At 37.1% G+C, this 893,593-nt stretch overlaps 2 protein-coding genes, 1 long non-coding RNA gene and 3 pseudogenes across 3 annotated transcripts; 3 read left to right on the top strand and 3 right to left on the bottom strand.

The window, feature by feature from the left end:
* Positions 1-305,623: 305,623 nt before the first annotated feature.
* Positions 305,624-305,827, bottom strand: LOC110207372 (DNA-directed RNA polymerases I, II, and III subunit RPABC5 pseudogene; annotated as a pseudogene).
* A 15,576-nt stretch (positions 305,828-321,403) lies between these two features.
* Positions 321,404-412,877, top strand: LOC110208724 (uncharacterized). The gene is made up of 2 exons (XR_002324613.2): positions 321,404-321,531; positions 412,316-412,877. It is a non-coding gene; the product is annotated as an uncharacterized LOC110208724 (long non-coding RNA).
* LOC144455413 (succinate dehydrogenase [ubiquinone] cytochrome b small subunit, mitochondrial pseudogene) lies at positions 337,584-338,125 on the top strand (annotated as a pseudogene).
* A 7,493-nt stretch (positions 412,878-420,370) lies between the features above and the next one.
* RALGAPA2 (Ral GTPase activating protein catalytic subunit alpha 2) lies at positions 420,371-837,631 on the top strand. Its single transcript, XM_020989297.2, has 40 exons — positions 420,371-420,658; positions 455,035-455,145; positions 457,607-457,659; positions 470,614-470,671; positions 476,298-476,341; positions 483,281-483,458; positions 489,791-489,905; positions 499,541-499,544; positions 500,840-500,978; positions 502,355-502,554; positions 504,167-504,391; positions 511,279-511,452; positions 512,391-512,528; positions 522,565-522,713; positions 527,051-527,162; positions 534,472-534,709; positions 536,032-536,196; positions 553,851-553,988; positions 555,418-555,515; positions 556,752-556,842; positions 558,894-559,070; positions 569,227-569,420; positions 570,009-570,107; positions 570,380-570,535; positions 602,086-602,214; positions 627,446-627,574; positions 628,419-628,477; positions 631,429-631,537; positions 636,278-636,388; positions 638,696-638,764; positions 638,883-639,017; positions 640,799-640,982; positions 648,666-649,434; positions 653,715-653,786; positions 659,232-659,355; positions 664,572-664,727; positions 672,636-672,794; positions 698,853-698,980; positions 795,821-795,942; positions 833,518-837,631. Exons 1-40 carry the CDS (start codon positions 420,553-420,555, stop codon positions 833,670-833,672), a joined length of 5,772 nt encoding a protein of 1,923 aa, XP_020844956.1. The 5' UTR covers positions 420,371-420,552; the 3' UTR covers positions 833,673-837,631.
* On the bottom strand, positions 704,825-705,632 carry LOC110210145 (cleavage and polyadenylation specificity factor subunit 4-like; annotated as a pseudogene).
* A 42,277-nt stretch (positions 837,632-879,908) lies between the features above and the next one.
* INSM1 (INSM transcriptional repressor 1) lies at positions 879,909-883,511 on the bottom strand. The gene has a single exon (XM_020986836.2). It carries the CDS (start codon positions 883,171-883,173, stop codon positions 881,332-881,334), a length of 1,842 nt encoding a protein of 613 aa, XP_020842495.1. The 5' UTR covers positions 883,174-883,511; the 3' UTR covers positions 879,909-881,331.
* Between the last annotated feature and the right edge of the window lie 10,082 nt (positions 883,512-893,593).

The raw sequence follows: 893,593 nt of genomic DNA on the forward strand, positions 1-893,593 counted from the left end.
CTTCTGAGACACTGTTCATAATTAAGAAACAAAAGCAACTGGTTTTCATCCTGCAGGGGTAACTGTATTAATATGAGGGAAAACAAGTAGGCCACCTGAGAACTCTGTGTGACAGAGAAGTTTAGCACCAGGAGTGGGTGTGGGGTGGGGTATGGCACAGAGGATGAAGCACAAGTCTGGAAGGCCTGAGTTCAAATGTAGCCTCAGACACTTACTAATTGTGTGACCCTGGGTAAGTCTATTGGTGTCTATCTGCCTCAGTGTCCTCAACTATAAAATGAAGATAACAACAACAAGGTTGTCATGAGGATCAAATGAAATTATATTTGTGAAGTGCTTAGTGCAGTGCCTGGTGGGAGTTATATCAATATTTGGTCCCTTCCTTTCCCTGCATGCCTTTCCTTGTGTGCCTGTGTTTACGTTGCCCTCTGCTAGACCTGTCCTTGGAGAGATTCTTTGGCATTGGCCTTTCCTAGAAGCAGCTGAAGATCTGAAGGCACATTAGCCACCTGTGCTGGGCAGCAAAGACTCTGTGGCATAAAGACAAGAGGCAGCTGCATCCTTGAAAATTTCTTCTAAGCCCTGTTCTTTCAGGAGGTGTCTGTGCCAGAAGTCAAGGGACTCTTGAAGTTAGAGGTCACAGGACTCTTTACAAAGAGAACATGGGAGGGGTAAGTATGTCTTCAAGCAGTCACACTCAGATTTCAGCTCTCAAGCTGCTTCTGTCTTGTTCACATGTAATTGGTGCTTCTTTAAGACCTCATACTCTAAGACTCTTCTTTCACAGGGCAGAATGGAGTTATGTGACTCTTTTGGCTAGTGGTGGTTACAAATGTGGTTTCCAGGGCCATGTTCTTGTACATAGCCTGGGCCCTGGAGAATTATTGCCTTCTCCCTGCTTCTATCTCCTACTCTGGATCCTGTGCCCTTTTGAATATATCAATGATTACAAAGTATTATGGATGTGTGGAGAGCTATAGGCATTTGAACCAATCTTCCCCACCACCCCATGTAAACAAGCATTCAAGATCTTAGCACATTTACCAAGATACTCAAGAAGGCCAAGTGAAAAGATAATATAGACCTGGAAGTGAGGGTTGGTTGACAGAGAGTGGAATGCACATTTTCATATTAGTATAATGAGTTTTAAATGAGTGTAATGAGTTTTAAATGAGTGTAAAGAGTTTTAAATGAGTTCAGATCTTCAGGCCCACATAAATTATAATCCAGAGCATTGGAGAAACTTAGAGAAATGATTTCAGAGTCACTATTGGTAACTGAGAAATCATGGCAATCAGGCTTTATGAGGTAAAATATCTGAATTTTTAAAAAGGTGTTCGTGGAAACTACCATAGCTTTCCAGTTCTAGTATAGTTGGGGAAATAAGGCACTGTGGGGTGCAAATGAAGCTGTGTATAGAATGTAACATGCAGGATATATTACTGGGATGCTTTTGGGATATGAGGGTGAAATCATATGGAGGTTGATTGCATTGGCATTTCTGCTAGGTAGAAAGAAATGTCTTCAGACATTTAGAAAAAATGTCCTTTCTAAGAGCTAAGGAAGTCTACAGTTGATTATTAATGGGAAGCCCACTGTTTGGGACTCAGGAGCTATAGTGTTAGGTAACCCATAGGGTTACCCCTAGAACCTAAGGCAGCTGGGAACCTAGTTCATTAGTGTAAGCTGGGGGAGTATCCAGGAGTGGGAGTGCTAGAGCCCCCTCTGAAAGTAATTTTTGTTTTTATTTTGTATATATCTTATATTTACTTATCCGTGAAAGTTATATTCCCCCAATAGGATGTAAGATCTTTGTGTGTAAGAGTGCAGGCATTGTGTTGCTTTTATCTTTGAATACCTATTACCTAGGTAGTGCCTAGTACATAATAGATGCTAAAACAATGTTTGTTGATTGATATACAGAAGTCTTATGCTTATACACCAGGAAAGCCTTAGAATGGGGTGGCGAACCATAAATTTGTTCTGTGAAGTTTGGATTCAGTCAAAGTGCCACACTTGAGGATCTAGAGAGCCACATGTGGCCTTGAGGCCACAGGCTCCCTACCCCTGCCTTAGAACATATTGGACATGGCAAGCATCAAATAACATCACAAAAAAATACAGAAAACAACTGGTTACTGTGTGGCAGTGATTCCTGAATCAGCTGCTTTTGTATGGTCAGCCTGTACAAGTCTAACCTTACAAGCCTAATCAACTTGTTAGAGCAAAAAACAAATTAATGCAAAGCTAAAAGAAAGAATAAAAATGAGAAAAAGATATGGAGTCCAATTATAACAACTCCAACCTGAAATATTTAAACAAGTTATTTATGCCAAAAGATGGGAAATAGTTGGAGGAAAGGACATCAATTCCCATTATAGTAGTTTCATACAGAAGTCTAACCGATATAAATTAATTGCCATAGAAAAAGATTTTGAAAACCCCCCCAAAACAACTCAACAAATATTTGACTTACTGAGCAGAACAATATAGCAAGTAAGGACAATACTGGTTTAGAATATATACTTACTTATAAGAAATTTTTTGTTTTGAATTGTTTTAAAATGCATTTTTACTATCTTTTATTTTTGTACCACCTACATTTCCCATTGTATACTATCTTCTACTCCCTTCCAGAAAACCATTCCCTTGTAACAAAGAATAAATGAGGAGAAAAAGAAGTACAGCAAAATCAACCAAACCTTCAAAAAAAGGTCTGCCCTTGTATGGAATATTCCATATTCATAGTCTCCCACCTCTGCAAGAAGGGAGGGAGGTACCTTCTCATATATCATCTTTGAGGCCAAGTATGATTGTTATAATTTTATAGCATTGAATCTTTTTTTTTTTGTTATTTCTTTCCATTTACATGGTGTAGTCATTGGGCATATTGTTTTCCTGGCTTTGCTTATTTTACTTTGCATCTGTTCAAATATCTTCCTATGAGTTTTCCATTAATTATAGCATCTTTTTGGCTTGTCCTTCATCATTTGTTTTGACTGTAGTAACATCAATGCCATATACGTGTTAAGAATTGGTGCAGCATTCTTTTCAAAAAGATTTCTGACTTTGCCTTTATAAGCTTCAAGTTTGAGAAAGACAAGTGCCTTCTTCATTTGTTCATTGCAAGGAATGAATTGATTTCCAAATACCTGCCCTTCTTGACAGGCCACTCCTCTTAGTAGATTATCTTTTCCCTAGAGTTAATGTCATCATTTCTTATAACACAGTAATATTTAATTACATTAATTTTATAAAATCTTACAAGGGAGGATGTTGGAAAGATTATTAGCAGTATGAAATCATAAAATGATGAACTAAGGAGGGAAAATAAATTTAAAGAAAGCCTGGCAAGAGAGTCAACTAAGCAAAGTTCTTTCCTGGAATTTGAGGATTAAAATGGAAATAGGACAATAAATGGATAAAAAAAGTGGAGAAGATGTGTCAGTATTTCTCTAGCAACACTTCTCCATCAGTGACAGTGAAGCCACTACATTTGTATTCTAATGTAACAGTCCTGGTTGTGTTTATAGAAGAAGTGAAAATGGCACTGCAGAAAGCAAAGATAGGAAAAGCAACTACTAGACTATACCAAGCATAACCTAAGGAGATATGTGCTGGAGGCAATACAATTTTGAGGCCTTTTGAATAGATAGAGTCTCAAGCTATCTGAAGGAGGGAAAGATACCAAAGATGGGGAAAATCTTGGACCTCATCATAACAAAAAATAAAGTTCCCAGAAAGAGCATCAGAAATTGTAAACAATATGCTTATTTTTCCACCTATAAAAATTTTGTAGGAAAATAATCTATATACACTTTGAGGTCATCCTTGTGAAAGAATTGTGAGAATTATGTGAACCAAACTGACTCCAACTTGAAAAACTTACTCCATTTTTTATAAATTCTACCTGCTTGCTAGTTGTGGAAATTGAGTGACATCCTGTTTCATTTCTGGGAAAGTCCACCTCTTGCCCTCTCCTCCCAATTCTTGAAACTTGCTTATCTTCCTTACAATTTAGAAAATCTTTAATATTTCCTCTAATTAGAAATCAGATTACCTAATCTTGTATCTTATTAATTATTTGCTTTCAATTCATAAAAATCTGTCTCCCCTTCTATTTGGAGTCCAGTGCCTTTCTGAGGGGACCTGGTACCAATTTGTTATGCAATTGGCATACATTGTTTAATAAATTGATATGCTCAGAAGCTTGAACATTTGTTTCCTCAGTTATTTCAGATTTCACCCATTACAGTTTTTGGTGAAGCCATCTAGGTAAAGACAGGGCTCAACTAACTACCAGATGGGCTTTCAGAAAAACTCCCTACAGCAGCAAGGGACTTCTTCCCAGAAGACTTACCCCAAAGGTTAGACTCTGCTTGCCTCTCCATATCAAATTCTTCCTAGATAAGGTCCCATATTATTGGGGAAAGTAAACCCCCATGCTGTTGGAAAGTAAGTAGCCCCAGGAAGTCCCTTTAAGGCAATAAATTAAGGCAAGCCTCTTCACCATAGGACAAATCCCCTTAGGGAAATAAGTTAGGATAGGCCTCCACATTATTGGAAAAATTTCCTTAGGGAAATTATGGGATGTGGTAGCAAGCATATTGATGGGAACCCCACCCAGGAAAAGTTGTTTTTGGCTTGGGACCAGGGGAAGAGCACGCTATAGCAAATTGTGAGAAATCTAGTTTAAAACTACAAGAGATTCAGCTGATAACTTATTTTGGTTTCAATTCAATACTCTCAATTATTGTGCATTAAAGAAATTAAGACCAGTCTAAATATATAAAAATCCAAATGGGTCCCAAATTTGACCTGAAGAAGGGATTTTCAATTACTGCCAATTTTACTGACTTTCTATCTGTCTGTTTTATTTTATGTATAATATCTTTGTTTTGTATTTTGTTTAGTATTGTTTATAGATTCTGCTGCCATGGAAGACTTCTAAAGGGAAAATACAATCAGCCAGGAAGAAGGCTGAAAAGTTGCAGCCAAAGCATTTTGAATGCTAGGGAAGATTAATGAAGTTTAATAGTTTCACACTTGAAGCAATTTTCCCAGCTTTCTGTAACCTGATGCTAAACATTCTCTCCCAGTAAACAGGACTAAGTTCTACTTTTGGCTTTCAGCAAGAGATTAGGTTAAAAAGGAAAATAAAAACTTGTAAGAGACTTTCTTTCTATCATTTCAGCCCTGGTGAAGTTGGAGTTACAGAGCTAAAGTCAGACAATCAAAGAAAGGAAAATCCCCCCTCCCCAGTTTGTAGAATATTGTGGTATTATAAATGAATTAGAGTTTGAATTTGTAGCTGAAATGTAATATCTTTATTGTAAATTTCAAAATTATGGCAACTGCTAAAAAAAATCTTAGTAGATTTTGGAAGTTTGCTGACTAAACTTAAGCATCTCTTTCCCCTTTCTGGAGGGAAGGCTTTTGATTTGGGAAAGAGATCTGAGAAGGGCTGATTCCATTTAGATCAGCAGATTTGAGGCAAGTGCTGAATAAGGAACTCACCCTCTTCTCTTTGTCCTGATACAGCGCCTAGTAGAAGCTTAACAAATGCTGAAATATTTTAATGAATTTTGGGGTACCACTTCATAGAATTTGTATTAAGGGAAAATAAGAGTAAGATTCTGTGAGAGATAAAGAGGAGAAACTTAAGCCAAAACCCTACCCAAGCAGCTTGGCTCCCTTTGGCTCTCTTTCAAACTTTACCTGCTTAAGCAGCTCTGGCTCTTGTTCAAGTTGTACTGGGAAATGATGAGCTGTGTGAGTGCTTTTGTTGTCACATAAAGGGCCATGTTGCCAGAGAATGAAAAAAAAGATGGATTTACAGTTTGCAGGGCCAGTTATTAACCCTTTCTTGACCACAAAAAAAGAGAAAAGCTAGTTAAAATCAGGAAGTGACTCAAAAATAAGTAAAATTTAATTAAGATATGGAAAGGGAGATTTATAACAAAGGGGGCCCCATGAAGAAAGACCACCAAACCCCACCTCCAGCTATGTGAGATCTCCTGCCCTACTCCCACTGTCATCTGGGCTCAGACATTGTTGTAGACAATGGGGATAGATATTCATAATGATGGGAGTGGGGAGGTGACCAGGAACTAGGAATGTCTTTTGGGATGGCTGAAGTAGAACTTTCAAAGCCTTATATACAGAGTTAATTGTTTAGGTAAATTAGAAGCAAGGTCACTAAAGATATTAGAAATAAACCATGCACTTATAAGCTCTTGAAAACCAAAAAAAAGTATTAGTATTGTAATTAATTGGGATTGTTTTAAAATTTTGTGCTATTATAAAGGAGAACTACAATGAGTGAAGATTAGTTCTTTAGATAACCTGGGATTCAATTGGGAAATATAGTACTCTGCCCCTGAAAGACTAGGTTAAGATGAGATGCATTTGGCTGAAATGACATCACTTAATTGGTAATAAGTTTTGTTTCATGTTTTAAATACAATACAATACAATATTTCGTGTTACTATTGCATTTTTTTATCATATTATGAAATTTGAGACATCATTGTCAGAAAAGCTGAGACAAATAACTTCTCTTTTAATCTGGATGCTGTTAAATGACAAATTGAGCTTTAAAACGAATGTGATAAAACTTTGCTTTATATTTTAAAACTGCTAAATATTTATTAGAGGTATATTTTTTAAAAAATTAATAATGATGATGATGATAATGATAATGTTTAGAGAAAAAGTTGCACAGACCCTTTAAGATATCTTTATCTGTGAGGTCCTTTGAGACTTTATATTCAGTCAGGCTCATCAGCTTATCATCTTATCAACTCTGCTGACTGCATGTTGTAAAATTCTAAAGTACCGAAGTTTGAGAACCTAGAACTGAGAACATAGGATTCCCTCTCTCACACCTTGTTGGGTAGGGGGGAGGGATTTACAGGTTTATTATAGTAAAGAGTGATTTTTCATATAAAAGTATTTGGCTATCACTTATTAAAATTATGAAACTGTATCTGAATAGTCTCTAGTAAAGTTATATTTTTTTATCCAACTTGATAATGGTGGACTTTGGATTCAAGTATTTAAGACAGTGCTTTGAATCTAAGGTCTATTTTTACCAAATGAGTTTTGAGTCAACTATCATGTATTCACTATATGTATAACTCAAAGAACTCCAGAATGTGATTATTTTTAATTGATAAGTGAAGGATAAATTAAATGTAACTATTAGGGAAACATGAGAAGATTAATAATATTCAAGCTCTAAGCTGTGATTAGTGAAATTTTTTTTTTGAGGTAAATGCTCAATGGGATTATAATTTGATAGCATTTTGAGTTTTGATTACAGGGATGGTTGTCTGAATTGTCATGAAGTCAATAGTAAAAGATCAAGGAGATAATGGCATGTACTATAGTGTGAGAACTGCTACAGGTGGCTATCTGCCCTGGGAAAAGTTGAGGGGATGACCTTGGCATGGCCTAAGGTAGAATCCTCTTAACTTAATTTCCTCATGGTGCAATTTCATTTTGAACAAGAAATTGCCCACCTGGTTAATCCTGAGCCTAGCTTTTGATAATCTATGAATAATGTGTAGCTTTGTTACATAATTGACTACTAAATATGAATTGTGCCTGGAATCAAACAGTGCTAAGGGAGTCTTTTCTCTGTTATAGTACATGGTAGGTCAGTTGGTAGCCTTAAGGGAACAGTCTTGACATTCTTATGACTATGTCCCTTCTTTTTCCTTTCATAGTAAATTTCTATGAACAGCTATGAATTGCAAATGTTTTTATTGTTGTGGTACTGAATCTATTAATTACATAAATTAATATTACAACATTTGAGTTCAAATTATAATATAGGAATGATATCTTCCTAAGGAAGAATTAGAATTAGACAAAGTAAAAAGGCAAAGATGTAATGTAAATGTTTTCTAATTAAAAGGAATAGTAAATTTTGATAAAGTAACAGGATCAGACTGTTTTTGCCAAGAATTAGTATATATACATATGCAAATGATTGCCTTCCAAACATTTCTAATGGGAAATTCAGGCTTTGAGTATGTTAAGTTCTCAAAATTGGATTAAAGATTTTACATAAAAATTGCATTGATAAAAAATTGCATTGTTGATTGTAAAGAAAGTGAAATCATTTTCCTATTTTGAAGTATCTGTTTTAAGAGACAGAAGGGCTCATTTCTAAGTCAGATTCATGAATCTTTTTTTAAAGATTCTTCTTTCAATCTATTGATAGCATTGTCCACATCAGGTACAGGGTTTAAGGAAAGAAACAACATGTGGTATGTAAAAATGAAATTCTCTGAAGTTTCAGGTAAATTATAGGCTCCTAATTTGATGTTCTTCTTATAGTCCTGTTGTTACTAGGATCAAAACCATAAGGCTTGACTGATTTTCATGACATGAACTAGTAAATGGAAAACCAAATTTTAAAAATTGTACTAAATTGTATTGTCTTGTTATTGGCAGATTTTTAGCAGAATTACCTAGGAATTTCTGCAAGTGACTTGGAACTGGAGAAACAGAGCCTCCTTCAGAGCTATCCTTGGAACAAGGCCAACAGAATTCCAACACTACTTTTCAGGAACCACAAGACTATATGAGACATCTGGGACTCAAGATAAATGTGCTGGTTAAATGTACATTGGTAATGGATTGCTAGGATTTGAGGAGATTTGATGTTATTTAATAGTGATGATCATCATTGTATTGCTTTGGACTTTTATTTATGATGTTTATGTTTGCTGAATTTTCTTGATTACCTTGGTGACATGTAAATCTCTCCTTTCAAAATTAGTCCATTGTGATAGGCATCTCAAACTCAACATGTACAAAACTGAACTTGTTACCATATCCATTCTCTTAATTACTCTATTTTTGTTATCAGCACCATTCTTCTAGTTACTCAGGTTCACAATCCAGGAATCATCCTTGACTCTTCACTCTGCAATACCCTCCATATCCAATCAGCTGCTAAGTCTTGTCAATTTAACCTCCATAACATCTCTCATAACCACCTGCTTCTCTCTACTCATACCATACCATTTTAGTTCAGGCCCTTATCATTTCTGACCTGGAATATGACAATAGCCTCCTAACTGATACGCTTGTATCCAGATGCTCCCCTCTCCAACCCATCCTCCACATCAGCGGCCAAACTAATATACTTAAAGCAGAGGTCTCAACACTCTTTTATGAAGCTTCTAGGGTAAAATAGAAACTCATTTGTCTGGCATTTAAAATCCTTCAAAATCCAATCACTTTGGATATCTGACTCTGATCCAATTTTCCATCCATATTGCTATTTGTGGTATATACTCCACATACTCTGAGTTCTAGTCAAAGTGGTCTACTTGCTGTTCCCTTACATGGGATACTTCATTTCCCATCTCTGTCTCTTGCCTTTGCGCTAGCTGTCTTCCATGTCCAGAACATTCTTTGTTCCTGCCCCCTTCTTCCTGCACAGCTCTGCCTCTTGGAATCCCTAGCCCCTTCAAGTCTCATCTCAAGTACCACATTCTATAAGTTATATTTTCTGTTTAGTCTCTCCCTCAAGAGTTAATTATATTTATTTTGTATATAGCTTATTTACTTATCTGTGTACATGTTGCACTTCTTCTCCCCAAATATAAGTTCCTTGAGGGCAGGAACTGTTTTAATTTTATTTTTGCATCTCTAATACCAAGTCTGGTGTCTAGAACATAGTAGGTACATGATGAGTGGTTTTTGAATTTAATTGAGTTACTTTTTATTTTAAAACATCTTTTAAAAATTATGAACTTAAACATCAAAAAATGAATATTTCCATACACAGAGAAATATAAAAAGAAGATTATGTAAAATCATGAATTCCTATTATGTACAACTTTTATTTTTTTTAGAAAGGAGGTGAGAAAATGATGCGCAGATTTATTCCAAGGGTCCAATAATGCTCTAGAATCTAGATAATAAACAAATTTGGTTAATTAACTTGGTCTCTAGCCTAGTGGCCTCCATGCCACATTTAGCATTTTCCCCTAGTAGACTTGTTCAGTAGCTATTTCTCTTTTAGCACTTCGCCTTCCCCCTTTCCATTTTTCCCTGTCCTCTAACTGGTGATACACAAGACAAAAAAGAATGATGGTTCTTACCTCGCAGAAGGGTAGGTGAATACTTTCCCCCCCATAGATCTTTTCTTTTATTGATCAATTGAATAGCTTCTTTTTTTAATGTACAACTTTTTAAAGTATAAAGTTAGCACTAGTATGAGCACTTTCTTGCTTGTCTTTGTCTCCCTTCCAACTTCTTTCTTTCTTCTATGTATTTTTAAATGTTTCATTGACAGCCTTTTCTTTCTTTCTTCTTAGTATCATTATCATTATACATCTACTCCTATCATTTCTCTCCACATATACCTTGAAGAAAAGCCCTCCATTGTAACAAATAAGTATAACTAAATTTGTATATTGTCCATGTCTGAAGATGAAGGGTCTTCTTTTCATTACCTCTTTGCCAAGAAGTGAGAAGTATGCCTCATTATCATTTTTCTAGGGCTAGTGATTGGTCATTGCATAACTGAATTGCATTCTGATACAGATTAACTCTTCTTTCTATTATTCTATACTACCTCTAGAGTAGGAACTCTTAATTCAGGGTCCATAGAAGGCTAAAAGGACTATGAATAGATTTGGGGGGTCCATTGTTTTTCTAATATTCTTATAACCATATTTCAAAGTAATGGTTTCCTTTGTAATACTACATATTTTATTATATGCATTTGTAGCAAGTACTGCTTTGGCTCACTATTCTACTACATCTCCCCTTCAGGATTCTAGGTGGTACTTTTGAGCACCACCTTCTTAAGCCTTTCCTGGTTGTATTTCTTTCACTGAAATGAGTGATTAGCAACCCAGTTTTCAAATGATCAATTAAAATCAATTAGCTTTTACAAAGGAATATTTACTTTGAATATATAGCCAGAACAAAAGTGCAAAGCCTTGCACACACACACACACACACACACACACACACACACCTCAGAGGAACATCCCTTCCTATATCCCTTTGGGAGAGTGGGTTCACTCAATGCAGTTTCTATATAGCACTGGTTCCACCAAATTCACAACCAAAAACACCATGCTTGCTCCATAAATCCTCTTCATCTCTACTACCCCCAAAGTATTGAGGCTGTAAAGCCTAGCATGGACTGGACTTCCAGGTGATCAGTTGCTTTGCTCACCTAACATTTTAAAACTCATGAAGTCATAGTATCCGATCCCATCACCTAAGATGAAAGAATAAATGCTGAGACAGAAGACTGAGGTCCATTTTTCATGGGCCATATGTCAACCTTGTCTTTTCACAGCATTGTTTCTCACTGGATACTGCCAGCAAAACAAAACAAAAAAACAAAAACAAAACCTCAAAACCAAGAGAGGAGATGCAACTTAAAGACAGCTGAAGATATCCTCAGTTTCAGTTGTGCAATTGCAGCCAATTAAAGAGGCTGCTATTTGCCAAAAAGTTCAGAATAATGATCAGAAATCAATCAGAAACAGTTACAGAATGTCAATGTCCGCTCCTAAATCTCTCCAGCACATTTTCGTTACACATCATCCTGACTGTCTTGGAAACAGGTTCCCCAGCCTCTTCTATAGGGGGAACAGTATCATGGATATTCTGTGCATGTATCAGTCCGTCCAAAACTTAAAATATTATTCTAAGAAGGAGTCCATAGGCTTCGCCAGACTGCCCCTGTTAACACAAAAACAAAAAGGTTAAAAACCATGCCCTAAAGGAAAGCATCATTAATGTAAAAAAACTTGATTTGTCCTAGGGACCTATACTGTTATCACTTCCAATCTATGGGCTAAAAAAGTCACTTCTCTTGGATTTAATTTCTTCCTTTGTAAAATGAAGCATATGGCTCTATGAAGAATATGGCTACCAGAATCAGAAAGTGCTGAATTGGAAGGAACTTTGAGAGTAATATAATATAGCTCATGTCTGATCCAGAATTGTCCCTACAATACCCTCAACAAGTGGTCATTCAACCTTCATTTAAAGACATCTAGTGAGGGTGAAGACATTTCATCACAGCCTCAGTAATGGACAATTTCCATTCCCCCTGAAAATAAGAATTTATTCCTAGCTCCCCCTAAACTCTGATAGGTGAGACTTTTACTTTATCTAGTCAAGACCATGGCAGTTTCCATTATTCTTTCAATAAACACTTACTAAGTGCCTGCAATGTGCCAGGCATTGTGTGCTAAGTTCTGGGGATATAAGTAAGAAAAAGAAAGATAGTCTCTGCCCTTAAGGCACTTATAATGTACTGAAGAGGACATATGAATGGAAGCTGGAAGTGGGAGGGATACTAAGGGGTACTCAGGATCACTGTTGGGGTCATCTTGTTCCATGAAGTTGAAACCAAGAAGAACTGCAGTTGCAAAGTGAGGGCTCCTTGCCATGCTCCTTGGCAGATACCTTTGCCCCACCTCACCTCTCTCCCCCAGTTCCTCTTTATGTGTTGTCTTCCACCATTTGAATGTAATCTCTTTGAGTGTAGAAATTGTCTTATCTGTTTTTATATGTATCTCTAGTCCTTAGCAGGTCATTATTAGCATTTATAGATATATAGATAGATATCATTTATTAAGATCTTAAATGTTTGCTTTCTCTCTCGCCATAATTTATTACCTATCATCTATCTGTCATCTTTTTTCTTCTTTCTCTCTTTCATCTTTCTCATTTAAAGACATCTAGTGAGGGGAACACACCATTTTCTAAAATAACCTACTTCACTTTTGAATAACTACATATTAAAAGATTCCCCCACTAAATATATCTCCCTGAAAATTCCACTTAATTCTTCTAGTTCTGTCCCTTTGGACAAAGCAGAAGCAGTTGAATACCTCTTTTAATTAGTCCTTGAAACAGTTAAAGAAAGTTATCATTTTCCCCATAAGTCTTCTCTTTTCCAGACTAAAAATCTAATGTTCCTTCAACCAGTCCTCATATGTCATGGACTTGAGGCCTATCACCATCCTGATGGCCCTTCTCTGGGTACTCTCTGGTCTCTTCTAGCCCTAAAATTCTGTGATTCAACTCCTTTCTTAGTGACTGCATGCTCCGTCTTTCCTACCCAGAAAGTCTGCATGTTTACAAACCAGAGGTGAAACACTGCCGGCCTAAAACCCTTGTTTCTCAGATCATTTTGGTTAGTGGAACTAATCTAGACTATTTGAGCAGTGAGTTCATTCTGTCCACTTCACAAGTGTTTGCTCTCTCCAAGTTTCTTTACAAGGTGTATAGACAGTAACTACTGCCTGTGTGTGTGTGTGTGTGTGTGTGTGTGTGTGTGTGTGTATAGCTTTAGGGTAAATAGCACAATAGCACACTGTGCCTTAGTACACTTGCTTCATGATACAAAATTTACCAAAATAATTCTTGGAAACTTTGTGTTACAGAATTGTCTAGATGAGTGGAGAATGGAAAAGAATGATCCAAACTGATAAACAGTATTTGTGACACTTCAGAACTTTAAAAGAAGTTCATTACAGCCAGAAGAGACCTTAGAATTTTTCCAGTCTTACTTCCCTATATTACAGATAAGCAAACCAAAGCCCAGAGAGATGAAGTAATTTGTCCAAATCACATAGTTAGTAAGTGGGAGAGTCAGGACTTCAATATGCGCAGTTCGGAGTCATCATTCTTTCTTTCAAATTGCTCATTATAAAAGATCTGAAGAGATGATCCATCTGCTGCAACAACAGAATGGAGAATATATGCAAAAATCCACAGTACTTTATGCTATAGTCTACATTTCCCTGGTTGCAAGCTTAATTAATATTGGCTTTTATTTTCTAAGATATAGAAAAGGTTTTGTGAGTTTCAATGGACTTTGCTTTGTTAGTGTAGAAATGTTACCATGACTCAGAAACGTAGTGAACTCTCATGACAAAAAACTCTCTAAATTTATGAAGGCAATTTATAGTCTTAGAGAATTTGGGCCAAAGGCATGAATTGAAATTAGGCCTTATTTATTCCAAGGCCAGTACTCTTTTCATTTTGCTATGTTGCCTCTTATATTGGTGCTATTATTAAATTATTTCTTGGTTATAGCCATACTGGTCAGCTCATGGGTATGAAAGAATATAACACAGTGGAAAGAGGGTTAGATTTGGCATCAGCAGAGGATCAGGTGCAAATCCAAGATCTAACATTATATATTTATGTGTATGCCTCTGGACAAGTCACTTAAGCTCTCTGAATCTCGTTTTCCTCACTTATGAAATGGAGATAACAATACTGGCAGCACAATAATATTTTTTGTTCAGTCATTTCCCATTGATGGGTACTCTCTTAGGTTCCAGTTGTTTGCCACCACACACAAAAAGAGTTGCTATAAATATTTTTGGACCATCTAGAACCTTTTCCTCTTTGCAGTCCAGGCTTAGTAATAGAATTGCTGGGTCAAAGGGTATGCATTGTTTAGTAACTTTTTAACTACATGTTCAAATTGTTTTCTGGAATGGCTGTACCAATTCACAGCTCCCCCCTACAATGCATCAATGTCTGGCCCTAGATATTTCACAAGGTTTTGGTGAGGATCAAATGTGATGATGAATTTATAAATGTTTTTATAAACTGTACAGAACTATATTAAAGTAAGCTATTATCATCTACCTCATGGTGTAGTTATGAGGAACATGTTAAATAACTGTAAATAATAATGATAAATAAATGTGTTATTATTTGATACTGATTTTCTTTGGTGTGAAAGTTCTATTTAACTTAATACAATCTATTTAAATTGCACAATGGGAAATACTATATAGTCAGGTGTGGATGGGAGTCCTACTGTGTGAAGGCTGTAATTAATGAAACAAATACATTTTTTGCTTCCACTAGCTCCTTTCTTTTCTGTAAGTCTTTCTGTGAGTTCAAAAGGCAGTCTAGGGGCAGCTAGGTGGCACAGTGGATAGAGCAATGGCCCTGAAGTCAGGAGGACCTGAGTTTAAATCTGGCCTCAGACGAAACCCTGACAGTTATTAGCTGTGTGACTCTGGGTGAGTCACTTAACCCCAATTGCCTAAACAAAAAAATAAAAGGCAGTCTAGGGTATGAATAGGCATTGAGATACTGCTAAAATTAAAGGAACTCTTTAATCAGTGTGTTGCCTGTATCTCAGTCTGAAGGGGGGAAATCCTCCCTTTTTTTGGGTTAGCTTCTTCTCTATCAGTTTTACAGCCTTGGACACAAATCATGTTAACGGCCTGTCCTTGAGTAGAAGTTTAAAATAGCATAGAAAAACAGACAACATTAAACTCAAGGTATAGCAAGTTGCCATAAGATGTATACTTTAAGGGGATTATATTGTCCCTTTACCCAAGGGGGAAAGTGATTTTTTGCAGCCAACAGGGTGGAGGAGGTAGCTTGTCCCCGATTAGTGCTCTAGACAGGAAGCAGGAGGAAGATGGGTACTATGGACTTGACTTGTTAGGTTTACCAGCCATGATCTGTCCTTGAATTCATCTCCAGTCTTAGACTGTCTCACTGTTTCTCCTCTCATATAGTCTGATCTTCTGCTCTGCTCCCAATTTACATTGCCAGGGGCTTATGCTCCATCTCCTTTTCCTACTAGCTTCTTGGAAGGAGCTAGGGCCTGGGCACAACCTTTCCTCCTTCTCTTTCTTCTTAGCTATGTGGCTTCTCTCCCTGAAGTTCCTTTATGACCATTGGAGACCAGAAGCTTTTCTTCTGAGGCTTTTTGTGAGACCTGTACATATTCTAACTAGTGGTCCTCTCTGACCTTAGGAATAATGTCCCCAGAAGAGGTGCTACAAATATAAACCATAATCTTGGGTAAGCCTGATCCCATTATTCAATACCATAATACACATCATGTAATTCTATCAGTTTTGCAAGGAGAGAAGAACCTTCAACTGCTCATGCCCGGTTATCCATAGAACTGCTTGATGGTGGGCTTTGTTATGTCCTTTTGGAAAGTGAAGGAGCAGAAGACTAAATATTAGCAGTATCCAGGAACACAAATCCAGAAGGAATTGGGTTGGAGTTATATTATATGTCTTTTAGAGCTATTACGCTTTCTGGTGCATATGCCATGAAGAGGAGGATACCGACACAAGAAAAGTGTATTACAGAACTTGACACAGCCTGTAAAAATTCTATACTTTACCTCCTGCTGCCAATGTATAACACTAAATACAACCAATAATTTTGAATGGACTTTGCTTTTTTAAGTGTAAAAATACTACTAGGGTTCAAAAACACTTTCACTAGGGGAAAAAAATCAAAGTTTCTTGTCTTCTTGAAATACTTAAATGGGCCATGTATAAAACAAGCTTTATCTCTGGATTATTTTCTTGCCCCAAAGCCCATTTTACAACATGATTGTCAGGATTCCAATCATGTTTTCTAATTTTCAAGGGTTCATAGCTCTGCTTTAAAATGTGATCACAGATGAAATGTGACATCTAATGTTCCAACAAAGTAAAGCTTAGGCTTTTCATTCATATAAAGTTGAATTTCAAAAAACTTCCTTTTGGTTGCCAAGGAAGCAAAAAAAAAAATCACAGAACTCTCAAGGCTTGATATGACTTATATAAGAAATCATGAAATGAAATAAGTGATTTTGATGGATGCAGGTCAAATGGAGGGAAACATCATAGTTATTGAGCATAAAAATTACTATCAAGCATATATTCATTTTCCTTAAAAAAAGTTTCTAAGCAAGATCATATGCATAAATAGAGTTGGTGGGCTAAATGGTGTGATATGAAGGGCAATAAAAAGTGTGATTTGAAGACTCCCACTCCCAAATGCCTCCTCTACTCAGTGATACAGTGCCAGAAATCCCCATTATCAAAAAGCTATTCTAAAAAGCATTATCTTTTTCTAGAAATTTTTGAACACATACCCTCTTGGGAAGGGTGGCCTATGAAGAGAGGCAGCCCTTGACAGCAGAAAGAAAGCTTTGCTTTAGTCAGAAAATGGGTTTGAGCCATAGTTCAGTCACAAATGAACTATGGGACCTTGAGCAAGACACATCACCTTTCTGGGACTCCCTATCTGCCAAATAAAAGGGTCCTTGTTAGTGCTAAATCAGTGATCCAGGGACTCCCTGAACCAGAGGCTCCTCATTTATAGGGTAATATAATAATACCTGCCTGACTTACCACATAATTGGGTATTACTTATTTTGTCTTCATATGTCATGAGTTCCCCCTTTTGCATGGTAACTTGGCATCCTATTCTCTCTTTTGAACAAATTAGTTAATGGGTTTGTCTATTTTATTGGACTTTAAACAACCTCAACTCTTAGTTTTAGGTATCATCCTAGTTTTAGCTTTGTTTTCAGTTTTGTAGATCACTTTCTTGATTTTCAGAATTATTATTCTTGCATTTATTTTTGAGTCATTTATTTATTTTCTAGGTTTTATAAAAGTTTAATTTTTGTTAATGTAAATTTTCAGACATACCTTTTCTCCTAAGGACTGTTTTGGTGTAATCAAATAAGCTCTAACATATTGTCTCCATTATAATTTTCTTTGATAAAATTATGGTTTGTTGTTTATCCTTTGCATCATTTAGTATTTTTAAAAATTATTTCTATTTATCTAAATCATTTATTTTAATTTCACTTGTTAATTATAGTTTTTATTGCATTATGGTCTGTAAACACCTTTTTATTTTTCTGCATTTGTTTATGAGTTTCTTGTGCATTACCACATGGTCAGCTTTTGTAAAAATACCATGTAAAACAACAACATAAGTAAACTTAAAGTTCCTATCCAATAGTTGTCAAATATTTTGTTGAGATAATTAATTTGTTTAATTTTATATCACATTTGTTTAGGTCTGAAAGAGACACATAAAATTCCTCAAAGAGCATTATTTTTCTGTTTAATTTTCTTTGTTGTTTGGCTAGCTTTTTCTTTAATTACTTAGATACTAAGCCATTTGGTCCATATACGTTTAATATTGATATTTTAGAATTATTTTTGGCATACTTAAGCAAAATAAGGTATTTTTTTAAAACCTGGAAGCTTTGGAATTTGGCAGTCACATTTCTGGATGTGTTGAATTTGAGGTTTCTTTTAGGTGATATCCTCTTCATTCTATTTTCAATTTGCTCTCTGATTGCATTACTTTTGAGTGGATCTCGCTTCTTTGGTAACGTTTTCTGTCTTCTTTTCTAAGTTTCAAGCATTCCCAGAAGACCTCTCATTTTATTTCCTTAATCATTTTCACAATTTCTTTGAATAAACTTTGTCTCTGCTCTCAGAATCCTTGTGGCCAACTCCTTCTCTTTTCAGTTGTTCTAATCATTCTTTGTAGTTATTGCCAAGTTATTGTTTTTTTCTGGAGTTTTGTCCTGGTGCTCTCTTATCAATAGTATTTCTCAACTTTTTAAGGGTTTTTTATGATTTCCATTTCCTCACATTCTACACAAGAAATGGTTGATAATCTCCCCGCTCCCAACACACACACGCGCACACACACACACACACACACACACACACACACACACACATTCTTGTTTCTTCTTGAGACACCTGGTGGCATAGTAAATATAATGCTGGGCTTGGAGTCAGGAAAGCCTGAGTTCAAATCTGGTGTTAGACCCTTATTTGCTAAGTGACCCTAAGCAAGTCATTTAGACTCTGTTTACTTCAGTTTCCTCAACTGTAAAACGTGAATAGTATCTAGCCTCACAGGGTTGTTGTAAGAATCAAATGACATAATATTTGTTAAAATAAAAAGTGCTTATCACAGTTCTAGCACATATAAGATACTATATAAATACTTATTCCCTCCCTCTCTTTCTAAACTTTTCTTGGCTCTTCAATTGCTGAAGTTACTATTACAATAATTCCTTACCATAGAGTCTCAGGTAGAAGGGGAGGGCTGCTACTAGCCATATAGAGTTCTCCATCCTCAGACTGGAGCAAGATATTAGGCAATCCTAATATTTTTCACTTTTTTTGATTTAAGTAATTACAGATATGTTTTCACCTAAGGAATGCTTTAGTGGAATCAAATAATCTTGAAGTAACTATTTATTTTTTCTATAATTTATTCATAATATCATTCATTATTTACGATTTTATTATTTAGTTTTCATTTGTCTAAATTCTTTCTTTTAATTTTGTTATTGGTTATCATTTTTGTTGCATTATGACCATGGAACTTATTGACTCTTCCTTCTCTGTGAAGTTTCAGATTGTACAGACACAGACACTTATGTAATTATGGCCACTTAGTAGTATATTCCTAAATGGGCTGAAGATGGAATAGGTGTTGAGCTGAGTGAGCATGGCCACTGAGAGCATACAATACTGATAGAGTGGGTGAAGAAGTGGCAAACTGGGCAACTGTGGCTGCCAAGGGGCATAGGCCCAGATGGAGTTAATACTAAGCTAGTAGATTTAGTGTTTTGTCCTTTCCTATTAGGACCAGCTCAGAGAAAGGCCAGTAATGAGCCAAGAAATAGTAGTTATTATCTTCTGACAGTGATCCAGGCCACTACTATTTTGTCTTTGTAATTTTGTTAGGATTATTTTTTAAAAGCTTTCCTTGTATACTATTTTTTAAAATTTTGTTTCATTTGGTATCATTTTTGTAAGGCACTTTTAGAGGGAGTTGAGTTTAGCTATAACCTTTCATATTACCATCTTTACTAGAAACTTCTTCATGCTGTTATGCCATTTTTCTTTTACATCATTTTTCCCAGTGATATTAAATAGCTATGAATTATGGAATATCATCATCTCTAAAGAATCAAAATTTCAGGTGATCCCAGATAAAATAAGTCTTTGCCCATGCATGGTTGGGGTAAGTAGACTTCACCAACAGTGACTTTTGTGCAGGAAGTGATATAAAAGACATCTGGGATGTTGTCTGGGCTGGACATATAGCAGAGACAAAGGACAGCAGACAGACAAACTAAGCACTCTTCTAGGATCCATGGAATGTTAACTGTTGAGGAACACATTAGGCAAATCCTTTGTGGACCTTTTCTGTGTCTGAATTGGACTAGCTGATTGCAGTGCTTACCTTCAACTGTAAAATGTTGTGATTCCATGATTTATGGGAAGGCATGGACAACAATTTTTAGAATAAGAAAGTGTTGATATGTTCATGGTACCAGCTTGTCATGGCTCACATCATTGAGGTCACAGCTTTATTGGAGGATGGAGGTATGCTCACCCATGCATTCTCTTTGTTGAGGACCTTAAACATTTTTCTAAATACATTTATTTTCAAAATAATTAGGTCCTTCTTTAAGCTTCCTGGATATTGAGATTTTAAAGCTAATTCTCATTCGGGAATTTAAGTAGGAATGCCTAAAAGAAAGAGGCAGCATGGCATGGATTCATGGGTAGCATGCAGGACTTGGAGCCAGTATGAATTCTGTTCTCAAGGCTATCTGGGTGACCATGGAAGCTATTTAATGTCTTTGAGCCTTACTTTCTTCATTTGTAGAATGGGATAATAGTAATGCTTACAGGATTATTTTGAAGCTTAAACGAGATACTCTATATGCTGTGATTTTTCTTAGTCCTAAAAGTACTCGTGTCATTGATTATTAAAACAGACAAAATTATTCTGAGAGGCACTTAATTTTACTTCTGTTGGTTGCCTCAAAGATGTAGGAACACAGTAATAGTTTTATTTGCTTTTTCTCTTGATTTTTTTTCTTCTAATAAACCTGAAAAGCTGGGCATATCAGCCTCAGTGTCACGTTTCTATTTTTCTTTCTGCCAAATTGAACCAGTCTAGCTGAATGCCACTCTATTTACAGGTTTTACTGATGGCCAGATATTAAAAGGTTTTTTTTTTTGTCAAAATGACCTCTTAGCCTATTGTCAAGAAAATATTTACAATATATCATTTATTAGTATAATTTGAACATAGTTTTCTCCGGCTAGAGAGTTGTCTAACCCAAAGAGTTTACTGTAGAGGTCAGGTCCACCGATGACATGCTCCAGGAAAGTTGAGTGGTTGAAAGGAATGCTTAGATCCCACCCAGTGCTTATTTTGGGTGAACTCAGGTCTTATTTTGGGTCCAGTTCCCCAAATTAGATTGACTTATTTGCTGATAAATGCCTCAAACTGCTTTTCTCTTGGAGACTACCTACTGCTTATGTGAGGTAAATCAGGTAAATGTCCCTATGCCCTTGTCAGAACTTTATATGATATAATCTCAGAGATGTTCTCTCCTCTACCAAATAACAATAAAGTTATTTCTAAAACCATTTCAGATTTGGGGGGTTTGTTCTCATGAGTAACACTATGGACTAGCTTGAGAGATATATCCTCTTTCTTAGGGTTTCAGCCAAAGCTATATCCCAGTAAGAACCATTCATATGTGAAGCCAAGACACAGAATCACTGAGGTATCTATTTACTGACACTTCCAGCTGTAACACCTAATTGTTTACAATGTGTATGGAGGCCCCCAAAGGCAGCTTTTTTCTTCAACTGCCTGAGATTTGCAATGTCTGCAATAGTGCAGCAAAATATCAACTCTTAAATAGGCTGACTACTAAAGGGGAATAAAAAAATCTTTGTTTATGTTCTGTCAAGATGAGAGGATTTGGGATATATTCTGGGTACCAAACATGTTAAAACCTGCATTCAGCTAAAAGCTTTCTATTGTCTCAGCATGCCCCCAACTGGCAGACAGGGCTTAGGATTTTGGGGAATAAGAATTCTGCAGATTTCAAATCTCTTTTTAATGCCTTTGGACATGGCATCAAAAAGAAGTAAAATAACAGTCCTCCCCTGCACAGCATCAATGATAATAATCCCCTGGACACCAACCTTGAGATACTCCTCATACAAAAATTTTGACTGTGTAATCTTTGGCTGTTGTATTAGAAAGAGACTTGCCATGCAGACAATGAGCCATTTCTTTTGGAGAATGGACAATCCACTTGGGCACAATTTACTGGCTTCATGTTGTGGTGCTTTAATTTAGTTTGAGCCAGTATTTTCTCATATTCCCTTTTTTCTCCTTTCCCTTCCAGTGCTATAAAGCATATGAATGCATGTGTCTTAGGAGTGGTATTAGTTATGATTGAAGTCAAATTTGCTGCCCAACCCCATGATCTCTCTAACCATCACAACATGACAGAACACAGAAGAAAAACACCAGCTGCCATCTTAGTTAGGCTGCATTGTGCATCAGTCCTAGAAACTTCTACTAGAAGAGCTTAAACTAGTCATATACTGCCTTATCATTCTGGTCAGGGTCTGAATTAGGCAGGCCAGGTCTCATTTGGTCAGAGTATGAATCCTACTTGAAGCACAAATATTAAATGAATATGTCATTCCCTTGATTCATTAATTTGGTTGCTTAGTTTATTCTGAAGTGTGCTTAGGTGGTTTTAGTCAGTGTCTTCTCTGTTCCTGACAAATACGTACACCAAGAAAGAAGGTCTGCCTTGATTTTATTTTCTGATGAAGACTTGAGTACGTGTGTGCGTGTGTGTGTGTGTGTGTGTGTGAGAGAGAGAGAGAGAGAGAGAGAGAGAGAGAGAGAGAGAGAGAGAGAGACAGAGAGAGAGAGACAGAGAGAGACAGAGAGAGAGAGAGACAGAGAGAGAAAGGGAGGGGCAGACAGGGATAGGAGGGGTTATCTAATGCCAAACTAACTCTGGCACCTTCTAAATATAGAGTCTACCTTCAAGGATATCTGGCCTTTGCGAAGCCATAACTAGTGCAGTGAAATGGGGTTTTGCCACAGGGCACCAAAATTTAGAGAGCACTGACAGTATTCATACTCTTTTAGCAGCTAGACACAACTGTAGCAGTAGCAAGCCGTAGCACCTAGTTAGCAAGAATAATAAATTAAAATAGAAAGTTATCATATAGTTTGTGTTCCCTACTAACAGTTCATTTTTAGTCTGGTGGTTATTCCATAGATGAGTTTTTCCCTAACCCAACCCTAACCTGCTTTTTTCTCTGCCAACTCTATCCTCCTTGGTGGTGACCCTAGTCTCAGGGTTTCTTTTCCCTACTTCCTAGGGGTGGAAAATGTACCTTAACACCCCAAGTAATTTCTTAAAAGTCCAGAACCACAACTAGAAATTTTGGTACCCAGAGCAAACAACATAAAACATCCTTGTTGTAGGGAGCAAGAAATACATTCTCAAATGAAACCTTTAAAGACAAATTCAGAATATTTTGGAGGAGAAGAATACAATAGAATGTAAATCTCTGGCAGGAGAAATTTGACAGCTGAGAAATTTTTGTCACTGTTAAACATTCAAAATTACGGTATTTTATTTAAACCATCAAATCCCAGCTATCTAAACTATTAAATATCATTTTAATAATATACTATTAATTGATTTATGTACACTCACATATACATATATAATCAGAACAAGTACTTTTCTCCATAAGTGCATTTATATGTTGGAATACATATTTTTTTGTTCCTGGGAGACTTAGCAAAATTTGTTACACATGTGATAATGTACATACATAATTGATCTTCATATCTGAAGATGATTGTTGACTACTGTCTTGCTTATGATGTTCATGACTGATGAAAATCTTTTGTAAAAATAAATTTTTTATGTCTTTTTTTTACATTTCCAAAATTTTCCTCAGTATCTTTCCCCTACCCCTTCCCAGAGACAAAAAAAAAAGAAAAGAAAGGGAAGAGAAAAAAATCAGTCATGCTGATCAACACATTGAAAAAGTCTGGAAAGATACGTGATATATCACATTCACAGACCACCCACCTCTGAAAAGGACTGAGGTGGGGGTATCTCCTCATATCTCTTCTTTTCAATCATGGCTGTAATTTTTTTTTTTAGGCAATTGAGGGTTAACGACTTGCCCAGGGTCACACAGCTAATAAGTGTCAAATGTTTGGTCTGAGGCCAGATTTGAACTCAGGTCCTCCTGACTTCAGGGCCAGTACTCTATCCACTGCACCACCTAGCTGCCCCCCCAGCTGTAATTTTCAACATTTACTTTTGACTTTTTTTGGTTGCTCTTTCTGTTTACATTGTTTTAGTCATTATGCATATTGTTGATTTGGCTCTACTCACTTCATGCTGGTTCAGTTCATATAGAACTTTCCATGCTGCTCTGAATTGATCATATTTGTCATTTGCCATAGCACAGTAACATTCCATTTTATTCATAAATACTACAGTTTGTTTAGCCATTCTCCAATCAATGGGTATTTATTTTATTTCTAATTCTTTGCTATCACAAAAAGTGATACTATAAATATTTTGGTGAATATGGGGACTGTCTTCTTATCAATGGCCTCCTTGGGGTATAATGCCTAGTAATGGAATCTTTGGGTCAAAGGGTATGAATATTTAAGCCACTTTATTTACATAATTCCAAATTTCTTTCCAAAATGGTTATGTCAATTCATAATTCCACCAACAATGCACAAGTGTGCTTACCTTCCCACAACCCTTCCAACATGGATTATTGCCATCTTTTGTCATCTTTGCCAATTTACAAAGTGTGAAATAAAATGTCAGAGCTGTTTTGATTTGTGTTTCTCTTATTATTAATGATTTGGAACATTCTTTCATGTAGTTAATAGTTTACAATTCTTCTTGTTCAGATCATTTGACCACTTATCTATTAGAGAATTATTTTTGGTCATATATCTGAATATTAATTGTTTATTTATATATACATGCATACATATGCATATCTGTATACACATGTATATGTATACACATATATACATATGTACATATGTGTATATATACATGTGTGTCTTCGATATCAACCCTTAGAAAAATTTTATACAAATATTTTTCCCATTCCACTGCTTCCCTTTGTTAATTTTCTGTGTGCAATATTTTCTGCTTAGTGGAATCAAACTTACCTATTTTATCTTTCATAACTGCTTCTAGCCCTTGTTTGGTTAAGAATGTATGTCCTACCCCTACCCACTTAACCGGGCACATGCTATGGTTCTTTTCTGATTTTTTTATGGTATGATTTTTAACAGTAAGGTCACATATCCATTTAGAATGCATTTTTGAATATGATATAGGCCCAGTTTTTACCAGACTGTTTTCTAGTTTTCCTAGAAGTTATTATCAATTAGGTAATTCTTTCCTAAGAAATTTAAATTTTCCAGGTCATCAAAACTGCGTTGTTGAATTCAGTTGTTTTGGATTTTTCTTTATCTAGTCCAGCACTTCTTAAGCTGTAGGTTGCAACCCCATATGTGGTCATGAAAAATTTGGCAACAGTAAAAGGTTTCTGAATGCACGACCAAAAATTAATTCAAAATCAAACACGTAATGAATCTGAGGTCCTTCTGGCAGCACTTGCCCATGTTGCATCACACAACCTCACTGAAGCCTTGGTTCTAAATACAAAGCATATGCACCTTGCACTGCACATGCCCTCGGGCCACCCAATGCCAACGAATGATGCCAAAACAAGAAAAGGGGTCACAAGTAGAAAAAGTTTAAGAAGCCCTGAATTATTCTAGTCTGTTCTATAAATTTACCTCTTTTTTTTCCCAAACCAATATCAGGTGGTTCTGATGACTGCTACTTTATAATAGAGTTTGATGTTATCTTCTTTTGTCCCTTTTTCATTATTTCCCTTGATATTCTAGATTATTTCTTTTTCCAAATGAATTTTGTAATTATTTTATCAAGTTCTGTAGAGTATCTTTCATAATTTAATTAATATGGCAGGAAGTTATAATTTAATTTTGCTAATATTGTCATTTTATTACAGCCATGAGCACTAAATATTCCTCCATTCATTTATGTTGCTTTTTATTTCATTAAGGAATACTTTGTAATTGAATCTATACAAATATTTTATACACTTTGGTAGGTTTTATGCATTTTGTAATTATTTGGTATGGAATTTCCTTATTATTGTCTTCTTGATTTTGTTATTATTATAAAGAAATGCTGTGAATTTTTAGGGTTTATTTTAAACTACAACTTTACTGAAGACTATTACTGTCTCTAATAGTATTTTTGCCAATTCCCTAGGATTTTCTAAGTGAATCACAATGCCATTAGCAAATGGAGACAGTTCTATTTCCTTTTTACCTATCTTTATGCATTTAATTTCTTTCTCTTATTTTACTGCTACTGGTAACATTTCCTGAACTATATCAAACAATAGTGTGAGAGTATGTATATTTGTTCTATTGCTATATTTGTTGAGAAAACTTCTAGTAAATCCCTATTGTGTGTGTAAAAATATATATATATATGTGTATATATATTATATATATATGTACATATTGGTTTCAGATAGATACTTTTTATGATGTTAAAAAACAGACACTATGCCTGCACTTTGTTGGTGTTTTTTTTTTTTTTTGCATCAATGTGTATGGTACTTTGGGAAGGGATTATTTTGTACCTGTTCAATAATCGTATAGTTTTAGATGTTTTTTGTTAATATTATTATGTTGAATGTTTTCCTGATGTTGAACCATCCTCCTCACATCTTTGAAATAAGTGCAACTTGGTGCTAATGAATTTCTTAGAAAATCATTATAGTTTATTTGATAGGATTTTATTTAAAATTTTTGAATCAATGATCATTAATTATATCGGTGTATAATTTTCCTTCTGTATGTTATACTTCCCTGATTTAGGTATTTGGATTTTGTCTCATCTGATGACAGTGTTGATGGCAGGTATGTAGTATAGGAGAATAGATTGTTTTTGTTAAAATATATCTATATCTATATCTATCTATATCTATCTCTCTATCTATCTATCTATCTATCTATATATCTATGTGTGTGTGTGTATATCTGAGTCCTCTATCAGGAGGTGGGTAGCATTTTTTTCATCATTAGTCTTCTAGAATTGTAGTTGGTTTTTACACTGATCCAAGTCACTAATTCTTTCAGAGTTGTTTGTCTTTTTGATATTGTTGTCATCTTATAAATTGTTCTGGTTCTGTTCACTTCATTCTGAATCAATTCATGCAAGTCTTCCCATATTTTTTTTTCTGAAACCATCCTCTTCATCATTTCTTACAGCTCAACAGCACCCTGTCATATTCATACACCACAATATTTTCCCCAGTTGAGGGGTACCTCTTCTGATTCCAATTATTTGACACCTAAAAGAGAGCTATAAATATTTTATATAGTCTTAGAATTTGTTTTGCTTAGTACTAATCTCTTCCTTAATACATTCCTCTTAGTTCTAATCCATCTTTCTGCCTTCTCTACTTTCCTTTCTATTTTCCTGTTAAGCGAAATGTATTTCTGTACCCAACTGTGTGTGTTTGTGTATTCTTACTTCCTTTGGCCAGTTCAGATAAAAGTGAGGTTCAGTTGTCAGCCATCTCCCCACCCCTTCCTTGTTTGTACAGACATCTACTTGTGCACTCTAAGTGAGATAATTTCTTCTAATATTCTTTTCTCTTCTTCTTCTTCCCTCAGTGTATTCCTCTTCTCTCTTTCTATTCTCTCTCTCTCTCTCTCTCTCTCTCTCTCTCTCTCTCTCTCTCTCTCTCTCTCTCTCTCTCTCCTTTTTGGTGAGGCAATCTGGGTTAAGTGACTTGCCCAGGGTCACACAGCTAGTAAGTGTCAAGTGTTTGGTCTGAGGCTGGATTTGAACTCAGGTCCTCCTGACTTCAAGGCCAAAGCTTTATCCACTGAGCTATCTAGCTGCCCCTATTCTTCTCTTAAGATCATCAAGATATAACAGAAAAACACAGAATAATTGTCAGGGGTTGGACTCATTTTTACAAACGAGGGACCTGAAACCCAGGGAGATTAAGCAACTTGCTCAGGGTCACACAGTTAATAAATATTTAAGGGTGGGATTTGAACCCAAGTCTTCCTGACTTGGAAGTCCAGTGCCCCATCCATCACACCGTACTTACTTATCAGAGCTTACATTCCACTAGCTTAGCCTCAAAAATCTCAGGGCTATCTCCACATCACAGTGAGACATTAGAATAGTACTTTAGCAAAACACACATAAATTTCATGTACATATCTACAGATATACCTATTAGTATTTTACTTCTTTGTCTGTCACAGTATCATTTTGTATAAAATCCTTTCAGCTCTATATGTACATTGAACATTTCGGATTAGCAGTGCACAGCATTTTTATCTACACTCTAGAAGAATAACTTGTCTAAAACAAAACTTCTTGTTACTAACAACATTAGCTGACTCTGTTAAATGGTCCATAAACTCTGACATTTCTGCCCATATATTCTCTTCAAGAGCACAGTCTTTGGCCTGTGACCCTTTCTGTCCCAGTAGCTTGTGCTTTCCAGTGGACTGGAATGTCAGCTGAGGACGCTTTCAATTGTGCTTCTGGGTTTCTGACCATCATTAAAACAATCTCTAGTATTGACAGATCTTCTCTGTAATTCTAGGTGAGCACAGAGAGCTTAAGAGTATATCCTAGATTTGACCAAGAAGAGCTTTGGTTCTTCTAGATTCCAGCTCCTGTGCTGCTTGTTTTCATCTTGACCATAAGCCTGGGAGCTCTTCAGCAGTAATCCCATGCTTAATGCAGGTTAGGGAAATTTTTAGGAAAATGTTACTACTTTATACAAAGACAAAACTTGCATTACTAAGAATTAGGAACATTATAGGTGATTGTCAAGGTTTTAGCACTCTGCTCTATGCCCCAGAAATTCTTTACTTCCCACTGCTGAACAATAATTGATCTTAGGATGCTTCCAGCAGCCTTCTCAGCTAGAATGATCAGTAGACAAAATATTAAGCGCTTGATGGACGTGGAAAAATTTGTCAAAAGTTGTACCTCTTGAGTGGCCCTCAAAAAAAAGATGAAAATAGAAGCTGAAATAGTCTAAATATACCCCCAAGGAGGTTAGAAAATAGGCTGCATCATACTATCAGTGATTTCAGTGGGGCAGAGGATAGGAGTTAGGAAGCCCAGAGTTAGGAAGACCTGAGTTTAAAACCAGACTCAGACACTCACTAGCTACGTGACCCTACAAGTTGCTTAATCTTTGTCTCTTTCACTTTCCTCAACTGTGAAATGGAGATAATAATACTAGCACCTACTTCCTAGCATTGTTATGAGGATAAAATGAAACAGTATTTGTAAAGTTCTTTGAAAACTTTAAAGTATTATATAAATGTTACCAGTAGTAGTAGTAGTAGTAGTAGTAGTAGTAGTAGTAGTAGTAGTAACATGGGGCAGTATAAAATATATCATCAAAGAAACAGATAAATTTTCAGAAAAGGAGGTAAACTAATTATTATAGTAAGAGATAGTAACTGTAAAATGTCTGTGTACTTCATTAATACTCACCAATATCTGTAGATGAAAGGATGGTCTTTGTAACATTGGCAGGACAACCTGTAAGAATTTATGGAAGAACATTGACAACAGTTTCACAGGGCAAAGGGGAATAGAAGGGTTGTGAGTGGAGGAAGTATGCACATTACTTAGACTCCAGATCCATTAAAGTAGTAAAAGAGGAGTGGACAGCTGTCAAAGAATCACAAAGAAGTGTAAAAAATACACTTAGTATTTGAACTATACTATCCATATTTTAATTTTCTTTGGGGAAACACCCTAAAAGAGTCTTAGTCAGCCTCAGTAACGTCAGGCGAAAGCAGTGGCCTCCTAGGGATGAGGGTTCTGTGCCAGGTAGAGAGGAAGAAAAAGAGCTGCCCATGTGGGTTAATAAAGTTGGGGGTGTTTTTATCAGAAGGACAAGGGGAAAGGGTTAGACTGAGAGATGCAATGAAATTCAAAGGAAAGAATCTTTGACTTCGAGTATAATGATAGGCAAAACACAGAACCTTAGAGATGGTAGATACTTTAGAGACCACACAGTTCATCTTTAGCCTAAACAAGAATCCTCTCTCCAAAATATTACAAGTGATCATCCAGCTTTCAATGTCCCATTCCCACAGCAGCAATTTCAAATGATCTCTTCTCTCCTCAGACCTCTTACACCATCCTCTCCCCTGAATCTCATAGGGATCTCAATTTGTATTTTATTGAGAAAATAAAAGCCATTCACTGTAAGTTCCCTCTTCTCCCTTTCTCTACAGCTCACTACCCTTGATATCATCCTCCTGCTCTCTCTTCCTTTATTCCAGTCTCTGATGAAATGTAAGACTTTCTCCTTACAAAGGCCAATACCTCTACAAATGCCCTTGATTCCATCCCCTCTCATATGTTTTCAGCAGATCAAACCCTCTATCATCACCCCACCCTGTCCCTCTCTCTCTGTCTGTTTCTGTCTCTGTTTCTCTCCCTCCCTTTCCTATAAGCATGCACAAACACAACACACACACATACACACACACACAGACTCGTGTCTCTCTCCTCCTGAAAAAAATTCCTCACTTGACTTCAGTATCCCCTCAAGATATTATCCAGTATCTCTTTACCCTTTTCATCCAAACTCCTAGAAAAAGTTATCTATGGTTGTTGATTCCACGTCTGCTCTTTCTCCTTAATCCTCTGCAGTTTGGATATGGACTTCATCAGTCAACTCAAACTATTCTCTCCAAGGTTACCATTGGTCTCTTAATTGAAAAATGTAACAACCTTTTCTTAATCCTAGGATCATAAGATCATAGATTTAGAGCTGAAAGGGACCTTAAAGGCCGTTAAGTTTAATCCTCTCATTTTACAAGATGAGGAAACTCTTGGCAAATATTGGAGTGGTTTACCATTTCCTTTCCCAATGGATTAAAGGAAACAGAGGTTAAGTGATTTGCCCAGGATCACACAGCTAATGTCTGAGGTCAGATTTGAATTCAGGCCTTCCAGGCCCAGTGCTCTATCCACTAAGCCACCCAGCTGCCTCTATTCTCCTTAAACCCTTCCTTTTTCAAACTTCCATATTTCTGAAGAGGGCAACTTCCAGTCACCTAGGTTTGTAACCTCAGTGTTTTCCTTAAAGACTCCTTATTTCCACTCGTACCACATATCCACTCAGCTACCAACTCTTCTCATTTCTATATCCACACCACCTCTCAGTTTGTCGCCTAACTGATACTCACAGAGTTACTACTCTCATCAGCTCTTAAGTGGATTATACCAATAGCCTCCTAATTGGTCTCCACTTTTCCAGCCTCACCTCCCTCCTCACTCCAACCCACCTTCTGCGAAGCTGCCAAAATGATTTCCCTGAAACTCAGCTCTGCCCATGTCTCTTCCTGGCTCAATAAATAGGATCCAGTATATCCTATTATTTCAAAGATTAAATATAAACTCTGGCATAAAACTCTTTACAACCTGGCCCTAATCCTCCTTTCTTACCTTATCATCCATTACTTACTCCCTGCCACACACATTATACTCCTTGAAAAGTGCCTGACACATAGCTGGCATTTAGTAAATGGTTGCTGATTGATTAGTTAAGGGGAAATCCATGACCCTTCTAGGTAGTACATTCTACCTTTGGATAGCTGTAATAGTTAAGAAACTTTTCCTTATGTTAAGCTAAATTTGCCTCTCCTACTTCATCTCTATGGATCCGACTCATCATTGTTAAAATAAAGAAATTGGCTAAAACAATCTCTAGGGCCTCTTCTAGTTCTGACACTCATGTAGTCCCTCAGGATCACCATTACAAATATTAATATCATTATAAAATATTGCTTGAAAAACTCGAAGTATTTGGATAAATAGGAGCTTATTCTATATTAGCTGTAAACATTTCTTCACAATGATTTCAGGGAGGTGGTGGAGAGTGGTGGTGCTAGGGTAGTGGTGGTATCCCCACATGCTTTTATTTGTGGGGGTAATCCTGTACAAAGAGTGAGGAAACCTGAGTAATAGTCACCACCATCCCCCTGTCTGCCTCTGAAACTCCAGGTGCTCCAAGCTCTAGATGTCAAAATTCCTAGTTAGAGCCCTATAAACCACTTAAGTTCTTTCCTTCCTTTGTACATAAACAGTAGTAATAATACCTATCCTGGCTACCTCAGAGGAATGTAGGGAGGGCCAGTTGAGTAAATGAGTGGGAAAGTACTTTAAAAAACATAGAGTGTATAGAAAGGTTAAGCAAAACTTTAGTGCAGATCTACTTGAATGGACAATGGATAACTCCATGAAACACACACTCACACACACACACACACACACATATACACGAATGAAGATTTTTGTTACTACTAGACAGGGTACTACTGTTATAGTATGAACATTTCCAGTTTAACTAGATTTTAGGAGGGCATACACCAGATGGGTGCTTGTGAACAATAGTACTACAGAAAGAATCCCCCAACCCCTCAGTGTTACCCCAGAACCCTGAGCAGTAAGGAGCAGTTGCTTCATTCTGGGGACCTCACCTGCCAATGGGAGTGCAGGCTCAGAGAGTAAGTCCAGAGCACATACGTGGCACACATTGTAGTGAATTCCTTTTGGCAGAGGCATCCAGGGACAGTAGGCTACACCGCTGGCACAGTTTCAGCAATTAGGGTACCAGAGGGGAGACAGATACAGCTGTAATATGTTCAGGTAATAAAAATTTTACCAGGCCTGGGTGCTGGACTGGCCCAGCAGTCTTTTGAAATTATACAAACTGATTTTGTTCAATAACATAAAATTAGACAGTGAAGCTAATTTCATGCTATTTTCCAACCCCTCTGACAACTTTCTTCTGTCACTGAGAGGGTAAAAATTTCCATGATTAGAATTCTAAGTACCTAGTAAAGGTATTTGTGTCAAATATAAGATGCTTACATGAATAAATCTTGATTTTTCAAAATTTTTCATAGTTGAAGTTCCCTTCATCAATCTTTTAGATCTGAAAAATCAAACTGTTAGTAAGGGTGTTTCTGAAATGCCATTCAACTCTGATATGAATACCATTGCATTCAAAACCTCTGCAAAATCAGACTGGGTATATTCAGAAAAGAGGGAAAGACAAAGAAGCAGAGAGGTGTTGTAAGTACAGACTTCTATGAGGAACTATTAAAAATTTATTTCACTGACATTTTCTTGGGTAAAATATTACATTCGTGCCACCCATTTAATAGTAATAGCTATCTTTATATAGCACTTTGAGATTTGCAAAGCACTTTACAAATATTATTTCATTTGATCCTCACAACAACCCTAGGAGGTAGGTGCTATTATTATCTTCATTTTACAATGAGGAAACTGAAGCAGATAGAGGTTAAATGACATGCCCAAGCTCACATAGCTAGTAAGTGTCTGGGGCCACATTTTAATTCAGGCCTTTTGACTCTAAGTCTAGAATTCTACCTACTGCACTACCAGCTGCTTATTTACTTTGGATATATGCATGTGTTGGCTTTGGTATGCAATGCTGATAGCAAACTTTCTATACCTTCTTATCCTGTGCTATTCTTGTTCCTACCCCAAATCCTCCCTAGAGGATTTGTTGTTCATCCTTTGTTTTCAAAGAGGACCAAGGGCATCACAGGTGGTGTCTTTACTTGTGAATGAATTGGATTTAAGTGAGACAGAGTTGCACAAAGTCATCAGCCTCACTCTCTCTTCCAGAGTCATTGAAGTCCAGTGGCAAGACAAAAGTCAAGATGACTGGTAACGGCCCAGGATGCAGTGGGTGACCTGCTTCAGCCACTTTTATGGCCACTGGAACAAATTGTTCTCATCTGTCCATTCTGCTGGGGGAAGTTTTCACATGCTTGAGGGTAGATGTTCCCCTAACTCACTGATGGATTTGAGGTCTGTTGGTTACCCTGAACCTCGGTTAGCCCATCTGCCAAGACAGTTTTATGGGGGTGTGGCCACTGTGCCAGCTACAGCTTCTTGGAGACACCAAAGATGGATGAGCAGTCCTGAAAAGGGCTTGGCAAGCCCTGAAACCAGAGATGCTAGTCCTCCATGAACCCCCATACACCCCAAACCTAAAGGATTTACACAATGTACTGAAAACCTTCCTCTGGTTCATTTAATATCTCCGAGGTACCAATGTACTTCTAAGAAGTATCACTTGGCTATGCAGCTTTTAGTTCTCATTTCTGTAACATAGCGAAAGTAATGTCTTATGATGTTTCTCATGGGCAAGTTATCATTGGTAACATATTGCAGATTGTTAATGCTCACAATATATCTTTATATTGCCTTTTGGACTATTTGTAATTATGATTCTTCTGAGATCATGGCCCTAACATCCCTGGGAGAATATCTATCATAAAGAAATGGTTTTTTGTGGCAGTATGCTGTTTGGTATCCTTGAAAGCACTGGACAGCTTCTTGAATACAATCTAGCACAATTTCTTAATATAATACAATTCTAGGGCAACCTATTTTGACTAACATGACAGGCTATTTGTCCCAGTTGCAGATCATAGTGTAGACTACACATATTTTTCATTCACTTAGTTTTTCTAGTACATATGGTTAAACCAATCTCTTTTACACTGCTGTGGATTTCACACTATTGATACAACTAGTACACTGATTTGAGACAACTAGAACTGATAATAATAACAAAATTAGCATTTGCATAGGGCTTTAAGGCTTGCTTGATATTATCTTATTTCATTCTCATAATAATCCTCAGAAATAGTTATTATCATCTGTACTTTACCAATGAGGAAACTGAGGCAAACAGAGTTTAAGTGATTTGCCCGACTTAGTCTGAGGCTAGATTGGAACTCAGATCATTCTGACTTCAGGTCTAGAATTCTTCTCACTATACCACCTAGCTGACATCCACAAGGAATCATTCTTTTATTTGGGATGTTCAGTATATCTTCCATGACACTGACAAACATCTTAGGTGAGCATATAGCATCCTATTCTGTACTTCACCTGTTGTCAAGACTTAGGAAGATCTAGTACTTCTGGGGAGGCTGGTTTGCAGAGGGAAGAGTCTTGAGGTAGAAAATCCAATTAGGAGGCTATTGTAATAGTCTAGGTCACAGGTGATAAAGGCCATTTCTAAGGTGGCCATATGAGTGAAGGCAAGATGATGGTCAGAAGAAGCAATACAAGGACATTCTCAAGGTCTCTCTTAAGAACTTCTAAATTGATTGTGTTGCATGGGAGACACCGGCACAGGACCACTCAGCATGGCATGCCCACATCAGAGAAGGTGCTGTGCTCCATGAGCAAAGCAGAATTGAAATAGCTTAAGAGAAACTCAAGATATGCAAACTTAAAGAATCCACCCCAATGCTTCCCATGGACTGTTTGTGCCTGACCTGTGGTAGAACATTCCTTGTTTGGTCTGAGCTCATTTTGGTCTGATCAGCCACTGTTGGACACACTAAAACTTGACTCTAGCATAGTGATGTCATTTTGGTCCTCTTTGAAAACAAAGGACGACAATGAGTGAAGGGAAATGGACAGTGATTTTGATTTCCACTAATATGAGACTTACTTGGATCTTACTTCCCCAACTTGCTTTGGCCCATTTGGAAAAGAGAGGTAGGAAAGGAGCATCTCAGTCTTTGAGGGATCTCTATTGCACATGAATATTTGTTCCATGGGCCCAGTCCAAGATGGTCTTTCCCTTTTTCAGTCTAGTGGAAAAATTTTTTTTTAAAAAAAATCCAGCATTAGAGGAGCGGGGTTTTAGTTCTGACTCAAGTTACTTGGTTTGTATATGTTTGTGTGTGTCTATGTGTGTTTTCCAACTTACAAAATGGGGATAATAATAACCATTCTGCCTGTCTTACAGGGTTATTATGTGAATCAAATGAGTGAATAAATGTGAAAGTATTTTGTAAACCATAGAACACCACATACGTGTAAGGCATTATATGTATAATCCATAGCCCAAAGTTTTCCCCACCTTCCTCATAAGATTCTGGATCCTGGATACAGATCAGGTCTGATTTGTGGGGCTGAATCCAAAAGGTGATTTTTTTCTCTTTAGCTCATTGATCTTAGCTGAAGTACTCCAGGAAAATCTCTAAAATGATTCCCAGTATAGCATGTGTCTGTATTTCCCCAATTCTGAGCAACCAGGTCCTATGCTCTCAGATGACAATTCAGAGTATGATTGGCATTGGGCCTTTATTTCACCACATGGAAAAAGCGCAAAATGCAAAAGACTCACAGTAGCATAGGAACAGATATAGTCATGCAAAGAACATTCACATAGCCCATTAGCTACCCCACCAATAAAGTGAACTTCTTGTCTTTGGGACAACATACTGATATTACCATGAAATCCTTTTCTCCCACAGGGTCATAAACAGTTCCCTCCAGGTTCAGAGTGCTATGCTGTGGTTTATACTTCCCTTGGAAGATAAATAAACTTTGGGGGCTGTTGAACAAGTAATGTCCCTTCTATTGGATTTCTATAGTCTTAAGTAATTCACTTACTTTGCCCTTCAGAGAGGGTGCTGTGCAGGAACTATGTGGATTATCTTTCTCCAAGAAGCATGCTGCATTTGGAAATCTTTTTATCTAGTCAAGTCATATCAAATCAACAAGCATTCACTAAATACACTATGTGCCAAGCACTGTGCTAAGTGCTGTGGCTATAAAGAAAGGCAGAAAATAGCACCTGCTCTTGAGGGGTTCACACTCTAATAAGGGAGATGTTATATAAAAACTATATATAAACAAGATATAAACAATAAATTGATGAAAATTGCAAAGGGAAGTTCCTAAGATTAAGGAGGACAGCGAAAAGCTTCTTGTAGAAGCTGGGACCTTAGCTGAGACTTAAAGAAAGTCAGAGAATCTGGGACACAGATGAAACAAAGAGGCAGAAAAGAAAAGCCCAGTGCTCAAACTTTTAAACTTGGAATTACCCATGAGGCAAATCTAAAGCCTCCTTAGGTCAAGGGAGCATACACATGTCTGCATCTGCCACGTGCTTCTGCCACAAGTTGCCAATAACTGCTTCTAGAGTAGGAAGAAATTCCCTTGCCTCCTTACTGTATTGTGGAAGATAGCGAAAGGAGAAAAGGTAGAGAGGAAGTTCTCAAAAGAAGGCAAATCAGTTTTCTTTTATAGACCATGGGGAAAATGGCCTGAATCTCATTTGCCCCATCATCAGGAGGCAGCCCCATCTTCTGAAACCGAGTCTACAGTACCACATATGTGCATATGTTTACTCTTCATGGGAAGAATCCTTAGCTGTTTCTAAAGGACCTACGCCCAGGAATCTCATCAAGTTGATATTGGATGACTCATAAAATTGGTGGATGACTCCTTTGATCACTCCTTACATATTAATATCATAATAATTTGTATTCATATTATACATAATTTTAATGTTATAGTAGACAGGCAGCATGGCACACAAAATAGAATATTGGACTTGGATTTAGGAAGAGCATCGTGTGAATTCCACTTCAGCTGCATGATCATGGGCAAGCCCATTAATACCTCTCAGTCTCAGTTTTCTCATCTGTAAAATGGGGATAATATCTATAGCACTTAACTCACAAAGTTGTCACAAAGATCAAGTGAAAAAATGTATTTAAAGAACTTTGCAAATCATTAAGTGCCATATAAATGTCAGTTATTACTATTATCATTATTGCGAGCCACTAAGAAAAAAAAAGTAACCATAGGAGAAATATGAGCATGTAAACTACTAACTTGAGTAGATAGAAATATCTAAACTATTGAGAACAGCAGAATATTTAAATACAAAAATTTAGCAATAAAAATAGGAGCTGTCAGCCAGAGCCAGTGGCCTAAAGCAGCTAGGTGACACACTGGGCTGGGAGTCAGGATAACTCGATGTCAAATCCAACCTCAAATACTTAGCAGTCGTGTGATCCTGGACAAGTCATTTAAACTGTCTGCCTCAGTTTCCTTAACTATAAAATAGGGATAATAGTAGTACCCTCCTTCCAGCCTTTTTTGTGAGGATCAAATGAGATAGTATTTGTAAAAACATTTAGCATAGTACCTGGTACTAGTAGGTATTTAATAAATGTTTGCTCCTTTTGCCTTCCTTCCCTAGTGTCCAAAAGGGCTCCTACTTTGTCTCTCAGTCAGCTAATTCTTCAGTGTGTATGTGTGGGTATGTATGTGTCTGTGTGTTTGCCTATGCATGCATACATGTGCAGTATGCATGTGTATAGACTCTTAGATGAGAATGAGGCTTCTATATTTAGTGGTGATTATCACCAACATGGAAATGAAGGAATTAGTGACACAATAAAAACTCAAATTGCTTGGCAACAGTATTTAGGCCCCATTAGGTAGATTTGTAACTGCTTCCAGAGGAATAAACTCCTGTGTCATTAGATAACAAGGAAAGAAATAGGTTATTTCCTTTTTGAAAGGTATGAAAGCTTCCAATTGCCTGATGTATTTGCTTAGTAGATTATTTTCTGTCATCTCAGTTAATTGAATTTCATCCCTTGCTCTTCGAATGCTTTCCTCTCACATAAGGTTAGAAAGTTCAGAAGAGTCATATTTTAAACCATGTCCATTTAAAGCAGAAATCAGCTATATCTATATGAAGTGTGCTCTGGGAGGGAATTGAGAAACCCAAATCTCTAGCATAACTGCTTCTTCTCCCCTGCCATTATATCAGGGTAGTTTGGCATTCAAGGAATGTTTCGTAAGTCATCTTTGCAACCTGGCACCCAATCTAGACATTTTAATGAGGAATTCAGTTATTTATGGTGCTATCCATTTCCCTTTTGGAAATCCTATGAAAGCTTGCCCTGGTGTAAAGTTGTATTTCCAAATCAAATATGAAACCTAGAATTTAGCTGTGGTTTCAATAAGAATTTGATTTATTATGTATTTGGCGGTAACAAGCTTTTGGTCTCAGTGAAATATCACTTGACTAGATATTTGTCCCTACCCTACTCGTTCTTTTAAGTATTTCCAGATTCATATGTATGTATGTATATGTGTGTACATATGCACATATGTATAAATAATCTTCATACACACATAATGTTAGAAAAACAATCTAATCACCTCTTCCGCAAAAGTTTAAATATGTGTCAAAGTAACTATTAAAAGAGTTGGGTGGGTACTTAAAATTTCCTAACATTTGGGCACTGAAACACCAACGCCTTAATGTTCTTCACCACATGACCCCCACTAGCTCTTTCTAGGCCACTTATAAATCTTTTTACCCCTCAAATTCATTGAAATTGTCTCATCTATCACCTTTTGTTGGGCAACTAGGTGGCACAGTGAGTACAGCACTGGGCCTGGAATCAGGAAGACCTGTGTTCAAGTTGGGCCTCAGACACTAGCTATGTTACCCTGAGCAATTCATTTAACCCTATTTTCCTCAGTTTCCTTATTTGTAAAATGAGATGGAAAAGGAAATGGCAAACCACTCCAGTATCTCTGCCAAGAAAATCCCAAATGGGGTCACCAAGGGTCAGACATGACTGAAACAACTGAACAAGAACTACTACCTTTGGTTATGCTTCCTAATGCATTGACAATCTCTACAACTATGACCTGGCAGCTAGAAACTACCTGTGAGTTGTAGTTTGTTTGAAGAAGATAAACAAAAAAAGATGTCATTACTGCTGAGAGTCATAGACTTAGACTTTGGTTTTATGGTACAAATACTTTGTCATAGCATACCAGATACAGAATCTGGTTTTAGAAAAAAAATGATACCTGAACCAACTCCTTTCCACCTCATTTCTCCAAGGGAGACCAAATTTATCTTCTATTCAACATTAAATACCTACTATCTTCACAGACTTTGCTAAGTATTGGGAAAGAAGGTTCAGATAAGGTGTGGCTTCTGCCCTCTTGGATCTCATAGTCCAGTACAGATAACACCACAACAGATAATATGCAGTTATACATAATACTACATTTCTCATTTAGCTGCACTGCTTTGGGACTTCTCTGAGTTTAACAGTGTGTCGCAATGAGCTCATTATTGTAAAAAGCCCCATTGTCCTGAAAGATCCCATCAGCCTTGTTACTCATCACTACTTTCTGCTCCTCTGATTGGAGGGTAGGACCATGAATTTCAAACCTCCATTTAAAAGATGGAGGTCAGTTCAGTCACTTCCTCATTCCTCACTTGGCTGTACCACTTTGTGACTTCTCTGACTTTTCCATCATGTCTCCTCATTGGAAATTATTCCCTCCCCTTCTAGGGATTTTAAGAGTCAGAAACAAGAAGGAAGTACATTCCAAGTATATATAGGCATATATGGGTAATAACTATAGACCTAGGAGGTGGAAGGTTATGGAAAGAGAACATAAAGTAGGTTAGGCTGGCAAGACAGTAAATTGTATGAAGGAAAACAATATACAATAAGTCTGGAAAGGTAGGCTGGAGTCACAATGCCATTTTGAGGGGTTTGTCTTTGATCATGAAAAGACAGCAGAAAACCACTGGAGGTTTTTAGGCAGGGGAGTAACATAGACCTGTGCCTTAGGAATATCACTGTGGCAGCTGTGTGGAGAATGTATTGGAATGGGAAGAGGCTTGAGCCATGAAGACTAATGAGAAACTATTGCAGTAGTGCAGATCAGAGGTGATGGATTTAAGTGGAAGCCATGTGAAGAGATGTGAGTAATGTAACAGACAAGACTTGGTAAGTGATTTGATACATCTGTTGGGGAGAGTGAAGAGTCATGGATGAGTCTGAGGTCATAAATCTGGATACCTGGAAAGATGGTGACCAAAAAACGGAAGTAAGGAAGAGGGTGAGTTGTTTGGGGAGAAAGATAATTAATTTATTTTTGGACTTTAGCTTATATACCTATAGGATATCCAGCTGGAGACGTTCAATAGGCAGTTGGTGTTAGAAGACTGGAGATCAAGGGAGAGACGAGGAAATGTGATATACATATACATATGTACATATACATATATGGCAAACTCAAATGAAAGTACTTTTTTAAGAATGGGGAAGACATAGGTGTATTTGTAGAGATAGCAAGGAAGAAGCTGATGGATCACAAGAGCATGAAGGTGAAAAAGAGGAGAGAGAGAATTTTAATGAGGTAAGCTTGAAGAATAAGTTCAAGGATGCAAGTAGAAAGGTTAACTTTGGCAAGGAAAAAAGCCACCTCATTTTCTGCTACTGGAGCTAAGGAGAAGGGAATGAATGAAGATGTAAATAAGGAAGCTTGTGAGAGATGACCTTAAATTTCTCAATAAAGTAGTCATCTGCTGGGAGGGAGGAGAGTGGAGGGATATTAGGAGCTCGAGGAAAAAGATGTGGAATAAGCAGTGTGGGGAGAATTAATAACTGAAAGGATTTCCATGTAGCTATGAGGTCCCAGTTGAGTATATATATAACAAGAATTTGTAGTGGATCTAGTCTGTATAGTACTACTATTCCTTTGAGTAGGATTCAGCAGATCAAAAGTAGGAAAAGAGAAGGCAAATTGAGGGAATGACCCAGTATTCCTTGAATAGTTCCCACATTCAGTGTAATGTTCACCACTTAACTGAAATAATCAGAGCCTAAGGGTACAAAGGGAATGATTACTTTAATAAAAACACAATCTATGACCCTCAGGTAAAAGGGTCCCAGACCCTATGGAGTCCACATGGACTCCATGGAGGTAAAAGCAATATGGGGAAAGGTGGGGCACAAATTTCAGAACCTTCTCATTGAAACCATAGAACAGAACTTAACCTTGCCCAAAAGGGACTATGGCTAGATTTTGGATCAATACACTTGGGGTCAAAGTTAATTCAGACTGTCCCAGTGCTCTCAGAGTCCAGTCCTAGCTGACAATACCCAAGGCTTAAGATTTACAGGGAATAAAAAGCAGATGGGAAAGGGCAAGATATTTGAGGGTGAAGGGCAGTGTCTTGTGGAACTGGTTAGTTAGAATGCCAAGACTGTGAAGGGAAAAAATTTAAGCCGAAAAAGGATAATAGATAGGGAGAAAAAGGAGGAATACAAGAACCAAAGGATATTGTAAGAATGAAAATAGGTTTAGAAGACTGAAGCAGTGGGGAAGAGAGAAGGCATTCCAATCCTCTGGTCCTTTGCGCAGACTATCCCTCATACTTGGAACACTCTCTTTTTCCTGATTTCTTAGTTGTCACTGTTCTCTCTCCTCTGTACATATACATATATCTCCATAATACATATGCATTGTTGTTGTTTAGCTGTTTTTCAGTTGTGTCTGACTCTTCATGACCCCATTTGGGGTTTTCTTGGCAGAGATACTGGAGTAGTTTGCCATTTCCTTCTCCAGCTTATTTTACAGATGAGACAACTGAGGCAAATAGGGTTAAATGGCTTGCCCAGTGACTTACACAGCTAATAAGTGACTGAGGTCAAACTTGAACTCAGGAAGATGAGTCTTCTTGAATCTCTCCACTGTACCACCTACTTGCCCTACATATATGCATATGTTTAAATGTCATACCTTTTCATCATTAGACTGTAAACTCCTTCAGGTCAGGAACTGTTTTTCATGTTTCTTTGTGTACTGCCACCTAGCACAATGCCTTAGATATAGATGATCTTAGTAAATTCTTGTTGGGTTGGATTGGATTGGAAAGACAGGAGATAAAAAAGAAACATTTTAGAGTTCAAGATCATGGAAATGGGAGAAATTTGGATGATGGTGTATCTGAGGTGTGACTACTCCTTGAGTCACTGATAAATTTAGGTGGAGGTAAAAAGGACTGAGGAGGTTGATGAACTGGAAGACCAGTATATTTTTCATTGGCATCTGTATAAATATCAATATCCTCAATGATGTGGGCATGGGGCTGAGGTGAAAAGGAAGCTGAGAGTGACTTGAAAGTTAGTAGATGATGGGAGGATTGAAACTAAAGGACAATAAATTACTGAGTGATGGCAGAAATAGTATCTAGGTACCCAGTAGTAACTGAAGGGACCAAGTAGTATGCCAACTTATCCTCTTCCGGTGTGGCTGGGAAGCATGAGAGAAGGAGATTCTTAGCATTAGAGGAGGTGTGTTGTCTTTGAGAGAAAGCCAAGTTTTTTAATTTTCAGGATATAGAAAAAGTGTGAGAGTCAGGATGAAGGGAAATTTGTTAAGAGTAAAAGGGATAGTGGAAGAGGAGGACAGAGAAGGACAGGGACTGGAGCAAAGACAGGTTGAACTGAATAGGAATGAAAGTATGAGAAGGGGTACAGGGAAGTGAATTTCTACTCCTGAGATGGTGCCTCTGAATCACAAGGATTAGAGAGCCAAGTCGTAAAAATTTGCAAGAGACAGGACAGTGAAAGGATCAAGTCTGGAGAAGCTGGTAGACTAAATAAGTCAGTGGCCAACATCTATAATGCATACCATTCAAGACCTTCTATAAACTGCTTCCAATCTACTTTTCTAGCATAACTGAGCAATAGGAGGAATTTTCCTGTTCCTATTTCCTATGTGGAAATAGCTTATTTCTACAATAAGCTATCGTGATTACATTAATAACTTTTTATCTGATAAAAACTCTAAAAAACAAGAAAAAAAGAGACCATGTGAATCTGAGGGCTTTTACATTGTCCTTAGAGTAATTGTTGAAATAGAGTTCAGACAATGAGTTCTTCAGCCCCAATATAAGAAAGGAAAAGGGCAAGGTGGAGACAGATGAGACCTGGGTGATAAGGCCTAGGTGAGATTTAGCTCCAATTCTCCCAGAAAAAAAAAGAAAGAGGAAACAGAAAAGATCCAGTACTTTCCAGTCAGCTACCAGTGTTACAGGTGACCCTTCATTTGCTATTAAAGCAGTGTCTGCTACATAGTAAGCATGTGATCAGTATTTTATCAGATAAAATCTATCTACCTACCTACCTATCTATCTTATCTATCTATGTATGATCTGCTTTCTTTTGTACTTTTATTTAACTTATCAACTATTTGTGTGTGGTCTTTCTGACTAGATTGTAAGCTCCTGGAAGCAATGTTTAGCTTCTTTGTACCCCCTATAGCACATACTCAGGAACTTATACTTAGTAGCTGCTCTTATGTAAGTGGTTAACTAGACAAGACTGCTGCTCTTGTTTTAGTTGCTTTCTTGTTTTACATAATAGTTAGAAAATCAAAGAATTTCAGAGCTGAAACAGATCTCAGAGATCATCTAGTCTACAGTTTTTCCTACCATATTCTGAAGAATCCTCAGGTTCCATGGATGCCTGTCATGGTTTTGGGTGAGGCTGGTATTTTACAAGTAGATTTAAGTGCTAGAGACAGAGAAGTTTTATGAAATTAATTTTTATCTAGGTTAGATTTATACGAGGATATTATTTCCTTTGTTCCTTCTCCAAATTTAATCCTCATATTAATACTGTAACTGTGCAGTGATTCCTAAGAGCTATCAAGGTTAACATTGGAAATCAAATAGTATGAATGTGTTCACCTATCAGTGTAAACTTTATTATATTTGTTTTATTTTATTGAGACCTGGATAATGAATAACACAAAGAAGGAATACATTTATTACAAGCCTCATAATACCTGGCCCTAACTTTACTAACAAAACATTCATTTGATTATTAATTATCATTTTTAGACTCTCCTTATTCGTGTTGTCTATAAACCACTATAAATTTTGCATTGGTCACCATTTGTCATGTCCCTGTCACCTAAATTTCACCTTGATCAAGGTTTCAGAAATTTTTACTCGTAAATGAAAGGGATCCATGACCTCTAAAAATGGAAAACTGCTGACCTAGTTTGGTTATCTTACTTTATATAGGTTAAAAACTGAGGCTCTGATAAGTATAATTTGCCACACAAGATCCATATACTACATGTCCCATGCTTTGGCTCCCCCTGTCACCACTGTCTCATGGCAAGGAAGTCATTACCTTAAGACAAAAAATGCAGCGCTAGAAAAATGAAGTGTAGTTCGATAATATGATATGCCAATATCCTTTGTAAACATACACCTCTAAGTAGAAGTGTGCTGGTAAATATTTAATAATCAACTCTCCAGAAAAAAATGTAAAGGACGAACTTTCAAGCTTAATCTGCATTATTAACATTTTCTCCATTACTTTCTTAAGTCTTGGAGATTGACAAAACTAGAATCAAGCTCTGATTTATAACATTTACTGATTTCTGAGTTATAAATATTCATATTGAAATTTTAACAATTGGCTCTGCTGAGTCAGCCTGAGTTAGCTCCTGCACCCTTTTTTGTCTATGTTTCTCTTTAATTTTCTCTTTGATCTGGATGTTTTGGTGTCTGGAGCTGGGAGGAAACAAAATGGTTAAGTATGATAAGAGATGTAGGACTGGAAGGAAACTTAAAGGTCCAGTGCAGTGGTCCCCATTTTACAGATGAGAAAACTGAGGCCTAGAATAGTGAAATGACTTTAAGGTCACAGGTAGGGAGCGGCAATTCTGGAATTCAAACTAAGGGCCACTGGTTTCATTTTATTGTGCTCCTAGCAGCCTCTATTCTCTCTTTCTCAGCTACTCAGCATCAAAACCTGCTCTCAGTAAGCACCCTGAGTCATTTACCACCTAGTGTGAATTTAATCTATCGTGCTCCATCTTTGAGGAACATCTGCACATCAGTCTTTTCTTCTTGTGGAATGAAAGGCCCTGTTCTCTGTTAAAGCATAGTTAGTTCTTCCGTAACATATAGATTCTCAAAAAGCACCATGCTATGCAAAATCATGGGGAAAACCCCCCCACAAACACTCAGGTTTAGAAGCACAACACTTAAAAACTTCATCAGTGACACATGAAAAAAATAGAAACCTAATAAAAAGTAACACAGTTTTAATATATGTTAAATGATCAAGCAATGCATGCCATTTCTTTGATCTCAAGCTGCTGCTAGGCCTGCACCAGGAGGCATGACCAAGTTAGACAGGCTACTGCTGGGTCCTTGAGGTAAAGGCCGTGGTGGAAGAGGTTATGGGGGTAAAAGTGAGTTGTATGGGGCTAGCCCTCCTCCACCACAGCACCACAAGATAGACAATAAATATGGTACTTTACCTTGAAAAAGACTCAAAATTTGCTTATAGAAGTGGATGCTGGAAGAGTTGTAGCTTGTGAGTTATTGTGAAATGGTTCTCTTTTCTGCCTTCTCCCTGTTTCTCCAAAATGTCATGGAAGCAAACTTTTGATTATGTTCAAAATGTTCCCTAATATATTCACTGTCTTGGAACAAATTCACAATTTCTGAAACATGGGTTATAATAGAACCGGCTAATTTCAAGCAGCAATGAACAGGTAGGGAGGCATGTTTGGGGTGCAGGGAGGTGGGGGAGCCTTCTAGGTATACCTGAAATTCCATATCCTAGGCCACCATTTAGTCTGCCTATAGATAAGGCCAGTCCTGGCTTTGGATACCCAGTCTAAGTCAATACCAACTAAGTCAAAACACCCACAGGGCACAAGGCATATTTACTGACTTGTCATCACAAAACCGAAGGCGAAATAACAGTGTCAGCCAGTCAATGAAGAAGAGGCTGGGACGAGTGACAGATTAGCTCCCCTTATCTCCCTGAATCAGCTCACACTGCAGGCTGAATTGAAGGTCAATATCTTCTGATTCTCCTGTGGTAAGCAGGTGTCTGGAGAGTATGGATTTTCTGCTATGTAAGCTCCACTATCCTTCATTGTTGGCCTACATAGGGCCAATTTCAAAACCGTCAAAACATATTATAGAAAACCTGCTCAGAACAAAACCCTACATACAGCCTTTCTAGGATTTTTGGTTGACATCTCTCAGTTGTTCACTCCCCCCTCCCTTTCTCCCTCAGTTCTCCCTTCATCTCCTGATGACAGTAGTCCCTAGCTATTTGGGTAGCAACATAACCAAGATACATAACTAAGATACTGTTCCCCAGGATCCATTAAAAAATATCAACTTCTCTGCTCCTTTGCTTCAATTATTCTGAAAAATGTTTAGTGGGAGGTGATTCCCACCCTACCTCCCTTGCTTTTCAGTTCATCATTATTCTTTTCATAGTCAAATTAGGTATAATAGATACAGGAATTTACATGCCCAAAAGTCCCCATTCTGAAAAAGCATTCACTTCTGGGCATTTTCTGAATCAACAAGCACAAATTTCACTTTAGAGATCTAAAAAGTAAGCTTTCCTGTAAAAGGGAGAACCTCTTGTAGTTTTACATTATATAATAATATTGATTATAAGAATCAGATTTGGGATAGTTCAGGAAAAAGAGGAAAGTGCTATGTAAATGTTAGCTATGATTATTAATTTTTTATTGTTTTTGCAAACAGGGATGAGCTTATGGGTAGGTGGAAAAGATATGTAACTACTCAATATATTTTGAGGAGGGCCAAGTAGGACTTCCATGGTAAAATCCTTCCTCCAGAGCGTGATATAAAAATTTCTACCAATAGAGTCTTCCCTTTGAATCTTGAAAGACTTTTCATTCACAGAACTGAACAGATGGTTAAGAAGATGCTGTCTGAGAATGAGACTTGCATTTTGGGGTACAGATTAAAATATAGGGATGACTGATTCCTAGCTGCCTAGGGGTATGGCGCATCCTAACAAAAGCTGGCAAGAACATATTTTCCTGGTATCTTGATTATAAAAACAAAATGGTTTTAAATTGGCTTTTAAAGTACTCCGTGACCTGGCCCTTTCTACTTTCCCTGTCTTCTTATACCTTATTCCCCTCCATGTATTCTGTAATGCATTGACATGGGCCTCCTTGCTATTCTTCACACAAGACACTCCATCTCCTGAATCCAGATATTTTCACTGGTATTCCCCTGTGCCCAGAACTCTTTCCCTCCTCTTCATCTCTATCTCCTGGCTTGCCTGGTTCCCCTCAAATCATATTAAGTATCATCTACTTACTTGGGTATGAGTTGAAACTATTGCTACCCTCATCATTCAGAATAAAATCTCCTTGAGGGTAGGGAGTATCTAAATTTAAAAAATTTTTGTATCCCCAGCACCTAGCACCATGGCCAGCATTCAGTAGGCACTCAAAAAGGAAAGAGGATGGAATTCGCAAAACTGTAGGCCATTGAGTTTAGTTTTGATTCCTAGAAAAATTCTAGAATGTATTATTAAAGAGATGGTCACTGTAAATCTAAAAAAAAAAGGAAACAGAAATGACATAACTGGTACTACTTCTTAAAGAAGAGGTCGTGTCAACCTAATGATATTTCCCTTTCTGATTGGGTATAGTATATAAGGTAATGCTACAGATATAGTTTGCCTAGATTTTTAGCAAAATATTCATTAAAATTTCTTATGCTATACTATTTTTCTTTCTTTTCTTTCTTGTCTTTTTGCACAAAATGACTAATATGGAAATGTTCTACATTACTGCACACATATAACCTATATCAGATAGCTTACCATCTCAGAGAGAGGGGAGGGAAGGAAACAAGGGATAGAATTTGGAACTTGAAACCTTAAGAAAAAACAACAAATATTTAAAATGGTTCTTACATGTAATTAGGGAGAAAACAAAATATTATTTAAAAAAAATTCTCATGCTATTATTGTGGAAAAGATCAAGAAATGTTCTTTGGAAGGATAACTAATGCATTAGATGACAGGATTCAAAAAGATCTTAACAGATTAGAATATTGAGATGAATTTGGTGGATGAATAGATTAACAGGGATAAATATAATTTCTTACATTTTAGTTTTTTTTAAAAAAAATTAACTTTCAAAAATATAAAATGAAGAAGATGTCACTAGATAGAAATTTGCCTGCAAAAGAGCTGGGAGTTTCAGTGGCCTACAAATTCAGTATGAGTCAACAGTGTGATATAGCACCGAGAAAGCTAATACTGCATTGAGGGGAATAATATGCCAGTCATAAGAAGTCATCATCCTGCTGCATACTTTACCCTGGTCAGATTACTTCTTGGGTATTGTGTTCAGTTTTGGGCATCCCATTTTATGAAGTGCATCAATAATTGGGAAACTGTGTAAAGGAAGGTAACCAGGACGGTAAAGGGCCTTGACCTCATACCATGTAAGGAGAAGATTTCTGGTGGGTAAAGATGGATAGCCTCCTTAAAGTACTTGAAGGGCTGTCAAGAGGAAGAGGGATTAGACCAGTATCCAGAAGTAGGAGCAAAGGGTAGAAGTTACAAGGAAGCAAATTTAGGCTTTTTGCTAAGAAAATTTTCCTAAAAATCAAGCTATGCCCAAATGGAAGGGGGCATTTTTGGAGACCCCGATTAGAGTTCTTCCACAAAAAGGATGGACCATGACTTGTTGGGTCTGTTGTCAAGTAACTTTGTGTTCATCATTATTTGAACTAGATGGTCATAGAGGTCTCTTACAATCACAAAATCAAATTCAGTTCAAAGCATTGTGTAGGTGCTAGGAAAGGTACCGTTTGGATACTGTAGGCAGGATGTCCCTGCCTTTATAGAACTTATACTCTATGAGACATGAATGTAGATAATTGTAATACACAATATTACATGATTATATATAGTCTGAGGAGATTGTTAATTATGGGGGGGTGGCAATCTCTTCTTGGAAGAGATGGACTTTACAAGATGGACGGGAATTCAACAGGTGAAGAAGGGGATGAAGAACATCCAGAAATAGGAAACAGGTAGTAAAATTGTTAGAAGAGGGAAGAGGGCCTTCAATAATTCTTTATTATAATGCAAATAGCTCAGGGAGGGGTAACATTTTACGCCATTACCTGTTAATATCTGAAAAGGAATTCTGATTTCTAGCTAAGAGCAAGATCCTTTTGGAAAGGCAGTAGATGTTAGATGTGTGATTGGAAATGGAACAGGTTATTTAAAAATGGAAGAAGAAACTAGGGGACACAAGAAAGCCTAAGAGATAAAAGTCTACTTTTGAGTTTTGGCTATGGTGAGCTCTGGGGATGAATTCAGGAAAACTTTGTTCATTTACAGAGTAGTTATACATATCGCATTTACAACTTGTTATATAATATAATGAACAGTCTCAAAAGTGTAACTGCTAGTATCACATCTGCTTGGGGGAATGAATTCTTTTTTTTCTCTTTTCTAAAGTGGTACACAATAGGTAATCTTAGTATGTACAGTTGAAACAGGAATCCCTGACTAAAATATTATTTTTTCAAATTCTCATTACATTCCTCAATTATACAAAGTATGAAATAAAGGAAAGAGTATTTTCAAAAGGATTTAATGGAATGAAAGAGGACATTGTGCTCTTCACTAGCAGGACTCAGATGAATTTTTCTCCTCCCTGTCTTAATAGGGAAATCCTATTTGTCTAGTGCTGTTATTTCTTTCTTTTACAAGCAAAAACCTGAACAGATGTTTTTAATTTCTTGGTAATCTGCAACATATGTCACTGTTCTCATTATTGGTCTTCTACTTGCTCTTAAAAATTCCCTTTCCTACCCCTTTCAATCATTAAAAAATAATAATAACTCAAGAACGTTTCTAACCAGCATCAAGAATTTTATGACTTCCATCTGTTGGCTATTGGTGAGAAGCTGATAAGAGAAGTCAAATTTTAAAAGAAGGATAATACAAGCCTAAATGATTCCGGTGAGGAAGAAAAGGGAAAAAAACTGCCTAATGATACTGATGTGGCTGCACAAGGAGCTCACTGAGAACCTCAGAATTTAGACATCCATATACAAATGATGTCCACTTCAGTCATTTTCCAAGATAAGTGAGATGATAGTAAGTGAGCATGTAACAGCCTTTTCCTTTCTAAGCAGTCACCAATCATCTTTTAAATACTAGGCTCTAGAATTTTGTCATGAATCAAAGTGAAGTTGACCAGTTAATAGTTTCTTCTCCTTTTTGAACACCAGAACCATATTTAATCATCTAGTCCTTTAACATTCTCCTGTGTTCTAAGGTTTTCAAAGACTTGGCTCAGAAATCACCTACACAAATTTTTCAAATATGCTGTCACTGGTGACTTGATTCACAGAAGGCTGTGGGGTGGATAAGGGCAGGAAAGCCCACAGTGAAAGAAAAGGATACCAACCCTAACTGTGTTGGGAGGCAAAAAGGGTTGATTCAGGTTCCTGATAAAACCTCCTTGTCCAAGTGGCTTTAACCATGAGGATTATAGTCTCCTGCCCTGCTGTTCCTTTTAATCACTCCTCCCACTGCCTGACACAAACAATACACTCATACTCACACTTACTTTTACTCTCTCTGTCTCTCTCTCTCTTTGTCTCTGTCACACACACACACACACACACACACACACACACACACTTTGAATGCTATCTTTTGAGAGCATATGAGCAATAAGGAAAGTGAATAGGCTTGTTTAAAGAAATAACAAGGAATTGGATGTAGGCCCAGAGAGCCAGAAAGAGGTAGACTATGAGGAGGCAAGAATTTCACCACTATCACTTTCAGCAAACAGGTAGAGCCACTGCCACCTTGGCTTCTGGTGGTCCGCCATTGCCCAGCTCCTCTTTTCCCATTTGTTTCAGCGTTCTTTCTCCTAAAAGTTTATGGTCATGGCAGCTCTGGCAGCCCAAGGCAGCCACTTTCCTGTTTGTGGCTCAGCCCATAGTTACCTAGTAGTTGAGGGCATTTGGTATGGAGGCTGACTCCACACAGTTGAAGTTGATTGTCACACCTTGTCCTGGTTGGATCCCTCTTTTTTGTTGCAGGGGCAGCATGACTATATACCTCTTCTCTCTCTCTCTCTCTCTCTCTCTCTCTCTCTCAAGATTTCAGCTCCCCTTCTCTTCAGGAAGAAGGAAGAAAGGACTGATTGTCTTTCTCAGGAACAGTCACAGCCCACAGTGGTTCTTCAACATTGTTAATGTCTGTCCTGTCCAAAAACATCCGTATCAGTTATACTCTAACTCCTTGGGTAAAAAGGGAAATATAGTAATCAAGAGAGAAAACAGAATCAACAAAGGAAATAGATTAGTCAGGCATGACTGGTTCTTGGTAGAACCACATTAGCATTCAATGATCATGGTTTCCATTTCTAAATATTCACAAACAACCCCCTTTAACAATATGCTTAATAAATACTTGTTGAGTTACAGATTAACTTTCAAGAATTTTTGCCAGGAATCAAAGTCACTTTCACTGACTTAGAGTTTGCAGATTCCAGTCATTTTGCGTTCTGAAAACCAGGATGGCATTTGTCTTTCTCTGGTCTAAAGAATGTCATTAATTGATTGATGTCAACTTGGAGAACTTCTTTAGTAGAGTACCATAGGACTTTATCCCTGACCCTATCCTATTATTTTAATCCATCATTTTTATCAATACTGATGAAGTCACTGATAAATGATATCATTTAGTTTTATGAGCATAGATGGCATTCTTATGAAACTTGCTAACTCTGCCAATAGAGAATTTGTGGATTCTAGATTTTACAAAGCATTCTTCCAACTTCCTCTTCTGCTCTACTTTCTCTTTTCCAAACATGTACAGTTCTGAAGCAAGAGGACCCAGCTTCCTTAGCCAATATTTGCTGCTCTTTGAAAAAATTCAGCTCCCACTGCAGAGAAACCCCCTACATCAAGTGTGATCCAGGAGCACAGTGTTTAGCCCTCTTTTTATTGCCAATACTTCAGGGAGGAGACACCCAACAACTAGAGGTTGAAACACATGGGCATCTCCTGTTGGAGATGAGAGAAGCCCAAGCTTTCTTGGGAAGGACAGGAGGTACAGAATTAAAATCTAATTATATGTTGATAAACTAGAACAAAAGGCCAGATCTAATAGAAAATAATAATAATAACAGGAATAATAACAACAATGATGAGAATACCTTACATTTATATAGGGCTTTATGGTTTGTAAAGGGATTTATATCTGCCATTTTATTCAATGATGAAATTTAATAGCAGTAAATATAAAGTCCTATAGTTGGATTAAAAAAACAACTACAAACGGAGGGGTAGGAGAGATACTGTTGGACAATTCACATGAAAAAGATCTGGGATTTTTAATGTGCTGCAGGCTCAATATGAGTCAATATTACTGTAGAATGGGGCAGCTGAAAAAGCAAACACAATCTTAGGCTGTATTACCCTTCCAACTGGATCTAAAAGAATGGCAGTGATAATTCTGCTGTACTCTACCACATCTTTAATGCTGTGTTCAGTTTTTGGTATCACAACACGGGGAAATTGGAATTTGTCCAGGTGTGAGTGACCAGGCTCTGAGAGGACTCAAAGCCATGCCTTACAATGATTGGATGAAGAAAATAGGAATATTTAGGCTGGAGAAGAGAGAGCGATTTTCAAGTATTTCTAGCATGTGGAAAGAGGGATTAGTGTTGTTTTTCTTGGTAGCAAAGTAGCAGTGGATAGTAGCTGTAGAAATGCAGATTTCTGTTCAACAAAAGGAAACATTTCTCAACCAACTCTACCTTTTCCACAAGTATCATGGGCTACCTAAGGAGGTATTCAGTTCTCCCACTCATTGGAGGTATCTAAGAGGAATGGGATAAGCTGATCACCTATAGGTTATCAGGTGACTGCCTGACTACTCTAATCCTCCAGGACAATTATAAAAAGGGAGGGGTAAAGGGATGAGTTGAAGTCACATAGTAGGCACTTAAAATGTTTGTTGAATTGAATTGGAGGAAGATAGGGATGGCCATTATTCTCTCTAGGATTTCAGACCAATGAGCTGAAAATTATCTCTGAAAAATAAGGGTTGATTTTTGGCTTCCCTGTTAGAAGAGGCTCAAGTGTTCTTCCTGAAAAGCAAAGTAATGATGGGGCTGCTAGCAATATTTTTTAAGGGGAAAGATGACTATGCTATTTGGATAAGCCAAGAAACTGAACCACAATTATCCTTCCACATCAAGACTTTCCTCATTGAGCCTTTGATATTGTGGGTTGGCATAAGAAATTAAATGGGAGTTCTGGGGGAGTTTTGTGGAAGCCACAGATAACACATGAAGGCCAGCAGATACCACAGAGCCATCACCAACTACTCAATGCAAATTTTACAGCAAGGTATTGTAAAATACCCATAAAAGAAAAAGAAAAATTTGTGATTTTTCTCATGTGAAGAAAACTTTATACAGATTTTCCAGATTGTGGGGATACTGTGCCCCTACCCCACCCCACTCATTGTGATGTGGAAGGGACAACTGTATTTGTAAGACTGAACATATGTGCCTAGCATCTAGTGTTGTAATCAAATAAAACTTTACAATAAAGTTACATGATACATATAATCATTGTTTTGTGAGTATGTGCCTATACATGGTTGTACTCATATACAGTCAAATCAATTATTTTGGAGTTGGCTGACATTAAGGGGAAAGGAAACTTTGTGAAGCAAGAAGCTACTTTGACATTCTTCAGAAGATTCCTGCATTGCTAAGTAGGAGGATGTAGGCTTCTCTTGTCTTCAGCAGGAGGTTCCTACATGCTTTAGCCTCTGGTTGACAAGGGGGCTCACCCTGAAGAATCGGCAATGAAAAGTGTTAAACACTATGTTTCTGGGTCACACTTGACTTAGGAAGTATCTCTATCATGGGAGTTGCTTTTTGATAAGCACAGGGAGAAACTAAAACCTAGGAGACCAAATAAGAGATGATGGTCTAGAGGACTGAAGGAAAGAAGACCTGGATAAAGTCAGCAGTAATGTGAATGGAGAAAAGGGGTGGGATGAGAAATGTTGTGAAGAGAGTAATTGTTGAGGAGAGTGAATTGACAAGAATTGGCAATTGATTAGTTATGGGTAGTCAGGGAGAGGGAAGGATCAAGAATGACTCCTATGTAATGAACCTCAGAGACTGGAGTAATGATGGTGTCCTTAACAGAAGGAGGGAAGTTTAGAAGAAGGGCTAGTTCAGGGGGTGGGGATGGTGAGTTCTGTTTTGGGCATTTTTAGTTTAGGATGCCTACAGGACCTTAAGGTAGACATATCCAACAGTAACTTGGTAACATATAATGAGAATTCAGGAGACAGATGAGAGATAGATATATAGATTTCAGAATCACCTGAATAGGAATGATAATTGAATCCATAGAAATTGAGGAGCTCACCTAAAGGGTACAGAGGAAAGAAAAGATGGCCCAAGATAGAGTAGTAGCTAAGATGGGAAACTAGGGCTTTATCCTAGTATGCTGATGTTTGCTAGGCACTGACAACATTTCTATTCCTTCAGTGGGTAGAAACAACTGAACTTAGAAACTAGTTAACAAGGAGATTAGTTAAAATAAAAAGCTATAGATCACATGGATTATCCAGACATAGATCATGTTAACCTTCCTTAATGATGGCTTCTCAAACAGAAGCTTTGCAGTTTAAGGTCTTTGAATCCTGAAAGTCAAAGTCTCTCTCCTAAGAGATTTTGTCTCAAGTCTATTTTGTGGCTCTTTTCCTGGGCATTAGAATTGCTAGGCATGTCTCTGACTTAGGAGGGTGTATTAGGGGTCAATAGCAGTTAGGGGATAGCTGGAAGGTGGAAAACAGGAATGGGAAGTAATTGTGGAGCAAGACTACTGAAAGAGAAGTCAGAATTCAGTAGGGATAGCAGCTGAAAGGACGGGATGGCTTTGGGAAGCCAGAAGGCATTAGTAACGGTGATGGGAAGAGCAGACTAGGAGGTTGGAGAGGGGAACGAAAATTGAGGTGAAAAGGGCATAGAAGAAAGGAAGATCAGAAATGTCTAGGATGGTGGTAACAAACAGAAAGTATGAATTAGTGGGAACAATGATAGTCAGTGTCTCCTCTCTGGTTTGCCTATTCTGTCTTCTCCACATACCATCCAAGATCTGCAAAGTAATCAGCAAAGCCAACCCTCTGGTAGGTCAAAGCAAAGAGATTCCTTCAGGACTGCCAGCCTTGCACGGCCTTCCATTAGAGAGGCTGGGGATGGCATGATTTAAGAAAAAATAGTACTAGCCTGAGAGTCAAAGGTCCTAGGTTCTGATTGTAGCTCTTTTTCTTTTCCTGCTGGAGGTGACTATAGGCAAGTTAATTAAGTTCTGTGGGCCTCAGTTAATCCTACCACCATAAAATGAATGGGGTTGGACTAACTGTCCTCTAAAGTATTTTTCAGCTTTCAGTTTTAGAGCTGAATCTTTAATAAGCTATTATAGCAGGGTATCCAGCTCCATCCAGAATCTACCCTACTTGGCAAGCTGAAAGGATCTGAGTTAGAATCCTGCCTCTGGAACAGTGCCTGACACATAGTGAGTGATTCACAAATACTTGTTGATAGACACCAACTAGCTGTGTGAACTTGGGAAACTCAAGTCAACAAGTCAACAAATATTATTCAGTGTCTACTATGTGCCTGTCACTGTGCTAAAACTGAGAATTATAAGGAAAAAGAAAGACAGTCCACTGGGGCAGGTAGGTGGCAGAGTGGATAGAACGCGGGCCCTGGAGTCAGGAGGACCTGAGTTCAAATCCGACCTCAGGCACATAACACTTAATAGCTGTCACTTAACCCCAATTGCCTCGCCTGAAAGAAAGAAAGAAAGAAAGAAAGAAAGAAAGAAAGAAAGAAAGAAAGAAAGAAAGAAAGAAAGAAAGAAAGGCAGTCATTGTCCTCAAGGAGTTGGCTTTCTAATGGAGGAAGACAATAAAGAAAAGGGTGCCCAAAAATTGAGATAGGCAGAAGTCAGGAGAGATGTGAAAAGATGGTTGACCTAAGTACTTCCTCAAAAATGTAGGCTTCAGGAAGAACTCACCTCTTCTGGGCAAATCACCCAACATCTCTGGGCCTCCTTTTTCTCATTCCTGAAAGGATGGGCTAGATGATGGATAAGGTCCCTTGCAGGTGCTGAAAATACCCAGATGTGCTCCACTCCATAGAACCAGCAGGCTGCAGCTCAGACCCGCGGGACAACTTGTAAGTTCTTCTGCCCCAGATAGGTTAGACTAGAGACAGACTGGCTATAGTTGGTTGCTGAGGGTCACGTGACAAACAGGCATGTGTGCTGAGTGGCAACCCCACATTTTTCTCGGGCTGCCCTAAATCCTTGGGCAGATCAAGCGGCCCACAAGCTATGTATTGTGCAGGCCTGCTGTAGCTCCTCTATCCCAGCCAGCATTTCCACAATTCTGTCTTTAAGAAGTTTTTGCCAAAACCAATGCAACCAGTATTAAAAAGAAAGCAGAAGACTGAAGGAAATTTTTTTTAAGCAAGTATTTCTGATCAAGGAGTTATTTCTTAAATATATAGAGAACTGAGTCAAATTTGTAAGAATACACGTCATTCCCTGGTTGATAAATGGTCAAAGGATATGAATAGGCAATTTTCAGATGAAGAAATCAAAGCTATCTATAGTCATGCAAAAATGCTCTAAATCACTATTGACTACAGAAATGCAAATTAAAACAACTCTGAGGTACCACCTCATACCATCAGATTGGCTAGTATGACAGAAAAGGAAAATGATAAATTCTGTAGGGGATGTGGGAAACTTGGGACATCAATGCACTGCTGGTAGAATTGTGAACTGATCCAACCATTCTGGAGGGCAATTTAGAACTATGCCCAAAGGACTATATATCAGAGGGCATACCTTTTGATACAGCAATACCACTAGTAGTTCTGTATTCCAAAGAGGTCATAAAAAAAGGAGAAAAGACCTACTGTACAAAAATATTTATAGCAGCTCTTTTTTTGTGGTGGCAAAGAATTGACAAATTGAAGGATGCCCATCAATTGGGGAATGGCTGAACATGTTGTGGTACATGATTGTGATGGAATACTATTGTTCTATAAGAAATGATGAGCAAGTGGATTTCAGAAAAATCTGGAAAGACTTGCATGAACTGATGCAGAGTAAAGTGAGGAGAACCAGGAGAACAGTGTACACAGTTATAGCAATATATTATATGATGAATAACTGTGAATGACTTAGTTCAGCAATACAATGATCCATGATAATCCCAAAGGACTCAGGATGAAAAATGCTATCTGCCTCCAGAGAAAGAAATGGCACCGTCTGACTATAGATCAAAGAAACCTATTTTTCTTCCTTTCTTTCTTCCTTCCTTCCTTCTTTTCTTTCTTTTTTGAGTTTTCTTCCATAAAATTACTAATATGGAAGTGTTTTACATGATTGCACATATATAACCTGTATCAAATTGCTTACTGTTTTAGGCAAGGGGGAGAGGGAAGGAAGGATAGAACTCAGAACTCAAAATTAAAAAAAAAAAACAAATGTTAAAAAATGTCTTTATATATAATTAGGGGAAAAGAAAATATTGTTTAAAAAAGAAGCTTTTGCTGTATCACCTGGCATATTTCACATACAGAAATATATTGGTGAGGATGGGGAGTGTAGGAGGGCTCAGACAGTGTTATTTGCCAAGGACTCCTGCAGTCCTCCTGGGGATGCCTTTAGGGATCAGCAACGGCAGCAGCCCAGAGAAGTTCTAACTCCCCTTTTCACCTCTAGTGCCTTCTTCCCTTAGAGATTACCTCCCATTTACCCAGTATATATCTTGTATGCATAAGTATACTGTAGTTTTTCCTTGTTTGTTTCCCCCTTTAGAGTGTGAGCTTCTTGAGGGCAGGACCTTGTTTTTGCTTTTCTTTGTATCCTCAGTATCTAGCACTCTGCCTGACTTGTAGTAAGTACTTAGAAAATGCTTGTTTGGTTGATCAATTAATAGAGACACAAATTCTCTCAGACTTAATTGACTTGTTTTGTCCATCAAGTGGCAGGGTAGCCCATGAGTTCAATCAGGAAGTGATGTCTGTCAATCAAAAAAATAAAACTCCCCCACAGATACAGTCTCAGCTACATCCAAGAGAGATAATTGAAGCATTCTGTTTGACGCCGTTAAAGGCATGTTTTCCCTTTTTCTGCTCAGCCACAGGGCTGAAAACTCAGAACCAGAATCAAATGGCCTTGGGGAATTATGGAAACATAAAGTAGGTCTGCATCTTGAGTAAATTAGGCACGCAAGTGTTTTGACTTCTCTCCCTGTCCTCCCAGCAGGCTCAACAGGTTATCACTAAGACACAATTGTCTGGTAGGTTGCTGTTTAGTAATCTTCCTGGGATCCGAGCGTTAAACAATGGGGACCACCTGGGAGAGGTACAAGTTGTGCCTTCAAGACAGACCCAAAAGGCTTTAGTTGGTGGGACTGCTGCGCACCATATGCCACCATTAATCCTACATTTGAATCCCAGGGCAGAGAATAGGACATGGCCAGACTCCCGGCAAAGGCTTAACTCTCCCCAGATAATTCTGAGAACCAGCTTCTGCCAGAGAACCTGCTGGAGAGAGAGATCAGTCCCCGAGAAATGATTTGGGCGGGGGTGGGGGAAGATGGTAATGGAACAGAATCATGCAACCATACTTAAATTGCATTGGGAGTTCAATGCGATAATTTTAATATTGGCTTTGCTCTCCCACTGTTTATAAAGAAAAGAGGTACGAAAATAAAGAATTCTTTAAAAAAACACATAACTTCTGACTGCACTTTGGAGGATTTGAGGTAGTTCATTAGTCTGTCTTGATCCCACATTACATCTTTCCCACTCCCAATCAGGCCTTTTTTTTCACAAGTGAAATTCAAACCCAACTTACAGTAATGAATCTCCCTTCCAAATGCTCACAGTTCAGCTCTGGGCAGCTGGCACTCTTAACATGCTCCAAAAATCTTTCTCTGCAAATTAAAAAGATAATCAGGACCTGGAGAGGAGAACCTAATTGAGTAAGAGTTTTTTCAGACCCAGTAATTTTAATTATGAAATGTAGAGACCAACACCAGCCTTCATGTCTGCGGGCTCTCTCCCTCCACTGAATGAAAGTTCTACAATGGCTAGTTTTGGATCTCTTTCTCAAGCAGAAGACTTTTTTGCATGTTCCAGGAAAATCCTCCTTAATTGATTTGATAGTTAAAAACAAACTGGCCAAAAGGTAGAGCTAATTCATTCTTTGGGCACTGGCTTCACTAAAGTACTCAGAATGTTCTTGCTTAAAGTACTTGCCCAGAATTTGTTCAGTCCCCAAAACAAAATGAGCTCTATTTATGAGAGGTGTGGAAGTGTGACTAGGTTTAGGATCATTGGGACTTTGCCCTAGGGCACTGAAATTTAGAGGGCAACAAAATGTATAGTCCTTCCACAGTGTAGAAACACGGAGCTTAGCATGTAATTAGCAAGAATATTTAATTAAAATAGGAAGCCACCCCCTTTTCCCAAACAAGTGTCTTAGCCCAGGTAATCTAAACTCCATGGCAGAGAAACTTCACTATATTCTGGAGTCCCTGTGCCTCTCTCTTACCAAATGAATTTTTCTTAAATCTTGACTTGAGGATGCTTTTCTTGCTGTTTTCCCCTATTTGTTGAATTTTGTGAAGGTTGCCCTAGGCATGAAAAGTGTTAGTGATGGCTCCAGAGAAAGGGACTGGAGGTTGATGCTACTGGACGAGTCCCTGGCTACATTTCTTCAATTTTTCCTTTTTCACTTTGACACTGAGTAATACAGCAATTGCCTGACTGTGCCCTTGAAATGCAACAGCACATATGTACCGGAGTTTTGCTGGGTTTTGGGGGGTTTTTTCGTTTGAGATGGGGGGAGGGAAGAGGTATCTGTTTTTACTTTTGTTTTGTTGTTTTCATCACTGGCTTTCACTAAGATCTCACCATTCCTTCCTTAATCGTATCAAATAGTCTCCCAGGACAATTATAAGAAAGGTAGATTCTCATCGGTCATAGCTGAATGTGATATTTGCTTTCCAGAACAGTCTGGCCATTAACAAAAATTGATTGCCTGGCCACCCAAGACTACCAAAATAATCAGAGGGTGACTTTGGGGCTGTTTGATTTTAAACACTTTGGAAAAGCCAGCAGCATTTTCTGCTTTGGTGAATAACAATTCTCCACCCTGGTATATTAGAATAAATCAGCTCAGTTGGTACGGCATTGTTATAAAGTTCCCAACTATTATAAAATAGTTTCTATCAGAGCAGTTTTCTCCTTAGCCAGTCAAGTGGAATGATCCCTGAAAGCAATCTTGTGTGGAAGAAATGCTCTCAGTTTTTTCACTTCAAGTTCCTTGCATCATCATAAATTTGTGATAAAAAGGCTGATGAGTTGGGGAGTGTTGTTTTCAAATGATAAAGAAAAAGCAACAAAGAGAATGAAACCATAAACCCCGAAGTAGATGAACAATAAGGAAGGACCTTTTATGCCCCAGACGAAAACAAAGTTCACCAATTTTTTTTGAAGGAGTTATGAGCAGGTAACTTTAAAAAATATGGAATAGTATTTCTTCTTTACCCAGACCTTAAAGTTTGTGCCTCCTTAAAAGAAATTCAGAACACTGACAGGCTTTTGTACTTGACTGGAAATACTGGTTAGAAGAAATATCTAGGCAGAGTACTTCATGTCCCTGGCAGCTTGGTAATAGGATAGAGAGAGCACAGGGCCTGGAGTCAGGAAGACCTGAGTTTAAAATCCGGCCTCAGATCCTTACTAGCTATTTGACCCACAGCAAGTTACTTGTCTGCCTCATTTCCCTCATCTGTAAAATGGAGATAATAATAGCATTTACTTCTCAGGATTGTTGTGAAGATCAAATAAAGTTGTATTAAAGCACTTTGCAAATCTTAAAGGTCCATAAAAGTTTTAACTATTATTATTAAAGTGCCCTGAAAATTCAGTAAATCAAGTGGAAGCAACTTCAGAAGATGGCTTAACTGATGGAGAGCCCAGGCTTACCTACTAATAGGGGCAAATACATCTAAGGCTGCTGTAGTCTACTTTGGAGGGACTGATCTTGGGTGTCACTTTAAGCAAATTTATATGCTGCTTTAAATGAATGAATAAATGAAGGTCTTTTCTCCCCATTCTCTCACTTCTAGCACTACTAAATAGAAAGCAGGAATCAGGAAGGTCTAGGTTCCAATCAGGTTTCTGGAGCCTACTAGCTGTGTAATCTTGCCAAATCACTTTATTCTCTCTGAGCCTCAGTTTCCTCACCTGTAAAATAGGGATAGTAATACCTGCAAGTACCTACCTTAAAGGGTACTTGTAAAGAAGGAGCTTTGTAAACCTTAAGGGTGATATAAATAGGAGTTGTTCTCCATTCATTTATTTATTATAGATTTAGAGCAGGAGGGGACGTTAGAGGTTGTGTTTTCCTGTCACTTCATGGTTGAGGAAATGGGGCCAGAGAGTCTAAGGGACTTGTCCAAACTCACACAGTTATCTTTAGAGACAGGTTTCAAAATCGAGGCTTTTGACCCCAAATCCAGCTTTCTTTCCATTACAGCAGGATGCCTGACACAGCAATAGTACATAATGGATAAATACTTGTTGCACACCTATTCTCACTCTCTTTGAAAACACACAGTTCTTCCACACTCAAAGAAGAAATATTCTGTTGATGGGCAAAAGAAAACAAATAGAACTCTTAACAGAGCTTGTAGGAAATTCTGCTTGCCAGCAAACAGCCCTTTACTGGAAACATATCTTAATGACCTCAGTCACCTATAACTACCTACCAGGCAGGAGTCATGACATTCACTTTTTCTTCTAGCTCCTTCAGCAGGTACCATTGGCCCTCCTCACACACAACTCTCAGCAGCTCCCAGGAGATGGAGGGGGTCACTGTCACTCCCCTTTGTTATCTCTTTTGCAGTTCTTGAAGCTCCCAGCAGATGGTATTGGTGCTGTGCTCCTCTCTGGCCTCAGGCAACACTGGCCCTTTATCAGGAAAACATACATACAAGCACACACACACACACACACACACACACACACACACACACGCAACATATACATGCACCTCTATGGGCCCTCTATCTACACTGTTAAAAATACTTCAGAATTTCCCTGTGTTAGCAAAAGACTCCTGGTACAGTAGCATGAGCTCTGGTTTGGAATTAGGGCCCTGGATCAGAATGCAGGGTCAGTTCAATTCAACAAGCATTGACTTGCCAGGTGCAAGGTACTAAGCTACAGAAGGAAGATATTAAGATGAAAAAAAAAACAGTCCCTGCCCTCTAAAGCTTATGTTCTTCTGGGTTAAGTTGCAGGGTGTGGTTTGTAACCTATACACAGATAAGTAAATACGAACTATATAATAAGTAAATATTTAGTAATTTTGGTTGAAGGGATAAAGCACTAACAAGGGGGGAATCAAAGGGGCAGCGAGGTGGTACAGTAGACAGAGCTCCAGCCTTGGAGTCAGGAGGACCTGAGTTCAAATTTGGCCTCAGCCCAGACACTTGACACTAGCTGTGTGACCCTGTGCAAGTCACTTAACCCCAATTGCCTAAGCAAGAGGGGGGGGAAATCAGGAAAGCCTTGTCTAAGAGGTAGCACCTGAACTACCCCTTGAAGGGAATTAGGCATTCCAACTAACACGGGTGAGGCTAGCCTGTGGATAGATTTGGATGTTGGACGTGGAATGCTGAGTTTGGAGAGAAGGAAGAAGGTCATTTTGGCTGGCATATGGCATGTGTGAGGAGTAGCAATGAGAAATCAGCCAGGAAAGGTAGCTTGGAGCCTGGTTGTGAAGGACTTTAAATGCCAAGTAGAAAAGTTGCGTTTCATCTTAGAGGTAAGAAGGAGTTATTGGAGTGTGTTAAACAAGGGTATGACATATGTCAGGCCTGTGCATTAAGATTATCAGTTTGGTAGCTATGGGGAAGATGGGTTGGAAAGAGGAGATCTGAAGCTGGAAGACCCATTAGGAGGCTATTGCAATCTACATGAGAAGTGGCAGAACTTTGGAACTTTGGAATCAGTTGTGAGACATAGGAGACACTGGCACAGGACCACATGACATGCCTGAATCAAAGAAGGCACTGTGCCCTATGAGTAAAGCAGAATTGCAGTAGCTCAAAAGAAATTTGAGATGTGCAAATTTAGAGACATCTCCACCACAAACGGTCATATGGACTATTTGTGCCCAACCTGTGGTAAAGCTTTCTGAGCTCTTTTTGGTCTGATTAGCCATAGTCTGACACACTGTATCTGGACTTGACATAGTGATGTCATTTTGGTCCTCTTCCAGCATGAAGGACAGCCAATGTGAGAGGTGATGACTGGAATTAGGATGTTGACCATGTGAGTGGAGGGAGGGGGACATAAAAAGTGATATAGAAAAGATAGAATGGACAAGATTTGGCAACAGATGATATGAAGCATGTGAGGTGGAGGGAAGAGGTAAGAATGACTACAAGATTGTAGAGTTGGGTGACTGGAAGCATGATGGTACCTTTAACAGAAACAGGGAAATTAGGGATAGGAGTAAGTTTAGGGGGAAAGATAATGAATTTTGGACATGTTCAGCTTGAGATGCCTGTAGGAGATCCAGATGGAGATGTCCAGGAGGCATTTGGTAATGCAAGACTGAACCTGTATCTCTGTCACCTATTAAATATATCACCCTAGGCAAATCACAACCTCACTATGCTTCCCTTTCCTCATCTATACCATGAAGGGATTGGACTTTAAATGACTTTTAAGGTCTTTTACAGCTCTAACTTTATGATCTTGTGAAATAGGTTTTTCTGAAATATATATATGTATACATATACATATATACATACATATATACACATATGAATGATATTTAGCTCAAGCAGTGGTAGACAAGGGAACTTCTAAGTGAACTGTGGTTCCTACCAATCTCTGGTCTCACAGAAGTTTATCTAAGGGTTAGGAAAACATCCTGCCTTGCTCATCTCCAAGGAGATCTCTGTCACCAACACCAGGTTGTAGCAGCAACCATCCAACTGCACAATGTAGCCTGGGCAATAGGTACCATTGAGTTTTTCCAGTATAGATTGCTAAACTATTCCCTTATGAGTGGTCATGTATATTGTTGAGGAGGATCTGCAGTATTCTGGTGCTTGATTAGGGCAATGCTACCTGCAAAAAGGAAGATGGGGAAGACTCCATCTTCTCTGCATAGGATACACTTAACAATAGTGGTGAACACTTTTGTCGAGCATACATCTATTTTGTGCCTCGCTTGATATGGACAATCAAAGAATTATTGAACAAGTTTATCTCTGGTCGAAACCAGTAAGGAATCTTGTGGAAGTTAGTCTATGCACAGAGGATAACCTGTTAGAGGAGAAACTTCAGGGCTAAATTTTGCTCTGTTTACTCAAATACTATTTGACAATGTAAAAATAACAGTCACTAGGACCTGATATTATTTCAGCTCAGTTGTGTGACTTTGATTATATAATTGGCTATAGAAAAAATGTTTACAAGAGCTTGCTAATTTTTTCCTTCACGTATATTCATCAAGGATAACTTTGTTATGTGTGCTGCTCAGTCTTATATGGATTTGTATAACTATGAGAAAGTAAATACAGACTATCACTAAGCCTTTCCTCCTATGGCTCAGAAGCTACTGACATCTTCTAGACCCATTAGCATGTTGGGTAGATTCCCAGTGATGAGTGGACAAGGGCTGTATAAGAAGAGTAGGTTTAAATTAGCTATATTCCATATCATTGAAGGGAGTACCCATATGGGTGGAATCTAGCCATCAAAATCGTGGTATTATTCATTATATATTATTCCCCATGTCTTAAGTTCTCTCATGAATTGATATGGGTAAAAAAAAAATTCATCAGCTGAAGGCCCACCCTCTTTGAGCTTAGCTAAAGTGGTCCTCAGACCATTAGGTTATCATTAAAACTTTATTTGAACCCTTTTCGTCTTGGTAGGACATGCCAGAGATTTGTATCTACCCAAGATATTAAACTAGAAATCCTGTCCCAGTGAAAGACTAGAGATCAGCCTGTTATGCCTTGTTTTTAATGATCATTCTGGATCTTAATGTTTCACCTCCTTCCCTTTCCAAGTTTTCATAAACTATCCCTTTATGGTATGTTTTCGTATTTTACCTAGACTCAAAGTGAAAATCAAGATGGTATATGACCTTGGGGAAATCAATTAAGTTATATGAGTCTATTTCCTCATTTGTGAACAATTGTACTAGATTCTATCAATTGCCCTGACTACTTCATAGCATTGTCTTGGGGATCAGATGAGATAGTTTGTGGGAATTATTCAGTGTCTCAACAGACCTGTTATTTCTCCTTCTAAAGTTACAGGTAGCAACCTAGCCATGCCTTGTTATTCTTTATAACTCTTATCTCTATCCTCCCATAAATCCTCCACTATGGATCCACCCAAGATCTAGTCAGCATTCTTTTAGGTCAGTCAGTCAGTCAATGGACGCATTTATTAAGCACTTATCATATGCCAGGTACTACATGGTCCCTGCCCTCAAGGGGCTAACATTCTAATGAGGGAGACAACCTCTTGCTTTGGCTGAGTCTTGAAAGAAGCTTGGGAAGCCAGGTAGTAGAGGTTCAGAGGGAGAGAATTCCAGGCATGGGAGACACAAAGTCAGGGGATGGAGTGTTATGAAGAAGGAGTGGCATGGAAGCCAGCGTACCTGGATTGTGGAGTACTCAGAGAGAAGGAAGATATAAGAAGACTGGAAAGGTAGGAAGAAATCTAGCTGTGAAATGCTTTAAATGCCAAAAAGAACATCTTAAAATTGATCTTGGAGGTCACTTAACATTGTATGGGTATCAGTGGACTTTTTTGATTATCCCTCTGATATTTCTTATTCTTCCTAAATACAAATCTAAGAATTATTTACATTGTCTTAAATGGTTTCTTAAGCTTTGTCTTATCTCAATTTTCATATGTTTATGCCACATCTCCCTAACTAGACTTTCATCTCCTTAAAGGTACCATATCTTATTTGTCTGTGTAGCTGTCATTGAGCTTGACCTGCAGTAGGTAAGAGGACTGGGAAGTAGGCCCTATGAGGCTCAGCTGAAGGAATCAGAGATGGCTCTCCTGGATAAGATAGTGGGATGATGTTAACTGACTTCAAGTGTTTAAAGGGCTTTTATGTAGAAGAGAAATTGGGCTTGTTTTTCTGGGGTCCCAAGGGCAGGCCTAAGAGCAGAGGGCAGAACTTATAAAGAGACAGGTTTAGGCTTTGGTGTGAAGGGGAAAACTTCATGATAATGAGTGCCCTCCCAAAGTAGCATGGCCTGACAGAAGATAGGGGCTACCCTTTATTGAAAGTCTTCAGAAAAAGACTGGAAGACCACTCACTGGGGAATGTTGGGTTACATATGAACTGGGCGAGGTAATAATAATCATAATATATAGCATTTGTATAGCACACTAAGGTTTGTAAAGCATTTTATATATGTTATTTCATCTCATCCTCTCAATAACGCTGTGAGGCAGGTGCTATATCTCCTGTTTGCAAGTGGGGAAATTGAGGCTGAGAGATATCATGGGATTTGCCCAGAGTCAGGCAGTTAGTGTGTGAGGGAGGATTTGAACTCAGATTTCCTTTCTCCAAGTCCAATAGTTTGTCCACTGTGTCACCTCACTGCCCTGAGTCAATGAATCAGAATTAGAATCTCGGAAATGGGAGGGACCTCAGGGGTCATTCAGTTCAACCTGTAACTGACCACTACTTACCAGTCACTGATGACCTCTGAGATTCCTTTTATCTCTGATATTATTCAATTCTATAATAAATACATGGTTTGCTGATATGCTTGGCAAAGAGGAAGGAGAAAGCAGCAATAGAAGGTGAGTCATAACATTGTCCTTCGTTCTTGAAGAGAACCAAAATGACATCCCTATGCTGGAGTCAAGTTTGAGTGTGTTCAACTGTGGCTGATCTGACCAATATGAGCTCAGAATATTTGACCACAGGTCAGGCACAAATAGTCCATGCGAACATTTTATCACAGGTATGAATCAAGAGTGTGAAGGGAGAAGAATAAGCAAATACAAAAGAGAGCCTAAATGACTTATTCTGGGTCCAAGTCAATGATACAGCTGCCTCAGAGAGATTCTGGACCAGGCCTAGCAAGATGTAAATCCTTTGAATGTACTTTGCAAACCTCAAAGTGCCACATACAGCCAGTTATCATTTAAAAAAAAAACCTAATCTATCACTTAAATATGTGTTTATATAGCTTTGTACATGTATGTATCTTTATATAATAAGTGTTATATATGCACATAGGCTTCTTAAAGCTACCTAGAAATATTTGTACCCCAAAGCCAATAAACATATGTCATCCACTCATTAAATCTTGCATCATTAGTCAAATTTCCTCAATATGAACAGGCCCCAGCAATCAGAGAGAACAGGAATATTATGGTTGGTTGGAATAAAGAAAAAGTTTAAAATAATAGTCTGTTATAAAATAATTTTTGACCCACATGGAAAATCTGTTTTAATTCACTTTGACTTTGGTGCCCATCTGTGACTGTGGACTCCACTGCCACTTCAACACTCAGAATGAACATTTTGATGACCCACTCCAAGAATATCATCCTCTGCCTTCAATGCCAGCCTTTTCTATGCTGCCGATAAGAAGGGGGCAGGGGTGAAGGTTTGAGGACAAGTGGGACAAAGCGAGTCCTTGGGGCTGATGTGACATTTGCTTTCTGAATGATAACTTGTGCCGGTATACAATTCTCCCTGGCTGCCTCACCCTCTGACAGTGCTGGCGCCCACCCAGCTTTGAACAGAGGTTCATTCATAAAAGTGCTTCTGTCTAGTGGTTAGAGTGGGTGGTAGGGTAGGGTGAGAGGGTGTAATGACAGTGTGCCAGGACTTCTTGGTCGCAGCTGCACCAATGACTTATCATGTGACCTGTAGCAAGCCGTTTAACCTCTTGGTGCTCCAGTTGGCCTGCCAATTAAACCAGCCCAGCAGATAGTGAAAGCACTTACCAGATGATGTTCTATTAGAAATGCTTCTCTATTAGAAATGACCCTTTTCAGTATTTTGGAGACAAAGAACAAAAGCATGTGCTTAATGGAGTTTTTAATGGCTCAAAATTCAGAGTTGCTTTGAAAATAGGGGTAGGTCTCATACCCCTGTACATACAGCATTGGCAAAGCACTTTAGAGTTGTTTGGCTAACAGGTGCTGTATAGACTGAAAGTAGGGGATTTTGATCAGTATAAAATTGCTTGGAGGCCCCTTAATAAAAGGTGCTTGAGTTTGCAAGGGTGAAATTTTGTTAGTAATAATGTCATTATCTCTACCATCTCTTCACCACTACTACCCTGCCCCCAACACATACATCTGAGACATTAAATAACTCACATCTCTAGTAAAAAGTATCTTCTAGAGCACTGCATCCTCAAGTCAGGTGCTATCACAAATGGCACCCATGTACCCATGTGGAGAGAGTGTGAAGTTGGAATGCTGAGCTACTAAGAATGGTGAAAAAACACAGTGCTAACAGAAGGCAAGGAATAAAAGAAGAGCAGAGAAGGCAAAAAAAATCTGGACTTTAAAAACTTCTTATTTGCAGCTATCTAAGCTAGCATTTCAAGATGCATAGTGCTTTTTCTTGGAAACCAGTAAGTCCAGTTATATTTTGTCCATCTGCTTTACCAAAATTGGGCTCTGTTTGCTCATTTTTTTCACCTGTCACTGCTCTGTACAAAAAACAGATATGGGTCTTTGCCCTAAGAAAATAATAAAGATGCTTTTGCTATTAGATTAACATGTATGTGTAGCCAAGCATTAAGATATTTCAAGACAACAAAGAGAGGCAGTAGAGAGTTGGTCTTGGAGTTAGAGAGACCTGTAATCAAGTCCCATCTCTGACACATAAGAACTGTATGATCAATCCTAGGCAAGAGACGCAACTTCTCATTTCCCCTCCCCCTGGTCTCCAACTCTCTAAGTTGATCTGTATTAGTATAGGAAGTTTTTTTTACCAGAGGGTCCCTATGCCAGTGAAATCAAAAGGCACAATAATAACAGCAAAAACAAAGAAAGGGAAACTTTAGGGGGGGGAAATGACAAACTGGTTGACTCCCTTAAAAAATGCACACACAATATATTTTGGATTGTATACACTATCTATCTCTTTCTTATTACACCCATGCTTGAGCACACACACAGAGGGAAATAATTAAGTGAGGTAAAGTATCATTTGTCATAGACATTACTTATAGTGTACATGTTATGATACAGTGTGTGAATATGTATTTATAGTTCTAATTCTGCAATGTAAAGTTAGCAATATAGTTGCCAATTTCTGAAATAAACTATTTTGATGATATGTTTAAATTCATTTTAATTGAGTCACTTTTGTATAGTCAGATATATAGTCATTTTGAATGAATGACTATATATGGTTGTGTATATGTTTACATGGTTATATTTATTTTCAAAGTCACAAATAAAGGCCTGTCACATTACTTTAGCATCATACCCTGATGTTTACATAGTAGATAATTTCTTGTAAATTACCTAATTTTCAAAGCTCCAGAAAAAGGTAAAAAGAAAAAAATTACACTTCCTTCTGTAAACAATTATCCATCCCTGAATTTTACAAAATTGCTATATCTACATGTGAACATGTTTACTGTTTGTAATTTTAAAAATCTCTAAATAGTCTGTAAGGGATTTTAAGGCCTAAATAGTGGTGAATACACATACACACACACATTCATACACGCATACGTGTGTGTTAATAAGCATCTTTTTAAAATATGTGTGTTCTGTTCCCAGTGGACAATTCTGTTTCTGTGGATACATAAATGTTTATACATTTTAAAAAAGCATAATTCTTAGCTAATAGACCAGAATACCTCCTTCAGAACCCTTCTGGTCTTTTGTGCAAGTGCATGGTGAGAATGAATACACTGCTTATTAAGAAAGCATAATAAAATTCCGCATGAGAAGTAGTTTTTGCCCATGCTCCACAGCTTCCCTTAAAGTTCATTCTTGTGGCTTCCCCATATTGCCCATGTCACAGGATCAGCCAGTTGAAGGATTTGCTCATTGTGCTAACATTTGGATCAGTACCCAATACCACTGGCAATTGCATCTGAAGTATTAGCAAAATTAGAATTTAGCAAGACCATTTCCCCTCCACTCACTGCCAAAGAATCCCATACATTTATTTCAGCAAGTCTTCTGATCAGTCCTGAAAGGTGATCTGCTTTCTCTTTCTTCTATTTGATATGTTGTGAACCCATGAACAACTCATATTTTTTATGCTTTGCTTTCTGCTTGCTGCAACTCTATTTACTACTTGTTCTGCCTGTGAAGTCATCATTCTCAGCAAAACACAAGGCAAGGCATTACATTACCATTTAGCCAAGGTCCCCCAGCATTTCTGGGCATTGCCTCACTCATTTTGATACAACCTATATTTTCCTGTGATTGGTGCTAAGCAATTTTTGATAAAAAAAAATAATTGATGCACAGCCACATTTAGCAATATTCAGCAGAATGGCGACACAAAGGAGAAAAAATGCTTCCCTAGCCTCAAATGCATATCCTGAGTAATAACTGTCTTGTTTGCTTTTGTGCCTGGCTAAGCATGAATGCTTTTTTTTTTAAGCTCCCTCTTGAGGTGGAGCAAAGTTTCAGCATCTTCATCAGACCAGGTTCAGGAGTCAGTTATTATTGTTATGCTTTTGACTATTCAATCTAGACCTGAATTTGGAAATTTTATAAGTGTTGTGTTAAAATGAGAGTTACAAAGTTAATGGAGTCAACATTTCTTTCTGATTTTCCTTCATCCATCCCCACATTTCTTCTTAAAGAAGAACAAAAAGATCTACATATTCTGGGCAGTCTCTAAAAATATACAAGCTACAGATTACTTGCAAATAGGAAGTCATAGACCCAAATCATTTCTGGATTTTCTGACTCAGCAGTTGAGTCAAGAAGACAGACAGGGCAAGATTATAGGTATGTGTTATATACTACACATACCTATTTTCAGAGACATGATTATGAGCCCTTTGACTTAGGGCAAAAACAATTGAGTGGGGGATAGAAGGGTGTCAGTAGTACAAAGGACAGTCTGACAGAGAGGGGGAGGGTGGTGACAATGCAGAGAACATTCTGCTCATGGGTATAGTCACAAAGCAGTTCAGAAGACATTACAACCACAGGTTGTCATGAGGTGTTGTGAACCAGTAGCAGTTCATGAGTAAGGCAGAGGGATGGTGGTTGCCATGTGGAGAAAATCTACCTTCCAGCCCTTCTCCTCTCCCCCCTGCCCCACTCCCCAGGAGAAAGTGCATTCCCTACCCCACAGACATCAGCACTCTGGGGCAAAGCTCTGTTCATCACAGGCTAGTTAAGGCTTTGCTGCTTGTCAGTCAATCTGAGCAACATACACCCTTGTGCTTTGCTTTGGCTTTCTGAAATCCAGTTTTTCTGATCATGGACAAAATACTGAATACGTGGAAATTTTTCTCGGGGAAGAAGGGAAAACTGGGGCCAGAACGGAGCCAAGAGAACACACATGAAATATCCCCTTAAAGCACTTAACCAAAGTGAGATAGTGACTCTAGAACTACAGTTAGTGATGGACAGATCCTTATTTGTAAGTATTTAATGTTTCTTAGGAAGCACTTCTAAAAGAAATTGGTGTGTAATGACAGCACTCACTGGAAAACAGGCCGATTATAAAATGCACTAACTTATCTGGTATTCATTTGAAAAGTAAATGGATGCGAGTCAAGGTGAGAGTTCACTACCAATTCAAATATTTTCCTTTAACAGGCTCTAGCACTCCTGCTTTAATTCAAGCAGAAACACAAGTATGAATAATCAAACTGGATGATGCTCATCAAAAACCTTTGTGCCTTGCACCATTTCAAATGGTCATTGAAGCTTAATGGCAAAAAATTTACATTATTCCTTTAATTTGTATTCTGTTCCTTCCTTCTGAGTGATGTGATTGTGATTTTCTGTTGCCTGCTGTATTATTTTGATGCAAATGCTACATTATGTGTGCCTGAGTCCAATTTCCTGGCTTTTGCCAGTAAAGAAGCAGCTACTAAAATAGTTCAAAATCAGGGTTATTTAAAGAGTTCCTAACTACTGGTTCTAATTAGTAAAACAATACAGTTGGGGTGAGAGCCCCAAGGGTTGCTATCTGGAGATACCTTGAACACTGCAGTTTAATAATTGCTTGTACACTGAAAGGCAAAAGATCAGCAAAAAGTCAACATTTGTCACCCAACTTGCCTCCTTTTCACCCCCCAGTGATGGATATTAGAATTTATCCAAATTGCACCTACAGAAGAATTAAAAAATTTGTAATTCAAGGAAAACTCCTTTTGCTGAAACATAACCACCCAGGGATGAATGCTTTATTGAGATACATGGGGTTGCACGCCAAAGTCGGCAAATATAAGGCCCCAAGGGTGTTCGTTGCATGTAATGTATGCACAAGCTAATTTATTATACTGTGACTAATTTCCATTTCTTGTGCTTAGAGTTGCCTTGCTAATTACAGGGATGTTTTCTTAACTTTAGTAATTATGTTCTGTGCTTTATACAGGCAACAGAGCAAATGAGTGAGGGCAGATTGCACGCTACTTGGAGACAGATGCATCCAAGTGAGATGAAATCTATGTCAGCCCTATCAGGGCCGACACCCCTAACCAGAAGCCTCACAATCTTTGATCAACTCCAACAGGCTGCATTGGAAGCATTTGGAGAAATATTTGATAGAACTCCACATAATTAGATTGACTGGCTTAATTAGAAAAAGTTTGCGGGCAAAGGGAAGCTGTCGCGTCTGTGGTTCTCTCTGATGGTCTGCAGCCTCATCCCAGGAGGCCTTTAGCACAAAGCCCTCCCTGCTGAGCTAACACACACTGGTGTGTTTTCACATCCAAATCAGGCCGCTGAGGGTCTATAAATCCAAGGGATGGTACCAAAGAATGACCTTCCCTTCCCCTCCAGCCTCGCTCCCAAACAGCAGCAACAGAGCTTGCCAAAATAACAGAAATAACACTTTCTTCTCCTTTCCTTTGCTGAAATAACAAGGCAGATGAAGAAACATTTTCAGATGTTAAGATAGCTTGCAGAAAGATTGTGCTTAAGTCAGTTGTAGGAGGACTTCATTAGACCATGATATTCCTAGAGTCACTGAAACATCACCATCATCCCCAGCCACATAGCACCTAATCCAATGTACCAGAAACAATTTTGTAAGAAATAGAAACTTTAATTGTTCAATACAACAGCCCTGGAATTTCAGGAAAAAACAACAAGAACTTAAAAGCACTATGGTGGTGACCAGATTGCCAAGTTACCCATAACCCATCAAGAAGGAGCAGTGAAGATAGGGACTGGTAGAGAGAGCTCTTGGTATGCTAGCATACTTTCAACAGAAGTGCAGGAGAATTTGCCCATCAGTAGGAAGCAGATCAGTTCTTTGCGGATGAAAAGTAGGATGATCATGTCAAGGATCAGAAGCCAAAGGAGCTCTGAGTAAAGAAAGAAATCAATAGCAAACTGCCCATAACACACTCGTATTTTTACTTACTCTGTTCAAATTTCCAATGACATCCTTCCTTCCTATTACATGACAAAGCAGCAATTTCAAAATGAATGGGGTGTGTGTGTGTGTGTGTGTGTGTGTGTGTGTGTGTGTGTGTATGTGAAATCACATGTCTCTACCTCACTTCTCAAATTTTGTAGATCAATTTTATTTATTAAGGACGTGGAAAATACCAAAAGATATCAAGAATCTGTTACCTCTTTGCCAAAATTAAAACAATTTCCCTGCATTATTGTGTAGGACAATTATATAAAAAAATAATTCAAAGTACAAAAATTGATCAGTCCTCTAAACATGCCATTATATGCAAACATTTGATGACTTGTTCAAGCCACTCATATTATTACTTTTAAACTAAGTAAATTAGACAACTAGAATTAATATAGATCATTGTAGGGCTGATGCTGCAGAATTTTTAATATTCCATTGAAAAATATCCACATGCCTCATTCTTATATTAAACAAAAAAATATTCCAATGCATCAAAATATATACACCTAACACAATTTGTGCTGAAGCCATATTTAAAATAATCGAATCATTGAAATATTAACACATGCAAATAAATGTGATTTCCCCCCCCTAAACGGCAATACCTAGAAGACTGCCAGGAGTGAGTCCTTATTTTAATTTTGGCCTCCACATTTAGGATTCAAGTGGCATTTGGTCATAACTCTGCTTTCATTTAACTTTTACCCAAGACAAAAGGAGTGTGAGATGGTAGTGGAAATACTGATAACTCATCAAGCCCCCCAATATAACTTGTATAGTAAAAAGGCTAATTAACAGTGTGGCTTCATAATCACACATGAAAGGAGAGGTACAGGAAAGCCTCTAAGGCTGGCTACAATTAGCTCATGCGGTGCCCCGAATCTCAATCACCAATTAAATCACGAAGAATGTCGTACTGCTGTGAGGGTCTGCCTTGAAGAACAACCATTACTGAGAAGTCTTTTCTTCATCCATGCAAGTAATGTTTGTGTCCCTGCATACCCAACCCATAAGAAAGAAAAGGCACCCAGCAAATGCAATTCTTTGGACACATTCTTTTCTAAACGTTATCATTCCTACTTAATGCAAAGTGGTTTACACAGCTATTATGAGAGGAAGTCAGCTGTCCTTGGTCTCTCAACTGTTGTGCCTTAGAAAGCTTCAATGCCAGACACAATCTGCAGTTGCTAATAATTTGATGACAAACTGCAGAAGGGGCTATTTCAGAGCTAAGAGAAAGAAAAATCATTGACATTTATATTGTGCTTGGGGATTGCAAAGTATTTTATGTATATTAGCTCAGTTGAACCTTACCACAAACCTGTGAGGTAAGACAGGTATCATTATCTCCATTTTACAAATGAGGAAACTAAGGCTGAGATGAAGTGACTTTCCCAGGGTCACAGCTTGGCAATGCCAGGGGCACAATTATTCAAACCCAGTTATGTCCTAACTCCACTTCCTATAGTCTCTTTCTATTAGACCAACCTGCATCTTGGCTCAGCCACTATTTCTCCTTCCAGACATTTCCCTATGTGTGGTAAAGGAGGAAAAAACAGTTCTGGATCTGGAAAAACTTATTTATGCCTTGTGCAGGGGAGAAAAACAAATTAGGGCTGGGGAGGAGGGAGATTGGCCCTCACTAATCCTTTGTTTTCTTCCTAAAGGATTAATTTTTTTTTTATTATTAAATCAACAGCACAGGGTCCTAATTGTACATTTTCCCAAATACAACTTGTAAATGATTCTTTGTTGCAGAAGACATATGAATTGGACCCTTTGAATGTCTGACACTCGCCCTGTGCCTGTTGTAGAAAGCAGTTGTTGGTGCTGCTTAATAAATGTGCAGAAACAGTGCCTCATTCTGCACAGGAATGCAGCTATTTCTGTTGCCCAGCTCCCATCGTCCTTGAAAACGGTTTTATGCGAAGAGGGAGGCAACTTTTAGCAAGCACACCAAAGCCTATTTGCCCTTGTGACACATCCTAGCACGAAGGAGCTTGCTCAGATGTTTCCTACCACAAAATGCGATTTGCAAGTAGGAGATCAAATCAGTCCTGATAACATGAGGCATCTAGTTGAAGGAAGGGATCAAAGTTAGAAATCCAGCCTCTCTCACTGATGCATAATTTATATGCACAGTAGGTAGGAGCCAGTCACAACATTAAGGTCTTTCTGAAGAGGGAAGAAATTACTGCTTTCCCCAATAAACATTTACTTTGGGTGAAGTAGCTTAGGGGAAACATTTCCGTGGGAGATTTCTGCTTTTCTCTGAACAAGGCTGACGAGCTCTAAGAGTCAGCCTCACGTGTGAAAGAGTGGAATGTGCAGGTGAGTATTTAAAGACCTACTTGTTCATTCTCTACAGAAGTAGTGAAAGGGCTCAAGCTTCATGTTCCAGTTAAAGGACTAAAATAAGAACTCCATGTTTTAAAAACCACAAAAACACCTTCTCCCCAACCTTTTCTCCATTGGCCCAATTGCCTTCCTTGTTATATGTGACATTCTGATGCACTAGGGGGCTTGATAAAGTTTAGCCCAAAAACTCATGAGATTTCACAGTTATATAATTTACCAGATCTACCTAAAACAAACTACAGCCATATTTAGAAAGATAGGTAGAAATACTCAGAACTGTAACTAGTATGAGGGTGAAAAGGGCTATGTCCCAAGGTATTGACATTGATTGTAAAGGGGTACTTCCTCTCCCAGGACCTCCATCTTGGAGCTTCATCTCAACCTCCAGTGGCACATGTCACAACTACTCCCAGCCCTCTGTCTTGGAACCTACAGTCATATCATGTGGTACCCTTTTCCTGAATCTCACCTTCCCACCCAACCCCTCCAGGGACAAGGGCAGGAATCCCATTTTATCAATGAAGAGCCTCCCAGTGTGAATATATTTGTGATAGAGTTATCTTCCGAATTACTACGTTCCCCTCACCCAATCCTTTCTGCTGCATTTGCCACAGTTAAGCATAGTTATGATTCTGGTTTTACTTGGGTCAAATGGAGCTAATGAAATTATACTATGAATAGGAATTTCACTGGCACTTTTCATAATGTAAGGGTAGGAGGTAACTTCTGAGAGCAGTCAAATTTATGTCTCCAAAAGGAGCAAAAGAAAATAATAAATGTTGGCATAACTGGAAAGACTTTAAAAAAAAAAGACATATCTAATGGTATGTCTTTCCCCTAGTCAGTCTTAATTTTTATATGTTGAAATCATTCATGCATTTAAATTATTAGACAGATAATCACTTCCTTGAAATAATTTCAGCACTCATCTATAATAAAATAGATTTCTTTCAAAGACCCCCTAGTTAAATGTGCTCAGTGCTATTTTCTGTATCATGCAGGTCAATTTAATTCTGCTCTATACTCTCTACACAGCTAAACAATTGCTTTTCAGAAACTGGAGAGCACAGTGAATGCTGCCTGTAATATCCAGCTAGAGGTGGCCTTGAACACTTGCGTTAAGAAAAGCTTGACATCTGAAATCCCACTCTTATTCATCTCTTATCAAAGAGTTCATCAAGATTTCTGGAAATTAATGTCATATTAATCATTACTAATAACTCAATAATGAGAGACATTAAACATGTAAGAAAGAGACATTTTGAGAATGTCTACAGTGCCGTCCATCTACAGCATAAATACACCTCTGTGTAATTGTCCACATCTCGCCATCTGTAGTGTTTGCGACCTCTGGCCTGGCAAAGATCCTCATCTTCAAGATTGATAGAGTACTTCCTAGATGATACCCTCTCCGTTCTTGATATTTGAAGCCTATTTTAAACATTTATTTGGGCCAAATAGGGCTTTAGCAATGACCTTTATTTTACCAGGGCTTCTTGCATATATCAGGGGTGGGGAACCTGTGGCCTGACACCACATGTGGCTTTCTAGGTCCTTAGGTGCAGCCTTTTGACTGAGTCCAAGTTTTACAGAACAAATCCTTTATTGAGGGTATGTGTTCCTGTGAAGTTTGGGTTCAGTCCAAGGGCCGCACTTTTTCTTCTTTAGGCTCAAGCCTCATGCACATATTGTACTTTCCCTACAGCCTCACCTAGGGAGAGGGGCAGGGACAAGGACAGGAGCAGAAAAAACTAGGCGCCAGCTAAAGCTCCTTCAGGGTCAAGACTTTATTATCAATCACCAGGTTACCAGTAGGCAGAGATCCAAGTTGGGAGGCAAGTTTAAGGTCTGGGAATAGAGTCTGGCAGCCTGGGGAAGATTAGGACCCATAGAGGGCAAATCCAGCAGGTAAGTCTAGGGGTCTGGCAAACTTCTAAGGAACCTGAAAATAGGGATAAATTTGTCCACAAATTTGTCCACAAATGCTTTCTAGGATTGCTTGATGGTTATGCTTTATAGCCCAAGAACCTGATCTTCTGCCTATACTTCAGCTGTTGTTGTATCCCTTCCCTTCCCTCTCAACTTCATCCTCACTTTCACCCCCACTGGTTCTTGCATTAGAAACAGCTGAATTGGCTCAACAGTGGACATCTGTCTCCTGATCCTTCCTTTAAGTGAGGTTCACAGTCCCTAAGGAAGCTATACCATTTCTTAGTGGAAGAATGCTATAGTGGAAACAATAGGGTAATAGCCTGATACACCAGAAAGAACCCTGAATTTGGAGTAAGGAGATACGAATTCAGATCCTGGTGTTGCCACTTATTCTCCTTGGTCAAGTCACTAATGGCTCTAGCCTCAGTTTTCTCATCTGTAAAATGAAAGTCTTAGAAGATAATCTCAAATTCTTTCCTGCTCTAAATATATGATCCTATGATTTGGACTCTAGAGTCGATCCTGCCACTTTGCATCCTTGGACCAATCACTTCCCTGGAGCTCAGTTTTTTAATCCTTAAAATGAAAGGATTAGATTATTTGGTCTCCAAAATAACTTTTATTTATTTTTTAATATACTTTATTTTTTTCAATTAGATGTAATTTTTAACTTTTTTAAAAAAAATTTTGAGTTCTAAATTCTCTCCCTACCTACCCCCTGAGATGGCAAGCAATTTGATACAGGTTACACATGTGCAATCATGCAAAACATATTTCTATATTAGTCATGTTGTGAAAGAAAACACAGATCAAAAAAATACAACTATGAAAAAAATAAAGAATATGAAAAATATTACGCTTTGATTTGCATTAATACGCTATCAGTTCTTTCTCTGAAGGTGGATAACATTTCTTTTTATGTGAGTTCTTTGGAATTGTCTTGAATCATTTTTTGTATTGCTGAGAAGAGCTAAATCATTCACAGTTGATCATCGTACAATATTGCTGTTACTGGGTACAATATTCTCCTGGTTCTTCTTACTTCATTCTGCATTAGTTCATATAAGTCTAACCCAAATTTTTCTGAAACCACCCTGCTTGTCATTTCTTATAGCACAATAGTATTCCATCACAAACCTATGCCACAACTTGTTCAACTATTCTCCAGTTGATGGGAGCCTCCTCAATTTCTAGTTCTTTGCCACCACAAAAACTGCTATAAATATTTTTGTGCAAATAGGTTCTTTTTGATATCTAGAGCCAAGATGGCAGAGTGAAAGCAGTGACTTGCTTGAGCTCTCCCCAAAATCCTTCCAATTACTCGTAAAAAATGGCTCTAAACAAATTCTGAAGCCGCAGAACCCACAAAAAGGCAGAGTGAAACAAATTTCCAGCCCAAGACAACCTGGATGGTTGATCAGAAAGATATATTGCTCAGGGCTGGGAGCCCAGCACAGGCCCAAGCAAACCTGGAACAGGCCTCAGAGGACTAAATCTTGGGCAGCTGTGGAGGTTTCCAGTCTCCTCAATCCACGAATGCCAAAGACAACTTAGAAGGTCAGTGGGAAAAGTCTGTTTCTGCAGTGCTGAGACAGGAAGGTGGGGTCTCAGATCTATTCCCCAAGAGTGTGGCCCTGGGGGGGGGTAGCTGCTCCCCAGGTTCCAGCCCAAAGACTGAGGGGGAGTCCAGTGGCTGATCAGAGAGGGATCACAGGGATCTCTTTGCTGGTGCTGGGGCAGGAATCTCTTGCTTTGCCCGTGTTTGGATCTGGGTCACAGTTCTGGGTGGTGGTTGCTGGGGTGAGGAGGAACGCTGGCGTGGTGGAGCTTGGAGTGGCTGTGGAGAGGAACCCTTCCTCACAGTTACAGGACAGAAAGGAATACTTGTGGTCACAGGCCAGGAAAGGAGTAAACACCTCACCCCTTATCATACCACCTTGGAAGAACTGAAAATTTACAGGTCCCTACAAGTATCTCTGAAAACAGCTACAAACCCCTGAAGCTTGGGACAGTACATTCTCCACATTGGAAGCAGACTCTTACCTTAACAAAGAGTTTTAAAACTCAAGTAATTGGCTGGGATCATGAGCAAGCAGCACAAAAAGAGTCAGACATTATCTTACTTTGGTGAAAAGAAGATCAAAATATACAACCAGAAGAAGACAACAAAGTCAAAGCTCCTACATCCAAAGCCTCCAAGAAAAATATGAATCAGTCCCAGGCCTTGGAAGAGCTCAAAAGGGATTTTGAGAAGCAAGTAAGAGAAGTAGAGGAAAAACTGGGAAGAGAAATGAGAGTGATGCAAGAAAATCATGAAAAACAAGTCAACAGCTTGCTAAAGGAGACCCAAAAAAATACTGAAGAAAATAACACCTTAAAAAATAGCCTAACCCAAATGGCAAAAGAGGTCCAAAAAGCCAATGAGGAGAAGAATGCCCTAAAAAGCAAAATTGGCCAAATGGAAAAGGAAGTCCAAAAGATTACTGAAGAAAATACTTCCTTAAAAATTAGAATAGAGCAATTGGAAGATAGTGACTTTATGAGAAATCAGACACAGTAAAACAAATCCAAAAGAATGAAAAATTAGAAAACAATGTGAAATATCTCATTGGAAAAACAACTGACCTGGAAAATAGATCCAGGAGAGAGAATTTAAAAATTATTGGACTATCTGAAAGCCATGATCAAAAAAAGAGCCTAGACATCATCTTTCAAGAAATTATCAAGGAAAACTGCCCTGATATATTAGAACCAGAGGGCAAAATAGAAATTGAAAGAATCCACAGATCTCCTCCTGAAAGAGATCCCCAAAGGAAAACTCCTAGGAATATTGTAGCCAAATTCCAGAGTTCCCAGGTCAAGGAGAAAATATTACAAGCTGCCAGAAGGAAACAGTTCAAGTACTGTGGAAACACAATCAGGATAACACAAGATTTAGCAGCTTCTACATTAAAGGACCGCAGGGCATGGAATATAATATTCCGGAGGGCAAAGGAGATAGGATTACAACCAAGAATCACCTACCCAGCAAAACTGAGTATAATCCTTCAGGGGAAAAAATGGTCATTCAGTGAAATAGAGGACTTTCAAGCATTTTGATGAAAAGACCAGAGCTGAATAGAAAATTTGACTTTCAAATACAGGACTCAGTGGAACATGAAGAGGTAAACAGGAAAGAGAAATCATAAGAGACTTATTAAGATTGAACTGTTTACATTCCTGCATGGAAAGATGATATTTATAACTCATGAGACCTTTGTCAGTATTAGGGTAGTTGGAGGAAAAAAATTATATGTATGTATATGTAGATAGATAGATAGAGGGCACAGGGTGAGTTGAAGATTAAGGGGTCATATCTGGAGAATAAAATTAAGGGATGAGAGAGGATGATACTCAGAGAAGAAAGGGAGAGGTAGAATGGGGTAAATTATCTCACAAAAAACAAAACAGAAAAGAAAAGTCTCTTACAGTGGAGGGGAAACAGGGGAAGGTGAGAGGGAATGAGTGAATCTTATTCTCATAGGATTTGGCTTAAGGAGGGAATAACATACACATTCAATTGGGTATGGAAATCTGTCTTACCCTACAGGAAAATAGGGGGAGAAGGGGAGAAGAGAGCAGGGGGATGATAGAGAGGAGGGCAGATTGGGAAAGGGTAATCAGAAGTAAATACTTCTGAGGAGGGACAGGGTCAAAAGAAAGAATAGAATAAATGGGAGGGTAGAATAGGATTAAGGGAAATAGAGTTAGTTTTTCACAACATGTCTACTATGGACGTGTTTTGCATAACTGCACGTGTACAACCTATATTGAGTTGCTTGCCTTTTCAATGAGGGTGGGTGGGGAGGGAGGAAGAGAGAAAATTTGAAACCTAAAGTTTTAAAAACATGTGTTTAAAAAAAATGTTTTCACATGCTACTGGGAAATAAGAAATACAGGAAATGGGGTACAGAAGTCTATCCTGCCCTACAGGAAAATAGAAGGGGAAGGGGATAAAAGAAGGGGAGAGAGATAGAAGAGAGGACAGACTAGGGGAAAGGATATTCAGAATGCATGCCATCTTGGGGTGGGGGGCAGGGGTGAGACGAGGGTGAAATAAATAAATTTATACTAAAAAAAAACCAAATAGGTTCTTATCCTTTTTTAAAAGATCTCTTTAGGATACAGACCTAGTAGTGGCATTGCTGGGGCAAAGGTTATGCACAGATCAAAATTACTTTCAGAGGATTTAGGATTCAATGATCCTCCTTCCTATCCTTTTTGTAAATGTCATAGTTGGCATTTATACATCACTTTAAGGTCTGCAAAGCACTTCACACACAGTATTTCATTTGATCCTTACAACAACCCTCTATGATAGATGCTACTGTTATCTTCTTTTATACAGATTATAAAAACTGAGGGTGGAAAAAATCAAGTGGCTTGCCCAGGGTCACACAGCTGGTAAATTCCTAAGTGGGGATGTAAATGCAGGTCTTCCTGACATTAAGTTCAGCATTCTATCCAGCGATATCAAGCTCAAAGCAGGCAAAACTCCCATGTGGGACACAAAATAGATTAAAATGTAATTGGGGATTGTTTAACAAAATAAATAAAAATACAATACAACATAGATAATATTAATTTGTGAGTTTCTAAGTCAGTATGTGGCTTGCAGGGATCCATTTCTATTTAAGTTTACTACCACCTTGATGCCTGATATAATCAAGATTGAAGTAACAGAGTGAGTTTTCTCACTATAATTCTGTCCCAGGTCCTTAGTCTATGGCTTGTATTCTATTATAATCACCCTCAAAATGTCCCTTTTCTACCATCAGAGGAACTGGCACATTGTAACAAGTCAAACTAAAATATGGTAAACTGGGAACAGATACAATAGTATTCTAGTTCTTTACCAGCAAGCATAAGTTCTATAGGGCAGCTAGACAACACAATGGATAGAGTCCTGAGTCTAGAGTCAGAAAGACTCATCTCTCTGAGTTAAAATCTGGCCTCAGACACTTGCTAGCTATGTGACCCTGGGCAAGTCACTTAACACTGTTTGATTCAATTTCCTCATCCATAAAATGGGATGAAAATTGCAAACTGCTCTAGCATCTTTGCCAGGAAAACCCCAAATGGGTTCATAAAAAGTAGGGAACAAGTGAAATGCCTCAACAACAACAACAACAACAACAAATAATAATAATAATAATTTATTATTATTATTATATCTATACCTCCCCTATCTCCATTCATCTGCTCATCCTTCTACCTTGATAAAAAAAAAACCTTCCTTTCACAGTTATAGATTGTGGCTTAGGAGACTGGCATAGTTCCATAGCACAGAGAGAGACAGAGAGAGAGAGAGAGAGAGAATAGATATATGCATAATAGATTGACAGACACATAGAAAGAAAAAGAAAGATACACAGAAAGATAGCTAGATAAAAAGACATATGAACATAGATGAGAGAGAGAGAGAGACAGAGAGAGAAAGAGAAAGAGGAAGGAAGGGATATAGACAGAAAGATATATAAGATAGATATATAGATAGATGATAGAAGATTAAGTGCTTATTCTGTCCTAGTTACTATGCTAAGCACAGGAGATACATATATATAAGCAAGCAAGGCGACCATTACCCTTCCAGAGCTTACAATCTAATGAAAGAAGATAACATGTAAAGGGAAACTATAGAAGGAAGGTAGTGGGAGAGGTGGGTACCTGGGTGGAGACAAGGCAGGTGTGGGAGAATGAGTTGACCCAGGAGTGAAGTAAGCATAGTCTGGGCCTCTCATGAAATGGTAGTTCCGGCAAGGGACTAACTAATCAGAAGAGCAAGCCTCAGGGCAGAAGTTTCTCCAGCGTGGGAAAGTAGCTATTGTTACTATCCCTGTGATTCACCCTAAAACCCTGGGATTTCATTCCATAAGATTCAGAATCTAGTGAGTTTATTCTTTGCACTGGGGCTGGCAAGATTATGAACACTGGGTATGAAGGTACCTCTTCTTTTCTCTTGTGGTGTATAGCAGCCACCTGGGATGTACCAGGCTTTGTCAGAGGCTGCAAGCATGGACTCCATAGCGTCTTTCTGAGGCTTTTCCTCTTATCATCAGAGGTGGAGTTGAGATGAGCTCAACATTAGACTATGACCTCCTTGAGGGCAGGGACTGTTTTTGTTTTGTTTACCTTTCAGTGTATCCTCAGCCTTTAGCGCAGCCACTGAGGTCCTTTGACTCCAAATCCAATATTCTTTCTGCTGCACCATCATGAGACTGGGAAAATGGCATGGCCATCAGCACAAAGGGAGAAATGAGAGAACACTGCCTCTCCCGTGGTGTGCTTAAGAACATCATAGTCCTAGGTCTTACAACCTAGAAATACATTATTTCTGTGACCTAGGAAATCGGCTAGGTGGCGCCATAGTGCACAGAGCACCAGTGCTGGAGTCATTAGGCAATTAAATGTTTATTGACTGACTGACTAATTGATTAGGGCAGCCAGCTTATGACTGTTGCCTAGAGTATGAAATAGAGAGCAGTCATCCATATTACTGAATAATAATCATAGCTGACATTCTTTGGAGGCTTTGAGGTTTAAAAAGTTCTTTGCTTTCTTTAGCTCCATTTGAATCTTAAAATAACTCTAGGGTAATTGTGAGGAAGTACTATCATCCCTGGGCTCCCTAGGTGGTGCAGTGGATAGAGTACTGGGCTTGGAGTCAGGAAGACTCATCTTCTAAGTTCAAATCTGGCTGCAGACACTTAACAGCTGGGTGACTCTGGACAAGTCACTTAACCTTGTTTACCTTAGTTTCCCCATCTGAAAAATGAAGTGGAGAAGGAAATGGTCAACCATTCTAGTATATTTGCCAAGGAAACCCTAAATGGGGTCACAAAGAGTTGGACATGACCGAAAAATGACAGAACAATTACCATCTCCATTTTATAAATGAAACAGGTCCAAGAGGTTAAGTGACTTGCTTATAGTTACCTAGCTAAGTACAAAGACAAAACTTGAACCCAGGTCTTCATGACTCCCAGTCTAGTACCATATTTATGATATAAAGGCATGGGTTGCTTGATTGCTGCTACAGATATTTAATATGGACATAGTAGGATCAAATTCATTAGGAATAGTATAAAATCTTGTATTAGGGCATAAAAAGATCAATTTTGTAAGCAATATATGGGGAAGGCATGGTTAGACAGCAGTTGTTTAGGAAAAGATCTGGGAGTCTTAAAGGACTGCAAACTCACTATGAGTCAGCAGTGCAAAGTCTCAGCCAAAAAAGGTTAATGTGATAGGCTGCTCTAACAGGGCGTAGCTTCCAGGAATGGAGAGGTGATAGCCCCATTGTATTACAGTCTCATTAGACTTCATCTGCGGTATTGTTTCAGGTTGGGGTCCACAGTGTAAGAAGGATATTGTTAAGTTGGAGAGCATCCAGAGAAGGGCAACTAAGACGCTAAAGGGCCTCAAATTCATGTTATAATAATAATAGCCAGCACTTATATAGTTCTTTAAGGTTTGCAGAGTCTTTACAAACATTAGCTCATTTATCCTCATAACAGTCATTAGTATCACTGTTTTACAGATGAGGATGCTGAGGCAGACAAAGTTTAAGTGACTTGCTCAGGGTTACATGGCTTTCTAACTTCAGGTGAAACACTCTATCCCTGTGCCACCTAGCAACAATAGGTAGCTTTTACATAGTACCTTAAGGTTTGTGAAGTGTTTTACATGTTATCTCATTTGATTCTCCCAACAGCCCTGTGAGGTAGGTGCTATCATTAATCTCATTTTACAGATGAGAAAACTGAGGCACAGAGTGGTTAATTGACTTGTCCAGGGTTACATTTTTAGTAAGTGTTTAAGTCAGGATTGACTCCAAGTCCAGCACTCTATCTATATATAGGGCTACCTTTAACTGAAGTAATAGGCATGTTTAACTTGGAAATAAGAAGACTCAGGAGTGACATGATAGCTGTCTTCAAGTATTTGAGGGATTATCATAGGAAAGAGGGGTCAGACTTGTTCTGTTTGGCCCCAAAAGACAGAACCAAGAGTAATGAGTATAAAGAGACAAATGGGTGTAAAGAACTTAATGTCAGGGAAAACTTCCCAACAGAGCTGTCCAAAAATGGCATGGGTTACTTTGAGAGGTGGTGAATTCCCCCTTAGTGGTACTCAAAGAAAGGTTGGATGACCTCTTGCCAGATAAGTTATAGTAGGTATTACTTTCACACATGAGTTGGATGGAATGAGCATTGGGATCCTTTCCAATCCTCAAATTCTTAATTCTATCAGTTCTGCCCACAGGCACAAATTCCTCTTGGCATTTCTTCTGTGACATAGAAACTCAAAACCATTTTTTTTCCCGAAGTGAGAACTACTCCCTAAGCTCTTCCCTTAGAGACATTTCCTATTTAGTCTCTCATTAGGAGTGCCATCCCAGACCTACAAATCACTAGGACACCTAGTCACCTCGGGATGCATAAATATTAATGGGAGCTTTGCACAGGCACTGGGGGTTACATGCCACTTACTAGAAACCAGAAAAGAAAGCAACAAGCCAATTGGAAGCATCATTAGTAGACCACATGGCATAAGCTAAGTCTTCAAAATATAAATGCTGTGATGGGTAACTAGTTAAGTGAAAATTTTATAGGAATAACAACTCCCACTGAGAGAGTTCTCTCTCACCTGGGGCTAGGTTCAACCTTCCCCCTCATTCTTATTGTTCCCCATATACACCATCTAAAAAAATAGCAGAGGGTCTGAAATTCTTATAGGGCCTAGCCTAATGTTCCTCCACACAATTCCTTTTATATAACCACCTGGTTGGTACAACTGATATAGCAGGTGACTTAACACGGCTATACAGGAATGAGTTCCAGCCAGAGGTCAGGAAATTAGATTTCACCTAGTAGATTTTAAATAGAGAGAGCAGTGAAATAGGTAGCACTCTTGGGTAGGGGCTTTGGTCTATTTTCTCACTTCCAGCTACTCATATACACTGTAGTATTATAGGATTTAGAGTCAGAAGGGACCTTAGAGGTCATCCAGACCAACCTCCTCATTTTACAGATGAGAAACTGAAGCTGAAAGAGGTTTGCCAGTGATTTGCTACCTGAGTTTAGGTTGTCTTATTCCTAATGTGATGCTTTTTCCATGTTCCTTTAAATAGGCGCTCTTCTCTGCGCTAGTGCTAAGGCCAAAAGTGAGTTCTGAATAGTACCTTAGAGATCATCTAAATTATCCCTTTCACTTCATAAATGGGACAACTGAGGCCCAGAGACATCAGTAACTTGCCCCAAATTTCACAGGCAGATTCTAACTGAGGTCCTTTGACTCCAAATCCAATATTCATTCTTCTGCACCATCATGAGACTGGGAAAATGACACGGCCATCAGCACAAAGGGAGAAGTGAGAGAACACTGCCTCTCCCATGGTATGCTTAAGAATGTCACAGCCCTAGGTCTTACAACCTAGAAATACATTATTTCTGTGCCCTAAGAAATCAACTAGGTGGCGCCATAGTGCACGGAGCACCAGCCCTGGAGTCAAGAACACACATGTCTCTGAGTTCAAATCCAGCCTCAGACATTTACTAGCTGTGTGATCCTGGGCAAGTTACTTAACCCTGTTTGCCTCAGTTTCCTCATCTATAAAATGAGCTGGAGGAGGAAATAGCAAACTTCTCCAGGATCATTGCCAAGGAAACCCCAAATGGGGTCACAAAGAGTTGGACACGACTGAAAAAAAAATGACTGAATAACAACAAAAAGGAAATTAGCTAGAGTTCCATGATAGAAACAGGCTTGGGATGGCTAGATTGCTGACCTGTCAAAAAAAAACCCATCAGAATTAGTAAAAAGTTAGTAGAGGAAACAATAATGAGGGAAAAGATGTCATACAATTGAAACAATTTAATCCTGAGCTATTAACAGAAACAGTTGTTAAGGAAAAATAGGAAATGGGCAACAGGAATGATATCAACATCATTTATATTATTTTTATACAGAAGTTCAACAAATGTAAATCAATTAACAGAATAAGAAGACCAAAAGGACCTAGCATTTTACCTTAATCAGCAGACACCTGACTTGTCAAACACAGAAAAATGGCAGCCAGAGGCAACACTGGTTTATAATAAAAACTTCTTTGTAAAATTTTGTAAAGAAGAATGATAGATTATTACGAACATTACCATCTTTTAAAGCATGAAAAAGTAGTAGAACATAAAACCAGTTTAAAGAAATCTTGGCAAATGATGTAAGCAAAGTCATCCTAAGGTTATTTAAGAATGAAGATGGAAGGAAAGAGAACATAAAGAAAAAAATTTAAAAAACATATCTGCAAACTCTTTGCAGATGATATGATGCTATACTTAGAGAATCAACTAAAATCTACTTGAAATTACTAACAACTTAACAAAGTTTTCAAGATACAAAATAAACCCACATAAATCATCAGCATTTCTATATATTACCAATGAAGTCCAGCAGCAATAAGTAGAAAGAGAAATTCCATTTTAAATATCTGAAGACAATATAAAATACTTGGAAATTTACATGCCAAGACAAATTCAGGAACTATATGAACACAACTACAAAACACTTTTCACACAAATAAAATCAGATCTAAACAACTGGAAAAATGTTAATTGTTCATGAGTAGGCTGAGCCAATATAATAAAAATGACAATTCTACCTCAATCAGTCTATTTATTCAGTGCCATACCAATCAAACTATCAAAAAATATGTTATAGAGCTAGAAAAATTAATAATGAAATTCATCTGGAAGAATATAAGGTCAAGTATAAAAGGGAATCAATGGGGGGAAAAAGGTAAAGGAAGGAAATCTAGCTGTACCAGATATCAAATTGTATTATAAAGAAGTAATTATCAAAACGATCTTGTACTGGCTAAGAAATAGAGTGGTGGATCAGTGGAATAAATTAGGTATAAATTGCATTATTGTAAATGATCATAGTAATCTAGTATATGACAAACTCAAAAATCCAAGTTTTTGGAACAAAAAACTCATTATTTAACAAAAACTGCTGGGAAAATGGAAAATAGAATGGCAGAAACTAGGTATAGACCAACATCTCACACAGTATACCAAGATTAGGTCAAAATGGGTATATGATTTACACATGAAAGGTGATAGCATAAGCAAATTAGGAGAGCACAGAATAGTTTATCCATCAGATCTATGGATAAGGGGAGAATTTAGGACCAAAGAAAATATAGAGAGCATTTAGAATGTAAAATAGATCATTTTGATTAATAAAATTATACAGTTTTTGCACTAACAAAACCAATGCAACCAAAATTATTAAATGGTCAAAGGATATGAACAAGTAGTTGTCAGACAAAGAAATCAAAGCTTTCAATAGTCACATAAAAAATGTTCTAAATCACTATTGGTCAGAAAAATGCAAACTAAAACAACTCTGATGTACCACCTCACACCTATCAGATTAACTAATATGACAAGAAGAGAAAATGATATGTGTTGGAAGGGACATAGAAAAATCGGGACACTAATGCACTGTTGGTGGAGTTGTGAACTGATCCAACCATTCTTGAAGAACTATGCCCAAAGAGCTATAAAACTGTACATACCCTTTGATCCAGCAATATCACTGCTAGGTCTATATTCCAAAGACATCAGAAAAGAAAAAGGACCAATTTGTACAAAAATATCTATAGGAGCTCTTTTTACAGTGGCTAAGAATTAATTGGAAATTGGAGGGATGCCCATCAATTGGGGAATGGCTAAACAAGCTGTGGTATATGATTGTAATGGAAAATTATTGTGCTATAAGAATTGACAAACAGGATAGTTTAAGAAAAACCTGGAAAGATTTACATGAACAGACGCAAAGTGAAGTGAGAAGAATGTTATACACAGTTACAGCAATATTGTATGATGAAAAACTGTGAACAAATTAGCTATTCTCAGCAATATAATGATTCAAGACAATCCCAAAGGACTAATGATGAAGCATACTATCTGCCTCCAGAGAAGGAACTGAGATATGTGTGTATGTGTGTGTGTGTGTGTGTGTTTATGTATGTATGTATATGATGTGCAAAGGTGATCAGAGTCAATTGTTTTCCTCTTCAATAATAGTGGAGCCACCACATTTGGACTCTAATACTACAGTCTAGGCTGTGCTTATAGTGCTTATAGTGGAGGTGAAAAAGATATTTAAGACAAAAGCAGTCACATTAGATCAAGTTTAGACCAACAGACTAGACCTGGAGAATTTGCCTGCTGGAGGCAATACATTTGTAAAAGTGTTGAAGGTTCATAATGTGTCTAAAGGAGGAGAAGCTACTGGGAAAAATCTCAGACACTATTTTTAAAACACCTGTAAAGTGCTTTAAGGTTTACAAAGTGCTTTATGTGTATTATATCATTTGACCCTCACAACAACCTTGTGAGATATTATTATCCCCATTTTTCAGATGGAGAAATTGAGGCTGAGATTCAATGACTTGATTATGGTCACAGAGGGTATAAGTATATGAAGTAGGAATTGGACTCACATCTTCCAGAGTCCAAGTCTGATACAAAAAAAAAGGCAACTGAGAGAGGATATCAATAACTACCAAACTATACACCTATACTTTCCCATCAACCCCAAAATTTATAGGAGCACTCTTTCGCAGCTCATATTAAAGAATGGGTCATGTCTTAGCATTTCACAATTCACTGACAAATTTAGAGAATTTGAGATCCTGATATATTTATAATTTGTTGATGATGCAAAAGTATTAGATTCAAGGGAGCTAAATGTCACTTCAAAAGCTCCTTTCCAACAATTTATCTCCCATCTATATATTAAAATAATTCAGAATTCCTTGGAAGATATCTAAACATAAATGACTTTGTATAAGGATCTTCTGATCATATGCATTATTCAATGCATAAAACAGGGAGATGCAAGTTTGCTGAGGGCATTTGCCATTGTAATGGAGGTGATCTAGTGAAAAAAAAGATATTCCTCCTAAATATTGGGGCCCTCCAGATGTTCCTGGTCACAGATAACACTGCGCTAGTTGCATCTAGCATGAAGAAACTGCAGAGCCTCCTAGGAGAAATCTGTAGCTACTCAAAAGAGTTTGGATTGACATAGGAAAAACTAAGTGGCTAAAGAATGCCTAGTAACCAGACATGCATTCAGATGAATAACATGTAGAACTTGTCCATCAGCCTGTATATATGGGATAGGCAGTACGGATGGTCAAGTTAGGCCCAGAATTGAGCAGGCTGGACTGTATTTGGGAAATGGTGAATTACTTTTAAGGATTCTGGTAAAATGACTGAACAACAAAAATCCCCATCACTTAGTACAGTGACTGGTACATTTCTTATTGTTGTTCATTCTTTTCAGCTGTGTGACCCCATTTTGGGGGTTTTCTTGGCAAAGATGCTGGAGTGGTTTACCATTTCCTTCTCCAGTTCATTTTTACGGATGAGGAAAATGAAGTAAATGGAGTCGAGTGACTTGCCTAGGGTCACACAGCTAGTAAGTGTCTGAACTTAAGAAGACAAGTCTTTTTGACTTCAGGCCCGGCACTCTATCTCCTGTGCCACCTAGCCACCTTGATGGGGATATAAATACAAGCAACCCTCCTCCCCAGCCCTTGAGAAGCTTACAATCTAATGGGAGAAGATCACACATAAAAGGAAGCTGAAAAGGGAGTGGAAAGACAGACAGGGACATGGTGGAGAAGGAAGTCCAGTCAGGAATGGGGTACAGAGAGTATGAAGAAATGAGTATGGTTGGCCTGAGACCATTTCTTAAAATGGAGATTCCAGGAGGACATGACTAGTAATAGGAAGGAGCTGCAAGAACAGAGGGATTTCCCAGGAGGAGAAGACTGCTGGAGCATCGTGGTCAAGGCAGCCTCCAGGATGAGAATGCTGCTATAGAATGGTGGAGAAAGAACTCCAGAGTCAGGAGTGAGGCCCTAAGGAATGAAGGGCAAATGATATAGAACAGTAATACATAGAATACAACATTATCTAAGAATTGAAATTAAATATCACATAGATGGCATTAGAGAGTGATAAGTGGACATGACTGCACTACCCTTCAAAGAAGAACTGGGAAATGTATGATAGGAAAGGAAGATGAGCTAATTATATATGGATGGCAGGAAGATAGAACACTCCTTTTGTATTTTTGAGATGTCCAGAGAAAGCCAGGAAGGCTCGTGGCACATTGAGTGCCCCTCTTCAGTGGCAAATTTTAATCAGTCAACATTTATTAAGCACCTACTATGTGCCAACTACTGTGTTAGGTGCTGGGAATAAAAGCATAAAGGGGGAAACAATCCCTACTTATAAGAAGCTTGCATTCTAATGAGGGAAACAACAAATATATACACACATACATATACATATATATATATATATATACACACACACACACATACATACACACATATATGTATGTACATATATATAATGCAGGATAAATATAAGTGAATAAATACAAATATATTGGAAGTATTTTAATAAAAGCTAGTTTAGGAGGGAGAGCACCAATACAAGGTAGATTAGCTGGGAAGATCAAGAAAAGCTTCATGCAAAAGATGTTACTTGAGCTGTATCTTGAGAGAAGGATTCTATAAGGCAGATTTGAGAAGGGAATATATTCCAGGCATGTGGGATGGCCAGTGCAAAGGCACCAGGAGTGGAAGATAGTGTTCTGTATGAAGAAAGGAGAGAAGGCCAGTTTGTCTAAACCACAGAATGCAGGAGGGACAGTAATGTCTAATAAGACTAAAGAGATAGATGGGGGCTCCCTGTGAATAATGAGGTTACATGGAGTTTTTAAAGCTAAATAGGTTATATTTTGTTCCTAGAGGCAAGAGGAAGTCAACGAAGTTGATCAAGGGAGTTATATTATAAGATCTGTACTTAGGGAATATTTCCTGGGCAGCAGTGTACACAGGAAAGACTAGAGTGGCGAGAGGCACAAGGCAGGGATACCAATTAGGAGGCTGTTGCAATAATCCAGGCAAGAGGTGATGAGGGCCTAGATAGACTATAACGGCAGCTATGTATGTGCCAGGAAGAGATGGGATGAAAAGTGTTGTGGAGATAGAAATTGCAAGAGTTGGCAACCAATTAGATATATGGAGTGAGGGAGAAGGATAAGTGCAGGATAGTGCTGAGTATATGGACCTTGGAGACTGGAAAAATTGCTTCCTTCATTTGACAAAATAGGCAAGTGGGAGCAGCAAGTATAGATGGCTTTTTCAAGGAATTTGGCTAAGAAAGGGAGAAAGATATAGGACGACAGCTTATGGGAAGAATAGGGCATGGTGAAGTTCTTTTTATAAATTACGGGTGGAAGGACACAGGATGAACAAATATAGATGGTTTATGATTTGCATCAGTGACAGAACAAGCAAATTGATGGACTTAAAGATCTATATTCACACAGATGTATATGTATATACTTGCAAGTGTGTATATGTGTATATTTGTGTATATGTATATATACATATATGTATATATGTAGATACTTGTATGTCTATATGTATGTATAGTTGTGTATATATACATATGTGTGCATGTATATTATTATTATTATTATTTTAAGAATCTGTAATTTCATTGGTGGTTCAGTGGATAGAGTATAGAAGGCTTATTTTCATGAATTCAAATCTGGCCTTGGGCACTTACTGGCTATGTGACCCTGGGCAAGTCACTCACCCTGTTTGTCTCAGTTTCCTCTATAAAGTGAATTGGAGAAGAAAATGGTGAACTATTATAGTATCTTCGCCAAGAGAACCCCAAATGGGATCATGAAGAGTCAGGCATAACTGAAACAACTGAACAACAACGACAACAATACAATTTCATTGGTGTGGGCATTCTCCCTAACATGTAGTAGATAATTTTCAAGAGTAATTATAGCCAACCTCATGATGAACCTGTCTGAACTTAACTAGGCTGGTCCTGTGACAACAGACGTGAGTCCATCATTGGGCCCATACTCCATATACTCTGTGTGTATGCACGTATGTGTGCATGTATATATAATATGTATGTATACGTATGTATATGTGCATTATGGATATGTATGTGAGTACATATATGCACATATACATGTACACATCACATAAGTAAACAGACCATACTAATCTGTAATTGGATTAGTTTAATTAATGATTAATTAATAATAATTGACATTCTATATTAATTAACATAATGATAAATAATTAATCTATAATTAGAACTATAACAAAGAATTTTCACCTAGGAGAAATATCACAAACTCTGGGCACAACCAGTAGATGAAAGGTACCTTCAGATGAATGTAGACAGGTACAGAATTTCCCGAAGAGGGAAGACAGGTCCTGTAACAATGATGAGAAGCTTATGCTAGGGATATCACCATGGAAAATAGAAACAAAACACTGATGCATGAAGAGGAGACTGACCCCAGAATAGCAGCATGAAGCCCCTGCTGGAGAGGTCATAGGAAGGGAAAGCACATCAGGGATAGTGAGGAGCTCGTGCCAACACCTACAATGAATTAAACTATTATAATTTAAAGTAGATCATACAGAAGTTGAGGTGTTATTGAACCTACATTAAGCTCACACCCAAGTCATATTTCTTCTCTTAGCAGTTTTTGGTGTGGATCCTGTCTTGTTTCCCTTCAATGTATATTACCTATGTAGTAATTACTTTCTAATTAATTCCTTCCCTTGTCGTACAAAGATGCTTTTCAGATATTATCATGTTTTCCTTCCCTGCTACCATGAAGGGCCTAAACTGATATTCCATGAAACTTACATGCTGACATTCTACCTAGAAATTAATACCACGTGGACATTAAGATCCTGCCCTTGGCAATATGAATAAATCTTTTCAGTGGATCAAATGCTTGTAGGCAGTCCTATTTTTGCCCATACCTTAGAAAATCTGACCTGAACAAATTAACTGTCATTACAATATAATTAGTATTGATAGAAATTGCTGTTTTTCTATGCATACATAATAAGGTCTGATAAATGACATGAAGTGGCAGAGAGCTCTGACCTGAAGAAAATCAGATGGAAGAAGCTATGTTTTCCCAGGAATAATTCTGTGTGGTCTACATAGACAATTCCCCATTGTTTGCATGAATTCTCACTGAAGGTAAGCAAATGAGAGTTTCTCGCTTAAGTATGAGTGTCCAACTTTTTTATATACTTTCCCTTATTTGAGTCCTCATAATAACTTTGTGAAATAGGAGTTACCAGCACTATCAGCTCCATTTTGTAGATAAGGAAACCCAGTCTAAGAGAGGCAATGTGGCATAATGGAAACAGTGTTGGATTTGGAATCAGAGTATTTTCTGCCATGTGCTATTTGTGTGACCCTGCACAGGTCACTTTCCCTGTAGACCTCAATTTCTTCCTCTCTAAAACAAGAAGATTGTAGTAAATCATAGGGTCATAGATTTAAAGCAGAAGGGGCCTGAGAGGCCATTGGCTCCAATGTCATCATTTTAGAGATTTAAAGAGACTACAAGAGGTTAAGTGACTTGCTTAGGGTCACACAGATGATATCTAAGGCCCCTTTCACTTTCAAATCTGATCCTATGGTCACAAAGATAGTGTGTCAGAAGAGAGGTTACCAACCAATGTTTGCCTTCACTTTTAAGGCTTTTTTTCCAATGAGCATCCCATATACAGTGTTGATTCTAAAAACTGGGCATATTCATAAGTCTGAATGTATAAAAATTCATTCCATCCTCACCTCCCTCCCCCACTCAAAATCTGAGTTTTTTGTTTCCCTTGATAGAGCTCTTAGTCGTTGAAATACCTAAAAAGGTCAGAGAATTCAGCATCCCATGCTAAAGATGAATTACTTAGGGTCATTAACTTTGAAGAATATATGCAAAACCCTGCTCTGCAGTAGGCAGCCATTAGCTCACTTAAAGCCTTACTTCACAGCACTCCTGCTCTACTTGCTCCCAAGTATAGAGGAGAGAGGCAAAATCATTGCCTCCAAAAACATACAGGTTTGTTCTTCTTTTCCTGACGGTTAAAGAATTTATTTTTAAAAGCCATCTTTCCTTCTCCCCAGCCCATCCCCTTCCACTTGAGCACTGTTTGCCATGTATAACATCTTTCTCAAAGGGAAAAAAATAACAGATAACTAGGGAAAGGGAATGTGGAGACCCTGTTGTCAATGCTCCACTATAAGACCATCTTAGATGAGGTCCCCATAATGAAGACTAGCATTTAAAGGACAGTTTTGTAGTTCCTTCCTGAATGCATTTCTAATTCACAAGGTAGGCTACATATCTCAGCAATAAAACCTTTGAATTTTCTAACCCACAGTCCTCAACCCTTAATGTCAGCAAAGGCTGTTTTTAAATGTTTTCTTTTTTATTTGCAAACATTTCCAAGTTATTCTTCTATCAGCCTTCCTTTCTATCATTGTCATCTGCCACTGAATTTTCATAGTTTTAAAAAGGTAGACACCTTTTTGCAAAAATGGGGGATTATGAGTGTGCAACATGTTATATAATGTTAGACTTGGTTAATATGTTGATCAGTTTTTCTCAACCATTCTCTTTCACCTGCCTCTACATCCTTTGTTTTAAGGGATAGCTCTCTGAGAAAAGGAGCAGGAGAGATTTATTGGGAAATTAAGGCAATTTAAAAATGAAAGAGATCCAAACAAATTTAAATTTCTCATTGAATCTCCTCACTACAGCTGAACACAGTTGAACAGCACTTTTTCACTTTTATACTTTTGTTTTGTTTTCATCATTTAAATTTCCCAAGTAAAGTCAAGTCAACAAACATTTATTGAGCAATTACATTGTGCCAGGCATTGCACTAAGAGCTAGGCATACAAATACAAGCACAAAGAAAGGCAATGTCTTCCCTCAAGGAACTTACATTCCAATAAAGGCCTGGTGACTAAGTCTGGAGAGTGAAACACAGGCTGGTCTGGACCCTTCCTCAAAATGTGGTTCCGGAAGGAACTTAATGGGACAACGGTGCTTCAGAAGGCAGCTGAATCGCAGTAGCAAAATCCTTTCCCTCTCTCACCCAAGAAAACTATAATTCTTTTATAACAAAGAATAAAAAAGAAAGAAAAAAGCAGTTCAGCGAAACTAACCGACATATCAACCAATTCTGATAATATGTTGTGTTCTATACCCATAGTCTCCTATCTCTTAAAGTAAGAAAAAGAAATGCATTCTCACATATGTTCTTTAGAGTGAGAATTAGTCATAATAATTACATACAGTTCAGGTTTCATTTTTAAAATTTTTTTATATTTACGTTGTTGTTGTCATTGTGTATATTCTTTTCCTAATTCTGTTTATTTCACTTTGCATCTGTACTCCATGTTCCAAAGCCCATTGGTATGGGACTCTCTTCTTATTGGTAGAGATGAAGGCCCTGCCTTGCATGAGGGGCAGGGTGGAGTTGATGAGTGGCAAGAGAGTGTCAACCTTCATCAGCCTCTTTCAGGAACTCCAAGAGTCTTCTTCAAGTATAGCATTGAATCAGCCTCCAGCTTTGAGAGAGGAGACAGAAAATGCCAAACCCACCTCAGGATGCTGAAGGAAAAGATTCTGAAAAGACAAGAGAGGAGCTGGCAGTCTTCATCATGCCCCTATTCCCAGCTTTCTCCTCTAAAGACTTTGGAGTGTTTCCCCTTGGACATCCAGGACCCTCCCTTTTGATTGAGCCGAGTTATCCTGCTCCCAGTGGGAGAGCTCCTTCACCCTATATTGTCTGTTGTTTATTCTCCTATGTACACCTTCTCTGATTTCCATTTTGCTATGATTTGGATAAATAGATTTCTTTGATATTTGCTATGTGCGTTCATTGTGAAATTGTGAAACTGGTATTTGGTGAGAAAGGGGGTTCCCCTTTCCCCCAGAAATTATAAAGTGATCAAAAGTTAGCTCATTTATATTTCACATATGTGTGTGTATATATATGTATGTATGTATGTATGTATGTATGTATATATGTATATATGGAATACGTATGTATGTATGTACATCCTGATAAAATAATCTCAATCATTTTCTCTAGACTAATAATATTTAGTAGAATAGATACATATACTTCTAACTTGGTACTCACTATCTCTGAGTGGCCTCTGGCCCCAACTTCCTGCTTCACCTCCTGGCAGGAATGAAAGTCTTCCTTGGAGAAAGGTGGTAGGGAGAAGAGCCTGGAGATGTCTGTTCTGCCTCCCTTCAAGTCACCCAAGGACACCAAGGCCCCACAACACACATGACTTTATGCACATGGGGCTTGCTCTCCACTTTGGTATGTATCAATCCACATAAATTTTTCCATTATCCTTTGCATTCTTCACATTAATCATTTCTTACAGTGTAGTAATATTATATTATAAATATTTAATTGCATTATGTATATATAAATATTTTATTTAACATTTTATTACATTAATGTGCCAAAATTTGTTCAGCAATTTCTCAATTGATGGGAATCTCCCTTGTTTTCTAAGTCCTTGCTCCTGCAAAGGTGCTTCTACAAATATTTAGGTGCATATGGTACCTTGTGGGATTTCTGGGTTAAAGGGTATGGACAATTGAGTCAGTTTCTTAGCATAATTACGAATATCAACAACCCTTTCTGTCTTAAATCTAAACATCATCTATTCATTCTTTTGAAATGAAAAGAGACAGTTTTTTTTAACTACTCCTGGGAATCTATTTAAGGTTTTATGTAATTCAATTGCTAGTACCCATCTTGTTCCAGACATGGTTAAAATATTGAACTTCATGTATATATGTACATACATATATACACATGTATGTATACGTACATATGTATATATGCATATACATATATCTATGTTATATATGTATTATATACACATACACACATATACCCAGAAAAGTTGATGAAAAGTGGGACTTTCATCTCCTGATGCTCTGTGTCCTGCCTAATCCAAATCTTCAGCCTTCAGAGGGAAGAGGAGCAATGAAATGGGGCCTTCCATCTGACCATCTGACCACATACCTTCCATCTCATGCCATGGGAAGAGGATTGGAACCTTCTACTCAATGATAAACATTTTCACACCTCTTCATACCTACATATCCCACTGATTGTGAGCCCCTGTAAGTCATCATTCAAAACCCATTTCCCATTCCTTACTTCCCTATTCTTTATTCCCATCCACTTCAGCCCTCTCACCCCAAGGTCCCAAATAAGTATTACCCACCTTTTTCACTGTGCCCTCTGTACTTTCTGTTCAATAGGCAACACACTTCCCTTCACCCTAAATCTTTTTCTCTCCCATTCTTTCCATCTTCTATCAATTATTGAAACCTGACTCCCTCATGATGACACAGGCTTCCTGGATACCCTTTACAGTACTGGCTCCATCCTCAGCAACCCCTCACTTCATCCTTCTATTCATGTTAACTATTGCTCTATGTCTTCTACTCTTTGTGGCCTAGCTCTTTGAAAAGGCCATTTACAATAGGCACCTTTACTTTCTTTCTTCTGAGTTCTTAACTCACTATAATATGGCTTCCAACCTCATCATTCCACCAAAACTGCTCCCTCCATTTACAGATGATCTCTTAATTGCCAAATCCAGTGGCCTTTTCTCAGTCCTCATTCTTCTCAACCTCTCTGTAGCCTTTTACTCTGTTGATCACTCTCTCCTCCTTCATGCTCTCTTCTCTTCAGGTTTTTGGAACACCGCTCTTTCCTTGTTCTCTTGCATACCAGACTGTTCCTTTTCAGTCTCCTTTACTGGATCCTCATCTAGGTCATACCCTCTGACTGTGGGTTTCCCACAGGGCTCTGATCCGGTCACTCTTCTCTTCTCCCTCTAACCTACTGGTGATCTCATCAATTCCCATGGATTTAATTCTCATCTCTCCTGATGATTTTCAAATCTACCTCTCCTGTTCAAACTTCCAATCTCACAATTCCAACTGCTTTTCAGATGTCTTCAACTGTATGTCCACTAAACATCTTAAACTCAAGTCTTTCCTCTCTCCAATTCACCCTCCATTCAGCCACTAAAGGGATTTTTCCTAAAGTGCAGGTCTAATCATGTCACCCCCTTACTCTGCAAAGTCTAATGGCTTCTTGTGGCCTTCAGGGTCAAATTCAAAATCATTTGTTTGATGTTCAAAACATTCCATGACCTAGTTCTGCTTCCTAATGTTGCAGTCTTCTTACATCTTATTTCCCACCCCATACTTCTCAATCCAATGGCACTGGCCTGCTAGCTGATGCATGGAGAAGACTCTCCATCTCTCCTTTCTAGACATTTTCGCTGGCTATTCTCCATTCCTAGAATGCTCTCCCATCTCATCTCTGCCTCTTTGTTTCCCTTGGATTACCACAAGTACCAACTATAATCCCATCTTCTTTAGGAAGCCTTTGCTTACTACTCTTAATTCTAGTGCCTTCCCTCTGTTAATTGTTTCCTATTTTTCTTGTATATAGCTTGTTTGTATGTATTTGTTTACATGTTGTCTTTCCTATTATGATGTGAACTCCTTGTGGGCAGGGACTATCTTTTGTCTCTTTTTGTATCCCTGATGCTTAGCCCAGCTACTGGTGTTTGTTAGGAACTTACTAAATGTTTATTGGCTGTGTCTCCTTTTTATTCATTTTTCCTCATAAGCTTCTGTCATATATCTTGATGTACCACCTATGCCACACATTTATCCCAAGTTTATTTTTATAAATTTTGTTAGGATCACAGATTTAGAGCTGAAACAGATCAACACAAATATCCTAGAGGCCATGGAGTCCACCCCCTTCATGTTACAGATGAGGAAACTGAGTTTCCAAGAGTCTTAGAGGTGAAATGACCAGATCAATGGCACATGGCCAGTAAGTAGCAACTGGATTCAAAACCAGTTGCTCAGACTCCATAAGCAGTGTTATTTCCACAGCACCACACTGTCTACAAAAAAAAAATGGGGTCTTTTTTCTCTTAGGTCTCTACTTGACTTAGGCTGTGTTTACACACACCAATTGTTTTGATTGATTTAATCTGTCAAATACATAGCTTTCCCTACCATTGTCCAATCAAGTGGGTTGTCACTTTTTATTGTTTTCCAAATTGTCAAGGTCTTTTTCAATGTTGTTAACCAGTCAAGACAATCAAAATACAATTGAATAAGCTTGTACTTATGGGCACAACTGTTTGCTTTCAGGTCTGATAGAATGTAAGCTCTTTGAGGCTGAAACAAGAACTGTTTCATTTTGCCTTTGTATCCTCAAGCCCTAGCACAGTGCTTGGCACACAGGAGGTAATTAAGCTAAATCATAGCTTAATAAATACTTGATTGAGCAATTGATTGACTGCATTCTTAGAATTTCAATGGAAGGTTGGCTTTCTATTGCAGGTAATATTCACAGAACAAGATCAAGCACAATAAAATCATGAAATATGTCCAATACTGGGGCATTTCTTTCTGGAGTCTGCGTACAGAGACACTAGATAAATTTAGTCTAAATCACAGAGGCCAATACCAATGCTACTTGGGTGGTCTTAGAGCTAATCTGTCATCTATACCCATTTGGCTCATGACACATGCTGATTCAGTAATACAAAGAAATAAATATACACACACACATTCTCTTGTCCACTCCAAGGAGATGTGCTTTAAGAAAAAAACACCACCACTTAGCCATTAAAATTCAGAAATTTGCTACAAATCATTGTCCTCATTGATTTATTGCTCAGCCAGTTAGGCAGGGAATAGGGCACTATTCTCATAAGAGAACAAGGACACCTACAAGCTGAGCTTGTTCAACTGATTATATTGATGCTGTATGATAGAGATATTTAAAAATATCTCTATAATCATATGTTATTTTGGGCATTTGATTTTAGTAAATAGGAGACATCTTACTCGCACTTGGGACACATCATCAAGCACAATAATTATATATTTATATGGGAAAAACCCTGATTTACTGTCAAAATAATTTTCTTTTCAAACCTCATAGTATATTTACCTCTACTTGGGTTTTACTCCAATGCTTCATAGTGGCATGGGGGTGACTTTGGGTTCTTGAAGGTTATGCCAATAGAGGCAGCTCCTACCATGCTAGAAAAGTTCAAAGTAGGGGTTTGTATATGTACCCATTGTCTAAGTTCAGAATGCCGCATCATCAGATTGGCTGTAGTGATAATTTTAAGACCATAGCATATCCAAAGACTACTAAATAACACTAATAACTGACATTTATATAACACTTTAAGGTTTTCCCAGGTCTTCAGTGTACTTTTTTTCCAGTTGGCAAATTGTATTTTTTAAGGACTTGTTTTCTACAGTTAATTTTTGTCCTTCCTTTTCCAAGCTATTGACTCTATCTTGCATACCTCTCATTTCTTTGCCCATTTTTTCTTCTACCTCTCTCATTTGACTTTTAAAATCCTTCTTGAGCTCTTCTAAGAAGGCTTTTTGGGCTTTAGACCAGCTCATATTTCCTTTTGAGGTTCCAGATGTGGGTTTGTTGACAATGTTGTCCTCCAGAATTTCTGTCTTGATCTTCACTATTCCCGTAATAAGAATCTATCGTACGTTTCTTTTTTCTCATGGTATTTGCTTATTTCCTGGCCTTTACAGAGATTGAGCTTTCCTGCTGGGGAGCAGAGGACACCGACCCAAGCTTCTTGTGTTGGGAGGTTAGGGCCTACTCACTGGCTTTGTGTGGGGGGGCCTCTGATGTTGGCATTTGGAGGCTGTAGGGTTCTAGCAGCTTACCTGGTGTTGGGCTGGAATCAGCAACACTGGAGCTCTAGGGGTAGCAGTGGGAACTCTGGCTCATGGAGATTTCCTGCTCACTCAGGCCTTTCCTTCCTTTCACTTTCTTCAGCTCCTTTCAGATGGATGTTGCAGGATGTTTATCCTGCTGGGGCTGCTTGGAGTGCTACTTCCCTTAGTTTTGCTGAGGCACTGGGAGACCTGGTTGCTGTAGAATGTCAAGGCACCTGGTGCTTTTCCAAGCTGGTTTCCACTGGTTCCCCTGCCCTCACTGAGGCACTTGGGGTCTAGGTGTTAGTATTTGCCTGTTCTACCACCTGGGTTTCAGGATCTCCTCCTGGTATGCTGAGATGGGGCTTTCTACTAGCTTGCTGGGATGCCTCCAATTCTGTACTGCTCCCCTTCCCCTAGGGCAAGAGGGGCCTTTACAGTTAATCCCTCCGGCTACCTGGGCTACTGGACTGCTGCACTCTGTCTTTCTTCTGCTTCAGCTCTTCTAGGATTTTTCCTGGGGTGATATTTTCTGGGCTCTCAGAGGTTGATAAGGGAGGGTAAGAGTGACTTGCTTCTTACTCCGCCATCTTGGCTCCCGGAAGCACCCAGGTCTTAATAAATTTAGTAAACTCCATTGCCTCACTGCCAAAGCTCCCCCAAGACACTCCATCTCCTGACTCTGGTTAGACTATTTCCCATGCATGGATTTCTTTCCCTCCTCACCTCTGCCTGGTTTCCTTCAAGTCCCCACTAAATTCTCACTTTCCACAGGAATCCTCTGCTGATCTCTCTTCATTCTCCTGCTTTTCCTCCACTGATTGCTCGTTTTGTTTATCATGTATATAGCTTGATTGTACATCGTTATTTACATTTTTTCTCACCTATTCAATTTCTCACCTATTGAGAGCAGGGACTGTCTTTTGACTTTCTTTGTATCTTCAGAACTTAGCACAATGCTAACACATAGGAGGGGCTTAATAAATGTTTATTGACTGAATGAACTGCCTCTCAGAATTCCTAGTTTCCTTCAAAGTATATTTCCTACAGCTTACTCAACTGTAAAAAGAGGGTGTTGGACCAATGGCCTCTAAGGTCCCTGCAGTATCTAGATCCATGATGCCACGATGTTTTCCTGCTCTCCTCTGTAGTTAGTGCTCTCCACCCAATGGTGTGCTGGAGCCAGCTTGAATTGACTTGAGAGCTTGATTTGTTGCCTTGATTGTCTCAATTCAAAAAAGTGTTAATAATGCAGATTAAATGTAGAAGTGTGTGTGCATGCATTTTTCCTCCTTAGAACTCAGTTAAGCCTTTACCAGCACATCCTGTCTGTACCACTTGAAATTGCTTAATGTAACTTTGTGTCCCCTTATTTGTGGTATAATCCCCTCCTTGCAGTTCCCCCCACTTTAATAAGCTGCTTAAAGGTAGAAACTATTCTATTTCCCTAGTACTAAGCATAATGTCCCACTGAATAGTAGGTGTTTAATAAATGTTTCTTGAATTTACATATGAAGCCCCATAACAACCCTGTGAAGGTCGACACTAAAGATGTATTATTGTCATTTTACATATGAGGAAACCGAGAGGTGAAGTGCTTTGCCCATGGTCTCACAGCTAGTGAGCATCAGAGGCAGCATTTGAACCCAGGACTTCCTGACTTTAAATCTAGCACTCTTTCCACTATAGTACACTGCCCTAAAACATTGAGTAGTTTTGATTTGTATTGATAGTAAAAGTACCCTGAAATTCAAATGACAGATCTTTAAAGTATATAACTATATAATTTAAGTAGAGTTCTTTTCTCAGACACTTAGGAAGCCAAATATAGTCATAGTGAATGATTATGAGGCATTTCTTATCTTGAAAATTGTTCTATTCTCTATTTTTATATTAACATTGCTCTTGAAGCACCACCCCTCAGAATGTCAAAAGCACCCGAAGGTTTTAGGAACTAATGTTAAAGCACACAAATAGTTTACCATATACTTTAACCCTAACAAAAACAATTGAATGGTGTCTGTGCCTAGCTATGTGAGGTATCTAAGACAGACAGCAAGAAGGAACTAAGAACACACGGAAAAAGAGGATAGAGAGTGAGTAGAACATGTACATCTCTTTGTGAGTCAGTCAACACATTAAATATATAGAGCTAAGACCCATTGTTCATAATTTACCTGTTAAATATGGATGATTTTTTTCTCCACTTTTTTCTATTTGAAATATGTTTGTAATAACTTGAGGTGATGCCTTGCTGGAAGGATTAAAGGCTGTGGGTCATGTCAAATATGCTGCTTTTCCTTGGGAAAGTGATTACTGTAGATGGAAACACCCTCCCTGGTCTTTATTGGTGAAATGGGGCACCCACCTATGAGTGCTTCCAAAAGGGGTCATTTTTTATTCAAGTGACTGAAATTCTTGTAAAGGGTCTGAAAATCTACCTTGTAAACATGGTAGGAAAACTTTTTGAAAATGCTCCCCAGGCATGCTCCAATCCCAAATGCTTAGTTTCATGTGCCAGATTCTTCCACTGGAAGACTGACACACAACACTTCAGGAGAAGAGCATGCTATCAGGACATGGTTCAGCATCTTGTTCATTTTCACAGACACAAAGAGTAGAGCTGGCTAGAGAAGGAGCCTGCGTTTGTGAAGGCTGACAGAGAGCCGCACCTGTTTTCTCCCATCTTTAAGAACAGTCCTATTTAGGAAAATGCTCTGAATTCTCTGCATTAAACATCCCAATTAGGCATTAACCCAGAAAAACAATGCCAAGAGCATTTGTCGTTGGGAGGAGGCACCCTATAACCCAGATGTAGAATGGCCTGTCCTTTTCTTGATTGTGTGGTAGAAGCAGGGTAGACAGAGAGATAGTGTATCACTGTTTTTTATCCATGCAGCTGCATCATCCTCAAAACCAAAGTGGTTAGGCTGAAGGTGACCCACATTTGGTTTGTTTTTCTTAGAACCTATATATGTACCCCACACATCTGCAATGGTCTTAATTAAATGATAACAGTTATGCTGCTATTATTTAACATACTCCCCAACTTTATTTGGCCTTCTTTATCAGGGAATCTTTTAGTCCCAAACTGGACGTAGGGCCAATCAGCCAATGTGTACTGCTTCCCAAATGTCAACACCTATCCTCTCTCAGACCCTTACCTCTGTTTGCCCTACCACATCACCATTGCCATGTCCGTGGCCCTGGCCACCATCAAGCCCTCATAATCCAATAACCCTCCATGTCTGCGTATTCAGTAACTTAGCATATTCACCAAACGCCACCTGCCTCCCGCACAGCTCAAGCCCGCCGTCCCGAGTGAACGTTGACCTGGTTTGCCTGTCAAGACAGAGCAAAAAGAAACCTCCACATAATCATCCCCAAACATTAAAATGGCTCCATTGTCATTATAGCTGAGAGATTGAATTCGCCTCATCAAAGCGGAGTATGACAGGTGACTCAATAGGATGGTGCCAGGCGTAGAGGCAAGAAGATTAGCAGGGCACTGATATCATTATTTCCGCCTATCACAGATTCGGCAGGGAGGCAATTGTAATTTCTGGGCTTATTAGTCTACATTCGGAGGGAAAAACCTAGTGATAAACCTCACTCTGACAGCTAGGCATTTGTACGGCAAGTGCTGTCACAGTGACACTTGGAAAATGCCAATGTGGCCCGACGTCCTCATAATCCGCGCTAATAGAGGTTAGAGCCCGCTACAAAGGCACTCTTATCAATGATCAAGCCACTAATAACATTTGCATTTTTAAGTTAAATATAATAAGTAAAGAGTAAGTCTCTCCTCTGCCGTCTGTACAATTAATTTTACACTAGGATAAAAGAAGGAGAAGGGGGAAAAACCGGCCCCAAGTTTCAAACAGCTTCTATCTCTTCTATCACATGCAAGAATCCTCCAAGAGGGAGTGATGAGTGAGCAGTGTTAAGAACAATGTTGCTAGGGATGTCTGCTGACTGGGAAGCAGTGAATAGGAGAACATCACTAAACTAGTGAAATTAGATTGGGGGTGGGGAGCGGGGAGGGTAATTCGCTAACAGACAATGGCTTACAAGGGCTTCAAACCAACAAATGCAGCGGAAAATACCTTGGTACATTTAACATATTCTTCTGTCTTAACATTTCCGATTTTGTGAGCCGGAAGTATTTTGAATCACATCACAAAGCTCCAAAGAGCTGGGAAGAGGAAAAACTAAATAACTCTTGGGCTACAGGGATTGAGCATTACATCTTGCAAGTGAAACTCCCCAGTGAAGCATCCCTAACGCATCTAGTTCACACTAGATGACTGTAATTAATACATCACTGGGTTAACATTCTAAGGGCATTACCAGAGCACAGCCATGCTGTTTGGAAGAGAGGTGCGGAAGGGAATGGAAGAGGGAAGTTGGGGAGAAAGGAAAATGAATAGATTCTTCGCATAAATAACTAGAACTGTATTTGGAAGTTGATCCTTGGAAAGAAAGATCAGCTCACTTGGAAAGAACTGAAATTCCGCCTCCCTCCCCCTTTCTAAAGCTTTAGTTTCCAGTGAATCTTTTGTTCCTATCTACTGTTCCCATCTTGAGCCATTATTCTTAAATCACACACACAAACACACACTGGAGGAATTTCTTAAGAAAAAAATTACAGGTGGTAAACCGTTACTTTTTCACATTTAAATAAGAGACCAATTAAGAAGACTATGTAATTCAATTCTTGAGTGAGTGCCACTGAATTCAATTTGTTTCAGGTCAATGAATATAATGTGAAGTTATTAACAAAAAGGTCAGAGACTGCATTGAAAATGTACACACATGACAAACCAGGAGTAATTAGTACACATTTCACATGTTCTCTTCCTCAGGCATATGGTGTAGAAAACCTTAACAGGATTAGATGTTCTACTCTCCCCCTTTAAAAATAAAACAACCTGAAATTAGCTTGTACCCTCTTTCTTGGTGTTTTCCCATCTTCCAAAGTTTAAATACACCAGTTCACAGAGCCAAACCCAGAAGTTAGCTCTGCTGAAGACAGAGCTTCATTTGGCTGGGCCTTTGGAATTGAGCATGCTCTTTTATGCTTCAAAACAGAAGCCAAGGGATGATTTCCATCTGAATATTGACAAGAGACTGAGGCTGTCCTGGAAACTAACTAATGTGTTTGGTCTGCGAACATTTGCAGTCGAGAAATCTTGAGTCTCAAGTTTATAGAAAGAAATAAATGGTGTAGAACAGTTGATTAATACTCTTTTCACTTTCATTTCCCCTAGGAAGAAAGGAAGGGGATGGAGACGGGGACTTTGAGATTCTTAAAGCTTTGGGCATTTGTTCCTTCTCTGGGTGCCTTGCACAGAGTAGGTGCTGAATAAATGTTTGATGAGCTGAACTGGGAAGACAAAAATGTCAAGAAGTGATAGAATTACCCTGTGACAGATGTTTTCCATCTGGGCACCACTAACATAGGCTCTTTCCAAGGGGGCAGCAAGAAGGGCTAGGCATCTATTTTCTGTAGTACTCTTACCAGGATTTCATGTCCAGTGCAATCTAATTTTGAGGTTTTGGAGGAAATGTTATATAAAATAATAATCTCCACGTCTTGAAGTTAAGCTACATTCCTTCCCAAGCATTAACCACTAAGTAGTTTTATATCAGTAGAAAACCTATCTATGGTTAAGTCCTCACTAGGAGAAAATATATGGGGAATGACCTCCAGAATAAGCAAATATTTATTTTATGCAAAAGCAAAAAAGCCATTTCTTTTCCTGATAATGCCCTGATATTGCTGAGAGAGAGAGAGAGAGAGAAGAGAGAGAGAGAGAAGAGAGAGAGAGAGAGAGAGAGAGAGAGAGAGAGAGACTCAAAGTAGGGAGGCAGGGAAATAAAAGATATGGGAGGGCTAATTATAGAGAAGAAACTTTTTCTCAGCCCCAGCCCTTTGTTGCTGACCCTTTGTCTCATCACTCTCTATGTTGGGTGATCTGAGGGGAACTGAAAGGTTCTCCTGTTCAAAAATAGCTTCCTTATTGGACTGCTATGTTGCCTCAAATTCCCACCACTGAAACAACCCCTTTGGATTAAGGCCTTGTCTCTTTTTTTCACATTTATTTATTTTATTTTTAATTCATGGACTAAAACAAGTATTTCCATAAAATAGTATAATAAAAATATGATTGCACATGAAACTACAAATCTATTATGTACAACTTACTATTTTTTTAAAGCATATAATAAAGTTATCGTGTAAATTTCTTTTTTCTTTTTTTTCTTTCCCTCCCTCTTACCCTAGGATGGCTACCATTGGACACAAATATATATATGCAAAATTATTCTACACAAACTTCTATTTATCAGTTATTTTTCTGTATTCAGATAGCATCTTTCTTCGTACATCCTTTATAGCTAATTTGGATATTTATAATAGTCAAAGTGACTTATTCACTCAGTGTTGTTTTTAAGACAATATTGCTGTTATTGTATGTTACTGTTTGTGCAAGTCTTTCCAAGTTTTTCTAAGATCACTGAGCTCATCATTTCTTACAGCACATCAGTATTCCATTACAATCATATACCACAACTTGTTCAGCCATTCTTCAATTGATGGGCATCCCTGCAATTTCCAGTTCTTTGCCACAACAAAGAGAGCTGCTATAAATATTGTTGTACAAATAAATTCTTTCCCTTTTCCCCTAATTGTCTTTGGAAATAATGAGTCTTGTCTCTTAAAAAAAAATTTTTATTGATACCTGTTGCTAGCAACATTGGGAAGGGGGAACCCTCCCCCACTTCCCCAGATTCCCTTATAATGAATAAAAACAATTAAGCAAAAACACATCATACAGAGACTGAATCTGATTATGCATACAATATTATGCCCCAGTAGCCTACATCTTTCTGCCATGAAGAGGAAGGTATATATCCTGATCTGCTCTTTAGGACTCTCAATCATTCTCCAATTACTCAGAATTCATTTTTGTTAAGGCTTCAATTAGTGGTTCAAGTTAAAATGTATTCCTTCAAAAGATGTAATGCTTGAACCTCCTGTTACTTATTCTCACCATCAGCCAATCTAGCTTAACATCTTAGCTGAAAAAATGCAGGATAAGTAAGTTTGGACATGTTAGAGGAAGGCTTAAAAGAGCCCAGGAGACAATTCTACCTCAATTAATTTATTTATTCAGAGCCATACCATTCAAACAATCAAAAGTACTTTTAGAACTGGAAAAAATAAAAACAATATTCATCTGGAAGAACAAAGGGTCAAGAATATCAAGAGAATCAATGAAAAAAAATGTGAAGGAAGGTGGCATAGTCATACCAAATCTCAAACTGTAATCATCAAAACAATCTGCCACTGGCTAAGAAATAGAGTGGTGGGACAGTGGAATAGATTAAGTTCACTATACACAGTAGTAAATGACAATAGTAATCTAGCATTTCATAAAGGCAAAGATCCAAGCTTTTGGGACAAGAACTCATTTTTTGACAAAAACTGCTAGGAAAACTGGAGAGCAGTTTGGAAGAAATTGGGTATAGATCAATATCTCACACCATATACCAAGGTGAGGTCAAAATGGATATGTGATTTAGACATAAAGGGTGATACCATAAGCAAATTAGGGGAGCATGGAATAGCTTATCCATCAGATCATGGTTAAGGGAAGAATTTAAGACCAAACAAGAAATAGAGAGCATTACAGGATATAAAATGGATAACTTTGACTGCACGAACAAAAAGATTTTGCAAAAATAAAACCAATGTAGCCAAGATTAGAAAGAAAGTAGAAAGCTGGGGAAAAAATCTTATAGTGTCTCTGATAAAGTCCTCGTTTTTCATATATATACATATATATATATATATATATATATATATATATATATATATATATAGAGAGAGAGAGAGAGAGAGAGAGAGAGAGAAGAGAGAGAGAGAGAGAGAGAGAGAACTGAATCAAATTTATAAGAATATAAGTCATTCCCCAATTGATATATGGTCAAAATATATGAACAAATAATTTTCAGATGAAGTAATCAAAGCTATCTATAGTCATATGAAAATATGTTCTAAATCACTATTGATCAGAGAAGTGCAAATTAAAACACCTCAGAGGTACCACACCACACCTATCAAATTCGTTAATATGACAGAAAAGGAAAATGACAAAAGTTGGAGGGGATGTAGGAGAACTGGGACACTAATGTATTGTTCATAAAGTTGTAAATTGATTCAGCCATTCTGGAGAGCAATTTGGAACTATGCTGAAAAAGGCTATAAAATCCTTTGACCCAGCAATACCACTACAAGGTCTTATCCCAAAGAGATAAAAAACAAAAAGGCAAAATGACCTATATGTACAAAAATAGAAGCTCTTTTTGTGGTGGCAAAGAATTAGAAACTGGGAGATGTCCATCAATTGGGGAATTCCTGAACAAATTGTGGTATATGATTGTGACGGGATACTGACAAGCAGGGGTGGGGGGGGTGGAGCCAAAATGGCAGAGTAAAAGCAGTGACTTGCTTGAGCTCTCCCCCAAAACTCCCAAAATACTTGTAAAAATGACTCTAAACAAATTCTAGAGCAGCAGAACATACAAAAAGACAGAGTGAAACAAATTTCCAGCCCAAGACAACCTGGATGGTTGAGTGGAAAGGTCTGCTGCATTGAGCTGGGAGAGGAGCATAGTTCAGCATGAGTATGAAGGCGAAGACCAGGCCTCAGCAAACCTGGAGCAGGCCTCAGGGGACTGAATCACAGGCAGATGTGGCAGTTTCCAGACTTCTCAACCCACAAACACCAAAGACAACTTAGAAGGTCAATAGGAAAGGTCTGTTGGACCTGGGTGAGAGAGGAGCAAGGTCCCAGCCCTAGTCCCAGCACATCCCTGGAGTGGTGGCTGCTTCCAGAACTCAACTGACCTTGAAAATAGATCCAGGAGAAATAATTTAAACTTTTAATTTTAAAATTTAATAATTATCCTACTACCTGAAAGCCATGATCAAAAAAAGACGCCATCTTTCAAGAAATTATCAAGGAAAACTGCCCTGATATTCTAGAACCAGAGGATGAAATAGGAATGGAAAGAATTCATTGACCACCTCCTGAAAGAGATCCCCAAATGAAAATTCCTAGGAATATTGTAGCCAAAATCCAGAATTCCCAGATCAAGGAGAAAAGATTGCAAGCAGCCAGAAAGAAACAATTCAAGTATTACGGAAACACAATCAAAATAACACAAGATTTAGCAGCTTCAACACTAAGGGATTGGAGGGCTTGGAATATAATATTCTGGAGGGCAAGGGAGGTAGGATTACAACCAAGAATCACCTACCCAGAAAAACTGAGTATAATCCTTCAGGGGAAAAAATGGACATTCAGTGAAATAGAGGACTTTCAAGCATTTTTGATGAAAAGACCAGAGCTGAATAGAAAATTTGACTTTCAAATACAAGACTCAAGAGAAGCATGAAAAGGCCCTTCTTGCACATGGTCAATATAAACATTTGTTGAATTGAACTGAGTGAAGGGAGAGGCAAACAGTGAAGAAAAAGAAGGAAAACCAATGGCAGCTGTGAAGACAGGGGAAACCAGGTCATCATGTTTAGATGTAGCTACCAGAACAGTCTTGGCATCTAAAAGAAAGATGGGAGGTGGCAGGGACTACTCTTTGGGATTGCTGATGCCTTGCTGTTTAATTCCCAAATTTCACCATTTTTACCTTTGTAACATCTCTCACATCTGATGCCTTCTCCTTACTCACACAGCTATCACCTTAGTTTGGGCCCTATCACCTCTCACTTACACTATTAAAATAGCTTTCAAATTGGTCTTCTGACTTTCAAGTCTCTTCCCTTTACAATATATACTCTGCCAGCTGCCAAAGTGATTTTTCTTTATTTGTTTATCTGACAACATCATTCTCCTAATCATGAATTCCAGTGGCTCTTTATTGCCTCTGGGATGGAACTCTTCTGGCTTTCAAAGGCCTCCATTATCTGTCCCTAAACTCTCTTTTTAGTTTCAGTATATGCCACTCTCCTTCTTATATTCTTGTTCTTCATACATGACATAGCAACTCCCACCTCCATGATTTTGCACTCACTTACACTCACTCGTCCTCCATGCTTGGAACGCACTCCTCTCCACCTCCACCTCATAGAATTCCTTACAGTTTTCCTTAAAAATTTACAAATTCCTTACAGATTTAGTTATTTTTTCCACATCATGGGAGTTAGGGGCATGGTGCTCTCATGATAAGGAAAATCCACATAAAATATTTTGGTCCTTCACACCAGAGAAGAAGTGTGAATTCTTTCTTTTTCTTTTGTGGAGTGTTTACAGTAACATTATAAAATTTGGGTTGATGTGATGCAATACTATACATGTATTTTATGCATTTCTGAGTCTCTAAACTTTTTCTGTGTCAAAACAAAGAAAAAAAAAGAAATGACAAGTAGGATGGCGTCAGAAAAACCTGGGAAGACTTACATGAACTGATTCAAAGTGAAGTGAGAAGAACCAGGAGTAACAGCAATATTGTACGATGAGCAACTGTGAAAGACTTAGCTTTTTTTCAGCAATACAATGATACAAGACAATTCCAAAGTACTGATGATAAAAACTGCTATCCACCTCCAGAGAAAGAACTGATGGAGTCTGAATGCAAATTGAAGCATTTTTTTTAACTATATTTTTCTTGTGTTTTTTGAGAGGCTCTGTGTTTTACAATATGTTTAACATGAAAATATGTTTTATATGGCTGTACATTTATAATTATATCAAATTACTTGCCTTCTCAGTGAGGGAGGAAGGGAGGGAGGGAGGGAGGGGGAGAGAGAGAGAGAGAGAGAGAGAGAGAGAGAGAGAGAGAGAGAGAGAGAGAGAGAGAGAGAGAGAGAATTTGGAACTCAGCATTTTAAAAAATCAATGTTAAAAATTGTTTTCACGTAATTGGGGAAAAAAAAACTTTGAAAGACAAAACAGTAAAGCCTTGCCCTGTCTGGCTGACCCAGGTGGACCATGACAGTGGGGTTGAGGGGCAGCCAGGGAGAGCAAGAACATCTCGGCTATTCAATAGATTCCTATGCCATATATTCTGATGGCAAATGATTTAAGATGAAGTGTGGCATAATGTATATGGTATGCTGGACTTGGAGTCAGGGAAATCTAGGTTTGAATTATGACATTTACACATACTACCTATGCTGCAAAGGGCTATCTACCTCATAGGGTTGTCATGAAAAAGGATTTTGCAAACTTTAATATGTTATATAAAGATATGAAAAGGGATTCACAAACTTTAAAATGCTATATAAAGACCAATTATTGTTATTATTAATGATTACCACTACCACTACTACTGCTGCTGCTACCACCACTACTACCATTACTACTACCTACTACAAATACTACTACAACTACAATAACAACAACAATTACTACTATTACAATTAGAGGGGGTTTTTTTAGGGGTAGGGATTTATTCTGAACCACCTATGTTCTCCCTAATAATCCTTTTTGATCATGTGTCTATGAAATGAAAGACTGAATAGTCTAGAAAAGGCCTTGGACTTAATTTAGAGGCAGGAAATCTGGGTTCAAATCCTATTTGTGACACATAATATTTGTGTCCATGGACGCATGACTTTCTCTGAGTCTCAGTTTTCTTATTGCATCTGTAAAATGGGAATAATAAATCTTCTATGACCTGGCAGGCTTACTGAACCTTTAAGTGCCACAGGAATGTGAATTATTATCCATACTAGAATATAAACTTCCTGATGGCAAGGACAGAGCCATTTTTAGAAATCTTTGCATTCTCAGTACCATGCTTTGTACATAAAAATATTAAATAAGCAGAAGCTGAGTGGTGTAGTGGATAGAGTGTTGAATCTGGAGTCAGGAAGACCTGAGTTTAAATCCAGTCTCACACGCTAGCTGTATGACTCCAAGCCTTAGTTTCCTCAGTTATAAAATGGGAATTATATTGGCACCTATCTCACAAGGTTGTGAGAATCAGATGAGATGATATATGCAAAAGCACTTAGCACAATGTCTGGCACATAGTAGAAGCTTAATAAACGCTTGTTTTCTTCCTCTCCATCCCTTCTTTAATAAGTGTTGACTGGATAGGATGGCTGTGAGCACAATAAAGTTCATTGGGACGTTTAAGGTTCAGCCCATGCCCTCAACTTCATCTCTCTGATGCCCTAGCTGGCCACAGATGAGTCATAATTACTGAAGGTGAGAAGGGAAAAAGAAATGACCCTCTCTTGCTACCTCTTAGAGCCAAAGTTTGGGGTGCTGAAGGCTCGGTATAGAATAACAGTGACCAGACTGATTTTCCTAATGGGAGGACAACTTGGTTACCCTTGTAGACCAGAATCCATTTAGTTCCACCCATCAAAATGCTAGGGGTGTTTAAAGTCCAGAAACTTTCTTCTAATTACTTTTATTCAGTTTCAGTCAATAAACAGTAAGTACCAGGTAGTTACCTTCAGGACTTTTTTTTTTAATTAGACACATTAGGGTCAGGGTCTAACTTTCCATGAACAACCCTCACTTTATATTTTCAAGAAAATATATATATATAACAACCTTTATATCTTTTCTATCAATAGAGTTATTTAAACATGCATGACCCTAATCTGCACCCCCCTCCCACTGGGTGACCCTTGAGCTAAGTGAAATGAGTATTAAGATTTTCTTCCTTGCCTTTCCTGTTTCAGCCTGAAGTGCTGTAACAAAAAACACACTGACCTGGGAGTCAGGAGTCTTAGGTTTCAATTCTAGCTCTACCCCTCACTTTCTATTTATTATTAAAGTCATTTAGCCTCCTCAGTTTACTCACCTGCGAAATGGAAATGATACCCTGCCCTCCCCCTTGTAGAATTGTTTTAAAACTCAAATGTAAAACATTACCACCAAAATTACAGATGCTTTTTACAATACATACAAGTGCATCTGGACATGCTTGTGTTTCCTCACATATAGATGGAAGCTGAAAGCACTGGGATAAAGAAGTCAAAAAGTAAATTGATGAAACCAGTTCTTATTCTCTTTCCCCTTCACAACTAACAACAAACGAGAAATAGTCACTTTCAGAAACTGGCCATGGATAAAGAAAAAAAAAAGATAAGACATGAACAATGAATTTGTCAAATGACCTTCCTTAATAGACCCTGCTAGGTGGACTGGAGTCAGAAATAACTGAATTCAAATCCTGCCTCAAGCATTTACTATGTGACTTAACTGTGTGAAGTTGTTTAACCTCTCTGAGCCTCACTTTCCTCATCCATTATATAGGGCTTATAAAAAATTAATAAAAGTGAATATATAATATATGTAATAAAAAACCCTAAAGCCCTTTGCAAACCTTATATTGCAATAGGAATGCTGGCTATTAAAATTAACATATCTACCTGGATCTGAGCTGGAGAGGACCTCAGATGACATCTAGTCCCAGTCCCGTAGTTTTATAGGTGAGGAAGCTGAGGTCCGGGGAGATCGTTTACCAAGGTTATATAGGCAAAGGCCTTGTTAATTATCCTTCTCTCTCCTCTCATTCCAATAGGTAAAGTTGATAATGCTAAATTTACAACTCCTTTCAGGAGAATTTGTTGCCTTTTGTGGTGCACAGCTGATCAAAATTAGTGCTCCCCATTGGCCCTGTGCAGAGGCAAGTGTAGGGTCTGGACCCGTCATGACTGCACCCAACAGCGTGAATTAAATGAGGCATTCTCCCATTTGGAGAGGGAGAATATTTGTCACAGCTGGAAATGTTCTCGCCTCACAGGGGCCAGAAGCATTCCTCTGATCAGCTGAATTCACTTGCCTAGCAAGGTATGTGTCATCTAATAAAAGTGCAAGAGGTCATTGTCAAAACTAGTATCAAGCCTCCGTTCGAGGGGACTAGGACAAGGTGAGGTCTGGGGACAGGCTGCTGGAGATGGGCAAGAGGAAAGCAACAGAGCACCCAGCTGCGTGGAGCGTCCTCTTCAGCAGCAGCATTCGTGATTTCCACGGGCACAGGAGGGTTGGCATGCCCCACCCTGCCCTGGAGCATTCTCAGAATTCCCCTCAGCAGGAGCACTCACTGTTCTCCATGGCAACAACTGTCTCCAAGCTGTGGTGGGCACATAAGGTGATCTCCTCCAGCAGCTCCTGTTTCATTGTTTCTGTGAAACATCAGACACTGTGAGTGTGGCTGATTGAGAAATGGTGTCACACACATTGGTTTGCACTTGGCAAACGGCACTTTTCCCTGAGGGGCTGCCGCTTGTTCTTTCAAATTGCCTTCACTGTGAATAGAGCTTTTCTAATGTCCAGGTACCAAAACAAGAAATCAGCTTCGTTAAAGCCCTCTGTGACACACTTAGAAACAGCCTGGCATAGCAGATACAATGCTGGGCTCAGGGTAAGAAAGACCAGGGTTCAATTCTGACTTCGGTCACTTATTTGTTAAGTGACCTTGGGCAAGTCACTTAGCCTCTATATTTCTCAGGAAACTCTAGGACTTACTTGCTAAGTTAAAGATGGATGGCTGTATCCAATGACAGAGGGTGTTCCCTAACTGACAATATCTTCCCACATATATATGATCTTCCTATCATTTACATTAAGGCTCCATCCCTCTATTTTTATTTATTTCAACTTTAAATAAATGGTGATTAGAAAGCAAGCAGCTACTTTAGAATACAGAAGTCAACACCAAAAAAGGAAGTCAATAGACTAGATCTCTAATTTACTGGATATATTAAACTTGTGTCTCCCAGCCTTTAATAACCATTCCCCAGGGGGGCAAGGAGAGATGTGTTTTAGATGAAATATCTCTGAGATTAGGGTCCCAGGCTAAGCTTTCCTAACTTCAAGGTTAAAGGTCAACCTTACATTTGCCGTCTTGTTACAGAGGTGCGTATCCTTCCCCCAAACCTCTCAATAACCCAATAAATTAATTCCTTATCTCAAACAAGTATTTATTGAGTATTCATTACACACTCAATGCCGTGTTGGGTGCTTTAGGGAAGACAGAAGAAATATAACATGAGATCTTACTCTTGAACTTGCAGTCAAAGATAAACAGTCTAAGCCTTTACTGTATTCTACCATCCCTTCAAGTTGTTGTCATATTTTTTTTCTCTCTCACAGACCAACTCCTAGGAAAAAAAAAATAGTATATACTATTTGCTCCCACTTTGTAATTTCCCAGTCACTTCTCAACCCTTTTCAATCTGACTTCAGTCCCTTCCATTTAATGTAAGTTGTTTTGCCCAAGGTCATCAATAATCTCTGGACCTATGTCTTTTGTTTTTAAAATTTTTGTTGAAAATAGTCATTGATCTTTTTGCTACATCTAATGGTCATTTGTCATCGTCAACCATCATTTTTCTGAATCCTCTCTCTTCCCTGGGTTTTTGTGTTACTGTTCTCTTTTGGTTCCCATATTACCTGAATGACCTATCCTCAATTTCCTTTGATGGACAATTAACTGAGTCCTACCCTCTATGAATGGAGGTACCCCAGTGCTCTGTGTTTAACGTTCTTTTTTTCCCACTCCTGTTCTTGGTGATGTCATCAGCACCTGTGGATTCAATTATCATCTCTACACAGATGATTCCCAAATTTATATATCTTACCCTCACTTCTCTCCTTGGTTTAATCTTTCATACCAATCTGCTGGTTAGACATTTATACCCGAAGGCCCCTTAGGCATCTCAAATTCAGCATGTCCAAAATAGAACTCATTATCTTTTCCCCTACACCTACCATCCTCTTAATTTCATTGTTTCTATTGATGACATCACCATTCTTCCAGTCACTCAGATTTGTGGTTTAAGGGTTGTCTTCAACTTTTCACCCTCATTCTTTACTCCTCTTGAATTAGTTGCCAAGTTTTGTCAATTCTACCTCATCTCTAAATCTCTCACCTATCCCTTTTCTCTTCAAGCCATCATCACCTCTCACCTACACTGTCATAATAGCCTTCTAATTGGTCTCTCAGTCTCCAGTGTCCCCCATTTCTTATCTAGCCTTCTCATAGCTGACAAACCAATATTCTTTTTCTTTTTTAAAGCAATTGGGGTTAAGTAACTTGCTTAGAGTCACACAGCTAGTAAGCATCTGAGGTCTGAGGTCCTCCTGACTCCAGGGCAGGTGCTCTATCCACTGTACCATCTAGCTGCTCAAATCAATATTCTTAAAGAATAAATCCGAACACGTCTCTATTGCTCAAGATGCATACAAACTTCTCAATTTGGCAGCTAAAGTTAGAATACATCTGGCTTGCCTTTTTTAGACTAATTATATTATTTTCATTCAAATATCTTATACCCAAGTGAAACTGGCCTCCTTGCTTTATCTACAACATTCTAAATTTTGCCTCTGTGTCTTTGGGCAGGCTGCATTCAATGCCTGGAATACTCTTACACCTTATCCTGCCTTTTGGTACCCCTAACTCTCTTCAAAATTTAGTTCAAGTGCCACCTCCATGAGAGATCTATCCCAATCCCCTCAGTTGTTAATAGGTCCTCTCAGAAATCACCTTGCATTCATTTTGTATGTATCCTGAATTTATTTAGCTGTGTACATGATGGACGGATCAGTAGAAAAGCTCCTCGAGGTCATGTGCTGTTTCATTTTATTTTTATGTCCACTGCACCTGATACAGTACTTAATACATAGTAGACACCAAGTAAATGTATATTGATTAATGAAATAATAATAAAATACTTTAGAATTTGTGATTATGACAGAGTAAGACTCTGGCTGAAGTCCTGATTCTGCTATTTACTGAGTGACCTTGGATAAGTCACTTGTCCTCTGGGCCTCAGCTTCCTCTTCTGTAAAGTAAATGTAGGGCTTGGACAAGGTGATGATCTCTGAGGGGGCTTCTAGATCAAAGTCTATGATCTTCTTAATCTGTAAACTATGATTCTTCTACCAATATAGATAACAATAGAGTAGCTGTGGCTAAAACAAAAAAATTAGCATTCTGTGACCAAACTGAAAATAAGCCTCCCCCAAATTAGCTAGACTAGTTCTTGAACCCACAGTTTAAAAAGCGCCGAAGGGCTCATGAGTGGAAAAAGTTTAAGAAGCCCTAGCCTGTCGTACTGGAAAATCTTTCCAGCTGGAATGACCTATCAGGGCTTGTGTTTGCTAACATGGTCTTTAACAACTCAAGAGTCATCACTCAACAGGATGGAACATCAGAGTAGGGCTTCAGCAGAAGAATAATTGGCAACTTTACTTCGATATTTAGGGGATCTGAAACTTCTATGTGAACTCCCTCCACCACTGCACATCACAGGACCAGGTAATCCATCTATAAGCATTTTGAATTCTTACTATGTACCAGGCCCTTGGCTAAGTGCTGAGGACACAGTGAAAAATGTTAAAAAGTCTCTGCCCTCAAGGAGCTAACATTCAAGTTCATAAATAGGAAAATATAAGCTATATATAGAGTCAATACAAGATAGCCTTAGGAGGGAAGGCACTAGCAGTCAGGGGAACCAGAAAAGGCCTCTTCTGGAAGGTGGTGTCTGAACTAAGTCTTGATGGAAGCCAGGGAAACTAAGTGTAAGAAATAGATCAAAAGCTCGTGAATGGGAAGATAGAATGTGTTTGAGTAATGACAAACAGGCAGGCTTGGCTGACTCACACTGTATGTGGAGGAGAAGACTGGAAAGATAGAAAGGGACCACAATGTAAAGAGCTTTAAATGACAAAAGAAAGATCCTAGAGGTCATAGGGAGCCATGGAGTTTGTAAGTGTGTAAAGTGGTTGGATAGGAAGTGATAGAGTCAGACCTGCTCTTTAGAAAACCCACTTAGGGGACAGCTAGGTGGCACAGTGGATAGAACACTGACCCTTGAGTCAGAAGGACCTGAGTTCAAGTCTGGTCTCAGACCAGACACTTGACACTAGCTGTGTGACCCTGGGCAAGTCACTTAACTCCAATTGCCTCACCAAAAAAAAAAAAGTTAAACACTGAAAGGTTTAATTGTTTTTACATGTAACTGGGAAATAAGATAAACAGGCAATGGGGTTTAGAAATCTATCCTGCCCTACAAGAAAATAGAAGGGGAAAGGGAATAAAGAAGGGACGGGTGGTAGAAAGGGGGGCAGATTAAGAGAAGGGGTATTTAGAATGCATGCTGTCTTAAGGTGGGGGAGGAGCAAGATGGGGAGAAATTTTGGAACTCAAAATCTTGTGGGAATGAATGTTGAAAACTAAAAATAAAGAGAGAAAAGAGTGAAAAAAAGAAAAAGAAAACTCAGGCAGCTCTGTAGAGGATATTTTCTGTAACTTCCTTAAGAGCAGAGACTTCATTATACTATTTTATGGAAATGTTTGCTTTATTCCATAAATTAAAGAGAAAATAAATATATTTCTTAAAAAGAGCAGAGACTGTTTTTTGCCTTTTTAAATAAAATCTCCAGTGCATGGCAAAGTACTTGATACCCAATAGGCACATAATAAATGCCTGTTAAATTGATTTGTTGATTAGAGGCAAGGAAACCTAGTAGAAGGCTATGGCAATAGTACAGACAAGAGGTGGTAAGGGCATGGAATAGGGGGGCTGACATAGGAGCAGAGAAAAAAGGGTGGGGAAAGAGGCAATAAATCTTGGTATCTGATTGGATGCATGGGATGAGGACAGTGAGGAATTGAGGATGACACCAATATTGTGACCCCAGGTGACTATAAGAATGGTGGTGCAGTTGACAGTAATAAGGATGTTCAGAAGAAAAGCTTCATGAGTAGCTAAGACCTCCAAATTCATCACTTGATGGCCAAACTTTCTGAGCTGAGCTAGACCAAGTCCTGAGGGAATAGACCCACATTACCAGGCCCATTCTTCCCATTTGGTAGAGCCTGCCAGAACTTGTACTCTGTTATATAGCCTTCCAGGACCTAATATTATCCCTCCATCCCCAGCCCATGATCAGATGGCACAGGAGAGCTTCAAGGTAGGCCCAGACAAACCATGTATTGTATTACAGGATAACAGTGGGCTGGAGCCATGATACCTTTATGAGGGAAAACTCCCTCAACTAATTCAGCACTTACTCTTCAACTTGTAGCCTTAGAAAGTTCTCTAGGACCCTGAAAAATCAAGTGACAAGCCAAGAGTACCACAGGAAATATGTCAGAGTTAGGATTTTAACCTAGGTCTTTCTCACTCTGAAACCAGCTCTATTCATTATACTTCATTGCCTCTTAACAGTATATGACTTGAAACTAAATGCTGAGAAATTATAGTGACCAAACTTGGCCCCAAAGAAAAGTTATGTGAAGATACTCCTGCCTCTCCCACTTCTTTATAGAAGTGAGGGATCATGAGTGTGGAATATAGCATATAATATCAGAACTTTTACAATATAGAACTTCTATTTTGAAAGTTACAAAGATTAGCTCTCAGAGCGGGTCTGAGTGAGAGAAGAATAGAGTAGTGAATATAGGTTCTATGAAACAAAATTTATTTTTAAAACAGTATATAATTGAGTATTATATTGTGTGGTTGAGACTATAATACAATGGTTCAGATTTGTGAATTAATTGATTCAGAGAAAGAAGTCATCAAGGAAGCTTCCATGTCAGAAATGGAATTTGAGCCAGGCCTTGAACTACCTGGGAAGTGAGGAGAAGATAGGAAAGGAGAGGAGGGGAGAGAAGAAAATTCCGAAGGATAAAACCAAGAGTGAAGGCAGAGGGATGAGCAAGAATATAATAAGTTCATGAAACAATCAGGAAACTAGAATGATTTGAGTGTAGTCGAGGAGGAGTGGGTAATAAGGTTGTAGTTTGAAGCCAGGTGATAGAATACCAAACTAAGGAGTTTAGACTTGATGGGATTGGAAATTGGAAGCTACTAAAATTTTAAGTGCAATGACAAGAGGAAATAAATGTTTGAGAAAAACTGAATGAGAGTTTTCACATTGGAAAAAACCCAAAGGGAGATGTTATTCCCCTGCACTAGGTACTCAGCACCTCAGTAAAGTATGGTAATAAGTTACAATAGAGTTTTGCTGACTAATTATTAGGTTTCTGCTCAATTGTTTTTTTCAATTTTTCTAGTTAGAGGAAATCAAAACTCATCCAACACAGAAGGGGGGAAATGGCAGGGTTTAGGAGCATATGCTAAGGTCCCTAACAGATTTTTCTACATCTGCTATGTGAAGAAGTCTTCCTATTCTTTCCTTGCTATACTTGGAGAAATATTTTTTCAGCTCTTTCCAATGCTTTTTAAATCAACAAACATTTATTGAGCATTTACTATGTGCCAGGTGTTGGGGACACAAGGAAAGGCCAAAAGATAGTCTCAAGAAGCTTATATTCTAACGGGAGAGCCAGCATGTAAACAACTACATATATATTATGTATTCAAATATACACAGAGTAGATGGAAGGCACCCCAAGAGGGGAGGGCACTGAGAAAGCCCTCTTCATTTAGATGAGATTTGAGCTGAGTCCTGAAGTCCAGAAAACTAAGAGACAGAGACCAGGAGACAGAGTTTTCCATTAAAACCAGCAGGTTTTTGGCTGGTCCTTCATACTCTCTTTTCTCCCATACAGCCATAATTGATTGTTTTCTCTCTCTGACACCCAAAACAATATTTTACTTGGACTTTTCCAGATGTTTCATAAAGCCAACATAATTTGAAATAAGGAAAAATCTCATGTGTTAAAAATGTTTGCTTTTTCCTACTTCGATCTATGTCCCCAGTGCTACCCCCTATATATGTCACTGATCTCTTTAGGAAGTCCTCATATTCCTCACATCTTGCTAGTCACCATTTTATTTAGTCTATTTTGTTCAGTTGAGATTGTGCCATAGGACCCCCTTCTAGGTTTGGATGGGTGTAAGGACCCAGTGAGATTGGTTTGGTGAATCCTTCTCTCTCTGTGGAAAGCCCACATGACCTGAACCTGACCAAATTTAATCCCTTATTCTACTTCTCCCTCATCCCCAGCTTTTCTTTTCACTTAGCAAATTCCACATTTTGTCATCTTTGACACCGATAAAATCAAGTTTTTGTTCTCATTTTTAATTAACCCAGTTTAGACAATGAAACACAGAAAATTTCAATGGTGATTTTTCAAGTATAGAATGGCTTAAAACAGGTCATATACTAAAAACAAATTCTTACCCTTTCTGGTTCAATTGCAGATTAAAAAAAATAGTATCACAAGTTTTTTCAAACTAGAGTTCATCAGATCCTAATTCAACATTAATAAAGACTAACATTTTTATAATACTTCATAACTTATTTTAAAAATATTTTTAATTTTATTTTTCAATTTTTTCATTATTTTGATAATATTTTATTTTTTCCCAAATACATGTCAAGGCAATTTTTAGCATCTATATTTCACAAGATTTCGAGTTGCGAATTTTTCTCCTTCCCTCCCCTTTGCTCTTCCTAAAATGGTAGGCAATTTGATGTAGGTTATGTATGTGCTATCATGAAAACGTACTTCTAAATTAGTCACAGTTGTGAAAGAAGAAACAGATCAAAAGGAAAAAGACCAGGAAAAAGAATAAAGTAAGTGAAAAAGTTTGCTTCAATCTGTATTCAGAATCCATCAGTTCTTTATCTGGATGTGGATAGCATTTTCCTTCATGAGTTCTTTGTACTTGTCTTGGATCATTGTGTTGCTGAGAAGAGCTGAGTCATTCGTAGTTGATCATCACACAATTTTGCTGATGCTATGTACAATGTTTTCCTGGTTCTGTTAATTTCACTTTGCATCAGTTCGTACAAGTCTTTCCAGGTTTTTCTGAAATCTGCCTGTTCATCATTTCTTATTGCACAATACTATTCCATTGCATTCGTATATCACAGCTTGTTCAGCCATTCCTCAATTGATGGGCATCCTTTCAGTTTCCAATATTTTGCCATAAAAGGGACTGCTATAAATATTTTTTTGCCTGTAGGTCCTTTTCCCTTTCTTAAAATCTCTTTGGGATGCAGACCTAGCAGTGATATTGCTGGATCAAAGTTTGGTTGCCCCTTGGACATAGTTCCAAATTGCTCTCCAGAATGGTTGGAGCAGTTCACAACTTCATCAATAATGCATTGTGTCCCAATTTTCCCATATTCTCTTCAACATTTATAATTTTCCCTTTTTTTGGGTCATATTAGCCAATCCGTTAGGTGTGAGGCAGTACCTCAGAGTTGTTTGTATTCGCATTTCCCTAATCAAAAGTGATTTCTTCAGAAAATCTTCCTCAGATGCCTATACGTAGCTTTGATTTCATCTGAAAACTGCCTGTTCACATCCCTCGACCATTTATCAACTGGGCAATGCCTTGTATTTTTACAAATTTGACTCAGTTCTATATATATTTGAAAAGTGAGACCTTTATCAGAGACACTTGCTATAAAGATTGTTTCCCAGCTTTCTGCTTTCTTTCTAATCTTGGTTGTATCCATTTTGTTTGTGCAAAAGCTTTTTAATTTAATATAATCAAAGTTATCCATTTTAAATTCATAATGCTCTCTATCTCTTGTTTGGTCATGAACCTGTAACTCACTTAACTTCTTTAAGATTGGGATGTTATTCAAAACTGCTCGGTACTGGCTAAGAAATAGAGTGGTGGATCAGTGGAATAGGTTAAATATGCAAGACACAGTAGTCAGTGACTATAGTAATCTGTTATTTGATAAACCCAAAGACTCCAGCTTCTGGGATAAGAACCCACTCTGGAAAAAAAAACTGCTGGGAAAACTGGAAAAAAGTATGTCAGAAACTAGGCATAGACCAAAATCTCACACCATGTATCAAAATAAAGTCAAAATGGGTTCATGGTTTAGATATAAAGGCTAACACTATAAGCAAACTGGGAGAGCAAGGAATAGTTTACCTATCAGATCTATGGAGAACATTACGAAAAGCAAAATGGATAATTTTGATTACATTAAATTGAAAGGTTTTTGCACAAACAAAACCAATGCAACTAAAATTAGAAGGAAGGTAGAAAATTGGGAAAGAATTTTTACAACCAGTCTCTCTGATAAAGGCCCCATTTCTAAAATATATAGAGAATTAAGACAAATTTATAAGAATACAAGCCATTCCCCAATTGATAAATGGTCAAAGGATATGGACAGTTCTCAGATGAAGAAATTAAAGCCATCTATAGTCATATGAAAAAATGCTCTAAATCACTATTGATTATAGAAATGCAAATCAAAACAACTCTGAGGTACCAATGACACCTATCAGATTGGCCAACATGACAAAACAGGAAAATGATAAATGTTGGAGAAGATGTGGGAAAATTGAAACACTAATACATTGTTGGTGGAGTTGTGAAATGATCCAACCATTTTGGAGAACAATTTAGAACTATGCCCAAAAGGCTACAAAAATGTGCATACCCTTTGATCCAGCAATAGCACTTCTAGGGCTATATCCCAAAGAGATCAAACAAATGGGAAAAGGACCCACATGCAAAAATAACAGCTCTTTTTGTGGTGGCAAAGAATTGGAAATTGAGAGGATGCCCATCAATTGGGGAATGGCTGAGCAAGTTGTGGTATATGAATGTAATGGAATACTGTTGTGCTATAAGAAATGATGAACAGGCCTACTTCAGAAAAACCTGGAAAGACTTGTATGGTCTGATGCTGAGTGAAGTGAGAAGAACCAAGAGGACTTTGTACACAATAGCAGCTACGTTATGCAATGACTAATATTGTTAAACTGAACCCTTCTCAACATTACGAGGATCTAAGATATCTCCAGAGGCCTCGGGATGGAAAATGCTATCCACATCCAAAGAAAGAACTATGGAAGTCGAATCACTATCACTTATTTTTACCTTCTGTTGAGTTTTGTTTCATCTTTCTGATGGTTCCTCCTATTGGTTTTAATTTTTACTTACAACTTCACTAATGTGAAAATATGTTTAATGGGTATGTAAATGTAAAGCCTATATCAGATTGTGCGCCATCTTGGGGAGGGTGGGGGGGGAAGAAGGGGGAGAAAATTTTCAACTCAAAAGCATATGGAAGTGATTGTTGATACATCAAAATAAATTAATAAAATTTAAAAAAAAAAAGAAATAAATATGCTGTCCAGGTCCTCCTTTTGATTATGGCTTTCTGATAGTCCAGTGATTCTGACATTTCTCCTGGATCTTTTTTCTAGGTCATTTGTTTTTCCAATGAGGTGTTTTACATTTTCTTCTTTTTTTTTTCATTCTTTTGAATTTATTTGATCGATTCTTGATGTCTCATAGAGTCATTAGCTTCCACTTACCCAATTCTAACTTTTAAGGAGTTGTTTTTCCAGGTTAGCTTTTGTATTTCCTTCTCCATCTGGCCAGTTACACTTTTTGGAGAGTTGTTTTCTTCAGTGGAGTTTCGTATATCCTTTTCCATTTGGCCAATTCTACTTTTTAAGCATTTGTTTCCTTTTTCTAAGCTGTTGACTCTTTTTTTAATGATTCTTTTGCATCACTCTCATTTCTTTTCCCAAATTTTCTTCTACTTCTCATATGATTTTTAAGCTCTTTTTTGCACTCTTCCATGAGTTCATTCTGGGCTTGAGACCACTTCCCTTTTTTTTTTTATTTTTCCCACAGATGTTTTGACATTGTTGTCTTCTTCTGAGTTTGTGTCTTGGACTTCCCTGTCATCATAATAACTTCCTATGCTCAGATTCTCTTTTGTTGTTTTTTGCTCATCTTTTTTTTACCTTTTTCCTTTCTTTTAAATTTGAGCTCTGCTCCCAGGGTAGAAGGGGCACTGTCTCAGGCTTCTTGTGCCAGTGGCTGTAGGCCCTGGATGTTTTACATGGTGTTGTGCCGATGTTGCCCTGAGGTCCATGTGGGACTTTTGTGTCTGGTGCTGCATTGAGGGGGTGGGGTGGGAAGCGTCTGGCATTGCTGGATCCCATAAGGGTCTGGCAGCTTACCTGGTGCTGACCTGGGGACCTAGTGTTGGTGTCTGGCATGGGCTGAGACTGGTTGGGTGTTTCTATGTTTCCTCAAGGCTATACTGAAGCACATGGTGGTCTAGTCTCTGGAGGCTGTCTGTTTGCCTGGGGGTTGAGGTCTGGAAGCTAGCGGCCATCTGTTTGCTTAGGTACCCCATAGGGTTGGCATCTACCTGTTTGTCCTGGGGTACTCTGAAGCATATGGTAGTCCTTAGAGCTGGAGTCTGATGGTTCCCCTGGTTATGCTGAGGCATGTGAGGGTTCCTGGTGTTGGCATTTGCCTGCTCCACTGCACTGGAGCTCAGGATCTCCCTCTGGTTTGCTGAGGTGGGGCTAGCTGGGACACTTCCTCTCCTGGACTGTGCTCCCCTTTTATTGGAGTGAGACAAACCTTTCTTGTCAATCTTCCAAATTTCTTGGGCTAAAAGATTGCTTCATCCTGTCTTTTTGCTGGTTCTACTGTTCCAGGATTTGTTTTGGGACACTGTTTTATGGTTGTTTGCATTCTTCTGTGTTTATAAAAATGCTCTTTTTAGTTTCAAAATTAAAATTTAAAAAGATATGAAGTAAGGGCAGACGAAGAAGATAAAAGCATGGTGTGGCACTGTAAAATTATGTTGGAAGTGCTAAAATTAAAAATGAGCTGAGACTGGTAAGAACACCTAAGGATGACAAAATGGGTTTTTGAAGTTTTGTTTTTCTTTACTTATATTGGAAAAAAGAGGAGAATCAGAGAAGGTATTAAATTGCTCTTGAGATGGATATTGACACCAGATGATGATCATTGACACCAGAAGGAAAGTAAAGCTACTAAGTTCTCACTGTACTTTTATTTTCTTTGCCAAGGAAGCAGCGCTTTGGACTAAAAATGGCTAATAGAAGTCAATATAAATGAGGAGATCATAAGAGAGCACCTGGCTGCCCCTGATAAATTCAGGTCACCTGGCCCAAAGGAACTATATCCTCAGGTATTAAAAGAACTGGCAGATATGACTGCTGAGCCACTTTCAGTAATATTTAGAATATTTCAGGGAATATGAGAGGTATTGCAGTGGGGAAGTGTAAATGCTATTCCAATCTTCAAAAACTGAGAAAAGAATAAACTTTATGAATTATTTGACTTGGATTCCTGGCAAATTCTAGAATATGTTATTAAAAAGATGCATCTAGAAAAAGAGACAGTGATCAAAAAGAGTTATTATGACTCATCAAGACCATGACATGACAGAATAAACTTATTTCACTTTTTGACAAGGCTGCTATGCTAATATAGCACCAAAATTCCTTAGGTCTCGTTTACCTAGATTTTAGCAAAGTGTTTGATAAAGGAACTGATGTCAGTCTTGTGGAAAAGATTAAGAAATGTGGACTATACCATTGTACAGTTAGATGGTTTCAGAAGTGGTTGGATGGTTGGAATCAAAGAGTAATCATTAACAACTCCATGTCAAATTAGAAAGAGGTCTGCATTGATTTATCCTGGGGATCTATGCTAGGTCCCATTCTGTGTAATATTTTTTATCAATAACTTAAATGCATAAATGATATGCTTATTAAATTTGTAGCATTGACCTGTGCTTGGTCCTAGGTAATATTTTGAATAAAAGCATAGAGAATGTGCTTATAAAATTTGCAGACGATACAAAGTGGGGAGGGATAGATAACAAACTAGATAACAAATTCAGCATCCAAAAAGATCTTAACAAGCTAGAACATTTGAAGTGAATCCAAAAAGGTGAAATTTAATAAGATAACTGCAAAAACTTTTTCAGGTTAAAAAAAAAATCAACCTCCCAAGTACAAAATAAGTCAAGTATCGTTAGATAATAGTTTTTTTTTCTTTTCTGAACAGGATCTGGGGATTTTGTGGACCATAAGCTCAAATTGAGACAATTTTAATTAATAAATTCAGCAAGTATTTATTAACTGCCAGTTATAAGCCAGGCATTGTGCTACTCATTCATAATATAAAGGCAAAAAAAAAAAAAAGAGAACCAATCCTTTCCTTCAAGTAACTTAAATTCCTTTGGGGGAAACAATACAAAACAACCAAACAAATACCAAATTTATACAAGGTAAAGATAAAATAATTTATGGCAAAGGCACCAGCAACTGAGGGGATTAGAATAGCCCTTTCATAGGTGCTGGTGCTTGAACTGGTCCTTGAAGGAAGCCATGGATTCTGAGAGTCAGAGTGAGAAGGGAGTGCATTCCAGGCATGGAAGCTAGCTAGTCTAAAGACACAGAGACGGTAAATAGAAGTATAACAGTATGGTTGGAATGTAGAGTGTGTGAAAGAGAATAATGTCAATAAGTCAGGAAAGGCAGGCTGGAGCCAGACTGTGAAAGGATTTAATGTCAAAGAGAATTTTTTTTAAATTTTTTTTCTAGAATCAATTGGTAGCTGCTGGAACTTTTTGAGCAGCAAAGTGACATGTTCAGACCTTTGTTTTAGGAATATCAATTTGGTATCTGTTCAGAGGATGGATTGGAAAGGAGATAAGCTAGATACAAAGGTTCCAGGTAAGAGGCTACTGTAATATTCCAGGTTAAAGGTGAAAAGTGTTTGAACTAGGGGTGGTTGTGGTGTGAGTAGAGTGAAGGGGATAGAGGTGAGAGATGTTACAGAGATAGAATTGACAAGACTTGGCAGCTGATTAAATATTGGAAGATGAAGGACAGCAAAGAGTTGAATATGAGCCAGAGGTTGTAAATTGACTGAAAGGATTTTATTGTTCAGTCATTTCAGTTGTGTCTGACTCTTCATGACCCCATTTGGGGTTTTACTTGGCAAACATGCTGGATTGGTTTGTCATTTTCTTCTCCAGTTCATTTTTCAGATGAGGAAACTGAGGCAAACAGGGTTAAGTGACTTGCTCAGGGTCCTATAGTAAGTGTCTGAGGTGAGATTTGAACTCAAGAAGATGAGTCTTCCTGACTCTAGGCCAGGCACCTAGTTGCCACAACTAGAAAGATAGTGGTGCTCTCAATAGAGGTAGGGAAGTTAGGAAGAGTGAAGGGTTTCTTTGAAAAGATAATGTGCTTGGTTTTGAACATACTGACTTTGAGACACTTACAGGACACCCACTTGGAAATGCCTAATAAGCAATAGGGGAACTCAGGCGAGAGAGATCATATATGGCTATGGGTATCATCTGCATAGAGATGATAATTGAATTCATGGGAGCTAATGAGATCACCAAGAAAGAGAGTGGGGAGATAGAAGAGGAGAGGGCCCACAGGCTACAACAACACATAGGGGGCAGAATTTGAATGATGGGCTAGCAAAGGAGAGGAGAGGGTTGGCCTTGGTAAGGGAATAGACTGTATTTTAATCAGAGACTAGACCAAATAAGGAGAGGATAAGGATTTATTAATCCTTATTGATAAAATCCCTTATTAAAGGATTTTGAGATATAGGAGACAAGAGAGAGCTTATGAAAATTACGTCTTCTCAATAAAGTATGAGGCTAGGTCCTCTTCTGAGAGAGAGAGAGAGAGAGAGAGAGAGAGAGAGAGAGAGAGAGAGGAGCTTAAGGAGAAAGAGGTTTGGAATAGCCTCCATGGGAAATGCAATAGAGAGCCAATTAGAGAAAAATAAAATTCTTGCTTTGGTACATCAAAGGTCCAGTTGAAATTACATAACATAAACTTATAGTAAACCTAGGCAGCACTGCTGTGTAACTTCCTCCAGCATTATTTAGTAGTGTGTAAGAGCAGAGAAGGAAGAAGGTGGGTGTGATACAGGTTTTAGGTTTGACAAATTATAATTAGGAGTATAAATGGATTGAAAAGGAAAAGGAATTTGAGTGTAGAGGGCAGTACATGGTTAAACTGATTACTGGTGACTAGTACATAGCTGAACTGGTTGTTATAGACAGTGAGGGAGGAAAGTGAAGTCAGAGTCGGGTGATGACTTGGGAGATCAAGTGAATTTGTTGGTGGCTATATTTAAGAAAGATTGCTTGATTCTAGAGTATATTTCTTTGCATTTGTAGAGGAGTTCTATAATAAACACTTTTCTCCATCAACTTTGAACTGAATCACAGTCTGTGTGAATCACATGTTCTTCATGTAAAGATGAACTTCCTGGGCCTTCTCAGAAGTGATATGTGGCACAGTGGATAGAGCACTGGACTTGAAGCCAGGAAGACCTAAGTTCAAATTCAACCTCAGACACTTATTAGCTGTGTGAACCTGGGCAAGTCACTTAACTCTGTTTGCCTCAATTTCCTCATCTGTAAAATGAGCTGGAGAAGTAAATGGCAAACCACTCCAGGATCTTTGCCGATAAAAGCCCGAAAAAGCCAGACAGGACTGAAACAACTAAACAACAATGTCATTGAGACACAGCCTTTGGGAATAAGACAGTGACTGGCTCCTCATAGTCTGCCACGGTCTGACTACTTTTGGAATATTGTGCTCAGTTCTGGGTATCATGGTTTAAGAAGGACATAGATAATCTAGACACTAGTCAAAGAATGGCGGTATGGATGGTAAAGGACCTTGAACTGGTACCATAAATGGATCAGTTGAAGGAAATAGGGTAGTTTAGTCTAGAAAGAGAAGGATTGAGGGAAACATCAGAGCCATCTTCAAGTTTTTGAAGGATTGCTAAGTGAAAGAGGGATCAGAATCATTCTACTTGGCCCTAAAAAGCAGAACTAGGAGCAAGGAGTGGAAGGAGAAAAAGCAAATCTCGTCTCAATGACAGGACTGGTTTATTCTCCCTTGTGTGTGAACATGGTACCCTACTAGCACAAAAAAAAAATTATGTAAAAACATGTATGCAGAGAGATAGAGAGAAGATAGAGAGAGAGAGAGAGAGAGAGAGAGAGAGAGAGAGAGAGGAGGTATTTCTACAATTTTTATAGATTACTGAGGGTAGAGGTTCCTTGTAGATCAGTCACCAATCATCAGCCCACTCCAGTCACAAGGACCAATCCAGCTTAATCTCACTAGTTCAGATTTCGGCAGGAAAAGACACAAAGTAGATTAGTAAGACCCAGAAATACAATGCTTCGAAAGACTATAGTCACTTATTTTACAGATGTTCAGGGATCACCAGGAAATTTGCTTTATTCTAGAGTATATTTCTTTGCATTTGTAGAGGAGTCCTATAATAAACACTTTTCTCCATCAACTTTGAACTGAATCACAGTCTGGGTGAATCCCATGTTCTTCATGTAAGGATGAACTTCCTGGGCCTTCTCAGAAGTAATCATTTTTCTTCCCTAGGTGGTTAGCTGGAATTTTCTGTGTTGTTTGCTGGCAAAATTCAGTCTGATGAATTCATAAGATAATGCTTTGTACTCAGACTAGAAAGCATATGCTTAGTTGGTAATGACCCCTGCTGACTAGATCTTTTATAGGGTTTGTTGTTTCTTCTTACTTCTTTATGCTTTGATTTAGCAAACCAGTCCAACAAGAACCTGTCCAGCAAGATCTCGCAGGACTCAGGCATGATTCCAGGAGTTAGCTTTGTTGTATTGGCCTATTCCTCTGTCTCTTACCTGGAAGAACAGAACCAAATGCTCAGGGAAGATTTTCATTATTTTTTTTTTCCGTGAGACCCAACCTCGGGTTCTAAACCAGACTCGAGGACTAACAAAGTCTCTGACAGTTGCATCCGTGCATTACAAACTTTTTAGCTTCTTCCGCATACATTAGGGCTGTGCGGTTTGTTAGTGGGTTCACTGCCATAAGAATTATTAGGGAACATTTATCCTCCTCTAAAACCTACTTATTGAAGCTATACAACTGTACTCCAGCCTGTTTGACTGTAGTAGAAGATAGTCCATAGCAGGAACAATAGTAAAGAATCTGGGAGGTCCCAAGGTAGATTATAAAAGATTCAGAAATGAGTGCTAATTCTTTCGAGTTAAGGCATTTGTTCTTTTCCTGGCTTTATAATGTACCCTGATCATGGGGAACCCTGAATCCACAGGTACTAAGCACACCCATTCATTCTTTCCTCTCTTCGTCATCTTGTCAGGCCCCATTGCTTAAACTGGTGGTGTCAAACTCAGGTAGAAACAAAGGCCACTGAACTATGCACCTATGGCCAAATATTTTATCATATTTTTATTTTGTTAAGTATTTCTCAATTCTATTTTAATCTGGTTCATGTAGCACTCAGGAGAATTGTGGGCTGTATGTGGCATGTGGCTCACGGGCCGCAGACACATGTTTGACACCTTTGGCTTAAACTAACATCCTTGTGCAGATGACACATTCAGCTTTTATCTTTCTCCTGAGCTCCAGTCCCCCAACTCCACCTGCCTACCAGACATTTCCAATTCAATGTCCCATAGGTATCTCAAATTCAAAATGCCTAAAAGAAAATTAATTCATTCTTTTCCCAACAGCTGCCCTCCTCGGATTTTACTTCACCATCATCATTTCCCACTTCCCTGCCTCCAAAAGCTCATCACCAAGAAACTCACAATCACAGAGATTGTATCAGCTTTGGTGCACGTACCTCATCAGTGACCTCAGTAGCCTCTGCCCCTCTGATTGGAAGGCTAGAGAGTGAAGCAAAACACTCCTTCCAAAGTTTTCATATAAAGAGGAGTCCAATACATCAGACAGCTATTTGTTTCCCACCAGTTATATTCCTTGGATTTGATTCCAACATTATGGTGCCTCCCCTGCCTACCTTCTCCCCCAACTCCTACTTTTCAGCTTCCTCTTGTGTGCTGTTTTCCATTAGACTGTAAACTCCTTGAGGGCAGATACGGTCTTTTTTTTTTTCTTATTGGTATCCCTAGTACCTAGCACAGTTCCAGGCACATAGTAGGTACATAATTCATGTTAATGGCATTATTATATTGTGTTTCCCCTAAACCTACCCCTTCTTCTAATCTGCCTATTTTTTGTCCAGGGAAGCACAATTCTTCCAATCACTTAGGTTTGCAAATGTAGGGAAGAAAGTAGACAGGTTTTCACAGAAATTGTTCTATAGAGGACCACTTCTATATCATCACAAAATTGAGTATAAAATGTAGAGACTACAAAATAGCTTTGAGTTTATTGTTTCTTGATGATTTTTTTAAAACATGACTCAGAAAAACAAAACACAGGCAGAAAAATCCTGTCCCCCTCCCTGCCAAGAGGACTTCCATGTACATAAGATCATAAAAATTCCTTAATGGATATGATCACAGAAATAATTTTATTCATCCATATCAAGAGTACTATAAAATGGGAAGACATATATTTGCTAAGGATGTTTGCCATTCTCATAGAGGATATACACTCCAGAGTCTAAGTTGAAGACTGATTTCATATAGATGATGGCAAAGATTTCCAGGATCATCCTGTTGCATGCAACACAATGCTGATTGCATTCCATGAAAAGACCATATTCCCATAATTCTCCAGAATCATGTATATAATATGCTTTTTAAAAGTATAATCTTGCAGACTTCTGAGAGCCAAGATGATAGAATAAGACAGGAAATTGCCCAAACTCTCCCAAATTCACCCCCAAACAACTGTAAAATAATGCCTCAAAATGAGTTCTGAAATGGCAGAACCAACAAAAAAACATGGGGTGAAACATTTTTCCAGCCCACGATAACTTAGAAGATTGGCAGGAAAGGTCTGTCTCACTTGGGTAAAAGGTGAATGCAGTCCAGGGCAGGCAGTGTCCAAGCAAGCCAGTGGGAGGCCCTGAGCCCCAGCACAGGTTAGTGACTGAGGCCCCAGCCTGGTGCAGCAGTAGGTGAGCAGCCAGACTCCCTCCCCCTCCCTATAGCCCCAGCACCAGGCAAGCAGCCAGGCCCCCACACTCATAGCCCTGGTGCTGCACCAGAAATGTGCAGCACCTGCACAGCAACATGCAAGCAGCCAAGGCCTATAGCACCTGGCATAAGAAGCTTGGAATAATGCCTCCTCCACCCCAGAAGCAGAGCTCAATTTTAAAAACAACAGGATAAGAAAAGATAAGCAAAAAGCAAAACAAAACTGGTTATTAAAAAGTTATTTTATAGTGAAGAACAAAACACAAACTCAGAAGAGGGCAACAATGTCGAAATGTCTGCATGCAAAGCCTCAAAGAAAAATTTGAATTGGCCTCAGGTCCAAAAAGAACTCCTAGAAGGGCTCAAAAAGGATTTTAAAAATCAAATATAAGAGGCAGAAGAAAAACTGGGAAAAGAAATGAGAGTGATAAAAGAGAATCATGAATAAAGAGTCAACAGCTTGGTAAAGGCAGCATAAAAATTGGAAAAAGATGTACAAAAATTTACTGAAGAAAACAACTCCTTAAAAAGTAAAATTGATAAAGTGGAAGAGGAGGGTAAGAAAAGCTTACTGAAGAAAGTAACTCCTAAAAATTAGAATTGGACAAGTGGAAGCTAATGACTCTACAAGACATCAAGAATCAATCAAACAAAATCAAAAGGATGGAAAAAATGGAAGAAATGTGAAATATCTCATTGGAAAAACAACAGACCTAGGAAACAGATTGAGGAGAGATAATTTAAGAATTATTGGACTAACTAAAAACCATGATAAAAAAAAAGGACCTGGACATCATACTTGAAGAAATTATCAAGGGAAACTGCCATGAATCTTAGAACTAAAGGGTAAGGTAGACATTGAAAAAATATTCCAACCATTTCCTGAAAGAGATAACAAAATGAAAACTCCCAGGAATAGTCTAGCCAAATTCCAGAACACCCAGGTCAAGAAATACACATTGCAAGCAGTCAGAAAGTGACAATTCAAATATCATGGAGCTAAAGTCAGAATTTCACAGGGTTTAGCAGCTTCTACATTAAAGGACTGGAGAGCATGGAATCTGATATTCTAGGAGGCAAAGGAGCTAGGATTATAACCAAGAATCACCTACCCAATGAAACTGAGCATTCAGTTTCTGGGGGGCAATTGGTCCTTCAATGAAATAGAGGACTTTCAAGCATTCCTGATGAAAAGACAAGAGCTGAACCAAAAAAAAAATCTGATTTTCAAATATAAGATTCAAGAGAAGTATAAAAAGTCAAAAAAGAAAGAGAAAACATGAAGAATTCAATAAGGCTATGCAAGGACTGTTTACTTCCTTACATAGGAAGATGATATGGATAACTCTGAAGAACTGTATCACTATTAGGGTAGTTAGAAGTATACCTAGACAGAGGGTGTGAACGTTAGGTGTCTTTGAGGGATGACATCCAAAAAACAAACAAACAAACAAATTAAGGGGTAAGAATAAAGATTGCACTGGGAGCAAAAGGAAGGGAGAAGTAGAATGAGATAAATTATCTCATATGAAGAGGTGCAAAAGACCTATTACAGTAGAGGAGAATAGGGAGGGGGACAGTGAGCCCCTCTTGACCTTTACTCTCATCAGAGTTGGCTCAAAGAGGAAATGGCATACACAATCAGTTGGATATATAAATCTATCTTACCTAATAGGGAAGCGGGAGATGAAGGGGTTAAGAAAATGGGGAGGGAGAGGGAGTCTGACAGGAGGGGGGGAAGATTGGGGGAGGCAGTGGTCAGAAGCAAAATACTGGTGAGGAGGGACAGGCTGAAAGGAGAGAGAGAAGGATAAACAAGAGGAACAATAGGACTGAGGGAAATATACAGTACTCATAATTGTGAATGTTAATGGGTGAACTCACCCATAAAATGGAAGTGGATAGCAGAGTAAATTAAAAACCAGAATCCTACAATATGTTGCTTGCAAGACACATACTTGAAGCAGAGAGACACAGAGTAAAATCTATTCTGCTTCAGCTAAAGTAAAAAATTGCACACAGGGTTAGCAATTATGATCTCAAACAAAGCAAAAGCAAAAATAGATTTAATTGCAATAAATAAGGAAGGAAACTACATCTTACTAAAAGTACATAGATAGTGAAATAATATCATTACCAAACATACATACACCAAGTGGTATAGCATCCATATTCTTAAAGGAGAAGTTAAATGAGTTGAAGGAGGAAATAGACAGTAAAACTATACTAGTAGGGGGCCTCAACTTTCTCAGACTAGATAAAACTAATCACAAATTAAACAAGAAAGAAGTTAAGTAGATGAATATAATTTTGGTAAAGTTAGATATGATAGATCTCTGGAGAAAATTGAATGAGGATAGAAAATGATATACCTTTTTCTCAGTGGTACGTGGCACCTACACAAAAATTGACCATGGATTAGGACATAAAAACATCATAATCAAGTGAAAAATGTTAAATGCATCCTCTTCATATCATAATGTAACAAAATTACATTCAATTAAGCACAGTGGAAATAGATTAAAATTAATTGGAAACCAAATAATCTGATCCCAAAGAACAAATCATAGAAAAAATCAATAATTTCATTAAAGAAAATGACAACAATGAGACAACATACCAAAATTTATGGGATACAGCCAAAGCAATACTTAAAGGAAATTTATATATTTAAACTCTTACATCAATAAAATAGAGAGAAAGCAGATCAATGTAAAATGTAGTGATAATCTTTTATTTTTTCATTATCCAAATTTCTCTCTTCCTCCCAAAGAACCATCCCATATAATAACCATTTTAGAAGTAAAAGAGGAAGAAGAGAAAACAGCTCATTATATTTTATTATTTCTTCCCCGCCTTTGGATAAGAAACAATATATTGAGCCATGGGAGTGGCAGATGAACCCTAAAGATATGGAACTGTGGCTGAGTCAGAGTTCATGGTACCCTAATGGTTATTGGTATGAATTCTACCATAGCATGTTTTTGGTATGACATGCCTGGTCATTTTGTCTGGTACTATCATCATATTTGAAGTATAAGGGAGAGCCCTTAGGAAGGAGAAGAAGACCACTGAGGGATTCTCTAGTCCAACCCTTTTATTTAGGGGATGAAATCAAAGTTAAGAGAGGTTATGTGTTTGCCCAAGGTTATACAAGTAATAAATATTGGGATTTGAACTGTGGTCTTTTGGCTCCAAATCCAATTTTCATTCACAATGGCAAATCCTTAGACCAAATGAAGAGTTCTCCAGAAACTGTGGTCTCTCAAAGTACAAACATAGAAGATTCACTAGGACAATGCTTCTAATATGGAGCTGCCAGTCACTTGGTCTAATGCAGAATGCAGTAGCCAACAAGAGTGACAATCGAAAAGTTTCCTAGGACATGTCAAAGGTTTTCTTTCTCCTTTGTTATACTCAAAGGAGTATTTATTGTTTTAACCAGAATAGATTGGACACACATAATCCCTGATTGATTCAGGCTTCTTAGAGAATTATTTCTAAGTGGTTACAAGTGAAGAGAGCCCCCTGGAAACAGGATTGGTGTGGCAGGGACTCAAGTAATTTGGGGCATGGCAGCATAGGATTACCAGGATTAATATTCTGGATATGATAGTTCAGACAGTACAACCTCTGCCTCATTTGGAGCTCAGGTGAATATATCTTACCTGAACCTGAATCATAGGAATGATGCTTCAACCCCTCAAAATATTCTACTATAACAGCTAGATGCTTATAAGAAGGGAATCCAGAGAAAGGGGCACTAACCTCTTTGGCATGATCATAGCAGCATAGGAAATCTTATTAGTAAGGTGAGAAGATCCAATGGGAAGTGATTGCTAGCTCTGGGAATTAGTTCCCTTTAGGAACATTCAGGGAAACCAAATTACAATCCTTATCCCAAAGAGGGAAGAGAAATAGGAATATTCTTAGAAAGGGGCATATTGTTTTGCACCAGAAAAGCCATACAGAAATACAAGGACCAGGCGAAATACATTGCAAAATGTGTGCCATCATTTCAGCAGAATGTGAATGTGGCATTAACTGGGGCATTTAAAGGCATGGAAAAGACATCATTAATGGTGGCTGTTTATTTATTCAACTGGCCACTTGGATTTGATTGCATTTGGATAAGTTTGGTTGCTACAGAGTGAAATAAGGTATTGTCTAAATTTCCCAGAAATTTTCTCTGATCTGAGTGTGTCTCCATGTTTCTTCCTTTGCCTCCTATGCACTAAATCATAGGAAGGTTCCCTCCCCCAGGCACCAGGTATTTGGTACCTTCTATGACAGTAAAGGGTCAATTTCATAATAAGGGCCAAGTCTGTGATAAGGGAGCAATTATTTAGAGTGGTGAGAGATATAGCCCAGGTTATATTTCTGGTGTAGTGATTGTTCTGAGGCTCCATCCCATTAGCCTAAGGCCGTGTTTGGGAAGCCCAGATGTAATAATATACAATGTTCTCTGTATTAGGATTCTCTGCCACTCAGCTACTTTGGGTTCTTAGCCGTAAAATTTATCTCAGCTCATATTTTTCACAGAGTTCCTCGAATTAGAGAGGGCTCTGACCCCCGAAGATTAGGTTTATTTTTATAATTAAAAGGTATCAAGGCAGCTCAGTGGATAGAATGCCAGGCCTAGAGTCAGAAAGACCTGAGTTTAAATTTGGTTTCAAACACTTCCTAGCTGTGTGATTTTGAGCAAGTCACTCACCCTTTCTTTGCCTCAGTTTCCTCAGTTGCAAAATGGGGATAATAATGACATCTACCTCTTAGGTTTGTAAAAATCAAATGAGATAATATTTGTAGGGTGCTTAGCAGAATGCTTGGACACAATTGACACTTAAAAATGCTTTTTCCCTTTTACAATTAATAAAGGGTAAAGATGTCCATAAACCAGTAGAACTTTAATAGCTTTTAGAAAAGGGACTTGCTGAGAAGATATAGCAAGAACAGTTGTTACAAAATTAACCCTCCGAACAAAGGGCACTCTTTCGTATGTACAAGTTTTCTGGGGAGAATGGGCTCAAACCATAAGTACAATGTTAGAGAGCCATATGTGCAGCAGACTCCTGTTTTGAGAAGTCTTTTTCTCCCTTTGTGGACTTCTTTTGAACTTTCCCTTATGTGTAGCTCTTTGGGAGGCTCTGAGTAAGGTTTATGTTACCATCCTGGGGTAACTGTTTTCCCCCCATTCATCTCCAGGGGCTTCCTCTCTCCTCAGTCCAGTGGACTCTGCAGCAGCCTCAAGTGGCCTGTAGAATTTCTAATGGTTCTAACCTCAGGATCTCCCAAACCCATACGTCTGTTGCTTAGACAGTTGCATCTGAGGATGCTTAATGGTCAGGAAAGAAATAACACAAAAGAAAACAGAAGCAGCATGTGCTCACAGACATGTGCCAGCCAAGTAGGAGAGAAGGCATAGATGCCCTTTTCTTTGTCTTGAAACTCACAGCTCTTCTGTCTTGCTGACCAACAGGAAGAAAAAAACTCACTTCTGGCTTAGCGCTCCCTAACCCATTAGTTTCTCTGCTCTAAAGCCAGTTAGAATACTTTTGCCTTTATATATTACCATGTCCTCAATCACTCATGGTCAGAAATTGTCAATCAACCAGACAATAAACCATTTATTAAGCACCTACTATATTTCAGAACACGGAGACAACTAGGTAGCTCAGTGGATAAAGTGTTGGGCCTGGAGTTAGAAAGACCCGAGTTCAAATCTGGCCTCAAATATTTACTAGCTGTGTGACTCTGGGTAAGTCACTTAACCTCTGTTTGACTTAATCCACTAAAGAAGGAAAGGGCAAACTACTCCAGTAGCTTTGACAAGAAAACCCCATGTACAGTGCTGGCATGCTATGGTCCACAGGGTCACAAAGAGTTGGACATGACTGAACCACAACAATGTGCTAGATGTTATCCTAAGTGCTAAGGGTACAAAAAGAGACAAAAGACAGTCCCTGGCCTCAAAGAGCTTATAATCTAATGGAAGTCCCATGTGTTGGATAAATATCTATGTATGCTGTATATGACCCAGAAGGAGGGCTAAATCAGAGAATGCCTTAAGGACTAGGTGCTAAATGGCCAGTCCCTCCAATATAAACTTATACTACTTGTCAAAAGCATGCTTCTCATGACTGGAGCAAGTTCATCCACCTCAGGGAACTGAGACAATTCACCTGAGCAGGTTATCTGTTGAGTATATTACAACATTCTCTCAGCAAACTTAAGGAGCCTAATGCACTTCAGTAGTATACCACATCATCCTAGCTGGAAGATTCTGCTTTACTGTAAGAGAGGGCCCAGCAGCACTGGTGACTGGAGCTCCTCCTAGCCCCACAAGGGCAGGTTTTGCTTCTTATCATCTGTATTTAGCCCTGGTAGTAGGGAATCACTGAAGGTTTTTGAGTATGGGAGTGACAAGAAAAGCACATTAAGATTACTTAGGCAACAACAGGAAGGATGGATTGGAGAGACTGGAGACAAGAAAACCAGGTGGGAGGTTATTAAAATAGTCTGGGCAAAAAAAAAAAAACAAAAACAGATGAGCCACACCTGAAACAGGATAGTTGTAGTAGGAATTTAGAGGAGGACAGATAGGAAAGAAATTGCAGTGATAGCCCTGACTACACTTGGTGACTGGATGTGGTGGGGGCGAAGAAAAAAGAAATAGTCGATCTGACTTAATGTTATGTGCCCATGCATGGACATTTAAGGGAGAGGGGCAGGGAATGATGGGTTTAGCTCTTTGCATCTGAGGTGGTAGGGTTAGAACTAGAATCTAAGTTTTCTGAACCATACCCAATTTTTTTGGTACTTTTCCATTCTAGTTGCTACAATACACATTTAAAACTCTTGATCTCTCAGGTCCCTTATTCTTTAAGAGTGTGTGTGAGTGTGTGTGTGTGTGTGTGAGAGAGAGAGAGAGAGAGAGAGAGGGAGAGAGAGAGAGAGAGAGAGAGAGAGAGAGAGAGAGAGAGAGAGAGAGAGAGACAGAGACAGAGACAGAGACAGAGAGTAAGACACAGAGCCAGAGACAGGAAGTTACAAAGATAGAGACAGAGACACACACAGAGAGAGAGAGAAGAGAGAGACAGAGAGAGAGAGAGAGAGAGAGAGAGAGAGAGAAGAAGAGAGAGAGAGAGAGGTGGAGAGAAACAGTAGACAAAGAAAAAAGGGGGAAGAAAAGAAACATGGAGTGACAGAGACAGAAAGAGACAGAGAGATAGAGAGTGAGGGTGAGGAATAGAGAGATTCTCCTCCACTATTCTTCTGTCACTTTTTGGTTTGGCTAAGAAGAAATGGACCTTTGGCTGATATCAGCAGAGAGAGAGAGCCCTCTCCTTTCATTCAACTAGCCCTATATTTCCCAGGGCTCAATCTTTTAATGAGGGACTAGAGAACAAGTAGCATTGTGTGCTGCACCATGTAGGTGCCTAGGAACTGGAAAACCTGCTGCATATGCTTGGGTTGCAGCCGCATGTCACCTCCCATAGCTGGGGGCCCCAGTATTTCCACCATGCATTCTCAGCTGTGCTGAAATGACCCCTTTTATTCTGTAACATTCTCTTAAATGTGGTATCCTGAAAACAGTTAAAAGAAAGCCATTTCTATTGTATGCAGGCCTGAAATGGGAAAATTTCCGTGATAAAGCCAAATGAATTTTCACATAAGCTTTGGAGTTTATTCATGATGCAAGGGTGCTTCTTATCTGGCTGGAGGAAAATAGGCCCAGTTCCTCTTTAAATAACATGAAATTTATGGGAGCAGGATTACAGCTATCCCAGGCTGCCAAAAACATTATGTTTATGGAACAAAAATCCCCTAGACACTCTTTCAAATCCATATACTATTTTTCTAAACTTTTAATGTTTATATTGGACTCATTATTTTAGCAGATATTTACAGAAAACCTTATGCATCCATTTTTCTCTCCAGTACAGCAGTTTTATATCACAAGAGACCACTATACTTAAAAGATTTTGACACAATTCCTTACCGGATAACCTTTAAGAAAAATACATGGAAATGACTTGAGAAGCACAAAATGGTCATGCTTCATTAACCACATGCCTTCTAGGTGGGAAAGGGGAGAGGCCATAAAGTCCACTGTGGAGGTAGGTAAACTAAGGTAAAATAAATCTGAGTGACTTATCAGGGACATGCAGTCAAGCCACACCATGGTAAAACCGTCTTGGCAGATGGGCTAAACAGGATTGAAAGCAACCGACAGGCCTCAAACCCCTCAGGGAGTTAGGGGGTATCTGTCCTAAGCATGTGAAGACTCCCCCAATGTGTAGATGAGAACAATTTGTGAAGACAACTGAAGCTTGGTCAGGCATCAAACATGCCAATGTCATCCAGTGTGTCCTGGGCCATCACCAAGTCCTTCTGACTTTTGACTTGCCACTGAAGAGACAGTAAGGCTGATGACTTTGTGCAACTCTGCCTCACTTAAATCCAGTTGGTGCAGAAATCGAGACATGTGATGTCATTGGTCTTGTGAAATGAAGGATGGACAAAGGGGGAGGGGAGTACACACAGCAATAAAAAGCACACGTCTTCTAGGCTTCAGTTGCCGTTCTCCCCTTGCTCCCTCCCTCCCTCCCTTCCTTCTTTCCTTCTCTCCTTCCTCCTTTCCCTCCCTTCTTCCTTCTTCCCTTCTCTCTTTCCTTCCTTCTTTCCTTCCAGCTGCATTTAAAATGCAGGTCAAAATGGAGAAAATTCTTGTACTATCTACCTCACAAGGCCATTGTGAGAAAAACATGTTTTAAACTGGTAGGGGCTATGGAAACACTAGCTGTTATTAAGATGTAGCACAGCACCTGGCACATAATTTTTGTTGTTGTTATTTGTCCATCATTTTGGAAGAGGACCAATGACACATAGTAGGTGTTTAATAAGTATATTTTAACTACTTAATAGTTATTTTCCCAATTACCTGTAAAGACAGTTTTCAACATTTATTTTTGTAAGATTTTGAGTTCCAAATTTTTCTCCCTCACTCCCTTCCATCCCCCACAAGAAGACAGCATGAAATCTGATATAGTCCACATATGTACAATCATGATAAACATATTTCCACATTAATTATGTTGTGAAAGAAGAATCATAAAAAAGGGGAAAACCACAAGAAAGAAAAAAAGTTAAAATAGTACGCTTCGATCTGCATGCAGATTCCATAACTCTTTCTCTGAATGTGGATAGCATTTTCTATCACAAGTCAATAAGTTTATTATTGAATTGAAATGTATTGTGTCTTAATTATATTTTATGCTAAGTATATATATATGTGTGTGTGTGTGTGTGTGTGTGTGTGTACACACACACACACACACACACACACACACACAATAATTCCATAGTATGTGAGCTCCCACAGTCACTAATCTCTTTTGGATTAATTTTGAAAGTCTTATACTGGAAAAAAAAAAGGAGGTTCTCTTTCATTGGAGAATGGCTAAACAAATTGTAATATGTAAATATAATTAAAATGATGAATCCAGAGAAGTATAGGAAATTTTACAAAAACAAATGTGCAGTGAAGTAAGCAGAATCAGCAGCTACAGTGGAAAGGGTGAGAGAATCAGAGACGTTTTGCTCATGTCCCCATAACATTTCAGGTTAAGCCATAGCCAAAACTAGCCACATAACTAACCAAATAACTAACTACTAACCAAGTTACAAACAAATAACAGCCTGGCCCACTTTCTGGGAGATGCAGGAACAATATAAATCCAAGTGTTGCATTATTTAAGGGCGTAGCTATCTTATTTCCTTCTTTTTGTTGAGGCAACATAAGTAACATAGCGGATAGGATGCTGAACATGTAGTCAGGATGACCTGGATTTAAATATCGTCGTTGGCATTTATTAACTTTGTGGCCATAAATAAGTCAGTTAACCTCTCTGAGCCTCAGTTTCCTCAACTGTAAAATGGGGGAGAGGGGTAGTGATGCCTGTGATATCTATCTGGAAGAGTTGTTGTGAGGATCCAATAAAATGTTATAGGTAAAGCACTGTATTGATGTCAGTTATTATTCTACCTCCCAAATACCTGTTGCATGTGTGCAATGCCTGTCTAGAAAACTGAAACTGATTATATGTCATCTGTTCACAAAGGTTTAATTCCCAATTGAGCCTGACTTTTGGCTGCATGACTTTTTTTGGTGTTGGGCTCTATACGAGGATTTCCCATACAAAAAAGTGACTAATAGCTACAGCTGGTCCAGTTTCCATTTCTTTGGCGTTTTTGCTCCCAACCTACCCAGCTTTTACTCTTACCCACGTGACCTACAGCCCATGCCCTCGACCTTCCCAGGTTCTGGAGCTAATCTGTTTACTGTAAAAAACACTCAACCAATTTCTAAGGCTACCTATATTCTCTTCTCTATTAAAGCCAAAGTATTGGAGGAGGTAGGGATTGCTTTTCTTAGTTCAGGAATGACAAGATTGGAGATTTTAGGGATGTCATTCTATTTTTTTATATTGTAGTTTTTCAAAAGGTCCATGAAATCAATCAACAAATTTTTATTAAGTATCTACTGTACGCTAAGCACTATGCTATGTGATGGGGCTAAAGCATGAAGAGTAAAACAATCCATACTACCAATGAGCTTACAATCTAACAGGGAGGCAAGTACATACATACATATATATATATATATATATATATATATATATATATATATATATATATATATATATATATATGTATTATATATGTATATATATGATATATATATATATATATATATACATACATATATATGATATATATGTATGTATATATACACACACACACACACACACACACAGAGGTATATATACATATACACCTATATACATATGTATGTGTAGAGGTATATATACATATATACCTATACACACATGTATGTAATTGCATATATATACTTATATATCATAAATATAAAGATAATAAATACATGCACAAAGTAATTAAATATAAGTTACTATGGAAAGGAAGGCACTAATAGTTGGGGTGGGGGTAAGAAAAATTTCATGCAGAAGGTGCCTGAGCTGAATTTTTCAGAAAGAGAAGGTCTATGAAGTAGAGGTAAGGAAGGAGTGTATTCTAGATGTGAGGGAGATTAGCACAAGGGCACAATGAGAATGGAGGAAGCATTTTGGGGGGAAAGGCCAGTTTGTCAGGAACACAGAGTAAGAATGTAGGGGTGATGTTCAATGAAACAGAGAAAGGTAGGTTGGTTTTGACCAGATTATACAGAGCTTTAAAAGCTAGACAGAGGAGTTTATATTTGTTCCTAGAGGCAATAGGAAGTCACTGAAGTTGGTTGAGTAGATGGGTCACATGGTCAGATGTATGGTTAATTACTTTGGCAGAAGCTTGGAGATTAGACTGGAGTGGTGAGAGACGTGAGTCAGGGTATCCAATTAGGAGCTTATTGCAATAATATAAGCAAGAGGTGATGTGGGATGTTTACAGTACCTGATTATAAAATTTGGGTTAAGTATTTGGTCACAGGTTCTGTGGCATCTGCTGACCTTTTCATGTTGTCTGTGGCTTCTGCAAAACTCCCCAAAAATTCCCATTTAATTTCTTTTGCTGACCTGCAATATATCAAAACCACAACGGAGCCTAATCTAAGATAATGGCTTTGTGAATGGAGAGGAGGGATTAGATGAGAAAGATGTTGTGAAGACAAAAATGGCAAGACGTGTCAACTGAGTGTATGTGTAAGGTGAGAGAGAGTGAGGAGTAGAGGACCATGACAAGATTATGAACCTCAGACGCTAGAAGAAAAAGGGAAGAGAAACTAAGAGAAAATGAAATGACTCCACAAGACAGAAATGAGTTTACTAAGTACAGTTTGTTGATTCAAATATAAGTGGAAATTGGAAGAAGATGAATAAGGTAGCTGCTTCCTCTTGGGCCCTGGCCAAGTCCCTAACCTGTCTGTGACTGGGTAGATTTGATAGCACTGACTAAAACTTTCCCATTTTGATAGAGTGAAGGAATACTGTACCCAGGAGCTGAGGAGTGTAAAGTGATGCCAGATGCAGAAGTAGCATCAAAACTGGAATCAACAAAGTTCAAGAGAAGTGGTTTCAAATTCAAAAAGAAAACCCAACTACTTGACCATATGTAAGGATCCCTGAGGCTGCATATTGACTTAAAAAACTACATATTAACATTAACTGTATTTTATTCTATTTTTATTTATTTTGTTAAATATTTCCCAACTACATTTTCATCTGGTTCAAGCATCACACAAGAGTGTTGCAGCTTGCAATGCAGGCCAGAGGGCATGTTTGATACCTCTGTTTGAGAAGACTAGCAGGAGTCAGGGCCATCCAGGGGTTACATGCAGGTTGCAGGGGCTCAAGATAGAGGGAGACAGCAGGGGATTGAGTTGGTCCAAGATTGTTCTTAAGAGTCACGTTCAACAGTCTGGAAACACACATGTTTTTAATGGCCACAGACACTTTTCATCTGCAAAATACTGCCAAAGGTTATCCTCATGGGTTGGATTAGTGGAGGGGAGAGGGAGAATACTGTATCCTCTGTCACTGTGTGGGTAAGCTATCACTCAAGATCATACTAGCCAGTGACTAACTAAAACCCTTAATGTAAGGGTTCTACCAAACAACTACACTGGTGGGAAGGTGGAAAGAATTTTTTATTTTTTCTTCTAAAACATTTTTTATTATTACTCTCCTCTCTACCCCAATTAAACAAATTTTTAAAAGAAAAGAAAACCTTACAACAAACACAGTCTACTCAGCTATCCCTTCCATATTGCAACTTTCCTCACTGTGATTTTGATATATTGCAGGTCAGCATAAGAAATTAAATGGGAATTTTGGGGGAGTTTGCAGAAGCCACAGACAATATGAAATGGCCAGCAGATGACACAGAACCTATGACCAAATACTTAACCCAAATTTTATAATCAGGTACTATAAACACCCCACAAAGGAAAAAGAGAAAATTCAGACTTCTCTGATACGAAAGGAGGGCCAAAAGGTTTTATGTGGATTTTCCAGATCACAGGGGCACTGCACCACTACCCGCAATGTGGAAGGGATAACTATACCCATGTTCATGGCCATGGCCAAAAACGTATGTCTCATTACAGATTTTAAGTCCATCACTTCCCTGCAAAGAGGTGGGTGATATGATTCATCTCCAAACCTTTGGACCGAAGGAAAGTTAATCATTGAATTCCACTCGAGTTCTAAAATCTTTCAAAGTTATTTTTCTCTACAGTGTTGTCAGTCCTCTTCACACTTTACTCTGCATAATATCACAAAGATCTTCCCAGTTTCCTCAGAAACTGTCCATTTCATCATTTTTATGGCACAATAATATCCCATTATAATTATATACCATAATTTGTTTAGTAATTACCCAATAGGTATGAGCCCCCTTAATTTCTAGGGGTTTTTTTTGCCGCTATAACAAAGGATGCTATAAATATTTTTGTACATATGGATCCTTTTCTTCTTACTTTGATCTTTTTGGTATAGGCCTCATAGCTATAGTTGGGTCAAAGGGCATGCACAATTCAATTACTTTTGGAGGATAGTTCCAAATTGATTTTCCCCAAACGCCTGGACCAATTCACAGCCTCACCTACAATGAATTAGTGTTCTTGATTTCCCACAGCTCCTCCAGTATTTTTCATTTTACTCTTTCATCATCTTTACCAATTTGGGTATGAAGTAGAACCTCAGAGTTGCTTTGATTTTCGTGTCTCTAATTATTAGTGATTTGAAGCATTTTTTTTCGTGTTTGTTTATTGACAGCTTGGGTTTCTTTTTTTAAAAACTGACTTCAAATCCTTTATTCTTATAAATCTATATCAGTTCTTTATATATCTGGATATAAGACCTTCAGAAGAGAAATTTGCTGCAAAGATTTTTCCCTGGTTTCCCACAGCAGCCACTAAAAAGAGTCTTCCCCTGACCTTCAGGTCATTCTGCACTGAACTTGTAGCTATTTTCTTCATCCCTTTTCTATAGGTCTGTATGGCCACAACTTCCTGGAATGTTCTACACTCATTGCAGTCCAATTCTTTGTTGTGTTTGGTCTGAATTATAATTATAGTAAGGTTCTTCTCCTATTGTTCTCTACCTCTCCACAGCAGTTTTGATATTTTTCCCTAGTGCTTATGTGTAGCATGTCAACTCCTCCCAACCACTAGAAACTCAACCCTCATCTTTTCCTGTTTCACTGCTTACTAAATTCCTATTTGCTGTCTAAGAAACACCTCTCTTAAGGACTATAGCTAGCACTTAAGTTTCACAAAACTTGTACCCACCTGGTACAAAAAATATGAAATTTATTCTTGAAACAAATTTTAAAGGCATCCAGGTAGGAAAATGGTGAGGAGGGGCAGAGAACATGCAACATAGGTCCCCATTTGTAGAGACCCTGTAACACAGAAAAGGTTGTTGGGTAAGGGAGTAAGCTGGAGTACTCTGTTGTTTCTACCTGCTGAGGGAGAACAAGAACTATCAGTGACTTTTACACTTCTATACCATGAAATTAAACTCTTGTTGCCTTGACTTAATTATTATTCTGCCTTGGATTTTTCAGTCCTTTTACCGAGCAGAGCAGAGGTGATTGATTGTCCTTGAATGCAACAAATGCCCAACCTTGCCCCAGTTCGAGTTTTCAATCCTCTTCCCGAGATCTTTAAGGCATTCCCAAACTCTGCCCCAAGTCTCTTACTTACATTTTTATAAGGAAAAGAACTGGTCACATATGCAATGAAATAGCATTCCTACCAGTAATACCTGAATGATGAAATTCCTTTTACTAATACAGTTTGGCACCTTCATTGCAAGTTATAGTCTTACAGGATTGTCCAGATTTCACTTCATCAAACTCCCCATTTCTTAAGTGAGGAAATGAAGACTCATAAGTTAAATGACTTGTCCAGGGCTCTACAGCCAGTATATCAGAGATGAGACTGGAACCCATGTCTTCTTGGCTTCAAGGCTGGTTCTCTATTCATTATACCGTGTATATGATACTTGAAATGTTAAAATTATATGACACAAAAATAAAAACAATGAAAGCAAAAAGGTTAATTCTTTCATAGGTTCATGGTGAGGCAATGGGGAAGAATGGAAAGAGCCTTGGCCTTGAAGTTTGAATCCTGGCTCTAATCTTTATTAGCTGTGTAGCCATGAGCAAAACATTTAACCTCTCTGGATCTTCCTTACCTCATCTGTAAAATAAGGGAGGTGGATTATGTGAGCTCTGAAGTCCTTCCCATATTTAAACCCCTTTAGTATACCATGACTTACTAGTCCTCAAGAAGAGGACCCTGGTCAAGGAATTGAAAGCTTCCAGATAACCAGCATTCTCAACTACACTTCATCCCCTTATCACTGGAGTTTATGCCTAGATATGTATTCCTGTGGGGTCAAGTTCCTCCTCCTTAGTTAAATTTCTGTTAAGAGTAAGATTTTAATGCATGCACAAATGCATTTTCCACTGTGAATAAAGGCTTTAGAAACAACGACAAAAAACTCTTCTCTAGGTTAACAAAAACTTGAGGCAAGGACTGTCATTTTATCCTTACTCCTCAGTCAAATGAACACCATCAGGGGTTTCTTGGTCCCCTCCAGTGTGCCTAGTGCTCTGCTCAGCTTCTGCTACTGTTCTGCAATGGAACTTAGCAGTAGAGACTCCATGGACAGTCTGTTACTTCTGACTGGTGATGATGACCCTCAAATATTAAAATATGTTTCCCTAAGAAGCCATTGGAAGAAGGAAAAAAACCTTCTGTGGCATAATGACGACATATGGTATAATCAAAGGAGGAGAGGCCAGCAGAACGGGTATAAATTCTGCAAAGAAAATTATCTGAGAAAAAGTGGTCTGTAACTCAGAGAGGTTTTTTTTAAAAATTTTATTTTTAAAAAATGCTCAGTCGTTCTAAAAACTCCGGTGTTCACGGGGAAGGCTGATTTAATTTACTAAAAGATGAGATCATGAATTCATCACCCATAGGTTTGTTAACATTCCCATGTAGGTATAGTGATACCATAGGCTTCCTAAAATGCTATCTGATCTAGCCAGGGAAAGAAAACATTAACTTTCAATGATAGGTTGGAGTTACAGTTGAACTCCAGAGAATTACTGTTGTGTTTCTATGGCCCAATACAAGGCAGATGGCTCTAACAGATTAGGATCCAATTGCTATCTTCTCAGCCTGAATTGGGAGCTACAACTCATCTCGAGGCACTAGTCAAGAGGTCGTCTTTGAGCTGGACATGGGGAAAGGGGCTCTGTTAACAGTAATCTCCCCCAGTTCAGATAAGTTGCTTATGCGTGACACCTCAGAAATGATGGAAGCTTCTGTGGATGATTCTTTCTATCACCTGACTCAAGTATCACCAAGAACTGAGGTAGAAAGGGATCCAGAAATGAGAGGCTGTGGAGGGAGAGGAAGGAGTGCTAAACAGGATGGGTACAATCTTAAAAGCAGATGTGCAAACAAGATTCTTCTGGTCTACTTCTCTACACATGTGTGACTCGGTCACAAATTACTCTTAAAGATATATGGATTTCAATTTAAAACCATTTTTCCCCTAGTCCTTCTACCATGTCAATCATGTGTTCTAGTTGTCTGCAAATCCAGGCTTTCTCCCCTTTTAAAAAGCTTCTATTATGCGGCAACTGTTATTACCCTTCTTAAACATCATTACATGTGAGTAGCTGCTACTATAACTCTACAATGGAGAGAATCAAGAGCTAAGAGATAAAGCCCATGCTGTAAACTTTGCACACTCCACAAGTCCTCTTCGCAGACAATTAAGGCCAGAAGATAAATATTGACACATTAGACTATTTTCTCAATTTGTTTTTGTTGATTGTCTGGGCAATCTGATGGGACAAAATTCCACTTTTCTGATAACTCTCCTTCTTGGCTAATAGAAACAAATAAAGTAAAGGCTTCTGTCCACAATGGGTGAGGAAGGTCCATTGTTGGAAGGCACTAATCGGATTAAATTGGCTCCTAGCTCTACTGCAGGGCAGCCTAACTCATTCCCAAATTTTTTACATCTCAAGGGGATGTGTTATTGTTGCCTTTTCACTATTTAAATCAGATAGACGGAAAGTACTAAGTAAAGGCTTGAGATTACAGCCTGTCTCAATGTGAACAAAGCCCCAGGATGAGCACAAATACCTAAATAGAACATTGCAATTAAATACAGAAAAGCAGGGTTTTAGCCAACGGCTGCTGAATTTCTCTCCCCTCTCTGGATTTTTTTATTTCATTTTATTTTTGAAACCTGACAAAAGATGAGCAAAAGTGCAAACATGATCTGAGCATCTTCAAGAAACCTGAAGTCTTGAAAAAGTCATCCTTATCAAATGTTCAGCGTGGCAGGGATCCTTCTGATTTCTCCAATTCATCTAAAAAACATTACAGTATAATATGTGTTAATAAAAGACACAAAAGTTAAAGCCTCACAATTTTATGTGTCTGGCTGGTTTATATTAGCATTTAAATCTGCATCCATTATATTAGTCCCTTAAAATAAACACCAACATTTATGCAAGTGACAATTTGAGTTAGCCTCCATAGATGGCCTTCAACAGTCTTAAATAATGTCACTCAACTCTGCATTTGGACTGAAGCCTGTGAGTCATGAGGTACATTTTTGCCCACAGTCTGATAATTTTCAAAGCTATTGGCAACCTGGGAATTTTCCTTCCTTATCACTAGGGCTCAGCTAACTTCACTAGCACTAATCAGAGCTGGAATCATTCATTCAAGGATTGCGTGATCATGTTTTTCTTTAGCAGTGACAGCTGCCTGAGCCACATTAGCAATGCAGATGAGTCAGCCTAATAGGTTAATGCAGAACACGCGAAAATTAGGTTTAATCCCCAGTGAAATAATCTAACATTTTCACATTTCTGGATGTTGGGATAGAGACATTGCTGGTGACTCAATTAGGTGTAATGTAGATCAAAGCAAATTTACCTTCTGGCTGAGCCTTCCCAATAGTTTAGATAGAAGAATAGAGAAAGGCTTCTTTACTAATTGGGGAATAGCTGTGGGGAAGGGGGCCTCAGAAGCATGGAGAATGCAAGAACTCTTCAGGCTCAGAGCAAACAGTTGCGGTATTTTGTAGCTGTCGCTTAAGCATCCCTCCAAATATTTCGGCAACTCCTTCCAAATACAAACACCTCATGGATGTCCCTGTACAACTTACGTGACCTCTGGGGATGATGCCTATTAATGGAAACTTCATTTTGATTTTTAATCCATCTCTGTCTCCCAGTCCTGAAGTATCACAGTGAATGAGGCTGCATTGTAAAGGAAATAGAAACAGAAAGAGTGTGTGTCTATCTCATGTTTTCATTCTGGGGGAATAACCTATCAAACACCCATCTCTTTCAGGCATAAAGGAAAGGAAACAAAAAATTACATGCCCCCAGTTGCCAAATGATTTTTTGCCTTGACATCTTAATTCTTAATCCTTGTGTGTGGCCAAATCAGTCCACTATAGGCAACCAATCAAGCAATTATTTCTAAATTATATTTGCCCAACTCACATTGATTGGCTATTCTTTTCTTATTGGGTAAGCTCATTAATTCCGAGCAGCTTGCTTATTATGCCTTCCACATCATTTTCTCTCCGAGCCTATCTCCTCACACCAGCCTGCTGATGTTTCAAGATGCCATAGAGAAAAAAAGCTTCCAGTGATCTATTGCATTGTCTCTTCTAGCAATTACAATTCACATTGCTGATTAACTTTGATGTGAAAACTAATGAGATAAGGCAAGTTATCAAGGCGGGCCTGATCGTCATCTCATTTAGACAGCATTTGCCATCAGTGAATGACAAAAACTAATGAAGACATATCTGACAGCAGGCTGAGCTGGGACAGAATTTGGTTTCTCATCAGCAAGTGCTAGGCTTCGAACTCATCAGTCTATCTGAAACATGTGGAAATTAGCTTAATAATGAAAACACTTCATCTAAATGGACAAATGTTTACATTAAAATAACTACATGATAAATAGATGGTCGAGATTTTATGCCTGCTTGAGTCTAAATAACAAACTAAAAAATGGATTCTAGGCTTCCCTAAATCATTCTGGGAAAAATTCAATTTATGCCATTATACTATTACAAAATGTTCCCCTATTTACGGTATAACAAATGTTGGGGTTGGGAGGGTGGGAATAGAGAGCAACAGTGGGGAGAGACACTGGAAGGACTGCAATGATTTATTTTGTTAAGATGGTAGTAGACAGATAAACAGAAGTACAATGTTAGTAAAGTTAATGAAAATTGTTCGTAAGGCAATAAGCTGCCAAAGGAAAAAACCCTGAGAATGACAATATTTCCAGCTATAAATTTTTTAAGTACCCTCCATTTCCCAAATTATGACATGGGGCATCTCTTTTCTTTCTTTTCATCCATAAACATATTTTCACTAATAATGTTATAGACCAACGGGATGATATATGTTTCCGAAAAACCAAGGCCACTCACAAATGCAGAATATTCCTTCAGATATGAACAGGGAGGAGAAAGGGGGGGTGGTGGTTCTTTTTGGCAAATTTAAGCAGAAGTGATTGCTAAAATTTTATTTTTTCACTTGATATTATGTTTTCAGAATCTGTAGAGCTTGAAGAAATAAAAATACAGGTTTACCAATGCCACCTGCAACCTTTAGATCTTGTTATCATTATGTATGCAGCAATCATAGTAGAAAACTTAGAAATATCTGCATGATTGAATGGAATTCCAGGATGCTTTGTAGCTAAAACATTACTTCTATATTTACTGTGTAGATGGGAAAGGGGGGAAACCCCTTTATGCTAAGTTAAACAACCTGTCACCATGTATCCTTTTTTCCCCCTCTTCCACAAATCCTTTCAAAATACAACAATAAAATGCATAACATTTTAAAGCTATTTTTTAGAATGGAACTCTCTCACCCACAACATAATCATGATAACATATATTGACAGAATCCATGTTTTAAAAAAAGTGATTTTTTCTAACACTTCTTATAGCACATTATATATTTCAAATATTATGTGATAAGCCAAAATGAGGAAACCGGAAATCAGGCTACAGTGCATTTGCTTTATCTGAAAATCTCTCATTTTCAGAGACTGTAGTTTTATTTTTACTATAATGGGCTTCAAAATGCTTTAAGGAAATTGATTATAGCTATCATTTCAAGGTGATTGTTGTCCTTAGAGTAATCTTATTTCTGGACTTGAGGAAAAGAAAGGCTTTCTAATACTTTAATAATGTTACACTTTCTGTAACTGAGATCCATCCCCACCTCCCCCCGCACACACACATTCTGCCCCCTTCCCCCCAAAAAAAAAAAATCAGCAGAAAACCTACATTTATTGAGAGGGCAGACCAAACAAATCTATTGCATCTGGTGGAAGTGAATCACAAGTCCTGTTTTAAGGCTGAGGAATCAAATTAGTACTCCAGTGCGGGATTAAGTTTAAAAGCTCTTCTCAGAACTGAAGATAAATCCTATATATTGGAAGGCACCATAAAAGTACGAGCTCAAGAGCTAAAGGCACAAGTGGGAAGTTGACCCCAAAGATGGTTCGATGGTATGCTAAGTTTATAAAATTCTTCAAACCACTGAAGGAGGCGGCAAGATCCGTCTCCACTAAACATAGAAGCAATTGTGTTAGAAATCGCCTTTCCAATTTGTACTTAAGTAGCTGAATTAGAACCATCTAAACAAGGTCTGCTGGCTTCCTCTTCCCCCCACCCCAATCCCACCCCTCCAAAAAAATCATTCATTCTATTTTATCCTATTTACAAATCATTCTTGTCACCTGCATTTTTATTAACAGGACTCAAGCTGCTAAATGCAACAAATGTCCTGTGTTCATATATGTGTGTGCATATATATGTATATATGCATATACAAACATATGTATGTATTATTTGTTTTTATATTTACATGGAAACCATGTGAATGTCAGATTTCAGGAACACGTGTGGCTAATATTTTCTTGGCCATGGTGTTAATCTCCCTCCTCTCCCAAAACATTCTATGTATTGTTACTACGCTATTCCTAACCCAGACAGTGGTGATTTTTCCCCTATCCCTTTAATTCATTTTAATAAATAATTATAGGCAGCTAAAGAATTTCCTCATACCAAAGAGTTGCCTCTTTCACGTTTCTCGGAGGTTTTTGCTCAAGGAGATACCATAATAATCAGAGAGACCTAGAATCCTTACTTTACAATGTTATTATGAGCTCCTATTTAAAATGAAAAATGTACATTACTCCTAAAAGCACTGCAAGGTTACAGTCTCATCCCTAGGAATGCTGAACAACGGAAGACTCTGTCTGAGAATGCTGGAAAGGGAACAGAAGGGGAAAAAGAAAGAAAAGAGGATCAAAATTGTAAAATAAATACATTCTTGTTGGGAAAGGAAAATACTCATCTCCTTTGTGTTTTTGCAAACAGGGAACACTTCTCTGCTTCTGAGTTGTGTCTGCAATTTTTTTCCCCCTTCTGATTGATCTGTTAGTCTAGCAGTTTTTTTTTCTTTAAAAAATAATCCCATACTTCAGACTTTCATGCTGCCTCAGATAGTGTTATTCCCAATGTACTAACTACAATGAGCACAAAGGGGCTTTCTCCTCCTCCCCCCAGCTACATCCCAACGTCCGAGATCTTCTTCAAGCCAGTGTGTTTGCTATTGTTGTTCCTCGACCAGTATGTTTATGAATCAGAAGGAACCCCTCAACACTAGAGCTAGGATTCTTAGTTCTGAACCCAAATTTGAGTTTCCTAGCTTTCCAGGCATTACTCTAGCCCTAATAATCCCCACTGCAAACACTCCTGTATATAAAAACACCATCTCCATTTTGCTGATGAAGTTCATTACTGTTATCATATTTCTAATATCTTAAGGAATGAGGCAATACATCTTACCTTGCTTTACTCACCAAGACATTTAGCTGAGGCTAAAACATGAAACTGTCTTCCTAGCTCAGCTGTAAGGTAGGCATATGAGATTTGCCTTTCAAAGGCCTGAAAATGAATTCTTTTATTGAGTGCTAGTTTGAGATGAGCTGTTAAACTGCTCCTATGATATTTATCCTAAAATTTGTCAACAGAGTTCCCTTCACATAAATTAGGAGATAATGAAAAAAAGTCCTGCTTTGAATTTATATATATGTTTCCGTCCTGAATAATGTTTCATTTAAAACAGTTATAGTGCACCTTTTGATTTGGAGTTTAAAGTAAATAATATTTGTACATCTAAAACATACTCAAGACAAATGAAAGGCCTCTAGATGCTTTTGTATGAGATGCTGAAGAGCTCTACAAACTTAAAAGCACAACCTCAATTAAGCCCATCTTCATTGGGAAAAAAAAATTAGCAACTGAAAGCCGAATATATTAGATAATGCACACTTGCCGAAGAGCATTCTCTTAGCAAAAAAAAAAAAATTCTTGATAACCAACCTAAAGCTGGCCTGAGAGTTGCTCAATGCTAATTTTGTTTGAAACTGTTCAACTAACTATGGATAGATATCCATATTCAACAAAGACATAATTAATGGCAACCTTTTCTTCTGCTTGGACGACATCATAACAAGCTGAAAAGTACAAAAAGATTTTTAGAGTAACTAATTTAAGGACAAAGAGCTGACCTCTAGCATTTCATTAAATAAAACGAATGAATGAAAGAAGACTGACAGTGTTCATCCTTGTTCAATTCAAGCAGCCAATTTCAAAATGCAAATCATAATCTGCAGATGTTGGAGGCTGATATTTCTTTAAATATCATTTGTTCAATTTGGGAACATCAGACATTTGAATTTTAAACAAAAATCAAAACCAATTTTGGGATTCATTTTTAGCCAGAGAATGAATTTCTTTGTAGTACAAGGAAGGTCTATAGGTTAGCCGTATTTTCAAGTGTTTAAAACCATTCGTGCAAATCATTAATTTCATATATTATTTCCAAAATCTTTTAATGGAGAAGTTCCAATAAGATGCATTCCATTCCTCATTTTTGCACCAAGTAAGAGCTAGTACATCTAGAGCCTCTGATTGTGAATGATAAAAGCAGCTGCCTACTTCAGACATCTCTGATTCATAGCTGTATTAAAAATTCTAAACTCGTGTAAGTTTAGTTAATATCTGAAACAAAATCTTCAGGTTTGCTGTCATTGGAAATGCAAAGTGTCCTGTAGTGAGATAAACATTGGATTTGGAGTCAAGAGATGTGAATTCAAATCCTGCCATCCAATTTACTAGCTGTGTGACTTGAGGCAAGGTACTTAGATTCAGGGCCTCAATTTTCCTCAGCTGTAAAGTTAAGGGATGTCATTGTCATATTGTTGTTCATCCATTTTTCAGTCGTGCCCAACTATTCCTGACCCCTTTGGAGTGTTTTCTTGGCAAAGATACCGGACTGATTTGCCATTTCCCTTCTCCAGCTTATTTTACAGATGAGGAAACTGAGGCAAACAGGGTTAAATGACTTACTCAGGGTTGCTAGTCTGATGCCAAATTTGAACTCAGTTTTTTCTGACTCCAGGCCTGGTGCTATATTCACTGCCCCACCTAGGTGCACAAAGTTAAGGGATTCAAATCAATAAATATGTATTAAGCGCTCTCTAAATACAAAGCATTATGGTAGGTCCTGGGAAATAAGGGGAAGGATAAAAATGAAAACTGATCCTCCCCTTTATGGTCCCTTCCGGCTCTCAGTTCTCAATCTTCTACTATAGGGTAAGGGAAGGAAGTTCTATGCATAAACATCTACATTTATCCTCCTAAAATTGAGAGTATTTAAAACAAACAAGTGCCAGATGATGTAGAGGCCAGAAAAATTCAATTTCAAAGGGACAATTCTTATAGTAAATAATTTTCATAAATTGTCAATAAGCATTCATCAAGTACTTACTATGTCCCAGCTGTTGTTTGAGCATTTCAGTCGTGTCTTGACTCTTCGTATCCCATTTGGGGTTTTCTTGGCAAAGATACTAGAGTGCTTTGCCATTTCCTTCTCCAGCTCATTTTACAGATGAAGAAATTGAGGCAAACAGAGTTAAGTGACTTGCCCAGGATCATACAGCTAGTAAGTGTCAGAGGCTGGATTTGAACTCAGGAAGATGAGTCTCTAACTCCAGACTCAGCACTCTATTTACTGTACCACTTAGCTACCCACTACGTCCTAGATAACTGTGCTAAATTCTGGGAATGCAAATACAAGCAAGCTACACAGTCCCTCCTTAAGAAGTTTACCTTCTAATGAGGGAAGATAACACATAGAAATGGGAACTGAAAAGCAATTCTCTGCAGGTAGAGGGATGCATAGTTTTCCCAGAAAACTTCAATTTGCCTTACCTAGTATTACACATGCATTACCTTGTTTCTCTAAACTAGGCTAAAGGAAATATGATCAGTTCCATTTTACAGGCTGAAAGATTGATGCTGACAGAGACTAAGCAACTTCCTCAATCGGTGTGGGTGGTCAGCAAGATGGCGGGAGAGTCAAGCCTGAAACCTGGATCTCCTGGCTCCTGATCCTCTAGTCTACTCAGCCAGCCAGCCAATTAGCACTTATTAAGCAGCTACGATGTGCCAGGCACTGTGCAAACTGCAGAGGATGTAAAGAAAGATAAGACAGACCACATTCTCAAGGAAAAAAAAATTTGTGCAAAAAAAGATAAATATGTATGTGATAAATAGGGGATAATCAACAGAGAAAAGGCACTAGCATTATTATGCCCCATAGACTATACTACCTGGCTTCCCATGCTCACAAAGAGAGTTTTGTCATAAAATATCAGCCCCTCCCCCATCCCATGCAGATAGGCTGAGGTAGAGTGGTGAACAACACTGAAAGAATGATAATGGTAATAGCTAATATCTATACAGCACTTTTAGGTTTCACAATTAATTCTCACAATAGCCCTGGGAGGAAGGTGCTATTATTATCCCCATTTTACAGTGTGGGAAACTGAGGCAGAATAGTTAAATAACTTGCCAAAGATCATATAGTTACTAAATGGTTGAGTCAGAATTTTAACTCAGGTCTTCGTAATTCCAATTTCAACATTAACCATTGCACCATCCAGAAGCCACAATAATCAATATTCAAAAATTTAGTTGACCTTTGAGGTCTCTTTCAGCTCTCAATTTATGATCTTAATTCACTCACCTGGTATTTCAGGAAGACATCAATATAATAACATGAAAATGATTTAGAAAAGGCAAGAGATGAATGATAACAAAATTACCCCCCAGAAGGTGAGCAGGCCAGTTAAAGGGGAGCTGCTTATACAAGGCCCAAATAGGAGTTGTCTTATAATGGTAATAGCTGTCATTTACATAGCTTTTTAGGTTTACAAAATATTTTCCCCATAATAGATAAAGAAAATAAGACTGAGCAAACTTTAATGACTTACCCAAGGTCTAATAGCTAATAAGTGTCACAGCTGGTATTCTAACTGAGGTCCAAAGCTAGTATTTTTTCCATTAAACCTTTTAAAAAAATTATTGATATCATTTTATTATCAACATAGTTTGCCCCTACATTCTTCTCACCCTTCCTCCCAAAGAGCCATCCCATAAAATAAATGATATTTTTAAGACAAAAATAAAAAGAAGAAGAAAATGTCAACACAATTGATCCATACATTGAAAAAGGCTGAAAACATGTGCATTGTGTAACACATGAACCTCCTACCTCAGCTAAGGGTGAGTGGGGAGCATCCTTTTATCTCCCTCCTTCAAGCCATAATTGTTCCTTATAATTTTTAAGCATTTACTTTTGATTTTGCATGTGTGTGTGGTCGTTCTTCCCATTTACATTGTAGTTATTACTATGTTTATTATTTTCTTTTCTCTGTTTACTTCCCTCTGTATCAGTTCATATAGAGCTTTCTATGCTTCCCCATGTTCATCACATTCATTATTTCTTTTTTTATTTTTAAATTTAATTTGGTATTTTATTTTCCCCAATTTCATGTAAAAACAATTTTCAACATTCGGTTTTAAAATTGAGTTCCAAATTCTCTCTCTCTCCTCCCCTCCCCAATCCCTCAAGATAACCAATATGACTTTCCCCTTCCAGGAGCCAAGATGGCGGAGTAAAAAAGTAGTTGCCTCACCCTCCCTTATCAACTTCTGAAAACCCAGAAAATATCACCCCAGAAATAAAAAAAACCCTGGAACAGCTGAACTAAGACAGGGAACAGCAGTGCAGCAGCCCAGCCAACAGGTCCCCCAGTGCCTCAGCAAAAATAAGGGAAGCAGCACTACAAAGAGCGCCAGGCAGATAAGCACCCTGCAGCATTCATCTGAAAGGAGCTGAAGAGAGCAACCTAGAGTCTTCCTAAAGCTCCAGCCTTGCTGATTCCAACCCAACACCAGGTAAGCTGTCAGAACCCTACAGCCTCCAACTGTCAATCAGGAGGAGATCCTGAAGCCCAGGTGGTAGAGCAGCAAACACCAACACCTGGACCTCCTGGTGCCTCAGTGAGGGCAGGGGGAACTGGTGGAAACCGGCTCATAAAACCACCAGGTGCCTCGGCACTCTACAGCAAAGGTATCTCCCAGTGCATTAGCATAAACAAGAGAGGCAGTGTTGCAAGGGGCCCCAGGCAAATAAACAATTTGCAGCACCCATCTAAAAGGAGCTGAAAAAGACTAAAGGAAAGGAAAAGCAGGCAACCTAGAATTGCCTGAAAGTTCCAGCCTTGCTGATTCCAACCCAACACAAGGTAAGCTCCCAGAACCCTGGAGCCTCCAATTGCCAACATAAGAGGCCCAGCACACAAAGCCAATGACCAAGACCTAAGCTCCCAACACAAGAAGCTTGGGTCAGTGCCCTCTGTTCCCCAGCAGGAGAGCTCAATCTCTTTAAAGGCCAGGGAATAAAGAAACCATGAGTAAGAAACATACCATAGATTCATATTATGAGAAGAGTGAAGATCAAGACAGAAATTCTGAAGAGGACAACATTGTCAACCCCACATCTGCAACAACAAAAGGGAATATGAACTGGTCTGAAGCCCAAAAAGCCTTCTTAGAAGAGCTCAAGAAGGATTTTAAAAGTCTAATGAGAGAGGTAAAAGAGTCCTTAAAAAATACAATTGGCCAATTGGAAAAAAAGTACACTGAAGAAAACAAGTCCCTTAAAAATACAATTGGCCAATTGGAGAAGGAAGTACAAAATCTAACAGAAGAAAACAATCTGTTAAAAACTAGAATTGGACAAATGGAAACTAAAGACTCTGAGAGAGCAAGAGTCAGTTAAACAGAAACAAAAAAATGAAAAAATATATGAAAACATGAAATACCTCATGGGTAAAACAACCGATCTGGAAAGTCAATCCAGGAGAGACAATTTAAAAATCATTGTACTACCTGAAAATCATGATGAAAAAAAAGAGCCTCGACAGTATCTTTCAGGAAATCATAAAGGAAAACTGCCTGGAAGTCTAGAACCAGAAGGTAAAATAACCATAGAAAGAATACACCGCTCACCAACTGAAAGAGATCCCAAATTGACAACGCCAACAAATATAATAGAAAAATTCTGAAATTACCAGATGAAAGGGAAGTGCTGCAAGCAGCCAGAAAGAAACAATTTAAATATCATAGAACCACAGTCAGAATTATACAGGACCTTGCAGCTTCTACATTAAAAGACCACAGGGCATGGAACATAACATTCCATAAGGCAAAGGATCTTGGATTGCAGCCAAGGATCAACTACCCTGCAAAAATAAGCATGATTTTTCAAGGGAGGAGATGGATATTCAATGAAATAGGGGACTTCCAAATCTTCCTCATAAAAAGACCAGAGCTCAACAAAAAATTTGATCTTTAAGTACAAGATTCAAGAAAGACATAAATATAGGTAAATGGGACAGAAAGATACAAAATGTTGTTAATAAGGGCAGACTGTTTACATCCCTACAAGGGAAGATGACACTTGCAACTCTTGAGAACTGTATTGTTATTACACCATGTTAAAGGAGTATACATAAAGGGGTTGCATATTAGTTGACTTTGATGTAATGATAAAAAAAAATCAAATCAAATGGTTAAATGGATCCAAGTAAGTGGATTAGTCTGATTTTACAAAATGTATTGAGAAAGGAGGAGGCAGATAAGGGTAAATTACATTACAGGAAAAGACAGAAAATCCTATTGCAGCAGAGGGAAAGAAGGAAGGGGGGTGAGCATTGTTTGAACCTTGCTGTCATCAGATTTGGCTCAAGAAGGTAAAAACATAATCAGTTAGGTATAGAAATCTAACTTGCCCTATAGGCAGTAGGAGGGAAAAGGGGAAAGAAAAGGGAGGGGGGATAGAAGGGAGGGAAGAAGCAGTAAGGTTAAAGGGGAAGAAAAGGGAAAGGAAGGAGAGACTGAAGGAGGCAGTGGTCAAAAGCAAAACACTAGTGAGGAGGGGAAAGGAGAAAGGAGAAAGAAAAGCATAAACGGGGAAAAAAGGATGAAGAAAAAGACACAGTAATCATAACTGTGAATGTGAATGGGATGAACTTTTTTTTCCTCTTCTGTTGACTTTTGTTTCCACTGTCTGATGGTTCCTCCTATTGGTTTTAATTTTTACTTACAACTTCACTAATGTGAAATATGTTTAATAGGAATGTAAATGTGTAGCCTATATCAGATTGCGTGCCATCTTGGGGAGGGTGGTGGGCAGGAAGGGGGAGAAAAATTTTCAACTCAAAAGCATATGGAAGTGATTGTTGATAAATCAAAATAAATTAATAAAAAGACAAGCAATTTGATATAGGTTGTACATGTGTAGTCATATGAAACATATTTCCATATTAGTCGTTGTAAAAAAAAACATAGACCAAAGTAAACTCCCCAAAAAATAAAGTTTCAAAAGCATGTTTCAATCTGCATTCAGACTCCATCAGTTCTTTCTCTGGGGATGGGCAGCATTTTTCATCATAAGTCCTTCAGAGTTGCCTTAGATCATTGTATTCCTAAGAATAGTTAAATCATGAACAGTTGATTATCTTATAATGTTGCTGTTACTGTGTACAATGTTCTCCTGGTTGCATCAGTTTATAAGTCTTTCCAGGTTTTTCTAAGAGCATCTAGCTCATCATTTCTTATAGCACAATAATATTTCATCACAATCATATGCCACAAATTGTTCAGTAATTCTCCAGTTGATGGGCATCCCCTCAAACATTCATTATTTCTTCAGGCACAGCAATACTCCATTTCACCATTCTTATGAAGTTGGGTGAGCAGAGCCCAACTTTAACATTAACTTCAGAGTAAAGAATATGCTAGAAAAATGAGCAAACAACAAAAACTAACTTCACCATAAAAAGCTACTACAGTGGCAGAGAAGACCAAGATATAAACTTAGAAGAAGATAACAATGTGAAATAGTTACAAGTAAAGCCTCAGAGAAAAATGCAAATTGGACCCAAGGTCATCAAGAATTCCTAGAAGAGTTCAAGAAAGAAATAAAAGTGGTATATGAAAAATAGGGAAAAGAAATAAAAGTGAGGCAAGAAAATTAGGAAAAAGAGATTTAACAATTTAGTTTTTAAAAAGCACACAAAAAGAAAAACTGGAAAAAATACCAGAGAATTGGCCTAGTGGTAAAAGAGGAACAAAAATTCACTGAAGAAAATAACTCCTTAAAAAGCAGAATTGGGGGGCAGCTAGGTGGCACAGTGGATAGAGCACCAGCCATGGATTTAGGAGGACCTGAGTTCAAATCAGGCCTCAGACACATAACACTTACTACCTATGTGACCCTGGGCAAGTCACTTAACCCCATTGCCTAACCAAAAAAAAAGCAGAATTGGCTAAATGGAAACCATGGTACAAAAGCTCAGTGGAAATAACAATTCCTTAAAAATTAAAATTGGGCAAGTGGAAGTTAATGGCTCCATGGGACTTCAAGAATAATATAACAAAGCACAAAGGATGTGAAATATCTTCGTGGAAAAATACCCGACCTGGAAGATAGATTAAGGAGAGATAATTTAAGAATCATTAGACTACCTGAAAGCCATGATAAAAAAAAAAGAGCCTACATATCATATTTCAAGAAATTACCAAAAAAAAACCCCCAAAAAACTGCCCCAATATCTTAGATCCGGAGGGTAAAATAGGAATTGAAAGAATCCACCAATCACCTCCTGAAAGTAATGCCCAAGAAAACTCTGGGGAATATTATAGCCAAATTCCAGAGCTTTCAAGTCAAAGAGAAAATACTGTAGGTAGCCACAAAGAAACCATTCAAATATCAGGAAGCCACTGTCAGGATCACACAAGATTTAGCAGCATCTACATTACAGTAGCAGAGGGCTTGGATTATTATATTCCAGAAGCAAAGGAGCTAGGATTACAACCAAGAATAACCTACCCAGAAAAACTGAGTATAATCCTTCAAGGGGAAAGTGGATATGTAATGAAATAAAAGACTTCTAAGCATTCCTGATGAAAAGCAAAGATGAATAAAAAAATGTGATATTCAAACAGAAGATTCAAGAGAAGAATAAAAAGGCAAACATGAAAGAGCAATCTTAAGGGACTCAATAAAGTTAAACTGTTTGTATTCCTGTATAGACTATACCTCCTAAGAAGTTTATCATTATTAGGGAAGTTAGAAGGAGTCTACATAGATAGATGCTATGAGTATGAGTCAATTATGTTGGAATGGTCTCAAAAAAATGTTAGAGGTGAGAAAAGGGGATGCACTGGAAGAAGGGGGAAGGGAGAAATAGAAAGGGAAAATTTTTCTTACATAAAAATGGTGCACTAGGAAGAACTTTTATAGTGGAGGAGGAAATGTAAGGGGTAAGGTAGTAGGCAATGCTTCAACTTCACTCTCATCAGAATTGGTTCAAAGAGGGAAGAATATAAATACAAACTCAGTTGGGTATAGAAATCTATCTTACCCAATAGGAAAATAAGAGAAGAGAATAAGGAACATAAGGTCAGAGAGAGATGATAAAAGAGAGGGCAGAGTAAGGGAGGCGGTAGTCAGAAACAAAATAGACTTTTGAGGAGGGACAGGATAAAAAGAGATAGAGAGAAGGATAAACATAAGAAAATGGATGGAAGGAAATACATAGTAATCATAATTGTGAATGTGAATAGAATGAGCTAACTCACAAAATGGAAGCAGTTAGCAGAATGTATTAGAACCCAGAATCCAATGATATATTATGTACAAGACACACACCAGAAAAGACACACATTGAGTTAAAATAAAAGGCTGGAAAAGAATCTATTATGCTTCAGCTGAAGTAAAAATGGTAGGGATAGCAATCATGATCTCAGACAAAATAAAAGTAAAAATGGCCTAATTAAAAGGGAAACTACATTTTGCTAAAAGGTACCATAGACAATGAAGTAATATGAAAATGTTTACGGAAGTTTCTCTAATAAAGGCTCATTTTTCAAATATATACCGAGTATAGAACAGAGTCAAATTTATAAAAATAAGTCATCCCCCAATTGATGAATGGTCAAAGAATATAAACAGACAGTTTTCAGAAGAAGAAATCAAAGCTATCTATGGTCATGTGAAAAAAAAATACTCCAAATCACTATTGATTAGAGAAGGCAAATTAAAACAACACTGAGATACTACTTCATACCTGTCAGAAATGACAAATGCTGGTAAGGATGAGGAAAAATAGATACATTAATGAACAGTTGGACAGCTAAGTGGTGCAATAAATAGAATTCTGGGCCTGGGGTCAGGAAGATTCATCTTCCTGAGTTCAAATTTGGCCTCAGACATTTATTAAGTGTCTGATCCTGGGTAATTCACTTAACCCTTTTTGCCTCAGTTTCCTTGCTTGTAAAATGAGCTAGAGAAGGAAATAACAAACCATTCCAGTATCTTTGCAAAAAAAAAAATCAAATGGAGTCACAAAGAGTTGGACACAAGTGAAAAATGACTGAAATGAATTGTTGGTGGAGTAGTAAACTGGTCCAACCATTATGGAGAATAATCTTGGGACTATGCCCAAAGGGCTATAAAACTGTGCATACTCCTTGATTCAATAATACTGCTACTAGGTCTGCACCCCAAAAAGATCAAAGAAAAAGGAAAAGAACCTATATGTATAAAAATATTTTAGTAGCTCTTTTTGCAGTGGCAAAGAATTGGAAATTGAAGAGATGCTCATCAATTGGGGAATGGATAAACAAGTTGTGACATATTACTGCTGCACGTATAAGAAGTGGGTTCAGAAAAATATGGCAAGACCTATACGAACTGATGTAAAATGAAGTTAGAAGAACCAGGAAATCATTTCATAGTAACAGTAATACTGTAATGATGAACTGTGAAAGACTGGACTACTCTGATCCATACAAAGATCTGAAACAATTCCTGATTTTAAAATGTGCTATCCACCTCCAGAGAAAAGAATGGTAAACTCTGAGTGCAAATTGAAGGACAACTTTCTTGCCTTCTTTATTTTTTGCACTATGGCTAATATGGAAATATGGTTTACATGATTTTACACGTATAATTGACATATTGTTTGCCTTCTTAGTGAGTGAGGGAGGAGTGGGAAGGAGGGAGAAAACCTGGAACTCAAAATTTAAAAAGAAAAGAACATTAAAAAGTAAGTATTTTTTTAAAATTAGGAAAAAGAGAACCCTTGGGGAGAAGTGAAAGTCTCATCTACCTAGCCTTCAGATGATGTGGACCAGGGTAGTCTGAATTATAGAGGAAGAACATCACATCCTTGTAATAAACAATGTGTGGGGAGTTGGGAGAGGGAGGGACTGTACTGACCATGTTGTCATTTCTCTTCTAAAGAATCTTTAGCGTTTCCCTAGTGCTTCTAGGACAGGGTTTCTTAATTTTCTCTATCATGGACCTCTTTGGCAGCCTAATGAAACCTATGTACCCCTTCTCAGAATGATCCTTCTAAATAAATAAAATAAAATACATAGCACAACAAAGGGAAATTTTTTTAAATTTTTAAAAAGTATCAATAAACTTTTTTTTCCCCAATGCTAATTGAAATTGAAGCCAAGGCAACTGTGTGGCTAGCCCTGTATCTCCATTGTTACCTCTGGATGACTTTGGCCTTTTGGAAACAGTTCTGAATAGGAATTTGAAAAGCTCTAGAAATTTAAACCAGGAAGATTCATAAAGAAATTGAGCTTCAAAATCAAACCTTTTGTATCTATAAAGGTTCTTGATTTAAAAAAAAAAAGCTGAGGCCAGTCTCAAAAATCCTTTGACCATCAGAATAGAAATATTAACTAAATTTAATGTGCCAACAGCCAAAATTATACAGGCATACCTCATTTTATAGCTTTTCTTTTATTGTGCCAGCAGATATTGCAGGGGTTTTTTTTTTTAAGAAATTGAAGGTTTGTGACAACCCTGCATCAAGCAAATCTGTTGGCAGAATTTTTCTAACAGCACATGCTCACACCATGTGTCTGTGTCACATTTTGATAATTCTTGTGATATTTTGAACTTTTTCATTATTATTATATTGTGGTGATCTGTGATCCATGATCTTTGACGTTACTATTGTAATTGTTTTGAGGCACCAAGAACCATGTTTATATAAGATGACTAACTTAATCAATAAATGATGTGTGTGTTCTGACTGCTCCACCAACCAGCCATTCCCTTTCTCTCTTTCCTCAGGCTCCCCTATTCCCCAAGATACAACGATATTGAAATTAGCCCAATTAATAATCTTACAATGGTTTCTAAGTGTTCGAGTGAAAGGAAGAGTCAACTGATGAGGCAAACTTTATTGTTGTCTTATTTTAAGAAATTGTCACAGCCACCCCAACCTTCAGCAACCACACCCTGATCAGTCAGCAGCCACCAATATTGAAGCATGACCAGACACCAGCAAAAGGATTACAACTTGCTGAAGACTCAGGTGGAGAGTTAGCATTTTTTTTAGCAATAAAGCATTTAAATTAAGATACGTACATTTTAAAGACATAATACTACTGTAGACTTAATAGACTTCAGGATAGTATAAACAAAACTTTTATATGCACTGAGAAACCAAAAAATTCATGTGAATTGCTTTATTATGCTGATCACTTTATTGTGGTAGTCTAGAAGGGAACCCACAATAACTGCAAGGTACAACTGTATAAAAGTGAAAAAGTCTATCATGGTGTAAGGTGAAGTTGTCACAGATAACTGTTAAGAAATAAGCCCAGCATATCCCAAAGAGATCATACAAATGGGAAAAGGACCCACATGTACAAAAATATTCATAGCAGCTCTTTTTGTGGTGACAAAGAATTGGAAAATGAGAGGATGCCCATCAGTTGGGGAATGGCTGAGTAAGTTGTGGCATATGAATGTAATGGAATACTATTGTGCTATAAGAAATAATGAACAGGCTGACTTCAGAAAAACCTGGAAATACTTCTGTGGTCTGATGCTGACTGAAATGAGGAGAACCAAGAGAACATTGTACACAATAACAGCCACACTGTGCAGTGACTAATATTGATAAACTTAACCCTTCCCACCAATACAAGAATCTAAGACATCTCCAGAGGCCTTGTGATGGAAAATTCTATCCATATCCAAAGAAAGAACTATGAAAGTTCAATTGCTATTTTTTTTCTCTTCTGTTGAGTTTTGTTTTCTCTTTCTGATGGTTCCTCCTATTGGTTTTAATTTTTACTTACAACACCACTAATGTGAAAATATGTTTAATAGGAATGTATCAGATTGTGCACTGTCTTGGGGAGGGTGGTGGGGAGGAAGGGGGAGAAAAATTTTAAACTCAAAAGCATATGGCAGTGACTATTGATAAATCAAAATAAATTAATAAAATTAAAAAAAAAAGAAATAAGCCCAGAAAAGAAGGAAAAAAGACAAAGTATGAAACAACAGCAACAACAAAAAAGTTAAAACTCCATTTAGTTTGATGGGTTTTGGAGTATTTCCCTTTTAAAACTGGGGCTTTATTAGCTTCATAGTGCAAGTAAAATACATCTCTGTCATTGAGGCATGGCTACAAAGTCAAAAAGTCTATAATCATTTCTTCTAACCTCTTCCCCAGGTCAGTGATAATCTCTTTATAGTACCACATCGACAGCATCTTCCTTTCTTCCTTCCTTCTTCCTTCCTTCCTTCCTTCCTTCCTTCCTTCCTTCCTTCCTTCCTCACAGCTACCAAAATAATCTTTCTGGAGTATTCTTCTGCTCTAGAATCTTCTGTGACTCCCTATTGCCTCTAGGTTACAATGAAAACTCCTCAGTTTGGTGTTTAAAGCCCTTTTTAGCCTAGTTCTAACCTACCTTTCTGGACCTATTTCATATCATTCCCCTTCACACATTCTGTAGCTCAACCTAACTGGCCCATTTGCTATTCCCCAAACTCAGCATTATATCCCCTAATTCCATTACTTTTCAGGTATAGGTTCCCCTATACTCAAAATACTCCACCTCACTTATGCCTCTTAGACTCATTATATTCTTTTCAGCTCATGTGGAAAGCCACCTGGATGGAGAAGCCTTTCTTGATTTCTCTAATTGTTAAATGCTGTCTTTCTCCTCAAATTACCTTGTATTTGCTTATCTGTCTATATGTTGTATCTCCCAGTAGAATGTAAGTTTCTGGAAGGAAGGAACTTTGTTCATTTTTTGTTATCATATCCCAAGAGCCTACTATATACCACATAATCAGGACTTTAATGCTTAATAAATTAAATTGAATTGAGTATAGTTATAACTCCATCTTATGAATTCTCTATAGTACCAGCCATGGGAAAATTCAAAAACAGTCAAAGTTTTTCCTCCATATTTCACACCTACCTGTTCTACACCCTTGTCTATCGACCTTCCTGCAGTATTCTAACAGTGCCCCTCTTTCCCCTCGAGAAGGAAAACAATATGTTAAACTAATTCATACTAAGATGTCAGCAACTCAGTGTGTTAGATACCAAAAGTGATTTGCATTTTAATATGGCTTCAGAAAAGGGATAAAGTTTAACCCAAAGCAATGAATCTTTAATTGTGGAATTTCAGGTATCACTGACAGGCCAATTGAGGGAAGAGAGTTTGGAGAATTGACAGAACTTGTCATCATCGCTTACATCACATACTACACAGGCAACTACCTACTCTGGCTAGCCCATAGCATAGCTACATAAGGCCTGCCCTCCTCATCCTCAGTTAGGTTGCAACAATCCGTGGGTATAGCCAATATAATGTATCTGCAGTTTGTTATCCAATCAAATAACTAAGAAATATTTCTAAAAGAACTATTTGCTGTTTTCCCACTCAATTGCAGTATCCCTGAGGCTAGAGACAATGTCTTATACCTCTCCATATGTTCCATAGGACCCTAACTGCATAGGGCTCATTAAGTGTATTTTGAATGATTGATAAATGGTATTCACTCTGATTAGCAAAAGGCCAATGAAGTCATGCAGTAAAGGACCAATTTAAACATACATACATTCATCTATTTCTAGGTACACTAAGAGAAAAGTCTCATGTGTCCATTTCTTTCTCTCCACTAATATAACTATTACCTTAGTTCTTATCCCTATCACTTTTCACCTGTACTATTGCAATAGCATCCTAAGTGGTCTCCTGGCCTCTACTCTACCTTCTTCAATTTTCCATAAACTTGACAAAATAATTTTCCTAAAGCACATCTGATAATGTTACTTCCCCACTCAAAAATTGTTAACAACTGTCTATTGACCCTAGGGCAAAACTTAGCATTTTATCTCTTGGTTCTGGATCTTTGCAAAGACTGTCCCCCAAACCTGGGATACATTCCTTCTTCATCTCTGCCTCATAGAATGCTTAACAATCTTCATAGATCAGTTCAGGTGTCACCACCTGCATGAAACCTTTCCTGGATATCCCCATTGTCAAAACATTCCCCCTCCAGATTTTTTTTATGCTCAATTAACTAACAAGTATTTTTTAAGTGCCTGCCATCTACTAGGTACTGTTCTAGGAGATGAGGATACAAACACCAGTGTCAATGCTGATCCCTTCTGGTTTATTTTGTACATGCTTTGCATTTACTTATCTGTGTATGTGTGTATGTATGTGGAAGCTCCTTCAGGGACAGGGATGATTTCATTTCTGTCTTTGTATTTCCAGTCCGCATACAGTAATGACTTATACTAGGTACGTGTTTAATGAATGCTTATTATATCGAGGTTTATTACTTTGTTTCCTTTCTGAGAGCTGGGCCAGAAACTTTTCTTTAAAATTTTCAAATTTAGGTTTCATTTTAGCAAAATAAATTCAATTTCACTTAGCATACTAAGTATGTTCACTTGGTGAAAAGAGTGCCAGCCTTAGATTCAGAAGAGACTTGAGCTGGAAACCATGGACAAGTAAGTCACTTAAATCTCTCTGAGCATCAGTTGTCTCACCTTTAAAATGAACATGATAAAGATAACATCAGCCTCACAGGGTCATTGTGAAAATCAAATGGGATAGTGTTAGTAAAATCCCTTGCAAAGTTTAAAAGCATTATGTAAATGGGGTAGGTGGCTCAGTGGATAGAGCACTGGGCCAGGAGGCAGGAAGACCTGAGTTCAAATCTGGCCTCAGACACTTACTAGCTATGCGACTCTGGGCAAGTCACTTAACCCTGTTTGCCTCAGTTTTCTCATCTGTAAAATGAACAGGAGAAGGAAATGGCAAACCACTCCAGTATCTTTTCCAAGAAATTCCCAAATTGGGCGTGAAGAGTAGGATACAACTAAAATGACTGAATAACAACAACATTATTATTATATTATTATTATTATTATTATTATTATTATTATTATTATTATTATTATTATGTCTAGCTCTACATGTTATGTAACTGTTTAAGTGGTTTCGATCCACAGTAAAGCCTAGCTTAACCAAGAATAAGGCCCAAGGTCTTTCCATATTTGCCAGTTACTCTGCAGCCATCATTCATAAACAACCCCTGCAGATGTCTCAGGAAAAAATAAATGACTTCCAGATGTTAAGAAAATAACTGAATGCATTCATGCAAAAGTGAAGGGGACACTGTTTTTCCTATATTGGACTATATCTTAAGGTATCAATGAACAACAATTTCATTCTTAATATGATTCAGGAAACCTAACATGGAGTGTTATGCCAAGCAAATCATTTCTCATTTTCCATTCTAGGAAATACAAATCTAGTTTCTTGTTAAGGACTAAGACTTACTTTGTCCAAAAAGAAAAATCCAGCTGCTTCACTAGCATTTGGGTTTGGTTCATCTTTATGGCAATTTAAAATGGAAACACATATATACACACAGAGAAAGGTTTGTGGGGAGAGATTTATAGAAACTTCATAAATTGATAGTCCTTCCTTATACCTACTCTTTTTAGACATCACAGGTCTGACACCCATATCGAAAACATTTCCAAAGTGAACCCACAGATGCACCTCATCTGCCTGTATCACAAGTAGGAATACAATTTTCAATGTTCAAAACAGGAATGATTTTTTTCCCTAAGGAACCACCAGTTACAATAATTTTCCATTTGGTTAATTTGAAAAATGAAGTGAAAATTATGAAAAGCAGATAACAGCTAACCCAGAGCCAGGTGCATATCAGCCAACCCGTACGCCTTTCTTTCTAATTCCTATCGTCCATACACTCTCTGGACAGGACATTTCATGTACATAACTCAGCATGTAACTCTGAAGGAGCTGTCGATTACTGGATTGGATTCTCCATTTCTATCCCTGTCATTCAAACACAATACCCATCAGTGTATTTAAAGAAATGCTTTTATTCTGATTTATGGGAATTGAAATGTTAACAGATTAAGTCCAGGGATAATATTTTGTTCGATCTTTTTGAAAATGTGTGGAATCTGCCACTCACTTTTACACCTCCCTAGCAAGGGGTCATAATTTGACTTTTGTGATTCATACTTCCCCTATATAAAAATAAATTAAGTAATTTAACTTAGCATACTTTTGGGGCTGGGGAATTACGCAACTCTCTATAGCAATTTGGTACCAGGTAGAAAGAAAGAGACCTTTCCTTTTGGAAGAAAGTTAAAGCACAGGTCTGAAAACTAAAGCAGAGTCCCAGACTAACTGGGTCTGCTTACTTACATTTGGGCACAAAAACAATACAGCTGTTTTGGATGGTGAAGGCCAAGATACGGGTGGTAAAATAGAAAGCACTCTCTTGGAATAAACATCAGCCAAATAATTTGGAAATATTGGATGCAGTGGTGGGTGGTTGTGGGGTGTTTACTCAACCCTACTCGATAGAGTGGAGAGGAAATTAATGTGTCCTTATGTTGGAAATAATCAAAAGATAAAGTGGTGAAACTCCCATGTGATCTATGTCCGGTTATTAATATTTTAATACTTATACAACTGAATGTTCTTTAAAAATCAATAGAGCTCTTTAAAGAAAACAACCTCAAACTATGTAGTACAAATTAATTCAGATCACATCTTGCAATCCATTTAGAGCCAAGCCCAAAGTCCACCCCTTCCGTCAGCTGTTGACTTTCTAAGTGTCCCAGACAGCTGCATGTCTGTCTATAGCTCCCTGAAATGACTTGTATTGCTCAGATTTCTTAAGACTGCTGACTTCTAATAGTGCTCCCTGACAAAGCCTCCACTTTGAGGAGGATGTGTGTGCTAGGCTTCCAGCCAGCATACAGCAGGAGTTCAGGGGGCTGGGACCAACCAGTGCAGCCGCCCTGACTGCCTCTTTAAAACCATGTCAGGCTCATGTGACAACTGCTCTTCTGTGCTTGTTTGAACTGTCCCTCCCAATTAGTGGTAATAAGTGACTCTGTAAAGATGAACAAACACAGAGCCTTCATTAGCCCTTCCCAGCTCTTCCCTCTTCCTCCTCCTCCAGCCTCCCCCAGCGTCTTTCTCTGTACTAATGCTCCCCTAGGCTTACATCCCCCACCCCTTGCCAATCAGCCCCAGCAAATCCCTAGAGCACAACTCAGCTAATATTTAGGGAAAACTAAACACATCTTGATCCGAATGAACAAGTGCCAGCAATAGGCAAATTAATGACAGTCCATTGGAAGGACTTGCTTGAAATTATTTTATTCTGTCCATTTGCTGAAAAACTGATTACTCTTGAGGTGGGGGCAGAATCCACCAATCAATAAGCTGAAACAAAAAGGAAGAAAAGCATGCTCTGGGCCCATTTATTTAATCCATTTCCATTTGTCTCCACTGCCACCATTCCTTTCCCCCCCCCTTTTTTTAGAAATGACACATAATTTACAGGTTAGAAACTACTTGCTTTTTTTTTTTTCCAGATAAAGGACTAATGACAAGTTCTGGGAAACCTGTGTTACCATCCATCTCCTAGATGAATTGTTGAGTGTCATCGAATAACCAAGCCGAGTCTCAGCCTAGAAAAAGATACTCATGTGATGCTGAAGAACATCCTGTCTGGTGGTTTTGCAGCCCTTGTCTACCAGGAGATATGAAAATGATGCCTTTGACACAAAGTTGCAACCAAACACAAGGATTCAAATGTCTCCTTTCTTTTTTTTTCCGGCTAGGCAAATGGGGTTAAGTGATTTGCCCCAGGTCACACAGCAAGTGAGTGTTTTGTGTCTGAGGCTGGATTTGAACTCAGGTCCTCCTGACTCTAGGGCCAGTGCTCTATCCACTGTGCCATCTAGCTGCCCCTCAAATGCCTCTTTTCAAGCCATACTTAGAAAAAAAATAAAAATAAAAATTAGTGACTTGTACAATTAGACTAGGAGACATAAGGTTCATTCCCTGCCTTTACCATCAGAAAATCACTGAAGCTGTCTGAGCTTCAGTATTCTTATCTCTAAAATGGGAGTAATAGTTCAATTCAAATTGATTCAACACGTACCCTTGGAATATAATAACAAAATGTTCCAGAAACAGCAAGGAGGCCAGTGCCACTAGATTGCAGATTATAAAAGGAGGGTAAAAAATGTAATAAGATTGAAAAGGTAGGAAGGCTCTACATTGTGAAGGGCTTTAGAAGACAAACAGAATTTTATATTTGACCCTGAACATAATAGGGAGACTGGAGATTCTTGAGGTGGGGCTGGGGGTGGGTAAGCATATAAATCCTAGGTAATTACTTAAGAGAGATTGGCCTAGGGCTACAGATTTAGCAAGTGTGAGAGGGGGGATTTGAACAGATCTTCCTAACTCCAAATCTAGCACTATCTATTGCCCTATTACCTCTATAGACATAGTTACTTTGATGTGGGAGACGGAAGGAGTGACTACACATGCTAATAAAGATTCTATTTGTGACCTAAATAGAAATATAATGAGCCCACACCAGGCTGCATGTTCTAACACTAACAGTAAGGTGTCTAAACATAGAGGCCTATATTACACCCATAGCTGTAGTTATTACTCCTCTGCTCTTCTCTACATAGAGACCCTTCATTCATTTTCATGCCTTCAACTATCACCTCCCTGCTGATAATTCCCAAATGTGTATCTCCACTATGATTGTATATTATGGCATCAATTAAAAAATGTTCAGGTATGCATGTTCAATATGTATTTGTTTACTTTTGTTTAAATTACAACATGCTGATATATAATTACTAATTATTATATATTAATTATATAATTAGTATATATGATACTAATAATTATGCACATTATAAAAAGTACAGAAAATAGAAACTTTAAAATAATGAGATAAAGGTGGAATAATATTTGATCCCAGAATGAGTAGGGAGCCAGTAGAGTTTATTGAATAGCAGAGTAACATGATTAGAATTAGGCTTTGGGGAAATCACTTTGGCAACTGAGTGGAGGATGGTATTCAACTAGGAAATGACTCAAGAAAGGGAGACCAATTAGGGGTCTACTGCAACACTTTAAGCGAAAGGTGAGGAGGTAGCCACGTGAGTGAAGAGATCTGGATGCTACATTAGAGGGAGGTTGTGAAAATAGAAATGAAAAGATTTGGCAACTGATTGTTTACGTAGAGTATGAGACTGGGGAATTGAGGATGATTACTGAGGTTTCAGTGTGTGACTAGAAGGATGGTGGTGCACTCCACACAAAAGGGATAGTTTGGAAGAAGGGTAGATTTGTGAGGAAAGATAATATAGTGAGATCATAACCCATCCATGTTTGTTCATCTGTTACAACTCATTCTACCCTATTCTCAACAAAAAAGGGAGATGGGCTCTTACTAATGAAGTAGCTAAGTGGCCTGGTTGAGACAGTGCTGAATTTAAGTCAGGAAGACCTGAGCTAGAATCCCATCTCAGGTATTCTCTGTGACTCTGGGCAAATCACCTAACACCTCTGGGTTTCATTTTCCTTGTCTGCAAAATGAGAGGGTAGGATTAAATGGCTTCTACTAAGTCTATAATCTTGTAATCATTGTCTCAGAGCGCAGAGCCTGCCCTCTGGGCTGAATAGAGCTATGAGGTAACTCACCTGAAAGACTGGAGGCATGCCGATTTCCCAAATGGTGGTACCTGCATAACTGCTGCTGTCACTAGCCAGAGAGCAGTTAGGTTATAATAAGACTACTCACACTACGCTCAGAAGGGAGAAAGAACTTTGCACAGTTGAGGGAGGGCCAGAATGGGAAAGTGTTGGGGACAAGGGTAGGTGTGATGGTGAAGAGAAGCCCCAGGACTAAGTTGTATTTTACCCATATTCCTGCCTTCCAAACTGGTCAAGCCATAACACTTTTGGTAGTCAGGACAAGTATCCCATGGGGTCACACAGCCTCTTGGAAACCACTGATCTATAGGATCAACCCCATTTGGTTGCCCTACTATCATATCAAACTAAGTGTGTCTAAAATAGAACTCATCAATTTCCATCTTTGTGACTCTCTTTCCCAAATATCCTATTTCTATCTACCACCATTCTTTCAGTCTCCCAATCTAAAAACCTCAGTCTTCATTAACTCTTCCATCTCCAATATCTTTTATACCAAATCTGTCCTCAGGGTTGTCATTTCTTCCTTGCTATTCCCACTGATACCACCTTAGTGTAGGCTTCATGCCCACATTACTTTAATGGACTCCTAGCTGGATTCTCTGCTTTCACACTGTCTCTGCTTTAGACTATCCTGCCTACTATTATTAGTTTAATCTTCCCAAAACATAGCTTTCACACTGTCAATTTCCTGCTAAAAACAAAAACTCTGCCATGGCTATTATTCCCCACTTGATGAAGCCTAAACTCTCCTTCCTGGCTTTCAAGACTGGTGATAAGATGATCTCATGAGACTTGTACATTGTCCACTATTCCAACTCATACCTTCCACTCCAGTCAGGATGTTCTCAGGGTCCTTTGCACACATACCCCATCAGCTATTTTTCACTTTCTTACCTTTGCTAATATTATTCTCTATCTGAAATATTTTTCCTCTTTTCCTCTGTGTATTTAAACTCTCCTTCCCTTTTATGGTCCAATTCAAGACGTCCATGAAGCTCTCATCATGGTCCCAGTGCTCTCTTTGAATTACTCTTGTGTTTGTAGTCACATTTAAAATTAACATTTAATTTACACTAATTATATTGGCTTTGTTGTCATAGCCCATGTTTTTATAATTCTTTTGTATCCCCCAAAGGGCCAACATGGCACTAAACATGTTGTGGGTGATCAATTACTACTTACTGATTGCTTAAATTTTCCCAGGGGACATTGATTGGCAACAAAAAAGGTCCATAGTACATGCATCTTCCAGATATCTCTAAACCCTTAATTAACCTCCTCACCCAGACTCCACACATTTCCTCCTTATTCCTTGTTCTATTGTTTTCTGCCTCTGGCAGACAGATATGAAACCCATACTATCAGAATAAAAATAGGGGTATAGGATCTTTGCTTGGAGTGATCAGGATAGTGATAATGGACCACAGATAGCATGTGTAAATGCTCTTAGGTTCCTAGAACAGGAAGATACCTTAGTGAAATTTGGTCCCATCCCTTATTTTATAGATGAGGCAATTAAGGTCCATAGAGCCCAATCAATTTGCCAAAAGTCACATAGATAGTAAGTAAATGGTAAAGATGAGATTCACACCTAGGTCCTCTGACTCTAAATCCAAAGATCTTACCACTGGGACCATATTTTATGTGTTTCTATTTTCTTTGCTAAGATGAAAAATCCTTGAAGGGGATAGTTTGAGGGAAATGTGAGAAAACTTCTATGAACTGATGCAGAATCAAATGGGCAGAATCAGGAGAACAATTTAGATAGTAACAATAACATTGTAAAGACAAATAACTCAATGACTAACCACGATTCCAGAGGACTCATGATGAAACAAGCTACCCAGATCCTGATAGGGAGGTGATGGAAACAGCGTGCAGACTGAGATATATATTTCTCAGACATGTCCAGTAGGGTGATTTGTTTTGCTTATTTATGCATATTTGTTATAAGTATTCTGTTTTTCTTTATTTTTCAATGGGAGTTAAGAGAGGGAAAAGGTAGATGTTCATTCATTGAAAAAAATAAAATAAAAAGCAATTTAAAATATGTGAATGATTTTTGGCCAAAACAAAAATGGAGTTATGTTATGGAGTTAAAATATAATAGGGAGCGAGCTAGATAGCACTCAGTAACTTGATGAGTTTGAAAGATAGGATCACAGATTTAAAGTTAGAAGGACCATTAGTGACCAACTAATCGAACCTCTACATTTTACAGATGAGGAAGTGAGGTCCATAAAGGTTAAGTGACTATTCCAAGACCATTAGTAAATGACAGAACCAGGATTTTAACCCAGATCCTCTGAATCCAAATCCAGTACTATTTTCACTGTACTGTCTTGTCCTCCAAAATGCCAGGTCCAGATGCACTGCTTCCTAAAATAGAGATGGTAGATGGTGATAAGCCTTTCTATGTATTCCTTGAAATATTATAGAAAACAGGAGGGATACCAGGGGACCCAAGAGGTCAAATATTGTCCTGATTTTCAAAAAAGTAAAGCTAATGAAACTGCAAACTGTAGACCAGTGAGCTTGATTTCAATTCCTAGCAAAGTTCTAGAACATGTTATTTTATATATGGTTCATCTAGAAAAGAAACTAGTGTTTACAAAGACTACATGGCTTCACCAAGAAGAGGCCATCCAAGACTAACATCAATCCTTTTTTGACAAGGTTACTAGACTGGTTGAACAGGGAAATGTTGATGCAGAATTATGGAATAACAGAAACTGATGGCTAAGAATTGGAAATCAAACAGATGTCCATCAATTGGGGAATGGTTGAACAAGTTGTGATATATGATTGTGACAGAATTTTATTGTGCTATAAGAAGTAACGAGCAGGATGATTTCAGAAAAATCTGGAAAGACTTACATGAACTGATGCAAAGTGAAGTGAGCAGAACCAGGAGAGCATTGTACACAGTAACAGCAATATCGTATGATGAAGAACTGTGAATGTCTTAGCTATTCTCAGCAATACAATGATCCAAGATAATCCCAAAGAACTCATGATGAAACACGTTATTTCCTCCAGTGATCCTCATATATCACAGACTCAAGTTCTTTGACCATCTTGGTTACTCTCCTCTGGACACTCTTTAGTTTATCAATAATGTTACTAAACCTTGAAGCCCAGAGCTGAGTCCAGTACTCTAGATGAGGTCTTATGAGAGTAGAGTACATAGTAGGATCATCTCCTCTTAATATAGACCAAAACTGAATTGACCTTTTTGGCTGCTATGTCACACTGCTGGCTCATAATGAGCTTGCAGTCCACTAAACCCCCAGGTCTTTTGGAGAACAATACCTTCCCCATCTTATACATTTGAGGTAGAATTTTTTGTACCTGAGTGCAAGACTTTTACATTGAACCCTATTGAATTTAATTTTATTAGCTTCAGTTCAATGTTCTAGCCCAGAGATGTCAAACATTCAGCCCGCAAGCTGTGACCCTAAACGCTCCCAAGTGTGGCCAGAATCAGACTAAAATGTAACTAGAGAACATTTAACAAAATAAATAAAAATACAATAAAACCTTTTTTTTCATGGAAGGCAACACGGTAGAATGAAAAAACTACTGAATTTGGAGTTAGGTGTACCTGGATTCAAATCCGGGCTCCTCCAATTATTATCTGTGGTTACTATCAAAGTCCCTATAAGTAACTTTGGTAAGTCATTTTACTTTAATGGACCTCAATTCCTTCATCTGTGAAATAACTAAATGACCTTTAAGGTCTCTTTGAGCTATAAATGGATATGCTAATTATTTTGTGTATGTGTCATATTTTCCTAACTAGATTTTAAGCTCTATGAGACCAGCAATTGTATCATATTTATACTTTTTATCTTATCTGCCATGTGGTATACAGTTGGAACTTAATATATGTATGAATTGAATTCAAAGACAGTCAGGTTACCTAAAAGTAACCCCTAAAAAAACTTGTGGCCAAGATGGTTGACCTTAAGGTTTTGATAACAATAGCTGAGAAGACATTGAAGTAAGCTAGATCTTAGCATGGTTCCCAGTAGTAGGTAAAACCTACCACCATAAATCAACAATATGTCCTATATATGGGAATTAACATTGCAGCAAGTAGAGATAAAGATGGAAAACACTTCCATATAACTTAAAGCCTTCTGGAGGAACAGTTGAGACTGAATAAAAAGCCTCCACCCCAACCACCAGGGTATTACGCTATGGTAATTTCACTTTGGTAAGTTAAATAAGTAGCATTTTACATCATAGCGTTGTAAGGTTTGTGAAGTACTTTACAAATATTCTCATTGGAGCTTCACAATAACCCTATTATTATGCCCATTTTATAAAGTAGGAAACCCAGGCATGCAGAAGTTAATGACTTGCCCAGGGTCACACTGCTAGTAAGTGATGCTGGATTTGAACTCCAGTCTTCCTGACTTGAGGTCCAGTGTTCCATCCACTTCATCACCTAGCTGCCTATAATTTAACAAAACTTTCCATTACAGGTTTCATATATTAAGTCCTCACTTCCACACCCATATATTTAATCCTTTGCCAATCTTGCAGCTCCTATTTCTACAACATATCTCACATACATCCCTTTCTCTCCAATTATATAGCCATCCCCTTGATTTGACTATCTGTCGTTCCTACTTCTATCATTCTACATTGGCAACTGCCCAGTTTGATCAGGCACAACCTTCCTTAGCCTACTCTTCAAAGGACAAACAGAGGACAGCACACTCACCTATTCCCACGACTAGAGAGAACAGACAACTGTATGTGACAGCAAAGTCAGTCATTTATGTAGGGGGAAAGGGACAGGGTATAAATCCAGCTGTAGTCAAGGGAATATGCCCACAATAGGGAATTGGCCAGATGCTCTGCCCCTCCCCACTCAAGCCCCAACTCACGAAAGGCTCTGAAATAGCCTAGCCTTGGTGATCTTGACAAGACAAAACATGGAGGTAATAGTTACTTGCGGGGCCAGACATTGCAGATGTTTGACAAAATTTTATCAGATCAGAAGGGAAGATGAAGATGATGACCATGGACAGAATACAAGAAAAGCAAAAGAAAAAGCTAAGGGGTGAGTTAGATTCCCCCGAAAGAAAAACCAGTAGGGATATTCATAAAGAAATGACAAATGAGCAGAGAGACCAGAGTCACATGATGAAAAATTATTATCCTATAATAAAAAATAATCTAAAAACTCAAAATGAAAAATAAAACAAGATGACATTCTCCAAGTGGTTCAGAAATAATGAACTAACATTCAGAAACTCTGGAATCATTCAACAGAGCAATTAAAAATTTAAAAGAGGAACTAAGGGTAGAAATTTGGAAGAAAGCAGAGTTCTCAAGGAAAAAATCAATAAGACAAATGATAGTGTGGGCAATTTAGAACACACCAGAGAATATCTCCATAGCATATTAGAGGCTTTTAAAAAAGACAGCTGGAGATGAGCTGCTTCACAAAAAACTTTACCTAGTGTTTGAGCCTCATCACAACCTGAGCAATAAGAATCAGTTAATATTTGCATAGTGTTTACTTTGTGCTAGGCACTATGCTAAGTGCTTTACTATTATTGTCTCATCTGATCCTCACAACAAATCTGAAAGGTAGGTGCTATTATTAGCCTCAGTTTATAAATCAAGAAACTGAGAGAAACAGAGGCTGAATGACTTGCCCAGGGTCACACATTAATAAGTGTCTGAGAGCTGGATTTGAACTCAGATCTTCCTAACTCAAGGTCTGGTCCTCTATCCACTGTACCACCTAGCTACAGATAGGTATTATAGGTGTGTAATTATTCCTATTTTACAGATGATTAAATGGAAGTTGAGAGTGGTTAAATGATTTGCCTGTGGTCATATAACCAGCAGATATCAGAAGAGAGTTTGAATCTAGGTCTGCCTGACTCCAGCTCCTATTGGGCTATGTACTCCTGCCTTTTGCTAAAGGATTGGTGAAATTTCTCTGATGAGGATGGGCTAGGGTGGAGAGATTGTATTCTTTTACTCCCAGAAGGAAGTTTTCATGCCTCCTGCATTGCCTATGTCTGAATCCTCATTTCCACATTCTTCACAGCTTTCCTCAATTTTTCATGACCTTCTCAATTAGCACTTCTGAAAATAATGGGCAATCAGCAGCAGCCTGTGAGGGAGGGGAGTGATACCTACAGCTGAAATATCAACAGCTAAGGTATACTAGAAGGCACACTGATGCTAATCAGCCAGAAAGCTGCGACACCTAAATGACCTGAAGTCCTTCAGCATGTGGACAAGAACCACACGGGATCTCTCTCCAAGGTAAGGATTCAGAGTCAGTTAGAACGACAAGCTTTGATTGTATAGCTAGGCCATTGGTATAGTAGAAAAAGCACTGACTTTGGAATCAGACAACCTGGGTTGAAATCTCACCCTTTACACTTTCTAAATCCTTGCCCTCCAGGAGTTTATATTTTAAGTGGGAGTGGGGGTGGGGGAGGGGAGGGGAAGACTACGTGGATAAGTATATAGATTACGTACACAATAATTATACAAAGTAGTTTTGGGAGGCAAGGTACTAGCCCCTGGGAGATCAGGAAAGGATTCATGTACATGTATCACCTGGGTTGAATTCTAGGGGGTAAGAGGGATTCCCAGAGGCAGGGGCAAGGAGGGAGACATTTCAGGGATAAGAGGCAACCAGTACAGAGGCAGAGAGATGGGAGATATAGAGTCAATGTCTTATGTGAGGAATAGGCCAGTGTGGCTAGATCACAGAGCTCATGGAGGGCAAGAGTAATGTGTTAGTTAAGAAAACTGGAAAGGCAGAAAGGGTCCTACTTGTAAAGAACTTTAAATACCAGATAGAGATCAGAGGGGTGGCAGGGAACTAGGGGAACTTATTGAGTAGTAACATACTCAGACCTGAGCTTTAGAAATCCCTTTGGTAATTGTGCAGAGGAATGATTCAAATAGAGAAACACTTGAGCATAGAGAGACCCGATAGGGGTCAACTGGCATAATCTAGGTAAGAGGTAATGATGATCTGAACCAGGGGAATGGCTATATAATTGGAGCAAAAGGGAAGTATGTGAGATATGTTGTAGAAATAAGAACTGCAAGATTGGCAAAGGATTAACTATATGGCTGTGGAAGTGAGGACTTAATACATGAAATATGTAATGGAAAGTTCTGTTAAATTATAGGCAGTTAGATGATGAAGTGGAAGAACACTGGACTTGAGTCAGGAAGATCTGGGTTCAAATCCAGCATCACTTACTAGCAGTGTGACCCCTGGACAAGTCATTAACTTCTACATGCCTCAGTTTCCTCCTCTATAAAATAATAATAGCACCTAGCTCCCAGGGTTGCGGTGAGGCTCCAATGAGAATATTTGTAAAGTACTTCACAAACCTTACAATGCTATACAAATGCTAGCAATTTAACTTACTAAAGTGAAATTACCATTGCATAATGGAATCTTAGCTTCTTGGTTTATGGGAGACCTTGAATTTATGAAAAGAAACAACAGTTCCAGCTATCATTAAAAGTTCTATTTATTAGTCTGACAGCATGGCAACCAACCAACTTGCTTTGGGAAGGGTCACCCAACTAAACTCATTACCTTGAAAGCCTAACATAAACAGAATGTTATTTTTGGAGTTAGGCAGACCTATATTTAGATCTTGTCACAAATTCTTACTATCTATGTGATCCTGTGCAATTTATTTAATTATCTCTGAGCCTCAGTTTCCTTATTGGTAAAATGTGAGGATCAAATGATATGCATATGTAAAGAAAGCTATTTCCTGGATTATGTACTTATGACATTTCTCTAGTCAGGGGAAAGATAATGACTTGACACTTGGATTTAGCATTTATTCTTGAACCTTTCTCATTCCCACTCATTTACATAAGAGAAGAAAATAGTTTGTAGGTTGAGAAACTGAGGGTATTAACTCAGAGGGCCATTGACAGTTGCTGGAAGGGTGGATTCAAAATCAATTCTGACTGGGAAGAATTGGAAATTAAACATTTACATGGACTTTTAGGTCCTAAGTCACAGTGGAGACTCTAGCAGATAAAAGCCTTGGTGACTAGGAAATAGAGAAGGAAAAAACAAGATTTGAACCTGAGGACACTGATTAGCTGGGGTGATTCTCACTTTGTACTCCAAAGAGTTTGGTGTCTGGGACAAGGAATCTCCTTGATGAAAAGAAATACCTATTCTAGTCAGACAAGTCTCTGAAAAAGGCAGATCCCCATGGGAGAAGAGCCATTGAGAACTTTTCTTTTGTCCAACTATTTTGTGTGTTAGGGCTTTTACCTTGTCTAAAAGTATCATATCCTTAGGCTTAAAGGTCTTTTACAGCAGAGATAGAATCCAGTCCTCACAGGCAGAACATACACCACCTGGGCTAAGGACTTCAGCCAAAATTTGCAAGCAGAGAGAAGCTCCATAACCTCTTTCTAGTAGAGCTGTGACTGGCAGTAACCAGTAGTGATAAGAACAAAAGAGCATCAAGCAATGACCGCATAAGACTCTCAGCACCTCTCAGCAAAGACAATCTGTCATGTTCATGTGGCTGGTGGAGACTCTGAGATCACTGGGGAACAAGTACAATGGGAATCGCCAGTGACGTTATCAGAAGACATTCAGTATCAGGTATGAGCCCTTTGGCCTTGGGCATTCCCTTGGTGAGTGCAGTATTCCTAACGAAAGTGTGTGCAACTGAGGGAGAATGAGCCTTTGGTTTACAAAAGAAATGCTTTATTGCTCCTCATATTACTATGCTCCTTCATTAAATGCCTTTGTTTTGAATCATGCCCTCTGTCTGTCTAGAAACAGTAGGGGTTCATAAGTGATGGTTTTGAGTCGATGAAGGTCCTTGAATTAGTGGTAGTCTTGTCTGGATGACCCCACTGTACTGTTTAGGGTGTGGATGCTCCCAGGTACTAAATATATAAAGTGGGTTGCAAACCATTAAATATTATATAAATGAGTTTAATTACCTTTCTCTTGCCAGAGGCAGTACCTAGATTGCCCCAGCTCCACTATTCTCCTGCAGAAGAGCTCCCTTCTCAAAGTTTTACTAATTCCCATGAGAATGACTTGACCTGACACCCCTACCTCATATCTACTTTCCTCAGTACCCTATGATCAGAAACAAACAGCAAGGCACAGTAACTAGCTGCTTAGCACTGCAGGACTAATTTAAATCAGGGGTCACCTCCCCAGGGCAGAGGACAAGAAAGCAGTTGTGCCAAAATATTTTAATAAGACCTATCCATGTGGGACTAATTAAATCTATCCATGATGAGGAGGAAGAAGCATGGCAGGGGATTTACCCACGTATTAGGGTCTGGAATAAGGAGCTTCTATTGTTTTTGTCTATGCTACAGTGTCCTTCTGCATAAGATTAAGAGAGGTTGGTGTGAGCTTGATTGGTGAGCTAATTCCCACCTGCATCTTTATTATGGACCAAAGTATACAAATCCCCACACAAGGTAATGAAGCAAATGAGTTTTACTACTCAATAAAATATTTGAAACAACAACAAACAATATCCCATGAGTTTGTTGCACACCATCACCTCAACTAATAACATGCAGACTTTTAAAAACATGACATTCTATTATGGAGTTTTATTTCCTATCCCAATGGGCACAAAGCAGGCATTTCAATTCTGAATTCAAATACTGTACAGGAATATACAGTAACTATGGTTCTCCAAGGGTTTGAGTAAATGACAGACAACCAAGGCCCAAATCTGATTTATTAGCTAATAGAGGTCTCAAACAATTTTACATAGACACTGATAAGGCCATCTGGGAATCCCTTTCAACATTAAGTGATTTAGAGGCCCCGACAGAAATTTCATTGTCTGCTACAATCCATAAAGACATTTTCCCCAATATCAAGTCACATTAAAATGGCTAAAATGGTTGTTTATTATTTCCAGTGGATATATTTTTCTTTAAACTCCAAAGCCCACCAGGCATACAGATAGATGAATTCCTGGTGAGATCCACCAATACCAGAGATGAAAATGTTGAATGTTAGCCAAAGGGTAAAGAAGAATATAGAATTCGATCCTATGTCTACATTGCTTACTTGCAAACAAGTTGGGGAGAGGGAGGAAGGCTGCCAGTGATTGATCAAAATTTCTGCCTCAGTCTCAGCCAAAATACAGAGTGAAGAACTTCAATTTCCTCATTTGTGAGGTGATTAATTTAATTAAGTAATTAAATTTAATAAATGTAATGATTAATCTAATTAAACATTATTGTTCAGTTGTTTCAGTCACGTCTGACTTTTCATGACCCCATTTGGTATTTTCTTGGCAAAGATACCAAAATGTTTCTTCATTTCCTTCTCTGTATCATTTTACAGATGAGGAAACTGAGACAACCAGAGTTAAGTGACTTACTCAGGGTCACATAGCTACTAAGTGTCTAAGGCCACATTTGAACTCAGGTCTTCCTGATTCTAGGTCCTTAGGTCTATTAAATTAAATTAATTAATTTAATAGTTAAAATAAACTGAGTAATACTTTTTCTTATATCCATTTTCTAATTACAGTTACCACTGAGATTTTTCACCCAAGAGGCCAGTGATATTGCAGATCTATTTTCAATTTAGTTCCACAATAACAAACAACTAATTAAGATTTACAAATTTATAAAAAAGACTTATTTATGTTGGAAAGCCCAATTCAAGTGGCCCCTTTCTTCCTCCCCAGGTAAAAATTCTCTCTCCTCTTTGAATTTCACATAGCAGCTTGCCTGGACTCCTCCTTGGCACCAGCTTCATTCTCCTTTGTATCATTGTTATTTGCATTCTTGTTTTTGATAAGATTCTAAACTCCATGAAACTGTGACCTCTATTCTTTCTATCAGTCATCCTGGTACCTAGCACCAGGTCCTGAATGCAGTAGACAGAAACAATCCTTTCCCTCAAAGAGCATTGTACTGGAGGAGTTTATATTCTGCCTTATAAAGCCGAGTAAGTAGGTTGATGCCAGATCGTAGAGGGCTTGGAATGCCAGGATTGGAAGTTTAAACTTTGTTCAATAGGCAATGGGAAGTGCTGAAATTTCTTGAGTAAAGGAGTGACATGATGGAAGATATATGCGTTAGAACTCTGAATTGGTGAGGGGAAAGAGTGGTGAGGGGGGAAGTGTCTTAGCATCTTAGTATTACTTTAAGATCTCTAGAGTTCCTTCTAGTTGTGAAGTTTTATAATCTCTGAAAATACCTCAACCTTGCTTTCTACTCAGAAAGCCAAGAATGGTAACAAAAGATACTAGACCCTAATCTTTGGCCACAACAACTCACAAGGACACTCTGTGAAGGCTTAGAGAAGTTTGCATCAGGACAACTCACACTGACCAACACACGGATGTCTAAAACAAGAAATAAATAAGCTGGGGCTTCCCAAGGGTACTGAACACTCTGCTTTCCAATGCAACTTCCTCAGTTTTAAGTCTATCAGCCCATGTGCTCAGGACCCAGATGTAGGGCACAAACAAGGAGGGAAAGACTGAGGAGGAGTGTTGAGAACATATTTTATTTCTTAATTGACATTGACATTTCATTCTGCCAAACAAAAGCTATTAGTCCTTTTCAACCCTTTTACTGCGTAATTAATTTGAAGGCAGTCAGTTGCAACGCATATGGTGAGGACACATTTCAATTCAACCACGAAAGAGTTAACTGAATATTGATGTTTATTTTAAAATCTCAAAGGGTCTCTTTTCACTTTCACCCTCACACCTAACATATTTCATCATCTTGCAAGATAGGGGCTCCTCATTTCAATTAGCAGAAATCTTGCTATTAGCCAACTAATTAATACTTTTCTCTCACATCTATTTTCTAATTACAGTCACCACTGAGATTTTTCACCCAAGTGGCCAGTGATGTTGCAGATTTATTTTAAATTTAGTTCCACAGTAACAAACAACTAATTAATGTTTATAAATACAATAAGATCCCCCCTGACTAGTTGTTGGTATTGCATACACTAACAACCAGTTTATTAAAACATTAATTGCCACTGGATTTGTTTTGGGACTCATGCATAATCCATTTAGTACATATCGGTACTAACTCATTTTGAAGGGATTATGAATGAAATCCTCCACAAATTCTTCAGTTTAATTCCAGTGGTTGTCAGGGACAGATGGGGGTGGGGAAGGTTGTGTTTTCTTTAAATGTCATTGTGTCTCTTCTGAGTTTTTTAAATGGATACTGATCCTTCACTCATTCAGCTTCTATTAGTCTCTATTACCTGCATGGCACTGCACATGCAAGGCACTGTGGTAGGTGGGCATACATGCTGTGTCAATACATTATTTAGATGAAAAATGAAAAAGTCAATTCATCAGTCAGAGATTTGTGAGGCTTTCATAAGTTTTGCCACTGGGTATTTGGGATCACAGAGATACAGCCTTAAACTCCTTATTTTGTCTGTGTGGGATCTGAATCTGATGCCACAGTTGAGCGTCACCAGTATCTCACAAGATGGTACAGATACAGCACAGTGACATTTTTAGGCTCAGTGCTCTTCTGAGGGAAAACTATTAATTACATTCCCACTTTAAAAAAAAACACCTTATCTAAAAAAAAAACTGTTTCTAGCCCAATGCATGTAATAAGGGTATCAGGAATATTAATGGTACAATGTACAAAGATTTGGACATTGTAGACATTTAAAAAAGAAAAGAAAGGAAGCTCTCTGGAGCTCAGACTTTATATCATATGTTTATACAATTTTAATTTCAAAATCCATTTTAATAAGGCAGATAATATAGGGGAGTTGGTGTAGTTGTTTGTGAGTTGAGCTCCAAAATAAATAAAGAATTTGCCATAGGACCAAGTAAAGATAACTGGCCCTGATACACACTAAATCTATGACAGTGATCTTAACAACACAAGGCACCAACAGTGTGAGTTTACCAAAGAACTCTACTGGTACATCACTATACCTCTATTCATTATACCACAAAACCTACTATAAAGCAAGTCTATCTTAGAGACCACAGGGGGTTATCATAAGGTGCTTTAACCTATACGGCAGTTGACGGCATGGGCCCAGAGGGTAATGTTGGAGTGAGGCTGCAAAGTAGTGAAATCTCACTGTTTCATAGGTGCTGTGTACTCCATGGAAAGGGGGCAGCTAGGTGGTGCGGTGGATAGAGCACCAGGCCTGGAGTTAGGAAGATCTGAGTTCAAATGTGGCCTCAGACACTTACTAGCTGTGTGATGCTGGGTTTGCCCATTTGCCTTAGTTCCTCATCTGTAAAAAATGGGGACACAGAGAAGAAAATGGAAAACCACTGCAATATCTTTGCCAGGAAAACCCCTCATAAGAGTTGGACATAACTGAACATTTATAACAATACTTAATGAGATTCTTGCTGGCATAATGGATAGTTGGAAACTTCATATTTAAGCCAAGTTCCATTTAGTTTTTTTAAAAAATGTGTTATATTTGTATAGCACTTAATTTTAAAGCCCTTTTACAAACATTAATACCTCCTCCTCCTCCACCTCCTTCTTTTCTTCCTCTTCTTCTTTTTCTTCTTCTTCACCAAGACAATGCTTATTCATACATAAAAGGATATAAGATGGTATATGCTTCTGAGGTCCTAATCTTGGTCTGATTCTGGGAAATAAGCCACATGTGTAACTGCAAACCATGCAATTGGATTTATACAGACTATAAAATGGATGAATATACTAAGGTATAGAAAAGGAAATTAAACCTTTTACAAACAAACTAATCTAGGGTAATTGGTCCCCAAGTCTCTTTGACTATACCAATAATAAGTAGGTCATACAATGATAAATACAGTGGTTGATGGAATTCCTTGGTATCAGGGGCTTTCTTCAGAATCTCTTCTCTCTCTGGGGGGTGTCAGAAAAAAAAATAAACATACACATACATATATACATATAGATACATACACATATATACATACAAGTATATGTATACATATATGTATGCACACATATGTACACACACATATATACATATATACATGCATATATTACTGTTTTGCTTAATATCATCATTTTAGAATCCTTTCTGAGTTCTCTCTATATTTCTTTGCGATCTTCTCTACTCTTCAGTTCTCAGTGGCTCTTCAGCTCCCTATGATTTAAAAAAAAATACATATCGTTGGTGGTCATCATTAGATAAGTAAGCTAATTCCCTAAATTCTTCAGAAATCAGCCTTCTCTACCTTCTGAGTTGTCTTTATTTGTTCAGAGAATTTTTCTATCTACTTTTTGTCAATAGCTTTTTTCTTTTGCATAATCTTCATTGAATTCTTCATTATCCAACCACTTTCTTTGATTCTACTCAGATGCTAGCTTTAAAAGTAACCCCAGACTCCAGACCCCAGAACTTGTTAGAGGCCTCAATATATTTTATTAATTGGCTTGTTGCTTTTCTACCACTCCTTTCCCAACTGGTGCTTCTGTATACACATATCTCACCAAACTCAGCTCCCATACACTTCTTTTATCATCATTACAATTCTATATTTTTGTTGCTCTTGCCTGTTCCCTGTGAATTGTGAGTCATAAATGAGGTCCTCTCCTTTCTCTCCATTATCGTCAACATGAATTTTCCATTAGTATCAAATCCCCCTCCTCCCCAGCAGGCGGAGTTCTTGAATAAGCAGCAGCAGGCAGAGGATAGCCAGTGGGTCTCCATTAGGGCCATTCTCATTCCTAACTGTGGCTGTTCAACTTCTTAGGTTGTCCCTGAAGCTCTTTGAGCAGGGAAGTGAGTGATGCAGTCAGACCTAAGCTTTAGGACTATCACTTTGGAAGCTCTGTGGAGAATGACTCATTTCCCAGAAGAAAGGGAAAGAAAGAGCAATTAATAGTCCAAGCAAAATGTGATGAGTGCCTAAACAGGTCACATCAGTGGAAACAGAGACAGATGTGGCAGATGTAGTGGAAGGAGAAGTGAGCAGAATTGCAAGGGAGAAGGGAGAATCAAGGATAGTTCCTAGGTTTCTTGTCTGAATGATTTAAATGATAGTGGTTTCCATGACAGAGATAGGGAAGATAGGTGGGTTTAGTTTCATATAGACAAGCTGAGTCTGGGCCATGCAGGTGGAGATGGCCAATAGTCAGTTGGGCATGAAGAAATGAGACAAAAACTTTTAAGTGCCTGCTATGTGCTAGCTATACCAAATCCTCCAAAAAATTCAGTGATAAAATAAAAATATTATTTTTTGTATTTAAAGGGGGTTGGATCTTAGAATCAACCAATCAGCATCAAGTGGTATCTGTTGTTATTACTATCGTGTTAGGTTCTGTTTTTATAAGAAAAAAAGACATTATGCCTTCAAGTTTAAATCAACCCTTCTCCAAGAAACAGAAAGCATCTGAAGAGTAGGGTATATGTGATGCAGTAAAACAATATATGTGACTACAACAATGTAAATAGAAAGAAAGGCAAAACCAAGCTGAATGTTACATTATAATGACCAAGCTTGGCCTCAAGAGGAGATAAGAAAATATACCCCTTTCCTTTCACTGAAGAAGGGGTGGGGGAAATTACAGGGGTGATATGTTCTGTATACTATCAGGCACATCAGTGCAATGATTGATTTTATAAAACATTTTTTTCAAGTTTTAATAAATCTTTATTACAAGGAAAGGCTGGCTGGACAGGACTGGGAAGGGACACATTCAGAAATCAATTAGATCTAAAAGCAAAAGGCACCAATAGAAGTTTGGGGTTTTTTTTAAAGATAGGTATATTTGCCTGAGCATATAAAAATGTCTTTCTTCCCAAATAAGCACTGATACAGTGGCTTCCTTGCTGAAAAAATCTTGATCTCTCTCCCTCTTGCTTCTCCTCTGCTCTCTTTTCTCTTGTCTTCCACTCTACTTTCTCTTCATCTTCCTCTCTCTTCTCCCAACATAGGCCCATGTAGGAAGGAAAAAAATAAATCCATAGTCCAGAATTCCACTAGTTTGAATATCATTTTATCCCTTTTCTGATCATATGTTTAAAAAACAATGTCTTAAAGTAATGAATTGTGAAATCTGAAAACTAAAGATTTTAGTTATCTGAAATTGTCATCTGGTAGAAAAGCTTTTCTGCATATAAATTACCAGAGGTAGGGAGGGGGGGAGTTACCACATTCTCACTGGAAGCATATGGTTTGCAGTCCTTCTTGTGACCCTAAGTTTTGTCATTGGTCACAACTAGAATCTATAGAGAGAAAAACAAATGATAGCACATCCAGATTACAGTAATTTTTAGAATTTTGAGATGCCTTTTATCTAGGTATAATATGTGTGCTGCCTTTTTTTTTTTTTTACTATACCTCAGAACTGTGTAGGGAAAGCATCACAATTCTTACAGGACAGGCATCTCGCAGACACCTCTTGTTAATTACTTAAAATCATTTTCTGCTAGAAGAATTTCTTGGCTTCTTAGTGATTTCTCACTTGAGCTGTATCAAAAGGGCTTCTTATGTTGTAAATAATACAGTTTTAGTTAGAGTTTGTCTTCATGGTTTTTCACTTTAAAGAATTCTGCCTGGTACTGTGGAGCTATTTCTTTTCCTACTATTGATACTTCAGTGTTCTAGCCAATGCAATCCCAACACATGCCTCTCTTATGAGTGGTAAAACTGAGTTACACAGAGGTTAAAAAATTGCATAAACTTTTGTATACCTGTCGATTCCTATGGGGACAAAATTTTCTCTTGAGCCCTTTATAAAATCAAGCAATGTCAAAACTTGAAGGGACTCAGGTCCTCCAGTTTAATCCAAGCAAGAATCCTATCTACAACATTCTTGACAAGTGGTAAGGAGTCTTCACTCTAGGACTTAAACTGATGGAAAATTCACTACCCACTGGTGGTTAATGGTCAGAGGAGCAGCCAAAATATATGCCACAAAATCCGCCCATGGAACCTAGCCACTTTACTCATATTAGAACCTCATTAAATGACTATTTACCCTTATTTTAGACACAATTCTATCAACCTTAGTTATCTTCTCAGCACAGAGCAAATTAAAAGACTACCAGAAGCAGGCATATTAACAGTAGTGAGAATGCAGAGATAACTAAGTGTCTGCAAGGGATAGAGAGAAGGTCAAGTAAAACAAAGAAACAAAAAAGCAGACACAGAAACTCAAACATCTCTTTAGGACTGTATTGTAAAGAAAAGGTCCTATACTCGTTATTCCCTAAAGGTATCATTTAGGGATTTTGCTATAATCTAATCTAATCATTATGTCATTATGGGAATAGCCTTCACCAATAGCAGACCCCAACCCCTCTATGTCTTATAGATTTGCCCAGTACTCAGAGATATTGAGATACTGACCCATAGGCACAGAGCTGACAAGTGTCAGAGGAGAGATTTTGAACTCAAGTATTCCTAATTCCAAGACCCAAGACTTCCAGAACTCCATCTACCATGTCACACAGTCTCTCTCAGTTCAATTACAGTTTACAAAATTATCCCAAGTCATCAAGAAAAGGCAAATGTTAGGCTCTTCATAATGATGACTATGATGATAGTAATAATAACTGATTTTTACCTAGCACTTTAAAGTTTTCAAAGTGCTTTTAATTCATTATCTCCCTGGAGTTTCACCACAACCCTGTGAAATAGGTTAACTAAATTATTATCCCCATTTTACAGATTAAAAACATCTGAAGCTTTGCAAAGCAGAAGGAAGAGTATTTTCTCATATACCTTCTTTGGGGCCAAGTTGGGCAATCATAATTTCACAGCATTTAACTTAGGTTGATATTTTTTAAATTTACATTGTTTCAGCCATTGTTTCCCGTTTCTTTTGAATGAAGTGTATGCATGTGTAGTCATATTCCTGTCATGGGACTCAGTCCATCAAGTCCCATGATCCCTTTGGGTCTAGAGCTGGGTTTTCATCAGCATGTGGAACTCCCACAGCAGACATTCCCTCTCCCTATTCATATTAACAACTCATCTGCAACTAAGAGTCTTAGAGAATTCTTGGTACCTTAAGAAATTAAGTGACTTGTCCAGTCACTTACTAACTGTAAGTGTAATACTAACTGTATATTACTAACTGTAAGGCTGACCTTCTATCCTCTTAACCAAACTGTATTTTTCTTCCTTTCTTCCTTCCTTCCTTTCTTCCTTTCTTTCTTTCTTTCTTTCTTTCTTTCTTTCTTTCTTTCTTTCTTTCTTTCTTTCTTTCTTTCTTTCTTTCTTTCTTTCTTTCTTTCTTTCTTTCTTCCTTCCTTCCTTCCTTCCTTCCTTCCTTCCTTCCTTCCTTCCTTCCCTTCCTTCCTTCCTTCCTTCCTTCCTTCCTTCTTTCTTTCTTTCTTTCTTTCTTTCTTTCTTTCTTTCTTTCTTTCTTTCTTAGAGGCAATCAGGGTTAAGTGACTTGCCCAGGGTCACATAGCTAGCAAGTGTCTAAGGCCAGATTTGAACTCAGATTCTTCTTACTCCAGGACCACTGCTCTATCCACTGTACCATGTAGCTGCCCCTACACACACTATCTTTGTTAGTGATACTTAGGAAGTAAAATTTGCCTCCAGTCATTAAATGGAAGACCTGTTGTTCATCTTGCATGTTGTCTATTATTTGTGCAATTACTTTAGAAATTCAAGACCATAAAACAGTAAAAGGAGTACTGGCTCTGGAATTGGAAGGCTTGAGGTCAAATTCTGGTTCTGTCGCTTCCCATGTGACTTGCACATGATCATATAGCCAGTATATGTCAGTGGTAAAACTTGAACACAAGTCTTACTGACTACCCTAAGGCCAGTTCTCTATCCACTAATTATGTCAATTCTCACTCCAAAGAATGTGTTTGGTGTATGTGTACATGTATGTTTATATATAATACATGCTTACTAGACGTGTATTTGTATATGTGTATAGGCATGTATGTACATACACTGTTGTACCTATATACCTACTTATACGGGGTGACCCAAAAGTCCTAGTGCAGTTTTAAACCTTAGTAGCTTTTAATACTATAAATATATATGTATCTATCACATTACATGTATGTGTATATGACTCTATGTGTCTCCCTCACTCATGCACAAACACACTTATACATGTACACACACACATACACACACAAACACAGAGGATAGCAGGAAATGCTACTTAGAAATTTCTATCAAATGCAATTTCCAAAAATCAGGTTTTAATAAAAATGATCTTAGTTGATTGTATTTTAAGTTCCACTTGGTATGCACACAGTAGGTCAATAAATTTTAAGGCAAACAGATGCTCTAATTTTAAAAACCATTAAGCTCTGTGTGTGATCCACAAGGGGGAGGGGTTGTCTAGGGTGCACATAAGGCACTCCTTGAGAGATGAAACATTTCCTCTTGTGCATCTGGGTCACTCTCTAACATTCCCTCTCATAAAGGATATTTTATGAACCTGATAAATAAGAATTTATATAAATATACATGCCATACACAAACCCACACAATGCAGATGGAGGGAATAAATAATAGGTAACGGGGAATTAAATGCATTGAAGGATTTAGCCAGCCTTATAATAAACCACAAGAGAAAAGCTTGAGTGGTTGTGATGCCACCTGAACAGTGAAATGTATTTACATCCTTTAATAAATGATACTTAAGGTCGGGAGCAGAGAATTGGAAGTTTGTGGAGGGATTGAAAACCTACCATCTGGTACAGAAGCCTGGATTCTGAGGCAAATGGTTCTCTGCTTCCTCATTCTCAAAGGCTGGTCCCTGGGCCAGGTCCTTAGATATAAATTTGAGTGTTTCAAGATGTACTGTGGTAGGTAGTAGCTGTGGGAAGCCCAGCCAGGATGGTCCTGTGACTTTTCTGCACTATGGAAGTCCTTTAAGAAAAGGCCTGTTCTAAGATTGTCCCAAAGACTCAGGTATTATATAAGGGGATCTGGGAACGAGAATAATAATACCTTAAGTTCATATAACATGCCAAAAAATGGCAGGGATGGTTTCATTTTGGTCTTTGTATCTTCCCGCTCCAAGCACATAGTAGGCAGTTGATAAATATTTGCGTATTGATGTTAAAAAAACACATTTTCATATACATTACTGCCTTTGAACTTCACATGAAGAAAGCATGACATGGATTCACATTCTCATTTTACAAAGTAGTCAAGGAACACAGAGCCAAGATGGGGGAAGATCAGGAGCAACTGACCCCATCACAGCTCCACCAGAAAGATCTAGACAAACAAATCCATCAAATTATGCTCTGGTTATGCAATAAAATACAAAAATCACAGAGTCATTTTTCTTGCCCATTTGAACACAGAGAGACAGACAAAGAAGTCTATGGATATTGGGGGTGGTTTATGCAGGCATGTGCCATGAGGAACATTTGAGCATAGCAACTAAAAGAAGACCAAGGCTGTGAATCAGGGAAAGAAGAGGTTCCCAAATCCATCCAAAGAGGTTCACCCTTGTGCAGGATTAAGGAACAGGTGCCAACTGGCAGCTCTGTCACTCACTACACAGTTCTGGATCACAGATCCAGGGCACATTGAAAAGGGGATTCAGGCTTTGGGTGATTGTAAAATTAATAAAATTACCTAAACTAATTAATTTATTAACTAATTTATTAACTAAACTAATAAAATAGTATTTATAAAAATACAAAATGCAGATGAACAGAACAAGAAATAGAGGACTTAACTAACCCTATTGGAGAAAAATAAATTGAACAAATCATAAATAAACTCCCCTCCCCTCAAAAAATCCTCCAAGACCAGATGGATTTCTAGCAAGCATGAAAACAATAATTAATTCTAATATTATAAACTGTTTGGAAAAAATAGGATAAGAAGAGGTCTTACCAAACTCCTTCTATGATTAAAAATTTGGTTTCGACACCTAAACCCAGGGAGGGTCAAAACAGAGAAAGAAACTACAGACTAACATCCCTAATAAATATCAATTTTAAAATTTTAAGTAAAATTTTTAGTAAACTACAACAACATGTTACAAAGAGTATATGCTATGATCATGTGGGATCTGCACCAGGAATATTAGGCTGGTTCAATATCAGGAAAACTATAAACATAATTGACCATATTAATATCAAAAACAAAAATCACAATTATATCTATAGATGATGCAGGAAAGCTTTTGCTATTGTACAATACCTCTTCTTATTTTAAAAAAAACTAAAAAGAAGTTGATTTTTCCTTAATATGACAAGTAATAACTATCTATAACAAAGAGTCATTATCTGTAATGGTGATAAACTAGAGTTCTTTCTAGTAAGATTAGGGTTAAAGCAAGCATGTCCATTATTACCATTACTATTTAGTATAGTGCTAGAAATGCTAGCTATAGCAATAAGATAAAAAGAAGAAACTGAGGCAATGAGGTAAAGAGGAATTTTTGCTTTTTTACAGATGATATGATGGGTTTACCTAGAGAACCCTAGAGTCAATTTTTTAAAAAATTGCAACACCTAACTTCAGCAAAGTTGCAAGATGTGAAATAAACCTACAAACATAATCAACACTTCTATATAATACCAAAAAAAATCCATCAGAAAGGGGCAGCTAGGTAGCACAGTGGATAGAGCTCCAGCCTTGGAGTCAGGAGAACCTGAGTTCAAATCTGGCCTCAGACACTTGACGCTTACTAGTTGTGTGGCCCTGGGCAAGTCACTTAACCCTGATCGCCTCACCAAAAAGAAAAAAAAAGAAAAAAAAAGAAAAAACCATCAGAAAATGATATGGAAAGAAATTCCAATTTAAAATAATTGAAGAAAGTATGAAATACTTGGAAGTCTACATGTCAAGACACAGAAGAACTCTATTGCTAATGGGTAGACTGAGGTATTGTAATAAAAATTACAATACTACTTAAATTAATTTACTTATTTGGTGCCATATAAACTACTAAATGATTACATTCTAGAGCTACAAAAATAGTAATGAAATTCATCTGGAAAATAAATTTTTACTAAGACAAGCTCCAAATGAGTATATGATTTAGATATAAAGGGTGACATCATAAAACAAATTAGAGGAACAAAGAAGAAATTGTCTGTCAGGTTTATGAATCAAGAAAGTAAACAAGAGAGAGAGGATCACAGAAGTTAAAATGGGCACTTTAATAATTAAAATTAGAAAATTTTTGCACAAATAAAACCAATGCAGTTAAAATTGGTGGGTAAATGGGAAAAAATATTTGAAGCAAGTTTCTCTGATAAAGATGTAAAGGATATTTCTAAGATACAGAAGAAACTGATTCAAGTTTCTGAGCATAAAAGCATTACCTAATTGATAAATGGCCAAAGGATAGGAACAGGCAATTTTCAGAAAAAGACATCCAAACAATTTATAACCGTATGAAAAATACTCTAAATCACTAATTGAGAAATACAAAATAAAACAACTCTCTCAGGTTTTATCTTGCACCCAAAGTAAAGATAACAAAAAATGAAAACAACAAATGCTAAAGGAGTTATGGAAAAACAGGTAACATTAATGCTCTGTTGGTGGAGCTGCAAACGGGTCCAGCCAATTTGAAAAGCAATTTAAAATAATGCCCAAAAAGCTATTAAACAATGCTTAAGATGCTCTCCAGGCCTATACCTTAGAGAGAACAAAGAAAGAGGAAAAGGAGCCATAATCACAAAAAATATTTATAGCAGCTCTTTTTTCATGGGAAACAATTGGAAATTGAGAGTGGTGTTCATCATTTGAAGATAGCTGAACAAGTTATGGCATATAAAGTTGATGTAATACTATTGCACTGTTAAGGGAGATGTTTTAAGAGAAATTTGGGAGGACTTATATGAACTGATAGAGAGTGAAATGAGCAGAACCAGGAGAATAATTTATACAATAACAATAATGTAAAGACAAATAATTTTGTCTCTATGATAAGACAAATTGTATTATATTTACTCTGGAATCCTGATCAACGAAATGATCAATGTTGAATCTTGAGGATTCATGATAAAATATGCTACCTATCCACCTCTGGAAAGAGAGGTGATAAATTCAGAGTTTAGTTTTTACATGAACAATGTGAGAATTTTTGTTTTGCTTAACTATACACATTTGTGCCGCGAGTGCCTGCGTCCGCAGCCATGGTCTGATGCCGGCAGAGTGTGAAGACAGAAAGAATCACGGGCCAGGTGGAAGATGTGAAGAACAAACTTCGTTTATTGATCTGAGGGCTCAGGCTTATATAGTACTGGATTAAGCAATAGTAACATTATTATCCATGAAAAGCACAAACCTAATTAAGTGATTTCCTTACTTCTTTGTACCTTGTCTGTTACTTTCTTTCCTGTGTCCTGTCCTGTACCCTTTCCATTTCCTCTCTTCCTGCATCCTGTTCTCAAGAGATGGAACAGGGGGGTGGTGAGCCAACATCCTGAGTTTCACAGCTGCCAGGCTTAGTACGAACTATAGGTAAGATCCAGGCTGGCCTAAGCCCTCCAACTCCCCAGAGCTGGCCCTCTACACATTTGTATCAAGAGTTTTTTTGTTTTTCCAAATCGTGAGGTAGGAGAATGTGGAAGGTAGATAATATGGACATTTATTGACTGAAGAAGTAGAATTTAATTAAAAATGCAAATGAGTCGACTTAAAATCTTGAGATATGACTTTTCCCATGGTTATAAAGGAAGCTAATGACTGAGCCAGAACTTAATAAGTCAAACCACCTTGCCTCTCAATACAATGCATTTTCCAGCACAAAAGAATGGCTCCAGCCCACAATGTCCCATCTTGGATCTTTACCTGATCCTCAAGCCAGCCTCAAAACCCACTTGTCCTCTTGGAAGACCTCTGGCCAAGCAGAATAGCCCTTCAGGTCTGCTCTGAATCCAATAGGCTGATCTCCCCTTCCTTAATCCTGACCTGAATCCTAAGATTTGTCCTAGAACCAACTTGTTTGGTTTCTGGAATCTTTTACAGAAAAGTCATGCATTTCATTATTTATTCATTTGTTTAACAAATACTGTTATTATTTATTACACTTGTGTAAGCAAAAATATATGAAGTTTGGGATAGATCACAAGCATGGCATACAGGTATGATATTATATTGATGGTGGTAACTCAATTATCCAGACATATATTGGAACTCTCTGTCTCTGTCTCTCTGTCTTTCTCTTCTAATTATAGTAGCTTGTCACTTCTTGACTTGCTTCTTCAAAAGGTGAAGGAACTAATGGGGGATTCTATTTAGAATCTGATTCTCACTAACAGGGAAGAACAACCTGGTAGAAATGATAGGACCTCGGGGTGTGGGTGAGGGGCAGGGGAAGGGGAGAGTAACCACAACTACACCCAAATTTGTGATAGAAAAGAGGGAGTATGGGCATAGTCTGACATGCACACTAGATTTTTTGAAAGCAGAGTTCAAAGTGTTCAAAGGAAAGAGGTAGGATACTATGGACTAAAATGTTTCAGCAGAAGTCACCCCATGGGGAGGGGAGATGCTCAAAAATGAAACTTAAGATGCAAAGACAAGTAATGCTTTTGTTGAGGAAAAAATAGGTTTTGTCTGAAAAGACAGATGTGAATGCCCCAGGAACTCACCAACCATGTTTGATTTTTTAAGAGAAATATACAGAAGATGGAAATAAGGCCAAATAATACAGGAAACATAAGAAAGTAGAATAGGTTTATAAAAATAATGTTGTTGTTCAGTCATGTCTGACTTTTCGTGACCCCCTTGGGGTTTTCTTGGCAAATGCTTAAGTGGTTTGCCATTTCCTTCTCCAGCTCATTTTGATAGATGAAGAACTGAGGCAAACAAGGGAAGTGACTTGCCCAAGGTCACACAGCTAAGTGTCTGAGGCTTAATTTGAACTCAGGAAAATGAGTATTCCTGACTCTAGGGTCAGCACTCTCCATTGCTTAAAATGAGCTGAGGTTGATGAGGGATGCTAAGGACAATAAAATGGAGTGGTTTTGTTTTGTTTTGTTTTGTTTTAGCTACATTGGTAGAAATAGGAGGATTAAAGAAGGAATAGAATGTTTGATTGGGTTATATGGGGCAATGATAACTGAAAACAAAGAGAAGACAAAGATGGTCAACTATTGTTTTGTTTCCATTCCCTCTGCAAAGGAGGATTACCTTTACCATGAAAATGATAGAAAAAAAAGAAAAAGACTACCAGTGAGTTAATGCGCAGGATAGAAAAGCACCAAGCTTTTTGAGATGAATTCAAATCACCTAGATCATATGAACTGTATCTCCAAGTCCTGAAAGAAAGAATTGGCAAATGTTCTTCACTGGTCATTAGCTTCTCTGCTTGGTTTAAAGGAAACCAGTAAACTCATCATGCCCCACCTACACCCCCAGGAAATCATGAAGATTGCTTCTGTTCTGGTACTCACATCTCATCCATCCTCAGTTGCTTCTGCCCCTCTGATTGGAGGGCTGGAGGGTAGAAAAAAAGTCTACTACCATACACTCCCTTTGTAGAGGGTTCAATATCCCAGTCATCTCTTCATTTGCCACCAGGTGTTCTGTCTGGTTTCAGCTCCACCATCATACCTCTGTTGCACCTCCCCCCCCCACTTCCTTTCCCTGTTCATCTTCCTTTTGTGAATTGTCTTCCCTCATTAGATTATAAATTTCTTGAGGGAAGGGACTGTTTTTTTTTTCTTATTTGTATGCCCAGGACCTAGTACATTATGTGCCTACATATAGTAGGCACTTAATAAATGTTTATCATATCATAGATGTGTTTCCTAAACCATTCTCAGTGATATTTGAGAGATCATACATGGAATGTGGAAGTGTCACTAGATTGAAAAAGGAAAAATAAGTTCTGTTTTTTTGGAAAAAAGAAGAGAACTGAATCTTCACACTCTGATGATCCAATGATAATGGATTGATAATAAAACAAAATGATAATCCAATCAAATGGATTCATTACTTACTGGATGCCCTGTCTCAAAAACTAGCTGTTGATGGTTCAGTGTCAGTGTAGCAGGAGGTTCATGGAGTACCCCAGGGATTTATGCTGTTAAACATTTTTACCAATGACTGGGATAAAGATATAGTTAGTGTGCTCACTAACAAAGCTGGGGAGATAGTTAGCACACTGGATGACAAAGTCAAAATCTAAAAGGGTCTTGACAAGCTAGCACATTGAGCTGAATCTAATAATGAAATTCAAAAGTAATAAATGTAAAATGTTCTGCACTTGGGTACAAAAAAAATCACCTGAATAAGTAAAAGGTTGAGTAGGCATGGTTAGATAGTACTTGCTCTGGAAGAGAGCTAGAGATTTTGTGGATTACAAGCTCGATGTGAGTCAACAATTCGATGTGACAGCCACAGAAGCTAATGAAATCTCAGACTATTAAACAGGGCATAGGTTCCAGGATAAAGAGAGAATAGGCCTAATGTATTCTGCTCCTCCTCAGAGCCCATCTGGAGTATTGTATTTACTTCTGGGCACCATGGTTTAAGAGATCATTGATAAACTAGAGAATTAGAAAGAGGGAAAACTGGAATGATGAAAGGTTTTGGCATATATGGATTGATTGAAGAACCTGGTCATATTTAGTTTGGAGAAAAGGAGCCTCAGGGGGACACGATAGCTATCTTCAAGTATGGGAAGCGATGTTATGTAAAAGAATGATTAGGCTTGCTCTGTTTGGTCCCAGAGGGTAGAATCAGGAGCAATAGGCGGAAAATGCAGAAGGACAAATTTAGGCTTGATGCTCCTACCTAACAATTAGAGCTATCCAAGAGTAGAATGGTCTGCTTTCAGAAGTGGTGGGTTCCTCCTCCTTGGAAATCTTCAAACAGAGGTTAGATGACCATTTGTCAAGGTATATAATAGTGAGAATTCTGTTCATATGTTAGTTTGGACCTGATGGCAACCGAGGCCGTTTCTAACTCTCAGTCCTCTGATTCAGTGATTCCCTGTCCTACTTGTTCACAATTAGGAGTGAGCTCACCTGTAGGATAAAGGGATAGAGGTCAAAGGAAAGGAACATAGTCCTTGGGAAATCAAACTTAGCTTCTCAGATAGGTGACTCCTGTTGAGAGTATGGCAGACATTGGAGGTGTGATTTGCCTAGTAAATACAAGGTATAGAGAAGCTAGTAGAGAAGATATGGAAGCTCACTATATACCACTTGAGCTAAGAGAGGAGGGCCTATTTTTTTAGCTCTGTCCCCAGAGCAAAAGAGCTCTGAGAGGAAGAAGCAACAATGATGATGAGGCTATTCACTCTAGTCAGGAGAACTGAGTCCTGCCAGGCAATTTCATTGCCCAGGTACAGCCCAAGATAGAAGACTGGTGGATAGCGCCTCATACTAAGTAGCTACAAGATCTGGTAACCTGCCAGCCTTTAAAATATCTCCAGAGAATAGTCATGACTTTGCAAAAATAACACACCACAAACACATACCAGTGCTTGTAAGGGGAAGTTAGGCTTCCTGGTCATCAGGAGAACAAGAATGATGGGAAGTCCGGGATGCAAGATCTAGGAAAGTTCTCTCTACAAGCTGCAGATGAACGTTGGGTACCAGCTGATAGCTCATTGGGAAGAATTCAATTCAAACTCCAGATGCAGAGGAAATTACATATTCCCATCCTCCCAAAGCTTAGGAAAGCCTAACAAGAATGCCCAAAGAGGACTTCTTCCCAGAATGTGGGGAGGAGGATTGAATCCAGAGACCCCACTTTTTCTGACAAATAAGAACAAAACAGCAACTTACATTTCTATGGAGCTTTAAGGTTTACAAAGTCCTTCTGTCACCACAACCCTGTGAGGTAGCTAGCACAGTATTATTATCACTATTTTGTAGATGAGGCAATTTCATCAAAGGCTCACTTACCCCAGGCAAATGACTTCTCTCTCTCAGGCCAGACAACCAGAGCCTACCTGGACCTAATATTCTCTAGCACCATAAGTTAATAACAATAGAAGCTAGCATCTCTATAGCACTTTAAGGTTTGCAATGCACTTTACTAATATCATCTCATTTTATCCTCACAACAACTCTAGGAGGTAGGTACCATTATTGTCCCTATTTTGCAGATGAGGAAACTGAGGCAGATAGCGGTTAAGTAATTTGTCCAGAGATACACAACTAGTAAGTGTCTGAGGCTGGGTTTGAACTCAGGTCTTTCTGACTCCAAGTCCAACTCTCTATACTCTGTAACACCTGGGCACTGGAAAAGTTCTAAACATTTAAGTAACACCAAGGCTGTATGCTTTCCAAGACCCAAGGAACAAAGAAAAGTGTTTGCTCTATTTCTGTAAGTTTGGAAGCTACAGTGATATTGCCTTGATAATCCTATTGAAGGATATAATTTTCCTTCTAGAACTCTCTGGTGAACAGATGAAGTTCACATCACACCCTCACCCTTATATTCAGTCTGGAGCTCAAATTTCTAATTTGGATGTTACATATTAGCTTTAATTGAATCTGAGCTGTATACTAAATTTGGCATAATCAGTGCTTTGTGATACTTCACCCCAGGTACAGAAAAGACTCTAAGATCCTGTCTGAACCTCACAAACACAGGTTACATGTCTGGCTTTCCATGTATTTTCATGCAATACCATCAAGGTTGTCAGCCTCTCCTCTCCTCCTCTCTCCTTTCCTCTTCTCTCATCCTCTCCTTTCCTTTCTTCTCATCTTCTCCTTTCCTCTTCTCCCCTCTTCTCCTCTCTTTTCCTCCCCTCCCCTCTTCTCCTCTCTTTTCCTCCCCTCCCCTCTTCTTTCCTTTCCTCTTTTCTCCCTCCCCTCTCTTCCTCTTCTCTCTTCTCCTCCCCTCCCTTCTCCCTCTTTTCCTCTCCTCTTCAGCTATAACTATCACCTGTGCTGTTGTCCTTTAAGATTCATGCCTACCTGCTTCAACTCTAGAAATTAAGACATTCAATTCACTCCTCTTCGTCAATATTCCCAGATAAGACTGCCACAGATTGGACAACAGACTTCCAGCAAAATCCCCATAAGCAATAATGGGCATTTATATAGTATTTTAAGGTTTGTAAGGTGCATTTACATACATTATCTCATTCAAACTTCACAGCAGTCCTATGAAGTAGATACTTATAGATACTATTATCCCCATTTTATGGGTAGGGAAAGTGAGGGTCAAAGAGGGTAACTTGCACAAATCATGTAACTAGTAAATGTTAAAGGGAGGATTTAAACGTAAAATTCTTTTGACTCTAAATCTTCTTCTTTTTCACAATACTGTGAGCAACTTTGCTGTTCAGATCATTGTTAACAACAACTTCCAATGCCACCATGTTGAAGCAGTTGCTTACTGTGTGTCTCCTTACCCACAATACTTTTTTTTTTTTTTGGCTAGGCAATGGGGTTAAGTGACTTGCCTAGGATCACACAGCTAGTACGTATTATGTGTCTGAGGCCAGATTTGAACTCAGGTCCTCCTGAATCCAGGGCTGGTGCTCTATCCACTGTACCACCTAGCTGCCCCACTCACAATATTTTCATTACAATACCAACCCCTCTGAAGCTCAATAGAATGAATGCACTTATAAAAATTTTATGACTAAAAGAAATGATCTTAGTGTCATGAGTATTATTAGTGATGACTTGGTAGGAGAACTGTTATATTAACAGAGCATGTTAATATGGGTGTATGATGTCTTCCAAGAGGATTGGTACCTAAGCCCTTTTCAGAACTGTTCATCCACCTTTGGTATTCACCTGATTCACCCAACTCTCACCTGTGGCTTCAAGAAGCTATGAGGTTAAGATAACCAACAGGCCTCAGACCTACCAGTAAGTTAGGGGGGTGTCTACCCCCATCAGGTGAAGATATCCTCCTGTGGAAGGCTGATAAGAACAATTTATTCTAATGGCCATGAAGGCTGCTGAAGCAAGCACTGTGGAGTGCTTAGAGTTCAATCAGACATCAAAGACACTGTGGTCATCTACTGCATCCCAGGTCGTCACCAGTCATCTTGACTTTTGTCTTGCCACTGGAATTCAATGACTCTAGAAGAGAGAGGCTGATGATTTCATGCAATTCTGCCTCACTTAAATCCAATTCACTCACAAGTCAAGGCATCATGCCATAATGTAATTGTTCCTCTTCGAAAAGGAGGGACAAACAACATTAACAGCAGGTATAAATTATCCTAAATCATTTGAAACCAATAACTTTCAATTTAGGTTGAATGCAGTATTGCAATTATTCTGGATTGGAAAAAAAAGCCAAAACCAAAACCACCACTCTCTGAGTTCATATGTTGAAACTTTTTAGTAACCTTTTTGCTCTATACCTATGGCAATATGTCTGTCTTAAAGTAAATAAATCTACAAGGATTATAGTTCATTCATAATCACTAGGTAGATGCAATTTATTTCATTGTTGGTTCTTTACAAGAGAAAGAATAGTGTTTAACAGACAACTAGATACAATCTCCAAAGGCCTGCTTTTTGGTAAGGAGACCCCATGAACAATAGGATACTACCCATTCCTATAAAGGAAAACCATCAATGAATTCATTGACTAGCAAATCAATATTACCAATAATCTTCAGTCCTCAATTTCACAATGATCTCTGTGAAAACAGACTTTTATATAACAAAGGGTACCAGCAGCTCGATGCTTAAATTGTCCTTTCTCCTCTGTTCACCTCCTACTTTTTCTTTTTTAAAAGATAGGGTGCATTGATCGTATGCCAGAAATTCAAGCTTTAAAGCCCCAATAGGGGGCCCTAGAGATACAGAATGAAAGAGATGATATCTTGTAGACCGGGAATTTTTAGGAAGCAACTGGGCTGACAAGTACATTTGATCCCAGAACTCTTTTCTCCCCCTTCCCCTTTTCATCAGTAGTCTAACCTCAAAAAACTGGAGCTTAGACTTCTAAGCTCCAGTCTTGCATGCAGCTGATAGTGCTACACGCTGACTGTCTTAAGGAATTAATCCTACTTACAAGTTACAAATGCAATAATTATAAGGTTGGCAAATCAACTAATCAGGCATGTGAAACAGTCCATATCTCAGCAAACGAAGGAGTATTCATATGGGTGGTTAAAAAACTCAGAGACAACTAGTTCTCAGCTGAAGCTCTCTGTGTCACAAGTGTATCAGACATTGATGCACTGTGATACAAGGCCCAGGAGTTCTAAAAGAAAGCAGAAAAACACAGTAATGATGCTCAGCCATGATGGCTAGGGAAAGATGTTCATAACCAGGCAATTAGATCAGATTAGACATAGCAGGTCAGGGAAAAGCAAAATAGACTCATCTGTGTTCAGATGCTCTGACTTCATTATTCAGAGGCAGTTTTGAATATTTATCACCATTCCTGTAAACAGAGTAAGCCTGCTAATAATGGTGCAAGTCCGCAATCACTACTCCAAGTAAATAAATTAGAAATGTCATTACTATAATCAGATTAACTACTGTCCTCCCACTTCATATTGTGCCTCAGATAATTATTAAGGTTCTTCTTCCTAACCTTGCCTAATTCATTGTCTAGAAATGCACAGGGAGCTAGACGGTGTTGACTTGTTTTTTAAATAGAAAACTCTAGTGTTAAGGGAGAAATAGCTGGGTGTAATGGATAGAATGCTGGACTTGGGAGTCATGAATACCTGGGTTCAAATTCTGCCTCTAACACTTTCTGGCTCTGTGACCAAGTCACTTAACCTTTACAATGTGCTAGCTATTAAATTATAAAGAGTTTGAACTGAGCTGTTATAAAGTCTCGGATCCTTCATTTACCAACACATGGTAGTGGGAGGACAGAAGGGATTTACAAACTTAACTGGTATGGTAAGATCAACTGCATTCAAGTTTTGTGATTTATATCAGAAGGATGCTCTTCTTTATACCCTGGATTTTTTGTTCATTTCAAGGACTCATACCATTTATGAGATCAATTGCAACAGCAGGTTAAATGCCATTAGTGCAAAACTACAAACACAGATTAGCCATTATATGGTCCTTTCAACACTTTCACTTGAATATCTGAAGTACAGTCCATAATTGTATTATTCACTAAGCTGATTCTTTTGCTATAATGCCTACAAATGCTCTTCTAATAGCCAACTATCCTCTCTGGTGAAACAAATATTCACTGCCATTTTGACAAGACAGCAGGCATCTTTTGTGGACCTAATACTGAATTTATTTCCTATTATAGTAATATTCATGATTGAATACCATTAATGTAGGCTTGTCCTGGTTCTTAACATTCCATTCTTTAAGACTCATGGGACATAGAGTGAGTAGGTATTGTGATTACTTGTAACATTTTTCGACCTTAAGAAAGTAGTCCTTCATAAACTCCCAGAAATTTAGAACTGGAAGGGCTTCAAAGGTCTTCTAATCAAACCCTCTCATTCTGTAAGTGCATTTTGAAAATTGATACAATGGCCCTTTTTTGCCTTTTTTATTACTAACTACTGTCCTGTCATTTAATCTTCCCTCAATTTAAAATAACAATAAAAAACCTTTGAAACAAATAACTGTCGCAAGTAAAATAAATCCATGCAGTGTATATGTCTAAAAATGTATGAGTCCACCACCTTTCTGTCAGGAGGTGGGTAGCATGCTTCCTCATAGCTACTCTGGAGTCAGAGTTGGCCATTGAATTAAGTGTAGTTCTTTAGTCTTTCAAATGCACAAAAGAGAAAGGAAGGAATGGCAGGGGCCCAAAGCCATCAGAGGGATGAGGGTGCTTGGAGAAGTAAATAAAGCAGGTTGTCATGTATACAGGACCCTTCAAGACCACTTGTTAGGGGTGCTCTAAGAAGGGTGTATTATTCAAGTAAGGGTTGGAGTAAATAACCTCTGAGGTCTCTTCTAACGCTAAGATTCTGTAAATTATCTACTTGTGTCTGCAGCAGTGTCATTTCTTCCCAATGCCCTTCTTCTCAACTTTAACCATAGCACTTCTTTGCAACTGCTTTAGATTTCTGGTCTCCTTATGCACATTCTGCTCCTTTACTCTGATTGGGAGAGGTGTACAAGGTAGAGAGAACCAAGGTCATTTTTTTTTTACAGGTTGGAATTTTATTTCTTTTGGTCAAAGGACACTTTGAATTGTCCAGTAAAGCTATTAGAGACCTTTCAACTTTTTCAACTAGAGCACTAGGGTGAGATTCAGAGCATTGAGATATATAACATTGCGTAAGTAATTTGATGAATAGAATCATTAGGCCAATTCATCACCTACAACAATTTAACTATGTTTAAAATAATTTTAAGTCTGATTTTAAGCAATGAAGATAATTTGATTTTTCTCAATAGTTTGTCTGTATTCATTAAAATAGTGAGATTCTAGAGCTAGAAGATAAATTAAAAATCATTTAATCCAACCTATCTCATTTTTGTTGGATGGCTGCAAGATGTGGAACAGTCTTTGAAAAATTGAAAATGAATATCAGACAGAAGGCAAGGGAGAGAGACGTGGTGGGCACAAGAAGTCTGCAACATATAAGAAATGATGAATTTCAAAGTAAAAGATGTGATTGGGGAAATGAGTACTAGAAACTGAGGTTGGGTTGGTCATGTGGCAAGACAAGAGATGACCAAGCACCCTGAGTGCTCCATTTGCGATGTCAGGAGAAATGAAGGAAGGCCTCCAGTCCATTGGGTGGACCTTCTGTTGCAAACTTATGGAAGGACATGGTCAGGAGTCACAACAAATAGACAGGCATCAAAAGGTTACAATCTGTATTATTGTATAGGACATACAAGTTGATAAGGTCATAGATCTATGTAAGTCTCCTAGACTTACTGAACTCTGGGCAAATCATTTAACCTCTCAGAGATTCAGTTTCTTCAACTTCCTTTTGAGGTCATAATATCCTGGGCATTAAAGGATTGTTATGAAGCTCAAATGAGACAATGTATGTAAGGTGTTTTGCAAATCTCCCAGCACTTTATAAATTTGAATTATTATTTTACAGAGGAGAAAACTAAGGCTGAGAATGGCTAATTCCCCAAGGCTCCATAATTAATTTAAGGAAGATTACAACCCTTTTTCCATTACTGGGAAGTACAGTGCTTTTGGGGGATACATAACAAAGTTTATCCTATACCAATTTTACAGTGTCTTTCTTCTTCATAAAGTCTGCCAAATATGTAAGCACCAAGATGTAACCAATCAACATAGCCGATCTTAATTTGTTTTATTCTGAACTTACCTCCCAAAATAAGGATTTCCATGCATAAAATAGAACTGGAAAAGATAATTATGTACAAAACATCAAGTCTCTACTACATACAGCTTACTTTTCTTAAAGTATATAAGAAATTCAACCTGTTAAAAGCTATCCTACTTCTTATCCTATCCTTACTTCTCAGGTGCCATCTATTCTTTTCTATATATTTCCTTTTAAATGCTTTAGTAACACTCTTTTCCTTATTTTCTTTTTCTTTTTTTGACAGGGAGGGTACTGTATCACTAACCATCCTTTACTCCCCAAATCTTACACACATACACACACACACATTGAAAAAAGAAAAAAAAGTTCTTGTAAAGAGAAATCTTATTCAAGTACATTGTACTGTTGGTGGACGTGTGAATGGGTCCAAATTGGAATTATGCATAAAAGTTACTAAACAGAATGTATGCTTTTTGACCCAGCTATACCACTGGTAGGCCAATGCTCAAAAGAGATCAAGGAAAGCAGAAAAGGTCCTTTATATACAAAAACATTTGCAGTAGCTCTTTTTTTGTGGTGGCCCCCTCTCAAAAAAAAAAAAAGGAAATTAAAAGTATATCCAACAATGGCTGTATGAGTCATGGTATGCTAACATGATAGAATACCGTGGTGCTATCAGAAATGAGATTGATGACTTAAAAAAGAACTAAAGAGACATATTCAAACTGATGCAGAGTAAGGTAAACAGGACCAGAACAATTTAATACTTTAACATCAATATTATAAAATTGAACAATTTGAAGATTTTATAAACTGTCCAAGAATGTAACGATCAGGACCAGAAGAATAATGTATACAAAAACAATAAAATAAAACAAATAACTTTGAAAGTTGTATGAACTATGATCGATACAATGATCATTCATGATTCCAGATGACCAATGATGAAACATGCTCCCCTTGACAGAGAAACAATGGACTTAGGGTATAGAATGAGATGTGTGTGCAGCTATTGAAGAAATTTGTTTTAACTACATGTTATATGAAATTTTTTTCTTTTCCTTTTTTCCAAAACAGGAGGCAAGAGGGAGAGAAAATAGATTTCTGTTGATTAAAAAAGTAGAAGGTATTGAGGGGGTGCTACTGAAGTGACATGTTGCATACACTTTCAGCTAAGATCATAGTATTATAAGCTTTACTTAACTATTTTACTTTCTTACAAGAGACCTGTCACAGAGTTGGGATAATCTGTAAATTCTGTAATGAAAAAACAAAACAATAAAACTGAAACAATAAAACAAAACAAATTCAAACACGCAGATGTCTAAAATGTCTCATTTTGCACCTCAATGCAATCGCCTCTCTCTGGCAGGAGATGAGTAGCATCATCACCATCAGTCCTCTGGAGTTATGACTGGTATTTGTATCCATAGCACCTAGCACAGCATAGTAAGCCCCTAACAAACACTTGTTGATTGATTTGTTCACATTGATCTGAGATATTAAGTCTTTCAAGACTGTTTTTCTTTACCATACTAGTATTATGTAATTTCTTTCCTGGTCTGCTCACTTCATTGTGAAACAATTCATATAAATCTTCTCAGGTTTCTCTGAAACCATCCCATTCAACATTGTTTGTAGGACAATGGTATTATATTGCCTAGATATCCTCATTTATTCAACCATTACCTAATAGGTACTTCCTTAGTTGTCAGTTCTTTGCCCCCAAAAAAGAGCTGCTACAAATATTTTCAGAATTATAGGTCTTTTTTCCTCTTTCTTTGATCTGTTTGCAACATAGGCCTAATAGTGGTATTGGAAGGTCACAGTTTAATAACTTTTTGGACATAGTTCCAAAATGCTTCCCAGAAGGGAAGGACCAATGCACTGCTTGACCAACACTGCATTAGTGTGTATCTTCCTGTAGCCCTCCCAACAACTGTCATTTTTCTTTTTTATAATCCTTGACAATCTGTGAGGTTAAACCACAGAGTTGATTTAATTTTAATTTTCCAGTTATCGATGATTTGGAACATCAATATTCATTAGAGATAGTGATCTACAATTTTCCTTCTCTGTTTTGTCTCTCCCTGGTTTAGGTATCAAGACTGTGTCATAGAAGGAATTTGGTATGATCCCTATCTTACATGTATTTTTGTAAGCAGTTTATTTAATGTTGGAATAGTTTTTTGAATGTTTGATAGAATTTAAATATAAATCTATCTGCTCCTGATTTTTTTTTCCTTTTGGGAGTTCATTTAGGGCTTGTTCAATTTCTTTTTCTGAGAATAGTTATTTAAATTCTTTATTTCCTGTTCTGTTCATCTGAGTATTTTATATTTTTGTAACTATTCCATAGTTTGCTTTTATAATGGGACAAACAACACATAATGGACAATGTTTTCAGAAGCAATGCCAAAAATCTAAAAGAAAATTTACTCTGAGAAATTCTTGTGTTTCTCATAGAGAAGCCAGTTCCCTTCTCTTTTTCTTTCACAGCCAAGTCAATCAACTTGCTGATTCTTTTCTTTTAGAAGGAGAAAGCAGCAGTGTTCTCAGTTTCTTTTGGACATACTCTTGATATAACAGAACACAAATGGATTTCTTTCTTTCCTTTCACCTATCCTAACAAGATCCTTTAGTCAAGTGGATTCTTGTCACCGCCAGCAGAAGCTTTTCAGAGAAATCTGTCCACTGGCAAGACATTCTAATATTCCTATGATTTATAATAAATAGCCTTTTCTTATCCTAAGCAGAAGATTCACTCATGTCTGGAAGCTTCAAGTCTCCCATCTTCCCTTGGGTGGCTTGTCAACATCTAGTAGACTATAAAGCCAGGTCCTGTCAATCATACTCACTGACCTTGGTAATCAAAGTCAATCATTTAACCTGAATCAGAGTTCTAACAAATCAATATGAGTAATGCTCTGCTTTGAGACTGAATTGTTATTCTACCTGATGTAAATAATGTCAGAGCCATACACAGACAATGTGTTTGAACATGAAAGAGATAAACAAAAAGTTAATAATAATTCATATCCTAGATAGCATACCTGGCATGGAATCAGGAAGACTTGAGTTCAAATCCACCCTCAGATACTTCCTAGCTATGTGATCCTGAACTAGTCACTTAACCTTTGTTTGCCTCAGTTTGTTCATCTGTAAAATTAGGATAATGATAGCACTTACCTCCCAGGGTTATTGTGAGGATGAAATGAGATAATAATTGTAAAACACTTGGCACAGTGCCTGGCATATACTAAGCATCATATAAGTGTTACTTATTGTTGTTGCTTATATATAGTGCTTTCAGGGTTGCAAAGAGCTTTCCTTACAACATCACTTTGAGGTATGTAGTAAACACTGTATCATTCCCATTTTACAGATGAGGCAATTGAAGTTCTGAATTATTAAATAATTTGTCCATGGTCACATTCAATTCAATCCAACAAGGAAGTATTTAATGCCTACTATAAGCCTTGTGCTACATACACTTGCTATCCTTAGCTGTACTAAAATTTTCATTCATCTCAGCCTTTTAGTGGTGGGAAAGAACTGGAAACAAATTAGTTGCACTTCAGTAGTAGGAAAGAACTGGAAATAAATTAGTTGCCTATTGATTGGGGAATGGCTAAACAAACTTACGTATGAAACTGGATATTATAACTCCGCAAGTATAAAGAATACTGACACTGGAGTCAGGGCTTTGGGTTCAAATCTTAGCCCTGATATTTAGTATATGTGTGATCTTGGGCTAAATCACCTAACTTTGCTAGGCTTTAGTTCTTTCTCTGTTAAACGAGGGGTTTTGCTAGTTGACCTCTAAGGCTTCATCTAGCTCTAAATCTATGATATTGTTGTCCTATGCTGGATATAGAAAATTAAGAGAAAGTGGGGAAACATGTGAAGTGATGGAGAATGAAGAAGAACCAGAAAAACAATATAAATTACTATAATAATGTTTTTTGTTGTTGCCTCCAGAGGGGTGTGTAGAGAGAAATGCTTCCTGGCTGTCAGGTTACTCCTCATTGCCCTCCCCCACCCTCCACTTACTCCTGGAACTGAACAGCTCCTCCAAGACCACACTTTAATCTGCCCACTAGAGCCAGTTTAGAAGCAGGATTTTTTTCCACTTCTACTCTTCTCTGCCCCTCCCTTCATTTAGGAAGAGACTGGCCCAGCTTCCCTAGTTCTACCACCACCCAACTGACTAGAGATCACAAAGATAAAGCTAGCTTTTTGCCAGAGGCAGTGTCCCAGATCCACTGAAATCCTTTCCTCTCTTGATGGAAGGAGCTTAAAAATAAGGGGCTTGAGCCCCTTGGTTAGAGAAGTTGCCTCTAACCACTGGCCAGAGATGAAAATCTCTGCTGGATATTAGGAAGGAATGCCATCCTGTGGAGGCAGCCACCATAAAGCTACCCTATTGCTACTCTCTGCCCAGGGCCAAACACGCACACACACACACACACACACACACACACACACACACACACACACACACACATGCACGCACACACTTCATGTGTCTGGAATAATCACAAATGTCTTATGTGAAGAGAAACAAATCAAAATAACCAAAATAATAAAACACAAGAAACACATTGGAAGAAGGAGGTTTAGAGAGACAGAAACCTTGTTGATTTTTGTCAGCTCCTCAGAGAGAGACATTTCAGTTCATCCACCTTCCCCACAGAGGTATTTCTTCACAATTATAAGCTCAAACCACAAAAGAGACCAAGGACAGTCTCTATCCTTCTGATTACCACTGCTCCCTTTCCTTTTGCTCCTCAGTTGTAAGTGACAAAAAGAAACCAGTTACTTCTACTACCTCTTCCAGTGTTATTTCCTCCTTCAAGCCTCCATCCACATTATATAATATTGTTCTGCTCTTTTAAACCATTCAGTAGTTCCATGAAGACCATGACCTGCCTTCCCCAGGGTCTATGTAGTTAGTCTTTGTTGACTTGTTCTGCCTGCAGAGGTCTGTCTCCAAAGAGTACTACAAATGTAAATGGAAAGAATGATTTTTTAAAAACTAAATACATAATTAGAATAATGGAGCTTGGACTAAAGAAGAGATAAGAAAATGTACCTCCCTCCTTTCATTGCAGAGGTGAGGGGCTATAGGTTTGGGGTATTGCAAATGCTTTCAGATGTGATCTGCAAGAGTGGCTTTTCTAAACTTTTTTTCTTTCATATATGTTCCAAGAGAAAATTTGCTGGGAATAGGAAAGAGAAAGATGTATCTAGAAATAAATGTGATGTAAAAACCAAATAAATCAAAAGAAGTTTTAAGAAAACTAGCTAGAAATAAATAAAAAGAGAGAGGTAGTTGATGAATGGTCCTTGTTTTCCACTTGTCCCCATACACTGCTAAAACATTTAGAAGAATGCCCTTGACATTTTGGGTGGTCCGCTCCTTAGGAGACAGTTTACAGGACCTCGTAAATAAGAGTCATTCAGTGCGTAAAGGCATGGACTGCTTTCACTCTATTGGAAGGAGTACTGGTATTGATTAGATCACAGATTCTCAGAAATATTGAAGTCAGATCACATACAGTTTTCATGTACCTGGGATATAATGTTCCATGATTACATCATAGATGTCACTGAGAGAATAGTAGTGTTTAAAATATAGCGTCTCGGCAGAAAAGTGAGGTGTGTATTCTGTAGGCATATATCTTTTATTATGATGTCTCAGGCTGTAACTTCACAGTACAGAGCAAAGTATGCTCAAACTATGCTCAGGTTTGAGGCAACCTGGTTAGGAACCCTATGTTGAACAAATTACCAGTTTCATTGCCCAGTTTCCATTCTCTTCAGTGAAATATGACCCAAATAAAGTCTATAACTACACACAGATTGGCTACAACCTGATGCTACTAAAACTGTTTTTAAACATTGAGTTTGTTTACTAAAGAACTTGACCATAGTTAAAAATTTATTTTAGAAACTGGTCCACTCAAAAATCTAAGCGGTTGTCTTTAAGCAAGGTCAAGGAAGCTCTCAAAGCAGCCAGACCTAAAGAAAATCATCTCTAGAGAGAGAGGAGGCTTTTAAATCAGGCACCCACAAGTTGGACACTGAAGAAGCTGCTGAAGAGTCAGTGAATGATACTCAGAGTAGGCATGTTCCACCTTGTTGAATCCCTCATATCTTGCTAAGTGATACAGGTTCTGAATGGAACAGAACTCTGCCATAAATGCTCAGTAAGTGCTCAAGTTCAGAGCTTAGAATCATAGGAATTAAAGGTGGAAGAGATTTTATTTCTTTGCTGACTATTTTATTTATTTGTTTTTAGTTTTCAGCATTCACTTCTATATTATTTTGAGTATTAAATTTTCTCCCCTTCCTTCCCCTCCCCCTTCCCCAAGACAGTGTGCAATCTGATACAGGCTATACATGTACAATCATATTAAACATATTTCCACATTAGTCATGTTGTAAAGAAGAATTAGAACCAAAGGGGAAAACCAGGAGAAAGAAGAAACAAAAGAGAAGAAAGACAGAGACACACAGAGAGAGAGAGAGAGAGAGAGAAGAGAGAGAGAGAGAGAGAGAGAGAGAGAGAGAAGAATAGAATGCTTTGATCTGCATTCAGACTCCATAGTTCTTTCTCTGGATGTGGATAGCATTTGGTGGAAGGGATTTTAGACACCATCTTATGTAACCATTTCATTTGACAGATGAGGCAATTGAGGCCCAGAAAACTTAAATGATTTTCCTAAGGTCACAGAGGTAACAGAAGGCAAGCCAAGAGCCACTAACTCCAAATCCAAAATTTGTTCTTCTACTCTGTGCAGATAATAAAGAGCCCTTTCAGAATTCTTACTGAACTTATGTCTCAGTGCAAAATACATTTAAAACTCAGGATGTATTCAATTTAAAAAAAAAAAAACATTTATTAAGCCTCTACTACATGCAAGACAATGTGTGTGGTGCTGGACACGCAGAGATAAAAAACAAACAATGAGGGAACTGTCCTTGCTCTCGAGGTGCTACCATTCTACTTGCAGCAAAACATCTAAATAGATAAATAAATATAAAATAATTTGAAGAAGAAGCACTAACAACTAACACACATAGACATATAGACACTAATATAATTATACACATAAAAATAAACAGATTCAGAAAATGTTTATTATTGTAAACGTGCACATATAAACATGTGTAAATATGTATTGATTATGTACAAAATCCAGTGTTATGAAGTCAACATGAAATAATCTCTACCCTCAGGAGTTTACATTGTCCCAGTAAATACGTAAACAAATAATTATTTGATAGCTCTTTATGTTTCAACAACAACTTGATTGTAAGCCCCAATTCTGCCATTTACCTTTAGGTAAGATTTTTAACCTATTTTGTGGCCTCGGAATTCTAATTTGTGCAATAAGAGTATTGCACTAAATGAGGCCTGAAATCCCTTTGACCTTGCAAAAATTAATGGGAGCTTGTGATATGGCCACCAGAAATGAACCTAAGAATATTCAGCTTGTAAAATGCATTTTTAAAATGTCAGTATTTCGACTAAACACTTCAAAATATACTTTAGGAAACCTTGAAGTAAAACTGTATCAGTTACAATTTTGCCTAAAGTCATGTCTGCCAGAGACAAGCTTTCGTGAAAGAGTGTGGAATTTGAAATCACACTTCAAGAACAAAATAACTTAAAAGTTATTTTTAAGTTGCCTTAAAAGACGACTTTTTAAAAATGAGGTTGAACTGTTTCCTACCAACACTGGTCCCATTTAAAATATAATGCTCACTTTGCCTAGAGTTGGCAGGATGAATTGTGTATTTGCTTTAAACCTTTGACAAAGAGAAATTAATTTGGGAAAGAATTTGCACTGCCTCCCCTTTTCACTTTCCTTTAGTTCGTGGAGTTCCCAGCAAATGGCTGATAATAATGATTGAATCTAGATAAAGATTGGGTCTAAGGAGGGCATCCTGATGCTAGGAAGGAGCCACCAGGAGAAGCAGAAGACAACAAATTGTGGGGTTCTGAAGAAGCAGTGCTATTTGAGCTCCTTTGCTGCAAAAAAATAATGTTGTCTACACTCCCAATGTTAGATGGGGGAGGAGCCAGGAAAGCAGGGGAGGTGAAACCCCTGAAGTTCTTTTCTCAGAGGCCTGCCATTCCCTGAAAGGGACACTTTAAGGATGGCTGTCAAGAAAAATCCTAAGCAGCCAGTAAATCACAAAATAAAGCTGTCATTCAACCTGACCAGATAAAATGGGGGCCGAAAAAGTACAGCATCAATGAACTGTCATTGTATATTAGCCTGATAACATTCTTCAAGCTTCCTTCCCCACCACAACCTGCTCTAAATGTTGCTCTCTCTGCCCTCCTCCCAAAGAAATCTCACCTCATCTCCTTGACCACAAGCTGGCACTGAGGCTCCGGAGCAGTCTTCTTGTTCATTTTACTCTGATTAGCAAAGGTGACAAGCACTCCTTCTTCAATAAGAGTTTTTAGGGAGCTTTTGGATTTTTTTTTTCTAAGACCATTCCTTCCCCCACACCCCCACCCCCGCTGGCCCAATCCCTTTCCTTTTTCAAGTTTCACTTGTAATTGTTGAAGGAAATCATGCATATATTTTATAACTACCTGAGGAAATAAAGCTTTCTCTTCAACTTGGACTTGGAATTTCTTACTACTGCGGCAGCCATTTGATTACATGCTCGAAATAAGTTTGACAAGAAGAACTGGAGGGAAGTAGAGGGGCAAGAGAAGAAAGATTTTTATTCCGATTAGTGTATGGCTGCAAATCAGTGGTGGCAGAACAGGGCACCATAGACTAACATCCCTGCATCAGAAACCAGGCTTTCTGCAGGGCTGAAAATAAATTTGACCTATACAATGGTCTATTTATCTAGTTTTGTTTTGTTTTGTTTTCCTCTTTAGGCCTTAATAAAATCATTAGCTTTCATCCAAATCAAACGATTCTCCATCCCTCATGATGATGTCCCATAACACCAAATTCCTGTCATTTAGAATTGAATGCACTGGCTTGAGCACGTAAGACTTTGAATAGGCTCAGATCAATATCTGGTTTTCTTCGTGCAATGGATATTGGAAAAATCAAACTTTTATGATTTTTTTAATGTTAAGCAAGATCTCTAGAATCAAGGTGACCTCCCCACATGTAACACGGGCATAATTTTTTTTAAAAAGGGGAAAATTGCATAGAATGTCCTACTTTTAATCATTTGCTGGCTCATCTTTCAACTAAGAAAATATTTTACTATTATTATTATTGCTTTTCTTATTGTTATCTTACTACATGCACTACCTGTCAGTGGATGGTTTCCTCAAATGCTCCTTGAAGGCACATTCTTCCAGGGGCCCCTCCAGCCCACTTCCACCTTGCACTTAGAGAGTTTCACTTAAATGGCACAAATGGAAAGTCAGTTACTCCTGAACAGAAAGTTCATCAGAATTTGGGAACAAAAAGCTTTCATATTTGTCCTTTCACATCATGGATTACTACTATTGAGAGTGTTTTCTATTATCAGGTTGTCACTTTCACTGCTGCTTAATCTCTCTCTTTCTGCTGCTCAATGGCTTCTTCTTACTTTCTTTCCCACTGCAAAAGTAGGTCTTCCCCCCTCCTTTCCCTTTCTTAAAAAAAACAAAACTTACAAAGTTAAAAGGGCCAGCTCAGTCTGACCACCTGGACATCCCAATGGCGCTTTCTCTCCCAGGGTAGGCCTGGCTCCCTGCCAGTGGCCAGCTGTGACATTGTATGCATCCATCTTAGTTAATTCCATGCACTTGGGATTGTCCTGGTTCTGTTTACAACCACCTCCTGCCCCTCCTGTGTCCAATTCCAATTGTCCTCAACTTTCCTTGTTTAATACTGTTTTGCAAATTATTAAGCACTGGAAGTCCATTAATCACAGTTCACGTCCTGTGTAAGCCCACACAAGGAAGGCAAAGAAGGGTGAAGGGAAGGCACGCTCATATCCCTGAATGGGCTTGGACGGTGGTCCATTCAGATCCCTAACGAGATCATTACTGCTAACTAAATACAAACCTGACCTCGTGACCCTCTGGGAAATTATGTGGGCCCAGTGCAAGACATTAATATGTATCCCAACCCCCCACTCCCTTGATAGGCAGAAAACTAAACCTGCGATCAAAAGGCCTCTAATCACGTCTCTGATTGTAGTAAACGAAGCCTGACATGCAGTTCTCTGGGGCCTCAATGGCTCCATCAGTGCCACCTCCCATGGGCTGCACCCTTTACCCAGGCTCCCCTACAGTCGGGGAATTGCAAAGCCCCCCTCTTTTCAGCTTACTTGACACACTGTGTCTACTTTCTGGGACCACCTGGTAGGCTAATTTTAACACGACACCAGTTCAGCACTCCCACTTAGTCCTTAATTCTCCCACACAGTCTACAGACAAACTAGAATTCCGCTTAATCCACCAGGCCCTCTGAAACATCGGCCCAAGACTAAAGGTCGGGGCTCGTTTTGATTCATAAGCTTGTGACACCTGGGAATGGCTGCCTTGGCCCCCTCAAAGAATCGCCCCCTCAAAGAATTTTGGGCACCAGTTGAGTGAGGGCCTTTTCATGTTTTACTGCTGGCTCACAGGAATCATGGGAACTGTACCTCAACCCAAAATAGTAGATATCCTTTTCTGGAAAAGCAGTGATGACTACTTGGACTTGACTCACCCACCCACTTAGGCTTGGATAAAGTATGGGTGCATGAATGTGCAATGAGCCAGCACCAGGTAGGAAAAATGGGACTCATTGTCAAGTCATACTTTTTTTCTTATCTCTTTTTTTTTTCCCTTTCCAAAGTGGACAGCAAAAAGGAAAAAAAATGCAATGACAAGCTAAAAGCTAAACTCATTTATTTTCTCGTTTGCATAACTGTCTCTAAAAAATGTCTGTAACTAGGGGCAGCTAGATGGTGCAGTGGATAGAACACTGGCCCTGAATTCAAGAGACCTGAGTTCAAATCCGACCTCAAACCAAATACTTGACACTTACTAGCTGTGTGATCCTGGGCAAGTCACTTAACCCCAATTGCCTAAAACAACAACAACAACAAAAGTCTGTAACTATTAAATCAATTCCTTCTCTTTCTTGTGTGTGTGTAATAAATATCATACCACACCCATGAAAATTACTGCCACTTACCAGCTGCTACAGGAATTTAGATTTTCAGGAAAAAGCTTAATTCTTTGGGAATCATGTATTTGAATCACATCACTGCTATCAAGTATTTGAATCACATCACTGCTATCAATCAAGAAGGCAGAACTTTTAATGCTGCATTTAAATCCTTGTCTAGTTTTAACAGTAGTAACCCAAGGAAACCCTACAAGGTATAAAAAAATGGAAGTGAGAAATAGAGAGAAAAACATAAAAATGCAGATTCTGCGGGGGTTCAATCCCTCATATGGCTTTCCATACATACCATTTTCAATTTCTGTCCACTTACCAAAATCTTTTCTCCCACTGGAAACATTGCAAACATCATAGATCAGGTTATGCTTAGGGACAGATGTATTATAAAAATGTCTTTGAGTATGTACATGCCTGTGTAGATTGGCTGGATTCCATTCACTGACCCCACCTCTACTGCCACCTGGACCATCATTACAAGGAAGGCCAACCCAGGTTTATAAGTCCAATGAGCACTGCTTAAATTCATGCAGGTCACTTCACTAAGCAGGGCAAAGAAATCATCAGATCCAATCTGTTCATCTCGAATTGAAAACAATACTGAGACTCAGGAAGGGACAGGAAATAGTGAAACGACAATCCAGGAAGTCAGAGAGCCTCCCCCACAAAACACTAGTGTCTTTATCAACATCTCCCACTTAAAAAAAATGGTTTGGAGTCTCCTTTTAATCCCTTTGTACTTCACCATTCTCCACTTTATTGGCCTTGGATGCCTCCAAAACACACCGAAAACTAAATCTAACTTCTTTTCAGATGATGACTTAGCTTTGACAATGGCCAAATTAACAGTATTTAGCCTTAGTCTCCTTGGTAACAGATCCAACTAGCCTGCCATTCCCTGGTGACTGAAAGGAAGTCTCTTGAGTATTCCACACAGTACTTATCTATCTGTTTGGCCTCACCTCCCTCTCACCTTTACTTTAAGCACAGAATGCAGCACCATCCACTACAACTAAGGATGAGGCTGAGAGTCTGATTAAAATTATCCCTGTTTGCACTGACCTCTTTTCTCTGCAGGTGAGAGTGTCCCCATTCACAAGCTAAATGAAGCAAAAATGATGGAGTGTTTGTTTTCCCTGACTTTTCCTCAGCCTGCCAGTAAATTTACAGGCGCGAATATGAAGTGTTAATTTAATGTTCCCTCTGAGCATCTCATTGTCAACAAAGGCTTCAAACTAGAAGAGAGGAAAAGGTTAGCTCATGCAGAAAATGACCCTTATGGTTTGATTGTCTTCTGGACCAGACTAGCAGCCAGCAAAAAGAGCTGAGGGCTTTGACTTCCTGCTTAATGTATTTGGTGGCGGTTAATGGAACCTCTCTACCTTATCGCAAAGAAAGAGTCACCTATAATGCTCACTTAGTTATCTTCACAGCAATCTACACAAACCCCAAAGAGAAATGGGCCTCTGTTTTCACTCTGATGACTAATTTGACAGAATGAAAACTTAAACCCTTCATTATCCCAAACTTAAACAAAAGGGTCTCGCTCTCCATTGAGCATTCACGACGGCATGAACCATGAAATTACTTTCTTCACCTGGTACTATACAACTTCCAAGGTCTTCATTGTCAAGACACACAGGAAAACTCTCTTAGCTAATTGAAGTCATATCGATGAAAAAAAAACAGAAGTGAAAGAATTGAGGTTTTCATAAACAAAAGAGTGTGTGGAGATGGAGGTAAGTAATGGGGGTGGGGGTGGTAGGACAGCATCAAACCTTCCTGCAAAGAGGGCATTTTAAAAACTCATCTACTGTCCCTTACCTTATGATTTCAAAGGAAACAGCTGGCTCAGAATAGAGAGGGAAAAAGGTAAAAAAAAAAAGTTTTACATTAAACTCTCTCCGAGGTTGTGGGGTTTTGTTTTGAGGTTTTATTGTTGTTTTCTCTCATGTCAGAATTTCCATAAAGTAGAAATACAATGTCATTTTGCTGTTATATGTGTGTGTTTTAATGAAACCGTTCAGGTGGCTTCCTTACACTGTCAGTTCTATTTGATAGATAAAAAAGGTGAAAATCAATCAACAAATATTTATTAAGCATCTACCACGTGCTAGGCCCTGAGAATAAAACCCAAAAATAAACAAAAGTCAACCTAATATTATTACTTCTAGCTTTTTTTGAATCTTCCCTACTTGTCTTTCAAAAATAATGTTATAGGTTTTTAACACAAAGTGGTAAGCTAACTTTTTTAAAAGTATTTTTAATAATAATAAGTGGGGGGAGGGGGAGATGATTCAAGGAGGGGAAGGGAACAAACATACATTAAACATCTGCTTTGTGCCAGGAACTATGCTAAGTGTTTTACAATGCTGTCATTTGATTCTCACAAGAATCCTGCAAGATAGGTGCTATGGTTATCCCCATTTTACAGTTGAGGAAACTGAGACAGCCAGAGGTTAAATGGCTTGCCCAGCCAGGGTCTTACAGCTAGTGTCTTAGAGATGAACTCAGGCCTTCCTGACTCTAAGCCCAGCACTCTAAGCACTGAACCACTTAGCGGGTACTTCTACAGCACTTTACATATATTAACTCATTTGAACATCACAACAACCTTGTGAGGTAAATACTCCAGGTATTCTTATCACCATTTGATAGATTACAGAAATCAAAGTTCAGTTGTTTGCTCATAATCACAGTTATTAAGTATCTAAAATGGAATTTGAACCCAGGTCTTCTTAGTATTTTATCCATTTTGCTGTACTATCCCAAAGACAAAGAAAAATCTAACCAACTAAAGATCTGCTTGTGGCCTTTAACTCTTTATTTATTATCTTACGACTGAGTTCACTTGAGACTGCTCTAACACCAAACATCCATGAACAACACGTCTTCAAGAGCTCTGGAGGAGGCTTTCAAAAATTCACTCTACCAAGTTTTGTCCGCTAAGCTACAGTGCTCTTTTCACACAAAAGTACCTATCACCCAGGCTAAAGTGATCTTGTAGGGAAATAAACCACTATTAGCCACAATAGGTTTGAAAGAACAGGAAGAATGTGAAGAGATGAGAATGATAACAACCACAGACATCTGCATAGGGTTTTGAAGTTTGCAAAGCTTTTTTGAAGCATTATCTCATTTGAACTTTGTGGCAACTCTCTGAGGTAGGTATTAAAGATGTTATTATCTTCATTTTCCAGATGAGGAAATGGAATGTACAGAAGTGACTTGCCCAGGGTCACAGCCAATTAAGTGTAGGAGGCAATATTTGAAGCCAGATCTTCCAGTTCCTTTCATATTACAAATGAAGAAATTCAGTCTCAGAGTTGATCTTGGCAAGCTAGAATAATGTTGTTGTTTAGTCATTTTCAGTCATGTTTGACTCTTTGTGACCTCTTTTCAGGTTTTCCTGGCAGAGATAGTGGAGTGATTTGCCATTTTCTTTTCCAACTCATTTTACAGATGAGGAAACTGAGGCAAACAGGGTTAAGTGACTTGCTCAGGGTCACACAGCTAGTTAAGTGTATAAGGTGAAATTTGAACTCTGTTCTTCCTGACTCCAGCCCCAGCATTCTAACCACTATTCCACTTAACTGCCCATGGTAGAATAATAAGCAATATGAAATAAAAGTCCATGAAATAATGATGGAATTCAAAGGGGGAAACTATTACATTGAAGCTATTATTAAACCTTAAGCTTGGGTCTAAAAGCATCTGTTTCACAACTACAAATCAGGGAAGGTATAATCAGACTGTAGCTCCTATGAAAAAGATCTGATAATTTTAGTGCGCAAGGAAGTGAGAATATGGAGTTAATAGTGCCACGTATTCTGCATTGGTCAGAACTCATTTGGAGTATCGTAATCTGCCCTGGGCATCACGTTTTAGGAGAGTCCAAGAGTGTCCAGAAGACAATCAAGACAGTGAGGGAACTGTAGTGCACAACCTGCAAGGATTAACTGAATGAACTGGGGGTGTTTAGTCTAGAGAAAAAAAGACTCAGATCAAGGAAGGAGGAAAAAAGGAGACTTGATAGTTGTATTGAAACATTTGAAGGGGGAAGCAGCTATGTGGCACAGTAGATAGAGCACTAAAAGTCAGGAGTTCAAATTTGACCTCATACACTTACTAATTGTGTGATCTTGGTCACTTAATCCAGTTGGAAAGAAAGAAAAAGAAAGAGAGAGAGAGAGAGAGAGAGAGAGAGAGAGAGAGAGAGAGAGAGAGAGAGAGAGAGACAGAGAGAGAGAGAGAGAGAGGAGGAGGAGGAGGAGGAGGAGGAAGGAAGGAAGGAAGGAAGGAAGGAAGGAAGGAAGGAAGGAAGGAAGGAAGGAAGGAAGGAAGGAAGGAAGGAAGGAAGGAAGGAAAAAAGAAATATTTGAAGGGTCCTCATATAGAAGAGGAATTACCCTTGACTGGTTTGGCCACAGGGGACAGAAAAATATAGAGAAACAAAGATTAACTTAATGTTAAAAAAAAAACCTCCCTAACAATTAGTCAGGAAGACTCATGTTATGAGTTCAAATCTAGCCTCAGGCACTTACCTGGGCAGGTCACTTAATCCTGTTTGCCTCAGCTTCCTCATCTGTAAAATAAGCTGGAGAAGGAGAAGGTAAATCACTCCAGTATCTTTGCCAAGAAACCCCAAATGGCATCATGAAGAGTCAGATATGACTGAACAACAGCAGTAAGTATAAATGGCTTGCCTCAGGGAGACAACAAGTTGTCCCTCACCAGGCATCTTCAAGTGGAACCTATATGATCACCTCTCACCGATGTTGTAGAAGGGCTCAGATAATAGCATAACTATACGGCCTCTAGGATTTCTTCCAGTTTTTAGATTCTGTGAAGTGACTTACCCAAGATCACACAGCCAGTTAAGGGGCAAAGGCTGAATGGGAACTAAGGTTTCCTGATTCCTTATCCAAGGCTTCCCCTTCTCTCCCCCCCTCCCCCATACTATATGGGGCAGGGTAAGGAGTAAAACCCCATTTACTACTCTCCTTTTCTGGGTTCCTACCAATTCAAAACTAAAAACAAAGAATGTCTCACTGTTTTTAAACCACTTGGTGTACACAAATCCTCAGTGCTTAGCCCCCAATACAAAAGAGCATTGGATCTGGAAAACTATACTTGGACTTTGGATCATAACATCTACAGCTGGAAAAGACCTTAGAAAATGAATTTCTTCCCCTGAGTTTATAGATGAGGATCAGAGAATTGAAGAAATTATTTTTTGGTTTTGTTTTTGTTTTTTGTGGTTTGTTTGTTTTTGGTGACCCTAATGCTTAATAAGCACAGAATAAATGCTTGTTGACGGATTGATTTATGCAGCACTTTATAACTTATAAAGTCCTTTGTGTAGATTCTCATTTGTATGAGGTATTAAGACTAGGAAAGAGACGTGAGTGCTTGGGCTCAAGGCTAGAAAGAACCTGGACTGAATCCAAAAGAAGGTAAGGTGTGGATGATTAAGAATTTTCATTAAAAAGCACTTAAAGTATGAATCTGCATTTTTTCCCATCCATGGAAACTGCCCACCATTAGATCAATGATTTTGGGATAACAGAGCCACATAAAACCTTGGAGATCTTCTCACTTAAGTCCTTCATTTTACATATAAGGAAACTGAGGCTCAGAGAGGTTGTGACTTGGCCAAGATGATACGTCTTCTAAGTGACAGAGCAGAACTCAAATCTAAGTCTCACATTAATTACTCTCCTTCACACACTCCATGCTTTAGCTGAACAGGAGAATTCTCTGTCCCCCAGACTCATCCTGTGCCCTTATCACCTGAGTGATCACTTGCCATTTTTGCTCAGAGGGCTCCCAATGCCTTAAATGTTCTCCCCCCCCCTTTTTTTACCTAATTACCTATCCTAACCCAAATGTCACTCTGCCATGAAAGGTTTCTCCTTTGCTCCCACTGCAGGCTCACAATAATTGCCTTCCCTCTCAGATCTCAACACATTTTATTTTGTAGTTCTGTAATGAATGTATTGGGCAGCTAAGTGTCAGGATGCATAGAGTGCTGGGTCTGGAATTAGGAAGACATCTTCCTCAGTTCAAATCTGGCCTCAGACACTTTTTAGCTGTGTGGCACTGAGTAAGTCACTTAACCCTTATTTGCCTCAGTTTCTCATCTGTAAAATAAGCTGGAGAAGGAAATGGCAAACCCCTCCAGTATCTTTGTCAAGAAAACCCCAAATGGGATCATGAAGAGTCAGACAGGACTGAAATGACTGAACAACAACAACAAAATGAATGTATTACATAATATTATTGGTGTCCTACCCATTAGACACAGTAAGCATTTAGTATTTATTGTATTATTTCCTGACTCCATGTGCAATATTCTTTTTACTTTGCCCTTCTCACACTTTAAATTCTTAGAAAAGTCAATTAAATGTTAGGGTTGGAGATGAAGTTCTTTTGTTGTGTTTTAGGAAGGCAAAGCTATTGGGGGGGGAGGTTTGTATCTATCTTTTCATTTTAAAAAGCTCTTGGTTGTTGTCCTTCCTTCCCAAAGAGGACCAAAATGACATTACTATGTTGGGGTCAAGGTACAGTGTGTCCAGCTGTGGATGATCAGACCAATAAACACTTAATAAATGCTAGGAAGCCTTGTCTAGGGTCCCTGTGCCAACTGAACTGCAGATGATGCTAATTTCCAAGTATCACCTTATTTAATAAGTATGAAGATTGGTAAGATACCGGCTCCTGATTTGCTCATTTTTCTACCTGTAAAAGAGCAGCTGGCCCTTTATTTACCCCTGCTATCCACACAATTCTGAATTGTACTCATCAAGATCAGTATTTTCTAAGTTAAGAGTACTTGGAAAAAAAGGAATCAGGGTAGAGTGATGATGATGATGATAATGAATATAGTTAGCATTTATAGAGTGCCTACTCTGTGCTAGGCACTATAGCAAGCTCTTTCCAAATATTCTGTCATTTGATCCTTATGACAACGGTGGAAGGTAGGTACTATTATTATTTTGATGTGCGGTTGAGGAAACTGAGACAAACAGAGGTGAAGTGGCTTGCCCAGGGTCATGCAGCTAGTGAGTATCTGAGGCCAGATTTGAAGTCAGGTATTCCTGACTCTAGGCCCAATAATCTATTCACTGCACCACCACATACAAAGTACTGAGGATATGTAACTTCTTAGACTTTTAGAACTAATTTCACAAGTCAATGGCAAGGAAGCCATGGTTAGACTAGTCTCAAAAAGTTTTAAGGAGTTTAGCAAGCTCAACCTGAGTCACAATATGACACACTGTGGCCAAGAAAGTTCTAACATAATCCTGGACTGCATTAAGAGAAGCACAGCTTCCAGGAACCAAGAGGTAATATTCCCATCATCCTCTGCCCTGGTCGGATCATATTTGGATCATTTGTTCTGACCATGACACTTCGTTGTTGTTCATGTTCAATTGCTTGGTTGTATCCAAACCCTTTGTGACTTCATGGATCATAGCACACCAGGCCCTTCTATCCTCCACTATCTCCCAAAATCTGTCCAACCTCAGGTTCATTGCTTTCATGACACTCTCTATTCATCTGATCCTCTGCCATCCCCTTCTCCTTTTTCCTTCAATCTTTCCCAACATCAGCGGTTTTTCCAATGAGTCCTGTCTTCTTATTATGTGGCCAAAGTACTTAAACTTCAGCTTCAGTATTTGACCTTCCAATGGATGGTCTAAATTAATTTCTTTAAATATTGAGGGATTTGCTGTCCAAGGGACTCTCCAAAGTCTTCTCCAGCACTACAATTCAAAAGCATTGATTCTCTAGTGCTCCCCTTTCTTTATAGTCCAACTCTCACAGGCATATATTGCTACTGGAAAAATCATAGCTTTGACTATGCAGACTCTTGTTGGAAAGGTGATGTCTCTGCTTTTTAGTATGCTGCCCAGATTTGCCATAGCTTTCTTTCCAAGGAGCAAATGTCTTTCAATTTCATGGTTGCAGTCACCATCTGTAGTCCTCTTTGAGCCCAAGAATATAAAATCTGACACTGCTACCATTTCTTCTCGCTCTACTTGCCAGGAAGTGATGGGACCAGTTGCCAAGAGCTTAGGTTTTTTATGTTAAGCCTCAAGATGACTTTTTTTTGGGGGGGGCAGTTGGGGTTAAGTGACTTGCCCAGGGTCACACAGCTAGTAAGTGTCAAGTGTTTGGTCTGAGGCCGGATTTGAACTCAGGTCCTCCTGACTTCAGGACCAGTGCTCTATCCACTGCTCCACCTAGCTGCCCTTCAAGATGGCTTTTACACTCTCCTTTTTCACTTTCATCATTCTTAATTCTTCTTCACCTTCTGCCATAAGATCAGTATTGTGTACATAACTGAGATTGTTGATATTTCTCCTGGCAACCTTAATTCCAATTTTTGATCCATCCAGCTTGGCATTTCCCATGATGTACTCTGCATATAGGTTAAATAAATAAGGTGACAATATACAGCTTTGTTATATTCCTTTTCCAATCTTTTTTTTTTGGGGGGGTGAGGCAATCGGGGTTAAATGACTTGCCCAGGGTCACACAGTTAGTAAGTTTCAAGTGTCTGAGGCCAGATTTGAACTCAGGTCCTCCTGACTCCAAGGCCGGAGCTCTCTCTACTACACCACCTAGCTGCTCCTCTTCCTTTTCCAATATTAAAGCAATCAGTTGTTCTATGTTCAGTTCTAACTCTCATTTCTTGACTCACATACATGTTCCTCAGAAGACAAGTAGGATCTGTTACTCCCATCTTTTTGAAGACTTGCCATATTTTGTTGTGATCCACACAGTCAAATGCTTTAGTGTAGTCCAAGTAGCAGAAATAGAAGGTTTTTTCTGGAATTCTCTTGCTTTCTCTGTAATCCAGCAAATGTTAGCAGTTTGGTCTATTTCCTCTGCCTCTTCAAAAACCAGCCTTCTCTTCTAGTAATTCTTGGTTCACATATTGCTGAAGCCTAGCTTGCAGAATCTTAAGCATAACCTTGCCAGGGTATGAAATGAGTATAGTTGTTCAGTAATTTGAACATTGATATTCCTCTCTTTAGGATTGGGACATAAACTTAGCTTTTCCAATCCATCAGCCACTGTTTTTCTAAATTGGCTAGCATATTGAGTGCAATACTTTAACAGCATCATCGTTTAGGATTTTAAATAGCTCAGCTGGAATTCTGTCACCTCCACTAGCTTTATTGTTAACAGTGATTCCTAAGGCCCACTTGATTTCATTCTACAGGATGTCTGGCTCTAGATAAGTAACCATACCATCGTGGTTATTGGTGATGCTAAGATTTTTCTTGTATAGTTCTTCTGTATATTCTTGCCACCACTTCTTAATCTCTTCTATTTCAGTTAAGTCTCTGCCATTTTTGTCTTTTATCATGCGCATTTTTGCATGAAACGTTCCTTTGATAGCTCCAATTTTCTTGAGATCTCGTCTTTCTCATTGTAATGTTTTCTTCTATTTCTTTGCTCATTTAAGAAAACCTTATCTTTCCTTGCTCTTCTCTGGAATTCTGCATTCACTTGGGTATATCTTTCCCTTTCTCCTCTAACTTTCACTTTCCTTCTTTCCCCAGATATTTGTAAAGCTTTATCAGACAGCCATTTTGCTTTCTTGCTCTGCTTTTTCTTTGGAATGCTTTTTGTTGTTGCCTCCTGAACAATACTGCAAACCTCTCTCCATAGCTCTTCAGGTGCTCTACCAGATTTAATCCCTTAAATCTATTCATCACCTCCTTTTCATATTCATAAGGGATATTATTTAGGTCATACCTGTACGGCCCGATGGTTTTCTCTCCTTTCTTCAGTGTAAGTCTGAATTTTGCAATAAGAAGCTCGTGATCTGAGCCATCCTCAGCTCCAGGTCTTGTTTTAACTGACTGTTTATAGCTTCTCCACCTTTGGCTGCAAAGCATATAATCAATATGATTTCTATATTGACTATCTGGTGGTGTCCATGTGTAGAGTCATTTTTTGGGTTGTTGAAAAAAGAGTTTTTGCTATGACCAGCAAGTTGTCTTGATGAAATTAATATCTGCCCTTGCTTCATTTTTCACTCCAAGGCCAAACTTGCCTGTTTTTCCAGTTATCTTTTGATTTCCTGCTTTAGCGTTCCAATCCCCTATGATGAATGTGATATCTTTTTTTGGTGTTATTTCTAGAAGATGTTGTAGGTTTTCATAGAATTGATCAACTTTGGCCTCTTCAGCATCAGTAATTGAAGCAAAGACTTGTAGTATTGTGATGTTGAATGGTTTCCTTTGAATTGGAACAAATATCATTCTGTCGTTTTTGAGATTCTACTGTAATACTGCTTTTTCTTCCCCCCCCCCCTTATTGACTATGAGGGCTACTCCTTTCTTCTAAGGGATTGTTCCCCACAGTAATATACATAGTCATCATCTGAATTAAATTCACTCAGGAAGGACATTAATAAGCTTAAGCATCTAAAAGAGGGCAGCTAGACTGATGAAGGGCCTTGAGTTCATGCCATACATGAATGTGTTGAAAGAACTGAGAATGTTAAGCCTAAAGAAGAGAAGGCTTGGGCAGGAGGGGACATGATAGTTGATAGTATTTGTAAGGTTGTCAAACAGAAAAGGGGTCAGTCTTGTTATGCCTGCTCTTGGAGATCAGAAATAGCAATGGATAGAATTTGCAAAGGGGAAAATTTAGGTTTGATGTAAAAAAAGATTTCCTAACAGAGCCATCCAAAAGTGAAATGGACAACCTTGTGAGATAATGAAGTCACCTCATTGGATGTCTTTATATAAGGGCTGGATGACCACATGTTGAGTGCAATATAGTAAGCATTCTTTGGGGAGTATGGTTTGCACTAGATGGCCTTTGAGGAACCTTCTAGTTACATTCTCAAAGGACTGGCATATTTTCCCAAAGAGAACATACTATTGAGTGGAAGAACTTTATTTTTCAGATAGAATCACTCTATGGAAATTTAACATTCAAACAGTGTAAGCTAAGCCACACTTAAAAAATAATATGCTACAGATGACTAACATTAAACACAAAAACACTATTCCATCTTTGACATTCATTTGCCAGTCACATTGTCAGTTAAAAGTAGTCATTTTGAAAGCAGTAATTCATTCTCTCTGCTCCTTCCTTAACACAATTTTCAGACTGCAATTTACATGATAGGAAAATTACCACCTCGGTGCACTATATTATGTGATATAAATGTTATTGCAATTAAGCCTGCTAGGAAATACACACCCACACATGGAAAAGCCCAAATAGTCCATGTTTCCTTCTTAGTAAACATTCTCTAAAAGACCAGGGATAGTAGTAGTACAATAAAGTTGCCAACAACAAGAACTAAAAACCACCACAACTTAGTAGAGTTTTGGGTCTGCTATGGATGATGATTTTAGTCTTACTCCAATATGGGATGAACAAGATGAATGGGGAGCCTCCTCTCTCATTATTCCATGATCTCCCAGGAAATGATCACATATAGGTCAAAGGGTCCTCCAATTCAAAGAGGTAAAAAGCAAGGTTAGTTTATTTGCATTGTTTCTAATACCTCTTCTTTATTAATAAATGGTCCTATAAACATCAGGAAGAATTTTACTTTTCGTGGCTCATTAGAATAAAAGTTTCTTGAGGGTGGAAACTATGACATTTTTTGTTTTCTCTTTGTAGCCCTAGCTCAGTGCCTTGAGATACAATTACAAAACAGAATAATTTCTGTCCTGGAGCTTATATTTTACCAGGAGGTACCCACATACATAAATATACATACGTATGTGTGTACCCTTGGTTGGGGAGGGGGAGACAACACTAGATATATCTATTCAGGACTCCCTGCAAGGCACACACACATATGACACACACCCTGTGCTGCACACATGTGTGTATACACATACATACATATATACACATAATATGTACATATGTGTATGGTTATGTATCTATATGTGTATATACCTGTATATATGTATATACACATGGCATAACTATGCTATACACATGTATGTATTTATATAAGTGTATATACCTGTGCAACATACCATGTGCTGCACAATGTATATATTTATATATACATATGTATATGTGTATACATATGTTGTATGTGTGTATATGGAGAGAAAGAGAGAGAGAGAGAATGAGAGAGAGAGAGAGAGAGAGAGAGAGAGAGAGAGAGAGAGAGAGAAGCAGCTATGTGGCACAGTGAATAGTGCTAAGTCTGGGATCAGGAAGATCAAAGTTCAAATCCTGCCTCAGGGACTTACTAGCATGTGACCCAGGCCGAGTCACTTAACCCTGTTTACCTCAGTTTCCTCATCTGTAAAATGAGCTGGAGAAGGAAATGGCAAACTATTACAATATATTTGCCAACAAAACCCCAATAGGGGTCACAAACAGTTGGATATGACTGAAAATGACTAAACAACAATATGTGTATACCTATGAGAGACATCCCATGCTACACATGTGTAACTGTATATATACCTGACCATGCTACACAGTAGATACATTTATGTAAACATATGTGCATGCAGATGTAAATAACATATCTCATGCATGTTGTGTATATGTATGCACACATGAAACACACATACATAAGCAAATACAAAACTATTTGAAGTGGAAGGGAGCACCAGTAATTGGGGAAGGCTTAAAGAAGCCTTCATCAAGAAAGTAATAACTGACCAGAGTCCTGAAGGAAGATAAGTATTAAGGAGAGATAATGATGAAGAAGGAATGCATTCTAGGCACTGAAGGCGTGAGCATAGTGAAAGCAAGATTGATTGTAGACTAATTGAATATGGTCATATGGTCTAAATCCAAATTTGTATGCAAAAAAAAAAAGTTTGCATCCAAAATTTTTTATCCAGCCAGCTTCTCATCTACGACCTGAATTTTCCATCTTTTTTACCCACTTGGGCCAGAGCTCTCTTTAGAATGCCTAAAGAGAGGAGTCAACATGGAGAGCTAACTGAGATTCTGGCAAAGCTATGTAATTCTTATATCCTTATTGGAAGATCATGATAGGAAAGGCCATGTAGCCTAGTGGATAGAGAGCTATCCTTGAAGCCAACAAGACCTGGCTTCAAGACCTGCCCCCGACACATGCTGGCTCTGTCACTTAACTTCTCATCACTCTAGGCAACTCCCTAAGAAAGAATTGACCTGCACTGGCAGAGCTGAAAGTGTACTATCAGAATACCTGCACATAAATTAAAATAAAATTATTATGCTTAAATTGCCGCATATCCACTAAAGCCTTCCTATGACTTATTGTAGCATGGATGACCCTGGGTTCTTAAAGATTATGCCAGTGAAATGGTACCTCCGTCTGATCCCACCAATTTGGAAAGGCTTTAGGCACAGTCTAGTAAGGTACTGTGTCTGTTGTCCTAATAACCAGTCTAGCTGAGAAGTTTGTTACCAATCAATTAATCAATTAACATTAATTAAGCATTCCCTATATTCCAGGCACTGGGCTAAGCAATGGGGATATAAAAAGATGCAAAGACAATACCTATCCTCAAGGAGCTTACAATCTAATGGGGAATATAACATGCAAACAAATATATTCAAAGGAAACTATATAAATATTAGAGAGATGTTGCAAAGGTGAGATTGATAGGCCTTGGCATCAGCTTGGATATGGGAGTGGGGGCAGTGAGATAGTGAGAAATCTAAGATGACTCCTAGGTTGTGAGCCTGGGGGACTGGGAGGTTGGTGTTGCCCTCAACAGTAATAGGAAAAGGAGTAGTGGGAAGGTTTAAGAGGAAAGATAATGAGTTCCATTTTGGATATATTGAATTTAAGATGTCTACTGGACATCTAGATTGAGATGTCTGAAAAGCAGTTAGAGACATGAGACTGGAGGTCAGAGAGATTGGGCTGTTACAGATTATTATTTATCTTTATTAATATTGTTTGAATCTAACTTTATGTGTTTAGAGACTGCACCCAGAATGTTGTCCTGACCTCAGTAATTCTCTAGGAACATTGGAAAGGGCTACAAGGAATTTTGGGTAACATCAGGTCCTGAATCCACCCAAAGCATTCTTGTTTTTGGATCTCCACACCCAGGACTTGTTTTGGGTCCGAGCTTACATTTTGGGTGCCCTTCATGTGATTCATGTGTGACTCATGGGCGATTGACATCTTTGTCAAAATCCTGTATAATATAAACTTCTAGAACCTAGAGGAGGGAGCCAGCCTTTCTTTCCAGTGCTCTCCTACCAAATAACCTAATAAATTTCTTTTAAAAAAAACCATTTCAGATTGTAGGGTTTGTTCTCACAAACAACAGGATAGGTAGATTTGAGAATCATCAGGACAGAGAAGACAATTAAATCCATGGGAGCTAATGAGGTCACCAAGTGACATAATATAGATAGAGAAGAGAAAAGGGCCCAGGACAGAAACCTGAAAGATAACTATAGTTTAAAGGTGTAATCTGGAAAAGGATCATGCAAAGGAGATAGAGGAGTGGTCAGATAGGTAGGAGGAGAACCAGGAGAGAGTGGTGCCCCAAAAACCTACAGAGAAGAGAGTATCAAGAAGGAGAGAGTGATCAACAGTGTCAAAATCTGCAGAGAGATCAAGCAGAATGAGGATTGAGAAAATGACAGATTTGGCAACTAAAAGATCATTAGCAACTTTGGAGAGAGAAGTATTGAATTGGGAGTGAAGGATGCAAAAATTCACAAAGACTATTGAGAAGCTACAATATGCATTAGTGGAGAGAGTACCTACAGTAATAAATCATGGATCTTCTAAAGTACTGAAGAAAAAGCATATTATAATAAATATTGAAAATTTCTCCCATCTACTTATAGATATGCATTAACATTTAATATATTTGCAGAGATGTGTTTAATTCAGTTAACTATTCATCACAGTTGCACATAGATACTTCAGAATATGTCATATATTGGGACTGTGAGATTACCCTAACACAATTTTTAAAATTATGGGTCCTTATTATGGTCAAATCACTGACCAAGTTTGGAAGTTTAAAATCCTACACTGCATTCTAAACATAGTACATGCAAATGAATGTGGTACTTCAATCAACCTGTGATCATATTCCCCCTTTTGATGTAAATCACAAGCCACCTCACACTCCACAGAAACCCAACATTCTGAAAGCCTTCCCCTAAGTCTGGTTATGTTTTGTAGATACCAGTGAAGCATTCAACCTGTCCATCTATTACCCTTTTCTCTTGCTATGTGACTGACCCACCTCCTTTTCCAATGATAAATTTTTTTTCTCTATTATCTCTTGGCAACATTTTTAGGCCTGGGTCATCCGTGGGTATACTCTGAAGCCTACTTGTGCCCACCATGATGCATCTTTCCACTGACCTTTGCATCACCCACAACTTTGATTTCTTAGGGATTCTAATTTTCCAAGATTTGCAAGAATTCAGCATCACCTGAACATTTATATTCATAAGATAGGAAAAGAACCTACCAAAAAAAAAAACAAACCCAACCCTTAAGATTATGTTTATAGATAATGTATTTTTCAGTGTCAAAAACGTTTTGAAATGTCTTTTCTGGACCAAGGGCATTGCATATATATTCAGGTGCTAAATAATGCAATAAAGAATTTCTGATTCTAGGTCATAGGTCAAACTGTCATATAATTTAACTAACATACATGAGGAAATATAATTGAAATTGGAATGGGTTTAGGTCCCAGTCTCTGCTACTTGATAGCTATGTGACCTTATGCAAATCACTTAATCTTTCAACACCGTAGTTCTTGCATTTGTAAAATGAAGGGGCTGGAGCAGAGCTCTAGAAAAAAAGTAAAGAGTGAAGCCTTTTCCTCAGTCTTTCTCCTCTCCACTCTCCCTCACTTCCTTAAAGAAAGGTTTCAGACCCAATACCAAACTACTCAAAAGCTTCCCTCTAAGAGGACTCATTTAGGACCATCCTAACTAAATCCAAAATTTTTCTGCAAGTAATGAAAAATTAAGAAGGGCAGCAGGATAAAGTGAGTAATAGTCCATTCTTGGCATCAGGAAGGCTTGGGCATCAAGTCTAGCCTCTAAATATACAAAGCTGTATGACCATGTGCAAGTCACTTAGCTTTTCAGTGCCCCAAGTTAAGTCCAAGAATTTCTAACCAGCCAGTGAAGTTACAGGTCTACACCAAAACTAAAAGACGATTTTTTTTTCTCAAGAGCTGCATAATATTCATTTGAATAAAATAATTGCTCATTGAAAAGACCCTTTTATGGAATTTGAAAACTGGTAAAACCTGAGTAAAACAACTTGTTCCTAAGGGTCCTTTGCTTTACTTCCTTTTCAAAATGCACAGAGATTATGCTTTTGAAACCCACCCTAATAAATACTTGCAAATCCAGTGCATTGCTAAGAGATCTGATGAAAGATATCCTGCACACCAAATTTTTTTTTCAATTGCTTTAAGCAATTCGGAATTGTGCAGGATTTATGGAGACAAAGTGAGTTCCTTGTCTTTTCCTCATCTGGCTGGACTTGAGTGTTTTTGAAATTCCAACCCACTCACCTGGGGCCTTAGGCTCTGACTTTTCAAGAAACCCACACTATAGCTCTGGGACTGCTCAGCTCCAAACACCCATTTTATTTTGTTTCATTTTCTTCTTTCCCCTCCAACTTACAGCATAAGCAGCAATTACCCACAGCCCTTAATGTCCTTCAGGGACTGCAGCTGTTTAGAAGAAAAGCATACCTAAATACCTTTGAGAGAAAAGACTGAGTGTTTTTATCATTAGTGGCATCAACCCTTTTTTTATTTTTATAAATATGTGGCATTCAACAGCACAATCTACTTTCCTGGTTATATGCTTGCATCCTTCAAAAGGCACTTTCCCTCCAAACATGTGACCATTCAGCAGTGAAAAATCATCCAGTTTACATAACAGATGTTAGTGCTGGCTTTGACATATTACTCCAGAGCCATACGTCTATAATGGCTTTTTCAAATGTGTTGCCATGTTCTGTTGATTAGTTGTGGGTGATCTGAAATGTCAAACTATTAGCCCTTGCCAAGCCTTGCCAAGGTTACTATCTTGTGAAAAATATCTTTTTAATAATATAACTGTTTATAAGTGGAAAGGGGGATGCTCAAAATACAAAGCAACAATAATTACAGATTACTGGACCACCAGTGGTGGTTCTGTTTTCTCACTCTCCTTTGTAATGCATGACCCTGGTTACTCCTTTTTAATGAGCAAGATCGGCAAAGCCCTGCCTTGCTTGTAGGAGCTAAACAAATAAGGATCTCAGGAATGGAAATGGAAACCAGAGAGGTGAGGGAGGCCAAGAAAAGGAATTTTTTTTTCTTCTACCGCCTGGTGTGAAATTCTCTGGTCACCTCTAAAAATATGCTATCAATTAAACAAGATTCAGGGAAGCACTTAGAGATTTTTTGATGGAGAATCAAACTGGAAAGCAGTTAAAGTTGGGAAGCTTCATTAAAACCCTTGCATCTCTCCTTTAAAATCTTCCACCTTTATATAATTCTACATATCCTCTGGTTAACCATGAAAGCATGGCATAGTGGGCATCTATAAAATATTGGTAATAGCCATTGTATCTAACTTACATTGTTGTTATTGGACTCAAATGAGATCATACATGTTGAGTACCTTCTTCTAGATACCTTCTCTTCTCTGGAGTCTGCTCTTTTTGCTCTTTTACCTATCCTAACCATTCCTGCTCAGTATCCTTTACTGGTTCATCATCCATGTTATACCTATTAAGTGTATAACAGGCTCTATTCTGGACCTTCTATTTTGTTCTTTATATTCTCTCACTTGGTCACCTCATTAGTTCCTTTGGATTTAATTGTCACCTCCATGCAGATGACATACATACATATATATGTGTGTGTGTGTGTGTGTGTGTGTATACACACACACACACACACACACACACATATACACACTTATGCATGCATACATTCAGCCCTAGCCTCTCCCCAGAGCTACAGTCCCATATTACCAGTTGCCTATTGGACATTTCAAACTGGCTATCCCAAAGGTATCTCAAACTCACCATGTTCAAAATAGAATTCATTATTTTCCCCACCAAACCTATACCTCTGCTGAACTTTCCTATTACCATCAAAGACACCATTATCCTTCTAGGCATCTGAGTTGGTATACTCAGTGTCATTCTCAGCTTTTCACTCTCACTCCTTCCACAATCCAACCAGTTGCCAAATCCCTTCATTTCTACTGCTACATTTCTTTTTTAAATTTTATTTCTTTTTTTAAATTTTTCAACATTCACTTCCATAAGATTTTGAGTTCCAATTTTCTCCCCATCCATCCCCTCTCTCACCCCAAGATGGTGTGTAATTTGATATAGGCTCTACATATACATTCATATTTTCTCTCTCTCTTTTTTTTTGGCTAGGCAGTGGGGTTAAGTGACTTGCCCAGGGTCACACAGCTAGTAAGTGTTATGTGTCTGAGGTCGAATTTGAACTCAGGTCCTCCTGAATCCAGGGCCGGTGCTCTATCCACTGCACCACCTAGCTGCCCCTCATATACATTCATATTGAGCCTATTTTCACTTTAGTCATGTTGTAAAAAAGAATTGGAACCCATGGCAAAAACCACAGGAAAGAAGAAACAAACAAAAAAAAGAGAGAAAAAAGAAGAGAGAGAGCTTTGATCTTCATTCAGACTCAATAATTCTTTTTCTGGATGTGGACAGTATTTTCCATCATAAGTCCTTGGAGTTGTCTTGGATCCTTGCATTGCTAAAAAGAGATGTCTATCAAAGTTAGTCATTGCACATTGTGGCTGTTACTGTGCTACATTTCTTATACGCATCCCATTATTTACAAACTTGCACAGCCACCACCCCACTTCAGTCTCTCATCACCTATCACCAAGACTATTGCAATCATCTCACAATTGATCTTCTTGCTTTAAGTCTCTCCCTATGCCAATCTATCCTTCAGACAGCCACCAAGGTGATTTCACTCAAGTGCAAGTATGATCGTGACACATTCTTACTCAGTAAACTCCAATAGTTCCCAATTGCCTCTTCTTGTTGTTGTTTCATTGTTTCAGTCATGGCTGACTCTTGGTGACCTCATAGAGTTTTCTTGACAAACCTGGTGTGATTTGTCATTTCCTGCTCCAGTTCATTTTATAGATGAGCAAACTGAGGCAAACAGGGTTAAGCGACTTGCCCAGAATCACACAGCTAGTAAGTGTCTGAGGATGGATTTGAACTCAGGTCTCCTTGACTCCAGGCCTGGCGCTCTATCCGCTGCACAACTGCCTCTAGGATCAAATATAAACTTCTTTATTTGGTATTGGAATCTCTTCACAACTTGGTTCCTTCCTACCTCTTCAGCTTTCTTACACGTGACTCCCCTCCATTAACTCTTTGATCCAGCCATTCTCCCCTATTTGCTGACCGTTATACATAACATTGAATTTTATATCTCCATCCCTTTGCACTAGCTGTCCACCATTCCTGTATTTCACTCCCTCCTCACTTACTACTTCTTAGAATTTCCTTAGTTGAAATTTCCTACTTTCTTTCAAAATTCAGCTAAAGTACCACTTTCTACACAAAGCTATTGCTGTAGCTTTGAAAACCAAATGAAAATTGTGGAAATAATAGTTTTCACTTTCAGGTTGCAGAGACTTTTCAGAGAGATGGATTGGAGATACTAAAGGGACTGTTGACTATCATGGCTGGAGAGAAGGGAAAAAAATAGCGAGAGAAGAGGTAGAAATCTTTCTCAATGGACTGTCTTAACCTTTATCTCGTGAAGAAGATGAAAGGAATTTTTAGGAAGAGACTTATACACTAAATGTGAGGGATTATGTCCTCAGAAGTGAAGTCATCTGCCATCATAGTTAGGCTTTGAGGTGACCCATCAATCAGTCAATAAACATTTATTAAGCATGTCCATGTGCCAAGAATGATGCTAAGCACTGAAGATACAAATACAAGCAAAAAGAACACAATCCCTGCCCTCAAGTAGCTTACATTTTGATAGGGGAAGACAACACATAAAAGGGAGACAAAAAGCTGGGGATGGAGGAGAGGAGTCACCCACATGGCATGGTAGTGAAGTCTGGACCACCAGAAGCAAAGTCAGGAGAGCAATGAAGGATGGCTGACCTGGGCCCCTCCCCCAAATGGAAATTGTCATTCTCCCAGTTAAAATATTATGAAGAACTTTCTTTATTTTTATTTTCTTATTGATTTCCTCATTAATAAGTTTTATGTTCAGTAGCTTTGATATTTATTAATCTTATGATATTAAGGGATTTAATATAGACAGATATGAGTAACTGTTGTTAAAAGGTGTTTCTTCAGTTTACAAAGTAAATAATATTCAATGAATTGGTTAGTGCTCTGAGCTGAGTTGATTAATTAAGAGATGGATGCTGAAATTTTATTAATAAAGAAATATACAAGCAATTCCTGAATTACCCTAAGCTCAGACAACAAAATTAACAAATTTAAGTAGCAAGCTGAAAGGTAAAGTGAGGCTGGTTGATCTCATGTTACACAAAGAGTATGTCCTCCACACCTATTACACACGAAGCTTTGACCTTCTACCTTGTTATGTGTGTGTGTGCATGTGTGTGTGTGTATGTGTGTGTGTGCGTGCATGTGTGTGCATGTGAGTGTATATATACTCCCCCGTGAGAATGTTAGCTCCTTGACAGGCAGGGAAAGTTTTGTCTTTATATCCCCTGCACAATGCATTCCATATAATGTTGGATTGCTCAAAGTGTGTTTTTCTACCACTCCTGAACTCACATCCCAGCCAAGCTACCTGCTCATGTAAAACTAGTTCTGTAAAGAAGACTTGTTGACCAAATGTACTAAGGACCACCTTTCAACTATATATCTTACTCAGTATTTCAAGTTTGTGGATTTTTTTCAGCATGATAATACTTGAAAAAATTGAATTATTGTGGTATTGTTTGGTGCCAGATACATACTTAGTTCAATTCAAACTTCATTCTACCATCTTGAAACCAAACAATTCCATTTAACATGTTTATCAATTACTTGAATAAAGACATATATGACACTCTTGTCAGAATTTTAGGTGATAAAAAGAGAACACTAGCTAAAACACTTGACGACAAAGTTAAGATCTAAAAAGTTCTAGATAGGATAGAATGTTGAGCTGGATCTAATGAGATAAAATGTAACAGGAATAGATGTGAAGTCCTATACCTGAGTTTGAGAACTCATCTTCAAAGTGCAGGTTAGTGTGGGCATATTAAGGCAGCAGTTCATTTGAAAAAGATCTTGGTATTTTAGTGGTCAGCAAGTTCAACATGAGTCAGTAGCGAGAGGTGGCAGCCAAAAAAACCTGAATGTGATTTATGTGTGATTTGATGTATTAAGAGAGGTGTAACTTCCAGGATAAGGAAGTGATAGAGTATTATGATAATTTCCAAATACCACAGTTTCAGAAGGACACTGATAAGCTGGAGGACATCCAGAAGAGGACAATCAAGATGTTGAAGAGCCTTGACTCCATGACATGGTAGAATGGCTGGTAGAAAAGGTGATATTTAGCCTATAGAAGAGAAAACTGGTAGGGGTGCAGAGTGGTGGGACAGGTTACTTGAAGGCAGGTGTGCTGGAGCCAGCCTGAACCAGCTTTCAAGAGCTAATTATTAAAATTTTCAGTATGATCATCTACTTGGAAATCAGAAAATGCTTCAGATCAGAGCTTGTTTTATTGTTTTGTTGATTGTCCACAGAGATTCCCCCTGGAGGGGGGCACGGTAGAATGATGGGGGAGAGGGCAGTAGTAGCCTCAGGTGCAATTGGGGCATTGAATAAAAATAAGGGGGTAGCAGAAGCATAAGGAAAGAAGAGAAAAGAAGATTTTGAAAAACCAGTCATGCATGTTTCATCTGTTGGATAACAAAATTAAAGTCGTAGTGATTACATTTTTTTCCAAATAAACACAGAAAATGCAAGTTATAACCCATCAGTGGTCAAGTCCACCAATAGGTGGTTAACAAGCAAGTGTAGGCAGGCAAGCATGTCATGCATTGTTGGGAAGTCCAGCAGGCATGGGCAGGAATATGTGCATGTAATGACTTGTTTATAATACAATACTAGACACTTACATGACACAATATTGAGTCATCAAAATTTCAATGCAGAAAAACCCCACAAATGTACAATAAATTATTAAATTTAAGATGTGATCATTTTTTTAAAAAATATTTTTTTGAAATGTTGCAAATTTAAAAAAAAGGTTAAAGGGCTAAAGAAAATAGATTCCCACAGAGGCACTGAATACTTTTTTTAAAGGTGACGATAGGCCAAATAAATTTGGGAACCTCTGGTCTAGACTTAAGAAAGTGGTGGAGAAAATATTGATAATGCATACTAAACTTAAAAGTGTGTCATGCATATATTTTTTTTTTAGAGAGTAGTTGTTAAACATTTTTCAGCTCATCGCTGCTTGAAAAGCTGCCATGTTTGGTCACATGGGGCAGCAGGAGGAGCAAAGGGTAGAAGTACATATGGAATCTAGAGGAAAGCGGGTTCTAGCTTAAAGAGTACATGCAGAAAAGAACATTAACGCACAGATCCTGAAGTCTCTTTACTAGAATTCTCAAGGTATTCCCCTTGGTTATGGTGTCATTTTCTGCTGGGAGACTTGTGAATCTACATCCAGTCTATACTTAGATACCCATGCAAATATTGCCACCAGCTACTCCAGGGATTTGTCTAGGGCTCCAATGGGGAAAAGACCTCTAGATCTCCAAAGCTCACAAGATTCTCCTCTGGCTGAGAGGTTCTCCCCCCACTACCACCAAACAATCCTTCTCAAAGGCGGCTCTCTTTTCTACACCTCTCTCCACCTCAATATGCCTGCTTGACTCCAAATCTCTCTCTGCCTCAAATTGGCTTGATATTTTATAGTTGACCTCTAGGCCATGACCAAATTTTCTCATTCATTCTGAACACTCTACTATGCAACATCACTTCTAGGTCATCCAGTGGCTAATTAGATACCATCTAAATTGATCAAGGCCTTTTCTCGTTTAGTTGGCATGTCTTTGATTGATTTATTCAATTGACTCCCCACCCTTACACTTCAATATTTCATTGCTACAAGGAGCTATATAGTTTCATCAATTTGCTCTCTCCAGAAATTCAGATCACAACTCCCTCTATAAGAGTTTGAGGTTTTAATAAACCACAAGCTCACTGTGAGACAACAGTGATAACAACAGTTATCATACGGCAATCAAAAAGCTAATGTTCTTTTAGACTTCCCTAAAGAAGACATCATGCCTAAGACTAGGGAAGTAATAGTCCCATAGTCCTCCTGATCAGACCACAGCAAGAACCAGAGGAGAACCTCAAATCATGTCAAATAAGGATTGATTAAAGGAACTGGGGATAATTAGCCCAGAAAAGAGAATCAGAGAGGGCAGGATAACTGTCTTTGAGTATCTGAAGAGGAGTCACACGAAAGAGGGCTCTTACTTCATCTACTTGGCCATATAGGGCAGAATGAAGAGCAATGTGTGAAAGTGTCAAAAACGCAGCTTTAGTCTCAATATAAGGAAATATTTTCTAACAACTAGAACTCTTCAAAAATAGATTAGACTGCCTTGAAATATAGTAGGTTCTCTATTATTTGAAGTCTTAAAGCCAAAAACTATCAACCACTTATTAGGTATTTTGTAGGGAGGTTTCATATTCTGGTAGGGTGGTACTAGTTGTCTTCTGAGGAACTCTCCGACTCTTGGATTCTATGGTTATTTAGTTAATGGTCTTCAGGGATTTCTGTGGCTAAAACATGGGTCATCCTGAAGTCAACCTAGGAATAAGTCTCTCCAAACTTAGTTAAGCTTGTTCTTGACAAACAGATATAAATACATAAAGGAGCTGTAGTCCTAGCCCCTATGGTTTTGTAGGACCTCTAAGATCTTGTTCTTGAGTTCTGTTGGCTGAGCCTTCAAGAATCTAAGGTCATCTCCAGACTATGGTGAGGCACTGTGTAGCAGTTTAATGGACTATATAGCAATAGGTCATTTTTTTTCCTTAGAAAAGTGTCCCAATTGTCACACACCTAGCTAGGCTTTGCTGCTTCACCACAATACTGGGAACAGACAATTAAGCAGTTGGAAACACTTTTAGAAATGGCGCCTTCTCTATTTCATGGGGGTAGTCAGTCTGCAAACCAGGTAAAAATTTCCATTCCTGCTGATGAAACTGATAATTTATGTAATACTGGGAAGCCATTAACTTAAGACTTAGTCCCCTCATTTGTAAAATGGGCATAACAATATCTACCTCACAGGATTCTTGTGAGGATTCTACAAGATAAAATATGTAAAGTGCTTTGAAGACCTTAAAGTGCTGTTTGTGAATGTCAGTTCATTTGGGAGCTAAGCAGTGTAGTGGATAGAGAACTGGACCTGGAATTAGGAAAAACCCAAGTTCATATCTGGCCTCAGTCGCTAGTTGGGTGACATTAGGTAAGTCACTTAACCTCTGTCTGCCTCAGTTTCGTTATCCATAAAGTGGGGATAATAGCACCTATCTTCTAGGGTTGTTGTGAAGATCAAATAAGGTAAGATGTGTTAAAACTGCTTATCATAGTGCCTGGCACACAGTAGTTACTATATAAATGTTGTCATTATTATCTAACTAATATAAAAACATTTAAAGCATTCTCTTCTTTTTATGTTGTTTATTTTTATTTTTTCTCAATTACACATAAATTAACATTTTAACATTCTTTTTTTAAGTTTGACTTCCAAATTTTTCCCCATCTTTCCCAATCCCTCCCTCTTCTTGAGAAGGAAAACAATTTGATATAGATCAAATATTATTGCAGTCGTACAAAACATTTCCACATTAGCTATGTTGCAAAAGAAAACATATATAAAAAATAAGAATAATAAAGTTTTAAGAGTAAAAAGCATTCGTTTCTAAAATGAGGTAGAAGAAATGGGACAGTTATCAGTTAGGTAAGTTTCTCAGAAATATCCAGGAAGTCAGTATCAGAAGTCAAACTGACTTCTCAGAAATTTTCTACTAGAAAATCTATCAACTAAATAGCCAGGATGGACATGTCAAGGCATGGGCTCCAGCTCTTGAACTTCTGATGACGTCCTCTCCTGACTTTCAAATGGTCAGCTAAGTGGTACAGTAGCTAGCGTGCCAATTCTGGCGTCAGGAAGACTCATCTTCCTGAGTTCAAATCTAACCTTACACCCTAACTGTGTGACCCTGGACAACTCACTTAGTCCTGTTTGCTTCAATTTCCTCATCTATAAAATGAGCAGTAGAAGGAAATGGCTAACATTCCTGTATCTTTGCCAAATGGGGTCATGGAGAGTTAGACATGACTAAAAACAACTGAACAACAACAAATATCCAGGAAAGGAAAGAACTGTATATTTTTGTCAAACATACTTTATTCAATCATTTTATTTTGATAATAATTATTTCATTAATATCAAATATTTTGACAACAGTAACAAGAATAGCTCACTGTACATTTAAATACTGTTTTATACGTCCATGCATTATTTAAGATTTAAAACTGGAGGGACTCTCAGAAATCATCTATTCTGAACCCCTCATTTAAGGAAAATGAAACCCAGACTAGGGATATGACTTGTCCAAGGTCACGTGAGTATTAATAATAGCTGCAAAGACAGAGCAAGAATAGAAGTTTGGACATTTTCCCCAACATGTGAGGGTATACTCTTGCCCTAACCTTCCTTGGTTCCTGATGAGTGGGCTCAAACTTGAGCTTCTCCATACAATTGGTCCCACCACGTTCATTTCTAAATGTAGCATAGCTGATGAATGAGTGAATCCACATCTCTGCTGTTGCTGGCCTGGGTCAAATAGGTCATTCAGGACTTGGCCTCTCACCATCAAGCTTCCAGAAAAGCATGGCATGGACTCCAGCTCCTGAACTTCTGGTGATTCCCTCTCTTGACCTTTCAAAGCTCACAAAGTCATAGCTATCTCCAATACTCTTTCCCTTTAAAGCAGAAAAAAGCTGACACAAAAAGACAGCAGGCCATATACTCTTGACTTCATGTTGGCTCCGGGCAAGAGTAGACCTGAGACCCTTCCCCCATCCAGAAGCCCATAGGCCTCATAGGCAAGTTTCTTCCTCTTCCCCCTTACATTCAGATGAGGAAATTGAGGTACGGAAAGACTAATCAAAATCACAAGGCTAATTATTTAAAGAGCCAGCCCTGGAACCCAGGTTTTCTGATTACCAGGCCTGTGTGCTTTCCATCATTCTATGCTATCTACTCATATGTAAAAGACAAATATGATTAGATATATTTTGTTTGTTATACAGAGAGTTTTAGGCACCAAGTAGATGCCAATTTCCTCATCAGAAAAAAAAAAGATGTTATGCTTACGTTTGAGATTTCTTGTGAAAAATGTTAATGTGAAAAACATATTTTTTATAGCACATGCCAACTCCCCAGCAGGGAATAATCACTTTCTGGCACAGAAGACTTGCAGTTGGTGAAAAAGAAATAATAAGGAAAACTGTTAATGATCAAAAATAATCTACCCAGGTTCAACAACTAAGTTGGGAAGAGATAAGTCTGCACAGATACCAAACACTATACAAAAAAGTGATTATTCAGCTATTCATGGGAACAAAGCTATTGATTCAAATAACAAAGACCACTATATAAATTGCTGTGTTTTTCTCTGGGTTTTTTTTTAGTCTGGGAAAATTGATTTTCTTAAACTCTCCCTTGAAACTCAAGTAGCATTTGATTTGAACCTAATGCCACATTTTAAAAAGTTCCTCTAAATTAAAAATCAATGTTTTCTGTGATTTTTAGCATCTTGTGATTGATATATAAGTACAGAGAACTTATGTCGTTAATCATTGTGAGTATGTTTTTATTATTGTTCCTAACATTTTAAAATTTAGAAAATTAGAGCCAGACATAGGAAATTTAAATGAAGAAAAATAATCCATAACTTACACAATGGAATATGTTGTAAATTCTCACAAAATACCATCTTCCTTCTTCATTCTTCTCTCCTTTAGAACAGAAAATTTTGAATAACTAACATGGAGCATACCACAGATGGCAAAATAAATGTTTTGTTTCATACAAGGAACATAAACCATTTAACATGTTGATCTACCTATTAATCATCATTATCATCATGATCTTCCTCATCGATTAGCATTTAGTAAGTAGCCACACTTCACAACTTTTAAGAACATTTACTATGTGCCCAAGACTGTTCTATGCACTGGAGTAAGGGAAATAGAAAAAAAAATACATACATATATATATATATCTATATATCTATATATAGATAGATATATAGATATATATATATGTATATCTATATATATCTATATATATATAGATATAGATATAGATATAGATATAGATATAGATATAGATATAGATATATATGTATATCTATATCTATATATATATATATATGTATATCAAAGTGAACTTACCATATTGTAAACTACCTAATGATAAAGATCATATGTTGTTAATATTTGTATCCCTTTCCTTAGCATCTAAACTCATAGCATCCAACAACAAATATTTTTTAGGCATCTTCTATGTGCCAGGCACAATGCTAGGTGCTAGGAATACACATACAGCAATGAAACAATCCTTACTCACAAGGAATTTACATTCTAATGTGGAACACAACAAGGACATACATAATTAGATATAGCACAAAAACTAAAGAGATAAAAGACAAAGAAATACAAAGTAGCTAAATCCAAGGTAATCGAATGTTTAGAGCTGGAAAGGATCATCCAGAAAATCCTTTCCTTTTAAAAATGAGGAAACTGAGGCACAGAGATGTGATACAATCACGTAATAAATCATTATCAACCTAGGGACTAGAATCTTAATCTCCAGGCTCTCATTTCAGTGTTTCTTCCATTACAGAGTTGTCATTCAATAAATAATAAATGAATGACATGGTCTCAGGCCTCAAGAAGCTAATCTAGTTGTGGAAATACGACTTACATACATAAAACAATTAAAGGAAAAACAACCAAAGCAACCATCATATCAAAACATTTCGAAGGAAGAACAGCAATAATTCACTGACAAGTTACTCTTGACTCAAACAAAGATTAACAAACAAACCCTTTACCCATTAAGAAGTGAATTTCTCTGCTGTTTAATCGGCTTGTCAAGTTTAAAAGATAACTCCTAAAGCCTCTGGACAGATTTCCCCACATGAGCTTTAACAGATATACATGGAGTATTTCACTATTTAGGACTCTCCCTTTTACAAATAGTCGTGAATTCTGAACATTAACCCTCTCCACAGTTTGGTAAGGAGATGACATTATTACCAATTTTATATGGTTAAAAAAAATGAGACACAGAAAGCCCAAAGTTTAGCAGCAATTTAAGTGAGATTATGGAGGTGAAAGAGTTTTGAATGGGATAAAAGTTTATTATTATTGTGATGGCATACTCAGAATGACTTTTACTGAGTAGAACTAAGGACTCCTAACTGTCAGTGCAGTTCACTAACAATAGGAGCCAGAGGACAACTGGGAAAATGGGAAGAAATCAGAGACTAGAGCCTAGAAGGGGGAAGTAAATATTAGGCTGTAGAGGTGAAAATAGTGGAATCTTAAGCATAGATAAAAGATTAACTAACACTAATTATGTTTTCTATATAAGAAATTCTCAATAAATAGTTGTTGGTTGACTGGACATGAGGTAAAAATGTGAAAGAAAAGTATTTACTAAAAAAAAAAAGATTAGTATCATTTAGATGCCAAAGGAATCATCTTTGGCCAAATAAGACTCTTGGTTTTCTAAAACAATTTTTCCATGTGACAGTATGTATGAATGTAGTAGTTTCCCATTCTAATTCTTGCCAAATAATTCACATTACAGCTCTCTTGCCTCTCAAGACAATCCCTATGGGGTCACTTTGCAATTCAATTTTTCCTTTCTAAAATTTGAACAAGACAAAAATAGGCAATGTGAAGGACTGTTTGACTGTCCAGCCAACTGTGCTAAGTACGAGCATATGAAATCTCTCTTTTCATTATACTTGAGGTTAGAGTAGTACTCTTTTCAGAAGGCCTTTCCTATTCACAAGCTGTATAGCTCCATTCAAGTTCCAACATCACCACCTTCAGGAAATATTGGAAAACTCACTGGATTACCAGGCCCTTCTTTGATTCAAGTTCCCATGGCCTTCCCTGGGGACAGCTTTTACCCTTGCTTCCCACCCCCTCTATAAAGTACTCTCATTCTTTAGGGTGATCTCAAAGCATGCCTTTTGTTCCACTTACCAGAAGACAGTAAGAAAGTTAATATTTGTAGAGCAGTCATCTTCCAAGGGCCAATATGGTACATACACATTGAGCCAGGTATTTAGCAAATGCTACTCTAATGGTGAAAGTCACATTTCAAAAACCAAAACAGAACCAAAAAATACAGTGATTCCACTATTATCAAAGGATACTGGCTAGAGAAACAAGGAGATAAGAAGTTGAAGAGTCCAGAAAATGAACTTGGGTCTAGTATTTGAGGCAGGCAGTCTCTCATAGTGTGATGGACAGTGTTATCCTCTCTCTGACCCTTAATAGCTCTATGACCATAGGCAGATCACTTAACCTCTCTTAGGCTCTGGCAATGTCTAAGATTAAGTTATAAATGAGCTGTGACTCACCCAAACAATCTCAAAATAGTTGCAATTTGGCATTCTTGTGCTTGCTAGGCTTTTATCATTACATTTCTCTTCATCCCTTATATAGGCCTTATTAAGCTGTATATTTCAACCTTCAACCAATTAGATTTCTATCTTAACATAATATTTAAAGGAATGATTAATAAATGCTTAGGTCATTCTTGACTGGACTAGATTGGCATTTGCTCCATGACATTCTTTTATAGCAAGGATTCTTTACCTGGAGTCCGCGAACTTGTTTTTAAAAATATTTTGATAACTATGTTTCATTGTAATTGGTTTCATTTGTAATCCTATGTATTTTATTTTATACATTTAAGAACATCATTCTCAGAAGAGACCTATAGGCTTCTGTAGGCCTATAGGCAGACTAACTGCCAAACAAGTCCATGACATAAAAGGATTAAAAATCCCTGCTTTAAGAGATATGTCAAGATAATAGCAGACATTTACATAGAGTATTATATATATTATCTCATTTGATCGTCAAAACAACCATATGAGGTAATTTCTACAGGTATCATAAGCCTCATTTTTCAGACAAAAAAAAAACTAAGGAGGAAGAAATTAAGTGACTTGCCCATGATCATAAAGATGGTTAAACGTCAGAGGTGGGCACATAAATTGAGGTCTCTTCTGTCTCCAGGTGCATTTACACCATGATGCTTCTCCATTTACATGTTAGGTGAAAGAAGGACATGTTAGGTAAAAGAAGGTGAAGAAAGAGAAACTGTCAACTGCTTTTATAGCAGGAGTCTTTTTTCCATGCATAATCCAAGGGCATGCGGGAGCCAACTTGCACCAGCTCCAGAGAGCTGTTTGTTAAATTTTTAGTTTGAGCATTTATGCCTCAGAAATCAGTAGATGTTACAAATTAAGGTTTGATCTATTGTTTTGTTGATTATCTAAACTTAAGAAAGTAATGGAGAAAATGTTAATGATGCATATAAAACTTTTTTTCAGAGAGCCGGTTGTTAAACATTTAATAGCATACCTCTGCAGAGATCAGAAAGCCTATTAAAAGACTATTGTAATAATGCAAGTAGATGGTAATGAAGATTTGTACTAGGTAGAGGGATGTCAGTAGGGTTAGAAAGTCAAGAATTGATGCAAGAGATACGAGGGAAATAAAAGTGACAGGACATAGGAGATAATACTAAAGTTTTAAACGTAAGAGATTGAATGAATAGTGCTGTCACTGTGACTGACAGAGTCAAGTTGCATGAAGGAACAGAATTAGGGAAAAAATAAATTAAATTTTGAACAAGCTGAGTTTAAGGTGTTGGTGGGATATGTGGAGTTAGCTGCTGTATAGGCAGCCAGAAATATGGATTTGGAGCTTGGAAGAGAAAGCAAGGTCAGGGTCATCTGTCTAAATAATATCATGATAGTGGATATTATTTCCTACAGTAGGAGAGTAAAGGGAAGACTTTTATTTCTTAGGCTTTAGGAGACTTAAGTGTGTTACTAGGCAAATGATAAAGAGCCAAAGGGCATTCTCCAATGGATAAGTGGTCAAAGGATACAAACAAATAGTTCTCAAAAGAATTGCAAACTATTAAGAAACATATGAAAGAATGTTTCAAAGCACTAATAATGAGAGAAATGAAAATCAAACCAACTTTGAGGTATTACCTCATATTAAGAAAATTGGCAAACATGAAAAATATGAATAATCATTGTTGGAGGGGATATGGAAAGATAGGCACATTAATACATTGTTGGTAGAGCTATGAATTAGTCCAACCATTATGGAAAGCATAATTTGGAATTATGCTTAAAAATTTTTTTCTAAAATAGCTAAGCCTTTTGACCTAGAGGTCCCACTGTTAGGCACGTAACTCAAAGATAGAAAGGTCCCATGTATATCAAAATATTTAGTATAGCACCTTTTGTCATAGCAAAGAAAAAAGAAGAAAGGATTCCATTAAATGGAGAATAACTAAGAAAATTGTGATACATAAACTCAATGGAATGTTATTTTGTCATAAAAAAAGATGAATATGAAGTCTATAGAGAACAATGAGAAGTCATAAGAACTCATGCACAGTGAAGAAAGCAGAACCAGGAAAACAATAGACACCATGACTACAGAAATGTAAATAGAAAGAAGGAAAAAAAATGAACCAGCACCCAGTTGATGCTTTGATTAGTTTTGTAGAATAGCTTTTTTCCTCTTCATTTTTTATTTTTTGTTAAAAGGGATGATTTGTTGGGTAAGGAACATGGGAGAGATATGTTTAGAGGTCATTCTATAAAATGAGCTGGAGAAGGAAATGCAAACCACTTCAGCAACTTTGCCAAGAAAATTCCAAATGGGATTATGAAGACTCAGACACAGCTGAAATGACCTAACAAAAATAACAAGATCCTAGATGAAGTAGAAGAGAATTGGATCAAGAACAGAGGCAGAGAGATTAGCCTTAACATGGAGTAAGGTTAGCCTTAACGTGGAATAAAAGATACTTTTTCCTCTGTAATCCAAGGAAAAAAGGAATAGATGATGCTGCTGAGAAATTCTGAGGGGTGGTAGAAAAAAAATTGAAAAAGTTCACATCAGACAGTTTCAATCTTTTCAAGGGGCTAGCTCATCTATATAAGAGTTGCTGGAGTCTTGAGAGGTGAGGTAGTTTTGGAATATTGGCTGTGGAGAGTGAACTATGGAGTTGACAAGAATAAAGCAGAAGGCTCCTGGAGCAGCGCTGAAGTTTCAAATCCGAAATTCACAATGGTCCATGACACAACATTTCAGGGATGCTGTAAGCATGAACATGTATCAATTGGTCAGTCAACAAGCATTCATTTAGCACCTACTATATGCCAAGTACAAGGTTAGGTTCTGGGACTATAAACGCAATAAATGAAACAATCTCTACTAACAAGGAGTTTAAATTCTAAAAGGGATGAAAATGCTTTGAACTTTCATGTAAACAACCTTATATGAGAAGATCAATACATAGATGCATGAAGGCATTGCATAGGGAACCCTTAGTGCGGAAACTCATTCTACTCATGAAGGAATAGCAATCTGTCTGTGACTTAGTAGCTGAATTCTAGGGAGTTGCCTGAGGTATAGAGGGGTTTAAAGGGCTTTCTCAGGGTCCTGCAGCTGGCAAGTGTCAAAGGTGGAAGCTGTGCCTAGTTCTTCTTGACTCCAAATTGAGAACTCATCCAGACTGCCTCTGGAAAGATTAATGCCATGTTCTGAACCCATCACCAATTGTTAGCACTCCAGAAATAGCTGGAGACCATATTTCACCTTCCCTTTCCTGGGATCATATACCAAGAGTTAGAAGGGGTTGTAGAAGTTGTCTCATTTTACAGATAAGGAAACTGGGGCTTCAGGAGGTTAAGAGATTTGCCAAAAGTCAAACAGCAAATGGTAGAGGCAGGATTTGAATCCAAGTCCTCTGCTTCCAAATCTTTGGCTCTTTCCATTGCACTACACTGCTTTCACACTTTCTCTCCCTCCCTCTTTCCACTCCTCTCCAGGTCAACGTCAAGGGATGAAGTAATAAGGGAGAGACAGTTGTTAGTTACACAGACCTTCCTACTCCCTTTATTTCTCCCACTCAAAGAACTGTCTCCAGCTGGTAGAGAATCTTATTCTCCAGATATGTCTCTTGTATATCTTCCATAAGGAGAAAATTCAAGCCCCACCCTGAAAAAAAAAAAGTGAAAAAGTAGAATATCTATAAAAGAGGCAATGATGCCAGCTGCATCCATGCTCAATTCACTCTGAAAGTGTTTCCCTCACAGAACAGAAGAACATTTTGGTGATGTTAGGAGACTGAGCAGTTTTCACCAAAGACTTTCTCTTTGTTCCTCTAGTAGAGTTTTCTTCTTGGCTTTTGGGACAAGGAGATGGAGCCCAGGCAGACTTCCCCTTCCTGTGATGTGACCTTTACCCCTTCTAAAGAAGTTAGCACACCAGAGAAAGAAATATGAACAGACACTAGTCCAACACACGAGTTGTTTACAGAATGATTGAAAACTAACATGTTCATAGGGATTCAGGGTGCTTTTATTTTCAGCATCTAAATGTTTCCATTCTTGCCATATTATGCTTATGCTCTAGTTATTAGGAGCGTCTGCTCAGACAAGCCTGCTATCATTTATCTCACTTACAGTAGCATTGAGCAAGCTATTAGTACTGTTAGAATCACCCTGACTCAATGAAGATGGTTTAATAGTTTTAAAGGAAATTCACCCAAATTATAGTGTGGGGAAAGAGTGCCCACCAGTTCATAAACAGAAAAACTACTTAAGTATGGAGCTTCATTCCCCTTTTATTCATTTTTTATGGGGCAGGTTCAATCTTTTGCATCCATTTCTATGCCAAAATACCAATAGAAATTAAATGTTGGTGAGAAAGGGGATGCTAATATGTTTATTCTAATCATTTTACTGAAGCTGAAGTGTTTTTCTTCCTTACTTCCTTCAGTAACTTTTCAGGGTTTAGAATGCATTGCTAAATGGGAGATTCTAATAGCAACAAGGTAAAATATACTATTTCCTTTTATTTTATTATTTCTTTAAATTATATACTAGCTTACCTTGGTGTGAGCTGACACAAATATTTACTGCAATTGCCAGAAAAAATTCATTTTGGGGAGGGAAAACCGCGCTGGAAGCCTTTGTTGAATTTTGATTTTGATTTTTCATCAAAAAGTACTATGCTACTAAAACTGAATGTAGCTATAAAGAAAGCTCTTATTGGGGGCTGGTTGTGGGCTTGGGGGTGGGGTAGAATATACAGAATGTGTTCAATTCATGTACACATGAATACCACAGCCTCTGCCAGTACTTTTATGTTGTCCTGGCAAGAGGAAGGATTTGTTCTAAGAGGCGCATTTGACTTCTATAATTTGTTTTTCACCAAGGACTGTTCAGTATTCTTTTTCTCCCCCTGCTGGCTTTTCAGCAGTATTTTATGGCAATAGTCATTGAGAATCCAATTCAGCAAATATTTATCCAACACCTGCTGTGGACAGGGCATAGTCCTAGGTGACAGGGATACAAAGATTTTTTAAAATCGCATCATCTATGTCTTCAAGGATCTTATGTTCTAAGTTCATACCTAATAGGAAACATGGCTCTCTGTTTCCAACAGTAAGTAGATAAAAAGAAATAACAATTTAAGCTTTACCTTTGGGAATTCCATTCATTGTCTCAGTATAGCATGTCAATACTTTAACGCTTCCATGGATCTCTGATCTCATCAAATTTGGAACTCTCCCTAATGGTGCAGAGTGCCATCTAGCCATGTCTTCTTATCCTATGGGACTCTGGTCTATAACTTTCCATAAAACCTCCAGTAGGCAGAGGGTCTTCTTCTAGATCTCTTGACATTGATTAGATACTAGTGGTGCACATGAGGTATTTATCCATTATCCCTGTGGATAACAAGAGTTCATCAGATTAGTTTCATAATAACAGAGTTCATTAAATTATGGTTTCAGCATATTGAGTTGCACCCTAGAGTCTTGAAAGCAGCTTCCAAAGGAGATGAGCTTACAGTCAAGAAGTAGCTTAAACACATGGAATTTCTGGCTCAGCATCTTCCAAATGAAAAGAATGAGCATGTTTTCAGAGAGCTAAGCAAAGTCTTCTATGTTGCCAATTGAATGGGCCAACAACTGAAAAATAAGTTAGCAATGTCATGCTATTACAGTTGTGATCCTGAAGAGCTCATTTTTTTCTTCCTGATATTCCACGGTCTTCATTTTCATATCATATTACATGATGTCATACACATATCATTATCAAAGTAGTCCATGTTGCCAATTACAGTAGTGGTTACTGAAATGCCTGCCAGTGAAGGTAGTCATACCCATAGAAGAGGTCACTTCTATCAGGCGTTCTGTAGTGGGCCTGGCTTTCTAATCTGCACCCCAGTCCATCAGGGACTAATTAGTTATTAAAACTTAAAGGAAAGAATTTCCCATTTTTAGATTACATGTTTCACTAACAATAAGAATTCTGAATAAGCCTAACACAAATTCTCAAAAACAAAGAATCTATTCTCTTGTTATTTCTTGTCCTCAATTAAGAACATGAATACTCGACCTAGTGGTTATTTTGACATTCTCTTAGAATTTTTTGTAACCCCAAAGAAAGCACAGACTTTAAACAAAACACTCACAGCCTGGGGATGTCTGAGTATTTTTCATTCCCATTTTCTTTTGATAGGGCCATCATCCTACCAGAGGTACCTCAAAACTTTAAAGTCATCTTCCATTCTTCCCTCTTCCCAATGAATTCATTATTCAATCACTTGCTAGGTCCTATTGATTCTACCTCAACTTCTGTTCTCACATAAGTCTCTTTCTCTCTGTGCACACAACCACCACTTAGCCCAGGCCCTGGCCACTACTCACCTATCCGGTACAACTTTCACATAGCTGTCAAACCAATCTTTCTGCAGCACTAATTTTTCCTGCTCAAAAACTTCCAATTCTCCCTAATGACTAGATCAGGAGTCATTAATGTTTTTGTATCATGGACTCCTTTGTCTGGTGAAACCCATGGACCCCTTCTAAGAATATAATTTTTAAATAATTGAAGGAAACATTAAATTTCACTTAGGATTTAATAAAAATGAAGATGTAACTTTTTCCCATCCAAGCTCATAGACCTCTAAAATGTATGTATGGACCCCAAGGATAAGGACCCCTGGACTAGAGAATAAAGTACAAGCAACTCAGCCTGGTATGTGGGCCTTGACTAGTCTGGATCCCTTTTATCTTTCCAGCCTTTATTTCACATTAGTCCCCTTTTTACACTTTATAGTATGTTCCAACTAAAGCAGAAGGATAGCTGTTTCATCTTCTACCTTTGTGCATTTTCTTTGGTCATCTCTTAGGCCTGGAATATATTCTCTGCCCACTTCCACCTCTCAGAATCTTTCTCTTCCTTCTAGACCCAGTTCAGGTATCACCTCCTCCATGAAACCTTCCTTCGTCCCCCTAGCTGAAAGTGTTCTTTCCTTACTCACATAGTCCTTGAATGGCTTATCAGGACTTACTCCTTTTCCCTCATCACACTCTGCCTTGTATTAGATTTATATTGAATTCATGTCATATCATCCCCAATAACATGCAAATTTATTGAAGGTAACAATTATATTGGGTTTTTTATCTCTGTATATCCCTAGTGTAGCCCCTTGTATGTAGTAGTAATTTAATAAATGTATGTTGAATTGAATTTAACACAAAAGTAAAAATGGACACACTTCAGAATAATAAGACACAGTAAAAACCTTAGGTCAAAAGTGACTATGTTAATGGACACAAAAGCATCTTACTAGAAAATAAAATGGTATGCTACTGAGGTGGTTAGCAGGAGTTTCTCTTTTTTTATTTTTATTTTTGCCCAAGATTCTGTGAGAAAACTAACAAAGGCCAAGTAGGAAGTTCAAGTAGTTTTCCAACCTTAAGGAGGGAAAAACTGGCAGCCTGCCATCATCCAGAAGCATTTCCAAAAACAAGCAGTCACAGAAGTCTTACCCATTGGCCCTTGTGCTGTTGATGGGGTGGATGAGAATAGCAGCACTCTCAATTAAAGAGGTTGAGCGGGGGGAAACCAAGTGGTAATTTCCTGTACTCCAAGACAGGCAGCTTTGGTGATTTTAGAAAAGTAGGTAAATAGAAAGTTCTATATGAAAAATATCAGTGAGGTCTGAATAAGTATCTCTCTCACTCATACCTTAAGAACAAATTCCTATGCTTTCTTATTATATGGAGCAAATGTTAAGATGGTTGTTAAAAGTCTGCAATTCTTTTGAAAATGTTTATATTCATTGACCATGTATCCATCAGGAAATCACTTTTGGTCCTAAGTATTTGTGTTTTTTCCCATGTAGTTGGGATATCAGACCCTTACAAGAAATATATGATGCAAAAGTCTTTTTTCCTACTTGACAGCTTCCCTCCTTATCTTAGTTGCATTGATTTTGTTCATGCAAAGTGTTTTCATCAGTTCATGTTCTTGTGCTTCCAATTATTTTCTTCAAAATAGGTAGCCTTAATACATCATGGATTTATTGCAAATACTTGACTTTCAGAATTCATTGGCCTAAAGGGATTGCAAGAGAATGAAACAGATAAATCTAAGCAGAAGATGTCCTTGTAATAGAAGCCTTTATTTCATGAAATATAAAATGTATGATTCAGCATATCACAACTCTATCACCAAAGTCTATTTATACAGTGAACAGTATTCTCTTTTACTGAGAGTTCCTATTTCTACTCCTTCTAATAATAATACCAAAGACCAGCTGTCATTTCCTGTAATGGGTCAGCATTTGGCAGAATTTAACAGGACAGTTCTTTAAAATAAGATGCCTAAATTCCCAAGTATTTTCTCACCATAAAGGCTACTATTGCACAATAATATTACATATTTTTTTAGTAACACCTCTAAGAAGGGACCTCACTGTCCCTGAAATGCTAAGGACTCAGGAGGTGAGAGGAGAAAGGAGAAGAAGAGAGGGAGACAGGAAGGGAGAGAAGAAAAGAGGGGAAGGGAGAGAGAAAAAGGAGGGAAAGAGGAGAAAAGAGGGGTAGGGGTGGAGGAATTTTCAGATATCCTTATCTTCTATGACAGTAAAGGCTTAATGCTACAAGCAAAGGAAAAACCTAAAAGATCCTGTGGTATCCAACCAGTGTACGGACTAAGAGATCTTGGACATAATTTAATCTATCATCTTAAGTCCAAAAAGTTTATTCTTGCTCACTTTTTACAATTCCTCACTTCCTTCATAACCCAATTGAGTTTCTACCATCTGCCCAAGGCCTTTCCAGATCAGCCCAGTCATTAGTAGTCTCCCTTTCAGTTATGTTATATACTTAGCATGCACTTGATATTTACTCATTTGAGTAGCTCTTATGTCAACTCAACAGAAGGTAAGCTCCTTGAAGGCAACAGGGACTATTTCACTACTAACTTTGTACTACTCTGTACCCAGCACCTGGAAGTCATTCAGTAAATACTTATATAATCAAACTGGTCAAACAATGAGATGTTTTAGCTGGCCAACACCAACCTCAGAAAGAACACAAATAGCATAAACAAATAGCAGATAAATGGATTCTAACATAGTGGTGGCCAGATGGCTAGTTGCTTAATATAGACCAGCTTTGAAAATTGGGTGGTGATACTTGCACTGAGACCAGATTCTGTAAGACTTATCTTATCTTATCTTTATAAGAGCTGAAGTAAAAAAATATATACTGAGATTAGTGAGGAAGAAGATCTGGAAACTTTGTCTTAGCCATATTCCATTACTTCACAGATGTTTGAGGAAGGAATAGGGAAGTGGGGAAAGGGGAATGTGCTATTATTCACAAATAGCCAGTTATCTCTCCCCCAAACCCACTTCACACAGAGATTTCACAGTTTACCCGCTGGCATGGCCTAGACACCATTTTGCTTCTGTGTAGGGAAATATAAAATGTATTCTCCCTTTAAGCTATTTACTATGACCAACATGATACTCAACCCTCCAGATGTTTGTATAACAAAGAGCTAAAGAGTAAAAAACAAAAGGAGAATAGTTCTTCATCAGAGACACTAAGAGCTCTATTCATTAGAAAAGATCCGCTGACTTCCACATCCAGCCCAACTATTCATTCTAAAATCACCCGGACTGTCGGAGACTGTTTTTTTTCCCCTGGTGGATAGGCCCAGGCAGTAGAGAACTGAACAGAATATGAGTGAGTGTATTCATTACCCTCTGCTGGCATCAACCCTTGCATGGCCACAGAAAGGAAAAAGAAGGGTTTAAAATTGCTACATGTTCTGAACTACACTTGAACACCAGGCCTTTTGACTGCCTTGAGTTACTCAGTCAACTCCCAAGCTACCCCCAAGCTACGCTAACCATGGCATGGCATGGCAGATTTTAGAGAAGACAGACCCATACAAAGCATAAGGGAGGTGGTCACTGCTCTCTTTAACTGCTACTGGCTCATTTCCTTATCAATTCTTATTCTGAGTCCTGAGACATAATTGGTATCAACAGCCTAGCATAGAAGAAAGCTAGAGGCAGCATGGAAAATTAGATAGAGGGCCAGCCCTAGAGTCAGAAAGAACAGGTTTCAAGTTCTGGCCCTGGCACATACTAGCTATGTGGTCACAAGCAAGTCATTGAACTTTCCAGTGTCTCAGGTAACTATTTAAGATGCACTGTGGTACAGTGGGAAGACCGCTGGCTCTAGAATCAGAGGACCTGAAGTGATTAAATCCCACCTCTGATATTTACTATTTGTGTTACTTAACCTCCATATTCTTTTATTTTCTCCTTCATAAAATGAAAAATATAAATGGATAAACTTAGAGGGTCTTTCAAATCCCTTCTAGACCTATTATCCTATGACTGTATGTTACATATTGCTTATAGTTCTGCGTCACTGGAGGAAAGTTTCTGTATGATATCATATAATATAGTATAATAGGATAGGATAGGATAAGATATAATAGGATATATAATACTATAATAGGATAGGATATGAATAATAGGATATGATATAATGTAACATTATAACATAACAAAACAATGTAATGTAATACCAAAAATTACTTTTATATGATGCAATGAAATTAATATGATATAATCAATGTAATGTAATAATGTAAGTGTTATAATTAATGTGCCCCCAGGTCACTCTTGAAGACCATAAATTACTTACGACTTAGAGGTCTTCATCTGTAGAGGATATTTCCATAGAAGGAATTCCCTAAGCTAATGAAATTATAGATCCAGAATGACAACAACAAAATAATTGAGACAAGAGCACTGGATTTGGATTTAGAGGACCAGGGTTTGGACCCTGGCTCTACTTCCTACTGAGGCAAGTCCCATCACTGCTCTCTCTGGGCATGAGTTATCTCATATGTAAAATGAGGACATTGGACCAGTTGGGTTTTAAGGCCTCTTCCAGCTCCAAGTCCTCTGACCCTGCATTTTCAGGAGTCTGGGAAATCTTACTCCTAACATGCCTAAAGGTCAAAAAACTCAGGTGGGAAGTTACAACAAGGCAAGAGCAAATAAAAATCCTCTTCTGGTTTTCCACTCTCTTCACTAAAGCTCTCTGTATATGGTACAGAAACTTATTTTGTTGAAGCACACCTATCAGATTGCCCATCTCTGACAACTATCTAGGTGGAAATTAAACACTGTCAGGCATCTTCTAAGAAGATGAAAGTGTGACTCCAATTCCATCTCCTGATAAAAACAAAGCCTGATGTCCAAAGTTGTGAGTACTGTTATTGAGTGTATAATAGTGGTGCCTCATTCATTTCTTCATAAAAAGATGGCTTTGAAATATCTTGAACCTGAAAGACATTATTTCAAATCTAATAGTGTTTGGAGACCACCAATATAGGCAGGGCAAGTACTTGGATAAATAGCATGCAAAGTTATCTGTAGTTAAACAAGAACCCACATTTGTAGAGAGCTTTAAAGTTTATAAGGAGCTTTCCTCATAAGAATTGCATCAGTGTTATTCTATAAACAAACCAACTACCAGCTCCTTCCTCCAGAAGTCAAATATAATTCAATTCAATTTAAATCAAATTAATTCATTTATCAACTGCTCACTACGTGTAGAGCATTGGGAATACAAAAACAAACACAAGATAGTACCTGTCCTAATGGAGTCTATATTCCATACATCATAGGCTCAAACTACAATCAAGGTAAAATGAGGAATATATATTTTCATCATAAAAGTAGTGATCAGCTGCTCTTAGAGTACCTCCCAGATAATATGCCCCAGAAGAATATGCCTTGAAAGCACAGGGGGAAAAGACCTTGATAATGTGTTTAAGCCTAGGTCGGAGTCCTGCCTTTTCCACACACTTGCTGTGTGACCTCAGTCAAACAACTTTACTTCTCTAGGCTGCCATTTCTTCATCTGTAAAACTGGGGAGGAGTGTATTACTTACAGCTACAAAGTCCATGAGTAGTTTTCCATGAGTAGTTTTTTAACTCAGAGGGGTAATGTGTACAAAACAATAATGTCATTCTATATATACCAAAGGGCAACTAGGTGGCAAAGTGGATAGAGTGATGGGCTTAGAATCAGGAAGACTCATCTTTCTGAGTTCAAATCTGGCCTCAGACACTTACTAGTTGTGTGATCCTGGGCAAGTCACTTTACCCTGTTTGCCTCAGTTTTCTCATCTGTAAAATGAGCTGGAAAATGAAATGGCAAACCACTCTAGGATCTCTGCCAAAAAAAACCCAAAAAACAAATGGGGTCACAAAAAGTTGGACGTGATGGAAACGACAACAACCATATACACTGACCCATCAACAATAGAGTTGCTGCCACAACTTTAGGAGAAGTAATCCTTCTAGATATCCCCTGTTGGCTGGAACTACTTAAACCACGCAGAAGAAGAAGATCCGGCAATCATTAAGGAACTAGTTTAGAGAGAATCTGTAGAGTGGAGGGACAGCTTTGAAGTCTTAGTATTTAGGTTGAAATCATGCCATAGTCATTTATTATGTACGTGATTCTTAAGCAAGTCAACTTTAACACCTTGGACTTCAGTTTCCTCATCAGAAATGAAAGAATTGAACGAGAGAGCCACCAATGTCCTTCCCAGCACTAGATCTATGACGTGTATTTGAATCTCAGCTCTCTCATTTACTCCGTGTGACATTAAACAAATTACTTCATCTCTGCAGTCCTCAGCTTCTTCATCTTTAAAATGGGAGCAAGGAGGATTAGATGACCCTTTAGGTCCCTTCCAGTCTTAAATTTCTGATCTGATCATCTTGCCTGGCTTCCTCTTTTACTATGACTCACTGTCTATAATGAGGCTCAGGTTTAGAAATATATCTGACTGGAAAAAAGAGAAGGTAGCCTACATTGTACATTAGGGCTGGCTTAAACAAAAAAAAAGAAGGTAAAAAAAATTGTGACTTTCTATACAGAAGTTACTACCCAGAACCTATTTATGCAACTACCTAACTTTGACTTTATGACAGCGTCTCTCATAACAGAGGGGGAAGGCCATGGGCTCTTCTACAACCACAAGGTCACATTTCTTTCTCCTTTCTCAGATTTCTTAGAGCAGCAGGGGGTAGCTAGGTGGTGCACTAGATAGGGTACAGGCCTGGAATCAGGAAGACTTGGGTTCAAATCCGGCTTCAGACATTTATTTACTAGCTGTGTTACCCTGGGCAAGTCACTTAATCCTCTTAGCCTCAGTTTCCTCCTCTATAAAATGAACTGAAGAAGGAAATAGCAAACCATTCTAGTATCTTTGCCAAGAAAACTCCAAATGGAGTCATGAAGAATCAAAATATAACAGCAGAATGAACATGATTAATTTTTGTTATTGTCCTTTTTTTCTTTTTTAAAAAATAATTCAGTCTCTGGTTTGTTTTTTTTTTTAATAATTCAGTTGGGGTTGCACGTCTATGGGGATAGGCAAATGCCTCTTCTATGATTTAAAGGAATTTCTCAGGAAAAATTAATTAGTTCTGGGCTCCTACCCTCCATTCCCCCTGCTGCCATTCCAAGTAAGACCCCCTCTTAGTTGCTTTAAGGGCAGGTATATGCTGAAGCCCTAATCTGAAATTGTGGGCCTTTGAGATTATCCTTTAACACATGAACAAAGCCACTTTTACTTCACGACCACTTACAAGTTTACATCTGTAGCAACTTCTGACAATATTAAGAAAAAGGTAGCTCTTAGAACCTCACCTATAATTACCTAGCAAGTGAATGAGAATAAGTTGGAAATGTCATTTGACTTGGGGGTTAAAGCTTTCTGAAGTGATGACCCCTGGTGGATATAATAAGGATAAACTCAAAGCTAAGGAGGATGGTAATGTTGGATTGAATTGAAAGGAAAATAATGATCAAGTGTCAAAACTAGAACAAATAGAGGGAATGGGCATTGTAAGAGATGGGGAGAGACAGGACCTGATAGGGAGCAGAACTGTATGCAGTATAAATATTTCACTGTTAGTGGTTTTCCCCCATGTTCTTTTTCTGGGAACATATAAGAGCATCACATTAAGATACTCGGAAGTTCTAACGGCTTCTACATTACACCTCATTTCCCAGATGAAACTGGCCCCACAACCAAGTTACAGACAAGTAAATATATTTATTTTTGTAGCTACTTATGTCACTTTTAAGAGAGGATCCTCTGTGCCACTTTGGAGCCATATGCACATATGCATGCAAAAATCACAGAACTTCCTGCTTAAAAGGGACTGCAGAGGCCATGTGGCCCAACCCAAGGTGTGAACAAGGATCCCTCCCACCACCTAACAAGTGGGCACCCAGTCTCTACTTGAAGACCTCAGGTAAAGGAGAACCTGCCATCTCCCAAGGCAGCTCATTCCACTGGGCAGCTCTAATCATCAGGAATGTTTTCCTGGGAGGAAGTCTAAATTTGCCCCTTCATGGTTTCTGAGCATTGCTCCTAATTCAACCTCCTGGGGCCAAGCAAAACAAGTCTAATCCCTCTTTCATATAACAGCTCTTCAAATATTTGAAGACAGCTATCCTGTCCTCTTTGAAATTGTCGTTGCTCCAAAACCAGCATTTATTAAGGACCTACAATGTGCTAGATACTAGAAACATCTCTTTTGTTGTTATTATCTCTAGGTGTTTTTGGTAGGTTGATTAAATTTAATGTTTATTGTGTATGTTATTGTACATTTGGGCCTATGACTCTCTGTCAGGTCATTATGTCTCCCCTCCAATCATATACCCCAACTTCCAAATAGTCCTGGCTTATTTTATTTTATTCAATAAAAGGTAAATTTTACACAGTTGCTTTCAAGAATAAATGGCATTTGGTGATTTATGTTGCTCTAGTCAGTGAGAGATCCTCAGGTTACTTTTTTTGGACTGAGAGTCTGAAGGCATCCTTCAACAGATCCTCATATGCCATGAACCTTTAGGTCCTCTACCATTCTGGTTAGCCTGCTCTGGACACCCTGCATTTTATCAATGTCCCTGAATTCAAGAGCATACTCCAAATAAGGTCTGACCAGAGTAGAGTAGAACAGGATCATCATCTCCCTATTCACATTAGGGGCCACATTTCATCCTTAGACTTTCTGATGAGATTGGGCCCACAACCAAGTTACACAAAGTAAACATACTTATTTTCATAGTAATTTATGTCACTTTCAAGATGGGGTACCTTCTGCCACTCTGGAATTATATGCACATATTCATACAAAGAGTTATTCAGACAAGGGAGGATTTAGACTGAGCAATATTCTCCTGTGGGAGGTACTATGGGGTAGAAAGAGGAGCATGGGGCCTGGGAGAGCTCCATGCTTTCTGCCCTAGGGTGCATCTATTTTCCTTACTCAAACTTCCCCAGCTAGTCTTATGTCAGGCCACAGACAGATGACAAAAGCAAGAGCAGAATTTGTATTTTATTGCTATTACAACAATGACAAAAAAGGGAAACTTTATTTGCTGTAATGATCACAGAAACTGAGGCAGACACTTGTTGAAATCCAGATTGTCCTTAGAAATTAGCCGGTTCCCTTGAAAATATTAATGATAAGACAAGGAAAGAAAGGGATATTGGTTAATAGAAGAGCAATTGAGAGGCATAGAAAAGCCATAGATCTAATGGTCAGTAAGAGTTCCTGTCCTAGAGTGCCCCCTGCTGACCATCCCAGTAGAGTCATGTGAATTAAAGAGGAAAAGGAAATTATCAGCAACATAGACTTGTTGAATGTTTTTTAAAGTGCTGAAATATGTTCTTAAAAATTATGTATAATCTTACATATTATATTTAATTATATGTTATATTTCAAAATTTCAGAACTATCATGGCATCAATCTATGGTAATGACTAAGGATATAAATGGGGATGCCTGCTGCATTCAAACACTTTCAAACATGATGCAGTAAGACTTTTTCTTGGTAAGTTTGAAAAGTGAAGATTGTTTGGTTTTAGGCCAACAGATCCTTTTGCAAATTATATTATCTTAAAGGGGAAAATTAAATATGAAATTTCAAATTATTAATGATGAAGTGGGTTGTCCTTGAAATATTTGGTTGCCCTTGTTTATACACAACACAAAGTGTGTGGACTTCCTTCGCTTTGATGGCACACATTAACTGAGGTCTTTACAAATCTATATATGCAGCCCCAGACTTTCTCCTGAGCTATAGTCACACTTCACCCATTGCTCCTTGGATACCTCTGACCAGACATCCTATAGGCATTTCAAACTCCACATATCCAAAAGAGCTCATTCTGCCCCATTTCCTTCCCTCTCACACTCTCCCCTCTTCCAAACATCCTTATTACTGCTGAGTACACCACCAGCCTCCTGGTCACCCAGGCTCCTAACTCAGTGTCATCCTTTAATCCTCACTCACACTCACCCCATGCATCCAAATCTTGTTATTTCGACCTTCACAACATCTCTCATATTCATATTTCCTTCTCTTCACTCATGTAACCACAAATCTAGTTCATGTCCTCATCACCTCCCTCCCCTGGGCTGTTACAATGGCATTCTTACTGGTCTCCCTGCCTCAAGCCTCTTCCCATGCCAATGCACCATCCACTGGACTGCTGAGGAGTTTTTGTAAAACATAGGGATGACCATATCACTGCTTTATTCAGTAAGCTTCAACTTCTCCCTCTTATCTCTAGGATCAAATATGAATTCTTCCCTTTGCAACTTAAACTTCTTCATAGGCTGGGCCTGTTCCCTACCTTTCCAGTCTTTTTATGCCTTTCTTCCCGGTACATACTCTATGACCTAGCTACAGTGGTTTACATGATTGGCCTTCATATATGATATTCTTATGTTCTCTCTCTGTACCTCTGCAGTAACTGCACCCCAGAATGCTCTGCTCTCTCAGTATCCTTAACTTACTCAAGACTCATCTCAAATCTTACTTTCTAAAGAATGCTTTTTCCAATCCCTCAGCTGCCTTCCCCTCTCTTCCGTCTGCTATGTTTTTATCTAATATGCATCTAGTTAGTTATATGTCATCTCCTACATATAAATGTGAGCTCCCTAAGGTTGGGGACTATTTTTATCCTTTTTTGGAGAGGGGTGTTAGCATAATGTCTATCACATAGTATGAACTTAATAAATTCTTGTTATCCGACTAGCGTCTAACTCAAATAGAAAAGGGGGCCACTAATCTATACATAAGAATCTCCGTAGGTCCCATATTGACAGTTTTTAAAAGTAATGTTATCTATGTTTTATTATGTTTTTATTTATTTTGTTTACTATTTCCCAGCTACATTTTAATCTAGTTTGGCTATATTTGGAAGATAGTGGTAGATCAAGTGTTTAACACCCTTGGACTACATCATATGCATCTTCACTCTGCAGAACGGACTCAGTTATATTCCATCTGCTTTTATACTTATTTTTTATGAGGATTTCTAGCATTCTAGGACATAATCACTTCCTTCCACTTAAAACTGACTTTGTGAAATTTGCTCATTAGTTTGCCTTAAAGCCTCAGTGAAAGAGACTAGGCCTAAGTGTATACTGGATTAAAAAAAATAATGCTCAATTTAATCAATGTAACTAAAAGAACTAAAGAGAAAAACCAAAAATGGAAGGAGGAGGAGGAGGTAGAAGGGGAGAGGAAGAAGAGGAGGAGGGGGAGGAGAGAAAGAGGAGGAAGAAGAGAAGAAGGAGGAGGAGAAGAAGGAAGAAGAGGGGGAGGGGAGGGAGAGAGGGAAGAGAAAGAAATAAAGAGGAAGAAAAGGAAGAGAAAGAAAGAAAAAAGAAAGAAAGAAAGAAAGAAAGAAAGAAAGAAAGAAAGAAAGAAAGAAAGAAAGAAAGAAAGAAAGAAAGAGAAAGGAAGGAAGGAAATAAGAAAAGAAGGAAGAAAGAATGATGAGGCTCATTTGTCTCCATTAAAAAATGAAGCAATTAATTTTTGCCTAAAACAAGTTGTAAGTCAACAAACTCCAGATTCCTCACACCTCATCCTTGAAGCCTCCCCCTGATAGTTTCAGCTCCCATTGGACTGAGTATGGATGAATTATGCCTGGATGTTGCCTTAACTTTATTTTACAGTGATGTCTTATTAGGGCTGTGACTAGGGAAAAGATACTAGCTTATTAAGGGCAAGGAATTAACACATTAGTGTGTCATATTTGCATATAAATGTAATTATGCTAATTTGAGTTTAGCTATATCAATTAGCTCAGACCGGTCTAAGCAGCAGCACTGTACAACAGAGAGTGTTGGATTTGTAGTCAGAAGATATGAATTCAAATCCTACCTCTGATACTACCTATGTGACCCTAAACTAGACATTTAGCCTTCCAAGGCCTCAGTTTCCTTATCTCTAAGATGAGGGTTTGGAGCTAACTATCTTCTTAGGTCTCTTCCCTCTCCCCTTCTAGATCTATGATTCTATGAATGACCAGAATTGAAGGCCTGGGAATCCTTAAGGTTAAAATAGGACTCCTTAACAAGGAATCAAAAAGGAGGTACCCTACAAAAGGGGTATGACAACCTATAACATTTCCCCTATTCTATCCTATAAGCAGTGCTATGCTATTTTCCCACATAAAAGTCAGAGCCCTAATATGGAATCCATTATTGGTCTGCCATCCCATTAGCCTGAAGGTATCACCAAAGGCCTACCTCACACCCAAAGAGTTGCCTACAGGAGAAATGGCCCAGCGTGAAGTTAGAACTCCATCAATGGACTGTGACATTCGTATGTTCCCATAGCCCAGAATCCTCTAAGACTCTAAGTTCACATGGACCTGGTCCTGTCCTAGGGCCTGACCCTAAAAGGGTCATTCATCATCTTTTTTGGCTCTTTGCTTGCACCCTTGAGGGTTACATTCAAGAAAAATCTCCTGAAAAATAAAAAAATAAAAGCTTTTATATGGCTTATGTCTAGGTTTCCCCAAAAGTGGGTAATAGGATCCCCAACTCCCACATTAGGCAGTTAATTTATAATATGGGCATTGAATATGGAGCCACCTTTATTTCACCCACCACAGGAAATTCATAAGACATAAAAGACTCAACAGGGGCCATGAACAAATAAATACAGAACCACGAAACTCCCAAATAGCCCATTAGTTCCTGAGTCTTCTTTCCCCTCCAAAGTAAAAACATTTTTAAAGGTACTGCACAAGCACCCCCTTCATTCACCTTTCACCTGTATTGTCCAAACAAGTAACAGTAATATCATGGATAACTGGAAAAAAAAAAGATTTCCTGGCCCCTTTAACATGCCTTTAGTCTTTTAGCTATAGGACAATCTCCCTTCTCCAAACTGTATACTACTGAGGAAATTTTCTCCCTCCAGAAAATCAGTGCCCAACTCTCAAACTTGGGAGCTTTTTATCTCTTGGGAACCTTTAGATTTCTTGGAAAGTTAATTCTTGGGAATCTTAATTTCTGGTCTGTTCTTAAAACAAAAGGAAATAGAAAGGCATGCAATGGGAATTTGAGGTGCCATGAACTCCCTTCTCAGGCTTGCCTGCATAAGCATAGGCAGCTTGCCATGTGCTTCCCCTACAAGTTGCCGTATGTATTTTTCTCATTCCTAAGGTATGGAGAGAGAGAAATCTATCCCACACCTCAAATTCAGAAATTCAAGGGGAGAAAAAGCTGTTTTACAATTTACTTTTGTTGATCACAGAGGGAATGGCTCGCCCAACAATCCTCAATCAACCAGTCCTCAGGAGACAGATCAATATCTAAAGCCCAATCAGTAAAATGTTAGTGAGCAAGTCTACCTCCATGGGAGGTGCCTTTCGGATGCCTGCACCAAAATCTACACCTTACAGATCTTAGATTTAGAGTTGTGAGGTACTTTGTAGGGGCAGCTAGTTGCAGTAGATAGAGTGGATATAGTACTATGCCTGGACTCAAAAAGATCTGAGTTCAAATACAATCTGGGACATTTACCAGTTATGAGACCCTGGGCAAGTCATTTAACTTCTGTTTGCTTCAGTTTCTTCAACTGTAAAAATGAGGTAATAGCCCCTGCCTCACAGGGTTATTATAAGGATAAAATGAGACAATATATGCTTGCCATGGTGTGCAACACTTAGTAGATGTTATATAAATACTAGCTATCATTATTATTATTATTATCTAGTCCAGTAATATCAAACTCAAACAGAAATGGATCCCTGATGGATCATATTGCCTTAGAAAACTACAAGGTAGTATTGTCTATGTTGTATTGTTTTTTTTATTTCTTTTGGTAAACATTTCCCACTTACATTTTAATGTGGTCTGGCCTCAGTCAGGAATTTTGTGGTCCCTTGGGGTTGGCAAGCTGTGAGTTTGACACTGATAATCCAAGGCGATTCTCCTTATTTTACAGAGATCTAGGAAAAGGGAAGTAACTTGCCCCAGGTCACATAGGTAGTAAGCAGCAAAGCAAGAATTAGAAGCCAAAGTCCTTTGACTCCAAATCAAGTAACCCTGGCCATCCTCATATTGACAAATTCCCCTTCTTCAGCCTTCATTATGAAAATTAATAATAGTTTATGACCTCGTGTAGGCAGACATGTTACTCTGTAAAGTTATGATGAAGTCGTTTTCAAGGGCTTTCTGCCCGACCAGGACCTGACGTCAAAAGTACGTCTCTGGGATCCTGGTGTTGTTGTTATTATTCAGTCATAAAGTTGGGTCTAACTCTTTGTGACCCCATGGACCTCCTATCTTCCACTATCTCTTGAAGTCTATCTGAGTTCATATTCATTGTTTCCATGACACTGTCTATCCATCTCATCTTCTGCCATCCTATTCTCCTTTTACCTTCAATCTTTCCCATCAGGGTCTTTTCCAATAAATTCCATCCTTCTCATTATGTGGCCAAAGTATTTAAGCTTCAGCTTCAGTATTTGACCTCTCAGTGAATAGCCTGAATTAATTTCTTTAAGTATTGACTGATTTGCTCTCCTTGCTGGTCAAGGGACTCTCAAAAGCCTTCTCCAGCATCACAAGTTGAAAGCCTCTACCCTATGGCTCTCAGCTTTCCCTATAGTACAACTTTCACAGCCATATATTGCTACAGGAAATAACATAGCTTTGACTATATATGGACGTTGGGCAGCAAAGTGATGTCTCTTTGCCAAGAAAACCCCATGGACAGTACTAAAATCCAGATGTAGATTCATGAAACTTCAAAAAGGGCAGAAATTAAAGATGAAAACTGCTAACTGGAGGAAGAAAGAGGAAAAAAACCAACAGAGGTCTCAAGATTAGCTGAGTTTAGCCTAGTAGCTGTTTGACTTAAGTTTGGGAACTCTCAGTGCACCATATTATGCATTTTTTTTTAAAAAGAACCAAAGGAAAAGGGGAGAGGGTATGTACAGAGAATGATGGGAACAAAAGGAAGGGCCAGGTAATCTCTACATTCCAAACTGTAGTTTCATAGTATTTTTCCTGGTGAGGCATTTAATGATTCATTCTTATGTAAAACATTTTGTTTGAACTCTTACATGGACGTGTCTGACTTAGAGATTCTTAATATTCTTCCCATTATTGCTGCTTTTCTGCCTTTCTTTATGCTAGAAGTGTTTCAAATAAGATCTCTCTGATACCTTCCTCTCAAAGAAGCTAGTCATGATTCATTTACTTGTAAGTAAGTTTAAGCCAGAAACACAGCATCAAAATTGATCAATATTTTTAACATGATCCCATTTTCATGTAAACACTACTGGAAACCAACAATTGTGAATGAATTCAAACACATGATACCATAAGTTGTTATTATCATTATTAATAGACATTTGTATAATGATGTAAGATTTACAAAACACTTTGCCATCATGTCATTTGATCTTCACAATGACCTTGTGAAAAAGGAATATCACCCTCATTTTACAAGTGAGGAAACTAAGGCTCAACAAAGTAAAATGAGTTGCACAGTAAAACACAGCCAGTAAGTATCAAGAGTCAGGATTTGAACCCATGTCTTTACTGACTCCAAGTCCAGCCTACTTGGACAGTGTAGTATGGTGTTGCCATAAAGTTTTAGCAAATCTTTGGTCTAACACATAGAGAAAATAGCAAAGTAAGAAAGGTAATGTAGGGTAATGAAAAGGACCCTGAATTTAGAATAAGAAGACCTAAGTTTGAATCCAAGCATTCCTATGTCACCTTGGACAAGTCACTTCCTTTCTTTGAATCTCAATTCTGTCATCTGTAAAATATGGAATATTCCTCAAGGGCCCTTCCAACTTGAAACATAATTATCTCAGTTTTATTGAGGGAATCAGAGAAAAATATAGATCTTCGAGATGGAAGGAAACTGAGGCAAACTGTCCTTTTCCCCTAACCCTTTTGCAAATAAGTTAAAATTATGCCTAGATGATGCTGAGACCCAGGAGAGTCAAGTAATTTGCCCAAGGTCATAAGTTAGTAAATGGTGAAATGAAAAATCCAAGCCACCTGCCTTCCAATGGAATAACACTCCTTCCGCTAAACAGACTACTGAGAAAAAAAGAAAGTTATTTTTACCATTATCCTCATCTAGCCCCCTAACCAGAAAACCTTGTGCATGGGGAAACATTCAAATTCAAAGGCTCTTCATGGTCACTTAAGTGAGTCCTGTGTAGATGGGACCTATGGACTATCACTGAAGTGAGATGTTTTTATTTGCTGGTAAATGCTGCCACCTTATGGCCCCTTCATCGAGCATCAGCTAAGCAATGGCCAATTGCTTCTTTCTGTGAATTCTTTTAGCGCATTTTATTCTGAGAACCATTCATTAGGAATAGATAAGTTCATTTGAAGTAGAGAATTGTCAGGCGAGGACCAAACAAATCAGTGCATAATTTTCTTGCAGGAAAGGCAGAAGCACAGATATCAAACCACAGCTTATCCCGTGTTTATTGTTAATGGTCAGAAAAAAAAGTTAAAAATAACTAGCTAACTATGAGCAGCCTATGTCTCATTTAGATAATTAGTAGCTACACTTGTCAGCAGTTTGATTGCCTGGTAATTACAGTTTAAGTTAAACAGGTAAATCTGAAGGGTAATTATTTGTTTGCAGATGGGGCTAACACAGCCCTGTATGTAACATCATCATGTCATTCATCTGTGGCTCCATGGTAATTATTGGGCTGTTACAAAGTATTTATATATGCAAATAAATATTTAAAATAAAAATGCCACAAGATGACAGACAAAAGGTGGAGGAGTAACACTAGATTATGATTAAAATGATAGAGTCTCAGTTATTATGAGAGTTGGGAAACTGTCAGTATATCATATTGCAGTGGGTAGAGAAAAGCACCTGGAGTGAAGGTTGTCGTTCAGTCATTCCAATCGTGTCTGACTCTTGGTGACCCCATTTGAGGTTTTATTGGCAAAGATACTGGACTGATTTTCCATTTCCTTCTTTGGCTCACTTTATAGATAAAGAACTGAGGCAAACAGGGTTAAGTGACTTGCCCAGGGTCATGCAGCTAGTAAGAGAAATCTTCCTGACTCCAGGCCAGTGCTCTATCCACTTTACCACCTAGCTGCCCTTGGCACAAAGGACTTGAATTCATATCTTAGGCAAATTATATCAATTTCTTCATCCACAAAATGAGGGGGTTGGATTACATGGCCTCTAAGGTGCCTTTGAGCTCTGCATCTAAATTCCTATGTCTTATAAGATACAAATCATAGACAAATCACAGAACCTCAGATTTAGAAGAGACAAAAGCAGCCATCTACTCCAACCCATACCTGAAGAAAAAAAATCAATGACATAACCCAGCAAAGTAGCCAGTCATTCTGTACTTGAAGACCTCCAATGAAGGGGGGAACCACTACCTCACAAGATGGCCTACTCCACTTTTGACAGCTCCAATTGTTAGAAGTGTTTTTCCCCTTTTAAAGCTTAAATTTGCCTCTGCTGTTTCTATCTAAGCCCCTCACAACCTGCCCCCCACCTTTCCACTTTCCTTGTACTTTATGCCACACAGACCACTTGTCAATCTAGTCAATAATGAAATTTTATCTCCCAACTGAGCATTTTGACTGAATATCCTCTATGCCTAGAATTCTCTCCCTCTTAAGCTACCTCCTGAGTTCCCTCTCTTCCTTCAGTTTCCAGCTAAAATCTCGCCTTCTACAGGAAGTCCTTTCCTGATCTCCCTTAATGCCTTCCCTCTGATGATTATTTTCAATTTATCCTACATATAGCTTGTTTGTACATTGTTATTTGCATGTTGTCTCCAGTATTAGATTATAATCTCCTTGAGGGCAGGGCTATCTTTTGCCTTTCTTTCCAGTCAGCTTCTTTTCCCTTAGTGCCTAACACACTACTTGACACATAGTAGGCACTTCATAAATATTTATTGACTCACTGACTGCCTGATTGCTCTAGAGTCAAACAGAAAAAAAAAATTAATCCCTCTTCAACACATAAGAACTCTTCAAATACTTAGAGATAGCTGCCATGCCACCCTTGAGTCTTCTCCTCCCCAAGCTAAATATCACCAATTCCTTCAACTGATTTTCATACTATATGATCTCAAAGCCTTCCCTACCTTTGTATCATCTGCAGATCTGATAAGCACGACATCTATGTCATTGACAATCATGTAATAGCACAGGTCCAATCCCAGGTCCCTGTGGCACTGTAGTGGGGACCTTCTAAGCAGAATTTCAAGGAGTCATGCCACTCAGAAACTACGCATGTAATTCAGTAGCTATATGAATATTGAAAGAATTAAGCCATTGAAAGGCAAATCATTCTTATTCTCTCTTTTTAGCTAAACTTTTTATCTCTCCCACCTGCACACACACACACACACACACACACACACACAGGCATGAAAGAAACACAATCCAATTGTTTATACCTGCAATGGACCATCTACTAAAAGCTACTCAATATATATTGAAATTACATATTCTCTCAAAAGGTTACATATGCCGAGTTAAAAGGAAGTTGGTTGTCTAAATGCCTTCAAAGTATTAGTCACCAATCTCTCTTCATTGACTCATCAGAGAAAATAGAAAAAAAGTGCTTTCCTAACAATGACCCTTTGAGATACTTGTTATACATGTAATTATCAGCCTTTGGAGATGAGGAAACTGTATTTCAGAAAAGTTAAGTGACTTACCCTTTGGCCATAAGCTAAGTGTCGGAGCCAGAATTTGAACCCCCATCTCCTGACCCCAAGTCTAGTACAAATCTGCCCACTACACTTCCTAAAAGATACCATTAACGAATAACTACAAGGAAAAGAGTGCAAAAGATGGCGATATTGATTAAAACAGCCTGTTTTCCCTCGTACTTTCCCAAATAAGTGGAAATCTCTCCTTGGCTGGTTAGCCCCTGTTTCTTTAAACTAAAGAGAGAATCATAAAGTCTTCTTCATAGCACTATGCTCATTCATAGGCTTTATAGCTGGAAGAGTCCTTAGTGATCTTCTAACCTAGCCTCCAGGGCAGTTAGGTGGCACAGTGCCAGGCCTGATCTTTCTGAGTTCAAATCCAGCCTCAGACACTTACTAGCTGTGTGACCCTGGGCAAGTCACTTAATCCTGTTTGCCTCAGTGCCTCATCTGTAAAATGCACTGGAGAAGGAAACAGCAAACCATTCCAGTATCTTTGCCAAGAAAACCCCAAATGGGGTCGTGAAGAGTTGAACACGACTGAGTAACAACAACCACCACCCAGCCCTTGCATTTTTCAAATGAGAAAAGCAAGTCGCAGAGAGATTAATAGCCTGAACTTACACAGGTAATAAGCAGCAGAGCCAGAATACAAATTCAAGTCCCCCTAATTCCAAATATAGTCCTCCTTTTACTGTACCATAATGATTCAGACCCAGATTTTCTGACTCCAGATATATATTTTCTTCCGCTGCATACGGTTCACTTGAGCATTGCAGCATACTAGAAAGAATACCGGTTCCAGAGACCTGGTTGTCCAATTACCTATGTGTTTGGGGGCTAGTGTTCTTGTCTGGGCCTTAGTTTTCTCATCTGTCAAATGGGGATAATAAGATCATAAGGGTCATAAGGCCTTCAAAAATCCCTTGTGAAGGGATTTATGCAACCAACTTCCTTTTGTCTAAGGATTTGTGTAACTTTTTGAGGGAGTATGAGAGTATATACTCTAGGCACATAGTGCATGATATTGGCTAGCTTGTGGCTGACAATCCATTTCAGGTGTAAACAATATGGTCCTAAGGGTCATAGGGACTTCACAAAATCCTTGTGAATCTTAAATGTGATGGTAATGATGATGATGATGATAAGGATATAAATGAAGTAAGAGATACAAAACTGTAACAGTGGACTGATTGGTCACTGAGCTCAGTCTTCATGAGCAAGTAAAGTACTGCTGATACAAGTCCACATATGGAAGAGGTTGTGCAGCTGACTTCTTTGAGGGTGGTGATGATACATTGTGAAAGTGCTTTGGAGAAAGTTGGGTCTTTAACTCGTTCTGATCTGCTAACCACACGGGGAATTGCAGCCTCATTGATTGGTGGCATTTGCAGAGCAGGTACTGGGAATCTATTCAAAAGGCACTGGTTGACCTTATCTTTACTCTTGGTTTGGTACTTCTTATCATGTGACTCCTTTCTGGCAGATGATGTCTGGTGAGATATAATGCTATAAAGAGTGAGGCCTCAGGCTGTCTCCCTCTGGAGGCTATGACCTTTGAAAAGTCAGGAGAGTGATCCACCACATGTCCAGGAATCACATAGTTGAGTGCATCTCAGGTTTTGAAGCCAACTCAGTGGAGGTGCACTGACTATGAAGAATCAGCCTTCACTATCCAGGCCAATAGCAGGTGAGATAGAGAATCATCTATCAGTTATGTCCACCTTTGGATGGAACTTTGACTGGACCAGTACTATGTAGAAACTGCATTAAGTTGGAGCCCACACTCCCCAAAGGCTAAATTGATATGGGGGGTTGAGGTGGGATGTGCCCCAAAGTGTTGAAGAGAAATGTTTGTACTTCTGTTCTTGCTAAATCTTTGAAGTAAATATCCCTTTGTGAAGCACAATTGATGTTGATTGGTTAAATGGACCTGAGGTGCTAATCACTAGCACCTAACAGTGGGAAAAGCACACCTGAAATGAGAGCTCAAAACTGCATAAAGTTGAAGTCTACTCTTCTCAGAGACCAAAATAGTATAGGGTGGAGCAGTGCCTCAAAAGCATTGAAGTGGGGGCAGCTAGGTAGCACAGTGGATAGAGCATTGGCCCTGGAGTCAGGAGGACCTGAGTTCAAATCCACTCTCAGACACGTAACACTCACTAGCTGTGTGACTCTAGGCAAGTCACTTAACCCCAATTGCCACACATACACACACACACACACACACACACACACACACACACACACACGAATTAACTTTACTTAAGGGCATCTAGGTGGCTCAGTGGATAGAATGCTGGCCCTGGATTCAGGAGGAATCCTGAATTTGAACTGGATTCAGTTCAAATCCGGCCTTTGACACATAACACTTACTAGCTGTGTGACCCTGGGCAAGTCACTTAACCCCATTGCAAGCAAAAAAAAAAAAAAAAAAGAAGAAAGAATTGAAGTGAAATGTAAATATCCCTTTGTAAAAGACAATTTTGTTAATTAGTTAAATGGAACTAAGGTGCCAGTCATTGGCACTTATTAGAGAAGACACATTCTAATTCTTCAGGAGACTACTTCTGGAACCTCAAGATGGGAGGTGTAACTAGCCTGGCTCTGGGGGAGTACACAGAATCTGTGCTGCAGATTTCTGCTAACTATAAGAAAGATCTTCCAGGTCAGCAGCACTATGCACATGTTCATGAGAACTGAATCCAGTGGGCAGTCCTCTTTTACACTAACATAAAGCCCTACAGAACTCTGAGATAATATTATCCTCACTAACATCCTCCTCTGACACCACAACTTATCAAGGCCTAGAGATGACTCTGGGTTCTCAAGAACAATGACAACGGAGCAGACGCTCTGGCAGAGCCTACCAATGAAGAAAGGGGGGAACAAGGGGAAAGAGCATTTATTAAGTGCCTACTGTGTGCCAGGCCCTATGCTAAGCACTTTTCACAAATATCACCTCGTTTGATCCTCATAACAACCCCGTGAGGTTATTGTTATTGTTATCCACATTTTAGAGTTGAGGAAATGGAAGCAGCCAGAAATTAAGTGACTTGCCCAGGATCACGTTGCTAGTAAGAGTGTGAGGTCACATTTGAATTCAGATCTTCCTTACCCCAGAGCCAGCACTTTATCCTCTTCACCACTAACTGCCTCTAAAAAATATTTTGCATGAAGGGCAAGCAATGGACTGTTTATCTGTTGTAGCTTTGTTTTGAGAAGCTCATTACCCTGCTAGCCACAGAACAACAGAATCTGAAAGTTGGAAGAGATTTCAGCATTCAACTAAGCCAACCTACACACTAAAAGAATCCCCACTATGACATATTTTACAAGTGGTCATCCAACCTCTTGGGTAATAATTTTTTTCAGAGAAAGCAACTCTCAAAGACTGTCTGCCAAGTCACAGATGTGGTGAAATCTGCACGAGTTGGTGGAGTATCCATGCTCATCAAATACCAGGTTGTTAAAATACAAATACTGCAGCGTTATGGAAACTTATATTGATCCTAAATGGAGTGGATAGGAATTCTTATGACTTTTTTTAAGTGTGATTCCAGATCAGGACCAGTCACAAATTCAATTTAATAATTCACTATATGCAAAGCATTATGTAAGGCAACAGGGATCTAACAACTCAAAATAAAACTGCCCCATCCTCAAGAAGCTTCTGAAGTAGGTGCTGTGGAGTGCTTAGAGTTTGGTTAGATGTCGAAGATGCCAAGGTCATCCACTGCATCCCAAGCCATCGCCAGTTGTCCTGACTTTTGTCACTGGACTTTGATAATTCTGGAAAAGAGAGCGAGGCTGATGACTTTGTCATCATATTGTGATGTCATTGGTACTCTTTGAAAACAAAGGACAAATAACAACACATTTTATTGAAGAGAGACAAAATGTACACGTGTAAGTAAACTCAAAACATAGGCAAAGGTAAACAAAGCAGTTTCAATATGACAATTGCATTACAATGGAAGTATTAGGAAAAGCCTTGTGTAGGGGGTGGCACCTGAGATTTGCCTTGAAGGAGCTAAAGTCCTTATGATCAGTATTGCCAAAAAATTGAATGCATTGTCTCAGGAGACAATAAGTTGCAGTCACTGGAAGTCAAAAGACTGAATGGCGGCTTGTTGGTATGTAATGATTCATTCATTGGATAGGAGGCTGGTTAAATGACTCCTAGCATTCCTTCTGTTTCTAGGATATCACACAAGAATATAAGAAGTATCAACAAATCTGGACTTATTTCCTTTGCATTTACTAAAGCCAAAGAACTATTTACTTGTACTGGGGACAACTAAACAACTTCTCAGGCAGCAGAATTGGCTCCAAAGGTGTGGCTTCAATGGAGAGACTCTGCTTATGGCAGCCTCAGTATCCAGAACAGCAGGTAAGAAATTAAGACTTACAGGCTTTGATGTTATAAACATGAACCCCTACTATGGTTACATGGGAAAGATATGAGATAGGAGGTGCTGGGAAGGTGGAGGAATTCCTGGACTAATCCTCCCGAATACAAAGAAAGATCTAAGAACCGTAGAATTTCAGAAAAGCCCTTGGTGGGGGAGAAAATCATAAAACCATGTTCATTGGGTCCACCACAAATTTATGTTACAGAATCTCAATTGGGATCCCTTTACAACTCCCTAATCCTGACCTTTTTCTACTTTTTTTTTGGTCTTCTTACATTTTACTCCCTTCTACAAATTCTACAATCCAGCCATAGAGTGGTTTACTTGCTATTCCTTGAGCACAATATCATCAAATCATCTCCCATCTCCATTCTTTGCACAGGATGTCATCTAAGCCCAGAATGCTCTCCCTCCTCACCACTATCTTCTAGCTTATCTGGCTTCCTGCAGGACAGAGCTCAAATCCCATCTTCTGCAAGAGGTCCTACCCCACCTCCACTTTCCCCCCAACTTATTGCTTTAGTTTTTTTCCCTCAGATTACCTTCCATTTTTTACTGTACATATCTTGTCTGTTCATAGTTATTTGAATGTTATCTTTCACATTAGATGAGCCCCCTGATGGTGGGGGACTATTTTTGCCTTGCTTTGTATCTCTAGAACTTAGTAAAGTAGCTGGCAAATAGCAAATTCTTAATAAATACTGACTGACGAGAATGTAGTTTAAGGAGGGGTGTGCTGGCACCAGCATGCATTTACACCTTGGAAATGGGCAAACCCCACATATCAGGGCTTGATTTATTGTTTTGTTAATTGTTTACCAGGGGTGAGAAATCTGTGACTTCCAGGCCACATGTGGCCTTCTAGGTCCTCAAGTGCAGCCCTTTATATGTTGTATGTCTGAGGCCGGATTTGAACTCAGGTCCTCCTAAATCCAGGGCTGGTGCTCTATCCACTACGCCACCTAGCTGCCTAGAAGAGTCTTCTCTTCTCCCTACAACATGAACTAGAGACCTTTTACTATCCTCATTGCCCTCCTCTGGATGCTTAACAATGTACTTCCTAAAAGGTGGTGCCAAGAACTGAGCCCAGCACTCTAGATGAGATCTGACCAAGGCAGAGTACGAGGACACTATCATACCTTTAAACTTGAACTCTGTGCCTGTCTTAATGAAATCTAAGATAACATTAGTTTTCTTGGCTACCATATCATGCTGTTCACCCATACTGAATTTGCAAACCCTCTAAAGTCCCCAGATTTTTTTTAATGAGCTACTCATTCATCATGCCTTCCCATCTTATACTTGCAAAAATTGATTTTTTGAACTCTTATAAAAATTTACATTTAGCCCTCCTAAATTTCAGTTTATTTGTTTCAGTTGAATGGTGTAGCCTATCGATAGTTTTTGTTCTCCAGGCTCTGTCTCTCAGTGTCTTAGCAGTCCTTTCCTTCTTTGTTTCATCTGCAGATCTAAGACCTACCCCATCTAAGACTTTATCCAAGCTATTAAAAAAAAAGTCAAATAGAGGAGAGGGTCAAGCACAGATTCCATGAATACTAGAGGATACTTCCTTCCACTTAACATCAAGCCTGCCTTTAGGTCCAGCTATCTTTTCTACTAGAATAGCATTAGAGAGTTCTTGGGAAATGATGAGGATAGTTTAGGATGAGTCCTGAACTATTTACACTTCAAGACTGAAGGCCTAGGAATCTACAAGTTTAAAGATAAGAATCAATATCAGCAAGGAATCAAAGAATAAAGTGTCCCACAATGTGTAAATACATTCCATCATATTTCTCATAGCCTATTAAATTTAAGCAATATAGCCTCCTAGAGAGAAAAAGGAAGAGTTCCAAGATAACACCAAGTTCCTGGCCCCAACCAAGCAGAGGAATTTCAGGAATTCCCAACAGCTAGAGCCAAGTAATAGTAAGGGACAGAACCATGATGTAGAGGAGCAAATGCTAAAATTGCCCATAATTAGGAATGTGAGTCATGTGGACTGTGAAAGTCTAGGGTGAAAGTGATCAATTTTTGAGTGATTCCAAGTGATCTTTTGGGGGAGCTTTGACCATAGGAGTGTTGCAGGTTTGGAAGAGTACATAGATACCTAGGGGAGGAATGGTTCATTGGAGGGGGGCGTTATTTGAGTCTTGAAAATCCAAATGTTTTTTCTCTTTTCAGAGAGGTTCTCATTGCTAGGGTAGAACTATAGGTCCAAAGATCTGTAACGTATCCTAGGGAAGGTAGAGCTTCCACAAGGAGGGGATAAGAGTTATTTTGACTATTCATGGATTTACATGCAAATCTTTTATGTTTTGAATTTGTGTTAAGTTAAATAAAGACTACGTTGTGGTCAGAGAATTTTAGCCTGAGTGCTTGCAGGTGAGCTGACAACCTTTTTATCTTTCACATCCATTGCGGAAAACTTGACACAGCTGTATTTTGATGTTACCAGAGCAAGTTGGGGTGAGGACAAAATGAGCCAAATTCTGATGTGCCCATGGGAAACCCTAGATGAAGGCCCAAGCAAAAAGACTGATTTGAAAGCTAACTCCAAGATAAAACCTAGTCCATATAAACCTGGAGCATTGGTTCAGGGCCAAGATTATAACCATTCTAAGTCAAAGATTCCTAAGCCTATGGAATCTTTCTACCCCAGAATCAGCTTTTAATACTATAGAATATTCTCCCACCCTTCATGATATATGATAGTGTGGAGGCCTGGAAAATTATGAAACCTTAAATCTACCTTTTCCACCAGAGTCCTTGTAAGTTTTTTTAATTATGTTGCCAACCTGCTTTTGCTAATGTTGGTTTACTATTTGTAGATCTGCAGCAGATAAGGTTGTCAAAAGAAAAGTGAGAATTCTAAAAGAAAAAAAATAAAATTCAACACATTGGCAATAAGCCTGAGCACAAAACAGTTTCCAAAAAGTAAAAGAAACATTTTTAAAACAAAAAGAAAATGTGAAAGCTACTACTTTACCCGCTGAGTATAATGCCTGACATGTAGTAAGTGCTTAATAAATGATTTTTGACTGACTAAGCATAGTAGAGATTAAATCAATGGAGAAATAATCCATGACATAGATTATTTTAAAAAATTAAATAACTATTAAGGAAACCACAGCTTCAGCTGATCCATTCTGTTTCATTACCACAAATTATACCACTAAGCCTACCTCTAGTCCTGGGAAGATCCACCTCACCAATAAAAGACTGCCATTTCTCACAGGGGGAACCAGGTGAGAGAGTGTGCATGATTCAGAGAAAATCCATGCTAACTATTGGGTGAGGTCAAGCAGCAAAGGGAGAAGAAATGGAGGGCTACTTAAAGCAAATGTTGCTGGATCAGTACAAGCATCCCTTACTTTGTACTACAGATCTGTTTCTGAAATTAATAACAATAATTTATATTTCTATAACTAATATTTATACTAATATTTATTTAGCCCTAATATTTATATAGCTCTCTAAGGTTTGCAAAGCACTGCCCATGTTATTTTATCAGCACAACAATCCTGGGAAGTAAGTGCTATTGTTATCCACTTTTTACAGATGAGGAAACTGAGGTCCAAAGAGGTTAATCGATTCACCTGGGAAACAGCCAGTAAGGATCTGAGGTCAGATTTAAACTCAAGTCTTCCTGACTCTAAGTTCGGCACTCCATCCACTGCACTGTCTTACTGCCTCAAAGTTCCATGTGAAGAGAATTTGGTACATCTAATATTTAACAGACACTGGCAAAGTTTGTTATTTAAAGGAATCTCATAGCAAATCCTTTTACAAAGTCAATAATCACTCCCAATTTATCTGTGTAAATCCAGATTTTCACAGACATGGTTTGTTTAAAGTAACATACATCTATAATACCATCTTAAAAACAAACATATTAGTTTCTAAGAACCACTGGCACTGAAGAGAGAGGTGTGTGGTTCATAGGCACTGGAAAGAGAAGAGTACACTGGGATTTTAAAGAGGAGAAAAATGGTTTTAGGTGCATCATCATCATTATTATTCTATGACAGGAATTGGCAACCAAGGAACCCAGTTGAGGCAGTTTTCAGTAGTACTGATTTGGCTGCCAGCCAGCAGAATCCTTAGCCATATTAAGAAATTGTCAAGGCTTCTACTTGGCACTGTCCCACCACCTTACAATCAACCATCAATCAATTAACAAATCTTCAGTGAGACCCTACTACTAGTGAATTGTTATGATAGAGCTCTCTTACCTTCACACGCCCCAACCCCTACCTGGAAAACAAGGGCTCTAATGCTGCCCTGTGATGGTCCATATTTCCCCACTGCAGCTTTGGAGACAAGCTTGTGAAGTTCTCAATATTTCCAAATTACCCAGATACTCCACACATCAATACTTCCAACCCCTCAGTGAAGGATAAGGGGAGTACATCTAGGTATTAGGAGGAAAGTAATCTGATTTTGTGAATTCCATTATTTATACTAAGGTGTAAATTACTGTTAGGCTTAACTCTAAGAAGGACAGCTTGCATTTTAAAGAGGAGCTTGTTGACTCAAAGAAAACTCTAATTAGTGGAATGAATTCCATTCAAGTTGCTCGCTGTGATCAGTAAATTTGTAGCAGTAATCCCCAAAACAACCACAGAGACAGACAACTGGTATGTAAGATTATGCATCTACTGGCAATGGGAAGAAGAAGAAAAAAAGACTAAAACAGAGAGAAAGGTAAAATGACTGCTCTTGAGTGGAAAGCATAATCACAGGAAAGTTCTGTCTAGCAAAGAAAACATTTAACAAAACATCTCATGTAATTCTTGTAGGAAAAAAAAATGAAGAGATAACAGGCTTATGTGATAAGATAATTAGATGAATTTAGAACCAATTGAAGGGCCAGATTCCCAAAAGTAGTCATCAGTGATTTGACATCAACTTGACAAGAGATACCTAGTGGAATGGCCCAGAGATCTGTGCTAGGCCCTATGCTATTTCACATGTTTGTCAATGACTTGGATAATGACTTAGCATGCTTGTAAAATCTGCAAATAACATAGAACCCAGAGGAATAGTCCCATGTCTATTGAACATCTTCAACTAATTGTCCCATGGCATCTCAAAATCAACATATCCAAAATGGAACTCATTATCTTTTCCCCAAAACTCGTTTCCCTTCCAAACATCCCTACCACTATCCAAGGTACCACCATCTTTCCAGACACCCAGATTCTCAACTTTGGGAACATCCTAAAATATTCATTCTCACTCACCAATCAGTTGCCAAATCTTGTCATCAGTATACCCACAGCATCTCACATAAACATCTTCACTCCCATTTCTCAGCCTAATTCAGACCCACTTCATTGTCCACTTGGACTATTGTTAATGCCTCCTGCTTGGTCTACCTGCCTGAAGTCTCTCCCCACACTCCAGGCCATTCTCTGCACAGCTACCAAACAGATTTTCCTAAAACACAGATCTAGACATACCGCTTCCCTACTCATTAAACTGTGGTAACTTCCAATGACCTCTAGGATTAAATTTATTCTCTTCTGTTTAGCATTTAAAGTTCTTCAAAACCTTACTCTTTCCTACTTGTACATATTACTCCCTTCCATGTACTCTAAAATCCAGCCATATTTATTGTTCCTTGCGCATGACACATAACACTCCAGCTACCATTTCCATTCTCTTTACTGGTTATCTTCCCTCATACCTGGTATAATCTCTCTTCTCACCTTCACTGCTTGGAATTCCTGATTTCCTTTGAGACTCAGGTGCCAGCTTCTCTAGGATGTCTTTCTTGGTCCTCCCGGCTTCTAGTGTCTCTCCCTCTAAGTTTACTTTATATCTATATTTTATATGCATCTTGCATTTTCTGAAATTATCTCCCTCATTTGAATATAAATTTCTTAAGAGCAGGGATTGTTTTGCTTTCTTTCTTCTTTGTATGCTCAATGTTTAGCACATTGCACACTAATCATTCATTAGATACTTAATAATGCTTGTTGATTTAGCTCTGCTTGTTTATCTAGATATTCACTAACCATTACTTTAATAATACACTCTATAATTTTGCAAGGAATGAAAGTCAAGTTTGTTGATCTATATTTTACAGTTTCCACTTTCTTCCATTTTTGAAAAGCAGAACATTTTCCCCTTGCCAGTCCTTCATTACCTTTCCCATTCTCCAGTCTATTAAAGATCACTCAGCAGTTCAGCAATATCTGATAGTTTTTTCAGTGCCTGAAGATGTATTTCTTGTGGGCTGGGTGACTTAATCTCATCAACTAGGTGATCTTTCACCATGTTTTTCTATTGGATATCAGTTTCTTATGAGCCTTATTTTTTTTCCTGTCCTTTCCAGTGCAGGCAGAGAAACAAAAGCATCATTAAGAATTGAGAAGTAATATTTTCTTTCTGCCCTCCGCTATTATTGACCCCATCCACTCTAAGCATTGGTCCTATCCTTCCTTGATCTTTCTCTTTTTTCTCAATAAAACTTTGTGTCTTCTTTTTGTTGTCCTTTCCTTTCTTCATCTATCTCAACTCATTCTGAATTTTAGCGTTCCTGACTCTATCCTTTTGGTATTATTCTAGGCTTTTTTTAATTCATTCTTTGTTAAGTGTAAAAGTCATTTCATAATTTAAGCTGGCTAGTTCATTCCTTATGACTCCAAGAAGCTGTTGCATGCAGAGCAGCCACACCCCAGTAAAACTGTCTCAGCAGACTGGCTAAACCAGGTTGAGGGCAACCAGCAGGGTTCAAACCCAGCAGTGAGACAGAGGGATGTCTACCCCAAGAATGTGAAGACTTTCCCTGATATAATAGGCTAATGAGAACAATTTGTTTCAGTGGCCATGAAGGCAGCTGAAGAAGGAACTATGGAGTGCTTAAGCTTGGTTGGACATTGAAGATGCCAAGGTCATCCAGGACATCACCAGTCATCCTGACTTTTGTCTTGCTACTGAACTTCAATGACGCTGAAAGAGAGAGTGAAGCTGATGACTTTGTGCAACTTTGCCTCCCTTAAATCCAATTCACCTGGGAGTCCAAACATTGCCCCATGATGTCAATGGTTCTCCTTGAAAACAAAGACCAAACAAGAGCATTCCCCATGCATCCACCTAATTCCCTTCAGATAACTCCTCTTTTTCTTCCTCATCTGAATCATGGGGCACATGAGAGATTTAAGTGACTTGGCCAGGATTTCAAAGCTAGTATGTGTTAGAGGGGGCACTTGAACCTAGGTCACCTTGACTCCCACTCCCTATCAGCCATGCCATATCACCTCTGGATGCAAAATGAATAACAGAATATGTGCTTCAAGAGACCTACAGTATAATGGACAACCCCAATCATAAGTGCTATTTCCCAATGCATCTTCCTAACATTTGGAAAGACAGCCAGATAATTCCGTTAAGCCTTTTGTTTGTAAGGGTTTGGAGAACTGTGTATATTTACATGTTCTGTTACCAAAGCAGGCCTCCTGATTCTTTGGCTGGGTTTATTCATTTTTAATAACCTACTTAGCACTTCCCACTTCAAGAGATAGGTTTCCTTTACTGCTCATTTACTACCTTCTCAGAGTTACAGGGGTGGGAGAGAAGAAACATCCAGGTGGACTGATAAGTTGTTTTTCTGTAATCAGTAACCAGTTTATCACCTTCAAGCAGATAGCCAAACTGCCGGACAGGCTGCACACCTGCTTCCCCTTCCTTCTCATGTATCAGTGTTGGCTCGGCGCCAAGGAGATCCTTCATCGGCCAACAATAGTCTTTGACACCTCTCCAGAGACCAAGCCGAAGGTGCAGTCTGTCTTCCCTCATCCTGAATAGTCCATTTTCTTAAATCAACATTTTTTTCTGCCTGCCAGCTCCTACAAAGGTGGAGGTGCCTCCTTCTGACCCTGCTGATAAAAGCATCCCACAGGAAACCCTTGGTGAGTTAGCTCTCATCTAAAACTTGTCCTCAGATGCTCCATTGTTGTTGTTTGTCCTTCATTCTTGAAGAGGACCATGATGTCAGGAAGATGATGCCATAACCTGCAAACAAAATGGATTTTGTTTGCCTCACTTTCTCCTCTGGAGCCATCTGGATCCAGTAGCAAGATATAGATCAGAAGGACTAGAGATGGTCCCCACTCAGATGCTTTAGTCACCTAGGATAAATAAACCTTTGCTAAGAAACATCCAGCAGGGGGTACCAGAAAAAAAGCTCTCCAAGTGTCATATGGCATTTGGTTCAATGACATACAGTGTATTAGCAAATTATTAACTCACCCTCTTATAGTGGTCAAAGGATATGGGGCTGATGGCCACCTTAGAGATCATCTACTCTAGGGGCTCAAAACCTTTTTTTTTTTTGTATCATGGCCCCCATAGCATGAGACTCCTTCTCAGAATAATGTTTTTAAATAACTGAGGGGAATACTAACTTTCAGTTAGAGGTTAGTAGAAATAAAGATGTAATTTCTTTTGTCATCCAAGTTCACAGAGCCCCTGAAATTCATCCCATAGACCTAAGATCAAGAACCCTTGATCTTATTCAAGTCCCTTATTTTTAAGATACAAAGCTCCACAAAAGGTAATAGAACTAGGTCTTTACTAATGCAAATAATGAGCCTCCCAAAGTTGTCACATGTATTCAAATTTGCACTATTCAAAATTATAACTATGTAAACTATAATCGTTGGTTCCAGCTCAGTAGAAATACGCAGTGGGAATTCAAGGAGATTCATAATTTGTGCTAATCAGGATCTAGCTGTACTGTAGAAAACAAACGGTCTCCCAGGTTTTGCTTGAAGACCTCTGGAGAGGCAGCCTATTCTACTTTTAGGGGAGCTAGGTGGCACAGTAAATACAGTGCCAGGCCTGAAGTCAAGAAGACTCATCTTCCTAAGTTCAAATCTGGCCTCAGACAATTACTAGCTGTATGACTCGGGCAAGTTACTTTACCCTGTTTGCCTCAGTACCTCATCTGTAAAATGAGAAGGAAATGGCAAACTACTTCAATATTTTTACAAAGAAAACCCCAGAAGGGGTCATTAAGAGTCAGAAATGACTGAAAGGAATGAACAACAAATTCTACTTTTGGGTGGTTCCAATTGTCAGGAAGTTTTTCCTTACCTACATCTGCCTATTTTAAACTCACATCCACTGCAACTTGTTCTGACCTCTAGGACCAAACAAAAGAAGTCTAATCCTTCTTCCATAGCCTTTCAAATACTAAAAGATATCCATTATCATCCTACTCTCCCCCTCATTAAATTTTCTTCTTTCTGGGATAAAATCCCCACATCTGACAAACAGCCCTCCCCTAGCATAATCTGGAGGCCCTTCATCATTCTAGTCACAACCTTCTGAATGCTCACCAATTTTTCAATATACTTCACATACTTTTTTTCGGGGCTGCTCATCCACTTTTGGTATCTACTTGGCACTCACCTCTTACCTGCAACTCCAAGGATCTGTAGCATGCACTGTGACCACATCCCAGTAAACTATCTCAGCAGATGGCTAAACCTGGTTAAGGGTAACCAACAGGCCTCAACCCCTTCATTGAGTTAGTGGGGTGTCTACAACAAGCATGTGAAGACTTCCCTTGGCAAAATCAGCACATGAGAATAATTTGTTCCAAAGGCTACGAAGGTGGTTGAAGCAGGTGCTGTGGAGTGCTTAGAGCTTGGTCAGAAATTGGAGGTCATCCACTGCATCCTGGGTCACCACCAGTTGTCTTAACTTTTGTCCTGCTGCTGAACTTCAATGAACTGGAAGAGAGAATTAGACTGATGACTTTTTGCAACTCTATCTCACTTCAATTCACTGCAAGTCAAGACATCACCCCAGTGGTCCTCTTCCAAAACAAAGGACAAACAACATACTTCACATAGCATCCTAAATGAGGGAAGTGATAGTCCTATTATGCCCTGCCCTGTATACCACATCTAGAGGATGGATTCAATTCTGGTTACGTTCTGGATTTGATGTATATAGTTTTTATGCTTTTAATTAATTATTTAATTGGAGTTTATTTCAAAGCTCAAAAACCTAAATTTAAGATTTTTTTTTGTTGTGAGGTAATACTTTATCCCTCTTGTGGGATAGAAACCTATTCTTTCCAGGAACTTGGTTCAATGTGAATTTATTATATAATAGTTTTAGTAAATTTCTTAGAGTATTTTGATTTTACAAAAAAAAAAATTAAGGGTCTATTTTCGCCCACATGCACTCCTTGGTTTAATTTTAATCCATTCATACTCATCATCACTTATGAAGAAGGGGAAGTTAAGCTTATAAGTTACTAAGACCTTTTAAAAATCAGAAACAAGTAGTTCCTTCATGGTAGTTAACATTATGAAGACTAAGGTATATTTTAAATGGGAAATTATAGATGTAAGTATATTAAAATATTTAATTCAATTTAAATAACAATCTATTAATTTAATTCATGGCCTGGGACTAGTCACTTAATTTCTCTGACCTTCAGCTTCCCCACCTGTAAAATGGAGATAATGATACTTTTTTATGAGAGTGTGATGAGGTATAATTAAACCTTGCAATGCTTTTAAAATTCTTGGATGGAAGTTAACATGTTGGCACAGAGAATTAACCATAGCCAAATATTCATTGAATACCTCCCATGTGCAAATCACATAACTCTGTAAATGTTAATGTACAACACAAATGTGAGATATTGTGGTGATGGTTGTTTCATACCGTGAACTTTGGAAGACACAAAGAGGTAGAAGTCACTGTGCTTGTCTCTGGTTGAAGATAACAAGCAGTGTGACAGTGGGAAGGGCATGGGATTTGAAGTTAGAAGACCTGGGTCTGAATCCCAGATCTTCTGCTTTACCTGCCTATGGGATCTTGGGCAAAATGCCTTCCCTGGGCCTAAATTTTCCAACCTCAAAATGACACAGTTTGACATGATTTTTAAGGCCCCTTCTGTTTCTAAATCTGTGATCAGATGATTATCTATTCTAACTATTAAATATAATATTCCTAAGGAACAAATCTAACCATTTCACTCCAAGGCTCAAAAGCCTTCAGTGACTCCCTGTTTCCTCTTGAATAAAATACAATCTCCTTAGCCTGGCATTCCATGCCAGCTCACCTTTCCAGACTTATTTCACACTCTCCCCTTTCTCATGCCTTGATTCTCCACACTAAACCACCATGTCTCAGATGTCACCTGCCTCCATTCTCGCAGGTCCCTTCTCCCATTGGTGATTTCTTCCCAACCTCCATTTTAAGGAAAGGCCCTGGACCTACTATCCCTCATTCTCTGGACTTAGCCACCATGCCCCTGACCTCCTCCCATTTTTCCGCTTTCTTTTTACAGTTTATCTTCCCTTACATTAGACTGTAAGGTCCTTGAAGGCAGGAACTGTCTTTCTTTTTTGGTATTTGTACCCCCCGCACTTAGCATAGTGCCTGGCATGCAGTAAGGGCTTAATAAATGCTTATTAGCTGACTGACTATATATTCCAACTAATCTAGTCTATTAGCTACTCTCCAAAGTTAACATTACATAATGCATCATTCTCATAAGCTATCTGCCATACATAGAAGACACATTCTACTAACCTCTGCCTTTGAGAAGTCTTATGTTTCTTCTTAGCTTGGTTGCCATGAAGCTTTCTCTGAACCAACCAATTATAATATTCTCACCTACCTCAAATTATTTTTTGTTTCATTATCAGTGTATGTGCTATATCTCCTCCTAAACTATAACATAAGCTACTTGAGGGCAGACTATTTCATTTTTGTCTTTGTGTAACTAGTACCTAGCACAGTGCCTTGGCCTAAAAAGGAGTTTAAGAAATGTTTGTTGAATTGAATTGAATTGACTGAGAGAATGGAAAGAATAAAATATGTATTTTTTATGAAGTAATATAAAGGACCATACTGAAGTTGTAAATTATTAAAGAGTTCTTTTTTAAATAGATTATACTTTAACAAAATCCCTTTAGAAGCTTGAATGTTATCTTCCCTCTCCAAAGGATAACTTTAGTTTTGTGCTAGAAATGTTTGGCAACAAAATGTTGAACATTTTAAGTTCTTAGTGAATAGAACATTGCAGGCAGCTACCCACCTAGGATGAATAGATTTTTTTGTAGGCAAGTAGTAAAAAATGCTGACTTCCCTTATTCTGACACCTATCTATCCCCTGAGGGAGAACGGAAGGATATAATGAAGAGAGGCTAATATATTTCTGTATTTATTTGCTGAACCATTCTGGTCTACCATGATAAAGGCACAAGGCCATGACTATTCTGGTACCCAGGGCAAATTCACTTAGGGATAGGCTTGTGATGATCATCATGATCATGATGATAAGCATTTATATGTGTCCTCACAATAATCATGTGGGTTAAGTACTTGTATTACCCCCATTTTACAGATGAGAAATTAGGATAAGAGAGGTTAAATGATTTGCCCAGAGTTACACAGTTTGTGTCTGAGGCAGGATTCAAATTTAAGTCTTCCTAATTCTATGTGTAGATGACAGTCCACTCTGGTTAGGCACAACGGTGCTGAGAGAGGTGCTAGAAAGGAGGAAGGCCTTGAGATCAAAGTAAGATGTTCAAAGTGGCATCTCTGTTTGGTCCACAATGGGTCCTTAATGAATGCTTATTCTCTATCCCCCCTACCCTTCAAGATGAAGACAATATGCCAGAGTAATGTCATAAGGAGGAAAGTCCCCTCTGGATATTAGCACCCCAGCACAAAGTTTTAACCATCTTAGCCTAGTTATAGCTCTGCCCAATTATCTGGAACAGGTAACTCAAAACTTTCTGGTGTTTGTGGAAAAGAAAGGACTCCTTAGAGACTCCCTGACTTCATATACTAATTGACCTCTTAAGACCATAGAATATTATGTTTGAGCCTTTGGGACTTGAGAAATCATTGTAGTCCAATCTCTTCATTTTATAAGTAAGGAATCAGGCTGAGAGAGAGAGAGAGATTAAGTGACTTGTCCTAGGTTAGATAGCCAGAGTCAGGACTGAGACCCAGATCTCCTGGCTTCTCATCTAACGCTCTTATACTTCATCACACTCTCTTCTGATTCCTAGTGTATCCTTGGAAATTTTAAAGAACTTTCCTTTTTAAACTATCTGATTAAAACTTATCTGAACATTCTTGTTTACATGTTCTTTTGTGAGAACAAACAGAGAAAATTCCTCTTCTCATGCAAAATGCAATAAATGAGTCGGCAGCTGCCAAAGCACACAAAGGTAGGAGTTGTCTAAGCTACTCTACACCATTGTAAATGAGCAGCACATTTTAAGAGGAAAATTATAGGCTCGAATGTACAAAAGCAAGTGTGATCAGCCTTTCCTGTAACTCCCTGGCTAGTTTTCAACACCACTAGACTTAGCTAGGCATTCTGTTACCACCCAAGCTCTTCATGCAATTTGACTCACTGTACTCCCATGAGTCCCAAATCATGAAAGCATCAACCCCCACTTTCTGGAAGGAAAACCTGATTCTGAGAAGCAAGATGGGTTTTCTCAAGCATCATAAAAAGAAATCCACATCATTATCTGGGAATACTATGCAGAAGTACCCTAAATTCAGATTTGGCCTCATACACTTGACACTAGCTACATGACCTTGGGCAAGTCACTCAACTCCAATTACCTTGTCCACCCCTCCAAAAAAAAAATTCAACAAATCAACTGAAACGGAACTGGACTCTCACATTTGGGGTGATTAAATTTCTTTTGAGAACAAATTTGATTTACAGATTGGAATGAGGGGAACCAATTGATAATTCTCCCTTTTTAATTTTCCATAAGAGATTCATCAATCATTTCCACCTTTCCTTTTTAAAATGAAAACTCCACTTACTGAAATAATTCAAATGTGACATTATTTTAGTTGCTCAAATAGTATGCTTAGAACAGGTTGTATTCAATTTTTATTATGTGAAAGATTAGTGATTTCTTCAAGGTGGGAAACTTCTAGGGTGGAAAATCACACCAACATTGAAAACTCAGAAAGTCAGCTGTCCATAAATTAGTTCATAAATCCTAGGGAGTTGCTTGAAGCACCAGAAGTTAAGTGACTTGCTCAGGGTCACTACCTAATAAGTAGTAGAGGCAGGATTTGAACCCATATCTTTTTCCCTCAAAAGTTAGCACTGTAATAATGATAGTGATAGTATGTGGTGCTCTAAAGTTTATAAAGCATTTTCTACATGTTACCTCATTTGATGCTCACAACCACCCTGTGATCTAGATGCCATTACAATCCTCATTTTACAGTGTCTACAGCAGAATTTGAACTCAGGTGTTCCTGACTCCAAGTCTACCACAGTAACAACTATGCCATCTAACTGCCTGCTATACCACCTAGCTGCCTCTAACCACTTTATTAATTGTTTGTTATTTATTATTCATCTCATTCTTTGCATCTTTTTTAATGAAATTCAGGTAAAAATAGTACTGGGACAAGTCACTCACCTATTATTATTCTTTAACATTTAATATTCCATGGACTATTACACATGTAGATAAAGTAACTGCTTTTAGTAATTGAATAAAAACAGTGGGACATAAACTCATGTTTTGCAGGCTTACTAAAAGTACCTTTGGTACAATTTCAGTAGCACGCAAGATGATGAGGATGACATCTACCTCCTCCTCTTCCCATATCTTCTGATTTTTTCTGCAACTTCTCTGTCTTTTTAAAAATTTTTTCCCTTGTAGCTTAGAGATTATAGTATTTGGTATGACAGCATCTATAAAAAATGTTCTTCCACCTTAATGGATCAATGTCACAATCAAGGAGATTATGCACAATGGTTCTGTCTGTGACAATGGTCCAGTTCCATTTCAGTTGATTTGTTGAATTTTTTTTTTTGGAGGGGTGGACAAGGTAATTGGAGTTGAGTGACTTGCCCAAGGTCACGTAGCTAGTGTCAAGTGTACGAGGCCAAATCTGAACTCAGGTCTTTCTGATTGCAGGGCTGGTGTTCTATCTACTGCACCACCTAGCTGCCTTATTTGGTTGAATTTTCAAAGATATGTTGAGGTTTGTATTATAGATTTGTTGTCCATTAGTTCACAAAAGATAGCAAGCTTCTAACGTATCGTTCTAATCACAACTTTATGTCTGTCTCAGTGTTTGGTAGACACTAAATTGTTACAATCTCCAGCGTGTTTTACACAATTTGTACTGTTTCCTTGCCTAATCTGCACTGATGAGCAAATCTATTCTTAAAAATAACCCTTCCAGGGGCAGCTAGATGGCACAGTGGATAGAGCACTGGCCCTGGATTCAGGAGGACCTGAGTTCAAATCCGGCCTCAGACACATAACACATACTAGCTGTGTGACCCTGGGCAAGTCACTTAACCCCATTGCCTAGCCAAAAAAAAAAAAAGAAAAGAAAAATAACCCTTCTGTGATTTCTTATGTAGATGACCTAATCCTGAATTGCCATCATAAACCCCTGTATTTCTGTAAATAAATTCTATGACTCAGTCATTTGTTCAGTGTTTGTTGGTTGACTTACTATTGGTTGAGATCGTGTGGAAGTTACCCATGGAGGCCTTTTGATCCCACTCCTGTAGCTTAGTGATTTCGTAAGATTCTACCCAAAAGTAAAAACATTCTTGCTTGCATTCAACAAATCCAACAATATGTACCTATTGTCAGCCTTTATCATTGCTTAGTGACGTGATATCTGCTTATTCTGATAGCATTTATATAAGTTTATATAGGAGTGTGTGTGTGTGTGTGTGTGTGTGTGTGTGTGTGTGTGTGTGTAACCTAAAGCACCTAGAGATGTGCTGTGAGAACATTTGCCAAATTTCTTCTTTTTTGATGAGAAAGTGTTCATCTTTCTATTTCTGCCTTAGGATGATGGGACTTGTGTTTAATTAATGTTGAATGGGTATTTGTTTGCATACTTTCCATCTCTGTTCACAGTTCTTAAAGTATATATTAAAATTGCCATTACATCAATGTTTATTACTTTTAATATATTCTTCCCCAGGCTTTGATTTCAGGCTGCCAGTGTCTCCTGACATACACACCCACAGCTATCTCATTGACACCTTTCTGCTCAATGTATCTTGCCTAGAAGGGATCAGGACATTTTAAGAAATTATCTTCTTCCATTATTTAAATTCAATCTCCAAATTCAAGCTCAAACCCTTCATTCTCCATCTTTTCTTAGTGTAATGGCTAGCTAATAATCAGCTAACCTTTATATAGCACTTACTATGTTCCAGGCACTGTGCTAAGCAATTTACATATATTATCTCATTTGATCCCCATAACGATCCCCATTATGCTCATTTTACAATTGAGGAAACTGAGGTTGCCATGAGAGTGTTTGGCAGCTATCTTAAGGAAGATTCCTTAATAACTGTCCCATTTTTCTAATGTTTTTTGGTTTTTTCCTTTTGTTTTATATTTTTTTTTACCATGGCTACAACTACCACATATACAGTTGTATTCAGGTCTTGCAGTGTTTTTATATTGGGTTTGCTGTGGAGTTTTTTTTGGTCAAAAAGCATGGGAGAATACATCCTTGCATGGTGGTTCTAACAAAATTTACCATTTTGGTAAAGTTGATCTGCTAGTCTAGTCAAGAAGTCAATAAGAATTTTTTAAGTTTCTGCTATGCATCAGGTATGAGGCTAAGTGCTGGGGATACAAAGAGAGGCAAAAACCTGTCATTGCCTTCAAGGAGCTCACATGAGGGAGGCAACATGAAAATAAGATATGTACAAATAAGATATGTAAAGCACAAATCAGAAATAATATCAGGAAGGAAGGCACTAACACCAAGGAGGATCCGGAAAGGCTTTTTTGTAGAAGGTGGGATCTTAGTTTATGCCATTAAACTCAAAAGGTGATTTTGAAATCTGTCTAAGCTTGCCTGTCTCTCCTTCAAATATTGCAGACGTTGGTACAGTTTCCTTATGAGGTGTAATTTCTGGAGTTTGCTCTAAGGGAAGATTTTCAATATCAGGTCATGCAACTTTTGCCTCTTTATATTTTAGTAGCTCCTTGATTTTAGTACTTATTTCTTCTAATCTGGATTTGAGATGAAGTTTTTTTTTTTTAGGATTGTATGGGTCTGGTCTGCTATACATAGTTGAGTGACTTGGAACTTTGAGTACCATTAACAAAAAAACAGTATGAAACCCTTGCCTATAATTGGTATAATCTATTTCCAGCTTTGTTATCATACTGGCACATAATGAAAATATTCATACTTTCAGTCCATTCCATGAGCTCTCATGGTTGGCTCACTTTAGTGTACTGAAGCATTTCTTGCAGCGGGAGCAGGGGGAAGGGGAGTGCATATCTCTGATTTCTTTAAATGTATCTTGCCTTCTCGTAGCAGCAGAGCATGAAAGTATGACACTTGGTCCCTGTCCTCCTTGTCAAGCATACTCACAACAGCCTGGAACTCTATGTGCCTCATCTGTTCTTTGGCTTTTAGGAATAACTGAGTCACAATGACTGGGGTGTCAACTCGATCAGTGGTACCACCAGATCCCAATTCCTCAGGCTTCACAGCTACTGTAAGGCTCTCAGGGTACATAAAGTCCCCACTCTACATAACCCCAAGTGGCAATCCCCTCCTTTGCTACTGATACCTTGCCTCATGACGTCAACAATGGGCTGAGCTTTGGGATAGGAGAAGGTTAGTAGCAGCAGTATTATTAATATCCATTATTGTTTATCATAATTGCTAATATTCATATATTTATTATCTCATTTGATCCTTACACCAGCCCTATGAAGTAGGTGCTAATGGTATTATTATTATTATCCCTGTTTTATAGAAAGGATGTATTGATACAAAGACTACTATGTGCCAGGCACTGTGCTAAATGCTTTTGACAAATATTATTGCATTTGATCTTCATGACAACCATATGTACTGTGATGTATGTACTATTATTATCCTCATTTTATAGTTGTGGAAACTGAGGCAGAGGCTAAGTGACTTGCCCAAGATCACAGCTAATGTCTTAGGCCATATTTAAACTCATGTCTTCCTGACTCCAGGCCCAGGGCTCTATCCACTGTACCACCAGCTGCCTCTGAAGCAAAAATATAATGAGGACTCAGAAATGTTATATGAATTGATTAGAGTCACAGAGCTAGAAAGTACCAAAGGTGGGATTTGAACCCATGTCTTCTTGACCTGTCTCTGCACTACTTTATCATACTTCTTTATCACATAAGGAAAATGAATTTGAAATTCTGAGGAAGTACACTAAATCAGTGAATTCAGGGGAGAAGCACTGGTGATGAAAGTTACAGATAGACTCCTTATGTTCCAAGGTAACCAATAAGAATATGACATTTGTAAAAGGTGCCATCGGTTCAAATTAATCTCTTGAACTCTCTATGAAAAAAAAAATTCCAAGTACTGCTTAAATGGGCAATTACCCCCAACGAGATCAGAAATGAAGAAAGTTCCCCCAAAAAGCTACTGCTATGATAGCAAAAAACGGGAAATAAAATAAATCCTCATGAACTAGGGAATGGCATCTCAAATTGTTTTGTACGAGCCTAGTGGAATAATTATTGTGTTGAAATAAATGATAAATATGAGACATCCAGAGAAACATGGAAAGACTTGTATGAACTGAGACAAATAAAAGAAAGCAGAAACAAGACACAATGACTACAATAATGTAAATGGAAATAATACAACACTTTAAAGACATATCGCTTCTACAGCCAAGTACTAGCTCCCAAGGATAATAATAGCATGCATTTATATAGGGTTTTAAGGTTTACAAAATGCTTTACAAATATTATCTCTTTTTATCCTTAGAAACACCTGAAGGTAGGTGCTATTAGTAACCTCATTTTACAAATGAGAAACCTGAGGTAGACAGCAGGTAAGTGACTTGCCCGAAATCACACAGGATTTCTTGACTGCAGGTCAAGTGTTCTACCCTGGAATCTGCCTACCTGCCTACTGTGCCACCTACCTGCTAAAACATTGCTCCCTCATTTCAGTAGAGAGGAAGGGAGACTATGGGTGCCAAATACTACACATTCTGAATTACATAGAGTGCTGTGTTGGTTGGTTTTGTTTATATATTTTTCTTTGTAACAAGGGATAGCTTTATGGAGGGAGCAGCAGATAAAATGGGAGAAACCTGGTATAAAAAACAAAAGGCATCAGTAATACTTTTAAAAAAAAAAAGGAAAAAATTAAGGATGGGGGACCCTCTCTATTTGTTAAGATAAATCTTCTAGAATATCATAATGCAGCTAGAACACAGGAAAAAATCCCCTATTAATCAAAGACCTTGTTTTATCTTTATCTCTCCCCAGAACTTTGCATAGTGGTTAGTACCTGATTTTCGATTGATGATCCAAGCACAAATAGCAACAAGAAAGATTAAGATCTATAGACTCGATGCCTCCATCACTGTTTTCTTACAGTCTTGGCCTCTTGGGTTGATGCTAGACATTGCAAATATTTGAAACCATATGTTTTATATTTATATTTCAAGGATTTTCTGTAGGTAATAACTGAACATACAAATAGTATGATCTTGTGAGAAGTAACATCAAATAAAAGTCTAGAGACCAGCACTGTTACAGGAGATCAGATAAATTGGCCAACTCCCCAGGCTTGGGAAAATTACTCAGGTGCCACAACAGAAAGGATCCAAAGAGTTATTCTGTCCTTGCTAGCTGTGGTTCTGTGGGAGACCTCAAATTTGACACTTGCCCGTTTTATCACATTGGTCAGATTTATTTACTTTAAGCTCCATAAACAGAGATTTTTTTTTAAAAAACCCAGCTCATTCAGGCAAGTGCACTATCTCCCAATCCCAGTCTGTAGCCAACAAACAGAAAACTGAGAAATCAGCTCTAAATGCCTATTTGATCTCTTCTAAAATGAAAGTTTGGTACATCATTCATTTCGAATTCCAGAGTCTAGGTGACTTCTGGCTGAGAAGGGGGAAAAAAAGCATCTCATAAGCCAAGCAATCCTGTGTGGCAGTGGGGTGTTAATTATTGCATGGAAACAAACCTTTCAGGAGTTGCTTGATATTTCTATCCCTCACTCGATGTGTTGCATGAAGCCAACCAGGTCCATGGAGATGGCCCTCATTTATTCCATTCCTCAGCCAAGAATTTACTCTCCAAAGGACAGTAAATTATCTTTCTGTGGTGGCAACTCTTCCTGGCATTAAAACCCTATCTATGAAGGCTGCATTAATGCATAGGTAAGATCCAGGGTTTAACTACTGCAGAATTTCAAAATGGCTCTGAGCAGCCTCATCAATGGGCACCCTGTCTGTTTAGCTGACTGGCTCTGGGATGTGTTTTTTAAATCTTCATGTCTGGTCACGTCCCTTTGGTCTAGATTGTAAGCTGCAAAAATTCAGGGTCTATACGTAAAAGTAGAAAGTTTGAGTTGGTTGTCTAAAAAATTATACCTATACTCTCACCTTGTGGGAAATCTTCTTAGTACAATGTGAGGTTGAGGGAGGGAAACACTGCTTTTATGTAGCATTTGTTAAATGCCAAAGGGCCATGCTTATGAAGTTCTCTCTCTCTCTCTCATTCTCTCTCCTTTCCTCCATCCCTCTGTCTCTCTCTGTCTCTGTCTTGTCTCTGCCTCTCTGTCTGTCTGTCTGTCTCTTTCTTTTACACACACACATACATACACACACACACAAAAGAGGGTTAAAAAAAAAAAGCAAAACAACAGCTCCACAAATGAACAGTAATGTAGTGTCCGTGTTTTCCTTTCCTAGAAGGAACAAATCACACAGATTATAGATCAAGAAAGTAATAGAGGTCATCTATGAATCTTTAATGCAAATATTTTTGGTCTGCCTATTGCATAAGGGTCTCCTTCTCTGGGTTTCTTCTTGCCATTTTTTTTTCCTTCCAGAAAAGACTCTTCCCTATTTTATGGATGAGACCTTCCCAGGATTACCTTGTGCTCTGAGGATGAGGTCAAGGGGCAAATCCACAAAAGTACAGAGATTATAAATGACCTGCCTGAGAACCAGTCCCTGGCTGCCCCCTCGGGAATTATCTGAGCTGAAGCAGAAAAGTCCCTTTCTGCTCTTTAAACTCCAAACTGTCACCCCCAAAATGGGCCTGCCAGTTTTCAAGAGTTTAACAATGGTAAGAGCTGAAGTCTGCCATGTGATTAAGTGGTAAATTTTTGAGCTTACAACCCTGCTTGTATTAGTCAAAGTGTCTGAAGTTAAAAAGAAAACAAAACAACTCTTTGACTACACAAAGGTATCCTCCTCTGTATGCGGCCAGCAGCCAGAGAACATTGCTGATGCCAGCGCTAGCTTCAGTACCACTTACCCAGCTGCAGAAGTGGAGGAAGCCATCAACCTCCTTGTTTGAAGTGAGGAAGGAGGGTGGTCTGCCCAGCAGCGAATAGAAGAGAAGCTAATGGAACTCCTTGCCAACTCTTCCCTGAATACTTGGCTTTGTAGGAAATGTTCTTTTCCCCACCAGCTGTAAGATACCTGGATGCCAACTGATAGTTCCAAGCAATTGGAACAAGATCTTAAGCCACTTGATCTTAAGCTTGACAACAGGGACTCTCAGAAATCCAGAGAGAACTGGGCCCCTTCCAACTTTGGATTCCCCTAGCTCTGAAAATAATAACTCAAAGGAAAATTCATACACAATAAAAAGGACACTAAGAACCTGAACTATAAGTTGGATTTTTAAAAATTATTTTTAATTTTGGGTTTTTTTTTCTTCTTCTATGTGTAGGTACTAATAATTACTAAGAGAGAAATCTGCCTTTGTTTGCAGTGTCCCAATCACCATTAAGATTCTTAAGACCATTCAAATGCTCTAATCTCATACCTGAGTGGTGATAACTCTTTACCTATTAAATCTACCCCCTTTCAGTTAGGCCTACATCAAATAGTCCTCCTAGATCCTGCCACTTCATACCTCCCCCAGCCATTGACCATGATTGCTCAAGCAAGACCTGAAGAAACTAGTAGGAGTGTATGAAATAGGAGTAGGGGATTTGAATTCTACTAACAATTTTTTTTGGGTTAAAAGAATCTTTTGAAATTTTTCTTCGGAGTTTGGGAGGTAAAATGAGACAATTTTTTCTTTTGGTTAATGTATATGTATTTATTTTCCACCCCCACCCCAATTAACAGTATTAATAGAATGTAACCTCATTTTGAGTAGAGATTGTTCCATTTTTTTTGTATTTATATCCCCAGTGCCTAGCATAGTGCCTGTCACATCTTAAATACTTGCTAACAGGTTGATTAAAGGAGTATAATCACATTGAATCAATAAATCTATCAAAAATGCAAACTAATCTTTAATCAATTTGAGAGGAATGAAGTGCTTTGATCATTGGATAATGAGACAATGCTACACAGGAAATTTCTCATGATTGGTGGAAACAATTAGACACACCTCTGGGTCTATGTATGAATCAGCAAGCTATTCTGATATCAATTGGTCCAATGACAATCCAATCTAATGGTAGAGTTCTAGCCAAGCCCCTAACAGGAAATTGCTTGGAAGGAGGAAGGAGTCTTTCTCTTAATCTCTCTGTCTGTTTCTGTCTCTGTCTCTGTCTCTTTATCTCTCTATCTCTGTCTCTGTCTCTGTCTCCCTGTCTCTCCCCCAACCCAGTCAACCATGCAAGTTCAAGAGATCCTAAGGTTTCATTAAAGATCACACCAATGACCAGTCAGTGCCAAAGCTCACCAGAGCTGGAGTCAGGAGATAACCAAGCAGCAACTTTGAGATGGACATGCCAAGGAATTGATCCTTAATACATCCATTTTTTCCCCCAATAGAAGGTTTATTGCCATTTCTGGAGGCCCTGTGGCAGATAGCTGAGTTTGACCTTCAGAAGTAGGGGCTCTTCCTCAGGCTCCTCCATGTACTGTATAGCTGAGTGAGGCCTTCAGGGATGGGAGCTCATTTCTGCAGGGCCTCATAGTTCAGAAGCTTCTCTATCAGGTCCATGTGGGCCAACAGCATCTGACAGCAGCAGTAGTGCTACAGGCCCAGTGTGTCCGGGGCATCTCCCTCAGTATACTTCACCTACAGCAGCCCCACCACAAGCTCCTCCTTGTTGCCCACAATCTTGTCACATATGAAGCAGCACACCAGTTTAATCATGGAGAAGGCAAAGAGGCGGTGGTGTTGATATAAATACCATGGCACGTGGGGAGCCAGCCCAGCAGAGCAACTTTTCCACCACTGATAACATGACCTTCAATGAATTTCATGAAGACTTCATAAAGGGAAAAGAGAACTTCTAGTAACCAGGAGTTGTGAGGTTGCTCTTTAGCCACACGTGTGCCTCATCATCTTAAGTTTGAGTCCTTAAACTTGGTGACATTGTGTATGCAAGGAGAAAAGTGCTCCATGTTTGGGGAGAGTATTTTGTACCAACTATTCTTGTTATGATTTCTTAGCAAATAACCTTCCCTAAAAGCTAATTGAGGCCACTGACTGATAATGAATGGAAAAAACATCAATGTGCACCCATGTTAGAAGCCACAACTCCACAGGGTTACTTCCAGAACCCAAAGGGGAGAAGTAGTCAGCATTCCCTCTAGGAACCCCAACCTATGTTGATGGAATGGTGGAACATATGACTTGAACCCCAGGCTTCTTGGGCAAACCACTGGATTTCCCTGGGCCTCAATTTCCTCATCTGTAAAATAAGGGGTTTGGAGTAAGTGGTCTCTGAGGACCCTTCCAGCTCTAGATCAATGACCCTATCATCCAAGAGGACTTTAAATTTATGTTATAGGCTCAGATTCCTGAAATCTAGCCACTGCTCAGATTCTGAAATCTAGCCACTGCATAGATTCTTAAAATCTAGCCACTGGTCAGATTCTTAAAATCTAGACACTGGTCAGATTCTTATAATCTATCCAATAGCTCACTAATGTTCAGACTCCTCCTTAAGAGTCTGCCCAATATGAAGGATGTCCTAATAAACCTTGTCTTTGGTTGAAAAAAAAATTTACATTATAGAGCAGATTTACAAAATCGAATCAAAAGTAAAAGAAATTCTCAAGCATAGAAAGGCTTAAAAACCTCAAATTTCCAGTGACTTCTATTACTTCCTTTAAGATTAGTGTTGGAAATTTCACTTTCATTAAGAGAACAGAAGTGATCATAGACTATTTTTAAAGGAAGGCAATCTAGGGGCAGCCAGGTGACTCAGTGGATAGAGCGATGACCCTCAAGTCAGGAGGACCTGAGTTTAAATCCAGCTTTAGGCACTTATTAGCTGTGTGACCCTGGGCAAGTTACCTAACTCTGATTGCCTCCAAATAAATAAATAATTTAAAAAAGGAATCAAGCACCATTCCAAAATAAAAGTCAAACAAACAAAAAAAACCCCATTTATTAAGTGCCAACTATGTGCCAGACATTGTGCTAAATGCACAAAGTCAGAAATGGAGAAAAGGGAATATCCCTTGGCAAGTGGAGATCATTCATTCTAGTCTAGTTCCTAGAGAGGATGGCATTCACTTCCTGACAAAGGATCATTCTCCGCTCCTAATAATTCAGGAGACTGATCACTGAAGAGTTTCTTCAGCATCACCCAGTACTTATGCCTGGGCCCCAGGCGACCATCCAAAGTCTGTGCTGCATCTCACGTGTGTCTGGCATGTTTTTCCTCTTTCCTGCTTTGGTGTCTTCCAACCTGTTTCCTATAAATCTAGCAACTCCCTTTGTTTTTTAATGTCTCATTAGAAAGCACATGAAATGGCCTTAAGCAACTCCTTTATGGTCAAAGTCTGGGGCAATTCAACCCCTAGTCATAGGGGTGTGTGCAGGATGTGCTAACTATTCCCAGGCACACCCACTTCTAATGCAGCAAGGTTGCTCAGGATCCAGAGCATTCTGGAAACATAGGTTTCTTTCTCAGTCTCTTGGGTCCCCTGGATGCAGTTACTTCCGTTTCTTTCCTCTGTTTACAACTTTCTCCTACTTTAGGAAGCTATGGTGTAGGAGGAAAAAGGAGACACTTGTAGTGACTTAGTCACCGTCTAGTCTGAGGTTCCTCTAGAACCCCTTTCCAAACTATCTTTGCAGAACACCTATTACTGGTGATGCTACCTACTGCTTAATGCAATCTAATTCTCACCCAGGTCAGGCAGACTCTTTGCCCTCCTCCTTCTCACCACTAGAGGCCCCCACTACTGCCCTGGGACTACAACCAGCTATACCAGGTCAAGAAAAAAAATCCTTTAAGCATTTTCCCCCTTTTGATGTTTTCCATGGCTCAGCCCATTAATATACATGGCCCTGAGGCTCTGGTTGGTATATGCGGCATATATGTATGTGTATGTATGTGTGTTTGTAGAGTGCTCTGAATTTTACGCACAAGTCTGCCAGAAATGATTTTTATTCATTTAACATTATTCTAAATCTAAGAATTGCTTGCTTAGAGAGAGAAATGTTCAAAATCATATAGTCACCTTATGCTCTTAGACATCTTTCCACTCTAAGACAAACTGAAGTAACATGTATAAGAATTTTGAATTTTAAAAAAAAAGTCACATGTTGCCTTTTAGCCGTGGGTTTTTTTTTTAAAGTAACATGTCTTGTTAAAATCCAGTTTCAGAGTCAACAAACAATAGCCTCGTGATCTTCTGCTAAAATTACTAGAGCCACTGAATTCCTTTCTTGATCACTCCCCTCAAAGATTGAAAAGGCTTCCTTTCTGTGATCAATATCTTAATCCTTTCTGCTAGGATTGAAAGGGCTTCCTTCGTATGATCAATAACTTAATCCGTTCTGAATGGAGAAGAGGGCATTGCCTTTAGTTGGGTTATATAGCCCAATCACTTCAGGGGGTGGGAAAGGCAATGTTCTTAACTAGACAAGAGGTTTTACTCCTACATTTGGTTTATACCCAGAGATTTCAGCCTTTGTTCTTGACCTTTTACTGCCCTAGTAAAGGGAAAATTATGGAATTTTAGACTGAAGAAAATATAATTTCTTAATATTTTCAGTTAAATTAAAATGGTGGTTTTTAATATGCTTCCACATAGGCAGGGAAGGCAAAGAAGTTAAAAGTTAAATTTTTTTAAGGATATGCCTCTGGCTCTCAGTCCTTAAGCTTCTCCACCAGTCTTTCATAGGCAAAGCATGGAGCTAAAGGAGGAAAATGGTAGAATTAGAAAGATACTTTTTAGTCAAGAAAATTGGATTGAAAACATTGTTATGCATCTTAAGATATGAGGATGGATTTGATTAAAAGGAACCTTTTCAAAATTGGCATTTTTGAAGCAAAATTTAGTTAGCTTTAAAATGTTTAAGTTTCTTTAGTTTGATGAATAAAAATATTATTTATGATTAAGTATTTAATAAACACCCACCTTTTAAAAAATAAAATAAAATTCCCTGAGTGCCGCCCTAATGAAATGTATTTCACACCCCTTTGCATCCAATCCCAGTATTTCCACTGTTTTTTTTCAGGGCCTAGAAATCACAGGAAAATGAAAGGAAAAATGCTAAGTGCCTGAGGCTTTGTAAGAGCATCTGTAAACAGATGAAGCACTCACTGAAACATAGCATAGTGGCTTCTTTTAATTTAATGACCTACATCTATCCCCTTCAGTAATATGTTAAGATCCATAAGGGCAGGAATTATCTTTGTCTTTGTGCTTCCCAACACCTGCATGGTATTTTGCACACAGTAGATACTTAATAAATATCTGTTGGATATCCTCTAAAGTTCTCAGGAGTTCACATATTATTCCATATTCTTTTGAGGTTGCTAACCATTTCAAGGAGGGCTTATGTGTGGTTTTTTTTTCCCCCAACTTTCATTGGACTTTGACTTCTAGTACATTAAATGAAACACAGCCCCAGGCCTACTCAAATTCTTCCCATGCTCCAAAGTCTGGTTCAAATCTCTATTTAATCACAAACTTTTCTGAATCCCTTTACCTCAATACTTCAAGTATCCAGGATTTCATCAATGTGGATTCTACCTCCACCAATGCATATTGCAATGCCTCTATATCTTAATAAGGAGTCTTCAAGAATTGCTGTAACTAGAAGGAAAAAAAAAATCACCCTTTGCCCAGCCCCTCTAAACTTAGCTAGGTTAATCCTTGGACAACAGACAAAGAATTCATCTTCACCTGCCTTTTTCTTTTGGAGAGGAGTACCAATCAATCCCTGAGTCAGTAAACATTTATTTAACACCTTCTAAGTGCCAGACATTGTGCTAAACTACAGAGATACAAAGAAAGGTGAAAAAGATAGTGTCTGTCCTCAAGGAACATTCCAATGGGAGAGACCACATACAAACCACTGTGTACTGATAAGCTACATACAGGACAAATTGAAGACAGTCAACAGAGGAAAGGCACTATCATTAAAGGGGATTAGAGAGGCTTCCTGTAGAACTGGGATTTTAAATGAAACTACCAGCTTTGCACTCTGCTGACACAGTTTCCAAGGATCTGGTGTCACTTCCACACTATGATAAGGCATTAGAGTAGGATTCTAAACAAGACTAAACTCCTATATCTTACAACCTACCTATGGCACATTTAAAACTTACTATATAATGTCTTATGTTATTTATTGATTATTTCCAATCCATCATTGTTGTATCACTAATTAGATTGCAGCAGCTAGGTTGCACAGTGTATGGAGTGCCGGACCTGGAGTCTGGAAGACTCATCTTCCTGAGTTCAAATCTGGCCTCAGACACTTACTAGCTGTGTGACCCTGGGCATGTCACTTAATCTTGTTTGCCTCAGTTTCTCATCTGTATAATGAGCTGAAGAAGGAAATGGCAAATCATTCCAGTATCTTTGCCAAGAAAACCCCAATGAGGTCAAGAAGAAAACTCTGAACAACAACAATTAGACTGCGAATGACTTGATGGTAGGAAACATGTCTTATATATAGGGGAAAGCTCCTATACCTCCTAAGTCATATTTATGGGAAAATGTATTAATATCATATGAAGATTTATCCCCGAAAGATAATTTTCCCTCAGATTCAGACAGTTCTCTCCTTTTTGATATTGTTTTCTCTGACTATATGGGGTCAAAACCTCTTTTAAATGCTAATCTCATTTTTAACTCTTCCTACCTTGTCATTATCTCCAGCCATAGAGAATGGCTATCCACCTCCTCTTAGCATGAGAGATTACCTACAGACAACAGCAAGCAATTTAAGAAGAGCCAATCAAAAGACTCGGATTGAGCTGCATCAAAGAACAAGAAAGAGTTAAACTTGTGGCATGTGGGCACAGCAAACTACAAATATTTGAAATAGCAACTTCTGAAATTTTGGAGGGATTCCTCAGCTCACTTCTTCTCTATTCCTCATAGCATCTAACATTATCCCAAGTAGACAAGTAATAAATACTGATTACTTGGCTTCTTTTTCTATACTTGGTGGCCTCATCAGCTCCCATGATTTTAATTATCATCTCTATGTAGATGAGTCTCAGAGTTATATATTTAGCCCTAATCTCTTTCTTGAACAGTAATCCTCAAGTGTTATTGTCCAGTTGTTTTTCAGACTTTTCATAACCTGGGTTTTCTTGGCAAAGATACTGGAGTGGTTTGCCATTTCCTTCTTCCGCTCATTATTCAGATGAGGAAACTGAGGCAGAGTTAAGTGACTGGCCTAGGGTCACACAACAAGCAAGTGTGAGGCCAGACTTGGACTCAGGAAGATGAGTCTTCCTGACTCCAGGTCCAGCACTCTATCCACTGTGCCACCTAGCTGCCCCTAATCCTCAATTAGCAACTGCCTATTTGGCATTTTGGGATGGATGTCAAGCTCAACATTTCCAAAACAGAGGACATTATCTTCTCCCCACAACCCATCCCTCTTCCAAACTTCAATGTTTCTGTCAAGAACACTACTATCCTTCTGGTCACACAGGCTCATAACTTCAGAGACATCTTAAACTCCTCATTCTCCCTCACCATTTCTTTTTTGATTTTTATTTTTAGGCAATTGGGGCTAAGTGACGTGCCCAGGGTCACATAGCTAGTAAGTGTCAAGTGTTTGGTCTGAGGCCGGATTTGAACTCAGGTCCTCCTGACTTCAGGGCCAGTGCTCTATCCACTGCACCACCTACCTGTCCCTCCCTCACCATTTCTAATCAGTTGCCAAGTCTTGTCAACTCTACGTTCAGAACATCTTTCTAATCTGCCTCTTTTCTTCTCATAGCTACTACCTTAGTTCAGGGCCCTATCACCTGGATTATTATAATAACTTCATAATTGTTTTCCTTGCCTCTAGTCTCTCCCCACTATAATCCATCATCCGTACTGTTACCAAAGTGATACTTCTAAAGTACAACTCTGACTATGTCTCTCTCTTACTCGACAAACTCCAATAGCTCCTAGCCAAATACAAATTCCTCTATTTGGCATTTTAAGTCCTTCACAACCTAGTCCCACCCTACCTTTCCAGCCTCATTGCCCCTTACACACTCTTATTTATATCCAAACCAGCTTCTTTACTGTTCATCACATATGACACTACATTTCCCATTTTTATTTCTTTTCATTGGCTGTTCCTAATGCCTGGAATGTACTCTCTCCTCAGTTGCAGCTAATAGAATCACTAGTTAACTTCAAAACTCAGCTCAGGTATTATCTTCTACCTAAGTCTCTCCTGATTCCCCCAGCTTCCAGTACCAACCCCCAAACCCCAATTACCTTGTATTTATTTTGTCCAAACATATGTGTGTATGTTGTCTCCCTTCATTCCCTACCCTCCAGAGTATAAACTTCATGAGGGCACTGACATTCATTTTTACCTTTATATCCACACCACCTGGAAGGTAAAAGAGGCCATTTTTTGCCTTTTTTCTTACCCAGCCTTAGTCACGGAATGGGCATTGCCTTAGTCAGACTGAGACCTGGGAAAGACTTAACTTAACTAGATTTCCCACTGCATCCAGGGCCATCTCCAGTCATCCTGATCTATATCTTGCCACTAGACCCAGATGACTCTGGAGGAGAAAGTGAGGCTGGTGACTTTGCACATCCCTCCCTCACTTAAAATCCAATTCATTTTTGTTATGGCATCATCCCCCTGATGTCATGATCCTCTTCAAGAAAGGACAAACAACAATAACAACACCTAGAACACAGTAGTAGTAGGTGATTAAAAATATTTCTTGATTAGTTCAATGTAATCATGTAAATTAAAGATAACACCAAAAAGTAGTTAAGATTGATTTCAATGGCTAGACTTGACCCTTGAGAAAAGAAGATAACTACTTCCTTCTCAGTAGAGAGGGACTATGGGTGAGGAATATTGCATATGCTATCAAACACATTCTCAACATCAATTGATTTCAGGGGTTTTTTCTCTCTGTTACAAAGGAAGGTTCAAGAAGGTTACATTGTGAAGTAATAGATATAAAAACAAAAGCCAGCAATGACGCTTTAAAATATTTAGTACATATGCATGGTATATGCATTTGTGAATAAATGAATAAATGGAATATAGGACCTATGAGAAGAGGCGAAAGAAGCTGAGATGATTTAGTCTAAAAGAGGTTTAATTCAAGGCTTTACTTAGCCTGCAAAAGAAGACAGCTATGGTAAAAAGAGAGAGACAGAGACGGAGTCAGAGACAGAATAGAGAGACAGAGAGAGAGGGAGAATGCTGGACTTGAAGTCAGACATGGATACAATTCGAAATGCATGACCTCATACAAGTCATTTACCCTCATTACCCTCAGCAACTGATACGCAGTTTCTTCATCTTTAAAATAAAATGGAGATAACATGATGCCTGTCCTGTCTATCTCACAGGGTTATTGTGGGAATCAAGTCAGATTATGTGTGTGTATACATGTGTATATATGTATGTAGATATATATATATATATGTACACACATATGAAAATGCTTTATTAACTGTAAAATGTTATACAATTTAAGTCATTATAGAATAAATATAGTCCGATGTACAGGAAAGGGTGGAACTGAAAGTAGTATCCTATCCTGTGATTCTATGACATTTATTTGAGTGAATTGGAAGGCAGAAACATTTAGAAATCCATAGAAAAATCAAGCCAAGTTTTCAGAAAATTTAGCTTTGATGGCATACCAAAAAAAAAAAAAACCCAACCCCAACCTAACAAGGAATTAAAATCTAAAGGAAAAAATACTCATGGTTCCCACATCATTTTCAAAATATAGCCAGCTACTTACTGCAACCTTGGATTAATATGGGACAGTAATTTGTCCAGAGGAACAGAGCAGTTTGAGCTCTTCCCACTGAGAAACTCTCTTGCATCCAACCACTCAAATTTCAGCAGAGACTTTAAATCACAGAACTACAAGGGTTGTTGGGGTTTTTTTTTTTAACATAACATGCTGCTGGTAATCCCAATCATTCTACACAGCAAAGCATTTTGTGACAAATCAGTAAGCAAATATCTGTCCCAGCATTAAAAAGGAGACCCTGTTGGGGGCCGGGTTTGGGAAAGATGAAGGAGTGACAGCTTGAGACAATGACCCCAGTTCTGCTTAATCCAGTGAAAAGCTATGACAGGTGCAGCCCACCTCCCTTGTTTCCTAGTCTCCAGCTACCATTTGAAGAGCTCAGACTGAGAAGTGAAAGGAACCAAGTCCTATGGTCATTTAAGCATTGTGCTTTTGTGTGGTTATGACGCATTCATTTTGTTGCTAATTGCATTTTTAAAATTAAATTCCTTCTTACAGATTATCCACAAAAGTTTTGTACAATATGAATTATCCTGTGGGTATTCTATAGTTGATGATGATAAAGATGATGTCATCTGATAGCAGAACTCTTGACTAGAAGAATTTCCAGATCCCCATTCCCATGGCTCTGAGATTGACTCTCCCATTCCTTCTTCCTTACATTAGTTTAGAAACTTTTATTTCTTCCACAACTCAGCTCAAACATTATCTCCTACGTGGAACCTTTCCTGATTCCCTTAGCTGATAGAATCTTCCTTCTTTAAAAAAAAAAAAAAAGATCGTTATAAAGTTATTTTGTATATGCTTGTGTATAAACATGTTATCTCCCCCAAAGAATAGGAACTCCTTGATGGTAAGGACTGTTTCATTTCGATATTTCCCTCTCTGGTGCCTAACACAGTGTAGACATCAGTATATGCTTGTGGGTTACTTAATTGATTGACCTAAGGTCCAAAAAATATGGTTCACAGAGCATACCAGAATGAAAAACAAGATCAATTTGGAATATGGCCGCAACTCTTGATTAGGTTGGGGGTGAAGGGTGGCAAAGAGGACCCCAAGATGTGTATGCAAGAAAGGCAGAGAAATGAGAAGCATTTGCCATCTGGATTCTCCCTTGCCTTCTTAGCAATCTTTAAATAATTCCCCACATGCCAAAATATTATTGAGCAATACATATTTTTGCAATACGTATTTTCACAATAGATCTCCTCCCAAAGCCCTGTCATATCAGAGTTTGTTATCATGATCCCTCCCCATGAGCTGAGAAAAAGAAAAGATTAAGTGACTTGCCCAAGGTCACACATCAAGTCACTGCGAGAGTTGGGATTTGGCCTCCCAGTTCCCAACTCCCAGGCCTGTGCTCAGGCCAGGAGGTCAGGCCACTTTCCAAACTATTCACCACTTTTTCTTGTTGGTCTTGCTTTCTGGTTTCCCTGTGGGTCTAGGATTGAGACGGTCTCTCTGAAGTCTGACTGTGTAAGGACCCTCTTGGAAACAAGTCCTATTTTTCAAAGAAATTGTATTCCTGGTGCTATTGTATTCCTAGGTCACAGATAAACAGTTCTTTAGTCCTCCTGAGGGCCTTTGATCAGCGGCTCTTTTATGCTAAACCTTTACCCTAGCCTGCTTCACCCCTCTGCTGCTGGTATGCTCCCAGACTTTGTAAGTGTAATCTGTGGATCAGTCAGCTATACATATGCTTTGCTGGAGTCATAAAATGCCTTCATTATTCAAGACCACCCAGCTAATATTTTATTTTCAATATGAATACTCTGGTCACACAATAGCTCTGTTGTGCTGTGCACTTAGTCTCTTGCAAAGCACAACCGTAATCTAGCCCTTCATAAAGGGTCCACATGGCTCAGTTTATCCTTTCTGCTTTTGTGAGCGCTTTCAAAATACTTTGGGAAACCAATGTAGTTTACAGCAGTGTATTACACTACATTGTCTCCCAAAGCCTTTCTGGGCCATTCACTGAAGGATTCTAAAACTGTACATGGCCTCACCCTCCTTAGAATCTCTACATGCATGCGTGCATGCACACACACACACACACACACACACACACACACACACACACACACACATCAGAGCAATGCTAATACAGTTCTGGTGCCAAGACTAACTAGAACTCCATTGGATAGATTTCTCAAGTTCCTTGACATCGTTCTGTCTCTCTCCTTTGGCCTACTTTTTCTCCTTTGAAGAAAAGGCAGTTGACAAGGTTCTATGCACTTAAGACAATGAGCAATGCGGAGCTCAAAAGAAAGTCTGAATTGTTGCCCAATGAATAAACATATGGAACTTTGGCAATATGAATGAAATTGCGTGCACCCTGCCTGGACTCTTACTAATCAAATCAGACTTCCTAGTCATAGCAATAGATCTGGCTGTGCATACAGAGACAAGCACACACATGTGCACACACACAACTATATAATCATTAATTTTTCCTCTGATGGAGACGCTTCTTTTCTATCCCCATACTTTTGTTGAAAACCTTAATTTTAGTTGCTAGGAGGCAATTTTTTTTTATGACAGAAACCAAATAACCTTCACAGAGTATCTAAAGGAAAAGAAGTTCATATTCTTCCATGATTCAAAGACCAGTGCAATGACAAAAATTATTTCCTGGACATTTTTAGTTATTTCCTGTACAAGACATTGCTCACAAAAGTCGATTCCCCAGCTGCCCTGTTAGAAATAGTTCTTGCAGAAAACAATGAGCAAGGTCCAAAATCAGGAAGAAGCCTCCTCTAGGAATGCACATCAGGCATTTTCTCGGCAGAGGAGTAAAAATGGGGATGGGGGTAGGGACTGAGCATAAAAAGCATGACTGTTCTCCAGGATGTCCTTATGAAGCTTTGCCAGGAAAAACCCAAAAGGGGTCACAAAGAGTCAGACATGGCTGAAAAAGCTCAGCAAAAAAAGGCCACTCATGTCAGCTACTTCCACATCTCCCTGATGTCATGACTCCATTTATCATCACCATCATTGTGACATTTATATAGCATGTTTTGGTCACATCTCATTTGATTTTCAAAACAGCCTCATAGCTTAAGTACTATAATAGCAATAATAATAACTGTCATAACTTCTAAGTCTATTACATAATAATAACTAATGATTATATTAATAATTGTTATCAAATAGACTCAGATATCATCATCATCATCATCATCATTATTATACAAACTGAGAGAAATTATGGGGCTTGTTTGTGGTGGGATTTGAACCAAGTTCTACCTGACTTCTGGTCTAGCATTCTATCTATCTGCTAGGCCAGGCTGCCTCTGCATCTCTCTTAGATCCTCCACCCTCATGTTTGACTATTTTCTAAAATTAAATATCTCTCTCTGTCTGTCTATTTCTGTCTCTGTCTGTCTGTCTCTCTCTTTCTCCTCTCTCTCTCTCAGTGAAAGTAATACAACTTTCAAAACAGAAGCAGTTTGTAGAAACAGGGACATCTATTCTGTGAAAGGGCTCCCCTTCCAAGGATAAGTCTTCTTTAAATATTATTTTTTCCCCAGAGGCCCAAAGTATTCCAGAGTAGCAAGAATGAAAAAGGTTAGCATGTACCTTATAGAAAGCATTAGAGGTCAGAAAATTTCAAAGATCTTGTGAGATATGGTGAACCATTTCTTAAGCACTGATGAGCTTTAAAATTCTGTAAGAAGCTTAAGTGAGAGAAGATGGCAGACCTATTTGACATTACTTTAGTGGATATTGAGGGGAAAGCTGAGGAGTAATTGAGATCTGCAATAGTGTATGGAAAGAGTCTGGAAAGGGAAAATATGGTGACCAAGTGATTTAGAGTTTTGTTTATTTAAACCACTTAAGTTTAAACACAAACATCAATGAAATAAAATGCACATAAATACAATATTGACTAACTTAGGCAGACTCGTGTAGTCCAGAGTTGTTGTCCTTCATACTATGAGGACCAAAATGACATCACATTAAGAACATGTCTTCTAACTCCAAATCTGGCAGTTTTTCTGCTTTGCCCAGGCTGCCTCTCTGCAGCAGTAGACAAGAGCTCAAGGGGAGGGGGGGAAATGGAAACAGAAATAGAGAAGAAAGGAGAGAAACAGCTGTTGTTTTAACCTTCCCCTCTTTTCACAAGAGGCTCCTGACCTCTTTGAGCTGAAATAATGAAAATACAGAGTTTAATAAGCATAGTTCAAGTACTTCCTAAACATTTAGGCCAAAACTGCCTCCCAACATCCAGTTAAAGAAAGACATCACTCATCCCCATCCAAATTTGGCTTTCCCCCCTGTGCCAAAGAACTGGGATCCAGAAATCCACAGACCCTCTTTGTTCCCCTGTCCCTTCAAACCTAATGAGAGGCACTTTTTAAACCAGTGCTTGCTTGGACCTCACTGGTACAGTTCGGCTCTTTACTAATAACTTTTTTTTTCTAAAGAATGTTTCGAATGCAGGGAAGTCCTGTAAGCATTTAACCATCCAGAATCAGAGAGAAATGAAGGAGGGATGAAATTATGATGCCTACCCCAACCCCTCTGCATCTATTTCTTATTTCTTAGAGCACCCTGGAAGCCAGCTTCAGTTTTAAAAAGACCAAAATCATATAGCATTCAATGAATGGCCCTACAGCCTAACTTTTGTTTAAAGAAAGCCTTTCTCCACCAACCAAAGAAGTGAGTGTTATGCTTAGATTAAATCCAAAAACCATGTGGCATGGTGGATAAATGGGCAGAGTTAGAATCAGGAATACCAGGGTTCAAGGCCTATCCCTGACACATACAGGCATACCTTGGAGATTTTGTGAGTTCAGTCCCAGACCACACAATTTTTTTTTTGTTTCCCAGTGCATATAAAATTTATGTTTATACTCTACTATAGTCTATTAAGTGTGCAACAGTATTATGTATAAAAAAATATACATACCTTCATTAAAAATATTTTATTGCTAAAAATGCTAACCATCATCTGAGCCTTCAGTGAGTAGTAATCTTTTTGCTGGTGGAGGGTCTTGCCTCGATGCTGCTGGCTGCTGACTGATCAAGGTGGTAGTTGCTGAGGGTTGGGATGTCTATGACAATTTCTTAAAATAAGACAATAATGAAATTTACCCATCAATTGACTCTTCCTTGCACTTGAACACTTAGAAGCTTCAGGGTTGTTAATTGGCCCGATTTCAGTATTGCTGTGCCTCAGGGAATAGGGAGGCAGTAGCAGAGGGAGAGAGATGGGGAAAGGCTCAGCAGTAGAGCAGTCAGAACACACACAACATGTATCAGTTAGGTTCACTGTCTTATATGGGTATGGTTCGTGGTGCTCCAAAACAATTATAATAGTAATAGCCCAAAGATCACTGATCACAAATCACCACGACAGACATAATAATAATGAAAAAGTTTGAAATATCAAGTTTCCAAAATTACCAATTGAATTACCAATTATCAGAGACTTGATGTGAGCACATGCTGTTGGAAAAATGGTGCTGATAGATTTGCTTGACACAAAGTTGACAGAAACCTTCAATCTGAGAAAGACTCAATATCTGCAAAGTACAATAAATCGAAGTGCAATAGACCAAGGTATGACTACTGGTTGGGTAACTAGGCATTAACTTTTCAGTGTACCATGGTGTAAATTATAAAGGAATTGATGATTTGCACTGATAAAAGAAATCTTCACACCAATGAAATAACAGATATAGAATTTTAAAAAATCATCATAATAATAATCCATGGTATTGGGAGTCAAGCACTAAATTTAGAGTCAAGGAGAGATTGATTTAAATTTTGCCAGGGACATTTACTAGATGGACAAGGTCTTTAACTTCTATGTACCTCAGGCAACTCCCAAGGCTTTATCTTTTCCCCCAACTCAACTAGGACTTTGCAACTCTGCTGTGTATTTCTCATATTCTGGAGACATTTTAGTGTGCCAGGCATGTAGGACATCTGGAGACGTTTTGCCTCCATCTTCAACTGGATTTCCTATATATTTTAGGGATCCATAGAGAAATTTTGGATTCCCTCTGTGCTTCAATGACCCAGAAGAATTTTCCAGGATTAAAACTACTTTATACCCATGAATCCAGAGTGGAAGGGTACTTTTAGCAGGACAAGAAAAAGGGCAAAGATCCCAGCCTTCCTGGGACCAAGGCTAGTTTGTTATGGTACTTGGTACTCAAATGAGCAGAGGCTCTTCAGTGGGAGAGAGGAAAGGTTAAGTCCCTCACTTGCCACCTTCTTCTCCCCTCAGTGCCAGAGGGCCAGTGTTATTATACAAGCACCAAGACGTTTGGTTTCTCACCTGAAGTGGGGGCTGTTGACTTCCAGTTAATCCCAGGACCTTAATCCTTCTGGGGAAACCCCACTAATTCTAGGATCTCTGTAGGGACCAAGCTTTCTTTTGAAGATGAAAGGGCTGATTTTCTTTTCTTTTTCTCTTTTGTCTATTATCTTTGTGTTGGAGAAGGCCTTTGCAAACACCAAGGCAAGCAGTCATCTATGAAAACTTTGTAAAATGGTATGTATTTGTTTAGTGCCTAGAAGGGTATGCTGGAGTCTGCTCAACCCTTGCCCTCCCCTAACAAGAGCTGTTTATTAAACACATGTCTCAGAAATCAGCAAATGCTACAAATCAGTTTGATTTATTGTTTTGCCGATTGTCTAGACCTTAAAAAGTAATGGAGAAAATGTTAATAATGCAGGTTAAACTTAAAAGTGTGTGGTGGGTACTTTCCTACCACACCACACCACCCATCCCAGGGTGCCAGTTGTTAAACATTTGCCAGAACACTCCTGGTTAAGTTATACTTGGAAGTGTTGAAGAATATTAAATTTTAGGGGCAGCTAGATGGCACAGCGGATAGAGCACTGGCCCTGAAGTCAGGAGGACCTGAGTTCAAATCGAGCCTCAGACCAAACATTTGCCGCTTACTAGCAGTGTGACCCTGGGCAAGTCACTTAACCCCAACTGCCAAAAAAAAAAGAGTGTTAAATTTTAGACCATTTGTGAGCTATGCCACATGGGATTTTCTAAGATGCTTTAGTGCAATGTACTGGGAAAGATATTGGAAATGAAAACGATAAAATTTGGGGCTTTGCATTTTGCCCAAAGTGCTCCTGCTCATTTGCTAGAGAGAGCAAATGTTCAGCTGGGGAAAGAGTGTAAAGGAGTTTTGTCTCCCACTTCATATTAATAAAATCACAAAGTGTACAATAAATGTTAAGGAATTTGCCTATAATCCCATGACAATATAGTTTATATATGATTAAGTTTCAAAGTGTAAACAAGATGCATTTACATCTTTAGGATTCCTTTAGGAAGGACTGATCTTTTTAAACGGGTCAAGGAAAGTGTGGTTATCTAACCAAACAGGCTAACTATGCCTCGGGGGCTTTAAATAGAGGAATGTCTGCATTTGACCAGCCTAGCAGTGAGAGTTTCCGTCTTGGGAGTACTTTGAGGAAGTAGACAGCTTTTTTTCCCCTCAGGGCATCATGGGGGGGGGGGGGGGGGGAGTGAGCCCCAAAGGCTTCTTACACTCTTTCCCTGTGCCCCATGGACCACATTACAAGAGAAACTGGACCAAGAGAAGACCATGCATCCTTTTTGGGAGTGGAGAGACACAAAGGAGGAGGAAAGGTAACACTGCTGGATCCAGAAAGATAACTACTGAGGAGGGTGGTGAAGATGGGAAAGGGAAGATAGGTATCTCCTATGCTCAACTGAGCAGTCAGTGCGGTCGCCTCTAAAGAAGTTGCATGACAATTCTACAAAGGGAGAAAGGCTTTCTACTGCCAGGAGTTGAGTTTTGTGTTGCCATATGTGTATCCAAATTCATGACTCTCTACCATTGTATTCTATTTAAGCCCATTCTTCCCATGGATGCTGCTTGTGTTTGTGAGAGAATATGGCCTAGACTTTTGAGAGGAATGTTTTCTGCCAACTGTTGTTACTATACTATCTTTGTAAATGCTTTTGATAAATCTAAGTCTGCTGAGTGATTATTGATGGAAAGCATACCAAAGGAGGGCTCAGGTGCTAGTGTTAAAAATATACCATCACAGGATTACCTTTAAAACTCAAAGGGAGCAGTCTGCCCTCTGGGAAGCGTACAAGTGCAAATTGGGGAAGGGGAGTGGCCCAGCATCAGACACGTGTTAGCTGCATGACCCTAGGCAAGTCACTTAACCTCTCTTTGTCTCAGTTTCCACAACTGTAAAATGGGAATCAGAATAGCACCTACCTCCCAGGGTTGTGAGAATCGAATGAGATTATATTTGTAAAGTGCCTAGCACAAAGTAGGCATTATATAAATGCTTACTCCCTTCCCTTCCCCTGCTAAATTAAATTTGTTACAGCTTCCAGGAGAAACCAACTAACTGCAGGTGTGAAGTAACTGCATGTGTGAAGTAACTGCATGTGTGAAGTAACATCTAAAGAAAGCAATTCAAATGAAATGAGAGATCATTTGCTTCATTGAACATAATAAAATATATTTCCCCAGGGCCTCGTTAATTAACTTTGTCTAAACCGTAGCTGCAATAATGATCAATAATACAGTTAACTCCACCTATATCACAGAATAAGTGTTTCTCTGTAGGCTGAGTGAATTTTAATGGTTACTTATAAAAAATGATTTAACCTAAAAAAGCTTTAGTAGAATTCAGTTACAATAGTATATCCTTTTTTTCTAGGATCACAGATACAGAGTGAGAAGCTAATTTAAGTATGTCTAGCCCAAGGGTTTCCAACCTGGGGTCTGTGAACTTGCATAGGAAGATAATACATCTTTATTTTTACTAACTTCTAACTGGGATTTAGTATTTCCTTCAATTATGACTGTAGGTAATAAACTAGAGTAGTATTAGCAGTGCCTATGACTCTAATTAATAGAAATTGCAGATATTTTCATATTACATTACATTTGAAAATCAATTCAACATAACAGTCCTGTTTCCTTGTCTAAAGACCATCCCAGTTTAATGTTCTTATTCAAGATAAGCAGCAACAATCTTCCAATGATATGTCTTTAAAAATAAATTTAATTCTAATTTGCTTATATTTTAAATGTGTTGTCTTGTTATTTATGTATTAATAAGGAAGTACATTATATACACAAAAATTCCAAAATATTTTCCTAACTTCATTTCAATAAATATAGTATCAAATATTTTTAAAATAAAATTTAACTCTAACTTGCTTGTATCTTGAATGTATTATCTTGTTGGGGCAACTAGATGGCATAGAGGATAGACTATCTGGGCCTGGAATCAGGAAGACTCATCTTCCTGAGTTCAAATCTGGCCTCAGATACTCACTAGCTGTCTGTAGCTTGCCCAACCCTGGGCAAGCCACTTAATTCTGTTTACCTCAGTTTCCTCAACTGTAAAATGATCTGGAGAAGGAAATGGCAAACTACTCCAGTATCTTTGCCAAGAAAACTCCTAATGGGGTCATGAAGAGTCAGACACAACTGAAATGACTGAACAAATTGTCTTGTTCTTTAATATGTTAATAAAGAAGCACATATATTACTATATCACAATTAAAAAAAATATTTTGGTAACCGTATTTCAGTGTAATTTGCATCCTTTGTAATTTTATTTTATGCATTTTAAAATATTATTCTGATAGGGGGTCCATAGATTTCATCAAATTGCCAAAGGGGTCTATGACTTGTTCAGTTGTGTCCAACTCTTTGTGACCCCATTTGGGCTTTTCTTGCAAAGAATCTGAAGTAGTTTGCCATTTCCTTCTCCAGCTGTTAAGACCAGATTTGAACTCAGGAAAATGAGTCTTCCAGACACCAGACCTAGTGCTCTATCCACTGCACCCCCTAGCGGCCCCTGGAGTCTATGACACAAGAAATGTGAAGATATTTTCTGGCTTGCCTTGAACTCCTGGTCTAGACCAATACACTCATTTTACAGATGAGGAAGCAATGGCTTAGAGAGATGATCTCCCCTTCCTCTACTCTATTCACTCTGTGATCTACCCAGACTTGTCTTCTTGCTGTTTCTCACACATGGCACTCCATCTTTTGTTTCTGTGTCTTTGCTCTGACCATCCCCCATGTCTGGAATGCTCTCTCTTCCCTCACCTCCTATCTCATAGAATCCTTTAGTTCTCTAAAGATTCGAATCAGGTGCCACCTTCTACACGAAGCTTTTCCTGATTTTCCCAGCAGTTAATGCCCTTCCTCCATTGGACAGCAAGCAGAGTGCTAGAGTCAGAACTTGGAGTCAGAAAGATGGGAGATCAAATCCTTCCTCAGCTACTTTGTGATCCTGAGCAAGTCATTTAACCACTCTCAGCCTCATTTTTGATAACTATAAAATAAGGGAGTTAGACTTGCTTGTCCTTTCAGCTTTTAATCTATAATTTATAAGAATATTGTTGGTTTTTTGGTTTATTGCCATTTTTTAATCAAGTCCCATAGATTCAATTATCATCTCCACTCAGATGATCCTCAGATCTATTTTTCCAGCCCTAACCCCTCTCCTTATCTTTAGTCTCACATCTCTAATTGCCTATTGGACATCTCAAACTATATGTCTCATAGACATCTTAAACGAAACATTTTCAAAACCAAATTAATTATCTTTCTCCCCAAACCCTTCCCTCTTCCTAACTTCCCTGTTACTGTCAAGGGTACCACCAAGTTCTTAACCATCTAAGCTCACAACCTTTGGGTCATCCTCAATTCCTTACTCTCACCACCCTCTCAGTTGCCAAGTCTTGTTGTTTCTGTCATATATACCCACTCCTTTCCTATGATATTACCATCATCCTGGTGAGAGCCCTCATCATTTCATTCCTGGACTATTATAATAATTTGATGGTTGATTTCCCTACCTCAAGTCTTTCCCCACTCAAGTATATCCTCTACTCAACTGTCAAATTGATCTTCCTAAAGCACAGGTCTAACCCTATGAATTAAATAAATGCAATTCAACTTAATAAACTCAGGTAAATCTCTATTATCTTCAGGACCAAATGTAGAATCCTCTGTTGGGCTTTTAAAACCCTTCACAACCAGACCTCTTCCCAGGATTCTTTCACTTTACTGCTATCCACATATACCCACCTCCTTACTTTTCCTCACACATGACATTCCATCTCCTGACTGAGCATTTTCATTGCATGTCCTTATACCTAGAACTATCTCCCTCTTTATCCCCACCTTCTTGACTTCCCCAGCTTCCTTCAAGTCTCAATTAAAGTCCCAAGAAACTTTTCCCAGTCATTCTTAATACTAGCACCTTCTTTCTGAGCTCATCTCCATTTAATCTGGTATACATCTTGCTTATACATTGTCCATTGTCTCCATCATTAGATGTGAGCTCTTTGATATCAGGGGCTGATTTCTGACTTTCTCTGTATTCTCAGTGCTTAACACAGTGCCTGGGACTTAGTAGGTATTTAATAAACATCTGTTGACTTGACTTTTCAGTCTATAATTGTGTCTTCACAGCTCAAATTTGAATAGAGTTTCAGTATTTCTCCAGTCATTTTGATCAATGTAACTACCCAAGCTAGGCAATTCTGTCCAAATATTCCTTTCTCTTTGGATCCTAGCTGGGGTGACTAGATTAATGAGGACATTGCCAAAGTTGATCTTCACTTTGTGCTTTGTAGGCACAGAATATTTGACTTAATTGATTTACTTGTAATTCAGTCATTTGAAGTTGATCTGGCTAACCCTAAAGGCTTTCTCCCTCAGAGTCAGAAACAACTTCAGAGGCCAGCTAGCATAACCTAAACAAGAATCCAGGTATAAGACTCAAGCGGTCATCATTCAGCCTCTTCTTAAAAGTTCTTCAAAGAGGAGAAACTCTTTACTTCCTGAAAAAGTTCATTCCATTTTTGTGTGGCTTGTATTGTTAACAAATGTTTCCCTACATGGAGCCTAACTTTTTTTCTTCTGGACATCATCATCTTCCCATTGCTTCTGTGGGGCCAGGCAGAACAATCCAATCCCTCTCCCTCAGAACAGCTTTTCACATACTTAGTGACAACCATCCCCCCACCATCTTCTCTTCTTCAAGCTAAATAGTTTCAATTTCTTTAACCAGTTCTCTTATGGCATAGACTAGAGAGAGACCCCTCACAGTCTAGGTCACCATCCTCAAATCACATCTTTACACTCAGCAGAACTTTCTACATTTATAAACTGGCTGCATAAAAAATCCTCACAATAAAAAATTGATTTAGTATGTTTTGAGTATACATGGGAAATGATACAAGGAAGCATAAAACATCATTCGAGACCTCCTAGAGCTCATCCTTTGGTTGGGGAGATGACATATTCAATTCAGTTCAATTTATCAAATATTTATTAAGCACCCATGATATTTAAGACTCTAGGCTGAGTGCTGGAGATATAAAGGTGAAATGATAGTTTCTGCCTTCAGAGAGTTCATAATGCACCAAATAACTATAGTACATTGAATTCTGGTTGAATGGCACCCAAAAAATTCTTTTTAGACAGTACTAAATCTGTAATAGCAAACAAGAGGTCTCACATATGAAATGTGGTGTGTTTAGGGGCCCTTAGAATGGTAGGGAGGCATAACTCCAGACCAGCTCTCAGATGCCAGGCAGCAAAGACTTTTCTGGCTTTATTTATTAGTAACATAGTTTGCAGAGTACCAAGAAACAAGCCCTCAGTCTAACCATATCTCAGGAATGGAGAGGGCTTCTTCTTTGATTTAAAGAAATTGTCTTTCTAAAGCAGAATCATATGATATTTGTCCATTAAATAAGTATTTAGTATGCACCTACCATGTTCCAGATGCTGTGCTAGGTAGTTGGGTGATACAATGACAAAGAAACACTCCTTGCCCTTCAAGACTTTGCACATTGGGGGTGGAGGAATATATATAGGTAAATAAAAATAAAATGTGTACAAAGTCATTTGGATGGGGGTGGGAAACAAGTGACAATAAGGTGGTTCAGAGTAGATGGAATTTGGTTTAAGCCTTGAGGGAAGCTAGGGATACCGAGAGACTACAAGTACTTAACAGTACTTCTGCTAAGAGACATTCTTAATTGAAAATAAAATAAATTTTTAAAAAATCCTAAACTGGACAGGCAGCTGTCACAACTTAATTACTCTGCTTAGAGATGAAAACCAACAGGATCATCCCAACCACTGAGTGACTTCTTATCATCCAAAGGCCCAGTTAGCACAATAGCAAAGAAACTTTTAGGAAGGAATTAAGAATTCAGTGGTATATATTAACTTGTTATTGTGAGATCTGGTTCTACCATCCGACACATACAGATGGGTATGTATACAGACATATATATACATTTTATACATATACATTATATATATGCTATATACCTACATATAAAATAGATACAATCATATGTACAAATACGTACATATGTTATTATTTACTTTGCCATAAAGTATCCTTTAAAAGTTCATATATACTACAGTGTAGTAGCAGTGTTGTATACATACATGTATATATATACACATATACTATGCTGTGTGTATATGCATATAATTCACACACGTAAGCATATGCACTTACATGCATATCTGTATATATGTATTGTGTGCATATATGTGTATGTGTCTGTGTGTACCCAGTAGATCCTCATTATTTGCAGATTCCAGATTTGCAAATTCACCTACTCACTAAAATTTATTTGTAACCCCAAAATCAACAAGCCACTTCATACAAAGAGCAGTGAAAAATTTGAGTCTCCTACCAGACAAGTTCCCTTCCCAGCTGAGGTCAAACAAAGCAACTCTCTGCCTTCTTGTTATAGATCTCATACTGTAAATAAATGTCCTTTTTTTTGCCATTTATGAAGCGCCACATTTTCTTTTACATTTTTGTACTTTTTCTTGGTAATTCCACCGTTTAAAATGGCCCCCAAGTATAGTGCTTAAATTGACCCTTTTGAGACTTCTACTTTCGCTTCTAGTTTTGCCTTCTGGGCCAAAGGGAGGAAATAAGTCTAACCTCTCTTCCAAAGGAGAGCCCATCAAATATTTAAAGAGAGCTATCATGTACCACCTAAAACTTCTCTTCTTTAGGCTGATGACCTCCTTCAGTAAAACCTCATGTGGTTTGATTTTGAAAGTGTTCCCTATCCTGGCTGTCTTACTCTAGACTTTCTAGGTTTTCTTTGTCCTTGATGGCATCTTCTAGTTGTTCTTTTGAATGTAACCACACTCAAAAGAAATGATTCTACATTACAAGTACCTCAGTGGGTGTTAGTTTAAAATTTCATTTTATTCTAGGTCAAGAGGGGCCCAGGCAAATCAAATGAATAAATCTACTTTGTGCAAGCCCAGGTTGCTAAGGCTGCACAGGACATAAAGAAGAATGAATCCATTTCTTTCAAGTTTGCCGCCTAGTGGGGGTGCCAAGGTGTAATCACAGAATCAGAGAAGGTCAAGAACGGATGAGATCTTAGAATTTATCTACTCCAACTTCCTCCATCTCTAGATGGGGAAAATGAGGCTCACAGAGGTTAGGGAACTTTCACACAGCTCAAAAGAAATAGGACCAAAAAAACCAGATCTTCTGTCTCCTAAAGCCAGTGCTCTTTACGATCTCTAAAAACTGAACAAATAAAAGATTGAAATAACAGTTCAATACAACAACAGATATGATAAAAACAAGGCAGTGCAAGATTAATTGTCTAATGATTTAACTGAATAGTAGACATTTATGCTAAAAAGAACTTGGGGAAAGATGAAAGCACCAGGTTCTAGGGGAGGAGACACTGAAAGGAGGGGAAAAGTGAATGATAAAACAATAACACGTTTTTATAATTTTGAGTAAACAAAAGTTATCTGATTTAGTGGACCAAATACAACCCTGTGTAGCAGGTTATACAAGTATTATTCTTCTTCTTTAAGATAAAGCAATATAGCTTTAGAGAAGTTACTTGCTTAATTAAGGTCATGTAATTTGGCAGTGATAGAGCTAAGACTTTAACCTCACTTTTTCAGACTCGAATAACTCCAACCCTCTTTCCATTGCTGTGCTGAAAACACAATTTCCCTCCTCCCTATTTTTGCTGAGCTTGGGCTCTGCTTAGACTTGTTTTCAATTAGAGATAGTAAGGGCAGCTAAGGGGAGCAGTAGATGAAGCACCAGGACTGAAGTCTGGAAGACTCACCTTCTTGAATTAAAATCCAGCTTTAGACACTTAGCTGTGTGACCCTGGGCAAGTCATTTAACCCTGTTTGCCTCTATAAAATGAGCTGGAGAAGAAAAGGCAAACCGCTCCAGTATCTTTGCCAAGAAAACCCCAAATAGAGTCACAGAGAGTTGGAAATGACTAAATGATGACTTACTGTTACCTTTGTAAGCCCCTCCCGGATTATTGCCTTGTCATAATAGAGGGGCTCGTGTAGCTCAATGAAACTATGAGCTATGCCATGCAGGGTTACCCAAAATGAACTGGTCATGGTAAAGAGTTCTGACAGAGGTGATCCACTTGAGAAGGAAAAATGGCAAATCACTCAAGAATCTTTATTAAGAAAACCCATGGACAGTATTAAAATGCTGAAAGATATAACACTGGAATGGCGTGCATTGTCCATGGGGTCACAGAGTCAGAATGACCAAACAATCCAAATCTTTGTAAAATACTACTCACAAGCCCAGCATTTAAATTTAGCTCACTGAGTAGAAACAGTTGAGAAACAGTATCCCCTGCCTAGAGTAATAAACAATTATCTAAGCCCAGTGAGAAATTTTGGGGCTTGTAAGAATGAACAGAGATGGGAGGTGGAATGCCAATTTCAAAGGCTAGCAATAGTCCGATCTGGCTAGAATCTAGGGTGCAGGAATAGAGGTTAGAGAAAGATTGTGGAGGGTCTTAATTGCTGGACAAAGGAATTGATATTTGATCCTAGAGGCAATACAGAACCACTGAAGGTACTGGAGCAAAGGAATCCCTTTGAAGATTATTTTTCTACTTATATGAAGGATAGGTTCAAGAAGGGAGAAAATAGAGAAAGGAAGCTGTACAGGAGATTTTAAAGTAGTTAAGTGAGAATTGTTAAGGTCTTGAAATAGATGCATATCTGATTTAGGCACAGAATTTTGGAAATGCAAGGGATGACTTGGTAACGTTCAATTATAGGATTATACAACAGTATCATAAATCTGGAATGAGAAGGGACCTCAGCACCCTCTCATCCAACCTCCTCCTATAAAATAAAAATAAAGTTATTAACATTTGGCCTTCATTCTGTCAGCATCAGAAATATCAGCATTTAAAAGAGAATCAAATCATTGCTCTGGAAGGAACTTTAGAAATAACCCCTTCACTTTGTTGATAAAGGAACTGAGGCTCAAAAAAGTTGTATAATTTGCCCAAGATTACATAGCTATTAAAATCATCAGTCCAGGCCTCCTACTATCTGATTAAGTGATCTCGCCTTGTGCGGCCCATGGAAGTTTCAGAACACCCATTCTGGTTTTGAAAATGATTTATGAATGTCGTATAGCAGTTTGTTCCTGTCTTGTGATCTTTGATTGTACTGGCTAAGGTGCTTAGAAAGGTTTTTCTATCGCTTGACGGTATTGTAGTTTATATCTTTTTCTTTCTTTTCATACTTGCCTCCATGTGGGTCGTTTGACCAATAAGGCTTTTTGGTTGTGAAAATCTGGCTGAATGAAAGTTATATTTAAAGCAGTAGTTGGTGCTGAGGAAAACCAAGCTATTTGCTAATCAACAAAACAAAAAACAGGAACCCCACTACCAGAGGACTCTGCTTGCCAAGTATTTCTGCCTGACAGTTTTCTGATTGGGTGGATGATAGGGCACTTTCCATATGCCCTGATGAAGTTACAATGCACCAGACTTATAAGGGCTGTCTCTTTCAAATGTCTAGAGTATCTAGAGACTTAAGTACTAATTCTAGATCTATCATTAGCTCTTGTGACTTAGCAAGTTATTTCATTTCTTTAGTCTTCTCTTTCTTCACCTTTAAGTCAAATCAATTGGGTTATGATCTCTCATCTCTTAGAAGCAATCTAAATTGCTAAGATTCTATGATTTGACTCATTATAGCACAAGAAAGACTTCTGGTAACAACAGATCTCTCAAATTATGGTTTTTTCCACTCTCTTACTAAAGTACTTTTTAGCTCTTTCTCCCTATCTTATCCAGACTAAGAGTTCATTTCTTCAGTCCTCATATCTATAGCTACCCATTTGTTTTTTTCTTAAACAATGAATCAGTCATGATTTAGGAGAGCTATGGAGTTGCTCCAAGTTGTTTCCAGGCCTTCTTCCTGTTTCAGTCCAGGAAATGAGGCTTTTCTTAAAGAAGACTCCAAAAAATCCAGGTTCAGAATCATGGATTTAGGGGCAGAGAAACTGAGTTGGGATTAATTTAAAGGTCAGAGACAACTCAAGTACCCACTTGGCTTAGTATATAAAACAGAGTTTAATTTCTCAACCTTACTTTGGCTTAGTAAGCACATGCTTACAAAATTGAGTTCCTTTGCGGGGAAACAAGGATGCCAATTCTTTAGAGTAAGGGTAAGCAAACAATGAAGAGTCTAGGGGTTGAATGATGGAAATTGAAGGGCCTATGTTAGAATATAGTGTTTTCCTACTGGTAAACACTAGTCAAACAGAAAAGAACCAGGCCTGTAATCCTGAGAATTTATGAAAATGGACTCTTTTGTCTTTTCTCTCTTTCTGTCCTTATTCCCTTTGTTTTGAGCTTTCCTAAAATTCTAATATTTCCCAAAGACTTAATCACGAGAAATATCAATCTCTAAAGTTGTAGTAGTTCTGGTATCCTACTATCACTTACAAAGAAAGACAATATTCAAGTATTTAAGGGAAGGGAGGACACAATTGGAATTCATCCTGAGAATATCTTGGAAAAAGTTTGTCCAAAGTATTGTATGTCTTTAGTAGACCTTCATTTGGGTTGACTTTATACAACAGAGGGAGGATAAAAGGCAGATGCAATATAATATGCAATGGGGATACACAAGAGAAATAAACTAAAGACGCAAATATAGGTAAAGAAGAGGTAAAACTGTCTCTACTTGCTGATGATGTGATGGTATACTTGGAAAATTCTACAGAATCAGCAAAGATACTAATTGAAGCAATAGCTTCAGCATAGTTGCAGGCTATAAAATAAACTTTCAAGTATTAGCAGCATTTCTACATAATAATTTGTTGCTGTTCAGTTGTTTTTCAGTTGCATCTGACTCTTTGTGATCTCATTTGCAGTTTTCTTGGCAGAGATACTGGAGTGGTTTACCATTTCCTTCTGCAGCTCATTTGACAATTGAGGAAAGGGAGGCAAATAGGGTTAAGTGACTTGCCCAGAGTCACACAGTAATTGTCTGAGGCTAGATTTGAAATCAGGGAGATGAGTTTTCCTCACTCCAGGCCCAATACTCTATTCACTGCACCACCTAGCTGTCCCAAAATATAATAAATTTTCAATTGTTTCCAACTCTTTGTGACCCCATTTGGGGTTTTCGTGGCAGAGATGCTGGAATGATTTGCCATTTCCTTCTCCAGCTTATTTCACAGATGAGCAAACTGAGGCAAAGAACATTAAGTGACTTGCCCAGGGTCACAGAGCTAATAAATGTCTAAGGCCAGATTTCAACTCAAGAAGATGAGTCTTCCTTACTCCAGACCTGGCTTTCTATCCACTTCCCTACCGAGCTGCCCTATTATTATTTAATAATAAAAAAACCCCAAATTAATGCTAACCAAAAGTTGAATGGACTGACAACTGGACATAGTAGGTTTCACCTCTCTGGACATCTTCAAGCAAAGGTTGGATAACCACTTGTCAATATGCTGTAAAAAGATTCCATTTTCAGGATGTGCTAAATGGCTACTGAGTTCACTTCTCATTCTGAGATTCTGAGACTCTGCCTCTCTCACCTTAAACCCATAATGAAGGTTAGCAAACAATTGTATAAATGAAGGAATAAGACCTCAAATCAGCTTTAAGATGTCCAAGATTAGTTGATAGCTAGTTGAGAGCAAGTTCAAAGGAATAAAAAGTTTCTTGGGTTATGGCAAGGAGGAAGAAACAAAAGACCACATTCACCTACTTCATAAGCTTACTTGGAGCATCCCTGATCATAAGAACAATAACCTGTCTTGTCATTTTTCAGATGTTGACATATTGTATCCTACAACCTGACAAGGTTGGGAATGGAGGTATTATGATGGCCATTTTACAGATAAAGAACTGACACATTAGTCAATGATATCACTATTCCCATCTTTCCCAACATTTGAAATCTTAACGTCACTTCAGTTTTTCCTCCTTCCTCCCTATCCACAAACATTTAGGTGTCCAGTCTTGGCATGTGCTGCCTCTGTCCTCTCTTTTTCATCCATTGCCCTAATCCCAGCCCTCAATTCCTCTTCCCTGAACTATTTCAGCAGTTTCCTAACTGGTCTACATTCATCCTGTCTCTTTCTGCTCTGATCCATCCTGCACACAACAGCCAGATTAGTCTTCTTAAAGGACAGCCCTGGTGATGTTACTCCTTTGCTTAGAAACAAAGAAACAAACAAAAATACTTTCAATGGCTCACTTCTTTCACTTAATATCTGTGTGACTTTTCCCAATGCCTCTTAATTCTGTACCTTCCCTCTGTTAATTATTTCCTATTTATCCTGTATATAGCTTATTTGTACATAGTTGTTTGTATGTTGTCTCTCCCATCAGATTGGAAGAGCCTTGAGGGCAGGGACTGTCTTTTGCTTTTCTTTGTATCCCCAGCACTAAGCATAGTGCCTGGCACATAATTAGATATTAATATTAAAATGCTTATTGACTGCTGACTTTTGACAAGTCATTTAACCTCTCTTAGGCCTGAGTTACCTCAACTGTAAAATTATGAAGTTGAGCAAGATCATCTTTAAGGTCACTCTCATCTCTAAATCTACGATCCCCATTACCTATAGTATTATTGAATGTCGACCAGATTCATTTGCATATCATCTTTTTACTTTCCCTACTAAGGAGATCCCTTGTATCTTAGGATTTGGAACTGAGACAGAACTATTCTGACCCCTTCATTTTAGAGACAAATGAGCTGAGACCCAGAGAATTAATGGCTTACATGAAAATAATGGGCCCCAACGGTCACATAGGGAGGAAATAGCCAATCTTAGATTTGTGCTTCTGACTTTCAGTCCAATGCTGGCCAAAAAGTCTTTCCTCTAGAAACTAACTATAATAAAGTATGGTTGGATTTGCATGCAAAAACTGAACTGAATTAAGCCACATGATTTTTTCCTCAAAGAAAAATATAGCAAATGTTTCCCTTTATTTGCAACTTGTTAAGAATTTTTAAGTGCTCAAAATACGATCTAGACCTGCTGCATGTATGCAGCTGGTAGATACCCTTTTGTCAATGATAGTCAATCCTACTTCAGAAAATCCATTTATGTAAGATTTTTATTCAGAATCTATTCCATTATCCACCACCATAATTAACTAAAAATATCTCTGATTAACTGACACCTAGCTTTTAATAAACCATATTTCAGACACATGAAAACATTTTAAAATTCAATCAAGGTCTGTTGAAATGATACTATGATTATGTTTTATAGTTTAATTAGCCTTTGAAAAGAGAGAAGCAATTATCCTAAGCCAGTTTTTTTGTTCTTTTTAAAAAGAAACACAAATTTCTACTTTTTTTATATGACTATTTTCTCACATTCCCTTCTTAGTGAAGGTCATTAATGCCTTCTTACAAATCTGAGCTGACTGGTTCCTTTTGTGGACAAATTTTCTATGATTTGCAACCTAACTGCATGTTTCACAGAATCCTAGGACTTAGAGCTGAAAGGGATCTTAGAGAGAGGGTTTAGCTCAACTTCCTCTTTTGCATATGAGGAAACCTATTTTAAAAGAAGTGAAGACTTACTCAAGGTCACATAGATAGAAAGTAATAAAGTGGGCAGCTAGATGGTGCAGTGGATACAGCACTAGCCCTGTAGGAGGACCTGAGTTCAAATCTAATCTCAGACACTATGTGACCCTGTGCAAATCACTTAACCCTGATTGCCTCAAAAAAGAAAGGAAAGAAAGAAGGGAAAGAAGGAAGGAAGGAAGGAAGGAAGGAAGGAAGGAAGGAAGGAAGGAAGGAAGGAAGGAAGGAAGGAAGGAAGGAAGGAAGGAAGGAAGGAAGGAAGAAAAGACAGTAATAGAGAAAGGAAGATCCAAGATGTTGTAATGATAAAAAGTACAAGGAGCTCCTCTCCACAAAACCCCTCCAAACAGACCTAAAAAATTCACCAAATTGAATCTTGACTGGGAAATCCAGAAAAAGTTACAGTTCAGCTCAGCCTAGGAGACAGACAGGGAGGTCTTTGACAACTGAGGGAAGAGGCAGTCATAGACCCACATCAGGGCACTCCCAAATTCTTCTTTTGGTGGCTTTTTCACCCACTGGGTCACAGATCCAAAATGGCCTGAGAAAAGGACCTGCACATGGCATTAATAGGTAGGGAAGCCCTGGATGCTGTACCAAGAAAGGAGGAAATTTAGAAGCAAGCAACAACAGCAACGTGGCTTAGATCCCAGCAAATTGTCATTTCTAGTATATAGCCCAGCCTGCAGAGGAATAACCAGGACAGGAATTCCAGGCCAAAGGGGAACCTACAATTTTGCCACTCTGAGTTAAATGAGCTTTCTAACTGGCTGATAGGATCAGAGTCCAACAGCAGTCTATTCTTGCACTGACCCAAACCCAGGTCAGGAACTTGGCAGAGCTCAGACCATGGGAACAGCAGTCAGACTTTGCTCTTGGATCAGACCACTTTGGGAGCAATGAAAGCTTGCAAGTCCCCAGCCTGTTCCTGAAATGCTGGATTAACACAATACTCAAGATCTTAAGAAAACAGCAATAGATTCAGCCTAGACTTTCCCTCTGTAAGTGCCACAGAGCCCAGCCTAAATATTAAATCTGAAGTTAGGAAGAAGGCTGGAAGAATGAGGAAAAACAAACAAAAGAATCCCATCATAAAGCACTATTATGGTGACAGAGTAGCTCAAGACATACACAGAAGTAAAGAATGATTCCAAATCATATACAAGGAATGCCTCAGAATAAAATACAGCTTAAGCACAAAGTCAACTAGGATTCCTAAAGGAGATGAAGCAAGAGTTAAATTCTAAAAGTGTTTATAAAGGAAATAAGAGTGCTTGAGGAAAAAAATAGAAAAGAATAACAGCTATGGTAAAAAAAAAAGAATTCAAAAGTGAACTAACAGCTTGACACAAGAGGTACAAAACCCTGCCCAAGCAAAAAAAACTCCCTGAAAATTATAATGAAGCTAATAGAAGCCAATGACTCCATGAGGCAACAAGAAATATTAAAACAAAGTCAAAAGATTGGAAAATATAGAAAAAAATAGTAAGGATCTCACAGCAAAAGCCATGGAACCTAAAAAACATAGCAAAGAAGAAAAATTTAAGAATCATCGGACTGTCTGAATTCTATGACCAAAAAAAAGAGCCTAAACACCCTATTTGAAGAAATCTTAAAATTGCCCAGATCTCTTGGAACTAGAGGGCAAAGTAGAAATAGGAAGAATCCCTTAATAGCTGTGTGACCTTGGGCAAGTCACTTAATCCTGATCGCCTCACCAAAAAAAGAGAAAGAAATAGGAAGAGTCCACTGGTCACCTCTTGAAAGAAGCTCAAAAATGAAAGCTCCCAGAAACATCATAACCAAAATCCAGAGTTTCCAGGTCAAAGAAAAAGTACTGCAAAAAGTCCCAAAGAAAGAATTAAAATACTGAGGTGTCACAGTCAGGTTCATACATGACTATACAGGAGCAGAGAATTTGAAACTCCTTGCCTCCATGACAATAATGTTTTCTTTACTAGTAGAGGACACTATACACATTTCCATGGCTCTTGTCACTTGACCTAAAACTCTAAAATAAATAAATGGTATTAATTGTACAGGTAGACTTCCACCTATTGAGTTTCTTAAATAATTAATTATTCCAAGTGAAACTAAAACCTTAAATGAGAATTATTGTGATCTCCTTACTTCACAAAAGATAAATATAAAAAGAGAATAGAATGTAACAAAGTGTTTCTGAATGGAAATAAAGGTGCCAATGGACATTATTCCTAAAGGAGCACAGCAAAAGCAACCTTTTCTCTCCCACAAAGGCCCTTACATGCACTTACTGCTTCAGCCACCTCAATATTAAAATTCCCTAAGTCATCCAAGAAAAATGTACTCAAAAAAGTATGTAATTTGAGAGTGAGAAGAGATCTTAGAGCTCATCGACTTCTATCCCCTAGTTTTGCAGATAAGGTAATGAAGGGACAAAGAGGTCAAGATACTTGTCCAAGGTCACACATCTAGTTTGTCCAAGGTAATGTTGCTAGAACCAATTCTAGAAACCAAGTCTTCCTTCTGAAAATCAGGCCTATGATCTCCTAAGTGGAGTGCCATGACTTGACCCCAAGGGGTATGTGATCAGAGTTTGGGGAAATGGGTAATAAATTACCCTTTCTGTAATAGTCGATTATGAGGCTTACTTCCAACACAGACATATCTACTCTTATCACTTAAACGCTTTCCATTCTACCCTTTCTGAGCCAGGGATTGGGCCCCCAGGACAGTTGTCACCTAATATCTATCAGGTCCCTATAGCAGCAACTGTAAATATGCCATGGGCCGGGGGGGGGGGGGAAATCTGCTTGGGAGTGCTTCAGGCAGACATAGCTGCTGGCTAGGGCACCTAAACCTTCTAAGCTGCACCCAGGGGAGTTGAGCTCTGCTCCTGGGGACCTACATGGTCAGACCTGCCTTTGTCTCAGCATCTCTGCCAGACCAGCCTGCCTTGCCCCACCCCACCACCCTCTTGGAGGAAGGCACATCCACCTACCTGCCAGGCACAGCTCTAACTCTAAGGCTGCATCTCTGCACTGGGCTAGGGAGATAGCCATCAGTGTCTTGCTGCCTATCTGTACCCAAGCTCTGTGGTGGACTGCTCACTGGCTTCAGTCCTTACCCTCCATAGTCACTGGGGTCTTGGAAAGGTTATTACTGACTATGTTCATAAAGACAAGTTGGTGAAAGGAGCCAAGGCAAGTCTCTTGATGCTCTCAGCCATGACCTTTGCAGGACTCTGCTATTTCAACTATCATGATGTGGGCATCTGCAAAGGTGTTGCCATGCTGTGGAGCCTCTGACATTCCTGGAAAAAGAAATGACTGTACACTCATTGCCTCTGCTCTATCACATTATTAACCAATGAAAATGAGAGGAAAGTAACAATGAACTCCACTGATGAGACCTCACCTGTTCTCCAGTCAACAATTGGTCTCTATGAGGAATGTAATCCAAGAAGGATTAGATTAAGGAAATTGAGATTAGTTTGTATTCCAAGTTCTGAGAGTCACTAAGCTGTCTCAGGATCTCACTAGGTTTATATCTTGCTTTACTCTTGTAAGCTGCCACATTTCAATTTACTGATCTCTTAAGAATTCAGTTATTCATCATCCTGTTGTGACTAGATTTGTTCAAGCAGCCTTGTCCCTCTTAAAATGTTTCTTGTTCTTGGGAATACTGGGCAAAATAAGACATTTTGTTAATTCATATAATAAAAAATTTTCAAGAAAATAATCTGCCTGGATGTTAGGAAATTGCCTAGCTGGAGAATCTGACCTATTGTAATCTTTCTGATATAAATTCCATAAAACAGCAGAGAAGCTCTAAATTTATGATTCTTCATCCCATTTGAGAGTATTCAACAAATTCCAGTGGCCCCCATCACCTCCAGGATCAAATATAAAATCCTCTGTGGGTATTTGAAGCCCTTTATAACCTGGCCACCTCCTACCTTTCCAATCTTTTTACAGCTTACTCTTCCGCGTCCTCTGTGATTGAGGCCTCCTGGCTGTCCCTCACCCAGAACATCCCAACTCCAGACTCCATGAATTTTCACTGTCATCTATGGCTGGAACTATTTCCCTACTTATCTCTACTTCTTGACTTCCCTGGCTTTCTTCAAGTCCCAGCTAAAATCCCACCATCTACAGGAAACCTTTCCGGATCCCCTTTCCAATTCATCCTGTCATCATTCTTGTCTATATCTTGTTTGCTTCAGGTTGTCTCTCCCATTAGACCATGAGCCACAGAACCATGAACATTAGAACCATGAGAGCAGGGGAATGTTAGCAGCCTGCCTACTTAGTCATCTTTGCAATGTCACATTTTTTTCCCTTTCTTTGTATCCCCAAGTCCTTAGCACAGTGACTAGCACATAGCAAGCAGTTAATAAATGCTTATTGACTGACTCACATACCTGAAGGACCTTTCTTATTGCCCCTTGGCTAAAAAAAAATTTAAAAAGAGTTAATTATTCTAACAGGGTGTGACTGATTAAATCTCCTTAGAAAAAGGGAGCAGGGAAGGCCCTGGCAAGCATTAAGAATCAGCTGTGTCCTCTTCTGGGACACCCTCCATCCCTGGTGATATGAATATATTTCCATCTCCTCATTCAAATGAGCCTTAGGATATATGAGAAAAAAAATAATTTTAAGTTGCAATAATGAACCTACTTGTAATAGTTCCAGTCTCAATTTAACTTGTTCACTGTTGAGTCTATCTCTGTCCAGAAAGAAGGTGTGCCAAATTTCCTGAGCCTGCCCAGACTTAGCTGCCAGTGAGGTGAGTCTCCTTTTGGGAACAGATAATTGCATTCCACCTCATCTGAATCAGTTCATAATGTGCAATTCCCACAAAGACATCTTAACAACTTGGGAGGCAGTTTCAAGAAAATAACCACTAGTAGCAATATAAAGTCTGTGATGTCCTGGATTAACAGTCATTAGTTAAAAAGTTAGCTTGGAGCTAGCTAACTAGTATTAGTTAAGAGTTAGCTTGAAACTCCGAAAAAGAAGGAAGAGTGTTTACTATGATCGTACATGTATAGCCTATATCAGATTGCATACTGTCTTGAGGAGGAAAAAAAAATTTAGAACTCAAAATTTTATAAAAGCAAATGTTGAAGACTAAAAATAAATATTTTTTTAAAGAAGGAAGAGGAAGAGGTGAAAGAGAGATAGTAAGTAAAGGAGGAGGAGCAAGGAAGAAGTAAGAGCAAAAAGAATGGAAAGAAGGAAAAGAGAAAAACTGAGAGAAAGGAGAGGGAGAAAGAGAACACAAGCTAAAAACTAAAAACTGAGTTTTGCTTAGTTTCTCAAATATTTAGGCACAAATATTTCTGAGATGGATACATTGACCATTTTTCACATTCTACATAACAGCTAGATACTGTCATTTTGAGAGAAAACACACATTCAACCTTTATTAAAGTATAATTTGATTCTACCATTTTTATAAACCATAAACCATTGCATCCTAGTGGCTTATTTCACTGGGGAATGTTAGGAACCTGCTTGCTCTGCCATCCTTTGCAATGTCAAAGTCAATTAGCACCTCATTATGGGCATGCATTCCCTTTTGTTTTTACCAGAATAACAGGTTTCAGAAAAGGGGTGATTTTCAAGTGGTTAACTACTCAGTTGAGGTAGCAATTTTCTATTTTTAACCAAGTTGGACATTTTCAGTTTGAAAGTGACAAGTCCATTAAAAATAAAGTGCCCCAAATGCCCCTCAAATCTGGAATAGATCTTGGAATGCACAAGAGGATGTTGCCTCCAACCTTCAGGGAGATTGAAGAGCAGGCTATAGAATCATCAGGAAGAAGGCCCACTAAAAGAGATATTACTAAGGACTTATGACTTAGAGAAGGAGCACTTCAGACTTCCTATCTCTTCTTTGGGTCATCTCTTCTCCATTGGAAGGAGAAGTGTCCAGATGAAGTCCTTCCTCTTTACATAAGTACCTCTAAGGGACTTGCTTTTCTGTTGCTCAAAGCTGCAAGTATCTGAGAAGGGGTGATCTAATGCCATCTTATTTGCAAGAATGTTTGTGTTTCAATATCTTCAAGGCTATTGTTAAGAATTATAGCTTCAAGTTGTTGAGGTGTAGATGCTAGGGGTGCTGAGATCCCAAAATCATGACACACAGGTCCTGCCCAAATGAATTTGATTCAAGACTTTTTTCAGCCCAGGCACAGCCAAGATGGTGGAGTGAAAGCAGTGACTTGCTTGAGCTCTCCCCCAAACCCCTCCAAATACCCATAAAAAAAGGCTCTAAACAAATTCTGAAGCAGCAGAACCCACAAAAAGATAGAATAAACCAAATTTCCAGCACAAGATAGCCTGGATGGTTGATCAGAAAGGTATATTGTGCTAGGCAGTTAGAGGAGCGCAGTTCAGCATGGGCGCGCAGGCCACAGCCAACCTGGAGCAGGCTTCAGAGGAACGAATCACAGGCAGCTGTGGTGGTTTCCACACTCCTGTCCATGAATGCCAAAGACAACTTAGAAGGTCAGTGGGAAAAATCTGGTTTTTTGGTGAGAGAAGAGCTAGGTCAGAGCCAGTTCCAGAGTGCAGAGCCCAGAGCGCGGGCACTGGGGCGGTGGCTGTGTCTTGAGCTTCCAGCAACTGACTGAGGGGGAATCAAGTGGCTGATCGGAGGGGGACTTCAGGAATCTCTTTGCCAGTGCTGAGGCAGGAATCTCTTGCTTTGCCTTGTGCTTGGATCTGGGTCACAATTCTGGGTGGCGGTCCTGGGGTGAGGAGGAAAGAGTAAACACCTCGACCCTTATCATACCACCTTGGAAGAACTGAAAATTTACAGGTCCCTAGACGTATCTCTGAAAACAGCTATACAAACCCCTGAAGCTTGGGACAGTACATTCTCCACACTGGAAGCAGGCTTTTACCTTAACAAAGAGTTTAAAACTCAAATAGTTGGCTGGGATCATGAGCAAACCTCACAAAAAGAGTCAGACTATATTATCTTACTTTGGTGACAAAGAAGATCAAAACATACAACCAAAAGAAGACAACAAAGTCAAAGCTCCCACATCCAAAGCCTCCAAGAAAAATAGGAATCCATTCCAGGCCTTGGAAGAGCTCAAAAGGGATTTTGAGAAGCAAGTAAGGGAAGAAGAGGAAAAACTGGGAAGAGAAATGAGAGTGATGCAAGAAAAGCATGAAAAACAAGTCAACAGCTTGCTAAAGGAGACCCAAAAAAATACTGAAGAAAATAACACCTTAAAAAATAGTCTAACCCAAATGGCAAAAGAGGTCCAAAAAGCCAATGAGGAGAAGAATGCCCTAAAAAGCAAAACTGACCAAATGGAAAAGGAGGTCCAAAAGCTTACTGAAGAAAATACTTCCTTAAAAATTAGAATAGAGCAATTGGAAGATAGTGACTTTATGAGAAATCAAGACACTGTAAAACAAATCCAAAAGAATGAAAAATTAGAAAACAATGTGAAATATCTCATTGGAAAAACAACTGACCTGGAAAATAGATCCAGGAGAGAGAATTTAAAAATTATTGGACTATCTGAAAGCCATGATCAAAAAAAGCCTAGACATCATCTTTCAAGAAATTATCAAGGAAAACTGCCCTGATATTTTAGAACCAGAGGGCAAAATAGAAATTGAAAGAATCCGATCTCCTGAAAGAGATCCCCAAAGGAAAACTCCTAGGAATATTGTAGCCAAATTCCAGAGTTCCCAGGTCAAGGAGAAAATATTGCAAGCAGCCAGAAAGAAACAATTCAAGTATGGTGGAAACACAATCAGGATAACACAAGATTTAGCAGCTTCTACATTAAGGGACTGCAGGGCATGGAATATAATATTCTGGAGGGCAAAGGAGATAGGATTACAACCAAGAATCACCTACCCAGCAAAACTGAGTATAATCCTTCAGGGGAAAAAATGATCATTCAGTGAAATACAGGACTTTCAAGCATTCTTGATGAAAAACCAGAGCTGAATAGAAAATTTGACTTTCAAATACAAGACTCAAGTGGAACATGAAGAGGTAAACAGGAAAGAGAAATCATAAGAGACTTATTAAGACTGAACTGTTTACATTCCTGCATGGAAAGATGATATTTATAACTCATGAGACCTTTGTCAGTATTAGGGTGGTGGGAGGGGAAAAATTATATGTATGGATAGATGGATAGATAGATAGGTAGATAGATAGACAGATAGATAGATAGATAGATAGATAGATAGATAGATAGATAGATAGATAGATAGATAGGTAGGTAGACAGAGGGCGCAGGGTGAGTTGAAGATGAAGGGGTGATATCTGGAGAATAAAATTAAGGGTGAGAGAGGATTATACTAGGAGAAGGAGAAAGGGAGAGGTAGAATGGGGTACATTATCTCACACAAAACAGACAAGAAAAGGTTCTTACAGTGGAGGGGAAACAGGGGAAGGTGAGAGGAAATGAAGGAATCTTATTCTCATAGGATTTGGCTTAAGGAGGGAATAACATACACACTCAATTGGGTATGGAAATCTGTCACCCTACAGGAAAATAGGGGAGGAAGGGGACAAGAGAGCAGGGGGATGATAGAGAGAAGGGCAGATTGGGAAAGGGGTAATCAGAAGGAAGTACTTCTGAGAAGGTACAGGGTCAAAAGAAAGAATAGAATAAATGGGGGGACAGGATAGGATTAAGGGAATAGAATTAGTTTTCCATGACTACTATGGAAGTGTTTTGCATAACTGCACATGTATGGCCTGTATTGACTTGCTTGCCTTTTCAATGAGGGTAGGTGGGGTGGGAGGAAGGGAGAAAATTTGGAACCCAAAGTTTTAAAAACACGTGTTTAAAAAAAATGTTTCCACTTGCAACTGGGAAATAAGAAATACAGAAAATGAGGTACAGAAATCTATCCTGCCGTACAGGAAAATAGAAGGGGAAGGGGATAAGAGAAGGAGGGGGAGAGATAGAAGGGAGGGCAGACTAGGGGAAGGGGTATTCAAAATGCATGCCATCTCGGGGTGGGGGAGGGGAAAGATGGGGTGAAAATTTGGAATTCAAAATCTTGTGGAAGTAAATGTTGAAAACTAAAAATAAATAAATTTGTATTTTAAAAATAAGACTTCTTTCAGCTCAAGATAAGGTTTATTAAAGATGAGCCATATAGGCCAGACTCTTAAGGAATCTGAACATTTGTGACTCTTGTGACTCTTGTGAGCATAAGGAAGTCTCAGCCCATAAATGGTGGCCAGGATAGATCTTATATACAGCCAAGTACTTTGGGGTGACTGGAGGAGGAGCTGGGAGGAGGGTCTTGAAGCTCAGGTGACTGGGGGAGGAGTTTAGGAGAATTCTGATGGGGAGTGTTGGGGAGGTTAAATGAGATCAAGGATGGGAACCCAGGGCTATTAGGCCAGTAATAGACATTAGAGGGCTAGGCTTAATTAAGGTAACAAAGAACTAGGAGATAGGGCCTAGGTGATTAGGAAGAGCCAATTGATAGGAATAATAATAAGAAAACTTCAGGGGACTGTTAGACTTCCTTGACCAGATAAAAGTTCAAAGAAAGTTCAAGGATTTTGGGATCCATAGACAAAGAGGACCCAAATTCCTTTTGGGGTGAGGGGCAAAGGTCTAGGTGTGGCCCGTACCACATCAAAGTTAAAATAAAAGGCATTTTTAAAGCTAATGTTTGCAAAGAGCTTTACAAATATTTTCTCATTTTGTCCTCACAACAAGGCTAGGAGGCAGGAGGTAGAGATGGTGGCCCTATGGGAATTGTCAAGAAAGAAGTGAATAGAGGGGTTTTTCTGACCCTCCACTTCTTTGGAATATGTTGTTATTAACTTTAAAAAAAATAGGGAATTATGAGTGCTACAATTATATATGTCACATATACAATTATATATTATTTTATTATTACATATAGAACATAGTTATAGACAGTACCAATGTCTGGGAGTTTTACTCTCTACCTACTCTCTACTCTATCATCCTGATTGGATGGACTAAGTAAGGGCAATTGATATTCATCAAATTGGACCCCCTGAGATGTACAATTTGAGCTACATGCAAAAAGATGATAAATGAAAAATGGGCTGCCAGACCCAGTATATCCTGCACAAATACCAGACAAAGCCATTTGATTTATAGTTTATTTTTTTTCTTTCTTAACTTTCATGAATTTAGTTGTTATGAAATCTCCTGGGCCAAGGGATGAGGACTTATCTCAATGCCATCCTCATCAACTCCTGTGTATTAAGATTCTGATTTTGGTATGAGTCAGCCTCCAGCACTTACACTATGATCTATTATTTATCAATTTGGAGAAATGTCCATTTAAAGAGACAGAGATTTCTGGGGCTCATAACAGACTTGCAGGGAGTCTATATGGGAAATTGCATGATAATGGCCATGCTTCATTGATGGACCTGTCTCTTTCATTGTCTCAATGAAAGGTTTGCAGGAGCTATCCAACTATAATATAGAGTGTTTTATCTCCCCGTTCTCTACCCTAATGGTGCTACTTACTGATCTACTAAGCCACAACTGCCATATCCTTATCCATACCTGCTAATTTTAGTTAGACAAGAAAGAAATATTCAACTTACAGAGGGGCAGAGTCACATCCAAAACCTAACTGATTTATGGGATTACAGACAGAGGAAACGCTGTGGGAGCCAATGCATTGCCTATATTCCCTGAAAATAGTAGAAGGCTTCCATTTGTTATCCAACCAGGCTATGGCCTTAATGTCAGGACATCTAGAAGGAGGGATGGTTTATCTTAGGAAGAAGTCTTCTCCTATCTGATCTTTTCTTTGGCTGCTCAAACTACCCATGGCTCTTCTGCAGTAGCTGTGTAGGAAGAGATTAAGGATTCCTCTCCTATTCTCACTGGTACTTATAGCTCTCTCCTATAGAGTTTGTAGTTCTAGAAATGAAACTCAAACAACTGACCAGCTCCTATATATACACAAAGTGTCTTTCAGACATTAAGACAATGGACATGATGTCACCTTTTCAGAACCTGATTACCCTCTTTCCTTTGGAGCTTCTTCCTCTGCATTCACAGGGAGACTCACCCCAAAACAGAGGATTTGTATCACAACTATATTTCTTTGGCATTACTCAACTAAAATTGCTTTCTTCCAGAATATGTCTATCCTGACATTAATAGAAGGAAGAGAGAATAGAGAAGACATGAATACTGACCCTATATTCAATAATGATGATCTATGCTTTGCCATAGCCTAGTTGGCCTTTTAGAACTGTTTAGAACACAATAAGATATACTTCTCTCAAAACCCACTATCTAGCTCTCCAAAATCTCCATCTCAGTTGGTCCTTGGAAGGTAACCTTCATGGCAGGCCCCATGAAGCACTGAGGTCACATGATGCAAATCCAGCAAATGAACAACACAAAAAAGCTTTCAATGACTATCATGATTTACAAGGATATCAATTTGCTATTTATTAAATATCAAAATCCATAAACATCTTTTCAACTCTGCTCTGATACCTATTATAGCAGGGTATTATGGCATGCTGAGATCATCTAAGGTAGAGATACAAGCTGTGGGAGAAGACATTCTGTGCCATGTGGTTGGTGGAGCTGGGATTTGGTGGGGCAGGGGTGAGTAGCCTCTTTCTTGGCTGCATAGGTAGGATCGGCTTTGTCTTTAAAACTGTAAGACTGAGAAAGTCTCCCTCTCTTTCCTTAAGGGTCCAGAAAGGATAAAGATCCAAGTTTAGCCACAGAACAGTGTGGATACTTATATATACCTATACATGCACATATAAACATGCACACAGACACAGTACACATGAACACATGTAAACATGCATGCAAATTACATACATATTCAGTACAGTATACACAGTACCCTTACACATATGCTTTATAGGAATGAAGATAATTGGATGCATCTGGGAAACTCTGAGAAGCCTGGGAATTTGAGTCCAAGGAGGTCACTGGACTTGGAACTTGGAACTAGGCTTTATAGGAATGAAGATAATTGGTGAACCTAATCACTTCCCCAGATTATGAGATGGTATATTTTTTTAGGGAATTTGGGAGGAATGGATGTTTGTATATTCATTCTGCTTTTTTTTTTTTGGTGAGGCAGTTGGGATTAAGTGACTTGCCCAATGTCACACAGCTAATAAGTGTCAAGTGTCTGATGCTAGACTTGAATTCAGGTCCTCTTGACTCCAGGGTTGGTGCTCTATCCATTGTGCCACCTACCTACCTCTTGTATATTTATTCTTGCTATTCTTTTGAAATACAAATATTCTTTTCTAAAAGCTAAGCAGATTGTTAAATGGTTAAACAGAACTAGGATGTAGGGGACTCCTACAATTGGGGGAACATAATTAGTGGGGGCTGGAGCCAATGGCAGTGAGCCTATATACCCCTAAATTCCTATAAGGTTACTAGAGAACAGTGGGGGAGAGGGTGAAAGTAACATCCCTGGCCTTCAGGCAGTGACAACAAGGAGAGTCACTGCTGCAGTACCATCTGAGGCTGGTTAACACTAGGGTGACTCAAACTGGTAAGTTTACTAGTTGGGCTCTCACTAGGTATGTCTACCTTCTCCTAGAGCAGCTCTGCCAATACCAGAAATAGCAATGATAAAAGTTAACTCTGTTGATAGCAAAGCTAATGAAAAATTATGTGCTTGAAGGTTCTAGCTATCTGATAACTTCTCTATCACAAAAGAAATGCTAGTTTCAGTCACTGTATAATGAATGTTCAATGCCTTGAGTCCTAAAGTTGTAGCTGTTCTGTTGTTCCCCTTTGTTTTTGAAGACCAATGACATCACAAGGTGATGTCTTGACTTGCACATGAATTGGATTTAAGTGAGGCAGGGCTGTGCAAAGTCATCACCCTCACTCTCCAAAGTCATAGAAATCCAGTGGCAAAACAAAAGTCAGGACAACCAGCGATGTCCCAGGATGCAGTGGATGACCTTGGCGTCTTCCATGTCTATCAAAGCTCTAATCGTTCCACAGAGCCTGCTTCAGCCACCTTCGTGGCCTTTGGAACAAGAATGTCAAGGTTCTGGAGCAGGGAGTCTGCTGTTAAATCTGCTCTTCAGCAGGCTGCCTTTCTCTGCATTTGAGGCTTGAGTTCTGGTAATTCTATCCCCTGTAAAATATGTGCAATGGAACAATATAACCATTTCCTACCAGTGATTACTAGCTCTCAGCAAAGTAAACCAATGTGATTCCTCTTTTATTTTTCTTTCTCTCTAAAATACTAGTCAAACAGGAACTGTGAAGGTCATATCACCCTTCCTGTCACATGATTTGAATATACTTCTGCTATCCACCACAGACACTTATTTCCCTGCAAATTTGATGCATAAACAATCCCTTTTTAGAAAAGCATATCACTCATCTGCTTAGGGACCAACTAGCCTAGGGGAAATTTGAGCTTCAAGCTTTAGCCAAAAATGGGAACAAGAATAAGACGTAATCTGTAGATAATAGTGAATTATTGTGCAGAACCTGGGTCTCAGGATTCCTGAGTACTTATACTTATTTCCATATGGGAGATATCGTCAACTACTAAATGAGTCTTTGGGGTTTTTTTGTCTTTTTCAGGGAATATGTTTACACAACTTGGCACCTTAATTATTCCTTCTGCTTAGTGGGGATAATCATAGTTGTGCCTTTCAGAACTAGAATCCTAATTTGTGGATAGTAGAAGAGTTTTTGATTTATGAAAGGAATCACCATGGCATCCCCAAAGTGTTTAAAAGTTCATGTATTTATAAAAATTCTATTGATTCACAACTTTTTATGATGTCTGTGTTACAACAGCCTCAAGCACCTCTCTTATGGAAGGGTTGCAATCTGCCTAAAAGCTAGCAAAAAAAAAAAAAGATACCTTATTTGTTGTTGATTTTTCTAGGAACACATCCCATGATGTCAGAGGATCCAGGGGCTGAAGTGACACATTCACTTTATAGATGAGGAAACTGAGGCTGAGAGATATGAAGGAACTTGCCTAGGGTCACACAGGAGAAAGAACCAGGAAATATAATAAGGTGTTTGCATAGCTAGTACTAGTTCTTTGTTTTCTATTGGGGGAGTGGGGGCATTCATCATCATCATAATGATGATGAGGAATTAAAAATAAAAGAGCCAAGGATTTCTAGTGCTAAGATTAATTTATTTCTCACAACAGTGAAATGATAGAGAATGTTTAATAAATTTATCCCCAAATTAAAGAGATGAAAAGGAAATTTTCAGCCCTACTCTCTCATCTAAGTACCTTGATCTCTCCCCCTTTTTAAAAAACTGTTTGTCCTGTTGGAAATTTCAATGTGGGAAGGCAATAGCATTTTAGAAAAGGGAAATATAATGAGGCTCCATCACTAATTGGCTCTCTAATTAAAAAAATGCTGAAATGTCTTTGGTAGCATACCATTACTGAACTTTTAACTCACTGCACCATAGCAAAGGATTTGCCCATATACACACATGTTAACTATTGTGTTGCCCTGGTTTCTTCCATTTGTAGTTGTAAAAACAGAAACTCAAGTAAGCCAATTTATGCGTGTGATTACAATAATCACTTGGCCTGAGTACAGAAGTCTAATAATCCCTCTCCTATTATTGGCTCCATTGAATATTCTCTCCTCTTCTTCAACCACGGTGTAGGACATGGTCAGCATATAAACGATCACAGTTTGGATTCAACCTTTTCAGCAGCTGTGTTTCAAAAGGCTAGCAGCCTCACTGACTAGTCTCTCAATTTGACCTCTCTGGCCATGGTGGGTCTTACTCTTGGGCTGGTGTGAAATCAACCCGAATGATGACACTTCAGTGTGAACCTAAAGATGCTTTTCTTCAGAATTTCATGGCAAAATGTTGAACTGGCTTAGTGAATAAGATAATTCAAACGGACATTTAGATTAGATACAACATTGCTTAATTTTTAAAAGTTTATCACACATTTTCTCTAAAAATATGTTTTTTGATTCATATCCCTCTTCACTTCTCTGCTTTGCACATTTAAAAACTACATAGAGATCCATAATGTAATAGACATGACCTATAGGATTCTCTTTGTTTGGTTTATGCTCATGGTTTATAAATAAGGGTGATTTATTGTCATTACATCTGAGATGATACATGTGGACCATTTTGCAAAATTTAAGGCATTGATAAGAGCTATAATAGTCATGATCATGGTAAGGAGGAAGAGAAGGAGGTCACTGCCATGGAGAGGTAAACAGCTTCTGTAATTTTAAGGAAACAATTTGCCATATAGCAGGCCTGCACAACTTCTAGCCTGCTTAAGGATTTCAGGTAGCCGATGAAAAACACAGAGGAAAACATGTTCTACGTTTTTTGTGGGCCACCTGAAATCCTTTGGCATTGTGCAGGTTGTGCAGGCCTGCCTTATAGCAACACTCTTATTTTCAATGTAACAGGGTGTTGGTCAATAAGGATTCAATCCTACGAGCATGTGAGTTTGGTGAGCCTATTTCTGTGAAATGGTGGAGGTCTGTTGTTTACTTCAAAACATGCACAAGTATTTGATGGTCCATCACAAACCAACCAAAGCTAAGTTTTTGGGTTTTTTTCCCCTCTGGTGAGGCAACTGGGGTTAAGTGACTTGCCTAGGGTCTCTCAGCTAGTGTCAAGTGTCTGAGGTCAAATTTGAACTCAGGTTTTCCTGGCTCCAGGGCTGGTGCTGTATCCACTGTGCCACCTAGCTGCCCCAGCTAAGTTTTCTTTTACTTTCCTGCCCAGCAGTATTCAAATTGGAAATGGCAAAGACTACTGCAAGCTTCCAGGTGGAGAAGAATAACTAACTCCAGTAGCCTGCTTCCCCCCCCCAACCCCCAACTCACCATTTGACAAGAAACTATGAGCGCATGGCCTTGCCATTACTTCTGTCTTTGTTGTGTATATATTTCCTGCTATAGGTAAAGGAGTATTTGAGATACAGCAGACTAGGTCGTGACCTTGTGAATTTCAAAATATTGGAAGAGGAAGACAGCAGAAGTCCATTGGTGGGAGTCCGTAAGAGTCGGAGGGAAGTCAAGTCCAGTGAGGAGTAAAGACTAGAGGGAGGCACTTGACCCAACTTACTATGACACTTTTGGTGCTGTATTTTGACAAGTGAAAAGCCTATTCTCACTACACACGTGCTTTTTTTTTTCCTTTTGATTTCTGACTTACTGGAGAACGACTCTTGTTCCCATATGTTTGTATCATATATCTTCAGTATCAGACCTCTATCAGAGAAATTTCCTACAAAGATGTTCGCCCCGCTTAACTCTTCCTTTCTAATTCTAGCTATGCTGATGTTGCTCTTGCAAGCCTTCCTGCTGTGTAATCAAAATCATCTGTGGCCTGTCAATATTTTATTTAATCAAGAGCTTTTCTCATACATAATTATGAAATGTATTCCCTTTTCCTCCTTCTCTAATTTATATATAATGCAACTTTTTATATTTAGGTCATATTTAGCTCACTTGGAGCTTTTTAAGGAATATGATGGGAGATGTTGGCCTAAATCTAATTTCTGCCAAATTGCATTTCAGGTTTCCCAATAGTTTTTATTGAATCAAATGAGTCCTTATCTGCGTAGCTGGTATCCTTGGTTTTATTGAAAATATGCTACTATATTCAATTGATTCTAAGTCTTGTTCACCTAATAATCTACTCCATTAATCAACTTTTCTGTTTTTTTAACCACTATCAAATAGTTCTGATGACTACTGCTTTATAGAATAGTCCGAAATCTGGTACTGTTAAGGCCCCTTTGTTTCCCCTTTTTTCCACTAATTCCCCTGTAGTTCTTCACCTTTTATACTTCCAGGAAAATTTTTTGAACTATTTTGTCTAGTTCTACAAAATAACCCTTGGTAGTTTGGCATGACACTAATTCTATCAATTAATTTAGAAGTATATTTATCTATATAATGTAGGCACAGACCAACCATAAAAAAATTAATCTCTCTTCAATTTTTTTTTTCTGTAAGGAATGTTGTTGTTTGTTCTTAAAGAGGAACATGATATCAGGAAGGTGATGCCATGAATTGCAAATAAATTGGATTTAAGTGAGGGAGGACTGTGCAAAACACCAGCCTCACTTTCTCTTCTGGAGCCATCTGGGTCCAGTGGCAAGATATAGATCAGGATGACTAAAGATGGCCCCCTCTGCAAAGAATATTTCATAGTTGTATCCACATAGGTCCTGAATGTATCTTAGTAGCTGAACTAGCAGATAGTTTATATATTCTACATTTGTTTTCAATAAAATTTATATTTTTTTTACATTTTTCTATTGGGTTTTGTTAGTAATGTACAGAAAGATTTATGATTTTGTGGATTTATTTTATATCCTTCAACTTTATTGAAATTATTAATTTTTTTCAATTACTCTGAACAGATTTTAGGGTTCTCTAAGCAAGCTATGATATCATCTGTAAACCTTATACTTCATCATGTTCCCTTCTACCCACTAACTTGTACTATGCTACATATATGTTAGATACTTATTCACATCTAGCTGTGTTGAAATTTTATATTTAAGATTCCTTTGTTTTGAAGTTTCAATCAACTCAAGTTGATATGCTTATTATGGGCCTACTATGTGCAAGGTTCTTTTCTAGATGCAACAGACAGAAAGATGAAAAATGACCTCATGAATGACTGGAAGTGGGGTACCGCAGGTTGAGGTTAGAGAATAACTTGTAGTGAAGCTTACCGGAACAATAGGCAATGTTCCTGGAGCATATTATGGTATCTTTGGGAATAAAACAGTTCCCGGTCCAGTGTAATTCAATGCCAGGAAGTGCTGTCCGGGAGACATAGCAGTGATGGAGAAATACGTCAAAAGACCTCACTTGAACTCCTACGCACACCATAGGTTTAGAATGTCTCTAAACTTTTGTTTCTCTTTTCTGTGAGGGTAGGAATACTTAGTGATCATAAAGTTAAAAGGTATCTCAAGAGATCAATGAAATATTCCCATCCCTATGAGCAGGAGAGGCCTTATACCTTGCAGTGATGAGTGTCTTGTAGAAGGGAGGAATCTTCAAGATCACTTTTCAAGGAAATCATAGAATGAATCCATACTTCAAGTAAGGTTTGAATTAAATGATTCCTAAGAACTCTTTCAAATCTAATTCTGTCCTCTAGTCTACTTTTAAGTACTGGAATGAGAAGAACAGCTGCCCAAGGCATCAGTCTAATATGGTATACAAATTAAATTGGTATATCTGAGCCCAGAGAAGTTGTCAATTCCATATTATGTAACTATTATTGAGGCATGAACTATTTTCACTTCTGCTTTCTGGATCAAAAAATAACTGTAGCCTGATTCAGCGGATGATGGCTATAGAAGATCATCTAAAATTGCTGAATATTGCTACATATGACACAACCTGATACTGAGAAGGTACCATCTTTTTTTCTTGGATAAGTAGAGATGTTAATATGGTTTAACACAAGGTAATTTCACTTAGTATTTTAAAATCCTATTTTCATAGGTTGCTTCAATATTTTTTAAGCAAGAGGCCAGCCTTAATTGGTAGAACTTTTAAGTTCTCCGAGACAAAAAGCCATAGGTAAGGAACGAGTGAAAAAAAAAAATGTGAACTGCATTTCACATGTGAGGCTGCTCTTTCAGAAGTTTTCATAGAACTGTTTGAAGGCCCCACCATAACAAGCAGTGGCCTTAAAACCATTTGTGATGTCGTGTATCTGAAATTCTCCAAAGAAGACAAATTCCTCTTCAAGGCTTTGATCCAATGTAATTTTTCTCTTCAATAACAATCTTCTATCATTCCATATTTCCCTGTTCCATACTCCTCCCAAACTATTCTTCGTCTTCACATTAACCTGTAATCTCTAAATCCCTTATCATTTTGCCAATCCATCATCTCCACTCTGTTTATACTTCCTTTACTTTCAAATCGTGACCACTTAACATTGCCCTTTACTCTCAAATCTCTTGCTCTCTTGAACTATCACTTCTTTGGCCTTGCCAAACCCCAAACTTGGATCACTCTCAACATCTACTTCTTATGCTCCTACTCACTTTCTGACTGGGTCTACTACAAATTTATATGTTATCTGATTTCCTTCAGTCAGAGGGAATGTTTTTATCAGTACTATTCTTACTACACCATCTTGCTAATGGGGTTCAACTGGCTCTGATTGATAGTGGCGAGCACATTGGCAGGGGCTCAGGAGCTGTAGTATTAGAAACCCCAGCACCTCAGAGTTACCTTTATAACCCTAAGAAAAATAGTAGTTAGCCACCTTGGAAGGGACACCAATCTGTGAATTTGATTGGGAGAGTACTTCAGAGGGGCGTCACACAAGACAAATTGTATCTCCTCATATCATTGTTTTCATTCATGTCACTAATTCCAGATGTGGAAACTCCCCACAATAATGAAAATCTGTAACCTTCTTGGAATGTAGTCTTTAGTTGCTATTTGGCCATACAACCAATATGTGTCAGAAGCAGATTTTCAATTCTGTTCTTCATGACTTCAAGGCTATATCTATATCCACTATGCCATACTACCACTCTATATGAATGTATCTGAATGGCGGGGGGGGGAGGTTGATGCAATCCCTTGGTAAATTTTAGAATAGCTTAAAACCACACGGACAGTAATGTGACATTATTCTCTCATATGACTGGCATATGGGATTCATCCTGGAATGGTATGCTTAATGCCCTACACTTGGAGTACTTTCAAATCCTCCTCTGAAACATATTAACTGTATGATCCCTGGAAAGTTGCTTAAACCCTGTGTGCCTCAAGCAGCTCCCTAAGATTTACCTACTAAGTTACAAAAAGTTTGCCATCTGTTTCAATGGAGAAGCATCAGTTGATCAAACCCCAGGTCTCTCTAGAATGTATGTATGATTAATATATTATTTAGGTTATGCTGGGTATTCTTTGGTAGCACAAATTCTAATTATTCCATTGCCTGTAATGTCCAGACATAATTGCAAATAATTATGTTCTCATGCTTTCCGTTTTATATCCCTCAGATATTATCTTGTGATTCAGTGGAGTAGTTTAATTAACATTTTTCTTTTAAATATGTTTTCAAAGCTTAATACATTTTGAGTGGAATGCCAGCTATGACACTAAAAATATTCTTTTTGTTGAACTGCTTGTTAGATACAGGAAATGATGACAAACTTTTGAAGTCTGTAATTATTGCAATACATCTTGCAGCAAACAATTTATTGCATGTTTCTCTAAAATACCAGTGACTGTTGGACACCATTTAATAAGAACACAAGTATTAGAGATGACTGGGCATACACTGGAGAGTTTTTGTTTATTTTCACTTGTATGCACAATGACTGCTTCCAGTTTTTTTAAACTTCCTCTCCAGAGACTGGAAGCTAGATAGATCTCAAACAAGCCACAAAAATAAGGAAGTAACTGATAATATCACATCACACCAGGCTAGAGCTCAGCAGCTTGTTCTGTCCATTGAGATCATAAAAATTCCTGCTTGTGATCAGGTTTGGATGACTTCCAGAAAGCAGGTCAGGCAAATTTCCGTAGGGTTCTGCTTAAAGTAGTTTCCAGTGGTACTACTGTTCCTTTCCTATTCCTGAAAAATTGCAGAAACCACAGGCTAAGTGAAAAACTGCCTTCTAAAGTGGCATGACCCTGCTTATGATGTGAAGCTTTTCCATGAGTAGATAAAGCTGACATTGTTTTATCACAGAAGCTGCAAGAATCTGATGCAATTAAACATGCATTTATTAAATGCCTGCTATTTGCAAGCGATGGTGCCAGGCACTGGGGGTATAAAGACAAAAATGAAACAGTCCCTGCCCTTAAGGGGCTCACATTCTCCTGAGGGTATACAACATGCATGTAAATTCAAAATACATACAAAGTAATACCAAAGAAGAGAAAGCAGGAAGGTCTCCTATACTAGGTAGACCCTGAGCTGTTATTTGAAGGAAGACAGGAATCTTCAAAGAAGAGCTGACAGTGTGAGTTCCAGGGGGGAGGGGGGGGCACTTATGCCTATGCACGAAGGTACATATTACAGATGTGGTCAGTTTGACCAGAATGCAGAAAGAAGGAAAAAGAGTAATATAAAGTCAATAGTTTTAAATTAAATTCTCTACCAACTCTAAATCCTATGATCCTATAATCCTCACTTCACTTGAGAATCTAGGATTCATCTCCTATTCCAATTTGTGTATTCTAGCAATGGTAGATTCCTAAGATTTGGGGGATTTTGTTCTGTAGGGACTCCAGAAAGTAGGATTTAGGGAGAAGGACTTTCCTTTTATTTTGATCTGAAAAAAAAATGGAATGCAAATAGTGTCATACCACACTGGTAAACAATTTTTTAATATTATAATACTTTCAAAATGGAAAACTAGTTTTCTATTCTATTATTTTGCTTACAAGTTGTTTTTAATGTTTTAATTTGCATCTGATTGAAATGGAAAAGGAAATCACTAATATTGCTCTATTTTTAGAAAATAAGGACTTATAAAATTGTAAAATGAAAACTGCTTTCAGAAAATACAAAAATTGAATTAAACTATAACAAATATAAAATCAAAGGAAAGGAAATGTTGAAAATCATTAAGTGATATTTAAAATTTTTTAAAATAATGAATGTGTCCCCAAACATCAGAATAAGTTTTGGCCTATTAATATAACAAAAGAAGGAGTTGGAAGAAACAGAAAGTAAATAAAATATGATATATATAAAATAATATGAAATATAGTATTTCATTAGATTATTATGGACTACATATACAAAAAGTCTTTTTCACCAGTTGGTGCTTGTTACATATGAAAAATCTATAAAATTATGGTTTAGATAGATACTTATAGTTGGATTTTTTTTATCTTGAAGGATTTTTCATTTTGTCAAAATGGATAATTCTATTGCCATATATAACAAGCTTCTTAGTGCTGCATGATTCTTGCTCATGTTTTCCCATAAATATTCCTTAGAAGAGCTATCTATCATGCTAGAGGCCTTCTTTCTGCTTTTAATATATCTTGGTGGTACCAATGCACCACACAAGCTGTTTCATCCTTGTTGCATGATTTGTCTAGCTCCTTTTCCAGCTGTACATATTCTTTCTATATTCTTTTACCCATAATTCCACTCAACAAACATTAAGTATTCACTATATGCAAGACATTATGAAATGCTAAGTGTTAGGTGTTCAAAGATAAACATGAGGGCAGCTAGGTGGCACAGTGGATAGAACATCGGCCCTGGAGTCAGGAGGACCTGAGTTCAAATACGACCTCAAACACTTGACACTTACTAGCTGTGTGACCGTGGGCAAGTCACTTAACCCTATTGCCCAGCAAAAAAAAAAAGAAAGAAAAAAAAGATAAACATGAGACAATTTGCTGCCCTCAAAGAGCTTCTATTCTACTCAGTCCATGTAGCAGGTACATAGATGAATAAATACAGGCAATTCTAGGAGGGAAAGATGAATAAATGAAGGGAATCACTTAGCAACAAGCACTGATTAAATATCTACTACTTTCTTGCCAGGCACAGAGCTAAGTGTTGGGAATACAAATAAAAATAAACAATCCCTGCTCTCAAGGAACTTAGGTTCTGAAGGGGAAAACTAGTATACATACACACATATATGCATTCATATACACACAAATGTGTGTGTATATACGCTGTATTGTGTATATTCTTATATATACTCTACTGTAGTTAGCTACTCTTTTTGAATTTATTCTATATATGTGTGTATGTATGCATGTATATATGTAAGACAGTCTAGTCATATACAGACATGTACAGAAATATACATAAATACAGGGAGAGGATACAAATAGAGTGGTTAAATACAATACAGGGTAGTTTGGGAGGAAGAGCAGAAGCAGGTTGAGGAATCAGGAAAGCTTCAATGTAGAAGTTGTTCCTTGGGTTGTAGTTTGAAGGAAGAGAGGGATTTTATCAGGCAGAGATAAGAAGAGAATGCATTCTGGGCATTCTAGAGGACCTGAGATCGAATCTCACCTCTGATGCTCATTACCTGTGTAAGCTTGGATGAATCATTTAATCTCCATGGGTCTTCATTTCCTAATGTGTACAATGAGGGGCCTGGATTAGGTGAGCTCTGAAATCACTTCTGACTCTAGATCTATGATTTTATAACTGCATATTGGACAGTTATTGCAAAGGTATAGAAATGGGAGGTGGGGTGTCACGATCGAGGAACAAGATGGAAAGACTTTTAGAAGGTGACACCTTAACTGAGCTTTGAAAGTAGCTAGAAATTACTGGAGTCAGGAATGCCTTCCAGGTATAGAGGTAGAGCTATAATAAAGGCAGGAGGACAATTGAGGCTTAGTTTACTGAGGATAATGTCATTTAAAGAGGGTGCCAAAAGATAAATTGGAGCCATACTGTAGAAAGCTTTAAAAATCAGGCTGAAGAGTTTATATTTTACCCCAGAGACAATAGAAAGCCATTGGAGACTTTTGAGCAAAGGAATAACATGGCTATGTATTTCTTAAGACAGTCATCATTACATGCCGCAGCTTACTTACACCCACTGTGTCTTCCTATTGCCCTTTGGTTATTTGTAACTGGCACACGTGGTGTATGTGTTATTTACATTTCTACATAAATTTTAAACACAAAAAATCTTTTAAAATACTACAAATATTTACTCCTTGCTTTTTGAATTCCTTTGATAGCCAAGTGCTACAGTAGTTCATGGGTAAGAATAAAATTTACAAGAATTAAGCTACAACCATTTCAAACCAGCCTAGTCATTCATGTGGAGATGTTCGCAAGCTAAAAAGGTAAACTGTGTTCCAAGAAAGGTGGCAGAAACAATCAGTGTCATTCCAGTATTTGTTAACGAAAGGCCATGAGGTGAATATGTTAATTTCAAGTCAATAAACAGATTTCAAGACACAGGAGTTACTTGCCAATGGCTTCAGTTCTACTCTTGACATTTATCTACATTTACCCATGATGGTAGCATGAACTATTAATATATGATGTATAGACCCATCTGCAAATCCCCTGTGTGCCCACTGGATAATGCAGTTCAACTCTCTAAGCCATTTTCTCCAAGTAATATAACTTATGATGTAACATATTGCTCACAAACTCACAAGAGTTCTTCATTGTTGTCCTCTCCTGTCTCATCAAGTGAAGCTCTGAGCAGCAGCTTTAAAATCACCCTTCACTGCTTCAGATCTTATAAGGCTAAATCATTGCCTTGATGTTCTTGTACCTATTCCCCATAACTTCTTCCATACTCCCTCCTTCCATTATACTCATTTTGCATTGGCCTAATTTCTGCTTTATGACATGTAATTTCATTTTGACCTTTCATATGATACTTTAAAAATGGCTTATAATAAAGTTTTTCATAAATTGAAATCAGACAAGCTCTTCGTAACATGTCCCTTTCCTAGCTTTCCAGACTTCTTATTCCTTATTCCCTTCCATATACTCTATGATACAGCTACATTGACCTACTTAGAATTCCATGAACATGACATCCTACCTCCTATCTCCATGTCTTTGTACTGGGCTGTCTGTAATGCTTTGCCCCCTCACCCCTCTTTGTTTCCCTGGTTTGTTTTATGATTCAGTTCAGATCCACCTTCTCCAGAAGGCCTTTCCCTGTCCCCTTTCCCCTACCCCACCTCCTCAGCTGCTAATACCTTCCCTTTTCCCATTACCTTCATATATTGTGTGTATCTTGTATGTCCCTAGAGGTTTACGTATCTCCCATATTGGAATGTCCACTCCTTGAGAGTACAGTCTGTTTCTTTTTTCTTTCTTTGTATCCCTAGTGCTAAGTGCAGCATTTCTTAAGCACATAGTAAGTAATTAATAAATGCTTGTTGACTGACTAATGAAATTAAATCTAAGGGAGGAAAAGTAGCATAGTAGATGAAGGGCAAGTCTCAGAGTCAGGAAGACCTAAGCTGTGTAACCTTGGGCAAATTAACCTCTCAGGGCCCCCAAGCAATACTCAGACTAGAAGTTCCTAAGAGGTGCTTATCTGAATTGGTAGAGGGAATTCTTTACCTGGAGTTCCTTGTACAGTTAAAATTACAGTTCAAAAAAAAAAAGCCCTCAAGTTAGAGTTCTGAATTTCATATGGCTGTTGTGAGTACTACCAGTAAAAGGACTGATCTTTTTAAAGTGGCAAAGTACTCAGTAAGTCTAAGCATTTAGTTTCTTTTGTAATTGGGTGCTATTAATGACAAGTATATTGACAATTAAAATATTCTTCAAATCTTCATCAATAATATACTGTGAATATTACAAAAAAGCAAGATGAATCCCTTACTCAATTCTCTGGAGAAGGTAAAAACTGCACAATGAAAATTCTTACAACCTTTATCAGAGATTTTAGCTGAATATCTAAATACATGATGTCATTGTGTCTTTTCACTGAGCCCTGAAATCATCTCTTCAATCCAGACTTCTTAATAACATTCCTACAACTGGTTCCTCCAACCCCCAACCCCCACCTAGAAAAACACCCTCTAGATCAGACCTCCAGAAACTATACCTCCCTTCTTGGCTGGCCTCAGACTGTGTTTCATAGCCATCCACTCTGGACATCTTGCCACCTGCCTTACTGCCTACTACCATCCCTTCTCCCCAACTAGAATAATGCTTTTTGAACCAGAACTCCAGAAGCCATACCTCCCTCCCTTATTGGCCTTAAGCCATGCTTCACATCCATCTGTCCTGTCACCACATATGTGCCCCTCCTGTGCCCACATGCAAGCTAGGCTAGTTTTTCCTTAAAAGGTATTGAGACCATCATTGAGGCTTGATTGGCTTCGGGGACTAAAGACTCAGGTTGGCTGTGGAAATCACTTTCTGGCCACTTAAATACAAAAGAGCCACAAAGAGCTCCAGGTACACTCAGATACTTGGCTGGTTTCTACCAAAAAGATTCTCAAACAAGAGAGTTTCACCTAGATGAATCAACTCCAGGGGCCCTCAATGCAAATTCTTAGTGAACATCATTCTTCAGCTAAGGCCAAGTAAGTATTCAACAGTTGTTGAAAGATCTACTAATGATTCATTTTGTTCCAATATCAAACCTAAACTAGCTAGGGACTGGCCTGAATCAAGCCCGACCCAGAGCAATCTTCATAGTCCTGAAGGATTGGAACATAATTAGCTATTTAAAGTGGTAGATGGGAAGTACAAAGGAAGGATAATTGGATAGGCCTTCATGCTTCTACTAGTGGGGTGGGGAAGCTGTGGCCTCGAGGCCATATATGACCCTCTAGGTCTTTAAGTGCATCCCTTTGGCTGAATCCAAACTCCACAAAACAAATCCTTTTAGTAAGGGGGTGTTTTCCTCTACATTTTTCATTCCTGAAATCCTTTGGCAGCACACGCCAAAGGCTGTGTAGGCCTGCTCTAGAGATTGTGGTTGCTTAAAGAAAGCTTCCCCCCAAACTCTGGGAGATTAGAGAGTAAACTGCCTATGGCCATTCAGCAAGGAGAGACCTATGTGAATGTCCTGTGTCCTTAAAAATTATACCTTGAATGTACTTTCAGTAAGGTGCCTTTTAAGCCCATCATCTTTGTTATCCCTATACCTTACAGTCAGTTAATTTAAGCTTCCTCCAAATTCTACTAGGGATCTCCTCAGAAGTCAGTATACCTTTAAAGTAGCCTTGTGGGGTTGAATTTGAGGGAATTGTAAGAGATTTCCCTATGCCCAAATTCAAAAGGGTTGTGCTCTTCCCTTGCTGTGACTAGAAGTCTTTGTTTTACTAATGGTCACTAACACCTAAAGCTGGCCCCTCCCAGATTTAAGGAAGTCATATTTGTATATGAATGGCATGGTGAAAGAACTATTTGGTTCTGAATAGCTTTTGGAAATGACTGTGCAGCTAAACAAGAAATCATCAGTCATAATTGTAAATGGACATAGCCAGGTATTGGAGAGTGGGGGGTGCCATGAAAAACTCCAAGAGTATACAAACCAAGGCAGATCCCTGGAATTTTTGTATTTTCTAACAACAGTGATAAAGGAACTGTTTTTAATTTTCTTTGTTAATTCTTTAATAAGGCATCTGAAAGGCCAACTAGAATTGTGCCATACGGACTTTGTTGTGATTCTTTGATGCGAGCTATTGGTGATGCACTTGGACAATGCTTAATTCTCCCCAAGAGCCTGAAGACATTGCTGGAATTGGGGATATGGATAAATATGACAACCATACTCCCAGTTAACTTGCTGACAATGCATCAGTTTAAAGTTTCCATTCTCATCCTCAAAATGTGAGTTTTTAAACTATAATTCTGTCTTTCTCTAGAACTTCCAATGATAGGCCTCTCCAGAACTCATGCCCAAGTTGTGTGGGACAGAGACCACTTACTCAAAATAAAAACAAAGACTTAGATACCCTGAAAGTAGAAAGGAGTTTATTACTTTCTCTTGAGAAAGGGTACCGCTCCTAGTCACCATTGCTGGCTAGGACAGTATGAGTTTGTTACAGAAATCAAGGCTTATTTATACCCTAACACGGGCTCCTCCTCCCTAGCCCCCTTCCCCTTATCCCATTGGCTGAGCTTCAAGGGGCACAATCTATTCATGGACACAAGTTTGCCCAGAGACAAGAAAAGGTGGGAAGTTTTGAAAGGGTAAGCAGTTCAGGTTGGGGGTAGGGCTATTCTTTTTGCTACAAGTGAGGTAGGATTTTGAAAGCAACAATCAAAAACTATTAACAAGGACTATTGACCCTTTGGTCATCTCTCACAATTGCCCCTCTCATTTCTTACAACGTGAAGCTTCCTCACACCCACTAAATCTTAATAATCATCAGGGTAGTCTCAGACTGGCACCCAACCCTGACTCTTCAGAAACTTCAGCTTGATTTCTCCTTTCCCTTCTATCTTAACCAAGTGGGTACAGGGAGTCTTACATACAGGGGAGACACACTGGGAGTAGGATAATAACAATTTTCCTCAAATTTTACAATCTAAGAGTTTTAGAAATACAATACAATTTAGAAACAGTAATAACTTTCGTAACACAAACAATAAACTTCAGATAACATCAATTGCATTTCCATATTATCACATATAGAAATTATCACTCTTTTGATACCTTTAACACTTGGCACTCTTGGTACCTTTAACACTTACATATTCCGCATTTTAACATATGTACCCTTCTCTAATTATACTTCAGAAATTAAATCTTTTAAATATGATAAATTCAAACACTGATTTCACTCTTACTTAGGCCATGAGATGACTACAAATTCAGATCAAAGCAGCAAGATCTCACATACTTCTTTTACTGACCACTTGCTCTAATCAGAGAAATCTACTATAAAAGGAAAAGGCAGGGACATGTGACATGCCAAATATGACAAGATAGAACATCCTTAGCTCTGTTTGAATTCAGATAAGAGTCACAGTTCTCCAATCATGTAGTATCAATTCCATATCATAGCCAGACTCAGGAATAGTCAGGTGGGAAACATTCCTTCTCAAAGGAATACAACAGGGAAACTGAGCCAGGAGGATCCCCTCCTAGATTGAAGCTAAGGTTGTCCTCTCGGCTTTTTCCCAGTTGCAGATCTCCACCTGTTAATAGTACAGAATCACATTCCCTCTGAGTGCTTGTGGCATTTCTCTCAGATACTGATTTGATGCAGACAACTATACCCAAATTCAAACTCAAAACAAAATTAGTTATAGTCCCAAGAGCCTTTTACCTCAAACAGCAAGTTTCACTAATCACAGCTTAAAGCCAGATACAGTGAATTTCACTCTCATGGAGTTGCAATAAGCAATAAAGATTTACCAGGACTCACATACATAAGAGATTTCACTTGAAATCTTTCCTTCTCAAATTTAAACTTGTAAGAGCCAATCATTAGAAACTTGCAACTTCTCAGCAAGCCAAGTTAATTGTTTAGGAACTGCAAGTTCTTTCCTCAGGGCAGATGAACTCTGCTTTGTCTGTTCCTTCTTACTTTCCTCTACCCTGGCCACATACACTTTTTTGGGCTGTTTCCAGCAACTCATCTAGAGACCAGTTCTGCCAATTCTCCAACTTTTGCAACGTTTTATTAGCATCTGGCCAGGAGTTAGCTACAAAAACATACTCTCAATAAACTTTGTGCAGTGAAATCATCAAGTTCTAACCCCAAAAACTTCCTCTTGTTCTCCTTCCGCCTGTCTAAAAAGGCAGAGGGAGTTTCCTCTTTTTTCCTGTTTGATCCCCATCACCTTATTCGTGTTCTGACTTTTAGGGACAGCTTTTCTAATTCCCTGTGTTGTCATCTCTCTAATTCCCTCATGTTCTTTCTATGGGCCAGGCTGTTATGGTCCCAATTTGCGTCTACAAGGGTGAACTTCTCTTCTCCCCTTGGATCCCCCTGTGCTATCAGGTGGCCAACATCCCAGACCTTCATCGCCACCCTCTGATTCTGGTCTTGTTCTTTCCCTGTGAAGAAGATATCTAATATCACTACCATTTCTCCCCCAAGTATACAAATTTGGACCCCAAAATTGGTTAAACTGTTCTTCGACCCCAGAGGGGTCTTCTATAAGCTTCTTCATATCCTTTCGGAAATTCCTGATCTCTGAACTATTGAGGGGAGCATTCACATACCCGATTTCTCCTTGAACTAAAGGAAACTCTCTTAATGGGAACTCCCTGGTGGTGCTAGAAGTAGGTAGTGGAAAGCTCTCTTGTTGTTTGAGTAACTGCTTTAGTTCTTGGCAAAGAGGGGCATGCGGCGCCTAGGCTTCCCTCAGATCAATCAGCTCCTCTGAGGGAGGAGCTAATCTTGGTATCCTTGCCTGCCGATCCCCATATCCCAAGAAGGACTGTTTTGAATGGGCAGTTACTCCTTTTCACACAGTAAACAATTAACGATTCTAGGTTTTAACATTAAAACAGTAACTCCTAACAATCAAACTGTTTCAGCCATAGCCTCTTCTTTAATTGCAGGTAAAGGTGGAAATACCTGGTTTTCTAAATGGAAGTTATATATAAAAAAATTATAAGACAGGGTTAGCAGGGCTGACTGGTTTTACACAATTTTCCCACTGTCCTTTAGTTTCTTTAAGTTCACACTTTAATAACATCCGAATCATGAAAAACTGCTGGACGTAACAATACAAAAGTTTACTAATTTGAAACAATATTTGCTATTTAAAACTTCAAACAAACATATTACTAATCAGGTGACTTCAATTCTGTTGGCTGTATTTCCAAATTTCTTTACATAGAAAATCAGGCTCATGTCTTCACCATTTGCTTTGTATACTGGTCACATCTAATTAAGGAACTAATAATAATAGTTGTTAACATTTTTAGTGCCTGCCCTCTGCTAGGCATTGTGTTAGGCACCTTCCAATCATCCAATAACAAATTTCAGATCCAAATTTTTCCCAATTTACCTTAGTGCCAAACAGTGTAATAAATTCTGACTTAAGCATTAAATTAAGAACATCACATTTCATTTAAAATATTTACCAATTTGAATGAGTTGGGGCTTGTGGGGAAACATCATGGCCTTGGCAGCCGCCGAACCCAGCCACCCCCAACAAGCTGCCCCCCCCTTAGTACAGCCCCTGGCTGCCCATAAATTACTTTTTTTTTTCTGGTACACAAAAAACTTTTTTCTTTTTTATGAGGCAGCTTATTACTCTCAGATCCTCTGTTCACACTGTTCATGCAAATAGCTTATGCTTTTCTTTCTACCCATATTCCTCTCATTCCTAGATGCTTAAACTTTCTTGCCTTCCTTCTGATGGACTTTGATCAAGGTCCCTTTAAAACTGCACATATCTTATTTCTTTCTAATTCTGACCTGACACTTCAGAGAATCCTTCTCAAATTGCCTTTTACCAATCATATAACCTAAATAATAAAATATTTTTTTTCTCTCTCTCTCCCATCCACTCACTCCTCCAAAGCTGCTGTAATCAGGGAGGGTGAGGGGGAGAGAAAGAAAGTGGCATTCCAGAGTCCAGCTGCAGCCTTGGGATGCTATTCTTGTTACCTGGCTGCAAAAGTCATCAAATTACACAGGACGCTCACTCACACCACATAGCCAAACACAAAACAGATACATGGTAATGACAGGGAGAATCCAAAAGCTCAGAGAGACTTGTCAGAAATCCACTGCACAAATCAGACATATAACAAATTGCTGTAGAATCTTCACATCATCAAATCATATTTAATCATTTTCTTTTTATCTTTCCCTTTATACTTTGGCAAAGTCCAATTAGCTATTGTCCAGAACATCTGGAAAGGAACTTTGCCAACATTAACCTTAGAGTTGGCTACCTTATGGACTTGAACCGCTTAGGTGCACAACCTTAGAATTCGTTTTCCCCACGCCTTACAGACTCGAACCACTTAGGCAGCCTGGAAAACTTGGGACTGCTCTTACAGACTCAAACTGCTTAGAACTTCCCTTTCCACCTGACCCTGTTCCTTATGGACTCAAACTGCTTAGGCTAACAGAGTTGGGTCTGGTCACCCAAGGACTGGTCTTGGCCTTGATTACCTTACAGACTCGAACCGCTTAGGTGCACAAAGGACTCCTGGGTCTTGCTTACCTGGGTCTGTGCGCACAAACTTATGTGACCAATTCAAATTCTCCAGCGGGTGGTGGTTGTTGTGCCCTTTCCAAGGTTTCTGCTTTCAGGTGTCTGTCTTTCTTTGGGTCCATTCCTTAAAAGTGAAAGGAAACTCCCAAACCATTCTGAGGACCGCTGGCAAGTGGCCGGTGGGCACCTGTCCTAGGACTGGCTGGGAGGCCCTTCCCCAAATAAGGAATACCAGATGATTCCCCAACTGTGTGGGACAGAGACCATTTACTCAAAGTAAAAACAAAGACTTAGATACCTTGAAAGTAGAAAGGAGTTCATTGCTTTCTCATGAGAAAGGGTACCGCTCCTAGTCACCATTGCCAGCCAGGAGAGTACGAGTTCATTACAGAAATCCAGGCTTATTTATACCCTAACACGAGCTCCTCCTCCCTAACTCCCTTCCCCTTATCCCATTGGCTGGGCTTCAGGGGGCACATGGACATACATTTGCCCAGAGATAAGAAAAGGCAGGAAGTTTTGCAAAGGCAAGCAGTTCAGGTTGGGGATAGAGCTATTCTTTTTACTACATGCTTAACTGACCAGGGTAGGGTTTGAAAGGAACAATCAAGAACTATTAACAAGGACTATTGACCCTTTGAGGAGGCTTCACTTCTGAGAGATCATCTCTCACAAAGTCATACTCCCTTATCCTGGCAGAAATGGCCATGAGAGCCTAGGAAAGTCTCTGGATGTGTTTGCTTTTTGCTTTGCCTTGTGTCTTTCCCTGATCATAAGTGTACAATCCAGAGATAGATATTCCTGGCCTTTGCGGCAACCTTCTGAGTTTGAGATGTTAGGAGCTCCTTGGGTCCCTCATTGTGGTTACAGGTTACAGGACCAATTTCCTGCATTGGAAAGGATGACTGCTGAAAGGAAGGAAGAGGACCTTAATCCCTGGCATGCTCAGCCAGAATCATTTGGAGATGCCTGATCCATCCCATATGGCAGTTATAAACTTTATCAGTGGTGATGGACCAGCCAGGAACAATGGTATACTCTCACCTGTAGCGCCCAGTCCCAGAATAGGAGGACGGAGTTAGACAGCATTCCTGCTGAGTAAAAGAGGGCAGTGTTAACTAAGAATTACAGCAACCCTCTACATGAAGGGGAAGATAGGTATGGAAACTCCAGCAGTGGCTACAGGTGCAGCCCAAGCTCCTTGGCTGGACACACTGAGCACACATAAAAGTCTCAGTAGCTTTGGTCAGGGGACCGAGAACAGTGATGCATAAGTTTACAGCAGCAGATACTGGAGTAGACATCAGTGGTCGTGTCAACCCCATGGTAAAAGAGTGAGTTTTGTTGGCCAGAGTGGGGATAAAAGGCAGGCCCACTATTGCCTATTCCTTACTATAATCTAGAGGGGTGTAGGGTATGTTCAGGGAAGACTAGCACCTCTAGTATGAGGGCAGCCAAGCCATTTTCAAGGCTACTTTCCACCTTTGGTGTCCACCAGTTCCACCTAACTCTCACCTGTGGCTCCAAGAAGCTATAGCATGTTCAGGGGCCACACCCAGGTAAACTGTTTTGGTAGATGGGATAAACCAGGTTGAGGGTAACCGAGGAGTCTCAAACCCATTGGTAAGTTAGAAAGATGTCTACCCCAAGCACATGAAGACTTCCCCTGGCAGAATGGGTGGATGAGAACAATTTTTTCCAATGGCCTTGAAGGCAGCTGAAGCAGGGACTGTGGAGGACTTAAAGCTTGGTGCCAAAGTCATCCATTGCATCGCAGGCCATCACCAGTCATCTTGACTCCGCCATGCCACTGGACTGTGAAGACTCTGGAAGAGGGAGTGAGGCTGATAACTTTGTGCCACTCTGTCTCATTTAAATCCAATTTATGCATGAATAAAAAGACATAACCCATACCATTTTACCATTTTTACTTATCTCAAAGTCCTGTGATAACAAGCAAATGATGAAGCAGAAGGTCCCATACGCTGGGACCTGCACACAGGTGGCCCAGGCCATAGGTCATCTTACTGGAAGCAGCAGCAGGATTCAGGTATCTGAGCAGCCTTTTAAGGAACACAGTGTTCACCTCCTGGTGTGAGGAAGGGGCTAGAAAAGGTACCCAAAAAATTGTCTGCTTACCCAACTCTGGTCTGATTACCTTGGCAAGCAGGGATCCCACCTTGTGGTCAAAACACAAAAAAATGTACAAAAACTTCTGCAAAAATGATTCCACTCATCATTGGTACATGGACAGACAACACAAAATCCAGTAGACCTGAAAGACAAAGAGCTCTTTTGGTGAGAGAACTCAGTAGGCATCACATCTAAATGACAGCCCTGAGTGAAACAGGGCTGGTAAATGAAGGCCAACTCACTGAAGTTGAAGCAGGATACACATTTTTCTGGAGTGGCCACAATGAAGAGGAGTGCTGTGAAGCTGGAGTAGGTTTTGTAATCAAAACTAATTTAGTCAACAAGCTTGTATGCCTACCAAAAGGAGCAAACAATAGGCTCATGACAATGTGATTGATGCTTGCAGGAAAACTTCATGTGACCATCATAAGTGCCTATGCTCCCACCATGACAAACCCCGAAGAGGTTAAAAAAAATTATGAAGACCATCTCTAAGAAGGCAGCATTTAATTCCATCAAAAGTAACGTACAAGCAAAGCTTAGAGAGATGCAGGATTCTTGTCTCAATAAGAGGCAGATGAAATTCAGTTTTATGCTGATAGTAACAACCCAAAGTGCTTTTATGATGCCCTGAAGGCTATTTGTGGGGCAAAGACATATTGTGCTTCTCAATTACTCAGTGATGATGGAGCCACATTGATTAGTGATAAGGACATGATCCTGGAGAGATGGGCTGAACACTTTCATAGTGTTCTCAACAGGCTATCATCAGTCAATGCTGAAGCCACTGACTATATACTTCAGGTTGAAGTCAATCTGTCTCTAGCTAAACTTCCAGCTGAAGAAGAGGTTTTGAATGCCATTAGACTCCTCTCCTGTGGCATAGCACCTGGTGCTGATTCTATTCCAGCTGAGATTTAGAAAGTGTTGAGGGGGTGAAAAGCTGAGTGAAATTCTCCAGAGTATGTGGCAAGAGAAGGTTATCCTTCAGGAGTTCAAGAATGCCTCTATTGTCCATCTCTATAAAAGTAAAGGAAAGAGACCATCCTGTGACAATTACAGGGTGATCTCTCTCTTGGTCATGGCTGGCAATTTCATAACTACATGCTTATCTGGGTTCTGGATAATGGATGATGCTCTTGTACTTTCCCAGTCACCAATGGAATGAAATAAGGCTAAGTGCTTGCTCCCATGCTTTTCAGCATTATGTTTTCAGCCATGTTGTTAAAGGCCTTCAATGAGGACAAATACAGCATCAAGGTCAGCTACTCACACCAATAGCAAATTCTTCAACTTGAAAAGGCTACAAGCCAAGACCAAAGTGGAAGGACTGTTAGTGCATGATTTTTTTTTTTTTGCAGGTAATTGTGCACTCAATGCAGCCTCTGAAGCTGAGATGCAAGAAAGTATGGATCGATTTTCTGCCACTTGTGCTAGTTTTGGCCTAACAACACCAAGAAAACACTGGTGCTCCATCAGTCAGCACCACACCATCCATACATGAAACCATCAATTATAGCAAATGGAGAAGTTTTGAATACTGTGGATAAGTTCACTTAATTTGGCAGTATACTTTCCAGAGATGTGCATATTGAAAATGAGGTTGACACATGCATTGCCATAGCTAGCTCAGTGTTTGGGAGGCTCCAAAGGAAAGTGTGGGAGAGAAGAGGTATTAGGCTAATTTCCAAACTAAAGGTCTACAGAATTATTGTGCTGACCTCTTCGTTATATGCCTATGAAACCTGGACAGTATACCAGTGCCATGTCAGGAAATTGAATCACTTCCATTTGAATTGTCTTAGGAAGATTCTGAAGATTACTTGGCAGGACAAGATACCAGACACTGGGGTCCTTCCTTGAACTAACCTGCCACGCATTCAAACTCTACTGCAGAACGCACAACTCCAATGGGTTGGCCACATTGTTTGAATGCCAAATGTGTGCTTGCCAAAAAGAATATTTTATGGAGAACTCACATAGAGCAAGTGCTCACATGGTGGTCAGAAAAAGCAATTCAATGATAGTCTCAAGGTCTCCCTTACAAACTTTGGAATTGATTGTGTAACATGGGGAAAATTGGCACAGTACCATGGCGTGTCTTCATCAGAGAAGGGGCTGTGCTCTATGAGGAAAGCAGAATTGAAGAAGCTCAAAAGAAAAAGATGTGCAAATTTAGAGAATCCACCCCAAATCTTCACATGGACTATTTTGTCCATCCTGTGGCAGAGCATTCCAGGCTTATCTGATCAGCCACAGTTGGACACAATGATGGGTTGGGATCTGGGCCCCAGAAAGAAAAAACCCTGGACTTTTCCACATGGCCAAAGCTCTGGCGTTCACCTGAGGCTATAATCCCATCACTGACCTTTCATTGTGGCCACATCCAGTCTCCCAATTCTGTTAACCTAGCCTGGCTTTCCTTTGTCTTACCCCTCTGTGTATGGCCCCCAACCATTTCCCACCCTTAATCCTAACTAGGCTCCATTCTCCCTCACCCATGAGGTCCAGGTCCCAGGAGTTCTGTTCACCCCAGCTTACTGGCCATTCCTAGGTCCCTCCCACAGCCTTTCTGCATATAAGGTCCACCTTGTCTCCATTAAGATGCTGGGATTCTTATAATCTAGCCACTGTTTAGATTCTTATAATCTAGCTACTGCTTACCCATGTTTAGACTCCTTAAGAGTCTGCCCAATATGACAATGTTCTAATAAACTTGTCTTTGGCTGAGACAAGGCTTGGGTGGAATTCTTTTGGGCAGGACCTGTGTATTGTGATATTGGGGGTCCCAGGACCCCTGAACCCCTAAATCGCATCAACACTATAACTTGACTCAACATAGTCATACCATTTTGGTCCTCTTTGAGAAAGAAGACAACAACTAATCAACTAACTACAATGTAGAACTGATTGGATCTTCCATATTGCTGACTGCACAACAACCAGTGATCTCCATACAATTCCAACCCACAGAAGGCTTGGAGGACCAAAGGGTGACATTGTTGGGAGGTAGTTTGCTTTCTGGCCATCAAGAGGACATAAAATATCTTCTCGCCCTTCATAGAAAAAGGGGAGGGGGCAGAGCTCCCCAGAGGATTCTCATGGGGTAAAGATTTTGTATTTCCTCCCACGGAACTCAAACGACTTGGCTGGTGAGCCAAGAAACACCAACAGGGTGGTGGTACAATGAATATACAGGAAGTGTAATCTGTTCTGCAGCCATAATGGTCCCTGTACTGCTCCTATTTAGCATCACCTTTTTAATCTTGAGAGACCCAGTGTGAAATGTAAAGATTTGGCATCCCCCACCCTATGGTCATTTAGATTCAAGAACTGTTTTGTTTTGGTTTTTTCCAGGACTCTCCCAGATTCAGTCAGTCTGGGGAGCTGTTACGTTGTTTTGTTTTTTCTCTATTTCTGTTTTTCTTTCTCTCTTCTATCAGGCTGCCTATACCAAGCTTATTGAATATTAAAGTTAGTGAAGTAGTGGAAGATCCTCTAGAATATCTTAAAGATATTCCCTTACTGCTGAAGGGAAGGTAAGAGCAATACTCTATCCCCTGTCCCCATGCAAGTTAAGCTAGTTCCTTCTTTTCCTTTTTTTTTTTTGGCCTTCTCATTTTACTTTATTTTTTTCCAAATCTTTTAAAAATTAATTTATTTTGAATTATCAACAATCACTTCCATAAGCTTTTGAGTTTTAAATTTTTCTCTTCCTCCCTCCCCAAGACAGTGAATGCAATCTGATATAGGCTATACATATACATTCCTATTAAACATATTTTCACATCAGTCCTGTTGTAAGGAAAATTAGAACCAATAGGAGGAACCATAAGAAAGAGGAAAAACAAAACAAAACAGAAGAAAAAATAGCAAATAGTATGCTTTGATATGCATTCAAACTCCATAGTTCTTTCTTTGGATGTGGATAGCATTTTCTATCACAAGGCCTTTGGAGATGTCTTAGATCTTTGTATTGCTGGGAAGGGTTAAGTTTATCAATATTAGTCATCGTTCAATGTGACTGTTATTGTGTACAATGTTCTCTTGATTCTGCTCACTTCACTCAGCATCAGCCATACAAGTCTTTCCAGGTTTTTCTGAAGTCTTCCTGCTCATCATTTTTTATAGCATAATAGTATTCCATTATATTCATATATCACAACTTGTTCAGCCATTCCCAAATTGATGGACATCCCCTCACTTTCCAATTCTTTGCCACCACAAAAAGAGCTAATATGAATATTCTTGTGCATGTGGGTCCTTTTCCTATTTGTATGATCTCTTTGGGATACAGCCCTAGAAATGCTATTGCTGGGTCAAAGGGTATGCACATTTTTATAGCCCTTTGGGCATAGTTCCACATTGCTCTCCAAAATGGTTAGATCATTTCACAACTCCACCAACAATGCATTAGTGTTCCAATTTTCCTACATCTTCTCCAACATTTATCATTTTCCTGTTTTATCATGTTAGCCAATCTGATAGGTGTGATGTGGTACTTCAGAGTTGTTTTGATTTGCATTTCTCTAATCAGTAGTGATTTAGAGCATTTTTTCATATGACTATAGATAACTTTAATTTCTTCATCTGAAAACTGTCTGCTCATATCCTTTGACCATTTATCAATTGGGGAATGACTTGTATTTTTATAAATTTGACTTAATTCTCTATATATTTTAGAAATGAGGCCCTTATCAGAGAGAGTGGTTGTAAAAATTCTTTCCCAATTTTCTACTTTCCTTCTAATCTTGGTTGTATTGGCTTTGTTTGTGTAAAAACTTTTCAATTTAATGTAATCAAAGTTATCCATTTTGCATTTCATAATGTTCTCTATCTCCTGTTTGGTCATGAATTCTCCTGTTCTCCATAAATCTGATAGGTGAACTATTCCTTGCTCTCCCATTTTGCTTACAGTATCAAGCTAGTTCTTCCTTAACAGAACTTCCTATTACCATCCTTAAGACTTGGTTGGCTCAAGAGCTCAGGCTATTAACATGATTTCCTACTCACATGAGTATAACATTGTCACAAGGGACTCCAGGTGTGCTCTGAAGTTTGGCTGGTGGAAAACAAAAGGAAACTCAGACAAGAGAACTTCATTCAGCTGAATTGAAGGGTTCCCAGTGCCTATTTTTGTTGATTATCTTCCTGCTATCACTGGGTAAATCTCCTTCTGTTAATTCTTCAATGACCTATTCTCCTCTCATTTTGTTCCGGTATTTAACCTAAACTAGCCGGGAGACTGGCCTAAATCAGTCCACATCACATTCCTCCTCCCACTCCTTTTTAACAGTGGGTTCAGATAGCTATATAATTAAGTAGACAACGCAGCCATAAAGTTCCACCTGCCTCAAAGTAATAAAGTCTTTTTTTAATAACTCAAGGAATTATATAGAAATAGTCAATCAGATTATCTCCCTTTGAAAATTATTTTTCTGAATACCAAGTTCTTGGTAATTTCAGCCTTCTACACAGGAGTCAATAGGTTCTATGTGGCAGGCTAATACCTAAGGTACGTGCTGAGAGATGACAGACCACATAAATGGTACCTGATTTCCAGACTTTTCCAGTTCTCTCAGGTTAGACTTTATCCAACATCAGGCTAGATCAAGTCTTCTCTATCATGGCCCCCTTTGAAAGTCTGCAAAGCCTATAAGGACCCTTTCTCAGGATAATGTTTTTAAATGATTGAAGGAAATGCTGAATTTCAGTAATAGGTCAGTAAAAATTGGAGATGTATTTTTCTCCCATCCAAGCTTACAGACATACTGAAATCTATCCATGTCCATGAACCCCAGGTTAAGAAACCCTGGGCTAAACCATTAGACTAACTCAGGTGTAGTCTGTTCCTACATGGCCCCAGCTACCCAGAGCTTGTAATAAGATAAGAATCAGACCAGGAGGGAAATTTCTGAAAACATAAACACATCTTTCATGCTTATTAATTTGTTACAAACTTGGGACATGCTATTTCTTTTTTTTTTTAACTGTTAACTGATCAGATTATGTCAGGAAGCTAGTAACTTACCCAACAGCCACAAAGAAGAAGTTCTTTCCTAATCTTTATGGAATTTTAAGACATAGAAGGAACATTAGAGTTCATTCAATCATAGAATCTTAAATGAAAGGGACCACAGATTTCACTTAGTCTATACCATTCGCCTCTCCTCAGTTCAAAGATTAGCAAATTAAACCACAACTACAATTAGAATATCCTCCACAAAGTCCTATTCTGATTTTTCATTGTGGCATAGAGGTGATCCTGGGTTTTCCAAGGCTATGGCAATGGAACACAGACACTGGCAGGTTCTGATGGGTGTGCAACAGACTTTCTAAGTCTAGTCTAAGTCTATTCTGAGACTTTCTATATCTACTTTGTAAGTATCAGCCTTGTCAAGCAAAGAGTGGCTCATCCTCCAGCCTGACCACTGGGTGATGAATCATTCAGCCATAACACCCTATAATCAATAACTACTATTGCTATACCTGTAAGTAAAGAAAACCCAGGAAGAGTCCATTTTTTGTTGTAAGTTTCATTTTAAGTCCAACTTGAAACAATTATCTTGTACATTTTTCCCCAATTAAACGCTATTATTGCCATGTGCTTTGCCTTGTAGGCACTGAGGGAGACAGAATGTATACATAAAATTATATAGGTTGTAGTCTAGGAGAGGATAAGACGGTCATAGGTAGCTCTGATAGACAATGATACATTACAGAGGTATAATACAGAGTGATGGGTGAGGTCTGATGGGGAGAAACATAGTATGTTCTTCCTAGAAAACTTGTTGCTTTGCTGGCCATGAATTCTAGAGAAAGCAATAAAATTGTACTTGCTAGATTGGTAAATGGGGAGTCCGGAACTGGTAAACTCTCCTTCTGTGACTGATGTATATTTTCATGCAGATTTACTGCAATTCATGGAAAGCATCATAAAAGAGAACATGTCTCTTAAATTAGTTTTAAAATATGTAATAAACCTGGAGCTAAAAGTTTAAATTAAAATCCTACAATAACAAAAAAAATAGGGGGCCATTTATTTCCCATGACTCTTGACCCTATCAGATAGATTTAGCTAATTATGTTTTTAGTTCCCAAGACAAATCTCAGCTCTGAAATGGCAGCCTTCTTAGGATGTAGTCTCATAAGAGAAATTCAACATGACTTACGTATTATATCCTAAACAGCTCTTACAATTTCATTTCCTAGTGTTGACAGCCTTGTAATTCTGGTTATACTTCTTCTGTGATGTTTGCCATGTTTATTTCGTGAGAAGCATTGTTTGGGTGGGGAAGCAAGGGGGTGGACAATAGACTGTTGGTTGTACCTGGAGTATCTGGAAAGGGTTGAAACTGTCCTCTTTTTGTTTTCCTCTGAAGAGGAAAAACAAATCATATTTGTCAGATATGCCAATAAATACAGCCTGAAAGAAATTAAACTATGTATAAAAGAAACTGGGTTGTGAGAAACTGAGAATATTTTCCCATTCATCATTTTGGCCTTTTTAGAGTCAATGCACTCTGATCAGACTCAGGTTCCAGACCCTTTAGGTCAAAACCCTTCCTGAGATTGCCCCAGATTCTTTTACCTTCTGGCAGGGTCCAGATCTTGTGAATCCCATCCTAGTGCTCTTTCTATGACAATGTAAAATCTGAGCTTTTAAAGAAAATTTATGGACATGGTCCTCTGTGTTTCCCAGCACAGCCTCTCGTATACCCCATCTCACCCCAGTGCTAAACTTAAATTCTAATATTAGTATCTCTTTCCTTGACTTGGCACTGGAGCAGAATTCCTGCATGCTATGAACATTATTTTTCAGTCCTGTTATGGAAGGAGATGAGTAGGAGGTAGACTTTCTTAAAAAAAATTTTTTTTGTGACATTTTACATTACCTTCACTTCCAGATATACCTCTTCTTGCCTCACCTACGCAGTAAGCCAGGCCTTGTAACAGAAAACAGAAAAAAAAGAAGGGAAAAAAGAAAGTAGTCCAAGAAAACTAATCACAAATCAACTGAGTCTGAGAGTATATGCAATGTTCCACACCCATAGCCCCCCTCCCCCACCTCTCTAATTAAGGATGGAAAATTTCTTTTTTTTTTCTGAAGATGTCTTCAGAATTTTTATAGGTCCAAGGCTAATTTTCCTAACTTCATTGAGTGCTGAGGTAGCAGTAGAAGAACCCAGGAAACCTGCTGACATACCAGCATACCCTAACTAACCTCATTAACTGGTTCAGGAAATAGGTCAATTCATTGCAGAGGGAACAATGTTACAAAAGGAAAAATTCTGCTGAATGGCAAACATATCAGGGTTTTGCAACTTTACAGAGGGGATTGGTTACAATCTATTAACAAGAATATTGTGAAATGATGTTAATCAGAGCAACATTATTGGATCATGGGATTTCCTCCTAGAGGTGAAATGAATGAATGATAAGGCATGTGTTATGTGCAAAGCACTGGCTGTACAAACAGAAGAGTCACATAGTCCTTGCCTGCTCTCAAGGAGCTCTCGTTCTAATGGGGGAGACGACAGGTATGGAAGGTTTCAGCAGCAAGTCAGATGAAAAGATCCCATGGTCCTTACAGTACAGAGGCAAGGCTTCTACTTCAATATCAATATTTATTGTCACTTTAACCAGGACTCTTGGGTTCAGGGTCCTGAGCTGTCACTATCAGGATCTGAAGACTGATTAGTGGTCAAGGTGGTGGTGGGCTGGTGGTGGCGATGGTGGTGGCTTGACTTGTGTGGCCGCTTCATCCAGACAGGCTTGCCTGCCCTATGGGATCTTAAAGATCATCCAGCCCATCCTTTTACTTTATAAAGACATTGTACTAAACTTGGAATCAGGAGACCTTGGTTCAAATCCCACTTCAGACCCTTGTGTAGATGTGTGATCAAACATAGTAAATAACACTTTACCTCCTATAGCTTCCATTTCCAAATCTCTAAAATGAAAACGATAATAAAACTTGTGCTTCCTAACCTCTACATAATAAGACCATAGTTAAGATCTAGCTGAAAGTCCCTCAGAGGTCATCTAGTCCGACCCCTTCACGGAACAGATGAGGAAGGGCCCCGTTCAAGGGCACAGTTTTCTTAATCCCTTTTACTTCTGTTAATTGATCAGTCATGTCTGACTCTTTGTAACCCCATTTTTTGGGTTTTCTTGGCAAAGATAATGGAGTAGTTTGCCATTTCCTTCTCCAACTCATTTTACAGATGTGGAAACTGAGGCAAGCAGGGTTAAGTAACTTGCCTAGGGTCCCACAGCTATTAAGTGTCTGAGGTCACCTTTGAACTCAGGAAGATGAGCCTGCTTGCTTCTAAGCCCAGAGTTCTATCCAATGCACTACCTAGCTGCCCATTCTCTGGGAATCATTTCCTATTTATCCTGTACATAGTTTGCTCTTTATATATGTGTTTGCATGTTGTCTCCCCCATTAGAGTGTAAGCTCCTTGATGCAGGGACTGTCTTTTACCTCTTTATGTATCCTGAGAGCTTAGCACAGTACTTGACACATAGTAGGCCCTTAATAAATGTTTATTGATTGATTAGTGATTGATTGACATATGTGCTAAGTATCAGGTTGGGGGGAGGGGAGGGGAAATACTATGTAGCCTAAAAGTTATTGTTATGCTGTGTTGGGGTATAACTACCAATGTAAGTTTTCCACCTGCTAGAGGACCAGCAGCAATGCCTTAATCACTCCTTGAGGGCAGGGACTGCTCCTACTAAATCCTGAAAAAGCTTTACATTTCTCCAATGATTATAGCACTTGGCATAGGTAGGAGTTTCATAAATGTTAGTTGTATTGTGTTGTATTTTTGCCAGGCTACAGTAGGGAGTGGAGGTAATCCAAACTAAACATTCAGGCCTGGATTTGAAAGAGAGGCAAATATTTGTGTTAGGTTTCTCTTTGGCCAAACCGGTTCGTCCATGTCTAATTATAATTCATATATTCAGGAGTATGATGATTTTTCCTGTTGTTGAACCTGTTTTCTCTATCCTAAAAGTTGGCAGAGAAAATTGATAACTTGTACTTGTTTCTCCTTTTATCTTCCTCATTCCCCATTTATGCATCTTTTAAAAAAATGTTCCCATAATTTAATATGAATGCACATTTCTTTTTTTAAATATGGTTTTAATGAAAGTAGTTTTCAAAAGGATTTAAACATTTTTTAAGGTTACGAGATTACAAGTTAAAAGGAATGTTGGAGGTCTTTTAGTTCAACTTCCTCATTTTATAGATAAATAAAGGATAGAGTGCCAGGATTTAAGTCAAGAAGACTCCTCTTCAGGAGGTCAAATCTGGTGTCAGACATTTACTAGCTGTGTGACCCTGGGTAAGTCACTTAGTCATATTTGCCTCAGTTTCACCATCTGTAAAATGAGCTGGAGGAGGAAATGGCAAATGACTCCAGTATCTTTGTCAAGAAAACCCCAAATGGGATCACAAACAGTTGGATACAACTGAAATAACTGAACAACAATAACAAAGGATTAGAGAAGGCCTAGTGAAGTCAAGAGATTTTCTCAAGGTCACAATGAAAATAAGTAACACACCCAAAATTTAAGCTAAGTTTCTCTTATTCACAATTGAGAGCTCTTTCTGGGTTATCAGGGGATGCCACATTATCACCATGCCAGACTTCTTGTGAAAAAGATCAACTTCTATTTTCTACAAATATCTGTAGTAAATCAATCACTGAGAACAGGAAATGAACAGCCAAAATACCTCTTTTATTTTTTTTAAACTTGCACTCAGATTACAAGAAATAGAGTTGCTGACAGATGATTAGTACTGTCTCTTTAAACTTTTAGATCTCTACATTAAGGCTCTACCCTTTTCTTTCAGGCCTATGAACTTCACAGACAAAATTTTTTATAAAGTTTATGTGTTATGTGAGCATGTATGATTCTTTTGCCTTCCAAGGTGGTATTGTTTTGTATGTGTTTGCGTGTAAATATAAACATATGTTTGTATATGTATATATAGTATATTATTGGGGATGTGTCGAAATTCTCTACACAACTCTCTAGGAAGGTAAGTTGTAGACACATTGCATATTTGCATTCACAGAGGGAGTTTCCACACTGGGATTTCTCTTGACTAATAAAATCACAGGTCCAAAAGAGAATGGAAATCCACTGAATGTCAAAGTTAGAAGAAACTTCAGACCTGATCATTCTCTCTACATTCCATGTCATTTTTATTCTGATGTTCTGCAGGTATTCATTTTTTGGTGGGGAAGAGGGTCTGGAGCAGTGAATTTATCAGGGTAGGTAACTCTCAATGAGGAAATTCTATCAATGAAGCTATTTAACTTGTTTGCAACTGACTGTCTTTGAGAATTGCCTAAGGCAGTGAGCCATTCATTAATAATGATAATGATGAATAATAATAATAGCTAACATTTTTATAGCACTTACTATGTGCCAGTCACTGTGTTAAGCTCTTTACAATTATTATCTCATTTGATCCTCACAACAACCTTGGGGGAGGTAGGTGCTGTTATTATTAAACTCATTTTACAGATGAGGAAAGTGAGACAAAGGTTAAGTGACTTGCCCAAGATCACACAGCTACCAAGGGTGTGAGGCTGGATTTAAACTCTGGCCTTCCTGACTACAAGCCCAGTGCTCTAACCATGGTACTATCTAGCTGCCTATTAAGTGATTTGTCTATGATTACACAGTTGGTATGTGTTGGGAGGCATGACTTAAATCCACATATTCCTGAATCCAAGGTTGACCCCTTTGTCTACTATCTCCTGCCTGCTACCTCAGTCAAGATTTACATAAAAATAAATGAATAATGATTGCTCTATCAGAGCCAGAAATGAAAGGCAATTGCTTTATGCACACACACACACACACACACACACACACACACAGCAGCCTGCGACTGAAATAAGAATAACAGACCTTCCTAGAGGGATTTAGGGTTTGCATCATGTTTTATAGACATTTTCTCCTTTGAACTCTTCAGCAACCCTATGAAGCAGCTATCACAAGCTTTATTTTCCCCATTTCATTGATGGGAAAAATAAAGCTGCATGGCTAGTAAAATTATATTTGAATCCAGGTCTTCTTTATTCCAAGTCTGGCACTCAACAAGTTAAAAAGTATTTTAATGTCTTGTCTTTGCTTAAGCATATGGTGGATATTGTGTGAGATAACAGTGCCCAGCATCAAGGAGCTTACAAACTGAGTCAAGGACATGAAACTGAGGCATTATAACAATTATAACATTATGACAATAACAGTAACAATAGTGATAATAATAACAATAAATATCTGATATTCATTAGTATATGCCAGGCATTGTGCTAAGTGCTTTACAAATATTATCACATTTGATCCTCACAATGCCCTGCAAGACAGGTACAATTATTATCTCTATCTCAGTTGAGAAAACTGAAGAAAACAGAGGTTAGTTAGGTGATTTACCAAGGTCACACAGTAAATGTCTGAGGCTGGATTTGAACTCAGGTCTTCCTGACTCTAGATCCTATATAAATAACACGATGTTTCCCTGGTTCCCTACATCTTTCTAACCCTGGCAGGTAGGTATGGCTTCGGTGCTATTCAAAAACACTGGGATTAACCCTCGATGTAGGTAGGAGAATACAAGGTGTCCTCCTTTAGCAATTTTCTGATCTCATCCTTGCTGCTTGGTCTGAGGTTGTATCTCAGTTCATCAGAACTTATTTCTGCTTGTGACACAGTGTTTCAGGAAGTTTCCCAGGCCTTTAGTAATGAGATTCTCTACCCATGTGACCAACTGCCTTCCCTAACTAGGCCCTAGATTCTATTTTCTTATTGCAAGGTGCTAGGGCCATAAGCATACTTGCCTGCCTCTGTCTATTTGAATTTTTGCCTTATGATTTATATCTCTATTCATGCCTGCCTGCTTGTTTTTATTGTATCCATCTATTTCATTCATTAGACATTCATATTCTTTCTTCCTAACTACCTAGTGAACATCTTATCTTCTGATGACCAAATGCAGGTATTGCTATTATCCACCAAACCAGACCCCAGTATTCTGGCCTTGCCTGGCACACAGTAGGTGCTTAATACTTTTTGTATTCAATTGATTACCCTTCACATGCCCACTGTCCTGCTCCTCTGTGCACTAAATCTCCAAACCCTAAATTTTGCTATAACTTCTATATACTTGTCTACTAGAGCAGGTAGGTGGCACAGTACATAGAATGCTAGGCCTGGAGTCAGGAAGACTCATCTTCATGAGTTTAAATCTGGTCTCAGACATTTCTTAGCTGTGTGACCCTGGACAAGTCACTTAACCCTGTTTGCCTCAGTTTCCTCGTATAAAACAAACTGAAGAAGGAAATAGCAAACAAGTATCTTTGCCAAGAAAACCCCAAAATGAGGTCATGAAGAGTTGGACATGACTTAAAAATTGCTGAACAGCAACAACCCTTGAACTTATTTCAAGGGCTTGATTCAATTTCCTGGACTGGTGGCGCCATATGGCATCTGATGGGCATGTGCTCATCTTCCCTCCTCTGTTTCTCACAACTTCTCAATATCATCAGCCATTCTTTCCTCTTTTCCTTCTATCTCAGAGAAAGAGGTGTCCCCATTCCTTGCCAAAGCTAATCCCATGTTCTTGGTTCCAATCCCAGCCTTGTTCCAGGAATCACTCCCTCTCTCCCATGTAGCTTCAATATTTTTCTTTACACTATGCTCTTTTCCATCTGCCTACAAATATGTTCATTCCCTGAGTCCAAAACACAAAAACAAAAACAAACCACCCCAAACCCTCCCATTCTTTTTATCTCATTGAACTACTATTCATTTCTTTCCTCTCTTCTATGACCAAATTTCTTGAAAAAGTAACTTTTGCCTGATGCTTCTGCTTGCTTACCACCCATTCACTCCTTGCAGTCTGGTGAGAAAATTGCGGAAATTGTGTGAATCAAAAGGATTCCATCTTGTGACTCAATTTCAAATATCACACTGGTTTCCATTACATCACTCTCCCTGGAAAAGGAGAAGCAGCAGAGAATTCTGGGAATATACTGAACTTGGAGTCAAAAGACCTGTGTTTGAAGCCCATCTTTGATTCTAGGGACATATGGCCTTAAGGACAAGACATGAAACTACTCAGGACCTATTTTTTTCATCCCTTAAATGGAGATAATTATACCTGGCACTAGCACTAAATCACATATCTATTATGAAGGTAGAGCTCCTCACAACAATCCTGCAAAGTAAATACTCTATTTATCTCCATTTTACAGATAAGTAAGCTGAGGCAGATAGCAGTTAAGTGACTTGCACAGGGTGTAGCTAGTATGTCTAAGGCCAGATCTGAGTTCAGATCTTCTTGACCCCAAGTCCAGCATTCTATCCACTGTGCCATCGAGCATGACCTATGAAGGTCATTCCCTAAAGCATAAGATGGCATTTTCACCTTGCTTTCATTTTAACCATATGGAAACTTTGGGGAGCCAATTTCCAGCCATGAGGGACTGGTGGATGGGGTATTATGTGTTTATGAAGTCCTCTCATTGTCTGCTGAGTCAGAACTGAGTGTGCATTCCAAAGGAGCAAAGCACTCATCTCAGTCCTTTGTAATTTCAAGGAGGCAAAACTGCTTCAAGCTGCCTCCAAGAGCTACCAGGTGCGGGGTGGGCAGCTGGCCATTTTCCCCACCTGTCCATCATATTTCTGTGAATATCTGCTTCTTTCTCTTATGTTTATTCTTTCTGATCTATATGAGAATTCTGAATTGAGATTTCCCAAGTAACCTGGTGAGTTCAAGATATTCGAAGGTCCCAATAGCAATGTTCACCTGGGTAGCAGTGACTGATGAGAAACTAATTGCCTAAAAACAGATGTGTAAAGACAGTTACTCATAGGTAACAAAAGCTTCAGGGAGTGAAAGTCATCCCTCAAGGCAGAAAGAAATGCCAGCCAGCTATGAATTCAACAGAAGCATTGACCCCTAGGGCCCAGTTCAACTAGGAACTTCAGTAAAGAACTTCATCAAGACTCTACAAAGAGACTCCTGTGCCTGGAGTCAGAAGGTAGCCCTTGTCCATAAGCATTCTCCATGTTTTCACTATTATTGTCCTTTAACTTTGAGTACTGTCTTCTTAGGGACCATGTACGCACAGGGTTTTGTGCATTCTCATTTTGCGGAAATGTTTTGTACCAATTGTTCATACCACATCTTTTCATTAAACTCCTTTTCTAAAAAGACACTAAAAAATGGCATCTATTAATTGCATGTTGATTGGGAGCATCCTGATGGGGCTCATTAGCAGCAATACTAGCAATCCAACCCTTGAGTGTTAACTTTAGAACCAGAGTAGTAGTAGAAACTATCTTTTGGGTATCTGGCTCACCAATGCAAGTAGGAGCTGGGGAAGTAAAGCCCAGAGGGAGTGCTTAATAAACATCAGTCATTACTATTATGTCTTGCTAGCCTCTCAAACTCAGCATAGTACAAACTGAATTTACTATTTTTCCCTAAGAACTTGCTCCTCCTCCTTCTGATGTCACTGTCTATCCACCCTGCCTCCCATTTCCATAAACTTGGCATATTTGATTTTTCACTCACCTACCCCCAAAATCAAATTGATTTTCAAGTCCTACTTATTTTACCTCTGCAACATCTCCCTCATCCTCCTCTTTCTTTCTGTTCCTGATGCTGTCACCCCAGTATAGGCCTTATCACCATGAATATTGCAGCAGCGTCTTAAAAGGCCACTTGCCCCCACTCTCTCCTTCCTCCCAATCATTACGTCACACAGCTACCAGAATCATCTTCTTGATACATAGGTGTGATCATGTCACTTGGTTCAAAATCCCTCAGTGGCTTCTAAATGATCTCCCTGTTTCTAGTCTCTCTCTCTTCTTCCAAACATTTTTCATACAGCTGCCTAAGCAATCTTCTGAAAACATAGATCCCCTTAATCCCCTTGGCCATGAAGCTTCAGGAGTTCCCTATGGCTTTTAGAATAAAATTTAAACTTCTCACCTTGGCATTTTAAGTCTTTGGTGGTTCTGTTCCAGCTTTGACATTGTTTCCCTTCATCTACTCTATGATCTACCAAACTGGATTACTTTCTGTTCCTTACAGTCGGCTTTCCACCTTTGCAAAGGTTATTCAGCACATCTAGAATATGCTCGCTCCCTCTATACTCCAACCGCTTAGAATCCTTAGCTTTCTTCATAGCTTAACTCAGATTCCACCTTTTAACGGAAACCTTTGATCCCCCTGGTTGCTAATACCCTCTTCCTTCTCAAATTATCTTCTACGTATTTATCTTTGTAAAGCTTATATCCCTCCTTCCTCAGTGGACTGTAAGCTCTTTGAGGAAAAGGTTTGTTTTTGTTTTGTTTTTATGTCCCTAGCATCTAACCTTATGGATTTTTTGGGGGGGGTCTAGACTTGTGATTTCCTTGGTGCATGGAACCCCAAAGTGAGGAAACTAATGAAGATCTGCAATTCATAGCCCCAGTCAATTGCTTAGGGCCATGAGAGATTAAGTAACTTGTCTCGGATTAAGCACCTATTAGGGCAACAGCAATATACATTGATTAAATGCCTACCATATGTCTGGTACAAAACAGTTCCTACCCTCAAGGAACTTGTATGGATATAATGTGTCAGGGGTGGAACTTAAACCCCGGTTTACTCATTTCAAGTCTAACAAGCTATCCTCCTACTCTAGCTGCCTCTGGAAGCAATAGGGAATAACAAAAAAATACACACCAAACAAAACAAAAAAAACCCACCTTATTTAGTAATTTCTTACAAATAAACTGGATATAAAATATTATTTGCAGCCAATAAATGTATCTCTGTAGTTTTCATAATCAGTTGGCTCTGCCATCTGGTAACAAGGTATTAGTTACTCTGGCACACCAAGACAGGACTGGGTTGTAACCCTTTCCCTTTGGGTCTCCTTAGCACAGGGGCATGAGTATACTCAAAGGCATTTGTTGCCTTCTCTCACATTGCTTTTTGAGGAAGTTTTCTCTTATATTTCCTTTGAGTGGCTCTTTCCCCAATTTGTTCAGGCAAAAATTGGCATCAGCAATTTGAGTGGGGACCACTCTGGCTTTTCTTTAACAAGGGTGAGTTGAAATCTGCCAATCAGAATAGGGCAGGGCTAGATGTTAGGAAATTACTTATGAGTGAAAGGGGATTTTTAAATAGTCAAAATTTAAATTAAAGGACAAACACTGATAAGACTGTTTATGTTTATGATGAGATGTCATACGCTACAGGCAGGTAGGTGGTACAGTGGACAGAGGGCCAGGCCTGGAGTCAGAAAAAGTCATTTTCATGAGTTCAAATCCAGCCTCAGACACTTACTAGCTATGTGACCCTGGGCAAGTCACTTAGCCCTGTTTGCCTCAGTTCCTCATCTGTAAAAATGAGCTGGAGAAGGCAATGATAAACCACTCCAGTATCTTTGCCAAGAAAATTCCAAATGGGGTCACAAAGAGTCAGACATGACTGAAAAATGATGAAACAACAAAAATCATGCCCTACAGAAACTGTGAAAACTTTTTTAAATTCATTGTTTTAAATTAATTTGAAATTATTTTTAGTTTTCAACATTCACCTCCATAAGCTTTTGAGTTCCCAATTTTCTCCCCTTTACTCTCCTCTCCCTTCCCCAAGATGGCATGCAATCTGATATAGGCTATACATATACATTCCTATTAAACATATTTTCACATTAGTCATGCTGTAAAGAAGAGTTAGAACCAATAGGAGGAACCACAGAAAGAAGAAACAAAACAAAAAAGAAGAATAAAAAAGAGCAAATAGTATGCTTCGATCTTCATCCAGACTCCACAGTTCCCTCTCTGGATGTGGATAGCACTTTCCACCATGATTCCTTGGAGATGTCTTAGATCCTTGCATTGCCGAGAAGAGCTAAGTCTATCAAAGTCAGTCATCCCATAATGTGGCTGTTACTGTGTACAATGTTCTCCTGGTTCTTCTCGCTTCACTCAGCACCAGTCTGTACAAATCTTTCCAGATTTTTCTGAAGTCTGCCTGCTCATCATTTCTTATAGTACAATAGTTTTCCATTACATTCATATACCACAACTTGTTCAGCCTTTCACCAATTGATGAGCATCTCCTCAATTTCCAATTCTTTGCCACCACAGAAAGAACTGCTCTAAATATTTTTTTTTACATGTGGATCCTTTTCCCATTTGTATGATCTCTTTGGGATACAGCCCTAGAAGTGCTACTGCTAGGTCAAAGGGTATGCACATTTTTATAGCCCTTTGGGCATACTGAAAACTCTTTAAGGAACTTATATGATACTTTCATTTGTGCAAAGTTTAATTATTCATTACCCATTCTAGGTCCTAGAAGGCTGTCAGCAAAGTTCCAACCACATTCTGAGATCAGCAAAGTAAATAATTTGAATCCTCTAGCTAGAACAAATGCAACATGTGTTGTAGCTCTGAAATCCCTGAAAATACCTGAAATATGACTTTGAGCTACTTCCTTGCTGGCAGCACAGTTAACATGTGAGTGAAAGTAGCACATCTGTAGCCAACAGTGGTGCCTCCGAGGTAAAGTTGTAACTGAAAACCTCCTTGTTTATACTGGGATTTTGTAACCAGTTCACTATTTCCAACTGACTGTCCTAGAGTGAAATAAAGGTAGAGATAGCTCAGCTGTAATCATTTTTTTCCCTTTCATTTAAAAATAGTTTCCGTAATCTAACCTTTGTACAAAGATCCATTTCAAGTTGGCAAACAAGTAGGGTGACCCTGCTTTTTAAGTTTTTAAGATGCTTGGTTGCAATGCTCTTGAACTTCTCCACTTACCTCTGGCAATTTTTACTTTTGTAATGCTAGAAATAATTTGAAGAAGAAGCCAGGAAATAAAAGCTAAAGACAACAACAAAACACACCCAATTACAGGGATTGAACCCAGACCTGTCTTTTCTTTGGTATAGGGAAGAGACTTCCTCTACCTGCTCAAGTTGTCAACTTTTCTGCAATTTACAATCTATAAGACTAGCGTCACTTAGAGCACTTCCAAGTTAAATAGTTTGCCCAGGGTCACACAGCCAGTATTTATCAGAGGAGGGACTAGAACCCCAGTCTTTCTGACTCAGAGGCCAGCTAAAATGCATTTATTTCCTGGAGTAGTACTCTATTTTTTTCTAAGCTGTATATGAATTAAGCTTTTTTCATTGGTATAATATCTTTATTGGGGTACATGACTAAATCCAGGTGACAAAATTTTCTCTAAGGAAACAGTATACATAGAAATAACTGTGTATAATTCAAATACTTAGATATATCTTCTTCCTACTTAAACCTATTGGTCCAATGATCCATTTGAGTTGGGTTAGATCATGCTTTTAGCATCTGTTTGGGCTTGCTTATGTTAAACTCTAATGCTGGCAAGACAATCAGCACCTAACAAATAAACTAAATCTACCACTTACCTGTGTAACTTTGGAAAAGTCACTTAACCTCTATGGGCTTTAGTTTATTTTACTGTAAAACAAGGCAGCTGGATTAGATGACCACCCCTAGGGTTCCTTCCAATTCTCTGAACATTTCCATCTCCTCCTAATCCCCTTTCTCTGAAATTCTATCATGATAATTACTTCACTTTTTAGCTTGGGGCAATATGATGACCTTCAAGTCTATGTGGTTCATTTCTGCACTTTATGGGATTTATATCATGAAGAAAAGTAAATTAGGAATAACCTTTGTATTCAGTCATAATAGCTTGAAGCTAGGAAAATTCCTAACATTCATACAGAGGTCTGTCTCTGCCTTTGTTTACCTCTACCTAATCCCTGGCCTTTTTATATTTGAGACCTGTTTTGGGAATTTCTTGAAGTCCTTGAAGAGGTAACTTCAGTCAGTCTTCAGCTCTAAGAAGCCTGTTGGGGCTCAGTGTCTGGCCTTGAACTTTTCCTTTTCTGTTGAAGCTCAACCTTCTTTTCACTTTCTCCTATTAGATTTTCCTTTTATTTTTTCCTTTCACCTGATCCCGCCCCCTCCCCATGCATCCATTTCCTGCCCTTTTCTTTCTCCTTCTCAGCTCTCGCCTCCAAGATTGTGGTAATAATACTTGTTGATCAATTGTGTTTCCCTTTAAGAACTCCCATGAATAACTCAGGTCTGTCTTCAGTTCAAAGACTTAGAGAGACCCCAATTTTGTCTTGGCATTAATGAGGGAAGAGCTGTCATTTTTAACTACAAATCCCAGGTTGACAGTCAATTTTCAAACCCCTGTTGCATGTATACAACATGTATATCCTAAACTTTATGTTCTTGTGGCCTTCACAGAGCCTCTTATCTTATATATCTCCTCCTCTCCATAATTCACTAGTACTGAAGAGAATAAGAGAAAGCTATACAGATATAGTTATACATGTATTTCTTTTCCTGGGGAAGAAGGGAGGAAGAAACGTCCCTTAAATGGGTATTTAACTTTGTGGTTGCATCAGCTTAGTGTAGAATGTTTATACAAGCAAATATTTATATAGTAATCTTAAAGGGGGTTACTTGAATAAGGGTGCTTATCTTTGCTTACAGGTGAGCTATTTGAGTCTTCCATGACTTGGAGACAAACTCATAGTTGACTTTTGGGCCCTAATTGGTTAGAGACTAATACAAATACTGGGAAATACAAAGAAGAAAAATAACCCTTGAGTCTCTTACATTCTACTAAGGGAAAGAAGACATGCATACAAAGAAACACAATACAAGGGGAATGTGATAGGGGAAGAGGCAAGATCCAGACATAGGGTTCTAGGGGAATTTAAGTAAGGAGACAAATGTTTAATATGAGAGGAGAGTAGGGGAGTTGGGGTCAAGAGAAGAGTTGGCAGGTATAGGATGATAGGATGGAGAAACTAGACTGTTTACTAATTTCTCCTAAAAGTTAGTCTTCACGATAGAGCTTTATTTTGTTTGAAGTGAATTCTCAGAATATCAGGTACATCCACATTCACATCAAGTGTAAGAATGGTATTTCAATGCTAAATATTATTTTTATATCAGTTATTTTGAATTAACTGGTTCTCTGGTTCCCATTAGTGTGGATAACAGATTGTTAAAGTGTGCTTCTCTGAGAAAATGTGATCTATAAAACTTCACACATATACAACAAATAATAAGATAAATTAGGAGGTGATTATTCTCCAGTTCACAAAAGGATTCAAAATAAGATCACTCAAGTAGATTTACCTCTGGAATTTGATCATCCTACCATTCTAGAGTTTAAGTGCATTTAAAATATGGTTTTATTTATAAAAATTTGATTCAAACACAACTTTTTGGACCATCTATTGCAAATGAAAAGTCTCTAGTATGCTCCCTTATTTCTATTTATTCTATTCATATAGATGTTGCTCTCAAAGCTTTTCTACCTGGCAAGCAAGGAACTTCAGTTGTGCTGAAGTTATTTTGCTGCGGGGAGTTCCCACAACAAGCAAATCTCAAATTTTTGTCTTTCAAAGTGGTATTCGAATATCCCTAGTTCTTAAATACACTAATGAATCTATGATCTCATAAATGCAGATGACAAAATGATATAGTTCATGATCCAGCCAAGCCTATTCATACTGTGTTACTCTAGTTCATGTCTGCTCACAAATTTGGTACATGACATTTCCTCCAAAGTGCTTAGGGGCTTTCTTTGAGTTATTCTAATGTCCTGAGGATGGCAATGAGGAATGTAGAATGTTGTACCTTGTTCTTTCTACTATATGTGACTAGATCATCTTTTTTTTTAATCAGACATTTTTCTAATGACATCTTTTTTCATTTACATTTGCATTCATTTACACCATTTCTTCAATTGCAACGTGACTGGTCTACTCACATCCACCATGCATCTCTCCATTCTTTTATCAGTGACCCACTTTTTCAAATTTTCAGAAACCAAGATTTATAAGCCATACAACATTACCAGGAAAAAAAACAAACTGGAATTAGGAAGATGAGTCTTTGTGTCAGGGAAAAACTTGAAGTCATTAAAAGAACTTTGTAATTTTAGAAAAGCAATCCATCCCAGAACTGAATGGGAGAAAAAGAATGGACTGGAGTATCTAAGTCTTTGTCCATAGTAAGTGCTTAATAGATATTTATTGAATTGAATATTATCATCTTTCCATAATGCTTGATCTAGCTAGTAAGAGTAGAACTTTGATGGTGGTAGTGATGAAGATGGGATCTAGATCCCAAAAAGGAAAAACCCTGGACTTTCCCACATGGCCACATCTCTGGCATTCCCTTGAGGCTATAATACCATCAACTGGTCTTTCATTGTGGCTACACCCAATCTCTTTTACCCTTAACCTACCCTGGCCCTCTGTTGTCTTAGCTCCCTATGGCTCCTGGCCATTTCCCACCCTTAATCCTAGCTAGGCTCCATTCTCCCTTGGCCAAGAGTTCCAGGTCCCAGAAGTTCTGTTCACCACAGCTTACTGGCCACTCCTAGGTCCCTCCCACAGTCTTTCTGTCTATAAGGTCCACCTTGTCTCCATTAAGATGCTGGGATTCTTATAATCTAACCAATAGCTTACTAATGTTCAGACTCTTAAGAGTCTGCCCAATATGATGGATAAACAAATCTTGTCTTTCACTGAAAGAAGGCTGGGTTGAACTCCTTTGGACAGGAACCGCGTGCTGTGATTTTGGGGTCCCAGGACCCCTGAGCCCCTAAACCGCATTAGTATCAAACTGTGAAATCAGCTGTGGTAGAACATAATCCTACCATTGGTGTGAATTATAGCAGATACCATTATCTCATTTACCACCTAGATGGACTCTCTGATGGAGCTTTGCTGTAAATATTAAAACTGCATAGAAACTACCCAACACTGAAGTCTAAAACCATCTGAACTAATTTAAATTAGTGTGAAGTAGACTGGAATTATCCTACTGAAGTTTAATCATGATCTCTCCTGTTGCCTGTGTCTTCTTTGTGTTTGCTGAATTTCTCTAGTGAGTTATTTTGTAATATTTGACTTTGTGGACTTGTCCACACATGAAGAATCTACCATAAACATACTGGCTGATGAAGCTAGCCCATTGATTAGTTTACTCCTATAATTGTTCTGTCTCTTTAAGAAGATGCCATTCCACTTTTACTCTGTTAGAAATTCTTTTAAGTTGTGATAGTAGTTTTCTCATAGATAACTAAGACAAAAGACACCAGAATTTTCTTTTATACTTTGCCTATAACCTATTTACTTCACAATACATATCTTTTGTTCTTTTTACCTCGATTGCTTTAGATTTGGACATCGAATGACCTAAAAGTGTTTTAGGAAAGGTGAAGGGTATAAGCATTTATATAGCACCTATTATGTCCCAGACATTCGGCTAAGTGTTTTCTTTTTTAATAAAAAAAACAAATATTATCTCAATTTGACCCTCACAACAACCCAATGAGGTAGGTGCTATTATTATCCTCATTTTATAGCAGACAGAGGTTAAGTGACTTGCTCAGGGTCACATAGCTAGGAAGTGTCTGAGGCCAGATTTTAATTCAGACCTTCCTGACTCCAGGCCCATAGCTTTATCTACAATGTCACCAGCTGTCACATATTTCTAAAATGCACCCTCTAGGTTTCTGTAAAATCATCACAAGGATGATGCTAAAAATGGTATGACGTTATATTTCCTCAGTGTCTCTTGGCACAAACAGAGACTTTCAGAATACTTAGTATATTTTTCTCAGGGGTGAATTAAAAATATTAGATTTTCCAACTTTCTTCTCAATCTACTCCCTATAGGTTAGCAATCTTTTATGATATTCATTTCCCAAGCAACATGACTCAAGAGAGTAATTTTATCAGTGTAATTACTTAATACTCCAGAGTTTAGGTGTGATCTCGCTAGAATGATGACATATTTATGTGAAGGAAGAAGTGTCAGGCAAGATGACCTAATGTTTGTTATTCATTTCTGGCAGGATATAGATGTTTCAGGAAATATGTATATACATACATACTCACACATACATATACAAGGAAGTACTGAGGACACACTGATAACAGAATTCATTTCTCTATGTATTTTAATAGCTAAAAGGCTGTTTATGAAATCTTTTGGTACATGGTGATTGGCTGCATCTGTTTGAGACCTTCATGGTGGGGTTGAAAGAGATTTTCAGACTTTTTTGTTTTACCCTACAACAGACAGTTACTGCTTTCTTAACATTTTATCACCCTAGATAAAGCAAGGGAATTTTTTAGATTTCATTAAATCAAACAAGAACCCACCCTTCCTCTCCATATATTATAAACATGAAAACCCCAAATTTGATTTCTTGTGACAGTGATGCAGTTTAGGGGCTCAGGGGTGCTGGGACCCCAATATCACAACACATGGGTCCTGTCTGAAAGCATTTGACCCAAGCCTTCTTTCAGTCAAAGACAAGGTTTATTAGAACATTGTCATATTGGGCAGACTCTTAAGGAGTCTGAACATGGGTAAGCAGTGGCTAAATTTTAGGAATCTGAGCCATGGCTAGAATCCCAGCATCTTAATGGAGACAAGGTGGACCTTATATACAGAAAGACTGTGGGAGGGACCTAGGAGTGGCCAGTAAACTGGGGTGAATAGAACTCCTGGAATCTGGACCTCATGGCCAAGGCAGAATGGAGCCTAGCTAGGATTAAGGGTGGGAAATGGCCAGAGGCCATACATGGGGAGATAAGACAAAGGAAGGCCAGGCTAGATTTACAGAACTGAGAGATTGGGTGTAGCCACAATGAAAGGCCAGTTGATGGGATTATAGCCTCAGGTGAACTCGAGAGCTTTGGCCATGTGGGAAACTCCAGGGTTTTTCCTTTCTGGGTCCTAGATCCCAACCCCATGGGGAGGGGACTACAAGTTATAGTGAAAAATTGAAGAATGTTTAAGGACTATAGGGCTAACTACTATAATAAGATCAACAGAAAGAGTTTAGTAAACAAATCATCAACCTCTATGGAGAGAGACAATATTCCTATATTTGCTCTCCAGGATGCACTCCTAACTCTCTGGACTTTCTCTACCATGCCATAAAAATTTCTCCACCCTGGAAGCTCACTCCATCTCTGGACTTTACTCACCAAAAGTACCCTCCATCCCTCTGATTGGCTAGTTCCATCCAGAACCTCCAGTTTAAGTGGGACACCCAAGCCAGTCATCTCTTTATTCCTATCTAGGCTGACTTCCAGACTCTTCAGACTTTATCACAGCCAGATACCTTTCTCTCTCTCACTCTTGTTCAGCTCCCAAGTAAGTGTTATCCTCTCCCATTAAATTGTAAGGTCCTTGAGGGTAGGGATTATCTTTCTACTTTCTTTTTGTATTTGTATCACTTAGCACAGTGCCTGGCACTTAGCAAGTGCTTAATTAATGCTTGTTGACTTGACTTACTATATAGAATTCATTCTAGAGGATAAAGCTATGTCTCTCAGGTTCCTATGATTTCACTTACTACTATTAACTTGGCCTAGTGCACTTCTACATAGTTGCTTTTAGTAGAGGGCAAAATAAGCCTTGATGATGATGGCTGAAATGCCACCATAAGAACTTGTGACACCCAGGAACCCAAGACACATGAGATATAAACACAAGGTATGATAGGGTATGGCAGTTTTCCCAGAGTAGAGAAAATAAAATTTTTGTTTATTTAAAATATTTATCTATGCCTAGAAGGAATCGAGGGGGCTTACAGATTAAGCAAAGCATGAGATCAAAAGCTCTCCAACAGGTAAGTGATGGAAGGATATGAACAAACAGATCTCAAAAAGAACTGCAAAGTATTCATAACCACGTAAAAGAAAGCTCCAAACAAGCAATAATAAGAGAAATGCAAATCAAAACAACCCTGACATTTTACCTCACACCCTGCAAATTGGCAAACATGACAAAAAATGGCAATAGTCAATGTTGGATGGATTGTGGAATGATAGGCACACTAATACATTATTGGTGAAGCTGCGAATTGGTACAACCATTTTGGAAAGTAATTTTGAATTATGCAAATAAGGTGACAAAAATGTCCATATTCTTTGACTCTGTTCCTGAGCTTATACTCCCAAGGAAGCCATCAAGAAAAAGAAAGTACCTATATATACAAAAATATTTATTGCAGAACTTTTTGTGATAGTAAAGAATTAGGGGGGAAATGTAGATGCTCATTATTCAGGGGAATGGCCAAACAAATTATGGTACCTGAATTGATGGAATGTTAGTGTGCTATAAGAAGTAATGAATATGGGGCAGCTAGGTGGCACAGTGGATACAGCTCCAGCCTTGGAGTCAGGAGGACCTGAGTTCAAATCCATCCTCAGACACTTGACACTTAATAGCTGTGTGACCCTGGGCAAGTCACTTAACCCCAGTTGCCTCACCAAAAAAAAAAAAAGGAAAAAAAAGAAATAATTGATGAGGGTGGGATCTGGACCCCAAAAAAGAAAAACCCTGAACTTTCCCATATGGCCAAATCTCTGGTGTTCACTTGAGGCTGTAATCGTATCAACTGGCCTTTTGTGGTTATGCTCAATTTCTCAATTCTCTGTTACCCTTAACCTAGCCTAGCCCTCCATTGTCTTACCTCCCCAAGGCCCTCTCCCCCCCCCCACCCGGCCACTTCCCATCCTTAATCCTAGGCTCCATTCTCCCTTGTCCATATCCAGGTCCCTGCAGACTACTTGGCCACTCCTAGATCTATCCCATAGTTTTTCTGTATGTAAAGTCCATCTTGTCTCTATTAAGGTGCTCATATTCTTATAATCTAGCCACTGCTCAGATCCTTAAAATCTAACCACTGCTCAGATTCTTATAATCTAGCCAATAGCCCACTAATGTTCAGACTCCTTAAGAGTCTGCCCAATATGAAGGATGTTCTAATAAACTTTGTCTTTGGCTGAAAGAAGGCTCGGGTTGAATTCTTTCGGATAGGACATGCATGTTGTCCCAGAACGCCTAAACACCTAAACCTCAACATAATGAATATGATGAATATAGAGAAACATAGAAAGATCTACAGGAACTCATGCAGGGTGAAGTTAGCAGAATCAAGAAAAAAATAAGCTCAACCTACAATAATGTAAATGAAAAAAGAACAAATACACATACACACATACCAAATAAAAAGTGAATGCAACAAAAAGATAAAAATCAAGTATGACTCAAATGAAAATATATGATGGGATACCTTTGTGCACATCCCTTTGTGCACATTTTTGGACTTTTTCAATATATTGATCAATTATGCTGGTTTTTCCCCTACACTTTATTTTTTTGTCTTTGAAAGATGCTATTTGTTATATGGGATAGCTTTCTGGGAGAGGAAAATGAAGAGATATTGGGGACAACTACGATAATGTAAAAAATAGAAGATATCAGTAACAATTCATTTTTTTAAAAAAAGATCATGGGATTTAGATTGTGTTCTAAGGGCTCTTAGAGCTCATCTAGTCTAACTCTTCTATCTTACAAATGAGGAAAAAGACCCAGAGTGGGGAAATGACTTGCCTAAAGTCATACAGATATTGAGGGATAAAACAGAACAGAGATAATGAAGGAAGCAGGAGAAATGAGATCATCATGATTAGAGTGGAAAGAGATTCTAGAGATCAAGTCCAACCCCAACCCCACTCCATTTTAGAGATAAAAAATCAGAGGCCCACAGAGATTGTGACTTTCTCATATTCTCCCAGGTAGTAAGTGGCAGAGCTGAGATGCCAAACCAGATTCTCTGACTCTAAATCCAGCATTTTTTCTATATCACACACTTTCTGTAATAGAAATTTTCAAACTTTAGTTGGACAGATGACAGAAATAAGGCAATGAATTTGTCTCTATACTCTTTGATGGCTACAACAAAATGGGAAATGCTATGTGTTTCATATTTTTCATTTTTTGTCGACAGAAACTAGTATACATTGGTCTACGTAGACTTTTTTTTTTACAGCAAAATCAAGCTAGAATTTATCCTGTGGGTACTTAGGTAAAGGATATTAAATAATATGGTAGACATCTTCAGCCATAGTTTTTTTAATAAAAAATATCAGAAATGGTTATCAAAAGGAACCTAGAAGAACTAAACCGAACTGTCAGTAGGATGAGTGTGTGTGTGTGTGTGTGTGTGTGTGTGCATGCACTTGCATGTGTGGGAAAGGAGCCATCTACCTAGCTGTCATCTGCCTTAATAGCTGCTCAGTTGATTTTAGTTCATATGGGAAGCAGCTGTAGAGATAGTTTGGAAGGGGAGCTAACCTCCCATTTTCTGTCCTAAACTGGAAAGTGTGGTGATTGATTGTTGGATTGTAGAATACGGCAATTGTAAATAATAACCCTTATTTATCACTTTGAATTGAGTAACTATTGACTTGCTCTTTTTCAATAGAGAATTGTTAATCATAGGCTCTTAGATTAAGAGTTGGAAAGGCCTTTAAAGAAAGCATTTCCTCCAACCCCTCATCTTGTAGATTAAAGGATTGAGGCCTAGTGGCCAAGGTAGTAACCATGAGTAAAAACTCAAACCCAAGTCCTCTGATGCACTCTTTTCGTTATACCTCCATGTCTCTCAAATCAGTTCAAAAAAAACTGTTAAAGAACCCTACTCTGAACTCAGGATCATGTAGCTTATGATGTTGCCTATTACTCTTTAAAAAAAATTCCTGAGGCATGGAGGAGCGTTTTCTGTTTTCTTACTCTAGATTGTTTGGTTTTTAGATTTGATTCAATATTTTTCAAGTACAGTTTGACACAAAGACCAAAATGAAAATGAAACAGTATATGTCCTCAAGAAGCTTACAGTCTACTGGTATGGGGCCTGGGGGGTTTGAAGGGGGGGAGAGAGAGGAGATATAACATGTACACTGAAAAGTAAATACAAAGTAACTTCAAGAGAGTGAGAGCACTAACCGGAAGAGATGGGGAAGGGTTAGGTCAGGAAAAGCCTTCTGCTAGGGGTAGCACCTGAGCTGTGCTTTGGAGGAACTAGAGTTCTACCAGGCAGGGGTAAGGAGGCAATACATTCCCAACATGGGAAAACCACCTATGAAAAGGAGGTGGGATATGAATGTCATGTAAGAGGAACTGCAAGTAGCTCCTTTGACTAGAACAGCTGCACAAACCACAGCACTTTAGCATCATGAATATACACATACATTTAGTGTCCTATAATGTTGATTATTTGAGACTTCTCTTTAGAATTTCAGCATTGAACTGGGATTCAAGAAAACTTGGATCCCTTCCTGACTTGCTATTACTTTGATTTGTGACCTTCACTTCATTTTCTCTACTTATAAAATTAATGTCCTAGTGCTTGTCTGTTTCACAGAAATGTTATAAGGTTTTATTAATATTTTCGAAATGCTTTGAGATATCCCAGACAAAAGGGAACTATAAAAAACAACGTATTCATTATTCAGAATATCACCTCTAAATAGCAAGCAATGGCATAACAGACCTGATTAGATAATCAGTGACTGAAAAAGCTGAATCATCTGCATAGTTTCTGCCTAATGGAAATTTACATGGTTATTGTGCTCATTTTCTATATTTGAACTATACCTTCACAGAAGGAACTTTTGGCTAGGGAGTGAGGGAAAGCCTACATGGTCTAATTTTCAATCCTAGGTGAAATCACATCAATTTGATGAAAATAATTTTCTGTTCAGAATAAATTGATTAGAGGTTGGAAATGAGTATTAGCAGTTTTATTTCATTTTTGTAAAGAAAGACTAAGAAGAGATCAGAAAAAATCAAGAAAGTCAGTCATGTGGCTATTTTTCTAATTAAATAAAATCTAAGCTAGCCAGAACATGAGTCACCTCCTTCCTACCCAGCCATTTTTATTGACCTAAACCAACAAAAGATGAGAAACTGGAATGACCTACTTCACTTTTTTCATCAAGCAATTCATATTCAGTTTGCAGTAAGTGAAGAAAATTATCCTGGAATTTCATCAGATTAAGAGACTTTGCTTAGGCAAGTCACCATTTAGAAAATAGAACTATTCAGGGTTTCACCAAAAGACCAATGAATATAACGGAAAAAAACTATTAGCTATAAATAATAATTGTAATAATAGCTAACATTTTTGTACCCCTTTAAGGCTTACAAAGTGCTTTGCATAGATTATATCTTTTTGTCTTAGGGACCTTTGATGAGGAAATGGAGATTTGAGATTTACCCAGGGTCATAGAGCTAGTATCTGAGGTAGTAGGACTCAGGTATTCCTGACTCTGGTACTCTATGCACTGTAAAAACACCGTTTCGTGCTATACCCCATTTTCATCAGTGGATTTTGTATTAACTTTATAGTAAGCCTACCAAACATTTCTGTACTAAATACCTTTCAAAGAAAAGCATTATTAGAATGTAATTAGAATGTTTGACATAAGACCTTTTCAAAATTCCAAGCAACATACTGAAGTTAGTGAAGGGTTAGGCTTGGGATTCTTTGGTCAGAATAGCTTCATGTATTTCTACAACACTGATCCCACAGTAGTCTTAGATAGCCAAGAGAGAATATATTCTCCCTGATTTTGTATTTTGTGTTCATCTAGCACCCAGACCACAGGCCCTAGAATGACAGGTGATATAGATAGATGGATATATAGCTTCCATCATTTTCTAAGGACATTTCTGTCAGACAACTAGCAGCCCTTTGGTCTTGTCTTGATAGAATCTCATCCAGTTAATTTACTTTCGTCCAACTCATGATATTGGTCCCTACTTTCCTCAGTTCAATGTTAGCAATGAAATAATGTAACATGGCAGGTAGAGCTTATTCTATTAACCCCTTCATTTTCCTTTTGGACAGTGCCCCTATCCTGTCCTTTATTATTTTAGCAAAGTTTAACATGAAGTGTATGGGTGTCTGCTAGTGTCTTGGAATTAAGTGCCAACTTGGACACGATGCTATGTACATGGCAAGTTAAACAGTGATTCTTTCCCTCTAGGATTTTAATAAAGAAAGGAATTACTATCAATATTCCAAAGGAATAATGGGTACAAAGATGGACATCAATGCTATAATAGAATTTAAATTGTGTATTCTCCTGATGTCAGGATACTGACAAATCCTTGGGGAGTTGGGTTTCTAAAAATCTGAAGTATCATTAAGGATATGGAAGCAGAGATCAACAGTTGTAGCCATTGGTCCCTGGAGTAAAATTAGAGGCCCTCATACCTCTCAGAGAGTTCATTAGACACCCTTCCTATGCTGTTACCACTCACATGGCTAATTTCTTTGGCCAAAGCTCTAAAACAGAGTCCTTTTTGCATCTCCTTCCCTCCTATAGTTCTCAAGAGTGGCTGGTGCAAGCTAGCCGTCTTGTGCAAACAAAAACTTCTTTTGTTGTAATGTATCATCCATGGCATCTCTTCTTATTTCAATACTTTATAGATCTGTAGCCTTGTTTATGTGAGTACTTTCTCTATTAGTAAAGATTGAAATCCTTCTATACTAGTAAACGGTCTTTGTGAATTACTGTGGACCCCCAAATCATCACCTCATGGTCATCCTGGTGAGAAGCATCTCTCACTTAGCGGAGCTGGTCCCCAGACAACATACATATAGTTTGTCTCTGGGTCCATACTCTAGCTTGGTAGGGCTCACAAGAGTTTGTGTTCTATTGCCACAGATTTGAAAACCCAGGGTTACCTCCATTTCAAGATGAGTCATCAGCATAGGAACTTAGTGGAGTATGAGGAAATTCTGAGGTTACAAACAAAGATAGATATGTAGATTGATGAAGGTAGAATTTTTGAGCTCAAAAGGATCTTAAAACTCTTCTAGCTATAGAATACAATTGTATATATTTTGGGAGATAAATCATACAAATCTGTTGATTCTACCTGCCTCTAAAGAGCTACGCATATTTTGCCTATTTTTTTGTCTCTTTACCTCCTTGGCTTCCAAAGAAATCTAATTTCTTTATGGTTTTAACTAGTTTCTATCCCTAATTCAAGCTAAGGCTTTTCTGAATTTTACAGATATCAAAGATAGCATTAGATCTAAACTGGACTTTTGTTTCTTTTTTTGTTTGTTTTGTTTTTGGCTAGGCATTGGGGCTAAGTGACTTGACCAGGGTCAGACAGCTCGTAAGTGTTATGTGTCTGAGGCCGGATTTGAACTCAGGTCCTCCTGAGCCTAGGGCTGGTGCTCTTTCCACTGCGTCACCTAGTTGCCTCTGGACTTTTGTTTCTAATCCCAATTTAAACAGAGTCTCAGGCCTATTCTGAATATTTGAGTCTCAGACCTATTCTGTTTCTCAGTTTCTACTGGATTAATTAAATTCTTTCTTTTACTAGCCATCCTATGGTTCTTTAGTTTTGCTTCTCATAGGATCATAGATTTGTCATCTATTCTAACACTGTCATTATAGTGATGAAGAAGCTGATGCCTAGACAGGTTAAATGATTTGTCCAACGTCATGCAAATAGGAGGAAATGGAAGAGCTATGATTCAAGCCTAGGTCCTCTGACTCCAAATATCATGATTTTTCTACTGAGTTAGGAACTATAAACCTTTTTCTTCTAACATTGCTAGGGATATTGTGGTATAGTGGAAAAAACAATGGATGAAGAAGCATGAGACCTGGATTCTAATCTTGACTCTCTCAATAACTAATTGTGTGACTTTGCGTATGCCATTTAAACTTGAGCATGTTATTTATCTAGGTATACCCACTAGTCATGGGTATCCCTACCCAAAGGATCTGTCCTTAGCTCCCTTCTGTTCTTCCTACATATTATTTCTCTTGGTGATTTCATCAGTTCCTGTCCATTCAATTATCTCTATGTATTGTAGATGATTCTCAGATCTATTCATTCAGGTCTCTCCTGACCTTTAGTCTTACATCTCCAACTGACTCTTGGGATTTCAATCTTAAACTAAACAAGTCTAAGACTGAACTTGTTATCTTTCCCCCCAAGCCCTCCCCTTTTCCTAACTTCTTTATTACTATTGGAGAAGCCACCATTCTTTCAGTTACCCAGGCTCACAACCTCCATGTTACCTTTGACTCCTCACTCAAGCTCACCTCCCCCATCCACCCTATTGCCAAAACCCATGAATTCTACCCACACAATATCTCCCATATACATACCCTTCATTCCACACGACCACTCTATTCTTTTAGCTTTATAAATGGGCACTTAAATTATATACTTGACTAAAACTATGATTTAAATTTATGGATTTTCTGTTTCTTATAATTTTTTCAAGTTTGGTAGTATAATTACTAGAATTTTTGACAGGTTCCATAATAATATTTGAAAGTCTACATTATGATGGCTCAATGTCATTATAAACTAAATTTTGAAAGTAAATATTTGATTAGTATGCTTGATCATTATGAGTGATCAGGACACTGATATAGTAAAAAGAGTCTTGAATTTGGAGTCAGGAAACCTGGGTTAAAATCCTGGCTCTGTGACTACTTGTATAACTTGGAAAAGTCAACTTACTTCCCTTTGCACCAGCTTCCTCATCTGTAAAATGATGTTCCTGAGTTAGGCTCAATGATCTCTTAGATTCCTTCTGTTCCTAACTCTATGATCCCATAAAAATGAATTTCATATACAATATCAAGAGTCAAGGATGTTACTGAGTGAGTGAAAACATTTAGTATTTCCTAGAGTTTTAAGATGCTGAGGTCATCCACTACATCTTGAGTCATCACCGGTCATCTTGACTCTGTCCTGCCACCAGACTGTGATGACTCTGGAAGAGAGAGTGAGGCTGATAACTTCGTGCCACTCTGTCTCACTTAAATCCAATTTATGCATGAATAAAAAGGCATCACCCATACCATTTTACCATTTTTACTTATCTCAAAGTCCTGTGATGACAAACAAGTGACAAAGTAACAAGTGTGGATACACTGGGAAATGTAGTCATAACTCTACATGCAGGTGGCCCAGGCCATAGGGCTGTGTTCTCACTGGAAGCAGCAGTGAGATTCAGCAGTCTCCTGGGTGTCTGAGCAGCCTTTTGAGGACCACATTTCTTACCTCCTAGTGTGAGGAAGGAACTAGAAAAGGTGTCCTAAAAATTGTCTGCTTATCCAACCCTGGCCTGATTATCTTGGCAGGCAGGGATCCCACCCTGTGGTTGAAACACAAAAAAATGTACAAAAACTTCTGCAAAAATGATTCCACTCACCATTGATACATGGAATGTGTGCACTATAGACAACACAAAATCCAGTAGACCTGAAAGACGAACAGCTCTTGTTGTGAGAGAATTCAGAAGGCATCACATCCAAATAACAGCCCTGAGTGAAATAAGGCTGGCAGATGAAGGCCAGCTCACTGAAGTTGGAGCAGGATACACATTTTTCTGGAGTGGCCACAATGAAGAGGAGTTCTGTGAAGCTGAAGTAGGTTTTGCGATCAAAACTAATCTAGTCAACAAGCTTGTATGCCTACCAAAAGGAGCAAACAATAGGCTCATGACGATGCAATTGACACTTGCAGGAAAATGCCATACCACACAGGCACATCAGTGTCTATGCTTCCATCATGACAAACTCTGATGGGGTCAAAGAAAAATCTCATGAAGACCCGGAGGCCCTTATCATCAATGCGCCAAAAGAGGACAAGCTTATAATTTTGGGTGACTTTGATGCTAGAGTAGGCTCAGACTACCAGACATGGCAGGGAGTCCTTAGGAGGAGTAGAGCTGGAAACAGCAACAGTAATGGTCACTTACTACTGAAGATTTGTGCATTTCATGACCTTCACATCACTAACACTTTTTCATTTACCTAAACAAAATAAAACTTTGCAGAGGCACCCTTATAGCAAACATTGGCATTTGATAGATCAGGTGATTGTAAGGAGAAGAGGCAGACAGGATGTGAGAGTGATGAAGGCGATGTGTGGTGCAGAGTGCTGGATTGTTCACAGACTTATCCTCTCCAAGCTAAATATTCACATTCAATAAAAGTGGCGACCCCAAGGCAAAATGACTACTAGAAGACTTAATGTCAACAGATTAGAGCACTTCTCTGAGCAGGAACAGTTTGCTGCTAACTTGGAGGGAAAGTTGAGCCAAGACACAGTTGGTGACAGTGGAGCAGGAAAGGAGTGGGCAGCTTTCAGAGATTTGGTGTACAGTTCTGCATTTGCTCATCTGAGTCAGAACATTTACGAACATCAAGACTGGTTTGATGAAAATGATGGGGAAATTCAGAAGCTACTAAATGAAAAATGAGAACTCCACAGGGTTTACCTTCAGGATAGTTTATCCATCTCTAAGAAGGCAGCATTTAATTCCATCAAAAGCAAAGTACAATCAAGCTTAGAGAGATGCAGGATTCTTGCCTCAATAAGAAGGCAGATGAAATTCAGTTTTATGCTGATAGTAACAACCCAAAGTGCTTTTATGATGCTCTGAAGGCTATTTGTGGGGCAAAGACATATTGTGCTTCTCAATTACTCAGTGATGATGGAGCCACATTGATTAGTGATAAGGACATGATCCTGGAGAGATGGGCTGAACACTTTCATAGTGTTCTCAACAGAATATCATCAATCAATGCTGAAGCCTTTTACTGTTTGCCTAAAGTTGAAGTCAATCTCTCTAGATAAGTGTCCAACTAAAGAACAGGTTTTGAATACTATTAGGCTCCTCTCCTGTGGCAGAGCACCTGGTGCTGATTCTATTCCAACTGAGATTTACAAAGTAGGGGGTCCATTGCTCATATAAAAGCTGACTGACATGTTCCTGGTTATATGGCAAGATGAGGTTATCCCCCAGGAGATCAAGGAAGCTTCTATCATTCCTCTCTAAAAAGGTAAAAGAAATAGATTATCCTGTGATAATCATAGAGGGGGTCTCTCTCTTAGTCACTGCTGGCGAGATTCCTGCCAGAGTCCTCCTTAATAGGCTGATCCTTCACCTGGAAGATGGTCATCTACCTGACAGCCAGTGTGGTTTTAGAAAGGGCCAAGGAATGGTTTATGTGGTGTTTGCTGCCTGACAACTCCAGAAGAAATGCCAAGAGCAAAACAGAGGTCTGTATACAACATTTGCAAATCTGACCAAGGTCTTTGATACTGTCAGTCATGAAGGCTAATGGAAAATTATGTCAAAATTTGGTTGCCTGGAGAAGTTCATCAGTATTGTATGTCAATTTCATGATGGCAGCTTGCCCAGGTTCTGGATAATGGATGATGCTCTCACACTTTCCCAGTCACCAATGGAGTGAAATAAGGCTGCGTGCTTGCTCGCATGTTGCCAAATGCCTTCAATGACAATGAACGTGGCATCAAGGTCAGCTACTGTACTGATGGTAAATTCTTCAACTTGAAAAGGCTATAAGCCAAGACCAAAGTGGAGGGAGTGTTGGTACATGATTTTCCGTCTGCAGATGATTATGCACTCAATGAAGCCTCTGAAGCTGAGATGCAACAAAGTATAGATCGACTTTCTGCGGTTTGTGCTAATTTTGGCCTAACAATTAACACCCAGAAAACACAGGTGGAACCATCAGTTACAGCAAATGGAGAAGTTTTGAATGCTGTGGGTAAGTTCACTTACCTTGGCAGTATACTATCCCCAGGGTTGTAGGCATTGATAATGAGGTTGACACATGCATTGCCATAGCTAGCTCAGTGTTTGGGAGGCTCCAAAGAAAGTGTGGGAGAGAAGAGGTATTAGACTGATTACCAAACTAAAGGTCAACAGAACAGTTGTGCTGACCTCATTGTTGTATACCTGTGAAACCTGAACAGTATACCAGAGCCATGCCAGGAAATTAAATCACTTCCATTTGAATTATCTTAGGAAGATTCTAAAGATCACCTAGTAGGATAAGATACTAAACACTGAGGTCCTTTCTTGAACTAAACTGCCAAGCATTCAAACTCTACTTCAGAGAGCTCAACTCCAATGGGCTGGCCATATTGTTCAAATGCCAAACACATGCTTGCTGAAAAGACTATTTTATGGAGAACCCACACAGAGCAAGTATTCATACCCTGGTAGGAAAAAGTGATAGAAGGACACTTTCAAAGTCTCTCTTAAGAACTTTGGCATTGTGTGACATGGGAGACATTGGCACACAGGACCACCCAGCATGGTTTATCAGAGAAGGTGCTATGCTTTATGAGAAAAGCAGAACTGACGTTGTTCAAAAGAAATGAGAGATGTGCAAAATTTAGAGAGTCCACCCCAAATGTTCATATGGACTATTTGTGCCTGACCTGTGGTAAGCATTCTGAGCACATATTGGTCTGATTAGCCACAGTTGGAGACACTGTACTTGACTCTAATAGTGATGCCATTTTGATCCTCTTTGAGAACAAGACAACCATATACTTCTCCAAGAACCAGACCTTAGGTGCATAACACAATTAATGAAGAAAGGAGAGAGAATTATTTTATGTTTCTTTAAGTTATCCTGAAACTAAGGTCATATTCTTTCAGATTTTAAAAATATTTAATTTGTGAAATAATTTTCCCAACTCAAAACAATGATGACAAAAAAAGTTTTAAAATCATATCATACTAGACAGATCCACTTTTTGGGATATCAAACAATGGTGAACAGCAAAATCTGGCACTACTTCCATTGATTTTTACCACTTTTGGGATGACAGGTTCAGAAAAAAACATGCTTATGAAAGGATATTATTTGCCAGCTTTTAATCAAATTCAAATTAAAGACTATAGTTACTCTTTGTATATTACTTTCTTGATCAGTTTGTGTTAATACTTCAAATGATTATTATTTCCAAAAAAAATTATTTTTAAGTCTTTGAGTTTCATGAAACTCTGTAGAGTTTAGCATTCATTGATAAAGCTTTTCATTATTTTAATGTTTTAATGCAGAGGTATCAAACACGCCACCTTCAACAATCCCTAGTGCAGCCAAACCAGATTAAAATGTAATTGAGAAATATTTAACAGAATAAATGAAAACACAATAAAACACAGAAAATACTACATTTTAAAACTAAGTCAATATGTGGTCCCTATGGACTGTTATGCACTTTAGTTTGTTTCCATTATTCTAAATGTTTTAAACATAATCTTTGACAGAAATATAAGGATTGAATTTGATGCCACTGTTTTTAACAGATCTCATTGATATAGGTTACTACCTCTGATGGGACAGGTTCTAACCCAACCAACCTTTACACAGAATACATCTTTCTTGTCCATATCTTCCCTCACATACTACATATGGGTCCTAAATGAGCATCTTCTAAATCTTTTGACATTATGTGGGCACCAGTGCAGCATGCAAACTGTCCACTGTTTAACCCCCATTCTCTCCATATGAGAAGCCCACCTCCTTTTCTGGCAATGCATTTCCTTGGTGATAATTTTTCCACTGCTTCTTGTACACACTTTGTCACTGGTGATATGCTTTATTCTACTCACACCCACCATACATCTCTTCATTGTCCTTTGGATGGCTTACGATTTTGATTCTTCAGAGGCTTTGATATTCCATGATTTATAGCTAAGTAGCATCACTGAAACAGGAATACTACTCCCCCAAAAATTGTAATCATGAAGATATCAAAGCGCACTGACTGATATACATACTTTCCCATTTTTATAAAATATTAATAAAAATAACCTACACACATATTGTGGGCATCCTTGATATGAGAAATGAACAGGAAGACTTTTACAAACATCACTGACCACATTTTAACAGTGACAGAAGTGAAAAAAAAAAGTCGCAGAAAATCCAAGATGCTAGTGTGCTTCTTACTGTAAAAAGGTATTTAATTTGGAGAGCAAAAAATTAAACTCCTGTAACAAGATGTTTCCTATGTATTTATTAAAATCACATAGGAGTCCTTAAAAAGATACAACACAGATAACTTATCCATTGACAATATATGGTAAGTGAAATATAAAAAGATAAATTTCAAGCTAAAAATGAGTTTGAAAGAATTATTTTTCTACTATTCCATATGTTTGTTTTTTCACCAAATCTAACCATTAATTCTAAATAACAAAAAAAATAGCTAACATTTATATAGACTTTAAATTTTGCGAAGTACTTTACATATGCTATCTCCTTGCGCCTCACAACAATCCTCTGGGTAGATGAGGAAGTTTCCTCATTTACTTATATGAGGAAATAGAGGCTAAGAGAAGTTAAATGACTTTCCCAGAAGCACACAACCAGTAAGTGTTTGATATAGGATTTGAATTCAGGTCTTCGTGAATCCAAATATAGCTTTCTATCCCACTAAACTGACAAAGTATTGAACCTAACAGTGACATTTCCTGTATAGAGGCAGATATAAGACAGCTGGTAATGAAACAATCTTACATGTCTCCAGCTTCACCTAACCATTATTTTTGTATGCCAATTTCTATTCTAGTTTTATTTATTCTTTAGCTTGTTCCATTATTTTAAATGTTTTAAGTATAATCTTTGAAAGAAATATATCCTTACTTACAGAGCACAGTATTGTATCTATTTTTGATCCTTAGTTTTATATTTTCATGAATGAATGAAGAAGTGTTTATTAAGCACATCCTATATACCAAGTGTTGTGCTAACTCCATCAGGAAACCCATTATCCCTGTGAAATTGCATCAACTTTGATACTCACATATCATCAGTATCCTCAGTACTGTAAGAGCTCCTCCCAAAGCCTCCATTTCATTTTGGCCCCCAGGCCATTCGTCTCTTCATTTCTCACAAGCTTGTGCTCCTTGGACTACCTTTTTCATCCCTTTCCTTCCTCTTTTCCTTTCAGGTTCCTTTTGTATGTTTTTAACCCTCATTACACTTTAAGCTTTTTGAGGGCAGGGACTGCCTTTCTTTTTCATATTTGTATTCTCAGCACTTAGAACAGTGCCTGGCATATAGTAGGTGCTTAATAAATGTTTATTGACTATTGACTAACCATTGGTGATATAAATACAAAAGTGAAACAGTCCCCATTCTCAAGAAGCTTACATCCCAATAGGGGAACACATCACATATGTGAGAACGGTGGCCAGGGAAAAGAGTATCTTGGGAGTCACTGGGTTAGTAAAACAATAGTTAATTGACGTAGCCTTTCTAGGAACAATGGTAGTATGGTAGTATTGGTTTGATGACTGAGTCTGGAGCAAGAGGTAGTAATTGAAGATGGGGAATAGGGGAATGGGTGGCCAGATGGCTGGTATAGATAGCTGGAAGGGATGAGAAGCCTGGCCTGGTCTAGAGGTCTGGGGCTGGCCAGATAGAGTAAGCTATTTGTACTGGCTCATTCACTAATCAAGATGGCTTGGATCCACATTGGAAGTTCTAAACTTGAGTAGATTAATTCCCCTAGGCACTGGAGGCATTTTTTTCCCCCTAGAGTCAGGGCCAGAGAGGGTGATCGAGGTGGGGAGACACCCAGCAGCAGCAGGGCAGATGACAAGGTAGCCAGGTGTACATCTGGAGGGGATATGAAATATGGCCTTGTCTGGTGGTCTGGGACTGGCTAGATATAGGGGACAAGTTGAGTTTGCACTGGCTCTTTCACCATGAGACAGTAATGTCTCATATGTTTAAATAATGAGACACGAATAGAATGTTGTTGATAAAGGAAAATGAAAACATATTTAAAACAGAGAATATCATGATTGAAGAGTACAGCTGTATAAACATCTGGTTGAATACATTTAGAGAAACACTTGAAATTTCTTTTCCTTTAGGCATTATTTTTAGCTATGATGACCATATTTTCTGTACCAAAAATATGAGCACATGTTATGACAAAGAATATTCTTTTTGTCAAATTCCTTAAAAGTACACTTTCTTTTCTTGAAATCAGAACTACCTATGAAAATTTAGGCACTGCTAGAACATTGCATTCAGATTACTATCAGGGCATTCTTTTGACATGCCTGGCAACAAAATGTTTTGCCAGTCAGTATATAGAATCAGTATATTTGTTGTGGCTAATTGAATCTTCAAAAATAATTCACTCAGTGGAGTAGAGCTGGGAGAAATAGATACACTCTTATACTGTTAATAAAGCTTTGGATTATTTCAATCTTTTTATAAATTAATCTGTCAGCATATAATAAGAATTACAAAAGCGATCATACCTTTTGGTCCTGTGATTCCCTTCTTTAACTACTTCTGACAGATATTTTTAAAAGGGAAAAAATATCTAGTTGTACAAGAGTTGTGTAGTGGCTTTACTTGTAACCTCCTTGTCTTGCCCCAACCCCCCCCCAAAAAAAAAACCAAAGCTGAAAGCAGACAATATGTCTAACATGAGGAGAATAATTTATATTATATATAAAATATCTTATTTACGTAAGTTTAAATATAAATTTATTTATATATTTATTTATATTTTATTATATCATCATATATTATTTTATATGTTGTATTTATATTATATACCAGACATCATATATTAAAACATAATTATACATTCTTATATAGTATATTATTAAATGTATTATATTTATATATTACATATAAATTTAAGTATAAATTATATTTTATAATTTTCACCCTGGAAAAACAAAGTGGATAAAAACACATATTGTTGAGACATAGGGAAGGTTCATGAATTTCTCCATTGGTATATATGTCTTAGGTAGGCACTAGAGAGAAGCCATGGGCCCAAACTTGAAAAGAAGGAGGTACAGCTGAATGGCGTTTTGGAAAGTGCAGCACTTTTAGTGATTCCAAGCCATTCACTAGCACAAAAGCCCAAGTTTTTAACATTCATATTTTACCAATAATTTTTTGTGACTTTCAAACCATGGGACACCATAACTGCAGAAGAATCAAAATTGCTGGTGACTTAAGAGTCAATAAAAGGATGCATGATGGACTTATGGAGGCAGTAGTGTACTATCAACGGCAAAATGCACAAGCAGTCATATTAAAGACATCAAGCGCATGTTTGACAACAAGAGGAGGTGGGTCAGTTATGTGTAGAAAGTGAGAGATTTCAGGTGGATAGTCCAACTGGTACATGGATACACCAGAGGAGTGGGGGAGGGGGGAGGGAACACTAATTTATTCAGCACCTACTATGTGCAAGGTACTATGCTAAGTGTTTTACATATATTATGTCATTTGATCCCCACAACAACCTTGTGAGGTAGGCATTATTATTATTATTATTATTATTATTATTATTCCTGTTTTACACTTGGGGAAATAGAAAGTTGAGTAAATGCTCTTTGGAGAATTTATGGGAAAATATGGGCAAGAATCACATAGGATGAGAAGGTATAGAAAGATTGCAATCTGTCTTGATGGAGGAAGTAGCCACAGTGATGAGATCATACATCTATTAAAATGTTGAGGTAACAATTTAATGGGACAGCTAGGTGGCACAGTGGGTAGAGTGGTGGGCCTGGAGTTAGGAAGAGTCATCTTCCTGAGTTCAAATCTGGCATCAGACATTTACTAGCTGTGTAACCCTGGGCAAGTCACATAACCCTATTTACCTCAGTTTCTTCATCTGTAAAATAAGCTGGCGAAGGAAATGGCAAACCACTCCAGTATCTTTGCCAAGAAAACCCCAAATGGAGTCATGAAGAGTCAGACATAACTGAAAATGACTGAACAACAACAAAAATCAATTTAATAGAGTCAGAGAATCTCCAATCCAAACCTGAACAAGAATTTCCCTTTACTATGCACTTATCAAATACATTCGGCCTTTTTTTGAAGACCTTTAGTGAGGAAAAATCCACTCCCTCTCAAGCTTGTCCCTTTCATGGTTGTACAGCTTAAATTACTAAGAAGTTGTTCCTTGCATCAAGTTGCAATCTTGTAATTTGCAAGATTGCAAGTTGCAATCCTAAGGCCAAAATAAAAAATATAAGGCCAATATAAAAAATCATTTTAATGCAAAATGACAAATATGAAGAATATAAAATATGGAAAGAATCAGGATACACATACACATACACAAAGATAGGACTATATAAAAATAACAACAATAAAATCTGGTAAGTATGCAGAGGAAAAAGATCAGAAGGGGCACTGAAGCAAATGTGATGTTATTTTATCAATTTTTATATATGTACATTTTCTTTTTAGTAAAATGAAAAGCATTTGAAGTATATATTTTATATGATTCTTTTGTTGTTTATTTGGTATTTTGGTGGCTTTTTGCTTATTAATTAATAGGCATTTAATAAGTGCTGACTGTGAGCTGGGCATTGGGATCACAAAAATTATTTTTTATATAAACATTCATTTTTTTAAAAAATGTATTTTATTCTAAGCTTGAGAAATAAAACAAGAATTTCCATAACATCGAATAGGAAATGAATTTAATATTCTATATACTTAGTACATCATTGGTACTCATTGAGAAGTTTTTTTCTATTACTAGACATTCCAACTTTACTAAACATTCAGAGAAAAAAGTATGAGCTTTCAGACTATAGAAAAAACAATCACCTTTGATAATTTGAGATATTTTTAATCCTAAGAAAAAATTAGTCTTGTATGTTATTTTCTAATATGTGGAAATTTATATATTCGCGAAGTGTTTTTAAAAGGAGAGAAATATACCAAATAAATTTCATGTGGTTGGTCACAATGCTGTTAAAAGAAACTGAAAAGAGTTTATAAATGTGATGCTATTTTAAGTAAGTTTTATATTACTTGGAGAGGGATCAAAATCACATTACTGTTAAAATACATTTTTAATTAGTACATATTTAACCAAATCAGATTAAACATTTTTATTCTTTTGGGGTTTTTAATTTATAAAGAAAAAATACCACAAATGAGTATATCATAGGTTTTCTCAAATGTTCTTTTTTAAAACAGAGGCTTCTGGGTTAGTCGTTTTTGAAAGGATTCATGCCATTTCAGAACCACAACTTCTTGAACAAATATTCCGGATTGGATTTAGTGTCATCTGGACCTTCAAAACAGCGAATGGTGAAGCAAAATTATAGAAGCTGTCCAACATCTTCTGAGTGAATGTAATGAATGAATAAAGTGATGATACAGCAGCATCGCTGACAGGAGTCTGGTGGGCCAGATTATCCAGTAATTCCACTGAAATTCCAATCTGTGCAGCAGATAGAGTCTGGGTAATACTCATAGCTCCAAAAGGGTGCTGGCGGCCTTTCTCAGCCTCCTTGCCACCAAGCAGCCAAACATGGCTGGTGGCATCTCTTCCTCAGAGTGGGAATGAAAAGAAGTCCAGGAACAAGTGAAGACAGTGACAAAGAAAAGATTACAGGGGAAGTAGAACCCACCATACTTGCAGGAAGTTTCCAGAAGATGAAGCCACTTGTTTTGCCAGTAAGCTACCTAGTGATTGAGCCATTCATCCTGTAACCTCTCTGTATCATCTATCTTAATAAACACCCTACTCAGAAGAGACACAAGATACTCATTTGAAAAATAAATACAGTGGCTAAAAATCAAATTTCCAAATATCAAAGTTAACACCAAAAATCCATGAAACTTGGATTAGCATGTTGGCTCTAGATATTTTGTTAATCTTAAAAAACAAAACCCCTGACATTTTCAGCTGAGTGGGAAGATTGGAAAAATAGAAGTAGAAGAATTCTTTAGTTATCTCAATACCTGTTGATATCATCCATTCTACTTCTGAACACAGCACTTGTTGGAATGTCTTCTTTATACTAATTTGAAATTTCCTTCTCTGCAATTTCCCCTGTCCCTACAAGTCACTTAATTTCTTTCTGCCTCAGTTTCTATAAAATGGGCATAATAAGAATACTCATCTCCAGAACTGTTGTAAGGATAAAATGAGATGTTTTTCAAGTACTTTGTAAACCTTAAACTACTATACAAAGGCTAGCTGTTACCATTATTATTAGCTACTATGGAAGAAGTATGAGATGATGATGAAATAATATTTGATTTTACAGTCAGCAGGGAGCCACTGGAGTTTACTGAAGAGGGAAACTGAGTGATAAAGCCTGAGCTTAAGGAAAATCACTGTTAGCTTGTGGAGGATGGATTGGAGAGGGGAAAGATAAGGCAGGAAGACCAATTAGCACATAACTTCAATAGTTCAGGAAAAGGGTGATGATGATCTGCACCGAAGTGGTGATTCTGTGAGTAAAGATAAGGGGATGGATGTGAGAGAGGTTATGGAGGTAGAAATGACAAGATTTAGCAACTGATTGGATATGTGGTGTGAAGGAAAGTGAGGAGTTGTTGGCAAAGCCACGGTTGTAAACCTTGAGCACTGGAAGGGTGGTGGCACCCTTGACAGTTTATAAAAATGGTAGGCTTGGTGGGAGAGGGTGAAGATAAGCTAAAGGAATCATAATCCAATGACTAGGCTCTTCACCTACACTGAAGGAAACCAGCCCAGCCTACATAAGACAGATGCTGCTCCTGCAATATCCCATTCTTAATGTCAAAGCCCCAAAATTTTTCCAGGGGATCTTCCACCACTAAATTAGTCTCAAAACAATTCTGACCTTTGGAAGAAGCCTAGCATAAACAACACTGGAGAAGGAGCTTTATACAAACAACAAAAATATAAAACAATCTTGCACAAGTATAATTCATAGGGTGGAGGTAATGCCAGGCGCAATTCAAAATAGATCTCCTAGCATAAAAATAACTCCGATGACCAGGAGCATTAAGAGGAACATTGGGTCCAACACCACCACTGAGTCCCATTGTAGGTCTATTATGTAACAAGGTAGCTAAGGGTCATGTCTCTTGCATACAACCTGTCCTGGGATCTGAATTAATATTGGGACTCATCTGCTCTACCACCAACTCAGTGTTTGCAGCCAAACCTCCTCCTTGGCTCCTGGGGTTCCCCATCATGAGGGTGATACTACATTTTGGCCCCTTTAGAGGCCCCTACTGAGGGGTTATCTCCTCTTTATCCTTGGGGATTAGATGAAGACTCCCCCTTGTTTTCTTCCCGGGACTATTGCCATAAGTCAGCTAAAGGATCCCCCCCCCTTTTTTTTCAGGTGAATTCCCAGTTGCCATGATTATGAAAAGTTAGTTTCAACTTCCCCATATTGTCAATGAGCAAAGTATCTCCCAATAATTCCAGATCTTGGAATTATCTGAACTATCTTATGAAAAAGGAAGCCTGCCAATTAAAGACTTAGACTGTTTCCAAGGGTGTAGAGAACTTTCTGAAGCAGCAGAAACCTCAACACCCAGGTGATTCAGCACAGAAAATGAAATAAGGAAAGACTAGAGAGGACTTAATGGGAATATGTTTCAAATTATATCCTTATCAGGGGAATCTTCCTGAAGGACAGTGCAAGAAACTGCTGGACTCCTTCTTCTGGATATGAAAGACAAAGTCTCACAGCTTTCAAACCTCAATTATTGGCATGTTGTCTTTAAGTCAAAGTTGTCTTAAAAGTCCATTTCAGAATTAAATGATACATGCTCACTGAAGATCATATGGAAGATGGGAAGCCAAAAAATGTGACGTCAAAGGGCTCAATATCAGGATTTCTTCAGAGAAAAATGGGTGCCCTGATCAGAGGCAATGATACAGAGGAATCCATAAGGCATAAGCATATATTCTACAAGAACTTTGATGGTGTCTGCTGTGGTGGTAGACTTAACTAGTACCCACCACTTGCCACTCATATGAACTAATATTACGGTCTCTAGGGTCTCTGCTAGTGTGTTTTCATCTGGCCCATCCAGCATCACATCATCAATATGGTGCTAGATATTGATATTGTAAGAAAGCGGGGCCCCTTTCAGATCTTTGCCCAACAAACTATGGCTATGTGAAGAATTTAAATAACTCTGAGGAAGAATAGGGAAGGTATACTGAATTCCTTTCCAGGGAGAAGTAAACAGCTGACTAGTCTCATCTACAAGGGGAGGAAAAAATCACTGGCAAATTTACTAACTCCACGACATTCACCCAGGACCTGGGCTACCTGGTCTACCACATTGACAAGGTCAAGATCATCCAGAGCAATTGGTAGACAACTGCATTCAGCACATGATAATCTACTGTAAGTTGCCAGATATCTTTTGCCTTCTTCTTTGGATGCCCAACTAAATACACCTTATAAGGAACATAAGGAGGTAGGTTTCTATTTACTTTCTTTGCATCTCCTACCATTCTCACATGGTTTTCAGTCTCTTTATTTATTTGGTAAAGGTCGATGGAAGGTCAGCAAGGAAAAATAGGAAATAGTAGGGGAGAAATACCTAGAAAATGGAAGATCTACAGAGAAAAGGAATGGAGAAGACACAACAAAGTAATTACTTCACAGAATTTCGGAGTTGGAAAGGACTTTCATGGATATTTAGTCCATACAATATAATAAAAAGAATCCTCACTCCAATATTCCTGACAAGTAGTCATCCATCTTTTTTCTCGAAGACCTCCAATGAGGGGGAACTCAGTGTCCCTGGAGACAGCCCAACTCTACTTTTGTAAAGTTCTTGGACTGCCAAGTTTTTCATGACATCAAACCTAAATTTGTCTCTTTGCAACTTTCACCTTTTGTTTCTAGTTCTGCCTTTTAGGGCCAGAGAGAATTTTTCTTCCATATGACAGTCCTTCAAATACTTGATAGAAAACAGTCATGTCTCCCCTGAGTTTTCTGTGCTCCAAGTTAAACAACCTCAGTTTAATGCACCCTTGTTTTATTTTCATGTCAAAGAGGAAGAGTACTAGTCACTTAGAATTATAGGAAGACATCTTACAGGTGATCTAGTCCAGCCCCTTTCATTTTATAAATGAGATAACAGAGACCCAGATTGATGAATGAATGCATGATTGAAGGAATGAAAAAAAAAGCATATATTAAGCTCTGTGCTAGGTGCTGGAGACAAATACAAAAGTGGAGATAGTTCTTATCTTTAAGAAGCTTATATTCTCATAGGAGGAAACAACATGTATAAGAGAGTGGTGGCCAAGGAGGGATGTTTTGATTTGAAAAATTGTAGGAAGGATGAGTGGAGCCACAAAGATTATGGTTCTAGAACTGGAAATGGGGGTGTGGTATGTCTGTAAAAGATAAGGAGGGTCTGTACAAGGCATCCGGCAAAATCTTCAGGCAATAAAGTGAAGTATGTCTAGAGCTGACATAGATGTACTGTGCCACATGAGGAAGTCACCAAAAAGGACAGCAGAATCCAAAATGATTTGCCCACAGTCAAAAAGGTAGCATCAGAGTAGAATTCTTAGTGAGAGAAAATTGTAGAGACCAAAATGGCTCACTTATGATGCTGTGTAGGCCACTAACTTCATGGGCCTTTTTCTTCATTTGTAAAATGAGGAGAGCAGAGAGACCACAGGTATCTTCTAATTTCACCCCTTAATTGCTATGGATGAGGAAACTGAAGCCTAGAGGTTGACTGACTTGTCCAGGGTCACAGAGGTCATAAGTAGGAGAGTTGTGATTGGAGCCCAGGTTTTCTGATGTTCAGCTTTGATTGTTGTTTTTTTTTTTGGGAGGGTTATTTATCTCTTGTTTATGTTTTGCCTCCATGTCTACATGATAAAATTATAACACAATAATATAAATAATAAATAATAATATAAATAATATAAATAAACGTCACAGGAACCTTGGGTATGAGGACAGCCCCCTAGATCACTGGCCCTTCTTCCTGCCCAGCCCCACATCATTTGGGGAAGTAACTCCTGTAGAAAATGGATCCTCACCAACTGTCAAACACATGCCACACATAAAGCAGGCAAGCCAGCTGAGCTGAAGCAGCAGGGCACCCCAAGGAAGAGACAGGAGGCAGTATGTGTTAGGCAAATCAAACTACCACTGCTACCACCTTGACCACCATCTCCCCTCAGACCTTGGATGGAGACTTCCCAAGACTCTGAATCAAAAGCCTTAGGGACAGCAATGCTTCTGGCAATATCCAAAGCTATTATCTTGGGAAACAACCCCTGTGGAGAAGCAACCTGCTAGCTACTCCTGCAGGTCCTACAGCCACACTCAAAAAAAAGGAAAGTTCTTGCCACCAAAGTCCTTGGCATTGTCAAATGGTTTAACATCAGGAATGGATATGAATTTATCAGTGGAAATGGCTTTAGGGTCATGACCATGGGACCTTTTCATTGGATTTATAGCTGACACTCTCCATATAGGTTGTCTCTCCCATAAGAATATTAGCTCCTTGACAGCAGGGACTGTCTTAGTGATTAGCACATGCTAACTACTTAACAAATGCTTTATTTATTCATTCATAAATTAGCAGAAGATAGGATCTGTTTCTAATACCTTTGAATTCATAAATAGTTGTGGATGATGGTACAGGGCTTTCCCACAAATGGTAAATTTGGATTATGCAGGGGATAGTGCCCTAGGCCTAGAACCAGGAAGATATGAGTTCAAATCCAGCCTCAGATACCTACTAGCTGTGTGACCCTGGGCAAGCCACTTAACCACTATTTGCTTCAGTTTCCTGATCTGCAAAATGGGGATAATAATAGCACCTACCTTCCAGGGTTGTCATGAAAATCAAATGAAACAATAATTGCAAAGCACTTAGCACAGTGCCTGGCACATATAAGTATTATATAAATGTTAGCTATTTTTATAATTATCCAGTTAGTGACTTCTTTCCTCTTCTGATTCTTCAAACCCAGGGATCTTCAATTCTTTTCCTAATTAGGAGCAGTTTTTTATTTCATTCAGTTCTTATCATCATTGTTGCTGGAACTAGGGTGAGGATGAGGGTGGGGTGCTGACAGTGTAGATCACTGACTAAGTAGGGCAGTGAAGGAGTGCAAATTAGTGGCTGGGAATGTTGAAAGTACAAGTCAATGTTGCGGAATAAAGCAGAGTAGTGGCTGTGATAGAAACTAGATAAAGCTCAAAGATTAAAAAAAAGCCTTCTGGGGCCCCTCATTTTAGCTACTTTTGTGCTTTTTTGTATCTCTAAAAGTAAAGTACAACTATACATGCAGTGCTTTAAGGTTGACAAAGCGCTTTCCTCACAACCCTGTGAGGTAGGTAGCATAAGTCTTATTTTCTTCATTTTACAGACGAGGAAACTGAAGAGAGAGGTTATGTGCCTTGTTCATGGTCCTGTGCTTCATATCTAAGCTCTCATTTAAACTCCAATTTCTTCCCTCCAAATTCAGTGTACTTTCCAGTATAGCAAACTAACTCTCAACCTCAGGCTTTTCTATTTTTTAAAATACGTCTTGGCAGCATTGTACTTGCATTCAAGAGAAGACTTGAAGTAAAGAACTAAAAAGAAATTTTCACGTTATCTCTTGTTTTCAGGTATTGATTCTGTTTCCTCAGATCAGATAAAAATGAACACTTGTTATAACAATGTATGACCCCCCCCACCTGAAATGCCTAGGATTGCCAACAACTTTTGTTTCTAATATACTGCTCCAATATATTATTGGAGGAGATAGAAATTTCTTCTGGGGTTGATGAATCAGGAAATCCAATTCTAGTGAAATTTTTTTGTGTTTGAAAAAGACCCCATACTGCATCTCAAAATTCTACCCTCAGGGAAGGAGCTGATGACCTTAAAAAACTTAGTGCAGTGTGAGTCAGATCTCACAGGTTCTATTTCTGGTTCTGCCACTGGAATATTACATGACCTTGCATAAAAAAAGAAAAAAAGTGTGCATTTTCTCCAAATAATAATCTTCATTAATCCTCAGAACAATCCTGGAAGCTTGATGGTAGGTAACTTTAACTCATTTTAAAAGCTAAGAGGAATAGGTGATAGAGTCATAGACCTAGTAAGGAAACTGAGTGAAGTGACTTGCTAAGTTCCCACAGATAGTAAGTAAGCATCAGAGACAGGATTTGAACCCTCTGACTTAGCGCACGTGATCTTTCCACTGTTATCAAGCTTCCTTCCATTGCTCCATTGCCCAACGACTCAGGGGGCGTCCGAGGTTAAAATGAGAATCTAATAATCCAAATTTACAGCCTAGTGCAATACCTACACGGGCTGTCACACCCAGTCAGCTGACTGAGACAGTATCCTTCTGAGCTGGAGGACCCAAGAATGCTGATTTCAATTTGAAAATGCCAAAAATTCTTCTGCATTGAGTAAATATGAGGAGCACAATTTTCTATTAAAATAAAGGATTAAAATTGCCGGTGGCCCAAACATCTACTCCCCAAACGGAGACTCGAATTACTCCTATAAAGACAACTTGTAGGCTTCTAGCACTGAGATGACGTGATTGTGTCCTACTAACCCAGCAAACTGTGCGTGCCTGGAGGGTAAAGTCACTACAAGTCCCATAGTGCAACGGGGCGAGGAGGCGGAACAAAGGTCTCCCTCATACCCGCTTAGGATAGCTGGCCTTGGTTTGGAAGACAATCCCTGGGCTCGGTTCAATGAAGGACTACATTTCCCAGCAGGGCGTGTGGCAAGTGCTAAGATGATAGGCAAGGGAGGGGCGATGGAAACATCTCACGCAGACCTCTTCTTCCGTACCCTGCCAAGTGTCACTTGGCACTTTGCACGCCGGGATTTGTAGTTCCGGAGCTGTTCGGGGGGTAGTTAGTCTTTGTCGCGCGCTTCTCAGCCTTCTTCTTCTTCTTTTTTTTTTTTTGGTTGAGGGTAGGAGGGGGAAGAAGGAAAGAGGCGCCTCGTTTGTAAGACTCCTGCGCTTGCGCGTTGGGACCTTGGTGGGGCGGGGGCGGGGCGGAGTCACGGCCAAGGAGAGCCTGGACTGGCTGAGCGCGTGAGTTTGTGGATGGGGGGGGGCCTGCTGGTCGCCTTCTCACGTGGTGTAGGGCTGGTCAGTTCCGTGTTGACACCTCCTTCCTTCCCTCCTCCCCCTTTTCCCCATGCCGGGCCCCTCCCCTCCTTCCTGGAGCCCCAGAGGAGGGAGCCGCGGGCAGGCGGCGGCCGTGGTGGTTTTGGGGGCAGTGGATGAGTGGTCGTGGCGGGTGGGGGTGGGGGAAGCGCTCGCGTGGGTAAGAGTGTGTGTGAGTGAGTGAGTGTGTGTGTGTGTGTGTGTGTGTGTGCCCACCTCGGCGCGGCAGTGACCGTATGCAGTAACCCGGCGCAGCGGAGGCGGCTACCTTTCCCCCGAGGCTCGGTGCTCGGGCTCCCGCAGCGGGATGTTCTCCCGGAGGAGCCACGGGGATGTCAAGAAATCGACCCAGAAAGTGCTGGACCCGAAGAAGGACGTGCTGACTCGCCTGAAGCACCTCCGAGCGCTGCTAGGTGAGGGGAGGGGGGTCGTCCCGGCGCGTTGCTAGGTGACCGGGGGCGGGGGAGACCCCGGGGGCGGGGGCGCACGCGGCTGGACTGGGGAAGGGACTTCGGGGCTCAACCTGCCCCGCGCGGCGCGGAACTTTCCCAGAGGGCCACCTTGCTCACCCTTTGGCGGGGTAGAAAACTGTCCGGAGTTTCCGGGTGCTGAAAGGAGCGTCTTGGAAGAGGCTCCCAGGTGGTGGTGGGGCCCCATAAAGAGGAGTACGGGGTACACTCCTCCCCCCAGATCCCCTCCACAGTTCTCTGGGAGAGACAAAGTGAATTGGGGCTTGGAGGGCGAAGAACTGAGCAGCGTTGTTTTATTTATGACTGTCATTGGCTTAGCACAGTGCCTAGCGCTTAATAAATATTTATTGAATGTAATTGAATTGGACTGGCTACATCGCCGTTTAAAAACAAAGGTTCCTGCAGTGGGTCTGGGCTATTGGATCTCATAGGTAACCCCCAGGGCTAAGGACAGCCTTTGCCCTCTGACCCAGAAGCAAGGGCACCAATTGGTCACAACACACACTCCAACTTTTCAGTCGTAGCTGGCTGTGAAAAGGTTGAGTTTGTATTTTGTCATCTGCTCCGGAGTTGAGAGAGGATTCACCCTTCACACCTTTAGAAATAAAATGATGATGATTTTATTCCTTCCTCAACTTTTAAGGGCTGGTGGTGGGTCGTGCGTAGTCTTCTGATGGGTGGCACCGTAGTTGATAATGATGCCAACCCATCTGGGTGTGAAGTGCTGGCAATACTTCCTGTCACTTTGAATAGTGCATGTATTCTTGCTGATGAGTTGGGTTTTGGCTTCTGGCACAGATGCTTTGTTTTGGTTTCCATTTTCTTATCTTTCTTGACTGTTTCATTTAAAATGAAAACTTTTTTTTTATCGTTATAGATTGCTTTATCCCTAATTGTATGGCAACCAAAACCAAATTAAGGTGTATTTTTTTTAAGAAAAAGTTTGACAAAGTCTTAATGTGACCATTAACATCCAGACTTAAGCATTTGACTCATAGACTAAATAATAATGGTGCAGTAAGATTTTTGTTTTGTTTTAATAAATGAAGATTTTTGTAAATCTAATTAGCGTAAGAATTGCTGGTCATTTTCACTTAAATTCCTTCTCACATTTAGACTCTCTGACAGGAAAAAAGCAGATTATACTGCATAAAATTATCCTGACTCCTATTCCATGAAGATTACACAATCTTGGTTTAAAATGAAAGAGATAAAAATGCTTGTTGACTGACTTGTTTATTGTTAGTGACTTTAATAAGCTAGTTTATAATTTTGATGACACTGAGCACTGATTTACTTTGTGCATTAAACTTTCCTACTTCTCTCTTCGGGGTGCCTTGTGTAGTATTCTAGATTAATAGTAAATGATCAATACTACCAGCTAGTGATATTTTTGTTAAAGTGCAAATTGAAATGAAAGCATTTGCTAGGTGAATGTTTTGTCTTAACTTTTGTTCTGTTTGAGCCCACAGAATTGACTATATTTTGTAAAGTCTGGTCCGATTTAACCTAGTTCACTTTAGTTTTTCAGGCAAAAGTGTATTCCTACCACTTTCAAAAAGATATTTTTTAATCTACTCTGTGTTAATTGTTTCAATGTAAGGGTTATTTCTCATTTTAAGACACCTCATCATATACTTTGATCTATGAGGCTTTCATGCTGCCAAAATCATCTTTACTTTTGTGAAATTCAGAAGGTAGTATCAATTTTCTCATTAATTGTATGCATGTATTTTTGTATGATGTGACAGTCATGATTAAGTACATTTGTTTGAGAGAGAGAGAGAGAGAGAGAGAGAGAGAGAGAGAGAGAGAGAGAGAGAGAGAGAGAGAGAGAAATTTAATTATTTATTTACAGCCATATCACATACCTTGCTTTGGTACTACTTTTAGAAGCTGAACATTTAATAAAAATCCTTAAATTGAAAGATGTAAATTAAGCCATGGTTCTAGGAGCTGTTTAGGGAAGAATAGTAATTGCTATTTTAAAATTGCATTTGTATAGTACTTTTTATATACTATCTCCTTAATATTTTCCTCTATATACAAAAATGATGCTATCAGTACTTTGTTAGTAAGATAGGAAATAAGCTTTGTGGTCCTTTTTGGTAACTGGTGATCTATCCTTTGTGAACAATAGTCAAGATGAATGGCTAAGATTAGTAATACAATCTGTGGCATGAAGTTGAGTATTTCTCTGTGCTCTGATAACTAGCTCTATTATACTGTAAATAAATGAGCTTACATACACACATTTATTTACATACATATGTGTATATATATAATATACACATATATATATATATACATATATATATATGTAGTAGGTTGGACAGATACTTTTGTAGATGGGAAAACTGAGGTACATCGGCCACACTAATTAATGAACAAATTAAGAGCTTTAGGTGTATTGCCTTTCCAGGTCAGATGTCCAGACTGTGCTGTTTAAATTTTGTCATGGGGATATCAACCACCTATATAAAACCTTATAGATATCAAATGAAAACTCTGATATCTCATTATAGCTGGGTTCCCAAAGGCTGTGCTGGTAGGGCATAAATTGTGGAAGGTCCTACCGAGTGGAAAAGTTAGGATGAAGGAAGAAGGGAAAGCATTTCAGAAAAAGATAATAGCCTTAATGTAGTTACGGAAGTGATGATGAACACGGTGTAATCACGTGTGAGTGAGGAAACTAATTTGATGAGAGTAAAAGGTACAAATTGAATATAAATGGGAAATAAGACTGATTATATAAAGTAGTACCTGTAGAGGCTGACGTGGTAGGAAATAGGTTCTGTAGCAGAGGAGTGACCTTATTAATTAACATGCATTTATTAGACACCTACCACGTGTCAGGTGCAGTGGATACAAAGACTTCAATGAAATAGTTTTTGGCCTTGAGGAGTTTACAATCTTACCAGAGAGACAGCAAAATAGATACAATATAGGGATAAGAGAGAGACTAAAAAGATTTAATCTAGCAATAGCTTTTAGGAAGGATTGGAAGGATGAAGGGAATTAAATCAGAGAGGTCAATGGCATTAATTTGGCTCACAGTCTGGTTTAGGTGGTAGCAATCAGAATAGAGATGAAAAGGTGAATGAGTCACTTTTGAAGGAAAAAAATGGGTGACTTGGTGTTTGCTATGTGGGACAAGAAAGATGATAGAGTTGAATATATCTTTCAAGTTTTAGACCTTGCTGATGAGATGTTGTTATTGATAGAGAAGTTAGGTTGGGGAAGATGATGAATCTAGTTATAGAAAGATCAATAAAATTCTCGGGGTGAAGTCAAGATAGTGGAGTGAAGCCAGCATTTTGCAGAGTTTTCCCAACACATCCTCTGCACAACTTAAAATAATGCACTAAATGGAATTCTGAGTGGGAAAGCCAAGAGAAAGTCACAGTGAGTCATTTTTCCAGTCCGTTGTAGCTTAGGAAGACAGAGAGGTCTGCAGACATTAGGGTGGAGGCTGGCCAGTAGTGCCATGCAGTAGAAGTGGCATTAGTGGTGGTAGCAGCACCAGCTGTGCGGGGAGTAGCTCAGTGCCCACAAGCAGTAAGGGGACTGAACACTGGGTCAGAAAGATCTTAGGGGACATCTGTAGTAGCACTGGGAGAAGGAACAGATGCCATCTGGCAACTCTGTTGCCCGTTACCCAAATCCTGGTCATAGGTTAAGGGCAGAAAGGAGTGGAGCGGTTGCAAAGGTGCAGGGGCCAGAGCTCCCAGATCACTCCACTTTGGAAGCACTAAAAACTTAAAGGCCTCCAGACTGAGCTGTGAAAGCAGCAGAAGGACATAAAAGGTAGAATGACAAAATGACAAAATCCAAAGTCAAGAAGTAGACTGGGAAAATGAGCAAACAAGACAAAAATAGAATGTAGACTAGATGAGCTAGAAGGAACTTTAGAGTCTGCCTAGGTCATTTCTCTGATTTTATAGAGGAGCAATCTCAAGTACACAGAGGTGAAGTGACTTGTCTGTCCTAAGATACCACCTATTGTAGTTTGTGACAGATCTGGAGCTAGAGCTCATGCTCTTTCCACCATATCATATTATCTAAATTCCACAGACAGGGCAGAGAAGCCAGTGTGCGTAATGCAGCAGAGCACCCCGAGGAGGTAGTGTGTGCCAGCAAGTCAAAGCACACTACCCTCTTGACCACTGTCCCCCCTCAGACCTCCTCAGAAGCAGTCTAGAGCCCTGAGCCCAAGAGCCTTGTGTATAGTAGTGTCTTTCAAACTAGCATGCCTGCTTCCAACTCAGTTTCTGAAGCCAATCATTGAGGGAGAAATTATGGTGTAAAGGGGGCCCACCTTCATCATCACCACAGCAACTTCTGACCAGCTACTGCCAACCAACTGCAGATAAGCACAAGAACCCCTCCCCTACATTGGTCCTGCTTCTAGCTCAGCCCTCACCCTCATCATCTGGGGAGGCACTTCCTGTGAGAAGTGAGCCATTCTCATATAGGGCAGACAGTCCAGCTGAGCTTCAACACCCTTATGGAGAGATGGTAGGCAGCATGTGCCCTGCAAGTCAAACCAACACTTTGACTACAGTGTCCCTCCAGTCTGATGGAGACAGCCAGGACCGTGAATTGAAAAGCTTTGGGAATAGTAATGCTTCCCGCACAGTGTCCTCAGCCATCATCCTGGAAAACAACCCGTGTGCAGCCTGGGACCTATTCCTGCACATGCTACAGCCATGAAGACCCAGAAAGTAAAAGTTCTGATCAGCAGTCTTTGACACTATCAGATGGTTCAATATCAGAAACTGAGAAGATTGTATCAGTGGAAGTGACATTAAAGAGAAGGAATTCTCTCCCCTGCTTTGTTTGCCCTCCAATGACTGTCAGACTTTTCTATTGGACTACTTGCAGTTGAAATCTTCCATATGTGTTGTCTCCCCAACTGGGATGTGAGCTCCTCGAGAGCTGGGACTATCTTACTTTTCTATTTCTATCCTCAGTGCTTTGTACATAGTAAGCATTTAATAAATGCTTCATTCACATGGAAATGTTTTCACTTGTCAGTTGATGATTTGGACTGGAGCTCAGGTGGGAGAATAAAATGCCCAGTAAACAAGATGTTTTTCCTTTTCCCTTCCAAAATTTCAAATGACTGTTATAGTCCTAAAAAATATTTCAGAATATTCATTTGCTGAAAAAAGTAAAAGTTGAATTATGGATAAAATCTCAGAATTTATGTTGGTACCCCAAATTTTCCTAATAGATTTGCTACTTGTGCAAATTGTTTTGTTGTTCTAGCTTGCTTTTCAGCATTTTTCTGAAGAGGCTTTGGAATATCAAGCTTAATCTGACAATACTAGAGGAAAGGTTCTTCTAAGTTTGTGTATTGCTGGCTCACTCCAGTTGACTTGGCAAGCAGAGCAGATGGCATGATGTCCACATGAACTTTAATGTCACATGGTAGTTCCGTAAACCAAAACAAAACTGATAGGTATAATTCAAGCCTGTCAGCCTTACTTATTGTCCTTTTCAAATGACCTTGTTTCAGGCAAAATTATGTTACCATCATGTTTTCTTTTTTAACTTTTTTGAAAAATTAAAATTACTTATAGCCAGATGAGTATAAACTAAATTTTCTTTGCTTGTATATAGTACAAATATAATTGGCAATCTACTGCTAGGATGGAAACACCTAACTTAATGTGGGAAGAGTACAAGTTATGTGAAAGATTAGACTTGTTTATTTTGCTGTAAGTATTTAAAGAAAATCGTCTTCAAGTCCTCTAGTGGAAATAAAATAGTTTGGACATAAATTTAAATATTATAACATTTGTAGGGCAACTGGCTGCAATAGGAGCTGAAGAAATTAATTTTAGAAATAGAAATGACCTTGAACTTGAAAATTTTTTTTTAAAAGAGGGTTAAAAGTTTTTAGTACTACATAGTTCAGAATATTTGCATTCCTGAAACATATCATCTTTCCTTGGAGCTTTTCCTTCTTTCTAGGTGTATTGGAAAAGCACTGATATGAAATCAAATATCTTCATATGAACCAGACACATTTTGTTCCTTCTCCTGTACTAATTTTGTCTAGGGGAGTGTTGTGTACTTGAAGGGTTTTTATTTTTTTCCACCTTTTGACATTGTAATAATAATGATAAATGTTATATTTGTATAGATGCTCACATTTCACAGAATTTGAGAATTTCAGAGCTGAAAGGGGACTTCAGAGGCTACATAGTTCAACTCATGCCTGAACAAAAATCATTTCTATGGCCTACCCAACAAGTTGGCTTTCCTCCATGGCTTGAAGACCTCCACTGAGGGTGAACCCATTACATAGCCTATTCTGTGTGGGATAGCTCCAAGTTTTGGGAAGTTCTTTCTTACCTCATTCCTAAATTTACCTCTTTGCAACTTCTACCCATTTCTCCTAATTCTATGCTCTGCTGCCCAGCAGAACAAATCTATTCTTTTTTTCCATGTGATAGTCCTTCAGTTATTTGAAAACAGAACCTCCCTGCCTCATCCTCCTTTTCTTCCATTTCCCTGTAAGTGGGTAAAAAAAAAGGTATTTTCTTTTTCAGGCTAAACATGTCTAGTTCTTTTAACTGATTCTTATACAACATGATTTTGAGGCCTTTCCTCATTATGGTTGCTATACTTTTTGGACTTTATCTGGGTGATGAATGTCCTTCCTAAAATGTATTTTCTAGAACTGGATATAATATTTCAGCTCTGGCCTGACCAGAGTAGAGTGGTGCCATCCCTTCCCCATTTCTGAGCCTATGCTTCTCAGTGCTAAGGTCGTAATTAGCTTTCTTGCCTGCCATATCATACTCGGTCACTCCATATGAAGGTTGTAGCCCTCTAAAAAACCTGTATTTTTTTTTAGATGAATAGACATCTAGCTATCCTTCCCACATTTTGTATGAAGTTAATATTTTGAGCCCATGTCCTATTCAATAATAATTAAGTTCCAACTAAGCAAAGCATTGTGGGAGTACAAATATAGTTATGATGGTCCTTTCCTTCAAGGAGATTTTATATTATTAGATTTAGCCCAGTGTTGTAGCTTGTTCAGGTCTTTTTCATCCTTATTCATTCAGTATGTTAGCAATCCCTTACAACTTCAGGTCACCTGAAAATTTGATATGCATGCCATCTATGCTTTGATTCAAGTCATTGATAAAAATGTTTAATAGCAGAGATCCTTTGGGCATTCCACTACAGATCTCCTTCCAAGATGATATCAAAATATTAACAGCTACTCTTTGCATCTGTTCATTCAACTAATTCTGAATACATCTAACTATTATTGTTTAGCCTACAATTTTCTTATTTTCCAGAAAAATTGCCTAAGAGATTTCTTCAAATACTTGGTTAAAATCTAGGGAAACTATAGCATTCTTGTGATGAACAACTCTTGGTAGAATAACTTTCTAACTGGGTTCCCTGCCTCAAATCTCATCCCATTCTAGTCCAACCTCTACTCAGCTGCTAACATAATTTTTTTCTAAAGTATAGGTATGACCAGGTCAGTCTCCTGTTCAGTAAGCTATAGTGGCTCTCTACTACCTCTAAGATCAATTATAAAATCCTCTGGTATTTAAAGCTGTTCATGACCCAGCCTTTTCTTAGCTTCCAGTCTTCTTATACTTTATTTCCCTTCAAGCATTCTCTGATCCAGCTATGTTGTCCTAATTTGTTGTTGCTGTTCAGTCATTTAGTTGTGTCCAACTCTTCAGGACCCCATGGAATGTACCATGTCTATACTGGCCATGAGATGTTCTTGGCAAACATACTGGAGTGGTTTGCCATTTCCTTCTTCAGTTTTATGCAGGCAGGGGTTAAGTGACTTGCCTAAGATCACACACCTCATAAGTATCTGGGGTCATATTTGAACTCTGGTTTTTCTGACTTCAAGGCCAGAGCTCTGTGAAACTGGTCCACCTACCTGCCTCTTCCTGGCATAATTGCATTTCCTCAGACATGACACTCCATTTCCCAGCTCCATTCCTTTTCACTGGTGTCCTCAATACTTGAAATGCTCTTCCCTTTTATTTTATCCTTTTAGTTTCTTTGGCTTCCTTTAAAACTCAGCTCAAATCTCACCTTCTTCAGGGGGCCTTTCCCAATCCCTCTAGCTATTAGTGCCTTCTCCTATCATAATGCTTTCTATTTACTCTTTACGTATATGCAGTTATTTATATGTTGTCTTCCTCATTAGAATGTGACCTCTTTGAGCACAGGGACAGTGTTTTTGCTTTTTCTTTGTATCTTTTATATTTAGCACAGTATGTGTGGAATATATAGTAAGTGCTTGATAAATGCTTGTTGACTGTCTTACAAAGAAAAGAATAAGGTTAGTCTGGCACAACCTGTTCTTGTTCAAGATATGTCTCTGTGATTGTTACTTCCTTTTAAAGATATTCCCTAAGCATTCTTTTAATAATGCCCTCTATAATTTTGCCAGAAATTAAAGGGAAGCTCACTAGTTCATAGTTTGCAGACTTCTCTATCTTGTGACATAGTTGCCCTTCTCTGTTCCTTTGATACTTTTCCCTTTATTCCATGGTCTTTCGGAGATCATGTAGCTCTTTATCACATTAGCTCATCATTCACATTTTCCAGTTCTTCATTATAGTTAAATTCAGCTAATGTTTAAGTTTTTACTCTGTGCCAAGATCTGTGCTTAGGTGTTGGGGATGCTCTCAGATGTTGTTTATCTGAGCCTAGTGACTTGAACTCATCTAGGATAGCTAGGTGCTTTTTTACTGTCTCATTTATATTGGGCATCAACTCCTCTTTTAAGTGTGCTTTCACACACATACTTTCCAAGTATTTCCTTCATACATATTGGTACATCATTACTCTAGGCCTTCTATAAAATGAATGATCAGATATGATCATTCTCTTGGAATCTTCAATCTAAAAAAATGTTATATTTAATTTTTAAAATAAAAAATTTTTAATCAGTAAAAATTCTCCCCAGCCCCCTTGGAGAAAGTTGTCTTTTACATTTTGGTGGGGCCAGAGGAGAAGGGACAACATATTTTATATTTACTAGCAAACCTGAATATTTTAGAAAAATGGAGAATCTAGAAAACCTAACACAGGAGGACCTGTTCAGTCTCAAAAGCCCAGCTAACATGCTACTTTTCTCTGAAGCCTTCCATGTTCTTTCTAGTTGGAAGCTTCTTCTCCTGAATTTCCATTGTAATTTATATTTTTTTAAAAATCTTTTTATCTTTAAAATTTTTTTCATTTTAAACTTAAATACAAAACGAGAAAAAAAAACATTGCCATGTACACAGCAGAACATAAGAGAGGATTCAATATAAAACAATAAATTTCCACTCTAAGAAAACCTACTAACAAATACTATATATTTTTTTCAAAGCTACTATGCTTTCCTTTGCTTCCTTGTAGGTTTTCTTTTCTTCTTTACTGTGTACTTTTTACTTTATTTTTTTCTCCTCCCTCCTTGCTTCTCACCCTAAAGAAGGCTACATTTATACATCTATCTATCTATCTATCTATCTATCTATCTATCTATCTATATCTATCTATCTATCTATGTAACTATCTATCTATCTATCTATATACATAGATTTCTATAAATATAACACACATATACTCATACACATATATGTAAGACCATACTATGCATATTTTCACTTGTTATCTCTTTCTCTGAAGGTGAATAGCATCTTCCTGCATAGGTCCAAGTCTTTCCATGTTTTTCTGAATCCACTAGCTCCTCATTTCCTCTACCACAGCAGTATTCCAACCCAATCATGTCCTATGTGAGAGACTGTCAAAGTTTCCCCCCAATTTTCTGCATTCCTTCTATTCTTGGCTACATTGGTTTTATTTATACCAGAAACTTTTAATTTAAAATAATAGAAATTATCCATTTTTATACTTCAACAATGCTCTTACCTTATAATACTTTAAGGTCTGATACTGCTAAATCTGCTTCCTTTACATCTTTTTTCCACTGGTTTCTTTGAAAATCCTGACCCTTTGTTATTCCAAATGAACTTTATTATTTTTTCTAACTCAGTAAGATAATCTTTTACTAATTTAATTGGGATGGTATTGAATAAATAAATTAGGTTAAACTGTCATTTAAAAAAATTGTATTGGCTTTACCTACCCATGAACAATGAATATTGCTTCAGTTATTTAGATCTGACTTTATTTGTATAAAAAGTGTTTTATGTTTATGTTTGTATAGTTTTTGTGTCTGTTTTGGCAGGTATACTTTCAGGTATTTTATACTGTCTAGTTATTTTAAATGGTCTAAAAAGATATTGAATAATATTGCTGACACATAGTGTAGTTTCCCTATTTTTCTCTTTTGATTAAGTCTAATTTAGTTTTAACTTTGTCAGAGATCATGATTACTGACCCTCTTTTTTTATGTAATAAATTCTACTTCTGCCCTTTATTTTATCTTTGTGTGTATCTCTCATTTTTATAGTGTTTCCTGAAAGCAACATATTATTGAATTCAAATTTCTAATCTTCTGTCTCTGTTTTATGGGTAAATTTATCCCATTCACATTCTAAGCTACAATTACTTATTTTGTATTTTCTTCCTTCCTTCCTATTTTTTTCTCACTTTCTTTCTTACCCTATTTACCCTATCCTCATCACTCTTCTGCTTTACTTCTACTCACTACCTTGCCATCTTATTCCTTAACCTACCCACCCCTGCAAAAGTCCCTCCATTATTCTCTTCTCCCCCATCTCCTTCCCCTTTTATTTCTTTCTGAATTTAGAAGACTTTCATACCCTGCTATATATGTGTATATATATATATATACTTCCCTCTTTAACTCATTCCTGATGAGAGTAAGGTTCTAGCACTACTTGTCCTCCCCCCTACTAGCTTCTTCTGTATCAGTTTTTCCTCCTATGCCTCATTTGTATGAGATAATTACTCCTTTTCTTCTCTCCCTGCACAGTTTTATTTTTTTTTTAGAATCACCTCGTCATACACAGCTCAGCCCAAGCCTTTCTTTCAAATTACCCAAATAATGACCACAGTCATGAGGGTACTGATAACATTTTCATATATAAGAAGTAAACAATCTGACCTTATTGAGTCCTTTATAATTTGTCTTCAGTGTTTACCTTATATTTTTCCTAGATCTTACGTGTCGAATTTCCCTTAAGTTATGCTTGTTTTTGTCACAAATACCTGCAAGTCTTTCAGTTCATTAATGTCCATTTTTTTTCCCATTCAGGATTATATTTAACTTTGCTGGGTAAATTACCCTTGGTTGTAACCCCAGCTCTTTTGCTCTATGAAATATAGTATTCCAAGACCTATAGTCCTTTAACATAGTGCCTGCTAGGTCCTTATTGTAGCTCCATGATATTTAAATTGCTTTTTTCTTGTTGCTTGCAATATTTTCTCCTTAACCTGGGAGCTTTGAAAATTGGCTATGATATTCCTTTAAGTTTTCTTCCTAGGATCTCTTTCAGATGGTGATCAGTAGATTTTTTTTTATTTCTGTTTTGTCTTCTTGCTCTAGATCTTCAAGGTGATTTTTCCTTTATAATTTCACATAATATTGTATCAAGATTCTTTTTTTAATGATAGTATTCAAATAGTTTGACTATTCTTAATATTATTTCTCCTTGATCTGTTCTCTAGATCAGTTGTTTTTCTGATGAGATGTTTAATATTCTCTTCTTTTTTTTATTCTTTTGATTTTGTTTTATTATTTCTTGGTGTCTTAGAATATCATTAGCTTCCCCTTGCCCAATTTAAGTTTTTAAGGAATTATTTTCTTCCTTAAGTTTTTGTCTCTCTATTTCAAGTTGGTTGGCTTTCTTTTCATAATTTTCTTGATTTTCTTGGATTGCTCTTATTTTTTTCCCTAATTTTTCCTCCATCTCTCTTATTTGATTTTTTTTTTAGGCAATTGGGATTAATTGCCCAGGGTCACACAGCTAGTGTCAAGTGTTTGGTCTGCGGCTGGATTTGAATTCAGGTCCTCCTGACTTCAGGGGCGGTGCTCTATCCACTGCATCACCTAACTGTACCACCTAACTCCCCCCCCCCCATTTGATTTTTAAAGCCTTTAAATTCTTCAAGAACTCTTTTTGTGACGTTTCTCATTGAAAAAGGAGTGGCTTTTTAAGCTCCATTATCTTCCTCTGAATATGAACTTAGATCATCTCTATCCCTTTAGTAGGTATCTGATTGGGTTCTTTCTCCTTTGCTTACTTGTTTTTATTTTTATTTTGTTTTTAGCACCTATTAGTATGATGAAGTTCTAGTTCTGAGGTATAGGGCATGATGCCTCAAGCCTCAGGTCCTTCTTACTGTTATTTTCTGAGATCTTTCTAGGGGCCCGACCTTGGACTTTCCTTTCCACTCCTAAGCCACAGCAAGGACCCCAGTCATGCTGTCATGTAATTGATCTTGCTCCCTGAAGTCCTTCAGGTGGCTGTCTTCTCTGCCCTGGAAGTGAAACCAGGGACTCTGCTCTCCTGCAAGTGCCCACAGCCAGCAGCATCTCCATTCCTTTGCTACTGCCCTCATAAGGTGTGCGCTAGCTCCTTCTTCTCACAGCCATAGGCCAGGACAAGTTTGGTTAGCACCGCTGGGCTTGGTGTCCCTCCACAGTGGAAGGTCTTTCAGTCTTATCCTCTCAGCACTCATTCCCCTGCACTGTCTGTGAGATGAATTTCTAAGGCTGTGACTACCTTCCTACCCCACTGCCCCCAGGGCTTGTTGTTTGTTGATTCTGCAGAGTTGCACTTGACTTTGGCCTAACCCCTGCCCCTGGAGACTGGGTCTTTCCTGGGGTCTTTTTAAGTTGTCTTTGGAGGACTACTGCTTTATCCTGACTTTTGTTTATTTCAGCTGCTGTACATTTCCTCTGAGGCTATGTTTTGTTGTTTTTTTTTTTTTGGGGGGGGGGAGGAAAATTTGGAGAGCCAAAAGTTTTCTGACCTGTTCTGCCATTTTCCCAGAACCCTCTTTCATAGTACTTTAAAAAAAATTATCTTCAAAACACTAACTGGGGGCAGGTAGGTGACACAGTGGATAGAGCACCGCCCCTGAAGTCAGGAGGACCTGAATTCAAATCCAGCCTCAGACCAAACACTTGACACTAGCTGTGTGACTCTGGCAATTAACCCCAATTGCCTCACCAAAAAAAAACAAAAAACAACCCTCCCCCCAAAAAAACTCCCACTAACTGCAGAGTTATTTGTGTGGATATCTTAGTAACTTTATTATACTGTAAGAGCCTTGTTGTTAGCAATTGTATTTATTCATCTTTGCTTCTCTGTTAGCATCTAGTACAGTGCCTAGCATGTAGCACATACTCAAAGGAGGAAAAAAAAACCTTTTTGTAGGGCTTTTTCTATGTATAGACAAAGCATGGGGTTACCTTTATCATATCATTTGAAGGGGTTATTGAAAGACTCAGTTCTCTTAAGTATCTCCTTTTAGTCTACACTTCACATGATTAGAGTCACTAATGGGTTTCATTTCTCACCTGGCTGCACCACTGTTGGGACTTCTCTGACCTTCTACCATGCCCCAGGAAACTCTTTATTGGGAAAACCTCATCTTGTTTCAAGATATCATCAGCCTTGGTACTACACGTTATCATCACCTGCTTGTTCACTTGTTGTGTCCAACTCTTTGTGTGACCTGTATGGGGTTTTCTTGGTGAAGATACTGGAGTGGTTTGCCATTTCCTTCTCCAGTGGAGTAAGGCAAACACAGGTAAAGTGACTTGTTTAGGGTTATATAACTAGTGAGTGTCTGAGGCCAGATTTGAACTCAGGTCTTCACACACAGTGCTCTATCCATTGAGTTGTCTAGCTGCCTGGCTTACTTGTGCTAGTTTTTTCCTTTTAAGAAAATGTATTGATTAATATTAATCAATTATGAGATTGATATTTTGGACTCTGAGGCAGTGAGGTAGAGAATATTTAAGTTTTAGTTGTAGGGGGGAGTACACAATAGTATGGTATCAAAACGCCTTAGGTATGTGGGAAAGGTGAGGTGTGTTGAGGGTGGTGTGAGTGCCAGGTAGGGGAGTATAGGTCTGGGGTGACCAGGCAACTGTGGGAGAAGAGGGCAATAGGGAATGGAATTTCCTATGATTGGCCCTGTCTTCTTTCTTCCTGGGCTTTTGTGTGATTTGAATTGAGCAGATGAGAGGAGTGTAGTATAGTAGAAAAGTCGTTACAGTTAGTTTATTTTTTCATATATATTTATTTCCCCCACCTTTTATTAACAAAATCCAGCACCTAGCATAGTATCTCACATGTGCTCTGTAAATGCTGAGTAGAGATAATAATACCTAGACCAGGACTGGGGAACCTGCAGCCTGGAGGCCAAACTTCACAGAACAAATCCCATTAATAAAAAGAATTGTTCTGTAAAACTTGGACTCTATCAAAGGCCACACCGGAGGACCTAGAAGGCCACATGTCTCCTCGAGGCCACAGGTTCCCCGCCCTTGACCTAAACTTATATGATACTGAAGAGGGGAAGGACTTTAAGTCCTGCAGCCAGTAATGTATGTAAGAGAACTGAGGCTTAGACAGATTGTAGGAACCAGTGCTTGAATTCAAGTTTTCTCATTCCCTATTTTGTGCTCATTGCATTATATTATGCTGTAGTATTTCACTAGGAGACCTTCCTAGACAGCTGTGATCTATTAGAAAGAACACACCATCTAGTTACAGCATGATTTGAATCTTAGCTCTTCTATTTTCTGTGTGACCTTGGTCAAGTCACTTAACCTCCCTGTGCCTCAGTTTCTTATATGTAAAATGGTAATAACACCAGCACAATCTCCCCTGTTTCCTACATATATGGGTTAGTGCCTGGGACAGCTGCCTGAGACTGAATTTGCAGAGAAGATGCTGACCTTCCTTGGTAGAACTCATCAGGGAGTTCTCTACACCAGTGAAACCATATATGTAGTTAGTTGCTACCCATATCCCTGTCTAAGGGTGTTGTGAGCAAAGCGTGGTGTTTTGTAAATATCCAGTTGTTATTATATACCTCAGGGTAAAAATGAGAGACCAAGGACTATTCCCCCTGAAAACTGCTTTTCCACCAAAGTTAAGTATCCTTACGTTTCCTTAAAGTCAATTTCATTTTACTCAAAATCTCAAAGGATTATATAGTTTCCAAATCTGTAAGGAAGACAATGTTAGTATGGTTTAGGTTCTCATCTAAAATGGTTATAATTTTTTTTAATGGTCCAGTGATTACATGAGGATAAACCTTCATTGATATGAAAAATTTTGCTGCCTAGATTTACTAATTCTTCAAGTGTTCTGGCAGCATTTTTTGTTTTTGTTGTCTGGACTTGTGACTCTCTACACAGATGAATACCAGCATTTCCTCCATAGCTTAGTATTGCAGTGGTGTTAGGGAGAGGTTCAGAGATTTGTTTCATGATTGCACAGTTATTAAGTTGTCAGAGGCAGGACTTAAATCCAGTTTTCCTGACTCCCCAGACCTGTTCCCTGTCCACTGAAACTTTCTGTTTCTTAGTGTAAACCTAGGATAATAGAAAGAAAGATGGATTCACATTCAGAAGGCCTAAGTTTAATTACTTTCTTTCACAGTAGCTGTGTGATCTGAGGCAAGTCACTTTAACTCATGAACCTTGTTTTCTTTATTTGTGAAATGGGGATCATGATACTGGCATGATCTCACAGGGATTTTGTGGAAGAAAATCCTCTGTAAGTAAACCTTAAAGTGCTACATAAATATAAGTTATTATAGTTTAAGTCTTAGCCTTATTAATTTCATTTTGTAGACAGACACAGTTGCACGTACATTTTTACTTTCCTATGTTCCATTTATTTATAAATTGTGAGCCTTGGACAACTTTATAGTTGTTTAAGCAGAATTACTAGTGATGCTGAAGTCGTTTTGAAGTCATGATGTGTTTAAGACATCAAACAAAATAAAGTGTCCAGAGTGCAAAAATTTTTTAAAATGTTCTTAGATTTTTGGATGGATTTATAATTTTATCAGTGTGGATACTTTTTATAGTGGATTTAAATTCAACTCAATTCAACAAACATTTATTAAGCACCTATTATAGTTAAAGCACTGTGCTAAGTACTGGTAATACAGAGAGGAAAACAGCAGCTTTCCCTTTATAGAGCTTGTAGTTTCAATTGGGGATTTGGAAAAAGATTACGCAAATAAGTATGATGATACAAAGTAGAATGTGAAAAGAGCAAAGAAGAGGGCCAAAGTATTTTAAATTTCTGGAGGATGAGATTAACTTCAGTGGGTACATTAGAGAAGACTTTATGGAGAAGGTACTACCTGTGTACGTCTTATAAGGAAGTAATGGATTTCAGTTAGTGGAGATGGGGGACTACTGTGGTAGCACAGTTCATGCCAGACGTGAGGAGACAGTAGGAGCAAAAGCACTGAGGTGGAAGGAGGCCAGTAGCTGAAGCAATTTTTATCATAAGATGTAATATGGATATTTATTTGGATTAGATATTTCTTATTGTGAATTTAAGCTTCTAAACCACTGTGTCTTATACAACTTTTATTAGTAAAGAAACCTACCATTAGAAGGACAAGTATTTTATTTTTACCATAGTGTTGTGTCAGATGCTCATCTCATAATGTATGTATTTGATATTGTGGAGAAACTACTCTTATATCTCCAGTTAAAACCAGTTACATTCCATTTAATCCTTTAAAAAGTTAACTATTTAAAATGAATGATTCCTTTAATAACTAAAAGCAGATTGTGCCAGAGGCTACACTGTAAAACTGCTAGAATTTTGTAGACGTTAGTAAAGAAACTGGCAGTAAATTTTAAGTTCCCTTTTGGGGAAAGGGATTGAGTGGTTTAGAAGCTTATTGCTAGGGGATATTTCTCTTTCATGATTGGAAAAAGACAAATCAAGACTGAAATTACTTGCGTTCATGCATCGTATGGCCATAATCTGTGATTTTTTTTTCCTTTCTGATTTTGTATCTAGAAAGCCAGTTTTTGCACAAAGAGAACAGAACCTGGATAGTTACAAATTTTGGAATACTAAGAAAGCAGCTTTTTGCCTTGCCTACAGTGAGCTGCCAGCTTAAAGGTTTTTCAAATGTTGAAAATGAACTTCTTATAAAGATTTTTGTAGCAGAACTGCATAGGGCCATGAGAGCTAAGGGCTATGTGTATCCCTAGTGGGCTTTTGAGTAAGTAAAAATTCAGGGTGAAACAAATGTATTTTTACTTTGACCAGGGATGGTAAATTTTCCTTCTTCCTACATTAAGGAATGTTATTTGTTAAATTCCCAGATGTGTACTCTCTCTGGGGTGATTGCCTGATATAAATACTTATTCCATTACTTAAGCAATACTATTTTCAAGTGAAAATTAAATTTAGAAATAATGGATGATGTTAAAGAATATTCAGAAACACCTCAAACACATCAATTCTGCTTAGGATGGATAGTTCCTAGTTTACTAGCCTATCTTATCCAGCCAAAAGTCTTGTGTTTGATTCTCTAGGCCCCAGCGCTGGCCTTATGCTGGTTCAGACTGACTTTTCCTATGCAGTTTAATTTTAAAGAATTGGACAGAGGGGCAGCTAGGTGGCGCAGTGGGTAGAGCACCGGCCCTGAAGTCAGGAGGACCTGAGTTCAAATTGGTACCGCAGACCAAACACTTGACACTTACTAGCTGTGTGACCCTGGACAAATCACTTAATCCCGATTGCCTAAAAAACAAAAAACAAAAAAACGAAAAAAAAGAATTGGATAGATATGTTTCTCTACAAACTTCCTAAGGTAAGGAAGTCACAGTCTAGCTTCCTTCACTCTTATCTCTGACTGCCAAACTGAGTGGTAGTGAACAATAGGGTGCTAATTATTGTAATCTTCTGCCCTTCTTTGCATTTTACTAAGAAAAGTCCATACCATAGAATGGTTTCTGTGGTAATGTAAGCTCCATTCTACTGCTTTGTGTGTGCACAAATATACAGAGGGGATGATCTCATGGATTAGCTATGGTACACAATGAATGCACATCGACACTAAAGAGATATGTTGAACGCTGTGCCACACTATCATTCCACCATGTGTCTCTCCAGAAGGAGGAGGTTTTGGCAAGCAGGTTAGGGAATGTTGAGGGGGTGGTGGTACAGGGAGGGCCTGGCTGTTAATTTAGATCCTGGACAAGGTTGCTTGTAAGAAGCTTATGACCCCTTAGCTACTTTACTTCAGGTGACCCTGATGCATGATGAATTATTGACTATGTCAGAAGTGTTCTTGTAATCCTGATATTTTTGGAGCTACTCCTGCTCATTATCGTCACCTCTTATCAGGAGAAGAAATCTATGATTATATTGGCAGTATTGTAATCTATGCTGTAATTTCTGCTGCTACTCTGGTTCATTGTCACCATCTTGCATTAGGATACCCACCATGAACTGCAAAGATTTGGTATCACCCACCACATGGACCAGACTGTAAGAATAGATTCTTCTGAAGTAGAGAGGAAAGCCTGGAAATTTCTGACTTCTTTTTTTGTCTTATTTTTATTTATTCATTTTGCATGTTTTTTCTAAGTACTGCCTCTACCAGGAGGACTATCCAGGAAGAGACCTGACACTTGGTTCTCCAAAGGTGGAAGGGTTTTGTTCTCCTTTACATGGTTTTTTTTCTTCTTTTTTCTTCTTTTCTCCTTATATCAGGAGGACTGTCCAGTATACAATAGAGGTCCTCCTCTAGCATGGTGGTGAAAAACTCAAATAGAAACAGATCCCTGTGGGCTGCATATTGACTTAGAAAACCCCAAATTAATATTATCTGTGTTGTATATTTATTTTGTTAAACATTTCCCTGAGCAGTGAGTTTGATACCTCTGCTCTAGAGTATCCTTAGGATCTTGCACCCATAACATGAGCAGGCTTCACCTAAAAAAAAAAAGATGAAGTTTGTCCCCGATTGGCCATGGCTTCACTGACATAGCTTCATGCTCATCTAGGATCTTAAAAAGGCCCAGTTATGTGGAGTCTGTACTTCTCCCACAGTCAAGCCTTTATTAAGTGCTGTCAACAGGCAATCACAAACATCACAAGATTTATGTGAAAAGCAGATTTATTACAAAAGAAATGAACATGCATGTTTAACCCCAAAAGTTCATAGTCCTTATGGAAGTTTGCCTATTTATGACAGTATGACAAAAGGAGAAAACAGGAAGAGGTATGGCATGGGAGGGTGAAGGTGCAGTCAAGATGGGAAAAAGGACAAAACTCCTCCATAAGGGAAGGAACAAGATGATGGCAAAAACCTCACTTTTTTTTTAAACTAGGCAATGGGATTAAGTGACTTGCCCAGGGTCACACAGCTAGTAAGTGTTACGTGTCTGGGACTGGATTTGAACTCAGGGCCTCCTGACTCCAGGGCTGGTGCTCTATTCACTGCACCACCTAGCTGCCCCCAAAACCTCATTCTTTCCCTTGGGAACCACTAGACTATGAAGATAGGAGGGTCTGCTTATCAGCAAAGGACCCCAGCTGCACAAACATTTTCCCAGCCTGGCACAGGCTGTCTGGCACCTGTCTTGCCTCCTAAGGATACACAGGGAATCCAGCTTATGTTGTAAACAACAAACTGTATCAGCTAGGGGGTGGGGTGGATAAAGGGGGGTTCGTCCTTGACACATTCAGGGCGTCCTGCATGTTCTAGTTCCAGTGTTTCTGAAAAATATGGCAACTCAAAAAGACAAGTTTGGGGGACTCATTGACAGTGCTTACTATGTGAAGCACTGTGCTTAGTACTGGGGAATACAAAGAGAGGTAAAAGACAATCCCTGCCCTCGAGGAACTCACAGTCTTAGAAGCAAACAGATGTATATGTATAGACATGCTCTATACCAGAAATAATTTACCGAAGGAAGGCACCAGAACTAAGAGGGGTTGGGAAAGGCTTCCTGTAGAAGGTGGGATTTTTGTTGAGGTTGAGGGAAGCCAGAGAAGCCAGAAGGCAGAGAAGGAGACTTGGTGGGTATGCTATATGTACCCTGATGAGAGATGCTAAGTACCGCTATATCCTTGCTTTGTTAGGGCAAGTAAGCATCCTTTTCCTAAGTATCAAATTACTTGTGAATAATTTGGTCCCCAAAAGAACTTGAATTAAGAGTTTAATTTGCATTTCTCAAGTTATTAGTGATTTGAAAATTTTTTTCAAATGGCTGTTGATAGCCTGATTTTTTTCCCTTGAGAATTGCTTGTTCATATCCTTTGACCATTTATTAGTTGTGAAGAATGGCTTTTATTGTTATAAATTTAAATCACTTCCTTATGTACTCAATCCTCAACTTTGCATCTTCAGACATGCTTGTGATCTTATTAGTAACTTCATTTTCACTTTCCTGTTTGCAAACATGCTGTGCCCAGTAGAGAAAAAAATAAGAGGTGATTTATGGGACTGGTATTTTACTGTGCTGGTGTCTTACTAGGCATTTCATTGGTCTAACTCACTCTACTATTCTAGAGTAAAGAGTTCCCTGTGCATTTGTTGCACATTTTCACTGTTTGCCTTTAAAACTCAAGTTTTGTGATGCAATTATGCCCCAGAAATGTAGTGCAAGTCCTTTGAGCTCTAAGCCCAAGCATGCAAAGTCAGTGATGCAGCTTAGTGAGAAAATAAGGTGTTAGATAAACTTTGTGATCTAATGTGCCAAGATGCTGTTGTGATTAGTTATGAAGTACAACAGTTGCATTCTGCCATCTGATAGTGAAAAGTAAGATTCAGGTTAAAAAACACATGAAATCTTCAGTACCAAAAATACTTTTATGAAAAGTGAATATTGTCTGAAATAATTTTTAAAAATTGGGATATTAGCACAGAAGGTCATAGAATTCTAGGGAATTAGTAGCAAGAAAAATGTTTTGCATGTTAGCAATTCTATTTTGTGTACTTCATTTTATGAGTTATTTCATAGTTCTTGTGTTAGGAAAAGTACATATTATCAGAATTAATGTTTTGTTATAAAGAATTGTATGCATAAAGTGTATTTTCAGCAGTCTCTGGTGAAAATTTACACTTTTTGGTGGTTGCAGGAACCTAACCCCCATTTCCCATAGGATTAATGTATCAGCATTCATCCTTTTGGCTTTTGTGTTGTTTTCTAGAAATGTTACACTTGTGAAAGTTGAGGATTAACTGTATATTTTGGAAATAAGATCATTATCAGAGAAACTTGGTCTGTAAAGATTTTTTTCCCCAGTTACCTGTTTCTCTTCTAATTTTAGCTTCATTCATTGTATGTATGCAAAACCTTTGATTTATATGTAATTAAAATTTTCCATTTTATCTTCTTGATCCTTTGTATTTCTTGTTTGTTCATGAACTCTACCCCATTCATAGATCTGAAAGGAAATTTCTTATTTTTTCCTCTAATTTGTTTATGATGTGACCTTTTGTACCTAAGTCATGTATCCATTTAGAACTAAGTATCTTGGTATATGGTGTGAAGTCTTAGACTAAACCTAATTTCTGCAGACTGCTTCCTAATTTTCCTAGCAGTTTTTGTTGAATAGAGAGCTCATTTATCTTTCCTTCCAAACTCAGCCCTCCTAACCTCCTTACTTCTGTCAAGGACATCATTATTCTTTTTTTTTTTTTAACTTAATGTTTATTGATTGGTAAGTCACAGAAAAATTATCAATAGATAAGGTAACTGACCACTAGTCAAAGAGTTATGTTTGTAAGAAAAAAAATATGGTTTCTTAGGAAACTTCACATAAGTGAAGTTGTTACTGAGTGACCTGCAAAAAATGATGTATTACTTTTAAAGAAGTTAAATATACATGATTCAATGTTCCAGAGAACTTCACTTTGACCAGCACAACTGAGCCCAAATAGTAGACTGCCAGCTTTTCTTTGACCAACAACATCGGTCTAAACAACCTGGGTGAAGTCAGGTTCTCAGTCAGGTTTCCCCAACTCAGATAATTATAAAGCTTCTGAGAAAGAATACAATTTTATTTTTAGATGATGTATTTGTGAGGGTGACACCACTATTCTTACAGTTAAGCAGCTTTGCCATATAGGAGTCATCTTCAGCTCTTCACTGTTTCCTCACCTTCCATTTCCTGCTGGGCCCAGTGTGTCCCCTGGTGAAAGGCTGTCTCAGAGGGGCTAAGCTAGGCATCTTTCATCTGCCCTAAGGCAACCACTTCCATCTATGTTCACCTCCTATAGCCAACCAGGTGGCAAGTCTTACTGGGGAGGTAAGATAAACATCTTTCATTTTTATCTACTCATGCTACAACTAGCCTAGTTGAGGCCTCATAACCTCTCATCTTAATTCTTACACTAGCCTCCCAATTGGTCTCCCTGCTTCCAGCTTCTCCCTTCTCCAGTATACTGTCCACACAACTGCCACAGTGATATTCCTAAAGCCCAGGTCTGATCTCCCTTGCTCAAGAAGCTTCAGTTTTTCTCTCTCTTGCTTTTAGAAGATGCAAAGTGTTTCTTTGACATTTAGAGACCTTTATAATCTGGTTCCATATCTTTTGATGCTGATTATATACTACTCTCTCACATTCTCTACAATCTTGCCAGACTGGCCTACTCATACAAGATGTTCTATCCCCAGCCTCCATGCCACTACACAGGTTTCCCTCTTGCTTGGAATATTCTCCTTTGCCTCTATATCTTGGAACCCTTAAATCCCTTTGAAGTTCAGTTTAAGTGCCACTTCCTACCAAAGGATTTTCTTTTTCCCCTATTTGTTAGTCTCTCTCACCAATTACTTTGTATTTACTTTGTATGTGTACACACATGCCATTATTTATAGATGACCTTGGTTTCTCAAAGACTGTGTCAGGAGAGCATAAGCTTTTGGCATGATGGAAATGCCTCAAATATTGTTTGAATGACAGACTGTAAATCCTCCAATATCTGGTTCCCATTTACCCTTTTTGTTAGTTTTCATATTATTTCCCTCCATGCATTATACTCCAGCCTCTAATTATTCTACAGATTTGACATCTACCTCCCATATCCAGGCTTTTGTATAAGCTGTCCCCTGTGGCTGCAATGCACTACTTCCTTATCTCCATATATCTCTGTCTTCCTTCACTTCTCAGTTCAGGTCCCACTCCCAGGGCATTTTTGGTTCCTCCCCTTTCCCACTCTAGTTATTAGTGTTCTCTTTTTTCTCACATTATATTTGGAAACTAAATCCATTAATTTAGAATTGTAAAGGACCTCAGAGGTAATATAACACGGTCCCTTTGTTTTATTTATTTTATCTTTTAAAAATTCAATTTTATTTTATTTTCAGTTTCAGATTTTTTCCTTCCCCTGCCATTGAGAAGACAAGAAATACATAACCCATTACAAATATAAACTCATGAAAAAAATTTCTATATTAGCTATGTTCTGAAAAAAAAAAAAGAAAGGAAAAGAAAAAAGTATGCTTCAGTTTGCACTCTTATTCATCAGTTTTCTATCTGGAAGTAGATAGCGTTTTTTTTTTTTTACTGCATTGGGTCCTTGTGTTAATCAATCTTTACAATATTGTTTTTACAGTATTGTGGTAAGTGTATAATGTTGTCCTGGTTCCGCTCACTTCACTTTGCATCGGTTTATATGTCTTCCCAGGTTTTTCTGAAACCCTCCCCTTCATCATTTCTTACAGCATGCCATCATGTTCATATACCATAACTTGTTCAGCTATTCCCTAATTGATGAGCATCCCCTCAATTTCCAATTTATTGCCACCACAAAAAAAGCTGTTAAAAATATTTTTGTACATATAGGACTTTTTTCTCTTTAATCTCCTTGGAGTACAGATCTAGTAAAAATATTGCTGGGTTGAAGGGTATGTATAGTTTAGTATTTTTTTCCAGAATGGTTGGACTAGTTCACAGCTCTACCAACAATGTATTAGGTATCTATTTTCCCAGATTCCCTCTGGCATTTATCATTTTCCCTTTTTTTTTGTCATCTTAACCAACCTGATAGGTGTGAGATGGTACCTCAGAGTTATTTTAATTTTATTTCCCTAATTATTATTGGTTTAGAGCATTTTTTAATATAACTATTGATAGCTTTGATTTCTTCCTCTGAAAACTACTGGTTCTTATCATTTGACCATTTATCATTTGGAGGATGGCTATTATTATAAATTTGGCTCAGTTTCTTATATCTTTTAGAAATGAGACCTTTAGCAGAGAAACTTGCTGCAAAGACTTCCACCCCCACCCCCCCATCCTCTCACCCTCTCCTCAGTTTGCTGCTTTTCTTCTAATTTTTGCTGCATTGATTTGGTTAAACCCTTTATTTTAAAGATGAGGAAACTAGAAGGTACCCAGAAGGTGACTTGTTCAAGGTCGTATTGATATTCAGTGTAAGAATTGGGATTTTAATCTTATAAGTACTTATCTCTGTACATGTGTGCGTTTCCTTAGAGGACTTACCTTAAGAATAAGGGGTTCATCTATATGTTGGGCTCTTACTCTTAGGCTTAGTGGAGTACTACAAAGTTTGTCTGTCTGTCTGTGTCTTACACACACACACGCCCCTTTTTCCTTAGTTTTCTGACTAAACTCTGTTGCAGCATGTTGCTGACCAAACCAGCACAAGCTTTTGCCTTGTAATTTTCTGAGGCATTGACAGGAGGGGGAAGCAGAGTTGAGCTCTGTTATAAGTTTTTGGGTTGGATAGATCCACCTGTTTGGTAGTCCATTGGGAGGAGAGGATCACAGGGGAACATTCATCACAGCTGAATGAGGGTGTTAAGGATTAGCTTTTTATGCCTTTAGTTCATAAAGTTTTTATCTAGTTTCTTGGTGTCTTAGACTGTGGAAACAACTGAAATTGCTTCATCTTTTATGCATAATTCCTATTTTGTTGGACCTGCAGTGTCTCTTTCAAACCTTTGAATCCCTTTTCAAACTTCCCTTGCAGCAATTAGGTGGCGCAGTGGATGGAGGGCTAGGACTAGTCAGGAAGATGGTAATTCAAGTCCAGCCTCAGACATTTACTGGCTGTGTGACCCTGGGCAAGTCACTTAGTTGGCACCAGGAGAGGTTTGAGAGGTCATGATGATCAAAAAACTGTCAAGTTCTCCATCTGTTGGCTATTTAACCTGGAAACTATAACAAACATTTGTGAAACATTTACTATGCACCAGACTGTGCTAGGTACTGCGGATAAGGATCTTGGAGAATGACAGGTGCTGCAAGACTAGAGAAGGAGATATATCCTAATTATAAAAAAAGTGAAGAGGGTGAACTCTTCAAACTATTAACTTATTTTCTTGACAAAATTCTAGAATGTATTATTGAGGGGATAGTGGATAAGAATTTAGAAGGGAAACAGTGATAACTAAAAGCCATTGTACTTTCACCTGGCATTTAATAAATATTTGTTAAATTAAATTGAATTACTTCATTAACAAGTCATGCCTTATTAGCAGCCTTTTTTGTTGTTTACAGGATAAACTTGAAGATCAAGGAAAAAATGCTTTTGACAAAGCTTCTCAGGTTTTGCTTGTGGATTGGCTGGAGAAATGGATTTTGAAGGTGGATTTTGAACTGGTTGAAAACCACATGAAAAGAGTAATCATTAATGAGTTATTGTCAACTTAAAGGGACATCTCTAGTTAAGTGCTTTCACCTTTTGTTGCTCAGAATTTTTCATCAGTGACTTGGTTGAAGGCAAATTGGCTCTCACGTTTGTGGGGAGAGATGCCGAAGTTGTTGGATGTTAGAGTCAGCTTCTTGTGTCGAACATTTATCTGTTCATTTTAGTGACTGCTACTGATTAAGGCATTGATTAAGGTGTTGATGATGCAAAGACAGACACAAAACAGGCCTTTCCCTCAAGGAGATTCCATTTTATTTGGAGTACCAGTGGGAATATAATCACAGATAAGTAAATATAAGATCATTTAAGGAGAAACAGCAGTAACAGCTGGGAGAATGAGCAAAAGATTTCCTGTAGCAGATAGCATATTCAAGCTTAAGCCTTGCAGGAAGCTAAGGTTTCTATGGGTGGAGGTGAAAAAGGGCTGCCTTTCCTGGCATGGAAGAGTAGGGGACAGTCAGCTTGTCTAAAGGCATAATATATACAACTGAAGGAATGTCAAATTTGGGGAATATTATTCTTATGAAGAAGACAGAAAGCACAATCATATGGATTCAGAGTTAGTTGGACTCAGAGTTGTAGTTAATGATTCTATGTCAGTGTGACGAGGTCTCTAGAGGAGCACCCCAGGGATCTGTGTTTGGGACTTGGGTAAAGGCATAAAGGACATGTTCTTTAGATTTGCAATTGATATAAAACTGGGAAGGTATAGTTATCACACTGAATAACAAAATTAGGATTGGAAGGCCTTAGTTTGAATTTTGCCTCTGACACTTTCCATCTATGTGACCTTAGGCAAATAGAAAAACCCTCAAAAACTTTTGATCACACTTTTCCCTCCATTCCATAACCTCTCACCCATTTTGAACCACTTACAGACTGGCTTCTGTATCTGTCTTCTCTCACAAAACTGAAATTATTCTCCTTACAGTTATCAGTAATCTTGTAATTGTTAAATCAGATACTTTAAAAAATCTTCCTAAATGACTTCTGTGCAGCTTTTGACACTGTCAGCTTCCTCACTCCTTTCTGTGGTTTATCTCTTATCTGGCTTCTGTGACAATGTTCTCTCTTGGTCCTCATCTTAACCTCTCTGAATTTCTCAGTCACCTTTCCTCAACCATTACCCAGCTGTCATCCCCTAACCATGAGTGTCCCAGAAGACTGCCTTGAGGCTTCCTCCTTCTCTACACTGTCTCTTTGGTGATTTCATCAGTATCCCAGGGCTTATTTATCACCAGCTCTAAATCTGTGATTCTGTGATTCCTAAAACTATGTGACTCCCAGTTTCTTCTGAACTCCAATTCAATAACATTAATTCCATTCACCATTATATGTCCATGTGGATGAATGAAAAAGAATTTATTAAGTGCTTACCATGTACGAAGCATTGTTCTAAATTCTTGGGGTATAAATGGAAAAGTAAGATTGTCCCTGCTGTTGAGAAGCTCACATTTGAGAAGAGGAGTAACTTCCATTTGACCATGTTACTGTGAGCTGGCAAGGACTTCTGAGTCAATGCATCTTCCCCTGGTTGTGTGACTTCTAGCTCGAAGAGAAGAGGAGTAACTTTCCATCTGACCACACCTTTTGCCCTCATTATACCTGTTGGATAATCTGCCTCTTGCAATGAGGAGAGCCTCCTTATTTGAAGAAGACTGACCTTCCCAATGACCTTACCTCTCTTATTCTACCTGCCTATTGAGGGAAAAGGAAAATGGGTGGGGAGCAGGATTTCCATGTCCTCCTGCAAAGGCTCAACTTCTATCTCCTGCCTAATCTCCAGCCTTTAGAAGAAGCAGAATGTAAGAAACGGCATTCTATTGTACCATCTGTTTCATGCTACAATTGTCTTCTGCCTGATCTCCTAAAGAAGAGTGGCATCTTTTACTCAATTATTAGCATACTAACATCTGTCATAACCTACAAAATCCTAGTGACTCTGAACCCCTATAGGTCATCATCCTAACCCCATTTTCCCCATCCTCCACAACCCAATTCCTTGTTTCCATCTCTCTGAACCCTTCCACCCAAAAGTCCCAACCAAATGTAACCCACCCCCTTCACTGTGCCTTCCAGAATGCCTGTTTCGTAGGCAACAAATTACGCTTCATCTTAAATATTTTCTTCTCCCGTTTATTCTGTCTTCTAGTAGTCACCAAGACCTAGCTCCCCGCAGATGACACAGCTTCCCTTGCTACCCTTTTCAGTATTGGCTGCTATTTCACTCAATACCCTTGGTCAAGGTGGAGGAGATTGAACATCCCTGGCTCCCCATTGTCACTTCCAGGTTCTCCGTCTAGCTACATCACTCTCTTCCTTTGAAGGCCACACAATCCACATTTTCCACTCAATCAGAATCCTGGTATCCACTATCTCCAGATCTCCAGGACACTCCCCTTCCTTCCTCAATGAGTTCAGTGCCTAGCTCACAATCTTTCTCTCCTCCCCAACTCCTACACTCATACTAGGGGATTTCAACATACACACTAACTCTCCCTCACATACCTTTCAGGGGTGAGGAACAAATCTGTTCTGTGAAGTTTGGATTCAGTCAAATGGCCACACTTGAGGACCTAGAGGGCCACATGAGGCCCTCAAGGAAACCTCAAAGTTTCCTACCCCTGCACCTATTTAGTTCCTTAACCTACTCACTTCCCATGACCTATCTATCTTCTACTTCACTTCAGCCACGCACAAAGATGGTCATATCCTTGATCTTGCCATTATCCCTAGATTCATTATCTCCATGTTCAAGAATTCTGAAATTCCCTTAGCTGATCATAATCTATAGGCTTTCCAACTCTCCTTCTGCCTTCCCATACTTAACCCTATTCTTCATACACACAATGATCTCCAACCCTTTGATCCCTCAGTTCTGTCCTGGGCTATATCACTCCTGCACTAGTCACTTTCTATTCTTTTCCTCATCTTGATCCCTTGGAAAACCAGTTTATTTCTATACTGTCATCTTGTTATGAGTCCCTGGCCCCCTTATATCACCAACTACAACCTGGCCTTAGATCAATCCTACTATTCACCACCTTCACCACTCCCATACGTGTGCTGATGAACAGAGTTGGAGAAAATCATGTAACTCTTCTGACTAAAAATTTATGTTACACAACCTTAAATGGGTCCTTACTCTATTAGGCAACTCTGCACTTATCAAATTACTATCCCGTAGTGTCATTTTCAAACCTTTTAATCCCTCTTCAAACCTCCCTTGCAGCAACTAGATGGCACAGTGAATAGAGAGCTAGAACTAGAGTCAGGAAGATGGTAATTCAAATCCAGCCTCAGACATTTACTGGCTGTGTGACCCTGGGCAAGTCACTTAGGCTTGTTTGCTTCAGTTTCCTCATCTGTAAAATGAGCTGGAGAAGGAAATGACAAACCACTACAGTATCTTTGCCAAGAAAATCCAAATGGGGTCATGAAGAGTTGAACGGGACTTGAAACTACTGAACAACAAACTTACCATGGCTCCCTCTCTCTCCCTCTCCTCCATCACCTTGCCTCAAATGTTACAGAAAACTTTGAGGTCATTCACCAGGAGTTCCTTCTTCTCTCTTCCTCATGTCATATCAATCAGATTCCTTCTGCCACTATATGCTCCTTCATGCCTGTCTCACATGAAGAGGCAGCCCTACTCCTTATCAAGGCAAACCCCTTTACCTGCACAAGCTATCTCATTCCAGCTTCTATTTCCTCCTCTCTCACTTTTCTTTTTAACTCCTACAATTTGGTTTCCTATCTCATCATTCCACCAAAACTTCTCTATGTGAAGTTACAAATGATCTCCTAATTGCCAAAACCAACGGCTTTTTTTCAATCCTCATTTTTCTTTTTCTTTTTTTAAAAAATTAATTAATTTATTTCTTTACACATAACTGAAAGTGATGTTACAGTACATCTTCTTATGAGTCCCTGGCCCCCTTATATCACCAACTACAACCTGGCCTTAGATCAATCCTACTATTCACCACCTTCACCACTCCCATACATGTACTGATGAACAAAGTTGGAGAAAATCGTGTGTTACAAAATAAGTTATCTAGAAGGCAGCAAAAGTATACATTGCTAATGTATATAAAAACTATGCATTTATAGAATACATTTTTATACGAGTATTGGCTCTGTAGTGTTTTCAAGTTATGTTCTCAGAAAGAGAAACAAAATGCCTAAGATTAAAAGAAAAAATATATAAACCACATGGATTTGACTCCATTAAAAACACAATTGGCAGAGTACTAACTCTGGGTCACCACTTGCCCCCCAACTTCTGGAGGGAATCCTCATTTTTCTTGACTTGTCTATAGCCTTTAGCACTATTTATCATCTTGTTCATAATACGCTCTTCTCTCCACGTTTTAGGCATACCACTCTCTCCTAGCCATGAATGAGACTTCTCATTCTCAGTTTCCTTTGCTGGATGCTCATCCAGGTCACATCTACTAACCATAGGTGTCCCACAGGGCACTCTCTTTCTCTTTTTCATCTATACTGCTTAAACTTGGTAATCTCATCAGCTCTCATAGATTTAGTTGTCCTGAAAGCTTGAAGAAGTCTATATGAGAATCAAAGTATAGTGTGTCTGGCTGTGGCTGATCAGACCAATATGAGCTCAGGAAGCTGTGCCACAGGTAGTCCGTATGAACATTTGGAGTGGAGATATCTGAAAATTTGCACATCTCAGGTTTCTTTTGATCTACTTCAGTTCTGCTTTGCATATAGAGCACAGTGCCTTTCTTGATTCAGTCACATTATGCTGGGAGGTCCTGCACCTCTGTTTTCCATGTCTCACAATCAATTCCAAAGTTCTTCAGAGAGACTTTGAGAGTGTCCTTGTATTACTTCTTCTGACCTCTTTATGAGAACTTGCCTTTAATTATCATTTCTATGTTGTTGATTCTCAAATTTGCTATACTGCCTTAACCTCTATGGTTATCTCCAGTCTCCCACCTCCAAAACTGCCTTTCAGACATCTCATACTGGGTGTCTAGTAGATATCTTCAACTCAACATGTCCAAAAATGAACTCATGACTTTTCCCACTAAATCCTCACCCCTTCCAAATTTCCCTGTTACTGTGAAGAGTACCAACAGCTTCCTAGTCCCTCAGGCTCACACAACCAAGATGTCATCCTTAACTCCTTACTGTGTCTTACCCTCATCTCCAAACTATTGCCATGACCTGTGAATTTAATCTTTGCAATATCTCTTGAATACACCCCCTTTTCTCCTTTGATACTGACACCACCTTGGTGCAGGCCCTAAGCATGAACTACTGTAATAGCCTGCTGAATAGTCTGCTTCCACAATTCTCTCCCTACTCCATTCTATTTTCCATTCCACAAACAAAGTTGATGATCCTAAAGTACCGGTCCAACCATGTGAACCCTCTCCTCTTCCCCTCCCTCAATGAACTCCAGTGATTATTGCCTTCAGCATCAATTACAAAATACTGTTTGGGGTTCAAAGTCCCTCATAACCTATCTTCCCCCTTCTAATGTTCCAGTCTTCTTATCCTTTACTCCCTGCCATGCACTCTTTGATCCAGTGACTCTGGCATCCTTTCTGTTCCACAAAGAAGACTTTCAGTCTCTCGGGTTTCTAGCATTTTCTTTGGCTATACTCCCGGCCTAGAATGTTCTCTCTCCTTATATCTGCCTCCTGGCTCTCCTGATTTCCTTTAAGTCACAATTAAAATCCTACCTTCTACAGGAAGCCTCAAACCCTCTTAATTCTAGTGCTTCCCCTCTGATAATGATTTCCTATTTGTCCTGTGTGTAGCTTGTTTGTACATATATTTGTTTGCTTGTTGTCTCCCCTATGTAATTGTAAGATCCTTGAAGGCATGGGCTGTCTTTTGACTCTTTTGTATCCCTAGCACTTAGCACAGTGCCTGGCACATAGTAGGTGCTTAATTTGAATAATTTTGATTCAAAACAATTATTAGAAAACTGCAGTCAACATTGATTAATTGAAGAATCAGTTATCTAGCATTCTGCTGTTCAACTCCCTGCCTTTTAGCTCAGCATCTCTAACAAAATTGGCCATGGCAAAAAATAAAACAAAAACAAAAACAAAACAAAACAAAATAACACAAACCAGGTGAAATCTTGTTATTTCTTGTAGTTCTAGTAAAAAGTTTGTTATTTGTTTTTGCCATCCCATCCTCATCCCCCCACTTAATGTGGTGGCTAATTAAGAATTAGAGAATGACAAATATAATTCAGATTTGGTTGTGTTTTTTTTTTTTGGCAATTGGGGTTAAGTGACTTGCCCAGGGTCACACAGCTAGTACGTGACAAGTGTTTGGTCTGAGGCCGGATTTGAACTGAGGTCCTCCTGACTTCAGGGCCGATACTCTATCCACTGCGCCACCTAGCTGCCCCTAGATTTGAATCTTTAGAAACAAGATACCATATTTCCACATTCATTTTATCTTATTATAAGTGTGCCACAGTGTCATGTGTTTTACTTTATACACATTCTTAGGCAAAGTATGATATTGAGATTAAAGAACCTCTCAGAAATATACTGAGCTAATATCATTAAGATGGACAGCCTATGTTTGTTAAGGAAAAAATATCAACGTAAAAATTCCTGCAATGACTGTCGTTATCTTCCTCTCAATATCCAGCATGTGCCAGGTAAGCCAAACACTGACACCACCTTGACCACCATATTTCCTTAAATTCTCATGGAGATAGCCCAGATCCTGATCTCAAGAGCCTTGGGAATAGAAGTGTCTACCTAGCCAGGAGACTTGCTTTTGGTCCAGCCCTTGGAAGTCAGTCACTGAGGGGAAATAGCATTGTAGACCTTCCTCATCACCCACAGCAACAACTTTTGACCAACTACTGCCAACCAGCTGCAGATAATCACAAGAGCCCTGGGAATGGTAGCACCTTCTTTCTAGACTATGGCTTCTGCTTCTAGCTTAGACCATACAGCTATCATTGAGGCAGGTGGTCCTATAGGAAAGGGTACATCTCCACCAATGCCAACCAAATGCCACTCAAAGGGCAGTCAAACCAGCCTATCTGAAGCTTCAGGGAACCCTAAGGGAGAGATAGGAAGCAGTATGCTCCAGGCAATTCAAACCACTGCCACTACTTTAACCACACTGTTCCAGTGTATCTCCTGAGACTGAGGGAGACAGCTCAGAACCCTGAATGCAAGGCCCTTGTAATAGCAGCACACCCAGTTGTCATCTTGAGAAGTAATCTCTGTGGAGATGACACCTAGAAACTGCTCCTGCTATAGTCACTTCTAATCCAGAAAAGAAAGTTGTTACCAAAATCTTTGGCAGTGTTAAATGGCATGACATCAGAAACTGATATGATTTTATTAGTGGAAATGACATTAAAGAAGAATCGCCATTGGCTTAACCATTGCCCTCTAATTGAGACCAACCATGGGACTTTTCCATAGAACTTGCATCTGAAATCTTCTGATTGAATTGTCTCCCTCATTGGAATGGTACCTCTTGTAGGGACTGTCTTACTTTTCTGTTTCCATCCCTAGCATGTAGCACAGTGCTTTGGACATAGTGCTTAATAAACACTTGATTGATTCACTTATATAAAATATTTTTAAAGATTCATCTACCATGGCATTCTCCTGGATTTCTTCATGTCCCCAGGAATCTCCTCATCCTGCAAGATCACAGCAACCGTGGAGTTCTCATCTCCTCTGTACTCCTTGCCGCTGGGGCCTTTCCCTTCCTCTGATTGGAGAGGGTGGAGGGTAGTTTAGAACTCTCCTTCCTTATCCTCCCTTTAGGGAGGCCAGCCAGGTCTGATAATTCTTTTCCCACTGGCTGCATTGCTCTAGATTTTATCAGTCATATCCCTCTCCCAGCTTCCTTCCTCACTCACCTCTTTTCCCCTTAGCTTCTTCTTCTTCTTTTTTTTTTTTAAATGCATCGTCTTCCCTCTTTACATTGTGAGCTCCTTAAAGGCAAGAGCTTGTCTTTTGTCTTTCTTTGTATCTCCTGTACTTAAAATATCTGGCTTGTAGTAGAGCTTAATAAATGTTTATTGACTGATTGAAACCAGTTAAGATGAGAAAACTGAGGCTCAGAAGGTTTAGAATTTGTCTAAAGTTACATAGGAAATAAGGAATCACTGTAATCTGAACACGGATCCTCACATTTCATATACCCTATTTCTATGAATCCAAATTTGTTTCTGATTGATTTATTGATAATTGATATTTGAGTATGTTATATATTTAATATAATAATCCTGTCTTTAAGCTTATTTAGAGTTTGGAGTTATATTAGTTGATATATGACAAGCCTAATGGGATGGTGATATTAGTGGCATATATTTACATAGTCTTCAATGTACTTTCACATTACATTTCTCATTCAATGACGTGACCTTATTAATTAGGTAAATTAGGTAATATATTACATGTTAGTAGTTCAGGAAGTTGTGAATTAGTGAGATTGTGAGGTAATGGGGCATAACTATAATTTGAAATCAATTCCAGTACTCTTCCCATTGTACCATTGATGCCTTTGTTTAAAAATGAAGAAAATAAAAAACAAATCTGTTCTTTTATCTTCTTTACTCCATAAAAGTGGTTAACAGTATTTTGTGGCTTTTTGTACACATTTCATAAAAATAAGTTTATGATTTCTCATAAGGGCATAAGCATGTGATTATAAATGAAAACATTTTTCTTTTTTTTTAGATATTGTAGATATGAGTGAACTGAAATTTTTTTTTGAGACCAACTACTCTCAAATATATTTCATCTTCTATGAAAATTTCATGACACTGGAAAATAGCTTAAAATTAAAAGGTAAGTTTTTTTTTCCATCAAATTATGTCATGGCATTAAAATGTATTCACATTTATGATGGGAATTTTTCTCACATGTTAAAAAACAACAAAAAGTCCTTAGTTTAGTCACTATTTCAATCTTATGGCCTCCTAAGCATTTTTGGAGGAGCTTTTTGGATGGACCATTTTGATTGAAAAAAGAATTACAGCTGTGATATTTACATTCTATCTCTTTTCATTTCATTTTATAAGGTGGTGCTAATGAACAGTGAAACAGCTAAAAAGTGTCTAGCAAGAGAAAATGGGAGGAATGTGTTGTAAAGTCTGCACTAAATCTTTATTGTTGTTCACTCATGTTAACTCTTGAGACCCCATTTGGGGTTTTCTTGGTACATGCTGGAGTGGTTTGCCATTTCCTTCTCCAGCTCTTTATAGATGAGGAAACTGAGGCAAACACCGTTAAGTGACTTGCCCAAGGTCACACAGCTAATAAATGTCTGAGTTCAGATTTGAACTCAGGAAGAAGAGGACTCTTCATGACTCTGGGCCTGGCACTCTATGCATAGAGCCATCTAGCTGCCCCAATCTACGTGAAATCATTGGTCCTGAATAGAACTAGAAAGGATCCTACTGATCATTTTAGGGTAAACACCTTTATTTTAAGGATAGGGAAACTGAAGTTAGATATAAAACATATTTCCTCCAAGGTATATAGAGCTAGAACTGTTATCCACGCCTCTAATCCTATTCTAGGGCTTAGTTTTAAGATAAACAAATGGGCTACATGTGAGTTTAGTTATTCAACAAAGAGTGGATGCTGTTCCTAATAGAGTTCTTTTCTTTCATTTATAGATGACTCTTTTGTTACTAGTAACCTCCACCAAATTCTCACTGTCAGGTTCCATTTTTAGGTGAAAGTAATTCTGGGTTCTGAAGAACCCAGGATTTGCCATTGGAGTGCTAAGTAATGTGGTGTTGCTAATCTTGAATGGCTTTAAGCACAGGGCCATTGATGATATAAAAATATCATCAGATATAAAAGCTGTCATTTGAGTATAAGCCTCACTGCTTAAAGAGTGTTTATTATTATTAGGTGATGAATTTTTATTTTTGCTCATATCAGTGCATGAAAACCCTATACTATTTTGTGGAAGGAGATTGTAATCGTCATTAGGGTAGTGTATACTCACACTGAGAAATCCTTGAAACATTAAATTAAGTAGCACAAGTTCTTATGTGATCCATTCCATATATATTCTACTATCGTAAAGACATATTTTGATTCCCGCTAATTTCCAGAGGTACCCTCAGTGATTTCTGTCTTTAATTTTTGTTGGGTACCTGATTTGTGTTCATCTGGTTTGTTGTTTTGTTGTTGTTTGTCCTTTGTTCTTGAAGGGCACCATGACATTAGGAAAGTGATATGAATTGGATTTAAGTGAAGTTTATGGTTGTTACAAATAGGTTATACTGTTTTGGAACATTTTTTTAATAATGTAAGATTTCTTAGTTATAACATATCGTGGTCTATGTACTAATCATTTATTTTTTCTGGTTTTATAGACTGCAAAAATTTTGAGATTTAATTTAGAAATAGTGTTTTATGTAAAAATTGATACAGACATTTTAAATTTTAAAATTACCTAGTTTGCATCTCCCTTCTCAGTCTTTATCTGATTCCCTAGGAATGTGGAGAAGTAAAGTACAATGTGATTTTGGCCCAAAATAACAAAAATTAAGCTCTGGATCTGGATTCTTAACCTGTTTTCCTTCTGGCAGCTAAGTGGCACAGTGGATAGACTGCCAGGCTTGGACTCATTCATCTTCCTGAGTTCAAATTCAGCCTCAAACACTTACTTATTAGCTGTGTGACCCTGGGCAAGTCACTTAGCCCTGTTTGCCTCAGTTTCCTCATCTGTAAAAGGGGCTAGTGAGGGAAATGGCAAACCATTCCAGAAGTCATGAAGAAAATGACTGAACAACAAAAAATTCTTTTGGCATTTTGGTGAAACTTTCCAGACACCTTCTCAGAACAATGTTTTTAAATGCATAAAATAAAATATGTAGAGTTACAAAAGAAATTATCTTGAAGTATAGTTATCAAAATATATAAAAGAACCAGTTCATAGATCCCAAGATCCCTCCTCTTGATATATGAAGCTATTCTTAAAATGGTGGCCTTTTTTTCTCTTTGTAAAACATATAGTTGTTCAGCAGTCAGGATATGGAGTAGGACAAATAAAACCACTTTGTCATTTTGAACTTTGTCATTTTAGTAAAGTCAGTGTTGGAACGAGAAAAATGTAAAAAGAAGAATCATGTTATACTTTGGGGTGGGAAGGGAACTTTTCTCATATTTTAGAAATCAGTTTAATTAACTGAAGAATAAATGCCTTAAGACTTTCTTTTAAAACAGCTGTCTAGAAGATTTCTAGCACTGGCATAGTAACATTGATGTTTTGTTTTTTTCTGTATTCCAGGAAATAATAAGTCGCAACGGGAGGAGCTGGACTCCATCCTCTTTCTTTTTGAAGTAAGTGGTTTTTTTTCTTTGTATTCTCAGCATTTGAATACTTACAGGAAACTAGAATTCTTTATTTTCCAGTCATTTAGTTCCAACTAAAGACAGTCATAAATAATTACATAGCAATATATTATTTGTATGTCAGAACAAAAAAGAAACTTAGTCCTATAAGTGTGTGTAGTGACAATTGTTTGAAAATTTTCTAATTGTCTTCCTATTACATTTGGCATTTCTTTGTTTTAATACAACACTACTCAGATTTCAATGGAAATATGTATGCAAAATAAAATTAAAAGCCCTTAATTTTGAAACTTAATTAAAATGAAGTTTTTCCTCAAGTTTTTAATATTAAAAGCCTTTAATCAGTAAGACTCCTCTAGTACTATAAGATGTGTTAAATCTTTGCATATTAATACTTAAGTGAGAATTAATTAGGGCAGATGTTCAATTTACACAGGCATTAAATCTGTTTTTTTTCCTCACCAAACAAATGTGTCTTTAATGTATTTGACTTTAGTTTCTTCAAAGTCATAATGTTCACTCTTGATGTATAGTTACATTTTACCAGATTCTGTCAGTAGTAGAACTTGAAAGACTTGTTGGCTACTTTTATACCACATATACCCTAATTATTGGTATTTTGACAATAGTGCTTACTTTAAGGAATTGAGTTTATGTGAGGTACTAGTAAAAAGTTATTCTTTGTAATTAGGCATATATTGTAGCCTAAAAAATATTTCCAGTTGTTGCTTTTGGAATTAATGTGGAGGCATTTATATCAATATAAGAATATACCTTGCCACTAAAAGCAGCTTAATGGAATAGAGTTTTTAAAAAATGGGAAAAGAGAGCTGCTACTCAGTGAAGTTGAGGAGCTTTGGGGTTTTATTTGCACCCCTGTTGTTCTCCCTATGAAACTGTCTTCATACTGCTCCCTAGTTAAGACATAAAATAACAAAAAGTCAGAGTTGGGAGGGACCTCAGATGTTATCTCAGAGCATTTGTTCTTAAACTGGGGTCCATAGACACCTGAGGGAGTCTGTGAATAGATTTCAGGGTATTCATGGGCTTGGATGGGAAAACATTTATACCTTTATTTTCTCTAACCTTTAACTGAAATTTAGCATTTGCTCTGATTATTTAAAAGTATTATTCTGAGAAAGAGTCCATAGTTTCACCAGACTGCCAAAGGGATCTATAACCACAGAAGGTTAAGGGCCCTGCCTGGAGGTTATCCACTCTGAGGAGATTGACAAAGTGACTTGACCTGGATCACATAGTGTCGCAGTATGAATTGAATGAACCTCCCCTAACTCTAAGTTTAATTGTTTATTTGTTCGTTTGTTTTTTCACTACATCACAGCTAATTCTAAGTTAATGGGAATAGGTTAGCAGAGTCTGAATTTTTACAAATCATATCAGTGTCAGTATTCTTAGTGTAAATGAAACAAGAAGCCAAAAAGGTAGTTGTGACTCCTAAATGGAAAGGACTCGGTTCTCTTTGGAGAAACAAATAAAGCTTATAGGGTTGCTTTTTACCATGCATTAAAAGGTAACTAACAAGGAATATAATTAAGTGGGATATTTGGTTATTTTATACTGTAGTGCCCATGTTAACCATTTGCAAAAAAAACCATGAACATTATAACATAGACATAGAGCTGGAAGTGGTCTAAGATCTAGTCTCACCCATTCCTTTTCTGGCTAAGTGTCTGTGAGGCCAAGAGAGGTGAATGAAGTTTCTTGCCCAGGGTCTCACAGGTAAGTACATAGCAGAGGTGAGATTCAAACTGGCTCCAATTCCAAAACTCTTCACACTATACCATACTGCCTTTCTAGAAGAAGAGGACAATTTTAAGGCTTATGACTTTGAAGATGGTGGTACCCTCAACAGAAATAGGGAAATTGGGAAGTGAGAGATTAAAGGGAAATATAAGTTTGGCTGTTGAAGATGCTAACGGAACATCCAAATGGGGTGGCCCAAAAGATATGTATTCAAGAATGAAGTTCTCAAGATAGATTAAGTCTGGATGTTTATATGCAGCCCATTAAATATCTTTGAGGGAAGTCTGTGTTTAGGGATAATAGGATTTAGAGCTGGAAGGAATTTTTCAAGTCATGTAGTATTCCCTACTCCCTTATTTTACTGATAAGTTGCCATTGATTTCTTAATTGCCAAATCCAATGATCTTTTCTCAATCTTCATTCTCCGTGACCTCTCTGCTGCCTGTGGCACTGTTGATCATTTTCTCCTCCTTGATGCTGTCTTCTCTCAAGGTTTTTAAATTGCTCCTCTCCTTATTTATTTATTTGGTTTGCTTCTTTTACAAGAAGTCTTTCCCAGTCCCTCTTAATTCTAGTGCTTTCCCTTTCTTAATTATAGCTTATTTGCACATATTTGTTTGTTTGCTTTCTTCTCCATTAGTCCTCTCTTCTTGAGGGCAGGGACTATCTTTTGCCTTTTTGCATCCCCAATACTTAGCACAGTGTCTGGCACATAGTAAGTACTTAATATGTGTTTATTGACTGACTTTCACTTTATTTTAGAATATAACATGAACGACATAGTTCATAAATATCCAGGTAGGGTAATGGTGATTACAAATGATGATTGAATGCTTGATGAAGCATTTCTTTATCAAGAACAGTTCATGCCAGTCCAACTTAATTTTTTTTGACAGTGACTAAATTAGTACTTGAAGGAAAATTTGTGAATATAGTTTACCTAAATTTAAGCAAAATTTTTGATAAAAATATTCCATACATTTCTGATAGAATGTTGTGGATTAGATGATAATACAATTAGATGGATTCAGAACTGGTTGGATGGTTGGACTCAGAGAATAGTTAATAGTTCATTTTCATTGTGGCAGGAAGTCTTCTGTGGAGTATCTTTTGGATCTCCTTTGTACCGTACTATTTAATGTTTTTATCACTGACTTGGATAAAGGTGTAGATATATGCTTATCAAGTGATGTAAAATTAGGAGGGATAGAGAACACTGGATGACAGTCAGGATTCACAAAAGATCTTGAAAGGCTAGAGCATTGGACTGAATCTAATAAGATGGAATACTATGGGTATAAATGTAAAGACTTGCACTTGGGTACAAAAAAATCAACTTTACAAGTTCAAAATATAGGAAAGATGTGGTTAGACCAAAATTGTGAAAAGCTGGATGATCATTCCAGTCTTGAATTCATACATTGGAAGTACCCTTTGCTCCTGTAGCCTGTCCCCCAATCATCTGCCTGATCATATGGTTCTTCTTAGAAACTCTTTTTAAAAAGGGTACCCAGGCTAATTAGTCTTCATTCCTTTCTAGACTGCACTACAGACTTTCTCTTCCCTGCCTCCAAAACCTCTTCATTCTGGAAGCTTACATGTGGAAATATGCTTTGTCCCTGTGGCATCTCCCTATGTTTGGATGGCTCCTTCTAGAACCTCCATTTAAGGAGGGTGCCCAGGCCTACTTTTTCCCTTCCGTGTCTTATTCCCCTCCATGATTATTAATTGATATTCCTTTTCATGGTGCTACTCTTGGATTTATCTGTTGTATCTGCACAGTGGGTATTTTCTTCTCCTTCTTTTCCTCCTCCTCCTTTTTCCTTTTATGTGTTCTTTCCTCCATTAGAATGTAAGCTTCTTGAGAACAAGGACTGTCTCTTGTATTTGTTTTTCTAGGGCTTAGCACAGTGCCTGGCACATTGTAAGCACTTAATAAATGCTTGTTGACTGGCCGGATTTAGCAGACCATAAGCTCAATATTGAGTCATTATAATGTGGCAGCCAAAAAAGCTAATAGAACTTTGGACTGCAGATGGAGAGACGTATCTTTTGAGAAGGTCTCACTATATTCCACTTATCAGATATCATCTTGTTTCAGTTCTGGGTGTCATAGTTCTCTAGTAGAGACAGACATTCATAAGTTGGAGAGTTTCCAAAGGAGGAAAATCAGGATGGTGCAGGTCCTTGACTCCATAGCATATGAGGATAAGTTCAATCATTTGGGCATGTTTACCTTTGAGAAGAGGAAAAATTAGGGGAATTATGATTGCTGTCTTCAGGCATTTGAAGGATTGCATGTGGAGGAGAGAGTCAGCTTTTTCAATTTGGCCTTAGAAGGCAGAACTAGGAGCAATGAGAAGAAGCTGCAAAGATGCCGATTTAGATTTGATATCACAAAAAGCAAGATGGTTTCTGTGTTTCAGGAGCTTACTAATTCTAGTAGGAGGAGACCATGGGACCTATGAGAGAATTGGCTTTGCATGTTCCACATCTTAATATTCCATATTTTAGGGATATAAAGAGAATTTGTTTGAGGTCCGAAGACATCCATAAAGAATGTGTGTGTGTGTGTGTGTGCGTGTGTGTGTGTGTGTGTGTGTGTGTGTATACAGTGAGAGAGAGCTGACAGAAAAGAAGCATCTGCAGAATTTAAAGTAGAATTCTTTTTCCTGAAAGATAAAATGTAGTTTTCATTAAGTATGTGAAAGGATTTTCTGCAGAAATTAGTGACCAGCTATTCTTATTCTTTGCTGATGATAAAATTATAAGAAAAAGGCTTAAACTTGACCCTAAAATTCTATGGTTTATACTTAGGTAAGTTTTTAAAAAAAAAATCTTCCTAATAGCCCTGTAAGGTATGTAGTAAAGTTTTTTGGGTTTTTTTGTTTGTTTTTTTAGCCCATTTTACAGATGAGGAAACCAAGTGAGTTGCTCATTATCACATAACTAACAGATGGCAGAATTGTAAATTGAAACCATCTCCTACCAAATCCAGTGTCCCACAATGCTTCTTATTTTTAAATATATTAAGATGGCTTCTTTTTATTTGCATTTCATAGTTTACTTTGGTAGATTTCCAAGTCTGTTTAATATTTGAGTACTTATTTAGTCATATTGTACCTTAAAAGTTGATAAGTATTTCAGAGAGCTGTATTCCTAGAGTTTTTTGTCAAATTTAGCTTTCAAAGTGTTTTCACATGGTTCTCTAATGAGCAAGAAAACTGTCTTCTCTCCAGTATTTTAATCAAATACATCGTTTTCTTAAAAAAGTGTAGGTTGCATTATTCAGTTGTCAGTTATTTTCAAGGAATGGATACTGAAATATTCCTAGAAACCAGGGATTTATTTTTTGTTAGTGAACTCACCAGTGTGGAGTCATGGCACATTCCCTAATTCTTGTATTTTTCTATTGGCCTTCCTGTCTAGAAATTTAGATTTTTGTTTCTTTTTTCTTGTAAGGTGAAAAACACAGTTAAGAATTATAATTTACCATGTTGGAACAGGGATATTGTTATAAGAAAAAAATACTTACAAAAATGTCATCTCCCTAAAGCTTACTAAAAAAATATTGATTTTAGCCCTAGACCTGTTGGATTTTAAAAACCTATATATATATTGACAAGCAGATTTCACTGAAAATGTTGTACCTACATCAAAATTCCTGGTTGTTTTCTCATATTTCCTTTTTTACTTTTAGGTGCATAATCAGAATGTAAATAATTTTCATCATCATTTTTTTTTTTTAGCGAAGCAGTGGGGATTAAGTGAATTGCCCAGAGTCACACAGCTAGTGAGTGTTATGTGTCTGAGGCTGGATTTGAACTCAGGTCCCACTGACTCCAGGGCAAGTGCTCTACCCATTGCGCCATCTACCTGCCCCCCAGAATGGAAATAATAAGAGAAAGTTACCCTTTTGGTTTGTTTTAGGCATAGTAGACAGTAAGAGTCCTAAAGAAATCTGTTGATGTTGATTCTTTTGGAAACCAGTTTATACTTAGTGAGGGCCTTTTAATAGTCATTCAGCTCCCATTGTCTAACCTCTAAGTATTTGATTCCCTTCAAGGTCAAGTTTATAAAACCTGAAAAATTCTAATCAGACAATATATCTTTTAAAGTAGTAGTGCATATTTGTTTCACAGAGCCCTTGTACAATGCAATCTAGTTTGTTTGTTTGTTTTTGGCGAGGCAATGGGGTGAAGTGACTTGCCCAGGTCACACAGCTAGTAAGTGTCAAGTGTCTGAGGCCAGATTTGAACCCAGGTCTTCCTGAATCCAAAGCCAGTACCCTATCCACTGTGCCATCTAGCTGCCCACAATCTAGTTTTAAGACAATTTATCTCCATTCCCCATCTTCTGGAGCATAAAACGTTATATGCTCTTATACAAAATTTTTAAAAATGTAGATGATATATTTATCTTCTCAACTTTTCCCCCTCCGCCATTACTAATTGATGTTAAAATCAAATATTCATCTGCCTTGGCTATATTGCGTTTCAATTGTAATAATTTGATGTGTGTGTGTGTGTGTGTGTGTGTGTGTGTGTGTGTGTGTATTTTTTCATGTGCCTAAAATGAAGATAAGTTGACTTAAGGCAAACTAAAAGTGATTCCCTTTGGAAAGTAGCATCCTGCACAAACTACACTTTGAACTTCACATTGTTCCTAGCCATGTAGTGAGCTTGGAGGAAAAAGAACTATGGATGATCAGTTAAAAGAACCGACAGATGTGTTGATCAGTATAGTAATACCTAATTTCTGTTTCAAATGCGCTATAATGGATTACCATACATATGTAGCCACGCTCCAAGCATTAAATTGTTCTTTGTGTTTTTCAAAGAAGTAATGTTTATTCACAGTGTGGTTTTCCCAAAATATTTTTTGTTTTATTCTCATTTGTAACTACAAATAAGATCTTGTGGTATTTATAGTAGTATAACCAAGAATCTAGGTTGCAGTAGAAGAAAATGCCATATTGTATTTCACTTAATAAAGACAGGGTATGTTTTTTGGCTTTCTGAGGGGCAGGTTTAGCACACAAACATAGACTGAGGCTTAATTCCACACTAATGCTTTGTACCACCAATACATCAAAACCATGGGCTCATGAACCTTGTATTTAGGTATAAGCAGAAGCATTAGTATGGATAATATTTGTCTTAGCTTTATTTTATGTTTTCCTCCCCTTGGAAATAGTCTTGGTGAGCTGCCTATATATGTGAATTTAGTCCCAATTTCTGTCTGTCTGATTTAATTACTTTTTATTAATCTGAAAACTTTTATAACCATAGATAGAGATGATAGTGACTATGAGGATAAAGAGAATAGATAGCCTAGTTAAAACACTTTTACTTTATTTTTTTTGGCATATATTTTACCACAATGAAAAAAACAATTTTTCCTCATATATTAAGTCTTTCAGACATGTAGATTGATCTATCCTTTGGGAGACTCTGGTGTCAACATACTGTAGTGCTGAACTGGCCAGGCTCCAGGCCAAACTAAATATCTATGGGACCATGGTTGTGTTCAGTGTTTCAGTTATAACAAGACCTAGACATACTCTTTAAAGCAATATCATCCATGTCACCTATGAGAAAAACCTTACAATAAATGACAAGATATGGTCATTTTCAACACTTTAAAACATAACCAATCTGCCGACATTCATTCATTCGTTCATTCATTCACTCACTCATTCATTGACTTGACCAAGATCATTCTTGGTCTTGTGACTACCTATTGAAGATTTCCACTAATAACTGAACTCAAAACTTAGCTTGTTATCTTTCACTTCAAATCTGTTCTTCTTTCTGCCTTCATCATTTCTGATAACAGCATTCATGTAGTCTCCCATTTTTGATATATTGTATATGTATATATTACATATATGAGAGGTGTTAACCTTTGACTCTTTCTCCCCTTCAAGTCTTATCTAGCTATTTCCCAAATTCTTGTCTCCTTTATCTCCTACGTATTCCATTTGCTGCTATCCTCATTTCTACCTCTCTGGACTATTGCAGTAGTTTCTCTCCAAACAGACCTTCCTGTAGGCATTTTCTCCCCACTACCAACCCACCATTTATGTGTATACTAGTTGCATATGCATAGATATGGGTATTTCGTTCCTGCTAAAAATACTTTTAGTGGCTCAAGCTCTGAGCAAAGTTCATATATTTTTTCTGATTGAGAACTATCCTTCCTTTCTTTAATTATCTAATATTACCTGTCTCCACATGGCTTGTGTTTCATTAAAGCTTGACTGTGTCTCCTGAACCATCTCTTTGCTCTTCAACCTGTGTAGTTCCATGCTCTTCCCTGTACATTGAATGTCTCTTCTTTCTACCTTGTAAGGGCCAACTCAGATGTGGTGGATGTCTTCTGTTGGGTAATGATCTTCCTTCTAGGATCTTATGTAGCATTTTGTTATAAATTATTCTAATTTATATAAGTGTGTACTTTAACTTTTTTGGTATCTTATCATTACTAGTTTAAAAGCTCCCAGAGTGGAGATATTGTCACTCTTCCCTGCCTTCTAGGCTGATGTCTGACAATAGGTTTACAAATACAAAAACAAAAAAAATGAAAAACAGTTCCTGCCCTTGAGTAGATAACTTGGGGGCAGAAACAGAAATCAACCAGTACACAGATAAGTAAGTGGTAATTTGAAGTGGAAGAGAACATTGTTGTTGTTGTTTATCCTTCATTCTAGAAGAAGACTATGACATCAGGAAGATGATGCCATGATATGCAAGTGAATTGGATTTAAGTGAGTCAGGACTGTGCAAAGTCACCACCCTCACTTTCTCCTCTGGAGCCATCTGGGTCCAGTAGCAAGATATAGATCAGGATGACTGGAGATAGCCTTGGATGCAGTGGGAGACCTTGGCTTTTTTAAGCTAAGGTCTTTAACAGGTCTCAGTTTGCCTGAGGCAGTGCCCATTCAGTGATTAAGGCTAGCTAGGTAAGAAATGAGACTCTTTTACTAGCCAAAAAAAAAAAAAAGAATCAATCTGGGAGGGGAAAGACCCTTAGGGTTTCTGACCAAAAACAGAAACAGTTTTTTTATTCACTCTGAGCAATCAGGTCCCAAACAGTGACCATGTGGGGCTTGGGCTGGGACCCATTGTTGTCCAGTCTGTGGGAGCCTGAGTGATTTGGGTTTAAGGCTTGGTCCTTAAGAAAAGCCCCAAGATATCTTTCATGGTTTCAGTGTTCAAAATCTACATTCCTTTGGGCAGAACACTCGCAGGTAAGGGTATGATACCCTATGTGGACAGAGGGAAGGGAAGGAGGGAAGAAGGGAAGGAAAGGAGGAAGGAGAGAAAGAAGGAAAGAAGGCAGGAAGCTGTATTGCCCAACTGGCCATTTTCAGTTGGGTCCTCATGGGGACAGCTCCTACTACTTGGAAAACAACTTTAACAACTGGTGGGTAGGGAAGACTTTGCATAAGACGGGGTACCATAGTGGCTTGGGGGTGCAGGTGGGGAAGAAATTTACATGATAATTTTGTTGTATATTTGAAAGGAATAGCTAGTTGTGCATAGTAGATTTGCAGTTTCACTTACAATCATCTTTTTTTTTTATTGTACTATGCTATGGAAATGCTTGTTTTATTCCATAAATTAAAAAGAAAAAAAAAACAAAGAAGCTGTAGATTCTAACACTTGGGCCAGAAGGAAGTGTGGGGGCAGCCTGTGCAAAGACATGAAGGTAGGAAATGAAATGTTGTATGGGGAAGAGCTCTTAGGTCAGTTTAGAGTGCATGAAGGGGCGTAATATGAAATATATCCAAAAAGGTAGGTAGAGATCAGATTATTGAAGGCTTTAAATACCAAGCTAAAGTTTTTGTATTTAATTTGGTTAGCCAAATGGGGAGCCACTGAAGATTTTTGGTCAGGGGAGGGAAACATTTGGTATTGTATTTTAGGAATATTAATTTTTTGTTGTTGTTCATTTGTTTCAGTCATGTCTGACTCTATGTAATTCCATTTAGAGTTTTCTTGGCAAAGATACTGGAGTGGTTTGCCATTTCCTTCCCCAATATTAACTTTGCAGCTATGTAAATGGATTAGCAAAGGGAGAGAGTAGACAGTAGGCACGAGGAGGCCACTTAGGAAGCTATTGCAGTAGTCTAGATGGAGATGATTAGAGTTTAAAGTAGGGTGGTGATCACTGAGTATATAAGGGGATGAATGTATGAGAGGAAGAATGATAGGGCCTAGGGCATCAGTAGGGCAGATAAATATCTATGGGTCTGGTCAGAGGAAAACCAGGACAGCTAGTAAGGCTTTGAAAACATTAGGAAAATAAAGAATGGGTAGATGGTAAGTCTTGATTTGATGGTCCTCTGTCTTGCTGGAAAGATTAGAATTGACTCCCAGCTATTCAAGTGGTTTGAAGAACCATGTTACTCTTTCCACCCATCTTCCCCATGAGATCTAGGAAACTCTGGGTTAGGAGAGGAAGATAAAGTAAAGGAAAATGGCATCTTCTGGTGAACCGGTTGCCCCAATGGGATTTGGGCAGATTAGGGGAGGCAGGGAAGTTGAAGGTATACTTTCTAGCGTATAGGTTTCAGACTCTGTTCTTTTCCCTTATTTTGAAAATTGGGATAATTGCCCTCTCCAGTTATGTGGTACTTCACCCATTCTCCATTCGTTCTCCAATATTACTGACAATGGTGTAGCAATTTGCTCCTTCTTTCTACCTTAGGACCTTCTTTCTTCCTTAGCCCTACTTTATAGCTATGTAATTTAAATTAATCAAGTATAACTAGGTGCCCTTTAGGAAATTCAATTTGACAACTGAATGGAGGTTGGACTGGAGTGGGTGGAGATTTGAGTGAGGGAGACCATCCAGAGAACTTTTGTAATTGTTGATACTGGAGGTGATGAAGGCCTGCACCAGAATGATGACAGTGTCAGAGGAGAAAAGAACACTTATATGAGAATTATTATGAAGGTAAAATTGATACAATTTTGCAACAGATTGATTAGTGTGTGTGTGTGTGTGTGTGTGTGTGTGTGTGTGTATAGGACAGTAAGGAGTCCCACATGATACCTAGATTTCTGGTTTGGGTGATTGGGAGTATAATAGTGTCCTCCAAAGTAATGGGAAAGACAGGAAGAAGGAGGGCTAGGTGAGGAAGATAATGCATTGAAACTTGAACATGCATTTAAGATGTCTATGGGACATCTGGTGTGAGATATCCAGGAAGCAACTAGAGGTTAGGAGGTCTAGAGATTAGAAAGAGAGGTTAAAGCTGGATAAGTGGATCTTAAAATCATGAGCTTAGAGATGATAATTGAATACTTGAGAGTAGATGAGATTGCCAAGTGACAGTAATAAATCTTTAATAAAAGGATTTGTTCTGTGAAGTTTGTATCTGTCAAAGGGCTGCACTTGAGGACCTAGAGGGCCACATGTGGCCTCAAGGCTGTAGGTTCCCTACTCTGAGCAGGATAGGAAAAGAAGGTCCAAGAGCTTTAGGAGACAGTCGCCTTACTAATAATTTCATCCTTTGTAAGGTAGAAGAGTTAACAAGAGGCAATTCTATTTTAGATCTGATTCTCACTAACAAGGAGAAAAATGTTTAATATAGAGTTGTTTGGGGGTGAGGTTAGATCTATGAATTTACCTGTTTAGGAAATTCATTGCTTGAAACATTCACTCCACTGATCTAGACAGGCAACTAATTGATAAAATATTGTCTTGAAGAATATCCAGGATACTACTAGGCTCCATAGCCAACATGTGTCAGAGCTAGTACTTGAACTCTCCTCTTTCTGACTGCAAGAATAGCATCTATTCAACTTACTGTGTTTCCTCCCAATATAAACAAAGTATGATTTGGATGAATATTAAGCATAGGTTTAGAGCAGTCAGGTGGGAGGAGAAGGCAGAGGGAAGAGGATATCAAGGTGATCAATAGAGTCTAGGCTAAAGAGTGTTCAGGAAGGATGAGGATTGAGAAAAGACCATTAGATTTCGCAGTTAAAAGATCATTGGCAACTTTCAAGAAAGCAGTTTCAGTTGAATTACATGAAATCAGAATACAGAAGACAGTTAGGAGAAATGAAGTAGAGACAGTGATTGTAGATGGCTTTGAATGCTAAGCAGAGCATTTTATATTTGATCCTGGAGGCAATAGAACACCATTGGAGTTTATTGAGTAGGGTATGTGTGTGTGGAGGGGAAGGTGACATGTTCAGATCTGGGCTTTAGAAAAGTCGCTTTAGTTGCTGAATGGAGGATGGATTGGAGTGGGGAGAGACTTGAGGCAGGCAGACCTACCAGAAGGCTATTGCAGTAGTCCAGGCTTGAGGTGATGAGGTGCCTGTACTAGAATGGCGGCAGTGTCAAAAGAGAGAAGGGGATGTATTTGAGAGTTGCTGCAAAGGTGAAATCAACAGGCCTTGGCAACAGATTGGCTAGGGGAATGAGAGATAATGACTCCCAGGTTACAAGTCTGAGGAATTAGGAGGATGGTGTTGCCCTCTACAGAAATAGGGAAGATATGAGGAGGGTTGAGGGGGAGAAATGAGTTCTGTTTTGGATGTATTGAGTTTAAGATGTCTGCTGGATTAGACTAGTTCAAGATAGATGAAAGGCAGTTGAAGATGCAAGACTGGAGGTCAGCAGATAGATTAGGAGCAGGATAAGTAGATTTGAGAGTCATCAGCGTAGAATGACAGTAATTAAATTCATGAGAACTGAGGAGATCACCAAGGGATTTCTTTGCTTAGAGGATGTTGTGATCTTGGAGGAAGATTCAGCTAAGGAGACAGAAAGGGAGTGGTTGGGGAAATCACAGTGAGGATGAAGAACAAGGTTTGGGTTGCAAGGCAGGGGGAGAATAGAATGACAACCCATTCTGATCAGATAAGGGAATTTCAGAATTCATGAAAGAGAAGTGCAACACTTCAGAGTAATGATGGTAAGATCAAGGATATGACCATTCAAGTGTGCATCTGAGGTGAGGATGATCTATGATCTTTGATGAGGGATCAAATTTACTTTTAAATAGGAGAAAAAACTTCCTTGATTGGAAATAATATTTTCATTCATATCATTTTGCAACTTTATAGTTAACCTATAGTTGGTTTGTATAATTGCTTTTGTTACCTAGTTTCTTATGATATCTTATAAAATAACTAATATTTTTGGTTTATGCAGAAGATCTTGCAGCTACTACCTGAAAGGATTTTCTTTCGATGGCATTATCACAGTATAGGTAAGATTATAGTTTTAAAAATTTCTAATGCTACATATTTCTTCCTACTGCTAAATTTTCAAATTAGTTTGATCAAGAGAACTTACTCATACTGAGGAATAGTCTTAAAAGTAGCTTGCTTATCCTGCAGGTAGAAGTTCAAGACAAGTGGTTTTTGGATTCCAGAGACTTTTAGAAATGGTTACCCCTTTTCCTAAAATACTTTCTTTGGACAAGTTGTAAATCTGTAATTCTTGTAAAAAATATTACTCCTTCCTTCACCCACCTACACACACTCAGCTCACCGCAGCTCCCAGCGTTAAATACTTTGAGATATAGTGGCAATGAATGAACTTGATAGTAATAATTATAATAATAATAATAGCTAAGATTTGGATAGCACTTACCATGTGGTACACACTATGCTAAGCACTTTACAGCGACTCTCTCTTTTGATCCTCACAACATAGAACCCTGGGAAGTAGGTGCTATTATTATCTCCATTTTACAGATGAAGAAATTGAGACAAATACAGGCCTTATTTCACTTGATAAGAAGAAAGTTACCACTGCCTCTCATTTAAGCCACTTTTACGAGCTTATAGTAACTTAGCTTCTAAACTGTTGAATTTATAATTTTAATAATATGAGACATAACTATTAGTAAAGATTATAGGAAAAAACAAAGTAATATGTGAAGAAGGGAGGTATGTCAATATTAGAACTTTGGGCTACAAGTAGTAAAATGTCATTTTGTTAATAAAGTGGACTATTGCATGGGCATATTTAATAAATGCTTCTTACCTTTCTAAAAGTCTTTTCCTTTGCTGCAATGTCTGGGGTTTTTCAGTTGTAGGACTGAAGTTATTTGTTTAGTTAATGATCTAAGTGCTTTGACACAGTGATGATACACTCCAGATAACTCTCGTATACTTATTTTTAAACTATGCAAGGAAGCGATAGATTTTTATATAGATAAATGTAGCATTTAATGGCCTATTACATAATATAAAACATGCTGGGCTTTAAAAAAGTTTAAAAAATTTTTACAATAGTAATAGTATCTGTCATGTTGCATCCTCTAAATAAAGTGAATATATCTGGGTATATATATGCTCCAGTAAGTTAGTATATACTTGCCATACGTTACTGTATGGTATTTAGTTATACCAAAATTGAGAAATGAATTTTAACATTAAGTACACAAAAGACATAACTGGCTCCCATGCCTGAAACACATTCTTCTCCTTAGTCTCATTTCTTGAAATTATTCTCTTCATTCAAATTCCAGTGCAAAATATAGTCCAAAGGAGGCATCATAGAGACTTGTGACATTCCTTGTAGGCTTTGGGTCCATAAACCAGGGATAGATTAGAATGAGAGATAAATATATTTTCACATTCACTAAATATAATCTTCAATTTTGTTTGTGTAATTTATGTAAAAAATACTCATTTTCTTCAGATAGCACTTTAAAATTTCCAAAGATAAGTAGACCCTCTTAGCATGAATAAATTTAAAATTATTTCAAAATTTAATTTAGTGTGATGCTTTCTGAAACTGCTTCCTGAAGTAAGCGGATCATTTTAGTTTAAAAAAATTTACATGCTAGTAAACTTAAATATTGGTGATTGTTCATACAAGTAATAGCATATAAGTTATGTCATTCAAGCAAATTGGTACCTCCATCTTTCATTGGTGTGAACTAATGGACTTTGGTTTTGGAGTAACACGTTGTGCTATTTTATAGGAAAAAAGTTCTTTCTCATTGAAATTCTTTTTAAATAACATTCCACCTACCCCTAGTCATATATGGACTATTTAAGAATAAAAGCATCTGTTTAATAGTAATCTATTGTTAAATATCCTGAATTTGACCGACATATAAGGAATAGTTAGAGGATATGGTTCACACTTATTTTCTCAGGTTTAGTGAACACATTGCTGATAGTGATCCTTTTTTCTTGGTTTACTAGTCAAATGGCTAGAGATAATTTACTTTAAATCTTGTTCTTTATATTACTTCCTAGCCACTTTTATGTTCTTCGTGTTCTTTTTATTGATTTCACAAAATCTTTACCAAAGTAGTCATGGGAGCTAAGACACCACATTGACCAAGCAGAATTCATATGATTTGAACATGTCTTCTTACTTCCTTTTCCTATTAACAACTTGAATCTGAATGACCTCTGGCCTTGATGGATGAAATTTTTCACTACATTCTACCTCTTTATATTTTAATCGTCTGATGCTAGCTATCTAGCAGATAGATTATACTGCCATGCAAGTCTGTTTTAGTCTGTATTTTACTATGGTAAATATTTATAAAGGTATCCTTTGTTAATGTTTGGTTTGGAACTCTGTAATTTGAATTTACATCATGAATGTATATGATTTAACCTTTCTTCCATCCTCCCATTCCCAACTCAAATACATAAGACACCTAGAAATGAAACAAAGGAATAGTAACTCTTGTTAATGGAATACCACTAAATGAAACAGGGTCTGATCATAGATTACAAAAGTGTTTATTGTCTGAGAAGAGCTTGCTAGGGAGTGAAGAGCTTGCAAGGAAACAGAGACAGAGGAGAGAGAGAGAGAGAGAGAGAGAGAGAGAGAGAGAGAGAGAGAGAGAGAGAGAGAGAGAGAGAGAGAGAGAGAGAGAGAGAGAGAGAGAGAATATTCAGTTGCTCAAAGGGCATGTGAAATAGGGTGAGATAGTAATAGTTTCTAGAGGCTTTCAGTTGGGGAGTGGGGCTTAAGGAAGAAGACAGCTATAGACACAGTAAGCCAGGGAGCAGGATATTTAGAAACTCCCAAGCATGGTCTTGAGTCTGTAGTTGATGCTCAAGGTTGCCTTTGAGCTGGTCAAGGCTGATTTCTCTGGTTTCTGGCAGCTATAGTCATCTCCAAATTCTACTAGAGCTCACTAGCAAAGGATTACTGGTATGTCAAGCAGCCTTGGGCTTCAGAAGTCCTTCTAACTGGCCAGTTGTTGGGTTACTCCAGTGTCCTGCTCTCCTGTAAAGAAGGGAGGTTCCCAATATGTCTAACAGGTTAGTGTAGGTATTGCAGAGCTCATATTCACACTCTTAATTGCATAAGGAACTGGCTTTTATAAAATTGAACATTGGTCTTTTGATACCATTAACCCATTTTGAGGACCAATCACGTTTGGTTATTGACATGTACCCTAAGGAAAGTAATAATCTGCAAGATCGGTTGCCATTATCCTTGGAATTTATATATATCTACTTAATTTCATTCTACATAGACTTTTTTGGGGAAGATTTTTATAGCAGTTATATAGTACAATACTTTTATTAAATGGAATTGAAACACTGAACCACAATCTAATAGACATTTAATTAAAGAGCGTCATGTTGAATGTGTTGTATATGTCCCAAAGTCTCCTTAAAAACAGCTTTTCATACATATACACAAATATGCATACACACAGAGAGGAATATATAAATGCACATACCCTTTGGGAGCTTTTTCTCTTGAGTTTTCCTGGAGCATAAAGGCCATTCAAAATCAAATGGTTTTGGGAACTAGGTAATGCAGTGATAGAGCACTGGTCTCTAGTCTGGACTCAAGTTCAAATCCTGCCTCATAGTTGTGTGATCCTGGGCAAGTTACTTAATCTCTGTTTGCCTTAGTTCCCTCAACTGTAAAATGGGGGTAATAATAGCACTTATATCCCAGAGTTGTTGAGAAAATTGAATAAGACACTATTTGTAAAGCACTTCATGTAGTTCCAGGAACATAGTAGGAACAATATAAATGCTAGTTATTAGTTTTGCCACTAAGTAGCTATTACATTGTTAAAACAAGGAACAGTACAAGTAACAGTAAGAAAAAACTGAAATAGTGATTACAAGTAAGTTATATTCAATGAACTAAGTAGTGGAATTTCAAATGGTGAAATTGGAAACTATCTGTAGTTATGTTTTAGAGGAAAAGGCAAGGGGAAAATATATTGCACAAAATATTCTGATATTAATCCAAGAACTTGGTGAACTACTCTATGTTGGGTGAATAAATGATAGTGTTGGTAGTAGAAATAATGGGTGAAAATGAAACTTCAAGATCCGGGGAAAAAATTTGTTAATTTTACAGTTAGCCAAGACAGAAATAAAAAGAGATAACTGGAATTCTTTAAAAACTCTTTCCTATAAACTCAAAGAATACCAATTAACACTATAAAATTTGACTGCTGTTTTAAAATGTGCATTAAAAAATTGATCTTGTCCTTTCTTTATTTTAAGGGTAAAAGACCTGAGGCCCAGAGGCCATTGTGACTTGCCCATAGACATACAGTGTAGTATAGACAAGAGGGAAACTCAAGTCCTCTGAATGCTAATCCGGTGCTCTTTCCACCATAACAACTTACCTTCTATTTGTATTACATTGTTTTTCACTAAAATATGTTGAAAATAAAGCTTTTTTTTCCAGACTTGAGGGATTTTATAAAAAAGATAGTTAATGAAAAGTACATAGAATTGGCTTAGCCAATTAGATTTAATTGACTGTATATTGGACATCTACTTTATGACATTTTGCTCTATACTAAGATTATAAGATATGGTTAGTTAACTTGATGTACTTATCAAGTCAATGAGACATGTCTTGTACCCAAGGAAAGTAATAAATGATATAAGGCCGTATATAATTGTCTTAAAAGCCTCAAAGCAGTGTGAGTGAAAGAGCATTAAAGTGCTTATTCTATGTCAGGCACTGTGTTAAAAGCTAGGGACACAGTTATAAAAATGCAGCAAGACCCCCATACCTATAATGTATTCCCTCTTCTTTTTTTTTTAGCCTTACAGAGTCCCTACTGCCTTTAAGATTCATCTCAGTCTCCATCTTATATGATCCTCCCAAGCTGCCTTCTCTCCCAAAATGCCTGTGTATTTATTTCTCTATATCCTTAAATATGTGTGGCTCCCCTTGAGAACAGACAGAGATCCATTTTTCGTTTTTGTATCATCAGTGTGTTTGGTTGATTATGGCCAGGAGGATCTTTTCCCACTGTTAGTGGAATATAGCACAAAGGGCTCCTTCATTTTGTTGGTGCAGTTGCCTATAAGTTTCAGTGTTGGTCACCAAGATGCTATGTTATACAATTTACTAATGTAGCTCTGCCTACAATTGTGGGTGCTGTTGCTAGCAAAGTAGCTCACAAGTTTTAATATCTTTAAATTGTTTCTAAGTGAACATTAGTTGACTTTGCAAATTAATTCATGTTTTTACCATTGGAGATTTATTTATCATTCATTTTTTGCATGATAAGAGATAGGTACTACATAAAATACAACGTGGTTAAATAGATTCCTATAATATCAAATGCTTTTGGACCTCAGGAAAGGCTTTTGACAAGTTACATAATTAAAATGGAATTATCTTAAAAGGTCTCTCTGTCTGTAACGTATATTCATCTCTGAAGGTCACTTCCATTTTTTAATATTAACTTTTATCTTTGGTTGAGTGTGAATCAAACTATTTTTTTCTTTCAGTGCTTATTAGGTCTAGCATTCTTTTTAAAAGACTATTACTTTTTCATTTAAAATACTTAAATTATTGCTACAAGATATTGACTTTATATGTGAATTCCTGTATTATAAATGCATCTTTTTTCATTTTAGGATCGACTCTAAAGAAGCTTTTGCACACTGGAAATTCTGTTAAGGTACTTATCTCAGCTGAAAGCAGAATCTCAAACTTATAATGTCATCAGTGCTCTGGAGTGACAATTTTAAAAAATTTCACCTAAAATATGATTTTATTTTTATTTTAATTAATTTTAATTTATAGAATAAAACAAGCATTTCCATAACAGTACAGTAAAAAAGATGATTACACATGCAACTGCAAATCTACTATGCACAACTTGTTATTCCTTTCAAATATACATTTATAATGTTCATAATATTACAAGTTTGTAATAGTAATAATATTTGCTCATAGTCATTCTTAAAACAATATTGCTGTTACTGTATACAGTGTTCTATTGGCTGTGCTTATTTCTCTCTTAATTATTTCATGCAAATCTTTCCATGTTTTTCTAAAATCATTGAGCTCATCGTTTCTTATAGTACAGTATTCCATCACAATCATACCACAAACTTGTACAGCCGTTCCCCAATTGATGAGCATCCCTGTAATTTCCAGTTCTTTGCCACTACAAAGAGAGCTGCTATAAACATTTTAGAACATATAGATTCTTTTCCTTTTTCCGAAATCATCTTTGGAAATAGATCAAGTTGTGGTATTGCTGAGTTAAAGGTAGTTTACTAACTCTTTGGGCATAATTCCAGATTTCTCTCCACAGTGGTTGGATCGGTTCACAATTCCACCTACAATGAATTAGTGTCCTAATTTTTCCACATCCCCTCCAATATTTATCACTTTCCTCTTCTATCATTTTAGCCAACCTGATAGGTGTAAGATGATATCTCAAGGTTGTTTTAATTTGCATTTCTCTAATCAATAAGGATTTAGAACATTTTTTCTTATGACTATAAATTGTTTCGATTTCTTCATTAAAAACTGCCTGTTCATATCCTTTGACCATTAATCAATTGGGAAATGACTTGTATTCTTATAGATTTCACAAAGTTCTTTATATGTTTTAGATAGACTTTTACTTGATAAACTGTCTATAAAAATTTCCCCCAATTTTCTGAATTCCTTTTGATCTTGGTTACTTTTGTTTTATTTTGCACAAAACCTTTTTAAATTTAATGTAATTGAAATTATCCATTTTACCCATAACTTTGCTCTCTCTATCTCTTGTTTATTCATAAATTGTTCGCCTACCCGTAAGTCTGATAAGTAATATGTTCCATGTTCTTCTAATTTTCTTTTAATGTCTCTCTTTATATCTAGGTTGTATATCCATTTTGACCTTATCTTGGTAAATGGGAAGATATTGGTCTGTGCCCATTTTCTGCCATATTGTTTCCCAGTTTTCCCAACAATTTTTTTAACCAAATAGTGAGTTCTTAATCCCAAAATCTTAAGTCTTTACATTTGTCAAATACAAAGTTATTATGTTTATTAATTGCTATAAATTGTATGTCTACTCCATTCCATTGATCAACCTTTTATTAGCTGGTACCAGATAGTTTTGATAATTACTGCTTTATAATATAGATTAAGATCTGATACTGCTAAACCTCCTTCCTTTACATTTTTTCATTATTTCTTTTGATATTATTGACTTTGTTTTTCCAAATGAATTTTATCATACTTTTCTAAGTCAGTTAAAAATATTTTTTTGCTAATTTAATAGGATAACACTGAATATATAAATTAGTTTGAGTAAAATTGTCATTTTTATTATATTGGCTCTGCCTACTCATGAACAATTAATATTTCTCTAGTTATTTAAATCAGATTTTATTTATATGAGAAGTAATAATTTTGTTTATATAGTTCCTGGGTTTGTTTTGGCAGGTATACTCCCAGGTGTTTTATACTGTCTAGTTATTTTAAATGGGATATTTTATATTGTCTCTTCTTGCAGAGTTTTGTTTGTGGCGTATAGGAATACAGTTTTGTTTGCGGCTGATGATTTATATGGATTTACTTTATATCCTACTACTTTGCTAAAATCATTAATTGTTTCAACTAACCTTTTAAAATATGACTTTAATTTGGTATATTGCTAATCAGTAAAATTTGTCAAAAATAATATTAATATTTTTATTTCATAAACAAATTTTTATGATGATCTATGTTTTAGTTTTATTGAGTGTAGTAGAAATAGTATTGGATTTTGGCAGCTGAGAGACCTGGGTTTTAGTTCATATTTTGTTCCTGTGTGGCAACTCTCTTAAACTCTTAGAAACTCAGTTTTCTTGTCTCAAATGAGGATTTAGATGAAGTGAAGTCTGTGATTCCCTTTTACACTAACATTCTTGGATTCTGAGGTTTTATAATGCAGTAATTCTCTTGTTAAAGACCTTTATCCATAAACTAATAAAGAAGAGTGGTATTATGGACAAACTAAACAGAAGCTTTGGAACACTTGGTTACTTTGAAGCAGATTTACCTTCTGGATGATGCTTTTCTTAGGCTTATATTAAAATGAATTTGTTTTCTCTAAGAGGATATATCAATCTATGATGTCCAGGATACAGTCTAGAAACATATTTAGTGATATTCACTTACTTTTGGACTAGCATTTTACCGCATTTTACTGAGGGTAATTCACATATAGCTAATCATTTTAAAAAGTTGCAGCAGCTTAAACCTTGACATGTTAATTTTTCTAAATTCATTATGGATGGTATAAAGAGAAAGCTTTCTTAAAATCTTATACAGTTAGTACATGTTATGTTTAATATTTCTTAAATATTGAAGATAACCTCACTTTAAAAAATTAAAACTTCTATTTTGTCAAGTAATTCAGGATATGAATTTATCTTATCTTGACTTAAATCTGGGCTGTTTATTTTTTCCCTCTGAAGTACTCTTTCCTTTTTTAAAATTTTTTTTATTAATTTATTTTGATTTATCAACAATCGCTTCATAAGCTTTTGAGTTTTAAATTTTCTCCCCCTCCCCAAAATGGCACGTGGTCTAATATAGGCTATACATATACATTCCTATTAAACATATTTTCACATTAGTCATGTTGTAAGGAAGAATTAGAACCAATAGGAGGAACTACCAGATAGAGGAAGCAAAAGAAAACAGAAGAAAAAAAATAGCAAATAGTATGCTTCGATCTGCATTCAAACTCCATAGTTCTTTTTTTGGATGTGGATAGCATTTTCTATCATGATACCTTTGGAGATGTCTTAGATCCTTGCATTGCTGAGAAGGGCAAAGTCTATCAACATTAGTCATCAGACAACGTGGTTGTTGCTGTGTACAACGTTCTCTTGGTTCTGCTCACTTCACTCAGCATCAGTCCATACAAGTCTTTCCAGGTTTTTCTGAAGTCTGCCTGCTCATCATTTCTTAGAGCACAATAATTTCCCATTACATTCATATACCACAACTTGTTTAGCCGTTCCCCAATTGATGGGCATCCCCTCAATTTCCAATTATTGGCCACCATAAAAAGAGCTGCTACAAATATTTTTGTACATGTGGGTGCATTTGTATGATGTCTTTGGGATACAGCCCTAGAAGTGCTATTGCTAGGTCAAAGGGTATGCACATTTTCATAGCCCTTTGGGCATACTTCCAAATTGTTCTCCAAAGGGTTGGATCATTTCACAACTCCACTAACAATGCATTAGTGTTCCAATTTTCCTATGTCTCCTCCAACATTTATCATTTTCCTGTTTTATCATGTTGGCTAATCTGATGAGTATGATGTGGTACCTCAGAGTCATTTTGATTTGCATTTCCCTAATCAGTAGTGATTCAGAGCATTTTTTCATATGACTATAGATAACTTTAATTTTTTCATCCGAAAACTGCCTGTTCATATCCTTTGACCATTTATCAATTGGGGAATAACTTATATTCTTATAAATTTGGAAGTACTCTTTTCTTTCCAGGACTCTTTTTACTACTGATTTCTTTTCCATCCTGTGATCCTCCTTTCTAGTATCTCTGTTATGTTGTTGTTGTAGTTGGTTTGTTTGTATTAGTGAAAGGATATCTTTCAGATAAAGAGTCTCAAAATCCTGTTCAGATTTTTCTGGCTGGCTCCAGGTTTGGGCACTATTGTACTGACAAAAAGTAGGTGAGCTTCATAATCCTGATATAAATGACAGAAGGAGATCTAACATCAGTGGAAAGCAAAAGTAGGAAAAGTGTGCAAGAACACATCTGTGGAATTTAATGGCTTTGTATCTTTTAAACTATGGGTTTTCAGGAAATATAGTGATTAGGGTAAGTTAAAGGTAGTTGTCAGTCTGACTTTTTATCCTTAACGTATTTGTTTTTTAAATATAAACAGAAGGAAGTTAATGCTAGTGCCTTCCCTCTGAGATAATCTTCAGTTTATCCTGTGTATATCTTGTTTGTACATAGCTTTTTATATGTCTTCCCCATAAGATTGTCGGTGTCTTGAGGGCAGGGCCTGTTTTTAGCTTTCTTTATATCCCCAGTTTTTAGTACAGTACCTGGTACTTGATAGGTGCTTAATAAATGATTATTGACTTATGTAACTTGATTCAAATGAATATGTGATCTCAGTGATTTGGGAATTCCCTTCAACCATGTGGATTGTTACCCATACATACATATATATCCTGTGGGACTCTTGTTTATTGTTTCTTCTCAAAACTTCACCACACAGAGTCCACACAACACATTGCAGTCCTTCTCTGCATTCCTCTGACTTCCTGAGGGTAACATTTATACACTTTGGTTATCCAGATTTCAACCTTTGTTCTTGCTGTGTGATCACCTCATCTTCTCTTCCTATCATATAATTTCTTGATAATGTCTTTTATTCCTGTCCTTCAGAGTTCCACTTTGGTTGTATGTTGCATCTTATTCACGTCTTTTATTTACCTCTTCATTGTCTTCTGTGTAGTGCTTATGTTTAATTCTTTGGAGGCAGCTACATAATGTGTCTCACAGCAATATAGCAATATCAGTAAAATATTAGTATTGAAAAAATGAACCTTTGTTTTCATGGGAAAATTGGGGTCAGTAAAAGAGATATGAGTTTTTCCAAAAGCAATCTAGACTGATCTTCTCTTGTTCAATTCTGTACTCAACTTATTCATTGTCCATTTGTACCGTCCTTTCAAGATATACATAGTTTTGAAAATAAGGTGCTTACTAAAATGCATGCTGAATTTTGAGCTGTAGGAATTTTTCATCCACTTGATCTTTCCTATGTGAATGGACTGGCCAAACTCCTTTGAGTGGTTACAGTTCTCTTCCTGTGCCAGGTGCCTACGCATAATCAGCTTTCATTCTGATGGGCTAGACAAACAATAATTTAGATGCATATACATCCATATATATATGGAAATATATATTTATGTAGCAAAAATCTAATGTTAATGAACATATAGTAGACCTATAATACAATGTAGTTACATACAAGGTAGTTGGGGGAATCCAGAAAAGCTTTATGTAGATGATAGTGCTTAAGCTGCATGTTAGAGGAAGAGAGAAACTATGGTAGTAGTAAGGAGGTAGAGGTAAGGAGGGAGTGCATACAGATATAAAGGCACAGAGATAGGAGGTGGAGTGTTGTCTGTGAAACAGAGAGAGAAAGCTAATTTGACCAGATTGCTGAGTATGGGAGGAGGAATGAATTCCATTGTGTTGGAAAGACAGGGGCCAGAATCTGAAGGGCTTTAAAAGACAAGCAGAGGAGTTTAGATTTGATCCTAGAAGCAATAGGAAGTAACTAGAACTGGCTGAGTAGGATAATTAATTACACAGTCAAAATCTTTTTTTAAGGAAAATCCTTTTGGCAGAGGTATAGAGGATGTACTGCAGTGGGGAGAGGCTAGGGGCAGAGGAAGGCTGTTGTAATTGTCTAGGTGAGAGGTGGTGAAAGCCTGTGCTAAGATGGTAACTTTGTAAGTGGAAAAAAGTGGTCAGATGTGAGAGATGTTGTAAAGACAGAAATAGCAAGTTTTGGCAACTGATTGGATAAGTGGAGGAAAGAGAGTAAGGAGTCAAACAGTGTCATGAAATCTAGAGAAGAAAGAGCATCTAGGAGAAGGGGATTGTTAACAATATGGTTTTTGTTTGTTTGTTTTGTTTTTTGGCTAGGCAATGGGGGTTAAATGACTTGTTCAGGGTCACACAGCTAGTAAGTACTATGTGTCTGAGGCCAGATTTGAACTCAGGTCCTCCAGAATCCAGGGCCGGTGCTCTATCCACTGTGCCACCTAGCTGCCCCAATGGTTAGCAATGTTAAAAGCAGCAGTTAAGTTGATCAGTAGTAGAAAAAACACTGGACTTGAATCATTTGTACTTACCTCTCTGCTACCCATAATTGTGTGACTTTGGACAAACCATTATAGTTTCCTTATCTGTAAAATGAAAATATTTCTACTAACTTATAAGAATATTGTGAGGACAAAATAGTGGATGTATTATAACTGTACAGTACCATATAAGTAGAAACTATGTTATATCTGCCTACTTAACTATGGTTTTTATTATAACTTCTACTTAGATTTGTGTGCATTAGAAAGTAGAAATGTAGAAAGATCTTATAAATCCCAGGGATTTTATACCATCAACTATCCATAATCCATAAACTATGGATTTTAGAAATCCATCCTCAGAATACATTGGCAAGCAAGAAGGAATTAAATAAAGAGAGCAGAATAGGGAAATTAGAGAGTTTTCCAGCTCTGATGGGTTAGGTTTTTATTGTAGGTTCCTTTTTTTTTTTTGAAATATGAATTCTCTAAGTATCATGTACATCTGTAGTTTTAAGTCTAATACATACTTTTAGATTAAACAAGATATAATTTTGATGGGGGTGAGGTAGAGAGAGACGGCTTATTTTTACCATTAGGAAATGATCAAGGAATTGGCCAGCATGCTTTATTTCTAAGTAGTACTTGTTTGTTACCAATAGTATTAGTTTTTATATAGTTTCCATTTAGTTTATTTTTCATTGCAAAGCTATGATGATTTTACATTAAGAATAATTTCTGAAAATATTTTTGTTGTTTGTTAGATAAGATGTGAAGGAATCCGGCTGTATCTTCTATGGCTTCAAGCACTTCAGACAAATTGTGCAGAAGAGCAGGTGCTAATTTTTGCCTGCCTTGTACCTGGATTTCCAGCAGTTATGTCATCAAGAGGTCCCTGTACACTTGACACACTTATAAATCCTACTCCTTTTTCATCTGATAGTAAGTAACATTACAGAATGTTGAAATTATCCGTTACATTTGTGGACTTATTTAACTTGTGAGTATAAATCATAAGCAAGTCTCTCTTGTGAAAGATAGATTCTGCAACAAAATCTGCAAGGATTAAAGATACCAAAACCCTTGGTACCATCAACATTACAAATGTTCGTGGTATTATAAATAGAAATGACACTAAATAAGATGCATTGCCATCTGCCTGGTTACTGTACCCTAAAGACCACTTGGCCTTACATTAGACTTGCTGCTGAAACCTATGAGTTGTCATCCCTATTAGAATTTGAGCTCCTTGAGAGAAGGAACTGTCCTACTTTTCTATTTATATTCCCAGCCTTTAGCGTAATACTTTGCACATAGAAAGCATTTAATAAATGCCTTTTCATTCGTTCATTTAGAGTGAACAATACCTTTCTTTTTTTTTTAATATAGAGATAATACTTTTATATTGAGGCAATTAAGTAACTCCATCTTACGACTCAGTTCTGGAGCTAGCATATTTTCCTTTCCATTCAGTTATGGGTTTAGTCCAATTTCTGCCTTGTGAGAAAACTTTTTTGTATTGCATATTGTGGGAATCATGAGAAAACTTTATTGCATTATTTGAACCTAGCCCTGCATGGCTAGGAAGCTGGGCTGCCTCTACTTACTGCTTAGAGATGCTTAACTAAGAGCCTACATTATGCTGACCAGAAACCCAGTCAGATCCGAAGGTTAATGCAAAGAGTTTTCTCACAGTTATATATCTTAAGCAACCTATATGTCTTATATGAAAACTGGCTCCATACTAGTCAATCAGTTACTATTTCCATGTTCCTTTGATTGAAGACAGACACTTGGGAGAAGTGGGACAGCTATTTTTCTGATTTCAGAGAACTGCACCTGTTTGCTCTCCTCCTCCCAACTTGGAAAGTCCCTAATATTTCCTCCAGTTAGAAATCAAGTGACCTAATTTTACATCCTGGTTAATTTTTTTTTTTAATTAGCTGGTTTTATTTGATTGTTTTTAATGAATAAAAATTTGATTCCCTTTGTATTCAAGGTCCAGTGCTAAAGCCAAGGAAGGACTGAGACTGATTTATTGGGCAACTAAATTTGCTCAGAAGGTCAAACCTTTGTTTTCTCAGTCATTTCATCTTTCACCAGCCACAGTATAGGTTAATATATGTCATATATGTTATATATAAGTTAATGTTTTTAGTGTAGTGCTTTACACATAGAAAGCATTTAGTAAATGCTTTTTCATTCATTCGTTGTCAGAGTGAACAATATCTTTTTTTTTTTGAACATAGAGAATAGTCCCCAGGATGAAATGATAAATATGTTAAGGAGAAATACCTTTTATATTTTGGACAGTTTAACTACAATTTTTTTTTGTAGATGCTAAACAGCATTGAATTTCTTGACTTAAACTATTCTGTATTGTTGCTCCCACTACTGTCTGTCAAACTGAACATTGTAATTCAGTTCAATTCATCACAGCTTAATTAGATGACTTCTATGTGTAAGGTATTATGCTTAGGCACTGAGGACACAAAGATAAAATACCACACCATCCCTACCTTCAAAGAATCCTTGCAGTCTAATGGCGATGGTGAATTAGTGAGGTCTTTCAATGTCTATAATATGAGCATAATGTGAAAAAGTACAGAAGAATGAACCAAACAAAATGCTTTTAGAAATTTGAGGAGACAGATAGCATTTTCTACTAGGGGATGGGAAGAGACTTCATAGAAGTGTTGCCTGAGATGAAATTTCATTAGGTGGAAATGGGAGTGGAGTCCATTTTAAGGACATAAAATGATATGAATTGAAGCAGATGAAGGTAGGATAAGGCCATGATATATCATACAGTTAGACTAGTATAATGAAGAGGAGCAGTGGAAGGTTGAAATTACTCTTGGAGGACCTTCAACATTAGGATAAAATAGATTTATATTTCCTTTAGGTAAACAATAGGAAGCCATTAAAGATTTTTGAGCAGGGGACTAGTGTGATCAAAGCAGTATATTAGGAAGATTACTTGGGCAGTGGTATCAAGGATGGATAAGAGAGGATAGAAGCCATAGAAAAGCAGAACAGTTGAAACTTTTGAAGTACTCCAGGCAAAAAAAAGTGACTTAGATGGTTTGAATGGGAATGGGAAAGATGGGCAGGGAGAGAGACAGAGGAGTAGTAAGACAAATCTTGGCTACTAATTGGGTATGGAGGCATGAAGAATAGGGAATGGTCAAACATTCAGTTCATAGTACTAGTCTGAAGGTTTCAAATCTGTGTGGCTGTGTTAGTAGAGAATTTAGGGAATGCCACAGATTTTGGGAAGAAAAAATGATAAGTTTGGTTTTGTATATGTTGAGCTTGAAGTATAGTAGGATATCTAGGTAGAAAGAAATATAGATGGCAATTGGAAATAATGAGACTGGAGTTTAGAGATGTTAAGGCTGGGAATGTAGATAACAATAGTCTTTGGTGTAGAGGTGAGGATCAAAACTGTGATTGGCTTATCAGTCAGTCAGTAAACATTTATAAGTGCCTGTTACATGCCAGGCACTATGCTAAGTACTGCAGATACAAAAGAGACTTGCTCTCAAGGAGCTCACAATCTAATCAAGGAGACAACAAGGAAGCAAATATGTACAGACAAGCTATGGAAAGACAGTAGAATTTAGAGTCATTGGAAAAGGTTTCCTGTAGAAGGTAGAATTTAAGTTGGGACTTGAAGGAAGCCAGAAGCCTAGAGACAGAAAAGAGAAAAGAGAGCATTCCAACCATGGAAGACAGACAGAAAAAATACCTGGGGCTGAGACATGGAGTGTATTGTTTATGGAATCGCAAGGAAGCCATTGTCATTGGATTGAAAGAGTACATGGTGAGGAATAAGTTGTAATGAAATTGGAAATGTGGGGCAGGTGCTAGGTTATGAAGGGCCTTGAACCCCAAACAGACAATTTTGTGTTTGATCCTGTAGTTAATAGGAAGCCATTGGAGTTTAAGTATGGGGTGACATGAGTAGCTCTGCATTTTAAGAAAATCACCTTAGTTGCTGAATGGAGGACAGATGAGTGGGGGAGAGACTTGAGGCAGGCAAAGCCACCAGCAGGCTATTACAAAAGTCTTTGTGTGAGGTCTGCACTAGAGTGTTGGTAGTTTCAGAGGAGAGAAGAAGGGGTGTATTCTAGAGATATTGCAGAGGTGAAATTGACAGCCCTTGGCAACAGCTTGGAAGACTAGGAGGATGGTAGTACCCTTGAGAGAAATAGTGAAGTTGGGAAGGGGAGAGGGTTAAGGGAGAAAGATCATAAGTTCCATCTTGGACAGGTTGTGTTTATGATGAGAATCATCCATGGGAGCTGATGAGATCACAAAGTGAAGTACTATAGAAGAAGAGGAGAAGAGAGGGCCCAGGACAGAGGCCTGTGGACATCTACCATTAGTAGGTAGGAAGAGTGCCAGGATATTATAAGGGGGCCAGGAACTCTAGAGAAGCAGACAGGGTAGAGTTAAACTAGTTCACCAATTGATCAAGATTAGGGAAAAGAGGAGAGATTGATAGTGAAAAGGTGATGGCCTGGAACAGAATTGAGGGATCAAGAGATTAGAGGTCATGATGTGAACAAAAAGTAAAATCTGATAAGGGAAGGAAGAAGGAGGGGACTTTTGGAGGGGTATATGGATTGAGATTGGGGAGTGGGGGGAGGAGATGGGGAACTTTTGGAGGGGTGGGTGAAGTGGTGGGGTGGGAGGGTACGAGGAGAAGACAAGGTGACGGGGATAGGGTGAAAAGAGAGGCTGAGAAAGAAAATAGTAAAAATTAACATGGCAGGAAATTGTAATTATAACTTTAAATGCGAATGGGATGGATGTTTATAGCGGGTCTCCTTGTAGTTGCAAAGAACTGGAAATTACAGGGATCCCAATCAATTGGGGGATGGTTGAACAAGTTGTGGTGTATAGTTGTGATGTAATACTACTGTGTTATAAGAAATTATGAGTTCAGTGATCTTAGAAAGGCATGGAGAGACTTCTGTGAAATAATGAAGAGTGAAGTGAGCAGAACCAAGAGAACATAGTATACAGTAACAGCAATAGTGTTTTAAGAGTGACTTTGAATGACTAAGTCATTTTTTTGGTGTTTTTTTGTGTGTGTTTGTTTTTAGGCAATTGGGGTTAAGTGACTTGCCCAGGGTCACACAGCTAATACGTGTCAAGTGTTTGGTCTGAGGCTGGATTTGAACTCAGATCCTCTTGACTTCAAGGCTGATACTCTATCCACTGCGCCACCTAGCTGCCCCCAGTCATTTTGACTATTATAAATACACAAATTAAAAATAAAGGGCATATGAAGAAAGATACTATATGCATCCAGAGAAAGAAAGGATAAATAGAAGTATGTATAGAATAATTTATAAATATATGTGTATATACACACATACATACCCATATGTGTCTAATGGTAGTCATCTCTAGGTGGGGGGGAAGTGAAAAAAAGGGAAAAAAAAGAAATTTATGTGATAACTTTGTTGTATATTTGGAAGGAATAGCAAGCTGTACGTGACAGATTTGTAGTTTCAAGTGTAATCATCTTTTTTATTGTACTGTGTTATGGAAATGCTTGTTTTGTTCCATTAATTGAAAATAAAATAAAATTTTTTAGAAAAGAGAGGAACCAATAGATTATGGTTAGCTAAAGGGATTTCAGAATTCTTGAATACATAGGTGGTAAATTTGTGGATTGCAGGAAGATCAAGGGTATGACCATCTTTGTGTGTGGTTGAGGTGGGGTAGAGGAGCGGGTCATGGGAAGAGAATAAGTTGGGGAACTGATGGTTAAGGTGTTTGAGGGTGAGTCAGTATTTATGATGAAGTCCCTCTGTATGAGGGTATGAATTGAAAAGGAGAGAAATACTGTGAGCCAGGTGTTGAACTTATTGAGGAAGGAGAGAGAATGTCCTGGAGGTCTTTAGTCAACAACTATCAGGATTTTGATTGGAAGATGTGGATTGTGTTGACATCAAAGGAGGACAATGATGGAGGTAGGAGGAAAACCTGGAAGTGGCAATGGGGAGCAAGGAGCATTAAACTCCTTTGCCCCAACCACTGAGACAAAGGAAATAAGTGAAAGCACAGCCAGTACTGGAAAGGGTGGCCAAGGAGGCTGTGTCATCAGGAGAAACTTGTGATATCTTGTAACTACCAAGTTGCCCTGTATGAGATGAGGTTCTTAGAGGCCTGTTTCTGGTAGCATGTGAGACTGATATTGGTGGTGTTTCGGAAGAGTACTGAGACTTGCTTAGGGAAAGCTGCAGAGATCTAAAGTTAGTATTTTCCAGACAGGCATGAGACTTGGAATGATAGTGAATTTATGGTGCTAGGGAGAACCTTTGGTATTCAGGGCCTAGCTTGCTGAAGAAACCAATCTTCATAGTAGGCCCTAGGTTCTTAAAAGAAGCAGATTGTTTATAAGCCATTTTTTGGTTTAGAGGGACTTTTTGCTGCAATGCTGGGCCTTTACCTGGTGTCAAGCTTCATTAAGCTAAGTTCTATTATTTGGAGACCTCTCCATCCACTTCAACTTTGTAATTCTCCACTGTGGCCGACTTGCCCTTTTATCAGGTCTAGATATCATGGTAGGCTATTAGGCATTAATTAAAATGGAGTATTCATAGAATATCTATAAGAGATTGTTAAAAGAACAAATAATTCATGCTACTGGTACATTTACTTAAGGACAGAACATTGACTTCATATCAAATTCATCTTCCCATGCAGTCTTTATTGCCTTCTTCAGCATTCCTTCTCAGTCATTAGGGCCTTCAGTTTAGAACCATCTAAAGAGGTCTAGGGGGTGGGCAATTAGCCCCTGAAAATTTAAATAAAAAAGAAATAGATGGTGTTTCTTTTTTTTCAAGGTGAAAGAAATGTCCTTACGAAATGTGGTTGCCTGAGTAAAATTGGAAATATTAAGAATGGGGTGCAGCTACATGGCGCAGTGGATAGAGCACTGGCCCTGAAGTCAGGAGGACCTGAGTTCAAATCCAGAAAACACTTGTCACTTACTAGCTGTGTGACCCTGGGAAAGTCACTTAACCCAAATTGCCTAAAAAAAAAAAAGGAAAAAAAGAGAAATATTAAGAATGGTTGAATAGAAGTGATGATGCAGAGGTTTTCTGTACTGGGAAGGCATTTAAATCGTCCCATATACCATAGGATTAGCAGTTTATTTTTTTAAATTATTATTGATAACTCTGAATTCCTTGCTTTCTGTTACCTTATTGAAATTTAGCTTTAATAAAATTTAATTATGATTCACATTTTAGCAAAGATACATCCTGAAGAAATAACTCCACTCTTGCCAGCTGTATCAAGTGAAAAAATTGGTGAGGACCAAACCTGCTTTTTTCTTCAAGTATTATTGAGATATATGGTTATCAGGTAAGAACAAAATACTATGCAATTGACTACTTGTATATTTTAGCTGTAGAAAAGAAAGAGAATTTTATTTTTTCTTATACTGAGATCTTAATTGTTATTCACATGATTCAGTTAATCATTATTCACATAAGACTTATGAAGCAGTCTTAAGATTAACCTCATATAATCACATCAACAAAAGTATGGTAAAAACAGTATAATTTTTTCAAAATGAAAAATTTGGCTTAAATTTTATCCAACATATTCAAATCAAAGATCTCTAGTGGCTAAACAATATATAACTAAGTTGGAATTTAAAGGTGTAGATTTTAGAAAATGATTAACTCTGTGGGTTTCCAAATATTTATCGAATTCCTGCTATGTTAGCAATTTTATTTATCTTCTTTAGAATAATATTTCCTCCTATATAGTTCACCTTAGAATTTACAAATAAAACTATCAGAAATAACATAACAGATATTTGCTGTCATTTTATGGCTTCAGATGTATGAAGTAGTACTCAAGAAACTACTGATTTTTCCTTTTTGGTGCTTGCAGTTATACTATACACAGTTGTTGGATGAATGGTGGTCTTAGTTGTGACCTCATGAAGCTAAGGTTTCTTTCCTTTAGATGTGATTAAACAAGAGGATAAAATGACTTTCTACTGAATACTTATGAAAACTAAAAATGGAATTAAAAAATTAAGGTAGACTGGGGCCCATGTTCTTCAAGAAAGGTAACAGTTTATTAGCAGAGCCTGACCCTAGTAATAAAGTGGGTCTAATGTCTACCTTAGCCAAAAGATCCTGAGATGGTGATGCAACTTCTTTTTCTAAGCATAGAACAAAGAACAAAACAGGTAGGTGAGGATATAATACAATTGATTATAGGGTTGGCAGCATCATGGGTGTGAGGAATTATGATTGGTTACATTAAGTAACATGGGCTTACATACCTGAGGGACCAGGACCACCTCTCTCTCTGTCTTAGAGTAATGCTTTATTGATTTATGGGACCCAACTGCATCCTGAGGGTTGATATGGACCAGACTCACTGGCTCCTGGGAATGAGATAAGACCCCCTTTTAGTTGACAAGTATGGGCTAAGATGGAAATAAAAATTATGACGAATAAAAAGTTTCCTTGACACAAAGTGATTTTCAGGTGGTGCTGAGATAACAATTCCCCTAGCATTAAAGTGTTTTATGAAAGTATTGAACCTCTAAACTTAGCTCAGAATTTTTCTTTGATTAAAAATGATTGATAGGGAGACTAAACTTTTGGCATCTAACTTGAGAGAGGAAGACTAAACTTGTGAACTAATGAAATTCTTCACTCAGAGACAAAGAAAAGGTTTATAAAATACAGAATGAGGTCACAGAACAGAATCAATTACAGAGTGGAATCATATATAAAATATAAGATCAGTGTTTGATTTTCACAATACAATCACTATTTAAGTAGGGCATGCAATTTCCGTGAGATTTTTAATTTAATATTTTATTTTGAACTTAAGAAACATTCTCCAAAATATGTAAAAGCATATACATATACAAAGTAGAACATAAAAAGAGAATTGAATATGAAAGCATGACTATATTCCATACTACCTGTTTTCAAAAAGTATGTAATAAATTCAACTCATTGCGTTCAAAACTACCTTGTCGTTGCATCCTTCTTGACTTTCTTCTGTTTTCATAAATTCATTTAAAGAAAATGTTGGTGATCCCTTCTTCCACCTTCCCTTTTCCCCTTACTTGTCTTGATCACTTTTGCTATTCCCTTCTCTCTTCCACCCAATGAAAAATGGGGGGGGGAGAGAACAAACTGTAGCAATTAAAAACAATTACAGTAAACTAAGACACAAATTTCTGAGCATGATCAGTTTCTTAGTAAAGCCTGAATTTAGGAGAAAATAGGATCTCAGCTTCCCCAGCAAAGCTAAAACCCAGTTATGGAGTTAATAGCACTTTTTATAGTTTTGGGGAGTACAGAAAATAGGAAGGAAGAATCATAAATGGAATAAAATCTAATTGGATGGAAATTGGGAATGAAGGCTAGGAACAACCCCTTCCTTCCCTCCTGTGACTAAGAAATGTTCATTGTTTGAGTCTAGCTACATCTGTGAGAACAGAGATAGCAAACCAGGCTTCTTTGTATTACAAACCAGACACCCTTGAAGGATAGCTTAGTGGTGTAAAAATACTAGACCAGTCTCCCTGCTGTCCACCTGCATCCTTTAAGGGTAACAGATTTCGTTGACACAAAGATAGAACAGAGGTTAACAGGAGAATTGGATTTCTAAACTCAACTCATTACAGACTGGCTACATTTCTGAATTAAGTTCAGAGACAAAAAAATCATGACTTAGGCAAGTTACAGGAAAAAAATCAGTATTTTGTAAATGATATCAATTAAAAAAAGACAGAATCAATCTGATTATTTCAAAATCAAAGCCCCATCTTGTTACATAAGCACAGTCAAGCAAAACAATTTCACATAGTGGCCATGTTCAAATATGTATATGTCTTTCTGTGCCTTGAGTTTTATGCCTCTCTGTCAGGAGTTAGGTAATATGGTCATCTGAACCATGGTCAGAGTTTTTAAGTGTCTCAAACTTGTTTTTCTTTACAATGTTGTTATCATTGTATAGGCTGTTTTCCTGTTCTGTTCGCTTCACTCTGCATTGATTCTTGCTTTGCAGCTTTTTCTGAAGTCATCTTTAGTCTTTTCTTACAGCTCAGTAATATTCCATTACATTTATATCATTCCTCAGTTTTTTTTCTTGTTTTTTTCCCTTTTAATTTCTCCTTCAAGATTGGACATTTGAGTTTGTTTTGTTTGTGACTTTTCCCTTCCTGATAGTATCTTCCACTTAACTCCACTTCACCCTATCTCTGTCTGACCCTGTTGAGTTTGATATTTTTATACTATAGTTGGCGCATATGTGTGCATACATACTTACACATGTCCAACCTTTCTTTGTTCAGTTTCGATATGTGAGGTCCTTTTTTTTTTTTTTGCTAGGCAATGGGGTTAAGCGACTTGCCCAGGGTCACACAGCTAGTGTTATGTGTCTGAGGCCGGATTTGAACCCAGGTCTTCCTAACTCCAAGGTTGGTACTCTATCCACTGCACCACCTAGCTGCCCCTAGTGAGGTCCTTCTAATGATCATTCCCCTTATCTCTTCCTCTCTGTTTAATGATCATTCCCCTCATCTCTTCCTCTCTGTTTTTAAACTTTCACACACATATCCCACTTATGAAAATAGTAAGTTCTATCTTCCTTCTCCTTTCTACTCTTGTGTTTTCCTTTTACCCAATTTTTTTTCTTTCTCCTCTTCAGACTTAGATCAGAATCAAAAGAAAATAAAAATCAAAAGAAATTTCTTATTTAACTCTCTTCATACCCATTGAAGACATTAAATTTCCTACAGGGCACCTGTTTCTTCTCCTCCTATTAGAATGCTAGCTCTTCATCATTTTACAATCCCTTCCAATTTTCCAAGTGAATTTACCTTTCTAAGCTTCTCTTGACTCTTGTTGCATTTCAGAACACCTACTCAGTTCGTATCTTTTTATCACAAAAGCTTAGAAATCCTCTATTTCATTAAATGTCTGTTTTTTCCCCCAGGAGGATCATACTCATTTTCATTGTAAATAATTCTTGGTTCTAAGTGTATTAACCTTTGCTTTTAGGAATATCATATTCCAAAATCTCCTCTCATTTTTAGTAGAAGCTTCCAAATCTTTTGTGATCCCAACTTTGGTTCCTTGGTAATGTTTGTTTTATTTTTTAATTTAGAAGTTCTGAATTTTGGTTATGACATTATTGAGACCTTTTCTATTTTCATCTTGTCCTCTGGTTCTAGTAGATATGGGCAATTTTCACTTCATTTCTTGATATACAGACTTTCAAAAATCATAATTTTTGAAGAGTTGGCTAATTTAAGAACCATCATTTAAGGATTATCTCACCTTGATCTGATTTCCGGTGAGTTATTTTTTATATCGGATACCTTATATTTTCTTCTATTTTTTTTTAGTCTTTTGATTTTAATTTTAAAAAATTGTTTCATAGAGTTGATTTCTATTTGGAAATAGAAATGGAAATTATTTTCAGGAAGTCTACTACTTAGAAAAGGTTCCTCACTTCCTATTCTAAGTTGTTTATTTTTCTTCCAATTCTTTTCTCCAGAACTTTTATTTCATTTTTTAAAATCACTTGCTATATTTTTTCTAGGTTTTTGTGTGCTCTTTGTGGAAAATAATTTTTTTTTCCCTTTGAGTCTCTCCTTGCAGTTGTTAGGGAGTTACTCTTTCCTTTTAGATTAAATATTTTGTATTTCTGGAGCTACAATACTTTATTGCTAGCAGTGTCTTATATTTACTTATCTCTCCTATTTTTGCATGGGAGCTTTCCTGCCAGGGCCAGGCTTTGTTTCCTTCAATGCTTTTGTGTGGTACTCCACTGACCTCCTTTCTCTTGGTTACCTCTATTCTGAACCTTAGAGGTTCAGAACTTCAGGGCCCTGTGTGAGGTCTCAGACAGAGGGGTGTGAACCTCAGAGCCCCTCTGTAACTGGCCTTGTTCCTTCTCTCTCTTTCCAGTTTCCCACTGTGGCTTTCTCACCATCTTGGAGCTTTCTTGCAGGACCTCTCTGCATTCATTGCCTCCCAGGCTCTAGGTGTTTCTAGTCTGTCTCCAGCAAGGGTTTGTGGTGTTTGCCTATTGGCACTAGCTTTTATGGCTGTCTCCTTCCCATGGCCTCTGGGCTTCTGGCTGACTTTTTGTTTAGTTTTTGGTCACTTATTGACAGTTTTCCTTCTCACCTCCTGATCATTGTTACGTATGGTACTGTTGTTTTTAGGTTTTTGCTGGAGTAGGTGTGTGGAACTGGGTTGCTTGTTAGCTCTCTTCACTAGAAGATGACTAGTTACTCTAAGAGTTAGAGATGATATAATAAAGCAAAGTTATTTGAAAGCTAGTAGAATTAAAGGAATATAAAGAAGATTTTGAGGTAGCTTTCAAGGACATTAGAGGTTGAACAACTAGTTCTTAATTATATTTAATATAAGTTAAAACAATGGCTTTACTTTTTCTGGATATAGATGTTATAATCGGAACAGAATGTGATTTTACAGAATTTCAGAGACAAGAGCAGATAGGTGGTCTCTGTGTCTTTACTTGTCTTTTATAAATTGTCTACAAGACATGTTTATTCTGTCATTTTTAGCCCAAAGGCCATTCTCTTTGGTAGATAAAACAATCAAAATGAGTTGAGTAGCTATTCTTGTTCTGTTATCAGCTATAATCATCTCATCTATCCTGAGAAGTGTCCCAATGCCTTCTTTGATCATCTTTCCCTGTTACATAAAAGTTTCCTTTGTGTTATACTTAGCTTTCCTGTTAATTTCAACTCATTCTAAGTTTTTGCTCTCATATCACTATTCATACTGGATCATGGCACACTTTTTTAGTCATTTTTTATTACCCATCTTTGCTTTCATATTCTGTATGTTTTTTCAAATTTTAAGTTGGCTAGAAAGTACCATTGTGCTTACGCTTTTGTCTCTTTATGCATCTTACTTTTCACTGGAATTTTTTCTGCATTCTCAGAATTTCATTCTTGTGTACTTTACATCTCTACTAGGAGAATTTCTTAGCTAGGATTTTATGTCATGCGTTCTTACCTACTGTTTTCTGAACCTCTTGAAATAGACTCTTCTCAGATCTTGAAAGCATGCCGGACTATGCCCAGATTTCCTGTCTTCTACTGCAACCTGTTATAGATTCTTAAATGTAATGGTCACTTCTTACCAAGGGTCTTATCATTTCCACCCCTCATTTCTTCACAAGGGTCTTATCATTTCCACCCAAGCAAGCAAGTTTATATTGATAAGAATCAGATCTAGAATTGTATTTTGTTTCATTTTGTTTTTGCAAGGCAATTAGGGTTAAGCGACTTGCCCAGGGTTATACAAATGGTGAATAGCATGTGTTTGAGGCTAGATTTGAACTCAGGTTCTCCTGACTTCAGGGCCAGTGCTCTATCCACTGCGCCACCTAGCTGCCCCTAAGAATTGTATTTTCTATTGTTAACTTTTCTGCCATCTGAAGGATGATGTGATGACTAAAGCAAATCAATAAGTTATTATCTACCCTTCTTTTGGCTGAGTGAGTGTTTTAGCTTATGTCTGGATAATTGAAGTCCTATTACCATTAAAGCATGACTTCCTGAATATATCTATTTTGTCTTTCTGTCCAAATGGTAACAATATTGTTTCTGTTTTTGCTCTTGTTCATCGTCATCCAAATACTCTCTACCATGTTTGCCTTCTACTCTTTCTTAAATTTCCTCACATGAATATATCTTTTAGATATTTGGCTTGTTTTATTAATATACTATTCTACTTTCCTAATCTTAATGTTTATCAGTTATAGCATTTTTTTTCTCAGAAAGTAGAATGGAAAGAAGAAAATTAAAAAAAATTTTTAGCCAGGTAATTAAATAAGAAAGAAAGGGAAAGAAAGAGGCTATTAAAAGGTTCTGTACAGCTAGAAAGAGAATTGAAATAGGACTAACTGAAATGAGATTGGTGAAAGTGGATTGTCAGAAGATGGTGAAGGAGAGGAAGTTTGGTGTTAATAGAATACAGGACATTTATAAATCAGATGTTGATAACTTGAGCAACATTACTTTTTCCAGTAATAATTAACTGAAGTTAATCACTCTTTACTTAACCCATATTTTGTCCCCAACCTTAACTAGAATGTTAGTTTCTGATGATGAGTTAAGGGATGAGTCAGAAAGACGTTGAGTTAGAAACTAAATCATTCTTTGGTTAGAAACTAATATCTTTATATTAGAACCTTCCAAATGTATATATGGTTTAGTGTGAGGCCACTTTAAATACTTGATGTCAGTAGACATTACAAGATTTAGTTTTCTTTTTCTTCAGAGCTTCTTGACAAAAAACAAAAGAGCAATTATGTTTATTCATATCTTAGATTTCAAAATGTGAGGATGATGGGTAATCATCTTCCTCAGTCAGGAAAAAAATATTTCTTCTGTGCTTGCCTGACTCCATATTCTTCCTTTTCAATATTAGCTTTATGTCTTTGAAAGTTGGTTACTTGTACTTCTTAAAACCATGTGTTGAGCTGTCATTTATTAGTCATCACAAACTTTGGAATGCTTTAGTTCCTATGTATCTACTTTCTTAAATTCTTTTTTACTTAATGGGGATTTGATTGGGTCACTTCCTTTATATTTGGGCATATGCTGAGGGGGCCAGTGTCCTTCTTCATAGAGCCAAAGCACACGTACCCAGCACCACAAGAAGTGCTCTTGTCCAAACCATCGTTAAACTTATGAAATCCAAGTTTATATGCACATAGTTTTTAGAAAACACCTTTAAGTAGAACACAATTAGATTCTAAAATAAAAATACAAAACCTTAGGTTGTTAAGGTTGTAACTATTAATTTCTTTCTTTTCATGTCATTAATAAAGTCTTATGTTCTCTTACACACTTGTAATTCTTGAATTTAAAAAAACCCAATGGAATAATAACCAATATTTATGTATCACTTAAAAATTTTTTTTTTTTGGTGAAGCAATTGGGGTTAACTGACTTGGCGTAGGGTCACACAGCTAGTAAGTGTCAAGTGTCTGAGGCCGGATTTGAACTCAGGTCCTCTTGACTTCAAGGCTGGACCTCTATCCACCTAGCTGCCCCAGCACTTTAAATTTTGCAAAGGACTTTATATCCATTTTTATTTGAGCCTCACAACCATGTGAGGCATTATCACTGTAATATAGATATGAAGGAGCTGAAGCTCAGAGAGTTTTAATTGACTTACACATGGTTACGTAGCTAGTAATCCTAAAAGAAAGGGTTTGAACCTAGTTTTTTTTTTTACTGTAAGTACAGAATTCAATCTGCTCTGTCAGCTGTCTCTGAGCCACGCCTACTGACATTTCAATAAGCTTTCATGGGTTGTAAATTTAACCTACAATATATGCCTTCTCCTTTTCATCATAGGATTGTATAATAAGAGTGAGAAGGGATTTTAGAGGCATCCAGTCCAGCCCTAGTATTTCATAGATAAGGAAATTGAAGCACAGAAAGATTGAGTGACTAGGGTCACACAGCAAGTAAATCCCTGAGATTTGGTTTGAACCTACGTCTTCCCAAATCCACATCAAGCCCTCTGTTCACAATCCTGTGCTGTTCCTCTCCATGTGGGGTTTGGTGTTTTATTTTTGTTTTTGTTTTTGAAGGAGTAGGGGGAACAATTCAGTCCAGTGTTGGATAAAGATTGAATTATCATCTTGGAATAACTTCTTTAGCTTTTCATAAAAACTAAAACAACAGAAATAACCCTTTTCTTCCCACAAAACCCAGTAACAGTTAAGAACCTATACTTGCAAAATAGAAAGACTACTTGATGTTGCTAAGAATTGTAGTTTGAAAATAAATATTCTACTAAATTTGTCCAGTACTTAGATAACTTATTATAAGCAAGGCATTATGCTAGGCCAAGAGAAAGAGAAGGTTCTAAAGTGAAACCATCTTTGCTGTCTAGGAGTTTCTGTTCTATCAGCTGTGGTTCAGAAAACCACTTGATGGGGGCCTCGATAGGTTTTAAACCTTAGCCTAAGGCAGGAATTTTTAATCTGGGACTTGTGATCTTGTTTGTTTCAAATATTGTGACAACTATATTTCAATATAATTAGTTTCTTTTGTAATCTTACATTTTATATTCATTTAAAAATAATATTCTGAGATGAGTGTGTAGGTTTCCCTCTGCTGCCAGAGTGATTGGTTCATGACAAAAAAAAAGTTAACCCCTAATTAAAGTAAAACATTTTAAAGCATTCTTTAACACGAACATTTTTATTTGTGTTATTGGGAAGTATTTTACTTTATTGAGTGCTCTGTTCCATAATTTATATTTTCATTATAGCATTGATGCCTAAAAAGTTATTTCTGTGGTTTATTTGGTTTTTTTGCCTTATTGGATTGTGCTGGATTGTATTTTTTCACGGCTCCACTAAACTTTAAAATACTGGTGAGGCAGAGTACTTGAGCATATGTTTTGGTCTATCACAAAGTCACGTACATCATAAACCTATTGGCAGAATATCCTTGCTATTTAAGATTTATAATTATTAGAAATAGAGCTGTGTTCAGAAGAATAATCACTTACTATTCTCATCAATAGCTTGTGACCTTTGCCACACTTTAAAAAGATCAAGAACTCCTTTTAAAAGGCTGGTTGGCTTAGTACATTCAGGGCTGGACTTGGAGTCAAGATCTGGGTTCAGATACTGCCTCTGACACTTATTAGCACTGTGAAGCTTCAGTTTCCTCTTCTGCAAAATGGAGAAAAAAATATCTGTACTGTAGTACCTAATTCACAGGGTTATTGTAAAATATCATATGTAAATATTTTATAAATCTTAAAGGTCTATGGAAACATCAGACTATTCAAGTATGTAGGTAAAAATTTGCTTATGTCATGTTTTATGCTTCAAAATTTTTGTCACAGTGATTTACTTGAAACTATTTTTGAAAAGAAGTTGTACAAGTTCACCTCTTATAGTCTTGTTCTTATTTAAACTCTTTAAATTTTTATTTTACTTAGTGGCGTAAAGTAGGAATAAAGGGACTGTAGAATGAAGAATTTATTCAGTCAGGCCTCAATTCTAGTTCCCTTTCTTCCAAAAGCTAGTTCTGTGGCCCTTGGGCAAGTTAACTTTTCCAGATTTCTGTTTACTTATTTGTAAAATGAGGGGGTTGATCTAGTTTCTCCCTAACATGGGTCCTATCCTACTCACTTCCTAAAAAAATATGTTGGCTCTTGAAAATCTGTTGCAAATCTTTTCAGTCTGATCCTTTATCTTTTGCTGATGATTATCAAGTATTGTTTGGGTATGTTTTGTTTTCGAGGCGTTGTGCTTGGTTCTGTAGGGTTAAATGTTAACGCCACTAATAAAATGAAAATTGTAATACATAACCTCAATGGGGACTAAAGTGAAGGAGAGAGGTTCTCTCAACCTGTGGAATTTCCATAGTTAGAAAACTTGTTTAGAAAATTTTAAACTATTTAGAAAAAAATTGAGGAAACTCATTTAGAAATGAGTTTCTAAAGCTTTTGCTCATTGTAATGAGTATGTGTTTCATGGCAAAATTGACATAAATATTGAAAGGAGTTAATTCCAATAAATAGCAATAACATTTATTAGAAGTACCTACATTTGAAGAATAGAACAGTCCCTGTTCTCAAATTGCTTACATTTAACTGGGGAGATTAGACATATATATCATTAAGTAAATACAGTGTTTATAAAATATTGCTAATTCCTGGAAGAAATTACACCTGAGCTATGTTTTGAAGGAAGCTGAAACTTTTATGAGACCAAAGTGAGGAGGATGCGCATTAGAGAAAGGTATGACCATTATAATAAGGTCGTGTAAGTAGGAGGCAAAATACAGTGAATGGGGAATGGACCAGACCATAATTACTATATGCTATTTGCTTATAAATATCTTAGTTTTGATACAAGTATTTGTATTTAATTTATTTTTTCCCACTAAAGATTTTAAAGATTAAAAAAAAAGATGATTATAGACATATAGGGAAAAATACGTTAGGATATTTAAGTAACATGAAATTATAATATTTTTATATGGTTATGTTGCTATTTGTGATTTCCTTATATTAGAAAATGGCAGCTTTTAAGAAAAGTTCTAAAATACTTGTTTTTAAAGAGTTCTCTTGGGCTTTGTTAAAATATGATTCCATCAATTGAATTGGTTTTAGTTCTCAACTTGTCCCTTTAATATGATGGTATTTATAATTTTTGAAAATCTTTTAGTTCAATATATATTGATTTGAAAAAAGTATATTATGTATGTTATTTTTTAAATATAATATTCAAAGGCTGCAAGCTTGGAATGGAAGAATAAGGAGAACCAAGACACTGGGTTTAAATTTCTCTTTACTTTGTTTCGAAAGTATTATCTTCCTCATTTGTTTCCATCATTTACAAAATTAACCAACCTCTACAAGCCTGTCCTGGGTAAGTAATTTTGAATACTTTCCTTCAATATCATCATTAAAATCTTTTTAACTAAAAAATATAACTATTCAAATATTAGAAGGTTAAATAACCTACCTTTAAGAATTTTCTAAGAAATTGCAATTTTTATTCTTCTAAGATTTAAATTATATCATACTCTCAAAAGGGAGCTCAAGTAATCCAAAAATAATTTATATTTGGTTTGGAATACACTACTTTGGGCTATAATTTTACTTCCTTTAGAGAATATTAAAACTAGTTTTCATTTCCTGAGCATCCCATAGCAGATGATAGAATATTGTGATTTAGGGAAATCAACCAAGGATTAAAATTTATGGTTAAAAAGTGGATGAGTTGCCTGTAATAAAATCCAGGACTGCCTGTCTTGTTAAAGAGAGCATGAATGTACTATAATCCTGCCTACACTAAAAGCAGTAGGTTTGGCAGGTGGGAGGAGGAGGAGGAGGAGGAGGAGAGAGAGAGAGAGAGAGAGAGAGAGAGAGAGAGAGAGAGAGAGAGAGAGAGAGAGAGAGAGAGTGTCTATGTGTATGAGAGAGAGAGGGAGAGATTGGAGACAGGTAGCTGAGAGTTTACTTACCTATTATTGCATTTTTATACTGTCAGGTTTTTTTTTTTGTAAAGATGTATTTGCTAAAAGCTTTGCTTTTTATGAAATGACAGATTCTGTATCCATGTATGATTATAATCATATTCAGAAAAATTATGATGGTAGGTAGATAACTGCATATGTGAGGAATTATCTCAAAGCTATTTCCATATTCAGATCTACTATAGAGGAGAAAAGGGTTGAAAAATATATATTTGGCTGATATTCTAGAAGGTTTGTTAGATTAAATATAAAACAAAACCTTTCAAAACTATCATCCAGTGATTAGATGAAATGCCTTCCATTTTAATAGATTCTGCTGCCAGGAAAAAGTTAGCAAGCTAAAAATGAATAAATTTGGTTAATGTATTTTGTTAAGTATTTACATTTTAAATCTTAAAAAAGGCTTAAAGAAGGACACTGTAACTAAACTTACTGTGTATTGGCCTCAGATGCCATGTTAACTATACCATTTTATATTGGTAGAACAAATATAGTCTTTAGATGTAAAATAATATAGGCTAAAAACAAATAGATAATTCAGATTCAAAATTATTTCTTAATCAGAATCTAATATGGAGACAATGACAGTGCTACCAAAAAGTACTACTTTAAAAAATGGGATTTGAAGGTGTCGGAATAAAAATATCTCTACACCAGATCAGTATAACAACTTTCTAATTTAGATAGATGTATCAGATGCAAATATTTATTTTATCCTGTAGTTGTGATTTACTTAACTAGATGGTGTACTCTTTTACATTACCAGACATCCCCCATTCAAGACCAAAACCAGTGTATGTTACCGCAACTCGAAACAATGAAAACATTTACAGCACAAAAATTCCATATATGGCAGCTCGCGTTGCTTTTATTAAGTGGATTGTAACATTCTTTCTGGAAAAGAAATACCTAACTACAACTCAGAACACTAAAAATGGAGGAGAAGTATTGCCTAAAATCATCCAGGTATTTTACTAATCATTTGTCCTCACTTCTTTTTTTTTTACCCAAGTAACATAAATGGCCAAAAGAAATGGATTGAATTTTTTTGGGAGGTGGGCTGACCAGTGTGAGAACCAGAAACAATTATTACAAAGTTGTGCTGTTATGCACGACTGACTGTGTATTTTAAAAGATCAGTCCCTCTCTTAAGGAAATTTTACATTTTCAAATGTTATCTGTTTCTTCCTTGGTTCCAGAATGTTTGCTAGGCTACAAAATTGTCCCAACTAAAGACTGCTGGTATTTTCTGTCTCCTGACATTCCTCTGCCAGTATTCAGAAAATAATACAACTTTTGAAATGTATTTTATTAGAAACATATTCTTGAAATATATGCTTGAGTGAGATGTAAGGAACAGATATCAAATCAAAAAATAGTTTATGTACAAAAATTCTATCTTGGATTGTTTTTCACATTTGTTCTGGGTAGTTCATCTTAACTCACATGATACTAAGGAGGTACATAATAATCATTTGTAGTGTTGTACTTCACCTTCCCAGTGTGAGCCAAGGAATTTCCATGTTGTCAAAACAGAGTGGAAATAGCCAGTTGGTATGGTCATTTCCACTATCTATTATTTAAATTTACTTTGCCATAAACTGTCTTTTTAACCAGAGGATCTTACTTCCTTGGCAAGCAGCTGTGGGTTCCAAGGATACATACTTCCTTTTTTGGTCCTTTATTTACAACACATTAGTTTCCTCTTTCCCTTCATACGGACTAAAAGAGGCCTAGAAATTTGCTCAGGGCAGAAGCATTTGATTTCCTTGCTAAGTAGAGAGATGGTAACAAAGGGCAACACTGGTTAAGAAAATAAACTCTTTCGTAAACTCTTACAAAAAAGGATGTTGTAAGATTATAGACAGTATCATTTTAGAAAACAGTGAGAAGCAGTGGAGGTAAAAATAAGTATACAGAAAACTTGGCAAAGCGACCTAACTAAGCCATCTCATCCCAGAATATAAAGATGAAAACAGGACGACAATGAGCCCATGAACAAAGATGTGTCAATTTATACATATTGAAAACTTTTCCTTATCTTTAACAATGGAACTACCGAATTTGGACTCCAAATTAATAGCACCCCACCCCCACCCTGAAAGATCTTTTTGATTTTATTGTCTCCCATTCCTATGGATCAAATGATTTATTATTGGGTTATGGACAAAACATAAGGTTTTCAAGTCATTGTTTTCTTGGAGGCTGTTCACTCTCTAATTTTTATAATAACTCCAGTTGATTAAACATCTTTTCAACCTGCGTTTTTGTATTTATAATTTTATAGCCATAGATTAAACTCCTTAATTAGCTAATGATTTCCCTGAGAGATAACTATAATTGGAGTAGGGGAAGGGATAGCTTATAATTAGATGTTTGATAAGTAAGTACAAGCTATAGAGACTGCTTGGCTTGAAAGTGATTTTGGAATTACAATTTTGGTGATTTCCCTGGAACCCCAAACTGAAAGGTGATAGTAATCTAAATTCCTTTAAAAAACAAATATCTTAGTTTTAAAAAAAAATGTATTTTTATGTTTTGTAAGCTTTTCCAGCAATTTACAACTATTCTTTTCTAGAATGTTGGTGGAATGGTACAAGAGAAAACTTCTGAGTTGGAAGTTAGTGGGCCATCTGAACAGGACAAAAATCATTCTAATAGCAGTACTTTGTCTGATCGAAGACTCAGTAATTCCAGTCTTTGTAGCATTGAAGAAGAGCATCGGACTGTATATGAAATGGTTCAGCGAATTCTCTTATCTACACGAGGTTATGTCAACTTTATCAATGAAGTATTTCGTCAGGTTAGTAGAATACATATATATATTCTCTGTGTTTAGAAGGGTTCTTAATAATTTCATTTCTGCATTAAGTGATGATTCTAAAAACACTAAGGTGATGAAATAGTGATCTTTCTAATTTCTTGCTATATAGTTTTTATTGCTTGATATTTTATTTTTGAAATGCCTTGTTATTAAAACTGTTACACTCACTGTGTGTGTACAAATATGTGTGTGTGTGTGTGTGTGTGTGTGTGTGTGTGTGGTGACGGTCTTCCAGATTTTTGTGCCTTGACTAAATGCCATAATATTGAGGTAATGATATCTTCTTTTTTGTCCCTTAACTTCCTTTAATATTTTAAAAGATCCACTGTTTTATTGGTATGAAGACTCCTTATACTGATACAGATTATGTCATAACTAAAATGTCTAAGTGTCATAGTAGAAGAGACACATTATGTTTTAATGAAAGAGTGCTGGCCTTGGAATCAGAAAACTTGGGTTTTGGTTCTGCCTCTAACACTAAGAAGATTTGTAATCACAGGGAAAGCACTTAATCTTGAGCGTAAGTTCTCTCATCTGTTAAATGGAGGAAATAATATTTACACAGTGTTCCTCAAAGGTTTGCTCTGGGAAAACCAGTTAATAGATTGTAAAGTCATATATAAATATGAACTACTACTGCCATGTTACCATCATCATTATCATTATTAAAAGGCTTTCATGAATTGTTCTGGCCAAAGAATTCATCAAGTGGTTGCTAACTTTTGGTGATGAGCCTGAATGAAATTAGCAGGGTTTGCCTTTGGGTCACACACTTGTTCGTGTGCATGCGAACACACACACACACACACATGCCCTATATTCGATGTCTATCCACAGACGTTATCAGCCCTGCCAGAGCTTGCACTTGTCTTGCCTTGCCACATGTAACACCAGAGAGTAGCCCTTGCAGAGTTTGCCCCAAGTTTTCCTTAGCACATACTTATTAAGCGTGACATCTAAAGGATGTCTGCTAGATATTGACAGTGCAAAGATAGATATGACATAGACTTCTTCCCAAGGGGCTTAAAGTTCTAATGGGGGGAAATAAATGTCTACAAATAATTATAATGTAAATAAGAAGGTGATGCATGCACAGGAGAGGCCCAGGCAATGTGCATGGAGAAATTTGGTAAGGAATCATTGAAGGTTTTGGAGTAGAGGAGTCATGTGGTTAGTGATACATAAAGATTTTTTGGACAGTGTAATGAAAGATGTACTGGAGAAGGGAATAGATTAAAGAAAGAAAGTCAATTTTGGAGTAGTATAGGTAAGAAAAGATGTGGCCTTGTACCAGGGTGACTTCATAGGGAACTAAAGGGATGGGAAGGATGCCAGATAGACTATGGAGGTAAAAGCCAGCAAGACCTTGGAAAGGATTGACCTCTCAGTCTAGGCCTCATCCTTGACTCCTCACTATTTGTCACTTTTCATATTCAATCTGTTGTCAAATCCTGCCAATTTCACCTTTGCAGCATCTCTTAAATATATTCCTAGGCTCCCTAACTCTAGGAAGATGCAAAATGTTCTTTGGTATTCAAAACCTTTCATAACCTGACCTCCTTCTACCTTTCTTGTCCTCTTGCACCTTGCTCCCTGCCACATACTCTTCAATCCGGTGACAGAGGCCTCTGTACCATAAACAAGACGCTTCCTCTGTTGGCTCTGGGTATTTTCTCTGGCTGTCTGCCATGTCTGGAATGCTTTCCCTTCTCATCTTCATCTACTGACCTTCTTGACTTCCTTCAAGTCCCAACTAAAATTCCATCTTCTATAGGGAGCTTTCCCTGGCCCCTCTTAACTCCAGCTCCACAGAGGCAAGGACTGTATTTTGTCTATGAATACATTTTTATTGACTAGCACTTAACACATTTAAAAAATATATATATTTTATTTTTCTCTCAATTACATGTTAAAACAATTTTTAAACATTTTTTAAAAAAGTTTTGAGTTCCAAATTCAATGCCTCCTTTCCTCCCTCCTCTTCCTGCTCCCTGAGATGGGAGCATGTGCAGTCATTTAAAACATTTCCATATTAGTCATTGTGTACAAGAAGACTCAAAAGAAAAAGAATGAAAGAAAGTGAAAAATAGCATGCTTCATGGTGGATAGTGTGCTTCATCATTAGTCCTTTTGGATTTTCTTGTATCATTGTATTGCTGAGAATAGCTAAGTCATTCGCAGTTCTTCATCGAACAGTATTGCTGTCATTGTGTATAACGTTCTGGTTCCGTTCACTTTGCATCAATTCATGTAAGTCTTTCCAGGTTTTTCACAATACATTTTAATTGACTGACTAATTAAAGGTCTAGCTACCTAGACAGATTCAAATAGTATTCTCACAGCAAGGAATGCTTGTTTCCTCACTGTTGAGATATAATCAGTTTCATTTTTTTTATGTGTGTTACTCTATCTCCCACACATTCAGTGCTTTCCGACAGTCTTAGAAAAAAATGTTCATGAAGAAAGACTTCAGGTTTTTAAGTAGTCTGTGTGCCTCTGTTGTTTTTCATTTCTTCATCTTTCATCATTTAATTTCCTCATCTGTCCCTGCAGTCTTTACTGTATTCTTCTGTGACCACCTTCTCATTTATGTCACCAAGTATTAAGATGTATGTTGATTTATATCAAAAAATCTAGTTAATGTGTCTCAGAATTTTCCTACTTCTTCAACCTCCAACATAGCGATTGGCAGATAAGCTGCTGTTATATTTGCTGTGGTCAGTTTACTAAGGTACAGCATGGGTACCTCTAGGTGAGATGAAATTGTATTTCTTCTTGCCTTTGAGCACACCGTACAACCAACTTTGTCTTTTGTTTGCTTTTTTTGAATAGAACTTATGAGGCCATGCTTCCATCTAGCCATTTTTGTTGTTGTTGTTGTTGTTGTTTTGTTTTAATTTATAGTAAGAATGTGAATTTGGACATGGTCATTTCCACTAGTAGTGTGTTGAACAAAGCTTGCACGTTAACAATACCAAACAGGTAAATGTTTGTGAATGTCTAAGAACAGTGCAATTCTTAGTCTTCTTTGTCTCTTTTTGTGACACTTTGCTGCCATCAGCATGGAAATGGAAGAGCCTACTCAGGACTAAGGGCTGTTTTGTATTTTAATCTTTTTTATGGGTCAGTGTGGCCAAAAAACCTCATCATCTAGTGTTGAAACTTCTATTAATGCAGCCCTGTAGGTAGATAGATAGGTTCTCATATAGACCATACAGTCTGTCATGAAACCTATACTCAATCTTTCCAGCTTTGTTATAATCATTGGCAGAGCCTCTCAAAGTTCAGAATTATCTCTATGCTATGATGAGTTATTGGGGTAGAGGGATTGTGGAGGACCATGTTCCACAGATTGTTATAATTATTGATTTTAAACAATCCCAAGGGTATATATTTTTCAATACTCTCAAACATGTATAACTCACGTGGATCAGAGAACTTGACCTGTTTTGACTAATTAGATTTCTCTATGTCTTTACTTATTTTGGGTTTCTTTCAGGAAGTTTTAATCTACAGTTTAAGTTTGAAGATCATTTACCTTGCTAAAGGAAAAGAAACAAAGTAGGAGTTTAGTAGACCCTTTCACCTCTGATGACCTCCATTTACATTCTCCTCCTTGTTTCCCTCTCTGATTCCAAGCATAACTTAAGACAACAACAGCAACAACAAAACATCATGTACTTTGTTGTTCTCCTAATTTTTTTTTGCCACAGGGTGCTTCGAGCTTTCATATTATTTCACTCTTCATTTAAGGGATTTTTGTTTTTAAATACTTATTTTGAACTGGATAGTATAATAAATGATTATTTTTAGCCAAATCCCAAGATCATTTGTTTGACTTCAGTCTTGCTGGTACCCAACACTTAATCTATATTAATTTTTTGTTCTCGCCACAATTCAAGTGGGCTTTAAATATTTGTAAATAGAAGATAAATGGAAACCAGATTGGGAATTTCTAAAAATTTCCTAATATAAAAAGAGAATAACTGTTCTGATCCATTAAAAAGAAGTTGTTCCAAAAAACCACTTTCATAGTATAGTTTCCAATGATTGATGAATTTGTATACTGGAGTCTTGCTAGATCCCATCCAAATATATTTAATTACCAGAAGTGCCAGAAGATTTTCATCAGAGAGAATATATATCCTTACCATAAACCTTGAGTATCATATAAATATGGCTGCTATAGTTTTTTTCATTAGTTATCTTGTTTAAATAGCCAATGTATTTCTTTAAAGGGCAGATGGGTGGTGCAGTGGATAGAGTGCTGGGCTTAGAGTAAGAAAAGTTCATCTTTGTGAGTTCAAATCTGACCTCAGATACTTATTATCTGTTTGATCCTGGGCAAGTCATTTAAACCTGTTTGCCTCAGTTTCCTCATCTGTCAGATGACCTGGAGAAGGAAATGGTCAAACCACTCCAGTATCTTTGTCAAGAAATCCCCAAATGGGGTCACAAAGAGTCAGACACGACTGAAACAACTGAACAGATTTCTTTAATGTTCAGTTTTATTTGCTTTGAGGATTTGGCCAATGATATAGCAAGAGCTCTGAAGTAGATTCTTATAATTTGTATTTTCTCTTTCAAGTGGAAAGTGAATCTCAACTTTACTCAAATGGATCTGTGATCTCATCAGTTTGGATGCTCCCTCCATCCATATCAGTGCGGTCCATCTGTCCTGCTCATTCTGTGTGACTCTTGTTCCATAATTTTAGTCAAATATTGTGCAGAATTTCCTTGGTTTCTGCTAACATTGTAAGGACACCAGTAAAGCATTGTTGCTGTCCACCTGTCAGCCTTCCCCCTTACCACATGACCAGTCCATCTTCTCTCAGTGTTATAATTTTTCTGGTGATGTATTTTACTTCTTTTCTTCTTTGAAGTTCCTCATTGGTTACATAATGCAACCTGCTTCTATCTACCATATGCCCTTTTATTGCCCTCTATGTGATATTCATTTTCAGTTCTTTGGAGACTGTTATATTCTGTATCAGGATTATGAAATCATACGATCATAAATTTAGAGCTATAAAGCCATTTATTCCAACCTTCTCTTTTTAGAGTTGTCTTGCTTCCATATAATAGCACTCTTCACTCAGTGAGCAAACATTTATTAAGCGTGACCTATGTGACAGGAACCGTGCTAAGTTCTGGGAATACAAAGAAGGGCAAAAGACAGTCTCTGCTCTCAAGGGGCTCCCAGTCTAATGGGGGACACAAGATGCAAACAGCGATGTGCAGACAAGATATATACAGGATAAATTGGAGATAATCGAAAGAAGGAAAGCACTAGCACTAATAGTGATTGGAAGAGGCTTCTTGTAGAAGGTAGGATTTTATTTGGGATTTGAAAGAAGCCAGGTAGTATATCAGGAGACAAAGATGAAGAATGAAATTATTTCACATATGGGGGACATGCCTGGAGTTGAAAGTTGTTGGGTCCATATAAGGAATGGCAAGGAAGCCAGTGTCACTGGTTAGCAGAGTGTGTGGGTGAGAGTAAAGTATAAGAAAAGTAGAAAACTAGGAGGAAGAGAGGTTAGAAAGGATTTTAAATGCCAGAGGATTTAATATTTGATTTTGGAGGTAATAGGGAGCCATTGGAGATTATTGGATAGAAGGGTGACATGATCAGACCTTTGCTATAGAAAGATCAAATTAACAGCTGATGGGACTAGAATGGGAAGAGACTTGAAACACGGAGGATAACCAGCAGGCTATTGCAATAATCCAAGGTGAAGTGATGAGGGCCTGGACTAGATTGGTGACAGTTTCAGATACAAAGAAAGGAAAAAGACAGTCACTGTCCTTGGGGAACTCACAATCTAATGAGGGAGACAATACATAAAAAGAAGCTAAAAAGGAGTGGGGAGGAGGAGCTCTCCTCTTTACTTTCTACGCTCTCCAGTTAGAGGCACGGAAGAGCCCCAATGGCAGGAGATTCTGAAGAGGTGTGAGTTTCAGGTTGATGTAACTTTGTAGGATAATGACATTCCCTAGAGCATTGATGAAGTCCTCCAGAGTGCAGCCTGTTGGGAAATAATGAGATGGCTGTTCTGGGCATGCTTTTTCAATGGAAGATTTGAAAGAAGCTCACCACTATCTACATTCTGCCATTTCCTAAAAGAGAGAGAGGGGGCTTCTTTTTACTCCATTTTTTATGTACTGTGTTTTACTGAAAATTCAGTTCATTCAAATTTTATTAAATACTCTGTGCAAGGCACTGTGCAAAGCTCTGGGCATTGAAAAACAACAGAAAAGGAAGGTTATCTACCTTCAAGCAGCTTATATTGCACTGGCAGGATATGACATGTATATAAGTAGGTGAATACAGTGTAATATGAAGTATTTTCAAGATTATGTGACTCTTAATAAATGGTTATAAAACTCAATGTGTGTGTGTGTGTGTGTATCTGTGTATCTGTGTAGGGGCAATTGGTAGTGAAATGGATAAAGTGCCAGGCCCAGAAAGACTCCTCTTCCTGAATTCAAATCTGGCCTCAGGCACTTATTAGCTGTGTGACCCCGGGCAAGTCACTTAACCGTGTTTGCCTCAATTTCCTCATCTCTCAAATGAGCTGGGGAAAGAAATGGCAAACCATTCCACTGTCTTTGCCAAGAAAACTCCAAATGGGGTCACAAAGAGTTGGACACAACTGAACAAGAACAACAGGTCTACCTAAGCACACATATGCTTACATGCACGCACACGTGCACACGCGCGCACACACACACACACACACACACACACACACACCCCCAGAGAAAATGTGAAATTAGTGTTGAACTACATGGTTTTGATTGTCAGTGACTTGTGCATATTTATGGACATATGTTTAAAATATAATTTTCTTTTATAATTTCAGGCATTTTTGTTGCCTTCCTGTGACATATCCGTAACAAGAAAAGTGGTCAAAGTATATAGAAAATGGATACTACAGGACAAACCTTTGTTCATGGAGGAACCTGATAAAAAAGATATTGCTCAAGATGATGATGCAAATTTGGGATTGTCAGTGACAGAGACAGATAATAAACAGGTGCTATTTTATTTGCTACATTAGCTAGAAATACATTTTTGATAGAAAATAAATAGACACGTTTCTTTCAGTGTCTTATCTCCTTTAAACTGCATTGCTTTTGGCACCTGTGAATGGTTGGACTGTGAGCTATTTCATAAAGGGGCTTGAGCTTTCACAGAAGAAACTCTAAGGCAAGGATTTCTTTTTAATTAACAAATTATGACTAACTACCTTTTCTGATTAACTATCTTTGAAGCTGGTTGTTTAATAAAATATTTTCTTACATTATGCTTTACATGTGAACATTACATTTTTGTCCTTTATATTTATGTAAAAAGAATTTGGGGTCATAGCCTTTAGCCTTCAAAGAAAAGGTTTTGCTAGAATGGTCTCATTAAGGTATCCAGATCAGTTGTTAAGCATCTGAGAAGATTTGCAAGATAATGACAAAATAATAATTTCTAGTATCAGATCCTGAAAATCTTTCTAAAATACACATAAGCATTGTCATCATGCAGTTAATATAGTTGAAATTATATGCCCCATGTCTTTGATTTTTTTTTATTATACCAGCCAGAAGTCATGAAGAGGGTACATTTATATACAGCAGGATATTGAAAAACAACAGAAATTGCTAGGTTTTATTTAGATTCCTAACAAAATTGTTTAAAAAAATAGCTTGAGGTAATTTCTGAAAGAACATATTTTCACAGTGAGTAATTTATTAAAAGCTTTGACATATTTCTGAACTAAAGATGTATATAGCTGCACCAATAACAATCTCTATTAACAATCTTGATTTTTGAATAACTGACCACATGACTGATAAATAGATATGAATAAAAATAAGTACATGTTTGTCATTTTAACTTTTGAATAATATTTCCTACAGCTAGAGATAAATACTTGAATTCATAAATCTTCCTTCTGTATTAACTAGTTATTGTTTTTAAAAGGCCACAACTGAACATTCTGGTCACAAACGATCTTCAAGCTGGGGACGAACTTACTCCTTTACCAGTGCTGTTAGCAGAGGCTGTGTGTTGGAAGATGATAATAAGAATATTAAAGCTGGTGTGCAAGCTACACTACAGGTATGTGGCCAAAGCGAAGAATAGCCAAGAAATCTTATTTACTTAAGTATTTTACTCTTGTGATATAATTTCATTTTAATTATTTACTGTTATTAAAGGTAATATTTTTCAACGTATATAAAATTTGAAATAATCTACAACCAGAATCTATCAAATTATCATTCTGACTCTTACTTCAACCAACTACAGAGCTTCTATTTTTATTTTTCCTAGTGTGTAGTTTTACAGAAGGAATCGTTGTTGTTCAGTCATTGACTCCTTTTTAGGAGTTTTCTTGGCAAAGATAGTGGAGTGGTTTGCCATTTCCTTCTCCAGCTCATTTTATAGATGAAGAAACTAAGGCAAACAGGGTTAAGTGACTTGCTCATTGTCATACAGCTAATAAGTGTCAGAGATCAGATTTGAATTCATGAAGATGAATTTTCCTGACTTTAAGCCCAACACTCTATCCACTGTACCATGTAGCACCTCTTATAGGGGGAAGCTTATAAAAATGTAAATTCATTTTTTTTGGTAGGGGAAATTTTGTAGTAATGGAACTATTATGTAACTGATTTGTCTGAGAAGTCTTCTTGGAGCATGTCCTTCAGTACTGCACTACACTGTGATCTTAGGCAAATCACCTAAGCTCTTTGAGAATCAGCTTCCTCATCTGTAAAGTAGGGATGATAATATTAGTTTTGTCCACCTCATAGGGTTGTTATGAAGAAAGTGTTTTATTACTTTACACTCAGTGCATATGGGAGCCACCAATGATAAGCATTTAACCCAAGGGTTACCCAGTTACACCTGAGGGCTGAGTTCGCATGTTTATGCCTATGAGCTAAGAATCGTTTTTACACTTTTTAAATAACGTTTTTTAAATAACGTTATTTAAAAGCAGGCAGCTGGCAGATTTCTGCTGTGGGCAGTAGTTTGCCAACTCTTGATTTAATCTGTCTATGTCCTAATTTGCACCTCAGACTGCATATAGTAGTTGCTGTTACAGTACCTTTAGATCACAAAGTTCAGGGTTGGAATGCATCAGCTAGTGCACCCCCCTCCTTTTAGGGATAAGGACACTGAGAGCCAGTGCCACTGGAGTCCTGGCTGTTCCTCACCCAGTACATTCCATAGCCTGACACTGGGCATTTGCACTGGCTGTTCCTCATTCCTGAATTTTTTCCCCTCTTCATCTCTGCCTGCTGGCTTCTCTGGCTTCCTTCAAGTACTAGCTAAAATCTCACCCACTACTGCAGGAAGCTTTTCCTGATCCTCCTTAATTCAGTGCCTTCATGCTATTGATTTTCTGCAGTTTATCCTTTATATAGCTTGTTTGTTCATGGTTGTTTACTGTTGTGTCCTCCATTAGATTGTGAGCTTCTTGAGAGAAGGGACTGTCTTTTGTCTTTCTTTGTAGCCTCATCATGTAACACAGCAGCTAATACTTAATAGACACTTAATAAATGTTTACTGGGGCAGCTAGGTGGCACAGTGGATAGAGCAGTGGCCCGGGAGTCAGGAGGACCTGAGTTCAAATCCAGCCTCAGATACATAACATTCATCACCTGTGTGACCCAGGGAAAGTCACTTGCCTAGCCAAAAAAAAAAGTTTACTAATTGACTGAAGTGACTTGCCCAAAATCACATAGATTTTAGGGAGTAGATTTAAGGTTAGAACCCAATTCTCCTTACTCCAAATTCAGTGTTCTTTTGAGTGTCCCATTATGCTTGTCTTATAAGTTAATTATTTCTGTCTTAAAAGTTGTTTAGGCTATATTTATATACGAGACAGTAGCTCTCTTAAAGATGTAAAAATTATCTGAATAGTTATTAAATATCTTTTTTTAAAAAAGAACTGATACCTAGAAATTGAATAGTATCTTGACCTCAACCAAATAAGAATATTTTTGTAGATATATTAAATTCTGTGTATCCCAGTGAGACAGCATACATAAAGTCTGGGGGTAGAATTTATGATGATTAGTTGAATCTATAGGTAATGTTTTTCTGCTCAAAAGCATTCTTACCGTTCTTCAGGTACTAGGATTCATTATAAGATTGTATTCTCAGATTAATAAGCAATTTTGTATTCTAGAATAAAGTCCCCAGCCTGACATTTAAAGCACCCTATTATCTTACTCTTGCCTGCCTTTTGCTTCATAATACTTCCCTTTAAGCACTCCCCATTACACTCCTCATTGCAGTTACATCAGACTATTAGTCATTTCTCAAGCATATATCTCTTTTTTATTTGTATTCTCGGTGCTTAGCATACATCTTTGTGTGTAGGAAACACAGTATCACTCATTCTTTCCTAACTAGAAAAGGTAACATATTAGCCTTTTGACTTCAACTCTTGAAGGTGAGGTAAGTGCTCTCTTCTTGTTCTCTTACTTGTAGACTAATTTCCTCTTAGTCATTTCTATTCTGCACTTTGCATACCAAAGAGCATTCCTTTTCTTTTTTTTTAATTTTAAAATTAATTATTTATTTTTAGTTTTCAAAAATCACTTCCATAACCTTTTGAGTTTTAAATTTTCTTCCCCTCCCTCCCCACCTCTTTCCCCAAGACAGCATACAATCTAATGTAAGCTCTACATATACATTCCTACTAAACATATTTTCATTTTAGTCATGTTGTGAAGAAGAATTAGAACCAATAGGAGGAACCACAAGAAAGAAGAAATAAAACAGAAGAAAAAAAAAGAGCAAATAGTATGCTTTGATCTGCATTCAAACTCCATAGTTCTTTCTTTGGATGTGGATAGCATTTTCCACCATAAAATTTTTAGAGATGTCTTAGATCCTTGCATTGCTGAGAAGAGCTAAGTTTATCAAAGTTAGTCATCACACAATGTGGCTGTTACTGTGTACAACATTCTCCTGGTTCTGCTCAATTCACTCAGCATCAGTCCATACAAATCTTTCCAGGTTTTTCTGAAGTCAGCTTGTTCATCATTTCTTATAGCACAATAGTATTCCATTACATTCATATACCACAACTTGTTTAGCCATTCCCCAGTTGATGGGCATCCCCTCAATTTCCAATTATTGGCCACCATAAAAAGAGCTGCTACAAATATTTTTGTACATGTGGGTGCATTTGTATGATGTCTTTGGGATACAGCCCTAGAAGTGCTATTGCTAGATCAAAGGGTATGCACATTTTCATAGCCCTTTGGGCATAGTTCCAAATTGCTCTCCAAAATGGTTGGATCATTTCACAACTCCACTAACAATGCATTAGTGTTCCAATTTTCCCACGTCTTCAACATTTATCATTTTCCTGTTTTATCATGTTAGCCAATCTGATAGGTGTGATGTGGTACCTCAGAGTTGTTTTGATTTGCATTTCTCTAATCAATAGTGATTTAGAGCATTTTTTCATGTGACTAGATAGCTTTAATTTCTTCTTCTGAAAACTGCCTGTTCATATCCTTTGACCATTTATCAATTGAGGAATGACTTGTATTCTTATAAATTTGACTTAATTCTCTATGTATTTTAGAAATGAGGCCCTTATCAGAGAGGCTGGTTGTAAAAATTCTTTCCCAGTTTTCTGCTTCCCTCATAATCATGGTTGCATTGGCTTTGGTAAAAACTTTTCAATTTAATGTAGTCAAAATTATCCATTTTGCATTTCATAATGTTCTCTATCTTGTTTGGCCATAAATTCTTCTGTTCTCCATAAATCTGACAGGTAAACTAGTTTGCATATAGTATCAGCCTTTATATCTAAATCGTGTACCCATTTGGACTTTATTTTGGTATATGGTATAAGATTTTGGTCTATGCCTAGTTTCTGCCATACTGTTTTCCAGTTTTCCCAGAAGTTTTTGTCATATAGTGAGTTGTTCTCCCAGAAAATGGAGTCTTCGGGTTTATCAAACAGTAGATTAGTATACTACTGTGTGTTGCATACCTAACTTATTCCACTGATCCACCACTGTGTTTCTTAGCCAGTATCAAGTAGTTTTGATGATTGCTGCTTTATAATACGATTTAAGATCTGGAACAGCTAGGCCATCTTCCCTAGCATTTCTTTTCATTAGTTCCCTTGATATTCTGGACCTTTTGTTCTTCCAAATAAATCTGTTATTATTTTTTCTAGCTCTATAAAATAATTTTTTGGTAGTTTGATTAATGTGGCACTGAATAAGTAAATTAACTTAGATAGAATTGTCATTTTTATTATATTAGTTCAGCCTATCCATGAGCAATTGATGTTTTCTAATTATTTAGACCTGACTTTAATTGTGTGAAAAGTGTTTTATAATTGTGTTGTATAGTTCCTGGATTTGTTTTGGCAGGTAGACTCCAAAATATTTTATAATGTCTACAGTAACCTTAAATAGAATTTCTCCCAAAGAGCATTCTTGGTAGAAAGAAATGCAAGGAAAATAATAGTTGAAGAGCATCTTTGCTTTCTCTTTTTCATCTGTTGTCATCTTTCGAAGGAACAGCCCTATCATTTATTTGACTATCCTATTTTTTCCCAAATAGCTAAAAATAACAGTAAAACTTTATTTTCCTTGAGTCTACTGTCCAGCCTAAACCATTTTTTTTAGCTGTTTTACCATGGGTAAGTCACATAAATCTCTCTGACTCTCAGTTTCCTTATCTGTGAAATAGGGTTACCATTGATACTTTTTAGATCTGTGATCATCATAAGCTTTACCAGTCCTGATGCTGTTTTTATAGGATCATGCCATACTTTCACATTTACCATCTGCTATTTCTGCCTTAATTCCTTCTTTTGTACGTGTTCTTTAAAAAAAAAAATCTGAGTTCCCTAGGCATCCACATTAGTCTCTCTAGACAGCTTCTTTTTTCCACCCCGCCCTGAATTTCATTCTCAAGAATCCCTCTCTCCCCAATGACTTCTGTAGAATTTTAGGCGATGACAGCCACCTTAAATTTCTCAACCCTGTGGAATGTTATCCTTAAATCTTGAATGCATGCCAGTTTATTCTGGCTATTCTGTTACAAATTAAAAAATGGAGTGGTCACTTCCTTTCAGAGTTTCCATAATCATTTCTACCTTAGCAACCAATTTCTCCTTGAATCAAGAATCATATCTAGAATAGAATTGTTCTCTCTTTTTTCCCCCACTGTATCCTGGGCCATCACCAGTCATCCTGACTTTTAAAAAAATTTATCTTTAGTTTTCAATATTCACTTCTACAAGATTGAGTTCCAAATTTTCACCCCAACTTGCCCCTCTCCTCACCCCAAAATGCCATGCATTCTGAATATCCCTTCCCCTAGTCTTCTTTCCCTTTTATCTCTCCCTTTCTTCTCTTATCCCCCTACTTCTGTTTTCCTGTAGGGCAGGATAGATTTCTGTACACAATTTCCTGTATTTCTTATTTCCCAGTTGCATGTGAAAACATTTTATTTAAACATGTGTTTTTAAAACTTTGAGTTCCAAATTTTCTCCCTTCCTCCCTCTCCACCCACTCTCATTGAAAAGGCAAGTACCTCAATATAGGTTATACATGTGCAGTTATGCGAAACACTTCCATAGTAGTCATGTTGTGAAAAACTAACTCTATTTCCCTTAATCCTATCCCACCCTCCTCATTTATGCTATTCTTTCTTTTGACCCTGTCCCTCCTCAGAAGTGTTTGCTTCTGATTACCCCATTTCCCAATCTGCCCTCTTCCCTATCATTCCCCTGTTCTCTTGTGCCCTTCTCCCCCTATTTTCCTGTAGGGTAAGAGAGATTTCCATACCCAATTGAGTGTGTATGTTATTCCCTCCTTAAGCCAAATCCTATGAGAATAAGATTCACTCATTCCCTCTCACCTTCCCCTGTTTCCCCTCCACTGTAAGAGCCTTTTCTTTTCTGTTTTTTTTTGTGAGATGATTTACTGCATTCTACCTCTTCCTTTCTCCTTCTCCCAGTGTAATCCTCTCTCACCCCTTAATTTTATTCTCCAGATATGACCCCTTCATCTTCAACTCATCCTGTGCCCTCTATCTATCTATCTATCTATCTATCTATCTATCTATCTATCTATCTATCTATCTATATCTATATCCATACATACAGTTTTTTCCCTCCAACTACCCTAACACTGACAAAGGTCTTGTGAGTTATAAATGTCATTTTTCCATGCAGGAATATAAACAGTTCAACTTTAATAAGTCTCTTATGATTTCTCTTTCCTGTTTACCTCTTCATGTTCCATTTGAGTCTTGTATTTGAAAGTCAAATTTTCTATTCAGCTCTGGTCTTTTTATCAAGAATGCTTGAAAGTCCTTTTTTTCATTGAATAACCATTTTTCCCCCTGAAGGATTGTACTCAGTTTTGCTGGGTAGGTGATTCTTGGTTGTAATCCTATCTCCTTTGCCCTCCAGAATATTATATTCCATGCCCTCCTGTCCCTTAATGTAGAAGCTGCTAAATCTTTTGTTATCCTGATTGTGTTTCCACAATACTTGAATTGTTTTTTTATGGCTGCTTGTAGTATTTTCTCCTTGACCTGGAAACTCTGGTATTTGGGTACAATATTCCTGGGAGTTTTCCTTTGGGGATCTCTTTCAGGAGGAGGTCTGTGGATTCTTTCAATTTCTATTTTGCCCTGTGGTTCTAAAATATCAGGGCAGTTTTCCTTGATAATTTCTTGAAAGATGATCTCTAGACTCTTTTTTTGATCATGGCTTTCAGATAGTCCAATAATTTATTTTTTTATTTTATTTTTTTTTTAAGGCAAGGTTTATTAGAACATCCATCATATTGGGCAGACTCTTACGGAGTCTGAACATGAGTAAGCAGTTGCTAGGTTATAAGAATATCTGAGCCATGGCTAGATTATAAGAATCTAAGCCCCAATAATGTTTAAATTGTCTCTCCTGGATCTATTTTGCAGGTCAGTTGTTTTTCCAGTGAGATATTTCACATTGTTTTCTAATTTTTCATTCTTTTGGATTTGTTTTACAGTGTCTTGATTTCTCATAAAGTCACTAGCTTCCAATTGCTGTATTCTAATTTTTAAGGAAGTATTTCCTTCAGTAAGTGTTTGGACTTCCTTTTCTGTTTGACCAGTTTTACTTTTTAAGGCATTCTTCTCCTCATTGGCTTTTTGGACCTCTTTTGCCATTTGGGTTAGGCTATTTTTTAAGGTGTTATTTTCTTCAGTATTTTTTTGGGTCTCCTTTAGCAAACTGTTGACTTGTTGTTCATGATTTTCTTGCATCACTCTCATTTCTCTTTCCAGTTTTTCCTCTGCTTCTCTTACTTGCTTTTCAAAATCCTGTTTGAGCTCTTCCATGGCCTGGGACTGATTCATATTTTTTTTGGAGGCTTTGGATGTGGGAGCTTTGACTTTGTTGTCTTCTTTTGGTTGTATGTTTTGATCTTCTTTGTTACCAAAAAAAGATTCTGTGGTCTGACACTTCTTGCGAGGTTTGCTCATGATCCCAGCCAATTACTTGAGTTATAAACTCCTTGTTTGTGTAGGGTTCTGCTTCCAGTGTGGAGAATGTACTGTCCCAAGCTTTGGGGGTTTGTACAGCTGTTTTTAGAGATAATTCTTGGGAAGTGTAAATTTTCAGTTTTTCCAAGGTGGTATGATAAAGGGCGAGGTGTTGACTCCTTTCCTGGCCTGTGCTTTGGTCTGTAAGTGACCAGAAGCTCTCTTTTCTGTCTCGGAACTGTGAGGAGGATTTGCTCTTCACAGCCGCAACAAGCTCCACCACACCAGGGCTCCTCCTTGCCCCACGACTGCCACCCAGAACTGTGACCCAGATCCAAGCATGGGCAAAGCAAGAGATTCCTGCCTCAGCACTGGCAAAGAGATCCCTGAAATCCCCCTCTGATCAGCCACTTGATTCCCCCTCAGTCTGTGGGCCAGAAGCTCAGGAGGGAGCCATTGCCCCTTGGCAGTGCTCAGCTCTCTGTGCTCTGTGCTTGGGAACTGGTTCTGAGACCTAGCTCCTCTCTCACCACAGAAACAGACTTTTCCCACTGACCTTCTAAGTTGTCTTTGGTGTTCTTGGGTTGAGAAGTCTGGAAGCTGCCACAGTTGCCCCTGATTCAGTCCTCTGAGGCCTGCTCCAGGTTCCCTGCGGCCTGCATGCTCACGCTGAGCTGCGCCTCTCTCCCAGCCGGGTGTGATATCCAGGTTGTCTTGGGCTGGAAATTTGTTTCACTCTGTCTTTTTGTGGGTTCTGCTGCTTTAGAATTTGTTTAGAGCCATTTTTTATAGGTATTTGGAGGGGTACTTGTTATCTGCCTTCATTAGGAAAAAGTGGTCAAAACTCAGCATTGAAGTATCTCATTTAACAAACATTAAATGTCTGTTATGTGTGCAATGTATTGTACTAGGCTCTAGGCAAGGAAAGTGGGACATGGTTCCTATCCTCAATATATTAATTGTCATTCTGATATGTTTTATAAAGTGAAAGACCATGAGTAGATCATTGTGAATATCTGTTTTTCTCTCTATGTTGACTTGTGAAGCTTTAGGAACACTTTTCCTTGCTGTGCTGAAAAGTTGTAGATTGAAATTGAGGATGCTAAGTACATTAATCTATTCATCTTAGGCAGTCACTTAATGCAATCTTTATTTCAGTCTTAAAATTTGCTAAACTCCTAAATGTATTGTAGGTTGGCTAAAAAGATATTCTGATTTTTTTCAATGATAAATGATTGTATTTGATTAACATGAAGCCATTCATAATTTCTATTTTGGGACAGCATGTGGGAGATTTAGCTTTAATGGAGGTTTCTTTCTTTCTAGGAAATTATCGAATCATTTTAGTTTAAGTATCATTTTTTTGGGGAAAATTCAAAATTATAAATTAAGCACAATTTTTATGTGCTCATTTTGAATTTAAATATAATCAATCTTTTTTCTCTAGTCAGCATGGTTGATTATAGGCCAAGGTTGGTTATAGACTCAATCTCCATATGAACCAGTTAGCTATATAAAGTCAAATGGTGATAAAACATATATTCTTAAATGTTTAGCTGTGTTGCACTTTTTTTTAATCCCTAAAATAAGTTTCCTTTCATCAAAAAGGGTTCTGGGCAAAAGAATGTGGCTAAATTAGCACAAAGCCATCATTACTGCTGAAATACCAAGAGCACCAGTTTTTAAAGTGATGCATTTACTTAGTTAACCCAGGTAGCTCACTTATTCCCAGTGACAAATTTATACTCTTAAAATCTTTTTAAGACTAAAATATGCATTTACTAGTTGTTTACTGGTCTTTTGTCCTATAGTTCTCTCTCCTTCATCCTTCAGAGCATAGCTGCAGTTTTTTTTCCCCTTCACCTTAGAGGGTTTGAGAGGGAATCAGATAAATATTTCAAAAGCCACTCCATGATGCTTTTTATTTGGATTGTTAGTGTGCCACAGTTTAATTTTATTTTAGAGGAATTAATTTATGGCATTATTAATATCTATGTGATTTTAAAAGTTAAACTAAATCTTCAGGAATATATTTTAATACTCTTTATTTCTCCTGCTGCTGTAAAGACTAACATTATTCTAATAGCATGGATTGATGGACTGAAATAGATATGTTTGTCCTTAAAATAAGTTTCCCTTATTTAAGAAATTAAATTTCTTTCTGTTTCAAATGCTATACATTGTTCTTAACAATGTTGTTTTTGTGTTGTTACCTGTCTCCTGATAGAAGTGGTGGAATCAGGTGCAAAAAAAGACAATACACTTTTGTACATGGTCACTATGTGGATTTGTTTTGCTTGACTATTTACGTGAAATAAGGGTGTTTTTCCCCCCAACTTTTGATTTGAGGGAGCTTGGAAGGAGAGAGAGAAATTGTGATGCCAAAACAAATTAGTAGTTGAAACAATTTTTTTTTTAATGTACAAAAGGAATTCAGAAGAAACAATGGACTAACAGGGCAGTTTTGAAAGTAACATGTTCAGTTACTGTACTTAAAAAAAAAACCCAAGACATACGAAATGGATTTCATATACAGTTCTTCTTTGTATTCCACTTTGTATATAGAAATTATCTTTTCTGGTGCGTAATTTCAGAATAAAAATAAAATTAAAAGAAATGTATTGCTTTTCAGGTATTTTTGACAAATTCTGCTAATGTCTTTTTATTGGAGCCATGTGCTGAAGTTCCCATGCTTTTGAAAGAGCAAGTTGATGCCTGTAAAGCTGTTTTGAGTATTTTTAGGCACATGATAATGGAACTTGCAATGAACAAAAAGACATGGTAAGTTTACTTTTCAAAGAAATTGATGTGGTGTGTTTTAATTTTTAACAGTGTAATTAAAATATTAAAGTACTGCTTTACTGCTTGTTATAAAATCTTCAGTGAGTCCCAGTTGTTATTGAATAAGGGATTTCTGTGAATTATGAAGAATTTAAACACAAGAGACTGTGCCTTGGTAGTTCATTGTTTTTGAATATTGATATTAGAAATATTCTTGGGGGCAGCTAGGTGGTGCAGTGGATTGAGCACCGGCCCTGACATCAGGAGGACCTGAGTTCAAATGTGGCCTCAGACCAAACACTTGACACTTAATAGCTGTGTGACCCTGGGCAAGTCACTTAACCTCAATTGCCTTAAAAAAAAATTTTCGAATTGAGAGTGACTAGATCACTTTATTGTGGTGTGTATGTACATACATTTTATATATATAATTTCCACATTAAAACATGTTAAGTGGTTTTGTGAGAAGTTAACCCAGTAGTTTATTATATACTTTAATATAATGTGTAAACTGAAATCAGTTCAATAGCTGTTTAAGATATTATGGAATATTATATTTTTCTACTTACCTGTTTGTTGATAATTTTTTAAAATGTTAGCAAGGAGACTTAATAAGGAGTTTTAAATCCATTCTGGAAAAAAACATTTTCATATAAAAAACAAAAAGACAGAATAATTTAATACATTTTATTAAAATCAAAGTGATGTTATTATATTGACCCAACTGACTCTTTCTGTTTTTTATTTTCTTTGAAGTAGTGATATTTATAATCACAGTCTGGGGTCTCAAGGAGCTCACATTTTAATTGGAAAGACAATAGGGTTCAGCTGTAGGGCTTTTGGAAAGGCCTAGTGGTTGTAGTGCAGTAACAGGGTAAATGGCAAGACCCAGGGGCCCTTGAGGTACAGCATCAGGTCAAATGGTAAGGGCTTATGCTCTGCCATTGTATCAAAATGGTTGTAGTTGATAATTCTCTATTCATCAAAGTGGAGTGAGTGACCATGTATGCCCTGCTGACGGGGGGGGGGGGGTGGGGGGGGGACCTGGGCTTATGACAATAGAGCCATTAAGTGTTTCAAAATGTATGTCCAAGATATCTTAAACTCATCGTGTCCAAAGGGGAACTCATTATCTTCCTCCCAACTCGCCTGTCTTACATTTTCCTGTTTTTGTGAAAGGTATCACCATTCTTTTAGTCTCCCGATTTGCCAGCTTCTGCATTAATCTTAATTCCTTCCTTGCACTCACCCCATATATATAAAATCAAGCTCTAAATTTGTTTTTACCAATAGAGCATGTTTCCCATCCAACCTCTTTTTACAGCAGTTATCATAGGGTTGCTAGACTGATTATTCAGGAGAATCTTGTAGATTACTTAAATTTTGACTAATCATTTGGTAAAATTTCTTATGCTATTCTTGTGAGAAAGATGATGAGATAGAGTAAATATGGTAATATTGTTGAGTAAATTTCTGGAACCGATTGAACAGCTGGACCTAAAAAGTAATCATTAATTAATTGATGTCAGCTTGGAAGGAGATCTCTATTTGTAAACTCCAGGGATCTGTCTTTGTTCCTGTGCTTTTGAACAGTTTTATCAGTGACTTAAATAAAGATATAGATGCAAACTTATTTAATAAACATATGCTACTTTGAGGTGTAGCCAACACTGGATAACAATATTCAAGAATATTGACAGGTTAGAATGTTGAGCCACATTGACTTAGATGAAAGTAAGTAGATATAAATAAATTGCCTTACCTTTGTGTTTGGAAAGTCAGCTTCCCAAGCATTCATTATGTAGAAATACATGGCATGGCAGCAATTTGTCTGAATAGGATCTGGGGTTTTAGTAGCCTGCAACCTGAAAATGTAATGCTAATATTGTTTTATGGCAGCCAAGAAAGGCAAACTTAGGTTTTCATAAGAGAACCATAGTTCTCAGAAACTGGAAGGTGGTTGTCCTGCTGCTCTGCTCTACCATAGTCATAACTCATCTGGAGTATTGTGTTTAGTTATGGGCACTGCAGTTTAGGAAACAAAAACATTGATAAGCCAGAAATCATTCAAAGAAGGGTGACCAGGATGTTGAAGAACATTGAATTCATGCCAAATGAAATAGCTTCAAGAGATTGGGGATGGTTAGCCTGGAGAAGAGAAGGTAAGGATGAAATCGAATTATCAGATATTTGAAGAGCTATCATGTGGATGAGGATTAGATTTATTCTCCTTGACTGTAGAAGGCAGAACTAGAAGTAATAGGTGGAAGAAGTAAAGAGGTAAATTTAGGCTAAGGGGAAAAAATTTTCCCAACAGTTGGAGTAAGTCCAAAGAGGAATGAGCTGCCTTGGGCTCTATGACCATATTTCAGGTATGTTGTAGGAGAGGAATCTTGCTCAGGTATAGATTAGATTAGATTAGATGTTATTTGAGATTCTTCTGACTCTTGGATTCCATTATTCTGAGTCTGTAATTTTGTAATTTCTCAACTAAGCTTTACAGTTAAGAGGAGACTTGAAGAGGAAGAGAGCTACAAATATGATTACAAAATAAGACCTCTAAGGAAAGGTTAAAGAAAATTAAGTTTTTGACACATATTGAAGAAAAAAAGCCAAGGAATTTAGTAGTGGATTTTCCTTAAAGAACCACAATTAGCTGTCTGTCTCCACTGAGATGAGAATTTTTAAAAATGGCAAAAATGAATGATTTAACTGGCTTCTGAAAAATTCCCAGATGAAAAAGATTGTTAAATGTGACTACTACTTTGTACTTATGTAGCGATTTATGTTTTTAAAAGCAATTTTGTATGAAAGTGTGAATCTTCACGAAGGTTGTTTTTTTTACAAGTGTGTTAAATTGTTATTGGAATAGTTATCAGTTTTATCTGATTTGAGAGTGGTCTAGATCAGCACTTCTTAAACCGTGGGTCATGACCCACAGTTCAAGAAGCACTGAAGGGCCCTGGTCTAGATCACATAGTGTCTTGAATATGGGTACTTGGCAAATACATTAGATAACCTCTGAGACTAATCCAGTTGTAAGAATCGGTATTTGAGATTTGACAGTAACCTTAATATCTGTACACTAAAGAACTGACTGACATTTTCCCCACCATGTAAAGCCATGCTACATTTGATAATAGAAATTAAAATGTTTTGAGGTGTTTAAAAAAGTGCTAAAATCAAGGTGTTACATTTGCTTTCCCAAAATAGAAATTATTGATAGCTTCATGTTAATCAAATACAGACTCATAGTCTGTGATTCCTGCAGGACTCACTGTGTCCAAAATTACTTTGTATATGGTAATGATAGTGCAGAATTAGGAGAATTATTTTTAAATGTTTGTTTTTTATTCCAAGATTGTATATTTTGGTAAAATTGTTATTTTCTTGATAAGACAATTAAGATTCTTTGATTGATACATGGTTTTTGGTCCATGTAATCTTTGACTCATTTCTTGCGCTTACTCCAAATATCCAATCTGATGCCAAATTTTACCAATTTTCCCTTCACAACAGCTCTTGTTTATGTCCTAGTTTTTCCCACTCATGCAGCCATGACCGTGGTGCAGCCTCTTGTTACCTCACCCCTGGACTATTTTAATAGCCTTCGGATTACTCTTTCTACCTTGTCTCTCCTTATTCAAATCTCTCCTCCACTTAGCTACCAAAATAATCTTCCTCAACCGCCAATCTGACCATGGCCCTCAACTCCAGTGGCTCTCTATTACCTATAAGATCAAAATAAATTTAAAGTTCTTTATTTAGCATTCAGAATCCTTTACAACCTTGCTCATGTCTGTTGTTCCTGCCCTCTTACACTCAATTTCCCTTATACTCTTCAATCCAGCAACATAGAGTGCTGTTTGCTATACACAAGACGCTAGCTTTTGACTCTGTCCCTTTTCATTGGCTATTTCCCATACCTGGAATACTTTCCCTCCTCACTTCTGCCTGACTTCCTTCCAGACTAGGCTTCTATCCTTCCTTCTGCAAGAAGACTTTCCTGGTTTCCCTCCTTTCCCACTAGTGCCTTCCCTCTGAGATTGCCTTCCATCTCCTCTGTATAAATCTTGTATGTATGTAGTTGTTTGTATGTTGTCTCCCATATTAGAATGTAAGCTCCTTGAGGGCAGGGGCCATTTTTTTTTTGCCTTTCTTTGTATCCTCGATACCTGGCACAGTACCTTGCATGTAGTAAGTGCTTAATATGTACTTACTGAATGATTGACTCACAGCAGTGTTTCTAATTTGAGAGTTTAATAAAATTGAAATGATTTACCATTGTGATGAATAATGTGTGGAATTTACATGCAACTTTTATTTTGGGGGTCCAGGGAGCAGATGTTGCAAATACTACTCAGGATAACAGAAGCTGTCATGCAGAAGCCAAAGGATAACCAAATAAAGGACTTGTTTGCCCAGAGCTTGGCAGGGTTACTGTTTAGGGTAAGTCTTTAAAAAGAAACAAATAAAACAAACCAAAGAACAAAAACCCACAAATCTGAAGAGCTAGCCAGGTTTCATATATAATACTTTAGTTTTGACCATTAATAAATTTTTTAAATGATGAAAATAAATTTATGGTTTACTTAATTAACTTTATGTAATTTATGGGATTTTCTGTTTTCATTTGGAGAGGCAGAATGGTGAGGTAGATGGAGGGCTAGCCTTGGAGTCAGGAAGACCTGAATTCAAATGTTATTTTACCTCAGATATAAACAAACTTTGTAGTTGGGGCAAGTCTTATACCTCTCAACACCTTAGATAATTCTCTGAGTTCTACATTGGTAAAGGGAATTTCCCCATTGGGTGTTCCCTACACTAATGAAATCACAGGTGTAGTCTTTCCTCCCCTACCGATACTCCCTCACCTCTATTTTTTTGTTTTGAAGTTAAAGACTTATTTCCATCATCCATGATTTTATTGTGTTGGGGTTCTTTAAGGTTTTTCTGCTTTTCTATCCACCACCCTTTGGATAAAGATGGTATATTCTGGAGGAATCTCTCCTATCATCTCTTATACCTGAGATACTTCTGGTGGGTTGCTATGTAGATTTGGACAAATGGGGAGATGAGGAAGAGCTTTTGATGTGATAAAGATATGGTTTCCAGACTTAAGGACTGCTTTAGCAGCATCCCATAAATTTTGCTATGTTGTTTGATTATTATCATTTTCTTTCACATAATTATTAATTGTATCTCTAATTTGTTCTTCAAGCAATTCAGTAGTTACGATTTCATTGTTAAGTCTCCATTTGGGTCTGTGTATGTCTGTTGTTCTCTGAACTGGTTACTATTTTTGTTACCTTATTGTCTGTAAAAACATGTGTTTACTACTTCTGCCTTTTTGCATTTATTTGCAGTATATCTGTGACTTGATATATGGCCATTTTTTCTAAATGTTCCATGTGTTGCTGAGAAATATATGTATTAATTAGTGGTCCTGTGTAGAAGACAACATAAGTTTTCGAGCTCTAATCTAGCAATTTCTCCTTTATCTTTCCATTGGATTTGTCAAAACTGAGAGAGGGGACATTAAAAACTCCTATCTCTATTGTATTACCGTCCACATCTTGTAATTCTGTTGATTTTTTTACTTATTATAGGCACTTTGATATTTGGAGCATATAAATTTAATGTAATTTTCTGGTTTCTCTCACTTTCTCTTTCTCTCTCTCTCTTTTTTTTTGGTAAGGCAATTGGGGTTAAGTGACTTGCCCATGGTCACACAGCTAGTAAGTGTCAAGTGTCTGAGGCTGGATTTAAACTCAGGTCTTCCTGACTCTGGGGCCAGTGCTCTATCTACTGCTCTATGTAGCCACCTTGGTTTTTCTCTTTTTATGTTGTGAATATTTGTTACAGTTCCTGCTTTTTTGGAATCACTTGATGTAAATTTTGCTCCAGCCCTTTATTTTTGTTATGTGTATGTCTTTGTTTTTAGGTGTGTTTGTCATAAGCAACAGATTTTATGGAATTTTGCTTTCTTACTCTGTTACTTTTTTTAAAAATTGGATTGTTTAATCCATTTACATTTAAAGTCAGAAGATTTAGGTTGTTACTATGCTCCATTTGTCCTTACTATTAGATCTTTTTCTGAATTAGTATTTTTCCCCTTCTATAAAAGAGATTAAAGTACTATATCTCTTCAGCTATTTTAGCTTAATCTTCTTTAAAGCAACCCTATTCCCTCCATCTTCAAGCCAACCCCCACCCCTTTGTCACCCCTTCCCCTAGTTCTATAGTTTTGCTTAATTTATTAATTGCTTTTTCTTCCTTTCATCTAGTTATCTAATTCTCCTCTTTTTTTCTTCCTAAAGTAAAATCTCTCTTCCTCTCTCCTTCAACTTGTTTTAAGATTTTTTTTTCATTTTCTGCTCTTTTTTCTAAAAAGAATTTCTTTCCCTTGTCCTCTTCATTATTTATCTTCCCCTTTTTGTCTTTTTTTACATTTATATTCTTTGATTGATGGCCTTTATATTTATTTATTCCTTTTTTAGTCTTTGTATTGATGGAATAAATTTTCTAAGGAATATATTTTGGGTTCCTACTTCTAAATTGTTTCTTTGTATTGCCTTGTAGATCTTACCCCTTGTTCCTTTTTTTTTTATTGCATCTCATTCTTAGAAATATCAGTTTCCCCAGATGATAAAGAAGATAGAAGAATTTCACTTGGTAGGAATTTTACTTTGTCCTGATTGTGAAGTTCCTTACTACCCTTTGCCCTTACTACATTCATTTTCCCCATTATGCCTTATGATCTTTTCCTGGGTCCTTACCTTCCCACTTCTCTGATGTCCCCATGGAGTGCTGATTCCCTTTCTCCTGAGGAAGGATAAGTGGTCTCTCTAAGCACAAAATCCCTGCAGTTAATGCCCATTGTAAGGTCCTCCGGTCTCAATATCTCTTCCTCCTTAAGAGTCTCTTGAAGATGAGGTAAGTCATGCAAATGTTATCATCTCTATTTTACAGAAAAAGAACTTAGGTTTAGAGAAATTAAGTGAGTTGGTTAAGGATATGCAGTAGGTAAGTATTAGAACTCAGGTGTCCTTGAATCTAGCACAGTCCTGTGCCCTTTCTACTATATCATAGTGAAAGCTAGTTTTCTCAGAGGTGTTATAATAAAGTAAAAAAAATACTCTCATTCCCAATCTCTTCCACTTTTACTTTGTATAGTACTTAAAGTTGTTGTTATTTCCCATTTCTACCCAATCCAATTCAGTAATCCAGACCAGCTCCACTTAGCACATTTTCAATAATTTGTAAATATCCTTTTACAATTTTGTTTCCCTATGATTTTGGTCATACTCTAAATGCTGTCTTTTAGCTTTGGGTTCTCTCTAAAACAAGAATTTTTAATCTGGGGTCTGCAAACTTAAAAAAAACCTTTTGACAATTATCTTTCAGTTTAATTTCATTGTAATCGTAAGCTTTTTGTTCTATGCATTTAAAAACACTGTTCTGAGAAGGGGATCATAGATTACACTAGACTCCCAAGGTAGTCCATGACACAAAAAAAATAAATATTTTCTGCCTTACAGACATTTTTATTCTTTTGTTTTATAGATTAAAGAGACTTTATATCATTCAGCAAATATCTTTGTTGACATATACTTTTAAAATTTGATATCTTTTATTTTTACATTACCTTTATTTCCCAATATATCTTCTCCATTTCCCCTCCAAGAGAGCCATCCCTTATAATGAAGAATAAAAACATTGTAGTTCTTCAAAACTAATCAACATATCAATTAAGTCCTACATTATGTGCAGGTTTCCCTACCTTCAGATCCCTACTTCAGTCAAGAAGGAAGAGAGGTAATTCATGTTCTTTTTTGATGAGAGGCAATGTTATACTTATTTGATAAAGTTTTGAACTCAAAGTCAAATATTACCTCTGTATGTATTAGCTGTATGACCAAGAGCAAGCCATTTAATATCTGTGAGCCTTGGGAGATTCTCTAAGATGACATGATGGAGAAATCACTGAACAAGTATATTTACTTGTTATTACCATACCTAATATGTTGGAAAAGTCAATTTAATTATAAGCATGGAGTCTTTTCCTTGAATACATAGAGTTAAGGAAGAGTTTTATATCAGTGATTTTAATTTCTGGTTTTTGGTAATTAGGTGGCTAAAGCATAATGTAGTTCAAAGGGGATTTGGCTCAGTCAGAGAAACAGGGTTCAAAGCCCACATCCCTACCCCTTTCCCCCAGCCCCAAAACACACACACACACACACACACACACACACACACACACACACACACACACACACTCACACACACACTTGCAAGTTGTATTAACTTGAGCGAGACAAGTCACCTAACCTTTCTGGCCTTTAGTTTCCTCATCCCTAAATATATAGATTGGACTAGATTAGCTCTTTCCTCTTTGTAGGTTTATCATTCCATAATTTATAAGCGTGCCTAAATTAAGAACTCATTGACAATAGTTTGATATTTATTTCATTTCATTTCATTTCATTTCATTTCATTCATTCATTTACTTATTTATTTATTTTGGTGAGGCAATTGGGGTTAAGTGACTTGCCCAGAGTCACAGCTAGTGAGTGTTATGTGTCTGAGGCCAGATTTGAACTCAGGTCTTCCTGACTTCAGGGCCAATGCTCTATCCATTGCACCAACTCGCTGCTCTGTAATTTTTTTTTTAATTAAGAGAAAAGAAATCTCTTCCCTTATCATCTATTTTAATATAGATTTACTGAGCCATACATTTTCATGAATGATAGTGTCATGTGTATTTAGAAACATTTTCTCCATTACTTTCTAAGACTAGCCAATCAAGAAAATAACAAATTAAACCCAATTTGTAGCATTTGCCAATTTCTGAGGTGTTAAAGCTTGCACTGAAAATTTAACAATTGGATTCTCCAGAGCCAGCATGAACTGGCTCCGGCATTCTGTATATAAGTAGAAAATAGTTTAAGGGCAAAAATATTCTTTTAAAAAGTCTCATTTCTTATGTGAATTTTTTTAAATTGGTTAAAATGTTTTTGAATAAGAATTTTATAACTAAATGGGACCTTGAAAATCATCTAGCTCACCTCTCTTTTTTTTTTAGATGAGGAAAGTGAGGTTTACCTCAGAGGTTGAGACTTGGTCAGGGTTATAAAGCTGTTTAGTATCATGGTATGGACTAGGACCAGGATGATCTGATCCTTCCATTAAATTGAACTGCTTTTTGAAAGAAAATTTTTAAAAAAATTCTTATATCTGGTTGTCCTTTTTTTCTGTTATTTAAGATTTTATTGATTGTTTATGAATTGTAATGCAGACTCAATTCCTATAGATATATATTTTTTGTATGTAGCAATATAAGTTAATTATAGGATTTCCATAGCACAGAAAGAAGTTATTTGCCAAGAGCTATAATGATTAGAAAATATTTAAGTAGCATGAGCCATAATGTTCGCATTTGCCCTTTTACACTAAAGCTATTATGATTTTATTCTTGAAGGAGAAATTTTAGAAAAAGCTGTAACTTTTAAGGAATATTAAAGCCAAATAAAATTAATTTTAAACATGATTTAATGCTTTATGTAAATACTATTTCTCTAGTCCTGTCTTTCTGATGATTTGTCTTGTAAATCATGCCTTTATACATTTTTGATGTTTAATAAATGTTTGAATTTGTGGAATTGAATGCTATTAATTTCCTCTTGGTCTTAGCCATATCTTTGGTCATTATTTTCTTTTGAAAACTTTTAATTATAAATGTAAATTTAGATCTAGTTATTTTAATTTTTCATTGCTTTCAATATTTAGGTTCATAGTTAATGTGAAATCTGAATGTAAATGCCTTATATTTTTGATGTTTTTAAATTGCTTTTGTAATTTTATGAATTTCAATGAAATATTTACATTGAACTTGAACGATGTAGGTCTATGCCCTTTTCCTTTTTTCTTGATGATTATTCTGATGTTTTTGTTTACTGGATTACCTGATGGTAGTAGAATGCTCTCTGGCATCTTTTTCAGTCATATGAATTCTTTATCACTTCTTATACAAAGATAAATCTTTAAATCTTTGGATATATGCAAGCTCATTTTAATCATACTCCTGGTTTGTCAATAGATGTACTTTGAGGAATAAAAATTAGAACTGCTAAACTTTTATAGTAAGCTGAATATTGGCCTATTTGTAAATCTGTAGGATTTAGTTCAATAAAAAGTCCCTTTTTAGATTGAAATTAGACTTCCTTACTTTCAGAATTTTACTGTGTTAGTATAAAGATGCAATTATGAGTTTGTACTTATAAACTTTGAGTGTCTTTCAAATACTGCTTTTATACAATAATTTTTAGTTAGTATATTTTCTTCTAATATGTATTAAATAAACTAACTGGGATAGGAAATCTAGTTTTATCTGGGTGGGACTCTTCATTATTTTCTGATTAGGTGCAGTTAAAGTTCTTGGATAGAGTCTTATAAACCTTAAGTCACAGGATTACAGATTTTAGAGCTGGAAAGAACATAATAGAACTTAGGCACAGAGAGGTTAAATGATTTACCCAGTGTCTTCTAAACCAGGATTTGAACCCAAATCTTTCTGACTCCAAGTCCAGTGCCCTTTCCTCTTCTATATAATTTGTCTGTTAACAACAAATAAACATATTTTAGAAAAGGGATCAGAGATGTGGAGGCAGAAAGGGACCTTAGGGGTCATCTAACTCAACTCTCTTATTTTATGTATGAGGGAACTGAGCTCCTTAGAGGTTAATTTACATTGCCAGGTCACACACTGATAAGTCAGTCAATAAATATTTATTAAGCACCTACCATGTACCAGACACTTTGCTGCTATGTGTTGGGGATGCAAAGAAGATAAAAACATTCTCTGCTCTCAAGCAGCTCACAGTCTAAAGAGGAGGGGAAAAACATGTCAACAGCTACATACAGGAATAAAAATTCAAAATAATCAACAATGTCAGGGCTAGGATTCAAACCCACATTCTCTGATTTCATGTCAAAATAATTCATTTTTCTCTGCACCATGATACCTCCTTCCATACAGTTCTCTGAAAATGGGATATTAAAATATATCTATATCTATATCTATATCTATATCTATATCTATATCTATATCTATATCTATATCTATATCTATATCTATATCTATATCTATAGATATATATTCTGTTCAGTGGATTAAATAAAATATGCTAATTTAATATGCATTGAAAGTACTGAATCATATAGAATGCTCTGGGTTAATTAGAGACACTTTTCCAAAGAGTTGGCTTTTAGGTCAGATTCTAAAAATACAGAGATTTTGTTCTGGCAGAGGAGACAGCTGGATAATTTTAGGCATGGAGAATTTCAGTAACAAAATCCAACAAATGCTTATTAAGCTATTTGTGTTAATATTTGATAGAATGGTTAGTGTTACTGGTGATTCTAATTCTTTTTGGTTATGCTTTCTTGTCTTACAAAGTAGCAAGATTGCTTCTTTCTCTTGGAACACTAAGTTTTACTTTCTCTTATCTTTCTATCCTTCCCCAATAGCAAGAAGTAGCAACAAATGTGGTTGCTTTAGTATCTTTGCTTCACAACCATGATTATTTTTATGGTAGCTCAAATCTTTGTTGAACTTATTCTAATAAATAATAAGAAAGAACTCTCTAGTGGTTAACTTACTTTTCACATTGAAATCTATTTTAATTATAATTAGAAATACATTTTGTTATTAAAATTTTAATTCTTTGAAATGTAGGATTTTTTTTTCTTTTAGACACTTATTGTGGCGTGGATCAGAGCAAATCTGTGCGTTTATATTTCTCGAGAACTTTGGGATGATTTTCTTAGTGTGCTGTCTTCACTTACTGACTGGGAGGAACTCATAAACGAATGGGCCAATATCATGGATTCATTAACAGCAGTGTTGGCCAGAACAGTTTATGGAGTTGAAATGACAAACCTACCATTGGATAAATTGAGTGAGCAAAAAGAAAAGAAGCAAAGAGGCAAAGGTAAGTTTTTATCATTGTATGCTAACATTGGATCTTGAATACTGTAGTTTCTAACATAAGTATCATGTCAACAAGTGCCTACCTAGTAATATTGGAATTTAGTAAATTATCAGCAGAAGATATTAAAAAAAAACAAACCCTGAATCACTCTGTTGTGTCCCAGATTACTCTGCTTTTGGGACTCTTATTTGGGTTGGATCTGGGTAAATAAGGAGAGGTCCTCATAGGCTTCTAAAACTGAGTTTAAAGGGAAGAGTTTGGAAGAAAGATATGTGAATGCTAGTATTACCATTTTTTTTTCAACCCTTCAGATTAGTAGAGGCTATATGATTCAGAGCAGAAAAAGGTTAATGGTACTGGGTGGCAGCACTTACTATAAGTAATTTAATATCCCCTTTCTCATAGCATTGCAATAAACATTTAAGGGCTATAATTTTAAAATTTAAAAATTTTCTGTTGTGCATCAATTTAACCTTCCTCAGAAATAGTATTTGCAAAATAGGTCTTAACATTTAATGATTTAACGTTGCTTGCTTAGAAATGGATTTTGAATATGTTATTGTGAGAGAAAATGCTATAAAACCACCTTCAGTAGTGGAGATATTTATATTTTATTCATTAAAATTTTTTATTTCATCACATAAGGCATAGTCATCCAGTTTGGGTGATATAAAGGTTTCTCCCCTCTATCCTCCAGTTTATTTGTGGGCTTTTCACATTTCAATGATTATCTCCTAAGTAGTGTGATAACAGATGCTATAATGGGAATGAAAACTTAGAGTGGTTACTCAATTTACTACTTGGTATTAATGTTAAAAGTTTACTTTTAGACTAGGATGGTGAAGCAATTGGATAAAAATAATTTTTGCAAGTGTGTATTTCAGCTATCCTTCCTTTATTCTATTTAATGAAGATTTCATTTTATTTGTTAGGTTACAAAATATAAAGATGAATTTCTTGTGGGTTAAATGATCAAATGGATGGAGTACTGTTCTAGGCATTTGGAGGCTGGATTACTATTTCTTGCTGCTACTATTATTTTTAGCATTGCTTTTGTTACTTTTTTGCATTCAAGAAAGTTTGTTAAAATGGTATCACTCATATTTGCAAAAAATACTCTAGAAGATATTAATTTTAGTTTAATACTGTATGGCTTCATTAGCATTAATGAGGAGCTTTGAGCTTGTCTAAGGGAGTCAAAGGATTTTTTAAAAAAGTTAATAGATAATTTTCTAAAAAAACCTTAAAATATACATCTGTAACTACAGTACTGTAAGTAATTTTTTAAAATAAGGAAAATATTTAATTTGTTTTTGCCTTAGGTTGTATTTCAGATTCACAGAAAGCCACTGCAGTGGGGAGGTCATTTTCTTTGAGTTGGAGAAGCCATCCTGATGTTACAGAACCAATGAGATTTAGGAGTGCTACCACATCTGGAGCTCCAGGAGTTGAAAAAGCAAGGAATATAGTCCGTCAAAAAGCAACTGGTAAAAATTCCTCAAATGTTATGTTGTTTTATGAACTATCTAGTATGTTTAAATATTGAGTGAAAGATTGATGCAAAGTAGTTGTCTAATTTGGCCAGATATTTTAAATAATGAGTATATTATAATCTTGGCTATTGGCATATAATCTTGGATCAGCTATTATGTAAATTATTAAAAGTAGCTACTTTTATGAAAATACTAATATATTTCAATGAAGCAAATTATTTTTTAGAAGTTATTTGTCTTTAATTGGTAAAGAGGCTTGTATTTTCTTGTTTCCAATACTCTTGAGCTTTCTGGGCATCTAAATATAATTTCATAAATAATAATAGACTTTCTTATGTTTAGGGACATTTGTATGTAATCATGTTTATACAATAAAACCTTTACTATGACAGTCCTTAATTAACTGGAATATTTTGTTACATTTTCCTTTAATGAAAAAGAATCCACAAAAAAATAAACTTACTTTGGGGACCTAATGAAAACAAACAAAAAAACCAAAACAAATTCCAGTAACTTCCAGAGTCAGGTCTTTGACTTCCAATTCAGCCCACACATATATGCTTTATATATCAGATTTGTGACTCTCAGTTTCTATAACTTGCCCAGTTATCAAAGAACAGTTTAATTATACTGTGTATTCTGCAATTCTTAATAAAACATCAGCTTTGAAACTGAGCCATTTTAGAGAGATTTCCAAGAAGTGTTAACCAGTTACTTTAACACTTCATTCTCAAAGCAATGTGATAAATTAGTTTCTTTGGATACCAATTTTTGAAATTAATGCCACATTTTAAAACTAAAAAATTTTAGGAAATTGAGCAATAAAATATTCTTGTGAAACTCAATTATAAAATATACTAAAAATTTGTTTGGATTTTTAAAAGCTGCTACTGTATTAGACAACTCATCAGAACGCATCTTTGTCCTGTTCTCACCTCCCACCTTCTCAGAAGGCTGATAATTGCCTTAAGGAACATCACAATAGTCTAATTAGCCTTACAAGAAAGAGAAGGGTATCTTCTCTCCATAGAAGAGCTATCAAATTGTCCTGGACCCTTCACTGTCCATACCTCTTAGCTTCACTTTGGAAAATATGTTTCTCATTCACTGGGGAAGATAGGGCATGGAAAAGCTGTAAGTAAAGGTACACAAATATGTTTCTCTTTACTGCCCTATAAAATTCCTATTCTCAACTGTCCATGGTCTCTAGTACAAAGTATAGAATGGCGTTACTACTTAGCTATGATATAACAATGAGAAAGATTAGATTTTTTAAGAAGTGAATACTTAATATAATGATAGCATATTTTTAGTAATATGGAATGTTCTATAATGAGTTATGCTACTAAATTAATGTTAATAGGTATTCTCAGAATTATTGAGATTCAAGGCACAACTTAAGAATTTTAAAATTAAAATATTTGCAAAGTATTTTAGTATTTGTAAAATATGCTAGTTTAAAAAGTCCATTATTTGTAGTGGTTAATATTTAAATTAGCAATTGATTTATAACTGGATTTACCCTCTATGTATTTTTCCTGTTTAAAATATTTATTTCATACGCTTGAAAAATAACAAAAATAATTGTAATGAAACTAATGTTCACACTAGTATATTTTATTACTACCTCGCCATTAATAGGGAAAAGCCTAGAAAGCTAATCTATTCAACAAGGATTAGTCATTTTTATTAAGTTTTCATTAAAAATATAAATTCATTTTGTCCTAGGTAAGATAACATTTTGTATTTAGTGTTTGATTTGTAGAAGGGTAACATTTTTCTGTAAATACAATAGCATGCAATGGAGTTAATGCTGCATTTAGTAGTAATATTTAATCCATTTGGAAGTGCCATTTTTCTTTTTCTTTAAAATAATCTCTTAAATTTCTTGTCTTTTGACTTGCATGATGTTTTACAGTTTGGTAGAAGAACTGCCAAAGAGGGAGGGGAGCAGCTACATGAGTTCAAAAAAGAAAAAGACAATGAAGTAATTCAAACACTTGACAGTTTAAGAGAACTGCTGAGGCTAGTTTTTAGGAATCATAATATTTTATCTGAGGCAATGAGTGATTACAGAATTTTAAATATGCAAACTGATAATAGTCGTTTGGAAGTAAAAGGGAACTTCAATGAATTGTCAGTAAAATAGCCTGAACCATTTTGTGGTGAAGGAAATACTCAAACTGAAGAAATCAAATACCCTTTAAGTATTGAAGATTTATAAGAAGGAAAGTGGACAAATATAAACAAGGTTGTTGTATTTTGCCTTTTTAACACTTTAAAGGTTTCTTTTACAGGACAGATTGAAAATCAGTTTTAAATTCATATGGAGATAATTTAACATTAAAACAGAATATGTACAGGGACATACTTTATGCCTTAACTTAAACATTTGAGTAGGAAAAATATAAAAGAGGCCCATAGACTTCACCACACTGCCAAAGGTTAAGCCTAGGTTTAAGATATTCTTTACCTGTATGTTTGTCACTGTCTATTCATAGTTTCCTTTTAGAATCGAAATAAGAATAGAGAGCCAGACCTTTGATTTCCCTAAGAGGGAACTTTCAGATGAGGAAACTTCCTTTTTTTAATACAAGTTGACATTTTCTCTGTAACTAATATACTCAGAGAGTGGCCCAGAGTGTTGATTAGCCAGTATATGTCAGAGGCAGCACTTGAACTCAGATGTTCCTGGCTCCAAGGCAAGCTATTTATTCAATACACCATACTGCATTTCAAGTTTTCTTTAGCAGTATGCAAATAAATATTAAGATTGTATAAATAAGTAATTATTTAAATTGCATCTATGTGAAGAAAATGAAACTGAAATGGGTGACTTATTTGCAGGACCAAATTAACCCAAAAACCAGAAAAACAAACAAAAAACTCCACCCTATACTGTTGTTGCATTAACTGTTGATTTGTAAAATTTTAGATGCCATATACTGAAAGCATACCTTTTAGTTGAAATGGTGGTGGTTTTTCATATGAAGAGTTTTCTGTCTCCTGAGAAATACTGATATGTATATTTTGGATAATAGGGAATTTCATGGTCTTGATACCTGGAAATCATGTGATTTCCATGCAGCATGTATAGAGTTAGTATATAAGATCAGTTAAACCAAGTATTTCACTATTATTCACATATATTAGGGGAAAAAAATCTCATTTTTGGTTGCTGCATATTAGTATAGTTTGGGAACATTTAAACTTTTAAGTGAAAATCTGTTTATGTATATAGTCATCTTTCATTTGCTTACTTTGTGGATTATCTGTAACCCATTTTAAATCTCAGTCTGGATTTCCTTTGCCACTCAGGATACCTCCCTCCAACATCAGTATATCTGTACTTATTATGTAATGCAAATTCATTTTAATATCAGCTTATGCAAAATGTAATTACAAAGGTAAATCTGCTGCTGTAAAAACAAAATTAAAAAGCCCCAAATAAAAAACCTGAATGATCTTTCATTCAACATAAGTGATTTTGGCATCTGTGCCACTTTTTCCTTCGTTACAAGAGGTGGTTGTGACTGGATTTAGAAATTTAAACAGACAAACTTTAGGTGTTTAGTATCTTTGCACTTGACTATTCCATTTTAATACATATTTAATACATTTAATACATATTTAAAGAACACGGAAAGTTTTTTTAAATGATATTAATATTCTTCTGACATAATTATTACTTTATTATCTTTCCTGGAAGCTAAGCGAAGCCAGTCTATCAGCAACTGTGCCCACCTTTCTGAGGCTTTGCCAGCCACTAAAAGTGTACCTCTTCTGCTTCATACTGTGAGCTCTCTCTTACCTGGTATCTCTTACACTTCTTGCTCTCACAGGGTGTCAGGTACTGTACTTAAACCTCATTCATATCAACTTGCCATGTAATCTTCCCTTTCTAGTTTTTTATCACTTGTTTATATTTGAGCAGTCTGTCTTAGTATGTTGTGCCCATAAATAAACATTCTATGCTGTTTTTATAGTGTTTTTGCAGAATTTTCTGTATAATCAATTTTCATTAGTTGTTAGATGCTTATTTTTCTTAGAGGTTTAATAGAAAAGGATATTACCTAGTTCTTTACAAAGTGATAGCTTATACTTTAGCAATTTTTGTACTTTTGAGTTTTAATTCATCACAACAGTATTCATTGTCAAAAAGGGGAAAAAATTGCCACAATTCTTAATTGGAAGACTACAATAGAGTCTTGCATATAACTTTATTTTGTTTTAGGTAATGCAGTTTCATTAAAGGACAGAGAAGTTTTATTATTGCAGAGAACAAATTTTGAGTGAACAAATTGGAATGGTTATACTTGGCATTATAAAATAAAATGGGGATTGATGGTGGGGTAATATATATATCCATAAAGGTTTTCTTTTGAAGTTGACTTTAAATCCTATTTAGCAAAAAGCCACTTATCAATATATACATTATTGCTGATGGTTAAAATTTATTAAAATGAACCATTGATTTAGTTACTAATTTGCAAAAAACCCCAAAAAACAAAAAAAACACCCCTTCTGAGTTTCATGCATTTAAAATCATATTTAACCATGTGAGGCTTAGACACACACACGTATATGTCTATATGTCATACCTGATTTGATTCTTCTCTTATTTTAATCATCTCAGCTAATTAATTTGATCTGTATTAATGGGTGTATTTTTTAATGTAACACTAAGAAAATGTTCCTGAAGCCCATTTGAAAGAGGGGAATAATTTCTACATATTTGTATTTCATTTGCTTCAGTGTTTTGAATGTTTTTATTTATTAGGTATTGACTTTAACAGTTTTGCCTATGATCTCTAGCACAGGTTGTCATGTAGTATGGTTTAGGAGGCCCAAATAAACCAGTTTGATTCCATTTTTAGGTGTACTTATGTTGTTACTGTCTACCTTAAAAAATTACAGTAAACTAGCTTGCCAAGGATTTATGAATAAATCCTTTCTAGGGTGATTTTGAACTAAAATGCAGTTGTCCTGGAAAATAATGAAGTTTAAAACTAGCTAAAGTATTAGGTGATAAAATCATTTGTCAGTTATAATAGTTGTTGCTTATTGACTCTTTGTGTTTTATTCATTGGGAAATCCTCCCACTATTTTAAGAAAAAAAGTTTAATTTAAAAATGTTTTGGCCCTATAAGTTTAAAGGTGCACAAAAGACAATATAATGTTAGTAGAGCTTTAAAATTGTTTAAAGATTTATTTAATTTTATTTAATTATTTGAAATATAGTTTATTTGCATGATAGATATTTGAATTAAAAGCCTAATTCAGGGACAACTAGGTGGTGCAATGGATAAAGCACCAGCCCTGGAGTCAGGAGGACCTGAGTTCAAATGTGGCCTCAGACACATAACACTCCTAGCTGTGTGACTCTGGGCAAGTCACTTAACCCCAACTGCCTCAAAAAAAAAAGGTAATCCACTGTAATCATCATTTTGGAAACATTTTCTTCTTGAGAATATCCCCCAAGATTCCCAAATATACCTAATTTCATAGTATTTCTAGAATCACATAATCTTAGAATTGAAAGAGACCTCAGAGTCCATTTAGTTAAACCTTGGCTGAAAAAGCATACCTTCACCAGCTTTCATAACAAATGATTATCCAGTCTGTGCTTATGGAGTGAGGGGAAGAAACTCATTTCTTCCAGCAGTAACTCATTTCATTTATAACAACTCTAATTATTAGTAAAGTTTTTAAAAAAATTATTATCGAGCTTAAATTTGCTTCTTTGCAACTTTCCTTAATTATGTTCTGTCTTATGGGGCTAAGTATACTTTTAAGACAGCTGTCATGTCCTTTTGGTTTATCTTTAGGCTAAACATCTTCAGTTCTTTAAACCTGTCCTTATATGACAAGAACTTGAGGCCTTCCTTTTAATGCTCTCTATTTCCTAAAATAGTGGTATCCAAATCCGAGACCAGTCCACAAATGTTCTGATAAGGACAGAGTACAGTGTACTGTATAGAGTACTGTGCAATAGAAAAAAAAGCCCCTCCTTATTCTGGAATACTGTCTCTCTCTTTCTCTTTTTTTTTGTTTTGTTTTTGTTTTGTTTTTGGTTGGGCAGTGGGGATTAAGTGACTTGAGCAGGGTCACACAGCTAGTAAGTGTTATATGTCTGAATCCAGATTTGAACTCAGGTCCTTCTGAATCCAGGGCCGGTGCTGCATTCACTGCTCCACCTAGCTGCCCCCCTGTGTCTCTCTTAATATAACTTAAGAGTATATTAGCTTTTTTTGGCTTCTGTATCATAATACTTTCACATTGATTTTCAATAAATTTGCAATCTACTAGAAACTCCAGATCTTTCTCAGGTAAACTGCTATCTAGCCATACTTCTTCTATTTTGCATTTGAGAAGTTTATGTTTTTGAGCCTAAATGTGAGGCTTTACATTTATTCCTATTAAATTCATCTTAATCTATTTGCACCAACATTCTAGCCTGTCAAAATCATTTTGAATCTTGATTCTGTTGTCCAGTAAAGTAATATCCCTCCTAACTTTCATTAATTTTTACAGATTCAGAAGCATTCCATCTATGCTTTTGCTTGAGTTATTCCTAAAGTGTCTTGTATTAAGAAATGGTCACAGAGCCAAACTCAGATCTATATCCCAGTGGAAATGTTTTTTCCAGCTGACAGCTGTTCACAAGTATCGTTTGGGTTGGTCATCCAATCGCTTCTGAATATGCCTCATTGCACCTCATCGTACTATTATCTGAACCTTATCTTTACATCTTCTCTACAAGGATGACGTGACAGACTTTTTTAAGTGTTTTGCTAACATTTAGTTAGACTGCTTCAATACATTTATCTTTTCAGTCTACTACAAGAAAAGAAAGGTTAGTCTTTCATGACTTGTCACTTTTCTATATATTCACTAACCATCTAGAATATTGGCAGGAATCAAAGTCATGCTCAATGGTCTATAGTTTGTAGACTTCATTCTCTTATACTTTTTGAAAATCAAGATGACATTAGCCTTCTCCAGTGCGATAGTACCTTTCCTGATCTTCATGGTCTTTCAGAGATTACTGATAGTGGCTCAGCAATCACATTTTGTACTTCTTTTAGCACTCAAGGATGCGTTTCTTTGGGTCTTTGTGACTTAATCTCAAGGGCAGTTCTGTGCTCTCATTATTTCTTTATTTAGTTATCATTTCCCTCTTAGCTATTTTTGTCCTTTCCCGTATAAATATCATTTTCCTTGGCAGAGAAAAAGAAGCAAAATAATAGTCTAGCAACTCTGCATTTTCTTCCACCCTTGACTTTCAGTTCAAATGACAACCTGTCTGTACCTTCTTGTCCTCTGCGACTTGTCCATGCTGTCCCTTAAATCCTCTATCCAGTGTACTAGGCCTTTCTGTCAATCTCTTGCCACTGTAGCACTCAAGCTTTCTATCCATGATCTTTGGCTGTGTGACTATTACAGGTCATACACATCCCTGACAACATCCTTTATAGTGCTTCCACGCATTTCTTAATTTGTAATGTGTTGTATCTTACTCATGCCCAGTAAATGCCCTTCTAGTGCCATTTAAGTGCCACTCACTCACTAGCTGACTTGATTATCTTCTGCTTAGCATTAAGTGATCTAGTGACCTTTGCTCACCTCTTCTTCCTCTGACTTCTTACTAAGTGATCTGTTTTCTGATTTCATTGGTGAGGCAGCAGCATCACCTTTGAGGATAAGCAGCTGTTTCTTCAAAGGACTGTGCTTGCTCCTCTTTGCTAGAGCTTCTTATTTGTTTCTTTTATCCAAGTTTTTCTTGCTCCAGCTTCCCTTACCTCTTTTTGTGACGTTCTTCCACTGTCTTACCTTTTGATACCAGCCAGGGTCCCCTTTGGCTCTTTAGGTCCTTTTTTCTCCCTTATTTTTGCTTTAAGGTTCTTTTTTTTGTTTGTTTCTTTGTTTGTTTTTAAAGTAAAACAACATTCTCTAAGAGGCCTTCCTCAAGTCAGTTGGAAAGGTCTCTAACTGTATAGTGATTTTAAAGATAATTTATTTCCTATTTTAGCTTAATAATTATGTTAATAGCAATATGCCATTCATCATGCTTTTTGTTTTAAAGTGTCATCTAATTCACTTTTAATGAAAATAGTGTGCTTTTTTGAGGTTAAGTGACTTGGATTGGACTTAAAACTTAGAAACCTGTCCTCCACTTTTGTGCCATGGGATAAATGGATTCATATTTCAATTAAATCAATTAAATGGTAGGCATGACTTGTGGGTCTGTGTTGTCCTTCTAGTCTATACCACATGTATAGCATCACTACCATACTTTTGGTTATTATTTTTTTCAGAAGATACTCTTTACCATGGTGGCAATTGGGAATCTTTTCTTATCTTGTGTTAATCTTTTTTATTTGTCTACTCACTTCATCTTCCATATAACTATTCAGTAATGTAGTACAATAAAAAGAGTACTGAATTTGGGTCAAAAACCTTGTTTTGTGTCTCAGTTTTGCTACTTAATACCAGACTCTCTGGGCTTTAGTTTTCTTATCTATAACATAAGGGATTTGAACAAGATGAACTCAGAATGACCTCTAGCTCTATATCTTTGCTCTGTATGTACATTTAAAAAAAATAAAATGCTTAATAAAACTTCTTTACCTTTTGAAACTGCTGCCGTACCGTTTTTATAACTACTTTGTCCTGTTGCACATTTTATTTTATTTTTGCAATTGTCCCCTTTGTAGGTGTACTTGGTGTGTTCATTATCTGAGGTTGCCACAACACTTTTTTCAGTCCAGAAACCATTTATTAAGTGCAACTAAGTAAGTGCAAGGCGTTGTGTTAGGCAATAGGGATATAAAACCCAGAGCTTCCATTCTATTTAGGAGGTACAAATAATCATTAATATATGTGATAATTTGAGGCAGGGAGAACTAAAAAGTAAAAACAAAAACCAGTGGTGAAGATGGAGAGTTGTTTTAGAGTGGCTTTTTTGGTTTATTTTGTTTTCTTATAATTTCTTTTTCTTTTATAATGGTAGTAGTATTTCTTGCTACTTCTAATTCTAATTCCCCTTTTATATTCATAGAATCCATTGAATAGTTTTTAGAAATTATAGATAATATAATTACTATTTATTTATGAATATTAAAATAATGTTAATTAAATGACATCTGATCTGCCTTCTTGACCCAAAAGACATATGCTATAACTATATACTTAAATTTATACTGTACCATTTTGATACTCTTTCTAAATCACGTTCTGAATTTGTGAGGGAATATTCAATTGTACTTCCTATGAGTGGCAGCACTAGTTACATTTATGAAGTTCTTGAGTTCTTTAGCTTTGTATGGGAAAATACAGGATTAAAAGTTAGTCTAGGCCTATTTTTTTTTTGTTAGCTATAGACAATGGCATACACTATCCTTAAAAGAACAGGAGACTGCATTATTAGTTTTACTTCACATTTCAGTGTTGCCAGTATTTTACTAAAGATAAACAAAGACTCTGAATTTGGAATTGAAAAAGTAATAATCATTATCTTTCTATAGAATTCTTAGGCATAAGGAGGCATTAACTAAACAGATTCTAGTAATCTGTTGAATTTGAAAACTATTTGTTATTTTTAATCATATAGTTTGATTTTTTTTCAGATGTGTAAGTCTCACATTTGATAGAGAATCTATCTTATAGGAATCACTATCTGCTCTAGATCTGAGTCTGCATAAATTCTAATTCAATTCAATTTAATTATATTAAATTATCCCTTAGTGGAAAAAAAGGAGTAAATGAGGGTTAGAAAACTATCTCTTCCTATTCCAAATTTAGTACTGGAAAGTTGTAGTTCAAAAATGTTATTGAGTGTTTCGAAATATTTAAGAGTGTCATTCTTTAGTTCCTCTCCAATTTAGATTTAGTAGACTTTCATGTTGGAAATATATAAATGAATGACTTTATAAATCTTAAATAGTAGTCTCATATACTAGCGACTTTAAAATAATACATAAGGGTATTCTGTGTAGAAGAATATAGCATATTATGTAGAATGATACTTATGGCATTAGGAAGACCTGGATTCAAATCCTGTTGCAGACATTTATTAGTCATGTGACCCATTTTGGCAAGTCACTGAACTTCTCAGCCTCAGTTTCTTCATCTACAAGATGGGGATAATAATAGCACCTACCTTATGGCATTGCTGTGTGGATCAGATAAGAATGCTTTGAAAGCACTCTGTGATGTTATTGTAATTATGTTATTCATAGAGCCCTTTAATGTTTGCTTCTTCCATTCTTACTATGCTTTTTTCAGCTTTGTGCCCTTTAAAATATATCTACATTTTTAAACAAAGGAATTATTGTTCCATTTTGAATATAATATATAATTTTTTTTGTTTCCTTAATTGTGTAGTGGAAAGAACTGGACCTAGAGTGAGGGAACTTGGGTTTGATTGCATAAAAATGAGCAAAGCATTTTGACATTTGGAGCCTCAGGTTTGCTTTCTGTCAAATTTAGATGAGAACGCTTGTAGTAGCACAGCATTGTGAAGAAAGCACTTTGACATTCTTAAAGTACTGTGTAATCAGCTAAGCAACAGGCATCTAATTAGGTGCCTACTATTGGCCAAGCACTGTGCTGGGTGTCAGGATCCAGAGACAAAGTAGATGCAGCTCTGGCCCCCAGGGATGAATATGTTTTTTCTTCTTTCTTGGTAGGAAGAGAGGAGAAAGGTTATGTAACATTTACCCAGATAAGTAAGTGCAAGATAATTTTAGAAGAAAGCACTAGCCTAAGAAAAGTGTCACATTGAGTGGTAGCCTTTGAGTCAAATTATAATCAGAGCCATAGTATGGCCTCAGTTATAAAAATTCCTTACCAATAGTCAATCACTAAATACTTACTAAATGCCAGGCAGTGTGCTAAAGGGTAGGAATAAAAAGATAGAAATGAGAGAAGAAGATAGTCCCTGCCTTGTAGGAGCTGATATTTAATGGTAGGAGAAAGTATATGCACATATATGGTTATAAAAAAATATATTCATTTGGGAGGAGCAACTTGAGTGATCAGGAAAGTACTCACATAGAAGGTATTATTTGAGCTGAGTATTAAAGGAAACCAAGGTTTCTGTGAGGCAGAAGTGAAGAGTTAGTGCCTGCTAGGCATGAAGGATAACAAATACAAAGGCACTGCTGTGGGAGATGGCATGTTGGGTGTGCTAAACAGCAAGCGACCCAAGATGGGTGGGTTTCTATCTATTTAAAAGATAGAAAGGAGCCAGGTTCTAAGGATATTTAAGTGCCAAATAGAGGAGTTTATGCTTGATCCTAAAGTTAATAAGGAGCCATTGGAGTTTATTGAGGAGGGGTGATGTGACATTATCAGACTTGTTCTTTAGGAAATTCACTTTGATGGCTGTTTGGAGGATAGACTGAGGTAAGCACAGTTCCTGGCACATAGTAGGTATTTAATAAACACTTATTGACTAATTGACCAAACAGAAGATTATAGTAGTAGTCTATTCATAGATGACAAGGGCCTGAACTAGGGTGATAACTGGGAGTTGAAGAGCTATGTTAGAAGTTTAGAGATAAAGATAAGATTTGGCAACTTATTAGATATGTGAGTTGAGGATAAACAAGGAGTTGAAGTTGTGACTGGGTGATTAGAAAGAGGATGAAAAAGGGGAGGTTTTAGGGGAAAGTTCATGAGTTGTGTTCTGAACATGTTCAGTTTAAGATGCCAATAAACACTTTGTAGTTCAGAACTAGAGCTCAGGTGAGAGATTGGGGCTAGACATATAGAACTGGGAATCATATCTATAGAGGTGATAATTGAACTCATGTGAGCTAATGACCTTGGGCAGGTAGGTGATGCAGTGGAAAGAGTATCAGCCTAGAGTCAGGAAGACCCATCTTTCCGAGTTCAAATCCGGCCTCAGACACTTACTAGCAGTGTGACTCTAGGTGAGTCACTTAACTCTGTTTGTCTCAGTTTCCTTATCTGTAAAATGAGCTGGAGGAAGAAATGACAAACCACTCCATTATCTTTGCCAAGAAAACCTCAAATGGAGTCATGAAGAATCAGACATGAGTGAAAAATGACAAGAGCTAATGAGGTTACCAGATGATAAAGTGTAGAGAAAAAGCCAAGAGTGCCCAGGACAGAACTTTGGGGTACATTCATCATTAGTAAGAGTGATGTGAATGATGAACCAGCAAAGGAAACTGAGAGGGTGTGGCCATATAGGCAAGCAAAGGAGCAGTAGAGAGTTGTGTCAGAAAAAACTCAGAGAACAGAAGAGGTAGTTGACTGGGTCAGGTGCTGCTGAATGATCAAAAAAAGATACGAATTGGAAAGAAGCTCTTGGATTGGGCAGTAAAAGATCATTAATAATTTGGAGAAAGTAGTTTCAATTGAATGATGAGGTTAGAGGTCAGATTGCAAAGGGTTCCGAAAAGAGAAAACAAAAGTGTGAGTATAAAGCTAAGTTGTTTAAGTTAACAAATTTAAAGCCACTAGAGGGAGCCCAAGAGCTGTTAAGGAACAAAAATTATAAAGAAAATACATTGGCATGAGAAAGCAATTTCATGAATAAGTGCAAATGATTTGACATACATATATACAAATATTTACATCTAGAAGTTGGAGGGCTATTGACTTATGATGATTTTTAGGATAAATAGTTTTGAAAGGTATCTCCTTCCCTTAATATCATTTGGCTTCATGCCAGTGAGCTACAGTTGTACAAGGGTGACAAAAAAGTATCTTCTCTCTCTACTCCCCTCCACTTCTATTTCCCCATCAGAAGAGCTGTAAAATCCTACTGCTTAAGTGGCCATTTGTGACTGTACACTTGTACTCCATTTGAAGAAGACTCTCCCGACGCTTTCACTAAAGCAAAGTCTTAAAAGCAATATCAAACTAGAGTATTTGAAAAGGTTATCTAGTGAGGAGATCAATGTGTTGATAATGTAATGGGACCAAAAGGAACCCTATAATTTCAAAGTGATGGGCTTGTGTTGGTTAGTATCATAACACTTGGTTGGTTTCTTTTCCTTTAGAGATGCTGCTCTATGGTTTTTGTTCTAGATTTTTATTTACTTGTTCTTATCTAGTGGCTACCACTTTCTCCTTTAAGGAACTGAAACTTGCTGTTCTGTTACCCAAGGGAAAATTAAAAGGTATTTCTATTTATTTAGCAATAAAGGGTGCAAGGTAGCTCTTGGACTCCCTCTACTGGCTTTGAATTAGAATTAAAATTTTTTTATTGATGTTTTCTATTTCTCATATCACAATGGTATCCCAAGTCTTCCATCCACAAACTCTCTCCAACAACAATCTCATATGATAAACAGTATTTTTTAGAAACGAAAAAATATCAGCGCAACTTATTGATGCATTGAGAAAGTCCAAAAACATGTACAGTTTCTAAAACCTGTAGACTCCATGAAGTGGTAGGTTGGTTGGGTGTGTCTTCTCATACTTCATTTGAAATCTTACTTGATCTTTATAATTTTGTTACATTTGCTTTTAATTTTTTGGTGCATGATTGTTCTTTCCATTTAAATTCTTGTGGCTACTATGTATGTAGTTTTCTTGCCTCTAATTTCACTTTACATCAATTCATATAGCTCTTTCTATACTTCTCTGTATTCATCACACACATCATGTCATATAGCATAATAGTATTCCATTATATTCATATACCACACTTTTTTTAGCCATTCCCCAATTGATGGGCATATACTTTGTTTCTAATTCTTAGCTAGCACAAGAAAAGTGCTGCTATAAATGTTTTAGAGTAGATGAGGACCTTTTTCTTATTAATAACTTCCTTGAGACATAAGTCCAGTAATGGAGTCTTTGGTAGGGGGTATGAACATTAATTCCAAATTGTTTTCCAAAATGGTTGTACCACCAACAATGTATTAGTATGTCTGTCTCTCCCCACTCCCTCAAAATGAGAAATTAGTAGAGACCCCCTTTGCCAAGCAAAGTACTTTGTCTCTGACCTCTTCTTTAATTAGAAAGGAAAATAGCCAAAATAAACCATCTGTCTACATCCTGGATTCTGTTTGGCAATACTAGAGAATATAAAGGTAGGGTTGTACAATATCTAGTTTGTTCCTTGGATTTTGTGAGGTTGAAAAATATATCCTTTAGTGAGTATCTGCTTTACTTGATTTTCATTCCTCCATGGGAGAACTATCTTTAGCATCACTGTATTATGAAATTGAAATAAGAAGGCTCATGTAAAAAAGAAAGACAACTAGAAATGACTTTCTGTGGCCCTCATTTCTGTCACCCAACTGTTCATTCTCTACATATCAAATTTAGCCTCTTGTTTCTGTTCCTTACTCTGGTTCTCTATTTTAAATTTGAGATTATCAGAGTCAATACTACTTAGTCTGTAATGAAATATTTTTAGGAACTGAAAAAGTGTGGAAATGTTTACTCTTTTAGGATGTTCTTTCTATCACTGAACTTGTTTAGTGTAAGTGAGCAGTTTGATCATAGTTAAGGGATGGGGGAAGGGACACGCATTTATTAAGTGCCTACTGTGTGCAAAGGCATTGTGCTAAGTGCCTTACAAATTCATTTGATCTTCACCTTGTGAGGTAGGTTCTATTATTATCTCCATATTATAGTTGAAGATACTGAAGCAGATAGAGGTTAAGTGACTTGCCCAGGGTCACACAGGTAGTAAGTGTTGAAAGCTAGATTTGAACTCAGATCTTCCTGACCGCAGACCTAACACTCTATTGACTGTACTACCAGCTACCAAGAAATAGTACAGTGTGGCTAGTCATCAGTTATTTATCTTTATTGCCAATAATCAGGTAAATAATTAAGCAAAATGTCCTGCTAAATCAAATCCTGATACATGGACTATATTTTCCCCACGTTTTTCTTCTGGGGTTCATAAAATCATGATTAAGTGAACAGTTAACCTATAACCAAGGCTAAACAGAAAAATATTGCTGAATACTCATTGTGAAAATTCTAAAGTGTATTAATTCCTTTTCCTTAATTAGTAGAGAATCCTCTACTAAACCAAAATGAGATTGGGAGAAATTTCTTCAGACTACAAGACAAATTCTAGAAGTTTAGAGAGGGGTGTGTGTGTGTGTGTGTGTGTGTGTGTGTGTGTGTGTGTATGTATATACATACTTCATTGATTTCATCTCTGTGTTCTCTATTAACAAGGATGGCAAAACTTTTACAACTTATTAGGTGATGTTTGAGTTGTTGTGCCTACAAATTTCATCATCCTGTGGCTTACACAGTGACGAGGCTCTAGGAGCTTAACTAACTGTTTTGTGGACAACAGACACATAAATCTGTTACATTTCTTACTTACTATAGCAAATGCCTGAACTTAAATTCCATTGGCCTGGCCTTTGAGAATCCACCATACCATGAGGAAGCTCTAGTGAAATCTTTAGTGATGGAATGGCTTCCTGTTAAAGGAATCCTTAAATCTCTGGTATTATTTTTCTCACAGATGCTTTTTGTTACTAGAAGCAAAGTGAAACAAAAGCTAAATTTAAATTTTTGAATGGCTAGTTTCTTAAACTCATCTATTTATTCTTTGTATCCAGGAGAGGTACCATGGTATAGACCTGGGTTTAAATCCTGCCTTTGACACGTACTGGTTGTATGACCCTAGGCAAGTCTTTTATCTTCTCTCTGCTCTAGGTAACTCTCTAAGATTATAAGTTGCAAAGGGTTCTGACTTGCCTTGGTGGAGGGAGCTGCCTCACCTGGGAGTTTCTTATGCCAGTGAAATCACAGGTCTAGTGTCTATCTCCTTATTAGTTTGAGGTTAATCAAGATGTTGTTTCATTTACTTATTTTTCACTCACCATATATTTATTAAGGACTTGAAGATGCTAAGCTGTTGACATTCATTACCATTACCATTATTGTAAAATAAGCCCACAAGCATAAGAATGGAGTTAGACTGACTGAATGGCTATTAAGTGTCCAGCTGTGGACTTTGTATTTCATTCTAGGGAGAATAGGAATTCTTGAGCAAAGAAGTGACACAATTTTTGCTTTTGGAAGATGATTTTGGTAGGAAATAGATTGGAGAAGGGAGAGACTTGAAGTAGGGAAATGATTGGGGACTACTAAAGTAGGACAGACAAGAAGTAATGAGGTTCTGAATTAGGGTAATGGTTGTCTGAGTGGAAAGAGATGTTGTTGAGGTAGATTAAGTAGAATTGGTCAAACAGATAGGAAGGGAACTTAGGAAGAACAGTTCATTAAAGTCAAAGGTGGAGAAATTCAGGAAGAGGCAGTTGGGTGCCTAATCAGCAAGCACTTCCTCAGTGCCAGAACCTGCTAACCACTGCACATACAAATAATGAGGTTAAATAGTACCTGCTAGTTGGTAAGTTACGTTCTGACAGAGGAGACCACATGAACGTGTCTGTCTATGTATGTATGTATCTATCTTATCTATCTGTCTGTCTGTCTATCTAATCTGTCTATTATTGGAACAAGGGAGAGACCAAATAATCAACAGATGAGAAATGAGAAAAGTCTTTTAGATAATGCTTAGTAAATGCTAGTTGACTTCCTGACTTCAGATTTAGTTATTAACAAATCATTGGGTAACCTTGTGAGAAAAGTTTCGGTCTAATGGTGAGGTTGGAAGATAGATTCTTCCTACTTGCCCTTCTTTTTTAATGTAATATATTTTTCAATATTTTGATGCCTTTTGTCATTATATCACACATTATTAAAAATTCCCTTCTCCCTCCCCAACTGAACTAAAAAGCACAAACACTAGTCTAGTGATTGTATTTGATAATGTATAGGCTTGCTCTCTGCCTCTCAGCTATGAGGAGGAAGACATGTCCTCCAGGATCATTAAGAATATTACAGTAACTTAGAGTTTGGGCATCTTTTTAGTGACTTTTTCACATAAGCATTTCTTCAGAACAAGTTATTTTAAAATATGAACCAAAATCTTCCCTCTGTGAGTCAGGATGGGCTTTTGTTAACTGCAATATGCATCGTTGAAGAGAATATCATTGATGTGGTCATCTGTTTGTTGAAACATTGGAGAACAGAAACACTACCAAGTACATAATTAAAAAAAACCCACCCAAGTGTCTAATATTGAGACATAATAATGAAGACATGTAGTAATGCATAGTTAACTCATGTCCATGAGAAACTCATCTTACTTACACTTTAGCACTTACTTTGGCAATTGGTTTTATTTTTCAAATAAACGAGGGTACAATTGAAGTTTAACTCTCTTATTTCCTTTTTCTTTAATCTTGGTAAATTTATGTTCCTATTTCTTTCATCAAATTTAATCATCAAATAATAACCCAGGCTTTAGTATGTGCACATTTTTCCCCTCCTTGCTTATTTCCATTTTTTCCTTTCTTCTTCTCAATGATTTTAATGATTACCATCTGTAATGTTTATTCTGCTCTATTAGTTTTTTTATTGTGAAAATTGAGTTAAAGTATTTTCATAGTATTAAACATTAATCTTAGGAAATCTAAGTACTTTATTATTTTAAGATTCATCATCATGTCTATTTTGAAACTATTAAACTTTATAGTAATTCAGAATGGAATAAAATATATTATTTCAAGTTTTATAATTTAATTTAAAAATATTGCATATTTTCTGTTAATGATTTTCAGAAGTTGAAGAATGTCAACAATCAGAAAATGTAACAGGAGGTGAATCTGGCTGCCTGTTGGTCGACCAGGAGCAACAGATACCCCGTAGCAGTAGTACTTCTGATATAACTGACCAATTACATTCTGATTCTTGTCAAGGTAAATTATATGTTTTTATTGTTTTTATAAGGCTGTGAATCCTCACAGCAAAAAAATGTTTGACTAAACCTGTGATTTCATTGTTATGGGGAGCTCTCAGATGAGAAAACTCCCTCTGCCAAAGTAGGTCAGTAATGTATAATCTTAGGGAGTATTCTAAAGCACTTGAGAGGTTATGTGACTTGCCCATAGTCACTCAGCCAGGATATGTCTGAGGCTGGATTTTAATTTAGGTCTTCCTAACTCCAAGGCAAGCTCTCTATCTCTGCCACATTGTCTGTCACTTTGGACGTATTTCTTAAAACTTTTCTCTTAAGTTATTTTTACTTTTTTTTTTTTGATTAGGCAATGGGGTTAAGTGAATTGCTCAGGGTCACACAGCCAGTAAGTGTTATGTGTCTGAGGCCAGATTTGAACTCAGGTCCTCCTGAATCCAGGGCCAGTATTCTATCCACTGCACCACCTAGCTGCCTCTTATTTTTACATTTTTGAAATCAATTAGTTTTTAAGTACAACAGCATTTAGAGACTGACTATCCTATGTTTAGCCTACGGGGAATGATAATCTCATATATACACGTTACTGGCTTGTTTACCTTATCTCATCTCCAGTTCTAAGGCAATTAAGGGGTATATTCCAGTATTTCCTCATTAAGTATTACTATTACAACCTTTCAGTCATTTAGCTTTGAGTCCCCACTTTATTTTACTAAACATTATTTATTAAAGAACACTTTTCCCATAAACTTTTTTTCCTCTCTCTCCCTCTACTTTTCCCTCCCCCCCTTCCCCCCCCCCCCGTTTCTCTGGTTGTCCCTCCCCCTCCATCTTCTCTTTCCTTCTGTCACAGTGAGGGATGAACAATGTGATCTAAAGAAGCCTAAGCTAGTCCAGGAGAGGTGAGGTCTAGTATTAGTTCTACCCCCCAGATTTGTTTGACTTTGGAGAACTTCTTTGGGCATGTTTTCTGACATGTAAAATGATGAGGTTGACTTAATGATTCCTAAGGTCCCTTTGTAACTCTAAAATATTATAACTGTACTAGAAGGATTCTCTCACTAAGAGGAGGAAATGAAAGAAATGATATAGAATAGCCTTTGGAAAGACCTGACCATTAGATGTTTCCATGGTGTTTTTTCTCATTTTCTGTTGTAACATAAAGCCCTATTTTTTTTTTGTCTAGGCAATGGGGTATTAAGTGACTTGCCCAGGGTCACACAGCTAGTAAGTGTTATATGTCTGAGACCAGATTTGAACTCAGGTCCTCCTGAATCTAAGGCCAGTGCTCTATCCACTGTGCCACCTAGCTTCCCCCAATAAAGCCCTATTTTTGAGCCTCATGTGCCCACTAATTAGAATTCAGCAATTGTTTGTTTTAAAAAGTATAATAAATGAGGAATATGTAATCCACTTCATTTTTCATTCTACAGGTAAAAAAACAGAGAACTCACAGAATCTAAGTTCATCAGACCCCAGACAAATTCAGGAAAATAAAGGACATTTAAAGAAAGAAAATGAAGGACCAACAGTAAGATACTTTAATTATTTTATCAGATTGGCATTCCTTTGTGAATTGTAACTAAACATTATTTAATTAAAATAAATAATAGCGGTGTTATAAATGTCAATGTTTCCCCTCTCCCAAACTCATACACTCTGGTAGGAAATCATCCCAAGGAATTTTGAGATCATTTCTATCTTCTAATGTTTTAGGAGAAGAAAAAAAAAACATGTAATTTTATATGTATATTAGGATTTGAGAATTAAGCTAGTTCAGAATTTAAAAAAACAATAATTAATTGTCTGAAAACTAGCTATTATTATCCTAATAAGTTATATAAATATATTTCATCATTCCTTATTGCTTACAGGCATAAATCATCATCACTTGACTTGAGTGATTAAATAAATGATTATTTTTTCCCTTATGTTCTCCTAATTTTGGCAATGGGCAACACTTTTTTTTTATCTTAGTAATGTGCCTTTTAAAGACATTTTTTTCCACTGTTTTAATTACTAAGACATGTTATGAACCTCCAAAAAAAGTAAATAACTTTATTTCCTTTTTTGTAATTTAATCGATCCAAATGGATCAGATTCTCCTCTAAATTAGGAATTTCTATGTTATTTTAATCCATTAGCTCTATAATGCACTAAACTTTTAATTGTTAGTCTTTCCACGTTGGGGGAAGAAAAATCCTTTCCTTTGACCTTGTTCTACTGTTACCTCCTTTATTTTCCACTTTTCATGTGAACTGGTTTCCAGTCTTGATTCTGCTACAAACTAGCTGTACATGAGTCACCAAAACTTTCTTAGCTTCAGTTTTCTAATTTGTAAAATGAAGATATTTGATTAGGTAACTTTGGACTCTAAATCTGGAAGCCAAAAATATCTTGGCTTACACTCAGGGAGAGGCAAACACCAGTAAGAAACTATATGTTTCTGCATATATACTTAAGTGAATTAATAGAACCTTAAAATTAATTATGCATAATTTTGTATTCCTTATTAGTAGGTTGGTTTAATTGAATGCCTGTTGACATAATGAAGTCCATAAATTGAATTATAAATTTTGAGTAATTGATAATTTTTTATGGAAATGTATACACATTTAACATAATATTAAGGCATTCTTTTTTGCTTTTCTGATTGTCTGTTTTTTGTTTGGCTGTTAGAAATGTATACCAGAAAATTATGCAGTTTCTTTAAAATGAAAAATAGCTTGTAATAAACAAATGCAACATGATTTCTCTTTTTCTGAAGGTTTTAGTGCGAAGAAGCAGCAGCCCAGCTGAAATAGATTTAAAAGACGATTTGCAGCAAATAGAAGGAAAATGTAGAGAAAGACAAAAGAGTGAGTTCCAGGAACTTGAATTGTTATTTTGATCATCTGCAAAAACTACATACATACATACATGTGATTTTTTCCCATTTCTCATTACAATAACACCTCACTATTTTACTTTAATGTGGTGTTTCGTTTAACCAAAATTTCTAGCCAACTATGGATTTGCACAGTAACATGTTTCACTAGGCAAGGATTTAGTGGAACAAATTGTTTTGTCTGATGACTATAGCCAAATGAAGGGGAAAATGAAATCCTTTCCACAGCATTTAGTTTCTTCAGTTCCCAGATAAATTCCACAAACTTTACATAGGCAGAAACTTTTATTAATCTCTTTAATTCAAATAAGTATTTAAAAAGCAGTGTTCAATTGGAAATGTGAAAAAAGGTAGCCTTCTAAAAAAAAGTAGTAGGAACAATTGGAAAACCTATAGTAACAGCCTCCTTGTTCTTTGTTTGGAAACTCTGAACCTTAGCTATTCAGAATAGCCTCTGTGCAGTAAGAAAAATATCTGTCACAAAGCTCACCAGATAGAGATTACATAGGATATTGCATAGATACATTTTCAGATCCTCACAGAGAGGCTAGCATGTGAAATTAGATCTTTTAATAATTTTGACCATCTGATTTTCCATGACAAATTTTAATTCTTTCTTTGTTGAAGTTAGTGCGATAAGGGGGTGGACTGGTAGAGGGAAACAGTGAGAAGTGATGACTAACAGCAATCAATGAGACAATTACAAAAGGGAGACAGTAGGACTTTTAAAGTAGAGTAATGTGATAACATTTAACATTGAAGCTGACAGCCCTATATACTTCAGTAGCCTCTTGAAGATATCACTGTTTTACAACATACATAGTACAATAATCTTTATTCATAGTGATGACCCTGGATCATCAATTAAAGGTTAAATTTTTCTCAGCATACTATTTGATAAGTCAGGGAAGTGTTTCAGAAATATTTCCATTAAATTAATCACTACAAAAAAATAGGTGTCAAGTGCACAAGAGTCCAATTATTTGGAAAATTCACTTGTGAAACTTTATTGCACTATTAATTCCATTTTAATGAAACACTACTGTACAGGTCAGAACAGGGATGAAAAGCCTTCAACTAAGAGCAGATCTGGCTCAATGAGCAAGTACCAAAGAAGAATAAACCATTATAATGTATGCTTTCAGTTGAGCAAAATGCCTCAGTATGACTTTAAAAGTACTTAGGAGATTCCTAAAAGATCATGAAATGGAAATTACTACTCTGTGAAATTCTATGGCCATATCTCTGTATGTTTCTATCTTTCCTCTATTTCTGATGTTTCTCCCATTTCTGTAAATTTCCACTAATAACTATAGTATAGAGTGAAAGCATTTATTTGTTGTATTTATTAAATTTATTTTTGTTTTCCCTAACCTTGGTTTTTAAAAAATATTTTCTCTTTTTTTAGTCAAAGTTTTACCTTTTCAATGTTGCTCATGATTAACATTAACCTTGTTATTTTTCTATGAATTCATTTTGCTTTTGTTCACAAAATTTGGCCATCAATTAAAAAGATTATTTATTAATCAGATTTAAAAGTAATATGAACATACAGTTGCCTTTGGTTGTCTTAGCTAAACCAACTTCCCACAAGGGCAAAAAGCATAAGTTTTTAGAAAATAATATGTGCATTGATTATTTAAAAAACTAACACTTGATTGTATTTGCCTGAATAGTCTGTAGATTATGTATTCTTCTAGCTTAATTTATGACTCTTGATGATTGTGATTGACATTTAAGTCTTTTTAAAGAGATTTCTGAAACTTTTTGTCTTTCGTCTGAAGCCTTCAGACACTAAGCAGCCTTTGAATGTAGACCTTTGGGTTTTGCTATACTCTATAGAGTCTTATCAATATCTGACTAAGGGTTCTTTGGGTACACCACTATGCATCTTATTGGTGCGTTCTAGTTGGATGCTCACTGATTTAGCTTATCACTTTAATTGATGTGAAAATAACATTTTATTTTTATAATTTACAGTTATTCATTATCTATATCTTTCAACTCCCCTGGTTGTGTTAGGTGAAAGTGTTAGCAGTGACACATCTCTTGGCTATAATAATGAGGTAGAGATAACAATGAATCCATGGCATCCATTTGAAGAAGACCCAGAACTGAATACACCAACTGATGTTGCTGTTGATTCAGATGCTAGGCATTGGTTACAGCTGAGCCCCACAGATGCTGCAAATTTAACAGGTAATTATTATTTTACCATAAACACAACCACTTTAATACACATACATGAAGGAAACAGACTTTCATAAGTGGCAGTCTTTCCCCCCAGCTTTTAAGTGGTTAATAATAATCTAAATTTCTAAAATTAAGTACTTTGAAACCAATTTAGCACTTTATATGAATAAACAGAGTTTAAAGGACTAACAAACTCACCTGAAACAATAAATCTCTCCCTTAAAATCTGTGATGGTTTCAGGTATTAGTTTTATCTCCTGCACCATATGCCATTTGAGAGAAAGGACTATTTCTTTTTTGTTTGTTTGTTTTGTAGAGAAAAGACTGTTTCTGATGCTTCATTTGTAAGTTATTCTGTTGTTACCACTTAAGAACTGTTGATTGTTGATGTAGTAAGCATTCAGTAAATATTTCTTGAAATCAACAAGTTGATTCAGTTGTATTATTCTCAGTAGCAGGCAAAATTAAGTGAAACTTAATTTCTCTGTTGCCCATATGTAAAGTCAGTCAAAAAATTAAGGATCTAGTATATGCCAGACATTGTGCTAGGAAATGAGAGTACAAAGACAAAACAAAACATCACCTATCCCTGTTTGTTTAATAAGAAATTAAAGTTTGGGAAGTATGTCATAAGTTGGAAAGTCATAAAAAATGCTAAATAAAATAATTGAACCTAATGACTAGAAAAGACCTTAGTGATGAGCTTAATAAACTGAAATACAGAGACATGTAGGGGCAGACAGCCATCTAGATGTCAGAATCAAGATCTAAAAGGATCTTGACAGGTTAGAATGCTGGGCTTGATCTAACAAAATAAAATTCTATAGAGATAAATGTAGAGTCTCACATTAAGTACAAAAGATCAACTGCGCCCAATGTAATATGGAAGAGTATAGACATACAGTAGTTGTTAGGAGAAGAATCTTTGCTTTCCAGGGGCCTGCCGGCACCATGTAAGTCAGCAGTAGGAGATAGCAACCAAAAAGCTGATGCAGTCTTGGCCTGCTGGCTTTCAGGAATGACCTCTGTCCTTGTCTGACCTCCTGGAGCATTGTGTTCAGTGCTGGGCTTCATGGTTTAAGAAGGATAATGATGAGCTAAAAAGTATTCAGAGGAGGGCAGCTAGGATGGCAAAAGGTCCTGAGGTCATGACATAGGAGGTTTGGTTGACAAAACTAGTTATGTTAAACCTGACAAAAAGAAGTCCTGGAGGAGACACAGTACCCATCTTCAAGTATTTGAAAGGATTCCCTATGGCCAAGAGATTAGACTTGTTCTCTTTGAACTCTGAGAACAGAACCAGGAACAGGATGTGGTGGCAAAGAGGCGGGTGCCTGCTTGATGCCTGGAGAGGGGCCATGGCCATTTTTAAAGTATATAGTAATGAGAATTCTGTTGTGAAAAGGTTGGGTTAGGTGGCTGTGAAGCTCCCTTTCAGTTCTCTCATTCTATGGTCTCCTCAGTGTTGATCTCCTTACCCCGTTCTAGGGGTGCAGATCAAAACCCATCTGTGCCTTCTCAAATCATGAGACTGTTATCTACATCCTCCTGGGTATCCCAGGGAGTCCACCTCACAGCTTTCAGGGGCCTTTTTCTTTTTTTCATTTTTTAAGCTTTTATTTAGTATTTTATTTTTCCCCAATTACATGTAAAAACAATTTTTAACATTCATTTTTAAAACTTTGAGTTCCAAATTTTCTCCCTTACTCCCTCCTTATCCCCACCCCCCATTGATAAGGCAAGCAATTCTATATAGATTATACATGTGTAGTCATGCAAAACATATTCTTAATAGTCATGTTGTAAAAGAAAACATAGACAAGAAAAAAAACCCTCAAGAAAAATAAGGAAAGTAAAAAAAGTATGCTTCAATCTGTATTCAGACACCATCAGTTCTTTCTCTGGGATAGCATTTTTCATCAAAAGTCCTTCAGCGTTGTCTTAGATCATTGTATTATTGAGAATAGCTAAGTCATTCACACCTGATCATCTTACAATATTGCTGTTATTTTATACATAGTACATTTCACTTTGCAACAGCCAATGCAAGTTTTTCCAGGTTTTTCTGAGAGCATCCTGCTCATCGTTTCTTATAGTTACAATAGTATTCCATCATAATCATATGCTACAACTTGTTCAGCCATTTTTCAACTGATGGGCATTCAGGAGCCCTTTTCTTAATCTCCTTACACTAAGGGACTTTGGCATAAATGTTTGTTCCTTCAAACATTTTAACCTTCTGATTCCTCAATCTCTTCAAATTCTATGACAACCTGATTCTGCTAGGTGGCACAGCGTAGACCATCTTCTTCAAGGCAGGAAGGTCTGAGTATAAATGTAGCCTCAGATGCTTACTCACAACATGACCTAGGGGAAGTCACTTAACTTTTGTCTGTTTCAGCTGTAAAATGGAGATAATAAAAATACCTATCTCCTAGGGTCATTGTGAGGATAAAATGAGATAATATTTATAAAGCACCTTATAAACCTTAAAGTTGTTTTATACATGTTAGCTTTTATTATAGGAAGCTAAGTGGTGCAGTGGTTAGACTGTTGGGCCTAGAGACTGGAAGACCCAAGTTCAAATCCAATCTCAGATACTTACTAGCTGTGTGACTCTGGGCAAATCACTTAAACTCTGTCTGCCTCAATTTCTTTATCTGCAAAATGGTGATAATAATAGCATCTGCTTCCTAGGATTGCTGTGAGAATCAAATGCAATAATTATTTGTAAAATGCTTAGCACAGTGCCTAGCATATAGCAGGTAATTAATAAATACTTGTTACCTTTCCTTTCACTTCCCTACCTCTCCACTTCAGCCACACAAAAATAATTATATTCTTTCTTTTCCAATCACCTGTAAGCGTGATCTCATACCTATCTCCTTAACTCTGACTTGTTTCTGTCTGGTCATACGTCTTCTAAACTTCTTCCTTGTCCTCATCTTAACCTCTAGTTTCTCTAGCATTGAGTATTTCTTTCAGTTCGTTGTCCTTGGTCTAGCTTTACTTTGCCAGTTCAGCTCCACTGTCCACACTGTCATATATTGTCCTCTTCTCCTGTCACCATTCATGCCTTAAACTCACAAGCTGGATTACTCCCACTGTCTACCTCCTCAACCGCTACTCATGAGCTGCTGAAAAGTTGGAGGAAGTCATACAATCTAGGTGTCTGGGTCCACTATATTTATATAAAATATAAATTAATGTTATCTAACTTCAGTTGGGTCATAGCTTCAGTAAGGCAGTAATTTTACTTCTCCCTAATTTAATGTCTCATTCCTCACAAGGGCTATTCTAAACATTGTATTTTCTCACATCTCTCTTCTCATCCACTCAGCTGTTGACCTAATTTCATATTTTAGTGAGGAAATAAAGGCCATTCAGTGTGAGCTCCCCTTTTCTCCTCTCCTCTCCATCGATAAACCTTTTAATATCACCCTTGCATTCCTTCAGTCCAATCTGACAAAGAGGTGGCACTTCTTGCCAAAGGCAGCTCTTCTACATGTGTCCTTGATTTTGTCCCTTCTCATCTTTTCTTGTAGGTAGCTTCCTCAATCTTCTCCCTGTCTCTTTAATTTTTTAGTCTCTCCCCATCTGCTGGTTTCTTTTCTGCTTCCTACAAACATTGTTATCTCCTTGTCCTTCTTCAAAACCTTGACTAGACATTATCTTTGCCTTAAGCTATCATTCTGTATCTTTATTCCATTTCTCTGATGCCTAGAAAAAGCTATCTCATTGCTCCCATTTCTTCTCCTCTCATTCATTTCTCATTTCTCTTTGCAACCTGGCTTCCACCCTCCCCACTCAACGAAAACGACTTTCTCCAAAGTTGCCAAATATAATGGACTTTTCTTAGTTCATGTTCTTATTGTCCACAATGAAGAATTTCACACTGTTTTTCACACTGTTGACTTGCCTCTCTTCCTGGATCCTCTCTCCTCATTGGGTTTTTGTAACTTTACTTTCTCTTGGTTCTCCTCCTACCTACTCTTCAGCTTCTGTACTTGATAATCATTCATGCCATGCCCCCAAACAGGGTTTTCATTTAGCCTGTGTTCTTGGCCCTTTTCTCTTTACTCTCTACGTTTTCTCACTTGGTGACCATTTCAGCTCCATAGGCTTATATATATCCTTTCTGTCCAAATGCCTTCCAGATCTATGTAGCTCCCCATACCAATAAAATCATAGATGTGATCTTTTGCCCTCTCACTCCCCCTGTTCTCTAATTAAATCATCACACCAGACTTGGCTTAGTCTCTCAGATTCTTTCTAGATCTTGGCTGTTATCCAGCATATTAGTTATCTGTCCCAGCTTTGTCTTCTGCAAATTTATTAAGCATTCCATCAGTGTCTTTATTGAAATCATTTCTAACATATTAAACTGCACAGGAGTAAGCACTGGATCCATGGGGGCCTTTGCAGGTGATTTCCTTACAAATTGACTTTGAACTATTAATGACATTTAAGCCTAGCCCCTCAACAGTCTTGAATTTAGTCATTTAGTTCTCGTTTCTCTATTTTTTTATTTTTATTTTTTTTGTATTTTTAGGCAATTGGGGTTAAGTGACTTGCCCAGAGTCACACAGCTAGTAAGTGTCACGTGTTTGGTCTGAAGCTGGATTTGAACTTAGCTCCTCCTGACTTCAGGGCCAGTGCTCTATCCACTGCACTACCTAGCTGCACCTCTCTATTATTAATATGAGAAGAATAGCATGAAGTACTTCACCACATACTTTGCTAATATTTAGGGAAACTTAATATTTAGTATTTTCTTTTTCGTCAGTCTAGTAACCCTCTAAAAATAGGAAATAAGGTTAGTCTGGCATGACCTCTTCTTGAGGAAGGCACTCTAACTTGTGTGTGATTGCTACTTTCTTTTCTAGATGTTTACTCACATTATCTTTAACAATCTATTTTCTAATTTTGCCAAGAACAGAAGTCAAGTTTACTAACTTAAAATCTGCAAACTTTGTTCTCCCCCCACCCAAAAAAAAATAAGAGCAACATAGGCATCTTTGACTTTCTTTTTGATATTAAGTCAGATTTGCAAAATTGTATTTGTGTGTTCCTTACCAGTGTTTGTTAGGCATATTCCATTCCATCAGAGCCTGTCATTCCTGTATTTTAAGCCACAGTCCAGAAATCTAAATCCCATTCTCAAATAACATCCTCTTAGTCAACTGTTCACTTTCCAAATCTTCCTTTCTCTTCTGAATCCCATGCCTTTAGTAGGTTATGATACTGAGGCTTCCAGCTTCCAAACTTCACGTGCCCCAAAGCCTTCAATTTCTTGCCCAAGATTTCATAATTTTTAATAATGTTTTTTCTAAGTTTCTTTTGGTTTCATTTTTGCCCATGTAAAATCACAAGAAGGCATTATTGTTGTAGAGTTTGATGAGCCTTGGGAAGTTCTCTGTTATATCTTGGATATATACACAGAAGAAAGCAGAATTCTTTGTTGTTGTCATTAGGTTAACAAATGGTTATGCCAGTACCCTTCTGCAGAGACTCACCAAACAGCACTTTTCATCTCTTCTCCTTGTTGAATAATGCCTCTCTGGCAGCACTTTTAAATCCATATTGTCATCTCTGGGAGGATATGAAGCTGCTACAGAAGCTGTAATTTTTGCATTTTAAAATACAATAAAACTTTCATTTAAAAATGTAAAGACCATTCTTATCTCATGGACCCCCAGCCCATGTGTAGTTTGTTGTTCCTTGAATAAAAATGAGACCTCTTTTTATAACTTTAGCATTAGTGAACACTTAATACTTTTTCATTTATTCATTCCTTCATTTTATGCTCCATAATAAATTGGAGAGAGAGAGAGAGAAAGACCATTATTCCTGTATTCCTGGCATAGTTGATAAAGCATTGGACTTAGGAATCAGTGAGACCTAGTTTAAATCCGCTTACCCTTAGTGTGTGATTCTGGGCAAGTCACTTTCAGTCTCACTTTCTTTATCTGTAAGGTAAAGCTAGCAATAGCACCTGCCTCATAGAGCCATCTCAAAGATCAAGTGAGATAATATATGAATCACTTTGCAAATCTTAGTTATGTAAAGTTTAGCTGTTATTTTGTTGTTACTACCTTTACATTCTCTTCTAGGAGGGAGAAGTATATATCACATTTGTGTAGCTCTGACAGAAATACAGATATTGCACACAACATTGATGACTGCCCAATTTACCTTGCTTGCCACACTTAATAAAAATTCAATTCAGTAAATATTTATTAAGCAGCTATTGTGTGCCAGGCACTGTGCTAAGCACTAGAGGTACAAAATATGCAAAAGACAGTCCTTGTCCTCAAAGAATATAGTCTAATGGGGGAGACAAATGCAAACAAATATATACAAAACAAGCTGTTTCCAGCATAAATAAGAAGTAATTAACAAAGAGAAAGCACTGTAATTAAGAGAGGTAAGGCTTCTTATAGAAGGTGGGATTTTAGCTGAGATTTAAAAGGAAGCTAGCAAGGTCAGTAGTTAGAGTGAAGGAGGGAGAGTACCCCAGGCTTGAGGGGTAGCCAGAGGAAATGCCTGGAGCCAAGAAATGGAGGATGCTGTTCGTGAAACAGCCAGAAGGTCAGTATTACTGGCTCTAAGAGTATGTGTTGGGGAGTAAGATGTAAGAGGAGTGAGAGGGGCTTAGGTTATGAAGGGTTGTGAATGCGAAACAGGGCATTTTGTATTTACTGCTGGAGGTGATAGGGAGTCACTGTAGTGGAGTCACATGATCAGACCTGCATGTTAGGAAATCACTTTGGTGGTTGAATAGAGAATTGATTGGAGTGGGGAGAGACTGGAGGCAGGCAGACCCACCAGCAAGGTATTGTAACAATCCAGATATGAGGTGATGGAGGCCTATATTAGAGTTGTGGCAGTGTCAGAGTAGACAAGGGAATATATTTGAGAATTATTGTGAAGGTGAAATTAGTAGGTCTTGGCAACAGCTTGGATATGAGGGGGTGAGAGATAATGAGGAATCCAGGATGACCTCTAGATAGCGAGCCTGAGGAACTAGGAGGATGGCATTGCCCCTTATAGTAATAGGAAAGGTAGGAGGTGGAGAAGATTTAGGGGGTAAGATTAATGAGTTCTATTTTGTACCTATTGACTTTAAGATATCTACTTGACATTGAGGTATCTAAAAGGCAGTTGGAGATGTGAGATTAGAGGTCAGGAGACAGATTAGGCAGGAACGCTAGATTCAAGTATCATTGCATAAAGATGGTAATTAAATCCATGAGAGTTAATGAGATCACCAAGTGAAGTAGTATAGAGGGAGAAGAGAAGAGAGGCCAGGAAAGAACCCTGAGAGACACATAGAGTTAGAGGGCATTATCTGGAGCAGGACCTAGCAAAGGAGACAGAGAAGAGGTCAGATAGGTAGAAAGAAAACCAGGAAAGAATGGTGTCCCAAAAACCTAGAAGGAAGAGAGGATCAAGGAGGAGAAAGTGATTAATAGTGTCAGAAGCCACAGAGAGGCTAAGGAGAATGAGGATAGAGAAAAGGCCATTGGATTTGGCAATTAGGAGTTCATTAATCGTTTTGGAGAGAACAATTTCAGTGGTATGATAAGGTCAGAAGCCAAATTGTAAAGGGTTGAGAAGAGAGTGAGAGGAGAAAAAGTAGAGGCACCTGTTGTAGATAGCCCTTTTGAGAAGTTTGTCTCCAAAGGGCAGAAAAGAAATAGGATGATAGTGGGGATGGAAGGATCAAGTGAGGGTTTTTTCAGGATGGGGAGACAAAGGCATGTTTGTAGGAAGTAGGCAATGAGGCAAAGAGAAATTGAAAATTAATGAAAAAGTGGAAATGACAGAGAGGGGGCAATCTATTGGATGAGATTGAATCAAATGGGATCACTTGAACAAGCAGAGGTAAAAAGTGGTAAGGAATGAGGCTACTTTAGGCCACTTCATCAAGTGAAATAGGGATGAGGAAAAAAAAGAAAGTGGTAGAAAGTATCTTAGTGATAGGAGATAAGCAAGAGGGGAGAAAAGAGAGTTCATGCTAATGCCCTCAGTTTTTTTTTTTATAAAATATCAGGCAAAGTTCTCTGCTGAGAGAGTGGGAAAAGGGGAGCCATGGAAGGTTTGAGGAAGGTTGAAAAAATTTTTAAGAGCCCTTGTGGAGAGTGGGGTAGTGACTTGATAAGAGATGTATAGTAGAATTGCCTAGCATCAATGAGAGCCCAGTTGAAGTTGTACAGCAAATTTGTAGCAGACCCAGTTGTGTGATTTTCTCTACCTTTGTTCAGGAGTGCATGTGTAGGTGCAAAAATGATGGTGGGAGTGATCCAAATCTGAAGCTTGTCTGAGCATAATCACCAATAGATTAGAGGGCTAGGGATTCAAGAGAGGAGTACAGTGTACACTTGAATAGGTTCGTCAAGGAGTCAAGTTTAGGAAGAAGAGGGGAGAGTGTCTAGTGCAGGGGAGATGGCCTGGGAGAGAATTGAGGGATCAAGGCATTGGAAGTCATGGTGGAGAGGAAGTGTAGAATAAGGTAAAGGAAAGCAGAGGGAGAGGTGGAATGCCGATAGATTTGGCTGGATAGGAGGATTTCAGAATTCTTGAATATGGAGGTGTACATTTGTGGATGCTGGCAAGATCAAGACCATTTTTGTGTATAGAAGAGATGAGGTGGAGGAATAGCACATGGGAGGAGAGTGGGTTGAGGAACTGAGTGGAAATTAAACCAGTTCTTGTCTTTCTCACCAGTAGTTCCTTTGGAGAGCCCAATTCTAAAATTGTCATTCTCTTCAACAAACTGTTAAATATATCCAACTTCTTTTACCTTCCTTTAGTCACCTCTTATCTTGTGTTAGTAAATAACTTTTCTTTCTTGTTTCCTCATCTTCCTCTACTTCTCATCCTCTTCACTGAGTCCTTTCCTTCACCTTTTTCAGTACCATGACTTTATCAATAATAGATCATGATAGACAAGCATTATTTTTTTTCTGACAAGATTACTAAACCAGTTGTTGGAGAGGGAGGGAAGCTATGAACATAGTTTATTTAGATTTTAGGAAAGCCTTTAATCAAGGATCTAATTTGCTTCTTGTGGAGAAGATGGAGAAATATGGACTAGACAGTAATAAAATTCAGAGCTTGTTAGATGGCCAGATTTAAGGCATAATGGTTACTGGTTCAGTTTCAAAGAAGTAGGAATTTTCTAGGAGAGTACCCCAAGAATCTGTGATCGGCCCTGTGCTATTTAATATTTTTTATCAATGACTTGGATAAAGTTGGCATACTTTTCTTGGATCAGATCTCATCTGATCTGTATTATGTTGATCATTGTGTTCAGTTCTGAGCACCACAGGTAAAGGATACTGATAAGCTAGACAGGGAAGGGCCTTCAGACCTTGTCAAGTGAAAATCAGTTGAAGAAACTAGAGATTCTTAGTGTGGAGAAGAAAATACTAGGGTGGACATAATAACTGTTTCAAGAATTTGAAGGATTGTCGTGGTGGCTGGAGATTAGACTTGTACCTCAACTATTTCAGGAAACTGACTTTCCTCAGCTATAAAATGGGAATAATAATAGCACCTACCTTGTAAGGTTGTTGTGAGGAACAAATGAAATCATATTTGTAACATTGCTTGTTAACACAGTGCCAGGCATGTAGAAGGTGTTATAGAAAATCTACCTCTTCTTCCCCCTTGTTCCATTTGGCACCAGAGGACAGAAGCAAGAGCAGCCGGTAGAAGGTCAAAGAAGCAAATTGAGACTGCCACAAAATAATTCTTACCCCACCCATAGGGCTGCCTTGAGGAGCAGTGGGTTCCTCATCCTTGAAAGATTTTCAGCAGCTTGGACGACCACTTGTGAGGCATATTATTGCCTGCATTAGCTGGCTACCGAGCTGCCTGTCAACTCTCAAATTCTGCAGTTTGACAACTTAATCCTTAACCTTATATAACTTGAGTGATCACTGACACTTTAACTTCTCCTCATTTATCTTACTTTCTAGCATTTCTACATTCTTAGGCATTCCATATTTTTAAGAGAAGCTAAATACCTTTTATTCAGTGTCTGTGAAATTCAGAATGTAAAGGTAGCTATTCCTGGAGAAGGATAATAAAAATGGAATATAAATTATATGATTAAAATTGTGTGTGTGGTGGTTTTTTTTTTTAAATTCTACAGATAGCAGTGAATGCCTCACTGATGACTGCAGTATAATTGCTGGTGGAAATCTCATAGGTTGGCATCCAGATTCTGCTGCTGTGCTATGGAGAAGAATCTTGGGAATCCTTGGAGATGTTAATAACATCCAGTCACCCAAAATCCATGCCAAAGTTTTTAGCTATCTCTATGAACTCTGGTATAAGCTAGCAAAGGTACTGTTTTTGATTTTACTTTTTCTCTAATATAGTGCAACTTATTTACTATTAAAATGTTGCAGTTTGCTAGATTCAGGATATAGCTTGGAAGTTTGAGTATATTTTATGCTTATTGTGAAAACCAAATAAAAATTAAATATGAATTTCAGTCTTAAAACATGAGAGTTTTTCTTATATAATGTTTTTATTTTTATTTTGTTTTCTTAAGAAATGACCTGATAGAACTTAGATAGGAACATGTTGAAATTCATAAATAATTTGTGTGACTTTTATAATAGCTATAATATAACTACCAAATAAGCATTCATTCATTCTGTTGTAACTATCTAAAAATAGTGAATTAAAATTGGGTTGAAAATGATTTCATTTCTTTATGTCAGGGCCAATCCATTTATATAAAGATAAAGATGTAATTCTCAGATGTTAATATTTGGGATATAGGTAGAAAAAATATTTATAGAATGTATTTTCTTGTTTATCCTTATAAAAATCAGGTAAGACTTTTGAGCAAACATTTTTCTATCTTGTAATATACTTTTATGGCACTATATAATAAGCCCTCTAACGACTATTCTTTCTGTTTAGATACGGGATAACCTAGCAATAAGTTTGGATAACCAGACTTCTCCGTCTCCTCCTGTCTTGATCCCACCACTGCGAATATTTGCATCATGGCTATTTAAGGTAAATTAATTTTTTTGCCTTAAATTTTAAAAATTATTTATGATTTTTGTTTTTTACATCACCTATGTCCCAATGTAACCCTTCTCTCCTGTCTTCCCTATAACAGAGGAAAAAGTGATAGAAAAAAATTCCAGCAAACTATATGTTATTAAGATTAGTATAAAGAAATTATTATAAGGTATTAAGATTCACTATGTATAGAATTTTATTGCAGTATTGAAGTTCTGAACAGCTTGAATTGGGCAATAGTAAAAATTACTTGTTTTTTTCAGGCTGTTACATTGCCAAATGAATATAAAGAAGGTAAACTACAAGCATACAGGCTAATCTGTGCTATGATGACCAGACGCCAAGATGTTTTGCCAAACTCTGATTTCCTGGTGCATTTTTATCTTGTTATGCACATTGGCTTAACTAGTGAAGATCAGGTATGTTCTTTATTCTCTAATTTATTCGTAATTGTCATTTCAGATGCATATCAATTTTAAGAAACATGATAGTTTGGATGAAAATAATTTAAGAATTGGAAATGCAGAAGGATTTGAATGATTATTTTTAAAAGACAAAACATGGGTTTCAAAGGGTGCTTCTGTTACATTTGTTTACTGAATATTTCTGTGTTTTTTTGGGGGAGTGACTTGTTTCTTTTGTTTATTCTTTATATTTAAAAAATGGCAATGATAAACTAGTTTTTAGTTCACATTATTTGAAAAATAATATAGTAAAATATGGCCTTTTTAATATCAGAATTGGACTAATCCTTAAAAGTAGGCCTGTACATCTTATTTAAATCCTGTCAAGATAGTGTATGGAATTTGTAGTGGTAGGAGTATTTCTCTTCTTGATTTAGAATAGGCTTTTGAGACAGTTTTTAGAGAAAGAGAAGGTTGTGTCTGTAATCTAGGATATTTGACAATATTTCATGTTTCAATGACTGTTAGTCCATTGAAATGGCTATCATAATTCTAATAAAGTTGATAAGTTACTTTAGAAGGATATGCTATCTTTGGAAAGTATCCACATTTGTAAAACTAAGGCACTCAGTTTTTTCTTATGGAAAACTATTTGTGATTTCCCCAAATTCTTATAATTATTGATTTTGGAGGGTGGGCAAGGGAAAGGGTGGAAACTGGCTATATTCCCCTTCTCTGGAAGACTCCTCACAAGGTGAGAGCAAGAGAACGTGACACTAGCAACTGTCCAAAGTCCCTTCTCTACTGAGTTTCCAGCGGTCATGGAAGATGTGGTAGTGGCAATTTGCATATCCCAAAATTGCATAGCTAAAACATAATGAAGAGGGCAGGTAAGTGGTGCAGTGGAAAGAACACTGACCCTGAAGTCAGGAGGACCCGAGTTTGAATCTGGCCTCAGAGCAAACACATAACACTTACTAGCAGTGTGACCCTGGGCAAGTCACTTAACCCCAATTGCCTAAAAAAAAAAACCCCAAAAAACAAACCAAAAAACCAAACATAATGAAGGCTTATAGAGAAACAAGTGGTGCAAGGAAAACCTGTTAGCGACCACTTAGCAACCACTACGATTCTTTATATCCTCAGCACTTAGCACAGTGTCTATCCTGTAGCAGTTAATTAATATGTATCTGTTGATTGATTGTCTTAATTAAATAGATTGGAGGGAATACCATTTGAGGTGCCCTCTCATGATTTTTGTATTTAGTTAAAATTTTTCTTTAGCATTCTTTTAGATAAATGAATCTACATTTGTAAATAAACTGGAAGTACTTTACCAGGATTTGCTTATTAATACAGTATGCCCAGAGATTTCAGTATCTCTATATTTGTTGAAAGTAGTTTTTCTACATGGAGTATAGGTACAAAGTTGATAACTCCATAGGATCCTGAATTTGGAACTCTTAGTGTCTATTGAACTGATTATCGATTTAGAGGTGGAAAGGGACCTTAAAGGTCATCTGGTCTAACCCCTAGGTTTGAGAATTTTGATATTTAAAAAAGGCCATATTTTACTATAGAATTTTCCAAACAATGTGAACTAAAAACTAGTTTATCATTGCCATTTTTAAAATGTAAAGAACATATAATATATTTAAATATAAAGAAATTAGAAGTCACTCCAAAAAAAATGCAGAAATATTTCAGTAAACAAATGTAACAGAAGCACCCCTGCAAACCCTAACCTTGTTCTTCTTCCTCACTGTGATCTCCAGTCCCTTCAAACCTCAGTTCTTTCTTAGACCATTACTCTTGTGCTGGTTACATTCTTCTTCCTTTCCCATTTTGACCCTTTGGTGAACGAATTTAAAAAATTGAAGATTAATGACAGATCAAGGATAACAGAGGTGTCAATCTTCTGGAGAACCGAAGATGGAATAGAATCATTTGCACATGTAGAGAATTTAGAATACCAAGATGAGCCACCTCATCCTGTGAGACAAGGTTCATAAAGGAGGAAACAGTGGGGAAAGTGTCTGCATGATGTAAGATGAAGAGTATAGAGGGAACTGTTAGCAAATGGCCTCCATTTTTTCAGCAAGAGCAGGAGCTAGATCTTCAGCTGTGAAAGGGTGGGGACAGAGAAGCCATGGAATGGTCCAGGAAAAATGAAAAGGTTTTCAAAAGCTGCTGCATTGAATGGCATACTGAATTGATTAGGGAGGTGTAAAAGGATTGTCCTTCCTTGTGAGATCTCTGTTGAGCTTATGTAACAAAACAAAACCTCCAGTTTTCTTAAGCAGCACATAGGTGGTAAAGTGTATAGAGTACAGAGTTAAGAAGACTCATTTTCCTAAGTTCAAATCTGGTCTCATACACTTACCAGCTGTGCTGTGTGACCCTGGGCAAATCACTTAACCCTGTATGCCTCACTTTCCTCCTCTGTAAAATGAACTGGAGAAGGAAATGGCAAACCACCTCAGTGTTTTGCCAAGAAATCTCCCAAAGGGGTCACAATGACTCAACACTACTGAAATGACTGAACAGCAGCAGCAACAACAACAATAGAAATAGGAGCAAAAGGAGTGGATTGTGGGAGTGATCCAGGGCTGCACGTGCGGTGAGGGCAAGGGACTCGAGAACAGAAGATGGTACTTACACAAGACTCTCCATCTCCGCAAGGCATTTGCATTGCCTCTGTACCAAACTGAGAATTCTCTCCCTCCCCATTTTCATTTGCTGACTTGCCTTATTTCCTTCAGGTGCTAGCTAAAAACCATCTTCTGCCAGAAGCCTTTCTCAATCCATTTAATGGTAGTGTCTTTCCTCTAAGATTTTCTTGCATTTTTTGTTTGTCTTTTTTGTACATAATTGTTTCCATGTCTTCTTACCCTTTAGACTGTGATCTCCCTGAGTGCATGTTCAGTTTTTTGACTATATCTTTAGCACTTTACGGCCCTGGAGCCAGGAGGACCTGAGTTCAAATGCGGCCTCAGACACATAACACTTACTAGCTGTGTGACCCTGGGCAAGTCACTTAACCCCATTGCCTAGCAAAAACAAACAAACAAAAATTTAAATTTTAATAAGTGCTTATTAATTTGTTTCAGCTCCACCAAAAGAGTAGTAGGGAGTTTGTCTTTCTAAGACAAACCCTTCTAACATTTATAATTACTCTCCTTGTCAGCTTTTTATACCTTTGATAGTATTATCTTTTATTTTGTTTCCTGTGTGAAAATCATTGGCAATATGCTGCAGCCTTTTTATGTCTACCAAATGCCTCTCCATGGCTTTTTAGGTGACTTGCAGTTTTTATTCTTCAAATATTGGAGTATCCCATGATTTTCAGCCCTGTAATAATACCAGAAAAATATTGCTATTTAAAAGATGGGTTTTTCTTCAGGGATAATCTTGAGGTCAGTTAAAGCACTTGTGATTAAAGGGAAGGGGGGAGACTGCATCTCCCAATTTTGCCTAGGCTGGAAATACAGAGGTCACTGGCTACCTTGATCCCAACACTGATTGACACAGAAACTTTAACCTACTCTGTATAATCTCAGCTGGTTACCATATTGACTTAGTGGGGTCTACTGTAATCCTCCTGCAGCTCAGAACTCTGAAGCTTAAACAGTTCCATAAGCTTCAGCCTCCTAGCAGTAGGGACTATAGAGGTGCACCACCAAGCCCAGCCTATATTAGGTAATTCCTCATTCATTTCTGAGTCCAACATGTCTGCTTTTCCAAGCTAAATGAACTGATGGACAAATTTAGATGGCTTTAATTCCTTCCATGGCTTCTCTGTCCCCACTCTCTCACAGCTAATGATCTAGCTTCTTATCTTGCTGAAAAAATTGAGGCCATTTGCTAAGAGTTCCCTCTATACTCTTTTTCATCTGACATCATGCAGACACTTTCCCCACCATCTCCTCCTTCATGAACCTAGTCTCATAGGAAGAAGTGACTCACCTTGCTAATTCTAAATTCTCTACATGTACAAATGATCCTATTCCATTTTTTTAAAAAAAGGAGATAAAATGAACCCTATTTGCTAATATGGAATCTCTGATCCAGCAACATCAACCTTCTTACTGTTTTTCCCACAGGGGAGTCCATCTCCTGATTTTGTGCCTTTTCACTGGCAATTAATTGAAAAGGGGACAGAGAGGAGAAGACATCTGAATGATATCAGTTAAGAAGGAAGAGAAGACTGAGCTCTTGGTGAATGGCTTCTAGTTTTTTTTAGTATGAGGCAAGGTCCTCACATGAGAAATAGGAGATATGAGTGCCACAGGAGTCTTGAAGAGTGATGTCAAGGTTTGGAATAGGCAGTCTTGAGTAGGATAATGAATTGATTAATGTAGTACTGTTGGAGATACCCCCCTACTGGGTAAACTCCACTGACTTCCTCTTGCCTCCAAGAGCAACTACAGAATGCTCTCTTTGGCATTCGGAGCCTTTCATAACCTAGTCCTCTCCTACCTTTCCATTCTTCTTGTACCTTACTCCTCAAAACGTTCTCTTTGATCCAGTGACAGTGGTCTCCTGTCCGCAGATAAGACACTTCCCCTCTCAGCTCTGAGTATTTTCTCTGGCTGTCCCCCATGCCTGGAATGTAGAGTATAGTGATGAGTTGAACAGGTTTACTTAGGGACTAAGATATAAAAGAGAGGGGAATGTAGCTAATTCAAGGTTGCTAGTTTGTGAAAGAACTGAGAAGTAGAGGGATTGGAGGTCATAGTGAGAATGAAGAACAATGTTAAAGATAGTTACTATAAATCTAAATTCACTGATTAATGTAAAGTTATTCTTCAGATCTATTCAAATGAGACAACTGTTTTCTTTTTATGATTTTAATAAAACATGCTTTCAAATGTATACGTCATTTTTCAAAAAAACTTATGACCTTTTAGATTCTATTCTCTATTATTTGAAAACATAGAAATAGTATTTAATAATAATTGTAGTAACATTTATATAGCATTTAAGGTTTGGAAAGTACTTTATAAATATCTCATTTTCTCTGAGAGGTATGTGCTATTATTATCTCCATTTTACAGATAAGGAAACTGAGGTACATAGAGATTAATGATTTGTTCAGAATCACATATCTAGTTAAGTATCTGAGGCTGGATTTGAATTTGGGTCTTCCTGACTCCAGTTGCTTTATCCACTGTGCCACCTAATATGCCATCACTTCATTCTGCAGAAAGAAAAGAGGTTTAGATTTTATAATAATTAATTTTCCTAGTTATATAAGAGATGTGTAATCTTTTACCTTTCATTGTCATATATATATATTTAAATGGCAAGTCAATGCTACCCGTAATTCATTCTTTCATGCTTGTTTCTAGACAAAATAAGAGAATTATAAATTTCAATAGGCCTATTGTTTGAAGCTTTAGAATGTGGAAACCTTTTTTTTTGTGTTTAATATAATTGACTTTTTTTCCCTTCAATGTTAGTAAATCTCATTATATACTTTGTTAAGTTCTGATTAACAACCACATAATTACTGTAAGGATCCTAAATATAATTCTTCTGGAAAGGGTATAGAGGATAAATTTTAGTCTTTTGCCAGAAGAGTAGAATTTTTACTAATAAAAAGACCTAATTCTCATTAAAGCAGGACATTTTGTGTCATTTAGTTTAACTTTTGTTCTGAATCTCTTAATAGGTCATGGTAGCTTTTTAAAAAATGAAATGTATTTCTGAATATACATAAGATATGTTTATACTGTATGTATAGTATGCTATGTATGTATGTGTATATATATGTATATATATGTTTACACACACACACACACATATATACACACACGTGTGTGTATACATACACATATAAATTAAGAGGAAATAGAAAAATTGATTTGGAACTAAGAAGGACCTTAGCAGTCATTAATTCTAGCATTCTCATTTTACAGAGGACACAGGTTTGGAGAATTTTAAGTTACTTTCCCGTTTGCACAGGAATTTAAACCGAGTTCTCTGACTAAAATTCAGTGTTATTTCCCATTATTCTACACTGCCTCCCATTAACCATTCACTTTTATTTTTTTGGGACAAATGTCATTCTTGCCAAAATAGATAGTTAATTCCTATTTTTCCTGTAGTAAAAGTTAGTTGCATTTAATGTCTTTTAAATGCATCCCTTTTCTCCTTGATGTCAGGATGTACAACTTAAAGTGTATTGGCTTCGGAGTCAGAAGACCTGGGCTGCAATTATGCCTTTGATGCTTACTCTCTCTTTGACTTTGACGTTCTGGGCCTCATTTTCCTTATCCATAAAAGTGAGGGTGTTGGAATAGATGGCCTCCCTAAAGACTGGTTCTAAATGAGTGACAACCTAGGAAAGAGTTGTCTAAAAGTTTACATTTTTATGGACTCTGATGCCAGAAATATCAGTTGAAATGGGAAGAAAATTAGAATTTGTCTATGTAAGGAGATTTTTGTTACTAAAAATTCCTGTAGTTTTAAGTGGGCTGAGTAACTCAAAATAAAACATTTAAAACGTAATGTTTTTCATTTTTCCGTTACAAGTTAAAATTACTTTAGTCCTAAGTTGAATTTCTGATTTCTGCCTCTGGGTGGCACACTTGACTGCCTATTTTTAGCCATTTTCACTAACATTTTCATTATTTAAAAATCATAGCTGAAGAATTACTGAAAGACCCAGAATACCTCAAGTGTGATCATCTATTGTGTCTTTACAAAGTGTCATTTATGATAAAAACAGGAAACCTGGGAGAGTTGACAAGCTGTCCAGCAAAGGGCAATTGAAGTAATAGTAATAGATCATGAGTTGAATATGAAAGCTCAAAAATATAAATTTGATGGCCTTAAAAAAATGAAATAGTGCTTTAAAAAACAACTAATGACAGTAATGTAATTTTTTTAGTTTCACAAAATATTCGTTAAAAAATAGCAGTTATATAAATTACCCTGTCTAGCATGACTTTTTCAAGTGGCTGAATAGTTTTTCAGTGATGTGCTTCAAGAAATAACTGTTGTATAGATGCAATAAATAGGTTGGCTAAAATAAATAAACAATTCATATCTAATGTACAGAAGTTCTGAAGACCAACATCTTTGCAAAGAGCAATGGGTAGGTCACACTATCTGTAGTGTAATAGTAGGGAACAATTTTTTTTAGTTTTGTTCTTGGAAATCTTCAGTGGTTCTTTATTGCCTCTAGGATCAAATATTCACTTCTCTGTTGGACATTTAAAACCCTTCATAATCAGTATCCAGCCTACTTTTCTAGATTTATTTCCTATTACTCCCCTTGACTCAATCTAAGATTCAGCCAAAGGGGTCTTCCTGTCAATGTGCATTTGTACCACCTGTCCCCTATCCTTGGAATATCCTCACCTTTGCCCTTTATAGTCTCAAGTTTCCACAAAATTTAACTGAAGCACCACTTTTTCTTGAGACCTTTTTTCCTGATCTCTCTAGCTGCTAGTTCCTCCACCCTGAAAAATTCTTATATTTACTTTGTATATGTTTTATATTTATGTAAATATGTATAGAATACATACAGATTTGTAAAGTCAAATGTAATCTCCCAAAGTGTAGGAGCTGTTTCATATTTGTATCCTGGGCACCAAGGACAGAGCCTGGCACTTTTAAAAGAATATTGATTTGTTTATTTTGAATAATTTTGGGGGGGGGAGCTACTTATTAGTATACAGAATTTCCTTTTAACTAACAAGATTGCCTTATCAGGTAACACTACTTTGAAGTCTATTGTATTTATGGTTTCACAAGGTTACTGAAAATATATATTATATATATTTATATATATTTATTTATATATGTGTGTGTGTGTGTGTGTGTATAATTTTTGAAGAGGAAAGGGAAAAATAAAAAGCCTTTCATTCACTCTTGTCATTCTTGGGAACTAGAGAGAGAGGGGAAAGGAGGTAACAAACATTTATTAAGTGTCTACAATGTGCCAGGCACTGTGCGGAGTACTTTACATATATATTTCATTTGATCCATACAACAACTATTTGAGATAGGTTCTATTATTATTCCCATTTTATATTTACATTTGACTTATCCAGTGCCATACAGCTAATAAGTTTCTGATGTCAAATTTGAACTTAAGTCTTCTATCAAGTAATCAAGGAAGAAGGGGAAGTGAAAGAATTGATGAAAGAGCTTATTGAACTGGGGATTCTGAATTTCTAGAGATTTTTACTGAGATGATCCCTTTGTGTTCAACAACAGTCTTACGTACATTGTTGTGGTGGTTGACATATGGTTCAACAAGTGTCTAAGTTCTTTTTAGCTCAGATTTTAAGTTCTTAGTTTTACTCCTTTCCTTTTACTTTCCTTTTATCCTGGTCCTGATACTATGGGAAGCATTCTTTGTCCTCTCACAACCTCCAAGCTTCTTCTCTTGGTTGTTTTCCTACCTCCGAAGAGTTTTCTAATTTTTGAACCCCTCTGTGCTTCCCTCAAAGAGAGTTTCTCCACTAATGCTCTGCCAGATCTTCCACCTCTCATCGCACAAAAGTATCTTAACATGAAAGGAGCCATGATTCGAATTTATTAAGAACAGTTCCTGTTAATTTCATCTTTATTTAAAACATATGTAAAGATCAATATGTGTGAAATGGAAAAGGACATGTTTCTAACACCATATCAAAGACTGGAACGTTTTCTTTGCTTAAAATAAGTAAACTATTCCTTAACAATGGCTTACAGATTTTGTCTTAATATAATTTTTCTCTTAAGTCATCAAAGCAAAATTCTCTTTTAAGTGCAAAGCCTACATTACTGAAAAGTCACAATTGGTATTTTGCATGTAGAACTTTGAGACAATTTGAGCTTATCATTCATTTCCATTACAGGAAGAGCTAATCTTCTTTGGACATTAATAGTGTATCATCTCATCTTCTAGTAGTGGCTTTTTGTTTGTTTTTTAAGTGAGATAGGACTTAACTACAGTGATTTGGATTAGTCTTCTGACAATCATAAAGTCCTATTACATACCCATAATATAAAACCTTAACTATGCACATATAGTACATTTCATTTTCATGATTTCTTAACATTAATTTACCTTTTCTTCTCTTGTTTCTGAATACAAACAAATGTGTAGCTGCATCAGTTCAATTTTACATAGTGAAATAAATACATTTGATGCTTATATGAAAGGCAGCCTGACATGGTAGATAGAATACTGGAATTGGAGACAGGAAGACCTGGATTCAGGTCTAATGTCTTATTCTTACTAGCTGTGTGTATATGGATAAGAAAATCTGTTTCTCAGTGCCTCTGCCTGTTAATACTAAGTTTACAGAAAATTTACTTATCAAGAGAGTTGCCAAACCAGGCACAGATAGTTATAGATCTAAAGCCCAAAGGGACTATAGAGGTCATTCTAGTAGAATCCCCTTATTTTATAGATGAGGAAACTGAAGCCCAGAGATAGAAGGTGAGTTGGCCAAGAGTAAATGGCAAGTAGGATATGAACTCTAGTCCTTTGACTCAAAAGTCAATGTTTTCCACTGTACCATGTTTGGTCATAGATATACCTTTTTTCCTCCTCCACCTAAAAAGCTGAATGTCATATTTAAGTTTTATTTAACTTTTCTTATATGATTTTTTAGTTCTAATTAAATATAGCTAATTTCATATAAAATTTTATTGTCTAACCCTCTTCTTTTCTAGACATGGTAGTTTCTCTAGTTTTGATTAAAGCATAAACATTTATTTTTAAAATCATAATTGACATTAAATTTTATTTCATGTTGATTCAGAAGAAAATTTCCATATGTAGTGAAGTTTAATATTCTGTCCCTGAAGTCATAATTCTTATCAGAAATTTCTGTGATCTCTCATGAGGTATATGATGGAATAATGAAATAATAAACAGTCGTCTGTAAAAAGATCCCAAGGGTACACTCAATGAGAATAAGACTCAGCAGTGAACTTGGAAAGCAAGGTCTAGGGGAAATGCTTGTAAATTGGCCATACCTGAATCTTTTAATAACATCAGACAGCCTGTATCATGTAGTGATATGTAATAATTGCGTCACCTTTTTTCCCCAAGAAAAATAAATCATTTTCAATGCTAGGAATTCAGTAATGCTAATAACACATGAGGAGGGAGAAATGTATTTTTCTGCCATCTGTTAAGGGACAAAAATAAGGAAACACTTTTCCTGAAATAAAAGATTAAGATAGAAGTTCAGTGATTTTTCTTATATCTTTTATAAGGAAATGCATCTTCAATGTCTACATTAGCTTTTTTAAAAAATCTAACTCTCTGTGATAATTTTGATTGCATTAGTCATGTCACCAAGTTCTATTTTATCATAAACATAGCCAAACCACAAACAAACAAATAAACGAAAAAACATTCTCATGAAACTTGAAGGCTAGCCAGCTCATGTCTCTTCTTTGTTAAGATTAAATAATAACCTAGATATGTTTCATTGGAACATTTAGGGTGGATAAATTCCTGAAAAAGTTCATTTTTAAAATTGAGGCAGTGTATAACTGAGCAACCTAATTAGGTTAAGTAAACCTAGGAATATTCCTAAACTTTTAAAGGCTAGGGAAACAAATGTTTCTAAAGTTGTCCTCATTTTATAAATTCGTAAGATTAATTGGATACCATTTTCAATATTTGCCTTTTTTTGTGAGGCAGTTTATTAAAGTCAGTTCAGGTTAAATGTAACATATGATTTACTGATCTTTATAATGAACTGGCATTTATTAAGGGACCTAGTGTGTACAAATTGTTAAGGTTAGCACTTTAGAGAATCCGAGGCAATGAAGTTACTGTGTCCTAGAAGTGTATAATCTATTTGAGGAAATTTGCCATGCCCACTTGAAAAAGTAACCTTATATGGTGTTTTAATATTATAGGAAGTTCCACATCAACAATATGGATAGTAAGTTTTATGGAAATTCAGAGGAGAAAGTAGGTGTTTCTGGCTGCATTGATTAGGAAAGGATTTGAAAAGGTAAGTTTTGAATTGCGGCTTCACTTGGAAGTTGGAGTTTACTTGCCAAGATCTATGTAGGAATTCTATGAATACAAGTCACGTGAAGTCAACAAGCATTTATTAAGCACCTACTATGTGCCAGGTACATAGATGAGGCAGGTAGATGGCTCAGTGTATAGAGTACTGGACCTGGAGTCAGGAAGACCAGAGTTTACATCTGGCTTCATACATTTACTAGCCATGTGACCCTGGACAAGTCCTTTTCCACCTCATACACCACAAGCAAACAACTATATCTAAAGAGTGTGTGTATGTGGAGGGGGGCGGGATAGTCTCAGAGGAAAAGAACTAAAAGAAAGAAGGATTGTGAAAGACTTTTTGCAGAAAAGGGCCCAGCAAGCCCTCACACCAGAGGTGCTAATCCTTCCTTTCCACCTCATATACCACAAGCAAACAATTATGTATAAAGAGTGTGTGTATTGGAGGGGGGGATAATCTCAGAGGAAAAGAACTAAGAAAAAGACTTTTTGTAGAAAGTGGGATCTTATCTGAGACTTAGAGGAAGTCAGGAAAGTTCAGAGATGGAAATGAGGAGGAAATGTTCCAGGCATGGAAGGCAGCCAGAGAAAACACCTCAAGTTGGGAGATGGAGTGTTATATGCAAGGGACAGCAAGGAAACCAGTGTTGCTGATCTCCGAGTATGTGGGAAGAAGTAAGATGAAAGATTTGAATGTAGGAAGAATCCAGGTAATAGAGTACTTTAAGACTACAAAGACCAGAATTTAAGAATACTGTTGTGAACTAAGCAAATTTTAATAGCCCAGGAGAGGATTTTATATTGCATCCTGTAGTTAACAGGGAGTCAGTGGAATTGGTTGAATAGGAGAGAGTTATTGTTAAGCCTGTGCTAGAAAAAAATAATAGCAGAATTCATCTCAAGGAACAAAATCTCAAGAGAATTAATGAGGAAAAAATGTGGGAAGGAAGGGGGCCTTAGAAGTACCAGATCTCAAAAACTATACTACAAAGCAGTAATCATCAAAACAATTTGGTACTGGATAAGAAATAGAGAGGTCAATTGGCATAACAGATTAGATGTACCATATATAGAAGCAAATGAACACAGGAGCCTAGAGTTTGATAAACCCAAAGATCCCAGCTATTAGGATAAGAACTCGCTATTTGAAAAAAAAAAAACTTCTGGGAAAACTGAAAAAGTCTGGCAAAAATTAGTTACAAACCATTGTCTCACACCGTATTCCAGTATGAGCCAGAAATAGGTTCATAACTGAGACATAAACACATCTTAAACTAGAGGAACAAGTAAGGAAGGAGGGGAAAGGAAATAAGTATTTGCATATACTAAGAAGCTTCTTCTTAGTACTAAGAAGCACTTTACAAATATCTCATTTAAAGATTTAATTTAAGGAAAATTATCTTTCAGGTCTATGGATATAAAAAAAGTTCATGCCTGAACAAAAGACAGAGATAATCACCAAAGTTAAAATGCATTTGTTATATAATATTTGATTACATAAAATTGAAAAGTTTTTGTGCAAACAAAACTAATATAGCTAAAATTAGGATAGAAGCAAGTAAATTGGGGAAAAATCTTTGTAGCACCTCTTTCTGATAAAGATGTCTTTTCTAAGATAAACAGGATACTGATTCAAATTTATAAGAATAAGAGTCACTGTCAAAGGATACAAACAGGCATTTTTCAGATTAAGAAATCCAAGCTATCAATAAACATGGCAAAAATGCTCTGAAGCACTAAATATTTAGAAAAATGCAAATTAAAATAACTCTGATGTCACATTTTATGCAGATAAGATTGTCAAAGTTAACCAAAAAAAACAAAAAAGGAAAATGACAGATGCTGGTGGAGCCCTGAACTCAGTCATTTTGGGCTGCAATATGGAACTATGTCCAAAAAGTTATCCAGGTGTTCATAGTATTTTATGGTAAGATACCATTACCAGGTCTGTACCGCACAGAGAGGAAAAAAAGAGGAAAAGTTTTTGCTAATTTTTTTTTTGTTTTTTTCCTCCTTATAGTTTTCCTCGGTATCATTCCCTAGCCCCTCCCAGACAGCCAGGCTATATAACTAATAATATTTTTTAATGACAGAAAGGGAAAAAAACAAGCACAACCAATTAATACATTGGAAAAGTCCAAGAATATATGTAGTAACTTGGGTCCTCCTTTCATATCTCTTTTTTCAAGCCATGTTTGATCTTTATAATTTTGCTTCATTCACTTTTGCTTTTTCTTTGGGGGTGATAGGGTGTGTTTTCCATTTATATTGTTAGTCAGTGTATATATTGTTTTGATTACTCTTCCTCAGTTCATGTATTTTATATCTTTCCATATTGTCACATACATTATTTCTTATAGCATAGTAATATTCCATTGTATTCACGTGCTGCAATTTACTTAACCATTCCCCAGTTAATAAGCATCTACTTTGTTGCCAGTTTTTTTGCCTTCAGAAAAAAGTTCTGCTGTAAATATCTTGTTGTTTTGGGGGACTTTCTTCTTATCAATGGCTTCCTTTGGGTATAAGCTCAGTAATGGAGTGTCTGGGTCAAAGGATATGGACATGTTAGTCACTTTATTTACATGATTCAGAAGTGCTTTTCAAAATAGTAGCAATTCACAACTATGCCAACAATGCATTATTATATCTATTGTCCCACAACACCTCTAGCATTGACTAATTGACACTTTTTGTCAACTTTGATTATTTGCAGGGTGTGATTTGAAACCTCAGGGTTGTCTCGATATATATTTCTCTAATCATTAGTGATTTAGAACCTTTTTTCATGTGGTTGTTAAATACTTTGCAGTTCTTTTCAGATCTGTTCATTTGTATCCTTTGACTACTTCCCTGTTGTGGAATTGATATTAGGCATATATGTATATACACATGTATTTGTATCTGTTTGTATATGTTGGGTTACAAACCCTTATCAAAGAAGTTTAATAGAATTTTTTTTCTATTTGGCCATTTCCCTTCTTATCTTAGTTGTATTAATTTTGTCTGTGCAGAAGCTTTTCAATTTCATGTTATCAAAGTTATCTGTCTTATCTTTTGTAATTGCCTCAGTCTCTTGTTTGGTTAAAAATACATCTACCTATGAGAAGGGGCGGGGGAGATCTGCTTCTCTTCTAATTTTTAAAAAATGGTCTGATCTTTAATATTAAGTTTGTGTATCTGTTTAGACTTTATTGTGGCATGTGGTATAAGGTGTTTATTAAAGGCTACTTTCTGCCAGATTACTTTTCTGCTTTCCCAGTAATTTTTATCACATAAGGAATTTTTTCCCAGATATTTGCTTTCCACTTTATCAAATATTGGCCTATTAAGTTCCATCGTTTCTGATTTCTCCCTTGTCTTGTTTATTCCTCCATTTCTTTTGTGTTCTCAATTTTGTTGGCATATAGTCGTGCATAATGTGTTCTGATTATCACTGTTATTTCTTCTGATTTTGTTGTGATGTCAGTTGCTATTTTATTGATTTGATTTTCTGCTGTCTTATATATTGCTTTTCATTGTTTATATTTTCTTTCTTTCTTTCTTTCTTTCTTTCTTTCTTTCTTTCTTTCTTTCTTTCTTTCTTTCTTTCTTTCTTTCTTTCTTTCTTTCTTTCTTTCTTTCTTTCTTTCTTTCTTTCTTTCTTTCTTTTTCTAAAGAGCAGTCAAGTATAAAGAACACAGGATAAGTTTGTAAAAATATCTCAGCTCTGTCTGGCCTTCAGTGATATATCACCTTTGGCAAGTTACATTTCTCAGGCTCAGTTTTCTTGCTTACAAAATGAGAGGTTTGGATTAAATGAGGTTTGAGGTCTTTTTCAGCTCTAAAATTCTCCAAATATGTAATTCTAAAACCACTTGAGTTAAACTGTGTACATGGTCTAAATTCTTAATTTATTTTTTTAAAAGCATCTTACTTGTTTTAGCATTTTATAATTTACAGATAATTTGCTGTGTGTGTGTAACATATATCAAATGAATATATGTATATATATATATATATATATATATATATATGATTATATAAGAGTGTGTGTGTGTATGTGTGTATACACAATTATTGATCCCTATGAGTTATGGTAAGAAGAGGTACCTCCATTTTATAAATGATGATACTGAGGCTTATTGAAATTAACTTGTTCAAGAATTGCAGAACTGGGACACCAACTCTGAGACCAGTGCTTCTTTCAGATGTACAAGATCTTCTCTTATTGTAATTTAAAGAATATTTTATTATGTATTATAATTTAAACTAAATAATTGTTTTTAATATATAGTGTGGTTTTTGTTATGATGTGAGTTTGAGGAGTGATTGAAGTGAAGTTATTGTTCTGAATTGTGTTTACCATTTTTGGCAGCCTCATGATATGCCACTGCAGTTTGGGAATAAAGAAGTACTTAAGAGTACTATGTATCAATTGAATTTCTTTGAAACTTTGACTTCATCCTAAGGGATGAGGGGATGGTTTAATTTTTTAATAAAAACCACTGTGTAGTAAGTCATACAATGACAATCAAGAATGGAAGAACAATTGAGCTAACTAACCTCTAAAAATGAAAATGTTACTGTAAAAAATCACGTGTCATAATTGCACTCCATTTTGCAATTTAAACTTCATCTTGTAGTTAAATGTGTGGTGTATACAAGAATGGATTCCATTATGAACAGCAATAATTAAGTTTAATTCCAAAAACTTAAAAGTAAATTTATCGATTTCAAGCTCTTTTCAATAAAATGTTTTTATAGTTGTCTCAGTGCTATGGGCTACCAATGGCCTTTGCAGTTAGTTGGTGTAACAAGCATGAGGGATTGGAGAAAGAGAAAGAATAAATGGAATTATACATTTCCTTCTTTTTAAATACAGATACAACAACCTCTTACTCAAAAAAGGAGATTTTAAAATATCTTTTAAAAATTGTTATTCTTTATAAATTTTTTATAAAGGAGAAATTATATCCCAGATCCTTGCCATTGTACTGTTGTGGTCATGCTAAATTTTTTCAGGGATAAATTGCTTTGCTTCATTTGACCTCTGACAATTTTTTTAAAATGTAAGAACTCCGTAGTAGAGTCTCTTAACATCGCTTTCAATCTTCATTTTTTTGGGACAATTCTATAAGGTCTTAATTTGTTAAAGTTTCATCACGAGTAATAGCTCTTCCATATTATCTTCATCAACCTCATGAAAAATAGGCTGCTCTGGGAACTGTATGGTGTGGTGAATTTAACAAAGACTAGCTCATGATTGAGGAAGTAATTACATGTTAAGCCCCCCCCACCCCTTTTTTCTAACACTATATGCAGTTTATAGCCCTTCGTTCCATTACTTTTTTGTATTTTTCAGTGCTTTTCTGATACTGTGCATGTGCCAAAATTCCCATAATGAATATGCTAGCTTAACTATCTGTCTTCTTGATGAGCTGGGGGAAAAAAAGAGAACAAAAACAAACAACCAAAAAAAATGATATGTTCTGTTGGGGAGAGAACAATGAATTGATTTTTGTTGTCTATTGCCAAGAACCTCTCCCTATTTGCTAATTCCTTCCCTCTTGCCTTCAAACATCCAAATCTTCCCTATCCTTTAAAAATCTTTAGTAAGCTCTACCATTTCTTCAGTGCAGTCTACATCTCTTCTATTTTTTTCAACCAAATTAATTTTTTATGTCCAAAAATGCATCTTTTTCTGTATACTAGTCAGTTACGTCTCTGTCATGAGGTACACTGCTGTAGGTCGTTAGACCATAATAGCAGTAAATTTAAACTTACTCCTTCTGTGGATGCTATGTGTATTTGTGGGAAGGAATGAACCATGTTCTTCAGAGAACGTTTTGTATTAATTGTCTTTACCGTGTTATCTGAGCAAATACCTTTGGTACAAACTAATTGAGACTATTGGATGACTGTCAGTGAGGACTAATGCATTTGGCCCTCAGGACATACAATAGGAGAAGCATAGTCTCTGAGAGTTATTTTTAAAACCCTCCTCTCCCCCTCCTTCTTCCTCCTCTTCTTTTTTCCTTGCCACATGTGGTTCCTCTTCATTTTGGGCACCATATCCTTATGTGTGGATGCTATGTCTATAGGAATATATTTTTGGATGCTTATATTTTGTAAGATATTTTGAGGGTTTGGGTACTAGCTTTAAAAAAATATGTATCTTTATTTAGTTAGCTTTATTTATTTATTTATTCCCCCTAAAGCTGGGACAACTTACTTTTTGTCCTGTGCAGTTTTCATTTATGATTTCTTGAAACATAGCTCTGATGAAACAGGCTTTAAAAAAGCCCATTGTGTTTCAAATGGAGCTACTTGACTGTTCCTTTAAACCCAAATCACTCTGGCTTTCATTGACTGGCCAATAATATCCCCCCAGTGCAAGTTTCTGTAGCATTATTTAGGCTTCATTGTTGATGCTGGAGGCAATAGTGAGCCACTGGAGTTTATAATGGGACACTATCATGGCCTGACCTGAACTTGAAGATCAGTTTGACAGCTGAGTGGAGAATTAATAATGGGAGTGGGAAGAAACAAAGCAGGGAAATCAACCAGCAGACTTACAAAGCCTTATATGTTGTTCATCTTTTCAAAGAGGACCAGTGACATCTTGAGGTGATGGCTTAACTGGATTTAAGTGAGGCAGAGTTGCACAAAGTTGTCAGCCTCACCTTCTCTTTCAGAGTCATCAGAGTCCAGTGGCGAGACAAAAGTCAAGACAATTGGCTGTGACCCTGGATGCAGTGGGTGATCTTGGCCTTTCTAAATTAAGGTCCTTCTCTGGACTCAGTTTGTCTGAGGTAATGCCCATTCAGTGACTAAGGGCTGGGTGAGAATTGAGGCAAAAGATGGCCTGATTTACCATCACAAAAATATCAATTTGGGAAAGGAAGACCCTCAAAAGTTTCTGGCCAGAACAGAAAACAATTACTATTTGCACTCATTCTAAGCCATCAAAGCCTAAATAATGATCCACAGAAACTTGGACTAGGGATATTATTGGCCATTCAATGAAAGCCAGAGTGATTTGGGTGCCTCAGCATAATGAAGGACTTGAGCTCTCTGCTAAAGCATAAGCTGTATTTGAGTGAAACTCTTAAAAGACTTTGAATTATGTAGGTCTGATGTCAGACTCTCTGTTGTCTGTGTATCAGGTTAGCTTAGTATAGAGAAGCTAACTCTCCAAAAAGTTACCTACAAGGTAAAGAATTATTTTGGCTGTGGGGACATCCAATATGGGTAAAAATGCATATCCAATCCATTTTGCCATGTGATTCACTTCTGGCTTTGCATTAATGTGACAGAGTGACAGAAATGGAAGCAGATCATGCAAAGGATAAACCAATTCTTTGTAAAATTTTAAATCAATATATTTCATTTTTATATTACCTTTATTTCTCAATATACCTTTCTCTCTACCATCCTTTATAGTGAAAAAATACAAGAAAGAGACAAAAAAAAAGCAATTCAACAAAACTAGCCAACACATCAGCTAAAGCCATCATTATATTCAGTATTCTACAGCCATTCTTATACATGTCATTCCATAAATATTCTACTCATGATATATCTGGAATGCTAGAGTTTTTTAAATATCTTATAGAAATTGGTACAATATCCGGTATGTACATCTCTGCAAAAAGGAAAGGAGATGCAATTTCATGTCTTGGTTATCAAAATTCCATAGCATTCGTTTTCAGGGGGTTTTTTTTTGGTCATTGTTTTTGTTCTTTCCATTTACACTGTTTTTGTATATATAGTTTCTTGCTTTTGCTTTTTCAATTGCTTCAGTTCACATAAGTATTTGCAAGCTTGTCATATTCTTCATATTCATTATTTCTTATGAACAACTCAATATTCCATTATACTTTTGTTTCTTATATGACCTCGATATTTCATTATACTTATGTAACACATTTTCTGTAGTCATTCTCCAGTTGTTGGTTGTTTATTTGTTTACATTTAATTGCTACAACAAAAAATATTCCATCTGGGATCTTTCTATATTCAAATTTCTTGGGGATATATTCTTCACTTACAGTTTTTTGAATCAGAGTATGTACATTTTATTCATTTGTTTAACATAATTCTAAATTGCTTTGCAGCATGGATGAACTGTCAGTAATGCCAAACTCAAATAGAAATGGATCCCTGTAGCATATTGGTTTAGAAAACCACAAATAGGGGCTACTAGGTGGTGCAGTGGATAGAGCACTGGCTCTGAAGTCAGGAGGACCTGAGTTCATATCTGGCCTGAGACCAAACACTTGACACTTACTAGCTGTGTGACCCTATTTTTAAATTTTGTTAAGCATTTCCTAATTACAATTTAGTCTGATTCAGGCCTGAGTTTTTGCAGCAGCAAAGAGAGTTTGACACCTCTGGATTAAGTCATAGCTTCACCATCAGTGAACTTGTGTGTCAGTCTTTCCATAACAGCTCCAACTTTGACTATTCTCATTTTTTCATGTTTGCTAATTTGTTGGGTGAGAAGTAAAACATCTGAAGTTGTTTTGATTCTCACTTCTTTTTATTAGTAATATGTAGCAGTCTTTCATGTGGTAGTTTGTAATTTTTCTGTTATCAATTCTTTATATTTCTTGACCATTTATTAGTTGGTATGGTGGGAGAGAGATTTATTTTGTGCGGAGTGGACTGATTTCCACAATAAATGGTTGAATAAACTTCTCTTTGTTAAATGTTTTATGACCAACAAGTATCTCATTGAGTTCTAATCCTAAGCCTGAACCCTTGCATTGGTCTGAGTAAGGCCTGGCCTAGAACCTGGCATTAGTTTTCAGCTATGGATTAGAATATCATATTGGTTATCTGGGAAATAAAGGCAATGTGATAGAAATACATGTCAGATGCTCAGATTCGCAAGCTACTTAGAGAAATGATAAGATGGCCAGATACAGGAGCTTGTCAACTTATAGCTGTACTACTTCTAGAGATGCATATGGGGCATACTCTCATCAAATAAGGGGGACTGCACTGACCCTGTGGGATCAACCTGAATGGGTGCTTAGTGAGGTTGACAGTGTTCATGGACCTTAAAAAAGTTTGTTTCCCCATCCTAGGGTAGAGCAAGATGAATTCTTTGCGTTGAACAGCTATAGATAGGTGTACATGCACTTTCAATTTTTAATCTTCACGTTTTGTAGACAGTGGGGAAATTTATAGTCATAGTAACAGCAAAGGTGAAAGGGACATTGCTGATGGGAAGGGAAAATGGACTAGAGGGGGAAAATGGACTCTCCAACCCAAAGATTTTGATGCAAAATATGTTTTATCATACCGAGGTTAGGGTTCCAAGGGAAAAGAATGAGAGAGGTGAGAATAAGAATGGGGAATCCACTTACATTTTTTAGATTCCTCTGTCATTTATGAATAACTTGGTATGTTTATTTAACTAATAGTTCCCCTTTATTAAAGATACACACTTCTCTTTGCTCTCAGATCCTTGTTCCTTTTTTTCTAACCTTTTTCTTTCTGTTTATCTATAATATTTTGTGATTTAGTCGTTACAATATTGTGAGAATTCTTAGATTTTGCTAACAATTGGTTTATCTTGATTTGATCAGTGTGACTTGTTTTAAATACCTATCTTTTGGGGTTGACCATTGTCCAAAGACTTCCTTGAAATATATATATATATATATATATATATATTATATATATATATATATATTATATATACATATATATATTATATATGTCCTTCTATAAACTTTTCAAAGTTGAAATATTGTTCAGATATGTTTCTTTCCTTAAAGCAATGTATTGTATTTTTCTGAGCAGATAATTTTGAGTTCCTAGTTCATGCTTCTTAATTTCTTATAACAGAGTCTTTGCTCTTGTGACAGAGTTATATCCATTGGCTTTGCCCTTCCCATACTGGTGTTTCTAGATTTTTTTTTTATGATTTATTGATTCTTCAGGTAATTAACATGGTCAGGCACCAGAGTATGTGGGATGGATAAGTAAATAGAAAGGGCCAGATTGTTTTTATCAAGGCCCCAAAATACTTAATGGGAAGTGCTAACCAAATGGGATAACTTGCTTGAGGTTGGAGGATGTGGTGAAAGCATTCAGACCATCCTAGCTTGTCCAGGAGTGAGAATTGAAGGAGCCTGTTGAGAAATATTAACAGCTGCTTCAGGAAGCCCTTTTTTGTGAGAAGATTTAAATTCTGAAATCTAATTATTTGGGGAGTTTCTAATTGAGCTTTTTTTGCTTTATGGAATATGCCATTCTATTCTCTTTGGCAATTTCCTGTGAACACAGAATTATCCTGATTATTCAGCTTACCTTTCCTTCATATGTAAAGGTTTTTCTCTTAGTAGCTTGTTATTGAAATTATTAAATTGAACCACTATATGCTTTCAAATTTGAAGCTTGTGCTTTTTTCTCATAGCAATCAGCAGATTTCCTTGACTAGACAGAAATCAATTTTAAATACTTGGTCTATGCTAGGCACTGTGTTAAGCACTAGGGATATAAATAAAGGGAAAAAAATCATCCCTGCCTCTAAGGAGCTCGTGGTCTAATGGGAAAGACAATATTAAAATACTCTATGCACATATTGTATGTATGTGATCTGCCTCCATGTTAAAAAGAACCTCAGGTTTATCCTATTAATATCCCTGGGGAGGATAACTTATTCAATAGGGGTATCACAGGGTAAGCTTTCATAGACTTGCCCCATTGTGGAACTTGTGAGGCTGTAGGAAAACTTTAAACAACAGTCTGTTGAGTCAGTTGAATTCAGTGGTTGTTGAGCATGTGGTACAGTGGTACAAAATGGAGCTCCTTCTGGCCACGTTCCATTGATTTGGGAATCTCACAGAAGATTCTTCCAAAGCCAGTTGAATCTGTTAGACAGCCGGAATTTGGATTGTACTTTGTCCATGTTTAGGTGATTAAAATGGGGATAATTTGCATACCTAGTCCTTTATGGTAAGTTCCAAGGGAGAGGATAAAATTTCTGCAAGTGTTTGGTAGCCTGGATGGAATCTATGTGAGAGGTGGCCTACTTTACTGCATTATCCCTTAAGCTTTCCATCCTGTCATCCATCCATACCTACATATATATATATATATATATATATATATATATATATATATATATTATATATATATATAATATATATAATATATATGCAATAATTTTTAAATCATTAAAACTGTCATAATTAACATATCTTTTCACTTTATGAAAATAAAAACTATGTTAAGAATAATTTATTGATATATGTAATATTTTCTAGTGGGATACTTTGGTATGATTTCTTTTGTGGATTTGGAAGAATGGGCTATTTTACTTAATGCATGGTTGTACTATAGGTCATACCTGAATTACCAATTATCCAAAAAAAAATGGAATACAGTTTAGTTTAGCAATCTTTTAAAAATTATCAAGCATTTATTCCCTTTTCCTCCCACTTCCACATTCCACTGGGGGAAAAAAAGAAAGAAAAACAAAACACCTATAACAAATATGCGTAGTCAAGATAAACAAATTCCCACATCACCCATGTTCAGTCTCCTTTATGAGAGAAAGGAGAGAAAATCTTGAGAAATAGGAAAAAGAAGTACTAGATGACTGGCTGTTGTATTATAATCATAATCTTGTTGTATTTTACAAACATTAAATGAATTAATATGTGTAATTATAGTTGGTGTTTAAGTTCAGATTTGGTAATGTTAAAAAAAAATTAAAAGATAATGTCCTTGAGTGTCTATTTTTTGTGGCCACTGTATTGAAAAATTTTTGTTTACAAAGTTAATCCATTTTAAACTGCCATAAGCTGGGATGTTTTCCATTTTTGACACTACAGTGCAATATTTTGAATCAAAATGGTCTATAATGGCCCCCCCCTTTTTAAACTTTTCCATAACAACGTGAGCACCAAATTATAGCTGTGCAATTATGTAAACAATGGAAATGCTTCCAGAATGAGTCTTTCCTTTTAAATTTTCATTTTATGTAACTGTTGAAAGGTTTGGTGCTATAATAAACAAAATTATTTTACACATTTATCGTTCTAAAGGTCAATTATGAAAGAACTAAAGAAACAACACTATACAAAACGAATAAACCAATTTCTGTTGCTGTCACCATATGTTTCTCTTATTGCTTATTTTTTCCCCCAGTTACTGTGTACATAGCGTTCAATTAAAGGGATTCATTTACCAAGCTGAATAGTTTGTGTTTATGGAGCTGTGCTTTGAAGGAAAGGAAACAACATGCCTCTGTTTGAATTACCTGATTTTTTTCAAGATCACTGATAAGGGACAGATGTTCTCACTTGGTTACTTTCTCATAAACCTGAATCTTTTGATAAGCTGCAAAGCCATTGAATGACTATATTGTGATCTAGCTTTAGCATTTAGTATAGGCAGAACACAGATTTTTAATCAAAAAAAGAAGAAAAGTTCTAGAACTTTGTGAGCTGCTACAGCATCTTGTGTGACAAATTATTTAAGACAAGTATAAGAAGGTTTCTCTGTGCTTTGTATTAACTTGCTTTCAAAATTATATTAAATTTAATAGGTACTCTAACGTCAGTTTTACCATGGCTTTAGTTGAAGCTGAAGCCTATGTAGAGTCTATAGAACCTTATATTTGGACAAAAATGACTGTAAGTCTCATGCAGTAATGGTAATTATGATTTATAGATTGTAATAATAATACTCAGACTACCTAATTGAGTTTTTACGGTGAAAGTACTCTTTAAACCTTAAAGTGCTATGTAAACGTGAATTATTGATACTTCAAAGGACTTAACAGTTACAAAGCTGCTCAGGTCCCTACCTGAACCAGAATCTCCTTAAAATGCAAATCAAATCTAAGATTCTTTATAGACCTCCACAAAAGGAGAACCTGCTGCTTTTTGAGGGAGTCCATTCTACTTTGTGATGAGTTCATTTGTTAGGAAGGTTTTCTTTTATATCAAGATCATTTTTGCTTCTTGCAACTTCCACTTATTGTTGCTAGCTCTTCCATTTGGGAGAACAAGTCTAATCTCTCACAGACAGGCAGTGCTTCAGATACATGAAGTATCTATCATGTCAGCAATTCCACAGACATCTATAAAATACCTGCTATGTTCCAGACATTGTGCCAGGGATAGAAAGACAAAATGGAAAACAGTACACTCTTTCAAGAAACTTAAACTATGAGGAGGCGAAAGTCAGGGAGGGGATACAGCATTTACACAGATAAATCCATGATACTTTGAAGAAGTAGACGTCTGAAAACAAGGGTATCTGAAATGACTTTCTTCTCATAAGAGGTGGCACCTGAGTTAAGCCTTGAAAAAAACAAAGAATTTAAGAGGTAGATGCAAACTGCGAGTGCATTCTAGGCATGACAAATAGCTTGTGTAAAGGCACACTGGTATGGAGTGTGTGTGAACTGTTCAAGTTTGAGAAATAGCAAGGAGGCTGATTTGGCTCTAAGTGCCTAAAAGGGACAAATGAAAGACAATTATTTTTTTTTCTGGAAAAGTATGGATGAGCAAGATCATGAAGTGCTTTAAATGACAAGATGAGGAGTTTATATTTTATCCTTGAAGCAGTAGGTATACACTGAAGTTGCTTGAGTAGTCCAGTAACATGATCAGACTTAAGTTTTAGAAAGATTATTTTGGCAGATGTGTGGAGAATAGAGTGGTGAGCAGAGAAACCTTGCATTCAGCAGTCAAAATCAAGAAGCTGCTGCAATAGTACAAGAAAAAGGTGTTAAGTACCTGAATTGGGGTTATGGTCATGGGAGTTGAGAAGTGTCATGTAAGACATATAATGGAGGTAGAGGTGATAGGATCTGGTAATTGATTGGATATGGGGTGAAATGTGACAAAAAGTAATAGCCAAGGAAGGATAATGATAAAGTTGTAAACCTAAATCAGGGGTTCTTAACCTGAGGTCTTTTGTTTTTTAAAAAGTACTTTGTTAGCTGTATTCCAGAATAATTGTTTCCCATGTATTTTATTTTATGCATTTAGAAACAAATATGGAAATATATAGTAAAGCATTATAGTATGTTTTATGTATTTATGTGTGTGTGTGTATGGGGAGGGAGATAGAGGAGAGACAGACAGACAGACAGAAACAGAGAGAGACACAGAGAGACAGAGAAAGAGATGTTGCTGCACTCAAGGAACTCGAATATATGAACTTCCCTATTACTAATATCTTCCCTCAAGTAACTTACCTTCTCCTTGTCCCCCACAACAACCAGTGATATAGAGTGTATATATATATATATAATATATATATATGTATATATATATATATATATGTTTTTAGATTTTTTCCTTTATGTAACATAAGAGAAAACAAAGACCAAGAGAGATGAAGTAACTTGCCCAAGATCAGACAGCTTCTGGCTTAGCTGGGGAGCCAAGGGCTCCAATCCAGGTCCTGCCAATTTCTTTCAGTTAACTCGTACATAAATTTCCTTACTTTCTTCTCTAGGTATTTTTGTTCCTCCTCAGGTCCTTCTTGTCCTTTGGATAAGTTGTTGTCCTTCAACTTTTCTCCAGTTCTACTCAATGTCTTTTCTACAAATTCAGTCTCTCATAATTCCAAAGTCCTCCAAACCCTGTTCACAGTTTCTTTGTCTTATTCAACTTCAAACCCTTCTCCTTCAGAGGCTGGAAGTAGAATCAGACACATTCTTTCACTGGCTTGTTCATTCATTTATTCAGCAGGCATTTACTTTTAGCAAATATTCATTTATAAAGCAAGTATCAAGTGCTTATGCTTACTGTGATCCAGCCATGGAGTTTTGCAGGTAAAAATGAAAATAATCACTCCCCTCAAGAAACTCACTTTCTACTTGTTCCTTACATCCATTAGTGAGGTAGGGAATGTAGGTATTTTTAGATTATTATTTTTATTTTTTACATAAGAGGAAACAGACCAAGAAAAATTAAGTAACTTGTCCAACATCAGACAACTTCTAACTTAGTTGGGAAGCCAAGGGCGCAAATCTGGGTCTGGATTGTATTGAATAGGTCAATGACATGGCCAGACTTGTGGAATATCACTTTCGCAGTTGTATTGATTTATAGAGGATAGAAATTAATTGGGGAGACTAATTAGGAGGCTATTACAATGGTCCAGGTGAGAGGCCTGACCTAGAATGTGACTAGAAAGGAGACAGATGTGAGAGATCTTGTGGAAGTAGAATTGATAAGCATTGGCACATGAAAGTGTACATGTGTGTGCGCACGCGTGCATGTGTGTGTGTTGAAAAAACTGATTTTTCAAGTCTGTTGCCCTTCTCCTATACTGTCCTCAGTGTAAACACCTTCATCAAAAAGACTTTGGAAATAATAAAAGGTTATTCTTCTTTTCCTTTTGTTTTAGAAACGATATGTATTTCTGTTATATATGACAATGCTTTACTGCACTGTCATTATATCTGCTCCGTTTCTTATGTTTTCCAAATTCCAGAAGACCTTTTAGTACTAGTGCTTATGGAAAACATGGACAAGCCCGTTATGCCTGAAATTTGAAATCTTACTGAAATAATTCAAGAGGTATACTTATATTGTCTCCTTTGAAAATGTTTGACACATAAAATAATCACAACTTTTTTTTTTACAAGTCAAAAGTATCTATAAAGTTTTTATGTCCAAGCCTAAACTTCACATGGTATATATATGTATATGTGTGTGTATGTATGTATGTATATGCATATCTATCTATAGTTACAACTTATTGTACACGATATTGTGTAAGTAGATTTAATATTAAAATAGCTTCAAGTCTATTATACAGAACAAATATTCCACTACTTTGAAAAATATAGTTATAAACAAAGCACCATATTCTTTGTTCCAGAAAATATGACAGTATACAGATGGTCTTTAGGGCATGTTGTGTACTAAAAGGAGTTTATACTATAAATTAGCACGAAGCCAACTTAGATTTTTTAGTCTTTCAGCAGAAAGATTAAACTTTAGGGACAGCAAAGGTCTATGCACCTAATTTGCATTTTGTGCAACCCTGGTATTTATCCCTTGCTGCTATTACCACATAAATGTAAATCCTTTGAGTTAGAATTGAGTGTGGCTAATCAAACAAGCAGGTGTATTATAACTAGACTGAATAAGCCTAACCTTTTTTTTCTTCATTTTCACACCAAACCTTTTCTAGGGCTTTCTATATTCTATGGTTACCAGATCAGGTCCTAGTTATTTCCCGATTTCCCTGTCATCTTGTGGGTGGTAGAGGTTAGGTAGGCTAGCCATCTGCTACTCTACCCTCCCCATTGGTTCTCCTTCCTTTAAGAAGCAGGTTTAGTTAAACAGATTGGCGAAGGTCCAGAGGGGGCAGTCTGTGTGACTTTATCCTAGTCAAATTGGTCTGTAGTTCTTTAGAGTGAATAGCAACTTTGTTATTCTCTTTTGCTTCTTCACAATTTACATATCTTTTCTACTGTGCATGGGCATCTGACACTATAAGAGAGGGCAGGAGGCATCTCCTACCCCACACCCCCCACATCTTTATTTTACAAAGAAATAAAAAGTTTGGTTTTTTTGTAAAACAGTAGTTTTTAGTTCTCACAAAGGTGGCATAGGGTAGCATTCTCAAAATAAATCTAAATGTTCAGTTGTTGAAAACTAGTTTTGAACTACTTGTTAAAGATTTTTTAAAAATCATATAGGGTATGGGATTTAGAATCTAACATTAACAGGTGGAATTAACACAAGCACCACAAAGTTAACATTATGGTTGTTTGCCTTATTAATCTTCAAATATGCTACATTCTGCTACCTTTTTAGCCAGGTTTGCACAAATCCTTTCATTGCAGCATATGTCAACAGAAATGTTCTCCCATCTGCTGCTGTATGGCTTGATGTCTGATATTCAGAGACAAGGGCACAGCACAATGCGTACCTCTGTTAGTAGTTACAGGTGTGTTGTGAGGAGCCTAGTGCATTAATCAGACCCTTAATTATGAAAAAGGTGGATCTTTTGTTCTGACCTTGGAGCACGAATTTACCACACACTTTATAAAACTACAGCATCCATCTGCTCCATCTCTTAGAATGTTTGTCTTGACTGATATTGACTTTAAAATGTATCAAAGGAAGTGATTAAAACAGGTTTAAACATTAACTTGAAAGCAGCAGTATAGCTCATTTTGGTTGAGAAGAATAAAGAATTTACCTACCAAGATTAGTAAAAATATTTTTGTATGTCAAAATCACTCTTTAAGGTGTTTTAGTTAAGAATGGAGATATACATTGACTTCTTAGAATTTAGTTAATTATTGTGGCTGGGTAATAGATTTGAGTTTTAGACGTCAATGTTCTGCAAATTGTTACAAGGCAGTTCTGAAGTAGCCTTATAAGAAGGATGAGAGAACATCTTAAAGTTTTTTTTTCTAATTAGTGTCCAGAAGCTGAATGGGAGCTCCTATGGTTTGATTAATGTGTATAATCATAAAATGCCAGATAATGATTCTCAAGTTTGCCTTATTTTTAATCCCTTTTCTTGATCTAATATTTTTAATCCTTTTCCTGACTTTAATGAAGGTTTCACTGAAGCCAGATAGATTAAATGACTTAACTGAGGCCATGCAGCTAATAAGGGGCAGAGACAGAATTTGAACCTGAATTTGGCCTCAGACAGTAGCTGTGTGACCCTGGGCAAGTCACTTAATCCTGTTAACTCAGTTTCCTCATGTGTAAAATGAGCTGGAGAGGAAATGGCAAACCACTCCAATATCTTTGCCAAGAAAACCCCAAATGGAATAACAGAGTAGGACATAACTGAAGGACTAAACAACAATGACAACTATGATTCCAAATCCATTGCTTTTTCCATTGCATTATGCTGTGGTTACACTTTTTTTTGTGTGTGTGTGTGTGTGTGGTTACTCTTTTTAGTGACTTGTGTTATACTAGAAGTCAAAGGATACTCTTTGTACATTAGGGAAAGGTCTGTTAGTTGTGTATCATAAATTTTGATTACATGTATGCGTACAGGTATCACTAATAGTAGTTATATCTTCAGATATGAAGAATTAAAATCTTAATATGCTATAGTGTAATCAATGAACTCTACTCTCAAACATTTTAAAATGTTGATTATCTATACCACTTAGTTAAATTGAAGAGGAAGAATTCTTTAACTGTAAAAGATTTTTCAGTCATTGAATAGCTGAAGAAAAAAAGTATCTTCTTTACATTCTTTAATCACCATTTTAGAAGTTGAAGAGCACTAGAGTTGGGAAACAATATGTTTCTGTAACCAAAACAAAGTTGGAACATTATATCCCTTGTATTTTTTACTTTCCACTGGAATCTTTGAAATGTCTGATTAGAACTGGAAAGGACCTTAGAAGCCCACTATCTATCCCACTCCACCTATTCCCCACCTCTAAGAAAGACACACTTTTTACAGGTGAGGAAACTGAAGTTTAGAGTAAGTGCAACAAACATTAACTAAGCACCTACTATGTTCCAGACACTATTTTAGGGCTTTAGAAAGTGAAAAGCAAAAATGGAATAGACCCTGTCTAGGGTCTAGAGGATACATTTTATCAGTAGAAGTAACGTACACATATCTAAGTACATACAGGGTAAATATGACATAAACATTAAATATCAGCAGCTGAAAGGCCTCATGTAGGAAGGAAGTGGTGTTTGATCTGAGCATTGAAAGAGAGCAGGGATTCTAAGAGGAAAAGTTAAAGAAAACATGGATTCTAGGCCTGGGGGCATAGCCAGTGCAAAGGAACAGTGACAGAGATGGAATGTTCTGTTTGAGGAAGAGCAAAAAGGCAGCTATGGCTGGATTGTAGCTTGCATGGAGGGGAATATTGTATAACAGGGCTGGAAAGGGAGGGTGGAACGAGGGTATGAAGAGCATTACATGCCAAACAAAGGAGTTCATATGTGATCCTTGAGCTAATAGTGAATCACTGGATTGTTTTGAATAGGGCAAAGACATGGCTAAACTTGTGGAATATCACTTTGGCAGTTGTATTGGATTATAGAGGAGAGAAATGAATTAGGGAGACTAATTAGGAGGCTGTTTCAGTAGTCTAGGTGAGAGGTGATGAGGGCCTGAACCAGAGTGTGACTAGAGAGAAGGAGATAGATGTGAGAGATCTTGTGGAAGTAGAGTTAACAAGCATGAAAGTCTATGTGGAATGAGGAAAAGCAGTCAAGGATGACTCTGAAGGTGCAAACCTGGATGACTGGAAGGATGCTGATACCTTTGACAAAAGTGGGGAAGTTTGGAAGGAGAGTAAGTTTGAAGGGAAGATAATTCTATTTATGGCATTTTGAGTTTGAGGTGCTTACCTAAAATCCACTTTGAAATGTCCAGTAGATAGTTGATCATATGGGACTAGAGATGTGTTGGGAGAAGTGTTAGAAATGTGAATCTAGAAGATATCTTTGTAGAAATAAGTGGGATACATTGAGGTCATCAAGAGAGTACAGAGAGAGAAAGAAGGCAAAAGGGCACTGGACTGAAGCCTGGGGAACTCGTTCACCTAAGGAGTGGGATATAGATGGTGGTCCATCAAAGGAAACTGAAAAGGAGTAGTCAGACAGATGGAAGTGGAACCAAGAGAGAACAGTGTCTCATAAGAACTAAGGGAGAATATAGTATCCAGGAGAAATGGATGGTTAACAGTGTCAACTGCAGAGAGATTAAGAAGGATGAGGATTATGAAAAGACAATTGGATTTAGCAATGGGAGAGAGCAGTTTCAGTTGAGTAGTGAGGTTGGAAGCCAGATTGCAAAGAGCTGAAAAGTGAATTTGAATCAAGGAAGTTGAAGCACTCAGTATAATAGCATTTTCTTAGAATTTGGCTGTGAAAGAAAGGGGAGATATAGAAGGATATCTGTAGGGGGATGGTAAAATCAAGTGAGGGTTTTTCAAGGATTTGGCAGACTGGTATTGTGTGTTGTCAACTTTTCACATAATACCTACATGACATGGAAAACAGAATCTCCCTGAATTTAAATATGTGCATTTATGAAGACCAGTATTAGTGAGCTTGAGCAAGTCCCTCTTTAGTCTGTTTTCTCATCTCTAAAACAAGCAGGATAATGTTTTTACTAGCCTACCTCTAAGGATGTTGTGAGGACTAAATGACTAAAAATACTTTGGAATCATAAAGTGCTATTAATGTAAATTATTGCTATTATTAGGACTAGCTGAATTACTTGGACAAATCACTTTGATTCTTGGTGCCTCATTTTTTTCCATTTTCAAGATAGATATCGTAATACCTGACTCTAGGAATTAAGTGGGCTAGGTGATCTTCAAAGTCCCTTCTAGCTGTAAAATCTATGATTTATTTATCTCATAAAGATGTCTATAATATATTTATCTCATAGAGAGGTCATGAGCACATATGAGGTAATAATTCTTTCCTCAAGTATATATACTCAGCTCTTAAAGGAAGGCCCTGTGGAAATACAAAGTATAAAGTGCTGTTGCAAATTTTAGAATCTCATTGCTCTTCTGTTTGGAAGTTTTTTTCCTTGTAAAATTGAACATGTAATCTCATGTTTTTTTCTTCTCCCTCAGGATATCTTAAATACTGTTATAAGGCATTGTCCTTCCCGTTTTTTCTTCTTGGGTTTACCTGGCTTTACAATGCTGATAGGAGACTTCATCACTGCTGCATCCAGAGTTCTCAGTACAGACATGTTGGCGGTGAGTATGACAATGCTCAACATCCACGTTCCCAAGAGAGTGTACAATCGCTAACAAGGTTCAGATTTCTCTACTCTTAACAGGTGTTGACTCATTAGTGCAATGTGAAACTAGGCTCTCAGGGTAGATACCATGGCAGCTGATGTGTGAAATTGTAGGATAAGGTGACATACTAGTATTGCAAAGGTGTTTCATCAAAAGGCCAAAGTGTGAGAAATCATATCCTCGCTAGTATTTCAGCACATTTACACACTAAAAAGCAAGTCTTGGGTTTCACAATCTCATTAGCTTTTTATAATAAATGAAAATGGACCTAGATGTTTGTAATAAGCACAGATTTCTAAAGATGCCATTAAGAATTTTTTTTAAAATAGAGTTAAGAGACATATAAAACATTTTGTTTACTTTAAAATGGGAAAATAATGGTTTTTAAAAGGAAGGGTTTTTTTTTAAAATTCATCATTCAGTAGCAATTTGTTAAAGGACACAATATCATCAAAGCACTGAATGAAGGGAATTACAAAGATAATTAAGAGGTGGTCCCTGCCCTCCTTCATATAGATTTTTTCAACTTCTATATAGTGTCTTAGTGTACTAAATCATTATTACTAAAATTATTTCAATACTTTGTTAATGCTGATGATTATAAGCTAAACTATTGTTATTAAATAAAAATTATATATTAAAGCAGGTAGTCATAAATTTTCACTGTAACATATAGTTTATAAGTAACATTTGCTTTTGATCTTTACATTTAGCCAGAATATTATGAGGTAACTAGGAAAAATCAGTCACTCAAACAAGCATTTATTAAGTACTTTCTATGTGCCAGGTACTGTGCTATGTGATAAGGATACAGATAATGAATGGATGCTCATAAAGAGCATAAGATAACCATTTATGCCTATAGTCTCATAATAGAATGATATTTTATGTTTAAACTTATGTCTTGCTCTTTACTCTTTTCATGTTACCTATTCATACCCATCTAAAATGTATTTCTTTCTGTATGCTTTTCCGTATGAATGGTGAGCTTGATTATTAATTGAGGGCTTCTGTTACTATTAACAGGAGAAAGCTAAGCATTTACCTTGTTACACAAAACTAGACCTCTGAATCATTTACAAAAATGTTTATTGAAACATTAATACCTAACAGCTTGAATTTACTTTCACACTTAGTTACTTAAAAAAAAAAAGATTAAAAAAAGGATAAGCATGAGGTGGGGAATGATTTAATTATGAGGTCACAGCTGCAGAATAAGAGAGAAGGATGCCAGCTGCTAAATTGGTATTCCTAAAATACAAATCTAGCCCTGTCATCTCCCTAATCAAAAATCTTCAATGGCACCCAATTGCCTCTAGGATAAAGTACAATATCCTCAGTGTAGCATTCATTTAAAGCTCTTGATAACCTGGCTTCCACCTTTTCTTCTGTACTTATTTAATTTTATTTCCCTTCATGCTGTCTTTGTTTAGGGCAAATTAGTCTGATAGTTCTTCTACATGAAATTGTATCTCTTGCCTCCATGTTCTATGCATGGAATGTTTCACCATTTCTTCCCCAGTTAATCAGTCAGACAACAAGAATTAGTATGTACTTACTGTGAGGTAGCTATTTACTGGGGATTTAAGTACAAAAAAATTAAAAACAATCCCTACTTACAAGGAGTTTACATTCTAATCTCTAACTATTCTTCAGAGTACAACTCATGTGATACTAACGTAAGTCTTTTCCTGATCCCTCCAGTTACTAACACTTTCTTTCTCTGGAAATGACTTTATGTTATTTTGTATTTATTTTTGTTGTGGTTCAGTTGTTTTAATACCATTGAAGTCTTCATCATCCCTTTTTGGAGTTTTCTTGGCAAAGACACTGAAGCAGTTTGCCATTTCCTTCTCCAGCTTGTTTTGCAGGTGAGGAAACTGAGGCAAACAGGGTTAAGTGACTTGCCCAGGATCACACGGCTAAGTAAGTGTCTGAGGCAGGATTTGAACTCTGCTAGCTGTTGGTTTTGCTTATTATTTTCTAGGGCAGTGAATAGTATTGTGTAATTTGTCAGCATGGGTACTCCCCCTACTAATGCAGATTCTATCTCAGAACAACTTAGTAGAAATTTTCCAAGGGCTGCTGTAACCAAAATATTATACTACTCTGTGGTCAATCTGAAGATTGGCCTTTCCAAACTAAGCTAGGCTGCTCACTGGGCACAGACATATGTTCTGTCACGAGGCCTGTACTTGAAGCCTTTCCTACTTGAGTTATGGCATTGGGATTACTTCATTGGCATGGCCTTTGAGAACACAGGGTAGCTTCATACCAGTATGAGGCACTGGGAAAAATTTTTTTTCACTCTTCCTCACCCTTCTATATCCAATCAATTGCAAAGTTTCATCATTTCTACCTCCAGAATATCTCTTATGTCCATGTCCTTACAGTACAGGACCTGATTGCCTTTTGCACTAGCTCCACAATTGGTCTTCCTTGCCTTCCTTACTTTCCTCCCTCTTTAGAGAAGGCATTAAAGTTCAAAACAAATTCCATTTTCTCTATGAAACCTTTACTGATCCCATGGGGTGTGTGTGTGTGTGTGTGTGTGTGTGTGTGTGTTTTTAATTGCAAACTACTAATTTGCTTTTTTTTTTAAACAGGCATACCGAGATATAAATTTCCCACTTTTCTTTCCCATCTAGCACTTATCTCTTGAAGATATTTTGCTGTCAATGTAAAAATTGTGTTTAAAATTTCGGGCTTTCTGATTTTATTTGTAAAATTTTCTGCCAAACAATAATTATTTTTTGTTAAAATTCAAGGTGCATGTTAGTAACAAATAAATTCCTTACTGTACTGACTTCATTCTCTCCTTACAGCTGTCAAATCTAGTGGGTTTTTTTTAGTATGCTATTTATTTATAACTTCTTATTTATGTTTTTGTTTGATTTGTTATGTTGTTAGTAAGGCAATGATACAGTCCCCTTTACAGTTTTCCATTACAGTTTTCCTTTGTAATCCTTTTTTGCAATTCAGTTACTTTTTACTTTGAAAATATAGTAATACTGTTGGAGCATACATAATTAATATTATTTTTAATTGACAAAGGTACTTTTAAGCATAATATAGTCATAATATTTATATCTATTAATCTATTATAATGTGAATTCGGTTTGGTCCAGCATCATGATTAGATTCTCAATTCCCTAGATTCTTCCTAATGCTTTAACATAGTAAATTTTAATCCATCTTCTTATTTTGAATATGCATATATAATTCAGTCTTAGGTGTATTTCCTTTAGTCAATATATTATTGTTTTGCGCTTTCTAATCCATTCCGTAGCCCTTTTTTTTTAAAAGGGGAATTCAATCAGGTTCAAGTTAATATATATTTCCTGTCCTAAATAGGAGTGCCATACTCTGGAATTAATCACTTTTCCCTTTCCACCCCCAATTTATTAGAAATTATTAAGCATGTATAAGGCACTGCACTAGGCACAAAGAAACACGAGAAAAATAAAGCAGGCTCTGCCCTCAAGGGGTTATATTCTACTGGGAGTATTTCTTTCAAATTGAGACTATTAAGTTTTAAACTCTTTGTTAAGGTACGAATCTGCTTCCAATGTGGAGAATGTACTGTCCCAAGCTTTGGGGGTTTGTACAGCTGTTTTCAGAGATACTTGTAGGGACCTGTAAATTTTCAATTCTTCCAAGGTGGTATGATAAGGGGCGAGGTGTTTACTCCTTTCCTGGCCTGTGATTACAAGTACTCCTTTCTGTCCTGTAACTGTGAGGAGGGGTTCCTCTCCACAGCCACTACAAGCTCTACCACGCCAGCGTTCCTCCTCACCCCAGCACCACTGCCCAGAACTGTGACCCAGATCCAAACACAGGCAAAGCAAGAGATTCCTGCCTCAGCACTTGCAAAGAGATCCCTGCAATCCCTCTCTGATCAGCCACTGGATTCCCCCTCAGTCTGTGGGCCGGAAGCTCGGGAAGCCGCTGCCCCCCACCCAGGGCCACGCTCTTGGGGAATGGAGCTGAAACCCCACCTTCCTTTCTCAGGCACCGATAGAAACAGACTTTTCCCACTGACCTTCTAAGTTGTCTTTGGCATTCGTGCATTGAGGAGTCCGGAAACCTCCACAGCTGCCCGAGATTGAGTCCTCTGAGGCCTGCTCGCCCATGCTGCGCTGCGCTCCCAGCCCGGCGGGGTATACCTTTCTGATCAACCATCCAGGTTGTCTTGAGCTGGAAATTTGTTTCACTCTGTCTTTTTGTGGGTTCTGCTGCTTCAGAATTTGTTTAGAGCCATTTTTTATGAGTATTTGGAGGGGTTTGGAGGAGAGCTCAAGCAAGTCACTGCTTTCACTCCACCATCTTGGCTCCGCCCCCCAAATTGAGACTATTAATAATAAAAAAAATTCAACTCTATTCTACTAATGTTTGAAAAATCTTCTTTGAATCATTCTCTTGGTGGTATTTTTTTTCATTTACTTCTCTAACATGAGTGTAGTAAACATATCTTAACATCAAAATTTCAACGTTATAAAGAAAGGCAGAGAAGAGGATTGTATACTGGGCTAAACTTTAGTTGCATACATTTTTCTGCTAACAGCTTTTTTTATTGCATTATAAGTTTAAGGTGATAGACCAAGTATTGCCTGCTTTCCTGTGTTCCTTTTTCATTTATTTATATTCTGATGATTCATGCTTTTTTCTCTTTTTTAGTATATTGTTTCTGTCCTCTTTACCCTCACTCCAGCACTTCTCTTTTAATAAATAAGCATAGTCATTCAAAACCAATCTGTCTTCATGCCATCCCTCTGCATAAGATATCTCCCTCCCTTTTCCTCATATTCTCACTCTCCCACTTCCCACCCTACTTTCCCCAGCCCCACTTTCTAACTTTACCTCTGAAGATAGCAATCAAATCACCATTACCATTCTTCTAAAGGACACGTCAATTATTTTTCCTATTAATGATCATCTTTCAGTCTTTCTTACCCAAAATACAGCCCCCTGGTCATTACTCCCCTAGTGTATTGTTTTTCTTTAGTAGAATGTAAGTTCTTTGAAGGCAGGGAATATCTTCTTTGCTTGCCTTAACATCTTCTATGTTCTTAGTTAATACCTGTACATAGTAAGTATTTAATAAGTGCTTTTTTGTTCACTCATTCTGGACTCGTAATTAGTCATTGTGTAATACTAGCTAGATCTTACTTCTTTCATGATTGTTTTTCTTAACCTTTTTGTATTCATTATATAAATAGTTCTGATTCTTCATTCTGCATCAGTACATATAAATCTCAGGTTTCTCTGTATGTCTTCTTGTTCATTATATCTTATAATGCAATAGTTCTTTATTATATTATATACCATATTTTTTTCAGCAATTCTCAATTGATGAGTACCCACACAGTTTCCAGTTTTTTGTGTTTCTGTGTTTGGGGTTTTTTTGTCTATACTATAAAGTGGTCCTTTGTTGCATGTGGGTCATTTCTTTCTTTGATTTCTTGGAGTATCAAAGTAGAATAGAAAGGTATGCAGAGCTTAGTTACTTTGTGAGTATTATTCCAAATTGCCTTCTGGAATTGTTGAACTATTATACAGCTCTACCAACATTGCATTAATGTGCAGTTTCTGCAACAACTGCCCTTTTTCCATCTCTACCAGTCTGATGTATCAGGTAGAATTTGAGAATAGTCTTAAATTTCATGTATCTTATTAATGATTTGGAACATTTTTGTATGATTGTTGACATCTTGCTTTCCTTTCTTCTTTTGAGAAGTGCTTATTCATATCCTTTCATTCTTTCTTGTTCTTATATATTTGTATCAATTCCCTAAGCATCTTGGATATCAGATCTTTAACACAGAAATTTTCTGCCAAGATTTTTTCCCATTTAAATTCCCTTTTAATTCTAACTACATTGATTTTTTTAATGTAAAAACTTTTCAAGTTTATGTAATTAAAATTGCACATTTTATATCCTGTGCTCTTCTCAATGGTTTGTTTTAGTCAAGAATTGCTCCTCTATCCATACAAAAGGTATATCCTCACTGCTCTTCAAATTTATTTATGATATGATCTTTTATATCTAGATTACATATCAGTTTGGAATTTTTTGTGGCATTTTGTATAAGATCTTGATCTATACCTGTTCAATGCATGTTGATCTGTGTCTATTTTATTGAATATTGAATCCATATTGTGTTTGACTGCTTTTATGTCATTTTTACTTAATCTATTCCACTGATCAACTTTTATATTTTTATGTTTTATTTATATGTATGTATTTATATTTCAACCAATACCAAATTGTTTTGATTTATACAACTTTGTAGTATAATTAAAGTTCTTATACTGTTAAAGTTCGTATACTGTTAGACCGATTCCTGCCTGATTTTTTTCATTATTTTCCTTAATATTATTGACCTATTGTTCCTTCACATATATTTTGTTATTATTTTTTTCTACATCTATAAAATAAGTAGTTTGGTAATAGTAATTTGGTTTGGCAGTGAATTTGTAAATTAATTTAGGTGGCATTGTCATTTTTATTATATTGTCTGGTCCAATCATGAAAAGTTAATGTCCAATTATTTAACTCTTTTCTTTCTCAAAAGATTGTTCTGTAGTTTTATTCATATAATTCTCTTCTGTGGCTTGGTAGCTGGACCCCTAGTTATTTTGAGTGGAATTTCTTTTTTTTCTCTTCCTATTAGGTTTTGTTCAGAATATCAGAAAGAGGGATGATTTGTTTTTTAGTTTATTTTATAGCATGGAACTTTCCTGAACTTATTGTTTCATTTAATTTTTTTAGTTGACATGCTATGATTCTCTAAACAAACTATCAGATCCTTATCTATATCAAATGTGCTACCACTTTTCCATCCTCCCAGGTTCTAACCTCAGTGTATACTTGACTCCTCATCTTTGTCACCCACATATCAAATTATTTGCCAAATCTTGTCTTTGTTACATCCATACCACTTCTCACATCTATCATCTTCTCTTGGTTCACACACAACCACTAACATAAATCAGACCCCTATCACTTCTTACATGAATTATTGCAACAGCCTCTCTATGGGTCTCCCCATGTTAAAGATGTTGCCATTTCACATAGCTGCCAAAATGATTTTCCTAAAATACAATTCTGACTGTGTTACTTCTGTACTCAATAAACTTCAGTGGCTCCCTTTTGCCTTTAGAATTAAATTAAACTCCACTGGCTTTTAATGATTTTCACATGTTCTCAACCGGTTGTATTTTTGTTTTTGTTTTTCTTTTGTCCTTCATTTTCAAAGAGGACCAATGACATTATAGGTGAGGTCTTGACTTATGCATGAATTGGTTTTAAGTGAAGCAGCATTATGAAAAGTCATCAGCCTCACTCTCTTTTTCCAGAGTCATCAGAGTCCAGTGGCAGGACAAAAGTCAGATGGTGATGACCTGAGATGCGGTGGATGACCTTGTGTCTTTGATATCTGACCAAGCTCTAATCATTCCACAGCTCCTGCTGTAGCTGCCTTCATGACCTTTGGAACAGATTGTTCTCATCAGCCTCTTTCCTGGGGAGAAGTCTTCATATGCTGAGGGTAGACATCCCCCTCAACTCCCTGATGGGTTTTAGGTTTACCCTTTTGGTTACCCTCAACCTGGTTTAACCTGTCTGCTGAGATGGTTTTACCAGGATGTGGTCGCTGTGCCTACTACATACAGCTTGTTGGAGCCTCAGTTAGGTGAAGGTGGAAGCAATGGTGGATGAGCAGCCCTGAAAAGCGCTTGGCAACCCTCACACCAGAGATGCTAGTACTCCTTAAACACCCCATACACCACACTCCACCTATATTGCTAGCTTCATTATACATTACTTCCTTTAACATACTTTACAATCCAACTAAACATAGTCTTTTTTATTCCTCACATGCCTCTATTTGCCTTTCACATAGTGGTTGCTTAATAATGTTTATTGAGTGGTCAGTTGGTAGATTCCTGCTCATTAGAAGTCTTTAAGCAAAGACTGAATGATCATTATTCAGGAATGTTGTAGCAAGAATTAAAAAAAAAATCTGTGTTAGGCTGGACTAGATGGACATTGTGCACCCTTAGTGGAGCTATAAATTGTTAGACAATCCTTAAAGCTGATTTAAATTTTTTTTTTTGTGAAGAGATGACAGATCAATGATTGTAGATGACAGCGATGAATTAGACAGAATGGGTGCTGGGATGAATTATATTGGCAGAATCTGTAGAACAAATAAGCCCTAAATTTTTTAAATATTTTATTTATTAGTTTATCAAATAAAAACTACTTTAAAAAAGAAATCTCTTTCTCTTATTACCCCCTCTTCTAGCTCTGACTAGAGAAATTATAAAATAAAAAGACAAGGAAACCCCAAATCCCTTAATATTTGTTTACATAGACTAGCAAAACGAATACTCACTTTAGCCATATCCAAAAATGCATGTCTCTTTTTGTATTTTCAATTCACCATCTGTGTCAGAAGAAATAAGTGGTGTGTTTCATCATTAGTTTTTTGGACTCAAGATCTATCATTACAATGACCAGAGTTGTAATAATGTCTTTCAAAGTTGTTTTCTCTCTATGTTGTTCTTATGACTATATTAAAAATTCTCACCTTGCTTTTCATGAGTTCATGAAGGTCTTCACAGTTTCCTTTAAGTTTTTTAATTTCATAATTATTTTTTGTTAAAATGGCCTCTAATTAATTAATTAATTAATTAATTTTTAGTTTTCAACATTCATTTACACAAGATTTTGAGTTCCAGATTTTCTCCCCATCTCCCCCCTCTCCCCATCCCAAGACAGTGTACATTCTGAATGCTCCTTCCCCTAATCTGTCCTCCCTTCTATCACCTTCCCTTCTATTTTCCTATAGGGCAAGATAGATTTCTATACTCAATATTGCCTGTATATCTTATTTCCCAGTTGTTTGTAAAAACAATTTTTAACATTTGTTTTTAAAGTTTTGGGTTCCAAATTCTTACTCTTCCTCTCTCCCCACCCACCCTCATTGAGAAGGCAAGCAACTCAGTACAGGTTATACATGTGTAGTTTTGCAAAACACTTCCATAGTAGTCACGCTGTGGAAAACTAACTATATTTCCTTTCATCCTATCCCGCCCCCTGTTTATTCTATTCTCTCTTTTGACCCTGTCCCTCCTCAGAAGTATTTGCTTCTGATTACTCCCTCCCCCAGTCTGCCCTCCCCTTTATCATTCCCCCCACTCTCTTATCCTCTTCCCCTCTGTTTTCCTGTAGGGTAAGATAGCTTTCCATACCCAATTGAGTGTGTATGTTATTCCCTCCTTAAGCCAAATCCTATGAGAATAAGAGTCACTCATTCCCTCTCACCTTCCTCTACTTCCCCTCCACTGTAAAACCTTTTTTCTTGTCTGTTTTATGTGAGATAATTTACCCCATTCTACTTTTCCCGTTCTCCTTCTCCCAGTATAATCCTCTCTCACCCTTTAATTTTATTTTTTAGATCTCATCCCTTCATCTTAAACTCACCCTGTGCCCTCTATCTATCTGTCTATCTATATATACATATTTTTTCCTCCTATTATCCTAATATTGACAAAGGTCTCATGAGCAACAAATATCATCTTTCCATGTAGGAATGTAAACAATTCAACTTTAATATAAGTCCCTTAAGATTTCTCTTTCCTGTTTACCTTTCCATGCTTCTCTTGAGTCTTGTATTTCGAAGTCAAATTTTCTATTCAGCTCTGCTCTTTTCATCAAGAATCCTTGAAAGTCCTCTAGTTCATTGAATTTCCATTTTTTTTCCCTGAATAATTATACTCAGTTTTGCTGGGTAGGGGATTCTTGGTTGTAATCCAATCTCCTTTGCCCTCCGGAATATCATATTCCAAGCCCTCTAATCCCTTAATGTAGAAACTGCTAAATCTTGTGTTATTTTGATTGTGTTCCCACAATACTTGAATTGTTTCTTTCTGGCTGTTTGCAATATTTTCTCCTTGACCTAGGAACTCTGGAATTTGGCTACATATTCCTAGGGGTTTTCCTTTGGGGGGATCTCTTTCAAGAGGTGATCAGTGTATTCTTTCCATTTCTGTTTTACCCTTTGGTTCTAGAATATCAGGGCAGGGTTTTTTTTTTTTTGGTTGTTTTTTGATAATTTCTTGAAAGATGATGTCTAGGCTCTTTTTTTATATATCATAGCTTTCAGGTAGTCCAATAATTTAAAAATTATCTCTCCTGGGTCTATTTTCCAGGTTAGTTGTTTCTCCAATGAGATATTGCACATTGCATTCTATGTTTTCATTCTCTTGATTTTGTTTTGTAATGTCTTGATTTCATATAAAGTCATTAGCTTCCATTTGCTCCATTCTAATTTTTAAGGAAGTATTTTCTTCAGTAATCTTTTGGACTTCCTTTTCCATTTGGCCAATTCTGCTTTTTAAGGCATTCTTCTCTTCACTGGATTTTTGGACCTCTTTTGCCATTTTGGTTAGTCTGTTTTTTAAGATGTTCTTTTCTTCAGTATTTTTTTGGGTCTCCTTTAGCAAGCTGTTGATTTGTTTTTCATGATTTTCTTGTATCACTCTTATTTCTCTTTCCAGTTTCTCCTCTACTTCTCTTACTTGCTTCTGAAAATCCTATTCGAGCTCTTCCGTGGCCTGGGAGTGATTCATATTTTTCTTGGAGGCTTTGGATGTAGGAGCTTTGACTTTGTTGTCTTCTTGTGGTTATATGTTTTGATTTTATTTGTTACCAAAGAAAGATTCTATGGTCTGGCTTTTTGTTTTTGCGCAATTTGCTCATGATCCCAGGCAATTACTTGACTTATAATCTCTTTGTTAAGGTAGAGGTCTGCTTCCAGTGTGGAGAATGTACTGTCCCAAGCTTTGGGGCTTTTGTGCAGCTTGTTTCAGAGATACGTCTAGGGATGTGTAAATTTTCAGTACTTCCAAGGTGATATGATCAAGGGCCAGATGTTTACTCCTTTCCTGGCCAGCTCTCTGATCTATGAGTGACCACAAACACTCATTTCTGCCTTGGAACTGTGAGGAGGATTCTCTCTGTACTGCCACTACAAGCTCCACCATGCCAGTGCTCCTCCTCACCCTAGGACCTCCATCCAAAACTAAGCATGGGCAAAGCAAGAGAATCCTGCACCAGCACCAGCACCAGCAAAGAAATCCCTGCAATCCCCCTCTGATCAACCACTTGATTCCCCCTCTGTCTGTGACCCAAGAGCTTCTGAAGCATCTGCCGGCAGGACTGGGGCTGGGATGGAGCTTCTTTCTCGCAGAGGTCATAGACTTTTTCTACTGACCTTCTAAGTTGTCTTTGGCATTTGTGGGTTGAGAAGCCTGGACACCATCATAGCTATGTGTGATTCAATCCCCTGAGGCCTGCTCCAGGTTTTCTGAGGCCTGGTCGCTGCCTGGGCTGCCATGCTGAACACCATTCCTCTCCCAGACCATCACAATAGATCTTTCCAATCAACTGTCTAGGTTGTCTTGGGCTAAAAACTTGTTTCCTTGTGTCTTTTTGTAGGTTCTGCTGCTCTAGAATTTGTTTAGAGCCATTTTTTGTAGGTATTTTGAGGGGTTTGGGGTCAAGCTCAAGCTAGTCAGTGCTTTTCTCTGCCATCTTGGCTCCACTCCTCTAATTTCATAATTTCTTTTTTTTTTTTTACTCTTTTTAAAAAAATTTTTATTTATTTATTTTGATTTACCAACAATCACTTCCATATTCTTCTGAGCTGAAAATTTTTCTTCCTCTTCCCCCTCTCCTCCCCAAGATGGCGCACAATCTGATAGAGGCTTTACAATTACATTCCTATTAAACATATTTTCACATTAGTGAAGTTGTAAGTAAAAATTAAAACCAATAGGAGGAATCATCAGAAAGATGAAACAAAACTCAACAGAAGGTAAAAATGAGTGATAGTGATTCAACTTCCATACTTCTTTCTTTGGATGTGGACAGCATTTTCCATCCTGAAGCCTCTGGAGATGTCTTAGATCCTCGTAATGCTGAGAAGGGTTCAGTTTAACAATATTAGTCATTGCATAATGTGGATGTTATTGTGTACAAAGTCCTCTTGGTTCTGCTCGCTTCACTCAGCATCAGACCATAGAAGTCTTTCCAGGTTTTTCTGAAGTCAGCCTGCTCATCATTTCTTATAGCTCAATAGTATTCCATTACATTCATATACCACAACTTGCTCAGCCATTCCTCAATTGATGGGCATCCTCTCAATTTCCAATTCTTTGCCACCACAAAAAGAGCTGCTATGAATATTTTTGTCCATGTGGGTCCTTTTCCCATTTGTATGATCTCTTTGGGATATAGCCCTAGAAGTGCTATTGCTGGGTGAAAGGGTATGCACATTTTTATAGTCCTTTGGGCACAGTTCCAAATTGCTCTCTAAAATGGTTGGATCATTTCACAACTCCAACAATGCATTAGTGTTCCAATTTTCCCACATCTTCTCCAACATTGATCATTTTCCTGTTTTGTCATGTTGGCCAATCTGATAGGTGTGATGTGGTACCTCAGAGTCATTTTGATTTGCATTTCCCTAATCAATAATGTTTTAGAGCATTTTTTCATATGACTGTAGATGGCTTTAATTTCTTCATCTGATAGCTGTTCATATCCTTTGACCATTTATCAATTGGAGAATGGCTTGTATTCTTATAAATTTGTCTTAATTCTGTATATATTTTAGAAATGAGGCCTTTGCCAGAGAGACTGGTTGTAAAAATTCTTTCCCAATTTTCTACCTTCCTTCTAATCTTAGTTGCATTGGCTTTGTTTGTGCAAAAACTTTTCAATTTAATGTACTCAAAATTATCCATTTTGCTTTTCATAATGTTCTCTATCTCCTGTTTGGTCATGAATTCTTCTGTTCTCCATAGATCTGATAGGTAAACTATTCCTTGTTCTCCCAGATTACTTATATTATCAGCCTTTATATCTAAGTCATGAACCCATTTTGACTTTATTTTGTTATATGGTGTGAGATTTGGGTCTATGCCTAGTTTCTGCCATACTCTTTTCCAGTTTTCTCAGCAGTTTTTTTTGAAGAGTGGGTTCTTATCCCAGAAGCTGGGGTCTTTGGGCTTATCCTAAATATTTTATAATGTCTACAGTAAGTTTAAATGGGATTTCTCTTTCTATCTCTTGCTGTTGGGCTTTGTTGGTAATATATAGAAATGCTGATGATTACTATAGTCATTAACTACTGTGTGTTGCATATTTAACCTATTCCACTGATCCGCCTCCCTATTTCTTAGTACCAAGCAGTTTTGGTGATTGCTGCTTTATAATACAATTTAAGATCTGGAATTGCTAAGCCACCTTCCCCTGCATTTTTTTTTCATTACTTCCTTTGATATTCTGGACCTTTTGTTTTTCCAAATGAATCTTGTTTATTATTTTTTCTAACTCTATAAAATAATTTTTGGTAGTTTGATTGGTATGGCACAGAATAAGTAAATTAGCTTAGGTAGGATTGTCATTTTTATTATATTAGCTTGGCTTACCCATGAGCAACAGATATTTTTCCAATTATTTAGATCTGATTTTATTTGTGTGAAAAGTGTTTTGTAATTGTGTTCATAGAGTTCCTGGGTTTGTTTTGGTAGGTAGACTCCTAAATATTTTATAATGTCTACAGTAAGTTTAAATGGGATTTCTCTTTCTATCTCTTGCTGTTGGGCTTTGTTGGTAATATATAGAAATGCTGATGATTTATGTGGGTTTATTTTATAGCCTGAAACTTTGCTAAAGTTGTTTATTATTTCAAGTAGTTTTTCACTTGATTCTCTAGGATTCTCCAAGTATATCATCATGTCATCTGCAAAGAGTGATAGCTTAGTTTCTTCTTTGCCAATTCTAATGCGTTCAATTTCTTTTTCTTCTCTTATTGCTAAAGCTAATGTTTCCAGTACAATATTGAATAACAGTGGTGATAATGGACATCCTTGTTTCACCCCGATCTTATTGGAAATGCTTCTAGCCTGTCCCCATTACATATAATGCTTGCTGAAGGTTTTAGATATATGCTATTTATTATTTTAAGGAAGACTCCATTTATACCTATGCTTTCTAGTGTTTTTAATAGGAATGGGTGTTGTATTTTATCAAAAGCTTTTTCTGCATCTGTTGAGATGATCATGTGGTTTCTGTTGGTTTTGTGTTGATATGCTCAATGATGCTGATAGTTTTCCTAATATTGAACCAACCCTGCATTCCTGGTATAAATCCTACCTGGTCATAGTGTATTATTCTTGTGATAAGTTGCTGCAATCTATTTGCTAGTATTTTGTTTAAAATTTTTGCATCTATATTCATTAGAGAAATTGGTCTATAATTTTCTTTCTGTTTTGACTCTTCCTGGTTTAGGTATCAACATCATATTTGTATCATAAAAAGAATTTGGTAAGACTCCTTCTTCACCTGTTTTCCCAAATAGTCTATATAGTATTGGAATTAAATGTTCTTTAAATGTTTGATAGAATTTCATGTAAATCCATCTTGCCCTGGAGATTTTTTCCTAAGGAGTTCATCAATGGCTTGTCCAATTTCTTTTTCTGAGATGGGGTTATTTAAGCATTTTACTTCCTCTTTGTTAATCTGGGCAATTTATATTTTTGTAAATATGTATCCATTTCACTAAGATTGTCAAATCTGTTGGCATATAGTTGGGCAAAATAATTCCTAATTATTGTTTTAATTTCCTCTTCCTTGGTGGTAGCTTCTCCCTTTTCATTCTTGATACTAGTAATTTGGTTTTCTTCTTTCTTTTTTTAAATTAAATTGACCAAAGGCTTATCTATGTTATTGGTTTTTTCATAAAACCAGCTCTTAGTTTTATTTATTAGTTCACTAGTGTTCTTAATTTCAATTTTCTTAATTTTTCCTTTGGTTTTCAATATTTCTAATTTGGTGTTTAGTTGAGGATGTTTAAGTTGTTCTTTTTCTAGTTTTTTTAGTTGTATGCCCAATTCATTAATCTCCTCTTTTTCTATTTTATTTATGTAAGCATTTAGAGATATAAAACTTCCCCCAAGAACTGCTTTCACTGCATCCCATAGGTTTTGGTATGTTGTCTCATTATTGTCATTCTCTTGAATGAAATTATTGATTGTTTCTATGATTTGTTGTTTGACTCAATCATTTTTTAAGATTAGATTATTTAGTTTCCAATTATTTTTTAGTCTGTCTTTCCATGGCCCTTTCTCACATATAATTTTTATTGCATCATGATCTGAAAAGGATGCATTTAATATTTCTGCCTTTCTGCATTGGATTGTGAGGTTTTTATGGCCTCGTACATGGTCAATTTTTGTGTATGTGCCATGTACTGCCGAGAAAAAAGTATATTCCTTTCTATCCCCATTCAGTTTTCTCCAGAGGTCTATCATACCTAACTTTTCTAATGTTCTATTCACCTCCTTAACTTCTTTCTTGTTTATTTTGTGGTTAGACTTATCTAGTGCCGAGAGGGGGAGGTTCAGGTCCCCCACTAGTATAGTTTTGCTCTCTATTTCTTCCTGTAACTCCCTGTAAGAATTTGGATGCTATACCATTTGGTGCATATATGTTTAGTAAGGATATTACTTCATTGTAGGATTATGGTTTTTAATCCATTCTGCAATCTGTTTCTGTTTTATGGGAGATTTCATCCCATTCACATTCACAGTTATGATTACTATCTGTTTCTTTTTCTCCATCCTTTTCCCCCCCATTTATGCTTTTCTTTCTCCTTTTTCCTTTCCCCCTTCACTAGTGTTTTGCTTTTGAACACTGCCTCTTTCAGTCCCTCCTCCCTTTTATTATCCCTTTCCCTTTTTTCCCCTTTACTCTTACTGCTTCTTCTCTCCCTTCTTCCCCCCTCCCTTTTCTTTCCCCTCCCTTTTCTTTCCCCTTTTCCCTCCTACTGCCTATAGGGCAAGTTAGATTTCTATACCTAACTGATTATGTTATGCCCTTCTTGAGCCAAATCTGATGAGAGTAAGGTTCAAACAATGCTCCCCCCCTCCTCCCTTCTTTCCCTCTGCTGTAATAGGATTTTGTGTCTTTTCTGTAATTTTACCCTTGTCTGCCTCCTCCTTCTCAGTACATTTTCTAAGATCAGATTGATCCACTTATTTGGATCCATTTAACCCACTTGATTAGATTTTTTTTTATCATTACATCAAAGTCAACTAATATCCACCCTCTTTATGTATACTCCTTTAACATGGTATAATAACAATACAGTTCTCAAGGGTTGCAAGTGTCATATTCCCTTGTAGGGTTTAAACAGCCCCCCCCCATTAACAACATATCTTTCTGTCCCATTTACCTTTTTAAGTCCTTCTTGAGTCCTGTACTTGAAGATCAAATTTTTTGTTGAGCTCTGGTCTTTTTATCAGGAAAGTTTGGAAGTCTCCTATTTTGTTGAATATCCATCTCCTCCCTTGAAAAATGATGCTCATTTTTGCTGGGTAGTTGATCCTTGGCTGCATTCCAAGCTCCTTTGCCTTACGGAATATCATGTTCCACCCTGCGGTCTTTTAATGTAGAAGCTGCAAGGTCCTGTGTAATCCTGACTGTGGTTCCATGATATTTAAATTCTTTCTTTCTGGCTGCTTGCAGCACCTTCTCTTTCATCTGGTAATTTTGGAATTTTGCTATTATATTCCTTGGCATTGTCAATTTGGGATCTCTTTCAGGTGGTGATCGGTGGATTCTTTCTATGGTTATTTTCCCTTCTGGTTCTAGGACTTCTGGGCAGTTTTCCTTTATGATTTCCTGAAAGATACTGTCCAGGCTCTTTTTTTCATCATGATTTTCAGGTAGTCCAATAATTTTTAAATTGTCTCTCCTGAGTCGATTTTCCAGGTCGGTTGTTTTACTGATGAGGTATTTTACATTTTCATCTATTTTTTCATTTTTTTGTTTCTGTTTGACTGATTCTTGCTCTCTCATAGAGACATTAGTTTCCATTTGTCCAATTCTAGTTTTTAACAGATTGTTTTTTTGTTAGTTTTTGTACTTCCTTCTTCAATTGGCCAATTGTGTTTTTTAGGGACTTGTTTTCTTCAGTGTATTTTTTTCCAATTGGCCAATTGTATTTTTGAAGGACTCTTCTACCTCTCTCATTTGACTATTAAAATCCTTCTTGAGCTCTTCTAAGAAGGCTTTTTGGGCTTCAGACCAGTTCATATTCCCTTTTGTTGTTGCAGATGTGGGTTTGTTGACAATGTTGTCCTCTTCAGAATTTCTGTGTTGATCTTCACTCTTCTCATAATATGAATCTTTGGTGCATTTCTTTTTACTCATGGTGTTTCTTTCCTGACCTTTAAAGAGATTGTGCTCTCCCGCTGGGGAACAGAGGGCACTGACCCAAGCTTCTTGTGATTGTGCTCTCCTGCTGGGGAACAGAGGTCACTGACCCAAGCTTCTTGTGTTGGGAGCCTAGGTCTTGGTCACTGGCTTTGTGTGCTGGGGCCTCCTATGTTGGCAATTGGAGGCTGTAGGTTTCTGGCAGGTTACCTCATGTTGGGCTGGAATCAGCAAGGCTAAAACTTTCAGGCAATTCTAGGTTGCCTGCTTTTCCTTTCCTTTAATTTTCTTCAGCTCCTTTTAGATGGATGCTGCAGAGTGTTTATCTGCTTGGGGCCCCCTGCAGTGTTGTCTCCCTTGTTTCTGCTAATGCACTGGGAGATTTCTTTGTGGTAGAGTGCCAAGGCACCTGGTGGTTTTCTGAGTAGGCCTCCACCTTTTCCCCTGTCCTCACCGAGGCACCCAGAGGTCCAGGTGTTGGTGCTTGCCCGCTCCACCACCTGAGCTTCAGGATTTCATCCTGGGGTTCTGACAGCTTACCTGGTGCTGGGCTGGAATCAGCAAGGCTGGGGCTTTATGAAGACTTTAGGTTGCTTTCTTCAGCTCCTTCCAGATGAATGCTGCAGTGTGCTTCTCCGCCTGGAGTACCCTGCAGTGCTGCTTCCCCTATTTTTGTTGAGGCACTGGGAGACCCTTTTGCTGGGCTGCTGCACTGCTGCTCCCCATCTTTCTTCTAGTTCAGGTGTTCCAGGGTTTTTTTTACTGGTGTGATATTTTCTGGGTTTTCAGAGGTTGATAGGGGAGAGTGAGAGGGACTATACCTTTTCACTCTGCCATCTTGGCTCCCAGAAGCAGAACCCTAATTTCATAATTTCTTAAGGAACAATAATATTCTATTATATTCCAATACCACAATTTGTTTATTCCCCAATAGAACAGGCTGTTAATTTCCAGTTTTTGCCTACCATGGAAGGAACTGTTGTAAATATTGTTATGCATATCTTTTATCTCTTTGGGAGTATAGGCATGGTAGTAGTATTGCTAGGTTAGAGTATGTGCAGTTTAACTTTCTGAACACATTTCCAAATTGCTTTCCAGAGTTGCTAGACAATTCATAACGCCACTAACAGTGCATTAGCATACCTTTTATTTACCCCATAGTGTCACCAACATTTGTCATTTTCCTGTTTTTGTCTTCTTTGCCAGTCTGATAGTTGTGAGGTAGAACTTTAAATTTGCTTTAATTTTCATTTATTTGATTATTAGTGAGTTACAGCATTTTAAATATGATTTTTCATATAATTTTTTCCATACAGTTTCTTTTTCTGAAAAATGCCTGTTCTTATTTGACAATTTTTCTTTTGGGAAATGGTTCTTAGTCTTATATATATCTTCAAAATGAGACCTTTATGAAAGTAAGTTGTTGCATTTTTTTTCTTAATTACCTGTTTCCCTTCTAATTTTTATCATGTTAGATTTCTTTTTCAAAACCTTAATTGTATAAAATCAAAACTGTATTTTAGCTTGCATGACCCTCTCTGTCATTTATCTATTATGAACTTTTTCCTTAGCCAGTATTCTGAGACTCAAGAAATATTCTTTCTTGTTCCTTTAATTTGTTTGTAATGTGACTTACTACTTGTAAGTCATGTATCCGTTTGGAACTAATCTTGGTGTGCAATGTGAATTACTAGTCAAAATCTAATTTTGATTGGACTACTGCCAATTTCTCAAAAGTTTTTGTCATATAAGAAGTTCCTTCCTCCAGTAATTGTGCTCTTTGGTTTTATTAATCACTGTACTATTGTTTGTTTATTTCTATATGTCATATACTTAATATATGGTTAAATTTATATAGTTCTAGAACAAATCTTTAAAGATGGCACTTCCAAGTATTTGTCTTATATACTGCAATTTTGCTGAAGTTATCAATTATTCCACTTCATGTGTAGTTCACTCTCTACGATTCGCTAAATATACCATCATATCATCTTCAAAAAGTGTTAATTTGGTTTTTTATATTCCTGTGCTTACTCCCTCAGTTGATTTTTCCGAAAACCAGCATATCTAACTGGGCATCTTTGCTTTACTTTTAATTTTATAGAAAAGGCTTCTGACTCTTCTCTAAAAAATATAATGTTTATTCTTGGATGTAGAGAAATACTGTTTATTTAAAGAAAGTTCTATTTGTTTCTATGACTAATAGAATTTTTAGTAGAAATAGTGCTATATTTTGTCATGAGACTTTTCACCATCTATTGATATAATGTGGCTTTATTATTTGTATTGTTAATATAGTTTATTATATTAATAGTCTTCTTCATGTTAATTAAATTCCTGTATAAACTTAATATTGTAACATCATATCACCTTTCTAATATATTATAACCTATCTGATGATAGTTTCTTAAAATTTGTTTACATCAGTATTCATTAGGGGTATGGGCATCTAATTTTATTTCTCTGATTTGTCTCTCCCTGTTTTAACTATCGAAACCATATTTATGTCATAGAAGGAAATCATACAAGTGTTGTATTTTCTTATCACAATTTGTTGTGGAATTGAAATAAGTTTTTGTTTGAATGTTTGATAGAATTCACTTGTTAATCCATCTAGTCTTGCTGCTTTTTCTTTGGCAGTTCATTTATGGCTTATTCAATTTCATTCTTTGATATTGGATTATTCACATAGCATATTTCTTTTGTTAATCATTGTATTTTATATGTTTATTAATATTCATTCGCTCTGTTATCAACTTTGATGGCATGTAGTTGGGCAAAATAGTTTCTTTTTAAAAATAAATTTGATTGGGGTAGGTAGGTGGTGCAGTAGATAGAGCACTGGCACTGAAGTCGGGAGGACCTGAGTTCAAATCTGGCCTGAGACCAAACGCTTGACACTTACTAGCTGTGTGCCCCTGGGCAAGTCACTTACCCCCAATTGCCTAAAAAAAAGAATTAAATTTGACTGATATTCTTTTTTTTACATCACCAAAATATCTCCCAGTCCTCTGTCAGTCTTTCTCCCAGAGAGTCATATATGAAATAGTATTTTTTAAAAATACCTGAAGGTAGAGGTTAATCAGCCAAGCTGATCAATACATTAAAAAAAAAATCTTAAAATGTAAACAATGTATCACAGCAGTGGACCCCCAAGCTTAAGCAAAGCACCGTTCTTTGGAGCTATGTTTTTTCTTTGTGATTTTACAAGATTCACTTTTGGTTGTTTTATGATCTTTCTGTTTACATTGTTGCATTCATCACGTTTACTGTTTTCTTGGCTCTTCTTACTTCATTCAGCTACAATTCATGTATATCTTTACATGCTTCTCTGTTTTCATCATATTTGCCTTTCTAATAGCACAGTAATATTCCATTACATTTATGTACCAAAATTTGTCTAGGTATTTCCCAACTGATGGGCATCTGCTTTGTTTCCAATTCTTTGCTGTCACAAAAAGTGTTAACATAAATATTTTGGTGTCTGTGAGGACTATCTTTTTATCAATGATGTCTTTTGGGTATATGCTTAATTGTACAACCTCTGGATCAAACATTTATACACTTTATTTGCATAATTCCAAATTGCTTTCCAAAATAATGCACTGATTTATGGCTCCACAAACAATGGACTAGGGTGCCTGTCTTCACTCAACCTTTCTAGTATTGACTGTTGACATCTTTTGTCATCATTGCCAATTTGCAGTGTGGGAAATGAAAGTTCAAATTTATTTTGATTTGCATTTCTCTTATTAGTAATTCAGAGCATTCTTTCATTTGATGGTTAAGTTTTCAGTTTTTCTTTTGAGAATACTTTCTTTATATCCTTTGACTACTTTTCTGTTGAGGAATCACTTTTGTTCTGTACATGTCTCTGTGTGTGTGTGTGTGTGTGTGTGTGTGTACACAGATATGTGTTGTTCATATCTCTTGGATACTAATCTCCATCAGAGAAATTTGATACAAATATTTCTTCCACTTCAAACTTTTTTTTTAGTCATAGTTCTTCTGTATATATTTTGTTAAGAATAAATCTCACAGTTGTGAAAGGTATATGATCTGCTTCTCTTATAATTTTGAATGATTTGATTTTTAATATTAACTTCATGTATATATTTAGAATATATAGTGGAGTATGGCATAAGATGATGATCTGATAACTATTCTGCCAGATTGCTTTCTAGTTTACCTACTAGTTTTTAGCACATAGAGATTTCTTTCTTAGATCATTTGTTTTCCACTTAATTGTATGCTGGGTTATTGAATTCCCTTATTTCTGATTCTTCTTTTTCTTAATCTGTTTCACTGATCTACTTCTGTTTTTCACTAATACCAAATGGTTTAGATATCTGCAGCTAGATAATATGAGGTATAGAAGGCCTGTTTCCCGCTTTATCCCTACCTCATTTTATTATTTCCCTTTATGTCATTCTAGATATTTTGTTTTTCCTAATGAATTGTTATTATAGTGTTGTCAGTTTTATTGTAGTACGCTACTTCAACCTGGCCGTGATAACTGGTTATTCCTCCATCTATGTTTTTTGGGGGCATTGGTTTGTTTGTTTTTAAATTTCTTATAGAGCACTTTTGATTTTAAACAAGTATTTTGTATGATTGTTGATAATTTTGTTTTTTGGAATCACATTTTGCTTTCTTCCACTGACTCTTGGATTTTGTTTCATTACCTACAATTGCTGTTGATTTTGAGGGTTTATTTTCTAACCTTCTGCTTTGTTGAAGGTACTAACTGGCTTAATTAGCATCTTTATTGATTCCCTAGCATTTTCTGAGTTAACTTATATCATCATCAAATAGACATAGTTTTATCCTTTTACCCATCTTTATGCCTATAATTTTTTTTTCTCTTATCTTATTGCTATTGCTAACATTTCCAGAGTTATATCAAGTAATAGCAAGGAGAGTAGACATCCTTTCTTTACTCCTATATTTGCTGGGAAAGCTCATAGTCAATCTCCATTACATTGATATTTGCTTTTGGTTTTAGATATATTTTTATTTTATACTTTTTCATTTATTATTTATTTTATACTTTTTACTATATTAAAAAAGGCCCCTCTGTGCTTATAACTTGTAGAATTTTTAACATAAATGAGTTTTGTACTTTGTCAAAGGCTTTTTCTGTATCTGCTGAGATAATCATGTAGTTTGGAATGTTTTTTGTTTTTAATATGGTTAATTGTGTTAATTATTTTCCTAATTTTGGAGCATTCTTGTATACTTGTTATAAATCTAACTAGGTCATAATGAATTATTCCTTCAGTGAATTGCTTTAGTCTGTTTAAAATTTTTGAATTGATATTCATTAATGACATGGTCCTAAATTTCTCCTCCTTTCCTTTATTCATCCTACTATCTAAATAGTAAAGTAGAAATTCTGAAAATTAAAGAAATGACTAATAAATCTAAAACTAGAGACTTAAATTAATAAATAAAATTAGGAGTTATTTTGGGGAAAAATGAATAAAATAGCTAGACAGTTAACCTGAATTAAAGAGACTTTTAAAAATCAAATTGTATTAGAAATGAAAAAGAACTTATAAGAATTAAAGAAATTAAATATATTATTAGAAATTATTTTGATGAGATGAATATAGCTGAAAAGAAATGCAAGATATGCAAATTTAGAGACATGCCCACTCCAAATGTTCATATGTACTTTTTGTCCCTGACTTGTGGTAGAGCCTTTTGAGTTTGTGTTGGTCAGATCATCCACAGTTGGACAAACTGTACCGTGACCCCCACGTAGTCATTTTGGTTCTTGTCAAGCATGGACAATAGCCATGGTCTTCATTTTATGCATTTTTGCTATACAATAATAATTTCTCTTTCTTCCCAGTCATTTTACTTATTTTTTAAAATAATTAATTAATTTTTAGTTTTCAACATTCACTTCCAAAAGTTTTTGAGTTTTAAATTTTCTTCCACTCCCTTTCCTCCTTCCTCCCCACCAAGATGGTATGCAATCTGATATAGGCTCTATTTTATACATTCATATTATATATTTTTTTTCTTGAAGGAAACAAATTGTGCAATTCCATTTTATTTTGTGAACATAGGTCATTTTACTGCTTGGTCCTGAAGTCTTTACCTATTACCTACAACTTTTCACTTGTATTCAGACTTTGGGGAATAGGTTTCTTTTATCATGACTGAGCCTATGAGAATGTAAAACTGAGTAATATATGAAATGCAAAATAAAATGTTGTCCAAGGTGAAGAAAAAACCTGCTGCCTCCCACAATATGGTTCCTATGTTCATCTTATTTTTGTTGCCTTCTTAGATCATAAAAATGGAATAAAATGATCCATGGACCATCCATCTTTTTAACTTTTTCTCTTTTTCTGTGAATCTTGAAAATATTAAGGTTCTAGGAAGATATTTCCTATCCTTGTATTAACATATAAGTAGTTCATCCTCACATTTTCTTTCAGTACTATAAATTGCAATTTATGGCTTTATGAATTTCTAATCACAAATTTATTTGATTATATCCAGACTTAATAATTTTTTTTATTTTGTAAGAATTCATTTTTTTTTGTCCTCTGAGAATTTTGTTTGAGTATACAGAACATATCAAACTAGATATAATTTTTTTCTTGGTGAGGCAATTGGGGTTAAGTGATTTGCACAGAGTCACACAGCTAGTGAGTGTCATGTGTCTGAGGTCAGATTTGAACTCAAATCCTCCTGATTCCAGGACTGGTGCTCTATCAACTGAGCCACCTACCTGCCCCTAGATATAATTCTTTAAAAAAATACAATACTGCAATCAAACTCTTCCATTAAGAGTGTAGTCTTGCTCTGATACTTCATCACACAGAGGCAACTCTGGATTCTCAAAGACTATGACAATTAAATGCAAAGTGTGCCAGATCCTACCAAGTGATAATGGCTTTTGAGTATGATCCCAGTAATAGTCTGTACGCCTGTTGCATGATTGGTTTAGGTTTTTTATTTTCTCCTCACAAGAATATTTACTACCAAAGAATAAAAATTTTCAAGCACAGAAATTTATCAAGGTTAATTAATGAGGTGTAGTGATCAGTAGTCAGTACGTCAGTGGATCCATGCTCTCATTATTAAAGGGAATCCATTCCACCAATGCAGATTGCAAACCACTTAAATCTTCTTATACTGTGTAATTCTTATCCATGTATCTCTATAAATCCCTAAGTGAACCAACCAACCATTCTGGAGGTTGCCTCTTTTTTATTGTTTGTTTTGCTTTTAATATTTCATAGATACCAGCTTAATACATGGGTTTTCCATCTGTTATACTTTAGAGTAAGGGTAGGGACTTGATCTGAGATTTTATTGGTATAGGAATGGCCTGAATGAAGAAATCCCCTTTATCAATTCAGTTAGCACCTTTTCTACTCCTAATCATCTTAGAGAAACACCTAAATGAGAAGTGTCAAATATGGCTTATGTTACTGAGAGGTTAAATGACTTTTCCAGGGTCACACAGCTAATAGGTTTCAGAAGTGTGACTTGAACTTAGATCTTCATGACTCCAAGGCTTGAAGGCTCCAAGTGTCTCTGCCACTAAAACTGACATGTCTCCTTTTTGAGTCAAATATAACTTGAATGATTTTTTTTACTTCTTTTGCCTCTCCACTAGATTGTAAACTCTGTGAGGGCAAAGATAGTCTTTTGCCTCTTTTTGTATCCCCAGCACAGTGTCTGGCACATAGTAGGCACTTAATAAATATTTGATTGATTATAACATGTCATTGTTTGCGAATCAGAACTAAAACCTGCCCAAACAAAAAACTATGAAGAACCAAAATCTATTTTATTAAATTTTTCAAGGCTTCTGATGCTTCTGAGTTGTAATAAGTTATTTTATATTTATTTGTTTTTATTCTACAGGCCCCACGTTCAGAAGCTCACACCATTCTGGGTTCCCTTGTTTGCTTTCCCAACATTTACCCAAAAATTCCATTACTTCAGTCAGTTCCTGAAATTGATGGAGTCATCACTGGATCTGAAGACATCAAAGTAAATTAAAATATTAATACCCTTTTCTAAATTTGCTAAAATATGTCCTTTGATTAACATAATTAGATATGTTATGTTTTTATATTATTACAAATTGACCCAGAAAAAAAGGGAGAATTTTTAAAATGAGCTAAATAATAGTTTTAATACTGAAATGTTTCATTACATTTTTAAGGCTGCCCTTTTGTTCAGTTTTAAGCTGTGATTGCTAGTTGAACTTGAAGATTTTTTTTTCTAAGTAGTTTTTTTTTTTAGTCCTTTTGATCATGGCTGTTATACTTTTTCTTGAGCACATCTAATTGTATCCTCTGGCATCAGCAATCAAATAAATCAATAACATAATCAACTGAGGATAAATATTCACCTTTTCATTTTTGAAGAAAATTTCAAAAGTGAAAATGTATTTAAATATATAAAAAGCAAATTGTTTTTTGGACACTGAAGGGAAAGGAAGCTTTTTTCTTGCTCTCAAAAATGCCTTTCTCTTTAAACAAATACTACAAAAACTTTGGTATATAAATGTAATAAAATCTTAAAGATATATTAATTCAACTCATCTAGCGGGAAAATCAATATTTCTCATCTAAATTTTAATATAGTCTCAATTTGCTCACACATTTATGTCTCTGCATACCTTGTTACTCTCCCATTTAGTAAGGCCTCCCTTAAATTTATATATTTAGGCCATTTTTTCCACCTTGAGTCCTTCATGCATTCTTTCTAAAATTTCCAGTGTTCCAGTAGCTAGTGGTTGCCTCGAAAATAGTTGTATATGATTAAAAACAAAACAAAACAAAAACTCTTTGATGTAAAGCTTTTATTTTCCTTATTTTTGTGTTTTTAGCATTACCTCATAAATATTTTACTGAAGAATGCAACAGATGAGCCATGTGAAGGTGCAAGGTAAATGTCGAATAGAAGGTAAACTATTTTAGACTTTTAAGCTAGAAAGTTAATATGTAAACAATTTCATGTGAAATAACTTGTTCGCTTAAAACCAGTTCATTGAAATATAGTCAAGAATATTTTAAGTAACTCTTTTTAAGATGACACATTTGTCCTGTAACATTGATTTGATAATAAGTGAAATAAGTTAAATTTAAAAATTTTGTGTCTAAAAATATTTAATATCCCTTTTGAAAATTATATCTTTATTATCTTGTTGGATGTCATTTTTAAAAACAATTTATAAAAAGTTAATTGATTTAATCCTTTCCTTTCCAAATAAGAAATCAATATTTCCTTTATTATCTTGTTGATTAAATGTATTCAATCTTTAACTTAATGAAAAGACTATCAACTATAAGGGAATACTTTATTTTCCTTTATTCATTACTAAAGGATAAAGAAAGTAATATTTCTAAAGATTTCATTTGAATATATTTGGAAGAGACCACAACACTGGGATAATCAGCTTAAGCATTGTGGCTAACATTTATTAGTATGACATGAGAGCATTTCTTTCTTAGACAACCTTTTTTGTTTAGAGGATATAATAATGAGAGTGATGGAAATGTAACTTTAATTGTAGAGATAAGAAATGCAAACCAAGTAAATAAATAAATAAAAGTCCTAACTGATCAAAATGTGGCCACAAAGCAGTAGAAGATGAGTCTTACTTTACATGATAGCTTAAAAAGATTAATTCATAAAATGATTACTGAATATGCCCCATGGGAGAATTTTCCTCGACATTTGTGGTTTGGGACTTGTGTAGACTATTAAATGCAAAGGTTGGCAATAATGATGAAATTAGGGAGATAGACTAACTTGTTGCCAAAAGACTTAACCTCATACTCCTTATTCAATGTATATTCCTTTTCAAATCTCTGTAGAAACTGTGAAGCAAAGAGGATCAGATTTAAAATGAATATTTAAATAGTCTAAAATAGTAGGGAAAACTTTTTGTCAAATAATGGAAATTTGGTTTAACTTTGATCTCTTATTTAATTGCTATAGAGGACTTTTGGTCAGAAAACTTCTAGACTAATGCAGATTGGGAGCTGTCCTGCAATTTGCATATAGTTTCATAAAGTTATACATTTCAAATCTTAAGTGACTTCACTCAAGGTTCATTGATCCAATAAGTATCAGAGACAGGCCTATCATCCCGACTTTCAGGGTATCTCTTTATCTACTATAACATGCTGTTTTAGATGATTAGATAAATCCATGAAGTTCTAATGGAGTATATGTTTAGGGTTCAGAATAATATTAGTAGTTAACTTCTTGAAAGACGAGTGAGAGAAATAGAGGAAAATAACACTTGTTGTGGGCATGAAAAGGAGTTATGCTGTGATGTGAGGCTTTCTTTTATTATGTTTCAGAGAAAGAGATTTTTAAAATTTGCACATTGAAAATTCAGGGACAGTTTTAGAGGCTGTATTAAATCTTAATTTATCTCAGATTAATGCAGTTGACATCCACAGTAAAAAACAATATTCGTATTGATGTTGAAATGAATATTCTCTGTTGAAGAATTTAAAAGTGTGTTAGTTAAAAAAAGAAAGGAATTCATAATATTTTTGCATACTTGAAGAAACTTACAAAAGGACAGCAGTTTCAAAAAAAGCTAAATAGGTTTCTAAATGATGTGATTCTATTGGATTGAACAAGTTGAGTGGAAATTGAAGTAAATTAAAGAAATTTTTGTGAAAATTATAGAATACATTGAAAATTATGGAAAACAAACTAATTTAAAGAATAGTTTCCAGAAAGTAGAATTTAAAAGCAATAGTTAATAAAATTAACAAAAAAGTACTATAAAAATGATTTATGAAACAAGGTGTGAAGTAGATAAAAGATTTACTGGGTAACATATAGAAGAAAAAGTTCAAGGTTACAAGTACAATACAAACTTTTTATAATATTGTAGTTGGGACTGAATTTATTCTGGCTTTGTAAGCTATTTGGATCACTTTAGGCTTTTAAGTTTATATTGTATTTATATTTGGAGTATGTATTAAAAAGAATTTCTCTATTATGTTGGTAATTTGAATGTCTTCATATAAATAAAGGTATAGCTGATTAAGACAATCAAGTCTAATAAGCAGCTTAACCTGAAGAAAAGGAACCCCAAACAATACAAAAACTGAACATACTCTATCATTTTCAAATATGACATGTGGAATCTAGCAGATAAATGATGTCCATGAATAAAAAGTGGCTAAATGTACTAATAGATTTTCAAATAATAGTTTAAAATTACTTTTAAATCTAAAAGTCATCAGGTCTTAGAACAAACCTTTGAATTTACTTTGTGAGGGTGAATAGTAGATCCAGAATTGAGATGAAAATTTTCTAGTCACTAAGAAAATAAGGCAAGATTTTAAATAAAAGTATTTGAGATGGCTTTTGTAGGTAATCATGTAATTTTTGAAGGATGGTGTTGCTTGAAGGAAAAGCTTTCCTACATCTTTGTGTCTTTTTTTTTAAGTAATAACCTTCTGAAATGTACTTTGAATCTTAGTTTCATTGAAACTTGAGTCTAAAGAGAACATAATGTTTAGATGTTTGTGAAGATTTTATACCTTAAAGGAAAACTTCCAAGAAAGAAGCTTTTGAGACTTTTAAAAGTAATTATATCTGAATTAAATTTTCTGTCATACATGTCAAAAATATATTGAACACACATTTCTGCTAAAATATTTTAATTGTGTGTCATGGATATTAACAGAGAATATGCTGTTTGTTTTCACTAAATATTTATGTGGTGTAGGGAGCCAGATTTTATATCCAGCTTGGAAACCAGCCTACAAAGACTGCTTTATTTCTGTTTTTTATTTTATGAAAATATGTTTGAAACGTTCCAGTAATATTTTGCAAGTTTCATAAGGAATTTTTCTTTTTTAAAGATGTATTTCTGTATGCTGCCTCGGACTTTGGATATGTGAAGAGCTTATTCAGTGTACAAATCATCCAAAAGTAAAAGCGGCAATCAATGTTATAGGCGTAACTTTAAAGGTATCCATTCATGATTTTAATATGATTAAAGTATTTTCTATATATTAAAGATGCACTTGAAATTTGAACTGGGTCTGATTTTTTTCCTACTAAGTACCCAATGTATTGTTTATTGTTCATTTTTTTCATACTTCTCCCTACAGTCTACAAAACATGCCTAGCACATATGATAGCTAAAGTCACACTAATATTTGCCTGCTGATTCTTTCTTCCATTACTTCCTCAGCCGGTAAAGTTCTTATTAGCAATAGTGTAGATACAGAGAAGTCCTAGCTCCTACATCAGCATTTGGGAAATAGAGGTAAAGAAAAGAGACGACAGAAAACATTTTTATGTATAGAACATTTATGAGTAAAGAGATTATAATTTAGAGATTGTTTTGCTGAGATTAGTCAAATGCTCACATCTTTACATATTGTGGAATTTCAAAATTCTTACTCAGTTTATTATAGTATTGGAACTAAAAAAAATCATAGAATGAGAATCTTATGTTTAATTCTGATGTAGTCTAGAAGCCACTTCAAATTTGTTAAAGAAGGCTTGTCAGCATAAAAGAATTTTCTTTTTCTTTTTTTCCTTTTTGGTGGGGGAGGGGAGGAGTTAAGTTGAATAGTCTCTTACTGCTAAAGAGACAATGAATTTGAAACTATCATATTGCAATTCAATAAACATTTATTAAATACCTACTACAAATTTGTGGTATACTCTTCAGGGGCTTGCAATCTCATTTGTTTGTTGGTTTTGGGGGGTTTGGGGTTTTTTTAGGCAGTTGGGGTTAAGTGACTTCCCCAGGGTAACACAGCTAGTAAGTATCAAGTGTTTTATCTGAGGCCAAATTTGAACTCAGGTCCTCCTGACTTCAGGGCCGGTGCTCTATCCACTGCACCACCTAGCTGCCCTGGTTCGCATTCTTTTGAGAGAGTAAAATATACAACAATTAAGTAAACATAAAATATGTACAAAATAATACAGAGTAACCTCATGAAAGGGTAATCATTAACCCTGGGAGAGTCAGAAAAGACTGTGCTTATTGGAGGTGGCACCAGGACTGCTCTCTAAAGGACACTAGGATGTCTTTGAGGAGATGATGAGGGAGGACAGTGGATCCAGCCCACAGGTAGGAGTTAGAATGATATGTACATGGAGTAGCTTATAGTCCAGCTTGACCTGAACTAGGAGCACATAAGTGGAAGAGGTAGGAAATAAATCTGGAGTGGTGACTGGAAGCCAGATTGTGAAGAGTTTAAAAGAGTAAGCCCACAAAAATAGAGTTCTATATCTTTTCAAACGTGATTATTGAAAAGTTGTATGTTGGATTATGAGAATTACAATTCTTTTAAAAATTATTGTCACTTAAATAAAATTTATTAGTATTTTGTCTCTGTTCTGTTCAAGAAGCAGTAAGTCCCTTATATGTGTAAAGTGCCATGCTAATTTTTGAGGCTACAGAGATAAAATTCAAGTAGTCCCTATCTGGTTTCATGGAACTTACATTCTTTTCCCTAATAAAGAATGTATCTCATTCTATTTTGTATCTTTAAACTATTTTATTAATTAATATTGAATTACTGGCTTAACAGATTTGATTTTTAGAAAAATTATGTTTTACTAATATGTTTCAATATTGTATGTTTTTGCAGGTGCATTAAAAGTCTTGGATATTTGATTTTTATTGACAGATAATTTTATTCTCTGCATGTATTCTGTAGTCACAATCAGTGACATTTTAAAAATCTTGGTTTTTTCTTCTTCACAAAGTAGCCAACACTTTTGAGACTCAGGCATTGGTAAAATAGATTGTCATGCTTTATAGTTTCCTCATTCTTGTACAATTGAAAGATTATCCATGAAAGCAATTATAATTATAAGAGCAATTTGAAGCTATACTCAAATAACATACCCTTTAACCCAGCAATACCACTACTAGGCCTATATTACAAGGAAGTCAAAGAATGATGAAAAGACCATTTGTACCAAAGTATCTGTAGTAGCTCTTTTTTGTAGTAGCAAAGAATTCAGAACTACAAGGTTCCAATCACTTGTAGAATGGTTGAACAAATTATGAATGTTATAGAATACTATTGTGCCATAAGAAATGATTAAAGAGGTAATTTCAGTGAAACTTAGGAAGATTTATGTGAACTGATGCAGAGTTAAGTACCAGACACTATACTAAGTATTGTGGGTACAAAGAAAGGCACAAAATAATCTCTACTCTTAAGGAGCTCAAAAAACTATGTACAAACATGACATATATACAGTATAAATTAGAGGTAATTAGTAAAGGAAAGGCAGAAAATTTAAGGGGCATAAGGAAAAGCTTTCTGCAGAAGGCTAGATTTTAGCTGCAACTTGAAGAAAGCCAGGAGATGGACATAAAAAGGGAAAGAATTCCAAGAATAAGGGAAAGCTAGTGAAAATGCTCAAAGTCTGGAGATTATGGGGTATTTTGTGTATGAAACTGTAAGGAAGCCAGTATATATTGATTGAACAGTACTTGGTAGGGTATTAAGTGGAATAAGAATGGAAGCAGGTGGGAGGGTACAGGTTATGAAGGGCTTTGAATACCAAACAGAGGATTTTGGAATAACCTGAAGTTTTAGAAATATCAATTTCGCAGCTATATGGAGTATGGGTTAGAAAAGGAAATTAGTGGATGCAGAAGAGAAACCAATTAGTAGGTATTGCAGTAGTCCATATGAGAAGTAATATCATCCAGGTTGACTCCAGGTTCCACTTATCCCCTGTTCTACACTGTATTTATTTATTTGATTCAATGTTATATCTACCCGGTAGAATGTAAACTCATCGAAAGCTAAGATTGTTTATATGTTTCTTTGTATTTTAGTACCTCTACAAGTCCCTTAACCTCTCAAGTTATAGGCCATCAGTGTCAAACACTGGCTGCATGTGACTCACAATACTTCCCTATGCCTTGGGTACCAGATTAAAATGTAATTTGGAAATATTTAATAAAGTAAAAAATACAAGAAAACATAAAAAAAATAAGTAATATGGGTATGGATAAGTACTGTGATATTAGAAGAGGGCAGGCGATGGGAACAAGATGTTAAAGGGTTGGAATTGGCAATACTTTTCAACAGAATAGATATGAGATGTAAGCAAATATGAAGAGTTGGCAATAATTCTTAGATTACAAACCTAGATGACAGGAAGGATGGTTTCACAACAAAAAACAGGTACATAAGGAGAGGTGGTAAATTTAGGGGAAAAGATAAAGATTTCTATTTCGGACATATTGAATTTGAGATTCCTATGGGACATGGGAGACACTGAGAAGGCATTCTCAAATGTGAGACTGAAATTCAGGAGAGATGAAGGGTTCTCTATTTTAGTAATAGATTTATACACTTCTGGAAAACTCTGGCTATACTTTTGCCCAAATACTTAAGCCCAAGTCAGTATAAATAATGTCACTCAGAGTATTCTAGCTGTGAAATTCTGTTTTTTGTTTTTTTTTAATCTAATGAGATTAGTGGGTATTACTTGCTGTCTAATTTATCAGGGATCAATGTATGCATTCAGATTTGAATTATAAAAATAATACATTTCATGATTTTTCTACTGTCAATTTGACTTTGTAATATTATTTCATTAAGCTTAAATTTTAAACTATGTGTTTTTGGATAAGGCATTTGAGTTTTACAGTTAATTTTCCTTGAAAAATGTTTTTGGATTTTTTTTTGACATTACCAAAATTTTCTCCAATATATTTTCCCCTACCCTCTCTAAAAGAGCCATGTCAGGTAAAAAAAAAAAATTTAAGAAAAAAAATGTGAAATATAGTACAGCTGTGGACCTCTTACTTCCACAAAGAAGTGAATTAGGAATTTCTTTTCTTATGTCTTTTTTGGAGACGCACTTATTCTTTGTAATTTTGCAACATTCATTTTGGATTGTTTTGTTTTGGTTTTTTTCCCTGTACATTGATGCTGTCATTGTATATGTTGTTTTTTCTTGGCTCTGCTTATTTGACTCCATATCAGTTCATAGAATGAGTCTTTCCATGCTTCTCTGTTTTCATGATATTCATCATTTCTTCCAGCTCAGTTATACTCTATTACATTCCTGTATCTGATTTATTTAGCCTATCTACAATCAGTGGGCTTCTTTTTTGTTTCTAATTCTTTGCTATCACAAAAAGTGCTGCTATAAATATATTAGTATATATGGGAACTAACTATGCATCTAAATTTTCATACGTGATTAATATTTGCTTGTGATTAGAGCAAGAATTCTTAACCTGGGGTATATGACCTTGTTTCATTTTTTATATTTAACTAAATTTCAACCTAAAGGGTTACCTTTGTAATCCTATTTATCTTATTTTATGCATTTAAAAACATTCTGAGAAGTGATCCATAGGTTTCACCAGAGTATTCAAGGGGACTATGACATAGAAAAGGTTAAGAATCCTGTCATTAGAGGAAACCATGTAAATTTTTGTGTATGGGATGTGATACTACATAAATCTAATTATAACATTTGAGGTAGAGATATATACATAGTAAAAAGAGCCAAATGGGCAAACAAAATTTTTTTGGGCAAACAAATTAATATAAGTGTTTGAAAAGAATAAACCAAACTTATTTCCTCTGTGCCAGGAAATAAATAAATGTCTTAAGCAGTAAAAAAGATTTTCACTAACATTAGTATATTTACATTTGTATGTGTGTTCAATTGTGTAATACTGATTTTAATATTTGTTTTCTTTTATAGTTTCCTAATAAGGTAGTGTCTCAGGTAGCTTGTGATATCCTTCAGTTGCTCGTGTCCTATTGGGAAAAGCTTCAGAAGTATGATAACTCTCTGCCACGGAAAATTACTGAAGTAGGTCTACTTTTTGCAGTGTTAAAATATAACCATTTATTTTTTACATTATATACTGTATTACTTAAGGTGTACAAACTAATGGGGAGAAAAGGATCAAATAATTTTCACAGATGGAAGGGACATCTTGGATGGGCTAGTCCAACCCATAGAAGAGAAAGAATTCCCTCTACAACATGCATCAATAGTAGTCATCCATACTTTGCTGTAAGACTTCAAGAGAGGGAGCCTGGTGTCCCCTGGGGCAGTCCTTTCCACTTTTGTATGGCATAAGCCAATCAACAAGCATATATATGTGTATACATATGTGTGTGTGTGTGTGTGTGTGTGTGTGTAATAAGATAATTAAAATTCATTAGGTCCTAACTCAATTTGATTCTAATTAGTAATAAAGTAGTCAGTGGTGGAAGGCAGTCCTTATGCTAGTAAAGTTTAAAAGACGTAACTAAAATAAATACATCTTTTTAAATACATCCTTACACTCACTGAAAGCAGTTAGATAATGCCAGCAAAGAATAAGCAGCTGATTGGATGCCTGTGCTTGAGAAGATGCCTTCTTGTCCAAAGGATGTAGAGTTTCATTTTTTTCTTGATTACTCCATGGAAAAAATTTCCTGCTATAAATTTGGTTACTTTGTTATAATAGGATTAATTGAGAAATATGAATTTTTCAAATTGGCAAGGACCAGAATAGCTATTTAGTCCAACCCATTATTGACAAAGAATTTTTTCTACAACATACAAAAGTGGTCATGCAGCCTTTTGTTGGTGACTTCTAATGATCTTGAGAGAGCCCATTCCACTTTTGTAGAGCTCTAATTGTTAGCAAGATTTTCTTTATATCTACCTAAATGTGTCTTTTCACACCTTTGCCCATTGCATCTAGTTCTGACCTCTGCAATCTAGCAGAACAAGTCCAATCACTGTTCCAGGTGACAAATCTTAAAATACTTAACAAATAATTATCATGTCCCCTCAGATCTTTTCCTTTACTCATTAAACGTTCCCATAAGTCCTTCACTCTTGACTTCCCTCCTCTGAACAATCCCCAATTAATAATGTCCTGCCTAAAATGTGATGCCCAGATGCTCTCTGACCAAGGTAGGTTAGAGCAGAATAATTACCTCTTTATCCCTTGAAGCTGTATAATACAATTTAATATTGCATTAACCCTCTTGCCTCTCAGCACATTGTTCAGTCAGTTTGAGTTTGTAGTGCAATAAACAATTCATATGTTTTTCAGGCAAACTTTTATCTAGACATATTTCTCCCTATCTTGTTCTTATGCCATTGATTTTTACAAAAATCCCATTGAAAAACTATATTTATCCCAGTGAAATTTTACTTTGTTCAGTTTGGCCAGATACCTGCCAACATCTTTTTAGATCCTGTAACTCAATGTGTTAGCTATCATTCCTAGCTGTTTTTTGTTTACAAACTTGATACATCTTCAATATGTGCCTTTAATCAAGTCACTGATAAAAATATTAAGCTCCATGGTGACATTAATAATTAGTGGGTAGAAATGCACAGTACATTAGTGACTAGCTACATTCAAGGGTGCTTAATCTGCATAAATATCCTCTAGCCCAAATCAGGTACCTGGTAGCTAACAGCAACTCCAGAATTTGCTGGTTCCTGGTAATTGATACATGATGCAATGTACTAAGGAGATTCAATATGTATGGAAATACTATCCTAGACATCTAGTACTGATTTTCTGTCAGTGTGGGAATGCATGATAAAAGAAGAGAAAAAAGGACTGAGGGCTGGACTGTAGGAAAATTACATATACTCTTTTATCTGAGACAAGTTTCAGTTATGAGTTTATTGGGCATGTCTAGAGTTGGAAGCCAAAAGGAAGTTACAGCTTAAAGAGTGAGTTGCTTTGAATATTAAAAAGAAAAAAAATATTAGGTTCTGGTGATAATTTTTCAAGAGAGATAGCAGATAAAAGAAAAAGTATTTTCATGATACTGTGTAATTTAAAACTTTTTTTCATTAGTGTTACAACATTGGAGGAAGAAGTTAAGAAAAAGGTACACTTAGCAGAATGGATTACTGCCTCTGGTGTGTTATCCTACACATTTTCTTTTGTTACTTGTCTTTCTTTAAAGTAATGGAGTAGCACTGAACCTGAGCATGGATTTATGTTCTACATATGCCCTGTTCGCATTCCCTAAATTCCCTCCTTGCCTGTATAACTTTCTTTCAGTGGAAGTAAATTTGGCAGGAATTTAAGCAGTTAGGTTTTGTTGTGAAGATGTCTTTTAACCTTTAATTCTAAATTGTCACTCTGGTTTGCAGATCCTTGTGGCCACAATTGCATTTCTTTTACCAAGTGCTGAGTACTCTTCAGTAGAAACAGATAAAAAGGTAGGTGATACTAATATATCTGTAAATGATTTTCTGCAGCCAGATACAAATGCATCATTATTTATGGTGAAGCATGACAAGAAATGTGTCATAAATAATTGCCTGTTTCTTCCTACAGTTTATTGTTTCTCTTTTACTCTGCTTATTGGATTGGTGCATGGCATTGCCAATGAAAACCCTAATGCATCAAGTGTCTACTGTTCTGGAAGATCAGCATTCATCTAGAGCCCCATTACTAGATTACATTTATAGGGTAAGTTGATGATTTTCTTTGGTTCTTCTGATTGCTCTCAGGGACATAACATAAAATCTCCTATGCCTCAAATGTTCTCTCTCCTTATCTTTGCATCTGAGCTTCCTTCAAGTCCCAGCTAAAATTGTACCTTCTAGAACCTAATCTCTCTTAATTGTAGTTATGTCCCTGCATTAGTTATTTCTGATTTATCCTGTATATGGCTTACTTGTGCATAGTTGTTTACATGTTGTCTCTTCCATTAGATTGTGAGCTCCTTAAGGTCAGGGATTATATTTTGCCTCTCTTTGTATCCCCAGTGCTTAGTAAAATGTCTAGTACATACTAGGCACATAATAAATGTTTATTGACTGACTGACTGGCTATTGAAATACTCATTTTAGTTGATGTGTTTTAAGGACAGGATAAAAAATATTGAAATAATTTCTTACTTAAATGTTTGAAAGTTAAATTAGAAAGAGATTAATTAAATTAGAATTTCATTAATCCCCTATTGTTCCTGTGGTTATAATGCACATAAACTTACATCTTTGATACAAACTAAATTAACTAAATGAAGCAATACTTTACATTGCTTTAAGTAAATAAGTATTTATTAAATCCTTATGTACAAGTTACTATCTAAGCACTCAATTGTTATTTCTCTAAAATAATATTTTGCTTGTAGGGATAGCTTTAATGACATGACTGATTACTTTTTTGTGTAGAATTGGCCTTGATACCAGTTCATTTTTATTGAATAGATTTTCTTTCATTTTAACTAATAAGAATTACTTTTCAATGATAGTAAATGAATTACATATGCTAATAAGTGTTGCTTTAACAGCATTACACTGCCTTCTTGGCTGTACTTTACCCATTGCTGTTCTTATGATTTTAGTTAGTTGCAGAATTCTTTGTCCAAACTCTCCAAAGAATATAGATAGCACATCACCATTAGGCTTACAATGAACTGTTTTAGATTTGAATATCTTTATTACTGTATTTAAATTTAAAATGTTTCTTTAGCATCTTTTAAAGTGTTATATATCTTTATTAAAACTTTATGCAAAAAAATTACTTTGCTTGTTTTTCTTATTTTAGAATTTGAAAAAGGAAATATCAAAGCTATACATTCTTACCCAGTATTCAAAATGATTTTTTGTATGTAGTGTTTCATTGATTATATATGTACAAAAGCACAAAAAAAGAGAATATCTTTAATTATTCCTATTTTCTAAATAATACTTGATGTTCAGGGCATTTAATCATGTGTTGATAAGATTAATCCATTTTTTCTATTTTAGATTAGAATCTTTTTAGTTTCTACCACTTTTCTTGGTGTTATCAAGTATGTATATACTGGCTCACAATGGATATCATTCTGTTTCTTGGACTGTAACTGAACTAGAAAGGCTTATGGTCTTTTTTTTTATCTCCTTTAGTTTAACTTTGATAATACTGAACTCCATTTCCAACTCATGGATAATTTCTTTCTGTACTACACATGTGCCACATAGCTGTTCCCTCTCAATAATCACATTCTGCTCTTATTCCCATCTTGTAGGCAAAGACTTAGGAATCTTTTTGCTCAAGAATGTGTTTTTGGTGCCACAGAAGGATAACTTGCCATTTAATTTTGTTTTCCTTTGATCTTGCTGTAATTGTCACAAGATAATTTCACAAGTATAAAAATTAGGGCTTTCTAATTGTTGTAAAGTAGGTTGCCTATCTGATGACCTTTTAATCTGTTTTTTTTTATTATTATATTTGTAATCCCACTTTCTATTATATTTTTATAGGTTTTGCACTGTTGTGTTTCTGGCTCAAGCACATATACCCAACAAAGTCACTACACATTGACTCTGGCTGACCTTTCATCTTCTGATTATGATCCTTTTTTGCCACTGGCAAATGTCCGGAATTCTGAGCCTATACAGTACCATTCCTCAACAGAACTGGGGAACCTACTTACTGTTGCTGAAGGTGAGGAACTCCCCATTTCCAGGAACTTACTATATTATCAGTTGTGGTGGGGAAGATTAGCAGAGGCAGAGACTTTTTTTTTTTACTGTTTCTCTACGCCAAAATTGGATCAGAATCTTACTCTGTTGCTTAGTTTTACCAGTGTTGCAAGGGTTTAGGAAATTTCATGCTAAGGGAATGTATTTATCAATAGAGAGGAGAGTTTTGAGTACTTGATTTTGCTTTTCTTTAATCTAGCTACCTTCTGCACATGTAGCCTTTTGTCTTTCTTCCCCTTTGCTTTTTCACTCTTTCCCATGTACGGCTGTATTTTTCAATCCATATGTACTATGCAGGAAAGGGATAGGAACTAGATCTGTGATTTCACTTTTTAAGGAGCTCCTTGTTGAGAAACTCTCTCTCCCAATATAGGATGGCACCTTCTCTGCAACTTACAGTCTTATAGAACTGCCTGGAGCACTGAGAATTTAATTTGCCTAGAGTCACACAGCCAGTATGTGTCAGAGGAAGGACTTGAATTCATTTTCTTCTGGCTCCAAACCTGGCTTTCTACCCACTACAACATGCTGCCCCTCATAGGGCATGAAAGGTGTTTAATTGGAGGTATAAAAATAACTCTTTGATTCAGGAAGCATTTATTAAGCACCAGGCACTATGCCAACCTAGGGGATACAAATACAACAACTGAAACAGTCCCTACCCTCAAGGAGCTTGTTTTCTACATGGTGAAAACACCATTTACCCAGAAAAGAAAATAATATATGCAAAATAATTTCTGTGGAGGAGAGTGGTAGGAGTATTTGGGAGTATCAAGCAAAGTGTTTTGGACATGACACTAGCTGAACTTTGAATGGAGAAAAGGATTCTAAGAGGTAATGGTGGATCAAAGTGAGCATTCTGTGCGTGGTGACAGCTTAGACAAAGGTGCAGAGGGGGGAGATGGTATCATATACGTGGACAAACAATAAGGAGGCCTTTTTGAATATAGAGTGTGTGAAGGGGAATAATGAGTACTTAGGTTAGAAAAAGTGTAGCCAGATTATGAAGGACTTTAAGTGCCAAATGGGAATTTAATTTTGAAGGTATTTGGGAGCCACTCAGGAAACTGCTTGAGCAGAGAAGGGACATGGTCAGAACTGTGTCATAGAAATATTACTTTGGCATTATTATTATTGTTATTATTAATTTGGCAGCTGTGTAGATTACAGAGAAGATACTAGAGGCAGAGACCCCAATTAGGAGGCTATTGCAGTAGTCTCAGCAAGAAATGATGAGGTCCTATGCAATGATAATATTCATGTGAGTAGAGAAATGGAAAAGGATACAAGAACCATGAATTCAATGTGGAGATTTGATTTGTATTGAACACCTTTTTCCTCCTTAGCAAAATTTGCCATCATTATGTGGTCTTTGAAATTCAAGTTTATGAACCTCACTGAAGGAAACAAGAATCTCCCTTCAAACCCAGACTAACTCAATTTTTTCCTCAAAATATTTATCCGCCCTTTAATTTATGTGAGCTAAAATTTACCCAGTCACTAAATATAGTGTTATAAATAATCACATTTGTACAGTCCAGTGAAGAAAATTACTCAGTATTTTTTAGGGGCCACCCTGAAATTTGATCTTTTAAAAGCAGGATAAGCAATCCTAGTGGGCAAAAGCCAGGTCAATAAAAGGTGCTCCCTCACACATAACTCCATTATTCTGTAATATGTCTCTGACTTACAAATGAGTCTTTTTTTCTATATTTAGTTGTTTTGAATCTAACCTCTTTTGCATCTACTTGTTTAGCTTTTCTCTCTACTCCTTCTTCCTTTGATTTCTTTTTTGGAGTTGTATTCCATCAGTCTGCCTTCATCTCTCACTCTACCAGTTATGGGTTCTCTCATATGTTCTCAGTAAGATCAGTATAGTATTCCCTTTCCCACTGTGGCGGAATCCATGGTATTTGATCTGTATGTCCTGAAACAGATCTTCCTTCTGATTTTTCACTTTCTTTCCCCCTCATTCATTCTTCTTCATTTCACTCAGTGCAACTCATCATTACCAATACCACTGCAGATAAATGCATCTGACCCAAACAGTATCTTGTGATTTTTCTTCTCCTAGCTTCATTAGAATTTGGGGAAAGCTAAGTTCTCTTAAGATCCAGCGGCATTGCTTCTTTTCTCTTCTTGGCATAAGACATTTCCTGACTCCATGCATTTTCACCATTTATTTCCCATGCCTGGAATTTTCTCCCACTCTGCCTCCTGGCTTCCCTGTTTTACTTCAATTCTCGGCTAAAATCCCATCTTCTACAAGAAACCTTTATTGATTGATCCTTCTTAATGCTAGTGCCTTCACTCTGAAATTACCTCCAATTTCCCCTGTACTTACATAGAAATGTACATGTTGTTTTACACATCAGAATGTGAACTTCTCAAGGGCGGGGAATGGTTTTTGCCTTTTCTTTTTAATCCCCAGTGCTTACCACATGTCTGGCATATAATAATCACTCAATAAATGCTTCTGAGTGATTTAAAAACTACCTCCAATTTCTAGGAATTCTCTGAGTCTTTCAAAATTTGGTACAAATACTAACAATAATTAGCAAACTTCAAATAACTCCCCACAATTTAAAAAAAATTTTCTTTTAAAACTTTTTTTAGCTAACAAAAATCACTTTTTTTCAGGGCAGCTAGATGGCGTAGTGAATAGAGCTCTGGCCTTGGAATCAGGAGGACCAGGGTTCAAATTCTGCCTCAGACACTTATCATTTAACTAGCTGTGTGACCTTGGGCAAGTCACTTAACCCCGATTGCCTCACTCCTCCCCCCCAAAAAAACCACTTTTTTCTCTTTCCCATCCCACCATTCAAAAAAAAAAAAGGACGAAAACAAACCTTTGTAATTAACCTTTGTAATGTGCATAGTGAAATCGTATTCTCTTACTGGTCATATCCCATTTTAAAACCCTTTCCTCACAAACATTCTTGAGAGGCAAAAATTATAAGAATCTTCAGTATGCAAATGAACCAAGTGAACCTCAGAGCAGTGACTGTACCAAATGTCCATATCTAGTGAGTGTTGTACGCAGGATTTAGAAGCAGGCTTTCTGACTTATAATGCAAAGACCTCATGATTTAATCAGATGGTCACTATATTTTTTCATAATTGTACATATTTTAACCATATCCAGTATGTAGAACAATGTGTAACATATAATACTTATAGACTCTTCTTTGGTTAATTTGCGACGACTAACCCTTCTCAGACTAATCAAGGAAGGCAGAGATTATGACTTAAATAAAAACTGAGTCTTTTATAACACCTAACATCATTTACTATGTAGTAGGCATGAATAAATATTTTTAGAGTTTAATAACTTACATCATTCTAATGAATCCTGTTTTTGTTTTTACTTTTCCATTTTATTGATGACCCTCTACTTTCTTGTTCATTGTAGGTGCTCTTTTCTGGACCTATCCTATATTGCTATCTGTAACTGCTAGTAGAATTCCAAGAATAGTAGACACACTATTATTTTGCACAAGTGTAAAATAGTTTATTGCTACCACTATTCTAAATTTTGTCCAACGTATTGTTGACCTTTTTTGTTGAAGTTGGTGCATTCAATCCATGTGCTTAAAGTAACAGTCTATAATGACACCTAAATCTTTTTTTTCAAAGTTTTATCTATTGGCTTAGAATCCTTTTAGAAATATTGTTTAATTTATTTTTTCCCATCTTGTTTGCATTGCAATTTATCATTTTTTTCTTCCCGTTTACACAACTTTATGAGATCTGTCTTTAATTTGTCCCTTAGCTTGGCATTAAGTTACCTGGCAGAGCTTAGTGCCATCTGAAAACCGGGAGATACTTGTCTTAACACAGTTCTTTGATACTAGAAATAATTAGAATTTTTTTAAAAAAAGCCTTTTCACTGTTATCCTAGCTGAACAGAAAAGCTAGAAACATTAAAACCTGGTGTTGTACACAGATACTTCTTGCTGAGTGGGTACATTCTGTTAAAAGCAGAGAGATAAAAATAGGTACGAGATAGTTTTGTCATTTTATGTAGTACAAAATGTTTCTTATGTTTGGTGTGTGTTAATCTCAATTCTCCCTCTCCTCCAGGCCTCTCACCACAGCTATTTCCAGCTATTTTTTTAAATGCAAGAACTTATTTGTGATCTGTTATTTTGACATACTTAAGGAAAATTAATTATGACTTTTTAAAATTATTAATTATCACTGACTTTGCAGTCAATCAATAAATATTTCTTAAGCATCCCTATTTGCCAGGCATTGTGCTGTGTAATGAGGATACAAAGAAAGGCAAAAAATAGTCCCTGCTTCTGAGGAAGACAACCTTTAAACAACTGTACAAGCAAGATAAATACAGGATAATTTGAATATTATGAACAGAGGAGTATCAGGAAAGCTTCTTGTAGAAGATGGGATTTTAAGACTTGAATGAAGCTAGGAGGCAGAAAAGTGGAAGGAGAGTCTTCCATACTGGGGGTAAGGGGGTAAGAGGAAGAACAGCAGATTCTGGAGATAGATTGTCTTGTTTGAGGAATAGCAAAGAGGCCAGTGCCACTGTATCACAGAGTGTATGGGGGAGAGTAAGGTGAAGACTAGAAGGGTAAGAGGGGCTCAGGTTGTTGAGGGCTTTAAATGCCAAGCAGAGGACAGTTATAAAGGAACTTAAAAGAGAATAGGAATAAATGGTCATCTATAAAAGAATTATGTTTATTGACTTTAGTAATAGGGCTTGCTACGGTTATAGTATTTCACTACTCCCTCAATACTTGAAATTTTGAATGAGGTCCTCCTATTTAAATAATGTAATTTTTTTTCAAATTTTGAATCAATAGTAGCTCTTTGAAAATAGGCTTTAAAACTCAAAACTTTGAATAAAAACATTAAAAAAATAGGCTTTAAATAAATGCCATTCTCCAATTGATAAATGATCAAAGAATATAAAGTTTTCAGAAGAAATCAAAGCTATCTATATTCATAGGAAAAAATGCTCTAAATCACTAATAATTAGAGAAATGCAATTTAAAACAACTCTGAGGTGCCACCTCACATCAATCAGAAATGACAAATGCTGGAAGGAATGAGGTAAATAAGGATACCAACGCAACTTTTGGTAAAGTTGTGAACTGTTCCAGCCATTTTGGAGAACAATTTGTAATTGTGCCAAAGGACTGTAAAACTGTGCATAACCTTTGACTCAGCAATACCACTACTAAGTCTGTGCCCCAAAGAGATAAAGGGAAAAGGGTCCATATTTACAAAAATATTTATAGTAGTTCTTTTTGTGATAGCAAAGTATTAAAAGATGAGGAATCAATTTTCATCAATTGAGGAATGGCTGAACAAGATGTGACATAGGATTGTGATGGAATACTGTTGTTCTATAAGCAATGATGAGGGGGATAGTTTTCAGAAAAACGTGGCAAGGCCTATATTACCTGATGCAAAATGAAGTGAGAACCAGAAGATCATTGGGCACAGTAACAGTAATATTGTAATGATGATCATTGCAAAAGACTTAACTGCTCTGATCAATACTGTGATCCAAGACAGTTAGAAAAGGACTTGGATGAAAAAAAAAATGCTATCCACTTCCAGAGAGAGAACTGGTAAATTGAGTACAAATTGAAATATAATTTTCTCACTCCCTTCCTTCCTTCCTTCCTTCCTTTCTTCCTTCACTTCCTCTCTTCCCCCCTCCTTCCTTCCTTCTTTCCTTTCTTTCGCTAATATGGAAATTTGCGTGATTTCACATCTATGTTATATTGTTTGCCTTCTCAGTGGGTAGAACTGAGGAGAGAATTTGGGGGATAATCTGGTGCTCAAAATGTAAAAAGAAAAGGATGTTAAAAATAAAAGAAAATATGCTTTGTTATTTTAGGAATGAAATTTAACAAAACAATTTATTTCTTTTTTTTTTTTCATTTTCTTAGTGAAAATACTATGGAAATTTGGGACGAATATCTTTAAAAGCATTTTAGGAGCAACCTGGAACTAGTTTTCTCCTTAATAATTTCTCTCTGTAGGGGCAGCTAGGTAGCACAGTGGATAGAGCATCGGCCCTAGAGTCAGAAGGACCTGAGTTCAAATTCGGCCTCAGACACTTGACACTTACTAGCTGTGTAACCCTGGGCAAGTCACTTAACCCCAACTGCTTCACCAAAACAAATAAATAAACAAATAAAATTTCTCTCTGTCATATAACTAAATGGCAGTCAATTCAGCTGATGTATGCCAGGGAAGAACAATAATAAATTCACCAGTCTTTCTTCTGCCTCTACTTCATTACTCAAAGCAAAGTGTTAATGTTACACTTTCCAATCTTATCTGAAATGACTTCATCCTAAACTTGCCCCTCTTCCCAGTTTCCTCTGTTGTTGTTGTTGTTGTTGTCGTTGGTATTCTCACAGTCACCCAGACTCTCAAAGCATTGCAGTCATATTTTACTCCTCTCTCCATCACTGTCTACCTGTAGTCAGTTGTCAAGCTTTGTTGCTTTTTCTGCTCCCAGTTTCCACTCCCACCACTTAAATGAAGGCTTCTGTAACTTATTCAGGCTACAGTGTCAGTCTCCTACATGCTCTCTCTCTCACTGCAAATTGTCCCTCACACCACTGCCAAAGTAATTTTTCTTATGCACAGTTTTTGACCCTTCCAGTTGCATATCTTAGGATCCTACTCACTCAGTCAACTTGGGTAACTGCCATTGCCTCGACATTAAGATAAAACTTTTAGCCTATGTTCAAGTCCCTCTGTGGTCTTGCTCCAACCTGGAAAGGACTCCAGCTTTCTTTTTCTGCTTTCCAATCCCTCCTTGATTCAGCCTAACTCTGCTACTAGCCACCCCCTGATCTTATTTTGTGCTGTCTTTCTCTGGGCTTTTTATACTGGCCATTCTTATGGCCATTTCTACTTCTTGTAATCCTTCACTTCCTTCAAAGCCACAGCTCAGGTATGTTCTCAATGAAAATGTTTCTGATTCTTTCCGCAAGAATTGATACTTTGATACTTTACTCCTCAGTTCCTCATTCCTCACTGACCTCCTTTAACCCTTCATATATTCTAACTTATAATTTCTAACGTAATTGTTTGTGTTGTTTCTCTTTCCCTTTTACCCTGTTGTCGAGTCCTTGATGGCAGGAACTGTTTCATTTTTTAATCTTCCATTCCTAGCACCTAATAGAGTCTCCTGGACAAAGATTTTGCCTCATAAATTTTTGTTGAATTTGACTGCAAGACATGGTGGGCCAGATAACTCATTTTAGATACACTGAAGAAAGGAGATTTTTTTTTAACTCTTTGGGTAACTAATATTTAAAATAATGTCTTTTACATAGTGGACTCTAAATAAGTAATGATAATGAACAAAATTTTTCTCAGTTTGTCTAGAAACATATCTACCATTTGTAATAATGTTTCTAAAGGAAAATATGATTCAAATTTCAAATACAAATAACCTTTTTATAAGGTTGGGGACTGCCTGGATACTCAGAAGCGCAGGTTTGACAGTTCTTTTTTAAAAATCCATGACAGATTTGAAAATAGGTCTGCCAAAGTTTAAAGAAAAAGCCACAAACAAAATTTGAAATATATTAGTGTTGATTTTAATGATGGGTTTCTGCCATCTCTGATCATTCTTTATTTATTTTTATAGAAAAACGGAGGAGGAGTTTGGAATTAATCCCTCTGACTGCCCGCATGGTGATGACACATCTAGTAAACCACTTAAGTCACTATCCACTGAGTGGGGGCCCTGCTATTCTTCACAGCCTTGTTAGTGAAAATCATGACAATGCATATTTTGAGTCACCTGAGCTCTCTTCTGAAGTCTTCAGAAGTCCAAACCTACAGTTGTTTGTATTTAATGACAATACCCTTATGTCTTACCTTCAGATTCCTTCAGAAAGAACAGAAGGGAGGCCTTCAGGTGCCCTTTCTGATGTCAGGCTTATTGTGCGAGATATCTCTGGAAAGTATTCTTGGGATAGCAAAATATTATATGGACCTTTGGAAGGCTGCTTTTCACAGGACAAAAGGAATAATTCATTTGTGATTTCAGAGAGTAGACAGCAGACATTTGAACCTGAGAAAGATTTTTCTCAAATTGAAGAAGTAGATGATGTGCTTGACAAATTACTTGAAAATATTGGCAACGCAAGCCCTGAATGCCTTTTGCCATCCCAGCTTAACCTGAATGCTCCTTCACCACCCCCATTTGGAATGAGTCATTATCAAGAAAAAGAGATCATCGAAGCAATTTTGTATCAGAATGCCCAAGAAGAGGAATATGTACATAGGTGTAGGTCTGATGTTGTAATGAAAGTTCCCAATGAAGAACAGCCAGTTCCCTCTGAGCCACAAGGTCCATTTTATTTCTGTAGATTACTGCTGAATGACTTAGGAATGAATTCTTGGGACAGAAGGTATGAACCTAGTATTTCATTTTATTTTATTTAACTTATTAATATATTGCTTTTTTTAACATGACAGTTTTAATTTTGAGATTTTTCTTTAATTATTTTTCACATTTTAAATTTATTTCAGTAGCCACAAGAAAGGTATGAGTGTTTTTATAAATTTAAAATATTAGCAAAACAAAGAGTGCAATCCCAATTCTTGGGCTTAATTCCAGCCAGTGATATGAAAGCAACATCTAGCTTTCTATCAGTTATTTGTTCAATGTGACTGCAGTTTTCTTTATTTTGGAAGTTACATAACTTTGATTAACTTTGATTAATGTTGATTTTTGTATTGCATTGACATTTCATCTAGATCTCAAGAAATTACTTTCAGTGTTAGCATTCCTTACTATATGGCTTAGTGAGATTTTATGGAAAGAGCATTGAATTTGAGATGATCACAGTGTTTGAATCCTTATTCAACAGTTTGTCAGCTGCCTTTCAGCCTTTACCTTAAGCAAATCACTTAACATCTCTGAGCACTGGCTTCCTCATATCTAAAGTAGGCATACTAGTATTTATGCCATCTACTTTTCAGAGATCATAGAATTTTGAAATTAGAACAAGACCTTAAAAGTCATTTAGTAAAATCTCCCACATAATGCAAAAAAAACACAAGGGGATGTTCTACCTTACAAAAGAAGACTTAGAGGAAAGTCTTCATTTACTTAAAGGACTTTCATGTAGAAAAGTTTGAACTTATGTTAGATAGATACAGGTAGATTTAGGTAGAGTTAAGACCAATAGATAAAAATTAAAAAGAGTCAAGGTCCGCCTCAGTATCAGGGAGAACATTCTAATATTCTTTTCAAAAGACAACTCATTTCTTTTTTTTCTTCTTTAAAGTAATGGGCTTCTAATCATTTTGAATATTTAAGGAGAGGCTAGATGGCCTCTTGTTAGCCATCTTGTAGACAGAATTGTGCAGATCATATCTGGTGTGATGGAAAGAATGATAGAGTTTGAGACAGGAATCTTAGCTCTAATATTTATTACTACCTAGGTGGTCATGGGCAAATCACTTAATTTCCCTTGATCCTCAGTTCACTCATTTGATATTTACAATAATTTCACAAGGCTGTTATAAAGAAAGCACTTTGAAAATTAAAATGTACTATGTGCATATGACTATCATCGTCATCCTCATCATCATCTTCATTAACATTATCTAGCCAAAAATGATCATGTCTGAATTATTATTATTATTATACAATTTCTTATTAAAGGATCTTTAGAGGTGCTTATGTAGGAAGCTTTTCCATCTTGTCCTGTAGTTCATTTCTCATAGTTACAGTTTACTACCTCAAAAGGCAATTTTTTGAACACTTGAATTATTAACAATTTCCTCTTTATCCAGAAACAAAATTGGACACCCTGTAACTTCTGCCCTTTGGTTCTAGTTCTGCTCTGTGGAAATAACTTTGTAAAAAAAGAAAATTACCTTCCTTATATGTGATTTTTTTCTTAGTGATCCCACTTCTACCCTCACTGATTCATTTTCATAGTGTTCAGGAACCACCCATTCCAGAATTTTACCAACCAAGTTATTGATAATAATGATGGTGATATCTTGATAGTTAGCAAAACATTTTTGTAAGGATTATCTCATTTGAGTCTTATGAAAACTTTGGGAGGTAGGTCCTTTTTTTAAACCCGAGTTGGAAGCTAAGGAGCCCAAGGCTCAGAGAGATTAAGTGACTTGCCTAGGGTTATACAGATAACTGTGTAGAGGTGGGATTTAAACATAAATCTTCCTGACTCCAAATCTAGCATGCCACCCATTATGCCAAGTAGCTAATGTTGAAACTATGTTAAAAAATTAATCTATGCCATCTATCTTTCTTTTTAAAACAGGAACCTTTTTTTTTAATCAGATAATTCACATTATCTATACTTGTTCATACCTGTCCTTCAGGCTTTTAGCACTCCTACCATTCACCAGAAATTTAAAGAGAAGTACAATGATTATATCCACAAGTCCTTGGTGAAATGGAAAAAAAAAATTAGATTTGGAATTAAAGGACTTTGGTTCAAATCCCAGTTCTATTTACTTGGAAAGCCACTTAACATCTCTAGGCATAAGGTTCTCATGTAAAATGGCAGGTTTGGACCATATAATGTCTAAGCTCTCTGCCAGCACTTAACCTGAACCAGTGAACATAGAATCATAATTTTAGAATGATAGGCTAGTCCAATTCTCTCATTATTTTGGAGGAAACTGCCATGGCATGCTCAAAGATCATACAATTAATTAGTTCTTGGAGTTTTTAGGGACGTTTGGGGTTAAGTGATTTGCCCAGGGTCATATAGTTAGTAAGGGTTTGATGCCAGATTTGAACTCACAGGGCTGGTGCTCTATCTACTGTGCTACCTTGCAGCCCCCCATACAACTAATTAGTGATAGAGTCAGGAGAAGGTCTTTTGATTTCTTGTTCTTTGTTTTTTCTCTTATACCACATTGACTTAAGACCCTTTTTACCACCTTTCTTCCCCTTTCCTGGGTCCTGATCCCTACCAGTCAGATGTCTGATATATATTCTGGATCCAGTTGTCTTGACTGCCTAGACCCTGGACCTATATGTTCTAACATGTATGTTTTGACTTAATTTTGCCTACCAGTTTCTGATCCTTTCCTGACACTTTCTTGAAGTACCTGGATAATCTCACCTCAGACGGCTGACATGGTTTCAAATGACTGATTTACCCGGTTCTACAGGACCAACTGTGTTCTGACCTCAGTGACCCTTCCTGGATGTCTCCATGCTCTGCTTTCCCATTTATGTCTTCTCTCTTTGTATTTCTTACCTACTGACTTCTACTTCTCTTGTGCAGTCTCCTTAGATTGTTATTTTTTAACCCTTGATCTGTGCTGTTTTGAACACTAGATAATACTGACTTTTTCCCAGTTAGTAAGGAAAGATAAAGATATAAAAAGTAGTCTTTATTTAGCAGATTAGACTCCAGCTGATATTAAAATTAGTGATTACCTTTCTACCAATTTGGAAATTTAAATTAGAAAAAATCTTATATCAATATCACTTTTGTTTTTCTCACCTTTTATCCTCACCCAGTTGTTCTGTACCATATTTCTGAATTAACTAAGGTTCTACTCCAGTGTCTCATCATAGTCTGGAGGCTACCTTATTTTTCAAATAATATCTGATAGTAGACTACAAGCTCTGTCAGATCCTAACAGCCTACCAAAGATTCAAGTTCAAATGTCAAGTTTCTAGTCTATTGATTGGCAGTGTGCATAACGCAAGTACCATTCTAGCTAGCTTCAGAGAGTTTATTAGCTGTCGTGTAAATTCAAGGTGATGATTTTTTTTTAGCAGAAGAGTTCTCCAAGATTATCTGTTAAGTTGTAGGGAAGTTACCTGTGATGTTAGTGGAGGGAGTTCTTATACTGATGAATCCCTGAAGTCTTGAAGTATGTTGTATCTGTATATTTAATATGCCTTGTACCACTCTCTCCTGTCTTCTCTTAGCTCTGTTTCTTTTGCTATAGTCTGGTCATGAGTCCTAATTCTCCCTGTTGCCATTTTTTGACCTGAAGCAAATTCATCTTCTGCATATCATGTTTCTGTCATTACATGTGCACAGACAAATACATATGTTCAAAATGCATTCATTTAATGTTTGCCACCACTGATATCAACTTATTTTGCTGAGAAGCCAGGTGATGGAATACTAGAGTCAGAAGACCTAGGTATAAATTCAACCTTTACTACTTTTTCTAATTGTGTAACCTTGGGCAAATTAATTAGCCTCTGAATCTTTTTTTTTTCAATTTAAAGAGCATTTATTAAGTGCTTACATTATGCCAGGCACTGTACCAGACACCAGGGGCACAGTGAAAAGTATAAATAGACTCTGTTCTAAAGGAGCTTTCATTCTACTGTGGGAAAACATCTGCAAAATCTGCATACTACTGTAACTTGTACCACCTACCTCTTAAGGTGGTTGTGTTGAAAAAATGAGATAACACATGCAAAGTACTTTTCATATCTGCATAGTGCCAAATAAATAATTGATTATAGTATTAATAATACCATAGTATGTAGTAATTGGTTGCAGTAAGACAACTTAAAACATATGCAAAATTTACATTTGAATATATTTAGTTCATTTCCCTTGATATTTTTTTCAAATTGAAATTTATAAAAGGAGTATTCATTACATAGTACATTGTTTTTGTTTCACATGATTTATCTTCCCAAAATTTTTAATTTTTGTTATTATAGAAAAAATTTTCATCTGCTGAAGAAAAATTCTAAATTGTTGAGAGAGTTAAAAAATTTGGACTCACGTCAGTGGTATGTAATTCTATTTAAAAGTTACTTTCTTTCTTGTTATATCTTCTGAGAACATGTACAGCTGTTACTTCAGTACTTTGATGAAACTGTGATCTCATTAGTGTTCATAATTTTCTCCAAAGTAACAAATTGCAAGTCATCTGTCGCTTCTTTCCTATATAACTCTTGTCCATATCCATCCACAAATCCTCTATATAGCTCCAACCAGTGTATTAGGAACTTCCTCTAATTCTTTTGATGTTGTGGGTACCACTGTACAACACAGACTGTCCTTTAGTTATGTCTCACTATGTAGCTAGGCCACTTCATTTTCTGGCCATTCAACTTTTGGATGACAAGTTTGATATAATGAAGGGATAAGTACAGCAGGTAAACCTGCAGAAAAGAATACATCCTCAGAAAAAAATGTTCATATTATTTAGATCTATAGATGTGCATACCCATCTTTACTTATACATCTGACATCTCTGAAATGTATTTGCTTTATAGTCATATTTGTTGAAATGTAATTTATTCAATGATACCAAATTTTACGCTGTGTTTATTTTAACAGCCACAGAGTTCAAAATTATTCTGTTATAAATTGATATAGATGAGCTCTCTTTGCCAAAATGGTAGAATTTTTAGGTCAACAGGCCTTTTTCCCCAGCCTATATTAACTTCAGTATGTGTGGTATATAGTTCAGCGATGCCGCTAAAAGATTTTTTTGAATCTACGTTACCTAGAACCCTTATGTCCATTATGTATAACAAAATCCCCAAGTGTTAATCTTTGGGAAAATTGAGTAGAATCATGTCTTATCTCAACCCTATTTTAATAGTGAATTTTTAATACTTAACTTTTAAAATTATATATAATATGTATATATATAATGCTATTTATTGAACTAATGTGCTTTTAGGTGAAATGACAAAATAAAGATTATTTTCAATGGCCTCTTTAGCTCTAAATCCTACAATCCTAAATTCAGCAACAACAACTTGGAACTTTTGATAGAAGACAAAGTAAAATAGCTTTTAAAGCATAAAGAAAGAGGAACTAGTAAAACAGTTTTATCCTGACATGTCATGACATATTTCAATTTTAACATCTGGGGAAATTACAGTTTTTACTCTTAGAAATATTACAAAAGTATGAAAGGTTTATATATATGTATGTGTGCATATATATGTATATGTATACACTCACACACACACATACACTCACTCTCTCTCTCTCTCCTCTCTCTCTCTCTCTCTCTCTCTCTCTCTCTCTCTCTCTCTCTCTCTCTTCGTTTTTGTCCTAAAACACTTTAGGTATTTAGGTAACAAATATCTACGGAGCATGTACTATTCTACATACAAATTGTTTAGTGCAATTTTTTTTCTTTCTTTTTTTAAATGATGACAGCTGTGTATTTCTTAAAAGAACAATTCCTCAGTAAGGTATAATTTATAGGTTTGTTTTCATTTGTCCATTTATTTTGAGTTCTCATTAAAACATGGGCATGATGAGTCTTCCAAGCTCAATGCTACCTTTAAGGGAACAAAAATGACTTGGTTTATATCACTATTATTTGTACTTCAAATTTATGGTACTAATGTGCTTTTTTTCTTTTCCTTTAGAACAAAAGTATAGAAGAGAATCAGTATTTAAAATTCTATTAAAAACATTCAAAATCCTTTTATAAAGGTTACTGAAGAAAATGGGAAGAGTGGGGCATATTGTATATTGCTTCCACTCATTTTATAGAACTTTATTAGAGTCATCCAGTTAGCATTTCTAAACATTTACCTTTAGATAGGGAGTTGATTTTTCTTCTCACTCACTTTATTTGTTCTTCTTTTTATCTTCTCTTTAAAAAACACTATCCTGTTTATTTAGGGCACTTCATAACTACAGTTAAGGCTTTCCAGATTAGAAGCAGAACTGCCTCCTTGAAGCATTTGGAACATACATATGAAAGACATAATTTACGTTTGACTTTTCCTTTAAAAATCTTGAAGGGTAAATCTATCTCATCTGTGTAGTTATTATCCTAAATAACTTAGTTTCTATTATGATTGGTACTTAAGAAATACATTTGTTAAACTATGTGGAGTATTTGAAAATTAATTAACAATAGAAAACTTAACAGATACCTACATTGCCATTTTAAAATTTCTTGATTCCTGATTCAAAGGGAAATATTTTTGATGACTTATACAATTATGGATTTGAGTAAGAGTGTTTTAAAAGGCTTAAAACCCTAACCTTAACCCTAATACCATTTTCTTATTTTTTTCTATCATCATAATACTTGTTTTCAACTGTATTTTTTGCCTTCTGCTTTGGGGTTAGAGAAAGAGTGAGTTTACTTTTGGAATTCTGTATAAGAAACAAAACTTGAATGATGTTCCTTTGTGTCCCATGAATTTGCCATCATTGAGCAAATGGAATGAACTTCCAAACTTAAATTTTCACATACATTCTGCTTTATTCCATATACTTCATGTTAAACAAATAAAAGGTTATCTTACAACTATGGCCAATTTGTTTAGTCTTAATAGATATGAGCTATGTGAGGTACAATTGAATTAGTTCCCTGGAGTGTTCTTGCACTTATAAAACATGGCTTTGAAAATCTTATTGGCAAATCATCTGCCCCTCTAATTAACCTTCATTTAAACCTCTACCCCTTGAATTTAATGTTCCTTGATAACTAAGTAGGGTACCAACTTCTATCATTATAATTGCTATTTTCACTAGCTCTTTTTGAAGTAAAAAAATAAGTATGTTCCATAATTGTACATCTAGAAGGGCTTAGTTTCTCTCAGTTCACATGTAGGACCACGTATTAAACTGCTTTCACTAATATCTTTCAGTGTTCCACAACCTTCAAAGTAATTCTTCCTATGTAAACTGATTTCCTCCTATCATGGTGTTACATTATTATCTTTCCCTGTTCACAGAAAATACAAAGAATATCACTTAACCATCATCTAAAAGAATATATGCTTTTTGTTTGCCCTTGCTATATATTTTAATGGTAATGTAAGAATTTAGCTAATTAAGGTCAGAAAATGTGTAAAGTAAGATATTATGCACAAAGAATTGTGCTAGACACAGGGCAAATTTAATGAATAATCAGTTTTATTGCTTAAATAGTAATAATCTTACAAGTATATATTAAGATGAAGAGAAGGTCAGCTGTTTTTGAATTCTGGTTTGTAACATAAGGAAAAAATAAAAAGCATAAATAAATTGACTTGGCCTTGTCTGGACCCATTTGGAACAAGAAGGTGGGTCTGCGTTTCTTTCTGTATTGCCCACTTACTCCTGTATCCTGTGGATGTGAAATATTGTTGGTGTTGCTAATTAGCACTACAAACACATTACATGCATTGAAGAGTCTAACAAGGCCAGCTCCAGGTTGAAAAGCTAGCCAACTTTCTAGGGTCTCCAAATTTGAAAGATGTGAAATTTGTTGAATTTTTAGCACTAAAGGTCGTTGTTTCTCACACCTGTAACATACAGCTATTCATGATTGAAATTATTTTATTTCTAGGACATGCAAATAGGGGTTTTAAGAACCTCATATTTCAAAAGTAAAAAGTCTGAAATTGAAGAAGTGAACAGATACATTTCAATTGGGTCTGTAATTTCATAAATAAATATTGCATTTAAGTTTCCTTTGACTGCTTCCAGAGAACTCCCAGGGATTTTTAATTAAATAGATTTAGTTATAGAAAAGAATTGGGGGTCAATCCAAATTTCCCAATTGTTAAATGTGATTTTTATAATATAAGTGTTTGCCAGGCATAGTGGTATACGCATATAATCTTGGTCAATAGAGATCCTAAGGCTGGTGGATCTCTTGAGCTCTGGAGTTCTGAGCTGCAGTGGGCTATGCTGATTGAGCATCTACACTAAGTTTGTCATTATTATGGTGTGAGCCACGGGTAACAAGGGGCTACCAGGTTACCTAAAGAAGGGTGAACCAACCCAGGTCAGATATGAAGCAGGTCAAAGCTCTCATGCTGATTAGTAGTGCCTTAGTACTTAGATTGGGAGAGCCTTAAATAGCCTGACCACTTCCAAGTCACCTGAGATAGGGGGACCCAGTCTCAAACAAATAAATGATCACTGGTGCTTGTCTTGTAATTGTACTTTGATTTTATATATCTTTACCATGTCCTAATGACCAGTAAAGGTAATGGTGTATGGTGTCAACAGTTGTCACCTACATGCTTCAATATATCTACAATTAGAACATTTTTCAGTACTCCATATAAGACAATATATTTCCTGAAATTTAATTGTTGCTAAATGTTTCTGAATCCCCGTAACACTTCAAGACTCTTCCTTAGAAATTATAGTCCAAAGCATGCCTTCTCTGTGAGATATTAGTCCAGTCAAGTGAAACCTCTTCCCCACTTATGAAGTCCTCTCATCTAACCTCTAAGATTTAGTTGACGTTCAATAAATTATGACTAATAAGATGATAATTAATTTGCATGTGTGGAAATGTTTAAGGAACTTACACTCTTTTGGCCTATGTTGTTCATAAGTGGGGTTTTTGGATTTTTTTTTTAACCTAATTTAGTACTTCAAAAGGTAGCCGATAGAAAACAAGTTCAGTCATTTGGGAACTTGAAGCATAATATACTAATTGGGAGAAATAAAACTTTATTTTATGGAACTTAAAAGATTTATTTCCCATTGGACACCACAAAAATAATGAAGGAAATACAATGATAATCAGATTAGTAATCCTAATTTAAAAAAAGAAACCTAAGAGAATGACTTCTCAATAGAGGAAGGGCAATGAATTGAATCATTCCTATTTAGGGCTTTAGGGGGGAGAAAGATGTTCATTATTAACAAAATACCATGTTTATGTAATGTAAACTTAAGATTTTTTTGAACCATTAATCTAATTGCTTATACAGAAATTAGTTATTTAATACAGTCAAATACAGTAAATTGGTCCATGTCCTACTTAAGCTCATATAGTACCAGTATGAACTAAGCCTTTCATGAATGGAACCATTCAATTCTTTTCTCAGCCAAATACTATTTTTCTAACCCCACAGCATGTATTCAGTGACACATATTTAGAAAGGGAAGAGGTCCTATTATTTGGGGATGGGCAGTTACTTTCTACTGACCAAGACAAATTCAGAATCTGTTCTTACTGGAAGAAGACATTCCTTAAGATTCATTATTATTTTTATTATTAATTTGGTGATTTAGAATTAGAGAATTTTATAATATTATATCTTAAATCTCAAAGGCTAGGAATGTAAAATTTGAATAGATAATTTGTCTATTTCAAAAGCCAACTGAAATGTTCCTAAATTAAAATGAAGAAATCCTAAACTGTATGATATAAGAAATTATATACCAACTCATTTTTAAGTGAGTGTCCCCAACTTCCTATGCATTATAAATATACTTCATTTCAGTTTGCTTCTAACTTACAGCCGTGAAACTCACAAGATTGCAGTGTTTTACATTGCTGAAGGACAAGAAGACAAGTGCTCAATACTGTCAAATGCAAGGGGAAGCCAGGCTTATGAAGACTTTGTTGCTGGGCTTGGTTGGGAGGTAATTCATTTAATAGATATTAGTTAAATGCAACTGAATGGAAATTAGAGGGTTTTTGTGTATTTGTGTGTAAAATTATGCTGGCTTATGAAGTCTATGATAGAAATAGCGAAGATATCAAGAATTCTTGAGTCTTTTGTAATGAAAGTGTTAACTTGAGTTTCAACACTAATTAGCCACTTTCTAGCAAATTTAAATACAAATGTAGTAGAAAGAGAATTGGATTTGATTTCAATTGGGCCTGAGTTCATATCCCACCTCTAACAGTAGCTCTATGACATTGAACAAGTCATTTAATTTGTCTCAGCCTTAGTTGCTTCATCTGCAAATAGGGGATAATAACTCTTGTTGTACCTTCTGAAAAGGATTGCTGTGAGAATAAAATATGTATGTTAAATACTTTGCAAATTTGAAGCCATATAATTGTCAGCTTTTTTATGTAATTTAATATGTAATATTATTACAGTTTTTAGTAATGATTCAATTAAACAATCATTCATTAGTGTTCTTTTGGTTAATAAAATAGCTGAAATTAATACTTTCCATACTTTTTTAGAAGTATGGTGTGGGATGTGATATAGATAGATGACTATAACCAAAAATAAGACATTATGTGTGCATTAGAAAAGTAAAAATTGGGGGCAGCTAGGTGGCACAGTGAATAGAGCACTGGCCTTGGATTCAGGAGGACCAGAGTTGAAATCCAGCCTCAGACATATAACACTTACTAGCTGTGTGACCCTGGGTAAGTCATTTAACCCCATTGCCTAACCAAAAAAAAAAAAAGAAAGAAAAGTAAAAATTAAAATGTAATGTGATACCCTGAGGAGACAGAAGAATAAAAACCTAGAATGCCTTCATGAAGATTATAGCATCTGAGTTGGGTTTCAAAGGCTGGCTGTAGATTCAAATGGAGAAAAAGGGAAATGGAGGAGGTTTCAGACATACAAAACACCTAGTTCTCCTACCACCATATTATTTTGATATAACCTGAATCAGAAGGAAAAATGAGATCTTCAGCTGGGAATATATAAGATAAGAATGGCAAATTGGTGTTGCCTGACAAAAATGCAATGACTTTAATAGAGAAGAGAGATGAAAAAAGAGGTCAAATACTAGAAGGATGGATAAATAAGATATAATGGGAAAAGTATAAAATAGAATGAGTTCTTTTAGTTGGATTGAGTATCCATTCAAACCTGTTTTCTAAGATCAATTCTAAGTAGTTATGGAGAAAAATATGTTATTAAATCATATTATTTAAGTAGGGCTTGCGACTAGACTTGTGATTTCATTGTTGTATAGAACTCCCAGGTGGGTCAGCAGAGCCAAGATGGTGAAGGAGCTCTCCCTACATTCTCCTCCAAAGAATGTTAAAATAACACCTCAAATCATATTTTAGAGCAACAGAGCCATCAAAAAGTTAGAGTGAGACATTTTTCCACCCTAGAACAATTTAGTTGTTTTTCAGAAGAGGTCTGTGACATCAGGGTGGGGACTGGCCCAGAACATATACAGTAGCATCACCAGCAGCTCATCTTGGAGGCAACTTTGACAGCAGCAGCTGTAACAGCTTTGGGAGCTCTCAACCAAAGGACAGTAAAAGAGTCAGACAGCTGGTCAAAAGAAATTACGTGGGACCATTTGTTGGCACAGAGTGCAGCTGGTGCTGATTGGCAACTCTATTGCCTATATGCAGTTCTAGGTCACAATTCCAGGGAGAGAAGTGCTGGTAGTCGGTCTCAAGTGAGTAAGGGCCCTGGTCGCAATTCCAAGACAGAAGAGAACTAGCACTTCCAGCTTCAGGAGAACAAAGGACCTGGTCACAGTCCCAGGGCCACCAGGAGTTCTAATGCTTGTAGCTACAAGGGGACTGCCTGGATAAAGACCAGAGCATAGGCAGAAGAACACTGACCACACCTCTCTCCAGATGATACCATCTTTGAAGTACTGAAAACATACACACCCCCAGAACTAGCTCTGAAAACAACAGCACAAAACAGGCTGAAACTTGGGATGGCTTCAAATATCAAATATCATAGACCCACAGGATCACATAATTTAGCAGCATCCACATTACAGGAGCAGAGAGCTTGGAATGTGATATTCTGAAAGGCACAGGAGCTAGGATTAGAATCAAGAATAACCTATCCAGAAAAACCAAGTATAATCCTTCATGGAAAAAAGAGGACATTTAATGAAATAGGGCACTCTCAAGCATTCCTGATGAAAAGATCAGAGCTGAATAGAAAATTTAACATTCAAACACATGAAAAAAAAATAGAGTAAGAAAGAGGGATGCACTGGGATAAGGGGGAAGGGAGAGATAGAATGAGGAAAATTTTCTCACAGAAAAGCACACAAAGAGGAGTTTTTACAGTGGAAAGGAAAATGGGCAAGGGGGGGAATGGTGGGCAAAGCTTGAACCTCATTCTCATTGGAAGTTGGTTCAAAGAGGGAAGACTACATATATGTGTTCACTCAGTTGGACATAGAAATTTATCTTAGAAGGGGAAGGGGATAAGAAAAAGGGTAGGGTATGATAAAAGGAAGGCTGGATTAAGGGAGGCAGTGGTCAGAAGCAAAACAGACCTTTGAGAAAGGACAGAATAAAAAGAGAGAGAGAAGAATAAACAAGGAAAAGGGGATAGAGGGAAATACACAGTAATCATAACTTAATGTGAATGGGATGAAGTCACCATAAAATGAAGCAGATAGCAGAATGAAAACTAGAATACAGATATGTTCTAAAAAGACACACTTGAGACAGAAAGACAAACAGAGTTAAAATAAGGAGTTGGAGCAGAATCTGTTATGCTTCAGCTGAAGTAGAAAAGGCAGGGGTAACAGTTATGATCTCAGATAAAGCAAAAGCAAAAATATACCCTATTAAAAGAGATAATCTGGGAAACTATAAGGAATCATATTGCAGTAGTATCAAAAATTTTACAGCAAATTTCTCTGATAAAGATCTCATATATAGAGAGAATGGAATCAAATTTGTAAAAAATGAGCCATTCTCCAATTGATAAATGATCAGGGGATATGAACAGGTGGGTTTCAGAACAAATCAAAGCTATCTATAGTGATGAAAAAATGCTCCAATTCACTAATGATTAGAGAAAGGCAATTTAAAACAAATTTGAAGTTCTGCCTCCCAGCTGTCAGACATGACAAATTCTGGAGGAAATGAGGGGTCAAAGAAACACTAATGCACTGTTGGTGGAGTTGTGAAGTTGTCTAACCATTCTGGAGAACAATTTGTAACTATGCCCAAAGAACTATAAAACTATATATAACCTTTGACCCAGTGATACCACTACTAGTCTGTACCCCAGAGAAATCAAAGGAAAAGGAAAAGGATCCATATGTACAGAAATATTTATAGCAGCTCTTTTTGTCATGGCAAAGAATTGGAAATTGAGGACATGCTTATCAATTAGGGAATGACTGAACAAGATGCAACATGTAATTGTGATGGAACACTATTATGCTATAAGAAATGGCAAGGGGGTTGGTTTCCGAAAAGCATAGGAAGACCTATATGAACTATAGCAAAATGAAGTGAGCAGAAACAGATCATTGTACACAGTAACACCAATATTCTAACAATGTTCAACTGTGAAAGACTAGCTGCCTTGAGCAATAATATGGTCCAAGACAATTCCAAAGGATTCATGATGAAAAAATGCTCTCTACCTCCAGAGAGCAAATTGATGCACTCTTAGTGCAAATTGAAGTATGACTTTTCACTTTATTTTTCATGCTTTTTTGGTGATATGATTAATATGGAAATATGTTTTAATATGTTTTGCATGATTTCACATGTATAATTGGTAACATAGCTTGCCTCCTTGGTGGGTAGGGGCTAGGCAGAAGAGAGGGAGAGAATTTGGAACTCAAAATTTAAAAAAATGAGAGAATGCCATAAATAGATAAATGAACTAATCAATTAATTAAGTAAACATTTATTGCAGGAGAGAATTCCCAGGTGAAGAAAGTCCCTCTACTAATACAGGCTGGCACCATCTCTGCAATTTATAGTCTTAGAGATTTGCCTAGAACAGGGATCTACAAACTACAGCCTGAGGGCCAATTCTTGCCTAGCTCTTTTTGTACAGAACTAATTTTTTTAAAATTTTAAATAAGAGTAAAATTATTTAAACAAGTAAAAAGCATTCTTAGCTCAGGGCAATACAAAAAGCAGGCTGTAGGCAGAATTCAACAGTTTTCTAATTCCTGGCCTAGAGCCAGAGACTAAGTAATTTGTTAAAGTCATGCATCCTGTATGTATCACTTTGAACCTAGGTCTTCCTGACACACCTGTGGAAGAATATGTGCTTATGAGTTCAAGGCTCTTCTAAAATCAGAGATTTCTAAATAATCTAGACATAATCTAAACCAAAGTTTCCTTAACCTAGGGTCCTTATACTTATTTGATTTTGTTTTTAATGTTTTGATTATTGTATTTCACTATAATTGGTTTTCTTTGTATTCTCACATATTTTGTGCATTTTAGCGACATTCTGAAGAAGAGTCCATAGGCTTTAACCAGATACCAGAGAGTATCATAACACACACACAGAGACACACAAATGTTAGGAACCCTGAATCTAACCAGACTTATGTCTTTTTCATTCATTTTAGTTTAATTTTCTTTTAACTTAGTATAGAACAATTCAAGAAGTATGAATACGTAGAATGGGTATGATGGTGATTTTTTAAAACTAGCCATAAGGTGACATTTCTCAAAGAATTTTTAAATCTTCAAAAAGTTAGCTCTTTACTCTCTTAACTTCTCTTAACAGTAGCTTAAGAAATGTTTATTTTAAAGGTATCAATATGTTCTTTAAAACCATCCTTGACTATTCTTGACCATGTTTTCTTTTTGCCAAATAAAAAAGCACATTTCTTTAACCTTAATATATTTAATGTGAAAGAAACTCACTTATGTTTTTTCAAAGTATGAAAAAATATAATTAATTAAATGGATCTTAATGTTTTACACTACAGAGAATTCATGCTCCTTAGAACAAAAAAAGTGTCCACTCACTAAAAGATCTGGGCACTAACTGAGCGGTTAATGGCTAAACCATAGCTTTACAAAGAGCTGGGCATGCTTTAAATTTGTAATATATTCAGTGTCATCTAGCTTAGTAAATCAAAAGACCTGGTTTTTTGATTATCATTATTTTTCATTTTATTACACACATAAGGTTGACCTTTCAACACACTGTGGATTTATGGGTGGCCTACAGCGAAATGGCAGCACGGGACAAACTGCACCTTACTACGCTACCTCTACTGTGGAAGTAATTTTCCACGTCTCCACTAGAATGCCATTTGATTCAGATGATTCTCTCACCAAAAAGGTAATAGATATCTGTGTGTTTATATTTTTTCAAAATTTTCTTCCAAGTACTGTTAGAAAAGAACCTTTTCATTTATTAATTCACCTCTATTCTAAGACTTATTAAACTAAAATGTTTTTGTCGGAACACTGGTTGTTGGAACCAGACAAACTGATTTTGAAATATGGCTTCTTTATTTACTACCTGTGTGACATTAAGCAAGTCACTGAATTTGTTTGAACCTCTGTTCTGCCACATTGAAGTTTGGACTAGATGGCCTCTGAGATTCCTCAAAGTTCCAAATCTAAGATCTGATGATCAAATAAGTGATGAAATGTTAACAAAAATAGGTAATCGCTTATGAAGCAGGTCTTTAGATCAAGAGGTAAAGGTACAAAAAAGGCAAGGTTCACAGTAGATTTGTCTCTTAATGCTTATTCTTAACATTTTCTATCACAGTGTGTATGTGTATTTATGTGTGTATATAGATATGTATTTAATTTTTTATTATGTGTATGTATTTAGATATGTAATAATAAAGATGAATATGTGTGTGTCTTTAGATATGTAAAATCTAGACTGGTTTTCATTTATGGCAGCCTTCCACTAATAAAAAACAGATATGTGTATGTATATAGCTATCAATAACTATAACTTCTACTAATAAAAAATAGATGAAAAACAACCTTGATTTTATGTATATCTATAAAATATACATAGTTATCTATATACACACATATTGCTTTTTATTAGTAGAAAGTTATCATGAATGAAAAACAGACTAATTAAATATATGTTTTCATTGCCCTGTGTAGAGTGAATTGGTCACCAGAGAAAATGCCCAAATAGAAGAATCATTCAGTGCTGTGACCATACTCTATGTATATACTCCTCTTATCTCAGCTGTAGGTATTCATGTGTTTGGAATGTTGGTGAACTGTCAGTATCACTAGCCTTCTCATGTGGTTCTGTCTGGTGAACTACATGCAGACCCACTCTTATTTTTTTTGGCTGTATCTTCTCCCTACGTCATTATCTCTAGCACTTTTCTTCATTTTGGCTCTTTTGGAGGATTCTTTCTTAGGGAAATTACTCATTTCTGACTAAGTTCTTTGGTGTCTGCCTTAAATGAAAACTCTCTGTGACTTTGGTGTTTGGATTAAGAAGAAGAATCATAGAAGCCAGAGTTTTAAAACCAGAAAAGATTTTAAGAGAGTAATGAATCTATCCCACTTTCTTTATTTTCTGGATGTTAACACAGAGTGGTTACACAGGTAGTGAGTGGTGATTACAGGATTCCAGTTTGATTCCTAAAACAATGCTTTAAACTGTTAAAATATGATTTAGTAATACTAAGTTAATTTGGGTAAGATGAGAATGATCCATCTTTCATTCAATGTTTTCTATGCAGATTCATTCCTGTTTTATTTATTTGTCAGATTGGTCATTATTTTTACTTCCTTGGACTTCAGAATATTAATATTGACCATTGCAATGGCTAGCTCCTTTTTTCTCCTTTTTGTTCTTTTACCACAATTAAATCCACTGTATTTTTAAGGTTAGAGCTCACAACTCTGTGTAAAAGGAACCTGGCCAAGTATAGTGTTGGCCAGTGTATTGGACTATAATCATAATATATTATGTCAAATTTAAACTTAGAGCAAAATCACTCATTCTGTGTTGTGATCTGGTCAATAAGTGTACTTTCTCCAAGGAGGGTCACATTTTGTGTGATTCTTGTTGGTATTCTCCCATAAATCCTCCACAGACAATCCAGCAAATGCACTGGAGGCCTTTCTCTTGGTCTTTTAACAATGCAGCACCTGGCCTCTCTATTATTGCTCAGTCTTGCTGCTTGCCTGGCACACATCCTTTCCTCATCGTACATTTCTTCATTTTTATGCTTGCCTTAACTGTTTTCTTGCAACAACATCTTCCACATGTTTTAACATCATATAAAAATATTTCATGAATGTAACCACATTAATAACTTTTGTTCAACAATCCTCTGATTATCAGTATTAAGCAAGGCCTTAGGGAAGTGTGTACTCACCAGGGATAATAACCACAGCTGTGTAAGTTGCCTTGCACAGAGTCCAAATGGGAGAAGGATTCACTATATATGTGAGGTAGCTTGGTTATAGATGAAATTATGATGATTGCATCATGTTTTTTAATACAATAGAGCTTTCTCTGTGTGATCCACATAGAAAAAAAATACCTGAACAATCTACAAAGGAGAAACTGAGTGGATCAAGAATATGAATTGCCAAGATTATGGCATGTAGTTGGAAGAGGAATACAATGAGTAAGTCTTCAGTGCACGTATTTGGAACAGACATTACAAATGAACAATAAGCTGAGTCTTAGAGTAGAAGTGGAACAAAGAGATCAGATTGGATTGCATTTGAGGAAATTACATAGCACTCGTTGTGATGCCCAAGTTGATCCCTGACACAAATAAGCCAACTTCTTGACACTTACATTTTTCCAGTATTGTTACACAAATGTAAAACATGGAACACCATGACCTCTGAATAAATAGAATTACAGGTGACTCAAAGTCTCTTCAAGAGCTATGTTATGTATATGGGGAAAGAGAAGGGAGGTAACCAACATAGTCACACTTAATCACTTAATCAGAATAATTAAAACAAAATTTTATGTAGGATTGTTGGAGTTATGAAAAACTTAATGTGCTTTTACACATATTCACTGAATAGGCTGATTTCTATACTGCTCCGCACCAGAGTAAGCCTATGAATTTATTTATGGGAAGAGAGCATGTGAATTACAAAGAATACAGAAAGTGTAAGTGGGTTGAGATCTGCACTAGTATAATGAGTGCACACATGAATCATGGATCCATTGAAATATTGAAGCATGGTTTAGCAAATAGAATAATCTCTAATAGGTGCAAAAGTGAAAGATGGAGTGAATGACAATCTGTCAGTAATCGACAGAGTGAGAATTAAAACCTGGGTCTTTAGACTCTCAGCCGATCCAATTTTCTCTATATATACTATGCCATGATTCCTCTTTATAGTGGTACCACATTTTAAGAAGGACACTGCTGATTTGGAGACTGTCCAGATGAGAACTACCAAAATAGTAAAGGGAAATAATAACAATAATAATAATAATAATAATAAACATTTTCATAAGGGCTGGCTATGTGCCAGGAACTGTGTGCTGAGTGTTTTACAATGATCTTCTCATTTGATCTACACAACAACCTTGGGAGATTAGGTGCTATTTTTATTCCCATTTTACAGATGGGGAGACTGAGGCAAACAGGTTAAGAGATTTGCCAAGGGTCACACAGGTAGTAAGTATCTGAGGTTTGATTTGAACTTAGGTCTTTCAGACTCCTCCCACTGTTCTATCTACTGCATCACCTAGCTGCCTCAGATTCATGGTAGGAGAGGATTACTTGAAGGATTTTAAGGTGGTGAAGATTTGAAGCTGTCTTAAATATTTGAAAGGGTGTCTTGTAGTAGAGAGATGAGACTTTTTCTTTTTAACACCAAGAGTTAAAAACAGGTGGTTGGAAGTAGCAAAGTAGCTAATTTAGTTTCAGTGCAATAAAAAAAACCTTTTTTCTCACAGTGATCACAAAACACTAGTGGAATGATCTGCCTTAGGATTTGCCTTCATTGGTGATCTTCAAGCCTGTGGTTGTTAGAGAAGTAGTAGAGGTGTGGTTACTGAGATCCCTTCCAGTACTGAAAGTCTGTGGCAGGCAAAGGAAAGGACTTGGCTCCTTTCTCAAAGCATTTACCTTAAATGATGTTTCTGATGACCTGTTTTAGATTACAAGTCAACCAGGTCCTCACTTACCTAACTCTTAGTAATACATAGTAAAGGGTTTATGCTGTCAGGATTGAATTTCTGTTTTGTCATTTCAGTATAATTGAGAATTATGCTAAAAAAAAAAAGTTCTTGTGTGTGAGAGACATTTTTAATTTCTTTAGAAGGAATACAAATTTAAAACATTTCCTTTCTTTTAATGAAAAGAAATGCAGGGTTTTGTTTATTTTATGAGGCTTTTTTTTCTGGTTAAAAACTCTGTCCCACAGATAATGTTCTCAGATTTGGCTCTGTTTGAAAGATTCCCTACTGAAATCATCACAATTCAGCTGGTACCTTTTGCAGTTCCAGGATTTAGCATCATTAGTGATAAACTTTCTTCATCAGGATGTCTTGCAGCTAGAACGAAAATCAATCTCAGTAACAGCATCCAATAGTCCCTTGTCTTATTCTAACTAAATTGTACCTAACAGCTTAAAAATGAGCTGCAGAATTCTAAAGTGATTTATGCTATGCTCTGCCCTTGTCATAGTAGAACTTTTTCAATTCAGAAATCTGGTTGCAACCCCATACTGAACTCTTGATCTTTCACTGCAGAAATTTGTTAGCTATAGCTAGATTAGATTTTTAGCAGCTAATCTAACTGCTGTAGGGGTTTTGCAAAGTGGGGACAGAGCTGTGCTATTGGATTTGTCCAATTCATTTGACTCCAGGACTATAATTGCACTTATGTCTTACAAGGCTTTTATAGCCTCAGGCTGGCCAGCAGCAGAAAAACAAATTGGCAGTGATACAGTAAGAGTGAAAGGGAATGAAAGGCACACATTATCAGTCTCCAGGCAGTGCTGTTCTGGCAGGAAGTTTCTTGGTTAATTTACAAATAAAACTTAGATTTTAGGATGGGCACACTGTCAGATGAACAATGGGGATGTCAGGCCTGACTGTTACTTAGTAAAAGTAGCAGCAATGCCTACCAAGGAGCAGGAATTCTTCAATCAAACAGACGACTCCTTTCTGGAGCCAGCTGGCTATGTAATGCAATTAGACGGAAAAGGAGGTCAGGCTATTAGGTGTGTACCATGACCAGTGTCACCAGTGGCGTGCTGCCTGGCAGGCAGCATGCAGAATAGTTAAAGCATAGTGACTTTAAAACTGTTTACTCAAGCTAATGAGGAGTAGTGATACAGGACAAGACTCAGAACATGAATTGTTTTTGTAAGGCTTGAAAAATGAGTATTTGTTCTATAACTGACAAGTACATTCTGAAGTATGGCTTACATTGGAGAAAATAGTTGACATGATTAATTATAAAATGAAAAAGTCTATAAATTGCCCCATAAATTATATGCACATTCTTAGATTGAGCTAACTTTTAAGCATTGTGAAGAAACTGTAGTTGAACAATATGTTGCAGTGAATTTCTATTGGAAATGTTTATCAGATACAACATGTAAAGTGAATATCTTTTGTAAAGATACTGGAAAAGTACTTAAAATTTTTCCCCTTTAGGCATCCTCTGGCAAGTTTTGTGATGTGACTAAAAACTCATTTTACTTGTGTTTTTAACATTTACTATGTTCATGTTGCGTATTTGTTGGTGTATTCAAATACACCTTTGTCCCAAATATTTTATTTAACTGAGCTTGATGCCTTAACTGTTAATTTTGTGATTTAGTTAATTACACATGTGGTACCCAGATGCTTAAGGCATACAGCGTTGAAAAGAAAATAACCTCATGATGATTAATATTATATTATAAGCAATGAAAGTAAATGTTGCATAATAGTGAATTATTATAGGGTGAATGCTATAATTTAATGTATTCCTACAACTGTTTTGCTGCAGTTTTGCAGTGGCAAACCATTGTTTTAAGTATTTGGTTTACTGTTGAATGGGGGTTTTTGGAAAGGTGGAATATTGCAGAGATTAATTGTTTTGAATTCACATGCTCTAAAATCCTTAACTATCAATCAGAAATAAATTTCATGCATTTTGATACATTGCCTTAGGGTTGAGTTTTATTAAATTTTATGCTAAAGTGGAATCTTATGGCTGATTGGATAACCTCTAAAATCATTTAAAGTAAAACCAAGTGTGGGTTTTGATTTAATAAGGGAGATTCTTCACCTATAAATTATTTGCCCAAGCATTATATCAAGGACAATATGTTACTAAAGATGCTGGTTCTATTTTCAAGATTAGGGGTGTTAGGTATTGAATCCTGGCTGTTTTCCAGGTTCAGTAATTACATTCTGCTTTTCTAAATTTCCCCTGAAGTTTCAATTAGATGTTATTCACTTCTCCTTTGAAAACACTGTTCCTTGTGTTGTTGGCACAAAATGACTACCATGTTTTCACTCCCAAAGTAGTATATTACACTGGTGGGGTATGGGGCCACTATATCTAAATTTTTTAAAGTTGTGATATTTGTTAAGGTGGAAATAGAGGTACATATAATTTTGGCTCAGTTACATTAAGTAATCCTTTTAAAAGCAGTTGTACCATCTTTCTCACTAGGCTTTTGTGTGCTTCTGTACTTTAGTGAGATCTGTGACCTCATCATTATGGATACTTTCCTCACAAATGCTAGTGTGACTCTTTCATGTTTTCTCATCTCATATGGCTCTAACTTAGCTTGATCTATAAGCAGGAAAAAAAATTATTGGGCAATTTTCAATGAAAATTTTGAACACCATTAACTTGTACTTCCTTGTTATAGCATAGTGCTCAGTAGAAATGACAGCCCATGAACCTGCATACAAACAGTTGATTTGTACCCACACATGTGCACACACTACAGAATGGAGGTGCAAATCTCTTTTTAAATAATTGAATCATAGAGCTGTTTCCAGAAGAATGAAATAGAAAAGATTAGGAGGCATTTCAACATAACTGACTTCTTTGTAACCTTATAATGAAAAACAGAACATAGTGTGTTCACCTGTGTTTTTCCCTCAGTAGTTGAGCTGCCTATGAAGAGCATCCATCCCCTATATCATCCTCTAATCTTTCTACATTTAGAGTATCTTACATACATCACGATAAGTTTTACATACATATTACCCCAAAGGATAATCTTTACCTTTTTTTCTTTACAAAATGCTTTTCATGTTAGTCTAGCTTTACTTTTACCTTTAACACATGATGTATATCTCACAGGTTGAAGTATTGGTATCCTTTCATTTTTCATTCTGTTGTATTTGTAAATCAAGTTTAGGCAATTTTTTTTCAAGATGCCCACATCATCATATTATTATTTAAAAAGATTGAAATTTTATCTTCCTAATAGGAATTAACAAGAATAATTGAAAAATCCACTAGCTAGAAGTGTCTTTGTAGTTACAGTTTTTAGGAGATCATTTTGATTTTTGTAATCAAGTTTCTTCACTCTTTACCCATTTCATATTTACCTAGATATGATTACTTATGAGGATTTCATTTTTCCTAATATCTTCAAATCATAGAAATTCATTCTGCATTGTCTTTGTGAGTACAATAGCATGATGATTAGACTATGCTCTTTGAACCTGGACTATAAAATATAATTTTTGTGTAAGTTTACATTTCTTTTTTTTTCTAAACAGAAGTAATTAAAAATTTTTTTCTTAAAGTTTTTGACAGCAAGTAAGCATAATAAACTGTACAACAAGCTATACTATAATTGTAATTGTACGATGTTTTTTCTATTCATACAGTATTCTTCTATATAACTAGATATTGAATCAGGATTCTTCTAAAGCAATGCTATGATACAAAAAAAATAATAACTTTAAATTTTTAGTTCATAGAATTTTGAGAATGATGCTTTTGGTGACATTAAAATTTAGTTGAAAAATCTTTCCTATTAAAACTGTACTGATATAGCAATAATTTCTTTGCATGTGCTGATTATACACGTTATATAAGTACCAATATGTGTTTCAAATGAGGCCCATATTATTTTTAAGTAATCATGCCACCTGCACCATTTTATTGCACGTAGAAGAAATCAGTGTTTTAACCTTTTTAAGTAATGAAATATTTCTGCTGCTGAGCATTGTAATTCAATTTGTAAACCATGACCCCTCATAAACTGTTGTTATCACTCTGATTAATAAAGAGCCAATTTGCTGTTGCAGCTTCGTCACTTGGGAAATGACGAGGTTCACATCGTCTGGTCTGAACACACCAGGAACTACCGCAGGGGTATTATACCAACAGATTTTGGAGATGTTTTAATTATTATTTATCCAATGAAGAATCATATGTTCTTCATCGAGATAACGAAGAAACCAGAGGTACAATTTCATCATATTATTGCCATGTCTTATGTACTGTTTGGCATATGGTTAACTATTATTAACTATTATGGAGAAATGATGTTATAAATGCATTAAAGTAATTTATATTTTTGTTGGTAAATAGCCTACATACAGCTAAGTTAAAACTTTTTTCGTATTTAATTTGAGTTATATATGAGCAAAGATATTCACAGTCTGTAATACAGTATAATCTTTGATTCCAAGTATCCAACTTCACTGTTTGCTGTTTATTTGAAGTGTCTTTTAAGAATCCAGTTCCAATAGAAATTTGTCATAAAGAACTGAATATTAAAAAGAATTAAAAGTTTGATTTTGTACACTGAATTGATAAAGAAATATGAAGAAAAGAGTGAAATTTATTAAGATTTCATTTATATTACACAATATATTGCTGTAATTATAGTATCCAATATAATATAATTTTGAAACCCCTGTAAAATTCCAACATAGTGGATGGCATCACTAACTTGAATATATTAAGGGGTTGTCTGTATACATTGTAACATAGATAATCTAATGATTTCTTAACATTTGCCACAAAATCAGCTTAACCAATTAACATTTTTCCTAAAAATTACAAGACCTATCCTGTGAGAAGTTCCATGGACTAATTTGGCTACCTAAGTAATACCATTAATATTATTTGTAACAATCTTTTATTTAGTAAAATTAAGATCATCATCCATGGGGGTAAAAATAGTCTATTTTCAGATTTGTGTAACAGTTTCATAGTTAAAATGTTCTAAGCTCCCTGAGTGCAGGCACTATTTTTGTTTTATCTGTCTCCCCAGCACTCAGCCCAGTGCCTGGTAAATAGTGGACAGTCAATAAATGTTTGTTAAATTGAATAGAATAGAATAGTCAAGGGAACTCATAAGTAGGATGACTCCAAATTTAAGCAAATTTCAATTTTGTTCTTTATTTTTATTCAAAAGGGGTGCATAATTCACTATTTCCAAACTAAATTAAGTTACTGTCCTTAAAACCTCTTTTTTAAAAAGTTTAGCTAATTAATCAAAAGTGTTTTACTTTTTAAATTAGGGCTTACAGACTAGCTTTTAAATAAAGTTATGAAAAATGCATTTTACCTTGAGGTTAAAAGAAGCAAAAAAAAAAAATCACCTGTAAAATTTCTCAAGGGTATGATGCTATCCCGTGAAACATCTTAACTACCACATGTGGAAACTCCAGATACAATGTGATTTAGAAAAGTGATATTTGTACTGTTTCTCAAAATCAGTATTATAAAGAGTTCTTAACTATATTTCATAAAAAGATTTTTCACCAAACAAGAAGTCAGGAGTTTCTTCACAATAAATATGTATTATCTTTGATTTAGCTGTTTAGATACCAAAATGTATGAAGTTGTATCTTTTGTAAATGAAGATTGTAATATCAGCAATACTTAATCCTTTATAAAATTAGCATTTTCATCCTAAAGATGTATTAGAAGATTTTAACTCTCAAAATAGTTAAGTATTAAATCATTAGCAAATAGCATAAGGCATTTTTCAGAATTAGAAACTATCCACCTGCAATAATTACTTTAGTAAACTTCATGCATATGTTAAGAAGACTTTAAAAGTATCATTTTCTCTTCCATAATTTTCTTATTTCTTTATGTATAAACTCTAGGGTACTCTACTTTTCATGTTCAAAGGTAAAAAAAGCAGAGATTTATACTATGATCAAATGTATTCTATTATGAATATTAATTTCAGTTTTGTAAAATTGGTTACAAATTGTGTCAAAATGAGTTGAGAGAACCGATTTCTTAATACTTTATTTCAAAAGCCCAAAGGGCAAAATAGGATAATAGGTAACTGGAAATTTAGTGTTATCCCTACATTTAAAATACAAACCATTACAATGTAATAAAATTAATCCAGACATTTCCAGGGCAAGTGTGGCTGACCTTTTGTTCACCAACTACTGACCCCAGGGTGAATGAAAGAGGCTTGCAAAGGGAAATGTCTGTTGTTTGGCTTCAGTCCCTGGTATTTAAATTGCATTCCCTAATCAAATGAAAAGGCTGTCCTCTCTATCAGGTTACAGAATCCATGGCAACATTTGGCCTTTTATATACATAATGTTAGCCTTTTTGTTTGCATCTAAGTAGAGACACCTGGAGCAATGTTAACATTAACCGATTTAGCATTAATAGCTTCATTATATAAGAATTTCTGATCAGATAGCTGTTACTTTTGTTATATTGCTTCAGCTTGTATTGTTTTCATTTTTTATCTCCCTGCTTGGCAACGGGGCAATGATTTGCAAATTTTTTTTGTCTTGATTAATTAAGCAATATAATTATCAAGAACCGTGATGCAGTCTTTGCTCAACAAAGCTTCTGAGAGAAAACAATAGTAAGTCTGTTAGTATGAATGCATTCCACGCGTCACAGATGCATGAGGATATTCTAAACAATGAGACGAAAAGCTGCTTGCAGAAGAGGACAAAGAATGCCATGCAGTCTCTACACACTACACATACCGCCAGGGACATACTGTGGGTTCCCTGGGACACAGATGCCTCGTTAGATTGCAGCTAGTCAGCAGAGATTAATTCTCAGCCATTTGGTGCAATAATTTACCCATTCCCCAGTCTTTTAACTAGTGCTGCTTACTATAGAAGTGAAATCTTTGTACTCAAAAGGTTTATTTAACCTTACTTACTTTTTGTGAACCAACAAAAATAATTATTTTTGTTTAGAAATTATAATGAAGCAGCTGCTTGAAATGTGAGGAATATTTATTTTTGGATGACTACGACAACTTATAATAGAAATTTAGAGGGAGGTGAATTCTTTTAACAGCAGTATAATTTCATCAGAATATATTTTGACTTTTAGGTTCAAATATATTTGTTTGGATAGTCTGTGATCAGATCAGAAGTGTTTTCCAAAGAATTTTACTTACTCCCTTTTAGGAAAAAAATCAGTACAAAAAAGCTGCTCTTTGATACTCATGCATATTCAAATTGTAGTTTCATTCAATCTAACTCATTAATAGAGTATGTAATAACATAGGGTTATTTGTCATAAAAGTTACATTCACCTATTCTGTGGCTTCCAAATCCATTGAAATTTAATATATTTAGCTTTTTTTTTTTCTATGTGCCTCTAAAAGTACACAAATTGCATGCCTGGCAGCATGAGCCTTCTTTGTATATAGCATTTTCAAAGTAGTGTGGAAAAGAAGAGTGGGTGGCTAAATACCCACATCTGACAGGAATGGTTGCCACTTCACATTTTTATTGGATTCTTGCTTTTTTCTTTTTTTCATTAAATAAAATTCTCTGAGTCCAAAGCCATCATTTCACAGGTTAATTACATTCAAAATGGTTCAATCAGCGTGAATGAATGTTTTGAAACTTGTTTGATGATGCAAAGGAACAAAAAGTCTACTTCTAGGACTTCCATATTTTATTCTTTTGCTCTGTAGCTCGTTTGTTCTTAGTGACAAATTTCATACTACATAAGAATGTAAATAAGACAGACTTTCCCTACAACCTCTAAATCTTTAAATTGTTTTTTGGAACAAAGACACAGTTTTGTTTTTTTTTCAAATTGTAAACAATATTTCTGTTTATTTTCAAGCCAAAACTTACTATCTATTTTCAGTAAATGAACATTTATGTTATTTAGAAGCTTTTGTTTTGTGAAATCTGCAGTAATCTTTTCAGTGTATTAAAGTGACCTCATCTGCAGGCATATTTTGAACTATCTAGGTGATCATAAATAAGCCCAAGAGTAGATATGTTGAAGGGAATACAACCCGGAGGAATTCAAGAAATATAAGAAGAGAATTTTTATCTGCTTAACATTAGTTATTATTTATATGATTAAAATAAATGCTTTTTCCTTTTTAAAATCATTTTATTTAATTTGCATAAGCCGTAATTGTCTTAATATAATGGTTAATTTACTTGGCTTTTTATATAGACCTTCTGGAATTGAGCTGGGGAAACCTGAGTTCCAGGCTGAGCTCTGGTATTACCATCCTCTGTGATTCTGAGCAGATTCCTTAATTTTTCTGAACATCAGTTTCTATAGAGTTCCATTCAACTTTCAAAGTCCATGAGTCAGTGAGTCCTCATTTATTGCCTGATCCCAAAATAATGTAAATATTTTGACCATCAGTAGATAAATCCTGATATTCTTTGACTGATGATACAAGGGAAAATTGCACCATGTCACACCAGTATACAATAATAATTATTCTAATATTTATGTAATACTTTATGGTTTACAAATATGCTTTACAAATATCATCTCATTTGATTCTATGGCTGCTCTGGGAGATAGATGCTCTTATTATTCTCATTTTACAGATGAAAAAGCTGAGGTAGATAGAAACCAAGTGACTTGACCAGGGTTATACAACTAGTACATGTCTAAGGCCATATTTGAACTTAGGTTGTCCTAACTCCAGGCCCAGAATTCGCTCCATAATTTTATGCCACCTTACTGCCCCATGTAGCTGAAATAGCTTGGTTGGAAGAGAGCTAGAATTTTCTTTGGAAACTCCTTTCTACAAACTTTGTTTCCTCTTTGATCTCATCTTATGCTCTTGCCTCCCCTTGAAGGCACTGCATCCCTAGCCACCTCCTGCAGTACTGGGTGCATCTTCCCTCATGCCTCCAATATAGTAGCTCCTCAATTAGTGCAATTTTCTGCATATGTAAAAATTTTTTTTACTTAAAATGGAGAGGGTAATTAATCTCTCCAGTTATAAGTAATTACTGCATTAGTGACAAATGCCTCTCCAAATGAATGATGTGGTCCTTAGGAAAGGAAAAAGCCTGTGTATAAAATATATGTATCCAAATGAATTTTGATGCAGGATAATAGACCATGACTTCAATTGGGCTAAAGTTTGGGGATATTGCAGATATCTACTTCTATGTCAGGTCAGCCTGTGGTCATAGAGGTAGAGAGGTTGAGAAGCTTCAAAGCTTTCCTGTATCCCTTTTATCTATTGGTCCCTCATAGCTGATGAATGTTAAGGATGGTCTTTTAGTTCCCTAGTGTTTTAGTACAAGAATTGGAAAGGAATCCTTACTATAATAAATATACTAGACATGTAAGACGGTAAGCCTCTAACAATGAGTATCTCTCAGTACTTTGTCCTGAGCCCCATTTCCACTCTGTTATCTCTCTTGGTTATCTCATCTGTTCTCAAGGGTTCTATTATCATTTCTATGCAGATTATTCCCAGATGTATATAAGGAGTCGTAGTCTCTCTGTTGAACTATCATCATGCATATCCAGCTGCTTCTTAGACATCTCCAACTGGATGTCCCATGGGCATCTCAAAATTAACATGTCTAAAACTCATTACCTCCCCTCCACAAAACCCTTCTACTTTCAGAATTTTCTAGTTACTGTAAAGGGCACTACTACCATCCAGTTGGCTAGGGCTGAAATCTTGATGTCCCACTCAACTCTTCACCCTACTTATCCCATCCATTGCCATGTCTTGTCATTTCTATCATCGCATCATTTCTTCTATATCCCCTCCTCTTCACTCATATGGCCACAATCCTACCTCAGGCCATCATCTCCTCTCATCTGGACTACTTTAATAGTCTTCTAACTGGTGTCTCTGCCTTTAGTCTTCTGTTTCCAGTCTGATCTTCACTTAGTTTAGTGTAGGTCTAAATCAGGCTTGCACAGCATGCAGCCCACCAAAGGATGTATCAGATGATGATTGGTTACCCCAGGTCATATAACAGCTGCCCAAAATCCTCTGGTGGGTCCCTATCAACCTGTGGGCCATATGTCGTGAGGGCCTGGTCTAAAGTGTTCTGAGCATGTCAATTTTCAGTCCCATTTCTTTCCCCCTCCCAGTTAGTTTGAATGACTTTCTTTTATCTCCAGGATCCAATATGAACTCCTCCACTTGGCATTTAAAACTCTTCCTAAATTGCCTCCTTCCAGCTTTTTCCATGTACCCTGATCCTACTTGGTTCTGTAATATTATACTCCATCTCTCATCTCCATACCTTTGTACTGTCTGTCCCCTATGCCATCTGAATCAGGAAAGGCCTCATGTAAGACTTGAACTGAGTTATTAAAGGCCATAGAGATTCTTAGATGTGGAAGTGGAACTGGAGTGTGTTTCAGGCATGGCAGGCAGATTACGCAAAGGCACATCGAATGTTGTGTGTGAGGAGCAGTGAGAACAATTTGCCTTGAAGGGAGAGTGTGTAAAGAACAATATAAATACTCCTGGACAGGAAGACAGCAGCCAGGTTGTGAAGAGCTTTAAGCATTCTTTTTTTTTAAATTTTTAAAAAAAATTTTATTAATTTATTTTGATTTATCAACAATCACTTCCATATGCTTTTCAGCTGAAAATTTTTCACCCCCTTCCCCCCCCCGCCAAGGCGGCACACAATCTGATATAGGCTTTACATTTACATACCCATTAAACATATTTTCACATTAGTGAAGTTGTAAGTAAAAATTAAAACCAATAGGAGGAACCATCAGAAAGATGAAACAAAACTCAACAGAAGGTAAAAATAAGTAATAGCGATTCAACTTCCATAGTTCTTTCTTTGGATGTGGACAGCATTTTCCATCCTGAAGCCTCTGGAGATGTCTTAGATCCTCGTAATGCTGAGAAGGGTTCAGTTTAACAATATTAGTCATTGCATAATGTGGATGTTATTGTGTACAAAGTCCTCTTGGTTCTGCTCGCTTCACTCAGCATCAGACCATAGAAGTCTTTCCAGGTTTTTCTGAAGTCAGCCTGCTCATCATTTCTTATAGCTCAATAGTATTCCATTACATTCATATACCACAACTTGCTCAGCCATTCCTCAATTGATGGGCATCCTCTCAATTTCCAATTCTTTGCCACCACAAAAAGAGCTGCTATGAATATTTTTGTCCATGTGGGTCCTTTTCCCATTTGTATGATCTCTTTGGGATATAGCCCTAGAAGTGCTATTGCTGGGTGAAAGGGTATGCACATTTTTATAGTCCTTTGGGCACAGTTCCAAATTGCTCTCTAAAATGGTTGGATCATTTCACAACTCCAACAATGCATTAGTGTTCCAATTTTCCCACATCTTCTCCAACATTGATCATTTTCCTGTTTTGTCATGTTGGCCAATCTGATAGGTGTGATGTGGTACCTCAGAGTCATTTTGATTTGCATTTCCCTAATCAATAATGTTTTAGAACATTTTTTCATATGACTGTAGATGGCTTTAATTTCTTCATCTGATAACTGTTCATAATCCTTTGACCATTTGTCAATTGGAGAATGGCTTGTATTCTTATAAATTTGTCTTAATTCTGTATATATTTTAGAAATGAGGCCTTTGTCAGAGAGACTGGTTGTAAAAATTCTTTCCCAATTTTCTACCTTCCTTCTAATCTTAGTTGCATTGGCTTTGTTTGTGCAAAAACTTTTCAATTTAATGTACTCAAAATTATCCATTTTGCTTTTCATAATGTTCTCTATCTCCTGTTTAGTCATGAATTCTTCTGTTCTCCATAGATCTGATAGGTAAACTATTCCTTGTTCTCCCAGATTGCTTATATTATCAGCCTTTATATCTAAGTCATGAACCCATTTTGACTTTATTTTGTTATATGGTGTGAGATTTGGGTCTATGCCTAGTTTCTGCCATACTCTTTTCCAGTTTTCTCAGCAGTTTTTTTTGAAGAGTGGGTTCTTATCCCAGAAGCTGGGGTCTTTGGGCTTATCCTAATATTTTATAATGTCTACAGTAAGTTTAAATGGGATTTCTCTTTCTATCTCTTGCTGTTGGGCTTTGTTGGTAATATATAGAAATGCTGATGATTTATGTGGGTTTATTTTATAGCCTGAAACTTTGCTAAAGTTGTTTATTATTTCAAGTAGTTTTTCACTTGATTCTCTAGGATTCTCCAAGTATATCATCATGTCATCTGCAAAGAGTGATAGCTTAGTTTCTTCTTTGCCAATTCTAATGCGTTCAATTTCTTTTTCTTCTCTTATTGCTAAAGCTAATGTTTCCAGTACAATATTGAATAACAGTGGTGATAATGGACATCCTTGTTTCACCCCCGATCTTATTGGAAATGCTTCTAGCCTGTCCCCATTACATATAATGCTTGCTGAAGGTTTTAGATATATGCTATTTATTATTTTAAGGAAGACTCCATTTATACCTATGCTTTCTAGTGTTTTTAATAGGAATGGGTGTTGTATTTTATCAAAAGCTTTTTCTGCATCTATTGAGATGATCATGTGGTTTCTGTTGGTTTTGTTGTTGATATGCTCAATGATGCTGATAGTTTTCCTAATATTGAACCAACCCTGCATTCCTGGTATAAATCCTACCTGGTCATAGTGTATTATTCTTGTGATAAGTTGCTGCAATCTATTTGCTAGTATTTTGTTTAAAATTTTTGCATCTATATTCATTAGAGAAATTGGTCTATAATTTTCTTTCTCTATTTTGACTCTTCCTGGTTTAGGTATCAACACCATATTTGTATCATAAAAAGAATTTGGTAAGACTCCTTCTTCACCTATTTTCCCAAATAGTCTATATAGTATTGGAATTAATTGTTCTTTAAATGTTTGATAGAATTGCATGTAAATCCATCTGGCCCTGGAGATTTTTTCCTAGGGAGTTCATCAATGGCTTGTTCAATTTCTTTTTCTGAGATGGGGTTATTTAAGTATTTTACTTCCTCTTTGGTTAATCTGGGCAATTTATATTTTTTGTAAATATATCCATTTCACTAAGATTGTCAAATTTGTTGGCATATAGTTGGGCAAAATAATTCCTAATTATTGTTTTAATTTCCTCTTCCTTGGTGGTAGCTTCTCCCTTTTCATTCTTGATACTAGTAATTTGGTTTTCTTCTTTCTTTTTTTAATTAAATTAACCAAAGGTTATCTATTTTTTTTTCATAAAACCAGCTCTTAGTTTTATTTATTAGTTCAATAGTTTTCTTAATTTCAATTTTCTTAATTTTTCCTTTGGTTTTCAATATTTCTAATTTGGTGTTTAGTTGAGGATTTTTAATTGTTCTTTTTCTAGTTTTTTTAGTTGTATGCCCAATTCATTAATCTCCTCTTTTTCTATTTTATTTATGTAAGCATTTAGAGATATAAAACTTCCCCTAAGAACTGCTTTCACTGCATCCCATAGGTTTGGTATGTTGTCTCATTATTGTCATTCTCTTGAATGAAATTATTGATTGTTTCTATGATTTGTTGTTTGACCCAATCATTTTTTAGGATTAGATTATTTAGTTTCCAATTATTTTTTAGTCTATCTTTCCATGGCCCTTTATTACATATAATTTTTATTGCATCATGATCTGAAAAGGATGCATTTAATATTTCTGCCTTTCTGCATTGGATTGTGAGGTTTTTATGCCCTAGTACATGGTCAATTTTTGTGTATGTGCCATGTACTGCCGAGAAAAAAGTATATTCCTTTCTATCCCCATTCAGTTTTCTCCAGAGGTCTATCATACCTAACTTTTCTAATGTTCTATTCACCTCCTTAACTTCTTTCTTGTTTATTTTGTGGTTAGACTTATCTAGTGCCGAGAGGGGGAGGTTCAGGTCCCCCACTAGTATAGTTTTGCTCTCTATTTCTTCCTGTAACTCCCTGTAAGAATTTGGATGCTATACCATTTGGTGCATATATGTTTAGTAAGGATATTACTTCATTGTAGGATTATGGTTTTTAATCCATTCTGCAATCTGTTTCTGTTTTATGGGAGATTTCATCCCATTCACATTCACAGTTATGATTACTATCTGTTTCTTTTTCTCCATCCTTTTCCCCCCATTTATGCTTTTCTTTCTCCTTTTTCCTTTCCCCCTTCACTAGTGTTTTGCTTTTGAACACTGCCTCTTTCAGTCCCTCCTCCCTTTTATTATCCCTTTCCCTTTTTTCCCCCTTTACTCTTACTGCTTCTACTCTCCCTTCTTCCCCCCTCCCTTTTCTTTCCCCCTCCCTTTTCTTCCCCCTTTTCCCTCCGACTGCCTATAGGGCAAGTTAGATTTCTATACCTAACTGATTATGTTATGCCCTTCTTGAGCCAAATCTGATGAGAGTAAGATTCAAACAGTGCTCCCGTGTTCCCCTCCTCCCTTCTTTCCCTCTGCTGTAATAGGATTTTGTGTCTTTTCTGTAATTTTACCCTTGTCTGCCTCCTCCTCTCTCAGTACATTTTCTAAGATCAGATTGATCCACTTATTTGGATCCATTTAACCCACTTGATTAGATTTTTTTTTATCATTACATCAAAGGCAACTAATATCCACCCTCTTTATGTATACTCCTTTAACATGGTATAATAACAATACAGTTCTCAAGGGTTGAAAGTGTTATATTCCCTTGTAAGGGTTTAAACAGCCCCTCCCCCCATTAACAACATATCTTTCTGTCCCATTTACCTTTTTAAGTCCTTCTTGAGTCCTGTACTTGAAGATCAAATTTTTTGTTGAGCTCTGGTCTTTTTATCAGAAAAGGTTGGAAGTCTCCTATTTTGTTGAATATCCATCTCCTCCCTTGAAAAATGATGCTCATTTTTGCTGGGTAGTTGATCCTTGGCTGCATTCCAAGCTCCTTTGCCTTACGGAATATCATGTTCCACACCCTGCGGTCTTTTAATGTAGAAGCTGCAAGGTCCTGTGTAATCCTGACGGTGGTTCCATGATATTTAAATTCTTTCTTTCTGGCTGCTTGCAGCACCTTCTCTTTCATCTGGTACTTTTGGAATTTTGCTATTATATTCCTTGGCATTGTCAATTTGGGATCTCTTTCAGGTGGTGATCGCTGGATTCTTTCTGTGGTTATTTTCCTTTCTAGTTCTAGGACTTCTGGGCAGTTTTCCTTTATGATTTCCTGAAAGATACTGTCCAGGCTCTTTTTTTCATCATGATTTTCAGGTAGTCCAATAATTTTTAAATTGTCTCTCCTGAGTCGATTTTCCAGGTCGGTTGTTTTACTGATGAGGTATTTTACATTTTCATCTATTTTTTCATTTTTTTGTTTCTGTTTGACTGATTGTTGCTCTCTCATAGAGACATTAGTTTCCATTTGTCCAATTCTAGTTTTTAACAGATTGTTTTATTCTGTTAGTTTTTGTACTTCCTTCTCTAATTGGCCAATTGTGTTTTTTAGGGACTTGTTTTCTTCAGTGTATTTTTTTCCAATTGGCCAATTGTGTTTTTGAAGGACTCTTCTACCTCTCTCATTTGACTATTAAAATCCTTCTTGAGCTCTTCCAAGAAGGCCTTTTGGGCTTCAGACCAGTTCATATTCCCTTTTGTTGTTGCAGATGTGGGTTTGTTGACAATGTTGTCCTCTTCAGAATTTCTGTGTTGATCTTCACTCTTCTCATAATATGAATCTATGGTACGTTTGTTTTTACTCATGGTGTTTCTTTCTTCCCTGGCCTTTAAAGAGATTGAGCTCTCCTGCTGGGGAACAGAGGGCACTGACCCAAGCTTCTTGTGTTGGGAGCCTAGGTCTTGGTCACTGGCTTTGTGTGCTGGGGCCTCTTGTATTGGCAATTGAAGGCTGTAGGTCTGTAGTAGCTTACCTCATGTTGGGCTGGAATCAGCAAGGCTGGAACTTTCAGGCAATTCTAGGTTGCCTGCTTTTCCTTTCCTTTAACTTTCTTCAGCTCCTTTTAGATGGGTGCTGCAGGGTGTTTATCTGCTTGGGGCCCCCTGCAGTGTTGTCTCCCTTGTTTCTGCTAATGCACTGGGAGATTTCTTTGTGGTAGAGTGCCAAGGCACCTGGTGATTTTCTGAGCTCATTTCCACCAGTTCCCCCCACCCTCACTGAAGCACCAGGAGGTCCAGGTGTTGGTGTTTGCCCCTTGTACCACCTGGGCTTCAGGATTTCTTCACAATTGGAGGCTGCAGGGCTCTGACAGCCCACCTGGTGTTGGGTTGGAACCAGCAAGGCTGGGGCTTTAGGAAGCCTTTAGGTTGTTTTCTTCACCTCCTTTCAGACGAATGCTGCAGGTTACTTATCAGCCTGGGGCCCCTTGTAGTTCTTCCTGCCTTATTTTTACTGAGGCACTGGGAGACCTGTTTGCTGGACTGCTGCACTGCTGCTTCCCGTCTTTCTTCTAGTTCAGGTGTTCCAGGGTTTTTTTTCTGGGGTGTTATTTTCTGGGTTTTCAGAGGTTGATAGAGGAGAGTGAGAGCGGCTACCTTTTCACTCTGCCATCTTGGCTTCAAGGGCTTTAAGCATTCTTAGAAGCCATAGGGAGCCACTGTACATTCAGGGAGCCAATGAGTAAGCATTTGTTAAATATTTTCTATATGCCAGGAACTACTCTAGTTGCTGAAATACATATACAAAAAAATGAAAACAGTTCCTACTCACAGCCTTACTTTCCAGCCAAACTGACCTGCTGCTCCACCTACATATCACTTCATCTCCCAATTTTGTGTTCTATAGAGGCTGTTCCCAGTGTCCTGAATGGACTTCACATCTGTACCTCTTAGAATACCTACCTTTCTTTAATGTTTAAGTCATGTGACACCTCCTACAAGAAGACTTTCTTGTTGTTCCCTTTAATTGCCAATGATCTCTCCCTCAAATTACCATGTATGCACTTGACTGTTTACTTATTGGTTATGACTCTCTTCCCCTGGAGAATTTAGGCTTCTTGATAGGGATAGATTTTCATTTCGTCTTTTCATACTAGTGTGTTGTACAAAGGGGACTCCAATATATGGCTTGTTGTATTGAATTAGATTGGAATGGATGCCTAGAGTTTGCGGATCAGCTAACTTCCAGTTTGGAGAATTACATTGACTATATGAGGTGGAAGCATGGGAAATGAGGTTGGAAAGGTAATAGGGAGCCAGTTTGTGTGGTCTTAATCCAGGTTAAGGAGTGAATATCTTATACTGTAGGCAATGGGAAACCACTGATGATTTAGGGCAGTTGTGACAAAGGTGTATTCATACCTTTGTGTTAGGAAGTTTATCTGAAATTAGGAAGTTTATCTATCTATCCAGACAGTAGGTAATGAGGATCTCAGCTGGGATTGTCAATGTGTATTGGCAAGTAGGTAATGCAATGAACAGAATACTGAACATAGAAACAAGAAGACCAGAGTTCAAATACTGATTCAGGCACTTATTAGCTATGTGACCCTGGTCAAGTCATTTAACCTTTGGTAGCCTCAAATAAGCATAATAATAGCACCTACTTCACAAGAATCAAATGAGGTATTTTGCAAGACTTTAACTGCTATACAAATGCTAGCTATTATTATTAATATAATGTGTATTGATGATTGGTGATGTACAAGCCATTCATATGTTCATACATGGTTCTTGCTCCCTCTTCCCCCCCTCCAGCTGTCATGGATGTGTAGTATTTGTACAGTGTCCCCAGCAAGAGCCGTTGTTGATGGGTAAATTGAAAAGCCATTTAAAAGTTCAATATTATCACACTGTTTTATAGGGCATTTGATTAATTTTGGTAGTGCTCAATGCAAATTGTTTAAGCAACTGTCTTCCTTCAGTGCTTAGTTCTGAAGTTATCATATATGTATATATGTGTATATATATGTGTGTGTATTAAACACAGTTATTTTGTACATACTTATTTGCATTTTGGCTCCCTCATTAGACTGAGTTCCTTGAGATCAGGGACTGGTTTTTTGGGGGGCAGCTGGGGGTTGTTTGTTTTTTTGTTTTTACTTTTTTTGTATCCTCAGGGCATAATAGATACTTAATAAATCCTCCTTGACTTAATATGGAGATTTTTAATAAAATATTTTGGAAGTAAAGTTGTTGTCTACTTAAATATTTATCTTGAAAAATAAAAACATTACTTTGTGTATATACAAAGTAGTCTAGAATAGAAAGACATCCTAAACAGAATCCAAGATTAATTAGTATAAATAGTTTGATGTTATATATTCTGATTTGAGAGTAAAGGAATGACATAATGAAGATCTCTATGAAAGGCAGTTGTCATTTAAATATCCCATGTTTACAAGAAATTTTTCTGTAATTCATTGCCACTTATAATTAGAGGAATTCCCTGGATACTAAACCTTTAAATTATTCCAGTAATCCATTTACTGAAAGAATATCTTAGTCCATCCACTAGTAGTTGCCAAAGAATGATAAAATGTATTTATTTATGTAGCAGATCTTCATAACACATGGGGAAAAATCCATAGCTTAAATACTGATAAATACTCTTAGCTCAGTTTAGGTTCTCTCATCATGATTTTGTGGTTTCAAAATCCATTTTTATTTGATTTTTCTCTAGAAAATAAGATTTACTTTGCCTTGAGTATTTACAAGGTTTTTCCTTCCTTCCCTCCTTCTATCTCTTTATCATATGCATAACACATATGTGTATCTGGTACCTTGACAGTACCTAATAAATTCTTTTTATGGAGGACCTAACCTATCCTGAGTACATTAAACAAATATAGTTTAATGTAGGAAAAGGAAATATATCATTTCTCTGCATTCAGACGCATGAAGAAGGGAAAAAAATAAACATTTCTTAAGTGCCTCCTATGTGCTAAGCATTTTACAAATATTATCTCATTCAGTCCTCAAAATAACCTGTGAGGTAATGCTGTTATTATCCCCATTTTATAGTTGAGGAAAGAGACAGTAGTTAAATGACTTGCCCAGAGTCACTAAGCTAGTACATATCCCAGGGTGGATTTGATCTCACATCTTCCTTGCTCCAGGCCCGATGTTCTAGCCACTACATCAGCTAGCTGCCTTAAGGGCTTAAGGAGGCATGTAATTCAGGTGGTAAAGAGAGTATCTCTAGAGTATCAGATCATGAATGTGAATGTATGCAAAAACAGGTAATTTTTTTGCAGGCCTTTCAACTGACCACTGTAGCCTACAAAACAGGAAGAATAAGAAAATAATCATGATAATAAACAGCAGCAACAGCTGCAGCAAATGTCATCACACCATTCTTAATGGAAGGTATCATGTTTCTATCAGAAAAGATGATATTACCAGAGACCCTTACATTTACAGGTTTATGTATTTTATACAAAGTGTTCACAGCTTGTATCACTAAAAACATCTGTAATCACTTAAAAGAAAACAATATTGGCTAAGTAGCAACTAGGATATGCTAGGAAATCCCAAGAGTGTAAAGAGCTACTTGTTATTGATTCATTAATTATTGAGCAAATTACCCAAAAGCAGCATAAGACTTATACTGTCTTTGTTGATTATTGCAAAGCCATTGATCCTCGTCTGAACTCAGGGTTTACTGATGTTTTGCAAATGTGCAAAATATATCCAAGCATAGTGACAATACTGTTTGATGTGTTGGACACATCAATATTTTATGTCCAACTGAAAAAATGTTCTCTGTTTAAAACATTCCACCAATAAAATAATGTAAAGAATAAGCAATATATTTCTGCATATTACCAACAAAATCAAGCAAGGAAGATATAGAAAAATTTCATTTAAAATAAAACCAATATATAAAATACTTGGGTGTATACCTACCAAGACATATAAGAACTACATGAATACAACTACAAAACACTTTATGAAAATACAGACCTAAATAATTGGAGAAATATTCATTGCTGTGGGGTAGGCTGAGTCAATATAGTAAAAATGACAGTGCTACCTAAATTTATTTATTTATTTGGTGCCATACAATTGAAGTTACCAAGAAATTACTTTGAAAAGCTAGAAAAAACAATAAAATTCATCTGGAGAAATAAAAAGTAAAGAAATAATGAAAAAACTGGGAAGGGAGAGAGCTTGCCAGTACCAGATATCAAACTATGCTACAAAGCAATCGAAACAATTTGGTACTGGTTTAGAAATGAATGGTCAATTAGAAGAATAGATTAGACACACAACATACAGAAGGAAACAAAGTAGCCTATTGTTCAATAAATATAAAGATCCCCTGATAATAAGATAAGGACTCATTATTTAACAAAAACCACTAGGGAACCTAGAAAGCAATCTGGCAGAATCTAAATGTAGACCAACATTTCATACCTTCTACTAAGATAAGCTCCAAATGAATACATGACCTAGATAAAAAGGGTGATATAAACAAATTAGAGGAAAAAAGAAGAAATTACTTTTTGTATCTATAGATAGGGCAAGGATTTATGAGCAAAGAAAGAGTCTGGCAGAACACAAAATGGACAATTTTGGTTACATAAAATTAAAAACCTTTTGAAAAAAAAATTAGAAGATGGTAACTGGAAAAAATCTATAGCAAGTTTCTGTGAGTCTTAGCTGGGCAAGATTAGCAAATTGATAAGGGGACAGAGGGCTCAAGAGAAGAGAACGGTATAGAACTGAACTGGTTTATCAAGTGGGCAAGATGGGGAAAGGAAAAAAGTGTGTCTAATGCAAGGGTGATGGCCTGGAAATGAACTGAGTGAGGAATTGGAGGCCTTGGTGTGGATGATTAGCGTGGTTTGGTATTAGAAGGCAGAAGGAAATTTGGGAATCCAGATGAATGTGAAGAGATAAGGGAATTTCAGAATTCATGAATATGGAGGTGATGATAAGATGAATGGCATGACTGTCTTTGTGAGTGGCTGAGTTGGGTCAAGGAGTCATGTGAAGTGAGGTAGTGAAGTTAGGGGATGTCATTACATATGTTGAAGTCTTTTAGTATGAGTTCAGGAGTTGGGGAAGATAGAAAAGTTGTGAACCAGATACTCAACTCTTTGAGGAAAGAAGAGGAGTAACCTGGAGATAGATAGACAGTAACTACCAGAATTTTGAGTGTGTGGTAAATATGGATTGAGTGAACCTCAAAGAGAGGTCATTGAGTGATGGAAGCTAGAGGACCTGGAAGTGACAATGGGGAGCAAAGAATATTGCAGCTTTCCCCACCTCAACCATTAAATTAGGGAATGAGTCAGAATGCAGCCATTGCTAGGAAGGGAGGTGAGGGAGGCTATGTCATCAGGAAGGAGTGAGGTTTTAAAGACAGCCAGAAGGTAGAAGGAGTAGGAAAGGAAAAGATTTAAGATGAAGTCAGGTTTGTTGCTTATGGAGTAGGCATTCCAGAGAGCACAGTGGAAGACATGGGTAGCTTTTGGGTGGGACATTAGGGAGGGAGATTTTGAGGGGAATGGAATAAGGGATCAGGTAGAAGAGTATGGAGAATAGGGTTTAAATTATGACTGCTAGTAATTTAGAATCACTGGGATGAGGAGAGTAGGATCTGGGAAGAGCTTGTTAATTATTAAAGGAAGATTTAGATAGGTTTTTTTCATGGTTATCTTTAACCCAGTCTTACTGATAAATGCAGTTTATGTAGTGAAATGATATGGTGCAACATATCAATGTAGCTTGCAAATTTTTATCATCTGCCATGCATAACTAGAAGGATACAATTAGGTGGTTTGAATGATACACCAGAAGCACATCCTGTATAAGCTAGCAGATAATAAATCCTTGTGCTACCAAAATATCCTGAAAATTTGGCAAATAATTATAACTAGATAATCATTGTGGACAGAATTGTTTCACTTTGATCCAAATACTACAGAAAGATTTATCTGTTTTCCAAAAGCTACCTGTATTATGACAACTGTATCCCTCTTTGAGCCTCTTCCAGGGAAAGTTTAGTGTCTTAAATAATTCCCATAGGTAATTCAGGATATTCTCTTCCTGTTAAACTGGTTCCAGTTCATTGTCCAGTTTGAGAATTTGTCCAAGATACACATTGATTGTGTTAAGCCATGGAACAATGCAAAGCCTGCTAAATGATATCCATAATTACTCAAAAGACTTTGACCAACTATCCACACAGGAAAAACAAAGTGAATGAACATGCCTCTTATCTAGGCTAGGGTATACAGTTAGATTAACCTATAGAGCACAACCATCTGTGGGTATTTATATGTTTGTGTATTTGTACCTCACCATTATTGGGAAACCCTCTCAAACTGGGAATATGCACTTGATCTCCATGATCAAGTGATGCCAGTGAACACTTTCCCAAACTTTCTTAATTCTACTGCTTTCCCTCTTTTAATTATTTCCTTTTGGATGATGATTTCCTATGGATGAAGATCCAGCAAAGGAGACTGGAAGGCAATGAGACAGGAGGGAGAGGAGCAGCAATGTCAAAAAACCTAGACAAAAGAGTATCAAAGAGAACAGGATGATTGACAGTGCCAGAGGCTACAGAGAGGATGAAGATTGAGAAAAGACCATTAGATTTGACAATTAAGAGATCATTGGTAGGTTGCACAGTAATGTCAGAAACCAAAATGCAGAATGATAAGATGAAAGCTGGAAAAAAAAGGAAATGGTGGCACTGATGGTAGATGGCCTTCTCAAAGAATTTATCCATGAAAGGAAAGATGAAGGAAAATAGCAATTGATGGAAGGATAAAGTGAGGGTTTCTCATTGGAATGATAAATTTAACCACTATGGGTTTGGGATTTTGAATCATAGGAGTGTGGGGGTTTTTGTTTGTTTTTGGAGCAGGAGGGGCAGGTTATTTTGTTTTCTGGAAGTAATTTGTGAGTTCTTTCCATTGGTGCTTTGTTTTCTTTATTCAGGAGTTCTGGCCAGTTTTCTTGCATTATTTCCTGCATTGTGGTGTTCAAATTTTTGGACTTGTAATGTTCTTCCAGAAAGTCTCTGATCCTTAATTTGTGTCTCTGCATCCTATCTTCAAGATTTCTGTGTTTCCCTTGTATAGAGATCATGTGTTCTTTTAACAGTATTGCTTGTTGCTCTTCTTCCACATTGTCTTTCTCTTTTATATATTTATATTCCTTATTTGTTGTTCTCTTTCATTTCTTTGGAGAGATTTGCCATGTAGGTTCAGGTTTTTCCATTCTGCTCATTATTTTAGCTGTTCAGGCCATCAGTTCTACTATTTCTTCTTTTCTGATTTCACTCAAGATTATGATTTTTCTCTTGAATCATTCAGGAACATACTGCTGCAGGTTCCATCCTCTCTTGGAAATTCACAGTGTTCTTTGTTTTATAATACGTTTATATATGTTTATAATCTCTTAGATGTCTTAATACTCATCTTTACTTTTAATTTTAGTATTTCCCATGTCTGTGCTCTATATTTTTCTTCCTCCTAAGATTTGTGGGAATTGTGAGAGAACTTTATTGCATTGTTTGAACCTAGCTCTGTGTGGCTGGGAAGATGGACACCTCTACCTTCTGCTTAGAGGCACTTAGTTAAAAATCTAGGTTATGCTGACCAGATCCAAAGATGAATGCAAGCAGTTTTCTCACAATTATACATCTCAAGCAACCCATATGTCTTATCTGAAAACTGGCTCTATAGTGGTCAATCACTTGTTTCCATGTTCCTTTGATTGAATACAGACACTCTAATTTCAGGAATTGCACCTGTTTACTCTTCCCTTCTCAACTTGGAAAGTCCCTAATCTTTTCTCCAATTAGAAGTGAGGTTACCTAATTTTGCATCCTGGTTGGTTTTTTTTTAATTAATTGATCTTATTTGAGTAATTGTTTTTAATACATAAAAATCTGTCTCCCCTTGTATTCAGGATCCAGTGCCAAAGCTGAGGAGGCCTGGTCCTAATTTGTTATGCAAGTGGCATGCATTTCTTAATAAAATCTGACCTCAGAAGCTTGAACCTCTGTTTCCTGAGTCATTTCATTTTTTACCCACCATAAGTTTTCTCTCTAGAGGAGGATAGCATTTTTCATCATGGGTCTTTGGGAATTGTCTTGGATCACTATCTTAATCAGAGTAGCCAAGTCTTTCACAGTTGATCATGTTTACACTATTGCTGTTACTATGTACAATATTCCCCTGGTTCTGATCACTTCATTTTACATCATTTGCATCACTCACTCATGTGAGTCTTCCCAGGTTTTTATGAAACCATACTGCTCATCATTTCTTATAGCACAAAACTATTCCATCACAATCATGTACCACAACTTATTCAGCCATTCCCCATTTGATGGGTCTCTCCTTGATTTCCAATTCTTTGTCACCACAGAAAGAGCTTCTATAAATATTTTTGTACAAACAGGTCTTTTCCCCTTTTCATTGATCTCTTTGGGTTACAGACCTAGTATTGGCATTGCTGAATCAAAAGGTATGTACATACAGTTTTATAGCTCTTTGAGCATAGTTCTAAATTATTCTCCAAATGGTTGGACTAGTTCACAACCTACCCAATAGTGCATCATCAGGAAGAATATCTTGCACTGATCTTTTGTTGGCTGTGCTACTCCGGAATTTGATTTGAGGCATTATTTTAAAATTGTTTGGAGGGTAATATTGGGAGAGCTCAGCTAAGTGCTTTCTCTATTCTGCCATCTTGGCTGTACCCCTGGAAGTGACTCCTTTTGTTGATAGTCTACCCTCCTTCCCAAGGACTAGACCCAAAGTTGTCTCATCCTGTTCCACATTAGGACATATACTTTTCTCTGGCCTTGGTTCCACTTGGCTCTGGGAGTAAAGGACTGGCCCCAGCTGGTTTCCAGACCCCTTTTTTTCAGACCCAGCATAGTCCTACCTGTTTGTTACTTTTCCTAGTTCTCCCACTTCTTCAAAGACTGCCCCTTTTTTCAAGGTTGGGGGAGGGTGAAGTGTGTATTCAAGGCAGAGTGTCTACTGTACTACTACTCCCTAATCTATAGACTATCCAGGCACTGTCTTTCTTCATCTCCCTCCCCTTTCTCTGTATGTGGCTGGGAAAAGTTAAAATCCATTGTTTGTTGCAACAGAATTTGGAGAAAGGGAAAAGGGCAGGAAGCTTAAGCCAAGGCTAATGTAAGAAGGAAGTCCCTGAATTGAATCCCTCACCATGAGCTTTGTGCATGATGATGAAACGTGGAGACAGTTTGGGGTGGGGGACTGTTGTTCTTTGCCCTTCATTTTCAAAAAGGACCAGTAACATTATGGAGCGATGTCTTGACTTGTGTGTGAATTGGATTTAAGTGAGGCAGAGCTGTGCAAAGTTGTCAGGTTCATTCTTTCTTTTTTTTTTTAAATTTATTTTTAATTATTCACAATCACTTCCATAAGCTTTTGAGTTTTAAATTTTTCTCCTCCTTCCATCCCACCTCCCTCCCCAAGACAGCTTGAAATCTGATATAGGCTATTTTCACATTAGTGATGTTGTAAGTAAGAGTTAGAACCAATAGGAGGAACCACCAGAAAGAGGAAACAAAAAACTAAACAGACAAAAAAAAAAAAGAAAGAGGAAACAAAACACAACAGAAGAAAAAAAATAGCAAATAGTATTCTTCTATCTGCATTCAGACTCCATAGTTCTTTCTTCTTTGTGGATAGCATTTTCCATCACTAGGCCTTTGGAGATGTCTTAGATCTTTGCATTGCTGAGAAGGGTTAAGTTTATCAATATTAGTCATTGCACAACATGGCTATTATTGTGTACAACGTTCTCCTGGTTCTGCTTACTTCACTCAGCATCAGACCATACAAGTCTTTCCAAGTTTTTCTGAAGTCAGCCTGTTCAACATTTCTTAGAGCACAATAGTATTCCATTACATTCATATACCACAACTTGCTCAGCCATTCCCCAACTGATGGGCATCCTCTCAATTTCCAATTCTTTGCCACCATGAAAAGAGCTGCTATAAATATTTTTGTGCATGTGGGTCCTTTTCCCATTTGTATGATCTCCCTGGGATATACAGGCTCATTCTCTCTTCCTCACTCATCAGAGTCCAGTGGGGAGAAAAAAGTCAGGACAAGTGGAGATGGCCTGGGATACAGTGAATGACCTTGGCATCTTTGATGTCTGACCAAGCTCTAAGACTCCACAGCATCTACTTCAGCTGACTTCATGGCCATTGGAACAAATTGTTCTCATTTGCCCATTCCTTCAGGGAAGTATTCACATGATTGGGGTGGACACCCCCTAACTCAGTGACAGGTTTGAAGCTCATTGGTTAGCCTCAATCTGGTTTAGTCCATCTGCTGAGGCTGCTGTGCATGCAAGGGGTTCTTGGAGCCAAATGTGAGAGTTGAGTGCCAGGTTGATTTCTTGTTTGGGAAAATAGCAGCAAATTCTCTACTTCTGGTACATAATTGGGAGTAGAAAAAAAAATCTAGTCCTTCATTTTGTTGGTTTTATGACCTGGAGAGCTTTTATTGGAAATACCTTGTTTGAAGAGAACCTTGAAGACTATTTTGTTCTACAAGTGATTTTTTTTTAGTCAGGATGCAATAAACATTCTAAGAACTTAAGACTCTTAACTCTTCTAAGTTATGAGTTCATAGTAGAGCTTTGCTTAAAATCAATTTCTAGTGTTCTTTTCTTTTCAAGTGTAAAGAGGACTGCCTCATGCACAAAGCCCTTGCTTGTTACTCTTTTGACTCTTCCCAGTGCAGGCTTCCTGTACTTTGCCACATCAAGAGATGACGCCACACATGTTCTGCATGTTTGCCAGTCCCTATTACATATATAAAAACACGCTAGTATAGTTTCTTGTTTCCATTTTTTTTTGTGATAGATGCTTTGTAATTGTGTAGTTGGTTCTTTGTGTACAAAGCTACACATTTTTAGGCAAGTTTATCAAATCCAATTGAAATGTGACTCAGAGTTTTTTGTTTATTGGTTTGTTTTAGCAAATCATAAAGTTTTGGTAATAATTAAAGGAGTACCCAAAAGCACAAAGATTTTGACCTTTCATGCCTTTGATACAAATGTCCACTATTCTGATGAAATTCAGGAAATAAAGTATTTTGCATTTATATTTTTGAAAGTGTTTTGGGTCTTACAGTTATAGATCTTCTAAGGCAACGATTCTAATTTCATGGGTTAATGATTATCTCTTTAGAACAATTAGCAGAGGTCAGATGTACATTGCCCTTTGCCAGAAGGTGTTGGTGATTTGGCAGGAGTAGGTGGTGTCACATTAAGGTGGCTCCATTTGTTCTCTTAAGAGATGTGCCACGAGATTATAAAGGGAAATTTCAGAGTGCCCTTTGTGCCTCAAGTTTTCTCATCTGTCATTGCCCAAACTATTTGTCCTGTCTTTAGCTGCCAGGGTAATTGTGCGGCAATATGGACTTTGAGTCATCTCTTTTCTTCAAAAGCTTTCTTTGCATTCACAAAATCTGGTGAAGAATAGGGACGAGTGTAAAAGTGTACTGGTCTGGATCCAATTCTGATGAAAGAAAAATTAAAATGGACATAGAAATCTCCAACACTGTGTATGTTACTTATCCTGATTATAGAACTATTGAGCTAATTATTAGTGTTGATTATGTCTGGTACCCAGTCTAGAAACCAGCTGTGCTGAAACAAACTTCTCAAAAAGATTCTGCCCTAGTTATTTTTAAGGAATGCTGTAAGAGGCATCTCAATTACTTCTTGTAGATACTATGCATTTAATAATTTTTCAAATTTATTTAGGTTATGAAAATAATTTGTTCAGAGATGTAGAACTAGATTTAGTTTTCTGATGGATAATTGCAGTGAAAAATAGTATTGGTTTAGTTCATCTTTAGTTGACATTATCTTAACAATGTCTAATCAGATACTGGAACTGGCATATCTGGATTAGGGCCCAGTCATTTAGGAAGGTCTATTTTATTTTATTTTAATTATTTCATTATAATGAATTACTTTATTTTAATGACTTACAAAATAAATTCATACTTTTATTCTCTATGTAAATCAAAATATAGCTACCTTTACTTAGCTCAGATAAAAAAATGAGGCAGTACCTGATTTTATCTTTACCACCATGAAGTCTGTAGAGGTAGATGTTTCCATCCATAAGAGTTGATTTGGGTATATTTGGAGCTGGTGGTAATTCACACAGACTAGTTAACTACCTTTGGATATTATTAGCAAATTCACTTTGACTCCATGCTTGCCAAAGTCTTTGTAGAGTTGTTTTATCCTAAACAATAATATTCCCTCTAATTTTTTAAAATCATGAGCAAACAACTTTGTTTCCTGAGTTGTAGACTGTGGTAACAGCATGCTTGTCTAGATTTTGTAATGAAATGGTTGAAATCACATACAACTTACAGCAAAGTTAATGTGGCTCTTCTAATGATAAACATAATCTTCAATTGCTTCATGCTAATTATATATAAATGGTCAGCCATTAACATAAAACTACTGTAATTGGGTTTTGCTTTTCACATAATCAAATATATAGTTTTTCGCCTCACATTGTTAGTTTTCAGATATCAGTAATTGTATTACTGTTGACAATTTTCCATTGTACCATGAACCGTTTAATCACAGTCTCTGAGTGATAAGGCTTTGGCTTTGGACTATCTGGATAAGAGCTAACTGCCCAGGGGGTGAACACTGTACTTAGCATGTTGTAGGAAGAAGGATGAGGATGCTAGGTCTACTACTCCAAATCTACCTATATAGCACTAAAAAGGGTCAATGCTAGGAAAGAATGAGTTAATTTATTTGTTTTTTTTAATTAAGTGCCTACTATGTCTAAACCTCTTCTATATGCATAAAAGGCAGGATCCTATTCCCCAAGGGGATTTACAATCTAGTTATTATATAGTATATACTTAATATTTGTGGTAATACAAAATAATAAATGCTGAGATATGTGCCATGAAAGTATAGAAGATGTGGAAAAACCACTTCTGAATGGAGTTGTCAGGTTCATCTTTATAGACAAGTTTGAGATATAGAACTTAGACCTTGAGGAATGGAAAGTATTGAGTAGCAAAGTAGCAGTAAATGCATTTCAGACAGGGGCATAAGGGTGAGCCACATTCACTGGGAAGAGAAAGCCCAGGGAACTTTGAATATACTAGTTTTTCCTCTTCATAAACCTTCTACTTCAGACAAAGTGTTCTGCTCACAGTTCCCTGTATTTTATTTGCATGGATGAGGTTGGAATGGTATAGAGGGCCAGAGTATATGAAGCTTTTTAGGATTATGGAATTGATAACACATTTTGTAAGGCATAAGAAGCTGTTGTGGTAGGTGGGGGGAGAGAAAGCGATATGATAAAAGCATTATTTTACACAGCAAAGCTTACAAGTTGTAAGCAGAAGATATTGGAAATGAGAGAAGGTAGAGGCAGGGAAATCACTTAGCATAATCTGACAAAGGTCTTAACTTGGGTGATGTCAATGAGAATAGAAAGGATGGTTGCAAAAGACTTTGTGAAAGAAGAATAAATTATACGCTATAAATGATTGAATATGGGAATAATAGAGAAAGGGAGGAATTGAAGATAATTCTGAGGCTTGGAGCCTGATTAGTGAACATAAATATAATCCTCAAGTGAGAGTGTAGGGAGAAAAAAATAGAGCCCAAAGAATTAAGAAAATACTCTCTCTTCCCCCATTAGGAAGTGGAACGAGGAAGGAAACATAGAAGGTGCAGTCAGAGGTATAGAAGGAAAACTTAGATCTAATGTTATAGAAAAGGAGAAGGAGGAAAGGGAATAAGCATGTATATAATACTTACTATGTGCCAGGCTCGGGCCAAGTGCTTTACAAATATAATCTCTTTTGAAAACAAGGGAGAAAAGAAAAGGTGGGCAGATGTATCAGATATTTCGTGGAAAGGTCGTAGAGAATAAGAACTAGGTATAACATAGTAGATTTGGTGATTTGGAGGTCACTGGTTATCTCTGAGACTTTTGCATATTAATGCAACCCTATGGCAGAAAATACTGCAGATTTAAAAACTATTCTCAGAAAAATGCAAAACTATTATCAGAAAATGTTCACTCAGATGTGAACTCTGTTGTTCATGTTGTGGGATATATGCATTTAGAATACTAGCTAGTAAATTAGACATATTTTGTAAATGGCAGTATTCAAAATAAGCTAGCAATTTGTTAATTTTGTGCTAAAACATCTTTACTGCCATTCAGAAGTAGGTAACAGTGAAGAACTATCCTGTTTTGATTTGGAAGAAAACTATGTCCTATTAAATTCAAAGTATAATCTATAGACATGAATAGTAAATATGTAGTCATTACATTTGCTAATTGATCACATTCTCATCTAGGGTTCATTGGTGCTGTTTTTAACAACTAAATGGCTTTTCTTTTCTTCCACAGATTCCATTTTTTGGGCCTTTGTTTGATGGAGCAATAGTGACTGCAAAATTGCTGCCAAGTCTTATATGTGCTACCTGCATCAATGCTAGCAGGGCTGTGAAGTCTCTCATACCCCTCTACCAGAGTTTGTATCCTTTGGCTTTGTAACCGTAATTTCATTGCATTGAAGAATTCAGTATGATGAAAACTCTGTGGTTATAAGAGGTAAGTAATGAAAACAGGATAGGAGAGAAATTTTTGCAATCAATTATAAATAATTTTTTTTCAGAGACATTTTAAGTGAACTTCAAACTAATACTGTGTGTTTAAAACAAAAACACCAAGTCATAGCCTCCTCACAGTTTTTGGTAATTTTCTAATATATGCAATGATTTTATGCTACTTTAAATTTGAAATTATCTTCATGATACTCTCCCTTTATACTTTTACCTCTTAGTCTCCCTGACTTACTTTAAGACTCAATTCAAATCATATTTCTGAAGGAAGCTTTTCCCAGTCCACACAGTCCTTCTCTTCCCCTGTCCCCCAGCAGCTAGAGTCTTCCCCTCTGACTTCCATCTACTCTGTACATATCGTACATGTATCTAGTTATTTACATGTCATTGCCCCATTAGAATGTGAGCTCCTTGAGGGCAGAGACTGTTTCCACCTTTCTTTGTATTCTCAGTGATTAACTTGATGCCTGATACGTAGTAAGCAATTGATAAATGCTCATTGACTTACTGATATACAAATAACTAAATATCTGTGGTTTGAACACGAGAAATGCTAATACTTGCTTATGGTTTTCTTCCATCCATAAATTCATTCAACAATAATTTATTCAGAACTTCTTTAATGTGGAACATGCTGTTAGGCACTGAGTGAGATACAGAGATAGCTGCTACCTTCAAAGAGTTTGCATTTTAGTATAGAGAAGAGAGAAGTACACAACAACTAGAATATGAGTTAGACTGATAAATACCTCAAGAGTGATAAGTAAAATGCTTCAAGGATTCAAAAGAACAATGAAATCACATCCATGGGAAATCAAGGAAGCCTTCGTGAAGGAAGGTTCATTGGAGATGGGTCACAAATGTAATATTTCAGTTATAATTCCTTTCCTATTATATTTTTTCTCCAATTTCTGATCTGGTTGCAGAACAATAGCAAGTGACAGTTTTCATTTTTCTCAAAGATTAAATTAACTATATCACAATTCTTATAAAGCCCTCTGAATTGTTTCAGATCATGAGACAGAAAAATTCAATGAACTGAACAGAGTTCTCCCAAAAGTCCTCAGACCACTTAATCGAATTTAATGTGTCCTGGTTTCTAGTTGGTGTTTATACTAATAGATGATGGCTAAATGTTGATTTATAAGTACATCACTTATAAAAATGCATGTTCATGCTAATATTTAGAGAAAAGTGAGTATTTATTACCTGTGGTGCTTTACATAAATACAATTTTGAATAAAAGAATGAGAGATTCCATGAATAGATATATTCTTGACAGATTCTTCCATTTAAATTGGCTAAAAGAAATGTGCCACGTGGCAACTTGCAATTATCATAGAAATTAGAAGTAAAAAAGAACTATTAGGTCCCATCTGGTCCATCCCCTGGGGGCCAGTGCAGCAATATTCCCTACAGGATACTGTCCATGCTTCCTCCTGGCAGTGAATGTCTCAATGGATCTCTAGCCATTTCCACAGGATTATGAATTTAATCTTAAGGCCTCAGTAAATTCTGCCTTCAGAATGAAGTATTCTTTCCACGTAACTGTTACCAAAGTTCTTCTTTACAGAAAAGGAAAAAAAAATATTGAGTTGATTAGGTTGCTTGTCAAGTAGAAAGAGCTAGAAGCCCATCAGTCAGACCTGCTAAACCATTCAACAGCAACAAAAACTATGTTTAAGGAAATATTTTATTTGGATGCATTTTTTTCTCTTAGTTATTCCCTTCTCCAAATAATTTGTCGACATAAAAAGTACTATTGTTTCTTTGCCTTCCAAAATGCTGTTTCATTAGCATTGCTTCCTTTTATAAAAGGGAATCTAACAATATCTGCATAATTGAAATTTAGAATGGTATTTAGGTAAGGTCATATATATTGAAAGTTTACTAAAAAAAATACTAACTCTGGGGTCACAGGACCTGGGTTTGAATCCCTCCACTTATGGTTGCTACCTTTGTGCCTTGGGTGGTCATTTAATCTCCATTATTCTCAATCTTTCCATTTGTCAAATGTGGGTAATAATTACATTTGTTTTTTAATAAGGTGATAGAAGTGGAAAAAATAGGTAGATGTGCTACAGGTTGAAAAAAAGTAGTTGTGAATGCTTTTGTTCTTTGGAAAGGATAAGCTGTAAGTCATTGTTTTTAATGGGCTTTGAGTAAATTATACAAATATGTCCATGATTGGTTTCCCCCTAAAATTTCATTTTATTAGACCGTACTGACCCAAAAGACATAAAGGCAAAAGCCTGACCTAGGTTCTTTTTTTTCTCTTTGTGTCTGGAATGCACTTCTTCCATGAGCCAAGTATCAGAGGTGAATTTTGGAAAGAGCTAATAATTCTACAAATTCTAATAATGTATCTAATCATATAATCAGTAAGATGATCTCAGCATAAACTTTTGTAAAGGTGAAATATCACTTTTCAAGCATATCAGAAAACCATTTAGAACACTAACTGAGCCGATTTAGGACAGAGGAGATGTACTAGATGGTATCCTAATGTACTGTAATTTATCCCTCACCCAGAAGTAGACAGTTTACCACTTTATAGAACTACATTCTCCACATGATCCCAAGTGTAATACAGAAAAGCAGCAATATGCATGGACCTACATAAAGCCTAGTGCACTTGTTTTAAAAGGCAAAGGTCAGGTAAAGAATTACCTTTTCCTGATATTAGGTACTGAGTCCAGACAAAGGAACAGAAACTAAATGTCAGGAAGCAGGGTTCTAATTTTATGTGACCAGTATTGTGTTTACATTTTGTTTCTAGTTTGTGTTCTTAAATTACATTTTATTGAGTCGAACTATTGCAACGACAAAACTGACTCATTCAACTCAAATGTCATTTGTTGTCCAGAATAATCATTTATTTTTATGAACAAGTACCAGTATTTATAAATTGTGATTTCCATTTTAGACTTTCTATAAATTATAGTCAGAAAATGTATTTTTTCCTGAACATTGACTACTTATAATTTATATTGTTCTGTAGTGGTAAGTAGAATGGCTAGGTTTATCTCATCTTTTGGCCGTTACTTGAAGACTGGTTCCCAAACATATTAACTTAGCCTCAAATCAAGCATCATTGAGGTTTAATTTTATCACTGTTACTATTGCAAATATGCCTCTCAGGAAGTAGGAAAATCTTATGCCAGTTAATATTCAACTTTCAATCTGGTGTTCATCAAAACTGAACGTAAATTGAAAGATTTTGTATTTTAGGCAGGAATATATTCAGAATACAGTTATGTTTCCTATTTCTATTTGAGTGGGCAAATGTTATTTGTGATGTGCAAATATGGTGAGCAGTATGTGGCAATGAAAGAATCAGTGCCATATATATAGTTATGGACCTAAACAGAGCAATAGCAGTTACCAGCCTATGAAGTCATGCTGCCTGTCAGGTATAAGGAAAGAAAGGGAAACACAGTGGGAATGTACTAGATAAGAGTTCTTAGTAATGTTTTCAGCATACGCTTTTTGTCCTCATGAAATGTTCTAAAACTTCGTCAGCAGGCTGAATGGATCCATCAGGTTTAGCCTTCATCCTGGAGCCATTGCCTGCTCTGAGTGATGAGGACCAGTTCCCCCTACCATCTGCTCTTCCTTTCCCTTGTGGGCAATCAGGGGGCTTCTTTCAATGTGTGGTGTGTGGTAAATGGGAAGCTTGCCACATGCTCTAGTTCAGTTCACAGGCCAACTAGAGATTTTGAAATCAAACCATGATCAAGAGATAGGAATTTCCAACCCCACTTATCCAGTATTTGACAGTTTCATTTAGGTGCTCAAATATTATAACTTTATCCAAAATAAAAAATCATGACTGGATAATATCTACTCTTCCTACAAGGAAATGTCTAAGTATTATCTTTTAAACATAGCCCAAACAGTTAATGAATGCTTTAGCAGAACAAGAGACTTGGTAATAGTTACCATTTGTGATACTGGTTATTCTTTTCATTTTAAGGAGAGTCTAATGGGCGCAATTGTGTGGACATGTGTATATCAAAACTCTCCTATTCAGAATCCTGTTGCTTTTTGACTAACCTTTAATGATAGAAGTTTTCTTAACAAAGCTATAACTTACCCTTTCCTTTCTTACTGTACTCTTGAGTATGTGTCCTCCACAAAACTTGGATTTCTCTCATCTCTCTTTATGACTTTTTGAAATAAGCCAAATTTGATTATTCACTAAATTTCTGTGTTCCTATTTAGAAGTATTGACATATTTAATGGGATGGTGATCGATAAACTCTTTCCAAGTATAATGACAAAGTTGTTTTGAATGAATGAATTTTATTATGAGTTAGAACTAGGAAAAGGGTAAGGAGATTTGACTAGAGATACTAGAGCCTCAGCATGGTTTGGGAGAATACTGAAAGTGAAATGAAGTATGGCTGGAGCCTGGGTCTAGATTTAGTGAGTAACTGGGACAACCACCTGGCAAGAAGTTAAGAGCCCAGGCATGAAAGGTATGAGTCCTTAAGGCTCAACAAGTAAGCTTTAGTTCATGGATCAGTGACTTGGTGGCCAAAAAGTCCAGGAACTGAAGTGAAGGAAAGAAGTAATGATTCTGTTTCCATGACTACTCTTGCATTCATCCCTTTCTCTCTATTCTCACAGCCCTAATCTTTGTTCAGCCCTTTGTCACCTGAATTGTTACAGATCTTCTAACTGTTCTCCCTAGATCCATTCTCTCCTTTCATACAGCTGCCACCTTGGTATTTCTAATGGATGAATCTGACTATGTTACTATCCTCCTGAAGAAGTTTCAAGGGAACCTTTATTGTCTCTTGGACAAAATACTTCTGTTGCCATTTAAAACCATTCACAAACTCTCTCCATCTTATCTTTAAGAAAAATTTGTGATGTGTTTGTATCTTTTTTAATGAAAAATGACTTATTCAGAATCATAAAAATTATTGTAGTTGAACTCTCATAGGCCCATTTTCCCTGAAATTTTCATGGGACAGTTTTATGGTTGGAATAGCTTATTTTATTTACTTCATGGTTTCCTTCACAATTCCAGCAGGACCTAGGCAATAAGAAAGTGTAATATAGTGTGAAGTACAAAATATATGCAATTGAGATGTAACATTTTTTTGCTAGTTAGGATCATTGGTTTTAACAGATGACCAGTGGCTTTAACTTGTCTCTTACAAAGTTGTCTTCAGAGTGTTTTGAGACTAAACTGACAAACTCAAGTAGAAGTATATACTAATCTAAATAAGCACTTCTTCCGCAGACTCTTAATATCATTCCTCTGAACTACTTCTGTTTCCTTTCAAAAATCAAGTTTCTTATAAGGGCTAATTGCCACAGACACTTCCCCTGAATTCGGCAGAAAGCCAGATTTTGAGTGATGCAGAAGACCTGTCTTCCTACTCAAGTCATCTGAGATAACAGAGGGATACTTTTTTTTTCAGATACATGAGTAGCAACAAATCCTTTAGCAAACAGCCTTGTGTCAAATGACAGACTTGTGATACCAGCTGAAGGCATCATCATTAGAGGAACCAAATAGCATATTTCTTTTTTAAAAAGTTTAAACAAAATCTTAGGGAAATAACCTTCAAAAAAACTTTAAAAAAAACTCCAGCTAACCTGAAATCATAGTTTTGTGAACTTTGGCATTAAATGATTAAATCATAAATCCAAAGGATGGTAGTGGGATGAACTGTCTCCAGAACAATAGCTTTGGGGAAGTAAAATGGCTCCTCAGTTCGCTACTCCCTGAACTGGAGCAGATCACTGTCTACTGAAAAAATACAAGTGTCCTTTGGTGTGTCTGTTGATGTAATGTATTTTTTCACGACACTTGTAACAGGTGGTTTGCTCCAATGACAAAGCGTTCCCTGTTCCTCAAGTTGTTGTTTTGATACAGCATGACTCCAGTGACCTATAGAGTTCCTTGTTGATTGAGAGCAGTTTGGATCAAGGATCCAATGGATCATCCACTGGATCAAAGAGGATGAGCTTTGTAATAGTAGATTGTTATTTTGCTTTGTCTGAGGCTATGTCTTTTGAGGTAACGATGGCTGGTCTGTGGTTTCCAAGGGCATTTCAAATGGAAAGTTCATGCCTTTACAGAAAGGCACTTCTGGACAGAATCCAGGGAGGTAATTCACATAAATTGCTCTCCTGGTGTGCCTGTGCCTACAAAAAGATATTTTCAGAAGCCTTGGTCAGATGAAGGACATTCTTTGATCTTTGATTCCAAATTGATGTGGAGATATCTTTGTTCCCACACTTCTCAGATTTGGAATAGAAGTAACATTCAGACATGTTGGTTGTAGCATCCTCATGTAGGAATTTTCAGCGCTATCACTTCTTTCAAAGTCATTTCATTAAGTGTTTGCACACAGCAGTGTATTTAACACTAATGTGACAAATGTGTACGTTCGCTATTTTTCTCACAGGTAGCTTTAAAAAAATTCACAGGCAACAATCCCCAGCTATCCCATTCCTGAGGTTATTGGTTATCACTTAGTGCCCCCAGTTGCTGCTCCACAAGGATCTCCAGAGTGAACTCGATGTGGTCCAAACTCGTGGTCATGGTGGCTGGTGTGTACCTTCTCATAGCTTCTGAAAAAGATCTTCCTGTTCTTCTAAAGTTTGACCAGTTGGTGCTTTCCTCTTATTCCTCAACTCCACAGCCAGTCTACTACTGCATCATCTTTTATTTTAGTATCACCCACATTTCTAGCTGTATACTTCTTCCCATACCCCTCAAAAAGCTATACCTTATAATAAAAAAGAAAACAAAGGAAGAAAATGAGGAAATAAGAGTTCAACAAAACTACCCAAGATGGTGTTCCACACATCTGAACCCTTACTTCTGCAAAGAAGCTGGGGCATGCATCTTTTCATATCTTTTCTTTGGGGCTAATTTTCACCACTGTAATTTCACATTATCATTTAAGTTAATTTTGTTGTTTTTTTCCTTTCTATTTATATTGTTGCAGAAATTTTGTATATTGTTTTCCTGTTTCCTCTTTTTTCGCTTTGTATCAGTTCATTTTCTTTTCCATATTTTACCCTACTCATGTTTCATTACAGTATTCATCCTACTTAGCATTTCTTTAAGCACAGTAATGTTCCATTACATTTATATACCATAATTTTTAAGCCATTTCCAAACCTATTGATAGCCAATTTGTTTCCAAAGGTTTTTTTTGCTATCAAAAAAGGTTTCTATGGATATTTTGATGTGTATGAGCCTTTCTTTTTGTCATTGAGAATATCTGCCTAACCATGAAATCACTGGGTAAAAAGGCATGGACATTTTAGTTACTTTCTTAGTATAATTTTCTTTTGCTTATTGTGTACCTAATTTGTTCCATTTATTTATCTCTCTATTTTTTAAATAGTTTGGTGATGACTAATTTGTAATATAGTTTCATATCCAGTACTAATACACTCCTTTCCTTCTGTCTTTTTTTATGAGTACTCTTGAGATTCTTAACTTTTTATTCTTCAAGAGCCACATAGTAATCCTTTTAGTTGTTTGATTGGTATGATACAGAATAAATCAATAGTATTTTATTTTTATTATTTTGGCTCAACTTATCCATGAACATTTAATAATTCTCCAGATGTTAAGGTCTGCATTTTTTTCTGCAGACTTTTATAATTGGAATAAAAAAAGTTCCAAGATTTATTTTGATAGATATACTCCCACATATTTTAAATCCTCTGTAGTTATTTTAAAGGGGAACTTCCCTTTCTAGCTCTTTCTGCCAAATTTTGTTGGTATTATATGGAAATACTGACAATTTGTGTGGATTTATTGCATGTCCTTCAATTTTACTAAATTTATTGTTTCATTAATTTTCATTGACTCCTGAGAGTTTTCTAAGTAAGTTATCTTTTCATCCTCAAAAAGCAATGATTGTGTTTCCTCTCTGTCTATGCTGATTCCCTTTGATTTCTCTTGGTTTCTTTTGCCTTATTGCTATAGTTAGCATTTCTAGAATTATGTTAAGTAGTAATCATGATAATGGGCATCTTTACTTTACCTGGATTATAGTAGAAAGGCCTTTAAATTTTTTCCATTACATATAAAGTTCCCTCTTGGTTTCAAATAGAAACTGCTGTATTAGTGTACTAAGGGGAAGTCCATTTAGTCCCATGCATACTGGAGTTTTAACAGAAACAGATTTTGTCAAAAGTCTTTTCAGCATCTATTGATAAAATCATGGCTTTATTATTTGTATTATTAATCTAATTTATTATGTTAATAGTTTTCACTATGTTGAACCAACCCTGAATTCCTAGTATAAATCCAACCTGGTCATAATATATAATCTTTTTAATATGTTGTCGTAGCCTCTTCATTAATATTTTATTGATACTCATTGCTAATCAACTCAGTGTTGATTAGGGATATTAGTTAATAGTTTTCTTTTTTCTGCCTTGTCTTTCCCTGTTTTAGGTATCAAGACCACATCTATATCATAGAAAGATATGGAAAGTGCGCCTTCTTTTCATATTATTGCAAAATAGATTCTGTAATATTGGAATTAATCTTTTTGAATGGTTGATTGTATCACTTGTAAATCTATCCATATGCCACAATATATGGTCAGTTGTAGTTAGAACTAAACAAATTCCTTTTTATTCCCACTCAGTAACTGCATAAGAGCTGTCACCTCTATTTTTTTTTATGAAGTTCTATCCAGGTACTTAACTTTTTTCTTGTTTATCTTTTGGTTAGATTTATTAGATTTATTTGATTCTGGAAGAAATACATGGCGTTCCTCCATTACCATAGTTTTGCTCTCTATTTTTCTCAATTCAATTACCTTTTCCTCTAAGTATTTAGATGTAACATTGTTTTGTGCATAGGTATTAAGAATTTATATTGATTTATTACCTATAGAGCCTATAAATATAATGTAATTCCTCTGTTTCTCTCTTTATCTTACCTATGTTTACTTTGGCTGCATCTGAAATCATTATTGCTACTTATTTTTTAAATTCACTTGAAGCTTAATATTTTGCTCTAGCCCCTCATTTTGGCTCTATGTGAATCTTTATGTTTCAAATATGTTTCTTATAAACAAAATATTTTTTAGATTCTCTTTCTAATCCATTCTTGCTTCCCTCTTCCATTTAATGGATAAGTTCATCCCATTCATTTTCTCTTCATATTCTTTTTTAACTTCAAAGGGTTCTTTTTCACAATGGACTGATAAAGCGTCACTTTTTTTTGTATTTCCAAAGTTAAGTTTTTAAAACCTGTAAATTGGAAAATTATAAGCAATAATTGATGATGCTTTTATCATTTGGGAAGCATTTTATTTACAACCTGGGAGTTTACATTGAACATGTATAGGCCAAAATAATGTTTAAATTTTATTCAAAAATTTGAATCATAAAGTGATACTCTGTAATGTCTCTTTTTTTCAGAAAATTGGAGAAAATGTAAGCTGTATTATAACCATAAATTAGTTAGAAGGGGGGGAAATGACAACATTGATCAGTAGAGCAATCAGTTTTCTGAAAAACCTCCAGCTGGTGGTAGAGGGCAATTATGTAGTTTTACTCTCTTGTAATAAATATCAATCTTATTTTCTTGCTGGGGGCGTCTCTCCTATTTAGTGTAGTGTTATTGAAGAATGTCAGCAGAGTCAGGTGAAGGAAGGCAAGCAGGCTTAGCCTTTGTCTTCTGATTTCCGTCACCCATTAACCATGACTAAGATACATAACTTCTCAGTCCCCAAGATTTTCTTCTAAATGGAAATAGTAATGCTGTACTTTTCCCATTTCTTAAGGATTTTTGTTAAACAATTCACTTTCAATTCAGCTGACTTTTGTTTTCTCAAAAGAGTAATTCATTTATTGATATATTGTAATTTAGGAGATCTGCTATGACTGAAAGGCTCTCCCAAAACAGTACTTCAGTGTTGAAGTGCAAGCCATAAAGGATAAAATGTTCTCTATTCTGATCTCATCAGCTCCCGTGAATTAAATTATGATTTCTATGCTGATTATTATCAAATCTACTTATCCAGCTCTAACTTCTCTCCGAACCTCCAGACTCATATCTCCTATTGACTCATAGGTACCTCAGTCTGGATGTCCCATTGATATTGTAAACTCGGCATGTCCAAAACTGAACTTCTTATCTTTCCCCTCAAACCCTCCTCCTCTTCCCAACTTCCCTATTATTGTTAAGTATGTCATCATCCTTCCAGTTACCCAGGCTCACCACCTACGAGTCATCCTCAGCTCTTTCCTCTCTCTTACTCTTCATAGCCAGACCCTTGCCCAGTTCTGTCCATTTTAACTTTACAATGTCTCTTGAATATTCCCCCTCTCTTCTCTAACACCTCCACCTCTCTAGTGTGAGTCCCTTATCACCTCATACATGGACTATTGCAATAGCCTGCAGGGTTTGCCTGCTTCAAGTCTCTCTTTACTCTAATCCATCTTCCACTTAGCCATCGGTTTCGTCTTTCTGAAGCAGAAGTCTGACCATATCACCCTCCATAATCCCCTCCCTCAGTAAACTCCATTGGCTCTCTGTCACCTCCAGGATAAAATTCTCTCGTTGTCATTCAAAGCCTTTTATCACCTGGCTCCCTCCTACCTTTCCAGTCTTCTTACACTTCACTCATCTCTACATACTCCATAATTCAGTGACACTGAGCTTCTTGCTGTTCTCTATATATCTCTGACTTTTCCATGTCCCAGCTAAAATCTTCTACAAAAGGCCTTTTCTTACCCCCCCCTTAATACTAGTGCCTTCTCTCTATTGATTATCTTCAGTTTATCTATTTCTCTCTCTCTATCTATCTATCATTTGTATGTAGTTTTTTTCATGTTATGTTGCCTTATTACACTCTGTGCTCCTTGAGAGGGAGGACTGGTTTTTTTTGCCTTTTTTTGTATCTCTAGCACTTAGCAGAGTAGCACTAAGCACCTGGCATATAGTAGGTGCTTAAATGTTTATTGACTGACTGTTCAATAAATATAGAATCAAAGAGGTAAGTGGACTTTTATGACATATTGTTTTTAGTGATTATTATCTATATGAATTGATCATTTGTGTGAAGTTTGGAGAATTTGTATATATATATGTAAATGGGTTCAGAGTTTGTTGCCTTTTAAATTCCTAACTTTCTGTAGCTGATTGGCAGGTTAACAGCTAGAGGAAGTGTGAGGAGAAATCAAAGTAAATATAAAATATAAAAGCAGCTGTTCCTAATGCTTTCCTTCCCATGACCCAGGGGCTTAGAAGCAAAGAACTTTTGCTTTCTTTTTGCTTTTAGGGTAAGTAAGCCTTATATATATATTAGGAGGATCTGTTGAAGAAATATTTGGTCTGGAGAAGAGAAGACTATGGGGGAACCTAATAGCTATCTTTAAGCATTTGAAGAGCTATCTGTTGGAACAATTAGATTTGTTCTGATTAGCCTTAGAAGACAGAACCAGGAACAGAAGACAGAACCAGGTTTCCGGAAGTTGCACAGAGGCAAATTTTTGAGAGATTTTTTTATGTTATGGATTGGAATAGAAAGCCTCTGAAGTCCCTTCCAACTCTGAGATTCTGTGATATTCTGAGTTTCTGAGCATAGAGTGAATGTGAGGTATGCATATTAATAAACTGGAGATTGTCCATATTACAGGAGCTTTTTAAACTGTGGTCGCGACCTCCAGTTTAAGAAACACTGAAACGCTCACGAGTGGAAAAAGTTTAAGAATCCCTGGTCTAGAATACAACCAGAATGAGCAAGAACTTGAGTCCATGTTTTATGAGGTTTGGTTGAAAGAATTGGGGATGTTTATCTAGGAGAAGGAAAAACTAGGGCATAGTAAGGAAAAATGATAGTGATTTTTTGGTATTTTAAAAATTGTCATAAGAGAGCTGTAAAGCAGTACTCTCTAAAATTTTTAATCCTTTACTCTTTTGATGAAAAGCTTTTCCTAACTCATATGTATACCTCTATGCATGTGTGTATATATGTGTATATATGAATGATTATGTCAATTATATGTCCACTATATGAATGTGTGCATTATAAAACATAAAAATAGAATTTAAAAGGGTGAGAAAGATAAAATAATATCTTAAAGTAATTATTTTGTTGGTGCAAAACCTTTTTCTCTTATGAAATTTATTAGTAAATAATATTTTATTTAGAGAAATGCAAATAAATATGCTTCTTTTTTTAAAAATCTCAGTTTAATACTTTGCAATATATGCATTCAAAGATCCAATACGAAGTTCAGTATTAATGCTTTTAACAGCTGTCATAGCTGAAAATGATACCTCACAAAGATATAAATGTCCAGATGTATAAGGTATCATTGGCTGTGTTTACCAAATCATGATACTCATATTTCAAACCTACCTTCCAATTATGCAATTGGAATTCAAGTTTCCTATTAAACTTCCATTTTCCTTGATATCACTTAGATGAATTTCTCACAAATGGGTTCAAAACCCATTTAAAGTTTTAATTTGGAAGACTTTTAAACTGGTTAGAAAATTTGGTTCCAAAATTTTTTGTAGGTAATACAGCTAACATAATTTTAATCAATAAAATAATACATCTTGTTTCTATTCACAGTATCTTCATCATCAGTCCAAGCACAGTGCTGGCATATAGCATTGTACTGTCATTAGTACTATCATGCTATTATTAGCTAGTATTTCAAACTACAGAATATATTTAGGTCGAAGTTGATTGTTAATGATAGTTGACATAAATCCATAGTTCAAATACTCTTGATAATAATAGCTTGGTTTTATGTGGCACTTTAAAATTTGCAAAGTACTTTAGACAGTCAACAAGCATTTAAGTGCCTACTACATGTTAGGTACTGTGTTAAGCACTGAGGATACAAAGAAAAGCAAAAGATAGTTCCTTCTCTCAAAGAACTCACAAACTAATTGGGGGGACAATATGCAAACAACTATATAAGAGAGAGACAGAGAGAATAAATTGGAGATAAGACAGGGAAGATAGTAGCATTAAGGGGGATTGAAAAAGGCTTCTTTCAGAAGGTGGAATTTTAGCCTTTTAACAAATATAATCTCATTTTAACTTTACAACAACCCTGAGAGGTGCATTCTATTATTATCCCCATTTCAGGTAAGGAAACTGAGGCACAGATAAGTACTCTGTCAAAGCTCACATGTTTAATAATTGTCTGAGGCAAGATTTAGACCCAAGTTCTTCCTGACCCAAGCCAATTTCAGGAACTTGCAGAGCTCAATCCAGAGAGGCATTGATCACAGTTTGCCATGAATCACATTATTTGGGAGTGCTGAAAGCTTGTAGTTACCTAGTGTGAGTTATCTGTCCTGGAATAGCACAGCACTTAATATCACTCAAGAAAGCAAGAGTATGACCAGAAGAGCAGAGATCCTATCCCTAGCATCAAGCCTGAAGTCAGGAAGTAGGATGGAAAAAAAAAAGAGCAAATGAAAAAGAATTCTACCAGTAAAAGTTTTCATAGTGACAAGGATGCTCAAGGCACAAACCCAGAAGAAGAGAATGACTCCAAAATATCTGTGAGCAAAGTCTCAAATAAAAACAGAGCTTGGGCACAAATTCAACTAGAATTCCTGGGAAAAAATGAAGCAAAAAAAAATTTAAGCTTAAATTTTTCTATAAATGAAATGAGAGCATTAGAGGCAAAAAATGGGAGAGAAATGAGAGCTATGAAAGAACATATTGAATGGGGAATTAACAGGTTAGCACAAGAGGTGCAAAACCTTGCCAAGCAATAAACTCATTGAAATAGAAGAAAGTATAAGGTGTCTCATAATAAAAATGATTGAACTAGAAAACAGATCAAGGAGAAAAAACTTAAGAATCATTAAACTATCTGAAAGCCTTGACCAGAAAAAAAGAGCTTAGATATCCTATTTCAAGAAATCTTAACAGAAAACTGCCCAGATCACTTAGAACAGAGACCCAAATAGTAATAAAGAGTTCATCAGTCACCTCTTAAAAAAACCTCAAAATAAAAATTCCAAGGAACATTATAGCCAAAATCCAGAACTCCTAGGTGAAAGGAAAAATGTGAAAGCATCTAGAAAGAAGGAATTCAAGTATTGAGAAGCCACAGTCAGGATCACAAATCATTTAGCAGCCACCAGTACGAAGGAATGGAAATCTTGCTATGTAGTATTCCAGGAGACAAAGGACATACATAGTCTTTCAACCAAAGATAACTTGCCCAGCAAAACTGAATATAAGCCTATAGAAGAATGGTGCTTTAATGAAACAGAGGACTACCAGACATTCCTGAAGGAAAGACCTTGGTCTGAGATCTGCCTTTGACACTAGCTAGCTATGTGACTTTGGCCAACTTGAGTAACCTGGTTAAGATTCAGTTTACTCATTTGAAAAATGAAGGGGTTGGTCTCTAAGTTTCCCTCTGGATCTGTAATCCTGTAAGTTTCAGTTCTGTCATTTTCTTGTTTACCTTAAGTGCATGGTTTCTTTACAGAGATCTTCAAATCAACTTTTTCCATTTTGTGACACTTCACTTAGTTAAAATTAAACAATACATAAATAATCCATTTATCTTTCTACAAATGTCACAATACACTAAGAACAAATGAAAAAAAGGTGTCCAGTGTCAACCTGTTGGCGCTGTGAAACTCCTACTCTTCTTTCCTGATATCTTGTGTGACATATATCTGTCTGATAGACTCATAAAGTGAGGTTGCCAGTGTCAATTCCTGTATTAGTAAAGCTGAATTTTTTTTTAGATTAAAATATTTTTTAACACTTTCTTCACACAGCTCAGTGGATTGTCTTTTATGCCCTGCTTTGCAAAACTTTGTTCTAAACTAAGGGCAGAACTAAAGCCAAGAGTCCAGAGGTATAACAGCTAGATTTAGGCTGTATATTATAAAGAACATTCTGAAAGTTAAAACTGTCTAGAAGTGGAACAGGCTACTTTGCAAGATAGACTCTTGTGGCAACCTTTTTATCCAGACTCAGACAGAATCTGGATGGTCCATCATCAACTTATTAGTATAATATAGAAAATATTCCTTCACTGGGAGAGAGATTCAACTAAATGATATCTAAATTCCCTTCCAACCCCAAGAGTCTATGATTCTATGTAATTCTGACCAGTAACACCTCCCTAAAACATAATACAGTTCAACTGTTTGGTCTAGTTCAAAGAAGAAAAGTAAAATGAAAGACACTGATATGATAAATTTGATGTCATATATTTACTACTATATGAAAATAATGACGATCAGTCAATCAACAATCATGTTTTAGAAACCTACTATGTGCTAGGCATAATTTTGGACATTGGGCTTACAGAGACAAACATGAAACAATCCCTGCCCTCAAGGAGTGTACAGTAGATCAGGGATTATGACAGACATACAGATGCGAAACATTTTCAAAGTAAATATAAGATAATTCGGTGGAGAAGATACTAGTAGCTATGGGGTGCAGTTAGGTTAGAGAGAGCTTCTATGAAGAATGTGTTTCTTAAGCTGAACTCTGAAGGGAACTAAGAATCCTAAGAAAGCAGGAGTGAGGAGGGAAGACATTCTAGCCATTGGAGACAGCCAGTCCCAAGGAACAAAGACAGGAACAGCAAGAAGGCTAGTTGGCTTATTATTAGAGAATGTGAAGTGAGTAATATATAACATGGTTGGAGAGGTGGGTTGGATCCAAGTTGTTGTGGAAGAAAATCTTCAATCTGTATTCATTCTGTCAGAGACACCTTTATAATTTTTTTATTCAATTTCCTTAGATATTCTGGCCTTTCCCTGTTCTCTTTAATCTTATTGCCATTCCTCTAAGATTATCTGCAGTTCATCCTGGATATATCTTGTTGTACGTAATTGTTTACATGTTGTTTTCCCCATTAGACTTCTTGAGAGAAGTGGCATTTTTTTTGCCTTTCTTTGCATCCCTAGCACCTAACATAGCCCCTAGGATATAATAGGAGCTTAATAAATGCTTGCTAACAGAAGAGGTCCCAGGAACAGGCCTTGGCATAAAAAAATATTTTTAAACTCAGATGCTATGAAATATTGAAGTATTTTGGTCAGAAATCCTTCATATTAAATTTGTATTTTACATGATAACATACAGAGAGTGGATTCTCTAGGGAGTCATTAGTTACACAGGATGAGGAGTGAATAGGTTGCAAGGTGCACCATTAGAAGGAGCATCCATAATTATAAGACAGGGGAAATAGTTTCATCATATTCAAAAAGGGCGATATATTTGCTAAACCAGTATTAATGGTCTTTGAAGTGTTAAGGAGAGTAGAAGTGCTATAAGGTAGGATCTGAGCTTAGTCTTGAAAGAAGCCAGGAAATTAAGAGGCAGAGGTGAAGGGATATAATGGAAAGGCACTCCAGGCATGGTGGACAGTTAGCACAAAGGTGCGCACGTGAAAGATGGATTGTTGTGTTCAAGGAACTGCAAATAGGCTGGTGTTGCTGTATTATAGTATGTGGAAAGTAGTGCAGTATAAGATGAGAAAGGGAGCACATTATAAAGAGATTTAAATGCCAGCTGGAATCATTTGTACAGGGTGTCCCAAAAGTCTTAGTGGTTTAATTGCTTAAAATAATAATCTTCAATTGTTTTAATAACTTAAAACTTTTGAGACACCCTCTGTTTGATCCTGGTGTTTATAGGGAGCCAGTGGAGCTCACTGAAGAGGATGAGATAGGGTCAGACCTGTTTTAGAAAAGAAATCACCTTGGCAGCTGAGTGGATAATGGATTAGAATCGCTAGAGACTTAAAAAGCTATTGTAGTAATCCGTGCAAGAGGTAGTAAGGAACTAGGATTCTCAGCTAGGATTCTGAGCTAAGATTGTGGCTATGTAAGTGGAGAGAATGGGACTTATGTGAGAGATATTGTAAAGGAAGAAACTAGAAGATTTGGCAGTGGAGTTGACCATATGGGGTAAATCCAAGTGAGGAGTTGGAGATGTTGCTTCTTGCTTTTGGAGAAGTAATAAGACCAACTCTGCCAGTTCTCTGTCTCTGGGGACAGCCGTCATCCCATTTAGCTACATCTTTCATTTTCTGCTTTCATTTATAGTGAGAATGTCTGATTCTATTAGATAGTTAGGTGGGGTAGTTGTAGAGTATTGGACTTGGAGTCAGGAAGACCCATTGCTTGGGGAAAGGACATGCCAATCAGGCAGAATGCCCTATGGATAACTTCACTGTCCCTTTAACTTCCTAAGCCCTTTCCCTATGTATATGTTTGTAGAGAAATCTTAGAAAATTGAATAGTAATGTTATATTTAATCAGAAAATTAGTAGAATCTCATCAAGAGTTAATGAGTGTTTGATCATCATGCTTATTGAAATAGTAGTTTGGCTGTGGCATTTAGCATTTCCTGAAAGTTATAGTAAAGATTTATCAGGATGGATTTCTTCTTATGCTCTGTCTGATACTTGTAGACAAAAGTAGAATTGGAAAATGAAGGAAATTTGGTAAAAATAAGTACTTTGTAAGGTAAGTAAAGGCCCCTTCTACTTGAGGCTAATGATAGATTCAGGAAAATATTTCAGTGCTCTTGGAGGGAATATATTAGTAAATAACACTGCCTTAGTTGTATGGTATTTTACTTTTAATTGTATGCAAATTTTATACAAGTAAATAAAATGCATGCAATGCCTAAGGGAAGCTATCTGCATCTTTGAGACAGTGAGTTGTTAAGGCCTTGGCAGCCTCATGCAAATAATGACAGCTGAAGTCACTTGTTGGAAAGTCTGTAAACTCTGGTTACAGCTGCACTTGTCAGTAGCTTTAAGGGAAGTGTAATCAGCCACAGAGATTAATTTGCATCTCAATTAGAAAAGAGTCTGGAGGAAGCGCTAGGGTCTGTTGCTAGAAGGTTGTGGAAGAAATCTCATCAGACACAAAAGCCTCCCAACTCTCTGTACTCCAGCTGAGTGGAGGACAATATCTGAGGTTTAGTTACCATGGGGACTAGAAGCCTGCTGAGCCGCAGAAGAATCTAGGGTTTGCACTGTAATCATTTGGTCATGATGACACAAATTCCACTGTTGTTCCCAAATACATTTTGCTATTAGAAAACTGTTAGAAAAGTGGAAATGGTCACTATGCCAAAAAGCATGCAAGAGTGTTTTTCCTGACCTTACATGCTTTTCATGGTGCTGCTGTGATTTTTCTGCTTTTACCATTTATTAGTACAAGAATATTCAGATAGTAAAAGGTCATTCAGTAAAGGAAAATATTTCAACTTTAGCATTCACGTAGTTACTTTGTGTATGACACAGCTTCAAAGAGAGCCATTATTTCTGATTCCTTTACACAATAGTGTAACGAAGTAATAAAGTGAATAAAGCAGTGAATAAAGAAGACCAAAAAACAAAGTAACTAGAAATAGAAATGTAGAATCATTTTCATATTATAGTTCAGCTAAAACTCTGGACCATACAGTTCTCTTAAAGTCCCATAAATCAAAGACATTCCTAGTCTTATATTTAAAAAAAAGTCTTAAAGTGAATTTTCTTCTCTAGGATTTCACAATGTATAATGTTTCGTGTGCAATGGAATATGACCATTCTTTTGTTTTCAGAATAATATTTTTAAAATAGCCACAAAAGTCCAGAAACCAGACTTTACCTGATCATAATCCAAGATGCCTCATGGATTTTATTATATAACAAGTTACTACTTTCAAAAGATATGCTGGAGAAGATTTCACAATTCAGTTTTTCATCAAATAAAAGATACAGAAAAACTAACCTGGCAGATATATACATAATAATACATAGTCTTAACAATATTGTCAAAAACAGAGTTTCAAAGCAGTTTTCATCCTGGAAAGGAGACAAGAACAAGTGTTTTAAAGACATCCTTTTCCAGTAACCCCACATGCTAAAATAATATATTGCAGCTAGACATCAGAACCTCCTCATCCAAAATTAATCAAATCTCAGTTTGCTAATCATGAGTACTATTTTGAAAGGAACAAAGTGGTATATACAACATCCTAATAACATTTATTAGACTTGGGTTGTAAGTAATATTATTTGAAAGTGAGACTTCCCATTATTCAAATCTCCCAGGACAATATATGCCTTTATAATAAAAGATCTTGCAAAGCCAAAGGAAGGACAAAGCATACAAGTGCAAATGGTTGGCCCTTCTGTGCCTTGTGTGTCTTAGTGCATGCAGCAATCTCTCAGCAGATTTCAGCTATAGATAGTTTTAAATAGAATTCTTAAATCTACAGTACCCAAAACACTAAAATTCGAAATCAAATTTTCAGAATATTATGCTTCTTTTTAGTAGTTTGTGATTAAGTATAGGAAAGATTCTGTTATAATAGACTTAAATGGATATTCTTTTAAATTTACTATATTGGATTTTTGCCATGCTTGAAACTGTGGTTATTGTAGGTAAAATTTTATCTTTTAAGATGTTTGAAAAATGACATTAATAAAGTGCTTAATATTGACAACATTAGAAAAAAAATTTCCCCTTTCCTATTTTACACTCACTAATGAAGCAACCATTAAATAACTTGAAATGAGGTATAGGTATAGGTTTTACATTTCATGAATTTTATTTTATCCCCCATTGTGAACATCTCTTGTTGTTTTTTTAATCTTCAGGTATTTTTCATTACTTTGTATGTCCACATAATTTAACTGTAGTTTCTTTTGTCACAATCACAAAAGTGCAAGAAATCTCCAATTAATGACCTGTGATTCTTCTGTATCTCAAAATACCTTTGAAGTCAACTTCTGACACTTAAGTCATCTCAGCCTTCACTGGTAAGAAAGGAACTGGCTAAATATTTTATCCAAGATTAGTGTCAATTATGTGAAATCTGGATTTTTAAATTACTGTCCCTTTTGCTGTTTGTTTTTAATTTTACTCCTTTAGTATTGGAGAGGGGTTTTTTTGTATTTTGAAAGATTGTCAAAGCCATTCTCTAAAATACCAGATCTCATACACATCAAGGAGACCAACTACAAATTTTAGAGACTAAGTCACTGTTGTCTTTTTCTTTTCTTGGCTTATGAAGTGAGATCTAAGTATATCAGTACATACTAGGCTTCAAGTTAGATGTATTCCTGGAAGTCCAAAGTCTCATACCTCTACAAAGCAAAGACCCTGGCACACTGGTGATGAGATTCTGAATTTATAAGCAGAGTTCCACTATTCCCCCAGGCCCTACTTTTCAAAGGCAAATTAGTACCGTTTGCAACTTGATCCCTGGGCAACTTTTGACAGTTGTTCTAAGAATAATAAAACAGATGGACAGAATAGATTTTGGGGTCTCCATCCAAACTGCCAGCCTCAGTGGAATTTAAAGAAGGCGTGTTCTCTATCAGAATAGCTGTTGCTATATATTCTTCCTAGTTTTAGACAAGAGCCATAACTTTTTAACCAGAAAAAGGTGAAATCCTTGTTATTTGATGTTCATCAGAGGACTGAACTTAGTTATAAGAATGAAATCAGAATATTTCCTTAAAATCAGTTTTTGTTTGAATTTAACTCATTTGGCTTTAGTAGAGTTTATTAAATCAATTTTAATCTTAGCATAATATGCCAATTGGTTTAGATTTAAAGTGCATTTGTGACCTAATACAAACCTGTAACAAAAGTGATTTTGAAACATTAATCCCAAGGCACATGGGTGTGCCATTGAAATAGTAAAATGCATTAATTTGATGGGAATATAGTTTAATTTTCTTAAAAAGATTATCTGTCTCTGTTGTTATATCATATCAAATATGCTATTTGGTTCCTTGAAGCTATATATTCCTAACTGTCTTTATTAATCAAGAATTAATTGTGGCAAATCAGTGTTTCAGATATGAAGGCAAGCATTGAATTTATTAGGAAACCTTTTTATCATATTTTTCCAAAATGAAAGAAATTTTTACTGTATCAGTGCCCTAGGTTTTTTGTCATAGAAGTACTGATATAGGTATGAAGAAAGTTTTAGTAAGTTTTTCTTTTGTTTCCCAAGTGAATAGCTTATCTTGAAATATTTTGGACTTTTGTGCTTTGCAAGTCCATTTTGGTAAGATGATTGTTTACTATTTTTTTAAAAAATTGATTCTTTTTGTTTTTATATTATGTTCATTTCCAAATATATCCCTCTCTAGGCTTTTCCTACCCAGGAGGCCCTGCCTTATAACAGATTTTAAAAGAAATTGGAAAAAAAAACACAAGAATTTAGCAAAACCATGTGTAAGTTTCATTGACTATTAGATGCAAGATTCCACAATCATATTCTTCTACCTCAAAAATGCCAGTTCTTCTCCAGGACCAACCATGTTTATTATAAATATTCTGTGTCCCATTTCTTTTCATTGTTCTTTCTCTTTACATTCATAGTCATTGCTTTCATAGTTTTTAGGTTTTCCATGCCACTCTGCATCAGTTCATGCAAACTTTCCCATTCTTCTCTGAATTCATATTCAACATTTCTTCTTGTGTAATGATAATCCATTACATTCATGTATGACAGTTAATTTAACCAGTCTCCAGTTAATTGGCTCCTGCTTTGTTTCCAAATCTTTTCTGTCACAAAAATTTCTGTTGTGAATATTTTGATGTATATGAAGCACATGACTGAGTCAGTGGATAAAGTAATTTCTTAGTCACTTAAAAAAAATTAAAACTGCTTTCTGAAATGACTAGACCACTTTTCAACTTCAGCACTAGTGTACTAATATAACTAACATCCAATAAGCCGCTGTCACATTGGCTATTTCCAGCTTTTGTCATCTGGTAATCTTCTGGGTTTGAGGTAAAATCACAGAATTGGTTGATTTGTATGTCTCTGATTTCATTCGGAGTAGTCTTTTATATGGTCATAGATATATTGCAGTTCTTTTGAGAAATATTAGTTCACATTCTTTTAACACTTAAGCATCTTAAAGTGGCTCTTGTTCTTATATATCTGGGCTACTTCCATGTGTTTTGTTATCAGATGCTTATCAGAGATAATTGATGCAAATATTTTCCTAATCAACAGTTTTCTTTCTTGTCCTAGCTGCATTGATTTTGTTCATTCAAAAGCCTTTTAATTTCTTGCAGTCAAAAGTATCCATTTTATTTTTATAGTGAAAGTTTTAATAAGTTAAACTGTTCCTGTAACTACTCTTTGAAGCTTCAGCATCATATGGTGGAAAGTTCACTATTATTAGTCAAGACAGTGTTGCAGTCCTTGCTTTTATACTCACTAATTGTGTTGTTGTGAGGGAAATGACTTGTAAAACCTTAAATAGAACTATGATATATGCTAATGTTATTGTTAACATAATTATCATTATTGTATCACATCCACCCAACAAGCACTCTTTTTTATAATTAATTTTCTACTGATATTATTATTTAGAAGATTTGTTTCCAAAGATGATGGGTCTTCAAGACAATCCATTAGGGTCCAGGAAGAAAATATTAAGATTTCTATTTCTTTTTGTTTTTATCTTTAAAAAAGAAATAAAATAAGCTTAGGTAATCATGTATGTGTGTGTATTAAATATATACATGCATACACACATATATGTACATATGTATTACCACTACTGCTCTCAGTCTATATTTCAGAAAGTCACGTGTCATGTACTGTATTTGAGGTATCTTGAGAAAAGATTAGGAGTTCCACCTTGTAGAGAGGTTGACAGTAATGCCCTTACTCATTTGTTTACTTTTAACCTATTGCAATGTACTGAAATTTATGTGCAGCCAGGTATAGATTACATGCTTATCTAGATTCAGTGAAATTAGCTCCTATGAATGGACAATGGTTTAAGAATATTCCTGAAAAGAAACCAAAAATAGAAGATAATACCAATTATATGACCACAAGCTAACAAGAAAATGGTAAAAGCTAATTCTTCTGCTCCTAGTATAAACTATTCATCAGCCTCATTATGAGGTAACCACAATGGTGATATAATCAGATCTGACCAAAAAGTGAGCCAAAATATTCAAAATTATCAGAAAGATTATTTGAAATGTGGGTGGATAGTCACTGTTTGTTAACAATGAACCTCTCCCTATGTGCGTGCTTTGAGATACTAGCTAATAATTACATGATATCATCTGATTAGCAAGAAATTTCAAATCTTAGCTTTGGGGAAAACAGTATATCACTTATTTAAAGTGTCCTATCTGTACACAAAAAAAAAATTAGAAGCAGAGTTATTTACATCTTCCATGTTACATGTTATTAACATCTTCCAGACAGGTTCAGTGAGTTCCAAAACTATTTATTAAAAATATAAAATTGTAACATATCCTAATTAGTTTGCAAAAACAACTGATCAGTATGAGGAGATAAAACTTTATTGCTGAATTTTAATCAAAACTTTTTTTCATAATTGGTATATGAGATTAAAAATGAGTATGATTATTTAGCAGGAATAGCTAACAAACTTGAATCTATGTCTTTATGAAGTATCTCATCTATTTTCAGCTATAACAACCATTATAACTAAGTAACAAAATCAGCTGAAATTAGAATTGGATCTTTGGCTGTACCACAAAGTTTAAAAACAAGATTTTCAAGATTAAGCATATTCATTGCATTCTTCTTAATTAAAATATTATTTAAAAATTTTTGATGAGAGCAGAAAGGTCTTTCATGCCATCAATAAAATATTATTTTAAAGTACAGTTTATTTCATCTTTGTCACATCTTTCTTAATATCTGTCTTTTTATGTTTTCTAATATATAATATATTATTATAATAGCACATGTGTATGACATAAGTATAACTACTTATATTTGGGGTGCATGCTTAAAATTTTTTCCCTGATCAGAAAGGTTTGGAGACCACTGCTTTAAGAGAATAAAAATGAAATGATGTGCATTCTTAAATTTTTGTTGCTTTTTGAAAATAACAAATTATACAATCAAAAGCATTTTAAATATATTTACACACATACATATATAAAAAACAAGATACAATAAACAAGAAAAACTATAATCTTACTACATGCTTCTTGTGTGTGTGTGTGTGTGTGTATGTATATTCATTTCATTTCATGTTTCTTGTTTTTTCCTCGTTGGAGAATCATGGATCGGTAGCTAGAAGAGATCCCAGAAGCCATCTAATTCAATAGAAAACTGAAGTCCAGGGAAATTAATCAGGATTAATTAATACTTTTAATTTACTTGATTAACCAAGTTAATTTGTTAAGTGCCTACTATGTGCCAGGTGCTATTGTAAACATTAGAGATATTAATAATTATATAGCACTATGTGCCAAGCACTGTGCTAAGCAATTTTATAAATATTATCTCATTTGATCCTCAGGTGCTGTTATTATTTACATTTTACAGATAAGGAAATTGAGGGAAACACACAGGTTAAGTGACTTGCCTGGGGTTTACAGAGTTAATAAATATTTAAAGCTAGATTTTCTTGACTCCAGGCCCCCTGGTCTATCCACCCTGTCACCTAGCTGCCCCAGTTTCTGTATGAAGGAGTTTACTTTCTAACAAGGAGACAAGAAGGACAATAAGGATACCTGTAAGTATGTATAGCACAAAGAGAAAGAGAACAAGTAAAAATAATGACAAAGTAGTGAAATACAAGGTAGTTTGACAGGGAAGGCACCGGCAGTTGAAGTGATCAAGAAGGGCTTCACACAGAAAGTGGTACTTGATCTGAATCTTGAAGGAAGAGATTCAGCTTTCTATGGTTTGGAAATGATGAAGGTGGCCATTTGAGACAGAGGAATTCAGTAACTAATGATAGTATAGAGTCATAATTGAAAAAATATTTCAAAACTAAGCATTTCTCTCTGAAAACAATATATCAACTATTAAAACTTTCATATGTGAATAATTAAAAAATTTAGAAACAGGATTTTCTGATCTGTTTTTAAATCTTCCAAATTGTTTCAGAAAGCTTGTAACTCATTTGTTAAAAATATAAAATTGCATCACTTTCTGATTGGTGTATAACTGCAACATGCCTAAAGTCACATGGTTACTGATCATCGGAGGAAAGATATGAATCCAAGTCCTCTGGCTTCAGGTTTAATGCTCTGTCTACAGTAATCTGCTGCTTCTCATACCAACTTTAACCAAAAGCAGAGATATTATACACAAACGTGTGTATATGTACACATACACACACACACACACACACACACACACACGCCTGTGTAAGGAAACATTTTCATAATTTTTTTTAGAAATGGGAGAGTAAGCATACAGGTCTGTAGTTGCTGATATTGTCTCAGTTGTCTTTTTAAAAAATGTCCAAAATAATGACATCTTTACTATCTTCACTTTTTTAAATAACTTGAAAAATCTGTCCCTTTACACCATCATGGTTATGCTTCTTTCTAATGTGGCCCTTCTCTGTTGCTATTTGGTTTGGTCCAATTGCTCTTCCCAGTTCTATTTTCTTTTTAGTGCTGTTTCTGCTTCTTTGTGCAGCACATGTAACACTGCAGACCACAAATACACTGGCTTCACGGTCAGTGATGGAGAAAAGAATATATCTTGAAAGATTTTTTTTACTTTTCAACTGTTTGATACACTCCTTGCAGTTTCATATTGAAATGCTCTCAGAATCATTTCATTTAGTTGGATCTGTCACCAAACCTTTTTCCCTATACTGTTTCTCACTCTTTTATGTGATGATACTGGCGTATAGTCTTTGTCTTCTAATATGAGATTTTACAGATGAGTTCATATCCTAAAGTAGTTATTACCCTCAGCTATAATACATTTCTGCTGAGCAAGAATATCACACTTTGTTGGCTGAAATAACTTCTGGTCTCTTTTGATTTCTTCAATATAGCAGTTTATTTACAGAGGATTGAGCTAGTTCCAGTCAGATCTAAGGTCTTCTCCCAACTCTATATCTAAGTTCACATTAAATATCCTTTTAAAATGGTGATGTTCTGTGTAAATGTCTGCTATTTTACCCATTTGCTATTTTTCATTTTCAGTTTGTTTAAATACTTCAATTTGGAGGTACCTTAAATATATGTCATATCTTATTTTTATTTTTGTAGTATGGTTTTGATTTTAATCCTTGATTTAACACAATATGGACAAATGATCTAAGAGTAACTTCCACATCAATAACCATCCATTTCATGTCTATTAAATATATTTAATATTTTATAATTTAATTTATTAGATTAGATGGAAATATAAAATGATTTAATGGTTTGATATTGTTATATTAATATAATATGAAATAATAAAATGCTGATATTAATTACATATTTTTTATTTTTGTAACATTATTTGGTGATCACCACATCCAGCAGCTCCCAAATATCTTTTTGAAGAAAATATTCGTGAGACGAAGGCATGATATTTATTGTCACCTTGGGACATGATATAAAACAAACGTCAGCAACTCTTTTGTTTGCCCATCCTAAGTTAACCTGTGGTTTGGTAAAGTTCTTCCAGCAGTCTGTCCACTTACTATCCCTGGACAACAATTTCATATTTATAGTACGAAAAGCTAAATTACTCTCTATAGCCTGTATAAAAATTGTGATTCTTGACACTCAGTTCCTCTCTCTTCCTTCCCCCTCTCCTTTGTTTTTTTTTGTTGCTTTGCCATATATATCATATATATACATACATATTTGCAAATTGTTTTCCCCATTAGAATGGAAACTCCTTTAAAGTAGAAATTGTTTTTATTTTTCTGTGTATTTTTGTTCAGTGACTGGAACATAACAAGTGCTTAATAAATGCTTGTTGACTTGACTTGATTCCCACTTATGTTTCTAAACATTTCACATTTCTCCCTTTCAAGCAATGTGCATTTTACAGCCAACTTGACCTATAAGTCATTCCCTAAACATGGCATTCTTTCTCCCGTCTCCATGCCTTCAGACGCTAGTACTCTTTTCCTGTAGTTCACTCTTTTCTCCTCATGGCTTCGTAGAACCCTTGTCTTTCTTTATAGCTCAGCTGAGATGTTATCTCCATGATGCCCTCCAGTTGTAGTATTCCCTCCCGAATTATCTTGTCTTTTCTATGGATATGTTGGATCTCTACAATAGAATATAAACTCCTTTAGTGCAGGGACTATTTTATTTCTTGTATCTACAGCACCTTTCATAATGTAGTTGTTTAACAGAAGCTTGTTGAACTAGACTGCCAGCTGTTTAAAAAATCTTGGTTTTGTTTTTAACAACTTTTGTGTGTCTCTTTGAAAGGTCTTCTCTTTATGTTTATCTCTATCTTATTAATTTTTTTTAATTTTATTTTATTTCCAAGATATTTATCATTACAAAAATATATCCAAAAGTAAAAATACAACTAGTTACATAAATAATCATATCTCAAATTGGCTCCTTCCTCACCTCTGCCTTTTGGGATCACTAGTTTACTTTAGAGCTTAGCTCAAGCATCATCTCCTATGTGATTCCCCCAGTTTTTAGTGCCTTCCCCATTAACTTGGACTTATTTTTTATTTACTTATATATATGTATACATGTTATTTCTCCTATCAAATTAAGTTCATTGAAGTAAAGAACTATTTCAGTTTTTTCTGCTCAGCGCAGAGTAGGCATTTAATAACTGTGTTTTGTTTGATTAATTGATGGACTAAGGTGTAGTTAGAAAATACAGGAGAAACACTAATATGTGAGAAAAGGAAAAGCATGATTTAATTAATTTAATGAGTACATTTTCCACTTAAATTGTCAGATAATTGACATATTGTTGCCTGAAATAATACAACAAATACTAAAGTTTTGGAAATTCATCCACAGATGACTATTGAAGTTTATGTAAGAGAGTGTTCTAGTTTGGGTTAATTCTATTTGTATGGCTAGGGTATGAACTTTGAAGAGGTGATCTATTTATTTTCTGGCAAGGCTATGCCAATCCTTTTTTGAAATTAGAATGAAAGTCTTGAAAATTTCTTTTCTCTTGCTTTGGCAATTTATTTGAAAATATCTGACAGATTTTAGATGAAATAATCAGTCTCTGACTCGTAGGAGTTTATAGTAACTCTCTGCTCCCATGTTTAAAAAAAAAAGGCACGAGATTTAACATGACATCCTTAATTTCTCTGTCAGGTATTATACCCAACTATTACAAGAGAGGTTGGAGTTTGAGACAGAAACATTTGGCCCAGTCACACCAATCTCTATTGTAACCTGATGCACATTACAGTAACTCTTAATAGGTGGTATAAAGGAGCACTGACCTTCATTTTGAAGTGCAGTTTCCCTGCTGGAGTAGATCGATAGTTTAGCTGTCTGTCTCTGCTGCTTACCTTCCATTCTCACAGTGAGAACCTTCTCCAGGCAGCAATCGATAGCTCTAATCTGTTTCAGCCTGCAATAAGTCATGCGAGGCAAAGCTTTTAGGTGACATTACATGGGATTGTAGAAACACCTCTTTAGTTCTTATTCCTAGTACATTTCATAGCCTTACAGTGAATTTTGTTTCATGTTTCTTGTAACATGTACTACTTCATAGACTCACTTGCACAGATCCTCATATTTTGGTATTTGTTTGGGAGAAAATAGCTGTTTGTTTCATTATCGAACATGGTGCTAATATCTTCTTTTCTTTCTATGTATGCTGTGGTTCATATTCCTTCCATTCCTGATCACCATTTGGCCCCAAGGAATTTATACTTTTTTTTAATTATATGCTCCTTCTGTCTTTATTTAGGATGTTTTAGGGGAATTTAGACCATTGGAAAAACTTGAAAATCCCATTTTGGAAGTAGGGGAACAAGAAGGCAAATGCTGATAATGAATCCATCCAATTATTCTCATCAATACCACCAGATACCACCAATAAGACATTTTTATTCTTCTATCAGAAAAGATGGAAGGACTATGGGCTAGTGGACAAAGAGCTGATCTGAGAACCATGAAGGCCTGGATTTAAGTCTTGACTCTGGCGCTTATTAGATGTGTGACTCTAGGCACATCACTTAATTTTTCAGTGCTCTAATTAACTCTCTAAGGTTATAAGTTGCAGAGAAGATATTGGCCTGCTTTGGTACTTCCCCTTTATCATTGAAATCATAGGTCTACATAGTCCTTATCCCTGTCTTAAATAGATGTGCACTGGTGGTTTAGAGGGATGGATGGTTTTCTGTTCTCGTCCCACTGCCAGCTCCTGCACTGGCTCTCTCCAGAGCCATTTAGTCAGGGTGACCTTATAAAATGAAGAGCATTATGTGAGTTCTGAGTATGGGATCATAGATCTATAAAGGAGCCTCAGATGCCATACAGTCCCATGTCCCTCATTTTACACGAGTTGGCCCAAAAGAATCCTTTGAGGACAAAAAAGAAGGGACGAGTATGAAAAGGAACTCTACTATTTCCTTACCTGTTCTCCCAATCCTAGTTTCCATGTGCAAGCACTCTAATTTTTTTCACTAGACTTTGTAGCGGAACAGGAAGTTAAGGGCCAGGCCCCAAAATGAGCAGTGTAGTCATGGCCCCAAACTTTAAGCCACGGTCAGAACTAGAACTATTGCTAACACTTCTATAAGGAAGAGAAACCATAGGAGCAAAGAATTGGAGCCAAAGGGATCTCTGAGGTCACCTAGTCCTAACCTCTCCCCCCACCCCATTTTACATGTGAAGAAATTGAAGCCGAGAAATTTTAAGTGATTTACCCAAAATCTTACAGATAGTAAGGGTCAGAGGCAGGATTTGAACCCAAGTCCTCTAACTCCAAATCCATTACTTACCTATTATTCTCAGGGTCACTGCCATTCTTTCAGTCACCTAAGCCTCCAACCTCAATACCATTCTTGACTCCTCACTTTTGCCACCCTCATATTCAATACGGTGCCAAAGAAATTGCCATTTCTACCTTCCCAAAATTTCTTGTATGTGTCTCTTCTTTACTCATAGAACCGTAATATTTATTCAGGCCCATGTCACCTCTTCCCTAGACTATTGCAATAACCTTCTAAGGGGACTCCCTGCCTCAAGTCTCTCCCAAATCTAATCTATCTTCCACTTAAGTGCCAAGGTGATATTTCTAAAGCACAAGTCTTACTATGCCATTCTCCTCTTCTCCCTCCCCCTACTCACCCACTCTCAATTCACCAAGTGAATTCCACTGCCTCCCTTTTCCCTCTAGGATCCAATATAAATACCTGTTTGGTATTTAAAGCTTTTCGTATCCTACTCTATTCCTACCTTTACAATCTTAATATATTTTATTCCTTTCCACACACCCTGAAATCCAGCTGCACTGACCTACCTGCTGCTCTTCACACATGGCACTCCATCTCCCATCTCCATTCTATTGACTGGCTGTCCACTGTACCTTAAAGGTTCTGTCCCTTCAACTCCATCTCTTAGTTTCCCCAGATTCCTTCAAGAATCAGCTCAGGTATGTCCCATCTTCTGCAGAAGGCCTTTCTCAGTTCCTTTAGTTGCTAATGCATCCCCCTTCCAAATATGTACTCTGTATATATCTTAGATGTACCTAGTTATTTAATGTCTACACCATGATAATGTGAGCTCCTTAAAGGCAGAGACTGTTTTTTGATTTTTTTTATGTCCCCAGTGTTTATCAGAGTGGTAGGTATATAGTAGGTGTTTAATAAATGCTTGCTGACAGACTGATTTTCTCCACTGTATCTCTCTGCCGTTCTTTGTGCAATATGCTGCAATGGGAGGTATATAAAATGTGTGGTATGATATAACTTACTTGTGTTGGAGCTTAGGCAATAAAAGCATATGCTCAAATTTAGACATCCATTTTCCTAAAATTAAGTATTCCTTTAAAATTGCAATAAATTTTGTATCTCTTGTGAGAATCTGAGAATTGTCATCAAATTATGTCCATCATTGAAAGAGACATCTTCTTTAGTTTGCTGTTTAACTATTGCTATTTAACTGAAGGTTTTATAGCTTTAAGGTCAAGGTCCTTTTCATTGGCCTGAAATATGTAATACACTGACCGATCATCTCACAGAAGTATTTTAAGACTTGCATTCTACAAGTTACTAAATATTTCCTGAAATATGTTTAGACTTTGATATAAGATTGTGGAAACTGAGTCACTTTCAGTTAACCTAAAAAACTTCCTTGAGATCATAGAATTATTATTCTGTTGGCCCTGAGACATAGAAATCTAAAGAGCAGTTTGCTACTGGCGATGACTTTTCCATTCAGTGTTCCTCAATGAGGCTTTGTTTAGTGGCTGGGAGGTGGGAGAGAAGAGAACCAGAAACTTTCAGTTATCTTTTCTACCCTCTTAATACTGGTTGCAAATATCAAGTTTAAAATAATATTTCTATTTGATACCATTTAATTCTATGGGGGGAAAAGTCCCATTCCTCATTGCAGTATCATAATTTGTTTTCATTAATTTTAGGGCCCAGTTCAAGTTCTTTGATTCAATGTTTCTTACTTAGCTGACAGCAAACAAGTAAAAAGTATTATGTTACTCTTACTTATGGGTTGTTGAACACCCTGACCCTTTGAAATAACTTATTTACTTTCCATCTTGAATATTTCATATAGTCAGTAATTAAAGCTATTCATCTAGTATAGGATCACAGCATCTAAAGCTGAAAGGTACCTGAGAGCCTGTTGACTTCAACTCTCTCATTTTAAAGCCAGGGAAATCAAGGCCCAGAGATATTTGACAACTTGCCCGTGGACACAGTCGTAGTAAGCAGCTGAGCCAGGTTTGAAATCCCTAGGTGCTCTGGCTCCAAATCCAGTGTTCTTTCTAAAATACCTTTCTGAGATTGTCTTCATTATTCATCCTCATCAAAATATTTCTAATAGTACTACTGCTGAATAATTCCCATTTATTAAACAAGAGTTTAATATTCATACAACCTCTTTTTTGTATAGAGAATGAGGTATGCTTCTTGTGTTCTTAAATAACGGTTCTGCTATATCATTCTCAATAGTCCTGATCATCAAATGAGTCATGCCAAGCAAAATGCTGTTAGGGAGCCAAATAGAGCACTGGTCTCCAAAGTGGGGGTCCCACACCAGGAATGGGCTGTTGTATGATGCCAAGAGGTAGCCAGTCAGAAGGTAGGAAAATGGGTTATATTCAACCCTCCTCACAAGGCCTAGTCCCAGGTCTTATCTCCAACACAAGCTTACCATTTACTTTACCTAATATCACACAGGACTTCACAGTACTACAGAATTACACAGAATTATGTTTGAGAGATTGAAGGGTCTTCAACAGCCATCTAGTACAATCCATACATGAAAGAAGTTCATTCTAAGAAGTGATCTTACAGCCTCAGCTTGGAGACCTTCACTGAGGAACAACCCACAACTTCTCTGGGAGGCTCATTACACTTTTTGATTAGTAATTCTAATTGTTATTAAGTTTTCTCCTGACATCAAACCTAATTAGACCTTTTTACAATTGACCTCCCATTGATTCTGATTCTGCCCTCTGAGACAAAACAGAATAAACCTAATCTTTCCTCCACATTAATGCCCTTCAAATATTTGAAATCTAGGCAAACTTTATCCACAGCATTTCCCTGTCTCCTAACACAGTAATCTTATCATTTAAAGGAAATTTGATTAGTCTGGAATAATTTGTTCTTGATGAAGACATGCTGATTCTTTGGAATCATCACTTCTCTTACTAGATATTCCACAAGCATCTTTTAGTTTCCATTTTAGAGTTTTCCCAAGAGTTCACCAACATATAGATTGCTATTCTGCTCTCTTTTTGGAAAATTGGGACAACATGGCTGACAATGATTCAGCAGTCACACCTACCAGTTCTTTTAGGACCCAAGGGAGTAGTTCATCTGGGCCGGGTGATTGAATTCATCAAAAGCAGTTTAAGTGCTCTCTTACTATGTTATTCATTATTTTGGGTGTCAGCCCTTATTAGTCATTTTTGTTCTGTCATTTCTAGTATAAAGCACAGTCTCCTTTACAGAGAAAACAGAAACAATAGGGGAATTGAACAGCTCTGCCTTCTCTTTTTTGTGAGTTATCATTGTTCCATCTACCCCAAATAAAGGTCATAGCTCTTCTTTGAACCTCCTTTTTCTCCCAGTGTAATTTTTTTAAAAGTCTATTTTATTGACCTTATCTTCCCCGTCCATCCTCAGCTCATTCTGAGTTTGAGCATTCCTCACACTATTTTTATAGGACTAGATCACACGATTATATTAATCTTTTGTTAGCTGGCCTGGCTTCCCTCGTTTTTGTAATCTGATTGTATTCACATAGTATACATGCATTTTCTGCCTCATTGGAATTGTTTTCCTTTGTATCTTCAGAATTTGGGGGAAGCTTCCACTAAAGCATTTTATTCTGTAGGATCCTACCTGTCATTCCTCTGAACCAGAGGTTCTGAAACTTATTTGGTCTACCACTCTCCTAAAAAAAAAAAATTACTCAGCACCCCCCCTGGAAATCTATTTTCTTTAACCCTTCAACATTTTTTTTAATTTGTGTCATTTCGAACTACTACTACCCCCCCCCAGGGGGCAGTATCACCCACTTTGGGAACCTGTGCATCTGAACCCCTTGAAAACTACTTTTCAGAAAGCTAGGGTGCATGTCAGACTGTGTCTAGATTTCCTCTCCTTAGTCACAAACTGGTTCCCATTATTACCACGCCAGAAACCAGCCAGTTCTTCCTTGTTAGTAGAAGAATCAGTCTCAGAATAGAATTTCTCCTGGTTAGTAGTTCCTCTACCCTTTGAAGGATGAAATTGTTACTTTGTAATATTTAGGACAAATCCCTCATCACTACTCTGTCATGCCCTCAGTAAGCTTTGCATTTCCAAGTTATTGCTGATTTGTATACTTCTCCCCCCATTCTATTTTCAGTGAGACAGAATGATTAGTGTGTATATGTGTGTGTGTGTGCATATATATATATGTGTGTGTGTGTATATATATTTATATATATGTATGTGTGTGTGTGTATGATGAGCATGCATGATTGGGTTACAATTGCATCATAGATATCTTACATTATATTCCCCCAAAGCACCCCTTTTCCGTGTTTTCTGCCAAGAACACCACAATCTTCCTAATTCCTCCAGATTTACAACCTTGGCATCTTCTTCAACTTCTCATTCTCCTTCACCTTATATATCAAATCAGTTACCAAGTCGTACCAGTTCTACTTCCACAATCTGTCTCTTATCCATCACCTTCTCTCCACTTATATAGCCATGCCACCTTTTTCAAGCCTTCACCACCTCTCGCATGAACTATCTAATGGCTTCATAATTAGTCTCCTGCCTTGAGGCTCTTCCCACTCCAAGATCTTCACACAGCTGCCAGATTGATATCCCTAAAGCATAGGTATGACTTATTTCACTCCTCCATTCAGCAAACTCCAAGAGTTCCCTAATGATATATTTTTAAATTCCCATTTTAATAAAGTTTTATAAAATATAGCATTATTAGTATAGTAGTACATGTATATGATTAACAAATAAGTATACCTATGGGTGTTCATTTTCAATTTTTTGCTAATAAGTATGTGTAATCAAAAATGTTTAGAGACCCTGAATAAGAATATCATTTTTTTAAAAGTTATAGCTTCACAAGTGGCATCACAATCCCATTGAAATAATAAATAGTTCTTTAATTCTCAGGAAATGTCATCCATGTTTTCTAAAACCTGGTAAAACATAGGTTGCAAACTTTTTACAACTTGTTTTCAAAGTATTATTTGAATGTTTAATGATTAAAGATGAATTGAGTATTCTTTCAAAAGCAAAGTTCCCCATTGAATCTTTATTCCATTTAAATTTTGATTGTCCTGTGGTCAAAGCTTGGCTTATACTTGAAGTTTGCCTGTACTCAAAGCTGATGCTTATACTCAAAGCTTGGCATACTTAAAGCCTCCCATGTACTACTTTTCAGTGGGCTACTTCAGTTAATAACCCTATACTTTTAAAAAAATTTCTGAGATGAATATAAAGATGAAAAAATCTAGGCCATTAGAATTGAGCTTTACTAAATTCAATCCAGCTAAATTTACTAGCTGCCTACTATACGTTTGTTAAGTCCTAGGACTCTAAAGATTGATATGACACAGATCTGCTCTCTAGAAGCTTATGAAGTAATGGAAGGGAAGAACAAGCACACAAGTAAAAGAAGGGAGAATGAGATAAGGACAAATATAAGGAAAAGCTGGATGACCACTTGTCTGATCAGGTGCAGGAGGGATCCTCTTTAGGTACTTGTGGAACTGGATGCTCTCAGAGAAATTCTGGGGACTCAGGGAAGTGAGAGACAACAGTAATCTTTTAACCATCTAAGGGTCATTATGATGCAGGAGCCTATGTGGGATTAAGGATATCAAAACTTCTCTATTTATTTATTCTCTCATGGACTCAGAATAGTCCTTAGCTATCATGTCATAATGCCTCTTTTTTTGAGGAGTTTGCCACTTATGCCTTTACCATCATTTTTCTCACCATTTATGATAGAAGAGTAGCCTTTACCTCCCTCTCCCACTTACTGCCCGACTCACACATAAGGAAATGTATGGATTCAGTGGTGTGGTGGTGGTGGTGTCTGAGAGTGAAAAAAATCAAGAGAAGATGGTTAAGTAACTTGCCCAAGTCATCCAGAGTCAGCCACAACTGAGAATAGAACCAGGACCAAGGCCTTAGTTCTTCATATAAGTTTATTATAAGAATAGTAGAAAATCTTAACCATTTTATGTCCATTAAGGAAATACTTCTTAATATTCAATGGAGTTTTATGTTTTTTCTATTTAACATTCTCTTATTTTATTGAAACACTTATATCTCAAAAAATGGGGCATTTTTAATATTCAAGGTAGTCTTGAGATTTACTGCTAATTGTTGCAAGCATTATGTTCCAAATTTGAGCAAGTTATAAATAGTTATATAAACTTTTTAATAAGTGAGAACTCAAGGAATTAAATAGCAGACTATACTCTTTTAGACTATAGGCAGAGAAACTTGAAAAATCAGGTTGCTATTTTCCCTTTTAGGGCTTGTATTGTCAGCCCATGAAGTCTCATTAACATTCTAGCTCTGTATTGCCGTTGCTTCTTGCTAGCTTACCAGCTGTTCCTGCTGCTAGTTACAATGTCTGATGTGTTCAGATCACTGGGTTCCTGTACTCACCACAGAGAGGAGACAGCCTTTCCACTGGGGATACCCACGTGTCTGCCTGTCAGCAATGGCACCGAATAAAGTAATAGGTCCTCGCATGGCATATGGTGTCTGGATTCATACAAGATGCAAAACTATTCTGCCACTAATGCACAATGACTCATAGCATTGCTAATTCTTCTGACAAAAGGCGACTTCCACACCCACACTTTTAACCCCTCAGGCTCAAAAGTCCTTAATTTCCAAGCTACAGAAAGGTAGCTTTTGGATCAATATAGAAAATTATGACACTAAAGTTCCTGCTTGTTTTTGATTATTTTTAATTTCTTGGTTCTTTCTCTGACAAGATAATTTTTCTAAACTTTAACTGATTTCTTTTCTCACTCACTGGAAGAGGTGTTTATTCTCATAATAGTTCTACAGATTGATTTTTCGTCTCATATTAGTAAGTCAGTTGGAAGTCAGGCTGTATATTCACAGAACACTAAAAACCTAACTTTTTCATATTTAAAGTTCTATAGAAATCAATGCCCAATGCTATTTTTAATCTTGTGTGTATTAAGTTCCCTATTTCTGTTAAGGGCACTACCATACTTCCTGCCAGCCTGATTCACAAGCTTGGTGTCATCTCAAACTTGACATTCTCCTTCATTATCCTCAAAGCAGAGAGTCAGTGTGACATAGTGGATAGAGAGCTGGACTTGGAGCTTTCTTAGAAAGACCTGAGTTTAGGTCCTGCCTCTCACAAATGCAAGTTGTGTGAACCTGAGCAAGTCACCTGGCTTCTCAATGCTCTATTCCAGGACTGTCAAATTCAAGTAGAGAAGATGGAGGGAAGCACCGAACTGTACATAAGGATCTCTGAGAGTGCATGTTGACTCAGAAAACCTATTAATGTTATCTATGTTTTATTGGTTTTGTATTTATTTTGTTCAAGCTTTCCCAATTCTATTTTAATCTGGTGTGGGCCTCACTCAGGAGTGTTGCCACCTTGTTGTTGTTGGTTGGCCTTCTGGGTTTCAGTTTCCTAATCTGCAAGTGAGTGGGTCAGACTAGTTAATGTTTAAGATCTCTTCCATCTTTAAATACTATGAACATCATATTATCAAAATGCAAATATCTTGTCTTTGTGCTTGAAACATAGTTGTGTGTCCTTCATTTTCAAAGAGGACCAGTGACATCACAGGGTGATGTCTTGACTCATGTGTGAATTGGGTTTAAGTGAGGCAGACTTGCATAGTCTTCTGTCTCACTCTTCCTGAGTCATCAGAGTCCAGTGGTAGGACAAAACTCAGAACAACTGGCGATGGCCCCAGATGCAGTGGATGACCTTGGCATCTTCGATGTCTGACCAGACTCTGAGCGCTCCGTAGTTCCTCCTTCAGCCTCCTTCATGGCCATTGGAACGAATTGTTCCCATCTGTCCACCAGAGAGATGTGTTCACATGCTTGGGGTAGACATCCCCCTAACTCACTGACAGGAATGGAGTCTGTCAGTTACCCTCAACCTGATTTAGCCCATCTGCCAAAATGGTTTTACTGGGGTATGGCCACTGCACATGCTATGGCTTGGAGCACCAATGAGAGTTGGGTGGCAAGTGGACACCAAAGGTGGATGAGCAGCCCTAAAAAGGGCTCTGCAAGCCCTCACACCAGAGGTGCTGGTCCTTCTCAACACCCCATCCGCCCCACCTTAACATCTCTACTCTAAGCAACTCTCCCAAACTTTAAGCTCCAGAGAAGGTGCGTTGAGACCTGCACTGGTAGAAGTCTTCCTCACGTGGAAGCAGATCCTGTCCCTGTCCCCATCTGTACAGAAAGTTAACTTTGTAACTAAGAATGCTGAGTAGAAATGACACGTTTTCTACTCCTGGCAAACACACAGGTTAAAGGGGCACAGAGAGGAAGGTGTTCTTGTATCATGTTTTAACTTCTGAACACTTTAGAATGACCTTAGTGGGCTCATCACATGCCCCTTCAAATCATAGGATCATAGCTTTAGAGGTAGAAAGAATCTGTGACTCTTTATTCCAAACCTTTAATTTTACAGATGAGGAACCGCAGCTACAGAGAAGATAAGTGACTTGCCCAAAATCACACAGCTAGTTAAGTATCAAAGGCAGGATTTGAACCCATGTCTTCTTGACTACAAGTCAGTGTCCCATACGCTACATCACAAAGCCTATCTACATAGATTATTAATTTGCATATATGGACATGATCTCATGAAAATCATTACCAGTTTCATTTCAGTAAAGTGAGGACATTTAAAGGACATTTACACTTGTTCATTGGGCCAAGGTGTTTTAAATGTCTATACATGAACTATAATTTTATGGACCACATGTAGTACAGTAACTTATGTGAAGAGGAATTGTTCATACATACATACTTATGTATAGAAAGAATACTTTGAGATAGAACATTTGAAGTGGCAATAGCTTTGTTCACTTATAATGAACTGTCAAGTATATTTTATCTCATGAACTTTTTGTATGGGAGGAGCAAAATATATTGACTCTTTCTTATGGTGTATTGAAGTACTTAGCAGAGTACCTGGCACATTGTGGGAGCTTAGTAAATATTTATTGATTGACTTCTCTTTATACTTCAAAAATTTGGGAGGTTTCCTGTTATCAAGCTGTTCACCAAATACATACATAATTTTTAAAATTTTATTTATTTATTTTTAGTTTCAGCATTCACTTTTATAAGATTTTGAGTTCTAAATTTTTCCTCTTCTCTCCGCTCCTCCCTCCTGCCTCCCCAAGACAGCATGCAATCTGATATAGTCTATACATATATAATCTTTCAAAAGAACTGTGGCTTGCCAGGAAAATACATGTTTTTTATTTGCAAGTTAATTCCAATTCTTCCTTCTCCTCAAAATAATTTGCTATAAGGCATATAGTGTTTAGCGAAATTCTTATAAATACTGGGTTTCAAATCTTCCATATTCCTCCGCCTTCGTTTCTATGTCTTTCAATGAGTAAGCACATTTGTACCTGGGCAAGTTATATTGATGCTTTTAAATTCCAATTAGTATAAACTAAGTATTCTCTATTTAGTAAAGGTTATTTTTAGCTAATAATATTGAACTATGAAATAGTCTAGAGCAGAGGTTTTAAAATGGGGTCTGAGAACTTGGTGGTGTTTTGTTTTTTGGGTTTTTTTTGACAACTGTTATTTCAATAAAATTGATTTTCTTTGTAATGTTGTATATTTTACTTTATGCATTTACAAAAACACTATTCCCAGAAGGGGTTCATAGATTTTACTAGATTGCCAAAGGGGTACATGACACGAAAGAGGTTAAGAACCCTTAGTATAGAAGATGCTATTGCCTAACAAAAGTAATTCTTCCTAAAGTTTATGCTTTCTAATTTTGCCATTGATCAGATCTTGATTTTCTCATATTGATTTTTCAAGACAAGGGTAGATATTAACAACAGTAATATATTTATACAGTGTTTTAAGATTTATAACTTAATTTTCTTATAACCTTGGGAGGTTGGGTAACAAAAGTGCTGTTATCCCAAGGATAATATCCCAAGGATGCAGAAACTGAAACTTGTAAAGGTGACTTGCCCATAGTCACACACATTTGAAGTTTCAATGGTGAAATCTGAACCCAAGTCTTCTACATATTATCTTTCTATATAGGCTCATCATGTTAATTTTCCTACCTTGATCATGCTAGAAGCAAACCATGTTTCCCAAAAAAGTGTTCCTCCAATTGACCATATATATATGTTGTAGATACATATATGGCACATATTAATTGTTTAATAAATTCTTCTTGACTTGACTTTACTAGTATTAAAGTATAAATGTTGTCATTCATAGATATTTTAAAAATCCATTTTATTTTGAAAGTCGTATTATTTGTATTCTATATATTGAGATATGTTGAGCATCCATTATTTCCAGATGGTGTTGTGCCTGTGGAAAAAATCTTTACCAGCAGCCAACCTTCTGGTGATGAACACCTTTAAATTTACCTACACTGATTGTCCAGTGCCAGATAGCCTGTAGCTAGGCGTGTACTCAAAACCTGATTTCAGCTGGATAGGAATCTCGCAGAGCCTTTCTTTGGCTATGGAGCCTTTGAGAACCCAAGAGGACTGTTGTGCCCTGGTAGTGTAACCAAGGAGGACATTAGGGGAGATTGTTTCTATGCATTTTAATGCATAGAATGCATTTTAAAACAACTTCCCAATTTTAGAACATTTAAAATATAAAATTCACATGTATTTTATAACACCTAGGACAAAACAGTGTACATAGTAGTAAATACTGTACTTTTTGATTTGGGTTTGTCGTGATAAAATGTTTTAAACTGTAATTACATCATGGCCAAGATTCGATTTTTTTTTAAATTAGACAAATTTAGTGAATTACAAATGCACTTAAAAGGATAATAGTAATACCCATTTATATTATATTCATCTAGGTATACTTGTTCCAAATATTCAGTGCCTTTTACATATACTTGCAATGGCTTTACTTCTGAGTGAGAGAATAGTAGTTTACATTTAAGAAACATGTACTTGTTTTAAAAATGTTTGCAAAATTTTTCCTTCAAATGATAGCAAATATTAATAGGCCCAGTTTTAGTCAGTTTTGTAAAAATGAATTCATTTTTAAAACCTTCTGAGGTTATATTTTATTTTAAATGCGATGAAGATTTAGCTATTAGCAATAACTTTGAGGACTTGCTATAGCTATAAAAGTAAAGATCAAATTAGTAATACTAGGGAGAGGGAAGAGTCATTCCTCATGAGCAAAATAAGTTGAAGGGCCCAAACTTTTTCACAGGTGCTTTTGCAAGTAGTACTTAAATACTTGATTACCTTTTCTTTCTTTTTCAAGTAAGATAAAAAAAACCCTTAAATGTCTCATTTTGACTATTTTTAACATGGGACAATAAGACTCCTAGTCCATTCATTTCTATCACCAGTTATTTTGTTAGACCTCCTTTTGTGTTAACTCTTTGTGTACCTCATAGCATACATATCATAGCCTATTTAATCTTTCCCCTTTGGGACATTATATAGATGAACCCTAAATCATTTTACTCATGGGACTTTTTTTTAAATTAATTTATTTTGAATTATCAACAATCACTTCCATAAGCTTTTGAGTTTTAAATTTTTCTCCCTCTGCCTCCTTACCTCCCTCCCCAAGATGCTATACATATACATTCCTATTAAACATATTTTCACATTAGTGATGTTGTAAGTAAGAATTAGAACCAATAGGAGGAACCACCCAAAAGAGGAAACAAAACACAACAGAAGAAAAAAAATAGCAAATAGTGCGCTTCAATCTAATTCAAACTCCATAATTCTTTCTTCTTTGTGGATAGCATTTTCCATCATGAAAACTTTGGAGATGTCTTAGATCCTTGCATTGCTGAGAAGGGTTAAGTCTATCAATATTATTAGTCATTGCACAACGTGGCTGTTATTGTGTACAACGTTCTCCTGGTTCTGCTTACTTCACTCAGCATCAGACCATACAAGTCTTTCCAGGTTTTTCTGATGTCAGCCTGTTCATCATTTCTTATAGCACAATGGTATTCCATTACATTCATATACCACAACTTGCTCAGCCATTCCCCAACTGATGGGCATCCTCTCAATTTCCAATTCTTTGCCACCATGAAAAGAGCTGCTATAAATATTTTTGTACATGTGGGTCCTTTTCCCATTTGCATGATCTCTCTGGGATATAGCCCTAGAAGTGCTATTGCTGGGTCAAAGGGCATGCACATTTTTGTAGCCCTTTGGGCATAGTTGCAAATTGCTCTCTAAAATGGTTGGATCATTTCACAACTCCACCAATAATGCATTAGTGTTTCAATTTCCTTACATCTTCTCCAACATTTATCATTTTCCTGTTTTGTCATGTTAGCCAATCTGATAGGTGTGATGTGGTACCTCAGAGTTGGTTTTGATTTGCATTTCTCTAATCAATAGTGATTTAGAGCATTTTTTCATATGACTATAGATGGCCTTAATTTCTTAATCTGAAAACTGCCTGTTCATATCCTTTGACCATTTATCAATTGGGGAATGACTTGTATGCTTATAAATTTGACTTAGTTCTCTATATATTTTAGAAATGAGGCCTTTATCAGAGAGACTGGTTGTAAAAATTCTTTCCCAATTCTCTACTTTCCTTCTAATCTTGGTTGCATTGGCTTTGTTTGTGCAAAAACCTCATGGGATTTTTCAAGGTCTGTTGGGTCTTCTTGTTACCAGAACTTGTTGCCATGAGAGTTCAGCTTCTCTTACAAGTTTCTTTAACTGATATGCAATCATTTGTTTAATTGACCCTCATTAAGGGCTACAAACCTCTGTGCAATCTTATAGTAATTAGAGACCAGATAGTAATTCCATCTGTTTTAACTAGCACTGCTGAATTACTGAACTTTTTCATGCGTTCTTTGCCTTAAAAAAAAAAACAACTTCGTTTTCTCCAGTTTTTGCATAGGACTTGAATTTTGGTGATCCTATAGGGTCCTAATTATGGAATCTTAGAATTTCAGTGCTCTTAAGTTGAAAATATGTTGAATTTTCATGTTGATAGTCATTAATAGCAGATACCTGTAAAGTTAATTTCACTCCCTCAGATATGCAGAATAGTTAATATTTTTTGTACTCTTCTCAGATTATGATTTGGAAACTTCAAATATAAATGAAAATGCTATATTTTACACAAAGACTAGCGACAGTGTGCATGAATCATTTAATCCTTTTCCTCTAGAAATCAAGGCTGAGATAATAACTATAAATTATAACATAGTTATCACTATTTTTCTGTGACTGTTTAATGCCATAGCTGAAGAAAAATATCGTAGGAAATTTTACTTTTAAAAATATATGATAATAATAGGAATTTTCATTGGTTTATATTCTCCTTCAAGACAGATAAAGAGTATGAGAGACCATTAAGAAATTAAGACTTTAGTTAGGTAAACAATTTTTACTCTATAATCATTTTAATTAAAGGTATTTTTAATAGTTTTTTTTCCTGCTAGTATCAGCACCAGTACAAGGATCCAACATTTTTTAATTAATGTTCTTACCAATGTTCTTACTGAATTGAATTCATTGTTTCATAACCGTATCCTATCACAAATCCAAACTCAGGTTGTTTAATACAGATTTTAAAAATCATATTTATCCTCCCTGCCATTTTCCCTTAAAAATGTTTTAGCCACCTCATTTTTCAAGAGAAAAAGAAATTCACACTATCCTTTCAGACACTTTCCTAATAATGAAGTGCGCTTTTGGATTTTGGAATTTTTGTTTCCTCAAATATAATATAAAATTGCCTTCTAATTTTAAAAATAATATTGGTTTTTGCTCCTATGTTAGAAGAGATGAATTTATATGAGTATTTATTTTTAAATTATTTTGGCTGGTAGGCAATAATTGGCAACCCTTTCATAATTCCCCCCCAAAAAACTGCATTTTCATTTAATCTAAGTAAAGTTTGTTATAAACAGATAAAGAAAAACCTCTACCAAAGTCTTTCTCTGATGTCTCATCATAATGTAGAAATGACCTTGAGTTCTCAGCTATGCCAGCAGTACATAAGCATGATAAGTCCTACCAAGCTAGAAGAGCTTTGATTATGGACCAGGTGATAGGCCATTGTCGGAGGACCAGATTGGCTAAATTCAGAAAAACTCTTTACTAAGTATCTATAGAGATTCATTTTTTAGCTATAGCAATTCTCAAAAGCCATCTCCAGAATTACATAGGGGATGTCATCTGTAGAGAGAGTGTCCACACCAACAAAATTTCAGATCCCTAACATACTAAAGTAAATATTGAAGGAAAATCTTAATATTGTTGTTCAAAGAAAAACATAGAAGAAAATAGATTTGTCTTTATTTTTTTTGTAGTAAGATTTTAGAACTAGAAGGAACCCTATTTGCTTGGATATATCAGGCATTCATTACTTCTGGGTGCTATGGTGGTCTAGGAGAGTTGTATTCTTGAGCCTTCTGGTGATGAACCCTTTTAAACTTACCTAGATGGATCCTGAGATGCCAGACAGTCTTTTGCCACCTGTACTCAAAACCCTTCCACCTTGGTGGGACAGAAACTCACCAGTCAGAGGAGGAGGGCACCCTAGGATGGAACTATCTTCAAGATAAGATGGCAGCTGTAGCAGAGCTGAAAAAGTCTTGATGGTCAGGTCACCTGGTCCATCACCATCAGTTTACAAAAGATGGAACTGCACTCATGGTCACACAGCTAATACTAAAGTCAAGATTTTAACCCAAAGCCTAGGGCTTGAAGTTCAGTGTTCTTTGTTCTATTATCACACTAGTATTAAATATGAGACTTAAAAGATCACAAGAATTTGGAAGAGTAGAGGGAAATACAGGAGAAAGATGTGAATGTAAAACAGTGTGATACATGTTAAAAGAATAGTGAGTAGACTGCCTGGAAAGGAAGGTTGTAGAGGGAAATAGAACTTTAAAGGAGACTATAGAGGAAGACCATAGCAACCGGCAATGCAAGCAAATTGAAAGCTACATTTTTATGGAGGAAAATGACATGCTTAAAAGTGATGTTTTAGAAATATTATTCTTGGGGCAGCTAGGTGGCACAGTGGATAGAGCACCAGCCCTGAAGTCAGGAGGACCTGAGTTCAAATGCAGCCTCAAACCAAACACTTGATACTTACTAGCTGTGTGACCCTGGACAGGTCACTTAAACCCAATTGCCAAAAAAAAGAAAAGAAAAGAAATATTATTCTTATGGTAGAATCCTCTTGAGTGAGGGTAGAGTGTAGAATTAATTTTTAGAGTCACTCCGTAAAATCTTTTGAATAAAGTAGTTGTTTGAACGGTGTAATACCATTTTTTTATTTTTTTAAAAATTTGTGACTGTAAACTGATAAGATTGGTTTCCTGACATGCTTTATAAACTGTCTTTGAAGACATTTCCAGGTGAAGAATTTCACATTTTTTCCTTGGAAAAAAAGGTTTTTTTAGAAAATGTTTTTGAAATTAATGTATAAACTTCCCAAGGTAACAACTTGAACAGCTTATGCATTTTATATATTTAGTATGGTGTGCATCTGCATCTATGTATATTTTGTTGTTTATCCATTCAATTCTGCTAGCTCTTCATGACCCCATGGACCATATTGTCCAGGGGGTTTTCTTGGTAAGAATACTGGAATGGTTTCATGTTTCCTTCTCCAGTGGATAAAGGCAAACAGAGGTTAAGCGACTTACCCACAATCACACCTCTAGTAAATGTTTGAGGCCACATTTGAACTCGAGTTGTCCTGACTCCAGGCCCAATGCTCTATCCACTGAGCCACCTAGCTACCCCCATGTATGTTTTAATCTGATGCAACAGAAGTATATGACTTCTCTGAAAAAAAAAGTATTGTTTGCATAATTTCTTCACATTCCTTCAAGAAGAACTCTTTGTTTTTCTATTTTATAACAATACAAATTTGACTCTTTTGAAACAATTTAAGTAATTAAAATTCAGATTTCCCATGTACTTGTGACCTGAGCCTCCACAAGTATGCCATTGCACATAATGTGGCATGTGGCTTATTTTCCTTATCTGATAAATGAGAGCATTCAAGTAGATGATTTCTAAAGTCTCTTCCAGCCTTAAAATTCTATAATCTACTTAGATGCTGTAGTTACAAATCTTTATTATTGTGTACTTATGCCTACATAGAAAATCCATATTGATCTTTTAGGGCAATGGCAACTTAAATGGGTATTCAATTTTTTTTCTCTTTTTAAGTTGTAAAAATTTAGCATCTTTAAATGGCCAAGTCATCATTTAAATACATAGAAAATCTTTATTTGTGGGTTGGGGGGGGAAGAGGGGAGGCCTATATGTCTTAATAAAAGACATCTGCCAGAGCCTAGCTTTAGCTGTTTCTAGAGCTTTGGTGCAAGCCCTTTCTATTCAGGTCACTACATCTTTGACTATTTTGGCCTCACTTTTGGATCATCTTTTTTTTTATGCCCAGTTTTGTTTGTGCAGCTGGTTTCTCTGGGCATTGTGCCCAGTAGAGTTTATTTTTTGTTTGTTGTGTACAGTGTCCCAGATACTGTTTTTATGATAGGGGTTTTAAGAATTAATTAACAAATAAAATATGCATCTCAGGTAAAGGCCTGCAAAACTTTGGAATTACTATTACCATACGAGTAAATTTTCATCTAGATACCTTCATCACTGTATTATTTTCACATCTTGTCCTCCTTGCCTAGGAAATCTTAACTATATAGGTATGTTTTGTTGCTAAATGTGAAAATGTTGTATAGAATAGAAAAACATTTCAAGCTCCAAGTATTATTTGGAATTTGTAAAAAACAATACCCTTGACTTACATAATATTCACATTGAAAAATGTTGAAAAACATAACATCTAGGAAAAGCATGATTAAACTTCTGTATCTCTACTGTGCCATTAAAGTGTTAGGCTGAGTTAAACAGAATTTAAATGGTAACAAATTGGGATTTTGCAGAACCAAAGGAGTCAAGAAATTCTAAAGAATTTAATAAAAAAAAATACTTTGTCTACAGACTCCCAAGTGAATATCTAGTCACTCTGCCAGTCAAAGCACACCAGTTTTCATTGCACTCCACTTTAAGAAAACTAGAACATAAATTAGTAAAAACTCTTTAGACTTTAGAGATTTAGCAGCTACTACTTACTACTCATACCATTCATTCAACCTGGGATGTGAGCCTTTGGCAGTGGAGAGCAAGTGAGGTAAGGTGTCTAAAGCACTCTGCAAACTTTATTCAATTAATCCACAGTCCCTGACCTCAAGGAGCTTCCATTCAAATGGAGGTTAACATATTTAAAATCAAAACACAATATCAATGTGAGGTAAATGGAAGGTAACCTTAGAGGTGATTGCATTAGCAGCTGGAGTAGGTAGTTTTAAAGGAAACCAGGGATTCAAAGAGTCAGAGATTACAAGGAGGAGGATTCTAAGCATGAGGAATAGGCAATGCAAAGTCAGAGAGACAGGAGGTAGGTGTCATGTGCAAGGAACAGCCAGCACAGCCATATGACTGGATCATAGCTAGATCATTGAAGTAGTTGCATACACAGTCGTTAGAGCTCTGGACCTGGAGTCAGGAACACTTGAGTTCAAATCTGGTCTCAGATACTTACTAGCTGTGTGATCCTGGGCAAGTCACTTAACCTTGGTTTGCCTCACTTTCCTCACCTGAAAAATGGGGACAATAACAGCATCTACCTCTCAGGGTTGTCGGGAGTATCAAATGAGATGATATTTGTAAAAGTGCTTACTTAGTACAGTGCCTAGCGCATAATGGTAAGTGCTTCCTTCTCCTCTGTCTCCTTCATAAGAGTGTGTGAAATGGGAACAAAAGATTAGGGAGATAGGAATGGCTCAGACTGCAAGAGCTTTAAATGCCAAAGAAAAGAATTAATATTGGTTCCCAGCATTAACAAGGAGCCCCTGGAGTTTATTAAGCAAGAAGATGACGTGTTCAGATTATGCTTTAGAAAAATAACTTTGGTAGCCGAGCGACAGAAGAGACTTGTGGCAGGATGATCAGTTAGAATGCTGTTGCAGTCATCCAAGCAAGAAATTACTGGGGCCTTCTGAACTAAAGTAGTGGCCATATAAGCGGATAGATAGTTTGATCAATCAATTGTTCAGTAGTTTGAGAATGTATTAAGTGTTTATAATGTGGAAGATACCATGTTAAGTGCTGGGGCTAGAAATATAAGCAAGCAACACAGCACTGACCCTCAAAGAGCTTATATTCTATGGGAAAATTCAACACATAAAGGGGTGGAAAGCAATGGTAGGAGGAGTAACCATTTAGACATGGTGTAGCAGGGGAGGAAAAGGAGTTGGTGTTAAGAGAGTCAAGATAAGAATGAGTTGAAGCATTCTGAAGTCCTTTCCCAAAATGGGGATTTGGGAGAAGAAGTCATATGAGGAGAAAGGCTCCTACTAGAAATGTGGTAAAAGTGGAGATGACAAGTAATAGGGAAGCTTGGAAGAAGAGAGGGTCTTGAGAAGGAAAAGATAATCATTTCTATTTTGAGCGTACTGAGTTTGAGATGCCTGCAGGACATCGAGTTAAAAATGTCCAATATGCAGTTAGTGATGCCACAATAAATAGCCCTTTCTTTCACTATGTGTGTGTGCGCGTGTGTATGTCCGTGTGTGTGTATTAAAGCTCATCAGGAAAGTCTCCCCAAAGAAGATGGGGTTTTAGCTAGGACTTGAAGGAAGCCAGGAAAGCCAAGAGGCAGAGATGAGGAGGGAGAGTTTCAAGCAGGGGACACAACCAGATAAATGCCTAGAATCTGGAAATGTGTGAGGAACAGTGAGGAGCCCACTGTCATTGGAATGTAGAGTGCATGTAAGAAGACTGGAGATGTTCAAGGGTGCCAGGTTGTGAAGGATATTGAATGTCAAACACACGATTTTATATTTGATCTGGATATCACAGAACCACTGACATTTATTGAATAGAGTAATGGCATGGTAAAACTTCTGCCATAAGAAGATTAATTTGACTACTGGAATGAGGGGAATTTTGAGGCAAGGAGACCAACCATTAGAATGTGAGCTACTTGAGAGCAAGGATTGTCTTAATTATCTATTTGTGTATCTCCAGTACATAATACTTTGCACATAGGAAGTGCTTAATAAATACTTTATTTATTAATCATTCATTTACCACTGAGAAATCCATGCATTCCTTTCACCTCCCATTCAGTAATCACCAAAGACCTAGCATGCCTAACTTTTCTGAGATTCTGTTCAGATCCTTAAAGGAAATAGAAGCGATGGGAATAGAAGCGAATAGAGCCTGAAGTGGAGGAGGAAACATTCGACCCTTGTCAGGATGACAGAGAATGGAAAACTGATACATAAAAGAAAATGGGAAATAAAAGGGTCCCTGTATAATTAGAACTTAAAAAATAAATTTAAGGCCCTTCCTAAAGAAGAGAAAGCTGGTTGTCCTCCCAGAATGGACATAATAGAGCCATAGAAACTGTCCATGAGAGATCATGCAAGAAGGGAGAGAGTAAAGAAGAGGAGTAATAATTGTTGGTCATTCCCTACTCAGGGGTACTAAGGCAGCTGTTATTGACTTGATAACAAGAGAGAAGTCGGTGGTCTCCTTGGGACGTGTACCCAAGACACAGCATCCCAATGATTATTAATATTATTATTAATTATTATTAGTGTTGCTATTTAAATACATGACAGTTACACTCCTAAAGTGATTCACATGGACACAAATAAATATTGCCAACAGTTACAAAATCTTTGGCAAGTAACTGAAAACCATAAGGATACAGACTGTGTGTTCACTTTTGCCCATTGAATGCTAGGGATGCTGAAGAGTCAATTTAACAGACATTTATTAAGAGCCTGCTATATGCCAGGAGCTGTGTTAAACACTGGGAATACAAAGAAAGATGACACAGCCCCTACTTTCAGGGAGCTCACGGTCTAATTGGGAAAACAACATGCCAACAATTATATACCCAAAAAAAATTATACAAAAAAAATCATGCAGGAAAAATTGGGAAATAAACAGAGGGAAGGCACTAACATTAAAGAAGATTGTGGAAGAAGAGAAAAATAAATTTGAGTAGTGAATAGCTGATGAAGAAGGTGGTATCTGAAAGTTGTATTTGAATATCTGGATTACAGACTGAATCTAAAAAGGTAAAAATCAGTAGGAATAAATATAAAATGCCTTAGATATAAAAAAAATCAGCTTTACAGATATATAATGATGGAGACATTATCAGACAGTAGTCTGAAAAAGATTTAGGGGCACTGGTGAACCACAAGCTCAATATGCAACGTGTGATGCAGCTGCCAAAAAAGATAAAATGATCTTAGGCTACATTAAGAGCAGGACAGCTTCTAGTACTATGGTAGATAGTGCCATTATACTCAGCCTTTGCAAGGCTGTTTTGTTCAGTTCTGGGCACCATGGTTTAAAAAGGATATTGGTGGGGCAGCTGGGTGGGGCAGTGGCTAGAGCACTAGCCCTGGAGTCAAGAGTTGCTGAGTTCAAATCTGGCCTCAGACACTTGACACTTACTAGCTGTGTGACCCTAGGCAAGTCACTTAACCCCATTGCCTAGCCAAAAAGACAAACAAAAACAACAAGAAGAAGGATATTGGTAAGCTGGAGAGTATCTAGAGTAGAGCAGACAAAATGGTAAAGTACCTTTAGTCCATGCTATTTGAAACTCAGAACTGGGCATCTTTAGCCTAGAGAACACTAGGGTTGAGGAGGTGGTCTTCAAGTATTTAAAAGGTTGTCATGGGAGGAGGGTCTAGACTTTTTCAAGAAGTGGTAGAAGTTACAAAGAGGCAAATTTTGGCTTCATGTCAGGAAAAACTTTCCCACAATTAAGACCACCCAGAAAGGGAATAGGCTATCTAGAGAGGTGATGGCTTCCTTCTCCTTAAAGGTCTTCAAGAGGAGACTTGTATGTTGTAGTGATGGTTCCTTTCCTTTCCCAGAATTAATTAGACTAGATAGCCTCAAAGGCTCCTTTCAATTTTCAAATTCTGTGCTTCTGTAGAACTGGAGATTGTCAAGAGAAAGAAGGCCAACATGGTAAAAGGTCATGAGTCCATACCATAAGAGCATTGATTGAAGGAACTGAGGATATTTACTTTAGAGAAAATTCTGGGGTTCACTGATACTTCTCTTCAATTATCTGAGGACCTGTCATGCTGGGGAGAGATTAGTTAACTTTGTTTTGTTTGGTCCAGGAGAGCATAAACAATGAAATAATGGGTAAAATTCAATTAAATTTCATAAGCATTTATTAAGTACCAGATACTGTGCTAGGTGCCAGGGGCAAAGACAAAACAAAGCTTAGGTTCTATAGGGGGGAAAGAATATATAAACTTAACAAAATATGTAAAAGTAATATCCAGAAGTAGAAATCTCTTGTGAAAAATGATTAACAATAGAACAAGGGTTCTGCATATTGAAAGCTCACTGGAACGGGGAGGGAAGAGTGAGGTAGAAATGACTAAGGCTTAACACAGAGCTTAGCACAATGCCTGGCACAAAATGTTTATTGATGGATTAATTGGATGGGACTAACATGAGTGAGTGTAAAGGAGCTGGGAGCAGTGCTGAATGAAAGAAGGTTTGCCTATGTAGGAATCAGGTGCTAAAGGATACTAAATGGAGACTTAAGACAGTATATTGTCACACCTTTCACAGTGGCAGTTGCAAAGGGGCAAATTTAGCCTTGATTCAAGCAAAACTTCCTTAGAGAATTGAGCTGTCCAAAAATGGTACTAGCTGCCTCACAAGGTAGTGGCTTTCCCTTCTTTAAAGGCTTCATAGTGAAATCCAAATGACTACTTATTGGGTATTTTATATATTAAGAATTCATTTTAAGTATATGTTATACATGATGGCTTCTACAATCCTTTCCACTTCTGAGACATGATTTTCTAAGGTGTTAGACATAGCAAACATTAAGTAACGATAATTTGTTACTGATGTAGGAATCTTTCCTGAATCAACTATAATTGTATGGTCCCACCACTAGTTTCTTAGAATAAAGATCAAAATTAATACTAAGCAACAGAAGCGAAAAAAAGATATTCATGATCAATCAACAAAGGACTTTATTAAAGTATTTACATTTACCAGTTACAAGGGACAAGCACCATGACACAAATACAAATGTGAAACAGTTCCTGCCCTCAAAGAACTTATATTGTAATGGAGGAGACAGCATACACATATATAGAAATATGTGTAGGATGTGTTTTATATGTACATGTATACACACATCTATGCATATATATGCAAAATAAATATAAGGTTGTTTTAGGGCTAGAAGTCCTTTGTGTAGTTCTAGGGACATTGCTAGGCTGGGAGAATCAGGAAAGCTTTCAAATAGAAGGTGGTGCTTAAGTTGGGTCTTCACTCAATCACCAAGCGTTACTATGTTCCAAGCACTGTGCCAAGTGCTGAAGTTACAAAGAAAGGCAAAAATAGCCCCTGCTGTCAAAAAGTTTATATTCTAATGGGTAAGACTTGTAAATAAATAGGCATATACAAATTACATACAGTGTAGAAGTAAGGTAACCTTAGAGGGGAAGGGTCAAGGGGCAGTGAGGGACTCTAGAGGATGGTGTTTGAGCAGAGTCTTAAAGAAAGCCAGGGATGCCAAGAGGTGGAGGTGAGGAATGAAAGCATTTCTGGCATGGAGGTCAGTCGGGAGATGGAGCTTTATATATGAAGAATTACAAGTAGGACAGTACCTCTGGTCCATCACCTTCATGGAGGATAGTAAAGTGTGAGAAGACTGGAAAGATAGAAGGGGGCCTATATTAAAGTTCCTCCAGGTGAGGAGCCTTGCATGCCATGCAAATGATTAGGGAAAAAAAGAAATAGGGAGCCACCGAAGTTTGTTAAACAAGGAATACCATGTTTGGATCTATGTGTTTGTAAAGTAACCTTGACTGTTGTGTGGAGGCTGGATTGGAATGGGGAAAGACTTGAGACAGGGGCACTTATTTAGAAGATTGTTAGAGTAATCCAGGAGAAAGGCAATGAGGACCTCAACGCAGGTGGTACTAGGCAAGTTGAGAGAAGGGGGCATATACAAGAAATGTTGTGTATGTAGAAATAACAAACTTTAGCAACTAATTGGATATATGGAGAGAATGAGAATGAAGAGTTAAGTATAATAGTAGGGTTGCAGAACAGAGGGGGTGACCCTTAACCATAATAGGCAAGTTCAAATTCCTCCTAGACATGGGGAACAGCTAATGCAAAAGCATGGAGATGGCAGATGGAGTATCATGTGTGAGGATTAACAAGTGATATGGGCAAGTGTGGCACAGAGTATATGGAGGGGAGTGATCTGTAAGAGACTAGGAATGTAGGAAGGAGCTAGGGTATAAAGTTGGGGACATGTGAAGAGATGCTGTGAATGGGAAAAATGACACAGTTTGCCAACTGGTCCAGTGTATGGGATGAGTAAGAGGAATTGAGGTTATGGGCAAAAGTGAGGTTGAAGACACCTCAAAAAACCACTCACTGAGCGTTTGGCTCCCAGGAGCAGTCATTGCATCAATGGTTCCCAAACATTTTTTGCTCATAGCGTGGTGTTATTTGCAAACAACAAAAGAGACTCGGGCACATTCATGTGAATGCAGTGCAGTAGAAAGGAGGATGTATGGCATGATCCTGTCCATTTCACCCAACCCCTGGACACTCGTCTCTATCCAGTCCCAGCCACAGTATCTCATGGCTTATTTTAAAAGTAGGCCTGCTTCCCATATATCAAATCTACTGGCATAGCTTAATTCTTCTGAGTCTTGAAGCCTTTTCTCTCTTCAGGAAACCCTTTTGTAAAATGCAGCTACTCTTGGGCAAAGCCAAAACTTTACTTATTTTTAGCTAATGCTTCAGTTATTAAGAGCATAGTGATATAGTGATAAGAGAACCAAATTTGGACTCCAAAGACCTGGATTCAAATGCCTGTTCTCTCACCACCTGTTTAAATCTTGTACTTGAATTCAGTTTTTTTTTTTATTTATAAAATTAAGAAACTGGAGGGTACCTTCTAGCTCTAAATCCTATGAACCTGAGTTTTAGAAATGTAAAGAAATCATAGAGAATGTTAAAAATGGAACAAGCTTTATAGATCTTCTTCTAGTCCTTCCTTTCATCTCCCTCACTTTATAATTGAGATATATGAGGTCCAAAATACTACATAGCTAGAAGGTACTAGGGCCATACTCTTAATTTTAGAAATTGGCTAATATTTTTACAGGTATTAGTTGAAAGGAAAAATATAGAAGACTAGACCAGATTTTGATAATTCCTGTTTCTGTCATGTGTGGGTGCTGCCTCGTAATCAATAATGATGTGAAGAAGGCAATACAAGGATTGTCTCTATTGTCATCATCCCACATCTAACATACTGAAATACAATTTAAACCCAGGTCTCCTAACTGAAGGTCTAGTATTCCATTTTACCATACCAGTTTATCTCTGAGTTTCTGTCTCACTCTAAGATTCCGTGATTCACTTTTTTTTCCCAAAAAACAAAAGTCCATCTTTCTTTTGCATCCCAAGCCCACACACACACTAAGAATAAAATAAAATCTCCTATAACAAACATGTAGTCAAAACAAATTTCTATGTTGTTTATTTCCTCTCTAAGGTGGAGAGCATGTGACATCATTAGTCTTCTGAAATCATGGTTTGTCATTATGTTGAGCAGAATTCCTGATTTTTTTCAAAGGTGTTTGTCTTTACTATATTGCTGTCTTTGTATAAATTGTTCTACTAATTATGTTCACTGTACATCAGTTCATATATCTCTTGTCAGATTTCCTGAAATTTTCCCCTTCATTTCCTAAAGCACCACAGTATTCCAAAGTATTTCTATATTGTAATTTGTTCAGCTTTCTCCAATTTATGTGTGCTCTGTCAGATTCCCATTCTTTGCCACCTCAAAAAACTATAAATCTTTGTGTACATACTAGTTCAAGTTTGTTTTGCTTAGAGCTAAGTTCTCCTTTTGTCTATCTTCCTTCTAATTCCCTCTCCCCACTCTTCCCCTTTTTCTCCTATTGCCCTGTTAAGTGAAAAGCATTTCTGTGCTCAGCTCTGTATGTGTGTATATTCTTCCCTTCTTTGACCAATTCAGGTGAGAGAGAGGTCCAAGTGTCAGCCATCCCCCTACTCCCTCCTCTTTGTAGAGTTTTCTACTTGTACACTCTGGTTTTGTGAGCCATTCCTTCTCTTCCTCCCACAACCATCATTATTTCTTTTTCCTCTTTCTCCATTCTTCTCTTAAGATCATCAAGACATAGCAGACTCATTTCCTGGCTTTGTCTGATTAGATTCCTTTTATGACACCTGATGATGATAGGATTCAGAGGGGACATGTATCACTTCCCCACATTTGAATGTAAGCAGTTTATCCTTGTTTAGTCCTCTATGATCATTTATTCATGTTTACCTTTTTATGTTTCTCTTAAGACTTGTGTTTGAACTTCACAGTTTTTACATGGATCTGGCCATTTCATTAAAAATGCTTGGAAGTCTTTTGTTTCATTAAAGGTCCATTTATTCCCAGAAGGTTTATACTCAATTATTCTGCCTAAGTTAATCTTGTGTATAAGCCTTTACCTTTTGCCTTCTGGAATATTGTATTCCATGCTTTCTGATATATGGTGGTAGCTGCTAAGTTGTGTATGATCCTGACTGTGGCTTCTCAGTACTAGAATTCTTTCTTTCTGGCTGCATGCAGTACTTTTCCTTTGACCTGAAAGCTTTGGAATTTGGCTATAATGTTTCTGGGAGTTTTCGTTGTGAGATTCAGAAGATAATGAGTGGATTTTTTATTATACCTTTGCCCTATGGTTCTAAGAAATGTGGTCAGTTTTCTATTAGGATATCTTGAAATAAGATATCTGGGATCTTTTTTTTTTTAACCACAGTATTCAAATAGTACAATGAGTTAATTTTTTTTTCCTCCTTGATCTATTTTCCCAAATCAATTGGTTTTTTTTGCTATGAGATACATTATATTTTTTTCTATTTTTTTCAGTCTTTTGGCTTTTTTAAAAAAATTATTGTTCTCATAGACTTATAGGCTTCAAGTTGATCCTTCTAATTTTCAGGGAGTTTGTTACTTGGGCAAGATTTTGTACCTCTTATGCCAAGCTGATAATTTCCTTTCTAATTCTTTCATCAATAACTCTCATTTATTTTCCAATTTCTTCTTCTAGAAGTTCTTAATTCATTTATAAAAAAAAATTAGACTTTTTAAAAACTCTTGCTTTATCTCTGCCAGGAATTCTAGTTGAATTTGTTTCAGCCTGTATTTATCTTTGAGGCTTTGCTTTTAGATAGTTCACAGTTGTTCTTTTTTTCTGAGTTTGTCTTTTTTTTTTTTTGCACTCATTCTTCTAGACTACTTCCTGACTTTGGCCTTGATATTAGGGCTGAGCTCTGTGCAATTCTAGAGAGAGGTTTGGGGCTGGTACCGTTCCTGCTTTCTCAGGGGGTATTGAAAGTTGTGTTCTTACAAGATCTCAGGAACAGCTTTTAAGAATGGGGTACATGGATGAAGGTAAGGATGTGCCTAGAAGAGAGAAGAGTAATTATGTTGTGATGCAAAAGACAAACTTAGATAATTTTGCCTATGACCAGCTCTAGCCATACTAATAAAAATAACCTGCTAAACCACAGATGGCCATCCCTGCCATGCTCACTGGTTATGGGATCCTGTGGAATGAACCTTTCTTGTCTTCTCAGCTTTAAGGCCACAGTTGTTATTAGATGTGTTGAAATATCTCTAGGCCATGGCAATCTAGGAGTGTGGCGTGTGCCAGCACAGAGCCACTGGGACCATTCTGCAGTAGTTTTGCCATGTCACCAGTCCACAAAGGGAAATGTTTTTCTCATCTCAGAAGTCAGTAGTGTTATTCCCTCTTGGCAGCCAGAAGGATAGTCAAAATAATCTCTTTTGCTCTCCAGGCATATCCTTGACTTGAGGGAGTCAAGCTGAAGCTTAGGACAATCTTTCCTCTCCTTGCCCAGGAAAGTGCTCATGTAATTATGTTCACATGCAAGGCGCAATCCTCCATTCATGGTAGCTTTTGTAAACCTTTGCTGGATTGTAATCTCATTTTAGCTATGTAAACCTTGGCTAATTGATCAAAGGCTTAAATGTTTGAAAATGTGGAGGCTTTAAAGAAACATGAATATTGATGCTTTTCTTTAGTCTAATTGTTTTAGACTGAATGTTTTAAACATAATAATTGCAAATTGAATGTCACTGTATTAGTAGTTGAGTATCATTGCCCCTTGATACAGCCTGAAAAAGTTCAGAGGCTGTGCCGGCTTATCTTTGTTTCTTCTTTTTTAACTGTAATGTAAAAGCTGTCCTTGCAGGAAGCATTAGCATCTATGTGGAAAATGAAATTCAGTCCAGTTTATGCATAGATTGCTAGAAAGATTAAAGTGTACATCCTGCAGTTTTTCTTCTTTATGGAAGGCGTCCTTTGATGTGCTAATGTTTGCTTTCTTTTTATTCATTCAGAAGTGCTGGTCATTGTTTTGAGCTGTAGAAGAGTATCTGCCTCACATAGGCATATTCTAATACCTTTGTAGTCAAACCTTGTTCAAGGTGGGGTAATATAATTAAGAGATGTTATTGGAATTATAATTTGTGATCAGATATCAGTCTGCCTCAGAAAGATAAATGCCAAGGCAAAGCCAAAGACATTTATCAAAAATAATCATCAGGCAAAGCTGACCATTCATTTTCAAAGTGTCTGATCACAATCCTAATACTGGTTATTCCATCAGCTTTACTACTTTGCCCTGTGCAATTTCATTAAAAGCAAAAAATTGATAGGAAGTCCTTTAGGATAGTGCTTTCCACATATTAGAATAGGTTTCTAATTTACTTTGAAATTTGATTGTAAATAAAATCAATGAGATAGGTACATCAGAAGCCCCAGCAATCAGTTGAAACCTGGTAATTCCAGCAAAAGTTATTTATTTAAAATTTTGCTAGTATTTTGTTGATTTTGACCTGAATCAATATGCCTCTGTCAGAAAGTTATTATAAACTTCCTCATTAGGCTAGTTTATAATTTTCATGCTGGAGGTTGGATTGGGGAACAGAGTGCTATATGAGAGAAAGAAATGCATTTTTCAAAGGATACCATCTACGCATCTGGAAGGTATATGAATTATAGAAAACAACCAAAATGTTGGTTAGTCTTCCTGGAATAGGTTAGGTAGTATTCCTGTTTCATTTTTAAAGTTACAAGTAAAAGCTCATATAGTTTTCTATGCCTTTTATCATCATGCTTCATATCCATTTCTTTTTTTTCTATTTTTTTTGCATCTTTTGTTTTTATATCATCTTCATTTCACAATATAGCCCTTTCTCTCTCCCTTCCCAGAGCCACCCTTTAGAGAGAAAAAAAAAGTTAAACAAAATTAGCCAATGCATCAGCCAAATCTAACATTATATGAAGTTTTCTGCTCATGTCCATCTGCCTCTGAAAAGAAGTATGAAAGGTGTATTTTCATATTTCTTTGGGATCGTGCTTATAATTTCTACCACTCAATTTCAACTTTTTTGTTATTTTTTTCAATTTATATTGTTTTCAGTTCTTACTTTACTTTGTATCACATCTAAGCCTCCTCATGCTTCTCTTTATCTTCACATTCATTATTTCTTACAGCATAGTAATATTCCATTATATTTGCGTACCATAATTTGGCTAGCCATCCTGTAGTGACTGGATCATGGATTTAAAGCTGGAAAGGAGCTTATCATCTTTCTAGTCTGATACTCTCATTTACAGAGAAGGAATTAAAGTCGAGATTCAATAATTTACCTAAGATCACAGAGGTAGAGAGTAAATGGAAGAGATGGGATTTGGACCCAGGTCCTCTGATTCCAAATCCAGCATACTTTCCATTGTTCCGCACTGACTCTCTGCTTTATTTTCAATTCCTTGCTACTGCATAAAGTGCTGCTATAAATATTTTGGCTTATATGGGCCCCTTCCATCATTGGCCTCCTTGGGACATGCCTAGCAACAGGATCTACAGATTAAAGTCTTCATGTCCTTTTCAGTTATTTATAGATGTTAAAAATTATTTATATACTAGTTTCATTTTGGTACTGTAATTAATATTACTTTTGTGAAGCGTTTTCAAATTGTACACAGAAGAACTTTCTCCCAAACCAGCTGCGGCTAGATCTCAAGTGAACCATCACTTACTATCCAGATGTAACATCGAAATTTCTGTCATGTTACTATTGTACTTTAAGTCTACTTAAAATATCTTCAGTCCCAAAGCCATTTCACATATATGAGTTCTGCTAGGCAACCAAAAGCAAACAAGCAAACCAAAATACACATATATCTTAGCTTACCAATCAGTAGTTATCGAAGGGAAAAACCCACAAAATCTTTAAAGATGGTGTAGGAAGGAGATGCATTCCAGCAACACCTTATTCACTCAGATGGACTACCCTGAGATACTTCTGGGGCAAAAAGGATGCAAAACAGTATTTTGACCCATTTTTTCCTTCCCTCTTCCTGCCTCAACACTTCCCCCAAATCATTGCCTTGACTGTACTAGAGACCTATAAACAGCGGTTCTTTGGGTCTAGGCGTGCATCTCATCTCAAAGCCTCATGGTTCTATCCTATCTTTCTATATAGGTTAACTGCAAACTCATCTCTTCAGTCAATGAACTGTCCACTTAGTTTTACTATATTTTAGCAATCCATATTTCTCCTTCCTCTTTCCTTCCTATTGGTAGTCCCATTGTAAAAAACAAAACAAAAGCAAACCACACTTTTTATGAATTCTTTTCAAAAGGATTTGAAAATTGAAATTGCTTTTTTTAATGAAATTTAGCTTTAATAGTGAGTATACACCAAATTTTACTAAATTTTGTTATTTGCAGTTTATTTGGAAAATGACTTCTAGCCATTTCTTCAATGAAGGCTAAAAAATATGTTCCATTCTGTTTTTGAATAAGAATTTAACTTGCTGAACAAGAAGTTATTATGTATATATGACTATAATTGTATAATGGATCCATGATTTCATCTCTGTAGGTATACAGTTGTTGGCTAGGTCTTTCCATGTTTCATGGAAACTAACCATCACATGAGAGCAATTTATCTATTTTCTTTTATTCTTATCACATCACCAACTCACCTTCTCCAACATACATGGTAACATCTTTTGCCCCTTTTTGCATGCAAGTCATAATTATTGATGTGCCTCAGCCTGCTTATGCCTTTTATATATCTTCCTTTGCCCTTTAAGTTTTAATTTTGATCCTTCTGTGTGATTGTGGTGTTTAATTTACATCCATATTAAATTCGCTTCACCAAACATTTATTAAGTGCCTAGCTTAGGTGGTGGCATCAATAGCATCAATAGAAATATATTGGTGTTAAAAAAAAAGGCTCTTGTGGCAGAAAACTAATTTTTATGCTTCTACTTATAGTTAAATCTATTTCATAATTTAAAAAATTTTTATTTTGTGGATTTTCAGGACCAGTTTTTTTTTAATCAAGAAGACATACTGTGTTTTATGAATAAATTATTTCATGGAGTACTTTGAAGGAAGTACGTACTTGTTAACCCTATAATGGCTGGCTAATGTAATTGAAGTGCAACCACCTGGCAGTGAGGTTTTACATTCAGCTGCCAAGGAAGCAAGGAAGGCCCAGAATTGAGAGTACCAGGTGTTCTGTTCTGTCTCCCTGATTGTTACAGTGGAATAAACAGCATGATTGCACAGTATGTCTGGAGGCTGGAATCTAAAGAGTGCTACCAACCAGTAAGCTTTCTTTCTTTTTTTCTTTATCTTCCTTTTCTTCTTTCTTTTCTCTATCTATTCCTTTCTTTCCTCTCTTTTTTTCGTATCTTTTCTTTTCCTGTCCTTTCCTTTCCTTTCTCTATACTTTGACCAATTTGGCGCAGATTTTATTTCCAAATAATTATGGTAAGTAGCAAATCAGTTCTGTTTTATTTAGGCCTGATTTTGGCATTCCAAAATTCACTTTGTTTAATGATACAGTAATAAATAGAACTGGTTTAAGTTCTTTGGACTGGTCTTTTAACATGTTTAATGAAATGCTCTTTTACAAGAAGTCATCTTTTTTTTTTACTCACAGCAAGAAACAATGCTCACATTAAGATTTAACTGGCTGAAATAGTTTTCTTTCTCTCATGATGCCTTTTTCGATAATGTTTTTAAAGAATGATACATATAATATTACCTAAAGTATAGTTGTTTTTTTTAAAGTGAGCCTGCGATTTCACTGGATAGAGAACACCTAATAAGAAAAGTCCCACTGAAAATGCAGACCAGCGCCTTCTGCTCTGTACCTTGTCACAGAGAGTCACCGAAGGCACTTGGAGGGCAAACAGCTTGCCAAGGTTCACCTGGTCACTGCGTGGAAGAGGAACATCATTTCCTAACTCTGGGCAGTGTGCCATGTTGCCTTCTTCTTTCACAAAGGAAAATTAGCACTGTTTGATGAAAAAATATTTTTATTAAAGAATCAGTCATTATTGTCCAACTGAGATATTTTAATTATATGTTTTAATTTTAAATTCTTGTTAACAGAAGAATTTCTAAATAATTTAACAGATTTGTCTCTACCAATTATTAAGCATAATAGGCGTGAAGAATCCCCTTCCCAATTGTATATTAAGAATGTGCAGAAGCAAAATTACAATTGAGCAACACCATATACCATGCACTATGCACTTCATGCTTACAATATGTACATTTCATTAGGCTAGAAAAAGGAAAACCATATAAAGACTTTTATACTGTGAAATTACCCATTTTTGTAAAACTCTGAAGTGACACATTCGCCTGTCAGTTTTAGGGGACATTCAATTGTCTTTTTAACATTATAAGTATTTGGTGGGGCTTTTTTTGTTTGTTTTTTTGGCTAGACAATGGGGTTAAGTGACTTTCCCAGGGTCACACAGCTAGTAAGTATAATGTGTCTGAGGTCAAATTTGAACTCAGGTCCTCCTGAAGCTAGGACCGGTGCTCTATCCATTGCACCACCTAGCTGCCCCACATTATAATTATTTGAAGAGGTTCCATATAGCATAAATAGTAACAATTTCATTATCGATTTTTTTTCTCTTAGAGTTTACTATCTATCATTAGATAATAGAAATGGGCAATATCTTTAGCTATGTATTTTATTCTTGCTGACTGGGTCCAAGTAACAATGGTAAAAGATTCTCAATACTGCCTAACAAAAAACAAAATATTCTCCAATTTGTCATAGTAGTATTACAGTCATGTTGTTTGGCCTTGTCAAATAGAGTGGTTCCAAGTTTATCTAGGAGATGTAACAAATTGAATGAGATGAGTACTCCTACCATACATTCCCAGATTTTTCATTTTTAATCTTTATTATATATGGGAACACTTTCTGAAGAAAATTAAAAAAAAAATAATCTCCCTTTCAGAATCTAAATCAGTCCTGTCTTTCTAACTAAGCATGGAATTCCATCTTTCTCCAACCAGTCCATCTTTATTTCCCCTCTTCAGTGCTTCAAGGTCCTATGATTTTACTGGTGTAGTTATTTTCCCCACCAATATAAACCATGACCTCTCCATGCCTTACAGACCTCTTGAGGTACTATGGTACAAGAAAATGGCTAACCTACTAACCAACCTTTTATTGATGAACTCTTTCAAACTTACCTAGGCTTATACATGGACAAGACAGTCTGTTGCTAGACTCATACTCAGACCCTTTCTAGCTCAGCAGGGCCTTCAAGAGCTTGAACTCTAAAAGTGTAACCCTCAAGAGCACAGCACTACCTCCAAACTTTGAAAAACCAATGGATTATTGTAAGGATACTTCTAATAAAAACACAAAATCAAATGGTATTTGCTTAGCTTAACATTAAGGAGATTCTAAAGCAGAGGTACTTAATCTTTTTTGTGTTATGGATTGTTTGGGCAGTCTGGCAGAACTTATGGGGCAGTTCTCAAAATAATGTTTTTAAATGCACAAAAGAAAATTCATAAATTTACAAAGAAAACCAGTTATTTTTAAATGAAGATATGTTTTTCCCATCCAGAGTTATAGACCTCCTAAAATGTACCCACACACTCCTTCCTCCCCCCAGGATTCTGTGGACTGTAGGTTAAAAATCCCTTTCCTGAAGTGATTTTTGAGCACCTCTTTCCTGTGTAAGATAAGAACCACCATTCTCCCATGCTTTCATGGGTCAGTTATGAGAATACATTTTAATTTTGTGTTTGTGTATGTATGTGATTTGTTGGGCACTAGCAACACTATTTGTGTTCTTCGTTTATTGTCATTTTACATCAAGTAAACAGACTCCTGCTTAAGTCATCTCTGCCTTAGGTCCTTTGGATAGCACAGATCTCTTTATAGAAATTTAACTATCATAAACCAAATCAGATATGTTTTGCTTTATTCCTCCTTGGATTTTCCTTCCACCTAACATACTTTAGGAGTATAGGATCAACATTATTAAAACATTCTACCATTACGTTTCTAAGAAGAGAATTGGAGCTATCCTCAGCACCAATGTAACAAAATATTGATCCATTTCTCACTGGTACTTCTGGCCTAGGTCAGAAACTTTAACACTTATCCATATCAGAGAGAGAGAGAGAAAGAGAGACAGAGAGAAGTGTGCGCGTGTGTGTGTGTGTGTGTATGTATATAGCTGTGTCACTTAAATTCACTTTCTAGGTCAATTATGAATTTGTTTAACCTTTTTGTAAAGAACCAATTTTGAATGCAGAGAATGTGTGTGTGTGTGTGTGTGTGTGTGTGTGTGTTGTGTAACTTATAACATGGAAAGATCTGTTGTCTCAATTTTATTGAGTATTGATAAAAATAGAAGTCTTTTTAATATAACTGTGTAAAATTAAAAGACCCAGGGCCTGAAATAATTCAAGTTGAACCTGACATCCTTCCAAATTATGAGCAATCCCAACTTTTCCTTTTTTGAGGTTTTCATAAAAATTTTTGTTTGATGGAATTCTAACTATATTTACTTAGGCGTGATAACTGGTACATGCATACCTGAATCATGTTGATCTTGACATTCTTGATACAAATGGTACCAGAAAAAAAAAAAGAACGAAGTTGCATCTGAATGGAAGGATAGCTCATGGGTATTGACTACTTCAAGATGCAAGAAAGAAATTAGTAGGGTAGGTTTTATCATATACCCATGAGCTACAAAACATTATTTCATGGGACATTTGGTCGTTGCATATTTCATTACTAATGATAAGTACTTCTAAGAAGACCACCATGAAAATAATTACAGCTTAGGCAACAACTTTGGTTGCTGAAGACAAAATAGCAGAGAAATTCTACTAAGAACTTGGTAAGATCCTCAAAATATAATCCACACACACTCTGATATTTGGTGACTTTGGTGCAAAAACAGGAATAGGTGAGGATGAGAGAAATATATGGGAAAATATGGATCAGGAAAAGCAAAAGAGAAAAACCAAAGACATAGATTACATAGAAACCTCATTCTGAATATCAGGAATACTTTCTTTAAAGAATAATTGGTAGATGGTAAACATGGAAAGCACCAAATAGCATAATAAAGAACTAAATACCTTTTAACAGACAGGAAAAACATTGTTATTGATGCATGACTCATTCTTGAGTCAACTGTCTGTCAGATCATCAGATCAGAATTTGTGAGAGAAAGGAAGGGAGGAAAAGAAAGGAAGGGAAAGGAAAGGAAAGGGAAAATATAAGAGAAAACTATAAGGAGTGCAGTTAAAAACAAGCCCTGAATTATTTAAACAAGTAAGAACATCAAAAATGGGAATGGGCAACAGAAATTACATTAATACTATAATTTCATCCAGAAGTTTAATCAAAGGGTAACCAAAAGACCCCAGAAAGCATTTTAGTCAGCCAGCATATGATTAACTTGTCAAACACAGACAGGTGATTGCCAAAGGCACTATCAGGCTAGAATATAACCTGGTCTGTAAAATCTTATGAAGAAGAATAATGGATGATTGTGAGCAGTGTCATCACATAAAGCAGAGAGAAGTAGAGCAGATAAAACCAGCATAAAGAAAGCATGACAAGAGAACCAACTCAGCAAAGCCATTCTAGGAGCATTCAAGGATGAAAATGAAAGTTCCACAAATAGAAGAAAAATGGGAAAGGTTTACATATATACATATATGTAAACAAACTTTTCTCTATCAAGAATAGCAAAACCACCATACTTGGACCCCTAGCATCATACTCTGTGAAGTGCTTTTAGGGGAGGTAGAAATGGTACTCAAGAACACAGAAAAAGCAGCTAGATTAGACTGAGTATATGAATGAATGAATGAAGCATTTAGTCCATAAACATTTATTAAGTGCCTGCTGTGTGCCAGGTATTATAAGCACTGGGCATATAAAAGTAGGGAAAAGACAGTTACCCTGAAGGAGTTAACAGTCTAACTGAGGAGGCAACAAGCAAACAAACATGTACACACAAGCTATATAAAGGATAAATAGAAAATAATTTAAAGAGGGAAGGCATTAGAATTAAGACAAGTTGGGAAAGATTTCCTATAGAATACAGGATTTTAGTTGTGACTTAAGGGAAGCTAGGGAGGTCAGGAGGTAGAGATAAGGAGGGAGATCATTCCAGGCATGGGGAACAGCCAGAGAAAATGCCTAGAGCCCAGATATGGAGTACCTTGTTTGAGAATCATTAGGAGAGGCCAGTGTCCTTGGACTGAAGACTACTTAGCAGGGAGTAAGGCATGAGAGGACTGGACAGGTAGGAAGGAGCTAGGTTATGAGGGGCTTTGAATGCCAAACAGCGTTTTGTATTTGATTGTGGAGGCAATTTATTGAGTAGGGGGTGACATGGTTAGGAAAATCACTTTGGGGCCTGAATAGAGGATTACTGGAACAGGGAGAGGCTAGAGGCAGGCTGTTGAACTCCTTCTGACGTGAGGTGATAAGGGCCTGCACTAGAGTGGTCACAATGTCAGAGGAGAAGAGGGGGCACATTCAAGAGATGTTGCAAAAGTAAATTTGACAAGCCTTGGGAACAACCTGGATATGGAGAATAATAGACAGTGAGGAATCAAGAATGAATGCAAGGTTTTGAACCTGACGTCCCCTATTGTAGATGGCCTTTTTGAGATTAGCTACAGAGGGCAAAAAAGAGATAGGACTATACTTAGTGAGGTTAGAAGGATCAAGTGAAAATTTTTTTTTCAGGATAGGGGGAGACATGGGCTTGTTTGTAGGCAGTAGGAAAGGAGTCATTAGACAGGGAGAGATTAAAGATAAGTGAAGGAGTGGGTGTGACAGAGCAGTCTGTTGGAAGAGACAGGGTGGAATGGAATCTCTTGGGTAGGTAAACAGGTTAGCTTTGGTAAGGAGTGAGGCCCCCTGACAGAAGGCATATAAATGGTATGATATGAGGAAGAGCGGAGAATGGAAAGTTCACTGGCAAGTGGCCACAGTTTTTTTCTGTAAAATATGAGGCAAGGTTCTCAGCCTTTGAGAGTGGGTGAAGGGGGAGCCATGTAAGGTTTGAGTAGGGATGAAAACATTTGAAAAGAATGCTTTGGAGATTGTGATTGTGAGTTTATCAGGTAGGATTGCCTAGCAACAGTGGGGGCCCAGTTGAGGCTACATCACATAAATTTGTAGTGGACCCAGTCAGAACAGTTTCATGGTTTTCCCCACCTTTATTCAGCAGCACATGAATAGGAGCAAAGGCTATGAATAAGTGCTTACTCTGTGGGAAACATTGTGCTTGGCTGGGCATACAAATAAAAAAGTCAGATCATCCCTCCTGTCAAGTTGCTCATCTTCTAATGGAGGAGGCACAGATATTCAAGGTGTCAACTGCAAGTCTGCTGGAAAAATCTCATGGTCCTTAGGGTGCAGCAGCAAAGAAATGTTAGTGCTTCTTCCATGACATTTCTACTGATAAAATCTTGTCAGCTTCTGATATTGAACTATTTGACACTGCCAAAGACTTTGGTAGCAAGAGCTTTTCCTCTCTGGAGCCTTGGTAGCTGTGGCTGTAGCTCCTGCAGGAGCGGTTGCCAGGCTGCATTTCCCAGGAATGGCTAACGACATTATGCAGGCTCAGAAGCATTACTCATCTCAAGACTCTTAGGGTCAGAGCCCTGGACTGTCTCTATTAGAATCTGTGAGGAGATGTGGTCAAAGCCATGGTGGTGGTTTGACTTTTCACTTCCCAGAGTGTCTTACTACTTCATCTAGGCTAGATTCCCTGCCATGTGTGTGACAGTTGGTTCACAGTTGATGGGGATGGATGCCTTCACTCTGTTGATTACTTCCTGTTTATTTTGTGCATACTTTGTATATAACATGTTGTCTTCCCCATTAAATTGTGATCTCCTCTAAAGCAGGCACTGTTTTTGGCTTTTTTTGGGGGGGTAGGGGCATTTCCAGATGCTTAGCACAATGCCTGGCACACAGTAGGTGCTTAATAAATGCTTATTGACTGACTGGCTCCTTCTCCACAGGAGTTACTTCCCCAGATGATGACTTCATGAGCTAGAAGCAGGACTGGTGGTCTGGGGAGTGCTGCCACTCTCAGTTTCCTGTTGTTAGCAATTGGTCAGTAGTTGTTCCTGGTGGTGATGAGGAAAGTAGACCCCTTTCATAATGATTTCTTCCCTCAGTAATGGCTGTGGGGGCTGAAAGCAGATTTGGTGGTTTGGGAGACACTGCCATTCCCAAGGCTCTTGGGCTTAAGATCCTGGGCTGCCTTCTTCAGGAACAGAGGGAAGATGATGGTCAAGGCGGTAGTGATGGTGTAATTTTCCTGGTATGTGCTGCCTCCTGTCTCTCCTGAAAGGTACCTTGCTGCTTCAGCTCAGCTGACTTGCTTGCATTATGTGTGACATTTGGTTGATGTTATATAAAAAAGAGATCTATGCTTGAGTGAATACAATTGTGAGGGCATTGAGAGACTAATATACAAAAGTCTGTGAAGGAGAAGGTACCAAAGGTGTGGGGAAAATTTTGAATGTCATTAATATGACCAAGATAACATTTATAACTATTGACTGTCTTCCATATAAGCTGGGTGGCATGGTTGATAGAGTGCTGGGCATAGAGATGGGAAGATTGGAGTTCCAGTACTATATCAGACACTAAATAGCTATCGAAGGGCCAGCTCACTTGATCTTCCTGAGCCTCATTTTCCTGATTTATAAAATTGAGATAACACCTACCTCACCAGGTTGTTGTGAAGATCAAATGAAATAGCATGTAAAGTATTTTTTTACAAATCTTGTTGTTGTTGTTGTTGTTGTTTGTTCATTTCAGTCCTGTCCGATTCTTCATGACCCCATGGGGTTTTCTTGGCAAAGATACTGGAGTGGTTTGCCATTTCCTTCTCCAGTTTACAAACCTCAAAGCGTCTTATCATGCTAGTTTTTTTATGAGTCATCTGTACAGAAATTGAGGGCTTCCTCATTGAGGTTGTTATGGATTATGAGATCTTCAGTCACAAACCCATTTCAGTAAGAGTAGAATGAGTACATTAATTACCTTCCTGTTCATATATCAGGTGTGCCGCAGATAAAAATCAGAGATGCTGCCATATCTTTCAGCTAATAATAAACAATTTCCCTGTTATTCATCCAAGAAACCCAAGGCCCAAGAATAGATGTGTTTATTGTGCCCTAAATGCTGGTAGAAATTAAAATCCAGGGTCTTGAGTGAAGAAACAAATTCCAGTCTTCTTCCATAAGATGTGACAATTGCTTCAAAGGTATAATAGAAATAAATGTAAGTTATTGAAATGCAACTTCCAATAGTAACTTTGTTCCATGAAATTTCATTCATTATAGTATTCTCGGCACAAATAAATAAAAGACCAAAATTGACAAAATTATCCTGTAAAGAAAATTGCTCTAGCCTAGAGCTTTTCCAGATCAACTAGATTGGTTTCTATTATAGACTAAGACCTAGTCATCACTAGTTCATACCTTCCAACTAACTTGTTGGTGGATCTCATTGAATATAAAAGTGTTGATTGTTTATTTCCAATTATGGCTAATGGCACACTACCTTTCCGCCTCAAGTCTCTCTCTAATGTATTCTCCACAGAGCTCTGAAGTGATTTTCCTCAAATGTAAGTCTGTCTATGATACTTTCCAAATCAATAAACTCCCATACCTCACGATTAACTCTAGGATCAAATATTATTTTGTCTTTAAGCTCATCCTTTTAAAATTACTTTGGTTTTATACTAGAACAGAGAAATGATAGTATTAGTGGTTTGGATTCTTATTGGTGTTTTTATTCAGTATGTTCTGCTTGCCTTTTTGTTTTGCATTTTTTAGGTGGTACAAATTCTTATATTCAGACTTTAATCAAACCATTTTTTACAAAACCATAGTGTATTATATTTTAGAGCAAGAGCTCTTCACCTGGGGTCCATGGATAGTTTTTTTGGAGGGGGAGAGGGTCTATGAATGTGGATGAGGGAAAAAAATTAAACATTTATTTTTACTAACCTCTAGCTAAAATTTAGCATTCCCTGCAATTATTAATTTTGTAAAAAATTATTCTGAGAAGGGTTCCATAGGCTTCATCAATTAGTCAGTCAGAAAGCATTTATTAAGCACCTGGTATGCACCAGGCACTATACTGGGAGTACAAAGAAAAGCAAAACATAGTCCCTGCTCCCGAGAGAGAAATGTAAAAAGAAATATGTCTATGAATGAGATAATCACCAGAGGGAAGGCACTAGCAGTAAAGGGGAGCAAGAAAGGCCTTTTGTAGAAAGATTTTAAATGGAACTTGAACAAAGCCAGGGAAACCTGGAAGCAAAGATGAGGAGGGAGAGAATTCCAGGCATGGGGGACAGCTAGTAAAAATGCCCAGAGTCTGGGTATGGAATGTGTTTTGAGAGGAACAGCAAAGAGGCCAGTATTACTGGATCACAGAGCACATGAAGGTGATTAAATTATAAGAAGATTGAAAAGGTAGGAGTAATTTATGAAGGACTTTGAATGCCAATCAGAGTTATCACCATGTGCCTCAACTGTAAGAGGGAAATTATGACTAGGAGATGATTTGGGAGAAAGAGAATGAGTTTAGTTTTGGATATGTCAAGTTTAAGATGTCTATATGATATCAGTTTGAGATGTCCAGTTAGTCAGTTAGCAGTGCAAGATGAGACTAAAGATCAGGATAAAGGATAGGGCTGGATAAGTGGATCTAAGAATCATTAGCATGGAGATGGTAATTAAGTCTATGGAAGCTGATGCAATCCCCAAGTGAAATAGTATAGAAGAAGAGGTCCCTGGAGAGAGCCCTCTAGAACAGCCACCATTATTGGGTGTAACCTGGATGAAGATCCAGCAAAGGAGCCTGAGAAGGTTGGGAATTTCTGTTTTAAGATATAGATTTCAATTAGTTTTAGTCATTTTAAAGAAAGCAGCCAGTTTCTAATCTTTTCTAAATGTGTGATGTAATTTTACTTTTTCTTTAAGAAAGGAGCTTTAATTCAGTTATATAGATGAACTGACCTGTGGATCGCCTCCCTGTTCACCTTACAAGCTCATTCAAAACTAAATTTGCCTCTCTTCTAAGAAATAGTTTAAAAAAAATTTTAATATAAATTTATTTGGTTTTAGTTTTCAACATTCACTTCCACAAGTTTTTGAGTTCCAAATTTTCACCCCATCTCACCCCTCCCCTCACCGCAAGATGGCATGCATTCTGAATATCCCTTCCCGTAGTCTGTCCTCTCTTCTATCTCTTCCCCTCCTTTCTCTTATCCCCTTCCCTTTCTGTTTTCCTGTAGGGCAGGATAGACTTCTGTACCCCATTTCCTGTATTTCTTAAGAAATAGTTTAAAATTTTTGAGATGAATCAAATTTTCAAAATGCTATACCTCATATAGGAAAGTGAACACCTAGAACAAGGGTTTTTAATCTTGTTTGTGTTATGTACTCTTTTGATAGTCTGGTGAAGTCTTTGACTTCTTCTTTGAATGTTTAAACGCCTAAAAATAAAACACATGGGATACCAATTATGTTAAAATATAATTTTATCTATCTATCTATCTATCTATCTATCTATCTATCTATCTATCTATATACATATATATATATATATAAAGTTCAAGGACCCAGGTTAAAAAACCCTGCTCTAAAATACAACTGTGTAATAATATATAAGTTGAGTAGAAAAAATAAAATTTTAAGTCCTAGAAAGTTAAATTTAAGCTTGGATTTAACTGTTTATATGTGTAAGGATATGACCTTTTCAGACATTAAAATGTATAGGTCATAGAGAGGGCAAAGTAAAAAAAGACCATGAAATATAAAATGTCTCACTCAGGCTACATTTAGACTTTTTAGAGGATGAGACCATTTTCATATGTGAGTAGATCATTCCTCTCTCATCCTGGTGAGTCCCTATCAAGTATGAATGGATCATTTCTAACACTCTAAAGCAAGGGCCAGCAAAGTACAACCCTAGTGCCTACAGCCTGTTTTTGTATGGCCACTGAGGCAAGAATGTTTTTTACATTTTTGAACACTGAAAAATGAAGTCTGGAAGAATAATATTTTGTGATCTGTGAAAATCATATGAAATTAAATTGCGCTGTCCAGAAATAAAGTTTTATTGAAATACAAGCACACTTTCTATGGCCACTTTCACACAAAACAATGGCCGACTGGAGTTTTTTGAGTACCTTTCATACCATTGTATTTCAACTTTTTTTTTATTACTATATCAATATCCATCATGTTAAACCACGAAAAGAAGAGGGGAAAAATTTTTATTACGATTTAATTTTTGGCTTATGGCCAAAATTTGAATTTTTCTGAACATGAAGAATTTCCCTCAGCCACTTTTATTGAAACACTGAATTGCTTTAGAAATTCGCTTTTGTTGAAGAAAGCAAAAGAGTGTTCATGTGCAAAGTTAAAAAACTTTAGTAAATTAAATGACAACTAACATTTTGAATCACAAGTGATGTTAGGCTGCTTTATACACTCTTCACATGTTGTCAAAAGTGAGATCTGTTCTCATGCAAATTTGCTGAGGATATCTTTTCCAAGCTCAAACTACAGTTACAGAATTCTTCCTCAGACCTCCATACAAGTGCAAAAGAAATTTCCTCATTCAAAATCTATTAATTGTAAGTGATTAATTTGCAATGTAATGATAGGCAAATATCAAGAAAAGAATCTAATATAATTCTACTTGTCTTCTCAAGTAATGAATATATGCAATTAAAATCATACACTGATGGATTATTTTCAATATTTTTCAGTACCTGTATGTGTGACAAGACATTTTGTAAGGTGAAAAATACCTAAAATCTCATTAAAAATCAGCATTAACAGATTACATTCATAATTGATTTTGATGATAAGGAACACTAATTTTGAACCCCAATTAAATGAAATGGTATCCCTCCCCAAAAAGAATTCCATTCTTCTCATTAGTAGACCTTTATTACAAAATAGTGTACTCGATAATTATTATTTTCTCTCATTATATCAGTAGAATATCCTTGATTTTTGCCTCTTGGCTGGCAAAGCCCAAATTTTCTGACCCTTGTTCTAAAGGTATAACAGGGGTGGGGAACCTGGGGCCTTGAGCCACATGTGTCCCTCTAGGTCCTCAAGTGTGGCCCTTTGACTAAATCCAAACTTCACCAAACAAATCACCTTAATGAAAGGATTTGTTCTATAAAACTTGTAAAACAAAAGGCCACACCCAAAGACCTAGAAATGCCATGTGTGGCCTTTAGGCTTCAGGTTCCCCACCCCTGGATAAGGCTTTTGCACATCAAAAATCAGTTTAGGTGAAGAACTTGTCCTAAAGGCAAAGGATTATACCTCTCCACTAGCCATTCATTTGCATGAAATAACTGGAAAACTTTAGAGTTTAAAGAATCTGGAGAACTTGAACTCCAAAGTATTTCGGTCATTACTGGACAAAGGGTCATGGGCAGGTTATGGTCTACACTGCAGAGATGAAGACTTGGGGAATGTCCTGAATGTTAGTGTAAGGGCTTTTCATCACAGGAGACCCAGGGCCCAACCCTGAAACAGAAAACATTGTGTAAAAGAAAGGTTGAACCTCTGCTTTCCACGCTGCGTGTCCACAGCCCCCAGGAGCAGAGTTGGAGTGGCTTGTGTTGGTCCTAGGACTCAGGAGTGGAGAATTTGCAGCCTCAAAGCCACATGTGAAGGTCCGTGGGTGCGGCCTTTTGACTAAGTCCAAGTTTTATAGAGCAAATCCTTTTATTAAGGGGATTTGTTCTGTGAAGTTTGGATTTAATCAGAGGACCTAGAGGGTCACGTATGGCCTTAAGACCACAGGTTCCCAGCCACTGTAATAAGTTAAATGACTGCTGTTGAGGAAGGAATTAAAGTCTTCTCCTGAGGACTGAATTGGAGGCTGTGGAGTTTGAATGTCCAGTGTAGACAGCAGTTTGACTGAATTGTAGAGGTAATGGGAAGGAAGAAGGTAGGTAGTGGACAAACTGGCAGGAATGCCGAGCATGTTTGAATTTTCTGACTAACTGTAGTTTTTATAATAAAGTCAAATACAATCATTGAACTAGGTCATTGTCAGAAGGGAGAGTAAATTCTTAAATTTATGTTTTGCAGACTCCAGCATATGCAGCATGGCTGCAGCTCTTATCCTATCATGCCAGTATTCTATTTCAATGCTATTTATTACCTCTTCAGCGTAACTTTGGATAATTATTTCCTGAGGAAATGCTATGACCTCTTTATTCTCTCATAATTGAGGGAATTGATTGTCGTTAGTAAATGACCAAAAGTCCAGGTAGGTCTAATTAATTTTTCATTCTCAAAGTCCAAAAGTAAAAAGCTCATTAGTAGTGTGTGTGTGTGTGTGTGTGTGTGTGTGTGTGTGTGTGTGTGTGTGTGTGTGTGTTTTAAATGGGCATATTTTTTGATCATTCTGAATAAGATTAACACTGTAACAAAGCACTAGGGGAGCATTGCTTGGTAACATGTAACCTTTCCCCCAGTTATTTATCCCTCCATGACCTCCTGCTTTGTGAAACTAGCTAGATAATTACAGAATCTGACCATTGGCAGCTGTACATACACTGATAAAATGGGACAGTTATGTCATTATATTGATCTCTGTAGAAAAAAAGTGACCTAGGGATTTGTATTCTGTAATCATCAAACAAAAAGAAGCAGCTTTGCTTTTATTCTGTGTTCTGATAATAAAATGAGGTTTGTAGTCCTGGTGTGACAACAGGTGCTTTCACGCATCCTGAATATATTTAGCAGTGCCTGTTTCTTCTTTCAGCTGTATAGAATATTGAGTTTCAAATGCCCAAACACCACTTACTTTTAGTCTTATAAGTTTAAGTCTATGTGAGCCACTGGTTGGTCTTATTTAAATTATTTACAGGCTGTAATGTTTGCAGATCAAGAGGCAGGTGGTGAGGGAAGAAAAACCAGAATTCAAGTCTTGCCTGTGGCACATTGGTTTTAGGACCCTGGGCAAGTCATTTCTTCACCTTTCAGTGCTCTAGGAAACTCTAAGAAAATAAGTTTCAAAGCAGGGGCCACCTACACAGATGTAAGACATTTCCTTACTGAAAGTCCCTACACCACATAGTCCAACAAAAACAGTTTGCAGGTCATTCTCCTTAAGAATATTCTAAATTATTCATAAGGCAAACAACATGGGTGGTGTTAATGAATGGAAACTGATATGTACCTAAAAAGTGCTTTCTCTCTCCAGAATGGTATATGATATTAGGGGGTGGAGTAGAAAGATATAAATGCATACCTAGATGGCTCAGTGGCTAGAGCACAAGGCCAGGAGTTAGCAAAACCTGAGTTCAAATGTAGCCTTAGACACTTATTAAGTAGTGACTTAACCTTGTTTGACTCAGTTTCCTTATCTGTAAAACAGGGATAACAATAGACTTACCTGCCAGGGTAGTAGTGAGGGTTAAGTGAGTTATTTGTAAAATGCTTAGCACAGTGCCTGACACGTAGTAGGTGTTACATAAATGTTATTATTAAATAAGTGTAGTCCATATTGAATAAGTGTAGTCCCTAACTGTTTGGGATGAGGACAAGGAGAAAGCTATAAATGAGTCCCCCTGTCACCCAAAATGCAATCAGTGTAGTAAATATTTGAAAGCTTTATAGTTTTCCTCCTAGGATAAATACGAATTTATCTTTTGTAGATCTCTTCATGTTATAGATTAGCAAATGCACATATGAAACAGATTAAAATTTAAATATATATGACAATATACATTTAAGTTACTTAAGCAATCTCTTATCTGGGATTCTTGCCACTTCTTTCTTTTCTGCTCCCATCCATCTTGCATACTCCAGACTAACCTCCCTAAAATATTGATTTCATCTTTTCACTCTCCTGCTCAAAAATCTGAAAGGGATTTCTATCCTGAACTGTTCTGCCTAGCTTTTAACATCTAATATCTGTGTCCACCTTGCCTACCCAACCTTATTTGCCATGGTACCTTAACATGTATTATCTATTTTGGATCACCCATTCTCATTACTGTCTGCCACATAGGCTATCTTCATTTCTACTTTCTTTACCTGCTGCTCCACTCCATTCTCTCTTTCCTCTGTTCTACCTTGGCAATTCCCACTCATCCTTTTAAGTGGCAGCTCAATTTCTTCAGCTACTTCAGTCTACCCTGACATCTCCCTTCTCTGAACCCATATTACATTTGAATACACTACCATTTAGTTTTAGTACTCTCTTCTCTAATACATGTTAGTTTTGTCTCTTCAGCTAAATTATGACCTCCTTAAAGGGCAGTCTGAGACCTGTGGCCTTATATTTTGTATCACCTGAATTCCAAGTGCTATTTTGAATAAATGTTAATTTATTGATTGATTTTTGGAGAATTTTCTTTCCTTTTTGCTGATGTTCCTGGATGGAAAATAGTCTTAGAGTATGTATTTCATTAAAGCAAAAATTATAAGTTATCATTGTTAATAAATACTTTTGTATGCGTTGATATAAATAACATTAAGCATTAGGGTAGAAGGATCTTTGGAATATTTGATAGGGATTTGAATCCCACTCTTGACTATTGGATCTTGTACCTATCCCTTCATTTCTCTGTTCCACCATTTAGAAAACAATTAGACATTTCAAGCCATATATTCTTTATGAATCCAAATTCCACGTCTGAAGCAGAATTCATTGTATTTCCACTAAAACCCACCCTTCTTCCATACTTCTCTATTTTTACTGAGTGTATCACCATCCTAATCATACGAGTTTGCAGCCTTGGAGTCATTCTCAACTTCTCACTGTCACCCTACATTTCTAATCAGTGGCCGATTCTGTCCAGTTGGGCTTCACAGCATCTCTTATCTGTCCCTTTCTCTCACCATGTGTGGCTGACCTCATCCCAGTTCAGGCCTTTATCACTCTTTGATTAATCTATAGCTTCCCAATTGGTCTCATTGCCTCAAGTTGCTAAGTTCAGCAATCTCCCTTCCACACACCTAGCTGCCAGATATTCCTAAAATACAGATTTGCAGTATAATTCTCTCTGCTCCACAGATTGTAATGGCTCCTCTACGTGATCTCTTGGTTCACGTGCAACCTTCTCTGTTTGGTTTTTAAAGCACTTTATAAACTAGTTCCAACATGCCTTTTTAGCATCATTAAACATTGTTATCCCTTTTCCCACAAACAAGGATCTAGTCAACCAACCAGTCCTTCTTGCCATTCCTCACACAGAATATTCTAGTCCTATATCTTTGCCTTTACTCACTCTGAAGTGAATAGAGAACTGTCTATGAGTTGGAAAGACCTGGATTCAAGCCCTCTGACACATGTACTATCTGTTTGACCTGGGGCAAGTCACTTAATATCTCAATGCCTGAGACAATTCTCTAAGACTATATGCTGGATCAGTTTCAGCTCTATTGCTAGGAGGAGTTTCCTTTAATGAGTTCCTTAAACCAATAAAATCATAGATCCAAACAATAACAACAAAATTCTTTGTAAAATGCTTAGAAGCAAGCATCATAAGTTGAATTTTGCCTTTGGATAATCTCATTAAAATTCTTATTGACTTCAGTCTAGCGTGTAATCATGAAGTTGGTGAATGAAATTATATATTTCTATTCTTTATTATACTTTCTATTCTATTTCCTTAATCCAGCTATAAAATAATCACTGAACCTAGGACCATTAATGCCTAGGATAGTAATAAAGAATATTTATTTCATTTGTCCTATTATCTGGTTTTGTTCTAGAGAAATTACAAAAGGGCTTATTTTTTTAAAAAGATGTGAAGAGGCAAAATTTTGTTATTTTTACTACTTTGTTACTAAAGCACTAATCATTTCAAACTTCAAAACAGGTATTTTAGAGATTAAAATGAAAGTTAATCTGTTTAATGGATGCTATGCATATCCTACAGCATATATTTATCTTCTAAAGAGTTCAATTTACTTTCAACACAACCTGGCTTTATTGAGTTTGAGGATTCTTCAATAGAAGCTGTTAAAGAACATCTTGAAATTGGAATCAAGAATTTAGAAAAGTTAAGGAGAAGAGAGAAGAGAGTGTTTCTCTCAGCTTCTTATTCAATTTTCGAGAAAGAGCACTGAAGTGGTGAGATGTGGTAGTTAGAAACAGAATAAGAAGGCACCAAGAACTTCCTATCTCCTTGAGTGAAGTTGACTTGTATTGATGGAGGATTTGGTTCCTATACATAGTAAGCCAAATTGTTATTCTGTTTCTTATTTGACAACCAAAGATAATGTCAGTCTTCCCCTTAATAAAATACAAAATCAGCTAAGAGAGGCACTTTGCGTAGGTTATATCTTAGGCCATTATTTAATATGAAAAAAAGATACTCTAAAATTCAGTTTGGCCATTTTTCAATGTAATAATAAAGCTCTTAATTTACAAGACAGTGTGAGCTGATTATAACTTTAAGTAATAATGCATTTATATTTTTGCCACTGAAATATCAAGTGACTATATGGGCAAAAAATGTGGAAAGCCCCAGGTAATTGGGTGGTTTTCTGGTGGGGAAAAAAAGTTATTGGCTTTCTGTACTATTAATGTGAATAACATTGTTTAGAGTGTTAATGGGTGCTTTCTTTTGTCAAGTACTTTGACAAGTAAAATAATAAAGATATTTTCACTTAAAGCATCTAAAACCAAGTGAATTTTCAGTGCATCTATATATATTTATTCATCTATTTTTAATGAGCTGTTGCAGCTAAAATTTCATAACTTTGTGACCAATCTGATTATGCATCTCAGGTTAGTCTTTAGATGACACATATAAAATTATCACTGGACAAAACCTTAAAAAAATAACATGCCATAATGAGGCATCAAAATAGGACTTATTCAAAATTGCTAGTAAAATCACATTAGAAACAAATTTCAGAAGATTAGAAAAAAAGATTTTGCTACTTGTCTCTTTTAGGGAGGTTTTTTTTCCCCAATTTGGAACTATGAGTTTTAATAAATATTCAAATATCTGTACTTTTAATATGATTTATTTTAAATTCATAATGTAAATTATCTTTTTGCAACAGAGTGCTGAGTTATAAATATTATATGTTCATGGTATAAAATCAGTTCATACATTCTAGTACTTGTACCGGACCCTAGCCCTAAAAATAAATGTGAAAATTTACTTGGAGCACTGATTATACTTAGAAATATGGAAGATATAAAGTCATGGTTCCTAACCTCAAGTGATTTAGAATTCATTTACAATAAGTAAAATAAATAAAACCCTCATACTTTGTTATCCACCTAATAATTTTTTACCTGTAGAATGCTTCTCTAAAAATTTGGAGTTCCTTATCTTAATATATCAGTGGTTCAGTGTGCTGTCACTCTTCCTCACTCCCTTCCTCATTAATGTAGATATTACCTTCAGATGATACAGATTGAAATCTATCCATGCATGCTCATCTCTTGTGACTCTTGCCCATATCCTCCTGTAAATCTATTATGGAATGGTCTGGCTAGTTAGTACATTTCAGGCCTTCCTCCAAATCCCTTTGATCTTGTGTGTATACCAATGAGACATACAGACTTCTAATAGTCTTCCTCACTCTTGCTCACTTTATTATCCAATGATACATTTACCTGATGACTTGCTTTATACTGCTTCTCCTATCTAGTTCCTGATTCATAATTTTTAGCATTCTAGTAATGTTTACTATTTTCTCCACTGCCCATCAGATAATCCATAATTTTGGTTCTTTGTAGATTTTGATATTCCATGATTCATAGCAATATAACATCAATACAAAAGTATTTGTATTAAAAAGGTGGATTTTAGCTTTCAAATAGAATCTTCGCTTGTTAAATTCACAGTTTCTCAAATACAATATATGCTGTTCTTTTCCTCCACTTAATTTCTAGGGCCAATTCATCATATTCATAATATATATGCTTTTGGTCCAGTCCAGCTCTATAGTTTGTCCATCCAACTGTATTTCATAGTCAGAACAAAAGGCATTTTTCATCCAGTTGATATTTCCTTTATGAATAGTTAGGCTAATAGTGTTTTAAAAATGATGATACTACCTAAACAAATTCATAGATTTAGTGCTTTGCCAGACTACCGAGGGAATAGTTATAGAACTAGATAAAATAATGACAGAAGTTATTTAGAGGAACAAGATTTTACGTCAGGGAAATCATGAAAAAGTAGAAATGAAGAGGGAATAGCCATTCCATAACTAAAATTGTTCTATAAAGCAATGATCATCAAAACTAGGTGTTAATAATTTAAAAAATTAAGAACTAGGTCAATGGAACTAGCTAGATAAGGAAGAAATAAGAACAATCTAACTCAACTAAGTGGATGAAAAACCCAAGATCATCAATGACTTGGGAAAGAATTCTATTTATCAAAAACTGCTGGCAAAATTTGGAAAACATTTTAACAGAAATTTTTTTAAACCAATGGTCTTACAACTTGTACATCACAATAAGCTCAGAATAGTTATGGCCATTTTAGAGGTAATACTGTAAAAAAAAATTTTAAATATTGATTCCTCCAAAGTTATAGCTAGAGAGAGAATTCTCAAGCAAAGGATAGAGATGATTACAAAAGACAAAATACATAATTTTGATCATATGAAATTGATAAGTTTTTGCTGAAACAATATCACCACATTTGGAATAAGAGATGCCTTCAATTGTGAAGGGAAGTTATGACATCAGATATCTCTGAAAAGGGTCTGAAATTCAAGATATAGAGGGAATTAAAATAAATACATAACAACAAAAGCTATTCCCCCATGGATACATACAAACAGATCTCAAAATAATATTTGTAACTTGTTTACAATCATGTAAAAGGTTGTTTCAGATCTCTAATTAATAAGAAAAATGCAATCAAAACAAGTCTGAGGTTTCATTTTACATCTTCAAATTAGCAAGGATGACTCCAAAAAATAGAAGTGGTAAATGTTGGAGGGGCAAAAAGATATGCACACTGTTACATTATTTGTAGGACTAGTTTTTCAGAAAAGCCACCCAGAATTTTGCCCCCTGTCTGAAAGTAACTGGTACTCCTTTACCCAGAAATCCCATTTCTAGCTATATGTCCTAAGGAGGTCAAAGACAAAAAGGCAGATACCATATACACTAAAATATTTATAGTAGTGCTTTTTGTGGTAGCAGAGTACATAGTGGAAAGAAAGTGGGTGCCTATCATTTGAAGAATAGCTATACAAATCATAGTACATGAATGGGATGGAATATTACTATGCCATAAGAAATATGAAAAATTTAAAGCGAAACTGATATATATTTGATATACATACTGATAAATATATACACAAACTGGTGCATAGTGAAGTGAACAGATACAGGAAAATAACATATACAATGCTTATAATAGTAGAAACGGAAAGTACAAAAAAATTAAGCAGTGTAATTAATCGTAACCAATCTTGACCTAGGATAGAGATAAGAAAATATACTCTGTTCCTTTTAGAGGTAGGAGGATGCCAGGTGTAGAACATTACATATACTATTAAACTTATTCAATATGTTATTTAGTTTGCTGAACTGGTTAGTTTTTAACTTTCTGTTTTGAGCTTTGTTATAAGGGATAGCTTGCTAGTTATGGAATGGGGGAGGGATGTATTTGGAAATGGAGGTATAATTTGTAGAGATACATGTGTCTTTACATAAAGCCTTACCCCCCTTCTCAAACCTTGATACTATAGATTGCTTAGGTATATACAAAATGTATATGTATATACACAGCTAGGTGGTACAGTGGATAAGAATACTGGGCCTAGAGTCAGGAAGACTCCTCTTTGTAAATTAAAATCTTGCCTCAGACACTTTCTAGCTGGGTGACCCTGAACAAGTCACTTAACCCTGTTTGCCTGCATGTCCTCATCGGTAAAATGAGCTGGAGAAGTATCTTTGCCAAGAAAACCCCAAGTTGAGTCATGGAGAGTCAGGCACGACTGAAACAATTGAACAACAACAACAAAACGTACACATATGTAGCCCCCAAAATGTTAGTACTGCTTTAAGCTACTAAAGCTTTAATAGCTTAAAACTACACTAAGAATCTTGGACACTTTTGCAGCGTGATTTAAAGAGAAGAACATCAGCAGTTGGAGGCAACTGGCAAATGAGGAAAGACTTCATGTAGAAGGTTCCCCTGAACTGAATCTTGAAGGGGACAAAAGGTGTTCTGAGAGGCAGAGGTGAGGAGACAATGCATTCCAGGCATGGAGGTAGCTAGTGCAAAAGCAGAAGGGTGAAAGACGGAATACCATGTAGTAGGCCACTTTAACTGAACCATCAGGTGCATAAGGGGAATAGTATATAGTAAGGCTGAAAAGGTCGATTAGGACTGGTTTTGAAGGGCTTTAAGTGCCCAAGACAGGAGTCTGTATTTAATCCCAAAAGTAAAAGGGAGCTACTGAAATTTATTGAAGGGGGAGTGACATGTCTAGACCTACACATTAAAAGAATCGTTTTGGTAACTCCTGGTGGATATATTAAAGAGGAGAGAAATGTGAGAGAGCAAAGTAGGAAGCTATTGCATTAGTCTAGACTAGAAGTGACAAGCATCTGATCTAAGGTAGTGGCTTTGTGGGTGTTGAGAATGGGATAGATATAAGAGAAATTGTCAAGGCAGAAGCGACAGGATTTGACAGTTAATTGGCAAGGTAAAGTACATGGTACATGACAGGAGATAACACCAAAGTCGCAAATCTTGGGGCCTGGAAGGATCGCGGTACCTTCAGCAAAAACAGGGAAATTTAGTAGAGGGGCGGTTTTGAGGAAAAGATCAAGAGCTCTGTTGTGGATATGTTGAGTTTGAAATGCCTACGAAAAGTCTGATTCAAAATGTCTTGTGAGCGATGTGAGCCTGGAACAAGAGGGAGATTAGGGCTGAATCCCAAGGGTCAGATCCCCTGTGGGAGCAGTGGAGATCACCAAGTGAGAAAATGCCGAGAAAGGGGGCTTAAGATAGAGCCTTTGGGTACACCCAAAATAGGAGGTATGGGCTGGATGATGATTTAGCAGAGGAGACTGAGGTAAGGTCACAAAATCCTAGGGCGGAAAGGAAGGTGGTCTGAGACGGCAAGAAGGGCGAGGACAAAGAATGGCCTATTAGATTTGGCAATTAAGAAGTCACTGGCAATTTTTTTAGCAGTGTCAGTTGATTAATGAAGGGAGAAGCCAAATTGCGAGGAGGTGAGATTTAAGAGAAAAGCTGAAGTATAGTGTAGGTGACTTTTCCAAGGAGTGAGAGAAAATTAAGAGAATTTATAGGAAGGACATTACCCAGAAGAGTATGTCTAGTTATGTTTTTTCTTAATGGGAGAGGCTTGGGTATATTTGTGGCCAGCAAGAAAAGAACCAGGACACCAGGTACAATTGAAGATGAGAGAGAGGGAATGATGATGGGGACAATCTGCCAGAGAAGTCAGAAGGGTATGAGATAAAGAACACATATAAAGAGGCTTGATGTGGAAAAGAGCAGTGTCATCATTAGAGACTGGAGTAAAGGAATAAGGAATGGGGATTATGTCATGGGATTTTTGTATAATAAGAGGGGCTTAAGAGGAGACTCCTGGTTAAGTTCCTCTTTTTTTTCCTTTGGTGAAGTATAAGGTCACCTCTTGTGTAGTGAGAGTAAAGGAAAGGGGAAGACTGGCAGGGTAGGGTAGAGGACAGTGTGGCATGCATAAGGAGAGAAGAGGAGATTTGGGGGAATAAGGTAGATAATCAGTTGAGGGGTCATAAAGGACTACTATGCTACAATTAGATTACATAAAAGTATGGTAGATCCAGCCAGCTGTGTGACTTCCTCTGGTTCCTTTCAGTGATATGTGAACAGCACTAGAGAATGTGGGTTGGTGGGAGTAATCCAGGATAGGTTTTGGTGAGGCATAAAGAACAGAAAAATAAGACAAGGGAACAAACAGGTGAAGAGCAAAGGATAATATAGAGTTGATCTGATTACCTAAAGAACTGAAATTGAAAAGGATTGAGAGTGAAGTTAGTGCAAGGGTGAAGGCCTGGGAAAGTACTGATATAAGGAGGGATTGAAGAGAACAGTGAGATGGGAAAATGCAGTTAGAAGAAGTAAGGATATAGGAAGATATGGAAAGTTAGGTTATGATCATGGAAGTGAAATCCTTGTGGGTTATGGCAGGATCAAGGGTGTTTAACCTCTCTTTGTGTGTGTGACTGAGGTGTAGTGGACTAGTCATAGGAGATGAGTAGATTGAAGACTTTGTTCCTCTTATGAGGTTCTTAACCTGTAGTCCATATACCTCCAAAGGGCTCCATGACCAAAAAAATTTAAAAAATTAAGAACACCTGCTATAGGAATATGTCCATTTGATATCATGGGAGTACCAAGCCACTGTCACTGCAGAAATGAACAGACACAGGAGTGAGGGCCGTGATCAATTAATTCATCATCTTGTGGCTAGCCCACTAGTGACAAATTTAAATACCTTGAACTTCAGAAAGCAAACACATTCTGTCTTGACTTCTTAACGCATCTGCAGCTTGGTAGAACCTTCAAGTTTGTTCCTTGCTGGTATGGCCTTCAAGAATCCAAAGTTGCTTTTATTTCATGTGAAATATCAAAAAATGGCTTAGGTGGATTTTGCAGTTTTATGCTTTTATCAGATTTAGTTTTTTAATGTTTTCAATACATAGGATCAAAATTTTATGGATTTGATTTTATCTACCAAATGCATCTTCTTTTAGATTGCTTTACATCAAGTAATATTTTAATTTCAAATCAGCTATTTTAGTACTAGATGATAAAGAAAATTTGGGTACATCTACTCAGGGTAGGACATCCATTCTATTAGAATTCCCCCAAATTTCCAGGCAAGTTCAGATAATAACGGTAAGGGTTTTTTTTTTGTTGTTGTTATTGCTGTTGTTAAGGAATATAAAACATAAATGCTAAATCTGTGAGGGCATGTTGAGTTTTGACTCCAAATTAGTGGTCAGAGTACTTTGAAGGTGTGACATAATATATCGTTTTGGTGATTAGTACAGTAACCTGAACATGTAGGTCAAGGTCATATATCATACTTCATATAGAGGTTGTTGGCTTGGTTTCTAAGTTGCTTTGCATTTGGTAAACCCCTAAATTTTCTTGGAGGTTCTGTCCTGTCATATGTTAATTTGGTTTTATGATTAATATCAACCTGGAAAACCCGTAGCTGCTTTTAAACCAGAGATGAGGAAATGAAGCATTGTTATTTGTAATTATTTCCTGTTTTCATCCATATTTTGTGTGTATTATTTTAAGATGCATGGAGGACAGAGGAATGTAAATTCAAGTGAAACCCTAAAAAACTTTTTGACAAGGAAATATTTTACATGAATGTTCTTAGAAAGAGCTAAAAGAAATATTCTGCACCCTAAAGACCACAGGGGCTTTCCATTTGACTTAATGCTGAAACCTCCTGGGTGTATTATCTCCCTGTCTTAGAATGTGAGCCTCTTGAGAGTGAGAACTGTCTTCATTTAAATTAGTATTCATAACACTTAACACAGTGCTTTGGATATTGTAAGCACTTAATAAATGTTTTTCATTTATTCTTGCAGTATATCCAAGGAGAACAGAAATCACTATTATTAGAATACATTTTACCTAGTCCTAATTGATTTCAGTATTCTGCCATTAATATATCAAAAAACAGTGTGATACATTGTAGAGGAATATTTCAGGTTACTAGTAGACATGACATCTTTTATGAAAAAAGGGTTTTCTTTATTATCAAATGTGTCTTATTTGTTCATTTTCTCATGTTGGGAGAGGGTTATTGCACAGAGGACATCTGATAAGCAAACCTGCCCTTTTTGAGGCTCATCTGGCTCTTCTGTGTTTTCACATTGTATACTTAGTTGTTAGAGAGAAAGACCTAAATTCAATTTCTAGTTTTCATGTATGACCCCGGGCTAGTCACTTAATTGTTCAGCACTAGAATAGTTCTTTAAGACTAAGTTGCAGAGCCGATATGGTCCACAGTGGTAGAGGGAATTTTCTCTTAGGAAGTTCCCTGTGCCAATGAAATCACAGGTCCAGAACAAAAAAGGGGAAAGTGTTTGTGTGTATGTATATGTGTGTGTGTGTGTGTTACTTACTCCTTAGTGCAAATTAACTTAGAAATAGTAATATTTTCTTAATAATAAGTTACCTTTATATAAGTAATAACGATAGCTAACATTTGTACAATAGTAATGATAATAATAACTAACATTTCCATAGTACCTACTATGTTCTAGATACTGTGCTAAGCACTTTAAAAATATTATCTCATTTGAGCCTCACAACACTGAGAGATAGGTACTATTATTATCATCCGCATTTTACAGATGAGGAAACTGAAACAAACATAAGTTAAATGATTTGGCCAGAGTCTCATGGCCAGGAAATGCTTGAGGCTGGATTTGAACTCAGGTCTTCCTGACTTCAGCACTCTATCTATTGTACCACCTACCTACCCCAGAAGAGGCTGAAGAGGAATTGATAATGTAACTATGCAGTTATTTCATTTGAAAAGGTATATTTAAAATGAACTATGTTGAATATTATCATTTAGTTAAGTATTAGTAAGCCATGATATGTTTGATTTCTAAAATCTATAGTTCTTTACTTTAAATTCTGTAACTCAAAAGACTGTTCCAAAGAGGAGGGAAAAAAACTTTAAAAAGTGAAGTTTACTAGTTAAGATGTTCCTTATAATTCTGAAATCTAGTTTAATATTCCCAGTCATCTGTGAAAGAGTTGGAACTACATGCATATCAAGTATTAATACAGATTTTATAATTTTTCATGGATTAACTTTGAAAATTCCCTGGTTCATTATCTTTGTAAGTGGAAAAACTATAAATAGACTTGAACCCATATTAACTAGGTTCTTCTGAAAATTAAGTATATACATAAGTATGGCAGAATGGCTATATTTTCTGTTGCCTATAAAAATGTGTCTCTTTTTTATACCAGTTTCTTAAGTGAAATGGCTTGTTGAGCCGTTTTCTACTCGATTTGACAGCTCTTTCTAGAAGCCCGAAATAAACACACTCACTAATTTTCTTGTCATTGATGTTTTTGTTGATGTGAGACTTGAAGAGCTGGGGTCATTGGGATTTTCTCACTTTAAGCATTATGGAAGCTGAAGCTAAACACCAAAAGGAGGGGAAATGGAGATGGAGATGGTGCAACAAAGTATTCTAGTTAAAGAAACACTCCTTACACACACACACACACACACACACACACACACACGCACGCACGCACGCACGCACACACACACACACACACACACACACACAAAAGCCTGGGAAAAATTTGGAAGTTTCTAGCAGAAATTTATGTAAATTCATTATACCTTCAAAGTGTATTTGATTCTAAGCTTTATGTAGCTTTAATTACCTACTAGGTGATTTTATAAAGACAAGAGTTCAAAGCTGCCAGAAGACTCAGCAATTTGATATGTTTGAGAAAATCAGTTTTTTTCATTCTGATTAAGAATACAGTTGTGTCTTTAAAAAAAATCCACAAAAAAAAAATTCTTCATCTTGTTCATATAGATGTTGCCTGGTTTTAATATTAAATCTTTCAACCTCAATAGTGTATCACTTATAGCCTAATCTTGTGTCTCTTAAATTTATTCTGCTTCACTTTTCAAACATTGATTTAATTTGGTGAAATGTTTTAGTTAAATAGCCTGCTTTTCTGTAAAGCCTAGATTTAGAGCTACAATTCACCTCAGTGGCTCTCTAGTCTAACCCTTTCATTTCCTATACCAGGAAGCTGAGGCCTGGAGAGGGTAAATGACTTGTCCAGTATCATACAGGTAAATATATTAAGTGGCAGATCCGGGATTGAAATGCAAATCCTTTGCCTTTGGGTCAGCTGAACCACACTGTATATTTGCTTTTAATAATAATCTAGGATATAATATAGTTCACCACATACCTAGAGTATCCGTGTCAAGTTGTATATGTAGAATTAAAATATAAATAAGCAAATACTTATAAACAAAGAGTTTATAAATATGCATTATAATGATTTGATTATTATCTATCATTTCTTCTCTACTTAATAATATTGAGTTATGACAATCATAATTTAATAACAATAGCTAGCATTTATATAGCACTTTAAGGTTTGCAAAGTGCTTTACGAATAAATCTCATTTGATCCTCACAACAACCCTGGGAGGTAGGTGCTATTGTTATCTCTATTTTACAGATGAAGAAACTAAGGTAGAAAAAATGACTTGCCCCACTTCACACAACCAGGAAGTATCTGAGGCTGCATTCAAAATCAAGGCTTCTAGTCAGCAAGCCTAGCACTCTCCTTCATACTACCTTTTAACATAGGAATGATTTCTTTAGAACAACCCTGTGAGTTAGTTGTAGTGAAAAGTGGTTACTTTTGTATCATTTTATGTTGTGACCTTGCCTATCCCTTCCCCAGTTTCTGAACTCCATGAGGAGTGGAGAAAAGAGCCCATCTAATCTAATCTCTGTGTCCTCCATCTCCTGGCAAGTACTCAGTCACCTGAACAGAAGGATTGAGTGACTGGCTTCACCAAGGACTTTCCAGACCTGCTGCCCAGGGCTCTTAATAATCTTCCACCCTGCCTGTCCATTTGTTCCTTTTCTTTCATTTACATAGTCATTAAATCCAATTCTGTGGGTTCAGATTAAGAGGGGTTATTTTTCTGATAGGTAATCTTTCCTGTTGGTAACTGTAAGGTGTTAGGCTTTGGAAATATAATTAAAAGTTTCTCTGAATATGAAGACAAGCTTTGGCATTTTTATTACATCAGCTGGGGAAGGACAAAAGGAAGAGGGAGTAGATGAAATATAGGGAAAAAGGAGAAATAATTTAATTTATTCTGGTTTCAGTTTGCAGATTCTCCCCTGTGGATTCATCTTTTTCTTCATAGTTACGTTGTAGTTTAAAGAAATTTCAACAAAAAAATAGCAATGAACTGAACATAATGAACAAATGTTGAAATCTTACTCCAAATGCTTAGTCCTTAACAGGGCATGACCATGTGGCTTATGTGTTGCAATTTTAATAGATTATTAAATATGCCCACGGAAATACTACCATTGGCATCTTTTAATGTTTGTAGATTTGGCTAAGGGTAACGTTCTTCCAAGCATGTCTCTATTAAATGTGTCTGTGCCAATATCTGGGGCAGCTAGGTAGTGTATTAGATAGAGGCCTGGGCCTGGAATCAGGAAGATTCATCTTCCTGAGTTCAAGCCTCAGACACTTACTAGCTTACTACCCTGGGCAAGTCACTTAACCTTGTTTGCTTCAGTTTCCTTGTCTGTAAAATGAACTGGAAACAGAAATGGCAAAACAACTCCAGTATTTCTGCCAAGAAAACCCCAAATGGAGTCACGAAGAGTCAGACATGACTGAAATGACTGAACAACAACAATGCCAATATCTTTTTTTATATTTTTATTTGGCATTTTATTTTTTCCCCAGTTACATATAAAAGAACACAATTTTTAACATTTGTTTTTAAAACTTTAAGTTCCAAATTCTCTCCCTTTCTCCCTCCCTTCCCCCTATTGAGAAGGCAAGCAATTCGATATAGGCTATACATGTGTAGTCATGCAAAACACTTCCATAATAGTCATGTTGTGAAAGGCTAACTATATTTCCCTCCATCCTATCCTGCCCCCCATTTACTCTATTCTCTCCTTTGACCCTGTCCCTCCTCAAAAGTGTTTGCTTCTGATTACCCGTTCCCTCACTCTGCCCTCCCTTTTCTCACACCCCTTTCTCTTATCCCCTTCCCCCTTACTTTCTTGTAGGGTAAGATAGATTTCTATACCCAGTTGAGGATGTATGTTATTCCTTCCTTAAGCCAATTCTGATGAGAGTAAAGAACAGTGCCAATATTTGAGTGTCTATTTTATGTCAACAGTGTGACACTGACTTAGGATAGGACTCTAGAGATAACACTGAGAAAGTTTATAGCAGCGAACAAGTGGATTATACCAGCAGTGTCACCTCAGAAAATAGGGAAGGAGCCTGCCAAACCATGGCATGAGAACCAACCAAGCCAACCTAGCATGACTATTTGTAGATTAATCTAGAAGTAAGCAACAGTTATAGATTTGAATAGATTTGCCAGTGTTTCTGTAGCAAACATCATTGAAGCAACCACATTTGAATTCTGTCCCTTTAGTACTTAATGTGCTTTATAGGGAAGTAGAAATGGGACATAAGATGAAGTGGAGGAAACATAAATAAGTCTCACTAAATATATATATAAGAGAATTCTGTACTTGAAGTGACACAACTTGAAAGGCATTACAAGGATCAATTTTAAGATATTGCAGAGGAAGATTCCAAAAGAATGAGAAAAATCACAATGGTATTAACAAAAAAAAAATTAAGTCAACAAGGAGACATCTATGACTACCAAGTCATATCTCTAAATCTATTTATTTCTAAATCTAAAATCTAAAAATTTATCTCTAAAAACTATGTAAGAGAATGGTATATGATCATATCGAAGGTATCCTTGATGAAAACATGATAAGGGAACTGTTACACTTTCACAGTTGGTTTTCTAAAGCAGATCACATCTTTACAGTCAAATAATTGTCTGGCAAGTATACAGAATAAAAGAGATGTATAGCTTCATATTTGCTCAAATTACCTTAGTAATTTGGAAGTAGTACAATATACCTCGTATTCATTTTTCCTAATGCATCTCATCTTCTTATCCCCTAGATATGCCCTTCCTGCCATTTTGTTTATTACTGTTGATAGAAACAAAGTAATGATAGCTGACATTTATATAATACTTTAAGGTTTGTAAAGTACTTTAAAAATATCTCATTTTATCCTTACAACAACCCCGAGAGGTAGGTGTTATTATAATCCCCATTTTACAAATGAAGAAACAGAGAGAGAGAGAGAGAGGAGAGAGAGAGAGAGAGAGAGAAAGAGAGAGAGAGAAAGAGAGAGAGAGAGAGAGAGAGAGAGAGAGAGAGAGAGAGAGAGAGAGAGAGAGAGAGAGAGAGAGAGAGGGAGGAGGGAGGGAGGGAGGAGGGAGGGAGAGAGAGAGAGAGAGAGAGAGAGAGAGAGAGAGAGAGAGAGAGAGAGAGAGAGAGAGAGAGAGAGAGATTGAGATTAAGTGACTTGGCCAAGTTCACACAGCCAGTAAGTGTTTGATTTGCAAAATGTTTTGGATGTTTGGATTGAACTCAAGTCTTCCTGATTCCAGATCCAGTGCTATATCTAGTGTGCCACCTAGCCACCTCAACATCTTTGACCCTTATCTCACCTCCAAATCCAGTCACTCAATAAGTCCTGTTGATTCTACCATCACATCTCACATCCATCCTTTCTGTCCACTCCCACTTTCACCACTTTTATTTCAGGCCCTCATTTCTTCTTACCTGGACTCTAGTGATAACATCCTGATTCGTCTTCCAGTTTTTAGTCTCTCCCCACTTGTATTTCTCCTTCACACAGATACCAAAGTAATCTTCCTAATGCACATGCCTGATAATGTCGCTTCTCTGATTAAAAAAAATAATCCTTAGCTTGGCATTTAAGACCCCTTCTCATTCTGGTTCCCCTGTACAACCAAAATGTATTAAGTATTTACTGTTTGCCAAGCACCATACTGTGCTGGCAATAGCAATAGAAACAGAAAGAAAGATATTACCTGATTTCAAGGAGCTTATATTCTGATGGGTGAAGACAATACATAAAAGGAAGCTGACTAGGGGTGATGGGATGAGGGGGTGGAGCCTTGAGAATAAAGACGTGGCTGGTTTGGGCAATTTACTTAAAATGGAGGTTCTGGGAGGAACCAGCCAATCAAAGGAAGGGACTACAGTGAGGGGGAGTACTTCTAGTGTGAGAAATACAGAAGTCAAGTGAACTTCCAGGGTGAGAATTCTGTGGCAAGGTGGAGAAAATCTAGAGAATCAGGAATGGAACTGGAGAGGAAAGTATAAATGACTAGAGTTGAAAAACAGAACCTGTAATTGAGTTGTTATTTACAGTCTCCACATGTATGGAAGCATTGTGATTGTAGGACAGGTGGATAAAGTACTGGATTTGGAGTCAAGAAGTCCTGCCTCAGACATCACCAACTGTGTGGTCCTGGGCAAGTCACTTCACTTTCCCTCTGTTTCCTCATCTGTTAATGGTTGTTGTAAGGATCAAATAAGATAACATATGTAAAACATTTTGCAAACCTTAAGGCACTATATAAATGTTAGCCATCATCATTGTTATTATTAGAAGCCTAATGGTATAGTGGTATTATACTGTTAGCCTCATCAAACTCAGTTTAAAAAAACAAACAAACCATTAGCCTGAGCCTGTAAGCTAACATTTCAGAAAGGGCTTCTTTTACCATTAGTTAGTTGAATCTCCAGTACATAGCAGCCAATCTGTCATGGCTTCTTCTCTTGCCTCCAGCAAATTAGGACCTGCTTGAATGGAGTTTATATGTCCAAGTCAAATTAATTTTTCAAGTAGTCAGTTTGGTGTAATAGCAAAAATTGGACCCATTACCATAATCTGAGACTCTATGACTACTGTTAGATCCCGGAACATGCTACCAAAGAAATTTTCAGAAATAGCTTCCCCAGAGATCTCAAAGAATGAAAAGAAAATACCATCTCTTTTACTGAGTATAGATGGGAAAAAGCCCTGGACTGGGAATAATTCCTAACTTTTGTGGATCTCAGTTTTCTCATTGGCAAAATGGTATTGGACTAAATAACTCTGAGATCCATTCTGGCTCTAAATCTGTCATCTTATATAATTTCATATGACTTCCAGTCCTTAGATGTTGTAGCATGATAATGTAGGAAGAACATTGACTCTACAGTCAGAGGACCTGTTTCAAATCCTGCCTCTGGTTCTTATTATCTGATTCTGGATAAATGTCCTCAACACCCCTGGGCTTCATTCTCCTCACCTGTCAAATTAGGGAGTTGTACTAGATGGCTGGCCTCTGAATTTCCTTCTAGTTTTACATTCACCGTCCTGTCATCTGCCATTCACTAGATGTGTTACCTTGGGCAAGTCAGTTTTCTTCTCTGTTAGTTTCCTCATTTGTAAAATGAAAAAGTTGTTGTGTGGTAGAGAATTTCTAATTACTTTGCAATCTTTTCTCTGGCTCCTATGATTCATTTCAGTCAGCTGATACTATAATCACTGGCAGAGATATAAACAGTATTGACTGGTACAGTTTATTCAAAAGATAATTTTCTTTTAATAGAAAAGGAAGACTGGGTGTAAGGCCATTTTTCTTTCTGAGAAACTAACATAGCATGCTCATGATTCTAAAACTATCTGGTTGAAAACTTTAAAAAGCATTTAAACTTTTTCTGTCATGTTTCTTTCCTTACCATCACCACCCTCTCCCCCCCCAAAAAAAATAATATTTAGGATCACAGTAGTAGTTTTAAAATAAAGCCAAACTCATTTGTGCATGATTTTCATGACCATTAAATATTAGAATAAGCTTCATATTTTCAGTAGATTTGAAATACTTTTAAATTTAACTTTTTATTTATCACTATTTGTATTTCAGCCACCAACTACACAACTAAGTCTTGAAGAGGAAGTCTTTAATTTTGTACATTCCAGAGTTCAGATTCAAAAGTCATAGATTACCTCTATTATCTTAATTCATATGCTCTTGCTTCTCTGTTGTTTGTGATAAGCAAATTCTATAAAGCAATAGACCTAAAAATCTATAGGGTCCAACAGTTGGGTCTGAAGTAGAAAATATTGGAGGTTAGCAAACAGATTTGAAAAATCAAGCATTTTATATTCTGAATTTCTTAGCAACTCAGAAAGTTCCTTAGCTAAGAAATGGTGTGGCTTTCCCTTGTCTGGTTTCCAGTCATAAGTCACTTTATTTAAGTAAAGGAATTTTAAAGAGAATTAAGGAAAAAATTAACATTAAAATTTAAATAATATAAGCCACTGAAAGGAATAAAAAAGATCAAAGTGAGGATGATTATAATGATAGCTGATATTTTATAGGGTTTTAAGCAAAGTATTTTCTTCATAATAACACAGTGAGGCAGGTAGTGTATTATCTCCATTGTACAGATGAGAAAACAGTGAAACAGGTCTGACCTGTGGTGGGTCAGGCAGTTAGTGGGAGCTGAAATTCAAACCCAAGTCTGCTAACAGCAAGAATCAGTGCTCTTACTATTCAGTGACTGAATTTTGTCTGAATTGATTATGTCAGTGTGGGGGAAAATCTTTTTATAAATATATCATGTTTTTAATGTGAAAATAATTCTAGACAGAATTATGTTTCTATTTTGCTAATGGAGTTTTTTTCATTTGTAAAAGAGTCACAAAAAAGAATGATACATAAACGAGTCAGTTTGCTCTTAAAATAGATTATTGAGTTTGAGACTGTATACATTTATAGCTTCCTTTTTTTAGCCAAATGGTTCAGGTTTCACTTTGACAAGAGTTATTGCCTTAATTCATATTTTTTGTAATATCTTATTGTTTAAGCAGAGAACTTAAACGTATCTTGGTACCTGTTTTACAAATGCCCTTTACTTTAAAAACAAAACAAAACAAAACAAATTATTCCTACATAAATATTCTATGGAATGAGACTCTTCTAAAATGCCTTTTGATGTAATTCTATTAACAGTCCAAATAATATAAGACCTTCATTTTAGGGCCACAAAATGAAATGCCTTTTGGAAAATTATCAGCTTTTTGCTATCTAAACATGTCAGAAGCATGTTTTCTCTTAGCAATTTTATCTGAGATAAGTCCTTAAATGAAAATGACTGACCATCTCCTGGTCCTGGCCCATTCTTTAGTGTATGTTTATCAAAATCATATCACATGTTAATAGGTGCTATTCACATTCTAAAAAAATCTAGAACTTGGATGGAAATATGTGATCAAAGTAATAGGGTGTTATATAACATAGTGCAATTCTACCAGTTTTGAATTTGGGCGAGAATGATAACATGAAAAGCTGCCACAAGCAGGGGTGTTGTTTCTAAGCTTGGCAAAGGCTTTCTTCACAATAACCCTGTAAGGGGAGTAGGCATTCTTTCACCCTCCTTTGTATTCTTACAGAATCTGCCATAGTATGTCCCATTCAATAAATATTCATTGAATAGTTGCATCTAAAACTTTAATTTTTGCATTTTGAATAAGGACCCAAATTTAGCCAGCTATATCTAAGTACAGGGCTTGTGCATATATTGTCCAGCTTGACATACTATTGTCTGGTATGCATTTGTTCTATACTTGTGGCTTTCCCCTCATAAATAAGTTTGGACATAGTTGTTCATTATGATTGTGATTAACATAGCATGGTAGTCTTCTTAATATCTTCTATCCAGTGTTTAGCAAAATGCATATGAATTTATGTTTTGTTAGAAGTTGTCCAGTGCATTGTATGCTTATGTGTTAGATGCAGTAGGGGCTTTCATTAAACAGCAGGATATTATTAGGCATAGCATGACAAGTCTTTATAGTTATCTGCCTTGTTTAAACTGGACCCACAAGCAGACCGTGGACTAAAAGGGTGAGCAATGAATTGAGAGTTGATGGCAGGCCCATAGAGGTCCTAAGGCTCAGGTGGTTGTCAGCCATAAGTTTAGCTGAGCTCTTTCAGTAATTTGTCACGCCTTGGTCTGCTCCTGCTGCGCCAGCACGTGCCAGCTTAGTGTCAGAGTGCCTGTTCGCCAGACGGCCACTCAGGCCTAACATCCTGCTGTTAACAGGACCAGCGGCTTGCTGTGGCAGTATGGAATACAGAGCCTTGGCAACAGCCAAGTACTGTGCAGAATAAGCATGTTCATAATGAGATGTGAATGGCATCAGTCAGTCCCTTTAGAATAGGGCCTAAGCGTGTGCCTCCTCTCTTAGGAAGTTTGGCAGCCTATTCATTAACAAGAGTCATCAGGAGTTCAGCCTGCGAGAGCGAAACAGCCCCACTTTCCGAATACTTGGACTGTCAGGACTGTTGTGGGGTATAGTTTTGACAAACCCATGATGCATCATGAGTTGCTAGTTTTGCAGTCCTCAAAATTAATTTTCTTTCCGTGAAGTTTCATAAAGGTAGCTTATAGAGAAATTCTAGTATGCTCGTATATCTCTGGATAGTGTGAAAATCTTTCTCCAAATAGCTGAGTAAAAGCAGACATCTGTGTTTAGAAATATCAGTACATATACTTTATCCTTCCCAAAGAAATTTTAAAGTATCTACCCCTGTTTTAAATGTGAGGTGTTTTATTTAGGCCATATTTTCTATTAACATCTAGAAATAAGATTTTATTTTTCTAAGTAGATACTTCAAAAATATGAATCATTAATTCCATTTTTCTCCTTACTAACATGAAAATTATAATTTAGTAGTTATCAAACCTTTTTTTCTTCCTATAGTATTAGAATATTTTTCAAAATAACTAAAGCATAAGAAGTTTTGTGGGTAGTTTGGGGTTATTTCAGCCACTGCTTTCTTACTGCTAATGAGGAAAGAGGAATGAGATGTCATACTGACTTCAAGTGTTAATTCATAAAGTCGTATGTGAGGTTCTTCCATCCATTGTAGAATTGTTTCAGACGTTATCCTGTTATTGGAAGTGCATGATTCACCTTCTGAGAAAACAGAAGCTGCACACAAAAGGAAAAGATTTGCTTTCTACCCTGTGAAAAGCTGCCACAAGCAGGGGTCCTATTAAGACAGCTGGAAAGTTGCTTCAGCTTGTTACGCTTGTAAGTTTTATTGGTGACTGGTTTTTGATTACACATTTGAATGCTGTGTGTTCCCAGTTGCAGTTTTAATTAAAAGGCAATAGTCTTTTTTTTTAATTGCTTTGTAGCCTGCATTTCCTAGGTTGAACTACACATAAGGTATTATTTTCTAGTACTTATAGTTTATGTTAGCTATCACTTCTGGAGCAGTTTATATATATAAAATCTTGCCTTGATCTAGAACTTTCTCAGTTATGTCTATTTTCTTAATTATAAGAAAGATCCATTATCCAGAGTGCTTGAAGTATATGAAAAGACTGAAGATTATCAGGAAATTACTGTCTATTGAAAGAAATAAAAATTCTACTGCATATAAACGCTATACCAGTACTCCTAAATTTATAATATTTTGCTTATTTAAAAATGTGTTATTTGCAGTACTTTTTTTTCATTTATATGAATTTTAACAATAAGTGTGGTTTTTATTCGTTTTATTAATGAGGTTGGTGATGAAACAACCATCAAAATGCTGTAGAAACTTAACACAAAATCAAAATGTTATTGCAACTCATAACAACATTTAGGTCTTCGTGACAGTCATTTCAACCCCACAGCTCTATAGAATTTGGAAGAGATCTTTCCCACATTAAAAAGATATGTTTGCGCATTTGTGTTTCACAGATGATTTTAAATAATGAACTGTTAACATTCTTCTGCATTTGGTAGTAAGTAGCATATTTGTTCTGTCGATGCACTTGTTCCTTAACTGATGGCTGTAGTTATGAAGAACGAGCTCTGTATCTTGAAGCAATAATCCAGAATCACAGAGAAGTAATGACATTTGAGGATTTCGCAGCTCAAGTCTTTTCTCCCTCTCCTAGTTACTCCCTCAGTGGAACGGGTGAGTGTCTACATTATTCTTCTCTTTAACACTAAGAAGCATTTGAGCAGCAGATGTACACCTGTTTTTTACAGATAAATGCGTGCAAATTTAAGAAGGGCATTCTCTCTCTGAATAAACTAATGAATATCAAAAGGAATGATGACATTCATTTTAATTTGTTTTGCATCAGAGCTGTTCACTCAGTTCCTTTCTTCAGCTATCCTGTTAACCTCCGAATCTAGCAAGGTTAATGAACTTTTTCTCAGTAATGTGCTCCAGTTCATTCAGGAGTGTGGGTTTCTTGCTGAGCTGGGAATATGTTGTTCAAAAGCTATGCCTGAATCAGTGCTTACTTATCGAAAAATAGTTCCTCACAGTAGAAGCCGTTGCTACTAATGCTAAATGGGGATTATACTGCTGAGATACCAGGGTCAGGGATTAATGCAGAAGAAATCTAAGGATAGTGTTCCTTTGACCAATCATAACAGCAGTGCAGTGTGCTAACATTTTCTCTGGAGTGGTTTCTATGCATATGACCAAATTACAGGCTCTAGTAGCACCTGGTATGGAACCTTGTTTGAAAACTCTCTTAGAACCATTTCTTCTATCAAGCTGGTTGACATTTGGAGAAATTTCTGTGACTCTATGCCTTATTTGACATGATAGTTTTTTTAGATTTCCAAAGCTGAAAAGAAAACTGTACTGCTACTTGTTATTGGTGTTATTACTAAGAGCTTTTGTTTTAAAGGGCTGTATTTAATTGGGTTAGTAATTTCTGTACATCAGTACAGGAAAAAAATCACTCATCAGAGAGATTTAGTGTGTATTGAAATTCTCAGTAAGGAGCCCCCTTTAATTTGGACTGCTTTACACACAACTGTTAGAGTGCTTAATAGATTTCTAACATGTATAAATTGTTTCAAAACACTGGCTTTATTTCTCTTACTCTGACTTGTTAACAAATATCTTACATCCACAGTGAAGAAAGAAATTAAATTCAGTGAAATAAATCACTTACAAATAAAATCAACCATGCATCATTGTTTAACATTACTGGCTTCAATCCTTGTGCTTTCAGAGCTTTGTTAGGAGATAAGAGGTATATATGCATGCGCTCGTATTGGTAGCCAGTAGCAGCAGGCAGAAGGCTTTGGAGATAAGCAAGCTGGCAAAAGTAAAGGGGAGCCAGTGCTATTTACATAATCGTGCCTCTGCTTCCTGGAGAGGCGTCAAGAAACACAGGGATGGCCTCTATTGATCTTTGTTGAACTGGAATACTAAACAACATTAGAAAAGCTTATAACTTAAAGCTTTGATTAATGTTTCCTACATTAAAAAAGTAGAACAGCTGTGAATTGAATTCTTTTATACATTCTGCCAGCAGACGAAGATGGAAAAAAATTAGTTTCAAGGGAAATGAAGGTTTCATACTGTTTAGCTGGACACTTTAAGTCATTTATATATTTAGGAAAAAGAAAATTAAAGATATGCAGCAAAGTCAACAAATATTTTTCAAGTTCTATTTAACATCCTTTTCATCTTCTCATCAATCATTGGCACTTTATTATTCAGCACAGTTCTATCTAGTAATTTTGTGTTTTCCCTTATTCTAGTTGAATTAGCAGCAGCCTAAACTGTTTACAATCTAATTTTAAAACATGAATTTGGAAATGTAACTAAAAACTGAATGTTTACATTCCTTAATAAATTACTGTTGCTTTTTTTTTAATACTCTTAACTGAAATGTTTAAATGATTAAGAAATAGATAATATTTTACGTATACTTTTATTATATTTAATTCTTTCAAAAGTTGTTATATGTTCAAAAAGTTACATGAGGAGTCAGAAGATGAAAAAAGGAAACTACTGACACAAAACATATCTAATAAATTATTCGAGTTTTACATTAATATCACTTTATGGAGGTTTCAAAGTAGTATTTTCAGCCACCTACTAGTTTATGAAAATATCTTGATGAGATGAATACCTCAGCAGAACATAAAGTTTTTTCTTAGAAAGCTTTGTAAATAGAAATAAGAAGATAAATCCATGATATCAAAACAAAATGCTTGTCTTTGCCACCTTTTAAAAATGACACCATCCAAATTGCATTTCCTAGTTTGTTTATTCTTTTTGAGGATTCTATGTTTTGTAATAAATTAAATTCCATTTTGTGATAAATGTAAGCATTACCAATACACAAAAATTATGATGTAAGTGTTCCTATACCTTTTTATATCATCTTTATTATAGATTCAGTTCTATCCATTGTACTGATGTTCTTACTCTTGTCATTGCTTAAAAAATTTTTTACATTACCTGTTCTGAAGTGTAATTGTAATATAACATGAGTGGGAAAGTATAGCATACTATAGAGGCAGATTCTTAAATCCATAATCTAAAATCATCTGCATGCCACATATATTGTTTTTATTCCCTTCATGTCTACTTTTAAAATTCTTCTCCTTGCAATATGCTAAAATAAAGTTTGCCAATGAAAAGAATTTCTTCCTATTAGTAATATTTTGCCTTATATTAGAATAAATGAAATAACCCAAATGAATCGACCATTACAATAAAAAATATATTTAATTCTCTTGTAAGCAGCAAGCCAACTGGAAAAATTGATCCTAAAGAGTCTAAGCTTACACAGTGAACTTAGAACTTCTTTACCTCTGTCTCTTCCCACCAATATCTTCAAAGCAGAAACTTATGGTCTACGTATATGTGCATATGTACAGTTCTAGACATGGATGGGTCTCCTGCAATTTTCTTTGCTTTAGAACAACAGGGAATTTTGTCATGAATGTAACATTATACTTAATTCTAGGCATTATCATCCACACTATATACCTGCAAGCAAATATCACCTAATCACTTTATGCCCCATGTCTTGAGAGGATGTCTTCCGATCCTTTAACTCTCAGCAACAATCAGAGTGCAGAAACGGGTGTTGTCTGTGCCCGTAGCTGACGTTCTTCATAAGATGTATCCACCTCAAGCTCCTCATACATTCCATCACTCATCTAACCATGGCAAACTTTTGTTGAAGAGCCAAATGGCAGTAATAATGTCTACCTCATCAAATACATTTGGACTTTGAAAAAATACTATAGAACACTTCATTGTTCAACTGATACATTATGTCCTCTACTTTTTAAAAGCAAATTTGGAAGTCAAGAAGAAAAAGCTTTATTTTTCAAATTAGAAAATTTCATCTTAACCTACTCTAATATATTTTACTTTTGTTGAACTGAATTCTTAGCATTTTATATCCATCACCAAAAAGCAAAATGAGCCCATGTCCTTCCAAACAGATGTACTAAAGAATTGTCATTTTTATTCATGTGTATATTCTGTAATACACATGTGAGCTCTATTTAGTTAAGTATGTTTCCTTTTTTTATCTTATATTTTACACCCTTTACTTGAGAAAAAGTATTACTTTTCAGAGAATGAAGTATCTGTCTTTTGTCTTAAAAATGTATTTGCTTCTCTGTAAAGTGACATTTTAGAAAAGATTAACTTAAAGCAAATTCTAACTTTGCATTTTCAAGCATTGTATTAAGAAAGATGAAGGAACAGATAGTACTTTAAAGGGTTAATTGGAATGGGCACACTTGACTGCTGAAGGGACTGATCTAATCACTGCCATATCCAAGTGCATCTGTTCACCATGAGGTCATTCTTCTGCATGCTAATGATTTGGAAAATAAAGCGTAATGCTTGACATTATCAGAAAGGATATAAATAGTGTAAATCTTTACTTTAGGAAACCTACTGGTTTGTTTTTGTTTTTTTTTTAAGGAAAGTAAAAGACAAAAATTAACAATCTCAATTTAGAATTTGGGGGAGAGTCCTCTAAATATTGTTTGAACTGAAAGTGAGTTCTTAAGACAAATCCAATTGTATCTGTTAATAAATGAATTTTAAAGGATTACTACAGTAGTATCCAATAGTATGCTGGTTATACAATTAAAAGTATATCTAATTTCTGATTTTTAGAACGTTGCAAGGACCTTAACTAAAAGTTTATAGAGATGATTTTTTTTCCAACCAAAATTTCTAGGGGTGATTGAATTGAACTAATTCTTTTAGGTTCTTTTTGAACTCCACTTTACTAAAGATTCCAGCAACAGCAACAATAAAAAAAATTTTTGTTTTAATCATTTCTAATGTAAGGTTTCTGAATAAAGCCAGCAGAGGGAGCACAAATCTGTTTATTTGTTGACCCTATATAAACGTGTCATCTAGTTTAAGGAGAATGAGACCTATTTTCCTGGTGACAAATTGATAAATTTAAAGGAATGAGAAAGCAGTTTTCACTACTCCCAGTCAGATTATACTAGTTTTACTATAGGTCAGATTTTGAGCTAAAAGAAGATTAATCTTAATCATTCTGTTGTTAATATTTTTGTTAAAATTTAAAAGAATATAATATGTAGTAGTAATAAGCACAGACTTTTCTTCTCAGCTTCTAGAGTATGAATAATTGCTACTTGATTGTCTCTAATTACATCTTAGGAACACTCTTGGAATTCACATCATAGGTAAAATTTATTGTACTCAATGTACAAAAACATTCACTAATAAGTGTCTCTGGATACAGTGTCTCTAGACTTGCCAATGAAGGAAAAATGAAATAGATTACATCTTTATTCTGCTATATAAATTCTTCACATATTGTACTTGGAACTCATTGACACTTAGCCATATGGATCTTCTAAGAAACCTACACAATGAAAAGACTTTAATTTCCCATAATATTTCAGTAATGTTTTTCTACATGCAAATTTCTGTCTTGTCTTGAGTATATTAGCTACTTTTAGCTAGGTTGTAAGCTAGATTATTCCCAGGAGAACACAATGTCCCTCCAAAAGATCTCTTAAATTGAAAAGATAGTTGTTACAAACCTATTCCATCATTCTCCTTCCTGTTAATACTTCCAATTAGTTTTAATTGATCTTAGTTTTTGTGGATTCTGTATGATGTGGACATGTCTTTTCATTTTGATGAGACCTCTAAGTTTATTTTTTCCAGGTGGTCAGAAAAGAATTGAGTAGAATTTTAGAGTTGGCAAGACTAGACATCTAGCGCATTTCTCTTATTTTTTGCAAATGAGTAAACTAAGGCCTAGAAGACTGAAATGACTTACCTTTGATCTTTTAGGTTCTTTTTGAGCTGTTTGAAAGTCTTTGAGCTAGTTGAGCTAATTCAAAGCAGAACAAAAACTAGAAGCAACTCTATCCTTGTCCTTGCTTTTTCCACTATACCAAAATGCCTCCATAAAATAAAAAAACAAAGTCAGCTTCACAGGATTTTAGGATATGAAGAGACCTTGATGTCTAGCCTAAACCATATCGTGGGAGAATCCTAACTACATTGAATGTGGCAAGTGGTCCAGCCTTTACTTAAATACCTCTAGTGAGGGAAAATCCACTATCTTCTGAGGTAGCTCATTCCATTTTTTAATAACTCTTAATCTTAGAAAGTTCCCCCTTCCATTCTTAACTTATGATTCTACCATCTGGGGCAAAACAGAACAAATCCCTTTTGGATATGATGGCCTTCCAAGTACTTGAAAACAATAGTCATACCCACCCCCATCAGTGCTTTCTTCTTCCCAGTTCCTTCACCCAAATAGCATGGACTTGAGACCATTCACCATGTTTGTTGCCCTCCTTGTTTTTCAGTGTCTTTACCAAAATGTGATGCCCAAAGCAAAAACAATATTCTAGATACAGTCCGAGGATAGAGTACAACAGGACTGTTAACATTTATATACATCTCTTAAATGAAGCCCAAGTTGCATTAGCTTTTTTGGCTATGATATCATATTGTTGACTCATACTGAGCCTGTGGTTCCCTAAAACCCCTATATCATTTTTTAGATGAATGGTTGTCTAGCCATGTCTCCTCTGTCTTATACTTGGGCAGTTGATTTCTTAAACCCAAGTATAAGACTTTGCATTTATCCCTACCAAATTTCGTCTTACCAGATTCAACCTAGTTTTCCAGTCTATCAAGGTATTTTTTGATTCACTCAGTGAACTAGCATTTGTTAGGTATGTGCTATATTACAAGTGCTCTATGAGGCATTAGGGATACTAAGGCAAAAAGGAAACTGTCCCTGTCCTAAAAGAGCTTCTGCTGCACTTCTGACTCTGTTATCAAGCATGATGACAATCCTGTCTGCCCTGGTTTTGTATCATTAGCAAATTCTATAAGAAAGCCATCCGTCCTTTTTATCCAGATCATTGCTAAAGATGTTAAACAGCACAAGCCCAAGCATAGATCCTCAGACCTCTCCAGTGGAGACCCCTTCCAAGAAGACAATGGAACTATTAATGAATACTCTTTGAGTCTGGCCATTCAACCAGTTCTGAATCTATCTTTTCCTTCCATATCTCTCCATCCTTTCCACAATGAAAACATGAGATACTTATCAAATGCTTTGCTGAAATCTAGGCAAACTATATCTACAACATTCTCCTACTTTAACAGTTTAATAACCCTCTCAGAAAAAGAAATAGCATTATATAATATCACATCGGACATAAAAAGTCATCATCCTTTATTTACACTTGGCTTACTCATAGTGGTCATACACACAAAAAAATGCTTTTTAATGATTACTTTCTAAAATAATCATTCAATTTGTATATATTTTTCTCTTAGGAAGTTCAGCATGGAATGAGTCTGAACAAAACACATATAACATAGAGCATCTCTGAAGTTATGCATATCTAGAGAAAAAATATTTTTAAAAGTCATTATGTTCATTTTTCTCATTAAATGAATAATAATGCCAGTGCTTTCCATGTTTCAGTTTTTAAGCATTCATTAAATAAAAGGTAAATTGAAAAAAGAAGATGTTTTGGAAAGTTTGGAGAGTAGTTTTTAAGCTTATATAGCATAAATTTTATGAACATTTAAGGTTTTATAACTTTCTGTTACAGTAAAACATTACACTTATCACATAATTATAAAGTGGTGTAGACATTGTCATAGTGACTACTAACTTAGTTTAATGGTTTTCACCTTAATTTAAAATCAGAGGAAAAAATACAAAAGTTTGTGTCTGTTCATTAGTATTTTTGTATCATAAGAACCACAAGAAAAATTCTCAGAGTCAGCATGGCATCCTGGATCAAATGTTGGCCTTCACAACAGGAAGACTTGGTTTCAAGTCCTACCTCTGATGCTGACTAACTGGATGATCATAGGCAAGTCATCTGGCATCTAAGCTAGAACTGGATGGCCTCTCAGGACTGTTCTCACTCTAAGTCTGTGAGCCTAGGAAGAATATGAATTCATCCCCAGATCTCCCCAGATTCCTCACATGTTAGATCTTTAACTGTAGACTATATTAAACAAATTTAAGTTTTTCCATGTTCTTTTTGACCGTATTTAAGTTAGTTACTTTACACTGGTTAAATATTGATAAAAAACGGTCCAAGCAATTTTATAAAGATGAAAGACAGATACGGACTAAGAAACACCTGTACTTTAGAAAATCTTTGAGATCTAATTTACCTATCACAGGTTTTTCCTTAGATTCTCCTGCCATTTCGTTAAATTACGAAACACATCTATTTTTTGTCAAGAGGCTATTGCAGTTTTTCAGGGAGGATGATCAGCAGCAGCGGAGTAGACGTTGGGGTGGCAGTGAGAGTGTAGGAGATACCCCAGAAGTGTTGGGAAGGTAAAATTGAAAGCACATATGGTAAGCGTGGTATAAGAAAAAAGGAAGGAAAAAGTGGAGGGTTGGGAGGGTATGAGAGGTGAGGGAGTAGGAAAAGTCAAAAATAATGCCAAGATTTCCCACAAGGGAGAAGCATTTTAGGGTAAAAATGATCAACTGCTATTTAGAACATGTTGCATTTGAGGCACTGGTGTTTACGTTTGGTTAGTTGACAAAGCTAGCTCAGAGCTGGAGATATAGATTTAATAATCATCTGAATTTCTAGAAACTATAATTTGTACAAGATTTAGTACTTGATAATACACTCTTTTGTATAGAGCAAGTCTTGTCTCAAGATTTTTATTAGTAATAATGACATTGACATAGCATTTTTAATGTTTATAAAATACTTTACATTATACCATTTTTGCATATGACAACCCTGTTATTTGTTAACATCATCCCACTTTTTTGGATGAGGAAACTGAGTTGCAGAACAGTTTAGGTGGTTTGCCTGTGGTTATATAGGGAGTAAATGTCAGAGGTAGAATTGCAACCTACAAGTTTCCTATTTTCAATATTCTGTCTAAAGAACCATCTGTCCTTTAGAATACAAGATTTCTATTTCTCTGATTGTCCTAGGACATTTTGATACTTAATGACAGCTTCTTCTTCATCTCACGTCTTACTAGGGTAATATTCAATTTAAGTCATTATTTATGGATAGTACACAAATTATATGTTATCAGAGGACTTTGACATGTTCTACCAACCATCCTGCTTCATATATATAAAAAAAAAACAGCTGCATAAAGGTGAAGTGATTTATTCTAGTTCTGTAGCATATTTGTAAAAAGAGAACTATGTGGTTGTACAGTGGATAGAGCATTGGGTCTGAAATCAGGAAGTCCTAAATTCAAATGCAGCCTCACATATGCTTCCCAGCTGTGTGATCCTGGTCAAAAAACTTAACCTCTGTCTGCCTCACTTTTCTCATCTGTAAAATGGGGATACTACTAGCACCTACCTCACAGGGTTTTTGTGGGTCAAATAAGATAATATTTGTAAGGTGAGGCTTAAGTGAGCCTTACACATTATAGTCATTTAATAAATGCTTGCTCCCTTCCCTTCCTCCCATCTCAGAATGTATACATTTTTGATTGAGGCTTTCCAGACCCTCCACCCAGTTTCAGCAACCTCACTTCTTAGAATTCCTCAACAAATTTCCTTTAGGCCCTACCATTTTTGCAATTGCTTATTTGTTCTTCCCTTTAGTTTTTTGTGTTCTATGTTAATTTGCACTAATTTATAACTTTGAATTTTTTTTTTAGTTTTTTGTATATTGTCCATTCCCAGTAAATTGTAAACTTAATGGCAAAAGATGTGCTTTTTACTTCCTTCTTAGAGAACACAGCAACAAAAGTAGAGTAAAAGCATGATGGGAAGAACTCTATTACATCTGAATAGTACAGATTCAAAACTTTGAAAAGGGAGCTAAAAAGCAGTTTTATATGACAAGTAATAGTTGGCCTCTCTATGTTCTTGAAAATCAACATGATAAAAAAAATTGTTTTAGAAGGATTGTTCTAATTGTTACACGTGCCTGAAAGACAGGTGGAAGTTAGCTTAATATTTAATAATATAGTAATCCTCTTAGCAGTTGCCTTATTGATTAATGTATTGGCAAGGAAATAAAATTATGGAGAACCTAAAGCCTCATTTCTGGGTAAAAGGATGAGGTTAAAGCTCTGTAAAAATGGGAATTTCAGAGAAGGAATTGTTTCACCAAGTCATTCTTTGGACACTTACTTTGTTTATGGTATTACTGATAACATATGTAAATTATATGAACTAACAAAAGACCATTTCATAGAATCATAGGATCTTAGAACTGCCAGGAACCTTAGAAATTATTAGTCTAATTGCCTCTGTTTTACAGATAAGGAAACTGAGATACTTGCCTTGGAATGAAGTCTCATGAGGACATTTCACTTAATCTTCTGAAAGAACTGTTAGGGTTTTTAAAAATTTTAAATGTTATTTTTAGTTAGGAAAGCTGTTGTGCCATGTTACATTGTCTATGAAGAATTATAGACTCTTTGAGCTATAATAGATTTCAAAAGTCATGTAGTTCAACCCATATCCAAAGCAAGAATCTCCTCTACAATATCTTGACAAGTCATCATCCCAGTTGATAGTGAAGAACTTAACTACCCATTGAGATATCCCATTTCACTTTGAGACATCTGAAATTGCTAGAAAATTCTTCTTTATAATGAACTAAAATCTGTCTCCCTATAACTTCTACCCATTGATCTTAGTGTTGCACTCTAAAACCAAGCAAAACAATCCTGCTTCTTCTTTGACTGTTCTTCATGGTCATAAGGAACTATTCAGCAGCTATCCAGGAATGATCATCAGTTGCCAATAATTTTTCGCCAAATCAGCTTTCGAAGTGATATACAACCAGACCTTGTTTGAAATAATTTATAGAATTTATTTTAAAAAGATAAAAAAGCCTGTTACTGATATTTTAAATTCATGTTAGCCACCATTTGTGTGACCATGTAACCATGGCCATTATTACTTTCTTGTTCCATTACTGAAAAGGTGAACAAAGAAAAAGCTAGGGTATTAGCAATGGAGACCAGAAGGACTAAGTGGGTTTTTTTCCGAATTTACCTTGAAGATTCCTCTATGTAGTGACTGCCAAGCTCACTCCAAAATAGATCTTTCATAATTAGGGTCCAAATTGACTCAAGTGATAAGAATAACATCTCATAGGGTCATTTTCCTGAAAGTGATCAGTTTTTTTCATTTAACTTTCATATGAAATTTCCTCAATATAGTCTGTATAGTTATATTTAATTAACATGTCATGTTACTTTAGATTGTTTTACCAGTCCCCTTTTGTAGACCATTTGGGTCATTTCCAGTTTTTGTTTTCTTTATCTATAACATTGCTATTAAAATCTCTATATAATGTTTTTATTTCTCATTATTTCTTTATGTGGTCACAAAGTGGACTTACTAGCTTAGACTCATTACACATTACCGGCTTGTTCTCCGTGAAGATTAAATCAAGTTATAGTGTCATCAACAATGTATAAGGATACCTGTTTCACCATGTACCTAAGTACTTTAGGTTTTATAATTTTATTTTTGCTACTTTGCAAAAATATGAAAAAGTATTAGGAAGGTATGAATGAAATACAAAGTCACTGGTGGAGAAAAACACAATTTAAAATAAACAAACCCCCAGTATCCATTTAAATGAGTCCCGTCATTCTAAGGTCCACTTTCTACTGCTCTGCTTCCTGCATTCAACTTTTGCTTGTTGTTGCAACCAGTGGGCCTATAGCATCCTTAGAGGAAATGGGAACTCCATCTAATTATGTAACTTACAAGGGGTATTTTACTTGGTCTCTTAAAGGGTTGCCTGAAAAATGTCGAATATCCCTAAGCCAGTCTTGAATCCTCTCAATGACCTTCCCAAGCCTACTTAGAAAGAGTAGGAAATGCCTTACCTTATTATTGCTGTTATGCTTCAGCAAGCCCTAGGGATATTTAGTATCCCAGAAACCTTATGTGGTGGTTTCCTCTTAAATTTGCTTAATGAGGTTATTAGTAGAGAATAAGCATGCCTTCATAATTGATATTCTACAATGACAAACAACTCCAAAAGACTTAAGAACTCTAATCAACCAATAACCAACTATTCCTGAGGACTCATGATGAAACATGTTCCCCACCTTCTAAAGGAGAGACGTGATAAACTCAGGATGCATATTAATACATAAATTTGTTTTAATATCGCTAGTGTGGATTAGTTTTCCTTGACTATACATATTTGTTACTATACTTTTGTTCTTATTTTTTTCCCCAGTGAGTGAGTGAGGGTGGAAAGGAGAGAAAATAGATTTTTATTGGAAAAAAAAAGAAAAATATTCTATAATGAATGGACCACACGTCTTTAGCATTACAGTTTTGAAATTCACTGAAATCTGATCCAGCTGAAGGACCTCACTTTCCAAAAGAAATCTCCCTTTTTCTTTAAAAAAATTTTTTTTATGAAAAGGCATTTTTGGGGGCAGCTATAGGTGGTGCAGTGGATAGAGCACTGGCTCTGAAGTCAGGAGGACCTGAGTTCAAATACAGCCTCAGACCACTTGACACTTACTAGCTGTGTGACCCTGGGCAAGTCACTTAACCCCAATTGCCTGAAAAAAACAAAAACAAAAAAAGGGCATTTTTATTTTCTCTTCCTTCCAATTGAACAACAATTTAAAATAACAAAAAATCTGGTAACAAATATGCATGGGAAATCAAAATAAGTTCCCATAGTGGCCATAGAATGCAAGATATCATGTATTTATTAGTTATTGATTATGAAAAGGCATTTGATTCATTAAACCAAAATGCTACATTAAAGACTTTCCCAAAAAGGAGCCTCCCATCCATGTATCATATTATTCAAGATTCCTTGAAAGATATAACAATCAAAATAACCTTCTTCTTTGACTCTCTGATCATAAATATTAGATGAAACATAAAACAGAAAGATGTATGGATGACAAAGATTTTCACCACTGTAGTGCAGGAGATCCAATACATTGAAGAGGTATTCCTTCAGAGGGGTGATGGACTCAAGATGCAGAATGAGACATATATCTTTGGACGTGGCCATTATGGGAATTTATTTTTATTTCCTATTTATATTTATTACAAGGGGTTTTTTGTAATTGTTCAATTGGGAGGATTTGGGGGGAAGAGAAAATAAAAATACTTGTTCATTAAAAAAAAAATTTAAAGAGAAAGAGGAATTTCTTCTGGACAGTGAGATCCTCCAGATGGATCATATTATGCTTGTTTTTATCAAGCCCGAGACCATTACAGAACCTCTAAGAAGAGATCTATAACTCAGACGAGTTTGGCTTGACTACTTGTGGGAAAGAACAAACAGATAAAGAATGCCTGTTGCCCAGATCATGATATGGAGCTGTATATGTAACATGACGAGTTTGTCCATAAGTATGCCTACACGAAACAGACGTTACAAATGGTTACTAATGGATAATAAGTTGGGTGCAGAATTGAACATGAGAAGAATAATGATTGACTGAACTGCCTTTAGGAAATTTCAAAGCTTCTTTAATGACATGAAACTTCTCCCAGAGACAAAAAACTATCTGTCTAAAAACAAATTAAACTGGTATTGCTATACAGTTGTAAGACAAGAATTCTAGCAGTTACCTAAGAGCTGAAAATGACTGTCACACAGAAGACAATGTAGAAGTTCATGATGGGTGTCATCACCCTGCAATACATAACCAAAGAGGAACTTTGAAGAAAGAGCAAAAGATGTCATAAAGAAATTATGTGATAGAGAAATGAGATATGTTTATCTCATGCCAACAGTGATAACAGGTAGACAGCCCAAATGGCTCCACTGGTATACTCATAGCATCAGGAAAAAGGAAGGAAGACCACCAATATGTGACATAGAATGAACAGGCATGTATGGGGTGGTACTACATTGTTGGAAAGAACATCCAAGTCAATGGGATCACAAATCCATTTTTTCCCTTTAGTTCCAAAATTACAAAATTACAAATGGCTCCAAGAGCCATAGGCCACATGACAGTACCTACTCTAAAGGATAAAACAGAGATTCCCTACCTCTTGGAAAGGGGAGGTGTTTGTATGGGAGAAGATGGAAAAGACATGGGACAGAGTCATTTTCTCCTCAAAAATTTTATAAATATATACACATAGTCTTATAATACATAAACATACATATACACAAATATTTCTGAGAAGAAAATATACTTCAAGTGAGGAGATGAAGTTTTTATTCTCTGTACATCTATCAAATCAAAAAAGCTAATATATTTATTTTCATGGTATCACATTTAACACATAGGCAGTGTGAGCACAGAACAATTCAGTCATTTCACTTCTTGATTTTGAATCTCCCTATTAGTAGACTAAAATCAAATATGCATTTTCTTACCTCAAAAAATGAGAAAGTTTAAGTAATTTTGAGTTTTCTGAGGAAGGTAAAATATACAAATATAAAAGAGTATATTATTATTATTCCCTGTGATTGAATATGACAGGACATTAATAGGTATTGTTTCAAGAAGGGAAACATTCAAATTGAATCCATTAAAGTAAGCATTCCACAAGACTACAGAGGTAACAGTGTACAAAATAAAAGTTGTTAACCCCAAAGATTGCGGAGCCCACTAGCTTATATTGTCTGCAAGATAAAATTGGGAATACCTTCATGTTATCATTCTGGATCTGAGTGCATTTTATTCTTTTTTATAGTAATTAAATGGATTTCATTCCTTCCAGTCGGCTAGGCTTGCAATCTCAGTGTCATTCTTGACTCTTCACTCATTCATTCCACATATCCTCTCTGTTGCCAAATCTTGTTTCTACCTTCACAGTATCTTTTGTGTCTCCACAAATAACATCTCTCCTCTGAGTGCAGACCCTCATCATCTCACACCTGGGCTACTGCAGTAGCCTTCAAGTTAGTCTTCCCTGCCTTCAGTCTCTTACCATTTCCACTGTCATCCACTCAACTTCCAAAGTGAGTGCCCTAGTCAACAAACTCCAGCTCCTTGACACCTTCAGGATCAAATATAAAATCCTCTGTTAACCTTTTAAAGCCTTTTACAAGCTGACCCCTTTCCAACCTTTCCAATCTTCTTATACTTTACTTCCCCCCACAAACTCTTGATGACACCAGCCTTCTTACTGTGCTTTGCACATTACATTCCATCTCCTGACTCAGTTCTTTTTCATTGGTTCTCCCCATGCCTTTATTGATCTCCCTCCTTACTTCCACTGCCTAGCCCTCCCTGTCTTCCTTCAAGATTCAACCTAAACTCTGCTCCCTTTTCTCCTTCCCCTCTCCCCTCCTGCCCTGCCACTGCTTCTGCCTTTCCTCTAGTATTGACTCCTATTGGTTCTGTATATATCTGGTAGGCACATAGTTATTTGTGTATTGTCTTACCTCATTAGAATATGTGCTCCCTAATGGCAGGGACTGTTTTTGACTTTATTTCCTTAGTGCTTAACACAGTGTATATAGTACATAGTAAGTGCTTAATAAATATTTTGATTGAGACTGACTATGTACCACTAGGAGCTTCTATTATGTATAATTTTTAAGCACATAATAAATTTATCAGTGGTAAAAAAACTACCCTGCTTATCTGTATCTCATTCTGTACTCTTTACTATGTATTTTTAGATGCTTAATTGATGTTTCATTGTCTTCCCTCATTATCACTACATACCCATGCCCTCCCAATTCTCCTTCCAATAAAAGACCTCTTTTTTAAATTTTTAATTTTTTTTAAATTTTATTAATTTATTTTGATTTATCAACAATCACTTCCATATGCTTTTGAGTTGAAAATTTTTCTCCCCCTTCCTCCCCCACCACCCTCCCCCAGGACGGCGCACAATCTGATATAGGCTTTAAATTTACAAACCCATTAAACGTATTTTCACATTAGTGAAGTTGTAAGTAAAAATTAAAACCAATAGGAGGAACCATCAGAAAGATGAAACAAAACTCAACAGAAGGTAAAAATAAGTGAGAGTGATTTGACTTCCATAGTTCTTTCTTTGGATATGGACAGCATTTTCCATCCGGAGGCCTCTGGAGATGTCTTGGGTTCTTGTAATGCTGAGAATGGTTCAGTTTAACAATATTAGTCATTGCATAACATGGCTGCTATTGTGTACAAAGTCCTCTTGGTTCTGCTCACTTCACTCAGCATCAGGCCATATAAGTCTTTCCAGGTTTTTCTGAAGTCAGCGTGTTCATCATTTCTTATAGCACAATAGTATTCCATTCCATTCATATACCATAACTTGCTCAGGCATTCCCCAATTGATGGGCATCCTCTCAATTTCCAATTCTTTGCCACCACAGAAAGAGCTGCTATGAATATTTTTGTACATGTGGGTCCTTTTCCCATTTGTTTGATCTCTTTGGGATATAGCCGTAGAAGTGCTATTGCTGGATCAAAGGGTATGCACATTTTTGTAGTCCTTTGGGCATAGTTCCAAATTGTTTTCCAAAATGGTTGGGTCATTTCACAACTCCACCAACAATGTGTTAGTGTTCCAATTTTCCCACATCTTCTCCAACATTTGTCATTTTCTTTGTTTTGTCATGTTGGCCAATCTGATAGGTGTGATGTGGTACCTCAGAGTTGTTTTGATTTGCATTTCTCTAATCAATAACTATTTAGAGCATTTTTTCATATGACTATAGATGGCTTTAATTTCTTCATCTGAGAACTGTCTGTTCATATCCTTTGACCATTTATCAATTGGGGAATGGCTTGTGTTCTTATAAATCTGTCTTAATTCTCTATATATTTTGGAAATGAAGCCTTTATCAGAGAGACTGGTTGTAAAAATTCTTTCCCAATTTTCTACCTTCCTTCTAATTTTAGCTGCGTTGGCTCTGTTTGTGCAAAAACTTTTCAATTTAATATAATCAAAATTATCCATTTTGCTTTTCATAATGTTCTCTATCTCCTGTTTGGTCATGAATTCTTCTGTTCTCCATAGATCTTATAGGTAAACTCTTCCTTGTTCTCCCAGTTTACTTATGGTATCAGCCTTTATATCTAAGTCCTGAACCCATTTTGACTTTATTTTGGTATATGGTGTGAGATTTGGGTCTATGCCTAGTTTCTGCCATACTCTTTTCCACTTTTCCCAGCAGTTTTTTTCAGAGAGTGGGTTCTTATCCCAGAAGCTGGGGTCTTTGGGTTTATCAAATAATAATTTACTGAAGTCATTGACCACTGTGTCTTGCATATTTAACCTATTCCACTGATCCACCTCCCTATTTCTTAGCCAGTACCAAGCAGTTTTGATGATTGTTGCTTTATAATACAATTTAAGATCTGGAATTGCTAGGCCACCTTCCCCTGCAAAAAGACCTCTCTTATACCAAAGAAACACAATTAAGCAATACAAACGCATATGATCTATGTATAAAAATTCATCTCTCATCTGATGCCTCTAATCTATCAGGCTTCTGAAGTCATGATTGGTCATTGCATTGATCATTTGACTTCTCTGGGCCTTGGGATTTCTTTTGGTTCTAAATCTATTATCCTATAATCAGACTCTTTAATCCTTTCAAATTTTTTTTACATTAGTTCATATTACAATATGTATTACTTTACATTATTGTCATCATTGAATAAGTTATTCTCCTAGTTCAGCTCACTTCACTTTGCATTAGTTCAAACAGGTCTTCCCAGATTCCCTAAATCTGTTCCTTTTATCAGTACATTCTTTTACAATTTATTCAGCCATTCCCCAATTGATCAACAACCACTTGGTTTCCATGCTTTCCTACAACATAAAGTACAGCTATTAATATTTTTGTACACAGAAGCTTTCTTCCCTCTTTATTAGATCTCTATAGGTATAGACCTAATGTAGTCTCGCTGGGGCAAAGGTTATGCATAATTTAGTGATTTTTTTAGTTCCAAATTGCTTTCTAAAATGACTGAACCAATTCACAGCTCCTCCTATCATTAGTGGACCTATACCCCCTCAATAATTATCCTTTTTTGACATCTTTGGCAATCTAATGAATGTGAGGTTATTCAATACTTTAACTTGCATTTATCTAATGATTAGTAATTTGGAGCATTTTTATATAGTCATTGATATTTTGAAAACCTGTCTATTCATATCCTTTTATCATTTATCTCTTGAGAAATTGTTCTTGTTCTTATGTATTTGAATCATTTTTATACATGTCTTGGATACCCAAACTTGTATCACAAAAACTTACTACAAAGATTTTTTCCCTTGAGCTAACTATTTCCCTCTGATTCTAACTGCATTGATTTTTTTTTGTTCATGGAAAAGCTCTTTATTTTATGTAATTAAAATTGGGCATTTTAGCAATTGTGATCATAACTATTATATGTCCCTTATTTGGTCAAAACCCTTCCTCACTATTCATATTTGTGAAAGATATTCCTTTCCTCTCCCTTCTAATTCATTTATTACATGACTTTTTATATTTAGATCACATTTGACCTAAACCTAGATTCTTCCAGATTGCTTTCTAGCTTTTTCAGCAGTTTTAATTAAATAGAAAATCATCCTAATAGATGACATCATTGGGTTTATTGAACCCTGTACTACTATGTTTAGTTATTTCTGGGTCATGTACATAATTTGTTCCACTGATCAACCTTTCTATTTTTTAACCAGAAATAAATAATTTTTATCATTAGTGCTTTATAGCATAGTTTGAGATCTGGCACGGCTAGAACTCTTCCTTTTTACCTTTTTTTCATTATTTCCCATAAGATTCTTGGCCATTGCTTCTCCAGATGAATTTCTCTTAATTTTTCTAGTTCCATAAAGTCAATATTCAATAGTTTAATTGGTATTACACTGAATCTGTTGATGAATTTAGATACCATTGTTATTTTTCACTGTTATCATGACCCAACCATCAGGAATTAATATCTCTCTAATTCATCTTTCCTTATTTCTCTAATTAATATTTTGTAGTCATATTCATATAATTCCTGTATGTTTCTTGGTAGCTGGACACCCAGATAATTTATAAATTATTTAGTCATTTGGATGTAATTTCTTTTTCCTGTCTGTTCCTATTGGTTTTGTTGGTAGTATATACAAAATAGCTTGTGTTTTATGAGTTGTTTCATATCTAGCTACTTCACTAAAGTTATGTATTGTTTGAATTTCTAGTTGTCTCTAGTTTTTTCAGCAAGTTATCAAAGCAAAGTAATAATTTTACTTGTACTTAGCCTGTGCTATTTTCCTCAGTTTCTTTATCTTAGTGCAGTAGTTAGCATGTCTAATGTTGACAATGGACATGTTTGCTTTTCTCCTAATCTTACTAGAAAGTTTTTCACAAGTGTTTCTCTATTGTAAATAATTCCAGTTCTTAGTTATAGATAGAAAGGTCTATTTATTCTTCTGTTTTTAAAGGGGTTCTTTTTTTTTACATAAAGTATATTATATTTTGTCAAAAGCTTTTTTTCATTGATTGAAATAATGTGATTTTATTGTTTCTGTTACTAATATGGTATAGTATGTTTCTGTTTTTTCTAATGCTCAACAAACCCTGCATTTCTGGTATAATTTTAATATGTTATTTAATATTTATTGGAGATATTGTTCTATATTTTTCTTTCTTTGCTTTATCTTGCCCTAGTTTAGCTATCAAAACTATAGTCATCTCATAGAAAGAATTAGTCAAATGCCTTCTTTTTCAATTTTTCCAAATAATATAAAATCCTAAAATTGCAGACAATTATTGTACTGCTTTTTGCTTTGAAAAAAAATTTATTAATGAAACTTCCAGTTAAGATGGTGCCGTGAATGACAGTAGAGAAGTCCAGTTCTCATACACAAATCCTAGTAACTAAAAGTACCTAAGAAAGATTAATGATAAAGAAAACTAAGAAAAATTAGACAAAAACTCCTCTATCTACTCTAGAACTTGGGGGGGGGGGGAAGAATAGCCAGACCCTATCCAAGCCAGAGAAAGAAGGCACACCAGTAATATCAGCCCAAACTATCATAATTTTATCTGAATTTGCCAACCATTACACTGAGCATTAAATGGGAGATCAGAACTCATCATGCACATCAGTAATGGGGACCTGAAGCCAGATCTCCACCCTGACCTGTCAAAACAAGAGCAGTGACAGAACTAGATCCCATTCATCACAGGGAGATTAGACCTGAGTATCCATTCTTTGGAGAATGAGGTATTGTAGCAGGAGTCAAGGCTAACTCAGCATCTGACTAATAAATAACATTAAGAGGACTCTGCAGGAATCCTTATCACCAATGATCATCAGCATCCCAGGTGAGCCTTTGAGAGCCATAGCAGGAACTGAACCAACTCATGATTGGGGATTGTGCAAAGAGGAAGAGGACAGAGTCTAGCTGAAGTGTGAGCCCACAGTGGAGTGAACCTACAGATAACTGAAACAGAAGCCAGGGATTGAGACTTATAGTAGAGCCTTATACCAGCTCCCCTCTCTAGATCAGCAGCAGCAACAGCAACAACATCTAGAGTCCAAGTGAGAAAAGACAAAACAAGGCCTACCCAACCTATCCAAAAGACAGAAGGGAATTGTACTAAGAACAAAATTGCAAACCAATAACTGAGACTGAAAACATGAATAAACAGAAACAATCACCCAAAAAAGTACTATACATTAAGAGATGCCAAAGAAATAAACTCAGAAGAAGAGTGTATCACCTAGATGGAGAGCCTCAGAGAAATAAAGGGATGGCCACAAGGATAAAAGAGTGACTGAAATAAGGAAGAAAGAGACAAAAATGAAATTTTAAAATGAAATGGAAGTTCAGGAGCAAAAATGAAATTGCAAATAACTAGCTCAGGAGAGAAGTTAAAAACCTTAACTCAGACAGTGGATTCCCTGAAAAATAGAATGAAGCAAACAATTCAATGCCATAGCAAGAAAAATTAGAAAAAAGTCAAAAGATTGAAAAAGTTGAAGAGGTTAGTTATCTTCTATCTAAAACAAATGACTGAGAAAATAGGTCAAGGAAAGAGAATTTAAGAATCTTTGGACTCCCAAATACCATGACAAAACAAAAAAATCTGAAAACCAAATTTCAAGAACTCATAAAAGAAAACTGCTCAATCTACTAAACCCAGAGGGGAAAGAAAATAAAAAGAACTTCTTATTTGACTGCTAAAAGAAACCACAAACTGAAAACACAAATGTCTTAACCAGAATCCAGAGCTTCCATGTTAATGATGATGATAATAATAATAATAATAATAATATTAACAATAATAATAAATGCATGTAGCCAGAAAGAAAGAGTTCAAATACAAAGGAACCAACCACAGTCAATATCAGATAAGACTTGTCAGCAAATTACTCAAAGGAGAGAAATTTTTGTAATACGTTATTCCAAGATACAAGATAAAGGCATAAAATCAAGAATAATTTACCATACATAACTGAATATAATCCTGTTGGGTTTGGGGGGGAAGTGAAGAGGGGGAGATAAATGTGCCTTTAACAAAAGTAAGGAAGGAATTTCAGACATTTCTGATGAAAAGACCAGAGAAAATCTTTGAAATGCAAACACTGGGGACAAGAAAAACCTCAAAAAGTAAATAAGTTCAAGCAATTTGAAGGCTGTAAATGATTATTAGGTACTAACATTTTAATAGGGACAGAAGGGACAAGTCAACAAGCATTTATTAAGCATCTACTTTGTGCAAAATCCCATGCTAAACACTAGGGATACAAAGACCAAACCATAAAACCCAGTCCTTACTCACAAGGATTTCTCTCACGGAGAGAAATAAGTAAGACAAATGCAGGGTCAAGGTAGGGTTTTGTTCTGGGATTTTTTTTTTTGCTTTAAAAGAAGAAAGACATGTGAGGGGAAAGGAATATACTAAAGAAGTGGGAGAAACAATATCACATAAATGGGATACATGAAAAGAAGAGCATACAAACATGGTGAAACATGGTGAGAGGAGTGGTCATCTAATGACTTCAGTTTTATCTGAACCATATAAATGAGGGTTCACATAGGCACAAAGCTCCGTGTAGAAATACTAACTAAACTCAACAAAAATATAAGCACAAAGGGAGTATAATATAAATACAAGAGGAAAAGTACATAGTAGAAGAGGGAATAATTCCAAGCAAAACAAAGTTTGACTTCAGAGGATGGATCATAAAATAGGGATTCAAAAGATTAAAAAAAAAGTAACCATCAAAGCTTGAAGTCTGAGCAAGATAAAGAAAAGAAGGGTTAATTTAAATCAGATTCATTCTTTCTCCAGCCTTCTTTATAAATAATGAAGTGGGAGAAAAGAGGAAACAATATAAGGAGGGTTACAGAAAGGATTAGAAGACAGAAAACAGTGATATCTTGTTTGTCAAGAGCATGCTCAAAACATAAAGATTCACAGTGTTAAAAAAAAAGTTGTGATACCAGCAAAATTTATTATGCTTCATATAAATTCAAAAAAAGTATCATTAAAAGAGATAAGTAGAAAACTTCACTTAAAGACACCACAAATAATGAAATAGTGGTTGACATATTCACCTAAATTACATAGTATCTAAGTAGTTGAAGGAAGAGTTCACTGAATTACAGGTAAAATAAACCACAATATTATAGTAGCTATGGATCTTAATGTGTCCCATTTAGACATAAACAAATCTAATGAAAAGATAAAGAAGTTAAGAGCCTAAAGAGAATTTTAGAAAAGTTAAATATGAAAGCTCTCTAGTGATTACTGAATGGGGAAAAAAGAAATATTCATATTTCTTAGGTTTGCACATCAATAAGTAACCATATACTAAGGTATAAAAACTTCATGAGCATTGATTTCATTTTTTTTCTCTCTTGTTTCATTTTTTCCATCTACTCCTGAAGTGCTTATGGCCAAAATTTTCTTCCTTCTTTCCTTTCTTCCTTCTTTCCTTCCTCTGTTTCCTTCTTTTTTTCTTCCCTCCTTCCTTTTCTTTCTTTTGACATTCATTATCATTCCTTACCATTGCATCCCCAGTTGACTAATTAAAAAAGAACAAATAAAATCTTTATAACATATGCATAGTCTAGTAAAACATTCCCATATTAAGTATGTCCAAAATATATGACTCATTTTTCAGGACAAAAGGTGAATGATGTTTTTCATCTGCAGTCATCTGCTCTCATGCTTTATTATTACACTGATCAGAATTCTAGAATCTTTTAAAATTGTTTTACTTCCTAATGTTGTTGTCATGGTATAAATTGTTCTGCTAGTTCTGTTCAGCATTAGTTCATAGGAGTGTTCTTAGCTTCCTCTGAAACAGCAAATTTTGTCCTTTCTAATGGCACAATAATATTTCATTACATTCATTTAGTATAATTGGTTTAGCCATTCCTCAGTAGTTGGGCATGTCCTTACAAGTGAGGAGAGATAGCATTCCTCACATGGGGAACAGCCAATGCAAAGATATGGAGGGAGGAGATGGTGTGTCATGTGAAAGGATCAACAAGTATGGCTGATTTATAGACTATTTTGTAGGAAGTAGAATATGAAAAATAAAAATTGCAAGGATAGGCAGAAGCTAGGTTATAAAGAACTTTAAATGCTACAAAAGAAGACTTTATATTTGATCTTGATGGTAATAGGGAGCCAGTGGGTATATAAAGAAGACTTGGAAAGAAAGAAATTACAAGATTTGCCAAGTAATTGGATTTGTGGGTTGAGTGAGAGAGCAGTCAGATATGACACTGAGGTTGCAAAACTGGGTGACCTAAAAGATTGTCATCTCTTCAACAGAGAATTTTAGAAGGGAGTAGGAAGAAGGCTGAGAAGAGATAATATTCTGTTATGGATGAATTGCATTTGAGATGCCTATAGGACACTCGGTTCAAAATGACCAACAGGCACTTGGTAATATGGGACTGGAACTCTGGAGAGAAACTAGAGCTAAATAAATAGATCAGGGAGTTACCTGCATTGGGATGATAATTGAACCCATGGGAGCTGATGAGATCACTAAGTGAGAATATAGAGAGAATGACTGAATAAACTGGGTATGTGAATTTAATGTAATGTACTTCCTCACCTCCATCTCTTAGAATCCCTAGCTTCCTTCAGCACTCAACTCAAATTCCATCTCCCACATACAACCTTTCCTGATTCCCCCAACTGCTAGTAGCTTTTAACTCTTCCAAAAATTACCTTACATTTATTTTGTATTTGCTTTTATGTGTATATGTTGTTTCCTCCTATATACTGTAAGCACCTGAAGGCAGGGACATTTTCTCTTTTGTCTTTGTGTCCCTACTGCCTACAACTATGCCTGGCAGTTAACAACTACTTAATAAAGGTTTGTTGTTTGATTGGAATATTATTGTACCATAGCAAATTATGAAAATGGAGAATTCAGAAAAATTTGTGGTATTATATAAACTAATAAGAACAAAGTAAGGAGAAGTAAGAAAACAATATGTAATTGTCAGTGAGTCAGTCAATAAATATTTATTAAGCACCAGGCTAGGGATACCCTAACCCTAACCCTGCTCTCAAAGAGCTCTCAATCTAATGGGGGGACTATGTACAAACAAGCTATAGACAGGATAAATTGGAAATGATCAACAGAGGGGAGGCACTAGAATTCAGAGAGGTCAGGAAAGGCTTCCTGCAATAGATGGGACTTTAGCTGGGACTCGAAGGAAGCTAGGAAAGCCAGGAGGCTGAGATGAGGAGGGAGAGCATTCCAGGCATGGAGGATAACCAGTGAAAGTGCCTGGAGTTGGGAGATGGAGTGTCTTGTTCAAGGAATAGCAAGGTGTCACTGGATTTCAGAGTACATCATGCAGTATAAAGTGTAATAATCCTGCATTGGGGGTGGGGATTGAGTGGGGTAGGTTATGAGGACCTTTGAACGCCAACCAGAGGATTTTATAATTGATCAGGAGGTGATAGGGAGCCATTAGAGTTCACTGAGTAGAGTAGTGACATGGCCAGACCTGGAAGATCAATTTGATGGCTGCTTAGAGGTTGGATTGTAGTGGGGAGAGACTTGTAGCTGGGAGATCAAAGAGCAAGCTATTGCAGTAGTGTAAGCATGAGGTGGGAAGGGCCTCTACAAGGGTATGGTGGCATTGTCAGAAAGAGAGAAGGTGGCACTTTTGAGAAATGTTGCAAAAATGAAATTGACAGACCTTGGCAATAAATTTGATATGGGAGGGAAGGAAGGAAGCAAAGAAGGAGAGAGAGAGGTCAAGAATGAAACCTAGATTGTATGCCTGAGTGACTAAGAAGATGGTGGTACCCAAAACAGTCATGGAGAAGTTTGGAAGTGGCGGTGTTTGGGGGAGAAAGATAAAGAGTTCAGTTTTGAACATGTTGAGTTTAAGATTTCTATAGGACATCTAGTTCAAGATGTCAAATAGGCAGTTGGAGATGCAAGACTAGAGGTCACCAGAGGTGTTAGGGATGGATAAATAGATTTGAGAATCATCAGTGTAGAGATGATAATTGAATCCATGGGAGCTGATAAGATCACCAAGTAAAATGGCATAGAAGAAGAGGGCCCAGGTTAGAGCCACATGGGACACCCATGGTTAGCAATGTCACCTGATTAAATGTTCAGCCAAGAAGACTGAAGAGACAGAAGATAGGATGAAAACCAGAAAAGAGTAGTGCCCCCCCCCAAAAAAAACCTAGAGAGAAGAAAATGTCAAGGAGAAGAAGATAATCAATATAGAGGTCAAGAAACATGGTGATTGAGAAAAAGATCACTAGATTGGAAATTAAGAGATCATTTGTAACTTTGAAGAGAGCAGTTTTGGCTAAACTATGAGGCTGAAAGACAGACTGTAAAAAGTTAAGGCAGTGAGAGGAAAGGTAGTGGAACCTCCTATTGTCTTTTCAAAGAGTTTAGCCACAAAAGAGAGGAGAGATATGTGACATTAGTTAATGGGGATGAATGGATTGAGTGAGGATATTTTTAGGATGGGGAAGATATTGGCAGGTTTATAGAGTGTAGGGAAGCAGCCAGTATACAGGGAGAGATTGAAGGTAAATGAGAAAGAGTAGGAATGATGTAAGGGGGAATCCATTGAAAAAAGTCAAGATGAAATGGAATCACTTGTCACAGAATTTTAGAATTAGAAAGGGACCTTTGTAGTCATTTAGACTAATTTGTTTCAAAAAAGGAATTGCTATTGCAACATATTTGACAAGTGGTCATCCAGACTTTGCTTGAAGCAGTCCAGTGAGGAAAAACCCACTAACAATTGAGGGAGCCCTTTACATTTATGTATAGTACTAATTGTTAGGAAGTTTCTCCTAACTTAGATACTCAAATGAATCTGTGATCCTATCCTCTGATGATACCCTATTGCAAGCTATCCATTCATGCTAACTTCTATACTACTCTTGTCCATATTCCCCCACAAGTTTGCCAAAGTGGGGCCACCCAACATGCTGGGAAGGCCCTTTCTCCCAACATTGCACATGTGTCAGTTGTATACTCTTATCTACCTGTTATCCCTAGTCTTTGCCGTATCAGCCCTTCTCTTCTTCCTATCATATAATTCCTTGATGACATGTTACTCTTAATTCTTCACTTTCTCTAAAAAGTTGCCCACACTCACCATGGTCTTCTCCATTGCTCTTTGTGTGCTGTCCAATCTTTAATTTTTCAGAGACTGTTGTATTCCACATCTCATTGCCTACAAAAACACCAATACTTTTATCAAAAAAAAAATTGAGCCTTTACTTTGATTGATTTCCTAAAAGCAATCTAGCCTATTCTCATCCTGTTCAATTCTAGGCCCAACTCATTATTCATTTATGCTCCTTGCCATATACATTCATACATATATAATGATGGATATGCGTGTTCTAATCTGAGCAATATACAATAAACTGTCTTATTGTATGTGCCTGCTTTGGATCAGACACTGTGCTAAGGACTGAGGATAAATATGCCAAAAAAATTTTTTTTCATTCCTACTGTCAAAGAATTGAAATATTCTTATCCAGCTGAAATTTACTTATTGGTACTTTCCACCTATTGCTCTTGTGTTTGCAGTCCAGTACGAAACAGAACAAGTCTAATCTCCCATCCACATAAGTGCTTGAAGGCATATGTCTCCCTGAGTCTTCTCTTCTCCAGGCTAACCATTCCCACTTTTTAAAATCAGTTTCCATATGACATGGAATCAAAGTCCTTTACCTTCATCCTGATTGCCTCCTTACAGACAGACACTCTACAACTTACAACTCTACAAGTATCTTTCATAAATTGTGGTTCCTAGAATGGAATATAATACTCCATATGTGATCTGATGAAAGCAGAATAACTATCATCTTCTTATTCCTGGAATCTCTTCTTCTCTTAGTATGGCAAATATCTTAATTTTTTTGGTTTCCATATCATATTTAGCTTAGAGTCCACAAAAATCCCCAATCTTTTTTTTTTAAAACTGCTGTGTAAAAATCTTGTACTTGTGAGGTTGATTTTTTTTGAACCTGTGTAAGTCTTTATATTTATCCTTAGATTTTGTCTAATTATATTCAGCCCAGTGTTCTAGACTTTTAAAGATCTGACTGGCATCCATTGTGGTAAGCTATCCCTCCCAACTTTACGTCATCTTCACAAAGTTTGATAATTGTGCCAACTGTAACTTTATCCAAGTCATTCATAAAATTGGCACAGGGCCAATTACATGGAAGAAAATGGGGATTTTTGTGGGCTCTAAGCTCAACAAAATGTGGCAATGTGCTGTGGAACAGTCCATTAGAAACTCTCAACAATTACCATACTCTTTCCACCCATTTAAACAGTTATAAATCCATTATACCATTATACTATTGTCTAGCCCATGTCTTTCCAACTTCTCCATGAGAATAGTAAGAGATACTTTATTAAATTCTTTTCTGAAATCTAGATAAACTATGTCTATATCATTCCTTCAGTCTGCAAATTAATTAACCCTGTCAGAAAAGGAAATAAGATTAGCCAGGCTCAACCTGTACTTATTAAAGTTATGTTGGGTTTTTTCATAATAATTGTTGCTTCCACTTCTAGCTATTCACTAACCGTCTCTTTAATGATCCATTCTAGAATCTTCCCAGGAATTGAGGTCAAATCACTGGCCTGTAGTTTTCAGACTCTATTTTTTTCTCTTTTTTGAAATGTGGGCCATTGTTCTCCACTGTCTTTCAAACATCACTGACAGGCTCAGCAGTAGATCTTCTGGTTCTTTCAGTGCTCATTGAGGATGTAGTTCATCTGGACTAGGTGACTTGTATTCATTCTGGACAGGTAACACTCTTACTAATCTTGGATGTCAACTCTCCCATTAGCCAGTTTAGTTCCATTCTTTCTCATCCAAAGATCGTTCTCCTTGGCAGAAAAAACAGAAGCCAAGGGTGGCCCACCTACTCTGTACTGTCAGTTACCATTGACAGTGGGCTATGATACTTTCTTTTTTTTAATCCTCTGCTTTCTCCCAAGATAGCTTTTTCAAAAATCCTTTTTAACAAAAAGAGGCTGCCCTTAGATTTCCTCACTAGCCTCAGCTCATTTAAAGCTATAATAGGCCTGACAATATCCTTCAATGACATGCTTTTGTATTCTTTAAGCTACTTATTCCTGCTTCCATCATTTGTTCTCATATCTTTTTTTTTTAATCTAAATTGAATTGTGAGTTCTTCTTAGTGCACACAAACTTTGTCTCTTTAGACAACTCTTGTTTTTACTTTCCATCTGGATTGTTTCCTCTGGGTCTTTGGAATTCCATTTTTGAGATGTTCTTATCCCTCTTGGGCTTATTTCCCCTGTAGAATTTTAGCCCATGGAATCTTACCTGGCCTTCCTTTGAACCCTTTGAAATATACTCTTCCAGAATTGAGGGGGTTTTTCAGACCATTCCAGGCTCTCACTTTTTTTTCTGTCACATGCCTTATGAGGAAAGAGTCACCTCCACTCCAGAATTCCCATAATTTCTCTAACAGGAACAAGGTCCTTCCTATTAAAGAGAATCTGATCCAGAAAAGAATTCACTTTTATTAGGTCCCCTACCTTTTGAAGGATAAAATTTTCATTAAAACAAGGCAGGACAGTATTAGCTGTTCTGCTTTGAGCAGAATTATGGAATTGTCCTATCCCTATTATATCATTTCTCTCTGTCAGGCCTCTGAATATTTCTATGAGAGGTTATTTTGGAGTTAAAATTTATAACATTTCCAGACAATAGAAAAATTCCACAGCCTGTGAGAACATTGTTACAAAGCCCAGGTGGAAGATCAGTTATTAACATTTTGCCTCATAAAACAGTAGTAATTTAACTTTGAGCATATCCTAGAGAATCATTTTTCTAAAAACATTCAGTCCCTCATTCAGGTCTGTGAGGATCTCCATAAGGATCTACCAAGTCAAGGTAAACTCAAGAAATGCATCAATTAACTGAAGTCATCAACTTCTAATCATTGCCTTGATCACTTCAAGGATGAGTCTTTCCCTAGCTAATGAGAAAAGAAAAACCTAAGGGTGCATTAGAAACTGGTTAAGTTTTTAATGAAAATGATGTAAAAAAAACATTTACCATTTTATTAGAAGTACTTTCCTCACAACAACCCTGAGATAAGCAGTGCAAACAGGTGCTACTGGGTAGGTCGTGGTACAGTAAATAGAATGCTTGACCTTGAGTCAGGGAGACCTGATTTCAAATCCACCCTCTGACCCTGGGCAAGTCACTCTGCCTTAGTTTCCTGATCTGTAAAATGAGGGTAGTAAAAGCACCTACCTCCCCAATTTGCTGTGAGAGTAAAATTATGTTTGTAAAGCACTTTTCAAACTTTAAAGGATCATATAAACTCTAGCTGTTATTATTACAAATTAGAAAACTGAGGCTCAGGCAAGTAGGTGTTCAAACATGCTTATGATCACATGGTTGCTGATTGGCAGAACGTGGACTTTTCTAGGCTGTAAGTCTAGTGATCCTTCCAATTCACCAAGCTGCTTCCTTTTCTGTCTATAGCTGAGTATTTCACCTGGACACCCCAAGGTGATGGAACTGTTTATGATCATGTAATATTTTGATGGAGTCTTGTAATTATGCAGCTATAAACCAGGTGACTTGGCTGCCAGTGAAATAAATTTTGTCAGCATTTTCTCCATACAGAATCAGATGACTCTCAGACAAGCTAAACTTGGTCCCAGAACACTGTGACTTATACTGGAGAAGCAAATAAATAATTCGTCCACCAATTTGTTCTCCTAGCCACAGTCAGTGATCTACCCATTTGTCCAGCTGTCCTAGCTTCTAGCTACAGAACCAGAAATTCAGGGATAAGAACCAAACCTTAGAAAGATATAGCCAAGCCCTGAGCCAGAGCCAGTACAAGGCCAGTGCTACTGGACTGGAGATGTTGGGATGAGCCTTTAGGCCATTTGGAAATGTTAATCAATCTGGATAATTCTCAGGGGTCTTAGGTTGCCAACCCATACAATAGGAAATGTTGGAGTTGAGTTTGTAGGCCGAATCCAGCAACTACCTGCACCTGTTCCCTCACTCAGACCCATTCCAAGGGATCTGAATAGCCCAGGCAAACATCCCCAGTGAGCTTTCTGATCTCCAGCTCTTTCTCCCTTTCTCCATTACTTCATTTAGAATTCCCCTTACATTGGTGGCCAAATCAGCTGTTCTTTTCCACCTCCAGCTGCAAAATGGATTCTGTCCCTGTATTAACTTGAACCAGTTAATCAGTTTCTTGTGATAAGTGTTCAGTTACAAGACACTGAAAGGAGTATCCTCCACACAGGTGCCAGGTTGATTTTCCTAAAGCACAGGTTGACCATTTCATTCCCATTCTCAGTAAACTCCAGTGGCTGCCTTTTATTTCTAGGATCAAATATAACCCACTGTTTGGCATTTAAAGTTCTTCAAAAATTGAACTCTTACTTTTTAACATATTACTTGGCTGCATGGCCTCCGTGGTCCAGCCATAATGACTGCCTTGACGTTCCTCGTGTAAAGTGCCTCTCCCATTTGTCTGATTTTTCACTATCTACTTTGTGCTTGGAATATTCTCTCTCCCTTTCATCTTTTCGAATTCTTAACTGTCCTTGAAGAGTTTTCTCAAATACTTATCTTCTACAGGAAGCCTTTCCTTCTAAGTTTACTTTATTATATATTTTGTATTTTTGCTTTTTCTTGTGTTGTATACCCTGTGCTTTGCACAGTGCCTAGCACATACTAAGTACTTAATAAGTCCTTATAGTCTGGTTAATTGATCCTTTGTTGTTGAAAATTGCTCATCCTTACCAGGTTCCTAGGAGAAGACCCATACGCCATATCTTTAATTTTTTTTTTATTTTCAATTAACAAAAATCCATCTTCTCTTATTCCCACTTCCCACTCTCCCACCATTAAAAGAGAAAGAAAAACAAATGCTTTGTAACTAATGCGCCTAAGTCAAGCTAAACAAATTTTTCCATTAGCTTTGTCCAAAATAATGTCTTCATCTGTATTTTTGAGTACGTCACCTGTCAAGGAGGACCCACATTTTTTAAAGCTCCTGGTACAGCAATGTTTTCTCAAAGTGCATGAGGAACTTAGTTATACTCTTTGCTATGGGCAGGCCTATATAACCAGTCAAGACAAACTACCAAAGTCTGACAACTCTCATATATCATTGTTAGTAAAAGTTGCGTCGGATAAAACATTCCTCATTTGTAAAATTACTTTCTGTATTTTCTGCATTATTACTTTCTGTATTTTCAACTTATGTACCTGCCTAAATGAGAGAACGTTCTCTGTGAAAGTTATTTCCAGAAAGCAACACCAGGCTACTGCTTTCTTTCATGTAGTTCAGCACCTTCACCACTTGTTTGAGCCATTGGTATTCTCTCCCAAGATGAAATGAATAACACTTGTTGGCCGTGGTTCAAGTGTGTGTAGGAAGTAAAAGAAATATATGGAAAAAGTAAATAACTGGTCTTATTCTTCATCACAGTGTGACAGAAAATCTCATTATCCATGATTCACATGTAATTTTGGTCTATTCAGTGGTAACTGGCATCTTAGCCCTAATGAGTCTAGATCTCAGAATCTCAGAATTAGAAGAGACCTCAGAAACCCCATTCTACCTCTTCACCATCTCCTATAGAAAACAGCCACAGAAGACAAAAGCCTTTCAAATTAGCTTTTCTGATTACTCATTAGTCCTAAATGCATGTCATCTTTCCATATTTGTCCACTTAATATAGTGCTGTATATATAGCTTTAATTTATAACAGTCCCTAGACTTCTGCAAATATTCAAATACTCTGATAAGATACTGATATTTTTACAAAGCTTATTCTTTAATAGTACTACACAATTAGAAAGTACCTTCATATGCATCATCACATGTGAGGTGAGCTAAAATAGTAGAAGTATTATTAGGTCCATTTTGTAGTTTAAAAAATTGAGGCCTCAGAGGTTATAAGTGTTAGAGCTTGGATATAAAAGCAGGTCTTCTGACTCCGAGTCAAATGTCCTTTCTACTGTACCATGCTGTTTCTCTCCTTATAACCCATTTTGTCTTGCCTACTGATTCATAGCCTCAAGGCACCTCTGATTTCATGTTAAGGGCATGTGATGCTTGAGCTCCCTGGAATAATTCAGACCAATCCCCAAACATGGCTGTCCCTGCATCTCCTTAACTCAGCTACAGATTGGCAGTTATTGAGACATTCTCTTTGGTCCAGCATACCTACCACATCAGTCTGTGTCTGGGGAATATGCTGGGGAGAGGAACAAACCATTCCTCATCAGCAATTACAAAGAAGTCCTTTATTGTTGGCTGTACCATCTGTTTTCCTGGTTTCTACCACCACATCCTGTATGCATAGCCAGGACTGAGACAGTTGGGATAGAGGAAAGAGATCAACGTAACACCTTTCAAAAGGCCTTGGGTGCCAGTACTGCTGCCCCGGTGGTGGAAATTGGCAATAGCAGTAACACCACTAAGGGGAGACTCCCACAACGGTTTGGTTTTTTCCCTTTGAAATCTTCAGTGTCAAGGAATGATATTTAGAAAATGCTTCTAGTAAGGGGAAGAGAGCTAGGGAAACTGAGACGCAGTGTGACCTGCTAAGTGAAAGGATCAGCACTTGGTTTACAAAAGGTGTAAGTGTTGTTTGAACGTAAAGGGCTAGTGGAGGCCATTAATTGGTACTGCGACTGAGTTTGAATCCTGCCTCAAATCTATACTGGTTGTGTCATCCTGGGAAAGTCACTTAACTTTTCTGTATCTCCGTTACCTCATTTGTAAAGTGGAACCATTAATGATTCCCACCTGATAGAGTCATCGTGAGAATTGAGTGCTTTGCAATTCTTAAAGCACTGTATAGTATTGTTATTGTTATGGGATACATTTACTACTACCAAAAATAGGCCTGAAATCCAGAGATGTTAAATTTCATTGTATCCGTTAACGATTGCTTTGGAAGGAGCAATATTATCACCAAGTCCTAAGGGGTCTTCTCTTTGAGCCACAACAATGGCACTTTTATATTTGAAATAAACCTCCAGTGGTACAGCTTGCTGTCCCTGTTGCCCACCAGCTTCATTCTGGCCGGACAATGTTTTTTTTACTAATATTTTAGACTGTATAACTGCATTTTTATCATTATATACAATTATACATTTGGAATGTATAACCTTACATTTGTTTATGGGAATCTTATCCTTAAAATCACAATAGTGCTGCATATAGAGGGATCTTTTCAATGTTTGAAACTGACCTGATCACTGTGCCAACCTTTACAGATGGGGTCAGCAGGAAAATCCAAGTTTACAACTGTGGCCAAATGCAGACAATGGCACACATCATTGATAAATGTCCTTTGTCCAGATTTGATTGTAGTCTAATGACATTGAATACAGAAAAAGGGGGGAAAACCACTGCCTGCTTCAGAAAGATAATGTGCCTGCTAAGAAGAGTGTACAAGGGATAGGTTGGAACTGGTGGGAAAAGAATAAAAACTTAGCAGAAAAATGTTAAAGTGATACAAAGCCTTCTCTTTGCTGCCTGGTCACAAATAATCTTGTTGCTCTTTTCATCAGAGAATAGCTTTGCCTTTGGCGTTCTTCTTCCAAATGTCCTTTCTCCTTGTTCCTATGTGGTATGATGGATACTGGTTATCAGCCTAGCTATTCCCTTTAGTCCAAGGTAGTGTGACATTGGGTGGTAAAAGCTGTATAAAGATACTGTGTGCTGTATACCATATAAAAGCTGCTTTAGAATTGTGTCCTTGAATGCATTATAGTAACTGATTACCTTTTCAGGCCACCTTCGAAGTTGAGAAGTTCTTAACTGTAAACTATGCCTTTTGATTCACTCTAGACACAGTATACATGAGGACATTGGGCTGGGGCTTTTTTCATATGGTAGCTTGGGGTCTAAGCAAAAGCTTTCAAATGTGAATGTAAGCTTAGTTTAGGCTGGTGGTTCACCATTAGACATGGAAAATGTGGGGGGGGGTTTAATGTCCTGTTTCTTTACGATATGTATGATACAGAGGAGGTATTTTATCATGCTAGTTTGATGGCACAACTTGCGGTGAAGTCCCAAGATGACTCGAGAGCGAGTTAATGCTCGTTAGCAATGTACAATCTTCACAGAAGGTTGAGGTATGCTGTACCGCTACTCATGTGACTTTGTGTTCTTTCCCTTTAGATTAGAATATGTAAAGGTCTCAATACCATAGCTGACCAAGGTAAGCCTGACCCTGCCGCAGGTTTGCTCAGTGCACGGTGCTAACTGTCTTTTCAGCAGATCTACTAACCAGTCTCCTTGGTTGCTCGTGTAGTAAGCTGAAATATGGCCATCCTTCTCTTTTTCTGGCCCTCTCCCTTTTTCACTGCCTTTCATCCTCCCTTCCAAAATGTGCATTCCAAGCACCAGGCTGGAAACAAGTAGCCCAGACAATTCCCACCTGACTAAGTAGCGGCACTAACAGCCCTGCTGCCTGGCTGCTCTCTGACAGGCTCGCCCTGTCCCTGCATGTCTGAGCCTCAACGGAAAACGCATACTTTGTCTTTCTTCTGCTCCTGTTTGCTTCAGGCGGAATCTGACACCAACACCTGCCATACTGGAAAATGTCTTTGTTGCTTCCACTTTTGTTTGAATTGCTGCAGGGGAGCCAATGGGAGTTAAGTCCATTTACTTTTTTTGTTGCCTAAGCACCATGGAATAGGATCTTGAGATGGGGCCCGATAAGAAGCGGCACGTGCTGTGCTGGCCCTTTGAGTTAGCTCAGCTTAATAAATGCCTCTCTTTCTGGGGAGGGCAGATTGCCGAGCTTGGGCTGCTGAATGGAACAGCTGGGGGAGGAAAAGGAAACAAAGGCAGGGAAGCACAGAGTGCCATGAACCTGGAGATTGGGGGTGCGGTTTAGGACCCAGAGAGCAGGCCGGCCACACGCCAGGTGTGACCTTTGCAAGCTTCTCGGTTCTGCTTGTTTGTCTGGGCAGTTTCCAAAGTACTGATCGAATGGAAGCAGCATCCTGGCTGGATACATTCTCTGGTAGGCTGGGTTTAGGCAGAGGGGGCTGCTGTACTGAATTAACTCCTTGAGATCCGATTCCCAGATGGATGAAGCCCTTAAAATTTAAAAAAATAAAGCCACCTTTCCAAGGAGAAAATTAGTAGATTGATGGATGGCTCTTTATTAACCATATCGTAGCGTGTTCTAAAATAGGACAGAATCAATCCATTTGTGTCCATCAGATCGCATAATCATTTGGGATGACAGTTCAGCTTAGTATGTTGGTTTGTTGAGGGCACCACTAACATTGATCTTTTAAATCAGAGTAGCTCAGAAGAGCAGAAATTTACTGTAGAAAGCTGACCCCATTTCAGAACTGAAAGTTCTTTTCTTAGTGCTGGATTAAACGCAGATTTTTTAAATTGCCCTAAATAGTACTTGCAAGTTGGCCACTGAGAGGAGGAATGGGCCATAAATTTTAGAGCATCAAGTTTGTAATCCTAAAACCAGATTTTAAAACTCTCCTTCAGATGTTGTAAGTTTCATGCAGAATTACTTATTTGTCCACATGTATGTGTATGTACTCCCATTTTCTTTGACCAGAGTCATGAAGTGGGCTCAAGTATGTTATCTGAATAGAGTTCCAAGCTTCTCTTGCAAGAAAATGGCCAAGTCGTTAGAGTTCATGCCAGACAGCTTGCAAGTGGAATTATAATATTTGTATGAAAGCCTTTATCTTTTGTGGTTATTGCTTGCTCATTCTGCAGCTGCTGTCTCCCTATCAATCAAGACAATTTAGTGGGAGCTTCAAGGTTGATTGCATAGTTAAGGACTTGCCAGAAGAAAGTTTTTGACTGATGGAATGTCCAAACTCTAAAGGCTTATGGAATGCTGTGGGTGATTCTGGGTGCTGAGGTGTGGCTTAGCCTTTTTACGGACACGCTTTTGCCTGTTTGAACTGTACAGCTTCTCATAAGCACAGGAGTCCTATTGTTAAAGAGCTTGCATGAATATTGCTTGAGCTTGCCCAGTTGGCAAAATTTGTATTATTTTGACCATCTGCCATTCTGCTTAGCTGTAGGAACGCAAGCTACCCTCCTGCTTTCTCCCTGGGGAAAAAAATCAGAATGTTTCTCCTCCTAATCCAGAACTAACAAAGGTCTACTTTTTCACAGCTAACTTCTTTAAACACCAACACATATTTTACATTTATTTGCAAGAGAATATTTTTCCTTTTTCTTTCCCTACCTATATCCTGTCTCTAAAATATACATCTGGTAAGTGAAAAATAATTCTAGTTTGTAATGTGAAGTCGCTCATACAATTGCTTGTTAAGTATTAAGTATTTCAAGATGGAAAATTGCCTGGAAATAGCAACTGAGTCATAGCACAGTTGTTTTTTGTTTTGTTTTTTTAGTTAAATGCTAGTACGTTTCATTAGCATGCTCATTTGATGGGGAGATGCATTTTAATGATCCTTCTTTGTCCTACTATGACAAAGTATGGCTCCCTGTCTTTGTCATAGGCAGCCTGATTTTAAAGACAAAACTAGTGGGAGGGAAACAGCTCTCATTCTATGTGCTTTACCCAACTTTACTGAATGTCTGAGTTTGGCCCGGAAGAAATAAGAGAAAACACAGGTCTCTCTGAGGTTATAACCCTTTAAGATATTGATTTTTCAGTACACACCAAGGAAGTTGCTACCAGTGTTTTGTGTGCTTTTGGAATTGTTGGAAGAACTGATTTTGAGACTGCATAGTGGCAGTCTCAAGCCAGATCAATGGAAACATACAAACTATGCATGAAATAACCCCTATGATACAGCCTGAATCAAATGAATCTGAAACACTAACTGTTGAAAAGCAAACCCTTGAAGAGAAGCCATGTTAATAAGACCATAGAAGTATAGCTCTTGAATGGTTTCCTTATGGGGAAACCTGGGCTGTAACAGAAGTGAGGCTGATGAAATGGCCTTCTTGCTGACTGAATTGTCCTGGGGAAGGCTGGCCTGCAGCAGCAACAACCTCCCTCTCTTGCAGGAGACATTCTTGTATTCCTCTGTGTGTGATTAGAGGTGCCCTGGGAGAAGCTGAGAGCTGCACATGGGCAGGTTTTAAGTTTATTCATTTTTTCCAGAAGTAGATGGCTACATCCACTTGTATTCTGGTTCAAACCTGCTATTGAATTCTGACCTCTAGTCGTAGCCACCTTGGGGAAATAATTGAGTTGTAACTTAAATGTGTCAGATATCAATGTGTAAATATTTGTAGATGCCATTGGCACTATCAGGGGTTCACTAAGCTTTACATAATGTTTCTAGAGACTCTTTGGAGTACCAATAAAATGTGAAATTCTGGGGTTACTGCCTTTTAGGAAGTCGTTGTATTCTCTAGTTTGGCTTGTGGGTAAAACATCCCCATTGGGCAGCATGGAATTTAGAGCTGGAATGGGGCTTTAGAAATCATCTAATCTAATATCCTCATTTGGTAGATGAGGAAACTGAGGCACAGAGATTCCAAGTTACATTGCCTGGTGTCACAGAAGTAGCAAATTGGATTTGAACTGGTGTCCTCTTGGTGGGGTTTCCACTGCATATACCTGCCACACATTTTTACAAAGATCTAGGGTAAAAAAAATACTGAATGTGCTTGGCGCATATTTGAATGAGAAGTTATCTAAAGCCGCCCTACCGCTCAGCTGAGCTTACAGTCCCCTCTCCCATCAACCCAACCTTTCTTCATTTGGACTATTGGGGAAAAGAAGGCTTTAACTCTGCTTTCCTTTATCCTTTCTCTGCTTCCTTTGCAGATAGTCTCACTACCAGTGTGAGTGCTGACCTTCCTGTTTCTGTTGGAGGGGAGTTGGCCTGTCAGACGTCTCCATCACTAACCCGTGCCCCCAAACTCAAAAGCTCTGGGAAACTTCGTCGTTCTGCTAGTGCCCTCAGCAAATCTTCAAATTAAAGTACATTAGAAACTGAGTCAGCTCAAAGAAAATGTTTAGGCTAACTCAAAATAGCTGTGTCAATGATCGTCTGAACTTCACAGGATGACTTTGTGCTATAAAATCACAGTTCCTTCCAAAGAAGAAAAGTTCCAGCAAACAAGTTTCGCTTCACTCTCCCTTGTGTGTTGTTTGTGACTAGACTAGGAACAGCAAGTACAAGGGATCTCATGTGGTTTTTGATGTGTATCACAAGTAGCAGGTTGTTTGTGACTCAAGTACTTTTTTCTTATTTATAGGCAGAAAGCGCAACTGTCATAGGAAGATGCAAAACAAGTATTGAAGCAAATTGTTTATGGAATTGCCTTTGGTTGTATTGATTTTATTAATATTCACTCTGATCTTAGTATTTGTGCTTTAGTTTAAAAAAAAAACCAAACCTTTTATCATCACAGAAGACTGGCTTTCCCCAAGGTCTCTTTTCCTCATGGCCCAGAAGTGATTTGGCTTCAATTTGATTCACTCACTTCACTGCATAGTCAGATATCAGGATGTGATTTTCCACCAGGTATCCACTAGCACTGGCTAAGTTTTAATGATCATCTGTAGAGCTTCCAGGTCATTGTTGAGATACTGCAGCATTGAAGATTCAACTTTCTAGGCATACAGGTCAAATCAAATTATAGCAATTGTAGCAAATGCTCATTCATTGATAATCTTTCATATGGAAAAGGATGAACAGGACAGTATTCACTATAGCAGAAGTTTCTTAGTCAAACAGATAGTTTGAGTCTTGCCATTTGAATCTGTAACCTCTATTACTTGACCATCATTCCAAACCTTGGAATCTGTTTTCATGCAGATATTGTCATTATAACAATAACTAACTAGGAGGTGACTAGCACTCTTGAAGGACTTGAGTTCTAATGCATGGGAGAGCTCATTTGCTAAGAACACTTTTTTCCTTTATGCCCCAAATCTTAACTTGAGCATTCCCACCATCATAACTATAATCCACAGAAGAATGTCAGCATATAGATTCCATTTCTTCAGCCTCTTAAGCAAGACACAAACATACTCAGAGCCAACATTGTGCAAGATACTGTACTAGATGTAGAGATAAAAACCATCAACTATCTCTACAGGGCCTACTGTGTGCCAGGTGTGCGATGCACTATTGCAGATGAGATGCCAGTAACACACAAGGAGAATTGCCTGGAATTAACCCAGCTTCTAAGTAGATAAATAACTGTATTTTGTGGCCCCAATCATTACTTTATTCTAATCGGCTAATGTTAGAAACCTACTAGCTAGCTATTGAGTTCAATAGGTAGTTATTAAAGCTTCAAACTGCACTAAGACTTTTGGGACACTCAGTACCTTTTCTTTTAAGATCATCTTCAAAGTACATAGATCCCCATTAGCCAACTTTGAACTTTTTTGTAGACTAAGAGAAATAAACCCAATCAGAGAAGGATGAGATAGGGAGATGAGTGTGAGCAAGTCAGGACTGGCAGCTGGCATTGTGATAGATGCTCAAGGTCACAGAACAAATCATGTGGACGATATTAACTCTAACTCTTTTACTTTTTTCTCCTCTTCATTTATATTTTCATGCAGTTCTATGAAATACCTTTCTTTTGAGGATTACTGTGAAGGCCTGCAGAAATGGTTCCTGTACAGCCATCTTGACCATTTGGATGGCACTAACTTCGGGCAAAACAGTAGAACTCACTGTGGGTGGAGTCAGCCTAAAGCCCTTAGCTGACTTCTAACAATGTGTGCGAGCCTAGTTGGTCAAGAGTCAGGAAACCTCTCTTCTGTTATTTTGCAGGCCACTGAATTGTATCCCATGAGGAGTTAGGAGTCAGAATTCTTTTCTAGTTTCTAGAGACATGCCACCAAAAAAAGTAGTATGTGTGTGACCTGGACGTAGGCAGGTAGTTGGGACATTTCAAGGGACATAAGGGAAAATTCAATCACTTAAGATTGTTTTTGCTTTGTAAACTAGTCTATTTATATAAGTATTCTCTGGCTCCTTAGCATGGACAGTATCAAAAAGAGTTGATTTTCAAGGTGTTTTTTTTTCCTGATTATGCCAGCAAATACCTCATCCCCATTTTGTTATGTTTTAAATCTGTACATGTCACAAAGGCAAACAGCTATTTAGCTTTTTGTTGTTTTTGTTTTTTAAACAAAGTAGAAGAACCTAACTATAATAGGCTAAGCAAACTTAGCATTTTTAAACTTGGAGTTGGCCCAGAGTTCATTGAGATAACTATTTGAGGAATGTAATCATCAGGTATTATGAAGGCGTGTGAAATTACTGGGTTTCTAGGAGAGGTGATGGTGATGCGTGTCAACATATAAGAGGGCCAACTGAAAGTCCCCTTATTTCTTAATAATTATGTTACTGCACCACGAGCTTGTGCCTCTGTATTTTGGGTCATACTCTGAGCTGGCATTCCCCTTACAAACTCTGATTGTCAGAGGCTTGAGACTAAGACCTTGCGATTTGCTTCAGGATAGGCACAAGCATATTTTAGCAAAAAAGGGGAGAGGGGCTAATTTCATCTGCAATTTTTATGACCAAAAATTAGGAAGAAAAAAACTTAGTTCCTACCAGAGATGATTTACATGCTTGGTAACATTTAATCTGGAGGGTTGTTGTTGTTGTTTTTTAGGGAAAATATTTTTATGTACAAATGGACTATAATCATTTCTACTATTGGGATAGCAAATGGAAATGCTCATTATCTCACTTAGAAAAGCTAGTATTGCACCTTCATAATAAATGCCTTTCAGCAAAATTGAGTTGATAATCAGTCAGCACACACCCCTAGGTACCAGTGCCGACAAATCACATTAGCAGGTCAACCATCTGTGAATTAAAGTGTCCCTAATTAGACCTAAATGTGATAAGACTTGTTGGCTTCAAGACAGTGTTAGGGTATGCCGAGTTCTCCCTCATTGGCAAGTTACTCTGATACTCTATGGCTAAAAGCTAATGTAGCAAAATCACATGGACTGTTTTTGTTCTTAAAAACAAAACTACTAAAAAGGGGGAGAAATAAAACACCTAAACTATACAAAAGCAAGAAAATTCAGCCATATCAAGTGACTCTTCACAAGTGTCTTTAAATGCATGCAGTCAGTGACACAGGACCTAGGAACTACAGGGTAAGGGTAGGGTTTGTAGCCTTGGATTAGGTGGCTTGTGTTGATTGGCCAAACCCTCAGCCTTATTTTTTAAAAATCATGCAGATTCATATAGCAATGCATCTTTCCTCAGGTCTAATCTGTTCTTCCTCCAACGTTGAATTTGTTTTTATCACGTTGTATGACAAATTGAGGAATACCTTAAAACTTACTGTGACTTCTCCATAATTACGTTTTTATCTCTTCTGTATGTGAAACTAAATTCTATATGGGACAAGCCATTGTTTTTAGTTACATTCAATATCTCTGTATGATATATACATTAAGTGAATGTTTTCTGTTTCCTCGTCTACAACGTTTAGCGTGTGTGTAAATAAGGAAAGGTATTTGATAAATTCAGTAAAAATTAACTTGTAGTGTATCATCTGCTTTTGAGTTTGTTTTTCCTTTATTTAATTTTATTAAAACCCAACATTAAGATTTAAAACTAGGTGACCTTTCCAGTCCAGCACTGGATGTTACTACTCCTTATGGAAGCTTATATGGAACCTGCCTTTGCAGGCATCTCTTCACACCAGGGCAAGAACTGCTGGCAAAAGTAGGCCTAATCTCTGAAAACAGCAGAAAGAAATTGTTCCTCTTGATTACCACAAAGCTTGACTTTGGAGTTAAGATTCTCTTTTGTGATGATACAGTATGTTGATAAAATAATTTAGAAAAGCAGCACTTGTGTGCTGTATATTTAATCTGTTTGCTTTTTCATTATTTGATGTGATGATTTGGTGGTTATTAATCACTAATAAAACATGTGTCGAATTTATATGGGGTGATGTAATTCAAATGACATTCTCCCCTAATGGTGACCCAAAAGCTTCCCTTCTAAAATTTCACAAATTCAGAAGTGCATTAATTAAAATTCTCTCTTTGTCCATGAAGTATAGTGCTAAGAGCAAAATAAAAGTTGAATTCATAGATATATTTGCATACACTTTACACATCCATTTATTAATGAATCAAAATCTCTTTTACTCATGTGTTAAAACAAATGGTACAAAAAAAATCCAAAAATGGTTCGTTTGATCTGATACAACTGCTTTGGTGGCCTAAAAATGTCAACATAGGTTTGTCAACAAAAGATTTAGACATCATCTTAAACAACCCCTTTACAGGTGAAGAAACTGAGGCCCAGAGAGGTTATGATTCATCTGATGATAAGTAGCTGAGCCTAGGATTCAAACACAGGCTTTCTAACACCACCTCTAGCATTCTTCCACTTTGAGATGCTCTGTCTACCACACACACTAAAAATTTTACCTGACCAGCTTTCTCATTGATAAAACAGATGGCTGTTACACATTTATTTTGTCCTTAATATTTAAATGAGAGGTGTATAGCTTACATAATTTATGTGTCATAAGTCTCTTGGTATAGTTTCATTGAGGCCAGGCATAATATGAGAGAAGCATTAGAAGCAAAAGTAAGTGATAATTGATGGACCTCCCCAAACACAAAACATCATCGTAAAGGCTCTAGCTGTTAGAGGGTTCCGCCATCAAGAAGTTAGTGAAAAAGACACGGCTACAAATTGAACAGGATAAGAAGATACGGCAGTAATCTGCTGGTGGAGGGAAAGCTTACATGAGCAAGATCACAGATCTCATTAAAGATCCTAAATGAAAGATGTAGATTTAAGAATCCCTTCCTTTGAATGGACATACACAAATGGTGGCAGTAGCATTTTGTGTGGCAGACAGCAGTGCCATTCTGAAAGCTTAGGAGCAGGGGTAGGGAACTACCTATCGTGTCCCATTCCCTAGGGCTTTCACTCTGTAAGAAGCTCCCCTTTCTGAGCAGCATTAATGCGGTGAGTACATGAAACCAGCAAGTTGTTAGGTTATATTCTAAAGGTCTGAAAAACCTGTAGGGGTGGGGAACCTGCTGCCTCGAAGCCACAAGTGGCCCTCTAGATCCTTTGAAGTCAAAGGGCCACACTTAAGGACGTAGAGGGCCACATGTGGCCTCAAGGCTGCAGGTTCCCCACCCCTGAGGTAGTGCTACTTGAAAAGAGGCCTGATTTATACAATGATAACATTAAGGAAAAAAAAAAACTTTGAAAGACTTTAGAACTGATCAGTGCAATGATAAACCACAATTCTAGAGGACTGAGGTGAAGCATGCCACCCACCATTGCCAGAGAGGCAATGGACTTAAAATGCAGAAAGAAACTTGATATGTTTTGGACATGGTCAATGTGATAAGAGGTTTCTAATTTTTCTAATTATTCAGTTAGAGAAAGGAGCATAAGGTGGGAGGGACAGAAAAATAAATGCATGTAACAAAGTTAAAAGTTAAAATTACAGGGAGGGAGTTCATTTCACTATGAACTTGGGAGAGGAAGACAAGTTTTGAACCATATAACTACATTATTTTTATATGACTCCGAAATGCATTTGGATTTGTTTATGAGCCTTAAAATCACTTGTTAAACTAAAAAAGAAAGAGCATTAAAAGAGAAATGGAAAACAAAAATAAAGGAGAAGCCCCATTTTCTTTCTTGGGTTTAGTTTTGGTTTAGGGAGAATTTTCCCTATGTTCTTTGGGTAACCAGGGATATTGTTTAAAAGCATATTATATTTTTAATGTACAGTTTTCCAGCAAATGGTTTGAGCTTAAGTTCAATAGCTTGTATAGCCTAGAACATATCCTAGAACAGTGGTTCTCAACCTTTGAGCCTACAGATGTGTGGGGAGCTGCCAAGCTATTTCTAAGAGTTTGTAAATCTATATGGGCACAAGCATGATTAGGTTGAACTTTATTTAGCTGCATCCAAATGCACAGTGCCATTAACTAATAAAAAGGCAAGTATAATTTCTGTAGAGTGAACAATGTCTTGCTCATATATTCATTATTTTTCAAATGTATGTAAATGTTGCTCCAATGAACAAAATATAAATTCAGTTTAAAATACTAATAAATTCATAGAAGCTTTTTTGTCCTATACTGCATTTTCTCAGTCAACAGATGACAATACAATTACTATTGTTCAGAGAACTGTACCTTCTTTTGATGTTCAACTGTTTTAAAAGATAAAGAGCCACTGGTCTAGAAGATTGAGAACAGGACCAGGAGTCTAGACACTCCCCCAAGGGCTGGTATTACTAACTCCTTGGACTAGGTGCCTCGCTTCTACATTTGCCATTTTCTCATTTATGAAATTGGATTCAAACCTAATCCCTGCCCAAACATCTAAGGAGGAACAGGTCTGACAAGCTGTCAACCCTCTGATTTCTGTTAAAGGTGACTCTTTTAACACAGTTGGAATGATCGTGTACTGTAATGATTTTACTATTGAGTGTTACTGTCTCAATCACTGTGGTTTATGGTTTTAGATTCTAGGGTAAAATTTACTAATACAGGCATACCTCAGAGCTATTGTGGGTTTGGTTCCAGACTGCTGCAGTAAAGCAAATACTGCAATAAAACCAGTCACATGAATTTTTTGGCTTCCCAGTGCATATAAAAGACCATACTTTAGTCTATCAAGTACGCAATAGTATTATGTCTAAAAACTGCATGTAACTTAATTTTTAAAATGGCTAAAATGTGCTAACCACCATATCAGCCTTCAGCAAGTTGTAATCTTTTGCCTGGTGGAGGGTTTTGCCTCGATGTTGATGGCTGCTGCTCATTGATCAGGGTGGTGGTTGCCAAAGGTTGAGATGGCTATGGCAATTTCTTAAAATAAGAACAACAATGTAGTTTGCCACATTGACTCTTCCTTTCATTTGAACACTGAAGAGACCATTGTAGCGTTAGTAATTGGCCCAATTTCAATATTGTTGTATCTCAGAGGGGAGGGAGAGAATGGAGCAGTCAAAACATACACACAGCATTTATCAAGGTCTTATATAGGTGCGGATCATGGTGCCCCAAAACAATGACAATAGTAACATCAAAGATCACTGATCACTGATCACAGATCACCACAGATCACTATCATAATAATGAAAAAGTTTGAAATATTGCAAAAATTTCCAAAATATGACACAGAGACCAATGGGGGTGCACACTATTGGAAAAACGGTGCTATAGTCTTGCTTGACACAGGATTACCACAAATCTTCAAGTTGCAAAAAATGCAATATCCATGAAGTACAGTAAATTGAAGTGCAATGAAATTAGGTATGCCTGTATCTTAAACTTCCCAGATTCTTCTCCCTTTAAAAAGCTCTTCAGTGTTAGAACCCACAGCTTATAATTCCAAGAATGTAGAAACAAATGTCTGTTTTCTTTGCTCCAAAGGGAACCCCCTGCTGTAGTTTATACTTTTATTGAATAGTGATGTATAAAGAGGGGCAGCTAGATGACACAGTGGATATATCACGGGTCCTGGAGTCAGGAAGACCCAGTTTCAGATCCAGCCTCAGACGCTTACTAGCTACGTGACCCTGGGCAAGTTACTTAACCCTGTTTGCCTCAGTTTCCTTAAAAATGAGCTGGAGAAGGAAATGACAAACCACTCTAGTATCTTTGCCAAGAAAACCCTAAAAGGGTCATGTAGAGTCAAATACAACTGAACAACAATAAACGATGATATATAAAGAAGGGCTTCTGAGCCACTATGCTTATGATGACTGACCCCTCAAATCGTCATGGTTCGATGTCAGCAAAACTCTTCAGGAATACACACAACATTAGGAAACACTTAGGTCAGAGGCAAAATTTTGAAATAACAAATTCTTGTTGGTTCTGAAAATGCCCGCCAGAGGCTATTGCTGAAAGCAGTGTTCTGCAAAACTTAACCTTGACTTCCTTGCTTCGGCTGCATGCCAGGAGTCGAGAATATTTGGAATATATGTGCTCCCGGCTTACATCATTATGTAACTATGTAAGTGAATGCTAACAGGTTCTTATCCTGAGTATGTAGTCAAGATTGTCCTTCCAGGACAAAGGTCACACAGATATTAAATGTCTAAGATGAGATTTGAATTCAGGTCTTCTTGACTCTAAGTTCAGCCTTCTATCAATTGCACCACCCAACCCCCTCAAGAACCTTATGATCTCTCTGCAGTGTTTGACACTGTTGAACACCCACTCTTCTTAGCCCATCCTCAATGGGTATTCGTGATGCTGCTGTGTATTGATTCTCCTTCCACCTGAACGACCACTCGTCTGTCGCCGTCATTGGGCTATCATCCATATCCCATCCTATATGCATGGGTATACCCCAGTGCCAAACAAAGCATTTTGTATTCGATCCTGAAGGTAAGAGCTAGTTTATTGAGTAGGAAAGGTGACATGATGGGACCTGTGCTTTAGGAAAATCACTTGAATGAGGACGGATTGGAATGGGGAGAGATAGGCAGATATACCCCCCGGCAGGCTAGTGAAACAATCCAGGTATGAGGAGACGAGGGCTTGCTCTAGAGTTGTGGCAATGTCAGAAGAGCTAAAGGGGGTGTAATCAAGAGATGTTGTAAAGGCCATGGCAACAGCTTGGACATGGAGGGTGAGAAATCCGGGATGATTCCTAGGTTGTGAGCCCGAGGACTGGGAGGATGATGTTGCTTTCTACAGTAGCAGGGAAGGTAGAAGGAGGGATGAGTTTATGAGGAAAGATCTGTTGTGAACATATTGAAATTAAAATGTCTACTGAACATCCACTTTAAGCTCTCTGAAAGGCATTTGGAGATTCAAAATTGGAGGTCAGCAGAGAGATCAGGGCGGAAGAGGCAGATTTGAGAATCACCAGCATAGAAATGGTAATTAAATCCATGAGAGCTAATGAGATCACCAAGTGAAATAGTGTAGAGGGAGAAGAGAAGAGGTCCCAGGACAGAACTCTGAGGGACACTTATAGTTACAGAGCATTATCTGGAGCAGGACCCAGCAAAGGAGACAGAGAATGAGCAGTCATGTGGGAGGAAAACCATAAGAGAGTGTTGTCCTAAAAACCTAGATAGAAGAGAGCATTGAGGAAAAGAGAGTGATCAACCATGTCAAAGGCTACAGAGAGGTCAAAGAGAATGAGGATTGAGAAAAGGGCATTGCGTTTGGCAACAAAGATCATTCATTAATAATCATAGAGGTTATCGTAGAGAGAGCAGTTTTGGTGGAATGATAAGGTAGGAAGTCAGATTGTAAGGGGTTAAGTTCTTCCTCTTCCTCTCTACCTCTTGGACTCTCTGACTCCAGTGAAGGTTCAACTTAAGTGGCATCTCCTGCAAAAAAGCCTTTCCTTATAATCCAAGTTATTAGTGCTGCCCTTCTACTTACCAGAAATTGTTTTGCATTTATTTATTAGTTTATTAATTCAAATGAGTTCAAAGATTACTTCTCTTTGTTCCCATTACGTATTTCATTCCCATGCAGTGTAAGCTTTTTGAAAGTAAAGCCTTCTCCCGTATTTTACTTTTATCTATTACACCTAGCACAGGGCCTGGGCCATAATAGGCACTTAATTGTTCAGTCATTTTTCAGTCATGTCTGACTCTTTATGACCCCATTTGGGGTTTTCTTGGCAATGTTACTGGAGGGGTTTGCCATTTCCTTCTTCATTCCATTTTACAGGGTTAAGTGACTTGCCCAGGGTCACACAGCTAGTAGGTATCTGAGGCCAGATTTGAACTAAGGAAGATGAGTCTTCCTGACTCCTTGCCCAGCACTCTATTTACATTGTGCCACCTCACGGCCCCTAATTAGTGCTTGTCAAAGTTAATTAAATTGAATGGTCCCAGGAAAATAAAATTGTCCATCATCCTGAGACACCAGTATGCCTATGCCCCTAGCCTTGTGCTCATTTCAGCTTTGTCTCGTATAACAGCAATGAGAACTTTGCCCCCAAATTACTGATCTTCATCATCTTCAGCACAAATGCTTTGTGTTTAATTGCCTTTAACAAGGCAAATAAAAGCAGAAACTTCAGTCTCATTAATATATGAAACTCCCTATGTGAAAAATTAGAATTCCTTACAAAACAAATATTGTACCATAATCAGTGCCTTAGTGCAGTGTTAGACCTAGATTTTGCTCACTAAATGTTTTCATAGTCAATTTGAGAGATAAGACAAAGATGCAGGTAATGATGATGTTGGGCAGCTAGGTGGCACAGTGGATAGCATGCCAGGAAGGAAATGGCCAACCACTCCAGTATCTTTGCCAAGTAACCCCAAATGCAGTCATGAAGTCAGGCGTGACTGAAATGACTAAAGAGCCACAACAACAAGATTGTAGCATGTCTTTGCCCTTTTTTGTTTGGGGCTTAACTAGTTAAAAAAAATTCTAAACTATTTTTGACTTCTAAATCCATTCTTCAGCTTTTATGTTTCAATCTTAGTTCTACCACACCAAAAAAAAAAAAGAATGAGTTTTATTCTAAGACCCTGTCATGTTGAAATGTTTTTCTGATAATCACTGCTCCCTTTTTTAAAGCAATGAGTCAAAGCAAATGGAAAACCTCCTCCCTTTGCATTATGATTTCTTTGTAGGCTCTCCCATGCTCCACAGCTGATATCAAAAACACTATTACATTCTTTTTTATCTTCAGGCAGTCAACAAGTTCTTGCTATGTACCAAGCACTGTGCTAGACACTAGGGATAAAAAGAAAAGCAAAAACATAGTCCCCACCCTCAGAGATCTCACATACTAATAGAGGAAACAACATGAAAATGACAAGGTACATAAAAATGTATATAGTTAGTGTATATAGTGTTAGTGGAAGATAATCTCATAAGGAAGAAAGGATAGGAAAGTAGAGGGAGACAAGGTAAGGCCTCCTGCACAAGGCAGGTTTTGAGCTGGGTCTTGAAAGAAGCCAGAGAAGGTAAGAGGCAGAGTTAAGGAGAGAGGCATGGAAAACCAGTACAAAGACAGAGTTACAAGATGGCGTGTCACGTTCCAGGAACAGTAAGTAGATCAGTATAGGTAGATCAAAGAGTGAATGGAGAGGATTAAACTATAAGAAGACGAGAAAGGTAGGAAGAGGCTAGGTTGTGAAAAGTTGTAAATGCCAGACAAACAGTTGATCCTGGAGATAATAAAGAGCCAATGCAGTTCATTGGGTGACATGACCAATTTTAGGAAAATCGCTTTGGCAGTTGAATGTAGAGTGAATTGGACTGGGGAGAGACCTGAGACAGGGAGACCAATTAGAAGGCGATTACAATGATCCAGGTGAGAGGTGATGAGGGTTTGAATAAGGATGATGGCTTTCTGAGTGGAGGGAAGGGGGGCAGACACAAGAGATATTGTGAAGGTAGAAATTATAAAATTTGGCAACAAATTGAATGTGTGCGATAATAGTGAGTGAGGAGACAAGAATGATTCTGAGATTTTGAGCCTGGGTGACTGGGAAGATCATGGTACCTTCAACAGTATTAGGAAAGTTCATACGTGGGGAGGATTTAGGAGTAGAAATACTGAGTTCTGTTTTAGACATATTAAGCTTAATATGCCTATGGGGCATTCAATTTAAGTTGTTCAGAAGGCAATTGGTAATGTAGATCTGGAGCTCAGATGAGAAATTAGGGATAAATAGATACAGAGATCTGGGGATTATCTGCATAGATATGATAAATGAATTTATAGGAGTTAATGAGATCACCTAGCATGATAGCCAAGAAGAGAAAGAGTAAAGGGCCTAGGGCAGAGCTTTAGGGTACAGCCATAGTCTGTGCATGATCTGGATAAATATCCAGCAATGGTGATGAGAAAGAGTGGTCAGCAGAACCAGGAGAGCAGTTCCATAAAAAACCAGAGAGGAGAGAATATCCCAAATGTGAGGATGATCTACAGTGTCAGAGGCTGCAGAGAGGCCCAATAAGAGAAGGACTAAGACAGGATCATTCAATTTGACAAGAGATCATTGGTAATTTTGGAGAAGGCATTTTCAATTGAATGATGACATTAGAAAGCCAGATTGCAGGGGGCTTAGATGAAAGTTAGATGAGAGGAAGTGGAGGCACCTAATGTATATGGCTTTTTCAAGGATTTTAGCTGGGAAACGGAGGAAAGATATAGGATGATAGTAGGCAGAATTAGGGTTAAGCTATTACTACTCTCAGATCACATTGTAGCATGAAAAGGAAATTACCCTAAAACCTCAACTTTACAAATGGACTCCACTGGACAAATTTCTTTTTGGGCAAGAAGTCTTTCCATGTGCAAGGATAGAGCATTTAACTTTCCACTTTTTTGTGATATTTCTGCCTTTGTCAGAATGCCATGATGCAAGATGAGTTGAGCTGTTGTAGTACCTTTAAAATTTAAATTATTTTTTAATGTGCATTAATTATACTCTCCAATTTCCTTCATAGGAAAGGGTAAGTAGTTAAGATTATTTTTATTTTTAACTACAAATCTTATTCCTAGAAGGGAGCTCTGTCTTCAGAAATGATCCTTCCAAAATCACATTTTTTTCCATTAATACTTAGTGACTTGCGTTATGCCACTCAGATGATAATAAGTACTTTTGATCAATATTTTCAAAGAAATGGCAGCTGGGCTAAGTGCAAAAGCTGGAAATTGATAAGAGCTCTCCTCCCTGATCCAGCAGAGCATTTTTAGTAATTATCTGTCAAACAGTTTCAACCAGTGAAGACTGGGCATTAGTGGTATTATCTTCTACTTCATCAAAAAAAAAAGTGACACCATTTTGCCATCTATAATTATGAACCATTACTAACCCCCTGGATGTTCTTTACCCACCAGTCATTCAAAGAAATGTGTTGGTGCCCCTCTCCATTTAAAAATTTGTGAAAGTAAAACTCTGAAATTTTTTCTGAGAGAACATAGCAATATTTTGCATTAAATAATCAAAGCAGTTTATTTTAATAATCAGTTGTTATAATTTCAATGAAGTAGCCAAAAAGTATATAGAGACTTGTATCCTACACTTGGCATATTTCTAGGTACACATTTTCAACTATCCCTGTTGATTATTGAGAATCTAGTTTTAAATGAAGTTTGTCTTGACTTTTCCATGAAAGTAACTCATATCAAAGGCTAGGGAAAAAAAAGTTAATCAAAAGTGAGAAAACCCATCATTCTATAGTGACAAAATACAAAATATTTTATTAAGTATAAAAAGAGATCTCAACATGAGAGAGAACATTCTGAATTTCCCTTTGTCTGTGCCCCTACACATGACAACTTTCCAAAAAGTTTACTTATTTTGATGTCCAAGTCCAGACAACACCTGTGATGTCATTTGGTCCTCACTGAAAACAAAAGACAGGGACAGGTAAGTGGCGCAGTAGATAGAGCACCGGCCCTGGATTCAGGAGGACCTGAGTTCAGATTTGGCCTCAGACACATAAGCTTACTAGCTGTGTGACCCTGGGCAAGTCACTTAACCCCATTACCTAACCAAAATAAATAAATAAATAAATTTTAAATTAAAAAAAAAGAAGAAAACAAAGGACAAACAACAGCAACTGATTTTGAAACCAACTGTTACCATTAAAGAAAAAAATTGGCACGAGCTAAAAGCTACAGGGACATGATTTCAGAGTGAATAAACAAGTCATTAGTCAACAAACATTTATTAAGTGCCTACTATGCACTGTGCTAAGAGGATACAAAGGAAAGTAAAAACAATCCCTCCTCTGAAAGAACTCAGAATCTTGGTGGAAATGACATGCAAACAACTATGTGTAAGATATTGGAGATACTCTTAGAGGAAAGGCTTCTATAACGTAGGATTTTAATAGAGATTTGAAAGAAGCCAGAAGGTGTAGGTGAGGAATGACTACAATTTACAACATACTCAGTTTACAAACCCATTGGAAACCATGGTGCTTTCTGTAAATATAGGTATGTGTGACTTTTTCCTTGTAATTCAGTGAGCCTGTTTTAAAATACTGTATTTTTCTTAGCAAATAAAGCAAATTTGGAAATAACTTCAGAGTTTATAGTATGAATCAGGAAGAAAAACACCCTCCAAATTATTTTAGACAGTTTTCATTGTTCCTTCATGAAGTTAAAAATGAGTTTTTACTTATTCTTATAGAAATTAAATTAGTTGCATGAGCTATTTTATTTTTTGCATGGAGGGGATATTTTTTCCCACTTAATAGTATTTTATTTTTTTCCAATTACATATAAAGATAGTTTTCAATATTCACTTGGACAAGATTTTCAGTTCCAAATTTTTTTCTCCTTCCCTCCTCCCCCCTCCCTAAGATGGCATGTGATCTGATATAAGCTATACATGTACAATCCTATTAAACATATTTCCACAGTGGTCATGTTGTGAAGGAAAAATCAGAACAAAAGGCAAAAGCCACAAGAAAAAAAAAAGAGAGAAAATAGTATGCTTCAATCTGCATTCAGACTCCACAGTTCTTTCCCTGGATGTGGATAGCATTTTTCATCATGAATCTTTTGGAATTGTCTTAGATCATTGTGTTGTTGAGAAGAGATAAGTCTATCAAAGCTGGTCATCTCACAGTGTTGCTATTACTGTGTATAGTGTTCTCTTGGTTCTGCTCACTTCACTCAGCATCAGTTCATGTAAGTCTTTCCAGGTTATTTTGAAATCTGCCTGCTCTGCATGTATTAATTTTGAACATTAAGTAAAAATGTTCTATCCTATATGCTTCATGCTAATGTTCATAGTTGCGCTAAGATTTTGTCGTTTCCTCCATGTGAAGAACTTCCTCCACCAATCCAAAGTGACAAGATATAAGTCCTCGGGAATTACCTGAGGCACAAAGAGGTCATGACTTGCCCAAAGTCACACAACTATGAAGTGTCAGAGGCAGGATTTGAACCCATGTCTTCCTGACATTGAGCCCAGTACTATGTCAATTTTTCCACGCTTCTTCTTACACAAAAGACATGCTTCTGTAGATTATTGTGCATTATGGTGTTTTCTATTGGTAAATATTCTAGAAGTTAATTTTCTGACATTTTTAAGTGATAAAAAGGAAACCTTTTTTTCATTAGTATGGCAAAATTCAAGTGAATATCCTGCCTACCAACTCTCAACTGGACAAAAAAGATCTCTTTATTTGTGGTTGTTTTATTGGTTTCTGGAATAAAGATATAATAGGATCCACTTCTGCATTTTAGTGCTAATGGCAGTTAAAATGTTTAATGTGTATAATAATGGCTACAAATCAGGTTTTCTCTGAGCACTTATTCTTGCCTTGGCAGTATAGCTTAAAGGGACTGGACAAGGATCTCAGTACCACTTCTGCCCAAAACTAGCCCAACTGTAATATGGGGCATAGTAGCATTCTATCCTGACTATATCCCTGGGTTATAGTGAAGTCCAGGTGGCTTACTCTATGTGAAATAATAATAGCTGTCATTGATATAGCACTTTAAGGTTTGCAAAGTGCTTTACATACATCACTTCATTTGAATCTTGCAACAACCCTATGAGGTAGGTGCAATTATCATCACCATTTTTACAGATGAAGAAACTGAGGCTGAATGAGGCTAAGTGACTCATCCAGGGTCACACAGCTAGTAGGTACCTGAGGCAAGATTCAAAGCCGGGTCTTCTGGACTCTAAATCCAATATTCTATCCACTATGCCAAGCAGTCTCTCAAAGCACCTTAAGGATCACAGTGCTACACAAGAATAGCTGAGACTTGTTTAAGATGTAAGAATAGGTGCCAACTGGCAGCTTTGTTATGCATAATCTAGTTCTGGATCATATATCCAGGGTATATCAAGGAGGGGACTGTGCCTACCAGTGACATTCTAGAGGGAGGAGTGGTTGTGGGTTCTAGTCTGTGTACAAAGCAAGAAGCAAGTTCAGAAGCAAGTAGCAACTCTATATTTCTAAGACTTACTGTGAGCAGAGTGAGATCTTCACTCCAGCCTCAAGCCCAATCAGAAGCCTGCAGTGGAAAAACCATGGGAGGAATCCCAAACCAAAAAGTAGCTTGTAGTACTCGGAAGCTGTCATGCTTTCCAGTTGACTAATGGAGACTGAGTTTAATGGCAGTGTACTAGAATTCTAACCAGGACACAGTCACAGGTCATGAACTAGCAAAGCTCAGACTGTTGGACTTTGCCCTGTATTAGACCACTTTGGAAGCACTGGCCTTAATTTTCACTGAGACACCAGAAGAACTCAACATTCACTACCTCAAGAAAGCAGCAATAGGACCAGTCCAGACATTCCCTCTAGAATTGCACAAAGCCTGACCCAAACATAAAGTCCAAAATCTGGAAGTAGGCTAGAAGAACAAGCAAACAACAACAACAACAAATAAATAAATAAATATGCAAATAAATGAACAAATAAATAAATGAATAAATAAATGAATAAATGGATGAATAAATAAATAAAATAAAATAAAATAAAAAAAAAGCCATTATGGTAATAGGGATGATCAAGAGACAACCCCCAAAAAAGAATTACTCTAAAACATCTACTAACTAAGTCTCAAAGGGAAAAAAAAACCAGCTTGGGCATAAGTTCAACCAGAATTCCTAGAAGAAATGAGGCAAGAGGTCTTTCTTTCTCTAAAGAGTTTTAAAATATTTTTTTTAACTTTATTTATTTTGATTTACCAACAATCACTTCCATAAGCTTTGGAGTTTTACATTTTTCTCCCCCTCCTTCCCCAAGATGGCACATAATTTGGTATAGGCTATACATATATATTCCTATTAAACATATTTTCACATTAGTCATGTTGTAAGTAAGAATTAGAACCAATAGGAGAACCTGAAATAAGAATGCTAGAGGAAAAAGTTGGAAAATAAAATAGAGCTATGGAAGAAAGAATTGGAAAGGGAATTAGCAACTTAGTACAAGAGCTACAAAACCTCACATAAGCAACAAACTCCCTGAAAAATTCAAGAAGGAAGGAAGGAAAAGGAAGGAAGGAAGGAAGGAAGGAAGGAAGGAAGGAAGGAAGGAAGGAAGGAAGGAAGGAAGGAAATAAGCATTTATTTTCTTTTAAATAGTTTTAATTACATGTAAAGACAATTTTTAACATTTTAAAATAAAATTTTGAGTTCCAAATTTTCTCCCTTCCTCCTCCCTATGACAGTAAGCAATTTATATAGGTTATATACATACAATCATGTAAAACATATTTCCATATTAGTCACACTGTGAAAGAAAAAAAAAACAGAACAAAAGGGAAAAAATGTGAAAAAATAAAGTGAAAACACTATACTTCAATCTGCATTCAGTTCTGTCTCTGGATGTGGATAGCATTCTCCATCATGGGTCTTCTGGAATTGTCTTGGACTATTGTATTGCTGAGAGGAGCTAAGTCAATCATAGTTGATGTTACTGTTACTACATACAATGTTCTCCTGATTCTGCTCACTTAACTCAGCATCAGTTCATGTAAGTCTTTCCAGGTTTTTGTAAAATCCACCTGCTCTTCATTTCTAATAGCATAATAGTATTCCATTACATTCATATACCACAACCTGCTCAGCCATTCCCCAATTGATGGGCATCCCCTCAATTTCCAATTCTTTGCCACCACAAAAAGAGCTGCTATAAATGTTTTTGTATGTGTAGGTCCTTTTCCCTTTTTCATCATCTCTTTGGGATACAGACCTATTAGTGGTATTACTGGATCAAATTAATTGCTCTTTGGGCATAGTTAGAAATTGCTCTCCACAATGATTAGATGAGTTCACAACTCCACCAATAGTGCATTAGTTTCCCAGTTTTCCAACATTTTCTAAAACATTTATCATTTTCCTGTTCTGTCATGTTAGCCAATCTGATAGTTGAGAGGTGGAATCTCAGAGTTGTTTAAATTTGCATTTCTCTAATCAATGGTGATTTAGAGCATTGGGAGGGGGGTGATGCGATTGGGGTTAAGTAACTTACCCAGGGTCACACAGCTAGTAAGTATCAAGTGTCTGAGGCCAGATTTGAACTCAGGTCCTCCTGACTCCAGAGCTGATGCTGCATTTTTTCACATGACTCTACATAGCTTTGATTTCTTCATCTGAAAGCTACCTGTTCATATCTTTGACCATTCATCAATTGGGGAATGACTTGCATTCTTATAAATTTGATTCAGATAAATTTGATTGAGAAATGAGGCCTTTATCAGAAACATTGCTATGAAAATTGGCAAATAAGCATTTATTAAATGCCTATTATGTACTAGGCCATCTACCTTTACAAATATCTCATTTGAGCCTCACAACAACCCTGTAAGGTAGGTGCTATCATAATCCTCATTTTACAGTTGAGGAAACTGAGGCAAACCAGATTAAATAACTTGCATAGCTAGTTAATTCAGTCCAAGACTGGATTTGAACTCAATTCTTCCTGACTACAGGTACAGCACTTTATCCACTGCACTACCTAGTTGACTCCTCAATTAACAAAGTCAAAAGACTGAAAAAATAAAAGAATATAAGGTATCTCATGGCAAAAACAACTGACCTGGAAAATAGATCAAGGAAAGATAATTCAAGAGTCATTAGACTAACTGAAATCCATGAGCAAGAAATATTCTAGACATCATAAAACTGCCCAGATCCCTTAGAATCAGAAGGTAAAGCAGAAATAGAATCCACCTGTCACTTGAAAGAAATGACCAAATGAAAACTCCCAGTAATATTACAGCCAAAATCCAGAGTTCCTAAGTCAAAGAAAAAATATTGCAAGTAACCAGAAAGAATTCAAATATTGAAGAATCACAGTCAGGATCGCACATGATTTAGCAGCCATCACTATAAGAGGGCAAAGAGCTTAAAAAATATAGTATTCCAGAAGGCAAAGAAAGTAGACCTTTAGCAAAGAATAACTTACTCAGCAAAAGTGAGTATAATCCTAGAAGGGAAGAAATGGACCTTTAATGAAACAGGAATTTCAGGCATCCTTGTTGAAAAGATGAGAGCCATGTAGAAACTTTGAAGTTCAAATCTAGGGGATGACAGACATAAAGGTGAACACAATTACAATGGATTAAATAAGGATAAACTACTTACATTCTAATATTGGGAGGTAATACATGTGTCCTCTCTGAACCTATCATCATTGGGTGTCATAAAGGTATATACATATAAATATATATATAAAATATATATGTATATATTATATTTATATATATGTGTGTGTGTGTGTGTGTGTGTGTGTGTGTATGTGTGTGTGTATACATACAAGAGAGAAAGAGATGGAGAAAGGGAGGGAGTGAGGAAGAGAAAGAGAGAAAGGGAGGGAGACAAAGAGATTGACAGAGAGAGAGATAGGGAGAGAGAAAGAGAAGGAGAGTTGGGTAGAAAAATACATTTCACTTAACAGGGAAATAAAAGGGCAAGAGAAGAAAGGAGAAGAAAGAATTAGAGGGAGGGTAAATTAATAAAGGATTAGTTCTAAGTAAAACAAACTGAGAATGTACAGGAATATTTATAGCTCTTTTTGAAGTGGCAATGGATGGGAGTCTGAGGGGCCCATAAGTTGGGGAATGGCTGAACAAGTTATGGTATACAAATATGATGAAATTCTATTGTGCTGTAAGAAATGATGAAGGGATGGTTTCAGAGAAACCTGGGATGACACGTGAACTGGAATGACTTATGTGCAGAGTGAGGTAAACAGAACCAGGAGAACAATTTATATGATGACAATAACATGATAAAGACAATTTTGAAGGAATTAGGGATGCTGATCAGTATAAAGGCCAACCACACTTCCAAATGACTAGTAGTGAAACATGTTACCTACCTCCTAATAGAGGTGAAGGATTCAGAGTGCAGAATGAAGCATTTAAGGTTTTCAGTATGGTAAATATGGAAATTTGTTTTGCTTGACTATATTTATTTATTTATTTGCTTTTTTTGGTGAGACGATTGGGGTTAAGTGACTTGCCCACGGTCACACAGCTAGTAAGTGTCAGGTGTCTGAGGCCAGATTTGAACTCAGGTCCTCCTGACTCCAAGGCTGGAGCTCTATTTCCTGTGCCACCTAGCTGCCCCTGACTATACATATTTATAAGAAGAATTTTATTTTTCTTTCATTCTCAATTAAGCTAGAAGGGAAGGAGAGAAGGCAGATTTTTACCAACTGAAAAAAAAAAATTTAGAAGTCCCCTCCCCTTCCATGTTAGGAATCCCTATTTTTCTAGCAAAAAAAAAATTGTGCCCATTTCTTAAAACATACCAAAAAAAAAACAAAATGGATATTTTTTTGCCTTCTTTTGAGTCATAGAATCATAGAAAAATCCTTTCTCTCAAGGAGCTTGCATACTAATGGTGGAAGACAATAAATAAAAGGGAGCTGAAAAGCAGGTGGGAGGTGGAGGACTCCCTTAGGGGCTGGGGCAAGGTGATGAAAGTCCAGAGAGTCAGTAATGGAGCCCAAGAAGAATGAAAACATGGCTTGACTGGGCACTTTCCTTAGAATGAAGGTTCAGTTAATCCAGACCCCAATTTCTTCTCTCTAAATAGCCTCCCTGTCCTGGATGCTGAGTGTGGGGCTCCACCCTCTGTGGTAGAGTAGGGTTTGGGAGTTCAGAGACTTCCTTTTTTCAGCACCTTTAACATCTGGGGAGGACAGGAGAGCATGTTTCAGCTATTTCTCAGTTGTATCTCATTCTTCGTGACCCCATTTGAGTTTTTCTGGCAAAGATACTAGAGTGGTTTTGCCATTTCCTTCTCCAACTTATTCTACAGATGAGAAAACTGAGGCAAAGAGGTTCAAATGCTTCACCTAGAGTCACACAGTTAGTAGGTGTCTGAGGCCAGATTTGAACTCAGGGAGATGAGTCTTCCTGACTCCAAGCTCGATACTATATCCACTGTGCCACCTACTTGCCTCATGCATAATTTCCCCCCTACATCACCACCAGGACTACTACCACCACCCACTAGGTCCATTCTGTGCTCAGCTCTCCTAAGATCTCCCCAATTCTGACTTTTTATTTTCAGCAGGCCCAACACAAAGTACTCACTGATCCACAGCATCTGCAATCAACTTTGAGACTAAAAGAGGTGGTCTAAATCTTCCTAATGAGGTCCCATTGGGTATGTTTATCCCATCTATAGTGAGATGCCCCTTGCAATCTCATCTGGTTGATCTGGGAATTGTCAGACCTCTGCAATTACTATTTCAAAAGCAAATTAATTCATACTTGATGGTAAAAATTGCTAAATTCAATATCAGGCTAACTCAATTTTAAAATAGATATAGTATCAGCAGTCCTTGATTTAGCTGATCCTAATCTGGAAAATGTAAAGTGGATACCAGCTCTGAACTGCCATTAAGAGAATGGAGGGAAGGAAGATAAGGGGAGAGAAAAAGATAAATGTGAATACCACTGCACTACAAAAAAATAGTCTTCTTTATTTAGGTTTTTGTGGGCAAATAAGAAACTTAAAACTCATCATGTTTGTCATCCAACAGACCCTGCAATTTCAAGGATCTTACTGTAGATACTTAAGGCATTCACAATAACTTTGAGGATGCTGATCACATTTAGAAATACTAACAATATTATTTTTAAAATCAATGAAGAAAACAAGGTACATGAGGGGATTAGACAACTACAAAAATCATTATATAGGTATATATATATATGTATATATATATGTATATATAGGCATGTATACATATATATTTTCCCCAAACATATTCTTATATTATTGTCCATTTTTTGACAATCTTCTTATGGTTTGCCATAGTTAACACATACCAGAGAAAAGCACAGTATTCATGAGAACCAGATATAGTGACAGGTTTATAGAGAGGCAGAGATTATTTATTGCATGAGTGTTCTAATGAAATGAAAATCTGCTTCTCTCTTTCCCAAGTTCCTCTTCCCCACCCCAATGTGAAAGAAAAACAGAATCCCTGTTACAAACATATATAGTCAAATAAAACAAATTCCTGCCATGTTAAAAAATTGGCCATTTTTTTTAGCCTCAATCTGCATTCTGAGTTCATTACCTCTCTAATGGGAAGTAAGTAGCATGTTTTCTTTTGAATCTGGAATTATTATTGACCATTGATTGATTAGAGTTCCTAATTGTTTTAAGATTATTTGTCTATAATATTGCTGTCATTTACAAATTGTTCACCTGGTTCTACTCATTTCACTTTACATTGTTTCATATGAGTCTTCCCAGATGTCTCTGAAACTGTCCCCTTCATCATATCTTACAACTCAATAGTATTCTATTACATTCATATACCACTTGTTTGACCATTCCCCAATTGATGGGCACCCCCCTCAGTATCCAATTCATTTGGGTAATTTACATTTGTTTAACTTCTGAAAAAAATTAGTTTGTGTTGATATCATTTCTCTTATCCCTTCCCCCGCCGTGATAGGACTCCCTGTTTTTCTAGCAAAATGAAAAAATTGTGCCCATTCCTTAAAACATACAAAAAAGGCAAGTGGAAATTCTTTTAACTTCCTTATTTTTTTTTTTAGACAATTGGGGTTAAGTGTCTTACACAGGGTCACACAGCTAGTAAGTGTGAAGTGTCTGGTCTGAGGCCGGCTTTGAACTCAGGTGCCCCTGACTTCAGGGCCGGTGCTCTAGCCACTGTGCCACCTAGCTGCCCCTTAACCTCCTTTTGAGTCATAGAATCATAGCTCACTAGAACTGAAAGGAACCTTAGAGATAATCAATCCAATCCTTTCCTTTCACAGATGAGGAAATTGGATGATTTGTCTAAAGTCATATACCCTAAGCCTCCAAAATTACTAGTTCAATGCTTTATCCATACTACCATGCTTGAGGCATAAGAGAGCGGAGAGAAACTCTAAGGTATTAACAAGGTCCAAGATTTTTTCCACATCTTTGGTATCTTTGTCTCTCCCAGATACTTTTACTTTATACATGGGTCCTTCAATATCCTCACATTTATATTACTTCTAGCACAGATACACAGAAGGTATATTTATATATGTATATGCATACATGTATATGTATATATGCATATATGTATATAAATGTGTATGTATGTGTATGTTCTAACCTGACTGCTTTGCACATCTTTATGCTCTTGATTGCCATTTCTTCCTCTTCTGCAAGTATCTCAAGGAGGGTACTGTTAAGGTCCAAGTGTGATGGGTAGAAAAGAGTTTGTTGAAAAGGTGTGTCCAAATCTTTCCCATTTTTCAAAAGGACCTATTTATACAAAAATAACTATAGCAGCTCCTTTTGTGGTGGCTAAGAATTGGAAATCAAAGGAATACCCATCAATTGGGGAATGGCTAAACAAGATGTTGTATGTGATTGTAATGGAATATTATTGTGATGGAATATATATTATTATATAATTACATAAGTATAATATTATTATAATATATTATAAGAAATGATGAGCACAATGATTTCAGAAAAACCTAGGAAGACTGACATGAATTGATTCAAAGTGAAGTGAACAGAATGAAAATGTTTTACACAGTAACAGCAATATTGTTCAGTGAAGAACTGTGAATGACTTAGCTATTCTCAGCAATACAATGATCCAAGACAATCCCAAAAGACTAATGATGAAGCATACTATCTGCATACAGAGAAAGAACTGATATTGTTTGAATACAGACTGAAACATGGTATTTTTTTCACTTTTTTTTTTATTCAAATGTTCTTGTATAAAATGCTTATCCTACGAACAACTTTGCTTCATTGGATAGCTTACCAAATTTCTTTAAACTAGTTCTATCTTCCACTCTCCTGCTTTAAAAGACTAAGATACTTTCTGGATTTTTATAAACTCCTTCTCATGGCAATTAATTTGCAGTTGTTTAACTTTTGGTTGAAATTATCACAACGTATCAATGTAATTTCTGTTGTCCATTTCCCAATTTTTATTTTCAATTACTTTTAAAAATGATTTTAAATTTAAATCTTTGTAATTGTATTCCATATTGGAGACCAACCAGAATGGCAGAATGAGACAAAGTATATAACCTTACTCTCTCCCATAATTATTCCAACAAAATATAAGATTGCCAAACCAAATAATGATTATGAAGTCTAAGGAGAAACCATAGTGGGGCATTTTTCCATATCAGGATCACAAATTTGACCCATAGCAAGCTAGTCCAGCAGCTCATGTGCCCTGAGGAGGTTGTAGACTCAACCTTGGGCCCAGGCAAGCAAGTAGTAATGAGTCTACCAGAGAGTGATCAATGATCCAGCACTCAGAGTTCAGAATAAGGCTGGTCTGACAACCTGGGCTACCCAGAGTCAATCACCAACTCATCCCCAAACCTGAGAATAAAGAGGACCAGTACCTTCAGAATGGATTGGGGACTTGGTCTCATGCCCTGAACAGAGACAGAGCATTAGCACTGTCATATTGAATCTGCTGAGCCTTTCAGCTAGCTGACAGGGGCTGGGGCCAAATGGTGTCTACTGAAGTGCTACCTATGGGCAAGCCTACAGCTCTGTTACTTAGGTAGAAAGTGGGATCTGGAGCCTGAAAAGCTCAGGAGGCAAGCTATCAGACTCTATCTCTGTGCATAGAGAGCACAGGTGCAAGTTGACTGTGTTGGGGTGATGTTTTCAAATGAAGGGGTGATAAAGAAGGATGCACTGGGATAAGAGGGAAGAAAGAGGAAAATGGGGAAAATCATCCCACATAAAAGAGGCATGCAAGGAAGAGCTTTTATAGTGGAAGAGAAAATATGGAGGTGGGGGCTGGCAGGCAACAATTGAACCTTGTTCTCACTGGAATTTGTTCAAAGAGGGAAGGATATTTTATAAATGTGTGTGTGTGCATGCGTGCGCGTGCATGCTCACGCACAGTCAGTTGGGTATAGAAATCTATAGGAAATAGGAAAATAGGAGGTGATAAGAGAAAGGTGACAAAAAGGAGGGCAGATTAAGGGAGGGGTGGTCAGAAGCAAAACAGACTTTTGAGAAAGGACAGGGTAAAAAGAGAAAGAAAAAAAGATAAACAGAAGAAAATAAAATGGATGGAAATACACAGTTAGTAATTATAACTGTGAACATGAATGGGATGAATTCACCCATAAAATGGAAGCAGATAGCAGAATGGACCAAAAACTAGAATCCAACAATGTGTTGTTTACTAGAAACACTTGGACCAGAAAGGCACAGAGTTAAGATAAGGAGCTGGAACAGAATCTATTATGCCTTATCTGGTTAAAAAAAAAAAAGGCAGAAGCAGCAATCATGATTTCAGACAAAGCAAATTGTAGTACATGATTGTGATGGAATAATATTGGGCTATAAAAAGTGACAATAGGGATAGTTTCAGAAAAACATGATAAGACTTATATGAACTGACACAAAGTGAAATGACCAGAACAAGACCATTGTACACAGCAACAGCAATATTGTAAGGATGATCAATTGTGAAAGACTTAGCTACTCTGATCAGTTCAACGATCTAAGAAAATTTTAATGGACTCATGATAAAAAATGCTATTCACCTCCAGAAAGAGAATGTAACAATTCAGCACAAATTGAGGCATAACTTTTTCACTTTCTTTATTTTTCTTGCTTTTTTTTTCAACATGATTAATAGGGAAATATGTTGTGAATATGAAAATATGACTTCACATGTCTAGGATATCATATTGCTTGCCTTCTCAATATGGGGGAGAACTAGAGGTAGAGAGAAAATTTAGAACTCAAAATTTTTAAATGAATGTTAAAAGTTAAAAATGAATTTAAAAAATAAAATATAGACAGTACAAAATACTTGGGAGGCTGTCAAGATACATAGGAATTGTATGGACATAATTACAAAATACTTTCTATAATTAAAGACAGATCTACATATCTAGGGAAATATTAATTGCTCATGGGTAAACTGAGCCCTTACAATAAAAATGGCAATAGTATCTAAATTAATTTACTTATTCAGTGCCATACCAATCAAACCATCAAAGAATTATTTTGTAAAGCTATTTAAAAAAACCAATAAAATTTATCTGGAGGAAGAAAAGGTCAAGAATATCAATAGAATTAAAAGGAAAAAAAAAGTGAGCAGGAAGGAGGCTTAGCTGTACCACATCTGAAGCTATGCTACAAAGGTATAATCAGCAAAACAATTTTCTACTAGGTAAGAAACAGAGAGATTGAGAACAGATTAAGTATACAATACACAAAAGCAAATGAGCACGGTCACATAGTGTTTGATAAGCCCAAAGATCACAGTTATTGGAGCAAGAACTCATTGTTCAACAAAAAACTTTTGGTAAAACTGAAAAGTAGTCTGGGAGAAACTAGCTATAAACCAACCTCTCACACCACATATCAAGATAAACTCAAAATGAGTATGTGATTTAAACAAAAGTCTGACACCATAAGCAAATTAGAGTAACATGGAAGAAATTACCTATCAGATCTATGGATAGAGAAAGAGTTCATGACCAAACAAGAGATAGCAGACTCATAGAGGTAAAATGGATAATTTTTATTTTATAAAATTTGGAAGTTTTTGCACAAACAAAACAAATGTAGCTAAAATTAGAATAAAAGCAGGAAGCTAGAGAAAATCTTTTCAACAACTTTCTCTGATAAAGTCATCTTTTATAAAATATACCACTGAGTCAAAATACGAGAATAAGAGCTATTTCCCAATTGATAAATGATCAAAGGATATCAGGAGGCAGTTTTCAGGGAAGATATCCAAGCTATCAAAAGTCATATGAAAAAAATGCTCTGAATTGTTAATAGTTAGAGAAATACACATTAAAACAACTGGGAGGTATCACCTTATATCCATCTGGCAGGACTGTGGGCAAATAAGTACTTTATTGCACTACTTATGGAGCTGTAAACTTGTCCAGCCATTCTGGAAAGCTCTTTGAAACCATGCCCAAAGTGTATTTAAACCATGAATGCTCTCTGACCCAGTGCTACCACTACTAGGTTTATGCCCCAAAGAGATCAAATAAGGAAGAAAAGGCTTCATATATACAAAAATACATAAGCTTTTTTTGTGTTGTCAAAGAATTGGAAACGGGGTGGGATGTCCATCAATTGGGGAATGGCTGAACAAATTATAGCATGTGGATGTAATAGAGTACTATTATGCTTTAAGAAATGATGGAGATACTTTCAGAAGAAAACCTGGGAAGAATTATGTAAAGTGATGCAAAGTGAAACAAAGAGGGCCAGAAGAACAAATTATATAATAACAAAAATATTTAAAGATAACTTTCAAAGACCATCTGAAATGACCAACTGCAAATTCAAAAGATTCATAATGAAACATGCTGTCTACTTCCAAATAAAGAGCTGATGGACTCACTGAATATTGAAACACATCTTCTTTTCTTCTCTTTCTTTTTTTTGGACATGGCTAATGTAGGAATTTGTTTTGCTTACTTATACATTTTTAACACATTTTGTTTTTCTTGCTTTCTCAATGAGTAGGAGATGGGAGAGGAAAAAGAGAGAATTTAGAACTGAAAAATTAAATTAAATTGAAATTTTAAAATGAATGTAAGGGCAAAGACTGTCTTACTTGCTTATATTTGTATCCTCATAGTTCCTGACACATGCAAAGCACTTAATATTCTTTCTATCTATCTATCTATCTATCTATCTATCTATCTATCTATCTATCTATCATCTATCATCTATCTATCTATCTATCATCTATCATCTACTTATCTATCCAAATATCTATTGAAGCTTTCTCTTTGTCAAAAGCAAGCATCATCTTCATCTGCATTAATGATTATTTCATCCATCAAAAAGTGGGAGAACCGACTGGTTAGAGAAGAACTGGTTGTTTGGATAAAAATGATAAGAACCTGGAGGGATGGTGAAGAAGTGACTTCTCCCTCCTAGAGTTTGTGATGGGGAAAAAGATGGAAGCCAGTCACAATTTGATTCCTGAAACTTTGAGAAAATAGATTTCAAAAGTGTTCAGAGGAAAGATAAGTATTTCCAGAATGTTAATTTCATAAGGAAAAATATCTTAAACAATTAGAGATATCCCAAAGTAGAAAGAGCTTATTTGGGTTCCTCCTGCAGGTATTCAAGTAGAAGTTAGATGACCACTTGTTGGGTATGTTGTAAAAGAGATTCTTGTTCAGGTTCAGGTTGGACCAGATAATTCTGAGATTCCTTCTAATTCTGAGATCCTATGAAACAAAGTAATAAGAAATGTGATTAGGTTATCATTTCTATATATTCTATATGATTATTAATGTGTAATATATCAAAGATCTTGATTATCAATTACAAGATCAGTTAGATAGAGCTGCCTGAGGCTTGGAGAGATTCAGTGACTTGATCACGGGCACAGAAATAGTACCAAAAATAAAATTTGAATCCAAAGCTTCCTTATTCAAAGTCTAGCATTCTACCCATTATTCTCAGGTGCCTCTTAGAAACAAATAGGAGAGGATTTTATGGCTAAGAATTATGCCTGATAGAAAAAACCTTAAGAATTATGATTAATTTCCTAACCTTAATATTCATCATCCTTTTGGCATCATACAACTTTTTCCCATGCTAACTTTCTCCCACCTTTATCCCATGCTGTTAGAGGTTCATTTTAGATATTATGTTTGTGCTAATTAAAATAATCTTTATTAAACAAATGTAAAAAAATTTTAATACGGTGCCACTATTTTTGCCACATGTTATTATCATCCTTTAGATTGGGAAATTTTTGCTCAGTTCTGTCTTTCAACATTTGCTGTTAATACTGAGGAAGACTTATCATAGTAATTTCTAGAATGTTTTCTTCATTTGGCTAACATTTCTTTTGCCTAATACATTTGATAAGATAGTAAGCCCTCAGCTTTTTTTTTTTACTTTGCTGATATAATCTATTCTAAATATCATTTGGCCAAAGAATATTAGGGGAGGGTCCAGCAAGAGAACCCTGTTCTTCAATGATTTCATATTTAGTAGATAATGTGTTAAAACCATGGGTATTTCCTCCATAATGATATAGAGAAAATAATGAGTCCAACAGGAAGCTTCCTACATTTCTCTTCTTACTCTGTTGTTCACCGTTGGTTTGAATTGAATGAATGGAAAGGAAAGCAACAAGCACTCCCCACTTTGATAAAGGGACTGGGAATTGTAAAACAATTCTTGTCAACAAGTGTTTTATGAATGTTGGTGAATTTGAGGCAAGTGAAGTATCCTCTCCAAAATAGCAATTATTTGTTATAATATATTTGAATATGCCTAAGATAGAGGTATAAATTTCCAGTAGTCCCCAACATGTCACATGAAGAATATGGTTGTAGTGTGTATCCTCCTAAGAACAGATTGTCCTGTCAATATAGACATACATAATAAATGATAAGCAAAGGCATGGGTAACTGAGGAGTGATGCAGAAACACCAACATTTAAGACCACACAGTACACAGATCATCAAACAAGAAGATAAATGTGAATACTTTCACCCCTAAGCCCATCTGCTTACCATGCATACTTGCCAGAAGGCAGCATTTGTGTCCTGAATATCCAACTTTCCCACTACAGCAGCTCAAACCCACGATAAAAGTATATGGCAGACAACATGATGACAGTTGGAGCTTTGCATTATGAAAGGATTTGTGTTTGGGTTTTGTGAAAATATGTTAGCTGACTTCCAACTGTAAGCTCAAATATGTTCCACCACCCTAAAGAAGATATCAGGTCATCTGCCCATATGAAAATGGCCTTTGAATTGTATATTTGCAAAGCCAAGTCAATCCTCCAGCAAAACCAAGGAGTCCATTTTCTTTTCTTCAAAATGTCTAACATCACAAATGAGTGCCATGCCTCTGTGGCCCTCAAGCAGCAGCTGGATAATGACTTTTGCAGGATGTTATAGAGGAGATTGTTGTTTTTGTATAGTTTGCAATAAATGGTCTTTGAGGTGACTTCCTATTATGATAGTGTAGATTTTCCAACTTGTTCGATCTCCTGTCATGTTTTCCTCCCAGAAATAGTCCAAAGGACTAACACTACAGGTAGAAGAAGCCTATTGGATTGGTTCTATAATTTGTCTCTATCTCTGATTCAAAATTGTTTTTATTCCTTAATGTACCCTACCCGACCTCATATTCTTGGAATTCTTTATATTTCCATACAAATATATCATATAACATAGATGTCCTGTACCTGCACCCCATTCAACTGTATTAGATAGCTCTTAACTTTCCTCTACAGTACCTGATTGGGCCTTGGTATCTTCTCATGATTGATCATCCTCATTGGGTTATTCCTTAAGTTTGTAAGTAGAACTGTGATTTTTTTTTCTGACACAATTTTCTTGAAACTGTCTTAGTCCACAAACATCTTCTTAGGTTATCTCAAACTCGACAATCAGTCCTGAATTTTCCCTGGCAAACATCTGTTGGAAGAATGTTCCTATAACATCTGTATTTCCAGGTCCAAAGTTAGGGAGTCCTAGATCCAGTGGTGACTGTATATCTGATGCCGGTCATGTTCCTTCATGTTTTATATTCTTCACCTAAAAAGCAGCTGAATTTGACCTGCTAGTGATAAGCGTGGTAGTACTTTTTCTTAACTGAAACACTGACACCTGAGGACATATTGGCCAGACCACAGTGCTGCATTTTCTTATCTTTCGTGATTCTATGTATACTAAAGAATGTATTCCCAGAAACAGATCGATTGGTCCTTTCGAAAAATCCTCTAGCAACTGGAATCCTTAAATGACCCAAAAGAGACGTGAGACTATTTCTCAGTATTTGACATTTGGGCAAGAGGAAAACAAAGCAATTTAAAATTGCTTTCCCTACCAACTGGCTCAACTCAAATGGATCTATGAGCTCAACAATTCAGGAGCACCATACAGCAATATAGATTGAAACTGATCTATGCTTGTCCATCCTATGCAACTCTTGTCCATATTGTATCAAAAGTCCACCACAAGGGTCTGGGGAAATCCTATATACTGGTAGCCTTCCTTGCTTTCTCCTAACACTGAGAACATAACAGAGGACTACCTTAGTTGTCAACCTATAATCTCTCACTCATCCCATGTGACCAGGTCATTTTATCTTCCCATTATACAATTCCTTAAGAACAGTCATTGATCCTCTTTTTCAGAGTTCTGTATTGGTTATGTGTTTTAGTCTGTTCACAACCACCATGCACCTTTCCATTACCCTCTGTGTCATACTCATTTAGTTCTTTAGAGGTAATGGTGTTCCACATCTCAATGCCAAGTAGCGACAGTAGCAAAATATTTGTATCGACTATATAGGCTTTGAGGAATGAATTCAAAATGGCAGAGAAAAGGCAGGAATTTGTGTGAACTCTCCAAAATTCTCCTCCAAACAACTTTAAATAACACTTCAAAATGAATTCTGGAGGAGCAGAACCCACAAAAGGATGGGGTGAAAAATTTTTTAGCCCAAGACAACTTAGAAGGCCAACAGGAAGGTCACCATAGTGAGACTGTTGTGCAGTCCAGCACAGGCAATGCCCAGGCAAGACAATAGCAGGCCATACCTCAACAAGCCAGCAGTGGGCTTTGAGGGGCAACTGAAGTGGCATCAGCTCTCAGCCCACAGAAAGTAAGAGGGTTGGACAACTGGTCAGAGGGAGATTATAGGAGTCCCTTTATTTGCACAGGGTGCAGTATTCTATTTCATATGGCGATATGGGTTCTAGTCCCAGGACAAGGAGAGGCACTAGCACATCAGAGTTTATGGTTGTCACTGTCCTCAGGCAGAAAAGAGTGCTCGTGGTCACTCACAGACCAAAGCAAAGGCCAGGAGAGTAGTAAACACATTTCCCCTTAGATCATGCTACCTTGGAAAAACTGAAAACTTACAGACCCTAGAACCAGCTGTAAAAACAGCTATACAAAAAACCTGAAGTTTGAGACAGTGCCCCCTCTACCCTGGAGGTAGAGCCCAACTTTAATATAAAGTTCAAAGTCAAGAAATAATCAGGAAAAATGATCAAACAGCCAAAAAAGAATCTGACCATAAAAAGTTAACTATGGTGACAGGGAAGATCAAAACACAAACTCAGAAGAAGATAAAAAAGTTAAAATTGCTATATCCAAAGCCTCAAAGAAAAATGTAAATTGGTCTCAGGCCCAAAACGAATTCCTCCAAGAGCTCAAAAAAGATTTTTAAAATGAAGTAAAAGAGGTAGAGAAAAAAATTGGGGAAAGAAATGAGAGTGATGCAAGAAAGTCATGGGGAAGAAAGAGTCCAATAGTTTGGTAAAGGAACCACAAAAAAAAGAAGAAAACAACACCTTAAAAAACAGAATAGACCAGACGGAAAAAGAGGCACAAAATCCACTGAAGTGAAGAACTCTTTAAAAAGCAGAATTAGCCAAATGGAAAAAGATGTACAAAAATTCACTGAAGAAAAGAATTCCTTAAAAAGTGGAATTGGCCAAATGTAAAAGGAGGTACAGAAGCTAAATGAAGAAAATAACTCCTTAAAAATGAGAATTGGGTAAGTGGAATCTAATGACTCCATGAGACATCAAGAAACAATAAGACAAAGTGAAAAAAAAGAAAAAATAGAAGAAATATGAAATATCTCATTGGAAAAACAACTGATCTGGAAAATATATTGAGGAGAGGTAATTTAAGAATTATTAGACTACCTGAAAACCATGATTTAAAAAAAGTCTAGACAAGAAATTATCAAGAAAAATTACCCTGATATCTTGGAGCCAGAGGGTAACATAGAAATGGAAAGAATCCACTGATCACCTCCTGAAAGAGGTTCCAAAATGAAAACTCCCAGGAATATTATAGTCAAATCCCAGAGCTCCCAGGTCAAGGAGAAAATATTGCAAGCAGCCAGAAAGAAACAATTCAAATATGCTACAATCAGGATAACACGAGATTTAGCAGCTTCTACATTAAAAGATGAGAGAGCTTAGAATATTATATTCCTGCAGGCAAAGGAGCTAGGATTACATCCAAGACTCACCTGACCAACAAAACCAAGTATAATACTTCAGGGAGAAAATCGACATTCAATGAAATAGAAGACTTCCAAGCATTCCTGGTGAAAAAACCAGAGCTGAATAAAAAATTGGACATTGAAACACAAGACTCAAGAGAAGCATAATAAAAGAGAAATCATAATGGATTCAATAATGTTAAATCATTTACATTCCTACATTGGATGATAACTCCTAAGAACTTTATCATTATTAGGGCAATTAGAAGGAATATATACAGATGGAGGGCATGAATGTGAGTTGAATATGATGGGATAATATCTAAAATAACCTAAAATTGTAAATTAAGGGATGAGAAAGAGGAATGCACTGGGAAAAGGGGAAAGGGAGAGGTACAATGTGGAAATTACCTCACATAAAAGAGAAACAAAAGAGCTTTTACAGTGGAGGGACAGATGGGAGAGGTTGGGGGATCACTTGAACCTTACTCTCATCAGAATTGGTTCAAAAAGGGAATAACATATATACTCAGTTGAGTATAGAAAGAAGAAAGTAGGAAAAGGGCATAAAGGGTAGGGGAAACTGATAGAAGGGAAGCAGTCAGCTGCAAAACACTTCAGAGGATGGACAGGATAAAAGGAGAAAGTAAGATAAACAGGGTGAAATTAGATGGAGGGTAATACACAGTAATCACAACTGTGAAAAAAAAAAATTTACAGCAAGTTTCTCTGATAAAAGCCTTATTTCTAAAATATATAGGGAACTGAGTCAAATTATAAAAATAAGAGCCATTCCCCAATTGATAAATGGTTAAAGGATATGAACAAGCAGTTTTCAGATGAAGCAATCAAAGTTATCTATAGTCATATGAAAAAATGCTTTAAATCACTATTGAAGACAGAAATGAAAATTTAAACAATTCTGAGGTACCACCCCATACCTATCAGATTGGCTAATATGACAGAAAAGGAAAATTACAAATGTTGTAGGAAAATTGAGACACTAATGCTGCACTGTTGGTGGAGTTGTGAATTAATTCAACTATGTTGGAGAGCAATTTGGACCTGTGTCCAAAGGACTATAAAATCATGTATACCCTTTGCCACAGCAATAACACTACTATGTCTGTATCTCAAACTGACAAAATGGAAAAGGACCTATTTGTACAAAAATATTTATATAGCAGCTCTTTTTGTGGCAGTAAAGAATTGGAAATTGAGGGGATGCCCATTAATTGGGAAATGGCTGAACAAACTGTGTGATTGTGATGGAATGCTATTGTACTATTAGAAATGATGAACAGGATGCTTTCAGAAAAACCTGGAAAGACTTTAATAAACTGATGCAAAGTGTAATGAGCAGAACCAGAGAACAGTGTACACAATAACATCAATACTGTATGATCAACTGTGAATGACTTAGCTATTCTCAGCAATACAATCCAAGACAATTCCAAAGGACTTACAATGAAAAATGCTATCCACTTCTAGAGAAAGAAGTGATGAGTTGCTGTTGTTTGTCCTTCCTTCTTGAAAGGACCAGTAAGATCACGAACAACCAGAGATTTCATCATTTTGGGAGAGAGGGGAGTGGGGTTTTATTTTGGTTTGTGTTTTCTTTCTTTTTTGGACATATGTTTTGCATGACTGCATATGTATTACCTATATAAAGTTGCTTGCCTTCTCAATGAGAGAAAGGTGAGAGGGGAGAGAATTTTAATTCAAAATTTAAGAAAAGAATGTTAAAATAGTTTTTACATGTAATTGGGGAAAATAAAATATAAAATAAATATATTTTTACAAAAGAAAATATGGGCCTTTGCTTTCATGGGAAATAGGTTTAATAAAAGAGCTTTGCAATTTCCCAAAAGCAATCCAACCTTTCAATCCTGGCCCCAGCTCAGTGTCCATCTGTACTGTCTGTATATAATGTCCATTTTGTATTGTATTGCGTTGTATTTTTCAGTATTTGTTAATTTATTTTTAGTTTTCAACATTCACTTCCACGAGATTTTGCATTCCAAATTTTCTCACCATCTCATCCCTCCCCCTACCCCAAGATGTTATGGATTCTGTATGTTGTATTTTTCAAAGAAAGAGAAAAGGGACCCATATATCAGTTTTTTGTGATGGCAAAGGCTTGGAAACTGGGGGTGCCCATCAGTTACAGAATAGCTAAACAAGCTATAGTATACGAATGTGATGGAATACTCTTGTACTGTAATATATGATGAAAAAGACAGTTTCAGAGAAACCTGGGAAGACTTGAATAATAGATGCAAAACGAAATGAGCAGAACCAGGAGAACAATTTATACTGTCACAACAATGCTGTAAAGACAAACAACTTCAAAACACTTAGGAACTCTGGTCAACACAATGACCAACCATAATTCCAGAGGATTCATGATGAAACATGCCGCCTACCTCATGATAGACTCAGAGTACAGACTGAGGCATAATTTTGGGTTGGGGGGAGGGGAAGTATCACCTCATAATTTGTTTTGCATATCTATACATGTTTGTTACTTGTTTTGTTTTTCTTGCTTTTTCAAAAATGATGGTGGGTGATGAGGAAGTAGAAGGGAGATACTGTAGAACTGAAAATAAAATAAAATTGAATTAAAAAATACATGGATATCTATAGTCCAATCTAGTTACTTTCCCCATCTGTTCTTCTTAGTGCCATTTCTAGCTCCTCCATAAGCAATTCAGGGAGTGTGATGTTAGGGCCCAAGTGTGGTTATTCTACTATCTTTTTTGGAGAAAACAGCTTTTTGAAATGATATTTATTAATCTTTTCTATTTTTCCTTCCATTTTTGTCATTGAATACCCTTCATATGACTTTGCATAGTTGCATTTCTTTCCAAGCTTTCTTTAAAAACCATTCTTCTCTCCATTTTTTTTTTGAAATGTTAAAGGCCGCAATCATCTATCATCCAGAAGATTTCAGACAAATTTCAAGTCTAACCTAGTATTAGCTTGGATGGCTGTTTCTCTCTCTATTTGGTTAGTAAGTCATGCATTGGCTGGCTTTCTGAGCTGCTTTTGCTCTCTTTCTGAGCAATGCTATTCTCCTTGTTGTGACAAGTAACTTGCATTGATTGCACTTCTGGATGAAATTGTTAGAGTTGGTGTTGACGTCATTTCATTTGTTCCCTCCAAGGCCACTTGATTGATCCCTGTTTTCCTAGCAAAATGAAGCTATTCTGCCCATTTCACTAAACTGTACAAAAATGTAAATGAATATCTTTGACTTCCTATTGAGTCATAGAATTACAGATCATCAGAACTCAAAAGGACCTTTGATCATCTAGTAACTAGATTCTAGTCCTCTCATTTTATGTATGTCGAAACTGAAGTCCAGAGAAGTCAAGGGATGTTTCCAAAGTCACATAGCTTGTTAGTGGCAGGAACAGGATGAGAGCCCAGACCTCTGAATTATCTGTCTAATGCATTTTTCCATAATACGATGCTTGAGAGATAAAGAGCAAAGAGGCCACAAGAACCCCACCTATTGTTTACCGTTTCTGGCAATCATCTTCACTCTCTATACCAATAAACAATTTTTGCATGTGTCTAGGTCCACTATAATGTATTCTTACTCACCATAATATATTCTCTAAGATGGAAGGGCCAGTTCAAGATCCAGAACCTTCTTTTGCATGTAAATCTAACAATTTTGTGTAATCCAGACACCCTCACCACCACCCAGATACAAATGAGAGTCAGAAGACTTAAAGGCTAAAGCATTCCTAGCTTCCAGTTCTTAGTGATTTGGAGGAGTGATGGACTTCTGTAGCTGTGCCAAGAGGATGATTTCACAGAAACCCAAATCCCCAAACAAAAGAATGGGGAAGGAGTATTGCTCATTGTCCCTGTTGTTGGGATCACCCCACACACACCCCATTCCTTCCTGGTCACCAGCTCTAAACCAAGATGATTTTACTTCTCCCACATCCCCACTGGAACCTTGGACCCCACCCCTGGAATAATCCTACACTTTGATAGATAACCTTTCACTTTATCTTGCTGAGAACCAGGCCTCCTTCTCATTTCCCTGCCAATAGCTCCAAACCATGGTACCCTCCACCTTAACTTTCCACCTCCTTTTAATGTGTTGTCTTTTCTCCTTAGAACATAAGCCCCTTTAGGGTAGCACCTGTCCTGCTTGCATACATGTGTATCCCTAGCACCTAGTACAGTGCTTTGCACATAGTAAATTCTTACAAATACTCTGTCTGTCTATCTATCTACCTATCTATCTATCTATCTATCTATCTATCTATCTATCTATCTATCCAGTATCAATCTGAGGATGCTTGGGCAGGGAGGAACACATATCAGAGAAACTAAAAATAAGATCAGACTGAGATTGTTAATGATAGTGTGCCACTAACAAGCTATTGTGGAGCTAAATTGTGGCCAAGCATTAGTGAGATTGAGGCAGAGTAAAAGTGGTAACCAATAGACTCTAGAGTCAGTGAGATGCATCAGCCCAGGATAAAACACTTTTTAATCTTTCCTTCCATCAGGGAAGCCATTTTCCTTTTTTTGCCAGTTAATCATTTACTTGCTTTCCTCTCCAATCTTAGGAAGTATGGAACTTTTTTTTGTCCCTCTTCAACTACCTATAAAAGCAGGTAGCCCTGGAAAGCTGTATTTCCTTTACTGTTTCTTTTTTTTCCCCTTCATTTACATGAGGCAGTCAGGGTTAAGTGACTTGACAGGGATCATACAGCTAGGAAGTATCAAGTGTGTGAGGCTCTGGATTTGAACTCAGGTCCTCCTGACTCCATGTCCGATGTACTATCCATTTAGCTGCCCACCTTTACTATTTCCCTTCTCTTCCTATGCTATTTACATTGTTATTAAAGAAACTAAATGATCATCTACCCCAAGTCTGTTTATGGATGTGCGGAATAGGATTGAATGAGGGGGGAAGCCAAAACCCAATGAAAAGAAGAGATTATGATTAATTTTCCTCAGATTAAGTTGAGGTGGAGACTAGAGCCAAATGAGAGAATATGTGTCTGCTCTTTCAAATGATTTTCCAGAGTGAGTATGCCTAAATGTAAGGTCACATTAGCATACCCTTGTCCTTTTTTCCCTTTTTTGAACTTAGTATGGAAAAAAAAAAGCTAGAGAAGGAACAAGAATAGCCCATTGAGCAGAGTGAATGGAGTTGGAGCCACTTTTGCCTGAGGGTACTAAGGCTATGGAGGTGGCTGGAGCTTGGACCCCTCTTTAACCTCAGGAGGGATTGAGATCTCAGGGCACACCAAAAGGATCCCATTTCTCATGGGACCCAGTCATTCAACAAAAGCCCCTGTACCATGGAAGACTTCACATGTGAACAAACTTGTCGGGACTATTACGGTTCTTTTTTCATACAGTGACTCTGTTATTGCATTTTTATAACAATGTCATTTATTAGCTCTGCAAATTGTCTCACTCGGTAATGAGAAATGTTTATGATATATAAAAAGAAAATTTACTTGATATTTTCATTTTTCTTGATTCCTTCTTTCAACTAGACTGATGCTTTCAATATTTAGACTTCTTTTGGTGTAAAGTTAACCAAAAATATCTTAGATTTTCCATGGCATAGTTAGTATTATTTTATTGGTAAGTCAGTAAGTAATGGCCAGACCTCATCTTTTTGTTTTAAAGAACAATGTTTTTTAATAGCTAGCTCCATGTCAAATACTCATAATCTCCAAGCTGTATGGGATGAAAAGATTTCAAAACACAAGACTTCACAGAGATCAAAATCAAGTGGAAACAAAATGAGGTTCATATCATCCCTGCTGTCTGGTCTGTTACTGGAGTTTTATAGAAAGGATGCTTTCAGGGAGTTTTCAGGTGATAAACTTGCACCTTAATACTTTTATTCAAATGCAAAAAGCAGTTATTTTACCCAATTGTGCAATAGTCTCTAGCAAATTAAATATAAAAGAATAATAGTGAAAGTGATTTGTCTCACAATTATTTCTACCCGAATTCCATTAAAAAAAATTAAAAAGATGAGATACAACTACTACTACTACTACCACCATCACCACCACCACCACCACTACTACTAACTACTACTACTACTACTACTACTACTACTACTACTACTACTACTACTACTACTGATAATAATGACAATGATAACATTAAAATAATAGCTGGTCTGATCTATCACTTAAGTTCACTCATCTTGGTAGACACTGACATTAGTGGTGCCTTGGACCATGACCTCATCCTTCCTGACCTCACTGAGGTATCTGACCCTGCTGATCACCCTTTCTCACATATGCTTTGCTCCCTCCAGAATGTCTTTCTCTCTATCTAATCATTTCCGCTGTCTCCTTTACTGGTTGGTTATCTGTTTCCTATTCCTCATGTGTGGACATCAGCACCCTGAAATTCTGTCCTGGACTCCCTTCTCTTCTCTCCATTCTTTTTCTTGGTGATCTCAACTTCCTTGGGCTCAATTATCATCATCATAGAGATGATTGTTCCTACACCTGGAATGCTTTCCCTCCTCTGGGATCCATACTTCCAAAGATCAACTTGAGAGCCACCTTCTATACAAGACCTTTCTTATTGACCTCAGTTGTTAGCTTTTCTATTCCCTTTGTATGTGTGTATGTGTTTATATATGTATATGTATCTATATAATGCATTAGTATATATTTTGTATTCACTTATCTATGCATATGTTGTTTTCCTTAAGTAGACTGTAAGTTCCTTAAGTCATGTACTATTTTCATTTTTTTTTCTTTGCATTCATAGCAGCTAGTACACAGCCTGGCACACAGTAGGGGATTAATAAATGCATATTGAATTGACTAAAATATTCATAATGACTTTAGTAATAAAAATAATACTTAAATACAGCTGAACTCAGATTAATAGCAGCCAATAATCTTGGCCCTGGAGAATAATAATAATAGCTAACATTTCTATTTCTATTAAGGTTTACAAGATACTTTACAAATATTATCTCATTTGAACCTCACAAAAATTTGAGGGGAAATTTCCCTATTTTACAGATGAAGGAACTAAGGCAGGCACAGGTTGAAGTGACTTAGAAAGGGTCACACATCTAGGAAGCTTCTGAGGTGGCATTTGAACTCAGGACTTACTGACCCAGGTTTAGAACCTAGTTTCCTCAAAACAGAAGCATACATTCTTCTTATTGGAAGAAAGAAGACTATATTTGTGGAATGTGGTATAATAACACCTAGGCTTTTTTTAAAGCACTTTAAAGTTTGCAAAGCATTCTATATGTTATCTCATGTGAGCCCTAGAATAACTCTGGGAGGTAGGCACTATTATTATCTCCATTTTACACCTGAAGAAACTGAGGCTGAGAGAGGTTAAGCATACACTGTCAGCTGTCAGATGTGGTTGCTTTGTTGCTCAGTTTTGCTTGAGTGTTTTTCTTTCTTCCAAAAGGTTAGTCAGTCAGCTAGCATTTATTAAGTGTCTACTAAATGCCAGGAGGGGCAGCTAGGTGGTGAAGTGAATAGAGTGCTGGGCCTGGAGTCGGAAAGCCTCCTCTTCCTGAGTTCAAATCTGGCCTGAGATATTTACTAGCTGTGTGACCCTGGGTGAGTCATTTAACCCTGTTTGTCTCAGTTTCCTCATCTGTAAAATGAGCTGGAGAAAGAAATGGCAAACCACTCCAGTATTTGTGCTAAGAAAACCCCAAATGGGGTCACAAAGAGTCAGATACAACTGAAATGACTGAACAACAACAATGCACCAGGAACTATACTAAATGCCAGAGATACCAAAAAAAAGGGCAAAAAAAGTCTCTGCTTACACTCTAATCAGGGATACAACATGCAAACTATGTATAAACAGGATATATGTGTGATAAATTCAAAGTAGTTCTGAAGGGAAACTTAAGGAGGACAGGGAAAGACTTCTTGTAGAAGGTGGGGTTTTAGTTGAGACGTGAAGGAAGCCAGGGAAACCAGGAGGTGAAAATCAGTGATAGAGAGTAGAGTGTTCTAGGAAGGGAAGGTGGTCTATATCAGAAAATGAATGTGATAATTTTAAAAGGCATCATTTAGAAAAACGCTAATTTTCTTCTCTATGTTGTATGCTTTAGGATCCAGCTTGGCAGATAAACTTGGAATTCACTATTCAATCTCAATTCCCTTCCTTAGCAGGTTTTCTATGACTCATGTTTCATATTACCAGACATTTCCCTATAAACTATTTTCATCCATCCTCTAAATTCCATATTTTCCCCCTTCAGTATATTACATCTTAAATGGTTTTCCTGGCTTTCAAGACGAAGGAGTTTAACTTGCATACTGTTTAGGAAAAGCTGATAGCACATAGCACGAAAAAACAAAAATTAAACCAAATGCCATGGACAGAGGTAGGCAGCACCTGTTTGCTTCTCTGTCCTTTGAAGGCTAGATGAGGAAAAGCACATTTCTCTGGAGAATCAAAATGTCTTGTTTGAAAGAACAGAAGAAATTTTTCTAGGAATAAATTTACTATAGGTCAATCAATTTGTACTTGGTCTGAAATACTCATGTCTGCTTTGACATCCAATAGTGAATAGCACTCATTCAAGAGAGATCTCCCTTTCCTGGCTATGAAAATAATAGTAAATTGTTGGTGCTCTATATAACCTTTCATCTCATAATCCCCCAGATCCTCTATGGTTATCTCATTCATTCTCATAAAGAGTGGTGAGTAATTGCTAACAGCATTATCTCTGTTTTACAGTGAAGAAACTGAGGCATAAAACTTAAGCTGAGGATATTGTATAACTTGTGACACAATCTCTTTTACAAGACAAAGTGTTCATACAATATTACTTTTAATATGCAAACTATGATTTTTTTAAACATTCTTTCTATGAATATACCCATTTCCTGTCTAGAGAGAACATTATGCTTATGTGAAGGAAGTGTTCCATTACAAGGCAAAAAATAAAAGTGAAAAAACTTTAACTCCTCTGCTCTCTTGACTATTATCTTGAAAATAAAATAATTAAAAAGGCTAATGGCTGCTCTGGTATTAAATCCCAGAGACTAAGACATGAAAACTGTAGCAGGACATAGGCAACATGGATAGCTTAAAAAGAATGAGGTGCAGCTAGGTGGTACAGTGGATAGAGCTCTGGCCTTGGAGCCAGGAGGACCTGAGTTCAAATGTGACCTCAGACACTTGGCACTCACTAGCTTCATGACCCCAGACAAGTCGCTTAGCACCATTGCCTCACCAAAAAGAAAAAAAAAGATAGCAACTGAACAATACTTGATCTGTACCTGTTATAGAAAAGTATCAGGTCACACTGGCCTGGTAGCATTTTCTCTCCTCCTTCCCCCCACCTCAACCTTTTATCTCAGGGCTAAGTAGATCCAAAATAAGTTCTCAGTCAAAGCTATCAACAGGCTTAGGGACCTGCCTATGGCCTATCCTGTTGGTGTTAAGTGCACGTGGTTATTTGCTCAGCCTCTGCCTTATTTCAGCATTTTCATAAAAAAAAATTCCTAGTAACTAGAGCTAATGCCAGATGGAATGGGTTGCCCCTTGAAGTGGTGGGTTTTCCCTAACTAGAGGTCTTCAGACAAAGGTGGGATGACCACTTGTCAGATACGTTGGCAAGTCCAGGGATTCTAGTTTAGTTATGGGTTAGACTACATGGTCCTTGAGTTCCCTTCCAATGCTGAGATTGTGTGTGTGTGTGTGTGTGTGTGTGTGTGTGTGTGTGTGTGTGTGAATGTTGGGCTAATGGTTATATTTCCTGCCTTTTCTCTGAAGCACAAAAAACGTGATGTTCAGAAATGCATTATCTTTGGATATTTGTGAGCATCTAGCTAATGGAAAGCACTAAATGGAAGTTACAAAAGCTTTGTTCTTCATCCTTTAGGAGAGTCTGACTTGGAAGTATGCTTTCTCTGAGCTGTCATTCTCCATTTGCATAATCTTGAAGACTAACTTGACTATTTTGTGGGAAATGTGCAGAAAGATGATAATCATAAGTCATTTATACAGCACTTTAAGGCTTGCGATTCACTTTGCAGAGGTAATTTCATTTGATAATCAGGACCCTATCAAGTGAGTATTATTATTATTCCCAGTTTACAGATTAGAAAACTGAGAGGTTAAATGACTTGCCCAATGTCACCCAGAGGTATGGCACATGCACATTCACCAGACCCCCATTACATATCAATGTAAGAGGGCAGGATCTTTAAAAGCTTTGTTTTGTAGCTATCTCAATCTAGAATGGCCTTCTGGTGCTTGGCTGGGCGTCCTCAGTCTGTAGTACATAGCATCTGAACCCTGGAGGCTAGAATCAAAAAACAAAAGCAGTGTCAAACTACTTCTCTGAGATAAGAGACAAGTATAGGGATCAACAAATTGCTAAGGGCAAACAAATTCCTAATTTTTTTGTTGGAATTCCTTTGAGGGAGAGCAACTCAAAGAGGGATATGTCTTCTTCCTTAAATTTTTTCCTCTTTTTCATTTTTACCTCCTTCCTTTCATCTCTAACAAAGCTTCACAATGAAACAGGCCGTGCCTCTCCATCTTACAAAGACCTGTTTTCTTGGAAACTTCCCATAAGACTATAACAACCTCCTGTAAAGTACTCAGTTGTCTGCATGATTTGAATGTAATTATGCAGAAGATGGGCTTAGTAAATACCCAAGAAGTCATATGCAGTATCTTATTCCCTTAAAAAGAGGAACTTTCCACATTTAATTTTGTAGTCTATCACTTTAAAGTGACCAACTTTTTATATAATAACCACACAATTTAAATTTGAAGATATGGATTCTTTGTTGTTTTTCCTTGAATGTAACTAATTTCACTGTTAATTTCATATTTCAACCTCATTGTAACTGAAGTGTATCACTGTTGATTGAAAAATCAGTCTTTTGGGGAAATTAGGATAATTTTATTTAATTAGGTTCTTCCTTATAAAGTTGTCAATTTACCTTGATTTAAGCATTTTCATATGAGAAAAATGAAGAATTGAATACGGATAAAAAAATTCCTAGCAATTCTTTCTCTCATACTAGATTTTTAGATCTATATGGCCATCCGTTTCCACAAGCAAGTAAAACACATCAAATGATATTGTGTTAACATATTAAAAAAAATTTGTCTCGTATGTGCAAGGCACTGTGAATACAAACAAAAATGGAGAAAGTCCTTGTCCTTAATTAGCCTAGCATCTACCAAAATATTTTATATAGGACAATATTTGGATCAAAAAATCACAATAATGGGACTCTGAAATTTCTTTTTTTGTTTGCTTCATGTTAGTAATGAGAGAAAGTTGTTAAGATAATTAGATTACAGTACAGGTAATTTATCTCAAGAGTATAATGTCTTCACTACCTGCATATTGTTGCACTGAATCTCTTATCTTCCCTATCACCAAGTGTACTTTCCTGAACATGGAATCATAAAATCTGAGATAGGTCAACCAATCTACTCCATACTTGAAGCAGGAATCTCTTATCTAATAGCAGCCTGGGATAGTGGCATCCAAATTCCACATTGTCTGAGAGACCTTACTGTGTGCCAAGACAACTGTTTGTGTAATCCTTTTGGACAATTTTAAATGTTAGCAAGTTTGTCCTCAGAAAGAAAATTTTCCCCTTTGTAACTTAAACCCATTGGTTCCTGTTCTGAGTTTTTTTTTTTAAGACCTTTTGGGTTCGGAGGTGCTTAAAGTCTGTTACTTTAATCTGAACTAATCCTGAGCTCCTCTGATATTTGCTATTTGTCTTTAGTACAGCACTGTGGACCATTGTTTATATCATACAAGATACAGCCACCAGTAACGAGACCTAAGGTATTTTACCTTTGAGACCATGTACCTTCACTGACTTATCTCAATTTTTTCATTACTTTCATGAAGGAAAAAAAAAAGTCTTTGTTCATGAATAGCTAGCTCAATGTTGGTGAGCAGTCCTATGTTGATTTTTCGTAAAGCCAAATTCCCTATCATACAAAATTTAAATTTTATTGCATTATGAATGATGCCAGTAAACTCTGTTGAGAGTTCTCAAAACAAGTTATTCCATAATCAAAAATCCTGTATGTTAGGTAAGCTTTTTCTGGAATTGTTTTAAAATAGAATTCTTCCCACCTTCAGAGTACATTATTGTTTTGAAATACATCTTCTTTTATAGATAGGAACTCTTCAGTTTATTCAGGGGATTGATTGTTAAAAAGACTATGGCTTCTCCTTCCAAATGGCAAAGTAGTGAAGTGACATAGTAAAGGAAGCAATACTGTTGGTGTTTGGGGTAATTTCTTAACTAAACATTCAGAAAATTCAAATCACATTAAAACTCAAAGTATCATAGGCACTTTAAAGGGTCAAGTGACTTTCAGAGAGGAAAGTAATATAATCCTGTATTAACTCTAAAGATGAAAACAAATGGAGCTCCCCCCCCACGCTTCAAAATGAATTGCTCTACTAATTAATGGATTCTCATTTTTCTTTCAGTCCCCATATACCAAAGGAGAGTTGGGCATTATTTTGAGGGTTTTAAAATTTCATTTATCTGAGAGGTCATTTACATTACTCTCAAATAATTTAACATGTGTACTGCTGTCTCACTTGCTTTGGGAATCTGAGTGCAACAAGTTTCCATGGTCATTCTTTGGTTTTATACTTCAAAAGGATGTACCAACTAGAATTTAACTTTGTATCTAACCGTTTTCATTAATACCTTCAATTTAGAGTAAAACTTTTTTTTAAAAACACCATTATCCTAAAGACCAGGATTTCATATTTTTATTTGCTGAGATTACTTTTGTATAAACAAGTGTGATGAAAAGGAATCTTTCTTTTTCCATTTTCTTCCTTTTAGTATTCCAATTTTTTGGTGGGTAGGAGAGGAACTGTTTGCTTTACTGAACAAATATTCAGAAAATGGGAGTGTCTGAAAAAGGAATGGGTTTTCTCACTCCCTTTGGTAACAAGTGGATGCTCAGGACCTATCTTGAGAAAGATGGACAGTAGTCTTATGTTTCACACCTCAGAACATTTACATTATCACTAAGGGTTTTCCAGAAAGACTCCAGCCAGCCTAACTATTATGCCTAATTGCAGTACTGTTACTCCTCTTGGACTTCTTGGGGCTGTATAGTGAGACCAGAATTCAGAGCCCCACACAAGTTTGTAAAAATGTACTGAATGTCTGTAAAAATGTTTTCTGTGATGTTAATTGATCTTTGTAAGGGAAGATAAGTGGAAGTAGTGTAAAAGTACAGAGAGGGTGCTTATTGAGTACAGAAATGACACAGTGAATATGTATTTGACTTGGAAAATATTTTATTTGAATAGTAAATAGTTATACAGTTGAAACAGTTCTATTGAAGCATTCTATAAATAGCTAACAATTAAGAAAATAATGTGTGTAGAAAAGAGATTGCATCTAAAAGTAAGAGCTGTCGGTTGTACAAGAGCTGTCTGAGCCCTCCAAGCAAATGGTAAGGTTGTATGTAATCGCTCAGATAGGTATAAAAGTTAAAACTTTTAGCAGATCCCTTTAGAAAAAGACCCTCTTCTAAAATGCACAGTGAAATGTCACAAGTGGCAGAAAAAAAGCGCATCAAAAATATCCGCAATCAAATAATATCATAATTTTCATAATATAAATAAATAGTGAATAAATAACACTCATAAATCAACATATACATTTAGAGTAAACTCATATGGTCCTACCGCAACAAAGATTATCAAACAAAAAAGTTGACATGTAATATTAAGGCAATTTCTACAGCATACTCTGAAAACTTCCCTCCCCTCCCCCTAAAAACAACCCTGAAACAAAACAGCAATTCAAGGCATTTGTGGCTATACTAAAGAAAACTCTTTTTTTAAGCAGTTTGATTTGTTCACATACAAAAAGGTAAAGCCAGAATCCAGCAGTTCACAAGCCATAATAAAGCTAATCATGTGGTAAATTCAATTTACAGCCTGTGAAGTATAAAGGCATTATTCCTTAAGATTGACTAAAAACAACCCGTAGGCTAAATACATGTAGAGAAAAGAGTAGAGATGGGTAGAAAAGGAGAGAAAAAGGAGACTTTCTAGAGACCGTCAACACATCGAACACTAGCAGTAAAAACAGTTGCTTTGCAAAAGGATTCAGCAGGTATATATTTTGAGCTTCCAAAAAATCCAAAGGAAAGGGTAATAGCGTAGGGTAAGGGAGGAACACCAACAAGGAGACAAAAGTGTACAGCTTTTTCTTCCCTTTTAACAGAAATAAAACAGCTCTTACGTGAACAAGTTAACCTGGAGATAATGAAGGAGAAATTAAAAAAATAAATCACAACAGGGTTGGGAGATGGAGGAGGAGAGGGGTGAAGAGTTGGTTACCAGCACGCTACAAGATCAAGACAACACTTTTCACGTTTCAGTTTTCACCACCAAGCGCGTTTCATTCACGAACGCCAAGAAAGCAGTTTGGGGTGGAGCAGGAGGGACAGGGCTGGGGACAGACTGATGGACTGAAGGACCGACGGCCAGGGCTCACAGTCTCTTTGTGGTTCTACAAGCGAAGGCACACTTCTTCAGGGGCTGGGGAGCTGGGGCTATAGGGGCTGGAGATGGGGTGGATATTTCTGACAGGGAAAAGGGGTTAGGCTTTTTTCGTCTTCTTTTTCTTCCTTCCTTCCTCTTTTCCCTTTCCTTCTCCTCTTCTCTCCTGTTCGGAGCAGGCTCTCTCTAGCAGGCAGGACGCACAGGCACCTGCAGCAGGATCACCTGTCTGTTCTCCGAGGGGTGGCATTTGTTGATGTGCCGTGTGAGCCCCGGCGAGCTGTAGAAGGTGGCCGGGCAATATTTGCAGGGGAACACCTGGGCCGCGTGCAGGAGGCGGAGGTGGCGCTCCTGGCCACTCTTGCTGGGGAAGGTCTCCCCGCACACAGGGCACAGATGGCACTCGGTGGGGGCACTCATGTTGAGGGGATTCGACGCTTCCCCTTCGCCCCCAGCTTCCTTCCCCGCCTTCTCGGGCGGTGGCAGCGGCTGCAAGCCGTCGGACCCCGGGTAGCTGGGGTAGACCAGTAGGTCGTCCGGCTGGGCGGGCGGGGGCGGGGGCTGGGACTGCGGCGCCCCTTGGACCGTCCCCTTGCTCTGCAGGGCCTGGTGATGCGCCAGCAGGTGCTTCCTCAGGTAGGCCTGGCGACGGAACTTTTTTCCGCAGTGGTGACACTCGTACAGCCCGTCCTCGGAGCCTGATTCTGACACCCCGGGGCTCGGCGTGTCCCGGTCGCTACCGCCCGCCTCCTTCGGCTCGCCACCAGCCCCAGCCTTGGCCAGAGCCTCGTCCGCACTGCCTTTGCCCTCGGCCGCTCGGGCGCCCCCGGCTGGCGGGGCCAGGGGACCCGCGGCGGCCACCGCTGTCCCCGGGGCGTGGTGCCCGCCGGCTGCGGCTGCCTGGGGTCGGGGCTTGTGCCAGCGGCGGTGCGAAGCGAGGTTGGCGGGGCAGCTGAAGACCTTGTCGCACTCGGGGCAGCGGTACTCCACGCGCACAATGCGGGAACACTTGTGCTGGGCCAAGGCAAACGGGTCCGCATACTCCTCCTTGCACAGCTGGCAAATGAACTCGCCCAGCGGCCGACCTCCGCCGCCACCAACGCCCCCGCCGCCTGCGCCGCTGCCCGCGCCGCCACCGCCCCCCGCAGCCCCACCGGCTGCCCCCAGCCCGGCCCGGCCTTTGGGCGGCTCCACTGGGCCCTCCTTAATCTTGAGGCCCAGTACGGGCGACGTGGTCACCTCGTCCTCGAAGTGCAGCTTGCGGATGGCCTTGGGCTTCTTGGCGGCCGGCGCTTTGGCCGGCTTGGCCGAGGGAGCACCGGCCTCTGCAGTAGGCGCGGGCGCAGGCCGTTTACTCGGGTGCCGCAGGGTGGCGGCGGCGGCGGGACCGGGGACCGACAGTAGGCTGCCGGCCGGGGGGTGGTGGTTGCCGGCGCCCCGGCCCCCACCCCCGCCTCCAGCCTCCGCGCCAGCGACCGAGGAGAAGGCGGTGCCCATCTTGAGGTCGGCAGGGGCGAAGAGAAGGGGGTCCCCGCCGCAGGTGCCCCCCCCAACGCCGCTGCTGCTCGCGCCCCCGCCGCTGCCGCCCCCGCCGCCCAGCAAGGCTGTGGGCGTGGGGAAGGACTCTGCGGAGACTGGAGAACCCAGGTTGAAGCTGCGCTCGAAGTACTTCTTCTTCTCGTGCTCCCGGCTTACGGGCCGCGTGGGGCTGTACAGCGGCGCCGGGTAGACCGCCTCGGGGTTGCCGAACTGCACGGGCTTGGGGCCCGCGGCCGGTGGCGGCGGCACGGGCAGTTCTCGGGGAGGCAGCGGCAGCGGCGGCGGCAGCAACAGTGGGGCCGGGGGCGCGCTAGCCAGCAGCGCTGCCGGAGCCCGCTCGGAGCCGGGGAGGGACGGAGAGGAGCCGCCACCGCCGCCGCCGCAGCTGGCGAAAAGCAGCAGCTCCCGGTCCCCGTCCTCACAGCAGCGGATCCGGTAGGACACGGGCGTGGACTTCTTGTTTCTTTTCACCAGAAATCCTCGGGGCATCTTTGGATTGCTGAGAGGGGCGGGCGACCCCGGATACTGAGGAAGGCACTGGAGGGGGGCGGCGCAGGGATGCGCCCTTCTCGGCTCTCCCGCCGCGCGCCTCGGAGCTCACTCTATAGTCCTTGCCTCCTTCCTCTCTGGCTGGTACCCGGTTCTCTCTCAGCGCCTCCCGCCGTCTTCGCCCATCAGTCTGGCTCCGCCCGCAGTAAGCAGTCGCGAACTCCTTCGCTCCTGCCTGCTGGTGTGATGTCTGTGGGACGTGTCTGTGGTGCGCCTTTTTTTTCCCTTCCGTGCCCCCGCAAACACGTCCCTGTTCTCCCCTGCCTGCCCAGATAGCTGCACTCTTTTTAAGGGGGGGAGGATGCCATTGTTCTCGCCTCCCGCTCCGTCCCGAGCCAATCAGAGCTTCCCACTGCTCCTATGGATTCGAGGGTGGGAGGGTAAAGAGGTTTGAAAAAAGGGGGCAGGGACTTAGGGGTTGCTTAGTAGGTATAGCAGATGTACCTGAGGGTGTTTTCCCCCTTTTCTTTTCTTTCCATCCCTCCCTCCCTTTTCCCCTCCCCCCCTTTTGCCTCCTATTTACTTCTGGCCCCTCCTGGATAGAGGCACACGCCTGGCCCCTCCTCTTTTCACGGTCTGATGGTTTTCTATAGGAAGGCACACGTGCCTTGGCTTTGTGTCTCTCCTCCGGGGGGCACAGATCTGCCAAATGGAAATGTCCATCAGCATCACAATGAGCAGCATCTAAAATCGGTGGGATTACCCGCAGTTCTGGAGCAAAATAGCAACAAAGAAGAAGAATGGCCCAAAATATGTCAGGAGGGTTCAATATGCAAACTGAAGTGGAGGGCGAAGTTGGGGGGGGCAACGGGAGGGGGGAAGTGCGGTGTGGAAGAGAAAAAACGGAGAAAGATGGTGAAGAGGGCAGAGTCAGAAATGTGACATCTGAATTGTTTAAGAAGTCAAAGACAGGGAAGAAAGCATGGTTTTTGGAAAATTAATAAAAGTGGAAAATAGCAGAAATCTGTGATATCTGAAAATCAACACACCGAATCCAAAACCGACTCCTTCACCGGGATAGCAACCCAGAAAATTCCTCAGGGAAGCTGTATTTCAAGTGAAAATAGAAACACTGGTATTTCTGCTAAACTAACTGAAGGGATTTAGGAATTCAGACTGTATCTGAATTACTGGAGTGAAATATTAGTATCCACATCACCAACTCTTTCTCTCTTTTAAAAGTCTTAATTAACTTCAAGAAGTCATTTCACAGCACTTTTTGATGAATTAGTCTGAATCTTCTTTTCTGCTTTCAAAAAGAACTTACATTTTGAAAGTTTTTTTTTCTTTTTGGTAGAGTCCTACCAAAACTAGTTATTTCCTGTATCTTTATAATGCTCTATTAAAGCTCATCGTTCGTGCAAAGTTGCCCCTCTGCTCCCCTACAGCACAGTCATTTCATTTATTAAAGTATTTGCAAAATACCAAAATTCACGTACATATCAATCCATTTTGATAAACTTCTTTTAAATTATCCTTTGCTGCCTCATGCATTTTAATTCAGTTCGTACATTTTGTCTGCTGTTTGACATCAGATGCTAAATCAAGGGGTCTAATCAAGTAGCTAAAAAATAAAGGGCCTGTCTGTCTCTGCACAGTAGCCTCCCAGAGCCGTGCCCCTTTCACCTTTGTGAAGGAAATTAACCTCCTTCTATTGAACACGAACCGCGGCCAATCTGGACGAGAAAGAGACGCGTGCTGCGGGGCCGGGGAAGGGGGGCTGGGGAAAAGAGGAGGGGTGAGTGGGGAGTAGAGTAGAAGGAGGGAGAAATCTGTCCACCAAGACAAGGCAACGGTTTTACAGAGGACAGGCTGCCGGTTTTACACCAGCTAAGTCATAACAGCGAAAAGAAACAAGGTATTCGGTCTGCGCCCCATCCCCTCCCCAACCCCACGTTTGAAACAATCTAGCAATTTCTTCTAATTCATATTACAATCCACGTCATTGGGTTGAATGGGGAGAGGGGTTGTAGAGAAGAGGCTCCAGTGAAGATAAACTCCTAGGTGACAGTCTATTATGTAGAAATAGGATAAAACGTGCACAGATGTATTTCTTAACGTTGTCTAAAATACTGAGTTAAGTCCGCATAGGATGTAACAGGGCAAAAATAATTTTTCTAACAAAAAGAAAATAGAAATTTGATTGAAAGCATCACTAATTTTGGTTAGTTTGCCTTGACAAGAGCTTTTGCTCGTGTCTAATCTCAGGGAAGGTATTAGTTGTTTTTTTTTTCTCTCAGCAAATCCTAAAAATATAAACTGATTACCAGTTTTACAGTGTCCACATGTGCAACAGTCTTTGATCTCTACCTAAGTCTCTATGTAAGAAAACTTCCAAATCAATATAATTCATAAGTATTTGTTGATTTGAGGTTGGAGAGCTTATAAATGTCAAAATAGGTAGAAAACAAGCATTATGAGATATAATTTAACAGTAGTCAACTTGATTTTTGAAATATTAACCCGAGTTAATGGCAGCTCTGTAAAATATCAAACTCTAAATTCAAAAATCTTAAATTTCTAAATATTTCCCATCAAATGTTATATTCAATTCCTCCTTTCACCCCTTGACTAGTATTTCTTATAAAACTAGAAATGGGAGAGGTTTCCGTGGCTACCTGCCCCAGTTTTTTCTAATTACGGATTCCACCTGGATTGCTGTGCAATAGCAATATTCAGAACCACCTTCTCCTTCAACAGCACACAGCATATTTTACATTACACATACAACACCCCCATTTATTTAACAGATAACCAGGTAAAATAAGTAACCTTGCAAACCTCAAAAAAATAATTATTGAAAGAACACCCATTAATGTAAGACCAGCAAAAAAACAATACAAAACACCCCCTCTTTGCACACAGGGAATTCAAACAGTGCTATGAATTAACCAAAGAAAATCTATTGAATCCTATTGAGATACTTAGATTCAAAGGATCTGTTTCTTTTTGTTGTTTTCCTAGCTCTAGCCAGCTGAAATAAAAACTGCTTTCAGTCTCTTAGGATAAAGATGAATTGAGACTTGAAAGGTACAAGTATTTCTAAACTAATTTTACAACCCAGGGCCGGACCAAAAAAAATGTCGCAAAAAAAAAAAGCCTTCAAAACAGCTGCAGCAGATTGTGTTGACTGAGAGAAGCTGGGACTTCGTGTCTGCTGTACTTTTTTCTTTTTAATCTCTCTACATACGTGTAGGTTTTATTGACATAAAATAAAGGTACTTATTTTAATCCCTGAATAGCAAAGTATCAAATCCCATTCTGCCATCATTAAAACCTATTCCTATTCATTTAATATTTGCTTTTATTTCTTTCTGTAAATTGTGGGTCAATTTTTTGCCATTTGAGGACTCTTGAGGTTAGTCTGAATTAGTCTTTATCGCTTTCTGGTTAGCAGATTCCCAGTAGGATTGAGTGTCCTCTTCTTAATAACCCCTACCTAGCCCTCAATTCTGGCTGCCCACATTAGTCTTCCCAGGGACCTCAAGCTGGAAGCCAAACTATATTGGAATTTGCTGTAACGCCAGGACTCCGACTCCAATTGCAGACTTTGTTATTCCCCTCTACCTCCCGGCCTTTTTTTTTTTTTGGTGGGAAAAAAACAGATGCGGTCTTTTACTTTTCCCACTACAGACCCTGATGCTGGGGGGGATAGCATAGGAGCGGATTTGTTTATTTTTTGTTTTACCTCTAGTTTCAGTCAATGAACATCTTGATTTTTTTTTTATTACTTACTGGCCCCACCTTCATGATTAAGTCATTGGGGTGCAGGAAATTTGCTGATGGGTCCTGGGAAGAGGGCGACAAGAGGATTTTTAGTAGAAGTACAGTGTTATATTAGCTTCCAACTTTGCTTAGCCTCTTAAGCAGATAAATAATCCTCAAAAGGAGAATTCCCTAGCTTTACTGTTTGCAAGTGACCGAGGCACCTTTTTAAAGGCGGAGAGTTCAGGGGACTGGCTAGTGCCACCTCCTTCCTCTATAGCTTTGAGCTGAAGAAAAAAAGATGACTGGAAACACCGCGGCGCCCCCCCCCCCACCCCCGGTTCTTCCAATAGCCATGTGCAAGAAAATGTAGGTTGCAGTTAGAGGTTCATCAGGTTTTCTAAGACCTATTGTAGCAAAATCTATAAACAATGGCCTGTGTTGCTAGTGTTTGACCCAGGTCGAGTTGGGACCCGGGAGAGAGTGTATTGTGTTTGGAGGAATTAGTGATTGTTGTGTCTGTCTGAGGGGCACGCGATCGACACGCGAACTCTGCAGCCCCCATCTCCTCCCCTTTGCCTCTATTCACCTTACCCTCTTTCCCCATTCCCCCGCCCCTCTCCTTTGTTCAGCATATTAGCATAAAGCTGCTATGGATCTCCCGTTTAAATAATTACACACAAAAGAATAGTACATGAAAGAGAGAAAACAAGAAAGAATCCATGAGGCTGTTCTATTCCACCCAGCTCGGGGGAAAAAGGGCTGAAGTATTTTCCATCCCTTAAGTTTCAAGTATCCCCCTGACAATCTGCTCTACTCCCATTATTCAGCTTTGGGATGATGGGAGGGAGACCATCTCTTTTATTACACGAAGTATGTCTGTTGGAAGAGTATTCTCCTGTAAGTAGAGCTCTTATGTCTATTTATGTCTACTTCAGGTAGGAAATTCAGGAAAGATAAGGCCTAAATGCCAGAAAGTCTGAGCAGCTGAAAGTTTTGTATTTTCATTGTGAGGTTGTCAAAGGACATCCATCAGTCCTAAGAAGATAAATATGAGCACACAACGGTGTGTGCTAAAATCGCAGTCCTGGTTCCCGGAAGGACAGGACAAACTGGGAACCCTTCGTGATTGTTCAACATTAAATAACTTTTAGCACAAAGAATCAGGACTGAATTTTCCTTAACCTTTTCAGTGACTGTTGTGCTATCACTCAGTAACTCCCTAAAGGAAAGGAAAAACAAAACTAGAAAAAACTCAATTAAGAGAGAATTAAGAGAATACCCAACCACTTTTCACTTTTTGTTCCTACGAGGATGGGTGACAGGATAACTGGGATTCATATCTGGCCAGATGCAAGCATACTTTCTACTGGTAATGAGGTTCCTTCCTTTCTTGTTCCTTCCCTTGTGGTCCTGGGATGAGTGTGTATGTCTGTGTGTCTATGTGTGTTATTTTATTTGTCTAGTGTGAGTGTATTTGTTCAGTGATGTGTGCTTCCCTGCCTCCCTGGTTAATGGGGGAGCAGTAGATTTGTTTCTATTAGCATTAGCATACAGCTGCAGGTTACTCCTCCCCCATGAGCAATGTACACTTTATCCAAACCTTATCATCACTTCTTCTCTCAACCAGAAAACAATCAACAGCTTCTCACACATGGCTACTTTCGATCCCTCTCTCATTCTTAGCTAACACTCATACATGCACATACTCCATTTTTGAAACTTGAATATTTATAGGTATGTTTTACATTTTATGAAGCCCAGAACATTCACCTGCCTCCCCTCCCCTTTTTGCTTCCTGTGTTATTTAGGTATAAAAAAGCAATAACAAGGCATTATTGGAATTAAGTTGGTCTCCCTTTTCATTACAGCTAATAAAATACACTCAGCAGTGCTGAGGCTCATTAATGACATGTATTCTTTTGGGGGAAACATGACATAATTGATGTATATGACATGATTAAAATGAACTTTTTTTATAGAATCATGTTGATAATATAGTCTAGTAGGCCTCATTTCTGTTTGTACTTCCTAAATTGTTACTAATAATAGATGCCAAGAGACTTAAGCAGATGTGTATTGATATTTTAATGCAGACTTTACAGCTGTTTGCTTTTATAAAACAGTAAGCCTATCACCTAAAACTCCTTTCCTTTTTCGTTGATTTTTCTTCAGCTAATAAACAAATAACAGGTTTGGTTTTTTTTAATCCTTTTAGAGTTCTAAATAAAACTAAATGTACTTGATGGCACTATACACAAATCCCACCCCAAGTCTTAGTTCTCTTATTCCCTATCTCTACTATCCCAGGTTATCATATACATTCCTTCCCCCTACTTCAGGAAATTCTTCCTCAAAAATCTGATGACTATTCATTAACCTCATAAATGTTCATTTGCTTACAAAGTAAACAATTAACCTGAATGTCTTCAGATCAACCTAGTTAATTAAGATAAGAGTATTTAAAAACATTTAACAGGCAACATTGAGTAGTGGAGAAAGAACTAGATTTGAATCAGGATGTCTTGGGTTCAAGTCCTTCCTCAGACATATAATGGCAGTGTGACTCTGCAAGTCCATTGGCCTCTCACTGCCATGTGCCACTAGGACAATAAGTTGCAGAGAAGGTACTGACCTGCAATAGTGGAGTGATTGTCCTCTTCTAGGGATCCTCTGTACTAAGGAAATCACAGGTCCAATCCCTATCCCTCTAAAAGGTAGCAAAGGGAAATCTAGACTATCATCAGATGTCTAAATTAGTTTACAATGTTGGTTAACCAATTTTATTGGCCATAACTTTTATGTTAGGAGTATCTTATTTTGTATGTTAATTCAAAGTCACCAAATCTGTGACTATTAATGTTCAAACATAGCCTTTATGCTAAAGATTGCCAAAATATTATAGGGAGCTGCAATTGAAACTTTCTCATTTTGCTGATGAATGTGAGCTGGGTGAGCCTATTCTCTCAAGGGAAAAAAATGTGTGTTAGTGCTAACCCATGCTCAGGCCTCTCTTGGACTTAAATTGGCATTAAATTGAGTTTGCATTAAGTGGTAGTGCAGTTGTGGTCATTCACCAATTCACTTGTTCTGCCTATGCCATATGGCTGGATTGAAATACTATTCATTTCTACCTGGTTCTTGCTTTCATTTTTCTACATATATTCACATAAAGCTTATTAGTGAATAACTCAGAAGGGTTCCATTTACCAGATCTTTTGCTGATTGCACAAATTTGCCTGACGTAGGAAAACCAGAGTCTAATGTTCTTTCATGTGAAGTTGCTGCTCTGGGGAAGGGGTGAGGGGAGTTGAAATAGGAAAAGGGGATAATATCAAAACTCTCTAGCATTTGTAATAACATTAAAATGACTAAATAGTTTTTAGGACAGAGTTAGAAAGTTAGTGTATAATTCTGTGATCACAGTTGTGATTTTCCCCCTGTCTTAATAGTTATAAAACTTAATTTATTACTTCTAATCATAAGAAGAGTGGTAATGAAGTTTAAAAATACTTAGTGGCAGGAAGACTAAAACCCAGAATGAGCTGAAACTTTTTTTAAAAAAATGCTAAGGACAATAAAAAGACATTTTAAAGGTATGTGTAAAGTAACAAGAAGAACAAAGAAAGGACAGGCCAACTAGTTGAAGCAGGTGGCATATTTCTTTTTTCACCAAAAGCATAACTAGCCTGTTTCTTATTTTGAAATAATAAAACATAGTTGGTCAAGGAAGAGTTGAAGAGGAAGATAAGTGAAAAGAGTAAGAATGTATCTTTAGAGTTCTTGAAATAAATTCAAATTTCCTGGCCTCAATGAATTAGTCCCTAGGGTACTGGCAAAAACCAAATAAACTTGAAGATGTGATTTCTGAAGGAATCTTGGAAAACAAGAGATACCAGATGATTGGAGATGGTTGAATGTCCCTTTTTTTTTTTTTGGAGAAGGCAAAGGTGATTTCTGAAAGCACTAGAACAATGATCACAACATTGATTCCCAGTAAACTTCTAGAGTAGATTATTGAATGGTTGCTTTATGTGCACTTAGAAATGGAAGTGGTAAGCACTAGATGCCAGCATGGGTTCACTAAGAATCTCATTCCAAACTCATCCTCATTTCTTTATTTGAAGGATCAGGAAAATGTAGGATGACTCCCCAGGCTGCTAGCACCTCTCTTCTAAAACTATCTTATATTTACTTATGTATGTATGTGTGTGTGTGTATATGCATATACATTGTGCCCCCCACCCCTCCACCCCCAACAGAATGTAAACTCCTGGAGAGAGTGCATTATTTCATTTTTGTCTTTGTATCACTGTGCCAAGCACAGTGTCTAGAATATAATAGATATTAAATGCTTGCCAATTGATTGTGAATATTATATGTATATAATATCTGATATATATATATGTGTGTGTGTGTGTGTGTGTGTGTGTGTGTGTGTGTGTGTGTGTATGTAATATCTGATTTCAGCCAGGCACTTAACAAAGTCTGTCATGATATTTTTTTGTCACCGGAATGGTGAAATGTGGTCTGGATAGTAGTTAGATCAATTCAGAACTGGTTAAATGAACTGGCCCAAAGAATGTGGCTTAACAGATTAATGTCAGTGTGAAAGACATCTCTAGTGACTCCAGGGCTTTGTCATCAGCCCTATCAGGTTTAATATGTCCTTAATAACTGGAATGGACAACACACCCATTAAGGTTGGGGGTGACACAGAACTTGGAAGGATAGTAAGGACTTTGAATGATAAAGTCAGGATCCAGAAAGATTGTGACCAGTTGGAGTAATAAGCCAGATAGAACAAGAGGAAATTTACCAGGATTAAATGTAAACTCTCCAATTTGGTTCAAACAATCAGACCTGCAAGTACAGGATGAGAGAGAGCTAGCTTTCCAGAAAGAGTATGAAGAAGTTTTCAATTGACTTCAGTTTGATTCTAAGTCAACGGTATAATATATATGCCAATAAAGTTTCCACCTTCTGAGTAAACTGGTCAGGTCCAGAGCAAGGGGAGCAAGTCTTGATATATTCTGTGGTGGCCAAATTGTTATTTTTAGTTCTGAGTGACACATTTTAAGAGGGATGTTGACACATTGAAGCATGTTTATGTTTAGTGGAGGGTGACCAGGTTTGTGGGTATTTCAAATCATATCATTTCATTTGAGGAATATGGGAACTGAGGATATTAGGCAGAAGAGAAGTCTTACAAGGAAGTATTATGTCTGTCTATAAAAGCTGAGAATTGATCATCTGAAAGGATTCAATTTATTCTGTGCTATTCCAAAGATCAGAATTAGAATCATTTGGTGACAGGAAGGAAAATTTGGGCTTGATCTGAGAAACAACAGTTTTTACAATCAGAGCTAGCAAAAATAGAATGAGTTCTGTCTGCATTTGTGAGGTGCATATCATATGTTATATGACCATCTATCAAGGATGTTGTAACAGGGATTTCCATGGGCAAGGAAGGGTTGGACTAGATCACCTCTGATGTCCTTCCCAATTTTCAGTATCTCTTAAAAGGGTTCCTACTTTATCTAAATATTTCATTAAGTCAATAAATAAATCTGGAATATATGCAAATGAATACAATTTTTAGCTTTAATTGTTGAATATTCAATCATAGTACTATCATTTTTTAAAAAGTATCTAAATTAATACTCCTTAAATAATATAAATAACTGTTCTATGTAGTTTTTCCTACTGGTTCCCAAGTCAGTGTATGTTTATCATGAGGACTTAATTCACTTTGTATCTTAACGACAAGATTTCTGACACAATGTAATGGGTAGTACTTATTAAAGAATTTCCTTTTCAAACACAATTTAATGAAAATTAAACAGATCCATTACATTCCAATGTCATCCAATCTTATCCAAAAAGCATTTATTAAGTACCTAAAATATGCAGCAGATGCTCTCAAGGAGTTTGAATTCTGCTAGGGGAGATAACATATACACAACTCGAAGTATAAATCATAATTTGGGGAGAAAGGAAAGATCACTAATAATGAAGGAGATCAGAAAGGGAGATAGCATAGAAGCTGATTCTTGAAAGAAGATAGGGATTTCAAGAGGTGGATGTGAAGAGGGAGTTTGTTGCTGGCATGGGGGATAACATATAAAGGCTTGGAGGTAGGAGATGAAGTAGTGCATGTGAGGAACAAAGAAAAGGAAAATTTGGCTGGAACATAGAGGAAATAAGACCAGAAAAGTAGACTAGGGGGTAAATGCCAAGCTGAAGAGTTTGTATTTTATCTTGTAAGCAATAGGTGGGCCACATAAAATTCTGGAGAGAGGACTAATATAGTCAGAGCTATGTTTTAGGAAAATTATTTTGGCAGTTTTATGGAGAATGGATTGAAGGGAGACTCCAAGATGATAATCCAGTTAGGAGGCTGTTGAAATAATCCAGGTGAGAGGCGATGAAGACCTGAATTAGGGTGGGGTCCATGAGAATGAAGAAAAGGAGATGAAAGTTAGAGATACTCTGGGAAATGGGGAGAGTGAAATGGTGAGCATGTTTCCAAGGTTAGAAACCTGGGTAATTGAAAGGATGAGGACACCTTAAGCAAAAATAGGTAGTTGGGAGGTTGGGTGGATTTAGGGGAAAAGATAAAAAAAAGTTCAATTTTGAGTTTGAAATGCTTATG

This window comes from Phascolarctos cinereus, unplaced genomic scaffold (assembly GCF_003287225.1).
Source record: "Phascolarctos cinereus isolate Bilbo 61053 unplaced genomic scaffold, phaCin_HiC Scaffold_2;HRSCAF=192, whole genome shotgun sequence".
Lineage (NCBI taxonomy): Eukaryota > Metazoa > Chordata > Mammalia > Diprotodontia > Phascolarctidae > Phascolarctos > Phascolarctos cinereus.

Bases quoted from the DNA above. Each gene is read 5' to 3' on its own strand.
- RALGAPA2 (XM_020989297.2), top strand. From the start codon at position 420,553: ATGTTCTCCCGGAGGAGCCACGGGGATGTCAAGAAATCGACCCAGAAA. The intron at 504,392-511,278 runs GTTAGTAGAATA...TTATAATTTCAG, and splicing joins TCAATGAAGTATTTCGTCAG to GCATTTTTGTTGCCTTCCTG. The intron at 636,389-638,695 runs GTAGGTCTACTT...TCTGGTTTGCAG, and splicing joins TGCCACGGAAAATTACTGAA to ATCCTTGTGGCCACAATTGC.
- INSM1 (XM_020986836.2), bottom strand. From the start codon at position 883,173: ATGCCCCGAGGATTTCTGGTGAAAAGAAACAAGAAGTCCACGCCCGTG.